The sequence below is a fragment of the Phascolarctos cinereus genome, unplaced genomic scaffold (genome assembly GCF_003287225.1).
Source record: "Phascolarctos cinereus isolate Bilbo 61053 unplaced genomic scaffold, phaCin_HiC Scaffold_5;HRSCAF=322, whole genome shotgun sequence".
NCBI lineage: Eukaryota > Metazoa > Chordata > Mammalia > Diprotodontia > Phascolarctidae > Phascolarctos > Phascolarctos cinereus.
In genome coordinates, this window is record NW_027555958.1 from 323,665,429 (window position 1) to 324,810,612 (window position 1,145,184).

The 1,145,184-nt window shown below is 42.0% G+C and overlaps 29 protein-coding genes, 7 long non-coding RNA genes, 1 other non-coding gene and 1 pseudogene across 87 annotated transcripts; 20 read left to right on the forward strand and 18 right to left on the reverse strand.

Annotated features, from left to right (window-relative positions):
• Positions 1-206: 206 nt before the first annotated feature.
• Positions 207-237,373, reverse strand: ASH1L (ASH1 like histone lysine methyltransferase). Of its 2 annotated transcripts, none has more exons than XM_020991583.2 (28): positions 237,320-237,373; positions 183,044-183,558; positions 130,989-135,567; positions 116,564-116,665; positions 109,895-110,636; positions 105,976-106,155; positions 85,178-85,272; positions 60,820-60,893; positions 58,892-58,937; positions 58,600-58,708; positions 53,934-54,140; positions 53,682-53,828; positions 29,863-29,971; positions 29,262-29,423; positions 28,999-29,093; positions 17,894-18,051; positions 16,618-16,770; positions 13,909-13,963; positions 13,689-13,821; positions 12,267-12,515; positions 11,094-11,180; positions 9,728-9,818; positions 7,146-7,284; positions 6,838-7,010; positions 5,956-6,122; positions 4,770-4,810; positions 3,354-3,655; positions 207-2,668 (listed from the first exon to the last, which is right to left on the reverse strand). In XM_020991583.2, the coding sequence occupies exons 2-28, from the start codon at positions 183,461-183,463 to the stop codon at positions 2,577-2,579; spliced, it is 8,907 nt and encodes a 2,968-aa protein (XP_020847242.1). In that variant the 5' UTR covers positions 183,464-183,558; positions 237,320-237,373; the 3' UTR covers positions 207-2,576. The 2 variants fall into 2 exon arrangements, with proteins under 2 accessions (XP_020847242.1, XP_020847241.1); XM_020991582.2 differs by lacking the exon at positions 237,320-237,373 and adding an exon at positions 236,703-236,793.
• LOC110211947 (dynein light chain 1, cytoplasmic pseudogene) lies at positions 36,034-40,580 on the reverse strand (annotated as a pseudogene).
• On the forward strand, positions 236,753-286,284 carry DAP3 (death associated protein 3). Of its 4 annotated transcripts, none has more exons than XM_020991587.2 (13): positions 236,753-236,835; positions 255,154-255,200; positions 271,259-271,381; positions 272,637-272,738; positions 275,024-275,132; positions 275,245-275,337; positions 276,306-276,436; positions 276,773-276,853; positions 276,942-277,100; positions 278,089-278,148; positions 278,778-278,867; positions 279,147-279,264; positions 283,854-286,284. In XM_020991587.2, exons 2-13 carry the CDS (start codon positions 255,156-255,158, stop codon positions 283,937-283,939), a joined length of 1,197 nt encoding a protein of 398 aa, XP_020847246.1. In that variant the 5' UTR covers positions 236,753-236,835; positions 255,154-255,155; the 3' UTR covers positions 283,940-286,284. The 4 variants fall into 4 exon arrangements, with proteins under 4 accessions (XP_020847246.1, XP_020847245.1, XP_020847244.1 ...); XM_020991586.2 differs by lacking the exon at positions 236,753-236,835 and adding an exon at positions 237,494-237,833; XM_020991585.2 differs by lacking the exon at positions 236,753-236,835 and adding an exon at positions 238,018-238,404.
• A 10,061-nt stretch (positions 286,285-296,345) lies between these two features.
• LOC110211942 (GON-4-like protein) lies at positions 296,346-318,587 on the reverse strand. 3 transcript variants are annotated; one of them, XM_078156161.1, is made up of 11 exons: positions 318,477-318,584; positions 307,552-307,765; positions 307,016-307,102; positions 305,638-305,836; positions 302,840-302,984; positions 302,380-302,530; positions 301,688-301,804; positions 299,643-300,981; positions 299,341-299,468; positions 298,235-298,476; positions 296,346-297,190 (listed from the first exon to the last, which is right to left on the reverse strand). In XM_078156161.1, exons 2-10 carry the CDS (start codon positions 307,636-307,638, stop codon positions 298,276-298,278), a joined length of 2,454 nt encoding a protein of 817 aa, XP_078012287.1. In that variant the 5' UTR covers positions 307,639-307,765; positions 318,477-318,584; the 3' UTR covers positions 296,346-297,190; positions 298,235-298,275. The 3 variants fall into 3 exon arrangements, with proteins under 3 accessions (XP_078012287.1, XP_078012286.1, XP_078012288.1); XM_078156160.1 differs by having other exon boundaries at positions 299,341-300,981; positions 318,477-318,587; XM_078156162.1 differs by lacking the exons at positions 296,346-297,190; positions 298,235-298,476 and having other exon boundaries at positions 299,381-299,468; positions 299,698-300,981; positions 318,477-318,587.
• A 2,450-nt stretch (positions 318,588-321,037) lies between these two features.
• On the forward strand, positions 321,038-322,507 carry LOC110211944 (large ribosomal subunit protein eL39). Its single transcript, XM_020991581.2, has 2 exons — positions 321,038-321,209; positions 322,197-322,507. The coding sequence occupies exon 2, from the start codon at positions 322,234-322,236 to the stop codon at positions 322,387-322,389; it is 156 nt and encodes a 51-aa protein (XP_020847240.1). The 5' UTR covers positions 321,038-321,209; positions 322,197-322,233; the 3' UTR covers positions 322,390-322,507.
• Positions 322,508-351,844: 29,337 nt separating this feature from the next.
• MSTO1 (misato mitochondrial distribution and morphology regulator 1) lies at positions 351,845-360,495 on the forward strand. Of its 2 annotated transcripts, XM_020991575.2 has the most exons (14): positions 351,846-351,981; positions 352,119-352,254; positions 356,964-357,033; positions 357,133-357,208; positions 357,586-357,640; positions 357,732-357,876; positions 357,970-358,087; positions 358,165-358,299; positions 358,410-358,562; positions 358,794-358,925; positions 359,013-359,197; positions 359,372-359,476; positions 359,792-359,904; positions 360,219-360,495. In XM_020991575.2, exons 1-14 carry the CDS (start codon positions 351,898-351,900, stop codon positions 360,431-360,433), a joined length of 1,722 nt encoding a protein of 573 aa, XP_020847234.1. In that variant the 5' UTR covers positions 351,846-351,897; the 3' UTR covers positions 360,434-360,495. The 2 variants fall into 2 exon arrangements, with proteins under 2 accessions (XP_020847236.1, XP_020847234.1); XM_020991577.2 differs by lacking the exon at positions 360,219-360,495 and having other exon boundaries at positions 351,845-351,981; positions 359,705-359,792.
• On the forward strand, positions 352,513-355,742 carry LOC144457772 (uncharacterized). The gene is made up of 2 exons (XR_013487259.1): positions 352,513-354,590; positions 354,811-355,742. It is a non-coding gene; the product is annotated as an uncharacterized LOC144457772 (long non-coding RNA).
• A 16-nt stretch (positions 360,496-360,511) lies between the features above and the next one.
• Positions 360,512-448,074, reverse strand: GON4L (gon-4 like). Of its 8 annotated transcripts, XM_078156165.1 has the most exons (32): positions 447,471-447,787; positions 445,295-445,825; positions 418,781-418,972; positions 409,819-410,012; positions 407,731-407,805; positions 404,844-404,894; positions 403,986-404,036; positions 403,608-403,703; positions 403,185-403,304; positions 402,151-402,321; positions 396,320-396,512; positions 390,946-391,047; positions 387,671-387,711; positions 386,724-386,827; positions 382,592-382,790; positions 381,754-381,840; positions 380,438-380,609; positions 379,284-379,428; positions 378,816-378,966; positions 378,199-378,315; positions 375,794-377,518; positions 374,399-374,657; positions 372,448-372,629; positions 371,452-371,649; positions 370,761-370,904; positions 370,093-370,236; positions 369,864-369,986; positions 369,006-369,119; positions 362,965-363,157; positions 361,932-362,535; positions 361,753-361,855; positions 360,512-361,043 (listed from the first exon to the last, which is right to left on the reverse strand). In XM_078156165.1, the coding sequence occupies exons 2-32, from the start codon at positions 445,788-445,790 to the stop codon at positions 360,894-360,896; spliced, it is 6,696 nt and encodes a 2,231-aa protein (XP_078012291.1). In that variant the 5' UTR covers positions 445,791-445,825; positions 447,471-447,787; the 3' UTR covers positions 360,512-360,893. The 8 variants fall into 8 exon arrangements, with proteins under 8 accessions (XP_078012291.1, XP_020847232.2, XP_020847227.2 ...); XM_020991573.2 differs by lacking the exons at positions 360,512-361,043; positions 361,753-361,855; positions 361,932-362,535; ... (1 more) ...; positions 369,006-369,119; positions 447,471-447,787 and adding exons at positions 383,711-383,755; positions 447,992-448,074 and having other exon boundaries at positions 369,795-369,986; positions 375,794-376,320; positions 376,420-377,518; XM_020991568.2 differs by lacking the exons at positions 360,512-361,043; positions 361,753-361,855; positions 361,932-362,535; ... (1 more) ...; positions 369,006-369,119; positions 447,471-447,787 and adding exons at positions 383,711-383,755; positions 447,992-448,074 and having other exon boundaries at positions 369,795-369,986.
• Positions 448,075-449,029: 955 nt separating this feature from the next.
• SYT11 (synaptotagmin 11) lies at positions 449,030-481,963 on the forward strand. Its single transcript, XM_020991954.2, has 4 exons — positions 449,030-449,505; positions 462,516-463,339; positions 477,256-477,379; positions 478,189-481,963. Exons 1-4 carry the CDS (start codon positions 449,472-449,474, stop codon positions 478,497-478,499), a joined length of 1,293 nt encoding a protein of 430 aa, XP_020847613.1. The 5' UTR covers positions 449,030-449,471; the 3' UTR covers positions 478,500-481,963.
• A 9,309-nt stretch (positions 481,964-491,272) lies between these two features.
• Positions 491,273-500,179, reverse strand: RIT1 (Ras like without CAAX 1). Its single transcript, XM_020991566.2, has 5 exons — positions 499,670-500,179; positions 499,377-499,433; positions 495,507-495,580; positions 495,091-495,282; positions 491,273-494,031 (listed from the first exon to the last, which is right to left on the reverse strand). The coding sequence occupies exons 1-5, from the start codon at positions 499,800-499,802 to the stop codon at positions 493,801-493,803; spliced, it is 687 nt and encodes a 228-aa protein (XP_020847225.1). The 5' UTR covers positions 499,803-500,179; the 3' UTR covers positions 491,273-493,800.
• Positions 500,180-501,826: 1,647 nt separating this feature from the next.
• On the reverse strand, positions 501,827-520,994 carry KHDC4 (KH domain containing 4, pre-mRNA splicing factor). Of its 2 annotated transcripts, XM_020991563.2 has the most exons (14): positions 520,796-520,994; positions 519,202-519,418; positions 516,340-516,468; positions 515,711-515,790; positions 513,677-513,729; positions 513,246-513,409; positions 511,385-511,596; positions 510,274-510,334; positions 508,794-508,851; positions 508,300-508,553; positions 505,844-506,005; positions 504,843-504,955; positions 504,005-504,096; positions 501,827-503,179 (listed from the first exon to the last, which is right to left on the reverse strand). In XM_020991563.2, the coding sequence occupies exons 1-14, from the start codon at positions 520,831-520,833 to the stop codon at positions 502,980-502,982; spliced, it is 1,833 nt and encodes a 610-aa protein (XP_020847222.1). In that variant the 5' UTR covers positions 520,834-520,994; the 3' UTR covers positions 501,827-502,979. The 2 variants fall into 2 exon arrangements, with proteins under 2 accessions (XP_020847222.1, XP_020847223.1); XM_020991564.2 differs by lacking the exon at positions 501,827-503,179 and having other exon boundaries at positions 504,003-504,096; positions 504,843-504,927.
• Positions 512,003-512,131, reverse strand: LOC144458106 (small Cajal body-specific RNA 4). Its single transcript, XR_013487658.1, has one exon.
• Positions 520,915-548,167, forward strand: RXFP4 (relaxin family peptide/INSL5 receptor 4). Its single transcript, XM_078156167.1, is given in 2 exon segments — positions 520,915-520,997; positions 537,718-548,167. A coding segment is annotated over 1 exon segment (1,140 nt). The 5' UTR covers positions 520,915-520,997; positions 537,718-544,195; the 3' UTR covers positions 545,336-548,167.
• On the forward strand, positions 520,951-548,441 carry LOC110211939 (uncharacterized). Its single transcript, XR_013487260.1, has 2 exons — positions 520,951-521,041; positions 548,181-548,441. It is a non-coding gene; the product is annotated as an uncharacterized LOC110211939 (long non-coding RNA).
• Positions 548,442-590,995, reverse strand: ARHGEF2 (Rho/Rac guanine nucleotide exchange factor 2). Of its 5 annotated transcripts, XM_020991556.2 has the most exons (27): positions 590,681-590,995; positions 584,387-584,667; positions 582,302-582,416; positions 580,266-580,377; positions 579,571-579,610; positions 578,137-578,248; positions 561,662-561,806; positions 559,441-559,508; positions 559,054-559,117; positions 558,556-558,685; positions 558,218-558,327; positions 557,936-558,082; positions 556,961-557,211; positions 556,639-556,764; positions 556,278-556,395; positions 555,857-556,105; positions 554,296-554,372; positions 553,894-554,063; positions 553,473-553,540; positions 552,727-552,927; positions 552,338-552,457; positions 551,879-551,946; positions 551,685-551,720; positions 551,427-551,477; positions 550,714-551,166; positions 550,154-550,352; positions 548,442-549,628 (listed from the first exon to the last, which is right to left on the reverse strand). In XM_020991556.2, exons 2-27 carry the CDS (start codon positions 584,644-584,646, stop codon positions 549,555-549,557), a joined length of 3,564 nt encoding a protein of 1,187 aa, XP_020847215.1. In that variant the 5' UTR covers positions 584,647-584,667; positions 590,681-590,995; the 3' UTR covers positions 548,442-549,554. The 5 variants fall into 5 exon arrangements, with proteins under 5 accessions (XP_020847215.1, XP_020847219.1, XP_020847220.1 ...); XM_020991560.2 differs by lacking the exons at positions 580,266-580,377; positions 582,302-582,416; positions 584,387-584,667; positions 590,681-590,995 and having other exon boundaries at positions 579,534-579,682; XM_020991561.2 differs by lacking the exons at positions 579,571-579,610; positions 580,266-580,377; positions 582,302-582,416; positions 584,387-584,667; positions 590,681-590,995 and adding an exon at positions 578,467-578,684.
• Positions 590,996-593,924: 2,929 nt separating this feature from the next.
• On the reverse strand, positions 593,925-602,022 carry SSR2 (signal sequence receptor subunit 2). Of its 2 annotated transcripts, none has more exons than XM_020991554.2 (6): positions 601,917-602,022; positions 600,392-600,546; positions 598,565-598,663; positions 597,727-597,835; positions 595,673-595,750; positions 593,925-594,470 (listed from the first exon to the last, which is right to left on the reverse strand). In XM_020991554.2, the coding sequence occupies exons 2-6, from the start codon at positions 600,544-600,546 to the stop codon at positions 594,360-594,362; spliced, it is 552 nt and encodes a 183-aa protein (XP_020847213.1). In that variant the 5' UTR covers positions 601,917-602,022; the 3' UTR covers positions 593,925-594,359. The 2 variants fall into 2 exon arrangements, with proteins under 2 accessions (XP_020847213.1, XP_020847214.1); XM_020991555.2 differs by lacking the exon at positions 601,917-602,022 and adding an exon at positions 601,724-601,829.
• Positions 602,023-610,121: 8,099 nt separating this feature from the next.
• UBQLN4 (ubiquilin 4) lies at positions 610,122-623,050 on the reverse strand. Its single transcript, XM_020991423.2, has 11 exons — positions 622,854-623,050; positions 621,727-621,878; positions 618,067-618,317; positions 617,078-617,340; positions 615,908-616,066; positions 615,157-615,382; positions 614,130-614,269; positions 613,875-613,958; positions 613,275-613,390; positions 612,459-612,642; positions 610,122-612,033 (listed from the first exon to the last, which is right to left on the reverse strand). Exons 1-11 carry the CDS (start codon positions 623,007-623,009, stop codon positions 611,881-611,883), a joined length of 1,884 nt encoding a protein of 627 aa, XP_020847082.1. The 5' UTR covers positions 623,010-623,050; the 3' UTR covers positions 610,122-611,880.
• LOC144457773 (uncharacterized) lies at positions 612,642-613,613 on the forward strand. Its single transcript, XR_013487261.1, has 2 exons — positions 612,642-612,880; positions 613,097-613,613. It is a non-coding gene; the product is annotated as an uncharacterized LOC144457773 (long non-coding RNA).
• Positions 623,051-624,566: 1,516 nt separating the features above from the next.
• On the forward strand, positions 624,567-627,047 carry LAMTOR2 (late endosomal/lysosomal adaptor, MAPK and MTOR activator 2). The gene is made up of 4 exons (XM_020991553.2): positions 624,567-624,758; positions 625,268-625,430; positions 626,441-626,530; positions 626,874-627,047. The coding sequence occupies exons 1-4, from the start codon at positions 624,691-624,693 to the stop codon at positions 626,928-626,930; spliced, it is 378 nt and encodes a 125-aa protein (XP_020847212.1). The 5' UTR covers positions 624,567-624,690; the 3' UTR covers positions 626,931-627,047.
• A 1,809-nt stretch (positions 627,048-628,856) lies between these two features.
• RAB25 (RAB25, member RAS oncogene family) lies at positions 628,857-643,853 on the forward strand. The gene is made up of 5 exons (XM_020991551.2): positions 628,857-629,183; positions 632,923-633,118; positions 640,072-640,265; positions 642,682-642,762; positions 643,262-643,853. The coding sequence occupies exons 1-5, from the start codon at positions 629,141-629,143 to the stop codon at positions 643,387-643,389; spliced, it is 642 nt and encodes a 213-aa protein (XP_020847210.1). The 5' UTR covers positions 628,857-629,140; the 3' UTR covers positions 643,390-643,853.
• Positions 643,854-646,361: 2,508 nt separating this feature from the next.
• MEX3A (mex-3 RNA binding family member A) lies at positions 646,362-656,436 on the reverse strand. Its single transcript, XM_020991550.2, has 2 exons — positions 655,459-656,436; positions 646,362-650,916 (listed from the first exon to the last, which is right to left on the reverse strand). The coding sequence occupies exons 1-2, from the start codon at positions 655,910-655,912 to the stop codon at positions 649,787-649,789; spliced, it is 1,584 nt and encodes a 527-aa protein (XP_020847209.1). The 5' UTR covers positions 655,913-656,436; the 3' UTR covers positions 646,362-649,786.
• A 258-nt stretch (positions 656,437-656,694) lies between these two features.
• On the forward strand, positions 656,695-684,206 carry LOC110211883 (uncharacterized). The gene is made up of 3 exons (XR_013487550.1): positions 656,695-656,802; positions 657,073-657,306; positions 684,053-684,206. It is a non-coding gene; the product is annotated as an uncharacterized LOC110211883 (long non-coding RNA).
• Positions 684,207-688,392: 4,186 nt separating this feature from the next.
• On the forward strand, positions 688,393-714,060 carry LMNA (lamin A/C). Its single transcript, XM_020991549.2, has 12 exons — positions 688,393-688,996; positions 705,256-705,412; positions 707,244-707,369; positions 707,661-707,831; positions 708,031-708,156; positions 708,912-709,132; positions 709,304-709,526; positions 709,883-709,990; positions 710,111-710,230; positions 711,647-711,736; positions 712,428-712,694; positions 712,955-714,060. Exons 1-12 carry the CDS (start codon positions 688,641-688,643, stop codon positions 712,979-712,981), a joined length of 1,992 nt encoding a protein of 663 aa, XP_020847208.1. The 5' UTR covers positions 688,393-688,640; the 3' UTR covers positions 712,982-714,060.
• Positions 714,061-716,318: 2,258 nt separating this feature from the next.
• On the reverse strand, positions 716,319-729,000 carry LOC110211930 (uncharacterized). 3 transcript variants are annotated; one of them, XR_002325533.2, is made up of 3 exons: positions 728,906-729,000; positions 719,874-719,939; positions 716,319-718,283 (listed from the first exon to the last, which is right to left on the reverse strand). It is a non-coding gene; the product is annotated as an uncharacterized LOC110211930 (long non-coding RNA). The 3 variants fall into 3 exon arrangements; XR_013487263.1 differs by having other exon boundaries at positions 719,874-722,628; XR_013487262.1 differs by lacking the exon at positions 728,906-729,000 and having other exon boundaries at positions 719,874-726,264.
• SEMA4A (semaphorin 4A) lies at positions 719,080-748,575 on the forward strand. Of its 4 annotated transcripts, none has more exons than XM_078156169.1 (15): positions 719,080-719,103; positions 729,472-729,625; positions 737,682-737,842; positions 738,571-738,633; positions 739,843-739,941; positions 740,350-740,455; positions 741,622-741,738; positions 741,959-742,083; positions 742,214-742,386; positions 743,007-743,157; positions 743,923-744,103; positions 745,021-745,139; positions 745,823-745,986; positions 746,446-746,549; positions 747,115-748,575. In XM_078156169.1, the coding sequence occupies exons 2-15, from the start codon at positions 729,499-729,501 to the stop codon at positions 747,705-747,707; spliced, it is 2,283 nt and encodes a 760-aa protein (XP_078012295.1). In that variant the 5' UTR covers positions 719,080-719,103; positions 729,472-729,498; the 3' UTR covers positions 747,708-748,575. The 4 variants fall into 4 exon arrangements, with proteins under 4 accessions (XP_078012295.1, XP_020847204.1, XP_020847205.1 ...); XM_020991545.2 differs by lacking the exon at positions 719,080-719,103 and adding an exon at positions 719,654-719,755; XM_020991546.2 differs by lacking the exon at positions 719,080-719,103 and adding an exon at positions 728,038-728,339.
• Positions 748,576-764,173: 15,598 nt separating this feature from the next.
• Positions 764,174-777,931, forward strand: SLC25A44 (solute carrier family 25 member 44). 3 transcript variants are annotated; one of them, XM_078156170.1, is made up of 6 exons: positions 764,174-764,355; positions 765,841-765,898; positions 769,326-769,963; positions 773,057-773,184; positions 774,554-774,606; positions 775,292-775,382. In XM_078156170.1, the coding sequence occupies exons 1-5, from the start codon at positions 764,187-764,189 to the stop codon at positions 774,578-774,580; spliced, it is 1,020 nt and encodes a 339-aa protein (XP_078012296.1). In that variant the 5' UTR covers positions 764,174-764,186; the 3' UTR covers positions 774,581-774,606; positions 775,292-775,382. The 3 variants fall into 3 exon arrangements, with proteins under 3 accessions (XP_078012296.1, XP_020847192.1, XP_020847195.1); XM_020991533.2 differs by lacking the exon at positions 774,554-774,606 and having other exon boundaries at positions 764,179-764,355; positions 775,292-777,931; XM_020991536.2 differs by lacking the exons at positions 765,841-765,898; positions 774,554-774,606 and having other exon boundaries at positions 764,266-764,355; positions 775,292-777,931.
• An 87-nt stretch (positions 777,932-778,018) lies between these two features.
• On the forward strand, positions 778,019-804,872 carry PMF1 (polyamine modulated factor 1). Of its 3 annotated transcripts, XM_020991542.2 has the most exons (6): positions 778,019-778,361; positions 784,139-784,249; positions 787,389-787,494; positions 789,900-790,000; positions 791,632-791,827; positions 803,876-804,872. In XM_020991542.2, the coding sequence occupies exons 1-6, from the start codon at positions 778,198-778,200 to the stop codon at positions 803,927-803,929; spliced, it is 732 nt and encodes a 243-aa protein (XP_020847201.1). In that variant the 5' UTR covers positions 778,019-778,197; the 3' UTR covers positions 803,930-804,872. The 3 variants fall into 3 exon arrangements, with proteins under 3 accessions (XP_020847201.1, XP_078012299.1, XP_078012298.1); XM_078156173.1 differs by lacking the exon at positions 791,632-791,827; XM_078156172.1 differs by lacking the exon at positions 784,139-784,249.
• A 94-nt stretch (positions 804,873-804,966) lies between these two features.
• Positions 804,967-808,829, forward strand: BGLAP (bone gamma-carboxyglutamate protein). Of its 3 annotated transcripts, none has more exons than XM_078156174.1 (5): positions 804,967-806,096; positions 807,119-807,188; positions 807,690-807,728; positions 808,075-808,144; positions 808,486-808,829. In XM_078156174.1, exons 1-5 carry the CDS (start codon positions 805,983-805,985, stop codon positions 808,613-808,615), a joined length of 423 nt encoding a protein of 140 aa, XP_078012300.1. In that variant the 5' UTR covers positions 804,967-805,982; the 3' UTR covers positions 808,616-808,829. The 3 variants fall into 3 exon arrangements, with proteins under 3 accessions (XP_078012300.1, XP_078012301.1, XP_078012302.1); XM_078156175.1 differs by having other exon boundaries at positions 804,967-805,325; positions 806,021-807,188; XM_078156176.1 differs by having other exon boundaries at positions 806,014-806,096; positions 806,738-807,188.
• Positions 808,830-809,231: 402 nt separating this feature from the next.
• On the reverse strand, positions 809,232-820,710 carry PAQR6 (progestin and adipoQ receptor family member 6). 2 transcript variants are annotated; one of them, XM_020991540.2, is made up of 8 exons: positions 820,562-820,710; positions 817,909-818,041; positions 816,599-816,726; positions 815,251-815,456; positions 814,859-814,985; positions 814,611-814,707; positions 814,110-814,260; positions 809,232-810,543 (listed from the first exon to the last, which is right to left on the reverse strand). In XM_020991540.2, the coding sequence occupies exons 2-8, from the start codon at positions 817,957-817,959 to the stop codon at positions 810,269-810,271; spliced, it is 1,035 nt and encodes a 344-aa protein (XP_020847199.1). In that variant the 5' UTR covers positions 817,960-818,041; positions 820,562-820,710; the 3' UTR covers positions 809,232-810,268. The 2 variants fall into 2 exon arrangements, with proteins under 2 accessions (XP_020847199.1, XP_078012297.1); XM_078156171.1 differs by lacking the exon at positions 820,562-820,710 and adding an exon at positions 819,336-819,443.
• A 2,354-nt stretch (positions 820,711-823,064) lies between these two features.
• SMG5 (SMG5 nonsense mediated mRNA decay factor) lies at positions 823,065-855,279 on the reverse strand. 5 transcript variants are annotated; one of them, XR_013487264.1, is made up of 23 exons: positions 855,093-855,279; positions 851,517-851,615; positions 850,825-850,948; positions 850,268-850,424; positions 848,479-848,568; positions 847,322-847,411; positions 846,437-846,515; positions 845,585-845,710; positions 845,423-845,491; positions 844,983-845,191; positions 844,174-844,314; positions 843,272-843,871; positions 842,329-842,504; positions 836,248-836,323; positions 835,397-835,572; positions 833,210-833,368; positions 831,499-831,558; positions 831,024-831,183; positions 827,353-827,443; positions 826,242-826,316; positions 825,578-825,716; positions 824,294-824,956; positions 823,065-823,635 (listed from the first exon to the last, which is right to left on the reverse strand). XR_013487264.1 is itself a non-coding variant. In XM_020991529.2 (22 exons), the coding sequence occupies exons 1-22, from the start codon at positions 855,164-855,166 to the stop codon at positions 824,873-824,875; spliced, it is 3,054 nt and encodes a 1,017-aa protein (XP_020847188.1). In that variant the 5' UTR covers positions 855,167-855,279; the 3' UTR covers positions 823,065-824,872. The 5 variants fall into 5 exon arrangements, 4 of the variants coding, with proteins under 4 accessions (XP_020847188.1, XP_020847189.1, XP_020847190.1 ...); XM_020991529.2 differs by having other exon boundaries at positions 823,065-824,956; XM_020991530.2 differs by lacking the exons at positions 851,517-851,615; positions 855,093-855,279 and having other exon boundaries at positions 823,065-824,956; positions 850,268-850,386; positions 850,825-850,908.
• Positions 855,280-855,315: 36 nt separating this feature from the next.
• On the forward strand, positions 855,316-861,925 carry TMEM79 (transmembrane protein 79). 3 transcript variants are annotated; one of them, XM_020991538.2, is made up of 5 exons: positions 855,316-855,534; positions 856,268-856,389; positions 857,422-858,198; positions 858,736-858,949; positions 861,284-861,925. In XM_020991538.2, exons 3-5 carry the CDS (start codon positions 857,484-857,486, stop codon positions 861,492-861,494), a joined length of 1,140 nt encoding a protein of 379 aa, XP_020847197.1. In that variant the 5' UTR covers positions 855,316-855,534; positions 856,268-856,389; positions 857,422-857,483; the 3' UTR covers positions 861,495-861,925. The 3 variants fall into 3 exon arrangements, with proteins under 3 accessions (XP_020847197.1, XP_020847196.1, XP_020847198.1); XM_020991537.2 differs by lacking the exon at positions 855,316-855,534 and having other exon boundaries at positions 855,545-856,389; XM_020991539.2 differs by lacking the exon at positions 855,316-855,534 and having other exon boundaries at positions 855,545-856,385.
• Positions 861,926-863,372: 1,447 nt separating this feature from the next.
• On the reverse strand, positions 863,373-867,358 carry GLMP (glycosylated lysosomal membrane protein). 2 transcript variants are annotated; one of them, XM_020991975.2, is made up of 7 exons: positions 867,173-867,358; positions 866,372-866,629; positions 865,744-865,944; positions 865,332-865,550; positions 864,122-864,378; positions 863,796-863,982; positions 863,373-863,631 (listed from the first exon to the last, which is right to left on the reverse strand). In XM_020991975.2, exons 1-6 carry the CDS (start codon positions 867,290-867,292, stop codon positions 863,814-863,816), a joined length of 1,224 nt encoding a protein of 407 aa, XP_020847634.1. In that variant the 5' UTR covers positions 867,293-867,358; the 3' UTR covers positions 863,373-863,631; positions 863,796-863,813. The 2 variants fall into 2 exon arrangements, with proteins under 2 accessions (XP_020847634.1, XP_020847633.1); XM_020991974.2 differs by having other exon boundaries at positions 863,373-863,982.
• Positions 867,359-872,460: 5,102 nt separating this feature from the next.
• On the reverse strand, positions 872,461-889,196 carry CCT3 (chaperonin containing TCP1 subunit 3). The gene is made up of 14 exons (XM_020991521.2): positions 889,049-889,196; positions 887,705-887,766; positions 887,053-887,103; positions 886,871-886,933; positions 886,440-886,536; positions 885,048-885,165; positions 879,250-879,436; positions 877,271-877,420; positions 876,457-876,589; positions 876,214-876,295; positions 875,020-875,200; positions 873,645-873,890; positions 873,195-873,326; positions 872,461-872,805 (listed from the first exon to the last, which is right to left on the reverse strand). Exons 1-14 carry the CDS (start codon positions 889,077-889,079, stop codon positions 872,701-872,703), a joined length of 1,638 nt encoding a protein of 545 aa, XP_020847180.1. The 5' UTR covers positions 889,080-889,196; the 3' UTR covers positions 872,461-872,700.
• Positions 889,197-889,592: 396 nt separating this feature from the next.
• On the forward strand, positions 889,593-945,115 carry RHBG (Rh family B glycoprotein). Of its 2 annotated transcripts, XM_078156177.1 has the most exons (12): positions 889,593-889,621; positions 892,968-893,026; positions 927,545-927,770; positions 935,851-936,037; positions 936,845-936,995; positions 937,269-937,416; positions 940,522-940,688; positions 941,146-941,283; positions 942,006-942,139; positions 942,378-942,499; positions 943,899-943,972; positions 944,501-945,115. In XM_078156177.1, the coding sequence occupies exons 3-12, from the start codon at positions 927,584-927,586 to the stop codon at positions 944,567-944,569; spliced, it is 1,377 nt and encodes a 458-aa protein (XP_078012303.1). In that variant the 5' UTR covers positions 889,593-889,621; positions 892,968-893,026; positions 927,545-927,583; the 3' UTR covers positions 944,570-945,115. The 2 variants fall into 2 exon arrangements, with proteins under 2 accessions (XP_078012303.1, XP_020847181.1); XM_020991522.2 differs by lacking the exons at positions 889,593-889,621; positions 892,968-893,026 and adding an exon at positions 927,140-927,274.
• On the forward strand, positions 892,971-907,285 carry TSACC (TSSK6 activating cochaperone). Its single transcript, XM_020991524.2, has 3 exons — positions 892,971-893,026; positions 905,625-905,744; positions 907,052-907,285. Exons 1-3 carry the CDS (start codon positions 892,990-892,992, stop codon positions 907,270-907,272), a joined length of 378 nt encoding a protein of 125 aa, XP_020847183.1. The 5' UTR covers positions 892,971-892,989; the 3' UTR covers positions 907,273-907,285.
• Positions 945,116-980,475: 35,360 nt separating the features above from the next.
• Positions 980,476-1,013,317, reverse strand: LOC144457774 (uncharacterized). 3 transcript variants are annotated; one of them, XR_013487266.1, is made up of 4 exons: positions 1,013,139-1,013,317; positions 1,010,419-1,010,486; positions 994,698-994,795; positions 980,476-980,835 (listed from the first exon to the last, which is right to left on the reverse strand). It is a non-coding gene; the product is annotated as an uncharacterized LOC144457774 (long non-coding RNA). The 3 variants fall into 3 exon arrangements; XR_013487267.1 differs by lacking the exon at positions 1,010,419-1,010,486 and having other exon boundaries at positions 1,013,139-1,013,303; XR_013487265.1 differs by lacking the exons at positions 1,010,419-1,010,486; positions 1,013,139-1,013,317 and adding an exon at positions 1,002,352-1,002,576.
• Positions 1,013,318-1,042,725: 29,408 nt separating this feature from the next.
• LOC110211916 (uncharacterized) lies at positions 1,042,726-1,052,707 on the forward strand. Of its 3 annotated transcripts, none has more exons than XR_013487270.1 (4): positions 1,042,726-1,042,891; positions 1,043,907-1,043,983; positions 1,044,089-1,044,213; positions 1,052,223-1,052,707. It is a non-coding gene; the product is annotated as an uncharacterized LOC110211916 (long non-coding RNA). The 3 variants fall into 3 exon arrangements; XR_013487269.1 differs by lacking the exon at positions 1,042,726-1,042,891 and adding an exon at positions 1,043,071-1,043,412; XR_013487268.1 differs by lacking the exon at positions 1,042,726-1,042,891 and adding an exon at positions 1,043,073-1,043,382.
• On the reverse strand, positions 1,052,102-1,099,995 carry MEF2D (myocyte enhancer factor 2D). 7 transcript variants are annotated; one of them, XM_020991515.2, is made up of 12 exons: positions 1,099,975-1,099,995; positions 1,075,941-1,076,154; positions 1,072,926-1,073,129; positions 1,072,012-1,072,149; positions 1,069,792-1,070,002; positions 1,068,967-1,069,023; positions 1,065,981-1,066,171; positions 1,065,387-1,065,407; positions 1,063,488-1,063,617; positions 1,057,766-1,058,009; positions 1,057,184-1,057,493; positions 1,052,102-1,056,746 (listed from the first exon to the last, which is right to left on the reverse strand). In XM_020991515.2, exons 2-12 carry the CDS (start codon positions 1,075,992-1,075,994, stop codon positions 1,056,735-1,056,737), a joined length of 1,572 nt encoding a protein of 523 aa, XP_020847174.1. In that variant the 5' UTR covers positions 1,075,995-1,076,154; positions 1,099,975-1,099,995; the 3' UTR covers positions 1,052,102-1,056,734. The 7 variants fall into 7 exon arrangements, with proteins under 7 accessions (XP_020847174.1, XP_020847176.1, XP_020847172.1 ...); XM_020991517.2 differs by lacking the exons at positions 1,072,012-1,072,149; positions 1,099,975-1,099,995 and adding exons at positions 1,071,278-1,071,412; positions 1,098,923-1,099,302; XM_020991513.2 differs by lacking the exon at positions 1,099,975-1,099,995 and adding an exon at positions 1,098,923-1,099,301.
• Between the last annotated feature and the right edge of the window lie 45,189 nt (positions 1,099,996-1,145,184).

Genomic DNA, 1,145,184 nt, shown 5'->3' on the forward strand with positions numbered 1-1,145,184 from the left:
AGCAGAGGTAGAAGTGGGAGTGATCCAGAGGATAAGACTTTTCATACCTCTCGTCCTTTACTTTGACAGAAGTTTCCCCCCAAAAGGGGGGGGGGCGGATAAGAGGCTCTGAGCCTGGTTAGAAATCCCTTCCCACCTTCTTTGGCGTCAGATGGAAGGGAAAAGAGAGAAAAGTGGAAAAAAATGGAAAGCTCACCACTCCACAGTTAGGAAAAGTTTTTCCATTTAATACTAGACTTTCAAGGATTGAGATGCAAGCTTTTTATGCAATTACATCCAATGTTAAAATTGGTAATACATAATTTACAAAGATTAACATCAAAACAATCATCTATTTAGATATGCTTTTGTAAAAAGGAAATATATTAGCAGCATTTATATTTTCAGCAATCACACAGCCTACAAACATGCAGACTAAATCCGTATCTATTTGCAGTAATGTAGTGCTTCGCCCCGTGTTTCAAACACCAAAACCCACCCAACAGTTGGGGGTTCTTTTTATTTCCGTTATTATAAAATAACCGAAAAATAAAAAAAGGCATTAATTTCTACACCAGTAAGAAAAAACAAGTTTTTGCACTTACCTAACATTTGATTGTCTAAAAAACGTTTCAGTTTTTAGTCTTTCAACAAAAGAAAGATAAAATGACAGAGCGTAGTGTCTTTTGCTTCTGTTTTGCATTTTACAAAGTTTTTTTCTTTTGTGTTTTTTTAAGTGTTTAACACCATTAAAGGAGACAATGAATTTTATCTTCTCTTTCTTGTCACTTTCCTGCTTTTGACTAAAAGGAGACCACCCCCCCAATTCCCCTACCATCCCTCCCCAACCCCCCCTCCCCCAACAACGAAAACCAAAAGAAACCACCCAAATGGGCTTGGACATGCGATTTTTCCAACTCCACACGTGAGTATTTTATACCCAGGTCTCTTAGTAATGTACAGTGCTTCTCTACAGTAAGAAAATACTCCAAACTATTTTCTTATTTCTCTCTTATTTTTTTTAATAAAATATTTATTCTGCTTTTTCTCTGCTTGAGGGGGATTTTTGTATCCCCTGTATCTTTTGTTTTATTTTTTTTTCTTCAAGATTGACACGGAAAGGAGAAAAAAGGAAAAAAAAAGATTCAATGGAATAGGGGAGGAGAGGAAAGTCAATGTTCTACCTAAAGGAATCAGAGAGAGAGAGAGAGAGTCGTCATTATTAGGGGAAATGTACAATTAGGACTGCATTGGTCCAATATTTAAAAAAAGGAATAGGGACAAGTTAACTATTGTATTGCTTACCAATCACGCAGCAGATATATATATATATATATATGTATATATATATACAACTTGGCACATTTAAAAACGGTCTTTTTTTCTTATAAGAACATCTAAAATGTATATGCATATGTACGTCTGAGAGGACAACAAAGCAAAGCTTAAAAAAATTTTTTTTTAAAGAGACAGTGTATTCTAGTAACCCCTGACCAGAAGGAAAATGGGAAGAGAGAGAGGTGCTTGGGTAGGGGAACCCCTAAACCAACTTCATCTTAGACATTCACGATGGTAAAGGGAAGTAGAGATGTAACTGAGAGCAGAGAAATACACACTGTCTCTTTAAGAGATGGATAATTTGACTGTACAGTTAAGAACACAAGAGTAGTGTTTTCAGTTGATAATCTACAGCTCACAACAAATACTCTGGTAGTTGAATACTGCTTGACATTTCATGTAGTGACATGGGGGTTGGATTAGAGTTTTTTCATTTGTGTTTTTTTAAAGGTTTGTTTTTTTTTTTTTAAACGGATATCCATTCGCACAGCACAGCAGACACACAAGAACCACAGCTCATCAAAAACAAATAATATGTGTGCTGGCGGAGCCTGGCCTTCCCTTTAGGAAAAAAAAAATCTGGTCTGTAGGGAACTATGATTACACTTGATGTGCCCACCTCCTCCTTGATGCCCTGGGGGCTCTCCTTATGCCAAGACCCCATGGTTGGGGGGTGGAGGCGGGGGAGACAAGTCAAAGTAAGGGGGAGGGAAGTGGGTGGTAGTTACAAGTGCTTTAGACTGTCAACTTATATTTTACTTTGAACTAGCTGGGTTAAGGAGGGGAGAAAAACTTTATTTTTTGTAGCTGGGAGGAAACGCTGGCCGCTATGTCTTTTCTGGGTCCCTGTGGGAGCTCTGGGAGCAATAAGGACGGCTGGGGTGGGACAATGGACTTTGAGTCAGGGATGCCTTCTGGCAGTGCCCATAAGGTTGGAGAAGGGTGCGAGAAAACCCAGGACTAAGGAAAGAGGGTGCAAAAGTGCCAATAGGCTCGAATGTGCAACCCTTTCCCTGTTCTAACCCTCTATTAGTTTTCCTCTGGCTGGGATGTGGAGAGGAAAATAAAGCCAGACTGTCTTAGACAGCTCTCCCTTTCATCTTCTCCATTCAGTACCTAATGTCAGCTTCATGGTCCTAATCCCCTGCCTGGACGGTCCTCTTCTTATCCCTGTTGACACTCAAGTGGAAGCTGGGTCAGGAGGTTGGGTTGACTGGCCCTCAATGGGTCCCAGCAGCTTGAGGTCTGGCCCCTGATGGTCACTTTCGGAAGCTGCTTTCTGGGATAAGCAGAGTACGTCTCCGAAGCTTTCTTCCTGATCCTTCCTCCAGCAAGTATGTCACATCGATGGCTAAAAAGAGAGCCATGGAAGTCAGTCAGGTGATGACACCACCAAAGAGCCTCCTTCAAACTTCTCAGCTTTTTTCACCCCCCTCTATGTACCAGTGAAATGGCCCACTTCTCTAGGCCCAGATGGATTGGCCTTTCTCTTATCAGAAGGTCTTGAAGGATGTAAAAATGACCTTACCTTCAAATATAACCAGAAGATGGCAGCTAGTTTTTACAAAGGGTCATATAGGAAACTTGAGACTACAGTTATCATTCCATGAGAGAAGAATGAAGTAGAGATGGTATGGTATACATGCTGTTTTCCATACTTCCTGATTTGTAGGAAAAGACAGTTCCCTTAATTTATCACCTTCTTCTCCCAAATACCTTTTATTCCTAAAGGACTGGTTCTTTCCTATGAGCAAAAAGTCTTTACTATGTCACTCTTTATTTCACTGTATCATTTTGCTGGTGGTCTTATCTCTGTGTGTGTGTGTGTGTGTGTGTGTGTCTGTGTGTGTGTGTATACACACATACACACTTTCTCTGAGCGACCATTCCATACTAGCCATCTTTAAACACTCTTTTTTTTTTCTGGAAGAAACAATCCTGATTCCCTTAATTAACTATTCTGCTCTTTTATGGCCCCTTTCTAATATTTTACATGTCTACTTTAAGCTACAGAGGTTAATTCTCATCATTCTTACCATTTTTCCCAGGGATCTTCTCAAGAAGGTTGAGCAGAATCTGGTTGAGTCGTTCCCGTTGGCTGTGTCGCTTCTCTTCAGGTGTGCAGGACCTCTGAGGCTCCTGTCTACCTTCATCTGCTTTCTTTTCACCTTCTGTTGTTTCACCAGATGCTACCTCCCGATCAGGTTCCTCCAGGGTGGGCATCTCATTAGCTGCTTGCTCTTGATTGGCCAGTACTTCTTCAATGAGTGGTAGGGCATCATCCTCTTGGCCTAAGTCCTTGATGGGTGCCTTTGAACGTTCTGTCTTCCAGGATGACCTGCAACAAGGATCCACAAGATCAGGTTAAACTTAGCAATATAATGGAAAAGCATGAAGAGGGAATAAAGAAACAAACCTGGAGCAGAAGCCTGGGCTTCTCAGATTCCACTGGATTTGGGGACAGGATACCTGATTCTCTCCTCCCTACCTCAGCTGATCCTAGTTTTGTTCCTGACTTGATGTGATATGTTGAGCAATTTACTAACATTTTCTGGACCTTGGTTTCCTATTTATAATATTGGAAGAATTTATCCCTAGAAGGCACAGGGAGATTAGAGACACTAAAGAATATAACAAAAAACCAGAATAGTGGTGGGGCAGTTTATTTCACTATCCTGAGTCAATTAAACACAATTTTACCCTATCAACACCCTAACAATAAAGACAATTTGTAATGTGCTTTTGATTTTTCCAAAGCATTTTAATCCTGATCAACCCTGTAAGGTAGGTAAATAGATATTACTATACACATTTGACATTAAGAAAAAACTAAGACACAGAAAGATTAGAAAGCTTGCCTAACAATGGGTTGCTTAACTTCCAGTCCCATCCCCTTCCCTCTGGACAATTCACGAAAAAGCAAATAATAAATACATACATGCAAAGTACTCTAGTAGGCACTACGGTTATATGTAAGGGTGAAATACGACACAGTTCTTGTTCTTAGTGTGGAACCTAATACAGGGGATGAGGTATGTACAGAAACAATAAAGAATAAGGAAGTACAAAGGAGGAAGTACAAGAGATTGTGGTATTTTCAACATGATGTGGGCAAAAAAATCTATCCCTGCCTACCTAAAAGTCCTGTCCTTCAGGGCCCTACTTTTTCCTGATACGAGAGGCATCCACATTGGTACACTAAGGGCAGTGGAGAAGGTTTATGGGCATAAATGGAAACTATTCTAAGTTTGTTTGGATTCCTAACCCAGTCTCTTCTTTCATCTCCAAAAGTTCTTGACTATGACACCTCCTTTGTTTTAAATCTCCTCTTTGATAGCATTGCCTGGGCTACCTTCACAAAGAATCCCAATCCCTCATGAGGTAGTCCTAATATTCCACTTTTAAGTTCTCAGTTCATCTCCTTGGATCCTTTCCTTCTCTGGGAGACTCACCTTCCTCCATTCCTCTTGTAGTTGTCTGGGACATAATGAGGCTGTAGCAAAAAGAAGAAAGAGGTGAGAAGCATGTAGAAACTGGTAAACTGACTGAGAAGACCTGGTCCCAATTCAAGTTGAGGGGAGAAAGGAATGTAGGGAGGAGAGAAAGAGAATGAGATAAGAGGCCTGGCTCTCTTCATTTTCTTATGGGTTAATGTTTTTCTGAAAGGCGGAATGGTCTAGTGCAGAGGCTGGCAAACTATTGTCTGGCTCTCTGCAGCCTACTTTTGTACTATCCATAAACTAAGAACAGTTTTTATGCTACAAAAACATGCAGCAGTAGTTCGCTGGCCTCTGGTCTAGTAGATAGAGACTTGGCCTTGAAGCCAGAAAGAGCCACCTGGAATCTGGTCCTACCTCTAATGCCTACTGGCTCTGTTACTCTGGTCCAAGTCACAACCTCTCAGTGCCCTAGGCAGCTCTCTAAGACTCAGGTTGCAGAGAAGAGGCCAACCTGCATTGGAAGAGGGAGTTTTCTTATCTAGGAGTTGCCTGTATCAATGCAATCACAGGCCCAGTCCTTATCCCTGGATCTCCTATGTCAATTACCCTTAAGAGGTAAGAGGGAGTCAGTGTGCTCCAAGGCACTGAACATAAGATTGGAAACCAGGAACTTTTGGGAACAGCTTTCAGTCTTTTCTACTGATGGGCCTCAGTATCCTCCTGAAACTGGGGACATTTATTCTCTATCCCACTTACATCTTCTGGTTGTTAGGTTGTCTCTTTTCCTCCCAAACCCCAATTAGTCCTGGGTGAAGGAATAAGATTATTTTCTCTCCTGTTCTCTCACTGATGATGTGGATTCTCAGGCAATGCAAAAGGACAGGTAGAGCAAGAATTCAGAAATAATGACAACTGAATTTTATCATAATCTAAGAATAGACTATATTTCTCATATAGGCATATACGAAGTAAATATAATTATAGTTATCCTCTTTAATATATATGGATGAGGTTTTTGGGAAAACCTTGTTGGAAACTAATTTTGTAGCATGTCCTTTGTCTGAGATAATTTAAGTATAGTCCTGGTCTAAAATCAGGAGATAAATGAGATGCCTGTTCAAAGATTGCCATATCTGTAATTCCATGTGGAAACTACTATGGCCTAACACTCAGTGGAATGGGAAGGAGGTAGGCTTACTGAGAAATCTCTCTTGGGAGTGAGCTTCTTGGGGAAGTGATCGAAGGCATAGGGTTTGGTGCAGACAGGGTAGCGGTTCCGGTGAATCTTGTAGAACAGGTGTGCTGATTTATCAAGTCGGTAGTCACAGATGTATACGTCCTGTTCCTTCACTCCTTTGGGCCTCCCTGAAATCCCAGACACTGTCAGAGATCCAATCTGCATCACCCTCCCTTATTCCATACTGCTCAGAAATCCCAAACACCACCTGGATGACACCTAGCATAGTCAGTCCCTTAAGTAGGTAGCCATTACTGTTCAATAGTTCCCAGGGTCAGATGACACAATAGGAACTAGGGGGAAAAAAGATACCAGAATATACAAAAAGTAAATGAGGGATAAGGGGTTAAGAATATTTTGGGTAGGAAAGGAACCAGGAATAATGACTGTTTAGGGGAAAGGGCAGGAGGGAACCACTATGAAGAAAAAGGTTACAAGACAAGAATTATAGACATAAAATAGGGCAAAATCTAGGAAGTGGTTTTAGTTTTCATAAAATGAGTAACAGAGATGTCAGTGCCTCAGAGCTCTATGGAGTTGTATGAGTTGGCCTATATTCTCTGCCTCTTGGGATGTCCTTGTTCTCTGTCCCCTTGTCTTTGCCTTTAGAATATTTTAAGTTAACAGACAAGAAGAACAGGCTTCTTTAGTAGTTCTCTTCGGTGGTAATATGCTTAAGAAGCAGTACTAGGTAAGGTGGAAGAGAAAGTAGCAGAGAGCTCATTTGAACTTTCCAGATGTCTTTGGAGAATTCTTAATAGAGGATGCACAGAAAACATTTAATGGGGTAGACTGGAGAGAATCTGAAGCCTGGATGTTCTTAGCCTAATCTCAAGTACTTACCTTTACAGTATGTGTACAGGTCCAGTACACAACAGGTTCCCACCACAGCCTCCAAAGGAATGATTTCATACAGTGGCACTCGAAACAGCTCATTGTGATAAAATCGACGTGATGGGGAGTGGTGGGTTTCATGGGGACGAAAATAATGATGACCAAAGGCAAACCGCTCCTCTCTGGGGTATAGAGTGATGTGGAGGAAAGAGAAAGAAAAGTCTGGTTGATGGCTTGAAGCAAAAGCCTAGCAAAAATTCAGCTTTGTGCCTTGTTATTATGCAGAAATGGTTCATGAATGGGACCTATGAACATACTTTTCATTTTTCCAAAGCTTCTCAATGCGGAAGATGTCAAGTTTTTCTCTGTTGATGTGAGATAATAATCGATAAGACTGACGGACTGGGTGGCCATCAGGGGTTCGCCGACTGTCTCGCATCAGGTACACACAGTCACCTGAGAAGTAAAAGAAGAAGAATAGGGGTAGCTAGGTGGCGCAGTGGATAGAGCACCGGCCATGAAGTCAGGAGGATCTGAGTTCAAATCTGACCTCAGACCAAACACTTGACATGTACTAGCTGTGTGACCTTGGGCAAGTCACTTAACCCCGATTGCCTCACTAAACCCCCCCCCAAAAAAAGAAGTAAAAGAAGAACACATACAACTTCAGATGATATGAAAAAAACTTCATCAGACTCTCCCATGCTACTGTCCTATCTCTCTCCTCCTATATTTCTCAAACTCCTTGAAAAAACTGTCTACCTTCACTGCCTCCATTTCTTCTCTCACACTCTCTGCATATGTCTTGTAACGTGTTTGACCATTCCTTCTCAGTCTCCTTTGCTGGCTCATAATTCACATCATGTGAATTGTCTAACTGTAGGTTCTGGACTAGGCATGCTTTTCTTCTCCATCTCTATATTTTTTCTTTGTAACTTCAACAGATCCCAAAGGTTTAGCTATCACCTCTACGCAGTTGACTCCCAGATCTACATGTCTAGCCCCAGTCTCTCCTTTGAGCTTCAGAACTGTGTCACCAATTGCCTATTGGCTATTTCAAACTAGATGCCCAGAGACATCTTAAACTCAGCATGTCTAAAACTGAACTCATTATCTTTTCCCCTAAACCCTCTCCTCTTCCAAACTGACTTACTTATGGGTAAAGATATCATTATCCCTCCAGAGTCTCAGGTTTGCAATCTCAGCATTATCCTTGATTTCACACTCCCCTTCATTTACAAAAGTTGTCAAATCTCTAACTTAACATCTTTTACATATGACTCTTTCTCTTCATTCACACAGCTACCTTTTTAAAAAAAAATATAAAAGCTTTAGTCAATAATCAATATCTTCTTTACACTAATCATCTCTTACTGACAAGATTTCTGATATTCCTGCCAAATCCTACTCAACTCAAATAAGTCATTGTTAGGCACAAATATTTCAGATTTCACTTAATGTCAATTTTTACAAAACTGAATTTACTGCTATAAGCAGTTACTGTAACTAAGAGATCTATGAAATAGTTTTCACCTATTAATTAGTACAAGTTATCTTTTACTTAAATAAAAGGTTAGAAATATTTTTGGTTTTAATATAAATTTCCATCTGAGAATAAATGGCCAGGCACTGTACATGTTTAACTAATATCACTGAAAGTACATTGGCACAATTATTGCCACAGCTACCATTTTAATTCAGGGCTTTATCACCTCTCTCCTAGATTATTATAACAGCCTCTTAGTCTCACTGTCTCAAATCTCTTATCACTACAGTCCATTTAACACATTCTTGCCAAAGTAATTTTGATTAAGCACAGACAACGCTTACGAACAATAACACACATACACTAATACTCTTTATATTTATATTGTGTTTATTTTTATATGTATGTACTTTCTCCCCATTAGAGTATAAGCTCATTGTAAGGATAATAGCTAGCTAGTACTTATATAGTGCTTTAAAGTATGCAAAGTATTTTACAAATATTACCTCATTTTAATCTCAGAAGAAACCCAGAGAAGAAAGTGCTATTATTATCATCCCTATTTTGCAGGAAACTGAGGCAGATGGAAGTTCAGTGACTTTCCTAGGTCATGCAGCTATTAAATGTCTGAGGCCACATTTGAACTCAAGTCTTCCTGATTCCAGGTCTAGCTCTCTATCCATTGTGCCACCCAGCTGCCAAAATTTTACCTATCTATCTCATTTGAATCTCACAACAGCTCTGTGAGATAGGTGCTATTATTATCTTTGTTTTACAAATAAGGAAACAGCCTGAGAGAGGCTGAATGACTTGTTCATGGTCACAGAATTACTAAGTATCTGAGGCAGAAATCAAACTTAGGTCTTCCTGACTCTAAGTCAGGAGCCATCTAGCTGTCCCAAATTAATTCTAGTATCACCACTGCCAAGCACAGTATCTGGACATAGTGCGTGCTTAATAAATATTTGTTGGTTGACTTGTTTTCACTGGCATTTGTTAAGCATCCATGTTAAATGGCATGATCCCAGTGTCCTACATGAGCTTATACTCAGACACTATAACATAGATGAAATCTAAACTGGGGGGTAAAGTCCTAGAAATTGTTCTGAGAATGCTAGAGCTCAGAACTGTAGTGTCTAAATATATTTTTGTAGTGGTGAATATCAATTGCATGTCATGGGAATGGAGTAAATTATATCTATTTCCTGGACTCATTTTTCTTTGCCTCTCAGATTTAAGGTCTTTTTTCGTTTTAAAATGGAGACAGATTGTTTTTTTCTCTTGTTAAGAGTGAACTGAAACATGTGAATTGAATGAAGAAAGTTATAAACACTATAATGAAAGCTCAGATGAACAGACAACTCCACAAATATTAGAAGCTTCTCAGGATACGGTCAGGTCCCACAGATGTACCTTGACGTAGTAGCAGGTCATCCCGGAGCAGACAGATGAAGTAGACACAGCCAGGCTGGGCATAGTGGGGCCGAGGTATCATGGGCACCTCCTGGGGAGAGGAGAAAGCCAAAGTGTGAAGGCTGGGATTCTGATCTACCTACCTACTAAGTTCCACTAAAGAGAGGTAAGAAACTAAGCTTTGTACTCCCTGCCTACCAAACCTTTAAGCTCAGTTATATTAATCCATCAGGGGTTGACTAAGAGAATTTTCAAACTCACTTTTGAAAAGTGAACTTCTGAGGAAAGATTAAAGCGTGGATTTAGCCTGGAAGAAAGGCTGAAGATAGATCTAATAAAGTCTATGTCTCAAAGGGACATATTAAGGAAGTGGTAGCCACTTGTTCTCTCTTTGTTGAAACAGAAAACAAGAAGAAATGAGATAGGTATAAGAGGTATTGAGACTATAAATGAGCTTTTTCTACTGTCAGGTATGGAATTATATGAAGGAAAGGGTAGCATCTCTTTTCTTGGAGGTATTTTAGAATAGGAAATTCTCTAATATATATGGATTGTAGAAAAGCTGTTTGAAAGCAGAAGATGACTTAAACATTAAATTCCTGCTACGAAAATCCCAGAAGCCTTAGGCATTCAGTTTTTATCCAAGGAAATAGAATCTTTTTACAGGGACCAATAGAAATGAAAAGGATCCTGTTTTGGCAGAATGTGGTTAGAGACTGAACGAATGAACGCTGAAAAATATGAGCAGCCCTCATGCCATCTCCAGGTGTAACCCTGAAACTCGAAGTTTTAAAACTTCTAAGTATTGTTGTTCCCTAAGAAATTTCACTACAGAATAGGCAATGGTAACTGAGTGTTAAAATTCAGACTATCAGCTGTAAACGAAGCTGTGCTCTGTGGTTGGTTACATGACAACACAGTATCATCAATATCAAACTTCAAGATTAACTGTGGTACATCAAAAGCAAATTATCCCTGTTATCCAGTACACTTACAAAGCACTATTCTTATTTGAGGGAATGCAAGATTATTTTAACAAGTCTAAGCAAAACATAATAGCAAAGGTAAATTTGCTGGAAAAATCATTAAATATAATTAAAATATGGATGATTTTAGATTATTTACTGCTTTAGGTTACTCAAGGTATTGCTCTCCCCTTTCTTCATACAGATAGTTATTTGTAACTATCACCTTTCTTCCAAAGACCCAAGTATTTTTTCTCTCTGAATACATTTCTAAGCAATGGAGAAGTACGCAAATGAGGCCCAGGAATTTGAAAGCATAGCAGGGGTGAAGATGAGATAAGGTGATAAATGTCACATCCCTCGCCTTCTAGGTCACAGAATACTGAAATAAGGTTGCTTACCCTGTCCACAGGCCTTGGATCACACTGTTCACACAGGTAGTGCTCCACATCGGAGTTCACTCCCATGCAATCACAGTGCTGCCACACCTGCAGAGAAATGCTGAAATTAGTCAGGAAGGGTCTCAGATTTGTTGAGGAAAGCCCTGGGAATTGAGCCAACCAGGCCTAGCCTAGGATCCTTTCCTCCTGTTTGGTAGTAGCAAGAACATTCATTAAGATGGTCAAAGAAAACGTACCCAGGAGCTAAGGGAATGAGCTGAAGAGATAGAAGCAGAGTGACACACACTGAAAGAATGAAAGTATGAAAATATTTAATAAAAAGGAAAAACAATTGGTATAAATGCATAAGAACAAGACAGATTTCTAGAGTACTTTAAAGTTTACAAAAGGCTTTCCTTACTCATAACAATCCTGCAAGGTATCTGGTGCAAATATTACTATTCTCATTTTTTTCAGAAGAGGAAACTGAAGCCAAAAGAGGGAGAGTGACTTGTCTAACATCACACAGCCAGTAAGTACTGGAGCTAGGATTTGAATTCAGGGCTCTCCTGATTCCAGTTCTAACCATTTCCCTACCATATCATGCTACCATTGACAAGAGCCTGGTAAGATAAAAATCTGCGCAAATAAAATGAAGGAAATAAAGAATGGAGACAAATGACTATTGTCCTAAACTACTACTATTTTGGAGAGTGGTGTTTACCACTATAATTTTCCTAAGGATATGAAATAGGTAGCCATAATATTATTTATACATTTGCATACTATCTATATATGTCTCACATGTCTACACAAGTTGTTACTTGCTCTTACATATTTTTCAGGTTGAAATGTTACTACTATTCCTCATATTTACTGATTATTCTTCCAACTTCCCTTTTAACACAAACTCACTAATCTAGCTTCCCTTCACAAATGAGTGCAGAAAGTGAGGGATATAGAGGCATGTGTAGAAGTGCCTTGCATATAGAAGGCCTTTAGTGAATGTTTGCTGAATTGAATGGAAAAGGAGGATGAATAGTGACGGATGTTGGAAAACTATACAGCCATAATACACACGGAGACAATAGACTCATTTGTAATGTATCTAAGTCAAATAAAGAGGCAGGGTTTTGTTGCTTGAAAACACAACACCTTACAGATCAGAAATTTTTCTGTCCTGAATCTGCTTACCATGCACTTGTCACACTGGATCATAAGGCCTTCATCCTTGTAGAGGCCGCAGATACAGCGGATAACATCATCATCCTTCTCGTGCCCATTTTCCTTCTCACAGACTGAAGTTTCGCTGCTGTCTGCCTCACTTGCTGTTTCCCCCACAATCTCATCAATTTGAGCTGATGCCTCATGCCGTGCATTGTAGTATGCTTTGCGTAGTCGACATACATCTCTCCCAATTGGGGACTTGCGCCCATAGTACTTCTAAGAGAGAGAAGAGAGAAACCAAGCTCAGTCTCCTTAAGTTTTGGTTTCCAGGTATGCCTGAAGTGGGAGGACAAGTTGCCCTGTCCTCCCATTTTGGTCAGGACGTCTTTGGAAAAGTGCTTAGCACACTAGTAGGCACTTTGTAACTATTCACCTAAGTTGAACAGAAATTAATTGAAATGCAGCTGTAATCTTCAAAGCCATTTAGTGTACCCATTTTGATTACCACGTAAATCTTACTATTCTTTGTCAGTGGTCCTAATGCTTAGTTGATTAAAAAAAAAAGATACATTTCAGATTGTTGACATTAAGGGACAAGATTACAACTGCTTTATGAAGCTTTTAATACAAGTAATGCTAATGTAAGATTTGATTCATAATAGACCCAAATTCATAAAATAATGAACTATGTAATAATGGGATTCTACTCTACGAAATTTTCATTAATCTTGTTTCCATTACTCCTCTTTGGCCTTCGAATTTTTGTCTAATGCATAGAATGATGTTCCACATACGCAGAAAAATCTCTCTTCTATATGGTTTGCCACATGATAACAATTCTGTGACCCCTTTAGATCACAGCTCTAGGCCACTTCTGCCTTCTCCAAAAGTCCGACCAATACTACCACCTAGGAGCACAATCGTTAACATTTTTTTTTTTGCTTCAAGGCACTTCCCTAATTATTTTATTATTACAGATTTCCACACATTTCCCTTGTTTCAGTCATTATCCCTACAACATACTGTACAGGGACTATATATCTAAGCTTTTAATACATGTCTAAGTATTCTGGAATTCCTTTATAGTGTTGGTATCAGCGTATAAGACTAAATATGATATACCAGGCTTTTTATCATATCAGTGATATTTCTTTTGGGGGTATGACATAACTTGTGATTCACACAGAACTGGGTAATAATGAGTTGTATTGAGACAGGTTTTTATTGGGCTTATAAAACAATTTCCTCACAATTACTATGCTCTATACAGATGCTCAACAAATGCTGCTGAGCTACAGCATCCATACTTCCGGGTCTGCCCTACTAATCAGCAGGGAAAGCTGAAGGGAGAAGGGGCCAGTGTTTTTGGCTTATAATAGTTACTTTCACTACAAATTCCTTTTCCATGAGCTCAAATTTAGAGATCTCAGGGACTGTACCCAGCCTCACCTCAGCATTCCGGAAGACCTTGAGCATGTCAGCATCAAACGCCTCCACTGTCTTGTAATAACCTGTCAGGATCTGCTTCTCAATGGTGATGAGATCTAAGGGGTCAGATATCTTCTCATAATAATCAGCATTCCTGGAACACAAAACCAGGGCTGTCAGTTTGGGACACCTATCTGTCCCCACATACCCTGGTTAACCCCCAGGAGAAGTGTGAACATACTTTTTCTTTGGGGGTAGGTTCAACAGTGGAGCTGCCAATGCCTGTCGGGAGGAATCTGCAAAGGAAGGCAATGTTTATTAGAAGGACTTTATGGAAACAGTACAATTTCCTTTTGAATAAGGGGAAGACCCAGAAACTAAAGGGCAGGGAAGATTCAAATTCCTTTTGGGTTCTAGACACATAAAAAATTCCAGAGAGTTTTCAATAACGTGAATTGTTGAGGCCAAAGGTCAGAAGGCATCTGCAAGTCCATTCAGGAGTAAGAATAAATATTGCAGACGTGGAGTTATGCTGATGCTGTCTGTTTGTGTAAAAACTAAGAAAGAGGGGGCAGCTAGGTGGTGCAGTGGATAGAGTGCTGGTCCTGGAGTCCAGAGCACTCGAGTTCAAAATCTGACCTCAGACACATAACACTTACTAGCTGTGTGACACTGGGCAAATCACTTAACCCTAATTGCCTTGCCAAAAAGAAAGAAAGAAAGAAAGAAAACAAGTTTTAATTGCAGCATGTGGAATTTTACTTTGACAGTGGGAAAAACTTCCTATTAAACACTGAGAGGCATTTTATAAAGGAAGACTCTGGAGTTCCTTTCATAAGATTTCTGGAGCATGGTGAGGACACTTTCTGAAATGGACTAGTTATATATTGGTCAAATCCCTCAAGAAGTACTGTTATAATGAAATGTAACTTATAACAAAGACTATTTCCAAGTTCTGATCAGGGGGCCTGTAGTTAACAGTACTTGGTTGATATAAGAAAATCAAGTCCTTCATAACGAAAAATCTAGGACAGCGAATATTTTTTGAACTGTGTTTCCATGTAACAAATAATAACCGTGTAGAAAAATACAGATATACTTATGTTATAATCTGAATTTATTTGTTAATTCATTCAATTTCTAGAAATTCCTCCACAGATAAAGAAAACCCACTGTTCTATCTCCAGATACAGCTTATGTCCTCAGCCACCTTCTTTCTAACCACTCTCCCAGTCTCAGATGAAGGGAGCTGATGCTAAGATGGTGATATTTGTTAGGAATGTGAAAAGAGCAAAGGTGGATGCTATGTAACTTTGTACCTTAAGGCAGGCTGGCCCCTTTTCCTTTCTATTCTTTTGCTTCTCTTTTACTCCAGTGACAGTTGGGTTATAAAAGTTGCAAAAAGGAAGGACACACAGGGAAAAGAAAATAGAAGACCTAAGTTCTTCCCAGGTTCTTTGTTCTATGTGGGAGGAGAGGTAAGAAGAAAGAGAAAGGCCACTCATGAACTGCAAGAAGCAGCAATTACCCTTCAATTTCTTTTTTCCACCTCAAAACAATCATCATCCTTGCCACAAAAACTCAACCTAAGCTCATAAAACATCCATCAAAATAACACATAAGGCTTCCCACTCCTTAAAGATCCTGAAATCTGAAAGAAGATCATAGAGATGAAGACGTGTGTATGAAACCTTGAAAGCAAAATGGCAATTTGCATTGGGGCTTTCTTTTACTGTGTTTACAGCCTATCTTTTCATTTGTTGATTTGCTGCCTCATTCTGTGAAACTATAGAAAACAAAGTAGATGAGGCCCCTATCAACTTGTGCTAGGCCCACAGTCTAAGAATGTAATTTCTAGCAACAGATTACCTATCATAATGAAATTCTTTTGGAGGTGGGAAGTGAATATAGATACATATAGATATAGTGAATCTTTGCTCAAAGCCCTTGCCAGTCCAATCCTTCTAGATTCTGATAAGCAAGAATTTTAATGAACCCAAAGTTCATATTCTTACAATGTAAAAAAGAGGAAAAAGCAATGGACCTTGAGTCAGAAGATTCAGGTTCAAGTTCTAGCTTTGCCATTTACTACCTGTGTGACAATGAGTAAGCCATTGAACCTCTTTGAGCCTCAAATGCCTCACCTATAAAATGAGGACCCCAACACTATCGCTGACATTAACTATATCCATTGAGAAAAGATATTCTGCCTGCCAATTGGTTAGAGTGGGCAAAGTTGAAAAATATCAAATAGTTTGTCAGCATTTGGCTCAGAAAGGCTGCAGAAGGGATAGTTATATTCTACCAGGCTGGGATACAGATACTGATGCAGGACTGTCTAAACTGAAAATTAGATCTAATGGTTAGATCTGAAAATCAGATCAAATAAGAAAACTGATGGTCTGGGACTCTACTAGGTAGAACAGAGACATATATAGCCAACATATCATTGGTGCAAGAGAGTATACAGAATTTAGAAAAGAATATTTCCTTTTATCCTAGCAGGGCAGAAAATGATCTTGTTATGATTTAAATAGAAAAATGATGGCAATTTTTACTCTATAGAAAATGATACTACAAAATATATTTTATTTTTTAAAAAGTTATTATTTATATGCATACATATATATGTATTTTAAGTCTATGTTAACATATTTTATTGCTGTCAGGTAATTATATATTAGAAAATTCCAAATCATTATACAACAATAATATGTCTAAGTGTGTACACTTTAAATATTATTTGAATACAAGTGAAAGATCTGTTTTATAAAACCTCAAAGGACTATTGTGAAGATGAAATGATATGTGTGGGAAAGCACTTTGTAAACTTTATTGTGCAACAGAAATGCAAGGCATTATGGCAACTTTGGTTTTGAGGCAGATGAGGTGAAAAAGGGAACATAATGTAAAGATAAGAGAGAAAGAAACTTCTTGGGGATCTGGTCACCTTTGTAAGAGATGATGCTGTCACATATCTCTTTGAATATCTGGGCCAGGCGTGCTGCCCGGGCCACTTCGATGTTCTCCTCTGCAGCTGCCAACCTCCTTGTCCTCACTGAGCGGGCTGTCTGCAAGGCGGAGAACTGGGTCATGAAGACATCTGGAAAGGCAAAAAAGAGACAAATTTCATTCAGTGTTGAGCCCAAATTCATTCCACTTATTCCATATTTCTCTTGGTTTGCTTCAGAAGATTCAGTAGCTTCAGGAAGCTCCTTTCTTTCTTTCTGTCCAGAATGCAAGATATACTGGAGTTTCTTGGATAGGCAAATCATAGGAGTTAACATGGATTTTAGCCACTAGGCTGACATGAAACTTGTTAAAAGTAGAAAAACAGACTACCTTGAGGTTCTGGGCAAAGTTTTGAATATATTTAGGGCTTGCTCAGTATATTCTCTTACACACCCCCATTTAATGAAAATCCACCTTCTTTCCCTTCTAATCCCCCCCCACAAACAAAACAACAAAACAAAACACTGGAAAAGAAAGACAAACAAAAAACCCTTTCTAACAAATACCTATAGGCAAGCTCTTTTCTCAGTTTTCTGGGAATATTGCAGAATAGCTAACTGAAAAAAAGTGATGTTCCCAATGAATGCTAAGTATGTTGATTAGTAATTTAAAACTGACACTAGCACTCTTAGGAAACCCAAGAAGGAACAGAAGAGAGTGGCAACCCTGAACATTTTTACTCTAGTTTAAATGGGTTATTTGGACATGCCAGTTATTCTTTCAGTCTATCTAAAGAACAATTCTGAACTTAGCTATGTCTGCCACATCAGCTACATCTGCCACTCAAGAATGACAAGATGACTATCTTCTATGTGAAAAGAAAGAAAAAGTAACTTAAAAGTTGTATACTGATTTGAATGAGAAAAACAGCCTATCAACTGCTACACAAGGGCCCTTCCTCCTACCCCCTCATTATATCTAGTTATAACTCACAGTCTCTCCTATTTCAGGCAAATATTGTAGGCTGTAGAGTGGTAGTGGGGAGACTGACATGAAGGGGTCTGATCCTACTCATTAAAGCACAGGCAGGTATGCTATAGGATTGTGACAGAACATTATTCACTCATGCTAATCAATGGACCTTGGTACCAACTTTTCTATCCACTTTCTAGAATCTGGTACTGACTACTCCCTTGAAGAAGTAAGCTTTATTTGAAGAAACTATGTTTTGGTCAGCCCTCTGGGATATAAATGGGTCCCCACCCATGTCTCACCAGATTTGATGTTTCCATCATCTCGGCAGATACCATTCCAGCGGGTGTACAAGGAAGCCGAATGGATATTGTCACTGGTGTGTTTTACCTCCTCTTGCTTCTGTCTGATTTTCTCCCAGTTCCGTACCAGGAATACATGATGTTTTAACACAAAGTTCCTTTGGGGAGGGAGAGGTGGCAGTTATCAGTGCACTGTGAATCTGTTATAAAGAGGTCTGGATGTAAACAAGTTTATATTTTTAAATTGTGGGGAATTTTCCAAAGTGTGATTGGTGAATACTATATAGAATACACGCACATTATGCTTCCTTTCCTCTTGATACTTCCATTTAAAATCAGGAATCAATTAAATATTATTCACGAAATGTCCTCATTTAGGATACTGTTTAGGAGGATATCACTAGGAGAGATATACTATATGCCTCCCTGAAGGGGCTTTTCAAATGAGAGAGAATAAACATGTAAGAAATACATGAAAACATAAAGAAACATATGAAAAAGTGCTAAACCAATATAAAACTATGAGTAATGACATGATCAAAGATGGTTGGGGTTGATCAGGGCAGACAACACATATGGACAATAATCATGGAGATATATATGAACTATATAGTGACACTGACAAAATATACAGAAGAATCCAATTTGCTTGCAAATTTCCTAAAGAAATTTTCTGAGATTCTATTCAGTTCTGTCACTTGTTAAAAGACTGTTTAAACACTTCTACTCATACCTACCTGTCTCTTCTCTTGTCATGCCTAACTGCACAGTGCCATCTATAGAAAGTATTCCTTGAAGTTGTTTTCATGCTGAGCTTTGTACAATCCAAGGATCATAGGGACCTAGGAAATTATTTATTCACAGGAAGACCCCAGACACTACCTAGTCCAACCAGTACTTGAAAAAAAATTTTCACCTTAATAAAAGGCTAAATAACTACTTGACAAGAAATCATTTAGTCTTTGCCTGAGACTCTCCAATAAGGGGGAACCTCCTATTTCCTGAAGGAGCATATTCCACCTCTGGATAGATCTAATTGTTACCTCAAGAGTTAATATGCCTCTTTGTACTTTCTACCCATTGTTCTAGTTTTGCTCTAGGGAGAAGGATGCCTCTTCCACATGACAACCCTTTAAATACCTGAATATAGCTATCATGCCCCTCCTAAGTTTTCTCTTCTTTGGACTAAATATTACCAGTTTCTTTAACTGGTACTGCTACGGTATTATCTCCAGGTCCTTCACTAGCTTGTTGCTTTTCTCTTGATATTCTCCAGGGAATCGATGCCTTTTTTAAAGCATGAGCTCTAGAATTGAATACAATATTCCATATATAGTCTAACACGGATATTATACATGCAGACCACAAATATAACAGTTTTTTGGGCTGGCACATTGCTGAATCATACTGAGCTTGCATTCCACTAAAATCACCAGATCTTTTTAAGAGAAACTCTAATCTTTCTTGTACATGACTAAAAAACCCAGGTGTAAGACATTTATTACTACTAATTTTCAACTTATTAGATTTGGCCAAATGTTCTATTTCACAAGATCTTTTTGGATCCAATGTGTTAGTTATCCCTCCCAGGTTTGTGTCATATCTAAATTTGGTAAGCATGTCATCTATGCCTTCTTCCAAGCCAACAATAAAAATGGTGAACAGCACAGGTCTAAGATCAGCACCTCAAAGCACATCACTGGACACTTCCTCCCAAGCTGATTACAAATGATTACGATTTGGATCTAGTCATTCAATCAGTGCTGAATTCATTTTATATTATCACCTAACTCATATCTCTCCAAAACATAGCAAGGGAGATTGCGTCAAATGTCAAATCTAAGAAAACTATCTACAAGATGGTCCTGATTTAGCAGTCTAGGAATCCTGTCAATAAAGGAAATGAGGTTATTCTGCTATGACTGGTTCTATTTTTGAAGGATTTTATTTTATTTTTATAACACTACTTCTCTTGGTTTGATCCTTGGGTTTCATTCAATCCAAACTATTTTTTCATTGTGTTTGGTGTTTTCTTCTGTTTCTTCATACCTCTAGCCTCAGTTTATAGACTGGAGGCTTGTGCTTGGATCATACTGTGTGCATATACTTCTAAAGGGTATGGGGGAGGCCCTACTAGGTTCCAAGTATGAAGGCTAAGATTAGGATCTACCTTCTATATTGCTTGACCTTGTTTCCTACTACAGTTCAGGACTGTGCTACCTGGATGCAGGGCTGGGCCTTGTTTCTTGTGTTGCCCTGCACTGGGTGCTGCTCTGCCCTTGTTTTTAGTTGTGGCATTACCTATGATATTCAAAGGTCTGTAAAAGGGGCTTAGCAATAATAAAGCACTTCGCAAACAAGTGCTGACATAAGTGCTAGTTATTACTATTGTCTTGTATATCACTTCTATATTAGTCATTTTTGTTCTACCCCTTTCAGTACAAAGACTATTCTCAGTAGAGTAATAAGAACCGAGCAGTATTGCTTTATCTTCAAAGTCCATTGGTTGTATCACTGCTTTGATGCTTTTTCTCAATCAAAGGATTGAGGATCCTTTGGATAAATAAAGGATAAATAGGATAAATAAAACTATTTTGTTTGTCCTTAATTTTCCTTGCCAGTCTCAACTCATTGAGAACTTTACCATTTTTGATACTTTTCTTTTTTAAAAAAATTGTTCTCAATACACTTTGTTGTGACATAACACCAACTTTTCAAGAAATAATGTTCCCCCCTTCCCCCAAATATTGTCCTTTAGAAAAAGTTAAGCCATCTTTCACAATGGCCATTGTCTTCAGACTAGATTTTATCATCTTTTAGTACTGTTTTCACCTATCATATGGTTAAGAATCAAGACATGATGGGCAGGCATGGATACGCTTCCAGCTATGTCAGTGCAGGGCGTATCCAAATCAGTCTGAGTTCTTGCGTATACTGTTCTTTTGGTTCTTCTTTCTTCACTCTGCATCAGTTCACACAAGTCTTCCCATGTTTCACTGTACTCATATTTTGTGGTACATTTCATTATTTATATACTATAATCTGTTCACATATTTCCCAATTTGTTTCTACATGTTTGCTACTGCAGAGTGCTGCTGTGAATGTTTGGTATACATATAGGACATCTCTGTGACTGACTTCCTGGGAGCATAAATTTGGTAGGACTGTTCCACCAACAGTGAATTATTATTAGTCTGTCTTTTGGAAAGTAGCCTCTCCCAACATAATTTCAACTTTTTATCATCTTGGTCAATTTGATGTGTTTGAGGTGATGCAATGTTGTTTTTACTTTGCACTGATTTTATTATAAGTGATACAGAAAACACTTCATATATTTGTTGATACTTTGCATTCCCTCTTCTGAAAACTGTTTATATCTTCTGACCATTAATATGCTGGGAAAATATTTGAGCTTATAAACTTATGTAAATTCCCTACAGAATTGGGATATCAGAATTTTATCAGGTATTTGATACAAAGATTCCCCCCCCCAATCCATAACTGTTCTTCTATATGCAAAGATTCTACACATGCAAAAAACTTCTAATAGTATATGGTCAAAAACATATTGATACTATTCTTCTATGACCACTTGAGCGGGTCAATAAACATTTATTAAGCATCTACTATGTGCCCAGCTCTGTGTTAAGCACTGGGGATACAAAAAGAAACAAAAGACAGTCCCTGCCCTTATGGAGCTCACAATCTAATGGAAGAGACAATAAGTAAACAAATATATAGAAACAAGCTAGATCTAAAAGTAGGTGGCAGGGAGTAAGATATAAGAAGACTGGGAGGGGAAGGGGGATGATAGGTTATGAAGGTCTTTAAATGCCAGATAGGTTTTTTTTTTTATCCTGGAGGTGACAGGGAGCTACTGGAGTTTGAGTAGAGGGCTGACACTGGACCTGTGCTTTAGGAAAATCTAATTAGTGGCTGAATGTGGGAGGGACTGGAGCAGGGAAAGACTTGAGGCAGACAAATCCAGCACACTATTGCAATAATACAGGCATGAGGTGATAAGGGCCTATACTAGAGTGGTGGCAGTGTCAGAAGAGAGAAGGAGTATAGAGATAGCACAGAATGAGATGGAAGTTCTGTTCCCCACTATCTTTCCTCTTCTACATGAATGTAATGGAATACTATTGTGATATAAGAAATGATGAGCAGGTAGACTTCAAAAAAACCTGGAAAGACTTATATAAACTGATGCTGAGTGAAATGAGCAGAACCAGGAGAATGTCATACACGTTAACAGCCACACTGTGCAATGACCAACTTTGTTAGACTTAGCTCTTCTTAGCAATGCAATGATCTAAGACAATTCCAAAAGACTCATGATGGAAAATGTTATCCACATCCAGAGAAAGAATTATGGAGTCTGAATGCAGATTGAAGCATACCATTTTCTCTTTTTTGTTGTTTTTTGTTCTTTCTTAAATCTCATGATTTCCCCCTTTTGTTCTGATTATCCTTTCACAACATCACTAATGTGGAAATAAGCTTAATATGACTGTACATGTATAAGCTACATCAGATTGCATGCCATCTTGGAGAGGGGGGAAAATTTACAACTCAAAATCTCATAAAAGTGAATGTTGAAAACAATAAAAAATTTCCAAAAATAAAAAAGATTTAAAAAGAAGTGGATGTTAAAAATTTTAAAAAGAAAAAAAAATCTTAGTGGGTTGATACAACACCTTTTTTCTCTTTATTAGAATTCTCTTCATATCTTAAGAAGTTAATTCTTGAAAGTTTCTTCTCCCTTTAGGAACAGCTTCTATTTGCAGAATTTTTGGGCCACAGGATTCTAATTATCTGTTCTCTGAAATCTGTCCTCCCCAAGTCAATTTCTTCTATTATAACTTTTAAGATAGAGAGGTCACTTTCCCCAAAGATGCTAATCATTTCCTCCCTAGTAGCCAGTCCTCCTTGTTGGTAAGAATTTGATCCAGATTAAAAATTCTCCTTGTTGGACACAGAATTACAACCAAGAATCACCTACCCAGCAAAACTGAGTATAATCCTTCAGGGGAAAAAATGGTCATTCAGTGAAACAGAGGACTTTCAAGCATTCTTGATGAAAAGACCAGAGCTGAATAGAAAATATGACTTTCAAATACAAGACTCAAGTGGAACATGAAGAGGTGAACAGGAAAGAGAAATCATAAGAGACTTATTAAGACTGAACGGTTTACATTCCTGCATGGAAAGATGATATTTATAACTCATAAGACCTTTGTCAGTATTAGGGTAGTAGGAGGGAAAAAATTATATGTATGTATAGATAGACAGATAGACAGAGGGCACAGGGTGAGTTGAAGATGAAGGGGTGATATCTGGAGAATAAAATTAAGGGGTGAGAGAGGATTATACTAGGAGAAGGAGAAAGGGAGAGGTAGAATGGGGTACATTATCTCGCACAAAACAGACAAGAAAAGGTTCTTACAGTGGAGGGGAAACAGGGGAAGGTGAGAGGAAATGAGGGAATATTATTCTCATAGGATTTGGCTTAAGAAGGGAATAACATACACACTCAATTGGGTATGGAAATATGTCTTACCCTACAGGAAAACAGGGGAGGAAGGGGACAAGAGAGCAGCGGGATGATAGACAGAAGGGCAGATTGGGAAAGGGGTAATCAGAAGGAAGTACTTCTGAGGAGGGACAGGGTGAAAAGAACAGAATAAATGGGGGGGCAGGATAGGATTAAGGGAAATAGAATTAGTTTTTCACAACATGTCTACTATGGAAGTGTTTTGCATAACTGCACATGCATGGCCTGTATTGACTTGCTTGCTTTTTCAATGAGGGTGGGTTGGGTGGGAGGAAGGGAGAAAATTTGGAACCCAAAGTTTTAAAAACACATGTTTAAAAAATGTTTCCACATGCAACTGGGAAATAAGAAATACAGGAAATGAGGTACAGAAATCTATCTTGCCCTATAGGAAAATAGAAGGGGAATGGGATAAGAGAAGGCGGGGAGAAATAGAAGGGAGGGCAGACTAGGGGAAGGGGTATTCAGAATGCATGCCATCTTGGGGTGGGGGAGGGGCAAGATGGGGTGAAAATTTGGAATTCAAAAGCTTGTGGAAGTAAATGTTGAAAACTAAAAATAAATTTATATTTAAAAAGAAAAAAGAAAAAAAAATTCTCCTTGTTGGTTCCTTCACTTTTTGAAGGATGAAATTATTATTAAGGCAGTCAATTATTTTTTAATGCTGCAGAGTTTCAGCAGAAGTAAAGATAAATGAAGTCCCGTGTCACTACTGTACGATACCTACATGTTAGGATCATAATTTATTTCTCAACCTCCTCGTCTCTTCATTTTTCAGATAAAGAAACTGAGGCCCAGAGAAGTTGTGACCTGGACAGATTGTAAGTAGCAGAGGAGAACTTCTGGCTACAAATCCAGTATTCTTTCCACTGTACCATGCATCAGTGACAATATCACATCTATTTCTGCTTTAGTTGATCTTTACTCAAGTGTTCTCCCACTATGCTTCCCAAGTTTCTTTACAAGTATACTTTCTTAATATACAAGGATACTCTACTCCTTTTGCTTGTTCTGTTCCTTTAGAATGAGATCTCTTTGACCTGGAAGCTCTCAATTTTGGCTAAAACAATTTAGGAGTTTTCATTTTGAGATTTCTTTCAGAAAATAATTGGTAGATTCCTTCTATTTTTACTTTGCTCTCTGGTTTTGAGAGATCCAGGGAATCTTTTATAATTTCCTGAAATATGGTATCTAGGCTTTTTTTGGGTCATGCCTTTCAAGTAGTCAAATGATTCTTAAATGACCTCTTCTCCAGATCAGTTGGTTTTTTCTTTTATTTTTTCAGTTTTTTTGACTTTGTTTTAACTATTATTTGTTGTCTTATGGAGTTATCAACCTCTCTTTGGTCAATACTAGTTTTCAGGGAGTTTTTTTCCCCCCTTAGATAAGGTTTTGTACCTTTTGCCCCATGCTGTTAATTCTCTTTCTCTTTTCAGCCTCCTCAGGTGAGAAGACTTCAGGCTGGGGGAAGGCTGCAAGAGGCCAAGAAGAGAGCCTTCCACCTAGCCCAAAGCAATGACTTCTACCTGTGCCAGCAAAGGCAACCTCCACCTCCTACTGCCAAGCCCAATCTCCCAACTGGGATGTGGAGAATGTCTGGTGCAAAGAGGAGCAACTGACTCTCTGCCTTCAGACCTTCCATCTCCTATTTTTTCTGTCTTTTGAGGGAACAGAAGGACGAAAGCTGGTGGGCAATGGGGCCTTTTTCTCCTATTGTGTAGGTTTCACTTCTATTTCAGAGGATCCACCAATCTCCAGCTTTTGGAGGGATGAGCATTTGTGAAGTGGGACCTCCTATCTCATATGGCACTTGCCTCCAGCCCGATTCTCCAACCTCATTGGGAATAAGAGTGATGCTTTCCACTCAGTGGTAAACACTATCACAGCTGGTCATATTCTTCACATGCCAGTGACTGAACTCCTGTAGATCATCCAAACTCCATTCCCCATCCCCCAACACCTGATTTCTCCTCCCCCTCCCCCTCAATCCTCACACCCCAATGTTAAAATCAAACACTAACCAGTCCTTTTGCTGTGCCCTTTCCATAGGCAACAAACTTCCCTTCATTTAACATCTTTTTCCTTCCCATTTCTTCCATCTACTAGCTCTTACCTGTTTCTCCCATTTGACAGAACCTTCCTTAGCCACTCTTTCCAGTGCTGGCTGCACCTTCACTCATTTTCCTCAGCTTACTAGCTGAGCCAGGGGAACTGGAATATTCCTGGCTCCCCACTGCCACTTCCTCATTTTTTCCCTACCTAATTACATTCAGTGACCCCTCTTCCTTTTAAGTACATGATATTCACATCCACCACATAATCAAAATCTTGGTAGTTATTGTCTACTCTTACTTCCTCAGTGAGTCTGATACCTGGCTTATAACTTTCCTTTCTTCCCTTAACTTTTGCCCTCATACTAATGAATTTCAACATACAACATGTATACTGACTCTCCCTCAAACACCCTCACCACTCAGTTTTTTGTTTTTGTTTTTTGTTTTAAATTTTAGGCAATTGGGGTTAAGTGACTTGCCCAGGGTCACACAGCTAGTACATGTCAAGTGTTTGGTCTGAGGCCGCATTTGAACTCAGGTCTTCCTGACTTCAGGGCTGGTGCTCTATTCTCTGCACCACCTAGCTGCCTACCACTCAGTTTCTAAACCATTCATTTATCACCCAAAATCAGTCACACACATAGATGGCCTTGCCATCATCTACAAATGTACTCCTCTATGTTTAAAAACTCTGAAACCCCCTTATCCAAATACAAACTATTGACTTTTCACCTTTCTCCCTGCCTTCTCTTGCCAAACTCTACTCTTCATCTCTAGTCCCTTGAATTCTTAATTATTTCCCAGGTCATGTCCCCCTGCAGTGGCCACTCTCTTTTTCTCATCTTGACTCCCCAGTGAATCAATTCAATTCTACACTGTTATCCTTTCTTGAATCCCTATCCCTCCTTATCATATCTGTGATTATGCCCAACCAAGCCTCAGCCTTGTATTATTCCTACCATTTGACACCTTCACTCTTTCACACCATGTGACACCTTCACACACAAGTGTTGCTCAACAAAGGTGGAGAAAATCATGGAATTGTTTTGACTGAGTCCACTACAAATTTATGCTACACAACCTCAGCTGGGCTCACTGTTCCTAGGCAATCCTAACTCCCTATCAACTCACTATCCCAACTCTCCACAGTGACTCTTCCCAACCTTTTAATCCTTTCTTAAACCTGTCATGGCTCTCCTTCCTCTCACACTCTCATCTGAGAACCCTGCCTCATATTTTGCAGAAAAAAATAAAGTCATTCACTGTGAGCTCCCTCTTCCTTATCTCTTATCACTCAGATGTCTTTGGCTACTATTTCCTCCTTCATCTGTCTCACATGATGAACAGGTCTTACTCCTTACCAAGGCTAACCCCTATCACTTGTTCAAGTCATCCTATTCTATCCCATCTCCTCCAAAAGACTGCTCCCTCTGTCATCTCTAGTTACTTTCAATTTCTCCCTGTCTGGGGCAGCTAAGGTGGCACAACAGATAGAGCTCCGGCCTTGGAGTCAGAAGGACCCGAGTTCATATCCTGTCTCAGACACTTGACATTTACTTGCTGTGTGACCCTGGGCAAGTCACTTAACCCCAACTGCCTCACCCCCACCCTCCCAAAAAAGCAATTTCTCCCTGTTTACTGGCTCAGTTCATCTGCTCCTGACTTAAAACTCCTTGAAGTCTGTCTACAATAGGTGCCTCCACTCTCTCCTCATGCACTTCTTAACTTCTTGCAATCTGGCTTCTAATTTCATCATTCCACTGAAACTGTTCTCTCCAAAGTTACCAATGATCTTTTAATTGCCCAATCCAGCGGCTTTTCTCAATTCTTATTCTCCCTGACACTCTGAAGCCTCTGACACTGTTAATCACATTATCCTTGATACTCTCTTCTCCAGGTTTTTAGAACTCTGCTCTATCCTGGTTCCTGTTCTACCTATCAGATCACTCTTTCTCAGTTTCCTTACTGGGTCCATATTCATTTCACACTTTCTAACCATTTATGTCCCTCAGGGTTCTGTCCTGGGCTCTCTTCTCTTTTCCCTCTATGCTACTTCACTTGGTGAACTCATTAGCTCCCATGGATTTGATTACCATCTCTCAGCTGATGATTCTCAAATCTCCCTATCCTACCCTAACCTCTCTGCTGACCTCCAATCTCACATTTCCTACTACCTTCCAGATATCTCAAACTGGATGTGCATTCAACATGCAGAAATTGAACTCATTATCTTTCCCCCTAAACCCTCCCTACCTCCTATTTTCCCTATTCTTGTAAATGGTAAATCTATCCACTCAGTCCCTTAGGCTCACAACCTAGGAGTTATGCTAGACTCTTCACTGTGTCTTATCCTCCATATCCAATCTGTTGCCAAGGCTTATTGATTTCACCTTTGCAACAGCTCTTGAATATGACCCACTCTCTCCTATGACATCACCACCACCCTAGAACACCCTTCATTACCTCATGCTTTACACTACTGCAATAGCCCACTACTGTGTCTGCCTGCCTCAAGTCTCTTCCCACTCCAGTTCACCCTCCACTCAGTTGCTACTGTTTCTTCTAAAGTTCAGGTCCAACCATGTCACCTCTTCCTATTCAATAAACTGCAGTGGCTCCCTGTTGCCTCCAGGATCAAATAAAAAATCTTCTTTTTGGATTCCAAAGTCCTTCATAACCTCTCATCCCACCTTCCACCACTGTTGGTCCAGTCTTCTTATATCTTACGCCCTGCCATCTACTCTTAGATCCAGCAACACTGGCCTCCTGGCTGTTCCTTGAACAAGGCACTCCAACTCTTGGCTCTGAGCAGAATTTTCTCTGGCTATCTTGCATTCCTGGAATGCTCTCCTCCTCATCTCAGCTTCTCTGGCTTCCTTCAAGTCCCAACTAAAATCTCACCTGCTATAGGAAGATTTTCCCAATAATTTACCAATTTCTTAATTCTAGTGCCTTCCCTCTATGAATTATTTCCTATTTATCCATTGTATAGCTTGTTTATACATATTTGTTTGCTTCTTGTCTCTCCCATTAGATTGTGAGCTTGAGGGCAGAGACTGACTTTTGCCTCTTTTTGTATTCCCAATGCTTAGCATAGTACTTGGCACATAGCAGGCACTTAATACATTTTTACTATTGAATTATAGGTGCCCAGAAATGGAACAGGTTGCCATAGGAGGGAGTTTCCTGTCACCGAGGGACCTTTAAGAGGATCCTAGATGTCCATTTTTTTAGGGATGTTGTGAAGGGAATTCATGTTTTGAATTGGAATTGGTATAGATGACCTCTGACATGCCTTCTAACCATGCAACTCTGGAGCTATCCAAATACTTCCAGATACTTGTTTTGTTGTTCTGATTCTATATCATTAGCAAAGGGAATAAAAGCACTTATTATAATGCTTATTAACAACATTAAATGATATATATGTAAACCACAGAAAATATAAACTCCTGATCATAAAGAACTTAAGCAAAAAAAATAGTGCTAGTTACCTTTCTCGGTTGGACATTGGCTTCATTTGCAGTTGGGGGGTCATTCTGGTTGGGGTGTTGACATTTTCATTAGGCTCCTCAGAAAGATGCCCTCTCTGGATAAAAAAATAATGATGAGTTAGACCTTGGGGAGAAAATACGAGAAACAGGAAAATATTCTCTAACAAAACAGAAACTTATTTCAAGCTGCTCTATTGGTGCCCCTGCCTCATTCCAACAGCTTTAGGCAGCTCTTTAGGGAAACGATTAGGATCAATATTCACCCTTTTCTTCAACTTGTGCTTGGATTTCCTCTTCTCTTTTGACCGTCCTGGACGTCTGTGTGTGGTCACAGGTTGGCTGCTTTTGCTGGTGAGTCCATTCACGCGTTGGCTCTTGCCCCCAATGATACCTCGGCATTTGTCAAAACCACACTTACAAAGTTGCTTTGAGGGAAAATCGAAGAATATTTAACTTGTATCTTAAGTCTTGCAAAGAAACCCATGGGGGATGGTCATCTCACAATTAATCCATGTTTACAAAGAATTTTAATATGAGAGAGAGTAATCATTTTCCTCCCTATCTCCACTGAGAGAAAAACAATATTAAGATTATAACAAAAATGAGAGAAAAACTTTTAGTAAAACTTCCTAACTGCCAACAAGATAAATGAACATTTAAAGCAGATTCAACAACATTTTTTCTTAGGGTTTTTTATGAAAAAGATAGATCCGACTGCTTTATTATGTCAGGTGATAGGTAAAGGGACAAGCAAATATTGTCCAAATACTTTAGAATTCTATGGCCAATGTTAGTTATACTTTATTGAGGATTCACTCACTGGACATCAAGACCAAAAGTAAGCCCTTGCTTTGGATCTATTACCTGTTTCTCAACATTAAAGGAATGAAAATTGTAGTCATAGGTGAGTTCAGTACCAGCTGGCATATCTTTCAGGGCATAGAGCCCAATCCGGTAGACTCCATTGACAGACCTAAGAATGTAGAAGAGAGCAAGAATTTAAGACAGTGCCTGGGAGCAATAAACTATGAAGTAATCTTTGACTTCTATTTCATATGCATAAAGTGCTTTAAAGCCTTAAAAATATACACATATCTATATATATATGTATCTATCTATATATCCATTTCTTAGATTTACTTCTTTACTTCTATTCCCACTGCTAACACCTTAGTCCCATTTCCTCAGTACCTCACACCTGAATTACAACAACCTCCTGATTGATTTCCCTGACTCTGGCCTTTCTCTTTAAAATATTCTGTATGTCACTGCTAAACTAATATTCATAAACACCATTATGTGTCATGCCATTCATCTGTTCCAGAGCTTATAATAGTTCTCTAATGTCAATGACATCAAGTCTGAACTCCATTAAGGATTCAAAGCCCTACCCTATGTCTACCCAACTGTATTTTTCACTATTCTCTGTTATGCTGGCATCTTTACAGCCCTCTCTACAATGCTCTATTTACTCCTGCTCCCATATTTTTGCCCATGCTATTTAAATATTCATTGAGAGCTTATTATGCTATGTGCAAAGCACTCTTATACAAACTATGTCTTTGAGAGAGAGAGGGAAAAAAAGATGTAGAAGGTTTCCTCAAGGAGACTACAATTTATTAGGAGGTAAGACATGTACATAAATAAGTACATATAAAGAAGTATGTTTTCAGTGTCACAAATTCATCTAAATAAAGTACTACAAGATATCAGAAGAAGATGCTGTTTATCTTGTGCCTGAAGTGCATTTTCTCCTTTCTTTCTATATCAATTCACCTGTCAACATTAGCCAGTCTGAATTTGGTTGAAGTCAACAGGTAAACAAACTGAAGCAATGTATTTATACATCTAGTTGGAATAGTTTGAGTGTGTAAAAGAGAATTAGAAAGAAAGGGAATGTAGAATGTAGAATGTTATAGGTAGGAAGAGCTAGATTCACACTTAGGCAAAAAAAAAATTTAAAAACTGGCTTATGAAGAAAGAAAAATGAGCCTGGAAAGCTGGCAGTTTCACCACTAACAAAAGAGTAGCAAATTTACATCATAAGTTTGAGAAACTTTATAGTGTACAAACCATGTGGAGCCAAAGAGGAAGCTGGTTCAATTTGGGCACTATGAAAAGACCACAATAAATGTAAGGCAGAAATGGAAAATATAAAAGCACAACTCATCACACAGTAGGCATTAACTGTTCCTTTTCATGAGTCTTATGCTGCACCACTGATAATTGCTTTGAAATGAGAGGAATATAGTATGTCACATGAATTAAAGGCAGACATAGAAGACAGAGAGTACAAAATAAGCTGGAAGCTTTTAGAAAGACTTTTTATGAATTCAATGAGTACAAAAGACGGCTATTTAAAAATAGTTGTCATATGCTATACCACAGTTGTAAAATAATACTAATACCTCCTAGAACTGACTTAAAAATTTTTTTAAGGGGCAGCTAGGTGGCGCAGTGGATAGAGCACTGTCCCTGGATTCAGGAGGACCTGAGTTCAAATGTGGCCTCAAACACTGAACTCTTACTAGCTGTGTGACCCTGGGCAAGTCACTTAAACGCACTGCCTAGCCAAAAAAACAAACAAAATTTTTTCTAAGTACTGATGTTATTTTAAAAATAACTATGCCCTATTTTAATTGGAAACAATGGAACTTACTGTGAGGCGGAATTCCTTCAGATCATGTTTGGCTTATTTATTCCCTATGATCTTACATTAATCCTAATAAAAGTTTTATGACAGAAACTTACAATCCACGGGGAGGGGGGGGAGAGAAGGGAAGGAAGGGAATACTAACTGCTGCCAATTAGGAGTGTTGAGTAACACATCCTAATTTTAAACCAGTCTCAGGTGGCTATAAATTATTTGGAAGGTGAGTGTGACAATCCTGCCAAGATAGTAATGGGATCTCTCTAAATATCCTCATTGGCTTACCCCCTTTACAAATGTGAGTTTTTAATCTTTTCCACTTATTCCCCTCCTACTCTTATTCTTGACTTTCTAGACTTCAAAATCATACCTTTACCACTGTCTTATCCTGAAACTTTCCTTGGTGCCCAGGCCCCTCTCAACCTGGAATAGTCTGCAACTCTTCTGGCCTGTTAACTATGGAATATCTCTGCAAGGCCTGCCTCTGTTCTCTCATTGTTGAGTTCCTTCTGAAGCCTCCATTTTATGAAGGCATCTTGGTCTCCCCTCCCAGCTCCATTCTAGACTTTTTGGACTTCAAAACCTGGTAACCATCCCATTCTTCCCCACAGTCATTTTTCAGCTGCTTTTAGTGTGTAGTCTTCCCCCATTAGAATGTAAACTCCTTGAGGGCAGGGGATGTCTTTATTTTTGTTAGTATTTGTACTCCTAGAACTGAGCACATTGGAACAAGAGTTAGTACATTATAAATGCTTAGTCCCTCCCTCCCTCCCTTCCTTCCCTCCATCTGTTTGACCACAGGCCTGGATCCCTAGAAAAATGCTAGGTTATGATGTATAAATTGGCTATTAAAACCAGAAGAAAACTCTGACCTTTAACAAGGATCAGAATACCTATGAAATGTCAGTCTTTGACTTTCAGTTCCAGACTTTACAGAACAGTTTAATGGTATTTAAAAAATGTCCCTCTTTGCCCTCATAGTCAATTCTTCTGACCATTCCAGGAGACATCCAAATACATTATGTTTCAATGTCATTCATTATGCATACCTGAATCCATAGTGATGGAGGTAGAATAGAAAAACTTTTGTAAGTATCAACCACTTCCTAATTATTGTACGTACTAAAGTTTAAATGATTCCCTAAACTCAAGGACAGTCATACAGGATATGGAGCCCATTAAAAGAAAATAGCAAGTGAAATTTGGTCTATGAAGTATCTCAAGCATTCCAAGGCTCATTTCACTACATTTTCCCCTTAGATTGTAGGTGTGGTCCTGTCTAACCTAACAGTAACTTGAATCATGATATAAATGCATCAATTAGGGTGTAGAAAGTAGTTATAAAGCCCATCCTAGGGATTCACTCTGCCTAGAGCAGGGGTGGGGAACCTTTGGCCCTGAGGCCACATATGGCCCCACAATGAAGTCCACTTCCTCTATACGGTGATTAAAAGGGCAATGGAAGGAAATACTGTGAGTATGAGTAAAGTGTTGAATATTACCAATACTGATCTAGATATAAGCAAAAAAAGATGTGTGCCAGTCAGGTAACAAGAAGGAACAGCAAGATGGTGAGCCTGAGTACTTCTTGAGAACCTATGCAATGTTTAAAAAAAAAAAAGACCTAAAAGGAAGGTATCTAATGAGCTGAAATCTTCTTTGGAGGACTTTTGAGAGGACATGGACAAGAGAACCACAGAGTAAGAAGGTATGTATGAATTCCAATCTGCACTGTTGGAGGAAAGATTGACATTAATGATATCTTGAAGTATCACAATTTTGAACTTAATTCTAAACTATCTTGTATTTTAATATTGGTTTCTTATAAACTTATTATCTCAACTAGATTCAAAGATTAAGATGACACAATCCACAAACACATTAAGTGTAAAACTGAACAGGGTGAATATGATAAACAAAAGAGAACATGGTAAAGCATTAGATACAAACAAAATGCTATCAGAACTACAAAGAAGGAAAAAGTATTTTTGACTATGGAATGACTGGAGCTTCACAAAAGATAAGGCTTTTAAACTGAATCACAAAGGATGAGTTGGATTTTAGATATCTGTAAAGCGGTAGGCACAGTGCCTGGCACATAGTAGGCACTATATATGTTAGCTACTACTACTACTACTACTATTATTATTATTATTATTATTATTATTGTTTCAAAAAGTGAAGCCAGGAGGTGAGGTCACAGCAGAGAGGCCATTCCAGGGCAAGGAGCAATTTGAAAAAAGGTAAGGAGTTACGAAAAACTGTAGTCGGAGTAAATGGCCCTATTAAATCTTGACATTTCTAACTTCACATTTTCCATACACATCCCTTTCTCTCTACTCACACAGCTACTGCACTAGTTTAGGTGCCCATCCTCTCTCAAGTGGACTACTGCAATAGCCTTTTAGTTGTGGTCTCCTGTCTCAACTCTCTCCTAACTCCAATCTATCCTTTACTCAACTACTAAAATGATTTTCCTAAAGTAGAACTCTGATCACATCACCTTTGTACTCAGTAAAATGCAGTGGTTTGCTATTACCTTCAGAGCCAATTATAAAGTACTCTGGCATTTAATGCTACTCAAAACCTGACTTCTTGCCTTTGTATCCTTATACTCTGCACTCCTTCACAGACTACAATCCAGTTACTTGCTGTTCCCTGCAAATGATACTCCACCTCCTATGTCCATGCCTTTGCATTGGCTGTACCCCACAGGTAGAATGCTCTCCCTTCTTACCTTTTTTAGGTTCCTTGGTTTCCTTCAAAATTCTGTTTATCCCCTACTTCTGCAAAAGGCCTTCCCCAGTATATACAGCTGCTAGTGCTTTCCCCTCAGAAACTACCTTCTATCTACCCTGCACATATGTTGTATGCACCTAGTCATTTACGTGTTGTCTTCCCCATTAGAATGGCAACTCCAGGATGGCAAGAACTGTTTTTGCTTTTCTTTGAGTCCCCAGGCCTTAGCACAGTGCTAGGCACATAACAAGCACTTAATAACTGTCTGTTAACTAGTAAGGACTTCAGGATTGAAAAGAAAGGGAAATCAGATTGTATCTCCAAAATGATCCTGCAAAATTGAGAATATTCTTGAATGAGAAAAAATTCTTTAATGAAATAAGAATATTTAATTTTTTCTTAGGAATACTGAACTAGGCAGGGCCTTCGATGTGCAAACTGGCCAAGCAACTGAAAATTAAATAACACTCTAAAATAAAATGTAAAAAGTAAGTAAAGTGTGACTCAGTAAGAAAACTATACTCAGTGACAAATCTGCTAAGTTTAAGTTGTATCTAGTATAAGGTAAACAAGCAAGCAAACAAAAAAAAGGCTACCTTGTCTGGTCCGGGGGCCCTCATCTTTCCCAGTCTGTGCTGCCAGGGCACCTGCATTTTGCTGAAATGCCAAGGTTTGAATAGTTCTTGTCATAGTACTGTTTTATTATTCACCTAGTTGCTGTGGCAGTGGATAGATTTTTTTTTTTTAAAAAGCAGTTCTTAGTTTTATTAGTTCAATGCAATTTTTTCCCTTTCAACTTGTGCACCTCTTCTTTATTTTCAGAATTTCTATTTTGATGTTTAATTGGGGTTTAAAAAATTATTTAATTCTCTCTCTCTCTTTTTAAACTCTACATTGAGAGCCTCATCAGTGATTGGTTAAGTCCCTGACTGGAATCATTATATCATGAGAAAGCCACAACAATGCTGCTCACTCTGAATTTCCAGCTCATTTTATTCTAGTCTGTCCTACCATCACATTGCTTTCTGCCTACCTCCACGATGTCTGCCTGTCTCCTTGGACATCCTCTTTCCTTCCTCACTGCTTGATTTCCAGCTCCCTTTTATGTTTTGTCTTTCCCTAGTGGGATCATCGTTTTCCCTCCTTGTTTCTATATCCCTAGTATTTAGCGCAACAATATCATAAAGTGTAATGACAAATGATAAGCGTTTAATAAATGTTCTACCTACCTAGTATGCCCAATTCACTGATTTGTTCTCTTTAAATTTTCCCCTAAAGATTACTTTGGATGAATCCTAAACACTTTGGTATGTTGTTATTTTATTTGACAAAAATTTATACTGTTTCTAGTATTTGTTTTTTGTCCTATTAGTTCTTTAGGATTGTTATTGAGTCATCAATTAATCTTTAATTCTTCCTTTTACTGTTCTTTAATATAATTTTTATTACATTGTAGTCAGTGAAGAATGTTTAATATTTTTTTCCTACATTTTATGGTAAGGCTTTTTTTTTGGGCGTCCTAACACATTGTCAATTTTTATAAATGTCTTATGCAAGGCTAAGAAATATATAATCTCATTTCTATTCTAATGAATAACCAAACATCTTTGATAGCTAACATTCCTAAAATTCTATTTGGTGCCTTAACTTATTTACTTTATTATGTTTTTCTAGGTCTGAAAGGGGTATGTTGAACTCCCCCAGTATTATAATTTTACTACCTATTTCTCTCTGTAACTAATTTAACTTTTCCTGTCAGTATTTAGATGCTATGCTATTTGGTGTATATATGTTTAATATTGATAGAAATTCCAGTGCTTATGATACCTTTAAGCATAAGCTTCCCAGCTTATCCTTTTGAAGAATGTAGTTTTACTGTAGCTGTCTGAGATGATTCATTCCTTGATTTTCTGAATTTAGCATTAGCAAAATAGTTTTTGATTCAGCCGCCTATTTTTAAACTTTACATAAATCTTTGTGTTTCAATGTGTTCTGCATAAACATATTGTTGGATTCGACTTTCTAATACATTCTGCAATGCCTCTTCCCTGGTAAAGCTGCATCCTCATTAGTATTTAGTTTAATTTTTTTTAGTCAACACAGTTTATTTTTATAAGAGGAGCTGGATTTTGTCAATCAAAAGGATGGAATATGGAATAGGAAATAAATGCAAACATAAGCTGTTTTGCAAACTATTTTATAAACATAACAAACTAATACATAGAATGCCCTGTAGAACAAAAGCATAATAAATGCTTAAAGATTAAGGTGTTCCCATGGTAAGGCTGAAGATTTTCAGTGTCTAGTACTTGGAATTTAGGTTACAGCTCTTGTGCTTGAATGGATCTTTAGGTAGGTAGAATAATCCATGTTCTAACCAGATTTGAATGGAAGAACAACAATTTGACTTAGGTAGAAATTGATGAAGTTCTTGGTTTCATGAATCAGATAGCTGCCAAAGTTCCTGCCCACAACACAGTGCCAGGTGGGGTTATTTGTACCTGCCAAATTTCCATTGATATAGGTATGTATATCTCTAAGTTATTATTTTTCCAAGGTCCAAGTAGCACACTCCTCAGAGTCCTGTTACATCTCCTCTGACATGACTGCATTTTTTATTATATCTTTCCAGTCACACACAGTCATTGCAGGTTGTGAGTATCGGCAGCTTTGGGAAGGTCCTGATAGGAGTGGGTAAAGGAGGCATAACTCAGGCACTCCAAAAATGGGCGGATGCTCTTGCTGCCAAAGGTACTGCATACTTCCACATTTATACAGTTATGATCATTAATTGTTTTATTTTGCTATAATCTTGTTTCTTGCACTTTTTCCTCTCTTTGCCTTTCACATCCCTTTTTACAAAAATGGATGGTGACAGTGTGAAATCTCTTGATGCAATCTACTTCAGCCTTCCTTTTTTATCTCCAGCATATAGCACAATGTTTGGCATATAGTAGGTGCTTAAAAAGGTTTATTATTTACCACCATTATTTAACACAGTAAGTTCCTTGACTCTTCCTAACCCTTTCATCCTTATTGCATTACTTGTACCTTCCCTTTCTTTTTTCCTTTTAAGATCATTCAAATAAAACAAAACTACTTCTAGGGACTGTCTTAAATATTTAATTCCCTGTACGATACCTGATGACATAAGGGTTCTGAGGTGACACTTTTCTCTTGTGCCTATCAGAACGTAAACACATTATCCTTGTATAATCCCTTCTAAATGCTCAAATGTATTTACATTTCTATATTTTTCTTGACTCTTGTGTTTGTATTTTAAGGTTTCTACTAAGCTCTGCTTTTTAAATAGGTAATACTTGGAAGTCTTGTATTTTGTTAAAGGCCCATTTTCCCCAGCTGTAGGATTATATTTAATTTTTAGAAGTTACTATTGGTTGTAATGTTATGTCTTTTGAAAAATCTCCTTCCAAGCTCTGTTTCTTTGATATGGTAATTGCCAAATCTTGTGTGACTCCTGACTGTGGTTCCTTGGTACTTGAACTTTTTTTTTTGTTTATGGTCAGTTGCTGTATTCTTTAATTTGACCTAGAAGCTCTGGATTTTTGCTCTGATGTTCCTGAGATTTTCATTTTGAGGTTTCTTTTCAGAGGTGACTGATGAATTTTTTCTAATTTCACTTTGTACTTTGGTTCTAGCAGGTCTAAGCAGTCTCTATTTGTAATTTCTTGAAATGATATATCGAGGCTTCTTTTGGTCATGATTTTTTAGTTAGTCTGATAATTCCTAGATTTTATTTCCCCTCCTTCAGCTGCTTTCCAAGTGGGTTGTTTTTGATAGAAGATACTTTACATTTTCTTCTTTTGGTTAAGTTTTTGTACCTGTTGCTCTAGGATGTTAATTCTGATCATTGCCCTCCTGGCATGAAATTTGCTGGATTCCAATCCTAGTTTTAGACTACGAAATACCACTGCAAGCTTGCTGGTTGGAGCTCCAGAGATAGTTTCTGGCCCCTGCCCATGTCATAGATGGAAGGGTCAACAAGTTCAGAGCAACAGACCTATAGGCTCAATGCTCATTGGCATTTCTTGCCCTGGATACTCATCTGCCAGTCCACATCATGTTCTGAAGTCAGAACAAAAGAGTTGTTCTTCCTTCCTTCACAGTCCACCTCTGATTACTCAGGTTCGGCTTCAAGCCCAAGTCTTCATGCAACAATGTTAATGTGACAGAATTGTAAACTGATTCCTGGTCTACAGTCCCTACTCTGACTACTCAGCCTCAGAACCCAGCCCAAGTTTATGGGCTGAATTCAAGATCCTGCTCTAGGGTCTGGATGACAGAGCTGTAGGTCCATGCCTAGTTTGAAGTTCTTGACCTGGTTACTAAGCAGTAGGTGGCAACCTCAGTTTGCACTTGATCTGTAGCCCTGTTTCAAGTTCAGAATGACACAACCATCATTTTTCCAGTTTCCTGTCCACACACATAGGTAGAATCCAGCCAAGTTTCCATGTTAGAAGCTCTGTGCAGTTTTACCAGTTTAGATTCCTTCTTCAGTATCTGCAGGCCTCTGGCTATGGCCTGTGCTGACTTGGGCTAGAAAAAAATATCCCATTATGGTTTCTCCTTGGATTTCCCAATCATCAGTTTAGTGTTCTTCCTAAATTTTTGCTGGAGTAATTCTGGGAGGGAGCTAGCTGTCCTGCTTCCCCATACTCTACAAATCTTTGCCAACCTCCTCCTTCCATTCCTCCCTTTTGTTTTCAGTGGGAGAGAGTGAATTGAAAAGGATGTGCAAATATGGATGAGTTGCATACAATATCAAAGAGTTCATTACACTATCTTTCTCTTCAAACATGCCCTGCCCCCCCCAACTTGTCTATTTCTGTCCATGGTTCTAATCACTCATGTTTGCAACCTTAGTGTCATCCTCAAATCCTAATTTCCCTCACCTCATATATCCAATTAGTTGCCAAATCTTGTTTCTATCTCCACAATATTTTCCATATTATCTCTTTATTTTATCTTGTTCAGAATCATAATACTATACTACTTTCTATACATTTCCAGGTCATGAAGCCTATACTCTGCCCTGCCTCATCCTACCAAAAGGATTCAGACTCCCATTACTTAGTCCCTGGGCTCTAACAAGTGAGTTTTATTTATCTTTTTTTTTTTTGGGAGGGAGTGCCCTAGGCAATGAGGTAGGTGACCTGCTCAGGGTCACACAGCTAGTAAGTGTCAAGTGTCTTGAGGCCGGATGTGAACTCAGGTCCTCCTGACTCCAGGGCTGGTGCTCTGTCCACTGCACCACCTAGCTGTCCCCTTCTTCACCTTATCTTGCCAGGAACCAAGCCACCATGCCAATTCTCAGGCATTTGTAAACCACAATATCACCTCCCCAACCTCCATTTCAACTCTTATAATCCTATATTAGAATGTAAAACTCCTTGAAGTGATTATGGGAAGACATTGTGAGACCCTAGACGAGCCCAGTTCACTCATAAATACCTGAATAATGTTTTGAAAATGAATTAGAATCAATAACAATAAAGGACTACAAAAAGAAAAAGTGATATATTTCACTCAGTCCAGGACTGTACAAAAAGACTATAAAAATCATGTAGAACTGCACAGGAGAGACAAGATGTGATAGATGAGAGATACAGTATAAAGTAACCTGGTAACACAGAAGGAGAATGAGGCAGACCAGCAACCTTTGTGGGCAACCTAGCACTCAATCCATATTAATGGCAAGAGATGGGGCTAGACCACCTTCCAGCATGTTAAGAGTGACTCAGGGGCCTCATCCACATATGGGTTAAGAGGTGGGTTCAGACTAGCTTCCAGGCTGTCTGTACTTTATGCAACAGTTCAATGTACAACTTGTACAACTTAACATTCAGATGCATGGGTCTGAGTCACATTTAGGAAGCAAGGCCAGACAATTCCTGAAGAAAGTGGTCAATGGCTTTAGCCACGGAGTTCAGGATCAAGAAGATGATCCAGGAAATCAGTAGTGGAGTTTGATGCAAGCATCAAACTCTCAATCCTGAAACTGAGGCAGGAAATATGAGTAAATAAAAGCAAAATGGTCAACACAATTAGTAAATAGCTTGGACCTAGAGAAGCCCAAGGATAAACTCAGAAAAAGAGTAAATTCACAACAAATCCAAGCAGAGCCTCAGAGAAAAGAATATCCTTGTCACAAGAACTAGAAGAGTACCTGAAAGAAATGAAACAAGAAATATAAAATGCAAAAGTTAAGGAGGAAGAAGATGGCAAAGAGAATGAATATCCTAAAAGAAACAGTGGTAAAACTTACTCAAGAATTGATCTCTCTAAAAATTAGAATAGGACAAAGAGAAAACCACAATTCCATGAGAAAAGAAATACTGAACAAAATAAAAAAGCAGAAGAAAATACAGTGTTAAAACAACTGACAAATGGGTGAAGGAGAGATAATATAAGAATAATTGGACTACCTAAAAATCAAGATGGGCAAAATTATATATATATATATACACACACACATATATATATATATATATATACACCCACACACACATACACACCCACCCACCATATTTCAAGAAATTATGAATGAAAACTGCTTAGATTTCTTAGAACTAGAGAGCTAAGTGAAAATAGAAAGAATCCAACAGTCACAAAAAGTCCCAGAAAATGTCATAACCAAAACTAAGAGCCTCTAGGTCAAAGAAAAAATATTACCAATAGCCAAAATGAAAGATTTCAAGTACCATGGAGCTGCAGTAAGGAAACATAAGATTTGGCATTTGTCAGCAGAGAGAGGAGAGCTTGGAATAGGATACTGCAAAAGACAAAAGATAAAGTTCATAACCAAAGAAGCTATTTAGAAAAATTGAGTATACTGCTATATGGGGGGGGGGGGGAAATAGAACTTTAATGAAAGAGGAATGCTAAGCATTCCTGATAAATTCCAGAAGTGAGCAGAAACTCTGAAATATAAATACAGGAATCAAGAGAAACATAGGAAGGTACACATACACACACATCTGATTAGTTGGAAAGGACTATGTGAAGATGAAATGTCTACATGCTAAGAGTGAGAGAAGTAACAAACACCTTCTGAGAACCCTAGTATCCTCAAGGATTACAGAGAACAATAACAACAGTAGCTAGCATTTATATAGCGCTTTAAGGTTTGTAAAATGCTTTAAGATATAATCTTATTTTATCCTTAAAACAACCCTAGAGGGGCAGCTAGGTGGCGCAGTGGATAGAGCTCCGGTCCTGAAGTCAGGAGGACCTGAGTTCAACTCTGGCCTCAGACCAAACACTGGACACTTACTAGCTGTGTGACCCTGGGCAAGTCACTTAACCCCAACTGCCTAAACAACAACAACAACAGAAACCCACAAAAAACAAACCCTAGGAGAAAGGTGCTATTATTACCATCCCAATTTTACAGATGAGGAAACTGTAGTAGGAAGAGGTTAAGTGCTAGCAAGTGTCTGAGGCAGGATTTAAATTCATATCTTCCTGACTCACATTTCACCAATGTCCTCTGCACCTCTGACTGGAAGTTTTGACTGCAGGGATGAGTCATGGGCTCCAGGGCCACTTTTTCAGAAAGCTCAGTTCAGTTTTTCTCCCCATTACCCAGAAACTGGGTTTAATAGCTTTTATACTTCTTCGGAACTCTCCATCACATCTTCCTTCCCTAGGAAAATAATCACTGGGAAATCTAATTATGTTGTAAGACTGCATCTAACTGGTACTTGCATCTCATTAGTACCCTCTGGCCTTCTGAATGAAACTTTAGGAAAGAGACCAGGGCCATGGACTCTAGGACCTCTATTTAAACACGGAGTTGAGTACAGTTTTCCTCATTTCCTACCAGCTACAATGCTTTTGGACTTCTTTCATCATCCCTATCCTCACCTTCCTTATGCTGAGTAGCTCCCTCCACTTTTTTGAGCTTCCTTTTGTGTGTTGTCTAACTCCATTAGATTGTAAGCTCCTTGAGGGCAGGGACTATCTTTGGTTTTTATTTTTATCCCCAGAATGTTAGGCACAGAGCCTGGAACATAGAAGGTACTTAAAACATTAAACTCAATAGGGAACTATGGGGAAAGGGAGAAAGGGGTTTAAAAGAAAGGATGGATGAAAGAGTATTCATAAGCAGGAGGAAGGGAAAGAGAAGAAGGAAAGTAAAGAAAGAAACAAAGTAAAAACCTGTAATTGGTGGCAAGGAAGGGGAAGAGAACAGGAGCAAGGAAGTGAAAACATGACATTATTTATAGAATAGAAGTATGAGGCAAACTTCCTCTCTTTTACAACCTTTATTATCTTTGTTGTAAATTGGAGGGTGGGGGCAAAGAGAAGAAAAAATATAAGAGGACAGGATATAAATATAAATTATACAATCATAACTGTGAACATGAATGAGCTAAACTTACCCAACAATATGTAGTTTACAAGAAATACGCTTGAAATGGGAAGATTCATATAGAGTTGAAATTAGAGGTTAGAGCAGAATCTATTATACATTAGCTAAAGTAAAAAAAAGCAAGAGTGGAAATCAGGATTTTAGACAAGCTTATAGTAAAAGTAGATATGGAAAAAAAGACAAGCTGGGAAACTACATTATCTTTAGAGGCACTTGAGATAAATACCCATACTTTAAATAAATAATAAAAACATTATATAATAATATACATAAATGTATGTGAATATATATATGTTTTTTTAAACAAAGAACACAGCATCTAAATATTTAAGGAAAAATTAATCAAATTTCAGAGAGAAAAATAAAATTACAATTGTGGGAGACTTCAATATACTGAGTTTAGATTTAAATAAATCTAACAAAGAGATAAACAGAAAAGAAATTAAGAACCTGAACTTCAAAAAAATTAGAACTTAGCACAAATCCTATGGAGAAGGGGGGTCAACCATTCTCATCTCCTGCAAACCAACTACTACCCACACAAGTCAGTCAGGCCAACCTAGCTGAAGCATTTGGGCAACCTGAAGGAGAGACAGAAGGCAGCATGTGCCAGGCAGGTTGAATCACTGATACCTCCATCTTGACAACCATCTCTCTGTGGACATTAATTTAAATAGAACAGAATTTCTTTAAACTCATCATTATGAAATCTTATCATCTTAGAAGATCCAATCAGCCTTAGAACTCATACCTCATCAGTATCTTCTGACCCCTGAAGGGTAGAGTTATGAATTCTTCAACCTCCACTTAAGGGAGGTGGGGAGGGCGAGGTGGGCAGGACACACATATCCCCAGACATCTCATTTCCTACCCAGCAATACTCATTGACTTCTCCACCATGCCACTGTTCTTCCATGCACTGGTACCCTTCCCCCCTCCAGATTTTCAACTTTTTTGTGTGTTGTTTTCCCCCTTTAAATTTTAAACTGAGGGCAGGATTTGTCTTTCTTTTTATTAATTGTATCCTCAGAGCTTAGCACAGTGCCTGGCACATGGTAAGTGCTTAATAAATGTTTATTGGATTATACTGAAGACTCAAAAGAGTTATTGTCCTCAAAGTTGATAGAGCTATCAAATGGTTTAGCATTAGAAACTGATATGATTTTATCAGTGGAAATGACATTAAAGAAGAGGCATTACCATCTATTTTGCCACTGCACCCTTAAGGACCATGGGAACTTTCTATCTGACTTGCAGCTGAAATCTTCTATATGCGTTGTATTATCCATTAGATTGTGAGCTCCTGGGGAAGAGGGACAATCTTACTTTTTGATCTGAATTTCTAGCACAAAGCTCAATGCTTTATACATAATAACAGCTCAATGCTCCATTTATTCATTCTCAGTGTTTGGCACAAAGATTTACTCAAGAAATGTTCCTTTCCTTTCTACCTTCCTTCCTCCTTCCCTACTTTTGTAATACATCCCTTTTTCTCTATTCACATGGCCATCATCCTTGTTCGGGTTCTCATCACATCTTGCTTAGACCATTGCAAGGTCTACAGAGCCATTATGTTGATCTCATCGCTGTATGCCTGTGAAACTTAACAACATACCAGCACCACGCTAGGAAACTAAATTGCTTCCACCTAAATTGTCTTAGGATGATTCTGAAGATCACCTGGCAAGATATGGTACTGGACAATGAAGCTGTTTCTTAAGCAGAACAGCTAAGCATTCAAACTCTACTGCAAAGAGTGTAACTCTGATGGGCTAGTCAATGCTGTTCAAATGCCAAACATACATTTGCCTAAAAGACTATTTAAGAGAGAACTCACACAAGGTAAGCGTTCACATGGAGGTCAAAAGAAGTGATACAAGGACGCTCTCAAGTCTCTCTGAAGAACTTTGGAATTGACTGTAAGACATGGAGAGACGTTGGCACAGGACCGTCCAGCATGGTGTGCCCTCATCAAAGAAAGCACTGTGCTCTATGAGCAAAGCCGAATTGCAGTAGCTCAAAAAAAAAAGTGAGATGCACAAATTTAGAGATATATCCACTCTATATGTTCATATGGACTATTTATGCCTGACCTGTGATGGAGCCTTCCAAGCTTGTACTGATCTGATCAGCCACCATCAGACACAATGTACCCTGACCCCAACAGAGTGATGTCATTTTGGTCCTCTCTGAACACAAAAGACAACAACCAACCAACGGCAATAGTATTCTATTTTGTCTCTCTGCTTCCAGGCTCACCTCGTGGCACCCATCCTCTGCACAACAGTTGAACTAATATTCCTAAAGTGCAGGTCTGACTATGTCACTTTTCTATTTCAAATCACTATTGACTCTAAGATCAAATGTCATTTCATCTTTTGCCTCACCGTTGTTTAATTCCTACAGTTTGTGTAAATTTTATATTGAACATAATTATTAGTACAGTACAGTGGTACACATATTTTATAATTCAAAGTACATACTATACACACACACACACACACACACACACACACACATATATATATATATTTATATTTACTAATATAGGTGATGAAAATAGTTGATCACCTTCCCCCTACTCTAACACATACTCTCAGTGTGGGTCCTGTGGTGGACGATCACCTCGGGTTCAAGGTACTCTGTAATCTATTCTAAAGGAATGAAGAAGGTAAGAAAGAGAAGAAAGGAAGAAGTAAAATAAGATGATTCCTAAACCACACTCTTATACAGGCTTTGTGGGGATGGTAAATGAAACATTAAAATAAGATTCTATCAATAAGAGGAGATGTAGGAGGATTAAGATTAGATTGTTACAAAAATAAGCTGTATTTGATATTTGTGTCTGGGTACATTTTAAAACACAAAATGAAGCAGGATCTTCAAGGAGAAAAGGGATAAGGATAGTTAATAGATCTTCAGCTGGTATAAATCATTTCTGCTACTTTACATGTGACCAGGGTTTTGAAGACAAGGTACAATGATTCCTTTCTGTTCTGGGGGCTAACTAGGCTCTTGTGATAAGGAAATATTTTTTCTAAGTATTCTCATAGTTATTTAAAGCTAAGAGAGATTCTTACATCAGGTGAGAGGCTGACCTAGAAAATGTAAAAAGTCCTTTTGACTCTGAGTACTTATGATTTTAGGATTCATCACTTAGGCAGCCATCCTACCTTCTCTCTGCTGATGCCTAAGGCCTGTTTTTCTTCAACTTACTGCTCTGTTTTACGACAGCAAATCTTGGAAGGAAAGAGTGACAAAGTGGCTTACATTATTACTTCAAGTGTCACTTTTGGGAGTTACTGGGGGGGAGATGTACACATATTCTGTATTTTTTTTTAACATATTCTCTATTTACTTATCTGAGAATATACTGTGTGGCACTTAACACTGGCAGTGGAGCAGGGTCTTAGTTCTATCTTCTAACCCAGTCTGACTTTCAGAGGAATAAACAGAGTAGGAAGCCCAGACCAAAGGGGAACCTACAGTTCTGTTACACTGAACCAGCAGTGATTTTCAGCTGGCTGACAGTGGATGAGTCTAGCAATAGTCTACTGGAACTCCAAAAGGAAAAAGTCCACAGGCATGATGCTCAGATCCAGGCCTAAGTCAGGAACTTACAAAGATCAGACCAGAAGGACATCTATCATATTTTGCCCTGGATCATAACCCTCTGGGAGCTCTGATACCTTTCAGGTCCCTAGTCTGACCTGTCCCTGAGATCCTGGAATAACACAACATTCAAAACTCCTAAGAAACCAGCAGGAGAACCAGCCTAGGAACTGTATCCATAAATGCATAAAGCCTGGTCCTCACATAAAGTCCAAAGTAAATCCAAGTCAGGAAGTAAGGTAGAAAAATGAGCAAACATATAAAGAGTATTATCATAAAAAGCTATTATAATATAAACCTATAATAATAGGATGCTGCAGACAGAAACCTAGGAGAAGACGAAAGACACCAAAAACAGAGTGGTCACATGTTCAATTAGAATTTCTAGAATGAGAGGGGTTTTTTTTGAAGCCTCAAAAGTGTTTTAATAAATGAGAGTGCTAGAGGAAAAAATTGGAAAAGAAATGAGAGCTATGGAAGAAAGGATTGTAAACTGAATCAACTTTGGCACAAGAGGTAAAAATTTTTGCTGAAGCAACAAACTCCCTGTAAATAAGAATGCCCCAAATAGAAGATAAGGACCCCCTCAGACAACTAGAAATATTGAAACAAAAAAAAAGGACTGATAAAAAAAATTGTAAGTTATCTCATAGCAAAAACAACTCACCTGGAAAACAGACTGAAAGGAGATAATCTGAGAGTCAATGGGCCACCTGAATGCCATGACCAAAAATAGGAGCCTAGACACCATATTTCAAGAAATCATTAAAAAAAAACACCACCAAAACAACAATAAAAAAACCTTGCAAGATTTCTTAGAACCAGAGGACAAAATGGAAATCAAAACCCCAGAATGAAAATTCCCAGAAATACTATAGCCAAAATCCAGAGTTTCCAGGCCAAAGAAAAAATAACACCAACAACCAGGAAGGAAGGATTCAAGTAATAAGGAGCCACAAACAGGATCCCACATAATTTAGCAGCCACCACTATAAAGGAGTGGAGAGTTTGGAATAAAATATTCCAAAAGACAAAAGGATTACAGTCAAGAATAACTGGCAAAAATAAGTATAGTCCCAGAGTGGGGAAAAATGGACCTTTAATGAAGTAGAGGACTTCCAAGCATTCCTGATGAAAAGAGCATATCTGCATGGAAACTCTGAAGTACAAATGTCAGAGAATAAGCAAAATATAAAAAGGTAAACATGAGCAAGGGGCAGCTAGGTGGCACAGAGAATAGAGCACCTGGCCTAAGGTCAGGAAGACTTATCTTCCTGAGTTCAAATCTGGCCTCAGATACTTACTAACTGTGTGACCCCGGGCAAGTCACTTAACTGTTTGCCTCAGTTTCCTCATCTATAAAAATGAGCTTGAGGGGCAGCTAGGTGGTGCAGTGGATAGAGCACCAGCCCTGGATTCAGGAGGACCTGAGTTCAAATTTGGCCTCAGACACATAATACTTACTAGCTGTGTGACCCTGGGCAGTCACTTAACCCCACTGCCTAGCCAAAACAAAAACAAAACAAAACAAAAAAATGAACTTGAGAAGAAATGGCAAACCACTCTAGAATCTTTGCCAAATAAAACCCCAAATGGAATCACAAAGAGCTAGACAGGACTGAAAAAAATGACTACACAACAATGAACATGAACAATCATAATGGATTAAAAAGAGGATAAAACTGTTTATGTTCTCATAGAGGGGGATATTCTTTCAGAACCTTATCATCATCAGAGAATCTAGATGGATGAAGTCTAATTAGACATAGTCCCGGGAGTAGTCTTGTTATGTCTTGATGACTTTAAAAGAATGGAAAGGGAGGGTAAAAGGCAGGTAGAAAGAAAGATGAGAAAGTAAGGATTGGGAAAATTATTTCACATAATCAGGGCAGAAGTCTATGCAAAGAGGAAGAGGTGAGGACAGTGGATGACATCTGAATCTCACTCTCATCTGAACTGGTTAAAAGAGGGAAAAATATACAAACACAAAGAGCTGAGTAGAGAAATATATTTTACTCAATAGGAGGGAAAGGGAAGACAGGAGAGTGGGAATAAGAACGAATGTAGAATAAAGGAGGGATTGGTCCTAATCAAAACAAACGCTAAGGATGTATAAAAATATTTATAGCAGCTCTTCTTGTGGTGGTAAAAAATTGAAAACAGAGGGGACGTCCACCATCTGAGAATGGCTGAATAAGGTATGGTATATAAATGTGCTGGAATACTACTGTGCTGCAAGAAATAAAGGGGGTGGTTTCAGAAAAACAAGTTCATACAGGAAGACTGGTAATGAACTGAGGTAGAATGAAGTGAGCAGTGACAACAACATCTTAAAGACAGTGTGGAAAGCCTTAGAAACTGAATGATGCAGTGACTAACCACAACTGCAGGGGATTCAAGAAGAAACATGTTACCCAATCTCCTGATAGAGGACAAAATAAAATAAAATAAAATAAAACAATCCAAGAAAAATAAGATTAGGAAAAGAAAGTCAACCAACTAGAAAAGATCTAGAATCTTAAGGAAGAAAACAACTCCTTGAAAATTAGAATTGGGCAAAGGAAAGCAAAGTTATAAAGGACCAAGAAATAATAAAACAAACTATAAAGAATGAAAAAAAAAATAGGTTCCACTTCTGGGAGCCAAAATGGTTTGAGTAAGAAGTAAGTCACTCTCACCCTCCCTTACTGACTTCTGAAAGCCCAGAAAATATCGACCCAAGAAAAATCCTGAGCCAGCAAAAAGACAGGGCACTGCAGTCTTGTAGCCCAGGAAGCTTGGGGGATTGATGGGAAAGGACCCTCTCCCTCTGGGGAAGGGGAAGCAGTACAGGATGGGAGGCATCCCAGCAAGCCAGTGGCAAGCCCTATCTCAGCATACCAGGGGAAGACCCAGGTTGGTAGAGCAGGCAAATGCTAACACCAGGACCTCCCGAGAGTCTCAATACAGGCAAGGGAACTAATAGACACCAGCTAGGAAAACCACCACAGGTGATGGTGTTCTCCAGCAGCCAGATCACCCAGTGTCTCAATGCAACTCTGGGAAGTACAATTCCAGGAGATAAAACTCCAGGCTGACAGACACCCACCAACATCGAAACATCCCCTGTGCAAGGCTCAGGTGAGTAGGAGCCAAACATTAAAGTGCAAGGCCTGGGTTAGCAGGAAAAGAAGCTTGGGTAAGTACCCCCTTCGCTCCAGCTCCCGGAGAGCTCAACTTTTTTTTTTTTTAAAGTCAGGAAACAGGCAAACACTATGCACAAAGAGCAGAAATGGACAATGACCACAGATTCTCATTATGGGGAAAGAGAAGATCAAGGCACAAATTCAGAAAAGAACAACATTATCAATATACCCACATCTGAAAACCTCAAAGGGGAATATGAACTGGTCTCAAGCCCAAAAAGCCTTCTTGGAAGAACTCAAGAAGGATTTTAAAAGTCAAATAAGAGAGGTAGAAGAAAAACTGGGAAAAGAAACGAGAGGTATGCAAGAGAGAGTCAATAGCTTGGAAAAGGAAGGACAAAAATTAACTGCAGAAAACAAGTTCTTAAAAAGTAGAATTGGCCAAATGGAAAAGGAGGCACAAAAACTCACTGAAGAGAACTCCTTAAAAAGTAAAATGGGACAAATAGAAAAGGAGGTACAAAATCTAATAGAAGAAAATAACTTATTAAAAATTAGAATGGGGCAAGTAGAAACTAATGACTCTATGAGAGAGCAAGAATCAAACAGAAACAAAAGAATGAAGAAAGAATGAAAAATAGAAGAGAGTGTGAAACATCTCATAAGAAAAACAAGTGATCTGGAGATCAGATTAAGAAGAGAAAACATAAGAATAATCAGATTACCTGAAAGCTATAATCAAAAAAAGAATCTTGATACAATAACATAACAAATAATTAAAGAAAACTGTCCTGAAGTATTAGAACAAGAGGTGAAAGTAGATATAGAAACAGTAAAAACCAATCACCCCCTAAAATAGAGCCTATTAGGAAAGCCTACGGGAATACCATAGTCAAATTCTGAAATTCCCAGCTCAAGGAGAAAATATTACAAGCAACTAGAAAAAAACAATTCAAATATGGCGGAGCCACACAAGACCTAGCAGTGGTGACATTAAAAGACTGCAGGTCTTAGAACACTATATATCAAAGAGCAAAAGAATTGGGGTTGCGGTGGAAAATATTCCCAGCAAAGTTAAGCATAATCCTATGTGGGAAAAAAAAACTGAAAGAACTGTCAGACTTTCAGGGTTTTGCTAAAAAACAAACAAACACCCTTAACTTAACAGATAATTTGACATACCAGATCCAAGAGAAATACAAAGTTAATACATTAATAACAAGGGACTCAATAAGGACAGACCATTTACATTTATATGAGGAAATGTAAAATGTATGTCTAAGACTGTTATTAGTAATTGGATAGCTCAAAAGAAAGAGTGGGATGGACCTGAGTATGATGTTTATTCTAAAAAGTAAAACTGTTGAGGAAAAGGTATAGAGTAGTTATACAAATGAGGTACAAGAGGAAGAACTGACATGAATTAGATGGGGGAGGAGGGCTGGTAGTTCTGGATGAGGGAACAATTCATATATGCTTAGAAGAGTATAAAAGTCATTTAAATTCAGAAAAAAAATAAAAGGCTAAGGGGGATAGGGAGGGGGGAAGAAGATAAGGGAGGGATTTTTAGAGGGAACCCTACTCACATTAGATCTGAGTTAAAGAGAGAACAACAAATACATTTAGAAGGGAATAAAAGTCTTCTAAGTTTATAAAGAAATAAGAGGGTGAGAGAATAGGATATGGAGAGGAGTACAGAAGGGTGTCTAGATAAATGGGAATGGGAAAAAGAGGGAATAACATATATATAATTGGAAGACTATAAAAGTCTTCTAAATTCAGACAGAAACAAGAGGGTAAGGGAAAAGGATTGGGGGAGAAAATAAGGGAGAGATCTCTGAAGGCGGAGTAGGTTAAGTAATTGGAGGGCAAGGTAGCAGGTAGTAAAGTAGGAATCAGGAGGGATAGGAAATAAAAGATACACACAAACATAAAATAAAGATCAGGAGTAGAATTAGAAAAAAAAAGCAGAGCTAGTAATCACGATGTCAGACAAAGTTAAAGTTAAAATAGATTTAATAAAAAGAGAAAAACAGGGAAACTACACTAGATGACAACCATATTAACCAATATTGTTTGAGACTATTTAAAATAACTAGATAGTATATATTATTGTGTATATATATATATATATATATATATGTATATAGTATATATTGTTGTGGTATAGGAAACGGTGAGTTGTTGGTGGACTTAGAAAAATATGGAAAGACTTGGACTTATGAAGGAAGATGTTATCCATCCTCAGAGAAACAGAGGACAAACAAGTATAGTATAGTCTTACACAGATGCATATGAAGGTATATATCTATATATGAGTATGATTATGGATATCCTGGTATATGTATGTAGGTATATACATGTATGTGTATATATGTATATACACATATATACATACATATACATACATCTACTTCTGTATTTAACTGTACCTTTCTTGGGGAAGGATGGGAAGGAAGGGAGGAACAAAGTAAAAAGTGTACAGCTGAGAATAAGAGAAAACAAGGAAGCAAAGAAAAGATGGATAGCTCTGAACACAATGTGTAGTATTTATTATATAGGCTTTTTTGAAATGGAAATTTATTGCTATATATTTCAAATCCTCTCGCTTTCTGCTGTGCACGTCAATGCTTTTTTTCCGTTTTCTTACTTTGTATTTCTGTTTTAGTATTTAAGTTTATGTTTCTTTTTCTCTTCTTAATAACTTAAAGGAGTAGGTGGAATGCTTATTGAATTTGCAGATGATACAAAACTAAGAGGGATAACTATCACATGAGATGAAACTTAGGGTTGAAAAAGATATGGACAGGCTAGATTATTGGCCCAAATCAAATAATGGGACATTTTATGGGGATGAAGTCACATTTTAATTTGGAAAAAAAAAATCAGTGTCAGAAGTAAAATGTAAGAGAAGTGGGACCATGAAAAAGATTTGGAGATTTTAGTGTCCTGCAAATCCAGCATCAAAAGGTTGATTAGGAAGTCAAAAACACTAATGTAATTTCATGCTGTATCAAAAAGGCAAAGTGATCAGGTTTAGGCATATGACAGATCTAGTTGCATTTATTCTGGTCACATCTGCAGTACTGTGTTCAGTTCTTGTCACCACCACATTTTAGTAAAGACATGAATAAGCTAAAGAGCATCCACAAAAGGATTACCATGATAGGGAAGGACCTTGGCCTGACAGATGTGTCTAGGTATTTGAAAAGTTGTCATGTAGGAGAGGAATAAGACTTACTCTGTTTGGCCCCACAGGATGGAACTAGGAGAAATGTATGAAAGTTGTCAAGAGTCAAATTTAGGCTTTACTAAGGAGAAATTTCATAACAATTAAAGCTACCTGAAGTGTTATGTCTTGCTTTGAAAGACTGTAAGTTCTCCCTCACTTATTTAGTAGTTTTTCAGTCATGTCCAACTCTTCATGACCTCATTAGGGGTCTTCTTGGCAAAGATATTGGAATGGTTTGCTATTTTATTCTCCAGTTCATTTTACAGATGAAGAAACTTAGACAAACAGGGTTCAGGGTCACATAGCTAGTAAGTGTCCAAAGCTGGATTTGAACTCAGGTATGCCTGACTTCAAGCCCAATGCTTTATCCACTGTGCCACTACCTTTCCCTCCTCCCTTACTGAAAGGTATTCAACGAAAGGCTAGACGACCACTGGTCAGGTTTGTTGTAGAAAGAATGACACTTATAGCTGTGAATTCTTATAAGTTATAAACTTTTGGGAGTGCAGGGAATGAGTTCCACATTTTTCTTAAATCCTTTTCAGTGCCAAACATAGAGTTGGCAAATAACATATACTTAATACTCGATAAATGAACTGATTAAATGCCAAACTGGTTCCTTACTCAAAGGTTCCTGAAGTTAACCATCAATTTTAAATGCTTTTCTTGGAATAGGTTATGGAAATGGAATATTTAACTAGTGAGATCAAGGGAATTCACTTAATTTGCCTTCTGAAGAGTTGTCCATACTCAATTTCTAAATCTAGAGGACTATAATTTATAGACAGGTTGCAGTCTGCATTGGTGATGGAGTTTCCACACTAGGGAAATCAAGAATCCCTGGAGTATTAATGATAACCAGAGTTTCCTGGCTGTGCAAGATACCACTTGATTCATCAGTCCTTTGGCTCTACCTTCCCTCTTCCTTACCATTTCTGCATTTCACAATTTGGGTTACAGCTGTGGTTGATGAACCGGGCCTCATTGCCCATGCGGTAGCTGTCAATCACCATTCCACTGTCCAGATTTAGGCAGTAGTGGTCACTGTGATTATGGTATTGTTCAATCATTCGGTTCCTGAAGAAAGGAAGAATGCACGAAGATTAAATTAGCTTAGAGTTTAAAGTAAAACCAAATGTTTTGTCTTAACATCTAACATTTTCCTGACTGGACTTACTGTACCTGAACTCCTGCTCACTGACAACTTCTCCCAAGTATTCGATGATGAACTGGCCAGCTTTCAAAGGTTCTTTGGTCCGGATCCCCCAGCCCTTCTCCTCAGCTCGGAACCGCTCAAGACACTGTACCCACTCATGCCTTTGTATCCTCTGATTACAGCACTGCTCCCCACAGGGGCAGGTATTGGGGGAGCACTCAGCAAAGATCATTCTGAGGAGAAAAAGAATCAGAGGTTAAATCCCAGCTTTCATAAGATCTACTGGGTGTCCAATAAGGACAAATGACTACAAAATGAGATAGACTGTTCATTTAGTGAGAATGAATGATAACACACAGAAAATCTGAATATTGACCAGTATCTGTGAAATGCTGGAAGGTCTCTAGTTCACTGGATTGATCTCTATGGAGGATTTATGGTAGGACAAGGATAAGAATCAAACAGGATGAAGTACAGCTGGGTTGTAGGTTGTGGTTATAGAAGGAATTTCTACACTGGGGAGATTCCACATCTGTTGAGGTATGGAAAGTATTGTAAGGCTTTTAGCCAAGATGACTATCTGGAGAGAGGCCAAGGGCATAAGCCTAAATCTAGCAAAAATCTAAAAATAGTACCATGTCAAAAATAATCAAGAAATACAATAAGTAACTTTATAAAGTGACTTTTTCTACCCCAGAACTGTACAAAAACATCAGCCAGAAGCCTACAAGTAGTAGGTGCTCTTGCTGATGCCAGAGCTCAGAGAAACAAGGTGGTGGTCTCCCAGTGTAGCAGAGACTGGCTAAAGACATATGTAACCTATAAGGCTCTATACTCCTAGGCAGGCTGCCCCCAAAAAGCTAGAAAGACTGAGTTTTGACAACCAATGTGCTGTGCCTGTAGTCAAACCAGCATTCAGATTGGGAAATTACACACCTATAGCCTCTGAGATTCCTAGCACTCAGTCCTGAGATGCCATACAGGGCTCTTAAGATGTAGAGCATGGAACCTTAAAGATTGAGGGGGTACTAATCATGATAAGTAGACATCAAGATAGAACCCAGGTGACCAAGGTTGAGATTAAGCAGAAACAACTACTTCAGCCACAAGGGCAAAAAGGAAGCAGAACCTGGCCCTAGCACAAAGCTCCAATTAAGGAACTAAAACTGGAAAGATGAATAAACAAAAGATATTGAATAGTAGGAGGAATCATGATAGATTTAAAGAAACCCAAAATTCCAACTAAACAGGGTAGAATAAACCCACAGCTATAGCAAGCAGGGACTAAAATGGATTTTCAACAAGAACTATGTAAATATCTATAAGAAATGAATAGATAAAAAAATGAAATAAAAGTTCTAGAGGAAAGAAGTGGAAGAATAAATAAACAGCTTAGAAAAAAAGGTAAACTTTTCCTGAGTTAAAGGACTTCCTGAAAATTAGTAAAGGCTAAACAGAAACCAATGACTCCAAGAGATAGCAACAAATATTAGGGGAAAAAAACTAAGATGCAAAAAAAGAGGATAAAATATAAGGTATCTGTTATCAAAAACAAATGTCCCAGAAAACAAGTCAAAAAGAGAAAATTAGGTATCACTGGACTTCTTGAAAAGTATGATTTTCTTTTAAGAAGAGGAAAAAAAAAGCCCGAGACACTATATTTCAAGAAATCATCGATGAAAATTGCTCAGACCCATTAAAATCGGAGGGCAAAGTGAAAATATATATATAAATCTACTGATCAAAAAAACCCTAAAAAGAAAAGTCCCAGGAAATGTCACAGGCAAAATCCAAAGCTTCCACATCAAAGAAAAAATACGGCAAGTAGCCAAAATCAAATAGTTAAAGTACCAAGCATCTACAGCCAGATACACAGAAGACCTGGCAGCTTCTCATATAAAGGAGAAGAGATTTTGAATTACACAAAATATTCAGAATTACATACAACCAAGACTAACATTCTAAAAAGCTAAGCATAATCCTATAGTGCAAAAAAACGTACTTTCAGTGGAATAGAGATCTTTTAAGAACTATTGATAAAAAGACCATAACTGAGCCAAAACTTTGAAGTATAAAGACAAGAGTCAAGGGAAACCTAGAAAGTTAAATCTGAACAAGTGGAAGGAGTTATAAGATGAACAACTGCTAATATCCTAATGGAGGAGAAGAAACAAGTGTCCGTTCAGAACAAAATGAGGAAGTTAAATAAGACAGAGGACCATAAGAAGATCTTAAGAAAGAAAAGGCAAAATAAAAGGAATATGCTAGCATGGATAGGAAGAAGAATTTACTATTTCTCATGGGCAGCTATGTGACATAGTAGATAGAGTTCTGGGCCTGGAGTTAGGAAGACCTGAATTCACATCTGGCCTCAGACATTTATTAGCTGTGTGATCTTGGGTAAGTCACTTAATCTCCACCTGCCTCAGTGTCCTCAACTCTAAAATGAAAACAATAATAACATCCAACTTCCAAGGTTGTGAGGATCAATTGATGTGATATTTGTAAAGTGCTTACTATAATGCCTGGCACACAGTATGTGCTTAATAAATTCTTGTTCCCTTTGCCTCCCCCCTACAGTAAGAACGAATGTTGGATTTAGAGTCCCAGCTCTGCCATTTACTACTTATCCTTGAACAAATCACTTCATTTCTCTGGGCCTTGGTTTCTTCACCTGTGTCTGATACTTAGTAAGTGCTTAATAAATGCTTTTTCCATTCATAACTGGAATGCATGAGAAGAGCAGCATACAAACATGGGGGAAGGGCTAGGAGGGATGGGTATCAGGTAAATCTGACTCGTAGCTGAATCAGACAAGAAAAAGTTTAACACACACACATGCACAGAGAAAGGTGTGAAAATATACCAACTCAGTATGGAAACAGATGGGATGGGGGTAAGGAGGAGAGAGGAGGTGAAATAATACCAAGGAAGAAACAGTTACAAGCAAAACAAACTCCCTGACCCTGAAGGGAGATTAAAAGGAAAAAAAAAAGGATCTGGAAATTTAAGTGGGTGACCATCAACTGAAGACTGGTTAAACAAACTGTGGTATATGAACGTAATGAAATATTACTGCACAGATAGATATAACAAAAAAGATTGTTTTAGAGAATTTTTGGAATTACAGACTGATAGAGCAAACTGAACAAAACCAGGAGACCAACTGATATGGGACAACATCACTGTAAAGAAAAGCAACCTTGAAAGACTTAAGAACTGAAATAAAAGCATTGCCCAAGCACTTCTTCAGAGCACCCACGATGACCCTCAGAGAAAGGTGACCAGAATGGTAAGAAGGGTTGGACTTTAAGATTGAGTTACATAAGAACTGCTAAAAGTTCTGGCAGGTTTAGCATGGAGAAAACTTGGGGGAGACTTGACAACTACCTTCAAGCACTTGAAGGAGAATTAAGACTTGTTTCTTTTTGGTCACAGAGAACAGAACTAGGGAAGCTGAAAAGAGGTAAATACATTTAGGCTTGGTGTAAAAAAAAAAACTTCCTAATAAATGGAGCCACCCCAAAATGGAATAGGCTACCTTAGGAGATGGTAAGTGTTCCTATCACTGGAGATTTCAAGGAAAGGCTGGATGACTCTTTGTTAAGTAGATTGAAAAGGGGAATCTTGTTTAGGCACAGGATGTACTAAATGGTTCCCATCTGACTGAGATTCTAGGGTGGTCAAGCTAGGGCCAAGATTATGAATGGAAGAAAATGAACCCAGAGCAAAGAGAACAGAGTGGGAGAACAGACAGAAAGGAAGATACTGGAGGTCAGAATACAATATTCTTTAGTAATTTCCCCACTGTTCTAGTTAGGTTGATCTACTAGTTAGGTACAGCTCATTGAATTGCCACAGACATTACATTTTTTCTCATTATATTCTCCTCGCCTGAAGTGTTGTTCTCATCCAAATCCTACCGATTTCTTTAAGGTCAACCTTTTCCACGAGACAACCTTTGACTACTCCATTTCTTTTTTTTTTTTAAATTCATTCAACAAACATTTATTAAAGAAAGTGAAAATACTAAGTATGTTTCAATCTGCACTCAGAGTTCATCAGTTCTCTCTTTGGAGGTGGAAAGCATTTTTCATCATAGGTCTTGATCAAAGTAGTTAAGTCTTTTACAATCACTGGAAGTGATTGTTGATAAATCAAAATAAATTGATAAAGTTAAAAAAATCAGATTACCTAAAAAAAAAATTTTTTTTCCAGCCTACTACCTCCAGGCAGGATTAAAGCATTTCAGACAGACGGTAATTAATATTGGTCAACAAGTGGTCAAGAAGAATTCTAAAATCTCTTTTTTCTAACCTAAAGTATTCATGCTATAACTTCTGTTGATATTTTGTATTCTATACTAGCTATATTCTAGGTAAGTTTGTAAGTTATTTGAAGCCAATTTGACTTATTTCATTTATCTAATGTTATGCATCTTATTTAATTTACATTTCAAAGAATTAGTCTCCTTTAGTTGTAGTAGTATGGCTAATCACAGATGCATAGTTTCAGGGTCAGAAGATCTGAGGCAAGTAATTTCACTTCTCTAAACTTGTTTTGGGGAATAATGATAACAATTACCTTTAGGGTTAATGTAAGGCTCAGATGAGATGATAATGTGTAAAAAGTACTTTTCAAATGTTCATGCACTATACAAATGCCAGTTATAACGATGATGATGAATATTACCTGTTGAGGCAGTCATCCATACAACCCTTCCTATTGCCATCATCTGGTTTTTTACAGTTGCAGGTGGTAGCCTCATAGCCAGAAAGAGGTTTGACATCAACGTAGACATCTTGAGGAGGGAGGAAAGAGAAGTATGTCAGTCAGTATAAAATATCATTTTTCAACAGTAAAGCTATGGAAAATTAGGAGGATGGGATGAGATGGAAGCAGAAAATAAAAGGGGATAGAAGTAGGTTAAGAACAAATGCAGACAAAAGTCATCAGAGTCCTTTGATAGTTACAAGTTACTCACTTGAACGGATTTTTTTGTATAGTGGGACATCTGGCTTTTTATATAGCTAGAAGAAGAAGAAAAGAAATGTCTTGATACAGCATTTAACTTCAAATGTCAGTCAGTAGCAACAAACACTACAAAGACAGGAAATTATCAGTAAACTCTGCTCACATGGAAATATTTTAAAAGAATTTCTGTGTAGAATATGCTTGAAGACAACTCTTGCTGAAGTTTTAACTTTGGATAGAGGGAACCTTCACTAGAAGATGGGGACAAAGAATTGAAATCACTAGGAGAAGCCAGAATTATGTAAAGAACTGAGTGGCATTTTGTCTGATAGCCTTAACCAGAACCTCAAGAATAAAGAGATATCAATATTCTCTTAGCCATCAGGGTGTGGGGAGGGGTGGGGTGAGGGAAGAGGCATGCAGAAGACTTTCTACTGGATTAGTTGGGTGGTCTAGGTGCATAGGATTGTAGTAGATGACTGTAGGTATTCAGACTCAGAATTGGGAGAAAGGTAATGTTCCCTTTCTAGTTAAATTAATGAATTAGTGAATGAAAGTCCTGAGAAGGGAGCTCTCACATTTAAATATTTATAAATGCAACCAAGAACGTACTAGAGGTCAGGCAGTCTGGTAACATTATGCTGTAGAACAGAGGGGTCAAACTTATATAGAAACAGATCTCTGTGGGCATAAAACTGACTTAGAAAAACCACAAATGAACACCATCTATGCTGTATTTTTATTTATTTTGTTAAACATTTCCCAATTATATTTTAATCTGGTTCAAGCACACTCAGGAGTTTGGCTGCCAACACCTCTGCTGAGAGGATAACATAAAACAGCTTCTTAGCTCAAGCGGGAAAGGATCAGGTTCTAGAACTGTGATTTCAATTGCACAGGGAACTTCCAGAAAGTTATAGTCTTAAGATAACTGTGTAGAGCACTGAGAAGTTAACTGCTCTGTCCAGTATCATACAGCTAATATGTGTGAGAGGCAGAATCTGAACCCTGGTCTTCCTGACTTTGAGGCAGCTCTCTATCCACTATAACATGCCAACTCTCAAGTTAGAAAGGAATATTTATTAATTTGCTTAGAACTAAGCCCACTATAATTTCTCAGTGCATGTATTAAAATACTGATTTTCCTTCAGTATTAGATGGTCTTCCAGTTGATTATAATCTAACATAATGATCCTCTCAGAATCAAAAAGGGAAGTTGCTAAATAGCACAGAAAGGGAAAAGTCAACAGCTTCTGTCCTTTTAAGATTAAACTTTGATGGCATTTTGGTACAGGCTGGGAGTATATCCAGCTCATTTGCATAGTTAGTCCTGTTTTCCCATAGTTATTTCTTGCTGTAAGGCCTGGGTCCAGGGCAGAAGCCTAATGAGAAAATTAGTGGTGAAAACTTTTTAATTAGAAAAGGAAGAACAAAAAAGATCTTCCTATTTTTAGTTTCTCATGTATTTAAAGTGTCCCCCCCTCCCCAATTTAAGTGTTAAATATTTTCTTTGTTTTCTTTAGTAGAATAATCTTAGTTTGCAAGTGAATAATAAATTCCACACTACTGGGGAAAAGCCAACAAAAATAAGGCCTAAAATTTCTTCATCCTGTTGGCAGTACATCTGAATTCTCCAGAGACTTGCCTCACAGAGGATCTTTGCAGAACAGTCTTGCTACCAAAATAAAAGTCTATAGTTGTACTAGAGAAGGGTCCATTTGGAAATCTAGGACCTACCATCATTTCTCAGCACAGGTCAAAGGCAAATAAGCCAAGTTAAAAAGTAAGTGCAAATTAATTTTTCTCAGTCTCTAACCTTCACAGGGACTTTTCTTAATACTTGTTAAAATGACAACACAACAAGTAGGTAAGGGACAAAGGCTTTAATTTTTCTCTTTCGACATTAGAATAAAATGCAAAGAATCATGTTCTTTATACCTGATTGTGTTTCCATTGCCAGAGGATATCATAGGGAAGCTGAAAGTCAATTCTCTTTTGTCTCAGATACTTTCCTGAAACATAAGCATCATGAAATTTAACATTTAGGTAACAGTCATACAACAACCATAATGTGTCCAATCTAGAATGAATGAAGGAGAAAATTCTTAATTATATGTATACATATTACCAGCGCGTAACCCATTTGTAATCTAAACTACTTTATTCTTGAGCAAATGAGGTATGATAAACGAATTCACATTGATTTTTCTATCACCTTACATAAAATAATTAGGCAAACCTGTAGCAAAATAAAAATAATACAATGTACTCCACAGGGTAGGGACTGGACCTGTGACTTCACTGATAGAAGGAAGCTAAAGGTTAGAAAAGTTCAACCAAATAAGGATGGCATCTTCTCTGCAATTTAATAGTCTTATAGCATTGTTTAGGGCACTGAAAAGTTAAGTGACTTGCCCAGAGTCACATACCTGATAAACATTAGAGGTCATTCTAACTTTAAAGTCAGCTCTCTATCTATTATGCAACACCGCCTCTCTAACGTACCCAAAGTCAAATAAAAAGAATTTTTAGATTATCAACCATTCTGGATCATGTAAACTACTTTTCTTAATTATTCTGTATAATAACTGACAAGTGGCTATATAAGAAGGATTCTGAAGAACTTTCTATATTTGAAACTCCAAAATTCAGGTTAGTTGTGCATCCTCCCAAAAGAACTAGTTGTTTGAGGGTGATATTTCAATAGCACAAGCAGCTAAGAAAAATCAGTGAGAGGGTGACTATAAGATGGCAGAGGGATGGAATTCATCCTTCAGGAACCAAAGTTGAACTTAGCTATTTTAAAACTAAATCTGAAATTAACATATAAACTTCTGTCCACTCTGGTTAGATTCCAGAGTTATTTTCCCCAACAAACATAAGAGATAAGCCTTTGGATTTTCTAAAGTAATACTATTTTTCTGGGAAAATATTGATACCTAGTTCAACACTAGCCTATTATTCCTAGTTCCCATCTGACATCCTGAATTTTATTAAAAGGGAAAGTACAACAAGCTACCATAGTTGTACTTGCAGGTTAATGAATTTCCTACTGTCTTTTGCATTCCTCTTCCACATGTTAGAAGGATGGTAATGGGTTCATCTTTACTCTCCTCTCTTAGGTTTTGAAAATGGTGCTGGTTGATTTGTTTACAAAAGGTAGGATGCATCTTGGATGTGCTACTTGATCAAATTCAGCTGGAAAGTTATCCTGGTACAGTGATATAATGAATATAGTGCTGGACCCAGAGTCAGGAAGACCTTAGTTAAAATTTAGCCTCAGACACTTAATGGCTGTGTAACCCTAGGCAAGTCACTTCACCTCTGTCTGCTTCAGTTTCTTCAAATGTAAAATGAGAATAATAATAGCAACTACCTCCCAGGGTTGTTATGAGGATTAAACAAGATAATCTTTGTAAAGTGGCTTAGCAAAGTGCCTGGCACACAGTAGGCACTAAATAAATGTCTGTTCCCTTCCCATTCCTCCTACAGTAGGAAGAATGTTGGATTAGAGTCCCAGGTCTGCCACTTACTACCCTCGTATCCTTGAGCAAATCACTATATCTTTCTGGGCATTGGTTTCTCCATCTGTAAAACAAGGGTGTTGCAATAGATGGCTTCTATAGTCCCATCCAGGTGTTGTTTTAAGATTCTATGACAGTTCAGGAGAACTACTCTTATTTATAACAGCTCTTGTTTAAGGGGAAAAAAAAGGTTTGCCTTCAGTCCCAGAATTGGAAATGAAAAATTACAGATAATTTTTCTTTATATATATTTTTAGGGGAACTAGGAATATATTTTGCGATATGAAATGTACCAAGGTGGTTACTTAGCAAAGAGTAGGGGACTCCACTTTTTGCTCCCCCCCAACCTGAAACTGTAAGATAAACTACCTAATAAAGGGGAATGTAGGTAATCTTAGTCTGTGTGCAGGTTGGAATCCTGCACACAGACTTTGTTGGTGACAGTCATTTCAAGCTGGAACTATTTTTTTTTCCTCTGCAGAAGTACAGGGAATCTCTTATAAGAGAGCTTTTACTTTTTGTGGAAAGGGAGAGAGAGCTGTAAGGAGAGAGTGAGCACTGATGATGATGCCAAAAGGGAAGAAAAGAGCACCAATGAAAAATCATTTTAAAAATATAAAGGAGAGAACAGAAGGGAAGTTCACAAGGGCACAGTGACAAGCAAGGCAGTGTTGGTATTATCATGTTATATTTAATAAATGCTTTAAAAAACTCTTAGCCGTATGTAATAAGAGATTCACAATTTTGTATACGATTCTCTTTTTCATTTCTTTGTATTAGGAAATGTTCATGTTTTTAAAGTTAATAATTTAAAAAAGAGAATTAATAAAAAGAAGTACAGAGAACTTTTATTACTTTATGCAACTCTGAAGGGAAATGAAATGACCAACTGAGCTGGGAAGGAAAAAAATCAGGGAAATCTCTACATAAGATCTTTGCTATTAATCAGGTACTAAAGAAGGAAACAAAAAAAGGAGATGAAGAATGGAAATAGACAGAAAGAGAGCTCAGGGAGAAACATTATGTACCATAACGTGAGATAAAGCTTAGATTTGGTTTATTACCTTTTTCAGAGAATTCCTGGACGCTGATGACATTAATTTAAGCCTTAATGAGGAAAATGGTGAATGGTTTTTTACAATTATCTCTATTGGATCAAGTCAGCTCTAACAGATGCTCAACTATATTATCACTTTAAGACAGGAAATAATGGTAGAGTGGAATAGAGGGCCTGCCTTGGAGTCAAGAAATCTGGGTTCAGTCCTGCCTCTCATCACACTATAGTGAATGTGACCATAAGCAAGTCATTTAACCTCTCTGGGCTCCAAGCCAACTTCCTAAAACAAAAAACCACTTCATCAATGGAGAGGAGTTTTCATGACGGCAATTTTATACAGTGATAAAATTATAAGCCTAGACCAAAAAAATCATTATGGTTAATATTGTTTTTATATAGTTATAGTTATATAGCTAAATAAAGCTATTTTGGTTTTTTGTCCCTCCTTTAAATTATAATCTTCTTATGCAAAAACACACTGCCTTCTTTGTGTTCTGACGCACCTAGACAGTAATAACACTTAGTAGTGTCTTACATGCAGCAGATACTTAATAACTATTTGCTAATGACAATGATAACCCCAAAATCTAGGTTTTCTTATGTATTGCATTTAGATTACTATTACATTTCTCATTTGTACCACTTATTTTGCACTTACTATATTACTTTGTATTGTGAATGAACTGTTCAAGTGTGTATGCCTCACTTCCCTAACTAACCCATAGACTTTGTAAAGGTATCAATTTTTATACTGCTTTGGATTCCCCATAAGGTCTAACAGTATTCTGCACACAGTAATAGCTCACATTTATATAACACTTTACGGTGTCACATATATTATCTCACTTGATCCTCAGAACTCTGTGAGGTAGGTACTATTATCATTTCCATTTTACAGATGAGGAAAGTAAGACTTAGATAGGTTAAGTAACTTGCCTAGGGTCTTACAAGTTAGTAATCCTAATTGATTTGCTCTCTTACTCTCCAAAGTAGTTGTCTAATTTCCTCTATCAGGCCAGCAAACTCTCAGCTGATGACATCACTTCATACTTCACTGAAAAAATTAAAAGCATTCATTGAGAGCTCCCCCCTTCACCTTCCTCATCATTTACACATCTTCCATTATTGCCTCCTTCACTTCAATATCAGATGAAGATGTGACCTTTCTCATTTCAAAAGCCAAGCCTGAGAGATAATCTTAATTCCATCTCCTTTCAACTTCTCTACCAAACTGCATCCCCTATACTAGCTACTCCCTAATTTTTAATCTCTTCCTATCTACTGGATCATTTCCTACTGCCCACAAACAAGCCCATCTCCTCCATTCTTAAAGAACCCCACATGGTCCTGCCATCCCTGCTGGTCATCTTTCTGTTATTTTTCCTCCTCTTCATAGCTGAAGTCCTTGAGAAAGCCATCTATACTCAGTGGCTCTACTTCTCCTCTCACTTCCTTTCATACCCTGGCTTCTGACCTCATTATTGAACTGAAACTTCCCTCTCCAAGGTTATCAATGATCTCCTAATTGCCAAGTCTAAATGGCCTTTTCTCAATCTTCATTCTTCTTCATTTTCTACAGCAATCAACCTCCAGATTCTCCTTTCTAAATTTTTGTAACATTTTCTCTCCAACATTTAGCACAGCTCCTGGCACATAGTCGGCTCTTAATGTTTACCGACTGGCTGACTGATCTTTGACTGCTCCATCTCAGTCTTCATTGCTGGCTGGTATTCCATATCAAGCCCACTTAATGTGGTTGTTCCAAGGCTCTTTCCTCTTTTCATTTATACTATCTTACTGAATCTTATTAGCTCCCATGGGTTCAGTGATTATCTCTATATCTCTATATAGGTGATCCTTAGATCTTTATATCTAGCCCTAGCCCTGAGCTACAAGTCATATATTACCAATTCACTTTTTGGTAACTCAAGCTCAACATATCTAAAACAGAACTTAAAAAAAAAATCTTCCCCACCCCTTACCACCACTTTTTACTTTTCTAAACTTCCCTATTAGTGTCAAGGCACCATCATCCTCCCCTTTCAGATTTGTAACCTGGTATAATTCTTGACCCATTATCCTACATATCCAATTTGTTGCCAAACCCCATTTCTACCATTACAACATCTCTCCCATATACCCCCTTCTGTCTACTCATATAAATAAAACTCAAGTTCAGGCTCTCTTCAACTAACCCAGATTATTACAATTACCTTGTAAACAGTGTATCCCTGCACCAAGTCTCTCTCTTCCCATTCCAATCATTCCTCCACTCAGATTTTCCTAAAATGTAGGTCAGATCATATCACCTCCCTACAGGGGGGTCCCTATCATCTCCACGATCAAATATAATCTTCTCTGTTTGGCATTTAATGCTCTTTAAAACTCGGTCCTTTCCTATCTTGTAAATCTTGTTATGCATCATTCCCCTCCATGCACTCTGATCCGCTACACTGGTCTGGTCTACTTGTAGTTCTTCTAATTATAATATTACAATTTCTATTTTTGCCTGTCCTTTTTTGCATACCCAATACCCAATTACATGCTTGGCATATAATAAGGACTTAATAAATGCTTGTTGAGTGACTAGTGTCTGAAGCAGGATCTGAACTCAGATCTTTATGATTCCCCTAAGTACAGACCTCTGTCTACTATACCAAGCTCACAGCAAAAATATTTGCTGATTGAATAGTTAATGCATGGTAGCTATGGGGATAAAAAGGGTATACTGGAAGAGTTTAGAAACAGGGTCAGAATGCTACCCTTTAACACTGAAGCTAACATAAAATATGTATCATATGGAAATTTCTGAGGAAATTACTAAGCCTCAGATAATGTATAAATATGGCTGATGAAATTAAAGTATTATTCATACCTGTTTAGTGGCTAGCATGGTGAGTATGTTATGTTTGTTAAACTGAAATGAATATGATTAATTGTAACATGTCCAACATCAACTAATTTCATGACAAAAGCACTTGATAATTAACAAGGAATATTGAAAAAAAAATAGAGATGGATAGTAAAGAATCTGTCAATGTTTATTCATTCAGCAAATGAGCATTTATTATGTACTTATCTGTCAGGCACTGTACTAAATGCTGAAGATAAACAGAGAGGCAAACACTAAATCCATGCTATTAATGAGATCACAATCTAATGAGGAGGCACAAGATATAAATATCTAGGTACATATAAGATACATTCAAGGTAGATGGAAGGTAATCTCAGAGGTAGAAATATTATCAACTTTAGGGAATGAGAAAGGCATTTTGTAAAAGGCTGGACTTGAGCTGAGTTCTGAAGGAAGCTAGGGAAACTCAGAGGCAAAAGTGAAGAGGGAGAACATTCTAGTTATGGCAGGACATCCAGTACAAAGATTGGAGATGTGTTTGAGGACCTGCAAAGCGGCTGGTGTAGCTTTCTTTTTTTTTTTTTTTTTTGGCTAGGCAATGGGGTTAAGTGACTTGCCTAGGGTCACACAGCTAGTAAGTGTTATGTGTCTGAGGCCAGATTTGAACTCAGGTCCTCCTGATTCCAAGGCTGGAGCTCTATCCACTGCGCCACCTAGCTGCCCCTGGTGTAGCTTTCTAGTGTCTAAATATTTGTATTTCATGTTGGGGCAGTGATAATATCCCAAAGTCTACCACTACTTGGATATGAGATTCTCTGACTTCCTATGCTTATCCCATGAGATTACTGACTTCCTAATCTCTGATGCCATGGTCACTAAGCAGCCTCTTTGAAACTGATTTAGTTTTCTGGGTACACTGATGCTGGAAAAAGGGGTGCTTTAGATAGCTGACAGAAGTATTATAGTTGGTATAAAGGTACATTCTCTGTTGTATATTAATAGAGTGATATTATGGCTTCTAAATCATGTTATTATTTTCATAAACATGACTGCCTTCCTGAGAGGCTAGTTACTCTTGGGTAAACTAATAAAAGTGAGCTTCTCAAATTCTAAAGCTTAGGGATCAGACACTAGATCTGCCAAAGTAGAAGATACATTCTAGAAGTCCTTGCTTGAAAATCTTATTAACTACAAAAGACTGATTTAAATTCAACAAACGTTTAAGTGCCTACTACCCCCAACACACTGTGCTAAGTGGATTCAGAGGCAAAAATGAAGTAGTTTTGTCCTTAAGGAGCTTACATTTTACAAAAGACAAGTCACTGAACCCTCAGAAAAGGCTTGTTCCCTAACAGTATTCCCTGAACTTAAGACAAGTATGATAGAAAGGAGAAGAAAATAAAAACAATAACAACAAACGTGTCTGCCCATATCTTCCTATGAGTTAATTAGTTCATTAGTTTAAAGTATTCTTGATGAGACCCAAGGTTTCTGTAAGGCAAGGATCCTTATTCTGGGTATCTTACCCACTGTTCAGGTTAGAGATGCTGCCCTATTCCTAAACCTTTTGGATTTAAATAAGTACCTTCAAGTTCCTTTTGAATAGTCAGGGGCTTTATTCTAAGACTTAGCCTAGCCAATCTCCCATATCTTAGAACAAACTGGTAATAACTAAAATGGTCATGTTTTCCTTTAGAGCTGGTCTCTTAAAGTAGGACTTATTTCCAAAGCTTTATTTATCCTTAGTAGTAAGTTCCAGGAAATAGCTAAATCTTCTGGGACTCAGCTTTCACTTCTATGACCTCACTAGCTTAAAACAAAAGGCTCTTTCAGAAGAACTTTGGCATTAAGCCTAGATATTATGGGAACTCTCTTATCCTTATTAAGTAGGCACTAGTAAAGTTTTCTAGCAGAGAATATGTAATCCTTTTCTGTAGTTAAACTACTCTCTAGGTACCTAACACAGAACAATCAAAAAAGCCTAATCTTTATTGCAGGACTTGTTTATGTCTGATGTTCCAAAGAAGCTGCTGGTGTGGCATTCCCAGAAGACTGAAAGGGGATAGAATAACTGAAATGCACTTAAAATAAAAGCCCTCCAGTCAGGTGAGAATTAGGAGTTCTAGGGACTTTATAAAGCAAAGGGCCAGCTCATGCTATGTAAGGAAGGTCCTTCCTACTTATAAACCAGGCCATTACAGAAAACATATACAGTGAAAAATCATAAAATCATTTAAATTTTACTTGGCCTACAAAATTAATATTTATCTTGGCCATATTAATTATTGCCAAATCACTCCTTCATATCAATAGTAGATATCTCTATCTTCCTCAACTGGTTCCTTTCTTCCTAGCAAAGGAAAGAGAACTGGCTCTGGAGTCAGACGACACAGGGTTCAAATACTATGTGAGACTCTGGGCAAGTCACTTAATTGCTAAGCCTCAGTTTCCTCATCTACAAAATGAGAGGGCTGGCCTGTGAGGTCCCTTATAGTTCTATATTTATGAACCTATTAAATATATTTAAATAACTGCCTTCTAGAAGGAACCTCATGAAAATGAACATTGTGTGTGTGTGTGTGTGTGTGTGTGTGTGTGTGAGAGAGAGAGAGTGAGAGAGAGTGAGAGAGAGAGAGAGAGAAGAGGTTTTTTTTTTTAAGGCCTATTACTTAGTTTTGAGTATACCTTCTTTGATTTCTTTAATTAGGGCATTAGCCCAAGGCTTATTACCAAAGGGTATGAGGCTATTTCCAGTTGTCCTGATTTATATCTTGCCACTGGACCCAGATGACCCATGAGGAGAAAGTGAGGCTGGTGACTTTGCACAGCCCTCCCTCACTTAAATCCAATTCACTTGCAAGTTGTAGCATCACCTTCCTGATGCCATGGTACCCTTTGTGAAGAAGGACAAACAATAACAATTACCAAAGGGTATATAAACCCAATGGGTAAAGAGAAACCCTGTGGGAAAAGCCAATGCTTGGCAGGGAGCTTCCCAATAATGGGTCTTTTTTCTTTTGTTCCATAGCTACTGCTATGGGGACAGGTGCTAGGGCAGTGAATTTTCTCCCAAACCTTCTGGGTCCTCTTTCACATTGTCTCAACCCTTGAGGAAACAAAATGTCAAGTTAATAGTTTTATATTCTACATGAGACTGCAATGTGCCAGCTACTAAATTTCTGGGGATGTTTCAGAGTCTCCTAGTGGTAAATTTACTTTATATTCACATCTCATTAATTCCTCTTATATACATACATATACATATATATGTATATACACATGTATATATACACATGCATGCACACATACATATACATACATACATATATCTATATCTATATATATCTCCTTCATACTGCTGTCTAGTTAATCTTCATTATGCAAAAATCTGATCTGGTCACTTCTCTGTTTCAAAATCTTCAGTGGCTTTCAACTGCCTACCAAAAAAAGTTCAAACTCCTCCACCTGGTATTTAAGGTCCACCATGGCCTAAACTTTTCCTTAGTGCAATCCCTGTTCCTATTCCCAAGCCCCTCTATCTCCCAGGTTCAAAATCTCAGCACTATCTTGGACTCTTTAGTCTCCCTCATACCACACACCCAACCAAGTTGCCAAAATATTGCCCTTTCTATAGACTTCTGCAACATCTCTAGCATCCAGCCTACCCCTTTCTCTCCATTCACACAGATACTATCTTACTTCAGGTCTTTATCACCTCTCACCTATATCGCTGCAATGATCTCCTAATTGGCCTCCTGGTCTCATCTCTTGCTACTGCAGTCCATCCTATACATATACAGGTGCCAAAGTAATTTTTCTTAAATGCAGATTTAACCTTGTGACCCTCCTACTCAATTAACTCCAGTGGCTCCCTAATGCCTCCAAAGTAAAATATAAATTTCTGTTCAGCTTTTAAAGCTTGTTATAGCCTGACCCCAATCTACCTTTCCAGTCTTACTGGAAACTCTCCTTCCACACTCTGAGACAGAGCACCAAACCATCCTTTTCTGCTCCTCATTTGTCACACCCCATCTCCTGTCTCTGTGCCTTTACACTAGCTGTTCCACATGCCTGTCTGCCTCTTTCTTTTCCTCCACCTCATACAGCCTCTCTCTTCCTTTAAGACACTGCTCAAGCACCATCTTCTATATGATGCTTTTCTGGATTCCCCCTAAACTACCTTATGTTTAACCATTTTGTGTATATTTGTATTTATTTACTTTAAATATTGCACATATCTCTAAGTACTTGTTTTCTCTTCTGATAGAATGTAAATTCCTTACAAGTAGGGACTGTTTCATTCCTTGTCCTCGCACCTCCAATGTTTGGAACTGTACTGGGCACATAATAGGTGCTTAATAAGTTCTTGCTGACTGCTTTAACGACATAACTTGGCTGTTTGGGCAAGTTATTTAACCTCTCCATCCTCCAGGTAGCTAACATTTTAAATTACAAGGAAGGTGCTAATCTGCATTGGTACAGAAGTTTTCTTACCTAGTTCTCTATACTAATGACATTACAGGTCTAGTTCCCATCCCCATCTTTGTTGTTGTTGTTGTTTTTGTTTTTTTAGGCAGTTGGGGTTAAGCGACTTGCCCAGGGTCACGCAGCTAGTAAGCGTCAAGTCTTTGGTCTGAGGTCGGGTTTGAACTCAGGTCCTCCTGACTTCAGGGCTGGTGCTCCATCCACTGCACCACCTAGCTGCCCCTCCCATCCCCATCTTTAACATACGTCAAATTATTTACAATTTGTTAAAAGTAGCCATATCAACTTTAACTAAATACCAAAAAAAAATGTTAGATTTCGTATCTCCTAATCAGAGAAAAATCCTGTATATTTTGGAGGGAATGGGGTAGGGTCGGGGAGGATTTTGATGCTGTTTTTTTTTACATAAGGGTCAATATGTATATAGTTCTAATTTCCTTTCTAGCCTTAGAAAGCCTGATCTGCAAGAATGTTTTTTATAGATACAAGTATAACATCTGAGCTATTCAGCTGTTATCTGTCTTGCAACATTACTGGTCAATCTCATTTTATGCTCTAATTGATCCTTAACAATGTCTTCCCTATAACTATGTGTGCATAAGTCAACATTGGTAATATGCCACCGCTTTCTTATACTCACTGCAGACTTGATCTGGTTCTTCTGAGATTATGGAATTCTATGACTGAGAGAGAGAATACTGGGGTTGAAATGATGGGCTTTTCTATCAGGGAGCACTTGTGATTACTGAACATGCTGCACAATTTTTCACACAATTAGCAACATAATCAGCAATCCTCTAATAGGAAGACATATAGAATTTAGCCATTTGTAGGGAATCCCTCTTTCATTTATAGAAGGATGCCGGCTGAGATTGTCTTAAATTCAGGAGACAAAATCCAAGAAAGGACTCAATAGCAAAACCAACAGCCTCAAATATCTACAAATAAATGCCCAATATTTAGGCAATAAGCAAGAGTAACTAAAGGTCTTAATGCAAGGAGGCAAATTTAACTTCCAAGGTATCATTTGGATGAAAACCTTGTCTACAATATGACTCTGAATGTGTATCTTTTACAAAAGAAACAGAACTAGTAAAAAGCATGGGTTGGGGAAACATAGTACATTAAGAAAGAACATTCATATGAGAAAATCCAGGAACCAGGGAGGGAAATTTGATGGAAATTATGTTGATCTTTAGATCAACTAATAGAGAAACAAAAGAGGCTTTCCTCGGTATTTATCATAGATCACCTATACAAAAAGAGGAAACAGACAAAAGAATTAGGAAACATATCATGAGCCTCACACAGAGGTATGCTATGATGATAAGGGACTTCAATTACCGAGCTTTTCTTGGGATGGAAGTAATGGAAGCCTTGGAAGAAGTGAATAATCCCTCTTAGAGTCTGTGATAAAGGACATGAAATCTAGGCATGTGTCTGACACATTTTGGGAAGTCACACTTCAATGGACTCAAAGGAAATATAGGTAGGGTTCAAGGAACTAAAGTTCTAAAAGGTAAGTCAACTGAGGAAGGATTTAAAATCCTTAAGAATGAAGTTCTGAAAAAAGTAAATAATTCCAATGAGGAGAAAAAATGGTAGTTGGATGAAGAATCTGATGTGAATGCACAGAAAACTCACCAATACAGATCTGGACATTTAAGTCTCTTTACAACTTGACCCCTCTCTACATTTCCATTATTTTACATTTTCCCACCCTCCTCACACTTTGTGATCTAGTTATATTGGCCTACTCCCTATTCCCCACCACGGGATATTTCATCTGATGTTTACAAGCTTTCCCCATGCACTTCCTCCCTTACCTCTTGGTTTTCTTCAAGACTGAGCTCAAGAATCATCTTTCACATGACACTTTTCTTGGCTCTTGTGGCTGCTTGTGCAACCCTTCCACAAACTACCTTTCATTCATTTTGTAAATATTCTGTCCTCTACTCCTCTTTTACATTTGAATAAATGCTTATTGAGTAGGAACTGTTTTACTTTGATCTCTTTATCCTCAGAACTTGGCCTGGTGGTTAGTACAGGGTAAGCTCTCAACAAATTCACATCAACTGATGTTAACCTGGAGTTTCAAGGGGACGTGATTGCTGTGCTTAAATAGGTGAATGGCTGTCATGTGGAAGAGAGGTTAGATTTGTTCTGTCTAGTCTCAAAAGATAGAAATGGAGGCAGAAGGAAGTTATGAAGAAGCAAATTTGGGTTCATAACAGGAATAACTTCCCAACAATCTGAGCTACCCAAAAGTGGAATGGACTGCTTTGAGAGGTGATGGGTTCTCCCTTATTGAAGTTTTTTTCTTTTCTTTAATTTTCCTTATCGAAGTTTTTCAAGCAAGGGGTAGGTGCCCAGCACAGTTAGGTTCTGATTAGTGCAAATCATTATCATTAATCCTGTGAAGTGGCTACATCATTCACATTTGCACTATTTCAGGGTAAAATTATATGTAAAATACAATAACCGGTTTGATCCCAGTGAAAATAATGAGAATTTTCAAAAATAAGCTTAATGTTTTAATCAGTTAATTTTTAATCTGTTAATATTATAACAACGGATAAGAAAAATGTCTTTCTTACCCAAATTTATTACAAAGTAAAAAGTTATACAAAGCAAAATTTTAAAAATTAAAAAATTCCTGAAAATCATACCTAAAGATAAGCCTATACTTGAGATGATGAAAATGTTGTTACTGTGTTAAAATGTTTTTAGCAACATCAACTGAATTGTCTTCTCTTTCTTTAAATCTTCATATATTCATTGGGTGCAGAGTTTTATCCATATCTTGGTGAATCTGCATGCTTTGATCAATGTAGGTATCCCTAATTTTTTGCTTCATTATTTTTATTGCCTGAAAGGTAACCATAAATTCTTTGAGAGTGAACTTCATTTACACTTTACCTGTTTCTCTAAACACCTGCTGTTGATCTAAATAAATACAGTCAATTCTTCAGAGTATGTACTGAGCATCATTTTCTAGTTCATCAAAACCAAGTTTTCTCCTAATAATTGTTGTTATAGCTGTCACTGCCTGCTTCTTAGGGGAAAAGCCTCCCAAATCACTGTCTGCCCATAGGGGCACCTCTACATTATACACATATCACTTGCTGTTATTTAGTGCTAAACATGACAAATATTTTTGATAGCATCTTTGATGTTACAATTTTTACAGGAGTCAGGTAAGGAAATTACAGCATCTCCTGTAATTTTAGCAAATACTCATTCAAAAGATTTTTTTAAAAAGTAGTATGTCTTAAATATTACAAGGGTTTATTGGTCTAGGGGAAAGATTTTGTGTTTGGAGGCAAAAATAAATGATTTTTACATTCTCACATAATGAACCAAATGTAGTTGGATTATATGCAGCATTATTTAAAATCAGTAATGCTTTAAATGTAATTTTATTGTCCTTGCAATATCTTTCAACAACTGTGCTAAAATAACTTGAAAACCTGTCTTCAAAAACAGGTTTAGTCATCCATGCTTTTTTATGCCACCACTAAAGAACTTGAAATTATTGTTATAATCTCTCAGAGCACGAGTATTTTAAGACTGCTTATTAAAAAAAACCCAACAACACTGGTTTTAATTTAAAATTCCTTTCTAGGTTACTTTTAAAAAAATGTCAATTAATCCCTAGACACTTTAAATCCACGATGAGTTTTTTCTTTCTTAGAAATATAAGTTCTGGAAGATAATTTTTTTTCTCTCCAGAATAAGCCTGTTTTACCTACATTAAAAATTTGCTTATCAGTGTATCCACCTCCTTTGACTATGTTCTTCAGAGCATCAGGGTATTTAGCTGCTGCATCCTCATCTGCACTGGCTACCTTTCTAGTAATTTTAATATTATGCAACTGATTTTTAAAGTAACAATCAAACCAACAAAAGTTTGCACTAAGTTTCTTTCTTCACTATTCATTTCATTTGCATTATTGTTCATTTTCTTAAACTTAAAAGCTTTTGTCTGAATGGCAGCCTAAGAGGAATGTGTTTTGACTACAATCTTCAACCCATACAATTAAAATGTGCTCCATTTATATAACTCTATAACACTCCTATTTCCTTATAGTTGTTGGATATGTGCATGGCTTTCTGTTTTAAGCCTTATTACTCAATAATCAGAGAATCATTAGATAAGTCTATCTTGTAACTTGGTAATCAAGTAATCTTTTATAATCTCAACTTATATAGAAGAGATATCTTGTTGGACAGTCTTTCAGATTCAATTTTCATTCCCTTCCCAGTACTGCTTCTGACTTTCTGGACTTTGCCAGCATGCTTGAATAACTAGTCTCCTCACCTGGGAACATGCATCAGTCTGTGACCTTCTTATCACGGAACAGCCTTCCATCATGCTGACCCCTTCTCCCACTTTTTTTCCCTCCCATTTCTTCTTTACAGAAAAAAAAAGTCCAGGGTAAATCACTTTACAGCTATTAAGTGTATGAGATGTGGTTTGAACCCATATTTTCCTGATTCCACAACCAGTGTCCTATTTATAGATGATAACTGTTGTTCAGTCATTTCAGTTGTATCTGATTCTTCACAAACCCATTTGGGGTTTTCTTGGCAAAGATACTGGAGTGGTTTATCATTTCCTTCTGCACCTCATTTTACAGATGAGTAAACTGAGGCAAACAGGGTTAAGGGGCTTGCCCAGGGTCACACAGCTAGTAAGTGTCTGAAGCCAGATTTAAACTCAGAAAGATGAGTCTTCCCGATTCCAAGCTCAGTACTCTATCCACTGTGCCACCTAGCTTCCCTTTTCTCTGTGTGTGAATTTTTTGTTTGTTTGTTTTTGTGAGTCCCTTCCGGCTTTGCTTCCAACTTTCCTGACTTTGGCACCATGGACCTACATGGGTTCATTCTCCCTGCATGCCCCTTTCCCCTTCTCTTTTGTGTGTTATCTTTCTCCATTAGGATGTATAGGCCCTTTGATGGCAGAGATTGGTTCTTTTGTTTTGTTTTGGTTTTTTGCTTGTATTTGTATCCCCAGCACTTAGAACAAACTCCTGGCACACAAGTGCTTAATAAATGGCATGCCATGTCTTTTATTCAATCAAATCTTTTTTTTTTTAAGTAACACATATGAAGTCAGATCTTGTATTTATTACACTTTTCCTACCTGTTTGTGAACATTTAGTTGCTGCAGAACAACATCTGCAAAATCCTGTCTACTTTGACTTAATTTTTATCAAGGATATCCTCAACATAGGGATAATAAGGTCAGCCACAATTTATTTTTAAATAGTAGCCTTTAAAACATTTGAATATAGCTATTATGGCCCTCCTTAACTCCTCTTTCAGGGGGACAAAAATATACCTACTTTCTTTAAACATCCATCTTCTGACAAGGCTTCTATTTTACCATCCCATTTTGCCTTCTTTAGGATATGGCTCAATATATCAATGTCTACCTTAAAATGTGACATCTGGAACCTAACACAACACTTTAGAGGTGGTTTGAACGTACTGAGAATAACAGGATAATAATTCCTATAATCTAGAGATTTACTTAAAAGGATCAATGATTTCATCAATGTGGGCAATCTTTCCAGAAGTAAACCTATTATGTGTTGGAACACTTGACTATGGTTATTTTTTTTTTAATTTATTAATTTATTTTGATTTATCAGCAATCACTTCAATAAGCTTTTGAGTTTTAAATTTTTCTCCCCTTCCTTCCCAAGATGGCTCGCAATCCAATATAGGTTATATACATACATTCCTATTAAACATATTTTCACATAAGTCATGTTGTAAGGAAGAATTAGAACCAACAGAAGGAACCACAAGAAAGAGAGGAAACAAAACAAAATAGAAGGAGAATAAAAGAGCAAATACTATGCTTTGGTATGCGTTCAAACTCCATAGTTCCTTCTTTGTATGTGGATAGCATTTTCCATCATGAGATTTTTGGATAGGTCTTAGATCTCTGCATGGCTGAGAAGGGCTAAGTCTATCAAAGTTTTGACTGTTCTTCTATAAATCCTACACAGTGCGCCGAATGGGATGGGGGTGGGGGAGGGCTTCCTTTAGATTTCTTCACATTGTGTGTATCAAAATGTAGCTGGGGTATGTGGGGGAGTGGGGAGAGCAAGGGGCACATGCTATCATTTATCCCTTGCTCTAGCTACATAATCAGTTGGCCTTTTCTGCTGGTTTTATGTATATGTATGTGTATACATGTATATGTGTGTGATGATATCTTCACGTTGCTTCTCATATATAATTCTTTCTTAGCAATAGCCTACAGCCTACTTGTTAACCAGGAGCCTCTCTGTGGCTCTTTGGGTGATAAGTAACATTAATTCTCCAGAAACTTTAACAGTCTATGACCTGCAATCATACAGCTTAGTTGGAACATCAATGTTAAAACAGAAAATCTTCATTTAGGGAAGAAGCTTGGAATTACTAAAAGCACTGTGCACTTTCTTTTTTTAAATTTAATTTCATTCTTTTTCAATGAGCATTTATTTTCTGTCCTTTTCAATTCCCTCATATGAAAAAGATAAAGAAAACAAAACAAAACAAAAAAACAAAAAATCCTTAACATTTCATTTTGCATCCTGGCTATCATCTCTTTGTCAAGAGGTAGCTAGCATATTTCATCACTATTCAATCACTGATCAGAGTTTTAAAGTCTGTCACAGTATTTGCCTTTATGTCACTGACACTGTATAAATTGTTTTTATTCTGCTTACTTCACACTAAATCAGTTCATGCAATTATTCTTCCCAGATCTGTCTGAAACTATCCCTTTCATCATTTCTTAGAGTGCAATAATATTGTTATATTCATATATTATATTTTGGTCAGCCATTCTCTAATTGATGGGTACCCCCTTAGTTTTCAGTTCTTTGCCACTATGAAAAAATAAAAATGGTATTTTTTTTACAAATGGTTTATTTTTTCCTATAATGATCTTTTTTGGTTACCTTTGGGATTGTAGGAACAATATCTTAATCCCTTCCCCCATGCATTTTAAGATATTTTTCCCTTAAAGGATAGTGAAATACTACTTAAAGACTTGGGATGCTCAGGGGACTAAGAGCTCAGAATGTTGATGTCACTTCCTCATCACTTAAGTACTGAAGAAATTGAGAGACGTGAGTGAACCACACTGATTCCATCTTGTGACTCAATTCTGGAGCTAGCTTAGTTCCCCTTCTATTCAATTATGGGTTTAGTCCAATTTCCTCTCCAATTTCCTTCTGTGCAAAAACTTAATTCAATTGAGAATTGGGAGAAAACTTTGTTATGTCATTTGAACCTAGCCCTGCATAGGTGGGAAACTAAATCATTTCTACCTGCTGTTTAGAGACCCTTAACTAAGGAACTAGTTTATGCTCACCAGAAACTGAGTCAGATCCAAAGAGAGTTTTCTCACAACTGTACATTTTAAGCAACCCATATGTCTTATCTGAAAACTGGCCCCATACTGATTAATCGGTTATTGTTTCCACATTCCCTTGATTATTTACAGGCACTCTGGGGAATGAGACACATCCTTTTCTGAATCCAGGGAATTACACCTGTTTGCTCTCTCCTTCCCAACTTGGAAAGGCCCTAATCTCTCATCTAATTAGAAATCAGATTACCTAATATTGTACTGTTTCCTTTTGGTTAATTGTCTTATTTAATTCTTTTTTTTGACTTTTTTTTGGGGGGAGGGGTTTTTTCGGGGGGGGGAGTTGGGGGGGCAATCAGAGTTAAGTGACTTGCCCAGGGTCACACAGCTCGTAAGTGTCAAGTATCTGAGGTCGTATTTGAGCTCAGGTCCTCCTGACTCCAAGGCCAGAGCTCTATCCACTGCACTACCTAGCTACTCCTTGATTGTCTCAATGTATAAAAGCTTGTCTCCTCCTGGATTTGGAGTCCAGGCCTAGGCTGAGGAGGTCTGGTCCTGGTTTGTTAGGAAATTGGCATGCATTGCTTAATAAATTGATATGCTTGGAAGACTGAACCTTTTGTTTCCTCAGGCATTTCATCTTTCACCCACCAGAGTTTAAAGCAGCCACCCACAGGAAGCTAGAGGGGCTCTCAGAAGTTCAGTTGGTGGACTGAGAAGGGAGCTTTGCTCAGCTGAATCACTCAACAGGTTTGTAATAACTAGGGTTGTTGAATATCCTTTTCTACGATAGATAAATAAATCTCCTTTTGTTAACTGCTGAATGACTGTTGAATAAATAGTTGGGCACAGTAAACTGATTTTGGGGTCAGAGTTCCAAATTGCTTTCCAGAATGGCTAGACCAATTCAAAGCTCTACCAGCATTGAAATAACGTGCCTGTTTTCACACAGTCTCTCCAACACTGGCCATTTTCCTTTCTTGTCATCTTTGACAATTTGATAGGTAGAAGGTAGAAACAGAGAAGCTTTAATTTCCATTTCTCTATTAGTGATCTGGGGCATTTTTTCATGACTGTTGAAAACTTGGATTCGTTGAAAATTGACTATTCTTATATTTCGCATTTATATACTTGAGTATTTATCTACTGAAAAATGGCTCTTGTTCATATGAATTGGAATCATTTTTTATGTATCTAGAAAATGAGACCTTCACCAGAGAAACTTTTTGCAAAGATTTTTCCTCCCAGTTAACTCTTCCCCTTCTGATTTTGGCTGTGTTAGTTGTGTGTGCGTGTGCACGTGCATGCATGCATGCGTGTGTGCACATGTAAAACTTTTAAACTTTTATGCAATCAAAATTATTCATTTTATCTTCTGTGGTCCTTTCTATCCCATGTTTGGTCAGGAACTCTTCTCCTATCCAGATATCCAAAATGAAATTTCTTCCTTATCTCTAATTTTTTTTTTTACATTCTAGTTGTTTATATCTAATTCAAGTACCTATTTGATGGTAATCACATATGGTGTGAGGTGTGAAGTGTGGTCTTTGGGGTTACTGAACACTAGGGCTACTAGCTTTGTTTTCTTCTGTACATTATATTCATGATTCTTTCCATTTATTGACCTCTTTTTATTTTTTAACTAGTACCAAACTGTTTTGATGATTACTGCTTTGTACTACACTTTAACATCTAGTATTGCTAGTTAGTTCCTCTTGCTTCCCACTATTTTTCATCATTTCTTGACCTTTTGTTCCCCAAGATGAATCTCATTTTTTTCCTAACTCTGTGACAGAACCAGCATTTATTTCCCTGATATAACTTCTTTCACCCCACCTACAACACAGGGAAGCTTTATCTGAACTAAAACATAGATGTTCCTGGGATTTGATTGGCCTCAACTTTCCTGATGCAGCTTCCTAGCTATCTAGGGGCATAACAAGTCTCAGCCATATGGAGTCTGGTTCTCAGAGTTGGTGGGCATGTAAAGCCACAGAGTCACGATTCCCAGATGACCTAATGACCAGCCACACTTCAGATGGAGAAAGGAGTGGGGGGAGAAGCCCACATCTAGAGAAGCTAAATGCCATTATATCCTTTGTTATAAAAATTTATTGTGTTTGGGTAAAGGAAATCACTTTTTGCAAATGTTCATGATTTCAAGTACCTAATTTTGTTCCAAAATTCAATCTCAACTGAGAGGATGCTAGTGTTAGAATCTTATTGCCAACAAGCTCCATAAAGTTACCCTTTGATAGATTTTATAGGTATTATGATGAATCAGTAAATTAATTTAGGCAGTATTGTCATTTTTATTATACTGGTTTGTCCTCATAGACAATTACGATTTTTGCAACTATTTAGGCCTGTCTTTATATTATGTAAAGTGTTTTAGAATTATACTAACATAGTACGACTGTGTGTATTTTATATATTTTATAGTTATTTTAACTGACTTTATCTTTTCTTGCTGGTTTGGTTGATAATAAACAAAAATGTTGTATTTATTTTATATACTGCAAATTTGCTGAAGTTATTGTTTCAATTAACTTTTTAGGTGACTCTCTAGGATTTTCTAAGTAAACCATCATATCACCTGCAAAAAGCACTTAGTATCTTTTAATTTCTTTTTGCCATATTGCTATAGGTTCTAGCATGATATCAAATAATAGTGGTGATACTATTAAGATATCTTTGCTTTATCTTTGATCTTACTGAAAATGCCTCTATTTTATCCTATTACATATAATGTTGGCTCTTGGTTTTAGACAGATACAATCTACCATATCAAGGAAAGATACCATTGTACAGTTTCAAAAAAATGCAATGAAATCCACTGTTTTCTTCCTATTCAATTCTGGCCCCAGCTCACTATACTGTCATACTGTTTATCCAACACATATGTACTAAGGAATCATATCACAGTCTGCACCACAGGCAATCTTTATCTACTTGGCTTTTCCCCTGTGGTTAGGTTGATCTTGAGTGATTATGGATCTCTTTTAGAAGAATTTGCAATACTGTGGTTTTTAATATAATCAGTGCCTTGTCATACACAAAAAAGTACATTGAAAGAACCTTACCGTCTTTAGGGAATCCCTCTTTTATTTGGATTACCTTGGACTTTCTCCATGAAGAAAAGTCATCTTTGTTGTTAAAGCTTTCAAAGACTCTTGTATGATTTTTAATACATGTATTGTGGGAAGAAAGTCTTTCAGGTAGCACAGTATCAGATCTCTAGAGTTAGAAGTCAGTCTTAGAGGCCATCAAATCAGAACTCTCATTTTTGGGAAAGAAAACATGAGACTCAGAGAAGAGAGGTTAAGTGATATGCTCAAAGTCACACAGAGAATAAGCAGCAGTCACATTTCAAAGTCAGGTCCTCTAACCCTGAATCAAGCAGCATGCCATAATACCATGCTCTCTCAAGTTTTGCTCTACCAAATCAACTGCTTTATTATGGTCAATAAACACAGTCAGATCTATATTATCTGTGCCATTCAGTTAACTGTAACTGTAAATGTATGGTCTGGTATTTATTATTATTTGTGAAAGTGTGTCTTTTTTCTGACTTTCATCAAGAGGCCCTCAGAACAAGTATTATTTTCATATAGAGGGTAGGTATATTGGTCAGGAGTTGCCAGAATTTTCTCAAACTCCCCCCTTTCAGTAATAATAAAGTTGGTGACTTTTTCTCAGCATTTAGTATTCTCATATCCTTAAGATATCTTGTGAATTGATCCTTCCAGATATAATTCTATTAATAAAGCCTGATATCGTATTACTTTTTTTGGTCAGCCACAGTTAGCACATGAGTTCTGACTCAACAAAACCCCCCAAAATCAACTACTATTAGTATTTTACATTCTCTGCATGTGTAGTTGATTTTTAAAATTTAAATGTATGACTTTTATCAATCACAACTCTTCAATCCAGTAACCTCCAATCAATTTCAATTCCAACCTTCTTTGAACTATCTTATAAAGATGGAGAATAAACCTAGAGGGGAAAAACCTTTCTCTAATATTTCACACAGGTAGAAATCAGAATGCTTCAGAAATTCTTGAGACATTGGAGGCATTTAAGGAATAATATTTGTTTAGAAGTATACAAAGCTTTGGTGCTGAAAAACAAGGTAGCAACTGCTTAAAAAATCTTAGAAGCAGGATGAATTTCAATCGGACCTAGGCTAAATCTTTTCCACTCAAAATTAGAACTTCAGTTTCTACAGGTTAAAAGCACATAAATAAGTTATGGGTTTTAAAGAAAGGACAGGTAAGGTGGATTAGTTACACTTGAGTTTGGTACTTAACCAACATACATGTATACTCTCTTAGATAAATATTTTTACTACCACTCCATTCTTATGTCCTTTGATATCTGTGATTCTCATATACAAAATATTTCAAGTGTTTTCTGAACCTTTTTTTCTTTTCTTTTTCCTGAAGACTTTAGACAGGCACCATTTCAGGAAAGATCATGGGAATTTCTGGGTGAAGATTCAATTTGGCTTAATGGTTCAGGATTTAAATGTACCAGTACCATAATCAATAAATTCTTAAGTTGACATTTATACAGAGTTTTAAAAATAACTTAGCTCATACCAGCCTTGTAAAGTAGGTAGTATAAGTATTTTCACTCTTCGTTATAGAGATGAAGAAATTGAGGCTCAGAGAAGTTAAGTGACTTGGCCAAGATCACTTAGTGTCATGCCTGTGACTGGAATCTGCGCCTTCTGATTCCTAGTGAAACACTTTTTCCATTAAACTAGACACTAAGTTCACTTACCTGATCCACCAATTAGTCAGGTCCCCACAAGTACCAAGCTAAAAAATTGCATTCTGTCCTAGAGACAACAGAGAACTAGTGAGCATTCCTAAGTAGGGATATGGTCAGACCTTGCTTTAATCTTATTTTGGGTAATCACGTAGAGGTATGGTGAGGAGGAAACTTAACAGAGAGAAGGAAGTTTGGAAGATAAGAAAGTTAAGTGGCAAAGAAAATCAGCTTTGTCTTAGCTATGATGAGTTTGAGTTATCACTGAGGCATCCAGCAAGGACTGGAATTGAGAGATTAGAGCTGGATATATAGATTTGGAAGTCATCAGAGTAAAGGTGACAACTGAAATAATAGAAAATAAGAAAGGAAAATGTGTAGAAGAGAGAGGAGGGTCCAGTGGAAGAGGCTGAGGAGGGAAAGACAGTCTGGCAAAGGAGACTGAAAAGAATGGTTAAACACATAGGAAGATGACAACAGAGAGTAGTGTAACAGAAATCAAGGGAGAAGACAGGAGGAAGAGGGTGGTCAATGGCATTAAAAGTTGGAGAGAGGTCAAGGAGGAGGAAGACAAGAAAAAAAACACATAACAGATTTCATAGTTAATACATCATTAGTAACCTTGAAAAGCAGTTCAGTGTCAGAAGCCACATTGCTAAGGCTTAAGAAACAGCTAGTGATGAGGTGAGGCAGTTCCTTCTTCAAGTTTACTACTAAACAGACAGAGGATGATATCTTGAAAGGATTAGAAGGCTGAATTAAGGTTTTTCAAGATAGGGAGAACTGACTACATAAAAAGGGAAAATGATAAATATTGGAGGTGATGTGGGAAAACTGAGACACTAAGGTACTCTTGGTGGAGTGGTGGCTAAGAATTGGAAATTGAAGGGATGCTCATACATTGGGGAATGGCTAAACAAGCTATAGTATATGATTGTGATGGAATATTATCGGGCTATAAAAAATTACAAGCAGAATGATTTCATAAAAATTTGGAAAGACTTACATGAACTGATGCAAAGTGAAGTGAGCAGAACATGGCACAGGGTCAGAAAGGTAAAGTGACTTAACCAGGATCACACAGCTACTAAGGATGTGAAATGGGAATTGTCTGCAAGTACAGGACTCTAGCCATTACTTAATGCTGTATCATGGAAGGAATCAATTGGTAGGGAGAGAATGAAAGTGAGAGAGTGACTAATGAGGCAACCTTGCGGAAGAGATGGGAAATGGAAAGTGATGGGATCAAGGGCACAAGATGGCTCTGACGAGAAGGGACATCTTTTCTTCCAAGTAGTATAAAGAACCCAAAAGCATTTTGGAGCGTATCTGTTTCTCTCTTTCAAGTACTCTGTATTTCACTCGAATCTAACTCATTATATTATCCCCTTCTCATCTTGCCTTCTCTCATCTTCCCACCTTTGCACACAACATCCATCTGCTTGGAATGGCTTATTTTCCCAACATTTCAGTCTGTTAAAGTATCAGTCTCAACTTGGGTGCTATGTCTCCCATGAAATCTTCCCTGATTTCCTAAACTGAATGTGATTTTTTTCCCTTCTTTTTGAGTTCCCCATAACATTTATCTTTCTATCTCCTTAGAACTTTCCGTAATTAGCCTTGTATTTGTGCATGTATTCTGTTCCATGGGGGCAAGGACTATGTCTGATTTCATCTTTCTAACTTCACCTGACTTGGGAAAATTGTAATATGAGAAGTGGGTCCTTGATAATTTAACAAGTATAAATTAGTTATAAATGAAAATGAAGCATATCTACCTCATCCCTATGAAATACTGGAAGAAACATTTGCTTGATCTAATTTATGTGACTACTTCTGAATTGGGAAAATTTTAAAATAAAATTTCTAAATAGATGTGTCTGAGTTTTCTAAGATGACAAAACTGGTGATTTAATAGCTAGGGGACCTTTCTAAGGGACTGGAATTTTTACCTGCTTATGGTACCTAACACCTCAAACTGTTCAAGAGCACCAAACTGACACCACTATGTTAGGGTCAAGGTAGTGTGTCCCACTGTGGCTGATCAGACCAATACTAGCTCTGAAGGCTCTACCAGGGCATATTTGGGAGTAAATGTTATCTATCAGGAGAGAAAGAGCTTGACCCTATATAAAGAATAATAAGAGGAACACAAAAACAAGAAGTTTCATTTAAATTTGAGAAATACCACTTATGCTTCAGCAAAAACATGCATATCAAGTACTCACCAACATGAATAGGGGCTGGGAATAATCCATACTCATGCTCTCCAGGAGTGTACTCCAGTTTTTCTTTCTTCAATTGTATCAGCCGGCTCTTTGGGCTAAGGAGGAAAGAAAAGAGGCAATCAGAGAGACAGTTTCCTCTTGAGTTAACAGTATCTTTTTAGCTAATCAGGGTAAGAATATAAATCAATATCTGAGAGTATAGCTGTAATTACTTCCTCCAAACTAGTTAGGAGGTTCTGCTCCTTAACTAGAAAAACAATAACTTTAATCAATCGTCTTAGAAATTGAAATTCTTAGAACAATATTTTGCAAAGTGTTCCTAGGAGGTGTTTGTTTTATTTAGTATTCTCTCATATTTGCCTAAGCGCTTAGAACACTCCTAAGTTCAGGTCTATACTAGTCTCTCATTTCCTAATGTTGGATAAGGGCTAGGCTCTAGCAATTGTTGCTCCTTTTAGCTCTATAAAAGATTGCAGGATCACCTAATCCAAAGTCCTCTTTTTATAGATAAGGAAATTAAGACCCACAGAGAAGAGAACTAGCAATTTGCAAAAGTTCATATATGTGGAAAGTAAACACTTCTGAAATTCTAACACATCCTCTGACTACAAATCCATTACTCTTTCCATCATATTATGAAAAGGAATAAGGAAGATAAGGACTCAATTAGGATTCATTGTGAGTTCATTCTAATTTCACTTTAGCCTAGAAACGACCTAAAGGCAACTCAATAATTAGGTCTAATCACATGCTTCTTGCTGCTTAACTTTCTAACTCAAAATGTCTCCTTTAATTAACATATCAAAATAATAAACCTTATTTGAGACAAACTTATATCTTATTTCCCATTTACAGATAGGAAATTAAGGCTCAGAGAAATTAAGTGATTTGCTCAAAGATGCACAGAGATAGAAGTAACCAGAGTTCTTTGCACTAAGCCATAGAAATCATGGAACCTCAGAGCAGGAAAATTCCTTAGAGGTTACTGAGTTTAAGTTTTTTATTCTGCAGACCAATAGACTGAGGCCCAGTGAGGACATGCCTCATTTTCTACCCAGCTACTTTCCTGGACTTCACTCTGTAAGATGAAATTAACCTTGAAACTCATACCTCCTGAGTACTCCGTTTTTGAGGACCCATCTTCCCTCCCTCTGAGAGGAGCAGAAATTGAAAAGCTCCTCCCAGATTATCCACCATTAAAGAAGGACATCCAGAGAATTCACCTCATCATTTCCTACCCAGTTACTTTCCTGAATTCAACATTCTGCAAAACGAAATTGACTCTGAAACTCTCTGCTTCTTATCATTTACCACTTTGGCTTCAGGACTTCATCATGACCCCAGCTAAGTAACTTCCCTTCCTCTCTCTTTCCTCCCCATCTCCACAGCTTTTCAGCTGCTTTTTATGTGAGATCCTTAAAGGCAGGGATTATTGTGTCTTTCTTTGTATCTCTAGCGCTTAGAACAGTGCCTGGCACATAGAAAGCACTTAGTAAATGTTTACTGACTTTGACTCCAGCCTGGATGCCATTGTGCAACAATCATACAATGAGTTACTAGCAACACTAGTATTAGAATCAGGTCTTCTGAGTCCTAGGTGAATGCTTTCCCCACACCAACATGTTGCCTCATCTTACTATTGCAATTTTGTATACTTTCAAAAAAATTATTTTATGTTGACATGAATTAACACAGCAGTGACCATTTATAAAAAGTAAACATTCTCAGGAAGCGTTTTAAATGCAAAAAATAAATGTCAGTGTATAAACAGATTTTAATTCTTCAGCTAAAGATAAAGAAAAGGAAAGAAAATCAGATTTATATCATTTTACTATGCATTTCCAAAGCCTGTATTTATCATTTTACACTACTTACCTAAAATAATCCATTCAGAACAATATAACCTGAAATAGGGAATGAATCATTTATGCAAATTTTAAAAACACTACATACTTGCTGGCTATTTTTATTATCTTCTGCATTTTGGCAGTTCATTCTATTCAGATTTATCATCCAATGCCAGATCCAGGTGACAGTTCTCTACTGGCCCCAAGGTCATTCTTTCTTTCTCAAGGAATCTAGCACCTGGCTTACAATATTTTCCACTACAGCTGCTGTCTCTATACTAGAGGATTTGATGTTATTAATTGCCCTCAATGAATTTAAGTCACATGGTTCAAATAAACCATATCCTCAGGCCCTTGGTTCCTAAAAGAATGCGCAAATGTGACTGGTGAGACACCATCAGTGATATTTGAAAGCTCAATGAAAATAGGAGACATAGGAGAAAAGTATGTATTGTTCCACTGATAAGAATATGTAAATGAATGGTTAGTGACCTTTTGACTTCAACTCCTGGCAAAATTCTAGAATGGATCATTAAAGAGATGGGTTGGGGATAACAACAATAATAAAAATAGCTAGCATTTATATAGTGCTTTAATGTTGGCAAAGTGCTGTATGTATATTAACTCATTTAATTCCTCATAAAAACCCTGAGATAAGTATTATTATTATCTCCATTTAAAGGTAAGGAAACTCAGGCAAATTACTTGCTCAGGATCAGAGGTGATTAAAGAGTCAGCATGGCTTCATAAAGAACAGGTCATGGAAGACTAATTTTATTTCCTCTTCTGACATGGTTAGTAAAATGATAGACAAAAGAATGTTGTAGATATAATTTATCTAGATTTTATGAAAGCTTTTGATAAAATTAAGTATATTATATTTTGGGGGGGTAGAAGAGAGAAAGATTTAGACTAGATGTTAATAAAATTAGACGAACTCAAAACTGGCTAAAGGACCAGACACAAAAGATAGTTGTTAATATTTGAATGTCAACATTAATAGGTTTCCAATGGAAACAACAGATACCTGGAGATATGTGATGGGCCCTTGCTGCTGAACATTTTTATCAATGACTTGGACAAAGGTATAGCTAGTATGTACATCAAATTTGCAGATATCATTAACTGGGAAGGCAATACCTAACACACTGGCTGAATGTGTCAGACTCATGTAATTTGAGATTTAGAAAGGATCTAACTGGCCACCTAATCCAATCCATAAACAAAAGGAATCCCTGCTATATAACATACTCAACAAGTGGCCCTCTGCTTGTATCTCCAATGAGGAAAACTACAAATTCTAAAGGCAGGCCTTTCCACTTTCAGAGAGCAATATTTGCTAGAAAATTTTTCCTGACATGAAGCCTAAATTTGCTTCTACCATTGCTCTACCCCATTGCTCCTTGTTCTGCCCTCAGAGGCCAAATATATTAAGTCTAATCCGTCTTTGCTAAGAAAGCCCTTCAAATAATTGAAAATGGCAATCCTATGGCTCTAGCATTTTGGAGAACACTTTGGAACTATGCCCAAAGGGATATAAAACTGTGCATACCCTATGACCCAACAATACCGCGCTACTAGGTCTTTATTCCAAAGAGATCAAAGAAAAAGGGAAAGTACTTATATGCACAAAATTATCTAAAGCAGCTCTTTTTTGGTGGCAAAGATCTGGATATCCATCAGCTGGGGAATGGTTGAATTAAACTGCAGTACAATGTGATGAAATACTATTGTGCTATAAGAAATGAATGACAAGTAGGATGGGTCCAGAAAAACCTGGGAAGACATATGTGAACTGATACAAAGTGAAGTGATCAGAACCAGGAGAATACTGTATACATTAACAGCAATATTGTAACAATGAACAAGTGTGAAAGACTTAGTTACAATGATTCATAACAATTCCAAAGGACTCATGATGAAAAATGCTATCTACCTCCAGAGAGAAATGAACTTTGAGTGTAAACTGAAGCATATATTTTTTCACTTCATTTTTCTTGCCTCTGCGTGTGTGTGTGTGCGCGCATGCACTCACGCACAACATGGCTAATATGGGAATATGCTTCACATGTATAATGGATATCATACTGCTTGCCTTCTCATTAGGTGGTAGAAGGGCTACTGGGAGGGAGAGAATTTGGAATTGAAAATTTAACAATGAAGTCTAAAAAAAAGGAATGTAATTGGGAAATATCCAACAAAACAAATAAAAATACAACAAAATATTAAAAAAAAAAAAAGGAAAAAATCTTGCTATCATGACCCTTTTTGAGTCTTCTCTAGGCTAAATATCCCCAGTTCTTTCAAATGATCCTTAGATGACATGGACTAATTTTAGATCCTTCACCATCCTGGCTAGGCTATTCTGGTCATTTTCCAGCTCATCACTGTCATTAAAAAAAATCTAATTTTTTTTTTTCAATCTACAACAATTTACCTTCTCCCTCTCTCTCCCATCTCCTTATTCTTCATTACTGAGACAGGAAAATAAAACTCCTGTTACAAACATATATGGTCAAGGAAAATCACCAAATAGGCCATGTCTAAAAATTTTGTTTCATTCTTAACACTAGAGTCTGTTACCTACCTATAACGAGGCAGAGTAGCATAATTCTTCATGAATCCTCTATAACTGTGGCTGATCACTGTACTGATCAGTTTTTAATGCTTTCTAAATTGTCTTTATTGTTGTCACTGCGCACTTCACTCTACATCAATTCATACAAGTCTTGTATGAACTTGTTTCTCTGAAACCATCCACTTCGTTATTTCTTTTTCTTTTTTTTTAAATCTTAATTACATTTCCACAAGTTTTTGAGTTCCAAATTTCTCACCCATCCCCCCACCCCAAGATGGCATGCATTCTGAATACCCCTTCCCCTGGTCTGCCTTCTCTTCTATCTCTCCCCCCTCCCTTCTCTTATCCCCTTCCCCTTCTATTTTCCTGTAAAGCAGGATAGACTTCTGTACCCCATTTCCTGTATTTCTTATTTCCCAGTTGCATGTGAAAACATTTTTTTGAAATCTGTCTTACCCTACAGGAAAATAGGGGGAGAAGGGGACAAGAGAGCAGGGGGGTGATAGAGAGGAGGGCAGATTGGGAAAGAGGGTAATCAGAAGCAAATACTTCTGACGAGGGACAGGGTCAAAAGAAAGAATAGACTAAATGGGAGGGCAGGATAAGATTAAGGGAAATAGAGTTAGTTTTTCACAACAGTTCATTATTTCTTACTGCACAACAGTGTTCCAGCACACTTATATACCACAACTTGTTCAGCCATTCCCCAAATGGTGGGTACTCCCTTAGTTTCCAATTCTTTACCACTGTAAGAAGAGCTTCTATAAATATTTTTTGTACATCTTTAGAGTTTGTTTTGCTTAGAACTAATCCCTCCCATCACTTCCTGGATCACTGCCTTGTTGTGGCAGAGAGGTTTGTTTAGCTCAATAAAATTGTGAGCTATGTATGCTCTTAAGGGTTGCCCAAGACAGACAGGTCATAGTGAAGAGTTCTGACAAAAGGTGATCCACTAGAGAAGGAAATGGCAAACCACTCCAGTATCTTTGCCAAGAAAACCCCATGGACAGTATTAAAGGGTCGGTGTGCTATGGTCCATGGGGTCATGAAGAGTCAGACATGACTGAAAGACTGAACAACAAATCTCTCCCCCTCTACATTCCTTCTTATTCTCCGCTCCCCCCACCCCCCGCCGTCTTCTGTCTTTTCTGTTGAGTGAATTTTATTTCTGTACCCTACTCAGTATGTTTGCATATTATTCCCTCCTTTAACCAATTCAGATGAGAGTGAGGTTAATGTCACCCACTACCCTACCCCTTCCTCTCTGATTGTACAGACCTCTACTCTAATTATGAGATAATTTTTTCCATCCTTCTTGTCACTACCCCTTCCATTTATTTGTAAAAACACACTGCAGACCTTAAAAAGAAACATAAATAGTACCATCATCATCATCTTGTACTTCTAAACTTAATTTTTTTAACCCAAGTATAAGACTATACATGTAACCCTACTAAAATTCTAAAGACTCTATTTGTTTCATCCTTCCCATCCTCCTGAATTTTAATTTCCCCCAAATTTTGAAAATAATAAAAAAAACCCCACCACTATCCCTCATCAATACATCAGGATGTAAAAATACTTTTTCACCATGGCTTCAATATCTAGTAAACTTTATATATCTATTCGGATGTGTGTGCTTTTGCTCATGTTGCCTCTTCCTCTAGTAATACTATCTTCTTGATCTCTACTAATCTAAATCTAAATGTTACATTCCCTGATTACTGTATCCAACAAGGAATTTTTCTTTGTCTAAATTCTTGCAGGACAGTTTGAACCATATAATCTAAAGGTTCATTTTATACAATGACATAAGTATGCTTCTACTTTCTAGCACTCTTTAAACAACTAATAAACACATTTTGAAGCTGCTTCTTAAGGTCTATGAAGCAAAGCCTCACTTCTTGGAAGAGACAGAGTTGACAAAACATTATTTGATTTTCTCTCCTTGCTGTCCTATAACAGATTATGTCTTTCCAGGTGAATCACTTTATTTTTCCACTGAAGAGTTCAGGATTAGTTAGCCCATGTATATAAGTGCAAAGACTTATGTCAAACTTAAAGCCGAACTTGGGTGCAAAGCAATTCTGAAAAGGCCTTCAGCAATTTCCTTTCCTTCTAGGCCTTGCTCTTAAGAGTAGGCTTCTGTGCTAATACACGGAGCTTGGTCTGAATCAGCTTAAGAGCCCAGCCTCTGAGTCAGATGAAGAGAGCATGACCTTTGGGAAGCAAAAGGAAAAATCACAACTTTGTTATGGCAGGAGATATTGCCAGGGGAGTGGTTCTATCACATTAAACTAAAGATGACAAAATATTTCACAAGATGGCTAATTTTTTTTGCTGTTTTTAAATTTCAACACCAATTCAAAACTCCCAGATATTATCCCCCACTCCCTCTTCCTTTCACACAGTCTTTAATAATGATGTGGTCCTTCTAAATTGTCCAGGGGACTCCTTCTATATATGCCCTTAATGTTCTTTCCCACCTTCTCCAGTACACTGCACTTTCAACTGTCCCCTTTCTCTCTTTAAATCTTCCTTATCTACTGGTTCTTTCTTGACTGGTTTCAAATGTGTCCAAGTCTACCCTATTCCTAAAAGTCCTGTACTAGACTCTACCCCCCACACACTATGATTTTGTATCTCCCCTTCCATTTCTAAGCCAAACTCCTACAAAAAGTTATCTACATCCATTGCCTATATCATGTCATCTCTTACTCCTCAAACTTCTGCAATCTGGATTCAGACCACCACTTACCTCAAACTGCTCTCTCCAAAGCTATCAAAGATCTTTTAATTGCCAAACCTAAAAGTCTTTTCTGAAACTTGACACTTCTTTTAAGGTATTATTTTTTTCAGTGAGCTTTTGTACCTCCTTTTCCATTTGGCCAATTCTACTTTTTAAGGAGTTCTTTTTGTTAGTGAATTTTTGTGCCTCTTTTTCCATCTGGCCAATTCTGCTTTTCAAGGCATTCTTTTCCTCACTGGATTTTTGTACCACTTTTACCATTCGGCCTATTCTATTTTTAAGGTGTTATTTTCTTCAGTATTCTTTTTGCGTGCCTTCTTTACATCATCTGTTGACTCTTTTTTCATTATTTTCTTCCATCACCCTCATTTCAATTCCCAATTTTTCCTCTACCCTTGATTTTTAGAATCCTTTTTGAGCTCTTTCATGGCCTGAGACCAATTCATATTTTCCTTTGAGGCTTTGGATATAGGAGTTTTGACTTTGTCATCTTCTGAGTGTGTGTTTGGCTCTTCCTTGTAACCATATTAACTTTCTACAGTTAGAGATTTTTTTCTGTTGTTTGCTCATTTTTCCCAGCCTATTTCTTGACTTTTAACTCTTTGCTAAAGTGGAGTTCTGCTTCTGGGAAGGAGGGTGCATTCAAGCTTCAGGGGTTTTATGCAGCTGTCTTTAGAAATACTTCTAGGAACCAGTTCTTCCAAAGTAGTATGATCTAAGGACAGATGTGTTTGCTACTCTCTTAGACTGTGTTATGGTCTGTGAGTATCCCAAGCACTCTTTCTGCCCTGGAACTGTGAAGATGGTCCCTGTGCCCCTGTGGCTGCAAGCTCTGGTGTGCTAGTGTTCCACCTCCCCCTGGGATTGAGATACAGGACTGTCACCTGAATCCAAGTACGTAGAAAGCAACAGAGTCCTGCCCCTAATGCCAACAAAGAGACCCCCTGTCATCTCTGACTACTTGTTCAACCCTCTTACTACCTCTGGACTGAGAGCTCTGGAAGCAGCTGCTGCCAATTTAGTTATTCCCAAGACCTGCTTCTGGTTTGCTGGGGTCTGGTCTGTAGTACATTGCCTGCAGTATACTGTGCTCCACTCTCACTCACAGTGCCACAAACCTTCTAAGTTGTTTTTGGCTGGAAAACTGTTTCACTCTGTCCTTTTGTGGATTTTGCTGCTCCAGAATTTGTTTGGGGGCATTATTTGAAGTTGTTTGGAGTTTTGGGGAGAGCTCAGGCGAGTCCCTGCCTTTCTCCACCATCTTAGCTCTGCCTGAAAACTTCACACAATTTCTCCTCCATAATATTCTTTCTTCTTCGGATTTTTGTCAATTACTCCTTCCTGGGTCTTCTACCTTTGCTTAGTCTTCTTTGCCAATTTTCATCCATGGCATACCCACTAACTGTGGCTGTATTTCAACTCCATTTCCAGGACCTCTCTTCTCTCTATATTCTCTGCCTTGGTGACTTTATTAGCTCTCATGGATTCAATTATCATCTAGATGCAGATGACTCTCTGATATATAGATATATATATATATATATATATATATATATATATATATATATATATATATATATATGAGTATACACACACACACACACACACACACACACACACCCCAAGGCCCTATTCTCTCTCTTAAGCTATGATCTTGTATCACCAACTTCCCCTTGTACATTTCAAACTGAATGTTACTTAAATGTCCAACATGTCCAACACAGTAATCATAGCCCCCATCCACTCCCTTTTCTCAATCTCTTAGAATTACAGCCCTGGCATTTATCCTTGATTTCTCATTTTTTCTTATCTCACATATCCAATCAGTTGTCAAAGTCTTCTACTTTCTTCCTCTACAACATATCTCGCATTTGACCTTTACTTACACAGTCACCACTTCAGTTCAGGCTCTCATTATCTCTCACCAAATAGTTGCAATACTACTGCAATAGCTAAATAGTTGGCCTCCTATCTTCAAGTCCCCTTTCCCCCTACTTCAATTCATCTTTCAACAACTGCCAAAGTAATTTTCCTTAAGCAAAAATTTGATGTCATTCCCATGCTCAATGAACTCCAGTAGCTCCTTGTTGCCTCTAGAATATAAATCCCTCTATATAGCTTTTTTTTTTTGGTGAGGCAATTGGGGTTCAGTGACTTGCCCAGAGTCACACAGCTAGTGAGTGTTATGTGTCTAAGGCTGGATTTGAACTCAGGTCCTCATAACTCCAAGGCCAGAGCCCTATTCACTGCGCCACCTAGCTGTACCTCTGTGTAGCTTTTTAAGCTAAACTTGACAACCTAGCCCTAATATGTACTTTCAGTCTCATTACACAATACTCCTCTTCCTACACGTTAGTCTAGCCAAACTCATCTATCTATTCTTCAAACACAACACTCCATTTTTCATCTCTGGGCCTTTCTACCAGTTGTCTCCTATGCCTGGAATACATTCCCTCTTCACTTCTACCTCAAAAAAATCCTTCTCCTCCTTTAAGATGCAACTCAAGTACCACTTCTTCTAAATGATCTTTCTTGATTATTCCAACTAATAATGCCTTCCCACCAATAATGTTGTATTTATTCTCTTCATATTTAGTTGACAGATAAAGACAGATGCACTAAGTATCTCCTGATAAAATATAAGTTCTTTAAGAGTAGGGATCATTTCATTCTTTGTATTTGTACCCCAGGACTTAGCAAAGTGCTAGGATAAGTAACCTGGCATAAGCAGGCTCTTAATAAGTGCTTGCTGATTCACAACTAATTTAGACTTGAGATATACAATAAATAACAGAGAGAAGTTATAAGTTGGAATTACGACTTATCATGAGGCTGGAGAAAGAATCTTCTAAATCAAATGTTGCTATCTATGACACTCATTAAAAGGAAAAGAAAATAGGCCATCAGTTCCGTATTAATGAATACTTGGGAAACAGAAACAGTGGCTCCTAGGAGCGACTCAACTCTTCCGTCACTAGAGGGGGCTATAGCAACATAGCTCATCTTAGTCCCTCACCAGCCACTGACATTTTTCTTAGCCATAAAAAATGGACATAGCTAAGCTTATATAAAAAACAAAAAGAATCCAAAAGGAAAAATGAGCTCCACCCAACCCCTTCCCTATGTCTATGAGGCCTCCTAGGTTTTTATGAACCACCACTCACAATTGCTGGAAAGATACACAATGACAATGCTTTATGCTACTTCATGCTAGGAGTAGAATCAAATGGGGAAGATTCCCTTAATTGGTTTTCACTCATTTGCTCTTCTTCACAAAAAACAAGGAAGTCCTAGATATGGCTCCTAACAATAAGTGCCATTTACTGCTAAACACACAAAACCCTCTGTTTTCAAGGGGAATTGGGGTGAGGTGAAGGGAGAGAAGGAGGGGGCCCATGGGGAAAAGAAAAGGAGCAGGACCTTTCAGTGCAGAAACAATAGATGGATAAGAAAAAGAAGAAACACTATTAGCTAAAGGAGGAAGGGCTCTAGGGCATAAGAGAAAGGTATGATGACTATTCCAAAATCTATCAAAACTATGAGTTATTTTGTGAGACGGTGACCTGCTCTGGCTGAATCTTACACAGGCTCCACTATCACTCATCTCATCATATTTATTTTCATCAATAAGGACAGGGACCGAAACTATGATTTTACTGGTACTGGTACAGGTACAGGTACAGGTACAGGTACAGGTAAATCCTAGTTGAGGAAACATCCTCTACTAATGCAGCACATTTTATGCTGCTTATAATCTTTGAGAGTTACCTGGGCAACTGAGAGATTAGGTAACTTTAGCAAGGTCATACAGCTAGTACACGTTAGAAATGGGACCTAAACCCAAGTTTTCTTGGATTCTAGATTGGCCCTTGGCTCACCATGCCACAGAGAACAAAAAGAACTTAACATCTATATAATATTTCAGGTTTGCAAAGTGTTTTTGCATACTTTATTTCAATTGATACTCAAAAGTACTCTTCTGTAAGGAAGACAGACTACACAGCCAATCAAAAATGTCTATAAAACCAAACAAAGAACAGTTCCTGCTCTTTAAGAGCTTATATTCTACTGCTGGAAATAACAGGTACATGTATAAGAAAATAAAAAATAGAACAGAACCTCATTCCTATAGTAACAAGACTGCACTTTGTTTTGGTCCATACCTCTGATTAAATTGTGTGAGATGTCTCAATAAGGAAATTCCCTCTATCAGTACAGATCAATAATTGGTCTGTTCAGCAACTTATAATCTCACATAGTTGCCTGGGGCACTGAGAATCTGTCACATGTTTGGCAGTTTATGGCACTCCCAACAGTTATATCTGGAACTCCTTGTGTTTGTGAAAAGAAGAAAAGTGAAAAAATGATTAAGGGACTCTCTCTCCATTTGGTTGTACTCACATGCTACTATGTGATAGAGGCAGCACTTGAAGCTCAGCTGTTCTGACTGCTCTCTATTCACTGAGCCATACCTGCCTGTGAGATTGCATAAGAAAGCAAAAGTCAACATAATACAACATTAATCATAAAGTGGCCATTTATGAAATCAGGTGTCCATCAAACACCCTTGCCCTCTTAAACTTTCAACCATCCCAAATCATCTCATCAATATCAATGTCTTTAAGAAGGACTTCAAGTGAATGACCTGAATAACATTTGATACTCTCTTCTCTCTAAATTTTCAGGACACTGCTGTCTCCTGGTTTTCCTCCTTTCTGTCTGACCACTCCTTCTTTGTCTCCTTTACTAGATCTTCATCCAGGTCACCTCTGCTAACCAATGAGTATCCCCAAATGTCCTCTTCTTCTTCTATACTATTTTGCTTAGTAACTTCATCAGCTCCCTTCATTTCAATTATAATCTCTTTGCAGACTGATTCTCAGATCACTTGTTCAGCCTAAACCTCTATGCAAACCTCGAATCTTGCATCTCCAACTGCCTGTTAGATATCTCAAAGTGGATGCCCCATAAACTCACCATGTCCAAAACTGAATTCATTGCTTGAATTACTGCAACAGCCTCCTCGTTAGTTTCCTTGCCTGAAGTCTCTGTATACTCTCTAACCCATCTTCTACTTATCCATCAAATTCATCTTCCTAAAATGCAATGCTGACCCTACTCCCCTGTTCAATAATCTCTAGTGGCTCCCTAGTGCTTCCAAAATAAAATATAAAATCTTGTTTGGCTATGAAAGTACTCATAACCTGGCCCCTTCCTACCTTCTCCATCTTCTTACACCTTACTACCCTCCACATACTCTTCTGATCCTGTGATGTTAGCCTCCTTGCTATTCCTCCTATGTGACATTCCGTCTCCTGAATCCGAGATTTTTTTCACTGGCTATCCCCTTCTTATGTTCCCCTGATTAGAACACTCTCCCTTTTTAAATTTTTTTATTTTTATTATTATTTTTAAAAATTTTATTAATTTATTTTGATTTATCAACAATCACTTCCATATACTTTTGAGTTGAACATTTTTCTCCCCCTTTCTCCCCCCGCCCCAAGACGGCACACAATCTGATATAGGCTTTACATTTACATACCCATGAAACATATTTTCACATTAGTGAAGTTGTAAGTAAAAATTAAAACCAACAGGAGGAACCATCAGAAAGATGAAACAAAACTCAATAAAAGGTAAAAATAAGTGATAGCGATTCGACTTCCATAGTTCTTTCTTTGGATGTGGACAGCATTTTCCATCCCGAGGCCTCTGGAGATGTCTTAGATCCTTGTAATGCTGAAAACGGTTCAGTTTAACAATATTAGTCATTGCATAACGTGGCTGTTATTGTGTACAAAGTCTCTTGGTTCTGCTCACTTCACTCAGCATCAGACCATAAAGTCTTTCCAGGTTTTTCTGAAGTCAGCCTGTTCATCATTTCTTATAGCACAATAGTATTCCATTACATTCATATACCACAACTTGCTCAGCCATTCCCCAATTGATGGGCATCCTCTCAATTTCCAATTCTTTGCCACCACAAAAAGAGCTGCTATGAATATTTTTGTACATGTGGGTCCTTTTCCCATTTGTTTGATCTCTTTGGGATATAGCCCTAGAAGTGCTATTGCTGGATCAAAGGGTATGCACATTTTTGTAGCCCTTTGGGCATAGTTCCAAATTGTTCTCCAAAATGGTTGGATCATTTCACAACTCCACCAACAATGTATTAGTGTTCCAATTTTCCCACATCTTCTCCAACATTTATCATTTTCCTGTTTTGTCATGTTGGCCAATCTGATAGGTGTGATGTGGTACCTCAGAGTTGTTTTGATTTGCATTTCTCTAATCAATAATGATTTAGAGCATTTTTTCATATGACTATAGATGGCTTTAATTTCTTCATCTGAGAACTGTCTGTTCATATCCTTTGACCATTTATCAATTGGGGAATGGCTTGTGTTCTTATAAATTTGTCTTAATTCTCTATATATTTTAGAAATGAGGCCTTTATCAGAGAGACTGGTTGTAAAAATTCTTTCCCAATTTTCTACCTTCCTTCTAATCTTAGTTGCATTGGCTTTGTTTGTGCAAAAACTTTTCAATTTAATGTAATCAAAATTATCCATTTTGCTTTTCATAATGTTCTCTATCTCCTGTTTGGTCATGAATTCTTCTGTTCTCCATAGATCTGATAGGTAAACTATTCCTTGTTCTCCCAGTTTACTTATGGTATCAGCCTTTATATCTAAGTCATGAACCCATTTTGACTTTATTTTGGTATATGGTGTGAGATTTGGGTCTATGCCTAGTTTCTGCCATACTCTTTTCCAGTTTTCCCAGCAGTTTTTTTCAAAGAGTGGGTTCTTATCCCAGAAGCTGGGGTCTTTGGGTTTATCAAATAATAGATTACTATAGTCATTGACTACTGTGTCTTGCATATTTAACCTATTCCACTGATCCACCTCCCTATTTCTTAGCCAGTACCAAGCAGTTTTGATGATTGCTGCTTTATAATACAATTTAAGATCTGGAATTGCTAGGCCACCTTCCCCTGCATTTCTTTTCATTAGTTCCTTTGATATTCTGGACCTTTTGTTTTCCAAATGAATCTTGTTATTATTTTTTCTAACTCTATAAAATAATTTTTGGTAGTTTGATTGGTATGGCACTGAATAAGTAAATTAGCTTAGGTAGGATTGTCATTTTTATTATATTAGCTCGGCCTACCCATGAGCAACTGATGTTTTTCCAATTATTTAGATCTGATTTTATTTGTGTGAAAAGTGTTTTGTAATTGTGTTCATAGAGTTCCTGGGTTTGTTTCGGAGGTAGACTCCTAAATATTTTATAATGTCTACAGTAAGTTTAAATGGGATTTCTCTTTCTATCTCTTGCTGTTGGGCTTTGTTGGTAATATATAGAAATGCTGATGATTTATGTGGGTTTATTTTATAGCCTGCAACTTTGCTAAAGTTGTTTATTATTTCAAGTAGTTTTTTACTTGATTCTCTAGGATTCTCTAAGTATATCATCATGTCATCTGCAAAGAGTGATAGCTTTGTTTCTTCTTTGCCTATTCTAATGCCTTCAATTTCTTTTTCTTCTCTTATTGCTAAAGCTAAGTTTCCAGTACAATATTGAATAACAGTGGTGATAATGGACATCCTTGTTTCACCCCCATCTTATTGGAAATGCTTCTAGCCTGTCCCCATTACATATAATGCTTGCTGAAGGTTTTAGATATATGCTATTTATTATTTTAAGGAAGACTCCATTTATACCTATGCTTTCTAGTGTTTTTAATAGGAATGGGTGTTGTATTTTATCAAAAGCTTTTTCTGCATCTATTGAGATGATCATGTGGTTTCTGTTGGTTTTGTTTTGATATGCTCAATTGCTGATAGTTTTCCTAATATTGAACCAACCCTGCATTCCTGGTATAAATCCTACCTGGTCATAGTGTATTATTCTTGTGATAAGTTGCTGCAATCTATTGCTAGTATTTTGTTTAAAATTTTTGCATCTATATTCATTAGAGAAATTGGTCTATAATTTTCTTTCTCTATTTTGACTCTTCCTGGTTTAGGTATCAACACCATATTTGTATCATAAAAAGAATTTGGTAAGACTCCTTCTTCACCTATTTTCCCAAATAGTCTATATAGTATTGGAATTAATTGTTCTTTAAATGTTTGATAGAATTCGCATGTAAATCCATCTGGCCCTGGAGATTTTTTCCTAGGGAGTTCATCAATGGCTTGTTCAATTTCTTTTTCTGAGATGGGGTTATTTAAGTATTTTACTTCCTCTTCGGTTAATCTGGGCAATTTATATTTTAGAAAATATGTATCCATTTCACTAAGATTGTCAAATTTGCTGGCATATAGTTGGGCAAAATAATTCCTAATTATTGTTTTAATTTCCTCTTCCTTGGTGGTAGCTTCACCCTTTTCATTCTTGATACTAGTAATTTGGTTTTCTTCTTTCTTTTTTTTAATTAAATTAACCAAAGGTTTATCTATTTTATTGGTTTTTTCATAAAACCAGCTCTTAGTTTTTTTTTATTAGTTCAATAGTTTTCTTAATTTCAATTTTATTAATTTTTCCTTTGGTTTTCAATATTTCTAATTTGGTGTTTAGTTGAGGATTTTTAAGTTGTTCTTTTTCTAGTTTTTTTAGTTGTATACCCAATTCATTAATCTCCTCTTTTTCAACACTCTCCCTTTTCAACTCTGCCTCCTAGTTTTCTTTCAAAGTTCCTCCTGAATTCCTTCAAGGCTCAGGTAAAGTTCTACCTTCTGCAAGAAACTATTCCCAGTCCTCTTTAATCTTAGTGCCTTCTTTCCAAGTCTAATTTCACTTTTTACTGTCTACATCTCGTCTGTCCGTAGCTGTTTGTGTGTTCTCTCCCTAATCACACTGTGAGTCCCTTGAGAGCAAGAACTGTTTTTGCCCTTTTTTTGGATCCCTACTGCTCAGCACTGTGCCTGGAGCTAAAGAAATGCTATTTGACTATCGAAAGTCACAGAGAGGTTCTTGGACAAACTGATAAAGTCCTCTTGTGTTTTGGTAAAAAGACCTTCTTTATGACCATGATGATACGAAAGTCAAAGTGAGAGTTAACATATTGTGCTATCACTGAATTTTTTCATAAAAAAAGACCAAAAAACCCAATGCATACAATAATTCCATTCTCTGATCTAAGAATATACACAGCTGCAATTGTAAAGTAAAATTTGTTAAAGAAAAAATAAAGTTATTTTCATAATTTTTAGTTTCATTTTCAAGATAAAGTCATAATCAAGCCTTTTAACATTATTTACTGCGAAATGCTGGTCACTCTTTTAAGTAGGTATCATCCTCAGCTCCTTACTATCTCTCAACTCTCCCATATCCACTCTGTTGCAAGGCCTATTGATTTTACCTTTATAATATCTCTCAAATTAAGCTCCTTTTCTTCTCTGACACTGTTACTACCCTACTGTAGAGCCTCATCTCTTTACACCTGGCCTAAGGCAACAGCCTGCTGGTTGGTATGCCTGACTCAAGTCTCTCCCCACTTCAATCCATTCTCCAATCAGTTGCCAAAGTAATTTTCCTAATGTGCAGGTCAGCCAATGTCACCATCACACTCAACTATTCAATAAACTGCACTGGCTCCCTATTACTTCCAAGATTAAATACAAAATCCTATTTGGTGTTCAAAGCCCTTCATAGCCAAGCTTTCCCCCTCTCTATCTTCTTACAGAGAAGAAGAGGAAAGAGGGGAGGAAGAAGAGAGAGAGGAAACAAAAGGGAGAGGGGAAAGAGAAGGGAGAGAGAGAAGAGAGGGAAAAGAGAGAAAAAGACAGAACCTCTTTATAAGTCTGCCTTTAGAACAAAGGTGTATTTGTTTCCTTAACTCAACATCTGTAGTAATGCAAGGCCTAACTAAAAGACTTTTAGCAAGAAGCTCTGAAAAGAAACAAAATAATCAGGGGCAGCTAGGTGGCTCAGTGGATAGAGCACCGGCCCTGAAGTCAGGAGGACCTGAGTTCAAATCCAGCCTCAGACCAAACATTTGACACTTGCTAGCTGTTTGACTCTGGGAAAGTCACTTAACCCCCATTGCCTAAAAAAGAAAGAAAGAAAAAAACCATCCCCTTACCCTCCAAAAAACCTGGTTTAAAGATATGAGAAACTACCACTAAATATATTGTAAGGGTCATGCTAAAAAATGCCTGCAATAATATTCTTCTGGAAAACAAGTCAAAGACTAGCATCAGGATTGTGTTATTCTATTCTTATCGACAGTACTGCCCAAAATATATTCAGGTGTCTTGAACATTTTTATAAGTCACTTGTGAGTCAGATCCAAGAAAGAATGTGTAGTTTGTGGGCTTTCCTTTAACACATTTTAACTCAATAATAAGAAAAAAGGGCAGGGGCAGCTAAGTGGCACAGTAGATACAGCTCCAGCCTTGGAGTCAGGAGGACCTGAGTTCAAATACGACCTCAGCTTGACCCTTGATGCTGTGTGACCCTGGGAAAGTCACTTTAACCCGACTGCCTCACGAAAGAAAGAAAGAAAGAAAGAAAGAAAGAAAGAAAGAAAGAAAGAAAGAAAGAAAGAAAGAAAGAAAGAAAGATGCATAATTTTTCTCTCATTTATATAGCACTGTATATGATCCAAATATTATCTAGTCCAGTCAGACTAGATTATTAAAGAACAGACTTAAAGCCAGAAGGGACCTTAGAAGCCCAGAGAAGTATAATAACTTGCTCAAAGTCATGACCCAGATAGTAATTATTAGAGCCAAGAATTGAACCCAAGTTCTCTCACTGCAAATCCTATGCTCTTTCCACTCTACCATGCTACCTCTCCTTTCATGCAATAACACATGCTTTACTACCGTCTTCGCTCATACTGTTCCCTATTCTTGGAATATTCTTGGCTTTCAAAGCCTACTTCAAATGCCAGCTTCTCCATTAAACTTTTTTGGATGTTACTCAAATGATTTCTCTTCTATTGCTTCTACTGTACTCTGTAATGTACTTATTATATTCTATTATGTATTATACTTATACACAAGTCTTGATTTCACCTCCTAGATAGTAAGCTTCTTTAGGGCAGAGAGAGCATCATTTATGTCTCCCTCTAGCACTTAGTATGATGTCTTTTTAGTGCCAAGTACTTAATAAATATTTATTGAATAAGTGAATATCTACATCAACTAACTCAATCATTTAATCAACAAGGAATTATTAGGTACCTACTAGGTGCAAGGCACAAAAATGAAAAGGTCCCTGCCCTAAAGGAGCTAATAGGCTATTTTTTTTTTATTTTTATAATTTTGTTTTTGTTTTCAACATTCACTTTTACAAGATTTTGAGTTCCAAATTTTTTTTCTCCCTCCCTCCTCCCCAAGACAGAAAGCAATCTGATATAGGCTATACATGTTCAATCATATTAAACATATTTCCACATTAGTCATATTGCGAAAGAAGAATCAGAACAAAAAGGGAAACCCACAAGAAAGAAAAAAAACAAAAAAAGGGAAAATAGTATGTTTCGATCTGCATTCAGACTCCATAGTTCTTTCTCTGAATGTGGATAGCATTTTCCATTATTAGTCATTTGGAACTGGCTGACACTCTACTGAAGGAGATAACATGTACATGTATGTATTTACAAATATACAAGGCAATTTTGGGGGAGAAAGCAGCTGGGTTAGGAAAGTACTCACGCAGAAGGTGGTCATTCTGAAGGAAACTAGGGATTCTAAGAGCAGAGATGAGAAGAAAGTGCATTTAAGACACGAACAGGAATAGCCTGCACAAAGGCAAGGAAATGGGAGATGAAGTATGTTGTGTGAAGAATTAACAAGAAGGACCACAGAATTCACGGAAAGGGTGGCTGAAGCTAGTTTGTGAAGGGCTTTAAATGCCAAAGAGGAGTTTGTATTTGATCTCAGAGGTAATAAGTAGCCACTTATTAAGTGGGGGAGTAATCTGATCATACCTGTGCTTTGGGAAAATCATTTTAGCACCTGTGTGGAAAACATATGGATAGGAACTAAAGAATTCTGGCCTGAAATCCTCTTTGGTGTTTCACCCTCCCTGTATTATCAGCTTAACCAGAGGTGTTAAAACATATGGAGTGCAGGCAGAGAATGTGGCTCAAACAAGATTAAAACGTAACTGGGAACTATTTAACAAAATAAATAATAACACAATTAAAGATGCTAATAAGTGATTTTCTAAGTCAATATGTGCCCAAAGGGATCTTTATGTATAGCTTAGTGGGTCCTGTTTCTGTTTCAGTTTGACACTACTGAGCTCAACTATGAGGAAGAGCTTCCAAGGCACTTCTTCTGCAACTTCTGAGAAGCAGGATGGTCTAGAGTAACAAACCCCAGTAGATCATGCAGATACTCATTATCAATGCCAAACTTTTGATAAGGGATAAAGAGAACAAGTAAGGTAGTTTCTTCCTGTTAGTGCCTCTCTATTTTTCACATGGAGAAGTAGTATCTGCAAAAGAATCTACATTAACTGTCAACATTAAAGAGATTTTCCTTCCTACACATCCATATTTTCTCTAAATAGAGAACTTCAGGGGTTATTACCTAATTTATTTGTACCTGAAAATGGTCCTAATTACTTTGCAGAATCTTCTGGTGAAGACTCTCACAAAAATAACCACATTTTATTCAGTTATAAAAGCTGATTTTCAGAAAGCTTATAAAACCTCTTCTTTCTCTAAATGTGAGTGTTTTGGCTCTATGGGAATAATCAAATCAACTGGATCAGACTTTACAACTTTAACATAGAAACCATCTGAAAATAATTTCAGAAAACAAAACCAAAAAATCCCCAGAAACTCAGTCCACAAAAGGGTTGTACTAGTTTGTGAGCCCTCAAGCATGTACACAGACACTAAAATAATGATATAAGCATTCTTTACTAAAAACCTGAAAGTTCTTGCTCCTCCTGTTGTGTGGAAAATTAAATTAGTAAAATTAAATTTTAACAGTTTCAGAGTCAAGGAAGTTGCTTTCTGATTGCAGTACATCTTTAAAACTATGGCTTGAATAAAGATTACAGAGAATTCTGATCCCAGTTAGAGGTTTTATTTTATCAATATTCTACTCTACACGACTAAGTAGGTAAATTCCAAAAGTTAAGATAACCTAAAGAATAAATGCCCCCAAAGAATCCCCTTTCCTCCCTCCCCCTGTCAAAGAAAATAACTTGGTAAATTCCCATTTTCTATGCTTAGCAGAACCAAACCAAACCAACTCTTTCTGACTCAAAGAAGATGAGGTCATAAATTAATTAAAAATTTTGATATTACATAGTGTGGAAAAGAGTAACGGTTAAATATTTCTCCTTTTATTTCACATTCTAAACAGCAATTAACAATAGCATCATTTTTGATATGGAAGGAACTGCCCTACCACATAAATGTTATCAGACTGTAATCTAAGAATTTGGGAAAGGAAATATGTTTAAAGCTCTATACAGTGTCATAGAAGTATAATGGACATTTAATACCTACCTATGAAAGGATAGCAGCTCAATGTGGACAGAAGTAATCAATCACAAGGATTTAAGATATTACCATGTGTCAGGCAATAAGATTTCATAAGGAAATTAGGCAGTGAGTAGCATATTGATAAGTGTTATTACTTACTCTGTAGTTTTGTATACATCCGAATAGAGCCCTGCTTTCTGATATTTCTTCTTTGGGGGGCGAGGAGCCTTCTTTTCCCGTGGAATAAGAGAAGGCAGAGGCTGCAGGGTATTCTCAGGTTCAGGTGGCTTTGGTGGGGCTTCTGGAGGACTAGGAGATTCAACTGTTGTCTCCGGAAAGCTGGGAATAAAAGTTTAAACATAATCTGATAGTGAGAAATGATTCCCTATCAAAGTTTTACAGATATATATTATATATATATATATATAAATAAATTATATCCATTTGCATTTAAATTCAACTGTTATATTTTTTCCTGTAGTTACAGTTTGGGTCAAAGAGTTCATTTCATTGATATGGAACTCCAACTCCAAGCCTTTTGGTATATCTAATCTTGTAGCAAAAGTCTTATCTGTCTTTCCATCCAAGACCATCTTAAATCTAAAAAAATTTTTTTTCTGGAAAGACTTCCTTAACTAACAAGAAACAAGATATGAGAAAGAGAATTATCTTTTTTTTTTTTTTTTACAACCCTTTAAACCTCACATCTTTGGGGGCAGAGTCTTTTATTCGGTGAGCTCCATATAGTTTAGTTTAGTATGACTAATGCAACTTTCATGGATCATAAATATTAATTAGTTTGAGGGGGGAAAAGGTGATATCCTTCCTTGGTTACAAACAGATTTCTAAGAACACTGAATTACTACACATCATTCCTAGTCAACATTTCTTGGGCTACACTTTTTTGTTATCTTGAAATTTCTGCTAGTTTTGTTTTTTTTTTACAGAATTTTCTAGATATGGACTATTATGGAATGCAAATGGGCATTTTTTGAACGGCCTGTGAGGTAACCTGCACATGTGGAAGAGGGGGTATGGGTGAGGGAAGAAAGGAAAAGTAGTGGTATTACAATTGTTATTAAAGCAATTTATCCAACCTGTTTTATGGATGAAATGCCACCCGGCCTTGCTATTCTTAAATAACCAATAGTATGCTAATAACAATTTATCAGGTAGCAAAGAGCAGTAGTTATCAATAACACAAATGTTACACAGGGTTATTTTTTGGTGGATTGAGTCACTGCCTGCTGAAACCTAAGTTCCAACGAGGTATAGCTCTACTAATCTTCATTACAGGTTTAAACACTGGAGGAATTATTCATTTCTCTTGCCTTGGTTCCTAGTTTATAAAAGAATGTTAAACATAAACTTAGCACTCAGGGCCTTTGTGAATAATAATCAATAAATGAAAATAAATCAGTTTGCCATTACATTAAGGTAGGAACTGCTGCCAAAAGGATAGCTATAGAAGAAATATATTTTTGTATAAAAGTCACCTTTCTAACCCCAGGGTTCGCTTATGCTCTATGAAAAGGGACTAACAAATGAATGATTCATGAAACAGCCAGATGTTATTTTAGGGCAGGTGAGGTTAAATCTTTGAAGTTGATAAATGGTGTTTTGGGGAGTACCTCTGACATTTTCCTAATGATAGTATGAAGAAAACAAAGGATAGAAGTGAAAAGATAGCTAAGTATTAAAACCAAATTCAGTGACATCTTGGAAGATGACCCAAAAGTGCATCTAAGTAGTAATTCAGCGTGATGTGGAAAATCAGTCCATGACTGCAGAAATAGAAAGGTTTTCTGAAAATTGGGAAAGAAAATGGGCACTTAACACTAGAGGAGAGTGGCAAGACTGATAGCAACATGTAAAAGGAAAACTGTATTTAATGCCTTACTTAAGGCAATCTCTGCTGAAAACTAACCACCAGTGGCTTTCAGACCTGTTTTGATCTGTTCTTCTGTTTCAAACTAAACATATTAAACACAGAAATAATCCTATTTCCTCCAAAACTGCACCTCATCTCTTAACTTCCTTATTTCCATTAATGATATTTAACTAGCTACCCTAATTGCAAACTTTCTATTCTCCAAAAGACCTCATTTTCCATATTATCTCCAACAAGAAACCTACTTATATGATCTTGAGCAAATCACACAAATTCTTTGAGCCTTGGTTTCTTTACTTGTAAAGTGAAGGGGATGAACCAGACAGGCTCTGAGGCGTCCTCCAGCTACTTGCTCCTGCTACCCTCCTCAGTATTAGATTTTGTGTTGGTACACAACAAATGTAATGGTAGCTCTGTGACTTTACTCTTAATGTTCTTTCTTGCAGGGAATACTTTAATAAAATCTAGGGGTTAGAAGGGACTTTAGAAACCATTTAGACCACCTACAACTGAAAAAGAATTTCCTCTACAAAACCTGAAAACCTCTGACAAGAGGGAACTCACTAACTAATGAGGCAGCTAATTCTATTTTTGGCATAGTGCTTATTTTAAGTTTTATCTTAAATGAAGATGAAATCTAGCACACTGAAATGTCCATACACTGCTTCAAGTTTTGTCCTTCGGGTACAAGCAAAACAAGCAGAACAAGATCAATCCATCATCCATATGAAAGCCTTTCAAATATCTGAAAGTGGTTATCATGATATTACTACTGTCTTCGCATTGGGTTGAGTACACCAAGTCCCTTCAATCAAGTCACTACTTATCTGTTTCTCAAACTCAGTGTGTCCAAAAGGGACCTCATCTTCTCTCCACAAAACTCTTTCTCTCCCAAATTTGCTTACTTTTGTTGTAGGCATTAATATCTTCGTAATTATCTAGGTTCAAACTTCACAAAATTATACTTTACTCTTACTTCTCCCTCACCTTCCACATCAAGTCAATTGCTAAATATTGTCAATTTCCCCTCCACATCTCTTATATACATTCCCCATCTATTCATTCACATCATCACCATTTTAGTTCAGTCCCTCTTCATATCTTGCCTCAATAATCATCTTTCAATAATCACCATAGTCATCTTTCTAGCTCCAAACTCTGGAGAAGGGAGAGATTTGCAGTCAGCAAAAGAATAGCCAACAGAAAGACCTCTTATTTTCTTCTATGACCTTCAGCAAAATATCCTTTCTCTCAATGTATACCCTCCTAATGATGTACTAGCTGGTATATTTGAAAAACAGTTTGGACAAACCTTTTTATTCATTTTTGGTGGAAATCTATAACCAACTAGAAAATATAAAATTGTAGAGTCTGTGGCACACTTAGAATACACAAACCTGAGATTCAATCTAGACATACTCACTTTTGGACAGCAAAAACATCTAGAAGTCTCTAAAGGAGGGCAGAGCTTAATCCTAGTGGTAGAAATTAAATGAATTTGTTCATTTTTCCCCAGACTTCCTTTTTCTACTCTCCTTTAAGCAGTGCCAATCAAGGTTCACCTCCCAAAGGGTGTACCTGTCTAAACAATATATTATATTTTTATTTTGGAGAGTGAGAGGTGGGGGCAGAGGGGAGAAGGAAAAAGGGGATGAGTGCATTTTATGGCATTAGTGACTATATAGTTCACAGATCCTGAGACCAAGATTATGGCAAGGGGCATTAAATTAACCTAGTAAGTATATAAATACATCACATAGGGTTTTTTAAAGCCAAACAGCAATACAATTTTACTTAAAAAAGTTAGAAGCACAGTGAGGGGAAAAAAAGCATTGTGGTATAGTGGAAAGAGTACTGGAGAAGGAGTCAGAAGACATAGATTCTAGTCCCAAATCTACTACTAACTAGCTACATGATTTCAAATACATCATTTCCTTTCTTTGGTCTTCAGTGGCCTAATCCATAAAGGGTTACTTGGACCAAATGTTCTTTAAAGTCTCTTTAGCCTTAAAATTTTATGATTCTATAAAAAGCTAACATAGAGAAATATCAATAATGAAATATACAATATAGAAGAATAACTTACATAGTTCAAAATAAAGCTGAGGGTCAAGAAATTATCTGGATAATTGCACTGTGCAGATAAAGTAAAATAGAGGTTTATCCTCTTCAAAACAAAAAGGTTACCTTTTATTATTCTCCTGTTCTTCCTCTGGAAGTATCTTCTGTCTTTTCCTTGCCTCTTCTTCCAGAAGCCAACTTTTCCTTTTCCATCCTTTCCTAAGTTCTGGGTTCAGGTTCACACTCTGAACAACAGCTTCGATGACATCTGTAACTGTATCAGGACCAAGATGCAGTGCTCCACCTTCCTCCCCTTCATCTAATTCTGGGCTGGCAAACTGGGCAGCTTGGAATGCCTGCATTGACACTACAGCCTGGAGGGGATATTTCCGAGGTCGGCCTGGTCTGCGCTTCACAAAATTATTACCTGTCCTTGCCTGTCTTTGAAGCTTTTTGGCTTTTAAGATTTTATTGACATGGTCCAGGTTTTTCTTGGTGGCCAAGATTTTGTCATAATTGCACATTTTCCGGGCTTGGCGTTGCATGGCTTCTACCACACTCCTCTTGAGGTGATGGGGAGAACAGGTGCTTGGCAACCTCTCAGAGAGGAGTGAGATGGTGGTGTTGCTGCAGGAGTCACTAGGTGCTGTGGGTACTAGCAGGCTATCTGATTTCCCCAGACCTCGTTCCCTATTGTGAGTATGGCCTGGGCTTGAGGAAGGTGGGATGGAGACTGTGGCAATGACAGCATCAATATTTTTCTCTAAGGTCCCTTGGCTTTCATGCTGTGCCATTCGCTGTAGCAGACTATCCACAGAGTCATCCACAGATGTTCCTAATCTTGTACCTCTGGTAGGGATTCCAATCACTGAAAGAAATAAGGGATCACACACAGGCAAAAACAAAACTCAGCCAATTATTTTTAAATGGTATGGTGTGAAAAAGAGGTAGTGCAATTATTTTATTCCTTAATAATGAAGTTAAATAAATTAATCTCATTTATTTGGCTATCACAAACCGTCAACTTTCCCTGAATCAGAAAAATGTTTAGGGGTAACAATATAAACAAAATTACTACTTTGAATTTCTCTAGTACTGATGCCTGAGAAGACCACAGTGATGTGTGAATTGTGGGGAAAAAAGTCCAATTCTTATTCAGTACAGTAAGAAAGAAGCAGATTTTCCAGTTTACTGATCCAGTTACTGATCAGGTGCAGAGGCTAAATGAATCTACCATTACCACACATGAAATAAAAGGCAGAAAATGAATTAGAACTCAAGACTCTTAAATGACAACCCCAAGTTCTACCAGAATTTGTCAGATGTAAAATAAAATTAGGAATGAAGAAAGGATAACTGGAGGACACAAGAAATTATGAAATTTCTTTTCCTGGATAATTAAGATTAGGATAAATAACCATCTTTCTAGTTTCATTTAGATGTAGTACATATTTGAATAAGGAAGAAAACCTCAGTGACCTCTGGAAGGCCCGGTCAATTCAATGACTAAATTATCTAATGATCTTTCCTTTTCAGGGATCATTCAACTATTCTTCAAACTAATTATTTCAGGTCTGACCCTACTCTGTGTACAACCACTATGCCAAAGCTCTTGTAAAAGATGTTTAAAATAGGTTTTTCCCAAGATGCCCAGCTGGATGATGGGGACCAAATTTCCCCCTCCCCCCTTTTTTTTAAGGTAATTGGGGTTAAGTGACTTGCCCAGGGTCACACAGCTAGTAGATGTCAAGTGTTGGGTCTGAGGCTGAATTTGAACTCAGGTCCTCCTGACATCAGGGCTGGTGCTCTATCCCTGTGCCACCTACTGCCCCTAAACTCATTCCCTTTTGAGTTAAACAGTCACTGCTGGACCTTTCTGATCAAATCAGTATAGATATTCCCACTTTAACTCTCTGTGATCTGGCTTCAATCCTAAACATCACTCTATTTACATTACTCCCTCCTTTCACCAATCGCTTCACTAAATTCCAGAATCCCTTTTAAGTTTTCATATTTTTTAAATTCTCAAGTGTATGGGATACCAAGGATTACCCTCCTCTTTCCCTGGTTTCTGAGATGATGTACTCCCATTATTCATCTACCTTTTCAACTATTCGGCTATTCTTTCACTGATTGTTAACATTCTCCATTCTCCAGAGACACAATGAAATTTATTTCTTTCTCTATTTCTTGCTTTCCCTGAGAAAATTAAGAGAATAAGTAAAAACATATAAACTGGTATTTCCCAAATCTTCATGTCTAGCACAGAGCTCTTCTTTCTTTTAAAGATCTGTAACACCATGGTGAAAAGGAATATAATTCTCCCCAGTTCTTTTCCTAATGTTATTATCCCTTTCTACCACTCTGTATGTCTGCACCATTTTTTTTCCTACTCCTCTAGAACTGCATATAACCTTGGAGTTATTTTTAACTCCCTCTTCCATTGCCCTCCACATGCAATCAGGTACTAGATCCTGTTGATTCTTCCTCTGTAACCTCTCATGCATTAGCCCTTCTCCATGTCCATGCTTACCAACCCTAATCCAGGCTTTGATAATTTCTCATCTATATTAATAATCTCTTAGCTAGTCTCCACACCTTTAGTTTCTTCCTACTCAAGTCAAATCCCATGCAAACTTGCCAGAACAAACTTCCTCAAATAATATTTTTTTTTAAAAAAAAATTACACCATCCTCTGCTCAAGACATAGCAGTGGTCTCAACAACTCTAGCACATAGAGGTTAAAATCTGTTTGAGGCCCTCCATCAAGTATTCCCAAAACCTCTCCAAACTAATCTAATAAAAAAATTTTTTAAAGCTAGCATTTATATGGTACTACTTTGAGGTTTGCACAGGGCTTTACAATTTATCTCATTTGATCAAACCCTGTGAGGCAGGTACAATTATAATCCCCATTTTACAGATGAGGAAACTGAGGCTGAGAGAGGTTAAGCGACTGGTCTAATGTCACATAGTCAGTAGGTATGTGGGAACATTTAAACTCAGGTCTTTCTGACTCCAAGTCCAACAGCTATCCATCTAGCTGCCCAATTATCTAATTGTACTCCATTTACTACTACCTTCACTTAGGATGCCCACCATTTCTTTCAAAACTCAATTTCAAAGTTCATATACTTTGGGAAACAGTTTCTGATAAATTATTCGTTTACCTCATATTCTATTTAGTATTTAAGTATTCAATTTGTATTATGCTATTTTGTATCAAGTGACATTTTTATCCATTGAAAACTGTATTAACATCATTTCAACTAAATTGCAATTTCTTCAGTGATACAGACTGCGAATTCTACTTGCAATCTGTTATCCTAAGGCCTAGGGTTAGGTGCTCCAGAGCCCAGTAGGTACTTAGTCATTGCTTTTTAATTAGCTAACATGAGGACCTTATTCTAAATTGGAGTAATTACATTTGCCAACTACATGAGCAGAGATTCCATGAAAGCCCACTGTGGAGATGCAGAGTTCTGGCAATCACAAGGTGACATGAATTTGGGCACCAACTTTAGATTCTCTTGGGTCAAATTAAATCTTTCAGACATAAAAAATGAGCATACACTAAGAAATATTCCTAAAACCTACAAATGCAAGCAGCAAGAGACTTCTGACACAGTAATCAACTTTAATGAAGAGTTAAGAATTTCTATTTCTTCTCTCATCCTATTACCAAACAAATCCTAAAGACTTGACAATAACCTAAATGCCTTTGAAAAGTAATATCTTAACAAATAAGTGGCATCTTGTTTGACTTGTTAGACTCATTTACTCTTTTAACGATAGGAAAATTAGCAGGACCTTTTTTGATGTTCAATGTAATTTGAAGGACAAATAATTGATCATGAACTGTATCCCAGTCCTTAAGGTATAGTCAAAGGAAATGGAACATCTTTGGGATTTGCCATCTGTTTAGTAAACTCAGATATGTAAACAGCTGTACTACCCCACAGTAATTTAGCTCTTTAACACTTTTTTTTGGACAAGATGTCTGATAGACTGCCCTTGAACTTGTGTCCTAGCTTTGAAACAGATCCAAAAAGGATAATATACTAATAAAGTATACAATTGCACTGACAGCTGCAGTCATCGTCTTGCATACCAAGAGCCTGTGGTAACAGAGCTGTTTTTTATGACAGAGTATTCTGATAACATAGACCATCCACAAAGGCAACAGTGGACAAACTGCTAAGTGCTCCCCACCCTGGTATTTATAGATCTGAGTTGTTTTCCCAAATTCATTTTGTTGTTTCTGTAAGATTTCCAGGCTCCCTAGTAACGGATAATCAAAAAATTATTTCCTCTAGATCTTTAAATGAACACGAGAATGTTATAAGAAAGCAGTGTAACTTGTTGAAGAGAGGTCTTGACTAGCAATGAAAAGAATGGGTTTTCAATGAACTATATTCATCGCAACCCATTTCCTTGATGTCTCACTTTCTTATCTATAAAATGGGAATTATGATCCTTGCTATCTACCACAAAGGAAAGTTCTGAGAATAAATGAGATGAGATATATTAAAGTATTTTAATAATGAGCTCCTTCAAGGAAGGGCTTTCTTGAAAGACATGGCATGATAATAATAGTTAATATTTACATAGCGATATTAAGTGGTTTGCAAAGCTTTAAGTATATTCTCATTTAATCCTTCCAACAACCCTGTGAAGTAGGTGCTGCTATTACTTCCATTTTTATAAATGAGGAAACTGAGGTAGACACAGGGTAAGTGATTTGCCCAGGGTCACAAAATTAAGTTTCTGAGAGATGATTTTAACTCATGTCTTCCTCGCTCCAAGTCCAGCACTTTATCCACTACACTATTTAGATTCTTGCAATAATCAATGTGAAGTTACATTATCTAGCTGCCAGTAATAATCAAGGTGGAAAGAGAATGTCTATGCAAGGATGAGAATTATGTTCTTTTCCCTTCCAGTAATCAATAGGTAGTCTTACTCAGTACAGCACCTCTGCTTAGACTAGAAATGGGAATATTTAGTATACCATATTGGCTGAGATTAGAGACTGAGGTATAGGCAGACACAAATCTGGAGAGCACTGAGCAAAAAGCAGATAAACCAATGATTCAATTCCATTCTGACAAACAGTTTTGCTGCTCACTCCCATGATGATAATACCATGTCACCAATTCAAGCAGTTTACTACCTTTCTACGTACTGAACAACATGAAGTTTTATCATTAAGCCAACACTTCCTGCAGATTACCATCAAACTGCAACCAAAATACATCAATACCCAGAATCAGACAGATGAAAATAAGAATGTTCAACCAGGATTTCAAAAGTTTTAAAAACATAAATAGAGGATGAGACAACTGAAACATGAAATTTCGGCCAATTTTACCTCCAGTAAATGTCTTGTGATAAAGAGCTTTGCGGATTTTTATTTTTTTGATGCCCTGCAGTGACAGATGCTTTATCCTAATGGATCTCTCTCTTAACAACACCTCATTTGCCTTGTGGAATGCCTTGAAGAATAACCCTTCCAGGTATCCACCAAAGGATTCATTTACTTTTGCTGGGGATAAAAGACATCCCAAAGTACTGCAAAAGCAAAGTGCTATGGGACACATAAGACTGTCACAGCAGCCTCTTGCATGTTGTACTGATGAAGTTTAAGATGTAATAAGAATATAAATTGATGACCTGATGCACATATAAGATATTATTTACCAAAGGCAAATAGCACAAATGCACAAGTTAGGTAACTGGACTACAAAGAGAGAGGGATAAATGGGAATAAGGAGAGCAGATATGCATGAACCCAAACGGGACTGAAAGAGGAACAAATTGTGAAAGACAGAAAAGAAGAAACAAAAAAAAAATTCAGATCAAGAGAGCCAAGTCTACAACTGTAACAAGCTCTAAGAGAAACATAACCAGAAATAAAAAAGGGAAACAGACATACTGTAGCAAAGTGCCTGAATGGACTTGCCATCAAGATAGGAAGTGGCTACATAATTACACTATCCAAATAATATTGTTATACTTTATACAATATAAAACACTCCTTTTCAAGGGCTGTAGGTGTTCACAAACTCTTGATGATTTTTATGAATGCCCATGCCTTTGCATTTGCATAACTCCTTTGTACTTCTATCTATTTAAGAGATCACAGTAGTTTTAGGTGATGAAATCACAATTAACATAAAAAAAGAAACATCACTTCTTGTCAGTAACATGTTAAACCAAAAAAAATCCTAATTTTTAGTAACAATCTGAGTTCTTCATAGAACTCTCACTTTTTGCAGTAGCTTTATATGCTGCTTAATAATCTGTAGTATTGAGCTCTTCTTTCATCTAAATTTCTCTTGCTGCCATTTAAAACTAATTTTCCTCTTTCCCCAGTAGAAGAAGCAAATTGTGGTATACCTGCTTTACTGAAAAACTGCATTATGCTTAAAAGTAAATATTAAGCCTCTCTGCAGATGACTCCTTTTCCCTTTCGATCACAGGCTACATTTTTTAAACCTCCATTTTTGCTGCTTGTCTACTTTCCACCTATTTCTTTTGGATGCTTTTATCTGGACTCAATCCAAATCTCCATACCCTTTTAAAGTCACAGTATTCCCAATTATACTCAATCTAGGATGAAAGGAAAGGATTACTCTCTGGTTTCTACATATATTTCCATATTCCTGCATTAAGCTTATCTTTTCATCACAGATTACATCTGTTATTCACTCAAGTTAGGCAGAAATGAATAAATGATGTTAATACCACTGAAATAAGCCACCACAGAAGTCTGAGAAAATAAGTATTACTTGCCTGTTGAAGAAGTGCTCTCTGACGAAGACCTCTTTCGAGTAGGGCTGCAGTTTGTGCTCTCTGATGGCCTTTGGGAGGGCTTGTCTAGGGCTGGCTGGGAGCCTAGAGAACAGAAGAGAAAGATAACAAGAGAGCTTATATTTACTTAAATATAAAAGACAATGGCAATACAACATCTTACATAAGAACGATTTGGAATGGTTAACACTCTTTAGTTGTTGCTATTTCCCTCCATTTTAAAAGCACTACTTACTTGTAAACAGTCACAAACATAGCAGGTAGAGAAGAATAATAGCAATGGATTTTACTAGAAGAATATCACAGTTACTGTGAGTAGCAATCTTTATGGGCAACTGCCTTAAGTCAACAGAGGGAAAAATTTTCAGTGAAACACAATGTATAGAACTATGGATGATTTAGCTTCTTAGAATCACTATTCTAAAATGGATAAACAAATGAAATAGCTTAATTTATAAGATGACCAGTGATAACCTCAAAGATGTTAGCTCCTCCAATGGTTCATGTTAACCCTATGAAGATAAAATTTAAAATTAAAATAGATATGGAATGATGTGATGTGGGAGAAGTAGATTCAAATTTAATATACTTCACTGAAATTCTATACTAGGAATTATCAAATTCTTACCTCATCCAATGGGATCCTGTACCTATGAACATTTTCACCTTCTGCATTTTTTCAGCCTGGAAGCAATTTGCAATTAACTTACCATAAATTACCTAGAACTTATGATTTTCATCAACATAGTCTCTAGCAGATAAATCCTAGGGATTTAGCTGCCTGAGGCACACAGAGATTAAGTGACTTGTCCAGGGTTGAATAGTCAGTAAGTATCAGAGAGGAATTTATACACAGGTCTTTCTGCCTTATAGACCACTGCTCTCAACACTATGCCATGTTGCCTCTACATCATGCCAACAGTGTTTAAATAAATCTCTCTTTAAAAAGTATACTCAGAGATTGCTAGTCATAGGTTCAAATACAGAAAAGATTCAGAAGGCAAAGATTCCCTCAAACAAAAGGGATCTGAGCACTGTTAAGCTCCAATCACAGTAGTGATCTAATCTAACCCAAATCAAAAAAGCTCTACTAGAACATACCCAGCAAATGGTTGGTTGGTCCCTTCCTGAAGAACTCTAATGTGGGGAAACTCATGATCTGCTGATGCAGCTCACCCCATTTTTGAACAATTCTAATTGTTATCTGTCTGCTCTTCTACCTAAATGCTCCATAACATGTAATCTGTCTCTTATTTAAGAGAAAAACGTTTTTCAGGAACGTTCATTTTCCTGAAAAAAAAAATTTGCTTTTCTGTAATCTAAAAAAAAAATCAGCTGGGAAATCAAGATGAATACATCTTAAATCATCATATACTTTATTACGTCTACTTAATACTAACTAAACTAGCAGCACTCTGAAAAATTTCACTGGTTTAATTTAATAAACAGAATAAAACACTATACCTCCTGTAACATAGCCCACCCTAAACTCAAAAAACAACAAAACAACAAACCATTACCAAGGAAAACAAACTGCAAGACACTGGAACTGTCAGGTATAACCTCTTAACCGTAGCTACTGCCTCAAGAATTCCTTAGACAACTTGGGGAGAAAGAAGTAAACACATAAAAAACAATTATGTTTCTAGTGTTTTCCTTTGAGAAATTAGTAGATCATAAACTTTGATTTAATTCAAACCAGAGGGTGTACTCTTAGTAAGCTAAGGGGGGCATTATTTAGGTAGGACAGGAGGCTGAATGTTTCCTTCAATTAAGAGTACCTGAGAGGAATTTTTTTTTGAGGGGGAAATAAAAGGGGATAGGAGAGAATGCATTTATTATGCACCTATTATGTACCTGGAATGGCACTACACACTTTACAAATATTAACTCATTTGATACTCACAACAACTCTTTGAGGTAGGTACTATTATTCCCATTTTAAAGTTGAAGAAAATGAGGTAGACAGGGGTTAAGTGACTTACAGAGACTCCCAGAGCTAGTAAATGTCTGAGACTGGATTTAAACTCAGGCCTTCCAGACTCCCCAAGTCCAGCATTCTGTGCATTGCACCACCTATCTGCCTCAGATTTGGGAAAACTGATGTTACTTCTTACAAAAACACAGTAACACTAGCAGATCAATACAATAACCAAAACTGCCTTCTGTTCAGTCCTATATATACTACTATAATACAAAGGGGACATTTTAAAAAGCTGAAATAAATATAACTAGAATGTTTTTATTATCAGATAAGTTTTTTTGTTTTGTATTTTATTTTTCCCCCGATTACATGTAAAAACAATTTTTAACATTTGTTTTTGAAACTTTTGAGTTCCAAATTCTCTCCCTTCCTCCTTCCCACACCCCTCAATGAGAAGGCAAGCAATTCGATATAGGTTATACATGCGCAGTCACGCAAAACGTATTTCCCATATTAATAATGTTGTGAAAGAAAACAGACAAAAAAAAACCTCAAGGAAAATAAAGTAAAAAAGGATGCCTCAAACTGTATTCAGACACCACCAGTCCTTTCTCTGAGGATGGACAGCATTTTTTATCAGATAAGATTTTTGCTGAAGAACTAAATACCACAATGCAAAACGGACAACTACCTGAGATTAGAGGTATTCTCAACTTAACCATCACAGCTAAGAAATTAAAACCTAAAAGTTAATGAAACCAGAATTCTATATGTTTACCAAAAAAAATATTTATGGGAGAGATACATATATGCAAGGTCAGTTCAGACACATAAACAAAATAGCAAATAACAATCAAAAATCTTGAGGTAACCTCTTGGTTCATGCCCTCATAATTAGTGATGTATAGGTAATTCCAAAAGACAGAAACAAATGACCTAGGGAAGATCAGCTTAAAGAAAATTTATTCAAGACTTTCCTGACAACCAGTCAGTCAACCAACAAAGATTTATCCAATACCTATTATTTGCCCAGTACTGTGCTGGTTTAAAACATTGTCCTTGACCTCAAGAAACTTCCTTAGGTCTTGTGGCTACTACATTTCAGGTGGCATTAGTGCCACTCATTCTTGAGCTTCATCATCAGTTCCTAGACTACCTGGTAACCATTTCCCAAATTCCTACAAATACTTTATAGGCATCTTAGAGATAGGGTCAATGAAGGCTTCAACTGTATCTCTGATCATCAGGATATCCTTAAAAATCATCCTACCTCACTCACCTAAGGGTAAGAAGATAATAGTACAGGGATGAGGAACCTGCAGTCTCAAAGTCACATGTGGCCTTCAAGGTCCTCAAGGGTGGTCCATTTGACCGAGTCCAAGTTTTATGGAACAAATCCTTTTATGAAGAGGATTTGTTCTGTGTGAAGTTTGGAGTCAGTCAAAGGGCCACACTTGAGGACCTAGAGGGCCACATGTGGCCTCGAGACTGTAGGTGCCCTGGTATAGTCTCTTTCTTCAAAGTTCCTTTTGGGGTGGTATCTGGAGCTTCTGAATCAGCAGTGGGAATTAGAATAGGGGAGAGGAGAGGGAAGACGGAAAATACAGATTCTTGGAGAACTGTTATTGGCTGCATTAATATAGCACTTCCCAAAAATCTGAAACAAATGAGAAAGACATGACTTAGCTCACTTCATTTCTGAACCATTTGTCATTTCCTAAAAGCAATAGAAGCCAGTAGCCTATTCTTGGTGCTTAATAAGTGACTGGGGGAAAATTTTTTTTTATTTGGAAAGGGTGTCTTTTTCTTCTTTTAAAAGGTCTGTTCTAATCCTCACAAATCTGGACACTGATGAACAATACTTACAACACTCTGTATTTAATGAAAATAAAGCTGTGCCTCTTAGTCAACGATCTCTGGGGCTTGACAAACACCAATTCTGAGCTCCTACTACAGCTTTAAGAAGATAAGGGTGCTTCATAAATATTATTTGATGATGAAAACCAAACAAAGAGATACTTCTCTAAGCTTAAAACCAGCAAGTGAATCTACGATTAATGTACAACTGGAAACACAATGAGCACGCTCTTCAAGAAAAAAGTAATGTATTTTTACCCTAGTTGGCAAATGCTGAAAAATAATGAAATCTGGGAGACCAGACAAGTTTGATCAAATCTGCAAACCTAATTCTCTTAACACTGCCAAAAGCATAGTAACTGTTTTTCAAGTTTCATCATGGAAGTAGGTGACCAAAGATAGGTAGATGTGTGAGCTATTTCTGGACAGAACAAGGTTTGTCCATTACAATATTGGTCAAAATCAAATTATATGTTTGTACTTCAGAAGCAAACATAGGATGTACTATAGAAACTGAATATTCAATTTATATTGAATATATATTTGGTTGGGAATATTATGATTAATGTCAAGTTTAGACCTTTTTGGACTGCATTGGAACATAGCAAGGCTGGCTTTACCTATTCACTACTAAGTTTAATTCCTGGGGAAAAATAAATAATTGCTTATCATATCACCAACTTACATTAATTAGTGTCAGTGAGATAAAGTTTAAGGTAGGGTAGGGACCCACTGACAAAACAAACCAGGCAACTTGTCTTTAAGGATTGAGATGCCAACTAGAAAAGTCAGCTCATTTGTCCCCTCATCAATATCAACTTCAGTTCCTAAATGCGAAAATAAATAAAATGAAAAGAATACAAAGTATTACAAGGTAGGTACCTGCAGTGTTAGGCTCTTCCTCATCACCTGAAAGGCCAGGAAGTTCTCATTGGGAATCTTCCAACGCTGCATCTTTGCCACAGGTTCTCCATAATGAGGGTTATATCCTGAGTTAGAGCAATAAGGTCAGATATGCCCAGGAGCTGGGAAGCCAGGAAAACGTTTGGCCTTCTTTCTGTTCCGCTCCTTAGCAAAGAGTCATGTAGATTTCTACGTCAAAAGATAAAGCTGTTCTCTTTGACAGGCTCTTCTGGTGTCCTGTTTCCTCAAGAAAGTAGGTACTTTGCTGCTTGCTATCTTGATCTCTAATAAGGGGACGTGCTAATGAGTGTTGATCCATATCTGCCTGGATAGATGTATAAGCTGGAGATTCTGCTGTTCTGAGTAAACACTGTCCACTGCTCAAAAGGCAAGGAAAAGTGTATCTCCCAGTCCAAAAAAAGTACAGTTGGAAAATCCAAACATCCCCTCCAAAAATATTCACAGGGCATATGTACAATTCAAAATCACAGAGCGGTCCTTGATTACCTACTTATTTTAATGTGAATAGGACTATGGCCTGTCCTCAGATATAAATGTAGGATATAGGTGGGGATTCTCCAATTAATAGTAATGTAAACATACCAGGAACAGACTCATTCTGGGTTCCTGAGACAAACTGAATTCTACTCAATAAAGGAAGCACAAAAGGTAAACTGCAATAGAGAAAATACCCAAGTAAAATGGAGTTTTGTCAAAAAGTGGAAGGATTAGTATTTTACTCAGATAATACAGCCAAAAATGAAAGGTCATCAGTAAAAGGAAAGTCAACAGCCACCGAGGAGAAAAGATGACAATAGATAAGAAGATAGCTGTCAATAAGTAATGAGGGATTCTACAAATAACTGAAACACTGGGGGAGAGAGTAAAGGAACCTGGGTAGATCTAATTCAAGTTAGACAAAGAAGGTGGGCCCTTTTTATTAAAACCATAAGCTTGAAATATGCATAAAAGAAATGCAGATGAAATGAAACAAGCTAAAACAGGGGGAAATTGTTGGAAATATTTATCTTAAGTAGAGGTAGAAACAAAAAAATAAGCCCTGAAGATGATTTGGCACAAGAAATCCTTACTGACATCTTTATAGTAGGAACCTGAAACACAGCATCTGTGTCCCAGATAATATAACCGAAAAAACAGTATTATATATTATTAGCAGAAATGAAGAAAATTCCCTACTGATAACTGTTCAACATTATAATAGAGGGCATCACAAAGAAAAAATTATGAATAAAAACCCAATCTCATCACACTATCCTGAGGAATCTGGGGGAAAATGATTTACTTTTCCTAGGGCCAAATACTCAAGACAGAAAACTGCTGGATGGATAAAAAGTCTTTTAAAATATGTCTTTAACATGATTTTCCCCATACTTTTATAACTTTAGTAATATGGTTCAGTTAAAATGTATTAAGAATTTAGCACTAAAGAGAGAATGGTTTAACTATATAATCTTCTATTTATAATACTGCAAATATTCTTTAGGGAAGTGTGGAAAAGAAGGTCCATGTGGTTCATTAGGAAGACTACCACAAGGTGAAATATATACAGAATATTTAAACATATTCTTTCAAAACAAAGTTAAAAGCAAGCCCTCTGAAAGAAAAATCTGGTTTCTTCTTTCAATGGACCCATAGTTTCAACTGGTTCATATTATTAAAATGTATAAAACTTATCTTAAGAAAGTAATACTAAGCCTTCAGCTAGTTTCTATATTTTTCCATGCATATAAATTTAAAAGATATCTTGGAATGCTATACAAAGAATGAATTTGTCTTGATATTTTGAAGTTCGCGGGGACTAGTTACAGACCTGTGATTGCACTGCTATAGAAAATTCTCAGTAAGAAAACTCCTTCTACACCAGGGCAGATCAGTACCTATTCTGCAACTTACAGTCTTGGAGAAGAACTGCCTTGGGCACTAAGAAGTTAAGCTATTTGCCCTGGGTCACAAAGCAAGAATATTTTAAGTCCTGTGAGGCAGAACTTGAACCTATATCTTCCTGACTGTGAATCCTGCTCTTCATCTACCATGGCATGATGCCTTACAACATAATTATGATGGTTAAAAAAAAAGAACAAGAACAAATGTAAAATGCCACTCTCTTTAGAAACCTCTAATCTGGAATTGTAAATTGGTTCAACTCTGTAAAATAATTTAAAATTATATGAAAAAAATAGAATTTATATAGCACTTTAAGGTTTGCAAAGGGCTTTACATACACTACATCATTTTAACTTCACAACAACCATGGGAAGCAGGTGCTCTTATTTACCTCCATTTTACAGATGAGGAAATGAAGCAGAGGTTAAGTGACTTGCTGTGGGTCACACAGTTAGTGTCCAAGGCAAGATTCAATGCCACATCCTTTGACCCAGAGATTCTACTCCTTGACATACACTACAATGATAGAAAGAAAGGTCCCATATATAACAAAATATTCAAAGCAGAAGTATTTGTGGAGGTGAACAGCTGAAAACAAAGTATGTGTCCATCAATTAAGGGAGCAGCTAAACAACTTGTGGCATAAGAATGAAATGTAATAATACTGTACCATAAGAAACGACAATTACAAGGAATTTAAAGAAACATTAGAAGACTTAAATGAAAATGATGGAATGAAGTAAGCAGAACCAAGAGAGCAGTATGACTACAATGTAGTCTACAACGACGACAATGTAAAAGGAAAAAAAAACCATGAAAACTCAACACTAGGTAATTATAATGATAAAGCTTGGCTCCAGAGAAGAAATTAAAAAACGTACTCTTTCCTTTCACTGCAAGAGGTAGGGGACCATAAGCACAGAATGTTGTATTGCTGAACTGATTTCTGGGTTTGAGGTTTGGGGGTTTATTTTATTTTATTTTTTTTTGGTACAAGAGAAGTCATAAGGAAAGGGGAAGCTTTAGAAATGAACATGATGTAAAAACAAAAGATACCAATAAAATGTTTTGCTTGTTTTAAAGAAAGCTCTTACCACACTTTTTGTTTCAAGGTTTTAGTTTTGGAACCCTTGCTAAGTTCACGCTGGTATGTGAACCTGGAAGCTTCTTGTGAATGAGTTTGATGCTGGTATAAAAGCAAGCACCATAATAAAAACAGCTGTTTCCAATTGTAGGAAAGATATTTACTGAAAGCGATATATTTCATCTGACTTACCAATTAAACGCACTACAAGAGAGAATGATTCAGAGCCTATGGCTGGTGGTTTTTATGCTGTCTTTGCTCTTCCTCTAATTAGGCTCTTTCTCATAAAGCCCAAGTAGGATCATTCACTAGAATGGAATTCCTTTGGAAATTCCCAGAACTGCACTCACCACCACAATCAATTTTCTACTACTCTTCTAGGTACATATGCACTTAACCCATTTATGACTACAAGTTTTTGCACGTCTTGTGTAGTCCTAGAAGATAAGATATTCTAAATCAGTTCAGATTGTTCAATTATTTTCCTGTGGCATAAAAAAAGAGGAAAGGAAAACACTTTTCTTCAGTAATACCACTATGCTTTTCCAATAAACATACTTTCTTCAAATAAAAGATGAAAATTCAATCCTAATTTCATTCCTGACAAAAAATTACGTTCAGCACTAAACGCACAAAACAATATTTACAAAAGAAACTAGCTGCAGTAATTACCCATTCTTTGCTTATTCTAGTATTTGTAGAAATGGGTGATGGGCAATGTTCTTATTTCAACAGATTATTTAAAAACCTGGTTTGCATGGCTTTTATTTGCTACCAGAAGTTGATACTATTGTAAAGAAGAGATGAACATCTTACATTGTTGTTCAGAAACTCATTCCCACTGTATCTGATGTGTGGTAATAATAATAACAATGGCAATAATAATAGCTAGGATTTATATGGCACCTTAAGGTTTGCAAAATGCTTTAATGGAAGTTTATTTTTATTATTTTTTTTTTTAGTGAGGCAATTAGGGTTAAGTGACTTGCCCAGAGTCACACAGCTAGTGAGTTTTTATGTGTCTGAGGCCGCATTTGAACTCAGGTCCTCCTGACTCCACAGCCAGTGCTCCATCCACTGCGCCACCTAGCTGCCCCATTTAATGTAAGCTTAGGAAACACAAATGACTTAAATAACCACCCAAGTTACTCATTAGGCTTAGATAAAATTAGGCAATTTTATATGACTTTTGTGTTATGATTTTATTTGGATAACTTGGTTTTATGTTGTTGGCAGGACATTTTAAAAAACACCACCACTCCCTATAATATTGACACTGAAGTGACTTCACCCTTCACTTAAAAGTGATCACTTAAATCATTTAAAGTGATTCTGGCAGAGGTTCCCGAAGTGGGTGATATCACCCCCTGGGAGGCACTGGAATGATCTAGGGGGCAGCAGTAGCCTCAAAGTGCAATTGGGGGGCACTGAATTAAAACAAGGGCGTGGTGGAAGTATAAGGGAAGAAGAGAAGATAAAAAAATTTTGAAAAACCATTCATACATGCTTCATCTGTTGTGTAACAGAGTTAAAGTTGTAGTGATTACATAATTTTCCAAATAAACACACAAAATGCAAGTTATAACTGATGAGTGGTCAAGTCTGCCAACAGGTCTTAACAAGCAAGTGTTGGCAGGTGAGTGTGTCACACATTGTTGAGAAGTCCAGCATGCATCAGCAGGAATATGTGCATGCAATGACTTGTTTATAATATGATACTATATGGTTATATGACATAATACCATGTCATCAAAATTTCAATGCAGGGAAAAAACCCACAAATTTATAATAAATTACTACATTTAAGGTACGTCATTTTTAAAAAAATATATTTTTTAAATGACGTAAATTTTTTTAATAACCGCTAATGGGTTAAAGAAAATACATTTCTAGGGGAGTGCTGAGTAATTTTTTCTTAAAAAGGGGGCAGTAAGCCAAATAAGTTTGGTTGGCTTCCTTTGGACATCATACAGTTTATCAATACCCCTTATTAAATCACAGTGTTCAGAACAGAACAAAATTCTCCAGATGAGGTCTGACAAAAGCAAAGTACAGACTGTCACTCCCCTGGTCCTGAAAGCTATACCCCTTTTAATGCAGCTCATGATTGCATTAGCTTTTTCGACTGCTATATCACACTACTGACATATTTAGCTTGCAGTTATCTAAAACACTCATATCTTCAAAAGTACTGTCTAATCATGGCCTTCTCCATCTTATACTTTTGAACTTTTATTTGTATCCAACCACAATATTTTACATTTTATTCCTCTGGATTTCATCTTATTAGATTCATCCCAATGTTCTAGCTTGTCAAGATCTTTTTGGATTGGCTTTGTCAGACACTGTTAGGTACTTCTCCCAACTTTGTGTCATGTGCAAATTTGGTGACTATATCTGTATCTTTATCCAAGACGCTGATAAAAAGTGTTCAAGCAAATAAGGCCTGGCAAAAATTCCCAGCGTACTTCAATGTAGACCTCTTGCCATGCTGACACTAACCCATTAACAACTATTCTTTGAATCCAATTTACCTATGTTCTCCACAAGGATAGTATAAGATGCTTTATCAAGAGCTTTACTAAATATGGGTAAACGATATCCACAGCATTATAGTAATCTAAAAGCCTAGTAATTTTGTCAAAATAGGAAATGAGATTAGTCTAGAATGACCTGTTCTTGATGAAGCCATACTGAATTTCCCTATCTAGATGTTTTACCAGCCAGGTCTTTAATTATCTATTCTAGAATTTCCCCAGGAATTTAAGTCAAGTGGAGCATACCATACTTTGAAGTCTGTTCTCTTATCTTTTTTGAAACTGGAATAACATTTGCCCTTTCCCTTGTATCACCTCTCCTGTTTTCCATATCTTTCAACTATCAGTAGTTCACAAAATGGAAAGCACATCTGCCAGTTCTTTCAGGGACAAGAATATGGATCATCTGGGCCAGATGATTTTAATTCATAAAAAAACAGCTACGTGGTCTCTTAATATCTTTCTACTTATCTTAGGCATCAGCCCCTACTTCATGTATTCAATCAGTTGCAAAAGCCCTTCGTTTCCATCTCCACATCTCTTGCATTAATACCCTGTTCACAACTTACATAACCACCACCTTAGTTCAGGTGCCTTCATTACCTCTCACCTGGACTCCTATCTCCCTGCATTACCTCTGTTTCCACCCAGGTACCAAAATGATTTTCCTAAAATTCAGCTCTGACCATGTACCTGCTGTACTAAAGAAACCTTAGTGTCTCCCTATTGCCTCCTTTGTTTGGTGTTTCTATCCACTGATGACTTGATGCCAATTTATCTTTCCAGCCTTATTTTATCTATCTATCTATCTATCTATCTCCCCATCTTGCACCCTATGGCCCAACCAAACTGCCTTTCTTGCTGTTTCTTACATGACACACATAATTCCTAGCACCTGGAATATGATCCTTCCCCTCTAATTTGCAGAACCTCTTACCTCCTCTGATATTTAGCTCAAGTTCCACCTTTTTCAGCAAGGGCTCTTAACCTTGGGTCTGTAAACTTAGTCTTTAAAATTTTTTTGATCATTATTTTAGTATAATTGGTTTCCTATTATAATCCTATATGTTGTACTTCATGGATTTAAAAATAATATTCTGAGAAGAGGCCCAAAAGCTTCACCAGACTGCCAAAGGGGCCCACATTACAAAACAGGGTAAGAAACCTGTTCTACAGCAAACCTTGACCTCCTCCTCAATATGCCCCTCCACTGTTAGCTGCTAGTACTTCTCATCTCAACACCATGACACATTTATTTTTCATATACTTGTATATGTATAAATATGAGCTCTTCTAATAGAAAGTAAGCTCCTTGAGAGAAGAGACTGTTTCATTTTCATCTCTGTATCTCCACTGCCTAGCACAATGCCTGGCATATGCTGGATATATAGGTTGGGGGGTCATCTGTAGAGTGATGACTAATAAGATGAAATCTTTTTAGTATGTGGCATATTCTGGCATCTCAAGACTATTTTTGAATCCTGATTCTGATTATCCAGTATATTAGATATTCTTCCAACTTTGTGTCACCTGCAAGTTTGGTAAGTGTGACATTTATGCCTTTATTCATTCAAGTCACACATAAAAAGTTAGATAGTAATATTGTAAAATATCTGCCAGTTCATTTGATATTTAAACTAAAGACAAAAGATTGTCTTTTCCTGCCCCCAAGAAGCTTACATTCTAATAGAGAGAAAACACATTCATTGGAGGGGGAGCTATAGGATAAATGAATTATGTATTCTTTGCAAAATCCAGGGCAATATTTACTTGATCATAGTTCTCTAAGCAAGAGGTGAAAAAGCAGGGGAAGGAAAGGAGCACATATTTGTGCTGCACAGAAGAAAGAGGGACTGGATGTGTTAAATCAGCTAAATGTAATGAGCTCTCACCAAACAACATGGCCCAAGAATACTACTACTAATAATTATAATAATGGGTCCTGACATTGATAAGGAAAGATAATTTTATATATGTAAGAATGTGGTTTTTCTTTTCATTACATTATTTCCCAAATATAATACAAGATTATTTTTTCTTTTCCACTAGAATAGCTCTTATTTTCCAAGTATGTAAAAAAATATGAAAATCAGAAATATCAATATGATATTCACTCATTTGTTTCTTGGCTCTGAGGAGCATATTCTAGAGCTTCTACTTGTTCTGGCAATGTTTTCTTCCTCTTTTACTCCAAATAATTATTTCTGCCCATTTCCTTGAAGAAATTTCCCAACCATTACAAATATATTCTTCAAAAATATTTATGCTTCAGTTTTATGAAGATTGAAACGTTTTACAGTTAAGCAAATTTCTGGAGTCTTTCAAAGTGAAGGAATGCTCACCCTCAAAAACAAAGAGAACAGTAATAACAGAAGCTCATTGTAAGTGTTTAAAAGCTATAGATATATTTAACTCAGAGCTCTACTCAAATCATCAGATTTCTGAATTACCACAATTTGGTTCTGGAGAACCTCTCAATAAAGAGTTAAGGACAATAGAATGGAACACTGAATATGCTGTCAGACTAGGTCTTATTTAGCTTTTTATGTTGTTGTTTAAAGGCAAGAGTCAAGGGGAGGGACAAAGAGATTTATTAGCAAGTGACTGGTATAAAAAAAAAACCCAAAAGAAATCAGTAACTTGTTAAAAACTAGATTACTGGTATAAAAGTTAAAATACAGTGATTGATAAAAAAAACTTCTATACGTATAATCAACCCATAGATGGCTGTATCTAAAGAGAATAAAGAAAACTTCTTTGAAAAAGTTATCAAGTTATTTCTTCATTTAATAAACCTAAATGGCTCTTTACTGTCCACAAGACAAAATACAAAACCCTTCTACCCTTGTTCCTTCCTGTATTTCCAGTCTTCCTATATCTTATGATCCAGTGACACTGGCTTCCATGATGTCCCTCGAATCAGACACTTCATCTCCAGACTGTACATTTTCACTGGCTGTTCTCTATAATAGACTGCTCTTTCTCTTTGTCTCTGCCTCTTGGCTACCTTCACGTCTAAGCTAAAATACCACCTTCTTTAAGTCTTTCCTGATCCTTCTTTATCTTAGTACCTTTCTTCTGAGACTACCCTCAATTTATCCTATATATGTCTTATTTGCTTAGTTGTTTGTTATGTTGTTTCCCTCCATTAGACCCTGAGTTCCTTGAGGGCAGGAGCTGTTTTTGCCTATCTCTGTATCTTCAGTGCTTAGCATACTGTCTGGCACACAATAGGCATTTAATAAATGCTTGCTGACTTAACTAAAACCAAAACAACATGTCAACAATTCTATAACTACACGGATTAAATCCCATAAATAACTTGTTTTTTGAGGAAACAGTATCTTCCTTTTTTGTCTTCTTTTTATCATGTGAACATATGAGTGTTACAAACTGCTTTTCAGAAACTGTCCAATAGTCTTTTCTATAATTATAATTTATGAAAATTAATGTTTATGAAATTTAATGTTTTGATTTACGGATAAATTTTTCATTGTTTATATTTTTACAACAGGATATGAAATGCGAACAACGAATTTTTCTCATAGGACACAACACATGCTAGCATTTCAACAATTCTGATTTTGTTAGTAAAGTACTCCCCTTCCTGATACAAACAGCTCAAGCTATGGCTTCTTTAAAAAGAGTTGCTGAAGCTGAAAAAATTCACTGCCTAGGGGCCAGCCACATAATGAAACTCTCTGGGTTTAGCTGAGCTGGTTCTCAGACAACAGACATAAGATCCATCATTGGGCCTGCATTCCAACATTTTGACAGGATTTACAACCAGTCCTTATATTTATCTGGCATAACCTTTGAGAATTGAGGGTTAGCCCCACACCACAATAAGAACTTGAGTGGAGGGCTGAAATCTACAAATTTTAGATGAATATTTATTAAGAATCTTGCATAGTTCGTAACAAAAAAAGTATCATGTGGTATTATACAAAGAGGAAGAATCACTTTCCCTTTCTTTTGTGGTTTTAATTTCATCTGGTTACCACCTTTCCTCAAAACACAAAAAATATTATAGTGTGACCATGTAGATTCACGTTCTTATTTCAAGTATGAATACAGTATTAAAAATAAGATCCAAAAACACAAAGAATAACTTTAAGCAATTATCTGAACATTATTAACACCCAATGGCAATGAACTTTTTCTGAAATGTAGCACACAGGAAAAGAACCCTCTTACCTGTCAATGTTTGCAGTGCCCTTTCATTGGAAGGCAAAGTTTCCTTTCTGAGAGGCCGATTTAGTGAAGTGTCCTGTGCAGTAAAGAGTCCTGGGCTGTCAGTCAATTTCTTCCGGCCACTCGTGTTAGTAGAGTTTGATACTCTGCAGCTGCCTATTGCACTTGTGAAAAGGTTTGTGTGTTCATCACTGCTGGCTGGCTCAGAGCTGGGTGTGAAACCTCCAAGGGACAACCCTGGAGATGTTTCTGAACAGTCAATCTGTAAAGGTGTCTGCAACCCCAATGCCAATGAACTGGATTCTGAAGGCTCTCGGTGGACCCACTGCTCCTCTCGGCTTAATAAGCTTTTTGATGGGGACAGGTGAGGACAGGACATGTGACAACGATGCTTCTCTTTGTGTTTATATCTTTCCCCAACAGCATCTTTGCCAAACCGGTAGCGCTTCAAGGATTCCAGGACAGTTCTGGAAGAGCTATTGGTAGCTAAAGTGTCCATGGAAACCTGGGGTTGCTCAGAAGAACGGTGTTCTCTATGTTTGTGCCGGTGTCGGTGTTTGTGCTCCACCATCCAACCATAAGCCATCTCAGGAGGAACGCTGGGGTAGGTGCTCATGGAGAGAAGGGGTGTCCTGCTTGTTGTAAGAAAGGCCTCCTGACGAAGTAGCTTATGTTTCTTCTTATGGTATTTGGCAGGATTGAGAAGCAAATGACCAGCATGCATGTAAGAAGGAGGTGGCAAAGGAGTGGTGAAAGAAGGAGAGGGAGGTGGTGGATAAAGAGTTGGAGGGTACCTTCCATAGTAACCTAATCCTATGGGAGCAGCTGCTATTGGAGAGGGAGAATAAGGCATGCCATAAGAGGGGTAAAACCCAGTACTAGAGAGAGGGAAACTAAGGCTATGCATAAAAGGCATTTCAGCCATTGCTTCCCTCATCTTGGGGGGCCTCCCTCTTTTTTTCTTTAAATCAGGCTTTCTAATGTAGTGCAAAGGGTCTAAGGGAAAAGTGGGGTGCGTATAGAAACTGTTAAAGTTAATTCGAAAAATAGTGGGTAGAAGATCACGGGGGATAAAATGATGACTTCGATGAGTGATCCGAATTTCACTTAAACGACTTATTAGTTCCTCCAGCTCAGCAAGGAAGTCTGGATCCTGTCTGTTTCGTAGCTGGGGATACTTCTTTTTCCGTTTTCTCTTCTGTCTTTTCATTTTGTCATAACTGAGGTAATCATGACTCCTGCGTTTACACTTGTGTTTATGCTTCTCTTTGAGACTACTTAGGACTGTAGAGGTTTCAGGGGGGATGAGAGAAACATGTTCAAAAGAATGTCTTCTCTTTTTCTGCCCACAAAACTTTTCCGCCCTGTCTGATGTGCTATTATTATCTGTTCCAATCCCACTATCACTAGGAATGGTCTCATCACTATGAGATTCACTAATTGGAGAAGGAGTAGCCTCCTTCAAAGAAGTGAGCTCACTCAAGTGAGAAGGAGAATTTGGCAACAAAGTAGGAGGAGATAATCGCCTCCTTCCCTTTGAAGCCTTCTTCATAGCAAGTGTCTGAATCATACTGCCCTGTCTGGAGTGTATATGTAAATATGGCACTGAACTGGGCTCAACAAATCCTGCATCACTGCTGACAGGACTCTGGCCCCCACTGGTCCCAGAAGACTGAGAACAGATGGGGGATGGAAGAACCTCAGAACTACTTGCTGCTGAAGGCAAAAGAGGGGGGAGAATTTGTCCTAATGCTGACCCAGCTGCCTGATGAGCTGTTTTCTCTAGGACAGCCAGACCAGTTGGGCTACTAGTTAAGATGCCATTCAGCACAGCTTTTGGTTTCCGGCCTCGCCTCTTTCCTATATAAATGGTTCCTTTCTTGCTGACATTTATTTGTTGGCCCAGTTTGGAGCCAAATGTGGCAGCAAGTGTTGACACTGTATTGTGGAGTTTGGATTGCACTTTCCCTTTGTTACTTGACTCTACAGAACTTGAGAGAATCTGATTCAGGAGTTTCTTTCTCTTCAAAGTCTTCATCTTATTTATTTTTCGGATAATCGTTTTCATTAATTGGCCATTGTTTCTCTTGCTAATTTTTTTATCAGGTTCCATCTCAAGGTCACTCACACCACAGACACTTGGTTTATGACTCTCATCTGGACCCTGAAGTTGATCTTTTCTTTCAAAGAAGTCACTACTACTTCTATGCTTGTCACTCTCAGATTCTAGTTTGCTTGGACTTTCAGTGGCCACAAAGGGTGCCACTGATAGCACAGGTGGTTTCATCTTGACTGGTGACCTGATTTGTCTTTTTGGCCTTCCCCTCTTTTTGGGGAAAGGCGATACTGACAGACTTTGCTTGAAGGAAGGAATTTCAATTTCTGGCTGCAAAATAGGGGGCTCTTGCTCTTCTTTTGACTGTAATGAAAAGACTTTAGAGGCTGGGATTTTTAGGGTCCTTTTGGGGGGACCTTCTAGTTGGGGCATCTCCTTAGTTTTAGGTCTTCCTCTTTTAGGTTTATAAATGTCAGTTAAAAGGTCACCAGACATGCATATACTGGAGGAAAGTTTGTGGGTGGCAAAGGACTTATGAGACTGCTTGTCAGTTTCAGTTAACAGGGAAAGAGATGAAGCTGTGCTAGATTTACTCAGCTTTGGCAATCGGCATTTAAGAAAGTCATGCTCCACAAATGAAGATGGCCCAATATTTTTCATAAACTTGACTGGCTCGGAGTTGCTATTTGACAAAGAGCTACATGAAACATTTTTAAAAAGCTCCGATCTTTCTAATTCTAGCCCTTTCGGAGGCCGGCATGTATTTCTTGCTACCACTTTAGTCCATCGTGGTTTCCTTCCTTTTCTTTTTTTTAATGGTTTGGACTGCAAACTAGTGCTCAGGCTTTCAGCAACTTGGCAGTGTTTCTCTGATGCAGTTACTGCACCAATCTTCAGAAAGGGTTTACTGCTAAATAAACTAGTGAAACTAACAACTGAGGGGGTAATTGTAGCATGAATACTGGATTCTGAAGCCAGACTTGGCTTTTTTCCTATGGAAGAGCTCATTCTTGGGTTATCTGTGTGAGTAGCTTTTGAATCATTTAACTCTTTATCACTCCCTTTGCAATCAGTGTTCATGCTATGAACCAGAGACCTGTGACCAAGGTTCATATGGGAATTTTCAGAACTGAATTGGGTTTTTCCAATGGATTCAGCAATTCCTTCCATGAGTTCTGTGGAAGGACCTAAATGTAATGGATTAGTAGCCAACTGAGAGGAAGTTCCAGGGGGACTTCTGTTTAAAGGCGTAACAGACATGGCTGGTGAAGGGGAAGGGAGATTACTCTCCCCTATTGCACTAAAGGGAGATTTAGCTGTAGACGCATCAGAAGTACCTCCCATTTGAAAGTCTGGTGAAGTGCAATATACTGGAGGCTGCTTCTCATGCTTTGTAGTTTCAACATAGGTCCCCCTTTCACTGGATAAGAAATTGTCTTGCTGGATGCAAGTTCCTTCATTAAAAATGTCTTTGTCCAAAGTAATGATTTCTTTTCGAATTGAAAACTTTTCTAATATGCTATCTTTATTCTGCCGTATAATAGTCTTCTCAAAAGCTTTGCTGGTAGCACTATCTTTCAGGGATTCAGAAAGCTCCTGACTTTCATGATTACTAGTATTTGTATTGCAAGAAACCTTAAGTGGTTCCTGAGCAGGAAGCAAGGCTTCAGCTTTTAAATTCACAATATCTTTGTTGACCAATCCTGCCACAGGGCAAGCCACCAATTTTTTTGCAGGGTCCTTATTAACCAGTCCAACTGCTGAATTTGTTATTGTCTTCTTCCCACAGTCCTTTGCAACCAGTCCAATGGCAGGGCCCAACTTCTTTACAGAATCTTTATTAACAAGTCCAACTACAGTACCAAGTCCCAACTTCTTTCCTGATTCCTTATTCACCAAACCTGGGACTATACCAATTCCCAATTTCTTCCCTGAATCTCTGCTCACCAGTCCTACTGTAGTGATAGTCCCTGCTTTCTTTCCTAAGTCCTTATTTATGAATACTGTTGTAGTACTAGTGCCCAGTTTTTTCCCAGAGTCTTTACTGACCAATCCTACTGCAGCACTAAATATTGGCTTTTTCCCGGGGTCTTTAGTCATCAACCCAACTGCTGTGCTAATTGTTGGTTTCTTCACCAAGTCTTTGTGAATAATTCCTGCCATAGGACCAATACCTGGCTTCCTAATCAAGTCTTTGCTAACCAATCCTGCTGTAATACCAGCCCCTAGCTTTTTCGGCTTTATCTTGGAAGACTTGGAAGGTGGACAAGTAGCAATGAGCTGCGCCAATTTTTCTGTTACACTTGTTGCTCCATTAAGTAGTGCTCTGTCCTTTGAGTCAGGGTCACGGTTACCAACAAGAGTAGATGGTGCTGATTTAACATAATCTGTCATTTCAGAGTGTAGTGGAGAAAGCTTCTTTGACACAGGATTATTTTCTCCCTGTGAATGAAGGTGGATGCCTTCTTCAGACCGGCATTCAACAACTGTAACATCACTTGCTTTCTTGTAGAGTTTTGAAGGGTCCTAAAAGATGAAAAGAGAAAGGTTTCAGAGAAAGAATGAAGACACGAAAATACTTTAAAAGACTATAGTAAGTGGTACATCATGTGCTGCCAGTACATTTTAGTGAACTTTTACCTATATAAACTTGTATGAAAAAAATACAACTGCTACTATGATCTTTCTTTTTCTCAATTAATAATTAACAGTTGTTCTCTTCACTGAATTTATAACACACACATACACAAATATATATGGGCAAACATGTTAAAAACTTTAAAAAATGATCTAAGGGTAGTCAGGTGCCTCCTGTCTCCCCATACCATATCGTTTTTCATTAAAGTAAAACGTAATGCTCATGTTTTTGGGAAAGATTTCTCCAACTGACTTCAGTTATTCTAAATCACCAGCATAATACTTGACTCACCCAGATCCTCAACTGCTAAACTTGTTCCAACTAACTGTTGGCATGAATACAGAATCCAGTAATTGCAGGGGATGAAAAGAGGAGAAAGAAAGAGGAACACTGACAATCCAAAATCACTCACATTTGGCTTTGAAATTTGTTTTTACACATTTGATTATAAATAAGTTTTACTATTTTATTTCAATATGCTTGTGCTTGAAATTCATAACATTTCCCCCAAAAAGTAATAAACATAAAGGCCTGCTCAACATGAACTAAAACTACCCAACTCTACTACTCTAACAGCTCCTGTGTGACTGCTGCTCAGTACACATTAGAGACAGGCAATACCACCTCTTAGATTGATTCAAAGTTTATATCTAAGAAAGTACATGTTCTCATAACTATTATTTAATTTCTCTCCATTTAGGTTTTATAAATGGCTTTCCTGACTGAGCTCAAAATAAGACTCACATCTTTAAAAAGCAGAGGTGGTCTTTTACAATGTTGTTTTGCCGTACCTCCAATGGATACCTCATTATCCACTTTGGGATAATAAATTAGCTTAATAACCATGAACTTCAGTTTCAAAGGCCTTCTTTCTTATCGCTCCTGCTTTTAATTGAATAAACAGATATTTACTTCTGCAGAGAATTTAATCAAATGTTATAAGTGACCATTTAAATAAGAGACTGAAATTAAAGTACGAAGGTTACTCTTTTAAAAGAAAAGCTTGTCTTTTTTAAAAATTAAAAAAATGGTTATCTTTTATTTTTACATAACCTTTATTTTCAAATAGCTCCCTCTTGCCTCCCCAAGTGAGACAGTCATCTCTTGAAACAAAGAATTTTAAAGAAAAAAAAACAAGGCAAAAAGAAGCAGTTTAACAAAATCAATCAACATATCAACTGGTTCTAACAATATAAGCAATATTTCACACCAACAGTCCCCTACCACATGCAGGTTTATCTTGACACTGTCTGAATATTACTCCTTGACAGGGAACTCCATAACACAAGGACAGAATCTATTCTTTAATACAGAGCCTATTACTGTGATGGTTTTTTTTTTTAAAGTCTGGGGGGGGGGAGAGAGAGAGATCTTTTTTCTATTTTGTGTATTTCCAATGTATTGCTCTCATTCCTGTCCAAGAAAACCACCTCTTACAAAAAAAAAAATTAAGGGGAGGGGGGAAATCTGGCAAAACTAACCAAAACTTTGCCAAAGTCTGATATTTGCAGTATTCCATACCCATAATTCTTCCCTTTCTACAGTGCTGTACTGCATAGCTACTCAAATATTTAGTTAGTCAATAAGCAGCTGTTAAGGCCCTTCTTATGTGCTAGGCACTGTTCTAAGTGGTAGGGGTACAAAAAGAGGTAAAAGACAGTCCTTGACCTACAGGAGCTCCTTGTCAAAGAGTTTGGCCACAAAGAGCAGAAGAGATATAGAATGATAGTTACTGGGAAAGGAAGGACCAAGTGAGAGCTTTTTGTGGATAAGGGAGATGGGTATATTTGTAGGTAGCAGGGAAGGAGCCATTAGAAAGGAAGAGAATAAAGATGAGTGAAAGAGTAGGGATGACAGAGGAGGCAATCTGTTGGTAGAGACAGTATGGAATGGAATCATTAATTCAGGGAAAAGGGTTTTTTACTTTGGCAAGGAGAAGGGTCACCTCAGTATGAGAGAAAGGGTGAAAGAAGAGATATGGGCAGAAGTCCTCTGAATGATACGAAATGAGGATGAAGAAAGAATAGAGAGCTCATAATGGATGCTTTCAATTCTTTTTGCCTGTTAAATATGAGGCAAGGTTTGCAGCTGAAAGAGTAGGCCATGGGAATTTTGAGGAGGGATGAAAAGATTTAGAAGAGTTGTTGTGGGAAATGGGACAGTAAGTTGATAAGGGAGGTACAGAAGGATTGTATCCTGGTAGCAGAGCCCAGTTGAGGTTTAATGAGATTATATTTACTGATATAAGAAGTGAGTCTGTTGAGTAAAACTGAATCACCCACTGACCACCTTTAAAAATTAACTTCCTTTTCACCCTACTATTCCCTATTACAGACAAATATTGCTTTAAAAATTTATAAAACCAATAAATTATGAGAGTAATTCTTAATTTTATAAAATCTACTACAGGGTTCCCTTAAATGGAAGTATCCGATTCTGTCAGTTTACAACTCACAAATTATTTGATACATCCTGTAGACTCTTCAACCTAAAGTTTGTTGTCAATATAATCTAAAGGCTGTCAATGTAAGAATGAATAGGAATAGAGCATAATTTCAAATGTAAAACAAAAGGGAAAATATATGGTTTACAAGAATTATATGTATTGCTTTTCAGGAAGTCATACTGTCCAAACTAAGGTAGTCAAATTTTACTCCAATAACCACATAAATATACGTGGTAATTATAACCTAGAAAAGTAGTCGATCCACTACTACTTAACCAGCCATTTAATTAGCTATTCAATTAGCCATTCTTATGGGAACATTTCAAAACCATCATTTTGTTCTATGGTTTTAAATTTTTCTGACTAGCTTTTAACAGAAATATTCCACCCTAAATAAGTGTGATATAGGAGAAAGGGCCATATATTTGTAGCTAGAGTACCTGAGTTTAAATCCTCACAACTCACATAATAACATTGGTTCAACTTTTCTGGCACTCAAGTTTCCTCATCTAGGAAACAAGGAGATTGGGATCAACCATCTTTAATGTCTCTCTCAGTTCTAAATCTATGATCCTCACAAAGAGAACAAAGAAAAAGAAAAAGATCTCATATGAACAAATACATTTATAGCAGCTCTTTTTGTGGTGGCAAAGAACTGGAAACTGAGGAGATGTTCATCAACTGAGAAATAGTTGAACAAAATATGGTATATGAATATGACAGAATACTACTCTACCATAAGAAATGATGAGGGGAATGGTTTCATAAAAGCCTAAGAAGACACACTAAGAACTGATGCAAAGTAAAGTGAACAGAACCAGAAGAACAATTTACACAGTATCAGAAATTGTGTAAAGAAAATCAACTATGAAAGATTTAGTAACTCTGATCAACACAATGACCACCCACAATTTCAAAAGACTCAAAACAAAAAATGCTATCCATCTATACAGAAAACTGATGGCCTTAGAGTGCAGATTGAAGCATATTTTTTTCTTCTTTCTTTCTTTCCCCATTTTTTCCTGCCCCCCTCTCAACATGGCTAATGAGGAAATTTGTTTTGCATGACTTCATATTTATAATGGGTTTTCTATTTCTTACCTTCTCAATGGATGGGGGAGAAGGAAGGGAAAGGAGAGAATCTAGAACTGAAAAAAAATAAAATTAAATAAAAAACAAAACAAAAAATCTATAATTTTATGAAACAGAAGAATGTACACCATGGCTCAATTAAATCTTACCAAATGCAATACTTTATTGCAAATGAAGTACTGTTTCTACTCCAAGATTAAAAAAAGCAAAATGGGAATATGTATATCTGTTTATACCTTCAGAGTGTCAAGCCTTCATTTGTTAAGCCAAATGCTAAGAGTTAAGTAAAGTCTGATTTGATGAAGATTTTGGACCAATTTTATTTAGTGCACTGGGTATAGTATAATACCAAACATATTCAACCTACAAGGAATATCTGCATAGCCAGAACATTTTGCCTGCCATCAAGAAACTTTTATAGAAAATTTATAAACTTTTCTTGAAAACATGACTTGCAAAGGTATTGTAAGAAAATACAAATTATGGTACCCAAGAGAACTGTATTCTCTCAAGCATATTTAGCAACTGAAAGAAAAAAGAAAATAAATTATTAGTCTATATACTGATGTCAATCAACAAACATTTAATAAATGACTAATATGTGACAGGTGCTAGAGACATACAAAAAAAGAAAAGAAGAAACATTCTCTTCCTCAGGGAACTTCTAATTCTAAAGGAATTATGCAAACAAAGGCAGAGATCTATAAAAGGAAGAAGTGTTCAAAAATTTTGTTTTCCATTCTTTAAACTTTGAAAAATAAATACCAAATCAAAATATGTTTTAATGTTACAGAAGTGATTGGTTTTATTTGTTTTTAAAGATGATGAAATAACATCCAATTCTAGGCAACTATAACAGAAACAGAAGGAAAATGAAAAATGAATGGTAATACTGTAATTGAGTTTAGGAAGACAGTTACTACTTGTAAGTCTCCTGAGACTGTTTTTTCACCACTTGCTGCTAAAGTCAGTACTTCAGAATTCAGATAAGATAGCTTTATTCTTCTGCTAGAATTTCTAAATGACCTTAATGACTTTCATAAAGACTCAGAATACTTAAATGAATCTTTAATCTCCGTGATTTGGGTAACTCTTCAGAAATGTATATAAAGACATTCAACTAGACTAAAAAACAACCAAGAAAAGGGAAGCTGTTTCATACTCCTCTTTTTATCACCTACCCTGACCTTACCCATAATAGATACAGGAAATAATGATTTGCTCTTGCCTGATAAAACATTCTACAGATCATGTAAAGAAACAGGAGAAAAACAGATCACGGGTTTTTGTGTCATGTATGCTTTGGAAGTCTAGTGAAGCCTATTAAACTACTTTTCAAAATATTTTTAAATGAATAAAATAAAATGCATAGGACTACAAAGGAAACCAATTATACTGAAGTACAATTAATTACCAAACTACTAGTTCACTGTCCCTAGGCTTACAAAATCTACACTTGGTTATCATATCACATAAGGTTGAATCAACAAATTATTATTCATTTCTTTAATTTTATGGCTCAAAGTAAATCTATTGTAATCGTTAGGAATATAATAACAGCTTCTTTAATCATTCCTGATGCTACAAAAGATTTTCAATCTTTACTTCATGGTTGAGTATTTTCAACTTCCCAGAGTGAACATTTGTCTTCAGCTATACCATGACCTCCACTTTCTCAAACCCTCAATTATCTTCAGGCCATCACTCCTGAAGTAGCCACTTTCTCCTCCTATACCTATCTTGGCCCAATGGTTAACCAGCTGGACTCTGCATTGTTCCCTTGAATCTCTTGAATCTCTGGACCACATATTCTATCACCAATTGTGCTCTGTCAAGCCTCAGCCTTGAATCACTCCCACTATTTGCCTCCTTTGCTCCTAGATATGATGCTAAACTCAGGTGGAGAAAATCACACAATCATTCTGACTGAGTCCACTCCTACAAATTTAAGTTACACAACTTCAATAGGGTCCCGACTGCTGTTAGGCAATCCTCTTACACCTCTCCCTTATCAATTCACTATCCCATTCTCCACAGTAGCTGCTCCGAACTTTTTCATCCCTTCTTAAATCTCCCATGGCTCCCCTTCTCTGCAGCTTCTATTTTACTGGGGGGAAAAAAATTGAGGTCATTTGCCAAGAGCTCTCTTCTCCCGTCATCCTCATCTCATATAATTCAGATGCCTTTTGCCACTATCTCTTCCTTCAGACCATCTCATATAATTGAGGTGGCTCTTTTCTTTGTAAAGGTAAATCACTCTAGCTGAACAAGTGATTACATTCCATACCATCTTCACCAAGAGACTGTCCCCTCTATCATCACTTATTTTCAATCACTCCCTGTCTATGAAGTGCTTCCTTATAGTCTACAAACTCAGAGTATTACAGAGTATTGACCTCAAATAGAAACAGAGGTTACTCAACTTTATTTTTTTTTAAGGCAATTGGGGCTAAGTGACTTGCCCAGGGTCACACAGCTAGTAAGTGTCAAGTGTTTGGTCTGAGGCCGCATTTGAACTCAGGTCCTCCTGATGTCAGGGCCGATGCTCTATCCACTTCACCACCTAGCTGCCCCACAGTTACTCAACTTTAAATAAACATCACTATGTACCATACATGGACTCAGAAAAACAAATATTAACATTTTCTGTGTTCTACTGTATTTTATTTATTTTGTTAAATATTTCCCAATTACATTTTAATCAGGTTCAGGCCACATTCACACATGGCTTTGTGTTAGACACCTCTGCTCTAAATAATAATGATAACTACAGTAAACAACTAACATTTGTATGTGCCAGGCACTGTGCCAAGTGCTTTACAATTAGCATCTCATTTGATCTTTACAACCCAGTGAGGTAGGTGGTACTATTATTATCCCCTTTTTACAGATAAGGAGTTTCTCACTATTATACATCTCAAGCAACCCATATGTCTTATCTGAAAACCAGCCTCAAATTGGTCAATCAGTTGTTGTTTCCATGTTCTTTTGACTGAATACTGACAAAAGAGGAGTAGGACACCTCTTTTTCTCATTTCTGGGATTTACATGTTTGCTCTCCCCCTCTCACCTTAGAAAGTCCTTAATCTATCCTCCAATTAGAAATCAGATTATCTAATTTTGTATCCTGATTGTTTTGTTTTAATTAAATTGGTCTTACTTGATTAATTGTTCTTAACATCTGAAAATCTGTCTCACTCTGTATTTGGGGTCTTTGGACTGACTGGGGAGTCTACTGACCACTTATACCTGTTTTGCTAATAAATCATATAGCCTGGATTCTTTCTTCAGTTATTATCCACCACAATATCTCTATAGCATTTGTCATATATGGTATTTTTTTATTTTTATTTTTTTAGGCAGTTGGGGTTAAGTGACTTGCCCAGGGTCACATAGCTAGAGAGTGTTATGTGTCTGAGGTCGAATTTGAACTCAGGTCCTCCTGACATTAGGGCCAGTGCTCTATCCACTGTACCACCTAGCTACCCTGATACATGGTATTTTTCTCTGAAGTAAAACAGTTACTGCTTTAGTTCAGGTCCTATTCTACTTTCAACTGGACTATTCCAAAAACTTCATAATTGGTCTCAAAGCCTCAAGTCTTTCTCCACAACACTACATCCTTCATAGAACTGTCAAAGTGATCTTCCTAAAGGTCATATTTAACTTGGTACCCTCCTCCCTAAGGAATCCCTTTTACTTCTGAAATCAAATTTAAATGCTGGGCAGGTATTTAAAGCTTTGTACAACTGGGTCCCTTCCCACGGTAATGAACTTCTTATACATTACTATCTTCCATACACTTTATGGCCTGGCTATACTGCCCTACTTTCTGTTCTTCACACATAATGCTCCATGTCCCAGCTCTGTGACATCATAATGGCTATAAGGAGTTTCGGGAAATCTGGCCTCACACCAAACACTTGACACTTACTAGCTGTGTGACCCTGGGCAAGTCACTTAACCCCAACTGCCTAAAAAAAAGAAAAAAGAAAAAAAGTAGTTGTGGGAATATGGTAGTATATTAGGATCAAGGGGAGCTCAAATCTCCCAAAAATATGCCAGTAAAACTCTAAAAATGAATCAGAACTGTGAAAGAAGATGCTGTTTGAATCCAGAAAGGAATATTGCTATAGTGTAGGAAATGATGAGCTGGCTGATTTAGAAAAACATGGAAAGACTTGGATTTACGAAAGAAGATGCTATCCACCTTCAGAGAAACAGATGATAGGAAGAAATAAGCATAGTATGGTGGGGTGTGTGTGTGTGTGTGTGTGTGTGCGTGCGCGTGTGCACACGCGCGCACACGCCCACACTTAATTATAGCCTTCTTTGGTGGGGGGAGGGAAAAAGGGGGAGGTAATAAAGTAAAAGGAGGCAAAGAAAAGCTGGGCAGCTTCGAAAACAACGTATAGCATATATTATATATGTTTTCTTGAAACAGAAATTTATTGTTTTATATTGAATCCTCTTATGGTCTGCTGTGTACATGGCAATGTTTTTTTTCTTTTCTCATTTTGTATTTAAGTGTAAAATTTTTTAAAATTACCAAAAAAAAGTATTTTAAAGGAATGAATCAGTAGGAATAATGATTAAAAAGAGGAAGGCAGGAAGGAAGGAAAGAAATGAATGAATAAATAAATTACCTATAAACTCCTCCATTTGGTCCAAGATGTAAAAAAAGACTGCCAGCATCCTGCTATTTCATGTAGTGGTCACAAGCCAGGGTAGATGGAAGGCAAAGTATAAAATAGCCTAATTGAAGGGTAGGAGGCAAGACCAAAGCACTGCCCAGAGTCGTGAACATAAAGACAAAGGACAGAGTCAGAACATCGGCAAGAAAAGGTAACATGGAGGACTCATTACCAGCAGGAGACCAATTTAGGGCAGCACTCAAAAGTGGGACAACCTAGGGTTTTAATTAGAAGAAGAGACAGGACTAGACCAGCATGGGAGCTCATACCTCACCCATCCAATATGCTGACAACTGGACATGAACCTTACAAGGAAATAAGTCTAGACAATTCCCAGAGAATGTAGGGTCTAACCTCAGCTACCTAAAGATCAAGCAGGTCCTACCCATACCATCCAGTAGTATACAAATGGAGCTTGAAGGAAGCAAAAGCCCTCAATTCAGAAATGGAGGCAGGGCATATAAGTAAACAGAAGAAAACAGAACACAATGAAGAAATGCCTTAGCCTAAGAGAAGTCCAAGGGGTAAATCCAAAATAAGAAAGTAAATCCACATAGTCAAGTAGAGGCTCAAGGGAAAGCATGTATTGGTCACAAGGTCCACCAGAGTACCTAAAATAAGATAAACAAAAACGGAATTTTACAGGAAAAACAAAATCTAAGTAAAAAAGAATGACAAGAATTAATATCTTAGATCAGTGGTAAACCTTACCCAAGAAGTGAATTCTCCAAAAATCAGACAAAAATAAGCCAAAATAAATGAAAACATGAGACAACAAGAATATTGGAACAAAATTAAAAGATTAAAAAAAGAAAATTTAAGATATATAGTATCCCCAAAAAATGACCTGCAAAAAAGATGGTGAGATAATCTAAGAATAATTAGACAGTCTGGAATTTGTAACCAAAAAAATCCTTGTATACTACACAAAGATCACATCATAAAATATATTAAATTCAACAGTAATATAGTAGGGAACAAAAAGGATGGGGGAGCTGAAAGAGAAATCATAATTAAAACAAATTCCAACATTAGGAGGGAATTAAAAGGACGAAACTAAAGAATAATGCTCAGGAATCAAGGAAAAGATAAGGGCAAGCAAAGACGAACAGCATAGGAAAATGCTGGCAAACTTTTACCATCTTCTTTATAAAGAAGGGGGCAGAAGTAAAGAAAAGAAAGAATGAAATACACAAACAAAAGGAGGGTAGAGAATGGATAATGGAAAGATCTTCTCAGATCCTCCACGACCTAAGAATGGCATGCAGAGAATTCTCATTTCCCACCTGGTGACTTTCTTAGATGTCATCATCTCAAGAAACTCATCATTCTGCAATAAGAAATCGACTCAGAAACTCATACCTCCTCAGTTCATTTCCTACCCTAGCTGCACAACATCATCATGAGTCTGCTAATAACTTTCTGCCACCACAAAGATCTGATTTTCAAAAAAATTTTTTTACATATTGTCTCCCTCATTAGATTGTGAACTCCTCAAGGGCAGGGACTTTCTTATGCTTTTCTTGGTATCGCCAGCACTGAGTAAAGAGCCAGGCACACAGCAGACACTTACTAGATATTTGTTGACTCCGACACAAATAAAGAATAATTATGAATGTGAGAAAATTATATCCAATAAAGGGCCTTTGGAGAAAAAAATTTTTAAATAATAAACTTAATCCTAAAGAATCAATAAGTCAGAACTATGGAAGTTGAATTGCTATCACTTATTTTTACCTTCTGTTGAGTTTTGTTTCATCTTTCTGATGGTTCCTCCTATTGGTTTTAATTTTTACTTACAACTTCACTAATGTGAAAATATGCTTAATGGGCATGTAAATGTAAAGCCTATATCAGATTGTGCACCGTTTTGGGGAGGGTGGGGGGGGAGGAAAAGGGAGAAAAAATTTTCAACTCAAAAGCATATGGGAAAAAAAAATTAAAAAATTATTTAAAAAAAAAAGAATCAATAAGTCAAAGAACAAAGCATAGAAACCAAAGAAAATTTCAGGAAAGAAATTTACAAGATAACATATCAAAACCAAAGGAATGTAGCTAAAGAAGTCATTACCAGAAAATATATATCACTAAATGCTACCCTTGCCCCTTCCTCTGAAAAAAGGAAAGAGAAGATCAACGAATTAGGATAAAAGTGAAATAACCAGAAAAGTAACAAATTAAAAACCTGCAAGCAAACACAAAAGTAAAAATTCAAAAATCAAAGAAGAAATTAACAAAATTGAAAAAATAATTAATAAAATCAGGAGCTTTTTTATTAAAATAGTAATTTTAAAAATAGAAAAGAGTTGCCTACTTGAATTTTAAAAAGGAGAGATAAAAACTGAAGTGTTCATATCAAAAATGAAAAAGGAGCATTCATAACAATGTACAAAAAAATAAAGGAAACTGTCAAAATTTTTTGCTCAATTATATGCCAAAAAAACTCACAGCCTAGATTAAACAGATGAATTATTACAGAACTATAAAACAGTCAGCTAAAATACAAAATATTTATTTAAATAATCCTACGCCAAAAAAAAACTGAACAAGCCGTAAATGAACTATCAAGAATTTTTAAAATGCCATAGATTTACAACTGAATTCTAGAAAACATAAAAAGAATAGTTTAGCAAATATACAACATATTTAACATATCCTATAGCATAAAAAAGTTGGATTTATACCACAAATACAAGATTGACCCTATATAAGAAAAAACTATAAACATATCAATAACAAAAATGACAAAACCCAAATGATTATATCAATAGATACTGAAAAGACATGACAAAATCTAAAACCCATTTCTATTAAAAACAAGAACAAAAACTAGAAATCAAAGTAATTAAAGTATTTTCACCTAATATCCCAAGCATAATCTATCTAAAATCAAAGACAAACATTCTATGTAGAGAAGAAATAAGAGTGTGCCTAACATTTGCCTACACTTTTCCTCTACTCTTTCGGAAGAGTTCCAAGGGGCAAAGCAAGAATGTTTGTTATCACTACTATTTAATTTGGTGCTAGAAAGTCTGGCTATCATAATAAGACAAGAAAAGGAAATGAACACAGGCAAAGAGTACTTAGCATCGGGATGTTCCATGTTCCATGTGTCTGGAATGGTCAATTCCCTCACTACACTTCTTGAAATTCATGGTTTCCTTCAAGACTCAACTCAAATGCCTCCACACCCACACATACCCAGGCACACCATTTTCTCTATTTACTCTAAGTTCCTCGAGGTCAACAACCATTTTGCTTTCCTTTTTGTACCCACAGACAGCTGAGAGGGGTTGAGTCCATCAGCAGTCTATTCTTGCTCACACCTAAATCCAGGTCAGGAACTTTCAGGGTTCAGACCAGCACAATAACTAGACTTTGTCCTACATCACACCACTTTGGGGACACTGAAAGGTGGTAGGTCCCTAGTCTGATAGGTCTCTGAGATGCTGAAAATACAACACTCAATATCTCAAGAAATCTACAGCAGAACACAAGATGACAAAAGCTCAGTTCAGACATTCCCCCAAAGAAGTATACAGATCAGTCTAAAGTCAGAAAGCAGGCATGAAAGAAGAGCAAACAAAAAGAATCCTACAAAATAAAAAGCTATTGTTGAGACAGGAGTGCTTAAGACACAAACCCAGAAAAAGAAAACGATTCCAAAATATCTACAAGCAAAGGCTTTCCTAAAGTGTTTTTTTTAAATAAATAAATGAAATGAGAGCCCTAGAGGGGGGAAAAAATGAAAAAGAAATGAGAGTTGTGAAAGAAAGTACTAGAAAGGAAATAATAGCATCCAACTTCCTAAAATTAAAATGGTCCAAATAAAAGTCAAGGATCCTATGCTGCATACTGAGCAAATACAAAAGGAAACAACAGCTGTGTGGTTGTGACCCTAGCAAGAGGATTGGGGTCTCAGATTCAGCCCCTAGACTTTGGTAAGCATAAAGAAGTGCTTATACTTTACTTTTGGGGGAGGTATGAAAGAGTTTCTAAATCACCTGATGAAATTATGGGGCAGTAGCCATTGGCTGAAGGATCAGATATATTCCCAGGGGACATTAAAAATCAAAAGTAAGCTCTGAGCAGTTAAGTTATTACTGGCACTACAGAACCAGCTCTTGAGAGCAAACAGCTTCTTTGCCCTGTGCATCTCTGGAGGAGATGGATTTCTTTCTCCTCCCTTCCCATAACTGGCTATACAAGCTTGCAGTTTAGCAACCTGTCTAGTGAAAAATACTATGACAGGTAGAGAGCAAGTCCCAGATCTAGCTGCAAAGCTGGAGTGAGATACAGAAAGGAGGTAAGCCTACGGAGCCCAGCAAAAGTAAAGAAAAGATTGAGCTCAGATAAGACATTATACTTGCAGGGAACAGTGAGGATGAGTAAAGACATCAGGTACCTGCAGTCCCACAGGTACTAGTTATCCTGGCCAAATACACCCCCTAGGTATGTGCCTCTTTATTCATGTGCTCTGTGTGTGTGTGTGTGTGTGTGTGTGTGTGTGTGTGTGTGTGTGTGTGTGTGTGTGTGTGTGTGTGTGTGTCTGTCCCTTCTTCCTACCAATATTATGCATATCTATGGGAAAATATGCTCTAGATTTAGAAGAATCTTTTGTTAATACTATCAAGCCGTGTCGTTTCCACAAATACCTCTGCTTTAAACTAAGTGTTTTACTCAGCATATTATTAAAGGTGAATGCAGGACTTTGGGCTCATGAGCTATAGACTCACAGAACACTTTAAATGTGGGAAGTCATTCAATAGGAGACCCACCCTCTGAATATAAGTGGGTAAGTGGAGCCCATAGAGAACACTATATGCATCGTAACTTCAACAACAGTAAATGAAAAGATCATCAAAAGGAAACTGAACTTTTGAATAAAGGAAAAAACAAAGAAGGTCCTGGAAGAGATAAGGAAACTAGCCCTCCTCCCTTACAACAGAGATGTGCAATAACTCCCAGGACAAATTACAGTACTTATTGTAAGACAAAAGCACACACAGATCTAAGACTAAGCATTCCCACTGGCCTTCCAATTCTCCTAAAGGACAGAGCTCTTGAACATAAACAATGTCAGACAAGGTTTCTGCACTGGATGTTTTTGCCTGTTTTTCTTTTGTCAGAGAAGTTTCAATCCGGGGGCTGGGTGGGAAATAACTGTGATGTAACCACAAAAAGAATCAATGAAACTTTAAAAAAATCATACAAATTATACTGACCAAGCTTGTTCCCTCCTCAAATGAGATGAGAAAATGCACCTCCCTTCCTTCTTTGCAGTGACGGAGAACTGATTATATAGGAATGTAACACCACATACATTGTCAGCTGTGGGAGAGGGGTTAATTTGCTTTACTAGGTTTTTTTCCTCCTATTTCTTATCTATTCTTTGTTAAAAGGAGATGTTTGGGTAGGGAAAGGGAGAGGTATATATTGAGAAATGAATTTTAATAAATAAAGAAAAAAGATATAGGTATAAATAAAAGATATAAATAAAAATTAAAGCTACATAAAAAGAAAATCAAAGAAGGAAAAAAAGAGAGTCCAAGATGATTCTAAAAAAATCAGAACAATTAAAATGGTGTAGGGCAAGGGAATAGTCTCTGAGGAAAATTCAGATTTTTGGTGGGGAGGCCTAAATGATAAGCTTTTTAAATATAATGCATCTGAGATAATCGTGCCATACTCTAGTATTCTAATACATCTTATTGAAATGAATATGCTGTTCGGCTATACAAATTGCAGCTCACCTGGTGCAATGTCAATCCATATCCTCCCACAAATCTTTGCCTTAATGTCCACTGAGTATCTTGGAGACCACTCTCTCATTATATTGACATTACAGTATACCAAGTGCATATGTAGATTGTTCACTGGTTTGCTCTTGTTCTCACTATGTGATAACCACTTATTTTTCCTGATCATACAATTCTATGAAGAAATCTTTTACTCTGCTTATTCAGCTTAATTCCTCATTTATAATGCGTTGTAGCTGATTCATACCCACAATGGACATTTTCTCTACTGACATTTAGATGATACTTAACTTCAATTCTTAGAAGACCAGAGTATTCCCTGATTTGAAGCTATACAACTGCACCAGAAGACTAATAATATTAAGAAGATGATTTTTTTTTGTTTCAGGGAGAAACTTTAGGTCTGAAAGATTGCCTCTGAGAAATCATGTACACTTCAGCTAACTTTCCTACTTTCCTCCATCTATTCAATTGTAGTTCCATTCAGGTCATCATCCACTTTTAGTATCTATCATAGATAGATGATATAAATGTAGATATATAAATATACAGAGATATATGTAAACATATATACACATGTAGATATGTATGTACATATATATAAACATACATATACTGATAAAAATGCTTTATGAGTTTAGCCAACTGCATTATCAAACTATGAACAATAGACATTGTTGAGCTTCTTGGCATTTCCTAGTTTGAATGTTAAACCTGAAGGATTGTGGATTTCATTTGGTAGATTCTTCAATATTCTAAGGATTTATGAAACAGCACAACATGATTTGCAAACAGGACTGACATGAAGATAATGACATATAAAGATTCTCTCTTTGCCATATATTCTATCTTGCATCCCCTCCATAACAGTGACAAATATCTTCAGAGAACACAAATATTTGTTTAATGCCTCCCTTGCTGTTAACAATCAGAAGTTTGATGAACAAAGTTACCTCAGTTGTTAGCAACTGTAGAGAAATCTTATATGATTTTAGCAGAAGCACGGAAGACACCTTTCTGGAAATGTACCTTTTAGGGCAACATTTTGCTCCATCAAATACTTCTTTATAGGCAACAAAAAATAAGCATGGTGAAGCCTTATGGTTTCTATACCTTTCAGGCAACTATATAACTAAAGATATGATCCAATACAGAATGACATTTGCTCTGAAGGATGTCTTCATCCTCGGGGCAGTCAGGTGGCACAGTGAATAAAAAAGCACTGGGCCTGGAATCAGGAAGATCTGAGTTCAAATCCAACCTCACTTACCAGCTCTGCAACCCTGGACAAGTCAGTTAACCTCAGTTTCCTCAACTGTAAAAATAAAATAATAATAGCACCTACCGCACAGGGTTGTTGTGAAGATGAAGTGAGATACTTGTAAAGCACTTTGCACAGTACCTAGTACATAGTAGGTACTATATAGATGCTTACTGCCTTCCCCCTTCATCTGTACCCCCAAAAAAGTTTATGTAATTGAGAATGAATTAAAAAAGAAAAAGAAAAAAATGAAGGAAAAAATTTATGAAAAGCTTACTACGCACAAAATACTGTGACAAGAAGTATCTCCAACACAGGAACTCTATGAACACAATTACAAAACACTTTTCACACAAATAAAGAAGATCTAAATAACTGGAAAAACATCAGCTGCTCATGGGTAGGCCGAGCTAATATAATAAAAATGAAAATTCTACCTAAGCTAATTTACTTATTCAGTGTTGTACCAATCAAACTACCAAAAAATTATTTTACAGAGTTAGAAAAAATAATAACAAGATTCATTTGGAAAAACAAAAGTCCAGAACATCAAAGGAACTAATAAAAAGAAATGCAGGGGAAGGTGGCCTAGCCATTCCAGATCTTAAATTGTATTATAAAGCAGCAATCATCAAAACTGCTTGGTACTGGCTAATAAATAAAGTGGTGGATCAGTGGAATATGTTAAGTATGCAAGACACAGTAGTCAATGATTATAGTAATCTATTATTTGGTAAACCCAAATACCCCAGGTTCTACCGCTGGGAAAACTGGAACAGAGTATGGCAGAAACTAGGCACAGATCAAAATCTCATACCATATACCAAAATAAAGTCAATATGGGTTCATGATTTAGATATAAAGGCTGATACTGTAAGCAAACTGGGAGAGCAAGGAATAGTTTACCTATGAGATTTATGGAGAAGAGAATTCATGACCAAACAGGAGACAGAGAACATTACGAAATGGATAACTTTGATTACATTAAATTGAAAAAATTTTGCACAAAGCCAATGCAACCAAGTATAGAAGGAAAGTAGAAAACTGGGAAAGAATTTTTAAAACCAGTCTCTCTGATAAGGGCCTCATTTCTAAAATACATAGAGAATTAAGTCAAATTTATAAGAATACAAGTCATTCCCCAATTGATAAATGGTCAAAGGATATAAACAGGCAGTTCTCAGATGAAGAAATTAAAGCCCATCTATAGTCATATGAAAAAAAATGCTCAAAATCACTACTGATTAGAGAAATGCAAAAAAAACCCCCCAAAAAACCAACAACAACTCTGAGGTACCACATCACACCTATCAGATTGACCAACATAACAAAACAGAAAAATGATAAATGTTGAAGAAGATGTGGGAAAATTGGAACACTAATGCATTGTTGGTGGAGTTGTGAAATGATCCAACCATTCTGGAGAGCAATTTGGAACTATGTCCAAAGGGCTATAAAAATGTGCATACCCTTTGACCCAGCAATAGCACTTCTAGGGCTGTATCCTAAAGAGATCACATAAATGGGAAAAGGACCCACATGTACAAAAATATTTACAGCAGCTCTTTTTGTGGTGGCAAAGAATAGGAAATTGAGAGGATGTGTCCATCAATTGGGGAATGGCTGAACAGGTTGTGGTATATGAATGTAATGGAATACTATTGTGCTATAAGAAATGATGAACAGGCTGACTTCAGAAAAACCAATCATGACTTTCTAGAACCTGACCGTGGCTTAGTCCTACCCATCCACTGCCTTCCTCCCATTAATGTCCTGCTAAATGAAAATGGAGAAAAATCTCAAAACTGAGCTTACTGGGTTCACTACAGATATGTTACATAATTGTTACATAATCTCAACTGGGTCATCATAGTAAGAAAATCCTTTTTAATCTCCCTTAATGATGTGCCATTTCATTCATCATAATGGCTATTCCAAATTTTGCATTCCTTCTTAAGCCTCCCATAGTATCCCTTTCTACCCTTACTTGACTCAGGATTAGGACCTCACCTCCTACTTCACTGAAAAAGAATCGAGGCCATTCCCCACAACTTCTTTCTGTCCTACTGCACATCACTCAGTTATCTCTCAGATCAAATAAAAGTCTCATTTGGTGTTTAAAGTCCTTCACAACCCAGATATTTCTACCTTTTAAAATCTTTTTATATATTACTCCTCCCTCCATTAATCGTGCAATTCAAATATACTGGCCTTTCTTACACCCAAATAATCCCAAATTCTAATTCTATGCCTTTTCAATGACTGTCTCCCATTCCTAGAATATTCCCTCTCCTCATTTCCACCTTCTTTCTTCCTTTGAGACTCAACTCAAATTGCCATCTTCTTGCTGGTCCTCCTACTACTAGTGCCTTCCTTCTAGGATTTCCATTCATTTATGCTATATATATCTCCTATGTACAATTTTTTTTTTGCATACTGTCTTCTGCATTTGAACGTGAGTTCTATGAGAGCAGAAGATTGTGTTTTTTCCCTTCTTTGTATCTCCAGAGCTTAGCAGAATGCCTGGCACAAAGTAGGTATGCTTGTCAACTGACTTTTAAAACTATATTGCCCCCAGAATGAAATTCAACTGTATACACTTGGTCTAATCCAGCTATTTTCCCATTTTTGTTTCCTTTGGTGCCGTTTACATTCTTGCATAAGAGAGATCTAAATGTAGTGGCTCCATTGTTACTGATGATGAAAAGGGATTTTATTACGAAAAACATTTATATTCTAAAATTTTTATTTGTTATTTTTCTAGGTTCCTTTTAAAGTGCACTTAGTTGGTTGTTTCATCAGTTTTCCTCTCCATTGTTTCTCATTGTACCATAAGGTGATATTGCTCAATTTTCTACTACCCAATTGTCCATAAAAGTTTACAGTTTGTGTTCTGTACTGGTAACTGCCCTTGGTTATTTATAATTCTACACTTGCAAGAGATCAAATATTCGCCTGTTGAACAGTTCTAGACTCTTTTGGTCTTCTTGTAATATCAAATGATTAATACTGGTTATCTTCTGTGATGATGCCTATTTCTCCATTCATCTTTTTTTTCCCATTTGGCATCAACAGTTTCTTTAAATATGTCAGTATGGAGTTGTTTTAACTGCAACACTTTATCCTCTTTTGCAATTTTATTTTCTTTTAGATTCAACCAAACAAGCACTTATGAACTATCTACTATGTGCCAGGTAGTATATTTTTCTACATGAAGTTTTTGCTATTATGAATGGTGTAGAGTATAAAGGCTATAAAAATGTGCATACCCTTTGACCCAGCAATAGCACTTCTAGGGCTATATCCCAAGGAGATTATACAAATGGGAAAAGGACTCACATGTACAAAAATATTTATAGCAGCTTTTTTTGTGGTGGCAAAGAATTGGAAATTGAGAGGATGCCCATCAGTTGGGGAGTGGCTGAACAAGTTGTGGTATATGAATGTAATGGAACACTATTGCGCTATAAGAAATGATGAACAGACTGACCTGAGAAAAACCTGTAAAGACTTGTATGGTCTGATGCTGAGTGAAGTGAGCAGAACCAAGAGAACATTGTACATAGTAACAGCCACGTTGTGCGATGACTAATATTGATAAACTTAACCCTTCCCAGCAATACAAGGATCTAAGACATCTCCAAAGGCCTCCTGATGGAAAACGCTGTCCACATCCAAAGAAAGAACTATGGAATTTGAGTGCAGATCAAAGCATACTATTTGCTATTTTTTTTCTTCTGTTTTGTTTTGTTTCCTCTTTCTGGCAGTTCCTCCTACTGATTCTAATTCTTACTTACAACATCACCAATGTGAAAATATGTTTAATAGGAATGTATATGTATAGCCTATATCAGATTGCGCACCATCTTGGGGAGGGTGGTGGGGAGGAAGAGGAGAAAAATTTTAAACTCAAAAGCATATGGAATTGATGGTTGATAAATCAAAATAAATTAAATTTAATAAAAAAAAGAAGTCTTTAGCTCTAAACAGACGAAGCAGAATAAAATAAAGCTCGAAAGTTTGAATTTTATTTGGGAAGCACCAGGGAACCATTAAAACTTTAAGCAGAGAAGGACAGGAATAAGGATACATGCACAAGGCTGACTAGTTTGGCAACACACAGACAGACTGGTGGCAAAAGAGAATGATGGTTGAGAATCTGTTACATAGTTAAAACCAAAACAAAAGTCCAGGAAGGTAGTAATTAATAGTGGCCTAGGGAAGTAGCAGTGAAAATAGAGGATTTTAAAGGGGACAGACTCATTTTGAAGCAAAATTGAGGGCAACTGGTGATAGTCTAGCCATAAGAGGTAAGCAAAAGAGAAAATCAAAGATCAATCAATGAAGTGTTTATTAAGTGCTTACTATGAGTTAGGAACTGTGCTAAATGCTGGGGGTATAAAGATCTAAATAAAACAGACCTTATCTTTAAGGAGTTTACGTTCTAGAGGAAAAGGCAATACTACACGTGTAAATATACACAACACAAATACAAAGTGGCAAGCAGGGGGAAGGAGGCAATCAGCAGCTGTGTGGGAAACCAGGAAAAGATTCATATAAAGGATGGAGATTTAAAAGAAACTAGAAATTCTAATAAGCAGAGGTGTGAAGAGAGGGCATTCTAAGGATGCATATGAACAATCCATTCAAAGTCACACAGGTGGGAGATGGGATATCTTAAGTGAGGATAGTTTGGCTAGACTGTAGAGCAAAATAAGATTATGGCCAGGCTATGAAAGTCTTTAAATGACAAAACAGGAGTTTGCATTTTATTCTAGATGTAATAGGGAGCTACTACAGTTTACTGAATAGGAGAGTGATACAGTATGCTCTCCTTCCTCACCTTCACTTTTTATCTACAATGACATCCTTCTTGACTCAAATGCTTCATTCTTTAGGAGTCTTCACCCAGTCTCCCCCTTTCCCTCTAGGATCATTTTTTTATCTTTTCTGTTTGGATCTTGCATCACCTTTTTTATTTACATTATGTCTCTCCTATTAGAATGTAAGTTCCTTGATGTCAGGGTCCATTTTTTACTTTCTTCATAGTCCAAGTGCTTACCAGTGTCTGGAACATAGTAAGCACTTAATATATGTTGGCTGAAAAGTCGGACTTAAGCTTTAATGATATTTTGGAAGCTGTGTGGAGGACAGACTGGGGACAGAAAAGATCAAGGGCAGGGAGACCAATTAGTCCAAACAAGAGGTGATGACAGCCTAAACAAGTGTGGTGACTGTGTAAATAGAGAGAAGAGGACAAATGAGAGAGATGTTGTTGAGGTAGAATCAAGAAGATTCAGCAATTGATTGGATATGGTGAGGGGTTGTGGAGAGCAAAGAGCTGAGGATAATAACTCCAAGGCTGCAAATGTGGGTGACTACCACAACAATAGTAGAGTCAATTGAAATGGGATATTTGGGGAAAGGCTAGAATTGGGGTGAAAAAATAATGTTTCGTTTTGGACATTCTGAGTTTACATGCTTACAGGATATTCCATTCAAAATGTCAAAAAGAAGCTCAAGAGAAATACAAGGGCTAGATAAATAAATTTGCAAGTTGTATGCCCCAAAATGATAACTGAACTTAGGAAAGTTGATGATGACCAAGACAGAATGCAGAAAGTAGAAAGCTTAGGACAAAGCCCTGGAGGCAGCCAGATAGGAGGTAGGATATGGCTAATGATCTAGCAAAGGAGACTGAGGAGAAGCAATCACGTAGGAGAACTAGGAGAGAACAGTGTCACATAAACTCAGAGAGGAAAGAATAATCAAGAGAGACTGGTTAACTGTCAAAAGATAATAGCAAGATTTTGTTCATGAGAGGCTAGGTGACTGGTGGTGCTACTGATGGAAATAACCAAGTCATAAAAAGAAGCAAATTTATATGAAATAATAATCAAGTGGATTTTGGCCATATAGAGTTTAAGATGTTAGTAGGACATCTAGTGATGAGGATCCTGCAGATAGCCAAAGATGTAGTACAGATACTTTGGAGTCATTTGCAAAGAGGTAATAGTTGAAGCCATGGAGTAAGAACAACGCAAACAGCAGGGAGCTAAACACCATGTTTGTTGATTTAATGAGACTGTCAATGAAGAGAGTTGAACTGAAACAAAAAAGCAATTATTAAGCACATATTACATGCCAAACACTCTGATAAGAACTGGGGGATACAAATACAAATAAGCAAGACAGTCCTTGCTCTCAAAAACTTTGTATTCTAATAGGACAATATAGGGGAGTAAGGGTTGGAAGGGGTGGTAGAATGACTATGAAGAGAAGGTAGTGGTTTACAAATGGCTAGGAAGTGGCAAATTGGGCCCAAGACTAGACAAGATAACACCTTATCTTATCAATTCTGAGCCCCAAGTCCTACGTGCAAGAGTTTAAGTTTTGGTGAAAGAAGGCCAAGAAGGGGACAGGTGACATGGCTTGGAAATAACTGGAAAGAGAAGAAAAGGCCAAGGAAAGTCTGTTGGGAAATGCTCACCTTAAAGTGACAAGAGGATGAAGAACCATGAAATTAAACACAGAAGGAACATTACAGTGGTATGAAAAAAACTTGAAGTGTGGTGTTTTTAAAGCCTTCAGGGCAGCAGTCAAGAGTTTCAAATGATGCAGAGAGTTCAAGAAGGGCAAGGACTGACTGGAGAAAAAAAATATTGAATTTAGTTTTAAAGATTTTACTGATGATCCTTAAGGAAATACTTTCAATAGAGAGGTTGAAGGGGGCTAAGGAAAAAGTGACTGGTGAAGAAGTGAAAGTAGTAGATAAGGACAACTTTTGAAAAGAAGTCTGGGAATGAAGTGAAAAGATGGGATAGAAGGTTCAAGGAAAATATTTTTTACAATTAGGGAAAGCCGGCTATTTTTGGTATTGGTTGTGCTACCACTGGGACACAAGGTCACTTCTTAAGCATGTTAATGGGCAGATGGGAAAGATCCAGGGGAGACAGAAATATTACAGATACATGACAGAGGAGATAACTGCTGAAACCAAAGTCCTGACAGAAGCAGGAATTAATTAGATTATGGGTTCAGATAGTGGAATTATCATTAGTAGGGAAACATTTTCCTTTGTGACCAGAAGAGAAAAAGAGTAGGTAATAATACTGAGAAGTTTTGATCTGACTTGATTTGTTACATGAAGGAAGAGAGTTAAAGAGTGGTCCTTTCAGACATTCACACTCTAGTTCTAGAAGATGTCAAAAACAAAATGGTTAAGTCAAGGTCCTGGGTAGTGGAAACAGTGTGGCTTTAATAGCCTAAGGTGAAAGAATAGCAGTGTCAGAGGCAGCATAACAATGTATCTAGTAGTCAGAAGAAGTGAATTTGAATCCTAGTTCTACTGTAAGACTTTGGAAAGACTGCTTCTATGGGCCACAGCCTTCCTTCTCTGTAAAATGGGAAATTGGGCTAGATACTCTTTGGGGTCCCTTTCAATTATGAAATTCTGTTCCTTAAAAGAGAAAAAAAGGAATACATTTAATTCATCAAATATTTTTAAAACTTCTACTTTGTACAACATCTTTTAAAAAGATGCCTCTTCACTCTAAGATCCTATATTAGCCAACAACCCACACATGTCATTCAGAAAATATACTAAGCTCCAAAACTATGTGAAAACCAAACAAAGACAGTACAGATAAACAAAGAACTGGGTGCTGAGGAATATATTGCTTTGAATTTTCTTTGTTTAAAAAAATAATTAATTTACTTTTATTTTCAACATTCACTTCATTAAGATTTTGTTTTATTTTTTCTCTCCCTCCCTCTCTCCTCCTCTCCCCTACACAGGACGCAATCTAATATAGGCTCTACTTACACATTCATATTAAGCACATTTTGCCATCAGTCATGATGTAAAGAATAATTAGAACTGATGGGAGGAACCATGAGAATGAAGCAATAAAACAAAACAACAAAAGAAAAGGAAAGCAAATGGTATGCTTCCATATGCATTCAGCCTCCATAGTTCTTTCTTTGGATGTGGATGGCATTTTCCATCGTGAGTCTTTTGGAGTTGTCTAAGATACCTGTATTGCTGAAAGAGACAAGTCTATCAAAGTCAGTCATCACATAATGTGGCTGTTATTGGGTATAATGTGCTATAAATTTTCAAAGTGAAATCTCTTTTCATCATGCTATAAAGACCTCTACAAAGATGCTTTAGAGAAGGCTTTGGAAATTTGGCCTCAAATATCTACCTGGTTAGGAAAGACCTTTGTTATACCACATGGATTTCATCAATTAATGAAAACATGACTTAAGTTTTTGCTCTTATGGGTCAGTATTATTTCTGAGAAACAATTTAGCTGCCCTCTCTCCCTTTCATATAAATTCATTTTGATAATAAGCTAGTTCTCGTGATCTTTTGATAATTGCAGGAATGCAACAATCCCTGCAAATGTGAATCACAGGTTAGTTATTATGTAAGGCAATTCATTTCCTTCAGACTTAATTAACATCCTGCAGACTATTCATCTTCCCCCAAATTTTCTTCAATGTAGGTTCAAAACAGTTTTCTGGTCTTACTATTATTAAGAATATCAACCAAACAGTTCAGGATGGAGATTCATGGTTTCCACAGTCCTGGGCAAGTCACTTAACATCACTGTGTTTCCGTTCATCTTTAAAACAGAAAACCTAAGTTTGATGGCCACCAATGTTCCTTCCAGCTCTAAATCTATGATCTTCTATCATGAAAATTAATTTCAAAAACGCATGCCTTGTAAAAACCTTCAAAGATCAAAGTATATAAAATGATGAAGGGGTAGAAATAAAAAGATTACCACACAACTTTCTTTTAATAGATACTTTGAATTAAAGCTTCAAATGTGGACTTGGATTTTTGAAAAACAAATTATGGCTTGAACATGTCTTAATACACCAAAACAATTCCAATATGTATACATCTTTTTTATATGGTAAGGTAACAGTGGGAAAGGAAATTAGTGTGCAAGTAAAGAAGTCAGATGGAAAGGGGAAAAAGGGGATAGAGTTAAATTTGCAACAAAACTATTTCAAAGAATTTCAGTAAGAAAATTAATGAGGCATTTGCAAGTGGAAAAGAATTCTAAATCAACTAAAAAGTGAATGTCATAAAAATTAAAATTATAGGTAATTAAATCAAGAGTGCTTTGAGAATGTTACCAGAAGCAAGGTTGTACTTGTCATTTAGGGCTCTTTAAGAAAATAATATGAAGACCATGTAAGAATCCCCTAGGAAGACCACAGTGTGACAATGGAAATGGAAACTTTTATTATGATAATTTCAATCTTAATTCTGCACTCTAATCATCAAAGAATTACTTTGAATAACAAGGCTTGTTGAAGTTAAGGGTATAAATGAGTGATCAAATTTTAACACCTTCTATGATGGTGTCTCTAACTCCTACAGGAAAGGGAAGAAGATATCAATGATCAACTCAACCTTACACTCCTGTCATAGAAACCAAAGTTCTATTTATTCAATACTGCTTTTTTAAAAAGACTGGCTTTGAGAAACACCTGGTAAAACAACATGGAAAACAAATCTCTCTATACTTGGCTAAAGAAAAATGTTGTCCAAATGGCTAGAGATATTTATATACTGCTTTAAAATCTACAAGGAGCTTAAAGTCTACATTATTTCATTTTATCCTCAAAACAATGCTATAAAGTTAGCACAAAAGGTATCATTCATCATTTAACAGATGCAAAAACTGATGCAGAGGGAGGTAAAGTGACTTGCCCATGATTAGACAGTTATTAAGTGCCAGAATCAGGACCTGAACTCAGATCTCTCTTAATTCCAAGTATTGTGCTCATTTCATTACATTATGCTGCCTCTCTGAAACTGAACAGTACCTCTGAGAAAACATAAATTAAAAAAATGTTTCAAATATAAAATAAATAAGCTTCATTTTAGCCCAAATGTTTCTGAAGTATGCCAATGATATAAACAGATATAGATATAGATACATATGAGCTAATGATGTTAGAAAGCATATAAGGTTTAAGTTTAGAATAGGTATACCTATTAACATTTTATGAAAACATACTCACTGAACACTGCTGACTAATCATCTCTCTTTCTACACCTGGTACTACTCTACTCTACAGCTTCCGGAGAGTCCACAGGTCATCACCAAGCTGGGCATGTTGCCTTATCTAGGAACCTAGCCAGCCCATCTTAGGGAATAGACAGCAGGTTCATTAGATGAGAGATGAAGGTGATCATAGGTAAAAAAAGAAAACTTATGCACATGAGTGTTAGAGGAGAATGATGCATATCAATGCCTTTTGGGGCATATCATTACACAACTGGACACAATCCTCACAACCAAGAGCTTCAAGAGTTTTCCTTGATAAGATCTATTACGTTATGCCATTCTTCAGTACTCTACAACTGTCTGTCACTGAGTCTACAACAAAGAAACATGGTTTTAGAGGTGTAAAGGACGTTAGACATAATCTAACACAATATCCTCTATTTAAAGACAGGTACATTAAAGCCTAGAGAGTAAAGTGACTTGACCAAGACCTCAATGGCAATGCCAGGGCTAAAACCAAGTCACTTGATTTTTGGTCCAATATGATTTCTGGTCCAATATGATTTCCTCCATTCTAAATATGTTAAAAAAAAAATCAAAGTACAACAAAGAGTAGGATTCTGAAAATACAAATAGGATCAAAAATGTGAAAGCTATTACATGGTATAAGCCACCAATCAAAAACTCTTGATTATAAGTTTAGTTTATATGTAAAAATAATGCCAACTTGTCAACAGGAAGCTGAAGTCTTCTTACCTATCTTTTGTAGCTTTTTCTCCCACCCTCTATAGATGGTGCAACAACTATAATTTTTACCTTCGATTTTCTACCTAAATCCTTGTCTCTCTGGGTTGGGAAGGCAAGCATTTTAACACTTACACTTTCACAGCCAGTGTCTGTAACTAACCTAAAAGTGAGGTCAAGAAAGGAAAGCTTGTCTATTACTAATGAGATCTCAGTATCAGATAGCATTATCATGAAGTTTCTAGTGTCTTGCCACATTTCTGCTGTAGCTGATACATTCTCCAAATGTTTTCTATGCAGCTAATATCTCAGAATTAATTAGTAATGTGCACTTATTGAGCAATCTGTATGTGAACATTATAGAGCGATTTACAGTTGTTAAAATGAAATCAAAGATAAGAACATATGACCATAAAAAGAAGCATGTATATTATTAGTATGTCGAAGTAATGAGACATCAGGCTTAATTTTCCAGGACTTACACAGACTCTACCTCCTATCAGTTCCATTTAATGACAACCCTTTCTATCAGCTAGATCAACAGTGAGATGAGAAACATCCACTCTTCTCCAAACCTTATTATGTGCACCATTAAAAATAAACCACAATACAAACTCAAGCAGATTCCCTAACACTGTGCTGCAAAGAAAAAAGCGAACTATTCTATCAGCCAATCACAGATAGGATTGGAAAAGTGGAAACAAAATGAAAGCAAGAGCTGAAAATGAACCTGATAAAACAGACTACAGGAGTTTTGAACTGTCTGGTATATTTATACCATAGGCTGCATGGTGCAACAGACAGGATCCCTAGATCATCTTCCTCCCCCATTTAAGGGAGCATATGCTTCCACAAAAGAAGTTATTTTGGGAAGAGAGTGGCACCTTGTTTCGTCTCCAAGACTATAGGACAGATCATGGCTGCCCCCTCAGCTGTCTGCTTTGTGTATGCAAAGAAAGAAAAAAAAAAAGCTCCACTGAAATGTGAAGCTCTAGGAGAATTTGCATAATTTAGTGCTGCTGCCATGGAGAAGCTGGGCTCCCTGCCATCTGTTCTTTTATCCACTACTACAAAATACCTCCAGCTCATGCAGCTTCCAAAACAAACAACCAAGACAGACCTGGAGGTGTCAGAACTCCCCATCAGAGCAGGACCTGGAGGTGGCTATATAGCATCAGGTGTTCTTGCTCAAACAACTGTTTTCCACAAGGCCTCAATGCTACTGGAAGTGTAGTGGGGTGGAAAACTTGGGCTCATGCTCTGGACTTGTTCCTAGAGCTGATGAAGGAGAGGCTGGCAGAAGAAATGGCACATAGCCAATAGGGGACAGGCAGAAGGAAACAGTGCACCCAGCTTCTCTCATTTAGCAAGTTTCAAGTTCCCTGGCTGGAGCTAACCCACCAAATCCAAAACAGGATTAAAGAGGAGAAAAACCACAGGGATATACTTAACACCCAATAGCAGACACAACAGCTTCTTCTGGATTCACATAGTTACAGGTCCCTTGCAAAGGACAAATCACTAAAACAAATTAAATGGCATCAAAAAGGTGTTGGTCATTTTAAATGTTTCCTTAAAACTAAAAATAGCCTAGCTTTAATCTATTTTTACAAGGAGATACTACAGGCAGCTCAGTTTACCACATGTATAATCAGCTAAAATAGAAAGGGACAGGTTGGTTTGTTTTTAACCTTTACAAAGTAGAAAGAAAACTTGTTTTTGTAGGACAGGCACATCATGAGCAATTCTGTCAATCCTAGTAAGGGACAATTCTGTCATCCCTGGTAGGGGACAACTATGTTTCAGCTGAGTTTGGGAATGGAAAGGAGCTAGCATAAACCTTCAAAATTTGGAACAGGTCACTTTTCCCTGCACTGGAGTCTAAAAATTATTATTTCTTTTTCTACCCAAAAGAATGTAAGCCTTGCCTTGAGGGCAGGATTGTTGTTGATTAACTGATAATAAAAACAATTTTAAAGAAGCCAAATGCTAGGAATCTTCACTGAACGCTAAACACCATGGCATGCTAGCTTTTATACACTCTGACAACATCATAAAATTTTAGTGCTGGGAGGGACCTTAGAGATCAGATAGAGTTCAAACTCTTAAGATGAAGAGTCTAAAGTACAAAGGGACTTAAAGCTAAGTAAAAGCTCTGTAAAGGGCTCCTAACAAGTGATCTAGTGCTCTAACCATGCTCTCTCTAACATTTTTGGCGTAGATGAGAAAAAACAACATATATTTTATGAAGCCAAGTGCTCAGTAGAATGAAGTTCTGCTTTGTAAGAAGTTATTGCTGAATACATAGGTACTGTTACTGTTACCTTTCCATTTTCATATTCAAATTTTCAGACATAAATTCATTACAGCTCAAAGAAGAGAGCATGAGGAATTGGGGTAATTGTGCATAAAGAAAATTCCAACATAAAGATCCCTCCCAACTCTAAGATTCTATGATTCCATGATGCTAACTTCAAAGAATCTATTTTCATTAAGGCTTAACTGCAAAGGCCCTTTCCTATGCTTTACCTTGGCTAAAACTTGAGGGTTAACTGCTCAGTACTCAACTGGAGAATATCTATACAACACTGGGATAGTAGGCTGTGATATTCTTTGGAGAATTTGTCGTCAGTTACCCTTGGGCTTAGTAAAGGCTCACTAAAAGCACTAGTCTCAGGATAAAAATTTTTTAAAAAGGAATTTTAAAAATATATTTATATGTAGATAAATATGTGCTTGTCTCCCCCCCCTTTAGAATGTTTCTTCCAAGTAGAAATTGCTTCATTCTTTGTACTTCTATAATTAGCACCTAGTACAGTGCATAGAACACAATAAGTTTTTCATAACCAAGGATGACCTAGTATAAAGAGAAAATGCGTAAAATATTAGAGCAATTGGTGAGGCAGGGGGGAAGACTGCTCCTCTGCATGCAATGCATAAAAGTCATTAACAGTTATGTGCCTACTATGTGCACTGAACTATTTTACGTGATAGACAAAAAGGTCCTGCCCTCAAAGACACATGTGTACGTATAAAATTTAGTAGAAACAGTCCTGGCTCTTAGAGATCACTAAAACCAATTCCCCTTCACTGCACAGATGAGGACAATGAGGACTAAAGAAAGGAAATGACTCAAGATCACAAATCAGTCACTAGAAGAACTGAATCAGTCTCCTGACTCCAATTCTATACAATTCCCTTAGGGTAGTAAGCTAGAAAACATTTTAAATGATAATCAAAGTCTTTATTTTAACAGATGAAGATAATACAACAACACTAACAAGAACCTCCAACCTGGGTCAAAGAGAATTTGGTTTTCTCGAACAGTCCGTTATGTATTTTAGTTATCTTTTATGCTTTGTAAATCCTAAAGTGCTAAAGAAAGCAGACTTATTAATGCTGTTACCACCATCATCATTATTATTTTAATTTCCTCTCAGTCAACAATTCTTTGTATCTACACCACTTTTTCCTTCTCTGGTCCTTCCCCCCACCCCACCTTTGTTTTAGGAAAACACATTGATTTCTTGAATATTACTGAAACTCATGTTTCTCTACTTTGAGGAAGAAATGACAGTTAAGAAAAGGAAGAGAGTAAAGAGTCAATTTCTTCTTCTGTGACCAGAAGTAAAGATGAAAAATAACAGATGCACAGCAGGCGATACGCATTTACTTCAAAATTTTCAAAACGAGAAGAAATAATCTTGTACATATTTTTCTAAACTGTTGCTGGCAGCAAACACCTAAAATGAAAAGCTGTTGCCAAGCTACTACACCTTCTGATAGAAATTTTTGAGTATTGGCTGTGATTTCACCAGCAGTCTCCTGCAATCTTCCACCTGTGCAACCAAGAACAGTATAAGAAGCTACAAAATAACTACACTCAGCAATTTTGTACAGAAATGAAGAGGTGGAGTCCAGAGGCAGGTTCCATCTTGTTTCATTGTTTTAAATATGAACAGTACTGTTGAATACTTAAGACTGTTATCATCACCATTCTGCTTCCATACACTTTCAAACGTCAGTAATTCAATGTAGTTCAACTATAAATAGCTAGAATATTCCAGTGCATATATCTACCATCTGTGCTTTAATGACAAAATGCTTTAGTATTCCTCTTGTGTTTTAACTTCCTAAGAAAGTAACAGGAAATATTATATACTAGGCTTCAAGTTATTTTTTAAAAAAAGTATACATAGAAGATCTGAACAAATTTGCCACAGAAATAAAAAACAATATTAGTTAACATCCAGACTTCACACTTCAGCAATGTTGCTATTTCAGAACTTTTTCTAATTAATTTCCACAATTTTTAAAGACATTACCTTCTATCTAGTCATCTGTATTTTCTTATTTCAGATAATAAAATGCAGCAAAACTAGAGCTTTATTTAAGAGCATGACAAATGAAGCTGAAGGTAGATCCATATTTACACAAAAGGATTTGAAAACAACCAGAGTAACATCAAAATGCCACCCTACTCTCTAGATGTTTCTTATTGAACAACAGTATACTTCTCTTATCTATTGTCACCAGAAACTTCTTAGGGAAAAATGATATCATAATTTGTCAAGGAAAGGCAAAGCAAGTCCTTACTTGCCTAAACTCTCAAAATTATCCTACTTTTCAACATATATAGAAGCAAAACTAGCATTAATCATGAAAACTGTTGTTTTTCTCTACAACAAATCACATAGTTATGGCAGAACTTTTTCATCTGTCCCCTGAACTCAATAAATAACTACACTTCCCTCTTTACTAAATCCAATTAAAGAGCTATCACTGCACCATACCTTGAAACCTGCTCTATAATGCCACCTGCTGTTTCAGTGCTGTGTCCTCAAGAACCTCTGTCTACCTACTTCACTTGAAAAATGTATTTATAGGATTCTACAGTTGAAAGAGACCTTAAAAGCCATTTAGTCCAAACTTCTGCCAGAAAACCCCTATTTTATTCTTCTCTTGGACCAGAATACCTCACTCATTCTAACAGCTGGGGGGGGGAGAATCACAATTTAGTTATTTCTATCAACTAATAAGCATTTATTAAGAATAAGAAGTGCACCTGATATATTTCAGGCAAGAAGAGAGGAGGGGAAGAGAAGAGAAGAGAGAGGAGGTTCCATTTTATATTGTTCTGTATTAAAAGAAGCTAGGGATTTTTCAAAATGCCACATAAGTTCTATGTTCTGTTAAGTTCTACAAGGTAGAAAATTTTCTGTTTTTGCAAGTCTAATGCAAGTCAACCAGAAATTAATTTTAAATAGTCCTTCCTAATTTTAAAGTTCATACATTAATAGTGTTATAGGATAGAATTACAACACTACCCAGGAAACTTTCTCTTCTATATTGTATTCTCTACATCTTATTTTGTAACCCTACAATATGTGTAACAGCATTATGCCGTAAACCTGGTGCTCATTAATTATTTTGTTAAGATTCTAGTGATAACAAAACAATGGAGAAAATGCAACCAAATATTCGTGAATAAGAAAAAAAACTTAACCAGGTTCCATATAAGGTAGTTACTTTCAACTTTTGAGGGACTAAGAGTGACTCTTGGTCACTATTTAATTTAGCAACACACCATGACCAAAGGGCTATATTAAACTAAAGAATTTTAGAGCTAAACATTTTAGTGATAACAAAAGAGCAAAGGAAAAAATCCAACTATTCATGAATAAGAAAAAAGTTTAACTGGATTCTATATAAGGTAGTTACTTTCACCTTTTGTGAGATTATGAGTGAACCCTTGGTCACTATTAATTTGCGACACGCCTTGACCAAAAGACTATACTGAACTGAAGAAGTTTAAGGCTAGGATGAACAGAAAATGTTTTAGCCCATACTTGTGGTGTTACAATGACTCCAAATATTACATAGTTACTTAGTGGCTGATTCAGAACAGGACACATTTTTTATTAAATTCAAAATTCTACTTGAGATAATTGGAAATATCCCATTTAATAGTAAAATCTGGCTTGGGAGTCATTGTTCTACATAGTATTCCCAAGAGGCTGCCAGACATGATCCCTCTTTTCTCTTAATGAAAAACACAAGATTAAAACTTATCCCCTTGCCCTATAACCACAAAAGGGCAACGAGTTGAAATTTCTAAAACTTATAAGAAAAAAATGATATTCAAACTAGCATATAATTTGAAGCAGCTTCTATGTCCAACCAACTAGATGGTTCACTATTAACAAAAATGTGAAGAGAATCAAAACTATGAATTCAAAACAAATATTTCTGAGCTACTGCATTTTAAATTAATGGAGATTATGTGGGTTTCAAAACTGTCTAACCTACAATAAAAGAAACGGAGGCAGAGCTCTGAGCCAATGGCTCTTTATTAAAGGTACCATGGTCCCCTCTAATGAAGTGGACCACAGATTTTCCTCACAATCTGAGATATCCCCTCCTTCAGAGCCTTAGTTTTATAGTGCTTGATACCTGGACAATACAGATGAAACAAACTAAAAATAAAGAATCTCACTGGTTAACAGACCTTGCCTTCAACCATCCAAGAGAGTCTACACAAAATACAGAATCCCATTGGCTGACAAATGGGCTGATGAGCAAACCTATCTTGACCTTTCCGGAGGTCCTGAGGGGCACACCTATTGGCTGGCAGAAAGGCACAGGCTGACAACCAGGGCCACTTGTTGGTCAAGTGCTCATGGTCATCTTCCTATGTTGGACAATAGAGTGATGACAAGGGATGGAAGGACAACAAAAATAGCTGGAGGACTTTTCACATAATGTGTTGGGTTTGGTCACCATAACAAGGAAAAACAACGGTGGAGGTCCTCTAGTTAGCTTCCTATGATTAAGCACTTCTGCAGTTCACAGCTCTAGGGCCTAATGTACAGAACTTATAATCACTAGCCCTATGGAATCATATCAAATTGATTAATATTGATTGGAATAAAATAGGGGTCCAATAAAACAGGTGTCTATTTAATCATCTATCAGTTTAAATATTTGTTCATCATATTCAAGCAATAAAAACTATTTAATTTGTGTGCACTTTGAAAATAGCTAGTTTCTACATCTATGGACAAAGGTGAGACAGTATCACAAAATTTGACCTTTTTGTTGGGATCTGAAATACACTGGAAGGCATATTGTCCCCTTGATGCATTCAATCATAGAGATAATTTTGTTCATTTACTCTCCAATAAGCAATATTAAGCATTAACCTTTCCCACTAAATGCTCCCTGACACCTACCTTCCCTCTTACTATAGAGGGCAACATCAATCTCTCAGTTCTTCAGGCTCACAACACAGGAGTCATTGGATTCCTCATTATAGCTCACACCCCATATCCCATCTGTTGCCAAGGCCTGCTGACTTCACCTTTATATCTCTCACTGCCACCACTTTATTTAGTGCAGACCCTTCATCACTTTACACCTTGACTACTGCAACAGTCTGCTGGTGGGTCTGTCCACCTCAAGTACAGCCCCATGCTAATCCATCCTCCATTCTGCAACTAAAATGATTTTCCTGTGTGTAGGTCTGATCACGTTACCCCCTACTCTTAACTCCAATGGCTTCTTATTGCCCCTAGGATCAAATGCAGAATGCTCTGGCTGGTATTCAAAGCTCTTCATAATCTAGCGCCCTCCTACCTTTCCAGTCTTCTTACATCTTACTCTCCAATATGTACTCTTTGATCCAGTAACACTGGCCATTTAACGAATAAGACAGTCTTACCTTCTGGCTCTGGGCCTGCACACATGCACACACAAGCACGCACGCACGCGCGTGCACACACACACACACACACACACACACACACACACTGTATTTTGCATGTTTTTATTTTTATTATTGTATTATTTACATATTGTCTACCCCATTAGATTGTAAGCTCCCTTAGGGCAGGGACTGTCTTTTGCCTCTTTCTTTATGTATCCCTGGCGCTTAGCACAGTGGCTGGTACAAAACAGGCACTTGATAAATGTTCATTAGGGGCAGCTAGATGGTGCAGTGAATAGAGCTCTGGCCTTGGAGTCAGGAGGACCTGAATTCAAATACAGCCTCAGACACTTAACACTTACTAGCTGTGTGACCCTGGGAAAGTCACTTAACCCCACTGCCTCACTTAAAAAAAAAAGAAAGATAAATGTTCATTGATTAACTGATAAAAGTGACCTAGTTAGATGAAATCACAGAGATAATTTTGTTCAATGACTCTCTAATAAGCAATATTCAGTAAAACACAAAGGAGACATGATTGCCTAAAGGTTTTTACCACTGTCATGAGGGATGCCCTACTCAAAATATAAGCAGAAGTGTTCTTTATAGAGAGTTAGTTTTTCAGATGCTCTTATTTATAGGTAATTTCATGCTGACTACAGTGAAATTAAGAAAATCTACAGGTCCTCTAAATGGAGAAAAACCAAATGGATGAAGAATGTATCCTGCTCAAATTATGACATTCAGTTTGCTGGTCAAGCCATTGAATCAGTCCAAGAAATTTAGACTACAGACTAGACAATGAACTAGATTATGAGACTAGAACTGAAAAGAAGAATGAGCAGGCTGGAGTAAATGTGACAAACCATTCAGCACTTCAGCCAAATCCTAAATATTTTTCAATACCAAAACCCATTTAAAAAAAACAACACTGCTATTCAACAACACAATGGGGAGTCGGGGGGGGGTGCAGAATCACTTACAGAAATTGAGGGGGAACCCAAGAGCAATAGAAAGATGCATGGTATTCTACTGCATATTACCAATACTGATTAGCATGCAATATGCAATAAGTGATATAAAAGATATAGTCAAGAATGTGAATGACCAGAAAAAACACCACCAACTAGGTGGCACAGTGGAATGAATGCTAGACCTAGAGTGAGGAAAACCTAGTTCAAATCCATACTCAGACTCCTAGTTGTATATATGACCCTAGGCAAGTCACTTCACCTTTACTGGCCTTAGTTTCCCCATATGCAGAATGGGGAAAATAACAGCACCTACTTTCCAGGGTTCTTGGGAGATGAAATGAGACAAAGCCCCCTAAACCTCCCAGCTCTCCAATGTGTGTAGTTCTTAGTTTTTCCCCATTACAATGTAAATGCCTTAAAAGCAAGGATTATCTTTTCTTGCTTCAGTTTGTAACCACAGGGCTTAGCACAATTCCTAGCACTTAGTAAGTACTTAGGTCTTGCACTGGCATGCTTGAATAGTATTAAAAGTGTCAGGAGTTCTCTTTTTGAAGGAACATGTACAAGGATCACAGAGGTAAGAAAGTATATATAGCTTACCATCTGCATTGGTGGAGAAGGTAACTATACTGAAGAGTTGGTCAAGTGAAGTAAGTTTCAATATATTTTATTATGTAAGGAACACAAACAAATACATTGGCTAACATGCTCGGTATACCTCAAAGTAACAAGGTATACTGAGATCAAGTCTTAAACCTTGGTTCAAATGAGCTCCTCTAGCTCTTCAGAGTATCATTTCACTACAATTCAAATATATTTCTAATGAAGTGTATGTTAGATAATCTATTGTACACACTGGATTTTTTTATCTTAACAGAATCGTTTACTGACAGAGAAACTATAATTATGTCAATTTTCAAAACAATTCATTGTATTTATTAAATCCATTTAGACTAAGAGAAGTAAATTCACACGAGAAAATGTTGCTGAATATGACACCAATTGTCACTGCTGATATCATCGAAAAGAAATTGTACTAAAATTGCCTCTCTTGCTCGCCACTCTAGTGAGGTTCAGCTTTAAATCACTTGCTTGAAAAAAGAGATCACCTTTTATAATTTGTTACAAAGAACAAAAGAGCATTTTGGTAACAAAAGAACATTTTGATTGCTTAATAAATACAACTGAACTCATGCTCAAGTGCAAGTAGCTATTTCTTAATTTCAGGGTTAAAAAGAATGTTTCTTCTTTTTGCAGTTAGCATAAGATAACTGGAAGCTAATACTGTGCCCTGCCACCTTCATTTTTAAAAATACAACTGAATTTGTATCAATATTCCTGAAATTTTTTGAAAGAGTAATAGACATTGTACGTTATCAGAAACTGAACTCCCATTTCTACCTTGTTAAAAATTAATTCTCTACTAGTTATTGGAGAATACAGAAGGAAAAGAAAAATCACTAAAACTAACATGGATCTGGTATTCATTTGTAAACTTCTAGGTGTAGGTTAATGTTTTCCTGTCCTTTCTATCTCTCTGGGTAGGGGTATAAGTCTATAAATTTCTTCTGGAGTCAAAAGAATAACTACTAGATACTTTTAATTTGAAATACACTGTATCCTAAAACTAAGTGGCTTGCTCATTTCTCATTCTATGTCTATTCATCTGGATTTTTTATCTCTCTGAATCACAGAATATCAGAAATAGAAGAGACCTTCGTTCTTTAACCCTCTTATTTTACAGATGAGAAAAATGAGGCCCAGAGATACAGTAACTTGCCCAAACTTACACACCTAGAGTCTGGAATGAACACAGGTATTGTGAATCCAACTCCAGTTCTTTCCACTATACAAAGCTATTCTGCGCCTTATCTCTATCAACAAAATTTTGTAACTATCTACTAAGACAGTGTGCCAGGAGAACACAGGGCAGAAATGAAAAACAATCCCCACCCTCAAAAAGCTTACATTGTACTGGGAGATACAAACAAGTAAATACAAAATAATCTGAGGAGGAAAGATCACTAAGAACTAAGAGAATCAGTAAAAGCTTCTAATAATGGAAGATACCTGAGCACTTGGAGAAAGGAAAAGATTCTATGATGGTAAAGTGGGAAGGAAATTCATTTCAACTATGGTAAGATTAGCTATACCAAGATGCAGAGAGTAAGAAATACTGAATTTGGGAAAAACCAAGTAGAGCTGTTAGGCTAGACTAAAGTAGAATAACAAGAAATAAATCTGGAAACATGAGCTGGAGCCAGACTAAAAAGAGTTTTATGTTAAAAGCAATAGAAAACCACCGAAGATTCTTTTAAGTAATATGGTCATACTTGTGTGTTGGAAAGATTATTTTGGAAACAGTTATGTACCTTAAATTCAACATGTCCAAAACTGAACTCTTTCTTTTCTCCAAAACGCTCACCTCTTCCTAACTTTCCTGTTATTCTTGGGCAAATGACCATACCCACTATCATCCAAGCTCAGAACATAGGTCTCATCCTCAATTCTCTCATCTCCACCTCCACTCCATTCCCGGACCAATATCCAATCTGTTCCCAAGTCCTGTCAATTTTTACCTTCAGGACATCTCTTCTATACATTTCTCCTCTGATACTGTCACAGCTCTGGTACAAGATCTCGTCAACTCTTACATAGATTACTGCAACAGCTTTCTGACTGGTCTCTCTACCTCAAGTGTCTCCCTACTCCAGTTCATCTTCCACTCAAATATAAAAGTATTATCTTCCTAAAACGTGGGTCCCACCCCTAAATCAATAACCTACAGGACCAAACATAAAGTTCTTCACAATCTAGCCTCTTCCTTCATTTCCAGTCTTCTCAAAAATAAATCTCCCCTTCACTCTACGATAAGTGACACTGGCCTCCTAAGTAATTCCTTGAAAAAGACACCCCATCTCCTGACACTATGCATTTCATTGGCATGCTCCCCTTGCCTAGAATGGTCTCCCTTCTCAGATCTGCGTCTTAGTTTTCCTGGCTTCTTTCAAGTCTCAGCTAAAATCACACCTTCAGAAAGAAACCCTTCCTGACATATATTCTAAAGCAGAAGTTCTCACACTTTATGAATCCAGGATTCCTTTACCCTCTTAAAAATTACTGAGGATTGGATAAAGAACTTTTGTTTATGTGGATTATATCTATTTTGATACTCAGTTTATTAGAAATTTAAATGTCATATTATTATTCCAAAAATAGTTCTGACATCTCAAACCCCAAAAAGGGTCTCAGGGATCCCTAGGAAACTTAGAACCACACTTTTGAGAACCACTTCTCTAGAGCTTTACATTGAGATAAACTCCAATATATTCTGTTCATATATATTTTTGTACATAGTTGTTGCCATTGGAATGTGACCTCCTGGAGAGCAGGGACTATTTCTGCTTTTCTCTGTTTTGGGCTTGCTATACAGTAAGTACTTAATATGTAGGCTTAGTAGTAAGCTACCTAAGTAAGCTAAGTGGTGCAGTGGATACAGTGCTACACTTGGAAACTGAAGACCTGAGTTCAAATCCTGCCTCAGACACTTACTAGTTGTGTAACCCTGGGCAAGTCACTTCATTTGTCTGTCTCAATTCTGTCATCTATAAAATGGGGATACTAATAGCACCTACTTCCCAGAGTGGCAATGAGCACCAAGTGAGATAATTTAAATAAAGTATTTTGCAAATTTTAAAATGCTATATAAATGCTAACTACTAGTAATAAATGTTTATTGTTCACTTATAAGGAGGATGGATTAGAAAGAGGGAAAATTCCCTAATGGATATTGATGAAAAAATTTTAAATAAACTACAAGCAAGGAGACTACAGAGATAAATCACAAAGATCATAAACTATGATCACACTGGATTTATATCAGAAATGCAAGGCTAGTTCAATATAAGGAAAACTATACACATAATTGACCACATCAATAACAAACACAAAAATTAAAAAAAAAGAAAATGCTTTTGGCAAAATACAACACCTATTCTTACTAAAAACACTAGAAAGTATAGGAATAAATGAAGCTTTTCTCTAAAACCAAGAGCAGCATTATCTCTAATAGGGATAAACTAGAAGCTTTTCCAATAAGATCATGATTGATGGATAGATGTCCATAATCACCACTATTATTCAATATTATACTACAAATGCTAGCTATAGCAAAAAGACAAGAAAAAGAAATTGAAGGAATAAGAATAGGCAACAGGAAACAAAACTATCACACTTTTTTTTGCTGATATTATAGTATACTTAAGAGAACCCAAAAGAAACTAAAAAAACTAGCAGAAAGAATTAACAATTTTAGTAATTGCAGGACACAAAATAAACTTACATAAATCATCAGTATTTCCACATATATTACTGATAAAACTCAGCAGGAAGAGATAGAAAGTGAATTCTACCTAAAATAACTATAGACAATATAAAATACTTGGGAGTCTACCTGCTAAGACAAACTCAGGAATTATATGAAAACAATTACAAAACACATTTCACACAAATACAGATCTAAACAACTGGAGAAACATTGTCATGTGCAGGTAAAGCCAACAGAATAAAAATGACAGTATTATCTAAATTCATTTACTTATTCAGTGGCATACCAATCAAACTACCAAAGAATTATTTTACAGAACTAGAAAAAGAAAACAAAATTCATTTGGAGGAAAAAAAAGTTCAAAAATATCAAGGGAGTCAATGAAAAAATAAATAAATAAAGGAAGACAGCCGAGCAGTACTAGATCTCAAAGTACACTACAAAGTAGTAATCACCAACTACCAGGAACTAGATTAAGAAACAGTGGTTGATAAATGGAATAGATTAGGCATACGATACAGAAGTAAATGACCACATTAAGCTGGTATTGAATAAACCTAAAGATTCAAACTAAAATTTACCATGCAACAAAAACAGCTGTGAAAACCTGAAAGTAGTCTGGCAGAAACTAGGCAGAGACCAACAATACCTCACACCAAATACCAAAGATAAGGTCAAAATACATACACAGTTTAGACGGAAATAGCGATATCATAAACAAATTAGGGGAGCACAGGAAAAATTACCTGTCAGATCTATGGATAAGGGAAGAGTTTATGACCAAACAAGAGACAAAGAAGATCATGGAAGGTAAAATGTATAATTTTGATTACATGAAATTAAAAAGGTTTTGTACAAACAAAACCAACAGAGTCAAAATCAGAAGAAAAGCTGGGAAACTGGGGGGGAAATTCTACAGCAAGTTTTTCTGATAAAGGTCTCAGTTCTCAAATACACAGGAAATGGAGTCAAATTTCTAAAAATAAGAGACATTCATTCACCAATTGATAAACAGTCAAAGGATATGAACAGGCAGTTTTCAGATAAAGAAATCAAAGCTATCAATAGCCATGTAAAAAATGCTTTAAATAACTAATAATTAGAGAAATGTAAATTAAAACAACTCTGAGATATTACCTCATACCTATCAGATTAGGCAATATGACGAAAAAAGAAAATGATAAATGCTGGAAGTTATGTGGGAAAACTGGGACACTAACACATTGTTGGTAGAATTACAAACTGGTCCAATCAGTCTGGAGAACAATTTGGAACTATGCCCAAAAGGCTATAAAATTGTGCTTACCATCTCTACTAGGTCTCTAAGCTGAAGAGATCAAAGAAAAAGAGAAAGGACCTATGTGTACAAAAATATTAACAGCAGTTCTATTTGTGGTGTCAAAGAATTGGAAATCAGAATGGATGAACAAGTTGCAGTATATGATTGTGATGGAATATCATTATGCTATAAGAAATGATGAAGGGGACAGCTTCAAAAAAAACCTGGGAGGACTTAACATGAATTGATGCAAAGGGATGGGAGTAGAAACAGGAAAATACTGTGTACAGTAACAACAATATTATAATGATAATCAATTGTGAAAGACTGATCATTACAATGATCTACCACAATTTCAAAGGACCCACAATGAAAAATGCTATTCACCTCCAAAGAGAGAAAAAATGAACTCTGAAGCATGTTTTTCACTTTATTTTCACTTTCTTTTGAAGCATGGCTAATGTGAAAGTGTTTTGCATGATGACAACAGCACACACACACACACACACACACACACACACACACACACAAAATGGGTATTGTATTTCGTAACTTCTTAGTGGGTAAGGGAGAAGACTGAGGAAGGGAGATAATTTGTGACTCAAAAATAAAAAGTGGTGGAAAAAAAAGGATATGGTAAGTCCAAGAAGGAACAGGTCCAGGTGAGAGGTGATAAAGGTCTGAACTAGGGCCCTGAAGAATACAGATATATTTGATTTCAACAAAAATCCCTATGGATTATGTAGGTCCATAAGAGGGTTACTTGATTTTTTAGCAGTCCCTGCTAAATCACTTCAGGGAACGTTGGGGCACATTAGCCTTTATCCCCCATTTTGGGTATCTCTTTAAGGACCTAAGAAGATTCCACTGCCTATGAAGCAGATCACTCAGCTCAGCAAATACTTTACCTAGCGTGTGCTACCTGTCATCTTTGTCAAATAACTGCAAAACTGAACTGAGAGAATACAGAGGGTAACCTACAGCAGCTCCAACCTAATAAGGATAAAGGTGGGGGGCAGACGGATACTCCCTGCTTGCCAGTGTCACTTTCAGGCTATCCCTCTACCACCATCACACAGTAGAACATAGAATGTTTGACCTAAGAGCATTCTCCCCGTTTGGGATTATCCTGGACTCCTTACTCTGCATCAGTTCAAGCACCCAACCAGTTGTCAGATCTCACCATTTTTATCTCCACAACATTCCTTACATTTGACCTCTTCTCTTTACTCCCACAGTTACCACCTTAGTTCTGGTCTTTATCACCCTTCACCTGAACTAATGAAACAGCCTTCTAATTTGTCTTGTACTACTCCAGTACATTCAACACACTGATGCCAGTGATTTTCTTTAAACATAGATATGACCCTGTCACTCCTCTCCTCAGTCAACTCTACAATTCTAATGGCTCCCTACTGTCTCTACAATCAAATATAAATTCATTCATTCATTTTTTTTAAAGCCCATCACAACCTGGCTCCAACCTACTTTTAATGACTTATTGGACATTACTCCTCCTCTCACAATCTTCAATCCAACCAGACAGTACTTCTCTCTGATACTCATATCCAACAGTCCATCTCTGTCTCAGTGCTTTTTCCTGAGGCTGTCACTCAGACCTGGGATGCATTTCCTTCTCATTTATGCTTCAACGAATATCTCTCTTTAAGATATCATTCAAGTACCATTATATATACATATATCTTTCCTATATCTTTTACATTTGCTTGTCACGTTTTACAATATTGTCACTTGATCAATTTTTGTCCTGATTCTGCTCACTTTAATTCTCTATCAGTTCATATAAGTCTCACCAGTTTCTCCGAAAGCATCCCCTTTACCACTTTTTATAACACAATTATATGCCACTACATTAATATACCATAATTTGTCCAGCCATTCCCCAATTTATGGCCGTCTTCTTGATGTCAAGTTCTTTGTCACCACAAAAAGAGCTGCTATGAATATTTTGGTATCTATCAGTTCCTTTTCCTTTCTCTGGGGTACAGGCCTGCTAGTAGTTTTGCTGAGTCAAAGGGCATGCACAGGTTGACGCCTTAAATTCAACCAATCCAAGGTCTTCCTGATTTCACTATTTCTCTGTGAGTGGCATCATCATTCAACTAAGTCTTTCATTTTTTAAACCAGAGTGTTATCTTTGACCTTTCCTTTTACCTCTTGTCCTTCATATCCAATCAATTACTATGTCATGTCAATTATATTTCTACAATGTCTGACATTCAACTCTCTCTATTCCCACTGCCACTATCTAATACAAAGCACTTATTACCACACACCTGGACTAGTAAGGTAACCTCCTAATAAATTTTTTCAGCTTAATTCTCTAACCCCTCACATCTATCCTTTATTCTGATGCCAGATCAGTATTTTTATATATAAATCTAGTCACATCATGCCTCAATTCAAAAGTCTTCAATGTTACCTGCTACCTTCCCAAGTAAAATTCAAACCCTCTTCTTGATATTAACAGTCTCTACAATCTGACACTACACTATCTTCTCCTATATGTAGTCTATACTCCAGTCAAACTAAACTACACTCTGATTCTGCATTATAAATATCAACAATTCAAGTTATTAATTTTAATCCTATTCTAGTACCTAAATAATGTGAGTTTAGAAATGCTGGTATTTCAAACATTTACCAATCAAGATGGTGACAAAGGAAATTGCTTTCATTTAGAAGCTAAAGTATATTGACTAAAAATCTTTAACTCACATTAGATTTTGACGGTACCATAAATTCTGTTATCTGGCACATATTCAATAGAAAACTTTACTAACTTTCACACATGTATAATTCAACATCCATAAAGTTGATACTAAAAACTCTTACAAAGAGCCTGAAAAGCTTTCTAAATCAAACATAAAATTCTGTATAACTTTATTCTGTTCTGTATTAATTTTAATATTTTATAATACCATTATTCTCCAAAACTGGTAATCTACGTATGGTATTTTATGGCAACTCTCTTATTATAAACCAGAATATTCCGTTTCCTGACTGTGAGCTTTTTAACACAGTTTACTGTATTTTACAATCGCCTTTTCACAAAAAGCTCTATTTCTTCAGAGGATAAACAATACTACATTATGCATAAACTGCTTGCGATCAAAATCACTACAAACAGTGTTTCAGCAAAACTACTCTGAATTTGGTTTTCCATCTTTTTAAAATCCCAAAATTAAGAATCTGGCTGTACTAACATCTCCAACACATGAAAAGTTCTACTTCCTAAAACAATTGTTGTAGTCTCATATATTTACAATCTCTAGAAATTTACATTTTTCCATTTATTTATTGTCTTAATTATACCCAAATAGGGTCTTCAAACTAGGAACAGAACTATGAGAATCAGATTATTTTACTAATCTCATGCCTTCTGGACATTTGCCTAAGAGGGAAAACACTTCAATCATTTATCAAGGGCACCTCACCAGTTATTATCAACATGGGGAATTGATGACATAAGATGTTGGTTTTATTGACACTGAAAAAAACCTTACTGCATATGAATGTTTTCTATTAGGCTAAGTATCTATACGTAAAGGTAAGGGTACCTGGTTAAAAGCTACTTTTGAAAGAACTGGAACTCTTATAAACCAGTAAGGTGCTATTTAAGAAACTGCCATTGGAGGGTGCTATTATTCCAGTGTCCTGGTGCATGAATGTAGCCAGTGTATGGTTATCTGAAGCAGCTGAGAGTTCATTAATTAGCCTTTTATTTTTTTTCATTCTCTTTTCTTCTATACCCAAAATCTCCTGCTGAGAACATTACTTAAGCCCTCACTGAGGGCATCTGAGGATACAGAGTTGCTATCCCTTTGTTAGCATCTATTCAAAGACAATTATTCATGAAGCTTTACAATTTTGAAAAATACAGCAATTGGGCCAGCTAGGTGGCGCAGAGAATACAGCACCGGCCCTGAAGTCAGAAGTACCTGAGTTCAAATCCGACCTCAGACCAAACACTTACTAGCTGTGTGACCCTGGGCAAGTCACTTAACCCCAACTGCCCCCCAAAAAAAAATACAGCAATAAACATATATAATAAACATGTATGATAAAGTATGTTTCCTCATACTTTTTCTATTTCTTGTTTTTCAGTAGTTTATTTACTGAGAATTCAATATTACATCTAGTATGTGATTTTCCTCTTAAACAGAAGCATTTAAATAAAGCAAGAAATGACAGAGAAAAGAAAATGAAAAGAAAAATGTAAGAGTTCCATGCAGAAATCAAGAAAAATGACCCTGAGAGAGATAAATGAATAAAAGAAATCATAGTGTCAGGCTTTTCTTTTTTGCTTTTTGGTGAGGCAATCAGGGTTAAGTGACTTGCCCAGGGTCACACAGCTAGTAAGTGTCAAGTGCCTGAGGACAAAAAGTCTTCTAGGTAAATATTACTTCTCATCTCTACTCTTTCAGATATAGATGAAGGATAGGAGTGGTCAGTAGGGTCAAACAATTGTCAAATTAACTTTTTTAGAATTTCCTAACCCTTCCCTGGTTTAAATTCCACCAATCCAATTAAATATATGAATTTTTAAATCTTAAAAAGTCTTTCTTATTGTTAGAAAGACATATTATCTACTGTGTAATTTTATAATACCAAATGTGGCCCTGAAGAAGAGATGAGAAAATGCACCTCCTTTGCAAAGGTGGCATGCTGTCGACTCTAACAGGTAACACCAAGCTATAAGGAATGGATTTAGAAAGTACTCTAAGAATATCATACTACAAACAACTGTTATTTTCAAAATCAGAACATACCTACACAATAATCCATCACTTTGTTGTAGACATGAGTACCCTCCCATTGGAAAGAAGGCATCCTATAGATGCAAGCTGACATGTTGTTTGGGGTTGTTTGTTTTTGTTTTTGGATACACACTACTTGTACAGCAAGTAAAAAGTAAAAGAAATCCTGAAAGGGGAAAACTCTTGGTACAAAACCATATCCTCTGTGCTGTCTAAATTAAGGGGGTTAGGGGTAGCTAGGTGGCACAGTGGATAAAGCACCAGCCCTGGAGTCAAGAGGACCTGAGTTTAAATCCTGCCTCAGATACATAAGACTCACTTAGCTGTGTGACTCTGGGCAAGTCACTTAACCCCAATTGCCTCACCAAAAAATAAATAAATGAATGAATGAATACATAAATAAATAAATGAAGGGGGTTACAAAAGAGCAGAACAAGTTACCAAGAGAGACAGATGAATCTTCTTCCCTTAGGCTTTTTTTTGTTTGTTTGTTTTTGGTGAGGCAATTAGGGTTAAGTGACTTGCCCAAGGTCACACAGTTAGTGTCATGTGTCTGAGACTGAATTTGAACTCGGGTCCTCCTGACTCCAAGGCCGGAGCTTTATCCACTACGCCACCTAGCTGCCCCTTCCCTTAGGCTTTTTAACAGGATATTCATCTGGAAATAATCCTGGACGCAAAATGTCAAAGGAGACAAAAATCTAAGTATCACCCTCCTTTCATTCTAAAAGCTTTCAAGTTATCTTCAGTATATTTCAAATGACACAGGCTAAGACATATTATCCTCCCTTTACGAAAGAGGAAAATGAGTCAAAGAATAAATGATGAAGATGATGATGATAGCCAGAATTTTACAAAGAGCTTTAAAGTTTACAAAACACTTCACATGTTAGCCCATTTCATCCTCATAACAATCCTACAAGGTAAGTGCTTCCCCCCCCCCACTTCCCTTCCATTTTATAGATAAGAAAACTCAGGCTGAGAGGTTAAATGACTTGCCCAGGGTCACAAAGCTATTAAAGTGCTTTAGGCATTTTGAACTCAGTTCTTTCTGACTCCAAGACCAAGCAGGATACCATAATCTAGTTCTTCTAACTCCTATCCTGGTTCTCAATTCTACTGGCAACCTCAATAATAAATAAAAAATAAAAATAAATAAATGAATGAATAAAATAAAAAATAAGTCAAATATCTACTACATTTCTAACTTATGCAAGGCACTGTGCAAGATGAAACCATATCAGATCCTATATAGTCCTAATACCACAAAAAGTAAGATTAGGGAAGGTATGCTAGTTGACTGCCAAAGGAAAGAAAGCATGGTTATAAGCATCTATAAAACAATTATGAAAATAGGCCGCTACATCACTCAGATAGAGTGCTGGACCTAGAGAAAGGAAGACTTCAATTCAAATCCAACCTCAAACACTAGTTAGTTGTGTGATATGGGGCAAGTCAATTTATTTCTCTGTGCCTTAGTTCCTCCATCTGTAAAATGGGGGTAATAACATAGCTTCTATCTTCCAAGTTGTGAGGAAAAAACAATATTTTAAAGCACTTTGTAAAATTTAAAATGCTATATAAATGCTATTATTTTAAGACTAGATGTCCATTCCTACCCTCCACATAAAGGATATTTTACTATTCTCGTGTTACTAAATAACTATTGATAATACTAACAGTTTTTATTATACTAAGCATTCTGTATAAGTCTAAAATACTAGATAATATAAAAAAGAGCAGAATATATCAACCTTACTCTAAGAGTAAAATCTAGGCATGTCACAAAATCAGTCAGTAAGGTTAAGATTTCAGTTCAAATGTTAAAAATACTTTTTCCCCCTCTTCCAATGTGTAACATACATGTTGTTTTGCAATGTGGGGGTATATATATTTCCAATATGGTCTAAAACAGAAAACATGTGAAATGAAACATTATTTGATCCCATTCATAAGCACAGAAAAAGAATGGAAGGAACTCTGAGTACTTTGCCTAAATATCTGCCACAATCATATAGGATGTACACATTTATATATCTATATACAATACACCACACACATACATGCTAATTCCCAAATCTTTAATACTTTTCATAATGCCACGCTCTTCAACACACACTGCTTAATACTGCCTGAGAACTGTATAAAATTAATGGACTTCAGATGTTTTCCTTAACATACAGAATATGTGGTTTAATAGGAATCAATAGACAAATTCACAGATTAATACTGGAGACAAGAAATTCAAATCTGAAGAATCCTACTTACTCGTTTTGAAGGGCAAAGTTCATTTTTTTCATCTGTCATCTTCCCACTTTTCAGTGCTTTCCTTGGATGCTTAATGCTTGTTTTTATGGCAGGTCGACACACATAGTTCTCCAAGTTTTTAGGAGGCTTTTTAGTTCTCTTAGCCTGAAGGCCAATTTTCAACTTCAAGTTTCCCTCTGAAAAGTTTGTTTCTTTCACGGAAAACTGTTGCTGTGCATCAGTCAAACCATCATTTTTCCCTGTCTCAATATTTCTGTCCCGATTCCGCCTCCAAAGGTCCTCTTCCTCCTTAGTGCTATTCTCTAGTTCCACTTCTCTCTTACTAACCAGTGTTCCAGTGTTGACGGCAGAGGGACTCTTTCTTGAAAATCCTTCGGAGTCGGAACCTACTCCTAACATAGCAGTATTCCTATGGTCCATCACAAGTGCACGCTATTTCCAAGGAATCTTGTGGAAGATTTACAAAGCTGTATTAAACAGAAATGGCTGTTCTCCAAAACTTGCAACCAGCATCTCTGTAGGACAAACAGAACAAAAAAATTAGAGGAAAAAAAATTTTTTTTTCCCTTCAGAAAAGGCCATGAAACATTTTCCCCAAACAGACATCTATAAATACATTTGCCACAATTTTAGTTAATCAAGTTTTTTAAATACTGGTTTTTCAGTAGCCTAAATTGCAAAGGCTTAGGTCTTTAAAAATGAATATCAAAACTGCCAATGTTCTCCTAACTTTAAAGTTTAAACTCTCTAGTTAATGGCAAGTAGTTATTTCTGGATCTTAAAATCAGCTAGTAGGAATTCTAAAATGATCAGTCAGAAGCTTTGTGCAAATAATCATCAACGTTAAGATTCTTTTCTCATCAAAAGTATTTTTAAAACACAGGGGAAAAAATACACTTTTAAGGAGTCTTCTATTCCTAGATATGTCACTCAATAAACACATTAATAGCCACTTGCAGTTATCAGAGATCTGCCTACAACAGAACAAGTGGACATTTATGTAGATAGATATACAGAACTATTACAGACACATTACTATGACAGATACTGTACTCAAACAATTCTCAAACTATTTCATCGCAGGACCTCTTTATACTCTTAAAATTGAGGACTCTCCAAAGAGCTTTTTCTTATGTGGGTTATATTTATCAATATTTACCATGTTAGAAATTAAAACAAATTAGTATTATTATGAAAAGTTTTAACCTCAAGAACCCCTACAAAAGAGTAACAGGGACCCTGAAGGACCCCCGGACCACATTTTGAGGTGTGCTGATCTAGAGCCTTCTATCCATGATAAATTCCAATTTATCCAGTATAGATCTTATTTGTATATAATTTGTATTACGTTTTCAAGGCCATCACTCTATCCACTAACACAAACTACCTGGATTGTAACAAGTACACAAGAGACACAAAGTACTATGACAGTTAAGCAATCAGTCAACAAATCAACAGCTATTTACTAAGTACCTCCTATATGTCAGGCTCCATGCTGGGTACTGGATGTACAAATACAAAAGTAAAATAATCCCTGCCCTCTAGAAGCTTACATTCAAATGAAGAATTTTGTGTGTGTGTGTATGCATACGTATATATGTACAAAATAGATCATAAACAATACATGTTCATCAATATCATTAATCTCTTTTACCTCCAACCTATTTGCATACTAGTGGCAGAATAATCTTTCTTAAATATGACTTTCATCATCATATTATGTCACTCCTTTGACAAAGGGCCTACATGCTTCCTACAACAGGTATTAAACATAGGCCCAACAAAGGTAGCCCATACCAGATTAAAATGTAATTGGGAAAAAAAATTTACTAAATAAAAATGCAACAAAATGTAGTTAATGTTATATTTTTAAGCTAAGTCAATATGTTTCCCACACGGATCCTTATAGTTGGATAAGTGGCTCCTGTTTCCATTCAAACTTGACACCACTGTCCTAAAACATCAAATCTAAACTCAGATGTGGTCTTAAAACAGTCTAATAAGGGCTGGGGAACCCACAGCCTTGACGCCACATGTAGTCCCTCTAGGTTTTGAAGTGCTGCCCTCTGACTGAATCCAAACTTCACAAAACAAATCCCCTTAATAAAAGGATTTGTTCTGTAAAACTTGGGACTCAGTCAAAAGGCCACACCCAAGGACCTAGAAGGCCACATGTGGCCTCAAGGCAGCAGGTTCCCCACCCCTAGTCTAAGACCCATCCTAATTCAACTTCAGTTTACAGAAGCATAACACTAAAGCAGTAAGGGATCTCAAAGGTCACCTAGAATAACCCCCTCATTTTGTTAAGTGACTTGTACAAAGGTCACAGAGGAAAAAATGCCAGAGGTAGGATTTTATTCCCACTATAACCTGACATATACTTTAATATTTAGGCAGGCATAACAGTCCCCCATATATGCTATCTATATACATTACTGCTTTGGCTGAGGCTGGCTATCTCCTTCCCCTTCCATGTCCTCTAAATCCCAATTCTTTTGTAAAGTCTTCTTCAGCTATTATAGCCCATTCTGATTTCTCCCTTTTCTGAACTTATTTTTTGCCTTTATTGCCAGGATTTAACAAAATATTTTCTCTAATTGTTTCTTTATTGTCTCCCTAGTTACGTAATAGGTTTCTAGATGGTAGAGATCATTGCTCATATTCCTTTTGTATCTTCTATAAAGGTGTTTTTCCTAGTGCGACCTGAGGACCCTGGGGGTCCCTGAGACCCTTTCAAGAGGTCCTTGGGGCTAAAAATTGTTTTATAATAACAACACGTTTTCATTTCTAACATGGTAAATATCAATAGATATAACCAATACAAACAAAGGCTCTTTGGAGGGAACTCAATAATTTAAGATGTATAGGAGCTCAAAAAGGTTGAAAACTGCTCCTCTACAGTATCTAGTATCAGTAATGAGTATATATCAGTGCTGTATAAATATACAGACACATACAAATGTCCATGCAAGGTTGTTGACTGACTGCTTTACATCTCAAATTTCTCAAAAACTCAAATCTCATAGCTGGAAAAGACCCTTAAAAGCAATTTAGTCCAACCTTTATTACTCACTAAACTCATGAAGCAGTTCAGTCTATTTTCAGACAATTATGATTGTCAGATATCATCATCCCCATTTTCTCTTTATGAGAGCTAGAATTCCACATCAACTGTGTGCTGGACACTTTCACCATCATCTCAAACTCAACACATCCAAAACAGAACTAATTAGCTTTCCCCTCAAATCTCCCCTATCCCATTTTAAATTTTGTAGGTTTTCAACCTTAGGGTCATCCTCAGCTTCTCACTTTCTATATCAAATCAGTTTGCAAGCTTTACTGTTACCTCCATAACTCCTCTCAAAATCAGTCCCTTTCTCTCCATTCATCACCCAAGTTCAGGCTTTCATCACCTTTCACCTGAAAAACTTAAGTGATTTTCCTGCTTCTAGTCTCTCCTTACTCCAATCTCTAATTCCCCACAGAGCTGTCAAACTGATATTCCTAAAGTACAGACTATGTCATCCCACTCATTGATTTCTAATAGCTCATATTTGGCTCTAAGACAAGGGTTCTTACAGCTTTTTTTTTTCCATCATCCCCATGGGCAATGTTATGAAGCCAATGAACCCCTTATCAGAATATTTTTAAATGCATAAAATAAAATACATACTACTAAAAAGAGAACTAATTTTACTGAAATACAATTACCAAATACTAAAACAAACAAAAAGCTTGTGGACCCCAAGTCTGAACTACTACTCTAAGATAAAATATAAATATGCTGCCGCTGAGATTTTTAACTCTTTATAATCTAGTTCCAAATTATCATTATAGGTTGATATCAGATTATCATTCCTTATATGCGCTCTATTTCAAACAGGATGTTCCATCTACCAGCTCTATTAATCCACACAAGTCGTACCCCTTGGCTAGAATGCTATCCCTCTTGTACTCCTCTAATAATCCCTAGCTCCCCTTCAAGGCTGTCTTTTCTGACCTATTTCCATCCATCCCAGTTGTTAAAGCTCTCCACAGAAATTACTTGGATTTTACTTGATATATATAAAGAACCTATCAATAGCCACATATTAAAAATCTGTCAACAGTCATATCATATGTATCTATATCTATATAGTGTTTACTTAATCTGGGTAAATGCTATAACCCTACCCAACCATCCCCGAATAAAATATAAGTTCCTTGGCAGCTAAAACTGTTTTTACCTCTTAAAGCCTAGCACTTAGGTACAGTGTTCTGCAGATAACAAAAAATTAATGCTAATTTTCATTGAAAGTTCTTTGTGATGAACCAAGATCTGCCTCCTTGTAGTTCTCATCTATTGGGTCTTTGCTACAATGAATAAATTTAATACCTTTTTGACATGGTAGTTCTTCTAATACTTGAAGATGGCTTTCATGTTCAGCTGTTCCCTCTCCCCCAATTCAATCAAATAAGCCTTTAAAAGAGAGGGTAAAAAGGATACTACATATGTACGTACAATGATACACACGTAAATGTACACAAAGAGACAGTATGGGCTGAATCTCTGCTCTGCTATTTACTCTCCATGTGGTTGAAGGCAAGTCAAAAATCACTTTACCTTTCCAACATTTCAGGTCCTCATCTATAAAATGAGGAACTGAAGTAGCTGATCATCAATGTACCTTCTAATTCAACTTATGATACCAAATAATATCTACTATATGCAAGGCACTGTGCATGACGTATATGATATAAAACATTACTATCTCCCTTCAAGTTGGCTAGATCTTCATTTCAACATATTTTTAGACATTATGGATTAAAATTTTAGACTCTTAATGTATGTATACTATGTAATGTATACTTACTATTTTAGGCTAATCAACTACTTAAAAAGGCAATATTACATTGTATTTATTCTGACCATTTTTAATTCATCACTTTGACAGCATATAGGTTTCAATTAGCCTTGTATCCACTTTATCCATATCTTGTAAATATCCATATATGTTGTTTAGAACATAAACTCCTTGAGGGCAAAGACTAATTGATTTTTCTTTGAATCCTTAGTACAGCATTGGGCATATAGCAAGCACTTCATAAATGCTTAATGATTGACTGAGAAGATTTTGGGGGGAACGATAATGAGTTCTGAAAGGCAGTTAAGAGATATATGTTTGGAGGTCAGTAGAGAGGCCCTTTGGCAGGATAGGTAGATTTGGAAATCATCAGCATAGATATAATAACTAAATCTTTGGGAAATAATGAGATCACCAAATGAAGTAGTATTTAGATGGAGAAAAGAACAGAGCACTGAGGGACAATCATGATTTGTGAGCATGACGGAGATGAGGATACAGCAAAGGAGTCTCAGGAGAGGTCAGATAGGTAGGAGGAGAACGAGGAGAAAGTGGTGTCCTAAAAATCTAGAGAGAAAAGAGTATTAAGAAGAGAGTAATCAACAGTGTCAAAAGGAAGTTAAGACTGTCTAGTACAAAAAAATGCAAACTTCCCTTAGATTTCAGCCCCTCCTATCTCCACTGCACCTGTCAAGTTGCACCTGTCAAGTTGGAGCCAAGTTGGTAGAGTAAAAGCAGTGACTTGCTTAAGCCCTCTCCCAAACCCCTCCAAATACCTGTGAAAAATGGCTCAAACAAATTCTAGAGCATCAGAACCCACAAAAACACTGAGTGAAACAAATTTCCAGCCCAAGACAACCTAGATGGTTGACTGGAAAGGTCTACTGCACCAGGCTAGTAGAGGAGCGCAGTTCAATGTGGGCTGCACAAACCAAGACGGGGTCTCAGTGAACCTGGAGCAGACCTCAAGGGACTGAATCAAGGGGAACTGTCGGGTTTTCCAGACTTCTCAACCCACAAACACCAAAAACAACTTAGAAGTTGAGTAGGGAAGATCTGTGACCATGGTTAAGAGAGGAGCTTGGTCCAGCCCCAGTCCTGGTGCAGCCCTGGGGCTGCGGCTGCCTCCAGGGCTCTTGGCCCACAGACGGAGGGGGGTATCGAGTGGCTGATCAGAGGGGGACTGCAGGGATCTCTTTGCTGGCACTAAGGCAGGATTCTCTTGCTTTGTCCATGCTTGGATCTGGGTCGCATTTCTGGGTGGTGGTCCTAGGACAAGAAGGAGTGCTGGCATGGTAGAGCTTGTAGTGGCAGTGGAGAGAGAATCCTCCTCACAGTTACAAGGCAGAAAAGAGTGCTTATGATCACTCATAGGCTAAAGCACAGGCCAGGAAATGAGTAAACACCTCTCCTTTGATCATACCACCTTGGAAGAACAGAAAATTTATAAGTCCTTAGAAGTATCTCTGAAAACAGCTGCACAAAACCCCTGAAGCTTGGGACAGTACACCCTCCACACTGGAAGCAGAACCTTACCTTAACAGAATTTATAACTCAAGTAACTGGTTGGGAACATGAGCAAAAAGCAGAAAAAAAACTTACAATGCAGAACCTTACTTTGGTGACAAAGAAGATCAAAACATACAACCAGAAGAAGACAACAAAGTCAAAGCTCCTACATCCAAAGCCTCCAAGAAAAATATGAATTGGTTTCAGGCCATGGAAGAGCTCAAAAAGAATTCTGAAAAGCAAGTAAGAGAAGAAGAAAAATTGGGAAGAGAAATGAGAGGGATGCAAAAAAATCATGAAAAACAGGTCAACAGCTTGCTAAAGGAAACCCAAAAATATACTGAAGAAAATAACAGCTTAAAAAATAGACTAATCCAAATGGCAAAAGAGGTCCAAAAAGCCAATGAGGAGAATGCCTCAAAAAGCAGAACTGGTCAAATGGAAAATGGGATCCAAAAGCTCGCTGAAGAAAATAAGTCCTTAAAAATTAGAATGGAGGGGGCACCTGGGTGGTACAGTGGATAGAGCACAGGCCCTGGATTCAGGAGAACCTGAGTTCAAATCTGGCCTCAGACACCTAACACTTACTAGCTGTGTGACCCTGGGCCAGTCACTTAACTCCATTGCCTAGTTAAAAAAAAATTGGAATGGAGCAAATGTAGGCTAACAACTTTATGAGAAATCAAGAAATTATAAAACAAAACCAAAAGAATGAAAAAATAGAAGACAATGTGAAATATCTCACTGGAAAAACAATTGACCTAGAAAATAGATCCAGGAGAGATAATTTAAAAATTATTGGACTACCTGAAAGCCATGATCAAAAAAAGAGCCTAGACATCACATTTCAAGAAATTACCAAGGAAAATTTCCCTGATACTCTAGAACCAGAGTTCACTGGTAAAATAGAAATGGAAAGAATCCACCGATCACCTCATGAAAGAGATCCCCAAAGGAAAACCTTAGGAATATTGTAGCCAAATTCCAGAGTTGCCAGGTCAAGGAGAAAATATTGCAAGCAGCCAGAAAGAAACAACTCAAGTATTGTGGAAACAAAATCAGGATAACACAAGATTTAGCAGCTTCCACATTAAGGGACCTCGGAGGGCTTGGAATATGATATTCCAGAGGGCAAAGGAGATCACCTACGCAGCAAAACTGAGCATAATCCTTCAGGGGAAAAAATGGATATTCAGTAAAATAAAGGACTTTCAAGCATTCTTGATGAAAAAAACAGAACTTAATAGAAAATTTGACTTTCAAATACAAGACTCAAGAGAAGCATGAAAAGGTAAACAGGAAAGAGAAATCTTAACAGACTTATTAAGTTGAACTGTTTACATTCCTAGATGGAAAGATGGTATTTGTAATTCATGAGACCTTTGTCAGTATTAGAGTAGCTGGAGGGGAAAAAATATATGTATAGATAGACAGAGAGAAAGATAGACAGACAGAGAGAAAGATAGAAAGACAGAGGGCACAGGGCGAGTTGAAGATGAAAGGGTGTTATCTAAAAAATAAAACTGAGGGGTGAGAGAGGATTATAATGGGAGAAGGAGAAAGGGGAGAGGTAGAATGGGGTAAATTATTCCACATAAAACAGAGAGGAAAAAGCTTTTACAGTGGAGGGGAAGTGGGAGACAGTGAGAAGGAATGACTGAATCTTATTCTCATCGGATTTGGCTTAAGGAGGGAATAACATACACATTCAATTGGGTAAGGAAATGTATCTTACCCTACAGGTAGAGGGAAAGGGGATAAGGGAGCAGTGGGGATGATAGAGCGGAGGGCAGTTTGGAGGAGAGGGTAATCAGAAGCAAACATTTCTGAGGAGGGATAAGGTCAAAAGAGAGAACAGAATAAACAGGGAAGGGATAGGATGAAGGGAAATATAGTTAGTTTTTCACAACATGACTACTATGGAAGTGTTTTGCATGACTACATATGCCTGCATCAAGTTGCTTGCCATCTCAATGAGGGTGGGTGGGGAGGGAGGGAGGGAGAGAATTGGAACCCAAAGCTTTAAAAATAAATGTTAAAAATTGTTTTTACATGCAACTGGGAAATAAAACATACAGGCAATGGGGTAAAGAAATCTATCCTGCCCTACAGGAAAATAGAAGGGGAAGGTGATGGGGAGGGAATTAGGGGGAGGTGATAGAAGGAAAGTCAGATTAGGAGAAGGGGTATTCAGAATGCATGCCGTCTTGGGGGGGGAAGGGGAGAAAATGTAGAACTCAAAACTTTATGGAAATGAACATTGAAAACTAAAAATAAATCAATAAAAATTTTTTAAAAAGAGCATAGCATGAGACTTGGAGTCAGAAGACTTGAGCTTGCATTTTCATGTGCAACCATTGTTTTTATTGCACTGGATTATGGAAACGTGTGTTTTGTTCTGTGAGTTGAAAATAACATAATTTTAAAAAAAGAAGAGTGGCACCCTCCACCCATTCTCAGACCTAGAAATACCCTTCACATCCAAGTGACTAGCTTTTCACCTACTCTTCTACCTTCTCTTACCAAACCATATTCTTCATCTGCACAATGACCTCCAATTCCTCGACCTCTCAATTTTCTCCCAGGCTATCGCCCTTATACTAGCCACTCTCTCCTCTTTTCCCCATACTGACTCCCTGGGGAACCAATTCAACTCTACACTGTCCTTTTATTTTTAGTCCACTTATCACATCTATAATTACACCCAGCCAAGCCTCAGCCTTGGATCACTCCCACCATTTGTCGTCTATACAAGTGCAGCTGAAAAAAATCACACAACTGTTCTGACTGAATCCACTACAAATTTATGTTACATAATCTCAACTGAGCCATCACTGCTGCCAGTCAATCCTACAATACCTCCTTTATCAACTCATTATCCCCTTCTCCATAGTGGCTCTTTCAAACCTTTTTGTCCCTCTTCACACTTCCCAGGGCTCCTCCTCCCTCCATTCTCTCAGCTGAGAACCTTGCCTCATGTTTCACAGAAAAAACTGAGGATCTTATATTTCCTACAAAGGCTACCCTCTTTACTTCTTCAAGTGATCTCATTCCATCCTATCTCCTCCAACAGACTACCCACTCTATCATTCCCACTCTTTCACTTATTTTCAATCTCTCTTTTACTGGCTTATTTCCTATTGCCTACAAACATTCCCATGTCTCCCTATCCTAAAAAAAAATAGTTTCTTTTATCTCTGCTAAATATCATCTTACTGCTCCTCTGCCATTTATAGCTAAAATCCTTGAAAAATCCATCTACAATACGTTCTACATTTTCTCCTCTCAATCTCTTCTTAACCCCTTACAATTAGGGTTCCAACCTTATCATCCACTCTGCATTTGCTGCTCTACCTGGCTTCAACTTCCTGGAACAAGATGCCTCTCCCAGGGCAAGCTCATCACTTCTAATCTCACCACCTAGAGACTACCTCAAGCCTGAACTGAAACCATCTCCTTCAAACTCTTCCCCCTCAGATCAGAGGGCTAGAAGGTAGATTACCAAACTCCTCCCAATGTCTTTCTTTATAGAGAGCAGAGACTGAACTCTCAAATCACTCAACTCTGTATCTGCTGCTCTGTCTGGTTTCAACTTCACCAAACAAGATGCCCCCATGCTGGACACCTCCTAGTGTACCCTACCCTACCTTTCCTGCCTCTTTTTGTGTGTTGTCTCCCCTCCCATTAGAAAATAAACTCCATGAGGGCAGGAAATATCTTTCATCTTATTATTAATTATACCCCCAGTGCTTAGCACAGTTCCTGGCACATTGTAGGCACTTAATACATGTTTACTAGATTTAATAAGATTATCATTCAACTGAAACTTAGTTCCTAAATCCAATGGCCTTTTCTTAATCCTCAATCTCCTTAAACATCTTTCATACTCTCTTCTCTCTAGATTTTTGGGACACTACTATCTATTGGTTTTCCTCCTACCTATCTGACTGCTCCTTCTCTGTCTCCTTTGCTAGATTATCCAGATCACACCATCTAACTGTAGGTTTCCCTCAAGCTTCTGTCCTGGGCCCTCTTCTCTTCTCCCTCTATAATGCTTTCACTTGGTCATCTCATCAGCTTCTATGGATTAAACTGCCATCTCTATGCTGGTGACCCTGAAATCTACTTTTCCTGTCTCAATCTCTGCTGACCTCCAATGTTGCGTGTTCAACTGCCTTTCAGACATTTCAAACTAGATGTGCAGCAGACATCTTAAACTCAGTATGTATAAAACAAAACGTACTATTTTTTCTCCTAAGCACTCCCTCACACTTACCTTGACTAATACTGCAGATGACAATCTATACATCCTCTCTGATACTCCCACTACTCTAGAGTGGACCCTGATCACCTGACACTAATTACTGCAATAGCCTGCTGGTGGGTCTGCCTGCTTCATGTCTCACTCTACTTCTAATCCATTCTCCATTCAGCTACTAAAGTGATTATTGTCCTAAAGTGCAGGCCCATCCTCATCCAATAAACTCTAGTGGCTTCCTATTGCCTCCAGAAGTATATACAAAATGCTCTATTTGTCATTCAAAGCCATTCATAAATAGTCCATTCCTACCCTTTCGGTCTTCTTATACCTTAATCCTCAAAAGTCTTCAATCCAGTGACACTAGACTCTTCACTGTTCCACAAACAATAAACTCCATCTCTCACCTCTAGGCATTTTCTCTGGCTATCCCCCATGCCTGGAATGCTCCCCCTTCTCTTACTCCGACAACTTACCTTCCTGGCTTCTTTTAAGTCCCAACTAAAGTCCCAGCCACTACAGGAAAGCCTTTGCTAACCCTCTTAATTCCAGCACCTTCCCTCTATCAATTATTTCCTATTTATCCTGTATATAGCTTGCTTTGAATGTATGTTGGCATATTGTCCCCTCCATTAGATCATAAGCTTCTTGAGGGCAAGGACTGTTTTTTGCCTCTTTGTGCCACATAGTAGGGCAATTAATAAATGTTTATTGAATCTACTGTAGATGTACTTCTCAAATAATTTAGCTACAAAGAGCAGAAGAGATGGAAGGATCAAAGACAGGGGAAGCATGACTATGTTTACAGATGGTAGGGGAGGAGCTAGTGGACAGGGAGAGATACTGAAGATACGTTAAAGGGTAAAGATGACAGAGAAAGCAATCCATTGATGGAGACGGCATGGAATGGAATCACTTTGTAGATGGGGGGGAGGTCTGCCTCGTCCAGGAGTGGGACCACCTCATCACGTGAGACAGGGGTAAAGGAGAAGATAGTGGCAGAAGACATTTGAGTAGTAAGAAATGAAGAAGAGGGAGCTCATGGGAAATAGCCTCGAATTTTTCTGTAACATGTGAGGTAAGTTACTCAGCTGACAGGGTGTGGGGAAGGGGAAGCCATGAGAGTTTTGATGAGTCAATGTGGAGAGGAACTGCTTAACAGCAATGAGGGCCGAGCTGAAGTTGTGTTAACAAAACTTTTTTGCACAGTTTCCGGATGTATTAATTCATACACTCTAATTTTTCATTAAGGTTTTTTTTTAATAGGAAAAAAGGGGAAATGGTATTAAAAGAGAGGATAATTCTGAGGAAGGAATAATTAGAGAATCCTGGGGAGATGTGTATTAACTGATGCCTGGTGAAATTAACACAACCATGAGAATAATTTATACAATAACAGTAAAGAAAATCAATTTTGAAAGATATCTGAACTCTACTCCTCCGGAGGATACATGTTTCAATGGACTTTTTTTTTTGTCATCACTATTGCTACCCTTGCCTCCCCCTTTAATATCCTTGTAACAAGTAAGCAAATAGATGTCACCTGAGTGTCTCCCATTTAACAAAGCAATTTTTAAAATTTTCTCTTTTTCCTCATGCCTGCATAATACCTCTTTATGTAATCAATAAATAAATATTTATTAAGTGCCTACTATGTGCAAGGCACTGTTCTAAACACTAAGGATACAAAAAAAGACAGACCGTCTCAGCTGAGGACATGGCCTCATATAAAATCAAAGCCATTCACCATGAGCTTGTCCAACTGACATCATCCCTCATTTACTTCTTCTTTTACTCCAGCCTTTGATGAAGAGGTGGCTCTTCTAACCCTGTTCAAACCAACTATTCTATATGTGCCCTTGATCCCATCTCTACTTATCTTACCCAACAGACTGCCTGACTATAATCTCCTCCCCTTTTTTCTAATTTTCAATCTCTCCCTATCCAACGGCTCCTTCCCAACTACCTACATAACACCTCTCCTCCATTCTGAAAAAAACCCTTAGTAGATTTTATCATCTCCTCAAGATATCATCTTATGTCTCTTGTCCCATTCACAGCAAAATTCCTAGAAAAAGTCAAACTCCTAGAAAAAACTCTTTTTGCATCCATTTTCTTACCTTTCACTTCTCAGACCTCTGCAATGTGGCTTCTGATATCAGCACTCAAAACTATTCTCTCACTACGAATTATATTTACTTGCTAAATATAATGGCTTTTTCTCATTCCTCATCCTTCTTGCCCTCTGCACTTGACACTGCTTGCTGATCACTCTTTTCCTTGATACTCTCTTCTCTCTAGGTTCTTGGGACACCATTCTCTCTTAGTTCTTCTTTGCTGAATCTTCATGTATACTATTCCCACTATCACCCCAAATTTCTCATGGACCTTCTCTTTTCTCTATATATAGTTTTCATCTGGTGATCTCATAAACTCCCAAAGCTTCAATTATCATCTCTATACAGATGACTCCAAGAAGTATATACCCAGCCTTATTTCTTTCTCCACAGCTATAGTTCCATCCACATCACCACCTCTCTAATGGACATTTTAAATTGTATGTCCTATATCCCTCTCAAACTCAACACACCCAAAAGAGAATTTGTTATCTTTTCCCCAAAATCTACCCGTCAACCTTCCTCATTTCTGTTATAGGTACCACCATCCTTTCAGTCACCTAGGTACATAATCTTGATGCTAATCTTACCACCTCACTCTTACTCACCACAAATGTCCAATCAGTTGCCAAACCTTACCATCTCTATCTCCACAACACCTCTTGAAAACATCTTCTCTCCACTCACACAGCTAACCACCTTAGTTCAAGGCTTTAATAAACTATGGCCTTAGACTACTGCAACAGCTTTTTAACTTATCTCCTTACTTTAAGTCTCTCCCCACTCCAATTCAACCTCCTCATAAGTGTAAAGGTGATTTTCCTTAAGCACAACTCTTCACTGTTACAGCCCTTACTCCATCAGTTCTCAAATTTTTAGGTCTCAGGACCACCTTACACTCTAAAAATTATTGAAGACCAGGGGCAGCTAGATGGCACAGTGGATAGAGCTCTGGCCTGGAGTCAAGAGGACCTGAGTTCAAATTTGACCTCAGACACTTGACACTTACTAGCTATGTGACCCTGGGCAAGTCACTTAACCCTGACTGCCTCATCAAAAAGCAAAAAAAAAAATCATTGAAGACCCCAAAGAGTTTTTATGTTGGTTATATTTATTGATATTTACCATATTAAAAATGAAAACTAATTTTTTACTCATTTGTTTTAAAGTAATAATAAATTCATTTTATGTTAACAAAACTAACATTTTCATGAAAAATAATCTTCCGAAACAAAAAAAATTAGTGAGAAGTTTTACATATTTTTGCAAATGTCTTTGATGTTTCATTTAATAGAAGACAGTTGGATTTTTCTATCTGCCTCTGCATTCACTCTTTATGATAACTTGTTTTGGTTGAAGTATATGAAGAAAATCCAGTCTCATACAGATATATAATTAGAAAAGGGAAGACTATTTTAACAGTCAAATAATGTCTTAGTACTATTATTATGTAAATAGTTTCAACTTTGTGGACCCCAGGAAAAGATCTCAAGGACTGTTAGGGGTCCTCAGCCCACATTTTGAGAATCATTGCCCTATTTCAATAAGCTCCAGTGGCCCCCCATTACCTCTAGGACCAAACATAAAACTCTTCTGTCTGATATCTAAAGCTTTTCAAAACCTGGACCCTTCCCTACCTTTCTAGTCTTCTTACACATTATTATTACACAAGCTATTATCCAGCCTATTGGCTGTTTTTCATGCAGGATATTCTATCTCATCACTGTGCCTTGTCTCTCATATATGGAATGCATTCCTGCCTCTTCCTTCAAGACTTGGCTTAATTGTAGGAGGATTTTATTGATTTACTGTTCATGACTTATACTCTATCATAACCTATCTACTTTGTATCTACCCTTCATATACTTATATGTTTAGATTATCTCCCTATAAAAATATTACTTCCTTAAGAGAAGGGGCTGTTTTACTTTTCTCCTTCTATCCCTACTGCTTAGCCCGGCAGGTGCTTAATAACCACTTGCTGACTGACTGATTCCTGAACCACACATGCCACAGAGGAAACTCCCCCTCAAGTGGTAAATTCAATACTCAATACAAATGCAACTCTGATTAGGTACCAAGTAGTAAATTTTGTTCTGACATCACTTAGACCTATCCTAAGAAGATTCCTAGTCCAAATCTGCCAGAAGCAACTGGCATTACTATGTGAAATATGGACAATCTTCATTTAAATCATTGCAGCTGATGAATAAACATGTCATAAAATGACTAGTCATTAAAAGGTTTTGCAAATCATGTCAACCCCAAATATCATAGTCCTACTATACTTTAAAAGTTTTTAGTAATAAACAAAAAATGTGATACATGGAAAAAGAAGATCCAAATGTTTTACCACAACCCCTGGAATAGCAGCTCCAAAATCTTAATTTTTTTTCCCCATTCATTCTTTCCTTTCCAAAAAATAGAGCATGAGCAATTATGTTAATCTTATACTAAAGCTTTAAAAAAGACAACTCATTTGATTCTTTCCTTTCCAAAAAATAGAGCATGAGCAATTATGTTAATCTTATACTAAAGCTTTAAAAAAGACAACTCATTTGAAAAGAATTATATAATAACTCACTCTGAGATAAAGTACTCTGATTGATGAAACGAAGAAAGAAGACATCCCAATCAAATATCCCAGAGGAATAACTAGGTCCCATTTAAAAAGCAATTTATCTTGCTTTTAGGTCAAACCAACATACCCAATAGCTCTATATTTGCAGGCTGGTATGTGAACCATAACCTATATACTCTCTATCTAACCAGCAAAGAATCTATGATGCATGCTCAAAATCAATACTGACAAAAATACTGTTAAAATCTAGAGTAACCAAATGGTTCTGCTTTGCCATCATCTGTGTGGTATCATTAACTACACTCTTCATTACTAAAATGAAATAAGTTACCATCTAAAAGACTCCTCCTCATCTAATATCAAATGCAGCACAGAATATTAAAAAGACTTCCTAGAAATAACTTCTGGGAGCCAAGATGGTGGAGTAAGCAATAAATCACTGTAACTCTCCTATATTTACCTCAAAACAACCATAATATAGCACCCCAAAACAAATCCTGGAACACCAGAACCAGCAAAAAGACAGGACGAAACAATTTTTTAGCCCAAGAAACTTGGAAGATTAGCAAGAAAGGTCTGTCTCACTCAAGTAAAAGGGGAATGCAGACCAGGACAGGAAGCACCCCAGCAAGTAAGCAGCAAGCCCCACCTCAGCAAATCAGTGGGAGAACCTGAGCTCCAGCACAGTGGAGCAGACAAACTCCAACATCAGGACCCCACAAATACCTCAGCATAGCCAGGGGAATGGGCAGACTCCAGCTCTGAGAACTGCTATGTGCTTCAGCATAGCTCTGAGCAAACAAGCAGCTACCAGCAGCCAGACCACCAAGATATTCAACGTAGCCCCAGGGAAACACATAAACACCCAATAGGCCTCAGCACTAGACGCTAGCACTAGGACCCCAGCTCAGCACCAGCCTCAAGGCAACATCAGTGTAGAACTACAAGAAGTCTAAGACAGTGCCCCTTCCACTCCTGGAGCAGAGCTCAAATTCAAAAGAAAAGGAAAAGGTCAAAAAAGATGAGCAAAAATAACAACAAAAAAACCTGACCATAGAAAGTTATTACAGTAACAGGGAAGATCCAGATACAAACTCAGAAGAGGACAACAATGTCAAAACAGCTATGGGCAAAACCCCAAAGAAAAACAGGAAGTGGTCTCAAGCCCAGAAAGAACCTCAAAAAGGAGCTTAAAAATCATATAAGAGAGAGAGAAAAAAAATTGGGGAAAGTGAGAGTGATGCAAGAGAATTATAAAAAAGCTGACAGCTTGGAAAAAGAAAAAACTGCTTAAAAAGTAGAATTGGCCAAATGGAAATGGAAGTACAAAAACTAACTGAGGAAAGCAACTCCTTCAAAGTTAGAATTAGGTAAGCAGAAGCTAATGACTCTAAGAGACAAAGAAATTCAAAAGAATGAAAAAAAAAAAGTAGAAGAAAATGTAAAATACCTCATTGGAAAAAATGACCTGGAAAATAGATCCAGGAAAGACAATGTCAGAATCACTGGACTACCCTAAAGCTATAATCAAAAGGAGGCCCTGGACAGTATCTGTCAAGAAATTATGATGGAAAACTAACCTGATATCTTGGAACCAGAGGGCAAAAAAGGCACTGAAAGAATCCACCTATAGGGCAGACTGGGAAAGAGGGTAATCAGAAGCAAATACTTCTGAGGAGGGACAGGGTCAAAAGAAAGAACAGAATAAATGGGAGGGCAGGATAGGATCAAGGAAAATAGAGTTAGTTTTTCACAACATGTCTACTAAGGAAGTGTTTTGCGTAACTGCACATGTATTGAGTTGCTTGCCTTTTCAATGAGGGTGGGTGGGGAGGGAGGAAGGGAGAAAATTTGGAACTCAAAAAGTTTTAAAAACACATGTTTTAAAAAAAATGTTTTCACATGCAACTGGGAAGTAAGAAATACAGGAAATGGGGTACAGAAGACTATCCTGCTCTACAGGAAAATAGAAGGGGAAGGGGATAAGAGAAGGGAGGGGGGAAAGATAGAAGAGAAGGCAGACCAGGGGAAGAGGTATTCAGAATGCATGCCATCTTGGGGTGGAGAGAGGGGTGAGAAATTTGGATGTCAAAAACTAGTGGAAGTGAATATTGAAAACTAAAAATAAATGAATTTATATTTAAAAAAAAACACTAAAAAAAAAAAGAAAGAATCCACCTATCACCTCAGGAAAGAACATAAAATAAAAACTCCAAGGAACATTATAGCCAAATTAAAGAACTAGAAAGTCAATAAAAAAATACTGCAAGGGGATAGAAATAAACAATTCAAATACCAGGAAGCCACAATCAGGATTACACAGGACTTAGCAGCTGCAACATTAAAGGATCAGAGGTCATGGAACATGATATTCTTCCAGAAGGCAAAAGAGTTAGGACTACAACTAATAATAATCACCTACCTGGTGAAATTATACATAATACTTCAAGAAAAAAAAAAAGATCATTCAATGAAACAGAAGAATTTCAAGCTTTCATAAGGAGGAGACCAGAACTAAACAAAAAATCTGATCTCCAATATCAAGACCTAAGAGAAGCTAAAAAGGGAAAAAGAGAAAAGAAAATATAAAGGATTCAACAGAGCTGAACTGTTTACATCCCTACATGGGAAGACGATACTTGTAATTCTTAAGGAATCTGAGCATCTGTAAGCTATTGGCTAGACTGTAAAAATCTGAGCAGTGGCTAGATTATGAGCATCTTAACGGAAACAAGATGGACCTTATGTACAAAAAGACTAAGGGAGGGATCTAGGAGTGGCCAAGTAGTCTATGAGGTAACAGAACTCCAGGGGGTGACCAAGGAGAATGGAGCCTAGATAGGTTTAAGGGTGGGAAGTGGCCACACATAGGGAGGTCTAGGCTAGGTTAAGGGTAACAGAATTGGGAGATTGGGCGTAGCCACAATGAAAGGCCAGTTGATGGGATTATAGCCTCATAACATCCAAATTCTTAAAGAAGTTAAGTGAGTTCATGACCAAACAAGAGATAGAGATCACTATGAAATGTAAATTAGATAATTCTGATTATACTGAATTAAAAAGCTTTTATACAAACAAAATCAATGCAGCCAAGATTAGAAGGAAAGTGGAAAGCTGGGAAACAACCTTTACTGTAAGTGTCTCTGAAAAAGGCCTTATTTCTAAAATGTCAAATATATAAGAATACAAGCCATTCTCCAATTGATAAATGGTTAAAGGATATGAACTGGCAGTTTTCAGACGAAGAAATCAAAGCTATCTATAGTCATATGAAGAAGTACTCTAAATCACTTTTGATTAGAGAAATTCAAATTAAAACAACTCTGAGGTACCACTTTATGCCTATCAGATTGGCTAACAGGACAAAAAAGGAAAATGATAAATGTTAGAAAGGATGTGGGGAAATTGGAACACTAATGCACTGTTGGTGGAGCTGTGAACTGATCCAACCATTCTGGAGAGCAATTTGGAACTATACTCACAGGGCAACCAAAACCCTTTGATCCAGCAATATCTCTAGCAGGTCCGTATCGCAAAAAGATCATAAAAAATGGATAAGGACCTACATGTGCAAAAATATTTATAGCAGCTCTTTTCATGGTAGCAAAATATTAAAAATTGAGGGGCTGCCCATCAATTGGGGAATGGCTGAACAAGTTGTAGTATGATGAATGGCAGATTTCAGAAAAACCTGAAAAGATTTATACAAACTGATACAAGGTGAAATGAGCAGAATCAGGAATAAATTGTACACAGTATCAGCAACATTGTGAGATGATCAACTATGAATAACTCAATCATTTTCAGCAACACAATGATCCAAGACAAGTACAAAGGACTCATGAAGGAAAATGCTATCCATATCCTGACAAAGAACTGATGGACTCTGAACACAGATTAAAACACATTTTTTTCACTTTATTCTTTTTCATGTTTTTTTTTCCTTTTGACCTGTTTCTTCTTTCACAACTGTGACTAATATGGAAATATGTTTTACATGATAGCACATGTACAACCTATATCAAATTACCTACCATTTTAGGAAGAGAGAAAAATTTTGAACTCAAAATCTTGTAAAAATGAATGCTAAAAATTGTCTTGACATGTAATTAGGAAAAAAAAATACTATTAAAAAAAAAAGATTTCCCAACCAGGGGCGTATTCTTTCTGTCACATAAGCTGGCAAGTAACAATGAGTTTTCATTAAGAACTATTTGCAAGAAAAATAAATTCTGTGATAGTCTAACGTGTCACACCCACTGCTTGGAAAACCACCCTTAAGTGCTACCAGTCTCAGTTCTCTGAAGAAAGCACATAAATACTTTTAGTTCGTTATAGATATACTTACAAATGAAGTCTGCTGATTTCATTAATTTGTGAAAAGAATCAAATATTTTCAAGGTGACTGAAATCAAGCAACTATAATGCAGATTAAGCAGGACAAGAATCAATCTTCTTTAACTTCTCCCACCACACAACATGACATTTACAAGGCCTTCAAACAAACAAACAAAAAAGGCAAAGATTTGGAAGTAGAGGCCCAAATAATTATATTAACACCTCCTTGTAGAGGGAGGTTCATTATCAATTCTATTTTCCAAAGCAATCTCACAATACAAGAGCTCTGAAGAATTACCTTGATCTTGGTTGTTCAAGTCAAATTAGGTTTTATACCAGTCAGAACCAGAAAGTTTCTTGACAGGAACTGTCAAGCATCAAGTCCCTTGATCCTTCATCTAGTACTATAGCTACTCTGGGGCAATTCCATCTTCCCATCTTTAATCATCAACTGTCTCTTCCCTCCACATAAAAGGGGAGAGAGATTTTTTTTTTTATCAACTATTCACCAAGTATTCCAGCCTTATGTATCTTTCCCCACATCTGCCCCATCATCTTCTTTCTACCCATAAAATCTCTCTAGAACTTATTTTCCTCATCAGTAAAATAAAGGAATTGTTAGTACAACTACCTTAAAATTTCTTTATCCTTGTCTCTGTAGCACCTTAGCAAAGTGTTCTGTCCACTGCTTAAAGATAAATGTTTGAATTGGTTTCTACCCTCACTGTTATATTTGTCAATAGTCTTCTGATCAAAATTCTGATTTCATTCACACTCAACTCTCTTTGAAGCAATTCAACCTTTTCAACTATATTCTCCTGTTCTTCCATTATGACCATCACACCAAGAAGTTGAAAGGTTCTTTTCTTGGGAGCTCCAGCAGAAATACTATCAACTATAAATATAAACTAAGTTTCTCTGATGAATAGCAATACATATGACAAAGTTTAATATTAATTTGGAGGTATTTAAAAGCAATATGTAAGACTCTAAAATCAGCACCTGGAAGAAGCAAAGACTATCTCACTGAAAGATCAATCTCAGATTGCCAAAGATAATACAGGTAGCATAGATAAAGATATCCAAGAGACAAAACCTAATTTGCATTTTACATGGGGCTTTCTTTAAACAATACTGTAGGGATAGCTAGGTGGCACAGTGGATAGAGCACCGGCCCTGAAGTCAGGAGAACCTGAGTTCAAATCTGGCCTCAGACCAACACTTGACACTTACTAGCTGTGTGACCCTGGGCAAGTCACTTAACCCCAATTGCCTAAAAAAATAAATATTAAAATAAAAATAAACAATACTGTAAAGTAGGCAATGCAAGTATTATCCATATTTACATATAAGAAAACTAAGACTCATAAACGTTAAACAACTTGCCCTTAACGTCAGAAACAGAACCTGAACTGAGGTTTCCTAACCTAAAGTCAATAAGCATTTATTAAGCACTTACTCTGTACCAAGCACTATGCTAAGACCTAGAGATAGAGGGGGGAAAAAGGCAAAAAAACAGTCCCTACCCCCAAGGAGCTCACATTTTAAAGGGAGAAAGACAACATACAAACAATTATTTGCAAAAAAAGATACATACAAGTTAGAAGGAAAGTAATCCCAGAGGGAATTCATTAGCATTAAAGGAGTCCAGGAAAAAGCTTCTTGCTGAAAGTGAGATTTTCGCTGGAAGGTCAGGAGGCAGAAAAGAGAAGACAGAGAGCATTCCAGGCAGGGAGGACAGCTAGAGAAAGTATACAGTGTGGGGAGATGGAATTTCTTATGGGAAGAACATGTCACTGAATCAAAAATACAAGGAGGGGAATAAGGAGTAAAGAATAAGAACACTGGAAAGGTAGAAAAGGGCAGGTTATAAAAGGCTTTAAAAGCCAAAAAGAGAATTTCATATTTTGACCCTGGAAGTACTAAAGAGCCACTGCAGTTGAGAGGAAGGGAAAAGAGGATGGACATGGTCAGACCTTATACTAAGACAACAAATTAACAAAATATAGGAGATAATACTGTAAATAAATTAGAAGAACAAGGAAGCAATCACCTTTCAGATCTATGGACAGAACAAGACTGCATAACCATACAATACGAGGACCACAGAAGTTAAAATAGACAATTTTGATTACATAAAATTTTTAAATGTTTGCATAAACAATCCAATCCAGCTAAGATTAGAAGGGAATCAGTAAACTGAGAAAAAAATCTTTCCAGCAAGTTTCTCTGATTAAGGCCTCATTTTTAAAAATATGAAGGAACTGATTCCAATTTAAAAGAATAAAAGTCATTCCCCAATTAATAAATGGTAAAAAAGAAATGCATAAAAAGTTTTCAGAGGAAGAAATTCAAAATATTAACACACATAAAAACAATTAATCAATAATTAGAGACATGTAAATTAAGGCAACTTTCAAGTTTTACCTCACACCTATCTATAAGAGTGGTAAAGATGACAAACAAGAAAAATGGCAAATGTGGTAGGGGCTGTGGGAAAGAAAAACACACACACACACTCTGATGCACTGCTGATTGAACTGTGAATTAGTACAGACATTCTAGAAAGCAATTTAGAACTAAATACAAAAAGTTACTAAACTGTGGATGCTAGGTCCTACCACTACTATGCCTGTGCCCAAAAAAGATTTAGGAAAGAATAAATGGAATCCATGTGTACCAAAATATTTATAGCAGCTTGTTTTATGGTGGCAGAGAAGTAAAAATGAAGGGCATAAACATCAAGAGGAGAATGCTTAACAAATTATGGTCTATGAATGAAATAGAATGCAATAAATAGAGAGCGTTTCAGAGAAACCTGGAAAGACTTGGAAAAAAATGATGCAGAATGAAATGAGAAGAACCAGAAGATAAATTTATACTATAATATGAACAGTATCAAAACAAATAATTCTGAAAGAATTAATAACTTTGATCAATGTGATGACCAACCATGATACCACAGGACTGATGATAAAGACTACTACCCACCCCCTAACAAAGAAGATGATAGCCTAAGATGCAGAATGAAACACAAAATCTTGGACATGGGCAATATGGGAATTTTTTTTAACTTGACCAGGCTGATTTCTTTCAAAGGTTTTTTCTTTCCTTTCAGTGGGAGAGGGGAAGAGAAGAGGGAAAATATTCTGGAGGTGACAGGGAAAAAATGGTTGATAATTTTTTTAAAATAAAATTTAATTTAAAATTAAGCAGGAAAAAAATAACGTGCTGAATTTACCTTCAAGAAATTGCAAAGCTCCTTTAAATAATCCTAAATTCTCCCTGCATCAAAGGCCAACCTTTTTAATACTAACACTCTAATGGTTTTGTTTGAGATATGAAATACAACAATTTCTATGATTATCACAAAGAAAGCAATGAAAGGTACATGGTAGGTGTGAACAGGATGCAACATAAAATTAAAGAGAAGTCTAGAGATATCATCAGGGAAATGCTAAGGAACTAAGACAAGTGGTCATGAGGCAAGAGCAAGAGAGGACAGGTGGATAGCTCAAATGGGCCACTGGTATCTTCAAAATATCAGGAGAAAGGAAAGAAGGTCTCCAACACATTAGCTATACCTCTTGTGTTGATGTTATGAGAGGACTTCAACAAGAATCTCTGGCACTAATGGGTTACACACTATTGTTGGAAGGAATATACAAAGTAATGAGATCACAGACAGATATGAGTATTTAAGAAAGAGAGATACCTATCTACAAATATTTTAAGAATGAAGCCTAGAGGTTTATGTAAGGAGTATTACAAAAGTATATAAACAAGACTCACTTTATACAATTAATGGGTTTTTAAAAACCAGAATGTTTACTTACATACTCTTTGGATATAGACAAAAATACAATTCTGCCCCCAAAAAATTCATATTTGAAATAAGGTCTATTTATACTCAAAATCTAAGCTAAGAGGCAGCTAGATGGGGCACTGGATAAAGAACTGAATTTAGGAGTCAGGAAAATCTTAGTTCAAACCCAATCTCAGACATTCACTGGCATGACCCCAGACTAGTCATTTTCACCTCTGCCTGAAATAAAACCTACAATGTAAATAGAAAGAACAACAAGAATCAAAATTGAATGCTGTAAAATTATAATGATCAAGCTTGGCTGAAAAGACCAGACAAGAAAAGGTACTCTCCCCTTCTGTGTGAATGTGGGAGACTACAGGTTTGGAAGAAAATACAATTACAGTGGACTTTTTTTTTGATGTATTGGTAATTTTGCTGAACTGCTGGTATTTTCCTTGCGTTTTTTTGGTCTTTGTTGTATGAGACATCTCTTTGGGAGAGAGAAAAGATAGACTGGGACACAGAGTGACATACAAAATAAAATATATTACTAAGCGTTTATTTTTAAAAATAAAATGGGGGAAAACATTAAAATGAATACTAGCGAACAAAACTGAAATTAAGTGTTATAAAATTACCATACAATTTTCACAAAATAACTAAAAATGCAAAACAGGTAAAAATAGTACTTTTGTCAGAAAGAATTACATTTAAGCAAGAAAAGAAAGTTACACAATGAATTTCTTATATACCTACAAATAAATAGGAAGCTGTACATAATAGTGATTCAAAGTTTCATGTACAATCCTTTTCTGTTCTATACATAGAAATGCTCATTTTAGTTGATGTTAGTTAAGGTCAGAGAAAAATTGCTTAAAAATTGTTTTAAAGATTACTTTTGTTGCAAAGCAATACCTTACATGATGTACAGTACAGAGCACTTGTACAGTGTTTTACAATTTAAAAGGTATTTTCATTTCCTTATCTCATTTGACTTTAAAAAGAACCCTGTGAGGTAAGTAAGGCAAGTAATAGTTTAAAAATGAACAGACTCATAAGGATTTAGTAGCTTGACCAAGAACATACAGCAAGAAATGGGAAAGCCAAGATGGACACATAGACACACATCCACACCCACATACTGGCAGTCTTCTGATTCTCTGCCCAGGATATTTCTCACTCTACAACATACTACCTCTGAAATTTTTGAGGTTTTTATTTGCTGAAAACTACTGTAATCTTCTAAGGCTGAAAGTTCTATGGAAGGATTCTTTAGGGGAAAAAATTTCATGTGTTCAAGTACTAAGAAATAAAAATGGCAAGTAATGAGAGTCTAAAGCCTCGTGGCTCTGCGCTACTATTACTGACAGAAAAAAATTACTGGTTAGGTGTTAGTACAGTAACCTCCAACCCAGACTGCTCAACTGAATCATTGAAAATATACAAAAAATAATTTCAAAATGATGACAAAGAAGGCCATGATGATACTGCAACCAAAATATGAATTCCCTCTAACTTCTCTACATGTTATGAAGCCAGATGTAGTAAACTGGACTTCAATTCAATATGATGTAGACACTATAGCTAACCATTCCTAACATTTAAAATACCTATCTCCAACAAAGCCATGTTCATTTGCATTAAATTTAATTATTGCTCCAAAATATTTATCTTTAAATGTTAAGATAGTACAGTGAAAAAGCAGTTTTTTACAATATTTACAAAGTTATAAAATATGTATGTCTATAATGTATGTAAAATGTAACAGCTCTAAACATCAAACTCTTCTAATGAAGTTTATTACTTATTACTAACTTATTACTGCTGGTAAACCTATCAAACTTTTTAATAATACTATTTAACAACCGTATTTTGGGTACACTGACAGTATAGTACATATGTAAACAAAACTGAATAGATGAGAACCATAGCTCTATATCCAGTTAATGATGAAATGACAAAGGAAAGATTTAATTTGGACATTAAAAAGGCATTTCTGGTAGTGAAAGTTTTTAAATATTGGCACAAAATTTGGGTGTGTGAAATTTTTCGCTAAAAAGGTTTTTTTTTCTTGTTCTTTTTTTGTGTTTTTTTTAATTTTATTTTGATTTTGATTTATTAACAATCACTTCCATATGCTTTTGAGTTGAAAATTTTTCTCACCCTTCCTCCCCCCAACCCTCCCCAAGACAGCACACAATCTGATATAGGCTTTACATTTACATACCCATTAAACATATTTTCACATTAGTGAAGTTGTAAGTAAAAATTAAAACCAATAGACGGAACCATCAGAAAGATGAAACAAAACTCAACAGAAGGTAAAAATAAGTGATAACGATTCGATTTCCATAGTTCTTTCTTTGGATGTGGACAGCATTTTCCATCCCAAGGCCTCTGGAAGTGTCCTAGATCCTTGCAATGCTGAGAAGGATTCAGTTTAACTAAAAAGGTTTTAAAACACAATAAGCTTATATATGATTATTTGATATGGCTTCAGCTCAGACCCTGGACTAACTAGATAAAAGCCAAATAAATAACCTCAAGAGAAATAACAAAAGAAAATGGGAAGGAAAGAGGCTGAATTGTAACAAATCTCAAGCTATACTGCAACGCAATAATCATAAAAACAACCTAGGACTAGTTAAAAAAAAAACAGAAAGGTAGATCAGTGGAACACAATCTGACACTCTATCCACTGTACCACCTGGCTGCTCTACCGCTACTAAGTATATATACCCTAAAGAGATTAAGGTAAGTAGAAAAGGATGCATTTATACAAAAATAGTTATAGCAGCTTTTTTTGTAGTGGCAAAGAACTGGAAACTAGGGGAGTGCCCTTTTGTTGGGGAATGGCTAAACAAATAATGGTATATGAATATTACAGAACACTATTAAAACATAACATAAAAAATGACAAAAGGAACAATTTCAGAAAAAATTAGGAACACTTGTATGAACTGATGCAGAGAAAAATTGAGCAAGGACAGGGCTGCTAAAAAGAAAAAAGACAAGAGGGTCACTGAAGCATTTTTTTAAAAAGCAAAGTAAAGTATAAAAGGCCAGAAGTAATCACTGACAAGCAACTTTTAAAGTTACATATTGAATTTATGATACAACTTAAAAGAAAGGCAAGTTAAACATAAGAGCTTCAGCTTCACATATAATCTCCTGTTCTATATATATGGAAATGTATGTTTCATTTGGTGTTTTTAAAGTTTAGGGTTTTTCTTTTTATTTAAGAGAAGAAAATTAAATGACCTTTGAGGTCCCTTCCAGCTAAATTATTCAATAATTATGACTTCGTTACTTTACTAATACGCTCTGTTACGCACTAAACTGCATACTCTTTGTCCCAGAGATAGGCATTAAGAGGGACATTACCCTAAGGAGTTAAAAAAGAGACAAAAAGGATCCATACAAAAATATTTATAGCAACTCTTTTTGTAGTAGCAAAAAACTGGAAACTCAGAAAGCACTCACATATTTGGGGAATAACTAAGTAAATTATGTTATCTCAACTTCGCTGTCAAAAGTGATCTGAAAAAGTCCAAGCCTGGCAATGTCATTCCCCACTATTCAATAAACCCTACTGGTTTCCTATCACCTCCAGGATCAAATATATAACACTCTGTTTAGAGTTCAAAGCCCTTCATATTACATTACTACCAACTTTATATCAAGGTTAGTTCCATGCTTCTTGTTGTTGTTGTCCATCCTGTGTTTTCAAAGTATTCCACACTTAGGACCTGATCATTAAGAAAAGTGAAAGTTCTGTCAATCCACAGTATTTGAAAAGGATCAGATTTTGAGGCTGGGTAGCAAAATAAACAAAGAATAAAAAAGTTAAAACTTGTAGTCGCTAAATCAGTGAAGCTCTGACTAAAAATTAGATTCTGAATGCTCTAGTTTTGCCCAGCAATCTCTTGCTTTTCTTTGTCTTCTCAGCACTTAGCACACAGTGCCTGACACAGGGTAGGTGCTTAAAAAATGTTTGTTGACTGACTTTATGTACCTAAACCAAACCAAAACCAAGACTACATATTCTGCTAGAATACTTCACATGAGTTCTAAGTCATTTGCAAACTTCAAGAAGCACTACATGTGGTAGATTATATAAGGAGGCTATATACTTAGGAGTATAAATCCCAAGTCCTATTCAGCACTGTAGTTACCCTTTCAATTTTGCATTCAATTGATGGTTCTTACTTTGACTTGTAATAAAGGAATCTGAGACCTTTGACCTCCTGAAAAGCCCTTCTGTTCCTCTATAAAGTAGTAAAAAAAAAAAAAAAGTCAAATTTAAACACTGAGACAGTGTGCTAGATAGGGAATATTTCAACATAAGTTATCTGGAATTAATTTCTCCTGCAGGGCTGACAGTCCAAAACTGCTGGCCTCTTGGGCACAATGTTCAAAGTAATAGATGAGCTCTCTATTCTTCTGACGAAGGAGGATTATTAGGTGTAAGGTCATAAGGAAAGGCAAAAGAATATCTAATTTTAAAAAAAACTATAAACAATCTCAAGCTATAATTATCCTGTCATTTTATTTTTCACTTGAGTTCCTCTTTTCATTTCTTTAGGTGCTGATTATTCTTTTAAATCCACAATGCCAGGGTTTACAGTCTAGTCCATTACCAGAGGTAGTCTTAAGCAGCAGATCACCTGGTATGTGAAATTTAGATTAGGGATTAAATTTGGGAACATCAAGGATCCTTATATTTTTAAATGGTGATCTTCACATAATTAAATTTTTTTAAAAAAATGTTTTCTTGCCCTTTCCTGATCTGCAGATAGCTACCATTTCTAATAGTCCTCCTCAAAAAAGCTCTTCACTGTAACACAGAAGTATAGTTAGTTAAGCAAAATAAAGCAACACAATTATCAGGCCAAAGTATGCATTTATCACCACCCTTAGTCACCACCTCTCTACTGAGAGAAGAGTTATGTTTTACTATTATTCCTCTAAAGTCATAAAGCAGCACTGCATTTTTCAGTGTTCTGATGCCTCTCAGTGTTGTTTCTTCTACATTACTGTGGCAATTGTTTAACTTATACTATTGATTCTGCTTCCTCTGCTCTTCATCAGTTCTTTCATATACCTAATTGCAAGGCATTAGATGTGTCAACTCAATTAAGAATTTAAAGCTTAACTTCTAGGATTGTATCCCAAAGAGATCATAAAAATGGGAAAAGGACCCACATGTACAAAAATATTTATAGCAGGTCGTTCTGTGGTAGCAAAGAATTGGAAACTGAGGGGATTTCATCAATTGGGGAATGGCTGAACAAGTTGTGGTATGCGAATGTAATGGAATACTATTGTGCTATAAGAAATGATGAGCAGGTAGACTTCAGAAAAACCTGGAAAGACTTGTATGGACTGATGCTGAGTGAAGTGAACAGAACCAGGAGAACGTTGTACATGGTAACAATTGAGTTGTGTGATGAACAACTCTGACAGATTAGCTTTTCTCAGCAATGCAAGGATCTAAGACATCTCCAAAGGCCTAGTGATGGAAAATGCTATCCACATCCAGAGAAAGAACTATGGAGTTGTAAAGCAGATTGAAGCATACTATTTGCTCTTTTTTTCCTTCTGTTTTTTTTTGGGGGGGGTTGTTTTTTTTTTGGTCAGGCAATTGGGGTTAAGTAACTTGCCCAAGGTCAAATGTCTGGTCTGAGATGGGATTTGAACTCAGGTCCTCCTGACTCCAGGCCTGGTGCTCTATCCACTGAGTCATCTAGCTGCCCCTTTCTGTTTTGTTTGGTTTCTTCTTTCTTGTGGTTCTTTCTAATAGTTCTAATTCTTCTTTACAATGTGACTAATGTGAAAATATGTTTAATAGGAATATATATGTAGACCCTATACCAAATTGCACGCCATTTTGGGGAGGGAGGCAGGGATGGCATGGGAGAAAATTTAAAACTCAAAAGCTCATGGAAATGATTGTTGAAAACTAAAAACAAATGAATTTTTAAAAAAAGAAAGCTTAAATGGAAAGTAACAGGATGATAAAGTGTATTTTCAGACTGACAAAAATGGTTTATTAAGCAAAACTGTTTATGGCTGAATAAGAAACAATTGGCAGTTTAGCCTCACTCAAATGGAACTTTTTTGAACAAAAGGTGTCATCCAAGGTCATATGCCCATTGTTGCCCCACTGTTCATTAACATTATCATCATCATTATTTACTTTATCTTCTTTGGAACCTCAGGGCAGATATATTGAGGCCGTAATAATGAACCTTCTAGTCATCATTTCAAAATAATCAAGTGATAAGAATTACTTGCGCATCTGCATTTTCTAGGAAAAAGTTAAAAGGCTCTTTGGCAGACAAGAAATAACTGCTTATTGATGAATCACTCTTCTGACTCTAATTTGCTGAACAATTTGTACTTCATATTTCTGTTAAATTTAAGCCATGGCCTCCTTGTTATCCTTCTCCTTTTAGAAGAGATGAGAAAAGGGCAAAAGTGGCAGAAAATTACAGGATGTCCCAAAAGTCTTTAGAGCTTAAAACTAAACTAAGACTTTTTGGACAGCCTCTGTTTGATCTGGCTTAAGCTCAAAATGAACATGGAATTTTATTAACTAACCTGTTTACAGGTTCCTTTTACATTCTACCTCTTGGCCTCTAAGTTAGACCTAGGCTTTTCCTAGCAAGGTTATGCAAAGACACTTTCTTATAATTGATTTGATCTAAGAAAACTAAGAGTTTGCTTTGTTATTTAGTCATTTTCAGTCATGTCTGACTCTCTGTGACCCCATTTGGGGTTTTCCTGGCAAAGATTTTGGAGTGGTTTGGCGTTTCCTTAGCCAGCTCATTTTACAGACGAGGAATTGAGGCAAAAAGAGTAAAGTTAATTTGCCCAAAGTCATACAGCCAGTGTCTAAGGTCAGATTCGAACTCAGGAAGATAAGGCTTGGCACTCCATCCACTGCACCACCTTGACTCTGCTAGCATAAAAACAACCAAGGTTCCAGGAGATTTTATAAGGCACTGCCTAATCCACTTTGTGATATAGCTAAAGAAAAGAGCCAGCAACCTTAAACTGATGATACTCTTACAAAACCAGCAGTATAAAAGATATAACACTGCAAAAATATGAACAGGTGGAAAGTCCTATTGATGATCTCCTGGGATCTGAATACATGAATTTTCATACACTTTCTCAAATTAACAGGCAAGGTTCAGTCAGACAGGTGGGTTCACTGTAGGCAGAGCACTACACTATCTCTTGAAAATGTACTATTGATTATAAATAGCAAGACAAATATCAGATGAAAGAATATTTCATTCAAATTCACTCTTAAGTATTTTCTAGTTCATTCAAAGTTGCAAGATGACTCTCCAAGACTGTAAGTACTTGTAGTAAGGGCTCACTTTGTAAAAAAGTCTCTCATTTAGTGATAACTAAGTTTAAATGTAGGAAGATTAGAAAAGATGCAAATATGTGACAATGTATCATAAATGAAAAGAACATACTATCTTGAAACTTATAAACAAACAAAAAGATAAATGACTGTAGAGTAATGTTTCTATGTATCTTTTATTTTTCCCTCAACTGTAAAATAGGGCTAATAATGATAGTATGTACCTCACATAAAACATGAAAAACATTTTATAAGCCTTAAAGCTCCATATAAATGTCAGCTACTATTTTACATATCGTTATTCCTTTGGAAAGAACATATTCCTGAAATGCTTCACTTAAGGGGGTCTATCACTATATTTCAAAACAGATAATAAAATGGTAATAATCAAAACTATCTGATAACAGTTTTTAAAAACTAAAAAGATCAGAAAAAAAAATAGAAGTACCTATATGGGTGCCTATCATCCAATAATACCAAGAACACAGAACAGTGAGAGAAATATGAGAATTTTTCAAAAAGACCAGAAAGCAATGCAATAGAAAACAGGTTTGAAATTTCCTGCCAATATGACAGCTTGAAGAGGAAAAAGGCCTTCCTGTTCTCACATACCTACTCCAGCAAAAACTTCATGGTTCACACTAGCCTGAATAATGATCAAGAAATCCAATGAAAAAACAGCGTAAGTGATATCTTCCATTCCAAAATTGCATAAAGTGAGCAGGAACCCACAGGCAAAAAGGAAAGTAAAATAAAGATCAGCTCAACCAGACACTAGACACTAGTAATCTCCAAGAACCTGTTCAGAAACAAGAAGAATAGAAGATTCAGCTGAGAAAAGACCAAAGAAGATTAAAAAAAAAAAACTCAAGATGGGAACAATGGAAGCCCCCAGGACCAGGCACTAGCACTGTGCCACAAAAGGAACCCGAGAAGACCCTGAAGATTCAATATTCTCAAACTCAAAGATGGAGAAGAGTGGGAGGGGGGAGAAATTGGTAGTCGGCATAGAAACCCAGGTGACCCCCTTGGAAAGACCAAGCACACAGCCCACCACCAAACCAAAATGCATAGCAGAAAACAGAACCTGGCCACCCCCATAAAACCCCAATTCACGAACTAAAGCTTGAAAGATCAGTAAATCAAAGAAGATTACGACCAGCATTAAAAATTACTGGGGCGGGAGAACCAAAACATTGAGCTAAGATGGCAGAGAAAAGGCAAGGACTCCACTGAGCTCTCCCCCCAGACCCTTCCAAACAACTTTAAATGATGCCCCAAAACAAATTCTGGAGTTGCAGAACCCAAAAAAGGAGGGAGTGAAATAATTTTCCAGCCCAAGACAACTTAGAAGATCAACAAGAAAGAGCAGTTGCAATGGGGTGAGAATGACACGCAGTCCAGTGCAGGCCCTGCCCCAATAAGTCAGAATTCAGCCTTGAGGGCAACTGATGGGGGGGGGGGCAACTAATCAGCGACAACAATGGCAGTTTCTGATTTCTCAGCCCACAGACAGTAATGATATGGGACAGTTGGTCAGAAAGAGATTACAGGGTCCCTTTGCTGGCATTGGGGAGAGGACTTTATTGCACTGCCCATACTCGGATCTGGGTCACAGTCCTGGGTCTCAGTCTCAGGGTGAGGAGGAACACTAGCATGCCAGAGCTTGTGGCCACAGAGGAACAGTGACCCCAGTCACAGATCTAAGGTAAGAAAGAGAGCTTGTGGTCACTCACAGACCAGAGCACAGGTTAGAAGAGTAGTAAACACAGCTTCTCCCTAGATCATACCATCTTGGAAGAACTAAAAATTTACAGGTCCCCAGAATTATCTTTGACAATAGCTGCAAAAAAACCTTAAGCTTGGGACAGTGCCACCTCCACCCAGAAGCAGAACCCAATATTAGCATAGAATTAAAAGCCAAGAAATAAGGTGGAAAATGAACAAACAGCTGAAAAAGATCCTGACTATAGCAGAGCCAAGATGGAGAAGTGAAAGCAGTGACTTGCTTGCTCTGTCCCCCAAACCCCTCCAAATACCTATAAAAAATGGCTCTAAACAAATTCGAAAGCAGCAGAGCCCACAAAAAGACAGAGTGAAGCAAATTTCCAGCCCAAGACAAGCTAGATGATTGACCAGAAAGGTATATCACATTGGGCGGAGAGAGGAGCGCAGTGTGGCGTGGGCATGCAGGCCACAGTGAACCTGGTACAGGCCTCAGAGGACTGAATCTCAGGTAGCTGTGGTGGCTTCCAGACCTCTCAAACCACAAACACCAAAGACAACTTAGAAGGTCAGTGGGAAAAGTCTGTTTATGCGGTGAGAGAGGAGCTAGGTCAGAGCCAGCTCCAGAGCCCAGGGCATGGGTGCCAGGGCGGTGCCTGCGCCCTGAGCTTCGGGCCCACAGACAAAGGGGGAATCTAGTGGCTGATCACAGGGGGATTTCAGGGATCTATTTGCCAGAGCTAAGGCAGGAATCTCTTGCGTTGCCTGTGCTTGGATCTGGGTCACAGTTCTGGACGGCAGTCCTGGGGCGAGTAGTGCTGGCATGGTGGAGCTTGTAGTGGCAGTGCAGAGGAAACCTTCTTCACAGCTCCAGGACAGAAAGAAGTGCGTGTGGTCACTAATAGACCAGAGCACAGGCCAGGAAAGGAGTAAACACCTCACCCCTTATCATACCACCTTGCAAGAACTGAAAATTTACAGGTTCCTACAAGTATCTCTGAAAACAGCTGTATAAACCCCCGAAGCTTAGGACAGTACATTGTCCACAATCTTACCTTAACAAAGAGTTTAAAACTCGAGTAATTGGCTGGGATCGTGAGCAAGCAGCACAAAAAAGAGTCAGACTACATGATCTTACTTTGGTGACAAAGAAGATCAAAACATACAACCAGAAGAAGACAACAAAGTCAAAACTCCTACATTCAAAGCCTCCAAGAAAAAAATGAATCAGGGGCAGCTAGGTGGCGCAGTGGATAGAGCACGGGCCCTGAGTTCAAATCTGACCTCAGACCAAACACTTGACACTTACTGGCTGTGTGACCCTGGGCAAGTCACTTAACCCCAACTGCCTAAAAATTAAAAATTTAAAAATTTAAAAATATAAAAATATGAATCAGTCCCAGGCCTTGGAAGAGCTCAAAAGGGATGTTGAGAAGCAAGTAAGAGAAGTAGAGGAAAAACTGGGAAGAGAAATGAGAGTAATGCAAGAAAATCATGAAAAACAAGTCAACAGTCTGCTAAAGGAGACCCAAAAAAATACTGAAGAAAATAACACCTTAAAAAATAGCCTAACCCAAATGGCAAAAGAGGTCCAAAAAGTCAATAAGGAGAATGCCCTAAAAAGAAAAATTCGCCAAATGGAAAAGGAAGTCCAAAAGATTACTGAAGAAAACACTTCCTTAAAAATTAGAAGAGAGCAATTGGAAGCTCGTGACTTTATGAGAAATCAAGACATTGTAAAACAAATCCAAAAGAATGAAAATGTGAAATATCCCACTCGAAAAACTGACCTGGAAAACAGATCCAGGAAAGAGAATTTAAAAATTACTGGACTGCCTGAAAGCCATGATTAAAAAATGAGCCTAGACATCATCTTTTAAAAAAATTAGTAAGGAAAACTGCTCTGATATTCTAGAACCAGAGGGTAAAATAAAAATTGAAAGAAAGCACCAATCACCTGCTGGAAGAGATCTCAAATGAAAACTCCCAGGAATATTATAGCCAAATTCCAGAGCTCCCAGATCAGAAAAAAGATTGCAAGCAGCCAAAAAGAAACAATTCAAGTATTATGGAGCTATAGTCAGAACAACACAAGATTCAGCAGTTTCTATGTAAAAGGAATGAGTGGCTTAGAATATGATATTCAAGGGGACAACTAGGTGTTGCTCTGGCCTTAGAGTCAGGAGGACTGGAATTCAAATCCAGCCTCAGACACTTGACACTTACTAGCTGTGTGACCCTGGGCAAGTCACTTAACCCCAACTGACACAAAAATAAAAAAGAATATGATATTCAAGTGGGCAAAATAGCTAGGATTACAACCAAGAATCACCCACCCAGCAAAAATGAATATAAGCCTTCAGGGGAAAAAAATGGATATTTAATGAAATAGAAGACTATCAAGTATTCTTGATGAAAAGACCAGAGTTGAATAGAAATTCTGACTTTCAAATACAACACTCAAGAGAAGTATAAAAAGGTAAACAGGAAAGAGAAATCATAAGGGACTCAATAAGCTTAAACTGTTTATATTCCCACATGGGAAAATGATACTTACAACTCCTAAAAACTTTCACATTATTAGGGCACTTAGAAGGAGTATACATAAACAGAGGGTATGGATGTGAGTTGAATATAATGGGATGATTACCTAAAAAATAAAATTAAGAGCTGAGAAAGAAGAACACACTGAGGGAAAGGAAGAGGTACAACGGGATAGATCATTTGACATAAATGAGGTGCAAAAGAGCTTTTACAGTGGAGGGAAAGATGGGGGAAGAAAGGGGGGAGCACACGAGCCTTACTCTCCTCAGAAGTAGCTCAAAGAGGGAACCACATACACACTCAGTTGAGTACAGAAATCTATCTTACTCTACAGGAAAGTAGGAGGGGAAAAGGATAAGAGAAGGCGGGAAGGGAGCTGATAGAAGGGAGGGTAAACTGAGAGAGGAAAAACTCAGAAACAAAACACTTTTGAAAATGTACAGAGTGAAAGAAGAGAGTAGGATAAATGAGGTTGGAAACAGTTTGGAGGAAAATACACAGTAATCATAACTGTGGAAAAAAATCTGACAGCAAGTTTCTCTAATAAAGACCTCATTTCTCAAATATGTAGAGAAAGGAGTTAAGTTTATAGAAAGAAGGGCCATTCCTCAATTGATAAATGGTCAAATGACGTTAACAGGCAGTTTTCAGACAAAGTAATCAAAGCTATCTATATTACCCTAAATCACTACTGATCACAGAAAGGCAAATTAAATTATCTCTGAGCTACCACCCCACACCTATCAGATGGCAGAAAAGGAAAATGAGAAATGTTGGAGGTGATGTGGGAAAACTGCGACACTAATACACTCCTGGTCAAGTTGTATACTGATTCAACCATTCTGAAGAGCAACCTGGATCTCTGCCCAAAGGGCTATAAGACTATGCATATCCTCTGACCAAGCAATACCACTATCAGGTCTTTATCCCAAAGAGATAAAAAACAAAAGGCAAAGGACATAAGTACAAAATTATTGCTACCAATATTTGTACAAAAATACTGATAGCAGCTCTTGTCATGGTGGCAAAGAATCGGAAATTGAGGGGATATCCATAAATTGGCTAAACAAGTTGTGGTATATGATTGTGATAGAATACTATTGTGCTATAAGAAATGATGAGCAGGGAGACTTCAGAAAAACCTAGAAAGACTTGTTACGGACTGATGTTGAATGAAGTGAGCAGAACCAGGAGAACACAGCAAACAGTAACAGCAATACTGTATGGTGATGAACTATGAAAGACTTGGCTATCCTTAGCAATACAGTGATCCAACACAATTCTGAAGGACTATATGATGAGAAATGCTGTCCATCTCTAGAGAAAGAACTGATAGAGTCTAAGTACAGATTGAAGTATACCTTTTCTTTCTTTTTCAGGGTTTTTTTTTTGCTTTTTTGGAGAGGCAGTTAGGGTTAAGTGACTTGACCAGGGTCACACAGTTAATAAGTGTCAAGTGTCTGGGACCACATTTGAACTCAGGTCCTCCTGATTACAAGGCCAGAGCTCTATTCACTATGCCACCTCGCTGCCCCGCCTGTTTTCTTTCACAACATGACTAATATGGAAATACGTTTCACATGACTGCACATGTTTAACCTATATCAAACTGCTTTCCTGCTCAGTGAGAGCGGAGGGAAAGGACGAAGAAAATTTGGAACTAAAAAAAAATTTAATTGCTTTTCCATGCAATTGGGGGAAAAAAATTAAAATAAAAATTATTACCCATCTGACTCCCTAAGTATAAGATTCTCAAAGTGAAAAATGGATTTTCCACAAGGACTACATAAATATTTAGAAAAAAGGAAGTTAGAAAGAAAATGAGTAGCTTAGAAGAAAAAGTAGTAAATCAAGAGGCAGCTAGGTAGCATAGTAGATAGAGCACTGGCCCCAGAGTCAGAAGGATGTGAGTTCAAATCTGACCTCAGGCACATAATACTAGCTGTGCGACCCTAGGCAAGTCACTTAACCTCGACTGCCTCACCAAAAAAAAAAAGTAGTAAATCTTAGGCAAGAAAAAGACTCCCTGAAAACTAAAATAGATAAAATCAAAATCAATGACTACATGAACAAGAAAAAGTACTGAAACAAAGTCAGAAAACTGAAAAAAAAAAATAGAAGAAAATTTAAGTTATCTGATATCAAAAACAACTGACCTGGAAAACAGGTAGAAATATAATTTAAAAATAATCATATTTCTTGAAAACAGGAAAAGAAAAAAGCCTGGATGATACAGTCAAGATACAATAAATGAAAACTGCCTAAATCTACTACACCCAGAGGGCACAATAAAAGATAGAAAAAATGAACAAATCACCTAGTGAAAAGAACCCCCAAAAGTCCCAGGAATATCATAGCCAAAATCCAAAGCATATAGGTTAAATTCAGTCATCTAGAAAGAAATTCTAGTAGGTTTTAGAGGCACATGGGTGGTAAAATGGATAAAGTGGTAGGTCTAGAATCAGAAAGATTTGAGATGAAATTCAGCCTCAGACACTTACAGGTGTGACCCTGGGTGAGTAAATTAACCTCTGTCTGCCCCATCTGTAAAATGCGGGCAATTATGAGAATCAAATGGGATATTTGTGAAGTGTTCCACAAACCTCTAATCGCCTATACAAATGCAAACTATGATGTTGATGGTAATGTATAATAGGAATACTTTCACTATTCACACAAGACCTGGCAGCTCCTACTAAACACCAGATCTTGGAAACCAATACCCCCCCAAAAAATAATAAATAATAAACTTAAACCGAGACTAACTTAGCCTAGAAAAATCATTGGGGGGGTGGGGGAGACCTTTAATGGAGAGAATTTTCAAGTATTTCTGACAAAAAGACAAGCATTGAATAAGAATTCTGGAGGGGAGGGGAATTAGAGAACCTAAAAAGGTAAATTTATTTGAGCAACTGGAGGGAGTTGTATGATGATGTAGTGCTAACATTCTAACAGAGAGAAGAAATAAGAGTTTCCTTAAAACTTTAATATCTTCAAAAGGTACTGAGGAGTTAAAAAAGAAAAACAGAGGTCCTAACAGTGAGATAGTTCTGGTCTGAGAATTTTAAGAGGAAGAGGAGGGAGAATAAAAAGAAGGCTATAAGAGTTACAAAAAGAAGAAGAAGGGAGTGGAATTTGTTACTTATAACTTTTGCATGACAAAAACATACAAAGAGGAAGGGCTTGGGAGAATGGGCAACAAATAAATCTCACTCTTACATGAAATGGACAAAAGCAGGGAAACAAAAGGAGATGAAGGAAAGGATGGAGTATTAAAAGAGGAAGAAATTACCAAGAAGGGAAGAGTCACAAGCAAAACAAATATCCTGATCCTAAAAGTATCAAAAGAGGAAAGAAAAAAAAGAACCTGAATCTAAAGGTATACCCTAGAATTGCTTCTTAGACAACCGGGAAACAGCTGAACAAATTATGGTGTGTGAATGTAATGAAACATTGTTGGAACATAAGCAATGATTTAAGAGATGAGTTTAAAGAATCTTAGATAGTATGAATTGACAAAGTAAAGTGAACAGAACCAGAATAATTTATACAAGGCCAGTAACATTTTAAAGAAAGGCAATTTTTAAAGACTTAAGATCAATGCAATGACCAATCATGTCTACAAGGGACCTATAATGAAACATGTTCCCCATCTCCTGATAGAGAGGTGATGAATACAAGACGGAAGGACATTTTAGACTTTGATACTTCATGGATTTGTTTTCTTTAGCTATATTTACCTGTTATAAAGGTAGCTGTTGTTTTTTTCTTTCTCTCTCTGGGGGATGGAATAGTGTGACAAAAGAGGGGTTAGCAACTATGACAAAGAAAGCTACTGTAATATTTTAAATGCATAGAAGAAAACAGAAGGAAGTTCAGAAGACAGCACAAACAAGGACAGTTTTGCAAGTAAGGTATAGAATTTTATTTCACACATACATACGTTTTTAAAGACAAACACTATAAGATGGAAATGCATGATGTTATATAAAATCCACTCTTTGAGTATTGCTGTATGTATGGAAATGCTCTCTATTTTGAAAGTTTAAGTTTGGAATTTTAAAAAAATATATCAAAAAAGGTTTGGAGCAGTATCATGTATCAAATGTACCACAATCACTTCCAAAAGGATAATGTGAATGAAGAAGATCATAAAAAATTAGAAGGAAAATGAAAGATCCTATCTTGCAACTGTGCTTCAAGGGAAAAAATTTATAATCAACCAGTCAACAAGCATTTAAGACAAATGACACAGATTATAAAATAGAAAATTTCAAAGGATCAGTCAACAAACATTAAGTACCTGCTATGTATTAGGTATTATGGTAATTGCTGGCAATACAAAGAAAGGGACAAGAGAGTCACTATTTTTAAGGAGTTTACAAGTCTAATGGGGGAGACAAGAAAACAACTAAGTCCAAACTACCTACATACAAGATAAACTAGAATTGGTCAACATTGGGAAGGCACTAGAATTACGGGGGGAAAAGAAAAGTTTCCTGTAGAAGGTGAAATTTTAGCTGAGACTAAAAGGAAGACAGGGAAGTCAGGAGGTAGAGATGAGAACACTGGGGTGGGAGGTAGGGGGCTGATAGGTGTAAAAAGACTAGAAAGGTAGGAAAGGACCAGGTTGTAAAGGGCATTGAACAACAAACAGAGGATTTTATATTAAATCCTAGAAACGATAGGAAGTCATTAGAGTTTACTGAATATATGGAATAACCTGGTCAGACCTTCACTTTAGAAAGATAACTTTGACAGATGAGTGGAGGATGGACTGGAGTAGGGAAAGACTTATGGTAAGCAGACCAAGCAGCAGACTACTAGCAATAATCCAAATGTGAGGTGATGAGGGTACTATAGACAATGAAATAATAACGATATTAAACATATATGCACCAAATGATATAGCATTCAAATTCTTAGAGAAGTTGTGAGTTACAAGAAGAAATAGCAAAACTATACTTGGGATAGAAAGCAGGACTTCAACTTCCCCTTCTCAGAACTAGATAAATCTAACCACAAATAACCAAGAAAGAAGTTAAAGAGGTGAATAGAATTTTAGAAAAGTTAAATATAATAGACCTCTGGAGAAAACTGAATAGGGAAAGAAAGGAATACACCTTTTTCTCAGCAGTACATGGCACCTACACAAAAACTGACCATATATTAGGGCATAAAAACTTCGTGTTTAAGTGTAGGATCGCAGAAACATTAAATGCATCCTTTTCAGAAAATAATGCAATAAAAATTACATTAATAAAAAGCCACAGATTAAAAATTCACTGAAAAACAAATTACGGAATCCTAAAAAATGAGTGGGTCAAACAACAAGTCAGAGAAAGAATCAATAATTTCATGCAAGAGAATGATAATGAGAAAACATACCAAAATATATGGGACACAGCCAAAGCAGTTCTTGGGGAAAATTTTATAACTCTAAATGCTTTTATGAATAAAATAGAGAAAAAGCAGATCAATAAATTGGGCATACAACTGAAAAAGCTAGAAAAAAAAAATTAATCCCCAATTAAACACCAAATTAGAAATTCTGAAAATCAAAAGAGACTTGTACAAACTGATGGAAAGTGAAATGAGTAGAACCAGGAAAACAGTGTACATGTTAACAGCAACACTGTGCAATTGTCAATTATGACAGACTTAGTTCTTCTAGGCAATACAATGATCTAAGACAATTCCAAAAGACTCATGATATAAAATGCTATCTACATCCAGTGAAAGAACTATGAAGTCTGAATGCAGTTCAAAACCTACTACTTTTACTTATTTTTGCTTTTTCATGGCTTTTCCCTTTTGTTCTATTTCTTCTTTCAAAACATGACTAATATGAAAATATGTTTACATGATTGCACATGTATAACCTATATCAGACTGCTCACTGTCTTGGAGAGGGAGGAGGGAGAAAAAATTTGGAAATCAAAATTTTTACAAGAAATGAATGCTGAAAACTATCTTTATATACAATTTAAAAAATAAAATACTATTAAAAAAGAAAAACAAAGGAAAAAAATAGATTGAATGCTGACACCACAAAGTTGAGAATCACTGGGATGGAGAGCATGACCAACGGAGTTTAAATTTAGAGCTGGAAAGGACCATCTAGTTACAATTTTATCAATAAGAAAAGTTAGGGAAAGGTTAAATGATTTGCCCAAGGTCATCTGAGTAGTAAAGGGCAGAAAGAAGATTTAAATTCCAGTTCCCTGACACCAAATCTAGCATCAGTTTTCATTCTACCATGTTGTTTCTTATTTTAATTATACAAATAAAAAATATTTGGTACAAACAAAATCAAAGAATGAAGAAGAAAAGACATGGATTAAGGAAAAATATCTTTACATCAACCATCTCTGATTAAAACCTAAAATCCATAGTCTATAGGAAACTTAAAACACATTTACATGACTGTCAAAAGATATTAATAGCTTCTATTTCTTTAAAACCCTAACCTATAAGAAAAAGTAATCAAAAAATCACAAATAATACATGAAATACTCAAACTGAAAACAATGACACTGACAGAAACATGATGGAGACAACCACCCGTCCATATCCTCATCAAATATTACCTGGACACGTGATTGCCTCAAATGTCTCCCCACAGGGTACAATCACTATACCACAGACACTAAAGTAGTCTGACCACTTATGTCAGCCACCTACTCAATAAACTCCAGTTGCTCATAATTACTTATAAGATCAAATATATAATTATTTGTTTGGAATTTGAAGTTCTTTACAAGGCAGTCCCATCCTACCTTTACAAATAATTCCTACCAAAGTCTTTCTATAATACAAACATGGTTCTCATACACACACCAAGGAGAGTCAAAATAAAGAAATCTATGGATCAGTATCTCAAATGCGCTCAAATAAAAAACTTTCAAATAAAATATTAGCAGACCACAGCAACATATCGCAAAGATTATACACTAGGATCAGGATGGATTTATTCCAAGAATGCAGAGTTGGTTCAATATTAAGAAAATTATCAACACAACAGACTATATTAATAACAAAAACATCAAAAATGATATAATCAACAGATGCAAAAAAAGAAGCTTTTGAAAAGATAAAACGTCCATTCCTGTTAAAAAAAAAAACCTCTAGAAAATATTGGGGCGAAAAAGATCTTTCCTTAGTACAAGTTGCATTTATCTAAAACCAAATGCCAGCATTAATTATATGTAATGGGGATTAAGTTAGAGGACTTTCCAGCAGTATCAGCGATAAAGTTAGTAAGTCAACAAACATTCATTAAATGTCTATGATGTGTCAGACACTGTGCTAAGTGCTAGGGATACAAAGAAAAGACAAAAGATAGCCCCTTCGCTCAAGGAGCTCACAGTCCATAGGATGCAGCCAAAGCACTTCTTGGGGAAAATTTTATATTTCTAAATGCTTGCATGAATAAAATAAACAACATGCAAATAGCTATGTCCAAACAGATACAGACAGGTTCAACTGAAGATAATCAACAAAGGGAAAGTACTAGCATTTAGGGGGTTCAGGAAAGGTTTGTTGTAGAACGTGGGATTTTAGGTGGGTCTTCAAGAAAGCCAAGAAAGTCATAATTATACATATTTGTTACAAAGATTTTGATGTGGTGGGTTATTTTTTTAGGTAGGATATGCAGAAGGAAAATTATGTTGATTGTCGGTCATGGAAAAAAAATTTTTGAACAAAAACTTTACACACACACACACACACACACACACACACACACACACAGAGTCTAGCATTGTGTATAGTTATCCTTGGAGTCAAGGACAGCAGGGTTCAAGACTGGCCTCTGATACAAGCAAGTAGCACAAAAGCAGAAAAGTCTCTTAATGTCTCAGTGCCCCAAACATCTCCCTAAAATTTTAAATTGTAAAGATGCTCACAAGCATTGCTGTACGGAGCTTTCATACCAAGCCATTTCCTATACCAATAAAATTACAGGTTGAGACCAAAAGAAAATTTGAAATCATTGGAGATTTCTACTTACCAACAAAAATGCAAACATAACCTAACAGGAGGTCATCGCAAGCAACAAAATTTGAATTTCTTTAAATACATTTCTTTAAACAAAAAATAAAACAAATGAAAAAAAACAACTTTCCTCTACAAGCTCTATGGTCCAGCAGAATTGATCATCTTCTTCTTTTCTCAGTACTAGGTACCCACCAATTGTAGAAGGCATTCCCTTCTCTTCACCTCTCAGAATTCCTGCTGGTTTCTTTCAAGACTCAGCTCAAGCACCACATTTTGCAGGAGGGTTTTCCTGATTGTCTCCCACTATTATTATGCCATTCCCTTGCCTTCCCATCAGGTTATCTTGTAGACTTATAGTATATTCCTATATGTATACATACGTATATTATATATATGCATTTATACACACACACACACACTTTAGACTGTAAGTTTCTTGAGAATAGAAAATGTTTTCCTTTAGTCTTTGAAGCCCCAACACCTAGTAGAGTACTGGGCACATAGCAGACACCTAACAGATGCTTGTTGATTGAGACTCTCATCCACGACCTCCATAAGTTTACTATAGAGGTTCCCATTCAATATAAGGTTTCCTTTGACATCATGAGGATACTGAATGGAGCACATCAGTTATTTCTCATTCTCACCACATTACCAGCCCATTTATTTTCTCATACATTTCTTTGATGATGTTCTTTACAAAGCTTCTCCTGAATAATTCCCTCTTTCTAATATGTTGCAGTCTGTTCATATTCACCAAGCACCTCTTCATTGCTCTCTGAGTGATAAACATTTTAATTCTTCAGTGACTGTAGAATTCCATTTCTACAAGAAATGAATCAATACTGGACAAATACTGATATTAGAAAGATGGGTATATGTTTCAAAGAGAAGCCTGAGGTCATTTTATAGGAACTCTGCAATTTCCCAAAGACAATTTAAAGCATACTCTCTTGCTTTTCAATTCACTACTCACTTGCTGGGTCTGTTGTTGACTTTTTTCACCATCAACTGTTAGCATCTTTGTTGACCTGGAAATGAGTAAAATTTTGCATTTCTTGAAGATAAATTAAGAGTCTAAGGTTATCACCTCAGGTTCAGACTAAGAAAAGACAGGAAAAGATGGAAAAAGGCAATGTTGGAAGGCATAAGGAAAGACAAATATAGCCTTTTTCCCTTTTTTTTTTCTTTTTAGGCAACTGGGATTAAGTGACTTGCCCAGGGGCACACAGCTAGTAAATGTCAAGTGTCTGAGGCTGGATTTGAACTTAGATTCTCCTGACTCCAAGGCCAGAGCTCTATCCACTGAACCACCTAGCCGCCCCCAAATATACCAATCTAATGCTGATGAAGCTATTAATTGGTTCAACCTTCTGGAAAAACAATTTATAATTATCTAAGAAAAACGTATTAAAAGATTGATACCTTTTTATGTAGCAATCACACTACTGGTTTACATCCAAAGTTGACCTACAAAAGAAAAGTTCCATACACGCGAAAACATTCTTCAGAATATGTTTTCAAACTAATACTCCACCAACAGTATGAGGAACCACTTGAACAAATTGTGTCATATGAATATAATTAAATGTTATTTTGCCAAAAGGAATGATGAATGTTAGTGCAGTTTTGTTCTGAGGAAAACATGCTAGATTTGGATTTAGAGTTAGTTCAAATTCTGAGGAATTCACTTAACCTCTCCAAGCCACAGTTTCCTCAAATGTGAAATGAAGGAGGCTGGATTAGAAGACTCTGAAGATTTCTTTCGCCTCTAAATCTATGAATTCAGGAAAGCATAGGCAGAGTGAAGAAAATACAACAGAACATACACCAAAACAACATAAATGAAAACATCATTTAAAAAGAACAAAAAACATGGACAATGTTGGCTCCAAATTATTTGACTCAAATCACTACAAAATTTGAACATATACTAGTAGTTATAATCAAATAGGTCCATTATAAATATGTATTAGGCAGTTGTGCTGAAGTATTTTTATGGGAAGGCACCATAGGGGAGATGGTAGGAAAAATTACTATTAAAATTCTAGTTAAAGACGGCAGCATGAAAAGTTCTAGAAGATCCTAGCTCTCCAGAATGTACTCAGCAAAGATCTAAGAATAGCACTATACTAAATAATTATCAAGAAATTCACTGAGAAACTACAATAAATGTCTTCTTCTAATATCAGATTGCACAAAAAGAGCCAAAAGCCTACTGAACACCTCTACCACAGAATACAATGCAAGTACAGGTTAAAAAAATAAACTGCCAAATGCTCATATAAGCGATGTTCCAAGATACATAATGTTAGTACTTCTCCGGACTGAACAGGCATAGGAGCAGGGGAAAGAAGGAAGATGCATAGCACTGTGACCTGAGAGGCTCCACAGAGTCCTTAAGACCACAGCCTCAGACAATCAAAGGAAATATAAAACCTCTCAGCACTATAAGGATATCTGAGGAAGTGGAAGACAGTGGCAGAACCCCAAGTAGCCAAGATCAAGCCCAAACAGAACTTTTAACATTCCATCACTAAGCGCAGAAGGCAAATTGTTAATTAACCAAACTTCTCTCTTCACCACTTCCTTTTGAATAAAGGGAGATTTGTGTGGGGAAGAGAGAGAGAGAAATGGAAGAAAAAGTACAAGAGAACAAGATGTACAGAACTACAGAATTAATCAACCATGAGCCTCAGGGGGATGAATTCACCCATAAAATGGAAAAGGATAACAGAATGGATTACAAAGCAGAATCTAACACTATGATGTTCACAAGAAAAATATTTGAGACATCAAGATTCCCAAAGAGTTAAAAAGGCAGGACTAGCACAAAATCTACTATGCTTTAAGTAAACTAAAAAAGGCAGGGGTACCAAAGATTTCAGACAAAGCTACAGTTTAAACAAACATGACAGAAAGGGATGAGTAGGGAAATTATGCAATGCTTAAACACACCACATATGATAAATCCAATATTAATATTTAACATACATGAACCTAATGGCATAACATCTAAACACTTAAAGGAAAAGTTCATGAAACCGCAGGAGAAAATGGACAATAAAACTAATGGAGATAGCGGTATACTCCTCTCAGACTTATAGACAAATCTAACATGAAGAAAAACAATAAGCTAAATGGGAACAGAAGGAATTTTACATATTTTTCAGCCCAGCATGGCACCTTTTTAAAACAAAAAACAACTCATCATGCTTTTTGGCATAAATCCTAATAAACACATGCAGAAAAAACAGAAACCCTAAAATTCTTTACTGACCAAAATGAAACTAAAATTATAAATTTTTTAAAAACCTTGATATCAGTAAAAATGCATTTTTAAAAATAAGATGTGGTCTAAGTATCTTAATCCTAAAGAACTGGCAAGTTAGAGAAACCACAGAAAACTTCCCAAGAAAATTATAATAATGAGACAATAGACAAGAGAGACAACAGGGAGACAATAAAATGTATAGAAGTCTGGACAAATGCTTACTTGTCCTATTTAATTTCTTTATTTTTGGGGGGGGGTGAGGCAATTGGGGTTGTGACTTGCTCAGGGTCACACAGCTAGTGAGTGTTATGTGTCTTAGTGCTCTATCCACTGCACCACCTAGCTGCCCTCCCCCATTTAATTTCTTGACTAAACCTACTTCATATGATGATGTTTCTTAAAACTTGATTTTCTCTTCAAAATGAAGCAAAGGGTTTCATTGAGGTTTTATTGTATATTAATTAATAACTGTTAATTCTTACTTGATCTCTCTAAGCAGATCATACATTTTAGATCTAGGAATGGAAGGGAACTTAAGAGATCATTCATACCAACTCCTTAATTTTACAGATGAGGTAAATGAGTCCAGAGAGGTTAACTAATTTGCCCCAGATCTGACACAGTAAGGAAGACAGCCAGGGTTCAAACTCAGGTTCTGCTCTTCTAAATTTAGCATTTATTCTAGACCTATTATCCAAATAAACCACAGTTCTTAACCTGGGATCCCTGGACTTTTTTGAATTTTTGATAACTTTTTTTCAATAGAGTAAGTTTCCTCTGCAATCCTATGTATTCTATCTATCTATTTAAGTATTTAAAAACACTGTTCTGAGGCGGCCATGGCCCTCAACAAGGTCCATCACACAAAAAAGGCTAAGAACTCATGCCCTAAACTCTACCTTTACTACTAATATTGATTAGGCAAGCTATATTCTTCACATTTATTATACAAAATCTATATTCACCCTCAGTTTTCCTATTATCACACTTTTCCTATAACTTATAGTTTTTGGTCAGTAAATCATGATTGAGCCATTTATTTACAAATAGATAATTACCAATATCATTTCAATCATTTCAACTCATTTCATTCAGAACTGTTCAGTTTCTCAATCAATAAACATTTAAGCTTTCATACCTCACACCTTTTTTAAATAAAATTTTATTGCTATCTTTTGTTTTCATATCATCTACATTCCCCACTGTATCTATTCCCTCCTCTCCTGAACACAGAAAGCTATACCCTACAACAAAGAATATAGAAGGGAAAAAAAGTTATCTAACACATCAAAAAAGTCCGACACTGTATGCAGTGCTCTACACTCACAGTCCCAAATGTCAGCAAAAAGCAGGCAAATGTGCCCTCCTGTATCTCTTTTCTTTGGGACAAAGCTTAGTCAATATCATTTCACAGCATTCAGTTTCAAACATTTTGGGTTTTTTCATATTTATACTGTTCCAATAATTTTGTATATTGTTTTCCCGGTTCTACTTACTTCACTTTCCATCACTTATGCCTTATAATGCTTCTCCATATTTATCATATTCACTGTACCTTAAGGACAACACTATTCTATTATACTCACGTACTACAATTTGTTTAGCATTCCACCAGATGATTGGCATCTTTGTTTCAAGTTCTTTGCTACTACAAAAAGCACTACTATAAATATTTTGGTGTATATGAGGCCTTTCTTTTTAACAGTGACTTCCTCAGGGTATGTGCCTACCAGTGGAATTAATCCCTAGGTCAAAAGGTAATGATATTCTATTCATTTTCTTAGCATAGTCCCAAATTGCTTTCCAGTATAGTTGGACCAAAGCAACATTCCATCAATAGTACATCTTTCAATTATCATCAACATAGACTTCATATATTCCCCTGTTCAACTGTTACCTCATGGTAACATATCCCACTTCTTTGTCTCTCTTGAGAACTAATTGTTATCATAACAAAAGAAACATACAATGCAAATAACACTGGTCCACAATCCTTAGATACTAAAACTAATATTCCAATCTGAATCTCTTCTTTAAGTTGAAGAAAAGTTCACAGGACCATAGAATTAAAGCAAGAAGAAACCTCAAGTCATTTAGTCCAGACCTACCCTATGAAACTGAAGTCCAAGTCTTTGATTATGCTAAAACAATAAGAGCGCTAATAAGAGTAGTTAACTATCATGGAAAACAAAATGTACTTAAAAACTAGAATGGTAGCACAAGGAATAACAAAGGTTCAAGTCTTACTAACTGTAGAAATGAAACATAAAATGAATGAGTTTAATAAATTTTGATCAATGAACTACACAGCACAACTGAAGGGCCTCATGCTAGTCCTAGTTCTAATACACTTCCTTTGCTTTTTGTGGGAGAAAAATACATACTCTACATTCCACACAATTAGCATCCACTTAAAACCACTAAAACTCATTCACTCTCTTTATAAAGAGATGGCAATATTTACTTTCCTTTCTATAAAGTCTCTACTCATGATAAAGTCACATTATGAAGCACTGTGGCTCATTTACGTATGTTGCTCCTTAAGTAATATTATAGATTCTCAAATGTCCACAAAGAAGTTACAATTCAGCAACTATTAAAGCTCAAAACAATGTGCATTTCTTCCTCTTAAAAGGCAGGCTGACTTGAGACAAATGTCTGCTCTTGTTCAACATTACCAATACCATCTGATTTCTTTGGTGGTGGCTGGCTCCGTTTAGAAAATCAAGTGGAACTAAAAACTAGAAAATGTTTTAGCATCTTGTCACTACAACTAAAAAAATACACTATAATAAGAGACACTTTATTTCTCACTTGTGCATTTGAGAAAAGCTGATAAGCTTTTTTGGCAAACATAGGAACTAACTGTTCTCATTTTTCAATGCAAACATCTAAAAGCACTGATCTTGATTTCTACTCACCTCATCTCTTTTAGTTTGCAAAAGGAATCCCATTAAACGGAAGTGAAGCTGTAATGATTTTTAGTATCAGCCAAATAGTTCAGCATATTAAGAAGCCTCTGATATAAACAGTTTACCACTGGTTAGCAATACACTAATTAAAAGTTCTTAAAATTGACACTGAAGAAATAAGCCTAATTTATGCTTTTATGAGGGGAAAGAATGTAAATATTACTAGGATAATTCAACTATATTCACATGAAAGTAACTAGCTAATAACCAGGAAAAGGAAATAAGTATACTACAAAGATTACTTCAGAGATACTTCAAAGTACTCTCAACTTTCTAATTCAGTAAATTATTAAATAAATAAAATTTAAAATATTGAGAGATGGATATCAAAACTTAAACAGGAGTAAGGTCATCAGTTAAATTCCTTTTAAAATTTGAATTCACAACTGATGCATTCATTAATCTGGGTCAGTACCAGACAATGAACAGTCAAATTCTGAGACAGTCAAAAAGAATGCCATTTCCAAAATGTTCATTATAAAATAAAAAAATGATCTTTATAGAGAAACTGACAAATCTAAACAAAGTAGTAAAATCTGGCTTTTCACTAGTGACTAAACACAAAGAATGAACAAGAACTATCAGTAAATTTTAGAGAAATATTCGTAAGACAATTTTGGCAGTACTTCTTAAGCTGTTCTTTGTTTCTTATGCTTTCCTCTCTTGTGGCAGCCAGATGTTAAAGACTAAATTTTAAGAAATCTCAAGCTTCCAGGAAGACTGGCAAAAAGAAGACCACATAACACACACTGCCAAGTTGAAGATTCCACCATATGAGTGTCTTAAAAGAATCAGAACAGTACACGTGACTCAAGAAAGCAATGTGACATTCTCTAGTAACTAGAACCTTAGTCCTTTAAAAAGCATATAAGCAAATCACTTTGGGCTACACACTAAACAAAAACATTACTGATCACTTTTTGAGTAGCAATAAATCAAGGAACTCAGAGAAATGTTAAAGATGGTAGTAATAAAATTAGTAATGAAACAGTGCCCTCAGAAGTTACCTGGGAAGTAGTGTCTTGTACATTATATCACAATGCAAAGGTGAGGACACTAATCACCCTAAAATCAATCTTGATCCTTAAGAATTCCAGAGTATTTTTCACAAAAATGTTTCACTGTCCTCCCCAAACCTGTCATTTGTGTTATTACAATATCTTCCTGAATTTATCATCCTAAATAAGAAATGGTTTTTTTAACACTTCCTGTCCCAAATTAATGGATATTCACACTACAGCTGTCAAACAGCTGCTACATTTCACCCCAGAGATACATGAAGGGTTTTCTACAGGCATATAAATCCAAAAGGACATTAAGACCTATAACATAAACTGCCCTAGAGAAAAAGGGCTTAGCATGACAATCAAAAATTTTAAAGGACTAAAAAGCACTCCCTTACCAATGTTTACACCAGTTTTAAAACAGATTGTGCATTTAACCAAAAACATCAGATGTTACCAAAACACATTTTTGGCTACAAAGTTGCTTATACAATCTAAAAACTTTATAGACAAAAAGGAAAGGCAACTGATAATACTATGAATATACAACTTTCAGGATTATGGTTTCACTTCCAGCCCCTTCTACTACCTTAAAAGATTCAAACAATCATTTACAATTCCTGGTCTCAAATCCTGGCATTATCCACATAGTAAGACTCAAAAGAAAGGAAAATACTCATTTTCACCTGAAGAGATAGGATAGAGAGATAGGAAGGAGGGGTCACTGAAAATTAAAAGGAACTAGGTAAGAACAAGGCAGGACACAGGTAAGCAATTACTGTATCACTTGTTTCCAAGGTTACATAATAGGAGACCATAAGTTTATAAAGCACGGTTCAAAAAGTACTAACTAGTCCTATCAAAACCCCCTAATACTGTCACAGAATCTTCTAGCCTTTTTAAAAACATCATATCACCATCGTTTCTCACCTCATCCTCTAATTCATCCTCAATATAAGCACAGCCCTCTGGAAAACACTTCAGCATACAAATCAAACCCTACAATAATTAAGTAACAAGGATTTGAGATTGGGAGGAGGAAGAGTTCAATTTTGACACAAATATTCTCCAGTGTGTATAGGCTGCCTTTTAATATTTCAATATCATTTGTGTTATACAGAAGCTTTAGTGGCATTTGCATTTGTTAGTGTAGATTTCATATGTGTGTGTGTGTATGTGTGAACTGAATTCTATATACCCAAGTCAGCACACAACTTACCATTTTCCCAAATATATTCACATTTATATATAAAAATGTGTATATGTGAGATATAAGCCAGAGTCAAACCAATCAAGAAACCACCCATCTTCCTACTGTTACATCAGCTCAGGAAATCTCCTTTATACTTAATTATAGGAGGGCTTTGCATTGTACACACTCACCTGTCAGAAAATATAGAGTACCAGCTCCCAGGAGTATTAAAAAATGGTAATGCCCATCTTCTAAACACAGTTTAAACAGTGGCTCCTAAACCCAATACATATGGACCATACAAGTATTCTATATCACATACTCAACCCACTCTGCTAGATAAATTCTCCTAGATCCTCACTATGCCATCTTGCCTTAAAGATATTAATCTCCTTCAGGCACATCGAACAAATTTTGAAGGAAAAAGTTTCTTAGCCACAATTCTGCACAGGCTATTTTGTGTGGTGGATGAACTTCCTCCCCTCAAGGCAATTATGAAGTATGCATACAACCTATTCTATCAGGTTTACCCAATCATACTTCCCATAATCATAGGCCAATTAACAATGATACCTCTTCCCACCAACACAAAGCACTGTCTGGGCCAGTCCACAGTACAGTACACAGGCCAAAATGGAAAGGATTTCCCTCACTCATATACATACAAACCACCTGGGCAAAAATGCCACCTCCTCCATAAACACAAAGTAATTTGGTAAACACTATCTAGTTGTTCTGAATACTTATGGATGGATCAGTCTTACAATTCCTTTAACATTCATATAATGTCAAGGATATTTCTGAACCTTCTTAGATACAAGCTAAGTAAATATAACTTTTTTCCTACGTAAAATCAAATCATGCTGATAAGGGCCCCCTTCCCCATTTACAAGAGCAAGAGAACAGAAATCATGAAACTTGGGCTGTTTGAGAAGCAAGAACTAACTTGCTGAGCGGCCAGCAAGGCATTTAAACCCTTTTTAGTCCTCAATATATTTATTTGTAAAATAAGAGCAGACCCTACCTACTTTACCAGATTGTTTCCAAGAAAAAGAAAGTTAGACATAAAATATGCATAAATATCATTCAAACTTAAAGTATTTCAACTGAATTGAATTCTATATTCCCAAGTCAGCGCACAAGTTACCATTTTCCTTTATGCACCATAAGCTATTCCATCCAAAATATTCATCACATTTGTCCATGATGTAGGACACATATTAGTCCTGAAAGGAAAATGCATCACCCCAAGAACCTCCTCCATAAACAAAAACTAATCAGATATTTTCATTCCTTCATGAACTATAACCAACTGGTTGGTAAGTAGGAAATAGCCTTCATCCCTCCATACCAGCCTGTCAGAGAAATCCCAACAGCTATTAAATACATAAACCAATCCATTTTGGGGAGTCTATCACCCCTAATACAAACATGATTCTGGAACTCCCATTCCTGATTAAACACATGTTGTCCCATGAAGTGGTTTCCCCTTCCGATGGTATACCTGCATCACTTACATAATACGTCCTATTATAAAATAAATATCACCTGTCCATACCCCCAAAAGAGTCTCCTAAGTCATCCCTAACATCTCCAAACGCGGAGACCAGCCAGTCATTTGGTCTATAAACCTAATATTGTGTACGTAGGCCAGCCCATCGTAGACATCCCATCTTTATCACTCACATGGGGACCACTGAACACCCTCTGTCAATAATACCACGGGCCCCCACCCCACTCCCATCATCCTCACCAATCTCGTCCAGGATACTCTATTCCCTAAACGGACACAGGCCAGTCTGTGTCAGGGATCCCCCCAATCATGCCAATGCACGGAGACCAACCTGTCAGGGACATCCGCCCGACTCCGCCTCCATTCCCTCCCTTCCTTCTCCTCTCCCCCCCCCCCAGGAACCGGCCTGTCAGGAACACCCCTTGACCCCCTCCCGGCGGGACTTCCCGGTCGGCCTAGGATCCCCTCCCCTCCCCCATCCCTGCCAACCCTCTCCCAGAGGTCCAGGACCAGGGATGACGGTGGCTCCCAGGAGGCCGAGGCCTGGCCGCTGGGGAGTAGCCTACAGGCTCGGAGGCCTCCCAGGCTGGCTTCCACTCACCGTGTCAGAGGCCGCGGACTAAGGAGATGAGGAGAGGGCAAGGAGTTGGGGAGGGTAGGCGGCCGCCTCGGGGCTCCTCCGCTTCCCTGGGTCCGCGGCGGGTCCCTCCCGCTTGTCAGGCGGCGGCAGGCGGGTGAGCAGACTGGCGGGAAGGAAAAGGGGGAGAGGGGAACGGACTGGGGCAGGGGGGGAAGGCTGAGGGGAGGCGGGGCCCGCAACCGAGAAGGGGGATCGTCTCCCCCTCCGCAAAAACGAACCCAAAATGGCGGCGGGAGCGGCGGCGGCGGCAGAGAGGCAGCGGCGGCAGCTCCTCGGGAGGGAGGGATGGAGGGAGGGAGCGAAGGGCGCCTCGCGCCCCCCCACCTCCCACTCCTCCCTCCTCGCGCTCTCCCCCCACGTCCTTCCCCGCTCCTCCCCCCGCCCAACTCCGGCCGACGGGCGAGCGCGCGCGCGCGCCCGCGGCTCAGCCTAGCTCACTAGCTCCCCACCAACCACTATCTTCCTTTGCCCCGCGCTCCTGCCGATACGCGCTTCGCTTGCTCAGGGACTTCTTGTGTGTCCCCCCTCTCCTCGTTTTCCCCTGTCAAGCCGGCTCTGGCGCGGACCCACACGCTTACCTCAGGCGGTGCTAGCTGTAGCCGCCGCCTCCGCCTCTTCTTCAGTCCTACCCCCCGCCCCCACCACCACCAACCGCCGCGGCCGCCGCCTCCACCTCCTCCACCTCCTCCTCCTCCTCCTCCTCCTCCTCCCTCTCCCCCCAGCGCGTGCGCCTCCCACAATCCCCGCCTCCCACAATCCCCCCTGCGGGACTATTCCATTCCCGTCGGCTGCAGGGGCGTAGGTGAAGGGGGCTGGGGAGAGCAGGCGGAATTTGTCCTCTGCTCAGTTCTACGTGATTTGGGAGGCGCGATGGAACACGTACCTACGTCCTCAACCCGGAAGAAGGGAGAGAAAGTTTAACCCCGTCGCGCCATCGGTAGCCACCCTGATCATACACCCTTCTGGGCCCGGGTGAGCCGGCCAGGGACGTCTTCGCGCCCCCTTAGCCTGCGGGCGTTGGAGGCAGCGGCGGCTGCGCGCTGAGCAGCTTCCTGCAGTAGGGCTCGAGCCTGGCTGCCGCTTGCACCGCGGGTGAGTGACTAGGGCTGGGGCCAGGAGCTGAGGCCGAGGAGGCCGGCCAGGGCCGGGCTTAGGGCTTGGGTGCGCGTTGAAACGGAAGCCGACTCCGACGTGCGCGCGGCGCGACGAAGGACACTGCGCCACAAGGGGAGGCGGGTGGGGGAAGGCGTCTGGTCCAGTGGCCGCGGCGGGTTAGATCCGCGCGTGGGAGCTGGGGGCCGGCCCCGAAACTTTTGGCGGGGAAGTCGGAATATAAGGAGGAGCTCAGGGTGCTGGCTGTGTCTGCCGCCCCTGCGCACCCCCCCACTCGTGATTTCGGAGGACGGAGCGCGGGGAGGGGACGCTGCCTGCGGAGGCCCCGGAAAAGCCGCCCCGAGGCAGAGGAGCTGGGGCAGGAGACGGCCGCGGTTCGGGCTGGACTCCGGGGGGCGATTCCTGAGTGACCTGCTAGTTCTATTTGTACCTCCGTAGGGCAAAAGTGGGCGGAAAAACTGCCTCAGATCTGCCTTCTGGGGGTGACGTGCGGCACTCGGGTTGTTAAACTCGCAGGAGAACATGTGCTGTAATGGAAAGGTTCCTAAAGGTAGAATCTATCTCTCACTTAATAAGTATATGACCTTGGGCAGGTTACTTCCCCTGTCTGTGCCTCGGTTTCCTCGTCTGTAAAATAAGTAAATTAAATGAGCTGAACTTCCTACCCTCTTCTATCTATGATCATACTGACTTTTCATAGGCTTTAAGTAAGCATTATATGGTTGTTTATATGTTGCCTATGTTAACATCATTTGTGGGTGTAATCAGTTGTCTTCGTGCTTCTCTTTGGTTCAGCAATCACTTTAATAAAGTGCTAGCTCAGATCCTCTGAGCTTCGAATATAAAGATAATAAATGCTGATGATTATATTGCCCTTTGATATTTACAAAGTGCTTTACTTACATCACTTTATTTGAGAAAATTGGTGCTATTGGTATTCCCATTATACCGTTGAATTGGAGTCAAAGACCTACGATGACTTTCTCATTGTCACACAGCTTAAATGTAGGAGGCAGAATTTTAGTAACCAGATCTTTTCTTATTGATTCAAAATCCAGCTTTTGCTCTGCAACACACCACCTCTAAAATAAAAAAAACCAAGTCTGTTCTCCAAAAACTTAGAAAATTTACTCAACTTTGTTATAAACCATCTAATTCTATAAGATGAGAGTTATAATCCTAAACAATTTCCATTCATGTCCTTTTCCCAATTTAAAGTCATTTGCACTTTGGTTTTGCCCTATAGATTTTAGTATGGCTGTGTCTGGACTGAGAATAAAATAATAAAGACCGTAGACATCTGACTTAAAGGAAATATGTGACCAACTGGTATTCCTTTGACATTACAGAGAGGTAGAATAATTTGACAAAGTGGTTGCCTTGAACCTGAGAAACTTGGTAGATTGGGCCTATTCTGGAGAAATGTCTCCCAAACTCCCTTTTCTTTTTAAAAAAAAAAGTGTTGACTCTGGAAGGGAAAAAGAAATTTGAGGAGTTATCACTTTCAGAGGAAGGGAGGGAGGGAGGTGGGGTAGGAGGTGTCACTTAGGCCTTAAGGGAAAAGAGTGATTTCACACCTGGAGAAAAATGAGGCAGTAGACCTTGAACTTGGAACATTGTCTTCATGAATGCAGTTAGAGATGGGAGAGGAGGGGAACGTGGCAGAATTCACAAGACACTTTTCTTCCCTTTAAATGTAATCTCCATGTGAGCAAAACCTTTCCTTTTCTCTGTGTCTTTGTTTAGTCCCTCGAATGGTGCCTTGCACAAAAATAATTGCTTATAAATATCTGGTGAATTAGAATCGAGTTGCTGTTACGTAGGAAGTTCTTGACCTTTATGTCATGGAGACAAGCAGCTAGTTGTCATAGGGAAAAGAACACTTAGCTGTGTGATTCTGGGCAAGTCGCTTAACCTTTCAGAATCTAAGTTTCCCCAACTGAAAAATGGGAATAATAACAGTAATTACCTCATCACAGGGTTTTTGTGAGGATCAAAAGAGATAGTATTTGTGAAGTGCTTAGCACTTAGCACAGTGCCTGGCACATAGTAGGTGCCTATATACATGTTCATTCTCTTCCCCTTCAGATGCCCTTTTGCCACTCTCCTTAAGCCTCTTATTAGAATACGGTTTTTAAATGCGTAAAATAAGATACAAGGGATTACACGGGGAATCAATTATATTGAAATACAGTTATCAAAATATTGAAAAAACAAATTCACAGATCTGAAGTTATCAAAATATTGAAAAAACAAATTCACAGATCTGAAGTTAAGATTACCTGGTCAACCTTGATCTCATGGGTCTTTCAGCTCTTTTCTAAGATCTCATTTACAGCAGCAGACATTTATTGTCTCTTGTGCTAGCTGAACCAGCTCCCTTTAAGTAGTCAAGATTGATTTTTCTCTGGTCAAGTGAAGTTTGAATATTGAAATGTAGGTAATATAGAAACTTTGAGCCAATAATTTCTTCCTTGCTGAATCTTTTAGCTAGGAAAAATTATCACTTCTTTAAATTTTCACTTCTTATTGCCCTTATTCTAATGATCACACACACTCATACCTCAAAAATCCCAGGGAAACAGTTGAAAATGGCCTAAGGTTCTGAATCTACAAACTACATAATTGACCCATGAAAACCAGATGGTGAGGAGATCCACCTAAAAGTCAGTGTCCAGAGACTGGTGAGTGTCCTAAGTTTTATTGATGCCCTTTGTTTTTTATGGCACAGTCATTACTTTTAAATATAGATTAATTTTTTGTAAGGAAAAAAGTGAGTCAACCTTAATGCCTTTCTCCTTACTCTCCCTATTCAAATCCCTTCACATTTTGTCCCTTTCATGAAACCTAATGACCCACGTTTATCTTTTTTTCCCTGATTTCCTATAGCACCTATTGTTTCTGTCTCTCATTTTGTCATTTATTTAAGTCTTTGATATAGTATATTTGTGGTTTTCTACTAAATTATAATCTCTTTGAGTATAGAGATTCCATCAAATACTACTTGGAATCCCTCCTGTAGTGCTTACTCATGCTTTTCATAAACTGAGTTTAATTGACCGTCAGCTATTATAGTAGAATTCCTCAACATCAGCATTTATAAAATGCCTAATTCAGCATGGTACTGTACTAGATAGGCTACACAGACCTTTTATATACAGATGGACCCCTGATGTTACGTAGCCTATGCCACCTGATAGCACAGATTCAGACAATCATATAGGATATAGAAACAGTATAAAAAATATTAGAGTCTTGTCATTCTTTAAGGAATTGCAAACTTGGAGACTATAGGGGCAAATCTGGCAATACACAGTAAAGTGTATTTTACAAATACAAAACTGACCATAAAAACTGACAGTATATAGTTGGGAATATATCCTGAGAGTGATTTAAAGCAACAGCAAAAAAAAGAGCCCCTTCAAAGACTTGTTTTAAAATTATTTGCAATCGCAAAACAAAAAACTAGAAGCAAGTAAATGTCCAACAAATAGGAGAATGTTTGAATCTAGTACCTAAAACTAGTAGAATCCAGTTAAGACCAACACTGAAGAAAACAGATGTCAGAACAGACTTCTATGAAATACAAAGCAAAATTTTAAAAAGCAGACCGGGAAGATCAGGATACATAATAACAAGGAACACAGAAGAAAAAAATGAACTACAATTAAGAGACAAAGGATCCTGACCGGATCTAAGAGAGTGTGAATGAAAATAATGTTACAGTTAATATGCTGAAATTAGTTTATTTGAATGTGAATAGTTACTTGCCAAGCTAAATGGGCTGTGCTGAGCTTCAGTATTACCTTTTTAATAAAACACATATTTTTTGAAAAGTGCAGTGTTCACAGATGTGCAGTTAACCTTTTATTATCTATTCTTGATTATTTGTACTAATGGAGGGAATCAGATACAGGAATAGCCCCAAAATCATTTGCACCTTGGTTTTGCCCCATAGTATAGCTGTGTCTGGACTGAGAATAAAATAATAAAGACTGTAGACATCTGACTTAAAGGAAAGCTTGAAAAGTTGTTGTGTTTCTTCAGTTGCACTTGTTCAACTCCCAGTATTCTACTTGCCATGAAGAGGAAGACAAAGTTTTCTTAGAGCTGTCCATAAAGTACCCTGAATGAAGGGAAGTGGTTGAGAATTTAGTTGTTTGTTTTAAATTTCAAAGGATTTTCTTCTTATCATTTGAAATAATTATCAGAGTCACTGCTCTTAAAAGTTTTAAACTCAGATCTTATTGGATGAAATCAAGTATAATCAAATTGCAGTTTATTTCAAAGATTTAAGTATCTGCTGTGTTCAGTGCTCCCAAAGATAATAATGACAAAATGAAAGAAAAAAAAAGCTGTACTCTGAAGGTATTTTGCCTAAACATGAAAGGCCCAGGAAACTCTATACGTTAACAAAAAGAAAATCTTTTTGAAATTTTTGCTAGGGACAGAGATTTCCTATTTTATTTGCTATTTTTTGCTTTTTATAGTAGAGAAACAAAGATAGGGAAATTTTAAAAGCTTTCAGTATTGTTTTTTAGCTTTATCTCACAATACATTGAGTTTCCAAAAGTTCATACTACTGACCAGCTCACTATTATCTTTGTGTGACTTGTTTGAAGTATATATGTAGGAAAACTGGAAAACTTGCACTTCTGAAAAGGAGCTAAAATGCTTTGTAGACTTCTAGAGATGTTTTTAGATACTTTGTAAAATACAAAAATTAAACCCATCATATTTTAATGGATAATAATTTTGTGAGCTTAAAGTCTTAAGAAAAAAACAATCAGGGGCAGCTAGGTGGTGAAGTGGGTAGAGCACCAGCCCTGGAGTCAGGAGGACCCGAGTTCAAATCCAGCCTCAGACACATAACACTCACTAGCTGTGTGACTTTGGGCAAGTCACAACCCCAGTTGCCTCACCCAAAAAAAAAAAGAAAGAAAAAAACAGTTAACATTTCTTGCATTAGGATCTGTTTGTGGTCCTTTTTCAAAGAATGAGCACGTTAGCTTCATGTTACAGTAGGATCTTATAGGTTTGATTGGCCCCAGTATCTGAAAGTGTTGCTATAAAAAATGAAAAGTGTGAGATTCCGACGTGCATATGTAATTCATTCACACATTCCCTTTTAATCATAGGCATTAGAGATCTTAGTGAGAACAGAGTATTTTATTTTTAAGGCAATTGGGTCACAGAGCTAGTCTGAGGTCGGATTTGAACTTAGGTCCTACTGACTTCAGGGCCAGTGCTCTATCCACTGCGCCACCTAGCTGCCCCAGAGTATCTTATTTTAAATAAAAGATTGGTCAATGAGAACAGAAATACAAACAGAAACCGAATTTTAATTATTTTATTGTCTTTACCTGTTTCTTTTTAGACATTATGGTTACTTTTATGACATTCTTTCCTTTTTGAAAATTATCCTGCCAATGATGATTATTTTATTTGAATGTAGAGGTGTAGCTGGAAATACCAGTAAAAGTACAGCTTATACTACATCTCTTTTGGACTTTGTAGAGTTAACACTGTATATGCTTATAGCATAAGTTATTTCCATTCATTTCTGCTATGGTTCTCTTCTCCAAGATCCCAGGCTTTGTCCCTGCATTATTAACTAATTATTGAAGACAGCTTCTTCAGTTCTTTGAGAAATCTCTTTATAGCCTGGCACCAGAATCCCTTTCTCAGCCTTGCTTCTTAACCACCTCATTTGGAAGGCGTAATATGTATTCAATCTTTCCTATCCCTGGAACCATAGGTGAGTACTAATATTTCCCATTTCTGACAGGCCAGAGGTTTTAGGAGCAATCTGTCTGAGGCTTTATCTAACTAAAGTATTTCATAACTGTTTTTACTTCTGTGTCCTTGAACCTTACTCCAGGGAAGCCAAGTGAATGGATCCAAGGATGGATGGATGGATGAAAAGTATTAAGTGCTTAACTCTGTTGCTGAGAACTGTGAATACAAATAGGAAAAGAAGATAGTTCCCTATCTCTAAGAGCTTATACTCCTATTTGGAGAAGGGAAGGGAAGAAAATAAGCCACAGTGTGGCCTCGAGGCCTAGGGTTCATCTCCCCTAGAATAAGCATTTATGTGGTGCCTAGTATCAGGCAGTGTGCTAAGCACTTTACAAATATAAGCAACACCTGTGGGAGACCGTCAGGGCAGCAGATGATGGCAAGGCTCAAGAATCTTTAGGATGCACTGAGGTGTCTGCCCCCATTGGAGGGCAATTGGTGGCACAATGGATGGAGTGCCGACCCTGGAGTCAAAGAGACTCCTCTTCTTGAGTTCAAATTTGACCTCAGACGTTTACCAGCTATGTGACCCTCAGCAAGTTACTTGCTGTTTATAGCAAGTTACTGAGCAAGTTTGCCTCAGTTTCCTGTTCTGTCAGATGATCTAGAGGAGATGTCTAACCACTCCGGTATCTTTGCCAAGAAAATTCCAAATGGAGTCATGAAGAGTCAGACACAACTAAACAGCAATGCAAAATGCCCCCATAGGAGTAGCCCACCAACTCTTGGGACAGAGAGAGTAGGTGTATTTGTCTGAGTTAAGAGGGGATTCTAGGTTCCCTCTAGCAGGGGTAGAAATGGAGTTTCAGTGCCAGACTAGGATGGAAAAGGGGGAAAGGACATCAGCAAGAAGGTGGGGGGGGGTTGCTTCAAGTGCCCCCATGGGTCAGCCATACTTCCTACTATATGCCTGACTCTGTCCTAGGTGTAAGATACACAACACCTCTCATCCTTAAGCAGCTTACAGTCATTCAGAGGAAACAACATGTACATACATATGTCTATACTAAATACACATAAAACTTTGACCAGACCTGTATTTTCACTCCAAGCTGGGCAGGGCAGGTGTTCTTAAGCTTTTTTAGCTTGTGCATGAGGAAGTGGAGCACACTTTGGAAGACTCAGCAGGGGTTGCAAGTGTAGATTCTGTTCATTTGGGAGGATCTCATGCTTGCCATTGCAAATGCAACTTCTATACCCTTCATTGTGGAGGCACACCCTTGAGTGGTGGGTGAGGAGGAACTTGTTCCACCAGTGCAAATCAGCACTATTTTGCATGTCTTGATGGTTGCTTGCCGGCCCCCCACCCCCACCCCGCAGTTTAAGTGACTTGAGGCTAAACCTGAACCCAAACCCAGGTTTTCCTGATTTCAAAGCCAGTTCTCTTCTGTTCACTATTCTGCAGCCTCTTACAGAAAATAATACAAAATAAATAACCATGCGAAAAGGACTGCAAAATGTATCCCTTAACATGTGTACTTTGCAGAGCCAGAATAAGTTGCTGTGAGCTTTTTTAAAAATTGCGTTTTACTGATGCCTTTTGTTACCTGTGGTCGTGGCCTATTATGTACCACCATGCTCCCCCTCTTCCCATTGATGACAGAATATGCAACATTCTGTACCCAGTGCTGGGCCTCTCCAGAAAGTAGTGGTATTTGTTTCATTCTTTTTTCAGGGACCAAGATACTTCATTGCATTTTGAGTTCGGCAGCCTTTTGCTGTTATTTTAATCATTCTATGTATCGTTCTCTTAGTTCTCCCTTAGTTCATACATCTCTTCCCACTTCTCTGAACTCCTCATTCAATGTTTCTTATGGTCAGTAATCCATTGGATTTATGTGCCACAGTTTAACTATCCCTCAGTCAATGAATATCTACTTTGTTTCCGGTTTTGTTTTGTTTTTACTAATTCAGAGTGCTGCTATTAATATTTTGGTGTATTTGGACTTTTCTGCCCTGAACTCTTAAAGAGAAACAAAATGAAAATGTGGCTTTTTTTCCCCTCTGTATGGTTTAGGGTTTAGAAAAGAAAGCTTTGATCACTAGAACTCAGCTTCAGGTCACTAAGAACACATTCTAAGTTGACCTCGTATGCTTTTCAATAAGGTTATTAAACTTGTGAATCATGAAAATGTTTCAGAAATGACTTGGATCCAGTGTTTCATCAGTGTGGCTTCTCCCCAATACACTTTGTTACTGCAGTTCTTGTGCTGGTCTTAAAGTAATCTTCCATAGAGGATCTACTAGTTTACTGGAGGCTTTTCCAGGGTTCTTTTTTCCAAGCACTACAAATGGGCCTTTTGGGCCATCTTCTCCAGCATTGTCGATGGTTCCCAGATGTGACTGGCCCACCTTTTATTCCCAGTGAAATGTCTTTAGTAACTTGCCCCTCTTCTGAACCTCAACTCTGCAGTTAACCAGTTTCAGCATTACACTGTTGTCTTCTTTCAGATTTCTTTACCCTTTTTGTCCACATTCATTCCTTACCAAATCCCAGTGCTACATCAGTCATACTCCAGGAGGTCACAAAACTTATGACTGGATCCACTGTTCAACTAGGTCCTTAATGTGGCTAGTTAGTTCTTTTACTCTTCCCTAATTAATATGTAGCAAGGCAATTCCTTTAATCTTCCCTAATTGATTGTCTAACACACTCCATAGCACCCATTACAAACTTTTCTCTTTAGTACACCCTCTTATTGGGGGCAGGGAACCTCTACTCATACTCTACTGTGGGGGAAAAAAAAAGAGGCTATTTGCCTTAGGTTCCCTCTTCTCCTGTTACATCTCAAAAGCCCTTGATGACCCCATTTTCTCATCCTTTTATTCCAGTCTACAAAGAAGTAGCCCTCAGCATAGCCAAGTTAAGTCCCTCTAATGTATTCTTGGTCTGTTTCTGCCAGCAAATTTCTCCAACAATCACCACCTCTTTCTACAGTCTTTCTTTTATACTGATACCTTCTGCTTACAAGCATGCCTAGGTCTCCCTCATCCTTAAAAGCCCTCAGTTGACCCTGTCATCCCTTCAAGCTGTCTTCCTAGATCTCTTCTCCCTTTTGCAGACAAATTCTGCAACAACAACAACAATCAAAAAAATTGATTGTTACAGAAATCTTGGCCTCACAGTTTCATCCTTAAATGCTCTAAGGAGCATCTGGTTAATTGGGCTTTTTAACATGCTTCCTATAAAGTTTTTTCTCCATTATTCTCACCATTTTATGAGGTGATATTGCCCATAATAATTATCCTCCATTCTAATCTGTACGATTTTAGAAACATATTTATATTATAAACTGATGTTACCTTTGCTGCCATTTTCCCACCTTTGGTGAGATCAAGTACTTGCTGGCTGAAATGGTTCCTGGATTTTCCTTGTTTGGGGGATTGATTTATATTGTTTAAACTTTATGAGAGCATGGATACAGAACTAGATAGACTCTTACAGTCCATCCTATACAACCTCTTTATTTTGTAGATAAGGAAATTGAGGCCTAGAAGAACTAAGAAACTTGCCCAAGGTCCCACAGCTAGTAAGTTACAGAGCCAAGATTTGAACCCAGAAGTTTTAGAGTCATTACTTGTGCCTCTGAATCCAGCAGTCTTTCTCCGCTTGAGAAAATGGTAAAAATCTATGTTCGTGTTTTTGTCTTTTTAACCATTTCCCAGATTTTACGATTTAGTATCTTTAAATAGGTTGGAACTCTTATATGCTATAGTTTCTCATTTTCACTGTTTTTTGGTTTTGATTTTATTTGTTCTAAGAAGTCTTTGGTCTGCTTGTAAATAGACAAGTGATTTAGAAAAGAATTGGTCATTGGAGACCAGTCATTTCTTGTCTGTTAGAAAATAGTTTCGTTTTTGTGTTGTTTTTCAGTGCTCACTGTGTCCAGTACCTATGTAGAAAGTGTTTTCATACAGCTAGATATATGTAAAGTTTCTTTGTAATTTGAAGGCTCTGGTTTCTTCTCAACCATGTTTTCCAATGTCAGTCAATAAACATACATTAAGTGCTTTAATAGAGCCAAGTACTGTGCTGATTGCTGTTTCCCTGTGGTTACCTTTGCATTGACGTCACCCAAGAATCAGAGTATTTATTGTTTTAATTTGGAGGGTCTTAGTAGTGATCTAGTAGAATTCTTTACCTCTTCATTTTCTGTAATAATTGTTAACATAGGCTACATTTATCTTCCTGGTGATCTTTTGCAAATATTTCTTATTAACATTGCATTATGAGGGGACAAAGCATCCTATGAACTATTTCTTGTTGCTTTTAAATATGATAAAACCTACTCTACCAATTCCTTTATTTGCCTCAAGAATGAATCTGTGCATTTAGCTACAATTTGTTGTCTGGTTTCATTTATGGCAAGAATGTCAAGACTGATTCATTTCCTATGAGGTGGCATGGTTAGAGTGCTGGACTTGTAGATAGGGAGACCTGAGGTCTAATCTAGCTTCAGACACTTGCTAGCATTATGACCTTGGGCAAGTCACTTCTTTTACCATCAGTTTACTTATGTATAAAATGAAGATAGTAATAGTACCTATTTCACAGGATTATTGTGAGGATAAAATGAGATTATATATGTAAAACACTTTGAAAACTGTAAAGCAATATATAAATGTTAACTATTATATCCACTCAGTCAGTGGACAGATATCTCACATTACATTTAGAGTTCCAATGGTTAAGTTAGTTAGCTTATATGAAGTTATGTAAGTTAGTTGGATTATGACTCCTGGTAGTTGCTGCGCCCTTTTTTGCCATTCTTCCACTGTTGGTGTGGAAAAGGGATGGGGATTATTCAGGACTGAAGGACATTTTGTGTTTTACTTTGTGTCAGGGGTTGACACATATTCATATTCAGCCAACATATTCATCACCAAGGGACTGAGCCTACTAGTGATGAGGCTCTCTTTATTTAACTAGCAAAAAGCAGTCAGAAATCTGTTACTAGGAGCATACACAAAGCCTGCCAGAGTTTATTCCTTAGCCTTTGAGAAACTAGGGTTACACCCACACCCAAATAAGGAATTGGACTAGGGCTTTGCCACACAAACAAAACGAGGGTATGCTCTCACCCACAGTTGCCCTTGAGTTGACCGAAGTGACTTCTGAGCTCTTCTTACCTCTTCATCGTGGAATATTTTTTGAATCAGTCTAGTTTCTTTAAGCAAAATCAGTGGCCCATTTTTCATAATCAGCAAATTGTCAGGTTTTCTTCATTGATTATGCTTTCCCTCCCAGACTACCTTGTATTTAACTACTTTTGTATTTGTTCTTCATTAAAAATTAGAACTCTATCCTTGAAAGTAAGGATTGTTCTATTCTTTGTATACATATTGAGCACTTTTAAATGCTTATAGATTGAGTGTTTAAAGAGGTTAGGTTGTAGTTGTTCTAATTACATTCACTGTGTTCTTCTCATCTTTATCCTTGCCTTTTGATTTGGTATTTACTTTGACCTTTTGCTGTTACCAGTAAGTAATCTGACTTTGGCACACGGCTGACTCAGAAATCACTGCTCTGTCTATAACCATTCATTTCCTTTCTTTTAAGTCATAGTCAGATTTCTTTCTTTATGCTGTTCTGTTCTGTTCTACAGTATTTCCAACTCTCTTAAAGGAAATATTCATGACATACAAGCATCAGACTTCTGAAAAGCCTGCTAGACTTTGGCCTTTTGCATTTCCTGACCCAGAGTCACACCACAGGGAACTTTTGTGAATAATGTAGCTATATTTTTTCATTTCAGAAAGGCATTCAGCACAATATCTCATAGTATTCTTGCAGAGAAAATGGTAAATGGTAGATTGAATGGTAATAGCTCTGGATTTGGAGTCAACTGAGATGTAGGTTTGAATCCCTCCCCTGAACCTTGCTAGTATGGCCACATGGTAGTTAACTGACCTCCCTAAGCTGGAGTCGTCATCTGTGAAATCTGGATGATAATACCTGAGACACCAACCTCACAGAGTTGTTGATAGAATTGGGTAAAGTAAACACACCAGCTATTAGTATTTGGTGGGTTGGTAGACATTTAAACAATTGTGCCTAAAGACAGTGGAATGTAAGCTCCCTTTAGGGGAGGAACTGTTTCATTTTTGTCTGTGACAGATGACAGTTTGGCTTTCTCCCTTTCTCACCTTCCCTCCTTCTTTCTCTGTACTCTTCCACTTAGTGACCTTATCAACTCTGATGAATTTATTTATCATCTCTATGCTGAAGATTCCAGGATCTGTAAGTCCAACCCTGGGGTCTCTCTGCTGAACTCCGTTTGTGCGTACATCTCAGTTCTACATGTTCTACACAATTCATTATCATTCCTAAAAGAGCCCCACCCATATTCCAGATTTTGTTGTTTCATTCCAGGGGCCTCTATCCTTCCAGTCACATGGAATAACAATGTAAGTGTCATACTTGACTCCTTGCTCTTAGTCACTCCTTCAATTCAATCAAACAACAGTTTACTAATTATTTAGTAGGGGGAGAGGGGACATAAGGATTTCTCTAATACTGTGTTCCAGGCACTGTGCTAAGTGCTTTCCAAATATTATCTCATTTGATCTTCACAACAACCCTGTGAAGAAAGTGCTGTCATTTATCTCCATTTTACAGTTGAGTAGACTGAGGCTCTGAGAAGTTAAGTGACTTGCCCAGGGTCACACAGCCAATAAATATCCAAGGCTATATTTGAACTCAGTATCTTCCTGACTCCAGGCCTGCTGTACCACCTATATGTCTTAGTATGTACCAAACACTATGCTGAGTCCTTAGGAATATAAATAAAACCAAAACCTTGCTGCCCTCAAAGAGATTTTAGTTTAATTCTGGAGACAACATATATAAATCAGAACCTGCAAGATAAATACAGAGTATTGTAGATAGAGGGTAACTTTAGAGGGTATAGCCCTAGGAGCTGGAGGGAGGCATGGGACAGGCGGCCTCCTTGGAGGAACGAACGCAGGGATTCTGAGAGCAGGAGGTTAATGAAGAAAGCACATTCCAGACATAGAGAATAGCCCATGTGAAGGCAGAGGAGCTAGGAGCAGCTAGTAGACCAATATTGCTGAATTGTAAAGAGTGTGGAGGGGAGTAGAATGGAAGAAGATTGGAAAGGTAGGAATGGGCTGGGTCATGAAGACCTTTACATGCCAGATGGTTCCATTTGATCCTGGAGTTAATAGGGAGCCCTCTTGTGCTGATCAAGGAGGGAAGTGATGCTGTCACACCTGGGCTTTAGGAAAATCACTCTGGCATCTGAAAAAGATGAGGGATTAGAGTAGGGAGAGACTAAAGGCAGAGAGATCAATTAGAAGGCCCTCATCACCTCTCACCTGGACCATTGCAATAGCCTCCTAATTGGTCTCTCTGCCTCCAACTCCTTCTACTTAAATCCAACCTCCACATAGCTGCCAAAATTATTTTCCTAAAGCCCAGGCCTGACCACATCACACTCCCCTACTCAATGAATTAAAGTGGCTTACGATTTCCTGTAGGATTAAATATAAACTGCTGGCATTTAAAACCCTTCACAAATTGTTCCTATCCTTTTTTCCCAGCCTTACCATGCTTTATTCCCCTTCGTGCACTCTACAGTTTAGCAAAACTGGCCACCTTGCTGTTCCTCACATGGCACTCCATCTCTAGGCCTAGGATGTCCACCACTTTCATACCTACCTCTTAGAATTCCTGATTCCCTTCAAGGCACTACCATAATTTCACTCCCTACCCTTCCCTTCCTTTCCTCCCCCCAGCCAACTGCTAGCTCCTCTCACAAAAAAAAAGTCATCTCACATGTATTTTATACAAGTTGTCTTCCCTCGCTAGGTTATAAATTCACTGAAGGCAGGCAGTGCCACTTTTTTCTTTGTTATTCCTAGTGCTTAGCACATAGTAGATGTTTAATAAAAGTTTAGTTGAGTGATGAAGAGTGAGCAGGATGAAAGTTTTTATGATGAGTTAAAAGGAAATAGATATGTTTTGCCTAGAAAAGAGAAGACTTGTGAGGATAGAGGACTTAATGGATATTTTCAAATATGTCAGAGGCTGTCATGTGAAAAAGGCATTATTCTGTATTGCTTAAAACAATTGAATTAGGACCAATTGATAGTAGTTACAGAAAGTCTGTTTTCAGCTCAATCTACGCAAGAATTTTCTAGACTTTTACCAAAATAGAAGATTAGCTTTCTTATGAAGTAGTGAGAACTCACTCATTGAAAGTATTCCCTTGGGCACTGGTTGACCATCTACCTGTTGGGGATGTCATTGAAGGGATTTTTGTATTATGTGGGAAGTTGGACCAAATTACAAGTTATCTTCCTACTCTGAGATTCTGTGATTTAACTTAGTATGTTTATATACATATATATATATATATATATATATATATATATATATATATATATATATTTCTGAGCATAGCATAAGCTATTCCTTGCTTTGTTCACTCAGTATACCTATCGCTGATCTCATTGGGTTTGTAGCAGTAGGATCTAGCTTTAGCTGGAGAAAGGTTTATTAGAATATTTTCTGAATTTTCAGTAGTGCAATAAATAAATGTTAAGGATACACATTGGGCTAAATCACCACTGAGGTTCCCTTAAACTCTGAAATTCTGGAATTCTTCTCAAGTATTTCCTTAAAAAGCACAAATTCTGAAATGGTTCAGTGAAAGAAGAAATTAGCCTCTGGGATTAATTTATTTTATCCCTACTTTTTAAGATAGATTCTAAAAATTATTAGATTGGGAAGTAGAAAGAAATGTTCTTTCTTAGAGAAGTAAAGATAGTGGAGAGTCCCAAGGGCGAAAAATTGAGCAATCATAGAGAAATGTTTTAATGTCTTTATTTGGGTACCTTTTTATTTCCTTCCTTTTGTTAACCAGAGACTCTCTGATAAATTCTCATTAGTCCTTAATTTCTACCATTAATGTCTTAACAGGAAACCCTCACGCATTGCACATCTGTCCCAAAACAAGCAGAATGTGATATTGAATACTAAAATACTATAATAAATGTTATTTTTGAGTATGTCATCACATAAGGCTAAAAACTCACAAAGAAAAGCTGTACCTCATCATTAATTACATTGTCTATGGACCTTTTTCAGTGTCCTTATTTGTGCTTATTCTAGAGACTGAAGTAAGTAGACATTTTTATGCTTTGAGTTAAGTTCATTTGGAGTGCCACTGGGATTGTTCTCACTTGCTGTTACATAAAAATGTATAGGTGTTGTATTTTGTGAAAAGCACCTATTGAATGATATGGGTTTGGTTTTGGTTGTTTATGTTGTTAGTCAGTTATGTTTGTAAGTTTCCTAATACTGAACCAGCATGACATTCCTGGTATAAGTCCAGTTTAGTCATTATGTATGATCTTTATGATATATTGCTGTAATCTCCTTACTAATATTTAAATTTTTTACATCACTATTCATTAGGGAAATTGGCCTATAGTTTTCCTTCTGTTTTGACTGCTGGTTTAAGGTATCAAGACCATATTTGTGTCATAGAAGAAGTTTAGTAGTACTCCTTTACCTATTTTTTCAAAGAGTATATTACTGTAGAACTAATTGTTCTTTAAATGTTTGGTAGATTTCTCTTGTAAAATCATCTGGTCCTGGGTTTTTGTTTCTTTGGGAATTCATTTGTGGCTTGTTCAGTTTCTTTTCAATGGTAGGGTTATTTAAGTATTCCATTTCTGGGTTTATTACTCTAGGCAATTTACATTTTTGTAAATATTAATCCCTTTCATTTAGATTGTTAGTTTTTTTTCTTGTAGTTGAGTGAAATAGCTCCTCATTTTCTTCATTAATTGTGGATTTACCTTTTTATTTTTGATGCTGGTAATTGGTAGTGTTAGTGTTTTACATCAAATTAGCTAATAGCTGATCCATTTCATTGGGAGTTCCTCGCTCTGAAAAAAATAGCTCTTTGTTTTATTTATTAATTCAGTGGGTTTTTTAACTTTTTAATCTCTCCTTTGACTTCAGGATTTCTATCATGGTGTTTATTTATTTTTTAGATTTTGTTGATTTTCTAGTTTTTTTAATTGCCTGCCCAATTTATTGATCTGTTCTTTGTCTCTTTTGTTGATGAAAGCATTTAGAGATACAAATTTCCCCCTAAGTACTGCTTCAGCTGAATCCCACAAATTTTGGTGTTGTCTTATTGTTATCATTATCTTTAATGAAATTGTTGTTTCTATAATTTGTTCTTTGACCCACCCATTCTTTAAATTGAAGTCATTTGATTTCCAGTTAATTTTTCAGAAGTTCATCTCAGACTTGACTAGTACCCAAGTCTGAGGAATCTAGCATTCTTTCCACTATAGCATAGTATCCTTTACCTTTGGAACCTTGGGGTTTGTTTTTTTGTTTGTTTTGAGATATGTTTATTAAACCTTTTTTTTTAAGGATTGTTACTTCCATACTTCATATTTCAAAAGTGATTCACAAATGTGGTTAGTGGTTACTCATTTCTCAGATACAGATCATAACCTTTCCATGCCTTTTTATGGTTTCATAAATTGCTATGGCCAAAGAAATAATCACTTCATGGTTATGCCTCTCTTAATGTAAACTAGTCCAACAATTCACTCCCACAAACATAGTACCGACTACATGCAAGACACTCTGGTGGGCACTAGAGAAATAGGCAAAACAAAAAAAATGTCCTCCAGAAATTTACATTCTACAGGTTTTCTGACATAGTCTTCAAATCTCAGGGTCACCTCCATGACATAATTAGATATCATGTGAGAACTTTGGTTATGGTACATTACTAGCATATCAATTTAATGATAGAAATCCATGTCCTGGGGGCAGCTAGGTGGTGTACTGGATAAGACACAGGGCCTGAGTTCAAATCCAGCCTCAGATGCATAACACTCACAAGAAAGAAAGAAAGGAAGAAAGAAAGACAGAAAGATGCTTCATATAATGAAGGAGGGGGGATGGGATTACTACTTTAATGAACACATTTGAACTGTCTGGCCAGTATGAACAGAAGCAGAAACTCATATATTCTAAAGTTCCTTCAGTTCATTCAGATTGAAAATTCAGTGGCATCTTATGAAGAATAAATTATCAAATGAGGCTTTCTTTTCCAGGGGCACCTCAATTTGTTCTCTATAAGATCTAGAGGACTTGGGCTAGTAAATAACAGTAACAGGGGGGCAGATTTCGGAATTAGAATGGCCTGCTTTGTAAGTAATAAATTCTCCATTGCTCGTAGATGTTTAAAAGGTTTCTACAACTTTAGGCTAGATGACTTCGTCCAGCTCAAGGAGTTTAAGAATATCCAACTCTAAACTACAGAGAAATTAGTTTTCATCTTAAATTGAATGACGGCTGATGTCACCATCTACTTATTCATATGGACTTACCAAGATCATGGGGCCAGTCTTCCAGCCTAAAACCAAGAAAAATTCCACTTATTGTACAGGAAAATGACAGTCAATTGGCTCCAGTGAAATTTCACCTTTTTTTTTCTTATAGGAATGATGCTGAGAAAGGTGATACGGTTGATCTCCAAGAGTCATAAGGTGAGTCTTCAACAGATTTATGATTCTTTTGCCAAGTTTCTATTTCAGTGCAATTTTTATCCAACATCCAAAATAATGAGTTTTTGTTTAAATAAAATGATCAGGGAAACTAATTAGTAGCTTCAGTAAAGTAGCTAGATAGGAAAATAAATCCACAGAAATCATCATTTCCATACAACAATAACAAAGCCCAGGAGGAAATAAAAGAAAAGTTAATTTTATTCACAGTAACTATTAAATGCAGAAAACATCTAGGAGTCAATCTACCAAGACTTTAAAGACTTAAAAGACTTAATATAAATGCAATTACAAAATACTCTTTAAATAAATAAAGAATAACTAAAATAATTTTATATTCATTGCTCATGGTTGGGCTGAGCCAATATAAAAATAACAACAAACTACCATGGGGTGCTTTATAAAGCTAGACAAAATAATATTCATTTTCAGAAACAAAAAGGTCTCAAATCTCAAAGTAAATAACAGCAAACAGGAATGAAGAAGTAATGCACTTTAGACCCCATATTATACTACAAAACAGTAACCATCAAAACTATTTGGTGCTAGTTAAAAATTAGAAAAGGAGATCAGTGAAACAGGCCAAATGAACAAAAACCAGAAACAACTGAAAGCAATAACCCAGTGTTGGATAAACCTACAAATGCAAACTACTTGGGAAAGACCTCCTTATTTAACAAGAATTGCTGAGGAAAAGGAAAAGCAGTTTGCCCAAAATTGGATTGAGATCAACCCCTGATGTCATATACCATAATAAGCTTAAAATGATTACACAACTTGAGTACAGAAGATCACATCTGTAAAAATTAAAAGGAAATCATAGCAAGTACCTTTCACAAGAATGGCCAGAGAGTACATTCTTTTTTTTTTTAACCTCTATTTCTATTGTATCTCCTCTTCTTCCTTTATAACAAAGGATGAAAAAAAAAAGATAAGAAAAATAGTTCAGTAAGACTAGCTAATACATTCACAAAATCTGACATTATAGTTGGGCTCCTTGCCTTTAGTGTCTCCTGCGTCTGCAAAGAAGGTAAGGAAGACACCTTGTATCTCTTTTTTGAGGCTAGGCTTGATCATTATAGTTTCATAGCATTCAGTTTTGCTTTTTTTTTTTTTTTTTATATATATATATACATTGTTGAAGTCATTGTGTATGTTGCTTTCCTGGTTCTACTTCAGGTTGCATCAATTTATATGTCTTCCCATTCTTCTGCATTCATCATTTACTTCCTTTCTTGTAGCACAATGATTTTCCATTACACTCGTGTACAACAACTTATTTAGCAAGTTCCCCTGTTGATGGGTATAATTTTGTTTCTAATTCTCAGCTTCTATTTAAAAGTTCTGCTATAAATATTTTGGCGTATGTGGGGACCTTTCTTTTTATTGTTGACCACCTTGGGATATATGCCTAGCAGTGGCATCTCTACCAAAAAGGGTATAGACATTTTAGTCACTTTTGGAGGGGAGATGTAATTCTAATTGCTTTAAAGATTCGTGGAATGAATTCATAGCTTGACCAACCTGTGTTAGTGTGCCCATCTTTCTTCATCCCAGAGGGAGAATTCTCAGCCAACAAGAATAAAGGCAATCACAAAATGAATTGATTGTAGGATTTCTGTTGCATCAAATTGAAATGCTTTTGTATGAATAAAATAGGGCAGCTATCATAAGAGAAATTATTGATGGGGGAAAAAATCTTTGCCCCCAATCATTCAGCTTAAGGATCTGACCTCCAAAATATTTATGAGGAATTAAGACAAATGTATAAGACCAAGAGCCATTTGGAAACAAGTGGTTCTCAAAAGAAAAATTACAACCTTTTAACTATATGGAAGATTACTACTTATCACTAATAGCAAGAAATTGAAAACCAAAACAATCCTGAAGCTTCACCTCAAACCCAGCAAATTGGAAAAGATGACAAGAGATAAAAATCGTTAATATTGCCGGGGCTATAGGAAAGCAAGTATAACAATTTGAAATTCTGACTTATTTTTTTTTAAGTGCCTATAATGTGCATACCCAATGACACAAGAGATTCCACTATTAGGCATTTATCCCAAGAATGTCAGACATAGGAAAAAAGATTCCATATACCGCAGTATTCATAGTAGCACTTTTAGATGCCCATGAGTTGAGAAGGAAGCCTAGAAAAATGTGATACTTCAATGTTATAGAGTGTTGCTACACTATAAGAAACAATGAATTTGAAGAATACATAGAAAGTGGGAAGGCTTGAATGAAGCAAGCAGTATCATGAAAGCAATATACGCAGTGACTACAACAAAATAAATGAAAGAACAATAAAATGAAACTCAGTGCTGTGTAATTATAATGACCAACCTTGGCCTCAGAGAAGATTTGATAAAATGAACCTCCCTCTCATCGTTGCAAAAGTAAAGGCCTATGAGCTTGGCATGATCCACATATTGTTGAACATAGTTTATGAGTTGGTTGGTTTTACTAAAAAACATTTCTCCTTGTTTCTTATTCTTTGTTAAAAGAGTTGTCTCCCCAATTGGGGGAGAGGGAGGGAGGGAGGGAGAACAGTAAGTTGCCTGGTGCTTTCTGTGGTAAATTTATACTCAAAAAGGAATCTGAATTCTATTTCTGTCGATTTCAACCTATAGGGACTTCAAGCCATTTGAGTAGAGTGGTGGTGCTTGAGAAAAAACAGGTTCTGAACTTAACAATGTAGCACTGTCCCATGGACAAGATTCACTCCAGCCATCTTTATAATTGTCTTCCCTTTCCCCAATGGAATTTATCAATCATCTCCTTCTGAACTCCCAGTGCCTGTCAGAAAATATTGCATGTATTCAAGTCCCTCTTGAATACTACTGGATGAGTAGGAATAAAGCCACATGGAAAGAGGAAACAAGGTATTGAGCTGTGGTTTGTCTAGTCTCTTGTTAAGCACATTATTGAGATTTTCAAAAGAGGAGTCTTTACTCTGTGCCACTTATTTTAATGCAAAAAAAATCCTGTTTAGCCCTACAAAATTAAAGCAAGAAGTATTTGTGGTTTGTATTAAAATCCTGGGTTCTGAGAGGCTCCTGGCCATGACATGTCAATGAAAGGATGTTGGGTTTTGTTACTTAGTTCAGGGTGACCTCTGCTTAATTGACTCACGAAGAATGCTACTCAACATCTGCGTTCTGGAAGTGCAAAGGCAGGGGTGCAGCTGGTTGTTTCCCTTGGAAATAGACAACCAACTGAGTAATGCCATATTTCACACATAAACGTGTGAGAAGTAAAAAAAAAAACCCACCTATTTCTTAGCCCTTGGTTTGCTGAAGAAGGGCATGACTTATAGTCATGGATTACTGTAGAAATAGCACCACCCTGTGGCCCTTCAAACTCTGGTTTTTCAAGTGCTAGTATTGCCATTTAAAGAAGCTTAAGTTCATGTGTTTTTCTATCCTATGTTCCCTTTTCCCTATATTAATAAGTATTTCTACCACAGTTAGGCCTATTTATGCCAAATTTGAGTAATAATGTCATCGCTTCAATAACCAGTGAAGTAAAGTAAATATAGCTGTAAATATATTTTTTGTCAGCTAGTTATATTATTTGAGCATCCATTGTATGCATAGCACCCACTGCAAGATACTGTTTGTAGCTAAGAAGAAATGAACTTCAGCAAACTTAGAATCTTAAGAGATATCTGCTGGTGGTTTTCAGAGAATAGATATCAGTTTAAAATATAAGTAAGCTATTTCCCAAAATTACTAAATCTGGGATTTTAACAATTGTAATACTTTCATAAGCATACATTAATATTACTTCTAATTTTTATTTTTTCATTCTTCTAAAAATTTAAGTATCTGTTGCTGTCATACGCATATGCTTTGGGGACATACAAAAAAAGATGACCTGTCCCCTTGAATCTTATAATCAGATGTGTAGTGGTGATAGTGCAATACAGTATAAGCAGTCTGCAGCTTACAGAACAGGTTATGTTACTAAGGTTTGGTTATTTGAAACTTGGAATAGTTTGTAATAGTATTTTATATATAGCAGCTCACAAAATCTTATTTAATCCACAAGGTAGCTAAACTATATTACTGATCAGATTGGCCTGAGCTGTGGATTCATGGAGTAGGAGGCTGTGGCATGTAGACTGTTCTCCCAGACAAAATTTTGAGATAGGAATAGTTAATCTCAATATGCATGCAACCCCAGCTACTCCCAGGCATTTTGTGTCTTCTGTGTACCTTTCTCCACATCATTGATTAAAATGTTAAATAGCACAAAGCTATTCAGAAATTCCTGAAGCAAGACACTAGAAACTAACATCTAATCACTCATGACTGACTGTATGACTCCAGCTGTTCCACCGTTTCCCAGTCAGCCTGGATGTTGTCATGTTGGGGGAATTTGGTGGTGTAGTAGATAGAGGACAGCCTGGAGTTGGGAAGATCTGAATTCAAATTCGACCTCAAACAGTAATCTCTATTTGTTTCAGTTTCCTCATCTGTAAATTGAGGAGAATAATAGTACCTATTTCTCAGGGTTGTTGTGAGGATCAAATGAGATAATAATTATAAAGTGCTTAGCACTGTGACTGGCACATAGCAGGCACTACATAAATGTTAGCATTCATTATTGTTATTATTAACTACACCACACTATATTTTTTCCACGAGAATATTATGAGTGTCTTTGTGAGCTGTTTTCCTAATATCTAGGCAAATTATATCTATAACCATCCCACATCTCTGAATCTTGTTAAAGAAAATTAAATTAACATGTCAGGACTTTTTTTTTTTTTGGCAAGGCACTGGGGTGAAGTGACTTGGCCAGGGTAATACAGTTAGTAAGTCTCAATTGGCTGAGGCCAGATCTGAACTCAGGTCTTCCTGAATCCAGGGCCAGCGTTCTATCCACTGCTCCATCTAGCTGCTCCGTCAGGACCTATTCTTGATAAAACAATGCAGGCTTTTTCTGGTCACTAGTCCCTTTCTTAGTTGTTCACTAACTATCCCTCTTATACATTACAGAAAAGTAGTAGTAGTGTTGGTACATTATAGAATTTTGCTAGATATTGAAATCAAGCCCACTTGCCTGTGATTTGTGAGCTTTAATAACTAAGAATTCAATATCTTTTTAGTGATCTTTTCACATGAATTGTTTTGGTTTTTGTATCTTCTTTTGGTTCTGTTTAGTTCACTCTGCATCAGTTTGTATAGGATTCAGGGCTTCTTAAACTTTTTCCATTTGTGACCCCTTCAGCACTACCCATATGGGGTCTCAACTCATAGTTTAAGAAGCACTGGATAGATCATCCTCAGTTTCTTTGAATTCTTCGTTCAAAATTTCTCCCTGCACCTTAGTATTACCTTGTATTCGTATAATAGTTTATTCCTGCCATTATCCAGCTGATGTGCACATACTTTGTTTCCAATCCTTTGCTACCACAAAATGCTATTAGGAATATTTTGGTTTATATTCTTGTTAGTCATTTTTTTGTTCTCTCCCTTTCTAGTCTAAAAACCATGCTCCTTGTCAGAAAAACCTGGAGTAAAGCATATTGAGCAGCACCACCTTATCTCTTTAATCTTCTTATCTGCATCAGTCTCTTTACACAACATCCTCCATTCATTCTCCTTTCCTCTTCTTTGGAATTGCTCTCCTTTTCATCGTTAGAATTTCATTCCTGAAAACTGTCCATTTCTTCTGAATTGGATTTCCCTGTAGAATTATAGACCAAGGGATCCTACTTGTCCTTTCTCTGAAACCTTTGAAATCTGCTTTGCCAAAACATAGAGGACATGTTAGACTCCATTTCACTGCTCTCTTTCTCATATCTTAAGATGCAATCAAGCAAATAATTATTCTTTTGATTGAGAATCAGATCCAGACTAGAAATTTCCCTCATTGGTTTCCCCACCTTTTGAGTGATATTTTCATTAAAGCAAGTTGGAAATGTTTAGATGTTCTGCTTTTGTCAGAGAGCTCTATTAAATGTCCCCCTAGTACTTTTACATTATGCATACATGCTAGTCTTATAATCATTTTCCTGAACCCTTCATCTGTTACTTCTCTCTTTCTCCTGTGTCAGGAGAAAAGAAAGCAAAGGATAAATGCTTATAGGTGTAGGTAAGTCTCTAATAGAAATAGGAGAACAAATGCACCTATTTATATATTCCTTTGTGTGATAAAGGATAAATAATACTAGAGTATAAAGGGCAAAGGTAGGGAAAGAGTCATTAGGATAGGACGGTTAAATGGGTAAGATTTTTGTAATTGAACTACCACTGGGCATGGATTCGGGAAAAAAACTATGAAAATGGAGAAGAGACATCCAAGCTTGATGAACAACATGAACAAAGATACTGAGATATGAATACTTAAGCTACATATGACAAATATGGTAAGGTCTAGCATGAATGGAATGGAAGAAGTGTATTAAAGAGAAGTAGAATACCAGTTGATATGACAGAAATCAAGGAGCAACTATAGCCTCTGGATAGTCAACAGACCAGGAACATTTATGTGGGAAGCACTGTGCTTAGTGCTGGGAATACAGATACAAAAAAGATAGATGATCTCTGCCCTCAGGTAGCTTACATATGAATGGAGACTATACACCAAAAAAAGCTGAAAAGCTGTGGGAGAGGTGTGGAGAAAGAAGTCCAAAATGAATGAGACCAGTGGGAAATAAGGAGATGTCTGAGGAGGAATTGTCACAAAGAGCATGTGACACATGAAAATAATATTTTAAAGAAAATTATTCTGGCAGCTTGTGTGAAGGGAGGATGGAGTAGAAGAGAGCTGGGTACAAGTTAGGGAAACCTGCTACAAGGCTAATTTTTAAAATACTCCAGGCTAAAATGACCACGGTGATTATGGATGGGTGAAAATACAGAGAAGGGGAGTGGAGCCAAGATGGAGGAGTGAAAGGTGTGACTTGCTTGAGCTGTCCTCCAAACCCCTTCAAATACTCATAAAAAATGGCTCTAAACAAATTCTGAAGCAGCAGAACCCACAAAAAGACAGTGAAACAAATTTCCAGCCCAAGACAACCTGGATGATTGATCAGAAAAGTGTATCACGCCTGGCTGGGAGCGCAGCATGGCGTAAGCACGCAGGCCACAGCAAACCTGGAGCAGGCCTCAGAGGACTAAATCTCAGGCAGCTGTGGAGGTTTCCAGACTCCTCAATCCACCAATGCCAAAGACAACTTAAAAGGTCAGTGGGAAAAGTCTGTTTCTGTCTGTGCTGAGACAGGAAGGTGGGGTTTCAGCTCCTTTCCCCAGGAGCGTGGCCGGGGGGGGGGCAGCTGCTTCCCGAGCTTCCGGCCCACAGACTGAGGGGGAATCCAGTGGCTGAGCAGAGAGGGACTGCAGGGATCTCTTTGCCAGTGCTGAGGCAGGAATCTCTTGCTTTGCCCCTGTTTGGATCTGGGTCACAGTTTTGGGCAACAGTGCTGGGGTGAGGAGGAACGCTGGTGTGGTAGAGCTTGGAGTGGCTGTGGAGAGGATCCCTTCCTGACAGTTACAGGACAGAAAGGAATACTTCTGGTCACAGGCCAGGAAAGAAATAAACACCTCGCCCCTTATCATACCACCTTGGAAGAACTGAAAATTTACAGGTCCCTACAAGTGTCTCTGAAAACAGCTATACAAACCCCTGTGAAGCTTGGGACAATACATTCTCCACATTGGAAGCAGACTCTTACCTTAACAAAGAGTTTAAAACTCAAGTAATTGGCTGAGATCATGAGCAAGCAGCACAAAAGGAGTCAGACCATAGAATCTTATTTTGCTGAAAAAGAAGATCAAAATATACAACCAGAAGAAGACAACAAAGTCAAAGCTCCTACACCCAAAGCCTCCAAGAAAAATATAAATCAGTCCCAGGCCTTGGAAGAGCTCAAAAGAGATTTTGAGAAGCAAGTAAGGGCAGTAGAGGAAAAACTGAGAGTGATGCAAGAAAATCACGAAAAACAAGTCAACAGCCGGCTAAAGGAGACCCAAAAAAATACTGAAGAAAATAACACCTTAAAAAATAGCCTAACCCAAATGGCAAAAGAGGTCCAAAAAGCCAATGAGGAGAAGAATGCCCTAAAAAACAAAATTGGCCAAATGGAAAAGGAAGTCCAAAAGCTTACTGAAGAAAATACCTCCTTAAAAATTAGAATAGAGCAATTGGAAGATAGTGACTTTATGAGAAATCACGACACAGTAGAACAAATCCAAAAGAATGAAAAATTAGAAAACAATGTGAAATATCTCATTGGAAAAACAACTGACCTGGAAAATAGATCCAGGAGAGAGAATTTAAAAATTATTGGACTATCTGAAAGCCATGATCAAAAAAAGAGCCTAGACATCATCTTTCAAGAAATTATCGGGGCAGCTAGGTGGTGCTGTGGATAGAGCACTGGCCCTGAAGTCAGGAGGACCTGAGTTCAAATCCAGCCTCAGACCAAACACTTGACATTTACTAGCTGTGTGACCCTGGGCAAGTCACTTAACCCCAATTGCCTAAAAGCAAAAAAAAAAAAAGGAAATTATCAAGGAAAACTGCCCTGATATATTAGAACCAGAGGGCAAAATAGAAATTGAAAGAATCCACAGATCTCCTCCTGAAAGAGATCCCCAAAGGAAAACTCCTAGGAATATTGTAGCCAAATTCCAGAGTTCTCAGGTCAAGGAGAAAATATTACAAGCTGCCAGAAGGAAACAGTTCAAGTACTGTGGAAACACAATCAGGATAACACAAGATTTAGCGGCTTCTACATGGCATGGAATATAATATTCTGGAGGGCAAAGGAGATAGGATTACAATCAAAAATCACCTACCCAGCAAAACTGAGTATAATCCTTCAGGGGAAAAAATGGTCATTCAGTGAAATAGAGAACTTTCAAGCATTCTTGATGAAAAGGCCAGAGCTGAATAGAAAATTTGACTTTCAAATACAGGACTCAAGTGGAACATGAAGAGGTAAACAGGAAAGAGAAATCATAAGAGACTTATTAAGATTGAACTGTTTACATTCCTGCATGGAAAGATGATATTTATAACTCATGAGACCTTTGTCAGTATTAGGATAGTTGGAGGAAAAAAATTACATGTATGTATATGTAGATAGATAGATAGAAGGCACAGGGTGAGTTGAAGATTAAGGGGTCATATCTGGAGAATAAAATTAAGGGATGAGAGAGGATTATACTCAGAGAAGAAGAAAGGGAGAGGTAGAATGGGGTAAACTATCTCACAAAAAAAAAGAAAAAGAAGAGTCTCTTACAGTGGAGGGGAAATGGTGAAAGGTGAGAGACAAGGAGTGAATCTTATTCTCATAGGATTTGGCTTAAGGAGGGAGTAAAACACATTCAGTTGGGTATGGAAATCTGTCTTACCCTACAGGAAAATAGGGAGAGAAGGGGACAAGAGAGGAGGGCAGATTGGGAAAGGGAGTAATCAGAAATAAATACATCTGAGGAAGGACAGGGTCAAAAGAAAGAATAGAATAAATGGGAGGCCAGGATAGGATTAAGGGAAATAGAGTTAGTTTTTCACAATATGTCTACTATGGACGTGTTTTGCATAAGTGCACATGTACAACCTATATTGAGTTGCTTACCTTTTCAATGAGGGTGGGTGGGGAGGGAGGAAGAGAGAAAATTTGAAACCTAAAGTTTTAAAAACATATGTTTAAAAAAAATGTTTTCACATGCTACTGGGAAATAAGAAATATAGGAAATGGGGTACAGAAGTCTATCCTGCCCTACAGAAAAATAGAAGGGGAAGGGGATAAGAGAAGGGGAAAGAGATAGAAGAGAGGACAGACTAGAGGAAGGGATATTCAGAATGCATGCCATCTTGGGGTGGGAGGAGGGGGGGAGATGGGGTATAAATTTAGAGTTCAAAAACCTGTGGGAGTGAATGTTGAAAGCTAAAAATAAATTTATATTTAAAAAATTTTTAAAAATACAGAGAAGGGAGCAAATTTACAAAACATTACAGCAAAATTGGTAGAATGGTATGACAGATTAGATAGGTGGAATGAAAAAGATAAGCAAATACAAAGTAATTGTAGGGTTGTAAGCCATGAAACTAGAAGGGTACCATTATCTAGTATGGTATAAGAGAGCACTGGATTTGGAGACAACGGGCCTGGTTTCCGCCACTTATTATCTGTATTACTTTGAACAAGTATCTTTACCTCTTCCTCCTCAACTATAGAATGAGAGGGTTGGATTAAACAATCTCTACAGTCCCTTTCAACTCTCAGTCTGTGGTCCTGTGATCCATGTTGAAGTTCATAATCATCTTTTATAGCTCCCCACCACACTTAGTATAGCTCTTTCTATGTGATAAATATGCAGATTCTTACAAGACAAGGCAAAAGACTTTTTATCTCATTTGTCTTCAAAATGTCTTGTTCATTTAGGTGATAACAATGGTGATAAAAGACTTACTGTGCTCAGTACCATTGGGGAACTCAGACACACTAAGAAAAAGGTTGATAAAAGTGTGATTACAAATGAGAGGCAGCATGGAATAGAGAATAAACAGCTTGCCTTAGAATAGTAACAACTAAATTCAAGGTCTACCTCCGACCCATACTATGTGATCCTGGACAAATTATCCTTCTTCAGGGTGCACTAGGCAAATTTCTAGACTATAGGTTGCAGAAAGTGCTGATCTGCATTGATATAGCAGTTTATATACTGCATTTAGCTGTTTACACACACACACACACACACACACACACACACACGAAATCACAAGTCCAGAATCCAAAAAATTTATAGTATCTTAACTTTCTTCCTCCCTAAAGTGTAAATTAATTGCCCAAGGCTGTACTAAAACTAAGCTTGAATTTGCATTCTGTCCCCAAACCAACTTAGTGATATTGTCTTTTTTTTCTAAAATTTGTAAAAATTAAGATAAAAACTAGAATATTCCACTGCATTTTAGTCTCATTGCTTTTCAGCTGCAGGTGTCAGTACCACTTGGGTAAATAAAGTCACATAACCTGGTGTAAGACAGATGACCTTTGTTTCATTTGTTAAGGGTACAGATGGATTAAAGAGATAGATAACAAAGCATTAGAGAAGGTTAGCCTTTGATTTGTGGGCATCAGCTATTGTGTCATCTTTGATTTTTTAAAATAATATCTTATTCTTTTTCCCAATAACATATAAAGACAATTTTTAACATTCTTTTTTTTTTTAATTTTAAGTTCCAAATTCTTTTCCTTCCTCCCTTTCCTACGCCTCCTTAAGAAGGTAAGCAATCTGATACAGATTATACATGTGCAATCAGGTAAAATATGTCTATATTAGTCATTTTGTGAAAGAAAACTCTAACCAAAAAAGAAAGAAAGTGAAAAAAGTATGCTTCAATATGCATTCAGACTCCCATCAGTTCTTTCTTTGGAGGCAGATAGCATTCTTCATCATGAGTTCTTAGGAATTTTCTTGGATCACTGTATTGCTAAGAATAGCTAAGTCATTCATGCTTGTTCATCTTACAATATTGCTGTTACTGTGTACAGTGTTCTCCTGGTTCTGCTCAGTTCATTCCATATTGGTTCATGTAAATCTTTCTAGGTTTTTCTGAAATCATCCTGCTCGTCATTTCTTATACGACAACAGTATTCCATTCCATTCAAATCACATACCACCATTCCCCAATTGATGAGCATCTCCTCAATGTCCAATTCTTTGCCACCACAAAAAGAGCTCCTATAAATACCCTTGTACAAATAGATCCTTTTTCCTTTCTTTTGATCTCTTTTGGATACAGACCCAGTGTTGCTCGATTAAAGGGTATGCACAGTTTGATAGCTATTTGGGCACAGTTTGATAGCTATTTGGACATAGTTCCAAGTTGTTCTCCAGAACGGTCTGGTCTAGAGAGCAATTTGGAACTGTGCCCAAAGGGCTATCAAACTGTGCATACCTTTTGATCCAGCAGTACCTCTACTAGGTCTGTATCCCAAAGAGATCATAAAAGCAGGAAAAAGACCCACATGTACAAAAATATTTATAGCAGCCCTTTTTGTGGTGGCAAAGAATTAATTGGACATTGAGGGGATGCCCATCAATTGGGGAATGGCTGAACAAGTTGTTGTATATGAATGTAATGGAATACTACTGTTCCATAAGAAATGGTGAGCAGGCAGATTTCAGAAAAACCTGAAAAGACTTGCATGAATTCATGCTGAATGAAGTGAGTAGAACCCAGGAGAACATTGTGCATCATAACAGCAACACTGTGCGATGACTGATTTTGTTAGACTTAGCTCTTCTGAGCAATGCAGTGATCTAAGAGAATTCCAAAAGACTCATGATGGAAAATGCTATCCACATCCAGAGAAACAACTACGGAGTCTGAATGCAGATCGAAGCATACTATTTTCTCTTTTTTGTTGTTGTTTTTTCTTTTCGTGGTTTTCCCCTTTTCTTCTGATTCTTCTTTCACAATATGACTAATGTGGAAATATTTTTAATATGGGTGTATATGTATAGCCTATATCAGATTGCATACCATCTTGGGAAGGGGAGGAAATTTAGAACTCAAAATCTCATAAAAGTGAATGTTGAATAGTAATAAATAAATAAATGGGGAAAAAAGAGTGGTTGGATCAGTTCAACAGTACATCAGTGTTCCAGTTTTCCTATGTCCCCTCCAACATTTATTATTTTCCCTTTCTGTCATATTAGCCAACCTGGTAGGTGTGAGGTGGTACTTGAGAGTTGTTTTAATTTGCATTTCTCTAGTCTAATCATTAATGATTTAGAGCATTTTTTATATGACTATAGATAGCTTTGATTATTTTTGTCTGAAAACTGCCTGTTCACATCTTTGACCATTTATCATTTGGAGAATGACCTGTCTTCTTAAAAATTTGACTCAGTTCTCTATATATTTGAGAAATGAGGCCTTTATCAGAGATACTTGCTGTAAAAAAAATTTTCGGTTTTTTTGCTTCCTTCTAATCTTGGTTGCATTGATTTTGTTTGTGCAAAAACTTTTTCATTTAATATTCAAAATTACCCATTTTACTTTTTGTAATTCTCTCTCTTGTTTCATCCGAAATTTGTCCCTTATCCATAAATCAGACAAATAAACTATTCTGTGTTTCCCTAATATGTTTATGGTATCGCACTGTATGTCTAAATCGTGTGCCCATTTTGACCTTATTTTAGTATACAGTGTGAGGTGTTGGTTTATACCTAGTTTCTGCCATACTGTTTTCCAGTTTTCTGGCAGTTTTTGTCAAATGGTGATTTCTTGTCCCAAAAGCTTGCATCTTTGGGTTTAACAAACACTAAATTACTATGGTCATTTACTACTAGGTATTGTATACCTAGTCTATTCCACTGATCAGCCACTCTGTTTCTTAGCCAGTATCAAGTTGTTTTAATGATTGCCACTTTATTACACTTTGAGATCTGGTATATCTAGGCTACCTTCAGTTTTTTAAAATTTAATTCCCTTGATATTTCTTGACTTTTTATTCTTCCAGATGAATTTTGATTTTGTTTTTTGTTTTTTTCTAGCTCTATAAAACAGTTTTTTGGTAGTTTGATTGGTATGGCACTGGATAAGTAGATTAATTTAGGTAGAATTTTTTTTTTTAATATTGGCTCAGCCTAGCTATGAACAGTTGATATTTCTCCAGTTGTTTAGGTCTGACTTTATTTGTGTAAAAAGTGTTTTGTAATTGTGTTTATATAGTTCCTGGGGGTTTTCTTAGCAGGTAGACTGCCAGGTTTTTTTTATTGTCTCTAGTTATTTTAAATGGAATTTTTCTATCTCTTGCTGCTGGACTTTGTTGGTAATATGTAGAAATGGTGATGATTTATGTGGGCTTATTTTATGTCCTGCAATTTTGCTAAAGTTAATTATTTCAAGTACTTTTTTAGTTGATTTTCTAGGATTCTGTAAGTAAAGCATCATATCATCTGCAGAGAGTAATAGTTTTTCCTTATTGCCTGTTCTAATTCCTTCAATTTCTTTTTCTTTTACTGCTGTAGCTAGCATTTCTAGTACAGTATTGAATAATAATTGTGATATTGGGCATCTTTGCTTCACCCCTGATCTTATTGTGAAGGATTGTAGCTTATCCCCATTACAGGTAATGCTTGCTGATGGTTTTAGATAACTACTTATTTTAAGGAAAGCTCCATTTATTCCTTTGCTCTCTAATGTATTTAATAGGAATGGGTGTTATATTTTGTCAAAGGCTTTTTCTGCATCTCTTGAAACATGATCATATAAATCGTATGATTTCTATTAGTTTTATAATTGATAAGGTCAGTTATGCTGATAGTTTTCCTAATATTGAACCAGTCCTGCCTTCCTGGTATAAATCCCACCGGGACATAGTGTATTATCCTTGTGATATATTGCTGTAATCTCTCTGCTAATATTTTATTTTAAATTTTTGCACTGATACTCATTAGGGAAGTTGGTCTATAATTTTCTTCCTCTGTTTTGGCTCTTCCTGATTTAGGTATCAGCACCATATTTGTATCATAAAAGGAATTTGGTAGAATTCCTTTGCCTATTTTTCCACATAGTTTATATAGTATTGGTTATTAACTGTTCTTTAAATGTTTGGTAGAATTAACTTGTGAATTCATCTGGCCCTGGGGATTTTTTCTTAGGGAGTTCATTGATGTTCACTTTCTTTTTCTAAGATGGGATTATTTAAATATTCTGTTTCCACTTTTATTAATCTGGGCAATTTATATTTTTGGAAATATCCAGTTCACTTAGATTGTCAGATATATTGCCATATAATAGGGTAAAATAACTCTTAATAATTACTTTAATTTACTCTTCATTGATGGTGAATTCACACCTTTCGTTTTTTGATACTGGTAATTTGGTTTTCTTCTTTCCCCTTTTTTTTTAATCAAATTAGCCAATGGTTTGTCTATTTTATTGGGTTGGGAGGGGTATTTTTTGTTCCCCATAAAACCAATTCTAGCTCTATTTATTAGTTCATTGTGTTGATTTCAATTTTATCCACTGCTCCTTTGATTTTTCAGGATTTCCAATTTGGTGTTTAATTGGAGATTTTTAATTTGTTCTTTTTTATTTTTTTTAATTGCCTGCCCAATTCATTTATCTGCTCTTTCTTTATTTTATTCATTAATGTAAATGTTTAGAGATATGGAATTTCTCCTAACTACTTCTTTGGAAGCATCCCATAAATTTTGGTGTGTTGTCTCATTGTTATCATTCTCTTTAATGAAATTATTGGTCATTTCTGTGATTTGTTCTTTGACCCACTTATTCTTTAGGATTAGAGTATCTTAGATTTTTTTTTTTAGTTTTTGTCAGCTTCCTTCCACTGTCACTTCTGAACAGTGTTTTGCTTGAATATAACTGTTATCTTCAAGTTCAAGTAAAAGGTTCTCCTTTTGACATTTTCCTTGAAATTTGCTGCCTGAAATTTTCTCACCTCTGCCTCTTCCAGTAAGATGTTCAGCATGTTCTAGAGTGAATTTCCTGCAGAGTAGTTTGTATTCACTTAGCTGGGTGCTTCAGATATTCCTTTATTGAATGGTTTTAATGGAAGATTCTTTATGCTAGGGCACAGCTAGCAAGAAAATCAGTGCAGGGAGTGCAATTATAAATATCAAATAGTGGGGAACATTCCACTAATCCCCTGATAATTGAGGTGATTATGGATTACTAGACAGCTCCAAATTGCATAGTTGTAGCCGCCATTCATCACTGTAGGTAGGAGCATTATGAGACATTCCCAGAAATGAGGCATTAATGGCTATACTGCGCTCCCTAAGTTATTTCTTAATGGGATCACTTATTTAGGTACAAGACTCAAACCTGAAATGGCAGCACATGGATTGGAATGAATCAAAGGAACTGAGAGTAATTCAGGGAAGCTTACAGAAAAAAATACAAATAAGAGTGGAGCCTTTTCTCAATCACTTCAAACATAATGTGGTGACATTTTGCCAGCACAGCAACCTGACCTCATTGGCAGGCATAAAATGCCCAGTGGTGACCAGATTGTCACAACCAGTTCATTTCCTTTACAGTTGGACCCAGGACACTTTCAGCATTTGGGCACCAGGGCATCACAAAGCACTGCTGTTAGTCTGGATGCCCAGGTTCCAGGTGAGAAATCCAGAGCCATTTCTCGAACTCAGGAGAGTGACCCGGTAAGTTGCCTCTGTTTCTTATGTAGTCTCAATGTGTAGAATGTCATGTTTAGAAGAATAATAGCTTAATTATCGAGCCCAACTGCTTCATTTTATAGGTGAAGAAATTGAGACTTAGTGAGTCAAAGCCACATGTCCAAAATCATACAGGTAATGAGTTGCAGAAGTAAAATTTTAACTCATATCCTTTGGTGCCAGACCCAAGTCTCTGTAATGGAATGCAATAATTTCTTGTTGACTTCAATTCCACTGAAGGATGGGATTATTCTTATTGTGCAGAGGTGAAAACTCAAGCCCAGGGAAGTTAAATGCCCTGTCTGGGGTCACATGGATAAAAAAAAAAATCTAGGTTTCCTTATCCTCCTACCAGTGTCTTTTTCCTCTCTTCTATAATGCTACCAGGACAGAGCTCTTTGGAGAGAGAATCAGCTTGAATCAACATAAGACCCAAAACCGTTCAGGGAAGTTTGACAAAGCTTTAGCTGTGGCAGTCTTGTGTGATGCATTTCTGGTTCAAGTCCCTTTAGAATAAGTATTGATCTCTTTCTTCCTCACCTTGTATTGTTGCTCATAAATAAAATGAGCTGTGTGGTCTCTGCTTAAATGTAAAAACTTGGCATTCAATAGCATTTCTTCTTCTCTTCCCCATTTCAACCAAAATGTTTTTTCAATTAAGTTAATAAGGAATATGAGGAAGAAAAAAAAAAAAAAATATATATATATATATATCTCCCCCAAATATGACCTTTATAGAATCCATGCTTTTCATGCTTTCACTCCTCACCTTTCTCACAAATACAAAATGAAGTAAAATGAACAGAGTCTTTAAAGGTGCCTTTCAGCTTCCTCAGTAATTGGAGTCCCTTTCTCTGCTGATTCCTCTGGGGTTTCTATGGAAACAGCAGCATGCAGATGATCTTGTCACATGACTAGAGCATATCTGTACTCAGCACAGAAGAATCCAGATGGCAAGAATTGTCTCTCGTACCCCATGTGTAGGGTTAGTGTTGCTGGGCAACTAGCTTCATCGTTCAGACTACCACTGGCTAATACACTTTGTGTTTGGCTGCAAGAGCCAGCATTTTATAATATCTTTAGTCATGCAGCCCAAAATGCCTTCTCTAACTCTTAAGAAATTTCCCACCTTGGTACAACAGACCTTCCCCACTTCTCCAGGGGACTTGTCTGTTGATTAAACATACCCAGTTTTTTCCATCCATCCTTGATCCTGAATGTTCACGTTTTGCCTCCCCAGGCCAAACATGGAGAGCAGCACCTTTGTCAGCACTACAGCATTCCCCTGGAGGAACTGAAGACTATTTTCCCACATGGACTGCCCCCTCATTTTGAAATGCAGGTGCTTGAGGCACAGGATTGGGATGGGAGGAAATGGAATGGAATTGGGGGAACCAAAGGAATAGCAAGGGACCAAAAAAAGTGAAAGTGAACCTGGGGAAAAGAGATTATAATAATTCATTGATAGTGCACTAGAAGGTTGACAAATTCATTGTTCACAAATCTATAAGGTAAAATAATGGCAGTATCATTATACAGGTGAGGAAACTAATACACAGTCAAGTAACTATCTTTTCTCACATTCCATAATTACGAAGTATTAGACCTGGGACCTGAACCTAGATCTTACCTCCAGATCTGGTGGTAATCCCATTACAGCATGATAGTAACTTTATATGTTAGCCATTTTGTGTATTATCTGAAACAGGTATTTAATTGTGGGCTAGCCATTCCCCTTATCCAACAGGTATCTAGACCTCCTACCTTGTGTGTTCTGTGGGAATACAAAGGGATGCTGGGAAAAGAAATAACACACATCCCAGAGCCAAATAGAAATAACTTTCAAATTAGCTACATTGTTTTTTCCTATCCATTCTTATGGTTTATTATAAGTTGATTTTTTTGAGAGGCAGTGTGTTGTAGTGGAAAGAGTGATGGACTTGGAGTCAAGGTGACCTGTGATCAAATCCAGCCTCAGGCCACAATTCTCTGAACCTATTTCCCTGTCTATAAAATGGGCACAGTAAAATGGCTTACAGGGTTGTTTTAAGGACCAAATGTGGTAACATATATAATGCCCTTTACAAAGCTTAAAGTGTTATAAAAATGTTTGTTGCTGTTGTTTTATTTGGGTTTATACCTCATCCAAGAGAGAATTAATCTTAGATCCCTACATAGTGTCTTGACTAATTTGTCAATATTTTTATTGTCAGTATGCACTGGTTCCTGGTGAAGTGTGCAAGAACTCATACTCTGATTTATTAATGAAATGCCAAACAAGTGTTAGAAGCTAGAATTTGGTACTTCTACATCATGTGTCATTCTAAAAATCAGAAAAATATCATGAAAGAACTAATTCTAGGCCATGGACGTACTTGTCATTCAAAAATGCTGTTGACAAGAATGCAGCTGCTCAATACACCAAACCCGAGTGATCATGACAGCTCTACAGCACAGCAGAATGTCCTAAGACATTCATGGCCAGATGTTACACAAGGGCATAAGGCCCTCTGCCTTTAACCTTTTGATGTTTCTTCATGATATGCTTGGGCACAGGAATTCTCCTTCCTTTGCTTAAATATGACTCTTATTTTTAAGTTATATATTGGATATTATTTAGAGAATTATTTTTAGTCAAAGTTACCCCCAGCAGTCATTTTCTTCTCTAAAACCAATTTCATCAGGGTTCATTATCAGAAAATCACTCTCAATGTAGAAATGCCTTGGTTTATTTGCCAATTATGTGAATTTAGATTACTTAATTTTATTATGACCTAAATTATAATAAAAACCAATTCAAATAGTCTTACATGAGTAAATTGCTATTTTTCCTTCTTAAAAGCATAAGTATATAACTTTGAACTATTTATCTGTTCTTTTCTAGCTATATGGGGAAATTTATGTTTTAAATACATTTAGAGGAATAAAATGAAGATCAACTTCAGAGACTGATTCTTTTCAGTGTGGCAATTATCTGCCCTCCTTGTTCTCATTTTTCTTATGCCACTCATTTTCATTTGTTTTCTGGCTTCTCTACTAGAATTTTTACAACTCAGCCCATTATTTCTATTTTGATTAGAAGAGTATCAGTGAAGTTAGCAGCACAAATCCAGTCTTTGAATGGACCACTTGGCTTTGCAGGCAAAATTTTGTTGGCCACAAACATTGCCCTCCCTCAGGTGCATGCCAGTGGTCACAGAGATGGCCTGTAGGCCATCAGTTGCTTACATCAGTAATTCAGTTGCTTACTTCTACTTCTGAGAGACCCTAAGGTTAGTTTTGGACAGAGGGGTGATAAATGCTGATCAAAATAATGCATCTGGATTGTTTATAGATTTCAGTTGTCAATACAATCTCTGTGCTGTCCCTGTCTCCCTTTTTTTCCACCCACCCCCCAATAAAATTAATCAAAGACTATATTTCATTATTTTGTTACTCACTGTGACATGTTTTGCTCTTCAGCCCATTCTTCTCTTATGTTTTGAATTAATTTTAAAATATAATACAGACTTTTCTTGGACTATACTTATAAAATTGTAGCCCCAAGTTTTAGTCCCTTACGTTACCTTAATAGGTAAATTGTGTCTGCGGACAGCAAGTGAGAAATTCGATTTCTTCCTTCTTTAGGTGAAGACCTTCAATGAAGCTTGCTTAATGGTACGAGAGCCAGCTGTAGAGCTCCTGCACTACTTGAAAAAGACAAATTTTGCCAACCCTGCTATCCGATATGTCCTCTGTATCCTTCTGACTGCTTTCCCTGAGGTAAAGGACAAGGAAAATAGGAGATTGCTTTTGTGAGCTGGAATGAGTCTTGAGTCTAGTGTTTTCTTTAACAGAGGGTTCTTCAGATGGAGAAAAGGGCACAGGAAAAACTCTTACTCTTTGCCATGCAGTTCATTTCTGTGCAAAACAGGACTGGCTGATAATGCATATTCCAGATGGTAAGTGCTTCCAGTCTTTTTGGTCTTGCTCTCAGTTCTTCTGTCACCCTGTGGTTTTAATGTGCTGCCAGGGCACTAGGAAGAAAGGGTTCCTCTTCAGGGAGTAAGCAGAGGAGTCTGAACTCTATCATCATGATTTCTCCATGATTAGAATTACAAACAGGCTGCAAAGTAAAGAAAATGTGATGATAAATACTTCCTGGACTCCTTCAACATCACAAATTTGTCTTGATGTGGCATTCTGTCTTCTGGTACTTATTAATACCTGGGAGCATGAATCCCAGCCTGTTCAGCTGCCTCTAGTTTTGTTCCCATGACATGTCTTTTTTTTGAGTATCTTTTGAGCACCTCCCATGGTGGTGAGTAAGAGGCATGTTTCTGCTGAGGTAAACAACATGACTCAGTCACTCCCTCACCAAATGCACACCACCCTTTAGACTTATTGGACCTACATTTGGATCATAGAACATAGAGCCAGAAGGGATCCTAGCTATTATCTAGTACAGTCCTCTCATTTTACAGATGAGAAAGCTGAGAGTTTGAGTGACTTGTCCAATGCCATGATACAGTAGGGAGCTTTGACCTCAGGTCCTCTTATGTAGAGTCCAGGGTTCTTTGATTTCTACAATGTTCCCTTTATCTACATTTACTTCAAGTCCTCATTCGATGCTGTGTCACACATAATCTGGCTTAGACAGTAATCTCCAAAAAAAAACCAGAGATCATTTTATCTCTTAAGTGGTTTGGTGTTAGCAAATGCTCAGTCTCTTTGTAAAGATGATTTTGAAGATACTGTTGCCTTCTGAGAGGAACCAAAGAAGTAAAGTCCTAATGGAAGATTTGCCAGTATAGATAAATCAGATACTATAGTGGTTTCCCAAAAATGAAAGCAGCAGTCTGATTCTTTGCAATGGGTCAGTAGCTCATTTTGGTCAGATTTTTACTTACTTACTTGTGACTTCTTGTAGCTCACTGTTGGGTGAAAAATTGTCGGGATCTTCTGAAGTCTACCTACAACAAAGAACGTTATGATCAACCTCTGAAAGCCTCAACCTGGCTAAAGAATTTCAAAACTTCAAATGAGCAGTTCCTGAACCAGGTCACTAAGACTCCCTAGAAATTTAGTTTAGGGGAATATTTAAAAACTGTTTTTTGCCCTGTGGAGCCTTGATGTATAAACTTCCTATGGATCCCTATGATCTCAGAAGGGGATCTACAAAGATAATAATGCCACAATTTAAGTTCCTTTTGGGTAAACTATTACAAAAGTATCACAACTATTATTTATGCCTACATCGTAGACAAGAAGTTGTGTCTAGAGTTGGCTAAGTAAATTTTTTTAGACAGTGACAAGAAAAGCCAAAGACTAAGATGTAGCCCACACTGTACTGCACTCAAATTCATTCTTAGTCTGAAGAACTTTTTTCTGTTTCAGATCAAAATCCAACAGAAGTACATCTGGAGCAAGCGGGAAAGCATAGAGGAGGGCAGACCCCTTGGAGAAGTAGTTGAACAGGTGAACAGAGGGCATTCAATTTCATTCTTGCCCATTCTGACGACCAAAAAAAACTTTGACTATGATTCCGACTCTGTGTCTCTGACAGGGCCTAAATAGAGTGAAAAATGCCACTGATGCTGTCGGGATTGTGATGAAAGAACTGAAAAGGCAAAGTTCTTCGGGTTCCTTCCGCCTTCTGGTGGCAGTGGATGCTGTCAATGCTCTCTGGGGGAGGACCACACTGAAAAAAGAAGACAAAAGCCTGGTACAGAAATGTTGTTTCTCAGTTCTTTCATTCCACAGTTCTAACACCCTCTTAATCCCAGTGCCAGGATGAAGTCGTAATGATCTTTTGATGTACCTTCCTGCCTGAGTAATCTGTGAATGATTGTTCAGTGCAAAGAATGAAGTTTGAAGACCCTATACCTCTGGAAATGGCAAGCCCCTGGTCACTACAAGGAGTAGACTAGTCAAAGAAAGGAGAGGTAAAGGGCATCAGCCATGAAAAGTGAAACCAAGAAAAATGTTTTAGAGACGGAACAAAGCCAAAGACTGTATTTTATAACTTGATAAAAAGAATCACCAAAGCTAGGAGGTGGTTTTAATTTAATTCATTTAAGCATTTATTATATCCCTGTGAGCATCTATTACAGCCAGGTACTGTGCTTGGTAAGTAGGTATAGAGGGGAATTCTGTCCCTTATAAACAGATATCTACCGGAAGTATTAGAAGAGGCATGGCAGTTTTAAGTAGTCTAAAACAGGGCTTCTTAACCATTTTTGTGTCATGAACTCCTTTGGGCAGTCCGAAACCTCAATAAGCTCCTTCTTAGAACCATATAAATGGACAGGATTACAAAGGAAACCAATTAGATTAAAATAAGATTGAAATTTTCCCATCCAAATTCATGGACCCCAGACTAAGAACTCCTTGTCTAGAGAATGTGCAAAGAAAAGGTCTATGCCATATCTGATGGTTGGCTTCATTGGGCAAGTCCTGTTCCTGCCTTTCCCTTGGTCTTCTCCCCAACCCATAGTCCCCTCTAAAAGTCTAGCGGAGCCCAGAAGTGCCCTGAGATTTGTTTTGAAGTCCAGCATAGGCACTATAAGCTAGCCTTCTTAGAAAAATTTGTTGGTGGGTCTTTTGGGGGGGGTGCTGGGAGGGGTGTATCTTCTTTGTTTTATCAATTGAATTATTCTAAATCATATCCATAACAAGTAAAAGGTGGTCTGCCTTTGTTGCCTCATCTGCAGGTTGCCCCAGAGGAGCTGACACTCGTTCATAATGTGAAGAAAATGGTGACCAATGATTGGGTGAGTACAGGGGGGTAGGAGAATGGTAACTAATCCATCCCAGGCAGCTCACTTACCACCCTTGTTTAAAAAAAAAAAACAGTTTCAGATAACCCATAGCCCCAATTAATAATATTAGTCTAATTCTACTATTATGGTCAGGAAGATCTTCTTATAATAGAGGCATGTAGATAACTTGTTGTAGACAGTTCAAATCCTGCCTCAGACTCCTCTTGGCTCTGTGACCCTGGGCACCTCACTGAGCCTCTCTTAGCCTTCCTTTTCTCATCAATAAAATGAAAGGGTTAGACTTGATGGTCAATGGCTAGCATCCTGTACTATCAGACCTAAGCCTATTCAGACTCTAGAATCCAAGTCTTTGGACTCCTTTTTTTCTGTTCTGTTAAACTGGAGTGAGTGACTTGGCTGTTGGGCTGATGTTGCTAAAATAGCTTTCTTGGCTCTCACTTGTTGCCCTACTGTCCCTGCAGAGGACTCCAACTAGCACCTGGAACTTGATGCCCATACCAGGGATATTTCCAGATATGTCACTACAAGGCAATACATGGAGGTGTGGGCATCATCTGGTGATTAAGATGTATTTTCTCCTTGGAGCAAAAGCAGATCATCTCTTTCCTTCTTTGTTTCAGCATGGAGGGGCTATCGTGGTGAGTCTGAGCCAAACTGGCTCTCTCTTTAAACCCAGAGCTGCCTATCTTCCCCAGGACTTGCTAGGAAAGGTAAATAAAAGCTACTTCTTCATTGTGGATAAAAGGCTTCATTTGTCATAAAAGTGATATACAAAGTTCCCTTCTTATGCTAAAGCCTGTGATGCTTTACTCTAGCTGAGTTGCCTCTTAGTCATTCCGTCTCAAACCCTAGCTCCCCTTTATTAAATTGTTGTTACCTGTCAGTAGAAGTTAGCCCCATGAAGGAATAAATTTCCATTTTCTCCTTGTTGTACATCATATAATTAATATTGTGTTTTCTTGTGTTGTTTTTGTTGTTTTTACCTCCAGGAAGGTTTTGACAACCTAGACCCCTTTGTTCCCATCCAAGTTTACAATTATACCCCAAAAGAGTTTGAAAGTTGTGTTCAGTATTATTTGGAAAACAGGTGGCTTCAGCACAAGAAAGGTAAGCTGAATAGTCTGCTTTCCAGGGCTGTGGCCTACAAAATTAACATATGGAGTCAGGCCAGTGTTGCCCCCTGCATTGTCATTGTTTATCCTCCCATCTCCGTCTCCCCTAGTCCCTCATATTCTTACTCTTAGCTGACTGGGTGATGGGGGAAAAAAAAGAGCCAGAGAAAAGAAACTAGACAGCAAGCAGCCTGGCCATTAGGCAGTGTTTCTAGGGTGCTCAGACCACTGCTGCTCTTTCGAGACCTGAGAGTATGGGGTGGCTGTGTGAAAAATAGATTGGGTGAGGGAGGCAAGAACACCAATTTAGGAGGCTTTATAATAATCTAGGTTACTAGTGATAAGAGGCTGAACTTATGTATTGGTTGTATTTGTAGCAATAAGGGGTGGAATGTGAAAGATATGGGGGTAGAAATGGCAGGATTTGACAAATGATTTCATATAGGGAATGAGAAGAACACTGAGATTATGGACCTGGCAAAATGGGAAAAGAGTGAGATTTAGGGGGAGGTTAAGTGTTGAGTTCTATTTTGAATATGTTAAGTTTGAGATATCTCTACATCATCCAGTTTGAAATGAACAAGAGGCAATTGGTGATGCAGAACAGCTCAGGAGAGACTGGAGCTGGATATATAGGTCTGTGTATCATCTGCATCAAGAAGCTAATTAAACCCATGGGAGTAGATTAGGTGATCTACAGAATTAAAAAAGGAGCAGTCAGAGAGGTAGACAGTGTCAAAACCCAAGGAGGAGAACAGTGGGGATCCCAGCAGTAGAAAATGCATCAGAGAAGTTAAGAAGGATAAGAATGGAGGAAAAGATTATCAGATTTGGTCATTAGGGACATGACCGATAACTATAGAGAGAGTACTCGTTCAATAGTAAGGTCAGAAGCCAGATTTCAAAGGATTGAGGAGTGAGTAATAGGTGAGGAAGTACAGGAGTGAGGGTAGACAACTTTTTTAAAAGTTTGGTTGAGAAAGGGAAGAGAAATTTAGGGCAATAGCTTGATTGGATGGTAAGATCCAGTAAAGATTTTTAAAGTTAGGAGTGACTTGGGAATATTAGAAGTAGTAGAGGAATCAGTAGAGAGGGAAAGGCGAAACATTGAAGAGAGGATGCTTGATGGGATCAGCCGCCAAAAGAGAAAGGAAGAAACAGGACCAAGGTCATGTGTAGAGAAGGTGACCTTAGCCAGGAAAAGGTCCAGCCATCTCATTATTAGAGAAGGGTGAGGGAAAGACATTAAAGAATAGAGTCCATAGTGAATGGCCTCAGATTTCTTCATAAAGTAAGAAGCAAGGTCTGTAGCTGAAAGATTGTGGGGCTAGAGGGCTTGAGAAGAAAAGATTTGGAATAACTTCTATGGGGAGTAAAACGAGAATCAGTTAAAGAGGAATAAAATGATTGCTTTGCTGCAATAGACGGTCCCAGTGTAATCAGAAAGTAGTGTACCTAGTCAGCAGTTGTGCAACTTCCTGCAGCATCTCAGGCGGAGGGGACTGGTAATCATCCAAAGACGGAGGTCAGCAAGGGATGCCCAACAATAGGACAAGGAGGCAATGACAGTGTGGAGATGTGATCATAAAATTGAAGTTGGGGAAGAGAGGAAAATACAGAGCCGGGGTAATGGCCTAAGGACGTACTGAAGGGTAGAGAGATTGGAGGTCACAGTAAGGACAGAGAATAAGTTTAGAGGGTAGCAAGGCATAAGGGAAGAAGGAATGATAGATTGGAGGCTGATGTCAGACTAAGGAAAGTCATGAATTTTTTTAATGAAAGAAGTAGTAATGATGAGAGCCGGGATGCAGCCATGGTCCTTTATTTGGCTGAAGTAGAATGAAGGAAGAGTTGATGGGCTTTAAAGAAAATGAGGATTTGCCGAGAAGATGACAATGAGTCAGGTGCTGAATTCCATGAGAAAAGAGAGTGAATGACCTGGAGGCCTGTATACAATAACCACCTTATAATTTGAGTAAGGTAGAAAATTCTGATTTAGTAGATAGCAAAGAAGAGTTTGAGCAGCAGCCCTCTGCTTGTCAAGGCAAACTTTGGTACCTGCACACTTGCTCGTCTCTACAAATGACCCCAACTATCATCTTGACTGTCTTTCTGATGTTCAGCATTTATCTTTGGGCTCCTTCCTTGCTGCCTACAAACACACTGTCTTCCAGCCAATTTAACTTCACACCTTCCTACTCCCTAGCCCTCTTAGCATATTGCCAATTATGCCCAGCCAGGCCTCAGCTTTGGATCACTCCCACCATTCGTTCACCCCTTTTTCACCCACACAAGTGCTTCTGAATGAAAGTAGAGAAAATCACACAACCATTCTGATTGCTTCCATTACAAATTTATGTTGCATAACCTCCACTGGGCCCTCACCCCTGCTGGGCAGTCCTTATCAGCTCCCCATTCCACTCTCCATAGTAGTTCTTCCCCACCTTTTCATTCCTCCTCAAACCTTCCATGGCTCCTCTTCCTCCCACTCTCTCAGCTAAGAACCCTGCCTCATTTACTGTGTGCTCCCTCTTTTTCCCCTCTTCCTTGTCTCCTATCACTTAGGTTCTCCTCCACTACTGCCTCACATGATGAAGGGGCCTTACTCCTTACCAAGGCTAAAACTTCTGCTTGTTCAAGCAGTCCCATTCCATCCCCTCCCCTCCAATAGACTGTCCTCTCTGTCATCCCCACTCTTTCACTTATTTTCAATCTTTTCCTGTCTACTGGTGCATTTCCTACACTGCCTACACACATGCCCATGTCTCCCTTATCCTGAAAAAATCCTCACTTGATTTGCCCTCCCTGCTAACTGCTGTTTTTTATCTCTTCTGCCTTCTGTAGCTAAAGTCCTCAAAAAGGCCATCTACAATACGTGCCTCCACTTTCTCTCCTCTTAGGCCCTTAAAGTCTGGTTTCTGAACTTATCATTCCACTAAAACTACCCTCTCCAGAGTTACTAATGATCTCTTAATTGCCAAATCCCATGGCCTTTTCTCAGTCTTCATTCTCCTTGACCTCTCTTCAGCCTCTGACACTGTTGATCACTCTCTCCTCCTTGATGTTGGGACACCACTCTCTCCTGGTCCTCCTCCTACCTACCTGACCATTCCTTCTCTGTCTCCTTTGCTAGATCCTCCTACAGAGCACACCCTCTAATGAGAGGTGTCCCTCAGGGTTCTGTCCTGGGCCCTCTTCTCTTCTCCCTCTACACTACTTCACTGGGTCATCTCATCAGCTCCCCCAAGGACTTAATTACCATCTCTATGATGAGGATTCTCAAATCTGCCTATCCTGCCTCAATCTCTCTACTGACCTTGCATCTGCAACTGCCTTTCAGACAAGAGACATCATAAACTCAATAGGTCCAAAATAGAACTTATCTTTCCCTCTAAACCTTCCCTTCCTCCTATCTTCCCTATTACCATGGAGGGCAACACTATCCTCCCAGTCTCTCAGGCTCACAACCTAGGGGTCATCCTGGATTCATCACTATCTGTCAACCCCCATATTCAATCTGTTGCCAAGGCCTGCTGATTTCACCTTTCAACATCTCTGGTATATGCCCCCTTTTCTCCTCTGACACTGCCACCAGTCTAGTGCACGCTCTCATCTCCTCATACCTGGATTATTACAGTAACCTCCTGGAGGGTCTGCCTGCCTCACATCTCTCCCCACTCCAATCCATCCTCCACTCAGCCACTAAAGTGATTTTCCTAAAGTGCAGGTCCTGATTATATCACCCCACCCCCCTCAATAAACTCTAGTGGCTCCCTGTTGCCTCCAGGAGCAAATAGAAAATGCCCTATTGACATTCAAAGCCCTAAATAACCTAGCACCCTCCTACCTTTCCAGTCTTCTTACACCTTATTCCCCAATATGTACTTTTAAAATCCAGTGACACATGGAACACTTTCCCTCCTTCAGTCTAACCACTGACCTCACTGGCTTCTTTTAGGTCCCAACCAAAATCCCACCTCCTAGAAGATGCTTTTCCCAAACGCTCTTAATTCCAGTGCCTTCCCTTTGTTAATTATTTCCTGTTTTTCCTGTTTATAGCTTGCTTTGTATATATTTGTTTGAATGTTGTCTTCCTCGTTCAATTGTAAGCTCCTTGAGGGCAAGTATTGTCTTTTACAAAACTTTTTGTAAGACCAGCGCTTGGCACAGTGCCTGACACAGTCAGTGGTTAATAAAAGCTTGACTGACCTACTAGAAATGGCAGTGGAGAGAAATTAGTATTTCAGCTTCCCCTCTCTGTGTCAGGGTATAAGTAAAGGGATGCAGTGTCACCTGGAGAAATTAAATTTCATTGAGTGTGAGTCAGTGGGATGAGTATGAGAAAGAGGTCCAGAACATAGGAAGCTTGTTCACTATGGAATAGGAATTCTAGAGACCATAGTGGAAAGGGGGTGGCCAGAGTCAGAGAATGGGTGGAGTCTGGGAGAATAGATAGGTTTATGCGAAAATTTGTTCTTAGGTGGCTGGTGATTAAGTAATACAGGAAATAGTGGGTGGCTCGTGGTCTTATACCTACAAAGGGCAGATTACATTTCATTTACCTTATGCCTGTCTTCTTTTTAGCTCACACAGAAGAAGGAAAGAAGGAACTGTTTTTCCTTAGTAACTCAAATCCCTGGCAGCTAGAACGTCTCTGTGCTTATCTCTAAGTCATGCCCATCTCTATGAGTCCTAGTGCATGGTTCATGTTGGCCTGAACTAGAAAGGAGTCTTCCTCCAGAGGCAGCCAGAATCCTCTGTCTGGACAGATCCCAGGACTTGTAGTCCACAGCAGGCCTCTAGAGCTCCTGGAAGAGTCTTCCCAAGGGTGGCCAGACTTCCTATCAAAGTGACGACAGCAGCTGGAGACTCCATCCTTGGTCTTGTCACTTGTGTCAGGATGTGAACATTGGACATTGTTCTCAGAAGCAGAAGTCTATGATCCTTCCCTCTGTATAAAAAAAAAAAAGATGCTTTTCTTAAAAGAAGAATGTCATTGAGTTTATAATATGATAAGCACTGGCTAAGCCTTAGTATTCATGGTGAGTCTGTATTGGTATCTGTAGGTCTTCCCTCATTTAAAGAGAATTCCTAGATCATTGTGTTTTCTGTTTACAGTTAAGTTCAGGAGGTCGAGATGACATCCACTCCCTTTCAGCCTGCCCCTCACATAAACTCAGCCATTCTCTTGTTTACCTTCTGCTTTTATTTTCTCCGACTAGGATTATATGACTTAAATTTTTATATCTGATTTGAATGGTTACTACATAGAGGGAAAAAATGTAAAAAGGCAGTAAGCAGCTCTTCTTCCTCTTGATCATAACCAAAGATTTAGACTTCAGTGATTTAATACTGGAGTAGGGAAGGGTTGAGGGTTCAAGGGTTCACACCTCATCCATAACCCTCTTGACTATGGTTGTAGGCTCTGTGCTGAGTAATGAATCAAAGGTGCAGGGTTCAAACCCCACCGTCCTGCCTCTGTAATCTTAAGCAGGTCACTTAAATTTGATGGGCCTCAGTCTCCTTATTTGTAAAATGAAGGGGTCAGGCCAGATGATTGGTAAGATAAAGTATGAAGAGTGTCTAAAAAACATTCTATGTGCCATGGGCTCATTCCCCCATAAATACAGTGTCCATGAAAGAATGGACACAAATTTAGAGTACAGTGGTAATGAGGCACACATATATAGGGAACATATGGTCAAATTGGTTCTGCTGGTCCTTGTTATCTTTTGTCCCCTTGTCAAATCCTCATGCTGTTCACCCTCACTCTCTCTGTGATCTTCAACATCTATCTATTGGCTCCTTCCCTACTGCCTACTGATACACTCATGTCTTCCAACCAATTCAACCCTACACCATCCTGCTCTATTGAATCCCTGGCCCTCTTAACATACTGCCAGTTTTGTCCAGCCAAGCCTCAGCCTTGGATCGCTCCCACTATTCACCCCTTTGTCTCCCACACAAGTGCTTCTGAATGAAGATAGAGATCATGCCACCATTCTGGCTGCTTCTACTACAAATTTATATTATATAACCTCAACTGGGTCCTTACATCTGCGAGGCAGTTCCTGCTACATCCTACATCCTCCTCAAGAGACTGGGGAAGACTAAAATCTATGGGAGTACCTGAGATTGTTTCTTTGATGCTCAGGGAATGGCTTGAACAAATTGTGGTATGTGAATGTAATGAAATATTATTGTACCAAAAGAAATTACAAAAGATAATTTCAGAGAATCTTGGGGAATATGAACTGACAGTGAAGTAGACAGAAGCAGAATAGTTTATAAAAAGACAACAATATTGTAAAGAAAAGCAACTTTGAAAGACTTAAGAAATCTTATCAGTGCAATGACCATGTCTCCAAAGGAACTATGATAAAGCATGTTACTCGCCTCCTGACAAATAACAGACACGTAGTACAAAGACTTATTTTGGGACATAGCCACCTTGTGGAATCATTTTTGCTTGATTATGTTTATTTGTTACAGAGTTTTGTTTTGTTTTTTCCTTTCTTGGTTAATGAGAGGGGTTAGCAATAGAGATGCCAAAAGAAAGAGGGCCATGTAATATTTTTTTTAACACACAGAAGGGAGTTCAGAAGGAAGCCCAGGTAAACAGGACAGTTTTTTGTTTGGGGGGGGTTTAGGCAATTGGGGTTAAGTGACTTGCCCAAGGTCACACAGCTAGTAAGTGTCAAGTGTTTGGTCTGAGGCCGGATTTGAACTCAGGTCCTCCTGACCTCACTAAACAGGACAGTTTTAAAGGGATATGTATGTATTGCATATATTTTTTAAAGCAAGTAGTGTAAAAGAGATTCAGGGTTTCATATGGAATCTTTTTTGTTCTAAAATAAAATCAAATCAACTAGGTCCTCAAAAAATATGTACATATGTATTTATATGTGTAAAAATACAGTAAGCTACTTGTAGGCAGATATTGTCTTGCTTTTTGTATTTGTATCACCAGCACTTAGCACCATACCTAGCAAATATTAAATGCTGAATTTTTGGATTTTTTTTCCATTCATCCATTATACCTTCTACATGAGATTTTCATTTTTCATCAGACATCATATGCTGACATCAAGTATGGTGTAGGCATGAGCAAAAATTTCAGAATTGGGAGCAGGGAATGTCAGGCAATTTTGCTTCCATCTTTCCCTGGGACTGGGAAGCATATATATACATATATACATATACTGTGCCCTGCCATGATCACTTCTCTCAGGTGTGATTTGCCTAAGAGAAAGAAGTGCACTGTCTGAATCTGGCAAGAGAACCCATGAATTGTTCCCCTTTGGGTGTTGCCTTCTGACTTTAAACCTGCCTAATGAAGATGGATAAGATAGGTCATTTCAGAGGCAGAAATACAGGACTCTGCAATTAATGATGTGAGAGGACAGGAATGGGAAAAGATATTTCTGAGTTTACAACTGTGTGACATGAACAGAAAAAAATATATTGAGAAAGCAGGTTTTGACATGTTCATTTTTAGAATGTCAGAATACCCAGGTATCTAACAAGCACTGGGAAGTATTGTACTGAATCTAGATAGACATTTGGGAGTCATTTGCATACAGGTAATAAGTAATTGGATGAAGCAGTTCTAATTATGGATGTCCCTTAAAGTCCTGTCCAAGGTCTGCTTAGTCTATGATGTCTTTTAGTGATCTCATTAACCTCAATTGTTTCGTTATCTCCATGCAGCTGACTGGAGTTGGATTACCAGTAAGCACCTCAAACTCAACAGCACAACTTCTCTCTCAACCCCCTGCTCTGAACTTAATTTTTATTGAGGGCATCACCATCATTCCAGCCACTGGTTTACAATCTAAGTCATCCTGAACTCTTCTCTCACTCTCTAGATCCAATCAGCTTCAACAATTCTGCCTTCACACCATATCTTCTCCACTCACAGCCATCACCCTAGTTCAAGTCCCCATTACAGCTTTTCCAGACCATCGCTGATGCCTTGTGATAATTCTTGCGGTTTCCCATCTCTTCCCCTACCCGATCTATCTCCCATACAGCTGCCAAGGTAATCTTCCTACTGTTTCTGCCCTGCTCGAGAACTTCCAAGGTCTTAATCACTTCTACTATACAATACGAACTCCATAGTTGAGAATTTAAAGCTTTTTACAGTCTACCTCCAGCGTCCATTTCCAACTTATTTCACATTATTCCCTTTTACTAGCAAGTTGGGTACTTGCTGTCTGTCAAACTCTACATTCTGTCTCCTCTTTGGCTTTTTGCAAGTCTCTGAAATACATGCCCCTTGAACTTTTAGAATCCCTAGCTTCATTTTAAGGCTTATTTCAGCCATTACCTTCTCCAGGAAAGAAGTTTTTTCTCAATTTTTCCAATCCTCCCCCCACCAACTGTTAGGGCAGCTTGGTGGTGAAGTGGATAGAGCACCAGGCCTGAAGTCAGCAGGACCTGAATTCAAATGCAGCTTCAGACACTAGCTGTGTGACCCTGGGCAAATCACTTGACCCTGACTGCCTCAGTTTCTCATCTGTTGTGTGGGACAGTGACTCTAAATCAATTAAACTCAGAGACTTCACAAGGTAGAAGCAAAAGTTACTTTTTTTTACAATCTCTCGAGAAGGGGCGTCTGCTCCCCCACCACACACACACTTCCAGGGAGAGGCAAAGCACAGAAAGCGAAATGAGATTATATACCCTGAGGCAAACAAACTTCCACCCACCACTATCCCTTATTCCCATTGGCTGAGGAGGTGGGCTTACATTCTTAGGCAGAAAATTCAAAGACAAAGAACAAGGAAACAGGGTATAGCCAATCCAAACATACATGTCCTTATTTAGTAAACCTAATGCTGACTTAGCAGTGGTGTGGTGATCAGGAGGGGGTTTAGGACCAAATTCCCATGAGTTAGGTAATTCCTAGGAAAACGAAATTTACTGCAATTTCCCCTCCCTAACCTCCTTCCCCCTTATCCTAGAGACAAGAAAAGGCGGGAAGCTTTTCAAAGGGCAAGCAGTTCGGGCTGGGGGCAGGGCTGTTTTTTCTGTTAAGCATTTAAAAAAAAAACAGGGTCTAAGCGGGGGAGGGTTTTGAAAGCAACAATCAAGAAATATTAACAAGAACTACTGATCCCCTGAGGAGGCTTCACTTCTGACAGATCATCTCTCGTATCTGTCAAATGAGCTGGAGAAGGAAATGGCAAACCACTCCAGTATCTTTGCCAAGAAAATCCCAAATGGGGTCATGAAGAGTCGGACACGACTGAACAAAGTTGTTAGTGTTCTTGCCTGTGGCAAATTGTCAGGTATATACTATTGTATTCCTCTCCACCATCCACTGCCAGGAAAATACAAGCATTTGGAAAGTAAACAGGGGCAGCTAGGTGGCCCAGTGGATAGAGCACCGGCCCTGAAGTCAGGAGGACCTGAGTTCAAATTTGGCCTCAGATCAAACACTTGACACTTATTAGCTGACCCTGGGCAAGTCACTTAACCCCAATTGCCTAAAAAGCAAAAAAAAAAAAGTGTAGACAGTGAGTTGTTTTTTTTAATACCTAGCAGTGTGTGAAACAACAAGCATTCAATAAATATTTTGTTGAATACAAAATTGGATTCGTAGTTCAGCAACTTTCCTCACATAATGAGGTAGAAACCACCCTATCCCGTTTCTTATGGATACCTTACCTAGGTGGGAATGTATTTCAATCAATCAGCAATAATCTAAAAGGCTTTCAGTGCTGCACAAAAAATTCAAAAAGACAAAGGAATTTGACCACACCCAAGGGGTCATAAATCAAGAGTTAAATTCCAGAAATTGGAGTAGGAAGTTGTTCTGAACTCTCTTGAGAAGGGGGAATAAAGGCTGTGTGGGCCTTTGGCCTCAGCCAGTTCTCAGCCCTCCCTCCCTCTCCCTTTTGACTGGAAGAAGACTTTCCACCTTTGAAAGGTTTGGAGGATGGGAGACTTTTAGTTTTTGCAGGTGTCTTAGCCATTGTACTCCTTGGGACAGCGGCAGTTTCCCATTTTCCCAGTGGATTCTCCAGATTGGCTGGCAGTAGGACCTGGCCCAAGACAGGTTATGAAGATTCACTGTGCTTAAGCACTTTATGAGTGAGAAAAAGGGACTTAGAGAAACCAGGCACTATGAATTACATCTTTGCCACATGTGCTCTCTAAGCTTGACCCTACTTTCTCTTATATTCCATATGCAATTGAGAGAGCATGTCACAGATAGGGGGTTTGGGGAGGTGGTGTGTTTGTACCAGCTGAGCTTACTATACCACCCTAGTAAATATCCTAACAAAACTACTTTCGGCTGGCTGACAGTGATTCTCCACTGACAATCTTGGGGGAATGCAGACCAACTGAGGATCAATCAGTGGCACTACAGAAAGCTACCCCATCATCGCTGAAGAGATCCCCTCAGAATTCAAGGGAGATCTGTAGCCAGTCCAGCTCTGGGAACCCACTGTCTGTGATAATGGGAATTAGGATAACCCAGAACTTCCAGTGGCCATACCCATAACCACACTGTGAGAAAGAAGTATTTTCCTCACTTTACAGATGGATTGAGACATACAGCTTTTTGAGTCCAGCATTGATTGTCATTAATCATAACACCTCACACCACTGTAGCATTTTTTTAAGGATTGCAAAGTGCTTTCTTCACAACTCTGAAACAGATATTGCAGATGTTACCATCAACTTTTTATGAATGAAATGGGCTAAGAGAAGTGATGTCCAAAGCCACATGGCTGAGAACTCCCAGTAAAGGCTACTATTTGAACCTAGGTTGCCTTTTCAGTTTGCTTAATCACAGCTAGCAAAAGTGAGCAGTGGAAATACTCTTGGGAAATGACAACACTTAGGGGGTCAGCAAAGGATTTGAAACCCGGAGAATCAAGAGAAGGCAATGTCATATAGAGTTTAAGGACGGCATTTGAAGAGTGTCATTTAGATGTGGACATAAGCCAGGCTTCGATGGGGCTAAATAGGATGCTTGTCAAAGAAGTGGAGACAGAATTTAGACTGCATTTACTCAACAATTTAACAAGGGAAGGAAGACCTGATTTCGAATAATGCCTTTGATACTTAATAGTTTCGACATCACCAGCTATGGAATTCAGTTACCTCAATCCATAGAACTGGGATAATAGCAATAGTACCTGCCTTACAGGTTAACAAATTTGACGATATTATGGTAGCCTAAGGTGGTAGGTCAGGGAAGAGGGAGTTGGGGGAGGCGGGGCTAGGAGACACCTGTTTCTAGGCAGAAGGGAAGGAACCCATCAGCAAAGGAGAGATTGAAGATTAAAACAGTATTGGTAGGATCAGAGTCCTCTAGCCTGTAGGAAGACCACTTCATCTCAGATTGCAGGCAGAGAGAAAGAGGGGAAACATCTCAAGCACTGGGGAAGTGAAGTAGGAAAGTAAGACAATCTGCTGGTAACTGGAGGCTTGGATCCTCCAGCTTGAGAAATGTATACAATTACACGACAGGGAAGCATTCCAGGCGAGGTGAGAGCGCACAGCTCCAGTTTCAGGACTAGCTCCAGCCTCCCTGGGCTCCCCTCCTGCCGGTGACGGTCACGACGGTGAAAGGTTGCACGGTGAGGTGGTAGCCAGGTGAGGGCTTCCTGGGTGAAGGATAGTACTCTCGGTCAGGAGACAGGCTCACGACCAGCCTCATGGCTGGATTCGGTGCTGCACCGTTTCTTCTCCTGGGCTCAGAAGGGGAGAATCCCACCTAGTCTTCGGGAAGCAGACTGACTCACGCTGGAAAAGTGGGCAATCTATAGCGGGTAGAGAGCTTGGGCCACTTGGGGTGTGGCGAGCTCGGCCCCAGCTCTGCGGATTGGTCTACAAGCCAATCATCCTGCCTCTATTTATACCTTCTGGGACCCCCAAACTCCGATTTCCAGCACCAGACTAGAACCGCCAGACCCTGTGCCCCCACCGGCTCTGCATCAGTGCCCCCAATCCCGCAGGACGGCATTTTGGGCTCTCTGTCCAGAGCCCAGGAGAGCTGTGCCCCGAGGTCCAGCGGTGGGCAGGGCGGACCCTGCACAGCCAGGAGACCTACGCACCCCTGGAGGGTGAGCCCTGCCCCTTCATACTGCAAGTGGGAATAGATGACCAAGGGCAGCCCGCCGAATGTTTTTGTTGCCCCCATGGTGCCTTGTAGGGACCCAGGCTCCTTGAGCCGCCAGCTTCTCACCTGAGAACAGACGGGTGGCCCATCAGGCCTCCTCCAGCCCACACAGTCTCTGAAGTGACCACCGGAAGGTCCATACCATTGCTTCCAGTCATCTGAACAGTTAGTTGGGGGTCCTTCCTGTGCAATGCCTACCATCTCACCTCCACCCGCGTCCAAGTTCCCAGGAGCCAAGGACAGAAGGAAAGCTTGGGACCATAATGAGGGTTAAGAGAAAGAAGAAACGAGAGGTGAGGGGTGAGGGTGAGTGGCTTGTTATGGGGATTACAGGTGATGGAGAGAAGGGAAAAGAGAGAACGAGTATAACCTTGTTTTTTCTCTGCTCTGGGGAATGACCTCTGAACTAGAACAAAACGAAGGAACAGGAAGGTGATACTCAGTTTAAGGAAGAGGAGAGTTAAAAGAACCTAACCGCTCTAAGCTGAGTCTAAGTCACCTGTTGTTGTCATTCAGGTTGTTTCAGTGACGTCCAACTCTTGGTGACCCCATTTGGAGTTGTTGTTGTTGTTTTGGCAAAGATGCTGGAGTGGTCTGCCATCTCCTTCTCCAGCTCATTTGACAGATGACAAACTAAGAGAAACAGGGTTAAGTGACTTGCCCAGGGTCACACAGCTAGGAAGTATCTGAGGCTAGATTTGAAGGGTGGGAGATGAGTCTTCCCGACTCCAGGCCCGGCACTCTATCCACAGCACCCACCTAGCTGTCCCTAAACTCTTCGTGATCCCACTTGGAGTTTTCTTGGCAAAGATACTGGGGTTGTTTGCCATGTCCTTCTCCAACTCGTCTGACACATGAGGAACCAAGTCAACCTGACTCAAACTTAAATGAATTAAACCTCACAGTACTAAACTGAGAGATGAGAATGTTAGCAATCTCTGAGAAACTTGGAGAATGGAAGAAGTACCACAGAATTAGAAATGGGAAAGCAATTTTTTTTATTAAGAGGGGATTAGGGGAGAGAGAAGAGGATGGAGCCTGTCTATAAACCAGTGAGTTTAACTTAGGTTCTTGGCAAAATTTCCACAAATTTATTATTAAAGCAAGGGCCAGTTAATATCTAGAAACCCTTATGACAATAGAGCCAATCAAGAATAATACCTCCAAAAGAGAATATGTGCTGAAGTACTGTAGAAATGTAATGGAAAAGATCACCAAAAGGAAGCCAAATTCTTTTCAGAATAATTCAAAGTTGATGGTGTTAGGCAACAGGTAATGAAATATATCTCTTTTAACAGCAGAGATAAGACTACTGATCAGAATGTTGTATATGTTACCGGAAGTGGTCACTCTATCTGGTGGGGTTGCTTAATTTTTTCACTTTAAAAAAATCCAGTGCGGGGAGGGTAAGTCCAGAAATTGAATCAATAAAACATTTTTCTTTCAGTATGTTATACCACTAGCCTGTTTTTGGTCAAAGTTAGACTAGTTGATCCAGAAAATGCTATATAATTTGCCAAGATTTTAGCAAAGTGTTTCACTGAGTCCAGTTCTTCCATGCTTTTATTCTGGAAAACATAGAGATAAGGAGAAAACTACAGTAGAGTGTGGTGGATTCACAAGTGGTTCAAGAAAGAGTAGTCACCAAACCATAGAACTGGGGAGCCGAAGGGAGTATAGTCCAAAACAATCCATACGCGAAAGGAATCCCAACTATAACATAATGGGGAAATAGTCATCGAACCCTCTGCTTGAAGACTCCAAGGACGTGGAACCTACCACCTCTAAGGCAGCCCATTCCACTTGTGGACTGTTCTAACTCTTGGAAAGTTTTCCATGGCACTGAGCCTAAATTTGTCTCTGCACCTTCTACTCATTGTTCCCGTATTAGTTCTAAGGAGCCAAACAAAACATGTCTAATCCCTTTTTCATATGACAGCCTTTCAGATGCCTGAAAACTGTTATGTTCTGCCACGTTAAATAGCCCCAGCTCCTCCAAATCATCCCCATATAACGTGGACTCAAGTTCCTTTACGATCCTGGTTGACTTTCTCTGGACATTCTCCATCTTAACCTTTATCCTTTTTAAACTATGGCACTCAGAACTGAATACAATATTTTACATGGTCTGATGAGCAAAGCATGGTCAGAGTTTCACCTCCTTATTCCTACGATGCTTCTCTTAATGAAGTCCAAGATCTTATTCATTTTGAGAGGGCTGCCACATCATACTGCTGATTAATATTAAACTTGGAGTCACCACATTCCTTTTTTTTTCAAACTGTTAATGGTAACTCCCCTCTATAAATAATTTATTGTTCAGCCCTAGTGTGTCAAGTTGTTTTGTGTTTCTGTCACCCAGCTCCCTATCTCCCTCCCCACTTCAGCTTGTTTCATCTTAAATTTAAGTAACATGCTATCTATGCCTTTATCCAAGTCATTAATAACACTGTTAAACAGCACAGGGCAAAGCACAAACAGGGGAATCCACTAGCGACCTCCTGCCACTTGGTATTGAGCCCTAAACTAGGCTTTTCAATCCAACCATCTCATCAGTGGACACCTCTCTCTCTCCACAAGAACAGTGTGAGATTATCGTATCAAAAGCTTTGCTAAAATATCTCCAGCATTACTCTCCTATCAGTTTAGTAATAACCCTGTCAAAGGAAATAAGGTTATTCTGGCACCACCTGTCTGGAAGCCATGCTGGCTCTTTTATGGTCACTGCTCCCCTTCCTACATGTTCACTAACCATCTTTTCCATGATCTTTATAGAATTTTCCCAGGAATTGAAATCACACGCATTGTCCAGTAGTTTTAAGACATTCTCCAACACTGACCCTTTTTTTTAAAATAGGGAAATGTGCACTTCTCTAGTCTTATCATCCAAGGACATAGTTAAACAAGGGCAATTAGGTGCTATTTTCTTACTTTTCTAGGACATCACCCTGCTATTAAGCCATTTTTGTTGCTATTTGCAGTGCAGAAGTCATTCTGCCTAGCGGGGGGGAGGGGGAGGGGGGGCGGGAACAGAGGCAAAATTAAGATGGGAGTAGCTTTGCCTTCTCTGTGGTCAAAGATCATCATCCCATTCACCCCCAAGAAACGGTCATCTTATCTCCTTTTTTCCCAATACTGCTTTAAAAAAAAAAACTTCTTGTCCATAACTGCCCTCACCAACTTTAGCGCATTTAAGCTTGCCATTCCTAACCCTCTTATGAAGCCATTCTCAGTTACTTAACCTAGCTCCCATTTTCTGTACTTAAAAAAAAAAAATCTTAAGTTGGTTCATGTTGGTTCCTTGTTGATGCATCCCCATCATCTTCAGACATGTTCTGGTTTTCTTCCTCATTAAAACTGTTTCCCTTTGTCTTCAGAATTTTATGGACTGACTTTCCCTTTAGAGAATTTTAATCCCCGAGATCCCACCCATCTTTCCACTGAACTTTTGAAACCCGCTTTCTCAAAATCTAGAGTACATGAATGTCAGAATACACCTGGATATCCTCTCCCCTTTTACACATACTCAAAGAAAACAGTCACTTCCCTCTATTAATTCTGCCCCAGTAATCAGTTCCTCACTGTCAATGAGAATCGTATACAGAAAAGAAGTTCCCCTTGTTGGTTCCGTAGTCTCTTAAAGGATGAAATTATTATGTGTGTGTGTGTATGTGCGCCAGTACGTACGTAAGGCAATTGGGATTAAGTGACTTGCCCAGAGTCACACAGTTAGTGAGTGTTATGTGTCTGAGGTCATATTTGAACTCAGGTCAAATGACTCCTGTTTCCAGGGCTGGTGCTCTATCCATTTTGCCACCTAGCTGCCCCAGGATGAAATTATTTCTAAGGCCAGTGAAGAACTTAAGCTATTTTTTTTTCCGGAAATGTCCTCCCACAGATGTCTGTATAATTGAGATTCTCTCACCAATGTACTATATTGTAGTTCCATGTCAGGCTTGCGATTTGTTTCCCAAATTCCTTATCCAGTTCCTCTTTCTGTCCAGTTGGTATTTAATATATTCCAGTAGAAAAAAAAAATCACTTCTCAAAATCACTTGGTCCTTAATGATTCAAAATCAATTGAGCAGGAATATAATTTAGTCCATTTCTTAACCAAACTTACAAAACTGCCTCCGTTCATTGCTCCAATGTTTCCTCTCATTTCTCAACCCTACAGTCTTGCTTCCAACCTCATAACGTACCTGAATATGCCCTCTCCAGTCAGTAATCATCTCAACTGCCAATCCAATGGCCTTTTCTTAATCTTCATCTTTATTTCTCTTTATTTCCTGTAGTTATTTGTGTCTTTATGACATTATTCACCACCTGCTTCTACTGGATATTCTCCTCTCTGGGCTTTGACATTGCCCTTTTTTTGGTTCTTCTCCAACTTGCTCCTTCTCAGTCTTCTTTACTGCATCACCATCCATATGGCACCCACCAAGTCCAAGGCTCTTTTCCTAGGCTTTCTTTCTCAATACTCTCATCTGATGACCATGTCAGCTCCCAAAGGTTCACTTATCATCTCTGAATGTGATATTCAGCCTCCTTCTCTCTCCTGATCTCTAGTCCCATGTCACCAACTGCCTACTGAATATTTCAAAATGGATGTCCTGGAAAAAGAAAAAAATCTCAAAATCAACACCAATTTTATGTGTCTTTTATCTGTGTCTAAAGCAGCATCATGTTGAATCCCTAATTAGATTGAAAGATCTCTCAATACCATGATTACTTCTTCCTCTGGATCTCCTCCCAGCAGCTGAAGCAGGATTCCATAAGTAAGAAGAAACTCAGGGCCTAGATTTGATGGGCCAAGAGCACCAGGTGAGTGTTTTTGATGCTGTAAGCCTGGGCAAATTCTAGGTGTGCAAATCTGTGACAATATAGTGTTCTAATTCTAGTATGAGACAAGTAAAAAAACCACACTCACTACCAAGTTGATAAAGGGAATTTATTGACAAGGATATTTAAGAGGAAACGCGTGCATTTGAAACCCAGAGTCACTCCTGACCTCAAGAACCCCATAACACTGGTAGGCTATTATAAACCACCTGCTTTGGAAGAATGCTCGGTCAAGGAATGGCAGATGTAACAATGACAGCTATGGGAGTGTTGCCCCTTTCAGTTTAGGATTCCCAGCATTGGGAATTCTCCTCTGGCCTCAATACAGTTTAAAAAGCACACAATGAGGTGTCTGCTAGTGCAGACTTTTATAAAACTTCCAGCAGCTTGAGTCAACAAAAGTCACTAGGTTGAACCAGTCAATTTATAACATTACAGAGTGTTTCAACTGCATCTTTCAAATAAGGGCATGCCCTTGCAGTTATATGCAAACAAACAAATTAAAGCAAAAGTTTAACAACCAACGACAAAGTGATAAGCTAACCAGGTTATATAAAGTTTAGCCAATCACACATGGTGGGGTAAGCACCATTTGTGGACTACCTGGATCAGCTGCGAGATGTACACACAGAAAAAAATATGGGAATACAAGGTGAGATCAAGGCACAAGAACAAATCTGAGAACTGGCTGGGTGAGCGCCCATCTGAATAGAGGTAGGTCAATTCAGGAAACAGAGACAGTCTGTCCAAAGCAAGTCCCATAGGCATCTGTGGTCTTTTGCTAGCTAGGTCCACTGGAACAACACACCACGTACTTTTCCCTCGGGGAGTTCCATTCTAGGATGCACTCACTGTACCGGAAGGGCAGCTTTACGGTGTTCTTTATGGCCCCTACAGGGTTTCACTAGTTCTGGATGTCCAACAGCTTTGGTGCTTTCCCCTAAAAGCACAGTTGAAAGTTTTGGCTTTATTTGATGACAGAAAAAAAAAACTAGATTTAAGAAAAATTGCTAGGTGGGAAAGTTGGCCTCAGATTCAGGAAGCTCTGGATTCAAGTCACACCTCTTACACATACAGACTCTATACTGCTAAGACTAATTTGTAGGACAGATGTTGACCTCTACTAGAAGAAGCAATTAACTCATTAGGAGTTCCTTACATTAATGAAAGCACAGGTTTGGACAAAAAAAAAATCCCTGTGATAATAATACACACCCCCCTCCAAGGGGGTTGAACTTTAGCATAATCAACAGATGGCAGTCAGTGAAAGCTAAGAAAAGAGAGAGACCTACAAAACTGCCCTGTTGGCCAATATATTCATGGGACATAGCTTGAGCATATTGCCAACTGGCAAGAACATATATTCCCTCAAAGATCTGGGCAGCAGGGGCAGCTAGGTGGCATAGTGAATAGAGCACCAGTCCTGGAGTCAGGAGTCAAATTCGGCCTCAGACATATAACACTTCCTAGCTGTGTGACTCTGGGCAAATCACTTAACCCCAATAGCCTCACTTAAAAAAAAAAAATCTGGGCAGCAGGTTTCAAACAAATTGAATCAACTCCAATTTCTTCTTTGTGTTCAGGCCTCATGGATCTCTTTCTGTGTTTTGGTGGAAAGAGGACTTTATAGTAACAGGTGGATACTTCTGAGCTTCATCTTTAAGAAGATGGTAAGGGACTGGCATAAAGAAGCTGAGTAGGGGAAATGCAAAACTGGCATTTGATGAGGTTCAACCAATAAATATTTGTTGAGAATCACCTATTGTGTTCTCAGTTCTGTTCTAGGCCCTCTAATGAATAGAAGAAATGTGTAAGACATGGTCCTTGCCCTCAAAGAAGTTACATTCTTTACTTCTAGTGGTATTTCAATGGAAATTATGCAAGCAAGTTTGGAACTGAGCTCTCTCTCCAGTGCTTGGTGGGGGCTGATGAAGAGCAGTGAATCTTTCTGGACAGCTCCTCAAGGTGAACCTAACAAACTCACCTGGGTTGGGAGTCCTTTCAGTCTCCACTTCTGGGACCACCTTAAGTGAAGCGAAGGTGGAAGGATGGATCTCTATCCGCTTCATCCATCACCTCATCATTTTTCTGCGGGCTTTCCATTTTCTCCGCTTTCACCACAACCTCAGCACCAGAATTCTCTTTCCGAGGTTTCTCTTCCTCAGAATCACTCTCTTGGCCCACGTACCTCCCAGACACCAGATATGTCGGCTTCTCCACGGTCTCCTACAAAACCCCTTTTATCATTGCTTATATCTCCATCCATTGAGGATCCAAATTTACAAATACAACAGAAAATGATGTTAAGCAGTAGGGAAAAAACCTCCACTATCTGGCTGTGAATCATGATTCATAATTTAGGTCGTAGGAGGATGATTAAAAGATGGGTGGGGCAGCTGCCAGCCTGCTTAAAGGTAACAGGAGAGACAAGATGAACACTCAATGGTTTTTCTTTCCTAGAGATTTTTAGCATTATCTGCTCCAGGAAACAGAAAGGCAGTACCCTAGTTTTGGAGTCAGTACCTGAGTCTGACTCCCAGCTCTACTACTATTACCTATATTACCTAATTACCTACATTACTTTACTACTACCTGTGTAACCTTCAGCAAGTCTCTTGACCTCAGTTCTATCATCCATAAAAACTGAAGGGTTCAGGCCTGATGATCTCTTGGATCCTGCCATCCTGAACTATTACTGTCCCTTCTCACTTGTCCAGCTCTCCTGACAATGCACACTCACCCCCCCCCCGTAACTATATCCACAGGAAACTCAATTATCTCTATGTAGACCACTTCTGTAGTAGCTGATCCCTAGAAAATATGTAAGCCCAGTTCCCTTCCACTAAGTCATTTAGTAATTTTTAACATTCTCAGTATACTATAAAGGGGGAGGGGGAAGGGGACAACAACCACACAATATGTTCCAGAGCCAAATAAAGTTATTTTCAGGTTATCTGAGCTATTATTCTCCATCCATCCATCCGTCCACCCCTCCCATCCCCACACCCATGCCAAGATAATCAAGAGATAATTATACATTAAACATACATTTAAGCCTCCATTTATACTGTTTATACCCCAAACTCCCACCTGAAGTTCTGGGACAAAGGGCACAGCTTCTTCAGAGACTGATGCCATTTCTTCATCGTGGTCACGATTCTCCTCCTCTTCTGGCCTAGCCTTCTTACCCCCCGTTTCTGGACCAGCTTGGGTTCTCACTGTCAAGCCAACAACATTGGATGAGTCTTTAGGCTTACGCAGGGGACTACTAAGTACAGTATCAGGACTAGTGGAAGAGGAAGTATTCTTGGGAGACCCTTTGCTCATCTTTCCTCCTGGGTTCCCTTCACTTTGAATCCCCTGGGGGGATGAGAATGTCATTGCTGTCTCACCTTCCTCCTCCTTTGGTAAATCTGCCTCTTTCTTCACTTCTTGAGCACTACTTGCCTCCTCATATGGGGGTCCCACATCCAGCTCCATGAAGACCTCCTTTTTTATTTCATCACAAATGTCTGGCTCAGGGAACCTGTTCCAATTCAAGTTGGCTTCCTCCTCGGGGTCCTCAGGCTCTACTTTAACAATGTTCAGTAAATTCTCTGGCAGAAAGTCGATGGCTTTCTGAGAGGTACGAGACAGTGGCTCCAGGACTTGCCTCCCATCCTGTGTCTTCACAACAGTCCAGCTATGAGCATTCCCCTCAAACGAGTCTACCTGACTACCTGGTGTGGGAGGCCCTGGGCTGTGTTCTTCTTTAGGGTATGGACTTGGACAATGAGGAGATGATTCTCGGGGTTCCAGTTTGGGTTCTATGACTGGAAAGGCACTTTCCCCTTCAGCCTGAGGACAAGGAATATTTTGTTTCACCTGTGTATTTTCCTCAGGGGTAGGTGGCACAGGGAGATTCACAGGGTTACCAGAAATAATTAAAGGTGGAACAGAAGAGGCTATAAGGGGCTGGCTTAATGGACAGATGAAGGATGTGGGGCTGACCAAGAGGGTAGTTATGGGGATGGTCTGAGGGCTCTGAGCTACAGGTCTAAGAGGCTGAATCACATTAAAACTGCTGTTCAGACTCACAACTTCCACAGTGGTGGCAGGAACAGTGAGGATTACCCGGGGAGGGGGAAGGACCGGGGCAGGTTTCAAGGGACGGGAGCCCTTGGCCCACTTTTTCTTTGGGGGCTTCACCACTGGCTCACATCGCGCAACAAATGATGGCAACAAGACCCTGGGCCTGAAGACTGCTGAAGAAAGGAAGGTCTGGGACCTCGCCGTATTCTTGGGAGCTACCGCTGGCAATGTCAAAGGAATCTCTGGGCCGCTCCTCCCAGCGCCACCCGAAGGCGAAGCCTCTGGCCCTGTCTGTGAGGCAGTGGCTGGCTGGCTCAGCGGGGAGTCTGGGAGCTCCACTTTCCTTGGAGGTGCTTCTGACTGGGCTAATCTGACTTGAGCGTTATCATTGGAGCAAGGTTGGAGAGAAGGAGCAGGGCGGATGAGGAGGGGTTTCAGGACTGACGACCTCTGCCTCCAAATCCTCCTAGATGAAAACCGTTTGGCAAGTGGTTTCAATGTCAGCACCACGCTCTTGGGCAACAGCAGGGGGTATCGGCTATCATTCCCTGACTCCAGACCTGGGTCAGAACTCGTCTCAGCTGATCCAGACACATTTCCTGATTCTCCACCATCATTAGCTAGGTGCTGTATTTCCTCCTGGATAGCTGGCAAACTGGCCTGTGGGGCAGTCAAGCACTCTGGTTATTTATTAGGGTTGAGGAGAAATAAGGAGGCTCTCAGGAATCTGATACTCCTTGTGAAACTTTAAGGCCTCTCTCTAAAATAAAAAGACATTTCTTCCTCCTCCACTGACAAATTTCTACTGAGTGTACTCCCTAAATAAAGATTCTAACTGTATTCTAGACACTTTTTCCTTCCCCAAGTCCTGAAAACCTTCCCACAGAAAACTAGAATTTTACTGTATCAAAATCAGGAAAATAAGTTCTGAAGGGACCAGGAAAGCTAAAAAGAAATGTGTTATCTTATGGTTTAAACAATATTCATATTTAACAAACCATAAATAATGGAGTTTACTGTTTCACATGTGATCATTTTTATTCTTGTTTGACTATTTGAAGGTGTTTTTATTCATGGTTACTAAGCTTAGAAAGAATTTCTTTCTTGAAACACCCAGTTTTATATCCAGTTATGCTAGAAGCAAAATGAAATCGTGTCATCTCTGTAAGGCACTTCCAACATAAAAGAGATTTTCACTTAGTTAGAAGTTCAGGGTAGATCAGAATATTTCTTAAGCTTTCTTGCAGCCCAATTCTATGACTGCTGCCTTGCAGAGTTGAACTAGACCCTCTAAGTCTCTTGCAGTGAGTTTTCCGTGATATCTCTGGTTTTCTGTAGGTCTTTCTAGGAACAATAAGGACTGTACCTTTAACCAGAATGGAAGATGTCGCTCTTCCCTCTCCACAGGTGGCTTCCACTGATCAGGCTGAAGCTCCTCACAGCACTTAAACAATATTGGCAGCTGCTTCGTCTTCTTATAATACTGAGAACAAAGAACAAACATGAGTAATAATCCTCATGTTATAAGCCAGGTTGGAGTTGGGAGGGGGAAAAGGGAAGGTAGTAACACATGGGAAATTAAGGTCATTTCCTTTTCCTATGGATGCAAGCAAACATAGGATTCACACACATGTCAAGTTGGGGATTTCTGCATTCAGGCAGAGTTAATGCTTCAATTAGCACGATCCCACCCTTGTTCCAACGTCCCCTAGACTCAGCTGGGGAGAGGAGAGGGAAGGGGAAGTAATAGAGGAAATGAAGATGAAGCCGTTACACTGCTCAAGTCCTGCTCAATTCCCCATGGGAAAGTGCAGTAACAAGGCAAACATTCAAGAGAAGGGCACCCCACTGCCCCTCACCCTGGGCACACCCTGTACACATGGGAGGGAGAAAGGGAGGTACATAATGGCAAAGTTTAACACAATGCTTCAAAACAAGGGAATTCAACTTAAAACTTAGGGTCCTCAATTCTACATTCTATCAAGCAAAACTATCCTTTCCCACAAAAGGCAGAGAGGTTGGGATAGAGGTGAAAAGGATAAAGAAGGGATGGCTCACTTTAATGATATTGTCAGGAGCCCGGCTAATGTTGAGATTCTTGATTCTCACTGTCAGCTGGTGAGCAGACTTGGCAGTCAGGAGGTATTTACTGATTAGAGGCTTTGGAAACTCAGTCCCTTCAAAATGTTTCAGTCCCAAAGCTAATAAACTGAAAAAGATGCACAGATTCAAAAACTGGCCTTGCCCCTCCTTCCAAATACTTCTCCCAACTTCCCAGACTCATTTCCATCCCTCCCCCCAACCCAGTTCTATGATACCCTCTCTGTCCCCAGCCACCAACGACTGATGGCTAAAGCTCTGTCCAACCAGTTTTTCTGCACTTAATTCTCTGTTACTGGTGGTCTGCCATATTGTTTATGTCCCATCTGCCCCATTAAATTGGCTGTTCCCCAAGGGAAGAGCCTGTGACTCCTTCCTGTTTTCTGATTTTTCCTTCTTCCTAACATTGAATACCTACTTGTCTTCTGCTTTGGTGAAGAATATCTTATCCCTGGGATGCTTCACCTTTAGGGAACGTATTGGTAGCAGCTCTGGATACATGAAGACCTTGCTTGTGGCCATAATCCAGGCCACTTGCTTAGGCAGACAAGGAAATTCGCTGGCTGTAAGAAAAATCTATGGTTCACAGAACGCTGGAACTATAAGGGCTCAGGGATCACTAGTACATCTCTTTGCATTCTTCAGCCCAAGTTGTCTTTAAATCATATACAATATTCTTTAGAATAAGCAATCACAGAAGACTGTGGAATCAATCAACAAGCATTTTTTATTAAGTGTCTACTATATGCCAAGCATTATGCTAGGCACTGGAGATACTGATGGGTTTTTTTTTAAGTCTTAAGGAGCTTATATTTCCCTTAAGAGAAACAACAGGTACATTTATTAAGTATGTACAGAACAAATACGTTGAGATTTAAAGAATAAAATTTTAATAAGTTAAATGCAAAGTTGTTATGGAAGAAATTAGTGTTGCCTGGGGGAAAGAAGAGGGGTAGGATCAGGAAAGGCTTCATGTAGAAAGACAGGAATTCTGTGAAGTGGGGGTGATAAGACAATATATTCCAAGTATGGGAGATAGCCAGGGCAAAGACACAGATCCAGAAGATGGAGTTGATGTGTGTGAAACAAATACTTCCCTTTGACCAGAACCAGAGAGTGCAGGAAGGGCAGTAATGTCTATTTACAAGGGTTTTAGCCTTTTTGTGTCATAGGCCCATTTGGCAGTTTGATGAATAACATTTTTAAAATACAGGGGATTACAAAGGAAATCAATTAATACCGAATTACAGTTATCAAAATATTTTAAAAACAAGTTCATAGACCACAAGTTAAGAATCCCTGATCTAACATTAATATAGCTAGAAAGACAGGATCGGATTGGTTTTTGAAAAACTTTAAATACCAAACAGAGGAGTTTATATTTTATTCTAGCGGCAACCAGAAGCCACTGGAATTTACTGGGTAAGGGAGTGACATGGTCAAAGCTACTCTTAAGGAAAATTTCGGCCCCTCTGTGGAGGCTGGACTGGAGTGAGGAGACTTGAGACAGAGAGACTAAATAGGAGGCAAAAAACGATGAGGGGCTAACTAAGAGTGATGGCTACGTGAGAAAAGGGCTTACATGCGAAAGATGTTAAGGAGGCAGAAAACAGCAAGATCTGGAAACTTACTGGATCCTTCAGATCCTTCCTCCAGCCCTAGACATCAACTCAAGTCTCCTCATTTCCTCTGAAGTGAAAATCAATTGGCCCGATTTTCCAAATAATTGCTCATCACATCTTTGAAGGACAAGTTACACACCTGCCCCCCCATCTCTCATATATAAATGTACTCTACTTCGCTCCACTTCCCTAGAGCCTTCTCCAAAATAAAAGGTCTCCATTTTTTAAACCTTTCTTTTTCATAGTTCCTATATTCCATTGCTCTCTGTTTGACTGTCATACCAAGCTGTGTCCCTTATAAGCTGTAACTACAAAATCCTGAGAGGACCCAAAACAACTGAAGTCCCTCAAATGCCTGTTCACTTCTAAATGTCACTGTTATTCTGGACAGATCTGCTGAATTTATTTCTTCTTCTATAAAATGCTTCAAAGTCTCCAGAAGAAAAATTATTTTGGCTCTAGAAATAATGCAGGATACCACCTTTGAATGGGCATCAGTGAACTCTCAATGAAGGACTTCTGAAACAGAATATCTTGATGAGTGTATGCCCTTCACGCACTTTATTTTAATGAAAAGAATCAAGGGCTTTGACTCAGACCAAACTATAAACAAAGGTACGGACCAAATCATATTGATCCTGGTCCAAATTTAATGTACATGTTTATTTTTAGCAAACAGTAAGCCAAATCAAAGCTCTATTCCCCAACCCCACCCAAAAAAGTAACTAGTAAACCAATGCAAACCAGAACTAAACCTGTTACTTTATGTTTTATACAACTTGTGATGAGTGGCAGGGTTCAGAGAGCCAGATGATCTGGTAGGTCCAAAGACCTGACTCTCACTGAGTGAGAAGCCAGAGGCAAGTTACTTAACGCTCTTTAAGAATATAGATAGGCTGTAATCTTCACAGGTGAAAAAAGGGCCTACACCCAGTGGAATCACAGGTCCTTGATGTAATAACACAGCACTATGAAAACAGTCACATGAGAACTAAATCTGACCTGAATTCACATTTCATTTCATCTAAGTTACTGGAAAGAACCCTGTACCAGGATTCGGGGAACTTGGGCTCTAGCCCTAGTTCCATCAGTACTAACTACACAGACCAAACAAAATTACTTAGTCCCTATGTCCCAGTTTATCTATTTGCAAAATGGACATCCACTTGCCTTGCAAAGATGTGTGAAAAAGATGGGTGCTTTGAAATATAAATTCATTATATAAATTAAGATTCTTATTAGACACGCATTCAGATGAACTCAATGTAGATTATACATTATAGAGACCTGAAAAATTCCCAGATTCACATACACTCACTTATTGGACATATATTCTCGTTGCCCCAACTCTTATACTTAATCTTATTCCCGTCTCTATCTCCACTTTGGAAACTAATTTCTTTTCCCCCATATACATCCTCCATTGTCACCTACCCATGTTCTCTTCCTGGCTTAAACCATCCAAACTATATAAAAGATGTGGAAGAATCCCAAAGGAGAAAGACAAAAGAGGACAGAACGTAAAGCACCAGCCCTGGTCACATCTGACAAGTTCCCCAAACAGACCAGCATCACCACACACTCAGAACCGTACTTGGATATTCAGGGCTTAGTCCTTCACCACTCTTCTGGACATTTTTTCGAGGGCTCAAGTCAATGTTGACATGTGAGTGAAAGTCTTCAATGAGCTGTATAGCACCCTTCAGGTTACAAGGCTGGAATGTGGTCTGAAACTTGGGATTGAATTGCTGGTGAAGGGCAACAGAGCTTTGAGCAAAGGTCCCCAGTTCCTTCTGGGAAAACATTGAACACAACAGTTAAGCTATGTCACAGAAATACATAAGGAATACCATGCAACCCATATACCTGGTCAAGAAACTCTTCCTACTTACAGGGAAGGGTTATAAGGTAGAGAAAAATAGTATTTCAGTGGCAAAACAAATTCTATTTAGAGCCTCTTTAAGAAAGTATTTCCTAATAAGTCTCAATCCATTCTAATTCCTCCTTTAGTCAAAATGCTAGAAGTACATACGCTTCCTGTTCATACTATATTCACTTATTTTCATTTGTACATATGTTATACTGAAAATGTATGTCTTTTTTTTTACGTGTGTTCTCTTCCAAATTAGACCATAAGTTATTTGAGAAGTAGGACTACAAGATGTAATACTGGTTAGAACACTGAAATTGGATTTAGGAAGACCTAGGTTCAAATCCTACCTCAGACATTTACAAGCACTATGATTGTAGAAAAGGCACTTTACCTAAGCCTCAGTTTCTTCATCTGCAAAATAAGGAAAATAATACCACCTACCTTTTTAAGGCTGTTGTGAGGCTCAAATGAGAGTGTGTGTAAAGCACTTTGAAAACAGGCACTCAAATATTGCCATGGATACAATTAAAGGGCTAGCACCAACTTTATCATTCAAATGCCTATATCTACAAAATAGTTCACCAAACCCCTGTTACCAACCTCAAGGACAATTTTATAATGGAAGAAAGTTCAGGATTTAAAGTTCTACCTCTTCCTTTAATTCACTCCCTTCATCATGCTATTTTTTACATTGTGCAAAATAAGATTGGTATATAAATCACTAATGGTAAATGTTGCTTTGAAAAGACTGTGCATGCTAAGATATGAAAAAAACAAACAAACAAACCAGCATACCTACACAAAATTAAGCAGAACTAATGGACATCAATGAGGTGGTGGAAACAATATATTCTGTCCTTTCATAGGAACCTGATGTCATGGGAGGAAAAAGGCAGTAAGCAAATGCCTATGAACTCTTAGCCAATATGGGAAGAAATAGGAAGAAAAGGTAAAAACAGCTAAAATGAAGATCAAGAAGAACTGGTTAATGTAAATGAAGGGTTCGATGTAAATCATGTAGGATGAGAGATTTGGAAAACTATTTGCCAAGCTGATTTCGCACTTTCACTTTCAGACTCATGTATAAACAGGGCCTTACAAGAAACATCTTGGTGGTACTGGCCTCCGAACTGAGGCTGGGGTTGGTGCTGGCCAGAAGGTGAATCTGAGTCAGGAGCTGAACATGCTGGGGAGGGAGAAAAAAAAAGACAAAATACATCAGAGACATGGAAGGTGTTACTGTTTCAGGAACCTAGGTAGATTTTACCTAGGTGTTTGCAACTTTAATCCAAACACCGTGTTTCCTTTGGAGGATACTGATCAGTTTTAACACACTTCCTTAACTTGAACTTATCAGATATAAGAGCAGAAGAAACGAGCATGAGGAATTTAGATTGTATCTAACGAAAAACTCCCCCTGCTCTGTGAGGGCTGTTAGGTCCTACGGCGTGTTATAGACGGATGTCTTGTTACCCTGTACTGAAGACTATAAGTATATTTGGCATATCATCCATCACGATCTTTGGAGATCCCTTCCCAAAGAAGCTATGACTTAGTTTTTATTGATACGAAGAAGTCTCTTTCTGGCCTCAGGCTCCATGGGGACCAAATATCCCCCTGTAAGAGGAATCTCACCTGCTGCATCTGTTGCTGAAGTCTATTCCTTTGAGCTGCATCCAGAACCATTGTGGGCATGGCGTTATCACCCTGGGGCTTGGACATTTCTGGTTTGGCCTTCTGGGCTTCCTGCTTCTGCTTAGGTAAAGACTTCTTGATCACTAAGTGTGCCACCAACTCATTTATGACATGATTTTGCTTATTAGGCAAGTTTGTGAGTAGTTCTTCAAACCTGTCCCCAATAGAAAGTGAATTATTTTAGACATTTTCCTCGCTCCATAACAATTTATTCTCTGAAAAGTCACCTTTTTCAGGGGGCAGCTAGGTAGCACAGTGGATAGCGCACTGGCCCTGAAGTCAGGAGGACCTGAGTTCAAATCCAGCCTCAGACCAAACACTAGACACTTACTAGCTGTGTGACCCTGGGCAAGTCACTTAACCCTAACTGCCTAAAAAGAAAAAAAAGTCACCTTTTTCTCTTGCTTCCCTTCCCTCTTTTCTCCCCACTGAGAAAGCAAGAAAAATAAAATTCCTGTTATAAACATATATAATCAAGCAAAACAAATTCCTATACTGGCTACACTAAAAAAAAAATAAAAATAAATAATTAGATGTGTGTGTGTCTCACAGGTTTTACCTCACATCCTGCAAATTGGTAAAAATGACCACAAAAGTAGCAATAGTCAATGCTGGAGAGGTTGTGGAATAATGAGCACTAATATATTGATGGAGCTGTGAAACAGTACAACCATTTTGGAAAACAATTTGAAATTACGCAAATAAAGTAATTAAAATATCCATACCCTTTGAACCAGAGACTCCATTACTAAGTTTACACCCCATCAACAGGAAGAAAGTCCTCACATGCAAAATATTTATAGCATGACTTTTTTTTGTGATAGCTAAACACTGGAAACAAAGCAGATGCCCATCAACTAGAGGAATGACTAAACGAACTGTGGTACATGAACATAATGGAATACGACTGGGCCGTAAGAAATGATGTGTGTGATGAAGACAGAGAAACATGGAAAGATATATATGAACTGATGCAGAGCAAAGGAAGCAGAAGCAAGAAAATCATATACACAGTAATGAGAACGATGTAAATGGAAAGAACTCCACACCAAAAATCAAAAATAAATATAACAAAATTACAAGGATCAAACATGACTCAAATTAAGAGATATGAGGAGAAAGCCCCAACCTACCTCCTTCATGGAGATGGGAGGTTCACAGGTGCTATATTTTCAGACTTTTTCAATGTACTGATCAGTTACGTTAAGTTTTTTTTCCTCCCTCTAAAAAAACCTTATTTGTTATATGGAATGGCTCTCTGGGAGGGGAAGGGATACAGGGGGTAAAAAACAGAAAAGACCAAAAAAACTTACTTTGGCATTCTTAGTCCATCACCTACCTCTCTATCAGGAGGAAAGCAGCATGCTTCATCATAAGTCCTCTGGACTAATGGCTGAATTATCATAACAACCCATTTTCCATTACAGACCAGATGAGAGAAGATTAGGAGAGCCTGAATTTAAGTTACTCTCTAGCCCCCCATCATCATCAACTACCACAAACAGCTAGGCAAGCCAAACTAACTGAAAGAACAGTTCAACCTGAGGGATACAGGAGACATTATATCTCCTGTCCAACCTATTATCACCTCAGCCATCACCTCCCCTAACACTCCGGTGAAGGTAAGGCAGATTCTACACCCAAGATCCCTGAGATTAACCAAGATGTTGCCTTGAACCCAGGGCCTCAGCCTTCTTTAGCCTCTTTCTCCCCCAGCCAATAACATCCAGGGGAACAACTTCTATGGAGATAAGCAGTCTTCCCACCAACATTAACCACCTACTCATCCCTGCTATCCCCCTCATTCCTATTATCCTCCTCTCCTCCTACCTACTCCTTGAACAATCCCATCATGACAGCAATTGTGGAAATCAAGGCATAATCCATAAAAGAGGGAAAGGATGACCACAGGAATTCTGTTCACTTAAATCAGCAATCGTCAAACTTTTGATCTCAGGAACCTTTACACTTAAAAATCATTGAGGTACCCCCAGAAAACTTTTATATTGGTTATATCTATCCAGGTTGCTCAGCAATAAACTTAAAACCAGACCTTCCAAAAACTATATTGTTCTCATATTTTAGTGAAAGCAAAAAGATTTTTTGTACCATTGATAAGTAAAATTTAAAAAATTTAAATATGGTTTATCTCATTTTTTCTTATCCTTTTGTAATTTCTATATTTGTATGACATACACAAGTACATTAGTATATATGTATAATTTATAAATGAATATACAGGTATTAGAGGTACATGTACAAACACTTACAGTGATGGGGTATGTGATCAAAAAAATTTGGGACCCAGGAACCCAGATAATGTACACATGAGCAAACGATTAGCCAAAAAGCAAAGAACGGGTATTTACATAACACTACAACTTGGCTCCTGAGTTACTGACAGCTGACATTCCTGGAATACGCTGACGTCTCACCTCAAACATTTCCTTCTAACAGGGATTTATAATTTTTTAGGGAAAAAACAAAAACAACCTACTTCCTTGCTCCCAAACTTATCTGTGCCCCCTTGGCACCTAGGGCTTGTTTTCTCTTCCCCCTCACCCCTTCCTTCTTTCTTAGTCTTTAACTCTCTTTTTTCAAAAAGTCAAAAGTCCCACTAGCACAAAGCAGGGGTATCGTGTCCCACTGTCTCTGTTGGGAGAACCCTGGAGGGGGAGATGGATCCCACCTAGCCCCCATAAAACTTTCTCCTCTTAGTGCAGTAATAGCTTTCCCCATAAGCCTCCATTCCTCTGCATATCCCACACTTCATTCCCATATCCTAGATGATGTTGCTTTCCTGGCTGAACCAAGAAATGAAAAACCTTCAATGCTTTCCCTTGAAATGGGGGCAGAGCAACAAGACAATTACCTGGTAGCAACATGTTGATACACCCAGGGACAGGGATGAGGCCCTGACTGAGTTGCTATTTATAGCTATTAATTTAGTGAGTTTCCGGTACTCCTGTTGTGGCAAAAGATGTTAATTTCTTTACTGAAAGTCTCTGGGGTCAAAATATTTTTCCTTTCTGAGGGAATGTTTATTCTATTTGATGATATAAGATAGAGAAACTCGACAAAGAAGTCATATCAAAATCATCTTCAAATAGATCTATACTCGCGGTAGTGGGGTTAATAAAAGGGAAATGTGTGTCAAATGAGGCAGAATTGTATATACGCAAAAAATGATATTTGGATTTGGAGAGCAGTATACTTAGGTAAGTTACTTAAAATTTGTTATATTTATTTTTGGCATGTAGTTGTTCCTTCCGTTACCCTCACAGCTCATTTATGCCAATATTTGAGAATTTCTAGCTAACCCCAAGGGAAACCAAGAAGATAAAACGAAGCAAATTTGGGATTAAAAATTTGCTAGAGATAATCCACAAATTATGTAATTCACGAACAATTTAGAGTTGACTAATATGCACACCTGTCAGATCCCATTTCAACAAAATCCAAGGAACGATCCCAATTCTTCTCCTGTACTAGAATTTTTTTCTATCAGATATTATTTGAACTAAATGTGTGCTGGGGCTTAGGAGTCTTTTCAGTTGAGTTTTTTGGTTGTTGTTAGGTTGATATGTGTAATGGAATTTGGCCTCTGTTTTTTTTATTACACTCTGCTTTATATGATCCAATCTATTAGACAATAAACTGTATAACGGCAGGTGCAAAACTGGCAAGCTCAGCTGGTTGGAGCACTGAACTAAAGTAGTGGGTTCCATCTGCATTTGGGCCAGTTTGTCCTGGATGCCCTAACTCAAACCACATATCCTGCAAACATATGTTCACAATGGGACTAGATGAACGAGCACAGCTGAAATAAATGAAAACATGTCTTCACTCCTGAAAAAAACTGACTACTAGTATCATCTTTATATGCAAAACCAAGCACCAATTAAATCTTAGGGCACAGATGCATATTCTATGGAATATGATAGGTACTTGTTAAGTGACTCACAATCTCTAACCACTGACCCAGATGTACATGGGAAAAGAGGGAAGGAGAAGCACAGAAATTTGGGCTGAGCACACAGTCCAACATAACTCTTCGCTCCTCCTCATGAAGGAAGTCTATTACAAACGTCAACAGGCTTCTGTCTGAACATATAAAAATATCATGAAGGAGCTTTCAAAACCCAACAGAAATATCAACACACTTTGAAAGAATTCTCTTTAGGATGCTTGGGACTTCTGGAAGCCAAGATGACGAAGTAAGCAGGAAATTGCTGTTGCTCTCCCATATTCACCCTGGAAAAACCATAAAATAGCAACCCACAACAAATCCTGGAACAGAAAGATTGATCTCACTCAGGTAAAAGGAGAGCGCATTCCAAGACAAGAAGTGTCCCAGCAAGCCAGCACCAAGTCCCACCTCAACAAACAAACAGGAGATCCCGAGCCCCAGGGTGGTGGAGCAGGCAAATGCCAACCCCAGGACTCCCCCATGTGCCTTCACATAGCCAGGAGAACCTAATGAATATTGATGCAAAATTTAAATAAAATATTAGCGAAGAGATTACAGCAACTTATCATAAGGATAATACAATATGGCCACGTTGGATTTATATCAGGAATGCAGGGCTAGTTCAGTATTAGAAAAGCTATCAGCATAACTGACCACATCAATAACAAAATTAACAGAAATCATATGATCATCTCAATAGATGTAGAAAAAGCTTTTGACCAAATACAGCACCCTTTCCTATTAAAAACATAAGAGAGCATAGGAATAAATGGAGTTTTCCTTAAAATGATTAGTAGTGGCTATGGAAAACCATCAGCAAGCATTATATGTAATGGGAATAAGCTAGAAGCATTCCCAATAAAATCAGGGGTGAAATAAGGACCTCCATTATCACCACTATTATTCAATGTTGTACTAGAAATGTTAGCTTTAGCAATAAGAGAAGAAAAAGACATTAAAGGAATTAAAATAATCAATCAAGAAATGAAGCTATCACTCTGCAGATGATATGATAGTATACTTAGAGAATCCTAGAGAATCAATTAAAAACCTACTTGAAACAATTAACTTCAGCAAAGTTGCAGGATATAAAATAAACCCACATAAATCATTGGCATTTCTATATATTACTAACAAAGGCCAGCAACAAGAGATAGAAAGAAAAAGTCCATTTAAAATAACGGGGGGGGGGGGGGGGGAAGGCAGCTAGGTGGCACAGTGGATAGAGCACCGGCCCTGGATTCAGGAGAACCTGAGTTCAAATCCAGCCTCAGACACATAACACTTACTAGCCGTGTGACCCTGGGCAAGTCACTTAACCCCACTGCCTAACCAAAAAAAAAAAATTTAAAATAACTGTAAACAATATAAAATAGTTGGTGGTCTACCTGCTAAGACAAACCCAAAGACTACATGGACACAATCACAAAATACTTTTCACATAAATAAAGTCAGATCTAAATAATGGGGAAAATATCAGTTCCTCATGTATAGGCCAAGTTAATATAATAAAAATGACAATTCTACCTAAATTAATTTACCTATTTGGTGCCATACCAACCAAACTACCAAAACTTATTTTATAGAGCTAGAAAAAATAACAACAAAATTCATCTGGAAGAAGAATAGGTCAAGAACATCAGGGAATTAATGAAAAGAAATGCAAGGGAAGGTGGCTTTGCCATACCATATTTAAAACTGTATTATAAAGCAGCAATCTTCAAAACTATCTGGTACTAAGAAATAGAGTGGTGGATTAGTGGAATAGGTTAGGTACACAAGACAGTAGTCAAGGACTATAGTAATCTACTGTTTGATAAACCCAAAGACTCTAGCTTCTGAGATAAGAACTCACTATTTGACAAAAAACTGCTGGGAAAACTGGAAAATAGTATGGCAGAAACTAGGCATAAACCAACTAAGATGATCTTACACTGTATACCAAGATAAATGGTTACATGATTTAGACATAAAGGGCAATACCATAAGCAAATTAGGAAAGCAAAGAATTGTTTACCTGTCAAATCTATGGAGAAGGGAAGAATTTATGACCAAACAAGATAGCAAACATTATGAAATGAAAAATGGATAATTCTGATTACATTAAATTAAAAAGGTTTCACACAAAGTCAATGCAACCAAGATTAGAAGGAAAGAAGAAAACTGGGAAATACTTTTTACAGCTAGTGTCTCTGATAAAGGCCTCATTTCTAAAATATATAGAGGAGTCAAATTTATAAGAATACAAGTCATTCCCCAATTGATAAATAATCAAAGGATATGAACAGGCAGTTTTCAGATGAAGAAATTAAAGCTATCTATAGTCACATGAAAAATGTTCTAAGTCACTACTGACTAGAGAAATGCAAATTAAAACAACTCCGAGGTATCACCTCACACCTATGAGACTAGCTAATATGACAAAAAAGGAAAATGATAAATGCTGGAGAAGATATGGGAAAACTGGAGCACTAATGCACTGTTGGTGGAGTTGTGAACTGATCTAAGCATTCCGGAGAGCAATTTGGAACTATGCCCAAAGGTCTATAAAACTGCGGATAGCCTTTAATCCAACAATACCACTACTATGTCTGTATCCCAAAGATATCATAAAAGAGGGAAAAGCACCCACATGTACAAAAATATTTATAGCAGCCCTTTTTGTGGTGGCAAAGAACTGGAAATTGAGAAGATGCCCATCAATTGTGGAATGGCTGAACAAGTTGTGGTATATAAATGTAATGGAATACTACTGTGCTATAAGAAATGATAAGGAGCGGACTGCAGATAAACCTGGAAAGCCTTGCATGGTCTGATGCTAAGTGAAGTGAGCAGAACCAGGAGAACATTGTACACATTAACAGCCATGTTGTACGATAACTAACATTGATAGACTTAACCCTTCTCAGCAATGCAAGGATCTAAGACATCTCCAAAGGTCTCATGATAGAAAATGCTATACACATCCAAAGAAAGAACTATGGAGTTTGAATGCAAATCAGAGCATACTATTGGCTATTTTTTTTCTTCTGTTGTATTTTGTTTCCTCTTTCTGGTGGTTCCTCTTATTGGTTCTAATTCTTACTTACAACATCACTAATGTGAATCTATGTTTAATAGGAATGTACATGTATAGCCTATATCAGATTGCGTGCCCATCTTGGGGAGGGTGATGGGGAGAGAGGGGGAGAAAAATTTAAAACTCAAAAGCCTATGGAAGTGATTGTTAATAAATCAAAATAAATTAATAAAGTTTAAAAAAAGAAAAAAAGATTTTGCTACAACAAATAATGCTTCAATAAATAGTCCATCACATAAGGTATAAATATATATATATGTGATAATTGCATTGGTTTTAATGCAAATTCATGTATAAACAGTACAAGTCACAACCAAATTATCAACACCATGTTCTCAAAAGCACTCTCTTATCAACTCAGGACAACTCCTTTATGGTCACATAAGGGCTATTCACTACAATACACTAACCTGTCACAAAACATACTGAGTACCAACTCCCAGAAGAATGAAAACAAGCCACTTCTAGCTCCTGAACACAGAGTCGCTTATAATTACTGGAAACCTGATGGTTTTCTTAGGCTTATATTACATATTTTACTTTTTTTTTGGTGAGTCAATCCGGGTTAAGTGACTTGCCCAGGGTCACACAGCTAAGTGTCAAGTGTCTAAGACCGCATTTGAATTCAGGTCCTCCTGACTCAAAGGCCGAAGCTCTATCCACTGCACTACCTAGCTGCCCCTTCATGTTATAAGCATCCAACTTCCAGGAATATCACTCACATGATAGAGCCTGCAATTTCCTGAATACCAAGTTTCCTCTACAAAGTCCTCTTCTAATGCCTGACCCTGGCATCCCTGGATTCTCTAAGAATTCTCTTTGCAGGCCAGCAAAGCTTAAGACTCTTGCCATGCTGGAAAGGCTTCCACTATAACAACACTTCCGTCAGTGTTGTTATATAGCTATGATACACACAGAACACAACAGTTTGCAAAGAATTCCAAATCATTACTACAGAGATGGAGAGAGATGTATTGTGGATGTGAGCAGCCAGAAATATCTACCAGATGAGATATTCTGAAGAACAGCATAAGTAAAGAATGTCTTAAGAGAAATTTATGACATGAAAATATGGACTAATCACCCATTCAGGACAAGAAAAGGCTGTTAGAGACAGAATACTCCACTGGTTTCAAGAGAAATCAAGTTAAGTCTTCCAGATGTTGGATGGACCCACTGTGGTAAAGTTATAAGAGGACACAGTTAAGTGTCACAAAGGACAGGCAGGCCCAGATGGGTTGCAATGTTCAGCCTCAGAAGGAACATCTGAATTGAAGACATAAAAGATCCATCTGAATAAACACAAAGTTTAGGAAGTGGCTCCTAAAAATCAACACAAATGGCCAATACAAGTCTCTGTACCATACATAGATAAATGACTACTCTATTGGGTAAATTCTCCCAGACCTTTCTCCATATCAACCTATCTAGAAGACCTGAACCACATATAGCATTTGGGGGGAGGGAGGGGCTAGGCAATGGGGTTAAGTGACTTGCCCAGGGTCACACAACTAGTGAGTGTCAAGTGTCTCAGGCCGGATTTAAACTCATGTCCTCCTGACTCCAGGGCCGGTGCTCTATCCACTGCACCACCTAGCTGCCACCACATATAGCATTTTTGAAGAAAAAAGTTTCCCAGACTCAATTTCACACAAACCTGCTGGTCTAACAGATGAACTCCCTCCAATTTAGCCAATCCCCCCATATGCATCCAGCCTATTCCGTAAGGTTAACCATCGATTCAACAAATATTAAGTGCTTGCTTATGTGCCAGACTTTGTGCTAAAGACAGGAAGGGGCTCATATGGGAGGAGACTAAGGCCTGAAGGGAGTAGGGGGTCCAAGAGGTGGAAGTGAGGACGACACTCTAGGCACTGGAAAGAGCACAGGTGTGCAGAAAGTGAGATGGAGAGAAGGGAGATTGGTAGCAGGGAAAACAATCAAGAGGCAATTGAAATAGACTGGGTGAGAGGTGATGAGGGCTTGACCTAGGCTGGTGGTTATTTAAGTTAAAAAGAAAAAAAAGGAGACACAGTTAAGTGGCACAGTAGATAGAGTTCAAATCTGGTCACAGACACTTGAAATTTACTAGCTGTGTGACCCTGGGCAAGTCGCTTAATCCCAATTGCCTAAAGAAAAAGAAAAAAGGAACAGATATTAGAAATGACATGCAGGGAGAGTTAACAAAAAATCAGCAATTGAATAAATATGGGCCATGCCTGTAAAGTGCCAAAAAGGATTCTAAGGTGGTAGACCTAGAAAACTAGAAGGGTGATGGTACCCTTGGTAAAAAAAAATTTTTTAAATAGGAAAGGGGGGAGGTTTAGAGGAAATGAGTTCTATTTTGAGTTTGAGAGGACTATGGAACATCTAGTTGGAGATATCAATCAGGTACTGCCAATCAACAAGAAGTTGTCAAGCATTTACTATGCAAAGAGTCAGATATGCCTGAAATACTGAAAAACAAACAATATTTCCTAATGTGTCCTTTCCCCTAGCCCCTCCCAGAAAGGCAGGACTGGATTACTTTATAATACTACAGGCTGGATGATTTAGGACTGTGACTTTTGATAAAATGCAACCATAGAAATGAAGAAAAACCTACATATTCAGTCCCCTCTTTGAATCACCTTGCCTTTGTCCATAGATCCCAATGTAGATGAAGGCCAGAGGAAATTTCAGGACAACAAGAGACTTCTGACTGAGCTCTAGCTACCCTAAGAGCTAAAAATCTGTCTTGGCCAATTGTTCCTCCACTTTCTGGAAGACTGAAACATTCTTTCTTTCTTTTTCTTTTTTTCAGGTGAGGCAATTGGGGTTAAGTGACTTGCCCAGGGTCACACAGCTAGTGAGTGTCAAATGTCTGAGGCCAAATTTGAATTCAGGTCCTCTTGACTCCAAGGCCAGAGCTCTAACCACTGAGCCACATAGCTGCCCCAAAACATACTTTGTAAAGCAGTCACAGCGTCAAGATGAAGCCCAAAATTCAGTAATTCTAAGGGACAAAGGGAACTACAGGTTAAAATACACATATTTCTCTTCATTATCCTTGCTATTGAATAGCCTTGACCAACTGAGAAGTGAATGTAGATTCCTTCTTTGCATCACAGGTCAGCAAAGAGACAAACGAAAAAGTACATTGAAAACATATAAAAGTACCATCCAACTTTATTGTAGTTTTATAAAACTACAAAAACACAAAATAAGTTATCCTTTTTCTTATACACTATTGACTTTCCTGTCAAGAATGTTTTAGTCCAAAATGTCCATATCCTTTGACCCAGAAATTCCATTGTTAGGTATAGAGGTCAACGACAAAAAGAAAGCTGCCACACACACCAAAATATTTATAGTGGCATTTTTTATAATAGCTAAGAATTAAAACAAAGTAAATGTTCATCAGTTGAGGAAAGGCTAAAACAGCTGTGGTTCATGAATGTAATGGCACATTAAGATTGTTTTTTGTTTTGGCAATAGGGTTAAGTGATTTGCCCAGGGTCTCACAGCTAGTAAGTGTCAAGTGCCTGAGGCCACATTTGAACTCAGGTCCTCCTGACTCCAGAGCTGGTGTTCCATCCCCTGTAACACCTTAGCTGCCCCAAGCTAGTTTTTTTTTTTAAAGAGACTATGATGAATACAGAGAAGGAAGACATAGATGAATTAATGTGAAGTGAAACAAGTAGAACCAGGAAAATAATATACACTATGACTACAGCAACATAAATAGAAAGAATGACAGTAACACAAGTGAAACTTAATGCTTCAAAGTTATGACCAAACTTGGTGCCAAAGAAGAAATATGAAAAAGTATCTCACCCTCTTCATTGCAACAGTAGGGTGACTACCAGTGTGGAATACTTCCTATATTGTCATACTAGTCCAATATGTTGGTTAACTTTTCCTGAATCATTTATTTTCTCTTTTTCATTCTTTGTTAAAGGACTGATCTATGGGAAGGAGATAGGGAAATAAAACACTGGAAATAGTGGATAATATAAAAAACAAAATATATCAATAAAATTTTATTAAAGAAAAAAAAAGATTTTCTAGTCCCTCACATTGACCCAATGCATTTGGTTAGGTACAAACTAATACTAAACCAAAAACAGATCATACAAAAGCATGCACACCCACACCCACTCCCTACGTATCAATTATTTGGAACACTTCTATTCTTCCTAACTCTGAAAAAACAGCTTATTTATACACATAAGCCAACATGTCAGGGAAACCAGAAAGCCCATAAATGCATAGGCCCACTCATAAAAGACATTCCACCAGCTTTAACACAAACAGGTCATTCTGGTACTTCCATTCCTATACAAACACATACAATCCCATGAAACAGGCTCCCCTTATAATAATAGCTAATACATACAGCACTTCCTATGTCCCAGGCATTGTACTACGCATATTTGATCCTCACAACAGCCCTAGAGGTAGGTGCTATTATAACCCCCATTTTACAGATGAGTTAACTGAAGCAGAATTAAGTGACTTGCCCAGGGTCACACAGCTATTTGACTGTCAAGATGCTGAACTGAAACTCAAGTCTTCCTGATTCCAGGCCCTGCATGCCCAGAGCTCCATCCACTGCATCACCAAGATGCCCCAACGCCAATGGTTTCCCCATCATTCCCATATAGTCCCTATTAGAGAGTATATTACATGCACCCTTCCTGTCTAGGCTATACACACCTACCCCCATACGCATAAATTAGTGGGAGCACTTCCATTCTTCCCAACTCTAAAAACCAGCTTGTTCACACACACACACACACACACACACACACCCTCCATACATACAAAATGGCCACTCTGGAATCCATATACTGGTCGGCCATCATCCTTCCACACAGAGGTTAATAGCCACTGATCACACTAGAAGACTAGTCTGTCAAGACTGAACCCTTCCCCCTCCAACCACTACCTAACATTTATTCTAAGTTACTCTTAGGACCCACAGGGTCCAGCCTGCTAGGGATGCCCCCATCACACCATGCACAAAAATGCTCTGGCCCCCCTCACTTGGGCTTCCTCTGTCCCGGTGGGTGTCAGCAGTGGCTTTCCTTGGGACTGCCTCCCATCTGTATGCGTTCCCTAGTTAACTGCACTGTGTCTCCACAGTTAGACTATCAGTTCCCTGAGAGCACAGGCAGCGGTTTTGCCTTTGTATCCAATTCTTAGATCCGTGTCTGGCACCTTCATAAGCGATTAATAAATGCTTGTTGACTCACTGGTCCAGCACCGCCTCTATTTGCTCTTTCCTCTTCTGGGCGCCCCCCCCAATTCCTGGACTATTCCCCGGGAGGAGGGGGTGCAAGGTCGCTCTCAGGAGGCCGTGATAGAGCAAAGCCAGGCCGGTGACAGGTAAGACTGCAGGTCCTGCCCCCCCACCCCAGACAATTCTATCCATCTTCCCATCTGAAAAACCAGCGGAGGCAGGGGGGCTGGGGGCGCTTCGGCTGCAAGGACTCTCAACAGGAGGGAGAAAAGGTACACGTACACACACACACACACACACACACACACACACACACACGTTCAGGCACGCCCCGCCCCTCTCCCCTCGCTAGGCACTCGCATCCCTCCCCACAACTCCGCGGTGGTGCCTCTCCCAGGGCTCACCCGCTTTGCACCCACCACGCCGGCACCCCCTTGTCAGGGGCCGCTTGCAGGTTGCTCTTCTCCACCTCTCCCTCGGACACACCTGCCCAGCCTGGGGCCGGGTCAGCCCGAGGAACCACTACCTCCCCGACTCCAGCTTCCACTTCAAGTGTCCCCAACCAGCTTCCTAAATCTCCACTGCCTCCTCCTACCTCCAGCCCCAGCCTCCCCGTTGCGCGTGCGTCACCCCCTGCACACTCAGCCCCATCTCCGACCTCCCGCCCTGTGGGACTATTCCATCCCCGCCTCCACAGGGGGAAACGCTGGTCTTTAACTATTCTGTTCCCGCCCGCCGCAGGTGTGTGGGTAAGAGAGATTTGTCCTCAGCACCGGGCCATTCCATTCCCTCCCGGTGGAGGGGTGTGAGCAAAAGAGATTTATCCACAGCAACGGACTGTTCCATTCGCGCCAACTAGAGGGGTGTAAAAAAAAGACTGGTCCTTGGCATAGGACTATTCCATTCTCCACTGGACTATTCCATTCCCGCAAGCTGGAGGGGTGTGAGGAAAAAAAGACTTGTCCTTGGAGCACGAGACTATTCCATTCCTGCCGGCTGCAGAGGTTTGGGGAAAAGGGATTTGCCCTCAGCTCCGGACAATACCATGCCTGCCAACCGCAAGGGTGTACAGTAGACCAAATCGGACCTCACCACGAGACTCCACGAAATGGGAGGCACAATGTAGCAGGAACTACGTCCTTGACCCGGAAGTAGAGAGAAACAACTAACCCTGCCGCCTGAGCGGAAGTCTTCTACTCCACAGCTAGCTTTCGGTCGGTTGTCAGTGCCTTACTGTCTTTCCTTACTGGCTTGCGAGCGGTTGTGGGGGACGCTGAGCAGCTACCTGCCGTAAGACTTGGCCCTTGCTGCCGCAGGAACCTCGGGTGAGTGAGCCCTGGGGGGGCCGGGCAGGACCAGGCTCAGAGCTTGGGCGTGCGTTTAAACGGAAGCCGACCTTGCAGTGCGCGGGAAAGTGCCGGGTGCCCCGGCCGAGGCGGGCCCGTCCTGCGCGTGGGAGCGAGGAGCCGGCTCCGGAACTTTTCTCTGGGCGCTGGGAGCGTGGTTCCCGGGGACAGCGTGCGGACAGGGGGCGCTGCATGTGGAGGCTCTGGGCCGGCCGTGAGCGGGGGCCACTCCTGGGGAGGAAATCAGGGTTAAATGGCTTTTAAAACACTGGAAGACCGTGAGGGGTAATGGAAATGGCGCTGGATCCCATAGAACAGGGATTTTAGAGCTGGAAAGGACTATGGAGGCCAAATCCCTCGCTTTACAATTGAGGAAACTGAGGCACGGAGAGGTTAAGTGATTTGCCCAGCTAGTAAATATTTGAGTTGAGATTTTAACTTAGCTGTAAATCGACACACAACTTTCAGGTGACTCATTAATTATAAATTATATATTTAATTATGATATATTTATCTGTATTTATAACTAGTAAGTATATAAGTTATAAATTATTGGAGTGTATATAACCGACATTAAAAGTAAATAGTAAAAAATAAATATGAAATAAATGTGAAATACAATACAAAATAAAACAAAAATACCGTATATATTAAAAAACATTACCTATGATGTATAATATGTAAAATACACTTAAGAATAAATATATAGTACTAAACGTAGTGCTTATATATGTGTACAAAGGAGTATTGGCCCTAAATAAGCCTTGGGTAAGTGCAATATGGCCCGTGTTAGTATGTTTGTTTGCAGCTTCTTCCAGATAATGGATAAAGCTGAGGGCAAAGCCAGATCTAACAGTTTCCTATGCTTGGTTTAACAAATGTTTATGCAAGGTCTGGTATGTGGCAGGCCCTGTGCTGGGAACTCTTAGGGTCACTGATACTAATACTATGATATTCTCTCACTAGTTGTACTATTCTCTGGCTGCCCTGCTGAGAACTGACCATGGCTTCCCACAAGACTTTCAGAATCAAGAGGTTCCTTGCAAAGAAGCAGAAGCAAAATCGTCCTATTCCTCAGTGGATTAGAATGAAAACTGGCAATAAGATCAGGTACAACTCTAAGAGGAGACACTGGAGAAGAACCAAGCTGGGCTTATAAAGAACTGCTACCGTGGTGGCTTAGATTATTCTTTCCTAGTCCAAAACGCCTTGCCATGCCACCACCCTGATTTTGGAAATTCCAAAGGTTGCAGACATAAAGAAACTTCTTATTCAGAGATTGCCATTTTGTTTATTTATTTCTTTATTGATTCAGTGATTAAATATGCTATTGATAATAACTGCTATTTATATAAGCTTTAAACGTTATAAAGTGCTTTGTCGGGAACTAATCCAGTTGTGAGAAAGGTCCAGAGACTTAAAGGTGAGGAGAGGTGCTCATTGGCATAGAAGGCAGAAACACATTATCAGTCCAGAACTGCACAAGAGAAGCCATGAAAGGGTGTCCTGGAAAATAAAGTAGTCAGTGGTACAAGTGAAGAAACATTCATGCGCCGCTGGGGCGCTCCATTGCTATTCATCTCATGCCGTAGAAACGAGGCCCGTAGCTCGTTGGCAGGAATTACTGGGACAGTAGTCATATGTGATAGGCTTGGATGGAGCAGCAGTCTGCATCTTCAGAGTATCCAGTTATCTCATTTGATCTTTACATTGAACTTGTGAGCTAAGTGCTACAAGGATTGTTCCAGTTTTACAGTTGAAAAAACTGAGGCTTGTAGATGTTAAATGATTTTGACCATACTTCTGCAGCTAGTAAATGTAGAAGATCCCAGGTCTTTCCTGACTCTACATTGAATACTCTTTCTACTATATGATGTTGCCTTTGAATGGGAGAACAAGCAATCCTTACACCTCAGAAATTTACAACCTAATGGAGGAATATGACACACTTAGGCACCATAGTAAAGTGTAAAGAGTGCTCACATTAGATTACTGGATGTGATTTATTATACCTTAGTTCAAATTTTGGCTTTGCCACATACAAGTATTAAGTGCCTGCTATATGCAGGGTACTCTGTTAGGTGTAGGGAATACAAATACAATGAATATGGTGGGGAAGCTAGGTGGGACATTTGGATAAAGTGCTGGGCCTGGAGTCAAGAAGACCTGAGTTCAAATCCAGCTCCATAAGCTTCCTAGCTGTGTGACCCTGGGCAAGTCCCGTAACCACTATTTGCCTTAATCCACTGAAGGAAATGGCAAACCACTGCAGTATCTTTAACAAGAAAACCCCAAATAGGGTCACAAAGAGTTGGAGATGACTGAACAACATTTCGATGTAGTTGCTTTCCTTTAAAATCATATTTTATGCACTTAGAAAGTGTCCATATGGACCATTTAGTAGGTTTCACCAGACCGCCAGAGAGGTCCATGACAGGAAGTTAAGAACCTCTACTCTGAACCCCTCTGATGAAAAGAAACTACTGAAATATTAATTTTAAACATGGATGTATTTTTTTTTGTAAGGAAAAAGGTAAATCCTTAATTCCTTCCTCTCTGTACTGCCTTTCAATTCAATAAACACTTATTAAGCATTTACTGAATCTGCCCCAGGCACTGGAGAATGCAAATTGGGAAAAGAAAGTTCCTGCCTTGGAGGAGTACCATCTGTTGGATGAAGACTACACACAAAAAGGGTATTGGGGGTGGGGGAGATTTTCTGCAAAACCCAGATCCCAGCTCCTGTTCAGAAGGATAGGCAGTGTTCTACCCTTTAGTCCTTCAGCTGAAATGGAGAGGAAGCTTAGGGAGTTGAGGTGTTAAGTATCTAAAACTGAATCAGTCCATCTTTCTCAAGTCTCATGGCATTTACTCTCCATAACCACTTGTTTGGTCACTTAGTTAAGTGCCATTTTGCATTACTGTTACCTTTTTCATGTATATTTGTTTTGTTTCTAAGTAGTAAGCTACTTGAGTGTTAGGCACTCAAATAGTAAATTGATAGTCCATAAAATATAAATTGGGGGAGGGGGCAGGTAGGTGGTGAAGTGGATAGAGCACAGGCCTTGGAGTCAGGAGGACCTGAGTTCAAATCCAGCCTCAGACCAAACACTTGACACTAGCTGTGTGACCCTGGGCAAGTCATTTAACCCCAATTGTCTTTAAAAAAAAAACCCATAAATTCACCTTGTTTGAAGTGCTACTTAGGGATGGGAAAAGCAAATTGTTGTGGTCTGAGAGGTTGAGAGGTTGTGACTCCTCAAAGACTGAATTACAGGATGGGTCGTCTGGAATGAATTCACTGACTCAAGCATTCTTTAAATCAGGGTGGCAAAGTTTATTGTTACACTTTTCAGCAGGCAAGGATTCTTAAAGGATCCTACAACCTTAGAGAGATAACAGTTAAAGTTTATATAGGATAAAATACAATAAAACATGTGCCAAATATGCTAACTAGGGGATTCAGGGTGGGATTAGGGAGTGGTCAGTCCTTAAAGGAACATGCACTTGTACTTACTGAGCAGGCATTTTACCCAGAGTTCATCAGAAAAAGCCCACAAGGGGGTGCTACGTGGAGGTGTGGTTTTAGGCCTGCTACAGTCACTAAGTCAACTAGAGTTCAGGGTAACTGAGAGTTATCCAATGTGCCACTGATCAATGTCTTGTTTGACAAGATAGTTATAGGGAGTATACATATGTCTTAAGTCTAGAACACAGTTAATAAGGAACCCAGGATGTAGATAATGTGGTAGGGCGGTACTATAGATAGTCCAGTGGGGATGAATGTCTTTATGACCCAGTGCAAAGCCAGTTTAAACTAATAATTCCTTCTGGTGCTGTTTGGAACTGCACCAGGGAGAGAGATAAGGGTCTTGCTGGGGCCCAGTCATATGTAATTGCTAAGCACAGAGTCCTTGGGCTGGGGAGAAACTGTCAGAGACAGTGTTTCTGAGGCTAGAGAGAAATTGGGGTCCAAATACAAGCACCCTGTCACAAATATTGAAGGTAGATGGACATGATATTTACTTTTTATTTTTATTTTTATTTTTTTTTAAGGATAGGCAATGGGGTTAAGTGACTTGCCCAGGGTCACACAGCTAGTAAGTGTTATGTGTCTGAGACTGGATTTGAACTCAGGTCCTCCTGAATCCAAGTCCAGTGCTCTATCCACTGCACCACCTAGCTGCCCCCTTTTTTTATTTTTATTTTGGACATGATATTTACCCCCAAAACTAAATCATCCACAAATTTCACCAAAAGTGAGGCACTGCATTTTAATGAACAAAAAACTGAAAACAAAAAGAAACATTTAAGGATGAAAAAAACAGGAGGAGGTCTAGCAATCTAGAAAGAAAAAGAATAGGTTTCTTTTGGGTAGTGAGGGTAAAAATGTTCCCCCACCTTCTCAGCCTAAGAGTGAGGATCTGGGATCAATCCAAGATGCGTAATCTTGTATGTCATGATCTAGCAATTTCTCAGCATATATAACCAAAAGTCAAAAACATCCGAATACACCAAAAATATTCAGAAGAGTACTTTCTGTGTTAACAAGGAACTAGAAACAAAGGAGCCAACAGTTGGAGAATGACTGAAGAAAGTGACATATATGAATGTAATGGAAATATCAAGTCAGAAATGACAAGTAGGAGAATTCAGAGAAATGAGCAAGGATGAACTGATGCATAATTAGATAAGCATAACTAGAACAATATGCATAATGAATACAATCAAGTAAATTAAAAACTCTAAAAATAAGCCATTAGTTGTGATAGCCAATCATAGTCTCAGAGAAAAGAAAATTTACCTAGAAGAATGGGCATAATTTGGCATGCCTTCTCAGAAACAATCACTGTAGCTTGTTTATTTTTTAACAATAAAGTCTAGTAAATTAATGAAAATTGAATATGAATCCCTATAATAGAATTCATCACCATGGCATTATTATAAAATGCCTACGGTTAGACATGGGGCTAATGCTATACTATACAGACAGTTAGCAATATATGGTACCCTGCCTCGTACTGTACCATAAGATCTTACAGATTCAGATGAATATCCAAGACAAAAACAATAAATGTGTTAAATCCACCAATTAACAGTAAAGCTTTTACCATTGGCTCTGTTATTTGCACCAGTAGAAGGAACTGAGTGTGGATAATCCCTAAATCATTTGTATTTACCCTTAAATACTGCTTATGCACTTTGTTTTAATTTGGCTGTATCCCAACCAGGAATTCACTTCAAACATAATAATGAGAACTCTGCAGCAGCCTGACATAAAGGAATGTGGAAATGCTATCCAATTTTCCCATTTTGTCTCCATTTCATCTTGCATTCTGCATCCTACTATGAGGAGAAAATATGGGTGCTTAGATTAATGGAAAGCCACAGACTTAATAATTACCCTCAAGCTTTCCCTGAAGAATTGGAAGTGGTTAAGGTTTTTATGGGTTTTTTTTTCTTATTTCAAAGGACTTCCTAACCAAAACATACCTCAGATTCAAAGTAATTAGTCATAATTGATGCAGTTAAAATTTTGAAATCAGGTTCATTGGATGGTTCTATTCAGTTCAGTAATCACTTATTAAGGGCCTACTGTGTGCTAGGCATGGAAGATACTAAAACAAAAATCCCCTCAAGGACTTTATAGTCTACTGAGAGGAAACAACATACACCAAGAACAAAAAAAAAATTAGGGGAGGGTGTTAGAATTAACAATGGAATGAGAATCAATAAAGGCCTTTTGAAGGAGGTGGCACTCAAGCTGAGCACTGGAGGGAGCTAGTGCTTCCAAGATGTAGAGGGTAAAAGGATAGACATTCCAGGGATAATGAATAGCCCTTAACAAGGTACAGAGATAGAGATGGAAATATGTATGGGGAACATCCACTAGGCCAGGTTGATTGGAATGTAGAGGTAGCAATGTAAAATCCTGGAAAGTTAGATTGGAGCCAGATTCTGAAAGACTAAATGTCAAACAGAGAGGTTTATATTTTATCCTAGAAATAATAGGGTATGTTATTGTTGCTTCTTAAAAAGAGCAATAAAATGATTGGACCTGTGTTTTAGGAATATCAATTTGGCGGTTCTAGGGATTTCTGATTTTATATAGGGAGTTATAGAGAGTAAACAATAGAGGACTGAAGAAGAAATGAAATTATCAGAAACTTGCCCAATTGTATGCCAACAAAATAGAGAGGAAATAAATGAAAATTTACAAAAATATGAAATAGATTAAAAATAAAAGAGGAATAGGCTAAATAACCCAATATCAGAAAAAGACGTTAAGGAAACCAAAAATAAACTTCCAAAGTAAAAAAATTCTAGAAACAGGTAGATTGAGAAGTGATAGATCAAATATTCAAAGAACAATTCTAATACTACACAAACTGTTTGCAATAAGAAAGGAGGGTACCCTTTAAATCTCAATGCAAATATGATTTTGATACCTAAAATAAGGGTGTGACAAAGCAGAGAAAGAAAACTGCAGACCATTATCCCTAATGATCCATTGATAAAAAAAAAATTGGGGGGGGCGTGAGGCAATTGGGGTTAGTGACTTGTCCAGAGTCACACAGCTAGTGAGTGTTACGTGTCTGAGGCCAGATTTGAACTCAGGTCCTTCTGACTCCAGGGCCAGTGCTCTATGTACTGCACCACCTAGCTGCCCCCCAAAAATTTTTTAAGTAAAATATTAGCAAGCAGGCTAAACTAATATATTAGAAAAGTTATATACTATGACTGGTTTAGATTTATATTAGTAATATAGGGTAGGTTCAACATAAGGAAGCTTATAAATATAATAAACCATGTCAATATAAATAATAAAATCCACATGATCATATCAATAGTTGCTGAAAAGGCCTTTGACAAAATTCAATACTATTAAAAACATTAGAAATCATAGAAATAAATAGACCTTTCCTTAATATAGTTTAAAAAAAGTTTTCTAAATCCATGAGAAAACTCACACATACATATAAAAAGTTAGAAGTCTTTCTATTAAGCTCAGTAGTAAATCAAGGGTACCCATTGCCACCAGTATTATTTAACATAATGCTAAAAATGCTAGCTCTAGCTATATGAAGAAGAAATTGATGGAATAAGAATAAGCAAAGGGAAAATTAAATTCTCTCTTTGCAGATAATATGACAGCATAACTAGAGAACTAAGAAATTAATTGAAATAATTTAAGCAAAGTTTCAAGATATAAATCCACAAAAAAAAAAGAAAAAATTAGCATACCTGCATATCTCCAAGAGAACCTAACAGAAAGAACTAGAAAGAGAAATTCCTTTAAAAATAACTACAGCAGTGACCCTGGGCAAGTCACTTAACCCCATTGCCTAGCCCAAAAGAAAACAAATAACTACAGCAGCTATAAAATATTTGGGAGAGTATCTTCCAAGATTTAGCCAAGGACTATGTGAATCTAACTTCACAACACTCTGCAGAAATCAAGACAGAACTAAATAATTGGAGAAGTATTAATTGCTCAAGGTTGGTCAAGTATAGAACAAAAATAACAGTATTATCTAAATTAATGTACTTATTCAGGGCTATATCCATCAAAACAAATTTTATAGAGTTAGGAAAATAAAATTTACACAAAGGAAGAAAAGGTCAAGAATATAAAGGTTAATGATGAAAAAAAGTGGAAAGAAAGTGGAGGGTGGGGGATGGTATGTTAATACTAGATCTCAAGTTGTGCAAAGCAATAATCATTAAAACAATTTGGTACTGGTGAAAAAAGTTCTATCATTAAAACAAATTAGAAACAAAGTAGCACAGTGTTTGATAAATCCAAGGACCATAGTTGTTGAGGGAAGGACTCACTATTTAACAAACATTGCTGGAAAAACTTGGGAGCAGCCTGGCAGAAATTAGGTTTACACCAACACCACATACTATACACCAAGATAAGCTCCACATTAATGCATACCCTCGATGTTAAAGGTTATATAAATTAGAGGCTCAAGGAGGGAATTACTTTCAGACTTATGAATAAGGGAGAAGTTCAAATTCATGGCTAAAAAGTGGTAGAGATCACATAAAATAAAATGGACAATTTTGCTTATATAAGATTTAGAAGGTTTTGCATAAACAGATCTAATGTAAAAATTACAAGAAAAAGAGGTAACTGGGGGAAAAATCTTTGCAGCAGATTTCTTTGATAAAAGTCTCATATTCAAGATACATAATGAACTGATTCAAATTTATAAGACTAAAAACTATTGTCCAATAGATAGAGGGTCAAAAGATAAAAACAGGTAGCTTTCAAAGGAAGAAATCCAAGCTATCAACAATATATAAAAGAGATCTAAATCACTAATAATTAGATAAATGTACATTAAAACAACTCTGAAGTTCTACCTCACACCTATCAATTGGTGGTAAAGAGAACAAGCCAGGAAAAAAAAATGTTGGAAAAGCTATGGAAAAACAAGTACAGAGGTGCACCACTGTTGGGGGAGCTGTGAATTGATCCAGCTGTTAAACAATTTGGAACTATCCCTAGAAAATTACTAAACTGTGTATAACCTCGACCCAGCTGCATCACTACTAGGCTTATACCCCCCAATTTTTTTTTTCAAGAAGAAAAGGTTCCATACAGGCAAAAATAATATAGTTTACAAAAATGGGATTTAATGGATTTAAATGGGAAAAGATTTCAAGAAAATGTGTATTTCAATTCTGCATTTTAATTAAATCTTGTATGATTACCTTTAATCATAGAATGTCAATCCATAAAATATTGGATATATATTCTGTTAGGCAATTTTTTTTCAGTATGCATTCAAGATTATATTGTGAAGAAGATAATTCAAGCCCTTATATAAGAGTTAATTTTAGCACACTAAATACTTCCACCAGATTCTGAAATCTTTCCTCTTTTTTTTCCTTACTACTTGAAAATCAAGAAATATAATGAAGACCAAGTACTGTTAGTGTAATTTAAGTACGGTTGTTTAAGAGTGATTTTAGAAGAGTATGGGGGAAATATTTGGTTTTCCAAGAAAGTTATCTTTCCTCCTAAACATATGGCAAATCCCATATGTAAATCCTGGATTGGATATGAAAACCAGCCTTGCCTAGATCCAAAGTGGATCAGCATGTGGGCAGTGATTGGATGCTCTGCTGTGAATGAGAGGCAATGTGCCTTCGGGCCTTACCAGTGACCCTCCCTAACTCCCTTTCCTCATCCCCCTACCGCCCGGAGGCTGAGCTTAGTGTAAGCATATACGAGGGGCCACAAAGATTTTGAAGAATAGGAGTCATAAACGTGTTTTCATTTTTTCTCAGAATACCAAAGGCAATTAAACTCAATTACAAAGTGAAAAAAAAAAGGTTCCATACAGACAAAAATGATGTAGTTTACAAAAATTGTAAACTAATGGGCTGCCTAACTATTATATAACTAAACAATCTGTGGTATATGAATGTGTTGGAATATTCTTATTCTATAATAAAAATGGACAATTTCAGGGGAAATTGGTAAGAACTCTATGTACTGATGTAGAGCTAATTTGTATTTGTACAGTAAAGGTTAGAGTCGGAGGTTTAGGGTCAGGGTTAGTGAGAACAACATTACAGAGAAAAACAACTTGAAAAGACTTCAGAATTCTGATCAGTGCAATGTGAAACTGTGAGTCCAAAGAAATGAAGATGAAACACAGCACTTACCTCCTGACAGAGATGCTGAAATTCATGTTCAGAAAGTTATATTTTTGAGCATTTCAACATTAAATGCCCAATGTAGGAATTTTTTTTCTGGGTTATATAGACATGTAATGAGGGGTTTTGAATATGTTTCCCCAATAGAGAGAGGAAGGCAGTAGTAGAGACAGATTAATTTTTTTTAATTATTATTTTAAAAATAATGCACATCACTTGCTTATCTGTGTACATCATAAATAGGTCATCAGCTGATATGGACCCTCCCCACTGTGTTTGAATCACTGAGACCTTGGACCTCAGACCCTGGGATCCCTCTGAAGCTACTGGGAACCAAGGCCACCTGGCTAAAACTAACAAACAAGCTGCTTCCCAGGAGCATCTCCTAGCCCCTTCCATTCTCTGATAGGGATCCTAACACCCCTCCTTTCCAGCTTGGAGCCTGTCTAAAATTGCTAATAGTGACCCCAAGATGTCATCATAGCAGATCACAGACTGGTCCTATCCTTCCTCTATGCCCACAAGATAAACGAACTCCAGGATCCCCTGCCAAGTCTTCAGATGCTTGGAGCCCCACCCACACCACTGAGCTACACAGCCAGGGCTCCAATGAAGTCATGCAACCACATAGAGCACCCAATCACTGAAGCAGACCCCTGGCACTGTGCCTGAATCCTTGGGAACCCCTTCCTGCTCTACCTAAATGGATTGCAGGACCCCCGGTCTGCCATGTTAATGAGAGGTCCTTTGCTTTTTAGTGTTTTTAACAGAAATGTGTGTTGCATATTATCAAAGGTTTTTTCATCTACTGATATAATCATGTGATTTTTATTGTTATGGATAAATGTTTAACAATTGTCTACTAAAAATTCAGGACACACTTTTAAGTTTAATCTTCACTATTAAAATTTTCTCCATCACTTGAAGTCTAGACAATCAAAACAATATATTAAGTGCTGATTTGTAACATTTGCCGATTTCCAAGGTATAAATATGCACACTGACAATTTAATAAGCAGCTCTTCCAAGCTGATATGAGCTGGCACACTTCTGCCTATATCACAATGAGCTCAAAGAAATGAGTAAAACCACAAGATGTATAAAAACATTTATAGCAGCTAGTTAGTTTTAGTAAAGAAATGGAGGTATCTATCAAATAGAGAATGTCTAAACTAATTATGGTATACAAATGTAATGGAATGTTATTGAACCATAAAAATATGTAAGGGACAGTTTCAGAGAAACTTGGGAAGACTTGCAGAAACTGATGCAAAGTGAAATTAGAACTAGGAGCACAATTTATACAATAGCAACAATGTAAAAAAAATCTTTGGAAGACTTGAGAAATTTGAATAATGAAATGACCCACGTTGACTCACTCCAAAGGACCAGTGATGAAGCATGCTACTCTCCTCTGGTGATGGACTCAGGATACAGAATGAGATATACATCTTCAGACATGAGCCAAATGTTGGACTTATTATGCTTGCATATGCGCATTTGTTACAAAGTTTTTGTTTTTCTCTTTTTTTTCTTTTACAATTTTGAAGGGAATTTAGGAGAGAATGGGCTAGCAATAATATTGAAAAAGAAGAAAAGAGCTTTTTTTATTGCACTATAGCAAACAGAAGGAAATTGTCTAGGAAACACAGATGAGCAGGACTGCTTTGATAGTTATACTGAATTTAATCTATACTTAAAAGGAAAAGCAAGCTGTATGTAATAGATATTCATGATTTCAGATATAATCCTCATTATCTGCTCACTTTGTATATGGAAATGTTCATTTTATTTGGTGATTGCTATGTTTAAATTTTTTAAAATCCTAAAATATGAGATGATGGTTGAAAATGCAGAGGAAGAGATGAACCCCAGAGACTTTGCTGAGGGAAAATTGGCAAGGCTTGAGGTTGGAGAAGGAAACAAAGTTTAGGAATGAAAGATAACCCTAAAATTGCAAACCTTAAAGATTTTATTTATTTTTTAAAATTTTATTAATTTATCTTGATTTATCAACAATCACTTCCATATGCTTTTGAGTTTAAAATTTTTCTCCCCCTTCCTCCCCACCACCCTCCCCAAGATGGCACACAATCTCATATAGGCTATACATTTGCATTCCTATTAAACATATTTTCACATTAGTGAAGTTGTAAGTAAAAATTAAAACCAATAGGAGGAACCATCAGAAAGAGGAACAACACTCAACAGAAGAGAAAAAAAAATGATAGCGATTCAACTTCCATGGTTCTTTCTTTGGATGTGGATAGCATCTTCCATCACAAGGCCTCTGGAGATGTCTTAGATCCTTGTATTGTTGGGAAGGGTTAAGTTTATGAATATTAGTCATCACATAACGTGGCTGTTATTGTGTACAAAGTTCTCTTGGTTCTGCTCACTTCACTAAACCTTAAAGATTTTTAAAAAGGAAGGGGTGATCAGATTAAATGCTGTCTGGGGCAGGGGGAGAGGAGGGAGAGGGAAAAACTTAGAACTCAAAATCTTATAAAAGTGAATGTTGAAAACTAAAAATTAATTAATTAACAAAAATCTTTAAAGGGAGGGAGTGGGGAAGGTCAACAGTAATTCTCTAATACCATAAGCTCTAATACCATCCTGGTATTATCAGTCAAGAATCATTTAGTCAGCTAGCTTTAAAGAACTTTTAGAAAGAGGTATTATTTAAGTAGTACTACTTTAATAATCGTAAGAATCGTTGGTATCTCACACACACACACACACACACACACACACACACACACACAAGTCCAGGGGAAAGTGGGCTCCAGCTAAGACTGCACATGTGGCAACATGTGAGTTAACACAGTTCTTAGTTGCTGGAAATCCTTTTCTCTCATTCATTAGATGTTCAAGAAATTCTACTAAAGCATGGTGAATCTTACCACTCCATCAGCTCATTTGGGGATATGGTTAAGACATTCATGGTAAGATAAGAAGTACAGAATCTTCCAAACCCTTTGAAATTCATGAGGCCTTCTCCTGCCACAGTGTAATGGAGGGAGAAAGGAGACCTGGTCAAGGCTGAAGCTAAAATCTCAACCCCACCCCTTAACACCCAATTGGTTTCTCTTCATGCTTGTGCTGGGAGATACATGCTCCAATTTCTGGAAGAAATCCTTTCTCAATTCTTTTTGTAATTGATAGACAATCCCAAGGTTATAACTTAGTTTCCTCAGTCTATCTAAAATGCTTCTTGTGCAATAATTCCAATTCTAAGGTCTTTTCCCACTTGATCTGAGCCCTAGAATTGATTGGGCATCTCACTGATTTGAAATAAAGTGAGGTTGAGCTCATAAATCACCCCACCCCTACTATTCTTTTATATCCTTCAGTTTTCAAAGAGGACCAGTGACATGATGGGGTGATGTCTTGACTTTCGAGTGAATTGGATTTAAGGGAGGCAGAGTTTCACAAAGTCGTCAGCCTTACTCTCTCTTCCAGAGTCATTGAAGTAAGATAGTGATATCCTGGGTGATAGCCCAGGATGCAGTGGATGACCTTGTTGTCTTCAATGTCTGACCAAGCTATAAGAGCTCCACAGATTGTACTCATCTGCCCCTTAGTCTTCACATGCTTGGGGTAGACATGCCCCTATCTCACCAACAGGTTTGAAGCCTGTCAGTTACCCTCAACCTGGTTAAGCCCTTCTGTCAAGATGGTTTTACCAAGGTGTGGCCAGTGCACATGCTACAGCTTCTTGGAGCCAAAGGTGAGAGTTGGGTGACAGGTGGATGAGCAGCCCTGAAAAGGGCTCAGCAAGCCCTCACATCAGAGGTGCTAGTGCTCCCTGGACACCCCAAACACCCCAATTGGTAGGATTTACAGTGGGAAGGTCCCTTAAAGGTCATCTAGTTCACCCTCCTCATTTCTTATAGAGATGAGGCCCAGAAGTTTTAAATGACTTGCCCAAGGCCATACAAGGAGTAGGTAATTAGTTCAGCATGGATTTTAGCCTCCCCTCCACTACCCTAGGTTCAAAAATTATGCTTTTATCTTTCACCAAATCAAGCCAGTAATCATGTAGTCACAGAGATAATCACTGTTTTCTAGAATTTGTAAAAATGTCAATAAAAGTTAGAATATCCTACTGATTTTTAGTCTCAGTGCCTTTCAGCTCACAATGAGCTGCCAGTACCAATCAAATAATGTCACATAACCTAGTGTGGCAGATGACACAAAGCTGTGTCACAAATGGAACATAAAGAGGAAAAGCAGCCATGAGCTGGGTCTTTGGCTCATGCTCATCAGCTGTCCTTTGCTGTGTCACTGTGTCTCATAAGGACTTTTGCTAGCCTCCATCAACCATGGCTTCCCAGCACACTTCACCTGAACATTCATTCATTCCTTCAATAAACATTTATTAAATTCCTGCTATGGGCCAGGCACTGTGCTAAGCACTTTACAAATATTATTATCTTATTTGATCCTCATAATAACCCCTCAAGTTAGGTGCTGTTATTACCCCCATTTTATAGTTGAAGAAACTGGCAATTTTAAGTGACTTGTCCAGGGTCACCTAGCTAATAAGGTTAGATTTGAACTCAGGTCTTCCTGACTCCAGGGCCAGTGCTACGTGCTCCATCTTCCATACTACCCAGCTATGAGATCCTCCTCCTTACTGCATGGTCTTTCACCAAATGTTGGGGGAGTGGAACACAAGCATTTATTTTTTAGGTACTTTTTTTATACATGTATAATCATATTAAGCATATTTCTACATTAGTCATGTTGTGAAAGAAGGAAGGAATCAGAAAAAAAACTACAAGAAAGAAAATGCAAAAAGAAAAAAAAGAGAAAATAGTATGTTTTGATCTTCGTTCAGAATCCATAGTTCTTTCTCTGGATGTGGATAGCATTTTCCATCATGAGTCTTTTGGAGACGTCTTAGATCCTCACATTGTTCAGGAGATCTGAGTCTATAAAAGTTGGTCATTCCACAATGTTGCTGTTACCGTATACAATGCTCACTTCGCTCAGCATCAGTTCATGTAAGTCCTTCCAGGTTTTTCTGAAATCCACCTGTTCATCATTTCTTATAGCACAATACTATTTCATTACATTCATATACCACAACTTGTTCAGCCATTCCCCAACTGATGGGCATCCTCTCAATTTCCAATTCTTTGCCACCACAAAAAGAGCTGCTATAAATAGTTTAGTACATGTGGGTCCTTTTCCCTTTTTTTATGACCTCTTTGGGATACAGACCTAGTAGTGGTATTACTGGATCAAAGGGTATATACAGTTTTGTAGCCCTTTGGATGTAGTTCCAAATTGCTCTCCAGAACAGTTAGATCAGTTCACAACTCCACCAAAAATGCATTAGTGTTCCAATTTTCCACATTTCCACATTCCAATAATTACCATTTTCCTTTTCTGTCATATTAGCCAATTGGATAGGTGTGAGGTGGTACCTCAGAGTTGTTTTAATTTGCATTTCTCCAATCAATAGTGATTTAGAGCATTTTTTTTATATGACTATAGATAGTGGTAATTTATTCATCTGTAAGCTGCCTATTCATATCCTTTGACCATTTATCAACTGGGGAAAACACAAGCATTTATTAAGCACTTACTATGTACCAGGAACTGTGCTAAATGCTTTACAAATATTATCTCATTTGATGTTGTAAAAGAAAGGGTCATCAAGCTTCCCTTACGCTCAAATACAGCAAAGAAGTAGCCAAAGCCAAACTCAGGCCTTTTTGAAGAAGCCAACAATTCTGGCTTCACAGCCAATCAAAAAAAGACTCTTCTAAGCACATGTCTAACCAGCCAGAAACTGTTACAGAATGTCCCTACAATGCTCTACAATCCCTGCAAAGGGCTTCCCTTATGTATCATCATTACTCTCCTAAAAGCAAACTTCCCTAAGGTCTCCATGTGGGGCAGTTATATCAGCTGAGCTAACTGATGGGGTAGATGTACATGCTCCAGACCCCCATTATATAAAGATGAGGAATCTTAGGGCTAGAGAAGAGACTTGCCCAAGATCACATAAGCAGTAAATGTCAGAACTGGAATTCAAACCCAAGACCTCTGAATCCAAATTCAGTGTTCGTCATGTTTCCACTCTTAGCTTAGCTCGGTGCTTCAGCTTCATTGCTGCCGTTTTGATAAAAGATCATTTATACTGGAACACAGCTAGCAGGAAAATCAATGCAGGGAGTATAATTATAAATAGCAAATGGCCAGAAACATTCTACTAATCCCATGATAATTGAGGTGATTATGGATTCCCATACAACTCTAAATAGCATAGTTGTGGTCATTGTTCATAACTGCAGACAGGAGCATTATGGGTTATTCCTAGCAATGAGGCTTTAATGGCTACACTGTGCTCCGAAGTAATTCTTAATGGGATCATTTATTTAGGTATAGGACTCAAACCTGAAATGGTGGCACATGGATTGGAATGAATCAAAGGAGGTAAGAGTAATTCAGGGAAACTAACAGAAGACTTACAAATAAGAGGGAAACTTTCTCCCCAGTCATTCAACCATAAATTCTTACGATGGTGATACTTTGCCATCTTGCAGGCTCAGCACGTCACATTATAACCAGGGTAAAAGGCCTGATGGTGGCCAAATTGTCACAACTGGTTAATTTCCTTTACATCTTAGCCAAGATGTTTTCTGCATATGGGAATCAGGGTGTCGTGAAACACTGCTCTCAGTGTGGATACCCACGTTCTAGGGAAGAAATCCAGAGCCATTTCTTGCACCAGTGAGATTGACATAATGAGTTCCCTCTGTTTCTGATTTACTTTCAGTGCGTAGACTGACATTTAGGAGAATAATGACTTAACTTCTTTTGAGATAGCAATGTCTAGAGTTTATATTAGGCCTATTTTCTATAACCCTTTCAGCTCTAGAGCTATTGACTTGGAGTCCTTGCAGTAATAATAATAAAGCTATCATTTATACAGTACTTAAGATATGTTATCTCGTTTGATCCCTATAACAACGCTGTGAGGTAGGTGCTATTATTACCCCCATTTACAGATAAGGAACTAAGGCTGAAAAGTTATGACACTTGCCTACTACATAATGTCCAGTACATGCACAAAACCAAGTTACTGTTTGCATGCTTATTAGGGCTGACAGTACACTAATAAGACTTATATTCATTGATGGATGCAATCAATCTTTATTGACTATTCACCAATACAAACATCAAGCCCTCTAGGAGTAAACATCAACCTGATCCCAAAAGGTACCAACAAGACTGTCTCGTATCAGTGCTCATAGCTAGGCTCCATTCTGCTCTGGGGGAGGCCGTGTGTTTCCCTTTGAGTTGACATTCCGGCTATCGTGCAGTGATTGCAGGATGCTCAAATTTCCAAGCAAGGGGAACACGGCTGTCTTTTCTCATCACAACCCAGAAGCAGATTGATGGATAGGGTCTCTTTGATAGTTTTGGCTAAGGGCATTTACAAGTTATGTGTAAGTTATGACTGATGATCAATTACTTATGGCTAAAGCAAACTACCAATCAAAGCTTTAGTTTCCTAACATCATTTGAAAGTATTTATCAATTGCTAACATGTAATCGAGGGCAGCGAGGTGGTGAAGTGAATAAAAGTGCTGGGCCTGGAGTCAGAAAGACCCAAGTTCAGATCCAGCCTCAGACGTATCCTAAATGTGTGACCCCGAGCAAGTCACTTAGCCTTGTTTGCCTCAGTTCCTCATCTGTAAAATGAGCTAGAGAGGGAAATGGCAAACCACTCCAGTGTATCTGCCAAAAAAAAAAAAAATCTCGAAAGGGGTCACGAGGAGTTGGAAATGATTGAAATGAATAAACAACCAAAACAACACATACTATTACCAAACTATACAAAGGCTTATCTCGTTACAGAAAAAGAGCTTACATAGCGAAGATTTAGTCATAAAATGGAGGTTTAAAACAAAATGGAGTTCCTCATCTTAAATTAACATACTTATTCCCACTATATGCCACACTCTGGCTGCTGACTACTGTCGTATCCATGAAGAGAAGAGGGAATGGAATAAGTATTTAAATGACACCTGCTATGTGCCAAGAACTGTGCTAAGCACTTTTTACAAACATTATCTTATTTGATCCTCACAACAACCCTGAGAGGTAGGTTCTATTATTTTCTTCATTTTACAGTTGAGGAAACTGAAGCAAACAGTGGTTAAATGCCTTGCCCAGGATCTCACAGTTAGGGATCTTCTTAGCTTTTAAAATTTGTATCACAAGCATTTAGCAGAGTGTAGTTAGCACTTAAATGCTTTTTCACTGATGTACCCATATCCTGACTGCATGCTTCCACGGTAGGGAAGAACAGTTATTTTATGACTAGGAGAAACAAGTCCAAAGAATTGGACCCATTTAATTCAATAGATCCATTTAAAGTCATACAATGAGTTGGTGCTTAGAAGATCTTTCTAATTCCTGCCTTGTGCTGTACCACTCATCCCTTCCCTGGGATAGGTAATATTGTAAATTTCTTCTGTAACATCCAAGACATCTACCACGATGAAGAACATACCATTAAAAAAATCAGTAAATTCTTGTTGTCTTCATTTGTATAGATGGAAGATACCAGGTAAGACTGTCCCCATTGTACAGGGGTGAAAACTGAAGGTCAGGGAAGTTAAATGCCCTGCCTAGGATCACACTGCCAACAAGAGACAAAACCCAGGGCCCCTTCATCCTTAGGCCGGTGCCTTTTCTATACTCTGTCCTGCTGCCCGGACAGAAGCCCTTTGGAGAGGGAATTAGCTTGAATCAGTGTGAGCCTCCAAACTATTCAGGGTAAAGTCTGACAGAAAGTTATAGCTGTGGGAGTCTCCACTGATGCATTTCTGGTTCTCTTCTTTCTTCTTTCCCTTGCATTGTTGCTCATAAATGAAATAAGCCCGCGTGGTCCCTGATTAAATGGCAAAAACTTGGCATCCAAAAATATTTCTTCCTTCCTTCTTCCTCCCTCAAATGTCTTTTCACCTAAATTAATAAAGAGCATGAAGGGGTGGGGAAAATGTACCTCCTGCCCCGCCCCACTCCCCTTTGCAGAGTCCATGCTTTTCACTCTTTCAGTCCTCACCTTTCTCACAAATATAAAATGAAGGGGAATGAATGAAGTCTTTTAAGGTGCCTTTCAGCTTCCTCATTAATTGGAGTCCCTTTGCTGATTGCTCTGGGGTTTCTATGGAAACAGCAGCATGTAGACGATCTTGTCACATGACTAGAGCATCTCTGTACTCAGCACAGAAGAATCCAGATGGTAAGAATTGTCCCTGGTATCTCCACATGTGGGGTTCACATTTCTGGGCAACTAGCTTCATCCCTTAGACCATCCGTGGCTATAATTGTTACTGGCGAGTCATTTCAGTCATGTCCACTCTGTGACCCTGTTTGGGGTTTTCTTGGCAAAGTCACTGGACTGATTTGCCATTTCCTTCTCCAGCACATTTTACAGGTGAGGAAAATGAGGCAAACAGGGTTAAGTGAATTGTTCAGGGTCACACAGCTAGTAAATTATGAGGTCACATTTGAACTCGGGTCTTGAGTCCCAGCACTCTGTGTACTATGGCGCCACCTAGTGGCGATGCCAGCAATCATAATATCAGCCAAAACATTGGTGACAATTCTCAAAACGATTTTCTCACTCTGGAACAACAGGTCCTTTGTCTTCTCTACTTCTCTAAAATACCTATACGTTGATTAAACACACACCATTTTCCCATTGGCCCTCTATTACGCATCTTCACATTTTGTCTCCACATGCTAAGCATGGTTAGGCTCTTTTCAGCATCTCCCTTAAAGTTAGTAGACTGAATTCCCATAATATTCTACCTTCACTCCTTCTACAGATTGGTGAGTGGAGGTGGTCAAGGCAGTGGATAAAATTAGATGGGATAAGATCAGGGAAACCCAAGCTCACCTGAAAAACCAAAGGGATTATCAGGGTAGGTTAAGTGAACAAGAGCTTCAGAAGATGAGAATTTAAGAAATAGGTGTAATAATGATAATAATAATAATATCAAAATAGACACAGCTTAGCCTTTGTTCTGGCCAACAGTTTTTATAATAGGCAAATTAAATCTAAATTGAAAGCAACAAATAAAGAACAAAGAATCTTCTGTCCCCAACTACCCAGAAAAGGGAGGTAGAAGAGGACACCTTATTAGTGTCATTGTTGGCCTGACTCTCACCACTCCCCCCACCCTGGAGCAGTATATGCCTGGTGCTAACCCTTTCACTACTCTTTCATGGTGGCACAGGATCTGTGCAGATCCTCCGATGGGCTTTCATGAATGTTGTCCTGGTGGCTGCCTTGACTCTCATGGCCCTTTCCTTCTTGGGCTGCTTTTGCAGCTCTGTCTTCTGTCTTCCCAAAAGCAAGGCTAATGTCGAATTGATGATCAATTCATGAGAAAGATAGAAAAGGAGGTGAGATCACTGCAGATGTGGTGGGGCAAATGTCTAGGCCCTGACATGTTCTGGCAGTCAAGACCAGAGGCCTGTGGACTCCTGGACCAGGCCGACTGTCTATGGGCAAAGCATGCTTGTTTCAGGTATTTACTGCAATGATGAATAAATTATCTCCCCAATGGGAGGGAGACTTAGTAATATGACGTTTCAAAATATTCTAAGACATTCACAGGAGATGTCTCACTCAGGGCACAGGTCCTCAGTCATTACTTTTTCCTCATATGCTTGATCATGACAACTTTCTTTAGGGGAATTGTTATTACAGTTCTGAATATCTGTGAACAAACTTGCCCTCATCATTGTGTATTGCCAGGTACTGTCATCTTTCTGAATATGACACTTAACTTTTAAGTCATATATATCATGTATTCTTAGGAGTATGTAGGCAAAGCTATGCTCAACAATCATTTCCTCTTTTTTTTTTTTTTGGAGGCAATCAGGGTCAAGTTACTTGCCCAGGGTCCCATAGCTAGTAAGTGTCTGAGGCTGGATTTGAACTCAGGTCCTCCTGATTCTAGGGCCAGTGCTCTATCCACTGAAACTCCTAGCTGCCTGAATTATTATTATTATTATTTTACTTCTTTTTTTTTTTAATTTTTAGGCAATTGGGGTTAAGTTACTTGCCCAGGGTCACACAGCTAGTGAGTGTCAAGTGTTTGGTCTGAGTCTGAGCCGGATTTGAACTCAGGTCCAGTGCTCTATCCACTGCACCACCTAGCTACCCCTATTATTATTATTATTATTATTAAAGACTTTCAATGAAGCTTGTCTGATATTGCTGAAATCAACCTTAGAGTTCTTACATTCCTTGAAAAGTATAAACTTTGACCATGCTGCTATCAGCTTTGTCTCCTGCATCCTTTCTGACCATTTCCAAGCTGCTCCCTATCTCCTGCTTACCCCGTATATATGTTGTTGGTTCATAGTTATTCTCATGGGATTTCCTTGAGGCCAGGAACTGTTTTTGCCTTTGTCCTAACATTCTAACAATTGTCCTAACATCCTAACAATGCTTCGGACTCTGCCTGGCACATAGTAAGCATTTAATAAATGCTCCTGGACTTGGTTGAAAGGAATAAATAGGTTAATTCAATAATAAGTTAATTAATTAAATAATAATAAATAGGTTATTCAAAGGAATAAAAAGGAATAAAAGGTTGTTTCTGTGAGCTCCAGTGAGTCCTTCAGAGGGTGAGAAGGGCACAAGAAAAACTCTTACTCTTTGCCATGTGGATCATTTCAGGAAAAAACAGGACTGGCTGATAATACATGTTCCAGATGGTAAGTGCTTCAGATCTTCTTGGTCTTGATCTCAGTTCTTCTGTCAACTTGTGATTTTAATTTGTTGCCAGGGCACTGAAGGGCACTAGGAAAAGGCTTTCTCTTTAAGTAGTAGGCAGAGAAGTCTGAGCTCTTTCATCATTTCTCCATGGTTAGAGACACAAACAGGCTGCAAGGTGAAGGAAATGTGATGATAAATACTCCCTGGAGTCCTTCCACATCATGAATTTGTCTCCACACAGCATTCCCTCTCTGGGTACTTAGTGCCTAGGAGGAAGAATCTTAGCCTGTTCAGCTGCCTCTAGCCTTATTCCTGGGGTAGGTAGGTGAAGAAGTGGAAAGACTGTCAAGCCTGCAGTCAGGAAGACTCATTTTTACAAGTTTAAATCTGGCCTCAGACACTTATTAGCTGTATGACCCTAGACTAATCACTTAACCCTGTTTGCCCCAGTATTTTTGCCAAGAAAATCCCGCACAGAGTTATGCAGAGTCAAATAAAATTGTACAAAAATCTGATTTTGTGCTAAATCCACTCTACCCTGCTGCTGTCTTTCCCTCTACTTTATTACTTCATTTATGGTTTGGTCAAATTTTGTTTTGTGTTTTCCTGAGATCAGATTTAAATATTCTATTTCTTATTGTTTTAATCTAGGGATTTTTTTGGGTAATAATTCATCCATTTATATTTATTATAAAATCTGTTGTTGTTATTGTTGTTGAACATACTCCTCTGGCTTTCAAATCTTTTTCCTCCCTTCTCCTCCCCACCCTCAACCCTTCTCCTTCTTCCTTCGTCTTTCCCCTCCTCTCCCTACCCTCCTTTCCTTTCCCTTCCCTGACTACCTCCTACCTTTCCAACCTTCTTATACTCCTCTACAGGTACTCTGCCAACCAGTGACACTGACACATTTGCTATCCCTTGTACAAGATACCTTCAACTCAGAGGGTTCTCATTGGCTATCCTCCATGCTCCAGCTGGGCTGTCTCCAGTCTTCCTGATCTGTATCTGGCCACTGGACTCAAATGGCTCCAGAGGAGAAAGTGAGGCTGGTGACTTTGCACAGCCCTCCCTCACTTAAATCCAATTCACTTGCCAGTCATGGCATCATTCTTCTTGATGTCATGGTCCTCTTTGAGAAAGAAGGACAAACCATAACCTGTGAGTAGTTCAAGTGTTGAGGTTTGAGATGCTGGGACCCCAAAATCACGACACGTGGGTCTTGGCCAGATGAATTCGACCCAAACCCTCTTTGAGCCAAAGACAAAGTTTATTAAAGATCCACCATATTGGCCAGACTCTTAAGGAATTTGAACATTTGTGAGCTATTGGCTAGATTATAAGAATCTGAGCCCTTGGCTAGGTTCTTAAGGAATCTGAGCACTCTAATGGAGACAAGATGGACCTTATATACAGAAAGACTGTAAGCTGGGGTGACTGGAGGAGGGGTCTAAGAAGGATATTAATGGGAGGGACTGGGAGGTAGAATGGGGTCTAGATAGGATCAAAAGTGGGAAGTGGTCATTGGGAGGTAATAGACAATGGAGGGCTGGGCTAGGTTAAGGGTAACCTAGAATTGGGAGATTGGGCATATGAGATAGTGAAAGGCCAGTTGATAGGATTATAGCCACAGGCCAAACATTAGAGACTTCCTTGATGAAGGAGAGTTCAAGGAGAGTCCCATAGACAAATGAGACCCAAATTCTTTTTGGGGTGAGGGGCAAAGGTCTCATCTTGGACCCATACCCCATCACAAGCCAAAAGCTGGGGACCCAACTGGCCATTTCCAGTTGGGCAACTCAGCTCCTCCTCTCTCCTCACCTCCTTTTCCCCCTCCCCTTCCCACATGTGTTCTGCCCAAAGGAAGATAATTTTTTTTTTTTGGCAAGGCAATTGGGGTTAAGTGACTTGCCCAGAGTCACACAGCTAGTAAGTGTTATATGTCTGAGACCAGATTTGAACTCAAGTGCTCCTGACTCCAGGGCCAGTGCTATCTACTGTGCCACCTAGCTGCATCCTAGGAAGGTAAATTTTGAAGGCTAAAACCTATCTAGATATCTTGGGGTTTGATGGGGTAATGGAACCTGGACCCCTAAAAGGGAAAGACCATGTCTTTGAAAGCAACCCTGTCCCTGAATTTTCCCATACATTTCAGCAGCCCAGATCACTGGTGCCTCTGCCCAAGGCAACTGGCCCACCCTAGCCCACCTAGATCACCTAATGAGCTTACTTAACATCCTTTCACTGTGTTCTTGGCCCATCCCAAAGTACTTGCATATATTTGCATATACCACTCCCTAATCCCATCTAGATTCTTTTCACTATCCTTTTTGTATATTAACACCAATCTCACCCTCATTAAATTTCTGGTTCACTAGGAACCTTGCCCACTCCTATTGGCTTTACAATAAACCTTGTCACTTGACTGGAAGATGGTTTGAGTGCATGAATTCATTCCAGGCAGAAGCTGCCCTATGCCCTGATATTTTGGAGTTCCCAGCAACCCCAAACCACATCTGGTTTACTGGCTAGATTTCCTTTCCTAGCCCGGGCCGCTAGGTGGTGCAGTGGATAGAGCACCAGCCCTGGAGTCAAGATGACCTAAGTTCAAATCGGGCCTCAGATACGTAACACGTACTGGCTGTGTGACTCTGGGCAAGTCACTTAACCCCAATTAACTCACCAAACAAAAACAACACCATGTCTTAAACCCAAACTACTCTGGCTCGACTTGGTTGGCCAACAATGGGTCCTTACCCCAGTACCACTTAATGGTTATTGTTTGAGCCCCCTGTGGCTTGGGGTGAATGTAAATAGTAATTGTATCTCTTTTGGGCAGAAACTCTGAGGGTCTGCCCCTCCCAGTTTGATTTTTCTTTTTAATTATTATTAAAGGGGCCATCCCTTGGCTCATTTCTTAAACAGCACTAATCACTGGGTGGGCTTTGCCTCAGTCAAAGTGAGAACTTGGAAAGACTTTAGTTTAAAAAGGCCAAGGTCTCCCACTGCATCCTGGGCCATCTTCAGTTGTCCTGATCTATATCTGGCCACTGGACCCAGATGGCTTCAGAGGAGAAGATGAGGCTGTTGACTTTATACAGCCCTCCCTTACTCAAAACCAATTCACTTGCAAATCATGGTATCATCTTCCTGATGTCACGGTCCTCTTCCAGAATGAAGGACAAACCTGATGAGGATGGGATCTAGACCCCAAAAAGTAAAAACCCTGGACTTTCCCCACATGGCCAAATCTCTGGTATTCTCCTGAGGCTATAATTCTATACCTCCCTATGGCCCCAGGCCACTTCCCACCTTTAATCCTATTTAGGCTCCATTCTCTCTTGGTCACCCCTGGAGTTCTATTACCTCATAAGGCTACTTGGCCATTCCTAGATCCCTCCCATATTCTTTCTGTATATGAGGTCCATCTTGTCCCCATTAAGATGCTCAGATTCGGGCAGAGTGAAAAGGTAGTCACTCTCACCCTCCCCTATCAACCTCTGAAAACCCAGAAAATATCACCCTAGGAAAAAAAACAAAACAAAACCCTGGAACAGCTGAACTGGAAGAAAGATGGGTAACAGCAGTGCAGCAATCCAGCAAATCTGTCTCCCAGTGCCTCAGCAAAAATAAGGGAAGCAGCACTACAAAGGGCCCCAGGCAGATAAGCACCCTGCAGAATTCATCTGAAAGGAGCTGAAGAAAACATCCTAGAGTCTTCCTAAAGTCCTAGCCTTGCTGATTCCAACCCAACACCTCCAACTGTCAACCAGGAGGAGATCCTGAAGCCCAGGCGGTAGAGCAGGCAAACACCCAACACCTGGACCTCCGAGTGCCTCAGTGAGGGTGGGGGAACCGGTGGAATCCAGCTCAGAAAAACACCAAGACCCACGTATCGTGATCTTGGGATTTCAGGACCCCTAACCTCTAGACCTCATCATACCCACAAATTTTTGGAGCATGCTCCAAATTCTCTCTCTCCTCATTTCCCCATCCTGGAGTTTCTGACTTCCTTCTAGCCCTCCAGTGATCTACAGCCCTGAGCTTTCCATCTTCTGCTGGGTGCAGCATGTCTACTAAGGAAAGGCCACTAGGGATTAGGCCAGGCTTCTCCCATCTGCCTCAAAACAACCACTTCCAGCTGTACCAGTACAAGGCATCTTCTACCTCCTGCTGCCAGCCCTATATTCCAACTGTGATGTGAAGACTCTCCAGTGCAAAGAAGAACAACCTTCCTTCCTTTCAACTTCTGGCCTCCCACCTTCTGCTGCTCCAGTTCTTTGAAAATACAGGGGTGACACCCTCCACTCAATGAAAAACATTCTTACACGTGCCGTGGTCTGATGCCTACTGAGTGTGACGAGAGAAAGAATCGTGTGGGCCAGGTGGGAGATGTGAAGAACAAGCTCCGTTTATTAATCTGAGGGTAAGGGTTAATATATCTTTAACTAAAGCAACAATGTAATCTCAAAGGGCAACAACAAGCATATTTCTCATGGGACCATTAACTAGGACGTCACCTTGACCATTTCCTTAGCTCCTTGCAATCTCCAAGGGCATCCTGTTCTCAAGAGACAGAATAGAGAAGTGGTGAGGCAACATCCTGAGTTTTCACAGCCATCAGATAGAGGACAAGCTTCAGGGAAAACCTGGGCTGGCCTGAATCCTCTGACTCCTCAGAGCTGGCTCTCAACATATACCTACTCATACCCTTCACATCCCAGTGACTCTGGACTCTGATAGGTCATCATCCAAACGCTGTTCCGTACCCCAACCACTCAGCTTCTCATTCCAATCCCCCTCAATCTTGCCATGCCAAAGTATCATTCTAACTTCCCCCAGCCCTTCCACTGTGCCCTCTGGAATACCTGTTCCATAGGCAACAAACTTCACTTCATCTTAAATCGATCCCTCTCCCACTCCTTCCATGTGCTACCTCTTACTGAAACTTGGCTTCCCACAGCTTGCCTGGCCACCCTTCCCAGTACTGGGCGTACCTTCACTTATTCTCCTAGGCTCATTGGTCGAGGCAGGGAATTTGGAATACTCTTGGCTCTCCATTGCCACTTCCAGGTGCTCTTTTGGTATGTCTTTTGTCTTCCTCCCTCACTCAGTAGCTCCTCTTCCTTAGAGGTTGATGCTATTCATACCATCCAGTCAAAAGCTGGTAACAGTTGTCTACAGGTCCCAAGGTCACTTTCATTTCTTCTTCTATGAATTTCATACCTGGCTTATAATTTTCCCTCCTCACTTAACTCCTGCCCTTACAGTAGGGAACTTCAACATACATACTGATTCTTTCTCAAATACCCTAACTACTTAGTTCTTCAACCTACTCACCTCCCAAGAGCTACTCCTCCACTCCACCTCAATCACATACAAAGTTGGTCACACCCTTGATCTTGCTAGCATCCACAAATACACCACATCCATGTTCAAGAATTCTGAAATCTCCTTATCTGACCATAATCTATTGGCTTTTCACCTCTCTCTCTGCCTTCATTTACATAACTCCACTCTTCACCCCCATGACCTCCAATCACTTGACCCCTCAATTCTCTCCCAGGTCATCTCCCTTACAAAAGCCACCACTCTCTTTTCTTCTTTGCATATTGACTCCTTGGCCAACCAATTCAACTCTACACCTTCCCACTCTCTTGAATCCCTAGCCCTCTTAGCATATTGCCAATTATGCCCAGCCAAGCCTCAGCCTTGGATAACTCCCACCATTCATGCACCCTTTTCTCACCCACACAAGTGCTTCTGAATGAAGGTAGAGAAAATCACACAACCATTCTGACTGCTTCCATTACAAATTTATGTTGCATAACCTCCACTGAGCCCTCACCCCTGCTGGGCAGTCCTTATCAGCTCCCCATTCCACTCTCCATAGTAGTTCTTCCCCACCTTTTCATTCCTCCTCAAACCTTCCATGGCTCCTCTTCCTCCCACTCTCTCAGCTAAGAACCCTGCCTCATTTACTGTGTGCTCCCTTTTTCCCCTCTTCCTTGTCTCCTATCACTTAGGTTCTCCTCCACTACTGCCTCACATGATGAAGGGGCCTTACTCCTTACCAAGGCTAAAACTTCTGCTTGTTCGAGCAGTCCCATTCCATCCCCTCCCCTCCAATAGACTGTCCTCTCTGTCAACCCCACTCTTTCACTTATTTTCAATCTTTTCCTGTCTACTGGTGCATTTCCTACACTGCCTACACACATGCCCATGTCTCCCCTATCCTGAAAAAATCCTCACTTGATTTGCCCTCCCTGCTAACGCTGTTTTTATCTCTTCTGCCTTCTGTAGCTAAAGTCCTCAAAAAGGCCATCTACAATACGTGCCTCCACTTTCTCTCCTCTTAGGCCCTTAAAGTCTGGTTTCTGAACTTATCATTCCACCAAAACTACCCTCTCCAGAGTTACTAATGATCTCTTAGTTGCCAAATCCCCTTTTCTCAATCCTCATTCTCCTTGACCTCTCTTCAGCCTCTGACACTGTTGATCACTCTCTCCTCCTTGATGTTGGGACACCATTCTCTCCTGGTCCTCCTCCTACCTACCTGACCATTCCTTCTCTGTCTCCTTTGCTAGATCCTCCTACAGAGCACACCCTCTAACGAGAGGTGTCCCTCAGGGTTCTGTCCTGGGCCCTCTTCTCTTCTCCCTCTACACTACTTCATTGGGTCATCTCATCAGCTCCCAAGGACTTAATTACCATCTCTATGATGAGGATTCTCAAATCTACCTATCCTGCCCAAGTCTCTCTACTGACCTTGCATCTGCAACTGCCTTTCAGACAGGAGACATCATAAACTCAATAGGTCCAAAATAGAACTTATCTTTCCCTCTAAACCTTCCCTTCCTCCTATCTTCCCTATTACCATTACACTATCCTCCCAGTCTCTCAGGCTCACAACCTAGGGGTCATCCTGGATTCCTCACTATCTCTCACCCCCCATATCCAATATGTTGCCAAGGCCTGCTGATTTTACCTTTCAACATCTCTGGTATATGCCCCCTTTTCTCCTCTGACACTGCCACCACTCTAGTGCAGGCTCTTATCTCCTCATACCTGGATTATTACAGTAACCTCTTGGAGGGTCTGCCTGCCTCACATCTCTCCCCACTCCAATCCATCCTCCACTCAGCCACTAAAGTGATTTTCCTAAAGTGCAGGTCCTGATTATATCACCCCACCCCCCTCAATAAACTCTAGTGGCTCCCTGTTGCCTCCAGGAGCAAATAGGAAATGCCCTGTTGACATTCAAAGTCCTAAATAACCTAGTCCCCTCCTGCCTTTCTAGTCTTCTTATACCTTCTTCCCCAACATATACTTTTTAATCTAATGACACTGGTCTCTTGGCTGTTCCAAAAACAAGACACTCCATCTCTCAGCTGTGGGCATTTTCTCTGGCTGTCCTCCATGCCTGAAATGTTTCCTTGCTCTGATCTAACTACTGACCTCCCTTACTTTTAAGTCCCAAATAAAATCTTGCCTTCCACAGAAAGCCTTTCACAACTCCTCTTAATTCTAGTGCCTTCTCTCTTTTAATTATTTCCTCTTTATGGCTTGCCTTGTATATATTTGTTTGTATGTTGTCTCATGCTCTTTGAGGGCAGGGACTGTCTTTTGCCTCTTTTTGTATGTCCAGCATTTAGCCCATAGTAGGCAATTATTAATACATATTGATGATTGATTGAAGACCCAGCTAAAATTCTACCTTCTGCAAGAAGCAATTCCAGATTCCCCTTAATGTTAGTGCCTTCCCTATCTTTATTATTATTCAGTTTATCTTGTTTATATTTTGTTTGTACATAGTTATTTGCCTGATATCTCTTGCATCCTGGTGGACTCCTTAGAGTAGGCACTGGGTGTTTTTGTTCTTTCCCTTTCTTCAGGGAAGACATTTTAAAACTACTTTTTAAAGTACTAAGTATCCTTAGTACTTAACTGTGGTTGGCACATATAATAGTTGAACACTGATCATTTTCTGACTTTTTGCTTGCTCTGCTTGGCTCCAGAAGCTATAACTGGGAAAAAACCAAGTGGGTGAATGTCAAAAGAAGAAAGTTTAGTCTCCATGTTGGGCTAACATCATATCCTAACACTTCATATCCTAACTATTCAAAAGCAGATTGAACCTCATTGAGAAGCAGTGGATTCTGCCAAAAACTGTATGACCATTTGTCCATCGAGTCATAATGCAGATTTTTGGGGGATGGGGGGATGGGCTGGACTAGATAGCCCCTGAACAGCTTTTTATTTGTGGGATTTTATGATTTTCCCGGATCAAGGTCCTGTAGGGAGAGAATGGAATAAAGGCAGTATTACCTTTAACGAGAAGGAAGATCACTGTATCCTCTAAGACTGGAGAGGAGAATCGATGGGAGGACATAACTGAAAAATTAAGGAGATCTCCATCATCTCAGTAGAGCTGGAAGTATGTGCAACAGGAAGGACCCAGGGCTGAGCCTACTACGTGCCAGGCACTGCGCTATGTGCTAGAGACACAAGGGGCTCATCCTCCAACATGCAAACAACGATGCACAAGCAAACAGAAAACTGAAGATAATCTCAGAAGAAGGCATTAAGATTAAGGAGGGCTTGCAGAAGGTGAGATTTTAGCTGGGACTTGAAGGATGCCAGGAGGCAGAGATGAGGCTGGAGCGCAGGGCTTCCACTCGCTTCAGTCGCCCTGGGTTCCCCGAAAGACAAAGACGAGAAGGGTGTGTTGGGGCGGGGTGTCAGTCAGGTGAGGGCTTCCCTGGTGGAGGACATCCTAAAGGTCAGTAGAGACTGAAGGACAGATTGGAGCCTTCGGGCAGGAAACACCTTCAGGACCAGCCGCTAAGCAGAGGAGGTGGCGGGGTGTTTCTGCCTACTGGGGTCGCACGGAGGTGCCAGGTAAGAGCTTCGAGGCAGGAGCTGCGCCTGCGCCGTGCGCCTCTTCTCCGGGGCTCAGACCCGGGGAGTTCCGCCTCACGCCTGACTAATAGGCTCCAGGGGAAGCCGGATTGAACCACGCGCAGAAAAGGGGCGGGACCGACCCACAGTGAGGCAGGTCGGGGGCGGGCAGTTCACGAGCGCAACGAATCGTTGCTTGAAGGGGGAGGGATAAGGGTGTGGGCCAATAGGGCGAGGCGGGACCAGCACCACCTCCGGAAACAGCAGGCCAATCGGCGCGGAGAGGCGGGTGGGCCGAAGAGGCTGCTGGGGAGGAGTCGGTGGAGCGGGATGGCAGGCGCGGCCCGGGAAGTGCTCACTTTGCAGCTCGGACACTTCGCTGGCTTCGTAGGGGCACACTGGTGGAACCAGCAGGTGAGCCCCTACCCACCCTGACCCATACCCCTGTGCCGGTAACGGGATCCCCAAACTCCAATCTCCGCGGCCCCGCTGCCCCAGCCGGCTGAGGGCCTGTGACTGTACCGGACCCAGCAACCCCCGTCCCTCCACAGGATGCTGCGTTGGGCCGCTTGGCCGGAGCCAAGGAGCTGCCCGAAGAGCTGTGCCCCGATGTTTTGTACCGGGCGGGCCAGACCTTGCATGGCCAGGAGACCTACACGCCCCGCCTCATCCTCATGGACCTGAAGGGTGAGCTGTGCCTCCCAGAACGGGGGTGGGAATAAGGGACCTGCGCCTCAAGATACCTTCGAGCCTTTTCTTTCTGTGGGCCCCTTGAACGCTTCTTTGTAGACCCCCCAGCACTCTGTGGGAAGCCAGATTCCCAGCAGGCCATGGAGCTCCAGCCCTTCCACGAACTAGCTGTGGGACCTGGAAAAGTTGCTTTCCTTCTATTGGGCCTTAGTTTCTTCGGCTGCAGAATGAAGGCACGGACTAGATAAGGTGATCCATCAGGTCTCTTCCAAATCTTATGTTCTGATTGAGTGTCAAACTGGTTCCAGTTTTCTACCAATTAAGCTTTTCCCATAGTCACAAACAAGTTTTTCTGTGCAGACCCCACCCTCCCTCCTTCCAGGTACCTTGTTCTTCAGACCTCCTTAGATGACACAAACATCTTTTACCTGTAAGTATTTGATATTTACAGATCAGGGAGAATTTTTCAGTGATCTAAGTAGAGTGAACCTTATTTGAGTTTCTGTTGAAGCTCACAGTGCTGGCCTACCTCCTAAAAGAGAAGGTAAGAGAGCTTAAGGAATTACTCTTTTATTTTGTGGATTGCCAGGGAGAATGAAGTATTCATTTAAAATTAAAAAAAAAATCAAGGGGTGAGTTAAATATTAAAACAAAGAAAGAAAAGGCTCTGGAGAGGAATTCTGACCTGTATCAAGAAACTGAAGGGTGAAAGAATGTGAGGAAGGAAAGAGGAAAAAAACTTCCTACAAGCTTGGAGGTGACAGATGGGAAATTCTTCCTGAAGAGAGAACTGGACCATCCAAAGAGGAAGATGCTTCTCATCCTCCAAGGAATTGAAGATTAAAAAAAACCACAGCTGCTGATAGATGAGATGATCCTGTAAGAGTTAGAGAAAGTTGACAGGAGTAAGTAGTACTTATATCCGGTCTGAGGAATTTACAGATAGCTACTTAGTGATCCAACAATAGAAAAAGTTCCCTAGTATTCCTTGGGTATTTAGAATGTGGCAGAGAATGTCTTAAGACTTATCAGAGCATGTGAATTATTACCCACCATTCATGATTCACACAGGCTGATGTGATATTGCCAAGTGGAACTTAGAAATCCGTGCTAAAGATTATACACAAAAGGAAACAAAAGACCTAGGAGCACACACAGAGGTTTTTTGTTCGTTTGTTCTCAACCATGGCTACCAATCAAAGGCAAGGTCTTCCAAAGAGAGAGATTTGGGATGTGAACAAAATGGTGTCTGAGAACAGGCATATAAAATAAATATAGACATCTAAAATATAGAAATGATGGATCCTTGACCAGGGATGAAATGTATCCAATGGGAGCTTGTAAAAAGGTATTTGTTTAGAGTCTCCCCAATTTAATCAAAGGCTTTTAATTAAAAAGGAGGAAAAAACTTCTTGGATATATACAGTATAGGAAGATGGCAGATACATATACATGAATTCATGGAAGATAACATCTAAGAAAGGAACTAGCAATAAAACCCAAGGCTTGTGATGTCAATATGCAGATATACCAAGTATGGGTAAAGGGCAAGGGGTGGCTGGATGGTACAGTGAATAGAGTGCCAGGCCTGGAGCAGGAAAATTTATCTTCCTGAGTTCCAATCAGGACTCATATATTAGCTGTATGACCCTGGGCAAGTCACTTAACCCTGCTTACCTCAGTTTCCTCATCTGTAAATTGAGCTGGAAAAGGAAATAGCCAACCATTTCGGTACCTCTGCCAAGAGAACCCCCAAATCAGTTGGATGTGACTGAAAAACTGAACTAAGTAAAAGGCAAGGTGAACTAGAGATCCTCATGCAACGGAGCTATTTTGATATAGGTATTATTTAAAGTTGGTGGGATAAGTAAAAATACTCATCTTTCCATGCTTCTCTGAATTCTCCATATTTGTTTCTTATGCAGCAGTAATCATTACATTAATGAAATATAATTTGTTAAGCTGTTCCTCCCAAAAGCCCCTTTGTCTCCTGTTCTTTGATGCCACAAAACGTTCTGTTACTGTTTCAGCATGGATGGGATTGTTCTTTGTCCTCTTTGGTCATATACCTAGCCATAGCATCTCTGAGTCAAAGGATATGGACATTTTGGTCACTTTATAATCACAATTCTAAACTGATTTCCAGAATGACTGTGCTAATTTACACCTTCAATAGCATGTGATTATGCCTGTCTTTCCATAGCTCCTCCATTGTTGATTATTTCTATCTCTAGTCACTGCCAGTTTGCTGGATGTAAGGTGAAACTCCCATTGTTTTGATGTGTACTTCTGGTCTTAAGTGATTTGGATCAATTTTTCATATGGCAGTGAAAGTAAGTAGCAGAGAAGTGTTTTTTTTTTAAAGCATGAAATTCCCTGTAAGAATAGTGTTAAATAGTGTTATTGCTAAAGCAATACTGGGGAAAAGAGAAAGATTAAAGGAGGAATAGGACTACTGCTTTTTGGGATGGGACTGTGCTTATGGAAAACAAAGAGAAGGTAGTGTTGCTCAACTATGATTTTGCTTTTTTTTTTTCTTTTTTTCTCTGCCAGAAAGAAACTACCTGTAAAGGGTCCTTCTAGTTCCAGGTCTGGTAATGATAGACCAACAAGGGATTCAAGGGGGCTGATAAGTTAGGGAAGAAAATAAGAGCATCTAGTTGCCTTTGATTTGTCATCAAGCCCAAAAACTACATCAAAAGGAAATAAAAAATTGGCAGACAAAATTGCTAAGACATCGTTGGTGACCTCTGAAAGACTGTGGGGATCACAGGGATCCTGCAGAACTGGAGAAGGGCAACAACAGTTGTCCTGATTTTCAGAAAAAGGAGAATGGAGCCTGTATATGACAGATCAGTGAGCTTGATCTTAATTCCTGGACAGATTTAAGAATGTATTATTAATGACTGAAAAAAAAAAAGATGCAGGTAATGCTAGACAAATTTCATGAGGATGTTGTAGATATAGTTTGTCTAGACTTTAGCAAAGCATCTAACAAAGATTCTCATGCCTTCAGGTATTTGATAAATATCTGTAGAATTAATAATGAAATTCTTGTTGAAATTCTTATGAAAAGGAGGGAGAAATGTGAGCTAAATGATAGTGCATGTAGGTGGATATGAAACTGGTTGGGCAGAAGCCAAGTGTAGTCATTAATGATTCATTGTCATCTTGGGAAGTGGATAGCTGCAGGGATTTCTACTTGACCTTGTTATACTTAAAATATTGTTTTTGATGATGGGGATCAAGGCACAGATAGTAGGTATACTTTACAAATATGTGAATTTGCACAAAGCTGAGAGGGATGGCTAACACATTAGATGATATATTCAAGATCCCAAAAGGTCAATCTGACACACTATTAGATATTTTTTTTCTTCTCTAGGGGGGATATCCTTTGTAGATGGGGATTTCTATGTTTGTTGAAAACTTGTATCAAAATCAAATATATCAACACTAATTAAAATTTTTTTGACAGTCTGGAATGAGTTGAATCTAAAGTGTAAAAGTTCTTAAGTTTAAAACATCTTCACAAGTAAAAGATAAAGTTTCACCAAAGAGCGATTTGTCAGTTAAAAATTTAGGGGTTTTGATGGATTGTAGGTTCAGTATTGAGCCAACAGTGATGTCACTCCGAAAAGATAACTGACTTGAAGCTGAATTGAGAGGTATTGGGTCCAGCAGGAAGAAGGTGATAGTGCTAATGTACTCTAACCTAATAGAGTGTTCGGAAAATAGCAACCAGGATGGGGAAGTCTCAAGATCATGCTATAGAAGAATCAGATGAAGGTACTGGGAATTATTTAGCCTAAGGAAGACCAGACTTAGAGGTGATATGATAGACATATTCAAGCATCTGAAGGCTGTTACATGGGAGAAGGATCATATTTGTTCTACTTGGCCCCACAACGCAAATACAGGAGTAGTGGTGGAAACTGTAAAGAGATCATTTTTGTTCAGGTCCCTTAACAGTCTTAGGATTTAAAAAAAAATGTCCTCCCTATTGTCTGCAGATGACCTACAAGTATTCTGCATACCATTCATGTTCAGTCCAGGGCAGTGACTCACCAGGTAATATTAACTGTGCAGTATTAAGGAGTTTCAGTATGGTCATAGGATTTAGAGGCAGGAAGTATAGAGATCCCGCTGCTTCTTTTTGTGAACTGAAATGCAGAGGAAGTGACTTGCCCAGTATCATGGAGTATTGTGGGTAGTCCTCCAACTCTGGATCTTGAGTGCTTTCCACCACCCTATGCTACCACTACAAAAATGGTGCTGATACATTTATATAGTGCTTTAAGTATTTTTAAATTCATAATAAAGCAGCACCTCCCCCTCCCAAAAAATCCCTCTGACACTGTAAAACACCCCGTCTGTAGATGAAGAGAATGAGGTGTATAGAAGTTCAGTGACTTCTCTAAGGTATGTACAGAGTTGCTTCTGAGCTGTAGTTCCAGCTGCCACTGGTTTAGCTCATTGGCTACTCACAAGAGACCCAACATAGGTCACTTCTTATAGCTATACAGCTAACAAATGGCAAGTTTGGAGCTCTTCCTACTGAAGTGTTCGTTCCACTAGACCACCTATCTGAGAAAGATTCCTCAAGCAGTTTAATATAGAAAAGAGATGTGGAGCAAAGCTCATGTAGGAAAAGGCACCTGGGCTACCCTTAGCATCTGTGTACCTCTGCCCTTCTCTCCCCATAGGCAGCCTGAGCTCCCTGAAACAAGAAGGTGGACTATACCAAGACAAACACCTGGATGCTGCTATTGCTTGGTGAGGGATGAGAAAAGGGGGGTGGGCAGGTTAGGGGACTGCAGCCTTAAAAAAGAGGAGTCTCAGGACCATTGGCCCTGGGGCCAATCTTTATTTCAGGCAAGGTAAACTCACAACCCACAAAGAGGAACTACAAGCCAAGAACCCCTTTCTACAAAACCTTCTGAGTGCAGAGGTGAGAGGTCCAAAGCCCAGAAATAGGTTGCTTCCCATTTTAAGAACAGTGTCTACATTATAGTAGCGAATCTTTGACTTCTTGTTTGTACCACTTCAACAACCAATACGGCATGACTTGACCCATTAGAAGCAAAGGAAGCATCCTCAGTTACCCCAAAGTGACGTAGTTTATTTTACCTTACCGTCCACGCTTTTGTTTGTATCCAACAAAATTTGAGAAAGCAGTTTACATTAATGGGTGATTTTTTTTCTTTGGTTATAAATTAACTCCTTTCAATAATTTTAGATGGCAAGGCACACTAAGGCTTGCACTGGTAATGCCAACTCTTCCCTAGGATGAATGGGGTTAAGTGTGGATTTTGTTACTTCTCTTAGGGAGTGATGAGTAGTGATGGTGTCTGGAGAGTCCAAGCATTTCCCAGTGGTAAAGGTGAGATCTTTAGCAGAGGGAGAGGAAGTAAACTGGGCAACCAGACCCCAAAGCCTGTTACAAAAGCCTTTCTTCCCCACTTCTTCCCCAGATATTCCATCACTTACCAGAGCCTTTCCCTCCAACCCTAAATCACTAATCCCTCCTGAGGGCAGCATCAAGGTCTGGTCTGACTTCCTTCATGTGCAGCTACACCCCAAAAGTATCTGTATTATCCAGAAGTACAACCATGATGGGTATGAGGGCCCTGGGAACTGGTGGAAGTTTGCCTAGATCCCCATCTATGGCTGGAATAGCTCTTGCTGAGTCATGGGGTTTGTGTTTGGTAGGGAGGCAGGCCGTCTAGAGGGCTTTGGCCAAGGTGAAAGCCTCTTACAGGAGCCTACCTACTTGGAAGAGCTTGAAGACAGACTACACTTCTATGTGGAAGAGTGTGACTACTTGCAGGTATCTGAGGGGCTAAGTGGGCACAAGGGAGGGTCTATGTCTTCCCCATCAGTCAATAATCTTTCTTCCCTGTCAAGGGTTTCCAAGTCCTGTGTGACCTCCATGATGGCTTCTCTGGCCTAGGAGCTAAAGCAACAGAATTGCTTCAGGATGAGTATGCTGGACGGGGAATCTTGACTTGGGGGCTACTCCCTGGACCCTATACTCTAGGGGTAAGTGATACAGAGAAAAAAGTAGCCCTACTATTTTGCCCCCTGAAGGGTCTGTATTGAGAGAGGTGAGAAAGGTGCCATTAGCACCATCCTTTCCTTTCTTCCACTAGGAGCCCCAGAAAAACTTCTATCGTCTCTTTAACACAGCCCTAGGCCTGGTGAACATCGCTGCTCACAGCTCACTTGTCTGTCCACTGTCCCTTGGGGGCAGCCTTGGGCTTCGGCCTGAGCCCCCAGTCACCTTTCCACATTTACGATATGATGTAAGTCTCTCATCTCTATGTTCGGGGATCCAGTTTGTTCTTTACTGGGAAAGAGAGGAATTCTAGGCCACAGGCTGAAAATAGAGCATACTAGATCCTATTCATCATACTTATCTCTGCCTAGCTAGTTTCCCTACCCCTACCACCACTACACTGGATACTTGACATTTGCCTTTATCGGACTCCAGTAGCCAGGTAGTCCTCTCTAATTATTCCTTTTCCTTTCTTCAGGTCACACTGCCCTACCACAGCAGTGCTCTCCTGGCTACAGCTCTAGACACGATCACCGTCCCCTACCGACTGTGTTCCTCCTCAATTTCCATGGTGCATCTGGCTGACATGCTGAGTTTTTCTGGGAGAAAGGTGTGGAAACCCAACGGGGAAATCTAGAAGTGATTAGCAAATAAAAAATCAAGGGACCCATAACCTGATTTTCTTCTCCACTTTCAGGTGGTCACAGCTGGAGCCTCCATCCCTTTCCCAGCGGCTCCTGGCCATTCCCTTCCAGATACCTTGGCCCAATTTGGAGGGACCATACCCTGTACTCCACTTTCTGCATGTGGGGAGCCAAGTGGCACCCGCTCCTTTGCACAATCTGTGGTCCTTCGGGGTGTGGACAAAACGCGACAGACCAGGTAAAGAATAGGAGGCATTTCCTCCCATCATTTATGCACAGCAGTTTGCGGTGGAATAGCATAATCTTTCTTCAACCATCCTCAGGGCTTTCAAAGTCAAGTTAGATTGGTGGCCCCCTTTTCCTTATTTAACTCTTTCTGGATAACAGTAGTTTCTGTTGTTTCATTGGGCAGTCAGATCTCCCCAGGTACATCACCAAGTTCTCCACTCCATGCTTGCACCAGCGGAGAGGAGGTGCTGGCCCAGTATTTACAGCAGTTGCAACCTGGGGTCCTGAGGTATGTAAAATTTACATGCTTTCCTTCCCCCAATAATTTCTTGGCTTTAACCTGCTTCTTCACTTCTCCCCTTGCCAGTGTCATCCCAAGTCACTCCATTCTCTGGGCCTTAGATTCTGCATGTGCATAACAAGTTGGCTGTGATGTTCAAAGATCCTGTAAACTAGGTTTCTTAACTCTGTGCCCCATCATCTGTTTGCCTGACACATATTTTATTATACCCCACAGTCCTACCTAAGCAAGTCGATAGAGAAACGCTGAGTCATAAGCTTGGGTGAAAAGACTTTTTGCACAGAGAAAAAAATTTCTCCCCAGCTCCTCCCAGTTGCTGCTGAGTCCATGCAGGGTAGTACCTCCATACCCACGATTCTTCTCCTCACGACTCAACCAGCAGGGTTTGATTCTAGATGGCACCCACAATGGGACAGGTAAGAAATGGGACAGAGATAAAGACCTGACCCCAAAGGACACCAGCCCCTCCCCAATTCAATGGTATCTCCAACACCACCACAACATAGGTTCTTTAACTTAAGACTCTGTCCTATTAGAATGAATTCTGTCATCCATGGGTAATGAGGAGGATGGTAGCCATCAACTAGGAAAAGGGCACAGAAAAAGACAATTCTCACTCTGCATTTTGTCTGGGGCTGGCCCATCCATTCTAGGAAATCAGATCTCTTCCTCTTAGAGACAGGGTACAGCTTGGGTTCTCTTACTTCTGACTCCACTGTCCCTCCTACAGCAGTGGAGACTATCCCTGTGCTCACTACACTGTGTTCCTCCTCGCTGCTACATCGGGCCTTGGGCCGCCTGGCTGGGGAACTGGCCAACCTTGACCTGAGACGCTGGGCCAGTTTTCTGGCAGCAGGTGTGGAACAAGATGACATGGAAGAAACCATACAGGAGCTGCACAACCTGGCCCAGTGTTACAAAGACGGAGATAGCCTCATAAACTGAGCCCCTTTCATGAACTGTGCAGCCCAGAGACGGAAAAATAAAATAGTTTTCAATAAACATGACTGCTGGGTATAGCAGTTTCTGTCTTGAGCCTGGCCAGCTACACCAAGTGGCTTGTTTATTATGCATTAGAAAGATGGTGACTGGATCACAAAACAATAAATATGTAACATGGAAAGTAGAGGGGAGAAAGGCTCAACCCTCAGGTACAGTATTTACAAATCAGGTCAGTGCAGCCTTCATAGCAGGCCTTCCTTTCAAATACTAAGAAGGCTGAGCCCCAAGGCCCTTCCCCTTTTCCTTGGACTACCTGTTTCCTCCAGCCTTGTAAAATAAGCCCAAAGTGACCATAATGGTGAGCTAGGAAGGGAGTGTCTTCCTAAGGCAACCCTATCTCTCCTGGTAAGGTGCCACGATGGGTTTGGTTCTTTACAAACACCACCTGTGTCTCTCCAGAATTTCACTCATCTGGCTCCTCTTCAGACAGGAGGTCCCCCCGGTCAGAGAGTTGGTCTGTGTTGCTAGTGCTGGTAGCATCATCCTCATCCTCAGAGCTGGCCTCACAGGCTGTGTGGAAGAGCTGCATCAGTTCCCTGAACCGGTGTGAGACCTAGGGGAGAAGAAAGGAAGTGGCTATATACTGATTCTGACTTTATGGCTATGCTTTGTGACTAAAATCCCCACTCCTGACAAAAGCAGCTCATATTACAGTTCATAAAGCACTTTTTCACAACCTCTGGGAAGCAGGTAGTAATAGTATTATCCTTAATTTACAGTTAAGGGAACTGAAGACTGGCATATATGCCTAGTAAGGATCAGAGCTGGGCCTTGAATCCTTGGATTCTGCCTCACTACTGTCTAATCTCTAGTCCTCCATTGTCTTCTCAACTATCACTTCCCTTTTCTATTTTGTCTTGTTCTCTCTTCATCCTGTCTCCTGCTGTAGAGATGGAACTCAGTTTCCTTTTCTACCAAGATTGGCCTTTCAAGAGAAGTAGAACCTGGAACTGTCACACTTCCCAGCTTCCTGTGGGTCTGAGTTTATCCTTTTTATTCTGTCCTACTGTCTTGGGAACCCAAAGCCCACTGATAGTGTGAAGTGGTAGGTTTGTATCACTTCCTCTTCTTTGCCTTTAATCATGGCTCCACCCCCCCCACCCCCATATATGATAAGACCTTCTGAATGCCCACACTCCTCATAAAATTATATACATGCTTTACTTCAGGAAAACCACAAAGAAAAAATCTGGGAAGCCAGAGTTTCCTTAAAACCGTTGTGAGCTTTTTCTTGTCAGTGTTCATCTCAAAACCCTCCTTACCTCTCCAGGAGTCTTATTGCCCAATTGCTGTGAGATGGTGTTGAAAGTCTGAGGCTGTGCCCCTCGCTCCTGGCACGTGGTCAGTATTACTCTGTCAGCCTCCCTATAATACAGAGAAGCACAATGGCCATAGGGATCCTTACTTAACTCCCCACTCCCCAAGGTTTTACCATGCCTACCTTGTCCATAGGACAACCTTTTCCCCAGTGGAGCTGACCTTGCTGTTGTTGGCACATACTGTAGCTTCTGAAGCCTTTAGCTGTTGCTCTCCATCAGGCCCCCTGACATGCAGGCCACTATCCTCTTTGGATGAACCTCCAACAGGGACTCTGTGAACAGCCCCTGAAGTGGTAGTTATTGGTGGGGGGGATTCAAGAATGGTGGGAATCTTGCTTGCTGTCTTAATGTCAAATTTCCTGCCAGGGTGCAGCCAGCTATCTGGAATGTCTGGTTTCCCTTGCCCACAGGCCCGTCCTTTCCCCACATCTGTGGTGTTAGAGGGCACAGGGCTCAGAGTGGAGGCAGGGCACCCAGCAGCAGCAAATGCTTTCCCAGAACCTGACATAGCTCCTGCCTGTTGAGCTTCACTCAAGGTTTGCAGTTTGGGAGATGGGGTACGGACTCCTTCACCTCCAGCTTGGCTTCTGATTGAGTTGGGCACAAGTCCAGCTTTAAGGGAATGTTGAGGGCTCTCTGGTGAACAAGGTGCTGGGATGTCCAAGGGGGCTTTTTCTGTGGGATTTCCTTCTCCAGGGGACAACAATGTTCCTCTCATTTCCAGTCCTGCTCAGAAACAGAGGGCAGGTATAAGAAAATAACAGAGATTAAAGAGGACCTCATAAGCTGAGAAAGTCAGCTGGCAGGGATGGGGGGGTGTGGGAGGCAGGCAGCATTATGGATCTTTAAATGCCATAGTGTGTTCCTCTTAGATTATTTGAAGACCATGAAATTCCTACAAATAAAGCTGGACAGATCTTTGTCCCTAGGTTTGCATAAAAAGACAAGGGGATAGGCAAGAGAGCCTGGAGGACTGGGTTAGGTCAGAGCTTCAAATCACTCTACAAGACATCTGAACCGACAAGAAAAACAAACCTAAGAGTGTATTTTTGTGAGAGTAGTAGCTTGAAGCATTAAACTATTTTGCAGTATGAGGACTTGAGGCAATTCGGGAAAGTGAGTGGGATAAAATGATATAAATGCTTATGTTTTTACCTGGAACAGGCATCTCTCCTTTTCTGGCTGCTGTAGGAGCTCTGCTACTTTGCTCATCCAGGGCCTCTTCCTCCCCTGTCTCCCTGCCTCGTCCGGCTTCTTTAGCATCAAGGGTAGGGCTGGCCTCGGGAGGAGGGCTTGCACCCAGCAGCTCATGGGGCTCTTTGTTTTTGCAGGTCTTGCTTTCACACACCTGTAGGAATGGCGCCGAGTCATGAATCCCTTTAGGACTCAATGAGGGAAGAAGGCCCAAGGCCTGAAAAATTAATCCCCCTGCTTTGGAGCATCTCCTCAAAATAAGCGGGCAATTAGAGAAAAGATATGATCCTATAACCCAAATGTTCACATTCTGTTGCAACAATTCTACCAGATTCTTCCATTAATCCATCCCCCCATCCATTATACACTCTCCTGACAAATATGTACCTAATGAATCTTTGCTTCACTTTAAGAAAACCATACAATCAAAGAAATTATTAGGAGTTATTTTGCCCAATTATATTAACAGAAAATAGAATATCTAAATATACCTATTTTAGAAAAAAAAACTGAACAGGCCATAAATTGGCTTCCTAAGAAAAAAGCATCAGGACCAGCTGGATTTATAAGTGAATTCTACTGAACATTAAAAGATCAACCAATTCCAATAAATAAATTATATGGAATAACAGGCAAAGAAGGAGTCCTACCAAACTCCTTTTATGAACCAAACATGGTCCTGATACCTAAACCAGGAAGAGCAAAAGCAAAGAAAGAAAATTATAGACCAATTTCACTAATTAATATAGATACAAAAATCCTAAATGAAATACTAACTAGGAGACTACAACAATATATCATAAAGATTATACATTGTGACCAAGTGAGATTTATACCAGGAATGCAAAGATGGTTTAACATAAGGAAAATTATTAATATAATTGATTATATCATTAACAAAAGTAACAAAAATCATGATTATGTCAGCAGACGCAGAAAAAGCTGCTGATAAAATACAAGACTCATTCTTATTAAAAAGACTTGAAAGCACAGGCATAGGGGCAGCTAAGTAGTACAGTGGATGGAGCACCAGTCTCAGAATCAGGAGGACCTGAGTTCAAATCTGGCCTTAGACATCAGCTGTATGGCCCTGGCCAAGTCACTTTGTTTTCTGCCTCAAAAGACAAACAAAAAGAAAGCATAGGCAAAAATGGATTTTTCCTTAAAATGATAAGCATCTACCTAAAACCATAAGCAAGCATTATTTGTAACAGGAATAAGCTAGAAGCCTTCCCAGAAAGATCAGAAGTTAAACAAGGATGCCCATTATTACCAAATATTATTAGAAATGCCAGCAATAGCAATATGAAAAGAAAAAGTAATTGGGAATAAGAATGGAATGGTCAATGAGGTAATAAAACTATCTCTTTTTGCAGATGATATGATGATATACTTGGAAAATTCTACAGATTCAAAATAAAAAGCTAGTGGAAACAATAATTTTATCAAAGTAGCAGGATGTAAAATGAACTTACAAACAAATCATCAGCATTTTTATATTCACAACAAAACTTTGCAATAAGAGATAGTAAGAGATATCCATTTAAAATAACCATAGATGGCAGAAAATACCCGGAAACATACCTGCGAAGACAAACAGGAACTACACAAACATAATTTTTTTATACAAATAAGATTTAAATAAATGTAGAAATACTAATTGTTCATAGGTGGGCATAACTGTCATAATAAAAATGACAATTTTATTTAAACTAATCTACTTATTCAATGCCATTCCAATTAAATTACTAAAAAAATTTTACTGAGCTAGAAAAAATAATAAAATTCTGAAGAAAAGAAGTTTAAGAAATCAAAGAAATTAATGAAAACAAATATAAAAAAGGAGGTTTAACAGTACTAGATCTTAAAGTATATTATAAGTCTGTAATTATCAAAATTATCTGGCATTGGCTAAGAAATAGAAAGGTGGATTAGTGGAACAGAGCTGAAATACAATACACAGTAGTTAATGATTATAGTAATTTTGTGTTGGATAAATGTAAAGATTTAAGCTTTGGGTATAAGAATTCACTATTTCACAAAAATTGTTGGGAAAACTGGAAAGCAGTCTGGCAGAAATTGGATATATCTTACACCATTACCAAGATAAGGTCAAAATAGATACTTGACCTAGATATAAAGGGAGATATCATAAGCAAATTACAAGAACATGGAACATATTACCTATCAGACTTATAGACAGAACAAGAATATATGAATAAACAGGAGATAGAAAACACTATGAGACATAAACCAGAAAATTTGGTTACACTAAATTTAAAAGTTTTTGTATAGTAAAACCAATGTATCCAAGATTAGAAGGAAAGCAGAAAATTGGGAAGAAAATTTTATACTTTCTCAGATATAGGTCTCATATCTCAAGCATATATGTGGTGTGTATATGTGTGAATGTATATATGTATGTGCGTATATACATATATGTATGTGCGTATATACACACACACATATAAACTTTGTCAAATTTATTAAGAATATAACTCACTCTTCAAGTGAAAAATGGTCAGAGGATATGAACAGTTTTTCGATGAAGAAATCAAAGCTATCTATAATCACATGAAAAAATGCTTTAAACCACTACTGATTAGAGAAATGCAAATTAAAACAACTCTGAGGTACCGTATCACACTTATCAGATGGACTAAAATGATAGAAGGGGAAAATAACAAAGGTTGGAGGGAATGTGGAAAAACTGGGACACTGATACACTGTCAGTGGAACTGTGAAATAATCTAACAATTTTGGAAAGCAATCTGGAATTATATCCAAAGAGTTATAAATCTGTGTATATCCTCTGACTCAACAATATCACTATTAGGTCTGTTTCCCAAGGTGATCAGGGAAAAAGGAAAAGAACCTTTATGTTCTAAAATATTTATAGCAGCTCTCTTTATAGTGGCAAAGAACTAGAAACTGAGGGGATGTCCATCAATTGGGAAATGGCTAAATAAGTTGTGGTACATGACTGTGATAGAATACTACTGTGCTGTAAGAAATGATGAACAGGTTGATTTTAGAGAAACATGGAAAAACTTGCATGATATAATGGAGTGAAATGGGCAGATCAAAGAGAATGTTGTATACAGTAACAGCTTTTTGTTCAAAGATTAACTGTGAACCACTAAGTTATTCTGAGTATTATAAATACTCAACTCCAAAGAACATATGAAGGAGGATGCTGTCTACCTCTAGAGAAAGAACTGATAAATAGAAAGTATGTATTGTATGGTTTTTACATATATACAGTTCAGAACTTAAAATGTAACAAAAAATTTAAAGAAAAAATTAAAGAAAAAAAACATACAGAAAAAATCTGATTATAAGACCCAAGCTTGACTCAAAACAAGAAAGATAAGAAAGCACTGGCCACCCATCCCACCTGTCTCTGCCTCCCTTCTTTGTAGAGGTACAAGATAAGAGGAGTTGAAAGTTTAGGCTTTTTTGATATGTTAGTTTTGCTGAACTTTAAAAATTTTGTTATAAGGGATGGCTCTCAGAGAGGGGCAAGGATGGTTACCTTAAGTGATGTTAAAAAATTAATATTTCTTAAACATATATGAATGCATAAAGTTTAAATAGGGGTTGCAGGATTCCCTTTAAAAAACTTTGTGTTCAGGGGCAGCTAGGTGGCGCAGTGGATAGAGCACCAGCCCTGAAGTCAGGAGGACCTGAGTTCAAATGTGACCTCAGACCAAACACTTGACACTTACTAGCTGTGTGACCCTGGGCAAGTCACTTAACCCCAACTGCCTAAAAAAAAAAAAAAGCTTTGTGTTCCCTAAACCTTTTACTATTCAGCCTCCATTCTTTGCCCCTTTGCTCCAGTCCCCGAAAAGGTATCTCTTCTTACAGGACAATATATCTGCCTGTGTCCTTTATCTCATTCCATATTTCTGGCATCTTGTCCCCAAAATCATCTTGTCTAATTTGCAATTTTCCCTATCTACTGCCTCCTTTCCTGCTGCTTACAAATATGTCTTCTCAATTCTTTAAAAAACTACTTGAACTTAACATAACTCTTTTCCCTTTTATAGCCAAACTAAAAAAAAAAGCTGTTTTGGGTGGTAGGAGACAGAAAAAAAGAAATGCTTGTTAATTAAAAAAAAAGTCCAACTATACTTGTTGAATCCACATCTCATTCATTTCTCAAACCCTTGCAATCTGGCATCAATCAACTGAAAGAGTTCTAAGGCTTCCAAAACTCTAATACCATACCTTATGGTCTCTACTAAATCTACTAAATTCTCCTTCTTCTTAACCTCACTGCAGTATCTGACAGCTTTCATTTAATGTTCTCCCCAGGTTCTTCTCTTGTGTGGCCCCTCCTTTTAGGTCTCCTACCCCGTAGAGGTATGCTCCAAACTGTTCTAGGGTGTCTTCCCTTTTTTCTCTCCTCTAAAGAATGACCTCAGTAGCTCCCAACTACCACTGCTATGCAAATAACTCCCACCCAACTCTATGTAGCCTTCACTTTTCTCCAGAGCACCATTTCTATCTACATCACTGTCTGCTGGATATTTTGAACTCATTGTCCCCATAGGTACCTCAACTTAGCACATCCAAAACACAACTCACTAAATTCATCACTAAATCCTTCCTTCTTCCTAACCTGTACATTTATGTTGAGGACACCACCACCCTTTCTTCCATTTATCCAGGTGCATGAATTCAAAGTCATCCTTAACTCTTTCTACTCTCAGCTCATATCCACTTAGCTGCCATGTCTTGCCATTTCTACTTCTAGAAGATCTCTCAAAATTGTCCCCTTCTTTCCATTCACATTGATTCAGGCCCTTATTTCACCTGGACTGTTACAGAGGCCTCCTAATTGTTCTCCATGCATCTAGCTTCTACCTTCTACATTCCATGTTCCACTCACCCGTCAAATCAATATTCCTAAAGCACAGTTTGAGTATGTTGCTCCCCTTCTCAAGAAGCTACAGTGGTTCCCCCTCTTTCCTTTATGAAAACAGGCAAATTCTTTTTGGCATCTAAAGCACTTCACAACCTGACTCATTACACATTACCTTCATTCACATACCCTAATGCCTGTACATTCCACATCTTCTCCCAAGCTTTCCCTCACGTCTGAAACATTCTCTTTTCACTTCCAACTTTTGGAATCCCTAGCTTCCTTCAAGGTTTAGTTCAAGTACTACCTTTTACATGAGGACTCCCCCAAGCTACCTAGGTACTTAATAAATGCTTGGTGAATAAATTTAAACTAAGATTCTATTATAAAGTTTGACTTATAACCTTTTTTTTTTTGGTTAGGCAACTCTTTCCACGTTTTTCTAAGATGATTGAGCTCATCGTTTCCTTTTTTCCTTTTTTGTGAGGCAATCAGAGTTAAGAGACTTGCCCAGGGTCACACAGCTAGTACATGTCAAGTGTCTGAGTCGAGATTTCAACTCGGGTCCTCCTGACTCCAAGGTCGGAGCTCTATCCACTGCCACCTAGCTGCCTCTAGCCTTTTGATGAATTAAGCTACTGCATAAATGAATCAATGAAAAAGAATTTATTAAGCATTGACTATGTGCAAAGCACTGTGCTAAGTGATGGAGATACAAAGAGGAAAGCAAGATAGTCCCTACTCTTGAAGAAGCTCACAGTCTAATAGAGAGAAAACACCTACAGCAGGTTTTAGCTGAAAGTCAGATAGAAGGGCACCAAGATTCTAAAGCAAATGAGATTTGTACAAGTAACTAATCAGTTCCAAAAACGGAGTAGTTTAAACAGGGTAAGAAGTCAGGAATTTATTTCAGATATCCTAAGCCCATAGACAATGCATATTAGTTTTGGAAGGGACAGTGAAGGCCATCTAGTCCAACCTCATTTTAGAAATGAGGAGACAATCTGAAAGGTCCAGGCTGAGGGAAGGAAGATGGGCTTCAGTCAGGCCTGAGCTCAGATGCACCTATGACCAACCCCACTCCTCCATGCCCATGCACACCCCCGTTTGCTTCCTTTCTCACCCAGCTTACCTTGCTGCTGCAATGGCTGCAACCTCTCCTTCTGTTCTTCTTTAGCTTGGGGTCAGGATTGCCCTCATGGCAGGAACAGACACAATCCTTGGGGCCATCTGGCCATTCTGTTTCCTAGAAGACACATAGGCTCAGTTGGCAGCCTAGGCACCAAGGTGATCTGGGCAGACAGGTCCAGGCTCTGGGGAGCACCCCATAATTCAAGTCCCATTCTAATCACATTGCTCTAAGCACTCAGTACTCAGCTTCACATCAGAGCAAAAACCATTACGAATGAAATCTCTATGAGAAAAAAAAAAGCATGACCATATTCCCTATTTATTTCAGGGATCTATTAGTTGAATATAAGTATTCAACTAACTTTAATTAACACCCCAAAAATGGCCATTCCCTAGGTTCACTGAAAGGCTATGTGACCTGTCCATTCATTTGCAATTGTGTCTGTTAATATGCTCAATCAGCTGACTGACAGATTCCCTTTGGCATCACTCAACCAACCAGATTTCTCTCCATGAAGCAGTAAAGGTTTTTGGGGCTAAAGGCAATTACTGGCTATTTCTTAGTTCCTCATTTCTACTAGTAGAAGCTAGAACACAAGGAAAAGGGTGAATGGTGGTGTCTTGGATACACTGTTCCACAAATTTGGAGCTAGAATGGACCCTGGAACTCATCCAATCCAACCCCTCTCATGCCCTATGCAGATCTTCTGTACTATCCCCACCCCAACCTATGCCATCTGTATCTCTTCTAAAGTACCATAAGTCTCCTCAGCAATTAATCTGAAAGGTGGTAACACAGAACCACCTAATACTGGACAAAAGGGGGGGTGTGTGTGGAGAAGAAACCATTAGCTATGACAAACCTTGTCAGGTTCTGGCCCCCAATATCTTTTCTCCTCTTGTGTTTTGAGGCTGTAGACAGCTTGGGATGTTCCTCTTCCTCTTCCACATCTGGTAGAGCCACTTCTTCAAAGCCATCAAACTAAAGAAGAGACAGTGTCAACTCAGTCAGACTCTGCTGCTCCCATGGATTCTCTGCTACTGCTCACCCTCATCCCTAAATCCCTCAGAAGTCTCAGGATCTGCACCTCATACTCTTTCTCCTCGGTCCAATTGATCTCCTCGAAGTCACCCAGTCGACTAGCCACTGGTCGAAGATGATCAAAGAAGACAGAAAATTCATCCTGAAGATGGTCATGGCCCTTAAGTAGCTGCCACATCTGAGTCTTAAGCTGGAAAAGTTAGAGAGAAGGCTAAGAGTTCTCAAAAGCATAGCTTGCCACCTCTTCCAAACCAACCCTGCTGGCCTTAAAATCTCAGAATCTTAAGAATTGAATAGAACCTTAGAGGTCATATAATCCAACCTTCTATTCCGTGGCAATCCTCTCTATACATCCCTGAGAAGTGGTCATTCAACTGCAATATGACCACTGCTTTTGTTGCTGGAAATTTCTAATTTTCTATTGCTTCTTCTCTTTGCTCTTAAGAAACAGAAGGAAGATTCAAGATTATTCCCACTCTGTTCCTCCCAAACATCAGAAAGAAAACTGCTAGCCAAGGATACTTCTCCAAGTAGACAAAAATCAGTCCTTTCTGGACCTGGGAAGGCTGAGGGTTAAGGCTTCTGGTCTGACCATAGATTCTTGCCCTCTCCATCTTTCAGGTTTCCCCAGAAACATAAAAAGCTCTAAGCTCCTTTTTCTCCTTCAGAAAGGCCATGGTGGAGATGGGAAGATGTAGACCTGGGATGCATTACCTCACTGATCTCCTGCGGCAGACAGTCTGCACAGCCCTGCAGGACCTTGATGATCTTCTGATGGTGGGAAGGATTTTCTGCAAAGCAAATCTCCAGTTGCCGAAGGAATTTTCTGCTCTTCTCAAAGGCCTGCTGCTCTTCAAACTGCCAGGAAAGAGAACCAGGAAAGGGTCACTCCGAGGGCTCCTGATAATTTCCACCCTGCCCTTTAAGATCTGGAAATAAAAACCCCTGAGCTGGGGAAGCTGGTGAAAAACCTCCAAATGCAGTTGTAAAAATTTATGCAAATCATGCTATAAGCTTTGGTACTGACCTCTCTCCCCTGGAAACTGACCATCATAGTTATTCCATTCTGGATAACTGAGGTAAGGATGATGGACTCATGGAAATGGAATGGGAACCAACTATTTTCTATCCCAGTTGAAGAACAGAACAAAAAAAAGAGGCTGAAAGTAGAAGGCTATCTATAAGCACTTAATAAATGCTTACTAATCAATTGTTGGAACTTATGTTTATGTTCCTCTTTGGCAGGGAGGAAGCATAGCACATGAGATACCCTCTAACTTTTCAATCTCCAATACTGAGGACCAACTCTTCTCATTTCAAACCCCTTCCCCCCCCCCACCCCCAGACTCCACGCTCATCATACCAGAAGAGATAGGAGGCCACTCTATTCTCTCTATCCACTTACTAGCCCACAGGCCAAGGCCTGCTCTGGCAACAGGAATGCAGCAAAATCTTTCAGGAGCTGAGGCCAGTCATGGAGTAGGGTCTGCAGACTGTTGTACAAATCCACAGCTGTCCGTCTCTGTGTGCTTGACTCAAATTCATAAATGACACGCAGGAAGTCCTCATACTTGCCAGGGACATGGCGAAGGGCCTCACGGACCTGAGAATGAGGATTCAATTATCAGAACCTCCAACAATTGGAAGAGACCAGAGAATAACTACTGGGAGAGATCTGGAGGGGAACCCAGGGAGATATTACATGTATGGAACCTAATGATATCAGGGGCTACTCTAGTTGCATTTCTGGAAACTGAAGGAAGGAAAGTTAAAACCCATAAAGGACTTTAAAACTGTCAATAATGAAATACAGGAGTATAATGAGGAAAACATTTCTTTTCCTTAACAAAGAAAATACTTTGTACTAAATATGGGGCTAAGCTGCTTCATAAAAGGAATATAAACAAAAATATCACTCAGACTTTCATTTTAATGTTGTTGTTGTTTGTCCTTCATTCTCAAAGAGGACCATGACATCAGGGAGGTGATACCATGACTTGTAAGTGAATTGGATTTATGTAAAGGAGGGCAATACAAAAAGTCACCAGCCTCACTTTCTCCTCCGGAGCCATCTGAGTCCATAGATCAGGACAAATGGAGATGGCCCAGGATGCAATTCTCAGGAGTCTAATTTTAATAATCTAACCTCAAACAAGGCAAATTCTGTGGCCTGGGAATTTGACATCAAGTGTGCCACTCCTGACTCTACTATGAACACTACTGTAAATATGCCTATAGTCTTAAGGGGGCATATCATAATTCCATTAGACTGCACATCTTAAAGGCAGGGAACCATGACTCCTTCCTCTAGCTCTCTCCTTATTATCTAGACACAGGACTTTGCATACAGGGAAGAAGTGGTATTGACTGGCTGACAGAGAATGAGTTGGCCTTTTCTCACTCTGGTCAGGTAGGCCTGGGCAAATGCCAGATCCTTTTGTTCCCTCAGGGGGTCTCGTTCCAGGATGTCTTCATCATAGAGCAAGAGTAGCTTGGAGGTATCCTTGCTGGCCCTGGTCCGGCCCCTTTTGCTCCGAGTACGGTGACTGCTCCGGGCTTTTCCAACAGCTTTGGTGCTTTCACCTAAAATAATAGATCAAAATTTTTTTTTCCTCTGGTGATCCACACAATCCCAACTACCATTCCAAAGTTAGATTAATCCACAAGAGATGACAATTTCGTTGTTCAGTGGTGTCTGACTCATTGTGACTCCATTTGAGGTTTTCGTGGTAAACATATTGAAGTGGTTTGCCATTTCCTTCTCCAGCTTCTTTCACAGATGAGGAAACTGTGGCAAACAGGATTAAATGACTTAAATGACTTACTTAGGGTCACACAACTAGTAAGTGTCTCAGGCCAGATTTAAACTCAGGAAAATGAGTCTTCCTGAATCCAGGCGTAGCCTCTATCTACTGCCCCACCTAACTATTAGGAGTAATATACAACAGAAGACAATGATGACCAGTTAAATAAAGGTTATGAGGAAAAGTGATAAACCTTAAAACCTCCTTTGTCTAGACAAGCCAACTGTGAGAGGAAGGGAGAGTAAAATATCTGCATCACTATATATGCAGTGGTACCTACTGGCAAGGGCCTACCACCGAAAAAATTTCAGAGAAACTGAATAAGGTTCAATTTCTCCTTTGTTGAGGGACCTCAGGGGTGTCTCTTTATTTTGGAAGGGTCAGTCAATGCAGTTAATAAACATTAAGTATGTACTTAAACAGACATTATGCTAAGTGAAGGGACTGTAAAGGCAAAAAAAATTCCCTATTCTCAAGAATTCAGTTGATCCTGGGGGAAAAAAAACGCAAAAAATTATGTATAAACAGGTTATATACAGCTATCCCTTCCACATTGTGACTCTCCCCATCTCGGTTTCAATATATTGTGGGTCAGGAGAAGAATTTAAATTTGGAATATTTCGGGAGTTTTGTGGAAACCAAAGAACACGTGAAGGCCTCCAGAAGATATGGAAAAAGTTTAGAAACTCAGAAATGCTTAAAATACATGTATAGTACTGTATAATATCAACATATTTTATCTTTTAATACCATAAATATATACAATTTCTTCTTCTCCGGTACAAAGGGAGGGTTAAAAAATTTTACACAAGGGCACTGAACCCCTAACCCATGAGATGTGGAAGGGATAACTTTATACGTTAAACTGGAAACAATCAACAGAAGGAAGGCTCTAGTGTTAAGGGGGATTGGGAAAACCTTTCTATAGAAGGTAGGATTTTAGCTGGTACTTGAAGGAAAGTTAAGATTAGAAGATATAGAATTCTAATAATGGATGACAGCCAAAGAAAATGCCTTAAGTCTTGAGATGAAGTGTCTTGTTTGAGGAACACATTAAGTAGACCAGGGTCACTGGATCAGGGTATGTAAGTAGGGGAGGGTAGGTTATGAAAGGCTTTAAACACCAAACAAAGGATTTTAAATTTGATCCTGGAGGTGACAGGGAATCACTGGTGTTTACTGTGTAGGAGGAATGACACAGTGAGCTTTAGGAAGATCATTTCTATTGCAGGTATACATATCTCAGCTTCACATCTTAAAAAAAAAATGGGGAGGGACTGGTATTTTAAAAAACAAAAAAATTGTTGGCAAAGCCAAAGTAAATATGATAATTGATAAGATTTTGAACCAATAAATATTTGTTGAATACATACTGTGTACTAAATTCTATGTCATGTATTCTGGGGAACATAAAAGAGAGCTAAAAATTTTAAATATTAGTAGTAGTATTTCTCTGGAAATCCTGCAAGCCCATTTGAAATTTAGCTCTGACCCAGGATTTCTCCATTTCTTGTCCTATCATTGCCAAAGAGCAGCAAATGGTCTCACCTGAGGGAATCCTGCTGGTCTCTACTTCTGGGGTTACTTTAGGTGAAACAAATGTGGAAGGAGGCTTCTCAACAGGACCTCCAGTTGCTTCATCCATCATTTCATCTTCCTTCTGCAGGTTCTCCATTCCCTCTGAAACCTCCTCTTCCTCTTCTTCTTCAGGCTCTGAGTTCTCTTCCTGGGAGTTCTCTTCCTCAGAATCCCCCTCTTGGCTCATGCGTCTCTCGGAAGCCAGCCAAGTTAACTTCTCCATGGTTTCCTACAAAACCATTCAGATAAACGTAGACACTTGGAAGTCAATTATACCAACTTTAACAGTTTGCATTAAGAAGGGATGAAGTCATTCTCCCTACAACTGGAGGTTATGAAAACAATTATATGAAAAGATTTAAAGTAAAACCTAGTAACAGCCAAATACTGGAAACAAACTGGGCCCAAATGGCTGAACTGTGGTATATGGATACAATGAACCATCATGTATGATATAGAATGAAAAGTGAAAATTCAAATAAACCCGGAAAGAACTGTTTGAAATGATCCAGTGAACAAAGCAAAACAAAAAAAATATATACACAAAACTGTTGCAATCACGTACACGAAGACAACTTTGATTTACTAAAAATACTAACTTACAAAGCATATATCTTCTCTTAAAAAAATATTAAAACCTACCGAAGAATAAGAGTATTGCCTGTGAGTCACAATTACTCTTTTATGTTCTTCTACTAATCTCTTTTAAGGAATTGTATATTGTGGGACTTTCAATTGTGTATACACTAGCTTATATGATGTGATGAAACAAGATTGTTTAAAAAAATTTTTTTAAAGGAATGATATGAAGGAAAACATCTCAAATATCAGGAAATGATTCCCTATCTGAGTTAAGAAATGAAGAATAAGAGATAGGTAAGGTTACTGCCAACTTTCCTGAACAACAGAGAAGAGGGATGCTAACCTTTGAAAGGTTCCTCTATGCTGATATGTTTAAACTACTTAGAACATCTCCTTCATGAAGCTTTTTAGGTCGATCCATAACCGTCCCTCCTTTTTCCATCACTAAATCAATCACACTCCTTCATTCAATTGTACACATAATTAATTCCCAATTTTCTGAATGTGGATCATCCACAGAAAACGTAAAATCCTTTTGCCAGTTCCTCTAGGAATCATTCAATATGTGCACAGGGAATGCCCACTCATTTTAATATTATTCTAAGTGAAACGAAAGTAGAAAGGTAAATTTGCTAAAAAACAAACACACTACATTCCAAAGCTCAATACCAATGACTTTAAGATTATCTGTATTATTGTTCTTAAACATTCCTACCAGTCCTCACACACTATAGCACAGAGAACTGAAATATGACTACCCATTAAACACATCTATACACCTACCTGAAGCTCAGGAACTGAGAGCACAGATTCTTCAGAAGCTGATGACATCTCCTCATCTTCCTCATCTTGTGTGAAATCATCAAAATCTTCTTCCTCTTCCTCTTCTGGCCCATCCTTCTCACCCCCTGTTTCTGGGCCAGCTGGGGTTCCCACTGACTGGCCATCAAAACTGGATGAATCTTCAGGCTTCCCTAGGGGACTACTAAGGGCAGCAGGGTTAGTAGGAGATGAAATATTCTTGGGAGACCCTTTGCTCACCTCTCCTCTTGTGCTCCCTTCCCCCTGAGCCTCATGGGGAACTGAAGATATCTCTGCCGTCTCACCTCTCTCCTCCTCCTGTAAAACAGCCTCTTTCTTTACCTCGTGGGTAGTATTTGCCCCCTCACCTGCAGGACCTGTATCCAGCTCCACAGAAACCTCTTCTTTGATTTCACCACAGATATTCTGCTCAGGGGACTTGTTCCGGGGCAGTTTGACTTCTTCCCCAGGGTCTTCTGGCTCTACTTTAACAATTTCCACCAAATCCCCTGGGAGAAAAGTTAGAGTTTCCCAGGAGGTCTGAGGCAGTGGTTCTAGGACTTCCCTCCCTTCCATTGTCTTTACAACAGTCCAGCTATGGGCATTACCCTCAAATGGGTCTTCCTGGCTGGTGGCTTTGCCTGGCGTGGGAGGTACGGGGCTGTGTTCCTCTTTGGGTGAGAGAGTTGAGCAGAGAGCAGATAATTCCTGTGGTTCCAATTTGGGCTCCGTGGCTGGAAAGGTACTTTTTCCTTCCACTGGAGGACAAGGATTGTCTGATTTCACCTGTGTATTATCCTCTGAGGTGGGTGGCACAGGGAGACTCACAGGGTTACCAGAGACAATTAAAGGTGGTATGGAAGAAGCTACAAGCGGCTGGTTCAGTGGGCAGGGAAAGGAGGTGGGGCTAACTAAGAGAGTCGTTATGGGGATCGTCTGAGGGCTCTGAGCTACAGCTGCACCAAGAGGCTGGATCATATTACAGCCATTACTAAGGCTTACAACCTTTACAGTGGTAGCAGGGACAGTGAGGATGACTGGTGCAGGGCGAAGGATGGGAGCAGCTTTTAAGAGTGGGGAGGCCTTGGTCCTCTCTCTCTTCTGGGGTCCCCGCTTTGTCCCTGTCTTACGTGGCTTGGAGGTGACAAGTGCTGGCAGCATGACCTTAGGTTGGAAGGCTGCTGGGGCAGGGGAGAGCAAGGTTTGGGACACAGTTTGGGGAAGGCAAGTCCCATTCTCAGGGGCCACAGATGGCAAAGCCATGGGAAGCTCAAAGCCATCAGCCCCAGTGACACCAAGAGGTGGAGCTCCAGGCACTGACTGTAAGACAGTGGCTGGCTGGATCAGTCGGGGAATCCGGACCACCACTTTGCTTGGAGGAGCTTCTGACTGGGTTAATCTAGTTGGAGTTCTCCCAGTACTGGAGCCAGGTTGGAGAGAAGGGCCGGAATGGATAAGGAGGGGCTTCGGGACTGATGACCTCCTCTGGCGCCGAGCCCTCCTAGAAAACCGTTTAGCAAGTGGTTTTAGTGTTAATACCACACCCTTGGGCAGCAGTAGGGGATATTGATTCTCATTCCTTAACTCCAAGCTGCCTTTGTCAAGTCCTGGTTCAGAACTGGGCTCAGCTACTTCAGATAAATTTCCTGGTTCTCCAGGATCATTAGCTAAGTGCTGTAGTTCCTCCTGGATGGATGGTAAGCTGGCCTACAGGGAAGATAAGCACTATGGTTATTTTTCCACCTGGGTCGAAGAGAAAGAAGAATGTCATTTGATAGTTCTTTCTGTGGGACTTCTAAGCCTCTCTTTTTCTTTTGATTTTATATCATCTAGATTTCCTCTTGTGTCCCTTCCCCTCATCATTTTCAAAGAGCCATCTTTTATAGCAAAGAATTTTTTTAAAAAGATGAAGAGAAAAAAAATTAAACTAATCAACACATAGAAAAAAATCTAATGTTACATGCAATATTTCATACCTTTGGAACCTGATCTCTTCCAACACAAAAGAGATTCTCACCTAGTTAGAAGTTCAGGGTAGATGAGGATATTTCTTAAGCTTTCTTAACAGCCCAATCCTATGACTGCTGCCTTGCTGGGTTAAACTAAACCACATGTGGGCAACCTGTGGCCTCGAGACCACATAGAGCCCTCTAGGTCTCAAGTGCCACTCTCTGACTAAATTTCAAATTTCACAGAATAAATCTCCTTAACAAAAGGATTTATTCTGCAAAACTTGGATTCAATCAAAAGGCCACACTTGAGGACCTAGAGGGCCACATATGGCCTTCAAGGCTACAGGTTCCTCACCCCTCTAAGTCTCTTGCAGTGAGTTTTCCATGATATCTCTGGTTTTCTGTAGGTCTTTCTAGGAACAATAAGGACTGTACCTTTAACCAGAATGGAAGATGTCGCTCTTCCCTCTCCACAGGTGGCTTCCACTGATCAGGCTGAAGCTCCTCACAGCACTTAAACAATATTGGCAGCTGCTTCGTCTTCTTATAATACTGAGAACAAAGAACAAACATGAGTAATAATCCTCATGTTATAAGCCAGGTTGGAGTTGGGAGGGGGAAAAGGGAAGGTAGTAACACATGGGAAATTAAGGTCATTTCCTTTTCCTATGGATGCAAGCAAACATAGGATTCACACACATGTCAAGTTGGGGATTTCTGCATTCAGGCAGAGTTAATGCTTCAATTAGCACGATCCCACCCTTGTTCCAATGTCCCCTAGACTCAGCTGGGGAGAGGAGAGGGAAGGGGAAGTAATAGAGGAAATGAAGATGAAGCCGTTACACTGCTCAAGTCCTGCTCAATTCTCCATGGGAAAGTGCAGTAACAAGGCAAACAGTCAAGAGAAGGACACTTTACCTTGGGCATACGGAAGCTTCTTTTTCAGTATGTGAAGGGTATGTGTGTATAGAGGGATAAAGGGAGGTATATGATGGCAAAGTTTAACACAATGCTTCAAAACAAGGGCATCTGAATTAGAAGGGGCAGCTCACTTTAACGATATTGTCAGGAGCCCTGTTGATGTTGAGGTTCTTGATTCTCACTGTCAGCTGGTGAGCAGACTTGGCAGTCAGGAGGTATTTACTGATCAGAGGCTTTGGAAACTCAGTCCCTTCAAAATGTTTCAACCCCAAAGCTAATAAACTGAAAAAGATGCACAGATTCAAAAACAGGTTTTGTATCTTTTCCCTCCAAATACTTCTCCAAATTCCCCAGACTCATCCCCTGCCCCGCTCTAATTCTAAGATCTCCTTTCTCTCTATCCCCAGCCATTAATGGCCAATGGCGACAACTCTGTCCAACCAGGTCTTCTGTACTAATTTCTCTCTTTTTGATGTCTACCTTATTGTTTCTACTCTATCTGCTACATTACATTAAAATGGCAGCCCCTAAAGAGTTGGGACTATAACTCCTCCTCATTCAGTTTTTATTTTTCTTCTTTCCTGACACTGAATACATACTTGTCCTCTGCTTTTGTGAAGAATATCTTGTCCCGGGGATTCTTGGCCTTCAAGGAACATATTGGTAGCAGCTCTGGATACATGAAGACCTTGCTTGTAGCCAGAATCCAGGCCACTTGCTTAGGCAGACAAGGAAATTCACTGGCTATAAGAAAAATCTATGGTTCAGAGAAACTGGAACTATATGGCGTAGGTCGTATAGTACAGCTCATTGCATTTAAACAAAGCTGCCATTAAATCTTTGTAATATTCTTTGAACTTTTCCATTGTTTTCACTCTGGCAACTCAAGTCCCATAACCCTACAGCATATTTTTTTTCATATAGCTACCTGAACCAAATCAGATGTAAATTTTTTTTTTAGTGAACAGCAAACCAAATCAAGTTCCCCACTCACCTAAATAAAATCTACCAAATCCATATGAACTAGAAGCAAAATTGTATTTCTATTTTCCAGAACTACTGAATCAGAATAAAAATTACCAAATTCTAGAGCTGATCTTGCCCCAAAATGAAATTCACTTGATCTGAGTCCTTCCAAAGAGTTAGTACCAGGAGTTATGAGTTCTGGTCTCTAGTCCTGGTTCCACCACTACCAGTTCTGTGACCCAAAGGAAATTATTTGGCTTCCATGCATCAGTTTATCTATGTGTAAAATGGAAATTCCATATACTCTACTTACCCCACAGGAATTCTGTGAGAATGAATTGGCTGCTTTAACAATTTAAATACTATAAAAATTCTGTAGAAATTCAAGAGGTCCTTATCAAACATGGGTTCAGATAAACTGAATGGATTGTAGAAAATATGAGAATTTAAAAGATTTTTCACAAATTCACGTTACCTATCTACTATAGCTACATTTTGCTCTGAGTCAGTTCTCATGTCTCATCTCACTCTTGTCCACACATAGTTCCACTCCTGGTGCTGACATTTCTCCCTACGTACTGCCTCCCATTTTGTCTACCACCCATACTTTCTTCCTGGACTAAAACATCATGTATAGTTCTAGAAAAAGGAAAAGCAGGAGAAATGGACAAAGTTTATCCTGCTCTCTTCCCCACTCTAGTCACATGTATTACTTTCCTTAGAGAACCAAGACTATCGTGCACTGAGAACCACTGCTGGATATTAATTTAAGCACTCTGTTCCTCACCACTCTTCTTGACATTTTTTCGAGGGCTCCAGTCAATGTGGATGTGTGAGTGAAAGTCTTCAATAAGCTGCATAGCGCCCTTCAGGTTACACGGCTGGAACATGGTCTGAAACTTGGGGTTGAATTGATGGTGAAGGACAACGGAACTTTGAGCAAAGGTCCCCAGCTCCCTCTGGGAAAAAAATGGATATGGAAATGATCTATGTCCCAGACATACAGATTAGACCCTGGTCAAAAAACTCTTTCAACAAGGAAAGACTATGAGGTGGAGACAGATACACATTTCAATGGCATTTAAAAAATAAATTCTGTATATAGTCTCTTTCAGAACGACTTCCTTAATTAACCTTACTTTGTGCTTTTTTCACTTTTAATTAGAGGACTAAAAATACTTACATGTACAATTTGTACTATATTTATTTTTATTTACATGTTCCATAAAAATGTTTGTCTTCAAAAGTATCCCCTTTCCTGCTCTGCACAGTGGGGGACTATGGATGTTGAACACTGAATATAATGTAAGATGTGGTTGGTGTGTTGGTTATTTTTGCTGAACTTTTTCTCCCCCCTTTTTAATTCTTCATTATAAGGGGGAAGGGGAAGAAAGAGGTACACATTTGGAAATAAAGATGATATAAAAACAAATGCAGCACCACAACTTTTTTTTAAATTTCTTCTTCCCGAGTGTGTGTTCCTTCTTCCTAAATAGACCATAGGTATTTGCTAGCAGAGATCATCTCTTCTATTGCATAGGTCCTCAATAAATGTTAATGAATAAGGAAGAGACTGGGCTAGCCAATTCTGTCACACAAGATGCCTATATCTAAAAATATAGCACGCATCATCAATCCTCTGCCACTAACCTCAGGGACAATTTTCCTAGTGACAAATTACAGGATTTAATGCTCTGCTCCTTTCTCCAACTTAACTATCCACATCACGTCATTTTTTACTTTGCACAAAATGAGGATAGTACACCACATAAATCTCTGGTGATATGCTTAACAAATGACAAATTAACTCTATAGGTATGAAAATATGGCATATAGTGAAAACAGAAAAAAAAATTAGAGTGGACCTACATGAAACTAAACAGAGGAACAAGTGAATATGAGGTAGTAGGCCTAAAGGAAACTGACTACATATATTATCTATACTTTCATAAAGAAAATAGCTAAGATAAAAATCAAGGAGGATTGGTCAATGTGTGTGAAAGAATCGATATAAATCATGAGGGATGAATAATTTTGGAAATTTTATTTGCCAAGCTGATTTCACACCCTAGCTTTCAGACCCCAGGGGTAGAAAAGCCTTACAAGAAACATCTTGGTAGTATTGGCCTCCGAACTGAGGCTGGGGTTGGCGCTGGACAAGAGATGAATCTGAGTCAGGAGCTGAACGTGCTAGAAGGGAGAAAAAAAGAAATATAAACATTATGTAGGGTGCTGCCATTCTGGAAACCTAGGAAGACTTTACTCCAGTGTATTTGTAACTTTAATTCAAATGCCTTTCTTCCTAAGGGCCTATGAGAACAGTGACCAGCCTTAATATTCTGTCTTGACTTAGATCTACCAGAAAAGCACCCCTTAATCAGAATGGACCAGAAGTAATGAACATCAGCTATAACCCAGTCATTTAGATAAGCCATAAGGAAGAACTACACTTGTCTAGTGTGAGTTGTTAGACTCTGGAATGCATTACAAAAGGATATTTGGAATCTTGTACCCATGAAGGTGGGCAGCTAGGTAGTACAGTGGATAGAGCTCCTGGCCTGGAATCAAGAAGACTCATCTTCCTGAGTCCAAATCTGGACTCAGACATTTACTAGCTGTGTGAGCCTGGATAAGTCACTTAACCCTGATTGCCTCATCTGTAAAATGAGCTGGAGAAGGAAATGGGAAACCATTCCAGGACCTTTGCCAAGAAAACCCTAAATGGAGTCACAAAGAGTTGGACACGACTGAACAACAAAAATCCTTGAAGACTATCATGCATGGCAAGAGAATGGCTATTTCAAAATCTCTTTCAGTCTCATAATCAAATGGTATAGTTTCTACTGATATGAAGAGGCCTATTTCAGGGCTTTCAATCAGCTATAAGCTTCAATCTCTGATTACATCAGGTTAAGTATCAGCATAATAAGTGGAATCTCACTTGCTGCATCTGTTGTTGGAGTCTTTTCCTCTGAGCTGCATCCAAAATGAGAGTCTGCTGGGCCTTATCACTCTGGGGCTTGGGCCTCTCTGCCTCTGGTTGTTGCTTAGTTGAAGACTTCTTTATCCTTAGCTGCTCCAGTAGCTCCTTCACTGTACGATGCTGCTCATTGAGCAAGTTTGCTAGGGGTTCTTCAAACCTGTCTCCAAAAGGAAGATTTTTAATTTGGAATTTCCCATTCTTCATTATAAAGAGGATGAAAGGGTACCAGGAGAATCCAAATAATTAAAATTTACAGATAGTCCTTCTAACACCTAATTTTCACTTCAGTCTAAGGTTTTACTCTTATTCTTGTTCAATTTCTCAAAAGGCAACAATGGCCCGAATAGGATGAGTTTTCTCCCCCTCTCTTTCCTTTGATCATCCACTGGGTGACATGCAAATGAACAAGGAAATGGTCAAACAGCAGGAAGCAGGAAAAGGGCACCAGTATAATACACTAAGCATAGGGGCAGGTAGGTGGTACAGTGGATAGAGCACCAGCCATGAATCCAAGAACCTGAATTCAAATCTGGCCTCAGACACTTACTGTGTAACCCTGGGTAAGTCACTTAACCTTGACTGCCTCAAAACAAAATAAAAACAAAATACACTAAGTGGCCCCCGAGTAACTGATGGCTGATACTCTTGTACTACCTGGATATGTCACAGTAAATATTCCTTCTAAGAGTAACAGACTTTTTTGGAAAAAGACAAACAAAATCTACTAGGTCTCAAACTTATATGTGATCCCTGTACTTCAGATGTGGCCTCTACACCCCTATCTCTGCCCCTTTCTCTAATAGGTTTTACTGTCCTTTTTCCTGAAAAGTCAAAGTCCTAGAAGTATAATGCCGGGAAACATGTGCAGAGATGAAATGGGAGGTGGCCTGTGGGACACACACTAATTCTGAAGAACAGAAATCAGTAAGGAGGCTGGTCTAATATTAACATTTCTCCTCTCAGCACTATCTAAGTATCTTTTCCCACAAACCACTAGTTCCCCCTGACCTACCTTACAATACAATCTATTAAATACTAATGTGTTCCCCTGAACAAACTAAGAAATTAAATACCTACAATGCTGTCTCTTGGAATAAGGTCAGTGGTAGCTCCATGCTGACACTACAAGAAAAAGGGACAAGACCTTGCCTGAGTTGTTATAATGACAAGTTTGCATGTTTTATCACCTGTCTTGTGTTGCATCAACAACCAAATGATGGTAATTTCTTTAATGAACTCCCGTAGGGTCAAAATTGTTTTTTCCTTCTGCTGGGTTTATTTTATTTTCAATAGCCAGACAACAGGTTAAGGAAACCTGAGGACCTGGCAAGTAACATCAGGCCTTCTACATGATACTTCAGCAAAGGCAGTGAACTAGTAATTACTTACACCAATGCAAGGACATAGGGAAACAGAAAAGTCAAAACTGTGGCTAATAAAAAATGACCTGCACTCAGTTTCAGAAATTATACATTATTTGAGGAACTGCAGCTTTTCTTTCATTACATCTTATTTAGGCTAGTGCTAAAATGAACATTACCAACTGAAAGTAGAAAAGGAAGTCTACCTGCATTACAAACATCCTACAGATAATCCACAAAACTGACAAACTACACTAACTTTTTTCTAGCCAACATTATTTGAAATAAGCAGCGACCACATGAAACATTTATCTTTTCAGTTATAGTGAAATTTTTTAAATTGTGATATACTTGATCAATGTTTATATTTATTACACAATGGTTCCTCTCATTGATCCTATTAGATTATAAGCTCTTAGAAGGCAAGTAATATGAAAGCTGTGTTAGTATCTCAAGCTTCACAGCTGGAGATCTCAGTAAATGAGAAGACTGGGCCAATAAGGGCAAACAGTAGGTTCTAACCCTATGCAGCACAAACCAGACACTAACAATAGGCAGCTAACTTGTTCACAAGAGGATCAGATGAAAGAGTATGGTTGGATCAATGTAAACGCATCCTTAATAAAAAAAAAAATTCAATGTATATGCCCTACAAATTCAATTCAAGACTAAGCTGAAATGTCATTTTCTACATTATTAGCACTCTTGTCCCCATCCTTCAGGGAAAATACACTCTATTTACTTTGTATCCACTAATCTGTTACGTAAAATGTAAGTTCTTTGTGGTCAGAGATTATTTTGTTTTTGTCTCTGCATTCCCAACAACTAGCACAGGGCCTAGTACATAGTGGCACTTAATAAAAGCTTACCAAATTCAACTCATACACAAATACAAGCACATCTATCCCATCCTCCTGAAACACTACTGAGCATCCCATGGATATGCAGTCAGTACTTAAGAGCTTACATCACGGACTCAAATGGATATGGGTAAAGAGGGAAAGAGAAGCAAAGTACAAGTAGGGTTGGATGAAAATAGTAGGCATCATAGTTTGAAAAATAATCTGTAGCTGGTCACATAATTCAACACCTCTCAAGTACAACTCATCCAGAGAAGCTTCTAGAGATGCCAGCTGTTGCTTTTGCTCCCTTCCCAAACAGATACAGCTTGGCCTAGAGCTGCACTGCCCCATAAAAAGGAGACCTGTTTACCTGACATTCAGTTCTCAACTAGACTCAACATTCTTGCAAAGAACCAATGTTCACAAAAATTTAGGGTTTTTTCTTCCCCACAAGCTGAAAGGAAAAAGATCAATAATCAACGTGTTGAGTGCTTTGCTGTGTTGCCTTGCCAATCTTTTATCAACTATAATCATAAGGATAAGAAATAACTGTGATTTATAGTTAAGAACATAGTCCCAGGTGAAAAAACCTGTGTGTAACCAAACTATAATGTAGTCCCAGAGAAATTCCTGTGTTAGTTAACCTTAGAAGTATAAATAAATCGCTATAAAGTGTGCATTATAAGCATATGATCATAATAATCATGCCTATATAGTAATATTTATATTAAAATGATAAAGTAAGAAAATTCCATAAAAGGCTAATTGAGACATCATGGAAAGAACAAAGTTAAGACATAATGACCTGAAAAATGCAATCTTACATGAATTAAGACTCTAGAGGACTTTGCTGCACCATACAAGAATCAAGAGACCTATAAATATGAATTTTGTATCTCAGGGTCTGGGTGGACTGTAGACCCCACCTTTGTTTCTCTTAATAAAGGCTGGTTTCTTTTTTACAAAGTGTATATAAGGAAAGAGGTTGTCTTTTGTGAACTTTGAGGGTGGTCTATGAGTAAAGATGAATGATTCTGATTTGTTTTTTAGAAGAATGATAACACTGTACCATTTGGAATTCCTTATTTTTCCTCAATTGGGAGAAGGGAAATAGATACAAACGTTTATGTGATTTTAAAGGCACATAAGTGGTACATCAAAAATTTACTATGAAAGTTAAGTATATTCCTAGCTAGCTGCAGAACCCTTCTAGTTTGTGAAATTTGTCCATCGCATCTGGGCGTACCAGATCAAACTCATTCATCCATTCTACTATCCTTGGCTCATTCTCAGCATTCTCCTCAGGAGACACAATGAGAAGGATGACCAGATCAGAACAGCTTCACAGTGGGCCAATATAAAACCACATAACTACAGCAGATCGAAGAGCTCAAAAAGAGTGTTATCAACTATGGGACCAAACAGCTTTTGTGTGAATTATTTTAATATGTGCACTTCTAATTATTTTATTCTGATAGAATTTTTCTAAATCTGTATATTCTTTTTTCCTGTGCAAACAGAAATCTATTCTTATAGTTTAGAGTGTACAATGGTAAGGAGTAGAAAAGAAAGAAGATGCAGAAGCCAGACAGGCAATAAAGAACTAGTTACAACAGATCCCTGTAGCCACAGAGCCAAGCAGGCTTAGGGACCAGAGAGTTCCAAGAGGCTTAGTACCTTAGGTTAGGGTCAGAGAACAGTGAAATAGTTTTGAAAATAATAAAAAGCACAAGCTCTAAGGACAAAGGCAAAGTCCCCTAGACTTATAACATAAGGTACCCTTGAGAAGATGTATAAGGCACAGGCCTAGATCCTTCATAGTACATTTCCCTCTAGGATAAAATACAAATTCCTTTACTTGTCATTCAGGATTTCTGTCAATCCTACCGTAAGGCTTGGGGAGTATTGAAGTTGGGTCGGGATTCAGTCACATTGTCTTCTTCCTCTGGACCTTCATCTTCCATGTTGGAGAATCCCATTTCATCTTGGAACTAGGTAAAAGAGTAAAGGATTAATATCCTGGACTTCAGTCCTTAAGAAACTCATTCCAGTGGTAAGAAAAAAATGGATACAGGCTCTTATCCATCTAAGCATTCAAAATGAGTCAATGTAGAGGCCATCACTATTATTTTGACGTTTTCATAATTCTCAAACTTAAGTCTCATATAGTTGTGTACGTGTGGTAAACCTAGCTCACAAAGCCAACTGTCAGTTAGCTACACCAATGGGATATATGACTGTGGATGATCCAATATTGTTAACATTTTATTTGGTAATGCATTATAGGATTTTGAAGCAGTATATTAGTGTTCCTAATTATATCTGCTCAAGCCTAGCAAAAAAAAGAAAGAAAAAAACAAAAAAAAAGTCATAATGGGAAACCACTGGATTAACTGAGCAGGGGAATGACAAGGTCAGACATGGCTTTAAGGAAAATTATACTGACAGATCCATCCTGCCAATAGTATGAAGTACAAATTCCTCAGTCTGGTATATAATTCTGTCAGAATCTGGCTCAAGCAATCCCTGAGTCCACACCAAATGACAGTGAGGGAGATCATGCAATAGTTGGCTACGTGGCAGACAAAATTTGAGAGACTAAAATTTTCCTGAGAATAATTATTTGAGGATAATGGAGAGCTCACAGTAATCAAAAATAATCTCCTGAGACTATGTTACTTCCTGAATTTTGGAAACAGATTTGCCCTTTCAGACTATCCTAGTTTTCTGGAGAAAAGAACTCAAATATGGGAATGGGGGTAGGGGGTAGGTGTCACAGTTCACTGGTCATCCAATTTTACTGTTAAAGGTCCCACTTAAAGTTTGCTACTTACAGTTTCAAACAATTCTTCCATCAGCTCATTCACTTCCTTTTCTACAACAAAACCAAGCAGACTATTAGTGGATCCAGTAGGTTTCCTTTTCTGATAGGATTATGATAATGGCAGATCAAGGGAATGTGCTAGGAATGATGTGCCTTAATTTAAATCAGACATCTGATAAAGCTTTATCTACTAGTTCAGAAAGTAGTAGAGTTAGGAGGACTCATGGCTTAATAACCTTCCCCAAGAGTGCTGAGTATACTGGTTAGGAAAAGGTCAAGCATAGAACCCTGTGGCATATTGCTAGAGACCTTCTGGCTGCAATGTCCTTACCTATTTCCAAGGATTCAAGCATAATCTCTATGTAGATGAGTCTCAAATCTGTATGTATGCCCCAATCTTTCTCCTAAACTCCAATCCTATACTATCAACTGCTTGCTGGACATCTCTATCCATATATACTATTGGTTTCTAAAACTAAACATATGTAAATGGAATTCCTATCTTTCCTTTGAACATAGCCCTCCTCCAAAATTCCCTATTTCTGCTGAGGACAGCAACACATTCTCTGTCACTCAGGTTAAAATCAGAGTAAATCCTGACTTCTCCCTAGCTTACCCCTCACATCCAATCAACTGTCAAGTCTCATGGCCTTGTCATTTCTGCCTCCACAATCTCTCAAATCTGTTCTCTTTTCTCCATTCACAAAGTAAAAATACTGGTCCAACCCCTCATCGCTACTGGTCTGGGTGCCTAATAACCAACCTTCTTACTTCCAATGTCTTCTTTCTCCACATAGCTGTCAAACTTCAGAAGGCACAAGTGTGATCATCTTACTCTCTACTCACAAACCAAACAATACGCATTTACTAAATCCCTAATATGTGCCAGGAATTTACAAAGACAAAAGTGGAACAGTGTCTCCCCTCAACAAGCTTACATTCTAACAGGGGAGACAACATCTATATATAAGTATGTACAGAATATATATATGTATATTACACACACACACACACACACACACACACACACACACAGTGAATATGAGGTAGTTTGGGAAGGGAAAGCACTAGCAGCTGGGTGGATCAGGAAAGACTTCTTGTAGAAGGTAACACTTGAACTGAGTTTTAAAGAAACTCAAAGGAAGTGCATTCTAGGAATGAGAGATAGCCTTTACAAAGACACAAACATGAAAGGTCATGTGTGAAGAACCACAAGTAAGTCAGAGTATATACAGGGGAGTAATGTGTAAGAATTCTGGAAAGACAAAAGAGGGGCTTGGTTGTGATGAAATTTAAATATTTATATTTTAAATTGTTTATATTGTTCCTGGAAGTAATGGGAAATGGGAGGAGGGGGGGCGGGCAGCTAGGTGGTGCAGTGGATAGAGCTCTAGCCTTGGAGTCAGGAGGACCTGAGTTCAAATCTGGCCCCAGATACTTGACACTTACTAGCTGTGTGACTGTGGGCAAGTCACTTGATCCCCCACTGCCTAGCAAAAAAAAGAAAAAAAAAGTAACGGGAAACCACTGGATTTACTGAGCAGGGGAATGACAGGGTCAGACATGGCTTTAAAGAAAATTATACTGACAGATCCATCCTGCCAATAGTATGAAGTACAAATTCCTCAGTCTGGTATATAATTCTGTCAGAATCTGGCTCCCACTTGCCTTCCCAGCCATATTTCATACTACTCTCATTCGTGAACTTTCCATTTCAATAAGGTTGGAATATAAGTTGTTTCTCAAACTCCATCTTCCATATCTAGGAAGTTGCACAAGTGGGATTCCTCATGCTTGTAATGCATTATTACCTCAAAGAATTTCTGTCAGTCCAGGTATTCTGTGAAGTCTCTCCTGGTCTCCCTCACCAATGCTCCAGAACCATCAGTGTTCTTTCCTGCCTGCTTTCAGAAAAACCTGGGAAGACTTACATGAACTGATGCAGAGTGAGGTAAGCAGAACCAGGAGAGCACTGTAACAGTAATAACACTAACAGTTGTGACAGTAACAGCAATATTCTAAGATGATCAGTTGTAAATGACTTGGCTATTCTCAGCAACACAAAGATCCAAGAAGCTTATAGTGAAAAATCCCATCCACCTCCAAAGAAAGAAATGATAAGAGTCTGAATGAAGACCAAAGCATATTATTTTTTACTTTATTTTTTTCATGGGTTTGTGTATGTGTGTCTATGTGTGTGTGTGTTTTCTTTTATAACCTAGGAACCACAGTCAGCACTTTATAATTAATCAGTCACCAAATCTGATAAATACTAACTTATAAATTCTAATATTTCTTACATCTATCCACTTCCCTCTGCTCACACCACAACCACCTAGCTCTCACCTAGACAACTGCAATAATTTTCTCACTGGTTTCCCTGCAGTGTATCCTCTACAAAACTACCAAACTGATCTTCCAAATGCATAGATCTAACTGTATGTCACCCCTCTGCTCGAGAAATGCCAATTGCAACCTCTAGGATAAAATACAAATTCCTTTACTTGGCCATTAAAGTCCTTCACAATCTGATTCCTGCCTACCTTTCCAGACATCCCATCTTTCATCTCCAAGCCTCTGCATAGGCTATCTCCCCCATGCCTGGACTATTCCCCTCCTAAAATCCCTAACTCAAGATATCTTGGCTCAAGTTTGACCTTCTTTAAATGGCCTTTCTCATTTCCCCAGATGTTAATGGCCCTTCTACTCAAGAAATCATCAAATTATAGAGGTAGGTCCTTAAAGGTCATCTAGTCCAAACTCCTCATTTTAGAAATGAGGAAGATGATGCCCCAAAAGGTAAAATAACATTCCGATGGTCAAAGGAGTAAATAACAGAGATAAATTTTGAACCCAGATCCTCTTTGTATATCCTTTATTTACTAATCTGTGGACATGTTATATCCCCTCAACAGACTGTAAACTCCTTGAGAGCAAGGACTCTCTTACTTTTGTACTTGTATATCCTAGGACTTAGTATAGTGTATGTGTGTGTGTGTGTGTGGGGGTGTATAGATATACAGACATAGATATAAGCACATGGTAGGTCCTTAATAAATGTTTGTTGATAAACTCCAAGTCTAGCTTGGCACCACATTGATTGAACTGTTAGGCTCAACTCTGGAGTAGCTAAAGTTATAAAGCTTCAAAATCTCATCTCATAGAAATCTGAACACCCCAACTAAGATAAACTGTAAATTCCATCCCCCAAATTTTATAATAAAAGATATCAGAAGGGAAGTAGAGAAGAGCTGAGGACTGGACACACACTCAATTAAGACTCACTGGTAATTCTCACTGCTCGGTCATTGCGGAAATCCTCTGTATCAGGTTCATCAAGATCTTCTAGGAAGTTATATTCCGGATCATCATCATCATCTGCTTCATCTAAAGAGAAAAGAAGAAAATTATTTTTAGACACTTTCTAATCTCTGATCTTGATGCTAAAAGCTCAATGCTCAGGAATCTCTGTACCCGGGGCAGGGCTCTCCTCTAGCCAAATACATCAGCTGTGCTCCATCCAGGACCAGAAAACAACTTGTTCATTTCTGCACTAATGCTTTTGCAAAGGCACCTAATAAGGTCAAAACCAAACAAGTTGAAATCCATCTGGGGTATATATAAACTTAAGTCCTGAATTTACGTTAAAAAAAATTAAACAATTGTATTAAATAACTGCACAAGATGATGTCCTCCCATTTTTCTCCACCAAGACATATGCCTGCCATCCTTGAAAACATTCAACAATTGCTACCTTATTTGGGAAACCCACTCTAACCTCCACTCAATTCTAGTCACTCCTTTTCAAAGTATTTATGTACTCAGAGTTCATAATAATTTAATTTGCATGATGATTTATGTTGTCTTTTTGTGTATATGCACACTACAACAAAATTACAAGTCTTTTGAAAGTGTTTTTGTCTTTTATTTCTTTGGTAGATCTCTAAGGAACTTAGCAGTTAGATCTCTACACAATGGATTCTCTAAAAAAACCCAACAACAACAAAGAAACAAACAAAAAAACCCCAACTGATAAATGACTAGTGGAGGTTTGGGGGAATGTCCAGTAGCATAAGGGAACTATGTATAGGTTTATAAACCTCCTTAATCTACAGACAGCTCCTACCCAAACGCAGCAAAGATGGGGCAGGTCAACAGACCCCCAGAACACCAGTCTCTATAGTGGTTTGGAAGGCATGTTGAAAAAGGCTTTAGGAAGGGTACCTGTCAATTTTTAGTAGATTAGTTATGTATTCTGCCCTCTGGACATAATTATTAAACTGTAATTAACAAAATCCACCCAAATTATTCTAGTCTAGTGTGCTCCTCCAAAGCTACTTAATTACTTTTTGCAAATATATTTCAATAATATGCAAATCATTACCACAAGGCAAATGTAAAAAACAGTTTAGCCATGAGCCACTACACAAACAGCCAGCATATGCTTAAAGCTGGGTGCTGGTTATCTATGTCCAGTCCTGTCTCTCATCTCTGTTCAACTCTTAGCAAACTCAGCTAGCAGTCAGTAACAAGAAGATGACCACACACATTTTGAGTCACCAACTCTAAGTTCCCACTCTTTAATTCTTCCTAATAGACAAAGAAAATAAACACTTTAAAAAAAAGGATATACCTCCTATCAACCACTACCTCCTACCCCTAGACCCTCAAAACCCTGAAAGTCAGTTTTCTCTGGCCTTTCTGCTCTAACAGCTATAACTAAGATAATAAAAAGATAATTAAATAATAAAAACAAGATATCAAAGCTGAAGCCACAGACAAAATTATGAGATCAACAAAAGCACCTCACCTACTTTCTATAAATGCCCTTTGGCTTATGCCTCAAAGAACAAAGCAGAGTTCACTAGTCCTAGTTTTGTCACAGATTTACTGTGTAACTGAGCATATCAATGGATTTCTTTGGGTCTGTTTCATCATCTGCAAAATAATGAAGAATCATCCCTGTTCATTCTTCTCTCCCTTGTTAGTGCCAATACTCCTAACTATTCAGGAACTCATCACTTTACTTCTCTGGGCCCCGGTTTCACAATTTGTGAAAAGGAACTGGGAAGCAGTTTGACTGGGTGATCTGCAATGTCCATTCTTAATTCCTATAATCTTAATCCCCTTATTTGTGCATTATTCAAATTTTGAGCCTTATCTTTTTCTTATTTTAGTTCTTAAGGACTTTTTGCTGCTTAGAGGAAGAAAGAAAAGATGAAACTTAAGTCAGTCTAGCTTGTTACTTGTTAACAATTCCTTTCAAATGTTTGGTGGAAAAGAGGACTGGAAATAAGGATAAAAATCAGGTATCTGGATAAGGGATTTCAATTATCGTGGTTCCCACATAACTATGAATAACTGAGAGTTACCAGTAAATGTAAAAGCTACTGGAAGAATGTATCCTACAGATCTTGCCTTGATATTCTCACTTTTCTTCTTCTGTTTATATCTTTCCCTGAAATGCCCTCCCACCCCAAACTCTGCCTACTGAAATCGTAATCATCCTTCAAAAATCATGCTCAAATGCCATCTCCTTCATTCAATCTTCTCTAATCACACCAGCTAAAAGTTATGTTTCTTCTGAAATTTTATGACATTTCATCTGTATCACTTTTCCCATTCTTACACTAGGTACTTACTATGTTAACACTGCCTTATACTGTGGATTACTTATTCATTCAAATATCTGAGCTCCTATATGCAAAACGTTATTGTCTATGTCTCATCTCTCTTACTAGGTAACAGTAAGCTCCCTATCCCCCCATAGCACCTATATTACCTTACACACACAGTAAGTCTTCAATACATATTTGTTGATGTACAATTTTACAAGTATCCCATGTTAGCTGAAATTATCACTCTTACCCCACCATTTACACATACTCTCCAACAAGTTTCTCATTCATCTATTCACCCTTTCTTCTTCTGAGTATAAATGTATAAGAAATATGGGAATGGAGGTATGCATGCTCTATGGCAGTGGCTTGTGATTAAAGTTTGAAGAGAAAAGAAGCAGAATTAGAGTTCGGGGAATGGTGGGTACAAATCACTATACATAAATAGTAGATGAATGTCAGCTCCATGATCCAGTTATATACACACAATTAAACAGAATTTCTTTAGAAAACTCCACTTCGGAGATATAGAGTCAAACTACCACCCCTACCCCCACAAAAAAAAAAACACCAAACCTCATATCAAGGAAGTTATCTGAGGACCAACTTTGCTAAATAGACTTAGAAAAGGAAATACTCAACCAAACTCTTGAAGACCATCTACCAAGTCATAAAGAGTTGCTACTGACATCAGCAGAAGGAATATCCACATGAACAAAATCAAAGTATTAAAATATACATATTAGAAATTCTGTTTTTTAAATAGTACTTTATTTTTCCAGTTACATATAAAGACAATTTTTGACACTCATTTTTTACAAAGTTTTGAATTCCAAATTTTTTTCCCTCCCCTCACCCCTCCCTAAGATGGTAAACAATTTAATATAGGTTATATATGTGCAATCATGTAAAACACATTAAGGATTCTGTTTTAACATTCTAGGACGCATATCAGAATTAAGAGATTTAAACCAATCTCCTAGTGACTCAATAGACACTTAGTTCCATATCATACAGGCAGACAGTCTTCAGGTGGAAGCTGAGCATGTTCTATACTATACAAAATATTGATGATTTAGGCTGTCCTAGATGAAACTCTGAGGTTCCTTCTAATTCTAGAATTTTATGGATCCCTATACTGTTTTCACTTTTTTCTTACTGATCAATGAACACTGGTATTCAGAATGAGAACAATGAAGCAGTACAAAAAATTGCAGTCATCAAAGAGGCTGATTCTTGATTCTCCCAGTGGTTTGGGACCCAACCCCTTTGACTTTGTGTTTATTTTGTAATTTCTTATCCAGGGGCAGCTAGGTGGCACAGCGAACAGAGCTCTGGCCTTGGAGTCAGAAGGACGTGAGTTCAAATTTGACCTGAGACACTTGATGCTTACCAGCTGTGTGACCCTGGGCAAGTCACTTAATCCAGAATGCCTTACCAAAAAGCAAAAAAACAAAACAAACAACAACAAAAAAACCCTGTAATTTCTTATCCATGTGTATAGCGTATCCACAAAGTAGAACATAAACTCCTATCTTTCTACCTAGGGGTCTAGGCACAATGCCAGACATACAGCAAGCTCTTAATAAATACTTGTTGAATAGAACTGAAAAATATAATTATGTTTATTGTATCACGCTAAGGAGAAAAGGCACCCTAACAGACTCTAGAAAAATTTAACATTAAAGGTTCAAACAAAAGAGGGTTTCATGTTAATTCTAAGTAAAACAGGACTTTAGAAATCAAGGTACCCTTTGACCCAGCAACAGCACTTTCAGGGCTGTATCCCAAAGAGATCATAAAAATGGGAAAAGGACTGACATGTACAAAAACATTTACAGCAGCTCTTTCTGTGGTGGCCAAGAATTGGAAATTGAGAGGATGCCCATCATTTGGGGAATGGCTGAACAAGTTGTGGTATATGAATGTAATGGAATACTATTGTGCTATAAGAAATGATGAGCGGGCAGACTTTAGAAAAACCTGAAAAGACCTGTATAGACTGATGCTGAGTGAAGTGAGCAGAACCAGTGGAACGTTGTATACAGTAACAGCCATGTTGTACAATGACTAACTTTGACAGACTTAGCTCTTCTCAGCAATGCAAGGATCTCAGACATCTCCAAAAGTCTCATGATGGAAAATGCTATCTACATCCACAGAAAGAACTATGGAGTTTGAATGCAGATCAAAGCATACTACTTGCTCTTTTTTTCCTTCTGTTTTGTTTCTTCTTTCTTGTGGTTCCTCCTATTAGTTCTAATTCTTATTTACAACATGATTAATGTGAAAATATGTTTAATAGGAATGTATATGTATAGCCTATATCAGACTGTGTACCATCTTGGGAAGGGACGTGAGGAGGGAGGGAAGAAAATTTAAAACTCAAAAGCTTATGGGGGAGCAGCTAGGTGGCGCAGTAGATAGAGCACTGGCCCTGGAGTCAAGAGGATCTGTGTTCAAATCTAGCCTCAGACACTTGACACTTAACTAGCTGTGTGACCCTGGGCAAGTCACTTAACCCCATTGCCTAGACAAAAGAAAGAAAGAGAGAGAGAGAGAGAGAGAGAGAGAGAGAGAGAGAGAGAGAGAAAGGAAGGAGGGAGGGAGGGAGGGAAGGAAGGAAGGAAGGAAGGAAGGAAGGAAGGAAGGAAGGAAGGAAGGAAGGAAGGAAGGAAGGAAGGAAGGAAGGAAGAAATCAAGGTTACCTTATTTAACCTCTCACCTCATGCAAGAATCTCCTTTCTTTAAGAATCCGAACAAGTGGATCATCCTTATGCTCTCCCCTTAATCAAACTGACTTGTCTAACAGTATGCATACTATATTTCCCCATAGAATGTAAGCTCCATGAGAAGTGGGACCAAATTAGTTTATGTTTTTTGTATCCCAAGGGCACACAGTAAACACTTAATTAATGTTTGATAAACTGAATTGTTTGAATTTAACTAATCAAATATCCCATTCATTAAGTTTTCAGTTAAACAAAAATTTCAAGAGATTAGGAAAGAAATACAAAGTGATGCCAATGAAGACCACTTACCCTCATTTTCCACATCGTCATTCATGAGTCCCCCAAGCCACATTTTCCAGTCTTCATCATCTGCTGTATTGGGGTCATACATGTCTGGTGTGATGTCTGGAGCCCGGAGCTCAGCCTCCAGCTGTCCTAAGGGAACATCTTTTAGGGGCATTTTAGAGCGTGTGCGGAAGGCAATGAGACTGTCATCCAATGGCTGATCAATGACAAAAGGATGAAACAGAATATCAATTAATGTCTTATTTTGTCAGAATCCAGTCCACATTCTCAAACTCTAATCTTTCCTCGGTATATTATGCTCCTAGAATTTGCTTAGACCCTTTTGTTCTCTTGTAAGGATCTAGGGTCCAACTGAATTCCTAGTTTATATGGTTAAGTGCTCATTTCTTTTTTTTCCCCTTTTAAAAACATTTTTTTAAATGTTCTTTTATTAAAAAAAACCTGAGTTCCCAATTCTCTTCCTCCCTTCATCTCCTCCCCCACCCACTGAGAAGATAAGCAATATATCAATTATATATGTGAAATAATTCAAAACAGTTTCATATTCGCCATGACTCCAAAAATAAATAAAGTGAGAAAACTGTACTTTGATTTGCACCCAGAGTTCATCAATTCTTTCTCCAGAGGTAGATAGCATTTTTCACCGAAAGTCCTTCATAACTGTCTTTGATCACTGTACTGATCAGAGTAGCTAAGGCTTTCATAGTTGATCATCACTACAATATTGCTGTTACTGTGTACAATGATCTCTTGATTCAGATCTTTTCCTTTTTTCTCTGATCTCTTTGGAATATAGACCCAATAGTGGTATTGCTGGTCAAAGGGTATGCATAGCTCTACAGCCCTCTGGGCATAGTTCCCAATTGTTGTCCAGAATGGTTGGACCAGTTCACAACTCCACCAACACGTTCATTAGTGTACCTATTTTCCCACACCCCTCTCCTTCAGTATCTCATTTCTGACAGGTGTAAGGTGGTATCTCAGAGTTGTTTTAATTTGCATTTCTCTAATCTATAGTGATTTAGAGTATCTTTCATATAACTATAGATAGTTTTGATTTCTTCTTCTGAAAGCTGCCCGTTCATAACCTTTCACCATTTATCAACTGAGGATAAGTGTTCATTTCTTAACAACTTACCATGAAATACTCAGGTCACAGAAGAGATGTTCTGTAAGGTTGAAATGGACTTTAAATCCCAAACTTCTAGAACTGACACCCTTCCTGAGTGATGAACTTACAAAAAAATGGCTATTTTCTTCACGCTTTATGATTCTAAGAGTTTTCATCTCTCCCCATTAATCCTTTCATTTAGAAAGACAATACCACATAGAAAACATTAAAATAATGCATGATAACAAATGGATTTGTGTTAGCTGTAAGACATTAAGGATACATGACTATGGGAGATCATGGAGGCTCTATCTCAGAAATGGATAACCACAGCCATAATTTTTAAAATTTAATTTTTTTTCATAAAACAACAATCTATTTTCTCTCCTTCCATGTCCCTGCCCACCCCATTGGAAATGAAATGAAACAAAACAAAACACCCTTGTAACAAACATGTATAGTGAAGCAAAATAAATTCCCACACTGTTCAAAAGTGTATCTCATTCAGTCATATTTAACATTTTATGTCAATCTTCAAGCAAACATGAAGGAGAAATATTTGTCATATTCAATTGTGCTGACGTCATGAATAAAGGCATCAGCACGGTGTCATAGAAAGGTCAAAAGACATGATTCAAATATCAACTCTGTCACCTCCTACCTAAGAAGGCTCCCTGTATTTCCCTGAGTCTCAGTTTCCTCATCTGTCAAATGTGGATAATGATACTCGTGCTTTTAATATAGTTCACACTACATCTTGTATCTTCCTCGTGAAATATAAGCTCAGGGCTAGTTTTGAAACCAGAGCACTTCATAGAGTATCTTGCAAATAGGAAATGCTAAATTGTTTGTTGAACTGAAGGGAATTATTGTGCGCAAAAAGAAGCCAAATCATCAAGTATTTTTTAAGTGCCTACTATGTTCCAAAAGCAAAATCTGGCTTTCAAGGAATTCACAGTCTACTAGGGAGACTACAATATAAATAACTATGTACAAGCAAGATATATAAAGGATAAATTTTAGGCAAACAAGATAAGGAAAGCATTCTGAAGGGGATCAGGAAAGGCTTCTTTCAGAAGGCAAGAATTTAGCTGGGATATGAAGGAAGTCAAGGAAGACAAAAGACAGAGATGAATAGGGAGAGAATTCAAGCCACGGGAGATAGCCACTGAAAATGCACTAAGTCAAGAGATGGCATGTCTTTGGAGAGAAGCAGAAAGGGGGGCAATGCCACAGGATTGCAAAAATGAAGGGAGCAAGGTGTAAGGATACTCAAAAAGTAGGAAGGGGCTAAGTTATGAAGGGCCAGAGAGAGGATTTTATATTTGATTCTAGAGGCAATAAGGAAGCTATTCAGTTGGGGGAGGAGGGATATGCATGTGTGTGTGTGAGAGAGAGAGAGAAACACACACACACACACACACACACACACACACACACACACACACACACACGCGCGCGCGCGCGCCTAGACTTTAGGAAGATCATTTTGATAGTCAAGAGCAGAATGGACTGCAGTGGGGAGAAACTTGATAAAGGGAGACCAACCAGCAGATGATTGCAAGAGTCCAGATGTGAAGTGATAAATGTTTACATAAAGATGGTTGCACTCAAAGGAAATAAAGTGGCACATGTGAGAGATGTTATGAAGGCAAAACTGATAGCACTTGGTAGCAGACTGCATATGGTGGGGGGCAGTGAGAGAGAGTGAAGAGTCCAGGGTAACACCTACGTTGTGAGCATGAGGGCCTGGGATGATGGTGATACCTACAGCACCAACAATAGGGAAGTTAAGGAGAGAGAAAGGCTTGGGGAGAAACATAATTAGTTCAGTTTCGGACATACTGAGTTTAAGATGTCTGTAGGACATCCAGCTTGAGATGTCTAAAAGGCAGTTGGAGATTTGAGAATGGAGGTCAGAATAGAGATTAAAGCTGTATAAACGAATCTGAGAAGCATGAGCCCAGAAATGATAACTGAATCCATGTGAGCTAAGAAGATTACCAAGCGAAATATTATAGCGGGAGAAAAGAAGAAGACCCAGAACAGAGGTTTGGGGGACATCCTCTGTTAGTGACTGTGAACTGTATGAAAATCCAGAAAAGAAAACTGAGAAGGAACAATAAGACAAGTAGGAGAACCAGATCAGAACAGCACCACAAAAACCTAGAGAGAAGGGGGTAATCAAGAGGCTTAAAAAGCTGCACAGAAGTGGCCATTACATGTGGCAATTAAGATTGAGTGATGAGGTAAGAAGCCAGACTGTAGAGAATTATGGAGAGAAGCAGAGGAAAGGAAATGGAGGCACCAATTAATTACAGACAGTCTTTTCAAGGAGGGGAGAGATATGGACAGATAAAGTGAGAGTTTTTTGAGGATGATAGAGAAAGGGTAGTATTTATAGGCATCAGGAAATCAGACAGCAGTCAGAGAGTGATAATTATTGAGAAAGTGGAGATGATGGAAGGTGCTGGAGAAGATGAGAATAAATGGGATCACACACATATAAAAGAGTTTGCCTTGGCAAGGAAAAGGGCTACCTCTTCATGTGAGAGAGGAGTAAAGAAGAAGATAGCGGGAGAAGGCATGTAAATGAGGTGAGATAAGGGAGAAGAGGAAGTTCTTGGCAAATAGCCTCAATTTTTTTTTAAAGGCAATTGGGGTTAAGTGACTTGCCCAGGGTCACACAGCTAGGACATGTCAAGTGTTTGGTCTGAGGCCAGATTTGAACTCAGGTCCTTCTGACTTCAGGGCCAGTGTCCTATCCACTGCACCACCTAGCTGCTCCAAATAGACTCAATTTTTTCAGTGCCTTATTTGGTAAGATTCTCAGTTGAGATGTCTTAGGAACTCTGATCAGCGTAACAACCAACCACAATTCCAGAGAACTAATGATGAAAGATGCTACCCACCACCTGATTGATAAAGAGATACACTCAGGTGTGCAGAACGGCCATTTCCAAAAGAAAAAAAATGCCACGTCCAATGAGGAACTTTTTTTGCTTGACTATGTATACATGCAATAGAGTTTCCGTTTTTCTTTTGTTCTCAACAGAAAGAGGAGATATGGCAGATTTTAGATGATTGAAAAAATATATACACATATACATAAATTTTTTTTACAAAGGTTTTACAGAGATGCCTAGAACAATGAGAGGACAAGTGTAGGAGAAGACTGCTAGAGAATTCTGATTCTTTTCCTTGGTTAGGTTATCCAACCTTGTGATAATTTCACAGGTATTTATAATTAGGAAGGATAATCATTGTCTTAAAGGTCAAAGTTTAAGTCTTAGCCTTAAGATTATTCTCCCTGTTCTGCTCACCTCAATCTGCATCAGTTCATATAAGTCTTCTGGTATGAATCTGTTTCTTTGAAACAATCTCTGTCGTCATTTCTTATGACACAGTGATGTTCCATCACATTGATCAGAGAACTTGTTCAGCCATTCCCCAGCTGATGAGCACTCCCTCAGATTCATATTTTTTGCTACTTCAAAAAAATTTTAAACATTTTTATACATCTTTACTAAGAATTTCTTTTGCAATCCTTCCCTTAGAAGCAGGAGAGTAAGGAGCAGCTGGGTGGCGCAGTGGATAGAGCACTGGCCCTGAAGTCAGGAGGACCTCAGTTCAAATCTGGCCTCAGACCAAACACTTGACACTTACTAGCTGTATGACCTCAGGCAAGTCACTTAACCCCAATTGCCTTAAAAAAAAAAGCAGGAGAGTAAAAAAAAACCTTTCAAAGACTCTTCCTCTAGAAGATTTTGCTCTCTAATACTGGGCACCTTACTTCACTGATGTAGAAGATTGGTGGGCAGAAATGACGCATTAAAAGAATGGGCTACCCACATGTACAACCATATTTATAGCAGCTCTTTTTGTAGTGACAAAGAATTGGAAATTGAGGGGATGCCTATCAATTGGGGAATGGCTAAAGAACTGTAGTAAACGAAATGTAATAGAATACTATTGTTCCATAAGAAATGGTGGGCAGGCAGACTTCAGCAAAACCTGGAAAGACTTGAATGAACTAATGCTAAGTGAAGTGAGCAGAACCAGGAGAAAACTGTACACAGTAACAGCAACATTGTGTGATGATTAATTTTCATAGACTTGGCTCTTCTAAGTAACTCAAGGATCTAAAACAACTCCAAAAGACTCATGATGGAAAATGCTATCCACATCCAGAGAAAGAACTATGGAGTCTGAATGCAGACTGAAACATACTATTTGCTCTTTTTTTTGTTGTTGTTTTGTTTCTACTTTCTCCTCCCCATCAGTTCTAATTCTTCTTTACAACATTAATGTGAAAATGTTTAATATGAATGTATATGTAGAGCCTATATCAGATTGCATGCTGTCCTGGGGGAGGGGGGAGGGGAGAGAGGGGGAGAAAATTTAAAACTCAAAAGCTTATTAAAGTGAATATTGAAAACGAAAAATAAATAATTAAAATTTTAAAAGAATAGTGGACTGTGTTTCTGTATTCTATAATGATATTACTTCCTGCCTACACTATACACCCCATTACTTTGTTACCAGATTTGACATTTATTGACAATGAAAAAGCACAAATTGAGTAGAATTTACTAGGCTATGCCTTCATGGTATCTTCCTTTTTTACTGGAATTCAAAGGGAAAATCTCTTCCCTCTGAACCCCAAACCTGACCAAATTACTCCACTTGATATCCTAAGTTACCTGGAGTCCCATGTGTTTACCTGGAATGAATCCATGCAGACTGGACTGCAAGCCAGCTCTTCATCTACTGCATGCAGCTTTTCCATAAAAGTACTATCCTTGTTCTGTTTAGGCTTAGGAGGAGGAGGAGGCCCCATGGGTACAACCTCAGCACTGATGTGCCTGATGGGAGGGGTGGTGACTTTCTCAGCCTGATTAAGAAAGGTAATTATATTAAACAAAGACCGTATAAGTATAAAGGACCCACCTCTCTCTACCCAGACAGGGACTGATTCTATTTCATTCTGTTTTCTACCACACAGTGGTCTTATTGCAGCCTTCTAATGAGACCAAATGGGATGCTACTAAGGTCGCCATAAGATGAGAAAATTATTAGGCCTTAAACTTGATTGGTTTTTTTAGAGCACAAATGAAAAACACAAGGTACCAGACAAAGGAAGGCTGAGTGAAATATAGGGTCTCTTGCCCTTTCCCCCTCTCTATTGAAGAACTAAGAAAAGCAAACTCTTCCCTCACTGGTAAGTTTCAATGAAGACTTAGCTACTCATTCCAAAGCATCTAATGACAACTTCTGAACTCCATGAAACTATGTAGTGGCTTAACATTTTGCCAAATTCAGGGGTCACATAAGTCAATAAGTTAATCCTGGATATATATGCAAAACAATGATACAAAATCCAGGGCTTTGACTACAGGTTGGATTTATGGGCAACTCTTAATTATTTATATAATGGAGCCATGCAGAGCACATAACATATGAAGCAATACTAAATGATAGAAAAAAATTGGCTCTAGAACACATTAGATACATGTAGTCAGTGACACACTGTCAGTCACACAAATGCACTTGCTCACAAACAGACATTGTTTTCTCTCTCTCTCTTTCTCATTTGCTCACACTTACTCTCCTACCTCTCTCAATATATAATTCTTTTTCTAGAGGACTAAGTATTGGGCTGGAGAAGTCTCATGTTTAGAATAGATAATTCTCAAAAGAGTAATTCAAATTCATTCACATACAAATAACTGAAAGTCAACTACATTTCTTATTTACCTCTGAGAGAATTCCACTCTCCTCATCTGTCTCAGTCATCTCTGACGATTGTCTCATTCTGGACCTCTTTGACCCCCGTGGAGAAGAAGCAGTGCTTTCCACATCACTTTCCAATAAACTCTACATAAGGAAGTCAGTAATCCAAGTTAATAATCTTTGCAACAGCCCTTAACTGATTTTGGGCTCACTTGCTTTAATTATATTTGCCAAACAACTCTATAAAAATGTTAAGATGATATGAATAATAAGCAAACACAATCTCTGGATCTACACTGCAAGGAAATGAGCTGACAAAAGTACTGTGCCTCCATCTCTTCTATAGGATAGGTAATCTTATAAACTCAAGAAAGCAAAGTAAACCTAGACTTGTAGAGACAAACTTCTGACATGTAATCAATAGAGCCACGGAAGCTATCTGCTCACCTCTTCAGCTGTTTCATCTTCATCCTCATCTTCTGGCTGATATTCTTCATCTGAAGAATCATCCTCTTCAAGGGGAATATCCACAAACTGAGGAGGCTGCAATAATTCAACCATAAAACGACAGAATGGAAGAACATACAAGACACATGAACTTGAAGAAGGAGAAAGCAAAAGGGAACCCTCGTGGCAGACTACACTCATACCTAAATGCAGTCAGATAAAAAGGACATGGTTAAAGAGATCACTAGATTATTGAAGAGACAAAAGTACAGAGAGCAGAGAATGGTAAAAACACAAATAAGATGAGCCACAGAGAAGTAAACAAGGAGGTTTTTAGAACTGACCACTGGATTCAAGAGTCTTATTGGCAAAGCTTACCTTGATTTCATTGGCCTTCTTAATTGGAGAAATGTTCCATGTTGGAATTACCTACCAAAAAAACTAAGAAAAGTAAGTTCCCTTATACATAAACACACATTACTTTATGAGTCTACCTTCCTTTCCTCCTTTACTATCACAATGGGCTACAGACTAGATGGGGGGAGGAGGGGAATGGGACTGATGATAGTGTCTGAGAATGCTTTTTGTCTGTGCACCAAAAAAGAAAGACTAAGAAGTTCAGAATCTATTGATGCTATTATTACAGCTGCTCTCAGAATTCACCTTGTGTGAGGAAACTCCAAGTTATTAGCATCTAAAGCACCGAGGACCTAAAGAAGGGTTGCACCTGCTCCTGAGGTTCCACTAGAAACAGAGATGATCTCCACAGACACAGGTGATTGTAACAAAAAGATAAACTACCTGGAAGCAGTCTTGTGAGCCAGTGCATGGATTCCTGAATATGATTTCTATATCTCTAAATACTTCCATTGTTTTAAGGTTACAGGATCATTAGGCAGCCCAGTAACACAGAAGGTACAGTTCTAAGTTCTAGACTTGGAGACAAGAAGACCCCAGTTTAAAGCCTGCTCCAGACACTATTTATAAGCCATGTGATCTTTTGCAAGCCACCTAACTTTTCTCAGATTCAGTTTCCTCCCCTGTACAATTACACAGCATCATTTCATATGGTTGTTGTGAGGATCAAATGAGATAATATATGTAGAAAGTGCTTAGCACATAGTCGGTGCTATATAATGCTTATCCTCCAACTCTTCCTTCCTATTTCTTTCTAGTAAGTACCAAATCCGACTTGAGGTATCAGACATCCAAAAGAAAGGTTAAAAAGTTACTCACCACTCCTTTCTCCACAACTTCCTTCAATTTTGATCGTGTCATTTTAGGCTCCTGAGATAAGAGAAAAAAAGGAAAAGAAATTGAAAATGAAAATCAGGTTAGGTTTTCTAGGAAAATCACACAGTTCCCAAATAGATATTTCTTTCCTTTATATTAATGTTTACTTCTTTAATTTATTTCTCTTATCTTCTTCTACAGTTAACATTTAAAGCACCATGCTAAATGACAGTGGCAAAATCTTGGTCCCTAGGAGGATAGGGAGACATACCTCTATCTTTGCAGTGGAAAGATGAGGGACTATATGTGAAGAATAATGTGACATACACTGTCAGACACTTTGATTTGTCAGTTGGCTTTGTTTAACTGTTTTGCTTTGTTTAACTGTTTTTCTTTGTTAGAAAAGGTTTGATCTTACACTGGACACCAAAATAAAGTCAAAATGGGTATATGATTTAGATATAAAGGCTGATACCATAAGTAAACTTGGAGAGCAAGGAACAGTTTACCTGTCAGATTTATGGAGAACAGAAGAATTTATGATCAAACAAAAAATAGAGAACATTATGAAATGCAAAATGGATAATTTTGATTACATTAAACTGAAAAGTTTTTGCACAAATAAAGTCAATGCAACCAATTTGGAGGGAAGCAGAAAAATAGGAAAGAATTTTTACAACCAGTGTCTCTGATAAAGGCCTCATTTCTAAAACATATAGAGAACTGAGTCAAATTTATAAGAACACAAGTCATTCCCCAACTGATAAATAGTCAAAAGATATGAACAGGCAGTTTTCAGAGGAAGAATCTAAAGCTACCTATAGTCATATGAAAAAAATGCTCTAAATCACTACTGATTAGAGAAATGCAAATCAAAACAACTCTGAGGTACTACATCACACCTATTAGATTGGCCAACACGACAAAACAGGAAAATGATAAATGCTGGAGAAGATATGGGAAAATTGGAAAATTAACGCATTGTTGGTGGAACTGTGAATTAATCCAACCACTCTGGAGAACAATTTGGAACTATGCCCAAAGGGCTATAAAAATGTACATACCCCTTTGACCCAGCAACAGCACTTCTAGGGCTATATCTCAAAGATAGCATACAAATGGGAAAAGGACCCATATGCACAAAAATATTTATAGCAGCTCTTTTTGTGGTGGCAAAGAATTGGAAATTGAGAGGATGCTCATCAGTTGGGGAATGGATGAACAAGTGGTATATGAATGTAATGCAATATCATTGTGCTATAAGAAATCATGAGCAGGCAGACTTCAGAAAAACCTGGAAAGACTTGCATGAACTAATGCTGAGTGAGGTGAGCAGAACCAGGAGAATACTGTACACAGTAACAGCAACATTGTGTGATGATTAACTTTCATAGACTTATCTCTAAGACAACTCCAAAAGACTCATGATGAAAAATTATTTGCTCCCTTTTTTTTTTCTTTTTCCTCATGATTTCTCCCAATGGTTCTAATTCTTCTTTCTAACATGACTAATGTGAAAATAGGTTTAATATGAAGTATATTTTGAGCCTTTATCAATTTACATGCCATCCTGGGGTGGGTGGAAGGGAGAGTTAGGGAGAAAATCTGGAACTCAAAATCTTATGGAAGAGAATGTTGAAAACGAAAAATTAGTAAAATAAATTTATTTAAAAACAAAAGAAAAAAATAATAGATCCACAGAAGTAGACAAGAACTCATGCCATTAATATCTAAAGTTATATGTTAAATTTGACAACCTCTGACATTTAAAATATTATTAGCTTTCTCAAATGAGAATATTTGATTTTCTCATTGCTATGTCATTCTTGACACACACGTATCTATTTATGCATACACATATATAATAATTGATTCAAATATAAAAGGTTAAAAGCTGTATCTCTAAAGAATATGAATTTGGGGTCAAAGAATATGAACAGATAGTTTGTATTCTGAAAACTATTATCAATAACCACTTGAAATATCTTCAAATCGTTACTAACCAAAGAAATTAATATTAAAACAACTCTGAAATATCGATGATTTACACCTATCAGATTAGCAAAGATGGAGAAATTCAATGTTGGCAGAACTGTGGGAAAAAAATAGGTACACTAGTTCACCACTAGTAGAGCTACAATTTCTTATGACTATTTTAGAAAGCAAAATGGAATTATTTAATAAAATGCAAGTTATAAAATTGTTCATATTCTTTGACCCCCAATGCCCTGCTACTAGGTTTATAGTAACACTCTCCCCTCAAGGAATTTAAAAATAGGGGAAAAAGACATATCCAAACAAAAATATTCCATCTTTAAATAAAATTCTATTTGTAATAGAAAAAAAATTAAAACAAATCATGCGCCCAAGACTAAGGAATAGCTGAATAAATATGAATGCAAGGGAATATTATTACTCTGTAAGGAACAATGATTACGAATAATTCAAAGAAATGTGGGAAGACTTGTATGAATTAATGCAGAGTGAAGCAAACAGACTGAAAAGAATATACACTGATTACAATGATGGATAAGAAGATAACATGGCAAAAAAAACCTAAATTAAATTCAATGTAAGAACTACTTTATATAAAAAAAGCTACTTTATTACAGTTAAAAAACAGACTTCTCTTTTAAAACAGTAAATTACAAAAGGGTAAGACTGCACATATTCTCAATTATAAATACTCTTTGGTATTGTTTTACTTAATAAGTTTATCAGCTATTAAAACAAAATTATCAAGTAAAAAAACAGAAAGCAACATTGGAGTTCGAGAGTTTGATGTCAATTCTACTGCTAATACTGGTAAATCTATTTTTAAGTCCCTTCTCAAGCCCCACCAATTTTCTGGTTAAATCAATCCCATCACATTAAAGAGTTAATAACTCACAAACACGGGCAAGTCGTCCGTTTCACTGATGGCTGCCTTCATCATTGCTACAACATGTTCATTTGTGATCACCTCCTGGAGAAAAGGATATTTTTGCTTTAAGCAACAAAGGTTTGTTCATTTGATTTACAGTTCTATAGTAGAATCAAAGACACAGAGAACTGGAAGGGAACCTTGTGGCCTAATCTATATAGGATGGTATAGTAGTCTAATCTGTATAGGAAAAGAAATCCCCACTACAACCTACCTGACAAATGGTTATCCACTCTCTTCTGGAAGACCTTCAAAAATGGGGACCCTTTAGACAGTACATTCCACTTCAAGACAGCTCTAATTCATAGAAGTTTCCTCCTAATATCAAGCCTAAAACTGACTAAATCTTTGTAACCTTCCCCATATGCTCTTGATTTATTCTCTAGGGTCAAACAGAACAAGTCTACTCCATATGACAGTCCTTCTTGAACCTAACAGAGTTTTCATGTCACTCCTAAGACTTCTCCAGGATAAACATGCCTAGTTCCTCTCACCGAGTTCCTCTCAATAACTCAGAACCATCCAGACCATCCTGGCTGTCCTCTTCAGGATAATCTCTAGCTTATTAATGCTCTTCTATAGTACTTAGAATTGAACACAATACTCCAAGTGAAGTCTGACAATGGCACATTACAGTGGGATTATCACCTTCCAATTCCTGGAAGCTATTAGTCTCTTAATACAACGTCAAGATTTAATTAGCATTTTTGGCTGCCCCATCACACTGCTGACTCATATTTGAGCTTGTAGTCCACTAAAACCCCCAGATCTTTTTCAGAACACCTACTGTCTAATCACACTTCCCTTATCTTCTATTTGTGATTTTCTTTTTGTATCCAAGTGCAAAATTTTACATTTGTCCCTAGTGAACTACATAACGTTAGACTGGACCCAATGTTCTAGCCTTTCAAGATGCTTTTGGATACTTTTTGGATACTGATTCTGCTGTCCAATGTACCAGCTATTTCTTCTTTTGTGTCATCTGAAAATTTGATGCACATACCATCTATGTCTTTATTAGTAAAAATGTTTTTTATCCTACCACAAATCCTTTGGGCTAGACATAGGCCACAAGTGAAAAATAAGACACCCAAATAACTTCTGTGTAGAGAATGAAAGTGAGGAGGCCTATGAGGAAATCACTCTCTTCTCCCTGAGTTTGTTTTTTTTTTTTTGGACACTATTTCGTTTCTCCTCTTCCTTGTCTGACTGCTCCTTCTCAGCCTACTCTTCTGGATTTTCATCCAATTAACACTCACTATCAAAGGATGTCCCCCAAACTTCTGTTTTGGGCCTTCCACTTTTCACCTCTTATGTGAATTGTTGCAATAGCCTCTGAATTGGTATTCCTGCATCCAATTTCTCCCCTCTCCAACATAACCTTCCTCAAGCACCACCCTGAAAACATCCTTGTTTCACTGGCTATCTACTGCCTGCTAAGAAAATACTTAGTTGGCATTCAAGGTCTTCTGACTCCAGTCTACCTTTCTAGCTATGTCTCAAGATGATTTTCTTAATGCACTGTTCCTTTCAGTTAAACTGGTCTGCTCATGGCCCCCGGTTCTTGTCCTGCTCTCTTCCACCTCTAAGCCTTTGCTTACACTCTTCCTCATGTTTTAATGGGGACTTTTTCCTCCTCCATTTCTATTTGCTGAAATGCTTCCTTTCCTTTAAAGCCCAATTCAGGTGCCAACACTTCCATGAAGCCTTCACTGACCTCCTAGGTAACAGTGATTTATGTCTTTTCAAATCTCCCTTTGTAATAGATCTGAATCTTTCCTTTATATTTATTATATTCTAATGTGTAGTAAGTTATTTTCATGCTGATTCTATTGGCAGCAAATCTCAACAGCAAGGACTGTGTTTTATTTCATCTTTGAATACATGGGACATGGAACAATACTCTACAGATAGCAAGTGCTTAATGTTTGTTAAGTTGAATTGAATATGATTTGATTTACATAATAAATTTCTGTCTCTGTGTCCTCCTCCTCAACCTAGCCACATATCTCCTGCTGGCCCTTCTGCTCCCAAACCCACCTCAGCCTTACTTACATGAAGGATGTTTCTCACATTGACAACTGTTAGGTTATGCTGTTTGGCACCATCTTCTAAGGTACGGTCAAGCATGTCATCCAGTTTCAGGTCATAAGCCAATGTCCCTTCCTCCTGACTTCTTCCATCTCGTTTCCTCTTGGTGGCTTTTTTCTTTCTTCGTCTTTTCTCACCCTCTTCACTATCTTGTTCTTCTGTTAACAAATAAGGAAAACCATTAATGAAATACAATGAAATCAACTGTGGTGTAAATAATAAGCGGCAATAAAACTTTTAAAAAATCTTTAGGCTTAAAAGCAAAATGAGAAAAATGCTTCTTCATTGTTACTTATTAACAATGTCATCAATACAATAATTTATTTTTCAATGCATTTACAGACAATATACATTCTTTTCTAAACCAGATAAAATTATTGCTTCATAAACTTAAAAAAAATTCTAAAATCTCTTTTAAGACCTCTCAGAAGCCAGGAGGCAAAAAATACTATTGAAGATTAGTTATATGCTGTTTAGAATTACAGACAATGAAACTGTTCAGCCTGTAGCTCCAAATCATAGAAGGAATGCTATACAGAAGGGAGCCTTTGTTCTTTGGAATGGAAAGAAAAGAACAAAAAGACATAACAGGAAGTACAAACCCAAGATAAGCAGGAAGAGAATGAGAAAGAACCCAGCTGCCCTTGCTGAATTCAGGTTATCAGATCAAGACAAAATGTATTCCAAGGTACTGAAAGAAGTGTCAAATATGATAGTCAAACCCTGCCAGGAACATCTAAAACATTATGAAGAACAGGAGAGGTGCTACAGAACTAGAGAATAGCACATATCCCAATTTTCAAAAAAGGAAGGAGAATAAGAGTCTGCAAACTACAGGCCAAGCCAATGAATATGACTTTGATCTCTGGCAAAATTCTAGAGTGTACCACCCAAAGGAATGTTCGCAGGGACTGTTTTATTTTTGTCTTTGTATACAGAGTGCCAAGCACTGTGCTTGGCACCTAATTGGTGCTTAATTAGAGCTTTGATTGACTTAGTGGACACCTAAAAAATGGAGTGGTCATCAGAAAGAGCCAAGGCTTCATCAAGATCAAGTTCTTTTTTTTTTTTTTTGGAATTTTTTTAAATTTTATTAATTTATTTTGATTCATCAACAATCACTTCCATATGCTTTTGAGTTTAAAATTTTTCTCTCCCTTCCTCCCCACCACCTTCCCCAAGATGGCATACAATCTGATATATGCTATACATTTACATTCCTATTAAACATATTTTCACATTAGTGAAGTTGTAAGTACAAATTCTTACTAGTGTTTTTGCTTTTGACCACTGCCTCCCTCAGTCCCTCCCTCCTTTTCCCTTTTCTTCCCCTTTAGCCTTACTGCTTCTTCCCTCCCTTTTATTCCCCCCTCCCTTTTCTTTCCCCTTTTCCCTCCTACTGCCCATAGGGCAAGCTAGATTTCTATACCTAACTGATCTTAAGCCAAATCTGATGAGAGTGAGGTTCAAACAATGCTCACCCCCCTCCTTTTTCCCTCTGCTGTAGTAGGATTTTCTGTCTTTTCCTGTACTGTAATTTACCCTTGTCTGCCTCCTCCTTTCTCAATACATTTTCTAAGATCAGACTAATCCACTTACTTGGATCCATTTAACCCACTTGATTAGATTTTTTTTTATCATTACATCAAAGTCAACTAATATCCACCCCCTTTATGTATACTCCTTTAACATGGTGTAATAACAATACAGTTCTCAAGAGATGCAAGTGTCATCTTCCCTTGTAGGGATGTAAACAGTCCCCTTATTAACAACAATTTTGTATCTTTCTGTCCCATTTACCTTTTCATGTCTTTCTTGAATCTTGTACTTGAAGATCAAATTTTTTGTTGAGCTCTGGTCTTTTTATCAGGAAGGTTTGGAAGTCCCCTATTTCACTGAATATCCATCTCCTCCCTTGAAAAATCATGCTCATTTTTGCAGGGTAGTTGATCCTTGGCTGCAATCCAAGCTCCTTTGCCTTAGGAATATCATGTTCCATGCCCTGGGTCTTTTAATGTAGAAGCTGCAAGGTCCTGTGTAATCCTGACTGTGTTCCATGATATTTAAATTGTTTCTTTCTGGCTGCTTGCAGCACCTTCTCTTTCATCTGGTAATTTTGGAATTTTGCTATATATTCCTTGGTTGTCAATTTGGGATCTCTTTCAGGTAGTGAGCAGTGTATTCTTTCTACGGTTATTTTACCTTCTGGTTCTAGGACCTCTGGGTAGTTTTCCTTTATGATTTCCTGAAAGATACTGTCCAGGCTCTTTTTTTCATCATGATTTTCAGGTAGTCCAATATTTTTAAATTGTCTTCCTGATCATTTTCCAGGTCAGTTGTTTTACCGATGAGGTATTTTATGTTTCCATCTATTTTTTCAATTTTTTTTGTTTCTGTTTGACTGATTCTTGCTCTCTTATAGAGTCATTAGTTTCCATTTGTCCAATTCTAGTTTTTAACAATTGTTTTTTTCTGTTAGTTTTTGTACTTCCTTCTCCAATTGGCCAATTGTATTGTTAAAGGATTTGTTTTCTTCAGTGTACTTTTTTTCCAGTTTGCCAATTGTGCTTTTTAGGGACTTGTTTTCTTCAGTGTACTTTTTTTCCAATTGGCCAATTGTATTTTTTAAGGACTCTTCTACCTCTCTCATTAGACTTTTAAAATCCTTTTTGAGCTCTTCTAAGAAGGCTTTTTGGGCTTCAGATCAGTTCATATTTCCTTTTGATGTTGCAGATGTGGGTTTGTTGACAATATTGTCCTCTTCAGAATTTGTCTTGATCTTCACTCTTCTCATAATATGAATCTATGGTATGTTTCTTTTTACTCATGGTGTTTCTTTATTCCCTGGCCTTTAAAGAGACTGAGCTCTCCTGCTGGGGAACAGAGGGCACTGACCCAAGCTTCCTGTGTTGGGAGCCTAAGTCTTGGTCACTGGCTTTGTGTGCTGGGGCCTCTTATGTTGGCAATTGGAGGCTGTAGAGTTCTGGCAGCTTACCTCATGTTGGGCTGGAATCAGCAAGGCTGGAACTTTCAGGCAATTCTAGGTTGCCTGCTTTTCCTTTCCTTTAGCTTTCTTCAGCTCCTTTTAGATGGGTGCTACAGGGTGTTTATCTGCCTGGGGCCCCTTGCAGTGCTGTCTCCCTTGTTTCTGCTAATGCACTGGGAGATTCATTTGCAGTAGAGTACCGAGGCACTGACAGCTTACCTGGTGTTGGGCTGGAATCAGCAAGGCTCAGACTTTAGGAAGACTCTAGGTTGCTTTCTTCAGCTCCTTTCAGATGAATGCTGCAGGGTGCTTATCCATCTGGGGCCCTTTGTAGTGCTGTTTAGCTTATTTTTGCTGAGGCACTAGGCTGCTGCACTGCTGTTCCCCATCTTTCTTCTAGTTCAGCTGTTCCAGGGTTTTTTTTTTCCTGGGGTGATATTTTCTGGGTTTTCAAAGGTTGATAGGGGAGGGTGAGAGTGACTACCTTTTTACTCCGCCATCTTGGCTCTCAGGAAAGATCAAGTTCTGACACATAAACATTATTTACTTTTCTGAAAGTGTTACAGATGCCTCTGTTTGGCATTTATATCCCTTTTAAATCTAGCTCCAGCCTACCTTTCCAAGACATGATACTGTACCTTATTCTCCTCCACATACCTTTTGTTCTAGCCAAACAGACTTACTTGCTGCTTCCAGTACATGAAATTCCATCTCTTGCCCCCTTATCTTTACACAGGCTGTCCCACAGGACTGAAATGCACTCTCTCCTCATGCAGGATTTAGTTTTCCAATCTAATCTTCTATATGAAGTCTTTCCTAATACCTCCAGTTATTAATCCCCCTCCCCAAATCACTTTACATTTGATTTGCATGTTTAATTCACTTGTATGTATATGTTGTTTTCTCCAGTATTGTCGAGCTCCTTGAGGCAGGGAATTTTTGTTTTTTCTTTTACATCCCAAACCACTAGCCCAGTGTCTGGTGGAAAGCAGGTGTTTAATAAATGCTTGCTGATTTGATGACTAATCAAGAACAGGTCATGATGGTGAACAGTGAGTTACTGTAAAAACTAATTCTTGCCCCGGAGAAGAAATGAGATAGTGCATCCCTTCCTCAGGTAGAGTGCATGATAATGCATTCTAGTCAGGTTGAGTCTCAGCTGACTTTGCATAACTTTTTCTTTCTTTCTTTCTTTTTTTTTGCTTTTTGGTAAGGGAATAGGGGTCAAGTGACTTGCCCAGAGTCACACAGCTAGTAAGTGTCAAGTGTCTGAGGCCAGATTTGAACTCAAGTCCTCCTGACTCCAAGGCTGGAGCTCTATCCACTGCACCACCTACCTACCTGAATAACTTTTTATTACAAGAGAGAGCTCACTGGGGTGGGAGGATGTTTATCTGTGAATGACATGGAACATAAAAATAAAAGGCATCACTAAAACATTTTTCTTTAATCAAAAGAACAGTTAATGACAGATTAATCTCATTTTCTTTTTTTTAACATGGCTAGTAGACTGGTAGACCAGGTATGTTATAAATACAGTTTACTTGAAGTTTATTAAAGTACATAACAAAGTCACTTATACTACTCCTTCAGAAAAGATGGAGAGAGGTGGGCAAACCAGAAATACATTTCTATGAATTTGGAATTGTTTGAATAGCTGGAACCAAAGAATAATCACTAATGATTCAATTTCAACTAAATAAAGTCTCTGTAGAATGCCCAGGGATCTATGCTTGGTTCTCTGCTAACACTTTTGAATATCATTTTGATAAAAGAATAGATACCGTGCTTAACACATATGTAGATGGCACAAAACTGGGAAGGATATAACATGTGTAAAGACAGAGTCAAGCTCTAAAAGATTTCAAATGAGCTAGAACTTTAGGCCAAATTTAATAAGTTGAAATTTTTTAGAGATAAATGTCAACTATTATACTTAACTTTAAAGAAAATCAACTTCACAAGTACAAGACTGAGCTAAACTATCCAAAAAATATATGGGGTTTTTCATGAACTGCAAGCTCAGTATGACTCAAAGGTGTGACACAGTACCAAATTAACATCAAGCTACATTAAAAAAGGGAGTGTCCAGGACAATGGAAGTGATAGTCATGCTAAATTCTGTCCCAGTTCAACCACATCTGACATACTGTACTCAGTTCTGGAGGCCACAATGATAGGCTGGAAACTTTCCAAACAACGGCAACCAGGATGATGAGAGGTCTAGGATATGAGGGTAAAACGAAAGAATGACAGATATTTAGCCTGGAGAAGATAATATTTAAAGGAATATGCTCACTCTCTTCAAATATTTGAAGGATCATCCTGTGGGAAAAGATGGAGTTCAATCAAACAATCAACAAGCATTTATTAAACACCTATCATGTGTGAGGCATTGTGATAGGTATTAGCACATTCTCTGTACTAGTATAAAAGTATTTTGTATTAGTACTAGGATTCTTTGTATAAGTACAAAGAATAAAACAATCCTACTCTCCAAAGAATGAAACAATCTCTACTCTGGAAGAGTTTACATTCTAATGGGGGAGACAATATGTACATATATATGCAAATAAAGAATAAAAAGAGAATAAATACAAAGTGGTTTAGAAAGGAATGTACTAATAGTAGGTGGTACTTAAGTTGCTTTTTGAAGGGAAAAAAAAGGATTCTGTGAAGCAGAGGGAAGGAGAGAGTGCATTCCAGGCATCAGGAATGACCATTGTAACAGCAATGAGATAGGAGATGTAGTGTCCAGTATGAGGAACAGAGAAAGACAAAGCCAGTATAACTGAAATGTGGAGTGCTGCAGGGGGTGTAATGATCTAATGATCAGTGAGGCTAGAAAGAAGATAGGTTGGGGTCAGATTGTATATGGCTTTAAAAGCAAAATCAAGGAGTTAATATTTGATCCTCGAAACAACAGGGAGCTACTGGAGTTTGCCAAGTGAGGGAGTGACAGGGTCAGACTTGTGTTTAAGGCAAATCACTTTGGCAGCAAAGATAGAAGGAGACCAATTAGAAAGCCTCTGTAATAATCTAGTTGAAAGGTGGTAACTGAATGAGTAGAAACAAAGGGTGAGATGTGAGAGATGTCATAAAGTAAAAATGGTGTTTGGCTGCTAGCTATGTGGGATAAGGAAGGAGCCAAGGATAATGTTGTTTGTTAGTGTTGTTTCACATGATAATATTTGATAATGTCGTAATGTTAATAATGTAACAATCCTCCTAGGGTTGTTAATCTGGGAAACAGAAAGGTTGGTGGCATCTTCAAAAAGGAAAAGGAAAGTCTGGAAAAGGGGAGCGTTTGGTGGGAAGGATAATGAGTATGGTTTTAGACATGCTGAATTTCAGATGTCACTCTGACACAGTTTAAAATATCCAATAGGTAACTGGTAATGTGGGATTGAAACTTAGGGGAGAGACTTTGGATATACAGATTGGATACGTGCATACATGTGCGTGGGGGGGGTTATGTGATCAGTAGCTAGCCGGCACAGTGGACAGAGCTCCTGACCTGGAGTCAGGAAGACTCATCTTCCTGAGTTCAAATCTGGACTCAGACATTTACTAGTTGTTTGTCTTTGGACAAGTTATTTAATCATGTGTGCCTCAGTTTCCTCATCTGTAAAATAAGCTAGAGAAGGAAATGGCAAACCACTCCAGCATCTTTACCAAGAAAACCCCAAATGGGGTCACGAAGAGTTTGACACAACAATTAAACACGTATGTATGTATGTGATATATAGATCTGTCAGTCATCTGCACGGAGATGATAATTAAATCCATGGGAACTAAAGAGGTTACCAAGAACATAGAATGTAGATAGAGAAGAGAAAGGGTCTGGAACAGTAGCTTGGGAAACACCCACAGTTAAAGGTCTTAATGTAGATAATGAGCCAACAAAGGAAACTGAGGAGTAGTCAGACAGGTAAGAGGAGAACCAAAAGACAGATATACCATGAAAACTCAGATTGGAGAAAGTTTCCAGATGGAGAGAGTGGTCAGCAATGTCTAATGCAATAAACAGGTCAAGAAGGATAAGGACTGAGAAAAGTAGGTTGGATCTGGCAATTAAGAATTCACTGGTAAATTTAGAAAGAGCATTTTCATTTGAGTGACAATGTTAGAAGCCAAAATGCAAAGGATTAATAACTAAGTGAGAAGAGAGTAGAGCCACTGAGCAGAAATAACATTTTCAAGCAGTTTGGCTAAGAAAGAGAAGAAAGATACAGCATGATAATTTATCTAATGACAATTTTTTAAGGATGGGAAAGACTTGTATGTGTTTCAAGGCAGCAGAGAAGGAACCAGTAAATAAGATGAGGCTGAGCAATAGAGAGAAGGGGTGACTGAAATTGTAATATGCTAGAGAAGGTGGGAAGGGACTGGATCAAGTACACATGTAGAATAGTTGGTCTTGGCAAAGGGAAAGACCACCTCACTGACAGAAACTGGCAAGGAGGAAAGAATGAAGGATGATACCAAAGAGTTTTGAGATGAAGAGAACTGAAGAGGGAGCTCATATCCATTGGTCTCAATTTTCTCAGAAATAATAGGCAAGTCAAAGTCCTCAGCTGACAGAGAGGGAGAAGAGGTAGGCTTGAGAAGAGAAGAGGGTTTGGAATAGCTTTTGTGGGAGGTGATATAGAGAGCTAATAAAGGAGGAATAAAAGTACTGCTTTATTACAGTAAAGGCCCAGTTAATGTTGGAAAACCTGGATTTATAATGTATCCAGTCAGCAGAATCCTGTGACGTTCTCCAGCTCCATTCAGCAGCCTTTGAGTAGGACAAAGGGGACAGATGATTAAAGTAACCTGAGGCTGACAACTGATAAGATATATGAGCAACAACAGGACAAGGGGACAAGAGATGTGAGAGCACAGGCCAATGTAGAGTTCATATGGTTATCTATTGGGTTGAAACTGAAAAGGGAAGAATGTGAAGTCAGACCAGAACTAACTGCCCAAGAAAAGTACTGAGGGAAGGAAAGAATGGAGTTCTCAATAGATGAAGAATAAATTTAGGGGTGTTAAGGACAGGGAGAGATAGAATGAAATGAGGTCATGGTCAGATAGAGGAACATTAGTTTCAAATTAATGAAGTAAAACACTTCTGGGTAATGATGAGATATGATATGTGCCCATCTGTGTAGCTGAGGTAGAGTCATGGTCACAGGAGGCTAAGGAATTGGGAAGTTTGGGAGTTAAAACACTCCTGTATCCTCTTCATTGATTAAGGTACAAGGCATGCCTTTTCCAAAAAAGGAAAGAAATGAGAAATAAACCAAGAAAAAGTAAGCTCCTCAGCACAAAATCAATTCTCCCTTGAGGTGGCTTTTCTCAGATCTGAAGTGCAAATCCCTTAACAACATCATGACTGGGCTTAGGGACTAAATGAAATCAAATCTCTTACTCTTTTGATTCTGATGATGAGTTTGTTAAGGAACATGAGCCTGTGTAAGAAATTCCTGCATAGATATATCTCAATTATCCAGACAAACAAAAGGAAGCTGTTACAGAGATAATCTAAAGAATTGATAATCTTCAAATTGTTTTATCTTGCTTTGAAATGCATTTGTGTTCCTTAATTTCAACAAAGATTTCAAAATATTCTGGGATTTCCCAACATCTCATATAAAACAGAGAAGCTATGTTTATGAAAACCAAGTCCCGAGATGACCAAAACAGCTATATAGTTTCTTGATCTTCAAGAGAAGGTATTGAGCAAGCAGACTGATAATATTATGGAGCAGCTAATAATACACTATTCCCTGCTAAATAGAGACTGATATCAATAAGAAGCTTAATGAAAAATTCACTGTGTTAAAGTATGAACAAGGACAGTGAAAATTTGGGTTTGTTCACTTGATTCCCTGAATCGATCTGTAGGTCTTTTTGAACATATGACCATGTTAATCAAATCTTCTGGATACCTACCAAGTGGAATAAACAGTCCAATATCTTCCATCTCTTCTTCATTCTGATGAGCAGGAGTCCTAGTTGACTTTTCTTGAGGAGAAGTAAACCCTCCTGGCTGGGAGGACTTCTTTGGCTGAATTCCAAGCCTTGCAGAGTGGCTGCCTGCCTGTTGTAAAGGCCCCTCCTCTTCAGACTGCATTTGAGGTTTTCCTGTAGAAAGGTCACAAGTATAATGCCATGTGGTCAGTATTCACACTCTTTTTTCCTATAAAAAGCTTTCCAGTTAGTCAATCAACACCATGGTATCAGTGTACACCTACAAATTAGTACCCAAGTATTACTACTTATGTGGATGGAAAGCCCTTAAACTTCAATCAGTCCTGGAAAAGTTGCCACAAGTCAAAATTATACAAGCAAAATCTGTTTTTACTACAGAAACAACGTGTGTGATAGACTATGTTCCTGATCCAGGCATAAAAACAACCACAAACACCACATTAAATGTACCACAAGTTATATAGGAGCAGGAGATGATTTTCATGAGCTGCTGTAACAGAAAAAGTTAAGTCCCTGTAGCCAACCCTGTGGTCAAAAGCATGTCCAAACTAAGTTCTGTCCTGTACTGGCTGTCAAGACAGTCTGCTTGAGACAGTCAACCCCAACTCTCATGGATTCAACCTGGTTAATGCCTCTAAATCTATATATCAAGCTCCCACTTTCTTTCCTCAACCCAGGGCCCATTTCTCCAACTGCCACCTAGATATTTTCCCCCTGACTGTCCCATAGGCATCTTAAATTTAACATGTCCAAAACAGAACTCACTATCTTTTCCTTAAAACCACACCTCCTCCTAACATCTCAATTTGTTAAGGACACCACCCAGGTTTACAACCTAGGAGCTATCCTTCATTTTTCAGACTCTCCTCCCATATCTAATCATACACCAAAACCACCCTAGTTCAAGCCCACATCAGCTCTCACCTAGACTACCGCAGTAGCTTCCTAATAGGTCTCCCAGCTTTGAATCTCTCTCTCTTCTCCAATCTTTCCTCTACACATCTGCCAAACTAGTATTCCTAAAGCACAGGTTGGATCATGTTACTCCTTTGATTAGGAGGCTTTAGTGGTTCTCCATTGCCTCTAGGATAAAACACAAACTCCTGTTTGGTGTTTAAAGCCTTTCACAATCTGACTCCAGCCTACCTTACAGAATCTATACTTGAATCACACTAACCTGACATTCTGTCTTCTCTATACCGCGCCTTTACAAACAAGCCTGGAATGCTTTCCCCTCTCTCCCTTCAAAGCTCACTCAGGTCAAGTGCTTATTGTTGTTCTTCCTTCATTCTCTAAGAAGACCAATGACATCATGAAGGTGATGTCTTGACTTGTTCATAAATTGGATTTAAGTAAGGCAGAGAAATCATACGTCCTTCAGAAGGTCCTTACTGATTTCTAGTTGATGGTGGTGCCCTTGTCCCAAATCCCTGCACATTTATTTTGCAGTATTTTGTAGTCTTTTATGGACATTATATTTGCTGGAAAGGGCAGAAATGAGACATGTTGTGTGAAACCAAGAGAAAAGCAGATTGACAAGAAACACAAAAAACAGCTGCTTTTTAAAAAAATTCAAATTTATTCCTTTTTGGCATGCTTTTTTTTTTAATTGAGTTTTGACTTCTCTCTCTCCCCCCACCACCAGTCTCCCCCCACTCACTGTGAAGGCAAGAAATGTGATATCAATTATATATGTAAAATCATGCAAAATATACTTCCATATTAGCTACGCTGCCAAAAAAAAAGCCAAAAACCCCCCCCCCAAATCCCAGAGAAATTAAATAATTATGTTCTGATCTACATTCAGACTCCATCAGTTCTTCTTCTAGAGGTGGAAAGCATTTTTCATAAGTCCTTTGCAATTGTCTTAGATCACTGTATTGATCAGAACAGTTAAGTCATTTACAATTGATGATTATATGATACTGCTGTTACTATGCACAATGTTCTCTTGGTTCTACTCAGTTCATTTTGCATCAGTTCATATACGTCTTCCCAGGTTTTTCTGAAACCATCCTGCTCATTATGCCTTATAGCACAATATTATTTCATTGTTCATCCATTCCCCAACTGATGGGCATCCATCTCCTCAATTTCCAATTCTCTACCACCAACATTTTTGTACTTATATGTCCTTTTCCTTTCCCTTTCATCTCTTTGGGATACAGACCTAGTAATGGTATTGCTGGGTCAAATTTTATAGCCCTTTGGGTATTATTGCAAATTGCTCTCCAGAATGGCTGGAATTCACAAATCCATCAACAGAGCACCAGTGTCTCAGTTTTTCAACATCTCCTCCAACATTTGTCATTTTCTTTTTCTATCATATTAGCCAATCTAATAGGTGTAAGAAACATAAACAGTTTTAAGAATACCTGAGAATAAAGGAGCCCCTCAGATGAAAGTACCTGAAGAAAAACACAAACTTCTGAGAAGACTGGAGAAAGCATGTTCTTCAAAGGCAAAAATACTGGTTGATTTTAAAGACAGCTGCAGTTTCCCAGAGGCTAATTTACATATGACTTTTTTAAAACTCTGAATCAAAGAACTTTTCTGGGATTATCAGTGTCTTATCTAATAAAAATGTGGATTTGGGGTTTCTTTCAATCTAAGATGGAGACTGGGCACTACACCTTAGGATGCCCTGATTCTGAAACATCAGAAGCCAAAGTAGAAGCCAAGAAAGCACGGAAACCAGCATAAAGGAAACAAAAAGAAGGCAAAAGAAACCAGAGCAGCTGAGCCTCACTGACATCAGCTGACTGGGGACAGGAGACTCTGGAGTGGATTCTGGGACCTAGTAAGATGGAAGGAAAGCTTTCATACTGAAAATTTATTGGAGAAAGCAATATCCTATCTTGTACTAAGAGGATTGAACGCTACGCCCACACCACTGATATAGGCAGTAGAGTGGTGTGCTGATTACTTGGGATGAGCAAAAACTGGGATATGGTCACATCATATGACAGCACTAGTAAGGTACATCTTATATTTCTGACTCAGCATATCTAATCTTGGCCAGATAAAACCAGACTGAGCTGGTTTCCCCAACTTTAGTCAGTTTTTTCAGCTGAGTACTAGAAACACACATGAATTTCATAGCTCTCTTTAGCTGTGCTTTTTAATTAAGACTGGGTGTCACTCCAAGGAAGCATGCAATAGGTAACCTATATATTGCAATGGCTGTTGTTGTGGGGAAGTCAAGTGTTTCAAGAATTATTCAAGCACACAATAAAACAGAGTCAGATGAAAGAATAAGCAAAGAAAACTAGCTTTAAAAAACTGAGCACCACTACCCCAAACCTGCCAATTATTGCTGTGAAATAGCATAATTAATCCTTAGAAAACAAGTAAAGACTTTCAGAAGACCCTAGCAGCTCAAGGGGTTGTTACTACTTTCTCTATATAACATGGATTCTTAACCTGGGGTCCACACATAGAATTCAAGGGGTCTGCAAACTTGGATGGGAAAAAAATTACATCCTTATTTTCATGAACTTCTGAAATTTAGCATTTCCTTCAATTAGGATTTTTTTTCAAAGAAATTATTTTGAGAAGGGATCTTCAGAGTTCAACAAAGAGTGCCATTACACAAAAAAGGTTAAGAACTCCTGTTCTACTATGAAGCTAGAAGAACACTAGTAAAAAATCAGTTGTTAATCATTTCTATGAAGAAAAAATATTCCTCACAGGCAAGAACATAAAAAGCCTAGACTACTGAAGATTAGAAAAAGGCAATTTTTACTAATGAACCTAATTCTTTCATTCAAGGTTATACCAAAAATCATTGTCAGAATAAATGCAGGTAAGCTGTAAGATCTAGGCATCTTTATCAGATTGTAAAACATTCCCTTACCAAAAAGATATTTTAAGGATTATTTTTTAACTTCCAGAGATCCTATGTCTTGTTCCCATGTTAAAGAATCATGAACTCTGATAAATGTATCGGCATAGTGAGAAGCAGAATGGTTCCGGAGTTCCCAACCTCTTCCCATGCCATATACCACAAAAAGTTAAGAAATTTATCAAAGAGATGATAATAAACATGCTTCAATGACCAGGGAACTCATCCAATTTAAAACAACATTGAAAGCAGACAAGCTATAAAATTAAGGCTAAACTATTTGACAAAGATAAGCTTAATATACAATGATGAAGAATGAAATGTGTCAAAATCTTGTGAGCTCAATGCAAAATCATAAAACAGGAGACTGCAACAAAAGGACATATTTCATATTAAGTTTTTTAAAGATGTAAGAAGTTGAAAAGTTTTAAAAGACAATAAATTTATTTTACTTTGTCTCAAGTAATTAGCATATCACTGTATTTATCTGAGAACACGTTGTATCCTCCCTCCCTCCCATCCCCTTTCCTCCTCACCCACCCCTCACCCCCAATCTTCATGAAAAAACAATTTCACTTTTATATTTTATTTCCAACATACCTAGCACAGTGCTTGGAAACTAGAAGATACTTAACACTAATACAAATACTTAGTAAGTACTTCATTCAAGCTCGCTGACTGATTTCTATTGCCACAAATCAAAAGATGAAGGAATACATTTGTCAGTGATGAAATTAAGGGTTTCACTGGGAAGGGATTTTGAAGACATGGCTTTTTTTAAACTTGCTGGTACCACACCTGGCACATGGTAGCACTTAATAAATGGCTGTTGATTGATTTAGGGATACCTATTTTGTTGTTGTCTTCTTCTCACTGCACATTTTCCTTTAGCAAGTACTATAATAATAGCCAGAAAGACTGGAGTTTAAACTCTGCTTCAGATACATACTAGCTGTGTAACCCTGAACAAGTCTCTTAACCTGTCTGCCTCAGTTTCTTCATCTGTAAAAGGAGGATAAGAATAGCACCTATGTCCCAGTAGTAATTGTAAAGTGTTTTGCAAACCATAAAGCTCTACATAAAATTCTAGCTGTCATATAGCACTTTATGTTTGCAAAGCTTGACAGATAGACAGGTAAATAGAAAGACAAGATAGATAGACAGATATAGTCTTACTGATCCTCCTAACAACCTAGTGGGGTAGGTACAAATTATTGAGATGTTAAGTGATTGGCCCAAGGTCACACAGCTAGTATCTGAGATAGGATTCACACTCAAGTCTTCCTGATTCTGAGTCCCAGCCCTCTACACTATCCAGCTGCCATAGATTACTCAGCTGCCCTTAAAACAGAAAGGCTTTCTGCCTTGAGATATCATTTCCATCAATACTAGGTAGCTTTATTTTGCAACTTGCACAAGGCGTAAATGCCTTTAAAGTATGAGAAGCACGGCACAGTAGGCAAAGTTATGAAGGCTAGGGTTCAAATTGGGCCTCCAACACATACTGACTAAGATTCTGAGTAAATCATTTGACCCTTTATGCCCCAAGCAACTCTAAGACCATAAGCTGCAAAGTAGGTGACCCTCTGCACTGGTACAGAACTTTCTATACCAGTAAAATCACAGATCCAGTAAAAAAAAAATGTGAGCGATAAACCTTGTTTACATTCAGTTGTTCATGCCTTGATCCTTCACCATGTTGTTTCACAATGTTAAAAAGATAAATAGCTTTGGTTTGAATGTTGGTCAAATTCAAATGTATAGGGTCCTCAGTTTTGGGGATAAAGTCTCTCACTCTCAATAGGCTGTATACTTTGTCTTATTATGGAAGATTATGATCATCATTAAAGCACGGTTTCTTTCTTTTACAAGCTACTTTTAAGGAGTGACATGTGACTGTAGAATAATGAAACTTTGGAGAAGGGAGGAGAATTAAACATATGATAACATACTTTAAAGTAAATTTTGTTCTTTAAACTAGTACTCTTGGGGAGTTATGCGCTTGTTCAACTAACACCACCATTGTCCATAACATTTTTGGAGTTCTTCCTTTGGATTATTAAAAGATGTCCATTTATTTTGGCCTTAAAGAGATTTTTCTGACTAGACTGCTAATGAAAACAGTCTACTTTGTTGCTTAAGGAGAAAAAAAAGTCAAGGAATATTTAACAATTGGGAAAAATCAGCTTTAAGAACTGAGCAAAAAGCTCTCGTTAGTAGTCACATGAGGACTTTCTTACTACCTTACATGCCACCACTCTCCTCAATCTACACCTTTATAGATCCTTTATGATACTCCCTAGTACTTGCTTTAAGCTTAGCTCTACTACCTCTCTTTCCCTCCCTTCTCAGCAGTTTCCAAAATTCAAAGAATTTTAGAACTAAAACAGACCTTAAAGATCATCTAGCCCAACCCTCACTTTATATATAAGCAAAGTTATAGAAAGTGAAAATTTTTAAAGTACTGGATATCTTACTTAAAGTTAAGCCTATATCGACAATATGATGAAAATGTTGTTACTGTTGTTTAAAATATTTTCACATCATAGACTAAACATACATATGCCAGTAGGCGCTGAGAACTTTATCCAGATCTCCAAGAATTTACATGTTCACATTCTCACACAATGTACCAAGTTAGCTAGACGACCTGAAACATTACCTAAAATCAGTAATGCTTTAAATGTGACATTGTTGTCCTTGTAATACTTCTCAACAGGTGGGTTAAAATAACTTGAAATCCATTCTTCAAAAATAACTCTATTCACTTATTTCAAGCCCAATTATATAAATGCTGCTTTAAATTTAAAATCCCCTTCTGCATTACCTCCCAAAATTAGTACTGTGTGATCCTTACACACTTTTAACTGAAAACCATTCTTCAAAAACAGCTTTACTTGCCCATTTTGAGACCAATAAACACTGGTTTTAATTTAAAATCTTCCACATTATCTCCTAAAGTAAACATTATGTGATCTTAGACACTTCAAATTCAGGTTGAATTTTTTCCTTCTTAGAAAAGTAAATTCTGATGGGTGGAGACAACACCTGGCCTGGAGTCAGGTGGACCTGAGATCAAATTTGGCCTCAGACCAAACACTTGACACTTACTAGCTATGTGACCCTGGGCAAGTCAATAAACTCCAACGAAAGAAAGACAGGAAGGCAGGAAGGCAGGAAAGCATGAAGGAAGGAAGGAAGGAAGGAAGGAAGGAAGGAAGGAAGGAAGGAAGGAAGGAAGGAAGGAAGGAAGGAAGGAAGGAAGGAAGGAAGGAAGGAAAAGAAAGTAGGGAGGGAGGGAGGGAGGAAGGAAAATTCTGGAAGGCATCCCTTTCCAGAATACGCTTGTTTCATCTACACTTAAAAATGTGTTGATCAGTGTATCCACCACTTCTTAAATTATTTTCTTTAAAAAATCAAGATGTTTAGCTCTCATCTGCACTGGCCACCTCTTTGGTAATTGTAACATTAGGCAACTTTTAAAGCAATTGAACCAACCAACACCAACACTTGGCAGGAAATGTTTCTTCACTAGCCACTTCATTTCCATTTTCTTTCACTTCTTTAAATAAATGTGAGGCTTTTATCTGTTTGTACAGCTAAGAGGAATGCATGTTTGATTCAATCTTCAATCCACACAACTAAAAGCTGCTCTATTTCTAGTATTAACACTTCTATTCCTTGTTTGTGAACCACCAAAAAAAAAACTGCTGCAATTTTGCCCTTTTCCTTTATTGTGCCTGCATGTTTTCCATATCATGAATTCTATATTCCAATATTTCATATGAGTTCAGACATTCCAACAACTTCCTATCTTAGAGTTACTATGGTCACATTTATACCATCAAATTTTTGTTCTGATGTAGTAGCAAGCCTCTTCTTTCTTGTGCTGGCAATGTTTTCAACTCAAGTATTCTTCCTCTTGTCCATTTTGTTAAGAGTTCTTTCAAAAAAAAAATCAACACAACTATCAGTTAACTATGATACACAGCAGCACATCATATCCACCTTCAATGACAGGTAAGTACAGGATGACAGGGTAGGGGTGTGTCAAAATCCTCAACGAGGTTACACATGTCACATTAACTGAATTTTGGCTCACGTTAAATGGGACCTGGTATCATATTATAATTCAGACCCAATCAAATTTCACACTATTCAAACTCGTTTTAATCATGCATGACCTATGTATACATGAATGAAATGAAATATTACTGAGCCATAAGAAATGAACACCAAGAATTCAGAAAAACATGAAAAGTTATGTTACGATGTTATATTAAAATACGAACACAGTGAATCAAGTAGTATCAAGAGAATAATAAATACAATGACAATAATGAAACAAACAAAAAAATTAAAATGAAGCCAGAGGCTAAGGCCCATACTGACCAATACTGGCCCCAGAAAAGAGATAAGCAAAGTGTCCCTCAACTTTTAGTAGAGAAGTCAGGAACTATGGGTGAAGAATTTTGCATATACTGCTGGGCTTATAATCGCTGGGTCAGTTTGTATTGATTAACTGGCTTTTCTTTCCTACAACAGGAGGATTCATTTGACAAAAGGAATTAAGGTATATCCAGAAATAACCGTGATGTAAAAACAAAACATACCAGCAAGGTAGAATGGAAAAAGAACTGACTGTGGAGTCAGTCAAATCCTGCTTATGACATTTAATATTAATGTCATTTTGAGCAAATCCTCAGGCCACAGTTTCCCAAATTATAAAAGAAGTGGGTTCAACTAGATGACTTCATCAATCCCTTCCAGTCACAAAGCTATGATTCTACGATCATTACATCAAAATAACGTAGCTATCCTTTGGACACTCAGGAGACTTCCAATCAGGAGATGAACCACAGCACCAATTCTTTTGTCTATTTATAAACAATCTCTACCCAGTAAATAATTTTGTACCACAAATACATTCTCTAGTCCACGCCCATGTAACAGTTTATCTAACATGCAAACTGCAGCTCTGAAGCTATGTGCAATTCTTCATTTTGCATTCTACAACTCTCTCCATAAAACCCCTAATTTCTGGATTAGAATATGACCCTGAGAGCAGAAAGAAGTCTCACATTCAAACCCCTAGCCCAGTCTGAAACATGCAGTAGAATAACCAGGACAGGAAGCTCAATCCAAAAGGGAGCCTTTAGTTCTGTAACTCTGAACCTACAAAACCTTCCAAATAGCTGACAGGGTTTGAATTCAGCAGTAGTCAACTGGAACAGGAACAAGTTCACAGGTGTACTGCTCAGATCCAAACCCAGATGAGAAACTTGCAAAGCTCAGAACAGTTAAGCAGCCCTGGACCACACTGCTTTGTACATAGTATTAAGTCCCTAGCTTGAGCTGATCCTGATATCTTTGAAGAACACCAAGCACGGCCCATATGTTCCCTCTGGAACTCTATAGAGCCTGGCCCTAACTCAAGTAACAAGAACAAGAACAATGTTAACAGCATTTATATAGTGCCTCCATTATCTCATTTTATCTTCACAACACCCCTGTAAGGTATGTCTATTTATATCTCCATTTTAAGGATGAAGAAACTAAGACAAAGATTAAGTGACTTGCCCAGGATTACACAGCTAGTGTCAGCTAGCAAGATTTTAATTGGTCTTGCTGATTACATGCCTAGCAGTCTGTCCACTGAACCTTCTCTAGTCCATAGCTGTGAAGTAAGGCTGGAAGAATGAACAAATGAAAAAAGAAACTTAACATAAATAGCTATTATGATGACAGGGATATCCAAGACACAAACTCAGTAGATAAATGACAAACAAAACCTCAAAGAAAAACCACATCTTAGGCACAAATTTACCTAAAATTCCTGGAATATATGAAACAAGTTGTTTTTTTCAAGCTAAAAATTAATTTATAAGTATGTGGGACAAGTGAAAGTTTCTCATGTGAAATGGAAGCTATACTCCAAAATTTAAAGGCTTTAGCATTGGCTGGGCCTAAGTTTCATTTTCCTGTAAATCATGTGATCGGATCATACATCTGTTGCCCACCCCCTCCCTTGTTTTGTAACCACCACCCCAGCCTTATCTTTGCCAAATAAGGCAATTTTCTGGCTTCCAAGCTTGTTTTGGGTAAAAATGTATCTCTTAGTTTCTGGGTAGAATGTAAGGTCTCTTACCTCAACCAATGAGGATAAAGAGATTCAGGAGGGTGGGGTTTTTCTTAGAGTTGTTTGTCTAAGGGTATATAACTGCTTGCTTGCTGCTTGCACCCTGCCTCCCTACTCCAGTCCGCCCTGGGTAGGCGATGCCCAATTCTGGAGCAAGACTTGCTGGAATAAAACTTCTGTTTCTACCAAGAGAAACCTCTGAATTTTATTTTGGGTAGTTGGTCTCAATCCCACTCATAAGTGAGAGCACTAAAGAACTGTAAAAGAAATGAGTTATAGAAGAAAGTGTTAGGAAGAGAATTAACAGCTTGGCACAAGAGGTACAAAACCTTACCAAGCAACAGACCCCTCAAAAATTAGAATGGACTGGGGCAGCTAAGTGATACAATGGATATAACACTGGCTCGGAGTCAGGAAGACTGGAGTTAAAATTCAGCCTTTGAACTGCCTCAAAAAAAAAAAAAAAGAGAGAATGGACCAAAGAGAAGTTAATGACACTTTCAGATAAAAAATATTTTAAAGCAAAGTCAAAACACTGAAAAAGTGGAAGAAAATCTAAGGTATCTCATACCAAAGAAAACTGACCTGGAAAACAGATCAAGCAGATATAATTTAAGAATCTCTAGACTTCCTGAAAGCCACAATCAAAATAAGAGCCTAGACATCATATTTCAAGGGATCATAAAAGAAAACAACCTGGATCTCCTAGAACCAGAGGGCAAAGTGAAAATAAACATTCCTAAAACTTCAAAATGAAAATTCCTTGGAATGTTAAAGTCAATATCTAGACTTCTGAGGTAAAAGAAAAACTACTGCTAGCAGCCAGAAATAAAGAATTCAAATATCAAGGAGCCAGAGTCAGGATCACACAAGATTTAGCAGCAACCACCATAAAAAAAGTAGAGAGCTTGGAATATGATATTCCAAAAAGCAAAAGATAAAGGCTTAAAAGAAAAAGAAAAAATTTACCCAGCAAAACTGAGTATATTCCTAAAGAGGGAAAAAAGTGGACATTTAATGAAAAACAAAGGCCTTCCAAGTATAGAGATTGTGAAGTTCAAATTTAAGAGTCAAGAAAAAACATAAAAAAGTAAATATAAGTTGACCAATCATAAAAGACTAAACAAGGATGAAGTATTTCCATTCTAATATCATCAGGGGTCATAGAGGAAGTCAAATAAGATTGCCTAGGAGTGGTTTTGTTGTGTTTTGATAATCTCAAAAGAAGAAACTAAATGGTGAGGAAAAAGGGGGGGAGAGAAAAGAAAAAGGAAAGGTGGGGGAAATTATTTCACATAATCAAGTACTTTCTTAAGTAAAGATCTATAGGGGCAGCTAGGTGGCGCAGTGGATAGAGCACCAGCCCTGGATTCAGGAGGACCTGAGTTCAAATCCGGCCTCAGACACATAACACTATCTGTGTGACCCTGGGCAAGTCACTTAACCCCACTGCCTAACCCCCCCCCAAAAAAAGTAAAGATCTATACAAACATGAAGTAAAAGAGGGTAACAACTGACACTGGAACCTCACTTTCATCTGAAATGTCAAAGTAGAGAAGACTATACGCACCCAACTGGGTGCAGAAATAACATTTCATGCAAATCAAAACAACTCTGAGGTACCACATCACACCTATCAGATTGGCCAACATGACAAAACAGGAAAATAATAAATGTTGGAGAAGATGTGAGAAAATTGGAACACTAATGCATCGTTGGTGGAGTTGTGAAATCATCCGACCATTTTGGAGAACAATTTGGAACTATGCCCAAAAGGCTATAAAAATGTGCATACTCTTTGGCCCAGCAATAGCACTTCTAGGGCTATATCCCAAAGAGATCAAACAAATGGGAAAAGGACCCATATGTACAAAGAACTGAAAACTGAGAGGATGCCCATCAATTGGGGAATGGCTGAGCAAGTTGTGGTATATGAATGTAATGGAATACTATTGTGCTATAAGAAATGATGAACAGGCTGACTTCAGAAAAACCTGGAAAGACTTGTATGGTCTGATGCTGAGTGAAGTGCGCAGAACCAGGAGAATGTTGTACACATTAACAGCCACACTGTGCGATGACTAATATTGACAGACTTAGCCCTTCTCAGCAATGCAAGGATCTAAGACATCTCCAAAGGCCTCTTGATTGAAAATGCTATTCACATCCAGAGAAAGAACTATGGAGTTTGACTGCAGATCAAAGCATACTATTTGCTATTTTTTTTCTTCTGTTGTGTTTTGTTTCCTCTTTCTGGTAGTTCCTCCTATTGGTTCTAATTCTTACTTACAACCTCACTAATGTGAAAATATATTTAATAGGAATGTATATGTATAGCCTTTATCAGATTATGTGCCCTCTTGGGGAGAGAGGGGGAGAAAAATTTAAAACTCAAAAGCTTATGGAAGTGATTGCTGATAAATCAAAATAAACTAATAAAAAATTTTTTTTAAAAGAAATAACATTTCACTCAACAGAGTGAAAGTGGAGAAGGAATAGGGGGAATAATAGAGAAAATAGTATCAGTGAGGAATTAATCACATGCAAAAAATCTCTAACCTGGAGAGTGGACCATGAAAAGGAGTTTAAAAAGAAAGAAGGGATGAGGATCTATGATTGGGCTCTAGGTAAGGAAAAGATTAAAGGGACAGGAGAGCAGAAGCAAATCTAGAGCGCTGGTTCTGAACACAGTATCATTTACCATTCTCTTCTTTATTGGGGGGGGACGCACTGCCAAGAAAAAAAAAAGAAAAAAGCATAAGAGAATAGGTGGAAGAGAAATTCATAATTATCTATTATAACTATCAATGTGAATGATATAAATTTACCCATAAAATGAAAGACAACAGAATAGACTAGAGATCAAAATCCAAAAATACGTTGTTTAAAAGAAACACAACTGAAACTTCAGAGTTAAAATACGGGGCTAGAGCAAAATCTATTATGCTTTAGTTGAAGTAAAAAAAAACAGAGGTCGCAATCATGATCCAAATAAGGCAACAGCAAAAATATACAATTAAAAAAGATAAACAAGGAAACTACATTATGCTGAAAGGTACCATAGAAAATTAATTCAGGTCAGGTGGTGCAGGGTATAGAGCATGGCCCCTGGAGTCAGGAGGATCTGAGTTCAAATCCAACTCCAGACACATGATACTTGCTAGCTATGTTGACCTTGAGCAAGTCACTTAACCCAGACTGCCTCGCAAAAAAAAAAAATGGAAAGACTTGCATGAAATAACAAAGAGCAAAATGAGCCAAACCAAGAGAACGCTGTATATACAGTAAGTAATTTTGACTATTATAGACACCCAAATTAACAATAAAGGACATATGCAGAAAGATACTATCTGCATCCAGAGAAAGAACTGATAAATAGAAGTATACATAGAATAATTTCACACATACATATACTTATTTGTGTCTAATGATAGCCATCTCTAGGGTGGGGACAAAGGAGAAAGGGGAAAAAATTTAATTCATATCAACAGTAAACACATATGTACCAAAAAACATAGCATCTAAATACTTAAAGGAAAAATTAAATGAGTTGTAGGGAGAAATCGATGGTAAAACTATAATAGTGAGGGACATCAATGTACCCCTTTCACAAAAGACAAATCTATCCAAAAAATAAACAGGAAAGAAGTTAAGGACCTGAAGAAAATTTTAGAAAAGTTAGATATCATAGACATATGGTAATTACTGAATGGGAATAGAAAGGGCTATACACATTTCTCAGTTGTGCCTGGTATCTTCACAAAAAAGATCATAAATCATATTATGGCATACAAACTTTCCCAATAAATGCAGAAAAGGAGAAATACCAAATACATCTTTTACATACCACAATGAAAGAAAGAAATCATATTCAATAAATAACCACTTACAAAATAATTACAGACTAAATAACTTAAAGAATGGGTTGGTCAAAAAAAAGCATAAAAGCAATAGATAATTTAACTAAATGCAAAGACAGCAATAAAGTAACATAAAAAGTTTAGAGATACAGTCAACGCAGTCCTTAGAGGGAAATTTTTATCTCTTAACACTTTCATCAACAAAAGAACAGATCAACAAGTTGAACATGCAACTAAAAAAAATTTTAAAAGCCAAATTATACCTCAAATGGAAATCCTGAAAAATCAATGGGATTAATGAAACTGAAAGAAAAAAATCTGAATTAATAAATAAAATTAGGATGTTTTAAAAATAAAATAGACAAACCGTTAGCTAATTAGATGTGAATCAAATTATTGGTATCAAAAATGAAAAAGGTGAACTGATAGCAAATGAGTAAAAGAAACTGTTAGAAACTCCTTTGTCTAATTATAATTAAAATGCAATGGATGAATATTTACAAAAGTACAAGATTCCGAATCTCAGAAAAAGAAACTGAAGAAGTCAAAAATGAAATCTTGAAGAAAAAAAATCACAGGACCAGATGGATTTATAAGTGAATTCTATCAAACACTTAAAGAACAATTAATCCAACATTATAGAAGCTGATTGAAAAAATAGGAAAGAGGGGCAGCTAGATGGTGCAGTGGATAGAACTCTGACCTTAGAGTCAGGAGGACCTGAATTCAAATCCACCCTCTGACACTTGACATTTACTAGCTGTGTGACCCTGGGCATGTCACTTAACCCATGACTGTCTCACCAAAAAGAAAAAAACAAAAACAAAAAACAACCCCAAACCCCCCCCAAAAGGAAAGAGTAGTACCAAACTCCTTCTATGACATAAATATGGCCTTAATACTAACATAAGAAAGAATAAAAACAGAGAAAAGAAACTACAGACCAACATCCCTAATGAATATTGATATAAAAATGTTAAAATATTAGGAAGGAATTTATAGAAACACACCACAAAGATTATACATTATGAACATGTTGGAGTTATACCAGGAATGCAAGATTGGTTCAGTAATAGGAAAACTGTCACCATAAAAGGCCATTTTAATAACAAGAACAAAAATCATATTATTATTCCACATGGTAGAAAAACCTTTTAACAAAATACAATATCCATTCTTGTTAAAAAAAACAGGAATAAATGGATCTTTCCTTAATAAGATAAGTATTATCTAGCTAAAATAAAAACCTAGCATTATAATGTAATAGGGAAAAGTAGAAGCCCTTCTATTAAAATCAAAGGTAAATCAAAGCAGTTCATTATCATCATTACTATTTTATATAGTGTTAGAAATGCTAGCTAAAACAATAACATAAGAAAAAGAAATTGAGAGAATAAGTATTGACAAAGAGGCAAAAAGTAATCATTTTGTTTCAAATGATATATGATGGTATCCTCAAAAAACCTTAGAGAATCAAATAAAAAATTAATTCAAACTATTAATAATTTCAGCAAAGTTACAGGATATAAAATAAGCCCAATGAAATCATAAGCATTTCTTCATATCACCAACAAATCCCAGCATGGAAATATAAAAAGAAAGACTACATTTGAAATAACTACAGAATGAATTTAATACATGGGAGTATACCTGCCAAGATATACATAGGAGGTATATGAATACAAAAACCTAAAATCCTATGAAAACAAGAACCTCATTAAATGTAAAAATTATATTTGCTCATGGGTAAGACAAGCCAATATAATAAAAATGACAATACTACAGAAATTAATTTGTTGATTCAGCACCACATCAATCAAGCTACCAAAGGATTACTTAACAGAGCAAGAATAATAACAAAATTCATCTCAAGAAACAAAAAGATTGAGAATTTTCAATAATAATAGTAATAATAATAATAATAATAATAATGATGAAAAAAGCATGAAGGATCAAAGCCTAGAAAGACCAGATTTCAAACTATATTACACAGTATTAATCATCAAAGCAATCTGTTACCGGCTAAGGAATAGTAAGGTCAATTATTGGAAAACATTAGATACACAACACACAGAAGCAAATGAGCACAGTAAGCTAGCGTTTAATAAACGCAAAGATCCCAGCTTTGGGGTAAAGAACTCACTATTTGACAAAAACCACTGGGAAAACTATAAAGAAACATGACAAAAATTAGGCATACACCAACATCTAAAATACTATATACCAAGATAAACTTCAAATGGGTACACAACACAAGGAGCAATGTCATAAACAAATGAGAGTAGAAAAGAAGAAAATACCTTTCAGAACTATGGATAAGAGAAGAATCCGTAACCAAACAAAAGATGAAGAGAATCACAGAAGATAAAATGGACAATTTTGGTTATATACAATTTAGAAGTTTTTGCACAAAACAAGCACATCTAAAATTAGAAGGAAAGCAGGTAATTGGGGGGGAAAAGTCTTTGCAGCAAGTTTATCTGAAAACGGTCTTATTTATAATATATATGGAACTGATTCAAATTTTTAACAATAAGAGCCTTCCTCAATTAAGAAATAAAGGACATGAAGAGACAATTTTCAGAGGAAAAAATCCAAACCATCTATAGCCATTAAAAAAATATTTCAAATCATTATTAATTAGTGATATCTATACCTATCAGATTGGCAAAGATGATCAAAAAAGGAAAATGACAAACACTGGTGGGACTATGGGGAAGTGCGCATCTTAATGAACTGTTCTATCTGTTCTAGAAGACATTTTGAAACCATATGCCAAAATTTACTAAACTATGCATATCATACCCTTTGATCCAGTGACATCACTAGAAATATTTTTTTTTAATGGAGAAAGTCCCATATATACAAAAATATTTACATCTAGGTTTTAATTAGTGCAAATAAAGAATCCTTTGAATTAGTCACATGCATTTGAATTCAATAATCATGTAAAATATAGTAACTGGTTCCAGCCCAATGAAAATATGCAGTGTGAATTAGAATAATGTGACCCCTTGTGGAGGGGGGGGTTCTTTATTCACACTAATCAGGACCTACCTGTCCAGCAGTTCTTTTTACGATGGCAAAGAACTGAAAACTAATGGGGTGCCCATCACTGGGTAATGGCTAAAGAAATTAGGCTATATTAATTTAATGGAATAGTGCTACAGGAGATGGTTTCAAAGAAACCGGAGGAAGACCTGTATGAAATGAAGCAGAGGGATGAGCAGAACCAGAACAACAATTTAGACGACACCAACAACAATGCAAAGACAAACAACTCTGAAAGACTGCCCACCTCCTGACAGAGAGCCAATGCATCCATAATGCAGAATGAGACATAGTTTTCAGACACAGCCAATGTGAGACTTTGGTTTTGCCCAACTATGCATATTTGTGATTTTCTTTCCTTTTCAATATGGGAGGGAGGTATAAGAGAAAATAAATTTTTATTTAAAAACAAACAAAAAACACCCTTCTCCTGCCTTGGCTTTTGCAAAACAACTCTATCCTGGTTTTCCTTCTACTTCTGCAATGATTCCTTTGATATTTTTTTCTTCCTCCAAAGGTCCACTCCTCAGCTTCTCTCCTTTCAGGAATGAGTGCCAATTCCCTCAATTTAAATAATCATCTTTATGCTGATGATTCCCAAAGCCACAATTCCAAGCCTACCTTGTTACCCAGATTCCCACCTTGTATTTTCAACAGAATACTATAAATGTTTTCTCTCAGCCTTCCTTAAATGCAACAAATCCAAAACTGAATCCATCTGCTCTCTCAAAAGCATCTCCCCCTCTCCATCACCCTATGTCATTTAAAGGCATCACCATTCTTCCAAGCACCCCGGACCTTAAAATCCCCTAATTTTCCTCTTCTTCCCCAATATCAATCACCATATCCTATTAATTCTTTCCTAATGCATCAATCATATTGAACCCCCTTCCCTCTCATTTCCACTGCCATTATTCTTTGCCAAAGGCCTCATCAATATATGCTTGGAAGCACAGTTATAACACTGAGAAATATAGGGATCTAAGAAATCATCTAATCCTCTTATTTTGCAATTAAGGAAAACGTAGCCATAAGTTAGGCAACTTGTCAAGGTCACATAGCTAGCCAGGACCTTAAGAGAACCAGGACCCCACTCTTTCCATAAGTGGTCCCACTGGACCAATGCAATCTTATCTCCCATTAAAGGTATACCTTGTTTAACTGTGCTTCCCAGATATGGTGCTTTTTACAAACTGAAGGTTTGTGACAACTCTGCATCGAGCAAGTCTATCAGCAAGTCCAACAGAATGTGCTCACATCATGTCTCTGTGTCATATTTTGGTAATTCTCACACTTCAAACCTGTTCATTATTATTATATCTGTTATGGTGATTTGTGATCAGTGATTTTTGATGTTACTATTGCAATTGTTTTGGGGCACCACAAATTGTGCCCACATAAGACAGTGAACTTAATCTGCATTCTGAACATTAATTTGCATTCTGACTGCTCTACCAACCAGACATTCTCTGTCTCTAACACTCCCCTTGAGCCAAACTATTCCCAGAGACCAAATGATATTGAAATTAGGCCAATTAATAGCCTCTATAAGTGTTCAAATAATAGGAAGTTAATCCATGTGGCAAACTTCACTGTTGCCTTATTTTAATAAATTGCTACAGCCACTCCAACTTTCAGCAACTACCCTGATCAGTCAGTAACCATCAACACTGAGGCAAGACTCTCTACCAGCAAAAAGATTATGACTCACTGAAGGCTCAGATGATAGCTAGCATTCTTAGCAATAAAGCATTTTTTAATTAAGGTGTATACATTTTTGAGACATAATACTATTGCACACTTCGTAGACTACAGTATAGTATAAACACAACTTTTATATGCACTGGGAAACAAACAAAAAATTCGTGTGACTCACTTTATTGCAGTGTTCTGGAATCAAACCTATAACATATCTGAGGTATGTCCACATTCTTCTAATGGAAAAGCTCCACTTCAATGAAACTATTCTCCTTATTCACAGACTATGTCATACTCTCCCTGAACCTCTCTACACATTCAAATTCCACCTATATTTCATGTCTCTATCCAAATCATATTTCTTCCAAAAAATTTTACCTAACTACTCTCTCCCTACTCTCACATCAAAACAATAGCACAATGAAGTTTTTTACTCCTAGATCTAACGTGCTATTTGACCTTGAACACGTCATCTTGTACTTCTTTGAACCACAGTTCTCTCATCTGTATATGATAGGGTTGGACTAAAATAATCTCTAAAGTTCCTTCCAATTCTGAAATACTATAATTCTTAAAGTATCTTTATTGTCCTTATCATCCTTTTTGGCAAAGAATCATTATGTTGCTTTATATAGTTTTTTTGCTTTACATAGTTTTCTTGTTGCTTCACATTTGTTCACTGTCTCTGAATGAGAATGTGAGCTTTGTCATAGGCCTACTGATACTAGAAAAATAAAAAGTACTCAATAAATACTACAGAATCATAGAAGTTAAATTTGGAAGGGATTTTAGTGTTCTTATATACTAATCTATGTAAAAGAGGAAGCTCTTCTACAACATCCTTTACAGATGGTTGGCTATCAATACTGCCACAAGGGACTCACTATCTATTAATTCAGCCTACTCCATTTTTTTTATCAGCTCAAACTATTAAAATGTTCTTCCATTCGTCAAGCTGAAATCTGCCTCCAATTTCTAGCTATTGCTCCTACTTCTATCCTATGAAGTAAGACAAATTTAACTTCTATATGATAGCCCTCCAAAAATTTAATGACATCTTTTTCCTCTCTCTCAAAATTAATACCCAATATTCATTAAATGATTCCTCATAATACATTCTCTAATTTTTCAATGTCCCTTTTGAAATGTGGCACCCAGAACAGAACATAATAATCCAAATGTGACACGGTTAATATAGAAAAAACAAGGATTTATATTTCTCTTGTCTTAGGACATTATTTTTCTATTAATCCAGCCTAAGATTACATCAGGATTTTTTGGAAGCTATATTAATAAGGTTCACCTTAACAGGATTCAGTCCTTCATTATATTGTTGAGATTTTCCTGAATCTTGATTCTACTATCAAGTCTTCTTGAATCATCCTCTGAACTCCTAAAAATCTGTTTCTCTCTTATAAAGTTATACTTACTGTATTCTATTTTGTAATAGTTTTTGTGTGTGTGCACATCCTTTCCTCCCTACTCTTAAGTTACTTGAGGGAAGAAATTATATCTTATTTGATTTTGTGGCACCTTCAAGATAAGTAAATACAAAATACTTACAAACATATTCCCAGGCAAAAGTAACAGCCTGTACAAAAGTCCAGAGGTAAAGAGATAGAACACTATGCATGGGAAACAGCAAGTTAAGACAGTATGACTGAAACACAGAGAGTGAGAAGGGAAGTAATATGCAATCAGCCTGGCTGGAATCAGACTGTAAAAGGTTTTAAATGTCAAAAGCAGCAGTTTATCCTAATAGCAAAAGGGAGCCAGCAGAGCTTCTTGAGCAGAGGAGTGATGTGGTTAGATCTATATTGGTGGATACTGAATTGGCATTACTCTAAGTAAGAGGTGATGAAATGCCTGACCTAGAAGTGGTAGCTATGTGAGTAGAGAGAGAGAGACATATGAAAGATGTAACAGTAAAATCAATAAGACTCGGCAAATTACAGATTATGGGGATAAGGGAAAGTGAAAAGTTGAGCATGACTGCTGAGTTACCAACTAGAAGAATGGTGAAGTCCTCAAAAGAATGAGAGAAGTTAAGAAGGGGAGTTTGTTGGACATACAGGGGGGCAAAAGAAGGGGAAGAAAGAATTCTGTTTTGGACATGTTGAGTTTGAGATGCCTATGGGACATCCAGTTGGAAATGTCCAGTAGGCAACTGGTGATGTGGTACTGGAGCTCATGCACAGACAGATCTGGTAGTCTTCTGATCAGAAATGATCATGGTAACCATGACAGCTAATGAGATCACCAAGCTAAAGAATACAGAAAGAGAAAAAAGGACCCAAGGGAGAGCCTTGAGGGATACCCAGCATAAAAAGACAAAATAGTGATAAAGATCCAATAAAAGAAACTGTAAAGAAGTGGTCGATTGGGTAGGAAGAGAACCAAAAAAGCAGTGTCACAAAAACCCAGGACAGAGAGAGTATTCAAGACAGCAACGGTCAAAGGAGGCAAATGGTGCAAAGAGGTCAAGAAAGATGAGGACTGAAAAAAGACCACTGGATTTGGCAATTAAGAAATAACTATTGACCTTGGGGAGAAGAATTTCAGCTAAGCGACAAATCCAAAAGCCAGACTGAAAGGGAATTACAAGTGAGAAGAAAGGAAGTGGTTGCCATTAGAGAAGACAACTTTTTCTAGGTGTTTGACTGTGTAAAGGATTAGAGCTATATAGGCCGCTGGTATGAGGGGATATCAAGGTCAAGAGCCAAAAAAAAGTCATCAGCTTTTTTTTTTATCCCCTGAAAATATGACACAAGGTTTACAGAGTCCTCTCCACTGCCTTAACCTTTCAACTACAAAGACTTGTAGTGTCTCAGGTGAAGAGAACATGTCTACTGTCTCTCTGAAATCCAAAAGGGAGAGTTCCTCTCAAAACTGGAATTCTGACAATTTAAAATGGATCACTGGAGAAGGAGAAAGGAGTTGACTCTCTGTGCCTACTCTTGACTTTTTAATCTGCCTTTCCCTTTCCTTTCTCACCCTAGAAATCTGAGTTCCCCAAAACTCTATTTTTGGCATTCTTCTTGTCTATATTCTTTCCCCTGGTGAATTAACCTACTTTTACAGCTTCAAATGTATTTATGTAAATGTCTCCAAAATCTATAGCCTCAGGATTACCTCTTTATCTAGTTCCATACTCTCATTTCCAATTGTTAACCAGGTTGTCTCAACAGTACCTCATTCAATATGTTCAAAACTGAACTCACTATATCTCCTCAAAAACTTACTCTTCCTCTTGTCTTCCTTATCTTTCTTAATAGCACTACCCTTCTCAGTCACTCATACTTAAAATTTTGGAGGTATTTAACACACTATCATCACTGTCTATTAGATATCTATTATATCTCCTGTATCTGTCCCCACCTTTCTAATGTCACTGACACCGTGCTACTTCAGACCTCTAACCTTTGCCTAAACTATTATAATACCATTTAACTCCCTACCTCTAGTTTCTTAATACTCTAATCCAAGGGTTTTAAACCTGGATCCATAAACACTTTTAATATTTTATAGCTGTATACAAAACATAATTTATTTCCCTTATAATGCTATTAATTTTATTTTATTAAAAACATTATTCTGAGGAATCCAGAACCTTCACCAAACTGCCAAAGGGGTTTCTGACATTAAAAAAAGTTGAGCCTCTGCTCTACTGCATTCTGCATGCTACCGGATGAAAGAATCATAAGATACTGAACTGGAAGGGACCTTAGAAAATCATCTAGCCCTCATTTTAAAGATGAAAAAAACTAAGGCCCAAGAAGACAAAGAGAATAACCCAAGGTCAAAAAGAGAGTAAACAGAAGAGCCAGGATTTGAACCCAAGTCGTATCTCTCCAAACCCAATGATTTTTCCACTGTACTATGAAGCTTCTATTGATACTCTCAATAGCTGAATTCTAAATCCAAGTTACTAGGGCAAATATAATTTACAAATGTAAATAGGCAACAAACTGGAATGAATGTTATTTATGTATTTCAGACTGTGGTAATTAAATTAATGTGCCTTGCTAACCCACCAGTACATAACCTTCCATCTTCCTGCTTCCAAATGTAATCAAGGCACTTTCTGATTGACTGAGTGACTGACCTTGCAGCTCAAAAACTCCCACGCTAACTACTAAAAAAAGTTGAAAATTCATTCAAGGATCTTCACAATCTGGTTTAAATGAATCTTTCCAGTCTTATCTCACTTCTACCACCCTTCAGGTGAACTACACTCCTAACAAACTGGACAATTTTCCTCTCCCCAAACATCCAGGGCTTTATAATCTCCACGCCTTTACTCACATCATTCCCCATGCTTGGAATGCCCTTCCTTCCTGACCCCAAATTTCCCCCTACTGAAACCCTACCCATTCTTCAAATACCCACTCTTCTGTGAAATCTACCTGGCATATATTAAGTGCTCAATAAATGTTTAGTGATTAACTCCTCCTCCCGAAACTATTTGTTCCTTCCTTTGAACTCTCACAGAATTTTGTTTTTGCCTTTCATGTATTTATCACACATTATTTTGCATTACATTTTGATATACTTATATTTTCTTTCGCCTAACAGACTTTAAACTCCTTCAGATCCCTATGTAATTTTCATCTTTGTATTTCCCACTCAGTATCTAGCATAATAGCTAGCAGATAGTGAAAACTCAACAAACATTTATTTAATTAATTTTCATCAAGCTTCTGAGCTACTGTCAGTAATTTTTGAAGATAGTGGAGAATACGAAAGATGTGGAAGAATGAGATGTAAAATATCTTCCCAATTTCAAAAACGGAGAAAAGGATATTTCTACAAATTATAGCCCAGTAAGATTAACCTGATTTCCAGTAAAATTCTAGAAAGATTATTTTTCTTTTTTTGGCTTTTTTTTTTTTTAGGCATTTGGGGTTAAGTGACTTGTCCAAGGTCACACGGCCTAGTGCGTGTCAAGTGTTGGGTCTGAGGCTGGATTTGAACTCAGGTCCTCCTGACTTCAGGGCCGGTGCTCTATCCACTGCACTACCTAGCTGCCCCTTAGAAAGACTATTTAGATGGATAATGTGTGAGCATTTAGACAGAGATTATAGGAGGGGCAGCTAGGTGGTGCAGTGGATAGAGCACTGGCCCTGGATTCAAGAGGACCTGAGTTCAAATCCAGCCTCAGACATATAACACTTTCTAGCTGTGTGATCCTGGGCAAGTCACTTAACCCCATTGCCTAGCCAAAAAAAAAAAGACAGAGATCACAGGATAGATTTAGAGCTGAAAGGGACCTTAAGAGGCCATTTACTACAACTTCTTCATTTTACAGATGAAGTAGCTGAGGCCCAGAGAAGTGAAGTGACTTGTCTGAGATCAGACAGGTACTAACAGAGGTGAGATGTAGACCCTGGTCCTTTTCTTCACAAATCCACCCCCCTTTCCACTGCACCATGCTGTTTCCCAGGCACACTAAGTACAGCAACATCAGGTCACTTTCTCATTTCCATTTTTAACATTATTACTAGATGAAGACTAAAACAAATAAACACCTACTATGTGCCAGGCACTGTGCCAAGCACTTTACAAATATTATTTCATTTGATCTTCACAACAACCCTGGGAAGTAGGAGCTATTATCCCCATTTTACAGTTGAGGAAGCTGAGGCAGTCAAAGGTTAAGTGACTTGCCAAGGGTCACACAACTAGTAAGTATCTGATACAGGACTCCAGTCCCAATGTTTTATAAACTGTGCCACCTAAGCTGCAGCAGATATAGTTTATAGTCATTTCAACAAGCTATTTGACAAAGCTGTTAGTGATAAACTTATAAATAACAGGAATGAATGCAAGCCAGATCATAACAGAGTTAAGGAGATTTGAAGGAACTTAAAAAACTGCATCCAAAGCGTATGATGAATAATGGATCAATGTCAACCCTGAAGAAAGTCTATAGTGGCAAACCATAAGATCCTGTCCTCAACCCATCAATAAATTAGATGAAGATGAAAATGGCATGCTTATATCAAATCCAAAAATATTTCAAGCTAAAATAACAGATAAAATATAACATGCTGAATTTAATCAGGATAAATGTGAAGTTCTGCACGAGTTCAAAAACTCAAATACAAAATGGAAATTTGTTTACTGGTAGTTCATATAAAAAAGATAGAGATTTTTTTTAGTTAATTACAAGCTCAAAAGAATTAACAGTGATGTGATGCCAAAAAAAGCTAGTGTAATCTTAGGCTACATTACAGAAATCCGGCATAAGGTATAAAACAAGAGAAATACCAGTCCCCTGCATTCTATACTGACTAGACCACAACTAGAATACTGTTTTCAGTTTTGAGCAGCATATTTTAAGAGGAACATTGACGAAATAAAGTGGATCCATTCAAAGGTTGATCAGAATGGCGATGAGCATGAAATAATGTCACAAGGGAAGCAGATAAAATAACAAGAATAACAGTGAACATGTATATTGCATTTTAAAATTTGCAAAGCACTTTACAAATATTATCTCATTTTATCCTCACAATAACCCTACGAGGGTAGGTGCTATTATTGACACCATTTTACAGTAAGGAAACTGAGACAAACAGAGGTTAAAGTGGCTTGCCCAAGTTCAAACAGCTAATAAATGTCTGAAGCCACATTTGATTTCAGGTATTCCTGACTCTCAAATCCAGCCCTCTACCCACTGCACCACCCAGATGCCCCCAAAAATGTGATGTTTATAGCCTGAAGAAGACTTAGAGGACTGAACAAGGCTCGAATATTTGAAGGGTTATCATGCGAAAAAGGAATTAGATTTATTCTGTTTAGTTCCAGAAAACAGAACTGGAACCAATGGATAGAATACTGATAGGTAAATATCAGTTCAACATAAAAAAGAGCCAGATAACAATTTAAACTAACAATAAAGTGGGATGTCTAATGACTAATGAGTTTCCCATCATTGGACATGTTCAACTAGAGGATAAATGATCACTTGTTAGAGATGTTGTAGAAGGGATTCTTGGACCTAGAATGAGGCTGGACTAGATGACCTCTAAGACAGCTTTCAACTCTTAATATTCTTTGATTCTATTATTTTTTCAAAGTGGAACAAAGAAATTGTCCCAATAAATGGAACACAAATACCAAAATAAGAATTTTTAAGACTAAGAAATAATTGAGTGCCTACTATATGCAGGGAGCTGTACTTTATTTAAATACTTTATGATAAAAAAAATACAAGTATATAATTCATAATGACTAGAAAACTAGCATGAAGCCAAGGAAATTTAATTTGTGTTCTAAAACCGTTGGTCACAATCTAATCACTGATTGCAACTTTTTCACTCTACCAAAAAAACTCTCTGGAAATAGAAATATACCAGTTGAAGGTACATTATGGTCAATCACCAGAACTACAGCACTCAATTGAACATGTGATAAGTTTCCTCATCTGTAAAATAACAATTTGACAAAATGAGCTAAAATCCTTTCTAATTCTGAAATTTTAATTGCAATTCTGACTAACTTTGGAGGTGATGGAACACAAATTCCACAGAGCCAACATACTAATTCAAATAACCCAACAAAGCAACAAATGAATTTCTTCCTGTAAAAGAGATTCTATCCCTGTCACCATGCTTCATAAATTCAGGGTATACCTCCTTAGTTAGGTACTAGGATTGTAGACCACCTAAAGAAAACTGCGGCAGTGCAGTAGCGAAAATTTTGGTAACTACAGAGCAAAGAAACTTACTGAGTACCTGTAAGCTAACTCCTCTGAAGACAGAACAAGAGACAGTGGCTTAAACTGCAGCAGTTAGGTTTCAGGTCAGACATAAGAAAAATTTTTCTGACAGTGTTAAAAAATGGAAACCTAGTGACTATACTCAGGATTCATATCTTACCACTTTCACTGTTAATCTTCTCACACGCCTCTGCAGAGGATGAAGTTTCCTTCAAGTATGGATGATCGTCCCGAGGAGCTGGCCCTGGCCTGAGTGCAATTCTCTTCCCTCTCCTCATGCAAGTTCCCTGGATTTTTCCTTTAGCAATAGGGATATTACAAGGCTGAGAGGACTCCAGGGAAGAAAGGTTGATTTCCTGAGTGTTGGGAACATCAATAGCTTCTAGGATTGCTACATCTGTGTCCTGAACAAGCAACCTGGAGGCAGATGGATCCTCCTTACAAGTATGGTCACCAGCATCCTGCATAGGTTGCACATCCAAGCCTGGTGTTCTGACATGGCTCAGCCCCCAGGGTAAGGACACTGTGCCCAAGTCTGTAATTTGGTCAGGTTCTGGGGCAGTAGCTGATTCTAGGTCTAAATGGATCTCCTCCTGGCTGTCTTTATGATGAGGGGATGATATCAAAGTAGTTCTTCTCTTCTTACAAGGAAGCATTTTAAAGGTAAGCAGAATCCCAGTTCTGCTCCATCCTGAAAAGACAACAACAAGTACTCAACATTCCCATGCTAATTAGTGATAATCATAACACCTCAAAGAAATACAGTGCTATTATATTCCTGATACACGTGCATCCCCATTAAATGAACTAATTCCCTTGAACAAAAGCACCTGTCAGTGTTCTCTTCCCCTCAACTACAAGCAGAACCCACCTACTCAATTAATCCCAGCACTATATATGTACTGATATGCACACAGTTCTGCACCATATTAATTTGCTTTCACGTAATGTTTTTAAAGCATTTTTGTGTCTAGATTAACAAATCTAGAGGCCTTTAAAGATGGAAGAAGCATTTTTCAGATGTAGATTTCTTCCATAACGACAGGAAAAAATATAAAGTCCTGAACTTTACATGTATGCTAAAAAAACTACTACATAAATTTTAAAATGGGAAAAAATATGATTTAGAAGTTCATATGAAAAAGACCTAGGGATTCAGATGAATGCAAACTCAAGATGCCCTTCAACAAATTGGCTATTTTAAAAGCTAACACAAACTTAGGCTGCATTAAGAAAAGTATAGAGTATAAGACAAGGTAGAGTAGCAGTCCCGCCACACTACACTGGTCAGACAGGGGAATTAACAAGTTGGAAAATGATCAGAAGAGAGCAACCATGATGCTGAAGCAAAGTATGTTATAAGGACTGGTTAAGAGAATATACACTATTTAGCCTAGGAAAAGGACTGAAGGGGAACAGAACAGCTGTCTTCAAGTAATGGCTATTATGAGAAAGATTAATTATACTTTATGTATACTCAAAGGCCAGAACTAGGACCAAATGAGGGAAGTTACAGGAAAGAAACCAGTTCAATATAAGAACTTTATAACAATTAAAGCTTTTTAAAAATGTAATGAGCTGCCTTGTGAGACACTGAGCTCACTCTGCTGCATAGTGATCAAGCAGAATCTTAAATGACCATCTGGTCAGGTATTTGTAAGACTCCTACACACAGGGATGGTTTGACAAGATAATAACCTCACAAGTCCTGTCTGCTAGCTCTTAGATTCTAAATTGTAATGTCATATGAGAAACAGAACAGCACAAATAATGAAGAGGGGAAAGAGAACTATTCTCTATGTCAGGAAGCCCTAGATTCAAGTTTGACATATACTGGATGTGTTACCTTGGCAAGTCAGTTAACCTTTCAATGCCCCCCCGAAAATTTTCCAGACTGTAAGTTCCAGAACAGTTTTCAGTCTGCACAGGTAGAAAGTTTCCTCAGAGGGAGTTTGCTGAACTGACGAAATCATGGGTCAGGACTCCTCCTCCTCCTCCTCCACCCACCTCCACCCACCCACCCACACCCTTACACATCACACACGATTATTCCCCCCAACACCTTTTTACAGATGAGGACACTGAGCCCTAAAGAGATTGAGTGACTAGTCCGAAGTTACACAGTTAAATGACTTGCCCAAAGCATCAGTACTGGGATCCAAACCTGGGTTCCCCCTACTCTAATCTAGTTATCTTTCTATTGCACCAAGTAGGTAACATCTCACGGACTCCATAAACACTTACACTTTCAGCAATATGATGGTGGAAATTGGGATGAAAATATCCTAGTCTAGTATTTTACAGCACCACAAAAGCAACGTAACGTAGTTACTTGCCCAAAGTTAGTCTGTCGAAGGAACTTGGACTGGGACCCAGGTGCCAAGCTCCCAGCACCTCAATAGCACACACGGGGAGTCGACTCCCAAAGAAGTCACCTGGTCCCTCGGGTACTGTGGCCTCACAAAAGCAAACAGAGGGAGCGACTGCACTGCCCGCTGGAGCAAGGCCTTAGGGTCCCTGTTCCTGGAAAGTGGCTTCAGGCTGGCTTTCGCCCTTCAGCACCTTCCCAGGTAAGGAAGCCTCCTCACGCCTCCGGGCCTCAGCTTCTCACAAGCTCCCTCAGGCGAAGGCTGACCCCCAAAGTCCACCAGGTGACCCCTGACCCCGAACTCCCGCCTCCCACCGTCCCCCACACCGTCCCCCACACATCCTCCTATCTGGTGCGTCTGTTCTTAGCTCCTTCACTCCGTCTCTCTTTCTGTGATCTATATTCCCTGACTTCCACCCCCGGAAGTCCCTTTCCCTCGCTCCCGCCTGACTCTTTCCCGCCCGGACCGCGCGACCCAGGCACCCTCACCGGCCGGCCTGAGCCCGCGGAAACTCAGCTCAGGCCACCACCGGAAATCACTCGGCGTCAGGGACGGACGGGCGCGTCCCCGAACCGCGTGCCAGGAGGCTGGAGTGAAACTGAGCATGCGCCCGTGTCGGCCGACATCTTGAGTCAGGGCAAAATGAAGCCAGAGATGACAAGTTTGTCATTGACGAAAAAGTTAAAGGGACCATCCCTCGGAGCCTCAGTTCTTCCCTATCTCCCACCTTCAACTGAGAGCAAGTATTTTGAGGGGCACGAGGAGGGCCGTTTGCTCACTATGAAGCATATGGCATGCAGGATTTGGGATCTGGAGAACTGAGAAGTAAAGTGTTAACTTAAATGGTTTCCAAATACAGTCAGTACCTTTCCTGAAGCAAAGTCAGTGGGACCTTGGAAAAAGATTTAGGGACTGTATTAAATCAAAAATACATCAAATATTGATGTATTTATGCATTATGAGCTCCTAGAAGGACCTAGCTCCATACTGAGTCCCACATGTATATGAAGAAATTATAATACACCGTCCAAATATCTTATACTACCATTTACTTAAAATCTTGGTAAATTTCATATAGTTTTTAAAGCAGGATCTTAAAGGCCAAATTTCCGTAGCTAAAGTGATGCTGAGTTGGTGTAAAGAATTATTTTCGAGGGAGGTGGTTCTGTTTGGGAGTGGTTTTTGTTTTTATTTTGTAAACCTATATAATAATGTGATCCCTAGAAGGATAATTGGAGAGAGGATATTCTAAATCATAAGGACGTGATTTTTTTAATGCGCAGCTTTGGTGGTTTGGTCCTTTAATCACTAACATCTACAGTTTAGGAAGGGTTCCATAATAACACTCTGTGGTCACACAGAAATGCACCGTAACAGCAATGATCTAATCAATAATGGAATTCAAACAGTCTGAATTTGTTTTTCCACTTCTCTGTGTTCCTTGTCACCCAGAACATTCTGCTACTATTTTAAGACCTCGTCATCCGAGCAATAGGATTTCCTATGATAATCAAGGAAAGAAAGATTTAAATTGCCAGTCTCCTCCTTCTGGCCTCCAGATTTTTGCACTTTTCCCAGAATACTCGTAAAAAGGCGGGGCCTTTAACCCAGGAGCTTCGAAACTAGGCGTGGTCTCTTCTTCGGTATGTTTCGGAAAGTAGAGGGACCTCTGGTCTGAGACTGTTCGGGAGGGAGGGCGGAGCCTTCTGCCTGGGACTGTTCGGAAAAGGGCGGAGCTTACCTCGCATCAGGACCAGTCTGGCTGCACCTGCATCTTTAGCTCAGAGCATCCCTAGAGCATCTTAGGTGGACCCGCAGCTGGCACAGTGAGGCCAAGCCATCGCAGGAGAAGTCCTTCCCTGTTGCCCATATCGGCATCTTGCAGCTGCGGCCTTGGCACTAACAGAGGGGTGCAGGAGTTCTCAGGAAGCTGGGAACCCATTTACAGCAAGTGCTGCTGATTACGCCATGGCCGAGATCACCAATATTCGACCCAGCTTTGGTGAGTGGGATTCAGGTTTGGGGAAATGAAGCAGGGGGTGGTTGGAACCGTAGCAGAGATACTAGATCCTAACTGCAGAGAAATGAGTTTGACCAAGAGCAGGGCCCTGGCAGTGTCCGACCCAGAAAAACCTAGGCCAGGAATGCTGGGCAGCCAGCAATGGACAGAACCTGGACCTTGGAGATGTGGACCTCAGGAGTGGGCAAGGCCAGGACTGGCACCAGACCAGAGCTAAGTAGTGGGGGTGGGGTGGGAGAAAGGTTTGAAAACCTTTCCTGGGTCACTGTCAGCACTGAGAGAGGTGAGAAGGAAGAGGTGCACAGCGTAATTGAACCCCTCCTTTTGGGGTGCAGGTATGGGGAAGCCAAACCCTCCTCCTTAAGGCACGAAGGGCGGTGTCCCTTCCCTTCCCTACATCATAAGGCTGCAGGGGAGGGAGGTGGCACTGGGGATGGGGTATTAAGATGGCAGCTTGGGGATTGTGGGCTGAGTGGCTGGCAGCCAGGGGAGGCGGCCTCCCGGGAGTGAGGTTGGGGGAGGGGGTGCAGGAGAGGAGAAGCTCCGGGCGGCTGTGCTGGACCTCTTGGACTAAGGGGCTGGGCTGCTTTCCCAGCGGCTTCATTCTGCATAGTAATGGTGGGGTCTGTCCAAAGCTACCTAATGGCGTTTGGCAATGCCGGGCTGCGAGAATGACGTGATGTCTATTTCTGGGCCTCCTAGCTGCGCCTCGACTCTACTTCCCCGGGTCTTTGTTCCCTGGGTCTCCCAGGCTGGCTCTTGGAGAGCGGCGGGAGGGGGATTCGAACCAGCGCCAGCGGGGCCAGAGCCGAAGCTGGAGGAGGAGGGGCGGGAGAGGCCAGAGCCCGAGGGAGGCCGCTTTGTGTACCAGAGAAAGCATTACGTCATCTCGGAGCGGCCCGTCCCGGCCCAGCCCCACTTGGCCCCTGCTGGATAAGCTACGGCCCTGGGGGAGGGGAGAAGAGATGAGAAGAGGGATGAGGTTGGGAAGGGAGGAAGCAGCCTTTTTCCTGTGTGGGAGAGTCCCACTGTCTGCTAGTGGACAAACCTTTAAGCCCCCAACTTCCTCAGTCTCCACTGCCCTGAAGAAGAAATGCCCCAATGTTCCTGTTAGTTTACCCTATTGATGGGATGGTAATCAGGAGTGGTGAACAAGGGAGCTTGTCTTTCCTCACATGAGAGTCCCTTCTGTCTGTTCCCAATCTGTCCAGGAAGCTTGGTCATCAAGCCTCGAATGACCAGAGTGAGGATAACTGAACGTCTTGCTTGGATTTGGTGGCTTTTCCCACTCCCAAGTTTGAGGCCTTTGAAAGTGGGTCTAGGCTCAAAGGGCACAAGAAGGAAGGTATACAGTTTTAAAAATAATAATAAAAACCTATCTTGTAAACTTGCTTCACTTGGACCACTTCATCCCCAGAGAAATCTCCAAAAATCTCCAACTCCAAATCATTAACTTTATTTCCTTCTCCCACATCGCCTGCATCTCCAGCCTCCTTTCCCTATTTGGAGGCATGTATTTCACCTTGGGGATATCAATGATCTTCTTCTCACTCTGTTATTTCTTCTTGTGACTCTGACTTCTTCCCTCTACTAATTCACTTCCTCTAGATCAGTAATAGGTTGTTTAATTTTTGTGCCAGATGCCTAGTAGAAATGATCAGTGTGGAAAAAAATTCAGAAAGACTATCTTTCCTGAAACATTGCAAGAATGAGAATTGTCTTGGACAAGGAAATGGAAAGAAGTCTTTTTTGGAATCTAGGCAAGCTGGGAAGAACCCTAATAAGATGTTGGTTTCTTCACAAGTACAATGAGGGAGTTGGACTTGTGGCCTCTTCCAGCTCCAGATCTGAAATCCTATCATGCTATGACATTTCCAAGGCTGTTTCCCTGTATGTAAAATGGGGGTGCCCTCAATACTACCTACTTCATTGGGTGGCTATGAAATAAAGCACAATGTAAAGTGCTTTAAATATTTTAAATCATTATAAAATCCATTACAATTATCCCCATTTTGAAGATGAGAAAACAACCTCAGAGAGGCTGAGTAACTTACCTAGGGTCACATAGAACCATTAGATTCTAAGTTCCTTGAGGGCAGGGACTGTCTTTTGCGCTTTTTGTATCATCAGCCCTTAGCACTGTGCCTAGCACATAGTAGACACTCTGATTGTTTATTGTTTGAACTATCCCTCAAACCCAGGTCTTTTGACTTGAATACCATATGTTGTTTGTTTTTCCAAAAGGACAGAGCTCACTGTAAAACACAACCACCCTAAAATTCTTTTTAACCACTATTTTCAGTTGCCTCCCACATCAAATCTTCGACTAGAATGAATTTCAAAGATGATGTAGTTTTGCTTTTTAATTCAGGAGTGCATTTAACTAAATAACCTCTGATGTCCCTTCTTGTCTGGTGATTTCCTCCTGCCTTGTCTCTTGATATGGAGTAGGATGCTATAATGATCAGGAACATATATTGAAAAGTGGGAAATAGCGAGAAGTGGTTTCTATTAGTGGTGTCAAACACAAATAGAAATGGGGGCTACTAAATCATACATAAGGATCTCTGCACAGGCTGAGTATTTGCTTACTTTTAAAATATGATATTATGTATGGTTTATCATACTTTTATTTATTTTGTTAAATATCTGCCAATTATATTTTAATCTGCTTTGGGCTGCACTCAGATGCATCTGCCCTGTGAATTTGACACTTCTGATTCACAGACTGGCAAATCAGTATCTTTTTCATCCTCAGCTCTTCTAGGAGGTGGAAATTTCACAAACTATGATAACTAGAAGGAAAGTGCTATAATAGCAAAGTAAATCACCACATAGCTGAGTATAGGACCTGAATTTTATAGGTATGCTGTCATCTAGTGTTCCATTTCTTAGATGTCAATTTCAAATAATTCTCAGAAAACACCTTCTGGGTCTCATTTCCCTTCTCTGCTAAATGTGGAGAATGAACTAATATCACTAGCATTCCATGGTTCTATAGTTCTACCTTCTCCTAGTCTAACCCAGTTTTTCTCTCCTAGAGTCCTTCAACATCCATATTCGACAATCAGGAACAAATAATTTTCATGAAAACACTATTTTGGTGAATGAAAGCTACAGAAAGCATGTCCTTCTGATTGATTCCTTGTTTGAAGCTTGCCCCGTCCTCCCTTCATTCTTGATCAAGCTTCTATGTTTCTGTAGCTATATACATTGATTCAACAAGTATTTGTAAAAATACATATTATGGACAAGACATGTTAGGCACCATTTGGGTAGACTGCTACAAAGGTTTAATAAGGCTTGATTTCTCTACCCCTTCTGGGAGCTTATCCTATACATTACTACCATGATAGAATGTGGCTCCCTTCCCCTTTTATAGTCTAAATATTATACATTAATCTGGGTGCCTTTGATATATCTTGTTTATATTGTTTGTACCTTAGTATTATGTTTTTTAGCTGGGTATTGTAGTGCATGCCTGTAATCTCAGACACCAAGAAGGTTGAGGCTGATGGATCTCTTGAATTTTGGAGTTTTGAATGGCAGTGGGCTAAACTGATTAGGTATCCATCCTAAGTTCAACATCAATATGGGTGAGCTGCCAGGACTGAGGAGGCCACAGGTTGCCTAAGGAGGGGCAAACAGGCCCAGGCTGCAAATAGAGGAGGTCAAAGTTCCCTTGCCAATCAATAAGTAATGGGATTGGGCCCCTGAATAGCACCTGAACTTCCAGCCTGGGTAAAATAGAGAGACTCAGTCACACAAAAATTTTCTTTAAAAATTATCTCTTAAATTTTATTACCTTTTCCTTCTTGGATTATATCGGTGTTCATATATTTCTAGAGCTGGATATGAGCTAGAGATCATTTAGTTTAACCTGCCGCCCCCATGTGAGAATTCCCTCCTCAGCATCACTTACAGGTAGACATCCAGTTTCTGCTTAAACAGCTGAAGCGACAGCGAGCTCACTGCTTCACAAGACAGTCAGTTCCATTGTTGTACAGCTTTAATTGTTAGAAAAACCTTCTTTATACTGAGTTAAATTTACTTCTTTATAACTTCATTCATTCAGCATTTCTTTAATTTAAATTTTTATGGATAGCTTTTATGTTTACATCAGTTTCATTTTCCAGATGTATCCTCTATTTTTTCCTACCCCATGAATCATTACTTGTAACTGAGACTTTAAAAGGAAAAAGGGGAGGGGGGGGAAGCAGTTAATTAAAACTAATCAGCACATCATCTGAGTATGACAACACATGCAGTGTTCCATGCCTAAAAGCCCCCTACCTTTGCAAAGGGGAGCAGGAGTTGTATTTCCTCATCTCTGCTTCAGGACCAAGCTTGGTAATTATAATTATACAGTATTCACTTGAAAGTTTTTTGTTGTTGTTTTTGTTGTTGTGTTTCCATATATATTGGTATAGTAATTATGTATATTGTCATATGCATATAATTATAGTAATTATGCATATTGTCATATGCATATAATTATTATGCATACGACAGCATATGCATACTACCAACTAGAACTTTATTAAGTACCTGCTGTGTATGTGTCAAGCACAGTGCTAGATGCTGGGAATAAAAAAAAACAAAACCTAGTCCCTGCCCTCAAGGAGCTTACATTCTTGTGAAATGGGTTGATGTAGGAATTAAGACATTATGAACACAAATTAGCTAACAATCTATCAATTGTTTTGGTCTTTTAAAAAATATTTTATTACTTTGACTGTTTTATTGTTAATTCTATTTTTTCACCTTTAATCTTACTAATTTCCTCTTTCATGCAGCTTGGTGTTTGTTGATTTGTTGATTCCCTAGTTTTTAACCACATATTCAGCTGATTAATTCTTTCTTTTGTCAATATAAGCATTTAGGGACATAAATTTGATTCTGGGGATTGGTTTACCTATATTCCATGTATTTCTATATTTTATATTACTATTGTCATTTATTTATTTATTTGCTTGTTTATTTATTTTACTGTTATCATTTTTTTAAAATAGCCATTTTTTTTGTAATTTGGCCTTTGACCCACACATTATTTAGCAGGTCATTGTTTAGCCTCCATTTAGGGCTATATCTTTTGGCCAAATATAGGCAATTGATTATAATTTTATAGTGTTATAGTCTATTAAAAGAATACCTAAGATTTCTGTCTTTCTGTATTTATTCATAAGTTCTTTATGCGCTAGATTATATTCAACTTTTGTAAAACTACAATGCAATTTTTAAAAAGAAATATATTCTTTACCAAATTCACCATATGTCCATCAAATAGGTTTTTTTTCAATACTCTGTTTAAGTCTGTCACTTCTGTCTTATTTTTTATTTTTCATATCCCATTAGTGGAGTATTGAAGTTTCCTACTTTTATTACCTTATTATTTTGCTATATGCATTTTGATCCTCTTCCTTTAAGGATTTGGTAGCTTTGATGTTTGGTACATGTGTATTTAACAGTGATGGTGTTTGATTGTCTATGGAACCTTTAGGCATCATATTTCTGCTTGTCAGTCAATAAAGATTTAAGTGCCTAATATGTGCCAGGCACTGAGCAAAGCGCTGGGGATACAAAGAAAGGCAAAAGACAGTCTCTGACACAGTCTAGTGGGGGAGACATGTAGACAACTATGTACAAATAAGCCATATACAGGATCAATGGAAAACAATAAACAGAAGGAAGGCAATAGAATTAAGAGGGATTTGGACAGGCTTCCTGAAGAAGGTGGGATTTTATCTGGGACTTGAAGGAGGTTAAGAAAGCTGGGAGGTACAGTTGAGGAAAGGAGAGCATTCCAAGCATGGGAGACAGCCAAGGGAAATGTCCAGAATTGGAAGGAATTCCTTGCTGGAGGACCAAACAGCATAGAGGTCAGTGTCACTGGATCACAGAATATTTGCAGGTGGGGGGTGTAGGATGTAAGAAGACTAGAAAGGTAGGGGGGACCAAGTTATGAACAGATGAAGGGCTTTGAATGCTCTTCATTTGTTGCAAAGTTCTCTTTTCCTTGAGCCAGTGCTGAACCTAACAAGTTCCTCCGGCTATGAGTGATATTTTATTGTTTGTGTTTTTCACTGCCTTCTGGAAAAAGTGATAAGAGAACTGACCAAATATATCAATGCTAATAATCTTACATGGGAACCACTCCATTAGTATCAAGTACAACAGTTAATGGCAATAAATTAAATTCCACCCAACTGGTAGAAGGAGGTTTAATTGTTTAACCATTTCTTGCCTATTTTTTTTTTTGTTTGCTTGTATTATATTCTGGAGGCAGTTAGGAGCTACCAGAGCTTATTGAGTAGGAGGCTGACATGGTCAGATGTATACTTTAGGAAATTCACTTAGATAGATGAAGATGGATTGGAGTGGGGAAAGACTTATGGCTTGCAGACCCAGCAGCAGGCTATTGCAATAGTCTAGAGGTGAGGTGAGGAGGGCCTGTGTGATGGCTGTGTTAGAGGAGAGAAAGGGCGTGTATGAGAGATGTTATAAAGGTAAAATCCACAGTTTTTGGCAACAGATTTAATATAGGGGGTAAGAGAGAATAAGGAGTTGAGGATGACAGATTGAAAGTCTGGGCGACTAGAAGGATAGTGGTATAGTCAATAATAATAATGTTTGGAAAGGAAAGGGATATTGGGGGGGAGACAGATAATGAGATCAGTTTTGGACTGATGTTTAAGATGTCTACAGGACATCCATTATAGGATATCTAATGGGTGGCTGGAGATTTGAGCCTGGAGGTCAGAAGAGAGATTAGGGCTGGATAAGTAGACTTAAGAATCATTGCTTAAAGATGACAATTGAATGTATGGAAGGAGATGAGATCACCAAGTAAAATAGTATAGAGGAAGAATAGAAGGCCCAGGACAAAGCCCTGGAGGCACACCCAAGCACTGGAGATGGCCTAGGTGAAGATTCTAGCAAAGACTGAGGAATAGCCATTTAGGTAGCAGGAGAACCTAGAGAGAGTGGTGTCATGAAAATCTAGAGAGAGAGAAGAGAATGTTAAGGAAGAGAGAGTGATCCACTGCGTCAAAGGCTGCAGAGGACCAGGAAGATGTGAACTGAGAAAAGACCACTAGATTTGGCAATTAAGAAATCATTTGTGTCTCCTGATGCTTTCTACTTTGAATTCAACACTTTCTCAGAGGCAGCACAAGATTTGAAGTCAAAGGACTTAATTTCTAATCCTATTTCTGCTACTTCTTGTATGACTTTAACTTCAGGCAAATCTTCTCTCAATTGTCTCAATGGTAACATGAGTGGACTGGACAATAACGTCCCTTCTAGGTCTTAATTTTGTCATACATGAAGTAAAAGCAAATATGGACTAAGTAAATACAAAGTAATTTCTGGCCGAATAGCACTAGCCAGTATAGGCACCCTTGTAGGATGTGGCACTTGAATTAAGTGAAGGAAGGTAGGAAGTCTTAAGTGAAGTTCAGGACGCAGTGCATTTCAGGCATGGTGGATGGCCTGTGCAAAAGCAGGAAGTCAGGAGATCATGGAATCATTGATGTAGAAGAGGTCTCAGAGGCCAGGTAGTCCAGCCGTGGTAGAATGTGGTACAGGGAAAGGCAATTAAGCCATTGAAGATTAGTAATGTGCAATATGCCTGGAAAGATAGGCTGGAGCCAGATTATGAAGGGCTTTACACACCAAACAGAGAAGTTTGAATTTTTATCCTAAAGGCGTTTGGAAGCCATCAAAGCTTATTGAGCAAAAAGTAACATTGTCAGACCTACTGTTTAGAAATAGCAATTTTAGGAGCAGCTAGGTGGCACAGTGGATAGAGCACCAGCCCTGGAGTCAAGAGGATCTGAGTTCAAATGCAGCCTCAGACACTTACTAGTCGTGTGACCCTGGGCAAGTCACTTAACTCTGATTGCCCCCCAAAAAAGAAATATCAGCTGTGTAGATTGGGGGAGGGCAGATGAAGGGGCAAGCAGAAATACTAGATGCAGGGAAACCAATTAAGAGATTGTTACAATAATGATGAGGGCCTGAGCCAGGGTGGTAGCCATGAAGGGGATAGATGTAAGAAGTATTGTGGAGATAGAATCAACAAGACTTAGCCACTGATTGGATAGCAGTGTGTGTGAAGAGTCAGGGATGACTCCAGGGTTGAAAATCTGGGTGACTAGAAGGATCATGCAATTGTGGTATGGTGTAGACAAAATGAGAAAACTGAGGAAAAGAAGGTTTGGTGGAGGGAGATAATGAGTCTTATTTTGGACATGTTGAATTTAAGAGATCCAAAGGATATCCAGTTGAAAACATCCTATAGGAAGTTAGTGATACAGAATGGAAACTCAGGTGAGACAATTCTCTGTCCTTGTCTTGCCCTCGGAAGCTGCACAGAGAAGTCTTCTCAGCCTTCCACATGACAATGCTCCAGAACGTTAGAGACAGCTAGCATGTCTTCACCAACTTCAGCATCCCCAGTTCCCTCAATTATTTCTCACATCATATTGTTTCCAGATCCTTCACCATCCTGGTTTCCTTCTCTGGATGAGCTCTAGTTTGTCACCTTTTCTCTTTAAGATATACCCAGGGCTAAAAACAGTACACCCGATATGATCTGAGAAGCTCAAGGTGGTGGTTTGACTCTTTTATCAGTACAGCCTGAGCTTTTTTTTCTCCTTTTATTTACTTATTTTTAGCCTTAGCTTTTTTTGTCAGTCACTTCACTCATTGACTCATATCAAGTTTGTCCTTTTCTGAAACCAGACTCTGTATCTTCGTATGAATTGCCATCAAGCATTTTCTATGACCCTTCTTTAATATTTTACCATCTATAATCTTTTTTGACCTGAATGAAGGACTATATATTTGTCTTTGTTAAAATTCTTTTCGTTGGTTCCAGCTCAGCCCTGCGATCTGTCAAGATCTTTTTGACTTCCGATTCTGTTGAGCCCATGCATGAGTCCATTTGCATTGCTATGACAGCCCCCAAAAAGCTAGTGCCATTGCCATCTTGGGCTACTCTAAGAGAGGTGCGGATTCCAGGAATAAGAAAGAGATAACCCTACTATAGTGTGAACTGATCAGACCACATTTGGAATATTATGTTCAGTCCTGAGTGCTGCAGTTTAGGAGGAAAATTGATAAGCTGCAGATCATTGAGAGGAGGGCACCTAGAGTCTTGAGTTCATGTTATAGGAGGATTAGTTGAAAGAACTGGGGTGCTTAGCCTCGAGAAAAAAATACTCAGGGGGTATCAAATAGCTGTCTTCAAGTATTTGAAGGGCTAGCATGTGAAAGAAGAATTAAGCTTATTTATTTGTTTGTTTGTTTGTTTGTTTTTTGGGCCCAGGAAGGCAGAAGGAAGAGCAATGTGTAAAAGTTGCAAAGAAGCAAATTTAGTCTTGAAGTCAATCAAGTCAACAAGCATTTATTAAGCTCCTACTATGTGCCAGGCACAATGCTAATGCATTTAGGGTTGTTACAGGAAGAACTTCCTAACAATCAGAGCTATCCAAAAGTAGACTGTGCTGCTTTGTGGGAGAGGGGGTAGTATCTCCCCTTCATTAGAAGTTTTAGATCAAGTCAAGTCAACAAGCATTTATTAATGCTGTGTGCTGTGTGCCAAGGAATGTACTAACACCAGGCATACAAAGAAAAGCAAACACAAAACAAAACAAAAAACAGCCCCAGCTTTCAAGGAGCTCACAGTCTAATGGGAGAGACAACATTATACAAACAAGATACGTACAGGATAAATTGGAGACAACATCAGAGGGAAGGAAGGCACTGAGATTAAAGAAGCCTGCCGAGGAAAGGTTTCCTGTAGAAGGTGGGTCTTCCACTGAGACCTGAAGGAAGCCAGGGAAGCCAGAAGGCAGAGATGAGGAGGGAGAGCGAGCATTCCAGGCAGGAGGGATAGCCATAGAAAAGGCCCAAAGCCAAATCTTACTTGAGGAGAAGGAAGGGGACCAGTGACCCTGAATCACAAAGTGTGAGGATGAGAGTAAGGTGTAGGAAAATAAGAGACTAGTTGTTGAGTATTTTGTTGAGTGTATTGTAGTGAAGATTGTGAAGAATTCTGTTTTAGGTATGAGCTGTCACTAGACAGCTACTGAGGTCCCTTCCAACTCCAAAATTCTGTGATTTTTAATTTTCTTTCCCCACTCTACCCCACCCCCATTCAGGTTTTTACTTCTTCAGATCATTAGGGTCTCTGGCTCTAGCTACCTAGGAAATTCATGTAAAATCTGGAATTACCCAGTTGGGTACATCTGCTGTGCTAGAGAAAACATGACCAGGGAAAGAGAGGTAGAAAAAGTCTGGTCCCAGCCCTCTATATCAGTGTAGTTAGTCCCTTGACCTTATTTTTATTCCTAATATGCCCCCATTTAAATAATTGAATCAGTCTAAAGGCATGTTTGGCGTCTAGTTCTAATCTATTCCCTCTTTAGCTGTATGACCTAGGGCAAATCACTTACACCTCATCTGTAAAGTGGCTAATTGATCTCTAAATTCCCTTCCAACTTTGATATTCTAGAATTCTCTGATATAAAATTACTCTGGTCTTCATTTCTCTTTTTCTTTCTTCCTATCTCCCCTGTTATCCCCTAAACCTCAGCCCCCCTAAGGCCATTTGCTTGTGTCTGTGGCCACACCATTTACATCTTCAGCATGGCTGAAATTGACCCACCCTGAGCACTTAGATGGCAGAAGATTCACCCATCATAGAATCATAGCATGTCAGAGCTTGAAAGGAGTTTGGAGACCATCTAATCTTACCTCCTTGTTTTACAGATGAGGGCACTGAGACCTAGATGGTAAAGTGGCTGACTTATTATCAAATGAGATAATTTTTGTAAAGTGCTTAGCACAGTAGTGCTTGGCATGTGGTAGGCCCTATATAAATGCTTCTTTTTTCCTACCTTCCTTTCTTCTTTCATTTCTTCCTTTATCCCTCCTTTCCTCTTTCCTTCCTTCCTTTCCCAAACCCACAGTGAGTTTCAAAGCCAGGACTAAAACCAAAGTTTTTTGTTGGATAGCGTCTAGCACGTAGTATGTGCTTAGTAAATGTTAGTTGACTTGATTTGTCTAAGTCCTGTGCTTTCTCAAACCTGGCACAACGCAACTTTTCCAGGTTTGTAATTAGAGTGATGTTACCTACAACCTCCTAGTTATACATACATCATTGAGTGCACTTTGTATGGAGAAACTTGCACTGAGAGCTCTGGGAATATCATAAAAAATCACAGAACATCAGAGCTGGAGGAGTCCTCAGAGGTCAGTTAATCCAACCTGTCCCCGGGGAAGGCATCCCTCTTTACCACATCCCTCAAAGACACTGGCTCACCCTACTGAAAGTCTAAAGAAGAAGAACAGGTCACACCCACAGAGAAGCGAGCACATTTACAAAACAAAACAGCATGGCATCAGTGTCCCTGCCTTCTCCCTTCTCTCCTCTCTCCATTCTATTTTTCACTGAACTGACAAAGTGATTTTCCCAAAGCACGGATATGCTCATGTTACCCCCCCTTCTCAAGGTCTTCCAGTAGCACACTGTGAAGGCCAACCAAACTGACCTTCTTGCTCTTCTTCACACATGAAACTTCAAATCCCATCTGGGTACCTGTGGTCTCATGGAATGTTGTCCCTCCTCAACTCTGCCTCTTAGAATCCCTAGTGTGCTCCAAAGCTCAGTTCAAAAGCCATCCACACAAGGATTTTCCTAATCCTCCCAGTTACTGGTGTCTTTTACCCCAAAATTTCCTTCACTTTATTTTATACATATGTATAAATCCACGTACATATTTTGTGCATAGGTATATATTTATATACATACATATATATTTATATGTACACATATGTGTATATGTTGTCTTCCCAATAGAATGTAAGCTCCTTGAAGGCAGGGCCAGTTTCGTTTTTGTCTTTGTCTTATCTGGGGGCAGATCCAGACCAGTTTTGATAAGTGGAATGACTGGAATGGAGATAGCTAGATGGCTCAGTGCCATCTAATGCTGGGATATAGTGCTGGGAAAGACCCAAGTTCAAATCCAGTCTCAGATACACTCAAGCTGTATGTCACTTAACCAGGTTTACCTCAATTTCTTCAAGTATAAAATGGGGGTGATGATAGCAACTACCTCAGAGAGTTGTTATAAGGGTCTAATGAAATAATTGTAAAGTGCGTGGCATAGTGCTCGGGACATAGGCACTACATAAATGTTAACTATAATAATAACAATTATCATTATCACCTCCCTGGCAAGATTGTTGCGAAGATCAAATACAATAAACTCTTTGCTCAGTACCTGGCACTTAGTAACGTAGTAAATGCTATATAACTATTAGCTAGTAGTAGTTACAATAGTAGTGGTAGTACTAGTAGTAGTTCCAGTGCCTAGCACAGGTTCTGGCATATAGTAACATAGTAAGTTCTCTATGAATGCTAGTTATTATTATTATTATTATTATTATTATTATTATTATTATTATTATTGTTATTTGTAGCCCCAGTGCCTAGCACAGGATCTGACACATAGCAGGTACTTGTTGAATGATTGCCAAAGGTCGTTTCAGTAGGAAGTAACAATGTTGGAATTCAAACCCAAGCCTTCTGTTCCCAGATCTAGTCATTTTTTCCAATATCAGGTCTACTTAACCCCAGAGGGCAGAAATAGGAACAAAGGGAGAGTCAGAAGAGAGGGGAAGTCCCAGAGGGAGAAGTTTTGACTCAAAGGAAGGAAAATTTCCTCATGGTTAGAACTGTTCAAAATGGAAAGGGCTGCTTTAACAGATAGTGAAGTCCTTATACTTGGAAGTTCTACTAGAGATGTTTTGGGATGAGTCAGTGGGGAGGACCCTGTTTAATTATGGGTTAGTTTAGATGGCCACTGAGTTCCTTTCCAGCCCCAAGATTCTGTAATTCTGAATGACTGAATGTTAAGTGACATGGGGCAGGGGAGACGAGAAAGGTGGTCCTCCAGCCTTGACTGTGCTCTCTTCTCCCTCAGATGTATCCCCAGTGGTGTTGGGGCTCATCGGGGCCACCGTGCTGGTGGTGTCTGTATCCGTGACAGTCTTTGTCTGGACCTGCTGCCACCAACAGGCTGAGAAGAAGCACAAGACGCCTCCTTACAAGTTTATCCACATGCTCAAGGGCATCAGCATCTACCCGGAGACACTCAGCAATAAGAAGAAAATCATCCGTGTGAGGAGAGACAAAGGTGGTCCAGGGCAAGAAGGTGGAAGAGGGAATCTATTGGTGGATGCAGCTGAATCAGGTCTCCTAAGCCGAGAGAAGAGTCCTGGGGTACTGAGCACTAGCCCGTGTATAGACCAGCTCCCCATCAAGGTGGACTATGGGGATGAACTGAGCCCAGTTCAGAGCCTGACCCCTGGGGGAAGCAAAACAGCTTCCCCATCTTCCCCAGAAGAAGATGTCATGCTGGGGTCCCTTACTTTCTCAGTGGACTATAATTTCCCTAAAAAAGCCCTGGTAGTGACAATCCAAGAGGCACACGGGCTGCCAGTGATGGATGACCAGACCCAGGGTTCCGATCCCTACATCAAAATGACCATCCTCCCAGACAAACGGCACCGTGTGAAGACAAGAGTGCTACGCAAAACACTGGACCCTGTGTTCGATGAGACCTTTACTTTCTATGGCATCCCCTACAGCCAGCTGCAGGATCTTGTGCTGCACTTTCTGGTCCTCAGTTTCGACCGATTCTCCCGGGATGATGTCATTGGTGAGGTCATGGTGCCACTGGCTGGGGTGGATCCCAGCACTGGCAAGGTTCAGCTGACCCGGGACATCATCAAGAGAAATATCCAGGTGACATGGGCAGCACTGGGCAGGGAAAAGGGCGATGCCCCTGGGTGGGAGTGAGGAAGGGGTAAAGCTGCTGAAGAATGATAATGCTAATTCACATTTATGTGATGCCTTAAGGTCTATGAAAGTTTCCTCTCCTGTAAAGTAGAAGTAGGTGCCATAAGATTTATTATAGCTATTTTACAGATGACAAAACCAAGTTAGACCAGTTAAAGGACTGGACCAAAGGCACACCGCTAATACGGATCAGGAGGGGAGCTTAAATCCAGGTTCTCTCATTCCACACATGTAGTGCTCATTGTCCTTCCAGTGTCATTGGGAGGAGGGGAAGAATGGGGAGGGGGATAAGCATTTATTTATTTGTTTGTTTGTTTTTAGGCATTTGGGGTTAAGTGACTTGCCCAGAGTCACCCAGCTAGTAAGTGTCAAGTGTTTGGTCTGAGGCCGCATTTGAACTCAAGTCCTCCTGACTACAGGGTCAGTGCTTTATCCACTGCACCAACTACCTGCCCCCAGAATAAGCATTTATTAAGCACCTACTCTGTCTGTGCTAATAAATATGATCTCAGTTCATCCTTATGACAACCTGAGAGGTTGAGGAAAGACAAAGGTAGTAGTAGTGCTGTATAAGACATCCCTAGTGGTTGAGTGGACATTTGCTTAGAGCCTCTGAGATAACCTGGGACAGAGCAGTTATGATAATAAGCCGAGCTCCTGAAATTCTGCTCATTTGTACCATGCTGAGAGTATGCTGCTGTGTAGTAGAGAGAGCATTGAATTTGAAGTCAGAATACGTGGATCTGGGGACTGGGTTCACCACCTACTAGTTCTGTGACCTTGGGCAACCTCAGTTTCCCCATCTGTAAAATGGAGAGACTACTTACATTATCTACCTCATCAAGTTGTTATGAGGCTCAAATAAAGTAATGAATGCAGTCATTCTGTCAGTCAGCATTTAATGAGTGTCTGCTTTGTGCCAGGCACCATACTAAGTGCTGGGGATACAAAGAAAGGTAAAAATCCCTACCCTCAAGGAGCTCACAGTCTATGGGGGAGATAACATGCAAACAACTTTGTACAAACAAGATGCATACAGGGTAAATTGGAGATAATCAACAGAGGGAAGGCACTAACATGAAGAGGAATCAGGAAGGGCTTCCTCTAAGAGGTGGGATTTTAGCTGGTACTTGAAGAAAGTCAGGAAGGCAGGAGACAGAGCTAAGGAGGGAGAGAATTCCAGGTACTTTAACTATAAATCAATACATAAATGAGTTACTAATATTATTAATCAATATTTCCCAAGATCAATGTCTTCCTCTATCAACGCAGACAGAAACCCCTCCTTGGTAGTCTTATGAAACAATTTCTGTGTGCCTATGGCCAAAAATTAATTCATCCCCTAGTGACTGAGCCTCACAGAAATTGGCTGGGTTGGTCCTTGGACAACAGATCGAGATTTTGTTGCTTGGCTAGTATTCACAAAACATTTCCAGCTTAGGAGGACCTGCCAGAGCTTCTGCCCTGTTAGAACAGCTGTCAAGAGCCCAGGATCTCACCCTCACCATGATGAAGCATTATAAGACTTGAACAGAGGTTAGTAGTAGAAGTAGTAATGACATAATAATGACATCGTAATAATGGCATAATTATTGTAGTGTCTTCTTCTTCTTCTACAGAACATGTTCAGGCTGCCCAGCAGAGAGTGTCCCGGGATCCTTTCTGAGTGGTTGACTCTGTAGCTTAACCACTGACTCCCATTCAGGAAATGGCAGGGCCAGGGAGGCTAATTTCCTACCTGGAGTGAAGTGTGGTCTCTCCAGTGAATTATTTCCCACAGCCCAGAAACCATGACAACCTCTTAATATATTCCTTTTCCAGCCTCAACCCAGCCCTGTAACTAATCTATTTCCTATCCAGGGCTTGAAAAGTAAAGATACATCACTGGTTCACCTTACATATGCTTCTGTTTCCCCTTCCTACTCTTCTTCCCTTATATATATTTGAAATGGAAGGCTCCCATTTCCAAACCCACAGTTGAATATCCATAAGCAGGGCCAGTTTTAAGGATAAAGGAGTAAATGACCATATTGTGGATACCCCTGTTCCTTAATTCAGTTAAATTCAATTCCATAAGCACATATTTAATAAGAATTTTCTGTGCCAAAAATGAATTTGTCTGACAAATTCGTATGACAAAAATGAAACAGCCCCTGGAAGCTCCTTAAGGGCAGGTAAAGAGGGAGTAGACAAAATATATAGATAAGTAAATACAAAATCATATATAGATATAGATACATATATGTATTGTGTATATGTATATGTTGTAATATATACATATATATATAACTTTGTTACTGTTGAGTCATTTCAGTCACGTCCAACTCTCCATGACCCCATTTGGGATTTTCTTGGCAAAGATACTGGAGTGGTTTGCCATTTCCTTCTCCAGCTCATTTTTACAGATGAGAAAACTGAGGCAAACAGGGTTAAATGACTTGTCCAGAATCACACAGCTAGCAAGTGTCTGAGGCTGGATTTGAACTCAGGTCTTCCTGACTTCAGGCCCAGTGCTCCATCCACTGTGCCACCTTGCTGTCCATTATGTGTATGTATATGTGTGTGTGTGTTTATATATGTATCTATAATATTATCATATTATAGATACATATATAAACATATACATATATATACACATACATACGTGTGTGTGTGTGTATGTGTGTGTGTGTGTGTGTGTGTGTGTGTGTGTGTGTGTATAAAATACAGTCATATCAGGGATGAGGAAGGACTAAAAACTTGGGAAATTAGGAAATAGTTTTTCTACTATCCATCCCCCAACTCTACCCTGAAATCCCCTCTATTTTTCCATAGAACATCATAGCTGGAAGAGACCTTAAAATTACCCAGTGCCTTATTTTACTTATGAGGACAATGATATCCAGAAAAATAAAGTGACTTTGCTCAAGGGCATCCAGTGTTCAGGAAGTTATACATATCTCTCCAGCCTCTCAATTCCAGCCTTAGAGTTTCATTCCTTTAACCTAACAGGGAGTGGTGAGTGCCCCCATCACTAGAAGATTTCAAGCAGAGGATGTTATCGGTGCTTTTGCAGATTAGATTCATCCAGTGGGTTAAGGTTAGACTAGATAACCCCTGAGGTCCCTTCCAGCTGTAGTTCTGGGATTAAGGCTTTGATTCCTGCTGCCCTGTCCTCCCAGGAGAGGAAATCCTCTGGTCTGTTCTTAGACATGCCTACTTTTGTATGTGTTAAGCCTTTCTTGAAAATGTGTCTTTTATTAGAGGGGGTCTGGTGAGGGTGTTTGTTGCTCAGTTGTTTCAGTCGTGTTCAATTCTCCGTGACCCCATCTGGGGTTTTCTTGGCAAAGATACTGGAGTGGTTTGCCATTTCCTTCTCCAGCTCATTTTACAGATGAAGAAACAGAGGTAAACAGGGTTAAGTGACTTGCCCAGGATCATACAGCTAGTAAGTATCTGAGACTGGATTTGAACTCAGGTCTTCCTGCTTCCAGATCCAACACCCTAAACACTTGACCACCTAACTTGTTAATAAACATTTATTAAGCACTTACTGTGTATAGAAAGCTCTGTGCCAGAAGCCTAGGGAAATTGAAAAGTTTCTGTGAAACATGGCCCTGAGGGGCAGCTGGGTGGTGCAGTGGAGAGAGTGCTAGGCTTGGAATCAGGAGGACTCATCTTCATGAGTTCAAATCTGGCCTCAGACATGTACTAGCTGTGTGACCATGGGCAAGTCACTTAACCCCAATTGCCTTTAAAAAAAAATGAAAAAAGAAAAGAAAACATGGTCCTGGCCTTACTGGAACTCAGTCTGGCAGGGGGCTAAAACACCATCCCAGATTGCTGTAATCCGCAACATCCCACAAGAATGGCCTTTGAGAGCTACAAAACAAAATGCTGTGTGAGGTCTGAGTGGGTGACAGTGGTTGGTAGTGTTGGAGGATCAAGGAAGACATCCTAGAGGAAGTGGCATTTGATTGGGCCTTGAAGAATACTTGTTCAATTGAACAGGTAAAAAGAGGTCATTCCAGGCTTAGGAAGCAGTGTAAATATAGGCGTAGAGAATATGGATGGAGTTGTGGGGAAAGAGATTATTCAGTCTCCTTTCCACCCCACCCCGACTGCACCCCCAAGCATTGATCTTCTCCCCACAGAGCCTCCCTCTGCCCTGGTGGCTGCTGCCCTTCCACTTTGCCTCCAAGTCTGGCCAGGCTCCTGCCCTTCCCCGAGCCCTTGACTGGCCATGTTCCCTTTCCTCCACATTAGTCAGTCCTTCTTCCCCTATCCTTTCCCAAAACATCCGTAGACCTTGGTGGTCAGCCAGATTCCTGCTGACTACAGCCAGGGCATGACCAGCCTTTCGAACCCCTCTTATGGTGGTGGTGGTGGTGGTGGAGGGAGAAGTAAGATGGACCCTTCCACACAAAAGCTACAGCTGAACAACAGGCTGGGCCTGGCCTCTGTGGAGAGGAGGGGGGAGATGGGGGATAGATTTGGTCTGGGAACCTAGCAGCCCCAAATCCAGGGCACTAGGCAGGGAACTCAGTCAATGACATTTGCTAAATAGCCAGGGGCTCTTGGCATGAGCTGTGTTTCTTTCCACTTTATTAATTCCCTTCAGAAGGAATAAGCCGGGACTGGGAGACAGAGCCGCCCTTCCCCCCAACCTCCTCCAGAAGGCCCCAGAGCAAGACGATACAAGAGTTTGTACAAAGAAATCCCAGACTGCCAGGGCTACAGAGGAGTCATCTAATCCAAATCCCTCCTTCCATGAGGCAGCCAGCCATTAATTCAGCAAACATTTATTAAGTACCCACTAGGCTTCCGATGGGAAGGGAGAAGGGGATGTGCTCCCTGCGCTCCTGGAGCTTACAGACCAATGAGAATGGGGACATAAGACACAAAAACATAACTACAGTACAATATTATTACCCAACAAGAACTTTAGAGAAGCACAGTGTTGGGTGAGGTCTGAAGGAGAGGAGTATTACCTGTAGGGGAAATCAGGGAAGGCTCTCTAGAGAAGGCAGTATAAAGGAAAGATAGGAAGATACAGAGGTAAGATATTGCAGATCATGTTTAGGGATCACCTTAGACATCATAAAGTTCACCCCACTGTTGTCACACTACCACTTGTATGCCCTTAGTTTCTGCTCATCTAAGAACTAGCTAATCTAATGTCATTGATAAAGGGATTAAGGCCTGAAGAAATGAATTTAGGGAGATAGAGGCAGAGGGATAGAAGAGTGCAGTTTGGCTAGAAGATATCATATACATTGGAGAGGAATACAAGATAAGGCTAGAGAAATCTGAAGAAGCCAGACTGTTTCTAGAGGAGGCAATGTAATGTGGTAGCTCAGTGGATAGAACTGGAGTCAGGAAGACCTGCATTCAAATTTGACCTCAGACACTTACTAGTTGTGTGACCTTGGGTAAATCACTTAACCCTGTATGCCTCAGTTTCCTCATCTGTAAACTGAGCTGGAGAAAGAAATGGCAAACCACTTTAGTATCTTTGCCAAGAAAAACCCAAAGGAGGTCATGAAGAGTGGAACACGACTGAAAAACGACTGAACTGATGACGCCAGACTGATTCTAAGAGAAACAATGTAATGAAAGAGCATGAGATTTGGAGTCAGTGTTCCAGCTTGCCTGCTGTGCAATCTGGGTAGATCACTTATCCTCTCTGAGCCTTTTTCCTTATCTATACAAGTCTGGGATTCTTAATCTTTTTCGTGTAATGGCCCCCACCTTCGTAGTCTGATGAATAGGACCATAGATCCCTTCCCAGAATGTTTTTAAATGCACAAAACAAAATACGTAACAATACAAAGGAAACTACACAGTTATTAAAATATTTTTTTAAAACAAGTCCACAGACCCCAGGTTAAGAACTCCTTGGTAGATGATCTCTCTAAGGGCCCTACTCCTTTCACCATCCCCTAGTTCACCCAATGTGGTATCTCTCTGAGAGTTCATATATTATTTTTCTAAAAGTCTAATCTAATCCCATATGCTGTAGCTAAAAAAACAGCCCTGCTGAATCTCCCTTCTCAAGACAAAATCCCTGAAGGGCTCTCTCCTATTCGGTTCTATTACATGCTTATTCCTTGTTTTAGTTCCTCCAGTGGTCCTTAGCAAGATCTTTGTGCATGCTCCTTATATCCAACTGGATCCTCAAGCCTTTCCCCACTGAACAGGGAAACTGCACCCTTCCTTTCCCCTGGCTGGGCTGCAGGGTGGCCCTAGTGGAAAGAGCTTGGCAAGGTGTGTTTGGTTTTGGCTTTGGTTCCATTCCACTGTGTGACCTTAAGCAAATTATTTCTCCCTTTGGATCTCAGGCTCTTTAGGAAGGCTGCCTTATACATAGTAGGTGCTTAATCAATACTTGAATTAACCCTGCTAAGAAGGTAAATTAGAGTACAAATGGAATTAGCCACTGGGCAGAGGTTAGGCCATCAAATTCAATTCAAGCATTGATTAAGCACCTACTATGTATAAGACCCAATCCCTAAAGGCTGTGGATTTAAAAAAAAAAAAAAGGAAAATAGTCCCTGACTTTAAGGATTTTACATTCTACTAGAAAATTTACACCATTTGCAGAAATAAATATAATCTGAGGAGAGACAAACTAGAGGCATCAGAAAAAGCCTCATTAGGAAGGTGTACCTGAGATGACCCTTAAAAGGAAGTAAGGATTCTGAGAGGCAGAGGTGAGGAAGGCATGCTTTCCAAGCAGGGGGAACAGCCTTGCAAAGGCAGGAAGGCAGAAATGGAATGCTGGGTTTAGAAGCAGCAAGTATCACAGTTTGGCTGCATTACCGAGTGTGTGAAAAATTGAGGGTCATCCTTATTACACACACCCTTGATTGCCTTCGCTAGTGGGTGGGGAGAAGCCAAGGGAATATTGGAGGAATTAAGAATTTGCTGTGGATGATTCACGGTGGGAATCAGCCAAATGAGGGTAATCAAAGAGTAGTCTGGAAGATTATTACTGTTGCTGTTATTATCCTACAAATCCTTCTCTTCTTGAGGTCAGTGTATTCTCAGCTGTCACCTATGGGAAAATATAGTCCTAGTGGCAATTAACACCTTTCAGATGCTCTCTCTTTTGACCACATAGTCCATCCTGACAGAGATTGACCATCAGCATCTACCTCCCTCATTTTAGAGATGAGGAAACTAAGTCCAAGATCCAGGCAGTGATTTATTCGAGGTCACAAAGATAAAGGGACATGGAAACATGTCTCTTGACCACTGGTTCAGGGTTCTTTCCATTCTGCCTCCAGGACTGGAGAAATGATTGTGGGAGGGAGGGGTGGGGAGGGATAGGAAAAAGAAAAAAGCAAGAAATGCCAGCCTTCTGGGGAACAATAATGAAATTTTAACTAGAAAATTGCTATAAAAGAAGGATGTGAATTGCCTGCTAATTATACGCATAGATGGACATGGCTCTCTGAAGCATTTCTTGCTGCTGTGTTTGTCCCTTGGGACCACTGTTCCTAATTCTCTCTAGTCTTGAAGAGGGGAGGAGAGTTGGAGAAGAGAGGAGGCTGGGATCTCAGCCCTCTTCTAAAAATATCTCACAACCTTACTAGAGCAGGGACAAAACCTTCTCCCCCTTTTTCCTCCACTTGAATGTCTCCCAGGGTCTTTGCTTTAATAGGCTGAAGGGCTGAGAAAAGCAGCTCTCTCCCAGCCCTGCTGAATAGCTCTTTCTTCTGAAAGGCTCCATTCATTGATGCTGCTATTTGGCATGGGAATCAGGGGAAGGGGAGAAGGGTGTGAGAAGGGGGATGGAGGATCAGAGAATAGCTTTGGGTCTGGGGCCTTCAATGCAGAATCCAATGGCATTCAGGTGGTAGCATGGCAACAGATTTGGACATCCAGATGGGAAGGCTGTGAGGTGGGGCCTTGTGCCAATGCAGAGACCAAAACAAACATGAAAGGAGTTGGGGCATTCAGCTTAAAGAAAGGATGTTTGATGAGCAGCGATGTAGAAGATGAAGGGGGAAGGTGTAGGGAGTGGGGAAGTAATGTGAGGGCTGCAAAGTACAGAGGAAAAGAAGTTTGAAACCTCGCTCTGTCCTTTCCTGCCGAAGCAGTGTGACCTTGGGCAAATCAGTTCAACTCAGGTTTCTCATCTGTAAAATGGAGGGATTACACTAAATGATCCTGGGGGCTTCTTCCAGTTCTCTGTGATATGATGACCCCGTGAATACCATCACAAAAGAATATCCGATTCAGATGGATATAGGAGAGCCTCTGGATTTCATGTCCGAACATGAAAAAAGGAAACAGGCTTAAGTGGTAAGTGGGGGGACCTTCAGTGAGGCATCAAGAGCCACTCCCTGATTGGTCACAAGACACTGCAGAAAGTGACCAAGAGGAACTAAAGAGGTCTTCAGCTATAGGAGACACTCCGGGATGTCTGAAATGATTTAGGTTCATCTCTCTGTAATAGCAGGGGGAGAAACCAGATGAACTCTGAGGTCTCTATTAGCTTTTGGTATTGTAATAGGTTGTTTGTTTGCTTAAAGTGAATGGAACCATGAAATACAGTGAATTGTATCATGAAGGATACAGGGTGTCCCAAAAATCTTAGGCACATGAAAGCTGTCAAAGCTTAAGATGGCACTAAGACTTTTGATACACCTTATATAGGATCAAATATTTAATGTAACTAGTTATTTTGTTTTCCAAAAAGTTAGGTTCAGATACTGGGTTTTAACACAGACTAGCGATCAACCTATTTCATAGCATCCTAGAATTTAGAGCTGCAAAGAAACTTGTTCACTAGTTCAATTTCCTACACAGTATAGAAGTATCTGTAGCAAATGGTTCTTAACTTGGGATCCATGGCTAGATTTCAGGGAGTCCGTGAATGTAGATGGGAAAAATGACAGAATCGCCTCATTTGTGGTCCAATGTGTAATATTATTCTGAGAATCTGTCCATAGGCTTTGCCAGTTTCTGCCAAAGTAATGCTTAACATTAAAAAAAAAAGGTTTATGAACCCCTGACTTGTAGCCTTATATTGTATCACTCCCATAGAATGTCAGCTTCTTGTGACCTGGGACTATTTTCCCCTTTGCCTGCATGCCCAGCACCTATCTTAGTGCCTTGAACTCATTAGATATTTATTAAATGTTTGTTGAATGAATGAGTAACTTCTCTGGCCTTCCACCTTCCTTGGAGAGACTCCTTAAGGTAAAGTCCAAACTCCTTAGCCTGACACCCAATAATAATAGCTTGTATATAATACACATATGTGCACACTTGTGTGTATATACCTGCATATATGTTCCTATACACATGTACAAGTAGGTATATGTATAGTATATGTATGATGGTGATATATGTGTGTGCATTATATATACCTACTTATATGTAGATACACATACATACCCACTTGTGTTCACACAGATTATTTGTGCTGGACCTGTGGTAGAGCATTCCAAGCCCGTATTGGTCTGATTAGCCACAGCTGGACACACTAAAACTTGACTCTAGACTAGTGATGTCATTTTGGTCCTCTTTTATACAGAGTCCAAAAAAAAAAAGATGACCCACTTGTACATATGTATACATGCATATATGCACATACATGTCTGCATATGTATGTATGTGCATAAGTATATACATATACCCACTTATGTGTATGCCTGCATATACATACCCACCTGTGTGTCTGTATATATTTATATATGTACATAAATGCCCACTTATGTATATATACTTGCATCTATACCTAATTGTATGTATATATACATATATGTGTATATACCCACTCTTATTTATGCATGTATGTATTTATATATATGTATGTATGCATGTATTTACGTACATAAATTTATGCATGTATATATGCATATATACTCACTTAAGGCTTACAAAGTATTTTCCTCACAATAACCCTACAAGGTAAGTAGTTCACATAGTAGTTTTAGCCCTATTTTACGGAAGAAGAAACTGAGACTCCATGTGACTTGGCCAAGGCAATACAGCTTATCATTGTCCAAGTCAGGCCTTGAATCCAATTCTCCGGGATCCAAGTCTTTTTACACTATACCATGTTGCCTCTCTAGAAACTGGAGAACCAGTTTATGGTTGTAAGCTCTGCTAGATGCCAACTCTTCCCATGCCAACAATTAAGAGTTGATACGAATGTTTTTACAGAGATCTAGAACGTAGGCATTAGTGGACATGGGGAAGAGCAATTAAGAAATTCACAATTCTCGGATCAGCTAGTTGGCACAGTGGATAGAGCTCTGGCCTTGGAGTCAGGAGGACCTGAGTTCAAACCTAGCCTCGGGCCAGACACTTGACACTTACTAGCAGTGTGACCCTGGGTGAGTCACTTAACCCCAACTGCAAAAAAAAGAAAAAGAAAAATAGTCCCTGCCCTCAAGAAGCTCACAGTCTAGTGGGAGGAGACAACGTGCTAACAGCTATATATACAAACAAGAGATAGATAGATAGATAGATAGATAGATAGATAGATAGATAGATAGATAGATAGACATATATACATACATATATACATATATATATAAACACACACACATACGCATATATGCAGGACAAGTTGGAAACCTTCAACAGAGAAGGCACTAGAATGAAGAGGGATTTAACAGGCTCCCTCTAGAAGGTGGGGTTTTAGCTGGAACTTGAAGGAAGTGAGAGAGGGCAGGAGATACTGGAATGGTTTGCCATTTCCTTCTCTAGCTCATTTTACAGATGAAGAGACTGAGGCAAACAGGGTTAAGTGGCTTGTCCAGGGTCATACAGCTAGTAAGTGACTGAGGCCTGATTGGAACTCAAGAAGATGAGTCTTCCTGACTCCAGGCCTGACACTCTACCCACTTTGCCACCTAGCTGTGTTACTTATATATGTAAATGTTGAGTAAAAGCTATTTTTTGTTCCAGAAAGATTCCCTGTTGAAAAAAATAAAAAGGAAAAAATTTATCAGTGGGAAAGATGAATCTATTGTGGCCATAAATCAGCATCACATCATTTAAGAACAGATAGGAATCAGATTGCTTGCTGTCTTGGGGAGGGGGGAGGGAAGGGTGGGAGGGAGAAAAATTTTAAACTCAAAATCTTACAAAAATGAATGCTGAAAACTGTCTTTACATGTGACGGGGGGGGGGATACTATTAAGTACAAAAACAAAAACAAAACCAGATAGGGACCTTAGAAATCATTTAGTCTAAAACATCCCCCCTCCCCCCTGCCTTTTTTTTTCTTTTAACACATAAGAAAACTGAGATTCAGAGTATCTTCTTCAAGGTCACATAATGAATTATTGGAATAACTGGCATTAGAACTCAGATGACCTCACTCCTGGTCTCGGTACCTAGCACTTAATAAGTGCTTGATAAGTATTTGTTGAATTAAATTTCTACTATACTATGCTGTCTGGACTAGAATTATTTTTAAGGCCATTGGGATTAAGTGACTTGCCCAGGGTCACATAACTAGTAAGTGTCTGAGGACAAATTTGAACTCAGGTCCTCCTGACTCCTGGGCCTGTGCTCTATTCACTTTGCCATCTAGATGCCCTGTACCAAGAGGCAGCTAGGTGGTGCAGTGGATAGAGCTCTGGCCCTGAAGTCAGGAGGACCTAAGTTCAAATGAGACCTCAGACTAAACACTTGACACTTACCAGCTGTGTGACCCTCAGCAAGTCACTTAACCCTAATTGCCTTAAAAATAAATAAATAAATAGATGCCCTGTACTAGAATTTAAAGATGGGAAAAGATGCTGATTAGGCCCGGAGAGAAAATATCCTAGTAGAAATGGCTCCCTATAGATATATAGTACTTTCTAATGTAGAGAGAGCTTCACATCTGTTATCTCATTGGATGCTTCCAATTGCCTTGAGAAACAGGCAGGGCAAGTATTAGCTCCATTTTGTAGATTAGGAAATTGAGGTTCAGAGAGGTCAAATTACTTGTCCAAGGTCACACAGCTTGTTAAGTGGTAATGCTGAGTTTGAACTCTGGCCTCATGGCTCTAAGCCAAGTGCCTGCCCCATTATATACCATGCTGCCTTCAGAGTCATTGTAGGTTTTACCACAATTCCTCATGAAGATATTATAATGACAAAATGAGAGAGTATATGTGAAAGCAAAATGCCCTGGATTGATAGAGCTGGAAAGGACCTTAGGGAGCATCCAGTCTAATGAGTCTATAGCTTCAGTTGCACTGTGATAAAAGCATTTTTTAAAGGGCCTACTGCATGCCAGGCACTGTGCTAAGCCCTGCCCCCAAGGAGGAACAAGATGGTCCAGGAGCTTGCCAGGTGTAACTATTTGTTCCATCTGAGTTTCTTCAACCAGGGGCAAAGCACCAACAGCCCTGCCCTCGTTGCAGCTCTGACCCTAGGTTTCCAAAGGCTCACATTTCTATAGTACTTTCCTTCCTTCACATAGTCCTGTGAGGTATCTAGGGCAAGTATTATTCTCCCTATTTTACAGGGGAGGCTCAAAAAGTGACCTGCCCAAAATCACATAGCTAGTGAGCAGCACAGCCTGGACTCAGACTCAGGTTTTCTGAGTCCAGTGTTCTTTTAACTACACCATGCTGACAGGGCACAAATTCTAGCATGCCCTACCCAACTGGAAAGGTGTCAAGTTTGTTCTGGCAACAGATGGTGAATCTATTGTTTGAGGACTAGCCTAGATACAGAAAGGATCATCTCATCACCAGAGGTCTGGCTACTGGATGATGACACTTCTGGACCTTAGCAACTCACAAAGCAGTCTACTAGAGTGTGCAGGAGGGGTTGTGATCTACAACCTCCACGGATCAAGTAAGGAATTCTCAAACTCACACGATCCTGTTGTCTTTCCCTTTCCATCTCAGTTCTGCTGTTCCTTTCCTTTTCTCATACTTTTTGCCTTTTTCCTGAGCCTCTCCCTTTATATTTCATTAATAATTTGGGGAAAACATTTCCATCATTTTCCCAACAATGTCTCACTCAACATAAAACTGTCCCTTGTTACATAGAAGTGTAATTAAGGAAAGCAAACTGATCCACTAACCATGTATAACAAGTACCTTATTCTGCACCTGGAGTCTACTATTTCCTTACTGAGAGAAGGGAGGTATCATTATCAGTCCTCTGGAGTCAGCTGGTCATTGCAGTAGTCTGATTTGGGGTTTTGATATTTTCAGTATTGTTTTGTCTTATGTGGTCATTGTGTATATCATCTTATGGGTTCTGTTTGTTTTGCTTTATGTCAGTTCGTAAGAATCTTCCTAAGTTGCTCTAGATACTTCATACCTATAGTTTCTTATACAATAATTATATGCTACTAAATATTATTATTTAAATATAATTGTTTAATTATTAATTAAATTTATTACTTTAATTATATATAATAAAATTAATTAAATATTACTGTATTAAATTGTATTTCATATACCCAGCAGTGTGCTGATAAATGTTCAATCAGCTCTTGGGGGAAAGGAGGAAGGAAATGTATACACAACACACTTTTAAGTTTAATTGGAGAAAACTAACATTTCTGTCATCACTTTCTTAAGTCTAGACAGTTAACAAAACAAGCCCTAATTAGCAGCATTTGCCAGAGGTATAAATGCTCACACTGAAAACTTAACAGTCAGCTCTCCAGAGCCAGTAGCACCTTGGTTCAGTACACCCCTGCATATACCACAATTTGTTTTGTTATTCTCCTGTTTATAGGCACAAGCTTTGTTTTCAGTTCTTGGTTACCACACATATGAATATTTGATATATGTGGGAACTTTCTTTCCTTCTCTATAGACTCTTTTCCAAGTCCTCTGCACCCCTCCTATTCTTTCCCCCATACTCCCTGCCAGATCTCCTTACATTTGGTCTCCTCCTTACAGAAGTGTATCAGCAGAGGGGAGCTGCAAGTATCCCTGTCCTACCAGCCGGTGGCACAGAGAATGACAGTGGTGGTCCTTAAAGCAAGACACTTGCCAAAGATGGATATCACCGGTCTCTCAGGTAGCAGCTATTTACTCCAATCAGCCAGTGGGTTTCTAAGTTCTCCTCTACCCCTTCTCTAACTTTTACCCTTAGCTTATAGACATCTCCCATGTTTCTGAGAGGGAGAAAACATGAAGTATTCTCCCTGGAGTTGGCATGAATGGGCAGATGGCCAAGTCATTCAGTGATATGCCTGCTGAGTGTTGTGGCTCTCACCCAGAGGGTAACTAGCTATTTACTTAGAGGCCTGTGTCCTTAAAAATGCTGCTTTCTATGAGGGAGATTTCTTTAGCATGCTGTGGCGAAGTTGTCCAATTCCCTTAGGCCCTCACCCTACTTATGGTTCTGACCCTAGATTTTCAGTCCATTATTCACCCATTTGGCCAATACCCATTTAGCGAATATACCCTGTCCATTTTCTTCAAAATGCATGTGTCAATAGAGACCTAAAATCTTTTTTTCTTATTCTTAAACATTTTTATTGCTATATTTTGCTTTTATATTACCTTTGGTCCCAAATATATCCACCAACACCTCCAACTACCCATAAAGCCATCACTTCTAACAAAGAAGCTAATCCACACATCAGCTGAATCGGATTGTCAATGTAGTTTATCCTTAGAATTTTAAGTTTGGATAGCATCTTAGGGGTCATCTAGTCCAATTCCTTGCTTCAAGCATGAGTGCCCTCCACCGTATCCCTGACAAGTCAGACTCTGGGGTTGGGCACCATAGCTATAATCCCTGCCTTGGTGGCAAATAAGGGAGAACTTTGTCATAGGTCTGTCTCTCCCTTTTTTCTCTCTCCCTGCACTGCCCTGGGCACCCAGATCCCTACGTCAAGATGAACCTCTATTACGGCAGGAAGCGCATTGCCAAGAAGAAGACCCACGTGAAGAAGTGCACTTTGAATCCTGTCTTCAATGAGTCCTTCATCTACGATATCCCCACTGACCTGCTGCCTGATATCAGTATCGAGTTCCTCGTTATCGACTTCGAGCGCACCACCAAGAACGAGGTGGTGGGGAGGCTGATCTTGGGGGCCCACAGTGTCACGGCTGCCGGTGCGGAACACTGGCGAGAGGTCTGTGAGAGCCCACGCAAGCCAGTAGCCAAGTGGCACAGTCTGAGCGAGTACTAATCCTGACTCCCTCCCCCCAAAACCTGGGGGGGGGAGGTGGGATGGCCAGAGGATTGGCGGGAGGGGAGATGATGGAGAGAGGCGGACTCAAAACCTCATTTTAGTCATAGAAGAAACTTTCATACAAAACACAACCCACAAAGGACACCTCATACAACCCCAGCAACAGATTGGTTCCTTGGTTCCTAGCAATGAGGATTTTTTTTTCCTTTTACAAGGCACTAGAAATTTAAAAAAAAAAAAAGGAAAAAGGAAAAAAAATGAGGAAAAAAGAGTGAAAGACCCCATACAAGCCTATATATATAACAATGTAACCACATAATTGCATGTCTAATACAAACTGAATCAATTAGTGTAACTTCCAATATGGAGTTATCGATTTTAATCCATGAAAAAGTGTTCTGTGCTGAATTGTTTGCTGAGGTTCACCTGAAACTAGCCTCTGTTTTACCAGGCTTTTCTGGAGGGTGTTGTGATTTGTTTGTTTGGTTTTTTTAACTCCAAATTTTGCCGTTGAACACCTCATCTCCTCATCCACCATCTTGGTCTCGGCCTCCTTTCTGGCCTCTTCCCAGGGAGTGGGAGAGATCCTTGGCCTAACCAAGGAATGAGCCAAAAGCTAAAAAAAATCTGCCCTCAGCCAAGAAACAAACATGGTGCTGGGCAGTAGAAAGGATTATATTTTGTTTTGTTTTGTTTTGTTTACCGATAGAAAGAAAAATCTAGCTAAATGAGCTGTGGGAATGGCTGACAGATAACTGTCCCTTGATTGCATATAGGTAGCAAAACACTAGGGCTTGACCTGATGAAACTTGGGTTTGTGACACAGCCAGACTTTCCCCATAAGGACCATGAAATCATCAATTCAGAGGATTTCTTATGGCAAAAGGGGGAGGGGGAGGGAAGGGAAATCTAAAGGGCCAGGACCCAAAGAGAATGCCATTGTCTTGCTATTTGTGTAATGGTCCCTAAATACCATATTCATCCTCTTTCTAAATGAGAAGGATCAGGGAAGGGAGGAGAGGAAGACTCCGGCCTGCCCATTTTGCTGCTATATACAGAAGTCATCCGTTGGTGGCTGGACTAAAATCTGACAGTGGTTTAAAGGGTTAGATGGGTCTTTGGTTTTTCTAAATATTGTCCAAGGAATTTCTCTGGAATTGGCCTAGAGCCTTATTTGGGGGTTTAACTTTTGTTCTCCAAAGGCAAATATTCTCAGAAATGACTCTTTCTTGAAGTTTCAATGATGGCCCTTAGGGAAAAAAAATAATGGTGATACTCACTTTCCTATAGCGCTTTTCAAGTCAAAAAGTGCCACCCTCATCAAAAAGGGTGTCGCCACCACCCTTGGATTTCTATAGCACCTTTTCCACCCTCTCCCAGTCCCCAAAAGTACAAAGTTCATGTATAACCTTACTGGGTTTCAAAACATCCCTGGGAATTGGGAGTGGGGATAGTTTAGGGATTTTAATCAGTTTTTTATACATGGTGAAACAGGGCCTCTTGAGAATTCAGCCATTTGTCCAGAATCTCAAGGTAAGTCAGTGGTTAAACTGGGAAGAGAATTCAGGTCTCCTATCTCCCAGCCCAATGATCTTTCCCTTAGTTTTGAGATGGTTTAAAGACTCAGCTCCCCCTGGGGATAGCCTGAATTATGTGGAACACATAATGCCACATAGGGTATCCCTCAGCTTACAAAAGGAATCAGCCAAGTTAGAGACTGAGCCAGGCTCCTGATGATCATCCATCTGCATACCAATGAAGTATCACTACACTTAAAAAGTTCTCCCCAGTTTGCTTCCAAGGAGGGCTACAGAAAAGTCAGATAGCTTATCAAAGGATGTACATCTTGCCTTGAGCCTTCCAGGTAGCTCTGCAGACATTAAAAAAAATAAAAAATAAAAAGCCACAAAAATCCTTCCAGCTCACTCCTCCCAAAAGAACAACAAAAAAAAATCATCCTCTTCTTTTTTTTTTTCATCACTATCTCTTGAAAACAAGAAGATTTAAGTAGGTAGAAAGATAACAAGAGTGTCCCTCCCTATCCCAGTTCTTTCCCTTCCTCCTCCAGCATTCCAGCTCAAATTTCCTCCCACCTTTAAGTTGTGTTCTGAAAACTAGTCTCTGTCCTGTGCCTGGAGGATTGTAAATACTGTATCATACGTAGAAGAAAATAATTTTTTTTTTGGTTTTTTAAAAGCTCACTTTGAGATAGTTTAATGTAAATCCAGTCGGCGCATTTTGAAGCCCGCTTAGGAAGAAATGGAAATGGTTCCTCTTCATCGCCTTAATGCCTAAAGATCAGAAATCCCTGAGCATCCCCACTTCTGTTTCCTTCCCAGAAACAATGCAAAGCAACTGGTAGAGATAGCTGGGCCTTGGCCCAGCTGTGTGTGTGCCTCTATAGCTCCTCCAGACATAAGTTTGGGAAAACTGCCTCTCCCCTTCCTCTCCCACCGCCCCCCCCCTCCACTCTCCCACCTTCCCTGGTAGCTTTATTCTTCCCATCTTTTGGATCTCCTGAGTAGTGAGTGGGTGGGGAAGGGATAGGGGAACAGTCAATAGAAACTGGGGTGGGGGGAGGGGGCTGACTGCCATGACTGTCTTTCTCAAAGAAAGACAATGTTGGGGACAGGGGTGGCTGTACCAGGTTCTCCCCACCTACCTCAGGCCTGATCTATTGGTGACCTTGACTTTGCTGACCCAAAGTTTCATAGCTGGCTGTGGTCTTCTGGCCTGTTCCTTCCAAGGCTCACTGTCAGGGCAGAGCCAGAGGACTGTCTCCTCCTAGGATTCATTTGGTAGGCAAGAGAGTCACAGCCTCACTTTTTTTTTCTTTTCGTGTTTTTTTTTTGCACAAGACTCTCTCTAGGAGTCAGGAATAGGTTTGGGAAATTGTCATTTGTCTTTGGAAGGTTGCCTGGCCTCTGGGCATCTCCCTTCTAGGAAGAATAGAGCTTTTATCAGCATCAAAAGCCCCCTTCTAGAGTGGTTCCTTTTTTCTAGCTCTTTCTGGAGAGGAAACACCAAGAGAAATCCCCTGTTGAATTGGAATAGAGCTTGCTCCCAATCCAGAAGCCAGACATAATTGGTTTTCTGGACAGAGACAGCTTGTTCAGGGGAGGGACTGAGGAGGGCAGGCCGCATGTCCGGGAAGGCTCTCACCATCACCAAGGTGAGGACACTGCCCTCACCACAATCCCTCTCCGACGTGGTCTTTCTTTACCTTGTGTCTTCTCTTGTAAAAATGAAACTCAGAAATGTCTAAAACAGTTAAATAAAACAGTGTGTCAAAAATTTTAAAAAGAAAAAACAACAAAAAAAACCCCAGAAAAAACATCTAACATGAACTGTGTGACATTGCATAACGCTGTGATGCTAACCTTACACTATGTAACGCTATCTTGTATGTTGGATTTGTTAATGCACAGTACGAGTGCAGAATAAAGACTGATTCACATTCAGTATGGCTTGTCTCTCTGAAACTGGGGAAATGAAACCAAGTCAACCTTTATAGGTTCTACCTCACTGCACTATGAGGTTTCCATGCTACAGGAGGTCAGGTAAGATCAGGAGGTAGGCTACAGAGACCCCTCCAGACACCCTGAGATTTCTAGGCTGCTAAAGAAGAAGGAAATCACCCAAAGACAGTGCTGCTGGCACCCTCTAAATTTCCAACCCCATGGCAAAACCCTCATGGCTTAATCCAAGTGATGCCTCTGCTCTGGTCTGTCAATTCTAACCTTGGACTGTCATTTTGAGGAATGTGACCAACAGGGCAGCTAGGTGGTGCAGTAGATAGAGCATCAGGCCTGAGTCAGGAAGACATTTCCCAAACTTCAAATCTGGCCTCAGAAACTTCCTCTCTGTGTGACCCTGGGCAAGTCACTTAACCCTGTTTGCTTCAGTTTCCTCAACTGTAAAATAAGCTGGAGAAGGAAATGGCAAACCACTCCAGTCTTTGCCGAGAAAACCCCAAAATGGGGTCACAAAAGTTGAAAACGACCAAATAAGTCACCAAGGGTAGAAAGAGAACTAGACAGTGCTGGAAGCCTTGAGTTCAAATCCTAGCTCTCCTATTTACCACCTACTAGGGAATACAATATGTAAGCAAATGAACAAATACAAAATTATTTGAAGAGGGAGAGAACATTAAGAACTAGAAGAATCCAGAAACGCTTCTTGTAGAGGTGAGCTTCAAAGGAAGCCCGGGGATTCTAAGAAGCCAAGAAGAGAAGGGAGCTGTGCTTAGCTCTTCTGTGCCTCTCCAGACCCAGGGATAAGTATACCCAGCCCCAGATAATCTATCAGGGTGGAGGATGAATTTGAGAGATTGGAGGCAAGAGATTGGTTAGAAGGTTATTGAAAATGGTCCAGGCAAAGAGATGTTGAGGGTGTAGACTAGGAAGAGGGGAATGGAGAGGAAAGAAGGAGGTGAATTTGAGAGATATTGCAGTGCTATCATCAATCAACTAGTGTTCTGACTTTTCATGACCCTGTTTGGGGTTTTCTTGGCAAAGATACTAGAGTAGTTTGCCATTTCCTTCTCCAGATCATTCTACAGAAGAGGAAACTGAGGCAAAGTGGGTTAAGTGACTTGCCTAGGGTCATATAGCTAGTAAGTATCTGAGGTTGGATTTGAACTCAGGCTTTCCTAACACCAGGCCTGCTAATCTATCTACTTCACCACCTACCTTCTGTTCAATTGGTGGCATTTGAATGAATTGGGTGTGGGGTTGGAGAGGGAGTTATATATGTACTTCTTGCTCTTTAAAGAATTTTAAAAGCAGTAAGAATTCCTTGCAGGATCCAGTCAACTATTGACATTTTTAAAAAATATTTTATTTATTTTTAATTTTCAACATTTGCTTTTATAAGATTTTGAATTTAAAATTTTTCCCCTCCCCCCACTTCCCCCTCTGCAAATGGCCTGCAATCTGATATAGGCTATACATGTATGGTCATATTAAACATATTTCCACATTGGTCGTGTTGTGCAAGAAGAATCAGAACAAAAGGGAAAAACTACAAGAAAGACAAAACAAAAAAAGGGAAAATAGTATGCTTTGATCTGCATTCAGACTTTACAGTTCTTTCTCTGGATGTGGATAGCATTTTCCATCATGAGGCTTTTGGAATTGTCTTAAATCATTGCATTGCTCCAGAGAGCTAAGTCTAACGAAGTCGGTCATTGCACAGTGCGGCTGTTACTGAGTACGATGTTCTCCTGGTTCTGCTCACTTCTCTCAGCATCAGTTCGTACAAGTCTTTCCAGGTTTTTCTGCTCACCATTTCTTATGGAACAAGCTACTGACATTCTGAGAGAAATAACTGTCTTTCAGTTCTGTATACGCTCCTGATGCCTGTTGTTATATAGAGTCAAATGCCATTGTTCATGCAACACCCAAACCCCTCCAAACTTGGCCTGGTCTCCTGAGGATTTCAGAGACCATGACAGGTACAGAAGTGGGTGCGCTGCAAATGAGAAACCTGAATTAATTTAGCTATAACTAGCCCTTTTTTAAGGGCTTGGGAACTGGTACCTAATTTACTTTAAATGACCTGCTCACCTCTATCTTAATTACTGTGATAGATCCTAATTAATCTCCCTGCTTCTAGTCTTCTCCTCCAGTTCATCTTCTATGCAAGTACAAAACTGATATTTCTAAAACACAGATCTATGTCACTGTCCTACTTAAAAACCTTCAGTAGCTCCCTATTACCATCAAGATAAAACTTCAAAAATCCTTAGCCTGGAATTTAAAACCTGTCACAATTGAGCTCCTTATCTATGTTTCTAATCTGAACTGGCCTGCTAACTGTCCCCAGTACGTGACACTCATTTCCTGCTTCTGTCTTTACACAGGCAGTTACCCTTCTCTGGAATGCAGCCCCTCCTCACATCCTCCTTCTAGAATCTCTAGCTTCCTTTCAAAGCAGAGGTCAGCTGCCCCTGCTACTCATGGCCTAACCCGATTCCCCTTAATTGTGAATCCTCTGACCCTCTTGAAATTACTCTCCTTTTTTTTTACTTATCTGAATATAAATTGTGCCTTCCTACCCACAGGATATAAGCTACTTTAAGGGCACATCATTTTTTTCTGTGCCTAGCATAGTGCCTTGCACATAGTACATGCTTAATAAAGGTTTGTTGAATTGAATGTTCATAGGAAATCATTCCATCAAATAACGGTAATGGACATTTATGTGTCCTAATAGTTGGCACTTCTTTTTGGAATCTTACAGCTGCCCTGGGAGATAGGTGTTATCCTGGTATTATTATCCCTGCTTTGCTGATGAAGAAAGTGGGAGTAGGGGTAGGCGTGAGGTTGCTTGACTTGTCAAAGGTTATACTGGGAGTAAAGGCTGAGGCAAATATTTGACTTTGCTCCTCTGACACCAAAGCTGGTGTTCTTTCCCCTACCTTGGATTGCCTAGGTTAAATTTTCCTAAGGGCCACCTACAGGTGTGTGGAACAGGGAATTTACCTGTGCTTTGCATACACCAACACATACCAGCTGTTTCTCCTCAGACATTTATTTTCAAGTACAAATGAAATTACTGCTGCCCTAGGGACAGTCATCTGTTAATCTTCTCTCCTCTATTCCCCCTTACTCATCTGCTGCTACCGACCCAGATCACCTCCAGCAGACAGGGAGTCAACACCTATCAGAAAGATGAGCGACCCTAGACTATCAGGGCCCCAAGAGCCAACCCCTAAGGGAAATGGGCAACAGTCCAACTCTATCTAATTCAATTTAACAAAACATTTCACTGAGTGCAAGGCACTGTCTTGGGCTCAGAGCCATGTCCAGGCTGGATGACCAGTGAATGGGACCAATGTGTGAAGCTCTAGATGGAACAAAAGGGAGGCTTTTGTCAGCCTGGGCTTGATTTCAACACAAATGTGGGGCTCCCCTGCATATGTGCACCCAGGACCCTTGAGGCCACCCTTCTCCCCTCAAAACCAAAACAAAACACATTCCCAAAGGTTCTTGTGTGGGGAGGATATTACAAGGGTGATTCTGGAGCTTGGATGATTCTCTGCTTTGGCTCAAGGCTTACTGGAAACAGCAGCAGTGACCAGCTCTGGGGAAGGGCAGGAAGTAAGCTTGGTCCCCACCCCTTAGCTTTTGTTCAGAAAGCTGGGTGACTTAATGGCGAAGCCACATGTGCTGCTGAGGAAAGAAGAAATTACACCCAACTCCATCATCTGAGATCACCAAATAAAGCCACAGATTTGTGCCAGCCAGAGCTCAGCCACTCTGAGGATTAGGTCTGAAGGTCAACGCAAATCTAACTTTTGATGGGAAGTTTCTGAATCCTACATAGTAATAATGGTGACAATAATCATCACCAATGTGTGTGTGTGTGTGTGTATACTTTTTTTTGAGGCAACTGGGGTTAAGTGACTTGCCCAGGGTCATATAGCCAGTAAGAGTTTGAGGCTGGATTTGAACTCAGGTTGATTCATCTTCCTGATTCCATGCCTAGCATTCTATCCACTGCACTACCTAGCTGCCCCAACCCAGTAACTACTTTAGGATTAATACTCCTAAGTCACAGGTTTGATAATGTCACTCCATTACTCCAAGCCCTTGCATGCTTCCCCATCACTACCATTTTTATATATACATATATACTTATACATATGTAAAGATGGATATAAATAGATTTGCAGTACTAACATATATACATATGTATTTGTACATGTGCATATGTATGCATATATTTATTTGTTTATGAGGCAGCTAGGTGGCTCAGTGGATAGAGTGCTGGGTCTGGAGTCAGGAAGACCTGAGTTCAAATCTGGCCTCTGACACTCACTAGCTGTGACCTTGGGCAAGTCACTTAACCTCTGTTTACCTTAATCTACTGGAGAAGAAAATGACAGTCCACTCTAGCATCTTTGCCAAGAAAACCCCACAGGCAGCATTGGTGTCCATGGGGCCACAAAGAGTTGGACACAACTGAACAAGAAATAGATGTATTTATCCATATAAATATATAGGTATGTATATTTAAATACAACTATACAACTATATGTGTGTATACACATACACATAAATGTATTTCGGACTGAACCTGTGTTTTCACTGATACAGTAAATGTCCAATGAGGATAATTCCTTAGACCAATGTTAATGGATATCTGTTCTACACTTACAGTCTTGGAGCACTGAGTCTTATCGTCTGAGGCACTGAGAAGCTAAATAAATTACTTGACCAGAATCATACAGTTAGCTGGTGTCTAAGAGGAGAACTGAACCCAGGTTCAATGAATCTGAGTTCAGCATTCTATCCACTGAATCATTCTGAGGAAAGGAGACTGAGGGGGAAGGGTTATGTAAACCATTATTAACATTCACATAAGTCTCCACTAGGTGAATAAATAAGCAGCTTTCTCTAATTATTAACATACCTGGCTGGGCTCCAGATTTTCTATTAGGTCTAACCTCAGGGAGCTATGAGAGATACAAGTCTTAAAGCTTATGTAGAGAAACAGGGACTCACATTGTCTGGGCATACTTTCCTAAAAAACGAAAATCTATCTTATCTCTGGGACAGCTACATGGAGCAGTTGACAGAGTGCCAGGCCTGGAGTCAGGAAGACTCCTCTTCATGAGTTCAAATCCAGTTTCAGATGCTACTAGCTGTGTGACCCTGGGCAAGTCACTTAACCCTATTTGCCTCAGTTTCCTCATCTGTAAAATGAGCTGGAGAAGGAAATGACAAACCACTCCAGTATCCCTGCCAAGAAAATACCAAATGGGGTCATGAAAGGTCTGACACAACTGAAATGACTCAACACAACAATCGTGATCCTAGGCCCCTCCAACACAGCCTCAAAAAGGCAGCAAAGGTGAGTTCAGCACCAGCTTTGGCAATCTGAAATGGAGGAATGTCTTCCCTTCCCTCAGATGAGAGCTAAAAGTAGCTACAGAGCTTCCTTCTTGGAAGTGAAATGCAAACAGGCTTAGCAGGTAGAACAAGGGAGCAAAGAAATGCAACACCCAGCCAAGGGGGATTAGTGACTGAGACACCCATCTTTGTTTTTCAGACCAAATGATGAAAACTGTGTAATCTAAGTGTGGTAACTACTTTCTCAGATGATCTCCTAATGCTACTGCCTGAGAAACAGAATGCCTAGTTCCTCAGGGATTTTCCTCTGGGAGTGTCATGTCATGGGGGAGGATGGGAAGAGGGGAAGAGGCGAAGAACTTGTTCCATGGAAGCTCTTACTCGACTCATCCCAGGGGACAGGGAAGCCATCTCTAGTAAGAGAATTACAATTTCCTAGTTCAGTTTGTGAATTTTTTCTCTGTTAAGTTTTCTAGTACCAAAGTTCAAGGGCTAGCCACTCAGCAGGTGAAATATTGGAAGAGCTGACCAGAAGAGATAGTAAGATAGGCAAATCTAGGATTATCTTGCAAAGATGAGAGATATTTTCTCACTATTGAGTTGAAGCCCATCTTAATGACAAACTGCTCTTTGGAATTTCACACCCTTTACGCTCACAAGGACTTCTAGAAGTTTCCCAGTCCCCTCATTTTGCTTCCCCCTTAAGACTGACGGTCCCGTGAGTTGGTAAGCATAGCATAATAATCTGGTTTTTAAAAACAACAACAAACCTGCAATTTATAAAAAAAATTGAAACAAGCTGAAAATGGCTATAGATGGTTGAAACTGTCAATCATCTAAATTTCTCTTAAACTTTTTACTGTTTCTAATTTTTAAAGTAAAGTAAAATCCCTTCATAGTCAAAAAACTGACTTGAAGTGAAAATCCACTGGAGAGGCTAAAATTAGTACAGAGACAATAAAGTAGAAGTACATGAATACAAATTAAAAAGCCCAAATTCACAAATCCAATTCATTATAATATCATTGGGATTCACAAGAATTATTATTGATGGAGAGGAAAGACTGCTAGTTTGCTCTGCATAAAATATATATATATATATTTCAGTTGCATGAAACCTAATAAATTAAAACATTTTGAAATTTCCATGCAAAATATATTGGCAAAGAACATTTTTCCAGGGGAAATTAGGTGCTTTAGAGCAAAAACAAATTTTCAAAAACAGTGACATCAGAAAGATTCCATAGTATCCTATTAGGTTATCAGCCAAATTACCAGGTTTAAAAAGCCTAATTTAGCGGGAGAAACATTGGTGCTACCTGCATCTGTTGAAATGGTTGAAACAATACTTGGTGAATCAAATGCAAAGCAGTTTTGAATAGTTCCAAATGCAAATAATACAGTGAGAAAATTGCCTATTTGTCCAAAAACCTTTTTGATCAAATTAAAACTAACATATTCCAATTTTTACATTGCAAGTGGGTGAAGCAACAGATACACTTAAATATGCTCATTTGATGATATATGTTTGTGTGTATGTTGTTACTTTATAAACTTGTTGATGGCAATGCCAAGATTAAAAATAAATTTTCAATTTTCAAGATGAATTTTCAATTGATGGATTTTTAAAAATGAAAATCAAGTTGTGGGAGAACTGCATGGTACTTTGCACCAACAAAACACAATTAACATTACAACCAAATGGAGGCCAACAAGTACTAGTTTACAATGTAGTAATCCCTTGTGGAATTTGGATACCTTGTCTGAATTACAGATAATCCCTTAGACTGAGAAATGGGTGAGGAGGTACAAATTTTTTCAAATTACTGCAACAGCAATCAACTTTACAAAAAACAAGTCCATGAAAAGGAAGGCTCCTTGTACAACTGGGTGACAATATGGTGGCAACGGATCAGAGCACTTCTCTATTGTTACAAATTATGCGTTTCTTGTGCCACCATCCTTCAAAGTGTATTTGAGCCAAAAATAAATGCCATTTTCCTTGTTGTTTGTCCTTTGTTCTTAAAGAGGACCAATAACATCACAAAGAGTGATTTCTTGACTTTCGAATGAATTGGATTTAAGTGAGGCAGAGCTGTGCAAAGTAGTCAGCCTTGAAAGTCACTGAAGTCCAGTGGCAAGACAAAGGTCGAGATGATCCAAGATGCCACCATTTTTCTTAGCAAAAACAATACAAAATAAAATTATTTTTATAAATATTTCCTCCTGAAGTTTGTGTACTTGCTGGATGCTTTTTAAAAAACTGAGTACTCTAAATAAGTCAATACAAGGGCCTCAGATTCATGCTCTGACACAGACTGACAAAATGACCACAATGATTAAAGTTAGAGGCAAAAATTGTTGCCCAATTTAAAAAATACCTTGCATAAAATGAAATAAAATAATCGCTTATTAATCACTTGACAAATCTATAAAAGAAATCCTCATTTTATCTTAAAGGCCTACATATTCCTAAATAAAAATGGATAAGAAACCTATTATGCCTTGGTCACATATGAGACATTTGTTATAATTCATCTGAACAAGAGTGATAATACAAGCAAGCATATGAACCCGAAAATTCTATGTTTCTTCCACTGATAAAGAGTTCTTCGTATGTATCACATATACATAAAGTACATACAAAGCAATACACATTTTACTACCATTCACATCTTATTTGTGTGAAATAGAAATTTTCCACTATGGCTGTTACAAAGAAAAAATATCTTAGAAAGTAGTTGAGTAAGAACTATAAGTAGCAGTATCACTGACATCACATCAAGAAACTTTTCATGAAAAAAGTTTGCACATAGTAAGTGCTTAATATTTTTTTCTTAATAAAAAAAATTTTTTAAAAGCCTGAACATTAAAGTCATTTGTTACTTGTTATAAACATTTTTTGAAAAGTACAAATTATTTACCAGTGTTGTTTTTAATGCTTGGGTTTAGGACATGCTCTTACAAAATTAAAACATTCGCATAGGAGCTGAGAAAATTTTCTTTTATGAAGTATATAGGAGGTACTAAACAGTATGAAAAAAGTGAAGAAACACTTATGTTTGTAAAACACTGACTTAGCGGCTAACCTAAACCTTGTGTTTACATTTATACTCATAACTCTTCTAAAATCTAATCTCTGTCTCACACACAACACATACACATTTTGGTCTGGGCATGTGATTTTCTGAGTAAGGGGAACTCCGTGTGTGGAAAACTCCCTCCAGAGATGCACATTAATAACTTATCTGCACTTTATAATCTGAAGAGTTGCCTGGCTCACTGGGCTGTTGATAAGCAAGTTATCCTCAGTTCCAATGCTAGTTTGTGTCAGAGGCAGGAGTCCAAGACTGATCCTCTAACCACCACATCCCACTGTCTTTTATCCTATTAAGTTCACACTCTAAAAGGTTTCAAACGTTCTTTTTTCACATATCTGTCTGATGTATCCATAGAGGGCACAGGCTCCTTGAAGACAGAAACCACCTCTTCTATTTCTCTGGCAACCCCTTGAAACACAACGCAGTAGAGAGCAAAGAGAGGGTATATGACCAAATGAAGGTGTGTCTGTGTGTATTTGTATAAAAAAGTCATAAAATCATGTAACATAGAAGAGTTGGAAGGCACCTCACAGGCCACCTACTAGGTCCAAATCCTCGAAGAACAGGAATCCCGTTCTTATAGATACATGGTGCCGTAACCTCTGTCTGACAACCTGTGATGATGTCCTGAGACTGTCCATTACATATTCTAATTTTTGGCAAATTTTCCCTGTATCATGCCAAAATCTGTCTTCCTATAACATATTGGTTTAAATTCTTTTAAAATACAAAGGTACTTCTTTTGTCATGCTATAGTGTGGTTCCGAGCCCTTTCACTTACAAGCAGACCAAAAAAAGCAAACACTAAGGCTGTTTTTTTAAAAAGTTCTGTATTTTGTCAAGTACATTTAATATCTTCATATACGTGAATAAGTGAAAAGCACATCTTTCTTTTCCTGATTATCACAGACAAGGACTTGCCATTGACTTAACTAGTCATTTCAAAAATCAAACATGCCCCCTTTCCCATTTCCTGAAAGCAAATCCTACTAGATGCAGCAATTTAATGATTTGGCCTGGTTGTACTGCCTTTCAGCTTCCAAAAGTAATAGGCTAAAAAGGCCTGAAAGTTAAAGATAAAGAAAGGATTAGTTAACCTGGCTAATTCGTGGATTGTAAGTTTAAACACTTGACAGTAATCTTTTGGAGGAAAGGTGGGACTGTGCCTTATTTGGCTTTGTAGCCCTCACAGCACCTGGCACAGTGCCTTGCACATAGTAGGAGCTTAAAAAACATGTGCCAATTGACCACAGAAATTGAAAAAAAAAATAGAAGTGATAATCTTAAAAACAAAAGCCAGCTATTTCCTTTTCCTATTACACGGCACAGAATTCCCCTTTGCCTTACAGATCTTTTGGGGGGGAGGGTTGAAGGGGATGAACATGGAACAACATTTTTCACTATTGTAGTTATTAGTTTCTGGGATGACATAAATGACTTCATAATTAATATAATGCTTCATGTCTTTCACAAAATTTGTGTCTTAAGACATTTGAAATAAGGTGCAATGCAGCTTTATTGTACTCTTTTATCTACACTCTGACCCCAAAACCATAAAGGACCCTGAAAGTCATTTCTCTTTGAATGTTAATTTTGGGTCATGCTTTCTTACTTGTCTTGAATATTGCAGCACATAGTTTACCTAGTAGCAAAATCCAGATAAAACAAGCACTTTTCTTCAAACCCATAAGGGGAAAACAAACTTGCCCACCCTATCCTCTCTCTTGTATCTGAGGAAGGGTAGAACAGGGAATTTTATTTCTTTTTAAGGTGCTATATAAATATAAGGTCATCTTCTTAAAAGGTCAAAGCAGAGAAAGGTGGTTTTATCCTGCAAATACAAATTACTTCGAGCACTTTTTGTTTTGCTTTTATTTGTTTTTAGGCAATTGGGGTTAAGTGACTTGCCCAGAGTCACACAGCTAGTGAGTGTCAAGTTTTTAGTCTGATAGCAGATTTGAACTCAGGTCCTCCTGATTTCAAGGCCAGTGCTCTATCCACTGAGCCACCTAGCTGCCCCACTTTGAGCACTTCTGAATCCCATCTCTATACATTCTAAGCTCTCTTGTCAAAATAATACTGACAAGACAGAGAACGACATCACTGATGGCATTTCAACACAGGCAAGGCAGTTCTCATGAGGAAATTCAAGGATAAACTGAACTCAAAACTTTAAAGATACAGCCCCTTTAATGCCAGCTGCAACTGGGTAAAATCCAAATGTTAGTTGTTGTTTTTTTTAAGCACCGAGTCTAGTGACTCTGGATATCCAGAAGGCACACATACAACTTCACCTGATCTCAACAGTGTGAAGAGGAGCCTAAAAGATCATGTCTTTAGGTTTTGCTCCTCCCCATGGCAGTGCACTACTGTCTTTTTAGAGAGCAATGAAGGATTAAAAAAATAATTACAAGCAAGGCAGATATATGTACTGGTCCATATGCCTCTTGAACATTTTTTCTAACCAAGATGATGGTAAGCGGGATTAGGATTTATATAATGAGGTTTGGCAATCCTCTGATGGTTTCTATAGTATTAACCTCAGTGAGGCTAAAGAAATGCAAAACTGTGTAAGCCAAGCAAATCAGAACTACAGGAGAAACCCCACTGTGTTTGTTTTGTTTGTATTCACCTATCCCAGTAGACATGGCAATTTGGGCACGTATTAGGAAAACGAGGCCTGTATTAGTATGCTATGAGGATCTCGGGGTTAGCTCACGTATCTATTCTAGCCAAGCCCCTGCACACACACTTAATGTCCTCACCACCTTCAGTCTTTCAACTCACACATGGCAACATGAGTCAGCTCACCAGCTATCTGATGATCTTTAGCACTGACTTGAATAGGTTTCCTGGCTGGGCTGACTTTCTGCTCTGCTTTTAGAAAGCAGAGTATGAAAAGGAAAGACAAAGGTCCCTCCTTTGGGGCAACCCCAGGAAACTGAAAGTTGAAAGACAATACAGATTGCACAGCAGAAAAATTATTCTCTTGGGAGCTTTGTGCAGCTCCCATGAGGGATACACCCCACCCTGGGTATAGACATTTTGTGCTAACATATTAACACCAACAACTGAGTTCAGAGTACTTATGGATTAAACTCAAAAGTGACAATTTAAAACAAAAATGGAAGCACTGTCCCACTGGGTTCATAAGCCTGAAAACTAGGAGACATTACTCCAAATACCACCTCATTGGAAAACCCCAGTAGGTATGTCCCTTCATCTCTGCCTTATCTAAAAATACAATGGTCCAAACGAGGAAGAGCAAGCTCTGCAGGTCACTGGACTGCTCTGGTTATGTGCTGCAGTTCACAGGCACAAAGATTTTAATTTGTCCCTTCAAGTTACTGAATCTTTTTTCTTTCGGAAAGGTGACTTCAGTCTTTTCCACACACTGCTTTTGGGTTTAGATTTCTTCTCCATGGCCAGCACTGCCTCCTTTTCCTTCCTACGGATCTCCCTCACGAGGGCATGAAACACATCATCGATGTAGTACCGATATGCAGCTGAAGTTTCAAAAAAGGGGCAACTGAATTCACGGGCCAAAGCTATGCCTTCTTCTTTGGTGACCTTGGAGAAAGAACACAACAGAAAGTTCCTTGTAAAAAAAAAATTGTTCCCTGCCAATGGTATAAGCTGCTGTCTTGTGTGGTAATAAGCTCCTCATTATTAAATATATCCAGGCAGAGAGAAGAAAAGCATTGATCAAGGAGGCAATAAAGACTTCTGAAATATGCAGGAGATGGTACCCGTGACTTCTACGTTTCCTTCCAATTCTAAAATCCACGAGGTCATGAAATAAAATAAGCACTAGTTCATGCTAAAACCAACTGATCTGAGTCTAACTTTTTGAAAAACTAAACAACTGTATGCATCAAATTCTATAATCTTGATGATATACTTCAGGCAGATAAAGTGATTAAACCAAGAGACCCACCCTACACTAAGTCTAAAAGCTAACAGGGATCTCAGCATTCTTGTTTCTCTTCCTGCTCTTAGGGAAGCTGTTTTAAACAGTCATGAGTGTCTCCTCTACCTAAAGTCTTCCATCGTTTCTCTTAAGTCATCTTCGACAGTGTTATCAGGAAGTGAAACCTTTGAACTAAGCTCCTCTTGTTGCAGCTCACCTGTTTTAGAGGATGACCTCCAGGGTCCTGCTCCTGCTTATTTAAGGTGGTCTCCATAAGTCATCTGAGCCTCTTTTACAACAGAGAATCAAAACATCATAGATTTAAAGCTGGAAGGGACCTCAGGGTGATCTAGTCCTATTCCCTTCATTTCAGAGATGAGAAAACTCAAGTGTAGAATGGTTGGAAGACTTCCCCAAGATCATACAGGTAGTAAAGTGGCAGAAGTGGGATGCAAACCCAGCTCTTCTGTGCCCTTTCCACTATCCATGCGGTCTGCCTAATGTCGTAACCTAAGATTTGTTTCTTTCACAAAAAAAGTTCCCCATAATAGTTTGCATTCAACACGTTTTCATGTAATTTTGGTAGCAGGGAGGTTTTCAGGAGTCCCCCACTGAGAGGACAAAGTACTAACATTTCAATTCAAAGTAAAAGTAGATAAAGGGACATGAGGAGAGAAGGCGTCAGACAGCCCCGACAGAGGCTTCCTCTTGATTCTTACTTGGCGCAGCTGTCTCAGATCAGACTTGTTTCCCACCAGCACCACGGGTGTATCATCTGTCCGTCGAACTCGATAGATCAGCTGCTTAAATTCCCGAACTTCATGGAAACTTCGACGGTCCGTAATGGAGTAGCAAATGATAAATCCTTCACCTGCCCTCATGTATTGGTCCCTCATGGCCGTGAACTCTGCCTACAAAAGAAATATGGAACATTCTGGTTGGTCAGAACTAGAGGCAGATACAGTAACTAGTTGCTCCAGAAAAAGGAAGAAGTGTATTGATTACCTGCTATCCTGAGTCAGAGTGCATGAAAACAAAAAGATCGAATTGGGGTAGTGATCTCATCTATGTAAACTTTTCCCATCCCTTTAAAAAGCCTTCTCTCATGGCAATAAGGGTTTTAGAAACCACGCACCTGTCCAGCTGTATCCAATATATCCAGATTAGCAGGTTCATCATCAATACGAATTCGGATTTTATATGCATCTTCTACAAAAGGGAAGACATGCAGAAATTTAGCTATTATTGTATACCATTATAAAAACTAAGAAAGGACAGGACTGAGTAAAATTGACACATGAGATCTTATTTTAACCATTATGTCCTTTTCTAGCAGACCTAGGTACAGGCTGAGTTCCCTAAGGACCTACATTTTCTTAGGGAAATGTTTTAAATCCACTGCCCTCAAACGAGATTTGCCTCATTTAAGTACACTACATTACAATTAAAAAAAATTGTAAGTCTTTATTGATGTCTTTTGTTCACAAATATTTTAAAATCCAGTCTAAGAAAATTTTCATTCTTCTACCTATTATTGATATTTTATATAATATCAAAATAATGGCAATATAATCTCTTTTAAAGACATCTAGTAAAAAGAAATGTTGCAGGGGAGGGAGGGGGAGAAAAATTTAAAACTCAAAAGCTTATGGAAGTGATTGTTGAAAACTAAAGACAAATTTAAAACTCTTTTTAAATGTTGCAATGTTTCGTTTTGCTGGAGCAATCCTTACTATTAAAACTGAAAGATCCACTTGGACCTTGCAAGCATCCTTTTTCTTTGGCTGGTACTGACCAAGTAACTGACATTCAGGAACAAACATTCACTGACTACAGATATGTGTCTTTGTAACATGAAAAATCCCTCCCTGCCCTCAAGTCCTTCTAGGCTATAACTCTGTCTAAAAAAGGAAACAAGGAAAATAACCCAGGAATATGGCTTCCTTTTTTTTTTTTTGTTTTTGTGAGGCAATCGGAGTTAAGTGACTTGCCCAGGGTCACACAGCTAACGTCAAGTGTCTGAGGCCAAACTTAAACTCAGGTTCTCCTGACTCCAGGGCCAGTGCTCTATCCACTGTGCCACCTAACTGCCCTGGAATATGGCTTCCTCATAAGGCGTTAACATACAGAATTATCATTTTTTTCAAATGTTTCTGGAATACTCATCAATCCAGTTATAGTGGGTAACTTGATATAATGGCAAGAGTACCAAACAGACCTGAAGTCAGAAATCCTAGATTCAAATCCTGGTTCTGGCAGTTGTGTGACTATGGGCAAATCACTTCACTCTCTATGCCTCAGTTTCTTCTGTAAAATGAAGGAGCTGGATGAGATGATAGCCAAGTTCCATTCTAGCTATAAATCTGATGAGCCTATGACTTAACAATCAAAACCAAATGTATTTCTAAAATGCCCAGAACAGCTCCATAGTAAATGTTAGCAGTTGGGTGATACAGCATGTAAAAAACATGCCCTCTACTTCTCTAGATCCAGCCCATTAGAAAGACCATGTACAAGGTTGGTCCATTTTATGGCATGCCAATGGGCTCAGACTAAACTAGCAATCTTTTGTATTTACAGAGAAAATGGGGTAAGGAGCCCCAGAGGCCTGCCCCTACAGAAATTCTTCCAGATGGGTCATCCGGAGTTCAGGATGTCTGCCTGACCTACTTCATGCAGGCCATCCCCAGGGCATAACTGCAGCTAAAGTGGTCCCTGAAAGTTTTTCTTAATATCATTAGGTAAGCCTTCTAAATCAACCCTAATTCTTTGGAACTTGGGGGTAATAGTCACATTATCTTGTGCCCTGATCAATCAACAAGGTTTTAAATGCCAGACACTGGGCTAAGTCCAAAAAATGAATAAAATTCTCAAGGAGTTTACAATCTACTTGATGATAATGAGTCATTGACATTTTTATAGGGCTCTAACTTTTACAAAGAACTTTCATCAGAAGAACCCAGTAAGGCAGGTATAGATATTCCTAAAACACATCTGATAATGTCACTTTCCTGCTTTAAAAGTTCCAGAGACTCCCTACTGCTTCTAGTATAAAACACACTGCTGGGTTTAGCATTTAGAGCCCTTCACAATTTGGCTCCAACCTACTTTTTCAGGTTTGTTGTACATTATTCCCATTCATATATTCTACATTCCAGGCAAACTGATTTAACTGCTGCATTTTCCAGGGTGCAGACTGGCCCCTACGCTAGCCTGTATTGTCTCACTTCTGCCTCTCAGTATCCCTAGGTTCCTTCATGGCCCAGGGCAGGTACCACCTCTTAAAAGAGGCTCTTAGAAGCTGCCTCTTTTTACCCCAATGCACAAGCTTTGCACAGATTTTATATTTACTTAACTGTGGACCTGCTGTTGTGACCCCAACAGAAAGTAAGCTCTTCTGAGGGTAGGTTCTGTTTCATTTTGTGTCTCTGTATCCTGAGCCTAGCACACTGTAAGCACTTGATAATGAATGAATGAATTCAAGTACAATTATCTGACTTTTACATAGGATGATAATGAATTTAAAAAGGTTAAATTAGGGGCAGCTAGGTGTCGCAGTGGATAGAGCACTGGCCCTGGATTCAGGAAGACCTGAGTTCAAATCCAACGTCAGACACATAGCACTTACTAGCTGTGTGATCCTGGGCAAGTCACTTAACCCCACTGCCTAGTCAAAAAAAAAAAAGGTTAAATTACCCAATCAATCAACAATCTTTTTTGTTTGCTTGTTTTTTGGTGAGGCAACCGGGATTAAGTAATTTGTCCAGGGTCACACAGCTAATAAGTGTCAAGTGTCTGAGGCCGGATTTGAACGAAGGTCCTACTGACTCCAAGGCCACAGCTCTATCCACTGTACCACCTAGCTGCCTCCAACAATCATTTATTAAGCAATTACTATGTTTCAGGTGGTAGTAGAGGTACAAATTCAAAAGGTAAACAGATAACTAGTTGCAGAGCTGGGACTGAAGCCCAGGTTCTCAGATTCCAAATCCAGTGCTTTCCATTAAATCACAAAGTCACCTTTCAGAGGGATGACAATTTTTTCTTAAAGCCCAAGCAAAGCAAACAGTAAATCTCCTCCTCTCCCAAGTCTCTTGCTATCAGTAGAGTCAAAACTACAGAAAGGCACTGGATAAGTCCGTGCCAAATTTATCAATTCCAGGTAACAAGAAGCAAAGGAAGGGGATGATGGGGAGAAGTCCAGGCTATGTCTGGGGTAGCGAGAGTTCAGTGGGTGGGCTCTACTTGCTTTTCTGCTTCCCTTTGTGGAAATTTGAACAGGCTGACTCATAGTTACATAGCACCTCTCCAATCAGGCCTTCAGAGAAGTGACAAACCAGAAAGGGCTCCAGGCAAGTGGCATTTCAGCTCTTTTTTTCCCCTCCCCCTTTCAATTTAATATATCATCCAGCCATAAAAGCTGAAGGTGAAAAGTGGTGCCACTGATGCTCAACATAGGATGGCTTATAGACACTGAGATGTGAGCAAGGACTGAAGAATTACACAGGTGGTTCTGCTCCACGGTTTGTTACTTTAAAAATATCTACTCTCTAAAGAGATTCATAAAGTCCCTATCTAGAGGAGCTTCTTTTGGAACCTGGTGCATCCTTCATCAGTGGCCCGCAAAGGATATAGCATGGGCTCTGATGCTGCACACAACCTCAGGACTTAGATATGGAATCAGCTAAGGAAGAAACTTCGGGCCAAAGGGGTGAAATAATTAGCTCCAGGTTACACAGGGAAGCAAGGAGCAATGGCCTAATCTGACACCTGGTCCTTGGATTCCAAGTTGAGTACTGTTTCTAATATGTGGGTCTTCAGAAGAGGTTGGTACGAGGCTGAAGCAATGAAAGGGGATCTGGGAAGGGCTGAAAGAAGTCCTGGTCAAGCAGACTCGGGGACACGGGGAAGCTCCGGGGGGGGGTAAAGAGGATATGCTGCCGGTTGGTGTGTGAATCTCCACCCCCCCCGTCTCTATAGGGGGTGGGGGGTTAGCCCGACTCACCGATGGTGGGATCGTGGTCCTCGGGGAATCGATGGCTGATGAACTGCATGGTCATGGCTACGAAAGAGGAAGCGAGAGTTCATGAGAAGACGGGGCTCGGAGTCAGGGGCACCCTGGAAAAGCCCAAGTAGGCAAGTCGCCACCGCCACCCTCACCCCCATTTTCACGCGTAAGGAAACTGAGGCGGGCTGGCCCCGGCTTGGGGGATCGGGAATGCAACCGGCCGGTGGCGGGGCCAAGCGCGCTCCCCGAACTTAGCTCGCCCGGCCTGACGGGCGCGAGGAGTTACCTACCGCTCTTGCCCACGCCCCCGGCGCCCAGCATCACCAGCTTATATTCCCGGGACTGCGCCGCTGCTGCCGCCGTCGCCGCCGCCGAGCCTCCGGAGGAGCCGCCGCCGCCGCCCGCGCGCGCGCCCGCGTCCATGCTGCCCCAGGCACGCGCCTGGCCCCCGCGGGGGCGCAGCGGAGGGGACACGGTCCTGCGCCGCGGACGGTCCCCTTCCCCCGGCGTGCACGCCCCCACTGCGGCGTTGGGTCGGGGCCGGGCGGGGGGCAACGCTGGGACGGAGACCCCGGGCTATCAGACAGAAGGGCCTGGGGCCCCGTGGCCGCCGCTCAGCCTGTTCCCCCGCGGTCCTCTCGGCCTTCCCGGCCCGCGTACCTCCAGACTGGAGACCTCGGCCCGACCCCGCCCGGCGGTCCGGGAACCCTGACTTGTAACCCCTCCCTCGGCTAGTAGAAAGATGGCAATGGCGCCTGGAGCCGCCACCGTCCGGACGGGAGGGGGATGGGCCCGCTGCCCCGTGACGCTTCGGCACCGAGGCCCCGCCCCCTCCCTCCTTCCTTCTCCACCCCCCCCCAGCCCCTTCCCTGTCCCCGGGCCGCGCCTCAGCTGTGCGGCTAGAGCCAGTGCACCCACCCCAGAGGCCCAGGTTGCTGCTCCTCTCTCATAAGCAACGCAGCGTCCAGTTTCAATATCAAAGCTGAAATTGGAAAAACATCTCAGCTCGGGCTATTTGCCGGAGTTTATGGAAGAACCCCGTCTCAGATTGGTGCCACTCCCACAGCAAAAGTGGAATGAAGCAAGGGGGGCCATGCATAACGCCTCAATCCAAACCGGCCTCAAATGCAAGGGACGGGCAGAGGCGTTAGCATTTAAAAACCCGATGGAATCCTCCCCCAGAACAGCTGCAGAGGGTTTGAATCCTAGATCCCCGGAATGGGCTGCGGGGGGATAGGTGGGTGGGTAGGCATCTACCAGACCTTTGTGAGAACGGGGCAGTGCTTTCCAAACAGCAGCTGTTGTTTTGAAAACGTGTTTTTTGTGGAGATGAGGCGACCTTCCCATAAAAAGGGAAAGCAAACTCGTATTTCACTTCCCAAAATTTACGTGAATAGAATTAACTGGCTAAAGCTTGGTTGCAGCTGTCCTAAGCTTATTACCTCACCCCTCCACTTCCCCTCTGTTTTCTGCCTTCGAGATCTCCAAGAGCTAGGAAGATGAAAGTCTACGGATCGCCACGGAGCAGTGTGGAGTAGCAGTGGATTAAAGAGCTGACCTTAGAGTCAAGACCAAGGCCTAGGTCAGGCCTTTGTCACATAGAGGCTGTGACCTTGAAAAAGTGAATTAACATCTCCCTGTGCAGGCAATTCTGTGAGCCAGTTTGCTGAGTAGATGCAGAGAAGTTCCCTTACATTGACGAAATCACCAGTTTGTACATCAAAACTACGTGTAGTTGCTCCATCTGGCACAAACAGCAATCTGGTACCACATGGCCTGGGAAGTCTTTAACCCATCTCCACAAGGAAGTTAGCACCCAGAGTAAGGACGATACAGGGCATTTAAAGTAGCTACTTTTTTTTACCTTCTATTAACAGGGCTCCAACTCGTGGTGTCTTTCGAGTTGGAGCTTAGCATTCCCTAACAACCCCTTTCTGGATCTGTGCTTCAAAAGCAAGCAGCATTAGTAACCTTGTCATACATTCATCTTCCAAATCAGTTTTACTCTGTTTAGTCAGGCCAGCAGCAATTTGACAAGTTTTAGCAGAATCTTATGTAGCCATTTCACATGTGGGAAAACATCTTCCTTCTTCCCCTTTTACTTAGTCCCTAACCTTACCCAAATGGTTATTTTTCTTTAAACCTGATCCATAACCTGGTTAATTAACTGCATGCATATGTATAAATATAAACAATATTAGCATAACCTGTGTAACATTGTCTCACTCAGCCTCAGTTTGCAATGTCAGTCACTAATTTTCTACCATAAACTGGTGGTTAAGGTTATTACACTTACACAATTACCTCCTGTAACTGCTTTGCTTGTTTTTGTGAAACCACAAAAATGTTTGCCAGCACTTAACACCCAGACTAATGATCCACTAGCATATGACAAGTTTTCTGTACTAGAAAATGTAAAATACAATACCAAGGAAAGAGAAGCAAAATGCAGAATATTTATATTTATTTATAATGAAATTATGGTTCTAAATATTTACAACATATAGGAAACCAGAGAAATTTATACAAAGCCAGCCTGCAAAGTGTTCAAGTGTGCAAAAACGACAGTCCCAGTATCTCAAACACTAACTCCTGCTCTGCAGGCCAGCACTGACGTTCTCAGTGGATTCACATATCAATATTCTCAATACAAAAAAAAGTTCTTTTGGCAGGACCTTTGTAATGCCAAGAAAAAAGTAACTAGTTGCATTTTCAGTCACTCTAAATGATTCACCAGCCTAGTCAGAGCAGTCAAGTCTCTCTACTACAGCTGCAACCAGTTCTGTGGAGACATATAATTTCCATGATGATGAGCTATGCAGTTGGGAAAAGAACCTGGTAGACTGGGAGTAGTAAGAGAACAACTTCAGATGCTCTGACCTGCTCATAGTCAGGGAGTTTCATCTGGACCAGCTGAAGAGAGGGAAAGTTTAGAGGGATGAAATAAAGTTGTAATGACTGTCTCAAGACATAAATATGCTGAAAGTGCTGGGTATGTAGATAATCCCAATAAAGATGAGGAAATAACTTCAACTTTCCACCCAGGAACTGGTTAGATCCAAGATTCTCAAATGAGAAAACAGCATTTTTCAAAACAAAAGTAATCCAACAACGGAATATGGAAAAGGGTCTCTTAGAAGAATTAAATATTAAAAGATACAATGCAAGTTCTCAAAATCATGTCCCCATTAATGCTAAGATTTTGGCTGCCACTGCTTTTAATCATCCATGAACTGCTGGGAAATACAAATAGTATTTGTATCATGTCAGAGCTGGGGTCTTACATTTGTAAATAACATGGGAGCCAGACCACAAGCAACACTTTGCTCCTTTTATCAAGCAAGCACATTTCATCTTCTCTCAAGACATCCTCTCTCCCCTGAAATAAGCCTGTGATTCTAAACATCTTTTAACGAATGGTATGCTGTTGCAGAAATAACATTTTTAAAAGAATGGAACTCCTCTGAAAGGGGCCACAGCACCTCTAACTTCTGGAAATGTTAAAGATGGCTTCCCCCAGCTCCACAGTCTGTTATGTGATACACATGCATTATTGCTAGAGAAGAGTCACTGATGATCAAAGATCTGCTCTGTTGTCTTCTATGGGGCCATCCAGAAAGGCATTTGTTGTTTAGCTCGATGCTGTGATGAAGGGTACTGATATCCCAAACTCCAGCCCTGTGGGAAAGTACTTGCATTTTTATGGCCTCCATGCTCCTCCTCTTCATCAGATGAATCCCCAGCATAAGCTACCAGCCCAAATCCCTTTTCCGTGGTTTTCATCTTCTTAGCTGGATAATCTAGAATAGAGAAAGGCAACCCCAACCCCCATCCCCACCAAGAAAAAAGATAATACCATAAAATTGTTAATAAAAAAAGATGTTAATTGTAAGTGGTTAGTTGGACACCATTTTGAGGTCACAGGGTCAATGGTCACCCAAAACCGTTGAAGATCACACGAAAACAGCACCAGCATCAGCAAATGTGAATCCACCAGAACCATGTAAGAAAAGAGAAAGAAAAAGAAACACAAAAAAGAAAAAAAAAGGGAAAGTTAGCAAGTGAGTTTGTAAGGACTGACATTTCACCTTTTAAAGAGTTAAAAGAAAGAAGTTAAGTATAAAAGAAATGTATTTGCCTCTGTTTATTTTTAATAAGGCCACAGTATGAAAAGGTACCACATCCTATGGACCTTCTAAAGTCCAGAGCAACTGTTCTGGGATGAGAGGCAAGATTCTCAGATTGAGCAATGGCTCAATGTTAGATCTATAAGGAGCTAGCATTATCTTCACTAGTTCTGAGAAAGTTAACTCTTGGTGTCTAAACAGCATGCAATGCTACTTTTGAATTTTGAAATTTGCTACTTAATTTAAAAATTCAATTAGTAGCCTTTTTGGTGAGTTTTAAATATGGAAGCTGATACTATGTGCCATGTAAACTGACAATATTCACTAGAATCTTCCTTGACATACTAGTTAAAAGATAAAAGGTTAGGTTTCTACAGGCTATGTGTTTGAACATAAAGAAAAGCAGTTTATTATTCAGGATCACCCAAGTGAACAACAGATAAGAAAGCTAAAAGCTATAGCCCAGACTAAAGAGGCTCCCACCTACACCATACTCACCATGGCTGCCTGATAAGGCCCCAGACCCATTTCTCTCATCAGATTCAGTTTTTATTCCAGTCACTGGGAAAGCTGGTGGAGGCATCAACTGCCTGTTAAAAGACAAGAGATTTAGAACCAGCATGGCTAAGGGCAACAATCGTTCACTTAGGGCTTCATTCTAAAGCAAGTCCAATCAATCCTTGAGTATTCAGGAGGCAAGTAAAGAGAAGAAAATAAAAAGTCTACAAATAGTCCCTTAAACTCACTCTGACCATTAGTTTCAAGCTCCTATCCAAAAATCTTTTAAAAAGAAAAAAAAAATCAAAAAACTCCAAAGCTATTAACAAGTAACAAATTTGGCTTAATTTCTCCTCACTCAACTCTTATCCATTCTCAGTACACTGGCCAAAATTCAGGCAACAAGAAGTAAAAGGAGACCTATGTAACTTGGCAGTAGGTAGGGACCAAAATTAAAATAGGCTAAACTTCTTCGGCCACAGATAGGTTAGACTAGAGACAGACTGAAGATGGTTGGTTACCGAGAGTCATGTCACAACCAAACAGTACAATGCACAGCTGCAACCCTATATTTTTCATAAGTTATGTTGTATATGCCTGAGTAAAAGGAAGAGGCTTGGATAACCATGCCCTCAAAAAGTTATAGTTGATTGCACCTCCTTCTTTATATGGGCTCTAGAGAAGAAAATGTTTTCCATTTATTGCATCCATTATAACAGATAGAAGCTTGTTTGACTCATATTCATTTCAATCTCATAACACTGGTATCTGTAGCAATTACTCCAACATTATCTCTTAGGTCATGTTAACCACCCACTGGACAATTCATCCAACTTACCTGTCCCTCTCTCTCTCCTTGCCTGAGGAACTTGCCGGCTTCGATCCTGCACTCTCGATCTCACTCTGACTGGAGAAGCCTGTACCTAAATTAGTCATATGAATGGGTCCATGCTATGAGCAGAAAAATACAGCGGCATTAGCAAATCTACAACTGCTGTATTAGTTTAGCTCCTTAATGTAACTGTCACGTGCCCCATCTTTCAGGTAAACTGTAACTAGTCTGAACTACACAGGTTCCTTGAGATTTGACCAACTATTAACTACCCTCAATATAGGAATTTCAACTTCTTTTCCTTAAACATAGGATGTTTTCCCTTACTAAGGGATTCAAATGATGTGACTTGCTCTTTCCAAGACTGGCCACAACTTAACTGAACAGCACAAGTACAGTCATATGATATGAAAAGTTACTAATTTTTGCATAATACATTAATGTGGGCCAAACTCAAACATGATTCTTGTCTTGGAAGTGATCAAGACCCTTTTATTGGATGGGGGAAAGGCTACCCCATATTCCATGCTAACATTTCTGGCAGCTTTCCTATTTGACATCTGGGGCAAAATCTTGAACTGCAAGCCAAGCTCCAACAACAAAAAACCCTAAACAAATGTGTAGACTACTAGATCTTGGTGGTGCCTCTAGTGGGATGAGAACCATCATGAAACTTCTATAACAACAGAACCTTATGTACCTAGATAGAAAATACAGCCTTCTACTGAATTCCTTCCAGATTCTAGTTAAAGGGGTCTTGTGCTTTAGTGGGATACCTGGTAAATATATCACTGCACCCTTTTTTGACTTAAAAAACAAAGTGCAGCCCTGGGGTTGCACATTAACTCCCCAAGAATAAAATCACAAATGGCTCAACTAAATTACAGGTGCATCAAATATCATCAAGAAGACTGATGATGTAGATTTGGATTTGTGTCTCTTTAGAGGGAGAGTAAGGTTAAGAAGGTAAGTTGCCGAGAAAAGTAAGACTGGATATTTTATTTGACCTGGTATCCCAGAAGTCCAGATTCTCGTTCATCTGGTAGCTCCTCTGTGAACCGCCTCTTCTGCCCCTGAGGCTGGGCTGGGAGTGGGGGCTGAGGCTGGGGACTAGTAGGCAAGGCAGTTTTGACAGGGGCAGCAGGAAGAAAAGGACCACTCATCGGACTCTGGGGGCCAGAACAAACCAAAAGGGGAAAATGAGAGAAAATGAGAATACAAAACTTGTGAAAAGGTAAACAGTGAGAATAATATACTTTTATGAGATACTCTGATTACAAACTTTCATCTTCTCCTAGATATCAGTAAAATTACTGTAGTATTAACAAAATATAGTAATATTATCTACCTCCCTTCTTCCTAGGGCTTTTGAAGATAATCTAAATATAGACTTTGAACTTCTGGGAAGAAAGACCTGTTACAAATTCAATGTGTCATTACTGCTCTTATTAAAAGGCAAACATACTCATTAAAATCATACCCATCCTTTATAAACAAAAACAGTCCAGAGGGATTCAAACAATATTTTCATTTAAAGACACTTATCAAGCATGATAGCTCTTTCAGTCAACAACCACCAGCAATGTATGCTGCACAAAGAAAATTACATTTCCTATTTCCAGTCACTAAAAAATAGTTCTTCTGACACTGTTTTTCTTCTATTATTTTAAGACGCCATTATGGGTACAAAAAATTCTGGATCAAAGTTGGGAAATAGTTGTCCTTACATAAAAAGTAGAATTTAAAACCTGCATTGGGAAATAAATACACACAATGAAATTTTATGGAATCCTAAAAATTAAGGATGGTACCTAATTCACTGCAGAAACATGACCATCTATTCTTTACTTTTAAGTCTAGGGAAGTTTCTTTAACATTTGGTTATACATTTCAGTAACAGAAGCAAGGCATTTCGTAAGTCTCTTAAGCCATTCTTGTGGAAAAGATGGAGACACAGGCGCTAGCTGATAATATAATTTGGCAGATTCAAAACTGACTAAATGATTGGACTCAAAGAGCAATCACTAATGCTCAATGTCAACTTAGAAGGTGGTAGTTCTCCAATGGAGTCAGCCACAGATCTGTTTTGCCAAGTGCTGCTGAATATTTTTTGTTGATGACTTGGATAAAGTTGTAGACAGCATGCTTATCAATCTCCAGATAACACAAAGCTGGAAGGGATAGATAATGCATTGAACGATTCAGGTACCAGCTAAAAATTTGATGTTCAAGAAACTTTTCCTGATCCCCCTTAATCTCAGTGTCTTCTCTTTAAAATACCTCTAATTTATCCTATCTCCATCTTGTTTGTATATTATCTCCCCCATTAGACTGTAAGCTCCTTGAGAGTAAGGACCATTGTTCTTATTTTTTGGATTTGCCTTTTTTTATATCTCTAGGGCTTAGCACAGTGCCTGGAACACAGTAGGAGCTTAAAAAATGTTTGCTGACTTGACTTTCATCCAAAAATGAAAGTTAGAATTCAGAAATATCTAAACAGGTTAAAATATCTGGCCTAATAAAATAAGATGGCATGCAATAGGGATGTGTCAAGTCTTACACTTGGGTTCAAAGAATAAACTTCACAAGTACAAGATGGAGGAGGTATGGCTAGATAGCAGTTCGTCAGAAATAGATCAGAGGGGGAGCTAAAGGGACTGCAAACTCAATGAGTCAACAGTCTGATTATAGCAGGCAAGAAAGCTAATGCATCTTAGGCTGCATTCAGAGAGGTGGCATTTTCAGAAAGAAAGTGGTGTTCATCCCATCTACTCTGTTCTGGTCAGATCACATCTGCAGTATTATGTTCAGTTACAGGCATTAGAATTTAGGAAGAACATCGTTAGCTGGAAAACATCCAGAGGAAGCCAACCAGAATGGTGGAGAGCCTGAGTCCAAACTAGATGAGAATTAGTTGGAGAAATTAGGAACATTTAATATGTATCACAGAAGATTTGTGGGGGACATGAGAGCTATCTTCAGCTACCCAAAGGGCTGTTAGATGGGACAAGAGACTTACTCTGCCTGGCCACACAGACAAAAACTGAGATAGAGGTTGCCAGGGCAAATTCAGGCCTTTCCAACTAAAGCTGTGGCTAAGATCTCTTTTTCTGAACTTTGTAAATCTGCACATATGAAAACCTGAATCTGGCATGGTTGGGGGAGTTAAGAAAATGGACGGTCCAGAGGGAAAAAAAAAAAGCTTTTCATGGTAGGAGTGGGATGAGATGAGCTGGCCCTTTTCACCACAGAGAAGATCTCTTGAGGAGTGGGGATTTGTTTGTTTTTTTGCTTTTTAGAATGACAAAGTGATTCAGTGGCAGAGGGAGCAGGATGAAGATATCTGATGTCTTTATATTACAGGTTTTCTTTTTCAATGAGTAAAATAAATTTTTCTTTCCTTAACCTTTATGTTCCCTCCCCTCCAAAATCATACCATCTCATATACGCTTTAGCATCCTACCTGTCCAGTGCTAGCTGGAGGCTGCACTTGTGAAATCGGGTATTGTGTTGGCACAGGTGGGACTCCAGTAGGTAACGTTGGCAAGACTCCAGGTGCCAATGAAACAGCTGGTGGCACTATGCCTGGTACTCCATAGGGAGGCTGAACTGGCTGCTGAGGAGGGGGAACAACAGGGTAACCAGACTGATAGCCATTGGATGGATAATATGGTGGTTGAGGAGGGACACTATTTATAGCAGAGGGTTGTGTATAGCCTGAGGGGGAAGAAAAAAAGTGTTTATTATCAGCTGCAGCAGAAGGAGACAATCAAGTTGAGTTACACTTTTTACCTAACAGGAAAGGAAAAAAAATGAAGCAAAATCTTTTTCCAAATTACAAATAAGTGTGAGGTAATGTTACTTGGGTGTTTAGGGCACTCTACACCTAGCCTTGGTTCCTATGACCTATATATAAGCATTGCTTACAATAAAGAGATTCATAATCCCAGAACATACCTGGTAAAGGTACGGCAGTGTTAATCTGATTCACAAATCTAGAGTATTCTGCATGAACCTGAAAAAGGAAAAAGAACAAATTAGCAAGTGAATATGCTTGGATTCAAAAACCTAGCTGAAATTTTCGGTAGGTCTGATGAAGACATTTCTTTCAGGCCAATGCCTGTTTAAGCAATTCTAGAACTTCTAATTCTCAAAGAGAACTTGGAGATTTTGGAGCTCCTGTGAGAATTAAATTTCGAATGACACAATAAACTAAACTTAATAACTAAATTTAACATTTTTACATGGGGGTCTAATCTCAATTTTGACAAGATGAATGAAAAGGCATTTGATGAATATTTACCATGTGCCAAAAACTGAGCTATGCACTTGGGATACAAACAGAAAAACCAAGAACTAACACTCTAAATGGGAGATAAAACATATAAGGAGAGCTCAGCTATCTCGAAGGCCAGTGCCTACAGGCCTAAAAGATAGAAAAGAAGCCTATAAATCATAAGATCAGCTCTATGAAGCAATAGACTTCTTCTTCTTGGCCTAAAACACCAATCTACACAGCTACCTAACATACACTCCACCAGACAGCAATCAGGCAATTTCAAAGTTGTTAATTCTAACACAATAATCAACATTTCTTGATATTTTCATCATAAATATCACCATTTTCTTCTTGTCCCCATTCATCCCTTAGCTCACATACACACACCTGCAAATGTCCAGGACAATAACAAGAAACCAGGAGAGTCTAGAATAAAGACTAGAAAACTATCAGGCACGAGGGCCATCCACAAACCCCAACACTGGGGCTCAATTTAGCATCTCAGCCTTTTAGGTTCTCAAGAAATAGCTATATAATTAACTTTGATCACCCACACTGCCTGCCTGATTGAACACATCAACAGGATGGCTTGTCCAAACAGCAACTAGCTCCACAGTCACTCATTTTATTTAAAATGTACTCTAAGATCTACCTAGTTTAGCACTGGCAAATATTCACATGTTTGCACCCCTGAACTCCCACACCTTCTAGGCAGTAAGAGAGCATAGGCTCTCTAGGGTTAAAAAACCTAAGGTTAAAAACAGGCAACCTGGGGCAGCTAGGTGGCACAATGGGTAAAGCTCCAGTCTTGGAGTCAAGAGGACCGAGTTTAAATGTGGCCTCAGACACTTGACACTTACTAGCCGTGTGACCCTAAGCACGCCACTTAACCCCGACTGCCTCACCAAAAAGCAAAACAAAACAACCAGACAACCAAAATGTCTCACAAAATGAACAAAAAATGATGAAACTAATGCAGTGGTGACTTTCAAATTACAAAATGAAATGGGAGGTCAGATATATAAACTGCAATCCAGAACTTGGTGATTCTGGCCTCCCCAACATCCAAGTGGCAGGGTGAAAAACGCATCCAAATCAGGCCTCGAAAGCAGCAAAAATTGCTTTTGCAAAAGTGATAAATGAGACAACACAACTCACTGTTTGTAGGAGATTCTCACAGAGCTTCTTGGCAGCAGCAAGGCCTTCTGGTTTGGGATGACTACAGAGAAACAAGGGCAAGGAATTCAGTGGGGGAGAAAAATAATCTAGCACACTGCTTTGATTTCCAGTCAGTCTACTTTCCACAATCTAATCCAAATTCTCATGGTAGCTCAAACTCTAGGCCTGAAAATAATCTAACATAGAAACATATATTTGGAGTACATTCAGTACTGAGGCCATAAACATTTTTTACTAGTTTTCCTGACATAGATGCCCCCTCCCATAGATCTCACACAGCCAAACTAAGGGGAAAAAATACATGCCAGGCTCATCCAATTTTCCAAAAAAAAAAAAAAAAATAATAATTAAAAACAATCACAGGTTCAAGAACTTGTTATAATTATGTGTAACATCTCGTTTCTTTTACAGCAGGTGTTCTTAACCTTTTTTTGAGTCATGGATTCCTTTGGCAATTTGATGAAGCCTATAGATCCCTTCTCATATACTTTTAAATGCATACTGAAACAGTTATGAAAATATTTTTTAAAAGTTCACAGATACCAGATTAAGAAAACTTTCTTTTAGAATTACAAACTGCAAAACTGACCATTGGAATTGGAAAGGATATTACACCCCGCTTAAAAAATAGCTTACATTTCTATGAAGTTCAACAGTTTACAAAGCACTTTTCTTACCATCTTATTAAGGTTTACAAGTTTTAATCATTATTATTATTCTAATTTTACAAATGAGGTTTCATGAGGCACAGATAGGTTAAGAGACTAGAACTCAGATCAACTGATATTAAAAATAACATTTTTCCAAAACAAATCTCTCCTCCTCCTAAAAGCAGAATCGCACTAAAACTAACTCAGAAAAAGCAGGATATCCCTTGGCCTTAAAGGCTTCCAGAGAAAATTCTAAAACTTCCTCTAATCATATTTAAAACGTTATGTTTAACAGATTATTTTTAGTGTTTTAGCTAAATACTGCATAATTTAGGCCTATTTTCTTTTGCTCAGTCTGCATCACTCCCTAAATGCTTTGAATAATAGCTAAGGATCTATCCCCTACCCCCCTCACCCTCCCTAACCCTATCCAACCATACCTAATGTAAATATACATTGGTTCAAAAGCTTCTCGACCTGAAGCTGGCTCTATGCAGCCTGAGCCTTTGCCCCGTAGGAAGACTTTGGCGCCAGTTTCAATTTGAATGTGTTGCAAGTACGAGCAGCTGGGGCCTTCCACCTTCTCCTTGACATTAAACGTGGGTACAGCATGTTCCAGACCCACAAATAATTTATCTTGAACATAATGCAGCTGTAGACAGAACAGAATCACATCTCAGCTCAAAATGAACACACAGGTAAATCTTACTCCTTAAGAAAACATGTATGAAAGATACACTTAATTCTCTCAATAATAAACACTATATATAACAGCAGGACACTCAAAACCCCCAGGTCCTCGCCCACAATACAAATACTTTACAAAGTTCCTGATTTACATCAAAACCCCACCATATTACTCACCATTGCCTACTAAGTACTTTATACTCAATACCAAGGAATCTAGTAAATAGGATGCTTGCTGAAGTGAGACAGACTTAAAAGGCCAGGAGGGAGCACTGCTCAGAGGGATGGCTTCCTTCATCCTTTCATAATAATAAATATGTTGTATATATGAAATTATTATAGAGAAGCCCTTCCTATGAAGAGATGGAATATAATGTTGGGTAGTACAGTCAGCCCTCTACTATTCTCGAAGTGGGACTGCTCTCTCCAACCCTTTTTTGTAGGAGGATTGTATCAGCGGAGTCTAGCTTCATCAGACTCAGCCTTCTTAGTCCTCCAGTGGAAACCAAGTTCAGAAGTAATCCAAATCATCGAGTCATGCATGTTAATAATGATTTTTTAACCTCATTTTTTTTAAACCTTCAGGTGAAGGCATAAAGTACCATTAAAAAATATACTGATGACTAGTATAAAAACAAAATCATTTCCCCTAAAATCCACCCCCCTTTAGATCACCTCCTATAACACGAAAAACATTTAAGCAAAAACAACAGACATAAGCAACAGACAGTCTATATGACGTTCTAAAGCTACAGTCCCTCACATCTCTAATGTATGCTTCATAATCAGTTTTCTGAGATCAGTCATTAGAATTAGCCAGAATTCAACTGTTTTAGTGTTTTCATTCATACTATTGTGGTCTTTTTCTATCAGGTCATACAAATTTTCCCATGTTTCTCTGAATTCCTCATACTCAGTATTTTTTTTTTTTTGGCTAGGCAATGGGGTTAAGTGACTTGCCCAGGGTCACACAGCTAGTAAGTGTTATGTGTCTGAGTCCGGATCTGAACTCAGGTCCTCCTGAATCCAGGGCCGGTGCTCTATCCACTAGACCACCTAGCTGCCCCTCTCAGTATTTCTTATAAAGCGATAGTACGTCAAAATTTGCTGATCCATTTCCCAACTGATGGGCACCTATTTTTGTTTCTGTTATCTGGTTTCTTTGAGGTATAACTAACCAGTAGTGGAATTCCTGGGTTAAGGGTTATTAGTAGTTTAGTAACTTCCCAAAATTCCAAATTACTTTGTAGAACAGTTGTACCAGTTCAAAATTCCATTAACATTATATTTTTATATCTGTCTTCCCACAGACTGGTCCTACATTGAGTACTTTGGTCTTCTGACACCTTTGCTAATTTGCTGTAAGGTGAAACCTTAGAATTGTTTCAATGTGCATTTCTCTTATTTGTTTGGAACAAATTTCCATATAGTTGTTTGAATTTCTTTTGAAAACAGTTTTTCATCTGCCCCTACTCCATCTCCCAATCCACTTAGATCTTGAGGATCTCAACTCTTAAACAAAAATACCTTGAAATTAAACTCAAATATTTGTGTACCTGCAATGTTCAAGGCACTATGTTGCTGGCCAAAAGATGGTCAAGGTACATTACATACCCCTGACTGGAAGGGAGGCTTCTGACCAATAGCTGGTGACAGTTGGGCAACAGGAGCAGGCTGGTGATAGACAGTGACTGTTGCTCCATTGAAAGTTGGACTGGTCCCCGTGGCAGCCTTCACAACTCCATTAGTGATGATTTCTTTGATTCGATTCACAGCTCCTAAAAGGGGCATAGAAAGTAAATCTCCTAACAAGAGATCTCCCAAAATACATTAAGTCCAACTCTCAACAACCCAAGGACAGATAATGCATTTTATGCATTGTCCAAATCTGTGGCTTTCTCCAAGCATTTATGTATTTGGAAGGTGACTGAATGAAATTAGTCAATTTATCTCCTTGTTACACAGCCCCAAAAAGTCAACTTGTGCTTCAAACACAGTACAAGAAGTATCTGCCATTTTGAATGTAAAGCAAAACCATCACTTACTGTCCACTAACTCCCGAGTCTGGCCCTGAACATGAAGATATAATGGACGGTCTCTGGAAAAGTGAACATAAAGCATATCTTTCAAACTAAAGGGAACATATGTCAATGTTCTAATTTTAAATGTGTTTAAAATTTTGAATGGAAAATTAAACACAAACGGAGGTGTCAAAGCTAGGCAATTTACTTCTACTTCTGATGCAAAAGGATACTCAAATTAAGAAAGAACATTCTTAAGGATCTAAGTTTACATTTTGAGTATTAATTTTCAAAAACAAACTTAAGTTTAGTCCCTCTCCTCTGTATTAGTCCCTGATGGAAAGAGTTCAAGACTTACACCACATATTTCACAAATGGTGACTACAACGGTATTTGCAGGACAGTTTTTAAGGATAGTGCACTAAAATACCAGACAAGTACTAATCTGAACCATCTAGTCAAAGACTTGTTGGTTTTCATTTTTTTTTTAAGGCAATAGGGGTTAAATGACTTGCCCAGCTAGTAAGTGTCTGATTCTGGATTTGAACTCAGGTCCTTCTGACTCTAGGGCTGGTGCTCTATCCACAGCACTACCCAGCTGCCTCTAATTTTCATTCATTCATTTTTTGGGGGAGGGGAGTAGGGCTGGGTGGGCTAGGCAATGGGGTTAAGTGACTTGCCCAGGGTCACACAGCTAGTAAAAGTCAAATGTCCGAGGTCAGATTTGAACTCAGGTCCTCCTGACTCCAGTGCCGGTGTCCTATCCACTTTGCCACCTAGCTGCCCCAATTTTCATTCATTTTTGAAAGTTTCTCTTTAACTTAAAAAAAAAACACTTCAATTTTGCTTTGTTTCTGGTTCACATATAGAAGGTAAACAAAAGTTGATTAAAAAAAAGTCAAGAGTTTGACAATTTCAACAAGTGACAACAGTAAGAGAAACTTATTTTGGTACTTATTTTTAGGAGAGCTAGGCAAAGCATTGATTAGATGCTTCCTTGAAATGCTATTTTGGTACATTAGAACCCCTCTCCTCAATAGGGACATAAAAGACAGGAGAAGAATCACAGCATTATACACTAAGAGAACATAATCACAGAAATGTGATTTATTAACCATCACTACCAAAATCAACAGTACAATGCATGTTTCTACAAATGGTCCAACCAATAAAGGTTTCCAGTAACCTAGCCAATCTCTAAAATCCTTAAGAAAAGTGACTGAAGGGAAAAAAAAAGCTGTACAAAGCCCTATTATGAAGCTGTAATAGTCCTGACTTAATAAGGCATATGAGTTGTTCTTCCAGGAATGGTTATACTTTTCCTACATCCATCCACATTTCATCTGGAATTTGCTGCTAATCAACCATGATTTCACTAGGTCTACTTGGCAATAAGGGTGCACCGTAGCTGTGACTTCATTAGTACTATGTGCTAACCAAGATATGTAAGAATAGATTGTGTGGCAAACACATGTTAAGTGTAAGTCAAATAGGATTTGGGTCTCAAAACTATAATTAACTTTAGTTTAACCATGATAAAAGTTGGCAGTGATCTGGCTAATTAATAATAAAATAAACCCCATATTAGCAGGTAGTCCAAAAACCATCTCTATTTGTAAGAGATTTTTGTTTTTATTTCAATTTTCATCTCCTAATTATGTTTTGTCCAGGCCAATATTTTTAAATGTTTGCAATCCCCAAGGAAAAATCAACTGACAGCTGGAAGAGGAAGGTCAAATGTGATTAAGTAGCAGGTAGAAGACACTGTGGGATTAAAATTTTACTACAAATTCTCCACAATCCATATCTGACATGTAGACAGTCAATAACCAACTATATTGCATAAATCCTACCTGAGATACTCAGGACACAAATGTTACACAACACCTTGGAATACGCAAATGGGCTTTTAAAGCAGTCATTATAACAAGCTCCTAAGTAAGAAATGAGAGCATCTTTAAAGCATCCCAATAAAACGGACCAGCAGACCCAAAGAACAGTCAGTTAAAGACTCCCACTCTAACACCCTGAACCAAGGAAGAAAATATTAATCTGTACCCAGGTCCCACTTTGGCTTTCTCCTCGGCTGTCATGAACCTCCCTCGAGTGGAGACTGCAGCCCCACTCAGTCGGCTGATCTAAAAAGAACAAAGAAGCACAATGAACAAAATGACATGTTCATTAATAACAGAGGCTGCAAATTGCACGTGATTTTCCCTCCAAGAGCCAGGAAACCAAGACAAAGTTGACAGTTATGAATGAGTAAACTATCACTTCATGTTTCAATTCTGCAAAATTGACATTTAACTGTGTCTCCATTATCTAGATGCTTCACCTGTATGTGGATCACAAATCAGGAGCCAAAGAGCCCATAATTATTGCCTTAAAGCTCCACCCCGGTAAAATGTCAATTATCTCAAGTGCAAATAGGGTCTCTCCCCTGATTTAAGAAGTTCCATTTCCCTGACTTCATTACCTTTTGCATTCTCACAATGCTGCTGAGTTCTAAACTTCAAATGTATACTTTTCTTAACATACACTGAGTCTTGACTTTGGAGACCAGAATAATAATCCCTTAGCTAGACAGCAAATGTCTAGATCTTTTCATGTGTTTTAAAAAGTCTTTTCTTTTCTAAAATGCCTCTATGTACTACCATTCCAAAAGCAGAGATCAATTCCATACACACCTCATCCTGAGTCTGTCCTCGTGTCAATAAGTTCCTGCATGTAAGGGGGACATCATTGATTTCCACTTCAGCTACCACCAAGTCATCTTTGCTTTTACTGCTAACCAGGCCTTTGCCTGGGACCTGAAGCTACAAACAGAGAAAGAAATCAGAACAAAAGCAGACAGAATAATAAAATCATAATTCATTGGCCTCTCCTTGTTCCCCAAACCTTTTTCCTATTCCTCCATCTCTAAGTCACCTCATTCAATTAAAATGACCAAATATTTATTAAGTACCTACTATGTCTAAGGCAGTGGGGACACAAAGTAAAAAAAAAAACCCACTGCCACCCTCAAAGAATTTGTCCATACACGTGAGTTTTCCTTGAACAAAGTAGAAAAATGGATTACTGGAGATAAAAGAGATCTTGGATATCATCTAGCCTAACCCCTTCATTTTACAGATAGGGAAACACAGTAATGTGAAGTAATTTGCTCAAGGTAAAATGGTTAACGAAATATAGTGTAAAAAGTTCTGGAACTAGATACAGCACTCTGCCTCTAATGTAGCTACGTAACCATGGGCATGTCACTTAGCCTCTTTAGGCCACAGTTTTCTTATCTGTTATAAAAAAAACACATACAGTTGTTATATCTACTACCTTAAAATGGTGCTGTGAGGATATGAGGTATGTAAAATGATTTATTTACCTTAATTAAAATGTCAGTTATTATTTGTGGCAAAGCAGTGACTACATCTTTGATCTCTTGACATGGTTTTTATATTACACATGCTTCCCACAGAAAACCAAAGGAGGGCAAGACATCATTTTGAGGTCTCTGCCAAACTGCTTTTAATCTTAGCATGTGTGTACGGATTTGTCACTACAACAGTGCTATTAATTATTCCCACCAAAGAATGTGAGAGGAATGAATTATGATGGTTTGCAGCCTAATTCATTCAAGTAAGCATGTAGTAAAACATATGGGAGAATCCACTACATGATACTCCTCAGATCAGATCTTTATCCCAAATCTCACAGCCACAGAACCTCAAATCTGCCTAGCTTTATTTTATCAATACCTCAAAAGGTTGCTTTCAGCAACCTTAATGAAGCACACAATGTGCAGCAAAAATTACACAAAGTAAAAAACCCTAGTTCATTTTTCTTAAAACTGAAAGTACTAAGGGGCAAGTAGGTGGCGCAGTAGATAGAACACTGGCCCTGGAGTCTGGAGGACCTGAGTTCAAATCCAGCCTCAGACACTTACTAGCTAGCTGTGTGACCCTGGGTGAGTCACTTAACCCCCACTGCCTCCAAAATTTTAAAAACAAAAAAACCCCCCAAACCTGAAAGTACTATCAGTTTCTAATTACATGTCATGATTTTTAAAAAAATGTATTTTTTCCAAGTACACGTAAAAACAATTTTTAACATTCTTTTTAAAAAATTTCGAGCTCCAAATTCTCTCCCCCCTATCCCTCCCCTCCATGGCAAACAATTTGATATAGGCTATACATGTTTGCCGTGACTTTTTAATCCTGGAGTACCTCTATCACACTTCTGGATGCCTCTCACCAATGTCCAGTAGGTTTGTGGTTCAGGGAAAATAAAATCTGACATTATTTTGTACAATGGGTAGAGTCTACAAAATTTCTGTGTAAAGCAAAAACGTGGATACAGTACCATATAGTCATATTTTCTAAATGAGTTCCATTATAATTTCAGAAATATATGTCCATGGAAAAATGTGGGGCCCAAGAAGCCAACATTTACTTCCAGGATTATTCTGCATCAGTATGCACTTAGTTCTTTGCCCCTACCACTACCACAAGAAACGGACAATTGTTTATAATACACGTGCTGAAATACTGAGGGAAAAAATTATTTACTTCTACTTTACTGGGAATTCCCATTAACTTCACAGAAACTGAATGTTCAAGCAGTCATTCTGATTCTAATAATCTGAAACTTCTAACTTTCTAGACTTCGCTATCGTGATTCAACTACCTTCTCACTCTAGAACATTCCCCTGGTCCCCCTTCTCCCACTGATGAGTTCCTCCAGGGACCAGGCCAGCCATCCTCCATTCCTTTCCTGGCTCTGCTTTTGACTCTCTGGACTTCACCACCATTAGGGAAACTTGCTTCCCTAATCCTTTTCAACTCCCTTTTGTGTGTGATCTTCCCTCAATTAGAAGGTGGGCTCCTTTAGGGCAAGTATTCTTTTCTTTTTGCTTGGGGCTCAGCAGTGTCTGGCACATAGTAAACACTTAATAAATTAATGCTTGTAGAGCTACTTGGAGATACTTTTTCCAAACACTTGTTCCTTACTATTATAACACAGGAGAAATTACTAGGAGAAAGATTTCATTTTAACATATGAAAAAGCTTACAAACAATTAGAGGGCCACCTCAGGCAGTATTAAGTTGCATCACTGAAGGTACTCAAGCATAGGCTGGAGGGGTGTTAAAGATGCTACAGAAAATTAGAGACTGCTTCAAAGTGTGGAAAGTTGAACTAAATTATCTTTGACATCTCTTTTGAAGATTCTACAATTCCACATAATTTTCAGCAAAAAACCTAGAGTATCCAACATATCACTCTCAAACACACACACACACACTAGAGATTCTTCAATTTTCATTAAATTTTAAGGTAAATTAAGTAAATTAGTCGATTAAACTTTTAGGCTTATGCAACACTAAGAAATGTACTTTTATTCAGAAACTGGCTAAACATATCAATCTTAAAACATATTATTTTAAAATGAACTATTTAACCTCTAATTTAGTGTTAGAGAAATGCTTCAATAAATAATCTCCTATCATATCCCTCTAAAAAGAAAATATCAAAAGGTGAGCCTACTCCTGAAATACCTTCTCAACAGCATTTTGGGTTGGTTTGAGTTTTCCTTTAGCCATCAGCATAGCGTTGATTTTTGCTGCCACAGCAGCTGCTGCATCTAAGGCTCCTGAGGGAGCAGCTGCTGATCCCCCAGGACTCCCCCCACTGTTGGGAATCTCTCCACCAGGGGCAGCAGGTGGGAGGAAGAGAAGTGGGGCTGGTGCTGGCTGGTCCCATTTACTTCGGCGCCTTAAGGAATGAGATAAAAACGTCAACTCTCTGAAAGCCCTAGCTGCCCTTCCTTTACCTCTACAATTTCAACTCCCTATTCCTCCTTTACCAGCTCCAGATAACTTGCCCTACTTTAATACTTCAAACCTTACCTGGAATAATACACCCACTCTCTTTCTACGTATGTGTGCATGCGCGTGCATGTGTATGTGTGTGTGTGTGTGTGTATGTGTGTATATATATATATATATATATATATATATATATATATATATATATATATATATATATATATATATATGTTTATTTTGTTTGAGACTGGGTCTCCTCTCACCTTGTGTGGAAGTACAGCAGCTATTCACTGGATGATCCCAATATTGATCTACATGTCAGCTTTAAGCTATACTCCCATTTTTTCCCCACTTCTACCAGTTAGGCCCTCCCTACACTTTGTGGGGCTCATTATATTAATGCCTGACTTAGCTCAGACATCCATTTGATTTCAGTCCTACTCCTGCTAAAAACTCCAGTTATCCACCAGCCTCAGCGTCCTAAGCTACAGGTGTGTGCCACCCCATGCTGTTTGTAGTTGTACAACCTGCTTTGCACTTTCCTCAAACTAAGTAAGAATTGCATGTTATTATTCACGTCTGTCACGTGAAAGTAAAGCTCAAGGAATCACATAGCATTGTGTCCCACTAAGCTGTCAAACAAACTCCCACCCTCAGTGAGGTAGCAGGACGTAGCAATCGATTTGTAGTCATCAAGACATATGTTAAAATCGGATTTTGCTACTGATTAGACCTATGACCTTCAGAAATCATTTCTCTGCTCATCTCTAAGATAATATAACGGACAGAAAGAGATGATTCATAAGCTCTCTACCAGCTCTAAATGCTCTAATTTTCAAGTCTGCTATTCTTCCTGTTCTAACACCTTACCTACTGTTATTCCCCAAATTTCAAGGACAATTTCGACAAACTTATTTAGCTCTTATCCATGTGCAACTCTATTCCCTCTCACTCTCAGATCTGGGCCCCTTTAATTGCCCCCGCCCCAGAAGCCCTGTCACCTTCCCCATCGGTCAGCCCCGCCTCTTTCCCCTATTGGTCGTCCGGCCTCCCTCTCCTCGGGCTCCCCAACCCCCAGCGACCTCCCTAAAGCTCCTCCTCCCCGCTTTGTCCCTGTCCTACTCGCCTCAGCCTCCCCTCCGCCCCTTCTCAGTGACCCCCCCCCAACTCTCCTCCCCTCACGCCCCCTCCTCATGTTCCCTTCCACCTCCGCTGCCCTGGCCAAGCCTCACTTCATCTCCTCCCTCTGCTACCCCGGCCCCTCGACTCTCTCCTCATTCCTTCCCATTCCCGCCCACCACCTCCTTCACCCTGCAGGCCTCACCCGCCACCCCCGGGATGCGCCGCACTCCCCGCGGACATGGCGACAGGATCAGCTCAACCACCCGCCAACTACCACCCCACACCACTAACACCCCTCCTCGTCACTTCCGCCCCCAACGCCTTCGCGCACAGTCCTTTCCGGTCGCGAGGCGGGGCGGTTCCGGTGTCAGGGATTCCAAGGATTGGACGTGGAGCGGAAAAAGGTGCGCGGATGGCGGGAGCATGGGAGTCTCTTGAGGCATGCGCAGTATGTTTTTCCGGTTTCTTCCCCCCTTCCCCTGCCCCCGCAGGCTGCCCTGGAGAGGAGGATTGATGCGGAATTGCTTTTCACAGGTGGGCGTGGCCTCTGTGACCGCCTGTGCTGTGGGCACGTGAGCAGGCTAGGTGGTGACCAGGGATTAGATACGCATGCGTCAGAGGTAGAGTTGGGCCATCTGTCTCAAGAGTTTTGTGTACTGAATCCTGATTAAGTGCTACGCTTAGGTGGCAGTGAGGAAGGGGGACCCATAAACTTCAACTTTTCCTTCAATTCAGCAAACTTTTAACAATGCTTTAATGTTTTCTTTTAAATTATTTTGTTGTTTTTCAGTCCCGTCTGACTCTTTGTGACCCATGCGGTCCACGGTGTTTTCTTGGCAAAGACACTTTAATGGGTTACCTTCTCCTTCTGCAGTGGATTAAGGCAAACAGAGCTTAAATGACTTGCCCATTTATTTTAACTATTCTGTATTTTGTACTTGTATTCAAATATGAAAACAAGAGCACAAGAAAATAAGGAAAACAAGAGAGAGGATTCTATTCTTGTCTGTCAATTCCTCCTATTAACCCATTTCAACGTTTACTAAGAGCCTACTGTGTTTAAAAAAAAAACAAACCCACTGTGCTTCTGTCTGGGAGAGAGAGAAATTATAAACAGTACAATGTTTCTGTCCTCATAACACTTACATTCCACTGAAGCACAGTTAGGGATGCTCTTCCCCCAATTTCCTTCTTTCTTCCTGGGCTATGACTGCACCCATGATGGCAGATCAGGGTTGTTTCCCCAAAGGGCGGCTATGCTGCTACAACTTGGTCCTCAGGGTCCTAGAGGAAATCCTGCTGGGGAAGGGGTGATAGGGTAAGATATACTTCTACTCACTAGTATCCCTCCTGAGCCCCCACTGGTTTACTTCCTATTTAAACAAATCAAGATGACACTGTTAACTCTTAATCATGAAACATTTACTAAGCAAGGCAAAGCAATAATGTTAATACCATAATTGCTCACAAATGTGTCATACTTTCCTGCAATGGATAGAGTCCATGGAGGAAAGTAGGCATAAAATTACAGAAACCTAGCAGTGAAGGAGGTAACGGAAATAAATCTTTGTGCCTAGAGCAACTCATAATTCTAGCCTGTAGGTCTTAAGATCCTTACTCCCTTTATGATCCTGTCTTGTCTGAGCCTCTCCACTCCCCTAATAGACAAAGCTGCTTCCTTGCTACTCTCTTTTTAGCCTTAAGCCTGGAATCTGAAAAGCTTTTCATTTCTGCTCCCTTGGCTGAATGCTAAGGCAGCATTACAGACTTTCAGTGAAAAGCAGTTCCTGTAAGCCTAGTATCTATAAAACTATTTAAGTCTGTTCTTTGGTTTTGAGTAGTTTGTCCTTCTTTAGCCATTGAAGAGCAATAAAGAGCAAAGTAGCCAAACCTCAAAAGAGTTTCCCCACTTTCCAGGTATAGATGGTACTAAAGACCAAGAGAGCCTTTCTCCAGTTATCTTCCAGGATCAGTTGGAGCTCCCTCATCAGTTCAACAGCCAATATCAGCAGCAGCAGAGTCTGTGCCTCATTAGTCATCTGGAATCAACTGGGCTATTATGTGTTGACTTCTGTATTCTTCTTCTAGCTTGCAATGTCTCAACTTCTGTAAACAGTTCATCTCATTGGCTTCTACCTTCTAATTCCCCAGGTTCATGTGGCTTCTCAGTCAGCTTTCCTGCCACAAATTAGGGACCCCTCCTAGATATTTATCCACCCCTGTATTAGGTTGAGAAACACCAAGTCCACATTTGTCAGATGTGACATAAATAGTCAATGTTCAATTTTCCCATAGTTATCAAAGAGTTCTCTGACTCATTTCCACAGAAGGGAAGTTCCATATCTTAAAGCAGTCATATGTAAATTAGATTCTGGGAAACAATGCACTGCAACCATTAGTCAGTACTTTTGCCAACAAAAGGGGCTATTTTCACTCTAGTCCTCTGAAAGCAATGTATCTCTCTTCAGGCTGCTTTTCTATTTCTTACTCAAATGTACTTTTTATTCCTTCTTCAATAAGTTAAATGCCCATATTAAAAAGGGGGGGGAGTACTTACATATATGCAATGCGTAATTATAATAATACATTTGTATAGCACTTTTTGGTTTGCAAAATGCTTCATAAAGATTATCTCACTTCATCAGCCTAACAGCCTTGGCTGGCAAGTAGTACGGTTATTATACCCATTTTACAGATAAGAAACCTGAGGTTGAAGGAAGTTAAGTGACTTGTGTAAGGTCACACAAACAGATCCAGCACCTAACACCCTGCTTATATTGCTTATCGTGTTAAGCATGCTCATGATTAGAGCACCAGAAAGTGCAAACAAAGTTCTATGTGAAGTTTGAACAAGAAGGGTGTTTATGGAGCTGGAATGAGGGAAAGCTTCAAATACCAAAGGTGGTATTTGAGTTGAACTTCAAAGAGCAATGGGACTTCAACAAACTTCTCTGATTTGGTCCAACATACCAACGTGTTTCTATACGTACCCAAGCATAACCTTGGAGTCATCCTCAGTTTTTTCTTCTCACTGCAGGGCAGGGGTAGAAGGTGATAGCCTTAGTTAGACAGTTGCAAAGTCTTCCACATAATTTCTTTGGTCAATCAGTTCCCATCTCTCCATTCATATAGTCACCGCTCTAGTTCAGGATCCCATCTCTGAAATATTGTAATAGCCTCTAAAGTGGTGTACCTACTTCAAGTCGCTTCCCTCTCCAATCCATTCTCCACACAAATGCCAAAATAATCTTGGGCCTGGTCTGTTTAAAACCTTTTAGTGCTCTCTGTTCCCTCTATGGTAAAATAAAAATTCCACAGGCTGGAATATAAGACACTCCAAAATCTGACGCCAACATCATGTAATAGGATTGGTTGATCAGGAAGTCTTTGATCAATTTAATGAGTTCCAATCAATTTGAAGAGATCACAGGATATTGACTTTGCTGCATCTCACATCACTCAGCTTTCCCCACTATCTCCTTCTTTTATCTCTTTCTCATAAGAAGAAATGGCCCTTCTCCTTGCCAAGACAAACCTCTCAATATGCACACAATAACCTATTCCTTCCTGTCTTCTCCAACAGATTCCCCCTCTATCATTCCCACTCTAATCTTTAATCTCTCATTCTCAACTGACTTTTTACCTGCTGCTATATTTCCCCCATCCTCAAAAAACCCTTACTTGATCCAACATTCCCATTAGCAATTGTTACTGTTAAATTGCTTGAGAAAGCTGTTTTTACTAAATGCTTCCATATCCTCTCCTCTCACATTTAAATCCTTGGCAATTTAGCTTCTGACCTCATCACTGAAACTGCTTTCTCTTTAATTATGTGTTCTCTTAATTGCCAAATATAATAGTCTTTTCTTAATCTTTATCCTTTTTGACCTCTCTGCAACTTTCGACACTATCAGTCACCTTCTCCTGGATACTCTCTCCTTTCTAAGTTTTAGTGACATTGCCCTTTCCAGGTTTTTTTCCAATATGTCTAACCATTCACTCCTCAATCTCTTTTGCTCAATCTTCATCCAGGCCACACCCACTAAATTTGGGGGTCCTCCAAGGCTCTTCTCCCTTTAGGGGACCTCATCAGTTCCCATGGGATCAATCATTTCTCCACAGATGATTCCCAGATATAATTTCCTGCTCTAATCCCTCTCTTGAGCTGTAGTCTCTGATGAATAGTCAGTAAACATTTATTACGTGCTTACTGTGTGCCAAGTTCTGTGCTAAGTGCTAGGGTTACAAATACTAAAAAAAGAAAGATAGTCCCTGGGGCAGGTAGGTGGTGCAGTGGATAGAGCACAGGCCCTGGAATCATAAGGAGCTGAGTTCAAATACTCACACACATAACACTCACTAGCTGTGTGACTCTGGGCAAGTCACTTAACCCCAATTGCCTCAGCAAAAACAAACAAACAAAAAAACTAAACAAAACAGAAAGTCAGTCCCTGCCCTCAAGGATATATAACAGGGGAAGACAATGCACAAAAGAGAGCTGAAAAGTGGGGGGTGGAGGTTCCCAGCATGGGGGCATAGTGAAGAACCTAAAGAAATTCAAAATGAATGTTGCTGATCAAAGAAGTCCGAAAAGTCCAAAATTAGTTCAGATAGATTATAAATGAAGAGATATCTGAGATGTCTATCCTGTCCCCTCCTTCAATGGAGGAGCTTATGGCTCCTCTCTTCAATCAGAGGAGGTGCAGGGTGCTGATCAGTCAAGCAATCAATAGACATTTATTTAACACCTACTCTTCAGTAAACGTTTATTTAGCACCTACTCTGCTTCAGGCACTGTGCTAAACTCTGGGGATACAAAAGGAGGAAGACAGTCCATGCCCTCAAAGAGCTTACAATCTACCATACAAATATATACAAAGCAAGTTACATGCAAGATAAATAGGAAATCATTCATAGAGAGAAGGCACTAAAATTAAGAGGGGTTGGGAAAGCCCTCTTTTAAAAGGTGGAATTTTAGTTGGAACTTTAAAAAGGCCAGAGAAGTCAATAGACAGAGTTGAGGAGGGAAAGCATTCTAGGCATGGGGGACAGTCCAGAGAAAATGCCTGGCGCCAAAGAGATGTGAGTGTCTTGCTCACAGAACAGCAAGGAGGCCAGTGTAGCTGGATCAGAGTAAGGGACTAAGATGTAAAAAGACTGGAAAGGTTAAGAGGGGGCTAGGTGATGAAGATCTTTGAATGCCATCAGCATTTTGTATTTCATTCTAGAGGCCATAGGAAGCTACTACACTGAGGAGTAACATACTCAGACCTGTGCTGTATGAAAATCACTTTGGTGGCTGAATAGAGGATGAGTTGGGATGGGGAAACACCTGAGGCAGGTAGACCCACCAACTGGTTATTGCAGTGGTCCAGGCCTGAGGTGATGAGGGCCTTCACTAGAGTGGTGGCAGTGTCAGAGGAGAGAAGGGGGGTGTGTGGAATAGATATTACAAAGGCTTCCTAATACCTTCAGGATCAAATATAAAATCCTGTTTAACACATAAAGTCCTTTACAATATGTCCCCTTCCTACTCTGCCAGCCTTCATTATGATGTACTTTATGATCTAGCTACGCTGGCTTGCTTTGCTGTTCTTCAAACACCAAACTCCATCTCCAGACTCCAAACCTTTTCACTGGCTGTTCCCCCATGCCTGGAATGCTCTCTATCCTCACCTTTGCTGCCTGGCTTCCCTGGCTTTCTTCAAGACAGCTTATATCCCACCCTTTACAACGCACCTTTCCCAATCATTCCCTTTTCCCCTTACCCAATGCCTTTCCTCGAGATGACTTTCCATTTACACTGTATATATCTTGAATGTGCAATTTTTCGCATGTTTTCTTCTCCATTAGAATATGAACTCCTTGGGGATGAGGATCTATTTTTGCCCTCATTAGTATTGACACAAATTAACAGTGCTTGGCACATAACAAGCACTTAATAAATGCTTATTGTCTGACTGAAGAGCACATCACTTGGAATTCAAACTCTGACACACCCTACTCATTTGGCTTCAGCAATCGTGTCTTCCTCCAGATGATTGGTTTACTGAGAGTCAAGAGGATGGACTCTGGTCAGGGAAGTCACAGTTTTATGATCTATAAGAATGTGCTATGAAACGTCTCATCCCTTTTTTTTTTAATGAATTTTTACTGGTATTTTGTTTTTTTGTATTACCTTCATTTCTGAATATTTTCTACTCCTTTTCAAAAAGCTGTAATAAAGGTTTGGAAGGACAGGAAAAAAAAATCAGTTCAGCCAAACCAATCAAAACATCAACCTCGTCCAACAGTATTTCAAATATTACACACCCATAATCCCCCAACTCTACAAAGAGATAATAAAGGTACATTTTTCTCAACTCTTCTCCAAGGCCAATGTGGGATATTATAATTCCATGAGCTGCAGTTTTACCTTTTTGTTCTATTTACATTGTTGCAATCATTGTAATATTGATTTTCTGATTCTGCCTACTTCACTAGTAATGAATTTATATAAATCTTCCCATGCTTCTCTACATTCTACATACTCATTGTCCCTTATAGCACTGTAACATTCCATTAACCACACTTTGTTTTGCCATTCTCCAATTGATGTACATCTATTTTACTTCCAGCTCTTTGCTACCACAAAAAAAAGTGCTGTTTCAAATTATTTCTTTATGTTTTTGACCACACTGAGGAAGATGCCTAGCAATTGGACCTCTGAGTCAAAAATTGTGGTGTTTTAGTGACTTTTTTTAAAAAGCATAATTCCAATTGCTTTCCAGAATGGTTAGACCAATTCATAACTCTACTTACATTATGTTAGTGTGCTTATCTTTCCATAGTTCTTTCAGCATTGACTATTTACATCTTTTGTCATATTTGCCAATTTGTTAAGTGTGAGATGAAACCTTAGTACTGTTTCCCTATTCTCTTTCTGCATTTTTCTCTCCCTTGGATTTCCAGAGTAGAATACAGGAAGGAGGATGCTTGCTGAGGCAAACCTTTGAGAAGCAAGTTTCTGGATTCTTAGTTCTCATATACTTTTTGACTTTCTGATTCCTTTTTTAGACCAGAGCCTAGTGATCTTGAGAATGGAACACTTCTAGGCTTGGAGTTTATCTTGTGAGTAATCCAGAGTTTTCAGATTGTTAACTTGTATAGTTCCCAAGAGATCCAGTCTGAGTTTGAGAGTTGGGCGCTAGCCATCCAAATGGAAATTTCTTCAATAATGTGCAATCTGGGAAAGGAAAAGGGAGAGGCTGCATACCAAGGCAAGAGGAGGACTCAGCCCCATAATGGGGCTCCCACAGACCCACACAGGGGTACTTCAATGGGGACAAGTACCAAGTAGGAGCTTTGTCTTGGGTCACAAATACAGGGCAAAGTGAGGAGACCTTCAAAGTGTCGAAGCCATTTCTCAGTAATGGGAGGTGGAGAAAGGAGGAAGTTCAGAAGCCAGCAGCAGCAGTAGCAGTAGCAGAACCAGAACAATGAAGGCATTACTCCCAGACCAGTTCTGTCACTCTGAAGTAGCAGAGCTCTTCATTTGGCTAACTGGGTTCAGTCTACTCTTGCTTGACCCAAATCTAGGTCAGGAACTTGCAGAGCTCAGACCAGGGGGGTAGACATCAGACTTTGCCCTAGAGCACTGAAAGCTTGAAGGTCTCCAGCCTGTCCCTGAGAACCTAGAATAATACAGTACTCAGTAAAGCAGCAACAGGACCCATCCAGACCTTCCCTCCAGAAGTGCACATAGCTCAGCCCTAATATTAAGTCCCTGGAAGAATGGGCAAAAAAAGGAAAAGAAAGAAAAGAAAAGAAAAAAAAAAAGAACCCCACTGTAATGAGCAATTATGGTGGCAGGGACACAAAACACAAACAAAGAAGAGAATTACTCTAAAACTTCTATAAGCATTATCCCAGAGAAAAACACAGCTTGGAGACAAACTCAACTAGAGTTTTTGGAAGAGATGAAGTAAGAGTTAAAAATTGTTTTTATAAATGGAATGAGAGTATTTGAGGAAAAATTTGAAAAAGAAATGAGAGCTATGACAGAAAGAATTGAAAAGGGAAGTAATTCCCTTGTGTCTGCACAAGAGGTATACAACTTTGCTCAAGCAAAAAACTTCCTGAAAACTAGAATGGATAAAATAGAAACCAAAAACTCCATGAGACAACAAGAAATATTAAAACAAAGTCAAAAGGCTGAAAAAAATTTAAAGAAAATATAAAGTATCTCATAGCACAAACAACTGACCTAGATAACAGAGCAAGGAGAAAAAAAAATTTTTCTAATTATTTATTTATTTTTTGTTTTCAACATTCACTTCTATAAGATTTTGAGTTTCAAATTTTCTTACCATCTCTTTCTCCTCCCCCCACCCCAAGATGGCATGTAATTTGATATAGGCTCTACATATACATTCATATTAAACCTATTTTCACATTAGTCATGTTGTAAAGAAGAATCAGAACCAATGGGAGAAACCATGAGAAAGAAAAAAGAGAGAGAGAGAGAGAGAGAGAACAAATAATATACTTCGATCTGCACTCAGACTCCATAGTTCTTTTTTCTAGTTGTGGACAGCATTTTCCATCATGAATCTTTTTGGAGTTGTCTTAGATCCTTTCATTGCCAAAAAGAGATAAGTCTATCAAAGTTAGTCATCACACAGTGTGGCTGTTACTGTATAGAATGTTCTCCTGGTTCTGCTCACTCAGCACCAGTTCATAGAAGTCTTTCCAGGTTTTTCTGAAGTCCACCTGCTCATCATTTCTTATAGCATGATAGTATTCCATTACATTCATATACCACAACTTGTTCAGCCATTCCCCAACTGATGGATATCCCCTCAATTTCTAATTCTTTGCCACCACAAAAAGAGCTGCTATAAATATTTTTGTACATATGGGTCCTTTTCCCGTTTTTATGATCTCTTTGGGATACAGACCTAGAAGTGGTATTGCTGGGTCAAAGGGTATGCACATTTTTATAGCCCTTTGGGCATAGTTCCAAATGGCTAAGGAGAAAAAATTTAAGAATCATTGAACTATCTAAAAATGTCACGACCAAAATAAGATCCTAGACATCATGTTTCAAGTAATTTTAAAAGGAAACTGTCCATATCTCTTAAAGCTAGAGAGCAAAATAGAAATAGAAAGAATCTACTGGTTACTTCCTGAAAGAAACCCCCAAATGAAAACTCCCAAGAAAGTGAGAGCCAAAATGCAGAACTTCCAGGTCAAAGAAAAAATATTGCAAGAATCCAGAAGCAAAGAATTTGGTAACCAAGGAGCTATAGTCAAGATTACATACTATTTAGCAGCCTACCACTATAAAGGATCAGAGAACATGGAATATGATATTCCAGAAAGCAAAGGGTATGCACTTAGAGCCAAGAATAGCTTACCCAGAAAAATTAAGTATAATCCTACAGGGAGATCCTATGGGATCTTTAATGATTCATTCCTAATAAACACAGGAGTTAAGAGAAATATGAAAATATAAACACAAACGAACAATGATAAGGGACTAAAACATTTAAACTGTTTAAATATGAGGAGAGGTTGCATGTGTCCCCTCTAAACCCTATCATCATCAAGGTTCATAGAGGAAGCCTAATTAGATAAGGCCTGAGAGTGGATCCATAATCTTTTGATGATCCTAAGAATGGAAAGAGAGGGGAAAAGGAATATACTGGGGGTTGGGGGACGGGAAGTGAAAGGAAGGTTAGAGAAAATAATCTCATGTAATCAGAGCGTACAAACAGATATCTACGCAAACAAGGAAGAGGAGATGGAGGAAGTGGCTGACACTTGAATTTCACTCTGAACTTGTCAAATGAGGAGAAAACGTACATATATACACAGAGCTGGGTACTGAAATACATTTCACTCAACAAGGAGATAGAGGAAGAGGAGAAGGGAGAATTAGAAGGAAGGTAAATTATGGAAGGTTTAATTATAAAGAAAACAAACTAATGATGTACAAAAATTTTATATCTCTTTTTGAGATGGTAAAGAATGGGAATCTGAGGCAGGGGCTCATCCTTTGGGTAATGGGTGAACAAGTTATGATATATAAATGTGATGGAATACTGTAAGAAATGATAAAGGAAATTATTTCAGAGAAACCTGGGAAGACTTGTATGAACTGATGTAGAGTGAAGCAAGCAGAACCAGGAGAACAATTTATAGAATGACAAGAATATTGTAAAGATAAACAACTTTGAAAGAATTAGAAACTCTGATCAGCATAATGGATAATTCCAGAGGACTAATGATAAACATACTATCCACCTCATAACAGAGGTGAAGAACTCACTCAGAGTGTAGAATAAAACCTTTTCTTTTTAATATGGCAAGTGAAAAACTTTGTTTTGTTTAATTATATATGTTAATAACAATGGATTTGTTTTTCTTTTGTTCCCATTTGGGGGGAAGGATAAATTAGGATGAGAGGGAGAAAAGGTGGATTTTTGCTGACTGAAAAAAGTAAAGTATAATTTAAAAAAGAACTTTAAGAAAGAAAATGAACAAATATCAGTATTAAATATATGTTTACCAAATGGCAAAGCATCTAAATTCATAAAGGAAAAATTAACTGACTTGCAAAAGACTGAGATAACAAAATAACAGCAGCTCTTACTAGTCCTCTTTTAGAGACTGACAAATGTAACAGAATGATAAAAAGGAAAACATAGAACTGAATAAACTATTGGAGAAATTAGAGTCAAAACACTAAATAGTAGCACCAAAGCATATACATATTTTTCAGTACTACTTTTTAGACAGTAGAACATGTATTAGGACACAGATAACTTCCAGATATATGTAAGAAAGCAGAAATACTAAATGTATCCTTTACAGATCACCATACAATAAAAATACAAATAACAAAAGCAAAAGACAGATCTAAATGGAACTTTAATGATGAAATCCTCAACAATGAGTGGGGCAAAGAATAAATCACAAAAAAAATTAACAACTCTATGAAAGACAATGATAACTTACAAAAATATCTCAAATGCATCTGAGGAAAAATTATGTCCCTAAAAATATACATTGACAGAATAGAAAAGGAGCATTAATTAACTGAACATGCAATTAGAATTTAGAAAGCAAACAAACAAACCCAAAATATGCACAAAAGAAATCTTGAAAATTAAAGGAGGAATAAATAAATTAGAAACAAACAAAAAAAACCCTAAAGCAGTGATAAAACCAAAAGCTGATTCTTTGAAAGGACTAGCAAAGTTGACAAACCTTTTGTCAAATTGATTAAGAAGAAAAGGAGGGGGACAGCTAGGTGGCAGCTAGGTGGCGCAGTGGATAGAGCACCGGCCCTGAAGTTAGGAGGACCTGACTTCAAATCCAGCCTCAGACCAAACACTTGACTCTTACTAGCTGTGTGACCCTGGGCAAATCACTTAACCCCAATTGCCTAAATAATAATAATAATAATAATAATAATAATAATAGTAATATTAGAAAATGAAGAAAATAAAATTTTAAAAGATGATCAAGGTGAAATGACAACAAAACTTGTTGAAATAAAAAATTATCAGAATACACTATACATAGTTATGGGCCAAGAAAACCGAGAACTCAAGAGAGGATTAGCTAACGAGATTGAGAGAGAGAGAGAGAGAGAGAGGATTAGTTACCAAAATATACAGTATCTAAATTAATAGAACACCAAACTAGGTTCTTAGATTATCCAGTCTTAGGAAAAAAAAAATTTTTTTGATTCAGATGTAAAAGAACTACTAAAGGAGGTGGGGATTTCTAGGAGAATTCTGTTAAAATTTTAAAGGACAATTAATACCTGTGCTACACAAACTATTCCCAAAAATTGTTAAAGAAAGCACTCCGCTAAATTCCTTTTAAGAGACAAATATATCACTGATACCTAACTTAAGGATGGACAAAGCAGAGAAGGAAAAGTATAGATCAATAATATTGTTGTTGTTTTGTTGTTCAGTCGTGTCCAACTCTATGTGACCCCATTTGAGGTTTTCTTAGCAAAGATACTGGAGTGGTTTGCTATTTCTTTCTCTGGCTCATTTTACAAATGAAGAAATTGAGGCAAACAGGGTTAACTGACTTGCCCAGGGTCACACAGCTAGTAAGTGTCTGAGGCCAGATTTTAATTCACCAAGATGAGTCTTCCTGACTTCAGGCCTGGTGCTCTATCCACTGTGCAGCTTAGCTGCCCTTAATAATATTAGGGCATAGAACATAAATTAAAAGGCTTTAAATAGACTACAGCAATTCATCCCAAAAAATCACTGGATTCATAGAAGGGATGCAAGGATGGTTCAACATTAGGAAAACAATGAACATAATTAATCATATTAAAAAGAAAAAAATCCCCCAAACCACATGATTATATTAATAGATGCAGAAAAAGCTTATAACAAAGTACAACATTCATTTATGCTAAAAAACAACAACAACAACAAAACTAGCCCTATGAAGCATAGGCATAAGAAGGATTTTTTTTTAATATGATAAATTGTCTATCTAAAACTAAAAGACAGCATAATGCAGCCCCTCCTACAAGCTTCTGTGCACCAATGAGACAGCACCCTGGGAAAGAGAACTGTCTGTTGGAACTATACCGGATTGGTGGAGAGGGGATGAGATCTTGCTTTCCCATGAACTCTGGTGCTCCAAGAAGAGCTTAGCTAGGAACTACTTAGCCAAAGGAACTGCTTTAGCAAGGCCTGCTGCAACTGTGGAAATAGGGAAACAAAACAAAGACTATCAAGAGTAGAGAACAACCCAGATTACACTGGTAGGCCTGTACCTTGAGGAGTCATTGGCAAAAAGAAAGACTTTACATACACTAAAATATAGCACCTCTTTTTGTGGTTGCAAAGAACCGGAAACAAAGTAGATGCTCATCAATTGGGGAATGAATAAACAAATTGTGTTATATGAATGTAATAGAATGTTAGTGTGCTATAAGAAACAAAATGAATACAGAGAACGAAAAAACATACAAACTGATGCAAAGTAAAGTAGTTATTCGAGTTAGGAAATCGATATACAAGACTACAACAATGTGTATGAAAAACAAAAACAAAATGATTGAAACTAAATGTTTCAACTTAATAAAGATCAAGCTTGGATCCAAAGGAGATATTTGCTCCTTTGCAGAGGTGAGGATCTGTGAGTGTGGCATGTTGAATATAACATCAGAGTTTTTTGATGTCTTCATTAGTTTTGCTAACCACAGGTGTTGACAAGGAATAAAACTAGTTCTGTAAAATCAAGTTTATAACAAGGTGATGGAACATGCTTAGAAATGGGTACCAGTCATACCCAGCTAAAGAGCTGAAAAACAGAAGTATTTTACTTTGTGATCAGCCATCACAGATCTATATCTCTTTGACAACCTCTTTCCCCTTTTGTCTAGTCTTACTTTCCCTGTATCCCTGGGGGTGTAAGATGGGCTCTGGAAATCTGTATCTCTTGGCTGTTTTTCACACTGCCATATCAGCTCCCACTCTATGTAGGCCAGAGGTGTCAAACACACAGCCAGTAACACTTCCCAAGTATGGCACTCATCAGATTAAAATGCAATTGGGAAATATTAAACAAAATAAATAAAAACACAGTTTTGTTGTTTAGTTGTTTTTCTGTCATGTCCAACTTTTTTTTCTTTTTTTTTTCTTTTTCTAGGCAATGAGGCTAAATGACTTGCCCAGGGTCACATAGCTAGTATGCGTCAAGTATGTGAGGCCAGATTGGAATTCAGGTCCTCCTGACTCCAGGGCTGATGCTCTATCCACTGTGCCACCTAGCTGCCCCATGTCTAATTCTTCACTGACCCCCTTTGGGGTTTTCATGACAAAGATACTGGAGTGGTTTACCATTTCCTTCTCCAGCTCATTTTACCGATGAAGAAACTGAGGCAAACAGGGTTAAGTAACTTGCCCAGGGCCACACAGCTAGTGTCTGAGGCCAGATTTGAACTCAGTTCTTCCTGACTCCAGGCCCTGTGCTCTATCCACTTGCCATCTAGCTGCCCCCAGAACACAACAGAACATAGATAATGTTATTATGTGGTTTTCTAAGTCAATATATGGTTGCACAGTTTAGTGGCCCCTCGCCCCACTCTACATTCTCTATGGATTCTACAGCTCCATAGGCCCTAGGATGCTGGGTGCTAATATTGTATCTACGCTTTCTCTGCTAGATGTGTTTTCTTCTCTTTTTTATAATAGGCTCTTTAAAGGGCAGCTAGGTGGCGCAGTAGATAGAGCACCAGCCCTAAAGTCAGGAAGACCTGAGTTCAAATTTGGCCTCAGACCAAACACTTGACACTTACTAGCTGTGTGACCCTGGGCAAGTCACTTAACCCTGATTGCCTAATAAAATAAAATAAAATAGGCTCTTTAGTCCAAGTCCAGTTCCAAACCATGCAATATTTCCTTACCTTAGGAGATGAGGAGAAAAACTCCAAATCCCAGAAGTTTATGCAGATTCAGCCTATTCTTCAAAAAAAACTAATGAATAAATTCCTTTACAAAGTATGTTCTCCGCCCCCCACAAACCCCAAAGATTATTAATTGTTAAGAGTAAGTATAAATGTATCCCTTAACTTAGGTAATACAGTATTGAAACTGAGCGATCTCTGAGATATGCAGGAACAGTGCTTGAGGGGCACTGAACTGGAAGAGATAACTTGGAGTACAGTTATCTCTACAAGATATCAAGTTGTGATCCAAGCTCTAGCTTCTCTAGTTCATTTCCACTTCAACAGATGAGCAGCTTCTAGGGTCCAGTCTTGGGTGTCTCAGAGACATCTCAAACTCAACATGTCCAAAAATAGAGCTTATTATCTTTCCCCCTAAACCCAGCCCTCTACCAAATTTCCCTCTTTCTCTTGAGGGCACCACCATTCTTCTATTTTCCTAGGTTTTTAACTGTAACATTATTCTTCACTCTCCCTCACCTCACACATCCATCAGTTGCCAAATATTGCCATTTCTTACTCCACATCTCTCAAACCCATTCCCTTTACTCTATTCACACAGCTACCACCTTAGTTCAGGAGCCAATCACTCTTGCTGAGGCTATTCCACTGTCTTCCTAATGAGTTGCTTTTTCTCCAGTCTCTCCCCACTCCACTCTTTCTTCCACACAGCTGCCAAAGTGATCTTCTTAAGTGCAGATCGATGTCACTCTCTACTCAATAAACTCTAGTGGTGCCCTGTTATCTCCATGATAGAATATAAAGTATTTTAACATTTAGAACCCTTCACATGTACTCCAGAGAGACCAAATAGACAGAAAAGACCCATATGTACAAAAAATATTTATGGCAGCACTTTTTATGTAGCAAAGAACTGGAAATAAAGTAGGTACCTATCAGGTAGGGAATAGCTGAACAAATTAATATAGTGAAATACTATTGTGCTGTAAGAAGTGATGAAAGGAATGGTTTCACAGAAACTTGGGAAGACTTTTATGAACTGATGTAGAATAAAGTGAACAGAACTATGAGAACAATTTCCACAATAACAACATTGTAAACTTTGAAAGATTTAAGAAATCTAAATGACCATTTGTAGTTCCAGAGGACTAATGATGAAGCATGCTACCCACCCTCTGACAGAATGGTGATGGATTAAAGGCGCAGAATGAGACTTTTTTTGGACATCACCAATGAGGAAATTTATTTCTCAACTATGCATATTTGTTATGAGAATTTTGCTTTTCTTATATTTTTCTAATGGGAAGGGGTGGTGGTGGGAGAAAGAAAAATATTGTTATTAATTGAAGAAGTAAGTAAAAAAATGTAAAAACCCATATATAGCTCCAAAGAGGCCAAAGAAAGCACCCATACATACACAAATATTTATAACAGTGTTTTTTGTTGTAGTAAAGAACTAAAAATAAAGTATGTGCCCATCAATTGGGAAAAGTTAGAACAAGTATTTATTAAGCACCAACCATGTGCTAGGCACTGTTAAGTGCCATGCCATTATATGAACATAACAGAATATTATTAATATGATGGAATATTACATTATTCCATTATGTTCATATAATCATATTCATTATATCATTATTCTATCATTGTCTATATGAACACATTAGAATATTATTGTGCTATCCGTAGAAAAGGGATGAATTCTGAGAAATCTGGGAAGACTTAGATGAATTGATACAGAATGAAGTGAACAAAAGCAAAACAATTGTGAGTAGAACCAGGAGCACAATGACTACAAATTACAAAGAAAAACACATTTGAAAGAATTAATGCAGTGAGCAACCACACTCCTAAAGAACTAATGAAGCATGTTACATATCTCCTGACAGAGAGATGATGTATTTAAGGGGAAGATTGAGACATACATTTTGGGGCATGGCCAATGTGTGAATTTATTTTCCTTGACCTGGTTTGTTAAAAGGATTGTTTAAAAAATTATTATATAGAATATATCTCAGTAATACAATATTCTAAAAATATAAATGGTGTCTACTCCAATTCCTGTGCACTTAACAGATCTCTAGCTGCCTGTCAGACATCTTCAACTCAATACATCCAAAAGAGAACTTATCTTTCCTCCAAATTATCTCTTCTTCCTAACTTTCCTATTACCATTAAGGACACCACCATCTTCCTAATCGCCCAGTTATGACTTTAAGAAATTGCTATTACATGGGGCAGCTAGGTGGCACAGTGGATGGAGCACCAGCCCTGGAGTCAAGAGGACCTGAGTTCAAATTTGGCTTCAGGCACTTGACACAAGCTGTGTGACCCTTGGCAAGTCACTTAACACCACTGCCTAGCCCCCCCCCAAAAAAAAGAAAAGAAAGAAAGAAATTACTATTACATTAAATATCCTAGGTCATTCACTACTTCCAACTTTTCTCTGATTCCTAGACATATAAGGAAAATGCAGAGTAAAAAGACACTTGGCCAAATGGAAGATTACTAATGTAGCCAAAATCTATTTGTATGGGATGACTGCCTCAGTGGAGATCAATGCCTCCCACCTATTCAAGGGGTGGGGAGGAGTATGGGAGAGCAGGCGAAAAGAGAGGTCCACTCTCCTTAAGATCAGGAATCTCTCAAGTTGCTTTAAGTGAGTTTAGATTTCTTTATTGTTCTTCAAGTTGCTTCAGGTGTTTCTGGCTTCCACCTTTGAGAGAGAAGATTGAAGATGCTAACCCCACATCAGGTTGATGAAGGAAAAGATTCTGGAGAAAATCCTACATGAAAGGAGCTGGCAATCTCCATCATGTCCCTATCCCCACTTGCTACACTAAAGCCTTAGGGAAGTTTGCCCTTGGTGAGATCTGAGATTCTCCTGGTTATTGAGTTACTTCGCTCCCAATGGGAGAACACCTTCACTTTGTACTGTCTGGTACATATTCTCCTATGTATACTTTCTCTGACTTCTATTTTGCTACTCATTTGGATAAAAGGGTTTCTTCTCTAGTTGTTATGTATGTTCATTGTAGAACTAATATTCAGTGGGATGAGAGTCAAGCCTTGGATATAAAGCTTGGGGTCTTGCTTCCCTTATTAATGAAACAGCAATCAGAAGTTAGCTTGAACTAAAAAATTACATCCCTTAGACTATCAATTTAGGGGAGCAGAGTGATATTATTTTAGCTCAATAGCCATTCTCTCTGAGGACAGCAGAGAAGCCTCCAGACCCAACCTCCTTCCTTCCCCTTCTGGTGGGAATTAAAGTCTCCCTTGGAGAAGGATAGGGGAAGAAGAGGCTAGAAATGTCAATTCTGCGTCCCTTCAAGCCACACAATGAGATACACATACTATACATAGGGGATAGCCCTGGCCACATAAACATTGACCATTCTATTTGACTAGTTATGTTGCCTCTGCATGCTTACCATAGTCATCTGCTGGCTGTTTTCTCATTCTTCTTCACTTCAAACACATTTTTAAATGTTTCTTTGGACTTTTAAGGTTATTTTAAAGTTCATTTGCCCCTATATTCATGTGCCAAATGTGATGGTTTCACCATATTTTTAATTGTAAAAAGAATTTGTTATAAACATCTTTGCAGATCTTTTCCATCTTTTGTCTGTTATTCTCCTTCCAGTCTCACCCTTAGATTCTTTCAGGATGAAGATATTTAGTCTATCCATAATCACAATGAAAGGGAGCTTGGCATAGTAAATAGAGAACCAATCTAAGAATCAAGAAGACCTGAGTTCAAGTCCTGGCTGTGTGACCCTAGGTGTGTGACTTCTAGGCAATGCTCTAGGCAACTCTCAAAGACTATATATTGCAGAGAAGTTGCCAGGGTACATTGACAGAGGGAGTTTCCCCATCTGAGATTTCTCTATAGCAATAAAATTCCAAGTCCTATTCTTCTCTCTATAATTACTCAAAAAAAATTTGGCCTATTTTTCCCTATAGGGAAAAGCCAAGTGGATATATGTAGAAATACCTGTCCCTAACACAGGCATAGAAGGAAGGACAGGTATGAAGGTATTAATGCCCAGAAGCCCTTTTGAATCCCCATCTTGTAATGTTCTGGACTAGGTTCCTCCCAGTGCTTCAAATGTCAATCCAGTGTTTAAAATGTAAACTCTTTCACATGCAATATTTCATAAATTTGTCATAAATTGACTCATTTGCCTCCACCCAGAGTTTAAACTCTGGGAAAATGCTGGATATATGCTTCATTTCCCCTCTAGATTTTTATCTCCCTTCACATGACCCAAAAGGAAAACACTCTTGTTAAAAATTAGCATAAATTTACTGCATGAAATCAGAATTAAACGATACAGCATTAGACTTCTAAGCAACTGGGCCGCACCCACCCTGGCGGGTGAAAGGCCTATAATCTCTACCCAATCTCTCATCTAGGTATTCCCAACCCCCTCAAGTGATATGTAAGTCATAATTTATAGTCATGTCAAGACATGACATACAAGATAGATACAGAATGAAATGGAGGCAATCTCAGAGGGAAGACATTAGCTTTGGGGAATGAGTAGGGTGGGAAAAATCTCTCAGAAGGTAGTCCTTGAACTTAGGTCTTGAGGGAAGTCAGGAGGCAGAGGTGAAGAGGGAGAATGTTACAAGTCTGAAGGACAGCTCATGAAAAGGTATGAGAATGGTACTGGGAAATGGAAGTTGTGTGCCAAGAATATGCAGAAAGCTGACGTTGCTAGATCATAGAGTACAAAGAAGAGAGTAAAGGGCAAGAAGACTTTAGAGTAGGAAGGGCCAGGTTGTGAAGAGCTTTAGATGTCAAATAGGATTTTATGTTTGGTCTTCAAGGTATTAGGGAACCACAGAGTTTTTGGAGTGGGGGAGTTGCATGTTCAGACCTATGCTTTAGGAAGCTGTCTTTGGGCAGCTGAGTAAAGGATGGATTGGAGTGGAGAGATTCTCAAGGTAGGGAGAACAGTTAGGAGGCTATTGCAATAGTATAGGCATGAGATGATAAAGACCTGTGCCACGGTGACAGCTGTGTCAGAGGTGAGAAGGGGACATAGAGGAAAGAAGGGGGCATATAGGAAAGGTGTAGCAAAGGTAGAAACATAGAAAGGTTGACCACTCTGCAGCCTTTGACTCTGTCTAGCACCCTGTTCCCCTTGTTGCCTCTCTAGGTTTCCATGACAGTGTTCTGTCTTGGTTCTCCTCTTATCTCTCTTGACTCCTTCTCAGTCTCCTTTGATTTTTCATCCAGGTCCCCCCCACTAACGATGGGTTTTATACCCAAGGAGCTGGTGAAACAGACAAGGAAAACAGATATCATATGATGCTCATAAAGTCGAAGGCGAATGATCAACAGTGTTAAATGCTGTAGAGAGGTCAGGAAAATGAGGACTGAGGGAAGACAGCAGATTGAGAAATAACAGCAGATTGAGAAATAAAGAGGTCATTGGTGATCTCTCAGAGAGCAATTTCAGTGAAGAGTCAGGGGAGGAAGCCAAATTGCAAAGAGTTAATGTGAGAGTGGGTGGTGAGGAAGGGCTTTGTTTTTCTTCCTCAGAACAGCTTCTCCCAGAGCCCAGAAATATGTCTCAACTTCTTCAAAATCTTGAGAGAAAAAATATATTCCTACCTCAATTCTTGTGTCACCCAGACCCTTTGGGAAGTCCTTTCTGTTGTCTATCCTTTTCCCTTCTGTTGTCCAGCCTTTTCTTCTTCTTTCTGCCCTCCATAGAGAGGACAGCCAGTGTAACACCTCTCCTTTCAGAAACCTACATTCCAGAAATTTATGTGTAGGGCCAACAATAGGGGACTGGAGGGAAGTGTGGGTATGTTGAAGAAAGGATGGATCGAATGCTAGGCAGTTTTCACTCAGTGTGATTCACTCAGTAAGCTAATTCACTAAGAGATGATGTGAAATAAAGAGGTCCTGGGCTGAGACTTGGGAATCCTGGATTCTTCTAGACTCTTTCACTAACTTGATATATGACCTTAAGCATGTCAATTCCCTTCTCTGGGCTTTAGTTTCCATATTTGTAAAATGAGAGGAATGCGACTTTTAGTCATTTTCAGTCATGTGTGACTCTTCGTGATCCCATTTTGGGTTTTCTTGGCAGAGCTACTAGAGTGGTTTGCCATTTCCTTCTCCAGCTCAATTTACAGATGAGGAAACTGAGGCAAACAGGATTAAGTGACTCGCCCAGGGTCACCCAGCTAGTGAGTGTCTGAGGCCAGATTTGAATTTAGGAAGATGAGTCTTTCTGACTCCAGGCCCAGTGCTTTGTGCACTATGGTGCCACCTAGCGCCCGCTCTGAATACTAGGGATAGCTCTTCCCTGGGAGCAGGTGTGATATACTCTTCCCTGTCACTGATTGCTGACATTCCAAGCACTGGAGAGAAGGGAAGATTCTTGGGAGGAGGGAAAAGAAGGGTGTTGTATTGTAATGGAAGGCATTCTGAATTGGGAAACAGGAGTCATGGGGTTCTACTCTTAGCTCTGCCATTTAACTAGTTGTACAATCTTGACCAAGCTATTCCCCTTCTCAGTGTCTCAGTTTTCTTATCTCTAAAATGAGCTTGTTGGACCAGGAGGCCTCTTAAGGCCCCTTCCAGCACTAAAAGAGGCTGCATGGTGGAGTGGGTAGGGAGCTGATTTTGGAGTGCACAAGACCTAGAAAGTCCTGTCTCTGACATATGTTGCCTGTTTGATTTCTCAGAGGTCTAGGCAATTTCTCTAAGACTGGAAGATGAAAAGTTGATGCCTCTCTGTATTGGTACAGGGGATTTTCACATTAATCTTTCCCTATGCCAGTGAAGAGAGCAGCTAGGTAGTGCCATAGTGCACAGAGCACTGGGCCTGGAGTCAAGAAGACTCATCTTCCCACGTTCAAGTCCAGACACTTATTAGCTGTGTCACCCTGGGCAAGTCACTTGACCCTGTTTGTCTCAGTTTCCTCATCTGTAAAGTGAGTTGGAGAAGGAAATGGCAAACCATTCTAGTATCTTTGCCAAGAAAACCCCAAATGGCATCATGAAGAGTCTGACCCGACTGAAAAATGACTGAACATGCCAGTGAAATCACAGATCTGGTCACAATAAAAGTCTGTGATTCCAAATGAGGGAAAGACTGTGTCTTATTCATTTTTGTTCCCCTACAGTATGGAGCACGACACCTCCCACATAGTAGGTGCTTACTATTTTAGAAAGTTAAGACATTTTATTTCTGATCTGGTATGCAGTTTGTAAATCTAGCCAGTGGGTGGCAGTGCCTCTCAAAAAACAAAAACAAAAACAAACAAAAAACTCCAAAAAAACCTGAGCACAAGAAATTTAAATTTTAGATGAAAATGGGCATTTGAAAATGACATGAGGGAACAGTCCTTTGGAAGAGAGGGCAGAAGGGAACCCTAGCCCCTAGCAAACCAATTTGACATGTACTTTCACTACTAGACCAAAGTACATGGTTCATGTGTAATTGGGGCCTGTGAATTGCCTCCCTGATTATTTGAATTATTATTTTTTTCTTTGTTTTTCTTTTTTTTTTGCGAGGCAATTGAGGTTAAATGACTTGCCCAGGGTCACAGGGCAAGTGAACTCAGGTCCTCCTGACTCTAAGGCCGGTACTCTATCCACTGCGCCACCTGGCTGCCCCTGAATTATTATTTTCTTATGAATCCACAAGGTAGAAAGAATGAGTGGTGGGTGACTCGGGTGCTGCGGATCACCTCTTCTCTTTCTTCCATGGTTGGAGGCGACAAGGAAGGGGGAAATCCACATAGCCCGTAAGGCCAAGTAACTGGCACAAAGAAATTTCCATGGATAAATCTCAGAGCCTTCTTATAAGACAGTGGAGAGAGTTCCTAAAATCTGGGCATGAAAACAGCAGCTCCACCACCTCTCATCCCACCCCATCCCTTCCTCTCCCTGAGCTAAGAAACTCGGGTGTTTTGGTGCCCAGTCCAGGTCTGACCAGGAGCTCAGGCTCTGTTCTTTAATGGCTCACTGAGCAGCCCATCCCAGATTTATTATCCTGAACCTTTCCTCCCCAGCTGTCAGAGATCTAATCATCAAATTTTATCTTAATATCTATGTTGGGGGTGATAGGAGAGGAGGCAAGGAAGGGGAGCTAGAAAGGTGTAGATGAAAGTCTATGAGAACAAATTGACCTCACCCTCTCCCCTGGAACCTCAGCTCCTTATCTCCCCATTCTAACAGTGGCTTTCCCTCCCTGGTACTTTTCCCTTCTCTTTTTCAGGGTAGGGGTGGAGGGAAAGAAGCTTGGTGTTCCAATTGGTAGGTTCTGAAAAGAGCATTTTCACCAGGGTGGTCTGTATGTGTTGGACTGGGTACTCGTGGGCTCTGTCTCCACAGACACAGACCTAGAAGAGGGGGAGTCTGCAGTAAAGGGGGATACCTGGAGACTGAGGCAGTAACGAGAACACAGTGGGTCGGCAAGGGAGCCTTGAGTCTTCCTCTTCCTTCCTTGTTCCCCTTAAGCACTAATTCCTCAGCCTAACACTAGGCAGTGTCTGAGAGGACACTGCTCCTTGGACATTGGGAAAATTGCTAGATGACCCTTAAAACACCCCCACTTCCCCAATCCAATTCCCCTCTCGATCAGTCATTCAATAACCTTCAGGCAAAGGTAGAGGGAAGACACTAGGCACCACATTAGAGTTAGATGGAGTCCAATTATCTATGGACCATCATCATGTCCCTAGGAAAGAGGCCCGGTAGTATTGTTCTTAACCCAGAAGTAAAATCTGCAATCAGAACTTTCCTCTCCTCCACCTTCTCTGTTTTCCTTTTCCTCTGGAACGCCTTCTCCCTGCCCTGTCCCTATCCAGTTATTTTCCCAGCTCCTCCCTCCACCAAGAGGACAGAAATTCTAGTGTGTTCCCTTGGAGTAGTAGGGGGAGGCCATCTACTTTGTCCTGCCCCACCTATCACCAACCTTGACCAACAGGGAAGGGGTGGTGTCCCATTACCACTTCACCCCTAAAGATGTGGGTGTGGCTTGGGGCTGCTGGCAGATAGATAGATGCAGTAAAGACAACATAAATTCAGAGCTGCCTGCCTCAAGAGACAGTCCCACCTCTTTCCAGCTTCCATACCTGGCAGTCATCTATCCTGGCACTGCTGCTCAGGCCCAACAGATAGGTGATATCCTCAAGATGTCCACACCCAATGTTTCCACCCTACTGCCTTTGTTCTTCTGGGCCAATACCTGTAATGGTGAAGTGCTAAGCATGGATGATGCTGCAGTAACAACTGACTACCTGGCACTTAGAGTCATAGTTGCCCTGGCCTATGGACTGGTGGGAGTGATAGGCCTCCTGGGCAACCTGGCTGTGCTATGGGTGTTAGGTGGGTGTAATCAACAAACCTCACATCCAACAAGCGACACCTTCATCTTCAGCTTGGCATTGGCTGACCTGGGGTTGGCACTCACCTTTCCCTTTTGGGCAGCTGAGTATGCTTTGGATTTCCACTGGCCTTTTGGAGGCATTCTCTGCAAAGTGGTTCTGACAGGCACTGTCCTCAGCGTTTATGCTAGCGTCTTCCTCATCACTACTCTCAGCATTGTTCGATACTGGATGGTGGCCGTGGCTGCTGGACCAGGAACTTGCCTGTCATCCTCACAAGCCTTTGGGACCAGCCTGGTAGCATGGGTGGCTGCAGCTGCAGCAGCAGTCCCCACAGCAATCTTTGGGGTTGAAGGTGAGGTGGGAGGAGTTCAACTGTGCCTGCTTCGCTTCCCTAGTATTTGATGGTTGGGCGCTTACCACTTACAGAAGGTCATGCTGGCCTTTGTGGTACCTCTGAGTGTCATAGCAATGAGCTATCTGATGCTGCTGGCATTCTTTCGGCGACAGCAGCTGAGGCAGAGGGACAGAGTGGTGTCCCACTCTATCCGGATTATCATTGTGTCCTTTTTCCTCTGCTGGTTCCCTAACCACGTTGTCATATTTTGGGGAGTCCTAGTGAAGTTCGACATCGTGCCTTGGGACAGCACCTACTATGCCCTTCACACCTATGTCTCCCCTTTCACTGTCTGCCTGGCACGAAGTAACAGCTGCCTCAATCCTGTTATCTACTGCTTCTTGTGCCAGGAGTCCCAGCAGGCACTGGGCAAGGCCCTGAGGCAGCTGTGGGCACAGTTGCCTGGTGGGAGACGAGCCCAGCCAGAGCAAGTAGCCCTTCAAAAGAGGAGACAACAGGAGGTGGTGGACACCCATAAGGGTGGGCTTTCCACCACTCTCACTAACATGGATTGGGGGGGTACAGAAACAAGAAGATCTTCCCCCATATAAATTATATTTCCCTCCCTTCCTAGCATCTACAGGACACCAGACCCTGGCACCCAAGCCTGGGAAGGAGTTGTCCCAAACTCTGCCAGGCCATGACACCTTGGGATTTGATCTTTGATCCTTAACTTCTGTCTGGGGTAGAGTACATGAGTTCAAAGCCCAAGGCAGGGTTGGGTGCCAAGAAAACCTAGGTCCCCATTTGTTGTTGGGGTGGGGGTGGAGGGAAGAAGGGGAAGAAATGTGAATAAACTTTTTTGTTTTCTACTATCTCTGTGTCTCCATGTCACCCACTGGCACCACTGCTCTGTCTGGAGAGGTATTCTTGACTAGTTGGCCCTTCCTGACTTCTCCCTACAGTGGTACTCTTTTTCCCACCATGAAGCAACCCTCAGTAGTTCCAGCTCACAAGGGCGAGGTCTATGATCAGCTTCAGCTGATGACTCTGGCTCCCTACTAGCATCACTCCCCTTTCAACTTGGACTCTTTTCAGCAGTTACAGCTAAAATCCAACCCCAAACTAGAGTGTTCCCTTCGTCCTTGAACATTAGCCATGACTGGACAATGCCAGGGTCATAGATTTACAGCTATTAGGCTGTAGAGGTTTGTCCAATCCCCTCATTTTATAGATAAGCAAATGGAAACCTAGATAGATGAAGTTGACTTGCCCACATCATTTAAATCCTAACTTAGGGAAACCGGATCTTCCCTAAACTTCGTGCTCATTTGGTTCCACCATACTGTCTATGGGTAAAACAACCTGCAGGCTTAGGTTATCCCCATCTCTGGGGATTACTGGGGTTACTACAGGAAACCTGTTGCCAGTAGGAATGCCCAAGCATGAAATCCTTCAGGAATATTAAGGGGGATAGGGGGAACTGAATCCTTAGCTATCTAACAGCAATCTCCTTAAGTGCCAGCTGGAGCAGGATGGGTTTAGGGGGTGGGGATGGAAACAAGGGGTAGGAGAGCAGCAAATAGCTTCCAGGGAATAGTTTTCCCCTCCATTCTCTCCTCACTTCCCTTGTATACCCCAAAGAGAAGAAAGGTAGGAAGGAGGGTAAAAGGAACTTTGAGATGCTATTTTATTCCCTGAAGACCCTCAGTAAAGGAATGCCCACCTCCTAAAACACGTGGTGAATTCTTGCGGGGAGGGAGGAGAGTGAGAACCTGCCATTGAAGCTGGGAGAACAGAAGTCAGGAAGATATGAATTATCTACTGGATCACAACATGGGAGGTTGGAACCACGGAGGCCTTTAAGTGGCAAGGGTCCTGGAACAGGAAGATGGCAGTATCTAAGGAGATATGAGAAGGAAAAGGACACCCCTTTGTTTTCTGTAGGTATGTGACAGAGGTCCTTACTGAATACCACTGAATGGCAAAGCTCCAGAGTAAAGCAGATGACCTCCAGGCAGTCCCAACAGACTTCATCTCTATCTAGTTCTTGGCAAAAAGTGCATTAAACAGTAACCTGATTTGCAGCTTGTTAATCAGTACTATTAATGATGTATAACTGGTGTTTCTCTTCTTGGTGGTTCATTTCCTCTTTTCTGTGTTGAAGCCCAGCTCCAAAATTCTTATGTTCATTCTTAGTCAATTCAAAACAGAAAATTCTCCCCTGGCCCCTTAGGTACAGCTCTTTTTCTCTCCCAGCAGCTCTTCTGAGGGCTATCCCTAAACACCAAGTACCAACTAGATACTGGCTCCTCTGGGGGCATCTCCACTTTATGGTCAATATTGATAGATGAAAACAAGGAACAAGCCATGTGGGTGTGATCTGGAGCTGGAAGGAGCTTGTGTATATTTGGTGGGAACAAGGGGAGGGAGGAATGCAGAGGACTAGTAGCCCTAGACTGGGGCCTCTATAAGTGGGGCTCCTGGTTCCCCAAAAGGCAGAATAAGAGGTGGTGGAGTGATTCTACAATGGGCAGGATCAGAACAAAGGAGGCTTTCTAAAATGTTGTAAGGAAGAGGTGGAGATGGGGAAGAGGTAACTGCCCTGATTGGGAGTGAAAACACCCTCCCAATGTAACCTAGGGCGAGCCATTGACATTCTCTTGGCCTATTTCCTTATCTGTAAAATGAAGGGCTAAAAGTGTTGAAGGTCCCTTCTAGCTCTCTAATCAATCTAGGACAGAATGGCAGGGAGGGGCCTCTCTAGAGAGGTTGGGGCAAATGTTATTGAAAAGATTTCTGGGATTATGCTTAAAATAAAGAAATAAAGCAGGATCCTAGTTCCTAGGCTTTCCATGGTATGTTTTTTTTCCATATGCTTCTTTTAGGGCTTTTTCCAGTCCACACCTCTCCCTATATCAGGGTGTACCCCATTTGTTCTGCACCTGTTTCTGTACCTCTGCCTTCCAGTGCACCAATCCAGGATGTCATCAACTCATGCTCTGCACAGACTACTTCTTCCTAATTTCCTGCTTCTCTTTCCATTTAAATTGTATTAACCTTAACTTAAGCCTCACTAAATTTCAGCCTCAGATTTTGGGTCCTTAAAAGGCACAGGGACTATTGGGAGGTGAAGGTGGAGAAGTAGCAGGGGAGGGACCCACCTCTCAGGGCCTTCTCTCATCACTCCTAACCTAGAATATGAAACTGACCAGAAACAGGAAGGAAAAAGGACCAAAAACTAAGAAGTGAAAAGAATCCGCTCCTTAGTGGAGCAAAGAGCAAACAAAGCACGCTGCTTGTGGTGGGGAGCCATCTTAGTGAGGTCACCTCAAGGCTTGTGGTAGGAAGGATAGCGTGTCAGAGAACCAGGCTGGAATAGCACATCGATTTTGTACCACCTCATCCACTGTCTCCCCAAATGGAATGTCAGATTGTTTCCTTTTGTATCCCCAGTTCATGGCACACAGAAGAGTTAAAGAAATGCTTGCTGATGGATCATTAAACTGAACTCTATGTGAGAAGAGATGGACTGACTACGGATGAGCCCCCTAAAGATGGTCTACAATTCAGCAGCTCAAACCTGGCTAAATTCTCTCACTGGGAACTCCAACTGCCCATAAGAGAAAACTTGCCTCCAATTCCTGCCTGGAATTATTTTCCAGCCCAAAACTCTCTTTAATTTTCATTTTCCTACATACAACAAAATCAAGTCCATGGGGTTCCATGTCTTTAATTCTCTGTGCTTGGTCTTTTTACAATCAAATCATCAGAAAAGTGCTGGGGCCCAGAGGGGAGGGTATTTGACACTTGCTAATAATATCCCCCCCAAACCAAAATTCAAGATTGGTTTTCAAACCAGACCACAAGGCCCCCAGATATTTCCTATACCTCCTTGATGCATTCCCAACTGGTTGAGTGGAGATAGGCTAGTGAGAGGAGCCAGGAAAGGTCCTCCACCAGGGCAGATTATGGTGAGCCAGTATTGTTGCCCAACCTCACCCCTAAGTTTCTTCTGAGACTTGGGGTAGTTAGAATTAGCATTTCTAATTGCCTACGATCTTCTCTTAAAAATATAAAACACGTGCAGTCAGCTTTGGTACAAAAAACAAAATAAAAAAACAAACACCAAAACACTGTGGTCCCAAAGGCTCTCCGACCATTACCACTGGTCCCACCCCAATCTCCAGTCCAGACCACTCTGGGTTCCTAGACACCTGGACCCCCCAGGAGCTACAATGGAGGTTGGAATGAGCAGCATTAGGAGGTCTGTAGTGGGAGGGACACTTGCCCTATCCATATCCCTTTTTAAAGGGCAGAAGGGTTCGGGTAATTTTGGCCCCCACTTAAATATGAGGATGAAGGGTGCCGGGTTGCAGTCCAGTAACTGAAGGGTTAACCCCTGGTTGGTCTTCCCTCCCCCCCTCCCCCAGTAGTGTTAAAGGGCCAGGTTTTCTGACCCTTTATGGCTTGGTTCCCTTATCCCTGGTCCTTTAAGTCCCTCCCTCCCACCCACCTAATAAACAATAAATAAATAAATCTTTCCAGATTGGGGGGGTGAGGGTGGGGTCTGAAAAATTGGCATCTGTGGTGCTGCTTGTGGATGCCACTGGAGGGCATATCCCACAGCTTTCTGACCCCCTCAAGCAACCCCACTCTCCCTGAGGTGGGAGGTTCTGGGGTGAGGGGTGGGGGACACACAACAGTCAGCAGTTCTATTAGGTGTCCCCTCCACCTATGTAATATGGACATCCAAAGGCTACTCCCCCAACTCTTCTTCCTCCAGTAATAGCCCTGGAGGGAATCAGGAAGGGAGTGAAAAGAGCCCCTTTAACTTTCTGAGGCAATAGGTTCTCCATCTCGACTCTCGCTCTCCTCTGGGATGTCCTGCATTCGGGGGAAATCTGCAAAGAGAGAGGGTGACCAATGAGCAGTGGCCCAGAAAGGAAATACCCACCACCTCCAACTTTCCTGCCTCTTGGGAGGCCCTGTGGTCAACCAATCACAGATAAAACAGGAAACCTGCCTCCCAGAGGACCTCTATCCAATAAGCACTTGACAAAACAGGAAGACCAGCCTGCCCCTACCCCCAGGGATCGTGTGCCTTCAGAAGAATTATCCTAAGCACTGCCATTCTAGGGGCTATGAGTGAGCCGAGGCAGTCAGAGAACCTGTGATGAATCAAAGTCAGAAATGAAGGGAGTTGGGGGGCAGCTAGGTGGCACAGTGGACAGAGCACTGGCCCTGAAGTCAGGAGGACCTGAGTTCAAATCTGGCCTCAGACCAAACACTTGCTAGCTGTGTGACCCTGGGCAAGTCACTTTAACCCCAACTGCCTTAAAAAAAAAAAAGAAATGAAGGGAGTTCCCCACTGTCCCCTACTATCTTCAGGTCTCTACTACCTGTACTGTGACCTTTCAGAGACTTACCTCGGGGGCTATGTGGTGGGGTCAGGCGACTACAACAGCTCTCCTCCTCACTGCCGGTATCAGGATCGCTGCTGTCTTGTAGCCGCTCCTCAGGACTGCCTAGCTCAGGCCCCTCTCGGTCCTCAAAGGTACGATGAATAGAGCGGGTAGACAAGGGCAGATCTAGGCGGTCGTGGCCTCGGCATATCTGGGGCACAGCCTGGTAGGTGGGGGAAGAAGGCAAGCAAGTGATACCTAACCCCACACAGGTGGGTTCAGGCGATAGACTGGGAAGAAGCCCCAAACCTTATTCTGTGCTCTCCCCCTCTCTTCTACTTGCCCTTGGCTCATTTACTCCAAAAACTAAACATCTTTTCAGGGAATACCTTAGGATTTCTTTCAGGCCTATCACTCAATTTCTTGTCAGTCTGCTGCGATGGAAGGGATGTCCAGTCCAGCCCATAACTAAGTAAGCATCCCCTCAATGATAATAAGCCCCAGACAACCCACTCATTTTAAGTTTTCCAATGTCTGTGTATCAGTAGCTTCTCACTAAAGCACAAGGGAGGGGCTCTGCTCACCTGGGAAGGGGGGGTGAAGCTCAAGTAGAGGGCATCCCCTGCAGGGAGGCTTCGACGCCGGGGGTCCAGAGGCCGGCGGGCCCAGGGAGCCTCAGCTGGGAGAGGCTCAGTCTGGCCCAGGGCAGCCAGTTGCCTTCTCGCTTCTTCTGCCTCACGCTCCAGTCGGGCGCGGGCTTGCTCGCTCTCCCGAAGACGAGCCTCTAACCCTCCTGCCTCGGCTGCCCGCTCCTCCCCCTGACGCCGGCATCGACGGAGCTCCTCTTGGAGCAGGGCGTGTTGTCGCTGCAGCAGGGCCAGCTCTGTGGCCTGCTTCTCTGGGGCCACAGGGGCACCCCCAGCCCTGCCTGCCTCCCCATCTCGAGAGTTGGCTCGGGATAACACTAGCTTCTCCCGTCGCTCGGGGCCCTCAGATAACCTCGCTTCCATCAAGGTGTCTTGCTGAGCCACCGCTGCCTGGGGTGGAGTGAGTAATAAGGGTGTATGGGTCACAATTATCCTTCCCTGACCACCCCACCAAGGACCCAGTATAGTCAATCCTTCCTGGGATACCCAGGCTATGAGTACTTGGAAATATTCTTGAGGACAGTAGGTCTCCCCATCCCCCACCTCTATGAATTATGGCTTTCCATTCTGATTTTGCTTGCCCCCTGGAGTCAGATTCCTTTCTACCACAATAGACCTTGTCCCCTATGCTCCAATCAGCCCTCACTCACCTGAAGGCCATGGAGAAGTCCATACAGGTTGACTAGTCGCTGCAGGGCCTCCTGAGGACAGAAGAGTGGGTGGGAACAAGACACATACATTCAGATTCAGAGCTAAATGAGGGGTGGAGGGGAACATGTCAGTTGATCCCAGATAGGTAATCTCTCTTGCCATCACCCTAAATTAGGCTCTAATTGCTTTTCTGGTCAGGGGCCTCCATTCCCCCAGTCTTTCATCATCAACCTTATTACCTTGTTCTCCCATCTTACCTCCTGGGGAGATCTCAACTGGTTCCCATTTCGATCCTGCAGTGAAGGGAAAGATGGGGAGTTGAGAGACTATTCAGGTCTCAGCTCCTTAGCCCTCCAGGGTATTATCCTTTGGCCCCCAGAGACTCTAGATGAAGAGGCCAGTCATCTAGTCCCCATCCTAGCCAAATCTGAGAGCCCCACCGAGGACTCACCCTCTGACTTGCATCTGAGTCAGCTCTGCAGAGCTCAATGGAACCATTGAAAGTCCTTGTTTCACCATCTATCGGGGGACAAGAGAAAGAGATGAGCCTAAATTCCTGGTCTAGTGGAGAGGGTGCTGGATTTGGGAGTCTGGAAGACCTAAGTTTAAAGCCCGCACCTGACATACGCTAGCTGGGTGATCAGAGAAGAGTTACCTCTCAGACCTATAATGTCTACCTCACAGACTTCCTGAGAAGCTCCAATGAGGTGAAATAGGCAGAGTGCTTGGCACACTTCAAACTGCTGCATAAAGACTTGTTACTAATAATTTCTCTCAATCCACCCCTCCTTCTCCCCTTGGTCTCTTCCCATTTTTTCCCTTTATCTCCTCCCATTTTGGTCACCACCTTCTCCTGCTCCTGCCTACTTCCCCTCTGAGTCCTGCAGTCCCCTCTGCCCCAGGCACTCACTGGTAGTGACCCCAGGGCTGGTGTTGCCACTGCTGTCAGGCTCCAAGGACAAGGCCGATTCCCGTGCAGGCAGGGGCAGATCTAGCCCAGGTCCAACTAGCAGGTCCTTCAGGTTCTCCACTGTGGGAAGGAAAGAAAAAAGAAGGTTAAGGAGAAACAGAGCTGGGTACTTGAATAAAAAGGGAACTAACCCTAATGGCTAAGTGTTGAAGATCAAGGGGAATAAGAGACACATCCATGTGAGGTAGGGATGAGGGAAGGGGAGATAATGGCCACCCAGGCACATCGAGATAAGGTTAAGTACAGTGTATTCATGCCTATCTGTGTGTGCACATCTGAATTCTGGATGAAGTGTGTCTCAGTGGATCTATCTCTGAGGGCTCTCTTACCCTCACGGATAGCATCCTGTAGCAGTCTCTCCCCACGAGGGGATTCCAGAGATTCAGAGCGGAAGAGGCCACGGGGCAAGGTGGGCAGTGGCCCTCCACCCCCTCCATCTTCTTCTGCCTGGAACTGCGTCATCTCAGCAAAGAGTCCCACCTTCTCCTGCAGCAGCTCCACCAGTGCCCTGTCCTTCTGCTGCAGCTCCGCTGAAGATACAGGGCAAGCAGGGAGGGAGAGACAAAGGGCAAAGAGGGTGAGAGGAACCAAGCCAGAAGGCTCCAGGATGAGCAGGAGTCAGGGACAGAGTGGGGGCATAGGAAAAGAAGCTAGAGAAACAAAGTGAGTATCCATCAGTTGGGAAATGAGTGAACAAATTATGGTATCTGAACATAATGGAATATGACAGCACCATAAAAAAAAGATGATGGATTCAGAGAAACCTAGGAAGATTTGGATAAACTGATAGAGAATGAAATCAGCAGAACCAGAGTGCTGATCAGTGCAATGACCATGATTAATGAAACATGCTTCCCACCTCTTGGCTGAGAGCTAATGGGTTAGAGATGCTGAGAAGATGGCCAATGTCTGGATTTATTTTGGCTTTGCTAAACTTGTTACAAGGGAGGACTGCTATTTGTGGGAGAGGGCTTCAAGTGGGGGCATTTGGTGGGTAGTGATTGTGATGGGAAAAAAAAAGGAAGAAAAATGCTAGAGTGGGAAGAGCATGGAGTAAGAAGGGTATGATGCTTACTTTTGATCCGTCGAAGATAGGCCTCGTCTTCTGTTTCAATCAAGGGGAAGTCTTCTCTGGATGGACACCTATGATGGACAGATGGGGCAAATCAGAGCTGAAGGTGGGAAAGGACTTAGAGGCCAAAGGTTAAGATACCCCTATGACCTTTCATGCCTGCTGTTTCCTCTACCCAGGACACTACCCACTTTTACCATGCTCAACTTTGGTTCCACATTTCCCTCTTCTAGGAAGTCTTTCCAGGCTGACCACCTCCCTTGCCCTGGCTGTGTTCACTTAGCCAATCTTTACTTTACAAAAAAAAGCAATAGATCTGCTCTGGGTTCTACAGAACCCCCTCAATCCATAACATCTAACACAATAAATACTGCTGACTGACACACGTGGAGAGGCAGACATGGGCCTTCCCTAGAATACTCACACACGCACACTCTGCTGGATGACACGGATCCAAGTGTTTCGGTCCTCTCTGGAGGCTGTGTGGACCTCATACATTTCAGGGGGAGCAGCGCTGATCAAAAACATCCCCTTTTCTTGGTTAGCAATGTCCCGAACAATCAGGTTCTGCAGTGAGATTACTGCTGGCTTGTCCTGACAGAGAAGGAAGAGAGAAAGAGGAGTATGAGGAGTCCGAACATCTCAGACTTCTTAGGAAATTTGTCCCTTCAAAGTGTTTAGAGATCTGTTGGAGCTACGGGGTGGGTGTGGGGGACTGGCATCCCGCCAATTCAAAGGAAAAAATGGACTCTGGAGACTCTAGAATTCTTTAGGGTTGGGGGTGCCTAGCTGACTGAGAGGTAGGAGAGGAGAGGAATGGTCTTACCAAAGCAGGAAAGATGTATTTCTGGTCCTTCTCCTGAAGGAACACTAGCACATCTGTCATCAGCAGCATCAGCACATCTGGCAGGAGGGGTGACAGGTCAGCACTGGATGAACTAGAAACTTGATTTTCCTTTTCTCTCACCTCAGACCAGTCTTGCCTCACTAGATGATAGCTCCTAACTCCTCTCCTTCCCCCGATCTTTGCTTTTCCTCTCAAATTCCTCAAATATCCCTCCTTCCTATATTTCAGAAATGGGGATAAGGGGCAGGGAGGAGGTGACTTGTGGAATTCCAGGTTCACCTTGGGCTGGAAAGGGACTTGAAGGATTATTCAATTTATTCCATGCCTCTGGACAGGATGACTGATGCCCCATCTAGTCCCATGTGAATATCTCCTATAGCCAAAGTCTCCATTCCTTTTTAGACTGCAGTTCCCATACTTTCCAACTGACTCAAGTCCTTTTTGATACCTAACCTAAATCCCTCCTACTGCAGCATATGCCCACACCCTCTCATTTTATAGTCAGTGTTGGAGAACAGCAGGTCCCTCTCTGCTGCAGAATTAACCTTCACAGACTCTAGGATCCTTACCAAATCTTACTGCCACCACCCCCAATCTCAGATTGATCTTCAGGTTAAACAATTTCATCTTTCTTCAGCCCTTCACTTCCCTTTCAGTCTTTCCAGCTCCCTCCCCTGACCTTTTCCTCCCATCCCTCTGACTCTGTGGGACTCCTGAGCAGAAGACAAAGGTCAACCCTATAAAATGAGGAAGTCAGCTCTGGAGAGAGATATCTTCTTCCCCCTTGCCCTTAGGGACCTTACAATCCTTTGGGCATGGCAGGGAGAAGAGGAGGTGTTTTGTCAAATATTTCAGAAAATAAAGTTCTCCAGCCTTGCTATTTTTAACCTCTATGGTTTATATTCTTAGCTGCTGCGTGGGAGGGATGGGAGAGAGGGGAGTGGAAGGAAGGAGGAGGATGGTGAAGACTGACAAGATGCAAGCAGAAGCTTGGAAGTTTTATAAAGGGAGGACAAAGGTCCAGTTTAGCTCTGGTGAAGCCGACTTGAACCAAAGAGAATCTGTTCCCACTGCAAACCAATTCTGAGAAGAAGGGGAGTGGGAAAACCTGCCCTCATTTTTCCACTGTAGCCACTCTGCTCTTTGTCCATTGCTGTCTTTCCTCTGCCCTCCTCCAGAAGCCTTCCTGCAGGAGATCAACTCCCAACAGTCCTCTTAGCATTGGGATTTTAAGACAGACTTTTTTTTTGTTCTATCCATCTGTGCCCTAGGAGAACTGTCTCTCACTCTCTGAAAATGGGAGTTCCCCAAGGCTTCAGTATTGCCTTGGAAGCACATGTATTACAGTGGGGTCTACAGAAGATGATGATGCCCTCAAAGGGAAGTTTATCTTTCAGTTAACAATGGGAACAAGGGCCATAAACTTATTTAACTGAAGAAGATATCTCTCTTCCTCTAAGGTTATCTTCTGGGTCGGATATGAACTGTCTTTTCCTCTGTCTGTGTAAAATCACAGGCCACAGGGTCAGGAAGAACTGACCTTTGAAACGCCCTGTGGCTGTCTTCCACAGCAAGCAACCATCATGTATTAGCTTTCGACGCAAAAGCTCTTCTCGGCCAAAGGGACCCTTGCTAGGCACCGGGGCCTGGGCACGGGGGTCTGTACGTCCATAGATTTCCTGCAGGCGAGCTCCCTTCTCTAGCTCGTGCACCTCCTGGTCTACTGCTGATAACAGCTCCTTCACCAGCCCCAAGGCTGTTGTCAGGTCCCTGTGTTCCTCTTCACTGCCTGAGGAACAGCAAGGGGAGTCAGGAATAACGAGGTTTCCCTCCTACCCACCCTAACTCTATCTATCTGGCCCCTCTCCCAAAGGCTGTCTCTAGTCCTGTCAGCTTCCTGGGCCTCCAGGTCTACCTCCATAGGCTGGCTCTGCCCCATCCACAGGCTCAACCCTCCTCACCACGGGAATGCAGCAGGATCCGATCGATGAGTACAGGGTACTTGGTGATACGCTGTGTCACCAGCAAGATGCACTCCTGCACCCCATGCCGCCGAAGCACTGTGGAACGGGTCACCTTCTGCAGAATCAGGATTAGACCAGAAGAAACAAGGTCAGATGGGGTGGTTATTTCTGGGGTGGGGTTTGATGGGGCAGAACAGAAAGGGCAGGGTGACAGAGGCAGGTCCAAGACCATCAGTGGAGCTTCCAATCCCAAAGACTTTAGTTCCCTACCCAATACATAAGCTAGATATAAAGAAGGTCCTTAGAGTTAAGGACCAAATGGAGTTCTAAGTAGAGGTCATAGTAAAGTCTTACTCACTCTGATGAACTGTTGGAAGCGTTTATCTCGAGCATATAGTTCCTTGTAGAGTTTTAGTGCCTTGGTGTGACGACTACAGAACTCAGAATAGGCCTTACGCATTTGCTCTGCACTGGAGCCTGAGAACTAGAAGCAGAGAGAGTTAACATAGCCGAGGCCCAGACTATGTGGGACCTTCTACTTCAAAGGGAAGTCTTTGCTTTCTCTAACTCCCCTTGTCTCCTGCAATCCTTGAGGTTGCAGAAAAAATTCTCACTTTCTCCACAGCCTGTCCTATTCCCACTACCTACACCCTCCAGCAGGCTGGCTCTCCTCTCCTCACCTGGCTAATGAGCAGGTCCCCTAGTCGGTGGATGACAAAGTTGCGGGTGCTGCCTGGGCAAAGGGCCTGGCGCCGGCGCTCTAATAGCTGGCTGAGGAAGCGGGTGTGGATATCGCTGAGCTCATCCACGCAAGGAAAAAGGCCCTGCACCAGGGCTGGCTCCAGCTGTAGCTCCTCCAACAGCCCTGTTCGGAACAGCCGGGTCATGATCTTCAGTGTCCTCACATGGTGTAGCTCTGTCTGGATCAGCTCTGGGTGAGGCAGGCCAAAGTGTCAGTCAAGGAGCAAGGGGGCAGGCCGACTGACCATTTACTATTTCCTGTCAGTATCTAATTCTTTCGGGCCGTGACAATAATAGTAATATTTACAAAATGCTTTTAGGTTTGCAAAGTGCTTTATATCCATTTCTCATATGATTCTCACAATGGCCCCTTAAAGTAAGAGGTACTGTTATTTCCATTTTACAGAGGAGGAAACAGACTTAGATTAAGGAACTTACCCAGAGTCACACAACTAATAAGTATCTAAGACAGGATTTCAACCTAAGTCTTCCTGACTCGCAGCTCAGTTCTCTATCCACCATGTCAGGATGCTTTTAGCTAGTTGGATTATAGATCTTGAGGCAGAAGAGACCTTGACCTCCTTCTTTTATAGATAAAGAAACTGAGGCCCACAGAGTGGGCCTTGCCCAAAGTCACATAGATAGCTCATCTCCCTATATCATAAAGTCCTTCAGGGAAGATCTGAATCCTTCACAGTACTAAACACAGTCCTAGGCCCCATAGCAGGGTTCCATGAAGAGTTGGTGATTGCCCAAGTTGAATTAAAAGGACAGACAGAGGCTAATAGGGCTTTAAGGAGTGAGTCAGAGAGTCCAAGATAGGGCCCTACTCAGAAACCAATTGGGGAAGCACTGGGGAAGTAACTCAGCACAAGGGGCCTTAGGTTCCACTGAGCCCTGGGGCCCTCGCTTACCATAGATGACATCCTGACGCTTCATCACCTCTTTTTTGTGCTGCTGTAGGAAGCTACTGTCTACTGCCAGACTCCAGGAATCTGCTGCAAAGTCCTTCTCATCTGTCTCAAAGTCACTCATCAGCTCATTGTAAATCACCTCTGCACCTGGGGGAAAGGTGTGATGGAGCCTCAGAGTAGTGTTTTCTCCCCCTGAAGCCCAGATTCCAGTCTCATGAGGCCCCAAGGCCTCCCAGGCAGAACCTCCTCTCGCACGGCTTTTCACCTGTTTTGATTCCTTACCCTCATCTATGAGAGACTCCACAGACAGCGTTCGGTTTCGCATGTTGAGGGAGTCTGTAGACTGAGAAAGGATCCTTCGAAGACCCAAAGGGGACTCATCATTGAAGTGCCTAAGTGGAAAGGGTATACGTGTTTCAACTAAAGGGAACGGAGGCTGAAATACCTGGAAACCCTTACTCTATGCTTATCTCTAATTTCCAAGTCAGGGACAGACAAGATACCCATCATGCCTCTCATCTTTCTAACTAAACAAGAAGCCAGGAATGCTTCTGGCATCAGCCTTCCCACTTGTCTAGACAAATACTCCTTTTCCCCACCAAAAAACTCCAATAGCTCACCCAGCAATGTTGGTAGTGGAGACGCTCTTAGACAAGGAAAGGGAGGACCGGCCTCGTCGAGAGCCAAGTAGGGACTGGCGAAAGCTGTCAGAGGGGTAGATAGCAGAGCTAGGGCGCTCCCGGATGGTGGCTGTGGGAATAAGGAAGTGGGGAAAACCCAGCCCGGGTAGTGAGGAAGGTAGGGGAGACCCATGGGTCTCTTCTTTGCCTGAGGCAAAGCTCCTTCTCTATCCTTATTCAGAATTAGATATCCCTACCCCATCACACACATCCAAAACAAGGTAGGGAAACCCTCTCCAAGCCTCTTTCTTAATACTTATTTGGACCCTAGTATCCTAGCCCTCAACCCTACCCAGAAGGAATCAAAGGAATCTAAGAAAATCTAAGAATACCCCTCTAGTTCTGCCACTGTGAAGGAGGAAGGGAGTGGCCTGAAGGTGGCAGCAGAGACCAATATCTAGACTGCCATATGGGAAGTGGGATGTGGGTTGTACTTACTCTTGCTCCTAAGGGAGACGGACTGCAAAGCTGTGCTGTTCTTGAGCAGGGCAGCCTTCTGTTGCTTTAGGGCAGCAGGGCAAACAGAGAATATCCATTACCCAACAGGCACAAAACTAGTTAACTGGCTCCTAGGCTGATGCTCAAGTGAAGGGCCCACCTCCCTTGGGTAAGCCTGGGATGGGAGAGCACTGCCCAGAGAAGTAGCTAAGTTCCTAGCAGGTAGAGAGGAACACTGAGGATTTAGAGGGTAGCCATTCAACACCCTGTCTGGACTGCCCCAGGGAGAGTGGAGGAGTTTAGAGACTTCACCAACTCAGCTCAATACCCATAGGGGCATGGCCTTCTTATTCTCTAGAACTCTGTGCTTGCTCCCTGCCTTCTCACCTTCTGCTTGACCTTGGTGCAGTTGGCAAGAGCGTCTTTACAGCGGTTATGGATGGTCACGTTGCAAGCTGGGAAGATAGGATAGTAAGAGTCAAAGGAGGGGACAGACACATGCACAGTATATACATCCCCACCCACAGAAGGACAATCCCACCATTGTCCCTCACCCCTAGTTCTTCATCTACTTCCCCTCTTCAGGGTCTCAGCCTCCTGTTCGTCACTTCATGAAGTAAAGGATAAGGAATGCCCTCACCTGCCCTGATGCCCTACTTGGCTCCTTCTAGTCAACAGGAAATAAAAGGAGAAGGGAACAAGTTCTGGGGGCTTAGTTCAAAGATGCCTGGGGAGATAAAGGAAGGGGGTGGCCTACTGCTGGGCACCAGAGTTAGCACAGGGTTGGGTACAGAGCACAAAGCCAGCTGGAAGAGAGAGAACTCAGAGAAGTGGCTGCTGCAAAGGCAGCAAACTGGCACCAACATGGGAATGGGGGTAAGAACATGACCACAGATGCTTTCTTTAGGCCTAAGCAGCTCAGAGTTAGGCTGGGGAAGAATATGGACCTCAAAGACCTCTAGGGTAGGCCAAGGCCCCAAATTTGGTCTAGTTTCACCTTCAGCCTGTTTCTCTTTCCTTCCACCATTTGGCTCCTACCTCTAAGAACTCAGCAGTACCTGCCCTTCCAGGACTCAGGCACTGAGAGTCCAACCTTTTGAATGGTGCACACCAACCACATCTGCCCTACATCTGCCTCTCACTCACCAGGAGCTTTCTGAGGCCAGGAAGCCCCAGGTGAACAGCAGGCAGGTAGGAGGGCAATAACACTGAAGCAGGGCTGGTCAAAAAGCCAAACCTAAGAATGAGACTGACCAGCCCTCTCCTTCTCCATCATACACTCCGCCTCCTCCAGCTTCCCCTTCCCCACCCCAACCCACTGCATCAACACCGGAAACTCTGCTAACTCCTTCAGACAATACCCAGAACCCTGTTTACTTCCACAAATACATGTCAAACAGGGTGGGGCCAGGGGGGCAGGGGAAAATAGGTGTTAGGAGAGTTTCATCCTCTCCAGAGAGCCTTCTTCCAACCCCCACCTCTTGGTGTCTCTGGATTGAACCTCCGCATTCCACCTGCTCCCAAAATAGCGCCACCCGCCTCCCTCTGTTCCCGTGGTAACAGGCTTCCGGATTGGGAATTTTCTCAGGATCTCTGGAGGGATCTAGATTGGGGATCCCTCCTCACCTCCACATCCCTCCGCCACCTCCCAACCTGAACTAGGGAAGAGGTTTCATAAGTTCTACTTACAGTGTCCCTTCCCCAAACTCCATGGGCATTTGAGAATTAGGGATGAAGGCCCCCCTTATTGCCATATTAAAAACCCTTTTTCAGTGCATTCCCAATCAAAACCATTCCTTTGGCTCCTTTTTTTTTTTTTGGAGGGAAGGGAAACCTGGGAAGCAAGGTTAAGTAGTCCTCCTTTAAGATCTTTCTAGAGGTCTCAGGGAGAGAGGGAACCCTCTTGATCTCATTCCAGCCTACTAGATTTGGATCTACTTTAAGATTTAGGAGGAGGCCAGAAGCACTCACTTCATAAACCTGATATGCCCTCCCTCTATCACAATGGAGCTGGACTAGAAATTGGGGAATATCAGAACCTATAATTCCATTCTTTCTTTTTTTTTAATCCCATTCTTTTCTCTAGACAGAGATCTCAAGCCTTGTTCCCAGCTTAAATGAATAGGAAGGAAGGGGCAAATGGATCCTGGAGTCCTGACTCCTAGTCCTCTCCAAGGAGATTGACAGGGCCAGCTGCAAAGTTGGCAGTTTTCTAGTTCCACCCACTACTGCCCCACATTCCTTATCTTCCTTCATCCTATTACCCTCAGCCTTCCAGTTGTTCCTGGGACAGATGTTACAGAATTGAGAACCCGAGGAGGAGGAAAAGTCACTGGGGGGATGCCAGAAGAACAGCTGCAGGGGAGATGCCCCACCACATGTTTCCTTTCCCCCTCTCCCTCTGACATCCTCTTCTAACATATTCCCACGGCCACCCACTCCTCAGAATAAGAGAGGGAAGCACAAGATATAAGCTATCTGACCCTAATAGTTAAAGAGTTTATAGAAGCAGGGAATCTTTAAGGCTCAAAGAAGGAAAGCAGGTACAAAGACATAAGGGCCAGATAAGGGCAAACTGGTAGCAAACCTCAGGGTCCTGGTCACTTACTTGGGCAGATAAGGGCTTCCTTAGCCGTGATGCTTTTGTTACAAGCATAGCACATCGTCATGCCTGATACAGAGATGGTGGTGAAAAGGTGCCCATTGGTATAGCGGGCATCCTTGGCTTCTTTCATCTTCTCTTTTTCCCGGTTCTGTAAGGAAGATGAAAAGATGGAATCAAGCTAGAGAAGACCTGGGGCAGAATACCAGAGGGTCTAGAGAGATAGTTAGATAAATAGATCACAATTATTAGTGATCAGCAGATCCTGCCTGGGGACTGCCAGAAAGACAGTAATCTGGGGCAGTGATTCCTACCCAGTGATGCTAAGGAAATAGCCAGCTGCCCAAGAGGGCCCTCCATTTATCTTCCAACCATCCATCGGTGACTGGATCCCAGAGGAGTCACCTAGGTCCCCCTACCCACCTGGCCCCGACGGCTTGGCTGCCTCCGATTGCCACTCATCTTTCCTGCTTTGGTCTTCAGAATCCTCACCCACAGCCCACCCTCACCCCCAAGGCCTGGGCTCTCCTCGTCCCCTTGAGCTTCTGTGTTCCCTCTGCCGGGAGAAGATGCGCAGAGAGGAGGGTAGTGCAGGAAAGGCAGAGGATGCCAGCTCACCAACTCTGGGAGTTAGCTCCTCTTATAACCATGACAACCAGTGTCAGAGCCACCGTCACTGTGGCAGCCACAGCAGGGGGAGCAAGGAGATTCCCCTGCTCAGACTGGGTGGGGGTAGGAGTCCCACCCCCAAGACCAAAAGTCAGAATCTCCAAGCTTTGACCCCACCCCATTAGAGCTAGACTTTCCCTTTCACCTCATCCTAAATAGACAGGGATTTTTCCTGGGAGATGGGGGTGGGGTCATTATGTCTATCCCCCTGTCTCTAGGCAAGATGAACCTTTTTTCAGACTGAACCAATTTGGGGCACTCTTTTTCTTTTAGATCTAGATCTAGGAAAGGAAATTCTAAAGTCTCCCTTGCTGCTGTCATAAAGTCTGTCCTGGAGTCTAACTTTGATGCCTTTTACCAAATTAACCCCTTACCTTTCACTTTACCCTTTTCAGAGAGAGGAACTTCTTTCTTCATTTTTCTTAAGTTTTTTAAGCCCAGAAATGCCTTTCTACTGTCTGACCTAAATCCCTTCTCCATGACAGCATTAGTTCTAACTTCATGGATATGGAAGAAAATGCAGTTTTCCCCTATATACATACCAATCTGAGAAATACATCAAGTCTCAGAGGCTAGATACTGTCAACCTTCCTTTTAGCCTTATTTCTTACATTTCTAAAGAGATTAAAAGTTTACAAAGCAATTTCATCACTTGAACCTTATAAGATAGGTTCACAGGTATTATATCCATTTTTAAAGATAAAGGTCACAAAGCTGATGGAGTTCAACTGTGAACTCAAATCTCTCCTGACTCCAGAAGTGCTGTTCCACTGTGGCATCCTGCCTCATCCATTTTCCAAACCCCTAATTCAGACAATTTCCTAGCTCTGAGGCACTCTCCTCTGAATTCTCGTGTACCTTTCTCCAGCACCCTAAGCCTCCCAAACAGCCAGTGAAGATGAAGAGATGACAGCACCACCATCTCTATGTATCCATATACTCTAGGACCCTCCTAAGTGGCTTCCTGAAGCTGATCCTTAAAGGAAAAGGGCAAAAGAGAACAGAAAATGCCAGTCCCTTGACAGACATCATGACATAGAAAAAGAAAAAAAACAAACCACTGCTGGACTTGAGGGCAGGAAAAACCTGGACTCAACCTTCACCTCTGACATTTACTAGCTATGTGACTACTGGCCACGTGATTTAACAACATGAAGTCTATTTGCTTATCTGTAAAATGGGCATGGTAATATTTATACACCATACAGTTTTTGTGATGCTTAAACCCTGAAGTATTATATAAATGTTAGCTATTCTCCCCCTTCAACCTCGAAAACAGAAACTGGAGATACAGTCCTGAGTTTTCCTGAGACACAGATATGGCCACAATGCCCCTCTGCTCAAAGATCTTCAGTGGCTCCCTACCTACCCAGGCAAGTTCAAATGCCTTTGTCTGGCCTTTAAGGTCCTCTGCTCTATCTTCCCAGCCCTCACTACTATAGAAAGCCCTCCAGAGATGTTATTTCCTTTATTCCTCACAACTATCTGGAAATAGGTTCTAGGTATTCCCCTTCTTATTCTGATTTTTTTTTAAAGACAATTGGGGTTAAGTGACTTGCCTAGGGTCATACAGCTAGTAAGTGTCTGAGGACACATTTGAACTCAGGTCCTCCTGATTCCAGGGCTGGTGTTCTATCCACTGTGTCACATCGATGCCCCTCATTCTGATTTTTCAGATGAGGAAATGGACACTCCCAGAGTTAAGTCACTCCCCTATTGCCCCAGAGCAAGTAACAGCTGGAGGCAAAAATCAAACACAGACCCCACCAATTCTAAGTCCACCAGGCCACTAAGCCAAGGTCCCGCTTCAGCACTCTATATTCTGACCAAACAAAATGAGTTTCTCTCCTAAACCTCAACTTTCCTTAACCCCTGTACTTCTGCCCAAATTATTTCCCATGCTTAAAATGCTCTCCCTGCCTCCTTCATCCAGTGAATTCCTAACTATCCTTAAAAGCTTAACTCAAATGCTCCCTCCTCCCCACTAAGCCTTCCCTAAAATCCCTTGTTAAAGGTAACTCTTCCATGAGATTTTGACCTTGGTCCTAGTCCAATCCTTTTGTTTTTTTTTCTTTTGGCTAGGCAATGGGGTTCAGTGACTTGCCCAGGGTCACACAGCTAGTATGTGTTATATGTCTGAGGCTGGATTTGAACTCAGGTCCTCCTGAATCCAGGGTCGGTGCTCTATCCACTGAGCCATCTAGCTGCCCCCCAATCCTTTCATTTTACAGAGGAGGAAACTGAGGCCCTGAAAGGTTAAGTTACTTATTCAAGGTTATATATAGGAGGTAGTACATGCAAAGCTGGGATTCAAATCCAGGTTTTCTGACTCCAAATTCAGCACGCCTTTTTCCTCAGACCTCCCATGACTTTTGTTTTCCTAACGTACTTCATATGCATATTGTAGATAACAGTAATCATACTATCTTATCCTCTTGCTAAACTGTAAGCTCCATGAAGGCAGGGCTACATCTTATACTAAATGTAGTCCCTCTTATGTCACTAAAATACCCAAAATAGTGTGTGTACACACACACACACACACACACAAGGAAAAAAAAACCCTTTAATATTCCATGTTGGAAAGGCTTGGGGAAGAGGTACTTTATTATATTGCTGGTAGGACTGTACGAACTTTTTGGACAGCAATATGGTCATATAATGAGTCACAAAACTGATCATACATACTCTTTGACAGTTAAGACTTTATCCTAAAAATACCATATAAAGAAAAAAAATCTGTCTTGATCAACTTTTTATCTTTCTTAGCACCTAGCATACAGCTCTATGCCCAATAGCTCTGCAAACCCTAGATGAATGCCAGGTATAATTAATGACTAGGAATTCTAGAGGACTCAAACCAGGTTCTGGGAAACTCATTTAGAGGGATTATATAGTCCTGGTTCCCAGTCTGAATCACCCTAGCACAGAGAGGGTTAAGCCTGGGGTCAAAAAAGAGGAAGTAATGGAAGGTTGAGTCAGAAGAAGGGGCTATATAAGGGCACAAGACCTGGATTGGGGGGGGTCCACTAAGCATTCTTAGGGCACCGCAGAACCCTATCTTCCCCTTTGAAGGGTCTCCCACATTTGGCTAGAAATAAGCAAAGTCACTGGTCCCTGATACCCTCCCACTTCTTGTCTCTTTTCCAAACCTGTCTCTTCCTGCTCCATTTTTTTCATCCCCTTCTACCCCTCCTATCTCTCTCTTTTTCTCTATTCCTTTCCTCTCCCTCCTCCTCACTTCCCATCTACCTTTTTATTTTTTTACTCTACCCACCTCTCCAGTCCTCCCCAACTACAACTTTATCTATGGTATCCCTTCCTTTCCCTCCATGCAGATTAATTTCTATCTACTACTACTTTCATGACAACTGTAAATCCACCTTCCACTCCCCCAATTCTGAGACCTCCCTCCCCACCTGAAAATCCTTTCTCAGTAGTTTGATCTAACAGCCTCTCCTCCAGTATTACAGGTTCCCCCCAATAACCTTTTATGCCCTTAAGGATCCCTCCCCCAATCCATCTTTACCTTTCCTTCACCTTCCTATACCTGGATCAGGGTTGGCTATATAGCTCTGCCATCCTAATAGCATAGTGCTCCAGATTGGCCCTACACCCTGGCACTTCTTTTTTTATACTCCTGCCTCAAATCACAACTCTATCTTCAGATCTCCAATAATTTCCTTTGCCCAGATAGCTCTTGTTGTCTTCTACATTCCAAATTTTGGAGGCAAAGAATCCATGGAATTGGGGTTAGGATATGGACAAAACCAAGGAAGCAAGAAGCTTAGGGGCAGCCCTAGAAAAGGGGAATATGGGATAGATCCCTTCCTTCCTCAGGTATCTATGCCTTTGAGTCCACTAGAAGCCTTGAGTGGCTAAGGCCACTGGCACACTGGTGCTTGAAACCCTGCCTAATTCAAGCTCCTAGGAACTTACCCTCTCCTGAAGTGATCCCTTTTCTGGCCCGGTAAACAGTGGGCAGCAGCAACAGCACATAGCGGCTTGGGTGCTGCCAAGAAGGGAGCTGGCCCCTGGCACTGCCTAGTGCTATTGTAGGAGGTAGTTTGTGCCCGCCCTAGCATTCTGGGTTGGAGGAGATGAACCAGACTGCCAGAGGAGCAACTCTAGGGTGAGCTGGATAGTTTATTATTTTTTTACGAAGCCCCTTTGCTATTATCACTCCCTCAACAAGATGGGACTTCCTCCTAACCCACTTCCCTCTCCTCAAAGACCTCCAGGGAAGGGAATGCTATTCTTTAATCCAGGGTGTCCCAGCTTCAATCATCAGAAAACCTTTTATGCTAATTTCCATCTTTCTTAATACAACTTTCAGTCCTTTCTGACTAGTTTGTTTCCTATGGAGTTAAAAATACATCAAGGTCTCTCCCCCTCATTTCTGGTTTCACTCACCAAGGTACCCTCCTTGTTGCTTTAATTTCTGTTGCTGTAATAACAGCCTCTTCCAGACCATAGGATCATAAATTTAAAGCTGAAAGAGATTTATAAGGCATCTAGGTCCCAATCTTTCATTGTATTTTTTATTTTTTCCTTGCACAGGGCAGCCTTTATCTCACCCCACAGAAAATGCATTAAACATGATACAAAGGACTTACAGTAATCCACAGAGTAATACAATTCTTCTCTCTAGTGAGGTCCACCTTTCAAACTGTACAGTTCCCCCCAGATGCCTATCAATGCCTTGTGCACCAGGACTCCCTTGAAAGGAAACCAGTTTGGGTTTGCTAGGAAGGAAAGCTCCCAACATTCTAGTGAGTCCCACTTACCACCCAAGACCATAACTTCCCCCTGAAATGGAACTGCACTTGATGTTGCTGGAGTCAAACTCCCTTTCAGCTGGACCTGATAGCCAATTAGCAACGGGCAAATCCCAGGCCTTTTGCTGCACCATGTTATCCCTTAAACTTCACGGCTGTTCTTCCAGTTTCAAACACTGTGCTCTCTATCCTCTCCTCTCTTTAATAGGCCGATGCTAACCAAGAACTCACCTTTCTTTTGAAGATTAGATTCCAGAACTCTTGAACTTGGAGTGTATAGAGAGGCAACCACAAGACTGAGGCTAGAATTCAGGAACTTCTCCCATTTGGCCATCTGGTTCCCCCTTCTCTCAAGGTTGCTATTTATTAGACTGAGAACTTGGACTCCAGGACCTCTAGCCACACTTTTATTTTACAAATTCATAAACTGACAGCTGGAGAGGTGGATCGACTAGTCTTAAGTGGAAGGGCTGGGGTTTGAGCCTCTGATGGACCAGAATAGACCCCTTGCTCTAGGGCAGGGGTCCCTTAACCTTTTTTGTGTCATGGACTCCCCCTCTGGCAGACTGGTGAAGCCTATGGACCCAATCTCAGAATAATGTTTATAAATTCACAAATTAAAATATATGAGTTACAAAATAAACCAACTGTATTGAAATAGTTACTTCCCCTTCCAGGTTAAGAACCCCAGATATAAAGAATCTTCCTTCAGGGTCTTAGAGCTCAAGATAATATTCCCCCTTTGCCTCCCTTCCCTGGGCTTTATCTGACACTCACAGGTCATTTTGTCCTTCCTTGCTCCTAGCTCTTTCCTGTTCTCCCATCCAAAGCCTTGTTCTAGAGGTCTTCACCTCGGGGAAGGGTGAATGAAAGGGAGAGGGAATTGTGGGTGATGGCCCAGATGATTTCTCCTATCTCCTGCCATTCTCCCTTCAAGTTGTCTCTTAAAAGGGGAGAAGAGGAAAAGGATGACCCACAGGAAAAACAAAGCAATCCGAAGCTTAGACCCTGGATTCCTGCTCTCTACCAGCAAGCAGCTGGGGACCTGAGGACCCTCGCTTGGGATGTTTGGAGATGAGAGATAGTAAAGGCCCTAGTCCCCAGCCTCTCATTCTTCCAAAGGGGTACACCTCCCACCCCAACCATTAGGAGATTTACCAGGAGGTCTAATGTCCCTCTCTCTTGCTGCCCCTCACTTCAGACAATTGGACTCAGTGTTTTCAGGAGAGATCCTGGTTTGTAAGAAAGGACTCAGGCATCCTGGCTTCTGCTGGGTGGACTCTACTAGGATCTGGGATTACCTGTGGCTCCACCTATGACTATAGGACTGGGGTCATCCACTGTGAAGGCAAAGGATTTCTGAGAGGATTTTGAGGGAAGGCATAAGATGGTCCCAGCAAAGCCTTACTCTCATAACATTCTAGAAATCTGATCTCCTCACTACAGGAGATCATTTGGAGGGGGGAAGAAAAGCAGAACTAAGGCATTCATTTCAGAGTAACAGAAAAATCCCAGAGAAAATGCTGGGCTCAAAACAAGCATTTCATAAATGTTTAGTGGATAAATGAAGTAAAGGTCACTGGAGCAGAGAGACAAAAAGGGAGAGGGGACTTTGAAGCACAGGGGCAAAGTGAGGTAGAAGAGGATGGGGAACAGGGGTTCTAAAGAGAATGGATACGTAACACTGAGATAGAGACAGGTAGAAGAGTCATGGAAACTCTGCCTTGACACACAGACATTCTGGCCCCTAGTCATTCCTCAACCCAGCTGCACCTGTCAGGCCAGGAGAGAAGTCTGAGCAGGCGGGTGAAGGGGGAGCAAAGCAAACAGACAGGCATTTGTGAAGATGAACAATGGCTGTGCCAGTGCTCCCTGCCTTCCTGGCACAGGGCAGGCCCGCTGGGGGAGGGGGGCTGCTGCTGTCTGCAGCCTATGCTCTTGTCCCCCTATTCTCTTTCAACAAACCCAGCAGGGCCTAAACACCCAAAAGTCAGCTCACCCAAACTAATAGAAGAAATGGACTACCTCTCTCCATAAATCCTATGACCTTGTCCCTGCAGAATCCAAAAAATTTCATTTATTTTACACTAACCTATGGGAAATACTGTGGTCTAAGGACTGAAATTGAGGCTGTGTGTATTCACAAACTATCTTCCATACTTAAGACTCCAGAGTTTCTATCTTTACCTCCTCCTGTACAGAAAGCCTTCAATCTGGTTGCTTCCTCCCCACACAATGAAACCACAGAATCAAAAGATACCACACACACACACAATATGCTTAGAGACTCTAGCCAGATCCCTCTCTCCTTTTCCTTAACATTAATCCTAGCCATGTTTCTTAAAAAGCCATGGAAGCTGGGCTCTGAGCCTCTCATTTTAAATTCCCTCAACCAATAAAGATTCCTCCCTAACACACCTTAATTCCTCTTTCCGCAGTTGATTCTCTGGTCTGTTTTCCTTCCTTTCCCCTTGTTCCATAACTCCCTAGATTGTCTAATGTTTTCCTAGCTCCCACAGTGTCAGCCTTCCCTAGGGAACCCCAATTTCCTCAGCCTTCCCTCTAGGACTTCCGGCCTCTTAGTCCCCTCCCCAGCTTTCCCAGCCCTCCCCCTAGCTGCGCTCAAGTCCCTATACACAAAGCCAGCCACCTCTCTCCACCACTCAGAACAAAGAAACCTTCTCTCTCCTCTTTCCTCACACCCTCAGTTCAGCCTCACACCCAGATGCCTGGGTCCTAGAAATCCTAAGAAGATTCCCAACTCCCCAGTGCCATCCTTTGCATCCTGTCTCCTGGCCCCTGACCTTTCCTAGTCAGTAAAGGGGCCTTTGTTCTGGAAGAAATTAGGCTGAGGTGGGGGTAGGGTGGGAAGAGAAAGAGACTTGTGGCAATTGCGGAGATTTGTGGAACAGGGGGATGTTGGGGGCAAAAAAGTTGGTGATGCTCTGAAAGAAGAGAAATGAGGAGTTAAAGTACTATGAGTGTTACAGAAAAACGACAGTTGAAGAGCCTGAGGAGAGTAGCAGAAGAAGAAGATAAAACCAGAGTCCTCCCCTCATGGGTGACTATAAAAGATGGGTAATAAAGACCTAGATGAAACTAAAAACCAAAGTCCAAAGCACCATTCGCCCCAAACTAGGGATTAGGGAGATTCACCTTTCCATCTCACCCCACTCACTGTCATGTATAAAATGAAAGAGAAGGCAGTTAGATTGGAAGGAGAGAGGGAGGGAGACTTAAAGTATGTTGGCCAAAGGCAACCCCTTTCTGTAACCAGTTCTCTGGAGGTGGCCCTCCCCTTCCAACAATCCCAAGCCCACAACATTTTCTAAAGGCTCCCCTTTTTTTCTGGCCCTAGTGGGTTTTAGTCTCCAGGTCTTCGTCTTCAGTGGTGAGGAGGAGACTTGTGAATCTAGTCTCCTGGTTTTCTTCCTGAAATAGGGGCCGAGGAAGGGTTGTAAAAGTCAGTATAAACATATAGACAACCTAGGTGACTGGCCTCTTAGACTCCAAATATCATCTACGTAAAGATACTCAGGCATCTGACCTCCAAGTTCCCAAATCTCACACCCTCTCTCCTCCTAACCCCAGACAGAAGACCAAGGAATTCTGCCTACTCAGAACCCCTTCAGCTTGCCTAAGCCCTTTCCTCTCACCCTCTGGTCTTCCCAACCCCCCCTTTCCTTTTTAGGGTGGAACCCAATTTCCGTGGTTTCAAAAAAACCTCTCCGCCCCCCTTGGCCTCACTCCAGGGTCTCAATTCTAACGGCCAAAAAATAAACACACTTTTGGAGCATAAGCCTGGCCAGAGTGATGGTGGAGAGGATCAGGAAAAGCCTGCTGCTCCCTCCTCTCCCTATGCTAGCTTTTCCCCCAGGTTGTCCCAACCTAGTCCTCTATTGATCAGGGCTCTAACTGAAACCTCAAGTTCTTTTCATGATACCAGATGCTCAGCTCAAGCCCTAGGGGTCAGGCTCTCCCCTCACCCCAACAAAATACAAATCACATCAAATTTGGCCTTTAGACTTGGAAGCACAGGAGAGCCCAGGTGTCCGACTGTCTAGGGGCCGGAAAGGAAATATACAGGGAGGGTTTTCCACCATCATTGGGGGTTCCCAGGGGGCAGAGCATCCAGGCTTCTGAGTGATCTTGCTAAGCATCTGGGCCCAGCAGGGCAGCAGGGTGTGGGAGCGGATTATAAATCAGGGATTAAACCAACTCTGAAATTTTAGTCTTGGCCCAGATCACAATAAGGCCAATGTGAGTGAGGAATGGTATCTGTCTAGAGGGAAGTGGGAGGATTGTCTAGTCTAGGCATAGGTCTTCCACAAGCCCTCTTCCAGGATCCCACTTACTCACGGTAGAGTCAGCCCCATCATTTCCTAGAGACTAAGGAATGGAGGGATCATTGCTCTTGGGTACTGGGTCTAAGGTCCCACAAGTGGGAATTAAATTTACAGCTATAAAAGGGTATTCTCGGGGAGACAGGTGCGTGGGTTGGGGGAAAAAGCATAAGAGGCTAGAGATGGGGGGCATGAGTCTGGGACCTTGAGCAGTGGGGGGGGGCTGAGGTCCCGGAAGAGGGAGAGTTGGGAAGTAGGGTACAGCTCCCCGGAGTGTTCACAGCTGGCTGAGTAGAGGGAAGAATACCCACACAAAAGACATTAACTCCCTTCCTCAGCCACGTTGGGGGTGGGGAATAATGGAAAGGAGACGAAGCCTCGTCCTCCCTCACCCCGGCCCAGACTGAGTGTGAGCGAGCGTGTGTGTCTGGGGGGGGGGGAGGTGAGAGAGGGTGAATCACAGCTGGAAAGTCCATTTGTGGCCGTGCCGGGTGCAGTTCGGTCCGGGGGAGAGCGCGCAGGGGAAAGCCCCCTCCGCCGGCGGCGGGGACAAAGGTGGGAGCGCGGAGGCGGCGCCGGCCGGCCTGCGGGGGCAGGGGGGCTAACGGCGCAGGGGTGGGACGGGGAAGGCGCTGCGAAGAGACCCCCCCCCGGCGCTTTACCCCCGGCCCGGCGCGCTACCGCCCGGTCCCTGCCCTGCTCAACTTTCCCGGCGCCCCGCGTCCCGGCTCTCGTCCACACCTCCCGGCCCCCCTTCCCGTCCCGGGGCCGCCGTTAACCGCTCCACCCAAGTTCAGCGCCCCAAACCCGGAGGGGAGGGGGCGCCGCGGGCCAGCCCACCTTGATCGCCTGCTCCCGGCTCCGGTCGATCCGCGCCCGTGTGAGGGATTCGATCCGAGACATAATCCGGGGGGAGGGGACCGGCGCGGGCGGGGGCCGCCCAGGGGGAGCCGGGACGCGGCCGCGGACCCAGGCGTCCAGCTATTGTCCGCGGGTCAGGATGGGGGGGGCAGGGGGAGGGGTCCGCCCAGCAAGCGTCTGTCTCGGGGACAGGAAGTCTGACTCCCCTAGCTCAGCACCCAGCATCAGTTCCTCAAACCTAGTCTCCACCCCCGCCTGAGCCCGGGAGGGAGGAGGGAGGGGGGAGGAGCGGAGGGGGGGGAGGCGGGCGAGGGGAGGGGGCAGCCGCGCGCCCGGCGGGGGGGGGCGCCCCTCGGCCGGACTCTCCCCCTCCCACCCTCGGAGCCCGGAGCGTTCTCCTCCACTCCTCCTCCAGCCTCCCCCAAAGCCCTCTGATGCCCCCCGGACGCTTCTCCCTAGCCCCCTTCCCTCCAACTTCAGCCGCTCAGAACTAGGGGGTGAGGTGGCCCGGGCCCATCCCTCCCCCAAGGCCCTCAGGTAAAGCTGGGCTTTGGGAGACCAGGGTGGGGGAAGGGATCCAAAGAGCTCAATATTCATTGTTTAAGGCGTGCAGCCAAAGGGTCAAGTGTGAAGCGCCCGGCAAACGGGGGTCCCATGTTTTTATAGGCTGGAAGAGAATCCCCCGCCCATCACCGGGGGAAGGCATGGCCCCGACAGCTCCGTGGCCCCCGGACTTCTCTTCCCCCGTCCCAGAAGGGGAGGCTCTGGCAGAGAAGAGTCCCTGACCTCTTCTGAAGGTTAACATCCGTTCTGCTAAGGAAGTCTGCCTTTCAATTTAAGTCCCACCGCTCCTGCTGTAGTTTAATTAAGTCTTGTGTTTAAAACTATGAGCAAAGACTGCTCTCTTCCCGTCACTTTTCCCTTCCCGGGCAGGCCCAGGAATGGGAGGGTGTTTTTTGTTCTTCTTTGTATCCTCAGCATTTAGCACAGTACCTGGTCCATAGTAAACACTTAAATTTGTTCTTTGTGGCTAAACACTCCTCACCTTTGAGAGATTCTTCCTGAGGAATTCTTTTGCTTTTAGGAAAAATACTCTTTGAATCTAAGCTCAATCCCTCACCTTGCAGCCTGTGACTGCTGCTCAGCAGGTCCCACTCTTCTGGAGAAGCCAAGAAAAGGCAATTGTATACCATCTGTGCTGGGGATTGGCCTGGTTCTGGTCCATGAGGGTGTGGCATGTGTTAAAGGGGGGACAACCTGGCCCAACAGCTAGCTGCTCTCTTTTCCCGCCTCCCCCATCCAACTCAGCATTCTTCTAGGTGCCCAGTTTTAGCTCCTGCCACTATTTTGGGAACCTTCATCTTTTCATTGGCTGGGTTTGGCTTGGCCTCCCCCCACACCATCAGTGTGTTTTCTCCTCTCTAGCAACCACTTTCCCAGGGTCACTGATTATCTCTATTTCCAAATCCAAGGGCCTTTTCTCAGTCTTTATCCTTCTTGACCTCCACCAAGCCTTTGACACTACTGCCCACTCCCTCCTCCAAGGTTTTTGCTCTTTCCTGGTTCCACTTCTCTCTGTGATGTTTTTTTCTAAGCACCTTAGCAGGATCATCTATCCCAGTCCCACCCACTACGTTTGGTTTCAGTGCTCTTATAGATTCAGTTATTATGCAGATGACACTCAGACCCACATATCCATCCCTTATCTCTCCCCTGAACTCTAGTACCACACCACTGGTAGGGCCTGTAGATATTGAGAACTCAACCTGGCCAAAATTGAAATCGCCTTATTCCCACCCCTAAATCAACCCCTGACCTCCCTATTTCTGTCAAGGGTACAACAATTCTTAACTCTTTGCCCTCTCAACTCCTGACATCTAGTCACAGTTGTCAAGACTTGCTGATTCTGCCTCAGTAGCCTCCCTCACACCTGTCTCCTCCTCTCTGTTCACACAGCTACCATTTATTCAGGCCCTCCCCACCTCCACAGTGGACCTGGGCAATAGCTCTGATTGCCATCCACTCTGTTCTGTCTCTGGGCCTTCCCCCTCAAGTGCTTCTCTGCAGCCTGTCATGCCCTCTTCGCATCCTCCACACAGCTGCCCAGGGATCCTTCCAAGGCATCAGTCTCATCCACATGTCAATTCCCTGCTCCAGATGTTTCAGTGACTCCTACCTATCTTGCCTCTAGGATAAAATACAGACTGCTCTGGTTGGTATTTAAAACCCTTCACACATCCAGTTTTGGAGTTCCAGTCAAGGCTCAGCTCAAGTGTCTCCTCCTACCAAAGGCCTTTCCTGACTTCCCCTAAGTGTTATTGAGGGGAGATAAGCATTTCTATAGGGCCTGCTATGTGCCAGGCATTGTGCTAAATGCTTTCCAGATATCATCTTGGGGTAGCTGAGTGGCGCAATGGATAGAGCACCGGCCCTGGAGTCAGGAGGACCTGAGTTCAAATCCAGTCTCACACCAGACACTTGAGTGTCCATACTTACTAGCGGTGTATGACCCTGGGCAAGTCACTTAACCCCAATTGCCTCGTTTCCCCCAAAACAAAAACAAACCCAAATATCATCTCATTTGATCCTCAAATATTATTATCCCCATTTTACAGGTGAAGAAACTGAGACAAACAGGGATTAAGTGACTTGCTCAGGGTCACACAGCTAATAAGGCTCCCACCACCAGGCATTTTCACTGGCCATCTTCCATGCCTGGAACTCTCTTCTTCCTCATCTCTGATATCTGGCTTCCTTCAAGTCCCAGCTAAAACCCCACTCTCCTCAAGAAGCCTCCCCTTAATGCTGGTGCCATCCCTCTGTTGTATCTCCATGGTATCTTGCATCTAGCTTTGTACATAGTTGTGTGCGTGTTGCCTCCCCCATTAGACTGTGAGCTTCTTGAGAGCAGGGACTGTCTTTACCTTTCTTTATTTCCCGAGCATGTAGCAGTGCCTGATATATAGTAGATGCTTAATAAATGCTTGTTTTTTTTCCCCTTTCCTGGCCTGAACCTAGAGGAAGGACCAGCAAAAATGGGACAATAACCCCTTCTATCACCTCGACCCAGGCGCCCGGACTCCATCCCCCCCCAAAAGGCAGCCAAGCCTGACGAATGAGCTAAATTTAAAAACAGCTTGCAAGAGGCCAGAGTCAACCAGCTCCTCTTTCCCCTCCCTTGCTCCGCCCTCTGAGGGGCCCAGAGGAGGGGACAGGTTATGGCTCTGAGTCTCCTCCACAGAATTGGGCAGGCTCTGAGGCTGCCAACCTATAACTGAAGAACAGATTTACACAGACTTTCCCAAATGTACCTGAACAGAAATCTGAACCCTAATCCTAAATAAGCCCTAGAAATTAGTAAGCCCCTTCTCACCCTTGGCCTCTAAACTCAGAGCAGACATGGGGAAAATGAAGGTCCCACTCATTTCTGTCTCCCACCCTGAAACTCCATCCCACACAGGGCAGTGTCCGTCCATGATCTCTCGTGGAGACAGAGGAAGGGAAGGTGAGGCAATCTACATGAAATCCAAAGGACTCAGCCTTATTAAAAACCTGTACTGTGGCCACAAAGGTGAGCCATGGATATGGTTTCGTCCCTGCTCTTTCTCCCTCACTGCCTCCCAGCCCATGCTTATCACCTAGACACTGGGAAATCAATCCCACCACTCCCAGCCTAGCCAGTGACCCATCTCAGATGAAATGATATTGTTCAAATGCCACAGCTCCCCGTACAGTAGGAAGAAGGTGCTGGAGTCAGAGGACCTTGGGTCATGTCCTGCCTCTAACATTTACTACTTGTGTGACTTGGCCAGCTCCAGTTTCCTTATCTATAAAATAAGGAGCTTTAGATCTGTTGTCCTACCAGACCCAAAATAGTCACTACTTTCTTTATCCCATCCAACATGAGAAACATTCTTTTTCTTCTTGGAGAATAGGGAAAAGAGGATCTGAATACTTGGCGACACCTGGTCCTAAGCCATGTGAGCAGTTGGGCAGTGTGGATGGTTGGCTCTGCCCCTTTTACATTGACCCTTGCTAAGGGATAGGGGAAAGGAGCTAAGGCATGGGTTAAGCAGAGAACATATGGTATAAATGAGACCCAGGGGAAAGTAGACAACAGTGCTTCAGATTTCTTCAGTGGAGAAGCTTACTAGGTGATTGGAGATCCTTGGGAGAAGAAAAGCTGACAGAAGAGGCAACAAAAGGAATAGAGAGACTTCTAACGCTCTCCTTTCTGACCCAGCATTGAAACAGGGAGTGATGTGGGTCTTACACCACATGACATCTCAGGAGGTGAATCTCACAAGGTTCAGCAACAAGATGAGAGATCTGGGGGGCAGGCTAGGGCTGAAAAGAGGGACATCAAAGGCTCCCTCACCTCCTTGGCTTTGTCCTAGCCCTCGAATATTTAAGGAGGAGGAAAGTATAATTACTGCTACCAATGCAATTCTGAAACATTCCCTTGTGAAAGGCACATCTTTCTCTTTATGCTTCGTAGGACTTCATCTCCTGGAGGACATAGAAGGTTCTTTCCCTGCCCTATGATCTCCTCCACTGAACCAGGACAGGAAGGGAGAAAAGCAGAGATAAGGTGTGAAAGGGAGGCAAAGTAGATACAGACAAAAGATATATGCAATGAAAAAGAGACAGAGGAAGAGACAGAGCTTAGACAGGAAAAAGATAAAGAGTCATAAGGAGTAAGCCAGAAAAAGAGTCCAGAGGGCTACTGAGAGCTAGAAACAGTGAGTATGGGGGAGGAGACACTGGGTGGCAAAAATTCCCCACACTTAACTCTAAAAGCTTTTCTATTCCCACCTGAACACCAGGGGCCCTAAACAACCTCTGCTTTATCAGGACTAGCCTTTTCAGATCCAAGGCTGGGTAGGGCCAGTTTCCTTGGCCAAACCCCATCTTGTAGGAAGAGAGGAATTCCATTGTCTAGAACTTATCTGCCTGTCTCTGAGCCCCCCAGGAAGAGGAGACAGGGACCTTAGGATCTTGGGATTCTTGTTTTCATTCTCCAGAGGTTTGCATTTCCTAAGAGGGGAGAGAAGACCTCTTCTCTTAAAGGTTTTCATATTCCCTGATTGTTTCTCTTCCTCTGTCCTTGTGTTTTCTTCCCTCTTTCAGCCTTAACCTACCCACAGCCCTCAGGTGAGAAGATGCTAACACAATCATTTTCTCATCTTTACTTTCCCTCCCAACTAGTCCAGGAACAAGGGGGTGCCCTGGCTAAAAGAGCTACAGAGAAGGTTCTCCTATGGCAGATGTGGTTGGAAGGCATCTAGAGATGAACAAATGGCAACAGTCGGGCTTCTTCCCCTTCCATTTAGAACCATACCACCCTCAACTCTCTGCAATACATACAACTGGAAAGTATGCATCTGAATCTAAATCAACGTGGGATGTGGGATTGCAAAGAGCCACAAGTATATGTACACATGCATACAAGAAGTTCTGTTCAGGGTCTAGCACCACCTCACTTCTTCCACTTGTGGTATCTGCCCAAGCAGGGCTTAAGACTTTTCCTGCCCATCCTCAGCTATATGGGGAAAAGGGGAAGGGAGAAGAGCCATATCAATTTTAAGCTTGTGGAGCTTTGCCTTTCCCTGAATCCAGCTGCCCACAGCTGGCAGCTGAGGGGGAGGAACAGCTGGGGGATAGTAGACTGGGTGGGAACAGAAGAGAAATGAGTTGTTGGGAAAGGGAGCTTCTCTGGCTCCTTCTTCAAGACTGAGCCAGATCCAAAGTCTCTGTTTACAGGGATAGGAATTGAAGGGAGAGGGGAAGAAAAACAAAGGTGAAGACCTGGGTCCCCACTGGCTCCTACCTTGGCCTTGCCCGTCATGCCCCAAAGGAGGCTGAGGGTCCGTTGAAGGGAGTGGCCCGCCCGTTTTCCTGAGAGCTGTACGTCCAGTTGGCTGCAGCTGCCTCCCCAGAGACTGAAGAAATAAAGAGACAGAATTGGAGACAGAGACAGGATGGAAGGAACAAAGCCACCCCAAGAAAGCTAACAGAGAGAGAGACTAGAGACATCATGTTGGAGAGAGAGACAGAGACAGAGAGAGATACAAGAGATGAAGACACCCAGAGAGTGGGTTAGAAACAGTGAGAAAGAGAGAAGAGTCAGAGAAAAAACCTCAGAGAAACAGATACCAACCTCTTCCCTCCCCTTCCAGTTGTCTGGACCTCCCAGCTCTGGTTTATTTTATCCCTCTATTCCAGAGGGTGGCTCCAAGCTCCTCCCAGTTAACCAGAGACTCCCCCCATCCTCCGGAGAGGTTAAGGATCAGGGCTTGGCTTCTCTTGACCCCATGCAGACCCCAAATGGAAGCAGTATGGAATTTGGGCACCTCAGGGGCCATGTTTTTCCTGTTGCCAACCTCAGTGGTTAGGGAACACTGGGTGACCTATACCTGCCCCCCCCCTTCTCTGTTTGAGAATGGTCCCTGGGCTCACTGCCAGTCAGAGCTGAGTTTCCTGGGATTTCATCAGCCCTATCCCATGAGCTAATTCCAAAGCTCGAAGCCAGGAGGGGGCTGTGTCAGCTGAGGACTTAAGGGACCCAAAAGCAGAACTTAGCGTTTTAAAGGGCCCCTTTACAATGCTGTCCTACTAAACAGGCCACAGCTGTGGGATTCAAACAGGTGCTGATTTGCATGCTCATTTACATGATACTTATTGAAATCTTCCAGCACAAGGTTTTCTCACCCTGTGTGGCCTCTAGCCCCCTCCCTTCTCCTCTACTATTCCCTCAGCCCCAACCTAGTCCTGTTCCTTTCCTGTATCCACTGCCTTCCCAACTCTTGCCCCATCTCATTTGCCAATTATCTGAGTCCCTTAATGTCTGACCGGTGCTCCAAGGTCACTGGCTCTGCCTGCTCTCCCTCCCTAAAAGCTAGCTTTCCCAGCCATTTTCCATCCCCTAGCCTTTTGTTGCTGGCCTTCCCACCTCGAACCTTATCCCTGTATCCTGGACACTCCCTTCCTAATTTCTCCTCCATGCAGTAGTGACACTGGGAATCACCTAAGCCTCCTGTCTTCATCTCCCAGGGAAGAATGAGTCAAATTCCAAACCTTCCAAAGAGAAAGGAGTTTCTAGGGTGCTTGGAGAATTACAAGCATTAGAAGTGGAAGGAGTGTTGGCTGGGGAACAGTGTTTCCGAAAACAAAGTGACCCCTGAAGGTCACAAAGCCCACCACCCCTAACCCCTTTGGTTGACGCACCTTCAGATTTGAGGGTTTTGTTGAGCTCTACACTCACCCGTTGCTGAAGTCAGGATCAGGAGATCGGGGTAAATTCTCTGCCAACACAAAAGGAGACAAGATATGTCTGGCTAAAGCCAGACAAAGGCACCTACAGCTACTCCCTTCCCCCTCTCTACACCTTGGATCAGGTTCCCAGGGCTACAGGTGCCTATGACTCCATCCCCAGGGCGGGCACTGGGGACTTCCTGGAGGGAGGGTGAGGGTGGAGTCTGAGCAAAATAAAAAAAAAAAATAGGCCTGAGACCTAAATTAGAACACCTAGGAAAACTAAAAGGACGCTGGGGACCCAATATCTAGGTTCTTGACTTTGTTTCTGGTAAATGGGGAGTGAATGGATGCTGAGGATCTAATTCCCCATCTTGGATAGAAGGGGAATTGAGGATTGTCTTCTACCTATAGGGAAGATATAGGCTGGAGCTCCAGATGCTTGTGTCCTGAATCCCTGGTTTTTGATGAAAGAAAAAGCCAGGAAGATGGACATGTTCACCCTCATTTTGAATAGGAATTTGGGGGGGGTCTCCAAAAGGAATGTGGTTAGGCATAGACCAAGTTGTAATGAAAAGCCAGCATACCTTCCTAGTCCCACCTAGAGTCCCTGACTCAATAAAACAGTTCAATCTGGTCCCAATACTTCCGGGAAGAAGGGGATACATCCATTGTTCTCTGTCTACCCCCTTACCCCTTACTCACCATCACCATCTAGATCCAAGTAGCCATCAATACCGCTCATGGATACAGATTTGGAGAGGATGCCACAGGCAGCATTCAAGGGACCAGAGGATGGATGGTGGGAACTCTGAACCTATAATCAGCCCAACATCCCCACCACCCCCAAGAGGTTATTGAGTTCACTTTCTACCAAACTCTCCCCACTTTACATCATTTGATTCCTTTCTAAATGTGGGCCTCCCAAATAGATGCTACCCTTTCCTTGCCTACCCACTTAGGATCTTTCACTTTAGATGGTTGGAAAATTATTATTGCATCCCATCCTGTTCCCTTCCAGATGCAATGCCTTCAAGCATTCTTAACATAGGAGATCTTTAAGAAGAAAACATACTATTCTGAATGGCCTAGTCTTGTATTTCTCAATCTGATCTGGTGTATAGACAGCTCTGGTAAAGTGAATAATCTTATGAATCACTCAATCTGACTGGATTACCTAGTCTGATTTGGGGTAGAAGGAGGGAACCTTATTAGAATCAATGAGACAAATGGCACTAATTTAATTAGGTAGAAAACAGGGGAGAAAATGCAGAAAAGAGGAGATGAGACAGAATGCTTGGAAAGGTAGGATATGGGGAAGAGGATCCTATAGAAAGAAAATGAGGAAAAGTGGAGGACAGCTTTTAAAAAAAGGAATGAAGAAAGAGAAATGGGAAGAAGAGAGAAAGATGGTAAGGAGAACAAAGGAGAAAAAGGAGAGGGAAGAAGGAAGGAAAGGGAGTAAAAAGGATGAGAGATGAAAATAAGGAATATGTACTCAAACACTGGTGGAGGCAAGTAGGTCTACCCTCCTTAGCCATGGCTTCCTTTTACAAATGAAAGCAAGGCTAGATTACCCTTTGGCTGTTTGGGAGATAAACTATAACAAGGCTTTGGAAAAGACCTAGGTATCCCCAGGCCTGGATTGGGGAGGAGGGGCAGAAAAGTTACGAGGATGGGGCACTTGGACCCCAGACTGGATGAGGTACCAATGGTTGCAGCAACCAAAGATTCTGATGTAGAAAATGCAACCAGGTTTTCCTGGAGCTGGTTACCCTCCCCCCTCTTCCCTGATTTAGGTTTCCAACAAATTAAGCATATTGTCTTGATGAGGAGACCCTCAGTGAGCTAGACTATTTCTCTAATTCCCAAACACTGGGTTACTGAAGAGCTGAGGTGGGGGAGGACAGGACAGGAAAGATTCTAGGTACACTGGCCAAACAGAGGTGGCAGAAATGATAGGGACTCCCTACCTAGTGGACCACTACTATTTTAACTACTATTGTTTATCAGAGTCCCAGATACCTAGGCTTACCTACATACTTATAAAGTGAACTCATACTTAAGAAGGAAGGAGTTTGCTTCAAAACCAATGAGGGGACTTGGGGGTCCACAGTTCAAAGGGCCAAAAAAAGGGGGGGCCTATTTCATACCTCTGGGAATAAAACACATCTATCTATTTTGGAGAAGTTCCTCACCCTTCAAATTGTGGGTAACTTAGGAAGCAAAAGATTAGAGCAATCAGTAGATGAAATCAGACAATGATAGAGAGACTCATACACAGACAGGAAGCATAGAGGCCCAGAAAGACACAGAAAATAGACAGGACAGAGAAGGATACAGAAAATGGCTGGGATGGGGGTGGGGGTGGAAGTGTAATGGAATGGAAAGAGCACTGGATTTGGAGTTAGTTCTGACATGGGTAAGAATCCCAGACCTGCTACTTATTAGATGTGACCTTGGGCAGGTGACTTAACCTTTCAGGGACTCACTTACTCTATCTATAAAATGAGGGGCTAGACTCAAAAACCTCTAAACTACTATCTAGCCTTAAATACTCAATCCCTATTAGATAAAGAGATGTAGAAACAAGGTAGAGGGAGACAAATGGGCACAACAAAAGCCCAGAAAGGTATAAGATAAACAATGTGTTTGGAGAAGTGGAGTGGGGAACAGTGAGACTGTGCAGTAGTTTGGGGGGTAAGTGCCCAGTGCCCATGGGGAAAGGAGTCTATGCATACCAGGTATTGGGGTTGGGCACTCTGGTCCTGCAGCCTCAGAAGTGTCTCCAGCTCCTCCTGACTTTGCAGTAAGGGAATTCTCCGGGGGTCCCTGGGCCCCAGTTTTTGCAGGTTCCTGCTGAAACACACATTCACTTCACTAACAATGTCCCTTAGCACCGTGCACACACAGCACTTGGAGAGATATCGACAAGCACCAGATCAATAAACAAGCATTTATTACGGTCTTATTATGTGCTAAGCACTAGGAATACGAAAGAAAAAGCAAAAAACTGCCCTCAAGGAGCTTACATTCTAGTGGAGGAGACAAGAAACTATTTAGTATATAAAAGATGGTTACAGAGAAGATGGAGAAGGGGATAGCCCAGAAAAGGCCGACTGTAGAAGGTGGAGCTTGAACTGAGTTTTGAAGGAAGCCAGGGATTCCAAGAGGGAAAAGTGAGGAGAGAGGGAACATTCTAGACCCAAGGAAGGGGTGGAGGCAGGAACTACAAGAGCTTACATACAGTAAAGCAACCATCTTGTGTAAGTAGCATCAAGGAGGCCAGGAATACAGGGGAGGGAGTAATGTGTAAGCGGACGGAAAAAAAGGCAAGGGACTAGACCAGGACCAGCACCGCCCCAGTTAATCCCTGGCTAGACTCTTCTGTCTCATATCCGTGGCAGGGAACACAGGCCGGCCTAGGCAGGCCTCTCCATTTGGTGCCTTCTCCCAAGCAAATAGCAGATAAGGGCGGCCCCTGCTGGCCAAGACTGAGCTCTGTCCCAGAAGAAAGAGAGGGCGAGGAAGCGAGGGAGGGAGGATGGTGCTGGTAACTGGGTCTCCCTACTTCATGCCACCTCCAGTTTTTTCTCTAGGCTATTACCTCCAAACCTGCCTCCCTGATTGCCTTACACTCTGCCCTATGTAGAGAAGTAACTTTGGATGAGGCACGATGATGACTGTAGAGCAATGAAGGGGAATATCACATCAGCTGGGGAGGTACTATGCTTTCTCAGTTCCTAGATGCTGGAGATATGCTTGGTTCCCCTCACCCTCCTCTCCCACTCAGCTTAGCACAGTGACACAAGTTAGGTATCTCTCTCTCCAAACTCAGTCTAATCTAGCAGCAGGAGATAGGTATACTTAACCAAAGCCAAGAGATCAGGGCCAGAGGAAATATGCCTATTCTTGAATGGCAGGTCCCTACATTCACCACTTACTCTGTTTCAATCTGACCCTGGATCTTTACTCCTGACTTCTTCTGTCTTTGGAGAAATGGTTGGAGATTTTCCAGGGGAGATGCCTCCATCTGTCTACCTGTGCCCAGCTCTGGGGGTATGTAGACTGTTCCCTTTACCCATATAACTCCTTAGAATACCCAAAAAGCTGAGAATTTATTCAATCAAAATGCAAGTTTATTCCACTAGATTTAAAGTTATTGAGAAGTTACTTTTGTGCTAGCCTCAGAGTGAAATCAGTGGGCTGGCATATTCCTGAATGTGGGATAGGAGGTACTATGCTCAACTCTCTCTAGAAAGCTCCCAAACAATTTAACCTCTCTCTTCCCCTGTTTTTTCATCTGAAAAATTAAAGGAGTTAGACCAGATAAACTATAAAGTTTCTCCTGGCATTGTCCATGATTCTGTGAAATTCAAGATTAAAGATGTATGTCAGGCTTAGGAAGTGAGGGAAATAACAGCAGCTGAAGAGAGGGATGGAACCCAACACTGACAGAGAATAGCTAAGAAAGGGAATCCTGTTCTCTTCTCCTTCGGTTTTCCTCCAAAAAGCAAGAAGAAAGGATTATTGGAGGAAGTTAGGGCTACTAAGAGAGATCTATCTCTAAGACCATAGACAGGAACTCCCAGAGTCCAAAAGAGGTTCTGAATTAGATACCTGAGTTTTGTCCATCTAAGTCCCTTAGACTAGAGGTCTCAGACTCCCCCATCCTTACTGATCTCCCAAATCTGAGGGCATCTGTATGCAGGTGATTAAAGTGCCAAGGCAACTTAGTTCTTCTCACTATTCTATCTTCTTCTAAGTCTAGGGATTCTGAAAAGATAGGTGGGGAAACAGAGTACTTGGGTCCCTTGGGGGCTTACCCTCCCAGTGGATCACTGGCAGCATCCTGAAATACACTACCAGGCTCCCAACTGTGACGTCTGAGAGGGTCACAAATATAGTTTCGGGCACGATAGGCTTTTGGTCTTCGGAGGGGCACTGGCTGGAAGCCATTTTCCTCTTCCTCCTCTTCTTCCCGAAACTGCCTGCTGGGTTCCCCAGCTGACAGGCATCTCCGAGTTCTTCTTTGGGGTGCTGGGTCTCCTCCTGCCTGCAAGGCCTCTGGGATTTCCTCATTCATGGAAGTGTCAGATAGGCTGGCCTAGGCAGAAGACAAGGAGAAGCTGGGGGGAGGCAGACTTGGGTCCTCTACTTTAAGGGCATCCTGCACTGGGGATAAGGAGGAGCAACTCTCATCCTTCCAGGCTAGCTTCCTAAATATCTTTCATATTTGCTTTTTTTTTTTTAAGGCAGCGTTTCCAGTTATACCAACCACCTTTGGTTTCTCCTCCCTTGAGACAAAGACTTCTCTCACCTTATCAACTACACCCTCTCTCAAACAAAGGAATGAAAAAGCATTAATGGCTTACTATGTATCAGACATTACATATAAATACAGACAAGTAGGTCAATACCTGTCCTCAAGGAGTTTACACTCTAACAGAGGGAAGATATTACATATAGGGGAATGGTAGCCAGAAAAGCATATTTTAGAAATAAGAGGGAAGGATGATCGAAGCCACAGGGCAAATGATTGACATGTCCTTTCCAGGAAAGGTAGTATTGATATGAATACTGTTTCCAGAGCTATTGTGCAAAAGGGATGGAATATAATCCAGGTGATGTGGCATAGAGATGGGTGGCAAAGTGGCAAATGGGCCCACATCACCTTCTTGGAGGCAGGCACTTCAGCACCAGTGCTCATGCTGGAGTATATCAAAGATCCACGAACTCTCCAAGGACTCTTCACATTGAGGGTGATAAAGTCCCAATCCATGAAGCGATGCCAGCCAATCCACCAGACCAATTTGAGGGTGATAAAGTCCCAATCCATGAAGCGATGCCAGCCAATCCACCAGACCAATGCCATATACCTAGTCCACAGTTTGAGCATTGTGATGGAGATACAGGCATCTGAGCTTCCAGGGACCACTTCTCTAAGGATTACACCTCATTACCCCGTGAGATTTTAGGAGTAGCCATGAGGAGCTGAAAGGCAGGATGTCTGGGTCATTCCCTCTGCCAGGTTCACCAAGGGCAGGGGTATGAAGGTGGGGCATAAGCTTCTCCCAAGCCCATCAGTTACCCCAGGGATCTCCCGAACGTTAAAAAATTCTTCCTGTCATCTATTTTCCCTCCCTCCCAACCCAAATCTGCCCACTATCCTTGGCCACATGCAGAAGCTAACAGAAAAGAAGATTCTTGGCCAGTCACCAACCTTATGACCCTTTACCACCTAAGGCAGACAGGGAATCAGGCCCTTAGACTTCTGCAGCTGATAAGTCTTAGTTCCTGACCTGTGGTGCCCAGGGATGGAAAAAGAAACTGGGTGCAGCCACTGTGCCCATCCATGCCCTTTTCATGCCAAGTAGGAGGCTAATGTGCAGCCAGCCACCAAAAGGGCCTTTCTTCCTTCTCTACACCTGGGCCTGATGCCATCTGTACAAGCTGGCACCCGATCATGTTGGCAGCCAGGAGAGCTATGTCGGAAGGGAGTGGGAAAGATGGTGAATAGCTCTGGGGTCAGGGCAAGATTCTCTGCCAACTAGGCACTTTCCAGGAAAAGGTAGATACAAAACTGTGTGAAACTACGGATGAGGGAAAAGGGACAGGAACTAGAGAGGGACTGGAGAGGAAGAGGCAAATGAGGAGAGAACAGGAGCTTTGTTATCTCTAGATGACCATCCAAATGAGTATCTCTAGGCAGCTAGGTGGTGAAATAAATAAAGTGCTAGGCCAGGAGTTAGGAAGACTGCAGTTCAAATCTGGCCTCAGACACTTACTATGTAACCTTGGGCAAGTCACTTAACCCTGTTTGCCTCAGTTTCCTCATCTGTAAAATGAGCTGGAGAAGAAAATTGCAAACCACTCCAGTATCTCTGCCAAGAAAACCCCAAAAGGGTCATGAAGAACTGGAAATAACTGAACAACCACCAGCCCTGTCTCTCGCATCTGCTTTTCCTCCCCTCCACCCCACAGGTCTTCATCTAGAATTAAAATAGGAAGGCGCATGGCAAGCAGAAGGAAATGAACTAAAGTCTTTTCCTGTTTTCTCTCCCTTCCTGGAGACAAACCACCTGGTCTCCTCACCCTCCAGCCACAGTCCCTGATCCTGATATCATGGAGTTCCCATCTCTCTTCCTCCCAAAGCCGCCACTTCCCTGGTGTCAGTACCATGTAGGTCTATCCAGTGGAAGGCCTTCCAGTTCCCCCTCCCTCTGCTCTCATTCTAGCCTCTATGAAGATGGAATCCCCAAAAGTTCCTCCTCCCTCATGACACAGAGACACAGGATTTAGAGCTGGAATGAATTTTAGAGATCATATTGACCAATAGTATCATTTTGCAGAGGAAGAAACTGAAGCCCAGTTAGGCATTTCTCAAGAACCTGTGATGTGAAAGCCTCTTCATTCCACTCCCAGAAAATCCTTTCTTTTGTCCCAGTGCTGTAACTTAGGTGCCTCACTCTGCTCTTCAAGGGACTGGGGTCTGGCTGCCTCCCCCACAATACCAGCTCTTGGTTAATTCCTCCTTGGTGTTCTCTTCCCCAAACCCTGGCCTCCCGGCTGTATTTCCTTTTCTGTTTCTTGATCTTCCTTCCTTCCAAAGACTCTCCCTCAACCCCTCCTGAGCTTAGGAAATGGAACAAGGGAGTAATAGCCAGGGCTGGGTCTCACACAATGGCTTTATTTAGCTTCAGAATGAGATCATATCATGTCACATTGCTGTTTCCGCTGAGCATAGATAGGAGGCTCTGAAATAGATCTGGGTTGTCAAACACTTTTGGGGGTGGGGTGGGGAAGAACATCAGGAAGAGAGTAGGTCATTTCATTCACCCCTCTCAGAGAAGGATAGTTCTCTAGCCCTGGTGTCAACATGTATCTTCGTTTTCAAGCACCCTTTCAGTGTTATCCTCACCATTTCTAACTTCAAGGAAGTCTTTTGGGTGTCTAACTTGCATCCCCTCTGCTGCAGTTAACAATGGAACCAGGCACTCGGTCGACATTGTTTGAGCAATGAATAAAGTACTTGAAGCTGGGTGATGTAACAGTTAAAAAGAAAAGAATGCAGAGTGGAAAGACATTCACTGAAATGAATCCAGGTTGAGAGGAGGTGGAACCTTATCTCTAAATTGACCGTGGTACTCAAAGAAGTCACTACCTGAGATACAAGCTTTTTTGGGAGTTGGGGAGCAGTGGAGAAGCAGGGAGAAAGTGTCACTCCATGTTGCAACTGGAGAAAGTGGAACCCCCAGGGGTCTGGCAGAGGCAGAAAGAACCGGGAATGGGGGTCTAAGCATCTTCAGCTGTTACCTGAATTACATGATAGTGAACCACACTCTCCATCTTCATGGAGGAAAGAACAGAAGACAAACAGCCTGTAATTAATGCAAGGCAGGTGGGATGGCTATCCAGCAGAAGGAACTTTCTGACTGACTACAGCAGAAGAGATCCAGACCGTGAAAGGAACAAGAAAATAATAGATTACATTTATGACTCTTTCCTAGGGTTTTACATATATTATCTCTATGAGGTAGGTGTTATTATTCTCATCCCCATTTTAGAGATGAGGCAAGCAAGACTCAGAGAAATGACTTAATTAGGGTTACATAGCTGGTAAGGGCCTGAGGCTGGATTTGGACCCAGGACTTCCTGATAGCACTTCCTGTCCAGCACTCTAACCACCACACTAGCCTGTCCTGGGTACCCTGAACAGAAGACACAATACCTACCCACAAGAACACACCATCAGTCTGTCAGTCTGGCTCAAAGAAGGTGTCACAGGGTCCAGAGGCAGACACTCCACTGGCCTAGTGTATAGGGAGAGACTTGGGCAGTTGAGGGGGTGATGAACCTAAGGGAGAATGTGTAGGACCAAAGCATGACCAACTTCCAACCCCCAGTTATACAGCTGGAATGAGGAACCATCTCATAACAAACTAGGAGACAAGCCCCTAAAGAAATCAGGTAGAGACAGCCCCTCCCCACCCCCGAAATTGTAATTTTTTTTTTTGCTCATTCCATCGGTTTCCCTGAAAGGCTGGGTGGAGGAATGAGTGGGAGAGCTGTGTTCCAGAAGTGTTTGCTTCCAGCAAATGCTGGGCTGTGTTTGTTTCTGTCTCTGTGTTTGTGTGTGAGATTTGGGGGTACAGGGAAGGGTGGGAAAGGAGAGAGGGAAACACAGGAGAGTGGGAAGATGATTGTGTCAAACTAATAACCAAGCATTATCCAACTGGAGGCAACTTTGATCTTTTCCCAGGCCTAGGCAGCTCCTAGGGGCTGAGTTTTAGGTTCTTAAATCTCTTCAAAGGAACTTAAAAAAAAAAGACACTTCCCTCCTCTCCCCCTCCCACACCTTTTCCCTTTCCAGAAGGAGGGGCTAGATGCTATGGTTTAGTGGCTTCTCTGCAGGCCTTATAGCACTGGGGAGCCAGGGCCACAGAGAATTCTTTGATGGTTCAAAATTTAACTACTCCTCCTCCTCTTTTTGGGTAAACCATTAATCCAAGTCCTAGTGTGAGGGCTAAAACATCCATGCTTAGACTCTCTCCTAAGACACTTAGTGAGAAAGGTCCCAGTAGATCCTGTATTTCTACAGCACCGGGTTACTCTCTTAGCCTAGGGCTGATCCCAGAAATCCAGGGCTCCAGTATTTCCTCATCACTCTGGCAGTTTTGCATCCTGTGATTATTAGAATGCTGGGCTTTGTGCATTCAGGTCACAGCTCTGAGGACCTAAGAAGAATTTCTGACAAATCTTAGCTCTCCACCCTGGGTACCCTGGCACCTAATTAAACACTCAGACCCAACCTCTTACTCAAATAAACACTGACAACAAATGCAGACCCAATTCTGGGATAGGAGGAAGAGGGAAACAGAAGTGACTAGGATCCCTAAATCCAGAACCCCAGCCACCTCCTGACCCACAAAGCCAATGAGATGGGACACAGGCACTATCCCTGGAAGGCAGTAAGACTGGGGATGTAGCAAGTACCCCTGCCATCCACCCATACCAGTTTCCAGGCTTGCTTTTTTGCTAGCCACCCACTCATACACTCTAAGGTCAGACTGAAGAGTCAGTCACCAGCTCTCCAGCAGTGATCCCCAGAATCTCAGTTCTATTAGGAAGGTACCACAGTATCCCTAGCCTCCTAAGACCAGACACAACATTCTCTTGCTATAACAGATCAGAAGCCAAGGCATCTCAGCTTCTTCCCCTCCACCATAAGCAGCAGTTTGGCAGGGTAAAAAGAACGCTGGGCTTAGGATCAGGAAAACCTGCTGTGTTCAAATCCCATCTCTGAAAACTGCTAGCTGAGTGACCAGGCATAAATCACTTAATCCAAGCCTGTTTCCTCATATACAAAATGAGGAAAAGTAATTATATTACCTACCTCACCAGGATGTTGTGAGGTCCAAATGAGATAATGTAAACTATAAAGTACTGTGGGTATCAGTTTCCTTATGATCATTAACCATCTCTGTTCCCACCACTCCATAGCTACCTTTCCCTTGAGAGAGCAATTCCCCTACAAGGAGCTAAGAGACAGGCATGGAAGTATTCACAGAAGAGCATATTAAGTTGAGGGGAAGAGAGGAAAAGGCCTAGTCCTCGTTCATCTAAGGCTGGTTTCCTGGCATTGATTCTAAGTACAGTGGTAAATGGGTAGGGCAGCCTGAGGTTCAGTAGGACACACACACAGGAGGAAGAGACTTTGGTCAGGGAATGGCTACCCGAGAATGGAATTTCCACTACCCCCTCCAAAAAATTTCTGGAGAACAGCTAGAAGCAGGGCTGGGGTCCCCAAGTCATAGGGGCACAATAACATGGGAGCTGGAAGACCAGGGTCTCTGTTGCCTTCCCCAGGGAGGAGAGACAATATTTGCTTGGGGGGAGGGGCAAATGGCTTGATGGCTGATAGAGGAGCTCTGAGCAAGAAAGCGTATATCACAAACATACCCCCACAAGCATGACCGGACATTAGAGACAGGTGAAAGCCAATGAGGAGACAAAAGGTTGTGATTTATCAGGGTGCTTCCTAAAGGCTGCCACTTTTCTAGTTACCCCTGTTTTTGGACCAGGAACCTGGGTTGGAGGAAAGGGAGGAACAAACTCACCGTTGTCGGGGAACCTACTCCAGCCCCCTGCTGATGAGCTCCTTCAGGAGGGAATTCTCTCTTCAGGTGGCCTAACCAGGTTTCTGTCCAATTCAGCACCTCAACTGGGGATCTTTCTCTTGGGCATAGTAAGAGGGTCTCTCATGGTCCAAAGAATTGCCCAGAACAAGGGCAGAGAGGTGGGAAGACTTGCTTGAGTCCAAACTAAGTGCCCACTTAACTCCTCCTGCCCTTACTATCTGTACTTTTACAAACACCAAACAGTACTGGGCCTGACTCCTTTAACCCCTTGGATTCCACCACTACACTGAGAACTCCCGAGTCCACTGTCCTGGGCACTCCCTGGGCAAAGGGCAGCCCAAGAAGCCTGCCTGAGGCAGACCATACATAAAGCCAAGAAACGTTTACCTGGGGCGGTGAGTGGATTGGAGATTGCTCACGGAACTCACTCTAGTGAGGGAAGAGGTGGAGCTTGTAAAGGGGAGGCTAAAGAGGGGTGGGATTAGAAATGGTGACCTCAGGAAAGGGAGCCACATCTATATCTCACTGCTCCACCACAAGCAAGACTACAATATGGTAGAGATGCATGTCTCTGGCCTTACCTCACTTGGTTTATAAGCCCTGTCCCTTTAAGAGAAAGATTATGGTTGGAGAGGAAAGATAGTGTTTTCATTATTTAAAAAAAAAATACAGGGAGGAGCAATAGCTGGGGCTGCTGCATCTGGGCAGGGCCTAGTTCCAGCCAGCAGGAATTAGGATTGACCTAGTGCATGGTCACATAGCTTGTTGTGGATACCGTAGGGAGGATGTTTGACTAGCTCCCCTCCCTGATAACCACTCCAAGGGGCTGACTCACTCCCCCATCCCCACCCCTGGCACATTTTGGACAAGTTCTGGGGGAAGGGAACAGCCTGACCAGGAGTCAGTCCTCTTGCTTCTCCCCCGGGGCCACAAGTGAGGTCTGGGGTTGGGGGGTTGGCAGTAGTGGCTGATTCCCAGGCTACAGGCACACACAAAGGAAAGCTACTGCCTCATCTTACTGACCTAGACCTACGAGAGGGAGGTGGACAGAATTGCAGTGTTCAGGGTGGAGACCTTAAATGCCATCTAGTCCAAGTTTCTCATTTGATAAGAAACTCTGGCACAGAGAAGCTAAATGCATTGTCTAAGATCATACAGTTAGAACTAAACTCCAATCTCCCAGGTCGGGTATTTTTTATACCCTATTAGTTGGTGTCCATCACTACTTGAAGATCACCTACCCAGCACTTCCAGCTCCTTGTAAAGTTTTGTCCATATTTCCCTTTTACCCCCAATTAGGCACAGCTCCAAAGCCCAGTAAACAGAGGGTGGAGGTCCTTGGACCTCTTTCCTCCTGATACCAGAGTTGGCTTGTGGGTGAGGATGGATGATGTAGTAGTGAGGATGGGGTACAGGAATAAAAGGGGTCCAGAAGTGCTAGAGATGGGCTGCTAGCTGCATTGCCTTTTACAGAGGAGCCCTTCTACGAAGGATAGGTACTTGTATTAACCTTCCCTTCTCCCCAAGCTCCCAGCTCTCAAGAAATCAGAATTCAAATACCACCAGGATCACTCTGGGTGTGAATAAAAGTTGCTTCCTGCCTCCCTCCACCTCATTCAAACAATCTCAAGTAGTTTTGAAAGCTCAGACCAAAAGCCAAGAATTCTAGCTAAGTTGTTCTGTCTATAGATTTTAGAGACTCTTAGGTGCTCCATCTCACCACTCAAGGGAGTTTTAAATTCCACTCTGGCTCTGAGGAAGACTTTTCCAAGAGATGAAGTCTCACTATGACACTGAATGCTGACTTCCCTCCCCTGCCTGCCACCCTGGGTCACATGTCTTCAATTCCCTTTTGATCATCTTTTTTCTGTCCATGAAGAGTTAAGTTACAAAGTACTTTGAGCTCTTCAAGGAAAGGTACTTATGAAAGCCTCCCTTGGTTTTTAAGCAATAAAGTACATCTAGTTCAGACTGATTCAACATTAGAAATGTTTCCCTGCACCAGGAAACCTATTCTAATGTCTAACCAGAATTCTTCCTTCTGTAAGGATGTCTCTCCTTATGCCCTCTGTGAAGATGGGAAACAGCAGATTATTCCCTCCTCTTTCAGACCTAGAGACCATGATAATTCTTCCCTCAGCCCCTACTGAGACCCCAAACCTGCTCTTCTTCTCTCCCTTTCCATTGGACTAACCTTACTTCTTGTCGTTCTCCTCTAACCATGTCCCTATCTTCTGGGAAGCCCAAGCAGCATTTGATGTCCTCTTTTGCCGGTTAATTGAAGAACCAAGATTACAACTGCCAAAACCAAACCCGTGCTTCATACCCCTCTGACCTGGCCATTCCTACGGTGTCCAAGCTGCAACTCCTGGAAAAGGGAGGTGAGCTGGTGGAGAGCTATTCCATTCCTGGCCTCCCGTTGCCTCCATGTCCTTTTCATCCTGCCTGGGTTTCAGAGTGAGAGACTCTCTGGTTGCTGGGTGAGTGAAAGGTTAAACCGGTTGGGCAGAGGACAGGGAGAGCAGAATCTAAACTGGGAAACTCCGTGGCGGGAACAATGCGGGTTTTTGTTGGGTTTCCCTCCCGCCTGGGAGGTTGTTCTCTGACCACGGCATTCTTGGGTTGGACAGAATCAAGCTGGGGTAGCTTCTCCCCACTTTGCTGCTACAGCAAAAACCAGCTTCTCTGTCACTCTTTTACCCTAGGCTGAAAATTACAGCATGCTAACCCAGGGGGCTTCAGCACTTTTCACTGGGCCCTGGCTCAGAGCAATGAGGCATTACAAATGAATCACAACTCAGGAAGATCAAGCCTTGGACAAGGGGATCTAGAAAAGTAGAGGAAACGAGGAAAGAAGCTACCATTCTTTTAACTTTTCACTAAGCAGGCAACCAGTTAAAATTAAATCCCATCTAAGAGAACAAAGCTCAGCATCTGGGGTAATGAGGCCAGCTGATATTTGGACCATCACAGCACTTACTCACTTCTCTGGCTAAGAAGGGGGGGGGCTAATGATAAAGAAGGAAAAACAGGAACAAGTGATATGAGAAAACAACATGGAAAAAAGTAAAGCCTGAGGGAGGGTTCTGGGGAGGAGAAATCTCTCTGGGATGAGGATCCACAGCTCCAGGAGCTGAGCAACACAGCTTGGCCAGCAGCATGATTTTCAGGGCCTGGGGCTGGTAGCTGAGGTGACCAAGCTGGGTGGAGGGAAGACACACAATTGAGGTGGAGTTTGTTTTTATTAGAAAACCCATTTCAGTAAACGCTTCCCTGCCCCCAGACCAGGAGGCCTCCAAGAGACTTGTGGTTCTGATTTCCTCTTTCCAGAGGTGGTCAGGCAGCCTCTGAAGTTCCCCCTTCTGAACCCCTGAGAAAGTTCTCAATGCCAGCTTTGCACCGAGCAGCCCCAAAGTGAGGAGGCAGCCACTTGGGCTCAAGGTCAATGCTGGGGTATTTCTGTTTATATAAAAACCAATGGATGGCTTCAAAACTGCACCAAAGAGGCTCTCTTGGGCCCCTAGGCCTGTTCCTTTGCTCTGTGTGAGAGCATGGCCATGGAGAAAGGTGGTGAAGGACTAAGGGAAGAGATTGCATTTTGAGACATCCTTCGGAGTCTGGAAAGCACCTGGATTTCTTAGGAGGGGAGGGTACACATTCAGTTCTTCTTGGTCTTGGGAGTATCATATTTTCTCTTGCTTGAGTACCACAGGAGAAGGGGAATACCAATGGAAGGAAGGGTCATCACACCGAATGCTGCCCAGTCCAGCTGTAGAAGAAAACAGAAATCTTAGAGCCTGAATAAAGAGAAGATGTATCTAACAGGAATAGAGTAGACTAATCCAACCATCAAACCAGTCTTGAGCAGAAAGCTGCTCAGGCTATTTCAGCTGGGGCCTTGGGTTGGTCCTCTCTGGAGGACATCTTGTCCTTTGTATCTGTTAGACTGCATCTAATACAACCTCAGTTAGTGGAGAAATCATGGCTCTTCCCAAAGACCTCTGAAGAAGTGATGCTGCCACTACCTCCTGACTCCTTAGGTCCAGTGTGACAGCTCTAACAGGAGATTTCCTGATTTTCAACTTCCTCCTCTCAATAAAAACCTTTCCCATAGTTAGTCAACCATCAAGCACGTATTAAATGCCTACTAGGCCATACACTACAGATACAAAGAAATGCAAAAAACAGTCTTGCCATCAAGGAGCTTGCATGAAATCCTCCTAGCCCATCCCTCTCTGGTCTCCATCACATCAACTTTCTTCCTTCTAGAGCTTTTGAACACAGCTACCACTCTCCGTAAATTTTTTAATCTTTCTGCCTCAATGCTTCTAGAATCTATGATTTTCCAAGTGTGGGTACAAAAAATGTAGGCTGAAAACCCTGCACACATTAATAAATATTCCACCCGTGTTTTTATGGCCAAAAATATATCACCCTCTGGCCAGCGTTCTAGTAACAAAGCCTTCTTGGATAGACTGGTCCTCAGACAACAGACCCTGTCCAGTTATGCCTCACTGCAATTTACTAGCCTGCTGAAAATTGCTAGGAACTCTGATACACTGGCATAGCTTGGAGAACTCAGAGTCACTTCCACACTACAATGAGGCCTTGAAGAACTCTAGGGAAGGAAATATAAACTCCACACTCTCCATAAAGTACTGAATCTTATATGGGATCCAGGATTCTAAAACCACAGACTGTCCAATGATGAGGAATAAAAGGGCAATTCTCTGTTCTTGGGGTTAAATTCCTATTTTTGAAATTTCCAAGCACAATAAAGTCTATGATAGTCTTGTTGGTTATATCACATCACGACCAATCAATGAGTAGATACAGCAAGAATCAATCCAAGAGAGGAATTCTGATAAGCAGTCTTGGTAACTACCGTATGGGGGGCCCCACAGCCGAGGCTGGATGTCTTCTCATGCCAGGGCAAGGACAGAATACGTAAAGAGTCATTGTAAAACTTACGAAATGGGGAGAAAATCTCCTATCAAATTCTCGCTGTGCCAAGATTCCTCCTTGTCCAGGGGCACTGGTGAAGCCAACCTGAAAACGTGAAGAGAGAAGACATCACAGCACACCTCAGAACTTGCCTTTTCTAAAAAGGACATTCTCTAGCCAACCTAATTTTCTGGCACTGGGTACCATCTCCCACAGGTACTGACTATATCAAAAGGATGTTACTGGCAGGGGACTAGGGCCAGAGATCTGGGATAGAAACATATGGTGAAGAACATGAGGTAGACCTGGAAAAGGGCTGGATTACTTCTCCTGGGAGGAAAAATGATAATGAACTGGAAGCCAGTTCTAGGGTTCCCATTTCAGCTCTGCTGCTGCCCTTTAAACTCTGCATCTAAAAATACTGCCTTTAAAGGAAAACACTGTCAAAAAAAAAAAAAAGGGCTGGGCCAACCTTATTAGGGCCATATCAATCTACTTTGAGATTGTGAAAAGGATTAAAACAAACTTTATTAAAACAAAGCTGTGTGACTTTAAGCAAATCATTTAATCTCTGTGGGCCTCAGTTTCCTCATCTGACAAATGGTGATAATGACCCCCATACTACTTGCCCCTGTCTCACAGGACTTTTAAATGGTTCAAATGAGAAAATAAATGTGAACTCACTACGAAAACATAAGCCAATATACAAATATAAGCTGTTAAAGAAAGGGCAAGGCCTAATTCACATTCCATTCTTCTGGAGAAAAGGCAAAGTTTGGAGCACACTGCAAACAACTTTGCTAAAGGGGCAGCACTTGAGACTTTATTTTGGCTCTGAAGACAAGTGTTAAGAGTCTAGTCAATTAACTCACTATCTGGAAGAACTGAAATATAAAACAAATTTGGAGACTGTACCAGAAACAGTATTCCTGGGTTCTTTCTAATTTTCTGGATGGCTCCAGGCAAATCCTTGCCCCACTCTGCACTCAGCAAGTCAGTTGAGATTCCACTTTTCAATTACATCACCTTACTTTGAACATCAATCAGTTATTAAGCATGTACTACATGCCCTTTAATGTGAGACAGAGGGGCAGCTAGGTGGCACAGTGGATAGAGCACCAGCCCTGTAGTCAGGAGGACCTGAGTTCAAATCCAGTCTCAGACCAGCCACTTGGCACTTACTAGCTGTGTGACCCTGGGCAAGTCACTTAACCCCAATTGCCTCACAAAAACAAAAAACAAAAACCCAAACCCAGAAGAGAAATACAGAAAATGTACACTTTCTGCCCTCAAAGGAATTTGTGAAGAAATAGGATATATGGCTGGAGAGCTAAGGTCACAGTTGGATTATGAAGGCCTTTGAATGCTAGGCAAATTTTAATTTGATGTTAATAGGCAACAGGGAGTCACTGTACATTCTTAAATTTTTTTCTTTTCTTTTCTTTTTTTTTTAAGGTAGTTGGGGTTAAGTGATTCGCCCAGGGTCACACAGCTAGTAAGTGTCAAGTGTTTGGTGTGAGGCCGGATTTGAGCTCAGGTCCTCCTCACTCCAGGACTGGTGCTTTATCCACTGTGCCACCTAGCTGCCCATCATGGTACGTTCTTAAGCAGGGAATTATCAGGATAAAATTGAGTGTTAGGCCAATTTATCAGCGAAGGGGAATAACTGGAAGGGAAGAGCAAACTAAAAAACTAAAGACTAAGATGCTATTGCACTGATCCAGGTACCAGGCAATTAGGGTCTGAACTAAGGGGGTAGCAGTAGGAATCAAGAAGAACAACAGAGTTAGAAATGCTGGTATACCCTCCTTCTATGACTTTAGAATGGCCTCTTCTGAGCCTTCAGAATCTAAAACGTTCTTTAAATTAAGGCTTCCAAATCCCTTTCACATCACATCACTTCTACTTTCCCTTAAAATTTATACATTCTCAGCAATATGAAGCAGAATAAAAACGTTTTAATGGACAGCTTACTAAAATGGGGCTGGGCCAAGGAAATTTTGGAGATCAGAGCCACATCTGCTCATCTTATTATGCATTCCCTAACCTCCCACTCCCCGAAAAAAGTTGAAACAACTTACCACCACTGGCCCTTCTTCCTGAGCAAGATATGTGATGGTTGCAGAGGTAAAGTTAAAATAGCCAGCCTTAAGGGGACGCAGGACCACAGTATGGGAAACATTGCTGGCACTGGCACAAAAGTCAAGGAGACACACAGAATGGATTCTATAGCCCAGACTACAACAACTCTCCAGCTCATCCTCCTGCCTATTCATTGCTTATCACAAAGTGTACCTGTAAGACTTCACACCTCTAACAATTAATGAATGAAAAAACAAGTACTGTTCATTGTTCACTGGAGACGTCTTGTTCTCACAATCAAATCCTAAAGGGTTCATGTATGTCCAACATAAGTTTGGAAGTAAACTTATAGAAAAGGAACTATTTTAGGGTTGATATGCTATAAGGGAGGGGTATTCATTTATAATGTTATGATTTCAGAGAGGAGAGATCCAAGTCAGATCCAAAATAATGAAGCATCAATCAGATTAACAGACCTCAAGGGATAACTGCCTTTCCCCACTCATTTTTAAGAGGATGGTATCTAAAACAATCCCAAACATCCCTATTCTAGTCATAAAACCATTACAAGAGTTTGTATGTAATTTGTATTGAGATCTTACATCTCAGACAACACAGCATTCTTCCTAATGTCTAATCTAAACTATCCTCACAGCAATTTCAATTCATCCCTTATCTAGTCCTATCCTTACTTAGAAAGGCTAGCTGTTAACTACTATAAAATGATGTAAGGTTGTGTTACTCCCATTATTGCCATCTTTCTCCTTTCCCCTACATTGCCTGAACCAGCATTTACTTGAGTAAAATAAAATAAAATAAAAAAAGCCAGCAGGATACGGAGCAATTCGGTCCCATTTGACATTAAGCATTCCTGAAACAATACCAAAGTCTTCGGGAGGAAAAGAATCATCAGATAATTCCACATCTAGGGCTGCACTAAAAAAGAGAAGAAAGGATTAGGGAACAACAAAATTAAGACAACTGAAAAAACTTCAAAGCTGCCCCCCTTGATTTCAAAATCTTCTGTAGGGCAGACAAGATAATTTGGCTCAGGGACCAACACCATGCTAAAAACTCCTAGAACAAAAATTCTTAAGTGTGTGTGTGTGTGTGTGTGTGTGTGTGTGTGTGTGTGTGTGTGCGCATGCGATGGACCCCTTCTCAGAATCATGTTTTTAAATTCAAGAAATAAAATACACAGGAATGTATAAAGGAAACCAATTACATGTATTGAAAATTACCAAAATATTTTTTAAAATAAAGTCAAAGACCCCAGGTTAAGAAACTCCTATTCTAGAAGAAAGAGGGCCTGGATTTCTTCTGATTTCCATTTTTTCCTCTACAAAGAATGTGTATGTGAAAGAGAAATATGACATATAAATAATACAAGAGATTCTACACAACTCCAGCAAGTAAGATGTGGCACCTCATCCTTAAAAGTGCATAAAGGGGAATGACCCTTAGAAGTCATTTGTTTGATTCAAACCTCTCATTTAACAAATGAGGGAAGAGATACAGGTGTAATCGTCCAAGGTCACACTGCTAGTTAACAACAGCAAGAACCAGAGCCTAAGTATTCTAATCTAAAAGCATATAATTTCTTACACATGACAGGAATTGTTCTAAGCACCGGGGGGATGAGGGGTGGTGGGAAGGAGATGATACAAAGAGAGGTGAAAACAGGCCCAGTTCTCAATAGGGGAAACAATATATAAGTAACAACAACAACTATGTACAAAAAGATATATACAGAATACTTGAGAGGAAAGGCACCCAACAGAAAGTAGGATTTGAAGTAAATGAGATTTGAAGGAAGCCAGAGAAACTAAGAGGTAGATGTGAGGAGGAAGAGTCTTCCAGACATAGGAGGCAGATAGTAAGGCTGGATGATAAGGAAAGGAAAGTATTAAGAAGACTAGAAAGGTACAAAGAAGCCAGGTTATGAAGAACTTTAGATGCCAAATAGGCAATGGGGAGCAAATGGGGGGGTGGGGTGTATGTGTGTGTTGGGAGGTGGGGAGATTAATACTGTCAGATTGTATTAAAATCTGTAAGGAAAATCACTTCGGTAGCTAAGCGGAAGACAGATTAGAGGGGAGAGACACCTGAATTGGGGAGACCAATTAGATAATGCAACAGTCCAGGTACAAGATGATAAGGGCTTGAACCTGGGTGGTGGCTGTATGAACGCAGGAAAGGTGTTGTAAAGGCAGCAATGACAGGACTTAGAAATGAACTGAATGTGTGGGGAGAGTAAGCAGTTGAGAAATACACTGAGGTTGCAAGACTAGATGAATAATTATACCATGCTTCCTCATCCTCTCCTTTTAGAATTCTTAAAAATTGGAGATGGCTCTTAGGTTACTTTCTTCTAGCAGAGCAGGAACTAGTTTTCACTTTGTATCACTAGGGGCTAATACAATAACTTGCAGATAGCATATGTTTAATAAATGTTCATTAATCTGAACTGAATTCTACCCCCTGGAATAAGATTCTCCTCAACTCCAACCTGGGGGAGTTGAAATGCGTTCTCTCATATACCTACTGTTAGACTCCTATACCACACCTTTAAGATATCATTTCTCTCCATCTTCTCTGAATGTCTACTGTAACCAACTAGAGATGTGAAGATCCAGAAAGCTCTTCTGGGATCCAGTTTATTACCTTGAGCCGACATTGTAGATGTTGTATTGCAAGGTCAGGTCCTTTCCTTCCACAGCATATCTATTCAGCAGTGACTTAGAAGCCAGAAGCCTGGCCCCTTCTTCACTTTGCGCAGCAGAGAACAGACACAACACCGCAAACACCAACAGCCTCATCTTTGGAGTGAGACAGGACCATTAGCTACTTAGACTGAATTTAGGGATCAAGATCCAATCACCAGACCTCTGGAGCCAGAGTCACCCTCCTCAGCCTGTCTCCTAAAAACACTTTACAGCCATATCTCTTTGCACGCACCAAAGCACTGTGGTATAGTGGAAAGAGAACTGACTCCAGAGCCAGAGGATGCATTCATGTTTTATCTCTGATGTTTACTACCTGTGTGATCTTGGGCAAATTCTTAACCTCCCTGGGACACAGACTGCTCATCTGTAAATGGAAGGAGTTAGCCTAGATGGGCTCTGAGGTTTCTTCCATCTCTACATTTCTGATCCTAAGCCCCAGCATCTTCTACAGTAGGATTTCTAATGTACCACATCTGAGATACCTAGGGGATTACTTTATCAACTACACTTGATGATAATGAAAGTCAAGATTTCCCCCCAACCAACCATCGCTTTCCTAAATTTCTGAAATAGAATACAGACTGGAACAAACTTTGTTCAACTGACCTTTTGACTGAGGGACGGATGAAGGGGAGACAGCCTGCAAGTGGCCAGAATGGAGGGCTCTCTGAGGTAGGTGAACGCATTACAATCCAGTTTCTAGGGTATCTGACTTTAAGACTCTCAGAGTATCTGGGGTGAGTCCCTGTTCTGGCATCTCCTACATCCTCATCTCACTAACTCAAGGGGCCGTTAGAAAGAACGCAAACGTCAAACCACTATGTAAATATTAGTTACTACTCTACGTCAGGAGAGAAGCCTCAGCACCTTGATGCCTGTAGCAAATGAAAGTATGGGAGGCCAAGGATAAGAATGCCACAGGATGGGTAGTTAAGGACGAGCTGCTCTCTACACTTTTTAGGGGAGTTGGGAGAGGAGGATAGCTTTGGGATATATTCAGGATGTCTGAGAATTGCTGTTCCCATGAAAGATTATTAAGGTTCTCATCACAAAGTACATCCCTAGGGATTAAGCCTCCCTGCTTCCATCTCTACAGCTGAGACCGCTCCCCGCCGCCCCCTCCCTGCCCTCCTTCGACCACTCCTCATATTCACGCAACTTTTTCCCCCTCGACCCTCCTTGTGCCACCTTCACCTCCCAGGCCACCTCCCTCCCGACGCCCAGAGCTCGTCCCGGCCGCCGACCCCTCGCAGTCCTCCCACCCTCTCACCGTGGCTCCACTGCCTTCGTGGCTCCCGGGGCCGTCAGGTCGACGTGTCTCCTCCCCCTCCCCCAGCCCCCCGCGGGCCGCAGCAGCTGAGCCGGACCGAGCAAGGAGAAAGACGAGGAGACGCCCGCCCACCCCCACGCTTATCCCTACCCTACTCTATCCCTCTCGTCCCCTCCCGAGGGCCGGGTCTCACCGCGTATAAACTAGACGCACTTCAGCGCCACCAGAACCGGAAGACAGAGTCAGCGCCGGGAAGACCGACAAAACCAACTTCCACCGGAAGCCGTTGGGTGGAAGGAAGTCCTCTTACGCGACGTTTTGTGGGGATTGTAGTTCTACTGCCGGCCCCATCTTAGCCGAGGGCTACCCTCACCTTACAGGAAAAAATCGGGTGTGTCCGCCTCTGGACATATTCGTCCTCGACACCCTCTGCCGTCGTTCTTGCAGTTTGTTGTGGGTCACCAGCCTTGGAATCTGGAGAAATCTTCCCTTCTCTACCAATCAAAATACTTCTTGTCATGGTACAATGGAAAGAGCACTGACTTCAGAGTCAGAAGACTTGGGTTCAAATTAAGTCACACAAGTCACTTCCTGGGCTTCCGTTTCATTTCCCCCAAAACAAAACTAAGATATATGCACTGATTTCTCATCCTTGAAAACAAATAAAAACCGCATCTTCTTTTGCTTCCTTTTCAGAGCCGCCTTAACATATGCAAGGCGCTCAAAAAACACTTATCTTGATTGGAGCCATGGTGTCGGGCGTGTGGACTTCCTCTATTAATGAACCATAGAACTGCAGAACTGGAAGGACCTCCACAGCATACATATGTACGTATATACATACATACAAACATACATATTTGAGAAAGAATCCTTACCACAAGTGGTTATCCAGCCTTTGCTTGAAGATTTCTAAGGAGGGAGAGATCATTCTGATTTTTGTATAGCTATGTTAAATTTGTCCCGATACCAGATGTAATCCTATATTTGCCTCTGCTTTCTATCAGTTGCTCCACTTCTGCCCTCTAGAGCCATCGGGGAAAAAATCAAATTTCTTTTATGTGACAGTGCTTCAGATACTTGAAGATATCTATCCTGATGTCTATCCTGATTCCTCTCTTTTTCAGCCTACACATTCCTATTTCCTTTAACATCCTAACAAAGCACAGACTTAAAGCCTTCAGCTGTCATTTTGGTGAAGACCCGCCAGCTGGTGGGGTCTGGCTGCCTGAAGTCTCTTTCCTCATTCCAATCCAACCTAAATTTAGCTAGGAAAATCGTTTCACCTCCTCACCCCACTACTCAGTGAAGTCCAGTGGCTCCCACTTTCTTCCAAGATAAAACACAAAACCGTTTCAAAGCCCTTCATAAACTAGCATCCCAACACTATTCCAGTCTTCTTACACCTTACTCCATCCTACATATACTCTTGGATACAGTATCTGATGTCAAGGACCTTAGCTAGTAGGGGATAGAAGATAATATATAACTATATATAACAATTATAACATGTTATATATAACTATACTATTATTACATATAATAATAATTGTTCACATTGTATTACAAGTATTTTAAGGTTCACCAAACCAGTGGTGTGCTGGTAAATTTTAAAAACCAGCTCTCTGAGAACACAATATCCATTTTTAAGTTTAACATGTATTATTAACATTTTCTTCATCATTTTCTTAAGTCTAGTCAATCAACAAAATAATAAACCAAGTCCTGATTTGTACCATTTATCTATTTCCAAGGTGTAAATGAAAATTTAACAATCAGAGGGTATGAGCTGGCTTCCATACACTCCTGCCAACCACTTTTCTAACAGTGACCTTGTGAGCTTTGGCAATGAAACTATTATTTATCCCATTTTATGGATGAAGAAAACTGAAGCTCTGACAAATTAAATGACTTGTCCAGGGTAACCAAGCTAGTTTCAGAGATCAAATGCAAATCCTGGTTTCTTATAGCTTTTCCCAATACAGTGTTATAAATGGCACGAGAGGTACAAAGTACCATGGGATCCAGAGTAAAAATGGGTTCATATCTCTTCGGAGAAATCAGAATATTTCATGGAGGTTAACAGTCTTGGATTTTGATAAGCAGAGATGGGAGTGCAGGATAAAGGCAGGCAGAATTATAGGATTTTTGAGTTGGGAGGGGGGCCTTTTAGAGGTCATCTTATAGTATCTTAGATCTGCCACTGGAAAGGTCTTCAGAGGCCATCTTGTCCAGTCCAATCATTTGGGGAACAAGGAATCTGAAGCCAGGAAGGTTAAGTGATTTGTCTAAGGTGATACATATAGTAAATACAATTAGTCTACTACTCTTACCTGAAACATTCCAAATTGAGAGAACACCTTGAAAAGGGAAAGGTGTATGGAAGAGTTTTGGGAAGAGTGAGTAGTTCATCTTGGCTGGTTTGTTTAAGGCAACAGCAGGAGATTATGAGGGCATAGAGTTAGAGGTGAGTTGAGACAAAGTTTCATGTAGGGCTTTGTATGACAGACTTAGGAACATGGGCACTATTTGGTAGGCAGTGAAGAGAAAGATTTTTCACAGGAGAGTGATGGTATCAGAGCCCACTTTAGAAATAGTTATCTAGCAGACTGGGGTGTGGGATGGATTAAATGGAGATTGGAGGCAGGGAGGCCTGTCAGGAGGCTGTTGCAGTCTTTGAGAAAAGAAGAAATGAGATGGGGCAGGTAGGTGGTACAGTGGATAGAGCACTAGCCCTGAAGTCAGGAGGACCTGAGTTCAAATCCAGCCTCAGACCAAATGCTTGACACTTACTAGCTGTGTGACCCTGGGCAAGTCACTTAACCCCAACTGCCTAAAAAAATTTTTTTTAATTTAAAATTAAAAAAAAAAAAGAAAAGAAGAAATGAGGATGTGAACCAGGATGCCAGCCATGGAAACTGAAAGGAGATAGCTGGGAAACATTGGAAAGGAGAACTGAGAGAGGGCCAGCATGGTACAACAGAAAAGGCAGTATCTCTGATTCAGATCTTGCCTCTACTATTTGAGTCACCTGTGGGCAAGTCTGCTTGACCTTCAGGTTCCTCATGTGTTAAATGAGAAGAACTGTAGTTCTAATTCTAGGACTACAGGTAGCCAGCTGGCTAGGAGGTGGAAAAAGGAAGTTAAAGAGGATTAAAATTTTAAGGTTTAGGCAACAGCACCCTGATCAGAAAGAGGAGGAGCAGCTCTGTTTGGTGAGGGGAGATAAGCTCAGTTTTGGACATGTTAAGTTTGAGGCTCTGGTGGGACATCCAAATGGTCCCTTAAGCAGATGGTGGACATTCAGGACTTAGCGTCTAGAAGGTAGCGAATGGACAGCAAAATAAATTTGAGGCATCTGTACCTCTACATTTATACCTACCAGGTTAGAGCAGGGGGAGGGGAGATGATGTAGGAAGACAAAAGGACCTAGCATACACATTTAGTGAAAAACACAGCCAGAAATCAAATTTTAGCAGCAGACCAAGTCAGGGATACTTTCCAAATCATTGTAATGCTTGAGACCCTAAAAAGAAGGATCCTCCTAGATCCCTTTTTAGATCTACTACCCAAATCTTTGGGATCTACTGCCTGCTTAGCTTCTTTCAAAGGACTGTCCTGAGGAAATCGCTTTGAAAACCACAATGAGCCACATAAATCTGAGTTCTCATAATTATCATCATTTTGGGCAATCTTGACATGAGCTATTTCAGCAGTCTATGCCTTCTGTAGCTGAATGTCCCTTTGGGTTATGGACCACCTCCTTCTGATTTTCCCATGCCTGTCTCATCTTCCAGGAAGTTTGCCTGGCCAGGAGAGAAAAGGGAGAGGGTGAAAGCCCCAAGGAATAGGGCTCAGCAAGCTTCAGAATCTGCCCCCTCTTCAGAGAAGAGTCCTTGAGCTCCATGGGACTGGAGACCCCATTCTCATTGCCATGACAACTGCTTCTGTGAGGCCAGGGAAGACTGAAGAACTTCAAATGTGTGTGTGAGTAGGGGGGACAGTAATAGGGAAAGGAGAGGTACCACATCTGGGCTTCATTGTTTCCAATAATTTTTTTTAGGCAGTTGGGGTTAAGTGACTTGCCCAGGGTCACACAGCTAGTAAGTGTCAAGTGTTTGGTCTGAGGCTGGATTTGAACTCAGGTCCTTCTGAATTCAGGGCCGGTGCTCTATCCACTGCACCACCTAGCTGCCCCTCCAATAATTATTGATCTTGACACTTGAATGAAGAAGACAGTTTGATCTTTCTGTCAAAGCAACCTAAAGTGAGATCGAGATTTGGGAATGGGACAGTGATTGGTGACATGGGCAAGGGGCTTAGAAGCCAGGCCTCTGGAGTTCCTGGTTGAACTGAGAAGGCTCTCCTCCTAACCATTCTTCCCCATCCTTTCCCTTAAGAGCCCAAGGAGGCATAGAGCGATCTAGACATAAAAATTGTATCTTTTAGACAACTTTGCTACATCATGGACTTCCATCTACAACTTTGGCAAAGATTCAGGCTACTCTGGCAGTCAAGATGAGACCACTGTAAGAATTTTTTCCACTCTCCCCATTCCCAGTGCCTATCTGTTCCTTCCCCCTTCAAGAACCAACGTCAGTGACCATTACTCATAACCTCCCTTTTGAGCTTCTCTACCCAGCTTTCAAAGCCCCTCGGCCAGCCACCCTCATTTCATTTTCTATGAGATTAATTTGCTGACCAACTCCCCTCTAACCTCCCCCTCCTCCATCCTGGTGGCCAATAACCAATTCTGAACTTCTCCACAAGCCACGCCCCTGCCTCAGATGCCCTTCACTCCATATCCTTAGCTCTCCTTGAAAGCCTGGTTCAAAATGTTCTTTCTCCAGGAAGTTTGGCTTCACTTGGCTCTGATGACACTTTTATAATATGTCCCAGCACTAAATTCGTATCACAGTTATGTCTCACTCTTTAAGCAAACAGTAAATGAACCCATATTTAGAAAACTCATCAACAAGGGGTGACTATTTTACAAAAAGGGAATCAGTTTTGGTCCTGATTGTGCTACTGTATACTTGTATGACCTTCAGCAATGACTGAATAAGCATTTATTAAGCACCTACTATATGACAGGTACTGGGGATATACAAAGACAATAAATGCCTCAATCTCTACTCACATTCTACTGAGACCAAATCACTTCCTTTTTCTGAGTCTTACTTTATATGTTTGTAAACAGGCTGAATAAGAAGATTCTGCCCAGTTTGAACATCCTGTGCTTCTAGAAGTTTTTGCTTAACAAAAGGATTCACCATGGGATCCATCTAAACAGTGAATTCCTTTAGTCACTAGAGTCTAGTGCATTTATTCATTTTCCCATTTTTCTTTCTCTTTTTTTCCCGGTGAGGCAATCAGGGTTACGTGGCTTGCCCAGGGTCATACAGCTAGTAAGTGTCAAGTGTCTGAGGCTAGATTTGAACTCAGGTCCTCCTGACTCCAAGGCCAGAGCTTTATCCACTGTGCCATCTAGCTGCCCCCATTTTCCATTTTTTCAAAAACCTATCTATTGAATGAAGGAAATTACTCCTGTATGTTCATCTAAGTTGTCTTTAAGATTCTTCAGCCATTACATGTAGCTGTATTGTTCCCCTAAATAAATGGTAAGCACCATAAGGGGCAACCATTCTTTTTTTCGTGGCCCTTTCATGTATCCTTTGCATAGTACCTATATGCAGGAAGGTAGTGTAACCTGAAGTCTCCAGTGATCTCAGTCTTCTTCTAATGCTACTCAGTCCTTCTCATATTTAGGATAATAGATGATGTAGACCTGGAAGAGACTTCAGAGGACATTTGGCCCAATTCCCTAATTTTGCAGATGAGGAAGCAACTTTAAAGATGGGAAATGACTTGTCCAAGGTCATCTATATATGAAATAGCAGAGCTGAGATTTGAAGCCAGGTTACCCTGACTTCCAGTTTACTAAATCCTGATCCACCCCCCCAGTCTGGGTCTCTTCCCATTGCACTATGCCACCCTAATTTAAAGAAGGTATATTCAAGTATGGTGGCTGGATAGGGTGAGGCCTCATCCCTCACTCTTAGATTACCCCCAGGAAGATTTCATCTCACCCATTTCTCCTGTGCAATGGAGGCGAAAGAGGAACAAGATTGCCAAGACTCACGTGTCAAGGACCAATGATGATAATAATTCTAAATGCCAAATGAACTTCCAGTCCTTCAGGCCACATAGGCCATCCATGGCTCCAAGATCATATCCAACCCAGCAGAAGAATTCTATGTTCTTTTGGGGTAAGAGAATGAATATAAGTGGATAGCACTCTGGCCTTGGAGTCAGGAGGACCTGTGTTCAAAATCTGGCCTCAGACACTTGACATTTACTTAGCTGTGTGACCCTGGGCAAATCACTTAACCCTGACTGCCTCACCAAAAAGATTAAAACAATAACAAAAAAAGAATAAATATATGGGCTCATAAGGAGCAAAGCCATCCTGGCAGGTCATCCCAATACCTCTGGAGAATGACTTCATTTTCGAGATACATATGCAGATGTGGCTATACTAGTCAGAATCCAAAGGGAAAAAAAAAAGCATTCAAGGGCAAGAATTTTCAAGCTAGGGTGCATTACCACAAGACTTGGCTGAGAGCCAGAATAGGAGCCAAAGCTGATGATGCCTTAAGGCCAGCTGGGGCTGCCTAAGAACTCCCAGGGAAGAGATGTTTGGAGATTGGATATGACACTTTGGGTTGGAAATAAAAGCAAATTTTACTTTTGCCATTGGTCCTTCTTTGGGTCCTACTAATTCTTTTTTTTCCTCCCCATATTTGCTCTTTCTTCTTGCTTCCTTTTCTCTTATCTCCATCTTACCTGTTGTCATTTCTTTACCTTTCTTGTGTCTCTGTACCTCTTTTTTGCATTTCTTTCTGTTTCTACCTTACTTTTTGAGAAAGAAGAGCTTTCAAGGCCTTTTCCTAAAACTTAGAGTTGGGGGGCAGGGGGGAAGGGGAAGAAAGACATTCAACTTTTACAAGTGAGGAGTCGAAAACCCAGGAAGCTATTTTCATTCCCTTCTCCCCAACTCCTTTGTCACCCATGGGGAAGTAGAAGGATCCCTAATACTACCCTCACATCCCTCAGGGTGAAGAAAGATGCTCAAGGGAAGTTGGCAAAGGATCAGAGCTGAACCTTTTCCCAGTAGTTACTCACGGATTCATAGAACGTTAGAGCTAGCTGGAAGGGAGAAACCATCTAGTCTAACCCCTTTCTTTTGCAGAGCAGGAAAATGAAGACCCTCTTGTCCAAGGTCCTGGAATCTCAGAATTTCAGAGGTGGAAGGCAGATAAAATATTGTCTAGTTCTACTTGTATTTGAGCAGGACTGCCTTAATCCTCAACCCCAAGTGGTCATCCAGCCTGTTCTTGAACACCCTTGGAGAGGGGAAGCCCTCAAGGCAGCTCATTTCACTTCTGCATAGCTTTAAGTATCAGAAAGTTTTCCTCCAACATTAGACCTAAATCTAAATGTGTTTCTGAATCTTCAGGTCATTGCTTCTATTTTTTGCTCTTTGGGACCAAATAGAATTAGTCTAATCCTTCTTCCACATAAACCTTTTTCATATACTTGATGACAGCTATTATGTCTACTCTGGGTCTTCATTTTTCCAGGTTAAGATCTCTGCAGTACCTTCAATCAATCTTTGTATAACACAATGTCCAGACTGTACTCTGTCCTCAGAGGTGGGGAAACTGTGGCCTCCAGGCCACATATGGCCTTCTAGGTCCTCAGGTGTGTGGCACTTTGAATCCAAACCTCACAGAACATACCACCTTAATAAAAGAATTTGTTCTGTAAAACTTGGACTCAGTCAAAAGGCCACACCTAAGGACCTAGAAAGCCATATGGCATCGAGGCTGCAGGTTCTCCACCCTGTTCTGTTCTCATTCCTGTCTGTCAAGGTCCCCCGCTAAGATGCGGAGCCCAGAACTGGACCCAACATAACGCTGGTCCAAAGAGCTGTCATTAGAATCCAGATCTGGCCAATCACTGCATTAGGCCGCTGCTGGCTGTGATGTGCACAAGCAGACTTCCTGGCTGAGGCAAGAAAAGGGTAAGGGAATGGATACAATGACCTTGTTGTTTCTCCCAGGCTCCCCTTCATCTTGCTCCTTACCCTGGCCAGAACTATAAGGAAAAGTACTTCTGCAAGGATGACATCTCAATTTCAAACTTCTCCTAAGACATGGTGACAATTAGAGAGTGCTTACTGTTGTCTAACATTCACTTATGGTATTACTGCAACATAAGCCTCTTCTTGAAGGGACAAAACCCAACCTTCCTGCCATAGAATCCCTTCAGGGCCTCAAACCAAGGCTGGCTTCTGCCAGCTTTCTCTTTCCCAGAAAACAACACCAATACACCCTCACGACAAAGATCACGCCATTTATTTACATGGGATTGGGATTGGGGTAGGGATGAGGCGCCTGTTCTCTACTATCTTGGTCTCCAACCCCAGCTCAAAAAAATGACTTGTCACCACTTCCTCCTTCAAACAGGGTTTTCTGGCATAAAGGACAAATGGAAGAACTTGGGCGGAATGAACACAGAGGTAAGAAAGGCATAGGCTCAGGATGCAGAGGCTGAGAGCCCCCATCCCTCTTCTACCCTATGATCTCAAAGCACTTACCAATATTCAGAAGTTGGGGTGACTATGTACATGTGTGTGTATATGTGTGAGTGTGGAGGGGGAGGGTATGGTTGGGTGATATCCCTGCCCCTTTTCAAAGAGGCATGCTCATCCTTATTCGGCATCAAGACTTCTGCATACCAGCTATTCCCATCCCACCCCCAGACTGGCAAACCCCTATATCTCTTTGGGGGAGATGGTTCTGAAATTAGAACATAGGACCCTCCTTCCTGCAACATCCTTGAAGGGCAGGGAAAAAAATCCCAGCCCCTTCTGGGACAAACCCTAATTCCCAGGGGACGGCCAAAGGCACTGGTCACTTCAGACCTGGACAAGCCCCTGGTGGTCTTGAGCACATGGAGAATGTCTTTGTGTCTGTGGGTGGGTAGGGGGAAGGTGAAAGGGAACGGTATCAACATTCTGTGCTTGGGGGTTATGTAGTCAACAAGGACCATTGTGGGTATTGAGAAATATCCTGTCTCCCTTCTAATTCCAATCCCTAATTAGGATTTATAAGTCATTTCTCCTAGATTCACTCTCCACCTCAGTCTAGCAAACCACAATTTGTCCCTAGGGCCGCTGGCTTTTTCTAGCTGACTCTTTACCCATTTTGACCTGCTCCTAGAACTGGGACATCCACTCTCTCCTCCAAGAAGCTTCTTTGTGCCTCACTCCATATCTGCAGCACTGATGTCAAGATCCCTCTCTGGCAGGATCATCCCATTTTGTTTCTGTATCCTGAAAGAGTATCCATCTCCCTCCCCAACAGGACAACAATTTCTCCTTTCCTCTCTCACAGAAAAGGCCCCAAAAGGACTGTGCACATAAACGGTGTTCAGAATAGGAGTATATACTGGGGGAACGAAAAGGGGAGTGTCTTATACAGACTGCCTGCTCCACCTGCACCCAGGAGACCATTTGGAAGCATCAAAACTCAAAACCCTTCATTAGGGATGTGGGGTAAGGTTGGAGATGGAGCTGGTGCGGAGTGTTATGGGAGGGCTCTGATAAGAAAGCTGGGGTATGGCCAGAATTAGACACAAAAAGATCCCATAATCAACTAGGAGGGGCAGATCAATATCCCCTGAAAAATTAAGCCGATCATCCCATGACTCAGTTCCATTAAAGATAAGTTATGGAAAATATGGGAGGTAGTCAGGGATGGAGTTGTGAAACCCCCCTAAAAAGTCAAAATTGCTTAAATATCTCTTGCCAAAGGTCAGGCGGGGGCAGAATGGAGGAGAGATGCACAATTAGAACCAAGAGACTCAAGACAGAGCTATGAGGTTAGGTTGCCATGCCCCAAATGCCTCTCCCCTTACTGTCTGAAGAGGCTTGAAGACCAGAGAGACAGGGGGTGAAGAGTCATAGGAGATGAGGGTATGGATTTGGAGAGGTTCGGGGACTGTCAAAGGAACCAAACGATGTAGGGGAGGTCAGTGTTTAGGTGTGCATATGTGGATGGGGGGTGGGGTGGAGGGGATGGACTCAGGGATTAGGAGGGCTGAGAGCCCAGCAGTCTCTCAATGGCTGCATTAATATCCCCACCCGTAGCAATTAGGGCCTGCAGGTTAGCCTCTCGATTGATGAAGCCCATGGCGTTGAGCTGCTCCAGCTGTTGCTGAAATCGAATCTCTGGTGTCTGCACCTGGAGGGAAGATACCCTGATGGTAGGATTCATCCTGCAGGTATATGTTCTTGGGGACTGCTGGCCAAAAAAATAGCTAGATGGGACTCCACTCCTCTTAAAAGGAAGACAGTTTGCCCAACAACTCAGAATAATGCTCTCCCAATCTTGCCTTAGTTTTCTGAATCTGGTGGGTGCAAAAATTAAATGGAGCCTCTGTTGGGATCTCAAAGAACTGTCTGGATTCATGGATTCAGTGTGGGGAAGGACCTCAGAGAATGAACACCCAGTCCAACCTTGGCCTCACAAAGCCCTCCTTTCTGAGACAGGGAGATGTGAAGCCTACAGCTCCATAGCCAACATCCCATGACTCCCATTACACTCTTCCCCTGATACACACATACTGGCACACAGTATTACTGAAACCCAGACCAGCAAATACACACCTGGGAATTTCCTCCTCCAGCCAAAAGCTGAATCATTTGTTGCATCAGCTGCTGTTGAGGGCTGGCGGTGCCCCCTCCTGGAGAGGCACTAGATGGTGTGGATGGGGAAGTGATGGGGGGTTCTGGGCCGCTGCTACCTCCTGCAGGGGGAGGTGGGATCCGGGGTGCCCCAAAGTTGCCAAGGCTGTGGGCAGGAAGAGATGGGAATCAGTCAATGGAAAGCTGAGAGATGGAGAGACACCAACGACACATGGATGGAGCCAGAAAGAAAGGACAGAGAAATGGAAAAAAGACACAAAGAAGCAGCAAGAGTTCAATGGAGACAGACACACAGAGGCCAAGTGAATGGAACAGAGTGTAAAATTTGGAGCCAGGAAGACATGGGTTCAAGTATTGCTGCAGAACTGACTATGGGACCTCAGGTGAGTCTCTTAATATCTCTGAACCTGTTTTCTGATCTGCAAAATGGGGATAATAATAGTACCTATCTTACCTGGTTGTTGTGAGGCTCAAAATGAGATGAAATACATTAAGTGCTTTGTAAACTTTGAAGTGCTACATAACTAACAGTCATTATGGCACGATAGAGTGGAAAGAGCCCTGGACTGATAATCTCAAAACCTGGATTCTACTTCTAGATCTATTATTAATCTGCTAAGTGAATTTGGGCAAGTTACTCTGATCCTCAGTTTCGTCATCTGCAAAAGGGAGTTCATGAGGCAGGAGGGGGGAGCAGATGGCCTCTAAGTCTTCATCTCCCAGCTCTAACATGTGACGGTGAGGAGAGGGGCTCTCATGGCTGCACAGTTGCCTCACCTGGGCACCAGCCCTGGGGCCTCCGTCTGCAGCGTCTGCAGCCCCTGTTGAATCTGTAGTAGGGCCTGCATGGCCCGGGGGTTGGTGAGAATGGACAGCGAGTCTGGGTTCTGCATCTGGTGATGGGAAAAAAGAAAAGAGCTTGGGCAACTCCCCCTCCCCCCAAGAGAGAAAGAGGTAGGGAGGGAGAGAGGAAGGAGGACTCAGAGCAGTCCGAAGTTTTACATCTTAGGGCAGGTGTCAAATTCCTTGCCTAAAAATTCCCCAGGAGTTTAATTACATTAAAATGTAATTGGACAATGTTTAACAAAAAAAATAAAAATACATCACAACAGATAACATTAATTTGTGGTTCCCTAAGTCAATATGCTGTCCCAGGGATCCCCTTCTATTTGAATTGGACAACACTGTCCTAGGAGACCACCCCACCCCCCACCCCCCACCATGCCACAAGGTGCCTCCTCCCCCACATACACACATCTATATACATACTTCTTCTACGTCCTCTGCCCATATAACTGGAACTCCTCCCCCCAGTAATGTAAGGCTTTCCCCTTAGGGATTCAAACACCATCCCTTCCTTAGACTGTTAGATCTTACCTGCTGCAGAAAGACAGGGAGCTGGAGCCTCAGCTGCTCCTGCAGCTGGGGGTTTCCCGAAAACAATGGGACATTCACCATCATCTACAGAGACAAGGAACCTATTAATTGGGAGCCCAGACACTTGGGACCTACACAAGCACCAAGGAGGGAACTGGGAACCAAGGCCTTGGAGCAAGCTTGGATGATCAGTCCTTTTCAGCTCAGGCATCAGTTCTTCCCCCAACAAAGCTCCCTCCCCGCCCAGTTCAGTACCTGAGCAGCAAAGTCGGGGTTCTGGGCAAGTGTCTGCATCATACTTCGCATATATGGGGCAGAGATCATGTTTTGCATTAGCTGGGGATTCTCTGAAATTTGCTGGAGAAGACCTTGCATCTCAGGGCTATTAAACATCCCTAGAATGGGGAGAAATCACAGGAGAAGGAATTCAGACAGGAATCAGAAGTTGTATTTTATTCATTTCTCATCACATCTCTATGTGCACAGCTCAGAAAGACCAATAAGATAACACTCTCTTGGAGGGTTTTCCTTTCTCCCTATCCCTGTTCAGAGCTAGAACATTTCCCTGTTATTTTGCTAAGGAAAGATCAGTATTCCCAAGAGCCCTGAGTCTGGTCCCTGATCCCCTGGAGCCCAGGGGCTCCACTCCCCGGAGCAGAGAAGAAGAAGGAAAGTCAAATGTAAACGGAACACATCTTCCTGCCCAGATGCAGATGGTTGTGGTTACTGATCGAACATAAGCTCCTTGAGGGCAGGGCCAGAGTGGCCAGCATTTTGGTGTTTAGCATGGTACGGGGTATATGATGACACTTAATAAATGCTACTTAGTGAACGACTGATCTGGGAGAGGACGGGTCATGTCAGGTGTTCAGTACTTTCCTTCACTTGGAATGATTCCAGGAGATTTCCAACCCTTTTTAAATAGCCAAGGGAAGCAAACCCACTGGATTAGATTTCCCCCCAGTAGAATGTAAGATCCTTGAAGGCAGGGATAGTTTTCCATTTTGGTTTCCCCAGGGTCTCTCACTGTTTCTTGCATACATTAGGTGCTAAATACTTGCTGGATTGAATTGTTGGATTAGACAGAGAGAAACCAGGATGGAATGGCAATGAACTGCTTTCTAACTCCTGTCTACACCCCCCCTTGCAGGGACTTCATGTCACAAGGCTGATAATCCAACCTCAGATGTGAATATCCTTCGAAGGGGTGACCAAATTCTGTTCCTGGGCAGGGGGATGCTGTGTTGACCCCTCTACACTCCCCCCACCCCCCACAACATACCTGACCCCAGGCTAGCTGCATTGATCCCAAAGGGGTTGGAGACTGTTGGGTGCACCTGGCTGGTCCCTGAGCCTCCGGTGCCCTCCCCAGTGGGCCCTGGGGCCTGGGAGGTGGGGGCTGAAGGGCTCCAGGGGTTAGGGAGGGGCTCCCGGTTCTCAGTCCGGAGAGGTTGGGAGGAGGAGCTGTCAGAATTCCCCGCCAATGAGGAGAAGGGATTGTTGCCGAACTGGGAGGAGGGAAAAGTTTCATATTAAGGAGTGAAAACAAACCTCTCCCTAAAGCTTCCCCCTCCCCGTGGAGAAAGGAGCAAGATGGAAATCTATTGAGTTAATTGTACAGACAAGCTAATAAGGGCCTACAGATAATCCAGAATCATCTGTTTCTAGCACTGGTATCAACATTTCTGCTCTTCTTATTTCTCCTGCTAAGCCACAATCACTGGGTCTGAATCCACTGCCTCTAGATTCTGCCTCTAGCACTTGGCGTAGTACCTCATCCACAAGGGCCACTCAGGACATGGGATGCTAACACATTTTCTCATCGACTGTGTAACTTTCAGCCTGGTACATACCATACCCGCACTGGGACCATCTCCTGCCTGATGGAGTTTTGGGGGATGAGGGATGAAAAGAGACAATGACCTTGATCATCTCAGCTTTGTGTATGAGAGCTCTCTGATCTTTAACCAGCCCCTCCCTCTGAGACACCGAGGTCATGGAGGCCCTCAGCCCCACTGCTCGCTGGCTCTCACCTGTTCCCGAGCAGCACTGAACATGGGCTCTTGGATGTCTGTGTACATGCGGCGCAAGGCATTGTATCCCCCAGGGATGCTCTCTAGGTTGCTCAAGGCCCGGTCCTGGTTGCGCATCATCTCTTGCATCATGGCAGGGTTTCGAGCCAGTTCCATGGTCTGGCAGAAGGAAGAAAGACAGCTGGGACCAGAGTGTGCTGACAATGGGGCAAATCTACTTTAAACCCAGCTCCCCATCCTATCCTGCCTTTCGGACAGGAAAGTAAGGGGAGCAGATACCCTCCTTCAGAGGTGGCTATGTCAACAATATTATTTAGGGGAGACAAGACATGATGGGACTGAGCAGAAAAGAGCTAGGGTTTTGAAAGCAGCCTGGCCTGAGGCCAAAATGAACTGCTAAGAAAATCCAAGTAAGAAAAGTTAAGCTGGTTCTATGTGCCCCCTTTCTTTCACCTGTGGCTAGGAGGATCAGGGATAGGTGCTCTTTTGGAGCCAGATGGCTCCCCCCTCCACGTAGCCTTCCCAAACTGACCTCAAATTTATCCCACCAACTCCTTCCCATACTCCCAGCATATATGGCCAGGGACCATGTATCTTCCACCTTCTGGATCTCTACTCCCACCAAAACCAAGCATCTCAGCATTAACCAGGGAAAGAGGTATTAAACCATCTGCACAGTCTGAATAGACATTCTCTACCTCACCACATCCAGCCTCCACCCCTCTTGTGCTCCATATTCCCTCTTCTGAGTAACATACCCCCTTCTGCTTCCACCCTCGTAGAATTTAACTTCCTTGAAAGCAAAAACTGCTTTTCATCTCATTCCATATTTCCAGTGCTTTACACATAGTAAGCACTTAATAAGTGCTTGTTGGGTTGGACTGAATTGGATTAGAAGTCTTCCTGGACTTCCGCACCATGATAATATCTAAGTCTTGTCAGCTGGAATGGAAATTTCTGTCTCTGTGTTGGTGACTGTGTGTCCTGGGGATGTATATTTTCCCTATTTCCCTGAAGCTCTCTTGGGGCAGAAATCATCTCTCTTTTTGTTCCCATTGAGGTTCCAGCATTGAGAGGGAAATAATCTGTCAAGGAAGGGATAGTGACAGGAAGATTAAGGATAAAGGGGTTGGACGGCTTCCCGCCTGCTTCCTGAAAACACATACACACCTGCCTCATTAACTCTGGGTTATTGAGCATATGGCTGATCTCTGGATTCCTCTCCATGAGCTGCTGCATCTGTGGATTGGCCATGATCATGTGGCGCATCAGGTCAGGGTTGGACATCATGTCTTGGACAAGGGGATTCTCCATGATCTGGGACAGCATCTCAGGGTTGGACATCAGCTGCCTCTGCATCTGCTGTTGTAGCTCCATGAAATTAGCTGAGCCGAGGCCTAGGCTGCCCAGTCCTAGGATGCCCCCAAAGCCAGCTGCAGGAAGGGTAACTGAGTCATGAACACAGCATAGACATGCTGCCATGTTTCCCACCTCCCTGTTCCTACTGTGACAACATTAATTCCTTCTAGGTTTGGTTATGGCTGTTCGCTCAGAATTGCTCCTTCCCATTCCTTTTAACAAGGCCCCATCCCTGCATTCATGGAGGGCTTCATCACACTGCTCCTTAGCTTATCCCTGAATTACTTTCCTTAAGGGCTGTTCTACTTCCTTATGCTGCTCCTTTTCCAAATCACAAGTGCTTCCTTCTTGCCAATATTCAAACCTAGGTCAGCAGCCAAGGCCCCCAGGACTGTCTCTCTCTTGATCCTGATTCTATCTCAGGTTCCTTCTTGAGGGCAGAGACTGTTTTTGCCTTTCTTTGTAGCCCCAGTGTTAAACACAGCGCCTAACAGATAGACAGCATTTAAGAAATGCTCACAAACTGATCTCTTAGGAATGCTCAGCCTGGTTCCATCTGGGGCACCTGAATTTCACTCCCCCTCTTCCTTGCCACCCAACCCTCCCAGCATTCATAACCATGATAGAACTTCTGCCCCCAACTAAGGGCATACCATATTCTCCTCATTACACAACTACACCAGGAGTTCTTTAAGAGCAGGGGACACATTTCTTCCCCTGGATTTCTACCCCCACTAAACCCAAAGCGGAACACAAGCATCTGAGCACTTCCTCCCCAAGTTCCTCCTCAAGTGGCTTACAGAGTATGGATGCAGGCCCACTAGAAGGCCCATCCCCAGCTCCTGGGGTTGGACCACCTCCACTGTTCCTCTGGTTTCCACTAGCAGCATCAGGGACAGTGCTGCTTGAGGTGGATGGCTGAGCAGGGGCAGCAGGTGAAGCTGTCGTGGGGGCTGGAGCAGAAGCAGCATCTGGGACAGAGGAAGCAGCAGTAGCAGCGGTGGCAGCAGCAGCAGTGGTAGCAGTGGTGGCAGCAGCAGGATCTTGAGCCCTGAGGACAGAGGAGGGAAAATCCTAAACCAGGAACCCAGGAATCAAAGAATTGCAGAAGCATAGAATGTTAGAGCTAGAAGAAATCATGTGGATCACAACTCCACACCCCTCTCCCACCCCTAATTTACAAGGAGCCTCAGATGGGAAAGCAGTGCTGACTTAGGAGGACCAGCCTGGCATTCAGGAGATGTGGGCACCAGAACTGGCCCCACTACCAACCTGCTACATGACCACTGGCAAATCACTCAGTTACTTTGAGCCCCAGGGGGAGAAGGAGAGAGAAAAGGATGAAGAGGAAAAGGCATTCCATCCCCATTAGAAATGATTCTTGCCCAAGGTCACATAGCCCCTAGAGGGCAGAGACTGTCTGTCTTGCTTTTGTGTGTCTCTCTCTAGCGCTTTAGCACAAAGTAGGGCTAGGGAAAAGCACTAAAGCTGTGATTTCATTGGTACTCTCTAGGTGAAGAAACTCCCTCTACCAAGTTAGAAAGCAATTATTTATTAAGCACCTACTATGCACAGTGCTTATGCTAAGTGCTTTACAAATATCACATCACTTGATCCTCACAATAACCCGGAAGTGACAGGTGCTCTTACTGTCCCATTTTACCAATGAGGGAAGTAAAGGCAGACAGAGAGATTAAGTGACTTCTCCAAGGTCACACAGCCAGCAAGTGTCCACTGCCCCATCTAGCCAATTTAAGTTAACAACTTCTTTCTAACTTAAGAGTCTTAGAGAACTGGCTACAGCAGTAAGAGGAGACTTGTCCAGGGGCACACAGCCAATATATATCGAAGTAAGACTTGAGCCCAGGTCTTCCTGTCCTTCAGGCCAGCTTTCCATCCACTACACCACATAATAAGCGCTCATTCCTCCCTCACAACTTCCTGATGGAAGGCGTACGTACAGCATTCCCATTTTACAGATGAGAAAACTGAGGTTCAAAGAGGTCAATGATGTCGTTGCTCACAGCTACACAGTTAGTAAACAGGAGTTCCAACACTGGAACTCAGAGCTTTCAGCACAAAGTTCACCGCTCTTTGCCCACTTAATCAGCATCCCTAGATTGCCACAGAAGACAACTGCTCTCCTTCCCAACAACCTGTTGTTCTCCGTCACTCTCTGGAAGTCCTTTCCTTCATAATCTAACCTCCAACATCTGTGCTGGAATTTAGCTAAAAAAAAGTTCTTTTTCACACCCTACTGATTCCTATCAACTCTCAGAGTTCCAGAAAAGAGCCAAAAAAGGGCCACAAGGGACAACAGAACTAGAAAAGAGCCTCCAAGATTCAGAAGGAATTCATACATATAGAGAGCTAGGTGGAAGATAAAGAGTCCTCGACTTGGAACCAAGAAGACCTGGGTTCAAAACCTGCCTCAGACTTTTACTAGCTGTGGGACCTCTCTCAATCTGAGTTTCTTCATCTGTAATATGGGGATAATAACAGCTCTGACCACCCAAGGTATGTAGGTATGTCTACTTATATACTTAAATAATATATATATGTATGTTATAGGAATATGTGTGTGTGTGTGTGTGTGTGTGTGTGTGTGTATACACACACACACATATTTATAAAGACATAGAGAAACTTCTCAATATATAAAATGGTTAAAAGCCATGGGCAGGAAGTTTTCAAATGAAAACTGCAAACTATTGACAACCACATGAAAGAATGCTCCAAATCACTAATAAGAGAAATGCAAATGAAAAGAACTCTGAGGTTTTATCCTATACCCAGCACATAGGTAAAGATGGCTACCTTGTAAATAGTAAATGTTAGAAGATACGAGGGAACATAGGCACATTCATGCACTATTGGTAGAGCTGTGAACTGGCCCAACTCTTCCAGAAAACAATTTGTAACTAGGCTAGAAAAAGTCACTCACCTACATACACATACCTTCCCCCCAACCCCCACCCCAGTAAAATCAATTGGGCCTCCTCATATCTCACCTTGCTGCACTGCTCTGGGACATCGGGGACTTCTCTACCAGGCCCCAAGAACCTTATTATTGGGAAAAATCTCATCATCCTGAAAGAGACTTCACTTCTTTACTACCCTCTGCCCTTCTGACTGAAAGGTGGTGCCATGAACTTTCAAATCTCATTTCTCATCTGGCTTCACTCCTCCAGAACTTTTCTGACTTCTCCACCAAGCTCCCGAATCAGGTACCTACCCTGCCTCCTTCACCTTCCTTTTGTATAGCAGATTGTAAGCTCCTTGAGGGCAGGGACTGTCTTTTCTTTTTAGCACAGTGCCTGGCTTATAGTAGGTGCTCAATAAATGTTTATTGACTTAGTGACTGATTTACTGACATATCCTAAAGAGGTCAAGGACAAAGGGAAAGGGCCCACATACACAAAAATATTTATAACAATACTTTCTGAGGTAGCAAGAAACTGGAAAGAGAGAGGGTACCCATCAATTAGAGCACAGGATCATAACTTTAGAGCTGGGAGTCCATTTTTCATTTTACAGACAAGGAAACTAAGGTCTGGTGAGGTTAAGTGTCAGGTGGGGTTTGAACTGTTCTGACTCTAAAATCCAATGCTCTTCTCAATGGTACCATGAATATAATGGAATATTATTATGCCATAGGAAATGACAAATAAGAAGAGTTCAGGGAAACTTTGGAAGACTTGAATTAACTGATACAGAGCAAAATGAGCAGAACCAAAAGTTTATTATGATTATTTACTCAATTACCATACTAATGTAAAGGAAAACAATGAAAGCCATCAGAACATCAGGCAGCTAGGTGGTACAGTGGGCAAGAGCACTCCCAGTGTTGAAGATCAAATGAGGTAAAATGGCTTGTAAAACTTAAAGTGCTGTATAAATGCTAGCTATCATTACCTTATCCAGGCAGTGACCAGCATCAACTACAGAGGACTGAAAATGTCCCAAAACACATTCCTCTCCTTGAGAGAAAAGTGAAGGACTATAAATGCAGAACAAGGTTATGTGGATGAAACATAACTAATATGATGGGTTTTTTTTTTTCTCCCAAGGAAGAATACTATTTTGTAGGAGAATAGAGGAGGACAGAATTACTGGAAAGATGAACTGAAAAGTCATCAATAAATTTTTTTTCAAAATAATTTTTTAAAAAGAAAACGGAAAGCTAATAAGGGACTGAGCTTCTCAGCAAGGATTTTAAAAGGAAGGGTAAGACACTAGCCTCCATTTTCCCAGGGAACTAACGCTATACTAGGAGGATATTAAGTTAAGTTTTAAGCACTTAAAAACCCCCAAATGGCAATTAAGACTATAGCATCTCCTTCTCTGACCTTTAAATGAGTCCTACTGGGTTAGGATTAGTAAAAAAGCACGGACATTGACCCCAGTAGCCTCTCAAGGACCATTCAATGGACAACCCCTATTGGTTATCCCAAACTTACTTCTGTGGGGTCTTGATCACCAAATGGACAGTGAGCCCATCTTTGATCCCATGCTGATTTAACGTGTCTCCATCTTTGAGAATCTTGCCAGCGAAGATCAGGACAAGCTGGTCTTGCTGGGCCTTAAACCTCCGGGAGATCTCCTCTTTAAACTGTGACATCAGGTCAAAAGTCCTTGGTCAGTGTGGCCTGCCCCACAGCAAGACTGTCCAACAGCTCAGATTCTTCTTTAGAATCCCTTCTCTCCCTTGCTCCAGTTTCCAGTCATCAGAAATCTAGCATTTCTATGTCTTGCCGTATACTCTCTTTGCTGAGATGAAGTCCTCCCTTGATCACAGGATTTGGAGCTGGAAGGGACCTTACAGATCACTCAGTCCAGCCCCAAAAGATGAGTTAACTGAGGGGGTGAAAGGGCTTGTCCAAGGTAAGCAGAGGAGCTTAAATTCAAACCCAGTTTCTCTGACTCTGAGTCTTTTGTCCCTAACACAGCACCTCACAGGCTCCCCCCCCCAAAAATAAGTCCTCGCTACTATCTTCCCTCACTTGGATCCAAAGCCCATGTCCCCGCTTCAGTTTTCTCTTACTCTCCACCTTTAAATATTGGGGAGGGGGGGCATTATCTTTAAACTCATTCTAGGATGGAGGCAATGAAGGAGGGGACAAGGGCCAAGCCAGCCTACAATCAACACCCTGTGGGGCCAAGCGAGGCCTTAAAGGGAAACGTCTGAATGGGGGATCTGGTGCAAGGGGACATCCTCCCCTCATCCCTTAGGGCCAGCTTCTGGCCTTCCTAACCCCACCACCCCTCAGAGCTCCAGGACTGGTCCTGGGACCACGCCGCCCCCTCACTTTCTCCCCTGCCCGGACCCTCGTGGGTCAGAGTGCTCCCCAACCTCACTTCTACAAGCCTCTCCTCGCCCCACCCCGCCCCCGTCTGTTTCCAGGGATGTAAGAGCCTCCCCCAGCCCTCCCCACCCCACCATGTGCCAGAGGCCCCCTCTCTCCCCTCCCCCAGCCTTCCCTCCCCGCCCCCTCCGTCCCTCCCCGCGCGCCCGTGCCCGGCCCGGCCCCCAGCGAGCCGCTCCTCCCGCCTCCGCGGCCCGCGGAACGGACAGCGGCGCCCGTACCTCCTTCACCGAGGCGCGATCGCAGATCACGATCTCCTCCTTGTCCTTGGGGGTCTTGACGGTGACCCGGATCGGGGGCCCTGGCCCCGGCTCGGCCCCGGTTCCGGCCCCAGTCCCGGCCCCGGCTCCGGCTCCGGCCCCGCTCGGCTCCGCCATGCCGCTGCCGCCGCCGCTGCCCGCTCGCCCGCCAGCCCGGCCCCGGCTCCTCCTCCCCGCCCGGCCCGGCCCGGCCACGGCGTCCCCAGCCCTCCCCCCACCCCAGCCTCCTGCCCGCCCTCCGTCCCTCCTCCCCCCCGCCTTCTCTGCCGCCCGCCCCGCCCCGCGGGTCTCCGCTTCCCCTCCTTCTCAGGCCCTCAGCGGCTACAGCGCCCCCAGCGGACCGGGGGCGCCATGGCAACGCGGAGACTCGGCTGTGCGGGGAGGGAGGACGCTCACTAGACTGGACAGACAGTGACTTTAAAGGGTCCTGAGGGTCACTGGATGGAAAGGTCGCTTACCTCACTGGATGACGAGCTCACTGGACAAAGAAGGTCAAGAAGACCTGGGTTCAAATACAGCCTCAGATGTTTGCTGTGTGGATGAATGGATGGATGAAAAAAATTACTAAGCATTTACTCTGTGCAAAGCCGCTGCTGAATGTTTATTTACTGATTTACTATTATGCCCTGGAGAAAAGGAAAAATAAGACAGTCCCAGATCTCAAGAAGTTCAGGTTCTGATGGAGGAGACAACCCACAAGAAAGGTTTCAGCCCAGAGAAATAAGAAAGTGGTCAGCGCCGCAGCAACTCCCCATCCTGGGAAAGACCAGACCCAGAGCAATGGTTTTTCTGTCTCTTCTTCAGATAATATTATTTATCATTCCTCTGAGGGTCATTCCTCTTCCCCTAGGTTAGGGGTCTTGCTTCCCCTTCAGAATCAAATAGCCTCAAGTCACCCCATCGTTTTGGAATGCTGTGTATAGTGTCTCCCAGTCATCCAGATTTTAGGCATCTAGGTTCTAGCCTAGGTCTTGCACTTAATAGGAATAAGGATGGGTCCCTGTGATTTCTTTAGTACAGGGAACTCCTGAGTGAGAACATTCCTTTTACCAATGCAGACCAGCATCTTCTCTACAGAGAGGTTAAGTGACTTGCTCAGATTTACCCAGTCAATGTATGGCAGGGGCAGGACTTGAACCTGCTTGTTGATTGATTGGAATCTAACACCTGATGCCTTATGCTAAATTCCCTCTCCTTCTAACCCCTTTCCCTTAAGTAAACAAAAGCAGTATGCTGTAGTGAAAAGAGCACTAGACAGGGAAACAGTAGCTCAACCAGGAGCTAGCTGTGTGGCAAGTCACACCTTTTCATTCTCATCTATATATAATAGAGATTAATAATGTTTGTCCTTTCTACCCCACAGAGTTGTTATGGGCAACTTGGGTTTAGCACAGTACCTGGCACATAACAAATGCTTAATAAATGCTTGCTGAGTTATATGAAAGTGCTTTGCAAAGTGCAAAGATTTGCGCACACACAAAAATTAAATGAATGACTTATTACAGGCGAACCAGACTACTCCACTTTCCCAGAACGGGTTAAATGTCCTCAGGATTTTTTACTCTTCCCAGGTTTAACTACAGCCCCCAAGATGCCTCGCGGGTTGAGGAAGAACTACAATTTCCAGGTTGCTCTACAGCGGGGGCCTGCAAGGATCGTTCCTCTTGGAGACTACAACTCCCAGTGTGCCTCAGGGGAAGCGGCCAGAGCTACAGTAAGCGTCAGACAGAGCCGGAGCCGGGGGAAGACCCTAAGGATCCGGAGAGGGACCGGGTTACGGGGATTTGGAGCCGTCGTCATGCTTCGCCCCAAGGCCCTGACCCAGGTGCTAAGTCAAGCCAACACCGGAGGCGTCCAGAGCACACTGTAAGTGTTGGGATGAGAGTGGGGAGGGGACATCCCCTGGAGAGAAGGGGGCAATATGTAGTGCATTCTAGCTGAAATTGGGACAGCCCTTTAGTCGGGCCTGGGAGTGGGGAGTGGGAGCTCCGCGTACCCCAGGCAGGGGTTCAATCAACCAGCATTTATTAAGGCATCCCTACTAGGTGCCAGACACTGTGCAGGGGTCTGGGGGGTTCAAAGACAAAAATGAAACAAACTTTGCCTTCCTAGAGTTTGAATTAATTGGGAAATGAAGCCTAGATGAGGAGTGGGTTGGTGGAGGGAGGGAGGGAGGAAGAGTTTTGGGTTGGGGGGAGGGAAGAAAGCAGTGGTTTTCAGCCCAGGGCTGCAAAGTGTAGTGGGGGAGGTTTTTAGCTTGGGGCCCCACCCTGCTGGGGACAAGCGGAATCTCACGAAGGAGCTCAGGCTTCTCACTCCTGGCACATTCATAGGACTCTCTTGTCGGTCATCTTAACCATTTTCCCTCCCACCAGGTTGCTGAATAATGAGGGCTCCCTGCTGGCCTACTCTGGTTATGGGGACACCGATGCTAGGGTCACTGCTGCTATCGCTAGTAACATCTGGGCTGCCTACGACCGGAATGGGAACCAAGCCTTTAACGAAGACAATCTCAAATTCATCCTAATGGACTGCATGGTATGAAGGAAGAGAGTGGAGCTCCTGGAGGGGAGGGATTTAGACTAGATTCCCCTAGTGGGTGGATTCTTAGGGTTACTGATTTAGGGCTGGAGAGATCCTCTAATCCATCCCCCTTGTGTTTTATGGATGAAAAAACTGAGAGCTAAATGATGTGCCCAAGTCACAAACACAGCAAAAGTCCAGATTAGACTATGTTAATAATGGAACGAGTGCTGAATTTAGATTTAGAGAGCCTGGGTTCGAATATTGGCTATATTACTTAAATGTCTGGTATTCTCAGGCAGGTCCCTTAGCCTCTCAGAGTCTGTTTCCTAATCTTGAAATGGAAAGTTTGGACTCATTGACCTTCAAGACTGCTTGCACCTTGAAATTTAATTCTGTTTGACAATCATTAAGCATCAGACGTGTGCTAAGAACTGGGGCAGGGCTACAAAGACAAAACATAAAACAATCCCTACTGTCTGTGAGCTTCCATTCTTCTGAATCTTTGGTCCTCGGAGTTCAAATTCACTGTACTCTGATTACCCTTAACTCAATAGATAAACCTAGAGTAGATCCTGGATGGTTGGAGGGAGGAGGAGACAGAAGCTCCCAAGTGCATCATGGGGGTGGGGTCCCAACCGCATTGTTAGGGCAGAATCTCAAGTAGACCCCAGAAAGTAAGGAGCTGAGCCTGGTACTTTAATTTTCTACCTCATCCAAAGAGACCATTTTATGTGCCTAGGTTCCTGTCCTGACAGGTTACAGTTTTGTTGAGAATTAAATACATCAAATTGAAAACAATACAGGAGAGTATATAGCAATATATGATCCTAGAAAAGATCGTAGAACCCCAGATTTAGAGCTGGAAGAAATCTCAGAAGTTGTCTATTCCAACTTCTAAAGGAAATTGGGGCCCAGGGAGTTTATCTAAAATCACACAAGTATTACATTATTCCAAAAAACCATGATGGTGGGGACAACTGGGACCAATAAGTTGTCATATATCACATTTCCCACCCCTGCAGGAGGGCCGGGTGGCGATCACTCGGGTGGCAAACCTGTTGCTGTGTATGTACGCCAAAGAGACTGTGGGCTTTGGAATGCTGAAGGCCAAGGTGATCCCTTATCCCATCTCTCTCTTTTTTTCTTTTTTTTTTTGTTAATCTCTCCTGTTCTTGCCATGCCTTAGGGTTACCTTTCCTCCTGTATACCCCCACCCCATCATTCCCTCATCTTGGTAATTCTGAGCTCTCTTCCCTATTCCCAACCCTTCTCTACAGTGGGTAGAAATGAGGAGCTCAGAAATCTCAGTCCTGTTCCCTGGGAAAAAGAGTGTATGGGGCTTAAAAGCTTAAGATGATGGGGAGGGAGGGAGTGGAACTGGGAGTCTGGATGTTCCAGTTCCTGACTCCATTAGGTGGTGGTTTTTGTGGCTAAATCGACCTAACCCTCTTACAGGCCCAGGCCCTGGTCCAGTACCTGGAAGATCCCCTCACCCAAGTGGCAGCGTCATAGCAGTCTGGGGATAATGGGCTTGAGAGAGGGGATGAGGGTGGAGGGCTAACCCTTTGCTGGGGGCAGGGCCCCCAGGAAACCTTTCCAATCTCGTTGAATAAACTATTTAATACTTGTCTTATGTCTTAGATTCTTTCTTGACGGGCATGTTTAGTGAGGGAGATATGGAGGAAGGATTAGATTTGTTCTATTTGGCCCCATTGGGAAGTGAATGAAACTTTCAGAGAGGCATATTTAGGCTCCCACAGGTCAGGAAAAACAATTAGAGCTGTCCTAAAGTAGAATGGGCTGCTTTGAGAGGGGGTGGGCTCCCCATCCTTAGCGGTCTTAAAGCAAAGAAAAGATGACCACTTGTGGGGTATGTTAATGGTGAAGATTTCTTTCCTGTGTGTATGGATTGGACTGGAGAGCTGCTGAAGGCCCTTCTGACTGTCAGATTTTGAGATGGATAAAGGGTCACTCCTAGGGTGCATTTTTTTTGTTTGTTTTTTGTGAGGGCAATTGGGGTTAAGTGACTTGCCCAGGGTCACACAGCTAGTGAGTGTTATGTGTCTGAGGCTGGATTTGAACACAGGTCCTCCTGACTTCAGGGCTCTATCCACTTCGCCACCTATCTGCCCCCCTAGGGTGCATTTTTAATAGATTCTTTCCCCTCTCATTGGGAGCCAAATAGTTTTTGGCTGTGGTTTCCCATCTATCATCCATAATCTGCAGTAAGCTTGGATAGATGCCTGAGTTTAGGGAGGAGGGACATAGTGAGGGTCACATTTTATACATGGGGAGCCCAGTGCCTCAACTCCTATTCCGGGGGGTCACGTGACCATTTTATTTCCTCCAACCCCCATCTTCAGGTATACCCATTTTGAATCTGTTTCTTAGTTTTGAAGATGAGTAGGAGCTATCAAGAACTTTTGGCTTCCTTCAAGGGTCTAAATGCCTTTTAATCTCCAGCACACACAAAGATGTACACAGTCTTAACTTGGAATCTGCAAACTCTTTTCAGATGTGCTATCAAGAGTATGGGGCTGGGAAGGAAGCCCCAGGCCAGAGAATGGGTAGCCCTGGAGTCCAGGCAACCTAACTTCCAGGCCAAAGGTTGATCAGAGACCTCAGGCTGTCTTGCCTCAGCTCCAAATCCTCCCCTAACTCACATGTGTACCCATTTTTATCCACACCTCACAGGACCTGTTTCTTTTCTAGCTGCCTTAGTCTGTCTCTTTCTCTACTTTGCTCTTCCCATTTCCCAATGGTCCTTGTTTCTTGCTCTTTAACTCAGAGCTCTCAATTGGCCTTCCAGAGACCCCCCCCCCCCCCCCCCCCCCCCGCAAACCATCTAGCCCCCATGCCACCAATCCTGCTGTAAATTACTCAGTTTCCCAAAGTAGGCAGAGTCCTAAATTCCAGCCTCATTTCCTGGAGGGAAAAAAATAAAGAAAAAAACCCTCCCCCCACCCCCCAAAAAAGGCTGTGCAGCCTACTGCCCTGGACTCCCTGGGAGGGGTTGTTACCACAGCAACTGTACCTGGCTAACTTGCTGCTTCTCCCACTGCCACAGCAGCAAGTGTTACTAGATTGTAAGCTTCCAGCCCACACTGACGGCCCTTCCTCATTGGGAGTGTTCTCAAAGCCCCCTTAGCTTGCCTGCTCTGACTACTTATGCACTGTGGGAGCTGAGGACAGGATTCTTTCTGTTTTCCCCACATGGTTGTTAGTAGACCTAAGATCAGAGGCTAACTAGTTCTACCAAAGACCAGGAAAGCCTAGTGATGCTAACTTAGTTGGCCCTGCTCTGTTCAGCTCCTGGGTCATGTTTTCCTCCCCCAATCTGTCCTAAGAAATCTGTCCTGCTCCTCACCTAGGGCCAGGGCCTGAGAGACACCCAACCTGTCCAACCTGTCGTGACGTCATCACTCTCTCCACCCACCTGGGCCCCAGGTCTCCAGCCGCCTGGCTCTTCCTGTTCTCGGCTGCTTCCGTCCTCTCCTTGTGACCCATCCCCTTTCTAATTAGCTGAGACTCCCCAGCCCACCAGGAGTGACGGAGTCTGCCCTTGTACCTCCCCGACTGTCCCCTATGAGAAGAGAGTCAGGTCAAGGCCTCCAGAGAACAGAGGGTTGAGGGGCACAGAGCCAACGCCCTAAACACATTTTCCACCCATCCCTCTCCAACTGCACATATTTATACACACACACACTCGATGCGGGACCAAGATGGGAAACGGAGCAGAAGAGGATTATAACTTTGTCTTCAAGGGTGAGTTGGGGTCTTATGGGGGAAACTGAGACTTAGACACTAGAAAGAGTACAATGAGAGGCCCCCACTCTCTGCTTCTGTTTTCTACTAGAGCCCCTCCATAGCCAATCATTCCACCAGATGACAAAGGTCTCTACAGTGACAAGAGGCAGAGAGGGTTCCTGAGTCTGTTTGTATCGGTAATAATGAGAATAGTTTCTTAATGGTGGGGTCATTTATAATCAGGAAAAAAAAGATCTCCTAGCCGCACACCTCTGCTCCAGAGTTTGTAGTTAAGTAATGGAGGTTAGACTTTAGGAAGAACCCCTCTGCTCACTGAGGTCCCCCTTCCTTCCCCTAAAGAAAGAAAGGAACCGGGACTTAGAGGACCTGAAAGGAAGAAAGGAATAGAAGAGGGTGGGTCTCCTTATTTTGTGTAGAAACAGAAACTGGGAGGGGTTATATGCCCTGGAGGATGGTCAAATTTCTTTGTTAAGGAAGGGGCTTTTTGGAAGGTGATGTAGTGTAGGGGGGCCAGGAGTCAGGAAGGCCTGAGTTCAGATTTGGCCTTAGACACTTCCTAGCTGTGCGACCCCAGAAAAGTCACTTAACCCTGTTTGCCTCAGTTTTCTCATCTGTAAAATGAGCTGGAAAAGGAAATGGCAAACTACTTCAGTGTCTTTGCCAAGGAAACCCCTAAATGGGGTCTTGAAGAGTCAGACACAACTAAAAATTACTGAACAACAACAGTGGTGTAATGGAAAGAACACTGGGGTTTAGAGGTGTAGGACTAGGGTTTTGCTACTTATCACTCTTGTGGCCTTTGTTAAATCACTTAGCTTTTCTGGGTCTCAGTTTCCTCACATGTCAAATGAAGGAATTAGGCTAGTTGGTCTCTAAAGTACCATCAAGCTTTAAGTATATGATCTTCTGAGTTGAAAAGTGAGCTTTCCCCTAATCAGTTAATCAAGAACCATTTATTAAGCATCTACTTTGTATCAGTCTCTGTGCTAGGTGCTGAGGATATAAAGTCTCACCCTCAGGGAACAAGAGCATCTAGGTTCTGGGCCCCCACTTCCCTTCCCTGTCTCTTATTCCTCTTGGAGGTCTCCCTTAGAACGACAGCTGCAGACTCTGTCCCCTTTCTGTATTTGCACGTGTGGTCATCTCTATTGGTGGCCTTCTCTTACTCCCTACTCTCCCTTTAGGGCAGGGTGTACAATGTAAGACTCAGCTTCCCCAGTCCACCCCACCTACCAAGCCTCTCCCAGACCCAGCCCTTACTCAGGCTCTAACTCTCTAGAGGGCAATGGGGCATTTACTCTGGAGCTGGGGGAAGCTGCACCCCTTCTGTCCTGAGAAAGGTGGGGGTGGAAAAGAACAGGGTAAGGAACAGCCGTGCTCTGGTGCCCAGGAGGATAGAAAAGCCCATCTTCTTAGGAGGGATAAATTAGCTTATAGGGCTTTGGGTGAGGGCCAGAGAGAGAGAGACAGACAGACAGACAGACACGCGCGCGCGCGCGCACACACACACACACACACACACACACAGAGAAGAAACAGAAGGACCTAGATACACATGTGTACATGAATATTCTTACGTGTAAACTTGCCTACAAACACACATACCTATCTACCTACATTAGACATGCATGAATATGCTCACAGACATGCAAATATATGCAAGCCTGGTAACCTCACATACACATACAGGGCGCATAATACATAAAAGTAAGAGGCAGTAAGGTGGCACAGGGGATAGAGTCCTGGACCTGGAGTCAGGAAGACCTGAGTTCAAATCCATTCTCAGATTTGTACTAGTTGTATTACTGTGAGCAAGTCACTTAATATCTGTATGACTTAATTTCCTTATCTATAAAATGGGGATAATAATAGCATCTACCTCCCAGGGTTCTAAGGATAAAATGAGATAATATTTGCAAAGTGCTTTGCAAACCTTAAGGTACTATTTAAATACTAACTCTTAAGTATATTTGTATCCAGACCAACAGTGGCAGTTTGGTGTACTAGAAAGAACATTGGATTTATAGGATCCTGGCTTTAGCCTGGAAAAAGACCAATTAGTCCAAACCCCTCATTTTACAGATGAGGGAACCAAGGCCCAGGTAAATTAACCCTAATTCCAAGGTGACACAGGCAGTGATTAAAAGAATTTTGATTAGATTCCCAGTCCTGCACCCTTTTTTACTTTACAGAGTCAAAGAATCTAGTGTCAATTCCTGATCTTACCACTAATTTGCTGTGTCATTGGATAAATCACTTAAATCTCCCTGCCTCTTAGAGATGTCTATATCTTTAAAATGAACCAGAAGATCTTTGACCCCCTTTCAGTTCAAATTCTGTGAATAATGAGTGGCACTTAATAAATGTTGGTTGGTTAAATTCTAGGACCTGATCAGTATGTGTATACACATATGTATATACATATATAAAAGAGCACATGGTACTCCTCCCTTTCTACATATACACACAAGTGCAAACAGGCATAAATATCTACATCTAGACATTGCTAATAATTGTAAAAAACAGGTGCAATGGATAGAGTACTATCCCTGGAGTCAGGAGGACCTGAGTTCAAATCCAGCCTTAGACATTTGCACTTTGCAAATATTATCTCATTTTATCCTTAGAACCCTGGGAGGTAGATGCTATTATTATCCCCATTTTATAGATAAGGAAATTAAGTCATACAGATATTAAGTGACTGTGGGCATGTCACTTAATCCCAATTGCCTCAAAAAAAAAAGAGAAAAAGAAACAGACATTCACAGGCCCAAATATACTATTCTTTCTTTTGAAAAATTAGACGTTTTAGGGGCAGCGAGGTGGCGCAGAAGATAGAGCACCAGCCCTGAATTCAGGAGGACCTGAGTTCAAATGCGGCCTCAGACACATAACACAACTAGCTGTGTGACCCTGGGCAAGTCACTTAACCCCTTGCCTAGCCAAAAGAAAAAAAAATCAGGAAAAATTAGACATTTTAGCTCTTAAGGACACTTCCATTCTCCCCTATGGTTTTCTATAATGTAATCAGAGGTGTTAGAAGATAGAAACCTAGCCCCCTAGCATACACTAGGAAACTCTTCTGCCCTGCTCTCAGCAATCCCTTCTCTCCAGTCCAAACTTTTTGTCCCTAGGCTTTCTCCTTCCCCCTCTGCCTCTTCTGGTCCCCTCTTTGACCTCTTTAGCCCATAGAAGAGAGAGCCCTCACTCGACAATCATTCTGACATTTTGGGTCCCTCTTTGCCATGGATAAGACTATAGTATCCCCTAGAACTTAAGTGCTGACTCAGCCTCCCTGTAAAGGGCTTAGGGCTTTGTCCTGTCACAGGGATAGGGACAAAGAGGAGATACATAGACAGTCAGGCTTTGGGTAGGACTCATTTGTAATACAGACAGAAAAAGAGTTATGGGGTGCTCAGAAATACCAGAAATTGAGACAACTTGTACTTCGGCCAGACCATTCCCAAATACCCCAGGACAGTGATGACCCCTTGGAGACAGAGAGAACAAGAGAAGAAACGTAGAAATAGAGAATACTAGAAACAGATACAAAGAAGATCGAAGGCAGAGAGAGACACTAATTGAAATGCTCAGGAAGAGACCAAGAAAAGGCAGAGATGCAGAGAGAAAATGGAGGATTATCGAGTTCGTTACACCTAGCAGGTGGTTAGTTAGCACTCATCACTGGAGTCACTATCATCCTTTAACATTTCTCTTCTTCAATATCTCTTCCCAGTGGTGCTGATAGGGGAATCTGGAGTGGGGAAGACCAACCTGTTGTCAAGATTCACACGAAATGAGTTCAACCATGACAGTCGGACAACCATTGGGGTGGAATTCTCTACTCGAACTGTGTTGCTAGGGACAGCGGCTGTCAAAGCCCAAATCTGGGACACAGCTGGGCTGGAAAGATACCGTGCCATCACTTCAGCGTGAGTCTGGGGGCTTTGAGGGATGGGAGCAAGGGAGAAACACATAGGAAGACTGTGTTTAAGAACAGGGAAGTGAGACAAAATGAACTATGACAATAGCTTCTATCCATACAGGTTTTTTTCTTGCCAACACCCCTGTTTATATGTAGCAGTAGTAGGAAAGTATAGTGAGCAGAGTTGCTCAATTGTTTCTATTTGCCCCCGCCCCCATACACACCCTGCTACAGATTATTGCTTAGATGGGTTTCCTGATATGTTCCTTCTCTGCTCTAGGAAGTTGTATAAAAGAATCTGTAATTTTTCTCTTGAGATATATATGTATATATATTTAGCTTTGAGCCCCAACCAGAGATAGCTCTTTAGCAGAAAACTTCAGTGTCTGACTCTCTTTTCTGGGGGTGCTCCACTTTCTTTTTTTTTCTTTTTTTTTTTTTTTAGGCAGTTGGGGTTAAGTGACTTGCCCGGGGTCACACAGCTAGTAAGTTTCAAGTGTTTGGTCTGAGGGCAGATTTGAACTCAGGTCCTCCTGACTTCAGGGCTGGTGCTCTCTCCACTACACCATCTAGCTGCCCCCATGCTCCACTTTCAGTTGCATCCTCCGGACTTCATTTCCAATAAGTAAATCTAGACTAGAAAAGACCTGTGGTTAATTCTGTTTATAAAGACAAAGTAAATCTTTGAAACAAAGAAGGTAAATAGACTTTCCCCATGCCTGGAAAGGTTTCAGGTTTCAACAAGGAAGCCTAGCTAGAGAAAGGAGATAAGAATTACTGAACTGGGGTCTTTAGATTAGGGATGGTTTCAGCATGAGACTCTACATGACTAATTAACCCAAACAGCCTCTCTCCCTTCCAGAGTCTTTGCCCCCATCCTTTTGGCAATTGCCTCTGCTCAAAAGTCCACTCTCTCAGCTCCATATAGCTTTTCATGGACTTCCCTTACCTCAATCCATGCATCTTTTACATGTCTCATCTGGAGCTAGGTTCCTTTTTGGCTTCCACCTGGATTGACTTTTGAAAGTTACCCTGGGGTGTGGCATATTATTCACTCAAGGAACACCTCAGACCGAGATCACCTGGCATAGCTGCATTTTTTAGTTAGTTTAACAACTTGTTATCAGCCTCTTTTCAGTAATTAGGTCCTGGGCTTTTAAGAACCATTTCCCTTACATTCTCCTAGTTAAACATTTACTGTCCCTAGCAAATCAACTGGAGTACATTTGGGCATATTTGTTCATAGTTCCAAACTCTAGATAGAACTTTAGTAACTACAGGTTTAAATTATATGCCAGATATCTTATATGCACATGTAACAATAGTGCATGCATGTATATCCCTTTAAGTAAATAGACATAATCAGCAAAATATAGCAATGCAGTAATAACACAAGAACAGAACATGCCTAAATAGCAACATACCTACAAATAGACAAGTCAAGTCAAGGAGCATTTATTAAGCACCTACTCTGTGCCAGGCAGTTGTCCTAAGCAATGGGGACAAAGAAAGTCAAAAGACCGTGTTTGCTCTCAAGGAGGTCAGGGTTTAAGGGGGAGATAACATGAAAACAACTACCTACAAACAAGATAAATACAGGGTAAATTGATGATATAATGGTAAGGAAGATTGGGAAAGTCTTTCGGAAGGTGACCTTTTAGCTGGGACTTGAAGAAAGCCAGAGGCAGAGGTGAGAGATGGAGAGCAAATGTCTGGAGTTGAGAGATGGAGTATTTTGTTTAAGAAATAGCAAGGAGGTCAGTGTCACTGGATCTCAGAGTATGTGGGGGGTGAGTAAGGAATAAGAAGACTTGTGGGGGGCAACTTGGTGGAAAAGTGGATAGAACACAAGAAGAAGAAGAAGACTGGAAAGATAGTAAGGAGTCAGGCTATGAAGGGATGTAAATATCAACAAGATTTTACATTTGATCCTGGAGCGATAAAGGGCCTTGAAGTTATGACGTGGTCAGAAGATTAATTAGGAAGGTTAATTTGACATCAGAGTAGAGGATGGACTGAAGTGGGGAGAGACTTAAAGCTGGGAGACCAACTAGCAGGTTAATGCAGTAGTCTTGTTGTGAGGTGATGAGACACCATGTCAGGGTGGTAGCAAAGTCGGGAATGTATAGGAGAGCTGTTAAGGTAAAATTGACAAGACTTGGTAACAGATTGGATATGGGTGGTGACAAAGAGTGGAGAGTAAAGGCTGACACCTAGGTTGTGAACCTGTGTGACCAAGAGAATAGTGGTTCCTTTGAAGTAATAGGGAAGTTCAGGAGGGGGTAAGGGCTCAGGAGCAAAGATAATGAGTTTGGTTTTGGTTGTGTGAGTTTAAGATGTCTACTGGACCTCCAGTTTTAGATATCCAGCTGAAAATGTGAGTCTGGAACATAGAATAGAGGTTAAGGCTAGGTAAATAGATTTGAAAATCATCAGCATAGAGATGATCATTGAATCCAAGGAAGTCGATGAGATCAGTAAGTAAAATGGTACAGGGAGAAATCAAAAGAGTTCAAGAAAGAATCCTAAGGGACAGAACCCATAGCCAGCAGGGTAGAAACAAGCAAACTTATGCTAACATGTGCGGTACATAAATGTGACCTTATACACCACCAAGGAACATAAGCAATTACATGCAAGACACAACTTAGGTTAGTATTGTCATCTCATTAGAAATATAACTACTTCTCTAGTTTTCCCTGAAACCTCATGGGTCAATCTGGGCAAAGGTCAAACAGAACTAAGTAATCTCTAATCTGCAGATCTTTCTGCCCCTGGACCTGAACTGTCAATGTTATGGGCCGATCTATAGAACAGTTATCCCTTCTACATTGTGACTTTCCCCATTGCAATTTCAATCCATTGTGGGTTGGCATAAGAAATTAAATCGGAATTTGGGGGAGTTTTGTGAAAGCCACAGGCGATGTTCAAAGGCCAGCAGATGACACTGAGCCTATGACCAAATATTCAACCCCAATAAAGTACAGTAAGCACCCCATAAAAGAAAAAGAAAAAAATCAGACTTCTTTGGTATGAAGGGAAAGCCAAAAAGTTTTATCTGGATTTTCCAGATCATGGGGGTGCTATGCCCCTAACCCCTGTGATATGGAAGGGATAACTATACTACATCCCTAAAACTGAACTCATAGACTGCACAGACTGGCTAGCAGTATTAGATAAATATAAGATATGGATATGATACATATATCTTCTCTCTCTCTCTTTCCCTACCTACTACCTATGATATGTCTATATCTTAGGAGTCTTTACAGCTAAAGATCTAAGCAGGAAAGGTGGTCAGTCCTCTCCCCTATTTGGACTGGTTGCTGAGTTACAATATACTGAGCCTTCACTTGAAATATCTGTTTCTGAGCTATTGTTTGGTTCAGCTAGTCTTTGAAAAACCGATAGGTGGTCTCTTTTGCTTAGAATCCACTGAGGTAAGTGGCCGTCAATTTCTCCCTGCCCATCAGGGAGTCCAACTAACTGTCTTATAGACAAAAATGGTTGTCCCACCAGTTTCTGGAGCTATTCTATAAAATGGGAGAGTTACCCAATCTCTCCACAACTAACTATGAAAAAGCAAGATTGCTTAACGAAACCATCTTCTTGTCCGAGGTCTTGACAACATATTCGAGCATTGTGTCATTGTTTCTGACAGTGCTCTTCTAAGTTGGAGTTGTAGCTAGGGGGTAACCTTTTTCCAGCATCTCTCTTAGCCAAGAGGGGTCCTGGTTGTTAGCATCTACAGTCTCTTTATCTCAGAAATTCTAAAACACAAATTAATAGGTCTATGGGATTCTTGTCTTAATGACATTAAAAACCTTCAAAGTCTCTCCATTGCATTTGGAATAAAATATAAACTCTTCAGCTGGGCATGTAAGGCCCTTCTCAGTGTGACTGAAGCCTACCTTTCCAGCCTTATTTCATATTGCTCCCTCTTACAAACTCCATAATCTAACCATGTGGGATTACTTACTAGCTGCTGACTAAACTCTATGCTCTAGCTTTCATTCATGACCATAGCTTTTCCCCTTGCTTGAAATTCACTTACTCTTCTTTATTTTTTTAAATTTTTATTCTTTGGAGGCAATTGGGGTTAAGTGACTTGCTCAGGGCCCCCCAGCTAGTAAGTGTCTGAGGCTGGACTTGAACTCAGATCCTTCTGACTCTAGGGCCTATACTATGCCATTATGCCACCTAGCTACCCCCCCCCCCAATTCACTCACTCTTAATCTCTGTCTCTCAGACTACTTGTCTTCTTTCAAGGCCCAGCTCAGATAATCACTGCCTCCAGCAGGTAGTCAATAAGCATTTATTAAGCGCCTACTATGTGCCAGGCACGGTGCTAAGTGCTGAAGATACAAAGAAAGGCAAAGGATGGTCCCTACCCTCAAGGAGCTCCCAGTCTAATGGGGAGACATCATGAAAACATCTATGTTCAAACAATATATACACAAGATAAATTGGAGCTAATCAATGGAGGGAAGAAACTAGCATTAAGAAGCATCAGAAAAGGCTTCTAGTCGAAGGTGGGATTTTAGCTGGTACTAGAAGGAAGGTAGGAGGCAGAGGTGAGGAGGGAGAGTATTCCAGCATGGAGGACAGCCAGGAGAAATTCTTAAAGTTGGGAGATACACCAGTGTCACTGGATGACAGGGTATATGGGAGGAGTAAGGTTGTAGGAGAGAGTAAGGTTGTAAAGGGCAGTGAACAGCAGACAAAGGATTTTATGTTTGATCTTGGAGGTGATAGGGAGCCACTGAGGTTCATTGACTAGGGGTGACATAGTCAGAATATTAATTTGACAGCTAAGGGAAGGACAGACTGGAGTGAGGAAAGATATGAAGCAGAGGAACCAATCAGCAGGTTATTGTATTAGTCCAGGAATGAGGTGATGTGGGCCTGCTCCAAGGTGGTGGCAGCATCAGAAGAGGGGAGGGGGCATATTTGAGAATTGTTGTGAAGGCAGAATTGACAACCCCTGGTAACAGTTTGGACATGGGGGAATGAGAGAGAATGAGGAATTGAGGATGACACCTAGGGCTGCAAACCTGGGTGATTGGAAGGATGGTGGTACCTTCTATTCCTAGTAACTGGAAGTTAGGAAGAGGGGAGGGTTTAAGGAGGAAAAATAATGAGTTTAGTTTTGGACATGTTGAGTTCAAGATGTCTACAGGATATTCAGTTTGAGATCTTAGAAAGACAGTTGGGAATGTGAGTCTAGATGTTATGAAAGAGGTTAGGACTGGACAAGCAGATTGGGAATCATTTGCATAGTGATGATAATTGAATCCATGAGAGTAGATGAGATCACTAAGTGAAACAGTATAAAGGGAGAAGAGAAGAGGAACCAGGACAGAGTCCTGAGGAGCTCCTTCCTTTAGTGGGAGCGACCTGGATGAAAATCCAGCAAAGAAGGAGTGGTCAGACAGTAGAAGGAGAACCAGGAGAGTGTAACGTCATAGAAACCTGGAGAGAAGAGAAGATCGAGGAGAGAAGGGTGATCAGCAGGATCAGTGGCTGCAGAGGGGTCAAGAAGGTTGAGAATTGAAGAAAAGGCCATTAGATTTTTCAATTAATAGATAAGTGAGGGGCAGCTGGGTGTCGCAGTGGACAGAGCACCTGACATTCCAGCCTCAGACACTTGATTCTAGCTGTGTGATCCCGGTAAGTCACTGATCCCCCCAAATAAATAAATTTTTTTAAAAAGAGAAATCACTGGTAATTTTGAGGAGGGCAGTTTCAGTTGAATGAAGTTAGAAGCCAAATGGGAAAGTTAAAAAGAAAGAGAGAATCAAGGAGGCAGAAGCATCTTTTCTGGACAGTCTTCTCAAGGAGTTTAATCACCAAATGGAAGAGAGAGATGGGGTAATAGCTAGTGGGGATGGGAGGATCAAGCGAAAGTTTTTTTTGGCAATGGGGAAGAGATGGGCATGTTCATAGGTAGCTGGGAAGCACCCAGTGGACAGGGAGAGATTGAAGACAAGAGAGAGAGCAAGGAAGATAGTGAAGCCTTTCCTGATCTTCTCCCCCACCTTCACCCTTCCAGTTGTTAGTATTCTCTCAGGCCTCAAATTACCTTGTATTTTGGTATCTATGTACATATTGTACCCATACCCCAAAAGGAATGCAAGCTACTTGAGGGCAGGGATTTTTTTTCTTTTTTTGGTCTTTGTATTCCCATTACTTAATGAAGTGTCTTGAAAGTATACTGACTCTGAGAGGCTAGAGCACCAGCCCTGAAGTCAGGAAGACCTGAGTTCAAATCCAGTCTCAGACACTTACTAGCTGTGTGGCCATGGGCAAGTCACTTAATCTTGATTGTCTCAAAAAAAAATAGATTGACTGCATTTAATATATACTTGTTGAATTTGCAAGGTGGATACATTCTTACATTCTTACATTCCTGAACTTAAAATGGTAACAGTTGATATTTATTTGAAGCTAGCATGGTATGCCAGATAGAGAGCCAACCCAGGAGTTAGTAAGACCTAAATTCAAATCTTGCCTCTGGCACAGTGTCCTAAGTAACTAAAATGACAAATTATAGAGCAGCTGCCTAGCTGCATTGTTATGTTAGAGGGAGTTTCCTCATCTGGTAGTTCCCTATACTAATAAAATCACAGGTCTGGTAAAAAAAATTGTTAACATCATGTTGTGTTTTAAGGTTTATGAAACACTTTTAGATTATTATCTCATTTAATCTCATAAAACCCTGTGACGTAGATGTTGTTATTATCCCCATCTTCCCGATGTACAAACTGAGGCTGAGAGTAGTTAAGTCGCTTGCTCAGGGTCAGACAGCCAATAAGTGTCCAGGACAGAATTTGAACTCAGGTCCTCCGGAATCTAAGTCCAACTCTTTTGGCCCAACACCAAACAACATCACACCACCATGCCTCTCTGTGTGTCTGGGGTTAGCCTAACTATAGGTCCCTCTCCCCCTTTTCCTCCTAGGTATTACAGAGGGGCAGTTGGAGCCCTGCTGGTATTTGACCTAACCAAACACCAGACTTACACCGTGGTGGAACGCTGGCTGAAGGAGCTGTATGACCATGCAGAGGCCACTATTGTCGTCATGCTGGTGGGCAATAAGAGTGACCTGAACCATGCAAGAGAGGTGCCCACCGATGAAGCTCGAATGTTTGCTGGTGAGGGCCGGGGCTGAGTTTCTGTGGCTCATATGGACTTTGTTTGCAAGTTTATTTCTAGGCACATGGCACTGATTCCCCAGGCCAACCTCCTTCCCAAGTTCTAAAAGAGTTACTTTAACCCTCAGGGATCTGTGACTTCCTCAATGTGTGCGCCTTCCCTGATGCACATTGCAGCCCTTCCATGTCTTAGTCAATGCTCTTCATGAGTCACTGTGGTAAAAAAAAATTCATCACTCTCTGGTGATGGGCCTTCCAAACTTAGTGAGGGGGTCAGAGGGTAGTATGAGCTTTTAGACCCTTCTTGTTTGGGTTCTGCTGAAGTTTATGCTCTACTGGCCTAGCCCTGAAGAGTGAAATAATCAACAACATACACACACACATATATGCATTTTTGTAGGGTACATATACAAAATAAACACCAGGTAGTTTGGGGAGAGGGACACTAGTTCAGGGATTCTTAACCTGGGGCCTGTGAACTTGTTTTTTAAAATATTTTGATAACTGTATTTCAATTTAATTGGTTTCCTTTAAAATCCTACATATTTTTATTTTGTGCATTTAAAAATGCTATTCTGAGAAGGGGTCCATCCACAGGCTTCACCAGCCTGCCAAAAATGGTTAAGAATCCGCCAACCAGTGTTTCAGAGGATCAGAAAGGTGCCTACAAAAGAGTGATTGAGCTGAGTCACTAAAGAGACAAGAGAATGGAAGGAGTGCACTCTAGCCATGGGAGGACAGCTAGAGCAAAGGAGTGTAGTGTGAGAAATACTAAGAAGGACAGTTTGGTTGGGTCATAGAGTGCAGGAGTAATATATAATGAGTCTGGAGAGGTAGGTTGAATGAATGAATGAATGAAACATTTATTAAACACTTACTACATGAGAAGGGACAGCTAGTGGTGCCATAGTACACAAAGTGCGAGATCTGGAGTCTTCCTGAGTTCATATCTGGCCTCAGATGCTTACTAGCTGTGTGACCCTGAGCAGGTCACTTAACCATGTTTGCCTCAGTTTCTTCACCTGTAAAATGAGCTAGAGAAGGAAATGGCAAACCGCTCCAGTATCTTTGCCAAGAAAACCCCAAATGGGGTCATGAAGAGTTGGATACAACTGAACAAAGCAACAACAGCATGAGAAGCATTGTGCTGAGTGCCAGGGATTTGGAACCAGATTGTGAGGGGCTTTAAAAACCAAATGAAGTGGTTTGTGTTTAATAGTAGAGATAATTGAGAGCCACTAGAGTGTGTTGAGTAGGGGAGTGACATGTTCAATCAATCAACTAGTATTTATTAAACATTTCCTGTTCCAGACACTGTTCTAAGTGTTGGGGATACAAGTACAAAAAATGAAATCATCCCTAATTGTAATGAGCTTATATTCTAATGGAAGAGACCACGAGTACATGTAAAATATATATTCAGCATAAATATAAAGTTTTATGTTGCTGTTGAGTCATTTTTTAGTCAGGTCCAACTCTTTATGACCCCATTTGGGGTTTTCTTGGCAGAGATACTGGAGTGGTTTGCCATTTCCATCTTCAGCTCCTTTTGCTTTTTTTTTTAGTAAGGCAGTCAGGGTTAAGAGACTTGCCCAGGGTCGCACAGCTAGCAAGTGTCTGAGGCCAGATTTGAACTCCAGTCTTCCTGACTCCTGACCCAGCACTCTATTCACTGCACCACCTAGCTGCTCAGTGTAAAGTTAGGAAATACATGTATGTACACACACACACACACACACACAGGGAGTACATAAATACAAGGTACCCTGGGAGGGGAGAGAATTAAAATTTGTGAGGGTGAGAAGAGAATCAGTAAAAGCTTCATGCAGAAGATAACTTTCTGAGGTGCATCTTAAAGAAAAAGGGAAGCTCTAGGGGGCATTAGTAAGAAGGAAGCACATTCCACGAATGGGAGACAGCTAATACAAAGATATGGAGCTAGGACATGGAGTGTCGTGAGTGAGGAATGGAGAGAAAGTTGGTCTGGCCGGACTGAAGAATACTAGAGGGAAAGTACTATCCAACGAGGCTGGAAAGTGGCCAGATCTGTGCTTAAGGAAAGTCTCTTTGGGAGAGTTCACTTTATGATCCCGTGAACAGGTGTCAGAGGAAAACGTTGTATGACGCTGTTGTTGTTAACAAAGGCACTAATTTTGTTTATCATCGTTGTTTAGTGATACATTAACATGTGAGTAGACTCACAGAATAACCTATGGGAATTTAGGAGTTCATTTAAGATTAAAATGATCATTTTTATCATGCCTACTCCACTTGATGGTAAGTTTATTATCAGTGTACGCGCTGTCCTGATAGCTTAATTTCAGTGGGCATGACCAAGGTTGTCGTTAGGAGTATCCAAGGCTTTCCTCTAATTATAAAATTAATGACAATTACTGATTTTCTTTTTTTGTGTCAGAAAATAATGGACTCCTGTTTATTGAAACCTCAGCTCTTGACTCCACTAATGTAGAGCTGGCCTTCGAAACTGTCCTCAAAGGTTTGTATGATTCTCTGTATGTCTGTGCAGGCCACTATCCCTTCTCATTGCTCATTCTCAGGATTCTTCTTGATGTGATGCTCTCTTAGGCCTCAGCTAGAAATTCAAATAACTGAATTCCCCCTGCATCTCACCAAGATCTCAGCCCAATCCCCTGCTACACCCAGCTTCTAGGGCTCCTAACCTCTCTGTCTCTCTTCCTGTGCCTGTCTGTCTGTCCGTCAGTCTGTCTGTCTCTCTCTCTTCATATATGTATCCCTTACCTTACCCCTTAGGAAGCTTCCTCTGACCTGTTCTTCTCAAAACTTGCCTATTAGTTGGGGGAAAGAACTCAGCAGTCCCGGTCACTGTAGATCCCAGAGATGTAACCCAGCTACCCAAAGTCTCCTGTTCCTTTAACGAACTTCCTTTGAAGTCATGGTGCTCCCAGTGATCAAGAAAGGAAATTAGACCGTGGTGAACTGACCTGACCTTTGACCTCCATCCTTTGCCCTCCCAGAGATTTTCACCAAGGTGTCCAAGCAGCGTCAGAACAACACCCGTGCCAATGCAGTCACTCTGGGCAGTGCCCAACCTGGGCAAGAGCAGGGCTCTGAGGAGAAGAAGGCTTGCTGTATCAGCCTCTGAAGCCAGCTGGTGACCTGAGTATCTTGGCCTGAAGCCTCTCACGTTTGACCTGAATTTCCTATCATTCTCTCCCCATGAGTCTCAGCCCTAAAAGATGACCCCTTCAGCTGCACCCTCCACTAAGCAGAGGGAGAGAGAGGGACCCCAATTTCTAGAAAGCCATTCCTGGTTGGCTTTGGGGATCTGTGACTGATCACTTTCTTAGAGTGTTAGGGGAGTTTCTATAGCCTGCTTCCACACCCCTTCCGCATTACTCCTGTATGTCCGTTCTCCTCTACACAAGATTAATTAGCTTCTGGGATATTTCTGTGCCCTTTGAGAAGGTCACCTGGCCCTAAGCACCTGGATCTCACTTATCCAGGAATCCAGGACTCCATTGCCTGCTTTTTTTGCTGCGTTCCCCTGAGCCCCTCCAGCAATGCCCCCCTCCCGATCCCACCAATAAAAACTGTTTTGTAACAAGGGCCACCTGTTGCTGTTCCCTTGCATTCATCCCTTCCCCCTCTCTCCCCACCCACCCATGGGCCCTCAGCATCCTTCCTTCTCTCTCTATTTCAGGGCCCCTCCCTAAAATCTCTTCTTTGAAGCCCCCAAGCCTCTGTCATCCTCCCCATGAGCCTGCTGCCCCCCGTGCCAGCTGTCTCTGGAGTCCTATGGTCTGGGGGTGGTGCCAAGGAGGCAGGGAGGTGCCCACCCTCCCCTCTGCCAATCCTCGGGGCAGGTGGGAGGGAGGGGGGGAAGGGGACCTAGAAGGCAAGACAAAGGAAACAGCGTTGGCAGGAACCATCTGGTGCCCTGGGCATTGGTGCCAAGAGCTGAGGTCACCTATACAGCAGTGGGAGGAGTAGGGAAGAGGGTTCTGGGGGGCCAGGCACCTTAAACCCCAGCTGTATATGGGCAGGAGGGCAAAGGAGGCAGGGGGTATCTAGGTCCTTATCTTTCAGGGTAGTGGGTAATGAAGTTCAGGAGACAGGACACCTAAGCTCTCTTTCCTCAACAACTAAAGAGGAAAGCTGATATGTTTGGTGCATGTGGGGATAATTATTGTGTCCCATCTCTGCCTTCTTTCCTCCATAATCCTCTGTCCTCCTGAATATAGTCTGGAAGAAGCTAGACTGGGCTTCTGGAAGACAAGGCTCACTTCCAAATGTCTTTTGGTGCACAAAAGTCCTCTCCAAGGTTGGGGGAAGGAAGGAAGCAGGTTAGGGTGATTAAGTACTTGGAAATCCAAAGGAGAGGCAGAGTCATGAAGACAGGGCAAGGGCCAAGAGAGAGACACACACAGAGACAGAGACAGACAGAGAAACAGAGACCAAACTCCCACTGGTATGCAAGGAGTCCCCAAACTAAAATGTACCCAGAACCCACTCCTCAAATCGTTCTCCCTGCCCTTCCCACTAAAACACACACACACACCTGCTGGAGCAGAAAAGAGGCAGGGTCTTTAAGTAATAATAATTTTAATAAAATTAAGTTCTTAATAGCACATTTAACACACTAACTCCCCACCCCCTTTCTTGGTTTCTCTGCATTTTGTGCAACATCGTCCTGACTCCATTATTCATAGGCTGGTTTTTTGCCCCTATTTAGTTTCCTTCTTCCTTCGCAAATTCGAATTCGTCTTGTCTTCCCTAGATGCCTCAAATTAAGTCTGACCACAATCCTACTTCTACATTCTACAGTGGGAAGACACCCCCTCCCCCTGTCCTGGGAGTAAAAACCCTACCATCCCATACTGTTGGGGGTTCCCAGGACAAACAGCAGAGTGGATGGGAAATCTGTTCCTGGTGGAAAAGATGGACTAAATGGGAAGGTGGGGATGGGGATGTGTGAATCTGGGCAGTGAGGAGCAACCCAGCATCTCTCCCTTCCCTCTCAGGGCACAAGGAGGGAGAGGGCTACTCCTTCACCTAACCCCATCCAGAGAAGAATTCCCCCTGTGGTGGAGGAGGAAGGGAGGGAAGGGGCCTGATTTGATTAGGGGTTGAAGGGAGGCAAGTACTAAAGGAATCAGTTTCCTCCTTGATGCAAGCCTCAAGGGGTTAAATGAACCAGGGCCCCTGTTTTGGAAGGTGGGGTGAGAAGGTACTTTAGAGATTAAGGAAGCAAGATTTGCTTTCCCCAGCTGGCTCATTCCTCTGACACCCCAACCTAAAGTTCATGGATATAGCTGAACCAGAGGAGGGTGGCAGAGGCCTTCTGGAGGTATTATTGTCCTTCACTTGCTTCTGGACCACTTGGCTTTAGTTCAGCCCATTTAGGGTGTCGTCAGGGATGGAAAGACCTTAATCCTAATACCCAACCGGAAGTCCTTCCTAAAAATTTAACATCCATTCCTCTTATTGCAGTATTGGTTTATTTTAAAGGGTGTGGGTAGGGAGAGATCTGAGGGGGAAGGGCATTCCAGACCCAATGGAACTTTGCAGTTCCTTGAATCTCACAAGAAGATGAAGGTGGGGTTGGAGATGACCTACCAGGCCCTGAAGTGGAACCTTTGGGACTGTGATGGACAGATAGGTGTGGGAGGGCAGGGGGAGATGGTGAGATACTGAGGAAAGGGTCTAAACTTAAAGCAAGTGGGATGGAGGTCAAACTTTCAAAAGGACTTCTCACATTAGAAGTTGAGAGATGCCAGCACTAAATGGATTTGGGCAGCATTTTCTCTTCTTCCAAGATCAAGGAAAAGAGAGATCCCTTTGGAATGGGCTAATGTAATGGCCTGCCAGATGTGGGAACAGAGAGCAGGACCCAATGGTCCCTACATAGTTTGGGGGGGGGGGACTAAAAGAGTGAAGGAAAAACTAAAGAATTGCCTCCCCTGTGCTCCTCATCCAGTTCCAAGATCAGTTTCTATCCTTCCAAGGAGCCTCCAAAACCTCCTTAACCCCCAAACCCCAATTTACCCTGCAAATGGAAAACAGGAATTTTCAGAATTAACTCCCTCCCTTCCCCTCCCCCTTCCCCCCCCAAAGTCCTAAGTCTAGCCAGGAAACTGCCCTCACTGGGTATCTGAAGATGGGAGGGACTCAGGGTAGACGTGGCCACCTCTCCCTCCTTCTCTATTTTCCTTTTCTTTACGTCTTTTATACATTCTACTGGACCCAGAGGTCCTCAATGCTACTAAACTTTAAGCTATCTGTATATCATCTACTCAGTAACTAGTAATTCTCTCTCTCTCTCTTTTCTCTAGGATTATATGAAATAAATTTGAATTATTAATAATTATTATTATTTTGTAGTAATTCTTTCTTTTAAACCCCTCAGCTTCTCTTTCTTCTCTCATTTTTTTTTGGTTAAAAAAAAAGTCTATTTCTCTTGAATCTTCTCACCCTTCTCCCTCACTCAGGGTTCCCCCCCCTCAGCTGGGATCCCCTCCTTTCCTGCATTGTTCCCATAACCCCCTGGTCAGAGTGTGGGGGTACACTGAAGAGTTCCCCATCCTCTCATTCTCTATTTCTTGTTCATCCCCTACTTCGTCTGGCTCAGCCTGGCTAGCCCCAATAAGGGGGTTGGGGGAGGTATGGGGCTGGGAGAGCCCACTGAATGAAACTGAATCACCTGCACCAATGGGTGACTCTCCCAGAAGAATGGTCAAGGAGACAGGATTAATTCCTCAACCTAACTTTCTCCCCTGCCTCCTCTCTCCCACATTCTGGGAGGGGTCAGGCCTGCTTTAAACACCTCTAAAACACTCTCTGGAAAACCAAATGACATACCCCACCCCCTGAAAAAAATGGGGAAAAGAAAAAGGAACATAAACCCAAACATATATTAAAAACACTTTTTAAGCTTTAACTCTGAATACAAATGTATTATTTTTTTTCTTCTCTCCCTACATATATTCTAAACCTTCTAAAGTTTTTTTATTTTTTTAAGGATCACTTTATCATAAAATAAAATATCCTTCTCATATAATAAATTACCTAATAAAAAGTCTTTTTTTCCATATTAGCCCAGGTTCTCTGCTACATTTATATGGTAATAAACGCCTTTATTAAAATAGAATATTAAATTATAAAGAACTGCTTTTCTTTTTTTTGCTATTTTTGTTTTCTCCTCTGTATTGGACACCTCTCTCACTTGCTCTCCCGCCTCTACTGTTTTGTCTCGCTCTCTGTTTAAGTTTGTTTCTAGGGTTTAGCTCGAGAAGTAGGGGGGCTGGATTGGGTTTTTCTGAGCTCTGTAGATTAACAGTCTTCTGCCTTTATGGGATAAGGAATGGAAGGGAGCAAGGGGTGGAGACAGACAGCCCTTCTTCCCACCCCACCCTCCCAAACCCCACCCCCCGACAACGGAGGGTCCCAATTTGGTTTTGGTTGCTATTGTACAGACGCATCTTGGGATGGCTCATGACAATGAGAAGGATGGAAGTTATCACAGTATGGATTTTTTTTTTATATATCATATTCCTTTCCCTTCCCTGACTTGAGGAAGGAAAGGGGAAAGGAGGAAGAAGATTAGTTCATTCATGACAGGGGGAAGGGGAGAAAGGAGTTTCTCCCTGCCTCCCTATCTCTCCACCTCCTTACAAAGCAGGAAGAATGGGATTCACATTCTCTCTAAGTGCTTAGAGATTACTCAATAGTCCCACCCCATTATATACAAGGGTCCCTAGGTTAACCTAGGACTCTCACCCTCCTGCCCCTTCCCCAGCCTGGCCAGCAGAACCAGGGGAGTGTCAAGAGGTCAACAGCAGCCCTGATGTGGGCAATGAGGGAGGGGAAAAGGTGATGTATCAAATCCTCTCTCCCAATCAGATAATCCTCAGAACAGCTCCCAGTGGGAGGTTCCCTCCCCAACATCCTACATGGCTCCCTCTTCAAGTCACCTTCCCACACTCAAACTGTTGGACGGACGACTTTGAGCTCAGCACAGTGAATGAAGATAGAAAAATGTCAGGAGCATTTATCCCCACAACTGGGTAGGGTTCTCACTGTGTCTCCTTCCATACAGTTTCCTGCCCCTGCCAGGTCACAGAACAATTAGGATCCCCAGCTATGGGGGCATCAGCTTTCATTCCTTCCTCCATCTAGGCCACTGCCAACCAATCATTCCCTTCAGATGAACATCTCCCCATCACAACAGATACACAAATTTAATGCCAACAGATGGTCAAGGAGTGGAGGTGCCTCCCCCTAATGTCCCTCAGATGCCTGGTGATGCCGAAGAGAGAAGGGTTAGTTTCTCTTGGGCATTCAGAGAGTTTCCTTTGTAGGAGTGGAGGGAGGTGGAGGCTCTGAGTAGTGGCAGGGGTGGGGGTGGGAATGGAAAGCAGTTGTTGAGATCTAGTGAATGTGAAAGGGTCATTGAGGTGCACCCCCTCCCCCCACCCCAACTCCCTCCAGAGGAACATGGCTTCCCAAAAGCTGCGCTTAACTAGAGGAAAGGAAAGGGGAGGGGAGGAGAGAGATGATAGGAGACAGAAGAAAAGGAGATGAAAGAGACAGGAGAGAAAGAGTGAGACAGAGAGGAGAGAGTGACAAGGGTAGATGGAAGCATACAGAAGAAGAGCAGAAATGAAGAGTGGCAGGAGAAACAGTGGAGGTATAGAGGCTAGAGAGAAAAAGACAAATATATGAAAAGTAAGAGTGAGGAGAGACAGAGAACATCCCCCCTTGTTCCTCTAACTCAGTGCTTATTGTAGGGGATACTTTAATTCCCAAACCCTAGCCCCTCATTATTCTTCTCTCCGCAACAATCTTCTAAAACTACTGTAGTGGAGAGAAGAGGAGGGGAGAGATGGAACTCCCCATGACAAGTTTCCCCTTTTGCCCTCCCCCAAAACAAAGTTCATCCAAAGTAGGATAGTAGGGAAAGCCCAGGAGATTCCCTAAACATATGTGTGTCTTTTGGGAGCTTGGGGTGGGAAAAGGTGACAAGGGTTAGGGTAGATTAAGAGGTCAGAGGCTGGAGGTCAGGAATTATGGGTTAGGGGAATTAAAGCATTCTGGGCTGTAGGTGTTTAGTAGCCCTTCCAGATGGTGTCTTTACTTCTCATTCCCTGTCTTCCCAACAATCACTGAGGAAAGGGAAAGGGTGGCTTAGTGAAGAGAGGGGTTGGGGTGATGAGATGGGGCGAAAACTCTTGCCCCCTTGCAAAATATAAAAGGTTCTCTTAGCTGCTTCCAGATTTGAGGGTCTATTGAGGTATCAGAGTTGTAACTCTCAAAGGGAATGTCATTCATTCCCAGTCTGCCCCTCCCTCATCTCCCCAACATGAGACCATTGGGAGGGCATAAAGACCCACATCCTACCCTGCTCTGTAGGACTTCCTTCTCCCAAATCCCAAAGCAGGGATCTTTAAACACCCTGCCCCCCACAAGATTGCCAATTTCTAAAGGACCCTGGTGAAAAACAGTCCAAAGCAGGGAGGGAAGCCAAAACCGGGGAGGAGTATTTAGGAGAATATTCGGATGGCTTGTGTGGCTGTGATGTGACAAACAGGACACTCAGGATCGGTTCTCTCGCAGATTCGTACAGCACACTCCATGCAGAAGAGGTTGTGTCCACAGGGGACCAGGGCTGCTGTGACCTCACTCTCGAAGCACACCATACAATCCCGCCCACCCCCTGCTCCAGCTGGGCTCCTCAGTCCACCACCCCCAAGTTTGGAGAAGCCCTGGAGGGGTTCCCCAGGTGGTCGCCTTGGAAGCCCAGCCAGCTCGGGGACGGCTGACGATGCTGATGCTGGGGCTGGTGAACGGTGTGACCCTGGGGGACCAGCCCGGGCCTTGGCTGAAGAAGATGAAGATGAGGAGGCAGAGGAAAAAAGGACGGAGGTGGGGGTGGCATTCTCCTGGCCAGCCCAGAGTGGAGGACTAGTCTCAGCCACACTATAGTACACATCTTGCTTGCCAACTCCATAGCCAGGGAAGAGGTAGCCACCATAGCTAAAGTCACCTCCTTGTTCCCCAAGCCGTGGCGCCTCGAATCCTGACTCAACACCACATTCTCCAATACAACCAAGGCTGTTCTGTCGGAAGGCAGAGAGAGGTTTGCACCCTGGTGGATGCACTCTCCAGGCCTCGGAATAGCGGCTCTCCAGAGCAGGGTCAGGGCTACCTGACAGAAAGTCATTCTCATTGTTGTACTCAAGAATCTTGCCAGTGCGGACGGCAATATGGGTCTCAATCTCCTCTCGTGCCCGTTCCACATTGCCTGGTGCACCGGTGATTTCAAAGACGGGGTCTCGGTCCCGGCTGGGTGTGATGATGTAGGTGTTAGTCTGCTGCTGGATCCGCTTGATGGTGGCCCCCTTGGGCCCTACCACTAACCCCACCACACGATACGGTACTCGAACCCGAATAGTGACCTGGCCAGGGAGAGCTGGTGCTACTCCAAAGGCAGCGCCTGACTTATTCCGAGAGGCCCGGATCATGGAGAAGTGCTCAGCTGCTGAAATGATCTCCCGACGGGCAGTGGCCACGTCCTCCCGGCGTCCTGTCACCATAAATACTGGCTCTTCACCTCGAACAGGTGTTTTGATGTAGGTGTTGGTCTTTGCTCGTAGGGCCTTGATCTTGCAGCCTAAGGGAAAAGGAAAAAGAGAGTAGAAAAGAAATATAGGGGACGTCATTAAGACAGAAAGTTAGGATTAATCTGGGCCAAGAATAGACCACTCAGTGAGTAGTGACGCCTTGATAGTTTCATTTGTCCCCAATACATCCATAGTCTCTCATAATCCATTAAATGACCCCCAATCTATTTACTCTTTCCCAAATCCAACAATTGACCCTAAATCCATTGATCTTCCCAATCCAGTAATTAACCTTCACCTAACCAACGACCCCCTAAGTTCATTCAATGACCTTTCTAAACCACCCACTGACCCCTTATTTTCCTAATAACTTTCCTAATATATTCACTGTCTTCTCAAATTACTCACAGGCCCACTGGACCTAAAATTTCCACACTGACCTCTCTCATAATCCATCCACTAATCCACCCAAGCCTACTCGTTGAGCCTTGGTGAGTACTCACTGATCCTTCAATTTGCACAATGGATCCCCAATCTACCTATTGAACCGCAGTCTATTTGATGATTCCCCCCAAATACTCACTGATTTCAAATCTACTCAAACCACAAATCTCATTACATATCTGCTTCCAATCTATTCATTAACCCCTAAAATACTCATGACTTCCCAATCAGTTCACCTACTGGCACCCAATCTACCCAGTACCCCTCCAGACCACTCACTGAGCCTCTAATCTACCTAATTTTCCCATCTACTTACTACCTACTGACCCCCAGTCTACTTGCTGATCTTCCAATCCACCTGATATCTTCCCAAACCTGTTCAATGAGCCTTTAAAAACCTATTAACCTCCTATATCTACTCACTGATGCCCCAATCTATTCACTGATTTCTAATCCAATGAAAGACCCTCTTGCAATCCACTCAGATTCCCCCAATGTACTCACTATCTCCCCCCACTGATCTTTGTCTACTCTTCACTCCAGTCACTTACGTTCCAATTTAGCCTTGCCCCCTGCATATTCCCAAATCCATACGGAGTTTGCAGAAATAAACAGACCCAGGAAAAATAAAGACAGGGGTAGGGAACCTGTGGCTTCAAGGCCACAAGTGGCCCTTTAGGTCCTTATGTGTAGCCCTTCTAGTTACAGAAGAGCGGGAGAAGTGATAAAAGATGTTATCTTGGGCCTACAATTTCGGTCCACTATCCCCCTCCCCCATGAAGAAAGATGAGGGGAGAGCAGGGGCCAAGATATGTGTATATGTGGTAGGGGTAAAGCAAGATGGATGAGTCCTCCCTACAACTCTTCACCAGCTTTGGGGTTGGGGGTTAGATGAGAAGTGTATAGCTGGGAAGTTGGGTGCAAAACACAGAGAACAAGAGAAAGAAGGAGATAAAGACACAAAGAGCGAGATGGAAAGGAAGTGTGTGTGTGTGTGTGTGTGTGTGTGTGTGTGTGTGTGTGTGTGTAGGGGTAGGCACCTAAATTGAAGACCCACCCCTGACCCCCACTGGAGGATTAGAGAATCTCTTATCTCCTCTTTTCTCCATGTGAATCACCTCCTCCTAAGGAGGAGATATGGACACACAGTGAACAAACAGGACACTTGATATGAACATCTCAGAAAGGGATGTTTTGTAGTCCCCTACACAAATCACATACAGTTCACTACCATTGGCAAGCTACACACACACACTATACACTGACACATACACAAACATATATGTATACAGACACAAAATTCACACTCTGATCCCCCCCGGACACATATACATACAAAATACATATGTTTAAACAACCCACAGTAATCAACTATGTGTCTAAGATAAAGCCAAAAGACACTGTCATAGACACTCCTGTCACACACAACATCCACACTTTAGACACATTCACATTCTCCCCCATCCCAATGCAAACACATCACATTTCAAAACACATACAAAATTTCCCCCACATCAGTGCACCCTATCTTCTGTACTTCAGGAAGCACAAATAGACCCTATGAATCCTTTCTCTACTACCTTGACTTTCCCTGACTTTTCACTGGCTAGTTCCCATTTTCACTGGCTGTCCCCCATGCTTTCAATTGTCTCCCTCCTAATCTCTACCTCCTACCTTCCCTAGCTTCCTTCAGGTCCCAGCTAAACTCTCATCTCCTGCCAGAAGACTTTCCAAATTCTCCTTAATACTAGGCCCTCCCCTCTGAGATTACTACAATCTACCCTTGTCTATAGTTTGTTTGGACATGGTTGTTTACATCTTGTCTCCCCCATTAATCTGGGAGCTCCTTGAGAGTAGAGACTATCTTTTACCTTTCTTTGTATTCCCCAGAGCTTAGCACAGTACCTGGCACATAGAAGCCATTTAATAAATACTTCTTGACTTGACTTTCTTCAACTAATACTTCCAGATCAAGGTCATTGATTACCTCCCAATTTACTGGTTCTCCCACGGCCCTAATTCACAGTTCTTCTGTTTCCCAGTGTCCTACTCCAGAAAGCCTCCTCCCACAAGGTAGTTTAACTAAAAAGACTAGGAAATAGTCTTCTTTATCCTCTCTACCTACTAGCTACTGAGCTTCTCATCCCTTCTACTTTAATATCTGTAGTTATTTAATCTGCATGCAGGAAGACTTGGGGAATGGTGAGGGGTTTCCTTCCTCAGCACCTCTGCTCAGATGGCTGCAATGATCTCTGAAGGAACACCTGTATACAAGTTTGGGACATAGAACTTAAGTGTGATTGGATACCTTACAAAGGGGCATAGGGGGAAAAGGAGAAGCAAGGATCTAGGAACAAGAGGTAGAGATCCTGAGGTTAGGAAGCTGTCGAAGGTGGGTGGGGGTGGAGTGAAGGGAGGAGCTAAAAAGAGAAGATGAAAGGAGACATCACATGAAGAAGATTCTTTGGATATGAAGGCTCACTTTGGCTTCAAGACAGACAGGAAGGGATTGTGCTACAGCAGGAGGGAGGAAGGTTAGACTGACGGGAAGACTTTCTGACTGCCAGGGAGCTGAGTGAATCCCCTATGCTTTCAGAACTGGGGACTTTTTCCTAGTCCAACTTGAGGATTGGTTCATATGATACAGAAGCAGAGGCAGAGAAAAAAAAAATCTCAGGGGGATCCAGCCAGACTGGGGAGCTTCTCAAAATTCCCCCTCTCTGAGAAAATGTGTCAGCCTCTCAATTCTACAGTCCCACTTCTCAGGATTTCTCTGTTGTGAACACAACAGAAAATTCAACTTTCTAAACCAGCATTCTCAAAGAGATAGCACCTGATCTGGGAAGGGTGGGAAGAAAAGAGACTTCAGACTTCCACTTAGTTCTCCATCACAAATTTCTCCCTTAAGCCTTCATGCTCCAAGGGTGGAGTTTTGAAAATAAGGACTAACCAGGACTCCAGTGCTTTTGCCACCCCCCACCCAGCTCCCAGTCAGAATCTTACCCCTCTATTGTTTCCAAGACTTGGGATAGCCCCACCTCCTCTCCTTCCCCCTCTCCCACCCAAGTCCCTTTGCAATTTCCAGATCCACCCCCTCCCTCCCAGAGGAAAACCTGCAGAAGGAAGGATCCCCCAAGACCCCTGTTTGCTCATTCTGGGACTCTTCCTACCTCCCGACTCTCAGCTTAGGGATGCTAGAGAGGAGGGTGTGGTAGACACACAACACTAGGCTGATTCTGCAAATCGACCCCCCAGCTCAGGTTCAACTCCTCCCCCGAGCCCAATCTCTCCAGACATCGGTCTCTAGCTCCCGCTTCCCAGAACCCCCATTTTCTCACTCCACCCGCGGCAAACCCACTCCTCAGGCTCCTCCTGTCACCCCTGGGCTTGCCAACCCAGAACAAAAGCTAGAGCAAGAGAAGGAGAGGGAGGAGGGGTGGGGGGACAGGACCAGGATCCAAGGCCCAGGACCTCCTTAGGGGGAGCCCCCACCCCATGCCACCCCCAGCCCAGCCTCCGAACTTTGGTGGAGAGGTGATCTGAAGCCCCCACCTCCTATAGTCTATGCACCCCCACACACCCTTCTACTGCCCCTCCCCCAGGTTCCAGCCCTTCCCCCCCAGCCACACCCCCTTCCATTCCAACACTCAGTCCAACAAAGAGACACCCAGTCCCAGCTTCCCAGGCTCTATCTCCCCCAAAAGTATGTAACTCAGGGGGCCAGAGCGATTGCAGGGCACCCCTCCTCTAATCCCCGCCCACTTGCCAAGGGGGAGTAGGTGCAAAGGAGTGCCTATCCCCACATTCCTCTAGCTTTTGCAGCTCAGAAGGGACACCCCCTCTGAGAATCTAGTCTGGGTTGCAAGACCACTAAACCCCACTCCCTCGCTGTTAGTATTTCTTTGTCTTAGGGGAGAATCTAGGGGGTGCCCCGGAACGATCCCAGTGGGGATCAGAAGGGAACTTTATGTCACTTAGAAATTGGGGGCGGAGGCGGGTCCCCCTTTGTGGTGAAGGCATGGAGCTAGGGACTGGTGAGGGGGGAATGAACTTTTCCTGGCCCGGGAGAAGGAGGATGCTGGAATGGGCGGGAGGGGAGCAGGCGGGGATGCCAGGGTCCCGGTGCCTCCCCCCTTTCCCCCACTTACCTTGTCTGCCCACGATCTCCGCCACGTGTTCCGATGTGGGCACGGGGACACACTCCGTGGTGTTGCTGCTACTCTTGAGCCGCAGCTCGGCCTCTTTGTACAGGGCGCAGAGCTTGGCATCGCCTGCCCCTTTAGGGGCCGTCGGTGGCTGCGGCGGCTGGGCCGGGGGGGCCGCCGGCGGGGCTGCCGGGGGCGCCGGAGGTGGTGGCGGCGGGGCAGGCTGAGGGGGGGCAGTTGGCGGGGCGGGGGCGTTGCCCCCCCCACCTCCCCCGTCCTCACCCGCCGTGGGGGCGGGGGGCTCCCCCAAACCAAGGAGGCAGAGTTGATCCAGGGCGAGCTGGAGGGCCCGCTCGTCTTCCAGGAGACCTCGGTCCTTCGCGCTCCCTCCGAAACATCCCAGTTCCCCAAATCCCCCATTTCTTTCCATTATTCCAGATACCACTAGACTAGGCATGGCGAAACAAAAGCTGAGAGAGAGGGAGAGAGGGAGAGAGAGGGGGAGAAAGGGGGGGGAAGAGAGAGAGAGAGGGAGAGGGAGAGGGAGAGAGGGAGAGAGGGAGAGAGGGAGAGAGGGAGAGAGGAGAGAGAGAGAGAGAGAGAGAGAGAGAGAGAGAGAGAGAGAGAGAGAGAGAGAGAGAGAGAGAGAGGGAGAGAGGGAGAGATGGAAGGGGAGGGGAAGGGAGAGGAGGGGGTGTGTGGTGTGGGGAGGGGGAACAAAGAACTGGGGAGGGGGTGAAGAAAGCAAGATAGAAAGATAGACCCTCCCCCTGCGCCCCCCTCCCCAAAAACCCTGTAATCCGATTCCCCTCTCCCCCAGCCCCCTGGGGGGTTGGGGGGAGTTGTAGCAAATTCAAGAGAACAGCTTTCTTCCCCTCTCTGGGGGTGAAGGTGGAGGTAGCGGGGGGGCGGAGGGGTTGCGGGATCTCTGCCCCCACCCCACCCGCTTCGGATCCAGAGTCTCTAGACACTCACAGTCCAGACGCCCCCCCCCGTCTAGGTTCCCAGCACCAAGCCCCCCAGCGGCTCTCCGTCGCCCCCAATAGAGCCCAGCCCCTTCCAGCTCTCAAACTCTTTTGTTTTAAATGAACTGGATAGAGCAGCATGGGACTGACTGGGGGAGGGGGAGGGAGCGGAGGCCCCGAGGGATGCTGGGAATTGTAGTTTTTCTAATCCAGCTCAGCGCGGGGTGGGCGGGGGAGGGACTGGGGGAACACATTTCTTGACTCAAGCCAAAGAAAGATGCGCCCCGCAGCCGCATCGCAGAAGCTGAAGAAAGGAAGCATCTTTGGCGGGGTGGGGTGGCCCAAAGAGGACCAAAGATGGTGCTGTGATTTTGCTAAGAGGGTGTGTGAACAAACAGCTCATTTTTGCAAAAGGCAAACGTTCTCCCCCTCCTTTCTTCCCAACACCCCCTCCCCATCCTCCTCCACCCCAGCCCCAGGTCCATCTTTCTTATGGAAATGAGGGAAGGCAGGAGGCAGGCCTGGAAGGAGGGAGGGGGGAACTGGGAGCAGGGAGCGGTCCGGCTCCGTCACTGCGGCTTTCTCTCTCTCTCCCCTCTCCCTTTCTTCCTCTCTGTCTCTTTCTTTCTCTCTCCCGCGCTCTCACTCACAGAACTAGATCCTGGATCCTGGCCTCAGTTCCATGTTCCCTGCAGAGACAAAGCTGAGATATGGGGAGAGGCGGGCTCCGTGGACTGTGGATTTTGGGGGGGGGGATTTAGAGTGGGCCGGGCTGGCGGGAGTGGGGGACCACAGACCAAGGACGGGAGTCCCCGTAGTCTCCAGACTGTCAGCTCACATCTTCCCAAGTTGGGGGACTCAAGAGATGTCATCTACAAGCAGAAAGGTGAGTTGATCAGTTTCCTTGGGGCACCTGACTGTGGTTTAAATCTGTGGGGTTCTCTTTGGAGAGCCAGTAACAAACTGAAAAGAAATTGGGGGGAGTTAAAGGGGAACTGGATGAGGGGAGATGGAGAGAAAGAGAGGGAGTGGAGGATAGAGAGAAGCAAAAGGTGTGGTAGCTTGGAACCCAGGTTTTCAGACCTTGGTCGTGAATACAACTGAAAAGTAGAGAGAGATCTGCACTTTCTTCCCGGCCATTGAATCCTTAGAACTGAACTTTTCCTCCTCCTTCACTGGACCTTGAGTCCTAGGTCAAGCCTTTGAGTCTTGCACTCTGTGGGGATTTGACAGAATTAGGTCGGGAGGGGAGGTTGGTGGGGGGGAGGTATGGGATCACTTGCCTTCAGCATTCCCCTATTTTTCTTTCTGAAAGAAAGAACTGCCAACTCCCCTAAAAAAAAGTGGGGGGGAATGTTGTAATTACAGAATGAAGGATCAAGGTCAGATAGACCTGAAAAGAACTTCCGAACTGAGTAACTTAGAACTGGATCAGGAGAGATGTTTCTTCTGGGAGGTTTTAAAAATAAGGGTCTTCTCAGGTGATTGGTGAGGAATAAGGTAACTACATTAATTCAACAACAGATATTTATTAAATGCACTGTATCCAATTGTGGCAGAGATTCAAAGTTTAGATAAGACACAGTCCTTGGGGGGACCCATGGAGTTTATAATCCAGAAGAGGAATAATAGCTAACATGTATGTAGCACTTCAGAATTTACAAAGCACTTTGCACATCTCAGGGGTGGGGAACCTTCGGCTTTGAGACCACATGTGGCCCTCTAGGTTCTTTAGTGCAGCCTTTTGACTGAATCTAAACTTCGAAAAACAAATCCTTTTAGGGGATTACTCTTTTTTTAGGGGATCCTTTTAGGGGATTTGTACTGTAAAGTTTGGATTCAATCAAAAGGCTGAACTTGAGGGCCTACATGGCCACATGTGGCCTCGAGGCCTAGGGTTCCCGTATCTTATTTAATCCCCTTGTAAGCCCTGTGAAGTAGGTGCTGTTAAGATGAGGAAACTGAGGCTGGGACAGGTTAAAGTAATTTGCCTAGAGTCACACAAGCAGGTAAGTGTTAGAGGTGGTATTCAAATTCTGGTCTTTCTGATGATGCTAAGTCCAACATTCTATCCACCATGCCAAGCTGCCTCTCCAGAAGACTCAAATACAGATACATGAAATATGCATTACATGATAAGTACATTAGAGTGTTGCAAAACAAAGTGTTACCTGAAGTGTGAGAGAGAAGGTTTCTCTAGTGTTGTGTTTTGGGGGTGGGGAGTGAGGCAGGAGGGGGCAGTGAGGAGATTAGTGAAGTCTTAGACTCTGAGTTGAAAAAGATTCCCCAGAGGAAATCTAGTTATTCAGACTCCATTTTGAAGACCAAGAAGCAGTTCATTCCACTTTTACACAGTATTCATTGTTGGTAAACTTTTGGCATACATTGAACTGAAATTGTCTCTCTGCAATTTCCACTCATTGCTCCTATTTCAACCGTCCAAGGCTAAACAGCACAAGTCTCATCTCTCTTTCACACAACAGCCTTTCAAATACTTGAAGAGAGCTATCAAGTCCCCACTTACGTCTTGGCTTCTCTTGCCAAAATATCACTAGTTCTTTTATCTGTTCCGCAAATGGTATAGTCTCCAGTCCCCTCACCATCCATTCTTGTTGCCCATATTTGAACAGGCTCCAGTTTGTCAATGTCCTTTCTGTAAAGAGTTATTATCCATAGGAAGGGTAGGGGCTTTGTGGAGAAAGTAGCATTTGAATTGGGCTTTAAGAGATGAGTAAGAATTAAGTGGTCAAAGAGGTGGAGAGAGGGCATTCCAGGCATGGAGGACAGTAAGAACAAAGGCACAGAGGTAGTTAAGTGCAGTGCATTTTCCAGGGGGAGTAGGGCTGGTTTGGTTTGGTTAGAACATAGCATGCATGAAAAGGAATTTAAGACTGAAAAGAAAGAGTGGCACCACTTTGTGGAGGGCCTTGAATGCCAGGAAAAGGAATTTAAACTTTACTAAGTAGATAATAGGGAATTATTGATTTTTTTAAACAGAAGAGTGAAATGATCAATGAAATCTAGGTGTTCCTCTTTTGGTCCTTCCTTGGACCTGAAATGGGATTGGGCCAGTTAGGAGTTTAGCAGCCTGATGTCTGGATCTCTTTTGGATCTTTTCCCAGGATGAAGAGGGTCAGGACAGTATTCTGCCTTTATAGAGACAAACTCCAAGAATAGATTGTTTGTACCAATTGCTTTAAAAGAGAATAAAAATGAGCACCTGTGGAACCCAGGAGTGAAAGGAGAGATGAGGTTGGGAGACAGGGGGAAGGACATTAGCAGCTGAGGCTAAAGGTGCTTGAAGATCTTGGTCTGATGATCTCTGGCTCGCTCTTGACTCAGAACAAGTTGGGAACAGTTCACATTGGAGGAAAGACTAAGGATATGGAGAGGAAGTGGGGCTGGGAGAGAGTGAATGTGATAATAGAAAGAATCAAGGGAAGAATGATGGGAATAGGACAGGTAATAGGGATTTGGCATACCCAGAAAGCAACAGCAGAGGGATCAGGCTAGCATCACTTTAGAATTGCCAGGGATGCGTTAGGAGCCAGCACCAAATTACAGGAAGTTTCTATATGTGTACACATAATTTTTTTTTTGTTATAGAGCCGTCTACAGAAACTCTCAAAGCTTGTTCTGGTCTCATGGAGCAAGAGTGGGAAAGGGTGAAGTCCTCTACAGTTAGTGGGGCCCACCCTTGGGTGGATGGAACTAATTGAAATTGTCCAGTTGTCAGATCTGACCCTGCCTCCCACCCCACTTTTGGTCCCTTGTGTTTTCTCCAGATTCTTGCTCTGGCGTCTCAACTGCTCTCAATTTTCCACCTCCCAAGCCAATTAAAGTCTGCAGATTAATGACAACCAAGACTATGACTAGGGGACTTGACAAGAGAGGCAAACAAAGTGGGGAGGGGTGGGAAAAAGAGTCTACTTCCTCCCAAGGAGAAGAACTGTGAAAGCCAGGGGGTCTCTGGAGATGTGCAAGGACAGGGTCCTTCCTAGCAGGCAGTTCCACTTTGTTTTTTAAAAATATTCTTTTTTTTTTTTTTTGCTTTTTTGGTGAGGCAATCAGGGTTAAGTGACTTGCCCAGAGTCACACAGCTACCTGATGAGTGTCTGAGGTCACATTTGAACTCAGATCCTCCTGACTCCAAGGCTGGAGCTCTATCCACTGCGCCACCTAGCTGTCCCCAGGCAGTTCCACTTTAATAATAACAGGGGACTCTCCCCTAGAGGTAGACCAGGGCACTTTATTGGTGTCTGGAAAGTCCCTGTACACTTTGAATGCTGGATCAATGAAGGTATTCCTATTAAAAAGACCAGTGGGAGAGGTGTAGGAATTCAGTGCCTTGTTTGTGCACATGAAAGCACATGCATATAAGGTGTGCGTACATGTAGATGTGCATGCATGTGCTCATGCTTTGCATTCACATACACATTAGGGGTGTGTGTACATGTAAGTATATCTTACATGTATGTGCATAGGCACATGTCTTTGTGGGCACGTGCAAACATGCATGATTTTGTGCTGCATATATGTACATGTGTAAGTGTGTATAATAATAACTCATATTTAAGCACTTTAAGTTTTGTGAAGTGTTTTCCTCACAGACATAGGAGGCAGATAGTCTAAAGTCTTTCTCTATCCCCCACTTCCTTCTCAAAGGGTCTTGTGTCTATGCACGTACTATATTCCCCTAGTAGAGCATAAGCATGTTGAGGACATAGGGGATATAGGACAAGGGAATAAGCATTTATATAATATCTACTGTGTGCCAGGGACTTTATCAATAAATATTTGATCCTCATGACAACCCTGAGAAGTAAGTGCTGCTATTAACCCCATTTTACAGTTGATGAAAAGGGCAAACAAACATTCAGTGATTTGCCCAGCATCACGCATTGAATAAGGAAGTGTCTGAGATCAGATTTGAACTCGGGTCTTCCTGATACCAAGCCCAACACTCTATCTGCTATGCCACCAGCTGCCTGACAGGAACTGCTAGCAGTCTTTTGTTTCTTGCATTTACAATTGGTCTGTAGAGGCTCCATACTTTTCGTCGAATTGAAGTACCAGGTGTAATATTCCCATTTTGCAGATAAGGAAACTGAGATTAAGGGGTGGGAATTGATTTGCTGAAGATAATACAATTAGGAAGTGTCAAAGCTAGAAATAGAATCCACGTGGCTCCTAACTTCAAATCCAGGGGACTTTTATTGGAAAGAGAATTTTTCCTCTTCTATCACATTCCCAGATATCTCATGCATTCGTATGCGTAGGCACACATGTATGTACACATATATAAGCTCATTCAGTATGTGCACATGTATTGCAGGCATGTTGAGGCATATAGGTCATGTGCTTGTGTGTGTTTGTGTGCGTGCGCTGGTGTGTGCGTGTTATATACGTGTGCAAAGGAGTGCAAATGATCTATTGATCCATAAAGCACTTTGCAAACTTTAGCATGCTATGTAAATATCAGCTGTTGTTGTTAGATGATGATGATGATGAAGCTCAAGGTATCCCAAAGTCTTAGTGCATTTTCAAGTTATTAAAACTTAAAACTGCGTTAACACTTATGGGACACCGTATTCTAGGCCAGCACTACCAGGTATATAGTTGGGGAATGGTCTGTGGTGAATCCCAGCCAAATTCTGTTACAGCGTCATTGTTAATAGGAAATAGGATTCAAAACTGGCAAGACACCCCTGCCCCCAGATCATCTAGTCCAGGGGTTCTTAACCTTTTTTGTGTGTGTCCTAGACCCTTTTAGCAGTCTGGGGAAGCCTATGGACCCCTTCTCATAATGATGTTCTTAAATGCATACAATAAAATACATAAAATAACAAAGGAAACCAATTATAATGAAACAATTATTAAAAAAAATTTAAATTCACACAATCTAGATTAATAACCCCTAATGTAATCTATCCCCCTCATTTAAAGGTGAGGAAACTGAGGCCCAGAGAGAGAACTGATTTGCAAGAGATCACAGAGCTAGTAAGCATCTGAGCAACCATTGGGAACAGAAGCACTCTTTTGAGAGATGGCTCCCCAGCACTCTGCTAGGAGTCTAGGATGGGCTGAAGGAAAGCTAGTATCAGAGCTTGTCTCCTAGCAAAGTGAAATGACCCAAAACATTGGTTCTGAGCCCTACAAACCAAGCTGACTTTGGGGGAGTATGTATAGGTACACACACACACACACACACACACACACACACACACACACATTCTTTTTAGAGTTCTGATGCAAGCAGAGGTCCTTATACAAGGTGTCCCAAAAGTCTCTGTGCAGTTTTAAGTGATCAAATAAAAGTAAAAGCTACTAAAACTAAATAATTATTAAATAAAATGAAAAGCTATTCAATATTAAAACTGCACTAAGACTTTTGGGGCAGTGCTTAAGCAAACAACTAGCCCTGGGAATAGAAGGTTAAACAGAAACCCTATACTTGCCTTTCCTAGCTGTTCTCCTCTCCCTGCAGACATTAGCCAGTTAATAGAAAGTATAGAAGATACCAAATACGAGGGGCATCTAGCTGGTGCAGTGGATAGAGCTCCGGCCTTGGAGTCAGGAGGACCTGAGTTCAGATGTGGCCTCAGACACTTGACACTTACTAGCTGTGTGACCCTGGGCAAGTCACTTAAACCCGATTGCTCATCAAAAAAGGCAACAAAACAAACCCCCAAACTGGAAAATAGTAACTAAAAGATAATCCCCAAATTGCTTATATTTAGCTTTGAAACACAATCATAATCACAATACATGTATATATATAAACATAAAGGGGAAACTTGGGTATGAAGTAGTAAGAGAAATTCTGGAGCCCTAATTTTATAGACCAGAAAAATTCTATTGAGTGCGTGTATAGGTGTTAATTTAAAGGGAAGGAAAGAAACAAGCATTTATTAAGTGCCTACTATGTACCAGGTGCTTTGTGAATATTAACTCCATCTTTACAATAATCTTGAGAATTAGGTGCTACTATGAATCCCATTTTACTGATAGAGAACTGGGGCAAACTGAGGTTAAGTGGGTCACATAGCTATTAAGGAAGTATATGAGTCAGGATTTGAACTCAGGTCTTCCTGACTTGAGGCATCATCTAGGTGACTAAAGGAGCAGTAGGTAGAGGGTAGATGGTGTGGTTCTGGTTGTGGGTGTGTTATATCCTTTCCTTCACCTGTCACCTGTAATTAATGTCTAGACACCAAAGTACCTAAGGGAGTGGAAGAATCCCCCTTCTCCCATCTGGAGACATCATGCTCAGAGCCTCTTGAGAGGAGAAAGGCAGAAGCATTAACAACTCACAACACAAGCCCTACCTAGAAAACTGTCCCTTTAAAAGGTCATTGCATCTATCCTCTTGCCTCCCTTGATCTTAGCCAGAAGAGGCTTCCTTCTCTGTTTTTCTTTTTTTGTTTTTTTGGTTTTTTTGGCTCGGCAATGGGGTTAAGTGACTTGCCCAGAGTCACGCAGCTAGTAAGTGTTACGTGTCTGAGGCCGGATTTGAACTCAGGTCTTCCTTAATCCAGAGCTGGTGCTCTATCCATTGCACCACTTAGCTGCCCCCTCCTTCTCTGTTTAAAGAATTTTCTGACACTCTATCTACTTGTCCAACTTCTACCTTTTCTTGAGGTTTCCTCTTCAACTTACAGTGGAGATAGAATATAGGGGCAGCTAGGTGGTACAGTGGATAGAGCACTGGCCCTGGAGTCAGGAAGATCTGAGTTCAAATGTGACTTCAGACACTTACACTTACTAGCTGTGTGACCCCGGGCAAGTCACTTAACCCTGACTGCAAAAAACCCCACAAAAAACCAAACTCCAAAAAGGCAGAATATGCACCATTAATGAAGTTCTAGGGATATCATAGGATCATAGATTTAGAGCTGATAGGGGCCTTAGAGATCATACAATCTAACCCTATCCTTTTATAGAGGAAGAAAATAAAGCCCATAAAGGAAATTACTTGCCCAAGGTCACACTGCCAGTAGGTAACTGAGTCATGAATCATACCTTATTTGCCATCTATGTGTGGAAAAGAATCCCAGCAACAATATTCTGTCTTTTGGTTTGTGTGAAGGACTCCAACGGGGGAGTCTACTGCCTCCCAAGAAAGCCCATTCTACTTTGAGATGGCTGTAATTACTACAAAGTTTTTCTTTACATCAGTTATGAATTTGCAACATCTACCTATTGCTCTTAGATCTATTCTCATGATAGCCCTTCAAATAATAATAATAATAATAGCTAGCATTTATATAATGGATTTTTACCCAAACCTGGGAGTTAAGTACTATCATTATCTCCATTTTACAGATGAAGAAATCAAGGCAAACAGAGATTAAGTGACTTTCCTAGGGTCACACAGCTAGTAAGTATCTGAGGCTGGATTTGAACTCAGGTCTTCCTGACTCCAGGTCCAGCACTCCACTCATTATGCCACCTAGCCGCCTCTGAAACATTCATTAATCTTCTACTATATACAAGATACTGGGATTATAAGGACAAAGCAGAGAACAGTTGCCGCCTTCTATTGGAAGTGATAGGACACTTAAAGAGATAAGTAAATGTGAGATACACTAAGGAAGGAGAGAGAACAGTAACATCTTACCTTTTGTGTATTATAGACTTCTTTGGAAGTCTGATGAAGCCTACAGACACTCTCCAAGAATAATGTTTTTAATTTCTAAAATTAATTAATTAATTAATTTTTCGTTTTCAACACTCACTTTCATAAGCTTTTGATTTTTCAATTTTCTCCACCTCCCTCTCCTCCCCACTCCCCAAGACGGCATGCAGTCTGATATAGGATCTACATATACATATTAAACATATTTTCACATTAGTCATGTTGAGAGAAGAATTAGAACCAATGGGAGAAACCACGAGAAAGAAGAAACAAAAAGAGAGCAATTTTTGATCTGCCTTCAGACTCTATAGTTCTTTTTCTGGGTGTGTATAGCATTTTCCACCATGAGTCTTAAGAATAATGTTTTTAAATGCATAAAATAAAACACACAGTATTATGAAGGACAGTAATTTGATTGAAATAGTTATCAGAATATGTAAAAAAAATTCATCGATCCCAAGTTACAAACCACTGATTGAGGGACTAGGAAGAGCTTACATTTGGGTGTGACACTCAATTTAGCCTCAAAGAAAGTTAGGAATTCTAAGCTAGTGTGGATGCAAAAGAAGGGCTAGTTAAGCTGGGGTGTCATTAGTAATCATGTGGATAAAAAGTTGAGAATGAGTATTAATTCAATAATGATAATTATTATAGCTGTACAAAGCACTATGTGCCAAGCTAACCTTAATATTATCTTATTTCATCCTCATAATAACCCTGGAGGTAGGTGCTAATGTGATCCCAATTTTACAGATGAGGAAACTGAGGCAAACAGAGGTTTAAGTGACTTGACAGGTAGTATATGGCTGAGGTCAGATATGAACTCAGGTCTTCCTGACTCCAGTCCTGGTATGCTATTTACTGCAGCACCTAGCTGCCCCAAATTCAAATCATAATAGTGTGATAGAAGCAAACAATATAAGTGGGATTCATGCACACAAAACAGAGCTATAAAAAGCAGTCTTGGACCAAGCAGGAAAATGAATAGGTCAGTTCACACAGACTTGGGGGGAATAGGGAGAGGGAAGGAAGAGAGGGAGTGTCCATGTCCAAAGTTGTTAGAGAAGGCTTAGGAGCATGATAAGTAGATGAATTAAAACAAATTTATTAAGTACTTATTATGTGTCAAGCACTAGGCTAAATGCTGGGGATGAGAATAGATAAATAAAATGGTAGTTGCTCTCAAGAAACTCACATTCTAATGGGGGAAGATGATAGATTTTAGCTGTAGTCCCGATGGCAAGGATCCTAACACTGAGAACTGATAGGGACCTTAGAGGTCATACAGTCAGTTCAACAATCTCATTTTACATGTAAGGAAACTGAGGACTAGAAAGAGGAAGTGATGCAGCCAAAGTTACATGGATGGTGGATCTTCTTGGAGGATGGGTTCTACACAGGAAGAATGGTATGAACAAAGAAGTGGCAATAGTGGGCTGGAGATGAGCCTGGGAGGTTAGGTTGGGACCAGATTGTGAAGGGCTTTGAATGCCAGGATAGAGAGTTTGGGCTTAAATCATTAGACATATATACTCATTCTCTCCTTGTACCCCTCTGATGGGGTGCTTCCATTGTGTAACATCTCCCCTGCACCCCCAGTTTCCCAGAGGAGTACAGCTCAGAGAAATGCCAGGGGCAGGATGGCCAGATCCCCTCAAGGACAGCTGGTTAGCGAGACCCCCTGGTGGGAGAGGAGGCCAGACCAGGGTGTCTCAGCAGCAGTAGACACTGGAGCTGTGACAGTTGGTTCCTGGATTCCTCACCCAGTGGCGCCAGCTCTGGTTTCGGCCTGGGGGGGAGGGAAAAGGGCAGGGATCTAGACACCTGGATACCTGGTGCCAGCTGGGGGTGGGGACTGTCCCTGGGGGAGGGCTGACAGGGCTGGAATTAGAACCTCTGAGCTAAGAGTCAATAAGTTAGTCAGCAAGTGATGTAAGCTCATTGGTGAATAGGGATTGTTTCATTCTTTAATGAATGAAACTAACTCTAGCACCTAACTCAGTGTCTGGCATGGTACTTAATAAATGGTTGATTGATTGAACATGTATTATTGAGCACCTACTCTGGACCCAGGACTATACTAGGCACCATGGGGAGCTATCAAGAGGTATAAAATATGATTCCCACCCTTTATTTTATTTGGGGAGACAAGACACAGATGGACAGATAATACACAACATGGAATGTGATAAGGACCAAATAAATGCCTTTAAAGAGAGCAGAGAGGGGGCAGCTAGATGGCACAGTAGATAGAGCACTGGCCCTGAAGTCAAGAGGATGTGAGTTCAAATCTGACCTCAGACCAAACACTTGACACTTACTAGCTGGGTGACCCTGGGCAAGTCACTTAACCCCAATTGCCTTTTCAAAAAAGAGAGAGAGAGAGAGAGAGAGAGAGCGCGCAGAGAGGCATGGGCTGGAAGCATCCAAAAAGGCTTCTTAGAAAAAGTGAGACTTTAGCAGGTCTTTGAATCACAAAAATCAGATAAAGACAATTGGAAGGCTAGGGCATCCACTTAATACTTATTAAGACCTGCTATGGGCCAGGCACTGTTCTCAGCACAAAGAAAGGAAGACAGTGCCTGACCATGAGGAGCTCACAATCTAATGACGGAAGGTACTAGAAGTAAGAATAATATGGATGGGCTGTCTGTAGAATGTAGGATTTTAGACTAGAATGAGAGAAATGGAGGGAAGACCTCAGGAACCAAGGTGTCTGAAATAGATATACATGAGGGAATGAACTCAGGGAGTTGGCAGGCTGGCTCAAACTCGGGTAGTGGAGGAAAAGGAAGGTGGGCAGGAGCGCGTGCTCTGAGTTTGCCCACCAGGTGGCACTGTAGGCCAGGAGGTGGGACTACTGAGGGCCAGAGACGTTGATTTCATGCCTCACTTGGGTTGTAATGTGTGTATGTTGACTTCTTCCTCCAGCATCTCATGTTATTCCTTTTGAGGATATCTCGTCACTATCCCAAGTCAGTCCCTCGTCTTTGGTGGTCCCCATTGTCTGGGTGTTGTAGACTCATGGAACTCATGGAAGTGATGGAACGGACCCTAAATGACACCTATTCCAAACCTCCCCTCATTCTATAGGTAAGGAAAGTGGGGCCAAGAAGAGGTGATGTGACTTTTGGATGGCTTGGAATGAGGGGAAGAACAAAGATCCTTTTTTTTTTTTTGTGAGGCAGTCAGTTAAGTGACTTGCCCAGGGTCACACAGCTAGTGAGTATCATATGTCTGAGGCCAGATTTGAACTCAGGTCCTCCTGACTCCAGGTCTGGTACTATATCCACTGCACCACCTAGCTAGCTGTTCCCAAAGATCATGTTTTACAGATCCTAGAAGAGAGATAGAATTAAGGCATATGAAGATTAAGGAAAAATCTACAGGATCTCAGCTCTGCACATGGCTCTTACATATGTTCTCTCCCCTTTTCAATCATCTAATTATGTGTCTCCACTTCTATTCCTCCTCTACTCCTGTCCCCCATACAAGTCACAGTCCTCTATTCATTCTACCTGACCAAAGTTGTTATTGAGAATATGGTCTCTTGATTCTAACTCATTCCTCCCCCAGGAGACCAGGACAAAGGACAACACACCAGTGCTCAGCACATCAACAGTACAGTGCCTAGCACATAGTAGGTGTTTAATAAATACTTTTTGACTCGATTTGACAAGACCAAGGACTCCTATGCCCCATACCCACACATTAGCATTTAGGAAAAACACATTCCTTGCCTTCATTGAACTCCAATAGATTTTTCAAGTGTACCCTCTCCTTATCCTTCCATTTGCCTCTCTTCCCCTCCAGCCCAGGCTTTCAGTTCCAGGCAGATAAATCTGTTCAGTTCACACAATTCACTACCTATAATGCAGGAAGAATAAGAATTATTCACATTTCTAGTGTTTTAAAAAATAATTTTATTGATCTTTTGTTTTTATATCATCTAAATTTCCCTTACTCCTGTCTCTCCCTCTTCCCAGCTAGCCATCTCTTGTGCTATAATAGGTTTTAGGGTTTTTTAAACCTTTTTTCTTTTTTTTTTTGGTGAGGCAATTGGGGTTAAGTGACTTGCCCAAGGTCACACAGTTATAAGTGTCATATGTCTGAGGTCAGATTTGAACTCAGGTCCTCCTGACTCCAAGGCTGGAGCTCTATCCACTGTGCCACCTAGCTGCCCCTTTTTAAACCTTTTTAACATCATAGGTCCCTTTGGCAGTCTGAAGAAGTGTATGATCCTTTTCTCAGAGTAATGTTCTTAAATGCATATGATAAAATACATTTCATTACAAAGAAAACCAATTACATTGAAAGTTATCAAAATATTTTAGCAATAATAATAGCATTTATGTAGTGCTTTGAGGTTTTCAAAGTGCTTTACAGGGGCAGCTAGGTAGCGCAGTGGATAGAGCACCGGCCCTGGAGTCAGGAGGACCTGAGTTCAAATCTGGCCTCAGACCAAACACTTGACACTTACTAGCTGTGTGACCCTGGGCAAGTCACTTAACCCCAATTGCCTAAAAAAAAAAAGACAAAGTGCTTTACAAATATTATTTCAGTTTATCCTCACAATGACCCTGGAATGTAGGTGATATTATTGTCTCCATTTCACAGAGAAGGAAACTGAGGTTGATGGGGATTAAGTGACTCGCCTATAGTCACACAGCTAGTAAATATCTGAGGCTGAATTTGAACTTAAGTCATCGTGACTTTAAGTCTAGCACTCTATCCACTATGCTAATGTGCTTTGTTAAAAAAGAAAAAAGTTCACTGATTCCCTGTTCTATGTTTTAAAGTTTGCAGAATACTTTACTTACAATAGCCCTGTGAGGTGGGTAGTATAGGTATCAAATCCATTTTGTTTATTTTTTTTGAGATTTTTAAAAAAAATTTTATTTAAATTATTTATTTTTAAGGCAGTTGGGGTTAAGTGACTTGCCCAGGGTCACACAGCTAGTGAGTGTCAAGTGTTTGGTCTGGGGCCAGATTTGAACTCAGGTCCTCCTGACTTCAGGACCGGTGCTCTATCCACTGCACCACCTAGCTGCCCCTATCAAATCCATTTTACAGAGGGGAAATTAGAGTAGGAGAGGTTAAGTAACTTGCTAGTTATTCAGCTAGTCCTCCTGACTCCAAATCCAGTGCTCTATCACCATGGTATGCCTTTCTCCATTCTTTCAATTTTCCATTACCTAGCACAGTGCTGTGCTCAATAAGTAGGTGCTTAATAAATGTTCATTGAATTTCCACTGGCCATTCTCCTGCCTTTCCTCAACCGCAGGAGCCTATCCTATCCTCTACCCCAGCACCATTCCATCCACCTTCTCAACTTTATATTACTGTCCTCCAGGGAGCCTTCCTCCCACATTATATCTAACACCTATCCCACTCTGCTATCCCAAACTCCTTTCTCTTTCCCCAAGTAAGATACATAAAGCTACATCTGAAACTGTCTTTGTTTCTATTTTAGTGTTCTGTCTTTTTTATCAGATTATAGGCTCCCTAAAGACAGTGATTGGGGCTCTCCCTATTAGACTGGTAACTCCCCAAGAGCAGGTATTTTTTCCTCAGACTATGAGTGTGATCCCTTAGAGCAAGGGCTGTATCTCTCCCATCACACTAGGGGCTTCTTGAAATCAGATATTGTGTTTTCTTCCTCTGAATATCTCCACCCCCAACCCCCCACCCCATCCAGCACATAACTTATCCACAGCGGGCTGAGGATTGAGAAGAGCAGACAGGTGGTTTCACTTTGTGTGCTGGATGGGTGTGTGGGGGTGGAGCCAGCCTAGGGAGAGTCTGAGCCACTAGGTGGCATATCCAATCTGGCTGCTGGCCAAGGTGCTGCCTCTTGACTGAAGGGAATTGAGTTGGGGTGTTTAGACATGAAAAAGAAATCCGGTCCTGAGTACTAAGATGAATGACACAGAGTGCCATAAGCAAGACAGTACAACTGGGGCTTCCAGGACAAGTTTTCCCGCTTTATGTGTCTTATGGATCTGAAAAAGTCTCAGAATAGAAGAGAGGAGCCGAAGGGAAAGTAGGAGAGAGGGACAGTGGCTTAGTGGGCAGAGGGAGTCTGGGAGATACTAGGAAAAAGGGAAGAGAGCTTGGGTGATTTTTAAGGAACTCAAAAGGACTGTGCATATGATATTCAAATAAGATTCCCAATGAGTCAAAGGCTAAGGCCAAACAAAACTCGTTACCAAAAAAAATTTTTTTTAAAAAGCTAGGAACCCAGACCACTCTCTGGGGAAATGGCGTTGGTGGTAAAACTCAGTCACAGAGAGGGAAGGAAAGAGGCCCTGTTGCTATGGAAATGGTGGTATTTGTGGAGAGGAGGGGACTCCTGGGTCCCTTGGGCTGTGGAGCTGTGATTCATTGCAGGAAAGGAAGGGTTGCCAGGGGCAGCAGGGTGTTTGGGGGAACCCAATGCTTTTCTGGCTCCTTCTTCATCCTCCACATTCTCCATTCCTCTGCCTCAGGATCCTGGGGAAGGGGAGGAAGAATCAAGTTTGCACACAGCCCCCTTATTTTACAGAGTATGAAACTGAGGCCCAAAGAGATTAAATGATTTATCCAATTTCATACCAGCAGAACACACAGCCAGGATTCATACTAAGGTACCTTGAAATCTAAGGCCCTTTCCACGTTAATATATCTTTGCTTCAATATGGAGGACATCCCTTCCTTAGGTACTCCCACAGCATTCCTTACCTGTCTTAGTTTGCCCAGTAGAGTACAGTATAGAGGAGTTCAAATTACTAGAGACAAAGCAAAAATAATTAAATTTGTTGAAGTGAACAATTAATCCTACAACTTTTTACATCTTTAAAAAACTTTAATATCTAATGTGTCCTCCCTTTGCTGCAACCATTTGCTTTACATAATTTGGCATTGAGTTCACAAGATTTTGACATGTATGCTTAAGTCCTTCACCATGAAATGGAATAGTAAGGGTACCTTTGGGAAGCAGTCTAACCTTGTTTATATAAAACCCATAGGTTTTCAATGAGATTTAAATCATGCCAGTTCCCAGGCCGTACAAGTATATTTATCTCCATCTCTTGGATACACCTCTTAACTTTTGTGATGTGTGGCATGGTGTAAAATCGTGTTATAGCATTCCACTTTAATTTTGGAAATGTCTGTAATTCTGAAACAATTCTGATTCATATTATTGAAATGCTTGATAAATATTCTAATAAAAAATATATATATTTATCAGAGTTTATAATTACCTCAGTGGAGACAAATTTTCTAGGCCCACTAGAAATTTTTTAAAAGTTCTCCAGACTTTTTTTGTAATGGATGTTTTATAGTCTGGGGAAATGCTCAGTTTTTAAACATTCACCTGGAATTTTTCTGACAACAGCTTTGATATAGCCTTGAATGAAGAAGTGAGTCTCATCACTAAAAATTACCTTTCCCTCAATCTTTAGTACACCAGCTTTGGTATTATCTTTCTCTTGACAGGTATGTTTTCTTCATAGCAATGGTTAACAGCAGTTGGTTTTTTTTTTCTAAGCTGGTCTTCTTGCTGTTCTTTCAGCTTGAAAAAGCCTATGCCACACTAAAGGAATCAATAATACCAACTCATTAAGTTGCCAGGTTCCTTTGAAAATCTTTTCTTGTTTTCTGAGAATGAATTAGATTGTTTTACAGCAATAGTTAAGTTCTTTATTTTAAACCATACTTGAGTGTGAGTGTTTCATTCTGTTGTGGGCTTGAATGATCCTTGAAATGCTTTTCTGTCCCACACCAATAGGCACTGCAATATCTCTAACAGTCATTGAAGTGTACTCTGTAAAAGCAACTACTTTTGTACCTTTCCTTGGAGGAATATCCATTCTTACAATCCACAGAATTAAAACAAAAGGGAAGAATGAAACATGTGAATGGGATTAAATCTAGCACTTAGAGAACTAGCTAAATGTAGGGAAACCAGCTCAATCTGGTATCACTTGGTCAAGGTCTTACATTGTGTCATAGCACACAGGAATGATCATTGCTATCTCAGAATGAAGGAGATAGGGACTGGACCTGTAATTTCATTCATAAAGGGAACTTCCAAATGAGTAAACTCCTTCTACTAATGTAGGTTAGTGCTTTTCCTGAAACATATAGTTTTAGAGAGTTGTCTAGAGTACTGAGAGATTTAAGTGATTTGCCCAGAATCACAGAGCCAGTATGTGATATAGGCAGGACTTGAACCCTCTAGCTACTACACCATAGTGCTTCTCTATACAAAATGAAACTATATCAAAAGTACTGCTTGTCCCAATTAATTTGACATTCCACCATAGATCTTTTGTAGAGAGGAGTTAAAAGAAAAAAATGGTGCTCTCTTGTCTGATGCCCACAGGGCCAACTGTTGAAAACCATGTTTATCTAACATTGTGGTGAAATTCAGTGGGCTACATCTCAGCAACATTGCCTCCACACACATCCCCTTCCCTTTTTCCTTGGGCAGGGGTATGAAAGTGGGGGGTGGCAAAGTAAGGGGAGAGTTGTCTCTGCCTTCCTAAAAGTTTTGGAGTCTCCACATGACCCTATCATGCTACCACCATCTTCAAAAAGATTAGTTTCATTCTTCCTCATCCACTGGGCTTCCATCTACCCCCAGTTTCAAGAGGAAATGGGGATCCCCCTCCTCCAGGCCCTTGGTGGCAGGTGCCATGAAAGAGGAAAGTCCCTACCCCACCCAAGACTTAGAGAAATATCTTCAGGCTGAAACAGAAAGATTGGCATTAATAAGCTCTTTGTAAAGCACTTTAAGCAAAAATACATTATTCCATTTGATTCTCACAACAATTTTCTGAGATGAGTAGGACAGGTATTATTATTCCTACTCTACTGATGAAGATATTGATGGTGAAAAAGGGATGAATGACTTGCCCAGGTCTCACAACTAATCAATGGTGAAGCCAAGACTACAATCCCGGTCTTTTGACCCTCAATCCATTTCTCTTTCTACTATCCCACAGGACTTTTAAATTATAGAAATCACAGTATGTTAGAGTTAGAAAGATTTTTAACAATAGTAATAATCACTAGCATTTATAGAACATTTTAAGGTTTGCAAAAACACTTTTCAAATATGTCCTTTTATCCTCACAACAACCATGGGAGGTAGGTACTATTATTATCTTCCATTTTATAGATGAGGAAACTGAGGCTGAAGGAGGTTAAGTGACTTGCCCAGAGTCACACAGCTAGTATGTTGCCTGAGGTCAAATTTGAAATTGGGTCTTCTTGACTCCAGGTCTGGAGCTCTGGCTCTTGTGCCACTTAGATCATCTATTCCAACCTCCTCTTTTCTTAGCTAAGGAATTGAGGTCTCGAGAGGGGCAGTGACTTGCCTAAGGTCACACAGTGAATTAATAGAAGAGCTAGAACTGAAATTCAGATCACCTGCCTCCCAGGTGGTGTCTGTGACAGCAGAGGTAGAGAAGGAAGAGGCTAGCTTAGACAAATGAAAGAAGATGACTTCCTAGCAGGCCTGGTAGCAGTTAGATCATAGGATGGTATCTAAGAATGATTAGGGGTGTGGTGCAGATACCACTGTGCGATCTTTGATGGGACATCCTCTTTTCTGAAAAAACAATTATCTTCCTGTTAGGTGAGACTGGGAGATCGGAGGTCTAAGTTGTGCACCAATTTGCAAAGCACATCTAGAAGGGTTATTTTTGCCATGGATGATGATGGTGGCAACTCCTTTCCCTGGGGGTAGGAGGGACTTGTGAGATGGCTGGCTTATTTCTCTAGACCTCAGAGGGGTGAGGGGTGCCCAGAGACTGCTGGAGGCACGAGTACTAATTAGCTCAAGCTCCATAATGGGGCATAATTGCCTCCCTGTGATAGGCAATTAAAGGAATCTATCAATTAGCACTGTAAGGGAGACTTGATTCTGGTCCCAGGTTCAAGGACTAAGAGAGACTTAGGAAGAGCTGGACTGGTGGGCAGCAACTTCCCTCTCTCTCTCTCTCTCAAACTTCCTGTAACATTTCCCCTTTTCTATGAAAGACTACATGCAGGTGTGAGTATCTTTAGTTGCATGGGGTAGTGGAAAGAAGTTTGAAAGGGGTATCAGAAGGCCTAGATTGTATCCTGAGTAGCTCCCTTTGCCCTGTCTGGGTCTCAGTTTCCTTAGCTATAAAACTGGGATAATAACAACTGTCCTGTCTCCTTCATAGGGTTATTGTGCAGATTAAATGAGATAATGGATGTAACCATGTTTTAAAAAAAACTATGAAGTGCCATATGAAAATGATCATGAGTTTTGCTAAAAGATTGCTGTCTTTTATTGTTACATCACCTTCATTTGTGAATATGCCCCTCCCTTAGCTAGCAAGTCGCTCCTGGTAACAAAGAATAAAAAAATAGAGAATAAAAGCAGCTAAGCAAAAATAACACACCGACCTGACAGAATGTGATGTCTTGAACCAGAATTATATGTATATCCACCGCACAAAAAAGGAAATGTAAAGAAATCAATAAACGCTGCTGTTTCCTCACCTGTAAAACGACAAGATCAATTCAGTTTAACCAGTGTGTATTGAGTACCTACTATCTGCGAGGTGCTGCAGTGGATGGAGAGCTAGGCTTGTAGTAAAGAAGGCTTGAGTTAAAACCCTGTCTAGGCATTTACTAGCTGTATGACCCTGGACAAGTCATTGATCTTCTGTTTGCTTCAGTTTCCTCATCTGTGAAACCACCGGGGTTGTTGTGAGGACCAAATAAAATAATATTTGTAAAGTGCTTTGCAAACCCCAAGGTGCTATATACATATTTTTATTATGTGCTGGGGATACAAAGATGGATAGAACACACTCTTTAGGACCTTAAGATCCAACAGAAGAGGAGACCTAAGATATGTACACGATTAACTATCATACAAGAGTGAAGAGGGCAAGTGTAAAGTTGATGTTCAGGCCAGGTGCTATGACAACTCTGAGGAGAGAACGATCACCTTCAGATGAATATGTGTAGGCTTCATAGAAACTCATCTGTAAAATGAGGCAATTCCTTCCCTCTCCTGATGCCTTATGAATTGGGGTGAGAATTCCTGAGCCTATTAGAGAGCTTCATAGACATTGTGGTTAGGGAAACTTTTTTTTTTTTTGCTTTTGGAGGTGATCAGAATTAAATGACTTGCCCAGGGTCACACAACTAGTATATGAAGTTGGATTTGAACTCAGGTCCTCCTATCTCCAGGGCCAGTGCTCTATCCACTGTGCCACCTTGCCAACCCAGGGGAACTTATTAGGGCACTTAACCAGAAGACAAAAGGGAGAGATTTTTGTGAAAAGAGGGGATGGAAACAACCACAGAGAGGCCAGGTGAAGGTCCCACCCTTAGGAGTGGCCTGTGCCCTGTGTCAGAACCAGACCAAAGAAGACTGAGAGGGGCTGATATCTTGGGTCTAGCCCTGAAAGAGTAAGAGGAGATAGGTTGGCTTAGTTTAAAAAAAAAAAGTCATTGAAAATGATGCATGGTGCTGGATGCCTCTAATACTGAGGAGGCTGAGCCTAGTGAGTTGAAGCAGGCCAAGCCAATCAGGCATCCCCACTAAGTCCAGAAGTAATAGGGTGAGCCCCCAGGGCCATTAGGCTCTGTAAGTTGAGGGGGAACTACTGGGGCCATTGCGGGGGGGGGGGGCATAGTGCAGCAAAACAGAAAAATGGAGCAGGTCAAAGCTCTTGGGCTGACCAATTGTGGAATCTTGCCCATGAGTGGCACCCAGGATGGGTTTGATAAAGAGAACTAGTGTTGGGTTTTGGGGGGTTTTTTTATGATTCTAAGTTAGAAAACCTGGCTTCATGTCCCAGCTTGTCAGTCACTTACTACCTGTGTGACCCTGAGACAAATCAGACATCTCTGGGTCTCCATTTCTTCATCCATAAAATGAAAGGGATTGGCCTAAGTAATCTCTAAGGTTCTTTCTAAGCTTCAAACACTCTGATCCTCTTCTCCTTTGAAAGAAGCTTAAGAAGTGAAGCCATAAGCCCCTCAAGATCACCCCCCTTCCGAGATCCTTCATGGTTCAGGGCTCAGGTAAGTCTTCCCAATGGTCTAACTTTACTCCTGCTTATGGAGTGATAACCCCCTCCACTTCTTCAGTCTCAACCCGGGTTCCTCCTGGTTCCTTTGGAGTCTCTCAGCCGCCTTTTCCACACCCCCTTTTCATTAAACATCTTGTTTTAGTCTTTTTGAGAATGTGATTTGAATTAACTCTTGGGAGAAAATCGCAGAGCCTAGGGAAGAGGGGAGGGAAGTGTGGAGGGGGGAGTGAGTCACGTTTTCATTTGTGTGTGTTTTTTTCAAACTTTCCGTTGGAAGTTTGGAAAATAACATCCTTGGAGTTGCCAGCCTGGGGCTCCATTGGTTCTTCTATCCATCTGGTTTCTTCTTGTCTCTGGGTGTGGCTTTTCTGTAGGTTCTGCATTAATAGTTGTTCCAAGTCAAGTCAACAAGTATTTATTTAGTGCCTACTATGTGCTAGGCACTGTGCTAAACTAAGGATACAAAGAAAGGCAAAAGATAATCCCTGATATTAAGGAGCTCACAGTCTAATGGAGGAGATAACACTGAAACAATTATGTAAAAATAAGATACATATATATACACATGTAACTGGAGACAATATCAGAGGGAAGGCACCAGCATTAAGGCAGAATCAGAAAAGGCTTCTTGGGGTAGAATTTTAGCTGAGATTTGAAGGAATCCAGGGAAGCAGGAGACAGATGAGAAGAGAGAATTCCAGGGCGTGGGAGACAGCCAATGAAATGTATTGAAGGGAGTTGGGAGATGAAGTGTCTTGTTCAGGGACCAGTATCACTAGGTGGTAGAATCCTTGAAGGGGAGATATTGAAAGCTTTCCTTGAGTGTATGTGAGAGCAGGGAGTAATCATCCTGATTCTGACCACTTCCAACCACCTATCACTCAAAGAACCGTAGAATCAACAAATCTTAGAGATGCTAAAACCCTGTAGAAATAATCCAGTCCAAGTCCCCTAAATCTCAAAGCTTTACTGGATTTGGAGTCAGAAAATATGACAGCAGCTTACTGTTTGCATAAAGGTCTACTGCCCCCACCCCTTTGAATCTCAGTTTCCTCATCTGTAGAATATAAGCTCTCTGTTCATGCTTCTAGAACCTAGCTGAATGCCTGGCATAGTATAGGGTCTTAATAAATATTTACTGAATTGAACTGGATCTATTAAATTAATAATAATAACAAGCCTTTATATAATGCTTTAAGGTCTGCAAAGTATTTTACAAATCCTATCTCATTTGATCTTCACAATATCCCTGGGAGCTAAGTACTGTCATTATCCCCATTTTCTAAATGAGGAAACTGAGGCAAACAGAGGTTAAGTGACTTGCCTAGAGTCACAAAGCTAGTAAGTACCTCGGGCTAGATTTGAATTCAAGATTTTCTTTATTCCAAGCCCAACCTCTAATCACTGTGCCATCTAGCTTGCTATTAGTGGGGAGGTCACCTGGATGATCTCCGAGCTTCCTTATGACTCTAAAATCCTATGATCCATCTCCTTTGTTAGGTTGTTAGTCTCTGTACATTCTGTATTTAGGATTTAGAGCTAAAGGAGAACTCAGAGTTCATCTAGTCTCATTTACAGATGAGGAGACTGAGTCATAGAGAGGTAAAGTGACTTGCCGAAGGTAGTAAACAGCTAAGCCAGGATTAGAACCCAACTCTTCTGATGCCAGAGCCTATACCCTTTCCACTACTGCCATTTATATAATTTTTTTAAACATTTATAGTGTCTTATATAACCTCCTTTGATCCTTACAAACAGCCTAGTCCGAATTATAGGCTTTAACTCTTGGGGCTTAAAAAAAATTTAAGGACATGTCCATGGTGACACATTGAATAAATGGTGGGATTTGAACCCAGGCCTTTCTTACTCCAGGCCCAATATTCCTTCTCCTATATCCCCCCCACTAGATCAGTAGTTCTCAAAGTTTTTCAAAATAGTAGAACCCTTCAGTTTTAACAAAACTTTGGCAGAACCCCTGTAGCAAAAGCCTCTAAAATTATTATTTTTGATGTCTATTGCCAAACAAGATAAAGTTAATTTAAAAACCAACTTGGGGTATTACAGGGTTTCAGCACAGTTTGAGAAACACTGTGTTAAAGAAAGAGGTTCACTTTGTGATATAATCTTCCTCTTACCTCTGGCAGCTGCAGGGTCCATCTGTCTCTCCTTAAAGAGATGGAGCCCTCTCCACTCACCCAGGCCCTTTCTCCATCTTGGTAGTTATCCTGCCAAGGGTATCACTCCTGTAGCCTAATACCTAACACCAGTTGCCTCCACCCTATCCTTTGAGATACCACCTTTTGAATCTTAGCTCCCAGGCTGATTATTGTCCCCAAAGAAACTTTCCTGTTCTGGATCCTGTTATTGGCCCCTCCCTTCCTTTTATCCCATAAAGTCTCCCCAACCTTCTCTAGTATTACCTTCACTCTAACATAAATTGATAAAAGAACAAGGACCTGAGCCTTCCAGATTTGAAATGAAAAAACACATTTTGCTTTACGAATTGCATAGCAAACTTTGACTCTTCAGTAGAGGGGGTTCCCAGGACTCTACCAGTTCTTATCCCAAATCACTGAGAGTGTGCAGGGACCCTCTCCCATGTCAGATTGATATTGGGTTTATCCCCATCAAGCTGAGATATAAAGATCCTATGTAAAAGAAGACTCACAGAATTCCTTAAAAGGTTGAGAACTCCACATAAGAACAGCTATCTATGGGGAAAAGAGCTTCCATATGTGCGGAAGAAACCCAAAAGGAGGAACAAGGTAGTCTACTTGCATGAACCACTGCCTGTTGCCACAGACCATTGCCACCTCAGTTGCCCACAGGATCATCCCCCCCCAACCATCTTAGGCTTCCTCCATATCCCCTCCAACTTCTAACTTCCTTTGATGGAGAACTAGCCCTCCCCATCCTGGTGTTCACTTCACCCCCCTACCCCCTTTCCTTTATCCTTCCCCTTGCAGGCTGACTAATCTTTCCCAGTGGCTGGGCTGCCGTGCCAGCAGCAGTGAGAGCACACAACCACACGCACCACATCTGGCTTCAGTTGAGCATCCTTTCCTTCCCCCCCCTCCCCCTAGGCACCCAGCCCCACCCAACTCTAATTCGCAGCCCTGCTCTTTCCAGGCATTGAAGATTGCCCCCCTCCCTTCTTCACCGAGGTGCCCGATGGCCTAAAGTTGCAAGGGCCTTTCTATTTGTCCCCAAAATCTCCCCCTCCACCTCACTATCCCTTTTCTCCAGCCTCTCCTTCATAATTCCCTTCTCAGTCTTCCTTTAATCCTCCCTCCCTAGGCCTCCCCTATTTCCTTGTCATCTTCTTACTGAGATCATGCTAATCTTTATATTATTCAAAATTTAGTCTATATGCTGCCAAAGAAATACCCTTATTTTCTGTCTTCCCACCTAATCTCCTGTTTTCTCTTCTTCATTCCCCCCCACATTTATCAATGGGTATTTGGGGGAGTCTATACTTGGTGCCCTCAGGGAGGCAGTCCAAGCCTCCAGGTTGTCCTTGCAACCTAGGGTTAAGCCAATCCCCTCCATCTCTCTAGACTGTCCTCCTCAGCCCCCAGACCTCTGCACACAGGAAGCCTTACATGCAGGTCTATTTGGAGGTACCAGGAACCAGATTTCATGACATAGAGGGAAATGGGGTGACAGCTCTAGTGGGGGTGTGCAGAGAAGTCACAATAGTGGCCCCTGAGAGGGTGTGGGGGAGTACAGCCAGTTTCCCCAGAATCTGTGAGCCAGAGGGAAAGGGGGAGGAGCCTTACAGCCCTTCCAGCTATTGCTTTTTCTTCCTCCTTAGCAACGGGTAAATATTTGCCCCACCAGGATCTGGGGCTAAAGCTTCTGTGTTGGCCCAGCCTGTTGGGGCATTCTGGCCTTTTGTCTTTCATCTCCCCAGTTCCACCCCTCTGGCTCCCCCCAATTCTCTCACTGATCCTGGGTTCCAAATCCCTCTGAAATCTTTGGTGGGGAATGAGGGATGGGACTGGGCTTGTTCATCTCCACTCATTTTACCCTTATTCTTTCTTTACCTTTCTTCCATCCTCAATTTTTCTATGTCCTCTTTCACTTAACCTCTTCCCACAATCCCTCTTTCCCTCCTCTCCTCCTTCTGTGCTCCTGCCTCTTCTCTCTCCCTCACTTCTTCCTCTATTCTCCTTCCTCCTGTCATTCCTTTCTTCCTTTCCCTCTTTCTTCTACTATTGTCCTTCTTCTTTCCCACCTTCCTACACATCTCCCTAAATCTCCACCTGTAGTTCCATTCTCTATTCCTGAAACTGCCCAGTAGCATTTACTATTCTCCCTCTGCCCCTGGATACAGTAGCTCCCCAAAGAGATGTTCCTCTTCCCCAGAAGAGGAACTCAAAGATGCCTGGTAAGTCACTGGGGAAATTCTTCTCTAAGAATGTGCAGACTCCCCACCCACCTAGCACACCTCCCATAGGAAGCCAGCTCCACCCATCCCCAGGACAAAACTGAATCTCCTAGGTCCCAGCTTCATGGGTGTCAAGCAGAGCTCTGATGTTTTTGCTGGATGAAGCTCTCACCCCATCCTCTTGTCCCAAGGAAATCCAAGCCAGGAAATCCAGAGCCATTCTAACCTCCTTTGGAGGGAGCCTAAGCCAAAAGGAAACAGATGCCCCCTGAGCCCAACCCTGGGGCAGTGGAGGGAAGGCAAGGGAGGAATCTTGAGGAAGCCTCTAATTATCCTCAGGTGGGGCCTCTCCCCTTCCTCCCAGCTTGGAAACCTCTCCCTCTACCTAGCTTTCCATTGCTGTGGCTACTGTTTAGGACAGTCCTGCTGGATGAAGAGAGAAAGTCTGCAAGACAAGTACAGGTAGATGGGATCTGGAATCCCAGCAAAGAATAAGAAAAAAAAATGGGGGGAATGTGGATTGGTGTGAAATAGGGCTTGCACTTACACTGAGTCCTGCTCTCTGGGAAGTGAGCAGAGAGGCCCTGGATCATCCTGTCTGTCTCCCTGCCATCCATCATGTGGCACAGCGGCATTTTCACAGCCCAAACCAATGAGAAGGGTAGCTTTTCTTTTGAGAATCCAGAGAGAGTTAGTTCACACTCTTACTTTGTTTCACTCTATCCTCAGCCTGTTAAGGGGTCTTTCCTGGGACCTTATTCCCCCATCCCTTTTGCTATATACAGTCCCAGTTGTTGCAGTGGAGAGAAACTGGAAGGATGGAACAGTTGAGAAATGAAAGGGAGGGAAACAACCCATGGAATTTGATAGGAAAAGTCCTTCTTCCTCCACTTTTTTGCTTTAGAAAGGTTTTCTAGAGGAGGTGGGCTAGAGAGAAGAGAGATGGAGATAGAGCAGGGAAACTTCCTTCCAAGGACGGGGAGCAGAAGGCGTCCCCCATATCCTTCTCTTTTCACTTATTCTCCACTCTGGCCAGAGTTGTAATGTTTCTGTTTGTTTCCTTGGCAACAAGGAGAGGAAACCCCCATTCAGGAGGCCGGGGAGGCCCCAGGCAACGACAGACACACACGTACATATACACACACACAGCCTCTTACTCCTGCCTGCGTCAGAGCTCAGCTCCTTTTCCATTCTCTCTGCCTGCCCTTCCCCCTCAGGGGCCAGAGGGACTCGGGGTGCAATTTGCCCAACTTTCAGTCATTCTTAGACTCCCTTATATCCCTGAAGATGTTGGCAGTTTAGTCCCAAACCACCGCTGGCCTCATTTACATGTCTCCATTCAGAAGCCTGTTTTCATGACCATTACAAGACAGGTTCTGGTGAGGAGCATATGATGGAGACTTTAGGCTGAGGAAGAAGAGGAAAAAAGAAGGAAAAAGTCAAGAACTATACAGAAAATTTTTTTTGGGGGGGGGTGAGGCAATTGGGGACAGTGACTTGCCCAGTGTCACACAGTTAGTGTCAAGTGTCTGGTCTGAGGCCAGATTTGAGTCCTCCTGACTCCAGGCCCAGTGTTATATCCACTGCACCACCTAGCTACCCTTATACAGAAACTTTTTACCAAGGACCCCAGAAGTTGTCACAAAGTACATAAAAATACAGAAGCACAGCCCAGATTAGAGTAGTTTAATTGGTTATTATAGCATTGATAACAGACCTGTTGCTGATAATTTAGCCGCCCCAGTGCCAAGAGACGAGGAATGTCTAGAGAGGTACCATCTAATCCTTTTTCCTTGCTCCTCCACCAATTTTACACAAGAAGAGAGTCTCAGGTAGCAGTCTAGGGAAGCAAAGTTACTGACAATGGAAGTAACTGGATTGGGATGGGAAGAGAGCCCTAGACTTTCAGCTGAGTCTTTGTCATCCCCGAATGTGGCAGTACTTCGGGGTAGTTACATCTCTGAGGAAATGCCATTTCTTTTCAGCCAGATTTCTGTTCTGTCCTTTCCCTGACATTCATTCAACTCACAATCTGGTATCTAGTCTGGCTGTTACCTGGTATTGTTGATTGGAAATGTTGGGTTTCAGGGTCATTTGAGGAGCTCAGAATTTGGATTCAAGGTTTTTGTGGCTTTAGGAGAAAGAGTCTCCTTTAGGACATGGGATCAGAGTCTGGCATTAGACTCTCTTTGGAATCTGGATAGAGGATGTAGGGGGGAACTTGTCCAGGTTTACCAGTCCCTTGTCAACTTTCCCTGGCACAGAGATGAGGCTCAGAACCATCAGCCCTTCTCTGTGGGACCCTATAAAAGTAATGGCAATATCCTGGATTGGGCTGCCTGGTGAAATACGCAGCTTTTCCCTGTTATTGGAGGTCTCCAAGCAAAGGCTGGGTGACCATTTGTAAGGCTTATGGCAGAGAAATTCTTGTTCACATAACTAGGTAGATTGAATAGTCTCTGTATAGTCTTTTCCAACTTTGAGATTCTGATTCAGTCAGACAACAAATATTTATTATACTCTTACTATGTTTCAGGCACTGTGCTAAGCTCTGAGGATACAAAGGAAGGCCGAAGATAGTCCCTGCCCTCAAGGAGCCCATAATCTAATGGAAGGAGTTGTTTAGTCATTTTTCAGTCATGTCTGACTCTTCATGACATTGGACCCTTTTGGGGTTTTCTTGGCAAAGATACTGGAGTGGTTTGTCATTTCCTTCTCCAGCTCATTTGATAGATGAGGAAACTGAAGCAAACTGGGAGAAGACAGGCAAATAATTATGGGCAAACAAGCTATATACAGGATAAATTGGAAGTAATCAACAGAAGGTAGGCACTAGAATTAAGAGGGAGTGAAAAAGGCTGCCTGTAAAAGGTGAGATTTTAGTTGGGGAAGCCAAGAGGTGGAGATGATTGCAGCTGTTAGCTCTCTCTCTTTTTTTTTTTTTTGCTTGTTTCCAAATGCTTCCTTTCTGCCTTTGTTGCTATATCCCCACAGAATTACCCTTTGGGGTAGGGAGGGGAGGGCTGGCTCTCAAAGCCTGGGCCTTGGCATTGTGATCTTTTCCTTCCCTTTCCCTCCCTCAAGGAGCTTGTCCCCCCCTTATAGCTATCACCTGACTGTGGCTGACTTCCCCATCTTAGACTCACATCTCTCTCCAGTTGGTCCTCTTCAAAACCCAGCATACAAAACTGGACCTCATTATCTACACTTTCCCTAAAGTGGGCATCTATTTATTCCCTCTCTCCCCCAGTGGCACAGTCTGTCCCTCCCTCATTCTCCTAGTTTCTGAAGCTTGAAGGTATGAGGTTGTTCCTGACTCCTTTCTCTTCACCCCTTAACGTTTAGTCAGTCATCAAAGTCAGCTCTTCTTCCTGCTGAAGGTTAGCTCTTCCTTCATAATTTTCTCATGGATTCCACCCTCCTCATTTTTTCAGCCAAAAGCCCTATCTAGGCTCTTATCACCCCACACCTAGGTTACTGCAATTGACTCCCAATTGGCTTTCTCATCTCCATTCAACATCCTCCCCCACCTAAGTAGCTACAGTAACCTTCCACTCAACCTGTTTTCATTTCATTCCACCCTCGCTCAGGAATCTACAGTGGTTCCCTATAGCCATTCCAAACCCCTCAGCTCAGCCTTCAAGGCCATTGTTCCAATTAGCTCCCCATTCCTCCCCTCTCCAGTTTTACCTTACTCCCCAAGAGTCCCTTCACTTCAACCAGGCCAGGCTTCTGACTGGTCCCAGCACAACAAATGAGCTCTTATTCTACTTTTTTGAGCCTTTGCACAAACCATTCCCTTCTTTCCCCTCCCACCTCCACCAATCCACTGCCAGAGTCTCTTTTTCATTTAACCAATTGTTACTGAGCACCTCCTTCAAGCTTGGGCTCTGAGCCCACCTCCACCAAGAAGCCTGCCTAGACTAACCCCACCCCATCCTAACCACTCCATTCTTCCTGCTCTGTTTTGGGTTTGTAAGTTGCTCAGTAACTTGTTCCATGTGTGTATAGCCTAGCAGCCTGAGAATGGGCAGAGATTTCTGCTTTCTTGGCTCTGGACACAGTAAATAGGCAATGAATACTTGTTGAGTTCAGTAATCTCCCCATGTGACAAGAAAATTGAGGTTCCAGAAAGCTTAGTGACTAGTACAGGGTCATGAAGAAAGAGGCAGAGAAGGGGCCGGAACACCAATTTTCTTGAGTTGGGCTTAGCTCAAAGCACTCTCCAGCCCCCAAATTCTCCAACGTGGCAGCCTTGTCACTATCTGTTCATTCCATGGCACCTTTTTTGGTGCCTCCAGCACTTCTTTCCATAAGAATCATAAGATTTTATAGTTCATTTTATATGTAGGGAAACTGAGGCTCAGAATGATGAAGTCACTTGCCCAAGGCAAGCTAGAACTGGAACACAGGTCTCTTGACTCTCAGTACAGTACTTTTTCCCGTTATATCAAGCCAAATTTCCCTTCCCACCACAAATCCATTATTCTACTTTTTGGTCTGTTTTTGGCTATGTACTAACTTCTGAATCCATTCACTACACTGATTTCCAAGGACCCAATCTGTGGCACCATCCTCAGGACTATTTGGTCCTGGGGAGGGGTAGAAAGAGAAATAGGAAATGAGATCCTCTGGTCCCTGTAAAAGTTTTTGAGTTTGGGACTTCAGATCCAGTATCTAGAATAAGGCTTTGAAGTTGAGATTTAGAAGGTTTATAGGATCAGGGGGTTCATCCCTTGGAAATAGGGGGGTCAAAAACTCTACCCTGGGCCCAGAGAAAGACTTGGGGTGCTAAATTCTTTCCATTGCTGCCTTCTGCCCCTTTCTTCCTACAGAGGGGGAGACTCCAGGTTGAGAAGGGTTAAATGTGGTTTTTCTTCCCCAGCTCAGAAGGGAAGCCAGGCTGGCTGGGTGGGGGGGCAAGATGCCAAAGGGGAGGGGGGCTGAGGCAGACAGGAACAGCATAAGCCCCGTCCCTCACGTTTCTCTGGCTCTCTCCCTCCCCTTTTACACCCCCGATTCCGGTTTGGGGGACAGAAGAGGGAGAACAGAGCTTTTGTTTTGTCGGGGAAGCTGATGTTGGTGGTAGTAAAGTGCCACACCCTAGGAGGGGAGAGAACTGCTAGGGTGGGGAGCCAGGCTTATGGGTCCTTTAGTCTTAAGGATAGGGACAGCCATATGCCTCCCAGTCAGGCAACCACCCTATCCACTCTGCTCTGTCTCACTAGTGATGGGACCCCAGTGTCCCAAGCCCCAGTCTCTTCCCATTCTTCTTGATGTCAACTTGGACAGCCCAAAGTCCTATTTGTTCCTTAGCCCTCCTCCTTCTCTTTGGCCACCCTTGATACCTGGGTCCAGAACTCAGACATGAGAACTCGGGCATCTTCTTTTGACTATTAGAGACTGTGGAACTGAAAAAGAACAATGTAATTCAATTTCCGTGGCTCTTCATTTAGATAATTAACTGGAGGAAGGGGGATTGGGAGAGGACATTAGAATAGGTATACAGCCTGGGTCTTGATATCTGGCCCTGGAGGCTGTGGAGGATAAAGGTGGATAAAGTTAGGGACACTACTTGGGGTATATGGGTAATGGAGTGGTACTAGATACCTGGATTTAGAGTAAGAGCAGAACTCTTCCATAGCTGAGCTGGACAAGATTAGGAACTTCCAAGCCTAGGCTTTGTGAGAGCCCTACAGAGTTCACCAGTCTGCTCCAGAGCCAGCTACAAGTCAGAACTGATCGAGTGGAGAAACCTGGACCTCACTTTTGGTTTCTGGAAAATCAGGGTCAGGGCCAGGGATTCAACAGTCCAGGCTTCCATTCCTTCTGCATCCCCCAGCTCCAACCCACTGCCCCCTTTCTGATGAGAATGGGCATAGGGATTCAGGCATCTGGCCTCTTAGGCCCATGCCTGACTCCCCTCCTCCTGGCCCCTCCAAGAACCACAGGAATCTGGGACCCTAGTGTCCTGGCAACGTGACGCGCGGCTCTGGGCGTCTGTTTTGAATTACTAGTTAAAAATAAGTCTTACAGTTAAAGAAAGGAGAGGGCCTGAAGAGGGGGGAAGGGACCTAGGTATGTTCTTCCTCCCTTCTTCTGGTCCCAACATCTGGCAATCTTAGTTCTAGTTTATGAACCTTGGGGATTTAGTCAGGATGGGATGCAGGTCCCTTGGATCTTGTTTTCCAATCTGGGTTTGGGTTGGAGTGGGATGGGATGGGAGGGAGGGAGGGATAAAGGGCAGAAAAATTCAGAACCTTAAGGTGGGTAGGTGATTTAGATGTCTCAGGTATCCAGAGCTTCCCGAGCCCCTCAACTGAATGCAGGCATCCCTTCCCCCACACCTGGCTTGCTCAAATCTTAGTTGCTGAATGGGCTGCCCAGATGTGGGCAGGAGGGGGAAAGGGGAGGGTGACTCATTGGTTACTATGGTAGGGAAAGGAAAGGGAACCCAGGGGGAGAAGTGGAGTGAGTCACTTCTTGGGTACCAGCCTAGCCCCCACCTGCCTGGGACCCTTTAACTATGCCTTCCCCCAGCTCTACTATTTGGCCCCTATTCCCCCTTCCAGATACTCCTGATCCACCCTTTGCCCATTCCCCCAATCTCGTTTTCACTATTCTGTTCTTAGCCTCTTGAAAGATGGGAAAGCCTTTAAGCCCTGGAAAGACAGATAAGACTCAGACAACAGGGACATCAATCAAAGTTAGAATGTACACAGGGTCTCATGGGGGAGGATGTCGTGAAGGGCCTGGACACCCCCACTCAATTTCATCCTAAGGCCCTACTGCCCACTCTAAGAATTCAGTGGGCATGCTGCTGTCCCTTTAAGAATGTGGCCCCTCCCCTCTTCCCAGGCTTATTTGAGCCTTAGCTCCACAGCCCGGTGACTCAGACTCAGACTGTCCAAGAGCGCCGCGTCTACACTGGGCGGCCTACTTACCCAAGAAGGGTTAAGATCAGAACTCCGGGGAGATCGCACATCCGAGCTCAGAACCCTACCGGGCACCTGTCTCCGAGAGGAGACTCAGCTGCCCGGCTTCTGCAAACCTTCCCTTCCCCGTCTTCAGGTCCTTAATCTTCAGGGACCCCCTGCCCACAGGGCGCTGCCACCCTGCCTGCCATGGATACCCCGTCGCAGCGGCGTGCCACCCGGAGCGGGGCACCGGCGGGCTCCACCCCGCTGTCCCCGACTCGGATCACGCGGCTTCAGGAGAAGGAGGACTTGCAGGAGCTGAACGACCGTCTGGCTGTCTACATCGATCGGGTCCGTTCGCTGGAGACGGAGAACGCGGGCCTGCGCCTCCGGATCACCGAGTCTGAGGAGGTGGTGAGCCGGGAGGTGTCCGGCATCAAGGCCGCCTACGAGGCCGAGCTCGGGGACGCCCGCAAGACCCTGGACTCGGTAGCCAAGGAGCGCGCCCGCCTGCAGCTGGAGCTGAGCAAAGTGCGGGAGGAGTTTAAGGAGCTCAAAGCCCGGTGAGTGGGCCCCAGTTGCGAGAACCTCCATACGGCCCAGGGAAGGGGTATGAGTTGGGAGGGTGGGGTGGCAGTGGTGGTGTCTGTAGCTCCCGAGAGCAAGAAAGCGGCAGGTGGCATAACCTGGGCCAGAGAGAGAGAAAGCATCCGGTCCCCCTTCTGGGAGATCTTCTCAGATAGGAGGATACCATAGGAAGGAACAATTTTTCCTGTTCCAGAGCCCCTAACTCCCTAGATGGTTAGGCTGTCAAATGGCAATTACATGTCAGGTCAGAAGAGCCTCCAAGTAGGGGAATCAGGGGAATGGGTTCATTTGGAGGTGGTGTGGGAAGCAAGTTGGAGAATGCTACCAATAGACTCATATGTCAGGGTGCCTGGGTTCCTGCCTGAAGAATACTGGCTGAGTCCAGATGGGACTTTGCCAGGCTTCTGAAGCCCCAAGGAGAAGATTGGGCAATGACCAACTGGAGCTGGCATTGGCCAGTCAGGAAGTCCTAGAGGTGTTGGGGTGGTTGAAAGGGTCCTGTCAAGTATTACCCTTGCATGAATTGGCACCACGCCTACCTTGCCCAGACTGTCTCCCTGCACGTGGTATACCAGTCAAACCTGGGCTTCCAACCTGGCACAATACCTAGCAGTGCTTTTGTGGGGTGGAGGGGAGGTTTAGAAGACTGCTGATTGCCCCTTTCCCCCCTACCTGGGGGCATGGAAACTTCCTCTTTCAGCCGATGGTGAGCACTAGCACTCTTGCCCTTCTTGGAAGGACTCTGCAAGCCTCCCTTTTTGTAATTTTTGTCCTCTTCCCTACACCCCAAACCCCCAATTGCCTGGGTCCTTTCCTGATTTTTTTTTTTACAGTGGCTAAGCAACAAAAAAAGTTTTTGCCGCCAGAGTTCCCACAGTCCTTGGGCATATGAATAAAAAGAAAGAGGGGAATGGCTAGAGATTCCAGTCTGGACTATGCTGCTCCTGTGTCCTACCCCAGAGGAAAATTGGGGAGGTTATTTACCCTCCGAGCCTAGCACCCTCTGATCTCAGTGAAAGTTCAGTTCTGAGTTGGTGAGAGTCTGTCTTTGTTGCTTGCCTACTGACCCCAAACATTCTTTCTGCCTGGGCTGGTCACTCTCATTTTCTGTGGTCAGGTTTGTGCAACTGTGTCATCTGGTTCATCCCTTTCCTCTCTGACCTTTTCTCTTTGCCTTATTAAAATGCTTGGAGATTATGATTTTTTTGAAAATCAGCCGTTGTAAATTTGCAGCCTCTCCCATGGCCCCTCCTACTCTCCTCCACCCCACCCCACTTAAAAAAATGGCTTTGGGGAGGATTGGTCTTTGTACCACAAGTCCTAAGGCATTTCTTTCTCTAATGCTTGTATTTGAATTCTCCTTAGTGAGACCAGTAAATGTGTTTAGAGGTTCCTCAGTGAATCTGGATTTGGGATCCTGCCCTTCCTCATACTTTCCTTAGTCATTTTCTCTAAAGTCATTTTTTTTCATCTATTCCTCTCTAAAGAATTCCCAGAATATTTCTTGTGCCTTGCCACCTCTCCCCCCACCCCCACCCCCAACCTCTCGCTTTCTGTTAGATTTCATCCTATCCTTTCCCCTCCTTCAATCTTATTCCATACTGGCCCAGGAAAAATCCAAGTTAGTTAAGTGTGAAAAACAACTAATTCTCCTCATGGCCTTGCTTAAATAATTTAGCCCATATTTTTCCCCTATGTGATCTGATTAGTTAGGGAGTGGGAAGGAGGGTGACTAATTAGGACGGGAAGGAGACAGTTGGAGTATCTCATTCATTTTCTGAGTATGATCAAGGTGGAGTCGAGAAGAAATACGTAAGAACTAGTTAATAGTCTTAAATTAGTCCTGCTTTTAGTTCCTTCTGGAAGGAAAGATTTTGGCTGCTATTTTCTTCGGGAAGAACAGTGGGGTTAATAGATCCGTCTCTGAGTTGGTCATTCTTTTCTTGATTTTGAAACTGTTGCCTAACTCTCCTGCCTATTTTGCAGCTGTCCCGTCCTGAGTTCTGGGATGGCAGTGAGTGTGGGGAGGTGGGAGGTGGGGGGAGAGACAGGGGTGTATGCTATGTATGTGTTATATTTAGCCAGCTGCCTCTATTCTCCCCCACAGATCCTGGCTTGGGGTGGGGCTGGGCTTCCGGAGAAGGCTGGGTGCCCTGGGGGCTGTGGGGCTGAGGGTAAATTTCAAAGGGAAGTTGAAGGCTCTGGGTTGGGGTGCCTGGAATAAAGGGGGCTTTCAGATCTTTTTTGTCTCTTTCCACCCCAGGGTGGTAGAGGACTGGGGACAATACTCTTCTCATCCTCCCTGTTTGTACATATAGATGTCTGAGTGCAGGGCAGATGTTTGGACTAAAAGGAAGCATTTGGCTCAGAGCAAAGAGCAGTAACAAGAGGTAGGGAGCTGAGGCTTCTTCTGTAGGTACATACACACACACACACACACAAGCAAGTGTTGATTTAATGTTTAAAAAGAGTTCAGGGCCAGGCGTGGAGATAATCATAGAAGGAGCCAATCCTTCTCAGTCCTTGCCCTCAACAATACCTTCCCTTTACTAAATTCTGGACCCCAAAATTCATTTTGTTAAGTGTGCAAAGCCAAGGCCCCCACCTTGTGGGGTATCTGTGACCCTCATCTTCCTTTTTTCTACTGAGTCAAATAGAATTCACTCTCTGAATCTATGGAAAGTAGAGTCAAAGTTAGGGGAGACCAGGGTCTCGGACAGTCAGGATCAGTAGCTTAGGAAAATATTAGGGGGGAGGCAAGGGGAATAGTGGACAGCTGTATTGGTGATTCACAGTTGCTGCCTTATGATATCCCCACCCTTCGGTGGCAGTGGTGGAGAGGGTGGCTAACAGAAACCTCAAAGAAAGGAAACTGGTACAGACTGATGGATTGTTGGAATGGTGTCTGGGGACTAATAACCAAGAGCCCCGGGTTTCCCCCTCTTTGGCAAGAGTGCTCCCTTTAACCATTGCTTATATTCCTAAGCACTCTGAGATTTACAACATGCTTTCCTGATAATGCTACAAGATAGGAAGTACAGGTAGTGTTAATCCCATCTAACAGACAGGGAATCTAAGGCTCAAAATGGTTCTATTTAATTAAGCTCCTACTATGTGCCAGGTACCATGACAGGTGATGAGGATAAAGAGACAAAAATGAAACAGTCCTTGCTTTCAAGCAGTTTACATCCTCAATACAGAGATAAGTCAATAAAAAAATCTATATATATAATAAATACAAAGTAATTTCAGAGTACAGAGAGCATACTAATAATTGGGGGGGGGGGACCAGGAAAAGTCTGTTGTAGGAAGTAGTACTTGAGCTGAGCCATGAGTGAGCTGAGGACTCCAAGAAGAAAAGGATAAGGAGAGACAACATTACAGGAATGGAGGACAGACTGTGCAAAGGCTGGGCAAAATGATAGAGGAGAAGGGGGCAGCTAGGTGGCGCAGTGGATAAAGCACAGCACCAAAGTCAGGAGGACCTGAGTTCAAATCTGGCATCAGATCAAACACTTGACACTAGCTGTGTGACCCTGGGCAAGTCACTTAACCCCAATTGCCTTAAAAAACAAAAGCATAGAGGAGAGAGGTGAAATTTTATGTAGAAGAACAGCAAGAGGGTTGATTTGACCTGAACATAGAGGGCTCAAGGAGGATAATGTAACAGCAGTTCAGGAAGATGGGTTGGAACGAGATTATGATGGGCTTCAAATAACAAGTGAAAGAGTTTGTATTTTGTCCCTAGAGGCAACTGGGAAAGCCATTGAAGTTTCTTGAGCAGGTGAGTGACATAGCCAGACCTATACTTGCCCAAGTTTTTAGCTTTTTTTTTCATAAAATTTTTGAAAATAATTAATTTATTTCAAATTATCAACAATCACTTCCATAAGCTTCTGAGTTTCAAATTTTTTTCCCTCTCACTCCCCACCTCCCTCCCCAAGATGGTTCGCAATCTGATCTAGGCTATACATATACATTCCTATCGGAGTTTGTAGATTTCATGTCTGAGACCAAACTCAAACACTGTTCTTGTGAGTTGTGTCCTGTGTTCTTTCCACTATGCCACGAAGCTTTTCCATTGGAGAAATCACCTTGTTTGGAACCTCCCTCTTCCCCTAGCCCTTATTTTGAGAGAAAAGGATAAGAAGTAGAGGGGACTGCCTCTCTCCCTTGTTGTTCCTCTTGGAGGGATTCCAGAATCCAGAGTTCTAGGTAGGGAAATGGTTCTGAAGCGCTCTTGTCAAAGTCAAGCTGGAGAGGACTTACAAAGTTATGAGTTGATGAGATGGGAGAGGGACAGAGCTCAAATCCAGACAACTTTGATGCAGTAAATCAGCCCCTTCACCCCTTTCCCCATTAGGGTCCCTGGGGGAGAGGAAGTCTGAATCAGCAGGGGGAGACCCCGGGCTTCTAAAAGCGGAACAGTCTCTTCCCTCTAGACATAGCCCTCATGCTTGATGATTTCCTGGATTGCTCGACCCTCTCAGCTTCTATGCAGACTAGGAGGCTGAGGCTCTGGCATTAAGAAGATTCTAACATTCTGTGATTATAAAAGCTGGAAAGTGCCTTAGAAAGCATGGAGTCCAACCCTCTAATCTGACATGTGAGGAGACTGAGGTCCAGAGTTGATTTTTCAGAATCACAGAATTTTAGAGTTGGAAGGGACCTCAAAAACCACCTAGTCCAACCCATACCCCAAAAGGAATCCCCACTACAACACACCCTACAAGGGGTCATCTGGCCTCCATTTAAAAACCACTAATGAAGGAGATCCTCCAACCTCCCAAGTCATCCCCTTCCAATTATGCAAAGCTCTAATTGTTAAGTTTTTCCTTACATCGATTTTTTTTACAACCATCTGTAAAATGGTGATAATAATAACATCCACCTCACAAGGTTGTGATGAAAATCAAATGGGATAACATATGTAAAGCACTCTGAAAACCTTTAAAAAAAATTAAAAAAACATAAAGAATTATGTAAAAGCTGGTTCTCATCATCATTTGCCTCTTTGCAATTTCTGCCCTATAGAAGGAAGCTAAGTAAGTTTAATCTTTGTTCCAAATGGCACAATTGATGACAGCTATTATTTCTACTCCTGAGTTTTCTCTTCTCCAGACTAAATGTCCCTAATTCCTTCAACTGATACTCTTCTGGCAAACACTTAAAGCCCTTCAGCATCCTCAATGCCCTCCTATGACTCACATGACCACAGAATTTTGAGTTGAGAGAGACCCTGTTAGCCATATAATTCAATCTATACCATGATAGGGATCTCTACCATACTACAACTGACTCTCTCCAGGTTTTTGATGTCCTTCCTAAACTATGGCTCGTGGAACAGAGCATGATACTCCAAAATGTAGTATGATCAAGAGACAGTACAGTGGGAGTCATCTCCATTTTCCTAGAAGTTATGCCTCTCTTGTGGCAGTCTAAGATCTCAAGGGACTTGTCCAATGTCACATAGCCAATGTAGCGTCAACCAAAAATAGAGCCCAGGTCTCCCAACTTTTTTATATGCTTTTTTATACCACACCGTGCCACCTTTGTCTTGGGTATCTAGTTATAAGAAAGCTTTAGGTTCAGGGGCTAGAAGTCTTATGAACTGGAACTATGCTATGGGTCAGAATTTTTCCTTTTGACCCAGATAGACTTTTTTCTATCTCTGTGGTCCTACTTCTGCCCTATTAACTCCAGAAGTGGTACAACCCATACCCTTGCCCCCTGCTCATAATAATTCATACTCATAGCACTTTGAGCTTTACAAAGTTCTTTTATCAAAATGGCCTTGTAAGGCAGGTAGTATATATGTGTCATATATACGTATATGTATTTATAGAGAAAGGATGGGAGAGTCAGACTGGTTATGTATCAACTCAAGTTGTGGATGCTTCCTCCACCAATGTAGATGGTCCAGTGATCTATAACTTGTAGTGTTAGAGCCCTTTGAAGTTAAGTGACTTGGCCATACAGAACTAGTATGTGTCAGGGGTATGAGTTAAACCTACGTCTTCCTGACTCCCCAAACTGGCCCTTCATTTACTACAAAATTCTCTCAATATAAGTAGGGTCCTCATTTTACAGATGAGAAAATTGAGGCTTAGGCAAGTGAAGTGACTTGCTTGGAATCATCACATTAAAAAGGGTTAGAGATGTTTGAATTTGGGTCTCTTGTTCTCTAAGTCCAGAATTCATTCTTGCTACTATACTTCTCATTGCTTCTCAGCATGATGAACAAGATTTGTGCTAAGCTACATGGTAGGAGTTGGTGAAGGCACAGGGTTCATTTGGTTGGCTGGGGGTATGTGCATACATGGCAGAAGTATAGACAGATTCTCTGTATCCAGTTTTGCCTTTAGCCAGAAACCAGTTCTGAATCTTGACTTGGAAGTGATGTTTCTCTGCCTCTCTGTCTCTGGCTCCATCTTTCTCCCTCTGTCTGTCTTTGGAGGAGGCAATGCGCTTTGACAGAAACAAAAGCTGATTATATTTCCCCTTCAAACTGTGGGGGTGAGCGAGCCCTTTAGGGTTCCTTGATCCCTACTCCTGATGTAAGAATTAGAGAAGTGGAGAGGGAGTGGATTGGTCAAGACATATCCTTGGGTACTGGCCTCCCTATCCAGTGCCTCAGCCTAGAGCCTGCAAAGGATTTAAATTTCAAGAGAATCACAAGAAAACTTTTTTTTCCATTTCTCTTGCTCAAATTTCTTCTAATCAGTTAGAATATTCCTCCCCCTAGCCCTAGTAAGGTAAGGATCCTGACCTCAATATGCAATGTATCTGAGCATTCCTAAATCCCACCCTTACCCTCAATTCAATAAACCTCAGTGTTGGAGTCAAAGCTAGGCACAGCTGTCTGGGACAACTGGAGAGAGAAGCTGGCTTCTGGTTCTGATGCACCCGTCTCACAGCAGCCCTTGTGCTCTGCTAGAAAGTTAGAGCTGGAAGCGACCTTCGAGATCGTCTAACCATCTCATTTTACAGATGAGGAAACTGAGCCCTAAAGAGGGAAAATGTTTTGCCCAAGGTCACACAGTTTGTCAGGTCTACTGACTCCCAAGTCTAGTGTTCTTTCTACCCAACCACAACTCCTTCTTTTACTCTTCCTTACTCCTCCCCAGAGGAAAGGAAGACAGTCTGTTTTCTTCCTTTTGTTCTATAGAGTACAGAAAGTTACTGATATTTTTACTAAGTGGTTAAACACTGAATCTCTCCCTCAAATGCTTTGTGGAGATCTCAAATCACTTTAGACTTTAGGCCCTAGTCCACAGTCCATAAAAGCACTACTATTAACTGATCCTAAAATAGAGATATAACCCTATTAAACAACAAATTATATTAAATAATATTAATTAACATGATATATAATTAATATATCATATACTATTATGTAATATACTATAATAATATATAGCATAATATTACATTATATTATATATGAAAATATTTACATTAAATATGAATATAATAACCAAGGACATTTACTAAGGATTTCTTAGGGACACTTTTTTTATACAATGTGTTGTTAAAGCATTAACAATATCATTGTTTTTGAAAGAACACCGATTAGAACTGACTAATTACCTCTTCAGTAATTTCACACCATTGGCTCATGTGGTATTTAATTACTAATAAGAAAGAGCAGTTGGTCTTTTAAAAATTAAATATTTTATTGATACTACTGGTGCTTTTAAAAAACACCTGTCTCTTCTCTGTAGCTCCTCATATCCCCTCAGGACTCTGGCAAGAAAGAAATATAGTACAGTAAAACAAACCAACCCATTTTCCATATTTGACAAGGAACACCCTCATCCACAACTATAGTCCATCACTTATCTGCTGAGAGGAGGGAAGTATGCTTGCTGCCAGTGCTCTGAAGTTTCAGAGTTACTGCATCGATTGGAATTTTGATGTCTTCCTTCATCCTTTCTCCACTTAGGAAAAGAAAAAAGAAATGTTAGTATAGTAGATGCAAGATTGTATAGGGTAGACAACAGGAAGGACTTTCCAGTATCCATACATCAGGGTTGGAGTCACCCTGCAGAGAGATGGGGGTAACATTTTCAATGGCCAGCACTCCTTCCTTCCTTCCTTCTGTCCTGTTTGGTGGCTTCTGGCTTCTTTTTCCTCAGGCTAGGGGATGAGGTAGTTTGGGGACTTTATTATTCCCTTGGGGAGGAGGGAATATAAAGGGAGTGGGGGTGCCTCCCTCTCTCTGACTGGGAGAGGAAGCTAGAATCTCTTCTCTTGGAGCCAGGCATAATTCTGGCTGGCATCCCAGGGGTGGGAGTGCTGAGTCATGGTGGGAGCTAGGAAAGAGAGAGAGAAGTCAAGATCATGGGATTATAAAGTTTGGGGAAGAGAAGGCTGAAGAAATGAGTACTTTTTTAAAAGATAAATTCCAGCTTTCCTGTGAGGGTTGGAGGTTAGTTTCCTGAGTTTTTTGGCAATGAAATATCAAGACTTGTTCATTTTGGTGGGGTGAGGAAGAGTTATGTCGAAACTCAGGAAAACAGCCACGTGAGGTGGCACTTGGAGAATGAGAAGAATTGGCAGGATGGACATAATGGTCTCTGGGGAATCCTTTGGCCTCGTGTTTCTACGAAACAGTCATACAGGAAAAAAGAGAGAGAGAGAATTGAGGCAAGGAACAACTGTTTCTCCTCACACTCATGTCTTATAGTGGGGGGGAGGATAGGGTACCTGGTTCTCTTCTAGACTAGCTAAGGGGATTGGAAGAAAAATATGGTTTAGAAGTCCAGTATTCTGGAGTCCTCAGCTCCCGGGCTGTGGGGATACCCTGCCCCCTCCACGCTTCTTAGATTGGGAGGGAACACTGTGTTTACCCAGGCCAGAGGCTAGAATGCAGTGGGACTAGAATGCTCAGATTTTCCCCTTCCTTCATTTCATGACTTTGGGGTGGGGTTCCTATACTCTTACTGGTTAACAGGGTTATTAGCCATGAGCCAGAAGACTGAGGGTTAATAATAGTTGAAGAGGGGATGCTGAGGTTGAAGTTTGGGGGGAGGGGATTCCCCTCAGTCTCAACACCTTGGACAGCTGCCTTCTTTATCCTATCACTGCCCTTTTTTACCTTCTCAGTCATTTCTCCTCCCACCATACTATTAGTTCTTTCTCTAGCCCCTACTTCCTTTTGCCTAAGTAGACAGAAGTGACTTTAGGCTGAGGTAGAGAGGAGTATAAAAGGACTGAGATAAGGAAGAAAAGGAAGTAAGGAATGAAGAGAAGAAACTCCCTGGAGATTGAGTTAGGAGAGCTGGGGTTCATAGAAGCCCCTGCCATTTGCTTCCTAATGAAGGGCCTTGGCATTTTGGCCCATAGCCTCTGTACAATGCCACGTTGATACACCCAGCAGCTGTGACTCAGCCCCATGGCCCCCTGCCAATCTCCAGCTCTTCTGTTCTCCAGTTGTGTCTGAACATGTAAATAGTCGTCTTTGTCCCCTCCCCCAACATACAAAACCCATCTTCCCCCCCCCCCCAGCATCTAGTCCTGGCTAGCTTAAGGGAGGGGGGCAGTAGGAGAACAGCTGGGAGCCTGGTGGCTCTGGATGGAGATCTGAGGGGCCTCATGCCTTGGGCGTGTTGGCAAGTGTCATACTGAGTGAGATGTGTAGATGGATTGCCACACCTAGTGCATGCTTGTGGAAGTCTCTTGGGGGTGCCTCGGGTGTGTTCTGTACCTATGTTCCATATATTTAGAATTAGGAGGGGGCATAGGCAGTGTTTTGTGTATGGTGTGGAACACTGTGCATATGGGGGAGCAGTGAAAGGGGGGAGCCCTTTATGACTTTGCACCATGGGTACTTCCTCTTGCTAGGGGAAAGGTGAAGATGGTATAGAATCACAGAACTATGGAATGTCAGATCTAGAAGGGACTTGAAGGGTCATCTACTGGAACCCCCGAATTTGATGATGAAACTAAGTCCCAGAGAGGGTGAAATGATTTGTCTACCATCTCATAAGTGGTGACTGGCCAAACAGGGACACACATTTCCATCTGTTGACAAGTCCTGTCCACTTTCCACTATGGCATGTTGCCTCTGGGACCCTGGAACCTCTATTACTGCCTACCTTCCTACCTCCCCCTTTTCCAGAGGCTTTTTCTCCACTCAGGGAAGGGTCCTGGATATCTAGAGTGAGGGCATGCATGGGGAAGGTGACAGATGAGGAGAGCACAGGACCCAGGTGTCCCTGGATTCCACATCCTGCCCACCCGAAAGTGGTTTCAGAGCCACAGACCACTCAGGAAACCAGGTGGTGGTTTGTTTTGGGGAGGAGAGAATCCATAAACCCTGAAACTTACTTTTTGTTTCCTATAGTGCATGGGGAGGGAGGTTTTCTATATATGTGTGTGTGTGTGTGTGTGTGTGTGTGTGTGTGTGCATCACTTAGTCTCTCTGTGTTTCTCTAATGCGTGTGGTTCTGTTGCTCTCTTCTCCTCTCTCACTGTCTCCCCCTGTGTTTGTCTCCCACTGTTGTCTTTCTATGTGACACTTGTCTCTCCCCATGAGTCTCTTGCTATTTCTGTCTACTTCTCTCACCCATGGAGTGTGTGTGTGTGTGTGTGTGTGTGTGTGTGTGTGTGTGTTAATCAAGTATTTGGCAAGGTTAACCTCTCTTCACCTCAGTTTCCCCTTGTATAAAAATGAGGTGGTTCCATAGGTGGAGCATTAAGTTCTTTTCCAGGTATGATATTCTGTGACCCTTTTATGTGTAATGTTGGGAGGGGTGTGTGTGTGTGTGTGTGTGTGTGTGTGTGTGAGAAGGGGGGAGCAAGGCTAATATATAATATTGTCTTTGTTCTGAATTATTTTTACCATCTAGTTTGGGCAAGGGGGACCAAACAACTAGCAGGGATGAAACACCAGGGATGAAAAGAATAATTAAGTGCTAAATAACAAACAGTTATGACAAAGAAGATATGATGCCATGTTACTACAGTACTTCAGGTTTACAGAACAATTTCCTAACAGCAGCCTTGTGAAGTAAGTGTTGCAAGTCTCATTATGTGATTTTACAGGTGAGGAAACAGGCCCACAGAGGGAAGAGGACTTGGCAGGAGTCATAGACCTACTAAGTGTCAGAGCTGGAATTCAAAGCCAGGTCTCCTGACCTCCAGTCACGGTCTCTTTTGAGGGGAAAAATCAGGGAGGCCTGTGATTGAGGCACTTTGTGTAACTTAAAGTAATCAATCAATAAACATTTATTAAGTGCCTACTGAGTGCCAGCTACTTCACTGGGGGGGGGGGAATATAAAAAGAGAGAAAAAAATTCCTCAAGGAATTTGCCATCTAATAAATGTGATTCCTGATGGTTGTTATTAGTCTGAGGGAGGAAGGCCATATGTACTAGGTATAGAAGGAACAGCCAGAAGAAGGATGGAAGGCACGTACTCCAAGAAGAAGGAACAGCACGGGCAAAAGTTCTGAAGGGAGAATTAGGCCCCACAGCGTGCCTGTGGGGGGGGGGGCGGGAAAGCTGTCCCCACCCTGTCTTCAGAAATCTCATGCTGTCTAGTTTGGGAACGTGTGTGTGTGTGTGTGTATGTGTGTGTGTGTGTGTCTCCCCTGCATAGTTGGTGTATTGCTCATCGACAGCCCTTTCTGTAGCTCCTCCCTCCCTCCCTCCCTCCCTCTGTCTGTCTGTCCCTGCCTCTCCCTCTTTGTTAGCCCCAGCCCAGTGAGCCTTACTCTTCCTCACCTCCCTCCTCCCTTCCCGGCCCCACCCCAACCTAGTAGAGGAAATGGGGCCTCTCCCTCCCCAGCCCAGGCCCCACCACAGACTCCCAGCCAGCCAGGCTTCAATCGTTCCCTCCCCCACCCAGCCGTGGCCCTTGTTTCCATATGTGGCTGTAGGAGCCAAGCTGGGTCTGGGTGACTCAGCGGGCGGGTCAGAGGCTGGCCCTGGGCCTGGCCCGGCCCCTCAGCCTTGCCTGGCTGCAGTCTCTCCTCTCAGCGTAGCTGCAGCCCCCGCATCTCCTCCTTTTCCCTGGCTGGCAGCCCTGTGCTAGGCCTCAGGCCTCAATGCCCAGGATTCTCTCCTCACTCAGACTCTACATCCAGCCCTCCCTTTTATTCAATTCCTTCGCCTGAAGTGGGCTTCTTTCTACCCCTTACTCAAAAATCTCTGGGTCACCCAGTTTCTTACCCCTTACCCACCCATGCACTTTCAGCTTATGGGGTTTCTGCTAAGTCCTGCCTTTTCTTCTTGACCACCCCCCCCCCCTTCCCTTGGAAATGGATTTGTCAAGATTTAGCAAGGGATGCCCCTAGCTCTGAGATCTTGACTGATAGGACAAAGGGGAGCTAGGTAGAGGTCCTTTCTCTGAGGTAGGGATGTGGGGGTCTGGGACAGGACATGGGCAGAGCCATGGGTCTCCCCTGTGGGCACTAGAGGATTTCCCTTGCCCGGGTATTGTCTGAATGAGGATGAGTCACCTGAGAAACCCCTGGTTCCCACCCTTTCCAGCCCTCTTGCCCAGGCATAAATAAAAGAAGTGGATATGTGCCCACCAAACCCCTGTTGGCTGTCCCTGCTGGACTCTTGCCCACATCCTGACATCCAAATAGCCATCTTGAGCATAAGCACAAGCATTGGATAATATGATTTAGAACTAGAACAGATCACTATGCTAATTCCCTCATTTTACAGATGAGGAAACTGAGGCACAGTGATCTCAAACCTGTTTCCTTGCCCAGCAGTTTGGGTTTCTCCCAATCCCCACAGGCCTTCAGTTACAAGCTATCTTTGAAGGCCCCCTCCCCTGTAAACTCTTTCACAAGGAAAGGACAAAAAGAATTCCCTTTGGTTTCCTAAGGTGTAACCTCTAGTGAGATGGATTAAGTTTAGAGATCTGGTTCTGGATCCTGGAACAAAGAGGAAACTTGGGGAAATGAGGTTCTCTTGAGATGGTGAGATCAGGGCAGTGGGCTGATGGGACTGAAGGGAGGGGAGGTCCACGCTGCTCAGATGCCATCTTGTGGTTACTGGCTGAGGGTTCCCCTGGCTCTGATGGCCATGGGAGGTAGGGTGGCTTTCTCCCAAGGGATGGGAACCCCCCTAGCCTGGCTGAGGAAACCACAGAAGCCTCAGCTTCTCTTCCTCTGCTAGTGGCTTCCCTAGTCTGAGGGGTGTGACTTAGTGAGTCTTCTGATCTGTCTGGCTTCCTTACCATCCCCTAGTCTCTTTCTCTCTTAAATTATAACTAAGGCCTCCCCCAACCAAAAGGAAAGGGAAACATCTCATTCATTTTTCTCAGGAGTATCGCGATTTAGGAGCAACAGTGAAAGAGATTATAATTGGGCTTAAGACTTCCCACTTAGCCTGTCAGTGAGAATTCTCCACCCTAGCCTTCTTTTAGTGTTAAGAACTTGTCTGTTCTGAAAGTTATGGCAGAGGTAGAGGAGAAATGAACTGGACAAATTACCTCTCTGAGTCTCAGTTTCCTCATCTGTCAAATGATGATAAGGATCACTAGGTGATCTCTAGCTCTAAAATTCCATAAGTCTAGGATCCCAAACCCTTTTAGGATGAGACTGACTTACCAGGAACCTGAGGGAGCCCAGCCCACTGAGATCATCCTGTTTCTGCCCAGGGTGGTAGAGCTTTCTCAGCTCACCCTCACCTGTGTAGGAGGAGGGATGGCTCCCTCCCTCCCTGTCTCCCATGCTTTTACTGAGTCCTGCCTCAGGAAGGCCTTCCTGCTGGTTAACCTTAAATTCAACCTACTAGATCTGGGGCATTTCATTTATTGTGTGCTTCTGGGCCTGAGGGCCCAAGGAAAAGCTGAGTTCCTGTAGCTTTGGAGTCAGACAAGGATTCTCTGCTCTATCACTTTACTAGCCATAGCTAGTTTTCCCCTTTTCTTTTCCTCCTCCTTCTCTACTGCAGCTGCTTCAACTTCGGAAAAGTTCTGAAGTCATGGAAAGTTGGAGCTGTACTCCCAGCCAGGGGCTGGACGGGATGGTGGCCAAAACCAGAGCTGGATTTTTATTTTATTTTTAGCTTTTCTGGCTGAGATGAGGAAGGGAGAAATCAGTTCTTTCTGTAGATGGGATGAGTGCTGTATGAAATACTTTGTCCTAGGTTGGGAGGTGCATACAGCAGTGCTAGGGAGAAGAAACTCAGACAGAGAAAACTCAAAAGTGACAACCCCCTCCTTGCCAGGGTCATCATGTCCCTCTCCCTGGGCCAGTCAGATCTAGTTAGGGTAGGGTGACTTCTTATCTTCATAACTCTTAGGGTGGTGAGAGAAGAAATATGCCTGTTCCAATCTCATGCCCTGCCCTAAAGTCTGTCCTGCTATGGTGTGAATTTAAGTGATTCTTAGGGCTTTCATACTAAAAGCAAAAATGAAAGTGTGACTTTTCCCTCTTTTGGGGGGTGAAGAGTATGTGGGGTTTTTTCCCCCCCAGTATCCACTGCTGTGGTCTTATGCTTAAGAGTTGCAGATAACACTGGGAGAAGGGAGTGGTGGAGGATTCCTTTTTTATTAACCCTTTCCCATTACATCCTAAAGGTGCCCTAAAAGTCCAGGGAGGTCTCCTTTTCCTTTTCCAAGGTCACATAGGTCCTAAGTAGAGCCATGATTCAAATGTGATATAAGTGAATAGGGCACTGGATTTAGAGTCAGCAAGATGTGAGATCAAATCCCACCTTGGACTTAAGCTGACAACTCATTTAGTTCTTCTCAGGGCCTCAGTTTACTCATCTGAAAAATGAAAGGGTTGTACTGCATGGTCTCTAAAGTCCTATCCAGCTGGAATTCTAGAATTCTATGACTTCAAACCTACTATACACTTACAGAGTTTCGGCACAACAGTAAGGCCTCTTTCTCCCCTCTTCTCACTTCCTCTGGGCTCCACTGGATTTCAGAGTCTGGATTCCAAAAGATTGTTTTCTTTTTAAATAAAAAAAAAGAGCCCTTCTACCCACTTCTCCATCTATCTGAAATAGCCAATGTCCCCAAAGTAGGGTAGCTGAAGCGTTATTCCCACTATCCCTAGATTTGCTTTAGGTTGGGTTTTAAAAAGTTTCAAGGTAAACTGAGGGCCGGCACCCACATGTACCCAGTTGCCTCAAAGCCAACATCTGGAGCCAGATACTGAGGTTCCTCATTTGCAAGAAGGGTGGGTAGAGTTGTCCCAGGGATCTGATGGAACCTCCCCCCCAAGAAATCGGGTTGACTGGGAAGAAGGAAGGGTAGAGAGAATCTAGCCATCTTTCACTGCCTAGAGCAAAGGAAGGGAGAACCCTCTGGCTTTGTTTTCCGAGGTCTCACTGGGGTATTTGTTCCAATGAGATTTCCCTTTCCTAAAAGCGCTAGGAGAGGCAAACTCTCCTTTTAGTTCTTTCCACTCTGCATTGAGGAGAAGGGGGCAGGGGAGGAGGGAATCCCAGACTTGATGGCTGTGGCAGCCACCTAAAAGCCTCTTGGAAACAGACATGGAAATAACTTGAGAGCCATAGTGGCTGGTTTCCGATGTGGGTGGTTGAGTTGAGGGAGGGAGGCAGGGAGGGAGGAAGGCTGGTTTGAAAGGAGGTGGGTTGGGCCTAAGGAAGAGAAAGTTAAGGCCCTGTGTGGGAGGGTGGGGAACAAAGGTACCCCTGTTTCTTAGAGGAAGAATGGAAGAAGGGGGGGAATCGGTTCAAATCATGGGACCCAGGCTCTCCCTACAACCCCCAGGCACGTTCCTGGCCTCTGAGTCATGGGAGAGGTGGAATGTTTCATGGGACCTGGGTGATCTTGGCTGCACCCTGGAGTTTGAGGTGGAGGGGTGGGAGGGGAGGGACCCTGGCAGTATCCTAAGTCTTTGTTATAGGTAGGAACCAATCAATGGTGCAGTCAATGCCACCCTCTGCTGGTGTCAAGTGGAAAGGCAAGAGGCAGCTGTTTGTCTAGTGCTGACTTAAATATTCTATGATACCATAGAATATTATTGATAGAACTGAAAGGGACCTTTGAGGGCATCTACTCTAATACTTCATTCTACAAAATGAGGAACTTGATGGTCAGAGAGGTTAGCTGAAGTGTCCACCACCAACACAGCTAATATATAAATGGCCAAACTGAGATGTTTCAAAGCACCATTTTCCCCCACTTTATTAAGATGTGGGCCTGAGTAAGATCCAGCCATCTTTGCTGATCCTAGTTTCCTTGGTCTGTCCAGTGCCTTCCTTTACCTTCTCTCCTCTTTTCTATTCAGCAATGCCAAGAAGGAGGGGGATCTGCTGGCAGCTCAGGCCCGGCTCAAGGACCTGGAAGCACTGCTGAACTCCAAGGAGGCAGCTCTGAGCACAGCCTTGAGTGAGAAGCGTACTCTGGATGGTGAGGTGCATGAGCTCCGGGGCCAGGTAGCCAAGGTAAGACCATCTCCATATATAGGCTCCATGTAGTGGCCACAACACACACACTTCCTCCTCCTTCAATGTACTGTGCATTCTTCTCCCCCCACCCCCTCCATTCTTCTTCCTTTCTCCAACTCAGGAAAGCTTACTTTATACCTAATGCCTTCAGGAGGTTCCCAATCTGAGATACACACTCAAGAATAATTACTCTCAGTCATGTCATGAAGGGGAAGAAGAGGTGTGAATGTTTCCAAATGTATCTTGTCTCAACCAGATTCTAAAGTTCTTTGAGGCCAGGGAATAATGTCTTCCAATAATACACTTCCTGGGACACATCAGGCTCTCATTAATTACTTGAGTAGAGTTGAAGCAAAAATCTGTTAATTCATTTCAGTTTACCTATGGAAGGGACATATTCTGCCAGTGTCTGACCCTAAGCTCCTCTCTCTTTGACTGCCGTGTTTCCACTGTATAGGAATTATTACTAAGGAGCACACAAAAGCCATAATTGGGAGTTGAATATTTATTTAATATTAATTATACCGTGTGCAGGCGACACACAGAGTAATTGTCCTAATAACACCTTGCATTTATATAATGTGCTTTACTTTCCAAAGCACTTTCCTATCTATTATCTCCTCTTATCCTCATGTTACAAGGTAGGGAAACTGGCCCAGAAGAGTTCGGCAAGCAACCCAAGCTCATCTTAGCTAGTTAATGGCAGAGCTGAGGCGCTGCCTTCTGACTCAGCATTTTCTTGCCCTTGTGACACACGGTTCCTTTCTGAGGCAAAGACTTGACTGACAGCAGATTATTATCCCAATGTAACCCAAAGTAGTGTCAGATGCATTTCCAGCTCTTACTAAATGCTAGAATAAGAATCACCTCCGCTGAGGTTAGGAGGAATGTGTGTTTAAAGGAAGACATCTCCTGACAGAGAGGTGATAGACTCAAGGTGCAGAGGGAGACATTTTTTTTTTAATATGGCCAGTTTGGGAATTTGTTTTGCTTGACTATTCATGTTTGTTACATTTTTTTTCTTTTCCTCTAATGGGAAGGGGAAGGGGGAAAAAATGGAATATTATTAATTGAAAAAAATTGTTTTAAAATTTTTCTTAAACAAAAATTAAAGGAAGGAGGTAGGAGAGTCTAAAGTCTGAAAAGAAGTTCTCTCATTTCTTTCTGCCTTCTACTCCTCGCCCTGCCAGTTAGGTGACCTTGGACAGACATGTAGTTATGTCCTATTTTTCAGAAGAAAGAGATAGACAGGTCATGTGGTACAGTGGAAAACATACTAGGAAAAAAAAAAGAAAAGAAAACATACTAGACTGGGAATATGGGAGACCAGGCTTTTGGCCCTGGCTCTGTTAACTGGCCTTCTCTCAGCCTCATTTTCCTTACCTTTAACTCTGTTTTTCCCCTAAATGCTGGGGGCCCTTCCCCAATTTGACTATTTTGTCTATATTTGTATTTTTACTTATTTGTCCACCCCAATACACTGTAAGTTCCTTTTGAGTAGGGATTTTCATTCTTTATGCTTATATCCCAGCATTTAAAACATAATAGATGCTTACTTGTTTTATTAATTGATTGATTTTAGATTAGGAGTTCTTAAATTTTTTTTAAAGTTTTGATAATTATGTCAAAATAATTAGTTTCTTTTGAATCCTCTCTATTTTATTTTATGTGTCTAAAAATATTATCCTGAGAAGGGACCTCTAGGCTTCATTAGACTGCTGAAGAGGTCCAGGACAAAAGAGCATAAGAACCTCTGTTGTAGTGATCTCTAAAATCCCTTCTAAGGATTTATGAGCTTCCCTCTCTTCTGTTCTCCCTCTCCCCACAGCTGGAGGCAGCTCTGAGCGAGGCCAAGAAGCAACTTCAGGATGAGATGCTGAGGAGGGTGGATGCTGAGAACAGGCTGCAGACCCTGAAGGAGGAGCTGGACTTCCAGAAGAACATCTATAGCGAGGTGGGGGGCCCAGATCAACAGGGATGCAGGGGAGCAAGCGTTGTGCGGCTCATGGGGACTCCCAATTAGCTAAGCCTAGGGGGCATTGAAGAGGCACAGACTGAGAACCTGACAGCTTGGGTCGCCAGGAAAACTTGCTTGCTGGCAGGGCTTGAGGGCAGGGAGGTGGAACACCTGGAGTGGGGCCACTGCCGAGGTGTGAGAAGGGTGCCTGCAACCTGGGCTCCTGTGCTTGTGTGCCTGGCTGGCACTGACTCTGATCCTGCCCCCTGGCTCCCCTCCACTCCCTAGGAGCTTCGTGAAACCAAACGTCGCCATGAGACTCGTTTGGTGGAGATTGACAGTGGCAAGCAGCGGGAGTTTGAGAATAAGCTAGCTGATGCCCTGCAGGACCTGCGGGCTCAGCATGAGGAACAAGTGGAGCAGTATAAGAAGGAGCTGGAGAAGACCTACTCTGCCAAGGTGCCCCAATCTCCCCCTTCCCTTGGGCTCTTGTGGGCTTCCTGCTCTGGATAGCCTCTTCTCCTGTCCTCCAAGCACAAGAAGGGAGAGCTGTCTATATCTGCCCTGACTACAGCCTTCTCGCCCCTTCATCCCACCATGCCTCGGTAGCACTGACTGACCTGCTTTCCTTGCCTTCTCTCCACCCCTCTTCCACCAGCTGGACAACGCTAGGCAGTCTGCCGAGAGGAACAGCAACATGGTGGGGGCTGCCCACGAGGAGCTGCAGCAGTCACGCATCCGCATCGATAGCCTTTCTGCCCAGCTCAGCCAGCTCCAAAAGCAGGTATTACGCTGCCCTCTCCCCATGGCACGAATGGCCATTGAGGGACTGGAGGTGATGGAGGCACCAAGGGCTGGGAGGGAAGATTGCCCCCTGGAGCTGTCAGGGTAAAACAGTGAGAAAGGGGAGGAAGGAGAGAAATTCTTTGGGAGCCTCCAAGCAGATGGAGACAGGATACAGTTAGACAAGGGTAGCCCCTGTAGGGGAACAGGACTCTAAATGCCAGTTCTGGGAGTGCACCTGGGGCTTCTGAATGGAGACTGTGGATTTTTTAGCTGCAGATGAGCAGGTTTTTGTTTGTTTGTTTGTTTTGCTAGGCAATGGGGTTAAGGGACTTGCCCAGGGTCACACAGCTACTAAGTGTAAAGTGTCTGAAGCCAGATTTGAACTGAGGTCCTCCTCACTCCAGGGCCACTATCCACCACTCCACCTAGCTGCCCTTATGAGCAGGTTTTTTTTGAGAGTAGCAGGGATTAGTTCATTTTCCATCTGAATTATTTAGTTCCTTAAAGGTTTATGAAATGTAACCGTAATTGAAATGGTTACATCTTGTCAAATATTTCCGGGCATTTTGGGAAGCAGTATTGAAATCAGTCGGCCTATTGGGATTAGCTGGAATTCCTGGAGATCCTAAAGACCAACCCCTTACCACAAAGGGGAATATAATGGATCCCTGGTATCTATGGATTTCATCACTGGGATCTCAGATCCCTTCTGACAGCTCATTAGATCCTCAAAGATCTCTCTTCCTCAAATAGCTATCGGCCAAGGAGGCAAAGCTGCGGGATCTGGAGGATGCTTTGGCCCGGGAGCGGGATACGAGCCGGCGGCTGCTGGCTGAGAAGGAGCGGGAGATGGCAGAGATGCGGGCAAGGATGCAGCAACAGCTGGACGAATACCAGGAGCTGCTGGATATCAAACTGGCCCTGGACATGGAAATCCATGCCTACCGCAAACTCCTGGAAGGAGAGGAGGAGAGGTGAGGCTAGGAAGGGGAAAGCTGGGGCCAGGAGGCTGGGGAAGACAGAGAGGTGAGGGGGAGGATGGGCTGGAGGCTGGGCACAGGGCCAAGATTCCCAGCCTGAGCCCTGGGCCTTACGTACCCATTTTCCTCTCTCCCTCTTTCCTCGTCTGCCTCCCCCTATGCCAGGCTGAGGCTGTCCCCCAGCCCCACGTCTCAGCGAAGCAGGGGCCGGACCTCGTCACATTCATCCCACACCCAGAGCGGGGGCAGCGCCACCAAGAAGCGAAAGCTGGAGACCGGCGAGAGCCGAAGTAGCTTCTCGCAGCACGCTCGCACCAGCGGTCGAGTGGCTGTGGAGGAGGTGGACGAGGAGGGCAAGTTCGTGCGGCTGCGCAACAAGTCCAATGAGGTCCGTGGGGAAGAGAGCAAAAGGCTGGGGTGGGGGGAGCCTGGATGCTTTGTGAGCTTCTGCAGGCAACCACGCAATCCGTGGAGCCTAGCTCCCAACCTCCTATAGCTCAGGAGCCTGGAGAGAGGGTGCTGCTATGTACAAACAATGGCATAGACTTCAAAGGGCTGATGAAGATTTGGGGAGGAATTTAAGGTCAGACTTCAGAGTCAAGGCTAGGCACAAAGGAAGAAAGAAAGTGGGGAATCAGTAAATGGGGCTGGCTTCCTTTCTTCCTTCTCCTCTGGTTTACTCTGCCTTCTTCCTCCTCCTCTGAATTTTTCCTCTCCCCACCCCCACCTCTTCCTTTCTTCCAGGACCAATCCATGGGTAACTGGCAGATCAAACGGCAGAATGGAGATGAGCCCCTGCTGAGTTATCGCTTTCCCCCTAAATTCACTCTCAAGGCTGGGCAGGTGGTGACGGTGAGTGTCGTGCCCTACATTCTTGGATGTCTTTCTTTTGGAAATCCTGGAGAGAGATTGGGGGACCGGGGCGTTATATGGGAGACTCAGTTGTGAACTTTATCCTCTTTAATTTTTCAGATCTGGGCCTCAGGAGCAGGAGCTACCCATAGCCCTCCCACTGACATGGTGTGGAAGGCTCAGAGTTCTTGGGGTTGTGGAAACAGCCTCCGGACAGCACTCATCAGTGCCACTGGAGAGGTGAGATCTACACACACACACACACACACACACACACACACACACACACACACACACACACACTCACTCACACTCACACACATACACATACACTCTCTCACACACACATTCCACCCCCACTTCTCTCTCTCTCTCTCTCTCTCTCTCTCTCTCTCTCTCTCTCTCTCTCTCTCTCTCTCTCTCTCTCTCTCTCTCTCTCTCTCTCTCTCTCCTTTTGTTGTACAAGATCGCCCTCTGGTGGCCAATTTTTCTCTACGGCATTGTTTGTGTTCCTTCTCCCTTCTCCACCCCTATCTTTTTTCTATTGTGTTTTCATTTAGAGGATTACCTTTCAGAGGGTCGGTAACTCAGTAATTGCATATTTATTAGGTGCCTACTATGTGCCAGGCACTGTACTAAGTGCTGGAGATCCAAAGCAAAACAAAAGATAAGTACCTGCCCTTGAACCTAAAAGTTCACAATGTAATGGGGGAAATGACCAGCAGATAACTAGGTACAAAGGAGATCTGGACAGGATCAACAGGAAACAATCAATAAAGGGAAAACACTAGAATTATGAGGCATTGGGAGGTGGAATCTCACTGCTGTAGGAGGGGTGGAAGTCAGACTGCAGAAAGAATTAGGCAGGGGCAGTAGAATTCACCCAATCTTGGATAAGAGGTCAGAGAGAAGTCTGTGATCTCCTATCTGAGTTGTAATGGAGCACTTTATCTAGATTCTCCCTTTGCCCCAGTACAGTCTACCTTCTAGTGTACTTATATACATTTTGTATGGACCTCCTTGCTCCTTGAGAGAGCAGGGGCATATACAATTTTTCATCCTTGTAGTATTTTGTTGTTGTTATTCAGTTGCTTTAGTCGTGTCCGACTCTTTGTGACCCCATTTGAGGTTTTCTTGGAAGAGATACTGGAGTGGTTTGCCATATTCTTCTCCAGCTCATTTTATAAATGAGGAAACTAAGGCAATCAGAGTTAAGTGACTCACCCAGGGTCACACAGCTAGGAAGTATTTGAGGCCAGATTTGAACCCAGGAAGATGAGTCTTCTTGACTGCAGGCCTGGCACTCTATCTACTTCACCACCTAGCTGCCCCATTAGTTATATGTAGTACGTGTGTGTGTGTGTGTGTGTGTGTGTGTGTGTGTGTGTGTGTACACAGAGTGTGTTACTGATATACGGTAGGTGATTAATAAATGTGTATTGCATGAAACTTAGAGAGGATGAGAGCAGAAGGAGGGGAAGTGGGAAAGGGTAATTGAGGCACCTAAGGGTAGAGATGGTATTCCAAACTCTGAACAGAAGGAAGGAGTCTCTGGAGGGCAAAGAGTAGAGCAAAGTGAGCCTGATGCTTAATCACATAGGATGGGATATCCGTCCCTTTCCTTGACCTCATCTCCATTCTGTCTCCCTTTACCAGGAGGTGGCCATGCGTAAGCTGGTACGCACGGTGACTGTCAATGATGATGATGAGGACGAGGATGGAGAAGTCCTGCTCCATCACCACCACGTGAGTGGCAGCCGCCGCTGAGCCAAGTGGACAGGTGGCCCTCAGCCTAGGCACCCTGTCCAACCCACAGGGGTGCTCTTACTCCCTGCCAACCCTTTCTTTGGGCCTTTCCATGCCAAGTACATTCTCATTAAAGAGTTTTTTTTATAACCTCACACAGCTGCCCTGGCCTTTCTTCTCCTCCTCCCTTATGCCTCAAACCTGGGACTCAAGTGTCTGAGTGTCCTAGAGAGGGAGGGAGGGGAGGACATCCTGGTGTCATGTAGTGTTCCCAGAGGAGGGGAGGCAAGGCAGTGAGATCTGGACTTTCCTCAGGTAGGACTACAAGGAAAAGCAGACAAGAGCAGTAGGAAGCTTCTGACTCCGTCCTTCTGTGTACATACACCTCTGTCTTCTACTTCATCCCTTGTTTCTCATCCCTTTAGCAATGTAGAATAGCTAAGGCAAAGCCAGACTCTCATCCTCTGGTTCCTCCCTAATCTGAGGCCTCCTTACCTTCTGAAGGTAGTCCCCCCGCCCACCTGCTTTGCCTTACCTTCTTATGCTCTGCCACTGTTGGCCTCTCTGGTCGTTTAGGGAGCGGAGATCCTTACATTTTTTAGCCTCATGGCCGGAAGCCTAGAATCTTTGGGCCTGTTGCTGTCCATCCCAGACTCGCCCCATCCCGCCTGAGTCTTGTCTCCCTCCCCAGGGTGCCCACTGCAGCGGCTCGGGGGACCCGGCCGAGTACAACCTTCGTTCTCGCACCGTGTTGTGTGGGACCTGTGGGCAGCCAGCTGACAAGTCCGGGAGCGGTGCCGGGCCCGGGGCTGGTGGCTCTGTCTCCTCTGCCTCCTCAGCCTCCAGTGTCACTGTTACTCGAAGCTACCGAAGTGTTGGGGGTACTGGGGGCAGTGGCTTTGGGGACAGCCTGGTTACCCGATCCTACCTCCTAGGGAACTCACGCCCTAGAACCCAGGTGAGTCAGCTCCTTCGCCTCTTCTTCCCTCCCTCTCCCACCCCTCATACTCCTGGTTATCTGGGGGAGAGGCCTTATGGAAGCTTTTATGTAGTTTGGGGTCATAGAGAGTTTCCACCCCCAAGGGGTAAGGAAGGACTCTGTCCCTCCCCCAGAGAGGAGGTGAGTGGGTTAGAGTTAACCTGTTCTAATTTGGGAGGGTAGGGAGAGAAGGTGCCTAGGAGTCTATTCACCCCTCCTCTTCCTCTTTTCTCTCCTAGACTCCCCAGAACTGCAGCATCATGTAACCTGGAACCTGGTGTGGGGAGAACCCAGCAGCCCTGTCTGCTCCCCCTTCCCACTTCATGCCAATTTTCTCCCCCCTCCTCCTTTCCTGGAGGGAGAGTCTGAAGCCAAAAAACCCCAAAACAAAACAAAAAACAAAACCCCTAACCCTGCTATGGTTTTTGTTTTCCTCTCTGCTCCCTTTTCCTGTGTTTTGTGTTTTTTTTCTAAAAGAACTTATTTTCTACAGTGGTTTTATACTGAAAGAAAAACACAAGCGCAAAAAAAAAAAGAAAAAAAGAAAAAAAAGGGAAAAAATAGTCCCCTCTTTCCAGATAGTGGTCTGTCCCCCTTTTCTCTTTCCCCTTCCTCTAAACCCCAAACCCTGTATTTTAAGCCAAAGAGGGTTTCCTGTGGGGGCCAAGGGGGGAGAGGTGTTTTTAGGGATTCTAGTTTTTGCTTTCTGATGCTGCCTGCTTCTGTTTCCATTATCCTCCTCCCCTCATATAACCAGGAACCCTCTTGAATGGTGCCTGAGCTGCAGGTGGAAGAAGTCACCTGCCCAGCCGCTTTCCTTCCTATGAGGAATAAGGGTCTTTTCCTTGCTCTCCCGGGGGTGGGGGGCCAGCATGTTGGGAGAAAGGGCACTTGGGCCATTCCCCTTGCTGAGGCTTCTCTGTTCCCTCAGGGGCCACTTCTGCTCCTGCCTTCCGCTTAGCCCCCAGCTACAGTGCCTTTACCCACATTTTATTTAGACAAGGGATGGGAATGAGGGGAAAGGGGAATGGAGGGGAGGTGCTGAATTGAGTCTCTGCTCTCCACCTGCTTTTAGAACTGGTGGCCTCCATTATGTCACTGAAGGTTGATGAAGGGAAAGAAAGAGAGTGGGAGCAGAGCTGGGAAGATAACCTACCTGGATCCTAGCCCCCAAAGAGAAAAGGGAGGGTGTAGGGTGGGGTGGGGTGGAGGAGTAGATTTTTCAGGTGGTTTTTGGCTAACACTAAGGAGCCCCTTGCCCCCAACCCCCCAACCCATCTGCTTTCTCCCACCCTATGTTTCCTCCCCCCAACCCCAACAAATCAATACACTAGACTTTTCTGTCCCTATGTGTGTGGTGTCCTTTGTTGGGATGGGGTATCAAGAGGCAGGTTCACATCCTGGAAATAACTTGTTAGAGAGAACCCCCTATGTTGCCATCGGTGCTTATGTCCTTTATCACGTGTGCCTGTCCACATGCCCTAGATGCCACATCATTGTGCCCACTTCAATATCCCCCTCCTTCTTCTGGTCACACAGTGCACTCACAACCAGCACACTTTAATTGCACTTATGCCTCAACTTGTCTCTTCAACACAGAAGGTGTAGCCGGGGGAAGAAGAGTTGAAGACTCTGACCTACAGACCCAGCAGTCACCTACAAGGTCAGCCCTTGACCTTGAATACTCCAACGTAGATCCTGGTACTAAAGGCTAAAGTCAGAGTCAAAAAGCTAACAACCCTGGGACTGAGGAATGTAAAGGAAAGGATTAGTGGGTTACTTCCCAAGCACGCCAAGCCCATTTAGGTAGGCCCACAATTACTAAATCAGATGTTCTTAACCTTCTTTGTATCATAGACCTGAATGGCAACCTGGTGAAGCCTCTTGGACCCCTTATCAGAATAAGGTTTTTAAATGCATAAGACAAAATAAAGAGTATTACAAAGGAAATCAGTTATATTAAAATAATTATATATGTCTGTCTATCTATCTATCTATCTATTCACAGATGCCAGGGTAAGAACTCCTGCTTAATATCCAAATACCTTTAGTTCCCTACCCAAGTTAGAAGCAGAGTGACTTTGAGGTTTCTCCTTTCTCCTTCCTTCCCCTCCCCAGACTCAGACTTAGGTCCTTAGAAGTCATCTCATCCACTCCCTCCCTTTTACTGGTGAGGAGACTGAGGCTCAGGTGAATTGATATGTCCAAGGTCACAGAACTAATAAGTTGCAGAACTCCAATCTAGCCTGCTCTCTATTCCGCCACACTGTCTTTATATCCAGTTTCTTCATCCAATGAGATAATATACATAAATTAATTCAAAAATCTTAAAAGTGTCCATTTTTGTCATTTGGTCTAGGCAAGGCAGAGTAACATAGTGGTTATAGAACTGACCTCAAAGTCAAGAGACTTTGGGTTCCAGGTCTAGCCCTGACACGTGCTAGCTAGACAATCTTGGGAGAAGTTAATTTCATTAATTTTTCAGTGCTCTGGGCAATTTTTTAAGACCAGAAAAAGTGCCAGCCTGCATGGATGGAGGAAATTTCCTCATATAGGAGTTCCCTATGCTAATGAAATGACAGGTCCTGTTTGGTCCAGATATGTGATGTTTATCCCTATAGGGAACTTCCAGCAAGCAAACCTCCTCTATCGGTGCCAATGGTAAACTGTTCTGCTATTTAATGTCTTTGAGGATTGTCTGGGGCTCCTGAGAAGTTAAATGACTTGTCCAGCATCCTACAGCCAGCACATGTCAGAGGCAGGACTTGAACCAAATCTCTGACTCCAGGGCTGGCCTCTCTGTCTGTCTGTCTCTCCACGCCACCCCTCTTCTCTTTCCACATGCCTCTCTCTGTCTCTCTTTTCTCCTCCCTCTCTCCCTTTTTCTTTCTGTCTCTGTCTCTCCTCCCTGTGTCTCTGTGTGTGTCTCTGTGTATGTCTCTCCCTCCCTCCCCCACACCATCTCTCTCCCTCCTTTTCTGTGTGTATCTCTCTGTTTCTCCCTCCCCCTTTCTCTGCCCTTCTGTCTTCTCTCTGTCTCTGTCTGTCTGTTCCCCTCCCCCCAACTCTGCCTTTCCCCAACTATTATTCTCTATACAATGAGGACTAATGCTGCTTAAACCACTTATCTCCTGGGGTGCTGTGAAGAAAGTTCTTTGTGAGTCCCAAAGAGCTATAGAAATGTGAGTTATTAATAACAATAATTAGAATCATTATAAAGGAGGTTGATAAGAACGGTTGAGATTCTTTGGAAACACAAGTAAGAGCACCTGCAAACCCCCATGCTGAGTGGGCAACACCAGAAGGGAGGCTAAAAGGAGGCCTTCCTGTGACTGGGAAAAGGAAGCCTCTGCTCCCCTATCCCCCACTTCCCATCCCCTCTCCCCCTCTCTGGCCTTCGGGAGGATTCCCCAAGCCCCAGAGGCAAAGGCTATTTAATGGTTAATTAGTACAAGTGCACATCACCAGTGTGACAGGAGCAGGCAGGCCTGCTGGATCTGAAGTGTATTCAAATCCTGCCCCTTACTCTTCAAATCAAGAAACATTTTTCAAGCTCTCATAGGAAAGCACCATGCTAGACACCTGAGGATAAGGAGACACTAATCCAGGCCTTCAAGAAACTTATATTCCATAAGAGGGATACAATACAAGAGAAATATATACAAAGTAACACAGTAATTTCAAGAGCAAGAAAATGCTATTAACTGAGGTGTTCAGGAAAGGATACAGAGAGGTATGTATTATACTTGTGTTTGTGTATATAACATGCATGTGAGCATACAACGTACTTGCATATATACTATCTTGTTCATGTGTATTCACTATACATGAATACATGTGTGCATTATATGTGTATGTACACATGCATATACATAAGTACATTACACACTCATATATGCAACATGTACACATAATGTAACATATACATGCAGATATGTATATAGACTATATGTATACATATGCACATAGAAACAACCTACATGCAAATACACACATGTACTATATGTGTATGCATGACTAGAAGCACATATATGTGTACACATGCATACATATGCATAATCTGCACCGTGTATATACAATATCTATATACATATATACATAAACATATGCGTAGTATGTGTGTGTGTGTGTGTGTGTGTGTGCACCTGAGCTATCTATATCTTGAAGGAAAGTAGGGATTCTTTGAGGTGGTGGTGAAAGGGGAAGTGATCCCCAAGCATGGGGGGACCACTTGTACAGTGGCCCAGATTTGGAGATGAAATGCCAGGTTGACTGAAACCACAAGCACTTGAAGGAGAATAATAAGAAACAAGACCAGAAAGTTAGATAGGGGCAAGATTGTAGAAGGCTTTGAATGCCAAACTGCATTATGTCCTCAAGGTAATCAGGAGCTAGTGAAAATTTTTGAGCAGGAGGTGACATGGAGGACTTCGGAAAAAAGTGTGGCAGCATGAAAAGAGCTCTGGATTTGGGGTCAAATCCCAGCTCTTCTATTTACAACTTGTGTGACCTTGGCCAAATTGTCTAACCTCTCTGGGCCTCAGTTTCCTCATTTATAATCTAATAGGTTTGGGCTTGATGATCTCTAATGTTCCTTCCAGCTATAAATCTAAGATCCTAGAGTCAGGTCTGTATTTTAGGAATATCAGTTTGGTCCAGAACTATGATGTTTGTCCCTTTAGGGAACTTCCAAACAAGAAAAGCTCTTCTATCCATGCCTATTGGAAACTGTTTTGCATCTTAAAGTCTTTGAGAGTTGTCCAGGGCTCCTGTATCACTCTGGTCAAGTAAATGTATGGCCAAATAACCATGACTCTGGGGAAGTTATTTCCCCCCAAAGCCTCATCTTCCTCTTTTGTGAAATGAAGATAACTACCTCACTAGGCTGTTATGATGAGTAAATGAGATTGTGTTTGTAAAGTGTTTTTGAAAACCTGAAATTGGACTATCATTATTACCCCTGACTTATAGATGAGGAAATGGAGTCTCAAAGAGGTGGAAATGACTGGTCCAAAGTCACACACAGAGATTTGGACATAGGTCTCTCGTGATTCCAAATCTTTTTTTTTTTTTGCTTTTTGGTGAGGCAATTGGGGTTAAGTGACTTGCCCAGGGTCACACAGCTAGTAAGTGTCAAGTGTGTGAGGTCTGGTTTGAACTCAGGTCCTTCTGACTCCAGGGCTGGTGCTCTATCCACTGCACAACCTAGCTGCCCCTAAATCTGCTCTTTCCATGGTGGCTGACATCTTGACCTTATTGTCCAGAAGCTCAGCATGTATGTATGCCTCCTGCCTGCCTGTACTTCTTGTCCTTGTCATCTGAGGTGCCATCCACCCATCCCCTTGGCACAGGGAGTCACCCCCGTGCTGTCTCAGCTTCTCTCTCGGTCACTTTCTCTTTGACTCTCCAGCTTCACAAAGAACGACAGAACCTCAGAGCTGGAAATGACCTCAGAAATCATTAGCCTAATCTAAGAGAGGCAATGGTGGTGTCATTAAAGCTCAGCTGAGCTGGGAGTCAGCAGTGATCTCAGTCATGAGCAACCTCTCCGAACTTCAGCTTCTTCACCTGTAAAATCAGAATAAATAAATATTTGCCAGACCTACCTTTCAGGACTATGGCTAGCAAATCACTTTGTAAAGCTTAAGGTACCAGACAAATGCGAGCTATGGCTTTTATAAAGTGCTATATAAATTGTACTAGGCAGCATGTTAGAGTGGATAGAGTTTGCCTCAGAGACAGACATTGATTCAAGTTGGCCGCTGGCATATGCTGGCTGGAACCCTAGATGAGGCCCTTAACCTCTCTGTGCCCCAGGAACTCTTGAAGATTGTCTGTGTTGGAGAGAAAATACTGATATCTGATATGTATTGGTAGAGGGAGTTTGCTCACAAGGAGTTCCCTTAAATCATAGGTCTGGATATATATGTGTGTGTGTGTATGTGTGTGTGTAATACATACATGAACACACATACACATATACACATATATACACACAGAGACATTAGGTATACAAATATACATATTATATTATTTTATAGACAAGGAAATTGAGTCCTAGTGAGGTCAGAGCCAGTTAACAACAAGGCCTGGGCTAAAACCTAGGTCTACAATTCTTCCCTCCATGCTCTTCCACTTAATTGCTCACATCCTCCTCCCCTCCCCATATCCCATCCCTACACAGACAAAGAACTAAGTCAAAGGGTTTGTTTTCCCTTTTTCTATCAAAGACTAGAGCCCCAGGAAGGGGAGGGTGATCAGGCTGTCATTTACAGGCTGTCCCTGTCATTTACCTTGGAGCCCCAATTTTCCATAATTACTCCACAGACAGAAACAAGAGAGGCTTAAGGAAGCAAATAAGAAGGGGACAAGAGAATCTCTGCCACAGGTAACTAGGTGCCCAGCTTCCTTCTCTCCCCAGCTCCCTAAATGTGTCAAGTCTGTCCTATAGAATCTGAGGATCTGGCTCCCTTCCCCCTCCCTCCCTCCCTTTATGCTCCCTGGGCCCTGTCTCAGGGGCTGGGTGCCCATGCTCTGTGCCAGGCAGTGCCAGCTGGCAATCCCAGTCAGGAAATGAGGTGGCACTAATGCTGGGGGGGAGGGGAGCTGGGTGCGTGGACCCCTGTGGGGAGTGGTAGCTTGGGATCAAAGGAAACTGGGAGGTTTGGACACTAGAATCCCTCAGGAGAGTACAGGCTCAGAAAGAATTGAAACCAATTGTCTGGGAAGATAGGATGCCCGGGTTTTCCATGACCCAGAAGTGACTGAACAGTGTTGATCTGGGGCACTCAAGGGAGTGGAGTGGATCTAAGGCCCTAGCAGCCCCACCATTCACTCTTCCACACATACCAACTCCCTTAAGCTGCCCCCAGCTAATCCAGTCTGGCTCCTTTAAGAGCTGCCTGGGAACTGGGGCACCAGAGGGGACTGACACCAGAGGACCTCCCCCTACCATGCCCTCCCTGCCCCGCCCCCTGCCTGATACAGACACTTCTGGGAGCCTGGACGCCTGGGTTGGGGTCTCCACTGCTGGGCCAGGGGTAAGGTCTGGGGTTAGGGGAAAGGGACCCTGAGTCTCCGGAGATGGGGGGCTGGGACATGTGGATGCCTGGATTTCTTCTTCTCTAACTCTAATTCAAGTTCTTAGAGGGCCCCTACCTAGGTTCCCAGAGTTTCTGGATTCTTCAGAGAGTACAGCTCCAGGAGTGGGAAGTTTTCTGACACCTAGGTACAAGATGGATAACTCACTCAGTCCTGAGAGATAGACATAGGGAGGTTGGATGCTTGGATCCCCATCTTTGCTGCTTTTCTCCAGTCTTCAGTTTACTAGCTCCCACACAGGTCTCTATTTCCTGGGTTCCCTCAAGTCTCAGCTCTAATCCCCAGCCATACTAGCTTCTCCAAGGTGAGGAAACTAAGGCTGGGAGAGAAAAGCAAACTAACATTGATGAAATTGGTATATCAGAAGAGATGGAGTTTAGACCAAAGGAAGGGCTTCTCTCCCATCAGCCCAAGAAGGAAGGACCCACGTGTCTAGCTCACCCCAACAAACTCCTCCCTTGCTTCTGTGCCCAAGGTCAAAGTCCTCCCTTCTTTATCGTGGCAACTTAGCTTTTTTCTTGAATAGCAGGGACTTGGTCACAAGAAATCTACCAGGTTAACTAGGATCAATCAATCAATTAACAAGAATTCATTAAGTATTTGCTATTGCCAAGCACTGTACTGGAGATACAAATACAGAGAATGAAACAATCGCTACTAGCAAGTAACATAAAAGTCTATTAAGGGAGACAAGAAATATAAAAATAGATAAAGCTCAATCCAAATCCATAAAATAATTAAATATAAGGTGGTTTGGGAGGGAGGGGACTTGATCTTGGGAAGATCAGAAAAGACTTCATGTGGGAGATGGTGCCTGAGCTTCATCCTAAAGGGACTCTGAAGCTGGTCAGGAGGGAGTACACAGCAGGCAAAAGGAACAGCAAAGGTAAAGGCACACAGATGGGAACTGGAGTGGCTGATTGAGGAACAGAGAGAAGGCCAGTTTGGGTGAATCTCAGGCTATAGGAAAGGAAGTCATGTTCAATGAGGCTGGAAAGAGAGGATCATAGATGGAGAGCTAGAGGGGGGAGCTAAGACCCATTGAGCTCAATCCCCTCATTTTACAGTTGAGGAAATGGAGTCAGTTCATCACTGTCAGGTGGAGGCAGAATTTCTCATCTGTCCCGAAGTTTAACCGCCTTCCTTCTAAATCCATTCCCTGTTTCCTCCAGTTACTGTCACCATCCCCTAAGCCCTGGAAAGAGGGCAGAACTGGAAGCATCTTTAGGCCCTCACCCAAACAGGGGCCCCCTAGAACGCTCAATGGGGCAGGCTGGATCAGATTGACAGGAAGTGGTAGAGAAGGGATGTGGGTCCAGCTGATCTTCTGCTTTCTACCTTGCTCAGCAGGAAATTACTCATCCCCTAACTCTACCCCAGACTGATTGCCACTCTAAAGGGGAACTGGGCATATTTCATGTAACCTTTGAAATGCCCTCCAAATCTGATTACGCACACACACACACACACACACACACACACACACACACACACGCTTCACCCTTATTCTTTTATTTCTTCCTGGAAATTAAGATGATTCTGGGGAAAAGCCCCAGCTCCTCAAAGCCTCAAGTACTTTGAACTCAACCTTTTCCTACGAGGCTTTTTTTCCCCCACCCCGGAGGCAACTGAAGTTAAGTGACTCACCCAGGGTCATACACTAATTGTCTGAGGCCAAATTTGAACTCAGGTCCTCCTGACTCCAGGGCCAGTGCTCTATCCATTGTACCATCTAGCAGCCCCTCTACAATGCTTTGTAGTATTTTACAAAGCATTTTCATCATATTAATTCTTGAGGCAAGTAGAACAGCTTTATTATCCCCATTCTATGGGTAAGGAAACAGCCTCAAAAAGGTTAAGTGTGATAGTGGAAAGAACATGGGCTCAGGAATCTGAGGAGCTGGATTCAAATCCTGCCTCTGATGCTTAAAACCTTCCTGACCTTAACCAAGTCACTCCTCATCTGTAAAAATGAAATGGGTGGACCTTGTGCCCAACCTCCAAGGTCCCCTCCAGTTCTAGTTTTAGGATGTTATGATTTGTTCCTGGTCACACAGCTAAGAAGTATCAGAGCTGGGATTCAAACCTAGGTCTCCTGAGTATAAGATGAGTGAGGTTTTAGATTAGCTTTAAGATTAGGAATTTTACCGAGCTCCAGCCTGATGGTTCCTAAAAAAAAAAAAAGGAAACACCTGGGAAATTGGGTTGGGGTTGGGGAGTCACAAGATAAAATAAGCCCAAACCCCTAGGTCTTCTTGATACTGGCAATGCAGGGAAGCCACCCTTTGCCTCTTAACCCACTGGCCCCTCCTCTTTCTTACCTGGCTAGATTGAGTTCTTTAGAGAAGAGAGTCCAATCAAAAAACACTGAGGATTGCTTTCTGATATCTACTTTCTCACTCATTCCCTTCTTATTTGGGTGTCATTAGTGGGTAATCCAAAGAGAGTTGCCTGGAGGAGGTCAGGAGGGGAGACTTCCTGGGTAGCCAAGTAGGAGAACTGGGACTTGATATCCTGGGGTTCCCTTTCCCATCAAAAAGAGGTAAAAGAAAAAAAAGCTTCTTTGGGTTTTGGACTAGAATACTATTGTACACCACCTCATTTGCCCACTGATAGATACATGTATTTGCATAGGCTATTACCATCCTTATTTGCCTAGGGCCAGGCTGGAACCCAGGTGTCCCATCTCTCAAACATTCCCTTGGGTATGGTGGGTGTCTAGGAGCTGGAGTGATGAAGGAAAGGTCTCAACAAGAAGTATTGGCCATAGTTAGATTTGCTTGCCACATCTGGAGCACATCTGCATCTTGAGCTGCGGAGAGGTGGGGGGTAGTGGCGGGGGATTAGATGGCAGGGGATTGCCCATATATCTTTCCCCCACATCTGGTTTCCTGCTGCAGAAGGTGGAGAGGGTAGGAGGAGAGAGATGGGGGAGATTATGGCCCCACCCCCCCAAAGGAGATGCGGTTGCCATGGTGACATGAGGACCAGAGGGGCGGAGATGAGGATACTGTGAGGGGCGGGGGTGTGGCAGGAGCTGAGACAGAGGGAGATGGGAACATCCTGATTGCAAGGGGGAGGGAGACTCGGAATTCCCAAGCTCCAGGTGAGTGTCGTGGGGGGAGAGAGTAAGGAGACAGCTGGTATACTGAGGTGGGGGCCACGTTATTGTCTGGCACTGTTTCCTGTTTGAGTAAGAGATAGACTAAGGGGCGGGGGCAGGCTATTGTGTGGAGACCCCAGCTCTCTCAGTGTCATTGGATTGGAAAGGATTGGGGGCTGGAGAAGAAGGGATAACGTTGGAAAGATCATTAGGAAGAGAGGGTAGGGCTTAGGGCATACTGGAAAGGAGGGAAAGAAGATGAGAGACACTATGGAAAAACAGAGAGGCTGAGACTGTTAGGAGAGAGGACAGGGGCTGGGGGACATCCAAAGAGGAGGGTGAGGGGCTATGAGGACATGGAGGAATGAGGAGGGAGTGTGAGCTTATTTAAACCACATAGAAAATCAAAGCTGGGAAAAAGAGATGCATCCAGCAGAAAAGAGATCCTTTGGGGCTTCCTGGATTCCCCTAGAGTGGAAGGTACCCCCTTCCCAGGTCAGATGGAAAGGGAACTACGGGGTGGACGAGTGGAAAAAGAACCAGCATGGATTTTTCCATTTTCCCCATGAGCAGACTAGCTCATTCACTGCTTTTTTCCCTTTGGAAGAGAATATTTCCCACCTGGCTTGCAGTAGAGTTCAGGAAGTTATCCATACCAAGATTTAGGTTTCAGAGGGAGCATGTAGGTGGTGGTGATTAACACAGGGAAGCCAGTGATACCTGAGTCTTCACTCCCATCTTGGTCTCCATTCGAAGGCCATAAAGCGCAGACAGGAAGGGGTTAATGTTTGATGTGGTCTGGGAGGTAAGGGGGAGGAGCCCTGAATGGAGAACCCAAGCTGATCTAAGGCTTTCCATTCTAGAGTTTCCCAGGGCTTTTTTGGAGGTCATTGTTGTCAGTCCCCTGCTTCTGGGTTGCACTGTCCCCTTAATGTTATTCTGAAGCCTCGATCTCTGATTTCTAAGTGAGGAGGAACTCCAAATCAGCTCTCTTCTTTTCCATTCATATTGTGGAAGGTAGACTTTGGGAGGGACTAGATTGTGAGGGATAGGTACAGAGGAGGGAGAAAGGTGCTTTCCATCTGTGGGGCTGAGTTTAGGGAGAAAGCAGCTCACTGTGAAGGCTCTGGGAGGGCAATGATAATGGCCTTTCTCTTCTGAGGTTTCTGTTCCCCCTACAGCAAGAGAGAGGGAAGGGAAACGAGTGTCCAGCTTCAGAAGGGATAGGAATTTCCCCCACCACACCCTTCTCCTCACTTACCCAAGGGTGAACCTCCAACACAAGTTGCATGGAAGATACACATATCTGCGTATGTGGGAGCTGGAAAGGGGGGAGGGACCTATTGCCTGAGTCCTGGGGGTAGTGGAGATTAAGATACCTGAGGTGAGAGAAACTAGAAGCTAGAATGCCTTCCCAGCTTTTATGCTCCACAATAGTTCTTCCTTCCCTCCTTCTTCCACAGGACTGGGCCAGAGGACCCCAAATGACAGAATTGTATAGTTGAAAGGGACCTCAAAGGTCCTCTATTGCAACCTAAAGAGGAATCCCACAGACAGACAGACACACACTATTCCTCTTAAATGTTAATCCATCTTTGCTTGAAGACCTCTGGGGGGTAGAGGTTGGGGGGGGATGTCTCAGGAACCTGCAACCTTTGGGATGGCTTTAATTGTGGGAGAATTTTTCCTTATATCAGCCCTAAATCTCCCTTTCTCCAATTCCTGCCTATTGTTTCTAGTCCTGCCCTCTGAAGCCAAACAGACCAAGTTCAATCTCTCTTCCACCAGCTAGCCTTCCAATATTTGAGGACAACTATCATATTCCTTCCAGTTAAACATCTGTAGTTCATTCTACCAATCCTCATATGTCATTGTCTCTAGGTCCCTTACCATTCTAAGTCCTGAGGAACCCATCTCAAGGGACCTGGGTTCTGCTGAGGGTGGAGTGGAACTCCAACTCCACCTGTCCTCTCCCTTTCTTATCAGAACTCCTCCCAACTGACCCAGATACAGGAGTATCTTTTCAGACTGGATTAGGGGGAAAGGGCTGGCACTTACATCAGAAGTGGGATGGGTTGGAGGCTGGGATGGGCTGGATATTGGAAGTTACCCAGTTTCCTTCAATCCCCTGGATACAAGGGGATAAAGAGAGCCACCACATCTGGGAGCAGGGGAGATGGGATGCCTTGCTGAAAACTATAACCTCCAATGAGATAGCATATATATAGTGCTTTGCAAACCTTAAAGTACTCTATAAATGCTAAGTATTATCATTATTACTACTCTAGGCAATAACTGCTGGGAAGTGGGCCCTGCCACAGTTCCTCAGATGTACAGGAGGATACAGAACAGGGTTTAGATTTCGAAACTCCAAGAATAAGAGAGGGAAAAGAAATAGGCTTTGGATGCAGTTCTTTCATGAGCTGGGATGGACTGATTTTATCTGATCTATGGAGGGCGCAGAACAAGAGGGGATGATGCTACAGAAAAAAAGAAAAAAGCAAGCAAATAAACAAACAATAATACAGGAAAAATGGAGGTCATGGAGATGTGTTTCCCCTTAAGGATGATTCTCCTGTTGGGAGGAAGATTTAGCTAACCCCTGCTAAGAGGTTCTTAAGGCACCAACTCACTTGTTTTAAAGATAAGACTGAGGTCTAGACAGGGGAAGTGACTAATTTTCTCAAGATCCCCCAACTAGTAGTAACAAAACTGAGACTAGAATTGGTCTGTCTCCCTTAAATCTCTTCCCACTTGAATACACTCTCCACACAGCTTCCAAAGGAACTTTCCTTAAGTGTAGATATTAGTCTAATAAATAAACATTCATTAAGCACCTACTGTTTGCTAGGCACTGTGCTAAGCTCTGTGGAGAAAAAGGAAAGAAAATGACAATCCCTGCCCTGGAGGAGCTCATAATCTAATGGGGGAGACAGCATGAAAACAACCATGTACCAACCAGTTATACACAAGATAAATTAAAAGTAGTGGGAAGGCACTAAAATGAAGAGGCATTGGGAAAGGTTTCCTGTGGTGGGTGGGATTTTAGCTAGGACTTGAAGGAAACCAGGGGAGCCAGGAGTTCAAAGGTAAGGAGGGAGAGAGCATTCCAACTCCAGGGAAAAGCCTGTGAAAATGCCTAGAGTGGGCAGATGAAATGATTTGCTCCAGGAATGTGACCAGGTATGACACTCCAATGAACACCAGTGGCTTCCTATAGCTTCTAGGATAAAGTATGATAAACTTCTCTGATTGACTTTTAAAGCCAAATTGAGATCAATATTATCAAAGGAGAAAACATTTTTGAAGCACTTAGCACAAGTACCTGGCAGTAGTAGGCACTTAACAAATAGTGTTACTTTCCTCCCTCCTTCCTCTTCACACCCCAGCCCAGGGGTGGGGAACCTTTGGCCTCAAGGCCACAGTGGCCCTCTAGGTCCTCAAGTGTGGCCTTTTGACTGAATCCAAATTTCACAGAACAAAGGTTCCCCGCCCCCTGGCCTAGCCCTAACCTATCTTTCTAACCTCTTTCTCTCTTTCCACATATATATATATATATATATATATATATATATATATATATATGTAACATATGTGTACATCACATGCAAATACCCATATATATCTATAACCCACACATTCTATGCAACCACTCCTACAATACATATATGCATGTGTATACCCACATGTATGTATGTATGCATGAATGTATGTGTGTGTGTGTGTATAAAATCTCCCATTCCTGAATTCTGCAGTCCAGTCACACTGGCCTTCTCACTGTACCTCCCACATAGCACTTTATCTCCTATCTCCACTTTGTGCTAGCTATCCCCTAAGCCTGGAATTCCTTATTTCCTTCAAGCCTCAGCTCAAGTATCCTATCTTTCCTGATCCCCCAACTGTTAGTGTTTCCCCTCTCAAACTACCTTGTATTGATTTCATATTTATGCTATACACGTTTCTTTTGCATATTGTCTTCTCTAATAGAATAAGCTCTTTGAGATCAAGGACCATTTTTCTGTCTTTGTATTGCTAGTGTCTAGCATAGTACTTGGCACATAACAGGTACCTAATAAATGCCTTTTGATTGATTGATAGGTTGATTGATGGAATACAAATCTTCTGACTCCCCCTCCAGGGCTCCTTCTACTAGAGTACCATGGCTTATGGGGCACAGAGGCAGGAGGATGGGTATAATAAGCCCTGACCCTCATGCCTCCCATTCCTAGGAGGCTGCAACCAGGACCCAGGAATCTTGTCCCTTAGCACCCAGAATGAGGTGGGTCATAGGATCTCTAAGCACCCTTAACTGGCAATCCTGGCATCACCTCTTCCCCTGGGAGTGGTGGAGGCTGGAGCTGACCTAGTCTAGGTGAACAGGAAGCTCGATTTATGGGCTGCTGGGCCCCTGATGGAGGGATGCCTTGTTAACTTGGCTTTTATGAGTTTTTCCTTGGAACCAGGAGTGAGAAGAGGGAAAAGGATCCAGGGAACTGGAGCCCAAAGAAAAATTGGCTGAGGAGGGTGGGTGGGACAGTCTCTTGTCACAGACTTCAAGTTCATGGAAGAGGGAATGAGGAGGAGACATCTCTATTGGCTGGGGGAGAGTAGGGGGGCAAATGAGAGGGGCTGATGATGCAGCATGACAGAATGAGGTTAGATATCAGGAGGGAACCACTGAGTAGGGCCCTAAACATGATCCTCTGTACTTATATTATTCATTATTTTACTTCTTAAGGTCAGGGTTGGGACTATATGCAAGAGGGATGAAAATCAGACCTCAGGAGGGACTTCCTGGAGTGGGGGATGGGGGTAAGACCCCAGGCTGTGGTTAGATGAATTTGAAAAAATCAGAGGGTATATTGTTTTTCCTTCCTGGGAGATCTTGGGTAAGAAAGATCTAGGGAGGCAGGGAAGGAGAGTAACTGCATGGTATAAAAGCAGGGGTATGGCTGATATGATCCTAGATGGTGGGCTTTGTTTTTTTGTTTTTTTGTTTTTCCTTCTGGTGTTTGACTTTGGTTTTCTGGCTGGCTCTGTAATAGAGAAGAAGGGGCGGGTCCCTTGGGGAGAAGGGGGGGGGTTTACCCCTTTCTCCTCCCAATCCCCCAACTTCCGGGTACAGATTGAGATCTGTAGCAACTTGAGAGGCGGAAATTCTGGTTTGTTTGACTCACCCGCCCCAGGACTCCCTGCTTTGAAATTGGCATTTTCCTGGGCACCATGGGCACCTGGATTGCTGCCCTCTTGACTCGGCCAGATTAAGCCTTTCCCCCCACTGCCCCACTGGGGCATTGACACCCCCTCCCCAACCCTCCCCTTTTCCTTCCTGACTGCACCTGTTCTTGGATAATCTTCCCAGCTGGGAGCCAGGACATCTGGGTTCTTGTTGGGGGGCAGCTCAGCACTGCATCTCAAGGGTATGTGAAAGTGGGAAGTGCTGGGGGGGGAGTGGGGGGGAAGGATTTAGGTAGGGAAGGGAAGAAGGGAGAAGTTAGTAGGGTGAAGGATAGTATGAAGACAGGGAAATATAGGGAATCATAGAAACATCAAGACACAGAGAGACGTGGAGAAAGGAGATATTGAAAAATGGGGTGACCTGAAGAAGGAAATAAAGACTAGAGAGAAAGAGCAGACCAAAGAGAGGCATAGAGAATCAGCAGGTCCCTCCCTGGTGCTCATAGCCCCTAATTCAGTTACATGGACTAACCACACATCCTGTTCCCTCATGTCTGAGTAGGGGAGAGATACAAAAAGGACTTACTGACTTGCACTTAGCTTGTAGTTAGTGTCAGAGAACTGTCTAAGCTCCATCAGGTAGGGCAATTCAATTCAATTTTGGTGGGGAAAGAGGGAGGGAGGAATTGAGGAGGTTAGCAAGGCTCATGTTGGGGGGGAAGGCTAATGAAGAAACAGTGTTGTGGAAAGATGATTAGAAAGAGGGAGGTGGGAAGGAGGGAGAAGGAAAACCTGACCCATCTATTACCTGAACGGATGTGTGCCTTCTCACTGGCTCACTGACAGTGTCTGGCTCTAGAAGTCCTGAAAAAAAAAAAAAGAAGATGAAGAGGGAAGATGTCTCAGTCCCTGAGATTCGGAAGAAGGATCTTGGGGAGATAGGGCACTATTAGTCCAGTCCTCTACGGAGAGGGGAATGAGAAGGGACGGCCCTTCAGCAGGAGGGAGGGTCAGACTTTTGCAGACACAAGTCTTGAATGTGGAAGTGGAGAGGCATCAAGGGTGGTGGCGGAGGGGACCCAGAGGAGATGAGAGCAAGGGCTCTTCTACTTCATTTGCCACAAAGGACAGAGTTGGGGACCCACCCAAATTTTAGTGAAGGATAGAAATTTCCTCTGCCCCAAATCTTTCCATACTATTCCCTTTCCATATCGGTCCATCCCCAACTTGCCATTCACCCACTTCTTCCTCCCTGGGCTGTGCTTCTTTGAGTTGGGGGAAGGAAGATGAGGGGTGGAGTGAAAGGGGTGGGGAAGATGGGATGTGGGGAGGATTACTCAGCTAGAATATGTGTCTTCCTCTGTCTTTCTACAGAACCTCCAAGTGACACTGAGAGCCACCATGGTGCACTCAGCCCGCTGCTTGAACTCCAGGATCCCCTTTCTTCTTCTGTTCCCCCCCACGCTACTGCTGCTCTTCCCTGGAGGTCTGGGGCAGGGTCCAGTGCCCAGGATCAAATATGCTGCAGGTGAGAAGGTCTTTAAGGGCTGGGCAGGGGGAGACACAGAGGCAGAGGAAGGGAGCGGATGGAGAGAGGGAAAAAGGAAGACTGAGTTAAAGGAAGAAATGGGAGAGAGAAGGGCAAAGGAGTAGGCAGATGAAGGGAAGAAGATACAAGAAGATGAAAATGGGCAGGGACAGAGAAATGGGACAGCAACTGAGAAAAGGACAGAGAGGGAGAGGGAGGTGAAAAGAGTCTCAAAGGAGAGGAAGGAGGGAGGGGGGACAGAGATGGGAAGGAGAGAAATGGGAAAGCAGTAGGAGGGAGCTAGAGAGACATGGGAGAAAGACAAAGAGATGGAAGGGACAGGGAAATGGGGGAGAAACAGAGACATAAGGGTGTCAACCAGACTGAACCAGCCTCTAACTTGTGGATGGTGGGAGCCAAACAGAGCAGGCTAGAGACGGGAGAGTTAGGAAACAAACAGAAGTTTAATTTCAAAGTGAGGGAAATGGCTTGCAAGCAAGGACACATGTGCTGGGGCCCCACCTCTAGTGGGGGCAGTGTGAGGCAGTGTGAGGAGATCTCAGTCCTCATACCAATAGCTACATAGTGAGCTGTAGCCCTAACAACGAGGGGTAACAGCAGCAATGTGACAAGTTTGATCCATAGCAGTGCTTCATGAATGGAACATGGCTACTTATCCATTTGTCCAGTGGTTGTCCAAGTCAGACACCACCTGTTGTTGGTCAAAGCAATACAATAATTATGTGATTTTGCTGGAGGTTGAGATCATCCAGAGGGTGAGTGCAAAGGATTGTTGTTATGCCAAGCTCAGGGCACAGCCTGCTTGCTGGGCCTTAGCTCTAGAAAACAGGGTATCTGCTAATATCTTGACAAGGGTGACAGAGAGACAGAAAGAACTGGGGGAGAAGGAGATGGAAGGAAGATAAAGAAAGACAGAGAGACACAGGAAAGTTACAGAGGGGTCAGAGACAGAGAGACAGGAGACAGAAAGGGAGATGGGGGAGAGAATAGGATGAGAGAAAAGAAGTAGCAAAGATCTATCAACAAGCAATATTAAATGTGTCAGGCAATAGGCTAGGTACCAGAGATACCAAGATAAAAGTAAAATAATCCCTGTTCTCAAGGAACTTACAACCCAGACAGACATGTATGTACATAAACACTTATACATGTACATATATACATATATTGCATATACATATACACACTGAACTACCAGTGCTCACAGAAGGGGAGGACTGTATAATGAGACTGGAAAGGTAGGTTAGGTCCAGGTCATATAGAGCCTTAAGTGCCAAACAGAGGTATTTGGACTTCATTCTAGAGGTTATAAGAAGCTATTGGAGTTTATTGAATAGGGGAGTGATATGGTCAAATCTGCACTTTAGGAAAATCACTTTGACAGTTACAAGGAGGATATGCTAGAATATGGAAAGACCGGCGGCAAGGAGGCCAAGTAGGAGGCTCTTGCAATAGTCCAGGCAAGAGGTGATGAGGGCCTGAACTAGGGTGGGGGCTTTGGGGTAAAGAGAACAGATGTGTAAAATGTCAAGAAGATAGAAGCAAGATTTGGTTACTGTAGGGTGACAGAGACAGAAGTGAAACGGTTAAGAGAAAAACAGTAGAGGAAGAGAAAAAAAATGGGTGAGAGATCAGAGTGATAAACATTATAAGTGATTGTGATAAAGAGGATAGAAAAAAGATGGAGAGATGGGAGAGGTACAAAGAGAGGAAAGAGATAAGAGAGAGGAAAGGCAGGAGATATGTATACAGAGTTATATCAAAAAGGGGAAGAAATATGTCTATAGAGACTGAGACCGAGTACCATTGTGGGAAATGGTCAGAGAATAAAGACCCACTGGAGCAGGAGGGGAGAGACATGGACAGTGAAAGTTGTTTGGGAGAGGACTGAGTCGGTCAGGGAAGGAGGGGTGAGCCGAGTATAAGAAAAGGAGATGGCTTGTGCCCCTATCTCAGTTCCCCAGGGTCACAGGTTTCCCTTCACTGCTTACCCCAAAGGTATACCAAAAAAATCCTTGGAAATCTGTTGGTACAGAACAAGAAACATTTTTTAAGCATCTACTATGTGTCACGCATTCTGCTAAGTGCTAGCAATGCAAAAAGAAGTAAAAGATAGTCCCTGCCCTCAAGGAGTTTACAATCGAATGGGGAAGACCACAAGCAAAAAAATGTATAAAAACAAGCTATACACATATATAAATGGGAAATAATCAGCAAAGGGAAGGCATTAGAATTAAGAAGGCTGGGGAAAGGCTCCTTATAAAAGATGAGATTCTGGTTGGGATTTAAAGGAAGCCAATAGGCCAAGATAAGGAGAGAGCATTCCAGGAAAGGGGGATAGGTAGTGAAAATGCCCTGACTTGGGAGATGGAATGTCTTGCTCAAGGAACAGCCAGGTGGCCAGTATCACTGGATTCAAGAACATGTAATAGGGAGTAAGGTTTAAGAAGAATGGAAAGGTGGGAGGTAGCCAGATTATGAAGGGCTTGAGTCACTGGATTTTGTTGAGTAGGGGAATAAATCGGTTGGACCTTCACTTTAGGAAGATTAAATTGACAGCTGTGCAGAAAATGGACTGGACTGAGGAGAGCCTCCTGGCAGAGAGACCAATCAGTTGGCTATTTCCATGGTCCAGGGCGGAGGTGATGAGCGTCTGCACCAGGATGATGGCAGGGACAGAGGAGAGAAGGGGGCATATTTGAGAAATGTTACAAAGTTAAAATTGACAGACTTTGGCAACAGATTGGATGTGGCAGGTGAGAGATAATGAGGAGTTGAAGGTGACACCTAGGTTGTAAATCTGAGGGACTGGGAGGATGGTGTTGCCCTAGATAGTAAGAGGGAAAGTGGGAGATGGGGAGGGTTTGTTGTTGTTTCAGTCATGTCTGACCCTTCGTGGCCCCATTTGGGGTTTTCTTGACAGATACTGGAGTGGTTGCCATTTCCTTCTCCAGATCATTTTACAGATGAGGAAATTGAAGCAAACAGGGTTAAGTGACTTGCCCAGGGCCACACAGTAAGTGTCCGAGGCCAGATATGAACTCAGGAAGATGAGTCTTCCTGCCTTCAGGCCCAGCACTTTATCCACTTCGCCACTTGGCTATCACCTGAAAGGGAGAATTTAGGGGGGAAGATAATGAGTTCAATTTTGGACATGTTGAGTGTAAGATGTCTACTAGAGGGCAACTGGAGATTTGAGATTGGAGGTTGGGAGAGAGGTTAGGGCAGGATAGGCAGATATGAGAATAGTCAGAATGGAGACTATAATTAAATTCACGAGAGCTGAGGAGATCACCAAGTGAAGTAATACAGAGGAAAAACAAAAAAGGACCCAGGACAGAAGCCTGAGGGACATCTACAGTTAGAGGTCATGACTGGGAGGAGGATCCAATAAGAACCAAGAGAGTGGTTAGATGGATAGGAGGACAATCAGGAGAGGATGATCCCTCAAACCTAGAGACAATCAAGGAGGAGGGAGTGATTAACAGTATCAAAGGCTGCAAAGACACTGAGGAGAAAAGGTCTCTGGATCTGAAAATCAAGAGATCGTTAGTGGATAAACCAACAGTAGATCCTACCTATCCCATGGCACATATTCATATTTAAGGCTATGAAGCAGCATAATACATTGGAAAGAGTGCTAGATTTGTAGTCAAAAGAGTTGAGTGAAAAGTCTACCTGTCAATTACTACACATATGAGCTAGGCAAGTCACTTAACCTGTGTTGGCCTTTGTTTCCAAGTGGGTCGGACTAGTTGACCTTCAAGGTCCTTCCAACTCTAGATGTATAATCCTACGATTACACCAGGGGATGGAAAACACAGCACATCTGGCACATCTGGCACAACGGTCACAACTACACAGCCAAGCCACAGGGCAGGATTCTGGCCACCCTGCCCAATGCCTAGAGGCCCATGGCTGCTGCCTAGGCTCTTATCTGTAACTCAGGAGGGATATATTTCCTGCTGTCAATGAAAAGATGGGCTAGGATTTCTCCCCAGGGCATCTGGAACTGCTCATCTTTCTCCTTTGGGGTCAAAGTTAGGGCCTGGGCTGAGCCTGAGCCTGAAGAGGCAAAGGGAACACAAGAATTGGGGCTGCTTCAGCTACTGCATCAAGACCGAAGGCAGCAGTTGGCAGGGTATAGCAGGAGGGCAGAGATGATTCTACATAGGCCTCTCACTCTGTGGTTTTGTGCATTCTTGTCATTTCAGTCCGTATGGTTTATGAAGGTTGGAATGATTTGAAAGCAGAATATATCTCCCACAGCCCCTAACCCAGAGCCTTGTATACAATGTTTGTCAATTGAGTGGATCTGCCTAAATCTTTGTCTGCCTGGGTGAGGGTCAATGTCTCCGTGTATCTAAGCAACTGTGTTTCTGCCTGGCTCACACAATCTCAGATTGATCCACCAATCTAGACTAACCTATTCCTGAACAAGATTCCTTCTGTAACCTACCTTATAAGTGTTCATCCACATGTTCAGTATTTGTCTATATGTCATTTCCCCTATAAACCCCTTAAAGTAAAGGATCCTGTCTTCTTTAAACTATTTTCCTTTGTGCCTAATAGTGTTCATACACCGTAGGTGCTTAATAAAGTCAATTCACTTCAATCCAGCAAACATTTGTTGAGCACCTACTAAATGCAAGGCATTATGCTAGGCTCTGGATTATGCAGACAAAAAAAAATTAGTTCCTCCACTCAAAAATTGCTATTCTAAATAACTCCATACACAGATAAACAAATAGAAACTGTATACACAGTTACTTAGCATGCATAAAGGCCTATTGTAGGAGGTGACATCTGAGCTAAATCTTGGAGGGATACAGTGTTTACTGAATTTGAACGATGAATTTAAGATAACATTATTTCCTTTTCTTTTTTTTTTTTTTTGGTGAGGCAATTGGGGTTAAGTGACTTGCCCAGAGTCACACAGCTAGTAAGTGTTACGTGTCTGAGGCTAGATTTGAACTCAGGTACTCCTGACTCCAAGGCCAATGCTCTATCCATTGCACCACCTAGCTGCCCCCTCATTATTTCCTTTTCAATTAGGTATCCCCACTTTCTACTTCTTGGGAGAATGTGGTTTATTTATATATTTTCAAAAACTAAATTTAAATTCTTACCAAACCAGTCTGTTTTTAAGTTATTTGTTAACAAGAAATAGGAAACAGAAATGAAAGTGATTGGCACATTATCTTTGTTGCATTTGAATGAATGTTTCACATTGATTACTACTTATTAATAAAGGATTTAGAAACTTCCCCCCAAAAAAGGCTCATTTAGCCTTTAAAGACCCTCAGGGAAGGGAAACTTATTCCCTCCTGAGGGAGCCCATTCCACTTTGAGAACTCTAAATGTTGGCAAGATTTTCCTTACATCAGGTATAAATCTGCAGCTTCCACTGCATTTCTCCCATTTCTGCCCTGTGGGGCCAAGCAGCAGAAAGAGTCTGATCTCTCTTCTATTGGACAGCCCCTCAGAGGCCGTGAGATTACATTCTTCCCCTACCCTGCCCCCGCAAGACTTTTCTTCTTTAGACTGTCTCTGTCAGTGTTTTTCTCTGGGTCTGTATCTCTATGAGTCTGTAAATATGTGAATCTATGCATTTCTATCTGTCCTAATACCAGCCCCAGGCCAAGTTCTGGAGTGTGTCAAAGCTGTCTTCATCTTCCTTGCCGCTATTGCTCTACTTCTCTGCTTTGGGGGATCTCCTTGGGAACCTTTTTGTGCCCCCCCCCCCAATATGTCCTTCATGCCCTAGGCTATCCCAGACCACCAGAACATACAGCCTTCATGCTGCCCCCACAATGCCTATAACTTCCTGCTGAAATTTTCTTGTTGATATATGTTGTCTTAATGCACCATAAACATTCCCAAAGTCATGTTTGCTTTGTTTCTTCAGAACTTAGCACAGTATTTAGCATGTAATAAATGCTATCCATGCATCTATGTATCTATCTGTCTATCTCTACCATCTGTCTCTGCCATGGAATTCCCCACCCTATACAACCCCCTGAAAACAGTTAAATACAGTACCACAGATGAAGGACTGTGACTGATAGTACTTAAAATCTTATCTTCAGCAGTTTTCTGTTTGTGAACAGAAAGAATAGATGGGTGTTTTATAAGATACTACCAAAGATGCCCAATGTTTTTGACACTGGACATTGTTTGAGGCAAGATTTGAACAAAGGTCTTTCTGGCTCCAAGTTGCAAGCTCTACCCCACTACTCCACTTTGCTACCTCAGAATCTTATTAGCCTTATTACCCTGGGCATGTCACTTAACCTCCTCCAGCTTCAGTTTCCTCATCTGCAAAATGGGAGTAATAATAGCATCTACCTCATGGAATTGTTCTGAAGACCAAATGAGATACTATATATAAAGCACTTTGCAAAACTTAAATGTTAACCATGTGAGTATTAGTTATTCTTGCTTATCTGAGTTTTACCGCCATTTAAAGCTATTTCCTTTTCTAACAGTGGCAATAGTATAGTGTTCTCTTGGTTTTGCTTTGTCCACTCGCCAGCATTTCATCTGGAGCTTATTCTTTCACACTCTCAGGATTACTCATTTGCACCAATAAGAGAGTGTTGGAGGAAGCCCTCCTATCCCTTCCATGCAGACACACACACACACACACACACACACTTCCTACCCTCCTTTCTCAACGAAGAGAGGCATTTTTACACAGGTGATAATACTTCTGTTTTGGTTGTCTAACAGAGGCTATGGAATGGTGGGGAGCTTGAGCCAGGTAGGAGGGGAGGGAAGCTCCTGGCAGGCTAACATGTGGGGGGAGATGTCCTTGGGAGGGGAAGCTCCATGATGCTGCTCAAATATCACACCGTGTAGGCAGCCACCTACGGGTGTTTCTGTTCTCATCTGTGTGTCTGCTTATTTATTATCCTGTCTGGGGCTATTTCTGTATTTGTTGGTCTGTCGATGCTGATCCTATAGTTGTCTGTTTGTCTTCATATCTATCTGTAAGACCATCTCTTTTTCTTTTAACATATTAATGTATTATTTATTTATTTTTAACATTCTTTTCTTTTAAATTTTGAGTTCCAAATTCTCTCCCTGCACCTACGCCACCCACTGAGAAAGCAAGCAATATGATATCAATTATACATGTGAAATCATGCAAAACATATTTCCATAACAGCCATATTTTTTAAAAGCAAGTGAGCAATTATAGTTCAATCTGCGCTCAGAGTTCATCAGTTCTCTCTTTGAAGGCAGATAGCATTTTTTTATCCTGAGTCCTTTAGAGTTGTATTGGATCCTGGGATTGATCAGAGTAGCCAAGTCTTGCACAGTTCATCATCACTGCAACATTGCAACACTGCACAATGATGTGAAAACATCTCTTGACACCACTTCCTTCCTCCCAGCTTCCCCTTTGGTTTGGGACATTGGTGTACCCATCTTCAACCCTCACCACCCTGATACGCACCTTATACCTGGTCTCTTTGTTGCTATCTTTTTTTTATATGCCAGATGTGCAATGGAACGAACCCTAGTATGGGAGCTGGTAGATCTGGGTTCTCGTCCAGGCTCTGCAACTAATTACCTGCATGACCTTGGGCAAGTCCCTTCCTTTCTCTGAACCCCATTTCCCTTATTTATAAAATGAGGGCATCAGCTTTGATGAATTTAATCAGTAAAGTCCTTTCTCCTGCTAACATTCTATGTTTCTCCTTTTGTCTTTTTCTTCTCCTGTCCCCCTCCTTAAAGCTCTGTACTCTCCAGCCCCAGGGCTGTCATTACTCTGTCTTCTGGATGCCCAGCACTCTGACACAGCTGGTTTTTCACACAAAGAAGGCATGGCTGCCAGCAGAATGGGGCAGGAGGAGGGGGATATTGCTGCCAGAGCCTGGGTGGTGAAGGCATACACTGCCAATCCTCTCCCTGTTCCCCATTCTCCTACTCCTCCACTGCTTCCTAGCTGGGTCCTCCCCTTGCCCGGCTTTCCAACCCCACCCCAAAAGCTCTGACCTCTCCTCTCTTCACCCTCACCCTCTTTTAGGTGATAGACATCGTTCTGTGAGCCTCTTTAGCAAGGAGGGTCTTCAGGATTTTGATGAATTGCTTCTAAGTGAAGATGGGGCCACTCTGTATGTGGGTTCCCGGGACTCCATCCTCGCCTTTAACATTGGCAAACCAGGCATCCCAGGCCTTCACAGTATGGTGAGTGCCAGGCTGAGGTGCAGGGGGACCGATGGAAGGGGGCACAGGCTGACAGCCTCTGGGTGAGCTGTGTGGGGTGTTCATTCATAACTAATTATGCAATGTTAATGCATAATGTAACTAATTAATGAAATAATTAGAATAAGCATGTAATCACCTAGGATAATGAATGTTAGAATAATTATTATTATGTTAAAATTTTGGTAAAAAAAGAACATCAGTTTTACCTATTGATATACTAGTTATAACCACTATATTCAGGAGCACCATGGCCTGGTAGAAAGCACAGTAGATATAGAGTTAGACCATGTGGGTCTGAAGCCCAGTTTTTCTACTTTGCTACTTTGTGTAACCTGGGAGCAACTCTATTCCTCTTTCTGAAAAATGGGGAAATCAGACTACAAAAGTCCCTTTTAACTCTAAATCTCGTAAACAGTCATAATCACTTGTGACAACACTTACAGCAGAAATATTTGGAGAAAAAAAGTGTTTGGAGAACTATTATAACTATTAATATTAAGAAAGTCAATAATCTACATTAATGTTGCCAATAGGCATGCTAATTAAAATTGTAACAGCAGTTTTCACTGATGCACATTCTTTACAAATTACTTTCAGCTGATGTGCAGAACTTATGAGGGGAAGATGGTAGTGGGGGCAGTAAAGTTAGGGTCCAGTGATCTAATAAACCTGTGTTTGGACTCCCCTTCTTTCTTCTGTCTCTCCAGATTCCCTGGGAAGCCAGTCCCAAGAAGAAAGGAGATTGTGTCTTTAAGAAAAAGAGCAATGAGGTAAGAGGAAGTGAGGTCATAGAGGTCTGGGAGGTGAAATCTGGAACCTCTGGGCCCGAGACATCTTTAATAAATGTTGAGTTGCCTTGGTCTCTGGCTATCCCCAGGCTGGGACATCAATGGATGGGTACCTCTTTGCACGCCAGTTTGGATCTTACGGTAGTGTAAAGATGCCCATTGATAGTCCCCAATCCAATCCAATTCAGCAAAGATGTTTATGCGTGGCACCATGCTAGGAGTTGTGGATACCAAAATTTAAAAAAAAAACTACCTGTCTTCAAGGAGCTTACATTCCATGGGGGCATACGACATGTACACAGACAAGAAAGCTGCTTAGAGGAGAGAGAGCAAGAGAACACCCTAACAATGAGAAAGATGAGAAAAGGCTTCATGTAGAGGGTGACCCCTGAACAGAGCCTAGAAGAAGGCCAGGGTTTGGAGGTGAGGAGAGAGTGCATTCCAGCAATGGAATTTTTGCTGTGCCAAGACGCAAAGAGTTGGAGGAGGAATGCTGAGTTCAGAGAACTACAACTACGCCAGCTTGGCAAATAGAGCATTTGTGAAAGGAAAGTAATATGAAATGACTCTTAAAAGGTAAAATAGGAGCCATACTGTGGAAAGACGGTTGGAAAATCAGGAGAAAACAGTGTCAGGGAAGCCAAGGGAGGAGAAAGGACCCAATGAGGGAGGGGGAAGGGGGACGATGGACAATCAACACTGTCAAAATGTGGAGAGGTAACAAGTCAGATGAGGGTTGCCTCCTCCCCATCCTCTTTGTGTCTCCCCATCTTTTATCCCTCCCCACAATTGTTCCTCTATCTTTCTCAGTGTCTTCTCCAGTCCCTACTGGTCTCCCCTGTGTCTCCTCAGTCTTCTCCTTTCTCTCCTGCTCTCCTAGCTCTTGCCTTTCTTCCTCAGTTTCCTTTTTTTTTTGAGACAATTGGGGTTAAATAACTTGCCTAAGGTCACATAGCTAGTAAGTGTCTGAGGACAGATTTGAACTCAGGTCCTCCAGACTCCAGGGCTGGTTCACTCTGCCACCTAGCTGCCCTTCTTCCTCAGTTTCTAACCCTGTCCTCCAGTGGCCCCAAGACCCTGCCTCTCTCCTCCCAGTGTTCCACACTGGGTCAACCTTGGGCCCTGTTCTTGGAGAGACGCAGGGATCCAGGCAGATAACATCTGGAAAATATTGCCTCCCGTTGTCTTCAGACTGAATGTTTCAACTTCATCAGAGTCCTAGTGGCTGTCAATGCCTCTCAGCTCTACGCCTGTGGAACCTATGCCTTCAGCCCAGCCTGTACCTACATAGTGAGTCCTCTGGCCTCCTGGCTTTCCCTTCTTGTCCAGCCACAACCCCTTTTCCATCTGTTGAGAAATATTCCCTCCCAGACATGGGACTTTGGCATCCTCAACCCTCAGAGGGCTGTTATGGGGTGAATGGCCTAGCATCCAGGCTTACCCCTCTCCTCCCACAAAAAAAAAAAAATAAACACCCAATCAAAAACCTTTCCTCACCCTCTGGATAATTACTTGCCCAAACATGGAACCTGGCATACTAGACTTTGAAATCTGGACCCTGAGGCCCTAAGATTTAGCCACCCATTCTCCCTCCTCTCCCATGCAACTTGTTTCCCAGACTTGAGACTCCACCATCCTGGTCTCCAGACTCTGTTTTCCACTCTCACCCGCCCCCACCCCCCCACCTCTCCAACCCAGGAGCTGAAGGACTTTTCCCTGGTCCCTATCCCAGAAGAGAGGACCTTGGATGGCAAAGGACAGAGCCCTTTTGACCCTGCCCACAAGCACACAGCAGTTTTGGTGGGTAAGTGTCGAGTTCCCCTCTTCCATACCTAGTTTCTTTCCTAGGATCTTCATCCTCAGGGGTGTCCAGTTTGCAGGTTTGGAAGGACAGCCACAAAAAGAAGAGAAGCCAGAAGTCCTGTCCTATATGTCCCCATATCTCAGCCTCTGACTTTCAGAAAGGAGGAGGCAAGAGAAGATCGAATAGGGAATTTGGAGAAAATTTGGGTGGGAGGAGGGTAAAAGGAGAGATGGTAAGAAACCAATGAGACAAAAGAAGGAGAAACACAAAGCCATGTTTCAGGGAAGGAAAGTCAAACAGAATAGGGTGGTTGGAAATAAGGCTGGAAAGGTATGATTGGTCTACATCATATCCAGTCTCAGTTGTCAGTGACTGAAAAACCACGGAAGGCTTTTGAGCAGTAGAGTGACATAATAAGAAAAACAATTTTAAGTTGCTCTGGCTTCTGTAAGTGGTCAGGTTGGATTGGAGGAGAATCATAGGCTCACAGGAAGCAACAGTGTAGTTTAATGGATAGAACTGGAGCTAGTAAAGCCTGAGCTCGAATCCTTCCTCCAATTCTTTTTTTTTTTTGGCGGGGGGTGGGGGGGAGGCAATCAAGGTTAAGTGACTTGCCCAGGGTCATACAGGTAGTAAGTGTCTGAGGCTGGATTTGAGCTCTTGTCCTCCTGACTCCAGGGCCAGTGTTCTATCTACTGCCCCCCCCCAATTCTTAATAAGCTATGTGACCACGGGCAAGGAGATTAACCTTGAGTTTCCACATCCATAAAATGGGGATAACAATACCTGCAGCATGTGTTTCATAGGGTTGTTGTGAAGATTAAACTAGATAGTATTATGTAAAGTTCTTTATAAAACTATATTAATGTCAGATGTATTATTAGGCTTTTAGAGCTGATAGAAATCTTAGAGATCATCTAGTTCAAACTCTTCATTTTACAGAAAAGGAAAATGAGGTCAGAAAAACAAAATGACTTGCCCAAAGCCCCAGTGTGAACCCAAGTCTTCTACTCTCAATCCAGTGGAATAGAGGGGAGGAAGGAAGGGAAGAAAGGAGGTAGCAGAGGAATGTTCAAGGGAACCGAAGGAAGACAAAAGGCTGGTTCCCAGGCTAGAGGAACCTTGCTAAAGTTCCATCACTCTGTTTCTTCCTACCATCACCTCAGATGGGATGCTCTACACTGGCACCATGAACAACTTCTTGGGCAATGAGCCCATCCTGATGCGAACCCTGGGAACCCAGCCTGTCCTCAAGACTGATGCTTTCCTCCGATGGCTCCAGTGTAAGGACCCCTGAGTCATGTGGCCCCTGGTGGCCTCAAACCTCAGCACAGATCCCAGAACTTTGTCTGGGATGTAACCACAGTATCCTAGGATCTAGATTAGGCAAGGGAACCAGATATTCAGGCAACTTAGCTTTTGGGGACCTTAGTTTCTCTGTGGGGAGGGACCTAGGTCTCTGGGCTCCCAGACCCTAACCCCATCTCCTCTTCCCCCCTGAAGCGGATGCCTCCTTTGTGGCCTCCATCCCCTCTACCCAGGTCGTTTACTTCTTCTTTGGGGAAACAGCCAAAGAGTTTGACTTCTTCGAGAAACTCACCATCTCCCGAGTAGCACGAGTCTGTAAGGTTAGAGGGGACCTTTGGGATAGGATGGAGGAGCTGGAAATGGAGGGGCCAATGGATCAAACTGACAGGAGGGAGTGGATTCTAATGCATGAGAAATAAAGGGGTCCTAATGCCTGGCTCTGCTCCCCAGAATGATGTGGGTGGGGAGAAGCTACTGCAGAAGAAGTGGACAACATTCCTAAAAGCTCAGCTGCTTTGTGCCCAGCCTGGCCAGCTGCCTTTCAACGTGATCCGCCATGCAGTCCTGATGCCTGCTGACCCCCCTGCCTCTTCCAGGGTCTATGCAGTCTTCACATCCCAGTGGTGAGTACCAGGCTTAGGAGCTCAAGGGGGAAGGGGGGGAAGTCTGGTAACTGAGAATTCTCAGATGTCTAAATAGATCTGGTGTCTGGGAGATCTGGTAATTGAGGGGGTCGGGCACTCAGATTATCTGAGTTTTTAAAAATATTTAATTTTAAAGAGAGAGCTCCTTGGTGTTCCAACAGTCCTATATGGAGAGCATCTAGAAATCTGGTTAACTGTAAGATCTGGCTTGAGAAAAATCTGTGCTCTGGTTCAAAGGGACAGAGAAATCTATTTGCTGCTCCTTTCTGCTCCTGAGACTTTTCTAAGACCTGGGTTCTGTGACTGCCAATTTCACTACTCCTCCCATTCAGCAGCTCAGTCCTGGGCAGAGCAAGCAAGAAGAGCAGGTGTGAGAAACACCTCCACCCATCTGTGCCCGCCACCTGCCCCTGGGCTTGAGCCCCAATTAATCCTCATTAAGGATAATGACACTTCAGATTTCATGCTGGGCAAAGATCCTGCCTCAGGCTGGGTGGCCAGTATCACTGAGGGGATCTCTAAGTGCTGAGCACCACCCTTCCTGCAGAAGGAAAGGCAGCCAGCTAGAGGTCCATTCCAGCCCTCCTGTGTGTCTTCAGGCAGGTTGGAGAGACCAGAAGCTCAGCCGTTTGTGAGTTCTCTCTATCAGACATTGAGAAGGTCTTCGAAGGGAAATACAAGGAGATGAACAAAGAAAGCTCCCGATGGAATACATACAGCGGCCCCGTGAGCAACCCCCGGCCTGGCAGTGTGAGTAGCACCTTTGAACACTACACACCTGCCAAGCTCCACCTTCCGGGCGTGATAAGTATGTCTCTCTGTGCACACCCAGAACTTGGCCTGCCAACCCTTACTGTGTGTCGGCAGCTCCAAAGGGAGGAAGGGAGAGAAAGCAAGGATGAGGAGGAAGACCTGAGCCAGGAACCTGGATGAGGGGAGAAAGGTCCTGCCTTGGAAAGGACTCCCAAATGAGTCAGTCTGGGTTGGTCTCCAGGACACCAATGTCTCAGGGCCTAGCCCCACAATGAGGAGTTCCAACCAGCTGATATCTACAGCGCTTTAAAATAAAAGCAACAACAATAATAAATGACTAGCATTTATATAACACTTTACGGTTTGTAGAATGCTTTACAAATATTATTTCATTTCATCCTCACAACAACCCTGGGAGGTAGGTGCTATTACTATCCTCATTTTGTAGATGAGGAAACAGGTAGATTTGCCCAGGGTCACACAGTCAGTAAATATCTGAGCAGGATTTGAACTCATGCACTCCTGACTCTAAGTTAAACACTCTCATCCCCTGTCCTACCTAAGCTGCTGAGATTCACAAGGCACCTTATATACACTTATTATTATCACTTATATCACTTATTATTATCAGAAGTTATCTTCTTCCATCTGGGGCTGAAGGCAACATGGAAAGAGGAACTCAAAGAAGAACAGTGAGGAGTGGGGGATATTAAGTGGTAGATTTGAACGGGTATCCTTGACCTTCCCTCTGTTTGGCTGCAGTGCTCTGTGGGTCCCTCCTCTGACAAAGCCTTGACCTTCGTGAAAGAACATTTCCTGATGGATGAGAAGGTTGTGGGGAAGCCCCTGTTGGTGAAACTGGATGTGGAGTACACCAAGCTGGCTGTGGAGATGGCCAGGGACGTCAGGGGAAAAGGCTACTTGGTCATGTACTTGGGCACCAGTAAGTGCTTAGAGATCCCCCTCAGAGAGACTTGAATAAGGATGCCTATTGCTAGACAAAAGAGAGATTTGATGGGGAAAGCCATAGATGTCTTCTGGAGATCCATTTTTATAGCATCTTGAGGTTTATTAAGTGTTTTCCTTACAACAATCCAACAAGATAAGCAGCATAAATATTATTATCTGTATTTTACAGATGAAGAAACTGAGGCTTAGAAAGGGAAAGTGACTTGCCCAAAGTCACAGCTAAGTGGTACAGTGGATAAAGGACTGGGCTTTGAATCAGAATCTCCTTGAGTTCAAATTCTGCCTCAGATACTTACTAGCTCTGTGACCTTGGGCAAGTCACTTAACCCTGTTTGCCTCAGTTTCCTCATCTGTAAAATGAGCTGGAGAAAGAAATGGTAAGTTACTCCAGTATCTTTGCCAAGAAAACCCCAAAATGGGGTCACGAATAGCCCAATGCAATTAAAAATGACTTAACAACAACAAAAGAGTTGGAAAATGTTAGAGGTCAAATTCAAACTCAGGTCTCTGGACAGGGCTCCTTCCACTTTGCCATGATGCCTTTCAGATCTGGGGGAGGTGGAAACCAAGAAGGAAGGGATGGACAACTAAGGCCCAGAGAAGAGAAGGGAAGGCAGGGTTGGGGTGGGGATTCTTAACGAGGATCCTCTGAAATACATCTTGTAGAATCTTAGAGTTAACAAGAAATCTTAGAGATGACCTAGTAGAAGCATGCAAGTTAGACTTCAGAAAGAGGAAAACCACCAACTTTCTTGATAACTGGAAGGAGGAAGCCAAGGAAAGGAGAAGGGGTTATCTTAGATGAAAAGAAAGCAGAGAATGAAGGAGAGGGAAACAGAAAAGCCAAAATCCCTTCTCCAAGTGTCTCAGTCTTTCTATGTCTCTTACCAGGCACAGGCTCTCTCCACAAGGCTGTTGTAGTTAAGGACAATGATACACATCTGGTGGAAGAGATCCAGCTATTCCAGGAACCTGAGCCCATCCGAAACCTACTATTGGCATCTACCCAGGTAGGAAAGGATCCAAGCCCTGCCTTAACTTTGCTGGCCATTGAGGGGATTGCCTGTCATAGGGTGGTGTCGTTGAGGTTTAGGGGTTTAGGGGTGTTGGGATCCCAAAATCACAACACACAGGTCCTGCCCAAAAGAATTTGACCCAAGCTTGCTTTCAGCCAAAGACAAGGTTTATTAGAACATCCGTCATATTGGGCAGACTCTTAAGGAATCTGAATGTTAGTGAGCTATTGGCTAGATTTTAAGAATCTATGCACCTTAAGGGAGACAAGATGGACCTTATATACAGAAAAGCTATGGGAGGGATCTAGGAGTGGCCAAATAGTGTGAGGGAACAGTGAGGTAATACAATGCCAGGGACCAGGACCACATGGCCAAGGGAGAATTGAGCCTAGCTAGGATTAAGGGTGGAAAATGGCCAGGGGCCATAAGGAGGTAAGACAATGGAGGGCCAGGCTAGGTTAAGGGTAACAGAGGTTGGGCAGAGCCACAATGAAAGGCTAATTGACTCAGGGGAATGTCAGAGATTTGGCCACAAGGGAAAGTCCAGGGTTTTTCCTTTTTGGGGTCCAGATCCCAAACCCATCATTGTGGGTCTCTCCTGGGGAAAGGGATACTTGGGCTGGTCTTGGGATTTTTGTGCTCAGGGTGATGTGTTTTTCTATCCATCCCTCACCCAGGGAGCACTATTTGTGGGCTACTCTGGGGGGCTTCTGAGGGTTCCCCGAGCCAACTGCAGTGTCTACGGGAGCTGTATAGAATGTGCCCTTGCCAGGGACCCCCACTGTGCCTGGGACCCTGTTGAAAGAGCCTGCCGTATCTTTTTCAACACCTCCACAGACTTGTAAGTGTTGTTGCCGGGAGCTCCCCTCTTGTTCTAGGGATGGTAGAATGGAAACGATGTTTTCCTGTGCCTCTCTGCTCTGGTTTTCTTGCATTGTGCTCTCAAATGGTTGTTTCGAGAGGATCTCTCATTTGAAGCTTACCCTAATTGCAATATATAGATTCAAATTCTGGCTTGTCTCCCAATGGCTTAAATACCCTTCCCTCTTTCTTTCCTCTCATAGTTGTTTTAAGGCACCCCATCTTCAATATGTTTCTACTCTAGTGAGGGGCTCCTCTCTCCCAGCCATCTGGCTCCATTGTCCAAGGCAGTTTTAAGATCTTTGACTCACCCTACTCCTCCCTGACAAGATGCTTTCTAGAGCCCCATCTGCTCCTTTAGTAGTTTCTGGCCTCCACCCTTCCCTCTCCCCGTCCTAATCTCTAACAATTTATTATCCCTGCCTTCTTATCTCTCCAGAACTTTCTGGAAACAGGACATAGATCTAGGGAATCCAGCATGGGCATGTGCCAATGGGCCCATGGGCAGAAGCCATCACCGACCCCAGAGCCCACCTCAGCTCAGTGAGTATGGAATGGGACCAGGAGGAAAGAAAGAGGGTGCGGTGTTGGGTTGGCGGTATAGAGGTTGAGGGATAATCTATCCTTTCCCCTGCCAGGAATTTTGTTCACTAAAACTCTACCTGTCCAATTTTACTTGTTTATTTCGGGAACTCAGGCATCTGGAGGTGGGATTTGAACAGGCTGGTAGGAAATAGAAGCAGGATACTGTAGAAGGAGAGAGTAAAGATATTTGGCCCATGACTAAAATTGGGGGTCAGGATTGGGTGATGGGGAAGGTTATGGATCAGGGCGGAGGTTGAGGCCAAAGTTGAATTTGGAGTTGGGGTAGGGAACTGTCTAAAACCCTGTTCCTCCCTGTTTGATAATTTCAAGTACTCTCCCTCTATTTGTCCATCCTGTTCTGCTTTCCCATTGCCCCAGGAATTTATGTAAGAAAGAAAAAAATAAAATAAGAGAACCCAGGGTGATCTCTGTCCCAAATGTCAGAGGGTGATATGGGTTAAAGTCCTCCTTTCCACCTCCTTACTTTCCCTACCTTCATCTTTCGCCTTCTCTCTCCACACAGTTAAAGAAGTCCTGGCTCCCCTTCACTCCATCTTGGAACTCCCCTGTCCCCAAACCTCCACCCTAGCTACCTACCACTGGACTCACAGAGCAACCCCCATTCAGACTTCTTCCTCAGCAGTCTACAATGGTTCCCTCATACTCCTACTTCGGGAGGAAGTCAGAGGCCTCTACCAGTGCTGGGCAACTGAAAATGGCTTCACCCATCCTGTTGTCTCCTATTGGATACAAAGCCAGGAGGACCCCTTGCCCCTGGATCCGGAATTGGCAGGGATTCCCAGAGAACAGGTGAAAACCCCTTTGACTGTTGGGGGACCCGCCCCCTTGACCACTCCTAGGTCATATTGGTCTCACTTCCTCATTGTGACTGTCCTCTTGGCTGTGGTGCTCTCAGGGGCCCTAATTGGCCTCGCCTCTTCTCCGTTGCGGGCCCTCCAAGCACAGAGGAGAGTCCAGGGCTGTGGTACCCTGCCTCCGGGGGAAAAGGCCCCATTGAGTGGAGAGCCCCCTCTCCAGCCTCCCAAGACCACTAGGACCCTGAACGGAGGGGGCGTGGATGCTGACAACAACCAGCTGGGGACCGAAGTGGCGTAGACCCTACAACAGCACTCATGAGATGCTGAAAGACTGTAATGGATACTATGGTGTGGTGAAGACTTATCCTTGGTAAAGACCACAGGAAATTGTTGGGGTGACCCTACAGTAACAAATGGGAAGGAATGGCCAGAGAAAGCCACCTGCCTCCCCCCAAGAGGAGCCTGTCCTCCATCTGCTGCTCTGAGCCACACTACGGAAATGAGGAGTACGCCCAGCAGCTCAAAACCACCCCTGGGACACGACCCATCTTGCAAGGGCACGCCGGCCCTAGGGACCTTCCCCTGACCAAGAGCGCTAGGGTGGAACTTCTCTTGTCAGGAGACTGCCCTAAGCGCTGAACCAGTTTGGCAGTCACAAACCATTCCAAGAGACCCTCCAGAAACAGATGATGCTAGGAAATCCTCTTGTGATAATATTCCCAAGCAACACAGTCATTGGCCCCGGCTGGAAATCCAGTCATAACTTGTGCTGGGACTGAAACTATTATGTCCACTGGCACTCTTGTTCCCCTTTGGTCTGAGGAGGATCTTCAAGAAGCCATGTCCCTCCTCATTCCAGTGTTCTTACCATGAATGACCACTGGGTGTTCTCTCCCAAGGTTTTGCCTCTCCTGATGCGACGGGGAACAGTTTCCAATTCCCCTCCCCACCTTCTGTAGAATTACGGGGAGTGGGGTAATCTGAGCCTTGCACATGACTGAGGCCAACTGTGGCCTCTTCCAGCTTTGCCTCTGCCCTTCTCCACCTTACCGGTCTCCATACAGATGCACCATCCCTCCTCTATTCTTCCCCTTCGTTTTTGTCTTTGGACAAGTGTATGTCTTGCCACAAACAGTTTATTTTTTATTAAAAAGACAAAATTTAAAGGTGGCTTCTTTCTTCTTGAAGGCACAGTGGGGAAGTTGGGACTGAGAATCTAGGTAGTGCGTCTGAGCTGAGAAGTTCTATAGTATTCTGGTTCTCATTTTGAACCCCGTGGTTGGCCATTTCAATGTGCCTTTTCTAGTCCTGTCAACTGCCTCAGTCTCTTGACTTTTTCCTTTGCCAATCCTCAACCTAAAGTTACTGCCACCATCTGCTTTCTAGGCCAGAGAAGTGGTGAACTCGTTTGTTATACATTCATGCCACCCATTTTCAACGGCTTGGCATTCCTTTTATTCATCCCTTTTTCACTCCTTAGCAAGTCCCCTGTGGTGGTCTGCTTTAACTCATTTCTACATTCTCTCCCCTCTCAGAAGGTTACTTGACTCATGGAAAAGATTGAAATCATGAGTTATTGATGTCTTTGAGTCAACAAGCACTTATTAAAACTATACCTACGTGCCAGGCACTGTGCTAAACACTGGGGATACAAAGATTAGCAAACAACATTCCTTGCTGTGCAGGAGCTCACATTCTAATGGAGGAAGACAACACACAAACAACTATATACAAACAAGATATAAAGGGGAAACTGGAAATAATCTCAAGGTCACAGCATTGGTATTACGGGGGATTGGGAAGGGCTTCTTGCGAAGGTGGGATTTTAGTTAAGTCTTGAAGAAAGCCACAGAAGGCTGAGATGCCAAGGAAGAGAATTCCAGGAATGGGGGACAGTCAGTAAAAATGCACAAAATTGAGGAAAAGAGTGGCATGTAGCAGGAACAGTAAAGAGGCCCAGTGTCACTAGATCATACAGTATATGGAGAAAGGAAGAAAGACTGGAAAGGCAGGAGGGAGGCAAGTTAGAGCTTTAAAAGACAAACAGTATTTTCTATTTGATCCTGGAGGTAATAGGGAGCCGTTGGAGTGGCTACTCAATGAAGGGCGTGGGTGAGTGACGTGGTCAAACCTGAAGTACAGAAATATCACTTTATGGGTGATTGGAAGATGGACTCAAATGGGGAGAGAACCTGAGACAGGGAGACCAACCAGACAGAAAGCTATTTCAGTATTCAGGTGTAAGATGATAAGGCCCTACACCAGGGTGGTGGAAGTGTCAGAGATAAGGGAGGATATCGTGAGAGATGTTGTGGAGGTCGAAATCACAGGACTTGCTAACAGATTGGCTCTGGAGAGGTAAGAGTGAGCAGTTGATTATGACACTCAGGTTGCAAACCTGGGTGACGGAAGATGTCCTTGACAAGAAGAGGGAATTTTGGAAGAGGGGAGGGTTTTAGGGGGAAGGATGATGAGTTCAGTATTGCACATATTGAGTTTAAGGGGCATTTAATTTGAGACCTCTAATAGGTACCTGGAGATGCAAGACTAGAGATCAAGAGACGAGTCAGGACTAGATAATTAAATCTGATAATAATCTATAGAGATGATAATTGAATAAATGGGAGTTAATGATATCACTAAGTAAAACAGTTTAGAGGGAGAAGAAAAGAGGGCCCAAGAGAACCTTGGGAGACAACCAAGGTTAGTGTACATAACTTGGATGAAGATCCAGTAAAGGAGACTGAGGAGAGGTCAGACAAGCAGAAGGAGACCCAAGACGGAGCAGCATTACCCACCATCCTCAAAATTTCTATCCTTTTAGCCATCTTATTCTCTTCTGTCTCAGAGGAATAGTTCTTCCTGTGGCTAACCCTTCCACTCATATTCTTGTTCTCATATGATTCAACTCACTCCAGAACTTTTCTCTACCAGTTTTCTTCTATTTCCCCAGAGTCTTCAACATCATCCTCTCTAATGGCTCCTCTTCTTATACCTCCAGACCCATTAAGGTCATGTAAGGTTTCAAACAAGACGGTATAGATATGGAGACCAATTCACAACATTCCTCTGAATTTATTTAATACAGTTGAACTGCACATACACACATATACACATACTCAATCACACAGTTAGTTACTTGAATGGATAGGCTGAGGATACCTATTTTTCAATAATTAATAATAATAATAATAGCCAGCATTTATATGATGATTTAAGATTTGCAAACTGCTATACATATCTCATTGGATCCTCATAAATATCCTGTGGGGTCAGTGCTATTATTATTCCTATTTTACAGATGAGGAAACTGAAGCTGAGGTAAAGCAGGATCATGAAGCTAGTAAGTAGGTATTCAGTAAAGCAGAAGGTCCAGCTTTAGCCCAATGGGGAGGCTTCATCCAATTCATCTTATTATCTGTTCTTTTTCTTTTTTCCAATAAGCTTTTTTTAAAAAAATAATTAATTAATTTTTAGTTTTCAACACTCACTTCCATAAGATTTTGAGTTTAAAATTTTCTCCTCCTCCCTGTCCTCCCTACTCCCCAAGACAGTATGCAATCTGATAGAGGCTCTACTTATACATTCATATTAAGCATATTTTCACATTGGTCATAATGTCAAGAAGAATTAGAACTAATGGGAGGAATCATGAGAAAGAAGAAACAAAACAAAAGAAAAAAGAGACCAAATAGTATGCTTCCATCTGCACTCAAGCCCCTGGGTATGGATAGCATTTTCCATCACGAGTCTTTTGGAGTTGTCTTAGATCCTCGCGTTGCTGAAAAGAGCTAAGTCTATCAAAGTCAGTCATCACACAGTGTGGCTGTTACTGGGTACAATGTTCTCCTGGTTCTGTTCATTTCACTCAGCATCAGACCATACAAGTCTTTCCAGGTTTTTCTGAAGTCTGCCTGTTCATCATTTCTTATAGCACAATAGTATTCCATTATACTCATATACCACAACTTGTTCAGCCATTCCCCAATTGATGGGCATCTCCTCAATTTCCAATTCTTTGCCACCACAAAAAGAGCTGCTATGTATATTTTTGTACATGTGGGTCCTTTTCCTGTTTTTATGATCTTCTTGGGATATAGACCTAGAAGTGGTATTGCTGGGTCAAAGGGCATACACAATTTTATAGCCCTTTGAGCACAGTTCCAAATTGTTCTCCAGAATGGTTGGATAAGCTCACAACTCCACCAACAATGCATTAATGTTCCAATTTTCCCACATCTTCTCCAACATTTATCATTTTCCTGTTTTGTCATGTTGGCCAATCTGGTTGGTGTGATATGGTATCTCAGAGTCATTTTGGTTTGTATTTCTCTAATCAATAGTGATTTAGAGAATTTTTTCATGTGATTTTAGATAGCTTTAATTTCTTCTTCTGAAAACTGCCTGTTCATATCCTTTAACCATTCATCAATTGGGGAATGACTCATATTCTCATAAATTCGACTCAGTTCTCTATAAATTTTAGAAATGAGGCCTTTATCAGAGTCACTTACTGTAAAAATTGTTTCCCAGCTTTCTGTTCCCATTCTAATCTTGGTTGCACTGGCTTTGTGCAAAAACCTTTCAATTTAATGTAATCAGAATCATCCATTTTACATTTCATAATGTTCTCTATCTCTTGTTGGGTCATAAATTCTTCCTCTCCCCATGGATCTTCCAGGTAAGTTTTATCAATCAGGAAAAAAACAGTATAAAGCAAAATCAAAGGACATAGCAATTGCATCCAATAGCATATGCGACATTCTGCACCCGCAGTACCCCACCTCTCTCCTAAGAGGAGGGAGCCACAAGATTAGTCATTATGATCCCTCAGAGTTTGGTCTTGTTTTAGTGTTCTCTTCACTTCTATTAGTGTAGTCATTATTTATATGATTCTCCTGATTGTGCTTACTTCACTCTGTATCAACTCATACAAAACTTCTCATGTCTCTCTGAATTCTTTATATTCCTTGTTTTGCTTTTAGGTCCAGAGCTGTGATTTCATTGGCATAGGGGCCTTTTTGATGAGGATCCTCTACTTAAATGAATGGGCAATGCATCTGAAATGCATAATATTTGAGAGTTGCCTGGGGTATAGAGAATGACACAATTATAATAATAATAGCTAACATTTTATGTAGCACTTACAACAATGTGTCAGGTAATGTGCTAAGTACTTTATAAACACCAACTCATTTGATCTTCAAAAAACCTTAGGGGTGGGTGCTACTATTATCCCTATCTTACAGATGAGGAAACTGAAATAGAAGTTAAGTGATTTGCCCAGGGTCACCCAGCTATAAATTGTCTGAGGCTGGATTTGAACCCAGATCTTCCTGACTCCAGAAAGACTAGGAGCACTCTATCCACTGTGCCACCTAGCTGTCTATCATGTTCAGATTACCACAATTTGTTCAGCTAGTCCCCAGTTAAAAGGTATCCTCTGCCTTTCTTCCTCTCTCTTTTTCTTTCTTTCTTCCTTCCTTCCTTCCTTCCTTTCTTTCTTTCTTTCTTTCTTTCTTTCTTTCTTTCTTTCTTTCTTTCTTTCTTTCTTTCTTTCTTTCTTTCTTTTTTTCTTTCTTTCTTTCTTTCTTTCTTTCTTTCTTTCTTTCTTTCTTCCTTCCTTCCTTCCTTCCTCCCTTCCATAAAAGGTGCTGTTATGCATATTTTGGTTTATACACTATCTTTCTTTCTTTGACCTCCTTGGGGTATATGTACATGAGTTCTGCTGATTGTCCTCTTTTCTATCATCTCCTCTAGTACTTATTCCTGCAGGATGCAAGTTATTTCCCATTGATTTGGATTTCTAGGTTTCATTAAAGCCTAAACACTCTTGGTTTTGTTGTTGTTTTTTTTTTAAATGGATCTCCCTCCTGTTCTCATGCTGAGGGAGAGGGAGAGAAAGGAGGGGGGAGAGGAGAGAGAGAGAAAGAAACAGAGAGAGAGAGAGAGAGAGAGAGAGAGAGAGAGAGAGAGAGAGAGAGAGAGAGAGAGAGAGAGAGAGAGAGAACTATGTGACATAGGTTCTGGAGAGAGGAAGAAGGTAATAAAAACAAAAGTTGTTCCTCTCTTGAAATTCCACCCTTATGCAGGGGTGTACCGGTAAATGTTTAACGTTGGCTCTTGGTAGGGAAACTGTTTGCAGGACACACTTTTAAGTTTAATCTGAATTACTAACAGTTCCTCCATCACTTTCTTAAGTCTAAACAGTCAGCTAAACAATAAGTCAATTTCTGAATTGCGGTGTGTTGCCAATGGTGTAAATGCTCACACTGAAAATTTAATAATCGGCCCTTTTAAGCTGGTTTGAGCTGGATCCAGCACACCCTGCTTCAGTGGCCAATCCTCTTTGATACAGGCATCTTTCTGCTGTCATAGGGACCAAGAGACTAAGAAGAGGACTACCTTGTCATGCCAAAGCACAAGTCCTTTAGTAAGACAGAGCCACAGGCACCATCAGAAGTGGCCAAGAGGGGCAGCTAGGTGGAGCAGTGGGCAGAGCACGAGCCCTGGAGTCAGGAGGACCTGAGTTCAAATCCTGCCTCAGACACTTGACACTTACTAGCTGTGTAACCTTGGGCAAGTCACTTAACCCCACTGCCTAGCCGGAAAAAAAAAGAAGTGGCCAGGAGACCCCATCTCTACTCCAAGTACCATCCAAAGGGCTGTGCTCTAGCTGGAGCAGATAATAAGGCCAAAGCACTTATCTGTGACCACTTTTTGTACTTCTGCTTTTATCAGAACCATAATCACTTTCTAATTTAAGTTGCTGAGTTTTATAATGGAAAGAAACTTTAGAAAGTTTCCCATCAGGAGCACAGAATTCCTTTAAGGCATCTGATAAGATAACCTTCAAATAGTCTCCTCTGTTTGAAGACCTCCAGTCTTGTGGAACTCACTACCTTTCATCTTTGGATGGCTTTGGTTGTTAAGAAATTCTTTCTTATGTTGAACAAATACACTTTTCTCTAACTTCCACCCATGAATGCTAGTTCTGCTGTCTGGAGCCAAGCTGAATAAATACAACCATCTTCCACATAACTTTCTAAACATTCAAAATAATAATACTCTCCCATTTATATATAAAATACTTTACAATGTACAAAGCACTAACCTCTGAAGAACCCTGTGGGGGTAGGTAGTGCAAAAATCTCCATTTTACAGATAAAGAAACTGAGGCTTGGAGATTTTCCCATAGACAAAAAGCTAGTAAGTATCATGGAGGCCTTATAAATCCAAATTCAGTGCTATGAGAGTTACCTGGAGACAATCATCACATGCCCCCTAAATCTCCAGAGAAAAAATCCTAGTTCCTTCAGCTATCCTTATATGACATCATACTGAGGTCTAATATACGCTTCAGGTGACCTCCTCTAGCTTGGTAACCACTTTTATGAAAGGTGCCCTGAACTGAACAAATGTGGGACCATTACCTCTCTGGTAGCACTACTGCTAATGTGTCCTAAGACCAAACTAAAATTTTGGCTGCCATATCACATTCTTTCTCAGTGATCTCATAGACTCTCCACAGTTCAATTTTAAACTTTTTGCAGTTGACTTCCAAATCGATATTTGCAGAACGGATGTCTCCCCTGTGTTTCAACCCTGAAATTTCTACTACCCGTAGATCCCGAACTTTCTCACCATCCTAAAATAGAACAATTCTAAAACACAACTTATCCTGGTGAATATGGGTTTTTCTACCCCCACCTCAATTAAGGTAATCACAAAAGCCAGCCAGTTTTATCTAATCGGTTGATCAATTAAGCACTTAGACTAAAAGGGTTTCATAATTTTGGGAGGAGTAAACTGTTTTGATCTTTGGATGAAGACAGATGACTTGCACAGTAAATGTCTTGTAACCAACCATGGTTGCAAGAATCAGACACACACTAAGCCCTATCTATAATAAACACAGCAGGCTAGTTCTGAATTATGCATTCTAGCTTCTGTGAGTTGAGTGGTGGTTAAATCAAATGGTGAAGACCTCCTGAGAGGGAATCCTCTCCTCCCCACCCCTATTTACCATCTGACAACCTTGTGAACTTGAAAGCTGGGGAAGATCTGGAATTCTCGCAAGGGGTTGTTAAGAGTGTCCCCCAGGTAATGACCTTATGAACTTGAAAGATGGGAAGATGTGGAATTCCCATAGGTGTTGTCAGGAGTGTCCCCCAGAGCAGCAGCTTTGGGAGCTGAGAGACACACCAAGATCAGACCATACACAAGGAAGCTTTAGGACTAGAGAAAGGGCACTGACCCTCAGAGGCCAAAAGAGAGCTACACTAAAAGGTGCTTACTGAGCCCTTGGAAAAGGCCTTCCAGTACACAGCAACTGGGAATTTACTCTTTGACCACATGTGCTCTCTATATTGGAGCACTTTCTCTTCCCAGGGACTTCATATGTGTAGGGGCAGAGTGTCTCTAGACACTCAAGAGGAGTGCAGCTAGTTGTGGGGAGAGGAGGTGTTTTTGTAACAAATGCCCATGTACACTTGCTTAAATTAGATCTGACTGATAATCAGTGGAGTATACCTGTGAGGGCTCATGAGCTACAGTTCAAGAATAACCCCAGATCTTCAGGGTTACCCCCAAACTCTAGAGAATGAAGTAGCAGTAAGGCACCCTTTGGGCATTTGGCCTGCCAATGTGAATGGGTATTGGTGATACTCTCCTGGAGGGGCTACTATATCATCTTCCCCTGCCCAACCTGTGACTGGAAGTTACTTCTCCACACTTAGCTATTTTTGTCAGCGTCACCAACACTGCCTGGTCATTTGTGTTTAAAACCTGGGAGTTCAGTTAGAAACCATTTTTTATCCGTTACCTCTTGTAGCACCTATTAAATCTGCCTCTTCCTTTCCTTTTCTTGGAATCAGGAAGACTTGACTAACATTTACCAGCTTTGTGAATTTGGGAAAGTCCTTTGACCTCCCTGGGAGGTGCTTCTTCTTTTGTAAAATGGTGATTAATATCTGTGGTACCTACCTGATAGGGTTGTCTGGAGGCTCTAATAAGAAAATATGTATCTGAAGTGCTTTGGAAACCTTAAATTACCTTTAAAATGTCAGTTCTTATTATTTCCCAAGGCCACCACCTAGTCCAGGTTTTTTGTCCTTACAGCTAGGCTACTGTCTCCTAACTGGTCCCGTCCTGTTTCTGTTCTCATTTCTTGGTCCCCTCCCCCCACCATAACCCATCTTATACTCAACTATCTAAATAATTTTCCAAAGAGACTGATACCTCTTTGAATAGTGGCGCCATAATTATTATTAGTCCCATTTTAAAGACAAGAGAACTAAGACTCGGAGAGGCTACCCAACTTGTCACACAGGTGGAAAGCAACAGGGCCAGCATTCTAACCAAGACCTTCTGACTGTCTACTACATGAAGTTGCCACCCTTCTTTCAAAGCACATCTAAGGGTCCTACCCTGAGCACTCCCACCCCCACCACGAAGCATTTCCTGACCAATGTTGCCCTGAGTGGTCACTTCTTCCCCTGAATTCCTATATTGTATCTCATCATAAATGACACATCAGGTACTTCTATAAGTTACCTTGTTTTTCTATATCTCCTCCTTTGTGCATTTTATCTTGCAAATTAGATTGTGAACATCTAAGGGTAAGGACTGGTTCTCATACAACTTCAAAGTCTTCAGTTTCTAACCTTGACTGAGATCTATGGTGGTAACTTCCTGTCCTCCAAACAAACCAGGCAGGGATTTCCTGTTGATTTCCTCCTCCTTTCTTTGGCTCCCATATTTCCTTTCCTTTCAGTCTTTCCTACTGCCTAACCTCCACCCCTCCTCCTCATTAGCTTCTATGAAACTGAGCAAAATATCCTCTTAAAAGCTGGCCCCCAGGCTTTTTCTTCTCCAAAAACTATTCAATGATAATCCAACAAATATGTACCGATCATGAGCCATTCACTGCTTGGGACTTTTCATACAAAGATGAAAAAAAAATGACAGTCTCTCCCCTCAAGGAGCTTCCAGTCTAATGGGGAAGGATGCAAAATGTACGTGGATAAGTATGACACAAAGCAGAATGTGATGAGGTCAGGGAAAGATCCAAACAGTTTAAGAAGACATTTGAAGAGGGAAGGATCACAAAAAGCTTCCTGGGGAAGAAGGCACTTGAACGGAGCCTTTAAGAAAGTGAAGGATTTCAACAGGTGGATGAGGATGAATTTGTTCCAGGCATAGGGGATGTAAAGAAGAAGAATTAGGACAGGGTATAGCCAAGCAGCTGGGATTTGGAGGTTGTGGAGGAGAGGAATGTTTAAAAAGGCTGGAGAGGTAGAGTTAGCTTTCTAGTTCTTCTCTTTGCCTTTTTTCTTTAATTTAATTTTTCTTTTGTTTTCTCAATTACATGTAAACAAACATTTGTAACATTCTTTTTAAAAATTTTGAGTTCCAAATTCTCTCCCTCCCTCTCCTCCTTGCCCCCCCATCTTAAGAAGGCAAGCAATTTGACATAGGTTATACATGTGTAGTCATGCAAAATATTTCCATATTAGCCACATTGTAAAAGAAAATGTAGACCCCCAAATCCCCAAGAATAACAAAGTAAAAAAAAATATGCTTCAATCTTCATTCAAATTTCATCAATTCTTTCTCTGGAGTCCTTTGGAATTGTCTTGGATCATTGTATTGCTGAGAATAGCTGAGTCATTCACAGTTGATCATTTACAATATTGGTGTCACTGTGTACAATGTTCTTCTGGTTCTGCTTTCTTTACTTTGAATCAGTTCATGTAAGTCTTCTCAGCTTTTTCTGAAAGTATCCTGCTTGTCATTTCTTTTTTTTTTTCTGGTTAGGCAATGGGGTTAAGTGACTTGCCCAGGGTCACACAGCTAGTAAGTGTTATGCATCTGAGGCCAAATTTGAACTCAGGTCCTCCTGAATTCAGGGCCAGTGCTCTATCCACTGCGCCACCTAGCTGCCCCTGCTTGTCATTTCTTACAGCACAATAATATTCCATGACAATCATATACCACAATTTGTTCAGCCATTTCCCATGTCTTTTTTTCTTTTTTGCTATGTATCCCTCCCTGAGGAGGTTTCACAGAACATCAGAACTTAGAAGCTCAGTCCTCTCACTTTTCAAGTCAGGAAAAGACTTCTTGTAAAAGGTTTTAGCTGAGACTTGAAGGAAATCAGGAAGGCCAAGATAAAGAGATGAGAATGGAATGGACAGAGTAGTGTCTTGTGGGAAGAACAATAAGGAGGTCAATACCACTGGATCGTAAAGTATGTGGAGGAAGAAAGGAAGACTGAAAAGGTGGGGACTGGGGGAGCAGGTTAAGAAGGGCTTTAAAAGTGAAACAGGATTTTCTATTTGATGTTGGAGGTAATAGGCAGCCAATGAAGTAGCTACTGAATGGGGAGTGGTAGTGGTGGGGAGGATGACTTGGTCAAACCTGTACTTCAGAAGTATCTCTCTGACAACTGTGCAGAGGATGAACTGGGGTGAAGAAAGACTTAAGGCAGGGAGACCAACCAGAAGTAATGCAGCTGCAATAGTTCAGGTGTGAAGAAATGAGGGCCTACATCAGGGTGGAATCAGTGTCAGAGAAGAGAAAGAAAGAAATCTCTATTTATTGAAGTCTATAAATATATATCTATAGAACTATCTACATCTAGATAGATATACCTATATATATAATCCATAGATCTATAGCTATTGATATCTCTATTAGTCTATAGATATCTTTATAGATATAGATAGTGAGAGAGATCTCTACAGATATATAGACATAGATATAGATACATAAGAGATGTGAAGGTATAACTGACAGGATTTGCCAAAAGATTAGATATGAGGGGCAAGAGAGTAAAGAATCTAGGATGATACCTATGTTGTGAGCCTGGAGGATTGGGAGGATGGTGATGTCTTCAACAGTAACAGGGAAGTAAGGAAGAGGAAAGGGTTTGGGGAGATAAATAATAAGTTCGGTATCAAATGTTGAGTTTAAGATGTTTGAGGGACATCTAATTTGAGATGTCTAACAGGTAATGGGGATGTGAGACTGGCAGTCAGGAAAGAGGTTAGGGCTGTATAAGCAGATCTGAGAATGATCAGCACAGAGATTATAGTTGAATCCTTTGGATCTGATTAGATAACCAAATGAAATAGTGTAGAGGGAGAAGAGAAGAGGGCCCAGGACAGAGGTTTGGGGGACACCCAAGATTAGTGAGCAAGACCTGGATGAAGATGCAGCAAAGGAGGAATTCTGACAGAAGGAAAATTAGGAGACAGCAGTGTCTCTAAAACCTAGAGAAAAGGAAACATGAAGGAGAAGGTGACCAACAGTGTCAAAGACCGCAAAGAGGTAAAAAAAGGATGAGGACTGAAAAAAAGCCATTAGATTTGGCAATGAAGAGATCATTGGTTTCTTTGGAAAGAGGAGTTTCAGTTGAATGGTGAGGTTGGAAGCCAGAGTACAGAGAGGTAAGAAAATAAAAAAAGGAAGTGGAGGCACTGATTGTAGATGGCCTTTTCAAGTTTAACCAGGAAAGGAAGGAGAGATAGAGGACAGTAGTTAGCAGGGATGCTAGCATCAAGAGAGGGTTGGAAACATGGGTGTGTTTGTAGGCATCAGGGAAGTAGTCAATAGGGAGAGATTGAGAAAGTGGATATGACAGAGGAGGCAATTTGCCGGAGAAGATTGGATGGAATGGGATCCCTTGTTTGCCTTAGCAAAGAGAAGGCTTTTTATGAGACTGGGTAAAGGCAGAAATAGGGGAAGATGTCTGAGTGACATGAGATGTGGATGAGGAGAAAACAAGGAGTTTTTTAAAAATGGCCTCAATTTTATCAGTGACATATAAAGCAAAGTTCTCAGCTGAAAGGGTGTGAGGAGGGGGAGCAGTGGGAGGTTTGAGGAGGGATGAAATAGTAAATTGATTAGGAAGGTATAAGAGGATTGCTTTGCTACAATGAAGGTCCAGGTGAGATTATATAACAGAAATCTGTAATGAACAAATTAAGTAAGATTCTGTGATTTTCTCCAGTCTCATTAAGCAGCTCCAGTATTAGAAATGGTGGCCAGGTATGCAATGTCATCAGGAGGGAGTTAGGACTCAGTCAGTGTCAGAAGATGGACGGAGTGGGGAAAAAAAAGATTTACATTTACAAAGAAAGCAAGTTAAATAATTATGGAGCAGGTATCCCAGAGAGAAGAGAAGAAGACAGAATTGCTAGAGTGGGACATGTTGGGGGTAGGGTTAAGGGGGATAGGAGTGAGGGAAGAGGCAGTTAGGGATAGAGAATGGGGTTTGTACTTCAGTAGTTGGGGTGGGGGGTCAGAATTACTAGGAGGAGGAGAATATCAGGGGGTGGTAGTATGTCAACCATTGACAAATGAGTCTAGAGTAGTAGATGCTGGAGTGAGGGATGGTGAGGGAGGCAGATGATCATGCTGTTCAAGACCCTTCCTCATGGCAAGTGGTGACATTGGGTTCTGCAGGGCCTTGGGAGTCTGGTCTCACAGCAGTCATACAAAGGTAAGTCTGGTATAGTCTAGGAGAGTCCGGTCAGGAAGCAAGAGGTGGCAGTGGAAGGAGGGAACCTGGAACACAGATGCTAAAGGCCAGTGGCCTGGGGCTGACAAAAGGCCCTCTGAGAAACTCCAAGAAAAAGCCCCTGGAGGTGGGCAGCCTGGATGTTGGACTGACATAGGATCCTCTGAGTTGGCACTGTTGACCATCCTCTCCTCCTAAATGCTCTTTCCTCTATGGATTATTATTATTATTATTATTATTATTATTATTATTGGTCTTTTTTGCTAGGCAATAGGGTTAGGTAACTTGCCCGGGGTCACACAGCTAGTGAGTGTTTTGTGTATGAGGCCAGATTTGAGCTGAGGTCCTCCTGAGTCCAGAGCTGGTGCTCTATCCACTGTGCCACCTAGCTGCCCCCTCTGTGGATTTTTATGACACTACTTACCCCTGGCTCTCTTCCTACCTGTCTTCAATCTTCTTTGTTGCCCCTTAAACTGTGGGTGTTCCCTAAGTCCCTAAAGCTTTCTTGTCTTCAACTTCTATACTTTCTCTTTAGTAACCTCATCAATCACGAGTTTAACTGTCAACTCCCCATAGATGGTAACGTATATACACATAGACACATACAGACATACATACACATGCATATATATGTATGGTTGGTTATTGTCCTTCATTCTCCAAGAGGCCCAAAATGACATTACTATGTTGGAGTCAAGTTACAGTGTGTCCGACTGGGGCTGATCAGACCAATACAAGCTCAGAGTGCTCTACCACAGGTCAGGCACAAATAGTCCACGTGAACATTTGGAGAGGAGATGTCTCTAAATTTGTGTATCTCACACTTCTTTTGAGTTACTGTAATCCTGCTTTGTTCACAGAGCACAGCACTTTTATGCTAGGCAGTCCTGTGCTGGTGTCTCCCATGTCTCACAAATGATTTCAAAAGTTCTTCAGAGAGAATACACACCACACAGAGAAAACCCCTGTATCTCCCCTGGGCTTCAGTCCTACATCACTACTGTCTATTGGCAATGTAGAGTGGACGTCCTGGAGATAGCTCAAATTCAACATGTTCATAACTGAACTCACTACCTTCCTTCAAACCTTTTTCTGAACCTCCCGCCTTCTGTTAAAAGCATCATCATCCTTCAAGTCTCCCTGGTTCAAATTGTTTTCATCCTCCTCACTCTCTATCACCCCACATATCCATCCTTTCAGTTGCCAAATCTTCTTGTTTCTGCCTCTGAAACATAGCTTGTATCTGTACCCTTCTCTCTACTCACACAACTTCCACCTTAGTTCAGGCCTGTTCCACCTCTCACCTAGATGACTTCTATAGCATCCTAAGAGGACTCCCTGCCTCCAGTCTCTCACCACTCCAGTCTACCTTAGCCCTGCTGCCAATATAATTTTCTTCAAGCTGTAGACCTGACCATGTGACTTTTCTTCTCAATCAACTCCAGTGGCTCCCTGTGGCCTCTAGGATAAAACATAAACATTTCCATTCAGTTGTGAAGCCCTTCACAGCCTGATCTCAATCTATCTTCCTAGCCTCATTGGACAATACTGACCTTTCTGTCTTCTCTCCAGCCAAACTAGTCTTCTTTGTTTCTCTCTCTTCTCTCTCTCTCTCTCTTCTCTCTCTCACTCTCTCTCTCTCTCACACACACACACACACATACACCACGAAGCACTCTTATCTTCTGACTTTGCACCATCTGTTCCTCATAACTGGAACGTACTTCCTTCTCACCTCCTCTTCATAGAGTCTTTCTCTTCCTTTAAGGTACAGATCAAATAGCAACTTCTGCATGAAGCTTTTTCCTGATCCTCTCCAACTGTTGGGTCCTGTCTCCCAAACTACCTCATATGTTACTACTTAGTCTTAGCACAGTTTTAAGCTTTGATAGCTTCCATCTTTAGCTATTACAGTTTAAAACTGTGCTAGATTTTTGTTGTTGTTGTTTATTTTAGGCAATTGGGGTTAAGTGACTTGCCCAGGGTCATACAGCTAGTAAGTGTCAAGCGTCTGGTCTGAGGCCATATTTGAACTCAGGTCCTCCTGACTTCAGGGCCAGTGCTCTATCTACTGTGCCACCTAGCTGCCCCCTGTGCTAGACTTTTGAAACACCCTGTATTTGTACTTACTCACTTTGTATTTATAAATCCTGTATATTTACAAATGTATTTGTTGTCTCCCCATTTAGAGTGTAAGGTCTTTGTTTCATCCTTTGTACTTGTGTCTCCAGCTGTGCACAGTGCCTGGCACATAGTAGGTACTTAATAAATACTTGTTGATTGATTTGAGCCAGTCAGTAACCAGACCAAAGACTGAGGATTTGCCATTTCACAGAGCAGCACTAAGAATCTTCCTGTTGAATTGAGATTGAGAAGTAGTATGACACAAAGGATAGATGAATACAGGACTTGGAGTCAGGAAAAATAACAGCTGAACCTTATATAAAAGTCTCATCTGAGTCTCAAAGCAACCTTGTGAAGTAGGAACTACAAGCATTATACCTATTTTGCAGATGAGGAAACTAAGGTTCAGATAGTCTGAATGACTTGCCTATGGCCACACACTGATACTAAAGGTCAGAGTCAGCTCTTTCTAACTTTATATCCAGCAATCTGGTCACTACACCACTGAGGTTCTCCAAGAAAACCTGGCTTCAAATCCCACCTTTAACCCTTACTATCTCTGTGACCACTTCACTTATGCATGCCTCCGTTTCCTCATCTGTAAAATGGGTACCTGTAATACCTGCCTTTCCCTTCCTTGTTGTGAGGACCTCATTATCTCTTCTGCTACCTGCCCTTTGCTTTCTGTGACTACTGAGCAGAGAGCAGGAATCAACTGTCAACTTGCATTTAAGTGTCAATAATTATTATTTTAAATTAATTGGCAAAAACCCCGCCAAAACAACTTTAGGGAAGTAGGATTCGAACCTGCAATTGTTCTCCAGGCACAAGGTGACCCACGAGCAAGTCGCTTTTTAAGAAGCATCTCGTGAGTTGACTTCCATGAATTGGAAACGAGCAAAGCGAAACAACAAAGAAGCGGGTTAGAGCTCGCTGAAGCGGAAGGGGGCGTGGCACATGCCCTTTCCTAAGATGGCCTCCGAATCTGTCCATCATCACCGCTCTTGGACCCGCCCCCGAACTCACCTCTTCTATCGTGATTAGGGGCTCCAGCGCACCATTGGTCAAGCCACCTGTCGCTCAGCCCCACCTCCTTTCAAGCTGGGACGGTGGGAGGGGGGGAGGTCAATGACAGCTTCACTTCCGGCTCCGGCGGTGTGGGGAGCCGGGCCGATATGGAGGAAGATGCTGCTGGGTTCCGCTCGCCGAGCGCTGAAGCTAGGGCAGGAGCAACACCCTAGGAGTCCCGGCCCGCAGAGCGCCGGTACTATCGACAGGGCCATCCGGGGCTCAGGAGGTAGGAAGCGGTGGGTGTACACGAGCCGGGGCTGCCGGTGAGAGAACTGGGGGGGGAAGGGCGGGCTGTCCCTGGGGGCGGGGCAAGTGGCAGGGGCGGGGCCTATGGGTTCGTGGGGGTTGCCTTTGGGGCGCTCGGGGGTAGTGGGGCAGAGGAGGTTTGAGTCTGGAGTCTCAGGACGGGGAATCGATCTTTTCAGGGCGGTTTGGGCAGGGGGTCAGCTTTCGGGTCAGTATGAGGTCGGAGTTGGAGGAGTCACTTGGTGTTTGTTTTGGGAAGCGGGGTCGGGGTGGGCATCTAAGAGCTGCATGGGTGGCTTAGATGTAAGTAACTTCCGAAGGGGGAGTCTGCACGTTTGGTTTATCACAGACGGGCTTATATAAGGTGGTTATATAAGGTCTAACAAAGACCCAGGAGACAACTTGTAAGGGTAAATAAAATCATCATAGAATCAGTCAACCCCTTGTGTGCCCAAGTTTTCGTTGTTGGTCTAGTAGAATTGGGTGGGAGGGATTCGAATTCCCCCAACCCACCCCCAGTTTCAAGTCTCTAGGGGAGACTAGCGCAGAGAAATTGCGACTTGGGGTGAGGCGGTCTGAGGACTCGGCCTGGGAGACAGTGATATGAAAAGGACTGAAGTTGTAGACCTGGGCAAAGGTGGTCTCCCCTAGGTCCAGTCCTAATGAAATCAGGATGGAGTCAGGCAGATCCTTTTAGTAGACTTTGGTGGAGCTTAGGAAACAGCATATACTCTTTGTGGACCTCGATCTCTGTCAACCTATTTATTGCTCACCCAGTTCTGCCTAGTGTGAGGAATAGAACTGGTGTTTCGACCAAATAGTCTGGTGGTTTGACTTTGCCACTGGCCTAGAGTACACTTCCGGGCCAGAACCTTACTTTTGGATACCTACCTTTGTGTTTCTCCACAATGCGAAGAATTAGAAGGTATGAAGCAGTGCACACAATTAAAGGACTGGGGAAGAAACAAGATAATTGGGCTGGTTGAATTTGGAAGATAAGTTTGAAGGAGAATGGCTCTCTGATGGGAGTTTTCATAGAGGAAAAATAATGGGGGCAGCGTTATAGTACGAAATATGGGGAATAGACTGCCGAAAGAGAGATTTCAGATACATGTAATTAGAAGCAATGGCTTCCTGAAGGAACTGAGGGGACTCTGTGTGTTCTTGCTTCTCTTCTTAGCCTTCCTTCCAAAGTATTGAATCACTTCTGAGGAACAATCCTCTATCTGTCTGTCCTATTAGAAATGATGTAAATCAACAGCCTCAGGGCTCCCTTCTCTTTCAGAGAATTTGAAGTAGACAAGTACAGGTGAGAGCTAAAGAGGAAAAAAGTGGGACAGCAGGACCAGGAAGCATAGGAACATTGAGAAGGGCTAATGAATGAAGACAGCTTAGTGACCTGTGATTTGTTATGAAGAGTTTCTTTCCTTCTAGAATTAAACTCTCGAACTGATCTCACCCTCAGCCAGAGTCTCCTTATCTTCTTTAACTCCATGTTCCTGCCCTGCCCAGTACATCATCAGGTTTGTATGAGTAAATCAGGAAGCCTGTCTTCCAAAAACCGTGTTGTATTTGTCCTAGGAAAACAGCACATTCAGCTACTCAGAAAACAGGTTGGAAAGGCAAAGAAAGAGACTGATTTTTCCAGGGCAAACTGAAGCAGTGCCTGGGCATCTAGCTAGTCATCAGGTTCACTCAAACCTGGAGGACTGAATGAAGGCCACATTTCCACAGCTGTGCCTCCCGTTCTTGGGAAGGAAATGACTCAGCATTGAGAGAACTATTCTGGAAATCTCCACTCCCCAGAGCAAAAATCCTAACTCCCAAGATTGGAAATGTATCTGATACATTTCTGTGCCCAGAAACATGTCCCCCTTCTCTTCACTCTCAGAATGAGACACTTATGCTAAGATGGGTGAATATCCTTTGCGGAAGTAGGGAAAGACAGAAGTGCCCTTCACCCTTCCCAATCCCTGTCTCAGTATTGCTGTCTCAATATTAGCATTTTCAAGTAGTTATACTCTTTGATCCCAAAGTCTTCTCTGTCTCACCAAACTCATTTCTTGTGATTTGTCATTCTAGCCAAGCCAGTTTATTTTCTGTCTTTTCATACTCTTCTACTGTCAAACTTTTGTTTAGGTTGTTCTCCACTTAGAAAGGAATGGAAAGGGTATTTTTCTCAATTCATGCTCCTCTCCTGCTTTCAAACTGTCTTATATCCCCTTCCTCCAAGGAAGCCTTCTCTAGGGTAACCTTGAATAACCCTGACTATTCATTTCCTTTAAATTATTGACTAAACTTTCAACCCTTATGTACTCAGTTTGCTCTACAAGTATCTTTTGCTTTATAAAAGATGTGTTTCAGAAAAATTGGTTAGGAAGCTAAAGAAGCCAGGAGGTAAAGATGAGATGGGAGAGAATTCTAGGCATAGAGGATAGTCAGAGAAAATGCCCAGAGGCAAGAGATGGAATATCTTGTTCAAGGAACAATTAGGAGGCCATTGTAGTTGGATTGAAGAGTATATGGGAAGCATGTAAGATGTTAGAAGACTGGAAAGTTGAGGAGGGGGCAGTGGAGTTGGTTCTGAAGGGCTTTGAATGCCAAATAGAATTTTATATTTGATCCTAGAAGTGATGGGGAGCTGCTAGAATTTATTGAATAGCTGGGTGACGTGATTAGACTGGTGCTTTAGGAAAACCATGTTAGCTGCTAAATGGAGGGCAGATTAGAAAGGAGAAATGTTTGTGGCAGGCAGACCCATCAGCAGGCTGTTGCAGTGGTCCAGGTACGAGGAGATAAGGGTCTGTACCAGGATGGTGGCAGTGTCGGAAGAGAGAAGGAGGCACATTTGAGAGATGTTACAAAGGTGAAATTGGTAAGCCTTGATAACAGAGTTGATATAGGGGGTGAGAGATAGTGAAGAGTCAAGGATGATACTTAGGTTGTGAGCTTGGGAGACTGTTAGGATTCAGGTGCCCTCAACAATAATAGGGAAATTTGAAAGGAAGGGGAGAGTTTTCCAGGAAAGATAACGAGTTCAATTTTGGGCATGTTGAGTTTAAAATATCTATAGGACAGCTAGTTCTGAGATGTCTGATAAGCAATTGGAGATGCTCAACTGAAGGTCAGAAGAGAAGGTCAGGTCCAAATAAGTAGATTTGAGAATCATCTGCATAGAATATGCTAATTGAATTCATTGGCGCTGATGAGATTAAGTGAAATAATATATAGAGTGAGAAGAGAAAAGGGTCCAGGACAGAGTCTTTTGGTATCACCACATTTAGACCTGCATGAAGCTCCAGCAAAGGAAGCTAAGAAGATTCAGTCTGATTGGTCAGAAGGGAACCAGGAGAGAATAGGGTTGAGAAAACCTAGAGGGAAGAGAATATCTAAGAGAATAAGGTGATCAACAGTCAGGGGCCACAGAGAGAGGTCAGGAAGGATGAGGACTGAAAAAAATGGTCATTGGATTTGGCAATTAAGAGAGCATTGGTAACTTTGTAGAGAGCAGTTTTATTTGAATGATGAAGTTTGAAGCAATAGTGTAGAGTTAAGAAGAGAATGAGAGGTGAGGAAGTGTAGGCTTCCTCTTCAAAACTTTAGGTTTTATAAAATGAATTAGGGGTGTACTTGATAATTTCTTTGTTTGAAATTACAAAAGGTGAATTTACTTTAACTTTGGGGTGGGAGGGCAGTACATAAATATTAATTTGCATTGTTCTCTACTTTGTGTCTTATATTTGTGTCCTAGAGTTATATCTTATTTACCTCATCCAACTGAGAGCTCTCTATTCTGAAAAGACCTTATCTTCTCTTCCAGATTTTCCTCCAAGTACCTAGGACAGGGATCAGCACATAGTTGGTTTTCAGGATTGGGGACTTAAGGGCAAGAGTCTGACTGACAAAGCTAAGGAAACCTAGCTAGCCTTCCCAAATAGTTGCTTTTTTCTTCCTTTCCTTAGAATGTTTTCTAATAATTAAAGGAACAATGAACCCTTTGGCCTAACTTTGTCAAGAAAGAGAGAGAGAGAGGAGATTCCAAACCTTACTACCATGATTCTCCATCCCCAGCTTTCTCTTTAGCAGGAAGAAATTTATAGAACCAGTGAGTAGCAGGGTGGATCAAAAGAAGGAAGAGGAGGAAAAGAGGATATAAGGATCAGAAAGACTAGCATAGGACTGGAAGTAGAGAGGTTTAAATTACCAAAGAGGAAGGACTGAGTAGCAGTGGGCTGCTTGAATGGTGACAACAGATACTCCACACATGAGGAAAAAGAGACTAAGAGAAAGAGAGCATTATGCCAGGTGTACTATTTAGCTATTGGAAGATGACCACAATGGGAGGAACAATGGCTTTAGGTCTCTGTATTTCCCCGTCTTGCTCAGGTACTTTCCAATGGATGTCTTTAGGGATGTCAGTCCCTAGAAACCTCACTCACTGGCAGGTGGCCAGTCTGCTTCATTTTGGACTCTATTGGGAAGACTAAGAAGAAAGTGATACAGTCCCTGACCAGGGATATACTACCAGAATCCAGGCAGAAACAGGGCAGATTACCCATCCATGTAGAGCTTTAGATCTAGCAGCTGGTGGGCAGACTTAGAAGTGAAGCCTGGTAAAACAATTTGAGAATTTAAATTATTTGGGAGGGGCAGGGCTGGGCAAACATGAGAGTATTAGGCATCTTGGTGGTGGGAGATACAGCCTTTGTGAAAGCTCAGAGGGTGGAAATGGCCAGGGGTGAACCTAGGACAGGGAGGAGCCTGTCGGGCTGAAGTGATGTTTGACTGGGGTTCCTAGAAGATGAAGCATTAGCTAGGATGCCTGGGGTTACAACTTCAGAACTCAAATTGCAGAGACATTGGGCAGAGGAGTCCTGACCTCGTCCCTTCCTACTATTTCTCTTCCTCTTTTTCTTCATCTCTTTCCATCCCACTCCCTGCACTGCCCAGGCATTCAGGCACAATGGAGGATAAACGCAACATCCCAATCATTGAGTGGGAACATCTGGACAAGAAGAAGTTCTATGTCTTTGGTTTGGCAATGACAATGATGATCCGAATCAGTGTCTACCCCTTCGCCCTCATCCGCACACGGCTCCAGATACAGAAGGGCAAGAGCCTCTATCAAGGAACCTTTGATGCCTTTGTCAAGATTCTGCGGACAGATGGGGTGTTAGGCCTCTATCGGGGTTTCTTGGTCAACACACTCACCCTGGTCTCTGGCCAGTGCTATGTTACCACCTATGAGCTCACCCGAAGGTTTGTGTCGAAGTACAGCCAGAGCAACACTGTGAAGTCCCTAGTGGCTGGTAGCTCAGCCTCACTGGTGGCCCAGAGCATAACAGTGCCCATTGATGTGGTCTCCCAGCACCTGATGATGCAGCGCAAGGGCGAGACCATGGGCCGATTCCAGGTGTTTCGGGGTACAGAGGGCCGGGGCGTAGTGGCTTTTGGCCAAACCAAGTATATCATTCAGCAGATCCTTCAAGCTGATGGAATACGGGGCTTCTACCGAGGTTATGTGGCTTCTCTACTCACCTACATACCCAACAGTGCTTTATGGTGGCCCTTCTACCACTTTTATGCAGGTAGGCAAGGGTGTAGTGGGTAGTCAATGAAGAGTATAAATACTGAATAATGGTTGTAGTTGCCAATGGCTTTCTGTAACAGAATCAGGATTAGCTAATGGAATGGGACATTGGAATGGGAAAGACACATGAACTGACTATGGAAAGAATACTGGGGGGTGATAATAAACCCCACTTTTTTTTTTTACAGAGAAAGAAACAGAAAGCCTAGAGAGGTTTTATCTTGCCCATTTCACACAAGTAATAAGTGGCAGAGCCTGAGTTTGAACTCAAGTTCTTTGATTCCAAGTCCAGGACTCTTTATCATACTATGATGCCTTCTTAGGGTGGGTATTTTTCTTTAGCATTGCTCTTGTTATTAGATTTGAGGTAGGATGTAACCTTTGTTCCTCCCTAACTCACACCCTCGCGATTTCTGTGCTTATCTCTTTCAGGGGCACAAAATGTACCTTTCCAGCCTATAACCCTTTATTTTGCCCTCTTATCTAATTCATCTTCTGTTATCTTGCTCTATCAATTATGTTTGTCTCATATCTTCAGATACTTCCTTCAAATTAAGCTTCTGCTCCCCGTGCTCTACTGAAACTCTCAGAAGTCACCAGTGACATTGTAATCATTAGGTTCAGTTACCTTTTCTCCGTTTTCCTCTTTGACCTTTCCGTTGCATTTGACATTGATCCACCCATTCCTTCTAAAAAAAATTTCAGTACTGCTACTGTCTTGAATTATCATTCTTTCTCTTTCCTTCTTTTGTTTATTTTCACTACCAAATTTCTCATAATAGTAAGGGACAGTGTACAAGGGATTCCTACATTACTTAGGAAGTTAGAAAAGATGATCTTTAATTTTCCTGCAAACTCTTTAAATTCTAAGAGTGGTCTGTATTCATTGTCTTACCTTCTTAAAATTATTTTTCCCTTGGCTTTCATAATCATGCACTGTTCTGGTTTTTCCTCCCAATTTTCCTTTTGTTGACTTCTTCCCACCCTCCATTTTTGAATGCTCCTCAGAATTCTGTCCTTGTCCCTTTTCTGTTTATATTGTTCTACTCCTTGGTGATTTCATTTAATCTTTCAGGATATTAGGAGACATCCTGTTTTCCAGAGCTAAGGCCCAGCAAGCAAGCTGTACCTTGAGCTTGGCATAACAACAATCCTTTGCGCTCACCCTCTAGATGATCTCAGCTCCTACAAAATCCCAGAATTGTTTCATATAATTAGTTCCGTCTGGTTGACAAATCTCACATATCAGATGACCTTCAAATCTTCAGTCTGAACCTCTCTTATCTGCATGCCCTTCCAACTTTTAAACTGAACAGGTCCAAAACTGAAGTAATCAACCAATCTGTTTCTATGTAGGGGACCACCATTCCTCTAACATCCAGGCTTAAATTCTCAGAGACATCTTTGGCTCCTTCCTTTCCCTCCTTCACCTCCAATTGTCAAGACCTATCAGTACCTCTGCAGTGTTTCAGACACTTGTCCCGACCATCCTATTTCCAGGGTCATCAGAACCTTATTATCTTTCCCTAGACTCTCCTAACTCATCTCCCAACCTCCCTTAAATCCAACTTGCACACTACTTCAACTTCAGGTGCACTTTATTATTTAGCAAATAAAAGCCACTCCCTTCACATAAGCCCACAGTCTAGCCAAACTAGACTATTTTCTGTGCTTTCCCACCTCAGAGCATTTGTTTGTGCAGTACCCTCTACTTAAGTAAATTCCCTTCCTCATTTCTGTTTGTCAAAATCTTACTTCAAGGCCCATTTCAAATGTTGCCTTCTCAATGAAGTCTTTCTTGATTCCTCTCTCCCCAACTAGAAATTATTTCTCTATATTCTTAATAGCACTTTATTCATGCCTCTCTCATAGCAAGTATCATTTTGGTATGATTACTTCATTTTAAGGAGTATTGTATGCTCCTTCAACACAAGTACTCTCTTATTTTTGTATCCTCCTCAATGCCTGGTACATAGCAAGCAGTACTTAACAAACATCTTATTGAATGAGTGAAAGGGGATGGTAGCTGGAATCTTTGCCACCTTCTACTACTTTCTTTCCATTGTTTTCTCTTTCCTTTCTCTACTCTCTACCAAAGTGAGAAACTGGACCTGGTTCATGCTGTGGCTTGCAGGTTCAGAGGCCAGTCCAGGCAAGCCCATTTGGCTTGATATTCTTTGCCAGTTGCATAATCTCTGTCCTCTGCCTTTTTGAGAGAAATAGGACATTCAGACAGAAGATAGTGTTGCCAATCCAGTTTGCTCTTGCTGACCTACCGTCAGCCAGAGTTTTGGTTCGTGTACTATGCTTTTGGGAGAAAAGGAACTAGAAACTGGAGAATTAAATTGTAGGAATTTTGCCCTATCAGTTGTGATTCATTTACAACTCTCATTCTCAAGTAGTATGAGAACAAACCACCAAAACTGGAAGAGGGAGATGAGAGGTAGCAGAAGGTATCTTCTCTAGAAATAATAGGAATTATGGTAACTCAGTCTAAAGAAGAGAACACTGAAGGGAATCCTAACTCCATGTAGGTGGGTGAGCCCTTAATTTTTAACTCCATGGAGTATGTGCTAAAAGGAGGTAGTTGCTATTACAGTGGGAGTATGTGGGGAGATTGAGGCTGGACTGGAAGGCTTTCCTAATGATCTGGGAATATGTGTACTGAAAAAGTGGCACCATCTCCTTTCCTAATACTTTTGAAGAGTAAACTTCCACTGGCCTGGACTTTGAGGAGGTTCACTAGTTTTTCAGAGCAATGATTTTGCTGTTTAATTTGGAAATGGGAGGTATCCCAATAAGAAGCATAGGAGTGATCTATCAGGAAGAACTCTCCATCTATCATGAGAATAGGTAAGCAAAGTTACAGAATCTGTTTCCCCAGAGGGGACCTGATCTCTTCTATTCAAATTAGGTGGTGTGATTGAAATGACATTTGAAAAGGGTGGGATGGAAGAAGACAAGAAGGTGGGGGTGGTGGGGTAAAAGATGGCTAACTGTAGAAGATAGTCATCTTTAGACAAGTAGAAGCAAGGAGCAAAGGGGAGTCACTTGCAGGTCTTATATGTATTTGCTTTTTTCCCCACTTCAGAGCAGCTCTCCCACATCTGTCCTAAGGACTGCCCCCACATAATCTTCCAAGCCATTTCTGGGCCCCTGGCTGCAGCCACTGCTTCTGTCATCACCAACCCGATGGACATTGTCCGAGCCAGGGTACAGGTAAGAGGTCTCTTTATCATTTGTTGAACCCTGTCTTGAGCATGACCTCCCAGGCCACACATCTCTAAGTCCCATCTTCAATATCTGCTTTCATGTCTCTATTCTGGCCCATCTCCCTATACCTATTTCATCCTGATCCCTCCATTCTAGCCAAATCCCTTCTTGTGGTACTTCACATTCACAGCCCATTCTACATTAGGATAGTTCTAATTATTAATAAGTTTTTCTTAGGTAAAGCTTAAATCTGTTTTACAGTTTTGACGTTTCTAGTTTTGTCCTGTGGGGCCAGTCAGAAGTATAATCTCTGTTTGACATGATAGCTTTTCAAATACCACGAAAACCCTCTTGACCATCCTAAATCTTTTCTTCAGGCTAAACATTTCTGCTTCTTCATTTCTTCACTTGGTCTAATCTCAAGACCCTTTGTTATCTTCATTTCCCTCCTAAGGTTGCTCTCTAGCTGATTGATGTCCTCTCTAAAATGCGGTGTTTAGAATTGAACACAATAATACTGATATGGCTTGAGTATGGTAAATGACAGAAGGACTATTATATCCTAAAAAGCGACCAGGGAGTCTTTTAATGCAAACTAAGGTCACAGTAGTTTTTCTGAATGCTGTCTTATGCTACAGGTTCTCGAACCTTTATTCCAATGAAATCCCCAGATCTTTGGCAAATAAACTGCTCTCTGAGCTATATTTCCTCAATCTACTTATACAGTTAATTTTTCAAACTCAAGTATAAGACTTTACATTGATCCCTATTAAACTTCATCTTATTACATTCAGCTATCATTCTAGTTTGTCAAGGCTTTTTAAAATCCTGATTCTGTCATCTAACATGTTAGCTATCCCTCCTAGCTTTGTGTCAACTGCAAATTTGAGGAGCACACCATGCCTGTATCCAAGTCATTGATAAAAATGTTACCTAGTACAAAGTGAAATGCAGATCCTTGGGGTGCTCCACTAGGGATATCCCGAAGGGCTGACATTCAACCTTTAATCACACCTGTTTTGGTCCAGTCAGTCTGCCCCACAGTCCACCTGAGCTCCCCTTGGGGATGTGGGTCTTGCCCCAGATGCTTGAGAGTTGGTCTAGGGATTAGAGGCTTCTGCCTTTAAGGAGTCCACAGTTTGATGGGAGAAATAAGTCAGATATGAAAACTTGGCAGATGATTGAGCTGAAAGATCTTTGGGAAAAGCTGAAGGAAGCAGAATCAGAGCAAGTTAGAGAAAAGGCTTCTCTGAAGAGGGAAGTGTGGAATAGGGTTAATATTGGCTCATTTACATAGCACTTTAAGGTTTGCAAAGCATTTTCCACACTGAAATCTTAGTGAGGTATGAAGTGAAGTATTATCTCCATTTTTCAGATGAGGCAACTGAAAAGGAATGGTTAAGTGACTAGTCCAAGGTCCCATAGCCAGTAAGTATCAGAAGTGAGACTTGACTAAGTATCTGCTGACTCTTTTCCAGTATGCCACGGGTTAAAGTTAGGGATAGGGTTGGGTAGAGAGGAGTTGGAATGTCCTAGTCTTGGGCTAAGGAGAAATCTTCTGTGAAGACTCACGAGAGAATGAAGTCTGGAGAAGGAAGGGGTTAGTCTTCCTATAGGTCACCCTAAGCCATACATAGAGTCTCCTGAAGACAGAGGTGCTTCTGAGGAGCTATCCAGAGAAAGAATAAAAGAGAAGAGGTTCCTTGTCTTCTAGAGTCCTTAGTGGGGAGTAGAACATACCTTTCCCCCTTTTCAGGACAGAAGTAAAAAAGAGGATCCAGCCAGCCAGAACGAGTCCTGGGTTATGGGGGTAGGGGAGTCATTAAAATTAAATAAACAGTATAGTTTCACTGATATGGCAGAGTGGATAGAATTTGAGGCTTGGAGTCAAAAGACATGGGTTTATATCTGGCCTCTGACACTTATTGGCTCTGTTCTGAGCCTCAGTTTCTTCATCTGTAATACAGGGATAATAATACCTGCTCTATGTATTATACAAGGCTGTTGTGAGAATCAAATGAGATAATTTTTATAAAGCCCTCTGCATATTTAAAGAGCTATATATATATTTTATTATTCATATACTGCTTCTTCCCCATGTTGTTTTTTATAGGTGGAGGGCAAGAACTCAATCATCTTGACCTTCAAGCAGCTGTTGGCAGAGGAGGGCCCCTGGGGCTTCATGAAGGGTCTCTCTGCCAGAATCATTGCAGCCACACCCTCCACCATGGTCATAGTGATAGGCTATGAGAGTCTCAAGAAGATCAGCCTTCGGCCAGAATTAGTGGACTCCAGACACTGGTAATGGGTAGTAGGGAGAGGAGCCTGCCATGCCTTGAAGAGAGGGACAGAGAGAAAGGGGACAGCACCCTCCCTTGGCCGTGCACACAGTCCTAAGCTGTGCTGGCTGCCTGGAAAGGGGACACCAAACTGCTCTGATTGAATAGGCTTTGAGCTTGGATCTCCAGCTCACCCTGTTTTCAGTTCTCTGGCCAAACTGAGCCCCCTTATCCAGGCTTTCTTTTCAAACCTTAGCCAATCCTTTTTTTAAAAGGGAATAGTTAAGGAACCTTCCTCAGCTTCCCTCCATCGCCATCCTTAGGCTGTACATAGGTTGCTTTTCACTCTTCTTTCCCCTTTGACTGCTTTTCCAGCCTTCAAGGGACCATGGTCACCTCTTGCCCTGGCCCCCTTTCTTAAGCCAGCTGATTCTTAATTCTTTTAGGATGGAGCTGCCAAGAAAACTAATATCTTTTCCCCCACCATTGGGGGAGTGCCCATCTCACCAAGGAGGGAGCAGCAGAGAACCTCTAGTTGTCTGGAAAATTCTTCCCTCCATCTCTGGGGAAGTTGATAGTTTGGGGTAAGGGAACGGGAAGAAATTCTCTGTGGATTAATGGAGTTTTTTTGTTAAAAATTTGTGAACCAGACTGTTGTCTTAAGCCCTGCTAGAACACCATTCCTGCAGTTAGAACCCATGTCTGCCATAGCAGTTGGAATATGTAGCTTTTACCTCACCACTGGTTCCTTATCCTCTTCATCTTCCTTAGTCCAGTTCCCAGTAGGTCTTTGGCAGCACCTTTGACTACTGGTTCCCCATCCCAGCCTCCCAAACATTTTCTGTAGTAGGCATGATGCCTGCATAACTGATGCTGACAGGGAAGAGCAGGCCTAAAGTAGCACCCTGAAAAGTTAGATTGATCATGTAGAGGGTTTGCAAACAGAGAAGAAGAAGCTTGCTGAGACAAAGGAGGAGAAAGCATGTCATCACAGGTCATTTTAAGCTCTGGACATCTCCAGCCATGGATACATTTCTTCCATCAGTGACAGCAGATGCTGTCTATCTCCCATGGAGCTCCTCAGCTGAAGGATAAGAATCTTTATAAGGTATTGAGCTGATAATCTTCTCTCACTCTGTGATACTAGAAGTTAGCACAGGCATATCCCTAGAAGTATGGTGATGGTGGGGGGAACCCAGCTTCCCAGGAAGGGGTTCTCAAAATGGGGAAGGATGCATCTTTCCTCTGTCTCCATTCACAGCCATCACCATGTTACCAGCATGATACTGCCAAAATTTCCTGTTGAAGCCCTTCAGAAACCTAGGAAATTGAACGACTTCATCTCCCATTGCAACTCACACAGAATGAATTACAGTTAGATTCAACCTTGCTGATTTTCCAGTGGGGCTACAGAGTTGGTTCCTGGAATAGGTGCCTTGTATAGGACCTCTTGCTTCTCCCCATCCAGGAAAGGTTAGGGTGCCTTTCCATTGAGAGGTGCTAGCTTTACAACAAACTTGGTATTTCTTGTCCTCTACACCCCACCCACCACCCACCCAGGTACCCTAGAAACAGCATCTATTTATATTGAACTTAATCCTCCACGTCACTTCTGGTTTCCATATCCATATTTGTGTCTTTAATATCTGTCTTATGTCAGTCTCTCATCTACCCCTCTTCTTCTCTGCTTTGCTGAGGGGTTTCTTCTCATGTCCTTTTTGCCACCTCTGAAGGAACCACCTGTTCTGAAACATACAATTCTTAGGCTTGGAATGACCCACATAATGGAAATAGAATTGCTTCGTTCTCTTTACCATCACTGTAAAACCCTGGTTTCTCTTGGTTCCAGGCCTCTGTCCTGCAAGACTTTGATTTCAGGCACCCTCCTCTATCTGGGCTGAGTAGAAGTGCTGTGGGAATGTAGAGATGATTGCACCCCCCACCCCTTTGAATTCTGCACCGCCCTCACACACCTCTCCTCTGCTTCTCTGTAACCCCTTTGTGTCTTGCTATTTTCTTGGACCCTTAACCTCACCTTGCCCAACACTGCTGTTCCTAACATTTAAGGGATTAGGTAATGTGTTAAAGGGACTGAGACCCTCACAAATGTTTGTTTGTAGCGTAGGGATTGGGTATTTACCCAGACCCTGAGTCTAACAGTGGTAGGGGTAAGAGAGAGGACTATTGGCTTGTTCTCTCCAGGGTAGGAACGTTAAGTCCAAGAGGAAAAAAAAAACACAACTGGGGAGGACTGTGTTGAATTGATCTGTTACAGCTGAAGCTCTCGTGGGAGGGAAGCGGGGAACCGTGTGGCCCTGATGCGAGGGGCTCTGTAAAGAAGATGCAGAAACGCTCAGACTGCTCTTTGACCATTTAATACTGAGTGACACAATGTAATGTGACTATTCAAACAGGTTTCACTGTTGCACTGTAAGAAGTCTTTGTCGAATGATTAAAAATTTTTATTGTTTGAACCCCTGGGTCTTGGTATGCGCCAGTTTTCCAGGGCCGTGGCAGGAGCAACCGAGACGGAATTAAAAGTTTGCAGGCTCTTTCCGCCCCCGCGGCTCGCGCCACAAGCTTTCCTGCAGCTGCGCACTGATCGCTTCGGATCTCACGGTGCCGCTGATGGGCATTCCATCGCCTCCAATCGTGGGGAGGAGGTGATGGGATCAACCAATTGGATTTCTTGGTGGGCGGGACAGGTGGTGCCGTTGTATTTTGGCGGTTCGACTTTAACATGGCGAACGCTAGCGGGAGTAACGTCGGCAGCAGCAGTGCCGAGGTGGTGGGAGGCGAGGAGTCATCCCTGGCGGAGGGGTCGTCAACCGCTCACATCCCGAAAGTGAAGCTTCTGGACACCGTGGTGGACACTTTCCTTCAGAAGCTAGTGTCTGCCGGGAGGTAAGAAGGGGGTGCGCCCCGAAGTCTCGTGAGTGTTCTGGCTCGCGGGAGGAGGTAAAATGCAAATCTCGCGAGATCTTAGCCGGCGCGGGGGGGGGGGGCTCCCCCCTCTCCTGTGGTTGCCTCGTGGCGGGGCTCAAGTCTTCGTTACCTGTAGGGGGGCAGTGGGTTCAAATTGTATAAGATTCGTTCAATCGCAGACACCCTCAGACGTTACAAGGGTGTAACCGCGCTAGGGGAACCTGTTATGGAATGGGGGCCGAACCCCACACCAACTGGTTAAGTACCCGCCCCTTGCGGCAGAGGGCGCGTCTGCTCCTGGCTCAGAAGTTCCGGGTTAACCTGGGACTCGGTACCTGCGGTGCGACACCCCCGCCCTAGATGACGAAAGGCCGAGGGCTTAACGGTGAGCTTTGGGTAGTTTTTGCACTCAGAGCTTTCCACACTCAGAGTCACAGGGTCAGACCCCAAAATCGTGCAAGGCAGCGGGTATACAAAGATGATTCTGAGCCTTCAACAGTCTAATTTACCCTGAATCAGTTCAATTCAGCATACATCGAGTGCCTGCTGTGTGCAGAATATTGTTAAGTGCTGGGGATACAGAGGCGAAAATGAAGCAGCAGCCCTGTCCATTACGAAGTTTGCAGTCTCCTTGGGCTTTTTATCCCATTTTCTTCTTTTCTCTGGCAGCATACCTGCTCTTATTATTCACTTTCTTTTGCTCATCACTCAAGCGTTTATTAAATGACTCTCTGCTGGGCACTGTGCTAAGACCTAAGGATGCAAAGAAAAGGAAAAATTAGGTCCTACCCTTAAGGAGATTGAGATAACACACATGTAGGCAATGCAATATTTTTGTTGTTCAGTAGTTTCCGACTCATGGTGACCCCATTTGGGGTTTTCTTGGCAGAGTTATTGGAGTGGTTTGACATTCCTTCTCCATCTCATTTTACAGATGAGGAAACCGAGGCAAACAGGGTTAAGGGACTCCCCCAGGGTCATAGCTCTAAGGCAAACTTAGCGGGAAAGGCCTCTTCTACAGAAGGCAGCATTTGAGCTAAATCTTGAAGGAAAATAGATCCTGAGAGGCAGAGGTGGGGAGAGAGCATTCCAGGCATTGTAGATGGCCATTTCGAAGGCATAGTGTTGAGTGGGGAAAGTGAGGAAAAGCAAGTAGGTCAGTATGACTGGACCATGGATAGCATGGAAGAGAGTAATGCCTAGTAAGACAGGGAAGTTAAGTTGGAGATGAGAGTATGAAGAGCTTTAAATGCCAGAGGCATCTGTTTGACTTTAGTTAATAGGAAGTCTCAGAAGTGGGTTGAGGAGGGGTGATATAAAGAGAGCTATGCTTTAGGAGAATCACTTTGGTAGCTGTGTGAAAGATAGATTGGAGAGGCCTGGAGACCAATTAGGAGAGAAAACGCCCAGGAGAGAGGCCTTGAAGGCCTGAACTAGAGTGGCTGACATAAGTAGAGAGGAGGAGAAGGATGCAAAATATGTTGTGAAGGTAGTAACAACAAGCTTTGGCAACTGAAAGGATATGTGGGGTAAGGACTTAAGGATGTCATTGGGGTCTTGATGGTTATGTGACAGCTTAGGTCAGGGGTGGAGATAAGGAGTTTAGTTCGAACAGTTTGCTGAGCAATTCATGATGCAAGACTCTGGACAGAAATGAAAGTTGTATATATAGATATGGGAGTCATTTATATAGAGATATTTGAAGCCATGGATCTGATGAAGTCACCAGGTAAGAAAGTATAAAGGAAAAACTTTCCTTATCTTCTCACACTTCTGCCACCCAAAAACATCCCCACATCTAAAAGTCTTTAAAAAAAAAACCCAACCCCAAACCCCTCCATTTCACTCTTTCATCCCCTCAAGCTATCATTCTGATTCTCTTAACAGCCAGACTCCTAGAAGGGATTGTCGATGCTCATTGTGGCCATTTTCTCACTCTTCAGCATAGAATCGTAGACTCTTAAAAGGGACCTCTTAAAAGGGAGGCATCTATTCTAACCCATACCTGAACAAGAATCTTTCCTACAACATCTCTTGACATGACCATTCAGCCTTGAAAGATTCCAGTGAGACAGAACTGACTTCCTCAAAGCTGAGGCAACCCCCTTCACTTATGGATAGCTCTGTTAGGAAATATTTCCTTTCACCAAGGTTAGATTTGTCTCTTTGTAACATCCTTGTCTTGTTTCTAGTTCCTCCCCTCGGGGTCAAACAGAAAACAAATCTAATCCCCTCCATTTGACAAGAGACTCTTCTTTAGACTAAACATCTCCAGTGATTTAATCAAACCTTTTGGCATGAATTTGAGGTCTTTCACCTTCCTGGTTGCTCTTCTTTGGACATTATCTAGCATATCTTTGTCCTTCCTAAAATGTAGAACTGAATGTACTCCACGTGTGTTTTCTAACTGGGGCAGAGAATGGTGATACTATCTCCTAACCAGTTCTAGACACTAACCCTTCCTGCTTTCTGGCTTCTAACTGCAGCTGGAAAATAAAACTACTTTTTTCAAACTGAGACTACTGAGATTGCCTTTTTCAGTGATATAAAAGATATGGAAAGTGCTAAATCCAGTCATCTTTTCTGAATGCTCATTCTTTTCTACATCTCTTTAGTTTTCAGCATTGTCAACCTGGATATTCTTCCCTCCCTTGGCTTTTTGTGACACTATCTTCATTTCCTTCTGATCTGACTGACTACTCTTTCTTCATCTCCTTTGCTGGGTCATCATCCATGCCTGTTAAGCATGGGTATCCCCTAAGGCTTTGTCCTGGGTCCTCTTACACTCTGACCTCATTAGCCCCCATAGATTTGACTATCGTCTCTATGCAAGTAAGTCTCAAATTTACATATCCAGCCTTCATCTCTCCCCAGCTGGATACTTCCATTAGAAGATCACATAAGTATCTCAAACTCAACATTTCCAAAAAGCACTCGTTATATATTTTCTCCAAAACCAATCTTTTCTCCTAATCTCTTCCCTGTTTCTGTTGAAATCACCCTAAGCTGAACCAACCTACTGGCCAGTCGCCTTTGCCAACTCAGTCATCCTTAACACTGACTCTCCTTCACGCCCCAGGTTCAGTTAGTTCCTAAGTCCCGTTGTTCTTCCATCTGTCCCCTTCTCTCTTCTCACACTGACCTTACCTTAGTTCTGTCTCTCACAATCCCTTGCTAACACTATTGTAATATTCTTCTAATTGATTGCCTTTTTCCATTGTCTCCCCCTCCAGTCCATCCTCCAGAGAGCCACTAGATTAGCTTTCCTTAAAAATAGGTCTCATCATTGAATACCCTTACTCAGAGGCTTCCTGTCACCTCTATAATGAAATCAGACTTCTCAGCATGTCACTTAAAGCCCTCTACAACTCACTTATTCTTTCACATAATTTCCCCTTCATCAAGTCTTTGTTCTAGCCAAACTGGCCTACTCTCTATTACTTACACATAATATTTCATCTCCCACCTCGGGCTTTATTTTGGGCCTCCCTGTGGCCTCAGACCCTTCCATCTTTTAGAATACCTTGTTTCCTTCAGGGCTTAGCTCGGGTACCATCTCCTATTCAAAGCCTTCCTCGATTTTTCTAGTTGTCTGTGACCTCTCGTTCCTGAAATCACCTTATATTATAGTTAGTTATGTGCACATTGTACCCCCTCTTTAGAATGTCACTTCCTCGAGGACAGGGACTATTTGATTTTTGTTTTTGTATCCTTAGTGCTTTGCACAGAATTCAATAACTATTTAAATACCTGTCATGTGACAATCATACCTAACATAATTTACTTATTCAGTGCCATAGCAATCAAACTACCAAAAAATTATTTCCTAGAGTTAGAAAAAATAATAACAAGGTTCATTTGGAAGAACAAAAAGTCCAGAATATCAAAGGAACTAGTGAAAAGAAATGCAAGGGAAGGTGGCCTAGCAATTCCAGATCTTAAATTGTATTATAAAGCAGCAATCATCAAAACTGCTTGGTACAGGCTAAGAAATAGAGCAGTGGATCAGTGGAATAGGTTAAATATGCAAGACACAGTAGTCAATGACTATAGAACCCACTCTTTGAAAAAAAACTGCTGGGAAAACTGGAGAAGAGTATGGCAGAAACTAGGCATAGACCCAAATCTCACACTATATACCAAAATAAAGTCAAAGTGGGTTCATGACTTAGATATAAAGGCTGATACTCTAAGTAAACTGGGAGAACAAGGAATAGTTTACCTGTCAGATCTATGGAGAACAGAAGAATTCATGACCAAACAGGAGATAGAGAACATTATGAAAAGCAAAATGGATAATTTTGATAACATTAAATTGAAAAGTTTTTGCACAAACAAAGCCAGTGCAACTAAGATTAGAAGGAAGGTAGAAAATTGGGAAAGAATTTTTACAGTCTCCCTCATAAGGGCCTCATTTCTAAAATATATAGAGAATTAAGACGTTTATAAGAATACAAGCCATTCCCCAATTGATAAATGGTCAAAGGATATGAACAGATGAAATTAAAATCATCTATAGTCATATGAAAAAATGCTCTGAATCATTATTGATTAGAGAAATGCAAATCAAAACAACTCTGAGGTACCACATCACACCTATCAGATTGGCCAACAAGACAAAACATGAAAATGATAAATATTGGAGAGGATGTGGGAAAATTAGAACGCTAATGCATTGTTGGTGGAGTTGTGAAATGATCCAATCATTTTGGAGAACAATTTGGAACTGTGCCCAAAGGGCTATAAAAATGTGCATACCCTTTGATCCAGCAATAGCACTTCTAGGGCTATATCCCAAAGAGATCATAAAAATGGGAAAAGGACCCACATGTACAAAAATATTCATAGCAGTTCTTTTGTGGTGGCAAAGAATTGGAAACTGAGAGGATGCCCATCAATTGGGGAATGGCTGAGCAAGTTGTGGTATATGAATGTAATGGAATACTATTGTGTTGTAAGAAATGATGAACAGGCTGACTTCAGAAAAACCTGGAAAGACTTGTATGGTCTGATGCTGAGTGAAGTGAGCAGAAGCAAGAGAACGTTGTACACCATAACAGCCATGTTGTGCGATGACTAATATTGATAAACTTAACCCTTCTCAGCATTACGAGGATCTGAGACATCTCCAGAAGCCTCGTGATGGAAAATGCTATCCACATCCAAAGAAAGAACTATGGAAGTTGAATCGCTATCGTTTTTTTTTTCTATTCTGTTGAGTTTTGTTTCCTCTTTCTGATGGTTACTCCTGTTGGTTTTAATTTTTACTTACAACTTCACTAATGTGAAAATATGTTTAATAGGAATGTGCACCGTGTTGGGGACGGTGGTGGGGAGGAAGGGGGAGAAAAATTTTAAACTCAAAAGCATATGGAAGTGTTTAATTAATTAATTAATCAGTAAATTAATTTAATTAATCCAACTCAAAATAAATAAATAAATGAAAGCCTGTCATGTGAAAGAGAAATTAGGCTTATTCTGTTTGACCCTAGAGGGTACAACCAGAAGTGGGTTAAGTGAAATAATAATACTTATAGTCAACAATTATATAGCATTTACAAAGCATGTTGCATATATTATCTCTTTGATAGAACAACCCCGTGAAGTAGGTGCTGTCAGAGAGACAAACTGAGGATTGATCTAGGGGAAGACCTCCTGGTTAATGGGAGCTATCAAAAAGCAGAATGGCACAGCCAAGGGGGTAGTATATTTCCTCTCACTAGAAGTCTTCTAGCAAAGGTTGATCACTTTTCCAGGTGTGTTGGAGGTAGCCAGGTGTTACAGTGGACAGAGCTTTGGACCTGGAGTCAGGAAGACCCAAGTTCAACAAATCCTGCCTCAAATACTTCCTGGCTGTGTGACACTAGGCAAGTCATTGAACCTTTGTCTCAGTTCCCTCATCTGTAAAATGGGGCTAAAAATAACAGCTACTTCCCAGGGCTGTTGATCAAATGAGATAATATTTGTAACGTGGCACACAGTGGACACTTGATAATTGCTCATTCCCTTTTTATTCTCTCTAGTGGGGCATCTTATTTAGATCCAGTTGAGATTGGAATGCTGCAGTGACTTAATTTGCCCACAGTCACACAGATAGGTATTTACAGAGCCAGCACTGCAGCCTGACTCTCCCGACCCCCAAATGAAATGCTCTTTCACCCTTTTTCTGTAGCCTTTTTTTACCAGAGCTGTTCATGAGGAGCAAAATGGATTCAAGTTTCACTTTTCTCTCAGCCCCTCGCTGCCCCCTGCTGGGCTTGCTTGGTAGAAAAGGAAAACAGGAGGGAGAAGCCAAGTTCCTTGGTGTTAGCACCACCTGGCAAACTGAATACTTTAGCCCCTATATCATCAGCACATTTATGGAAATACATGTATTTAGATCAAAACCAGTCTGTCTGCATATTGGCACATAAGGACTGCTGAAGTACAAAGAAAAGCTTAAGTAATGGGCCTAAAATAACTGACATTGATTTTAAAAACAAAACATTTTGAGTTTCTTAAGGCTTCTAAAAAAACCCCTTAGTTTAATAGTGAATTAGATGCATTAAATTAAAAAAAAACCTTTAGCTTAAAAGTTGTTTTTTTGCCTTAGTTGCTTAAACTCAATAAATGTGGTTTAAAAAAGCAACTTTTTTTTTAAGGCCTAGGTCAAGCTTTTCTTTGTGCTGTTAGGTTTACAGAGTGCTTAGTCTGGTTTATTCCTATCACTGAATCAGTAAGATTCCAGGCTCCCTGTAGAGGTAGGGAACGGGAGGCAGAGCCTAGGCCATGCTGTGTGGCAGAGATGCACTTGGGTTCACCATTAGGGAAAGCCTAAAGCCTCACCTTTAGGCTTCTAGCACTTGAGGTACCTGGTGTCCTCCTGATGCAAAGGGATGACTGGGCAGAAGAGTGACAGAGTGAACTCTTCCCATCATTTAATCACAAGCCTCTTTTCACAGCCCTGAGGCTGTGGCCATTCAGATTCATTTAGTAACTCACCTTTGACCCTTATGTCAATCATGGGCCCCCCTGCAATCTATTTACATGCCTAGTGCTGTGCTAGACACTGGATATAACAGAGCGGTTTAAGACATAGTTCTTACAGTAAGGAATTTACACTCCACTAGATAGAATATTCTTGAGGGAAAGAAGGAGCCTCAGGAAATTTCCCAAAATGTATTATTTCCCTCTCCCTGCCTGTTCAAAGAATCCAAAATGGAACTTCAAATTTTTTCCCGTTCAAGGAACTGCTTGCTCTTCAATTCACACTTGTTTTCCAAATTTGTGTGCCTCCCTGATTGAAGTTCATTCCTCCCCAGCAGTACAGATAGTCTTAACCCTGAGGGCTGGTAGGAAGAGTGTTTATACTGTTTGCCATTCTCTGGTCACATTTTCTATACATGCATGTGTGTGTGCTCATCCATACATGTATGTATACACATATTATAGATACACGTCTGTTTACAAATACACATTTATATCACACATACATATACACACACACTCCTCTCCTTCAGCAACCTGAGAAGAAAACACAATTTGAATCTCAAGCTCTCTGCTTGCTAGTCCTGAGAAGGGACTAGGAGGAACAGAAATTGACCCATTTCCAAAAGCTAAACCAGACTTCAGCCCACAATTAGCCAGGATGAGGTATCCTCATTTTCTCCTTTCCAGTCCTCTGCCGCCACAGACCTCATTTCTAGTGGAACCAGATGCACACAGCAATTTGGTTGTATTGGTTGTTTGGGCCTTCGGTTGGGTCAATAGGATACTACTTCTCCAGCCAGAAAGTGGGAGTTTTGTGACCGTATCCTGTATATTGTTCTTTTTTTAGTTTAAGCCATGAGCAAGCCCCTCAGGGGAAGCAGTATAAATCTAATCTTAGATAATTCTTAGATAGAATCTTAGAGATCATCTTGTCCCGACAGTGACTTGCTCAAGATCACACAGCAAGGTAGTAGGAGTGTCAGGACTTAAAGTAGGTGTTATAATTCCTACTTATAACACACTCATTCCAGTGGATTTCGAGGAGAAATGATCTTGTTATTCTCACTTCTTAAATCTCCCTGTGGATTTGAGATAGGGGATTAGAGATCATTTGAAACAGTAGAGAGGGAACAGAGTGAGAAATACATAGCAGTGTTGTCCCCCCAGTGTTGTGCTATTATGCCTTTTATCTAGATTGGACCCACGCACCCTGTCTCAAACATCCCATTATAGAGTAGGGAATGTTTTGGCTTTTGGTGAATCTCGTAAACATTGGTTTGTTTATGAGGAGTTTGACATTCAGACACTTATTAGAAGAGGGTTATAGTACAAAGGGTTGCCCCTGTTCCCTCTGGCAGCATGGGCTCTTTTGGGGGCAGTACTGTGTGCCACTTGTGTTCCAGAGTTGCATGTGGGCCCCTTGCCCCACTCCCAGCCCCAAGGTGCTTTTCCCGACTAAATTTTAATGCTCCTTGGAGTCATCGAAGTGGGTGGTATGAAAATGTACTATCTTGTAGTAGTCAGTGGAATAGGAAAAGAGAACACAAAGTGGGAGAGAAAGCAGCAAAGATAGCTGATTTAATTTAATTAACTCCTTGTGTCTGAGGGAAAAGAGAGCTAGAAATATACTTCATTTTGGGGAGTGATAAGAAAGCCACAGATACTTACTAGCTGTGTGACCCTGGGCAAGTCACTTAACCCCATTGCCTAAAATTACAACAACAAAAAAAAAAGAAAGAAAGCCACAGATAATTGAAATGTACAGAGAAATAATTTCCTTCGACCTCAGTCCCCATGCTAGCATTTGCCCAGAGCTGCAGCATGGCTAGCTTTAAACTTTGCTGTCTTTCCCAGCAAAGTAAGCATAAAGCAGGGAGCAGGAAAAGTGAGATCCTGAATCATCTGCCCAGAATCCTCAGCCTGGAGATGACTCATGGTGGAGAGCTGTTCATCTTTGCCGGGGAGGTAGTCAAAGCAGCAGTTGAGCAAGTGCCTTGTAATGGTGATTTAACTCTATTTTCTCATCCCTTTGTCCAGTTATGAGCGATTTGCCAAGTGTTACAAGCGCTTCTACAAACTTCAGCCTGAAATGACACGACTAATTTATGACCAGTTTATAACTCAGTTGCAGACATCCATCCGGGTAAGTAGATAAGAAACACAGCTAATTCCCTTGGTTTTCTGATTTTGCCACTAAATTTTAAGTCCCTTGAGGTTAGGAACTGTATCTTATTGGTCACTAGGCCTAGTGCTTTGCATATAGTAGATAACTATGTATGTTAGTTGGATGAGGAAGTTAGGTACATCTGAGTCCGTGTGGTGTAGGAGAAAGGACACTGAGTCACATTAACCTCTGTGACTTTGGGAAAGTCCTTTTACCTCTTTGAGCTTTAACCTACTCATCCGTAAAATGAGACACTTAGACTGGATGACCTTCAATGGCTCTTCCAGCTCTAAGTCTTACTATCTTACGAACAGTTCCTCTGTAGCTATTGCCAGTCACCTTCTCAGCTGGTGAGATGATACCATTGGTAACTGAATGACTGTGGTATACCTAGCCCTTCCTTGCTTCTGGTGGTTGGTACAGTGGACAGGTACAGAAGAAATGAAAGATGGTGGTCTCTGTCTTCAGGAGATGGTGAACTGGAGGGATCACAAATGTGCCAGAACATAACTCTCCTGTCTGTGGGTATGGAAAAAACTCCAAACATCTAATTGCTAGGAGCTTGGAAGCATTAATACCTTATGACATTTTAATTCAGTTGAATGGGTATTTATGGAGCCCTTACTATGTTTCCAGCCCTGGATTAACTGTTAAGTATTATGGGGAGTACAAAAGCAAATAACATGATATATTTTCTAAAGTATCTTATGCTTCAATTAAATAGAGAATAATTAAGACAGGAAAAAATGTTTAAATAACGAAATGTGTGGTGTGGACTATATTTAAAAATCTTAGACAAAATCCACATAAACTAGAGTCAGTGAAAGCTTTGTGTTGGAATTTTAAAGAGTAGGATAGAGTTGGGGCAGCTAGGTGGCACAGTGGATAGAGCGCCAGATCTGGAGTCAGAAGGACCTGAATTCAGATGCAGCCTCAGACACTTACTAGCTGTGTGACCCTGGGCAAGTCACTTAACCCTGTTTGCCTCAGTTTCCTCATCTGTAATGGTCTTTACCAAGAAAACTGTACTCCAGTTTCTTTACCAAGAAAACCCCAAATGGGGTCACAAATAGTCGGACATGACTGAAATAACTGAACAACAACAAAAAGGATTTGAATAGATAGAGAGGGAAAAGGAGGGCATGTTAAATGGAGGACGAATTGCAAGGTCCCTTAAAGGTCATCCAGTCCAACTTGTACTTCAATAGCAGTCACCTTCGGGCATCCCCAAGAGCTCTTCATTCAGCCTCTGCACAAAGACTTCTAATAAGAGTGGAAAGCTTACTACCTCCAGGGACAGCTTGTCTGCCTTTGAGTTCTACTTCTTTTTTTTTTTTTATTAATTTGTTTATTTTTAGTTTTCAACAATCACTTCCATAGGCTTTTGAGTTTTAAATTTTCTCCTACTTCCCTCCCCAAGATGGTGTGCAGTCTGATATAGGTTCTACATATACATTCCTATTAAACATATTTTCACATGAGTCATGTTATAAAGAAGAATTAGAAACAATAGGTGGAACCACAAGAAAGAGGAAACAAAACAAAACAGAGAAAAAAGAGCAAATAGTATGCTTCAATCTGCATTCAGACTCCATAGTTCTTTCTCTGGATGTGGATAGCATTTTCCATCATGAGACCTTTGGACATGGCTTAGATCCTTGCATTGCTGAGAAGGGCTAAATCTATCAAAGTCAGTCATCACACAATGTTGCTGTTTCTGTGTACAATGAATGTTCCGGTTCTGCTCACTTCATTCAGCATCAGTTCATACAAGTCTTTCCAGCTTTTTCTGAAGTCCATTTGCTCATCATTTCTTATAGCACAATACTATTCCATTACATTCATATACCACAACTTGTTCAGCCATTCCTCATCTGATGGGCAGACAGTTCCACTTCTTACTGTGGTTTTTCCATGCTGTCTGTTTTTCTGTATTTTCTACCTGTTGTTCCTAGTCCTGCCTTTTGGGAACAAGCAAAACAGTATCATCTTTCTTCTACATCAGAGACCTTCTATTCTTGAAGACAGCTGTCTTGTCCACACTAAGTCTTCTCTTCTCCAAGCTAGTTCCTAGTTCTTTCAAATGATCCTCGTGTGGTGTGATCTGTTGTCCTTTTAACATCATGATCACTCTCTTCTGGAGGTGCTGAAATTTATCAGTGTCCTTCCTAGAATGTTGGAAAAAGCTATCCTGGCAATAGTGAAGAGAATGTGTTGCTAAATAAGAGGTGATAAGATTAGTCAGATAGAGGTCCTTAAAGGCCAGTAATTTGTAGACTTGGTCTGACAGGCAGTATGGCGCCAGTGGAGATTTCTGTCTGTTTCTTCCATACTGTTCTGCCCCTTTTCTATATGGTTTTGCCTCTTTTCTCCTTTACTCTCAGGAAGAAGTTTCCACAATTAAGGAAGAAGGAAACCTAGAAGCTGTTTTGAATTCCCTTGATAAGATTGTGGAGGAGGCTGAGGACCGAAAGGAGCCAGCATGGTAAGAATTGATTATGGGGCAGCTAGATGGCACGGTGGATAGAGCACTGGCCCTGAAGTCAGGAGGACGCGTCTCAGACACATGATGCTCACTAGCTGTGTGACCCTGGGCAAGTCACTTAACCCTGAGTGCCTCACCAAAAAAAAAGAAAAAAATTGATGGCATGGAAGAGGAAGGGAACTGAAGACCCCCTTGTGTGTTCATTTTTAGGAAATGTTTGGATTCTCTTCCAAATAGCTGCAACTCAAAGGAAAGGGCGATAAAGTGGACTTAACCATCATTATAATTAATAATCATTATAAAGCTTTTATATGGGTGCTTGACAGATAGTTATGCTGCCATGGTCCCTGCTCTGTGAGAAACCTACTGACGTAGAAAGAGCAGAGACCAAAGAATAAGAGTAGTGAAGTAATAGTTAATTTAACATTTAGGTATTTTCGTCATTTAGGGTATATCCCCAAAGTCTTAATGAAGTTTTAAACTTTATTAACTTCAGAAGTATAAAAGCTATAAACTTACAAAAAAATCTCTTGGAAGCTTGTTTAAATTTCTTTTACGTTGACTTAGTTTTGTGAATATTGTTTAATAAGTTTTTTTTATTTTAATTCAGTTTCCTGGATGACACATTTCAGACCAGCCACTGCATTCACCTGATCTATTTTGTGTTTGTTTGTTTGTTTTGTTTTGGGGTTGTTTTTTTTTTGATTGAGCAGTGGGAGTTAAGTGACTTGCCCAGGGTCACACAGCTAGTGTTATGTGTCTGAGGCCGGATTTGAACTCAGGTCCTCTTGAATCTAGGCCAGTGCTCTATCCACTGTGCCGCCTAGCTGCACCCCTCCCATTCACCTTATCTATCTCCATTAGACTTCTGGGGTCACATCAGAACTGCTGTATATACATCAAAACCTTGCTTTTCAGATGATCTTACGGCTAGGATTACAAATATAATCACTGAACAGCAGCTAATGAAAGTTTTTACAAAATTCAAAAATAGACTGAAATAGAGACTTGGAAAATGTTTGGCAAAATAAAAAACAATAAAACATAGATAGTGTTAATATATGGTTTTCTAGGTCAATATTCAGGCCACAGGGGAGATCTAGAAGGAAGAGGAAACATGTAGCTCTCAGAAGCTCCAAGTTTGATGAGAGAGACGGGATATGCCTCAGGACTGATAGACAAGGGTATATGATACAGCTAGCCACAGCTCCAAATACCAATGGGGGGGAGCAGAGGGAACATGGGTAGGAAGGGGGCAGTGTGGTGAAGTTTGGAGAGGAAGAATGGAAAAATCACATCAGTCGTAAATAAGAGGAGGGACATTAGAGTTGGGAAGAACATGATGGCAGGCTTAATAGAGGCGGCAGAAAGAATTCCTGGTTAGAATGGTTCAAGCTAGGGGCCACTAGGCAGGTCTACCCAGGTAGAGTAGTCTTTTGGGGTGTTATTGAAAATGACAGATGGTAGAAGGCAATAGAAGAAACCTCAAAACCCTAGTTAAGTTTGGCTTGAGCACAGGAAGCAATTAGTCCTTAGGAAAAGGCGGTACCTTCCCCTCTCTCCACCTCCTTTCCACTCCAGATCTCTTTACCCCCTTTGTTTATGTTGCCATGTCTGAACTTCCTGACTAGGCGCCCCAGTGGGATTCCTGAAGATGATGTGCGCAGTACGCTGATACCCTACTTCTTACAGCAGCAATCGTCCCTGAAGCGACTGGTCCAGGAGCAGGAGAGGGAGAATGTCAAACTGGCTGAAATGGTCCTGGAAGGGCGGAAACAGGTGCTAGAGCTACAGCAGCAGATCCAGGCCCGGAAGCAAGCTTGGCAGGCAGGTGTCCTCCTTCCTCCTCCATTCTGCTGGTAGTGGCCAGAGGAGTTTCCAAATTGATGACATTCTGAGGCTGATGGTGATAGTAACAACTCTTACTGATACAGTGCTTTACATATGTTATCTCATCTGATCCTCAAAATAACCATATAATGTAGGTGTTGTTATTATCTCCATTTTACAGTTGAGGAAACTGAGGCTGAGAGAGTTAAATGATTTGCCTAGGGTCTCACAGCTAGTAAGTATCTGAGGCCAAATTTTAAACTCAGGTTTTCCAGCACTATTTATCTACTTCGCCACCAAAGCAGAAATTTCATTATAGGAAACAAGGAGAGCAATTGTATTATGGCTAATTATATTTGGCAAGAATGCCAGCATAGGACTCACAACTAATGCCTCTCTCTTCCCTTTCCCCATTAGTCATTTGGCATTTTGATGAAGCTTATCAGAATTTCAAGAACATTGACATAGGAGGCATCATGAGAGTTAAAAACCAGCACATAGTGCAGGTGTGCATCCCTAGCCCCAGAAAAAAAGAATGAGGGGCTTCTGTAGTAGGGATGGGGTCTGCTGCCTATTTCTGAGGTGGGAGAAGAAATAAAAGAATATCATCCACCCCAACACAGATAAGATTCAGGGCTGGAGACCCTTCATGGAGAGGAGTGAAGGAGAGATATTTAAAAAAACCAACTCCACAAATACAAGGGTGAACAGCAAGTTGTCTGAAAACAGTCTGGGAAAATAAATGGACTTCGGGTTGGACATGAGTCTAGAGTGTGATGTGTCAGCCCAGAAAGCTGCCTTGGGAGGCAGACACGGTCTCAGTGTTGTGTGTGTGGGTCAGGTCACATTTGCAGCCTTGTATCAGGCTCCAGACCCTGCCTTTCAGGAAGAACCTTGACAAACTAGAGAGCATTCAGGGAAGGGCAGCCAGAATGACGAAGGATCATGCCATGTCAATCAGTCAGTAAGCCTTTATCAAATACATGAGGTGTGCCGGGCACTGTTTTAGACCCTGGGGACACAAGGACAAAAATGAAATGATCCCTGTCCTCAGGGAGCTTCCATTCTGTTGCTTCAGGGGTGGAGGAAGAGGAGAGGGGGACTATATGTACATCTATAAGTATATACAGAATATAGCCAAGGTAACTGAGAAGGAGACCTCTGCAGCTGGGGATGGGCTCAGGAAAGCCTTCCTAGAGAAAGTGGTCCTTGAGCTGAGCTTTGAAGGAAACCAGGGATTCTCAGTGGCAGAGTTAAGAAGGGAGTGTATTCCAAGCATGGGAGATAGCCTGGGCAGAGGCTGGGAAATAAGAGATGGATTGGTTATACGTGAGGAACAGCAGAAATCTAGTTTGCCCCATAGAGTATTGGAAGTGGAGTAGTGAGTAATGAGGCTAGAAAGGCAGGATGGAGGCAGATCGCAAAGGACTTCACATACAAAACAGGAATTTGTCTTTGGTGCTAAAGGCAGTAAAGAGCCACTAGAGTTTACTGGGCAAGAGAATTACATGGTTAGATTTGTGCTTCAGAAAAATCACTTTGGCAGTAATGTAGAGAGTGGATTGAAGAGGGGAAGTGGGAGAGATGAAAGAAACCAAGTGGAGACTGTTAGAATAGTCCGGGTGAGAGGTAGTGAAGACCTGAACTATGATGATGACTTTGTGGGTAGAGAGAAGGGAATGGATGCAGAAGTAGAAACAAGAATGAGGAAATGATAGGATCTGTGGAGTGAAGGAGAATGACTGAGGTTTTGAGCTTAAGTGACCAGAAGGATAGTGCTTCATTCAACAGAAACATGGAATTTTGGTAGAGGGGTGGGCTTGCAGAAAAGGATAATGAATTGTTTTGGACATGTTGAATTTGAGCTACCTATTAGACATTTAGGTCAGGATGTCATAGGCAGTTGGTGATACTTGGAGTAGAGCTTAGAAGAGAGACGAGAGCTAGATATATATAGAGAGAGAGAGATTTGGGAGTCATCTACAAGAGATGATAGTCAAACCAATGGGAATTGATTAGTTCACCAAAAAAGGGAAAATGGAGAAGAAAAGACAGCCCAGGACAGAACCTTGGGGTACATCCACATTTAGAGAGTAGGATATGAATGATGCTCCAACAAAGGAGACTGAGGGACTGCAGTTGGATGGAAGAGAAGAGTCAAAAGAGAATTGTGTCATGGAGACTCAAAGAAGAGAGAAAGTGCGGAGGATAAGGTGGAATCATGATTGGTCATTACACTGGTCAGAATTCTTAAGTCTTTGATTAGTAACTTTGGAGACAGCAATTTCTGTTGAGTGAGCTTAGAAGCTGTATGGCAGAGAGTTGAAAAATAAGTGAGAGAAGAGGAAGGGCAGCAAGAAACACAGGCAACTTTTTTAGGAGTTTGGCTATGAATATGAGGAGAGATATAGGATAATAACTCAAAGGGATGGTAAGGTCAAGTGAAGGTTTTTTATGTTAGGGAAAAACCTAGACACATTCATAGGCAGTAGGGAAGAATGTCCAGGCAAGAGGGAGAGAGTGAAGATTAGAGAGGGAGAGGGGAATGATTTAGGGTGAAATATATAAAAAGAAATGGGAGGGAATGGGATCATAGGTACATGTAATGGGAGTAATCTTGGCAAGGAGAAGGAACACCTCTTCATCAGACACTAGAGTAAAGGAAAAAAGAATGGAGAATGTGAAGGGATTTTGAGATGTGGAGAAGGTGGCACCTAGGTTTGTATCATCATTAGAAGCAAAGCAATCCTGATGGTCACGTAAAGCAGCCCATGCCCACTGTTGGAGGTGTTTGGGTGTCACTTCCAGTAACACCTCCTGTAGGAGTGCTGCATACTCCAGAGAAGTGACCCTTACCGTCCTGGTCTCCCAAAATTAGATCCATACTTCTTTGGGAAGTCAAGTCGTCCATTCATGAGAACTGTGATGGAATTCCCAGAATGCTTAGGAAATTCCCAGGTTGCTTATGGCACCTATGCCTGAGGAAGTGGCGTGTCTGTAAGCCCAGTAAAACCAGTCGTGTACTTTCTCTACAATAACAACCTCCATGCTTCTGATGTAAGCTCTGCTCTGAGGCCATTTCCTCCTTCTTTTTCCCACCTTTGATTAATCTGTTTGATTAGGAAGACTGCTTAAGTTTAGAAGAAGTTCTGATGTATATTTGTTTTTTTAAAGTAGGAAAATAAAAGCAAAAAAAAAAACAAATGAAGGCAAGAACCCACACTTTTTAAACTATTTGTCACCTTTGTGCTTTCTAGCAGTCTCAGTAACTTTGTTTACTTTGTATTAAACAGAAATGAATAAATTTTGAGCAGCCTTTTTTTTTTTAAAGGAAATCAATTAGGTAGGAGTAAAAGGCTTGCCTTGCTGCGATGTGATTGGATAACATAAATTGTAGTGGGCCCAGCCTGCATGGCTGTGTGACTTTCTCTAGTTCGTTTAACCATATGTGAGTGTGCATGGATGAGGCAGATGAGAATAATCTAGGGTGGGGATTTGTAAGGTGACAGGAGCAATAGGATAAGGGAACAAGGGATTCAGGAATAGAAGGTAGTGTAATGTAGTGTACTGGTTAAATAAAGATTATGAAAGGAAAAAAAGGAAGCTGAAACAGGAGTGATGGCCTGGGAGGACCCTCAGAGATGGAGCAGCTGGAGGTCATAGTTAAGATCAAGGATGGTGCTAACAGGACTGAAGCATATGGAGAAACAGAATGCTGTAATGGTATCATTGCATAAGGGAATTTTAGAATTCTTGGTCATGGAAATGGAATAATCATTTGTGGGTGAAAGTAAGATTAAAGGTATGGCTATCCCTGTATGTGATAAATGTAGAATGGAAGAGTAGATCATGGGACAGTGAGAAAGTAAGAGGCTAAGTAGTTTGAAGTAACACCAACATGTATATTGAAAACTCTAAATATAAGAACAGGAGTTGAGTAGAGGGAAAGACTGGGCGCTATGTAATAAACTTCATGAGAAAGTAGGGAAAATGGCCTAGGGACCAGGAAATGACTACCTCCAGGATCTGGATAGAGTGAACCTCGAAGGAGGAGAAGCTGCTGAGTTATGGTGGCGGAGGGAGAGTCTGGAAGTGACAGTAGAGAGCAAGAAATAGTCCAGTCCTTTGAGAACCAGTATGTTGGGGGCAGGGTATGAGAGAGGATGCAACTCATACCAGAGTATCCTAGATTGCAGTATTATGTGGTATGAGACTGGGCTTTGTGAGTTCTAGAAGATAGGAACACAAGAGGAAGAGGTGTAAAATGAAAGGAGGTTTGTTAATGATGTCCAATTCCAAATGGTGCAGTGGAAGGGGAGAGCACACCTGGACTGGGACCTGGGAAGGGTGGGGTTGACATGGATAGGTTTGAGTGAACATGAAGTAGGGAAGTGGGGATCAAATCTTGGGCAGGCAGGAATTCAGCTGAAATCAGGAGAGATGGTAGGAGCTTGTCGGCCACTGGGGATAAGACCAGGCAGTAGTGCCCAGCAACTCCATTGATGGCAGTAGCTGATTGGAAGCTCATGGTAACTGTTGTGTCTGGGCTGTCTCTAGTGCTCACTGGATGAGGATTAGTTGAAGGAATTGGGTATGAGAAGGGAATGGGGCTGGAGAAGAGAAGATTTGAGGGCACAGGGAAATATGGTAGTTTTCTTCAAGGATCTGAAGGTTTGTCATCTGAAAGAGAGACTGCACTTGTTTTGCCAGCTCTAGAGGACAGAACCAGGAATAAAGAGTGCATTTATGCTTGAGGTTAAAAAGAACTCCCTGACACCTAAAAGTGTCCCAGAGTGGGGTGGGCTGGAGTGCTCAATACATAGGGAGCTCCCAGGTCAGGTATGTTGTAGAAGGATTCTTTTTCAGGAATGGTTTGGACTCGGGGCCACTGAGGTCTCTTCCAATTTTAAGATGGTAAGATTCTGCAAGGAACAATTTTGAATATCACTTTGGTAGAGCCTTGAGATAAGTGAAAAGATTAGATCAAAGAAGGTGATGAATAGCCCTCATCTTTTAAAGACCCTTTTAAAAGTGTTAACAACATCCCCTTGGCATTTAGTCTGAGAGATCTGGAGTTAAAAGGTTGTTACCTGAAGCAGCAGAGAGAAGCAGCACAGGGGTGATTATCCAGATGGGAGAAAGAAAGCCTTTGATTGGCAATTGAAGATAAAGGAGGAGGTGGAGCTGGTAGTGCTTGACAGTGACAGCTGAAGAGACAAGCAGCTGCTCACAGTGCTATACCAGCAGCAACTTAAGTCATTCTTCTTTCTAATCCCTTGGGAGACAGAGGTCAGGAGACTTGTAGCAGCCAGTAAGACTATTTTAGCGGCTTTCCCTCTTGTGTCTTCGGAGCATAAATTACACTTCCCACCCACCCGCCTACCCCCTCCCTTAGGGGGATGGGCAGAGATTTACTTCTTCATTTTCCTCACCCTTCTGTTGAGGGGAATTGTTTTCCATTGGTTTATAAGGTGTTAAGAATGATCTTATTGGGGGCAGCTGGGTGGTGCAGTGGATAGAGCACTGGCCCTGGATTCAGGAGGACGTGAATCCTGCCTCAAATCCTGCCTCAGACACATTAACACTTGCTAGCTGTGTGACCCTGGGCAATGGGCAAGTTACATAACTCCCTTGCCTAGCCAAAAAAAAGAATGATCTTATTGAAAATAGGAGCCAAGAGAGCAGAGAAGCAGGAAGACGTACCACAAGCACCCCACCCTCCAAAAAAACCCCAACAAACTTAAAACCCTTACAAACAGATCTAGAAAGTCTACCAGATTGACTTGTGATCAGGAAATCCATGAAAAAATCACAGAAAGTCACTTTTCCAGACCAGGTCAGCATAAAGAGACGGAGAGGTCTGTGGACGTTGGGGATGGGGTCTGGCTAGGAGCACACTGGGTAGAGCACACTAGCACAGGGAGCGGCTGTGCAGGAGGGAAAGAGCAGGTTGCAGATCCAGCACAGAGAGGCTTAAAGTTGTGCATGGTGCAAGAAAGAACTGGTGCTGTTGGGCAGTTCTGTCACTACCCTGTCCAAGTCACAGATTTAGGGTGGGTTGAGGAGGGGACCTGCACCTAGAGGTGACATTATAGGGTAAGAAGCAGTTGTGAGCCCCAGGATGTGTTCCAAGAGAGGAGTGTGATCAGAAGCCAGCAGCTACTGTGTGTCTCTGACCCCAGGAACAGAGCAGGGTCTCACTTCTAGCCTTCTTCCAGTCTGAGGCCTGCAGCAGAGTAATCAGGGCAGGAATCCCAGACCAAAGTGGGTCTGCAGTTTAGTCACTCTGAACCAGCAGTTTTCCAACTGGTTCATAGTGGCTGAGTCCAGCAGAAGTCTACTGAAACTCCATACAGGGTGAGCCCACAGTCCCAAACCCTAGGTAAGAAACTTGCAGAGTGCAAATCAGGGAGGCAGTGATCAGATGTTGCTCTCATTTAGACCACTTTGGAAGCCCTGAAAGCTCACCAGTCCATAGCCAAAGCTGTCCTTGAGATCCTGAAATCACACAACACTTGGTATTCCTAGAAAGCAACAGTAGAAGCAGCCCAGACATTCTCTTCAGAAGTACAGAACCTGGACCTAACATAAAGTCTTAAGTAAGGAAGTAGCTGGAAAAATGAGGAAACAAAAACAAATCCCATCATGAAAAGCTGTTTTGGTGATGGCATACATAAGACACAAACCCAGAATTAAAGAATGACTCTAAAACATCTATAGTCAAAGCCTCAAAGAAAAACAAACCTTGGGCATAAATTCAGCTAGAAATCTTGGGAGAAATGAAAAAAGTTTTTTGGGTTTTTTTTTAAGAGTTAAAATATTTTTTCTTTTTTTAAAAAAATTTGTTTATTTTTAATTTTTAACATTCACTTCCATAAGCTTTTAAATTTTAAATTTTCTCCCCCTCCCTAAGATGGCATGTGATCTGATATAGGCTCTACATATACATTCGTATTAAACATATTTTTACATTAGTCATTTTGTAAAGAAGAATTAGAACCAATGGGAGGAACCATGAGAAAGAAGAAACAAAACAACAACAAAGAAAAAAGAGAGCAAATAGTCTGTTTCAGTCTGCATTCAGACTCCATGATTCTTTCTCTGGATGTGGATAGCATTTTCCATCATGAGTCTTTTGGAGTTGTCTTAGATCCTTGTGTTGCTAACAAGAGATAAGTCTATCAAAGTTAGTCGTTGCACAATGTGGCTGTTACTGTGTATAATGATCTCTTGGTTCTGCCCACTTCACTCAGCATCAATTCGTATAAGTCTTTCCAGGTTTTTTTAAAGTCCGACTGCTCATCATTTCTTTTTTCTTTTTTTTCTTTCCTTTTTTTTTTGGCAGTTGAGGTTAAGTAACTTGCCCAAGGTCACACACTAGTAAGTGTCAAGTGTTTGGTCTGAGGCCAGATTTGAACTCAGGTCCTCCTGACTTTAGGGCTGGTGCTGTATCCAATGCGCCACCTAGCTGCCCCCTCATCGTTTCTTATAGCACAATAGTATTCCATTGCATTCATATACCATAATTTGTTCTAAACTATTTTCGTATATGAAATGAGAACACTAAAGGAAAAATTGGAAAAGAAATGAGAGCTATGGAAGAAAGAATTAGAAAAGGAATTAACAGCTTGGCACAAAAGTTATAAAACCTTCCCCAAACAACTAACTCCTGAAAAATTAGAATGGACTAAAGAGAAGCTAATGACTCCATGAGACATCAAATATTAAAACAGAGTCAAGAGACTGAAAAAATAGAAAAAAATATAAAGTGTCTTTTAGCAAAAACAACTGATCCTAAAAACAGATTGAGAAGGAAAAAAAAAATTAAGAATAGTAATAAAATACTCTGCCCTACACACACCGAAACACAGACATTTCTGGAAACCACCATAGAGTAGAGTGTTGACAGGTGGGTCACATTTCCTCACATTTTGCTTATACGTTGTATAAGGAAAGTTTTTCTTTAACTTTTTCAATTAACAAACATTTTTTCCCTCCCATTGAAAAGAGGAAAAAGAAAATAAAAATTCCTTGTAATAAATGCATTTTCAAGCAAAACAGATTCCTTCGTTGACCACATCTAAAAATCTGTGTTTTATCACCTCCCTGTCAGGGTGGTCAGCATGCTTCATCAGTCCTCTGGAGTCATGGCTGTCTTCTGGTTGGTTATGGCACTGATCAGGGTTCTTAAGTCTTAGGCATCATATTTCAAGAGATCTGAAAGGAAAACTGCCCAGGTACCTTAGAACAAAGGACAAAATGGAAATTCAAGAATCCACTGGTCACCTCCTGAAAGAAACCCAGATCAAAGAAAAAGTACTGCTAGCAGTCCAAAAGAAAGAATTCAGATACCAAGAAGCCACAGTCAGGGTCACACAAGATTAAGAAGTTACAACCCTAAAGAAGCAAAGAACTCAGAATATGATATTCCAGAAGGGAAAGGATTTAAGCTTACAACCAAGAATAACATACCCAACAAAACTAAGAATAATGCTACAGGGTGGGAGATGTTTTGTTTTTCTTGCTTTTTCAGTGGGGAGGGGTTTGAGAGGGAAAAAAGGCAGGTTTTTGCTAATTGAAAAAAATTAATTTAGAATTGACCCCCTAGCAGCTAGGTGGTGCAGTAGATAGAGCACCGGTCCTGAAGTCAGGAGGACCTGAGTTCAAATCTGGCCTCAGACCAAACATTTGACACTTCCTAGCTGTGTTACCCTGGGCAAGTCACTTAACCCCAATTGCCTTAAAAAAAATTGACTCCCAAAAAGAATATGATTTTAATGTATGTTTTCCTATTTTCTTAGTGTGGCAAAATTAAATGGTTTTTAAAAAGTTTTGGCGATTTGCTTAGACTGTGGGTAGAATCTGTTCTGGTTGGGGGCACACTGAACCCAAGAATAGAGTCTCTATTGCCCATTAAAAAAAACCAGCAGTACTTCTGCAATTATTAAGAATCATGTTGGGAAGCAGCTGGGGGGGGCAGTGGATAGAGCTGTGACCTTGGAGTCAGGAGGACCTGAGTTCAAATGCGGCCTCAAACACTTGACACTTACTAGCTGTGTGACCCTGAGCAAGTCACTTAACCCCCGAGTGCCTCACAAAAAAGAAAAAAAAAAGAATCATAGTGTCTTAGACTAGAAAGGTGAGAGTCCCACTATAATCTAACACTGTATTGTGTTCATGGACATCACATTCTGGGAAGCATTGGCAAAATGCAGTGTCCAGGGGAAGGCAGCCAGACTTATGTCATATGAAGATTAGCTGAAGAAAGTAGGAATATTTAGCCTAGAGACTTAATAGTTGTCTTCAAGTATCGGAAGGGCCGTCATCTGCCAGAGGGATTCTGTGGATTTATTCTGCTTGATCCAAGAGGACAGAATGAGGAGCAGTGGGTAGAAGTTGCAAAGAGGCAGATCCAAGCTTGATGTAAGAAAATACGTCCTATCAGATAGAGCTGTCCAAAAGTGGAATGAGCTGCCTTTGGAGGTGAGGGGGTCCCATTCACTGGAGGTCTTCAAGCAAAGGCTGGATAGGTGATAGAAGGGATTCTTTCTCAGATCTGGTTTGGACTAAATAGCCTCTGAGGGCCCTTCTGACTCTGAACAGTTCTGTGACTCTATGAAATCATTTTTATTTTTGTTTTTGCATCACATTAATTTCGAAATGTATCCCCCCCAACTCCCACCTTGAGTCACAAAGTAAAAAAAGAAAAAGAAAACAGTTCCTTTTTTATTTATATGCAGTATTGCATTTTTAAAAACTCTTCTCTGGGGCCAGGCTCTTTCATTTTAATTACAGAGTTCAGTTTCGTGTTGTTCATCTGAATGGTCTTAGTCATGGTGTGTATTGTTTTCCTGGTTTTCCTTTCTTCATTTTGCATATGTTCATATAGGCCTTCCCATTCTTTTTTCTAAATTTTTTGGATTCATAATTTTTTACAGCTCAGAAAAATTCCATTACATTCACGTGCTTCTCTATATTGTAGATTAATATCCTACAGTAGTATTTTAAAAAAAAAACAGCTGCCCAAGTTGAGGATGAAGAGGTGACTAGGAAAAAGATCATATGAGAAGACATGGGGATTTTGTGCACTGTGAGTTCAGGAATGAGTTAGTGTTGGGATATGGCAGCCAAAATGTTTACCAAAGTCCAAGATGGGGTAGGAGGGTGAGAGTCCTTCTAAACACCATCCTGCTCAGACATCACTTTGTCTTCTTCCTCTGTTGTTTCCCTCTCTGGGCCCCTCCCCCTCCCCCATAATTGCGTTGTCCTAGTGGAGGGGCTTGCATAGCTCAATGAAACTATGAGCTATGCCATGCAGGGTTACAAAGGTACATAAACAGTACGAAAATGATGAAAGAGATGACATTAGAAAATGAGCCCCTCAGGTTGGAAGGTGTCCGATACACTACTGGGGAAGAGCAGAGCAATTAGAGGCTGAATCACCAACATTTTCTGGATTATGGAGAAAGCAAGGGAGCTCCAGAAAAACCTGTGCTTCTACTTCATTGATTACACTAAAGTGTGGATCACAACAAAACGTGGCAAGTCTTCAAAGAGATGAGAGTACCAGATCATCTTACTTGTCTCCTGAGGAACCTGTATACAGGTCAAAAAGAAATAGTTAGAACCCAGACATGTAACAATTGATTTAAGATTGGAAAAGGAGTATAACAAGGCTGTATATTATCACCTTATTTATTTACCTTATATGCAGAGTACATCATGCAAAATGCCAGGCTAGATGAACCAAAAGCTGGAATTAAGGTTGTTGGGAGAAATAGCAACAATCTCAGATATGCAGATGATACCACTCTGATAGCAGAAAGTGAAGAAGAATTAGCCTCTTGAAAGAGGAGAGTGTAAAAGCTGGCTTGAAAAAACTAGGATCTTGGCAACTGGTACCATCACTTCCTGGCAAATAGAGAAAGAGGAAATGGAAGCAGTGTCAGATTTTATATTTTTGGGCTCAAGATCACTGCAGATTGAGACTGTGGTCATGAAATTAAAAGATGCTTGCTCCTTAGAAGGAAAACTGGCAAATCTGGGCAGTATACTAAAAATCAGAGCCATCACCTTGCCAGCAAAGCTGGCTTATAGTCAAAGCTGTGCTTTTTCCAGTAAAGAATAGTGTCTTAGGCTAGAAAGGTTGTGAGAGTTGGGCTATAAGGAAAGCTGAGTGCTGCAGAATCAGCGCTTTTGAATTGTGCTGGAGAAGACTTTTGAGAGTCAGCTTTTGAGACAGCAAGGAGGTCAAATCAGTCAATATTTAAAGAAATTAATTCACACTATTCAGTGGAAGGTCAAATACTGAAGCTGAAGCTTAAATACTTTGGCCACATAATGAGAAGACAGGAATGATTGGAAAAGGTCCAGATGTTGGGAAAGATTGAAGGCAGAAGAAAAAGGGGACAGCAGATGATGACATGGTTGGATAATATCAGAGACAATGAACATGAACTTGGACAGACTTGGAGAGATAGTGGAGGATAGAAGGGCCTCGTGTGCTATGGTCCATGGGGTCACAAAGAGTCAGACACGACTGCACAACAACAAAGCCATATGTCTTGAGAAAGGGGACCAAGATGCGGTGATCACACCAGGTCTCCAGAATGTCACTGAAAGGAATCAGGGATTCTTAGAGAAGAGAAGACTTAGTGGGGACATGATCCTTGTTTTAAAATATTTAAAAGGCTGTCCTGTGGAAGAGGCTTGTTCATGCTAGGGCAGAAAGAGAATCAATATGGAGAAGTTACAGGGTAACATGTCTAAGGAAAAACTTCCTAAGTACTAACACTGTCCAAAAGGGGAATAGGCTGCTTCAGAAATGCTGTAGAAGGGATTTGTGATTTAAGTGTGGTTTACAATAAGTGGTCATAGACATCTACCATGATTTTTTTTTCCTATTGGGCCTTCAGTGAAGATGAAGCAGAAGATCCTACCTTTGCTGTCTAGTATAAATCCAAGTCCAGAGTAGAGGCCCATGGAGGGAAAAGATTTTATTTTTTCCATCACTCTTGTCTTGTTTTTTTCTTTCTCCATACCCAGGCTCTTAGCAAAAAACAGAGAGAGCTGGCAACAGTGTTGGAAGACCCAGAGTGAGGAGGCCAGTCAGCTGGGCCCCACCCTTCTAATACTCTCAAGACTTCTTGTCTCTGGCTTTGGAGAGATCCACATCATCTGAACAAATTAAATTTCGTGAGGAACCGTGGAGGTAGAATCTACAGGGGTTGAAACTCTGAGCTACTTTTAGAGGGGAAGCCAGCTAAAAAGAGGGCTATAAAATGCCCACTGATCCAAGAGCTGTAAAGGGATCAGCCAGAAACCAAGGATGCAGGTTAAGGCCTCTTCTTCGTGTGTTTTGGCCTTCTCTGGTGGCATTCATCCTGCTCCCCAACTCCACTTGTGATTTCCTTCTGTTTCCTACTACTTTGGAGTAAGATGGGCCATAGGTTTTCGCTCATCTTGGGCTGGATTTTAGTATCTCTTTCTCTACTGAGCTCAGCACAGTTTCTCCCCCTCCTCACATCCCTCTCAGTCCAGACTGCTCCAGCCACAGAGTTCTTGAATCCTCTAATCATGGAATCTGTTTCCAGTCTCCACTGATTGCTGCCTTGCTGGCCAAGCTGATGCCCTGTCATGTTCTCCCCACATCTGTAAATAAACTTCCTACACTACACTGTCATCTCTCCACTCCCAAGATGTTTGTCCCTGTTGGCCTCAGCTGTCCCCAATTTGCTGTCCTTATGCTGGTCCCCAGGCTAACATGGAGCATTTGGATCCAGGACCTTGAGTTCCTTTTGCAAGTAGGACAGTCTGGCTCCAATCAGTTTTCCCGGTTTATAGAATCTAGAGCCTCTATGTCTGGGAGATAAGATGGAGCTTAACTCTAGCCCTGATGGGAGAACATCTGGGATTTCCTCAACCCCCAGCTCTATCTCAATGACTATAGGCAAATAATTTTGTCATTTTGTCTAACCTTAACCCTCACACTACCTTTCTTGTTTTATGTCTGGGCTGATTGAGAATACATCTATATAACTTACATATCTTGTTGTAGTCTTCCTTGTGCATGCAGATAAAAATAAGTTGATACTCTCTAAAAGGTGTCTCCCTCCCTTATTTTAATTCCTACTCACTGTCACTTCCCAGAGTAAGAATCAATAGGGACAGCAAGGTGGCAGGAGAATAGATTAATTTACATGTTTATTAAATGTACCCTACACACAAAAAACAAGACAGTCCCTCTAAGTAGCTTACAGTTTAGTAGGGAATGAGACAGGTATAGAAAGAATGCTAAGTTAGAGAGAAGGCTTAGATTACAGGAAGGACTTCACAGAATAAGCCACATAATGATGATTTTATTTCTCATAGTTACTAGGAAAATTAGGATTGGATTGGAGTTAAACTCCATCAACGGCCAGCTTCTTACCTACTCCTTTGATCCCAGTCCCCTACAGTCCAGGCTGCCCAAGGAGAAAATGTGTTTGTTTACTTGGTAAGTCAGCCAGACTGTCTGTCCCACCTCCCTCTAGGGTTGATTAGTTCACAGTCCAGACAGAGGGGACCCATGTGGCCTCTCTCTTTCTGCCTTTCAGACTAGGCCTATGTCAGGAGGGAAAAGAAGGCATTTTGGGACAGAACGTTTTTGAGGATCCATCTTCATGAAACTTAAGGGGAAGACATTTTGTATATCCAGGATAGTTCTAGGTACCACATTTCAGGAAGAATATTAATAAAGTGGAGATCATGCCACAGGAGAAGTTGTCGAAGGAAGTGGGGGTGTCTCATCTTGAGAAAACTCATGTAGAAGGATTAGGTTTGTTTCATTTGACTCCGGAAGTCAGAAACCAGAACCAGGAGTGATGGGTAGAAGTTTTAGAGAGGCATATTTAGGTGAAATGTAGAGGAAAACTTCCTAACCATTCAAGCTATCTTAAAATGGCATGGACTGCTTCAGGAGGTAGTGGTTTCGCCCGCACCAGAGGTCTTTGAGCAAACGCTGGAAGACCGCTTGGCAGATATGTCCCAGAGGGGATTGATTCTTGTTTGGGCATTGGTGATCTCTTCCAACTCTGGGATTCTGTGAGTACGTAGATCCCGATGTAGTAAAGAGCAGGATTGGAATCAGAGCTTCCCAGCAGCACCTGAGATTATGCATCCTCCTGCCTTCTCCACTTCCATCCCACACAGACAGGTCTCCAAGGAAAGAGATTCCAACACCAGGAAGTCCTTCTTGATATCCACCTTCCACTCTTCTTGTGACAACGTAAGTGCCCTCCAATGCTGCCGTCTATGGAGGTGGTACTCAGCAGTCCCATTTTTAGAGTCCTTTTCAAGACTCTCGGAACCTAACATACTGTGTCCCACCCTCTGTCCTCATTTGAACCTTAACATTCTTTTCTCCCATTATTCTCCCCAAGCCCTTCATCCAACTCTTCGTCTCCTAAGCCCCGGGGAGTCCAGCTCAAGCCTCCACTCAGAGTCTCAGTCAGACTCTTATTTGCTCATAAATCATACCCTGACTTTTGGCAAACAAAGGGGTCACAGAACCCGGGTAATCAGGGGCATTGCCTGGTGTTCTTTCTCTGGGGTTTGGCATCTTCTCATAGGGCCTGAGCCACTAGGATCAGATTCGTGGAAATCATAGGCTAGGAGAGGAAACCGAGCTGAACTCTGCTCATTGACCTACTTAAAACCCATCATCCTGAATTCCCTTCTTCCTCCCTGGCTTCCCATTATGCCTATTTAAGCTTCCACTACACTTAGGGACAGGGAGGAGGACTTAAGGGAGAAGGGGAACATGGTGGAGAGAATATAGCCAAGTGGGGACACTGGAGAAGAGAGGGAATGGCTGGGGGCTTGGTTGCATGGTTGCTTAGCTCCTTCCTCATCCTAACTCTGTTTCAGCACTAGTCTGTGTGTAAAACTACTGGGCTTCAGCATGGACAGCTCAGATTGGGCATGGTAGGAAAAAGGGGCCCCTGTGGCCGAGAGCACAGCTGTACCCATTGAAGTCTCCAGGTCCTCATCCTCCCATCCCTTGAACACTTGTTGATGTCTCCCAAACCACAACATCCTTTGAGGTTTAGGCCTGTCAATCCCAAGCCGGATAGCTTTCAAATAGAGCTGGCAAGGTTTACCTCAGGCCCACCCATCTGTGGTCAGCCAGGGGTATGCCCCTCCCCTCAGGGGCCAGGAAGCTCAGAGGGTATAAATGATGCCCTGGAAAAGGGTGTAAAGAGACAGGACCAGTGTGGACTGAACTGAACTTGACCTTCTGCTGGACAGAGCTGCATCATGAAGATAGTCCTACTTCTCTCCTTGCTGACCCTGGCCACCCTCTGCCTCTGCAAGCAAGGTGAGTGTGGGTCCAAGGCAGGAAATGGTCCTTTGTGGAAGGAGCAGGGGTCCTCAGCTCCAGCACCTGTGCCTCACCCTCAGTCCAGTCTTCAGTTCTTCCCAGTGCTTCAACCTATCTTGGATACTTTCTTTTTCCACCAGCATCGCCTTCTAGGGATTGGAGGATAGGGTGAGAACATTGGTGAGTTGAGATAGTCCCTTGGGTCACCTTCCTGTCCCTTCCCTTGCCTCTAGGCTGGTCAACCACTCACCAATATGGACTGGTGTCCATACCTTTTTCCTCAAGATTTCCAAGGAGAGAAAAAACATTAAAAAAAAATTTTAAATTAAAAAATATATTTCCAAGGAGAAAATGCTTATTCCATTTTTTAGCTCACCTCATGCCTCCTAATGCAGTCCCAGTTTTCTCTCTGTTCTGTGTAGAAAAAGGAACAACCAAAGTGAAAGAATGAAAGGGGTCATACAAGAAAAATGCTTAGGATGATTCCTTATTTTTTAGATGCTCACGCAGGTCCCCAAGACTCTGGCAAAAGAACAGGTAAGTACTGGGGACTTCGGAAAGGGGGCTGATTTTCATAATGTGTTGTTTCATTTGCACACTCATTTTGTGATGAAATGTTAAGGTTCCTGAGCACCTCTGTCTCTCTCCCATGTGCCCCTTACGTCTGCCTCCCTCAAGGCCCCCCAACTCCTGCTGCTGTCCCGCCTCCTGTCCTCCTGTCCCACCTTTAGGCAGACTGCTCTGAGGCTCAGCTGGGAGCCTCCATTCTCAGCCTTCTACTTGACTGGGTTGAGGAGAGGGAGTCTGCTGCAGACATTGGTTCCCTTCCTCTGGGCTGGTGTGGTAGAGATGGCCAGCCACTGACCTCTCTCCTGCTCCCCAGCCTTTGCCTCCAAGCGTGAGAGCAGTGAGCTGGTGAGGAGACCCAAACGCTACCTGTACCACTGGCAAGGGTGAGTGTTTGACAAGCCGGGGAAGAGGGGCTGCTTCGCTCAGCCTTCTAGGGACTAGGCAAGATGAGGGGAGACCTTGTAGAGCCTGTGAGGTTATCGAGTCAGTTCATTCTCTCTGGCTTTGTGTTGGGCAACCTGTTTGCCATGACGTGCCCAAAGCAATGAGAGAGACCCTAGAGAAAGGCCCTTCCCCATTCCATTTGCCCATCTTTGGACTCTTTGAGCAAGCCCTCAAGTGGAAGGGATGGAGGTCAGACCTTCATAAAACTCTCAAGGCTGGGGAAGGCTTGCTCTGTTAGAGGGCAGGGGGAAGACTAGACTAATGTAGGCCTCTCCCCTAGGTTTCCTGCTCCCTACCTTGACCCCTTGGAGCAGAAACGGGAGGTGTGTGAGCTTAACCCTGACTGTGATGAGCTAGCTGACCACATTGGCTTCAGCGAGGCATATCGACGATTCTACGGGACAGCCTAGAGCCCAGGACACCTACTCCCTCCCTCAGATGTGCTCCCCGTGCCGCCTGGACGTCCTGGCTCCACCCTTCATTCTGAAACACCCGGCCCACTTCTTTGGCCTCAAGTTACCCAGCTGTTCCCTGGAGCTCCCCCCATTAGCACACCCAGTACATGGCCCACCCCAAAGTTCCTACCTTCTGGCTTTTTCAGAAATAAACACGAGGGGAAGAGGAGTCAGCTGGTCTAGCATTCTGTCTCCGTTCTGTGTGTGTGTCTGTCTTTGGGTTGGGGAAAATGCAGAACTTTCTGAGCTATGCCTCTGACTCTGGGCGAACCTGGACTTGCCCCATCCTCTACCCCCAAGAGAGGAAGGAGCCTTCCTGCCCAGTCCAAGTCTCTCACACCCTCCCTCCAAGAAAAGGATTCCTAAGGTCTGACTCCAGTCTGCCCCTTTGAGCTTGGTCCCTTTTTGTGTGTGTGGTCCTTTGTTCCACACCGCCTCCCTCCTCCGGATGCTTCCCATAGCTGAGCAGACCACACATCTCTGGTCATATACTCAGACTTGGAAAGGTGTGCCCTGTCCATAGGGCTATGAAAGGGGCTTCTCAGCTCCACAGACCACCACAGGCTGCATCTGAGGGAGAGAAAATCTTTTATTGGCAAGTAGGTGCTAGTAAAGCAGATACCCACACCAAGAGGGCTATAACTGTTTCAATCCAGTTTCTCCCAGGAATCAATCAGTTCCTTTATCCCTTTCACCTCTCTTCTTGGCTTGGAGATGACGACATTCTGGTCATTTTGGCATGCCAGAGCGCCAGGTGAGGCAGGTGTTTTGTGTCCTCCCCTCTTGAGTTTGGTCCCAAAAGTCGGGGTTAAAGCATGGCCCCTTTGGTGAAGTCTAAATTAATGGCATTAGTTTCCTCAGGCAGAGGAGATCATTGAGCACTGCACTCCAAAGGTCCCTAAAGAGAGTTATTTCCCCAAAGACTGATCCAGATTCTCTGCATGACCCTGAATAGGGATCCCAGTAAGGCACCTTAATATGTGACACCTAATATTGCTCTGTTGTGTCTGTAACACTTTCCCTATATTGTTCTAACCTAGGCCCAGATAATAACCTAATAGATGTAGCCCCTATTAGAACTTCTAATATCCCTAACAGCTTACTCTGGCCCAATCTGTGGTCCTGAGACCCCGGCAACTACTCTCTTCAGCTCACAACCAAATTCAGTTTGAACCCTTCAAGGATCCTTCCCATCCCCCTGAGCCTGGACACACTCTGGGGACCTGAGAGATCCCCAGGCCTTCCTCCACTAGCTGTCCCATCTCTCACCCTTAGCACCTACCTCCACCCAAAACAACAGTCTCCTACTCCCTCTCCTCCCCTGCCCTTTCATCCCAGTCACTCTGCCCTCTCCCAATCCCCATTTCCTCTTCTACCTTTCCTCTCCTCTCCTTGCCTCTCTTTCTTACAGGCTCAGGACTTTCTGCCCTCAGCCTCCCAGGGCTGAGCCAGGGCCTGGGGATCTGGATACCTAGGTCCCTGATCTATTTCTCTCCTAGAGATGAAAACACTATAGGAGAGAAGGGTGGTAGCAGATTGAGCCAGAATGTGGGGAGTTAGATGGTGTGGTCTCTGGGGAGAAGTAGCCTTCTGGGGCTCCTCCTCTTCTTATTCCCCCTTGGCCCTGCCTACTGACTCAGGCTGGGTCTCTTGCAGTAGGAGGCAGGCTTGGGGGGCACGAAGCAGGGTTGCTGTGAAGATGGCAATAATGAGCAGGTTCCCAGTCACAGCAAGGCCCATGGTGGCCACTGTGGCTGCCAGGGATGAGGGAGGGCTATGGGCTGCCAGCCAGTCCCGCCGTGCCCCCATATCAGCTAGCACTGCCTCCAATTGGAAATGAGTGCCAAGCACTGCACAGATGTGGAACAGCTGGTGACTGTGGCCTGTGGGAGAAGAGAAGAGCATTAGGGGTCCATGCGTACCTCTGGTCCTTTCCCTTCTCCCAATTTTCTTAAAATTCCTTTCCCCTGTGGGTATCCATGATTAGTCTCTCTGCGCCTCAATTTTCCTTGTACAAAATGAGGGTTCAGGCTAGATGAACATCTAACATAAACATCTTTTTTTCTGGTGAGGCAAATGGGGTTAAGTGACTTGCCCAGGGTCACACAGCTAGTACGTGTCAAGTGTCTGGTCTGAGACTGGATTTGAACTCAGGTCCTTCTGACTCTAGGGCCGGTGCTCTATCCACTGCGCCACCTCACTGCCCCTAACATAAACGTCTACATCTTTAATCTCAACTTTCAGCAATGGCACTTTATGAACATATAGGCAGTCTCCAACCTATAAACAAACACGACTCACACATGCATCTGCTTAGCCTCTGGCTGCTTCTACAGTGGGAGAGCTTGTTGGGGGGGAATTTTTTAAAAAATAAAACAAACTCCTAGCTTTTAGAGAACTGTGGGTTCCTGCTTGCTGGGAAAAGCAGGAACAGCTTCAGGGTGCTGACCCCAAGGGCAGACCCCTGGCCTGGACAGTCTTGCCAGGGTGCTGGTGCTCTGACACCCAAATACCTTTCCCCTAGTGGTTTATATCTTAATTACACTTTGTGACCCCACCTAGCATTAACTAATTTCAGGCTTGTCAGGATTAACAAACCTCCTCTCTGGGTATGTGAAGGGGATACCACTTAATCCTGGGTGGTAGGGAAAATGCTTTAAAGGGCCATGGGAGTTACTGCTATTACTGGGATACTAAGGAAATGTAGCTTTAATTAGGTGAAAGAGGTAATCTTGGAGGGTCATAATATCTTCATTATCAAGGATATGTACAGTGGATGAAGATGTGGGCTGGTCAGGTAGTGATAGCAAGAGATAACAGATGGACAGTTCATGTGTCCACTGATATCCACAGAATTTTTAAAGATTTCGAGGGAGCCCTCTAAATGGTTGAGTGGACCCTCTCACTCGCTTCTGAGCCCCCCAACAGACTGGCTTCAATCAAAACTGCCCTCTCCAAAGTTACCAATGATCTTTTAATTGCCAAATGCTATGGCCTTTTCTCAATCCTTGTCTTTCTTTCTTTTTCTTTTTTTTTGGCTAGGCAACGGGGTTAAGTGACTTGCCCAGGGTCACACAGCTAGCAAGGGTTATGTGTCTGAGACCAGATCTGAGCTCAGGTCCTACTGAATCCAGGGCCAGTGCTCTATCCACCGCACCACCTAGCTGCCCCAATCCTTATCTTTCTTGACCTCTCTGCAACCTCTTCTCTCTAGGTTTTCAGGACTCTGCCTTCTCCTGATTCTTCTCTTACCTATCTGACCACTTCTTAGTCTCCATAGCTGGATCTTCATCCATGTCATGAACACTAATGGGGCATCCCACAGGGCTCTGTCCTGGGCTGCCTTTTCCTGTATAATTTCATTTAGTGATCTCATCAGCTCTCACAAATTCAATTATCATCTTTATGTTAAAATCTACTTAATCATCCTTAACCTCTTGGCTAACTTCCAGTCTTGCATCTCCAGCCACCTACTCCAACTGGATCTTTCATAGACATCTTAAACTCAACATTTCCAAAACTGAATTCATTATCTTTCCTTCCATACCTTCCTGCCTTCCAAACTTCCTTATTAGTCTGGGTGCACCAGCATCCTGCCAGTCCCCCAGGCCCAAAACCTTGGGATTTCTTATCCTCTCTCACCTCTTCCCCACCCTATATCCAATCTATTGCCACAGCCTATTGATTTCACTTGTGCAACATCTCTCATACTGGCCCCTTCTCTCCTCTGGTACTACTCTCATCACCTCACACCTGGATTACTGCAATGGTGGCTCCGCCTACCCCAAGTCTCTCCCCACTCCAATCCATCCTCCATTAGGTCTGACCACGTTCCCTCCCCTACCCAATAAACCCCAGTGGCTCCCTATCGGCTATAAATACACACACACACACACACACACACACACACACACACATATATAAAGTCCTTTACATATATATATAATATATGTATACATATATATATATACATATACATATATATATAATATATGTATACATATATATATATACATATATAAAGGACTTTTACATATATACATATATAAAAATATAAAATATTGTTTGGTGGTGAAAGCTCTTCCTAATCTGTCCCCTTCACCTTTGCAGTCTTCACCTTCTATCCCGTTCTCACCATCTGCCATGCCCCACCTCCTCTTGGATCTAGTGACACTGGCCTCCTGGCTGTTCTTTGAACAAGATGCCCCCCTCTCCCAACTCAGGGCATCACTGCCTGTCCTCCATGTCTGGAATACTCCCTCCCTCTTCTTCTCTACCTTCTGTCTTCCTTCAAGTCCCAACTAAAATCCAGCGAAGCAGGGAAGCAGTTCCTAATCCCTTTTGATTCTAATGCCTTTCCTCTGTTGAGTATTTTTTTTTATTCTGTCTACACATTGTCTGTACATACTGGTTTGCATATTGGCCCTCCTATTAGATATGAGCTCCTGGAGGGAAGGTGGTGCCCTTCCTCGTATCGCCAGTATTTTGCACAGTGCCTGGCACGTAGTAGGCACTTAATACATGTTCATTTGACTGACCCACCTCCTCTGAGGGACAAGGACAAGAACTGCAAATGATGAGAAAGCATGGAGGGGTTGCAATCTGCACAAGTGGAGGGAATGCCTGGATCACTAAGATCATGGACCCATTAGAGGCTTGAAGTATAGTAACTCATATTTCTATGACACTGCAAGGTTCACAAAGAAAGCACTGTCTTACCAGCCATCATATGATGGTGACACTGGGAAGCATTTTGGGGGTGAGCTGGCCAAATGAGGGGCTTAATAGATGGAGTTGCTGGAAAGAGGGACACAGAAACGGAGATGGAAGGCTATCAGACTTTCTATCTGGAGATGAAATAGGGAAGAAACATTCTTCCTTCTCCTCCTCCCTAGGAGGGGTAGACAGGGCATAGTGTCCAGTGTCCTGGCCCCAAACTCAGATCCTTACAAATGGAGGTATCACAGTGTGTGCGGGGGAAGTACTGGGGGAAGGAAAGGAAAGAAAGGAAGAAAGGAGAAAGAAAGGAGGGAGGGAAGAAAAAAGAACGGAAGAAAGAAAAAGGAAAGAAGAGTACTGAGTCTGTAGTAAGATGAGCTGGGTTTGACTTCTTACTGACAGCTGTGTGACCTTGAGCAAGTCATTCCTCTGAGCCTCAGTTTCCTTAGGAATGTTGTCAGGAAGCTGTTTTGTAAAGGACTTTATAAACATAAGCACTTGTTATCTAATTATCTACATTATTGGCTTTGGTGTTTATAACATTGTTTTTAGCAGAAAAAGTGTTTTCCAACCAGCCAAATTATAAACAAACCTTCAGACCATAGCCTACATTGGGAGGTTCCTCCTGCTGTATTCTTTATCTCTCCTAGACCACATTTCCTCCTGTTTTGCCTTTTAAGAAACCCAGGAGTTGTCTCCCCCATACTCCCAGGATAGGCCTCGCCCTCACCAATATAGTCGAAGCGGCCAGGTGCCAGACGTTCAGGGAGGTGGGAGGCAAAGAGGAAACCAGTGAGCAGGGCACAGAGCAGGTGGTAGCTGTGGTTGGCACTCAGAGCTTCCTGCCCACAGCTGAAGCCCCCACTGGAACACAGCAGGAGCTGGGGAGATGTGGGAGGGGGCAGAAAGGAAAGGACACACTGGGTGAGAGTGTCTAGGACTTGGGCTCATGACTTCACACTTGGACCTCTGGGTACTGGGCCTGGGGGACTGAGATACATGGATCCCCTGGACATGGGATGCCTGGGTCCTAGGTCTAGAGCTGGGGGTTCTAGGTCAAGGCTGGGACTGGGAATTAGGAGTCTGGGTCACAGGGAGGAAGTTAAGGTGCCTCAGTTTCTCAGGATTGGGCCCAGGGTGAATGGAGGGAAGGAAAGGATTCTGGACCACTGGGTGAGGAGCTGAGGCTGTGATACCAGGGGTTGGGTTTGGGGCTATCCCTGACCTTTACCCGATAAAAAAGTGGGAGGTTGTCAAAGAAGAACGGGTAGGCAAAGGCAACCGTGCGTAAGACTTTACTGAGCCGTGAGTTCTCCAGTTCTAGAAACCTGAAAGGGGGAAGGTCAGAGAGTCATCCTCCAAGTCCCACACAAAGGGGAGTCTGAACCCTTGTTCTCTGTGCTGAGTAGATGGACATGGGGCATGATGGGATAGGAAGGAGGCTTCAGTGAGTGCAGCCGCATCTGAGGCGGCAGGTACCTCGAATAACAGGAAAGGCAGGTGCAGAGGAGAGAGTTGACTGCGGCTGTGGGCACGAATAGCTGGTGCAGGGGGCTGTTGAGCCAGGAGGAAGGCATGGCATAAGCTCCATAGGTGAGTGCACAGCCTGGGGGAACATAGGGGTGGCCTGTAATTCTTGTTCCTGGTGTTCCCTGGGGCTCCCAGTGGGGATGCCAGGGCCCCTGGGCATTGGCTTGGGTTAAAAGCTAGTAGAAGAAAGCCTGGGTTCTTGGTTTAAAAAAAAAAGAGTGGGTATAGAGAGCTGGCCCCTGAAATTCTAGGGAGCCAGGACAGGGGCAAGGAAGGGAGGCCTCATGCCAGAGTCCCACAGAGAAAAGCTCAATGTCAGGACGGAAGGTCCCTGGGCTCACCGAGGCTATAGAGGCTGAGGGCACCATAGTCCAGGAAGTAACAGATGTGGCGGGCTCGGGGTGACATGGAACTGAAGGTGTGGGCACAGCAGGATGTGAACGGATACAGGCAGATGAGCAGCAGATACACTAGCAACGGCCAGTGGTACGGCTCTGACCAGAAGCCAGGACCCTCCGCCAGGGCCAGGAGCCGCCACAGGAAATACCTAGAACCAGGGAATACGGAGGGCAGAGCCAGATGCAACCTCAAGATATCTTTCCTCCCCAGTTTTAGAGGTTATAGTATCCTAGCCTTTAAGAGCTGGAGGGAACCTTAGAGTGGTGAGTATATTTTAGTTTTATAACTCAGAAAACTGAGGTCCAAAAACTTGTTCAAGACAGAGCCAGGATGAGAATCCAAGTTTCTTGGCTCTCAAACCAGGCCTCCTATCACTGCACCACACTCAAGGCGGCAGCCCACCCTGAGAAGATGCGCCTAGCTGCTGACCCAGGGACACTGCATCTCCTCAAGGGGAGTCAAGTCCTTAGAGAGAGATAGCATGGGAGGGAGGTGTCATAGTACAGGGGACACTGGATTAATAATCAGAGAACCTGGCTTCAAGCCCCAAGCCAATTGCTTATTCTCTGTGTCACTCTCTGGGCCTCAGTTTCCTTATCTAGATGGCCTCCGAGGTCTCCTTCAGCTCCAAATCTATAATCACATGACCCTAAGGATGCCCCAGACCCCAGTGTCACAATGTTCCACAGACATGAGCCTTTCACCCCTAAACTCAAAGTTCTATTACATCTGTGAATCCTGTGATTGGGTTTGGGGGCCATGGCCCTTGCTACCAAATAGTGCTGGGTAAGACCACTAGATTTTAAGAGTTAGTTGTCCTAGGTTCAAATGCAGCGGCTTCCTATCTGTGTTAATGGGCAAATTATTGAACTTCTCTTGGTTTTCCATTTCCTCAACTGTAGAAGGAGAGAGAGGGTTCTATGGTCCCAGTTCAACATCCTAAGACCTTGTATATCACTTAACCTCTCTGAGGCTCAATTTCCCCATCTATTAAAGGGAGATCATGATATCTAGATTGCTGGTCGGCCTCCCACAAATGCGATGAGGAAAGTGCTTTGAAATATGATTGTTAGATATACCGGCCTTGGTCTCTGGTCGGTCTTTGCCTTCCGAGGGAAGGTAGATCTAGACCACACACCCACTGACCCTTTAAATCCCACCCAGGGACCTGCCTTCCATATCCCTGTTGCCCACCTCTCTTCACTCTTCCTCCTTTTCCTCTTCCTTCCCCACCTCTCCTTTCTCCTCTCCTCCTGCTATCCCCTCCACCCCATGACCCCTCCATGTCACCAGGTAGGCAGGAAGTGGGTCCATATGTTGACAGTCTCATTTGTCATCTGGAAGGAGCTGAGCACACAGTCCAGGGCAGAGCTGGTGGGGTGGCGATAACCTGAGATGATTCCATCTTCCCAGAAGACCTAGGGAAGAAGTCAAGAGCCCAGACTCTGGAGTATGGTGCTCTTCAAATGAGACAGGGATAGAGACCTGACTTGGCATTTCATTAGTATAAAGCAAGTCAAGGTGAGAAATTCCCTCTATTAATACAGGTCTGCACCTTCTCTATAATCTAGAATCACTTCGTTTTGGAAAGTTGCCTGGTGCCCCCTGTACTTGGGAAATATTTAACAAAATGAAAATACAATAAAACATAGATAACGTTGATGTGTGGTTTTCTAAGTCAATGTGTGACTTGCAGGAATCCTTGTTGTTCAGTTGCTCCCACCTGTTTCTATTAGCATTTGACCCCATTGGCCTAGAACACGGAGAACTTAGGTACCTTGCCACACCGTCAGTATTTGGCAGTGGGAGCACTAGAACCCAGGTCTTCCTAGTTTTGTTACCATCCCAAGCTGCCTCTCATGTCCAAATGAAATATTGTTACTATGTTAAATGACAGCTATTACTGTTATTACTAAGACTGATACAGTGGTCAAAACAAGAAGACCCAACTCTGATACCGGCCCCCCTGAGGGGAATGCTCTGCCCTCTTGCCTTTTGTGGCTTCCTTCTAGTCCCAGCTAAAATCCCACCTTTGGAGGAAGCCCACCTGGATCCCTCTTCATTCCAGTGCCTTCCCTCCATAGCCTGTCCCCTTTATCTCTCTGTCATGTGCCCCATTAGACTGTGAGCAGGTCTTGGGCAGGGGCTGTCCTTACCCTTTCTTCAGGTCAACAGTGCCTCTCCCACAGTAGGCACTTCATAAATGCCGAACGTCCTCTAAGTCAGACAAATCACTTAAAGTTTCTGAGCTTTGGTTTCTTCACAGATAAAATGGGGCTACACTATATATTTTACAGGGCTGGGAGGAAAGTACTTTTTCTACTTTACATGGCCATATAAATATAAACCCATAAAACTGTCATTGTCACTTCTTCAAGGATGACATCAGGAAGGGCTGACACCATGACAGGATGATGGAGGGATGGGCTGCCTGAGGGACTTCCCAAGGCTCAGGAAGAGGAAGATGAAAGAATGGAGAAGTAAAATTCTCTCTGGAAAGAGACAATTCTCACCCTAGTTTAGCTTGAGAGGACAGGGTAGAGGAGAGAGGCAGGTTGTGAAAGTGGCGGGGGATGGACTGGAGGGGACCCCTCTCTTACCCGAGGGACCTGATGAACCCGGAGCAGCTGTGGTAACTTGATGCTCAGCATGGTGAATTAGTCGGGGGGGTGCCCCCAGCAGAGGGGCTGCCCCCCCTCCCTGCCTCAGCCACAGTCAATGGACCCTGGAGTCCTAGAGACATGGAAAAAGGAAAACAAAAGCAAAAAAACATCCTCACCCATAACAGCCAGCCTGGCCCCAAGTCCCACCAACCCACTGCCGTTATCCAGGCCCTGAGCTGTGGTCAGGTGGGTACTAGGCACCCAGACTGCCAAATGGGCTTCTCCCTCCCCTGGGAGTCTTCTGAGACAGGCTGTGGAGACACTTTGCCTGGAACAGGGATTTTATGGTTGTGTGTATTCAGGCAGAGGTGTGCTGAGGGGAGTCAGGGGCCCCTTTCCTGCCCTGGTTTCCTGTAGGGCTGTGGGAAGCCAGGCTTAACTTCCTTTCAATTTGGGAAGAAGCGCAACCTACCCCCCACCTAACAATTGTCTAACATAACACGGTGTCTTCCTTCCCCCTCCCCAGCTTCTATCGCCTACCCTAAATATAACCTCTTTGCCCAGGATTGTAGCTCCCAAACCCCTTCATCCCTTTCACAGAGAGGGCTCAAACGTCTAGACCCCTGACCCCTCCCCACTCCTTTCCTTTTCCAGAGAAACTTTCTGATTTCTTTTCCCGCAGCCAGAGGGACCCTAGGCTCCCAGACCTCTGCAATCCCCCTTTCCTAGAGAAGACCCAGAAGTTTGGTTCTTTGACCCCAATCACCTCCCCTATGTGCCTGGTGTCAGGATAGGGTGACTATCTCGTCTACTTGGCCCTGGGCAGTGCTCATTCCACTGTGACCACTTACTTCATTCAATCCTCCTTTGTCTATTATGGACCAAGTACCCCATTGAGAGGGACTGGGCAGCCACAGGGGACTGGTTGCCTGGTTGTCTCCCCTCTCCCCACCAAGTCTGTTTCAGGCACCAGAGCCAGGTGTTCAGGCCTCATCTGGCCCTACCTTATGCTGCCCCACCCAGAGAAGACATTCAACAGGCAGTATGCCCAAGCCCAGGCTGAACCCAGAAAACATCTCACAGGGGAAAAGAGGAACCTAGGAGTCAGAAAGTAGGCCTGGAGCTGGGAACCCAGGGGCAGAACACTTGGGTCCTCTCTGGAATGGGGAGGAGTCTTGGAAGAAAGAACAATTAAGTCCAGTCTGGGATGGGAAATGGGTTAGGACCCAGATACCTGGATGAGAGAAGGCCTGGGGAGGAGGGGGGTGCAGAATGTTTAGGTCCCCTCCAGGATGGGGAGGACCCTAGGATGCTAGATGTCTGGGTCTCCTTTGGGAAGAGGAGGGGCCTGGGGGAGTTCCATACTGGGTCCCAATCTCTTCTGGATCTTTTGTCCTCCCCTTTCCCTCTAGGCTCCCCCAGACCTGTGAAGCTGTCTCTCCAGGCTCCGTGGCCCCCGTCTGGGCCCAGCTCTGTCCCAGGCTCCCCCACCCGCTGCTCTAGCCTCCTTTCTCAGGCACATTCCTTGGCACAAGTGGAGGGGCAGGGCCAGGCTGGGCAGGAACCGCCCCCAAGGGAGGAGAGATGTCACTCCCCCCAGTCCAAGTGTAGCCCAGCCCCGTCCAACCCAGCCCAACCCAGCCCTAGCCCAGCCCCAGCACATAAAACTTCCCAGTTCTATTCCTTGTTTGCCAACCCCCCTTCAATTTACTGGCCTGGGGGTTCGATCCTCCCTGTCTGTCTCCGTTGGTATGTCTGTCACCCTTTTAACTCCTTGCTTCCCTTCCCTGTATGACAGTGTTTGCCTCTCTTGGTCTTTCTGCCTTCTCCATGGTCTCCCACTGCCCATCCTCACTCTCCTCTCCCTCATTGCTAATGTTCTCCCCACTCAGTGCTTCTCATCTCCTCCAGGAAAATCCCAGGGGAGTCAGACACCCAATCCCCTTATACCTCTCTCCACTCCTCTCAGCCTAATGGACCTCTAAGGCTCCTTTAGGACTGCATCATGTGGTGCATCACTGAGATGCCCAAAGGGCACAGAGAGAAGATGGGGATAGGACCTAGGGGTCTGTCCACCCAGCCAAGCTATGGAATATAATGGAGAGTGTGAGTAGGTAGGGGAAGGGTTAGAACTGGGGAGCCAGGCACAGTTCTTTCCTCAGGGAAGAACTTGGGTGCAAATGATGAGTGAAAGGTACAGAATGCCTAGGTCTTAATTCTCTCCCTCCACACCCCCAAATCGTACAGGCAGAGAGTTCTTAATCCTATAATCATTCTGTCCCATAAGTGGAAGTTACTAGTAGTGCTTAGAGATCTTAGCAGATTGGGGTGGGTGTAGGAGGAGACAAAGTCACCATGGAGATGACAGCTGGGGGGGGACTTATATACTATCTCCAGGGATATGACTAAGTCCTGGGAGGACTGGGGTGCGGTATGGGTGTGTTGGGGGTGGGTATGAGCTGGGGAAGGAGGCTTAGAGTCAGAGGGGCATGACCAGAGTCAGCGGACACCTGGAACTCTGAGCTTCATTATCCCCAGAAAGGGGAAGGAGGAGTAAGAGGTACCCTGGAGGTGGGGGGGATAGCTGATTAGATCACATCAGAGCCCAGGACAAAGTCCCTATCTCATGAAAATATAAGCCTTTTCTTACCCAGAAGATGGTATATCTGATGTAAAGGGCCTGATCTGGGAGGTCTCTGAGGTTGATGTCCTGTTCCACCAGGATGATAGGATCCCCACTGAGGCTGTGGTCAGGGAAACCTCAATCCATGGCTTGCCTTCCTTTTCTTAGGCCCTAGAGGCTGGGCAAGGCTGGCAAATCTCCCTACTGGTACCAGAGGTCTGGGCTAGGAGGCAGGATCTTGGGGGTGGGGGTGGGGGGTAGAATGGGAAGAGAGACAAAGGAGGAACAATTCCTGCCTTGTGCTGCCTTGGTGGGACATGGTGTTATGGGACTAGGAGTTGAGGGAGGCAGAAAGGAGATGGTAATACAGCCAATTGGAAGGCTCAGTCAGTGGGGGACCGCAGTTCCCCAGGGCTGTCAATCTGTACATCCCCATTAGCAGGCAGATCACTGCTGCCTGGCTCTACACATAGCCTGGGCCCTATGCCCACAGGCAACATAGCCAGCCCTTCCTCCCTCTCCATTCTGCCAAGGGTGCGCTCGCGTGTGCGTGCATGTGCATATGTGCCTAGGACAGAAGCAGAGGGGAGCACCTGACTAAATCTGGGCCCTTCCTAACAGGAGAGACCTTCTGGACTAGTTTCATCCCCAAAAGGAGTCAGGGAAATAGACTGATTTAGTGATGTCTCATGATGGTTTAAAATCTTTCCCCTCTTGGGTCCATCTCCAAATCTACCTAGGCTTCAGTAAAGGAATGCACAATAGGGTTTTTCCTACAAACCTGCTGCTAAAGTAGGACTTGAGGTTGGACTACAGGAATCACTTCCCAACCATTCTTGTACTTCACAGCACCCAGCACAGAACTATTTAAACATCACTCAAGACTATTTTTATCACTTAATCAAGAATGAGATTCCAGCTTGTGTGTGGGAGAGATGACTGAAGGAACAAGGACATGATCTCTGATTAGGAAGGGCCCTCTGAGGCCTGGCTGGGCATGAGAACCTGTTCTATGACATACCCAAAGTCACTCAGCCTTTGCTTGAAGAGCACCAGTATGAGGGAGGAATCCTCCTACCTACCTGACAGTACTTATTGTCAATTTATAATTCTGAATACCCTGCCTCCACTAGCTCCTTTCAACACATTATCACCCACATCTCTATGAACCTCTGCTACCCACATTATCTCTTGACCACCAGCTTCCTGAGGGGGCCCCGGCCACAGGCATCTGATTTCCTAACCAGCCCAGCTCTCCTCATTTCTCTATTCTTCCTCTGGCCACTCTCCTTGGCTCTTGACAAACCCTTGATCTTCTCAGCCCCCATGGTTCCCCTATACGACTCTGGACTTTCCATAGCCCTAACTATTCCACTCCTGGAGAGGACTGAAAACCAGTCTGAGAACTCCCTAATGGAAGTGAGAGAACCTAGGTTCAGATTCTGGCACTGCCATTTGCTGTGACCTTGCACACAAAGCTGCCTGATGTCTGTTTCCTCAGCTGTAAAAGGAGACTGGACTAGACGATCTTTAATGTTCCTCTATCTCTTAAATATTAAAATTAGGTATCAGCTTCTCCCATCCAGGACAGGATCTCAGATACACCCTGACCCCATCTGGTTGAGCTGGAGATTGAGAGGACTCTAGCCTTTCTGGGCCTCATTCCTCATCTGCACAATAAGGGTCTAGATGGTCTCTAAGGGCCCCTCCAGCTTTAATCCCATGATACTATGCAGAGATAGAGGAATGTTACAAGGTAATGACCCTTAGGCAAATTACAGTATTTCCCTACCTTATCTTGCCTAGCATTCCATTAAATTTGCTAACCCCAGAGAGGGAGGCAGGAGGCTCCCCAGGCTAGAAAGAGAAGTGAGGGTTTCTGACTTGCATAAACATGGTGTAACACTTATTTACTTTTACCTTCCAACCATTTTCACCTTTCAGGGCCTAGCCACCTCCCCTTATGACACTTCCTATTTTGATCCTCTCTGTCCCCAACTCCAAGCTGCTATCACCCTTCAGCGTGCTGCTAAATTTTAGTCCAACACCTTGCCCCCACCACCCTGCTTTCACACCTCTCACTTCAGCTATTCACAGCCTGCTGACCTTCCCAACTAGCCTTTTCTCTTTAGACTGCCTGCTTTCCTCCTTGCCTCACAAGAGATAAGGGATTCCCAGAAGGCAGGACCCATGTCTTCTGGATCCCTCCTGCCCAGCCTTCCCCTTAGAAAGGGGCCTGTGCCACTGAAGATGCTCAGGACAAGGTGCTGGTGAAAATATCTTTTCAAACCTTTCTGCCCTCACAAGGTACAGTAGACATGAGATGAGCACTTTAGCTTTTCTTACTGCAGGGTGATACTGGACTCCAGTGTTACTCATTGGAGATGACACAGTACCAATCACTTCTCTGGATTCACCCTCCAGAAAGTGGGGGGAAGGACAACTATGGAGAAGAACAGAACTTCCACCCCATTTAATTTTCCTTTCCTCTAGGAACTCCATGTGGAAAGGAATTTCCAAAAGGCAGGGACTGGGTTAGGAGGACTTTATTGAATGATGTTTCAGTCTTACAGTCTGCTGTGGGGTTAGAGAACACCCCACTCCTGCCCCCATTCTCCCAGATTTGGCTTCTCGGAGGTGCTGGGCAGGTGTGCCTCTCCTCTGAGAACCCTGTCAGGGAAGTTGGTATTGGGATCTGTTGGGGGCAGGAGGAGCAGCGAATTCTTCCTCTCTCTTCAGTCATCCAACTTGACTTTTCTGTTTTCAGCCCTTCCTATTCTGGGTGCCCACCTGACCCTCCCCAGGCTCCCAAGAAGACTGAGTTGGGGGAGAGGGAGTGAGAAGGAAGGGGCACTGCCATGTGTCAAAGGGTCCCGAGGAAAATGGAGGAAGGTATACTTGGGCAACATGTCCCAGGGTGCTCTTGTTGCCGTGATCTGCCCTCAATGCCCTGAGCGTTTACCATGATCTTTGCTCCTACCACCCCAATCTTCATCTCAGCACCCCCAAAACTACCCTGCTGGGAGACGAGTCACTCATGCTCAGTGAAGAAACCAGAAATCCTGACTTCCTTCCCCAGCAAGTCCCATGTTGGTCAGGGCCTGAAGACACAATGGGAAGGAGGAGGGCAGGGATAGCTGGGGAGCCACTCTGGGCTTTCTTCATCCCCAACCAACCAGCCTCTAGAGACTGGGCATTTCTGGGTCCCTCCTTCCCCTAATTTTGCCACATGTGCAGGTAACCTCCCCTGCAGTCCTCAGCTGGGGAAGCCTGCCCCTTCCCAAACTCTGGTGTCAGGGGAGCCACTCCTCTCCCCCTCCCCCCCAGGCTCCCAGCTGTCACAACACAGCAGCCAGAAGGTTACAGCAAGATGGCTGAGGCTGGAACAGGAAACCCTGCTCAGGCTGAGGGGCAGACAGAGTAGCCCATGGCTCCTGGAGATGCCTCCAGTTTCCTGCCCCAGCAGCTATGGGGAGAGCCAAAAAGCAGAAGTGGGGGCCCAGGCTCTGATGGAACACAAAGCAGGCAGGAGTGGAATAAGAGCAGTAATACTGGAACGGAGGCCAAAGTCTTGCAGATTCTGCCTGAAGGAGCAGGGCTCTATTTCTGCCTTCTCTGCAGGCTTCTTTTTTGCTCCTGAGCTGTTCTGTTCACCCACTCCGACTCGGGGTAATGGAGGGTAGGGGGAATAGGTACTAGAAGGGGGGCAGGGGTCTGAGGACAACCCCCCCCCCAGACACCCACCTCAAACCAACTCACCACCTCTGGGGGTTTGGGGGTGGGGGCTGAGTCATCTTCTCCTCCCCCCACTGCCCTGGATCTTGGGTAAGGAAGGAGAGGGGCTCTCTGACGTCCCCTCCTTGCAAAAGGTCCAGGAAATGCTCCTCAAACGGCTCCTGCTTTTGAATCAAATGAAATACAATCCCCTTTGCCTGTAGCTTCCCCCATGAGGGTGACAATGGGGGCTGGGGGTAGGTGAGGGTGCCAAGACCTTCCCGATTGGAGCAAAATAAAACGGGAAGGATTAAAGGAACCGGAGGCACTCTCCTGCTCCAAGGCTTCTTTCCCTTCTTTTCGGACACAGGTTAGGCTGGGGAAGGGGACCCCATCCTCCTAGCCCCCTCCTTTGCCCTCCCTGCTGCCTCTCTGCATGACCGGGGTAGGGACCGTGCGTGTGCGTGTATGTATGTGTGTGTGCACACATGCGTGTACACACGTGTTTGTGTGTATGTGTGTTTGTCTGTGTATACTGAGGGAATGGTTGCTGTTGGTGGCCCCGGCTGCAGGGGAAGGGAGGAGAGATTGGAGTCAACCCCAGTGTGGGGCATGGGGGAAGTCTCAGCCAATCTCCTTCCACTGCTTGTAGAAGTCCAGCACATTCTTGATCTCAACACTGGCATGGGTGGCTGCCTGTATCGCTGCCTGCAAGAGAAGAGGAGAGGTGGGGGGGACAGGTGTCACGGGCAAGAAGCTGTGCAGCTTTCTTTTGCGTGTTCGTGCAGCACAGGGGGCCAGTGACAGATGGATGAGCCAGAGGATAAAGGTGAAAAGGGAAATGAGGTAACAGATCACTCAGAAACTATGTAGATAATTCCAGACCTTTGTGGTGTAGCTGAAATAACAACAGCTGGCATTTACAAAGTGCTTTAAGGTTTACAAAGCACTTTACAAATATGATCTCATTAGAACCTCACAACCCTGCCAGCTCTGAGCAATTAACATTCCTATTCTACAGGCCACAGAGGGGAAGGGACAGAGTAACAGGGGCAGGAAGTGCCTTGGCAGGACACACTCCACCAGCAGGTTACAGAAATCCTGACTCTGCCTCCTGTTGACTGTGGGCTGGTCACTCGCCTCTCTAGGACTTTTCTTTTTTAGCTCTAGATTTTATTTCTCTTTATTCTGTCACTGTCATTATCTACTAAAAGATTTGACTTGGAATGGAGAAGTCATCCTCCTAGGAGGGGAAGGGGAACCTGAACTTGAGGATCTCTTGCTGAACAGGGCAGGGTGTCCAGCCTCAAGCTCTGTCAACTTGCTTACCTGCATGGAGCTGGAGAAAGTACTGGGATCATCCATCTGAAGACCAGTGACAATGGTCACCATGCCACTGGGGTCATCCTCTCCAATTCCCTGGGCCAGAGTCAGTTGTTTGCAACTGTCCAAGATCTTATAGAGGGTCCTGGGATGGACAGACAACCTATCAGCCCATGAGCTGGGGCTTCTCTCTAGAAACCAATGTAACTTAGAGTGGGAGGAGAAATGGGTATGAGGGGAGACTGGAGGAGACAGTCTATGATGGCATCTTGAGAGCTGTATCCCAAAGAGACATTTCAGGGGGAGAAAAGAAGACAACACCAAGTATCTCTGAGCAGCAGAGCCACAACGCTGACAACTCAAAGAAGAGCTGGAGGTCATATGGAAGAACTTACTTTTCAACTATTAGAGGTACAAAATCTGGAATAGGGGGTCTGAGGGAAGCTATGGTGACATTTTAAAAAGTGGGAGGCATCTTTAGGACCTCGATTGGGAGCCATTCTCCAGAGGCAGAGGGAGGGATGAATTGTTTTCACTCCTGGCTGACACCTCAAAGAATTATTTCCTAGCTCTCGATGCTCTATGCTATCCCCAGGAAGGATGCGTAGGTGGTACCTCTGAGAACATCCTCCCATTCCAGGGCCCGGGGATGTCAAGTCTATAACTTTACCAGGCATCTATGTCCTGCCTCTTCAGTTTATGGCGCTCAAAACTCTTCCCCAACTCTTTCTGGCAACGAATGTACCTGTCAAGGAGAGACAGGGGAAGAACGTTTGGGTCTAGACACTGGGTGTGTGTCGGGGGAGGATGTAACAGGACAAAGGGGGTCATTATGAAGCGGGGGTGGGGGGGTGTTGAGAATCAGTTTTCGGTAGGGGAGGAGGAAGGAGCTCTGTGCTCAAATCATTGCGTCTGTAAGGGCCACCTGAGGCTGCTTGCCTGCTGAGCTGAGCCCAGCTCACTTTTCCTCTTGATAACATCGCCGCTTTGGTTCCTCCCTAGGGAGGCGCTAAGGACGCCCAGAGCCAGGAGGAGAAAAGCAATAACTGCTTTTGAAGTCAAGGCTTCTGAAGACAAGGCCTAAACAAGCCAGCTTTGTGCTGTTTCCTGACAGGGTGGGGTGGGGCAGAGAGGAGAGAGCCAGCTCAGCTGGCTGTTTCTTGAGCAAGAGGGAGGACGGGGGGAATTCTTTTTCTTTCCTCTGTGCCAGCCCAAGCCCTTCCAGACAGAGAACAGCCACACAGTCGTGGTCTGTTGGGGGCAGTGCTCCTTATGGGGTGCACGCTCTACAAAGTATTGACAGAGACAAAGGCCTTGAGAGACTTGACTATTCAACTCACGGGCACCTATGATGCCAGACTGCAACATACCACTTCTCTGGGGAGGAATGAGAAGGGGAGATGTTAAATCACCTCCTAGACTACAATATGAATGACAGGCAGCTCTGTGGGAAGGCTCACCCCCTAGCTTCCATATTCTATTCCTCCCTCCCCCACCCCTGCCAGGCAACCTGATAGAATTAGTGACCGTCTACCTAGCCCTCTCCTGGTTTAAAGCTGCTTCTCCTTCTGATTAACTATCTGAGGTGCATAAATATCTGTGGGTCAGACCCACAGTTTAAGAAGTGCTAATTTAGTCCAACCTATACCTAAACAGACCAAAAGAGTGAAGCATAGATGACGAGAGGGAGAAGGGGTGAACAGAATGGACAACTGGGCTGCTCCTTCAATTCTTTGCCTTGCCCCCATCAAAGCCCTGCCCACACCTGCACCAGCTCTCACCTGTTTCCTTTTTTAAACTCTGCTTCCAGGTATCGGATCCCATCCCGAGCTCCTAGATGTTCCTTCTTCAGCAAGTCTAATCCATCAATTACTAATTCCCCAAAGGTGAGAAAAACAATAGCTATCATTTATACAGTATCTTAAGGTTTGTAAAGTGCTTTAGAAATATCTTATCTTATCCTTACAACAACCTTAGTTATTTGGAATTATTATTTTATATTATTGTTATTTCACAAATGAGGAAACTGAGTGAATTTGCCTAGCACAACATTTAAAATATTGTAGGAACTCAATAAAAATCCAATTGAGTGTCCCCTGCAGACTTACTGGTAAATGGCAGAGATTTCAAACCTGCCCTTCTCTGAAGCTGACTTAAAGATAAGGTTGTGAGGGAGGGTCATTTTTGAGTCTACAAAAGAAAGTGCCAAGTGGCTGCATAAATGGCTAGACAAGTGAAAGGCTTTCTCAGTCACTAAAGCTAATGGAGACCAGTACCAACTTTTTTGTTTTGTTTTGGCTAGGCAATGGGGTTAAAGTTACTTGCCCAGGGTCACCCAGCCAGTAAATGTCAAGTATCTGATGCCAGATTTGAACTCAGGTCCTCCTGATTCTAGGGCTGGTGCTCTATGCACTGCACCACCTAGCTGCCTCCAGTAGTTACATTTTGAGAAGACAGGAATTGTGTAACAGTTTTCTTCTGGGTCTTCAATTGGAGAAGGAGGCAACTGAAGCCTCAAATTCTGATCTCCCATGATCCAAGGATGAAAACTGTGGGAGAAGGGGGTAGGAAATATTGAAAGGATATAATTACATCTGCTAAGGGGATAGAGGATGAGCAGGCAGAAATTTAAGGGCTTCATAAATCCATGGACAGAGGGGCCATAATGGGTGATTAAGGGCATTTGGAATGTTTTGGTGATAGGCCCCTAACCAGTGAGTATGACATCAGGAAAGGTCAGCTATCTGAATCCACAAATATTTATGAAGTGCCTGTTACAAAGCATGGTGCTAGGGGTTGGGAACATGAAGACAAAATCACAACTGTCCCCTTCCTTCTCTGAGCTGACACTCTGAATACAGAATGTGGACCGAGTAATTTCAGGAGGATCAGAAAAGGCAGGACCTGGACAGGTCTTTGAAGGAAGTTAAGAACTGGCTGAGGTGCCTTCCAGTCCCAGACCCTGTGTTCTTCATCCACATTGTGACCTCCAACCCTCACCTGCTTAGTTCCCTCTTAGGCTACCTTCCCCTGCCCCTCCACCCCCCCAATGAGCTATACTCTTTTCCTCATCTGATCCCTTAGCGAATCAGTTCAAGTCTACACTGTCCTTTTCTCTTTTGTCCCTGGCCCTCTTACTATGTCACTGGTTGCACCCTGTCAAGCCTCAGCCTTGGATCACTCCCATCAGCCACTGCCTTCCCATCTACAAATGTACTGTTGAATGAAGTTGGAAAAAATCATGCAACCCTTCTGACTGGGGCCACATTTACACAATTTATACAACTTATACAACAATTCATACAATTTATACAACTTCAACTGGGCCCTGACTGTGATTAGGCAATTATTCTCCACTTCCCAAACTGTCACTAACCCATTCAACACAGTGATTCTTCCAAAACTCTTCATCCTTCCTCCAACCTCCCATGAAACTCCCTCCCTCCCCCTCCCCTTTCAGATGAGAACCTTGACTCATATTTTACTGAAGTTCCCCTTCTCCCATTCTCATCTCATGTCACTCAGATGCCTTCTGCCACTAGCTCTCATCCCTATCTTGAATGAAGAGGTGACCCTTGCCTTGCCAAGGCCAACACTTTCACATGCTAAAGCCATCCCATCTACCCAGTTTCCTCCAACAGATAATTTATCAATGATCTCTTAGTTAACCGCCTAATCCAGTGGTCTTTTCTTGATCATCATTCCCAACCACTCTGCAGCCTCTGACATTGTCGATCACCTTCTACTCATTGATACTCTCTTTTCTAGGTCTTCAGGCCACCACTTTCTCCTAGTTCTCCTCCTGCCTATCAGACTACTCCTTCTCTGTCTTCTTTTCTGGAGCCTCCTCCAGATCATACCTTCCAACCGTAGGTGTTCCTCAAGCTTCTGTCCTGGGCCCTCTCTTCTCCCTCTCTATACTACTTTACTTGGTGATCTCATCTGCTCCCAGGAATTTAACTACCATCTCTATATTCATGATTCTCAAATCTACCCTCCCATCTTCCAAAATTCCCTATTACTTGTGAGGACACCAGCTGTCTACCAGTCCCCCCAAGTTCGAAAACTAGTTGTCATTCGTGACTCCTCACTGACATTTCTTCCCATAGCTAATCTGCTGCCAAAGCCTATTGATTTTAGATTGCTAACATCTCTCTAACATGCCCACTCTCTCCTCTGACACTGCCATCACTCACTCTAGTGCTGGCCCTCATCACCTCACACCGAGACTGTCACAACAGCCTGCTGGTGGGTCTGCCTGCCTCAGGTCTCTCCCCACTCCAACTCATCCTCCTCCACTCCGTTGTCAAAGAGATCTCTCTAAAGCACAGCTATGACCATGCCTCCTGCCTACTCCAACAGTAGCTCCCTATCAACCCCAGAATCAAATATAAAACCCTGTCTGGTATTCAGAGCTCTAGGTAACTGATCCTCCAAACTTTCTAGTCTTCTTTTACACTCTCCCCACCCCCAGGTATTCTTTGATCCAGTGACAATGGCCTTCTTACTGTTCCTTGACAAAACACTCCCTATCCCACTTGGGGCATTTTTGCTACCCTCACTGCATGCACGGAATGCTCTTCCTCACGTCTGCCTCCTGGCTTCCCTGGCCTCCTCCAAGCTCTAGCTAAAATCCCACTTTCTTCTGTACGAAGCCTTTTCTAAACCCTTTAGTCCAATTTATGCCACAGATAGCTTGTTTGTACGTAGTTGATTACATGTCGCATCCTCTATTAGAGTGTAAGCACCTGGAGAGCAGGGACTGCCTTTGCCATTCTTTGCATTCCCGGAGTTTAGCAGAGAATGGCACACAGTAGCCACCTAATATAAGTTTACTGGAAGGATTGATTTGATCCCAGAGACAGAAGACCATTTGTGCAGGCACAGCAGCTGGAGATGGAATGTCATTTTATGGGGACTAGAGAAGAGTAGTAACATGAAATAATTCTGGAAAGAAAGTGGGCTCCGATACCCTAGAGCAGGGGAATGATCAGATTTGTATTTTAAGAATGTTAATTTGGGGGCAGCTAAGTGGCACAGTGGATAGAGTACAAGCCCTGGAGTCAGGAGGACCTGAGTTCAAATCTGGCCTCAGACACTTGACACTAGCTGTGTGACCCTGGGCAAGTCATTCGACCCCGACTGCCTCGCCAAAAACAAAACAAAACAAAAAACAAAACAAACAAACCCCAAACAAACACAAACCCAAAACCAAAAATCAAGAATGTTAATTTGGTGGCTGCTGGAGGATAGATAGGAAAGGGAGAGACTGAGGTATGGGGGACTGGTTAGGAGGCCTAGTGAGCTAAGATGTATGAAGTCCCAAAACACATCCCTTTGAGCCCCTGTTACAGATAGAACCCTGGATTGACTGGACAACAGAGTTGGTCCAGGATGGCACTGTTCATATTATTATGACATAGTCCTGTCCTTCCAATTCCCAAATCCTTACCTGTCCTAGGGATGATGACAATGAACCTGCCACTGCTGGCCAGCTGTCGGATGATGGGGAGGTGCTGGCAGAGAGCCTGAGTGTCGGGGACGAGGTATGGGGACATCGCTGACTGAGCCTTGGGCTGCTGCAAACTGCCTTCCAGTTGAGACACCTCAAGCTGGTGAGAGAAGGGCAAAAGGCAGTGAGTTGGGTGCCCTCCTACCCCTCCTCAGGGACAAACACTTCAGTAGGAAAGGGAGAAGCTGACTATTAGAATGTTCCTCAGGCTGTTTAAGGTTGCCATGGTTTTGAGGAAGAGGAGAGAGGTAAGAAAAAAGAAAGGAAAAAGCAGAACAAGAAGTAGGAAGGTGAGGACAAAGTAGAGAAACTCAGTGAAAGAACGAAATGGAAGTTAAGATGGCAGGGGGTCTTCTGTATGGGAACTACCCTAATGAGAGAAATGAGGAGAAGGATGGGATTCCTATTTTCCCACCTGCAGCCGAAGTTGAGCCATGTCTCTCATCAGCCGATTCCGACGAGCCTCTTCCTGGGCCTGTTTATGGAAGAAAAAGAGAGACTAGCTAGATATAAGTAAGGATTAGGTTAGGATTAGATTCTCCTTCCTTAGGAAACAAAATGAGGAGAAATCCCTGGGATCTGAGGCAAGCATGAACTTTGCAATCAAATACCTTTTAATTGTCCCTGTTGGGAAAGCGAAGTACAAGAAAGTCCATTTCTAGAATCTAAACCACAGTATCAGTCAACTAACAATTACTGATCACCTACTATACAAGATACAAAAACTAGGTCTCTGCCCTCAAAAAACTTACAATCTAGTTAGGAAGAGAAGGTGTATACATATAAAAATGTAACTAATTAAACAAGGCAACATTTGGTAAGGACTATATGGGGTAGCACAGGCATTAAGATAAAGAAGGAAGGCATTACAGTAGATTGAAGTGTTGAGAGAAGGCTTCAAGGAGTGAGACTTAGAAAATTTTATCAACTCAGCTGAATAGGGCAAAAGACTAGGGCAAGGAATACATAAAGTGTATTAAAAGAAATCAAGTGGCCTATTCTGGCGGCTCTCAAGAGCAGCACAATGGGACCTATGGCTGGCAAAGCAACTAAGGGCCAAAGAGTGACCCTGAATACCAGGCAAGAGTAGACTGGATACTGTGAGGAATGGAGAGCCATGGAAGTTTCTGAGCAGGAGACAAGCATGATCAAAGTAACGTTTGAAGAGTAATCTAGCAATGTTTGATCAGGGCAGACTGCAACAACAGAAAGTTGGGGGGGGAGGGAGGGGAAATGACTTGAATAGTCCAGAAGATATTATCTATCCATATTATATGGATAAAAGGTTGCTTTTCAGGAAACTTTAGTTTGGGGTTAATGATTTTGTGAAAGTGACTAAAAGCAGCTACTTAAAGTTTTTTGTTTGTTTTGATGATTAAGTTAATAATAAACAATTTTTAAGAAATATTCTAGAAAAGAGGTGATAAGGGCCCAAACTAAGATGGTTGCAGTGAGAATGGAAGGAAAAATGCTGGATGCTAGAAACACACAGGAGAAACAGGTTAGACTGTATGACAACATCCCATCAACACATACACAAACACCCTCCTCTGAAGTAAAGGTTCTTCTTCCTGTTAGGGTGAGGAAGAGAAGAAGATGCCAGGTCATGACACAGACATATTAAAGGGAACACAGAATCCTGGCTGTAGTAATTGATTCGGGGACCACAGGAAAGAACTGTATACAAAGGGAGTGGTGGAGAGTGGTGACAGAAGCTGGTTTCTTACTTCCCTGTACCCTTAGAGGCAAGCACAGGCGAGGAGCTGCTGTGGATGGGATGACAGGTCCATGGGTTGTCTGTCTACAATACCTGCTAATCTTTGCCCTCCAATGCCTCCCGGCTAATGGAGTACTTCTTCTTCTTCTTCCTGCCAGACCATGCCCAGAATCCCTTCTCTAGGAAGCCTTCCTAAAACTGTTCCCCATCCCCATATCCACTGCCCTCAAATGACCATGCCATGTACCTTTCCCACCTTGCTCTGATACTTCCCATTTCTCCCTCTATACTGATAGCTATTCCTTTACCAGCTAGACAGTGTTCTCTTGCATATAAACCTAAGTGAAAGAGCCGAGAAGGACTTCAGGATCCTTAAGGGTGGTGGTTAGGGAAAAGGATCAACACTTACCATCCTGAACTGGGCCTGGGCCTGCTGCAACAGATTCTCTTGCTCAGTCTGAGCAATGCTGATAAAGATGCCAACCTCAGAGTTAAACTGCAGGATGCTGCCTTGCAGATGGGTAATGAAATGACCAAAGCTACGGATGCAGCAGATTCTCACGACAGACTGCATGGATATTGGGAAGAGGAGAGACAGAAGAGACATTACACGAAGGATATAGGGGATGGGGGGGAGAGAAGGGGGAACAGAGAGGCAGACTCAGTCGAATCTCCTTTCTCCATCTCAGCAAACTCTGCCCACTTTCATCTCTTTCAGAGAATTTTTCTCTTCTACCTTTCTACTCCCAGGTGTGTACATGTAGGAACCTCAGAGATTCTGAGGAAAGACTAATATGGAAGAATATTAAAAACTTTCTTTATAATTCCAATGAAAATATTAAGGAACAAATTTTTCTCCAGTCTAAAGTTCTTTCCAGACCTACCTGAAGAAACTATCTTAAACTTCTCAAGAAACAATGTCTTCCACTAAAATTCTTTCTCTCAGGCCTAACTTCTTTTAGGCAAATGTTTAAAAATTGAAAAATGAAAGCTAAAGTCCTAGAAAATGGATTAAAGGCGGTAACCAAATTTAGAATAAAAAACATCTTGGGTTTAGTTAAGGTCACTGCCTTTCCGATTCTCCAAAGGGATTAGTTATAGTCTACTTAAGGACAGCCTCCATCCCTACCTCTACCCCATTTTACATTTCTAGAAGAGCTCCTAATCTCTGGATTATTATTGATCAGAGGGAAGAGGCCCTCTAGATTACTTCACTAGAGATTAGCTGAGGAAAAGACCCCTTAAGGGAGGGATCAATGACAGATGAGTGGTTTTTCTCTAACCTGGAACAGAATGTTAACTCAATTTGCATTTTATCAGTTACATTTTCCTTGTTTAAGATTCCTATGTCTTAGGGCTTGCCTTCTCAATGGGTGGGGGAGAGGCAGAAGGGAGGGAGATAATTTGGAACTCAAATTTTTTTTTAAAAAAGTAACCTTAAAAAAAAAAGATGCCTATGTAACTTCAAAATATTTCGTGTTAGAGAATTATCCCAGGAGATGAAAAAACCGTCAATTAAAGCTCACTTGGATTTAGAATGTTAAATTACTACAAATTATTTCTGGCAGATTTGTACCTAAAATGTAGAGTACAAATATCGATATTTTTTCAATAAGAGGATAACAAAAGTAGCCCAAGAGAGGATTTAATGAAAGTAGAGAAAAGGAAGTACCAGTAGAGCTCTGATGGTTGAACCCAAGGCTCCATACTCTTCTTTTCACTATAACATGCTCACCTATCTGTACGAAGCCTTTCCTAAATCCTTTTAGTAAAATTTATGCCACAGATAGCTTGTTTGTACATAGTTGATTACATGTCACATCCTCTATTAGAGTGTAAGCACCTGGAGAGCAGGGACTGCCTTTGCCATTCTTTGCATTCCCGGAGTTTAGCAGAGAATGGCACACAGTAGCCACCTAATATAAGTTTACTGGAAGGACTGATTGATCCCAGAGACAGAAGACCATTTGTGCAGGCACAGCGGCTGGAGATGGAATGTCATTTTATGGGGAATAGAGTAGTAACATGAAATAATTTTGGAAAGAAAGTGGGCTCCAATACCCTAGAGCAGGGGAATGATCAGATTTGTATTTTAAGAATGTTAATTTGGGGGCAGCTAAGTGGCACAGTGGATAGAGTACAAGCCCTGGAGTCAGGAGGACCTGAGTTCAAATCTGGCCTCAGACACTTGACACTAGCTGTGTGACCCTGGGCAAGTCATTCGACCCCGATTGCCTCGCCAAAAAACAAAACACAAAACAAAACAAACAAACCCCAAACAAACAAACCCAAACCTGAAACCAAAAATCAAGAATGTTAATTTGGTGGCTGCTGGAGGATAGACAGGAAAGGGAGAGACTGAGGTATGGGGGATTGGTTAGGAGGCCTAGTGAGCTAAGATGTATGAAGTCCCAAAACACATCCCTTTGAGTCCCTGTTACAGATAGAATCCTGGGTTGACTGGACAACAGAGCCTGCTCTGCCTAGGACAGAGTGGTAGGAAGCAAGGAGATTGGCAAAAGAAGTTCCCAAACCTTCAAGGCCCTGTGATTGGAGGTGTATGTGACACACAAATGGGAACCAGGGATACCCTCACCTCCTCCAGGGGACTGAGCAACGGTCGATCTAGTTCAAAGCTGAAGCGTTTATGGGCAGCTCGGAGTGGGGGGAGGTTTCGGAGAGCTGTGTCTTCTGGGAGCAGCAGGGAAGTGGGAAGGTCAGGTCGTTCACAGCCCAGAAGGAGATCCTGTACTTCAGGACACAAGACCAGGCCTGGGGAAAAAGAAATATATTAGTGCACCCGCCTTTGGAAGGCAGGGGAAGACCTAGAGAGTGAATCGCTGCTCTCAGGAACTTCCAATCTAAAAAGAGACTATCAACTCCTACTCTCCCAACCCAAGGACGGATGTGAAGGAACTACAGAAGTAAAGTATGTGAAGTATGGGTGAAAAAATCATTCTGGGAAGGTTCCTTGGAAGAGGGGATTATGAAGTAGAGATGGGAAGAGAAAAGAGAATAAGATAGGTGGGGTGGATGGTTATAGGAGAGAGGGTAAAACAACGAAAAGAGACAAGTTTTCTTGGACTAGGGGGTCAACCCAGACAGCTCCTTTCCAGGTACCAGAGACAACTGCCTCCCAGTCACCACAGCACCAGTCAGTTGCTCTCTCTAGCCCCCGGCTGTTTCTTTTCTTCTCCCCCATGGGAGCTCCAAACTGGATCAGGTTAGCTATCCTGTCCCTACACAGGAGGCAGTGTTTAGGGATGGGAAACCAGAGAGGCTGGGACCACAAATCTTCTGTTGTATACTGTAAAGGGTGGAAAGCTGAATCTCATTAACCTCCTTACTTTGGGGATTAGTTTAAAGTGTAGCTGAAGAACGACCACGGAACAGGAAGGAGAACAAATGGGCTAAAATTTGGTATGGAGGGAAACGGGGCTGACTTACCAGGCTCCTGGAGTTCTCCAGCAGCTGGCAGAAGATTCAGTAATACAGAGAGGCGATTCCATAGGCTTTGGGAGCTCTGCAGGGACAGGAGCAATGAAAGAGGCTTAGCAGGAATGAGAAGAAAAACTAATGTACGGGAGATTTCTATCACCATGGAGAGCAGAATGCATCCACAGAAGAGATGGAAATGAGGCCACAATTTCCAAATGTGGGATGATCCAGAATGAAGGAATGAAAGAATAGGTGGTCTTTCTATTCCAAAAAAAAAGTTTTGAGCCCCAGGGGCAGTTTGGAGGTACAGTGGTTAGAGCGTTGGGCCTGGAGTCGGGAAGACTCCTTTTCCTGAGTTCAAATCTGGCCTCAGACACCAGCTGTGTGACTCTGGTCAAGTCACTCAACCTTGTTTGCCTCAGTTTCCTCATTTGTAAAACATGAGATGGAGAAGAAATGGCAAACCACTCCAGTATCTTTGCCAAGAAAACCCCAAATGGAGTCACAAAGAGTCGGACACAATTGAAGAACTCAACAACAAAAACCCAGATCCCCATTGTCCTGGAGACAGCTAAATGGTGTAGTAGATCTAGAGTTGGGGTTAAAAAAGCTGAGTTCAAATCCAGCCTCAGACACTTACTCGTTGTGTGATCCTGTCACTTAGCCTCTGCCTGCCTCAGTTTCTTTAACCATAAAATGGGGTTAATAATAGCACCTACTTTCTAGAGTTGTTTGAGGATCAAATGAGATATCTGTAAAGCACTTAGCAATGTCTGGCCCACAGGAGGCATTTAATAAATGTACTTTGTCTACTCCACACCTGGTCTAAAGAAAACAGCAGGTTCTCTCGGAGATATCCCATTCTTTCCCATTCTCCCAATAACCTCAGCGCTTCAAACTTCAGCAGTGTTGGTGACAAGCTTATTAGATGGTATGACATTTGAGAAAACAGGAAGAGAGAATCTCTTACATGGGCAAAGAAGTATTCTATTATAAAGGATGGTATGCATGGGAATGATAAGAGGTACAAAATTATAGTACAATCCTCATAATTACCATATAATCACAAAATTCTACAGTTAGAAGGGATCTCAGTAGCTATCTGCCTCCATTTGAAGCAGAAGCCTTCCACTTTTGGATAGCTGACATGAGGCCTAATTTGGTTCTTTAGAGCTTCCATCCACTGCTTTTGGTTCTGCCTCCTCGGACCAAAACAAGTATGCTTCCTCTTACATAGAACAGGCCTTCAAATACTTGAAGACAGCCATGTGTCCTGATCCATCTCTTCTCCAGGCTAAGAGTACCTGTTCCTTCAATCGGTCCTCATACAGTATGACTCAAGACTTTTTATCATCCTAGATATCCTCAAGTTTGTAAAAATAATCATAGCTAGCGTCTACCACTTCAAGGTTTCCTATCTCATTTGCACCTCCCAACCACCCAGGGAAGATGCTATTATTATCACCCCCATTTTACAAATGAGGAAACTGAGGCAGAGCTATTAATCCCCTTTTTAACCTGTGCTTCCTAGAAGTGAACACAAATCCAGATGTGTTCTGACCTGCACAGAGTAAGCAGGACTATCACCTCCTTATTCCTTGAAGTTTTCCTCTCAATGCAGCCCAAGATCAAATTAGCAAATAGCTAATACATCATACTGCTGACTCATACTGAGCTGGCACACATGAAAACCATCAGCATTGTTTCAGACAAAATGCTGAATAATCATACCTCTTCACTCCTTAATTAGGGTGGTTTTATTGGAACCTAAGCATAAGATTTTGCAGTTATGTCTACTGAATATAATCTAACAAGATTTAATATTCTGTTCTAGCCTGGCAAGGTAATTTGGGATCATCTCTCATCTACTGTGTTAGCTCTCTTCTCCCAACTTTGTGTCATTTGCAAATCTGCTAAGCATGCCATCTATGCCTTTATCCAAGTTACTGACAAAAACGTGAAACAGTACATGGTCAAGCACAGACCTCAAGGGCACTCCACTGCAGACCTTTTCTGGCAAACCATAAATGACTACTCTTTGAGCACAGCCATTCAAAAGGTTCCAAATCCCTCTAAATAGACCACATCTAGTCATCTTTTTCCAAGAATATACAATATTTTATCAAATGCCTCTGACATACTAATTTAGTAATCCAGTCAAAAAAGAAAGTTAGGTTAGTTATATGCATGACTTCTTCTTGATGAAGCCATATAGGCTCCTTGGAATCACTGCTTCCTTTTCTAGATGTTCACTAACCATCTCTTGAATAATCCATTTCAGAATTTCCCCAGGAAACTAAGGTAATCAAAGAATAAGAACAGGCAGTTAGTTTTTTGATGAGAAAATCAAAACTATATATAGTCATATGAAAAAATGTTCTAAACCGTTATCGATTAGAGAAAAGCAATTTAAAACAACTTTGAGATATATTGGCAAAAATTATAGACGCCCTTCAACTGGAGAATGGCTAAACAAGCTGTGGTATATGACTGTGAAGGAACAGCACTGTGCTATAAGAAATGATGAGTTGGTTGATTTTAGAAAAACAAGGAAAGACTTGGACCTATGAAAAGATGCTATCCACCCCCAGAGAAAGAATTGACAAATAAAAATATGTATAGTCTGGTCTTACATATATATGTATGTGTATGTACATGTATGTATGTATATAGGCTCCTTGTTTAATTATAGCCTTCTCCAGAGTGGGGTGGGGAGGGAAGAAAAAATAGGACACAGCAAAGAACAAAAGAAAACCTAGAAGGAAGCACAGAAAAGCTGGGTAGCACTGAAAACAGTATGTAGTACTTATTACATAGTTGTTTTTTTTAAAATAAACAGTCTGAAATGGAAATTTATGGTTTTATATTGAATCTACTCTTCATGTTCGGCTGTATACATGGAAATGTTCTTTTTTTCTCATTTTGTATTTAAGTTTAAAATGAATAAAAAAATTTTAAAAAAGAAAAAAAGAAACTAAGGTAAGCTCTCAGGCTTATAGGTTGTAGATGCTATTCCTTCTTAAAACTGTTTTAGAACAAACAAACCAGGACAACATATACCCTTCTCCAGTCCACGAGGCTCTTTTCCCGTTTTCTACAGTCTTTTGTATTACACTGATGGTGGCTCAGCAACCACATCCCTCATGTAATTCATCTGAGCCAGGCATAATTTCCTTTTTTTTTTTTCTGGTTAGGCAATGGGGTTAAGTGACTTGCGCAGGGTCACACAGTAATGTTATGTGTCTGAGGCCACATTTGAACTCAGGTCCTCCTGAATCCAGGGCCAGTGGTCTATCCACTGTGCCACCTAGCTGCCCCTATAATTTCCTTATTTATCTTGGTATTAACTTCCCATTAGGCAGTTCTGTTCTGCCATTCCCAAGAGCAGAGGAAAAATTAAGCAAAATGAGAATGAATAAGCTCTATCTTTTCTCTGCGGTCAGTGACCATCATTCCACCTGCCCAAACTGAGCTCCTAACCCTGCTTCAATCCCCCCCACCCCAAGCAAAATATCCCCTCTAACAGTTGCCCTTAGCTTTGCTAGCCAGGCTCAACACACCTAGTGCTTTGGCATTTCTGACACTAGTTTCACAGTATTGTGCCAATCTCTTGTACTCATCATTTTTCCCCTCCTTCACTTCCACTTTCTGTACATACTTTCTAAAAGGTGAGATGGTTGGAGAGTTCTCTAGTGCAGCCATATCAGTCTCCTCTGATAACTTCTCTTCATTGGAATTGTTTCCCTTTTTATCTTTAAAATTTAATTCTTGAGTTTCCATCATTGCTGGGTTGGCTTCTACTAAATGTTAGTAGTCCATGAAATCCTACTGAACTTTCCTCTGAAACTGCTGAAAATAGCTCCTGTCATGTTAAGTCCATATTAGATTCTGTTCAGGTTTTCTTCCTTCTAATACAAACTCTGGGAGGCAGTAGTCCTTGCTCACTATCTCCTTCAAGATTCTCATAATTTCCACCTGGAAAGTAAGCAAACAGTCTTCCCTATAAAAATCGGATCCAAGGAAGAACTTCCCTTTATGGGCTCCTCCATTTTAAGGATGAAAGTATCATAAAGGCTTGTGGAAAAGCAACTGGACTTATAACAGAGAGAGCTTCATCCATCAGGTGCGTGGACGATGCAAATCTCCCATGATTTCTACACTGTGTCCCTCTTGCCAGCTTTATGATGTCCCCAATTCATCTATTTCCTCTTTCTGTTCAGGTGGTCTAGGGCAGGGCTTCTCAAACTTTTTTCACTCTCGACCTATAGTTGTTTTTTTGTTTTTTTACGAGGCAACTGGGTTTAAGTGACTTGCCCAGGGACACTCAACTACTAAATGTCTGGTTTGAGACTGGATTTGAACTCAAGTCCTCCTGACTCCAGGGCCGGTGCTCTATCTACTACGCCACCTAGCTGCCCCCAAGGTAAGATTTGATAAGAGCTATGGTGCCTCTTGCTTTTTGCCTAAATTTCAGCCATTTGAAACCACAGAGTTTATTTATTATTGGTTCTTTTCTTGGATTGTGTTAACTTCTAAGTGTTTCAACTGCTTTTCTTCTTTCATTGCAGCCTCTCTCTATGGTATTTAGATCGGTGGATCTAAGTAAACAGCTTTCTTTTTCCAGCCTTTTTAGTTTAGAGCTTTTCTGAACTTTTGATTTCTAAGACACCCAGCAAATATATTCTTACAGGTCTGTTAGGTGCATTGAATCCTTCAGGAGGAGTCTGTCATTCCTTTATTTTAAAGCTGTGGTCCAGCAATCCCAATCTCATTCTCATACACCACCTTTTGGCCAGGTGTCCACATCCTAAATGGATTTATCTCTTTTGTATTCCTTGCCTTCAATAAGCAGCTATGAAAACATTCTAACTCCGCCCCTATATAGGATCTCCAGTTCCTTGCCCATAACTTCACAATGGGAGATTATCAATAGGTTCAATATGTACCTCAGATCTATTTACTGTTGTTACCAGGTCCCTAAAGAGCTGTGTTGTCACCCCTTGAGCAGGGAATTATCAATTACCATTCCTCTGCTTCTTCCTTTGACTCACACTTTGTGGGGTTCTACTATCCTGAAAAGACAAATACCTGCTTTCTCCTCAGAACATCCAATTCCCTTCTTGTCTCTAAGAGTCTCAGATTTGTTTTCTAGCTCCAAACTTTGCATTTCCTTTTCTTTCTTCCTTTGTGACACTGCTCCACTCTCCAACTTCCTGACATACTGACATACTCTACCCACATTTTTTCACCTATTCAATATGGTATAATGGAAAGAATACTTGTCTTGGAATTAGGATACTTGGGTTCAAGCCCCAGCTTTGATCCTAAATGTCTGACGTGGGGCAAATCACTTCACCTCCCTAAGTCTTAGTGATCTTATTTGTTAAACAGAAATAATAAATACTCTTCTCCTTTCACTGATCTTTGCCCAAATGTACTACATTGCGCTTCACAAGGACATTGTGAAGACTAATAATGACATGTTATTTCATCTGACCCATACCACAGCCCTTTAGTATATGATGGTGTTATATACATTTTATTGATAAGGACCCTGGGCAGAGAGAAGGTAAGTAACTTGCCCAGGGACAACAAAGTTAGAAGATGTCTTTGAATTTAGAAGAAGTGTTTGAATTTCGATCTTCTTGACTCCATTCTCTTTATGCAGGAGGCCCCCAGCTCCTGCCTACAATTCTAGTTCTTAGTAGCAGGAAGAAGACTGGAATTGAAATTGGCTATAAGAAATGGGCAAAACTTGTAGCAGGACAAATTTAAGTCATATCTTAGGAAAAACCTTCTGACAGTTGAGGTGGGTAGGACTAGAAGCTGGTCTTTGAGCAAGCTGTGGGACTGTCTTCTCTAAGGATTTTTTTAAACTCCTATGATGACAGGAATAAAGGAAACGGGGCATATGTGAGATAACCTCTCAGGGCCTTCCATCATAGATCATCCCTCAATTAATTTGTAGACACATCAAAGGAAAGTTCCCAAGTACTGTGTCCTATCCCCAAGAAGAGGCTGTGAAGCTAACAGGCAGGTAATTTCTTTTTTTTTGGGGGGGGGTGAAGGAGAGGGAGAAGTGAGGCAGACCTGTGCACACATAATGATGAGGTCAGTGTTGGTCCGAAGCCAATCCAAGAAGACTTTCACAGCAGGAAGAAGTCCCTCTGCCATCAAGATGCGAAGTTTCTCCTGAATGCTCCTTTCATTGTGACAGGAGCGCCCACTGGACACACTCTCCTCTGACTCAGATCCATCATCAGATGCTACAGTGGAGGAGGAGGGAGGATAAAGAGCCGAGATGAAAGACTTGATGTCTGGTATCTCAAGCCTGCCATCTAGTTTCTTTTAGGTTCAGGCTAATGTGCATGGCTGGCTATTCAGGGTTCCCTCAGGCATTATGGTGAGGTGGAAAAAACTCTGCATTTGGAGTCAGATGACCTGGGTTTGAACCTTGGTCTTGACGTTTACTGTTTGTGTGACCTTGGTTAAAGTCACTTAGCCTCAGTTTCCTCATCAACAAAATGAAGGGGTTAGATCAAAGGACCTCTAAGTTTCTTTCTGGCTCTAAATCCATGATTCTATAATCTCTGAGCTAGAAGGAAGGGCAAGCAGGACCCAATTTTCTTTCAACAACGCTGACATTCAAGTAAGTTTCAATGTGTCCCACTATGTGTCAGTTTTTCTGGTCCCACACCTGCCATATGTAAGATATGTAAGCTCAGGGATAGGAGTGATGGAAGAGCAAGAGGAAGAAAATATTTGGGAGCTGGGAGTTGAAAGTATAAAACTAAGGAGAAGTAAAGACCAAGGAAGTAGTATTTCAGATCTCTAGTGGGTAGAATGACTGACTATGCTGTCACTACAGGAGAAAAGAAATCCAGATTGCACTAAGAACTCCCTGAGAGACAGAGTGGGGAACATTAAAGGCTAGGGCAACCTCCCAGAAGAGGACAGAACCTCCCGCCAGAATAAGTCCCATTTGATACAGACATAGGAACCAGGGCTAGATAATCCCAAGAGGCTGAAATACCTGGTTCAGGTTTGTCCAGGTCCCCATTGATGCAGGCTCTGTTACCAGCATTGGTCTGAGTTTCATTAGAAGGCTGTAGAAGGATGTTACTGAAGGTGGGGGCCAATCGGAAGCAGCGTTTGGTTTGGAACATCTGAGTAGACATGGCTTGCAGGTTACTGGCAATACTGGCCTCATTTGGACCCAATGGGCCATTGGAGGGATCAGAAGCTTCTGGCCTGGACCGAGGGGGGTCTGGGGCCATAGGCCGTGCTCCCTCCTCATCTTCCATATCCTCCAGGTCTGAGCGTGACTCCTGGCTGTTCATCTCTGAGTCTGTCTCCGCATCAAAAGCTGTACCCCCACCCTCATCACTCTTATCTGAGCCACTGTCTGAACCTTCACTGGCCCGCGCTGAGTCATGGCTTGAATCTGAGTCAAAGCCTTCACTCAGGTCACTGTCATCACCAGCTTTGGGTGGGTGGTGGCGTCTCCGACGAAGGCAAGAGAGGCGGGAGAACTTACGACTCTTCTTGGCCTCATTCACTCTTGGTGCTGGGGGAGGAGGCTCTGGTTCTGGCTCCACCTCCTTCTCCAGTGGTTCTTTGGACTCAGGCTCATCTGTGGGAAGAAGTGATGTGACTGAAAGTGTGGGGGAGAGCTCAGTTACAGGATAAAGCTTGGGGTCTTTTCCCTCTATCCAACAGCACCTTTTGCTCAGTTCTCCATCCCTGACTACTCAGAGAATGAGAGAATCTCCGTTAGGAGGAATGCTGGAGGCCATCTAGTCCAACCCATACTTGATTTTCATGTACAGATATATAGATAGATAGCTGTAATTATCTATATCTTCTCCCCCTAACCCTTTACATAATATCCCTTCCCCTGATGACTCTCCTCAGTCCCTCTCACTATTCCCATACCTGTTGTCCCATCACTCTGGAATGCTGGCACAGGGTTCTCTCCCTCTTCCAGCTCTCCCTGTAACCGGATATTGACATGGTTGATAAGATGGGAGAAGAAAGCCAGGGTGAAGGCAATGGCAGCACTGTATTGCTTTGATCCTAAAATTAGAGAGAGAGAAGGGCTTTAAGGGTTGTAGTGTAGAATTATCCTTTGGAAGACAAGGGTCTTATCTTTCCTATTTCCATACATGTAGCAGCTCAAAGGAAGTCTCATCCAATCCTCCCAAGTTCCTACCCTATTTTACCAGCTCTGTATGCTGAGGTCCCCTCCACCCTGCGACCCCAAAACAACCTTATACTTTTTGCTCTAAACCTTTTGTGGCCACTGAAATACTCTCCTGCTCTAAGCCTTCACATAGGTTATTTCTAGCAACCAAGGTCTCTTCACCTTGTCACTCTACTCAGTCCTGTCTCATTTCCCAAACCCTGCCCAATATTACAAGAAAGACTTATTAGCCTGATTATGCCCCATTCCTTCTGTGGGGAGGGAGAGAATTCTGGTTGGCTGGAACCTAAGTCCTTGTTTTTGGGTCTGGGGGCATACTGTCTCCTACCGGTATCTAACAGCAAGATTTTTTCCTCCTCCCTCAGCTTCCACCACAAAGCTCCATACAGGACAGTGTGAATAGGGCTGCAGAAGGGTTGCAAGCATGGGACGTACTGGCTACATATCTAGGTAAGAACAAGTTGCTGCAAAGAGGGATTCTATGGAGCCTGGAACCCAACTAGAGGCTTAAAGTGGTAAGAAAGTCTGACAAGATGGTTACCTGCTCTCTTCAAGCTATGAACACTCATGAGGCAAATGATGACCATACGGAAGATGAGAAGGTCAGGGAGAAAAGAATAACCATTCTCATACTCCTCCTCATCCTCACTAGCCAAACTGAGGTTGGGTGAAGACGGCAGGTAGAAGAGACAAAGGTTGAAGTCCTCCAGGACTGATTGGCAGAGTGATGTCAACTCCGAGTCCAGGGTGCTAGATAGATGCCAGGGAACACAGAGGTGAAAGGTCAATGGTGACAAAGAAAGAGGGAAAAAAGAAGGCCGTGAGGTGATGGCACCCTACACTCTAAAGGACTGTATGAGACCAGGCCATGTTTCATGCCTCCATCCAGGAAGATTCTCTGACTGGATTGAGGAGAGCTGGCTGAGAAGGGGAAATGCAGCTTCTTGCCCAATTTCAGAGCTTACAGACTCTTGCACATACCTGCTCTTGGGTTGCAGAAGACTCTGCAGGTACATGAAGCTCACTAGCAGCCTTTTGATGTCCTTACACCTGAATTGAGAAGGAACAAATAGCTGTTGCAGAGGGCTCTGGAGTGGTGTCTACAGTCTCACCTCCACAGAATCCCTCCTTCATCTCACTCACCGCTTCTTGCTGGGAGACAGTTTCCTAGTCTCACATTTCTTCAGCTGGTGGTACATTTTGGCTGCCTTGTCATACAGCCGTTTGAGGTTCCCATAGGCCCCCTCAAAGGACACTTCTGACTGGATGCTGAGGGAGAGGCAGAAAGGCATTGTGGCTATAACTTGACTAAGCCAGAGGAGGAAACGAAGTAAAGGACACTTGCTCAAGATTTTGGGAAAAGATACTATTATCATATGGGGGAAGGATCACCAATAACTACAAATTGCACTTATCCTGACCTTCCATGTCTAGCCAACTCTAGATCTGGAGACAAGTGCCATGAGGAAAAAGACAATGCCAAGCCAAAAAATCCACCTCCTTCAAAATATCTTCTGAGATAAATCTGACAAGAGTAGATCCCTTACCTTCCTCTTACCTCCCCTGCCTGAAAATAGTAAGACCAAAGCTATTCTCCTCCATCTATGAGTTTACTCATTCCTATTCCTAAAACACATTAGCTTTGAACCTGTATGCTACTTAAGTTTAGTATATTTTTCATATCTTGGTTTAATGCTGTCATTTTTATTTGGCTCTGTTCATCTTATGGGTCAGTTCGTGAATCTTAGGAAGTAAGCTTCCAGAAGACAGAAACTCCATTTAGGTACAGTTCAGATCATGTACTGTCATATGGCAACGTAATAAATGCAATTTTAATCCTGTGAACTAATTTGATTTATGTTGCCTTGACTCAATTTACAGAATTCTAAGGCTCCTAATGAAGGGATGTGTGTGTGTACATGTACGCACGCGCACGCGTGCGCACACACACACACACACACACACACACCTCTGCATGAGGAGAAGGGTACTTACCACCTCAGGTAGCAATACATGGCTTCTACATTGTAATACTTGCTGCCTGCCAGAGTACCCAGCTGATTGAAGGGCATACCTGGTAAGGAAGAAATCAAGATAGGCTAAAGCCACAATGCCTTGACCAAGAAATGTGAGACCCAACCAAGCAATTGCTGACAACAGAAGATGAGGTGAGAGAAAGACAACCAAATGCTAAGAGGGAAATCTCTTTTTGGTAATTAGAAGTTAAGTCTTGTTTTCTCATCTCTCCTTTCATTCCTGTTCAACTTCAATTTCCCTGCTCCTGGTGACACCTATTGGCAGTCCCTCACTTTCTACACTGTGCTCTAAGGCATTCCATTCTGCTTCCCATCTTTCCCTGCTACACCAAGAATAAGCAGGCCGCCTTCCTCCAAAGGAGGTACAGCTCCACAAAGCCATCTTTTATTATTTCTTTTACCACCCCAGCCTACTTTTTCTTGTCTGGGCCATCTCTCCTGTTAATTTCCATTCCTTCCATTAGAAGGTTTTCGTCCCTTCTCATTCAATGGCAACAAGCCAAGTCTATGTCTTTTTCCAGAAAACCTTCCTTCAAAGAGTCACAATCATGGATGCTCTGGCTCTTCCTACCGTTCTCTCGAATTCCCTTTCACATAAGGAAGAGTGAGAGAGAGACACAAACTCAAGCAAGGCAGAGTAAATATCAAGAGGAAAACTTTGTCAACAGAAGGTAAAAGTTATAGAGACCAAGGGTGAGAAGGGGAAAAAGAAAGTTGAAACAGCTTCTGGATCTATTTTCAATCTCTTCCTTCATGGAACTCAATTTGCAAAGTGTTTATGGTTAGAAATTTTCTCACAAGCAAGGTGACATTGGATCAGGAGAACTAATGGAATGACACTTACCTATCTGGGGAGCCACTGACAAGGCTTGGTAATAGAATCTCTCAGCCAGATATTCTGTGTCCACACCAGCTAATTCGTTCTGATATCGGGCTAGGGGAAAATAGTGAAAAAGCTGAAAGTTAGCATTAGCTTCTCACTTTCAAAGGAAACTTACCCTCATCTTAGAACCCATTCAGGGGAGGTGCAGCAAGAGATAAAGAAACCTGAGCTGAAATGCATCCCAATACATTGTGACTATTGATTAAGTTGCTCAATACCTTCCCCCACCTTTAGGATATTAAAAAAGTATGTGTGTGTGTGTGGTGTGAGAGAGAGAGAGAGAGAGAGAGAGAGAGAGAGAGAGAGCGCGAGCGAGCGCGCTGATTATTTATACCAATTTGGGAGTAGGAGGTGGTGAGAACTGCAGGAAGGATAATCTAAGCCAATGGATAATCCCCAAAATTTCTACTTGATTTTGGAATATCTGGATGGGAGTAAGGGGGGTAGGTGAGGAGGATAGGAGAGAAAGGCAGTATATTTAATCTTCCTAAATACGCTTTGCTTAGGCTCATATTACATAGTTTATATTCCCTAAGTATATACAACACTTGGGTGGGGAGGAAGCGAGCCAAGGATTACACATTTGCAGCAGATAATCCGTAAAATAGAAAACAGTCTTGGCTACCTAATAAAATATCGTCTGGCCTAGAGACAGCAGACAGGGAAGTGGACCCTCTTGAGAGTAAGGAAGTTCTTACTGAAATCTGCTATTTCTTCTCTGATATAGAGCTAGTATATCTGAGGTTCCATGAAGGAAGAGAGTGGGGTACCTTCTTCCCACATAATAACTCACAGGGACAAGAAATATCAGCAATAATGTGATAGATATAAAATTAAACTTTCTCTAACCCATCATGGAAAAACTCTAACATCCTGAGAGTTCGAATCTACTTTCTTTTCTTCCTCATCATTCACTGACCTTCTCTGCATTATTGAAAGGTAGTGGGAAAATGGAGTTAGCACACAGCGGGAAGAAGCAGAATCAGAGGTTAAACTCCCACATCACATAGTACACCAGGCATAGAGGCAAAAACTTAAGCAGCTTAGTGCTTAACCCAGGACCTGACTGTTCCCTATATCCAAAAAAGACGTAAGGAAAAAAAGATGCAGATTCTTACACAGATCTCCCAGATACACCAGACATCGGTGGCAAGCCATCTGAGCCCAGTCCATCTCTTTCCCTGAGGCAGATACTGGCTTCTTACAACCTGAGGGAGAAAAGCCTTTAAGTCTATTCTCTGACATCGACTCATGTCTTCACCATGCCCTGTAAGTAAGAGCCCTTTCCTAGGCACTGGGGGGTGGGGGAAAAAACAGGAGTAGAAGGAAAAGATCTAGAAGAGGGAGGCAGTACTTGTCATTGGGAACTCTCCTAGTTAATGCATAGGAAGGGACATACCCTTAGGACAGTGACAGAGAGACAAGCATAGAAAATCCTGCCAGTGCTTTGGACATTAGTATTAAGAGACTAAGATAGAACTAGGCATTCTGAGGAAGTTTCTTGGAAGAGAAAAGGTTGAAATATGGTGGGATGGATAGAGTAAGAAGATGGGGGCAAGGACCAACTTATGTGAAGGTTTAGAACTGGGAGGGGGAAAATGTGGAACAGGTTTGCCTAGCTGAACCAGAAATTCTAAAAATGAGTTAACATTTATTTGAAAAGTGGGAGGAAAAGAGGACCTAAGGATGAGAAAGAAGGAACCCTAATGGAAGAAGGCCTAGGAATCTAAACTAAGGACTTAACATTGGAGGCAAGATACAAATACAAACACTGCAGGTTTTGAAGCCAGACAAAACAAATACCTCATGCTAGAAGAAAATGACCTTGGCTAATGGATAACAGATGAATGTGGTCAGGGAGGAGACCACTGACAGGTCCCAGTGACCAGGGGATGATGGTAGCATAGTCAAAAAATATTCCTTGGGTTACAAGATTTCTCAAATTCTTCCCTTTTATCTTGAGTTGCCTTCATCCTCAATTCAAAGAACTACTGATTCTGGGGAAGGAGCAATCCTTTCCTCCCTCCACCTCCCTTCCCTTGTTCGTGTGCCTTCCTGTTTTAGGGAGCCAGACATCCTAGGCTGGGAGGCTAGAGAAAGAGGACAGGGGAAAAAACTTTAATGGAAGGGAACTGAGCTGAACAAATCAATATCAGAAAATTAATTTTTTGAAGATTAAGTTGGAGAATTAGCTTTTTTTTAAAAAAATCTGTTTACAGAATTCTTGCTGAATGGGAAAGAAGGTGTACAATCAGAAATGAATGTCGTACAAAAGCAGAAGGTATCAATAAGTCTTCTCGGTGTCTTCTACCCCAGAGAATTAGTCTATTAAATGTTCACAAGCCGAAAAACTAGCTATCTGGATTGTCAATCTTTTCTTACTGGGGAAGGTGAGGTGAGCAGGGAAAAGGCCTAGTTCTTTGGAGAACAAACAGCCAACCTAGGAAGGGGTGAGGGTTATAGTTGCCAGCATACTTGCTGGCAGAGTAGAAATTTGTGGGCACTTTGCAAAATGTTTATTAGTAATTTCCGAAGGTTTTCTTAAATGAAACACTGGAAGATAATTCCCAAAGCCAAAAGGAAAAAAAAAAGGCTCTGGCCAAAAAAGGGATTAATATACTTTGTTAAACCCAGAGCTACCCAAAGTCATCCTTTCCTTCCCCCCTTTTCTAAGTCAGGCTGCCATCATCCACCGCAAACTACAGAGGAATACCTTCCATTCCTTAAGATTTTTACATCTAACACTGTGTTTTTGTTTTGTTTGATACCTCAGAATCTTGTTATTTTTAAAAGCCAGCAGAACTTCATCCTCAAGAATTGATACAATTTCTGTAGAGGGAGTGTGACATGCTCTCCTAGCCCACATTCCACCTCCCACTAAAAGAGAAGTCCTTGAGACTCACTGACCTATTAGAGGGTCGGTGACATGAGTCCAGTCAATGCAGCATTGCAGTTCAAGCTGGTAGTGGGACTGGATGTAGAGGAGGAGATGCTGGTAGAAGCCAATACCAGCAACCAGGTGTGTCCTGTAGGCACATTCCAAGGTGCTCCGGCTGTGGATGTGCTGGGGGGCAGGTGGATCAGGGAAGGGGAGGGGCCGGCTAAGCAAAGGGCTCAGGGCACTGCCCCCCCACCACCCTGGCCTCTTACATAAGGGGAATATGCCTACAGTTTTAAAGCCCAGGATGAAGTTTACCCTCACCAAAACCAGAACATCTTCCTACCCCCTCCATCTCAGTTCTGTTCTCTAGCACTGGTTACCTTCCTCCCCTAACTCTCTAAATCCAGAATGATACTACTTCCTCTTGACCCCCAACTATGTTTACCACAGGCTCCTTCCCTACCCTCTGGACACTCTTTTCCACTTCCTCTGTCCCACCCTCTTTGGCTCTCAACTGGCTCTCCCTCTCCCTAGACGCTGCTCCTCACTGTCTTTCCTCCCCCTGCTCTACCTCTCCTCTTACCTTTTTGTTGGTCTTGATAAGCTGGATAACCTCATAGTACACCTTCCTCCACAGTAGTTCCTCTGCTTTCCTCCCATAATCCACTGGATGCAGGAACATAAGCTTAACACAGAGTTCACGAAGCCTAGGAAAAGGCAGGGGTTGGGGAAAGAAAGCTTTCTGAGGTTATCTGATGAGATGAACTAGCTACAAGGGAGACATTTGATAACATACCTACCACACAGATAACTTTGCTCTCACTTAAGAGACAAAGTCTAAAATGATACTGAATATCACCATTCCAAAAAAACAAAACAGAAGTCCCAAAAGACATGTAAAAATTTCAATAAACTATACCTCTCTTCCCTAACATCTTGTTCTTTTTTCCTGAATTTTTTCTTTTTCTCTCTTTCCCTCCAGGGTAAAATACAGACAATTCTTCCTCATGATTCAAATGTGGCTCCTATCTGCAATCTACGGGGTATGGACTGAAGATGAAGCAAGAAAGGAAGACAAATGCTGGGAGCTGTTTCCTCTTTCCTCCCTTCAGAAAAACTAAAAATCTTGGGCAACAAGATGACAGTCATTCTTATTAGGCTATCAGAACACCTCTGAATTTGACATGGCTTACTAAGGATAAGAACAGGATAAATGAAGAGGGATGGAAGGGAAGGAGAACTGGGAACTGTTGTTTGGAGGCTGCCCCAGCTTACTTGTTCCTTAGGCTAATGTTCTCTGGTTTGAACACTTCTTGGTAAGCAGTTTTGTTGCAAAGGATGAGGTCAAGTCGATGCACAGCCTCCACCACTGCCCTGCAAAAAAATACAAGACAGACAAACTCAGAGCCATGAGTATGGGGTGGCATAGGTAAAAGAATTGGGATTAGGAAAAAGAGAAAGGGTTAAGGGAGGCACCATTCAAACTGAAGAATCCTTGGAACCTATCCTTTGAAAACTTACCATCTCTTAGCCACAAAGAAATGCCATTCTTAGTGTCTTGCTTTGCATTAGAGTAGCAACTCTAGGATTGGTGAGGAGAGAGGACCCAGAAGTGACATTATACTAACAAGCAGAGCAGCTCTCACCTCAACTGCTTTGTCTTTGGGTTGCGCAGGGGCCATAGTCATAGTCTTTACTGTTCCCCTATGTCCTTTGTAGGGCAAAGACCAACCCTGCCAAGACTCCTAAGCAGACCAAGTTCTACTCCCCTGCTTGGGGTGGGGGCAGGCACGTCTGCCTCACTGTCAGTGGCGTGGCACCTAGATAGCTATTCTGGTGCCCGCAGGGTAGCTGCCAGCACCTGGCTAAATGGTTATCAAGACCTTTTTAACAGGCAATCCAAGAGGAACCCAATATCGAGGAAAGGGACAGGCAGACTTCTGGCAGCAGGATCAGACACCTCATCCTGTATCAGTAATTGTTTCCAGAGGGTGCCAACTACTAAACTCTTTAGTCAGGATATGTTTTATTCTTACATGCTATGTCCTCTCTGGGTTTTCGTGACATGCTCTTATTTGGCTTTCCTAGCTATATGACCACTTCCCCTCTGCAGGATTTTCATCCACATTACAACTAACACCCACCCACTCACTGACTGTATCCTAGGGCACTTTCCTGGGCCCTTTTCTCTTTCTCTCCATACTCTCTCACCTGATGATCTCATCAACTCCACGAAGGCTCAATTACCATTTCTATGCAGATGACTCTCAGATGTATATATCCAGTCCCAGTCTCTCTCTCCTGCATCACCAATGGGCCCTTTTGTGACCCACTTCAACGGAATCTCAAACTCAGTATGTTCAAAACCGAACCCATTGTTGTTGCTCCCAAAGGCACTGCTCTTCCAAACTTCCTTGTTATCGTTGTGGTCGCCACCATCCCACCAGGCACCCACATTTGCAAGGCTGGTGTCATCCTCGATTCCTCATATTCTACATATAATCCATTAGTTGCCAAATCTTGTCATTTCTCTTGCCACAACAGGTATTGGATATGTCCTCCTCACTACACAGTCACTACTCAAATTTAGGTCCTCAAAAACTCTTGCCTGGATTATTGCAATGACCCCCTAAATAGTTTCTCTCCCTCCAGTCTCCCTTTAGTCTGATCCATTTTCCATATAGCTGCCAAAGTGATTTTTCTAAGGTGACAATCTGACCAAATCACCCCACTATTCAATAACCTTCAGCAACCCCTCATTGCCTCTAGGATAAAATATGAAATCCTTTTAGGCAATTAAAACGCTCTGCCCCCTTTCCATCTTTTCAGTCTTTTTACACATTACTTTCTTCACAGATTCTAAGGTCTAGGCGGACTGGCCTGTTCCTGTTCCTGACACATGCTACATCTCCACCTCTGTGACTTTGCACTGGCTGTTCCCCAGGTCTAGAATGCTTTCCTTTCTCACTTCTACCTCTCAGAATCTCAGGCTTCTGTCAAAACTCAGCTCAAATCTTTTGAAGCAAGCCTTTCCTGGTTCCCCCCAGCAGCTGGTATGTTCCTCTTTAAGGTTACCTATCTCTCTTTTGCATGCATGCTATCTTCTACATATCTATTTATGTTGTTCCCACATTAGAATCTAAGACTCCTGAAAGCAGTTTGTTTTTTCTTCGCATCCTCAGGGCACAGCACATTGCCAGGCACAAAGTAAGCACTTTAAAAATGCTTGTTGATTAACAGCTGGTATGTGTGTGTGTGTGTGTGTGAGAAAAGAATCCTTTAGTGTGGTACCCCTATGACTTCCAATATCCCTTTCTCTGCTTATTCATTCACTTACAGAGAGGTTGGGGTAGCTCCTTACCTTACCTCCAAAGAAATTAAGGGTCAGAGATATAGGTCCTACACTTATACATAGAATCTTTCTCTACATACAGAATTCAAAAACACCTTACCCTCAGTTCTCTTCTGTCAAACGCCTTTGGTACATATAAATAACAATGACAGGTGACTGGATGCCTCAAATCTCATGCCTGAAGGCATGCACAGGGATAGAATTCCAACATCTGCACATGCATGTGCCAACACACCAGTTTAAGCATTTCAAAGTGGTGATTTTTAGAAGGGACTAGATTCTGAGATGATTCAGAAGAGGGTCAGAACAACTACCAGGTGCAGGAGATTAGAGAGAAATCTCGCCCAGTGCCTGCCCACGCTTTGTGTGACAAGCAGCACTGACACTCGGCAGCAGAGAAGAGATACACGTGCCACCTCCAGCCTGCTCTTCATGCACCCTGGGACGGCTGAGGGGCAGCTCAAGGTGGGAGCCTTCGGGCTGCTGGATTTGATCACTGGACTATTTTTGGAGCAGCTTGTATCTCCCCATGCCCTCTGGCTGGCACAGCTGAAACAGGCACAATGCCCACTTGCTGAAGAAGACACAATAAGCCTTGACTCTTTCCCTGCTGGGATGTAGCTTGAGGAGATGAGGAGTTGCTTTCCCCTGTCCTGAGTGTCCAAGCCAGAGCTAAATATCAAGAGCAACCCTAGTTCAGGATTGGAAAGCTTAAATGCAGCATATGCCATGATCCCAGAGGGGACCCACTTATGGGATGAAAGGTCCAGCCAACCTCCCCCTTCCATCTCCCCAGTACCACTGAGTGGGGAGGCCATCCTGCTCCCAGCAAAGGACTAAAGTCATGACCCACGAGGTGTGGCACTTCATAAATCAGAGACGAGCATAAAGTATGTGGAATCAGCCACAAGGCTGAGAGAAAAAGAACCCAGAAGTCTCCAGGACCTATCAATCACTTCTTATACCTCCCTAAAGCCCATGTTCAATATAGGACAGCCTTTCAGTTCCCAGACCCACCCTGTGCGTCCTACTTCCACAATCCCTCCCCACTGAGTCCCCTCAGCTCACCCTTCCCTTTTCCTGAGTTTTCTCTTGCAGGTTGAAGGCCGCCCTCCCCACCCCCGCCCCTTCCTTCCCACCAAAGGATCTCACTGGCACCAGCACTCAAGCCCTATTTTTATCTTTTAACTTCAACTCCTCCATGGGACTCAGTCCCAAACCCGAGGCCACCCCAGATTTCCTCCACGTGTCCAACCCACTACCCACCCCAACTCCAACTCTTAGACCCTAACCCAGAGCTCGAAAGTCCCGCCCCTCCCAGCTCCCTCCAAAATTCTACCCTCTTTGCCACTTCTCCATTTGTACCCTTGATGATCCCGCCCCTTCAACATGGCCCCGCCCCCGCCTGCCTTTAACCCCCCTCCCCCTCACCACCTTGTTCTCCCCCCCTTCCTCCCCCCCCCGCCAAGCGGGTCCTCTCCCGCCCCAGACCCTCTCACCGGTAAAGCCGCTTAGTATGCAGGACCTTGGCCTCGGGCTCACTGCTCTCCACTGCGGGTGGGCCCTGGCTCATGGTGCCCGGGGCCCGGGGGCGGCTCCCGGTTACAAGCCCCCGCCACCCGCCGCCGCCGCCGCCGTCTCCGGCCGTAGCCGCCTCCGCCACCGTCGCCGGCCCTGCTCGGCCGCCATCACTGTGAGGCGGCTGCCCGCGACGGCTCCTCCTCCAGCCACCAAGTCTCGCGAGAACATCTCCACCACGCCAGCAATTTCAGTGTCGCCAGATCTCGCGAGATCCTGTCTCTTCCGGTGGGCAGGGAATTGCCAATACTAACTCTGGGCAACATGGCCGCTTTTTTAGCTTCTCACGCTTTGCGAAAAACTTTATTGACAAAGCCGATTGAAAGGACCAAAGACAATGCAGAGGGCGGAAGCTGAGAAAGGGTAGGGCTGGTCGGGTCTCATGCAGGAGGGCTGCCTGTGATCTTATTCTCCTGTGGTCACATAGTCCATTCTGCTTTTATGATCTGGTTCAAATAGATGAAGATTCTCCTCTTCTAAAGATTTAATTCCATTGATTTTCCCCTCCCTGCCTCCTGCTTCACGACCTCCAGCCTGAGGTTATTTTATGAGTAATTCCCGATTCCGCGCTGCTCAGACCAGCCCAGACCAGCCCAGTTAAGCTTCGCCCAACTCAGCCCAGCCCAACAGTACTCTCTCCAATTCTTTTAAGGACTTTTGGGAAAGGGCAGAAATCCTTTATTCCACTTTCTCATTTCTGTGTCTCCTGCAAGACCTCCATGAGAAGTCTTGGTTGCTGTCCAAACTTCAGCCTTCCTGGAGATTTATCCCAGTCCCTAGGCTGGAAAGCATTGCAATGGGAACAAGTTTTTCCATGTAATAGGCAGGACCCGCAAATTCCACATTAATATCAGCCAGTCCAAACTAATTTGGACACAGACAAAAACTCATGATCCTCAGGCCCTTTCCTAGCCAGTCTCTACCAGAGAAGACCCACAAGTACAGACCACTCCTTAAGGCGCCTAATGTGGCCACACCTATACCTTAGGGACTGTGACCCTTTCTTTCTTTTTTTTTTTTCTGTCGGAGGATATTCTGAAGGGTGAGGGTGGGGCCTTCTCTTTTAATCCCAGCCCCACCTGCTCTGGTCAGACAGGTTTGGAGCTGCAGGTAAAGGGAGGGAGACACGAAGAAATACCTGCAGAGCCAGTGGGGAGCTGGAGCAGCTCTTTTCCCGGATGGGCCCTGGGATCTCCCTTCTATCTCTCTAGATGGCAAGTAAGGGACTCTATGGGTCCGGGGTGTAAGGGGGAGGTTGACTTGGAGAACTTGAGGGAAATTAGCCCAGTCAGTGGTGAGGAGTTGGAAGAAAAGGGAGGAGAGGAGAGGAGGAGGGAAAATAGGAAAAGGGAGGTAAGAAATGTCCAGTGATTGGAAATAGATTTCCCAGGTAGACAACGATTAGACCCTTAAACTTTACAAATGAGATAGGAAGTTGGCCAAGTGACAGAATGGGCTGTTTGCAATGGCAGCTGAATTTCTGCCTACCCCCTAAACCCTAACCATGGGCATTTTTCTGTGGGTACTGTTCACTTCTTAGGTGTCCATCTTAATCCCATGGAATTGGGGGGGGGCTTGTGGGGAGGAGATTGGGAGGTTGGGAGCCTCTAGTTTTCAATGGGAAAAGAGAGGTTATGACTATCTGAATCTCCAGAAAGATACTTAGCAGGAGCAGAGACAAAAGATTGATGCTGGGGGAGGGGGGTGTTCTGGCCCTTGGGTGGTAGGCAGAAGGAGGGGCTGAAGATGCTATATCCTCCATTCATTCTTAGATGTGGATGGCCATGTGTTGTGAACTGAAGGAAGGAGGGAAGAGGCCTGGATTAGCAGGGATGCCTGGGTTCTGTCTCCCTAATTCACCCTTTCCTGCTAATGTCAAAATGTGACTCCATTTCAGTTTCCCCTTCCTAGGGGAATTTTTACACTTTATTTCCAACCCACAACACTTCCTAAAATCTAGGGGAGAAGGGGATTAGAATCATAGATAAATAAAATTATGAAGCTAGGAAGAATCTGAGTTAAATTTCCAGGGAAGCAGAGATATCTCTTACAGACTATCTCCCTCTGGTGCTCTCCTTAATGACATGGGCAATATCTGTTAGAGTGTTAGAGAGAGTATGGGGGCCTCTGCCCACCAGGAGAGCAATGACTTAATTCTCTCTAGCTCTTTCCCCTTAGTATCGGTCCTAAAGCTCTCTCTCCCTATAGATGAAGAAGATTCTTAACAAATTCTCGCTGTGCTTCTCCTAGGGTGACGGCAGTCCAGTATTATACCCCAGAATCCAGGCATTTAGGCCCATCCTTGCCCCAGCATGACAGAACCTGAGACACTGGCTCTGCTGGAGGTAAAGAGGCAAGATGTCCTTGAGAAGAATTTGCCCCAGCCCCTCATCCCTAATGGACTCAGACCAGAGGGGGAAGATGGGGAAGAGCTTGCCCCTTGTGAGAATGAGATGGGGAAGGTTGGCAGTGAAGCTACTACTTTGCCCTGGGTGAGGACATCGTTAGATACTAGCCCCCAGCCCAGCGCCCCTTTCCCAGACTCCCCTGGTTGGCAGGGATGTGATAAAGAACCCATTCTGGCTGAGCTGCCCCTAAAATCCGAGGAGCCGGTTGAGGAAGACATTAACCTGATGCCTGAGCAGGCAGCCCGAGCATTTGTGCCAATTGACCCTCAATGCATTGAGAGGAGACCCCAAGAAGAGCTCATTGTCCACTGTGACACAAAGGTTGAGGGGGAATGCCAGGCCTTTCTGTTGCCTCGGGCTGTCCGATCGGACCACCCCGAACAGAAGTGGGCAGAGGCAGCAGTCATGCCACCTGCCCGCTGTGGGAGTTGTGGAGGCTGTGGCCGTGAGGGGTTGAGGGCCGTGGCCTCTTTTGGGGCTGCTCTTATCATCTTCCCCTGCCTGTTATACGGAGCTTATGCCTTCCTGCCTTTTGATGCCCCCCGGCTGCCCACCATGAGTTCCCGACTTGTCTACACGCTCCGCTGTGGGGTCTTTGCTACCTTTCCCATAATTCTAGGTAAGTATTTATGGGAAGGGAATAGGCATCCCAGGGGGGCACTGGTAGCTCTCCAAGGAGGGTGAACAAGCTTGACCTGATACAGAGAAGGTAACAGTGTATATGTTGGGGTGGAGTGGGGTGGGTGGTGATGGCAATGTCTAGACATTGGAACTGGGCTCATCAAAATTCTTAAAGGGCCACAGAGATTTTGACTATTCCAACTTTCCCTTCCCCATGCATATCAGGCCTATCCCTCTTCCCATCCTAAATCCCCCTTTTCCTTATTCTATACCCTCTGACTACTCCATTTAACACTTTCTCACCTCCTATTTCCATGTTAAAGTGCCCACTTCACCCCAGCTTCCTGTGCATTTGCTCTTCCCAAGTGCCTGATCCAGTTGTGCCTGAGTGTTCTTGTTACCTCATTCCTCCAGCAGCCCTAGTCTTTCTTCCTCCTGCTTCTCTTTGATCCTTTCCCCTTACTTTTCCCAGTCTCTCTCCTAATCTGTTTTCCCCATCCCCTTCCTATCATGACCCCATTGTCTCTTAACCCAGGACTTCTGGTATATGGTCTCTCCCTGCTGTGCTTCTCTGCACTCCATCCCTTTGGGGAACAACAGAGAGAAGTAGAAATTCACAGGCGATATGTGGCTCAGTCTGTCCAGCTCTTCATCCTCTATTTCTTCAACCTGGCTGTACTTGCCACCTACCTGCCCCAGGATACCCTCAAGCTGCTACCCTTGCTTACTGGCCTCTTCGCCATCTCCCGGTGAGTTTGGGGTGAACTGGATATTTGTACAATCTATAGAAAGGTTAGCAAAGGGGAGGGGAAGACCTAGATGGTTCTAATTAGAAAGTTCTTCCTTGTAGCAATCTCTGGAGTGATTGCAAACACATTTATTGCCTCTCACATGCCAGCTCTAGAGGCATGAAAACATAGAATAGAACTATCATGTCTTTCATAAGTATTCTTCTTTCTGGGAGAAACATCCCCTTGGAACAATTCAACTGATGACTATGTGCAGTGATTTGTAGACCTCATACCATCCTGGTCATCCTTCTTTTGGCACATCCTAGTTTCTTAGTATCCCCCATTTAAAAAAAATGTCTGGAACTGAATACATCGAGTGTGGTAGAACTCTCCCTTTTCCAGAACCCCATAATCTGTTAACACAGCCTTAAACCACACTAGCTTTTCTGGCTGCCTGTCCTTCTGGTGACTCACATTGAGCGCACAGTCATGTAAAAGTCCCAGATATTCTTCACATGAAGTGGTGTTAAGCCAAGTTTCCTCTAATCCCCATCTTCTACTTGTATAGATTTTTTTTAAAACCCAAATGTAGAACTTTACATTTGTCCTCGTTGAATCTTAAGTTCCAGCCTTTTAAGCTCTTTTTGAACCTCCACTGAACTAGCCAATGTATTAACTGTCTTCCTGTTGTTCAGTCGCGTCTGGCTCTTTGTGACCCTGTGGATCATACTGTCCATAAAGTACTCTGTACTTTCTCGGCAAAGATACTGGAGTGGTTTGCCATTTCCTTCTCCACTGGATTAAGGCAAACAGTAACTTGGCCAGAGTCACTAGGTAATAAGTGTATGAGATCACATTTGAACTCAAGTCTTTCTGACTCCAGGCCCAGTGCTCTATCCACTGGGCCACCTAGCTGCCTCCTAACCTTTTTCTTAGATCCCTTCAATACTACTTAATTCATATTATCCAGGGTGTCCCAGAAGTCTTAGTGCAGCTTTTTTAAAATTCAAAACTACACTAAGACTTCTGGGACACCCTGGATAACTTATGCAGTGCTCTGATATTGGCCAATTCCACTTCATTATGTGTTAATTTGACATACGGGTTGTCTTTGCTTTCAGTCCCCTGTCAGCAATAATGTAGCATGCCATCTTTCATGCTTGAAGATGTTTGTATAGCTATAGCAGTAGGATCTATCTTTTGAGTTTTTCTAGGAATTGGGAAGAACTTATAGATCCCTCCTTTCACTTACCCAATCTTCCTTGTGAGTTAATGTCAATGTACTTACCCTCCATTATGGGGTTGGTCTCAAATATATCACCTCTGCTCCTACTCCTTAAAATTTTTATACATTAACCCTAACTTCTTACCACATTTACTTTATGGAGAATGGGAGTGGGATTGATTCTCACCCTGAAACCTTGATCTCTTCCCTGACCCTATCTCTCTAGTGGAGTGCCCTTGTAATGTACCCTTGGCCCTCCTGAAAATGTGGAACAAGAGTCAATAACTTGGCTAAAGACATAAATACTTAAATCCAAGGATGAGCTAAACCTCCCAGGTTTTTTTCAGCTAAAACTGGGAGATCCCGTTAACATGTTGGCTAAAAGATCTTGAGGAGCTCCAAATGTTATAACAAGGTAAAATTTAATAAGAGATAAAATAATCCTACACTTGAATTATTAAAAAAAAAATCAACTGTGCAAATACAGGATAGGGTGGCTAGGCAACAGTTCACACAGAAAAGATCTGGGACTTTTAGTAGACTGTGAGCTCCACATTAGCTGCCAAAAGATAATGTGTTCTTGGGCTGCATCAATAAAAAACTTCGTGCCCAGAATGAGCAATGTGATCCCTCCGCTGTACTCTGCCCTGCTTAGGTGGCACATGCAGTATTATGTTCAGTTTTGGATGCCACATCTTAGCAAGGATAATGTCAAGCTGAACTGAGTCTAGAGCAGGATGATTGAGAATGGTGAGAGAACTGAAAACCAGGCCATTTAAGGGACTGGGGATGCTTAACCTGGATAAGAGGAGATAAAGGAGACATGATAGCTGTCTGCAAATATTTGAAGGGCCATCCTGTGGAAGAAAGTGTAGGCTTGTTTTATTCTTAAGGCTCTAATGAGAACTAGACAGAGAGGCAGATTTAGGCTTTATCCAGGGTGTCCCAAAAAGTCTTAGTGCAGTTTTAAGTCAGTAGCTTAATCGTTTTGAGATATCCTGTATAATGAAAAAACTTCCAAAAGTTAAACAGGTTGTTTCACAAGTTAGTGGATTCTTTCTCACTGAAGGTCTTCAAGCAGAGTTGAGTGCCTTCCAATGCTGACATTTTCTGGTTTCCTCTCCTAGGCTGGTGTACTGGTTGACTTTTGCAGTGGGCCGGTCCTTCCGAGGCTTTGGCTATGGACTGACGTTCCTGCCGCTGCTCTCGATGCTGGTGTGGAATCTTTACTACATGTTCCTGGTGGAGCCGGAGCGCATGTTCACTGCCACAGACAGCCGACTTGACTATCCAGACCACGCACGAGCTGCCGACTACAAGCCACGCCTCTGGGGGTGACACCTGCTTCTGCCTGTTGCTGATGTTCTCCCATTTCCCCCCAAACCCCAGGGAACTGAGATGATCCAGAACTCTTTACTGAATGGACTTTGGATATACCATCTCTGCCCTTCTGACTTCCCAGATTGTGACCCTTGCACTAGTTGCTTTTGAACCTCACCAATCCTTGACTCTGATGTTGGGGTGGGTGATGGGAGGAGAGGGCAGGGAACATACGTAGCAGAGGTTTTACACTGCCTTAGGCAACTTCATCCTAAAGCCTCTTGAGGCCTATTACTGCCTTGATTCTTCTGTAGCACTACTGGGAGGAATTCTTGCCTCCTAGAGAGGAGAGAATAGAATTAGGGGAAAGCAAGATCCCTGTCTTTATTAGGTCTTAATTGACTTAAAAGAAAACCTGTGGAATAACTTAATAAATCATTTTGAAACAAGAGGTTGTCATTGAGTCGTTTCAGTTGTGTCCAACTCTTCATGACGCCTTTTTGGGGGATTTTCTTGGCAGAGATACTGGAGTGGTTTGTTATTTCTTTCCCCAGCTCATTTTACAGCTGAGAAGCTGAGGCAAAGAGGCTTAAGTGACCTGCCCAGGATCACACAGCTAGTAACTGTGAGGCCAGATTTGAAGTCATGAAGTGGAGTCTTCCTGACTTATATGGTCTGATGCTGAGTGAACAGAACCAAGAGGACTTTGAACACAATAACAGCCGTGTTATGCGATGACTAATATTGTTAAACTGAACCCTTCTCAGCATTACAAGGATCTAAGACATCTCCAGAGGCCTCGGGATGGAAAATGCTGTCCACATCCAAAGAAAGAACTATGGAAGTTGAATCGCTATCACTTATTTTTACCTTCTGTTGACTTTTGTTTCATCTTTCTGATGGGTCCTCCTATGGGTTTTAATTTTTACTTACAACTTCACTAATGTGAAAATATGTTTAATAGGAATGTAAATGTAGAGCCTATATCATACTGTGCACTGTCTTGGGGAGGGTGGGGGGGAGGAAGGGGGAGAAAAACCTTCAACTCAAGCATATGGAAGTGATTGTTGATAAATCAAAATAAATTAATAAAATTAAAAAACAAACAAACAAAAAAGATGAGTCTTCCTGATTCCATGCCCAGCTGTTCTATCCACTGGGCCCACCTAGCTGTCCAAAACAAACAAGGAGGAGGGGCTCTCAAAGCTGGTAGAAGTTTATTCATCAGGACCTGAGAAGTGCAAGTCTTAACTTTGGGCTTCCCTTAAATATCCCTTTAGTGACCTTTATATCTTAGCTGGAAGAAACATGTCATAACCTTAGTCTCATTTTCCTCACTTGTAAGATGAGAGCCTTAGATTCCATGACCTCCAAGGGCCGTTCCAGCCCTAAACCTATGATCCTAAATGAAGCCCAAATGGTTCTGATTTCACTGCTTTGGCTGGGTTGCCATCCTCCCCCTCCTAACTTGGGCTGCCATAGTGACCCACTTATCTATCTATGTGTGGTAAAGGTAGCCTTGTCCCCAAAGTGAGATGTGGCAATGTAAGGCTGAGGTACTGATTTGTGTATGTGTGGGGAGGAGAAGGGGACAGGGAGGGTTAGGTGTTTTAAGATTCTGGTCCCTTTGTAAAAAATGACGTTGGAAAGAGGGAATTGGGATGGTGTAGATCACCATATTATTTCTCTGTTGCTTCCTTTTTAAAGAAATCTACTTGCTCAGTTCAATTTATCAGAAAACTGATGCATGGCACGTCTGTGTGTTTGAGGCATGGAACCTCCAACGGTAACGGGGAGAATTAATGTCTTCTGGGAATGTTCATCCACGAGAGGCTTTTTCCCTTACCCACCTCTATCCCTTCCCCTCAACATACACCAAGAAACTCTACAACATGATGAAAAAATAAGTATATATTTCATCTTCACCCTTCTAGAAACCCAAAGACCAGGGGTTAGGCTTCTCAATGTTTTGATCCTGGTATAATCTCACACTCCCAACACAAATACTAGAAAAGAATGGGGTGGGGGGAGAAAAGTGATTCAAGAAGGCCAATATTAGGCTAGAAGTTAGATGCCCCATCCCCTTCATCATTAACTGGTTCTCCTGCTGTCCCCTTGCCCAGGGGAGACCTGAAGAAACTGAGGTTTGAAGGTTCTGTTAAAAAAAAAAAAGGAAAGGAGTCAAGGATATTGGCATTACAATGAACATCAGGGCCAGAAACAGAGGAAGAGGAGGCATGAGGTCCTCTCTTCCTTATTCCAAGGTGTATCCTTGTTTTCACCCTAGTGTGGTATTGGCAGGAGGATCTGGAAAGGCACCTGGGGGAGGTCAGGACCTCAGCTGATTGGTTCATACTCTGAGTAGCGCCTATGTCGTAGTATCAGAAGGCTCAGGCCACCTCCTACCAGCAGAAGTGCAGGGGCTCCTAGAACCGCTACCATGATTCCTAGGACCAGAGGTGAGAAGGAATCCACTGGGGGGATTCCTATGCCCAAGAGAGCCGACCTAGGAGATGGGGAAGAAGGAAGAGAGAAAGAAAGTTTTGGGTTTATCCCTTGTTCCTACATCAACCCCATACCCTCCCTTCACTACCCACCTGCCCAACTGAGAATTCCCTTTCCCTCCCCTAGGTTCCACCTCTCACCAACTGAGGTAGCGCTGGTCCTCATAGGCAGGACCAGTAGAGTCTCCAAATGTCAGGTTGAAGGTGCAGAAGTTAACGGAGGAGCCAAAGAAAGCTATCACAATACGTGACTGGGGAAGTAGGGTAGCCAAGGTGGGACCAGGACGGGATACTTGGCAGGGTACGGCTGTTTTCCAATCTGGTTGCTTCTGTGAGAAGGCTACTGGCCGCCACTGTAAGAAGCCTTCTGGTGAGGAATGCCACAGTAGTTGAGCCAGCTGAAGGGAAAGAGTACAGATCTCAAAAGGGCCTCCTGATATTTACCCCTCTAAAATCTCCCCACTCCATACCTCTATGCAGCCCCTTTGAACTACTCTCCCCTAAGTACTTATCAGTAGGGCAAAGGGTAGGGAATTAATATGTGACATTTATAGAGCATTTTAAGGTTTTGAAAAATGCTTTACATACTCTATCTCGTTTGATAGAAAAAGATGTCTCTGCAATGTTTAAAAACTGTTGATTCAATGATGCATTGCTGGTGGAGTTATCAAGTGATCCAACCATTTTAGAGAGCAGTTTGGAACTGTGCCCAAAGGGCTATGAAAATGTGCATGCCCTTTGACCCAGCGATAGCACTTCTAGGGCTGTGTCCCAAAGAGATCATACAAATGGGAAAGGGACCCACATGTACAAAAACATTTATAGCAGCTCTTTTTGTGGTGGCAAAGAATTGGAAATTGAGAGGATGCTCATCAGTTGGGGAATGGCTGAACAAGTTGTGGTATATGACTACTCTCTCCTCCCTGGATTTTCACGACTATGCTATGAGCTGTGTGATTTGAAGCACGTCATTTAAATCTCTCTAAGGTGAGGTTTCCTTATTGGTTTATTAAATGAAGATAACACTCTGCCTAACCTCACAGTGCTTCTGTGAGGTCTGTGTGAAAGTGCTTTGTAAACTGGAAAGGGCTAGACAAGTTATATAATTTATGATTCTATCATTCTAAAGTCTTGCCTTTGCTTTTTTTTTTTTGATAAGGCAATTGGGGTTAAATGACTTGCCCAGAGTCACACAGCTAGTGAGTGTTATCTCTCTAAGGCTGGGTTTGAACTCTGGTCTTCCTGACTCCAAGGCTGGTACTCTATCCCCTGCACCACCTAGCTGCCTCTTCATCTTTGGCAACCATCCCCAGTAGGCTCCCATGTCTCCATCCCCTCAACGAAGCCTCACCTGGAAGACTGAAGGGCAATATTCATCATCGATGGAGTCCTGCTCCTTCAGCTGGGGACACTCAGAATCCAAAACTGGAATTGCCACCTCCAGCCCGAAAAGGGAGTGGTTGCCTTGTGGGACAGCTCCAGACAGAACCATTTCTAGCTGGGAGGTATCTGCTGTATGCAAGAGTCGAGGGAGATGGGCTGCACGACCAGAACCAGAGAAAGCATGAACCTGGGATTGGGGAGGTCATAGGGGGAGGGAAGGAGATTCAGTGAAAAAGAAGCTGAAAGGATGGGGTAAGGACAGAGACAAAGCACAAAGATCCCCTTCCTCCCTGATCCCCCATCTCTAACCATATAGTGCTTCTGTCCATCCTCCCACCTGGGTAGACTCAATTTTTAGTTCCTTGGCCCTTATTTCTCACCTTGAAAGCCAGGCTGCCATTGCTGAAGGCCCCCAAGGGATCCTTTGAAGGACGACCTTGGAATGTGGCACTCAGCATAGTGGGGTCTAGTGTGCTATTGACATCATCCCAGGAGAAGTTGGCCAGCAGGTAGGGTGGGTATGGCTTTCCTGGGGACCCGTCCTTTACTTCTGAACTGTTGGTACTGTCAAACTCAAACAGCTGATAGAGAGGGAAAGGAACGGGAGGCTAAGTTTTCATGCCTGGGTATTGTTCACTCCTAAATGACTACTGTCAGCCCTCCTAGCAATCACCCTCTTACCCTTCATTGGGCATGCAACTAAAAAACTAGAAAAAGAACAAATTAAAGATCCCCAATTAAATACTAAAATAGAAATACTGAAAATTAAAGGAGAGATTAGCAAAATTAAGAGTAAAATAAAGCAACAATGATAAAACCAGGAGCTGATTTTATTGGGGGAGGGGGTGAAAACAATAAACTAAATAAACCATTGGCTAATTCGAATACTAAAAGAAATAAGAAAACCAAATAATCTCTGATTCCAGATCTCCACCCTGATCCCTGAGCCATCCCACCAATTTTTGGTTTATTCCCTCAAGCTGGAAGCTTTTCCCTCCATCTCCTCACCCTGGGGAATATGAGGGCTGAGGAAAATCGAACACTCTTAGCAGGAAGCACAGCCAGGCTCCCTTCAGGTTCTGGAGACAGCAGGCTGCTCCAGTTGATACTCAGAACACTGTGAGGGGTGTCTGTGGCCACAAAGAGCACGGCTGGGGGTCCCAGACTGCTCCAGATGTAGTGAATTGTAGAGTTGACTCCCACGGCCCGGATGTGCAACAGGTTTTGTGAGGGGTCCTTGGGTTCTGGGATAACCTCCAAGGACACCTAGACAAAGGGGTCGGAGGTCAAGACAGCATTTAACTTATCTGATTTTGTGGTCAGCGCCACAGGAGGGAAGGGGGATTGGGAAGAGGTAAGGATACTAAGGACTTATTGAAGCAATGGTTGGGAAAGACACTGGGGGAAGGAGCTAGGGGTTACTGGGAACAGTGGGGGAGAGGGGCAGGGAGGACACCTGGAGAGGGGGCAGAACGAGGCTTTTTTGGAGGGGAGAAGTAAGGAAGCCTCTAAGGGACAGGGGCTGAGGCTATGGAGGGGTGGGGGATGGGAGCAAGAGGAAAGCTGCTAGGTCTAAACCCACTCCACCCCCGCAGAACCGAGACCAGGAGGGGTGCGCTGGCCGGCCCCTGACACTGGGCACCTGCCCTTACTGGCGGAGGTGAGTCACGGCCCCGGGGCAGGCTGCGGAAGGAAGTCCTCGAGCTGCCCCGGCTAGGAGCCCTTTCTTCCCCAAGCCCTCGCCAGCCCCTTCCCCCTTGTATCGAGTCGTTCCCCCCGCTCCCGGGCGCCCCCCGAATCTCCGCTCACCCGGCGGGTCTGGTCCCCGAGCAAGCCGGCGGGGGCTCGGAGCAGCAGCAGGCACTGGAGGAGGAGCAGACAGTGGCAGCGGGCAGGGACCCCCCGGGCCCGGGGGCGCTCCCCGAGCATGCCGCCGCAGCCCCGCAGCCCCTGCCGCGACTCGGGGCTCGGCCGAAGTTCGGGTCATGTGACCGCCGCCGGGCCGCCTCTGAGCCCTTTAAAGGGCGGAAGCCTCGGCTGCCTCTTAAAGGGGCCGCCTGTCTCCGCTCGCGTAGTCCGCCGCAGAGGGACGGGAAAGTTTGGGGTTGGGTTGAAGCCTGCACCTCCTGCCTATAGTATTAGAACCCCAGAATGGTTAGAGAAACAGATCCCCGCCCCAAATTTGATGCCTTGGAACTGAAGCTGGAAGGAATGAGCTTGGGCAAAGGCAGTTGCTGTTCAGTCGTTTTCCGTTCATTCCTACTCTTCGTGACCCTGTTTGGGGTTTTCTTGGCAAAGATAATGGTTTTTACCATTTCCTTCTTCAGCTCATTTGACAGATGAGGAAACTGAAGCCAACAGGGTTAAGTGACTTGCCTAAGGTCACACAGTTAGCACGTGTCAGAGGCAGCATTTGAACTGAGGTCTTCCTGACTCCAGGCCAGAGTAGAGGATGGGCAAAAATCAGGGAAGAAATGGGTGCCTTGAGGGGACTCGATGGCCATGCTATAAATGATGTTTTATGGAACAGTGAGTATTAGGCTTCTGTTGTGGGCAAGAGCACGGAATTCCTCATCTTTCCCTCCAAACCCACCCCCTCGCTTTCTCACTTCCCCAGTTCTTTGGAGGGCATCACTCCCAACCTCCGAATCAGTCAGTGAGCATTTACTAAGCACCTGTATGTTCCAGGCCCTGTGCTGAGCAATGGGGGTGGGAGTGGGAGCTCACAATCTGATGGGGGAGACAATAAGCAAATGACTACGTGCAAACAAGCTATAAACCAGATAAATAGGAAATAATTAGCAGAGGGAAGGTACTAGAATTTAAGAGGGATTGAGGAAGGTTTCCTGTAGAAGGTGGGATTTCACTTGGGGCTTGAAGGAAGACAGGAGGGAGACGTGGAGGGAGAGGGTTCCAGGCAGAGAAAATGCCTGGAGCCGGGCGGAGTGCCGAGTTCTTGGGTCACCTGATCAGTATTTGGCAAAAACTAAGGTGTAGATAGACTGGAAAAATAGGGTCGGGCTAGGTTATGAAGGGCTTTTTGAAAGCAATGCTAAGGATTTTATATTTGACTTTGGAGGTGATAGGGAGCCACAGGAGTTATTGAGCAGGGGAACAATACGGTCCAAAATGCTTTAGGAAAATCACTTTGGTGGCAGAATGGAGGATGGATTGGGGTCGGGAGACATGTGAGGCAGACAGACCTACCAGCAGGCTACTGCAATAGTCCAGGTGTGGGGTGATGAGTGAGGGTCTGCACCAGGTAGTGGCAGTGTCAGAGGAGAGAAGGGAGTGTATTTAGAAGATTTAGCCACAAAGAGATTTAGAATGATAGTTAGGAGGGATGGAAGGTTAAAGGGAAGGTTTTTTAAGGGTGGGAGGGACATAGACATATTTGTAAGCAGTAGGAAAGGAGCCAGTAGACAGGAAGGGATTAAAGTTAAGTGAGAATGGGGAATGCTAAAAGGGGGCAATCTGTCGGTGGAAATGGGATGGAATGGGGTCACTTTAGCATGCAAAGGGGTTAGCTTTGGCAAGGGGTAGGGCCACATTTTTATGTGAGACAGGAATGGAGGAGGAGATAGTAGTAGAAGGCAACTGAGTGATACGAAGAAGTGGGGAAAAGAGAGAACCTTTGGGGAATTTTTTTTCTGTAAATTATGAAGCAAGATTCTCAGCTGAGAGGGTGGAGGGAGGAGAAGCCCTGGGAGGTGTGAAGAGGGAAGAAAAACTTTGGAAGAGAGTGGAATAGGGCATTATCTGACCATATATATTGGCTTTCCACCTTTCCTCTGCTTTCTCTTACCAAACCCCACTCTTTTCCCACACTGACTTCCAGTCCCTGAACCCTTAATTCTCTCCCAGGCCATCATCCATGCACTAGCCACTCTCTCCTCTTCTCCCCATCTTGACTCTGGTGAATCAGTTCAACTTTATACTGCCCTCTTATAAAGTCCCTGGCTCCCTTATCATACCCCGGATTGCACCTAAGCCAAAAATGACCTAGTGTGATTCTTCTTTCACATATGATATGTTAGATGGCCATTGAAGTCCCTTCCAACTTCTGAATTCTATGATGCTAATCTGTGATTTCCTTGGTAAAGAATTCCGAAGCAGGTTGGCTTCTTCTCTGCAACTTAAGAGTTGCTAGGAGCACACAGAGGTTAAATGACCTGCCCAAGGTCACACAGCCCATATATGTCAGACACAAAACTTTCTGATCCCCATTCTGCTTGGTTGTAAGGCTGACTGACTATCCACTATGGCATACTGCCTGTGTATAGGTTTATATTTATATATTTGGCATATTTACTTATCAAAGAAAATATGTTGGAATCTCCCAGTAGAATCTCAGTTCCCTGAGAGAAGAGACTGTTCTTTATTCCTAGGGCCAGAGCAATACCTGGCACACAGTGGGCACTTTTAACAAATGCTTGTTGGTTGATTATTATTAAGTCATAGGGAAGGGATACAAAGACTGGGAATCTGCACTGAAGGCAAGTAACTTGGTGTAGTGGCGAGAACACTGGTCTGAATCTAGATTGGAGTCTTTGCTCTGGTCTGGTGACCCAGGGCAATATGACCTCTCCATGTCCCATCTCCTGTAAAATGAAGGTAATAATTCTTGCATTACCTGCATTATGAGGAAAGTGCCTTGTGTGATTTATTATTAGGCCCTTGTGTGTCTATTTCCCCAAATATGAGTTATTAGTCCTTGAGGGATAATATAAGGCAAGTCAAAAATCTTGTTGAAACTTTTTCTTCCTGTGTAAAATGAACTAGATAAATTCTTAGGCTTCCTTCCAGCTCTACGTAGATCTCTACATAACTCTGACCAAATGTGCTATAAGAGAGGAATATCATTTTTGGCTAGGAGTTTTGATGTGGGGAATGGGAGAATGGATTTCAAAGGACAGCAGGTTCAGAGATGGGAAAACCAAGATATTTTGAGGGAGGCCAATTTTAAGATGTAGTACGTATATGCACCTAGAGGGTCTTAAGGTTGGAAAGCTAGGTTGGAACCTGATCTTAATGCGGGAGAGGTCTTGAATGCCAGGTTGGCTTTATGTTTCATTTCATAGATTAGGGGGAAGCAGGAGGGTGAAGCCAAATTAAGATTAATCTGATGTTCATATGCAGAATGGTTTGGAAGAGGGTGTAACTGAAAGCAGGAAAGCCTGTTAGGCTTGTATAGTAGTCCCTGAGTACAGGAATAAGGACAATAAGAATGGTAAGGACAAAAGAGGTAGAATACAGAGATCTGAAGGAACCTACCCAGCTCCTCCTGTTTCCTTGGGGCCTCATGTAGACTTTTAACATGTAGCCACAATGTTAGGTCTTAAGTGAAGGGGTAGAAAGGGAAATTTACTTTTCTAAAGTTTGGGTCCCTTTTCAAAAACACTGAAGATACTGTTTTGAGAAATAATCCTCTTCTTTTCATGTAAGGCCTTAAGTCCTGGGTAAATTTTTAACGACCCAAGAAAATAAATGTTTTTAGCAAAAGATAAAGTCTTATTTAGGGGTCCCTAGAAGAGGAAGGGTAGAAAAAGCTGTTAGGAGTTGAGAGACGCCAGGAGAGGATGGGTGGGAGATAGGAGGTAGGGTCTCCACTTTTTACATTTCACCTCTTTCCCCAAAGTTTTGCCTCAACCTCCCCTTCTCCCCAACCTCTACTTAGTAACCTCTTAACTTTTCACGAACAAAGAAGTCTTACAGCTAGGGAGGAAGGACTAGGTTGACTGGATTTATGAATCATAGAGGCAAAAGGGAAACTAGAAGGCGCAGCAGCCGAAAGGAAGCAACACAGGAAAAGAAAAATCAAGGCTGAGGACCATTAATTAGTTTCCCTTACTACCCTACTTGGTCACAGAGATTTTTAATCAGTTAAAAATATAAACGATCATAATAAGATTTCAAATCGAGGAGGGGTAATAACTGCAGAAGGGAAAAAAATTATTCAGCCTGAGGACTTAGACAATATGGGGTCTAGAATAAGAATCAGGAGGCCTGGGTCATAGCACTGCCTTCCTAACCTTGTAACCTTGGATAAAGCCACTGGAAACCCTAATCCCCTAATCTATGAAGTGGGAAGAGGATGCACTAGAATCAGAAGTTCCCAAACTTATTTGGCCTATTGCCCCATTTAAAAAAAATATTACTCAGCGATCCCTGGCAACCTACTTTCTTTAACCCTTTAACAGTTTTTTTTTTGGAAATTCTAGTCATTTCAAACTACTACTGCCCCCTTGGGATTGTTTCAGCACTCCCTAGGGGCTGTATTGCCCACTTTGTGAACCCATGCACTAGATGAACCTCACAAGTTCCTGAGATAGCTAAGAATTCTTTTGTATCAGGAAATCAGTTTCCTCAGACTATCTTCATTTTCTTTGTTTCATAGCCAGACATTAAGTGCCCTTTCTAGTCACTGTCCTATAGGAATGAATAAAAAAGGCTAAAAGCAAGACAGAAGAATGTGACTGATTAAAAAGGTCTGGGTTAGAAGACGCAGAGTGTAATGATGATTAAGGAGGTTCAGGTTGACTTCCTCTTAATCACAGAAAATTTCCTGGTGAAGGTTCTAAAGGCAGCTATGAAGCACAAAGTGGTGGGGAAAGACATGTGCTGAGCCGAAAACGTTAAGTAGACATTTTAATTAGCTAAGACTCCTAAGTACTCGACTTTCATCCAAAGAAAGGTAAAGAATAGGTCTTCTTGTATCTTTTGCCAAATCTGCAGCACCCACCTCACTGAATTGCATTAAATGACAGAATGTATATCAATTTCTTGCAAACATTAGTCATATAAATGTGAGTAGTTATATCCAGCGATGAATCTCAGCCAAGGAACACCCATGTTTTGGTCAAAGTCCTTTAGTTCTGACTTGAGGTACTGAATCCAAGCAGTGGTTCCTAATTTTTACGACACCAGCAATTTAATTGTTCCTAGATGAGCCTGGTGGGGAAACACTGGTGATACCAGATTATAGTCTTCTAGGAAAATAAGAACACATTCTCCTCTTGCCTTATGTTTCCCAGCACCCCCCTACCCTAGAGGCAGTACTATTACCTTAGGCTAAAAAGAACACAGAACAACTGGAGTCTCAAATGACTGAGATTTTAATCATCGGAAGCAAACTTAAATGGAAAGCTTACAATAGGAGTTACATGTCAGTGCCTTTTGCAAACTGAACTGGGGCAGAAAGAGGCTGAGAGAGGCCTCTCAACCTAATCTCCACCGGGGACATCCATGTTTGCCCTGGCAGCCTGGCTCGGGAAAAGGATGGAGAAAACCTGCTGGTCCTGTGGGCTGTCACCTCAGCTGATGCTTGTGTTGCCAGCTCACTCCTGCCCAGCATCAGGGTTACCCCCAGACTGATTCTGATCATCACCCTTCTTTTTGTGGCCTGAGACAATGTCATCAATCCGAAGTAGGAGGACAGCCGTCTGGGGAACAGAACCAAGACACAAGAGAGCTCAGTGGTGGGAAAGGAGGTGCCTTGCTTTCTGTGCACAACACCGGATCTCTTCCCCTCTCCCAGCACCACCCCACCATCTGAAATAAGACTCCTCTTGGATGCTATAAACTATGCCCAAGGGACCTCTAGGGGAGGTATAGGCCCCCTGTGCTCTGTTCTCCTGGGCTTTTTTTTTTTAAACTAGATTTTGAGGCTGACATCTAACTAGTTTCTGTGAGCAATTTTCCTTTGGTTACCCCATCCTCCAAATCTGGACTATTTTTCTTATTTCCTGCTATGGCTAAGAAAGAGCTGGAGAAAGTCCTCTTGAGCCCTGCCTGCCCCAAGGCAGCTTTGCATTGATTCTGGGGCTCTCACCTCTACTGCAGTTTTGTAGATCTGCAGCTTCACAGTAAGTGGTTCCCAGATGCCCAGCTCCTTCATGTCCACCAAGGCGCCTGTCTCACCATCCACACCCCAGGTCTCACAGTTCTCTTGGGTGTGCTTGGCCTGTATGGTTATCAAGGAAGAGATTCTCAGGGGGAAACTCTTGGGTCAGGACAGGAAGATGGGAAATGGAAAGGGGCATTTTTAAGACTTTAAAGAAAAGAACTGGGCAGAAGAACTTGATTAGAAGTTAACAGGGATTTAAGAGGAAATGGGAAGAAGAAAGATTTAGACAAAATGAGAGTAGGCTGAAGGGAGAAGGAATTTATGGGAGCAGGATGTGGGGTAGAGACAACTACTACCTGGGCCCCAAGGGCATAGGAGATATGGAAACAGGCTGAGGTAACTCTCTTCCACTGGGTGAAAGGCATAGGGACTTACCCGAAGAGAAGTGAGTAGACGTATGGTACTGGCCCCACAGTTCTGGATAAGAGTACGAGGGATGACCTCTAGTGCCTGGGCCACAGCCCGGTATGGCCACTGCTCAATGCCAGTCATTGCCTTGGATTTTTCTGTCAGGGCATGAGCCAGGGCCATCTCAGAGGCCCCACCCCCTGGTACCAGCAGAGGTTCGAGAAAAATGTTCCGGCAGACCTGCATGGCATCCTGGAGGTTTCGTTCTACCTCCTGATGGAAGAAATGAAAAATGGTGAAAGATGCCCACTGACCTAGTACATGTCCACACAACTCTGATCTCTTGGATTATACGCTCTCTTTTTTCTAGCCTAGCACAATTACCAGATAGACTGAAGTCAAATACACAGAATTTGCTGTCGAGGTTAGTAAAAACCAAAAAGTATGACTAAGAGTAGAATTGGGACAGCAACTGGTCTAGATATGACTATCCTTCCTGATGGCCATGTGATTAAAACTTATGATAGCCTTCCTAGCCTCCATTCTGTTGTTCCCCCTTCCCAAACATCCTGAGAACTAAATCTGCCAGGCATTACTCAGGACAAACATTTTTCTAATCTTTGGGGAGCTAATACATACCCAACTTAGGGAGAGCCCAAAGCAGATTTTTGTTGAAAGAGAAGATTAGACCAATAAATCCCCCACTACAGAAGTCATTTAGAAACAAATTTAGCTTTTTTCCCCCTCAAGGCTAAACAATCCTAACTCCTTTACTTCATGGTTCAAGTTCCCCAGGTTTCTCCTCATTCTGAGGATTTTTTCCCCTTTATATATATATTTTATCTTCTTTGAATCCAATATTCTTCCCACTGGGGTCCAACCCAGGCTGAATATAAAATTCACAAGAGGGATATTTCATTTCATTCAACTCTTCACCAATATCTGAAGTTAGGAGAAAAAAATAGAAAGGTTTCTAGAGGATGCAGTTAGGCAGCATGGTAAACAGTCATGCTAGAGTTGGGAGTCAAGAAGACCTGAGTTCAAATCCTGTCTCAGAGGCTTATCAGCTATATGACTAGGAAAATCACTTAATCTCCCTCAAGCCTTAGTTTCCCAGATTATTAAATGAGTATTGTGAGAAACAAAAGAGATAACATTTCTAAGTGCTTTGCAAACTGGGCTACGCACTACGTAAATGTTAAAGCAGTATGTAAATGTTAACCATTACTACATCACTTGAGCTGGAAAAATAAAAGGCATGGGCAGAAAATTGAAGTCCATCATAAAGAGGAGTAAGGCACTTAAGGTGAAGGTATTTACCACTTTTTTCCTGTTCCCCTGAGGTGGGACACTTGGTTTTATAACACACAAGAAAGGACAGAGGGAAAGGGCGATGGCTCACCGACAAAATCTCCTTGCTGGCCCCCCGGAGGAGAATGGTGCAGGCCTTGGGATCTTTGCATTCTGTGATGAATGTGAAGTATTCATCTCCAATCTTCTTAATTTCAAATAAACCAGCACCAGTCCCAATGTCATCTTCCCTCAGTTCTTCTGGTCGGCTGGCAATCCGAGCCCCACATGCCCTGTACAGGAACCCAATGTTTCAGAAATGCTTCCCCCATCTCACCCTCTGGATTTTCAAACTCTGGGAATGTAGTAGAATGGAACAGCTGTGAAGCTGCTTCTGCAGCAGGAAGACCCCCAACCACCCAAGAATGAGCATTTCATTCCCATTTATCTCTTTGCAAAAGACAAATGGACAAACTAGTATAAGGTCTGAACAGATAAATCTTATTCTCAGAAAACCTGCTGTATTCAAAATATAAAACTGAGGCAAAACAGTGATTATTCTTTATAGTAATTAGATGCTAAGATATGGTGAATTCAAAGTTTATTTTTTTGTTGAGGATAAAAGTGAAACAATAAAACAACTGCAACTTTTCCAAAGAGTTTATACCCATTACATCCTAATGGGGTTTAATATGCACTTGACATATACACCTGTATATACATGTAATTATCTATGCTCTCCTCAATCTGTCCATTTTAGATTCCAGAGCCAGCAACAGAGATGTGAGAGGGAAGGAGCCTGTGATTAGAGCTAGGAATTGGGGGAAGGGATGAATGACAGAAGTAACATACTGTGTCTGACTGCTTTACAAAATCAAATTAAAACCATTCTAGGTTTTTTTTTTAAATGTAACCGAGCCCTCTCCTCTTACTCATAAACAAGATTATCAAGAGTCAAGTATGTATTTAAGCATCTGTATACAGACAATTCCTTAATTAGACATACTAATAGGAGAAAGCAGTGGCATAGAGAACCAAAACCTCTGAACATTTCAATTTAGCTTTGTGATGTGTGACTTGATAATTCTGGCAGATTTATTCTGTGCTTTACTTAAGCTAGCATTAAGACAGGTGTTGTCTTGAAGTGCATAGCTGCTGGGCAAAAATAGCCCAGGTATGTACAGGTGACTGATTCTACCTAACTTCTCTTCAGGTAACTGGTGTTTGCTGCTATATCAGAGAGACTATTAGAACCACGATCACAGTAAGAAGGCAGAGAAGATGACGTTGCTGGCACTCAACTCACCTGGCAATTCGGTTGTTGTCTGTCTTCCGAACTCTTCGGATAGCTGTGATATTGGCCCGCATGAGGTAGTGCTGAGCTAAATCTACAAAACAAAATTGCAGACTCATCAAGTCGGAGTCAGTGTTCCTGGGCTCAAATCCTGGCTTCTCTCCTAACAAGACCATTTTAATGTTCTCTCTCAGTAAGAAGAGACACCCCTCCTTTTACTAGAAATACTCTGAAAGTAAGTTAAGACCAGCTCACCTGAAATGCCCTTTTCTGTGATGACCACATCAGGTTTGAGGTGAATAATATCCTCACAAAGCTGCTGAATATATTCTTCTTCCATCTGCAGGATCCGGGTGAAATCTTCCTCTCGAGTTATCTCAATGTCTGTCTGTAAGATGGGGAATGGAGGCAGACATCTGTTTAACCACTTAGACTCTCTAGGAGCACAACATTCTCTCCTACCTCTTCTCATCCAGACAACTCCGTATGGCTTTGTTCCAGATTAACATCAAGCAGTTGAATGGGCTTGTAGGCCTTCACATCTGGAGCTTTATTTATCATTTTCCTAACTCCAATAATCTCAAGGTACCAACATCGTCCCCCCCACCCCCAAGCCAATAAACTCTTCCACCTAGTCCTTTCTAGAGTCAGAAATATCTTTTGATGTTTACCACCATTCAATTTCTTTGCTTCAGCTGCTGGTGGGCATTAAGTTATCAGCTAAGGGGTTGACACCTGATTTGTAAAAGGGGAAAGTTGAAAACCAACACAGGTTTGGGAAGGGATAGGGAATGTGGGAGTCCTAGGCTGAAATGGGTGAAGGGGTGGGTGTGGTTATGCTCTAGACAAGCCTCACAACTGGCTCTTAAGAGTGGTAGCAGGATGGGTCTCCCATCTTCCCACTCTGCTTGATGACACAAGCCCCCCTCCTTAGAGATCAATGTACTAAACCAATGGAAAACTCTTCCTTAGAGGATCACCCTCCAAAGTCCAGGATGATTCCTGTTTCCTCATCTTCTTGCCCTTGATATATTCCCCTTCTCCCATTAGCTTTAACCATAGCCCTCACCTGGCTTTCTCCTTTCTTGTATTCCAAGGAGGAATCCAGCAACACAATTCGTGGATTCTTAATGAAGCGCCGCATTCGTGGATGGGTCACATCCTTGTTGATCATAACTCCACGTAAGACACAGGAGTCCTCAATGATGCCCCCAGGAATCTGTGCAGAACAAAAACAGCTTCGATCTATATCACCAAGGTAGGAAACAGAATGCTTCCAACTGGTCCCAAAAATTTTTCATTCTTCTAAAATACCATATCACCACCACAAGGTGCATGGTTTCTACTAAGCCTTTATTTGAAAAAATAACAGAACACTCACCTATCTAAGTGTCCTTAGGAGAAGGGTGCCGGGGTGGGGGGGGAAGGTGTGCAGGCAGGGGAGAAGAGAGATATGTGGGTATCATTGGTCATGACCTACAGTGTCAAAAGTGGCACTGAGGTCAAGAGATTTTCAGTTATTTGTCCCAGAATGTTATATAATGGTAATTTTTTTTTCTTAAGGTAGTACTGGGAATGTTCCCCCTGGATTCCTGAAATCCTACTACTTTGCTCTCTGAATGGAATAAAGGGGAAAGAGACCAAGAAGAGATGCTCTTACAAGTCTTCCAGACCTTGTAGTTCCAGAGTGTGGCTCATTTTCTCTTCAGTCCCTGCCATCTGGTGTGTGCATATATTAGCTGGGAACAGGGGCTCTGAGTAGCAGGCAGCTCTAGTTTTTAGGAGCAATAGAGTCTGGGCATCCCCTGATTCCCCTTTTCTATAGGACAGATAGAGTTCCACTCTCCTACTGTAGCTAAATTTGTTCTGATTTCACTGAAATCTCCTCAGACATTCCAGGCTCTCCTGAAACCACATTTGTCCAAAGATGAGCAACTGGGTCCACAAAGTCATGGGGAACCCAGTAAGCCGGGAGTCAAAAAAAGTGGGACGAGGTGCTTTTCTTCTCTACACCATAGTTTCCCCATTTATGAAATGAAAGGATTAGACGATGCCTTCTCTGAGGTCCAGCTCTGGTATTCTGTTTATCTGATGCTACTTTAAGTCCCTATGTCTCCTGCAAAGCCTGCCACCCAGGGGCTCCATATCAGTGGTACAGTGGAAGTGCTACAGTGTACTTGGGAATGCATACATAATTCAATCTGGCCAATTATTAGGGCCACTACCCCAGGCCAGTGATTTCACCTTCTTTGGCTTCAACTTCCTCATTTATAAATTAAGGGGTCTGAACTAGATTAGCAGCTCTCAAAGTGTGGTCTTTGAGATACTTTCAGGGGGTCTGTGAGGTCAAAACTATTTTCATAGTAATACTAAGGCATTTTCATTTCTAATATGATAAACACTAATAAATATAAACGTACAAATAAAAAGTGGTTGTGGGGAGGCAGGGGGAGAAGCCTCAATTATCTTTAAGAATGTACGGGGTCAGAGACCCAACAGTTTGAGAACTGCTGAAATAGAGATCCCAGTAAATAAGGCTGCAAGGGCTCTGGGCTCCCCCTGCTAGCCATAAGGCACTACATCAACTCTGAAACTGTATGAAAACAAGATTGGTATCTAGAATAAGCTTAGGATTTCTGGAGCTTAAATTATAAGGACAAGGTGTTAACATTGTTAATCTGCAGTTAACACTGCAAGGCTGATAATTTTACCTTTTAAAAATCTTTACTCTGAGCCCAACTTTGTGATTTTCCAAATAAAAGTACAATAGAAACCAAGGGCCCTATGGTATATATGGTAGTTGAGTTATATGCATGTAAGGATGCCAAAAGTTCTGAGTTCCAATTCTGGCTTCCCTTTACTCACGGACAACTAGTTTATCTACCAACAAATCTGTGACCTTCTGCTAAGAATTGTGCTGAGTATAACTCCAAGTACAGAAACTACTCCTTGTCAGGCCCATAATCCACATAAGGGACAATCTAAATTGCTATCTGCTCTGGATATGCTTCCTAAGGAGGATGGCTAAAAGTGCACTGAGGACATTACCTTTTCCACCTTAGCATACTTCTTAATGTCAATCTCTTTTCGGCCATTTTCCTCAAATTGTACCATCTTCACAGCATCGAGGGCTATGGTGCAAGCCAGAGAGGACCAGCGGCTGATCACCTTAGTGCGAATGGCACTGTCAATGATATTCATCATTGTATCACGGTTGTTGATATCGACAGGGATACTGGGGAAGAGGAGGAAAGAAAACACACGTTCAGGTGGCAGTTTGGAGGACATTTATAGGAAAAGTTATTACTTGTCTGCAGTACAGGTGTCAAGTGACTAAAATAACGAGCTAAGAGAAGGATTCTATTTCCCTAGAACTAAGTGACTGAAAGAGCTTCTAGAAGTGAACTTGTTCATTTTTCTATACTCTTGTCTACAACTCTACCTTTCCCTCATCAACTCCCTTGGGCTTATCTCTATGCAGATGACATATATACACATCTATCACATATCCAGTCTTAGCTTCTCCTCTGATTTTCAGTCCTGAAGTACCAATTGCCTATTGGACGTTTCAAACTGGATATCCTCTAAGACTCTCAAACTCAATATGTACCAAACAGACCAAATCTTCCCTTCTTCCAAACTTCCCTATTCCTGATGAAGCAAACAACCCTTCTTCTAGTCTCTCAGGTTCATAGTGGCAGTGCTATCTTCTTCACTGTCTCACCCTACCCATCTATAATCAGTTGTCAAAATCTGTGATTTCTATTATTGCATCACCTCCTGCATCCCACCCCTTCTCTCCACTCACATGGAAACCACTTGAGTTCAAGCCCTCATCAGCTCTTGCCCACCTTATTGCAATGGCTTCCAGATAAGCTTCAAGCCTCCCTCCTCTCTAATGCATCTCACACAGTTGCCAGAATGATTTTCCCTTAAGTGATGAACTGACTATTCCACTCCCATTCTCACCCTAGTGCCTGTAGGATAAAATATCAACTTCTCTGTTTGTTTTTAAGGCCATTCACAACCTGGCCTACCAACCTATCTTTTCAACCTCATTATCATTCCTCTACCTGGCACTCTGTAATCCAGCCACACTGGTCTCCAACTCTATTCCTGGCCTCTCCCCTCCCCTAGTCAGAAATGCACTCCTTGCTCACCTTTACATCAAAAAATCTCCATCTTTCTTCAAGATCCAGCTCAAGCATCACCTTCTACATGAAGCCTCCCCTGATCTCTCATCCCCTAAACCTGGCTTTCTTCCAAATTATCTTGTATTCAACTACTTTGTGTTTATTTTTGCATAAACCTAGAGACAGCATAATGATAGCTAGCATTTATATACTGCTTTAAGTTTTGCAAAGTGTTTACAAATATTATTTTATTTCATCTTCAGAGTATCTTTGGGAGGTAGGAAGGAAACAAGCATTTATTAAGCAACTAGTACATGCCACGCACTAGGCTAAACATTTTTTACCTATAATCTCATTAAGTCTCACAATTCTGGGAAGCAGGTACTCATTAATCTCATTTTACAGATGAGGAAACTAAGGAAGAAAGAGGCTAAATTCTTAACCCAGGGTCATAGAGTATCTGAGGCAAGGTTTGAACTCAAGTCCTCCTAATGCCAGGTCGTGATCCATTTCTGGCCTTCATTGGTGGAGGAGTTTCTTTAACTAGGATTTTCCTATATCAAGGAAATTGCAGAATATACATATCATGCCTGCCCACTCTAAATGGTTTTAACATATAATTTGTATTATATTTACTCCCCTTATGCTTCAAATAACTACATTTTATTCATCCTTCCAGGCTAATTTCAAGCCCTACACTACACAGAGTCTTCACATCTCTGGAGCCAACTTTCAATGCTGTTTTTTCAATCAATTACAAGAGTTTATTAAGAGCTTATGCTATGTGCCAGGCATTGTGCTAGGTGATGGAGATTATAAAGATACAAATGAAACAGAACCTGTCATTAAGGAACTCACATTTTACAGAAGGTAACAAGCACATCTTAATTAAGGCTATACAAAATGAAGGCAAAGTACAAGCAGCTGCAGGCCAGTACGTGGTAGGAAGATCAGGAAAGGCCTCATGGAGGGCACTAGGGATCCAGATGAAACAGCAAGAAGGCTAGTTTGCTGAACTGAAGAGAGCGAACAAAAGTGAAACATATAAGCCTGGAAGTGAGGGGAGGGGGAGAGGAGAAGAGGGAGGGAGAGAGGGAGACACAGAGAGAAAGAGGGAGAGGAAGAGGAAGAGAGGTAGAGAGGGAGGGGGGAAAAGGGAGAGGGGGGGAGGGAGAGGGAGGGAGGGAGGGGGGAGAGAGAGAGAGAGAGAGAGAGAGAGAGAGAGAGAGAGAGAGAGAGAGAGAGAGAGAGAGAGAGAGAGAGAGAGAGAGAGAGAGAGAGAGTGTGTTTGTGTGAACTTAGGAGCTGCTTGATTTTTCCTGGGCCTCATTTTACTCATCTATAAAATGAGAGTTGGAAGAAATTCTCTATTACATTTCTATAAGCTCTAAAACCTGTGATTTCTGGGGGCCTCAAGTTTATCCATCTTTACAATGAGGAAAGTTGGTCTAGATCAGGGGTGGGGAACCTGAAGCCTCAAGGGCACACAGGGCCCTCTATGTCCTCAAGTGCAGCCCTCTGACCAAATCTAAACTTCACAGAACAAATCCCCTTAATACAATAATGTGTTCTGTAAAACTTGGACTCAAGTCAAAAGGCTGCACCCAAGGACCTCAAAGGTCTCATGTGGCCTAGAGGCTACAGGCTCCCCACTCTTGGTCTAGATAATCTCTAAGATCCCTTAACAGTTCTAAACCTATAGCTGTGTGGGGATATCATCATCTACATCACAAAACTTGCTACAAGCAAACCATAAGCCTTAAATGCTGTATAAAAGTGAATAACATTTTGACAAAGTATCTCATGAAATTATTTCTGTTGTGTTTGTATGACGAAACCAACTCCTTTGCTTGCTTCTGAGAGCCACCCTTCCATTTAGCTATTTTTAAATGAACAAAAGACCTCCTCTCTCTTATTAAAAACAATACAAAAACCTTATAACAAATATGCAGTCAAGCAAAACAAACTTTTGCAGTATAACCTACAACTTAATTCATCCACGTTTTATTTATAGCAAAAAAAGTCAACATAGCTATAACTTCCTCCAGGAACCATCCACTCCGGTCATTAGACAAAGATTATATAGGCTGAGTGCCAACATAATGAATGTTTGTAGCTGGTGTAAAAAGTGGATTATTAATATCCTCCATCCCACTTTTAAGTTTTCTGCCACGGTCATTAGTGACTAGAAGAAACAGATTATATGCTATGAAACACAGATCACATACTGCTTCCTTCCTGCCTCCCATCCCCCACCAGCCAGCAGTTGGTCTTCTAGTGAGGAACCTATTTCACCCATGGCAAGGCTGACCTGAGAGCAGAGGCCATAGGACCTGGCAGAACTTCCATTCTGCAGGCATGGCCTTTGAGTCTCTAGGTCTTCTCCCCATGAGGATAAGGCAACGGGACAGGATTTTCGTTGAGGCACTGTGTTCAATGATTACAAAAAAGCATTTGACACACTCAAAACTAAACCTTAAAGGTTCTCCTCAAACATACCTCCAATGCATGTTAAGATCATACAAAATTCCATGAAAGAGGCCACATCAGAGACAGATGTCACCTTGAAGTTGAAGGACTCACAATAAACAGAAACTATTACAGTTTATGCAACAGTATCTTTTGTAGAGGATGAACAGAAATTCCATGAAGAACAAACCAATATATGGTTCAAGAATCTATAATTTTGTCAGCCTAGATGCTTCCTACACTGTTACAGATCAGATGTATGAGCTCCAATGTAAGAGCTGCCCTGGCAGAAAAATCTATCACCCTGCACCTAAGTTGATTAGTTTCTCTGAAGATAGGTAGGTTACTCTCTGAACAGATATACAGTCAATGGGAGCCATATAATCAGCAAAGACATTTGTCATTGTCATGGAAGACATCCCTCTCAAAGTTAAAAAAGTAGAGGAATTTCCTATGGACAGAATGAGTCTACAGATGGTCCCATTTGTAGATTACATTGAGCCCAGGAACACTACAGGGTCTTCTCAATGAGATTCATGATCACTCAGAAGTTACTGGCTTAGTCAACAGAAAAAAACTACATAAACATTTATATATTGCCTACAATTCAGCACTTCTTGAACTGTGGGTTGTGACCCCATATGGGGTCGCAACCCAGTTTAAGAAGCACTGACTAAGGGCAGCTAGGTGACTCAGTGGATAGAGCACTGGCCCTGGAGTCAGGAAGAGCTGAGTTCAAATCTGGTCTCAGACTCATTTACTAGCACTTACTAGCTGTGTGACCCTGGGCAAGTCACTTATCCCCACTGAGTAGCAAAAAACAAACAAACAAACAAACAAAATGACTGAGTTGCAAGTGGAAAAAGTTTAAGAAGCCCTGATCTACATTATAGCATATAGATTGATGGGCAGCCTGCTTTAGGCCATAAGCACACATATTCAGAAAGGCACTGAACACATAAGCTAGGCCCAGAACCGATTTAGAAGGAGTATTTTCAATAACACTAAGTTGTTCCTTGTCACAAAAGCATAACTTTTCAATATGAATTTTTTTTGTTAATGCTATATGGTTGAAAATCATGGAACTCTGTAATTTCAGGAGGACCAAAATTGCAGCAGATTCAAAGGGCCGTGGAAAAAAAACGACACAACCTAGGTAAATATCAGGAGGCTACAACATGTTACTAATGACTTGCATGTGAAAACGAGCTTAGGGGCAGCTGGATGGTGCAGTGGATAGAGCTCTGACCTTGGAGTCAAGAGCACCTGAGTTCAAATCTGGCCTCAGACACTTGACACTTACTAGCTGTGTCACCCTGGGCAAGTCACTTAACTCACCAAAACAAAACAAAGCAAAACGAAACAACAAAAATATCAATGAGATCATGGATCCATTGAAGTATCTATTTTGCATTAGTTTTCTTTTGCAAACTCAGTGAGGGCAGATGCCATCTAGAATTATACAATAAAGGGAGTGAAGAGTCCTTGGACCTTTCTTTAGATCAATTCCCCACCTAACATAAAGATTCCCTTCCAATACCCCTGACACACTCACCCAGGCTCTACTTAAATGTTTACATGGGATTTACTGTCCCACAAAAGAGTCATTCCTTATCCTAAGTATAAATTTGTCTCCTTTAAAGTTCTATTCATTAGTCAAGTTTTGTGCATTAGAGCAATATAGAATAAATCTAATCCTTCCTGCTTAAAATATCCAAAGATACTTATACTCCTCCCATTTTCTGTTTCCCAGGCTTTAATATCCCATGTTTTTTAAACTACTCTTCATATCACACGGTCCCCAAATTTGTCATCATCCTGATAGTCCAGATGTAGTCTGACCAGTACAGAGGACAGAAGATGTACCACCATCCTTAATCAGGTGGCTAAAATGTCCGCTGCCCAGGCAGCCTGTATACATGAAATCAGTTAAGTTCTTTCTTATGGGTAATTTAGTTGCTACATGCTCTCACCTTACATCCAAAAGAAAATAGCTAATCGCTATTCTGTTGGAACAGGTTTTTCAGAATTCTGAATGATCTCACTCCCTGTTCAGACTATATATCACTTAATTTCTAAACTTTTTTTTTTCCTTCCTATAATCCCTCTCCATAACTGAAGAGACAGGAAAAAGAGCAAATGAGCATGTAATACTTTTCTCCCTACCAATTTTTATGGTCTCATCACATGATGGGTTCAGTTTAACTTTTCTCATTCATCATAGTATGCCCCTTTCCCAAATACCTGATTTTCTTAAGCGTGCTGATCATATCATCCAATGCCTTTCGGTAGGCACTAATCACTACTGTTGGGTGCATCTGTTGCTCTAGGAAATGCTCAGCCACTGACAGCATCTCTCCAGCTAAAGGAAAGAAGAGACATATACACTAGAGCCAATTCAATACAGTAGTCATCAACAGGTCATCAAGACAAAAAAGAATTGGATTTATCTTGTCAAAGATGAGATTGCTTTTGAGACCACCATGAGGTCACCAGAATCAAAACCACCTGCTATGAGTCTACATTTTTCTCAGAATCTCCAGGTGAGCTATATCCTAGGTTTATCTGACAATGATAGAAATTTCTGTTTGACCTCTGAGATCAGCTTTCCCTGATTTTCAGCCATTTCTTCATATTCTGAATTACTTTTGATAAACACTCATAAAATCCAGCCCCTACCTTCCCTTTTACAGAATTAACGGCTCACTCAAGTTTTCCTTAAAGCTCAGAACTGGTCTTGATAAATGTAAAAATCCTGAACAGAGTAAGGGTAAAAATGCAAATTCCCATCCAATTGAACAGTCATAGACTACAGTCAACCATCATAACCATTAATCATCATTACACATGATATAGTAACTCAGGTAGGAATACACTTTTTGGGACAAGCTTGACAATACTGTAAAGTAAATCAACTTTTAACGTTATGACTCCATGTATTCATAATGAAGACACATAACTCCTACATGAAGTATGCTATTTTTGACCACATTGTTCTTTTAATAGGTTTTCAATTAACAAGCCTTAATGTTCTCTGTCCAACTTGCTACTCTCCAATGAAAAAAATAAAAACCAAAACCCTTATAACAGTCATGCAAAACAAATTCCCATATTGTCCTTGTCTAAAAATGATTCATTTGTTAAACCAAAAAAAAAATTTTCTTGCTAGAACTCTGCAACCAAGTAGAAATGTATATAGAGAATGGTATCAACATGTAGCAGAGTGATGCACAAGGCTTCAGGAAGGTAAGGAGAATACCACAGATACTATGTGAAGTGGACAACAAGTAACGCAAATTAAGACAATGGCTTCACCCTAGGTGGAATACATAAAGCCTCCTCCTCTTACAGATAAGAAAACTGAAGTCACCAGATGTTAAATGACTTGCAAAGTTATCATTTAGAATATGAAGTCAGGTCCTCTGACTACAAATATATAGTGCTTTTCCCACCATGCCATATGGCCTACATGTCACAACTAGGATTGAAAAGTTCACCTTACGTGTTTGAATCTATTATCTTTTAGATTATGTAGGAAAGTAGCAAAAAATTATTTAATAATATTACTACCATACATTTGTACAGCATTTTACTCGTTACATTCTGTTTTCCTTCAGTAACTTCCCTATATCTTACCAAGAATAATCACCGATGTAGTCCCATCCCCAACTTCTTCATCCTGGGTCCGACTGATTTCAATCATTGATTTGGCTGCTGGATGCTGGACTTGAATCTGAAGAGGATAAAGATAATTCCCACCATCTCTTTTTTTCTGTCTATCCTGCTTGTCCCTAACTCAGCTCCCTACCCTAGAGCTACCTACTTCTGTGTTTTTTTCATTCTGCTTCTAAAGAGATCACAAATAAAATTGACCCTATCTAGTAAAAGCTGCAGAATTCAACCTTTATCATCTATGTAAACCACTCATTCAATTCGCTTTCTGGAAAATACATGCATCATGATGCCCTTATCACCTACTGAATCTTTTTAGAAAAAGCATGCTACATCTTTCATTTCTGATACTGGATCGCCTATAAAACTACAAGAATGCAAAAATAAAATCAAACCTCTCGGAGAATGGCGTTGCCATCATTGGTCATCACAATGCCACCCATTGGGTCCAAAAGCATCTAAGACAAAATTAGAGGACACTGGTTGATGTATGCTCACTTAGCTGAATGTACCAGGGGTGGGGAAATTGAGACAATATTTTTTATAGTTTGGGTGTCACTAAAAGAACTAAACTTACCTTCATCATGGACTTAGGTCCCAGACATGTTCGGATGACATCAGCAATAGTCTGATGAGAAAAACAATATATAGATAAGCAAACTCCAATGTGCCTTTTAAAAAATGTATATTTGAGTTTAATAAAAATGACAGATAAAGAAGTTGTATAACAGTTCCTTATTTGTACTGGTGAGTTTCCTTAACTGGAGCTTCACATACCAAAGAAATCATGAATGTTAGGAGTAAGAGAGGAAGGGAAGAGGAGAAATGACAAAGTGTTATGGCTGATCCCCAGAGTCAGCAATCTTTCAGGTAATATGTCAAACTGTTGTGAGGGAGAAGGGGCTATAGCTGCTTTTGTCAATGTGGGAGGACACTCAACAAGCCCAGTTAAGTCCTTAGGAAATGTTTTCCCTGAGCTTCACTTTCCCAATTGTCAGACACTAAAGGGACTGCATCCGTTCCCTTTACAATCCGCCATGCACATACACTTGTTTTCTAAAACACCAGCTTTCATTCACTTCACATACTCCCTTTTGCTTTGCTGACTTTAGATGTAAAGTTTGGATAAGAAAAGATTCAAATACATCACTGACGGGCTGTTTTGATATTAAGAAAAAAGGGAATCAAGTCAAATTGTAAAACAATCCAGGGGGCCTCAAGAAAGGTACCTTGGCAGCATTGATGTTCCCTGATTGTACTTTCCTTCCAGATTCCCGTTTTGTACTCTGACCTGAAATGCATAAAAAATAAACAGTTGAATAATGTCTCATGACTGTCTTTGCTTTTTTCACACTTGTGACGAATGAAAAGTATTTATCAAGTGATTACAATAAACTTTGTGCTAAGAGACAGGGCTACAAACACAAAACTGAGACGGTATACCCTCAAAGAGTATACCTTCTAATCCTGGAGACAAGGCGTAAGATATGAGGGAGTGGTAGCCAGGAAAGAGGTGTTTTTCCAACACTACTGAGAAAAAAAATCCACTGTCTTATAGTGACTTAGAGAACCCCTCATTTTCTTGGTGTTATTTTTTTACTAGACCAAATTCCAATGACATTACAGGGAAATGAGAAAAAATAGTTTTTAATGGACGTCTCATTCATCAAAACTAACCACACACTACACAGTGCAAGAGTGTGTGTAAAAGTAGCTAGGGCAGTAGTTGAGGATGCTATATGTACAGATGACTTCCAAGGTTCCTTCCAAGCTCTAGATCCACAATCATATGATTCCACCTCTTCAGGTTTAATGAATTCAACTCTTTCAACATAAGACAACCAAGGTCAAGAAATAAGTAGGCCGCAATTCCTGACAATACAATGTAACTTCTAATGTGTTCTGTGCCCATCTCAGAGCCCCATGAACAATGTCTGAGGACAGGACTGTGTCTGTAACTCAAAAGAACAAAACTCGACATACGCTGGGAAACAACTACGGGAGTTGATGGAGGAAGGAGAAAGAACCACTTATAGTGAGAGGATAATGGCTCGTAGAGCACTCTAAGCCTTACAAACCACTTTCCTCACGAAGACCCTGTGGGGAGAATAGTGCAGATAGTTGTTTCCATTCTACCGATGAAGAAACTGCGGCTCTGAGAAGCGAAGGGCCTCTCCTCTAGGAGAACCTCAGCGTCTCTGCTCCAAGGGCCAGAGCCCAGGCTACCTCTCGGGTCAAGGATGTGTGTGTGTGGGGGGGAGGTTTGCGGCAGATGGGGGGGAAATCACGTGGGGAGGGGCATTAATGAATCAAGGCGGCCGGAAGGGAGGCCTATAAAGGGTTCCTTCCCTCTGTGGGAGAGAAGTTCTGGGGGGAGGTAAGGCAGAGGAGGGGTGAACCGCAGGGCCAGGGATCCCGCACCCGCGGGAGATCCGGGCGTTACTACGGGCAGATGAAGCGGCGCGCCGAGAGATCAATTGCGGGGGGTTTCTGAGGATCAAGGGCCTTCTGAGAAGGGTGTAGGGACGCCTGGCACGGACAGTCGGGTCGGCCTCCAGTCCCCCACGACTTACTGAGCACGAGCACGGGGCGATGGCCCATCATGGCGGCGCGGAGCCGGGAACCGGGAGGTAGGCGAACCGGCAGAACCTTCTGGAGATGGAGCCAGAATGCGGTGCCCAAGCAGCGCTGCCACTACAGCGCCTACAGCTAAGCGTGCTGTCCTTTGTGCTGCCGCCAATCCCCTCACACGTCTCGTTGACAGGCACCAATATAAGCCAATCGATACCTATAGTCCCGCCTCTCTGGCCCGAACGGCTATGCAAGCTAGGTAGAGAGGACGCCGAACGGAGGGGAGGGGCAGCCCAAGCGCAGGCGCAATTGGATGACCGCTCCCGGCCGGGCCGCGTGCAGAATCTTGCACGCCGGTGTCTTCCACGCAGGCGCCGTAGTACAGGCGGTTGATTGGTTGGTGTGTAAGCGCAAGCGCAACAGCTCCTGGGTGGGGCTCTGGAAGCGGGGAGGGTTTATGCTTTTGTTTTACATAGCAGGTGAGTTAACTGAACCATCTCCTCCGGCTCTACCAGGTCTCTGAAGAACTAGGAAGACATAACAGCCTTCAATCAGTCAGTTCGAACCCAGCAAAGGTGAGGGAATGGGGTGTGGGAGAGACGTCAACCGGCGTTAGAGACAGATACGTGACGTTTTGCCGCAGGGTGATATGGGAATTGTAGTTTTCAGGACTGGATAACGGTACATTCCCTGTACATGCTGGGATTTGTAGTTGGTTGCCCAGTTAGCTTTGTGACCGAATCTTTGCCTTCTTAAGGGTATTGCTGTTCACGCGATAACCAGTAATAATAACTCACAATTATATACCACTTACATATTTACAGTGCACTTTTCTTACAAAAAGCCTTGGGAAACGTGTAATTGGAGCAGCCTCATTTCACAGATAGTCAATCAACAAGTATTTTATTAAGCACCTAGTGCTGGCCTCTGTGCTAAGAGCTGGGGATACAAAGAAAGGCAAAAACACAGTCCCTTCCCTGTAGGAGCTCACCTTCGAATGTGAAAGACAACATGCAAACAACTGTGTACATACAGATTTATCTGGGAGGAGGGAGGAAAAAGGCAGAAGGTGGTATTTGAGCTGTCTTGAAGGAAGCTAGGAGGTGAGGGAGAACAAATCAATCAATAAGCATTAAGTGCCCACTGTGTGCTGAGTGTCCTGGTAAGCAATGGGCATGTAAAAAGAGGTAAAAGATAGTTCCTGTGCTCAAGAAGTTTACAATCTAACAGGGGAAACAACATATAAACAAATCAAGCTATATACAGAATAAATAGGAAAACATTAATAGAGGGAAGGGGTTGGGTAGGGCTTCCTGTAGAAGATGGGATTTTAGTTGGGACTTAAAGGAAGCCAGGGGAGTCATTAGGGAAAATTGAGAAGAAATAGTCTTCCAGTCATGGGGGAAACCAAAGAAAATGCCCTAATTTGGGAGATGGGAGTGTCTTGTTCAAGGAACAGTCAGAAGTCCAGTGTCACTGGATTGAAGAGTACCGGCAGGGAATAAGATGTAAGAAGACTGCAAAGGTAGGAGAGGGCTAGGTTATGCGGGGCTTTGAATGACAAACAAAGCATTTTAATTTATTAAGTAGAGGAGTAACATGGTCAGCCGTGTGATTTAGGAGGATCACTTTGGTGGCTAAATGGAGGATGGCTTGTAGCAGAGAGAAACGTAATTCAAGAAGACCCGTCCATAGCCTATTTCAGTAATAGAGAAGGTAGGAGAGGAGAGGGGGATGGTTTGGGGGGAAGATAATGAATTTTGTTTTGGACATGTTTAGTTTAAGATGTCTATTGGAGATCCATTTTGAGCTGAAAGGCAGTTGGAGATGTGAGATTAGAGATCAGCAGAGAGTGTGGGGCAAGATAGGTAGATTTGAGAATCGTTAGGGTAGAGATGATAATTAAATTCTTGAAAGCTAATGAGATCCCCAAGTGAAGTGGTATTGAGGGAGAACAGAAGAGGGTCAAAGAAAGAACTCTGAGGCATACCTACCTTTACTGGGAGTGACCTGGATGAAGATCCAGTAAAGGAGACATAGAAGTCAGACAAGTAAGTGGAGAATCAGGAAAGAGTGGTGTCCCAAAAACATGGAGAGAAGAGGGTACCAAGGAGGAGAGAATGATCAACAGTGTCAAAGGCTACTGAGAGGTCAAGGAGGATGAGGTTTGAGAAAAGGCTGTCATTGGATTTGGCAACAAATTAGTAACTTTGGAGAGGGCAGTTTTCAATGGAATGAGGTGGGAAGCCAAATTGTAAGGGGTGAAGAACAAAGTGAGAGGAGATAAAGTGGAGGCACCTATTGTAAAAAGTCTTTTTGAGGCTTTTAGCCACAAAGGGCAGAAGAGATATAGGACTAGAGTTAGTGGAGATGGAAGGATTAAGTGGATGTTTTTTGAAGATGAGGGAAGACATGTGCATGCTTGTAGGCAGTAAGGAATGGGCCCAGAGTTTAAAAATAAGTGTTAAGAGTAGGGAATAACAGAGCGGCAGTCTGTTGGAGGAGATGAGATGGAATGGGATTGCTTAAACAGGTAGAGGGTTAATGTTGTTAAACCTAAGTCCATTTCATCATGTGAAACAGGGATGAAGAGGAAGTAATGGCAAAAGGCATCTGAGTGATAAGAGAGCAGGAAATAATAGGAGATGAGGAAGAGGTGGGAAGAGGGAGCTCTTGGCAAATAGCCTCAATTTTTTCCTGTAAAATAGAACGTAAGCATCTTAGCTGAGAGAGTGGTTGAAGGGGAACCGTGAGAGGTCTGAAGAGAGGTGAAAAGGTTTGCAAAAGCCACTGTGGAGAGCTGGGCAGTGAATGGGTGAGGGAGGCCTAGTAGGATTGCCTAGCAACATGAAAAGGACATTCTAGGATTGGAGAACAGCCAGTGAAAATGTATGGAGTGTGGAAGTGGAGTTACTGTTCCATGAATGCTACAAGATAGTAGGATTGTAGAGTAGTACATGAAGAAGAAAAAAGTATAAGAAGATTGGAAAGATTGAAAGGGGCCAGGCCGAAAAGGGCCTTCCAAGACAAACAGAATAGTTTCTATTTGATCCTGGAGGGAATAGGGAGCACCTGAGAGGCAGCCTGCCAAGGTGAGTAGAGAGCTCTCTGGAAGTGAGGAAGACCTGGATTCATCTCTGATACATCCTGGCTGTGTGGCCTGAAGCAAAGCAGTTAACTTCTCAGTGTTTTAGTCAGTTCTCTAAGATTATAAAATGCAATTAAGGTGTTGACCTGCAGAAGCCAGGTAGTTTCCTCACCTGGGAGTTCTCACACCAATAAAAATCACAAGTCCAGTCCCTGTTCTCAGTTTAAGTCTCCCAGATCATCTTCTTTTTTTGTTGCCATGTACTGAACTATTGGTCCTGTGGAAAGGCTGTGTAGGGATGGTTGGGAAGGTTGTGGGGATCATGGCAGCACTGTTTTTTGTTTCCTCATGGGATAGAAAAGGAAGGAAGGGTTGACATTGCCTAAGTTAGCTAGCCTAGAGTTCTTAGCTACAATGGAACACACTGAGAGCTGTGTGGGTAGGGTGTGATTTACAGAAATTTTCTTTTCAAGAGTCTTACAAATCTGGGTTGGGATAAGTACACATGCCCAGAAGCAGGAAGGTAGTACTAGCAGTCACCTCTGGATTATTTTGTGTTAGTAGAGTGAAGGTGAGGCAATGATACTCCCCAAGTAGTAGATGATACAAAAATTGTTTATATTTGACTTTGTAATGTAGTCACAGGTGTGGAAATACACAGTATCCTCGATGTGGTGGCTCCCCTCCTAGGGGGAATGGCTTAAGATCTATCAGTGTTATGGAGAGGGGGGTTCATAATTGACTCAGAGTTCTATGTAGTTGTGATAAGACTGCTTGAAATAGTACAGAAATGATATGTTATCCAGCCCAGTGATATGGCTGTTTTCTCTCAGGAACCAGAACTTTGCTAATCAGATGGAGAAGCTAAAAAGTAACTCTGCTAAAAGAAAAGGTAAGTGGCCTGGAAGGGGTCCCCTCTTCTCCTCCTTTGAGTCCAAGGCCCTCCTCATTATACCATAATGGTATCTAATCTGCAGTTGGCTGGGTGGATGTACATTTTTTTCTGCCATGTTTATTTGCACATTTTCACTTTTGCCCTTGTCTTCTCCATTAAATAGTCATACCCCGAAGGATACTGTTAGTTCTTTTGTACCGGTGCTCAGTGTACCTACTAGGAGGCTTTTTTTTTTTTTGCTTTTTTTTGGTGAGGCAATCAGGGTTAAGTGACTTGCCCAGTGTCACACAGCTAATTAAGTGTCAAGTGTCTGAGGCCAGATTTGAACTCAGCTCCTCCTGACTCCAGGGCTGGTGCTCTATCTACTGCACCACCTAGCTGCCTGGCTAGGAGGCTTTCTTAGCAATGACCAGACGCATGCTAGTAACTCAGGCCATCAGATGTTAGAGTATGGGTAGGCTGGTCCAAGTTAGTAATGACCTGGAATGACCTCTGGATAGGCATTGTGTGAAAGTCTGAGACAAAAACTGCCCCAGATTTCCAAGAACATGGCTGTATGCAGGCCAGGAGTGAAACCTTGTTCTGTGATTTGCCATGTCTAGGCTAAAGTCACACATGTAGGTAACGAATACATGATTTGTATGATATGAGGTGCTTCACAAAGCTATTTGCTCATTTCAGTTTATCCATAGCTTGGATTCCCTCATTTGTCTCTGGTACCTTAGCTGAGTCTTCCTCTAGCTCAGTAGGCTTGAGGCCACTTTGAAAAGGGGAATGTGTCAAGCTAGAGGCCTGGTCTAAAATCAAACCAGTGCCCCTTCCCTGCCATCTCAACTTTTGGGGTTCAATCTAGAATTAAAAACTGAAAGAACTGGACTTTTCCCTTCTATTTTTAGGTAACACCTTCCCCCTCCCTCTCAACCCTGTTCCACTCTATAGCCTACATTGGTAGTTGAAAAATATGACCATTTTATGTAAATGACTCCTCAAACTATTCATCACAGCAGGAAAGGCACTCTTAGTAATAGCTGACATTTATATTGCACTTTAAAGTTGGCACACTGCTTGATGTACTAAGTTGCCAGCTGCTTGATATACTCGTGTGATCTCACAACAGCCCTGTGAGGTAGGTGCTATAGGTAATGTTACCCCTATTTTACAGATGAGAAAACTGAGGTTCAGAGAAGTGAAGTAAGTGATTTGCCCATGGTTGTACAATTAACGAATATCAGAGGCAAATTCAAACCCAGTTCTCACTTGACTCTTTGTTCTTTGAGTCTAGTGTTCTGCTACATCATGCTATCTCTCAAAGTGAAGGCTTATGGGTAAAGTGATTTAAATTGTTCAGAGAAATATTAGAGTTACATTTCAGAGTGATGATAAGAGATTCAGAATCTGAACAAAAATTAATCTAAATTTCATCTCTTCTGTCTCCTGCCCACCATCTAGTAAATAGTCAAATGGCCAAAGATAGCCCAATCTGGAGGAAGAAGAGGCCTAGAGAATTCACAGACTAGGTGGTCACTTCTCTGAGTGATTTAGGAGTTAACTATATAAGCTTTAATAGCTTGACATTGAAGTAAGACTTTGGGGATGCTCTGTATAGAAAAGTTTTGTGAGGTCCCCTCCAGATATGGGGCACACCAAGTCAGGTACCCATTTATGTGTCACCCTATCTCCTATTTCCTTTCTCTGCCTCCTAAGAGTAGAGAAGAGTATAACTGCAGCCAACAATCAGAATGCTGTCTTGACACAAAGTGCCATGAAAAATAAACATGGAGGAGGATAGAAAAAGAGAGTGTATCGATTTTACCAGGTTCTTCTACACTTGGGTTAAAAGAATCAACTGCACAAGTATAGGACAGGAGAGACATAGCCAGAAAACTCTTCCTATGAAGAACAGTAAACGAGCTGATGGTGTCAGTGGACTCTAATCACGATAATAATATAATAATAGTACTCTTTGGTGTAACAGCCAAATTAATATAAAGATAGGGCCCCTTCTTAGGAGCGGTGTGCATAACTGTTAGAGAACTGGCCCTGGAACTAGGAAGACCAGAGTTCACATCATACTTCTTAAATACACTGGCTGTGTGTGACCCTAGGCAAGTCACTTAACCTCAGTCTGCCTCAATTTCCTCATCTGTAAAATGGGTATAATAATAGCACCAACTTCCCCCAAGTAGTCATAAAGACTAAATGAGATAATATCTGTAAAGTGCCTATCACATAGTAGGCTTTATTGCTTTTTTTTTTTCTAAGGGAGAATCCATTTCCTCCTCAGCCAATCTATTCTACTGTTGATCAGCTCTAATTGTTAGGAAGTTTTCCTCTACATTGAGCCTAAAACCTAAATCTGTCTCTCTACAATTTGCTTAATTCTGTCCTCTGGAGTCAAGCAGAAGAATGCTAATCCCTCTTCCAAATGATAGCCCTTTCATACTTGGAGACTGTTATGTCCCCACCCTTTTCCCCTTACTTACTTTTTTTCTGGCTAGTTCCTTCAACAAATTCTCCCATGGCATATCCTTTAGTCCTGTGACCCTGATGCTTGCTCTTCTCTGGATTTGTTCTAATTTTTCTCTGCCTTTCCTAAGAAGTGCTTCAGATATGATCTGAATGAAGGCAAAGGAGAACATTACCTCTTGTCCTGTCCAGAGGCCTCTCTTAATGCTGCCTAGAACACTATTTTTTTTTTGTTATGTCATATCACTAAAAGACATCCAAACTGTGATTAATTGGAATTAATAAGCTCTGTCCTTGTGGTGTCCAGCTGTCTGGAATAATCTGCCCACCTGGTGATGAAATTCATCTCATTCTTCTCAGCAGAGATGTGAGGGACTACAGCTGTGGACTGTCAGACATGGTTTCTATTTTGCTTAAATATTTTTTTGTTGTAAAGAGTTTTTCAGTAGTAGGATTGGGGATGTATATGGCAAGGGGAGATAATAATAGCTAGCTTGTGTGAAAATAAAAAACATTAATGACATTACTTCATCAAAATCATTGAAAAAATGTGACACAGTATGGAGTCCAGGACAGGTGCCTGGGCTTTCCACTAGAGACTACCCTACAAAATGACACTGACTCATTTGATTCTTTGGGTTCAGTTATTCAGCTAGTTCCAAATCCACTTAATTGCATTGTTTTTATTTTTATTAATTTATTTTGATTTATTAACCCCTTCCATAAGCTTTTGAATTTAATTTTTCTCCCCCTCCCTCCCCTCTCCCCAAGACAGCCCACAATCTGATATAGGCTTTAATTGTATTGTTTAACCCATTGGTTCTCAAAAAGTGGTCTGAGGACCCATGATAATCCTTAAGACCTTTTCAGGGAGTCCATGAGGTCAAAATTATTTTTGTAATAATACAAGTATATTTTAATTTCAAATATGGTAAACTTCAATAGGTATAACCCACATAAGCAAAAACTCTTTGGGGTCTTCAATAATTTGTAAGAGGGTAAAAGGGTCCTGAGACCAAAAAATTTGAAAACTGCTGATCTAGCCTGTAGCTCACCATTTTGTACACAAAGGATAGCATGACAGACTTACATATTTTGGTGAAATCTAAGTTTACTGTGTCTCCAGCAGTTCCCTGACCTACCATTCTTGTTTTACTGTTGAGGAAGGAAATTAATCAGGCTTAACCTCTTCTTGATTAAGCCAAGGTATCTTATTTCTCATTGCTTCCCTTTCTAAATGCTCACAAACCCATTCCTTTAATAATATGTTCTAGAATCTTACCAGGAATTAGAAATCAAGTTCATTGGCTTATAGTTTGCAGATTTCATTTTGTCTCTCTTTTGGTAGTAGGAAAATATCTGCTTCTCTTTAGGTTTGTGGTACATCTCTTATTACATAGCTTGTATAAAATGTCAGTGACAGTGGCTTAGGTAGGGCACCAAGGGACTCTCTGGCTATTTCTTGACTTATCTTGGGTACTAGCTCATTATTAGCCATTTTTAGTCTGTCCTTTTTCATCTCAAAATAATTGTTCTTTTTTATTATTATTATTAGTTGATTAATTTATTTTTAGTTTTCAACATTCACTTCCACAAGGTTTTGAGTTCCAAATTTTCTCCCCATCTCTCCCCTCCCCCACCAAGATGGCATGCATTCTGAATACCCCTTTTCCCAATCTGCCTTTCCTTCTATCACACCTCCTCCCTTCTCTTATCCCCTTCCTCTTCTATTTTCATGTAGGGCAGGATATATTTCTATATTCCTTTGCCCGTATATCTTATTTCCTAGTTGCATGTGAAAACAATTTTTGACATTCATTTTTAAAACTTTGAATTCAAAATTCTCTCCCTTCCTCCTTCCCCACCCATCCTCACTGAGAAGGCAAGCAATTCGATATAGGTTATACATATGTAGTCATGCAAAACACTTCTGTAATAGTCATGTTGTGACACTATATTTCCCTCCATCCTATCCTGCCCTCCATTTTTTCTGTTCTTTCCATTGACCCTGTCCCTCCTCAAAAGTATTTGCTTCTGATTACCCCCTCCCTCAATCTGCCCTCCCTTCTATCATCTCTCCCCTTCTCTTATCCATTTCCCCCTATTTTCCTGTAGGGTAAGATAGATTTCCATACTCAAATGAGTGTGTGTATGTTATTCCCTCCTTAAGCCAAATCCAGTGAGAGTAAGATTCACTTATTCCCTCTCATCTCCCCCCTCTTCCCCTCCATTGTAAAAGCTTTTTCTTGCCTCTTTTATGTGAGATAATTTACCCCATTCTACCTCTCCCCTTCTCTGTCTCCCAGTACAATCCTCTTTCATTCCTTAATTTTGTTTTTTAGATATCATCCCTTCATATTCAACTCACCTTGTGCCCTCTGTCTATATACATATACATATATATATATATATAATAATATATATATATATATATATATATATATATATATATATATATATCCCTCCAACTACCCTAATACTGAGAAAGGTCTCATGAGTTACAAATATCATCTTTCCATGTAGGAATGTAAACAGTTCAACTTTAATAAGTCCCTTATGATTTCTCTTTCCTGTTTACCTTTTCATGCTTCTCTTGAGTCTTGTATTTGAAAGTCAGTTTTTCTATTCAGCTCTGGTCTTTTCATCAAGAATGCTTGAAAGTCCTCTATTTCATTGAATGTCTATTTTTTCCTCTCATAGATTATACTCAGTTTTACTGGGTAGGTGATTCTTGGTTTTAATCCTAGCTCCTTTGGCCTCCAGAATATCATATTCCAAGCCCTCTGATCACTTAATATAGAAGCTGCTAAATCTCGTGTTATCCTGACTATGACCCACCATACTTGAATTGTTTCTTTCTGGCTCTTTGAAATATTTTTCTCCTTGACCTGGGAACTCTAGAATTTGGCTAGAATATTCCTAGGAGTTTTCCTTTTGGGATCTCTTTCAGGAGGTGATTGGTTGAGTCTTTCAATTTCTATTTTTACCCTTTGGTTCTAGAATATCAGGACAGTTTTCCATGATAATTTCTTAACAGATGATGTCTAGGCCCCTTTTTTTGATCATAGCTTTCAGATAGTCCAATAATTTAAAAATTATCTCTCCTGGATCTGTTTTCCAGGTCAATTATTTTTCCACTGAGATATTTCACATTGTCTTCTATTTTTTTCATTCTTTTGATTTTGTTTTATAATTTCTTGATTTCTCATAGAGTCATTAGCTTCCATTTGCTCAATTCTAATTTTTAAGGAATTATTTTCTTCAGTGAACTTTTGGACCTCCTTTTCCATTTGGCCAATTCTGCTTTTTAAGGTATTCTTCTCCTCATTGGCTTTTTAGACCTCTTTTGCCGTTTGGGTTAGTCTATTTTTTAAGGCGTTATTTTCTTTAGGATTTTTTTGGATCTTCTTTAGCAAGCCGTTGACTTGTTTTTCATGATTTTCTTGTATCATTCTTATTTTCCTAATTATTTTCATCATCATCATCATCATCATCATCATCATCTAGGCAGTGGGGTTAAGTGACTGGCCCAGGTTCACACAGCTAGTAAGTGTCAAGTGTCTGAGGCTGGATTTGAACTCAGGTCCTCCTGACTCCAAGGCTGGAGCTCTATCCACTGTGCCACCTAGCTGCCCCTGGTTGTATGTTTTGATCTTCTTTGTCACCAAAGTAAGATTCTATAGTCTGAGTTTTTTCTGCTGTTTGCTCATGTTCCCTGCCAATTACTTGACTTTTTAACTCTTTGTTAGGGTAGGGCTCTGCTTTCAGTGCGGAGGGTGTACTGTCCCAAGCTTTAGGGCTTTTGTGCAGCTGTTTTCAGAGATACTTTTAGGGATCTGTAAATTTTCTGTTATTCTAAGATTGTATGATTAAAGGAGAGGTGTTTACTCCTTTCCTGGCCTGTGCTCTGTTCTGTGAGTGACCACAAGCACTCTTTTCTGCCTTGGAACTGTGAGAAAGGATTCCTTCTTCACCGCTGCCACAAGCTCTGCCACGCCAGTGCTCCTCCTCGCCCCAAGACTGCCATCCAGGACTGCAACCCAGATGTGAGCATGAGCAAAGCAAGAGAATCCTGCCTCAGCACCAGCAAAGCGATCTCTGTAGTCCCCCTCTGATCAGCTGCTTGATCCCCCCACTGTCTGTGGGCTGAGAGCTCCAGAAGCAACCGCTGCCACTGTGACCGCCTCCCTGGAGCTGCACTAGGTCCAGGGCTGGACCACTCACCTCTCTCACCCAGGTCCAACAGATGTTTCCCACTGACCTTCTAAGTTGTCTTTGACGTTTGTGGGTTGAGAAGTCTGGAAACCATCACAGCTGCCCATGATTCAGTCTCCTGAGGCTTGTTCCAGGTTTGCTAGGGCCCTGTCTTTGCCTGCAAGGCCCACGCTGAACTGCATTCCTCTCCCAGCCTGGCACAATAGACTTTTCCTATTAACCATCCCAGTTGTCTTGGGCTGGAAATTTGTTTCACTCTTTTTGTGGATTCTGCTGCCCTAGAATTTATTTAGAGCCATTTTTTACAGGTATTTGGAGGGGTTTGGGAGAGAGCTCAAGCAAGTCACTGGTTTTACTTTGCCATCTTGGCTCCCCCCCCATCAAAATCATTGTTCTTGATAGAGAAAATAGGCAAAATAAAAATTGATCAATTATCAAACCTTCTACTCTCAGCAGTGATGCCCTCCTTCTTTTGATATTCTTCCCTTCCCCTATATAGCTAAAAGACTCTATTGTATTATGCTGAGCTGTAGTGTTTTTGACACTGCTTTTAGAGTACTGGGCTACTCTTTTGTATTTATCCTCAGTTGTTTGCCCTTATTTCCATCTTCTAGACATGTCTCCTTAAAATCCAAGTTGGTCGGTTTGTTTCCCGTGCCGCCTCCTCATTGGAGGCCTTCAGGCAGAGGCTGGATGACCAGTTGGTGGTTATGTTACAATAGGAAATTTCTTCACAGTATGGGTTGAACTAGAAGGCTACTGAGGTGCTTTCCACGTCTAAAAGTATGTGATTCTGTGTAAGCATCAGTCTTTTTAGATAGTTCCCCTTGTATTTCCTCAGAATAATTTCTGCTTGTGCCTTTAGGATTTCTTTCTTGAGAGCTCTCCATCCTTCTTGAGTCTACTTCCTCTGCCAAATATGGGGATCCCTTATATAAGAGATCATCAGATCACTTCTTTTTCTAAGCTTTATGAAATTTGTTCCTCCCTAAATTTAGGGGTTATGTCAGAGTATAGCCAGGTTTTCTTTCCTTTCCTATAATTAATTCTATGATGGAGTGATCACTGCCCTCTAGACTCCCATTGTTTTTGCTTCTGCAACCGTGCCCTCTTACTGATCAGATTAGCAGTTCCCCCTTGGCCCTGTCTCTCCTTTTTCGGAGGATGAAATTGTCATTACTTGGTGAAATCACTTGTATTTTGTTCACATTTATATACCACATTTTAACAAGAACAGTGATAAATTAGTACTAGGATGGTGAGGAGATTGGAAACTCTGGCATAGGAGGCTCATATGAAGTAGAAGATGTTTAATTTAATTGGGGAAGGTTAAGACTTGGATGAGGGGAAATTGTGACAGATAACTTCAGATATCTGAAGAACTAAACTAAGATGGTAGTTGTCTGAGTGGAGATGAGTGGTGGAATACAAGAGATATTGTGGAGATAGAAATAGCAAGATATGGCAATTGATTGGGAACGTGAGGTAAGGGGGGACTGAGAGGTTGAGATAATACCAAGTTTATGAACCTGGAAGAATGGTGTTGCCTTTGACAGAAATAGGCACGTTTGAAAGAGGGGAGGGTTTTTGAGGGGAAAGATAACGAGTTCAATTTTGGACAATATTGAGTTTGAGATGTCTAGCTAGATAGTACAATCCATGAGTGCTGAAGAGGTTACTGAGAGAGAGTATAGAGGAAGAAGAGAAGAGAGCCTAAGACAGATGGGCTCCCTATCACTGGAAGTATTCAAGTGAAGACTGGATGATTGCTTGTTAGGGATGTTGTAGGAGGGATTCCTGTTCACATATGGGATAGGCTTTGAAGTTCCTACCAATAGATTCCATGACCCTAGTATTTTCCCTTTAACAATAATCCTATTTTGGCCATTTCTTTCTCTACCAAATTTATTGAACAAGTGGTCTATACCCAGCAGGTAGTAGGTAGAGGTCTGGCCTTGAAGTCAGGAAGAGCTGAATTCAAGCCCTGCTTTTGGATATAAACCAGCTTTATGACCATAGACAAGTTCCTTTACTCTTTAGTATCCCAGGAAACTCCCTAAGACTCTAAGTTTCCAGTAATAGTTGGGAGTTTCCACATTGGGAGTTCTGCATGCTGATGAAATCACAGGTCTATAAAAAATTCATTCATAAAAATTATTATAATACCATTAAGTTATTACCTTTGCTTAAATTCTCCAAACTCCTACAGTCTGGCTTTCATCTCCACCACTTTACTTGAACCTGTGTTCTTGAAGGTTATAGAATGTTTCAATAATTTTTTTGTTAAATTTTTAAAGTTGTTGTTTAGTTATTTTTAGTTGTTTCTGATTCTTTTGTATCCCCATTTGGCAAAGATACTAGAGTGGTTTGCTATTTCCTTCTCCAGCTCATTTTACAGATGAGGAAACTGAGGTCAACAGAGTTGTTAAATTTAGTGACTTTTAAAATTCCCCTTCTTGACTTCTCTGTGACATGATCTTGTTGATTACCTTCTCCTCTATGTTTTTCCTCTCATGTGTTTATGCTAGTTTGGTTCTCTTTCCTCTTCTAGCACTTCTTTGTCACCTTTGATGGCTCTTCCTCCTCTTCCTGCCTTCTAACTATGGACATTTTAAAAATCTTTTTGGGATACAGATTTAGTAGTGGGACTGCTAGGTCAAAGGTATGCACAGTTTTATAGTTTTTTTGTTTAAAAATTTTCATTGTCTCTGCTGCTTTAGGATACAAGTCTATATTTAGAACAAGTATCATAGTTTAGTGGGAAAAAACCCCCCACTGCCATTTAATAACTGTGACCTTGGTCAGTTAATTGACTTATACTTGCTGGACTTTAGTTTCTTCATCTGTAAAATGAAGGGATTAGACTAAATTAAATTGAAGGCACCTTACAGTCTAGATCCTATTATCCCTTGAGCTTATTTTATACTAGATTTCAAGGCTGGCTGGACTCTGACTTCTAATCTTATCTATCAATCTCCTCCCTACTTCATCTAAGGTCTCTTTTCTTGCTATTTCTTTAATGCCCTAAGAACAGTTCTGTTCCTATGCCTTTGCTTGTACCACTTCTCCCAACCAGGAATGTAGGCCTGATTCTTGTCTTGTTCATTCTTCAAGGGCCAGTCCACCTCTAACCTCTTCCATGGAGCCATTCATGACTGCTGCAGAGGAAAGCGTGATCATTGAAGGCTTAATTCCTATAATACTTATTATCTGAAATGCTCATGTTTGCACTTTATGAATCAAATAATGATTCTTTCTCCATTAGCTACATAAGATGGTCTCAGTCCTTTAGAGCAGTGGTATCAAACTCAGACAGAAATAGGGACCACTAAACCTCCCTAGAGCTCACGTATTGATTTAGAAAACCATACATTAATGTTGTCTATGTTATGTTATATTTTTATTTGTTTTGTTAGATATTTCCTAATTAATTTTAATCTGGTTCCTATGGGGCAGCATCTGTTGCCTGTTTGACATCTCTCTGATTTTAGAATCATAACATGTAGAATCTTGCCTACATATATTTCATATGTGAATATCTTCTCTTCTCCACTAGTTTGTAGGCTTCTTGGGGGCCAGTACTGCATTTTGTGTCCTTTATGGTGCCAAGAACAGTACTGCTTCATCACAACAGTGATTTCTGAATTTATATAGCACTTTAAGGAAGGCCCAGTGCTTTCTGACAATGTCTTATTGAATCTTCATGGCAAACCTCCCTTTGAAGTAGGTCCTAAGATATTATTTTTGCCATTATACAGATGAGGAAACAGGCTTAGAGAAGTTAAATAATTTACTCTGAGTTCAAATGCGGTTACCTAGAGAAGCATGTATATATCAGAGGCAGGATTAGAACCTAGGAATTTCTGACTCACGACCAGAATTCTCAATACATTATACTGCCTCATTTGGTTCAGATGAGGTATTTGACATTTTTGGACATGGCCAAAGTGGGAATTTGTTTTGCTTGACTATGCATATTTGTTACAAAGGCTTCTTAAAGGAGAAGAAAAAAATGCTTGTCAGTTGGGAAAATAATGAAAAAACAAAAACAAAACAAATTAGGTGTTTGATAAATTCCTGTTAAGATGGTGTCCAGGCCAGCCATCTCTTTATTTCCCTCCTTTGGACTTTCCCATCATCCCCCAGGAACATCATCATTTGACAAGATCCTTCAGCCTTGGTACTCACACCTTATAAGTACCTCGGTCCCTCTGATTAGAGGGCAGAGTGAAGAGCTTCTCCCCAAATCTCCATTTCAGGAGGTACCCTGGCCAGCCATCTCTTCATTTCCCACCCAGGTGCACTCATTTAAACTTCTCCTTCATGCCCCACACCAGACATTTTCCCCCTCCTTTTAGTTTTCTTTTGTGTATCTTCTCCCCTTGGATTGTAAGCTCCTTGAAGGCAGGGATGACCTTTTTCTTATTTGTATATCTACCACTTAGCATAGTGCCTAGCAAATAGTAGCACTTAATAAATGTTTGTTGGCTGACTAAATAAAATTTTAGGTCTGATTTCCATTTCGCCAACTCTGATTTTTTTTGTTTCTGCTTATTGTAATGACTCTTGAGGGAGGGTGTTTGAGGCCAAGGGTTGGTGCTTTCTTTAAGATACCATCACACAGTCTTTAAAAAAAAATTGGTATCTTTTGCTTTTATGTCACCTTCATTTCCATAAATATCTCCTCTCGATTTCTTCTGAAGAGAGCCATTCTGTTTACCAAAGAATAAGGGGAGGAGGGCATTTTGGTAAAACTAACCAACATATCATCTTAATCTGATGGTATTTTTGGCGTTCTGCTCCTTGAGTCCCCTACCTTTGCAGAGAAGGGAGGAAAATACATTTTCTCATCACTTCTGTTTCAGACTTAGTATTGCTAATTATATAGGATTTGGTTTTGTTAGTTTTTTCTGTTGATTCCATTTACATTGTTGATGTCACTGTGTATATTGCCTTCCTGATTCTGCTTATTTCATTTGCATTAGTTCATCTAAATCTTCCCATGCTTCTCTATATTCCTCATATTCATCATTTCTTATGGTACAATAATATTCTATTCCATGTATGTACCACCATTTCTTAGCCTTTTCCCAGTTAATGGGTATCTAGTTTATTTCCAGTTTTTTACTTTTATAAAAAGTGCTACCATAAATATTTTGGTATCTATGGGACCTTTCTTTCAGCTCTTTGGAATATTTTTCTAGAAATAGAATTTCTGAGTTAAAGGTTAAACACTTTCTTAGCATAATTCCACATTATTGTCCAGAACACTAGTATCAATCACTTCATAGCTCCACCAACCATTAATGAATCAGTGTGCCTGTCTTTCTATGAACACTCCAACATTGGCTATTCATACCATCTTGTCCTCAGTAACCTCATCATCCTGCAAGATCATATCCACCCTGGAACTCCCACCTCCTCAGTATCCTGTGCTCCTGGGATTCCTCCCTCCCTCTGGTTAGAGAGCAGAGAAGATGGAGACTGGAACATTCTTCCTAGATCTTCCATTTAAGGAGGATGCCCAGACCAGGCATTTCTTCATGGCTCACTCAACAGCACTCTTCTGGACTTCATCATTTGCCCATGCTGGTTGCTCTTCCCCCTGCTTTTCAGTTTTTTACTTTTTCTTTCTTTCAGCCTCTTGTCCCATTAGACTTCAAACTCTCTGAGTGCAGGGACTTTCTTTTGCTTAGTATAGGGTGTGGCACATAATTAGGCGATTAATAAATGTTTGTTGACTGCCGATTTTGCCATGTTTGCCAAATTGCTGTGTGTGAGGTGGAACTTCAGGATTGTTTATTTTTGTTATTATTAGTGGTTTGGAGCAATCTTTCACTGCCACACAGTCTTAATTATAATGCTCAGTTTTTATTGGAAGACACTGATTTAGTTGTCTCTAATTTTATTCCAGTTGAAGAGGAATACAAACTTTTGCCTCTTTGTCGTGCTAAGCCCTCCCCAAGTTTCATTCATCTTCCAGCAACCAACCCAGCCACTTGTCAAAACAATCAGTCAGCAAAGCTACAAACAGGTAACCTATAGAGAGAATTTTCCAAATAGAACAGACTTGGGGATCAAGGCTTCCTGTTGACATTTTTTCTTTTGAAAATGTTTATTTAAAAATTACATTCAATTTTATTTTATTTTCAGTTCCCTATTCTCTCCCTCCTCTCCCTCACCATTGAGAAGACAAGAAATACAATAACCATTACACATTTGGAATCTTTCAAAACATATTTCCACATTAGCCATGTTCAAAAAGATAAAGAGAAAAAAACATGCTTCAATCTGTACTCTGAGTCTATCAGTTCTCTGTCTGGAGGCGGATGGCATTTTTCATCATGAGTCTTCCTCCTGTTGACTTGGCTGCCAATCCTGGGTCTGTTCAAGTCTCAGTTTTTAATGGACAGCTTGTGGCTTATCCAGTGCTATTGCTTCTTCTTGTCTTTACTCTTCTTTTCCTTCCTTCCCCCTCCCTACCACTTCCCCAGGTTGGGTAATTTCCCTAATTGTTAGGACCTCTCTAGGGGTAGAAGAAGAGTTGAAATTTAAATCTTTCTAGATATAAGTGGAATTAATTCTAAAAAAAAAGAAGATAATAACAACTTACATTTCTATAGTACTTTATAATCTTTAAAGTAATTTCCTTTCAATAACTCTGTCAGATAGGTAGTGCAGGTATTATCCCTATTTTATAGGTGAGGAAACTGAGGCCCTGAGATATGAAGTGACTTGCCTGTCGTCACAGAGCTGGAATCCAAAACCAGGTTTTCTGACTCCAAGTCCATTGTTCTTTCCAGTACGAGAGAATGTCAGATGTCCTAGGAATTCACAACCCTTCACATCAATAGGGGAGGTTGAGACTGCTCATTAAAGTAAGGTTGTTCTGGATTTAGATTAAACATATTCTCCTAATCAGGTTACAAAGTATTCTCTGGGTCCAAGTACTCAGAGCAGACTTGATATCCCTGCTCTTGAGGAACTCGTGATATAAATACCTCAACAAGAAAAAGTAGATATGATTACCAAGGGTAATGAAGACCTGGCCATGCCTCGGGTTGTTGGAAGTACTGAAGTTAGACAACAGGAAAGTTGTCAGTGCTAATGGTCAGTACTTATGAGGCACTGGAGCAGGTGAGGTGCCCCTCTGGTGGAGTTCTTGAAGCGCACGAGAAGCCCCGTCTTCTCTCCCCATCGTTCTGAGACACTGTGAATGTAGGGGAGTTCAAAGTGCTCATCCACAGAGTCCCGTTCACCACAGGATGATCATTTGTGGGGCAGTCAAAAATTTCTCTCTCTCCCCTTTTGTCCCTCTTCCCCATCCCACTCTTCCTTCAGGAGTCGACATTAAAAAGCCCCAGGATTGCTTAGGTCTGCTTCAGTGTATGCACGCCAATCTCCAACTTCAGACCAAACTTGCCCAACAACAGATGGCCATCCTAGAAGATCTACAGTCCTCCATGACTCTGCTGATTCCTGGGGGGGAGGGGAAGGACTCTATGCTGCCAGCTATACGTCCAAATTTGCTGTTGACTTGCCAACCTCAAATCAGTAAATGAACTTTGGGACCTAGTCACTGTGTATGCTTTTTTCCCTTCTCCCTCTCTAAGCCCACAGTGTAGGCTCTGAGGATTTTCTCTAGGAGATTTAGTGATCCTTAAGTATATTATTGAATGCCCATAGGGTACGTACATATCATCGTACAAGACATTTGGGGTATATATTTCAGAACAGACACAGTTTTGGGAGATCACCATTTGATATGAAAGTAAACAAGGTACTATGTAAGTGTTAATTTTATTATTAATAGGGGATAAATGACAGAGAATTTTCCATGTGATCAAAGAGGGGGTGTGTTAGGGAAGAGGAGTGAACATCTTCCAGATAGGCTGGACTTGAACAGATTCTCAAAAACATAAGAAGTGGGAGGTCATGAGAAGATTGGATTCATGTGGATTGTAGGGAATGAGCCAGAGAACAGCAAGAGATGAAAGTAGAAAAGTGTAGGGCATCCCAGATGAGCAGGATGGATCACCCTAGCATAGGTCTTTGAAGGCAGCAGTCAACCAACCAGCAAGCATTAAGTACCTACTATGTGCCAGGCACAGTCAGAAGTATGTTTTTTTTAATCTAGAAGGAAGTTCTGCAAGTAACTTAAGCAAGGGAAATTTTGAACAAGAGAGCAAAATATTTTGGAATGGAGAGTCAGAAATTGGAAGGCTAGCATAAAGGAGGTTACAGCTGTCCAGTGTGCAATTACTATAGCCCAGACAAGGAGACAAGAAGAATGGGTGATTTTAGCTACTCAGCAGAGAAATAAATGTCTGCTCTTGGAGGCATGAAATGCTGAGGAGCATCTAAAATTAACAGAAATTCCCAGTTTGGGAGAGGTTTGGCTTTAAACAAGCATTCAGTTCCAACAGTTTTCCATATTTGTGAAGTCAAGAGGATTGAGGCTGGGTCAGCAGTCTGAGCCTCATTAAGTCATCATCTTCCTGATTTTATGGAAGAGTGAGTATTCCATTGGTTAGGTATTCTTCCCAGAGATCAGGCTGGGGCTCTGTATTTCAGGGCATAGAGAGAAGTTGGAAAGAAGAGTTAGATAAGAATGTAGGAGTAAAGAGAGAATGGAAAAAAGATTGAGGTAATGAGGTTAAATGAAGCATCACCATGGTCTTTAAGCTTCTGAGCCCAGTACACTAGACAGACAACCAGCTCTGGAGTCAGAGGTGGTTCAAGTCCTATCTCTGATGCTTCTGCCCTGAGTGATCTTGGGCAAGTTGCTCAACCTCCCTGGGCTTATTTTCTCATTTGTAAAATGAGGGGGTGGGGTAGATGGCCTCTGAGGTCCTATGAAAGGGTATTCAAAAAGGACCCATTATTTCCCATCTCCTAAAAGGACACAGCAAAAGTTGGTTCTTCTTAGCAGTGACTCTGGAGGAACTAAGGGCTAGATGTCAGGGAGAACTTCTTGACTGGGCCATTGCACTTGAATAAGGAAGAGGGATCTATCTAGACTCATTTGAAGAGAGACACCTATCTAGATTGGGATTAGGCTTGGAGGTGAAAGAAAAAATGATCTTTGTAGGCCCCTTTCAACTCTTTTATTCTTTTCATTATTATGTTAAGTCTGGTACTGTCATTTTTCCTTTGGGCAATTATTTCCTCTCCATAGTGGCAAAGGGCAAAAGAGAATTTTAAAATAATTCTGGTATATGTATCAGGAAAAGATTTAATACTAAGATATGGCACTGATATTTCCATATGATTTAAATCATGCTAAATATAACATTCTAAATATAGTAGCATTAATCATCCCGCACTGGACAGGCCATATTGGTGGATTTTGAAAACATATTTGACTGCAAAATAATGAAATTGTTCCTTCTTTTTAAGAAGATAAATGTCACCTTAATTTTTTCCATATTAAGTTTTTCTCCTTTGGGCACACATGGACACACTTATCTGGTGTGTTGGAAGTTAGCATTATGATATTACAGGTGAAATAAGATGTATGGACAGAGGGGTATTCCCTTCTGGTCGTCCTCTTGTCTCAAATTTTCTTCTTCCTGAGTTCCCCTCCCCACCCCTTTCCCCAGTGAGGAGTAGGGACTGGATCCTTTATAGCCTTAGAGAACTACCACCCTAAAGCCTTGAGAGTTTAAGTGATTTTCCCAGGATGACATAGCTAGTAAATATAAGAGATGGATCTTAAAACTCAGGTTTTGAGGCCAGCTCTCTATAAACTATGACTCTGACTTTATACACATTGCCTCTATTTTTTTTTTGGAGGCAATTGGGGTTAAGTGACTTGCCCAGGGTCACACAGCTACTAAGTGTCAAGTATCTGGTCTGAAACCGTATTTGGACTCGGGTCCTCCTGACTTCAGGGTCGGTGCTCTATCCACTGCACCACCTTGCTGCCCCTTTGACTAATTTTTTAAGAAATTATATCAGTTCTTCCCCCACATCCTCTTCCTTGATAGGACATCTTAAAGATGCCTTGCTCCCTCTTTTCTAGCCCCCAATTTGACACCACTTTTTGGAACATGATCTTAACCCTCTGCTGAGCACCAAAAAACAAAAAACATGGAGAGGTGCTTCTGGAAGATGTTTTCCTAACTCACCTTCACTTTTCCTGGGTGATGGATAGAATTCAAGTGTACTTATTTTCATGCTGGCATGGCAAGGAAAAGAAGGGGATAGATTGGGGATGAAACTGTGATCAGGGCTTCACAAATGCTCAATTTTGGCAGTCTACACAGCTTTAGTGGTGTTTTGAGTGGGATTTACCCTGACTATCCTAGAGGAATAGAGAAATGTCTCCAGGGCTTAAGTTTTTACTCGTGGTGGTGGTGGTGGTGGTGGTGGTGGTGGTGGTGGTGGTGGTGGTGGCGGCGGCGGCGGCTGGGTAGATGAGGTGAAACAATTTCCCTAGAGCCATTCAGTTCAGCTGGAAACTCCAAGACAGTATTCCAAATTCCATTTGGCTCCCTTACTGGGGTTCATCTGAAATGAGCACCTGGTTTTCCTAGCTCTTCATTGTTTATTGCAAATGAATAGTCCAGTGCCTAGAATGTTGCACCTTTCAGCATCTTGCAGATGCTTAGGAAGGGAAGGGAAGGGAAGAAGAGCCGCAACAATGGCAGTGGAGGGTAGAATCTCACCCGCCTACTCAGTTTGGGAAGGCTCTCCTCCGCGGAGCTTCTTAACCCACTTTTATATGTCAGGTTATTACTTCATTTTCACGCAACAGGGTAAGTAGGGTTGAACCAGGTCACTTCACTTGCCCTGGTCGGCACCCGGACTCACCATCCTGAAGCCAGGAGAGGTGATGCGTCCTAAAGGAAAAGTGGCAGAAGTTGTTTTGCCTGGGGAGACCCAGGAAGACCTGATTCCTCAGGCCACCACTAATGTGAGGAGGGCTGTAGCCAATTCTGCCCCTGGGGGAAAAGTTTTTACTTAGAATCTCGGAAACCATAATAAAAAAGTAAAACCTGAGCTCATGGAACACTTTTTTCATCATGTTCTAGTTGTGTGACATTTTCTTCGAACTGGATAGGGGATAGGGCAGTTGGGAAGGGTCTTTCTGGGGATCTTTGGAGCTTGATGAATTTGGAAGACGGGGATGTCCCCAGACCCCGGCCCCACACAGCTTTCCTCTCCCTCTCGTAATCCCAGGCTTCCAGCCCGCCTCCCTTAGCTGTCTTTTCCAGTCTGCCATTTGGGGAACTTAGAGTTTGGGAAATGAGGGGCTGGGAGGCCCCGCAGGCCAGGCCGACTTGGAGAACAGAACCCCCAAACGAGGATCCTGAGAACTGGACGGGGGACGCCTCGGGACCCTCCCTCCAAGCAGCCCCGCGGCGCACCCTTCCACCACCTCGGGGCCGCGCTGGCTGATGGGAAGTGTTCCGGACTTGGACACTAAATTCGGCCCTTCGTGTCTTCCGTCCCCGCTCGCGGTTCTCGGCGCCGCGGCCTTGGTACTTCCCGCCCTAGTCGGCCTTCAGCTACTCTGCGGCTTTAGCGGAGGAGAGAGCGACCGGGTAACCAGGATGGAGAAAGGCGCTTCCAGCAGTCTCGGGGTGGACATCCCAGGGCTGCACCAGGATCGTCCGCAACGACGGGGAAGCCGAAAATGGAACCAGCCTAGAAACTACAATTCCCATAATGCACGGAGGTTCATGGGTGGCGGGAAGCGGTCCGTCTGCGGGAGGGATGTGGACGCGCGTGTGAGCATGCGTGTAGGAGGGATGACGGTCGGGCGCTTTGTTTTCGCTCCACCGCCAGGCGGCGTGCGCCGCCATGCAAGATCTGGAAAGGCGCGCGCCCGCCGTCTGGCTCAGCACGGAGTAGCGCCGCCATCCGGCGTGGAGAGGAATGCAGCTTCGAGAATAGAAAAGGCCAGACCCGAGAGTACTGTGTGGCATGGCGGCAACGGCGGCAGCGGCGGCGCTTCTCTCAGCTCCCTCTTCCGCTTGTGGGGAAGGGCATCCCATCATCCTTTGCTCAAAGAGGGTTGAAGCTGTTGGGGTGGGGGTGGAGTACCAAGAAGCAGACTGGGGATGAGGGATCCGGTTGTAGGCTGCTCCATTACCTCCTTGGCTCTTCCCTCTAGAGCGGAAGAGATGTGACCTTGGGGGTGGGGAGGGAAAGATTGGACTTTCGCTCCCCAGGGCATCACCGGTCTTGTTGCCTTCTCCCAGGACCTTCCCCTTTCTTGAGGGCAATGACTGAAGGGGAATTCTCCCCGCTCCTTGATTGCCATTGGACTAGAATTCTTCAGCCCCTGCCACTGGGGGGAAACTCAGGCTGGTGGATTGCTGCTGAAACTGATGTCTGCTGGGGGCGGGGGGGGGGCGTGAGTGGTGGGTCAGGCCACAGCTTCCATGCTGTTTAGCACAGGGATCTGGCTCCTGAGAAGGTATTTCCAGCCCTGGCAAGATAGGAAGACCCAGTCATAGACTTGGGGGGGGTGCTGTTAGGCAGTGGGGTTAGGTGACTTGCCCAGGGTCACACAGCTAGTAAGTGTCAAGTGTCTGAGGCCGGATTTGAACTCAGGGCCTCCTGACTCGAGGGCCAGTGCTCTATCCACCGTGCCACATAACTGCCCCGATATCTCTATTTACTATGGTATTACACTTCTAAAAATGCCAACCTTTTCCTTAAGCATAGGGCGTTCCATACCAGCAACAATCTATTTCTAGATGGAGATATCCATCCATCCATCATCCATCTATCTATCTATCCATCTATCTATGCATGTATGTATGTATGTATGTATGTATGTATGTATGTATCTATCTATCTATCTATCTATCCATCTATCTGTAAATACCTCCAGCCCAAGCTTCTTTATTCTAGAACCTCCAGGAGTTGGTTTGGCTGTTTCAACAGGTTGTCTCTGGCTGATTTCTTAACCTTCCTCTGTTTCTTTTCTTTTTTCCTATGCTACCCTGGATATTGATGTATCTATAAAGATTTTCTTCTCCCCTGAAGAAATTAAATGTCTCCTTTGAAATGTTTAGTGTGAAGTGAAACAATGTTATCCCATATCCCTTCTCTCCCATCTTGCTTCAGAGATCAAGAAGTATTTTCTGGATATGTTGAATTTAAATGATGATGCAACTTGAACAGTCGTCTAGGATTTGGATTTCTCTTGAGGAGGTTGAAATCGTTGGTATTTTAGTCCTAGGTTAACTATTAGGTTTAAAGATTTAAAATCTGTCTTAGGCACTCATATACATATACATGTATGTGTGTGTCATATATACACATGCATACACATATATGTATACTTTATTGTTAAGTTCTGTAAATTCAGGTCTACATTCACATTATCCATGAATTTCACACCATCTAAATTTTCTTTCAGCACTTACTACCCATAAGTCCTTTAAATTAGTCTGGCAGATAGATACATGAAAAATGTTTTTTCATGAACCTCCAAATTTTCTCAATGTGGGAAATGTTTCCTAGTCATTCCCAAGTGATGACATCAGTAGCCTAAACAAGTAAAGAGCTAACATTGGGTTTTCTGTTTTAATTTTTTGTTTATTTGCAGTCTGATTTCCCCCTAGGAGTGGCTTCATTTCTTTTAGGCCCTGGGTTTGTGGATTTGGGCTAACATTCATGATTGCATAAAAACGTTAGCGATAACATATCCCAGACACCCACTGTTTTTTTTTAATGTAGCATGATGTTGTAGTATGAAATGATGGTATGTTAGCCATCTTGTTATCAGAACTTAAAAAAAATTCATTAAATGAGCTTTGGAGATGATTATCGTATTTATTACACTTCTCTTGGCTTCAAATGCCAACCTTTTACCTAACTACAGTCTGTTCCATATCAGCAAGTTCTGCCCACCAGGTCCCTGTACTTACAGGTACAGAAGCCGACACGTCTTCAACCTGATCTTGGCTCCTACATCATTGCTGGCATTAAAGAAAGGGTAGATGAGTGATTTTTTTCTCAGTCCTAGACTAGAGCAGCAGGCAGCCTCAGGTCCAGATCTTTCAAATTTCACTGACACCGTTTTGTCTGAACAAACCTTTCCCGGGAGGTATAATTTTCATTCTCTTGATGGCCTTCCAATGTGGAGAGTTATTAGCATAAAATAGATTTCTACCAAATTACTAATCTTTTCTCCAAAACTTTCCTCCTTTTAACATTTTTATTCTGTTAATAATGTTGGCATCCATCCAGTTACTGAAATTGGAAAGCATAAAGTCATTTTTGACTCTTCCTTTTTCTCTGTGTCTAATCAGTTTCCACATTCTATTTACTGCTACAACCTCATTTATATCAATCTCTTCCTTTTGTCTCCTCTAATTCAGGACCATGTCACCCCCTTCTTGAACTATTATAATAATAAATTTTTTTTGCCTTTTTGGTGAGGCAATTGGGGTTAAGTGACTTGCCCAGGGTCTCACAGCTAGTAAGTGTCAAGTGTCTGAGGCCAGATTTGAACTCAGGTCCTCCTGACTCCAAGGTTGCAGCTCTATCCACTGTGCCACCTAGCTGCCCCTATTGTAATAATAATTGATCTCTCCAATTGTAGACTCTCTATGTTCTACCCAGCCTTCACATCTTGAGGCCCAAGTAATTAATTAGCCTAATGTCACTTACCTACTTAAAAAACTTCATTGCTCCTCATTGCTTAGAGAATAAAGTACAAACTCCTTAGTCTGTCATTTTAAGGCCCCCTACAGTTGGACTCCAATGTGACTTTCCAACTTCGTTTCACACTACTTCACACACTTTACATTTCAGCTAAACTGGACTACTTACCTACTGTACCCCATTTTAGTCCTGCCCTCTCCCAATGCCTTTGCTCACACCATCCACCTGGCCTGGAAAGAAATGGCATCTCCCTCTCCTCCCTCCTCCCTCCCATTCACCACCACAAATCTCTGCCAGATGACATCCTTTCCCCCCCTTTCAAGGCCCAACTTGGATCTTGCCTCCTCCATGAAGCTTCTTAATATGTCCATCTAGAGGGCAACTAGGTGGCAGCTAAGTGGCATAGTGGATAGAGCACCAGCCCAGGAGTCAGGAGGACCTGAGTTCAAATCTGGCCTTAGACACTTGACAATTACTAGCTGTGTGACCCTGGGCAAGTCACTTAACCCCATTGCCTAGTGCCCCTCCCCCCCAAAAAAGTCCATCTAGAAGTGTTTTTTCCCTCTCTCAGATTTCTTATAGTACTTTACTATGCATTAAAATGATTTGAATTTTTGTTTTTACTCCCCTACTCCTTGAAAGTTGGGTCTGGTTTCATCTTTGTTTCTCCAGCACCTAGGATGGCATTTTGCTTATAAAGCAATTAATAAATATTTGCTGAATGATGTATGAATATTTGGAGATGGCTGAAGAACAGAATTGTTGTAGAAGAAGAAGAATCCCTTGGGAGAACAGTTTATAGGGTAAAGTTATATAGAATCAGTTAATTTATCTAACTAGTCAAAAGAAGAGTTCAGCTTTGGTCCATTTAATAGCTATATAGGACATAATTGCCCAGAATTATTCAGGCAAAAATAGAGCCCCAAAGTCACAGGAGACATTCAGTTGAATCTTTCAGATTGCCTCTTTTTTTTTTTTTGAGGCAATTGGGGTTAAGTGACTTACTTGCCCAGGGCCGCACAGCTAGTGAATAATCATGTGTCTGAGGCCTGATTTGAATTCAGGTCCTCCTGAATCCAGGGCCAGTGCTCTATCCACTGTGCCACCTAGCTGTCCCATGATCACCTCATTTTTAAATGTCAACAATAATAACATGGATAGAGCATCAGTCCTGGACTCGGGAGGACCTGAGTTCAAATGTGGCCTCAGACATTTACTAGCTGTGTGACCCTGGGCGAGTCATTTAATCCCAGTTGCCTTAAAAAAAAAGGCAACTCCCCTCCCCCAATAATTAAAAATGATTATCATAATAATAGCTTGTGTGTATATTGAGTGCTTAGGTAAATCTGTGCTTTATGACCTCACCTGTTTTCTTTGGCTCTCTTTCTCTAAGAGAATCACTGAAAAGGTGATCTGTGTTTATTGGCAAATCTCAATAGAAACACAGCCCTGCTGATACTGCCTTAGCTTCAGGTTAGGAATGTTATATAGCAAATGTTAATTTTTTCAAGGAGCCTTCTAAGTAGACTCTTTTCTCTGGATTACATTCATGGTATGCTGCTTCCTTATAATCCACAATGAAGGTAGTGTCTCCAGTTTTCTGTCCTAATCCCTTCCAGTCTAAATCTGACTTAAGTTATGGTCTCTTAGTAGTTGTTCAAAGAGAGACACTAATTGGTGGTGTAGAAGAGATTTATTCATTAGAAGAGTTCAGATTTCTCATCATTACTAGATCATAGCATAGCAACCCCTCTGAGCCGCTTCCTTCAGGGAGTGCTGATTACTATTCTTACAATTCTAGGGGTAACCCTGAGGGGCTGTATTTCTAGAATTTTGCTCAGGAGTCCCCACAAATGTACTTTCCATTAACAACATGCCAGCCTTATTTAGCTTTTTAGCAAAGGACATGTGCTAAGGTGGTATAGCAAGAAAACAAGTTATAAAACATTCCCCCCCAAACCTTCTTCTTTCTTCTGAATCAGTCAATGAACATTTATTAAGCACGTATTTTGTGCTAACCACTGTGCAAAGTGATGAACATAAAGTCCCTGAGAAGAGTGGTCTCACACTTAAAATATAACAATAGCAAGGTATTGGTCTTGAGAACACACGTGGCCAAAGGGTGAAATCACAGCTCCTGGTTACTGGAAGCCCATTCTTGAGTTTGTAGAAGTCTTTCCTTGAAGTTGCTTCCTCCCTCATGTGGCTGTCTTTCTGTATCTGTCTGTGTCTGTCTCTGATACAGTGTGTCCCTGATGTCTTAAGTGTCTTACAAGGGAGATGGGGAGTGTAACATTTCTCTCTGAGCTTCCATCCCCATCCTGCCTAGCCCCCAACTTTTTTTCTATCGGGTACAAGCACCCCAAGGTACTCTCAAGCTGAGTCCTCTACTGCTCTTCATTGTACGAAATTCATTGCTGAAATTCCTCCCTGTTTAAATCTTTCAGCATTATAGTTAGTTTGTTTGGTTACCCAATCATGCTGTTCCTTTCTTGACTCAGTTAAAGAGAAATTCATACTCCAAAGGCATCACAGGACAGAAACCATTTTTCCCCCCATTTAAAACTTCATCATTGTAACCACCTCTTTCCACTTAACATTTTGTAATTATATTATTTGAGATGGATGGTGGCCCCCCACCTATATAATAATTTGAAGCTGAAAGTAACTCTAAAGGCTTTCAAATCCAATCCTGTCATTTTACAAACAAGAAAACTGAGGTTTACAGAGATTAAATAACTTAACCAGAGTCATAGTAAGTATCAGAATTAAGTCATTAAGTATCTGAAGCAGGATTTGGACCCCAAGTATTCCTGACTTCAAATCTATTGCCCTGTCTACTAGGCCATACTGCCTTCAAGATTCTTTCCAATTTAAGTTTACTCAAATGGACTTGTGATCTCATCAGTGTGGAAGTTCCCTTCAGTGATGCAGATTTCACTGTCCCAGCGCCTGCCTGTTCTGTGTGACTCTTGTCCATATCCTTCTGTAAAGTTGCTATAGGCAGTCCCCCTAAGTATGCCAGGGTCTTCTTCACTTTCTCCTGACGTTTCAAGGATACTGATGGAGCACATGAGCTGTGCTACAGTTCCCTGTTATCCTTGGGCTTGATCAGTCTATCTTTTTCAGTCACATCTTTTATTCCATAGTTCTTTATTATGTGGGGAGATCTAATCAAAGTTGAAGAAAAATTCTGTATGGCTAGTACCTTACTATATCTCCATAGTTCTTTCTCTGGATGTGGACAGCATTTTCCAGCATAAGACTTTTGGAGATGTCTTAGATCCTTGCATTACTGAGAAGAGCTGAGTCTATCAAAGTTAGTCGTTGCACAACATGGCTGTTATTGTGTATAACATTCTCCTGATTCTGCTCACTTCACTCAGCATCAGTCCATACAAGTCTTTCCAGGTTTTTCTGAATTCCACCTGCTCATCATTTTTTATAGCACAATAATATTCCATTATATTCATATACTACAACTTGTTCAGCCATTCCCCAATTGATGGAATCCCCTCAATTTCCAATTCTTTGCCACCACAAAAAGAGCTGCTATAAATATTTTTGTACATATGGGTCCTTTTCCCATTTTTATGATCTCTTTGGGATGCAGCCCTAGAAGTGGTATTGCTGGGTCAAAGGGTATGCACATTTTTATAGCCCTTTGGGCATAGTTCCAAACTGCTCTCCAGAATGGTTGGACCATTTCACAACTCCACCAGCAATGCATTAGTGTTCTAATTTTCCCACATCTTCTCCAACATTTATCATTTTCCTGTTTTGTCATGTCAGCCAGTCTGATAAGTATGATGTGGTACCTCAGATTTGTTTTGATTTGCGTTTTTCTAATCAATAACGATTTAGAGCATTTTTTCATATGACTATAGATAGGTTAAATTTCTTCATCTGAAAACTGCCTATTCATATCCTTAGACCATTTATCAATTGGGGAATAACTTGTATTCTTATAATTTTAACTTAGTTCTCTATATATTTTAGAAATGAGGCCCTTATCAGAGGTAAAAATTCTATCCCAGTTTTCTGTTAATCTTGGTTGCATTGGCTTTGTGCAAAAACTTTTCAATTTAATGTAATCAAAATTATCCATTTTACATTTCATAATGTTCTCTATCTCTTGTTTGGTCACAGAAGGTGGGATTTTAGCTAGGACTTCTGGGAAGCCAGGAGGTAGAGATGAGGAGGGAGAACATTCTAGGCATGGAGCACAGCCAGAGAAAGTGCCCTGAGTCAGGAGAGGGGAGTCTTGGGAGAGGAAAAGCAATGAGACCATTGTCATTGGATTGTAGAGAATTTCTTATGGAGTGGCAGGAGGTAGAAAAACACTGAGAAGGTGTGGGGAGTGTCAGGTTAGGAGGAACTTTGAATGTCATTCAGAGGATTTTATATTTGATTCTGGAGGTAATAGGGAGCCACTGGAGTTTGTTGAGTTGAGGGGAGATATGACATGGTTATTGTTCAGTTTTTCAGTTGTGTCTAACTTTTCATGACCTCATTTGTAGTTTTCCTGGCAGAGATACTGGAGTGGTTTGCCATTTCCTTCTCCAGCTCATTTTATAGATGAGGCAACTGAGGCAAACAGGGTTAAGTGACTTGTCCAGGGTCACACAGCTAGTAAGTGTCTGAGACCAGATTTGAACTCAGGAAGATAAGTCTTCCTGATTCTAGGCCTGGCTCTCTATCCACTGAATGGAGGGTGGATTGGGGTTGGGAGAGACTTGTGGCAGGTTGACCATGCAGATAAGCTATTGCACAACAGTCCAAGTGTGAGGTGATGAAGAACTTCACCAGAGTGATAGCAGTGTCAGCGGAAAGAAGGTATGGTAGTCCAAAGGTATGAATGTAATGACAGTAATAGAAAATAAGAAAGAGAAACAAACCAGGCCTTTCTCTTTAAATTTTTGGCATTCAGAACCTGCCACAGTTCTACTTGGTTCCTCATGTCATTTAAGCACTTTCCTTACCCCCATTTCCATCTTACCTTGGTACCTAATGGAAAATGAAGTAAGGAAACATGAGGCACTTACTGCTTGGGAAGGACTGTTTGCTACCAGGAGTTACATTCTTAACAACCTTTTTCCCTCCCTAGTCTCTCTCTTTGCTTCTACAACCTTGAAAAAAGACTATATCATCATCGCATCAATGGAAGAAGAAGCTAGAGCAGTTTCTAGTTTCCATAGAGACTGGGCAAATAGCCTTTCTTCCACAGCTTGTCAATGACAGTCAAGGCCCATTTAATGCACTTGTATGGTCTGGGGTTTTCAAAGTTCCTGTTGTCTGTCCCAAAGTCAGGGGTATAACTAGAGAGAATTAGGATAGAATGTTGCCTGGAATATCTCCAAAGTGGAGAAGCTAAAAACTGAAGTGTGATAATGCTTCTGTTAGTATATGTTAATAGCATTTCTTTCTTGCCTACAAGCTCCTTCTGACCCTATCTGCTCATCCACCCAACCTGGATCTGATGGGAAGGGTGGATGGGAAGTAAGTGCTTGGGAAGGGAGTGTCAATGAAACCACAAGGTTCTAAATTGATTTCCCTATAACCCATAAAAAGATGTCTATTTTTTGTTGTATTTGGGTTTATTCATAATCTTTGAAAATTTTGGGGAAAAGCTTCAGGGTCCAATTTAGTTTCACGGAGTCAGCAATTTATCCTAAGGCCTGAGAAACAAGGGAAAGAGAGTGATTAAGATGGGTCTGGGGGGAGGAGTGATGAGATCATTTTTGAATTTTGAGTCAGAACAAGAAAATCGAAAAAGTGCTAAGAAAGGACTTCTTCCTCACACTGCTGAGCCATAGTATGTCCTCATCCCCTGATATTTTTGGTGCTGTGTTTTTTGGGTTTTTTAAAATTTGTTTTTAAACAGTAGGGGTGGCTCAGTGGAAACAGTAGGAGTTAAGCAACAGAATGAAGTATTTGTGCATGGGCAGGGGTATATAGGAACATAGAGGAAATGAACCCAGAAGGGAACCAGGACACAGTGCAGCCCCAAGTTATTCAATAACCTTATTAACATCCTACATCCCAATATATATCTGGATAGGACAGCCAAAGGCCTGTTCCCCTCGGCTAACTCAGAGGAGTTGGTTACTGGTTGCAGCTGGGAATCTACAAGTTGAAGGTCAAAAAAAACATCTTGATTAGATAAGAACTGGGGTGGGGAGGAGAGTGGAGGAAAGCTAAGCAAGAGGTGAATGGATGAGACCACTTCCAACCCACTCTTGCTCTATTCAAGAACCTTCTCAAGTCCCATCTCACCTAAGATGAGGGAGGTGAGAAAAAGACCCTTATCTCATAGATCTCCTGGATGCCCCATAGACTTAACAAACTTAATATGCTGGAAATATAACTCATTATTTCCACTCCTGGACATTCCCCACCCTCCACTCCTGCCTCTCTTCCACGGCCCCTTAAACATTCCTATTTCTGTTGATGGTACCACTACCCTCATGACCTTAGAATTGTTCTTGACTCTTTTGCTCATACTTCTATGTCTAATTAGTTGACAAGTCTCATCAATTCTACATCATTTCTCTCTTCCCATCTCTCCTCTCATGGAGCCACCATCTGAGTTTAGGCCCTGATAACTTCTTCCCTGGGTTACTGTAATAGCACCTTAATTTTTCCTCTTGCCTCTGGTCTTTCCGCTTTCCAATCCAGCTTCTGTGTAGCTGCCAAAATAATCTTTCTAAGGCACAGGTCTAACCATGCCCTCCAAATCTTAATTCAAATATCACCTCCCACATGAAACCTTTCCTCATCTGCCCAGCTGCTAGTGTCTCTGCCCCCCCATTTTTTTAATTAAAAAAAATTCTTTTGCTCCTATTAAGCAAATATAGTCCTGTATTAGGTTTCAAGGAAACCTAAAAAATAGGTTTCAGTTCATGTATGATCCCCACTCCCCCCCCCCCAATTTAAAAGGAAAATGCAATTACAACAGATCCACAGTTCCAACATCAACAGAAGGGAGAAGAAAAAATTAATATTAAGTCTTGTTAGCATCCCAAGATGAAAGAGTTGTGACAAGGCTAGTGAACATGAGGCTTGAAAACATCATAGACATATAATTGGAAATGACCTTAAAAGCCATCTAATCCAATACCTTCAAGCGCCTTACCCTAAGATTCCACAGATACTAAATGGAAGATCTGAGATTAGAACCCACATCCTCTCACTCCAATTCTACTTGTAATAATGTAGCCGATAGAGTCTAAGACTTGGAATCAGGAAGACACAGGTTCTAACCCTCTCTCTGACGATGGTGTGAACCTGAACTAGTCATTTAACCTCTCGGGCCACAGTTTCCTCATCTGTAAAATGAAGTGGGGCTAGAATCAATGACCTAAAGGCCAGCTTGAAATCTTTGATCCTAGGTGCAGTTACCATTTGGTCCCAATGCTCCCAAGGAGAGGGAAAAACCTGGAGACCTTGAGCTGGACTCCCCCAAACATTGGTGCAAGCACGGGCACCATGAAGCAACTTCTGCACTTAAGTTCCCAGGGAAAGTAGTCCCTTGTATTTATTTTGTACGTCCTTCTGTATGTACATATCTCTGATGATGTGGTCTAAACTTCTTGAGATCAGGGACTATTGAATTTTTTGTTTTTTTATCCCCAGGGCCTAGACCATAATAGGTGCTTAATAAATACTTATTGATCGATTATTTAATAGGCCAGAGGACAAAATACAAGCTCTTTGGCCTGCTCACAACTTGGCTCCCTCCTACCTTGCCAAGTCTTTTTACACCTTACACCATCACTCACACTCTGTGATACCTGTCTCTTTTGCTCTTGCTTGCATGAAACATTCCATCTCCATATGCCAGTCGTTTCCACTGACTGTCCTCCATGGCTGGAATGTTTTCCCTTCTGGCTTCCCTGGCTTCCTTCAAGTCCCAGCTAAAATTGCATCTTTTCTAAGAAGCCTTTTCTGATTCCCTTTAATGCTAGTTCTTTCCCTCTGAGGCTACCCCCAATTTATCTGTCTGTATCATGATTGAACATAGTTATTATCTTCCCCTCAGACTGTGAGCTCCATGAGAGCTGTTGTTCAGTCATTTCAGCCGTGTCCCCATTTGGGTTTTTTTTTTTGGCAAAGATACTGGAGTGGTTTGCCATTTCCTTCTCCAGCTCATTTTGCAGATCAAGAAACTGAGGCAAATGAGGTAAAATGACTTGCCCAGGGTCACACAGGTAGTAGGTGTCAAGTGTCTGAGACTGCATTTGAACTCAGATCTTCCTGTCTTTAGGGCCGGTGCTTAACCCACTGTGCCACCTAGCTGCCTTTTCTTGAGAGCAGGGGCTGTCTTTTGCCTTTCTTTATATCCCTGGCACTTAGCACAGTACCTGGCACTTAATAAATAAATGCTTTTTGACTGCCTGCCTGTCTTTGGATTCTTTTTTCATACTTCCCTTCACAGATATTTTAGCCATTGCCCTCAATGGCCTTTCCCTAAACTTGATACTCCATCTCTCGCCTCGATGCTCCCACTCCTTCTTATCCACCTTTTTGAGTGCTCACCTTGAAGTCCAACTCAGGTTTTGACTTCTCTCTGAAGTCTTTCCCATCCCCTTCAGTTTTTGGAGCTCTGTTCCCTCACTGTCTTAGTGTTATACTTATTTGTGTACGTATACTCCCAGTAGAGTAGAAGCTGCTTTAGGACATAAAGAAATACAAACACAATGTACTGTTTCTGACTTTGTATCTTAGTGCAGTACCTTGCACACAGATTCAATTCACTGGGTAGTCATTAAGTGACTGCTACGTCACTGTCTTTACTCGGGGAAAATGACATGTGCATATTAATATGTAATTTATAGGAGTAAGGCCTGTGCCAGTAATATCACTGATCTAGGGAACTTCCAGATGATGAAATTATTTCTACTAATGAAGGTGGGCACCTTCTCTGCAACTTACAGAGAGAGGTGTCCTCTCTGGGGCACAGATTAGTTAAGTGACTTGCCCAGGGTCACATAGCCAGGATATGGCAAAAGCAGGCCTTGAACCCAGGTCTTCCTGGCTCTTAAATCAACTCTGTATCTACTATGCCATACTGCCTCTCAGAAATACACACATGCACACACATGTACACACACATATATATACATACTTATATACGTGTATGTATGTGTATATATACATACTTATATACATGTATGTATGTGTGTGTGTGTGTATATATATATATATATATATATATATATATATATATATATATATATGTGTATATAAACTAGAGGATCAGGAAGGCCTTGAGGCATAAGGCTTAAGCAGAACCTTAAAGGGAGCTAGAAATTCTCAGAGGCAGAAGTGAAGATGGAAAACAATCCAGGCATGGGGGGCCGAGGCAGTAGGGGAGGGCCAGCCTGTGCAGAGGCATGGTGGTGGAAGATGGAATATCTAGTATGGGAAACAGGAAGTAGGCCAAGTTGGGTGGAACATGGATTACTTCATATGAGAGTAGATTCTGTGATATTAGTCTAGAATAGGAATCCTTAACTTGGGGTCTATGACCTTGACTTTTAAAATATTTTGATTGCTATATTTCATTATAATTGATTTCCTTTGCAATCCTATGTATTTCCTTTTCTTTTCTAAAAACAACATTCTGAGAAAGGGTCCATAGGCTTTGCCAGATTGCTAAAGGGGTGTATGGCACATACACAAAAACGCTCATCCTGAGTAGGTTGGAACCAGATTGTGAAAGGCCTTAAAGGCCAAACAAAGGCATTTGTATTTTATCCTAGAGGCAAGAGAACCATTCTTCTCGAATAGGGGAGTAACATGGTGAGATCTAGGATGATCAGTTTAACAGCATTATGGAGGATAGATTGGAGAGAAAAGAGGTTGGATACCAATTAGGAGGCCTTGGACGGTCCAGGTGAGAGGTGATGAGAGAAGTCTGAATGAAGGAGGTGGCCATGAATGGGGAGGAGGGGACAAATGAAAGAGGTGCCATAGTGGTAGAAATGGTAATACCTGGCAACTTGGATTTGGATAAAGGAAGGGAGAGGCAGCTAAAGATTATTCTGTGACTGGGGTAATGGTTGTGCTCTGGACAGAGATGAGGAAGTTAAGAGGATGGCGAGGGGGAGAGATCATGAGTTCTGTTGTTGACACATGGAGTTGGGGATAGCAGGTGGATATGTCCAGTAGGCAGCTAGTGATGTGGGACTGGAGCTCAGGAGAAAGAGGAAGGCTGAATATGTAGATGTGGAAGCCATCTACAGAGAGATGACAATTTAACCCATGGAAGGAAACTGAGAGACTCAGGCTAGTGACTTGCCCAGGGTCACATAGCTATTAAATATCTGATTAGGTTTTGAACCCAAGTCCAGCACTCTTAAGCTGTTAAAGGAGAGGGACTGTTAGATTAAGTAACACCACAATGAGAGTTTATTTTAGGGAGAGATTGAGAGGTTAATCAGAAAGACATTGAAAAAGTGATTTTTCTAACAATTTTCTTTGCAGAATGTCAGTAGATAAGGAGCTTTAATGAATCTTGTTTTAGTTGATACTTTTTTGTTCGTTTTTTTGGAAAATTATCTGACTTTTTTTTTGCTGAGACAGTCAGGGTTAAGTGACTTGCCCAGGGTCACACAGCTAGTAGGTGTCAAGTGTCTGAGACTGCATTTGAACTCAGGTCCTCCTGACTCCAAGGCCAGAGCTCTATCCACCACATCATCTAGCTGCCCCTAGTTTGATATCTTTTACCTTCCACTTCCCTAGGCCGACTTAGCATCTTTACCTGATAACAAACTCTAGATTATAATACTATTATTATTATTATCATATTATTAATCCTGATATTCCTAAGTAAAACTTTAAAGAAATCATTTCTTTCTCCAGCTCATTTTACAGATGAGGAAACTGAGGCAAACAGGGTTTGGTGACTTGCTCAAGGTCACACAGGTAGTATCTGAGGCTGGATTTGAACTCAGTTCTTTCTGACTCCAGGCCCAGCACTCTATCCACTGTAGCTGCCCCAACAACACCAATAAAATTATTCCTAAGCAAGACTTAAAGAAAAAGATCTGTTTCTCTAAATAAGTTTCTCTAAATCACAAGAAACTGGACTGGAAGAGATTGGGGACCAAGTGGGAGGTGGTAACCATTAGCTCACCATTAAAGAATGATTATCCAGGTGATGGTGACCTGCTCTCTGAACAGAATGAGAAGTAGTGGAGGTCAAGCTTCTTGATGACTAAGCATGATTAGGCATAAACACAGGTTACCAAATGGAGACTGTGAGGAGGGAAGATCACAGCACCCTTCCTGAAATGAGTTTTGCCTAGAGGTGAGATAGAAGGTTCTTTTCAGCAGAGGGGGATATGGACTGATTTCCTCCCCTCCCAAGTTGTAGTTAGAAAACTGTGACAGTAGAGGAAACACAGAATACAGATTTATTCCAAGAGTAGGAAGGAAAGGTGAGAAGAGGAAGAAGGAAAAGGGGAAAAGGAAGAGGAAAGAGTAAGGAAAGAAAGAAGAAAGGGAGACATGAGAAAAGGTGAAATTGTCCTAGGGTAAAACAAATTCCCTGAAATACATCAGCAAATTCCAGTTATCTGGAGCATTGATCCTGTGCATCTTCCTCTTTTTTCCACTCATGAAAAAAAAAAAGAAAGTTACACTGTAAGCCACAGAATAAATACTACACATTCTACAGGGAATCTGGTCTGCACTCAGGGGAATTTCTAGATTGGTTTGAAGACCTGAGCCTTTTTGTGAACCCCCTTAGGATTTTGCTTTTAGGACCTTATCCTGAATGCCCTTCAAGAGCAGGTATCTCTTTCCTTCCTTATTGTTCCAGCAGCAAAAGAAGGTAATGGTGCAGAAAGGTCAAGTTTACCCTGATCCCAGTAATCCTGGTGATTCAAATTTGCCTGTTGCTTTTCTTCTTTTTGAAGTACCATAAGGGTTGTGGGGGTGGTCATGGGATTATGAGTCTGAACTGTCAGAAATGAAAGATTTTTATTAATGAAAGGGGGAATAGCTCAGGTTACTGGAATCATAAAGAACCTGCCCCTTTCCTAGGCATTGGGCGCCATTCTTGCACCCTCTTTAGAATACTCAGACTGTCAGGTAGAATCTGAATTCAGTATTCTTACCATCCTTAATATGATGTCAGCTACCTCTTCTCACTCTGGAGTAAATCAGAAATTACAGGAAGAAAACCATGAATGTCCCCCTCCTCCTTTCCAGGCTTACATTGCTTCCAAGACAGCCAGTTTCTTTGTTTTGGCACCTTCCATCCTGTGCTTTTTGGGAAGATCTGTCTAAGGAACCCATCTCCCTCTCAATATAGGGGAAGTTCTTTAATTTAATTTAATTTTAAAAAGCCTTTAATTTCTTGACAGGCCAATTTGGGTCAGACCCTAACCCAGCTAGTATAGCAAAGCTTCATGACTAACTACGTGGGGGAAGTTGGAAGGTAGGAGAAAAATTGAGATAAAAGGGGAGAGGAAGGGAGCTGGGATCTAAGTGGTGTGACCAAGAATGCTGTACTGAGCCAGTTAATCATTAATGCTGGGAGATTCCCATCTGTTTATCTCTCTTCATCTCTTTATTTTTTTAAGCAATCAAAATATTGAGTAATTCCCCCAATTCCCTCTTACTTTAACCCTAGAGATGACAGTGCCATATGCCTCTGACAGGTGGCCTTTTTTTGAGGGAAATGCCTATGAGTTTGTGGGTCTCCATTGTTCTCTTTGATTAGAGCTTTGAAGATGGAGCGGGATATGGGACCTAAGCAGCTAGATTTCTCTGCTTGTCTTTTATTTAAATTTTTTTCCTAGGAGGCTGATGCAAAGAGCCAGGTTTCCCAAATGTTATCTGTCTCTTGATTAGTATCTTCTCTGTTTTGGCCATAGACACTTCTTATGACTTTGTTACAGGGACTCTAGTCTTTGTACCCATAAGGTAAGTGCCTGGACTTCTGGATTGCCCTTTTTCTTCTTCAGAAGGTTCCAGAGCCTTTGATGGATGAAGTTACTGTACATACTTCGGAGTTCCATTTCCTTTGTCTTCAAAGGGATGGGGAATCCAGTTGGGCATGTCTAGACTCTGGGAGCATGGGTGTGTTTGTGTGTGTGTATATCTTTCCTTCCAGAGTGGGAGTGGCCTCTAGCTCCCAAATGAAGCCATCCCACACTCTTGCCTCAGCTGAGTTTGTTCTGGATTGTATTTCAGTCCCAGGCTCTCTTCAAAGCCGGCAGCTCCTTCTCTCCCATGGCCAGGAACTCCAGCCACGCTACAGGCCTGAGGGTGCAGTTGCCCCTACTCTGCTTCGTCTTTCAAGCAGCCATCGTTATCCTCTTTTCATTTTTTGTCCGGTACAACCATGAGACAGACTCCTCCCTCTGGCACCAAAGCAACCACAGCGATATGGAAAATGACTTTTATTTTCGCTACCCAAGTGAGTTTGGGGATTCCCAGAGATTGAGGAAGGGAGGGGGTCTATCCTCTGGGTGAAGGGAATTTGTTGGTATCTCCCACTCCTGTGTGGGATATCTGTAGCTATTTCTTCCTAGGAATGGAAATTCATGTGCCTGGGACCTGTCACTGTATAAACACTGTATATAATTAATTACCTATACTAATGAAGGAGATGTGGTGGCATGGGCAAATCAAAGGCCACTTTTTGACTTTGGGTTGAATTCTGTAATGCTTTGGGGGAACAGATTTATCTTCCCAATTATGTTTTGTTTGGCTGATATTAAAATGAGTGTGCATTCCTGTGTATTGCCCGATGGTAGGGGCAATTGGAAAGTAGCTGGGGGAGACCAGCATGTGGTGAATGTTTGGCATAAATAATCCACAAATTGGATAGCTCATATGTAAATGATCAAGTGTTTACTGTATCGTGAGCCACATGTTGAGAATCTTGGCATCTAATGTTCTCAGACCTCCGCCTGCAAAACCTCCCCCAAAACCTTTATAATTTCAGAGTGCAATAGAAAATCATCCATAGGATTTTTTTCTCCCAACACTTAGGTCTCATCTCCTCTCAGTGCCCGCTACACTGATTCCTGTCCATTTTAAATGCCTTTCCCATGGAGAGATAAATTCAAAAAATACTTTGAGGTCCTCAGGGGTAAAAGGAAACAAAAGACTATATTCTCAATTGCCCATCCTAAGGACTAAAGCTTTAGCCTCTGGACAGAAGCTTGGCCTGGGAGTAAAGCTACTGGACTTCTGACGCTGAACTTGTTTTGTTGTTGTTGAGGTGTTTTTTTTAAGACCTGTTCTCCCTATCTCACCTAGGCTATAAATGTATTGGCCTCTCACGGGCCAATCCCACAACTCATCCACGTGGAAGCCGTGGCCTGTTCCTTTCCTGACCTAGCCTCTCCTTAGACAGCATGGTGGGCACTGTTCCCAGGAGTTCACCACATTGGTACCCAACTTAGTGCAGACACTTGATCAGCTTTAGCTTTACTGAAGCTCAGAACTCCTGAGCTCAAGCAATCCACTGGCTTTAGCCTCCTCCATAGCAGAAACTACAGGGGTGTGCCCCTACCCCTGGCCCAATCCTGTGGCCATACAATACTGCATAGGTGACTTCACCACTAGACCTTATATTTTCCCCACCTGAAAAATTAGGAAAAGCCTACCTCACTCCTTTCCTGGCCTGTGAGAATTTAAGGGGTGTGAGGATATAATGTATAACATTCTAAGGTATTATCATAATTTCTCTCACCAGAATTATCAGAACACTGATCCCCTGGGGATAAATGAAATACAAAAGGATGGGAAAGTGGAAGGAGCAAGAATTTGCCTTAGGCATGGAAGGCTAGACCCTAAGCAATGCCTGGCAAATAATGGACGTGATAGTAAAATGATAACTCCCTTTTCTATGAAAAGGTTGGTTTAAACCTCCCTTTTCTATCCCTATGTTCTATGAACATAATTTTTATATTAATATAATATAAGTTATATTACTACATCCCCTGACCTTCTGGCTTTGGAGACTCAACTCCTCTCCTATGCCAGAGTAACCCACCCCTACATTTTGGGAAATTATTATTATTATTATTTTGGCCAGGCAATGTGGTTAAGTGACTTGCCCTGGGTCACACAGCTAGTAAGTGTTAATGTGTCCCAGGCTGGATTTGAACTCAGGTCCTTCTGAATCCAGGGCCAGTGCTCTATCCACTGTGCCACCTAGCTGTCCCCATTTTGGGAAATTATTGACAAAGCCTAACGTCTATCCCTCTTATTAGACCTACATTGATAGTAGTGGGTTCTCCCTCAAACACAACATGCGTTTATGTGAATTACAATAGAAAGGATGGCAGTGAAATTCCTAAGCCACCACCACCACCACCACTACCACCCTACCCTCTTTGTCCTGGACTTTCCAACTATGTGGACTTAGGACCTTGAGGGGTGGATTTCTTTTGAGAGAAGCTGAGAGTCCAGGGCTTTGATAGTTGCCATCCTGTACCTATGCCCATGATGTGGGGATGGACAGATGTATCCTTCGGACTCTTTCATTTGGAAGATTAAAGGGAGTTACTGTGGCTGTTGACTTATCTTCAGATTGGCCAATCCCATGTCATTACATCTGACTGAAGGTCTGCCACCTTCACTTAGTCTGTGGTCTTAAAATCATAGGACGGTTATAAGGGACAGAATCCAACCCTCCCAATATACGGATGAGGAAACCAAGGCCCCAGAGAGGTTAAGTTTAATGTAATAAACACGTATTAAATGCCTAAGAATTGTGCTAGTTCTTGGGAGAGATAGCAAAGATTAAACCAACCTTTACCTTATAACTTCATAGGAAATGATCAAAAGTACTATAACTTATAACTTTAGATTACTGTAACCATAGTTATGGTAATGACTATAGTACAAATTAGGAGTGATGTGTGATAAGTACATAAGAGATTTAGTTACAAAGTATTGTTCAAATTCTAAGGAAAGAAAGATCATATCTAACCAGACAGCTAGTTAGGGGTGGAGATAAAACCTCCCTCTGGAAGACATCCTCCAGAGGCTTGGATTACAGGAAATGGTGTGGCCCTGAAATGAGAGAAATTTAGGTTAAATGTAAGAAAAACCTTGACGGTGGCAGTCCCCGGAACCTGAAATCAGTTGTGGGGGGTGGTCGGGGATGAGGAGGCTATGGAATCTTCTCTGAGTTGAGGAAAGGTCATCGATCTCACATGGCTTAAATGTAGCTCAGGAAAAAACAGAGTGAGTAAGGGGATTTTTCCAATTTTCCAAGCCCTAACCTCCTTGCCTCTTCAGGCCTCTGTTATCTCATTTCAAAGACCAGGCTATGGAGCAGAGAGGAGTGCAGCACCAGGTTGTTCAGCTGTCTCAGTCGTGTCCGACTCTTCGTGACCCCATTAGGGGTTTTCTTGGCAAGGATGCTGGAGTGGTTTGCCATTTCCTTCTCCAACTCATTTTACAGATGAGGAAACTGAGGCAAACTGGGTTAAGTGACTTACCCAGGCTCACACAGCTAGAAAATATCTGAGGTCAGATTTTAACTCAGGCCTTCCTGACGCCAGACTCTGTAGCTACTACCCCTACCTCAATGCTTTCTTGTCATAGAAGCTCTTTGAGGGCAAAGACTATTTCTTCTTTGTCTTTGTGTTTTGAGAGGCTAGCACAGTGGCCTGCACATAGTAGGTACTTAATGACTGTTTGTTGAGGTGAGAGTGTGGATTTGGAGTTGTCTTCTGAGAGCTGTTGTGCTGACTCTGATAAATGGAATGGGTACTTAGGTGTGGAGGGCCACGAGTTACTCCCCAGAGATGCTAAGCCTGGTAGGGATTTTGAGAGGTTATCTTGACCATCTGCTAGCCTCCACACAAGAAGGCCTGATGAATCACGTAACCAGAGGAAAATTTCACGGGAGGAAAGGATGGTCCTCAGTCACCCTGTTCCAATGTATGGGTTGTAGTTGAAAGAGCTTTGGGGACTGAGTTTTGATTCCAAACAAACCAAGTGGTGGTGTAAATATTACCACCATTTTAAAGAAATGACAGTACTTATTAGTCAAGCAGGAAATAGTGGCATGAACCCAGAGAGCTCAGCCCAATTATCTGAGATCCTGGCCTCAGTGGAAAGGAGAATGAAGAATGAGTCTCCTTCACTATCTGTATATTTAGAACCATTCAGATGAACACATTCTCAAGAATAAAAAGGAATCATGGCGTGGGCCTAAAAGAAATTGTTCTTATTGACTCCTAATGTCGTTTCCCACGGCAACTGTTCCAACTTTTCCACTTTGCTTCCACTCAGACCCCAACTCCCACTTTTGAAGCAGATGACATAGGCTCCTCTTAACTGAGAACTCAAACTGAGGTCATCCAATGTGAGCCCTCTCAGGCTTCCCTTCTCCATTTCCAAAAATTTCCCAGTATCACCATCTACTCTATCCTCCTTCTGTCCAATCATAGAACTCATAAGGAGGTTTCTAGTGGAGAGGCCTGGGGAATCCATGCTTTGCATTCGACATTATTATGATTTTGATAAAGGCGTGCTTATCAAATTCTGCATAGGCTATAGCTAAGAAGTATGACTAACCCACTAGATGACAGAATCAGTATCCAAAAATATCTCTGCAGGTTAGAAAACTGGGCTCAATCTAATAAGATGATATTTAATAGGGATAAGCATAAAGCTTTATACTTAGGTTCAAGAAGTTGAATCTACAAGTACAAGATGGAAGAAACACAGCAGTTTGTCTAAAAAAGATTTTAGTGGATTACAAGATCAGAATTTAGTCAACAATATTTTGTGGTAGTTGCACCCAGAGAAGGGCAACCAGATTGTTGAAGAGCCTCAAAATAATGCCATAGAAGGATCTATTGAAAGAACTGGGAATCTTTAGTCTGGCTCGTGTGGGACATGATGACTGTCTTCATGTACTTAAAAGAGAGTCTTGAGGAAGAGAGATTTGTTCCCTAGAGTAAGAGGGATTTGGCTTCAAAGGCAGAATTAGGAGAAATGGGGAGAAGTTGCAACCAGGTAAATTAGAATTACTGTAGAGAAAAAACCTTAACAATTAGAGGTGTTAAAAAAGGCTGCTTTGGTAGGCAATGGGTTCTCCTTCATTGGAGGTTTTGTAATCAATATTGAATGAATGTTTGCTGGATTGTCTTTTTTAGGTGAGAATTGGGCCAGATGGTTTCTGACGTCCCTTTCAATTCTGAAAAAAAAATTCTGATTTTACAAAGCTATGTCTATTCCTCACTGAGGTTCATCCTTTTACCTGCACCCTTGATCCTATTCCCTCCAGAACCCTTGCTCCAGCAAAGTCCAGTATCCTCTCTCTCATTCATCTTCAATCTTTTCTTGTTTGTCTATAAACATGATCAGATATCCCCAGTCAGAAACGATTCTTCTCCTGACCTTCCCTACCACCATCCAGCTACCAGATTCCTTCTTTCTGTTTTTTTGAGTGGTGGTGGTGAGGCGATTGGAGTTAAGTGACTTGCCCAGGTCATGCAGCTAGTAGGTGTCAAGTGTCTGAGGCTAGATTTGAACTCAGGTCCTCCTGACTTCAGGGCCAGTGCTCTATCCGCTTTGACACCCGGCTGCCTTTACCGTACTATTTCTTTCCTTCTCTTCACTGTTCAGTCATTTCAGTTGTGTCCAACTCTTCCTGTCCCCATTTGGGGTTTTCTTGGCAAAGATACTAAGGTGGTTTGCCATTTCCTTTTACAGCTCATTTTACCAATGAGAAAACTGAGGCAAACAGGCTTAAGTGCCTTGCCCAGGGTCATACAGCTAATGAATGTTTGAGGCTGGATTTGAACTCATAAAGATGAGTCTTCCTGATTCTAAGCCCAGTGCTCTATCCACTGGGCCATGTAGTACCTTACCCCCACCATTCTGCTGAAACTACTTTCCAAAGTCACTGGGGCAGCTAGGTGGCACTGTGGATAGAGCATCAGTCCTAGAGTCAGGAGGACCTGAGTTCAAATCTGGCCTCAGACACTTGTGAGCTCTGTGACCCTGGGCAAATCACTTTACCCCAATTGCTTATCCAAAAAGAAAAAAAATGAAGTCACCAATGACTTTTGAATCATCAAATCCTTATTTTTAAGTCTTCACCCTTCTTGATCTCTACCTAGATACTTTCTCCTCTCCTGGCTTCAGAGAGAATATATTTCTTTACTTGCTTAGTCACTCCTCTGTCTCTGTTTCCTATGACTTCTCACTCTTCCCAACCCTTTAAGGCAGATGGTTCATAAGGTACTGTCTTATGTTCTCTCTCTTTCCTCTCTCTATTCTCTTCCTTACATTTCATTCCCTCTCACAGCTTCAGCTCTTACTTCAGCATGGTTAACTCTCAAATCTATATCTCTACCACTGGCTTCTCTTCTGCATCCAGATCCTCATCTCCAAGGACCTTCAGAACATCTCTGCCTGGAGGTCCCACAAGCACTTCAAATTCATCATTTCTGAAGCTGCTTTTCCCTTGAGCCTGTTCTTCCTTTTGCTTTATCTCGTGTTTTTGTCAGTGGCAGCACCATACTCATTCTTCTCTGTTTGTAACCTTGGGGTTATCTTCGACTCTTTCTACCACCTCATCTCTCATATTCAATCAATTACAAGGTCTGTCAATACTACCTTTGGAACATCTCTTGCATCTCTCCCCTCCTTTCTATTTCCACCCTGTCCCTCCTCCTCACCACCCACCTGCACTGTTGCAGTAGTCTTGTAATTACAACCATGTCACTCCCTACTCAGTAACCTCTGGTGACTCCCTGTCAGATCCAGGATAAAACACAAAATCATCTGTTTGGTGTCCAAAGCCATTCTCCTACCTCACTCCCCTCCACAGACTCTTCAATCCAGTGACACTGGCTTCTATTTTTTTGGCTAGGCAATGGGGTTAAGTGACTTGCATAGGGTCACACAGCTAGTGAGTGTTTTGTGTCTGAGGCCGGATTTGAACTCAGGTCCTTCTGAATCCAGGGCCAGTTGACACTGGCCTCTTTGCTGTTCCAGGAACAAGACACTCCATCTCTCAGCTCCGGGAATTTTCTCCGGTTGTCTGCTATGCCTGGAATGATCTTTCTTCTCATCTTCATCTGTTGGCTTCCCCAGCTCTAAATCCCCTCTTCTAGAGGAAGACTTTCCCAACCCCTCTTAATTCTAGTGCCTTCCCTCTTTTAATTATTTCCTATTTATCTTATATATAGCTTGTTTGTACATATTTCTTTGCTTGTGATCTCCCTAAATAGACTGTGAGCTCCCTATGTGTAGGGGCTGTCTTTTACCTTTTTTTTTTTTATCCCTAGTGCTTAGCACAGTGCCAGGCACATTTTTGTTGTTGTTCAGTTGTTTTCAGTTGTGTCCAACTCTTTGTGACCCTATTTGGGGTTTTCTTGGCAGAGATACTGCAGTGGTTTTCCATTTCCTTCTCAATCTTGTTTTATGTTTGAGGAAATGAAGACAAACAGGGTTAAGTGACTTGCCCAAGTTCATGCAGTTGGTAAGTGTCTGAGGCTGGATATGAAATCAGAAAGATGAATCTTCCTGACTTCAGGCCCAGTATTCAGTACCCAGTGCCACCTAGCTTAGCTGCATGGTGCCTGGTACATAGTAGATGCTTAATAAATACTTATTGGGTTTTTTTTTGTGGGGGGGGACAATTGGGGTTAAGTGACTTGCCCAGGGTCACGCAGCTAGTAAGTGTCAAGTGTCTGGTCTGAGACCGAATTTGAAGGACTTCCCATAAGATAGGCATGCTTGAGTGGAAGAGTGGGGGAAGGGAGGAAGGAGGGAACCTCACTAGGCTCAGTCTCCACAGTGAGAATGAAAATGTTGGTACTGGATCAAGGCAGATGAAGGTTGAGCAGCTGGGAATGTGAGAGAGGTAGGGACAGGGCAGGTGTGGTAGGGAATATTCCCAAAAGAATAGTTCAGATTTTTTTGCCCTTCAAAGTGGGATGGAAACCCAATCTTCTCCTGGCTATTAACTCCTAAAGGGTCTGTGGATAGATTTCAGGGGGGGGGGGAATCTGTGAACTTGGGAAAAGTTGCATTTTTCTTTCAATATTTCAATATAATCTTATGTTTGTTGTGTGCTTGACAGTATTATTCTGAGGAGTTCTGTAGGCTTTTCTAGATGGCCAAAGAGGTCAGTGGCACAAAAAGGACTAATAACCCTTCCTTTAGGGGGACCCAGGACTCATCTGAGTCATACTGGCTTAAGCTGCTCTGGGAAGTACAGTCAAAGGACAAGGTGAAATGGTTCATTCCCACACCCCCAGCCACACTTGGGGAGTTTTATAGGTTCACCGTCCAGCTCTGAGGCAGTTCAGGCCAGTCTGAAGAGGACAAAGCAGAATGGGAAAGAGGGGCAGGAGTTGGAGGGCCCTTCAGAGAGCATTGGAGGGAAGAGGGGCAGAGTAAGCACCTTCCTTTGATTTCAGTGGGAATCTGTCTAACAAGGCCCAGGCTGCCTCTAATGGTGTTTTTTCCAGATCCAGGTGTCTGATCTCAGACTCTCCCTTCCCCCTCAGGTTTCCAAGATGTCCATACCATGATCTTCATTGGTTTTGGTTTTCTAATGACCTTCCTACAACGCTATGGGTTCAGCAGCATTGGCTTCAACTTTCTCCTGTCAGCCTTTTCTTTGCAGTGGTCCACTTTGGTCCAGGGTTTCTTCCACTCCTTTCATGGAGGCAAGATCTACATTGGTGTGGAAAGGTGAGGGGTTGGTAATAAAAGACGGGACAGTGCTCTCCTCCGTTCTCTTTTCCTTTAGGGCCACATTGAGGAGTCCAGATGGTAACTTGTAGGCACAGGTATGACATTTGATTAGAAACCCCCTAACACCTACTCCTCTAGAAAGCTTTCCTGAATCACCCATCTCTAGCCCCAAAGATGTGTTATGCAAAGAAGGGACAGAGATTAATAAATTTTTTGTTTTTAGTTTGTTGCCTAATTCCTATTTAGGTCCACTGTCTTATCTATTATCCCAGCTTGATTTCTTTAATCTCAGTTTCTTTTAGTTCCATCATTAGTTTTCTTTTCTATTTTGTTTGATACCCACTTTATTTTTCCTCTGCTTCCCTCCCTACCCCATCCCCCACCCCTCAGTTTCTTTGAGCTCTTCCTAGACTCTGATTTTTTTTTTTAAGTTCCAGTACTAGAACTAGGGTCAGGAGTTCAAGTCTAGCCTCTGCCTCTTGGTAGCTAATATGACCCTGAGCTGCTCACTTCATTTCTCTCAGCCTCAGTTTTCTCTCTGTCAGATGGTGATGACCTGGTAATACCTATTTCACAGCATGTAGTTAAGCTCAAATGAGAAGGGTTTTTAGACTATTTGGTAACTGAAAAGAACCATATAAATCTGAGGCATTATTTCCTTCTAGCCCTGGGCAGGGATTAATTTTTCTGCCTTAATTCTCTCTGACCTTTATTCTTTCCTTCAGTGTGTGAATGACTGTCTCCTATTCCTACTCTCCAAAACTCTCCTCCTTATCCTGCCTCCCAACTTCCCATTCTTCCCAGCATGATCAACGCTGATTTCTGCACTGGAGCTGTTCTGATTTCATTTGGGGCAGTGTTGGGCAAGACAAGCCCTGTACAGCTGCTGCTCATGTCTCTACTAGAGGTGACACTATTTGGGGTCAATGAGTTCATCCTCCTCAGTCTTCTTGGGGTGAGAACCTATAATTATTTCTTCTCCCCACTTCCCTCGAATGTGATTGTAGTGACAGTAATGAGGGCAATATGTTAGATCTGAGAAGTTTTCTGGAAAAGAGAGTGTGGATATGGTTGGTTTTTCTGCAAGGGGAGGTGGGGTGGGCGCTTGGTGCAGGGGACCAATCTTAGTGAAAATTTCAGAGCGGGAAAAAGTGAAAATAGAGGATGGGGAAGGAGGAAGAAGCAGGTGGAACATTGGCCCTTCCCTCAGCAGTCTCTTCCCTACCAGGTGAAAGATGCTGGCGGCTCCATGACCATCCACACCTTTGGTGCCTACTTTGGGCTTGTTCTCTCCAGAGTTCTTTACCGATCTCATCTGGACAAGAGCAAACACCGGGAAGGCTCTGTCTACCACTCGGACCTCTTTGCCATGATCGGTAAGGCACCAGGGCAGGGTGGAGGGCAGAGGGAGGCTCAGTGTAGTCTGCCTGGCCTCATGGGGACCAAGCCCTGACAAATACTGCTAGTGTCAAGGCTCCATTCAGACCACATCCTTTAATATCGACTGAAAGCATTCTTGTCAGAGAGTAAAAATAAGCCTCTTCGTGTTTGGAGGAGTACCTGGGGAAGAAATAGGTAAAGTATGCCATTTAAAAAAAAGTTTTTCAAAAGTACAGTGTTTATTACTATACCTCTTTTAAGGCTCAACTTTTGTATAAGTGCACAAAATATTTTAATTTTATGTAAGGAGAGACTTCATGCTGTCCAAAAGTGAGATGGGCTACCTTTGGAAGTGGTGATTTCTCCATAACTGAAAAATTCCAAGCAGAGGCTGGAAAAGGGTCAGGAATATTGGAGAAAGTATTTCTGATCATGTAGAAGTTGAAATACATAACCTCTAAGGATCCTTCTATGGGCAAAATCCAGATTCTCAATATAATAGTCTTTTTAAAAAATAAGTTTTTATTAATATCTTTTTTTTACATCATCAGAGTTTTCTGCCCCATGCCCTTCCCTTTCTCCTTCCCAAAGAGCCATCCCATATAACAAATAGTAATTTTTTAAAGACAAAAGGAAACAGAAGAACAAATCAGGCACAGCTAATCAACACATTGAAAAAGCCTGAAAACATACAATATATTCGACACCTGTCTGCACAATAGTCTTGAATATTTTGATCATTAAATGCCTTCATTTTCATTCAGTGGGTTTTCTCTTCTGATATTCATTCATTAGATCTTTTCAGATTCTGTTGTAAGATCTTTTGGATCTTTGTTTTATTGATTTCTAGGATCTCAATGGCACTCCCTTAAGCCTCCTTAGACTTCATAGGTGTGACCTCTTCTATTACTATATAGGTTTGAATGCACCATCTACTAGTCAAACATTTTGCCAATGGGTGGTGGTGTTTTCTTTTTTTTTTTTTTAAGATAATTGGGGTTAAGTGACTTGCCCAGGGTCACATAGCTAGTAAGTGTCTGAGGTCAGATTTGAACTCAGGTCTTCCTGACTCCAGGGCTGGTACTCTATCCACTGCACCATCTAGCTACCCTAGTGTTTTCTTTTTGGTAGTATAAACCTTACACACATGACAAAAATTATCAGAGGCTATAGAGGAAATAGTAGAAATGATTGGGAGTCCAGAGATCCTGAGTACAGTCCTGACTGTCACTAACCTTATTTGACCTTGAGCAAGTCACTTTACTGCTCTTGGATTCATTTTTCTCATCTGTAAAATGAAGAGGTTGAACTGGATGATCTTGAAGATGCCAGTTTTATTGTTCTTTGAGTCTGTGGCACTGCTATGAAAACAAAGCAGAAACAGAAAACAATAATGGATGTACTTTTCATGTGCTATTTCCTAAACACACTTCCTCCAAATTGCTCTTATTTTTAATTAAGTGCCAGTGTCAACCTAGCCTATCCTTACAGCTCAGTTAGGAGTTGCGCTGCAGTTTGCAGCTCTGGGGTCTCAGCAAGATCCCAGGCTTGTCACAGCCTTTGCCTCAGTGCTGGAAGTTTCTGGGTTGAAGCTCAATGTGAACTTGACCAGGTTAATTATTGTAGCCGTCCCTCTCTGCAGTAAAAGTATTTAGGGACTTACTCTCCAGTTGTGGTTAGTCAAGCCACCAGAGTAGCCACAAAAGCCTCTTTTGTTTTCTTTGCTCCATATATTCTACTCAAAATGAAACTCCAAAAACAGAATATGACAATTACCCAGATTCTTCCAGTTTCCATGAATTACCTTCTTCTCCCACAGGGGATAATGTGACATGAGACAGGGCTACACAGTATGACATGGTAGAAAGAGCACTGGGTCTGAGTTCTGAACTTATATTTTACTAGTTGTGTGACCTTGGGCATGTCCTATAACCTCTCTGAGCTCAGTTTCCTCATGTGTTAAATGGGAATACTAATGTTTGTACTATCCACCTCACAGGGATGTTGTAAGGATTGTATATATATAATTTTAAGTCCCCTGTAACATTCATCTGTACCATAAATGTCTTATTGTTGTTAATAATAGTTTTGTTTTACCATTCAAGAGGAATTATTTACTAATTCCTTCAGTTCGTCTCTTAGACCTGTTTCTTTTAAGCATGTATTAAAACATACAGAATACCTCAGTTTATTTCTGTTTTTCTTTCTTTCTCCCTTAACAGAACATAATACAGACTTGAAGTGTATCTTTTAATACCATTTACATTCATCGAATATTGATTTATGTTTCCTATTCTTAATTCTAAAAGAGGATCATAGGATGTTCTATATTCAGATCACTATATATTTACAGTGCTTTGCAAATGTGAAGACTCTATTGCTTGTTAGTTATTATTATTTGATTCATATGCACTTGTGTTTCATGATTGGTACAACAAGGAAGGCAGTGCAGGTGACCTGTGAGGGCAAGAAAAGGGCTGTACCACTTCTCTCGACCATATTGGTGGTGGCCTACATCCAGCCTACAAAGGCAACATCTTCAGTGCTGGGGTTTGAAGGCTGGTCCTCATCACACTGCTTGTTCAGGATGTGATAGTACTTGGACTAGGGACAGAGCAGGAAACAGGTAGGTTCTTGTCACAGTGAAGTAGCACAGCTGTTGGGTTGTCTCTGTATACCTTTACCTTTGAGTCTGTGGGTGCATTTCCCAGTGTAGAGAAGAGGTGAGGAGGAGCCATGTTACTGAGCTGCCCAAGATCTGGGACAAAGAGAATAGCAAAAGAACCGAGCTGTGACAGATCTGTGTCATAAAGTCATCAGAAGCTGCATCTTTTACAGCATTTTCTAAACCATTCTTTTTCCCATGGGGCATGTCTAATTTAAGGACTCTGGCAAACAAACACACACATACATGCACACACATACACACACACACACACACACACACACACACACATATATCTTACATTTCTTCCCTCCAAAAAACATTCTAAATTTTTTTATTTGTGTCTTCAGTTAATTGTATGTCTGTGTTGTATGTCTTGTGTGTGTATGTGTGTACTCCTTGAGAGAAAAAAAAGTTCCCTTCTCATGCTTTATAGGAACCATCTTTCTGTGGATCTTTTGGCCAAGCTTCAACTCAGCCCCCACAAATACTGGGGATGGTCAGCACCGAACAGCCCTCAACACATACTACTCCCTGGGGGCCAGCACCTTGAGCACCTTTGCCTTATCAGCACTCCTAAGCAGAGAGGGGAAGCTGGACATGGTAAGACCATCCAGCAGGACCAGGCTTCCTAACTCTATGAGTTAGGATGCTATAACTGCTTCTCTTCCTCAGCCCATGCCATTAAAGTAACAGAGGACAACCATGGGAAGAAGGGAAGTGCTAGAATGCAAAGGGGAGGGGAGCTTTTGGCTGACTGAAAGGGAGATTCTCCAGGAAGAGAAATTTGAATGGGATATACTGGGCTCCATCTACACAGATGGCAATGGAAAGGGATAGCAGGAGGTATGGGGTCAGGCTGTAAGAGGGATGTTTAGGAGCGGGAAGTCTCATAGCAGGAGAGTCCTTGGGGTAGGGTGGGGTAGACAGAAGTGTGATGGGGCTGAGGGGGAACTCTTGATTACTGAGACAGGGGATGGATATGATGACCTTAGAAAGGCTTTTCCACTGACAGCTGTCATTTTAACTCTCATTCCCCTTCTCCCCCATATACTCTCAGGTCCACATCCAGAATGCAGCACTGGCAGGTGGGGTAGTTGTGGGGACTTCTGGGGAAATGATGATTACACCTTTTGGGGCTCTGATGGCTGGATTCCTGGCTGGGACCATCTCTACCCTGGGATACAAGTTCCTCACGGTATAGTTATTTTTCTTCATTCTGGGAAAACCAAGAAGTTGAAAGAGAGTCACTTAAGGCTAGGAACTGAATGTCCTGCCCCAAGCCTGTAAACTTAGTGATTAACAAATTACCTTGAGCCTCTGGTCTTCTTATGGTGGGGAAGGAGGAAGTATGACATAGTAGAAAGAGCATTGTATTTGAGTCAGAAAAACTGGGTTTATGTCCTGTCTGCCATCTAACTATGTGTGTGACCTTGGACAAGTCAACTGAACTCTCTCTGGCCCCAAGTTTTCTTATCTGTAAAATCATAGTATTTGACTGGCCCAAATCAGTATGACATAGTAGAAAGAGCATTGTATTTGAGTCAGAAAAACTGGGTTTATGTCCTGTCTGCCATCTAACTATGTGTGTGACCTTGGACAAGTCAACTGAACTCTCTCTGGCCCCAAGTTTTCTTATCTGTAAAATCATAGTATTTGACTGGCCCGAATCAGTATGACATAGTAGAAAGAGCATTGTATTTGAGTCAGAAAAACTGGGTTTATGTCCTGTCTGCCATCTAACTATGTGTGTGACCTTGGACAAGTCAACTGAACTCTCTCTGGCCCCAAGTTTTCTTATCTGTAAAATCATAGTATTTGACTGGCCCTAACACTGATTCGGTGAATGGAGAGATTGGGGGGAGCATGCTCTAATAACACTCCTTTGTTTATATAATGTCTCTCCCTGGTGTTTCTCAGCCCATTCTTGAATCAAAGTTCAAAGTCCAAGACACATGTGGAGTCCATAACCTCCATGGGATGCCAGGGGTCCTGGGAGCCCTCCTTGGTGCTCTTGTGGCTGGGCTAGCCACCCATCAAACCTATGGAGATGGGTGAGTTGGTCCACATCAAGGAAGAGGGTACTTTTACCAGTGGTCACTTGGGGTAATGTCTCCTTTGCTACCTTCCAGGCACAGATATTGATGGGTATCCTTTGAACATCTCTTTTTGGTATACATCAGAATACACTAAACTGTTCCAGGGACCCACTCTTAACTTCTTTTAGTCATCATTAGTCATGTACCTCTCTTTCTGGAATTTCTTAGCCCCAATCCCAAGTTTTTCTTCCAGATTGAAAAGTGTATTTCCCCTGATTGCTGAAGGCCATCGAAGTGCAACATCTCAGGCTGTATATCAACTTTTTGGGCTCTTTGTCACCCTGGTGTTGGCTTCACTGGGTGGAGGAATTGGAGGTGAGTGAGGAGCCCTCATCCTGGCTACCTACTATCCTTGACTTTGTGATCCTGAGAGGAAAGAAGGAAGGGATGGATACCAGGATGAGTATAGGAGATGAGAGGATTGATTCAAGGGATAAAGAAGAAAAAGGTCATCACGCTTGGATCCGATACTCTCCATTGGGATTCTCTAGAGAGAGAAGCTATGAGGTTTCATATTTATAGGATTTAGTGTGAAAGGAGCAAGAGTGATGCAGGTTAGATAGCATTGAGGGAATGGTGGCAGGATGGGGTGATAGAATGACTATCCCCATATACCTTGGAGAAGAGAAAAGACTCTTTTTGACCCAGCACATATACAAAGAAGGGATAAAATGATATGCAGAGCCAGGGGAATATGATTGATGTCCAAAGGTGAGGATCATAGCTTTCTATGTAACCCAAACCTGCCAAGCTTTGCCCTCTGTCTCCACCAGAGGGCAGCTCAACCTCAGGCAACAGGGCTAGAGGCTAGAGGTAGAGAGTGAATGGGGAGGGGGAGAAGAGGTAGAACCAAAATGTCAAAAAGCTAGAAGTGAACTAAGAGATCAATAAATCTAATACCATCATTTTAATTATTTTTTTGAAACTGAGTCTCCCTGTGTTGCCCAGCGGCCACTCACAGTGCTGATCCCCATTGTTGATTGGCATGGGAATTTTGACTGACTCCGTTTCCAGCCTGACCAGTCCACCAATCCTTAGGCATCCTGGTGGCCTCACTCACTAGTGCTCACCATATTGGTGTTGTCCTTGGTGCGGACACCTGAACGGCTCTAGCTCTACTGATGTTTAGAACTCCCTCATTCAAGTGATCCACCAGCTTTGGCCACCCCAGTAGAAGGAAATACAGAGGTGTGGGCTACCACACCTGGCCCCATCGTTTTTAAAGATGAGGAAACTGAGGCCCAGAGGGACTTGACTGGGGCCAACATAATGAATTAGTGGAAGAGCTAGATCTTGAGCCCAGGAATTCTGGCTTCTAGTCCAATGTTATGCTACTTTACACTGCTTTCCAAGAGATCAGAGCTGCCATGCAAAGATCATTGTGTCCACCTCCCCTTCCTCATGAAATCAATAAAGATTTCTTTCTTGTTTGAAAGCCTCTTAGAGAAATAGACTTCAGGCAGACCTTTCTTTAGTCTGAGCTCTTCTCTTGGGCTTGACAGAAGAATCAGATCTGTGATTTCATTTCCCTCTGGTCTTCTCAAGTCCAGGATACACAATTCCAGTTCTTTTTACTTTGCAGCTCATTTTCCTTGTCATTTCCTCATCTTCTTCCTCTCCAAGTCTTTGTTGTTGTGATAACTTCCCTACCCTCCCTTCCTCCCTACATGGTGCCTGTATGAGGAACTTCATACCCTCCCCCTTCTCTTCTCAGGCCTTCTGCTGAGGCTCCCCTGCCTGAGTTCCCCTCCTGATTCCCAGTGTTATGAGGACCAGATCTATTGGGAGGTATAATACATTTGATATTCTGGAGATATGCCCCACGGGGCTCTTCTTTCACCAGCACCCTGTTCTGTTCTCACTGTCTATCCTTCTCTTTCTCATTCCCACTTTCTTTTTGTGGCCTAACATCCTTCCTTTCTCAAATAAATTCTTTGCATTCTGCTGTTGTCCTGCTCCCTCAGCTCTCACTCGTCTTATTTTTAATAGCATTTTATTGTTTCCAATTATATGTAAAGCCAATTTTTAACATTCATTTTCCACAAAATTTTGAGTTCCAAATCTTTCTCCCTTCCTCTCTTCCCTCCCCTCATCCTAAAATAGTAAGCAATTTGATATAGGTTATATATGTTCAATCCTGTAAAACATATTTCCATATTAGTCATGTTCTCACTCATCTTAAATGTGGAAAGGGTACTACAGAGATCGTGGAAAGATCATTTCCCACTCCCAAAGCCCCATATCTTGTACCACATCCAAGACCCTTTCCTCCTGACCCTTGTCTCTATCATCAACTGCCTTTCTTCTACATTCTAGGTCCCTCTTGAGCATGAAGATGAAGTCCAGGGACATTTGAGGTCTGAGGACACAGAGACCCAGGCCTAAATTTCGACCCTTTGCAAGAATTATCATTCTTGTTTGGGGGAAGGGGAGTTCTCTGGGCCTTCTCTAAGGGATGATGAGGGTAGATTATGACCAATGAATATGGGAGAGGCTCTTCCTCACCCCTTTTGTTGGGAAGTTTTTTGATGTCTCTTGCTGCAAACAGAGAAATATTCACCAATTAAGAGCAATCCTTGTTTTGGAAAGATTGCAGGGGCTGGGCCAGGAGACCTGCAATGGTAGGGGCACAGGCAGGGATAAGACAACGGGCAGGGAGAATGGGTGGGAAAAGAGCAGGTAGGAGAGAAAGCACTGTGAAGGATGGTTATATCATTGGAGTGGATGGAGTACTCATCATAGGGCAGGTGTGAGTTGAGGGGGATGACAGTTGACCAGGTGATAAATAACCCACCCCCACCCGTACTTCATCTGTCTGTCTCAGACCTGAGAAGTTGATTTATTTGTCCCATCACAGAACCAAGTTAAATGTTTAATCTGAAGTATTGAAGACCTAGACTATGAAAGTGATTAAATACTGCATCATTTGTACATATCTGTCACCTCTCTTTATTCAACTGAATCTTGGAAGGCCTTCCCATGACCTAACCTCCTTCCACTCTGCTGAAATGCCATATTCTTTCACCTTTTCTAATGTGACAACAAAGTCCACTTGGTATGAAATGAGTGATGAAGAAAATGGAGCCCCAGGGGATGCCAGACTGGATTCATGGACCCAATTGCTTGACTGAGCTGGCCCCTAAACTGATTGAAGTCTCTTTCCCTGGGTGGGAAGAATGAACAGGGTATTATGAAGAGATTGGAAAGGCAGAGATACCCCAGGAGTAGAGGGAAAAAGAAGGAGGGGGAAAAAGGCCTGGAGGCCTTAGAGGCCTCTCTTGTGATCCCTGGATTCCTTCTCAGAAACCTCTCCTACATCGCTGACCGATGGTGGCCACTAGAGGGAGCCCTAAGGCAGGCAGAAGGAGATATCAAACTTCTGTCTAGGCCCACTTCCCTCTCCCAAAGACATTCCAGGCTTCCTCTGCCTCTACAAAGAAGGGTACATTAAAATTCCAGCCCAGATGGATAAGGACATGGGAGCCTGCTCTTCCCTTCACTCCCATGTTTCACTGTGTCTCCGTTTGGAAAATGTGTCCTACCACTCAACTCCATCCTGTCTTTTCAATTCAATTTAATAAACAATTATTAGGCACCCACTGGCAACTAGATGTCTCAGCAGATAAGGGTGCTGGGTCAAAAGTCAGGAAGACCTGAGTTCAAATATGACCTGAGACACTTACTAGACCCTAAGCAAGTCATTAACCTCTGTCTGTCCCAATTTCCTCAACTGCAAAATGGGGATCATAACAGCAGCTACCTCCCAGGCTTGTGAGAATCAAATGAGATAATATTTGTAAAGCTTATAGCACAGTGCCTGCTGCATAACAGGGGCTATATAAATCCTTAGGGAAGCTAGGTGGCTTAGTGGATAGAGTGCTGAGACTGCCTGAAATCAGTCAGACTCATCTTCCTAAGTTCAAATCTGGCCTCAGACACTTCTCAGCTGAGCAAGTCACTTAACTCTGTTTGCTTTAGTTTCCCCACCTGTGAAATGAGCTGGAGAAAGAAATGGCAAGCCACGTCAGTATTTCTGCCAAGAAAACCCCAAATGGGGTCACGAGGAATCAGACACGAGTGAACAACAGCAAATGTAAATCCTTATTCTCTTGGGTGGGATCAAGGGACAGCTTCACAGAGGAGATGGTACTTAGAGGAAAAGAAATATTTTAACACATGGAAAGGAAGCAGTCATGAGAGGATGGCCTGGAGAAAATGAGATCCAGGACCAGCTATCAGTCTAGTTTGGCTGGAACATAGGAGTATGTGAAAAGGAAAAGGCTGAAGTGAGGCTGGGTTGTGATGGACTATAAATGCCAGATTCATAATATGTGACCTGGAAAGAACCTTCATTTAATCCCTTCATTTTACAAATGGGGAAACTGAGGCCTAGAGGGGGCAGTGACTTGCCTAGGGATATACAATGGCAGGTCATAAGGTGGCAGAACCTAGACTAGAACCCACGTCTTCTGGCTTGGAAGTCCTGGGCTTTTTCTATGGAAGGAACCTCTAATATAACACTAGAAAGCAAGGAGTATTTTTTTTTAAGCTCTCTTTGCCAAGTATTGTCTTACTCACTGAAGATTCAAGGGTGAATAACAGTCCTAGCTGTCAAGGAACTGACCTTCTACTGGGGGGTACACACATAAATGGATAAGTGAATGCAAGATAATTTGAGGAAGGAGAACACTCTTCCTCCAAGTACCCCTGGCAGTGTCCAGGAGTGACACAAGCAAGTTCCCTGGCTTATTAGGTCTCACCATCACCATGAGGAAGACAAACTATTATTGGCCAACACAGAGGACATACAGCAGAGAGACCACAAATAGTATGCCAGTGATTATAGAGCACAATGTAATATACTCCACCAAAGTGTATGTGTTTGTGGGATAAATATTTGTTGGAATGGAGGGCAAGAGAATATAAGGGGAGGGGAGGCAAAAGAAGAATTTGGAGGAGCCCTGTCCCAGGATGAGGCTAAGGAAAGCTATTGCCTCTCCCTGGGTCAATCCAAGGCTGCCTGGAAGAGGTGGAGGAGGTGGGGGTGGGTGGGAAAGAATTCAGGAACTGTTGAATGTTTTGGAAATAGGAGGACGTATGTGTTACAAATTCAGATAGCTTAATGGGATATAGAAAGAGGCTAGGAAGAGGTAATGGGGGACGCAAAAGGAAAGCGAGGCATGACCTCTAGGATGAACCCTGATAGCCTCGTATCCAACTTTTACAATGAAAGAAGTCTGGGTGGAGGAGAAGGAGGGAAAGCGTACATCTCCGCATCACAGTAGGAATTTTCTGAGGTCAGGGACCTTGGAGGATTTAGAACTATAAGGTACCTTAGAAATCATTTCATCCAGCATCATTTTACAGATCATCTGAAGCTGAGAAGCACAACCTAGTAATTAGCAGAGCTGAGACTGAACCAGTGTCCTCTGCCTGACTCCAAATCCAGAGCTCCTTCCCCTACATTGTACTGTACGTAATGTGTCTCCTTAAGTGGAAAGCATCAGGCCTTATCTCCTCTTCCCTCTGGTTCTGCCCCCAGTGCCCAGGACAGTGTTCTCCCTCCCACTTCAAACCCACATGTTAGTCTGCCTTCTCTTTTAGCCACACCATTTTCTCTCCATACTGGCCTTTCCATTCAGGCTGGGTCAGTGGGTGACAATGAACAGGTCAACGAGCTGAACGGGAGCAGGGGGTTGAGGGGTGTTTCTTCTTCACCTCTCTAGGACAATTAGGCAGGCCGTCCCTTAAGATGTCCTGTCTGATTACAGGCATTATTCCCAACAATAAAGGACAATTGGACACTCACCCTGCCCTTGAACTCACTCTCATTCCATCAGTACAGAGCCGGCTCCTCCAGGCCTAGGCTTTGGGGGTTGCAGGGAGGATGAAGAGGTGGATAATGAGGGAGGAGGAGACAGTCTCTGCCCATGGGGAGTCTAAAGTTAGATAGGAGAGAAGGGACCCATGCCTAGAACACTGATAGGAAAACACAGGGATAATAAAAGAGGCTCTGGACACCAATGGGTGTAGTAGGTGGAAAGAGGTTGAGGGAAAAGAGAGCCAGAGTCAGAGAGAGTGTTGGAGACATCCTGGAAAGGGGTATGATGATTCAGGATTACTAAGGAAGGGAGGAATCAGGTTGAGAGAGAAAACTATCCAGAAAACAATTTAGGTCAAGGCTCAGAGGTGGGTGAAGGTAAGATGTGATAGATGGGCAAGTTTTCCTGGATGGGGTAGAGAGTTTGAATTGAAGACCCTGAGACTCAAATTTAGAGGAGATGCTAAAAGTATACTGAAGATGACTTAAGTTCTTAGGAGTGGGAGTGCCAGGAACATAGAAAGAAGGGTGGGGAAGGGACCTCTTTTATGTAAGATTTGACAAGAGAGAGAAAAGGCCCAGAAGCAGAGAGCTGGAGAATTTGACCTCTTAGGGAATTGACTTTCTAGATTCCATTCCAACAGCCTGGGAAAGGACTTTAAAGTCCAGTCTATTGGAATTCACATCACACAAACCAACCAGTGTCCCAGATAGAGAAGCATTAGACACGGCATGGGTGTCCAAAGTGAGGACGATGGATGGAGGGAGAAAGAGGAGGGAAAGAAAGACAAACTTGGCTGGGCTTGAGACCTCTGTGTGGTATCCCTCATACTGCCCCCCTCCCACTGTCTGGCTCACCCCAAATCTCACGGATTCAGTCTTCCTGCTCTCCCTCCCCCTTCTCTCTTCAATTCTCTCCTCCTTTCTCCTCTTTCTCTGGCCTTCTGTGTTTGTCTGTCTCTCTGTCTGTCTTTGTCTCTGCCTCTCCCTCATCTTGTCTGTCTCCCCAGCTCCCTCCTCTCCCCATCCTCTCACTCCTCCAGACCTATCTCCCCCCTTCTTCTGCTCCCCCATCCCCCATTCCCTGTAGGCCCGATAAACAATGCCATCCAATGTCTGCTGGAGACAAGTTGGGCTATGCAAATGGACCAACGGCCTGTGAAAATCTCTCCCCCTCCCTGGTTTCCATGGCCTGAATGGGGAAGGGTGGGGGTGGGGGAAGGCAGTCATTCTGCATACGGATGAGCTGCTGCCCCAAAAGCACTCAGGACAGACCGCCATTGTCTGAGGCGTCTGATCGGGAGTCTAATCAACCAGCCTCTGAGAAGAAAGAGTGAGGAACAGTCTATCCCTACCCAGCCCATCTTCAGCCCTCAGCGCCTGGGCCCTGCATTCCAGAACTATGCTCCCCCCACTCCCAGCCTCCCTCCTAAAAAACCAAACAAACCACCCTTCCCTCCAACCTCACTGCTCCATGTCTCTGTCTGTGGGCATCTTGTGTCCTCTGTACCGATGGACCTCCTTCCTAAGATCTAAGGATTTTTACCTCGGTAATGTTCAGAGGGAAAGGGAGGCAGTGGAGTAAAATGGAAGAGGATTGGAGTAGGAGCCATTCTGAGGTCAGGCCTTGTGGGGCTGAGATGGGACAGAAGGTGATTTCAGACACTGTCCCTCACTGTACAAAATGAAGAGGTTGGAAGAACTAAAAAGGGGTTGGCCCTACTAGATGATTTCCAAGGTTCCTTCCAGCTTCAAATAGAGCCATCCTGGGTGTGCCCAGCTCTCCTTTCCCAGGCATCCAGGCTGTATTTAACACATGCATTCACACCTCCCTTCTCTAGCTCCAGTGGCCAGCCCTGCTCCCAGATGTGGGGTCTATAGAAGATTCTCTCAAGCCCAGATCTGTGGGGCTTTCGGTGTTTCCTCTCCTACGGAAAAATACCAGAGACCCTTCACCCTGTTTCCTTGTGTTGTATTCCCAAGCTTTCAACCCCAGGATCCTTTCTCTGCTTGACTTCCTATTCCCCTGTTGTCTGGGATATTACTGAGGAATAACTAGAAACCAGCTTGGGAAAGAAATTAAGACTTTTTTTCTGGGAGGAAAGCCGTGAACTCTGTAGCTGGGGCTGGAACTGTCTTTCTTAACAAACTTGGTTGGGGGGGGGGAAGTATTGAAGAAATAAGGCCTGATGCTTTCGACTCAAAATCTCCTAAAAGAGATGGGAAGCTGCCTTCCCTCAATCCCTCCCTTACCCCACCCCCTGAATCTGAATTCACACTAGGACTCAACACTATGTGTGCTCCCTTAGAGAAAAGCATCATGGGGAATATGAATCTTTCAATATTTTTCTGCTGTAGGAACATTCAATTATGGATTTGTCTGTTGGCTAATTTCTTCGTTGTTCTCTTCCTTGATCTTTCTTCCTTCTTCTCTTCTTCCCCTGCCTCTTCCTTTTGCTTTTCCAAAAAAAAAAAATCTGTGACTCCATCAGTTGTTGGCATTCTCTCTGCCCATGAAGGTCAGAGCCCCCTCCATCCCATATTTGGCTATTTCAGGAATCACCACAGTCCCAAATTTTTATCCCTTAGTGGCCAATCCTCACAAATCCTGAGCCTCTTAATATTTAGTTGGTCTCAAAGAGCATGGTAGAAAATGCTTATAACCTTTGCTGTTGGGAAGGCTGGAGATGGTAGATGTCTTGAGCTCCAGAGTTCTAGGCTGCAGTGAGCTAAGACAATTAAGTATCTGAATTAAGTCCAGCACACATCCAGCCCTCCAGGAGGCTACCAGGTAACCTAAGAAGGCAAAAACTGGCTAGAAACAGCTGGTGGTGTAGTAGATAAGAGTGGTGGGCCTGGAGGCAGTAAGACAAGTTCAAATACAACCTCAGACAGCTTACTAATTGTGTGATCCTGGGTGTCACTTAATCTCTCTCTGCCTCAGTTCCTACAACTAGGAGGTACCTCCTAGGTTTTTGTGAGGATCAAATGAGAAAATATCTGTGAAACACCTAACATCTATTAAGCACATAGTAGGTGCTTAATAAATGCTTGTTTTCTTCTACTTGATCTAAACTCCACTTTTTTTTTAAGTCACTGGTCAATTCTTTCTATTGTTAGAAAAATCTAATTATTGGAAACTCCTTCCTCGCATCAAACCAAAACCTGCCTCCCTATATCCATATCTACCTATCTATCTATCTATCTATCTGTCTACCTATCTAGCTCCTTTTGTATATCTAGCTTCTGTCCATTGGTTCTAGTTCTGCTGTCTGCTGCCAAGCAGAAGAGTAAACTTCCATGTGATGACTCTTTTTTTTTAAATAAATAGTGTTTTATTTTTTTCAATGACATGTAAAGACAATTTTTAACATTCATTTAAAAAAATGTTGAGTTCCAAATTTTCTCCCTCCCCTTCCCCCTCTCTGAGACAGTAAGCAATTTGATATAGCTTATATATGTGCAATCATGCAAAACATATTTCCATATTAGTCATGTTGTGAGAGAAGAAACAGACTGAAAGGAAAAAAAAAACCTGTGTGATGACTCTTTAAAAATCTGAAAAGAGCACCCAGAGTAAGGGCTGGAAAGAAACTTAGAACATAAGAGTGTTAGAACATAAAGCATAGAATGTTAGAACTACTTTCAAGACAGCTCAAGCACCACCGTTTTATATTTTTTAAATTTAATTTTTTTTTGATGAACAAAAATCTATTTTCTCTCCCTTACTCTCACCTGCCCCTCTTATGGGAGTTGGGGCGGGGGTAAGAGGGGAAGAAAATCAAAGCCCTGGTAACAAATATGCATAAAGCCAAAGAAATTCTCAAATTGGGCTGGTCCAAAAGAGATATGTCTCATTCTGTACTCTGATTCCGTCATCTCTCAGTTAGGAGGTGGGTAGCATTCTTCATCAGTCCTCTTGGAATCAGAGTTGGTGATAGCATCGATCAGAGTTCCTAAGTATTTCAAAGTTGTTTGTCTTTATTATTCTCCTGGTTTTGCTTTCTTTACTGCATTAACTTCCCAAGTTTCTCTGAAACTATCCCTTTCATAATTTCTTATGGCACACCAATTTGCAGTAAATCCACATATAATTTGCACAGCCATTCCCCAGTACATATCTCCCTCACCTCTTGTCTTAGTTTCCAATTCTTAGCCACTACAAAAAGAGCCTCTATAAATATTTTTGTACCTATGAGTCTTTGCCCTCTTTCTTTGATCTCTTTGGGAAATAGGCCTAGTATCCCTAGGTCAAAGGTCATATACAGTTTAGTAACTTTGGGGGGAGAGTTCTAAACTACTTTCCCGAGTGGCCAGACCAATTCATACCTCTATTAACAACACATTAATATGTCTTTTCCCAAAGCCCCTCCAGTACTTGTCATTTCTCTTTTTTGTCAACTTTGCCAACAGACACTACCTTCTACACAAAGCTTTTCCTGATCCCCATCCAACTACTAGGGCCCTCTCTCTCTAAGCTACCTTGGTTCATTTTTCACATTCATTCTGTTGATACTGTATATGTATAGCCTGTATCTTCCAATAGAATGGAATCTTCTTGAGAGCAGGGACTGTTTAATTTTTGTCTTCTTATTCTCAGTGCCCGGCATAGTACACCTGGCATACTGTCAGCTGCTAATAAATGATTATTGATTTATTGACCTAATAATAGTGATTAAGCCTACCCCTCTCATTTTACAGTATAGTAATAGGACATTTCTCTAGAACATTAAGGTTTGTGGTTGTTGTTGAGTCATGGCTGACTCTGTGACCCCGGGGACCACAGCATGCATGAGATGTCTGTGGCATTTCCTTGGCAAAGATATCAGAGTGGCTTGCCATTTCCTTCTCCAGTGGATTAAGGCAAACAGAGGTTAAGTGACTTCCCCAGGGGTCACACAGCTACTAAGTATGGGAGGTCAGATTTGAACTCAGGTCTTCCTGACTCTAGGCCTAGTGCTCTACCTACCGAACCACCTGGCTGCCTGTTTTAAGGTTTACAAAGTCCTTTTCCTATAACATCTCTGAAAGTAGGCAATACAAGTATTATTAGTCCCATTTTACAGATGAGGAAATTGAGAGAGAGAGAGAAGAGGAGAGGAGAGGAGGGGGGAAAGAGAGAGAGAGAGAGAGAGAGAGAGAGAGAGAGAGAGAGAGAGAGAGAGAGAGAGAGAGAGAGATAATGAGACTTGGTCCCATCTTTGGACTTTAAATCCAGTTGTCTGCTGAGTTTCCACCCCATCCCCATAGAGTTTGCTCTTTGTAAAACCCCAACAACTCTTGCCTCCTCCCTGGTGATGATGTTCCCAAATATGGCTTGTTCTCCTGCACCCCCTCTGCCTGCCAGATTTTTGGTCCATCCCTCCCATACCCCCATGCCTCCCACACTGGTGTCTCTCACTGACTGCAAGCTACTGTCTACCCAACCCCCACCCTCCTAGTTTCTGGGTATTCTTCAGAGAAGTAGAACAGGCTCTGGATGGAATGTCATTTTGGTCATTCGAGGGCAGGGCAGAGCCCACTCTGGCCATAGTGTCTCAGAGAGAAACCAATGTCTGTCAAACCTGGGAAATGCCCCGATTCAAAGATAATCATCATAATCTCCACCTCTTTTCAACCTAGTTTTTTTTTTCCTATTGCAGTGGCTTTCAGTTGTCCCTTCATGGTTTTTTAGCTGGAGTCCACCCCTTTTCATTTCTCCTAGGATGAGAGTTTGATTCTGCGCCCTCCACCCTCCCCTTCTAGCTCAGCACCATCCATCTCCATCTTTTCCGCGTGGAGGAGTGTGGATGTCTGGACACTGGCCCACTTGTTTCCAATCCCTTTCTAATTCATTTCGCTTTGAGATTTCTCCCCCGCCCCAGACACTCGTCTCATGAGTTGCTGTCTGGGGCTCCAGTTCTGAGGGGACAGACTGAGTTATCCTCCTCCTCCTCCCCCTCCTCTTCACCCCAATTTCTCACGCTTCATTTTGTCCCAACACCATTCCAAGGAATAGCAGCATTGGAGAGAAGGAGAGATGATTTGGGAAGGAGGGCATTACTGGACTGGGAGACAAATGATCTAGGTTCTAATTTTGGCTTTGATCCCACATTGTTTTGAGACCTGGGTTGGGGTGTGGAGGGGGAATCATCATTATAACTCTTATTAGACTAATTCATACATCTGTGGTGCTTTAAAATTAACAGTGCATTTTCCTCATTACTCCTCACTGAAGTAGGTAATATAATCACCATTATCCTGATTTTTCAGATGAGAAAGCTAAGACCCACAATGGTTAGGTAATTTGCCTAAGGTCACACAGCTGGTAATGTACTTTCTTCTGACTCTAATTCCAGTGTTCTTTCTGCCACACCATGAAAGTCACATTCCCTTCCCTGTGCCTCTGTTTCCTTATTTATAAAATACAGGGTTTGGACTAGATAATCCCTTAGGTCCCTTCTAGTCCTGAAATTCTATGATTCTGTATTCTCTGGCTTTGGAATTGTCTCTTCTATTATTAACCACGATCCAAGTTACCTATTGCCTCTGTGTCCCACATCATTACTAGTATTGGCTAGCATGGTGCAAACTATTGTCAGTTACTCATTGAACCCTTTAATGAACCTCATTGATAATGCCCATTCTGGAGGTATTGCTTACTGTTGGGCTCCTGGAGTATATCGCCCTCACTTCAATTTGAAGGAGGCCGTTCTTGTCTTTTTGGGGCTGCCCGTCAGATCTTGCTGACTGGGGTAGCTCTTTCAGTCCCTTCCTTGGGTCTTAGAAAGATGGAACCCTCAGAGAAAGAAGAATGGACTTAGGAGGGGGAAAGAAACTGAGCCGGGCAGCAACATCTGCTCTAACAGACCCCTCCCCAAATGGCTTGACTTTAAAGAATTTGGGGAACTAAAAGGAGAAGGAGGAAGAGGAAGAGGAGGAGGAGGAGGGAAAGAGAGAGAGAGAGAGAGAGAGAGAGAGAGAGAGAGAGAGAGAGAGAGAGAGAGAGAGAGAGAGATTTAAACATTCAGGACCATCTCACTTTTGATACTCTCCTGGCATCTTATTTCTCATCCTCATTCTTCCTTAATATTATTCATGGTGGTGGTTGGCCAGGGCCTCTTTTTCAACTTGATGACCCTCTCCCTTCCAACACCATCTTTATTTGGAGATGGGGTAGGTCAAGCAAAAGAAAACCCTTCCTAGGCAGAGTTCAGCATTAAAGGGAATTGGGTTATTGTTAAGTCATGTCCAACTCTCCATGACCTCACATTTGGGCTTTTCTTGGCAAAGATACTGATGTGGTTTGTCATTTCCTTTTCAAATTCATTTTACACATGAGGACACTAAGGAAAGCAGTGTTAAGTGTCTTGCCCAGGGTCACTCAGCTAGGAAGTGTCTGAGTCTGGATTTGAACTCAGGTCTTTCTGACTCCAGGCCAAGTACTCTCCACAACACAATCTAGCTGCTCAGACTGAGGAGAAGAGTGAGTTGTAGCTCAAGGTCCCTCTCCTCTATAGAGACCTTATGAACTACTTTGACTCTTACTAATCTCTTCTTTCCCTGGACTCTATGGTATCTTCTATCTGAACCCCTCAGTCAGCCCCTGAGCTATGCCAGGGGTCTGTGAAGGTCTGTGAAGGCAGAAACCATGTCTTATCTAAAGCATGCAGTATCTTTCCAGGACCTAGCATAGTTCTCTGTATGCAGTAGGAATTTCATGAGTATTTGTTAAATAGAATTAAATTGAATTCTACATGCATAGCCATCTTGACCCACCAGCAGAGAAATGGCTGCTTACAGACACCAGGCAGATCTTGCCCTTAGGTCTCAAAATAACTCCCCTACTGACTTTAATATTGTGATGGATCTGTGAGCTTATTGATGTGAATTCTCCCTCAAATAGTGCAGATCACGATGTACTCATGTCCTCTCATCCTATGCTATTCTTGTCCATGGCCTTCCTTAAGTTCTCCCCAGGGAGCTCAGCCATCATATTGAGGATGTTTCTCTAGCTCTTGACATTGGGTGGGCACCAAAGGAGCATGCTGGTTGTTTATTGGTTATCCTTGTTTACTTTCTACTTTTCCAGTCCTACATCTCCTTGATAACATGCTTATTTTATCCAGTTCTTTTTTTTTTTTTGGCTTTTTGGTGAGGCTGTCAGGGTTAATGACTTGCCCAGGGTCACACAGCTAGTAAGTGTCAAGTGTCTGAAGCTGAATTTGAACTCAGGTCCTCCTGACTCCAAGGCCAGAGCTCTATCTACTGCACCACCTAGCTGCCCCTTATCCAGTTCTTTACTGATAATGTAGCCTATTCTTGCCCACAATGCACTGCTCCATTGCCCTTTTGAGGACCCTGAATTTTAATCTTTTTGAGAATGGAGTTATTCTATGACTCAAATCCATGCAATATCACTGGAAGAATATTGGTGTTAAAAATTCGGGCCCTTGTTTCAAGAAGAACCTTGGGAGGGGGTCATTAAAAGCTTCGGGCATTTTCTCAAGGCAATCAGGACCACTGTTCAATTCTGGGCCTACCTTATTGTCCATTTGAGGTTAGTGTCGAAAATATGTGGTTCTGACTGACCAGCTCTATAAGCTGTCCATCCAACTGAATATTACAGTCTGAAGACTTCCCCCAGTGGAATGGGCAGATGAGAACAATTTGTTCCAATAGCCATGAAGGTGGCTGAAGCTGGCACTGCAGAGTGCTTAGAGCTTGGCCAGACATTGAAGACGCCAAGGTCATCTGCTGCATCTTGGGCCATTACCAATCATCCTGACTTTTGTCCTGCCGATGGACTTCAGTGACTCTGGAAAAGAGAGTGAGGCTGACTGTGCAACTCTGCCTCACTTAAATCCCATTCACAGGCAAGTCAAGATGTCATCCATTACATCATGATGTCATTGGTCCTCTTGGAAAAGGAAGGACAAATCACACAGTCTAAATGATAGGCATTCTTCATCCACTCGTTTTTTCCTATATGATTAGTTAGGCCAAATGCTTTTGAGTGCTTATGAATTTTACTTAGGAATGTTCCATACATGGGGAAGCTAGGTGGTACAGTGGATAGAACTCCAGCCTTGGAGACAGGAGGACCTGAGTTCAAATCTGACCTCAGACACTTGACACTTAGTAACTTTGGGCAGCAAGTCACTTAACCCCAATTGCCTCACTAAAAAAAAAAAATGTTCCATATAAATGTTCCAGGGTTTGAGACAATCACCATAGTATTACCTCCAAACAGGCACATCTGGAGGATTTCAGCATCTGTACAGAACTTCTCTTCCATTTCGATCCTATCCTGGACATTCTTCATTAATGCTGGCAAACATCTGTGGTGAGCGTTTTTTCTCTCTGTTTTATATCTTGCCTGATGCTAATAATAAGAAGGTGATTGGACACAATTATCACTGGGTTCCGTCGTTGCATATTTCAAGGAATCTTGTTTGATTTGGACATATACATGGGAGATACCTTGTTGGAGAAGAGCCTTTTAAGCAACATCTTGCTCTACCAAATCCAGAGCTTTTTTTGGTAGTAGGCAAATAACAAACGTAGTGGGATCTTGTACTCTTCATACCTTTCGGTCAATGGTGTGGCTGTAAATATTATTTATGGTCTGCTATGGAATATAATTTATAAAAGGCTGCCTGTTTCTTTCTTATACCTTAATCAAGTATGCCCTCAATGTATGCATATTCTCATAAAAGTATGTAGATATGGGAAAGTTAGGTATAAAGAGTCAGTGGTTATTTATATTCTCTCAGCCACTTTTTTTTGGGGAGCAATAAGGTCCAAAATTCCTTCCACACCTTTAGTACTACTCCCCCATCCCCATTAAATTCTTTTGAGAATTGATCCCTCAATGTCCTTAAAATTAGGTCACCTCCAGCATGTATCTTTTCTGTATGTGTAGTTGGCCTAGTCTACTTTCTCTTCCCATCATTGTTTTCTTCAGTGCCATTTTTATTTCACCATGCAGCTCATCAGAGACTGTGACATTAGAGGACAAATATTGTGGCTCTACTGTCATTGATGGGGAGAGAAGTATTTTAGAAATCTTCATAAGTTTTCTCCCATTTTTTCACTTCTTTATTGTCTTTCCAGTTTTATACTTAAAAGACTTTGGGATTATTTTGCTTTGTTGGTCTTCTCTCAGAGATTTCTGTAATTTTCCCCCCTCTACTGCTTCTGCTTTACTTCTGCTAATCTCCCACCCTCATCCTTTTACAAATGAGTTTATATTCCAAATCAGTGTTGCCTTTGGCTGCCTATCTCTCCACTTGGCAAATAGCTCACATGTTTGCTGACTGAGGCAGTTTCCTGACTTTTTTGGTATCCTCATTGTGGTGATTGGTTTATGTTAGTCAAACTTCCTTAGGAAATGGTAGTAGTCTGTGTCAATGTCTATTATTCTACCTCTTTAGCCTCAACGGGTTGTTTAAATAGGTAAAGTTTGAGGTCTCTCAATTGTATGACATGTCTTCTCTTATTTATTCTTTCTTTTTCTTTGAAATTGATTTTGATCTTTGTCCCAATGAGGTGGTTGTCTGACTGTGTACATGGGCAAATGATTTAAAAATGACTCATACATCAGTAATAAATAATTTTCTTTCTGTTAATATATAATCAATTTCATTTACAAATATTATTTAGTGCTCACCATGTCCAGGGACTCTCTCCTCAGTTTTATTTTATTCTTTAAAATGTAATATTAAATTTAAATTTAATATTTCAAAATACTTTGCTCCAATTAATGTAAAAATAATTTTTAACATTTGTTTTAAAATTCTTTTTGAGTTCCAAATTCTCTCCCTCCCCTTCCCCCTAATTGAGAAGGCAAACAATTTGATATAGATTATCCATGCACAGTCATGCAAAACATATTCCATGTTGGGTCTTTCTTCTCAGAAAGAAGATCCATGGCAAATAGGTATGAAGCTTCTGTGTAGTCCCCATGCCTTTGATCTCTCTGGTTTCTTACTTGCTTCTGAACATTTTCCTACCTCTTTTGCACCATTTCCCTATACCTACTTTTGCGATAAAGTCACTAAGTATTAGAATTTATGCTGATTTAATTTGGTTGTCATTAGGTTCTTCCTAGAATTTTTCTACCTCTTCATCCTCTGCAACAGATGGTGCATAAGCAGCAATTATCTTCATGATTATCTTTTTTGGAAATGTTTATCATAGCGGTGAATACAGGACCAAACATCCCATGAAATGATGTTTGTAGTTGTCCTTGGAAATACCGTATACACAATGCTACTAATTCCCGCATTTGCTTCCATAAAGAGAACCCAAGAGTCAGCCTTCCATTTACCTGTACCTTCTTTTGGTCTTCTGATTTGATTGATAGCAAGTATATCAAAATTGGTATGGTTCACTTTCAGTGGAAATGAATCCTCTCATTGGCCACTGGACAAGGATTTGAGATCAATAGTACCAACAGCTAAGCTAACGTAAATAGTTGAAAAACTCTGACTTATCACTCTCTGCCCCGTTCTCTACCATTTTGCTATTAGTTGCTTGGTCAGGAAGATCCGAGTTCAAATCTAGGCTCAGATATTTACTAGCTGTGTGACCCTGGGCAAGTCACTTAACCTCTGCCTCAGTTTCCTCAACTGTAAAATAGGGATAATAATAGAACCTAAATGAGATAATGTTTTTAAAGCACTTAGCATGGTGCCTGACACATAGTAATTTGATAAGCTCTTGTTTCCTCCGATTCCTATTGCACTGAAGAAGTGGAAGAGGTACCTACAGGACTGGGGGCCATCTTTTCTTTGTTATTTGCTTCATGAGTTGCCAAAGCCATAGAATTAGCCACAAAGCAGCCAGCTTATTGGTGACAAACCACTTCTCCAGATTTAGCCAGGTTGCTACTTCATGTGAAGATGTAGGCTGCTCCCAGGATAGTCTATGAATCTTCTCCAATATGAGGCAGCCAGTGGCTCAGTGGACAGAGCACTGAGCTTGGAGTTAGAAAGACCTGAGTTCAAATCCAGCCTCAGACACTTCCTAGGTGTGTGACCCTGGACAAGTCACTTGATCTTCTGGTTGCCTAACAAAATGGATCCGTCGGAGAAGGAAATAGCAAACCACAGCATTATCTTTGCCAAGAAAACCCCAAATGGAGTCACAAAGAGTTGGACACAACTGAATAACAACAATTAAAAAATCTACCAGATATTGTATTTCATTTACATAGGCTTCAAGAAACCCACAGTCATCTCTCGATGTCACGATGAGTCGCTGGAGTAGGACATTGTGGAGGAGTACATCTTTGTGGGTTGTCTGTGATGGTACCTAAAATTCTACCTTTAAAAATGAACTCTTTTGGGCACTGAATGTTTTTCCCCCAAGAGGCCTATGCTGACATGTGTGTTTCCATCTCTCCTATTAGGCTGAGGATCGCACCTTATACTTCTCTGGCATCTTCCTTTCTGTCTCCTACCTCCAATTCACCCCTTCATACCCACACCATACCAGCACTTACCACAGGAGCGAACCCATAACAGGGGCTTCTGACTGACACACCGAGGATAGGATGTTCCAGCTGGAAGGGAGTTCCCTAATTGTTTTATCTAGCACCCTCATTCTACAAACCCAAGCAACAGACTGACCTTACGGAGAATGAACCTGATGCTGGTTCTCACAAAGCTCCTATGTTTCTTTGTATGTGAATGGGTCATGTTTTCTCCCCTGATAGCTAATGTTTTTGCTGAGGAACACATCCTCAGCCCTCCTCCCTGTCCAGCTATCAGCAGACAAGTTTTAACAGAGTCCAGCAGTCTCTGCTGTCCATATTCACATTAAAGTTAAGAGATAAAAAGAGAAGAGGGGAGCCAGGAGAGGGACAGTTATAAATAAGCTGGACAGGGAGAAAGAATAAGGGAAGGAAAGACAAAAAAAAAAAAGAAGAGATGGCTAGAGACAGAAATAGAAAGATCCCTGAAGAAGCATTGACAGGAAGAGAAAGTGGAACCTTGGAGACCATCTTTCTTGTTCGATCTTCTCAAGAAGGGGCTTATCCAAGAGTTACAGCTGACTTCAAGCCCAGGGCTCTTTCTTTTTTAAATAAGTAATTTATTGTACAACTAACTTTAAACAATAGCAGAACTGATTAAACATATTTACAATTCAAATATTTTCAGATTTTGAATTTTGAGATCTTTTGATTTTTCTATCACTTCCTTCCCCTTGTGGAGTCCTCTTTCTTTCTGGGCAGCTGGTTTAGGTTAATCTGATAACTATGGTCTGTGGTGTCCCCCTCTGGTTATTCCTTCTCTAACTAACTGGGTCACTGTGGCTAAGATGGTCTCTGATGGGATGGGGGTTGGAGAGAAGGAAAGGATTTCCTTCTAAATTTCTGTTTTCATTACATGAATCGGGGACAGGTTGGCAGTGGTGAGCCATGCCCCCTAATCCATGACAGGCACAGACAGGGGCTTCAAGGCCATTCTTGATGGGCCTGTTGGATTGGTGCTGGGGGAGATGAGGCATAGTTGAAAGAACAAGAACCAAATTTGGAGTGAAAAGACCTCAGTTCAAAATCTGGCTCTGTCACTTATCCTTAAGTGATTTGGGGCAGGTCAGACCTTACTTTTTTCATCAGCAAAATAAGGGAGTTGGATGTGAACTTGTTTTATTCTTAGTATTTTGATAATTGTTCTTCCATATAATGGGTTTCCTTGATAATCCTATGTATTTTATTTTAGGCATTTGAGAACCTGACTCCTGAGAAGGGGTCCTTTGGTTTCACCAAACAGCCAAAGGGGCCCACAAACAAAAAGTACTAGACTTCTCTAACATTCTTTCCACCTCTAAAGCCTAGGATTCTATGAACTAATTCCTCTCTTTCTATCACCATCCATACCAATCTTCCTGTGACCTAAGGCATATGGAAGGATGGGGGCTAGGTTTTCCCCCCAACGTGAAAAAAAATTTGAGGAAAACAAACAATCTCCCCCACCCCCAATAACCTTAAAGTGGAGAAGCCTGGTGGGGAAGGCATCTAATCCCTTAATCCCTCTCAGATGGGCCTTGAGACGCTAATGATTTTCTTAATTATTCCCTTCTATTTTCCCATCATTCTGTAAGGACTTTCGAGAGGGGAGAAATTCCAGGCGGGGTAGTAGAATGAATGGTGGGGAGAGGGGCCCTCCTCACCCTGATTTCAGATTGGAATATTGGCCTGGAGGGGGATGGGAACTGGGGTGGGTTGCTCTGGGGGAGCAGAGCTCTCTTATCAGTCAAAGGGCAAGTGTTTATCATAACTGGCTCTGTACAAAGAGACAGATTTAGCTTGGGAGCTCGGGGCTGAGAGCACCAGGTGTGGAGGAGAATTGGCAGGGGAGGGGCTCCTCTCCTTAAATATCATTCAGTGTGAATAGCCCATTATCCAATGTCAAGTACTGGCAATGGAGGGTTTCTTTGTGTCCCCCTCGAAAGGCCCTTTTAGGTGATAATCACTATGGAAGTTGGATGGTATATTTTGTTATTATTGGGGGAGGGGGTGTGGGTTTGGAGGGAGGTTGTTATTTTTATGATGGGGACCAGGCACTGATCAGAGAACAGTCAGCCATTCACACTCTAGCCCTTGGCCTGACACCCTTAGGGGGTTCCCAGCCTCCACAGGACCATTCACATACTATCTATCACTGGACCTTCTCACACTTTGCTTGATACCCTCACAGGGAACCCAACCTCTCCTGGGCCATTTAAGGGATCAGGACCTGGTGATCCACAGTGGCTTCCTGTGGTCTCAGTTTCTATACTTGGGCCAGGTCCAAGGTTTTAGCCTTGGCCCCAGGGCTTCCCCCTATTCCTTTTAAAAAATTAATTTCTAAACTTTTCATTGATCCCTGAAATAAGAGGCAGCATAATACAGTCAATCAGTCAATAAACATGTATTATGTGCCCTTTTGTGCTGGACACTGTGCTAATACTGGATGCAGTAGGTTTGCATTTAGGAGGCCTAACTCTGAACTCTGTGTAGTGGCCTTGTATAAGTCAGCTATTCTCTCTGGGCCTCATTTTACTTCTCTATAAAATAACACAGTTGGACCAGTTGACCTCTGAGGTACCTTCTAGTTTTAAATCTGTGATCTTGTGAACCCTAACCAGAGACACTCTCAACTCCCTAGATCTTCCTCCATCCCTGAGAGCTTGATTCTCTGAGTTCAGAAATTGTCTGCAATGGGCCTTAAATAACGTTACCATTTTTCCTGTTGTTAGATCATAACTGAACACCTGCTTCTGGCCTCTACTCCCTTTTTCCTTTTACCCCCTCATCCCACAACAAAGACAACATTAACAACAACAACATCTGTAAATATCCTCAGCTTGTGGGGCTCTCAGTGTAAGTACTCCACCAAAGCAGATCTTAACCCATCTATTAAAGCCTAGAGAGTTGCCTGGGGCAAGACAGATGTTAAATGACTTATTCAAGGTTATTCAGCTGAAGTCTTCATGGCAGGATTTGAACTCATCTTCCTGATTCCAAGCTCAGTACTCTTTACTATTCCACAGCCACTAATGCCTACAGTGATAACAGCTGGCATTTATACAATATGTCCCAAAATATTGGGACAATATTTTGTCCACCCCCCCCCAAAATAGTGCCCAAACAAAAATAAATAGTGCCATTTAAAGCTTCCAAGGGCACCAAGACTTTTGGGATACCTCGTATACAGCTTTAAGGTTTGCAAAGTGCTTTACATATACAGGTTCATTTGATCATCACCATAGCTATGTAAAGTAGGTGTCATTATTACTCCCAAGGAGCACATTAGTCACCCTGGTAAAACTGTCTCTGCAGATAGACTAAACCAGGTTGAGTATCACTGACAGGCCTCAAACCCATCCATGAGTTAAGGGTATGTCTACCCCAAGTATGTGAAGACTTCCTCCAGTGGCATGGGTAGATGAAAACAATTTGTCCCAATGGCCATGAAGGTGGACAAAGCAGGTACTGTGGCACTATTAGAGGCTGGTCAGACATCAAAGACACCAAGGTCATCCATTGTGTCCTGGGCCATCACTTGTCTTGACTTTGTTTTGTTACTAGACTTAGATGTCTCTGGAAAAGAGAGTGAGGCTGACAGCTTTGTACAACTCTGCCTCACTGAAATCCAATTCATTACAAGTTAAGACATCACCTGTGATGTTATTGACTTTCTTCAAAAACAAAGGATGAGCAACAGTACTATGGGCCAAGCACTGTGCTAAATGCTGGTGATACAAAGAAAAGCAGATTCTTTTTCCACTTTTTCCACTTCCCTCATCTATAAAGTGAGGGATCGGACTAGACGATCTCTAAAATTCTTCCCAGCTAAAAACTGACTTCATTCCCCTTTTGGCAATGCTCCTGAGTACAGTGACTTTGCTACCATGACTCTTACTGTGGAACAGCTCCTAGGGCCTTCTCTCTCTGCCATATCCTACCATCATGCTGCTCTCCTTTTCCCATTAGTGCGCTCTTTGAGGCTTCCATTTTGGGGAGGATAACCAAGCTTTATTCCTCTCTAGACTGTGCTTCTAACGAAGGACTTTTTTCACTATGCCTAGCCCTGCCTCCCATTTTCTAACTGCTTTTTAAGTATCATTTCCCCCATTAGAAAATAAGTTCCTTGAGGGCAAGGACTATCTTTTTCCTTCTATTTTTCCTTCTATTTTAAGCAATGCTTATCACAATGGGTAGTTTAGGTGGTCCAGTAATAGCTAGGTGGTACAGTGGCTAGAGCTCTGGGCCTGGAGTCAGGAAGACCTGAGTTCAAATCCGACCTCAGGTACTTCCCAGCTGTGTGACCCCTGGGAAGTCACTAAACTTTGCTTGCCTCAGTTTCCTTATCTGTAAAATGAGCTAGAGAGAGAAATGGCAAACTACTCCAGTGTCTTTGCCAAGAAAACCCCAAGTGGGGTCATGAAGAGTTGGAACATAACTGAATAGCAACTAGCACAAAATGCCTGGCACATAGGAAGTATGTAATTAATGCTTACTACTTAACTACCTACTATGATCAGATATAGAAAAGTTTCCATCTTACTTCAGCTGGACACAAAGTTTACCCCTAAAAGTTTACAAAAGATGCCCAGTTCTGGCAGGTTATTTATACACTAGAGTCTTTAATGGAGAGTCAAGAGTGGAACAGCTAGAACTTAGCTCCCCAAGCTGAATTTAAGGGTGCTGATAGCACTTGCAGGCCTTCAGCAGCATGGAAGCCACAGAGCTTAGAACCTTCCTACATAACAAGACTTTAAAAGGGCTTTCTGGGATGGTATGCTCCTCCTCATCCCCACCTTGCATCCTCCCTCCCTATCACAGTAGGCTAAGTGGCCTCCCCAGCAATGCCCTCATATTGGTGTTCCGGAATCTTTGGGTCCCATCCCCTCCTCCCCATCCTAAGGGTGTGTCTTGTCCCACTTGCCTAGGGCATGGTTTGTGGTACTTTCCCTGGGTGCTGAGGATCCTAGTTACAGCTCTGTTCCAGCCAGTCTGGGACTCCTGAGGTTTGGGGAATGGGTGGCCAGGGATGAATGGTGCTGCCACTACTTTGGACAGGAGAGGAAAATAGTTCCTCCAAACATCAATGGGTATGAGAGATAGTCTCCAAACTCAGGGAAAATCCTCGTGCTTGGCTTGTACTAGCTTCGCTGCCCGGGCTGCTCCCCACCCCCTTCTTTGCTCTGCCCAGCCAAAACCTTCAAGGCCCAGCTCAAGTGTGATGAAAAATAGCTTTGGATTTGGAGTCAAAGGACTCTGGATTCAAATTCTTGTTCTGATACTTCCTCTCTTTGTAAGCCTGGATAATTCAACCCAAGAAACATTGAGTAAGTGCCTTCTATATGTTATAAAGATGAGTCCAGACTCAGTTCCAAAAACTAGTGTCTCAAAGACTTTTTATTAAAGAGGTTGAAGTGAATCCTTTCAAGAGAAGTGGGCGCATCTCCTTGGAAGGGGAGAATTGCCCACATAAAAGAAACCAGAGCAAACTTTATAGTTAGTAATTGCCTAACACCTCCTTTCTGGATCAGGATTGGTCCTAATCTTTCTGGATTACACTTCTTCCTTATATGCCCTACCCCTAACATACATTATGTGCCTAGAATTGTGTTATCAATTTCCCCCCCACCCCCCTACAGAGAAATTAGCCTGTCTACTTATGTGAAAACTTAACTCTTTCATTTCTCACATATATACCAAGCATAGTGCCAGGCACTGGGTATCCCCAAAGACAAAACAAAATAGTCCCTGTCCTTTAACACAATCTATTTGGGGCAGGGAGATACATCATGAAAATAGATAAGTAAAAACAAGGTAATTTGAGGAAGGCAAAGAGTGCCAACAAGTGGGTCCAAAGCAGGAATCCTGGAAGACCTCCTGGAAGAGGTGGCATGAGGGTTGAGTCTACTAGAATGTAAACTCCTTGAGGGATATTAGGATTATTTCTTTTAGCACAGTGCATGGCATAGAGTAGGGGTGGGGAACCTTTGGCCTCCAGGCCACATGTTGCCTTCTAGGTCCTTGGGTGCAGCCTTTTGACTGAGTCCAAGTTTTATAGAACAAATCCTTTTATTAAGGGCATTTGTTCTGTGAGGTTTGGATTCAGTCAAAGGGCTGTACTTGAGGACCTCGAGGGCCACGTGTGGCATTGAGGTCACAGGTTCCCCACCCCTGGCATAGAGTCACTTTATGAATTCTGGTTGAATTAAACAGAAGGAAGATAATGATTCTGAGAAGGAGCAGCCCCTTCTAGTTTCAAGTCTAGCTCAGAAGCCCTTGCTGGTCATGTGGTGTTAGGCAAGTCACAACCTCTGTGAGCCAGTTTCCATATCTATAAAATGGAAAAGGGGAGGGACAGCTAAGTGGCACAGTCGATAGAGCACTGGCCCTGGAGTCAGGAGGACCTGAGTTCAAATCCCACCTCAGGCATATAGCACTTACTAGCTGTGTGACCCTGGGAAAGTCACTTAACCTCATTGTCTAGCCCCCCCAAAAAATGGAAAAGGGGGAAAAACCCATGTATTGGGGGAACGAAGAGAAAAGACTTTTTGGTTGGTGTTTACTAGGGGCCCACCTCCTTATTTGAAATATCCTGTCTCTATACCTCTTTACAGACTACAAGACTGTTTTTAAGGGTTTATATACACAGGGAAAAAATACAAATTCAGAAAAGATACAGCAGGATAGGTTAAGTAGGAGTTCCTCTATAAGAAAATGACACAGTCCTAGACTCAGTTAAACTGGTCTATCTGGTTAGAGCTACCTAGACCTAGCTTGGCCCAGAAGTCCTATACCACTCCCTGTGTACTCCAGAAGTGAAAGGTCTTTTTCTCTCAGCTCTGATCAGTCTGGGAATAGCTCTCCTAAAAGCTTTAGACTGATTCATTCTCCAGTCCCAGGCACCTTCTCAGCCAATTAGGAAGGCTCCTAAATGCGTGGAAGACTTGTGAATGAATACTCTATTCACATTCTGACCCAATTACTATCCAACTTCCCTTTTTCATCTCTTCTCACCAACAAGAGAAAAATGAGAATATGCAAGACAGAAAGGCAAAATTCCCTTTACCTCTAAGATAAAATATAATTTCCCTCAAAGCACACAGAGACAAGTCCCTTGGCCCTTCTCAGGGTAACTTTCTGTGAATACTACTACCCAGAGGAAAAATTGAATGTAAGCTTGAGGGCTTGGAGGATTTAGTTTTTGTCTTTGTACCCCTAGTGCCTAGTACAATGTCTTACACATAGTAGGCGCTCTCTCTCTCTCTCTCTCTCTCTCTCTCTCTCGTATTATATCATATACCTACAGGCCCCAACAAGTGAGGCATTGGAATAGTACTTAAGGTATTTCTATGATATGATTTTTATACATATATATATATGTGCTACTACTGTTATTATTATATTATAGATTGGAAAGAAAGTTGGGATTAGAGTCACAAATTCTTGGTTATAATTCTGGTTCTGTCACCTGCTCATGGTGTGATCTTGGATGAGTCTTAACAGCATACTATTATACCATAAGAAATAACCAATCTGAGGAATTCAGAAAAAACATGGGAAGACTTGTATGAACTGATACGGAGCCAAGGACAATCTTTTTTTTTTTAATGATGGAATAAATAGCCTATATGGAAGTGATTGTTGATAAATCAAAATAAATTAATAAACAAAAAAAAAGTAGCCTAAGAAAATTACACTTGTAGTGTATAGTAAAAGACAAAGGAAGGAAAGGCCCAGGACACCAGGTTAGGATATGAATAGGCACTTTGGGAGACCCAAGACAAAAGCTATAGCATGGGTAGAATGCTACGCCTTTGTCAGGTTCTCATTTGCACGTAGCCAGAGATTGGTCATTTTAATTGAGAATATAGCAGTGGAACAGACTAAATAAGCTAAATAAGCAATGAAACAAAAGGTCCCAGCATTCAATAAAGCCAGAACACAAACTACCTGGCAAAGGACTCCCTACTCAATAAAACATACTGAGAAAATGGAAAAGTAGTTTTTCAGAAAATAGGTATAGTTGGGTGTGGTGCCTAGTAACAGTAGTCCCTGATGCTGGGGAGGTGAGGATGGTGGGATTGCTTGAGTTCAAAAATCCTGAGTTATAAGGCTAAAGCCAGTTTAGCGTGTCTTCATTAAGTCTGGCACCAATATGGTGAACCCTTAGGAGTGGGGGCTACCAGGTTGCTTGAGGAGGGATGAACTGGTCCAGGTTGGAAATAGAGCAGGTCAAAGTTTCTATTCCAAACAGCAATGGAGTCAGCTCATGAGTAGCCCTTGTCCTTCCACTCTGGGTGAGATAGGAAGATAAAACTTCAAAAACAAACAAATAAATACATAAAAAAGAAGATAGGTTAGATTAACATCTTATACCATTTATCATAATAAGCTCCAAATGGATAATTGACCTAAATATAAAAGATCATATAAAATAGAACAGAAGACTTTTAGATCTTTAGGAAGAATTCCTAACCAACTAAGTAATGGAGGAGATCAAAAAAATAAAAATAGACAATTTCAATTAAACAAAATTTAAAAGCGTTTGTAAAACAAAAATCAGCACAGGTAGAATAAGAGAAGCTGTTGAGGGGGAAATCTGCATCTAGTATTTCTGATAAAAGTCTGATTATGTATACACATATGGAATAAGACCAAAAGTCATTTCTCAGTAGATAAGTGGTCAAAAGTTATGAACAGTTTTAAAAAGAAGAAATGCAAACTGGTAGACCATAGCTAAAGGATTCAAATCTTGTAGCTGTCTGTTTTTTTGTATAGCCTGTGAGCTAAGAATGATTTTTATATTTTAAAATAAAATATTATTGTATTTTAAAATGTAAAAGCCATTCTTAGAGTTTGGGCTGAACAAACAGGGGGGAGGGAGTATGGATTTCATTCTCAGGCTGTAGATTGCTGACCTCTGCTCTGAATCACTAATAATGAAAAAAATACAAATGAAAATAGCTTTGAAGTCTTACTTCACACTCATCAAAAAGATGATAAAAGAAGGATATGCACAAACATAAAAACAAAGATCAGAAATGGTCAAAGAATATGAATAGGCAATTTTCAGATGAAGAAATTAAAGCTATCTATAGTCATGTGAAAAAATGCTCTAAATCACTATTGATTAGAGAAATGCAAATCAAAACAACTCTGAGGTACCATATCACACCTATCAGATCGGCTAACATGACAAAACAGGAAAATGATCAATGTTGGAGAAGATGTGGGAAAATTGGAACGCTAATGCATTGTTGGTGGAGTTGTGAAATGATACAACCATTCTGGAGAACAATTTGGAACTATGCCCAAAGGGCTATAAAAATGTGCATACCCTTTAACCCAGCAATACCACTTCTAGGTTTGTATCAAAGAGATCATACAAATGGGAAAAGGACCCACATGTACAAAAATATTTATAACAGCTCTTTCTATGGTAGCAAAGTATTGGAAGTTGAGGGGATGTCCATCAATTGGGGAATGGCTGAACAGGTTGTGGTATATGAATGTAACGGAATACTATTGTGCTATAAGAAATGATGGGCAGGGGACAGCTAGGTGGCACAGTGGGTAGAGCTCCAGCCTTGGAGTTAGGAGAACCTGAGTTCAATTCCAGCCTCAGACACTTGACGCTTACTAATTGTGTGACCCTGGGCAAGTCACTTAACCCGGATTGCCTCACCAAAAAAAAAAAAAGAAAGAAAGAAATGACAAGCAGGCATACTTCAGAAAAACCTGGAAAGACTTATATGAACTGATGCCGACTGAAGTGAGTAGAATCAGGAGAACATCTTATGCAGTAATAGTCACATTGTATGATGACTAATTTTGATAGACTTATCTCTTCTTAGCAATGCAAGGATCTAAGACAGCTCCAAAATACTCGTGATGGAAAATGCTGTCCATAGAACTATGTATGTCCAAAAGAACTGTGGAGTTTGCATGCAGATCTAAGCACATTATTTACTCTCTCTTTTTTTTGTTTATTATTTCTTGTGGTTTCTCCCATTGATTCTAATTCTTCTTTACAACATGACTAATGTGAAAATCGGTTTAATATGAATATATATGTTGATCCTATATCAATTTTCATGCTGTCTTGGGGTGGGAGGAAGGGAGAGATGAGGAGAAAATTTGGAACTCAAAATCTTATGGTAGTGAATGTTGAAAACTAAAAATAAATAAATAGATTTATTATTAAAAAAAACAAAGATCAGGAGTAGAATTTGTTAGGGAAAGTATATGTCTATATATGTATGTATGTATGTATATACATATATATGTATATGTATGTATGTATCTATATCTACATACAAATATATCCACATTTAATTGTAGCCTTTTTGGGGGGGGAGGGAAGAGGGGAAAAAAGAACAAAGTAAAAAGTGCGCAGCAGAGAACAAAAGAAAACTTAAAAAGAACCAAAGAAAAGATGGACACAATATGTAATATTTATCATATAGGCTTTCTTGAAGTGAAAATTTATTGCTATATATTTTGAATCCTCTCTTATGTTCTACTGTGCACATGATACTTTTTTTTCTTACTTAGTATTTAAATTTCAATATTTAAGTTTATGATATGTTTCTTTTTCTTATCTCTATTCTGTATTTGAGTTCTGGTGTTTGAGTATAAAATTTAAAAAAAATTTCAAATTGCTTAAAAAAAACAAGTAAAATACAGCAGAGAAGAAAAGAAAACCTACAAGGAAGCAAAGAAAAGATGGACAGCTTTCAATATAACACACAGTATTTAACATATAGTCTTTCTTGAAATGGAAGGTTATTGCTATATATTCTAAATCCTCTCCTGTGTTCTGCTGTGCACATTACATGTTTTTTTCCTTTTCTTATTTTATATTTAATTTTATAATGTGTCTTTTTCTGTTCTTATTATGTATTTAAGTTTTAGTATGTGTCTAAAATTTAAAAAGATAAAAAGAAAAGAGGAAATTGTCCAAAGTTAGAATGTCTGTGTATAGACAAACACTCTGACACATTGTTGGTAGTGTTGTAAATTAGCCCAACCATTCTGGAATTCTGTGATAGGAATACCCTTTAACCCAACCATCTTAGTACTGGATTTATGTCCCAAAGAAGTCAAAGTTAAAAAAAAAAAGAGTCGCACATACACCAAAATATTTATAGCAGCAGTTTTTGGGATAGGTAGAAAAAATAATAATGGGCACAAAATGGGTATATGGATGTAATGGAATACATAAGTCATACATACATACGTACATACATAGTCATAAGCATTGATTGACGTGAGGAATTTATTTTTTAATTTTTTTTGACATGAGGAATTTAGAGAAACATGAAAAGATCTTACCGAAATGGTACAAAATAAAGACAAACAGCAGAACAACATTCACAATAACAATAGCAATGGGAATGAAATTACCACTAAAAAGCAGTTACATTTATTGGCTTTCCTTGGCTAAGAGGTGAGAAATGTTACAGTAGGTGGTCTCTCAGACTTATTTTTGCCCAGTGGTTTTATGTGACTGTTTTCTTTGTGACAAGGGATACGGAGGTATTTTGTGAGGGAAGAGGGGATATGAAGAAATTCCTGTAGTGTAAAAAATGAAAGTAATAAATAAAACCTTAAATAAATAAATCCAAAATATGGCAGGTCTTAGTTTTCTCATCTGTAAAATGAGGACATTACCCTAGATTATTTTTTAAAGGTCCTTTTTAGCTCCAAGTCTTACAGTCCTACATCCTGACCCTATGACTCAGCAGGAATTAATCCAAGAGTCTAACCTAATTCCTTCCTGCTGTAACAAAAGCTGTCATCTTCTGGTGGGGGGAAGGGGTTAGGAAGGGGAGGGGCTGATGGGGGAGGACTCCCAGTCAGAGGCAGAACAGTTCAAAGTGAAGAAGGATGATTCCTTTCCCCCAGCTCTCAAAGCCCCTCCTCCTGAAAGACTCCCCCAACCCCCAAGAAATATCCCCTACTCATTATCCAGAACAGCAGCCCTATCCTTGGCTGAAGGCAGCAATTAGATCATTAACGCCAACTCCAACCCACCTGCTCAGAGGCCCGGGTTCCTCCAAAGTGTTTTAATTATAATCCCTTAATCTTTCTCAGATGGCTGGTCTGGCTCCAGGGCTTCATTCTCCTCCCAACCTTCCCCCTTCAGCTCCTCCCCCAATTAAGAATCTGTTCCTCTTCATGCTGGGATCCCCATTTCTCATCTAAAGGCCCCTTAGGCTAGGGACCAAGTCATTTGGTCCAGTCCTCTGCCTCTTTGAGGGATGGTCTCTAGCTAGGTGTTGGGAGCCCTCTTGATATAGACGTTATCTGTTCTACACGACTACCTGAAATCACTTTTGCTGCGTCCCATCTGGAATGGGACTGTGGTTCCGATACTCAAAGATTGTTCTGTGCTCTTATAGGATAATAGGGTTTTGAAATGGAAAGGATTTGAGGTGATCTCTTTCAACTCTGGGTTAATTTACCCCATGTCCAAATTTCTTTGTGATGCTCTCTCCATGGTGGACCGGCTTCTGGAACCCCAGAATCTCAGAGTTAGACAAGTGATCTAATCTAGTCAGAAGATTGGCCTGCCGTACAATAGGCAGGATTTAGGGAAGCCTTTAAAGCAGAATTTCCCAGCTGGAGCACATGTGTGAGGGACAGAGTTTGATGGATTTGAGCTATACTTTCCTTCTCTCTTCAGTTAGATTTCCCCCACCTCTGGCCAGCACAGTAGTCATTGAATAAATCCCCAAGTGATAACTGGGAGGGAAGTGGGGAGCCCCATGTCCATCCCTGTAGTGCTTAGATAAGTGAGGTTAACCACAGGCACTTGGCTGGTGGTGGGCAGGTAGGTGGGCCACATGATATAGTAGAAAGGGCCCTGGTTGTGTAATTAGAAAACCTGGGTTCAAATTGTGCTCCTGAGGCTTACTGCATGACCTTGAGCCAATCACTTAGAATCCCAATGTCTGTAAAATGAGCGTGTTAGAGTAGATGGCTTCCAGGGTCCCTTCTAGTTTTAGATCTGTGAAAGCTTCTAGGGTAAAAGCAGGGGTAGGGACCTAGTGATCTTCAAAAACCCTCCGTTGTCTGAGAAGGAAACCCCAGTGTGTTGATCCCCAACACAAAAAATAAGAAGCGTCAATTTCTAATTGACTTGCAAATGATCCATTTGTCTGGGAGATTCATAACTAGTGCTAAGAATTTCTCTTACCCAACCCTAGAGTGAAGTGGGTTTTTTTGGGGGGGAGGATGAGGGATTTGGTAGAGGGTTGTGGGAGGTTCCATTGGTTTCTGGGTTATCCTGTTCCTCCTCCTTCCCTGCTGGGGTCGGCAAGCTGGCCATGGTGGGGGGGTAGGCAGAGCTGGGCACTGATGCCCAGCTGGCGACACAGGTTCCCACGGCTCCAGGGCCAACAGTGTGAAAGGCAAGGGGCCCGGGTGGGGGTGGGGTTGGGGGTCCCTTCACTCCTCAGACCTTCCCCACACAAGCAGCCTTGGTCCCTTCTCACAGGCCACAGCCAAGGAGACACCAGGAAACGGCAGGGAACTGGGGAGACGGGGGGGGGGGCGGGGGGGGCGCACTGCCATCAGCTCAGGAAGGAGGGCTGGGGGGTGAGCTGGCAACACAAGAGACACTGGGCATTATGAATGGAGAGCCTCACTCCCCCCTACCCCCACCTCCAAGTCTCTAACAAGAAGGTCTCTCTTTGCCTACAATCCCTTCGGCACAAAGGCACCGGGGCTGATCGGATGTGGGGGGTGGAGGCACCGGAGAGGCCTTGAAAGCCATGTGTCTATGTCTCCACCCCCCCACCCCATCCTGGGGACAGTGATGATGCCAGCCTGAAGATGGCTCAGTCATCATGCTTTGCTCTTGGGGAGAGAGGTTCTGAAGGCTGGAAGAAATGTATTTCTCAGCTTCTTTATTCTCTAGGCTGACAATACTGACCCCTTCCCTTGTCCTTTCTAATCTCAGACTTGCCCACAAGAGGCAGTAGAGGGTAAAGGCGAGTCTTGACAATCAGGAGACCTGGGTTTTGAGGATTTAAAGACTGACAGAGCAGACTATAGAGGTCAAATAGTTCAGGTATTTTTAACCTTTCACATATCCCATTGGCAACTGGGTGAAACCTATGGACTCATTCTCAGAGTAATGTTTTTAAATGAATAAAATAAAATACATAGCCAAAGCTTAGTGAAAATAAAGATATATTTTTTTTCCCCCAGCCAAGTTCAGGATCCCCTCAAAACTATCCTTAGACCTCCAAGGGGCCTATGGAACCCTGATTAAGAAACCCTGATCTAGTCCGTTAATCCAACTTTATTTATTTATTTATTCTGAGGCAACGGGGTGAAGTGACTTGCCCAGAGTCAACACAGCTAGTAAACGTCAAGTGTCTGAGGTCACATTTGAACTCAGGTCTTCCTGAGTCCAGGGCTGGTGCTCTATCCATTGTGCCATCTAACATGACCTGTGGGCTCTAGAACTAGGATCCCTTTATTTTTAAAATGAGGAAGCTCAAGCTTAGGATGACTTGTCCAAAGACAAAGGCTAGTAAGGGGCAGAGATGGGACTCCAGTCCAGGCCTCCTGATTCTCAGTCTTTTGCTCTGCATTACACCATGGTAATTTCCCTAATCTGGGTTTTCCTCCTTGCTTTCTGGATGACCTTGGGCTAATCACTTCTCTTGCCTCTGAGGCAGTCATGACTAGGAATTCTTGTTCCTGGGACAGATTCAATTGTGGGGGAGGCAGCTTGTGATCCAGTCCTCCATCTACCCCAGCACACAGAGCTATGCTTTGCTTCCCCTCTCTCCAGACTGTCTGAACATGGTGCAGAAAAACGCATCCCTTGGCCTGAAACATCCCTGTACCCCAGATGATCTGTGATCTCCCTCTGCCCAGGGTTATTCCTGGTCTAGACAAAGAACATGTTTCCATCAGCCCCATCCCTGCCTGCTCCTTAGTCTGGGGGCTGATCTGTCCGGGACCTGGAAACTGCCTTCTTCCCTTTCCCCTAAGCAGAGAGGAAGTATGCCCTCTCCTCCTGCCCCCCAAAACGTAATGTCAGTGCTCCCATTTGCCCCTGCACTAGGTCAGGCTGCTTCCAGCGAAGCCTATGATTCTGGGCAAGTTCAGCACTGTCCCTTGCCTCCTTCCCAATCCTCTTGTCCCACACTGCCCAAAGGAGGAGTGATTCCCAGTCAGACTGCTCGTTCAAATCCTGCTCATTCACATCTCTCTACATTTTAAGCACTGGTGGCCAAAGCCTTCGCTGAATAGTTCAGTTGCCTTGTCTCTGCCCCTGTGATTATTCCCTGCTTCTTGGAAGGTGAAGAGCCAGTCACCTTTCTCTATCTCCCCCAGAACTGAAGAATCTGTGAATCTCAAAGCTAGAAGGGACCAGGGGAACCATCTTGTTCAATCTCCTCATGTTACAGATGAAGAAAAAGTCCCACAGAGAACTGATTGGGCCAAGTCACACGTCTAGCAAGTGACAGATGGAGGACTCCAACAAGCTTGCTGCCTCCAACCCCAGGGGTGGTAGTATCTACCCTCCTTCCAGTCAATGTAGTGCTCTAACACTGCAGTTATTGAATAAATCCCCAAGTGATAGGAGTGGGGAACCCTGTGTGTATCCCGGCAGCGCTTAGATAAGTGAGGTCAACTACAGTCATTTGGTTGATGACGGACAGGCTGGGCCACGTGGTATAGTAGAAAGTGTAATCAGAAGACCTGGGTTCAAATTGTGCTCCTGAGGCTTACTGTATGACCTTGAGCCAGTCACTTTTCAATCCCAACAGGCACCCTCAGGGCAGCACAGAAACTCAGGGAGAAAAGCTTGTATCTAGCCCCCTTTTCCATTCTCCAGCCCCCCACCACAACCTCTAAACAGCAAGGGCAGATTATGTCTCTTTTCTAGCTTGAGAAGTTCTGGTTTGGGGCACAGCATAAAGAACAGTGGATCTGGAGTCAGGAGACTTAAGTAAGTTCTTGGATCTGCTATGTATTCACTGTATCGCTTTGGGCAAGTCAACACCCAGCCAGAGAAAGTGCCCATTTGTGAGTAGGAGAACTTGAGTTCGAATCTTGACTCTGACACTTTCTCCCTTAAGCCACTGTGACCTTGAGCCAAGTCATTTTATTGAGTTTCCTTATCTATAAAATGAGGGGGATGGACCCCATGACCTCTGGGCTCTAGAACTAGGATCCCGAGCCTTTATGATCTCCAAGATCCTTTCCAAACCCAGATCCTATGATATGCTAACCTCCTCTCTTGGCATCTCTCCCCCATCCCCAACCCCATACACTTCGGGCTTTCCAGTTCAGTTCGGTTGCACCCTGACACCTATCACTGAGAAGCCTTTGCTGTTGTCTACCCCTCTTAACTCCAGCTTCCAGCAGCTCTCACCCTTCCCCTCCTTTTCCTATCTCCCTCATTCCCCTAGGGCCGGTATATCAACTTGTGATGTCCTTCCTACAATCTAACTCTCATCTTCCTGCTATAGAGCCTGTGGCCCTCACTCTGCCCTTTTTGGAAGGGGAATCCCTTCAGAACTCTCTCCCCTCCCTGCCTGGCTCTGGGGCCCTCCAAAGAATGGGGTGGGGGTGGGGGCAAAGGAGGGGTCCTAGATCGGTGAGCTCTATGGTAACCCTGAGAAGGGAATGCCCCTTGGTCTCATTTGCATACAGACAGGTCTAATTTGCATACAGACAGGCCTCATTTGCATACACATGGTGGGAATCTGGGATCTGCATTCCAACATGTCCCAGACTTCTCCCCCTGTCCCTTCTGGAATTGAAGTTCAATGAGAGGGGGTGGGGCAAGGCCCCATTGACCCTTGTAAGTTCTCGTAATGACACCTAAAGACCCAGTACTTTAGTCATCAGAATTAAAGTTAGTACCAGAGATTGGGGGGAGGGGTGGTAGAGGAGGAAGGAATGCAGGCAGCCACCCAAGACCCAGGTTTCTAACACAATTCATTTTTATAATTTTTAGGCCCAACTTTCTCCTCCTCAGAGTTGTCATCCAGATTCCTGTTTGTGGGGTTTCTGTCCTTTTACTCTCCTCAGGGGTCCCTAAATTTTGGGAGGCAGGGAGGTTGTAATGAAAAGGGCCCTCAGATGGGCATCATAGACTCGCTTTGGGAGTTTTGAGGATTTAGACCAGATAAGGTGATTAAGATCTCCCCTGGCCTCTTGATTGAACTGCACAGCAGAGCAAGGTTCTCAGTGGGGGGACTAGTCCTTCACAAAGCTTCCCAAAGACCTCCTGGAGAGAAAATGAGATGAAGTTGAAGGTGGGGTCCTGGGGGTAGGAAAGTGGGCTCCTGTTGGGTCTGGGATGGGGAAAGTAATTGGTCCTCACCACCTCTAAGAATAGGAACCCCTCCCCCCCTTTGTGACAGCTGCTGCATCCTGAGTATTCTGGATCTAGGACTGGAATGAAACCTCAAGAAATTAGATGATTTATCCAGGGTCATACAAGACAGTTGGGATTTGGACCTAGATTTTTTTTTTTGACACCAAATGGAGCACTCACCCTATTCCACTGCTCTTGTCAGAAGACCTGGGTTCCAATCACACAGGCTTTGTTCTGTGACTTTAGACAAGTCAGTTAGCCTGTTTCCTCCACTGTAAAAGATGAGAGGTTGGATTAGACGGTGTCTAAGTTCCCTTCCCAATATTTAGAGCTCCTTCTATCTGATAGACCCCTACCATACCACACACACTGGCTGAAGATTGATGCTCGGCTGAACAAAGGGGTTGTGTTGCCGATGACAGACGGTCAGGCCAGCCTGCAGCGTTAGGATTCCGGCACATTTACACTCTGGCCAGACACTGCCCAGCCTGCCCGCCCTCTCTCCTTAATTAGCACCCCCCTGGCCCTGCCTGACTCTCCGAAATCAAAACTCCTTGGCTTCCTGGGGCTTTGTGCCTGTTGCTTCCACCCCCCCCCCCCCACATCCCAACCACAAATCTGGAGTTGTAGAGTTGGGAATTAGGTCCTGGCTAGGAGAGCTTGGATTGTGTTGTAAATTCAGTCTCCAAACTCACCCCAAAAAGAGTGGGGGAGGGAAGGGGACAGCTGAGGATTCCCCCTCTCAGGTAGAACTTGGTGATCTGGTGCACCTCCATAGCCATCCCCCCCACCTCTTTATGATTAGCTAGGAAGAAGGACTTCTTATTTTTTTTTTTAATTTTTATTTTTTAAATTTTTTTTCCATATGCTTTTGAGTTGAAAATTTTTCTCCCTTTTTCTCCCCCCCACCCTCCCCAAGATGGCGCACAATCTGACATAGGCTTTACATTTACATACCCATTAAACATATTTTCACATTAGTGAAGTTGTAAGTAAAAATTAAAACCAATAGGAGGAATCATCAGAAAGATGAAACAAAACTCAACAGAAGGTAAAAATAAGTGAGAGCGATTCGACTTCCGTAGTTCTTTCTTTGGATGTGGACAGCATTTTCCATCCCGAGGCCTCTGGAGATGTCTTAGATCCTCGTAATGCTGAGAAGGGTTCAGTTTAACATTCTTAGTCATTGCATAACGTGGCTGCTATTTTGTACAAAGTCCTCTTGGTTCTGCTCACTTCACTCAGCATCAGACCATATAAGTCTTCCCAGGTTTAAGAAGGACTTCTTAAAGGGTAAACAGAAGTGCCTAGGAAATACAGGCAGTTTAAGATCATTATAATCTTTATTATTATTATTATTATCATAGGATCTCCGAGCACCTTTTCCTTGGCATGGGAGGATTTCTTAGCCTTTTTCTGGAAGGAGCTGGGAAAGTAACTGTAATATGTGGTAGGTATTGTTATGAGGTAGTTAATGAAAGTATTGTCCTCATTTTAAGGAAATTCTCCCTCAGAGGGGTTAAGTAGTAGCTAACATTTACATAGCTCTTTAAGGTTTGCAAGACCCTTTACATATAGTATCTCTTTTGATTCTCACCACAGCCTTGTGAAGTAGATGCTATTATTATCCCCATTTTACAGAGGAGGAAACAGAATGAAGGAGGTGAAATGCTTCTTTAGGGTGAGAGAGGCAGGTCTTCTGGTAGCCAAACCAGTTTTCTTTGAACTCCACCAGTATATATATACAGTTTCAGAAGCCCTTCTCTCGCCGCCATGCCTCTCTGTTACCTCTTCTTCTTTTTCATGCCAGTCCTCCCTCTCTTTCAAAGCATCCAGGTGAGATTTCTCTCATTTTCCTATTGCCGGGAAGTCAGACCTGCAACCTAATCCCCATCCCTTTTGCTGAAGAGTCAGACAACACCCTCTCTGACTTCATGGAGGTAAGAAGAGAGAGAGGGAAACATGTTGATACTTCAGTGGGAGAGATGTAGCTGAAATTGCAGGGAAGATTTCCTGGTCATGAGGGATGAGATGACTTAGTTTGTATAGGATTCTCCTGTCTCTATAGAATCTTTCACCCCAGGAAAGTTTTTCCTATGTGGATTAGATAAGAGGTATTTCCACAGGGAGGCAAAGGGCTGGTGTCGATAATCTTCAAAACAGGTGGCCTGTATTCATGCCTCCTTTCCCATCCTTTTGCTTCCTAGGAATGGTGTCTAATGCATTATGGATTCTCAAGGCAAGGCTTGGATTCTTCTGGAAAAGGAGAAGGAATTTTCTTGGCAACCTTGATATGTGGGAGTCAAAGAGGGAGGAGGATGATGTGAATTCTTCTACCATCCAGTGCTGTTATGAGTAAGTCCCTCTAATGTCTAATATCAATGCCTCCTACAATAGGTTCAGTTCCTTCCACTGGCACCTTCATAGAAAAGTAACTCAACATGCACCCCTTGCACCTTCCTCCTTAGAACCAAGGATGTTCCTCATTTGACCAAGACTTTTTTTTTTCCAGGCCCCTCCTTCCTTTTTCCTCACCCCCAGCTGAGTCTCTGGCCTATAAAGCCTTATTACCCAAGGACTCTTTACCCCAACCCTGATCCCAATATAAACTTCATCAGTCATCAGGATCTAAGAGCTTTTATTCATCACAGACTCAGTTCCTGCCCCCATGGGGCTCCCAGGCTAGTAAAAACACACAGAGATGGGCAATATATAAAGTTCAAGTACTTTAATCTCAGACAGAAATCGGGCAATTCAAGAGCTGGTGTTCTAGGAATCCTGAAGATCTTCCTGGAGGAGGGCAGATGTCAGCTGATAGGATGACGGGAAGATCTCTTCTCTTTCTCTGGGGTAGAGTGGCTTCTGTTACCTGTCCTTCAGTCAACCATGGAAGGCTGCTTAAGGGATGTGGAGGCCAGTTGTGTTAAGGCTTCTCCCCATGTATGCCACCGGTTCCTTGCTCCTCAAGTCCTCTTTTTGGTCTGAAAGGGAGAAAAGGAACAGTTGAGAAAAGCACCACTTGCAAAGACAGAATTCAGCAAGGGAGATGGAGGGCAGAAAACAGGAAAAACTTCCTGGTAATTTGAGAGGGACCTAGCTTCCATGCCGGAGGCCTCCTGCACACTTTCTCATTGCCCATAAATTAGTTGATCAGTAAACATTTATTAAGCACCAGCTATGTGAGAGGCACTGTGCAAAGCGCTGGGGACACAAAAAGAGGCAAAAGATTAATGACATATGATCATAGAATCATTGAGCTTCAACAAAGGGAGAGATTTTAGAGAGATAGTGTGGTGGGGAACAATGTCCACGGTCTCCCCCCACCCCAGTGATTGGGCGGATTGGATGGGAGCCCCTCCTGTGCAGAAGGAGCCTCCCAGGTTATGAAGAATGCCTTGGGAATGGCGACCTTCGCTCTCAAGCATATGAGGGGATTAGATCTAAGGAAACAACTCTAATGAGGTGGCAGAAGCTTAATTCCCTTCTTTTACAGCTCCCCTAACAAGGCTGGCTTAAACATGGAGCAGGAAGAGCCAGTAACTGGATGGGATTTTAGGGAATTTAAGCAGCTCCAACTGCTGCCCTTTGCCCCACTTTCTGTCCTAGAGCTGCCCCGGGACTTTGACAATTTGCCAAGCATTCCCACCAGGAACACAGTGATAAAAGTATGTATATAGCCCTTTAAGGCTTTCTTTCTTCACCACAACCCAATGAGGTAGGCAGCATAAGTAGTATATGTATTAGTATACCTGTTTTGTGGAGGAGGAAAATGAGGCAATAAGATTTTAAGTGATTTGCCCAAGGTCACACAGCTAGGAAGTTTCCAGGGTCCCAGAATCAGATCCAGGGCTCTCTATGCTACATTATTGCCTCCTTAAAGGGTGTACCTTCCTCATCTCGACTATGGATCCAAAGGGTTCCCTTGATGGTACTTTAGCCTTCCTGTTGTCTAACCTTAGTCTTTCTTGACAAAGTCAGAAATCTTTGTTTCATGAGAACTGTAGCATTTAACAGCTAGAACCACGCTGCCTCTTAGACTTCTTCTTAGACTCTTCTTCCTTCAAGACTCAGTTCAAATGATACCTCCTACATAAAGCCTTTCTTGATGTGCGTAGATGTTAGTGCCTATCCCTAAATTAATGCTGTAGATATTTACATATACACACATACATACATGCTTGTTATATGCCTGTCCTCCCTCAGTAAAATATAAGTTTCTTGAGGACAGGGACTGCTTCATTTTTGAGGCCACTGGGGGTACAGTATACAGAAAGCTAGGCCTGGAGTCAGGAAGACCTGAGTTCAGATCCAGCTTCAGACACTTATTTGCTATGTGTCCTTGGGCAAGTAACTTAACCTTTGTTTGCCTCAGCTTCCTCAATAGTAAAATGGGGATAATAATAGTACCTACTTCCCAGGACTGTTGTGATGATCAGCTGAGATAATATTTGTAAAAAGTACTTAGCATAGTGTCTGTCACATAAGAAGTTCTATATAAATGTTATTTATCATTATTATTATTATCCTGTAGTCTTTGTATCTCCATTGCCTAGAACAGTCACTGGCATACTTGTTACTGGACTGATTAATTTATCGATTCTTTATGACTTAAATTGCTATAGAAATGTGAACTTTACATTTGGGGAAACTAGCACCTGGAATTGTTAGGTGATTTGCTCAAGATCACTCAGGTGGCCAGTTTCCTCATCTGCAAAGTGAGGGGGTTTGTAAGATCCTTCAAATTGTAGATCCTAAATGGCTCAGTCTGTATTCAAAGCCATGCCTTTGGACTTTAAATCACACATTCTTTCCTCCCCATTCACAGCATCCATTCTGTGTTCCCGTCCCATCCTTCCCTGCTCCCGATTGGTCTCTCCTTCTGTAATAGGTCAGTAGAGTAAGGAGAGGTGAAGGCAAAGGTGGTGGTGATGGTGATGGAGGGGAGGGGGGGAATTTCTGCCTTAGTTCGACCAGAAACCTCCAACATGAACCCAAACCAAATAGCAGGACTGCAGAGAAATCAGGCATCAGAGAAGCCCTCTATTAAAAAATTACAGACCTCAACACTAAGGTTCCCCAATTTCCACTTCTCCAAGCACAGGAAGTAAATTGGGGAGTTTTGACATTTGCATAAACCCTATATGTCCTTAAATCCCTCCCTTGGCCTTTCTCTGTCCCTAGTGGGAACACATCTGAATGAGTTTAGAGGTGGAGGCCCCTCTCCTATCCCCTCTCCCATGGCTGGGGTGGAGTGAGGAGAGACAAGTCCAGATGGACTTGTTTCTGCCTGTTACCACTCCCTCCCTCCCCCCCACCCCAGCCATACATAGTGAGGATCTCCTAGCAACCATACAGTAGCAGGGGGCTGGGAAGGGGAAAGGGAGTCAGGAATATGGGGAAAGAGGAACAATGATATCATAAATTATCTCCCTGTCCTTGGGCAGCCGGGGAGGGCTGAGGAGCAGGTTTCTTTCTCTCTTCCCTCCTCCCTCCCAGCTTTCATTCTGTCCAAGTTCCGAGAGGGCTTAGGGAAAATTACTCTTCCCACTACCCGGCTTGTGAGAGCCTGCTGGGGGTCATTGTGGTCCTCACTTAGCTTACCTGACAGACTAGAGTAAGGTGCCCTCACTATATCCTAGAAATGTAGAGCAGAAAGAGATTTGAATCCCAATTCTGCTGCTTTCTAGCTGTGTGATCTTGGGCAAATCCCTTTCTTTCCCTAAGCCTCCAATTCTTAATCTGTAAATTGAGGGGAAATTCAAATTACAGATGAGATCATCTCAAAGGCATCTTTCAACCTCAAAATACTATGATCTGATGACGTTTCATAAGGATTTTCTGTGGGAAATGGAGAAATCCTTGGTGACATCTGCCCTTCATTTATTAAGATGGAAAGTGGTGATCTACTTCCTCAGGACTGCTTCCTTTCCCAGACAAAGTCATTGGATGGTCCCATTCTCTGACTAGAGTCTACTTGAGAGAATTTTAAATGGTGCCTTCTCCTCCCAACAGCTCCTGAGGAGAACTTGAGGCAGAGAGAAGTGGACGACGCTACCTGTGTGCCCTAAAGCCCAGACTCCAGACTTCCACAACAGAGCGGAGGAAGCCTGTTCAAGGATGGAGCTGGATTGATGGGGTATGGGATACATTCTGCTTCTTTCTCTTGCTTGGTAAAACCAAGATTCAAAAAAACTCAGTGCAATAGAAGGGTTTGGGGCTATATTCTTATTGTGGCATTGAGTAATGTCATGAAATCACCTGGCTCATGGAAGGCAAATTCTGCAGGGATGCAGGCAGGGGCACAGAATGTTTCCTCAAGTTTCTGAAGCAAAATGGTTGATCCTGAGTTCATTAGAACTGAATATACATATAAATGCGTGTATATTTAAAAGTAATATGTTTAGTGATTACTAAACAGTACAATAAGTAGCAATGGTGACAGCTGTTAAATATTTATACTATATAAATGTTACATATACACACACACACGTATATATATATATATAAATGTTGTATAATATTGATATTATTGATGTTTCACAAGAATGGCACAGAGGGTGAATTCCCAGGTGTCTTGTCTCCTAGCCTACAGGAACCCCATGGGAAGGTCCAGGCAAAGACAGAGCCAAGTACAAGATGGCGGCCAGTCACCAAAGCAACAGTACAAGAAGGGGACTGGTTGGTTAAAGAGAGTGGGGGGCGGCACAGAGGAGCCAGCTGGTCCCAGATGGACAAAGCCAAGCAGATGGCAGCCCCGCCTGGGTGAATCCCATGCCCCCTGTGCCCACATCTCTCCTTCCATATGCCAGTCCTAGCCTAGCCCTCCCCCACTAGGCTCAGATGCCCCATTGCTATCTATATGGTATGATGCCAAACCCTTCCCCCCTCCCAATTCTGGCTCTTGAAACCACATGACATGGGGTTCCTGTTTAGAGACAAAAGACCATCCGTATCCAACTCCCTTGGCCCAGGGTGCAGAAGGGATATGAATAGATTTGAATTCAGTTCAAATCCTAAATGAGGCACACACTCAACTCCTCCAAGTCACAAAACGGCCTCCTGGGCCTACAAGACATGATTCTGAGGTGCCATCTTGGATCTCTTCAAGATGGAGGTTTAATCGGTTTCCTTTCTCCTATTGCTTCCCCTCCCCTTGCCCTCTCCGCACCCCAACAGGCTTTAGATTCCTCTGAGAGTGCTGAGATGAAGGACTTGCAGGAAAGGAGAAAATCTGCCCAGATGGGACCGGGGTAGGAAAAAAGGCAGGAGAGAAATATCCCACCGCTGTATTCTAATATTGCTGGCCAACTTCCCAACTACCACCACCACCACTACTAATCATTATCCCTCTTAATATAAGAGAAGAGGAAAAGAATTGGAATAATGAACTCTGGGAAAAGATTGGGAGTGGGGCAGGGAAAGGAGGAAGGAGAATAAGGAAGAGCTGGTGAATAACTTCTTCATTTCCTTTGCATGAACAACTGAAATCCTATCTCTTCCATGGTCTTCATTCAGCTCCATCCTGTCTCTTTCCCTCTAGCTGCTAGAAGCGAGTCTCTCACATGCCATTTTTGTCCTTCTGTTAGCTACTCAACAACCCCCCAAATGGCTGTAGCCAACCCATCTACCACCCTGTCCTTCCCCCAGCCTAGAAGCTACCTGAGAGTGGCAATTGAATCTCAATCATCTGACCAGGGATTCCCAGAGAGTAGGGATCCCATCTTTTCCTTCCAGAGTCCCATCTCTTTCCATCACACAGGATAGGATCCTGTCCACAGAAGTTACTTAGAACAAGTAGCAGACCAATGGACTAACTCTCCCTTCACAGATACCTTGGCTTAGTCAAGACCTCCAGCTCCCTGGTCTGCATGCTCACTGTACTTTTGTCCACTCATGATCCTTTATACACACTCCTCCCACCTGGGTCCTCCTCTCTTCTCTTCTCCACCAAATCATGGCCCTCATGTGGTCTTGCTCCTTGTGGCCCTTCTATAAGAAAGATGATATCTCGTTGAAATTTGGCTTCTGTGAATCTGTGTCACCCACCAGTACAAGTCACAGTGCCTTGTACAGGGCACTAGATACAAAGGGAGAAAAAGAAACCTACTCCCAGGAGAACACAGACACAAAGACTGGGAGAAGAGGGTGACTCGGCAGACTTCACCAAATCACTAGCCTTTTTCTTTCTGAGCCTTGTTTCCCTCACTTGTAGATGAGATTAGAAGGGAATAAGCATTTATAGAGCACCTACTAGGTGCTAGACAGTATGCTAAGTGCTTTACAATTATTATCTCATTTGCTCCTCACTATAACTCTGCAAGGTAGATGCTGTGATGATCCACATTTTATAATTGAGGAAACTGAGGCAGACAGAGTTAAGTGACTTGCCCAGGGTCACATAGTTAATAAATATCTGAGGCTGGATTTGAACTCGGGACTTCCAGACTCCAGGCCATCACTCTATTCACAGAGCCACAAGCTGCCTCTATATCCAGAAGATCTCTAAGATTCCTGGAAGCTCTGACATTCCTATTCTGTGGCAGAATTCTAGGGCAAGGAAGGCACAAAGCTCCCTAATGGTTAAAGTCAGGGGGTCACAAAGGAAGAAACTGGAAGGCAGCAAGAGTTGGCACCAGGACCCTCTATCAGCTGGGACCAGATAAATCACAGGATGACAGTCTTTAGAGCTGGAAGAGATCTTAGGAGATCACAAGATCATAGATCTGGAAGAGACCTCTCAGAGACCATCAGACCCAATACTCTCATTTTACTGGTGAGGAAACTGAAGCCAAATTATTTGCCCAAAGGCACACAGCTGGAAATTGTTGTTGTTGAGTTATTTTTCAGTGGTGTCCGACTCTTCATGACCCTATTTGGGGTTTTCTTGGCAGAGATATCGGAGTGGTTTTCCATTTCCTTCTTCAGCTCATTTTACAGTTGAGGAAACTGAGGCAAATAGGGTTAAGTGACCTGCCCAGGGTCACATGGCTAGTAAGTGCTTGAGGCTAGATTTGAAGTCAGGTCTTCCTGACTCCAGGCCCCGTGCTCTATCTACTGAGCCACCCAGCTACCCATAGCTAGGAATTAATTAGTGGTCAGGATTTGAACTCAGGTCCTCTGACTCCAAATCCAGGGCTCCTTCCACTCCGCCATGCTTTATCAGAGCAGACATTTCTTTCATCTTTCTTAACAGTTTCTGCCAAAACTTTCATCTAACAGAGTTAAGAGAGTAGCTCACACAGACAGGACAGAAGCAGAGAACAAGGAGGGAGGACTACGGAAGAATGGGGATGGGAACCATTATTTTAAAAATTCTGGGGCAGCTAGGTGTACAATAGATAGAGCTCTGGCCTTGGAGCCAGGAAGACCTGAATTCAAATCTGGCCTCAGACACTTAATACTTAGTAGCTGTGTGACACTGGGCAAGTCACTTAACCCCAATTTCCTCACCAAAAAGCAAAAAAAAAATTCCTCTGAGATTTCAATTTTTGGATTGTTAGGGATTTGTGAGGGTCCTGTGCCCATAGGTCGAAGACTCTCTCCTCTCCCCCTTTCTCTGCTCTTCCCCCAGGACTGCCCATTCAAATGGTCCCACCAATCAGAGAACTGGCCCTTGGACACATTTTCTCTCTTAGGGTCACTATACAGGCTGTTCCCTGGACAATCTTCCTCCCCTTCTTCCTAACCCTGTGCCATACTCTAGGAAGCCTGAAGCCTTCCCTGACTCTCATTATTCCTTTATTCTCTGTTGCTTTTGCACTCACATATTACATTTGCACTATATTTATAGAACTACACAGAATTTTCTTTTAGAAATGAAAGGCACCTGATTATTTAGTTCAATTTTCTTATTTTTCAGATGAAGAAAATGATACTCAGGCAACCTGTTCAAAGTCACACAGAAAGTTAGCAGCTAGAACTCAAGCCCCTTGAATGTTCTGTCCACTGTACTATATATAGCTTCCTTTATCCTTTTAGGCAGGCTGATATGTATTTGTGAACTTTCTCCGCACAAAATCTGATTCTCAGAGGCCCTGGGTTCAAGTCTCTACTTATTGCTACTTATTACTTGTATGACCCCAAATCGGTTAACCTCTCTGGTGCTCAGTTTCTGTAGATATAAAAGAGAGGAATTGGGTTAAATGATCTCTAAGGTCCCTTCCATCTCTAATTTGTTGTTGTTGTTTAACTCTTTGTGACCCCATTTGGGGTTTTCTTGGCAAAGATACTAAGGTGGTTTGTCCTCATTTTACAGATGAGGAAACTGAGGCAAAAGAGTTAAATGACTTGCCCAGGGTCACACAGATAGTAAGTTTCTGAGGCTGGATTTGAAATCAGTTCTTGACTGCAGGCCCAGTGAGCTACCCAGTTGCCTCCCATCTCTAATTATTCGCCTATTATTTAACTATTCCTATTAACTATTAACTATTCCTAACTATTTCTATTCCATGCATACCTTCTGTCTACCTGAAGAAAAGGGAGACTCAGCTGGAGTCAGAAACTGATTCCTGTTCTTAGCCCAGAGTGGCCTTAATCTCTTGTGGATAAGTCAGCTTTCATGAGGAACCCAAATGTAAGAGACAAAGGGGTTGAGAGGGATGTGTGTGTGTGTGTGTGTGTGTAGGGAGAACCTATCAGTTCCTTTCTTCCCTCCTTCTTCCTTCTTCCTTCCTTCCTCTATGCATTCAATGAAAAAACTAAGCACAGTGCTAAGCACTGTGAAGAAATGTGGGTTCCCCTCTTAGTGAGGCTAAACACGTTTTATTGAACATACCTTGTGTTTTCCAGACTTTGAAATTTTGTCCAGCCATAATCTGTCTGGAAAGTCCTCTACCCATATCTCTGCCTGGTGAAATCCTAGCCATCCTTCAAGGCTCAGCTCCCATGTCACCCTCTCCAGAAAGCCTTCCCTGATGCACTCAACCTGAAATGCTTTTTCCTTCCTCTAAACTCTGCTAGCATTACGTTTCTACTTCCATTGTAGTCCTTGTTGCAACCTGTCACATATGATAGTTATTTGTTCACCTTTTGTCTTCCCTACTGGACTATAAAGTCCTTGAGAATCAAGGCTGTCTTATTGATCTTTGTATCAGTGCCAATCATAGGACCTTGAATAAATAGCTCATGTTTATAATGGACACTTAATAAGTGTATGTGTTTTTTGAATGAATCATAGAATCTTAAAGTTGCATGTGACCTTTAGAGACCCAGCCCTTACAGGTGATTGATTAGTTGGGGTGACAAAACTAGATGTGTGCCAAAAGTTCAATAATAATAAAAGACAGCATCAGCGTGAATTTCAAATGAACAGAAAAAATGCTCTAAGCTCAGAGGACGTTCTCTACCTGGAAGAACCAGGGGAGGCTTCATGAAGCAATAGAACCATAAGAGACCTGAGAGATCCTCTAGTCATAGAATCATAGCTTGAGATTGATGAGGGATGTCAGAAGTCATTCAATCCTGTCCCCTCATTATATATGTAAGGCTCAGATAAAATGATTTGAACAAGGTCACATAATGAATAAGTAGCAGAGCCAGAATTTGAACCCAGGTCTCCTGACTTTCAGGTCTGTTTCTCAAGGTGGAGCTTGAGCTCAGATCTGAAGGAAGGGTAGGACTCAGCTAGGTAAGTGGGATGAGCCTTCCCATTTCTATTTTAGGTAGGGAGCACTGCGTAAACAAACACCTGGATGTGGAAAAGGGGTAGGACTTTTTGGGTGAGTTAAGCAGGAAGTTGGGATGATCCCCACAGTAGTTAGTATTCTCCCTCTGATCTTATATTTCTCTATCTACTTATTTGTGAATGTATTATATTTCCCCAGTAGAATGTAAGTTCTTTGAGGCCAGGTACTTGCACTCAGTAAGTACTTAATAAATGCTGGTTGAACTGAATTGGACTGGGTAGACTCTGGAATATAGGCTTCATAAGAAAGAAAATTGGAAATAAAGATTGGGAACAGACTATGGAGGACTTAGAATGCCACACTAAGGAATCTGAACTTAAATCTGTGATCCCTGATTGGGAAAATGACCTGATGAAGGCGACACTTATGGAAAATAACTCTGATAGCCTCTATAAAATGAATGGTAGGGGAGAAGACTAGAGGCAAGGAGGCAAGTAGAGAAGTCATTAAAATTGTTGAAGGGAGAAGTGACGAGGAAGATTAGCATGATGAAAGTGACAGTAGAAAAAAAGGGATGGACACCAAGATATTTATGACAATACTTTTTGAGGTAGCAAAGAGCTAGAAACAAAGTAGATGCTCATCTGTTGTAGCATAGCCAAACAAATTGTGGTTCCATGAGTATAATAGAGCATCACTTCTCCATAAAATGGCTATTAAGAGCTCAGAGAAGCATGGGAAGACATAAATTGAGGCAGCTTTTAGTCAGCAGAACCAGGAAAACAATATACGAGTGACCTTAATAAATGTAAATGGAATAGACAAAAGAAAAGCAAAATGGAATGTTCTGTAGTTATAGTGATGAAGGTTGGCCCCAGAGAAGGGTTGAGAAAATGTACCTGCTCCTTTTTTTTTTCAGACGTAGAGGACTATGGGTGTGGAATATTGCATGTAAGATGAGAGCTGATATGAAGCTGATGTGATGGCTTTTGCTTAATTGCTTTTTTCTTCCTCTTCTTTTTAAAATCTTTGTTACAGGGGTGGTTCTCTGGGTGGGAGAGGGAAAGGGGATATATTTGGAATTAAACATAATATAAAGACAAAATGCGTCAATAATTGTTTTAAAACAAAAGAGGAAATGGGATGCAAAAGCAGTTCATGGGGCTTGGTAGCTGCTTAAAGTCCAAGGAAGAGAGAGGAAGTCAAGTCCATTGAGGTTTCAAGTCTGGATAACACATCAAATGGTTGTGGTATTGATAGGGTAGGAGAAGTCAGGAAGGAAATCTGATTTGAAAGAAAGGCTAAAATACTATGTTGTGAACATATTGAACTGGAAGTTCTAAATTAACATCTCTGTGGAGATAGCAGGTGGAGATTCGGGTCTGGTACTCAGGAGAGGTCAGACCTAGAGAAGTCATTAACGTCGTGGTGGTTGTTAAAACCATAGAGGTTATTAAGGTTGCCAAAGGAGAGTATACTGAGACAAAAGAAGAGTATGGAGGGCAGAGAGGCTTCAAGGGATAGAGATACTTAAAGGATGGCAGGGGAGAAGTACCACAAAGGAGCCAGAGGATCAATCAGAGAGGTAGGAGAAATCTCATGATAGTACAACGTCACTGAAAGCTTTCAGAAAAGAGAGAGTGGTGAATAGTATTAAAGGTTGAAAATTGAGGATGAAGACTAGGAAAGGAACCTACGTTTGGCAATTAGGAGGTTAGCAGTGACTTTAGAATGAGTAGGATCAGCACAGTGGTAGGAGATTTCAGAGGGGTCCAAAAGTTGTGAGGAGATGGAAGCAGTGATGAGTAGACTGACTACTCATCGAAGAATTTTGGCAGTCACCCCACCTCGAGACTTCAGTCACCTCTGTCCTCACGTCTGCTTATCCCATACCCCTCACTATCCTTTCTAGACCATCCTCAGTTCACAACATGGGTATCCAATACCAGCTTCTCTCCTGTTGGGCAAATTCAATTCAATTCAATTCCACATTTGTTAAGCTCTTACCTACAAGACACAAGATCACCCTTGCCCACACCACACTTCTACCATTCCTGTGTCCCAGCTTCACATGGTCTGGATCACCATCTTCCTTCTTTCTCACTTGTCTTCCCCAGCTTCATCTCTCCCTATCCTTCCAAAGATACTCTTCTCTTCCAGGAAGTCTTTTCTTGGGTCTATTCTTCCAAGTCCCTTCTCAATCATCCCACACCTGCAACACTGATGTATAGAGCTCTGGCTGGCCAGATGGAATGCCCTAGCCTTTGTGTCTTTCTTACTGTGTTCTGGAATTGGGGAAAATGGAAAAAGGTATTCTGATTTCCCTATCAGATTGGAAACTCCCCTTGGTCCTCTTCAGCAGTTCTCTCCCCAGTATAAGATACTAGATCCTGACTACATTCTACAATCAAACCACCAGCCCCTAGGATATCCGAGGTTCTTTAGCCATGAAGTAATGGTATTAAATGACCCAAATGTCTCATTAACTCTTCTAAGAGTGGACATTCAATGGGCTTGGCAGCCAAATACAGTGTGAAGCAGTAGGTTTGTCTATCCCTTGCTTCATCCAGATGGAGAATACCCTCAGTCTCTCTTCGCTAAGTCCTAGCTTCCTAGCCCTTCTCCTACCCCCTCCCCTTGCTCCTGGAGCCTTTCTCCTTTTTCTCCCCATTTTCTTTTTATAATTCTTCAGCCAGAAGGATTGTCAAAAACTCCCTCACCTCAGGGATTTCCAGAAAGTCCTTCTCATTGTCCTACCTGTATCCACTAGGTTGAAAACCAGAGCCTCCTTAGAGACCCACACCCACTCACAGCCGGCCATTTTACAGGCACCAGCTGTCTAAGATGGTGGCCTTCTGCCTATATCTTCTCTCCTATCTCCTTTCCTTCCCAAAAGACCTCTAGCCTACTATTCCTGCCCATTTCTTCCCCAGCTCTGCACCCATCAGGGTGGGAGGGTGGCAGTGAAGCCAGGGCTGCAGAGGGGAAAACAAAAAGGGAGGACAAAATCAGTCCTTTGGCATCTCTATTTGGTGTTTGTGTCCATCAGAGGGAGGGAGGGAGGGAAGAAAGACAGTAGTGTGAGTTGTTCTCCCTGCCTGCTCCCCCCTCAGCTTTTATAAAACAAAATCTCTCCCCTTTTTTCTCTTCGATACAACCCCCCCCCTTCTGGCTCTCACTATGAGCCTCCTGGAATGCAAATGAGGTTCATTATGCAAATACATGCAAATCAGGCTTAACGAGCGGAAGGAGGGGGCAGAATGCCTAATGAGTGATGGCGGTGGGTGCAGATGGAGGGCGGAGAAATGGCCTCTTCTTCTCCTTTCCCACAGCCCCCCCCCCCCTTTTTAAAATAAGGTATCCACCGTGTCTGGGGAATATGAAGTTTAGGCCTCAGCACCTCAGTGGAGAAGGCCCCATGGGTCTGTACTTGGGACTAAATGCTGAGGATGGGGAGCCGTTCACACAGACAAGGGGTTTGGAATGGCGTAAGTCCTTTCCTCTAAGGTTAAGCATCTGTGTGAATAGGGGACTGAATAGGGGAACGTGGTCAGGAAGGCATCCAACCTCTTGATTTTATTGGAGAGTGCAGTTTATGTATGATCATATCTTATATATCAGGAAATATGGTAGCTAGAAGCTCTTGATTTCCATTGGAGGATTCTAGTCAGGCCCAATTCTCCCATGGGATGGGATGGTGTATGAGGGGGGTGGGAGTTTTCTCTCTTTGTGTATGGGAAGGCTGCCATGGCAACAGGGCATGGAATGCCCAGCTCCTTATTCCCCCAGAGGACATGGGCATGGAGTTCCGGGGGAGGAGGGAATGCCACCCCACCACCTGGCACTGCCAGCCGGAGACGGCTGCGTCAAATCCTGGAGAGAATGGTCCTTTGTTTCTTGGCTTGAGGTAGAAGGGGGAGGGAGGTCAGGCAGGCCCAGGCACACACAGAGGCCTCCCCTCGGCTCCATTCCAGACTGGGTGACCCCCTCCACCCCCACCCTGGCATCCTTTGCTCATCAGAAAATCCATTGGAACCTCCCTGGCAGTCCCCCTGCCTCCAAGTTCTACCATGTCACAATATTATTCTCCTTGGGAAGAGGAAACTCTTAGAAACTCCATGGGAAAAAGATTCTGCAGTTCCCCTGCCCTGTTCTCCACTCTTAGAAAGTTTCACTTCCATCTTTCCCATTGTAATGGTCATCAAACTCTGATTTTTTACTTCTCTCATGGAAAAAAATAGTTCTAGATATTGAGATTGTAAGCTTTGTGGGAGCAGGGTCTGTGTCATATCCATCTTTGCATACCTTGCTTTACTCCTTGACTAGCTACACCTAATACATATTTGTGAATTGAATTAAAATATTTTCTCTCTCTTTCTTTCACTCTCTCTCTCTCAAAAGCACACACACACACACACACACACACACACACACACACAGAGTCCCCTTTGAAAAGGTGTGTGTGTGGGCCCTTTGAAAGGTCTTCTTGTCTGGGGCAAGACTGCCTTCCCACATCCCAATGCCAGAGGGAACTACTGAATTGATTGGTTCCCAAGAAAGGAGATCACCCCAAAGGCATCTACAGTGTAGAGCAGAGGAAAATCTCTGTACTATGTTAGGAGTCCTGGGTTCTAGTAATGGCTATAATGCTAATCTACTGTGTGGCCTTTGGCAAATCAGGTCCATTCTCTAAGCATTGGTTATTTCACCTCTAGAATGAAGGAGAGGACTGAATGATATCTAAAGTCATTTATGGCCCTAAAAATCTATGATTCCAGGGTCTCACACTCCTAGAAAAAAAAAGCTTCTCCAATATAACCCCATTAACTCTTTTTTTTCCCATTCTAAGTCCCACTTGGTACACTTCCCTTACATGGGACCTGGTTCTCTAGAACCAAGAATGACAACACCCCCTAAACCTTATTATAGAGTCACAAAATCTCAAAGTTGACATTATTTGAGAGACCAAGTTGAATACCTAAGTACTTGAACAAGAATCTTCTCTTAACCTGGAAGGGGAGATAGGACACCCTATTTGTAGTCTCAAGGATTTAGATCTTTAAAATCCCTTCTAAGGCTAAAATGTCCAAGGGAAATCAGCATTGGCTACAAAATGCTTTTCTCACATCCAGAAATTTAAGCTTTTGGCCTTTGATTAAATAGAGACATTATCCTCCCACCCTTGCTCTCCCCATCAACTCTACAATCCATGTACTCACCAGCCCAGTGCTGTCCAAAGTGCTGAATCCTGATCCAGAGATTGTGCTGCAGAATGAAGAGAAGGAAGAGGAATTCCAAGGCCAAATCAAGTAGGAAGCTAGAGTGAGGGAAAAAAACAAAGGTATTTGTAACAGGCAAGGGCTGAGGGAAGGATACAAGTAATTCTCCATGTTTTATCTCTAACATTGACCTAGTTAATAGGGAGACAGGACCACAAGCTTCCCCTCCCGATATAAATAATCACCATTCCAATTTGCCCACAGGTTCCTGTTCACTCCCTTTTGGTAGTTTTATTCTTGGCTCTATTTTTAGATGAGGAGGGAAGAGAATCTCCTTGATTGATCAGGAAGACAGCTTCTTCCTTCGGGAAGCTCCAAGTTTAATGAGGAAAACACAGTATTTGCCCTCTCCAGTCTGCTGAGGGAAACAGGACATACAACCACTACCACTACTTCCAAAAAACAGATCTCTAAGGCCCTTTCTAGTTCTAAATTTTATGGCTATAAACAAAATTGAATAATGGACATGAGATAGAGGCAGATAGACAAACACAGAGAAAGGGAAAAAAGAATGGAGAAAATTCACTGTAATGGAACTAGAGCCATAAAGTACTAGGGTAACTGGGGCTATGAATCCTTACTGAAGGAACTGGGGGATTTTATGGACCAGATTTTGGAAGGGAGGATAGATATTTAAGAGGGTCTCAAACAAAGTAATTTTCCTGGATGAAGATTTGAAGCTAAGAAAATATGAGAGTGGACAGAGGATAACTACAAGTGTGTCATCCTATAGCAGAGTCTAAGGAGGGGGTGCATAAAATGAAATCATATCATGAGGAAGTAAAAAAAAAAACTGAGGCACTCAAACTCTGTCTCTCCCTCACTTTTAAACTTCTCCCTAAACAGGATCTGTTCAGATAGCCTGATCCAGATCAGTGGATCATCCAAGGTGGAAGACTGTGTTCTCTATGGGTCATAACCAGTAGGTTGTGAGCACTTTCTCCACCAGCAGCAATAAAGTTGGGCCATCTTCCCATGTAGGTCCCTAGCAGGAAGGCAAGGGAATGGGTGCAATGACCCTGCTGGGGCTCAGCAACAGCCTTCACCCCTAGAGGTTCCCAAAGGAAGGTAAATACAGTAGTGACAATGATCCCTTTCAGAGTGTCCAGACTGGAGTCCTTCAGCCCAATTAGCAAACACAGCAAACACGTCGATTCAGCTGCCTTCAGCTGCTGTCATAACAAACCCAAAGCCGCCTTAATAGTGGGGATTAGGACTGGGGGAGGAGAGGAGGGGGACATTCTGAGACCTAGGAGAGAGAGTGGAGTGGGAGCCCCCTCTCTTCCTTCATACCCTCTTCTTACATAGCTTGCCCTTGTTCCATTAATCTCAAAGCACTAAGAATGATAATTTTTAAAGGATTATCTCCCTTCAGCCAACAATCTCAAAGCACTCATCCAACTTGAATTCATTCATCCCTTGGGGTGGTTAGCTTTGGCAGGAAGTAGACTTGTCAAAAGTCAGAGTGTCATAAAACATTAGGTAAGAAAAGGAGCCTTGCAGGATCATCTAATCCAATTCTTTCATTTTACAGATAGATGAGAATGAATTTGAGAGGGGAAGTGACTTACCTAAGGTCATACAGCTGGTTAGCTATTCTATCCATTCCCCTGCCTCTAGGTATAAATCTTTTGAATCAGCAAGTATTGGAATGAAGCAAATGGTAAAGAAGAACAATTTATCCCCATGGTAATGGGGATGGAGATGAAAACATGAATACCTAGAGTTCCAGTACTCAGAGCCTAGTAACAAGGTGAAGTAAAATGGAAGGGATCCAAGACAGACTTCAGGAAGGATGCTTTGACAGAGAGGGGTGCAGACAGAGTTTCAACACCAAGAATCTAGACTTAGAATCAAAAGAGGAGGGTTCGAGTCTGAGCTCTGACACTTACTAGCAGTGTGACTTATTTTGTCTTTGACTTATTTATTTGCTTAGAGCAAATTAACTTTCTGGACCCCAGTTTTTTCTTTTGTAAAATGACCAAGATGCACTAGATACTCTTCAAGATCACCCTTTTAGCTCTGTCACTCAGATTCTATGAGTCTCACCCCTGGGTGGGAAGAAATGGTTAGGCAGGAGTAGAGCTAAGATAACTTCTCAAGGAATTTAGCCATGGACAACAGTCCAATTGCTTATAGTTAGGTCCTTAATTGTTTCTTTTGTTAAATCCACCATAAAATTGGTTCTCCCACACAAAGAACCATATTTCTAAAAAATGCAATGACTTAAAAGCAAAAATCTGGGACTTTCATTCACATACATTATATTTCAAAGAATTTCAGAGTTGTAAGTAATCTTAAAGGTTATCCAGTCTTAACCCTACCTGACTAGGGATATTCCCTACTACCCACAACTGCTGATAATACTTACTGTCTCTGCTGGAAGGTCTCCAGTGCTGGGGATCTGACTCTCCTCAGCTAGTTCATTTGATTTTTAGACAGGGCTGATTGTTAGGAAGCTTTTCCTCACATGTAGCCTAAATCTGCCTGAGATTTATCCACTCAATCCACTCATTACTTATCTCTTCCCTAATTTACATGCTGCATTTTTCTATACACAAAATGAAGCTTTACGCAAATGGGGAGAGTGTCTGTTAATAACAGAAAGTAATGATAAATACCAAGTCCCCCCAATTCCTCTCTCCTAGCTAAAAGACATTCTTTTCTCCAGTTTCTTTCCTCCTCCCCATGGACTAATCCCTTTCAGCTGAGGATGCTAGTCTTCTCTATCCTCTGCTGTTCCATTCTTGTGTTCTAAAGAACACTCCACTGAACTCTCAGGGCTAGTAAGGAACAATGGAGCATGTTTATGCTACTGTGTGCTTTGAGATCTTTAGACTGGCACCAGGGAGGTAATGTGATTTTTCCAAGACAAAGGGATTAATATCTGGCATTTTGTGTCCACTCATACACATTCTGCCATCTTCTATACTCAAAATGCATTCTCTTTCATTTTCTCCAGCCAAAGCAAAGTCTCCTCCTCTCTATATGTCTATCTCCCTCTCTGTGTTGGTTTTAAAATCCTTTCCTGGTGTATAAGTCTGAGTGTGGGGAGGACACATAAAATTTTTTCCTCCCAGCCCCCAATTATCCATGGTGGACTCAGCCATTAAAGGTGGTGATTTTAGATAAGAAATTCAGGTAGTTGATGAAGAGAAAACTTTTCAAAGAAGATAAAGTAGAAATGTTATGGGTAATGCGAAATTGTGTTTAATGCCATTAACAAATCTTAGAGGCTCAATTTTTTTGCCCTCAAGGAGAACATGCCACCCCCTGAATTTTTGAATGCTTATTTTACCTGACACCCAGGAATATAGTTCAATAGCAAATAATATAAGACCTTTCTTTTAAAGAAAAACATACCTGCCTATACTTGTTTGAGGCTGCCTGGCAAGTGTATTTTAAGTAAAAGATATGGTCTTCAGGATCTATGAGCATCCTACCATGGGGGCCTAGAATTGGTCAGAATTTGCTAAGAGATTGAAATGAGAAAATGAAGGTGTTAACCTAGGGCTAGTATTTGGTGGTAGATGGGATAACTACTAGGTAGTCATTGTTGAGATCGAAGGACAGAATAGGAGAGAAGAAAGTGTAGTATGAGTAATTGAGATTCATCTGTATGAAGAACTTTCTGATTTGAAAGGGTGTGAAGCCAGCAGTGGTAACTAGAAGAGAAGAACCCTTTCCATGGTGCTTCTGTCTCCTTTACCCATCAGGCTGGGCTGAGGGAGGAGGTGTCTGAGGGATACCTGGCTCTACACACTGCTTTGATCCTTGATCCCATGGAAAGTTTCCCGTAAGAGCCTCTGGCTCCAACTCAACTGGTTTAGTATAATCTGAACTTGAAGGGAAACAGCAAATTCCTGGGAGGGATGGAGTCACACACACAGAGTATAATAATAACTCACATTTCTAACATGATTTAAATAACCCTATAAGGTAAGTAGTATTGGTATTATTATAAACCCCATTTTATGGATAAAGAAACCAAGACTCAATGATTTCCCATGGTCACACAGCTAGTGTCAAAGACAGGATTTCTTCCCCAGGTACAGTATTCCTTCCATTATATCATGATGCCCCTTGATGATAGCACACCATAAAATAGTCACATAGTTACACACTATACAGTCACAGAAATAATATCATTATACACAGTCCCAAATTGAGATGGAAAGATCATTGAATGTGATGTCAGAAGAATCCAGTTAAACTGGGCAATTTACTTTGTTTGACTATGCGTATTTGTTACAAGGGTTTTGTTTTTCTTTTTCAATGGGTGGGGGGTATGAGAGGTGGATTTTTGTTCATTGAAAAAAATAATTAAAAAAAATAGTGGCCCAAAACTTTACTTTAACATTTACTAGTTGTATGATTTTGGGAAAGGGTCTTCATCTCTTGATCTCTCTGTATTTCAGTTCTAGCATTTGTAAATTTGGGATAATAGGACTCACAGTGTCGTGAGAAGAATGCTTTGTAAACCTCAAAGTGCTATATAGAAGTGAGCTATTATAATTATTTCCCATAACATACAGCCCACAATCACTCTCATCCTACCTCATACCACATAGTACATCTCACACACAGTTTCCTACCAAAATCACACTCACACAGTCAATATGCAATAACAGTCATCCGGACCCTGATATTCAGGGTCATATCCACCCCCTTCCCCACAGATAGACACATACAAGAGAGAGACAAACATATACTCTATTCCCTCAGTTCTTCTATTCTGCCTTTCTAAGGTGATTCTCAATACGTGTTTGAGGCTGGGGTGAATTCCCAGATTCCGTACTACAGGGGTGGGGAACCTGCAGACTCGAGGCCATATATGGCCTTCTAGGTCCTCAAGGGCAGTCCTTTGACTGAATCCAAACTTCACAGAACAAATCCCCTTAATGAAAGAATTTGTTCTCTAAAACTTAGACTCAGTCGAAAAGGCCACACCGGGACTTAGAAGGCTGCATGTGGCCTCGAGGCCACAGGTTCCCCACCCCTGCCCTATTCCTTTTCCCAGTGCCTCAGTGCCTTCACAGTCCCAGACTTTTGTTGTCTTCCTGAGAATAGGGCCTGCCCAGGGATAATGAGAGAATATATAACCTAACGAGGGAAGGAAGGATTCACAGCAATAATCTAGGTCCTATAAACTTCATTACTTAAGTATCTGTGATTTCATCCATGAAGAAATGATTCTTTATCAACTCAGGGTTGTCCTTTCTAAACCTTAGTAGATGGTGAGTCACTTTACTTATCTGCACCTCAGTTTCCTCATCTGTAAAATGAGAGGTTGATATAGATGGCCTCTGAGATCTCTTCTGAGCTCTAAAATCTTACAGTCTTTGAGAATTTCTGTGACTGAAAAAATGCTTCACTCCATGGCCAACCTTGTGATGAACCTCTCAGAACTTAGCAGGCTGGTCCTTGAGAAAATAGACATCTCTATTTATCTATCTCCCAGCTTTAGAGCCATCATCCTATGATGCTATCTATCATAGCAATAAAAATTTACCAGTGCTGAGCTGAGTCTGAGCAGATTCCAAAGATACGTTTATAACCAGACACGTAACGAGGTCAAAAGATCTCAAATAAAAAAATAACCCTTCTTTCTTTGTGCCCCTTTGTCAAATGCCTTCAATTCACCATCTCTGGCATCCTTTAATGTCCTAATGTCCAAACTTGCAATTGCTCTAGTCACCTCTCTTTTACTCCTGCTTCTCTCATCTGTAACCCTAGTTTCCATTTTTTGCCAATGACCTCCCCTCACCTTATCTTCAGTCTGGTAACTTTCTCTGACCTCTCACATTTTCTCTTGCTTTAGTGCTTCCCTCCTTCTAAACCCTGTTATATGCTCGCCTCCTTCAAGAAACCTGACTTGGCTTCAGCAGGGTGAAGGTTAGATAGCATTAAAGACTTCCCAAAAAAGGAGGCCCTAGAGCACAGGAGTAAATGATGAGAGATAAATGGGCCCTGCTGAACTCCATCTAGATGGAAAAAGAAAGGACTGGGTTGCAGGTGGCAGAAGGGAAATTAGATGTCAGGAAGGACTTCCCAGATGAACAGAAAAGTGCAGAATATCAGAAAGCCAAGAGACCTTTTGTGATTTAATGATTCACATTTCCTGGGGCCCCCACTACCAAATTTATTACTGGCACTTCTCGATATAATAGAAAATCAGTTGGTTATAAAATAAATCTGTGCCCTATGGTTCCAAGTGAGCCACAGAATCAACTGGGAACCTGGTTAATTCCTCTAAAGTCTTCAGTTTCCTTGGCAAGTATAGCTACCACTTGGATTAATTAATTCATATTTATCTTTAAGCCTTTCTTCTCCCCCTGTATCCATTTGATTTTATCTGGACGTGACTTCAAAGAAGGAATGGGAGGGTGGATTTTAGGTCAGTCAGTTCGGTCCACAAACTCTTGGTGTTTTGATAGCAGATTTCAGGCCACAGTTCAGACAGTGTTTTTGAGATATTGACTTGAGAAAAGGCTGGGGACCTGAGATGGAGAAGGAGCACAGTTCCCATTCTCCCATAGACCTGCCTCCAGGAGATACCACAAAACAAAAGGAAATGTGATGTAATGGAAAGAACACTGAACTTGAAATCAGAAGTCTTGGATTTGACCTAGCCCTGCCACTAACTAGCTTTGTGATCCTGACCTCTCTCTAGATCTCTCTAGACCTCAGTTTCCTTATTTGTAAAATGAGAAGGTTGGATGAGATGGTTTCTAAGATTCCTTCCAGCCCCTACAAGCCTATAAATCTTCTTTGACCCTTCACCCACCTTGCTGGAAGACTGAAGGGGAAAAAAAAACAACTTCAGATATTCAATGACCCTCCCTCAATTAACCATCTACCAATCATTCTCCCTTTTTGCATCCTCTCTGCAAAAGAGTGGATGCTGTCTACCTAGCTAGGGAACAAAGCAAAGACTGTTTTCCCTCCCAACCCTCTTGAAGTCCATCCTGACCTCACTGGTCCCCATTTCTATCTTTTCAGGAGCCTGAGTTGTTTGGAAATTGGGGGACATTATTTGGAGCCCCAGTTCTGGGAAGCCTGCCACTTTGGGGACAACAGCTGGAGCTAGGAAATAGCAGCCTGGAGGCAGAAAAGGGCTGACCTCAAAAACTGCTTCTGAATAAAGTAAAGCCTTACTGGGATCTCCTTGGGATTTTAAGAATGGAGATTTAGACTGCCAGAGATGGAAATACCTTAGAATAAATGCCTTCAGAATGCTATAACAGGAAGTGAAACAGAATCTCTATTCTAATGCTCTCATTTTACAGATGGGGACATTGAGGTCCAGGGTGGGGAAATAATTTGCCTGAGCCCACACAGCTATCTGTAGAGCCAGAGCTGAAAACCTTGACTCCTGACTCCCAGGCCAGGGCTCTTTTCAATACATCAATGAAGATATTTTCTCATCATCTCAGTGTGAAAAGAGCTTGCTGCAGTAGCAGCAGGGTCGAATGGGACAAACTAAAGGAAGAAGGGAGGTCGACCAGAATGGCTCTTCCACAAGATGCAGAGACAGCCAAAATTCTGGAGGATTGTAGAGACAAGAGTGACAAGGGGAGAGGATGACTCCTACCTTGGAGATGGGGAGGGGGGGGACTGGGTGGCTGCCATCTCGGAAGTCCCACTAGAAGCAAGACGTCTTTTCCTCATCTTCTTTTCCTTCTGATTTTCCTTTTTCGTCTCTTGGCTCTTCCTTCGGCTTCCCTCCCCTCCATCCCCTCCCTCCCCCCAGCATCAGCCCGGGGGCTCCTAGCTCCGGCCCGCCTTCCCTCAGGCTCGTGCTCCGCAGTGTATGGGGTTATTTTTACTTTCGGTTATCTAGCTTTATGAAGACTCGACACCACTCATACAGCTAGATAACCAAAGATAACAACCAACCCCGCCTCCCGGCTGCAGCCGCTGTCAACGCCACCGCCACCGCCACCGCCACCGCCTCCAAGCAGACCCCTGGGCTCCACCGCCACCACTACTTCCGGGCATTCTCCCGGTTCTGATGGTTCCCGGCCCTGGGTGGGTAGGTGGGGAGGGGGGGGGAAATAGGAAGAGAGGGAGAAAAAAGATAGGGGAACAAGACACATGACAAGGCCCTACTCAGCTCTGGTCCATCTCGCAGCCCTCCGTCCACTCTCTCATCCCCAATCCCTGTTCCTCTTCTGTAAAAATAATGGTTTGAACTAGAGGATCTCAAAGGGCTCTTTCAGCTCCTGAACCTATGTTTCGATCTCAATTCCGAACCAGGAATGAACCTGGCGTGAAGAAGCGGAGAGCTCACGAGTGCTGGCTTGGAATTTCGATTTATCAGGCAGGCTGAATGAAGAAGGACTCACGACGGAGAGGTCCCCACTGTCTCGGCTCCTTCCTCGCCTTCTCCCCTGAAAAAAAGGGGTGGCCCTGGAAACCTGCACCTTTGCCTCGGTCAGAAGCGGAGACCAAGATCTCATACCGAGTGAGGACCCAGTGTTGTATCATTGGCCCAATGAGGCGGGAATTCCGATTCTGAGTTGAGCCCTAAAGCCGAGGAGCAGCGAAGCCTGGCCTGGGGGAGAGAATAAAACACCAGGGATTGCTTACACCCGCTCCTCACACATGCAGAAGAATGAGAGGGAGATTGTGAATCCCAGCGAGGCAGAGGCAGGCACGAGAGGTCAAAGAGTCGGGAATGTAAACGGGTATGGATGATGATGACTGAGATGGTGGGGACAGGGCCGAAACTGGAGATCCTGGGGTTAGGCATGATAGGTGTGGAGACAGGAATAAGGGTAGTGGGGACGAGGATGAGGATGTTATCTGCAGTAAGTCTTGCATGTAGTAAGTCTATAATAAATATTTGTTTGTTTGAATGGCGAGAGCAGGAATAACGGTACGGTGCGGAAGAAGGAGTAGACGGGAAATGGAGATGAAGGCAGGGAAATAGTAACTATCGGAACCGGGATGACTGGGATGATGGAGATGGAGATGAAGTCGGGGAAGATAGGAATGGGCGGAAGGCCGAGGAGATCCGGCACTAAACTAAGAGGTGAGAGGCAGCTGCAGAAATCGTGGGGAATGAGGACCTCGCCTCCAGGGGAGCAAGAGAATCGGAAAGACGGAGGGTTTCATCTTTATAACTGCAATCCCTCACTAAAGCCACGTGCGGACTGTTGCGGGACACAAGGACCTAAATAAAGAGGAGTTGGACGGGACTGATAGTCTCCTGGATCAGAGGGCCACCGGGGCCAGACAGGTTTCCCACCTCTGGCCTCCCTCCCCAGCTCTGTCCCCTGAGTCCACCCTGCGCCCGGAAAGGCCACTTACTCTGTGCTCCCTCTCCTGTTGATGGCTTCTCTTCTGCAGCGTCCGGTTCTGCAACCCTCCTTCTCTATGCCCCACCCCCAACACCGCGCACGTAATTCGGGGGCTCGGGGGTCGCAGAGGGTGTCCGAAGCCTAGGAGAGGTGTATTAGACTCAGGAAGGGGAGCGTTGGTTCCCAACCCCCTGCAGTCCCCCAATCCCCTTGCCTCGCCTCTCTGCTTGCAGCTTCTGTGCCCGGCGCGCTCTGGGCTCGCGACTTTTCATTCATCCTTTCACACTCCCTCCCGAGGTTGGCCTCGGATTGGCTTCATTCAGCCTGACGTCACCACTCCCTCTTTTCCCTTCTCCGCCCCTCTCCCCTGCAGCGTTCTGGACCAAGGAGTGCAGAATTGAGTTGAGGGGTGGGAACTGGGCTTTACAGAGCGGTTGGAGGAGATGAAGATTCGGCCTCTCATTACCTTCTTCCACTCCCAAGAAAACCCATTCCTCACCTCCAAATCAAAACCGTTGATTGCACAATGGATCTCCAACCCTCCCTGTATTTTTGTAAGTCCTACAATTTACATTTGGATTCACGGTATTTGATGTAAGATCTTGACAGGACTGGATAAAAAGAGGGAAATAGGAAAAGATGAATTTTTATTCAGATAGCCTTTTCTCCACTATCACAGCTTCCCCCCCATTTCCTACCAACAGAACCAAACGCCTGTTGACTCTGCCAAACACCACTCCACCCCCATTCCCGCAACACACACCCCAATCTAAGGAAATCAGGATCTGAAGGTTTAGGGAGCACCCAGACACTAATGAAAAGCACTGCCAGCCCCACCCCCCATCCTTTGGTCCCTGACTGAGCTTCTAACATCTGTTTTTAATGACAAGCACTGGAGAAAGAGGGACAGGAGGAATTTGGATTTAATAAAGAATGGGGAGAGACCTAGTTGGGAAATCTTGGCGGGGGGGGGGAAGTTCTCTGGAGCTAAAGTGGTCGATGGCTAGCAGGCTAGGAAGCCGGGCCTCCGACTTTGGAATGGGTACTGGCTCCTGTCCTCTTCTCTGTGAGTTCTAAATGTAATCCCCAACTCTAAGGCCCAGCTCTATTGTGTTTCTCTCCCCCTTTTCTTAGGATTCCCAAGTTAAAATCTAAGGCAAGCCTATGGGGAGGGTAGTGAAGAGAAGCTATAATCCACTTTCTGGAACACAGAAGCCAAGACTTCAGACGCCACCTCGGCCCCAGCCCGAGTCTGTTTTCCCGTCACCTCCAAATGTTAAAGCTACTGATAATATGCCTAAACGTTGGTGCCCAAGCCAGGGCCTGCCTGGGCTTCTCCAGGCAGAAATAGGACGCAAGGATGGACGGTTGACCCCATCTCCAGAAGAACTGGCTCATTTCACACACTCCCCTATGGCTCCTGGGCCCTCTGCACCACACCAAGGGTCAGTAAGGGCACAGGGCCACTCCCCCTCCCCTTCGGCCTAGTCCTTCCCGCCCTTCGGATAATCCACCGCTCTAAACTCAAGCACACAAAGGTGGGGGGTGGGGGTGGGAGCTCAGCATCTCTTTAACATCATCCCCGTCTTGTCCGCTGCATAACAGAGTCCATGTCTCGGAGACTGGCCAAAGTGAAGGAAGGGGGAGTCGAAATCCCTTGTTAGACTTCCTTAGGGATGAAGAATGGGGGGGGTGTCTTGCCCTACTCTCCGCTCCTTTTCCTCCCACTATTCATTCCCGCTATTCATTTTCTGTGTCATAATGCGCCTCGTCCACACCCGCGCGCCTCAATCTTAGCCCCAGAGAAAGACATTACTGGGGACCGTGGTTCTAAAATCGAAGCCCTTGGCTCAAACCCCCTTCTTAACCCCTTCTTCCAGGACCAGGGTTCCCGTGGACTCTTCCTATTTTTTCCGGAGGCAGAGAACGTCGGCCAGAATCATTGAAGCGTTGGCCCTGACATTTGGGGTTGAGGAATTGTGAATCCTTCTCCCATTCCCAGCCCCATAGACGGCGGGTTTTATGTTAAAAATTGTCGCCAGGTTCGGCGGATTCTGCTTCCTACTCTGAGGGCCCTGCATTACCCAGCTTTCCACTAGAACGAGCTTGGGCAAGAAAACGATTGCTTGGATCAGTGTAGATGTCCAATTCATTTTATGTTCATGCGCACACCCCACCCGACACCCCGCGAAGGTTTTGGAAGATGTAAATGATGAGGTCCTAGCTGAGCCGCAGGCAGCGAGCGGCGCGGCTAGGTCCTGTAGGTCTCCCTACCATTGAAAAAACAAAAACCAAAAAACTAACCCTCGGCTTGTCACGAGCATCTGAGGCCCAGTGCCTTTTTCCAACCCCCGGCTCAGGCTAGGAGGAGTGGAGCTGTCCCTCCGGCCCGTCGCGTGTCCTAGGTATCTTTGTTCCCTCCACGAGATTCAGTCCTTTGGCAGCTTCCCTTTGGGAAGGGCCAGCCTGCATCTCACTCATTTTTAGCTCTTGCCGAGCTCCCATCGTGGAGGTAGAAGAAAATAAAGGGGAGGGGGACAAAAATTAAAACGTGAGGGGAACTGAGGTGAGAGTGAAGAAAAATAGAGGAACCTGTGAGACTACCTAAGGGCTTCATTCGTTTACCCTTTACAATCGCTCTCCATTTGTCCTCTCTCACCCAGATCTTAGTCTTCTCTTTCCTCCTACGCTTGGATTTCCTCCACTGACTCCCTGAAACCTACAACTCAAGCCTGGAACTGGGGGGTCCGTAGCCTGCTGTCCCATTCTCTCCCTTAGTGCTTGTCGTAGGGGCCTATTGGTTAAGTCCCGAACTTTGCGCTGTCCTCGGTAGCAAAGGCCTCCTATCCTTTGCAAGGAACCTTAGCTACTATGCCCAAATGCTTCCGTAAATACCCTCTATTACTGCCTTTGAATGCTTCTAAAATACTCTTCCCCTCCCCCCAGAGGCCAGAAACATCCTACCCACAACACACATACATGTGTACATACATTTACATAGACATATCCATTTATGTAGTATGTAATATCTCCTTTTACACACCCCAACACCACCTTTAATAGCCAGAGATGCCCCTCCAAAAAAATCTGTTAATGCTCTGAACACCTGCATACTCCAAAATATGCTCTCTATATTACTTAAACACCCTCATAGGCAACTACTCCCTTCATTTCCTCCCAGAAACACCCCACCCAAATTTGGCAATATTTCCTTAGATACTCCTTCATTCCACCCTTCCTCTCTCCCATTCTTGGAGAGCCATTCTTGGAGGCTGGAAGAGGAGTTCACTAATAAACTATCCTTTACCATCCTGGGGAGTGTATATGTATTGCTCACCATCCTTAGAGGGAGAATGGGCAGAGGGAGCTTTCCACTGCTGCATGTCCACTGACAAAGAATCCTCCTATCAATCCCTCCACATCCTAAGGCAGTGTCTATGAGGGCAAGAGGAGAGTTAAGCTGTGATTGGCCTGAATTTAGCTACTTTAGTTATTTTTCTGTTGCCTCATCCTTTCACCACCTTTGCTGCTGGTGGTGTTGGTGTTGGGACAATGGGGTAGAAGGTTCAGATAGGGATTATTTCAACTTCCAGTTGCCTCTGTTCAGACATAAGCAAACCTGAGTGAGGTCCAATCTCTGCAATTTTTAAATGGGCATATTTTGCCTGCAATCTGGATTTTTCTAAATACCTCGATTTCCTCCAAATAATCCAGCTGACATTTTTGAAGTCTTTTTAGTAGATACCTGCTTTACAATGGCTTCAGAATCAAGGGTAATTCAGACTAGAATGGGTGGAAACTTTTGGCAGAAAGATTCACAGAATCTGGGCTTCCCTTTTGGATCTCTTAGTGGAGAAAGTCTATTTCACCTGGGGTACATTTTTTGAGGGCTGCCTCAAAAAAAAAAAAAGGAACACAAAAATTGGCATATTATACTGACTCCACGCCCCTATCATACTCTCCATTCCTGAATAAGTAAACTTGCCACTTGGCCTTGTGTGGACAGATGGTACTCACTGTCTCAAGGATGAAGGAGACAGAAATGTGCTTTCATTTTAGAAAAAAGACTAGTGGCTACTGAGTCACAGGTCATGCCTACATAGCCTTAATAACGGGAAGATCTGCCAACCAAATGATCATTTGCTATTGTTATCAGGTTAAAATTCCATTATTTGTGTGTAAAAAAATAACCAAATAAAAATCACCTTGAGTCCTAAAATATCAAGTATATGTGTGTTTTTGTGCATCTGTAATGTGACATTGTGAATCCATATTTTTGTATTGTGTTTCTGAATTGTGTACATTGTGTGTGCTTCTGTGTATATGTCATAGAGGTTTGTATTTTATGTTGTATAGGAGAGAGGAGGGATGGTACTTGAATCAAATTTTCCAGTACCTTGTTCTATCTCCTCTTTACTTTGTGTGGTGTAAATACTATTTGTGTAGTGTAGATACAATTTTTGTGTGTCTAGGCTGCTGTGTTGCTGAATAAATACATTATCTAGGAATTTGCATGGATTTCGGGTTGGGGTGGTGTCTGAGCTCTCTCCTTCTCCACAGATCTCCTCATCTAATGAAACAATATTTGACATATTGGCACTTAAGATCATGAACCTTTAAACCCCACACTACCAAACTATATTTCCAAAAAATGGTCTTTGGATTAGATTGTTGGATAGGTCATTCAAGTGGGACATTATAGATCAGGGCAGACAATTAATGCTGGTTCCTAGTCTCAATCCTTGGGCCTCCCCAACAATGAACACTCTTTTTGACATGCCCTCTTTTCACCTCTATTCCTGATGTCCACCCATTGTCTGTGTTCCTGAAGAATAACATTGCTGTCTGGGTGCAGCTTTCATCCAGGTCTATAAACATAAGTCATTGAGGTAGATTGGATACTACTCCCCTCCACAAAAAACACACATATATACACACATACACACTTTCGTTTCAAGCCACTGTCTCTTGAAATGTTAGGGTACTTGAAACAAAGATGTATTTTTTTGCCTCAATTAACTAGGTTGATTTGAGCATATGTAGTTGTATTTAGAAGAAAATTGTCACCAGAGAGAGATTTGTGTTTATCTGTGTTATACATAAACCATTATCACATATATTAATATGTGCTATGCTAAGAGGTAGTACATAGAATATCTATGGGATATTATTAACTATCTAGGATTGCTGTTAGCTGCAAAAATCTAGAGTGAAGGCTTTTTGAGACTGTCTACATAGGCAGAGTGGAACAGAGAACTGAGACATAATATGGGTAACTTGACTCCTATAAATGCTGACCTTTCTTCCCCCAGGGACATTTTTACTCAGCTGCAGAATTTTGGAATCTGACTTATCCTGAGAATCCCCTCTGCTTGTATAGACCCTTTCTCATGCATTTAGGTCTCCAGCCTTTTGGACTGAGTATTCTCATCCTCCCTTCCTTCTCCCAATTCCATATTGCAACAATCACCCAAATCTAAAGCATAAAAAGGTGTAAGCAAAAGGCAAAGGACAATGTGTGTGGCTATAGGGTGATCTGAGGACCTCCCTCACTCTTTATAATTGCATCCCCCTTCAGCCTCTCCCATCCAGACCTTCATCTCCTTGCCTTAGGGATGGCTGGTTTGGGTATCAGTCCCTCTATACTCTCAGCAATCAGTGAAACCATCCCCTTGAGGGGTGCATATACTCAGAACCTCACACACAGCCACATACATACCCCACTCATGTAGACAGGAGCACACTCACATAGATAGACACAGAGAAAAAAGGCACACATGCTTAGACACATAAAAACATACCCTTATAGGTACATGCAATATACAAAGACAGACAAATGCAGTTATCCACACAGAGCAATAAAGTAACATACAGACAACCATACATTTAACCAATAACAATCCACCCCAGATATACACATTTCCTCACAAACACACTCACTCAGGTATGGAAGCCTCTCCGCATTTCCAGATTCCTGTTCACACCACCCGGCCCTTCTTTTTCTCTCTCAGTTTCTCTCTCTATTCTTAAGGATATCCCTTCAGGAGGGGAGGTGGACTGGGAGAAATCTAAGGACTTTATTCACCACAGCAATCTTTCTTCTCTTTCCTAGAAAGCTAGGCTTCATTTGCCAACTGCCCTTTACTTCTGCACCCCATATATTTACTGTATAGGTCCTACTGAAAATTGAATTAGCAAAGGAACAGAGGCCAGAAGATGGAAAAGACAAGGGTTGGGGTGAAAGTGGGGTTGGAGAGTGTGAAAGGCAGAAAAAAATAGGAAATGTTGAATCAGTCATCCTCCCCTCACTTCCTCCATTCCCCCACTCTAAAACCCCACAACAAGACAATAAATACCCCAGCTGGAGAGCCGCCTACAATGGTACCAGAAACAAATGTGGTTGCTTCATCTGGGTGTTGGTCCCCTGTCAAGGAGGAGAATACAAAGGTTAATCAGGCTCTCTGGAGAGGCTCTCACTCTCATGGCCCTTCTGGCTCCCTACTTCTCTAGCCACTCCCTTTCTCCCCACTCTGATGTCCCACAGTCACCCCACCCCCATCTTTTTACTAATCTCAGCTCTCTTTCTCAGATTCCATGCTTAGAGAACACCAAAGAGGGCCTCCTGATAGAAAAAACCCTATGGAGACCAATAAGCCAACCCAACCCAGTCAAAACCATGATCCCAAGCCCCTTATCATAGTTTATTTTCACATCCTTCCCAACATTCCCTATACAGAACCATCAGGAACTTCCTTGGACCTATTATTTTGGCCCCATAGCATTGATTCTAGGTCTACAAGACTCTGCTTCTCCATCAGAGAAAGGCAGTCATTGACCCCCAGCACACCTAGACTAGAGATTCCAAAAAGGGTAGGATGGTAAGTCTGGGATTAAGGTTGCATGCCTGTCCATCTCCCTTCTCCCTTTTCCTATCTATATACCTAATCTATCTTTTATCTATGTCTTTCTTTATAAACATATATAGCCCATAAAAATAGAGCTATATCTATTGATGCATATTTTTCTTTCACATACACATACCCCAGGTATAACTATAAAGTAAGAAGACTGATTTCTATATGTAGTTGATAGAGAACCAGTCTCATTACTTTATAGACATGCTGCCTACATTGCCATCTCCAGGGCAGAGCTGGTTTAGGATTAGGACATGGATTCCAAAGACAACTCAGCCTCCAGAAAGAAAAAAAAAAGAATAGAAAACAAGGGAGAATAGGACTAGATTAATATTTTTGTTCTTTCTGTCACCCCAATCTCAATCCCATATCTGGGATTTTTCAAATGAGAGACCATTTTATTGAAGGTGGGGGGAAAGATTGGAGCCAGGAGGTGGAGGGCAAGCAAAAGGATATAGCAAGGGGATGAAGACATTCCTAGCCCTACATGAGCACTTGAAAGGAATGAAAGGGCACTGGGAACTTATACTCAAATAAACATCAAGCCTGCTTCTTCTTTGGACCTTTGGCCAGGGATGTGGGGTAGGTGGGTAGGGGTGCCCTAAACTCCCACTCCCCAGAATTATCCAGCACCTTATCTCTCATTTTTGCTGATCTATTCATTTTACAAAGGTATTTCTCAGTCTGAAATTGAGGTTTTTCCCCCTAAAGGAAGTAAGGGGAACACCCCCCATCCCCATCTGCTGACATATTGGAAAATAGGAACAGGGAGAGCTGGAGAGACAGTCACCTCTCTTCCTCCACCCCAATGCAGTGTCTAAAGCAGATTCCATCAACTCCACCTCCTGCCCTGACTCTTCCCCAAAACAAAATGATTTTTTAATTTTAAAACACCAAATATGGGATTAAGATTGGGGCAACAGAGAGAGGGTGAGGGAAGGGCAAGGAGATCAGGTTTGCCTTAGCTCCCATTTTTTTAGGTCCTGGGATGAGAGGGTGCATCTCTATTGTCATCAGTTTCTCACACATGCACAGGCACCCCCAATACACCCTGGGTAGCCTGCTACTGAGAAACATGGGGGAGCCATGTAGCATACATAGACGTATATGATATCTGGCACCCAGTGCCTCTCTCTTATCCACCCCATTCTATGAGGTACCAGCAGAATCCTATTAAGCTCCTTATTCCCCCACCCCACAAAGGCTTGATTCTCTGCTCCCAGCTGGGGGGAGGTCATGTCTCTTGACCAGATCCCCTACCCCTAAGAAAAGACTATTGGACGGGCCTTGAAGAAGCCCTATCAGCCTCTATTTCTTTACAATTCTCAGCCTTAGCTCCTCACCCCCACCCTCTCTGCCGCTGAGCTTCTCTCAGCTCTGGGTAAGGGGGGTGGAAACAGGATAAACCCAATACTATAGGATTCTTCCCTAATGCTTGGTTCTACCTTTCTTGTAAAACCCCACCTCCCCATTCCATCGGAGGAGCCTGAAATACAAGACGTCTCACATCCCCTATGGTGGGGGTACACGGAGGGAGGGAGGAGAGAGAGAGAGAGAGAGAGAGAGAGAGAGAGAGAGAGAGAGAGAGAGAGAGAGAGAGAGAGAGAGAGAGGATTGAAGACAAGAGCCCAAATTCGGACTCTGTTCTTCCTCCTAGCTCCTTGACAATCTCCCCTCTTTGCCTCCTCCAGTGGGAACATTAAGATGTTCACTGTCTGTCTCGGGTGGGGGGTGGAGGGAGAGAGAAGGAGGGGCAGATTAATAGGATCAGTAGCACCGTGACCCTAAAGCCCCCCTGAATCCGGTTGACAAACTTAGTAAGCTGTCGGCCCACTGTTGGGGGTTGGAGGGGAGGGCTGGGTTACAGAGGCTTTCTGAGTCGGGTGGGGAGGGTGGTTGTCTCTAGCCCAGTGCTGGGAAACAGGAACCAGGCGACAAAATTTTATAGGTTCATCGGCTGCCCATCTCACCTAATTCTTTTGGGTTCCCCCCTCAGATTATGGACCAGCCTTTCCTGTCTGACACCCCAGCCCCCATCAACCTCTGGGAAAAGTGGGGAGGGGTGGAGTGGGAGCTGATTAATTTCAGAGGATTTCCCCTTCCTCTACCAGTCCCAATTCCTGAGAGAGATGGATTTTTCCAGTATGGCAAGGGTCACTTACCCAGTTCCTGTGAAGAGGAGGTGTCTCTCTCTCAGGCCCCCACGACTGGTCTGCTTCTCTCCCCCCCAGCTCCTAGCCTCTTGTGGAGTAGAGGCTGCAGCCCTGATGACGTAGCATCTGTCTATCCATTCAGGAATTTCGCTCCCCTCTCTTTCTTTCTCTTGCAGCTCTCCTTGGCAGACAGCAAAAAAGGGGGTGCTGCCCCTGCCTGAAGACCTCCCCCCTTAAAAATAAAAGCCCATACCACTCTGCCTTATTGAAACCCCTTTCTCCTCCCTTCCGATGCATGGGTGAGGAGATCAGTGTCACCTCCACCCTGCTCCCCCTTGCCACCACCCCACCCCAACACAGCCCTTTTCAATCTGAAGCAGGAGGATGGGGGGAGCAGCACAAGAACACAGCTATTGTTTTCCCCAACACCTCCCTGCAAATGTAAAAGTGGTCAGATAAGGGGTACCCACTCTGCTTCTACCTCCCACCCCCAGAGTCTTCTTCAATTTTTTTTTAATCCACAACAGACTTAAGAGATGAAAATATGGTGGTGTTTTTGAGGGGCCATGAGGACAGAGGTGCTTTTGAGATTTGGGGGATTCCCTGTGGTATTCAGGACTTGACTGTGAAGGGGAGGGCAGGGAATAAGAGATAAGTAAACTGAGTAGGGAGAAAATAAATTTTCATCCAAATCCTCTCTGGGTTGTGTGTGTGTATCTGTGTGTGTGTTGGGGGAAATGCAGTGTGCACAGACTAGAAGAAAAAAGTCTAGACAAGAAGTGGGGCCACAAATTCAAAGTGGAAGATAAATTATCTTGCTCTTGTGGGAGGGAGGGAGCTTTGGGGGTTGGTTTCCAGGGCTGGGGTCCCAGTGCTTGGTGGAAGCTGGGGACCAGAATGGTACAATGGGCTGGTCTTTTTTCTCTCTTTCTCCCCTACCTCCTCAGCCCCTCCCCTTTTCTCCCTCCCTCCCTCCTTCCTTGGCCTGCATGGGAACTCGGCCGGGGCTCAACTTGACAGACAGCAGGCCTGCATGCTAATGAAGTCTGTCTCAAGTTCATTGTCAACCCCCCCAATCTCCCCCTGATGCCCCCTCCTTGTGGCCCTCTCCTCTCCTCTCCCACACACAAATCTCCCTCCAACTTTTGTCCCACAGACCCAGAGGCCACTTGAGCCTCTGCCTGCTCCCCTCTCCCACCCTCCCCCACGACCCTCAGCTCCAGACTCCCCCCCACCCCAGGGGCTCTCTCCACTCTCCACCTCAGTCGCCTTTACATCACCCTCACCAATACCAGGTTAAATTGAGTTATTCTGAAGGAAATCATACAGAATAAGGCCTGAGTCTATAAATCTAATCCCCCCCCCACTCTCCTCCCTACCACAAAATGAAGAGTCTGGGAAGATGGGGGGTAAGGAGAGAGAGAGGAGGTCAGACTCTTACCACCCCAAGTACTTTGCCCCCCAATTTTCTGTCCTATCCTGTCTCCTGCATTAGCCTTCCCCCCAGTTTCTTTCCATTATGATTATTTTTTTTTGCTCTCCCCTTGATTACATCTGCTTCACTAGCTCAGAAATAAAGATCCTTTGAGACTAATTTCCCCCCCCAGTTCCCCACCCCTTCCCCCCCCTTCCCTCAGACTAGGGCTCCTATTTGCTCCTTTCTCACCGACTGGAAGACATTGAGTTCCTTGTCTAGGGAGCTGGGGGGCTGGTGTGTGGAGGGGGGTGTCAGTGAGATGAAGGGGGGGGTCTCTCCAGCTCTGGGACGTGTCCAGCAATCCAAACCTGTCCCTCTTTTGTTCCTGCAAATCTCTTCACACTGTCACCTCCCTTTGGAGTCTGCCTTTCTCCCAGCAACCATGGAATGGGAGGGGGGAGAGAAAGGGGAGGAGGACCCTGTGCTCACCCCCATTCCACCCCCAATTCCAGGGGAAGGGGGAGGGGGAGAAAAGAAAAAATTTTAAATCCCCCCTCATTAGCAGAAAGGAAGCGAAAAGGGGATAATTATAATTAAAAGCAGACAGCTGTAGATTGCATCTTTTATGTTCTTCATAGCTCCTCCCCACCCCCCCAACACCCCCCCAACACCCTGCAGATCTTCCACTATGAAAAATGGGATGGGTGGAAGTATTGGGTGCTTAGGGTGCTGGAGGGGATGGCTGAAAATACTGTGCAAGAGAAGAGGGCCCTGGCTGCAGGAAGGGCCTCCATTACTTCTCCCCATTGGGATGCATGGTCTTAACCATTCCAGTAAGCTCTTGGAGTTCTGCCTTCTGTTCTTATCCCTCCCACCTGTACCCCAAAGTGGGGGCTGCAGCTGGGCCAGGGAAGTGATAAGAGCCAATTATCAAGCTCTTGGGCATCTCTGATTTTCCTAATAGCATTAGTAGGTTATTAATAATCATTTTAATACTGTGAATTAATTATAGCATCATACATACATCCTCATACCCATCCATTCACTCATCACTTTCCTTAGAAGTTTCATCAAAACACAGGAGTGAATGTCAGGAAGCTCAGAATCTAGGTTTTAGAAAAAATTTGGGGATGAGAGATGGTGTAAATAAAAGGGCAGTTTGGATAGAGGTAAGAGGTAGACATAGCAGCCAGAACTGAAAGCTTAATCTACAAACTATTAGAGCTGGATGGAACCGTAGAATTATCAAACATAATAGCCAGTAAGCATAGAATGGAAGATCACAGGATATCAGGACTTAGAAATCATAGACCAATCTCCTCACTTTGAAGATATCTATATGTGCACATATATAGAGCAGGTGTAGTTTGGGGGTGGGGAGGATATGGGGTGTGTTGTTAGGCCCAGATATCTTGCCCCTATATATTTATAGAACTTGATAGTAGGCCAGAGCAGCAGGGTAATTATGGACTAATTAGCATATATGCAAATGAAGTAACCTATATACACTGAGTGGAGGCAGATTATTATTTATTTCTTTTTTTCCCTCTCCCTCTCTTCCTTCCCGGGCAACAGCTCCTGCTCCTCTGAGCTCATACCAGCAATTATCTGACATTATAAGAGGGGCTGGAATAGGGGAGGAGGGAGTAGGGACAGAAAAAAAACCCAACACTCGATTTATCTCGTTTTACTTTATGTCATTCTCAGAAGGGTGGGCAGAGACTTAGAAGCCTCTGAATTAACAAAAGGGGAGCAAGGTCAGGGGGCTTGGGGGTGAGGTGGGAATCAGAGAGATAGAATCTAAGATGGAGATGGACAGGGAGATAGAGACCGAAAAACCCAGAGACACGAACAGATAGGGGAGACAGAGAGATAGAAGATCTAGAGAGACATGGAAATGCACAGTCTGTAGATTTGGAGATCACCTTTCCAGATTAAACTCAGGCTGAAAGCAGAAGAGTATGAGGGATTGTCACCCATTCTATACTTCCTCTCCAGGCTTGGGCTCCTATCTTTCCCTACCTAGTCCCCACCTTTTTATCTCTACGCACAATACTCCCATCTATAAAATGACCATGGGATCAACAAAGCACTGGGATGAAAGTGGGCTTTTTTTCTCTCCCTTAGGACAGAGCTGGGGAGCTTAGATTCACCGCTTAGTAGCCTCATTTCCTTCCCTCACCCCCGCCAAGTCCCCTCTTTACAGAAAGACCAGCTTCAAGGCTATGTCTTTCTCTGTTCGTCTTCGTCTCTGAGCCTCTCAATGTTTTCCGGCCTCTAGATTGTCTTTTCATATATCTCTGTCCACCTCTCAGAAAAATGTTTGGGGCACGGAATCTTTAAACTGTCAGCTACTCTTCCCACCATCGTTCAATTTAAATAGCAAGAAAAAAGACTCGCTCCTCAGTCTCGTGCCTACAGATCCCGCCGCCCCTTGGCTTCAACCCCTGGGCCCTGGTCAGCTCCCTTGGCCGAGGTTCTGAAACTAGTGACTGGTATTCTGAAGGGTAGCCTCTGCTTCTTTCTCAGTCCTCTGCCTCCTACGAAGCTCCCCAGAGATCTTTTCCTTGTGGGGTCTCTTTGGGGGAGGTAGTGAGATAGTAGGAGGAAATGATCTCCATCATCCCCAACCGCCCCCGGCACACATATTTCCTCCCTCTCTAGTTGACATCTTCCCCTCTTCTGTCGTTTCGAACCCGTTGGGTCTGTGTGTACGTAATTTCAGAGAGAACCCCCCCCAAAAAACAATCCACCCTCTCCCACCCAAACTCCTGAGAGGTGAAGGGATAGTTCGGGAGGGGGTGGAGGGCATTGTGGCAGCAATTTCGCTCCAGTCCCGGTCAGAAAGACCACATTAAATAGTAAACTTAGAGAGGAGGATTCCTAGTACAGCTCCCGAGATACTGAAAGGAGACAACGACCCGGTCCGGACCCGGATAAACCGAAACAGCTGCTGAGTCTTCTTGGAGTCAAAGTACCTCGGCAAAAAGAACAGCTTTAGATGGGAGGGAACTGATAGCGTTATTCTTCAGTATTTTGATGTTTGACTCCGCCGAGCGGGCTAGGGCTAGACTGTTTAGACCCGAATCAATGCAGATGAATTTAACACTCTGGGCACCTATATTTGTTTATGAGTGCCGGGTACTCCTGAACCCTTTCGAGAGTTAAAATTCTCCTTGGGTGTCTACCTGCCACTTCAGAGATCTGGATGAAACTTGGGTTTGTCTCTTTGCTCCGGACTCGCATTTCTGCACAGTTATAAGTGGAGCATATTGGCCACTCTGGATTTATGGGTCACTGCTCCTAATGATGTAGACACCTGAATCTCTTCGTACAAAAGATCTGTATTCTGCCCATTAAAATATTTTTTATTCTCTCTCTCTCTCTCTCTCTCTCTCTCTCTCTCTCTCTCTCTCTCTCTCTTTCCTTCCAAACATACACACACACACACACACACACACACATACATACATCTAGCAGGACATCGAGAAAGGTACACATAGACGGAAATAGAGTAAGACAGATGAGTAAATAAATAAAATGATAGAGAAATGATAGAGATATGTGATACAGTATTCTAACTCTTCCCACCACCACCCCCAACACACACAACACTCTTGTCTCCATACGGGTAAACTGTCTGTGTTTGTACATATATCCCATTTCCCGCAGTAGAGATTCGCTTGGGTTTCTATCTATATTCATATCTAGAGATATTTTCTGTATTTCCTCCCCTCCCCACTCCCAACCAAACTGCTCCACAGAAGTACATCTCTGAATAGATGCGACTGGGTGGTTATTTAGAGAACCACCTTCCATCTTCTAGATAAGGAATGGTTTGAATTTATATAAATAGATCTATTTCTGCTAATGTCTTTTCTAGATAAACACATCTGCATAGAACCAAAGCTAGGCGTTGGTAACTAAAGATTTCATTACTTCATTATGTGTAATTATCAGGACTTTATCTGTACATGCTGTGTACGTGGAGCATATATATGTTTGCATTCCCCACCCTTGAATCGCCTGCAGATGAACGGCAGTGTAACGGGTGCAGTGGGGAGCTATCGCCTTAGCCATGTGGCAGACTAAAACGCTTTTTTCTCGGTGTGCGTTTCTGGGGAGGCCGGCTCGGTCTTTTGAGGGAGCTAGACGCATACCTTCTCCTCCTCCCCCACCCTCGTGTGTCTTAGGACAAGGCAATGATATCTGTGAATTCTATGTATACGTGTATATATGGAGGAAAGAGGTGAAGTCTTCATGTAAATCGACCGTTCCTCTTCTTCTATAACCAGGGAAACTGAGCTATCCCCTGCCCTGTGCCCCTCCCTCGAATCCGACTGGCATCTAGACTTTGTCACGTCTGAACCGAATGATATGTGGCATACATGTCCTGCTTACACCCCCATTTCCAGAGAAATGTCCACGAGCTAAATAAATCCACATATATCACAATCTGTTTATCGCATATGATCTAAAATATAACATACAATTGTATACTATATGAAATAATATGTGAAAATATACACTTATTTCTCCAACTCCTTAAATCTGCTTTTATCTTTATAACCCCACTTACTCTCCCGATTGTTTCTCACAAACACAATTGTCTCTCTCTAGCTATATCTGGTGAGACGTTTGTGTGTCTTCTATACACAGTATGATGTGGTAGCACACTTAAATATGATATAATTATGTAATGATTATATAATTTCCTCAATGTAGCTCCAATGCATGCTTATATTTATATGAGTCCCACAGTTTCACATAATTGTCTTTAGATATAAATCTGGACATAGTTATATATGCCTCTCTTCTTTCCCAATGACACATTCTCCCCTTAATGCAGAGATGACTTTCAGAGACGGACTCATCTGACTACAGCCATCAATCTATTGCTTTCCTGGGTACAGACACCTGTATGCGATCTCTGGTATTCAAACACAAAGATAAACTATAGATAGATATCTTGGGTATTCCCAGCTCAGAGCAACTGCTATCGCCGATCCACATTATATTCTCTTCTCTCTTCTCTCTCTCTCTGGTCAAATACATCTATATAAGCGTATGTGTAGATGTATATATTTATATGTTGATATACATATATGCCCGCAGTGCAGATTTACTTGACGGGCTCTCGTCCAATTTGGGCATCCTGAGAATATCACTGATCTACTACATGCTTTTAAGAACGTGTCTGTATACTCATATATGCATACATATGACTATGTGTGTGTGCTCTTCTAAAGCGATGTATGGGATTAGGTTTGTGTGGATGTGTGTGTGTTGTGTGTGTGTGATTATGCTTGTGTAAATGTGTGGCTAGGATTGGGTATGTGTCCCTGTACCTAAGTATATATAATATGCATATACACACATACATATATATTATATGTGTTGTAGTACACAGTGGGGGGAGGGAGAAGATGAATGTGTACCTGCGGTACTTAATGTGCCTATAGGTGGATGCGTATGCCCTCTCGGTGCCCAAACACTTTCTGGTCTCCAATTCTTGCAATGACCCGTGGGCTACGTCCTGGCAATAAGTTTGCTCTCCTTGTCTCAGCTTCTGTCTACTCCCCCCAGCTTCCTTTATCCTCTGAACTCTCGGTTTCTTTCTCCTGTTCTCTCTCCCTGTCCCTGTCCCTGCTTATAAGAGTGCCAGGGAAGAGAGTCACGCCACGGCTGCGGACTACCCGCGTCGGACAAAGTGAGAGCGATTCGCTCCTTCTGGGGTTTGGTTAGAGTTGCTGGGCCAGGGGAGAAAGTGGGGGCAGGGAGCGCGGACGCTTTGGGGGCGTCATAAAGGAGGGAGAGCAAGTCAATGGAGTCCTGCAGGGATCAGAGTAGGGAAAAAAACCCTAGAAATAAGACAGGAGGAAAAGGAATAAAACTCGATGAATCTCTTAAAAGCAAAACCAACCCCCCAAACTGGAATGAGACAAGCATGCAGAGAAAATAGTAAAACGAAATTCAGATGAAACGAGATTAAAAACCAACGAAAGAGTCGCCTGATAGACCTGAAGAGAGAGCTAAGAGCTGGAGAGCTAACTGGGATGGCTATGGGAAGGCAAGAGGCAAACACGCCGGGGTTGGAGACTCCAATATGAAGGAGGCAAAATTTAGTCAGAAATCCCTCGGGTCGGGAAACCGAGGGAGTTAGGGTAGAGCTGAGGGACTACCCAAACCCGAGCCCAAGGCAACCAGCCTGCCGGCAGCTTCCAGTAGATCGTTTTGTAGAGGGGGCGTCGGGCTTGGAAGGGAGAACTCCCTGAGAGCCCCAGTGTCTTAGAGTGCTAGGATCTAGCAGTGGTCATGATACTGGATTTCCTCCACGCTGTCACCCTTAAGTCTGGCCACTTTTAGCTTTGTTCTGCCCCTCTCTCCACCCCCGCTCCTGCGAAAAAGTATGGTTAGTGAACATTTTTTGAGGATTTATGTGAGATGAGGCCGCATTTACAAAAACACCCAGCAGAGAGATTGGAATGAATTGCTGTGGCTGTGGCAGACTACTTGTGTCTTCCGCATCCTGACACTCACCTCCGCCCTCCTAAACCCTAACTCTTGCAGGCCTTAATTTTCCCCGAGGGCTTATCTAGGTCTATTGGTAAGTGTAGGCATCTCCTCGAGGCTGTGAGATTACAGCCCGAGCCTAGTAAAAACTAAACTGGGTCTGGCCTAAAAGACTCAGGTTTGGTACAACCTCACCAGCAGGTGAACTTTCAGCTAGCCCCAGAAAGAAAGGCAGAGGTTGTAGGGGAGAAGGTGGTTCCGTAATCTCGGAGCCTGCCTCGCCCCTTCTAACAAATCCTGTTCCCCCTTCCCCACCTGGACAGCAAAGGTGGGATGCAACTTCTGACGATCTTGGTGAGAGGAATTGTGCAGAACTGTTAATAATGAGTTATGCCGGGGACCCTGGGGGTGGGGGATGGGGAGAGAAACAGAGAGAAAAAGAAGAGAAGAGGGAGAAAGAGGAGAAAGGGAAGGGGGGGTCAAGTAAGGAGAAATGACAAAAGGTGACGAGAGAGAGGTAGAGGGAAAAAAGATAGGAAAGAGACATAGAAAGCTAAAGAGAGGGAAGAGTGACACAGAGAGAAGAAAGACCAAATATAGTCTGTGTGTGATTAGTAGATAAGGATACTACTAGGCTTGGAATCAGGAAAATTGGGTTCAAATCCTGCCTCAGAGGCTTACTAATTGGGTGATTTTAGTCAAGTCACTCAGCCCCTATGCACCTCAGTTTCCTCATCTGTAAAATGAAGGAGTTGGAGTTGATGGCCTCTAAGATCCTTTCCAGCTCTGATTCTCCCTAGAAGAAAGACAGGGAAGAAGAAAGACATGGTAGAGAGACAGAGATATGGGAGGGTGTAACAAAAAGATAGGAATCTGAAGCAAAAGGAAAAGATAAAAAGAAAGACATACACTGAAATGGTGGGGGGGAGAGAATCTTGGCAAGGAGTGGAGAGAAATTGGAAAGGAAAAGAGGAGAGAGAAATCAGAGGATATTGTGTTGAGTGCCCCCCAGCTGATTTCAGATGTACTGTAAAAACCCTAATTGCAGGAGGATTCAAGACCCAAATGCAGAGGAAACCCCAAAGCACGAAAATTCAGAAACAGTTACAACCTGATGAGCCAGCTGGCATCATTTCCCTATGAGGCTATTTCCTCTTTTCACTCCATGGCAGGGCACCTGCCCCACCATCAGGAAGGATGGATCCTGAGAATCTAGAATGAGGAGGATATGGGTAATCTCTGATGGGAAGAGATAAACTTAGACTGAGACAGGGCAACAAACAGACTGAGAGACCCAGAGCCACCAGAAGAGAGGAGAAAAGGGGGAGGGCTATACTTAGGAATAAGTACAGGGTGGGGGAAATGTGGGGGGAATGGCTGTCTGGAGTACATTAGTCTTCAAAGGGTGATGCTTTAAGGCCATTGCTACTATTGGGAAAGGCAACAAGCATTTCTCTTTTAAAGGTGTTTTCCACCTTTCCAAATGTACTCCCCCACCCTCTTTTCTTTTCCTGAGATGCATGCCTTGGTCCTGGGGGTGGTGATAGCAGATCTGTACTTGGGGAAGAGGTAGGATGAGAAATTGTTGCCAAGGGAGGAGAAAGGGATGAAGGAGGAAGTAAAGAAGAGGACAGTACAGGGGGACAATATGTCCCTGACTCATTTTAACTCATGCTGAACTGAGGGCCAGAGTATTATTAATTTAAAATACTTTTTATTATATTAATAATTTGAAATATATTTTAAGCAAAATCCTATCAAACAGACAACAGTGACTTGTCCAAGAAATCATTCTTTATGATCAAGTGGAATTTATACCAAGGACACAAGGGTGGTTAAACATTATTAATCATATTAAAAACCAAAACACCCCAAACCATATGATCATCTCAATATATGCAGAAAAAGCCTTTGACAAAATACAACACTCTTTTATGCTAAAAACCCTACAAAGTATAGGTATAGAGGAACCTTTTAAAAACACAATAAAAAGCATTTATCTAAAATTTAAAGCAAGCATCATATGCAATGGGGATACACTAGAATCTTTTTCAATAAATATGGAAGTAAATCAAGGATGCCCACTCTCCCCACTATTATTTGATACAGTCCTGGAAATGCCGGCAACAGCAATAAGACATGAGAAAGAAGTTAAAGGAATAAAGATAGTAAAGAAGAGATAAAGCTGTCCCAGTTTGCTGATGATATAATGGTTTACTTGAAAAATCCTAATGAATTAATAAAGATATTAAGACAATAGTTTAAGTGAAGTTGCAAGCTACAAAATAAATCCTCAAAAATCAACAGCATTTCTATATGATAACAAAACACAAGATGCAATAATAAAAAGGGAAAACCCACTCCAAATAACTAAAGAATGCATAAAATATCTGGAGATCAACTTATCAAAACATAAAAAAGACTTATATAGATTGAATTACAAAGTTCTCTTTAGAGAAATAAAGAACAACTTAAATAGCTAGAAAAAAACATTCAGTGATCATGGTTAGGCTGTGCCAATATAATTAAAATGACAATACTACCAAAATTAATTTGCACATTTAATTACATTCCAATCAAATTAACAAGGGAATATATACAGAAGTTGATAAAATAATAACAAAATTCATTTGAAAAAAACAAAAGATCTAGAATATCAAGGGAAATCATGAAAAGAAGGATGAAGGGAGAATAGTACTTTCAGACCTCAAACTATATCATAAAGCAATAATCATCAAAACCATCTGATATTGGTTAAAGAATAGAGAAATAGATCAATGGAACAGAATAGACTAGAGACTATCAGAAATAATAGAACTCATTAACCCAATGTTTTATAAAGTGGAAAATATAAACCACATAGGAAAAAACTCCTTAAATGATAAAAACGCTGGGAACACTGGAGAGCAGTCTTGAAAAAATTAGGTTTAGACTAATACCTATACTACCTTCCACATTACATCCTAAATGGATATGTGACCTTAACATTAAAAATCATACCATTAAGGAAAATTAGAAAAGAAACGATCATATACCTCTCATAGCAATGGGCAGGAGACATATTCTTAACTAAACAAGAAATTGAGGCAATTACAAAAGATAAAATATATTACTTTGATTACTTAAAACTGAAAAGCTTCTGCAGAAACAAAATCCATGCAATTAGGATAATAATAAAATTCAAATTTTAAAAAACTGTATCAAATTTCTCTGATAAGGGTTTGGTATCTAAGTTATATAAAAACATATATGTATAGCATATTATACATAAGACTAATATCCAGTCATAAATGGTCAAAGGATATTAACAAATAGTTCTCAAAAGAATTGTGAAATATTCACAACAACATGAAAGACTGCTCCAAATCATTCATAATATGAGAAATGCAAATCAAAATAACACTGAGATTTTGCCTTATACCTTGAAAATTGAGAAAAAAAATTTTAAATTACAATAATCAATGTTGGAGGGGTTGTGAAAGGACAGGTACACTAATACATTGTTGGTGGGGCTGTGAAAGGGCACAACCATTTTTGAAAAGCAGTTTGGAATTATGCAAATAAAATTACTAAAATGTCCATATCCTTTGAACCAGAGACTCCATTACTGGGATTACTGGGATCCATTACTAGGATGCTATCAATAAGAAGGGAAATTGTCTGTTCATATCCTTTGACCCATTGTCAGTTGGGGAATGGCTCTTATTTTTCTAAATTTGGCTGAGTTCCCTATGTATTTGAGAAATGAGACCTTTATCAGAGAAGCTTGTTATAAATCCTCCTCACCCCACTGTTTCCCAATTTCCTTCTTTTTTGGGCTGCATTGGTTTTGTTTGTGCAAAACCACTGAAATTTCATGGAATCAGAATTATCCATTTTACTCCCAGGATCTACTCTATCTTTTGTTTGATCGTAAATTTTTCCTTTATCCATACTGACAGGTAATTTTTTCCATACTCCCCTAATTTGTTTATATCACCCTTTATATCTAAATTATGCACCCATTTTGATCTTATCTTGGTGTATGGTATAAGATGTTGGTCTATGCCTAGTTTCTACCAGACTGCTTTCCAGTTTTTCTATCAGTTTTTGTAGAATAGTTAGTTCTTGCCCCCAAAGCTTGGATCTTTGGGTTTATCGAACACTAGATTACTGTGGTCATTTATTTCTGTATGTTGTGTATCTAATCTATTCCACCAAGCTATCAATCTTTTTCTTAGCTAATGCCAGATTACTTAGATGATTACTGCTTTAAAATATAGTTTGAGGGCAGCTAGGTGGCACAGTGGCACATTTTGGCACTGACCCAGGAGTCAGGAGGACCTGAGTTCAAATCTGGCCTCAGACACTTGACACTAGCTGTGTGATCTTGGGTAAGTCACTTAACCCTGATTACCTTGAAAAAACAAAATAAAGCAAAAAAACAAATAAAACATAGTTTGAGTTCTGGTACCGCTAGGCCACTTTCCTTGACTTTTTTTCTCACTGATTCCCTTGATATTCTTGACCTTTTATTCTTTTTTTTTTTTTTTTAGGCAATTGGGGTTAAGTGAATTGCCCAGGGTCATACAGCTAGTGTCAAGTTTTGGTCTGAGGCTCGATTTGAACTCAGGTCCTCCTGACTTCAGGGCCAGTGCTCTATCCACTGCGCCACCTAGCTGCCCCTTGACCTTTTATTCTTCCAGGTGAATTTTGTTATTATTTTTTCTAGCTCTATAAAATAATTCTTTAATAGTTTCATTGGTATGGCACTGAATAAGTAAATTGGTTTCAGTAGAATTGTCAGTTTTACTATATTGGCTCAGCCTATCCATGAACAATTACTATTTCTCCAGTTGTGTAGATCTGTCTTTGTGCAAAGTGTTTTGTAATTGTGTTCACAGAGTTCCTAGATGTATCTTGGCAAGTATTCTATACTGCCTGTAGCTATTTTAAACAGAATTTATCTTTTTATCTCTTCTTGTTGTTAATATATAGACATGCTGATGATTTATATGGGTTTTTTTATATCCTGCAACTTTGCTAAAGTTGTTAATTGTTTCAACTTTTTTTTTTGTTGATTCTCTAGAGTTCCCTAAATATATACCACCATTTGATGGTTTTCTTTCCTCATTCCTCCTTATTCTTATTCCTTCAATTTCTTTTTCTTTTCTTTTCTTATCACTATAGCTAGCAAAATTTGAATAGTAATGGTGATAATGGATATCCTTACTTCACCCCTGCTCTTATTGAGAAGGCTTCTACTTTATCTTCATTGAGGGCCACAGGAGTTATACATTGCACATATTTTCAGATTTTTTTCAATGTGTTGATTAGTTGTGCCAATTTTTTTACCTTTCTAAAAATACTATTTGTCATATGAGATGACTCTCTTAGGGAGGTGCAGAGTAGGGAGAATTAGGACAACTATGATGATATAAGCAACAGTAACTATTAATTAAAACTTATTTTAAAATAAAATACTTTTTACAGTGCTTCATAAATGGTAACATGCTTCCCTCATAACAACCCTGTGAAGCAGCTATAATAAGGGGATTAATATTCCCATTTTACAGATGCAGAAATTGAAGTTTAAGTAAAGAAAGTGACCTACTCATATTTTCTTAACTGACCTAGGTTCTCTGACTGGAAGTTCAAAGTTTTCCATAGTTCCAAGATGTACTGGCCTCTAGTTCTGAAATGATCCGGCGGCAGGAACAAAGGACACCATCTATCAGGCTCTCTCTGTCTACTTTCTTTACTGCCGCTTCCCTCAGTACCAACCCCACAGTGTGTACAGTGATAGACTGGTGTGATAGAAGGAGGCCTGGGCTGGGATTTAAGAGACTGGGGTTTAGTCCTGGTTCATATACTTAGGAGCTGTATGAATTTTAGCAATTCAATTTGATATTCTTTAAAAGTCTACTGTGTACAAGGAACTGTGCTGGGAACTAGCAATACAAACACGAAAAATAGTAAGTTTTGGCATTATTAGGGGAAGGAGGTCACAATATCGACATGTAACATACGTGCATCTAAGCCATGTAATTCTGAAATAACTTCAAGTGCAATAACAGTAAAAGAAAGCTATAGATAATATACTCTTAGAAAATTTGAGGATGGAAAGGTTATTTTTAGCTGTGGGGATCAGTGAAGGCTTCATGAAGGAGATGGCACCTGATATTGAAAGAAAATAACTTCATGTTGTAGGTGTGGAAGGAGAAGAAAGGAGGGCCAATCTAAGCTGCAGACTCCCTGTGACCCTGTAAGTACTAGAAAACAGTTATCATCTATATTCATAGGTTTTCTCTTATCCAAGATAAACACTCATTTAGTACTCACATAGTACCATCTAGAAGTCTTTCAGTATCCTGGATACCCTTCTTTGAACATTTTCTTAGCTTATCAATATTCTTCCTAAAATATGACAACCCGAAATAAATTCATATTTCAGATATGTTCTGACAAAGGCAAAATACAGCAGGAGATAATAACCTCCCTGGCCTGGGCACAATGTCTCTTATAATTCAACCTAAGAAAACACATACCACACTTTCGACTCATTGAGCTTGCAGGTCCCTAAGACTTCCAGATCTTCTTCAAGTTGGTAAGTCACATGCTGCCCCCCACCCACCCAGTCTTGTAGTTGTGAAGTTATTTTTCTTACGACTTTACATTTATCTCTATTGAGTTTCATCCTATTCGATTTAACCCAATGTTCTAGTTTGTAAAAATATTTTTGGATCCTGGTCCTGTCATCCAGTGTGTTAGCTATTCTTAGCTTTCTGTTATCTTCCAATTTAACAAGTATGCCATCTTCACCATTATCCAAATCACTGATAAAAGTCAAAAATGGAGGATCTGATAGGGAAGAGAGCTAAGATAGTGTCACAAAAAAACCAGAAGAATAAATAAGCTTCATTGAAGGACCTTAAAATTCAGAGAAGAAAAGAGAAGGACATTCAAAAGGAAACAGACAAGCAGGACAACTTTGAAAATAAACTGAATTTATTATCCTTTTTTTCTTTTAACAGACTCGGAAGCTGAGGTAAAGAGAGTGGAAGTGATTTGACCATAGTGACATGGCTGCCAAACGGCAGTACTAAAAGCCCCAAACTTCTGACTCTCAGGCCAGTGATACTTCCCCTACACCAGGATACTTTTATTTGCTACACCATACCCTTCCTTGGGATAGGTCATATTATTGGGAAAGGGTTGCCATGATTCTAAAGTCTTGATTTTCCAGTTGGAGCACCTCTGAGGCATTAGAAAGGGGGGCATCCCAGTCTTGGGAAACTACGATCTGGAATGTTCACTGACCACCTTTGGAGTCTCTGTCTCTCTTTTTCTTCCTGCCTCCACGTATACACTGTACCCCTACCTACCTCTTTAATTAGCCTCCCTTTCCCATCTGGACTTCAAATTTCTTGAGAGTTCCTTTCCTCTGGGATAGGCCCTCTTGGGCTCTATCTCCACAGAATGAGGTGGGAAAAGGACTGAAATGGCCTCAGGAGAAATGAGGCTTAAACTCCAAGAACTTTTTTAGGGGGGGTAGAAAAGAGAGAGATGGGATTGAAAAGATGTCCCAGCCCCAGGGGAATGAAGGCATCAGGAACAGCTGTCTTCCTTTTTACAGGAGGAAAGGGAATAGGACAGGTGGAAAGGGATAGTCCCTGTGCAGAGGCAGAGGGATGGCTTTGATGATATACACATAGCAGGGTGTTAGTGAGAATATGAGGGAAGGGGGGTTGGGGGGTGCAGGGAAGAGCATTTTTACTTCTTCATTCTCTCATGGGGAGAGGGGCCAGCTTCACTCAGCTAACGAACCTCCTCCCAAATTCTCCAAGTTGGATTTGGTCTGTCCCAGAGGGGGGTCTTTTATAACAAGGGGCCCCCCCTCCAGCCCTGTCCCTCCTTCCTCTGGAGCTGAAGCGTCCAAAGGTTCCTGGAATATAATGGATCATTTTCAATTTACCAGAGTCTTAGAGATTACGCCGCTAATCCCATCAAAGACCATCTGCTTACATTGTCCCTCCCGAGCCAAAATAAATAGATCCTTTACTCCCTCCACTTCAGCTCCTCTGGGGTATTGTCAGGGAGAAAGTTCGACAAGGCCCTACCCATTTCCCCCTCCCTCCTGCTGGGGGCTGGACAGAAAGGGAGAAAACACACTTAGCTAGTTGGAGGTGTGAAAGGTCACTTATGCCCCTGACCCACATTCTTCTCCAGAGCAGAGATGATGGGAATGGGGAAAGGGGCAGACCAAAGGGCTTTGGGGGTCTCTAGGGCCCAGTCCCCTGCTGAGGCAAAGGACAGGCCTGTTTATGGGATGAGGCACGGTTCTGCCATTCCCCTGCCTCTGCTCTGGGGCTCCCTTTCCCCCAACTCTCTCCTGGGTCCTCTCTGCCTTGCTCCCAAAACTTTCCCAGCATTTCCCAGCTCTAAATGTGGGGAATTTCTTTCTGAAGTCTAACCTCCATTTCTCCATTAGGAGAAATGAATGGAGTATGAATGGAGTGTGGTACGGGATTTACAAGGAAAGCAAGATGAATATACACAGATACCAGGATCATAGTATTTAAAGCTGGAACAGGCCTAGAGATCATCTAACCCTCCATTTTAGAAAAGAAGCTAAGGCTCAGAGAGGTTAAACTACTTTCCAGGTCACACCAGGCTGTAGGTGGCAGAGCTGGGATTCAAATCTAGGTCCCTGGGCTCCAAATCTATGACCATACTTGATACATATGATTTTGATTCCAGTTTGAGGTCATTTGGTCTATGGGTTCACAGGTTCTACAGGACTGTGGATAGAAGGTAAATGTTGGAGTCAGGAAAATCCGGGTTCAAGTCCTGCTTCTGATGTGGCTATGAGACCACGAATAAATCATTTAACCTCTTAGTGCTTTAACAGATGGAGTTTACACACTGATAAAGTCCATGGGTCTGGACATTAATGTCCTATAAAAAAAAACACAAGATGATATTGCATAAACCCACAGAATATATCTGGAAAAGACCCTAAAGATTTCTTCAGTTCCTTTATTTTGCAGTTGAGAAAACTGAGGCCCACCACAGTGACACAGTGAGTTTCAGAACTGGACCAATATCTAAATCTCCTATCTCATTCTATGAAGGAATGGCATTGAAAAATAGCTAATGTTAGTTTCTTTCCCTGGATTCTAAATGAGAAGATGAAATCTAATAGTAATAAATGCAAAAGCCTAAAATTTAGGCTTCCCCAAAGTGAACTGCATAAGAAAGAATGGGGGAGGTCCAACTCAACAACAATGCACTTAAAAAAGGATCTGGGAATTTGAGCTGACCTCAGATTTAGTGTGAAACATCATTTTGATGAAGCTGCTAAAAATATTTTTCAGTCTCAAACTGCATGTAGTAAAACAATGGTGTCCAGGTCAGGAGAGGTGACACTCCTATAGTTTCTGCCTGCTCGGGCCACATCTGCAGTATTATGTTCAGCTTTTGACATTTTCCTTTAAGATCTAATGAGATAATATGTGTAAAGCACTTAGTACAGAGCCTGGCACATCTTGTGGTTCAGTCATTTTCAGTCGTGTCCAACTCTTCCTGACCCACTTTGGGTTTGTTTGTTTGTTTGTTTTTTAGGAAAGATACTGGAGTGGCTTGCCATTTCCTTCCCCAGTTCATATTACAGTTGGGAAAACTGAGGCAAACAGGGTTAAGTGACTTGCCCAAGGTCACACAGCTATTAAGTGTCTGAAGCCAGATTTGAACTCAGGAAGATGAGTCTTCCTGTCTCCAAGCCTGGAGCTCTATGCACTATGTCATCACCTAGCTACTCAAGTGCCCTAGCTGCCACATATTAGGCACTTAACAAGTGTTCCCTTTCCCTTCCCTGAAGAAGAAAACTGACAAACACAAAAGCTTGGAGAGGAAGGAAGCAATCAACATGGTGAGAGGATATCTCAACCTTTATCACACAAGGATTAGCTGGAGAAGTTAGGGATGTTTTTAGCCTAAAGCAGAGGTTCCCAAACTTATCTGGCCTACCACCCCCTTCTCAAAAATTAAATTTACTCAGTGTCCCCCTGGAAATCTACTTTCTTTAACCTTGTAACATTTTTTAAAAAATTTGCATCATCAAAAAATATAAATTTTTTAAAATGACATCTTACATTTTTTTTTTTTTGGCTAGGCAATGGGTTTAAGTGACTTGCCCAGGGTCACACAGCTAGTAAGTGTTTTGTGTCTGAGGCCAGATTTGAACTTAGGTCTTCCTAAATCCAGGGCCGGTGCTCTATCCACTGTGCCACCTAGCTGCCCCTATGACATCTTAAATTTAATAATTTATTGAAAATTTGTGGGCTTTTTCTCCTGCATTGAAATTGTGATGACACAATATTGTATCATGTAACTGAATCATATTGTAAACAAGTCATTACATGCACATATTCCTGCCGATGCATACTGGACTTCCCAACAATGCAAAACATGCTCACCTGCCAACACTTGCCTGTTAAGACCTGTTGGCAGACTTGTCCACTCATCACTTATAACTTGCATTTTGTGTGTTTATTTGGAAAATAATGTAATTACCATGGCTTTAACTGTTACACAACAGATGAAGCATGTACGAACGGTTTTTCAAAATTTTCTTCACTTCTTTCTTTATGCTTCCACCACCCCCTTATTTTTATTCAATCCCCCCAATTGTACCAAGGCTACTATCACCGCCCCTGGATTGTTCCAGCACCCCCCAGGGGGTGGTATTGCCCACTTTGGGAATCTATGAGGCCACAGAGTAGTTGCCTTGGAGTTTATGAAGTATTATAAAAGAAAAGAAGGGTTCAATTCATTCTGTACTGTTCTGGAAGGCAGAACTAGGACCTGCCTCTAATGTAGCTATGTGATAAAAGTGGAAGTCATAGAGAAGGAAGGCAGTCTCAATATAAAGAACTTGCTCCCTGTAAGACCTTGAAAAAGTCACTTCCCTTCTGTGGGCCTCAGTACACCCATAGGAAATGAGGGTGTTGGGTTGGCTTATCTCAAAGATAACTTTCACTTCTAATTTCCATGAGCTAGAGCTATCTGACACTGTACTGGGATATCCTGACCCTGAGGAAATGAGCTCCTCCAACACTGTAGGTATCCATGCAGATGCCACATTCTTACACCAGATGAGAGGTTGGATTAGGTGACTTCAAAGATTTCCTCTAGTTCTAAAATTCTATGTTTGTAATAGAAGCCTACAAACATGATATGGACCAGATTCAACAAATGTTTATTCAGTATTTGCCATTTGTAAGACACTATATTAAGCAATAGGCACAAAGAGCCTTAGGAGGTTGGTACAAGAAGAAGTCGTTTTTAAAAGCTGGCTGTCTTCTCCATCATGGGATTCACATCCATTTCTTCTTCCTGTAACACCTGGCCAATCCCCCGGACCTCAAGCTGTCTTCCCTGATTAACCCTACCCAAATCTTGACTGACAGCTCCCTGAGCACATGAGCCCTGAGTTTGTCCTTTATTCTTTTGAACTTTTGGGAAGTTATTTTCCAAGAAGCAGCATGCTTTAGTGGAAAGAGCACTGGATTTGTAGGATGATGCCTCCTAGTAGGAAAAGGAGTAGAACTCTGGGACAAGTGAAGTAGAAACTTGGTAGATTCTTCAGGAAAGTACAAGACCTGGGTTTGAGTCCAAACTCTTCTGTTTACTACATGGATAACCTTGGGCAAGTTTTTTAAACTTTCTGGGTCTCAGTTTTCTCATCTATAAAATGAGAAGGTTGGATTAAATGATTTCAAAGTGGAAACAAAATAGATACTCATGAATTGGGGAAAGACTAAATAAACTGTGTTACATGAATGTAATGGAGTACTACTGTGTTGTAAGAAATGAGGAAAGTAACGAATACAGAGAAGCATGGGAAGATTTACATGAATTGATGCAAAGTGAAGAAAGCAGAAGTAAGAAAACAATATACACAATGTGTATAACAATGTAAATGGAAAGAACAAAAAACCAAAAGTGAATGATGCAAAATTAACAAAGAACAAGAATGGTACAAAAGAAAAGCTATGCAAAGACACTCCTTACCACCCACTTGCAGAGGTGGGAGGCTCAAAAGTGTGGCACATTGAAGATATTTAAGACTTTTTTGATGTATTGATCAACTATGCTGATTTTTTTTCTTTAAAAATATCACTTGTTATATGGAATGGCTTTTTGGGAGGGAAAAGGGATGTCAGGGGAAATTATGGTGTTATAAAAACAGATATTAATTTAAAAGTATTTTAACAATTTATTAAAAAGACTCATAAAATGACCTCAAAAGTCTCTTCCAACTCTAAAATCCCATGATCCTATTAACGTGTATCTCACCCTTAGACTCAATGCTCAGGATGGGTTTCCCAACTCGCCCAAAGAAAACTTTCCTTTCAAGTCTAGATTCTTTAAGTGGAACAATTTTTATTATTATTATTAATTATATTAGTATCATAAGGCCTTACTTGGAGCCATATGGTATAACAAGGGAAAAGAGACATCCTTCTACTCCCACTCCCCTCTTCATTCAAAGCCCAAGTGTTTCCTCATTGGTAGGGAGGAAATCAGGGTTTTGGAAAGGTTTCCCTCTCTATCAGCATGAAGCTAACAGATATTGGGGAGGAGATGAACTGATTACCATTAACCCAACTATCTGGTTTGTTTTTTTCACTCAATGCATTCTTTCCTGAGGAGAGAAGATATGAGAGGTTGCAAGCTATGTTGAGAGAGACAGGAAAAATTCAGCCTTGAGAGAGAAGAGAGATGAGCATTCCTTCCATCTCTACAGTTTTCACCCAAATTCTTGAGGTCTAGTTAAAGTGGATTTAGCCTAGCTTTTTTGAAACTCTAATTTCTATCCTGCCTGCTATAAGAAAGTTACAAAAAAGTAGATTTTTGCTAAATGTAAATAAAATACTTCCTAACAACCAGAGCTGCTTCTAAAATGGAAGAGACTGTCTCGTAAGGTAGCGAGTTCCACATTACTGGCGGTGATTGAGGTTTGGAGGAAGATGGTCTTTTATCGGTAGCTGAGAATGATTGCTTGTTGTAATGTCACAGAGAGGATTCCTTTCTAGGTATGGGTTGATCTAGAAGGGCTCTGAGGTCCCTTCCAACTCTGAGATTTCACTATTTTTTATCTTCCCCTCTGGCAATATTCTCATCTGTCTGGAATGGATTACTATCAGTCTGGGAGTTCTTTCCCAAAGACAAGGAGATGGATGGATGAAGGCTCTATTCTTCAGGGAGCCAGCTCCTTATGCCTTGTAATTTGTAGCTCTGGACTGCCCCCTAGTGTCCCAAGACTAGTGTTGACCTGTCCTACAGAGAACGGCTATTTGCATCCCAGAATCCTCAAGGCCTACGGAAAGCCTGTATGCTTTCTTCTCACAAAATCACAGAATCACAGAATTTGAGAGCTGGAAGAGGCCTCAATACATAACCTTTACACAATAGAAATCCCTCACTCTAACATAACATACCTGATAAGTGGTTATCCAGCCTTTGCTTGAAGAACTCCAAGGATGGAAACCCACTACCTCTCAGGGCAGCCATTCCACTTTCGGACATCTGTAATTGTCAGGGGAAAAAAAAAAGTCTTCTAGGGATTAAGCTTGAATTCGCCTCTTTGCAACCTCTACCTACTGTTCCTGATTTTGCCTTCTGGGATTAAATAGAACAAATCAGATCCCTCTCCTACACAATACCCTTCAAATACTTGACAGCAGCCAAAATGTGCCCCTTGAATCTTCAATCAATCAATAAACATTTATTAAGCACCTTAGAGAGGTGAGGGACTATGGGTGAGGAAAGTTGCACCCTCCACCAGATACCATATTGGAGTACCTCTTCCATTTTCCAAGACCTTCTAAATATCCCTGACTCAGCAGGCTCAGTAAGCCCATCTTGCCCATTTCAGGACCCAAGGAATGAGTTCATCTGGTCCAGGCGACTTGACTTCCTCAAGGGCTGCTAGGTGCTCTCTTACTATATCCTTGCTTATTTTGGGTATCAGCTCCCCTGATGGTTATTCTCAGGACAAAGGTCTCTTTTGTAGAGAAAATCAAAAATCAAAACAAAAAGAGGATTAGAAAAGCTCTATTTTCTCTCTGAGGTTAGTTACCATCATCCAAGCAAAATTCCCATGTCTTCTTTGATTCCTCCTTTTCTCCTAACATAGCTTTAAACCCCCCAAACTCTTCTTGTTGTCCTTAGCTTCCCTCACCAACCCTGCCTCTTTCTAAGCATTAGCATTCCTGACACCATTTTTACAGGACTGTGCCAGTCTCTTACGTTTGTTCTCTGTTACTTGGCCCTGCTTCCACCTTCTTTGGGTTTCTTTCTGAAATCTTAGTTGGTTAGTGAGCTCCCTGTTACATCCACATAGGTTTCTTCAGACAAATCTCAAGGCCCTTTGCTTTAGGCACTAATATCCTCAAGCTGTATATGTTCTCTTTTTCTTCTTACCCTGGGCCTTCTCTCCCTCTCCTCTCCTTCCAGAACTCCAGGTCAGTCTAATTCTAATTCTAATTCTAATTCTAATTCTAATTCTAATTCTAATTCTAATTCTAATTCTAATTCTAATTCTAATTCTAATTCTAATTCATCTGACTTCATTTGAAAGTCATTCCTTCTTGAAAGTTGAGTCAAAGACTAATTGTTGTATGGTCCCTTCTCAAACAGGTTTCAGGGTCTCTCCCTGAGGTATGGGTTTCCAAAAGGGGGAAGAGGGAAAATGGATTTTCAGTCTTCAAATCACTGTAGAGTGATCACACAAAGGCAAATAACTTCATCTCCACTGCAAAAAAGAACAAGATAAAGAAAAAATTGACACAGCAGAAAGGAAGACTGGAGTTAGACACTTCTAGTGACAACAGCAACTCATACTTTGATAGTTCTTTACCATTTACAAAGGGCTTTCTTCACAACAGCCTAGCGAGATAGTATAGAACCAGAATCATTTAGGAATGTGTTGGTAGATGTTTCACAACTGGTTCCCCAGGGGGCAAATGTACATAGGAGAGACTTTTAAATTTGATCTCATTATTAACTTTTCTACATCTTTTTAAGTCTAGACAATCAACAAAACAACAAATCAAGCCCTGATTTGTAACATTTGACAATTTCTAAGGTATAAGTGCACATACTGAAATTTTAACAATCATCTTTGAGCTAGTTCAAGCTCATTTCAGCACATCCCGCAGATTAGCCCCATATTAAAAATAAACAAGTCATAGGTGAAATGTTTTGCTCAGATAGTGTTAGAGTCAGGATTTGAACCTAAATAATTTTCCTTCAAGCTCAATGCCCCTTTTATCATGCCACCTAACTCCCAATAAGAAGTTTAAAACCCTAGAAAAGTTAAAAAGTGGTGGAATCTATTATGATGTGTTTTTTTGGTTTTAATTTTTAGGCAATTGGGGTTAAGTGACCTACTCAGGGTCACACAGCTAGTGTGTCAAGTGCAAGTGTTTGGTCTGAGGCCACATTTGAACTCAGGTCCTCCTGACTTCAGGGCCAGTGCTCTATTCACTGCGCCACCTAGCTGCCCCTAGAATCTATTATTATGAACATAATAACAAAAAGCACAGATTTAAAGTATGTCAGCTAGTCGAGGAATCAAATTCTAACAGAGGTAATGACAAGGGCTACATTGTCTTCCATAATGGCACCTTATAAAGGTTTGGGACATACCCCTAAAGTCGTAATTTCCCTTAGTGTGGTTCTGTTATTAATGTATTTACTTTAATCACTAAAAGACCTGGACCCCACCCTTTCCTTTCCTTAGGGAAGTGAGGTACTATGGGTATGGAATATTGCATACACTACCAGACACTAGCACTATGTCACTGGTTTTGCTTAACTTTTTTCTGTTACAGAGGAATACTCACTGGGTGAGAAGATATAACAGTGATGTAAAAAAAAAGAGGCATTAATAAAACTTTAAAAATAAAACATTCATAATTATAAAGGACCTGGGTTCTAGTTCCAATTATAACACTTATTGGTTATGTGACCTTAGGCAAGTCAATAGACCTCCATAAAGGGAGAATAATATTTGTTCTACCCACCTGAAATGGGTTATTGTGAGGATCAAATAAGATGGCATGTGTAAAGTGCTCTGAAAATGGTATTAAGCCTATATAAATGCCAGCTTATTCACTTCTCTGGGACTCAATTTCCTCATCTATAAAATAAAGGTTGGAACACATGATCTGTAAGGTCTCTTGTAGATTACACTTTATGATTCTATTAAGTAATTCCTATACTTTCAGATTGTATTAAATTAGAAGGTATTCTGCATGGAAGCAGGGGTACAGAAGAGAAGACCCTTATCCTGAAGCATCTGTGACTCTAAGGTTTGCACATCAAGTCTAAGGAACTGAGACTAGGTATGTGACCTCTGACAAATTACCTCTCTGGGTCTCAGTTCCCTCTTCAGTAAAATAAGTTGATCAGACTAGATGTTTTTTTTTTTTTCCTGGATGGTCCTTTTCACAGTCCTATGAACCCAACCATCAAATGCTATCTTCTGTGGCAACAATGCTCCCTCTTGTGGCCACAGGATGCCATGGCAGCATGTCAATTTTTTTTTGTTTCTTTTATCTTTCTTTTCTTCCTTTTAAAAAGATCAAGTGGCAATGTGGGGCAATGGAAAGAGTGTTGAACCAGGAGTCAGAAGATACAGATTATTTTTTCTCAGCTCAATCACTCAGTTGCTGTACGGTTTTTTGGGTTTGTTTTTATTTTTTAATTTGTTTTCAGCAGGAGGAAGAGAGAACAAGAGGGTATGGAGCCCAGGGAGGGAAACAACTGGTGGAGGCTACTGAAGGGAAAAGAAAGGCTTTGAAGGGCCTTTTCTAGGAGTGGAGAGCCCAGAGCTGTCTATTTCTGAAAAGAGCAGAGTGTGGGGAAATAAATTGATATAGCATAAAAAATATGGAGGTTAGCAAGCAAAAAAACCTTCCCAAATGATAAAAGGGGTTAATTGGTGTGATGTGGTATGAATTCCTAGAAGGTATGCAGAGATAAGCAACCATGTTAAATATGTACATCTTGAGGACTTCAACATTTAATACATATATTGACGTCTCCTCGGACACACAGTGTCATGGGGGTCAACAGGTGAGGCCTCCTGGGAAGTACTAGCCCAAGGTCTAGTACAGTAAGGAGAAGAGGCCACCTGTTTGCCCCTATTACACAGGCTTCCTAGTTAACCTCTTTAATTCTCATGGCCCATGCCTTCATTCAACTCAGTTACATACAGGGATGGCCATAGCCTTGATCATAAACACAAGCATTCCATTGTGAATTCTGAAATCCCTCTTTTTAACTGTAATCTCCTATCCATTTCATCTCTCACTCTGCCTCATCTCTTGTAAACTTATTTTCTCTCTTTCTCAGCAACCTCTCTGAAAAACGATTCCAGTTTTCCCAGTCAATCTTGCTCTAATCTTACTTTCTCTTTTAAATGTGGACCCTACATGGAACAGTTCAATTTCAGCCTATTTTCTATCCTTGGATCTCTTTCTAAGTCTAAACTTTGGATTAATCTCATTATCCACCTTCTCAGATCCTAGTCACAGGTCACTAAAGTATTGGAGGAAATGACACTACTGCTGACTGGACCTACTATAAATTTATGTAAATCTCAACTTGTCCCTCACTGCTGCTCCAGAATCCTTTTACTCTTCCCTGCTGGACTTGCTATCTTATTCCTCACACAATCTGCTCCAAACCCTCCATGTTCTCCTTAAGCCATTAAGGAGAACCTCCCTCTGCCTGCCTCCTTCCCTCCCTCTCAGAAGAGGACTTTTATATTTTATTTTACAAATTGAGACCATCCATGAAGACTCTCTTTGCCCCAAATCTACACCTCAAAGCCATTCACCATCACCCCCATTCTCTTCTTTGCTCCATCTTCAGGGAAGAGATGGTCCTTCTCCCCAAGTCAACCCATCTACCTGTGCCCTTGACCCCATTTCCTTCTGTCTCCTCAGAAGCTTAGCTCTTCTTCAATCACCTCTCTCTCTTCACCAACCAGCTGCCTCCTCATCGCCTAAACACATGCCTATCTCTTCCCTACCTTCCTAACCTCATAACCTTCCTACCTCTTCCCCACTCTTTATTGAAGCCCTTCCCTTTTTCTCACTTATGTTTCCTTTTTTTGTTTGTTTGTTTTTAGACAACTGGGGTTAAGTGACTTGCCCAGGGTCACACAGCTAGTAAGTGTCAGGTCTGAGGCCACATTTGAACTCAGGTCCTCCTCACTTCAGGGCCGGTGCTGTATCCACTGTGCCACCTAGCTGCCCCATCACGTATGTTTCTTTGTCTTAATTCCACCACTACTCTTCTTCCTTCTCCTCTTCTTCTAGGGCCAATTTCCTCAATTAATCTCTAGGAAAAGATCCAAAACTTAGTTTAACCATTCTGGAAAGCAATTAGGAATTATAATCCTCCAAACCACTAAACTGTATATACCCTTTGACCCAGCAATACCATTAGTAGGTCTTACATACCTTAAGGAAATTAAAGACAGAGGAAAAACACTCATATGTACAAAAATTTATAGTAGCATATTTTATTGTATCAAAGAACTAAAAACAAAACAGGTTCTCTTCAGTTTGGTAATGGAAGAACAAATTGTGGTAAATGCTTTTGCTTCTTTTGTGACAGATTTTCCTTCATATCAGTATTTTTAGTTCCAAATGTTATCTCTTTTACTTCCACCATAGATTCAACTTTTTCCCTGAATTTCCTAATTGAGCTTTTCAGTTTTGGTTTTGAAGCTCTAAATTCTGGCTTAAATTTATTCCTAATTTCTTCTTTTATGGATTTCATTTCCCTTTTACACCATTCTGGAGTTCCACATTGTTCTATGCCCTCTTGGGAGTGCATGGATGACTGTATTTTACCAAGAATTGATTCATTTACTTTTGTAATATTTTCTGAGAACACTGTAATTTTTTTTTGAGGATTTAGTATTCATCCTTCCTTCCAGTTTTTGGGATCCTCTTTATTGATCTACTTGTGCTCTAAGTTTTTTATAGAGGATTGTTTGTCCTTTGAAGTCTTTAATGTTAATTTTTTTAAAAGTACATTTACATCATTCACTTTCTAACTCATCTCCTTTTCTTGGTGGGTATATCCTTTAGGCTAAGCAGACATAGAATTCACTAACATGGGTTCCTGCCATGAGTACCCTCTGAGAGGACAAGTCTAGCACCAGCTATGTTTTAGTCCCCTTTCCTTCAGGTTGAGTCAGGTCCCTGACAACTCAGTTAATCCCTTGGCTCTCCACTTTTTCCTTCTTGTGGCTAGAATGAATACTATAGTATATGCTCACCCTGGCCCCCAAAAGAGAGGGAGGGTGGGGAAGAGGTTTCTAGCAGAGTGTCTGCAACCTTGAGTGTCCCTTCTCTAGGTCATGGTCCCAGTCAGAAGATAGCAAAACCCAGCCCAGCTGTGGCTAGGCAGAATCAGTGTCTACCACTTGTTCAGGGTGGTGGGGAGGCTGGACATGTAATACTTGAGTCTCTGCAGCATGAAGATGTCACATGATAAGCCCCAGAAACAAACCTTTGAGTCAGCTGATATCACTAACCCAGTAGTGTGGAGACTGTGGGAAAAGGGTGCTGAGTACTTTTAAGGATTAGAATTCAATGTTAATTCATAAGGATTTTATTATGTTGATATTCACACATCTCTACCCTGAAACTGCCCTGGGTTCTAACAGGGAGCTCCCGCCATGTCTTGCCCAGAATCAAGTGCCCATCAAACTTCCTGGACACTAGTTCTACCCCTGTGTACCGTACTTCCTGCTCTCCAGCTTCCATTTGTGTTTTCTTCCCCCACTGGAACACAAGCTTACTGGAGGGCCAGGACTGTCTGTCTTGCTTCTATTGTATCCTCAGCCCTTATCACAGTGGCTGGCACATATTAAGAACTTAATAAGTGACATCTATTTTTGTCCAGTGGATTCAGCTGTAATTGCACCTAAATCTAGCACATAAATTCCCCCACCCCTTTTTTTTTGGCAGGTTAAGCAATAAAAGAATCTGGAGAAGGCTTCTAATCTGCCTTCTTATTAGTTATGTTACTCAGAAGGCCTCAAATTATGGTATGTAAATGTAATGGAATATGATTGTGCTGATAAATATGATGGACTCAAACTTCAGAAGACTTGTGAACTGATACAGAAAAGACCAGAACCAGGAAAACAATTAAGAACAATTTATACAATATTTCAAAAGATAACAAGTTTGAAAGACTTCAGAACTTTAATCAAAAAAGTAACCAACAGTGATTTTAAAAGACTATTAGTGAAGCACACATCTTACCTCTTACATAGAGATCACAGACTAGAAATATTTGAAACATACTTTCAGATGTAGCCAAGATGTTACTTTGTTTTGCTTAATTATATGTGTTATAATGGAGGGCTTTTATTTGAGGAGCATGAGTTAATGGGTACTGACAGGAAAAAAGCATCAATAAAATATTCAAAGTATACAGAAGAAAACAGAAAAATTGATAAGGGCATAAGGGCAATGTTGTTACTTTTTTAAGTTTAATATACATATAACATATTCGTTAAATTAATATACACGTTAAAAACAAATTATGCATCCAGTCCCAAATTTAATATACTAAACCTCATTTTTGTTCTTTATATATTGAAATGTTTGTTGATAATTAAGTTCACAATAAAAAAAAAAAGGAAAGATCTGAGAACTTCTTTCCCGGGGCTATTTTATGGAGAGGATTCTTATTTAGGTTTGGGTTGGGCTAGATGTCCTTTGTGGTTCCTTCCAACTCTGGGGTTCTGTGATTCTGTGAGTTTTTTGATCCAGTCATCCTCCATTTTCAAATGAGGCGAGATAAATAGGATGCAGTCACCAAATTTTGAGTATAACATTCTCCGTAAATATTTTCTAAATTATGTCCCTAATCAATCAATAGACATTTATTAAACCCTAGTATCTGCCAGATGAAAGACAAAAATTAAACAGCTCCTGCCTTCAAGGAGCTTACGTTCCACCTGAACACACAACATGGACATATATGTGTGTACACGATACATATATGCGTATGTACATATGATATTTTATATTTTGCATCTATAACCACACACACCAAATGTAAAGTAGGGGAGGGCACTAGGAATAGGGAAAAGTTTCATGTAGAAGGTCACTAGAGCAAAATTTTGAAGGAAACAAGGAATTCTAAGAGGTGGAGGTGAGGCAGGGTTGTATACCTGGGACGGCTATGGGCACAGCCTGCACAAAAGTGCAGGGAAAGAAGGCTCATTTCAGTCTTCCGTCACCTCTCCGACGCGCACGCCACCACATCACTCCTCCGCTATCAGCAGCTGTGCGAACTGGGGCAAATCACTTTACCTCTCTGGGCCTTCGCTCACTCACCTCTAAAAATGAGATAACATAACACTATCGACCACAAACGGCTGGGTGAGGTGGGGAACGAGCTTTGACAACCTTAAAACGCTTTGGAAAAGGTCGTCATAATGCTTACCAGCGAGGACTTGTGAGTACGCATGCGCCTTGCCTCGGCTTGGGTTGGCAGGTGAACCCCGCCCCTTACCGAAGAAGCCAATGGAGTGAGGTGAACGTGCTCTGCGTCCGCGTGCTCGCTCGGAAACGCGTGCCTGAGGCGGTTGGTGAGGCTTCCTGGGTGCTGTGCTGCGCCCTGACGGAATCCTGGCTCCACTTAGGGAAGCGTGTAGCCACGGCCCGCCAGAAAAACGATTTGCTAATGGGAAAACGAGGCATTTTCCCTGGAGGCCACTCACTCCGCCTCCTCACTGCTTACGGTGATAGCTTTTAAAAAAGAAATCTCCCTATCGGCCTACTTTTTTCCTCTCCCTCAGACCTACGTCATTTCCGTCCTCGGTCCCAGCGAAGAGGGCGGGGCGCAGCACGCGCTAAATATCCCCTCCTAGGCCTTGGGGCTGGGGTGGGGTACGGTAGCCGAGCTCCTCGGCCGAGCCTCCAGCTGGGCGCGGCCTCAAGTGAGGAAAATTACCCTCGAGCCCGCCGGGCCACAGCCCCCGCCCTCCCGGTCCTCTGGCGGGCGTTGCCTGCTCACGTGGCCTCGGGGCGGGCCTGCCTGGAGCACGTGCCTAGCGCGTCAGCACCAAGGCGCCTGCGAGGCGAGGGCGGCCCGGCCTAGGGGAAAAACGTTGAGTCCGGCCGCGGCGTCCGCCGCCCCATATTTAGAGAGCATGTGTCGTCCGTGACACTCTCAACCGCCGCGACCGTGGGAGGTTACGCGGCCGAGGTGGAGACGTGCAAAAGACACAAAGTAAACAGTCAGAGCAGCCCTAATCGAGTGGTAAACAAGCGTGGCTAACTACGAAGAAAGCAAACATCCAAGCCGGTGCCAACCAGTCCGGGGGCACGCAGAGGCTTTGGGTGGGGGCGGGGGGCAAGATTCGGAGCTCTTCCCGAACGCAGCCTGGGGGCTGCGAGGGCGGGAGAGGAACAGACTGGGGCAAAGGAGACCTCTTGGGTGCGCTGGAAAAAACCTGGGTCCAGGCTCTAAGCACTAGACACTTAGTTAACAGCTGTGTGACTAGGAAAATTACCAAACTTATGGCCTCAATTTGATCATCTGTAAAGTGGACATGATGATACTTGCACTGCCTGCCCTCGATATCAGGAGAAATATGCTCTTAAACGAGAGGCCCAGAGGGTTCCTTATTAGCAGTATTGCTTACTGTATCCCTTCCCACACAACTGTGGCAGGCAGTTACCTAGGGTGTCATATGGGAGTGTGAAAGGGATAACTGTTCACGTTTTTACAAAGCATATTTTTTTTAATTCCAGAAACCCTCATCCCCTTGGCTCTTAGTATTTATTTTCTGATTGGTCACGTGTATCACAGTGAAGGCTCAAAGCCTCAGGTGGGTGATTGAGGGAGAGAACAATTTTCAAAACGCGGGAGGGACAATTTATCCTGGCAGTGTTTATACACATACTGTATCTGAACTGAGATTTTATAATTGCAGATGCTGGAAAAATTGTTGGGCCATTGGGGACCCTGGACTTCAGTGTGTTCTTCCTCCAACCAGACAGCCCCAGACAAAACCTGAAGAGAAATATTCATATCTGCTCAGGTCACCATGTAGGTAAGGTAAGCTCTAACTGGAGAATACCATGTCTCTCATACCCTTACAGCCTCCAGGGGACGCCCACTAGCACCCGACCTTGAAGATGGAGTCTCAGAAAAAGGTATAGCAAAGAAAACAGTATATGCAATCATTACAACAATGTATAAATAGAACCACCATAAAACAAGTGAAATTATAAATAATATACTTGGTCCCAAAGAAAATAGGAGACATCTCCCCTCCTCTCCTTTGCACAGGTAGGGTTCTACTGGTGTGCAGCATTAGCATTGCATTAAGTGCCTGATTTTTTCCATATATTGGTTTTACTGAATTTTTTTTCTTTAAAAAAAATTGTTTTAAGGGATAGCTTTTTGGGGAGAATTCTAGGAAATGTAAAAACATCAATAAGAATCTGTTTTTAAAAATAATATATAAGGGAGTAATTAACCACAAAGAAATTTTAAATGGGGTTTGGGTGGGAGTAAAGAGGGTTCAAATTTTTGGAGGGCTGTGAGGTAAAAGCTGAGGGCTGGGGTATACAGGGTTGCTGCTAACCCTAAGGTTGAGTATACCAGGCTGTATATGGGGCAAGTAGTGCAAGATGAAGTAAGATGATTTGCTGTCTCAGCACTTCCTGGTCAGAGACTGAATCAGTCACTGGATCCCTTGGCAGAAGAGTCCCAACTCACTAAATTTCTCTGCTTATGGTGGTGAACAGAGGGTTAGGAATGTCTGTGGCTCAGATTAGTCTGCATGTTGGAAGTGTATGGCAATTCTTAGCTGGACTGGGTCTGCAGAAGACTGGAGGAGTAAAGGAAGTACAGAGGGATTGGTAGGCAGATGTCAGACTTAATTGTTTTTTCTTTTAAAATGTTTCATTAATACTTTCCACCCCTTTTTTATATCACTGTCACTTCCCAATGACTCCCTCCTCTGCCATCACTAAATAGAAGTACTCCTTTAAAGAAAGTACAGTCAAGAAAAACAAACTAACATATTGGCCATATTTGAAACTGTATTCCTCATTTCACATCTATAGTCTACCACCTCTTAGCCAAGAGGCAAGGAGTCATGTTTCACTCAGTCCTCTGAAGTCACCACTGATCATTGCATTAAGCAGTAAGGAACCCTAAGGAGGAAATGGTAGGCAGCATATATCAAGCAACTGAAATTACCATCACCACTTTGACCACGATCTCCCCTCAGACTCTGATAGAGACGGCCTAGAGCCCTCAACCCAAGAGCCTTAGGAATAGCACTGCCCCACAAACCACAAGAGCCATCACTGAAGAGAGTAATCATTGTGGAGAGTGGGCTCACTTTCTTCATCACCACCAGCAACAGTTGCTAACCAACTGCCACCAGTAGTTACGCACAGGAGCCTTGGAGTCAGTAGTACTCTCCAGATCACCAGTTCTGCTTCCAGTCTAGCACTTAACAGCCATCATCCAAGGAAACAACTCCGGTGGGCAAGGGACCAGCCATTCCCACCAACTGCTAACAGGGCTGGCTAGCTAGCCCACCTGAAGCAGCAGTATACCCTGAGGGAGACAGGAGGCAGCCTGTGTGTGGCAAGCGAAACGACCATCATCTCTCCTTAGTCCCTAATGGAAACAGGCCAAGACCCTGAACCCAAGAGCCCTGGGAATAGCAAACCAATGTCCACAGCCACTGGACATTGCTGGGAAGCAACTCTTATGTAGAGGGGCAGCCTGGCAACTGCTCCTGTAGGTGCTTCAGCCACAGCTACTCAAGACCCAGAAAGGAACATTCTTGCCACCAAAGTCCTTGGTACTGTCAAGTGGTCAAACATCAGAAACTATGATTTTATGAAAATATTTTATCAACAGAAATGACAAAAGCAGCATTGGTGTCAGCTTTGTCACTGTATTCTAAGGACCATAAGATTTTTCCATTTAATTTGCAACTCAAATTCTGCATATGTATTGTCCCCCCACCCCATTAGAACATGAGCTTCTTAAGAGGAACTAGTCTTGTTTTTCTGTTTTGTATCCCCAATGTTTAGCACATAGTAAGCATTTAATATGTGCTTCATTCATTCATCCACTTATTCTTTCATATGTCTTCTGATGTCTTTTAATGGTCAAACCTCATTTTAAGGCTCTAGGAACTCTGTTGAGATTTGTGGCTAATAAGAAGGCATACTCCATTTGAGTCTACACAACCAGGAAGGATTCTAACAGTTTATGATTTAAGAACTGCAACTAAGGAAGAAGTGTTCCAGCTAGGGAAGCTCCATCCCTAACCCTTGGATACTCTGTAGCCTCTAGGTCAACAATGGGAGATGGAAAGGCCCTATCACTGGCTATGTTCCTTTTATGAAATCTTTTCTTCCCACTGCTATGGAATATTCAGTCTAGCCTTGGTGGGTGAATGAAAGATAAATATTTATGTGAGGTTTCAATAAGTTTAGTAAGGGAAGGGAAAGTATAGAGAAACAGGGACACAAGAAGGGAAATACCACAGGCCTAAAGGGCTATGGAAACTAAAGAATGTATATGTCATGAACATCTCTGTTCCTCCCATGTTTCCTCCCAGTTTGCAAATAAGCAGTATATTAGAGATGAAAAGGGAAAGAGGACAGAAAGTACATGAGACATCTGAAGAGCAGTGGAGAGCCCAGTAATTCAAGGAAATAATATCTAAAAGGAGGTAATGGTAACAATACTCATGGCTTCAGCTGTCTATACACAAATGTTCAGATAATAGGTAATAAAGTGATCTAGAGGTCAACTCAAGGTAAAATTCTATTACTGAGGGTTGTGATGTCACTCATGAGTGGAAAATAGATGGCAAGAGAAGCATAGCTCTTATTCAAAAATGACAGTGCAGAAGTGTTGTATCAAAATAAACTCTGGTGAGATTAGTGAATTTGGGGGAAAGGGATGAAGCAGGGTTGAGGGCATCTAGGTGAGGGTCAGGAGCAGGAGTGCACATGCCAGTCACACACAAGAAAGGAATGGGTGATGAGTTCCAGAAGCAGCTTATAAAGCTGGCAATGAAGGAGTGGTATGAGGGGGGGGGGCTTCACCTATCCATGCATCTGCTGGGGCTCCTTCTAAAGTCTGAGGAATTCTACACTTGTCTTGATAATTAAATTAATCAAAAGGTGGAAGAAGTGATAAAAGGAAATCATTCTGACCAAGTACTAAAGAAGTAATGGGAACCAGAGAAGGAAAATATCTTAAGAGGCCATCATAGATAGGGAAGGAAAAGCCAAACCTAGTCTGATGAACCCCCTAGATTTTAGAAGAGTTGATTTTAAAGAATCCAAAGCAGGCCACAGGTTCCCCACCCCTCATCCAGAGAAAGGACAGATAGGATCCCTATGGCCCCAGATTCCACAGAGGAAGTGAGCTTCACAGGGATGAAGATATTCTTCTTCCTCTTTTTTTTTTTTTTTGCTTTTTGATGACACAATCGGGGTTAAGTAACTTCCCCAGGGTCACACAGCTAGTAAGTATCAAATGTCTGAGGCTGGATTTGAACTCAGGTCCTCCTGGAGCTCTACCCACTGTGCCGCCTAGCTGCCCCAGATGGAAGATATTCTTAAGAACAAACTAATGAAACAAAAATAAATTTGATGAGAAAGAAAAAGAGACTAGTGTATATGATTGGTAAATCACTGACAAACAAAATTTTAAAAGATGTACTCAGAAAATGGAAAAAAAAGGCAGGTAACTGAGGATAAAGACAAATGACTGACACAATTTTATAAGAATAATACCACTAACTTGTAAAGCCCAGAAAAGAGCCGAACCTTGTAATGAATGCTGATGAGAACACAAAAGGGCTTTTAAAGATGTGTTAGGGACAAAAAGAAGATTAAGAAAAGATAAAACTACTACTTGGGGTAGATGAGATTATAATGGATGACAGAAAGAAAGCAGAACTCTACTCCATTTTTACTTTGGTTTTGCTTTCTTTGCCAAGAGTAGGAAGTACAGAACAAAAATGTTTAGCAGGGAATTAAAACACCAAGCAGATGAGAAGAATAATGCCTAGCTAACTTCAACAAATACAAGTCACCATGCCAAAAGGAGCTACAGCTTAGGGTGCTGAAAATAATTTCAGATGTGATTGTTAAGCTACTGTCATCGATCATTGAAAAATCAAGGTGCCACAGGACTGGAGTTGGGTAAACGTTGACCCAATTTTCAAAGTGGCAGAAAGGTGGATTTATTTTAAAACTGAGCTGTTGAGCTTGACTAATTCTTGACTTATTAAAAAGAGGGTTTGTGAACATTTAGAAAATAATGACAGAAGGCTGCACTGGCTCATCAAGAGCAGGTCATGCCCATACTAACTTCATTTCTTCTTTTTTTTTGTTTTGTTCTGTTTTGTTTTGGGGTAGGCAGTGGGGTTAAGTGACTTGCCCAGGGTCACACAGCTAGTAAGTGTTATGTGTCTGAGGCCAGATTTGAACTCAGGTCCTCCTGAATCCAGGGCCGGTGCTCTATCCACTGTGCCACCTAGTTGCCCCCCCATTTCTTTTTTTTTTTTTTGATGGAATTTCTAGCCTGATTGATAACAGAGGAATGTTGTAGACACAGTATACCTGCATTTCAGTATACTTTAGAGAGGCAGCATGAATAGAGTATTGTATTGGGCCTGGAGTCAGAATGATCTGGGTTTCAATTCTTTTTCAGATACTTACTAGCTGTGTGACTATGGGCAAGTCACTTAGCTCAACAGCTGTTTCCTCATCTGTAAAATGGAATAACTGCACCTATTTCAAAGGGTTACTGTAATGATCAAATGAGATAATATATGGAAAATACTTTGCAAATCTCAAAATGCAATATCAACTTCAGTTATGATTATTATTAATTGCTACTACTATATTTTAGCATACTGTGGCAGGCAGGAAAATGTTCAAGTCCTGCCTGTGATACATAATGCCTGTGTGACTGGACAAGCTGCTGAACCACTCAGTGCTCTAGGCTATTTTCTAAGACTGTAAGTTTCTGAGAAGGTATCAACTTGAATTAATTAGTAAAGGACTTGCTTACTCAGGAGTTCCCCATACCAATGAAATCACAGGTCCTATTCCTATCCCATATCTCACCAAAGCATTTGAGAGTCTTTCATAATATCCTGTGAGGGGGCAGCTAGGTGGCGCAGTGGATAGAGCACTGGCCCTGGAGTCAGGAGGACCTGAGTTCAAATCTGGTCTCAGACCAGACACTTGACACTTACTAGCTGTGTGACCCTGGGCCAAGTCACTTAACCCCCACTGCCTTGGAAAAAAAAAAGTGAGGAATGTAGATCGCTTTCTGGATCCATAGGCCACTTAAAGAAAGCTACAAAATCATAATATCTTGTGAGCAATATAGAAAGATATGATCGAATGATAGTCTTCAAATATTTGAAGTTGGGTGGATTAAAAAAAGCTATTAGTTGATTGTTGTCAAACTTGAAGAAGTCTCTACTAGCTTGTCAAAGGGCTTTAACCCTTGGCTGTCCTTTTGAATGTATATCTCACATGCTTCTCAGTTTTCAGATGATATGGCACTAGTAAGGATAGCTAAGGATAGCTGGATGGCAGAACTATGATCCACAAAGACCATGACAAACTAAAATGATAAGCCACACTGAATAAGATGACAATTAGTAGGGAAAACTGTCCAGTCCACCAATGTGTACAGATCCAGGAAGGGGGTGATTAAAAATTCATGTTTAAAAAAAAGAAAAGCCTGCAAGCTCAGCATGAGTCCAAATTGTGGCATGGCACCCTCCAAAAAAGCTCATGTGGCTTTCGACTGCCTTAACAGGAACACAGTGAATTGCACCAGATGCTAAGGCATGGATGGGTTGAGATCTGCAAGTGACAGTCCCATTGTGCCCTACCAAACTCTGACTAAATTTGGAGTACTGTATTCACTTCTGGGTATCTCTTATTAGGCAGGACACTGACAAACTGTACTACGTCTGCAAGAGGGTGACCACTATAGTGAGAGGACTTAAAACCACTTGATCATTTGAAAAAACCGGGAGATGTTTGGCTTGGAGAAGAGAAGTCTAGAGGGGAATATGTTAGCTGTCTAGGTTTTTGAAGGGCTGCCATGGAGAAGAATTAAACTTGTTTTTCCTTGGATCCTGAGAGCTGACCAATGGATGAATGGTAGTAAGACAGAAATTTTGCTTCAGTATAAGGAAACATTTCTTCACAGATTTGTCCAAAAAACTAGAACTGACTGTCTTGTATGTCTAGTGATGGGTTTCTAATTACAGCAAAGACTAGGTGACCAAATGCCAGAGATGTGGTAGAGGAGACTCCTGGTCAGGCTGGATGTATGTGAATAAGCAGTTTTCAAAAGAAATCCAAGCTATCAATAGCCATATGAAAAATATTTTAAATCACCAATGATTAGAGAAATGCAAATTAAAACCACTCTAAGGTTCCACTTCCCACCCATCAGATTGGCATATATGACAGAAAGGGAGAATAACAAATGTTGGAAAAACAAGTACATTAATACACTGTCAAACTGTGAATTGGTCAGGCCACTCTGGAAAGTAATTGGGAACTATGCCCCCCAAATTACTAAACTGTATCCTTTGAGCCACTGATATTACTACTAATCTTATTCCTCAAAGAGATAAAAGAGAGAGGAAAAAGACTCATATGTATAAGTTAGACTGGATCCTGTCTCAGGTCCTAGATGTCAAATCCTATGATTCCATGACCTCTGAACTCCTCACTTTTTAATAGCCTTTTTCTCACCTTTCCTCATCTTTTGGAGGCCCCTCCATCAGCACATAACAAAACAGATACCAACTCCCTGCCAGAGACTGACTAGGTCACTTTGCTAGACTCCTTAGAACACAAGGAATGAATTTGGGAGGGCCACCAGAGCGGGTTCTGACAGAATATACAGAGCAATCCTCAGTCCCCATGGAAAAGAAGGTGCCCATTTTGTTAGATGTTTCCTCTCACCATAGGGCTGTGTCTGTCCTAACACCACCAGGTCTCACTACAGGGGGTTACCTATCCTCCCTATCTTCCTGGATAGCCTTATCCTTTCCTTCTGATTCCTTTTTACTAGTGTTTCCAGTTGCCCTTTTTGTGCAATTTCACAAACTCCCTGGTCTCCTTAAATGTCCCTTCTTAAGACTCTGCTCCAGCCAGGTGCTACTGCCACATGTCCCCATCTCCTTTTTATTCCTATAAAAAGTATCCCACAGCTCTACCCACCACACATGAGAGCTGACAAGTAGCTGGGTAAGGATATGGAACATTCTATTAAGAGGACACCAGGCACTGGCCCTGGAGTCAGGAGGACCTGAGTTCAAATCCGGCCTTAGACACTTGACACTTACTAGCTGTGTGACCTGGGCAAGTCCCTTAACCCCAATGCCTACCCAAAAAAAACAAACAAAGAGGATACCAGGATGCATCAGATAGCTGAAGGACCTACTATGATTTCCCAAATTAGAAGTAAAATCCTGAGCTGGCCTCTGATCCAAGGAAGTATTTCTTAAATTCCTTTGTGATCCAGTTCCTCTTCTAGCTGCTGGAAAAGCCCAAAATGTTAGAGATAGAAAGAAGAGATCTCAAAGTTCAACCATCCCTTCCCCTCTTCTGCCATTTACAGATGAAATAATTGAAATGCCAAGAGAAAAAATGACTTACCCTAGGTCACTCAGTCACAGCAGCAGAATTTGAACCCAGGTCTTCTGGTCCAGGGGCTCCAATTTTGGACAACCTGAATATTCTCTTGCCATCTAACTTCCACCTTTCCTGCTGCAATTGCACCAGTCTCCCTCGTGGGGTGAAGGCCAGAGGGCTTGGGCTCTCCAGTCTAACAGGCCAGAAGGGGCCACCCTCTGCAGCTTTAGATGGGAAGACCAGCATCCGACCGAACCAAATAAGTCAATGAACCAAAGTTATCAGAAACGTGTATTTTTTCTTTTAATAGTAAACCTCTTTACAACAAATATAGTGAAAGAGTTTTCAAACAAAACTCATAAGAACTTGAGGACTTTTTTGTCTTTTCTTATTGTGTAGAATACCAAGAAAGCATCACCATACAGCACGGAAAGAAATATTGAAAACAAATCAACAGCCACACACTTTCGACTCCCCTCGCCCCCAGGACCCAGTCAGAGCCATAGGGGAGTGGGTGATTGTCAGGTTTGGGAGTGGGGGGTAGGGTTGGGGAGAGGATGGAATACCTCCTTGAGTTTTCCACTCCCCTTCCTCAGACCTGGGCTGGGGAGGGACACAAGAGAATCCAGATTCTCCATCAAAAATAATCCAGCCCCACCCAATCCCATCCCTCCTATCAATGTTTCAAGGGAGGGGGGCAGAAGGGAAAGCTAGGAGTTTCCGGATTCTGCTCCCCACTTATGGAACCCTAAACTCACCCCCTACCCCCCTCAAGGGATCCTGAAGAGTCAGTTAAAAATATATAGTGATATAGATATTTCTAGATACACTTTTACATCATCTCTGTCTTTCCAAACAAATAAATAAACAGTAAGAGAAGTGCATTGCTTCCTTTCTGTCCAAGGTGGGGAGGATTAGGACTGGGGATCAGTCTCGCTGCTGTATTTAGTGCACTGTTGTAAGGGGTGGTGGTGTTTTGCTTGGGGCGGGGATTCCTCTCACCCATCATCCCTGATAGCTGTCGAAAAATTGGAGGGTGGAGGTGAGGGGTGTTGGCTGTCTCCAGTGGTTGCTTTGGCAAATGCCCAGTTCTAGAGGGAGGGGCTAGGAGGAGGTGTGAGTTTGGCTAGTGAATAGGAAGGGGAGTCACCAAGTCACCAAGAAGGGCCAGGCTCCAAGAGGGATTGCTTATCTAATTGGAAAGCCCGTGACAAACCTTGGGATACTGAACTGCAGAAATGTAACAGACACACACTCATATAGCATTCTGCTCCCCCCTTAAAAAAAAAATCTCCAAACACACATTGACTGACTTACACACATACACACACGCCTAGATAATGCACTGAGGCATGTGAGTGCACTCATGCACATATCCAGAGTTATCCAACATCAGAAATGCCACTGTAGGACAGAAGGCAAACCTGATGAATAGTATACATGCTCAGGGGCACACATACATAAAAATGAAGGGGAGGGGAAGGGAAGAATTCCCCCGGGGTATTTAGTGGTGGGGTGGCTCAGCCGAGGAAAGCTGGATAGAGCCAGGTAGGAGGTAATCTGGCCAAAAAAGGGGAGAATTAGTCACCTGCAAGTGTTTATTGACCACCTACTACTGTGTGCCAGGTACTGTGCTATGAGTGGGACGGGGCACTGGGGGACAGGGTTGGACTTAAAGATGAGTAAGATACAGTCCCTGCCCTTAACTGGGAAGATGGGCATGCTGGAGGGCCAATAATGCTCTAGGCCAGCAGTTCTCCAAGTGTGGTCTGGAGACCACATGAGAGATCATGAGGTCAAAACAATTTTTATAATTATACTAAGATGTTTTAATTTCTAATATGGTAAATATGGATAGACATAAACCACATAAACAAAAGCTCTTTGGAGTCCCCAATAATTTTAAAGAGTCCTGAGACCAGAAAGTTTGAGAACCACTGCTCTAGAGGAATAAATAAGGAACGCACACTGAGACGTGGGACTTATTCAAGGAGGTAGGACTGCATGTATCTGGGCTTTGGAGGAAAGGCAGGATTTAGGGAAGGACAGCACATTCCAGGGATGAACACAGGTAGAGAGGTAGGAAAGTCCAAGGCATGCTGGGAGATAGGAAAGAACCCAGTCTAGCTGGAGCAAGACAATTCCTTTAGGGGGCAAGGTTGGAAAGACAGGACCAAATGGGAGAGCCAGGCGGGACCAGCCGCAAAATCCCCCTTAAAAATGGACATATAAAAATAATCAGCGTTTTAATTTAGCAAGTAAAGATGACTCTCTGAGTAGAGAGAATGTGAGGTCCATAAAGACAGGGATCTTGCCTTATCTAAACTTTGTATCTCTCCCAGCATCTGGCATACTATAAGTGCTTAATAAATGCTTATTGAAATTAATAAATGAAGGGGTGAACAAAGAAGGGAGCTGGACACAGCAACAGAAAATGTCCATGAAAGACTTTTGGGAGAAAAAGAGTTGGGAAGATCAGGAAGCTGAAATGCTGGACAGCTGGTCACTTTATAAACACACAAAGACAGATGCACATACAAGCATGCACATGCACACAAGTATGTGTGCACGTGTGTATACACACACACACACACACACACACACACACACACACACACCCCCTCTGCTTCAGGTTCCTCCCCCATGATTAAGTTTCAGAATACTGCAAATGGCTAGGTCTCTGAGGTGGGTAAATACAGTCACTTACAGAACTAGGCCTCTGCTACCTCTATGTTTCAACTGTGATGAGAGACCTAAGACAAAGCCCCTAGCCCTAGGGCACTGGAGGCACAAGCCAAGCATCAATGTCTGAAAGGATAGGGGAAGACAACCCAGCTCTCCCCACTGCCCCCACCTCACCTCTGTGAGTAAGTATGGAAGTGGGGGATGCTAGGGGACTCCTCCCAGGTCCCTAATGATGTTAGATAACAGCCAAAGATCTGAGGGCCTCAGGCTTTGGCTCCCTCTCTGCCCCCTCCCCCCCCAGCTGCACACATCTGGTGAGGAAATGAAAGGGCAAAAGTGGGGCAAGGGGAGGGCAAGAACAACAGTAGAAGAAGAACAATCTCATCTGTACACTACGGGCCATTTCAGAGTCATTATTATTACAATATACTTTGACAAAAATAGAATTTCATTTCATATCAATACAACAAAAAAACAGTTTCTTGGACTGTTACATAGCCAACATTTCCAAAGTTGCTATTTACAATTACAGTAGCCGAGGGAAAGATGGGGTGTGGTGGTGAGGGGTTGGGGGAAGAGGAGGTGGTGATGGTGGTGGGTGGGGAGCAGGAGGTAGCAAGCTGGTGGGGATGAGGAGGACCAAGAGAAGGGGAGGTGGGGCTAGGGAGAGAAGAATGGGCTGGGGCAGAGCAAAGCTAAAAAAGTGGGCCACCCTAGGACACAACTAGCACTGGACATGAGGCTTGGCAGCTTCCCTCCATCCTACCCCTTACCCTGGCTCTGGGAAACTGTAGGCTCCTCCGGGCCCAGGCCTCTGGTGTATAATCACATGTGAGCAGGGGAGTGGGCATATGCCCCTCCCCTTTCCATGACCTCTATGATAAAAGGATATTCTGACCCTCCCTGACCTGAATGGACCCCGCTCTGTTTGCAATGGTGCCCAGGTCCTCCCAAAAAGCCTAGTGCAGTCTTTTGTTAAGCCAGTCCAGGCCTGCTAGGGTTAGGATCCAGGTGGAGAAGGAGGAGGTGTAGCAGGTGCTCACCATCCTCAGTTTCCTTCCCAGGTTCTGCCAGCATAATTAAGACTGGCTCTGCCCCACCCCCTCCAGGTTGAGGCTTCATTTTGAAAGGCTGGCACCAAGGGCAGAAAGATGGGGTTGGGAATTAGGGAGCTAGAGTGAAAGGGGTGGGTGAGGGAAAGGATGCTATTGCACTGTATATTTTAGAAGAAAACCCCAGAGGAGGGAAAAGGAGGACCTCCTCTCTCTTTACCCCCAGGATTCCCCCTAATGCCTAAGCAGGGGGTACCCCACATCTCTACCCCACACACACTGTGCTGTGAGGTGACCCCCTATTCCATCCCCACCCTCTTCCACTTGGAGAGAGGGAGAGACTCCAAAGTTGCTCCAGGTCCTGGGGGAAGGGGTGACTCTCTCCACCCCATTTGACACTAGACTTCTCAGTATGTGAGGACGTATCTTCTCCTGGATGCCAAGGCCTGCTGTCCTCACACTACAATTGCAACTCTACTCCCTGCCCCTTAGTTTTGGAGAATGCAGCTTACACATGAATCAATGAAGGATGGGGATTATTTTGGAGTTCCAGGCCTGAGCACTCACCCCATACCTAAGCAAGTCTAGGTACATATGAATAGCACTGGAGAGGCAGAGACCCATGGGGATTTTAACCCCAACTCCAGACAGCCCTCCTGAGGCCCTGCAGCACAAGCAGAACAGTGTTGACCCAGGCATCCAGCCCACATTCCCCAGGTCCAAACTAGGTTCTGGGGTTTCAAAGTCCATTTTATGGGGTTTTTTTGGTTACTTCCTCTCTCTTGGGGATGGGGGTGAAGGGAGGTTTCCACATGCAGGGCTCGGCTTCTGCCCCATCCCAAAGTCTTTTTGGGGTCCCCCCTCCCCCCCCTGCAGCATATGTGTACAACGTGCAAATTGTCCCCCCCAAAAAAGAGTGTCCCCCCCATGAAAACGGAGGGGAGAAGAAAGAGAAGGGGATGCTTCCCCCTCCCAGAAGCGAGAGTTCAAATTAAAAAAATAATAATAATAATATAATAATAATAATAATAATTATACACAAATGTAACCGTCAACAGGACACGGAGCACAAGAAAGGGATAAGGGGGTCGAGCGGGGAGGAGCCCGGGACTGGGAGGGGCGGTGAGATTGTCAACTCTTCAAGAGGGAGGTTGATAGAGGAGGGGGAGGCTCATCACTTTAATGTCTGTAGAGAGAGGAGATGTAGAAGGAAGGTATGAGGGAGTGCTGGGTCTGGGAGTGCCCCTTCCCCGAGTCCCCACCCTTACTCCTAGATGTGACCATGCCTCTTATGGAGAGGTCAGCTCTGAAAGGATGGAGATTAAACAAGAGCTTTCTGGGGGAGGAGGGGAAGGAGATGAATTTAACACACGTAAGGGGTGGGCGGGGCAAGTAAGATGATTGGGAAGGAGCTAATGTTTCAGTGAGAGGAACAGATGGAAGCTAGATTTCAAGAAGAACTTTCAAAGGGAGATAAGACAGGGAAAAAGAAACAAAACTGATGAGGTCCCTGATGTGACAGGAGGGAATGGGCTAACACTGCAATGGGGGGGGGGCGGGGAGAAGAAAGGAGGTTAGAATGTTGGGAGGACTGCCCAGATGAAAGGGAAGAGGTCACGTTACCCAGGTGTCCAGCCGCATCCGCTTCACTGCCGAGCTTTCAGTGTCGGGCTCTGGGGCTGGACGGAGCAGCCCCAAGGTAGGCCCGAAGTCACCCCTCCCGTCATCCCGCTCCCCAGCTTCATAGGATGCACTGGCAGGGCTGCTGAGGCCATCCCCAGGCTCAGGCCGAGCAGGGGCTGGGAAGGGGGCAGGGGCTGGTGGTGCAGGGCTGCGCTCTCTGCTTGGGGACACCGGCTCTGACTTGATGCTGATGTGGGGGTGGGTGGTGACGGTGAGGGCTGCAGCAACGTGAGGCAAGGGACTGCCCGGGCTGAGGGCCGGGGTAGGGGGAGGGAAGGGAGAGACACAAAGGGATGAAGAGGTTGAGGGAATAGAGTTAGGAAAGAATGAGACAAGAGGAGGACCGGACACAGAAGGAAGGGGAGGGAGAGTCAGAGTTGGGAGCAGGGTCAGGTAGGGAGAAAAAGTAAACAAAGATTAGTTTTCTTTCCGGTCAGGTCTGGGAAGTCTGCCTGTGAGGACAGGCATGGGCCCTCTGGGCTGTCCCCTCCCCTACCAAGAAACACAAAGACTGATACTCACATGAGGTTGCTGAGAGACACGGGGACCAGGTGGGATTGTTGCTGCTGCGGCGGCGGTGGCTGGGGCTGCTGCTGTTGGGGCTGTGGCTGTGGTTGTGGTGGTGGCTGTTGTGGTGGCTGGGGCTGCTGCTGGGGTGGCTGTGGCTGTTGTTGCTGTTGCCAGGCAGTGACGTTGCCTAGCGACAGTCCCCCAGTTGAGCTGAAAGCTGGGAGGGAAGAGAGCTCTGCGCTGGTCAACTGATAATCTGCAAAGGAGAAAAGAGCAGTGAGAGCTGAGCCTGGTGGCCAAGGGGAAGAGGCAAGCAGGGAGCCTGGCAGGGCTGTCGGCCAGAGAAGAGAAGGGAAGGGGGACGAAGGGCTAGCTGAGGAACCCACAGGAAGTATGTGGATGGGTCACGCCTGTGTAACAGTGCTATCTGAAGACAAGTCAGTGAGTCCACAAAAAGCTCCACTTTGGGTCTAGTATCGCTGTAGCTACCTCATCTCCAAGGAGCTTTGGAGGAGACAGAAGGGACCCGTGATAAAAGCTACAGGTAGCTAAGTCAGCACTTCATGTACCTTCTTCCTTAGCCCACCACCTTTCCCGCTGCAACGTCCCTACGTCTCCTAAAAGTTGCCAACGTAGCAAAGAAGTAGGAAACCATGTGTATGAAAGCATGGCACCTCTCCCCTTCCCCAACCTGCCCTTGCAAACACCCAACTTCAGAAAGGGATGGGATCTCAATAGCAGTAGTAGCTGTACTAGCAGCAACTTATACTTCTAATGCACTCAAAATGGAGCTAATAAGTCATTACTGATTGATAGTTTCCTTCCTAAAAACCCTGAAAGGTAGGCAGTGCAAATATCATTATCTCCATATTACAGCTGCAGAAACTGAGATTCAGAGAGGTTGCCATTGTCACACAGCTGGCTAAGTACAATAGAGAAGATTTCATTTCTATCCACGGCACAGGACTGTTATAAGGAAGGTTGTTTATAACTATTAAAACACTATGGAAATACAAGTTACTATCTTCAACATCATCATCATCATCATCATCTGGGGCCTAGCCCCTCACCTTCAGGCAGCTAGGGTAGAGATAGCTCCATTTTACAGATGAACAGACTATATGACCTCCGTGAAGGTGAGGGAGGTTCACTGTCACCAAGCACACTATTTTTGCCCACTAGGTACTTAGGAAACACTGGTTGAGTTGAATTGAATTGAATAAGGTAATGAAGGCCTGTCCGAGCTAAAGATATCGTCCAAGGCTGGAGAGCCAGCAAATGTATGTGCCCTCTCAGGGGTAAGGAAGGGCCAACCAAAGTCTAGATTCCCAAGCACAGCACCCTGAACACCAGGGGTTTTCAAAATTTGTTCCCACATAAACAAAAGCCCTTTGATGAGAGAGGTGAGGGTGGAGATCCTTAATATTTAAGAATGTAAAGAGATCTTGAGACCACAAAGTTTGAGAAACACTGCTTCACTCTATACTACACAGATGATCAATGTCCACAATCTGGCTTACGTTAACATCAGCCAGACAATCTTGATATTAGCCAGAAGGTCTGTGCATTGTTCGTTCTTACAAACAACAAAAGATAGAGTAATTAGTAAGATGTGTATCTTCATCAGGATGTCCTTTAGACATATCAAACAACATGCTGGAAACAGAACCCACTATCTCTCCCCCTAAACTCATCCCTCATCTAATCTTCCCTGTTTCTACTGAGGGTATCATCATCCTCCCAGTCACCCAGATTCACCATCTTGGAGTCATCCTTGACTCTTTCTTCTTCCCCAACCTCGTGTTACCCAGCCAGCTGCCACGTCCTCACTCTTCTACCTCCACAATACCTCCTATATCAGCCCCCTTCTCTCCAATAACACTACAATCCCCCTCAGCTGAACAACCGCCAAAGCCTCCTACCTTCCTCACCTTGGCCTTTTGGAATCCTTCAACGCTCAGCTTCCTCATTACTGCCTCTTGATTGTTTGTGCTCATGTACAGACTGACCAGTTTTGGTTCAGGATCACTGTCCTCTGTGCTGCCAACCCCCACTCCCCATGCCCCCAGCCCCATGTAAGATCCCAGAGGGCATGGGCACTTTTCACTTTGCCTTTGTATCCCCAGCACCTAGCACTCTGCCTGGTATACAGAAGGCTCTTAATAAATGTCTGTTAAATGAATGGCAGCCACACAGTTCTAGGCTTCAAAGGGTCAGCCACATGGTTTGTTTCATAGGCTAATAAAAAGAACTGGGAGCAACACGCCCCCTTTTGGAGAGGCCCCAAAAGCAAAGCGCTCTAGTTAGTTTTGGTCTGTCCTTCCCAGAAGGTCTATTTGTCTAATGATGAATTCTGTTGGCTAATGTGGATATTAACCAGAATTTAGGCAATACCTGAGGCTCGAACTTGAATGTGGGCCAATGTCTATAAGCAGGGAACAACTATTAGCAAATTCAGTGGAGTCTTGTTTACACTTCTGCTGCTGATTAGTTATATCTGTTGTTTAACTGGAGTCCTCTTCAGTATATCACAATCACTTACTTTCCTATGTACAAACGGGTGAAATTTTTCATCTCCTAGCAGGGAAAAAGCCTGGGTTCTTATTACTTATGTCTACACATTATTCTTCTTCCCAGCAGAATGAGAGACGAGGGTTGAATGAATTTGCTAAAAGCCTTTCCTGTTTGTTGATACTAGTTAATATTTAGCCCCATCTTACATGGAGGAAAATAGAATATTAAGAAAAACAGAGGCTTTATGTCTCAGGTCTAGATATAAGCCTAGCATCTCAGTGGAGAAAGCCAGGAAGACCTAGGCTCAACTACAAAGCAAACTAGCTTTGTGACCCTGGGCAAGTCACAGAACTGATCTGTGCTAGTCTAGGCAAGTATCTAAGACTGTAAGTTACAGAGAAGGAGCTGATCTGCATTAGTGGAGGGAGTTTCTTCCTCAAGGAGTTTCTGCATCGATGAAATCAGGTCCAGCCTCTAACCCCATCCCTTACTCTGAAGTAAACTCCTATATTTGAAAATCCAGAAGGGCAGGATAAATAAGTTAGGGGGCCAATCATCAGTGTTCCCAAGCCTGCTAGAATAGGGAAAAGTTCTAGACTAGGCCGAGGAAGATGGGGGCTCCAACACCAGCTCTCACATTCACCAGCTAGTATGAATCACAGAACATGGACACTGCAACAGTCCTTAAAGAACAGCTAACCCAGTCCCCTCATCTGCCAAAGGAGGAAACTTGGGCCCAGAGAGGTGGTGGTGCACAGGCAAGTTGGCAGCGGGGCCAAGACCAGAAAGTCAGGCCTGTTAGGCCCGGGCTCAGACTGACTGCTACACCACACTGTGCTGTCACTTTACTTCTCTGCCTCAGTGTCTTCAACTGCAAAATGAGGGACCCTCCCAGCTCCAGCATTCTGTGTCCCCCTCAGTCCTTTCATACCACCCAATCCTTTGGCCCCTTTAAGATTTTGGCAATACGCCCCCTGAAGAGCAAAGGGCCATCTTCACTTCATGAGGAGGGTTTTCAAGTGCAAGCAGGAAAAGCTGGGCAAGCACAGAACAGCACCAAGGTGCTGCTGCACATTTTAGGAAGGGCACCAATGAGCTAGAGAGGATCTGGGGGTAAGCCACATGCCCATGCACGCATGCATGTGCACACAATTTACAGACACCCACAAGAAGAGGATTTGGTCTCTGACTCTCATTCAGATCTCTGCCTCTGGGCTCTCAGCCTTCCCATGGGCTTCAGTCTGACTCTGGACATGGGGCCAGACTGGCTTACATGAAGGAGCCTTACAGTGGGTGTCTGCACTGTTATTTAATGCTTTCTGGGATTTTATCATTATAATGAAGTACATTTTTTTCTTTTACCGCACAGGGTACCCAGTGTTTGTTGGGATCCTGACAGGCTAGAGCTGGGGTCGGCAAAGTGGCCCTCAGGCTAAATTTGGCCTGCCAAATTTTTTTGTTTACATCATTAAAAAAAACCCACCACATTTAAAACTGTAAAAACCAGTCTAAGGACCCCATAAAAATAGGCAGTGGGCTGGGCTGGTGTGGATCGATCCCCACCCCCCACCTCACCTCCCACCCTTGCCTCTGGACTTGAGCACTGGGCTGAATCTCATAAAATAACAGGGCTAGATGTAAAGACTAATATTGGATTCAAAAAAATCAACTCTGGAAGTACAAGAGGAGAAAAGTATGAGTAGACAACAGTTATGGCACAGGCAAGCAAGCTAATATAATCTTAGGCTTGATTATAAGAGGGATCATTTCAGCCTGAGAGAAGCAATGGTCCCATTTTACTCTAATTGGGTCAGACCACTTCTGCAATACTGTGTTCAGTTCTGGGCATGACATTTCAGGAAAGGGGAGGAGTTATATCATGCCTACTATGTGCCAGGCACTTGACAAATACTATCTCATTTGATCCTCACAACAACCCTATGAGGTAAGGGCTATTATTATCCCCATTTTACAATTGAGGAAACTGTGACAAACAGGTGAAGTGACTTGCCCAGGGTCACACAGTCTGTAAGTGTCTGGGCCAGCACTCTATCTCCTTCATCACCTCAATGTCTCACTAACACTGATAAAGTGAAGTGTTTGGAGGAGGACAACCCATATAGCAAAGAAGCTTGAGATCCTGCCAAACGAAGCTCCCTTGACATTTCAGCCCCTACTGGGGCTGTTTAGCCTTGAGATGAAGACTTAGAAGGGCCATGGTGACTGTCTTCCAGTGTCTGAAGGCTCTGGAGTAAGGGAGGGCTTAGCTTTATTCTGTTTGATGCCAGAGGGCAGGGCAATGGGTCAAAGTGGCAGAAAAGCCCAACCCTTCTTGCCAGGGCTGCCTCCGAAGGGAGCGGGTCCCTCTCAGTCCTTCTGCAGAGACTGAACAGCCCCTTGTGGGTTGTGTCATGGAGGGGATTAGTAAACTCAGGAGGAGAGGCTTACAGGCCATCTGGTTCAGCGCTCCATCTCAAGCAGAGCCTGGACAGCCCTATGTGGGTATAAGAGCAGTGGTGGAGAGGGCCTCTTTTTATTTCCCCAGGTTTCCTAACTACCTTCAGTCTACTGGGATCAAATCTAGACCCCTTCCTTACCAGGAAGCCTCACTTACTCATGCAGTAGAAGGAAAAACAACAACAAACCCTCTGTGAGAAGACGGTAAATGGATTTCACAATCTATTCTCCAATGTGGGCACTGGAACAGCTGGGACCAGCATAGTCCTGGGGGCAGGGTGTATCTGCCTATTCCTAATTCCACCCAGAGGCCTCTACCAGCATCCTTGAGGCCTCCAGGCCTTCAGTCATCCCTCCCTTCCAATCTCTCTCTCATCATCTTCCCTGACCCCCTGGCCCGCACTTCCCAAGGAAACCGGATAAACCTGCCCCCAGCCCTGCCCTATCACTCACTCCAGCCCTTCTCTACACTCTTCAAGGAGGCTCCTTCGGTCTGCCTTCTTCCTCCACTCACTCAATGCCCTCTGTAACTTCTCAGCCTTGACAGCAAGAGCTCTGTTCACCTGGATCATCTGTTTTTGTTTGTGGCTCATTTTCCCCATCAGGCCAAAAACTCTCTGAGGACAGGGACTACAGTCCTTTTTCCCTCTCTTTCTCCAAGGTTTTCAGCACTCAGCTCTGCCCCCATCTCCTGGAAGGATGCCCTAGGCCCCACTGGATGAGAAGATACCTGTGCTGGGCCAGGACTTAGATATACACTCACCTGTGTTGTAGGCTGTGGGCATGGAGGAAAAGGGAAGCCCTTGGCTGAGTAAACTGGGTGTTGCCACAGAGACCACAGGAGTGGTGAGTGAGTGGGTGGACTGAGAGACCCCAAGACGCTGGGCATTGTTCTGTAGAAAGAAGAGGACCGTAAGAAGGAAGGCAGGATGATGGGAGCTGGTCTTCTACCCAACCCCATCCCCACCCCCAGTCATAAAGTCAGCACCAGGCCATGTGTGGGGACCAGGGTCTCTATTACAAGATTTAGTGATGAAACCCTAGAAATCATCTAGTCCTACCCCTCTTTCCCCTCTCTTTTACAGAGGAAGAAAACTGAGGTCCTGATCCCAGGGGGGGTTGTGTCAAAATCACAGGGATTCTGACTCCAAATCTTGGGTTCTTTCCATTGCTCCATCCTGTCTTGCCCCATCCCCTACTCCCCCAATTTAGGTCCTCGTGGGTAGAGCCACCCCCAGGGTGGCGGGTCATCAGTCAGTGTAAAGGGGGGGCCATACATAGCACGTCTCAGACACAGAAACAGAGACACATCCACATTCAGAGACACAGACTCAAAGTTACAACGTGGGCCTCCTGGCCAGAGGACCACTAGTCTGCCACTATCCATCTCCTCAGCCCCCCAGAAAGGGAAAAGATAAATGAGATATGAGGAGCATCTTGTTCCCTTGGTCTTGTCCAGTCCTCCTCAAATCCACCCGTAATCCTTCACACTGCAACTCACACCTTGACAGAACGATGCTAGAGTTTTGTGAGGGAAGAGGGTGTGGAACAATGCTGATGGGGTGTGTGTGATTATGTGTGCATACTTGAGTGTGTGTGTGTGTGTGTGTGTGTGTGTGTGTGTGTGTGTCCCCGAGTATGGGGCTGTCAGCTCCATCTGCCGCTGAGTCACTTGTTTATTCCGACTCCACGCTGAGGCCGAAACTGCCGCCGTGTCGCCGCCAAAGCCTGCCTGCCTTTTCCAGCCTCCTTTGGCCCCGAGTCAGGAGCTAGGGAGGGAGGGAGGGAAGGAGGGAGGGAGGAAGGAAGGAAGGAGGAAGGAAAGGAGGGAGGCGTCAGCAGCCCCTGCCCTACTCCTGGCTGTGACAGAATCTGTCTGTGTGTCTGTGGACACGTATGTAACTGCTTGTGTGTATACACATACACATGTGTGTTTGCCAATACTGGGGATGAGGGGTTAGGTGGCTGTACTCCCCTAGGAAGAGGAGAATCTGCCTCTGGCTTTGCTCCCCATTTCCCCTGCTCCCTCCCCCTGCTGTCCCCATAGGAGGACATGATTTTGTTGGAGATGGGTCAAAGGTGAGTGGGGCACAGAGTCTATCCACTTTAATGGTCTACTCCAGGTGCTCCAGGACACAACCTCAGGGATGCCTGAGGCTGCTCAGTAGCAGGGTTTCCACAGGCACCCCACAGGGAAATCCACGGAGACAGACACATTTTCTAACAGTAGAGAACCATTTGCACAAAAGCAAATACATATAGACAAATATAGCCCACCCTTCCATATACATGTGTACACACACATATATATACACACACATGCACACAGATACATGCATGCCTGACCCTCACAATTAGATTACAGTGCTCCCAAAGGGCATGGACTATATCTTCAATATCTCTGTTTTGTGCACCAAGTTACACACTGAGTGGGCACTTACAATCAATGTCTGTCAAATGAAGGAATGTCCATATACATGCATAGCACACACGCACACACACACACACGCACACACACAGAGATACACATTCACATGAGCCCCAGGGTGCACATGCACAAACACACTCCATGCTTGAGATTCAAGTGTCAGTATGCACCACGTCAGAATGGTAGTCTAAAGTCATAGGCACCATCCAGGGCCCACACATAGCCAGTACTTACCAGATCTAAATGGTCCTCAGTCTGGGAGCAGAAATAAAACCAACAGGGCTAGTTCAGTCTCTGATCACTGCCCCTCTCCGCCCCTCTCTTCCTAAGGTCATATTTGTCCTCCAGACTCAGGGCAGAGCATCCTCTTCTCCTCCTTCTCCCCCTCCCCTCCCCATCTCCTAGACAGAGATCTCTACTTTTGTTAACTGCTGTCATCTCCTCCATTACACCTTATTCTACCCGGGCCTGTCAGGAAGTCCATCTGAGCCTAGGCTCTGCCCCTCCACCTGTAACATCTATCTCTTCATATCCATATCCATATCCATACACAGCACATCCATCTCATCTCTCCACTGACATCATCCTTGTTGGTTGTATCAGTCTCTAGGGCAGGGCAGGTCCTCTTTTCTGGTGAGAAAGAGTCCTGGCCTCCACCTTGACTTGGGTGGGAGGCAGAGAGAGGAAGGCCTGATTTCCCTAACTTGTCCCTCAAAAATCTTTGCTCCCGTCTGACCTTCGTCCCTCCTGCTGAAGTGTGACGCTTTCTTCTGTACCTCCCCTCTCGTCCCCTTGTCATCCCCAACAACTCTCCAAGGGCCAACTCACCAAGTGATGCATTAACCCCTTCCCGCCCTGGGACGTGATGACTCGAAGGTCCGGCTTTCTGCTGGGGGCCCCAAGCTGGGCACTGTGGGTGGGTGGGGGTGGAGACTTGGCGGGGATGACTTTGCTCAGGCTGTTGCCATTGGCGACAGGGAGGAGGCCAGGGGAGGCCCGGGCACTGACATAGCCATTCCCTGGAGGAGAGGATTCAAAGGATGAGAGAAACATGGATGCCTCCCTCTGCCACAGGCCCCGCAACATCCCTTACGTCCACATACTGCCCCCCACTTAGTGCCAGCTCATCTGGGTTCAGGAAAGGGCATCCATCTGGTCCCTTTCCTGGAGCTTTCTTAGCCTTGGGAAGAAAGGCAGAGGGAAGAGAGGAAGAACAATCACATCTCCATCTCTGTAACGCTGCCTCCTATGAGACAGATTTGTGAAGGGGTACAAAGAATGCTAGGAGAGGCAGCTAGGGGGCGCAGTGAATACAGCTCTGGCCTTGGAGTCAGGAGGACCTGAGTTCAAATCCAGCCTCAGACACTTAACACTTACTAGCTGTGTGACCCTGGGCAAGTCACGTAACCCAATCGCCTAAGTAAAAAAAAAAAAAAGCCCAGAAGACCTGGGTTCAAATCTCCTGGTTCTGCTACTCACTAAGGTGTATGACCTTGGGTAAGTAACTTAACCTCACTGGAACTCAGTGTTTTCTTCTGTAGAATGGGGATAATAAAACACACCTAATAAATATATTATGAGGATCAAAAGCGTTAATGTACGTAAAGGGCTTTGTAAACTGTTTTTAAAAGCTATATGAACATCAGCTATTATCATTATATTATTCATGCCCTTGCCACAAGGGGTGGGGAAGAATGAAATCTGCTGGGGTAAGGCAGGGAGGAGGGGAAGAGGTCACTGCTTCTTTCCTGCTACCATTCTCACCCCTAGGGCCACCCCTGGTGCCCACACAGAACAATACTAGTCAAGGAGGCCTTTGGTGCTCCTAACCTCCATTCCCTTCCCTGCTGCACCATCAGGCTCTTTCTTCTCCTGCAGCTGGGCCTCAAGGCAAATAGAGTCCAGAGCCCAGCCCCACTTCCTTCTGCCAATGGCCTCATGACATCCCCTATGTCCTCCACACTAGTGTCACCATCCATGTTGGGTATGACAGTTGTGGAAGGAGAACAGGCCTGGGGTAGGGGTGGGCAGTGGACACAACCCAGAGGATGGTTACTAGGCAGGGCTAGGGCTGAGTGTTACCTGGTGTCACTGAGGATCACAGAATGTCATTACTTGAAGGGACCTTAGTGGAGAAACTGAGGCCCAGAGAAGGGAAATTACTTGGTCAGGGGGTCAGATAACGTAAACGATTACGCTTTGGACACCGAGGGGTCATTTTTGGTCATTCCTGATAATCACCAACTAGCACTGGCCCTTCCTTCTTCTAGAAGCAGAGAAAACTAGTCATCCATGTCCTCAGGGATATGGACCATGTATCAGTGCAGCCGCAGGTTTTTGTGGAGCTGAGGATCACCGCCACCAACATATGGGGGACAGACACTGTTCTGAGCCTCCCTTAGCATGGCCGCTGTGCGCTCAGGGCTGGAAGCCAAACAGTCCCTATCGGCCTGAGTATTCTTATCTTCAGCCCCCAGGTGCTGCAGGGCATCCCAGGTGAGGCCTGGGTGGTGGAGTCTCAGGGCTAACTAAGGGATTTTGGGATAACAGCAGAGGCAGTGATCAGTCCTGCCCTGGGGAACACTACCTCCCTGCAGAGGCCTGGGTCTCTCCAGCTGCCTCTAGCCCAATTTTCAGGGAGGCTCTGGGAATGACAGGAATGTGGAGGTGACGTCAATGGTGACATTCGTAGCCACAGTTACACAGCCAGCCGAGGGGATGGCTCCAGCCAGGGCTGACAGCTGATGGAGACAGGGCGGGGGAGGGTAAGACCTTTTTCTATGTCTTCCAAACATGTAGCCTTATGTTCAGCAGAGCTGATCACTGGAATACATGGGTGAAGTATGGCTGGGACACCCTGGGTATGTGAGAAGGTCCGTGTGTCTGTATGGGACAGGGTGTGTGCATCCTTCCATCTCTTTCTTTCTGTGAGTTTGTGTGTCAGTAGGCACCTGCTTGCCTGTGTCTGTCAGTGTGACCTGTCTGTATATTTGTGTGTCTGTGTGAGAAAGAGAGAAAACAAGAGAGAGTTTGCTTATGCATATCTATCCCCTGCCCTTCCAATCCTTTTTCAGTGAACCCCTCCTGATCTCTAACCTCATGCTTTCCCCAGGCCTCACAATTTTTCCCTCTGAAACAGAGCTTCTGGGTAGAGGAGAGAAGTAGGAAAAGAGAGTGGGTCATTGTGGAGGTGAGGGGGGTGTGTGTGTGGGGAGGGTATGTGTGACGATACTATCTTCTTTACCCCTTTTCCTACCTATTTCCCCCGAATTCCCTGAACACAGATTATACCATTTTAAAGTTGGAAGGGACCTCAGGCATCATCTAATTCATTAATAAAAATAATGACTTTTAAATTATTATTATAGCTGACATTTACGTAGTACTGTCGGGCTGCAAAGCCCTTTTGCTGACATTAGCTCCTTTGTCTTCTGTAATAACTCCAAGAGGTACCATTGGTATTATTATCATCCCCATTTTACAGAAGTTAGGTGACTTGCTCGGGTCATACAACATTAAGTGAAACCAAGTATCTCCTGACTCTAGGAAATGAGAAGGCTGACCAGAACTAGAAGATGCCTAGCGGCCATGACAGACAGAGGTTCTAAGGATGCTCCCCCATGTCCCCACAGGCCTCCCCCACCTTAAGCTCCTCAGACCCCCAGGATCCCAGTTGTCCAGTTCAGCTCTTAGCTCCCTCTCTCATCTCAAAGCCTTTCTCTCTGTAGGTACTTGTCCCTCCCCTCCAGTTCTACTCTTTTCCAAAAGAGCTTTCCTGAACCCCACAGACCTAATTCTGGACAGAGAGACTCACCAACAGGACTGGGACAGGCTCCATTAGCACTATTAAGGTCTCCTCCCAGCATGGCCCCTAGGGAAGGAATAGAAATATAAGAGAACTGGAAAGTCTCAGGCCTTGGGGTAAAAAGCATGTGTGCTTGTTTGATGGGGGAGGGATCCAGAGACAGGAGGAGACAGGACAGACTCTCAGGAATGTTCAACTCCACCCCATCTAATGGGACTTCTCCCACTCCCCTACCCCCAACCCCAGACAGTAGACAAAAAGACAGGAAAAACAGCAACAGAGAAGCTAAGGCTGATTATCCAGCTGGTCAGAACTCTGAACAGAGGGCAGCTAGGTGGTGCAGTGGATAGAGTACCAGCCTTGGACTCAGGAGGACCTGAGTTCAAATCCAGCCTCAGACACATAACACTTACTAGCTGTGTGACCCTGGGCAAGTCACTTAACCCCACTGCCTACCCAAAACCAAAAAAACCCCCAAACAAACAAAACTCTGAACAGCAATTCTGGGAGGACGAGAAGGGGTTGGAAGGAAGAACCCCTAGAAGGGGTGGGGGCTGGGGGCTTAGAAGAGGTATCACACTTGGGAAGTTTCTCTAGACTACACAAATACAAAATGAGCCTGAGGAAGTGACAGCATGCATCTATGGATGCAAAGAGGCATAAGGGGGTGATGAAGCCATGCTTATCCAGCTCCAGCACTGAGTCTGAGCTGGGAAGGGGTCATAGGAGATGATGAAAGGGAAGAAAGGGGAGGCTCTGTGTCTGAAGGAAGACTCAGGCTGCAGAAAAACCAATCCCAAAGCATTCTGAACTATCCCCTCCTCCTATACTCACCAGCACTGGCTGGCCGCTGGGGCAGCCCTGGTGACACGCTGTTCCTCTGTAGGGCCGGCTGCTGGGGGGACAGGAGCCTCGGGTCTGTGAGGGACGATGTAACCAGTGACGGGGTCACCAGGGAACCCCCAGGGTTGCTGAACTGAAGTGAGTTCTGATTGGACACAGGCACCGTGACCGGCATGGCGAAATTCGGGGCTGGGACTGCAGACTGGATAGAGAAAGGGAGGGGAGATAGGTGTTAGAAAGATTGTCCCTTCTCATAGCCCATCTCCCCAGAGTGCCCCCCAAGGACAGTGATGCTGGTGAAGGTACTCCTAGCTAAATCCAACAGAGCAAGAATGACACTAGATAGCAGGGTGATAGGTAATAATTCCTGGATCTGAGCCCTAGGGCCTTGCCAGGGAAAAGACCTTCCAACAGGAGACAGGAAACAGTCCCTCAGTCTTCTCCTCTCTGAGCTCAGGGCCCAGGAGCTGAGGTGGGTTAGGTCCCCAGCCAGGCAGGACACACAGGAAGCTGGTTAGGAATCCCAGGTTGAGATCCAAATTCACACACGCGGAGCTGTTACTGACTGGGGCTGGGTGGTGGAAGGGGAAGTGTTTCTCCCAGCCTCACTTGCATCCTGGCTGCTGCACAATCAGTTCATCTCCAGTCTTACCTCCATCCTTCTGGTTCTCACTCTAGATCCCCACAGACACTGAGCTTATAGCTGTGGGAAAAGTCTCTGTATCAGAGGACATCCCATAGGAAGATTCCAGGATTTCCCTGTCCAGGGAGCTGGGGACAAAGAGTTCTCTCTCCTCAGGGTCTGATTTCCATCCTTCATGCCATAAGACCAAATCTCTCCCACCCAAATTCTGCCTAAGATGGGTGTCTTGGTATCAATTATGGCTAGTAATGACTAGCCATCATTCAGGAGCAGAGAACACAGCTTCTAACAAAGGCCCTTCTCATGGAATAGCTTCCATAGGTATTCCAGGGTCAGAAGTTAAAGGGAAAGATGGTAACTTGGGTTATCATCTTGGCTCTGCTACTAATTCCCTGTGTGACCCTGGCCAAGCTATATGACCACTCTGGGTTTCAATTTTGTAGAATCACAGAACTTGTGAGCTGGAGAGAGAGGCCTTCGAGGGGTATCCAGTCCAATCTCTTCATTGTGGAGAAGAGGAAACTGAGACTCCCAGGGAGCAAGTGACTTGCCCAAGGTCACCCTGTGAATTATAGAGTTCAGAGCCAGAATCAAGGTTTCCTGCTGCCCAGTCCAGTCCAGGCCTCTTTCTACCACAGGCCAGGCTTCCTTATCTGTAAAATGAGGGGTATGGAAGACAGGATTCTCTAAGGCCCCTTCCAGCTCCAAAATTCAATGATGCTAAGAACTGGGGTGACTGTTCCTCATTTTTGTTGGGGGAAGGGGATTGGGGGCTGCGAAGCCACACCATGCATGGGGGGAAAGGCTCCCCCAGCTCTCCATGCGGCTACTCACGGCCAGTCTATAACTCTGCATCATTTTATCAAACTCCTCGTCTATCTTTTTATATTTCTCCTCCGTCTGGGGGGTCAGGGCAAACACCTCGTCCACCTCGGGGCTCTCACACTCCCTGTGCTTCTTGTGCAGCGCCTGGGGGCAGGGGGTGTAGGGAGGGAAAGGAGAGGAGGGGGGAAGGGGGAAAAGGAAAAGAGAGGAAAGGGAAAAGGTAAAGGAAGGAGGGCCCGGGTGGCAGAGGAGGCCAGGGAGGGATGAGAGGGTTGGAGAAGGAGAGAAAAGGAGCAAGGAAGAAGAGAGGGTTGGAGAGAGAGAGAGAGAGAAGGAGCAAGGAAGAAGACAGGGTTGGGGAGAAAGAAAGAGAGAGAAGAGAAGAAAGTGGAAGGTTGGAGAGGGAGAGAAAAGCCAAGAAAGACGGAAGACGGGAGAGAAGCAAGGATGGAGGGGGAGAGGGCAGAAGGAAGAGACGGGCCAGAGGAGGAGTTCATGAAGGGAGAGGGTTTGAAAGGAAGAGGGTTGAGGGGAAGGTGGGGAGCGGGGCAGGGGATGAAAAAGGGGAGGGGATGGGTTTGGAGATGAAGAATAGGAGAGGCCAGGAGGGAGAAGAGAGGAAAGTGAGAGGACAGAGAAGAGGACAGAGAGAGATGGAGGGGGCAAAGAGGAGGGTGAAGGAACAAGGAGGAGGGGAGAGGGTTGGGAGCAAACAGAGAGAGCAGTGAGTGGGCTGGGCTCACCCCGTAGCGCCGGAAGAGCCCGTCCAGCTCCTCGCTGGCCGGCCGGTACTTGTCCTCCAGCAGGGGGCTCTGCTCCAGGGAGTCCTCCCCATCGGGCTCGGGGCTGTCACAGCCATTGAAGCCTTTCTTCCTCAGGGTCTGCAACAGGCAGTGCTCAGGGAGGCCCAGGGCCCCCCAGACTATCCCCCCAGCACCCTTTTCCCTACCTCCCCGCAGGGGGCCCCATGTGTGACAAATCATCACTGGGTACCCAACCCAGCCATACCCACTCAGCCCACATAGTTCTGGGCTTCAGAGGCCACAAGGGAAGTGAGCATCCTGGGGGCCTGGGGACTCCCAGGCCCTAACGTCTGGGCCAGGCCCATCTCTTTTAGGGTCCAAAGAGGTTCAGATATCTCTGGGTGAGATTGGCTCATGTTCTTTATCTCAGCTTTGAGGCCCTACTCAGGGGCCCATGAGTCTCCCCCAAGTAATATGGGTCTGGGGACCACCCCAGTAAAGGGAGGGAAAATCTGGAGAGCCATACAGTGAGACAAAGACAAAAAGGGAGATGTGTACACTATGAGGTAGAGGGACGGAGACAGTCATAGAGAGGGAGGTGGCAGAAAGAGCTCTGTGGGAGGACAGGGGTGCTGAAAGACAGTGACAAAGAAAGGCAGAAGAGCCCCCTGGGATGGCTACATGGAGAGAGCAGAAGGGAAAAGACAGAGAGAAAGAGAAACGGTGACAGAGAGGGAGGAGACGAAGATGGAAGATGACTACACAGAGAGAAGGTGGCAAAGATAGCGATGGACATGAGAGAGGAAGTCACAGAGAGAGAGAGCTGCACTAGCAGAAGATCCAGAGAGGCCACCACATCGCATCTCCCCAGTCCTGGACCCCTCGACGCCGCTGCTGTGCAGTCATGGGCTCACCTCAATGATGTCTGCATTGGTGCGACTCTCATGGGGCTCATTGTATTCTGTATACTTGAGGAGGACTTTGTCCATGTCAGTGCTGGCATACTGGAACAGCTTGTTGGAGTGGTTGAAGATGATGAGGGCAATTTCACAGTCACACAACACACTCAGCTCATAGGCTTTCTTCATTAACCCAAACTTCCTTTTGGTGAATGTCACCTGCAGGAGAGAAGCAGCAGCAGACAGTCAGAGCCATTCAGCAGCTATCTGACCTTGGGGCAAGTCACAAACCTCTCTGGCCTTTGGTTCCTGCATCTATAAAATGGGGATATTAAGAACGTCCCTACTGACCTCATGGGGCTATAGGGAGGATCAAAGGAGGTGATGCATGGGACACTAAACGGAAGAGGAACTTTGAGTAAGTAAAAAAGCAATGAAGGTCCTGTAGAAGAGACAATGAAGCGTCCATCCTACAGCAGAAGTGAATTTTAGGAGTGGCCTGTGGTTTCTTTGATTTCTTTTGACTTTAAAGTAATGGGAGCACTGTCTGTACCATTTCTTGGTTTCCCTCTATAGGACAGCTCAGTCTAGCAATGCAATGCAGTCATGGCCATATTAGCATACAGGGAGAGAGGCAGTATGTTATAGTGGACAAAGGGCTAGCCCCGGATGCCAGAAAACCACGAAAGACCCAGTTGGAAACCTACCTCTCACATGACCAGGTCTCTCCTGACTCCAAATCCCATGCTCTTTCCACTGTACCACACTGCCCCAATTAGGAAAACGAGAGACCAAATCTAGATGGAGCCTCCAACTAAGGGGATGTGAGAGAATCACAGAAGCAGGGGAGGCTTATGTCTTTGCTAGGGTTCAAAGAGCCACGCAGGTTGAGAAAAGAATAAAGATGGAAGCTCTGGGGCCAAAGGCAAAGGTATGCTGGAATCCCCAGGAGGATGACAGAGGGGCAGCAAGGCTTGAGGCTCAAGGCTGAATGCTCTATGGGATCACAGAATAAAATGAGAGACTCTCAAAAGTGGAAGAGTCTTGAGAGGCAAGTTTGTTCAGCCTGAGCAGAAATTCCTTTGCAATGTCCCTGGTCAGCAGTCACCCAGTCTCCTCCTAAAAATCTGCAGGGAAGGGGAGCCCACCATCTCTTGAGACAGCCCATTCTACTTTGGAGTAGCCCTACAGCAAATTTCTCCTTACATTAAGCCTACACCTGCCTCTCTGAAACGTCCACCCGTTGCTCCTAATTTGACTGTCTTAGCCCAGAGAGAACTACTCCTAGAACTGTTTTCTGGAGCCCAGAGAGAACTACTCCTAGAACTGTTTTCTGGAGGACATAGTCAGAGAAATGAAAATAACAAGAAAATGTGGAAGGACAGAGTCACTAAGAAAAGGAGGTCTTCAAGAGAAGACTAAGGGGCAGCTAGGTGGCACTGTGGTGAGGGCTCTGGCCTTGGAGTCAGGAGGACCTGAGTGCAAATCCACGCTCAGAGACTTGACACTTAATAGCTGTGTGACCCTGGGCAAGTCACTTAACCCTGACTGCCTCCCCCCCCCAAAAAAAGTCATCTGGTCTTCTCTTATATTTATTGGGGTTTTTTTGGGGGGGTGAGGCAATTGGGGTTAAGTGACTTGCTCAGGGTCACACAGCTAGTACGTGTTAAATGTCTGAGGCAGGATTTTGAATGCAGGTCCTCCTGACTCCAAAGCCAAAGCTCTATCTACTGCACCCCCTAGCTGCCCTTCTAGATGACTTCTTATTGGGATGGTTGTAGAGGAAGTGATTTTTTCTTAAGTATTGGGTTGGACTTGACTCTTCAATCTTAACAATCCTCTAAATATTTGAAGACAACAGCATGTTTCCCCAGCTGCCCAAGTAAACCTGCTCTTCTCCAAGCTAAACTTTCCTGTTCCTTCGTCTATGTTCTTTCAAAACTGTGGCACCCAGAACTGGACACAGGAATCTGGATGTGCGCTCAACAGGGCAAAGTTCAACAGAAGCATCACTTGCCTGGTCTGGGACACCAGATTTCTCTCACTCTGGCTCAAGGAGGCACCATGGTACAATGGCTCATGAGCCAGAGGACCCAAGGTCAAAGCTCGTCTCTGACGCTTAAACTCCCTAGAGCTCAGTTTCCTCATCTGTACAATGAGATGGCCTCGGGGGTCCCTTCCGGCTCTAGCTCTATGACTCTATGATCCTAAGGTTGCACTGGTGATGTTGGCTACTGTGTCACACTATGGGCTCACAGGGAGCTCCAGTGCACTAAAACCCTCAGGGTTTTTTTGCTGTTGTAGTTGTTTTCCCCTAACAGGTAATCAGGCTGGGAAGGCTTCCTGAAGGAGAGAGTATGAGTCAGAGAGCTGGGGGCAACTCTCAGCCCTGCTGCTTACTTCCTGGGTGACCTTGGTCATTTAACCTTTGATGACCTCACCTTCTTCCTTGTAAAGTTGATGGTTATAACTTAGAAAATCCCTCCCCAGTGGAAATCCGATGGTTCCAATGACCATTGGTTCAGATGGAAAGGAAGGGAGGGACAGGACCTAAGTCATTAGCAAAGGGAAGGGCAGGTTTGTGTGCCTAAAACAGAACGAAAAGCTGGGGAGCACTGCAAACGATGTGTGGAGAATGTGGGGTGGGGGGAAAGAACCTAGCAACTGCCCCTTCTGTCCCTAGTCATTACAGCTCAACCTCACAACGATCTCTTCAGTAGCTTTCCTGCAATGACAAAGGGGGGAAGAGTGTGCCAACCTACACCCCACTCTCTCCCAAGCCAACCTTTTCCCACTGGCCACAATACTCTGGCTTACCCCTACATGAAAGCTTGGGGGTAGGAGTGGGGGAGAACCTGGGAACCCAGAGTATCACAGGATTTAGAATGAGAGGAAATGGTGACCATATGCACCTTCTCTAGATAAACTCCCCCAAATGAACCACACCCCCTTTCCACCACACCTTTCCCCACTGCTATCAATGGCTTGGTCTGAGCTTCCCCTTTCCCTCTACCCCACTCTGGCCCTTACCTGCCGGTTCCGCTCATCAGTGATCCGCTGAATCTGGATCTTTTTCCGCCCCATCTTCTCCAGAGATCCTCAACCCTGGGGAGAGGTGGGGAGGGGAAGGCCTTGCTGGGAGGTGGGTCCTCGACCGGCGGCAGTGTTAGAGTGTGCTCATGAAAAGGCTCGTCCCTACAGGAGACTAGTTCATGGTCCTCAAGGGCAGTTCCAGCACAGCCACCTGGGTAGGCAGAAGAACGGAAAACAGGAGAACAATGGGACCAGGGCTGGGAGCAAGCAACCAGCCTAGCTTGCAATTATGCAACAAAACTACTTCTTACATGCAGGAAATGTTCGATGTGAAAATAGGCTTAAATTCCTCTACTTCACTCAAAAATGTTGGTTCCTGGACCAACATTTCTCTGGACAGTTTTACTTAGACTCACAGAATCTGAGTTGGAAGAGGCCTTGGATGTTATCCACTGCAACAGCTACTTAAATAACAACGACAACAATAATAACTGCAGCAAACATTTACACAGCGAGTTAAATGTCAGACAGAAGTTAGATTCAAACCCAGGGCTCTTCTGATTCCATGGTCAGCACTCTTTCCAATACCCTGGATTGCTCTGTGAATCCTGCTCATGAAATTGATCTATAACATCACAGCACTGCCAGGCTTCTGTTCTTTCCCAGAACAATTGCTTAGAACCCTGAGCCCATACTACAGCAGCCCAGAATCTCATTGTCTGGGTCCTGAGTGTAAGCCTTGGGTACTGATGTGCTCTCAGTCACACAAAGGTATTGCTGAATGCATCCCGGATCTAGAACCAAAGCTTGGAATCTCAGACTCTTAGATCTCGAAGGAATATCAGGGGGTCAGGCCAAGCACCTAAGTGAAAAGAAATTGTCCCCAACGAGTAGTCACCCAGCTTCCACCTAAACACTTCTAGCGATGGGCAGCTCCCTACCTTACCCACTCAGCCCATTCCATTGGTGAACAGCTCTGTGAGAACCTTTTGGCAACAATCATACACTTGTGTTCCTGGTTCTCCCTGAGGCCAAGCCAAACAAAGCTAACAGCCCAACACACACACACACACACACACACACACACACACACACACACACACACGAACGACAAAAACCTCTGTCCCAACACCCAGAGTCATGGTTGAACACACTTGCCCATAACTGAGAGGAGGTAATAATCGCAGATGCACAGGCACTGATTGGCCATAAATACAGTAACCTCCCTCGCCTCCAGGCTTCAAACAGTTAATGTGTCTTTTTGCTCAGCATCTCACTCTACTTCTGACTCAGCTACCCCAGCCCTCAAACAGATGCAAACTAAGATCTGATTCCTGGCCACTAGGGGTAGAGAGAGATTAAATGGAGGGGGAGGCCATGGAGTGAGTCTGGCTAAGGTCAGTCTATCTATGCCTGCACCCCCCAAGCTATACCACCAGGGACTTCTCCTTGGGCAGCAGCATAGCCCCCCACTGGCTACCCTCAAAGTCCCTCCTGTGATCCAACTGCCATCCTTTCTGCTAGAATGTCAGCTCTTCTAGGGCCCCACCTCTACACACACCAAAGAATTTCAGCTCAGACAAGGGACGAGTCAACAAACTTTTATTAAGTCCCTACTATGTGCCAAGCACTGTGCTAAGCACAGGAGATACCAAGAAAGGCAAAAGACAGTCTCTGCTCTCAAGAAGCAGTGTGTCAAGGCTGAGTGAGTCAGGAGACGCTGGCTGGGGTGGCTGAGCTGTGGGGTGGTGGCTGGGGCTGTTACTAGGGCCAGTGTCTTGGCTCTCTGCTGCCAATACCGTCTCCTCCTCCACCCCACCCTCCGAGCTGAAATAACCAAGGTCCCTCCTCCCTCATTCCAGTGTTTCTGCTCCCAGGGAAACCACTCCTGCAGGCTGGGGGTCCTTCCAGTTCAGCCCAGGGAACTCCCTCCCTTGAGAATCCCTCCTCTGAAGCAGTAGCAGCACATTCCTTGTCAAGTCTACTTTTCTTTGAGTCTCAGCTTCCAGCCCCTCTGACTTCATTCTGATATAACCACAACAATGGCATCAGAGCAATCTCCCAGCCACACCTCAGCCACTACAACTGTTTATCCTCTTCTCCTACCCTCTCTTCCAGCACGATGGTGTAAAAGAGGGAAAAGGAGAAGAGTGCTGGAATCTGAGTCACACAACCTGTGTGAGAATCTCACATCTGTAACTTATTACCTGGGTGACCTTGGGCAAGTCATTTCCTCTCTTGGGACCTAAATTTTCTCATCCATAAAATCAAGTGGTTCATCTACACGATCTCCAAGGGCACTCCTGACTCTAAACTGTATGACCCCCCAAGATTATCCCTGATAGCATCTGTTCAAGTCAGAGCCCCCCAGGCTTTCGAATGGGTAGATGGGATCCATGCTTGAGACCTAACCATCTTAACTCAGTCCGAGCTGGTGGTGATTGCCTCTCCAGCCAGGCTGGCAACCATGCCATGAGGATTTGTTGCAGGAACTGGGAGTGTTTAGCCTAGAGAAGACAAGATTTAGGGGAATATGACAGCTGCCATCAAGCATCTGAAGGGTTGCCTTTTAAAAGAAGGATGAAATCTGTTCTACTTGGCCCCAAGAGGGGCAAGATTAAAAGAAATGGGTAAAAGTTCCTGGGAGGTGGATTTTAGTTCACTAGAAGGAAAAAATCTCCCAGCAAAGCTATTCAAAAATGGAGTGGACTGCCTCTACAAGCAGTGAGTTCCACATCACTGGTGGTGTCCAAGCAAAAACTAGATGAATATGTATTAAGCAGATGTCAAGGGGATTCCTGGAAGGGTATGTGTTGAACTCAAAGGCCTCTGAACTCCCTTCCAAATCTGTGTCTGTGAGTTAATTATGGGGCTGGACATTATGATACTGAGGATAATGATGATTATCATTATAAACAATTAACATCTATATAGCATTTTAAAATTGGCAAAGTGCTTTCCTCCCAGTAACACCAGAAGATGGCCAGTGCACGTCATGGGACCACAGATTTAGAACTGAAAGGGCCCCTTTTACAAATGAGGAAGCTGAGATTCTATGAGATGTAACTTGCCCAAGGTCTCACAGATAGCAAACGTAGGGGGGAGATTCAAATCCAGGTCTCTTGGCTCCACAGCCCAGTCAACTCCAAGGCCTCTAAGCCTACACTCAGGGTAGTAGAAATGCATATTTTTGAATGTAATAAACAATTTGGCATATAGAGCCTAGAGGGCTAGGAACTTGGTATGAAGGAATTCATCAGGTGAAGGAGGAGACAGATCCAAGAGTAACTGCTTTAAGTGAGACTCCCTCATTGAGGCACCCAGAACCATAAAACAAGATGAGTAAATGAAGTAATTATCATACACACACCAGCCCACTCTAGTGTTAATGACTTACATTTCTGAAGTGCTTTAAGGTTTACAAAAGCTTCTTCCCCACAATAACCCTTTAAGGTAGGCAGTACAAATACTACTGCTCTCATTTTGCATATGGGGAAACTGAGGCTTGGTGAAGTGAAGCAACTTACTCACAGATTCTAATCCAGGATTCAGAATCCAAAGTTGGTACCCTTTCTGCTATCCACTGTTTTCTTCCCACTATCATACTACCTTAGAAACTGTTCCCAGTAGTCTAACCTCCATCCACAATGCCCCCAATGGAGAGAGAGCCCAAGCCTCTTTCACCAATTCTCGTCTCAACCTTCTGTACTCCCTGAAGTGAGTCTCTCCTAAAGTCTAACCTTCATTCCTCCCACTGCAAAATGGGTGCACCCCCCCATTACCCTAGGGAATTTCCCTTTGGTGGGCCAGTGAATCCCCTCTCAGCCTTCTCTTCTCTGGCCCCAGGGCCCTGCTCTCCTCCCTGCTCCCAGAGTGGATAGGGATCTAAAGCCATCTAAGGAGCAGCCCCTGGCACATGGAGATAGAAAGGATGGGGTTGCCATGGTAACAGTTGCCTGGCAACCAGTTCCCTGGCTGGTCTCCTACAATACCACCCCCCCAACCCCCACCCCCGCCTCCTGTCAGGGGGAGCTGGGATGGGTGAAGGATCAGTATTACTAAAGGAAAAGGGGGTATGGGGGTGGTGTGGGGGCCAGATAGGGAAACAGAGACCTGAACCTAAAAATAAAGGGTTAAAGTGACTGGTTCCTACCCCCACCCCTTAGGTCTCAAAGTATTTTATAGACCCAGCTCTTCTTCCCTCAAAACCTCCAGCCTCTACATGCTGGGCAGTCCTTTCTGCTGTCTAGCCTCTCTGGCCTTCTTCCAGGGACTGTTCAAACTAGTGCATTCTTCTTTCAACCCTCCCCTCTACTCTGATCAGGCACCAGTTACACAGTTTCCTGCTCTCCTGCTAGGAAGTTCACCCTCAATCCCACTTGTTTCAGCATCTCCAACATCAGCCATGGGATCAGGATATTTTGTTGATGCCTGGAGAAGTTGGAGGGAGAGCTGACTGGACCTTGAAAATAGAGACAGGAAGGGTCTCAAATATAGATAGGCCTTCTGCAGTAAGGCCAGTCTTTCCAAAGTCCCCTCCCACCCAATCAGAGAGACTTTAGTGAACACCTGTGCTTGCTTAATTAGCCCTCTGTTTAATTACCTAATCAACTGCCAGAAGCCAGGGATGACACACATGAGCTCCAGATGTGAACCCCTCTCTCCTCTCTTCCCCGCCTTCCCATTCTCCTCCTCCAGGAAGCCTTCCCATCCAGACAGCACCCTCTTCCCACCTTCCATCTCTAGCCCAGGCTCTCTGCTCCCTGCCACATGGTATCTAGGGCTCTCCCTGACTGGGTCACCCACTTCTGGTTGGATGGAGGATCAGCCCCTGCATGGTGATGGAGGGACAGATTGGAGGACTGTGCCAAGTTTCACCTCCCCCTTCCTGCCAGGATCTGTCTTCCTTCCTCTCACCCTTCTCGGTTCTGTGACCCTGGTTCCTCAGCCACAGCTGTGACTCTCGATGCCACCTAAGAGTCACGGCTCAGAGTGAACTGCTGATTCATTCACTTCTGGGGAGGAAGGGCACCAGTGGGAGCTTTTTTGGGGGGGGGAGTGCCAAGAGAAAGCAGGCTTGGAAGAAGTTTTACATGGGACTGGGCAAAAGCACACAGCACAACCTGTTTATAGGGCAGAAAGGCTGATGTTAATTCGCAGCAGCAGGTCAGAGGGTAGATTACAAGACTGCCCTGGGACACTGGTCAACAGAGGAGTCATAAAGGGAAGAGGGGAAGCTTGGTATAATCCCCAGAGATGACCCTCAGAGCAAGGCCAGAGGGCCACCAGCAGCACGACGATCATATAGAAGCTGGGGGGGGAAGGAGTGAAGACACTCATACAATGAAATTCATAGAATATTAAAGCTGGAAGGGCTCTCAAAAGGTGAACCTGGGACAATGAACAGGAATGTCAGTGTGAAAAGGGACCTTAGAAATCATCTTGTCCAGTGGATAGAGCACCCTGGAGTCAGGAGGGTCTGAGTTCAAATCCGACCTCAGACACATAACATTTACTAGCTGTGTGACTCTGCCCCCACTGCCTAGCAAAAAAGAAAGAAAAAGAAATCATCATGTCAACCTCCCACCCCATTTTACAGCTAGGTAAAGTAAAGGCCAGAGAGGTAAGGTGACTTGCTCAAGATTACAGCCAGTCAGTCACTGAGCTAAGACTAAAATGTAGAAGACCCAGAGAGACACAGACACAGGTAAGAACCTGAGACAGTGAGAAGTAGGTAACCTTGGTTCTGCCTCAACTCAAGCACAACCAGTGTTGGGGCTTGGGTTGTTTTTTGTTTTTTGAGGGATGGGAAGATGTGCAAATTTTGTTCAAATGGTCTTGGAGGGAGGGGCTCCAGGCAGATGGTGTGATAGGGAGAAACAGCTCCCCCCATCTCCACACTCCAGTTTAACACCTCCTGGTACCTAAGCAACATTCAAACCTCCACTTTCAGAATGATCACTGATGATATCTTGGTTCCTGGGGGGAAGGGGGGAGGAGAAGACGGAGGCAGACAGAGACACAGCTCTGCTGGCCAAAGCTTCCCCATAATTGAATGAGCTCCTCAAGGCTGAGGCAGGAGAGTCAGACCACAGGCTGGATTTCTTCTCCCCCACCCCCCACCTCTCCAGAAAGATTAGGGAAACTAGGGAGTTCTTCCTCCTGGCTAACTACCATCTCTTCCTGCAATTGCAGATGGCAGAAATTAATTGGCTATCTCTGCACCCCAGTGTGTATCCACATCCCCTAACTTATGCATAGTAGGTGTTAATGAATGTTTGCTGAATTAAATGATGAGATCTCAAAGCACCTTGTGTTGTACAGAGAGGTGGCTTTTCTCCAAGCCTCAGGAGCTCCCAGGACCAAATGACAGCAAGCCATCCTGGGTTCAGAAGGGGAGGAGCATCCTCCCTCCCAACTCTAGGGCAGAAGGGAGGAGGAGGAGAAGTGGAATTGAGTCACAGGCTGAGTGACTCAAAGTCCCCCAGCAATGGGACTCAGACATAACCCTCTGGGATGAAGAGAAAGGGTGACTGCTCTCTTTCAGCCTGAGTTCCAACACAAGAGGAGGTAGAGTCTATTACCCCATCTCCTGCCTGCCTATTCCCCTTGGCTGAGCTGCAGGGCATGAAGTAAGGAGGGAGGGGAGAGAGATTCACAGTCAGATCCCCTGTCACCCCCACTGCCAGGCTGGGCCTGGTTAGCAGCTAACAAGGAAAAGGGGGGCATGGTTTCGGGGGAGCCCTCATTTTTAAAGGAGCTGAGAAATAGAGTGAGACATGGAGACAGAGAAAGAAGGCAAGATACAAGGACAGAAAGAAGCAAATACAGAGACACAGAGGGGGAAAGACAAAGACAGAGACCAACCCACATGCTTAGACAGACTGCCAAGATACAATTGGTATGGCAGCCGCAGTGGAAAGAGCCCTTGATTTGGAGTCAGAGGACCTGGGTTCAAATCTCAGTTTTCCAATTTACTATCTGTGTGACCTTGGGCAAGTCACCTAACTTCTTCTCAATGTCTTCATTTGTAAGATGGATGGGGTTGGGTTGGATCACCTTTAAGGCCCTTCCAGTTCCTAAATGTATGATCTTGTGCCAGCGTTCCCATCCCCTAACAACTTCTTCTAGAGAACACAATCCCATCTCCCCCTAACAGAGGAGGGTGTCACCCCAGCTTCTCTTCTGGGGCCCAAGAGCTCTCTCTTCCCAGCCCCATTCTCAGTCCTGAGTCCAGCAATTAAGTGGAGGACAGAAAAACTAAACGAGTCTGATGGGTCCAAACAGATGAACAGATATTTGTTGACTGACTAAAAGAAGTCTGGCATTGGGCAATGAGCATGTTAATTAGCTCTCGAACTCCCTTCTCTCAGTACACACCCAGCACTACAAGGTCCTGGCCATTCGGTTTCCCCAACTCCCATCCCTCCCCTCTAAACCTTATCTCTATCTCCTGGGACCCCAAAGGGGTTCTCCCTCTTCCAGCAGATACTTGGAAGGCACAAGGAATTCAATGACTCTGAGTCCAGCACCCCACACCTGTCACAACCACTACCGAGCCACGGAGGGAGAGAAGGAGAGCTACTCAGAGGGGGAGGGGCAACAGACTCTTCCCCCATAAGGGAACTGTTTCCCCAAGTCTTCCCCACCCCACCAAGGCCTTACCATGGTGGTGGGGAAGGGCAGAACAGACGTGAAGGCCAAGAGGAAAAATTCTAATCTAATACGAGTACCTCCCAACCTCCCAGAAATCATGCCTTGTGTCCTTGGGGGAAAAGAAGGGTAGGGAGTAGAAGTGTTGTAGACATTTGGGAAGTGATTCAGACCCAGACTAGTCTCTCAGCTAGAAGGTGAGGACAGTCATTGAACTTGCAGGCGGGCCAGGGGAGGAGGGGAGGGAAGAGGGGGGAGGAAAGAAGGGGAGCGATGCTTCTAGCTGGAAGCCTCCGGGTTAAACTTCTCACCCAGCCCTTCCAAGAGCAGGGGGCCAGGACATTATGACCCTCCCAGCCCCACTTTTCTCCTCAAGGACTCTTCTTATTAGTCAGGCCAGATTCTTCCACCCTAATTATCAGCCTCCCCCCCCCCACCTAAAATGGGGATTTAGGAAGGTACTGACCACTTTCCCACTAGCCTCCGAGGGCTCAAAGAGCTGGAGGTTCCCACCCCCACCCCCAACCAGGGCCCCCAGGCCTTCCTGGCCGCTCTCAGGCAGCCCAGGGCTATTTTTATGCCCCAGGCTAGGCTAATTTTAACTCACCAAGGAGGCCCCAGGAGGGAGGGCAGAGTGAGGGAAGCTAGCTCCAGGGGAGGCCTGGACTGGAGTCGAGGGTCCCAGACGTCAGAGGGACAAAGCCAGAGGGAGTACGGGGTTCTGGGGAGTCACCACTACTGTGGCTTAAGGGACAGAAGCAGATGTGAGAAGGATGGGGTAGGGAGCTGGGGGAGGGGATAGAGAGTAGTTGGACTGACAGACACTCATGGTGGCTTCCCACCCACATATCAGCTAGCCCCACCCCCTTTCCCACTTGGTCTGAAATTCGATTCCTGGGGAAGAGGGAGAGAAGGGTCATTGCAACCATCCCCCAGACTCTGAGCCCAAGAGTTCCTGGGTATTGTACCAAGTAGGAGTGGAACACACACACACACATACACTCTCTCTGTCTCTCTGTGTCTGTCTGTGTCTGTCTGTGTCTGTCTGTCTCTGTCTCTCTGTGTCTGTCTGTCTGTCTCTGTCTCTGTCTCTGTCTGTCTCTCTGTCTCTGTCTCTGTCTCTGTCTCTCTCTCTCTCTCTCTCTCTCTCTCTCTCTCTCTCTCTCTCTCTCTCTCGTCTGTCCTCCCTGCAACAACAGCCAGAACAGCTTCACTTCTGGAGCTGAACAGCTTCATCCTTCCTCTTCTCTAACCTCTACCCTCAGAGCCCAAGGGGACAAGTTGCTAGAATCTGAGGTCCCCCCCCCCCCCCCCCCCGCATTGGGAGACCACTAGTCCATCTGGTGGTTGAGAAAGACTCTACATGTTGCTTTATCTAGAAAATGAGTGGATTGGACTAGATGATCTCTAAAATCCTTTCTAGTTCAGATATTCTACAGTTCTGACTACCTTTCTGAGAAGGTGAAGGGAAGAAGGGAAAGATGAAGTCTCAGAGAAGAGAAATCTGATTGGGGATTTCCAGGCTCTGCAGCAGCTGGGGTGGGTTCAGGGAGCAGTTTCCATGAAGCTAAGACAGTTGGAGGATAAGGTGGGGCCAACATTGCAATGGGAAGGATGGTGATTAGATTGCAGAAGGAACTTCCTACGGGAGAGATGCAGGTCTCTCCTTACCAGGAGACCTGTATTATAAAGGGAAGAGATGTTTACTGTTGCAGGGCTTCTAGGGAAGAAAGTGGGCATGGTGAATTGCCAATAAAAAGGAGAACCATTCTGCCCCAGGGAAAAGGGGTGGAGGTGCCAGAAGAACCTCGTTAGGAGGGCACCAACAAACAACATAAAGGCAGAAGAATACAAAGGTGACCAAGGGCCTCTGGAGAGAGCCACAGGCTGGGAGCAGAATGTAGATCAGGGGATTATAGGATCAGAGATTTAGAGCTGGAAGAGACCTTGGAGGTCACATAGTCCAATCCTGTCATTTACAAATAAGGGAACTGAGGCCCAGAGATAAAGTGCAATTGGCACAGGGTCTCAGGTAAAAAAGCTGGGAGCCCTCTGAACCAAGGATTGCCAAATCTGCCCTCCTGCCCTTAACTCAGCTTCATATATGATCAAAACTGTAAGGGCCCTTGGGGGCAGCTAGGTGGCACAGTGGATAGAGCACCGGACCCTGAAGTCAGGAGAACATGAGTTCAAATCCGACCTCAGACCAAACACTTGACACTTACTAGCTGTGTGATGCCGGGCAAGTCACTTAACCCCAATTGCCTAAAAATAAAAAAATAAATGTAAAAAAAGAACTGGAAGGGCCCTTAGACAAGTCCAAACCCCTCATTTTATCCAGGAGGAAACTGGCCCTGCATGGTTCTGTGGCTTCCCCAAGTCAAACAAGCAAGCGAGTGGTAGGACTAGAAGCCAAATCTGTGGCCCCCTATATCATTTAGCTTAAAGGAAGCCCTGCTGATGACTCATCTACACTGTCCTTTCCATAGTCTTATTGGCTCCTGCCACACTAATCTGAGCCTCTGAGCCCCTGGTCTCTGGGGTCTCCCAGAGAAATGAATTTGGGTTCTCTCCCTTTGAATGTAATCTCATCTCCAATAACAGAAGCAACTCCATTCTATGACCTTGAGTAAATCACTTCCCCTCTCTTTGCCTCATTTTACTCCAATCTGAAATGAGGGAGCTGGACTAGATGAAATGGTCCCCATCAGATCTAATCAGACACCATATGGTTCAGGACTTGAAAAAAAGCCCTTAGAGATCACCTAACCCAGCAGTTCTCAAACTCTGGTCTCAGAATACCACTGTAGTCTTAAAAATTCTCAAGAAGCCCCCACAAGCTTTTGTTGATGTCAGCTATATCTATCAATATTTACTGTATTAGAAATTAAAACATGTTAGTGCTAGGTTGAAAGTACTTTGGCACCCCCGACTCAGACACCAAGACTACACTTTGGGTACCAAAACCCAGTCCCACCACCTCCTTTTACCAGTGCAGAAACTGATGCCCAGAGAGGCTCAATGACTTGTTCCCCCATCAAGAGATAGCAAGAAAAAGAGCTGGGATTCAAACCCAAGGCCTCTGAGTACAAATCCCATTTCTAGATGTAAGCTTCACTGGATTTTAAAAATCAGGTTTCAATTCTATCCCCACCATTCATCCTAAGGGCAAATCACTCTTCCCCTGCAGTCCTATTCCCTCCTCTCCACTTAAGCTGTAGTCAGGGCCTCAGCCCTCGAGAGACCAAGCTGGACCCTTTTCTCTCCTTCATTCTCAGTCCCAGTACCGGGGAAGTCCTTTCTTCCATCTCACTTCCATCCCTCCAACCGTAAAGCTAGCTTATTTCCTCTCATTCTGAGAAAAAAGGTGGGGGCCGTTGGGACAGTTGGCCTCATCACCCTCATCTCCCTGCTTGACTTCCCTCTAGGGTCCCAAGGCAGAAGTGAAAGTCCCAGCTGGGTCTGGAGGAGCCCAAGAGCCGTTGGTGTGGGAAGGGGTCAGGTTTGGCTCAGCCCAGCCCAGGAATAAAGGGAGGGGAAGGAGGGAAGGAGGGGAAGGTAGAGGACTCCCTTTCTTCATATATCTAATCAGTTGCCAAGTTCTGCCAATTCTACCTCCACAGTTTCAAACCCATTTCCTCCATTTCACGATTACCATCACCAGAATACAATACAGCTTCTCATCATCACTCGCCTGGACTATTATGATAACATCCTACCAGATTGCCCTACCTCTAGTTTCTCTCTTTGGTTCATCCTTCATTCAGCTCCAGAATAACCTTCCTAATGTACATGTCTGACCTTGTCACTCCCCTGCTCAAAAATATTCAGTGGCTCCCTATTTCCCCTCCCCCCCATAAACTGCATGGCTTGGTGATCACAGCTCCTACAACCCAGCCAACCTTATCTCATACTGCTTCTCATCAGTTATGCTACATCACAGCCAAATCGGACTATTCCAAATCTCCCCTCATCATTCTGTCCTCTTTCATCTCTGTGCTTTGGTTCAACCCTGCCCTCCCACTAGAAATGCACCTTCAACAACGCTGCCTCTTCTCCATTGCTTGAAATCTGTCCTTCCTCCCTTCAAGGCCCATGTCTACCAGGAAGTCTTCATGAGTGACAACAGTGGCCCCAACATCCCGTCTACCCCCAAGCAAAAGCGATTTCTCTCTCCTTGAATTTTCCATAGCATTTTGCCTGGTCCACTTAGTTTATGCCCCTCCCTCCTTTGTCTTACTAGTTATTTGTGTACATATCTTTCCCCCAACAATCATCCTGCAGACTGCTAGAAAGCAACAGTGGTGTCTCTCTTCTTTGTATCCCAAGCACCTAACGCAGTGCCTTGTACAGGGTAGGTGTTTAATAAATGTTTATTGAACTGAAGAGGAGGAGAGCACTAGCCCAGCAGTAGGAGAAGAAAGGGGAGGGATTGGGGGAGGGAAGAAGAAGGACGGACACAGAGAGAGGCAGGGGCTCAGACAAGGGGTGAGCATGACTCACAAGGTCAGGCCAAGGCAGAAAGTGATAATGGGGAGCTACAGGGCAGTGGCAGAAAGGACTGTGTAGTAGCTGGAGTATCTTCTCTCCTGGAAGATTCCTATGAGATCCCAGCCTGGGTGGGAACTAGGTGGCCTAGAAATAGAGGGCTGGCCACAATGACTGAATGATGAGGGCAAGGAAACAGTCTTGGAGACAGTACACTTTGTCTCCCCAGATAAAATGTAAACTCCTTGAGGGCAGGGGCTGTTTCTTTTATTTGTTTGTTTATTTATTATTTATTCATTCTTTTTTATTTTTAACCCCCAGCACCTAAAAGTGCATATCACCCAGCAGGCAATTAATAAATGATTGTTGGTTGAGAAATTGAATGGGTTTTTTTTTTGGTTGAGGAGTGGTGAGGGTTTAGAAAAAAGAGTATGGATTATATGCAGCAGGCTCTATACATGAAATTATGGTAAGGGCTCAAAGGAGGCCAATCCAATCAGGAAGAAGCAAATCCTCCCAGAGAAACAGGGTGACCTGGTGGGGAGTCAAGGAGGATTTAAAGGGCCAGTTGCTGGTCAAACCCAGTTCTTGTGCACTCAGCTCTCTGGGTCCAGTTCCACACACTAAGTCTGGCAGGGATCACAGATACAGCCAGCAGGACTTTGCCAGGGTCAGTTGAGAAGCCAGTTTGTATAGGATTAGCATGCTGCTTTGGGGGAAGCTGAGGGTGCCATGAGAAAGAAAAAAAGGAGGGAGGACTGGGAAGGGCAGGAAATGGGGAAGGTACAGCAGACAAATCTATTCCTCATTAACCCAGCCGGTTCTCTCGCACCCTTTCTTTGGGGGACACAGCACTGAGATGAGGAGGTCAGACCCTATGGTTCCCCCACCTATAGCCACCTCAACTAGTTGGCCATGCCTTCTCTAGTTCTTTCTGTCCCAGGGCCTCACTTCTTCCTGCTGTAGCTGCTCCTAGTACAAAATGCCCATCTCCCACTTTTGCAGAGCTTTTGCAGAGTTGGTCCCTCACATCTGGAATGTATCCTCTACCCCAGGCCTGTCCTGATTCTGCCAGTGCTTAACACTCCCTCTTTTTTGGAAATGATTTTTTAGTACTTTGTATTTTCTAATCTGGATCCAGGTTGTATCCCTCACCCAGTGAGCTCCTTGGAGACAGGGTCTGTCTGCTTTCTGTCTCTGGACCCTCAGCATCTAATAGTGTCTGACACACAGTTGGTACTCATTAAATGCTTGAATTGAATTGAATGTGGCCAAAGCACCATCCAAAGGATTTGGGGCAGGGGGTGGCTAGTTCTCTTCTCCCTCCTCCCCCTCCTCCTCTTCTCTACACTCTCCGAAGCTGACAGGTGGAGGAGACAAGAGTCACCAGCTGGGACAGAGACACCTGTCCTTTACTGGTCAGACCCACCCCCTCCCTCATCACAAAGGCAGCTGGAAGGCATATCATCTCTTTGTGGGCCCCTCCATCCCCCAAAGCATAAAGAACCTGGGGACCAAAAGAGAGGGAGGGAAAGAGCTCCTTGGAAAAGGGTGCCTGGAATGTATCCAACAGTATCTTTTTTAGTGGAGTGGGAAGAACCTTGAGGGAACTCACTGTCAAACTTGGGATCCAATCCCAGCTATGCCACTAACCACATGGCCTTGGGCAAGTCACTTGGTCTCTGCCTCGGTTTCCTCATCTATAAAACAAGGGGAATAGAATCAATGATTTCCAAGGCTTCTTACAACTCTGACATTCTATCATCTGAATCTATGATCTTGATTCTATGTCCCTTGCTTCCCTTTGTATACCATAGTTCCAAAGGGTTAGAGACTAACCCTGGAGCGATTTTTAAACTTTATGGTCTCAAAAAAAGTCTCCTTTACACTCTCAGAAATTATTGAGGACCTCCCAAAGAGCTTTCATGTGGATTATATATACTGATATTTAAAATATTAGAAATGAAAATGCCTTAGTAGTATTATAAAAATGATTTTGACCTCATGGACCCGCTGAAAGGGTCTCTAGCACCCCTAAAGGTCTCCTGGGAGGGGGATGGGGGTGTTGAGAACAGATGGGTTAGATCACTACATGCACTCCTAGGTATCCACATTTTTCTTTCCAGCCTAAGAGGTAATCAAGGAAGGGGGTGGATTTATCTTCCAGGATGGCCTTCCCGGAAGATAAATCCACCCCCTCCCTTGATTATCTCTCTAGCATGTCTCTTGACAACCTGGAGGTTGGAGAGTACATACTGCAATTACCCTAAATCCCTCCTGTTGCAGCTATGTTTTCTTTCTTCTTGATGAAATCCTTCCTGCCCTTCAAGGGCCAGCTTAGGTCCCACTGCCTCCACCATGATGCTGAGCTTATTTCCTCAATCTCTCTTCCCTCTCCTAAGTACTTATCTCATTTTCCATGGAATCAGAGTTATTTGTGTTCAGGTCTCAATCTCCCCACCTATAGATTGTAAGCTCATTGAGGGCAAGTATTGGGTTTTATTCATATCTATTCCCCAAGAACTTCACACAGTTCCTTCACATAGTAGATGCTTAATAAACTGAACTGAATTGGGTTTTTTGGTCCTTTATATGAAATGAAATCTAGGACTTTTTCATAGCTACAGACTGTAGAACTAGAAGAGACCCTAGAACACAGAATGTTAGAGCTGAAAGGGTCCTTAGAAATCATCTTGTTCAATCCCTTCACTTTAAAAGAGAGGAAAATGGGACTGAGAGAAGTTAAGCAGTGAACAGAAGAACTGAACAGAACCAGCCGGGAATCTGAAAAGGGGGAACTTTGGGGTCTGAAGGAGCCAAAGTCTAGAGACACAAAAAGCAGGTAGGCCAAATGTCTTGTCCTTTTCCAGTGTCTCAACTGAGGGCCCCCCCCCCCCCGCAACAGATACTTCCGCTCTACCTCAGCTTAGACTCGATCTCTCCCAGTGTACAACTAGGAATGTCTGGCAGTGACTTGTGTTTTCAACACTGACCAGTCCTCTTAATACCTAAGTGACTATGAGCAAGTGACTTCCATTTTCTGGGCCTCAGTTTCCTCAGCTGTAAAATGAGACTGGAATTAATGATCACTCTTTGCTTCTAGTTCCCAATGTTCTTGAAACCTGTCCCTTCCCATCCTTTGCTCAAGAGATGGAGAAGACAGCAGCTCTCCATAAGACTCAAATTCTAGCCAGCTGGTAATTCCTCAGATTCTCAGCTCAGAAAGGCCCAAATCTGCCATGCCTGTACTTTACCTTTCTAGCTGAAAAGAGGTCACTGTCCCCCATCTCAAAACTCTGTGGGGAAGTCCTTCCTTTAGTCTAGCTTCAGCCCTTATCACTGTAGCCTGTTCTCTTATTCAATTTAAAGAGTCCCACTCCTGACCTCATGGCAGAATAATGACCAGCAGCCCTTGAGAGGTCATTTGTGTCCTTCTCCTACCTGGACAACTAGACAGCCCATCCTTCCTATCTATCCCCTGGAATTCGAAGGCAGCCTCTTCTGGACTCCACAAAAAAAACCCTTCTTACTGCTGCCTAATCCCCACTGCTACAGTGTCAATCAAACGACCACTCCACAAACATTAAGTGCCTCCGAAGTGCCAGATACTAACTATGCAAGATGCTAGAGATACAAAAATGAGGCACACCTTGCCGACCTTCCTCCCAGGAGTGGTGGCACCACAAGCACAGGATAGGAACTGGACCTTTGACTTCATTAGTATAGGGAAACTTCAATGAAGTCAGCACTTTCTCTGTAATTTGCTATCTTTAAGTTACACAGAGCAGGGCTTCTCAAACTCTTTGGTCTCAGGACCCCTTTACATTCTTCAACATTATCGAAGACCCTGAAGAACTTTTGTTTATGTGAATTATATCTGTCAATATTTGCCATGTTAGAAATTAAAACTGATAAATTTCTAAAAATACCAATTTACAATAAACCCATTACATGTTCATACAAATAACATTTTAATGGAAAATAACGTCATTTTCCAAAACAAAAAAATTAGGAGTGGTACCATTTTACATAATTTTGCAAATCTCTTTAACGTCTGACTTAATAGAAGAAGCTGTATTCTCTTATCTGCTTCTATATTCAATCTGTTGTGATACGGCATTTTAAAGTATATGAAGAAAATCCGGTCTCACACAATTGTGCAGTTGGAAAAAGAAGGAGTATTTTAATAGGCAAATAACATCTTGGTATTACAGAAATAGTTTTAACTTTGAAGACTCCCCCCGCTAAGTAGGACTCTGGAATCCCCAGACTACACTTTGAGAACCACTGGTCTAGAGAACTGAGAGGTTAAGTGATTTGCCTAGGGTCACACAGCCATTATGCGTCAAAGGCAGAACTTGAACCCAGGACCTCCTGGCTTTGAAATCAGCTCTCTAGTCACTGTATCACATATAAAATATATACCAAGTAAATGCAAGGCAATTTCTGGGGGAAAGCAGGTGTAACTGGAGAGATTAAGAAGGGTTTCATAGATGGTGCTCGAGCTGTGCCTGGAAGGAAAACAGGCTTCTAAGATATGGAGGTAAAAAAGGAAGACATTCCAGGCATTGGGAAGGGGAGGGAAAGGGGGGGAGAGGCAGCCTGTGCAAAGACATGGACACAGAAGACGGAATGTCATGAGGAAAAGCAGCCAGAAGGCCAGTTGGGCTAGACCATGGAGTTCGTGAAGGGGAATAACATGTAATAAGCCTAGGAAAGTAGGTCAGAGCCAGAGCTTTAAATGCCCAACAGAGGAGCTTGTATTTCATCTCTACCTCCACCACCCCTTTCCCCTAGAGAGACCCAAATGGGGACCCCAAGAATCTCCTTTAGAGCACAACAAAAACACCACCACCATCATGCCCTCAGTTTTTTCTTCTATGGGCTAGTTTCTTCTCTGGAGCTCACCCCCTTCCCAATCTCCAAGGGCAAAGGGGAAACCATACATCTCCCACCCTACCCAGCTCAGCTCTGAATAGACAAAGGGTCATATTAGGACTCAGAAATCCTTAACACTTAGGAAATTCAAAAGCACATCTTTCTATCCACCTAGCTCTGTGGGATTCACAGAGAAAGAACAGAGGAAGACTTGGGTTTGAATCCTGACTTTGCTATTTAATATATAACCTTGGACAAGGGCCCTCTCCTCAAGCCTATTTACCAAACATATATTAATGTTCTACGTTCAAGACTACTACGTTCAAGATACTGTGCCAGGCAGACCAAGATACAAACACAAAAGCAAACCAGTACTTGCCTTCAGGGAGTTAACATTCTGCTAGTAGATAAACATTTATACAGAGAAGTAAATAGAAAATAACTTTACTAACAACCTGGTGTGTATGAGAGTGCAACAGGGCACAGAAGGGAAGACATCAAGATAGGCTTTACCAAGAAGGCAGAAGTACAGTCTTGAAGAAAGCCAGAGACAACAAGAAATGGAGGTGAGAGAGAAGACAGCCTGTGCTGGGGCCGGAGATGGCATTTCTTGTAGTAGCTAGTAGACCAGGTTAGCTGCAACACTTGAGTGCATGAAGGAGAATGATATAAACTAAGTCTGGAAAAGGTCTTCGGTCTCTTCAACTGTAAAACCTCAGATTTGGACTAAATGCCCTTTAAGGTCTCTTCTAGGACTGATGGCCAGTGATTCTCTGGGCCTTGGGCCAGCGTCCAGCCAGGCTTCAGGCCGAGCTGCATCACAGATACTCCCAGGTCTTGAGGGGGTTGGGGGTTGTAGAGACTATTGTTATCTTCTTCACTGGCATAACAGACGCTCCACAGTGCCAGTCTGGGGAGGAGGGGAAGCTCTCTGGCCAAGAATGGGCCCGAGGCCAACGATAGGATCTGGCGCCCAAGGTCCCCAGGAGGGCAACTCTAAACTGGTAAATATGGTCACTGCCTGGGTGTGCCCCAGGACAGGTGGAAGCTGGAGGGACAAAGCCCTTCCCAAGGTTCTGCAGGAAGGCCAACCTGTTACAGAACTACAGACTGCCATGATGGAAGGGACCTTTGAGATCACAGTCAAGTTCAACCCTTGAACTTTATACATGAAAATGGAAGAAACAGATTTGTCCAAAGACCGCGTAGCTGCTCAGCTAGTAGGGTGAAGAAAAGATCTTACACATACACTCATCCTAACAGAAGGACAAGGTCAATCCTATCTTGCTTCTGGGAATGAAAGGTCACTGCCCATCCCCTAGCAACTAGGAAGTCCCATCTATTGCCTAATTTCCATCATCCTGCAACAGTGGGAACCTACTGTCCTAGGGTGATTCTTTGTTGAAAGCTCAGTCTTCCCTGACCCCAGCCCTCCCCCATCACACCATCTCCAATCCTATAATCATCTTTATGGTTGTGCCCCGAAAAGAACCAGCTCCATCCCTGAGATGAGGTCAGCCACTATTCCTTTGTCTGCAAACTCCTGCTTGGATATGGCACATCCTTGTTCAGGAACCCAACTAAAAATAAGCAGGCCCATGCACGTACACATTTCTACCTGTTCTTGAACTTGGGGACAGTGGAATCCGTCAACCTACATGGGTGCATGTATTCCCCTCCCTCCCCCCACCCCCAATAAGTTCCCAGTAAGCTTTCAGCCCTCGACAGAGGTGGGGTGGGGTGATCAAAATAAATATATCAAGATTACAAGGGCAAAGGTCAAGGTCTTCCAAGGGACACTGCCTGTCCTTGTTCTCCCATTTCCCTTCCTTAGGAAAACTAGAAAAAAAAAGGGAGGACTTTGAAATCCTCTAGCCTGTCCTTCAATTCCTAACTCAAAGTTGTGCCCCATATCAATACCAGAAAAAAACAAGTAAAGCAAGTATTCTTGCAGTCTCACCTATATCTCTCCCGCTGCAGTTGTGATCCACAGACTCAACAAGAGCATCCGCCTCGACCTAGTCAGCTCTGGACTCCCAGGCCAGAGCTCTAGCCACTGGACTCTTCCCTTCCCCCCCAGACACTGGGGGCTCCCTGGACTGCCACAGGCCGGGCCTAGTGAGTAAGCCACTAAGCCCTAGGAGGACTGACTCTGGCCTTGAGCAAAGTGGGGGCTTGTAAAAGCTACGGGCGATTACAGTGACGCGGAGGCTCCACCACAGGCCCTGAGCAGCCAGCTCCCAAGCCCCACAGCCATCACCATCCCCTCCCTCCTTTCCCTATAAAAGGGGGATAATAACTCAGGGCACTTTGCCAAAGAGTGTTTTGCCATTCTCTAGTCATAAAGCGCTTCAAGATCTCTTGACAGTCAGGAAGTAGCGAGAGAGCCCTAGCCCCTGGAATAGAGATCATAGATCAGCGGATCTGGCACTAGAAGGGAACCTGAGAGATCACCTGGCCTAACCTTATTCTACACATGAGCAAACAGAGAACCTCCAAAAAGGGAAGTGACTTGTCCAAGGTCACATAGGGAGCAGGTAGCAGAACTAAAATTTGAATCCAGATTTTCTAACACCAAATCCAGTATTCTTTCCATGATATCATGGGACCTCTTAAAAATGTGCTTGGAGATCACTGACAAGTCAGGAAGCACTCAAAGACAGAAGAAATGAAGGTCCCTCCAGAAGCCTCATCATTCTGCCCCACACTCATATCCCCCTCTTCCACATTTCCTTCTAAATATGGTTAGCTATCTCCAAGACAAAGCAGCAGGGCATTTGAGATGAATTGAGGGGAGATGATATGGTCTCTCCTGGCTAGTTACCCAGTCCAGGAAGAGGGCCTAGGAGCTGATTGGCCCTTGGTCTAGGAAGGCCTGAACAAAGCAATTGGGAGGGTCCAATCAGGAGCTCCAGTTTTGAATGTGTAGGGGAAGAGAGAATCTGAAGGCTCTGAAAAGGGTGGGCTCAGGTCATATTCTAGACTCTGAAGAGGGTTTCTCTGGGGGCTCACTGAGGTGTTTCTCGTCAGAGGGTAGAGTGAACAGGACTGACACTGCAGCAGGAGGGAAGAAGGTTAGACTTAAAGCAGACTTCCCAGTGGGCAAGAATAGGAAGAAGGCGATGACACAGAGGGTACCCTTTCCCCAGCAATGTGGGCCAAGGAAGGGCTGCCCTTCAAGAAGTCAGGGGGAGGGAGGAATTGACACAATGGTCTTACCCCCAAGTCCCTACTACCTCAGGAGGTCCCATACCCTCTCTGGGCAGCTGATCTCAAATCCCCTGGGGCTTAGGGCTCCAGAGGCCAGTGTGTCCTTGTCCTGGTGTCTCAGTATTGGCCAACACACCTGGGGGCTCTTACTACCAATCCTGCTCCTATTCCTCCCCCCTCACACTCAGGCAAGGCTTCTGGTAGATAAAAAAAAAAACACCAACCAAAAAACCCTGCAGGAGAGATTATATAACAGCAGCTGGGGAGACTACCGTACCTCCCTGCCTATGAGCTGCAAGAGGGGCTGAGCAGGGGAGTCTGGCCCATCATCTGTCCAACCCCAACTCCGAAGACAGGGAAGAAAGGGTAGTGCTGATAGCGTCAGGTACAGACTAGATAATATCCCTCAGGAGGAAACTGCTATTCAAGGGCTGTGGACACAGCATAGCTAGAGGTGAATTAGCTGAGGTCCATTCCAACCCACCTTCAGCTCTGCTCCCCCCCCCCAGTCCTCCCCACAAAGTCCTGATTTCTGGAGTTCTGTTGCCTGGATTGTCTGCCTTTGTCTCTGTATTTATGCCTGGGGGAGAGTTCCTCTTTTCCTACCCCCATAAAGGCAGGGACCTCATTTCCACCCCCTTCTAGCTCCCCCAGCATCCTCAGACATGGCTCTGCTAGAAGGACCAGATGGATAACAGTTCTGCCTTAGATCTTCAGTGTGACTTTGGGTCAAACACTAAACTATTCTGTGCTCCCAGTAAAGTGAAGAGACCATTAATGGTCCCTCCCAAGATAAGTCAGAAATTGTTACTCCTGTCTTCTCCCCTATCCTTTTCGGGAGGACAAACACACATCGACTAAATGGGATCATGGGTGTTCAGAACACCCAGGCCCACATGATTCCTATCCACACAGAGCAGGTCTGAGAAGGCCCTCAGATAACAACACCCTGATCCCAAGCCACCTCTCCACTTCCTGCCCCCAAACAGTTTTTTTTTCCCCAGGCTTAGAAGGCAAACAGGAAGGAAGTTCATTCCCGATTGGAATCATTGGGGCCTAGAGCAGCCTGTCCCTAGGGGTGGAGGGGGTAGAGAAGAGAGGAAGGAGGGTGTGTGTGTGGGGGGGGGGTCATCACAACCTTGCTCCCCTACCCCAGCCTCACAGTCTGCCCATCAACCACCAAGTTAGAACCTGGCTCCCCTTAGCAACAAGACTCATGACACATGCATAATCTCTGTATACAGCAGCATGTGCACCACCCTACCCCCCCCCCCAAAAAAAAGAAGAAAAAGGAAAATCTCTGAACACAGCTGGGGTAGTACAGGGAAAGGAAGGAGTAGATGGTTTCCTGAACTTCCAATTTCATTCCTCTCCAGTCTACCTTCCCCATAGCCAGCCTCCAGAGGCCCAAGGTCACTGCCCCAGAAGGTGAACTTCCCATCACTGCTAAGTCCTACAAGGTTCCACCCCCTTCCCGAGGGATACCACCACCACCCCAGAGAAGTTCCATCTCCTGCCCTCAGCATAACCCCCCCCAACTCAATGCTTTAGCTAGAAAGATCCAGGTAAGCCTACTACGTGAATCGAAAGAACCTGCAGAGAACTTAGGCAATGGTCCAGGTACCTATGTGTTGTTCCCCCACTCGCTTCACTGACCTGAAAGACCCCAAAGGCACTGAGAAGGAAGTACCAGGATAGGAGGATCCCTCCTTTCTCTTTCCCCTGGAGTTCCTAAAACAAGAAGCCTAAGGGGCCCCAAGAAGACCTCTTTTTTTGGCCCCCCCCTATCCCAGCTCTAATCACTATGGATGAGAGACAGAAGAGGGGGGCAGAGAGCTCTCTCCTGTAATGCCCCCCACTCCCCAGATGTTGTACAGATGCAAACTCTGGCTAGGAGTTAGTTGTCCACCCAAAGGTGGGGCTGTGGACAACTGGGATGGGGGTCTCCAAACAGGCTTCAACTGGAAGCTGGCACTGGGGTCAAGTCCGGGTCTGGGGAAAGAAGCTCAGGGTGGGAGGTCAGGTCCTGAAAGACAGACTCTCCTCCCCTCAGCTTGTTTGTCATCTCCAGCTCTCAGCTGTCACACAAGCCAAACTGGGCCCCAACACACAGAGACAGAGCAACCCACCCACCCAGCCCGGGTGTCATCTGAACAACATTCCCCCCCCCTCCCCCTTTCCCTCCCAAACAGCTGCAGCTCCCCCACCCCACCCCCATCCTCCAATCACCCTCCCAGGCCCCCTTCTGCACCATTTTGGGCCAAGGAGGAGGGAACAGGCGGCAGGGAAGGGAGGGCCGGCTGTTAAAATGTCAGTCGCTCCAGGCTGTCACCCTGGTACCCCCCCACCCTCGGGGTGGGGGTTGCTCTCCCTCCAGGCCCACAGCCTCAGGCCCTCCGACCCTCTCCCAAGCCAAGGTGCCAGCACCCACTGCACTCCGCCGGGACACCCCCTCCCTCCAGGAGTGTATGCCCCTTGGCGTCCCTGTAGCCCCCCCCACACACACCTGGTCAGCCTTTAACCCTCACGGCCGCCCCGCTTCTGGCTTCCCTACTCCCTCCCCCCACCCCCCGCCTGCTCCGCCGGTCCCTCCGGGACGCAGCCGGCCAACCTCATCCCACACGACAGGGGAATGGCCTGGGCGCCCCCCCCCACCCAGGACACCCCAATCCTGGGTGGGGGGAGGAGAGGGAAGGGAGGGGGAGGCGGGTCTCTTAAAGTGATAGGCGCGTTATTTCTTTTCTACTCACCAACCCTAGTTGGGGGAGGGGGGTGTCGCGGTAAGGGGGTGGGAGGAAGAGTGGTAGTCCTCTCTCCTCTCGGATCTCCAAGCGCAGGAAGGTGTTGGGTTTTTTCTTTTTAGGGGGGAGGGGATGTCGAAAAATAACTAACGAGACAGGCGTCTGCCCGGGCCCTGGGTGGAGCCGGGAGGTCCCGGGCCCCTGTCCTGGGGCCGGGGTAGAGGGGAGGGAGGGTTCGGGGCTGGGGCTCCCGAGCCGCCGCTGTTGTTGATATATTTTCTTCCTTCCTCCTTTTGGGCTCCAAAGGTAACTCCTCCGGTCCCTGGGAGCCGAGGCCAACGTAGGCACAGCTCAGCCTAGCTTGGGGGGGGGAAGGAGAGGAGGTGGCGGGGTGACGGGCAGCCGGGGGGGCCAATGGGAAGGCCCCATGGGGGCCGTGGGGCGGGGCCAGGGGAGGGGTGGGCCCGGGAGCTGGGGCCCGCCCCCTCCCTCCTCCGCCTCCTCCACCCCCCTCTCCTGCCCAGCACGGTTTCCTCCCTTCCCCTCCCCTCCCCGCCTGCGCGCCTGCCGCCCTCCCAGCTCCCTCCTCCCCACCCCAAGCTAGGCTGCAGAGCAGGCAGGAGCCACGGATCCCTCCGCCGCCGCTGCCAGGGCGTCGAGAGGGAGGGACGTGGAGAGATGAAGCCGGGCGGAGGTGCTATTAAAGGGACAGTAACCCACCCACTCCAACACACACACACGCACACACTTCCCACCTCCCCGCGCCCCGTGGGGAACACGGCACGCGGAGTTGATTGTCCGCGCTGCTCCCAGGGGCTGGGGCACACTGCCTGGGGTGGGCTGGTTTTGGTGCCATCCCCTTCCCTCGGAGAGGAGAGTTAGAGAAACTTGGGGAGGGGGGTCTTGAGGGGGCGGTATTTAAAGTGCCAGGCGCCTCCTTCCTGGGGTGCATGGGGTCTCCCACCCAGCCCTAGCCTCGATAAGGCTTGGAGGAAGGCAGCCCGGCTTAAAGGGGCAGGCTTTCTGTAGGAGGAAGGGGGCTGAGCGGCACCCCAGGCTACCTGTGACAGGCGGTCCAGCGCCCTTCCCCCGCCCGGCTCCGTAGACGCCTAGCAATTTAAAGCTACAGGCTCATAGTTCTTGGGTGACCTCATCCCGGGAGCCTGCAGCCTACGGAGCGCCGCCAAGGGGGCAATTTAAAGGGGCGGGAACCCTAATTTCCCCCAGCACAGGAAACACCCTTGAAAACATCTTATTAAAGGAGGACTGGCCCCTTTTGTTTTGATTTGTTTTAAATCCGGCTTCCCCAGTCAAGTCTTCCAGGGCTACCGAAGCAGGCATCAGCGTCCCGAATCCCCCTAAACTAACGGGGCTCCTCAGCCTCTCGGATGCCGTCCATCAGATCTAACTTTAAGGGAACAGATACCAAAGCACCACCCTGTAGAAAAAGAGTAACTGATAGAGGTTTAGGTCTCTACTCCTGACAAAGCTCTTTCCCGGCCCCTCCTTAATGCCTTGCTTCTGTGGATTATCTCTGTTTTATCCCATCAATATCTTGTTAGTTGTTTGCTTGTCTTCTCCTCCATTAGATTAAGAGCTCCTAGAGAACAGGGACTTTTTTTTTTAATCTTTTGTTTGTATCCCCAACCCCTAGGACAGTGCCTTCGGGCATATAGTAGGTTCTTGATAGGGCACTGTAGTAAGCGCTTAATAGGGCTTAGGGCACATAATAGACATAATAAATGCTTGTTAACTTGCCTTTACACTCATTATCTCTTTTGATCTTCACTACAACCTGGTGAAATAAGTATTAGAGATATTATTATCCCCTTTTTACAGATGAGGAAACCGAGGCACAAAAAGCTTAAGTCACTTGTCCAGGGTCACACATCTGTAAGTGGCAGAACTGAAACTAAACAATGGGATCTTTCAGCCCTGGTTTCTTCTGATTGGGCCTAAAGATCATTTCTCCATTTCTTGGAGAAGAACTTGGACCAGATTGTGGAGTCTGGAGGCAGGAAAAGGAACTGATTAATCTCTCCAGGTCCTTCCCAGCCCAAACAGGAGACATCAGAAAAACTGCTTTGCAATTAGGTTGGTGGCTCATCTTGTAGTACTGTATATCAAATAATACAAAGCCAACAGGCTCTTATTTCCTTGGCCTCTTTCTCTAAACCCTCCCTCCTGGGCCCTCCTCTAGGAAACCCTCCAGGATTAAGCAATGTCCCTCATGGCTCCTTACATCTGGTCAGCTCCCCAACAGGTCTGGACTCTATACACCTAGCAGATTGTGAGTACACCCTGTGTAAGCCTTGAGGAATAGAAGCTAGACCACAAGAAAGACTTGCTGACAGGCAAGGATAGAAGTCTAAACTACATCTTCCCTGGGGATTCTCAGGGTTCACACAGCTTCTATTTGGCTATTAGAGAGGACTACCCTTTGTGGAGGTAGGAGGATGGATGAAATGATCTCCCCTCTCCCCCAATCCAGCAGTGGGAAACCTCCCCTCATTTGATGGGCTCTATTTTTAGGACTTCCTTAGGCTCTAGCTGGAGAAACCGTTTAGTCATCAGGGTGTTTATTTTCCGGCTGTTTCCGTCGGGAAAGCAGAATGTTGAGACTGGAGAGATCAGTGGATGCTGGAAAAGGCTTTACAGGAAGGGGCCTGGGAAAACTAACCTGGACAGGACATTGCAGCTGAAAATAAATAAGGAAAGGGTATAGGGAAGCCCAGCAGGGGACTGGAAGGATAGATGCCCTGCCTCTTGGTCCTTCTATCTATAATCTTACTTTGAAGCTCTTCAAACACTCCAGCCCTCCCTCATGCCCAGACTTAATCTGTTATTCTTCTTAAGCTATAGAAACAACCCACAAGGCCAATTCAGTGTTGAAAGCAAAAGACATAGGTATTTTCTCTTCCCTTCACTCCCCCTCCCCCCCTCCAACTTTGTACCAGCTCTTAGCCTCACCCTTTAAAAGACCTGCAGGGTGAGCATCCCGCTAACTAAAGATCTAACCAATCCTGAGCCAGGCTGGTACCCCTCCAAGGATGTTATTGGCTGCTGGGTCCTCCCCAGCTTGGAATGTGGGGCCCAGAACAAAGGAATGAGGAAGGAAGGTGAGTCACCTGGGCCGGCTATTAAAGGGCCAGGAGCCAGAGGATGACTGATGATGTCACAGGAGGGGAGGGATATAATCCCTGGGGGTCCAGAACTGAAGAAACAGCTAGGAAAAGCATTTGATCTTGGAAGATGAAGTTCTGAAGGGAGATATTCAGGACCTCACTGAGTTCCATGCAGGGCATATTGAGGAGGGGCAGACAGAACTGGAGCAGGAAGGGAGGTTATACAGCACTGCGACTTTATGGAAGGGAAGCAAGTAGTAGCTTATATTTTCTTCTGGACTTCATCTCCACAGACAAACAAACAAAAGAGTAGGGGGTGATATTATAATAGGAAGGATTCAGATTAGGCAGTAGGGAGGACGTCTTGGCGGGGCCCCCTCTAAACTCAAGATGCAAGACTGTACTTCCAACCATCAACCCCAAGGCCCACAACTGCCTCACCAAGTCCTCAGTTCAGAATATTCCTGGAAGCTCTGACACCAAGGTCTTGTTTCCTCCAGGGGATAAAGACTGTGATTTCAATAGTATAAGATTAGAATAAGGGAACTACCTCTACTAATGCAAGTCAGCATCTTCTTTGCAATTTATGGGTGTAGGGTCACATAGTACATTGAACCCATGTCTTCTAGGATCTGAAGCCTCTAACACTTCCTCTCACTTGTAGATCTTATAGGATCACAGGATTTAAAGCTAGAAGAGACTTTGAAGATCCAGCTCAACCCTTTTGCTTTTTCAGATGAAAAAACTGAGGCCCTGAGAGATAAAATTAATCTCTCCTAAATTTTAGAAAGTGTGGAGCTGAGATTTGAATCCAGGTTTTCTGATTCCAAATCCATTACTCTTTCCACTATATTAGAGTGCTTTTCTGGGCCTCCATTTTCTTATTTGTAAAATGAGGTTGGTCAAGATGATTTCAGGTCTTTTCCAGCTGAGGGGTGTGTGTGTGTGTGTGTGTGTGTGTGTGTGTGTGTTTGTGTGTGTGTGTGTGATTTAATTATCAAATTAGTGCTGACACCCTGGGAGACCTGGTACTCAGTTTCTCCTTCCATCCCTTTGAGAAAGAACACCCTAACCTCTCAAGAATATTTCCAAGGCCTCTGAGAGATTAAATCCTTCGAAATTTCTATTGTGGTTAACAAGGTGGTGGCTCCTTCCAAAAAAAATGCTGCCTAGCATACCTAGCCCATTAGAAAGAAATGCCCCAGTGCTAAGGCAAAGGCTTTGCCTCCCTCTACAATGGCCACAGACTAGGATCATAGGATCAGAGACAGAGAGCTAGAAGAAAACTTAGAGGCCCAACCCCTTTTACGGGTGAGGAAACCAAGCCCAGAGAGGTTATTACTTGCCCAAGGTCATATAGCTAGTAGGTGGTAGACCAGGGATTCATACCTAAGCCCTCTGACTTTATACATATCATTATTTCCATCAAAACATACTCCCTTTCAAAGGAGTCTGGGGGTGGGGGTGGCATGAGATCATTTTGCACAGCTCCTTGTCTCCATGCTCCGTGTAGATCTAATACATCTAAAATAATAATAGCCGATTTCACTGGCTAGATTAACATCCATATCAGTATAGCCCAGGAGAAGTTTACTTTCTCTTCCTTGGCGTCAAGCACATTGGAAAGCCCTTTCTTCTGCTATGGCAATGGCTCACACTTAGCCTTCTGCCTCCTACTCCCTCTTCACTGCCTTCTGGAGAATACTGTATATCCTTTTTCCTCTCTGGATCTAGCCTGACTGACATTCCCCAACTCTGCTGCCCTGCATATTGGAGACTCTTCTCTCTCACCCCCTCCACCATTGTCCTAGCTGAGGCCACCTTCAGCTCTCCAGTACCCCACCCCCATCCCATCTGTCTGCTTTGGATGAAGAGGTGTGTCGTGTTCCTGTGTGTCTGTCTGTGTGTATACATCTATGTGTATGCATGATTATACATCTTCATAGCTAGTATCCTTTTGAGGAGAGAATACTGGACCAAGAGTGAGAAGGCTTGGGTTGAAGTCCCAGCTCTGCCATTTACTGGATTTTGACCCTTCCCCTTTCTGGGCCTCAGTTTCCTGATCTGTAAGATGAGGATAATACTTAGATTACAAGGAACCACTTAGAGTACTAGGAGTGCAGTAACCATCTTTGTGCATGGCTCTCCTAGGCAGTCTTCTGAAGCCTATGGACCCCTTCTCAAAATATATTTATTTAAAAAACTCATAATGGAAGGAAATGCTAAATTTTAGAGATTAGTGAAAATAAAGATGCAATTTTTTTTCTTATCCAAGTTCCCAGACTTGGGGAGGGGGGTAGGGGAAGAGAATTGTCCATGGACACCACGGTTAAGAACCCCTGTGGGAGCAGCTACATTCCAGGCTTCTTGTGAGAGTCAAATGAAATAATACAGGTAAAGACATAGATTAAGCATTTATTGTGCCAGGCACTGGGCTAAGAACTTTGTAAACGCTGCTATGTAAATGTCAGCTGCTTATTACAAGTGTAACTACCCCGGGTAGATTTGCCTGTATGTATATGTACCCATATTCCGGCGTGCATATTGGTATATGCCCGCCAGTATAGCACAGTCTAGGCATGTCCGTTTCTCTCTTCTCCTGCCCTTTGCCTCAGGGGGAGGGGGTGAGAGAGGACTTGGAAGGGTGCTTTGGCCTGAGTGGCCAAGTTAGGCACTTTGATGTCCAAGACTGGGAGGGTAGAGCTCTGCTCAGTGCCCAGGCTGGTGCCAGAGGCCAGAGCACGGAGGCAAAGGGCAGGTACCACGCCCTGGACCAGAGGCTGGGGTGGGGGTGGGGTGGGGGGTGTGTATATGTGGTGGGGGCGAATCCTGGGTCCTCGGTCAGTGCATCCCCCCGAGCACACCCTGTCCCCCCTGCCTGGGCAGGATGTGGTGGCAGCTGCTCAGAGGGTGGGCAGGATGTGGGGGTGGGGGCAGCTGCAGCACAGCCTGCAAGAAGAGCGACTCCTCCCTCTTTCCTTCTCTCCGCTCTCTCCTCCTCCTCCTCCTCCTCCTAGTCACATGGTCCCAGCCCCAACTGCGAGGGACTATTTTCCCTTTCCCTCGGAAGGACACTACTCAGGCATTCCAACTTGTCCTGAGCTGTACTTAGACCTTTTCCAACTCCGCACAAGACTTTCTGCTTTCCACTGTCCTGGAAGAAAAGTCCAAAGCCCATTCCTTCCCTCCTAGCCTTCTTAACTCGAAGAAGGAACTACCCCTTTAAATGCAAATGAATTGCTTTCTTCCCCTCCCTCCCCCTTTCTCCCCCTCGTGCCCAGTCTCCGCCAGCTGCCATTGACGTCACGCGTGCGTCACCGTCGCCAGCCCAACCAGACAGCACGTGGGGGAAGAGGGTGGCCTTAAAGGGCCAGGCGCTGAAGGCCTTCAAGACAGCTGCTTCTGTCCCTGACCTAGGGAAGAGAGAGTGTGGGAGGGGAAAGGAGAAGAAAGACGAAGACGAAGAAGTGGGGCGTGGGTATGGGTATGGGTGTGGGATGAAAAAAAATGTCCTGTGGAAGCTCGAGCTCCAGCAATTAGTATTGAGGGTAGATCTGAAGTGGGAAGCACTAGGGGGGAGGTCCTATTCTCAGGACTGTAGACTTCCCAAAAGGAGAGATTGGGGAAGGGAGCCAGGATAAGTGGGGTGTGGTGGTGGGAGGGGTGAGGGGAATGGGAAGAGTGCCAATCAAAGCTCTCTACAGTTTGGTCCCTATTTATATTTCCTGCCTTATCTCCAACTACACCCCCTACCTACTCCAGCCAAATTAGGGCTCTGTACTTGGGGAGGGGGAGGGTAAGCAAATAAAACAAAAACAAAACTAGAAGCAAATTGCAGATCTAAGCTAATAGTAAGTCTTGAGTGGGCCAGACAGAGGCTAGGGTAGAATAAATAATAATAATGACAATCAGTCGATTTGGCCACTTTCCCTCTAATACGCTTTGTATTTAACCCACCATCGTTGCTTCTGCTGGTGAATTTTCTAGGAGGGAGGCTTTTGTTCAGTGGGAAAAGCACTGGATTTGAGGTCCACAGTGCTACCCTTCAAATAAAAGTTCTACTCCCTCTGCGTCCTTAGGCAAAGGTCTGGATCTCAGTTTCCTCATCTGTAAAATGAGGGGTGTAGACTATGGTCTTTTGAATTCCTGTATCAACCTAAAACCTACGCTCTCTTTCTGTCAAAATGAGAAGTGACTGTTCCCTCCTCTGAGCTCCTCCAGCATTTTGTCCGAACCACTCCGACCAATACTACATATTCCGGTCATAGTCTACACACTTAGGGTTCCCCCTCCCTATCAAGATAAATGGGGTGGGGGGGAGGGCGGCGCGGGAAACGATGACCGACGACCGGGGACGTGAATAGTAAAGATAGGATAACGCAGCAAAGAAGCTGAAAGTGAAGACTGCTGAAGTTGTGAACCAAAAGGGTGAGGGAGATGAAGAAAGACCTGAAAGTTAGAAGAGGAAAGAGCTGGGGCACCAGTTTCCTGGAGAACCCTTAGTAACTCACATTTCTATAGCTGTTTAGGATTTGCAAAGCACTTTGTTTCCTCACTACTCTTAGAAGTAGGGCATACAGGGATTGTACTCTTAGCCCTTGATCAGACATTCCCCAACTCCTTCCCCCCTCCAACCTCTCCCCTCTCCCACCTTTTCAGTCTCTCTCTCTGGTTCGGAAAGAGTGGCAGAAACAGAAAGGATTATTATGACTTCTTAGGGTCTCTTCCAGTTCCCCTAATCTGTGATTTTTAGTCGCTCAACAGGAAGGAGAGTGACCCAGATCACAGAATGAAAGGTGAGAAAGGAGAATCAGAACAGAGAAAAGAGAGGGAACATATTTAAATGGGGAGGAAACCCCCCCAAAAAACTTAAAGAGTCAAAAGACCTGGGAGTGAATCGTCAGCTCCGTTATTATCTACATAACCTTGGGCAAGTCAGTCTCAGGGACTCAGTTTCTCTTCTGAAATAGAAAGGGGGTGGACAGGATGGATGATCTCTAAGGTTTCTTTCCTAGTAGGTAGGGTTTGAGGGTGAGGGTCCACCTTCTCTGGCCTGATTGGTCAGTTTGCCCTTCTCCAGACCCATGAGACCAGAGAGCCACTCCAGACCTTGCCCACCCTTTGCTCTACAGCGTTGTTGATGTCATACTGCCTCTGGAGACAGAGGCTGAGAGTTTGCCAGGGGACGAAGGGATGTTGGGAAAAAAACCAGAAGACAGGGTGGAGTTGGTATCAGGAGGAACAACACCATTCAAGTCGTTCTTTCCTAAGCCTTTGCCTTCTGAGCATTTCAGCCCTAAATAACTTCTCCCCAATATTCACCAGACAGCATGATATAGTGCAAAGAGAGCCAGGACCCTGGGTTTCAGTTCTGGCTCTATCAAATCCTAGCTGTGTTACACTGGGCAAGTCATTTCACTCTGCTTTGCCTCAGTTTTCTCATCTGTGAAATGAGGTTAATAATACTTGTGCTACCACTTCATAGGACTGTTATGAGGAATGAGTTGTGTAATCGTAAAACTCTATAGAAAGTGAGCTATTATGAGCTCTCGATGAACTAGCACCCCATCTCCTTTTCCCTTCTCTCCCCACTTCCAGCTCTCCTCTTCCCACTGAACTCCTTATCAGCTCTTCAAGGATCACCCCACCCCCACCCCCGCCCAGGCATGTGAAGAAACTGGCTCATACCAACTTTCCAGCCGATTGTTAAATTTTCATTGTGAGCATTTATACCTCAGAAATTGGCAAATGTTACAATCAGGGCTTGGTTTAGTGTTTTGTTGATTATCTAGACTTAAGAAAGTGATGAAGAAAATGTTAATAATGCAGATGAAACTTAAAAGTGTGTCTTCCATACTTTTTTTTTTCTTCAGGGAGCCAATGTCACCAGCACCCCTTGCCTCTTCTACTTACTTAATGTATGGACTGTGAGCAAGTCATTTTCCCTCTCTAAGCCTTAATTTCCTTCTCTATGAGTGGGGCAGACTAGATTACAACCTAGGTCCTTACCTCTTCATGGGGGTGTATGGAGTGTTCAGGAGAACTAGCACAACTGTTGTGAGGGCTTGCTGAGCCCTTTTCAGGGCTGCTCATGCACCTTTGGTGGCACCCTGGCACCCTGGCACTCAACTCTCACCTGTGGCTCCAAGAAGCTGGTGCAGTGGCCACACTCTGGTAAACCATCTGGGTGGGTGAGCTAAACCAGTTTGAGGGTAACTAAGAGGCCTCAAACCTGTAAAGGCACTGGGGGAGGAGGGCTGGCCATGTGAAGATTTCCCCCAGTGGAACGGGCAGATGAGAACGATTTGTTCCAATGGCCACGAAAGAGGCTGAAGCAGGTGCTGTGGGGTGCTTAGAGTTTGGTCAGATATCAAAGATGCCAAGGTCATCCTCGGCATCATGGACCATCACCAGTCAGGCTGACTTTGTCCTGCCGATGGACTTCAATGACTCTGGAAGAAAGAGTGAGGCTAACAGCTTTGTGCAACCCTGCCTCCCTTAAATCCTATTCATGCATGAGGCAAGACATCATCCTGTGATGTCACTGGTCCTCTTCAAAAAATGAAGGACAAACAACCTCTTCATGGTTCCTATTTCTGCTTTTATGCCTCAAATCTTTTATTCTATTACTATTCTACCTCTCACCCCCTCCTTGCAGTAGAAGGGATCTAGGCTAGCCAGCAGGGCTCCTGTTAGAAAAGGGAGCAGGAAAAAACTACCTTCTCCTCCAGAGATCAGGAAGAGGGGCAGAGGTTCCTGTTGAGTTGTGTTAAAGGGGAATGGACAAAATGAGAACTCAAGAGTATCAAAGGATAATAGATTAGAACTAGAAGGCTGGGTGGTGCGGTGGATAGAGTGCTGAGACCTGAGATCAAATCCAACCTGAGACACTTACTGGCTATTTGACCCTGGGCAAATTACTTAATGTCTGTCTGCCTTTCTTACCTCAACTATAGAATGGGGATAATTATTTTACCTATTTTCTGGGTGTTTGTGAGGATCAAATGAGATGTTTGTTTAAAGTGCTTAGCATGATGCCAAATGTTTGCTCTCTTCCCCTGCAAGGCACCATAGAGGCCATTTAGTCTAACCCTCTCGTTTTACATATGAGGAAACTGAAATTCAGTCCAGAGAGGTCACACAAGTAGGAAATTAACAGAGGGAATATTTGAATCCAGGTCCTGTGACTCCAAAGCCAGTACTGTTTCCACTGTACCATCATGCCTCCGAGGGCTAGCAATGCAGTTGAATTTAGTCCATCAGTGCTTTGGGATCACCCAGTCCATATCCCATTTGACTGGCTGGGTTCCTGGACAATTGTACTAAGGGTTTTTGAAAGGAGAGGGTGAAGCTTCCCACCGTGGGAATCTCCTACCAACCCCAAAACTGGCTCTGCTCCCTCTAGGGGTGGGAGTAGGGTGACGTAAATGAGAACTCTGTGTTCCAGAAAACCCCAAAATAACCCACCCACTCCCGTCCAGCTGCTATTTCTGTCCTTCTCGTTTAATTATTCAAACCCCCTTTGGGGACTGAGCTATAAAAAGCTCTCTTACTTGGGGACCCAGGAGATCTGGTCAATTAGCCAGCCTGTTATATCAACACTCCAGGAGGTCTTCATGGAGTCATTTAATCCATCCACTTTCATAGACTACTCAGACAACTCCTCTCCCTTCTATTTGTCCTATTCCATTAGGAAGATCTGGAATCCTAGAATCCAGGGCTTCCCATCCCTAAAGGCCCTGACTACTGCCTCATTTCATCATCCTTTCTATCCCTGCCCAGCTTCCACCCTGGAAATCCTACCTGCCTGTAGCCCAACCTCTTTACAGGGGTGTGCTGGTAAATGTTTGACAACTGGCTCTCCTGTTGAAACTATCATTAACGTTTTCTCCATCACTTTCTTAAGCAATTAACAAAACAATAAATGGAGCCCTGATTTATAGCATTCACCAAATTTCTGAGGTGAGAATTTAACAACACTTTAAAACGAACAATTTAACAATTGCCTCTCAGGAGCCTGTATGAGCAGGCTCCCACACACCCCTGAATCTATCCTTCCTTGAAGTAATGCAGTGCCTACCCTCACCTCTGCCCTCCCAGATCCCTGTTTCCTATGTGACTTAATGGGGAAAAAATGCCAAATTTTAAGTCATTGGATGAGGGTTCAAATCCAGGTCCTTCTACTTACCCTGTATGGGACCTTGGGCGAATCACTAACAGAATCACAGGATTTTAGGAAGGGATCTAGTCTAACCTGTGCCCATATAGCAATCCTAGTGATCACACCAGATAAATGGTCATTCAATCTCTGCTCAAAGACCACTAATGAGGGAGGATCCATGACCTTCTAAGGCAGCCCACCACTGAAGGGCACTCCTTGTGGGTAAGCAAGCTTCCAAATTGACTTTTTTTGCAACTTCTATCCATTGCTTCTGGCTTGCCTTCTGGGACCAAATAGAAAAATCTAATTCCTCTCCAAGCCTCTCAAACATGTATTAGGAGATCATAGATAGAGACCTGGAAGGGATCTCGGAGACCATCAAATAAAAAATAAAAAAATGCCGAGACCTCCTTATTTTACAGATGAGGAAACTGAGGCTGAGAGAGGTTACATGACTTGGCCCAGATCAAACAGCTATCTACTGCACCATATACCTATCTTGAAGATCATCTACCATATTTCCACACACAACCTCTTCTCTCCTCTCCCCTCCCCTCTCCTCCCTCCTCTCCTCTAGTTACTTCTCTTTTTCCTTCTCTTCTCAAATCACCAGGGCCTACAACTAATCCTTTTATGATATGGCCTCAAGGTCTTTCAATATCCTGATTGGCAATCTGGCAGTCTCTGGGTGTTCTTAAGTTTATTGATGTCTTTCTTAAGTTATAGTACCCAAACTCCACAAAATGCTCCTTGAGATACCTTGAGAGAATGCTAGATTTGGAGTGAGGAAGATCTGAATTGGAATCCTACCACAGTTACTCATTAACTGTGTGACCCCTGAGCAAATCATTTCACCTCAACCTATTTCCTCATCTCTAAAATGGGGATAATAGCACTTATCTCACAGGGTTGCTATGAGAATCAAATAAAGTAGCTAACATGTGTAAAGTGCCTTACAGACCTTAATGTAATATATAAAAGCTGGCTAATATTATTATTGTGATGTTGATGATGATGATGTTTCTCCTCCTCTTCTTCCCCCCCACCCCTCCTGCTCCTGATGTCTGATCAGGGCAAAACACAGTGGAACTGTGTACTTCCTCCTAGAAGCTATGTCTCTTAATGCATTACAAGAGCAACTTACCTTTGTTTTCTGCCACTTCATACTTCTGACTCATATTGAGTTTGCAGACCTTTACCCCCCTAGATTTTTTTCAAACAAAACTGCTAGCTGACCGTGCCTCTCTATAAGCTTGTGTATGTGAGGCTTTTTGTTTTTGTTTTTGTTTCTGAACCTACTAATATGATTTTACATTTATCCTCATGCCATTTCATCTTATTAGATTCTATCCAGATCTCTAGCCTGTCAAGATCTTTTGAGATCCTGGTGGTCCATTCCAGCTTTGCATCATCTGCAAACTTAATGAGCATGCTGTCCATACTTTTATCTAAATTATTGAAAAAGAAATGTAAAAGAGCGTGAGGTCAATCACAGATCCCTGGGGCTCTCTGCTGGAGACCTTCTACCAAGTTAGCATTCAATTGACCTTCAACCTTTCAAATACACCTAATTTTATTTCATCTAGTCAATCAATCAATAAACATTTATGAGATGTTTACTATGTGTCAGACACTGAGCTAGGTGTTAGAAAAACAATGATAAAAATGAAACAATCCTTCCCTCAAGGAATTTTACATTCTCCTGGGGAAGGAAATAATAATATATACATCCATAAGTTGTTTTTTGTCCTTCATTTTTCGAAGAGGACCAATGACATGACAGGGTGATGTCTTGACTTATCCAAGAATGGGATTTAAATGAGGCACAGCTACACAAAGTTGTCAGCCTCATTCTCTCTTCCAGAGTCATCAAAGTCCAGTGGCAAGACAAGTCAGAATGACTAGTGATGGCCCAGGGTAGATGCGGTAGATGACCTTGGCATCTTTGATGTCTGACCAAGCTCTAAGCACTCCACAGTACCTACTTCAGCCTTTTTCATGGCCATTGGAACAAATCACTTTCATCTGCCCATTCCACTTGGGGAGGTCTTCATGTGCTTGGGGTAGACATCCCTGTAACTCACCTATGGGTTTGAGGCCTCTTGGTTAGCCTCAACCTGGCTTAGCCCACCTGCTCAGATGGTTTACTGGGATGTGGGTGCTACACATGCTACAGCTTCTTGGGACCACAGGTGAGAGTTGAATGCCAGGTGGACACCAAAGGTGAATGAGCAGCCCTGAAAAGGCTCAGCAAGCCCTTACACCAGAGATGCTAGGCCTCCCATATACGCCATACACAAAGCAAACACAAAGTCATTCCTATGGGGTTACACAAACAACAAAGGTGGTGCCATTTGAACTGAACTTTGAAGGAAAGTAGGGATTCTAAGAGGGAGGTAAGGAGGGATACCTTCTAGGCAGCAGGCTAGCCTATGCAGAAGAATGGGAGTAGGAAACTGAACTTGAGGAAGAAGTCTAGATTGATCAGACCTTAGCATTCATGAAGGGGAGTAAAAAGTAGGCAGGGGCAAAGTAATAGAAGGCTTTAAGTGCCCTCTACAAAGGGCATTTGTACTTTGTATTTTATCCTAGAAATAATAGTAAGTCACCAAAATTCATTTGAGCAGGAGAGTGACATGGTCAGTTCTGTTATTTAGGAATATCATTTTGCTAGTTATGTGACTCCAAGATTTTGAACTTGGCTATCTTGGCTATTTTGAACTGGCTATATGTTCACAGTGGTACCAAGAACAGAAATTAGGATGTTAGGAAGAAGATAGCTTTGGGTTTGTCCATATCTTTCCATCTTTTCCCTAAAAATAATATGAGATACTTTATCAAATGCTTCCTAAAAATCAAGACACACAATGTTCATAGTACTACCTTGTTCTACTAGTTAAGTCATCCTGTCAAAAAAGGAAATAATTTTAGTGTGGCATGATCTATTCCTTATGAAGCTCTGTGAGCTCTCTCACTAACCACAATCTCTTTTATGTCTTTTCTAACCTTTTCCCAAGAATCAAAATTAAGCTCCCTGGCCTATAATTTTCAGACTGTTTTCTGCCTTTTTTAAAAAATCAGAACATTTGTCCTTCTCATGATAACTCTTCTGTTTTCTAGATCTTTCAAAATTATTCAGAGTGGCTCAGCAATCACATCAGTCAGATCTGTGGAGACCTGAGGATGTAATTCATTTGGACTGGGTGACATGGATTTGTTCTAGGCATTTGGGTTCTCTCTTACTAGCTCCTTACTTACCTTGAGCATCAACACTGTTTTAGGAGTTTTTGTCCTGTTATTAACAGTAGGAAGGCCATCCTGCTTGGCTGAGAAAACAGGAGCGAGATAAGAATTAAACAGTTCTCCGCCCTTTCTGTTGCCAGTTATCATTGTCCCACCACTTCAATCATTAGTCCTATATCTTCTTTGATCCTCTTACTCCCTCTCCCTCAAGAGAGCTAAAATACCCCTTTTTGCAGTCCTTGGCCTTCCTGACTGCCCTCAACTGATCCTCACTTTTGCACTCCTGACACTTTTTTTTAACATGTCTGTTCCATGCTATTATATTTATTTTCTAGTTACTTGCCTTTTTTCCCCTTCATACATTTAAAAAATCTATATAGGTTGGTGAGTTCCCTGGGCAACCACATTGGTCTCTTCAGAAAAGTCCTGTTTTTCTTTCCTCAATGGAATTGTTTTCTTTTGTGTCTTCAGAATTTCATTCTTGAAAGCATCCTACCCTTCTTGGACTGACTTCCCCTATATAATTTTAATCTATAGATTCCTACCTGTTCTTCCTCTGAACTCTTCCAAAATCCAGAATACAAATCTCACTTTGCCCAGCTTTCCTCTCCTTACTCACAAGGAGGAGGAAGTGATCGCTTCCCCCAAGATTCCCCTCTTTTCTGGTCAGCAACCAGTTCCTCCCTGTTATTGAGAATCCAAGATAATATAGAATTTCCTCCTTTTGATCCTTCAAAAAGTTTCCGTATGAGAGTGTCAATAAAGCAAATCAAGAAGTTATCTGCTACTTTATTGTAGGCACTGTGCTAAATACTTTACAAATATTATCTCATTTAATCCTCACAATAACTTGTGACATATGAAAAGTTTGAAAGACATATTTTCTGGGTAATTAATCATTTTATTAATCATGTTAATTTTTTTAAAGGGTTAACTTAACAGGGATTTATTCACAGGAATACATGTAAGTAGAGAAAACAACAGAAAAGCTAAACAAATGAAATGAAGAGCATCCAACTCATCTTTGTGTCTAGGGCACAGAGGGCCACCAACATGGGCTATATAGTGCAGGGACCCTGCATTACATCCATAACTTAAACATCTCTTTAAGATCAAATTATGCTAATTAATAAAAGGAGTCAGCTCTTGAATGCCAAAGACCCCTCATGGAACCCACTCAGAGCTTATATGCCTTTGAAAGAGTGGGTGTTCCTGAGGGGGGTAATCAACTCTGATTAGTTAACAAGTAATGAAAGAATGAATATTATAATAAGAGATGGACCTATTCTAATGAGGGGCTGGGGGACCATGATTTTGATCGTGTCATTTACTCCCAAATCATCCCCAACCTTGGGCAATTTAATCAGAGAATTTATTCAAACCTCTGTAGAACACAATGAGCTTCCCCACTTGGTTAAGGTCTGAATAAGATTGAGGAGAAAGTTAACCCAATCTCATTATTGGCAATATGTTTCAGATGTTGGTTTGGCCTTGCAGAGAATAAGGTTTCAGAGAGAGATCAATCCTGTTTCTCCCCAATATTAACAATTAGTTATTTAATATTAATTTCTCTCAAACCTTAGGAGGTAGATGCTATTATTGCCCCCATTTTATAGCTAAAGAAACTAAGGCCAACCTGACTTTACCCAAGGTCACACAGCTAATAAGTGCCTGAGGCTGGATTTGAACTCAGGTCTTTTTGACTCTAGGCCCAGGGTTCAAGCACAGAGTGCACAATAGGAGCTATCTGGATAGTGGAAATCTCACCTCCCTGCTGTATGGTATCTCTGTGCCAAGCTTGTGATCTGCTTCCTAAACTCATCGTCTATTTCCTTTTTCTATGCAGGTAATCTGTAATGTACTCCTGTGACAAAATCTCTTCCTTTTTCCCTCCATTGATACTCACTCAGATGCTCTTCAACTCTATTGTTCCTGGATTTCCTCACCTGAGTATTCCTTCTCAATATACCATGCTACCCCACCTCCCTTTTTCCTATCCTGTTTCTTTTGAAGAAATTATTGCCATCCGAAGCTATATTCTAGTGAGTTTCATCCCACTAGGTCTCTGTGATACTTGTGAGACTGAATTTGCCTCCTTGCCTCACAAACCTCTCCTTTCTAAACTTTGGGTGTTTCTATGCAGACATTTAAGGGCAGGGATTTTACTTCTGTCTTCTTCCTTGGATTTTGACTCCTGTAAACTTCTGAGTGTCTCACTTGCTATATTTCTTTCTTCTTTGTAACTGCTCTCTATATAGTATCTAATTTGGTGAATGCACAAAGGTAGTTAAATTTAGCCTCTCAAGACCTATTTTCTTATCTGTAAATCAAGAAGTCTTATAGATGGCCTCTAAGGTCCACTCCAGCTCTACATCCATGATCCTATGACTCAGTTATCCAGTCCTGGCCTCAGAGAGGACAATTCCCAGACATAACCATTTGTTATCGTTGGTCAGTTGCTTTCAGTCATGCCCAAATCTTCATGACCCCATGCGGGGTTTTCTTGGCAAAGTTACCAGAGTGGTTTGCCATTTCCTTCTTCAACTCATTTTACAGATGAGGAAACTGAAGCAGAGAGGGTTAAGTGACTTGCTTAGGGTCACACAGCTAGTAAGTATTTGAGACCAGATTTGAACTCAGGAAGGTGAATGTTCCTGACTCTAGACCTGGCATTCTATCTGCCTTGTAAAGAGCCTTGGTCTTGGAGTCAGGTAACTTTTGTTTGAGTTCCATTTCTAATATTAACAAGTCATTTAGTCTCTCAGATTCAGTTTACCCACCTATAAAGTGGGTATAATAATATCTTGCTACTACCTATGACACGGGGTTGTTATGAGAGGCAGAAAATGAGATAACAAATATAAAGCATGTCTGAAACCCTCAAATGGTATATAATGCACTATTTTTATTATTATTTGAATGTAACAACAGAAAAGGTAAAGATTAGGCCACAGGAAGAGCTATCCAACTGATATAGCAGAATTAGAATTTCTTTAAAAGTTGGTGGACTGGATTTGAAAATTAATATCTTCTATGTGTTATCTCTGGGGACTTGGGCAAATCGCTTCCTCTCTGTAAAACTCCCTTTTCTCATCTGTAGAAGGAGGGAATATGAAATGATCTCTGAGGACTTTTCTAGATCATAGATCTATGATAATATAACCTAGGGTGTGTGTGTGTGTGTGTGTGAGAGAGAGAGAGATGTGAGATGCATGGTATGTGTGCGATGTGTGTGGTATGTATGTAATGTGTGTGATGTACATATGTGTACACACATGTGTATGTGTATTAGAGAAGAGAAGCAATAAAGACAAAGATTAGGATAAGAGGTTTCCCATAAAAGGGTTGGGAAGCATTAACAATCAGAGGGAGGAGGGAGACTGGAAGCAAAAAAGGTCAGCACTGACTTTTTAATAACATGGGCTCAGTTGTGGGTCTCTCATTCAACTTCAAACAAACATTTATTAAGCGCTGAGTGGGTGTAAGTCTGGAGGGTAGGGGCTGGAGGTACAAAACAAGAACAAAGCAATTCCTGTCCTTAAGGAGCTTTCAGTCTACTGGAAAGCTGCAACATACACATAGACAAGAAAATATAAAGAGTATACAAAGTAATTCAAAGTAATTTCAGGAGTTAAAGAGCAATAGCAACTGGATGAATTAGGAGAGGCATCCTATAAGGAGAAGGGAATAAGCATTTATACGGTGCCTCCTATGTGCCAAGAGCTTTTAACAATTTATTTTTTAAATAATATCTTATATTTCCCAATTAGATGTAAGGACAATTTTTAACACTCATTTAAAAAAAATTTTAAGTTCCAAATTTTCTCCCTTTCTTCCTCATCACCCCTCCCCCTTGAGACAATAAGCAATTTGGTATAAGTTACACATGTGCAATCATGCAAAACACATCTCCATATTAGTCATGAACAATTATTATCTCATTTGATCTTCACAGCAATGCTGCGAGGTAGGTGCTGTTATTATAACCATTTTACATTTGAGGAAATGGAGGCAGACAGAACTTAAGTGACTTGCCCAGGGTCACACAGCTGGTAAGTGTCTGAGGCCAGATTTCAACTCAGGTCTTCCTGGTTCTGGGTCTGGCCCTCTATCCACTGTGTTAACCCTTACCCCTTAGGGTCTTATAAGCACCTGAGCTGAGCTTTGAAAAAAATTAGAAATTCTGTGAGGGAGCTAGGTGGCTCAGTGGAAAGAGCACTGACTCTGGAGTCAGGAAGACCTGCATTCCAATCTGACCTCAGACACTTACTGGCTGTGTGACCCTAGACAAGTCTCTTAACCTCTGTTTGCCTTAATCCATTGGAGAAGGAAATGGCAAACCATTCCAGTATCTTTGCCAAGAAAACTCCATGGACAGTATGGTTCACAGGGTCACGAAGAGTCAGACACCACTGAACAACAACAAGACATTCTACAAGGCACAGGTAAGGAGGGATCTCAGTCCAGGTGTGGGAAATGGCCTGAGAAAAGGATTGAGTCAGGAGATCTAACGTTTTGCACAGGAAACAGCTAGCAAGCCAGTTTGAGTAGAACAGAAAGTATTTAATGGGAGTAATTAGTTTGAAATAAGACAGAAGAACTTGGGGAAAGCCAGACTGTGAAGGGCTTTCAATGCCAAGTTTAAGAATTTGTATTTTATACCAGAGGCAATAAAAAGCCACTGAAGATTTTTGCAATCACGTAGTTGGATATGTGTTTTCGGAACCTTATTTTGGCAGCTTTGTGGTTGATGGATTGGAGAAGGGAGATTCTGGAAGCAGGGAGAACAATTAGGCTATTTCAGTGATCCGAGCAAGAGGAGATGAGGGCCTGAAGTATTCGAGAGGTTATATGAGTGTAAAGAGGGGAGAGGTGTGAGATAAGATGCGGAGAGAGGTAGAATAGGTAAGACTTGGCAGGTAATTGGATATGGGGGGGGGAATGATGCTAAGATTGTGAATCTAGGTGATTGGGAGGAAGATGGTGGAGTCCTAAGCAAAAACAGTGCCATTTGGAGGAGGGGTGGGCTTGAAGGGGAAATAGGAATTCCATTTTGGACAAGTTGAGTTTGAAATGACTATGTGAAGATGTCCAGCAATGAGTCAGTAATATGGAAATGCAATTCAGGAAAAAAATTGGGGCTGGATATATAAATTTGAGAAACATCTGAGTAGAATTGGTAATTGAACCCGTGGGAGCTGATGAAATCACCAAGGGAGAGAACAGAGAGAGAGAAGAGAAAAGGGCCCAGGACAGAGCCTTGGGGGATGCCTACGCTTAGTGTGTGGCAGAAAGATAACGATCCAGCAAAAGACATTGAGAAAGAACAATCCATCAGGTGGGAGAAGAACCAAGAATGTCTCAGAAGCCAAGGGAGGAAAAAGTGTCCAGGAGGACAGAATAATGCCCAGTGCCACAAGCTATAGAAAGGTCAGGTAGAACAAGAACTATGAAAAAGACATTGGATTTAGCAGCTGGTAACCTCTGAAAGAGCCTGTTCAGTCAGTGGAGGGGTGTAATCCATCTTACAAAGGATTCCTGAGGACAGTGGAGGGAAGGTTCTAACCTGGGCTCTGAAAGGAAATTCTCTGGGGGATTATCTTCACTGTACCTGGAGGTTAGATAGCAGGAGGGACTTTTTTCTTTCTCTGTGCCTTAAGACACAAGTGTTAGCTTTATCTTGCCTACATGGCCCTGAAGTAGGCCAAGGAGGTGGGTGAAACAACTTGCTTCCTAGGCAGCCTCCTTACCAAGTTGTCATGGAGTCCTTGGTCAACCTTTTCCACCATTGGTACTCGGGTGAAGGCTCTACCAACCTCTGTAATGCAGGGAACAGAAGGTTATCATGGTTGCCACGGTGACACAGGGTTGGTATATGACTGAGGAAGCCTAGCTGTGAGGAATGTTTTATCCAACTCTGGGGGGAGACAGGTAACCTACCTAGGCCTGGGAGAAAGAGTCGGTCAATCAATAAGCATTGGTTAGGCACTTACTCTGTCTTAGGAAGAAGGAAAAGACCAAGAGGCCATAGCGACTCATGCAAACAATGAAATACTGACATGGAGATGAAGACCCAGATGTGTGGTCATGGAGGCAGAAACATGGAGAGGTAGAGAGATAGGGACCATGTGACATACATACAAAATCAGTAATTCTCGCTGATGATAATGATCGAAGAGGAAGTGTGGTGGAAAGAGCACGTTTCTGAATCTCAGTTTTCTCATCTATAAACTGGAGATGATAATATTTGTACTGCCTACCTCAGAAATATTGTGGGTAAAATGTTTTATGCCTTTCAAATGGCAGGCACTTAATAAAAGGTTTACTGAATTTAATTAAATCTTTCAATGATATAGAGATATATGATGTTGTTATAATTTATCATAATAATGACTCATGTTTACTTAGGGCTTTAAGCACACAGAGACAAGAATAGTCATACAGATCACAATAGAAAGTACTGGACCTGGAGTCAAAGGAAATGACTTACAATCCTGCTTTTGGCGCTCACTGACTGCATGACCTTGGAGAAGAAAATGGCAAACTACTTCAGTATCCTTACCAAGAAAACCCAAAATGGGGTCATGAAGAGTCAGAGGTAACTAGAAAATGACAGAACAACAACCTATATGACCTCAGACAAGTCATTTAACATCCTTGATCTTTAGTTTTATCACCTGTAAAATGATGGGGTTGGACCGGATGGCCTTTGAGGTCACTTCCAGCTAGGATCTAGGATCCAATATAGAGTAGACATGGAGTCATACATAGATTGGGAAAGCCTTAAGCTTCTGTAGAAAATGGTTTGGCCTAATACAGAAAGTGAGATCCAAAGCTGGAGGGTGGTTGGAAAGTGAGGATGGGCCTTGGAGGGGAAGGCTGGTCTGAGACCAGGCCAGGTCCCCTGCTGTTCTATTCTTTAGGAGACAGCATGGGGCCTGAGGGGTTAAAAAGTAGCTTTGGGTTTCACACTTAAGCCTATTTTAGGGGCTTGTTCCCACACATTCCTAGTTAGCGGCTGTGGCTCCTGTAATAGTTCTGGCCTCACTCTACTGCTGCTGCTACTGCTGCTGCTGCTAATGCTGCAGGGGGAAGATGTTTTGGGGTTGCTAGGCAACGACCAGCTTGAGTACCAGCAGGGAGAGGGGAAGAATCCTGAGTCTGGGCTAGAGGGACTAACTGAAGTAGTTAGTAGAGGAAGGGATAAGGTTTCAGGCCACTCTTTCTTACCTAATCCTTTAGGATCAGAGAGTGGTGGTAAAGGGAAATACAAGAGAACTACTCAGGTATGTTGCTAGGTATAACACTGTGTGATTATATGACGATACGTGTGATATTATATGTTGCAATATGGAATATCTCTGAGATTTGGCAGGAACCACTATTGAAACACATCAATAGTAGTATATACTTTGTTCAACAGAAACAAATTTGATAAAGAGGGGCAGGGGTGGTCGTGGAATAGTTCAGGATGTCTGAAGTGAAATTCATGAACCTGGGAAGACAGTGGCAACATATGATGAAAAATGTCTGAATAAGGAGAAACAAAAGTGATATTTTTGTGAGAGGCTACTACAGACCACCCAGGCAGACAGAGGATGAGGAAGCTACTATCCTAATTCAGATCATAAAATTGGCACTGAAGCAAAATAAAGAAGGAGGAAGAAAATTTCAACTAGGTATTTATCTGTTAGAAATCTCATTCAACTAAAAAGAGAGGATATGAATTTTTGCCTTACATTGTGTATATCACCTATGGCCTGGTGTGCCCAAGCTCTGAAGTTACATGGATCAAGCCTAATCTTGGAGGCAACATCTCAAATCACTAGTTCTTTGACTTGTTATGTCCCCCCCCCAGAGTTGACTCTGGTAAAATCTCTGAATATAGTTTGTGTTTAGATCTCCATAGCAGTGGGTAAAAGGATCCCCCCAAGATCTCATACAAAGTCTCCACAGATATAAACAAAGGGTCTCTCCAAGGTCCAGTACAACACCAGGAACAACTCGGAGTAACAATTAACTTATTAGGTATACAGGACAGCATATATTTTACCATACATAAATACTAAAAATACAAAGAACTCACAAGAGCCCAAATGCAGATGCAGAAAAAACACAAAGAACTCATAAACAATCAACACAATCCTCTTCTCTCTCTAGCAAATCTCACTTGCCAGAGTGTCCTAAAGTACTCAAGATGTATAATACCACACTGTACTTTGGACTGTCCTGGAAGGGAGGGAGGAAGGAAGGAAGGAAGGAAGGAAGGAAGGAAGCATTTATTATGTGACAAAGCACTCTAGGAGATGGGGATACAAATAGAAAAGTAAGACAACAGTAAAGGAGCTTCTCATTCTAAAAAGAGGAGACAGCTCCCATAGAAGGGTTCAGATGCAGGGCACATGGAATGGCCTGCTAGTCTGGAGGTTGCAAAAGCAAGTCTCATGGAAAGGCCCAGTTTAGGGCATGGTGACAGGGCAGATGAGAAGGGAAGAGGAGGGAATAAGTATCTATTAAGCACCCACTATGTGCTAAGTACTTTACAAATATTAGAAGTGAAAGCAAGGTGGTCCAGAAACCTTAGCAACCGAGGTGAGATGGGAAGGCTGCAAGTTCATCCCTTTGCCCATAAGGCAGTGTCTATTGCTCAATATATTATTATTGAAGAGGGTAGCAAAGTGTTCCTTCATGGTAAGCTTTGTCTCCTCACAATGTAGGACCAGCCCCCAGTGCAGCTGCTGCCCATTTTCCCCTCACTTTGTCCCCCAGGCCATACTGCCCCATAGCCCTAGGAAAGGATGGGGTCAAGGATATCCCATCTTCAGCTTCTCCCATGCCTCCTCCTGCTGGGGAGGAAGAAGAAGCATGATGGAAATTGACGTGGTAGTTGCCATATTTCCTGGAGCTGAGGCCACAGACCCCATGGATCAAATGTAACAGGCCTGGGCAGAGCCCACTGCTGTAAATTTTGCTGTAGTTATTCCTTACCCTACCTCCCACCCCAACAATGACAGACAGGCAATAATGCCCAGGTGATATCTATCTTTCTAGATGGAAGGGACAGGCACTTGGTACCTCTAGACAGACAACACTCAAAAGACAAGGAATCCTCACTCGGTGAGGACCTACATCATTTGAATATTTAACAGTAATAAGAGAGTACAAAGTCCAGGCCCCTTGTTGTCCCATATAGCGGTTTTAGTCCCTTGCTGATCCTCCTTCCAGCACCATGAACAACACAATCATCTTCTCACAACAAGAGCCATGCTATTCATGAAATTCCCCTTTTCCATAGAAGGCTAGATGTCTAAACTCTCTCTCTCTCTCTCTCTCTCTCTCTCTCTCTCTCTCTCTCTCTCTCTCTCTCTCTCTCTCTCTCTCTTTTGGCTAGGCGATGGGGTTAAGTGACTTGCTCTGGGTCACACAGCTATTAAGTGTTATGTGTCTGAGCCAGGATTTGAACTCAGATCCTCCTGAATCCAGGGCCAGCACTCTATCCCCTGCGCCACCTTACATGTCTAAACTCTCAAACTTAGGACCACCTGTGGGACAACCCCCAAGGCTAGTACTACCTTGTAAGTCTCACTTCTCTTACTAAAAGGTCAGATGCTAGAACTCAAATTCCGGGTCACTAAAGAGCCAGATTTCAGGAATTCTCACTTCTTGGCTATTTGTTTTCCGTCTTCATGGCTTTCATGTGGTTGAGAAGTTATGCTGCTAACTTTCCTAGATTGGGAGTTGACACTGTCAGGAAACTCCTCAGCCTGTATGAGCCACTACAAAGGCATCTCTGCTATGAGTCTATACTCCAAGACAGCCATTAATGTTTGTGAGGGAGAGAAATCTCCTAGGACCTGTGTTCTCAAGACCTCTTAAAAGAAAAAGTCAAAAGGTAAAGAGAGTCCAAAAGGATCTATAGACTCCTTTTTATAGATCTGCACAAAGGTGTGGGTACTCGCCAAACAATCTATCACTTAATTAGTGGGAGTCAACCAGTTTATCTTGGAAGCAGCCTTCATCAGTGATACCTTTTCCTGAGCAGTTGCAAAGGGCATGTTCATACTCTCCATAGGAAGATACACTGAAAGTTCTGTATAGGACCACCACCCTGTAAACTCATCAAACCGATCAGGAAACTCCCTTGATCAACCAAATTCTGACTCTTGAAATTGTCTGAGTCATATGATTGCCTAAAGAGGTAAATGCTAGGAAAAAAAGGGCCCATACACATCAAAATGTTCACAGCAGCACTTTGTGGTAGTAAAGAACTGGAAATAAGGTAGATGCCTATGGACTGAGGAGCAGTTATACAAATTATGACATGCGAATGTTATGGAATGTCAATTTACTGTAAGGAAAGGGAAATGAAGGATGAAAAAAGTGACATATGTCAATACATAAAAAAGAAAGAAATTGCTTGAGATAACAATTAAAAGAGCCACTTCATTGGCCTTAATTCTAGGCAAAGAAGAAGAATTAACTAGGGAGGTTGAAGTGACAGAAACCGTGAGAGAAAGTGACTATGTCATCTCCATAATTGTGAAAGGAAAGTACACTGGGCATAATCAGATGCACACTCTAGACCAGCGGTTTTCAAAATGGAGCCTGGGGCCCACTAACGAATCATTGCCTGACCTCAAAGGCTATGTGATCAGCCAATAGAAGGTGGGAAATGGGTCCCATCCCATCCTCCCCACAATAGCCAATCATGGGGCTTGTCTCCAACACAACTGTACCTACTATTAACTAGGCAGCTAGGTGGCACAGTAAATACAATGTTAGACCTAGAGTCAAGAAATCTGAGTTCAAATCTGGCTTCAGATATTTCCAACTGCATGACCTTGAGTAATTCATTTAACCTCTCTCTGCCTCAGTTTCCTCATCTTTAAAATGTAGATAATAATAGCACCTAACTCACAAGATTGTTGTGAGGATAAAATGAGAAAATATTTGTAAAGTATTTTGCAAACTTTAAAGCACAATATAAATGTTAACTATTATTATTATTATTCCCCAACACTCCCTAACTGTACCGCCTCCCTAAGCTTTGTAAATGTCTATTTTCTCTCTTTCTGAGTTGGGCTTTGGCCTCTTAAAACATTCATAATATACCCACTATTCAGGTACACACATCAGCAGCTGTACGGGTGCCACTGAAAAAATCCTTCCCCCCCCCAATATACCTACCCCCTTATCCCACAGATCACTGTTTGGCTATAGCAGGTACCCATAAGAATATGGGCTCTGTGCTCTGGATCAGTGAATAGTAAGTGACCTCTCTCATTTTCATTTTGAGCAGAACAGAATGAGTCTCACAGGCTGAATAAGCATGGATGGATTGTGATGTACATATCAGATCTCATTACGTTATCCCATCCCCCAAAATTTTATTCCTCAATTGAACATCCCAATTTCTGCTCAGGGCAGAAACTTACTGTACTAATAATTACTTTTATTTTTATTTATTTTTTTGTGAAGCAATTGGGGTTAAGTGACTTGCCCAGAGTCACACAGCTAGTGAGTTATGTGTCTGAGGCCAGACTTGAACTCAGGTACTCCTGACTCCAGGGCCGGTGCTCTATCCACTTTGTCACTTAGCTGCCCCAATTATTTTTATGATATATAATATTTTATTATAAATATAATATAATACATAATATAATATAACATAATATATAAAATAATTATTTCCTAAAAAATTATTTTTCTACAAGGCACCACCAACCTTCCAGTCACCTATGTTCACAACCTGAATATCATCCTTTTTTTTTTCCCCCTTTTTCGGTGAGGCAATCGAGGTTAAGTGACTTGCCCAGGGTTACACAGCTAGTAAGTGTCAAGTGTCTAAAGCTAGATTTTGCTTGTTTGTTTGTTTGTTTTTTGCAAGGCAGTCGGGGTTAAGTGGCTTGCCCAAAGTCATGCATCTGGTGAGTGTTATGTGTCTGAGGCTGGAGGTCCTCCTGACTCCAAGGCCAGAGCTCTCTCCACTGTGCCACCTTGCTGCCCCTCTGAATATCATGCTTAACTCCCCACTTTCACTCATTCCTCATGTCCAATATGTAACCGTATCTTTTTATTTCTCCTGCCATAACATCCCACAGCTGTCACCTTCTCTTCATTTATATAGCCACTATCCCAGTTCTGGCTCTCCTCACCTCTTGCCTGGACTATTTCAATAACCTCCCAGTGGTCTCCCTTCCTCATATTTCTGCCTTCTCTATCCATCTTCTATACAGCTGCCAAAGTGGTTTTCCTAAAGCACAGGCCTGACTACGGAACTCCCCTTCTCAACAAACTCCAGGGGCTGCTTATTGGTTCTAGGAGCAAATATTATTTTATCCTTATCTCATCTTTTTAAAAATGTCTATTTTGTGTAAGTTTTGTAATGTGAATAATTATTAGTATAGTAAGTTCCTAGATACAATTTATAAATAAGTAAATATATACATATTGGGGGGAGGAGGTGTTCAAAATGTTTTTTACTGAGATATGTTTGAAAAGGTTTGGAGATCACTGCCCTAGGCATCAGGAAAACAGATTTAAAAAAAAAAATCAAAGAACAGATAAACATTCCTGCATTATCAGAGACACTAAAAAGGAATTACTTCAAGAACAAAGAGAATCTTATGGTTGGGAAGGACCTCAGGGATTGGCTAGTCCAACTCATACCTGAAGAGGTATCTCCTCTAGAATCTTCCTTTTTTTTTTTTATTAAGGCAATCAGGGTTAAGTGACTTGCCCAGGGTCGCACAGCTAGTAAGTGTTTGAGGCAGGATTTGACCTTGGGTTCTCCTGCCACAAGAGCTAGTGTTCTATCCACTGTACCACCTAGCTGCCCCTTCTCCACATGTGGTCATTCTATCAAAGAGAAACTCACCCCTTCCTAAAGCAGCCCATTCTACACTAAAATGGTTCAAATGGTGAGGAAGATTTTGTTTACATCAAGTTGAAATTTGCCTCCATGTCATTTCTATCCATTGCTTCTAGTTATAACTGAGGGCCAAGCAAAATAAATTGAATCCCTCTTGCACACAGAAGCCTTCTAAATACTTGAAGAACATATCATTGTAAACACTCTTCTCCTAAGTAGACATCCCTGGGTCCTTCAGGCAATTTTATAAGACATCAAACTCCCCTGATATTTCTTGGATGAAGAGATGTCTTGCCATGTCTTGACCATCTTGTACCTGTATGCAGGGAGGTGGCTTAGTGGATAGAGTGCTGGGCCTGGAGTCAGGAAGCCCTGAAGTGAAATCTAGCCTCAGACTCTTCCTAGCTGTACAAATCACTTAATATCTCTCTGTCTTAGTTTCCTCAACTGTAAAATAGGAATAATGATAGCACCTACCTTGCATGGTTGTTTCAGAAATCAAATGAGTATGCCTGGGACATAGTAGGTATGGTATAAATGCTTATTCCATCCCCTCCCCACCCCAAAAGTTGATTTTTTGGAACCCAAGTATAAAACATTATATTTCTCTCTATTAAATTTCATCTTAATAGAATCAGCCTTATGTTTTAGATCTCTTGGGATCCCATCTTTGTCATGCAATGCTCTTCCCAGATTTTTGCTAACTGCAAATTTAACGAGCATGCCATATATACTTTTTTGGATAAAAACATTAAAATAATTTTTGATAAAATACTTTGATAATTTTGATAAAATAATTAATAAAAATATTAAATGATATGTGGTCAATCTCTGAACCTGAAAAATTCACTGCTTTCAAATTCTTTCAAGGTGAGCTGCTCTTCCTGGCTTAAGGTTTAATCCTCTTTGATCCAGCCCCTTCTCCCTGTTGCCCTCACAAGGGCTATGGTATTGTTAAGCAAACTAAAGTTCTTCAGCATTGATCAATGTGCTCAGAAATAGCCAGGGAAGCTCAGTTCATCGTACACACCATGGGATGTGTTCCAATCCAACTCACCTCCCAGTCCCCCATTACTTTGGAAAATTGATTTTTGTGAGGCTTTTTTCAGTTAACAGAAATTCATAAATATCTTCTGAGACATATCTGGTTATTTATTACCTGTACTGGTAGAAGGAGTACACGCATTAGTAAGGTTATGGATCATTGAAGTATTGCTATATACTCTACCTCTAGGTAAGTGGGGGCAGTGCTATAGTCATCATGTTTCTAGATGACAGTGATACATTTGACAGCATTTAATGACTGATTGGTTGTTGTCCTTTATCCTCACAGAGGACCATACCAAAATGACATCACTATGTTGGTGTCAAGGGACAGTGTGTCTGACTGTGGCTGATCAGACCAATACAAGCTCAGAAAGCTGTACCACAGGTCGGGCACAAATAGTTCACATTTGGAGTGGAGATGTCTCTACATTTATGCACATCATGTTTCTTTTGAGCTACTGCAATTCTGCTTTGCTCATAGAATACAGCATTTTCTTTAATGGGGGCACACCATGTGGGGCAGTTCTATGCCAGTGTCTCCCATGTCTCTCACAATAGATTCCAAAGTTCTGCAGAGAAACCTCGAAAGTGTTCTTGTATGGCCTCTTCTGATCTCCATGTGAGTGCTTGTCTTGTGTGAGTTCTCTGTAAAATAGTCTTTTAGGCAAATATACTTTTGGCATTCAAACCACATGGTCAGCCCATCGGAGTTGCACTCTCTGCAATAGAGTTTGAATACTTGGCAGTTCAGCTCGAGAAAAGACTCCAGTGTCTAATACCTGATCTTGCCAGATGATCTTCAGAATTTTCCTAAAACTTAATTCCTACAATTCAAATGGAAGTGATTCAGTTTCCTGGCATGGCACTGGTATATTGTCCAAGTTTCACAGGTATACGACAATGAAGTCAGCAAATGGCTCTGTAGACTTTCAGTCTGGTAGGCAGTCTAATACCTTTAGTCTCCCACACTTTCCTTTGGACTCTCCCAAACACTGAGCTAGCTCTGGCAGTGTGTGCATCAACCTCATCATCTATGAGGACATACCTGGAAAATATACTGCCAAGGTAAGTGAAATTTTCTACAGCATTCAAATTTAATGGTGCCCATGTGGACAAAGTAGAGATCTGGAGAATGAGAGATAGTGTAGTTCGATGAATTATTAGTTGGATGAACAACTCTAACCCAAAAGTAAGTGATGAATTCCCTGCTTCTCCTCTTACTTCTCATATTTCTATTTATGGTCTCACCATTCATTCTCTGAGTCATCCAAGCTGGAAACCTCAGTTATTTTCAACTCTTCCCTCTGCATCCACTGCAGCCAATCAGTTGTCCTATTGAATCTCCCTCACATGATAGCTCACAATTACCTCCTCCTTTCCGTGTTTACTGCCAACATCCTAGTTCAGGCCCATGTTATCTTTCATCTGGACAATTGTCATAGTCTCCCAATGGAATTTTCTATTCTCAGATTATCCTCTCTCTAATCTTACTTCTCCTTATTGCAAGAGTAATCTTCCTAATGCATCTTGGCCCTTACCCTGCTTAAAAAACCTTCCGAGGTAAACATGGGAACACAACACATTAAAAAAACAAAACAAAACAATATTTGTATGAACTGATGTAGACAGAAGCTAAGTAGAACCAGGAAAACAATATACATAATGACTACAACAATGTAAACAGAATGTTAAAACAAAAATGACTAAGCAAAAGTTGAGAAAATGCAACTCCCTACTTTCATTGCAGAGATTTAGCAGGTATTGGTAAGGACTATAGCATATACTGTCAAACTCAGTCAATAGTTGGTGGATTTGGCTGAACTGTCCTTTGCTCATTCTAAATATTTGTTATAACAAACTATTTTCATCATCAAGGACAATGGAGCCACCACATTTGGACTCTACATTACAATTTTAGATTTGCTTAAAGATGGTAGAAATGGAACCAAAGAGAAAAGAGATTGGAAAATAGCAGAATTAGACCTAGTGTACACAGAGGAGATCTTTGCTGGATGAAATACAATTGTGAGAGTGTTGAAGGACTTATTCCCAAGCTATCTAAGACACAGAAAAATACCATAGATATGGATAAAAAAAATATTGTATCTTATTTCTGGGAAATAAAAACCCAAGAAAATAACAATCACTGACCTGTAAACCATCAACATAAACTTTTTATGAGAATCAACTACACATTCATTTATGAGAGTATTAGTAGGGAATAGGCAGGTCTTTACAAGCAATATTCCATAATAGAACACATCTTTTCTACCACACAATTAGCAGAAAGATTTGGAAGTCATGAGATCTCATTCTGATTATTTTTTTAAATATAAAAAGCATTTGATTCCATAGAACAAATATACTACCTTAAAATTCTCTTCCAAAAAAGGTGTCTCCCATCTGTATATCAACATTATTGATTTGAAACATATGATGACTTTGTTTGACAACCATCCTTATTAGAAGAGGTATAAAACATGGAGGTGTATACTTGACAAACATGTTTAGCCTTGCAAAGGAGATGCAGTATTGAGTTCAAGTTGAAAAGTGATGCTTCTGTTTTCAGTCGATATTGTGCTGATTACATGAAACTCTGGAATGTTGCAGAGCCTCCTGGAGGAGATCCAGAACCTCTCAAAAGAGTGTGTCAGAGCCATCCACCTACAAAAAAATGGAATGAGAAATGGAAGGCCCGTATTATGATATAGAGTTAGGTGAACAGTGAATTGGGCCCAGCATTAAAAAGGAGGAGGAAAGTGAACTGAATCACCTTCAGGAAATGACAAGACCCCTTTAATAACTCCAAACTTCTTTCACAATAAAAGGCCTGTCTTTGAAATACTGATATTCTACCAGAGTTTTTATATGGCTACAAATAATGGACCACTGCAATCTCTGGGGAATTAAATGTAACTAGTGCCCAGAATGTAACTAGTGCTTATACATTGTCCTCTTTTCTTTTCATAGAGTGATATATTTTGTTCTTAATCACCTTTTGTTGTCGTTCAGTCATGACCCCATTTAGGGTTTTCTTTTCTTTTTTTTTTTGCTAGGCAGTGGGGTTAAGTGACTTGCCCAGGGTCACACAGCTAGTAAGTGTTATGTGTCTGAGGCCGGATTTGAACTCAGGTACTCCTGAATTCAGGGCCAGTGCTCTCTCCACTGCGCCACCTAACTGCCCACCCCATTTGGGGTTTTCTTGGTAAAGATGCTGGAGTGGTTTGCTATTTCCTTCTCCAGCTCATTTTATAGATGAGGAAACTGAGGCAAACAGGGTTAAGTGACTTGCCCAGGGTCACATAGCTAGTGTCTGAGGTCATTTTTGAACTCCAAGCCCAGTACTCTCATCCACTGTGTCACCTAGCTGCCCATTTTTACATCACCTAACTTACCTAATATATCCCTTCCCCTCAGCTTACCCCTCCCAGAGAGACATCCCTTATAACAAAAATAAAAAAAAATTTTAAAGGGGGGGAAAAAATGAAACAACATATTGAAAAATTCTGTTATATACAATGTTAATACCTATAGTCTCCCAACTTTTTAAAGATAGAAGAGGTGTCTTTTTAATATCTCCTTTGGAAAGAAGTAAGTCTGGGTAGTTAGGTGGCACAGTGGATAGAGCACTGGCCCTGAAGTCAGGAGGACCTAAGTTCAAATCTGGCCTCAGACCAAACACTTGACACTTACTAGCTGTGTGACCCTGGGCAAGTCACTTAACCCCAATTGCCTTAAAAAAAAAAGGAAGGAAGGAAGTCTATTCTATCTGTTGTCTTTCATTATTAGAATGTGAGTTCTTTGAGAGCTGGAGTTATCTTTACCTTTTCATTTGTAGCCTCATAACCTGGCATAATGCTTTGTACATAGAGAGTGCTTAATAAATTTTTCATTCATTCATCCATTTATTGGCAACAAGCTTAGTCATTTTAGATCTTGCAATATTCGGTTTTGAATGTTTTATAATTGTTGTTCTTTACATTTACATTGTAATAGTCATTGTGTTTACTGTTTTCCTGGTTCTGTTTCCCTCACTTTGCATCAGTTCATGTAAGTCTGCTGATATTTCTCTGTATCTCCACGTTCATAATTTTTCTTTACGGTAGAGTGATCTTCTATTATATTCACATATCACCCAAAATGATGGCATCTACTTTGTTTCTTTGCTACTACAGAAAGTACTACTACAAATATTTTTGGACATATGGGGCCTTTCTTTTAATCGTTACTTCCTTTGGATATGTGCTTAGGAAAGAACTTCCGGCATTGCCCTCTTTTCTATTTAAATTATAGTTACTGATACTAAAGATTCCCCTTTGCTCCCTCTCCAGGGAAATCCTGTCATTTTTGTATATTTGTTTGTTTGTTTCCCAGGAGTTGTGGGGGGACTCTGCACTCTCTCTGACCCAATCCAAGTATAAAGACTAAGGAGAGGCAGAGAGATTTAAGAGCTGACAGATAGGCTGGCTAAGAAGGCAGAGGCATAACAAAGCACATGGGCATACCAGAGAGAATGCTTACCCCTTCCTCCTGTTCGCCCTTGAGATTTGGACTGCATTTCCTTTCTCTTCATGCCAGGTCATCAGCATTCTTGGTTGCTGCCGGGCAATGGGCTTGCAGCAATTGACTTTGGGACTGAAGGACTGCAGCATGGTAGCTATAGCCTAAGAGAGTCTTCCTAGCCACCATTAAATCCCAGGGGCTGGGAAAGCTCTGGCAGTCATCCGGGAAAAGAGTCGATAGGCTGGGGAGATGGGGAGTGAGCAGTGTCAGGAGAGATGGGTCAGCCTAGAAGCCAGAGCAGCCCATCTGTAATGACCATCCGAGAGCTGAGTCCAGAATGTCCTGCGAGCCAGAGAAGCTTCTGAAAATCTCAGCAGTTCGGTGAGGTGGGAAAATATTTCATACCCCAAGCTTTCCTCCCCAGCTTCCCCTGCTTTCTAGTGTTAATAATCTCTACCCAAGAGGGACCCCAAATGTATAACTACTTCCTTCTTCCCTTTCTATGACTTAACGGGAGCAGGTGATTCAGGACTGTTCCCTATAGACCCCAAAGAGGTGGAAGGATAAGCAGGAAGAGGTTTGAAGAGGGTTGGGCAAAGATGTTGACAGTTTCTTTGCAGTTTTACCATACTGTATTCAATAAAACAAATGATCATTTTAAAAGGTCAATTTCCTATGTCACAGGAATATAGAGGGCCAAACTGAATGAGTGAATTTCTCAGATACTTTAGCATTTAGCAAATTACAAGTTTTCTGTAATTCTCCAACAATTCATAGGTATAGTCAATATTACCTCCTAGATCAGGGGGTTCTTAACCTGAGATCTGTGAACTTTTAAATATATAGCAACCAAATTGCATTAAAATGCAGTTATCTATCTATATTACACATGCATATAATATAGATAGATAACTGCATTTTAATACAATTTGGCTCCTTTGTAACATTGTATATTTTATTCATTTTTAATATTATTCTGTGAAGAGTTAAATTGATTTCACCAGTCTGCCAAAGGGGTCTATGACACAAATAGTTATTAACTAGATCAACACTGAACCCAGGTTAATGAAGGTTTCCTTCTGGCCCCAGCAGTATGGTTTGTCGGGGTAGGAAGTTGACACAGGTGTGCTAGAGAAGATTTTCTCAGAGGTCTATAAGGAGGGTCTTTTTCGTTGGTTAATCAATTAATAAAATGACCAACTGCTTTTCTGTAGGCTTAGGAGCTGGGTATGGGCTGCACTGATACTACCATATCTTACCTAATCTGCTCCAAGTTTGTCACAAAAATAAGAGTCCTAAATGGGGTTATTGCCCTCAGGAGTCATTTGGTGGGTGTGAGCAGGCTGCAATATACAATAGCAAAATAAGGAACTGTGAAAAAAGAGTCAGAGCAAAGAATGTCATTAAGGAAATAAAATTTCAAAAAAAGAAGATGGGCTGGATATGCAGTGAGAGCAGAGGATGACAGGTGGACCGTCCATGTGCTTCAATAGCGTTCCCTCCATTGCAGTAGGAAACAAGGCAGGGCCCCAACAGGCTGGTAGACCATTACTGGTGAATTGATAGGAGGACAAACTGATGTCCTCCTGTTGAGATTTAGAAGTGCTGGGACCCTGAAGTAGCGACATATGAGTCCTTCCTGAATGAATTCCGAATGAAGGCCCACGCCCTTCTTTCAGCTAAAGACAAGGTTTATTAGAACACTGATAGATGGTGGGCATGATTCTAACAATCCACCGTATTGGCCAGACTCTTAAGGAATCTAAGCATTGGCTAGACTCTTAAGGAATTTGAGCATCTTAATAGAGAAAGATCTTATATACAGAAAGACTGTGGGAAGGATCTAGGAGTGGCCAAGTAATCTGGGGTGACTGAGAGTTAGAATAAGGTCTAGATAGGATGAAGGGTGGAAGTAGACAGGGGAAATCAGGAGGTAACAGAAAATTGGGAGATTGGGTATAGCCCACAATGAAAGGGCAGTTGAGAGGATTATAGCCTCAGGAGAACACCAGAGACTTGACCACATGGGAAAGTCCAGGACTTTTCCTTTTTTGGGGTCCAGATCTCAAAGACATGGTCTTTTCCTTTTAGGGGTTCAGATCCCATCCCCATCACTCCCACCCTCCTCCAAGGAGGAGGAAGAGAGTCACACAGAATAGACAAACAGGCAGGATCAGCTCATCATCTGTATCACTGAAGGGAGCATACAGATAGATGAGATCACAGCCCCATTTGAGTCTTTTGAGAATCTTCAGAATTTCATTCTTGAGACTTTCCCATTTTTCCTCAGATGCCTTCCTTTGTATAATTTTAGTCTATGGGATTCTATCCATCTTTCCACTGAAGTCTTGGAAATCTATTCTCTGGAATTCTAGGGTACATGTCCTAGAGACTTTTGTGGATTTGCTAGGACCAGAAGACTATCATGATAGAAGCTCTCTGGTGTCATATCCCTTCTCTCATTCTTCCTATTCTAGATTTGGTGGGATCAGTCCAAACCACATTGTGGGGGGCTCACTGGGCTGCCCTGGCCTTCCCATGCTGTCTCTGGGCATCTCCAGTTAAGTTTTCTCTTTTGAGCCTTCCCTTTAAGCCTCTAAATAAAAGGGGCTCTTGTTTTTAGCACTGATTTGCTCTTCCAGTTCTGTGGTTCCCTGTTGTTCCTAGCATTGGACTCTGATAAGTACTGGTATTGACATTGTAATTGACCAGAGTCTTTTGTTGACAATCAACAACTGACCTCTGTTGCAGTCCTTATATATACATAAGGACATACACATATATATAATATATATGTATATGTGTGTGTGTGTGTGTATATAGTTCTCCCCAGTTTTGTTTTTCACAATGCACCTTTTCATTCATGTCTTGCCCATATTTCTCTGAACTTTTTTAGAGCTGATATTCTTCATGGTGCAGTGATATTCTATTACATTCATATGCCTTACTTTGTTGTCATCCTATAGTTGTTGAGTACATATTTTGTTTCTAGCTTTTTGTTGTTGTTATCACAAATGAGGCTGCTCTGAGTATTTCTGTACATGTGGGACTTTTACTTTTCTGGATATTAACAACTTCCTACTTATTAGTGAGATCTTTGGATCAAAGGGTATGAATAATGGCCATGGGGGAGTTTTAGCTCTAGAGAAGGATTTAAGAAGGTAAGTGCAACCCTGTCTGGGGCTGGGGAGGTTACTTTTTATATGCACTTCTAAATACCTTATCTTAATGAATCCTTTCTAAGTTTGTATATTCTCTTTTCTCTTGTCTACAAATCCTAGGAAACCTACTTTTTCTGTTCTGGAGCATATAGAGACAGAAGCTAGAAAGGAAAGAGAAGCAAAAGCAAGACTAGCTATGGGGGCAGCAGTAACATAAGTGAGAAAGGTCATTAAAAATAGAGTATGAGGGATCTGTGAAGCTAGAAACCAAAACCAGCTGGGGTATTTCAAAGGATGAACTATCTCTAGTTGGGACTCAGTGACTAAAGAAGTTTAGAAAGTAGTGAACAGTGGCCATGGGGCCAAAGGGAAAAGTCTCCTGAGCCCATTCCCAGGAAGCAGTAAAGCCTATGACCCAGGGCTGGTGGCTTCACACTCCTCAGTTAGAAGTGATTTTTTTTTTCTTCTCAAAATGATAGTGCCATTCTAGAAATGGAAAGTCATGTGAAAGGATAGAATTTGTGGAAGGGAGTAAGTGTAAGAAGACTTTAAGGGTTGTTAGGGACCAAGTTATGAAAAGCCTTAAATGAAAAAAAAAACCTTTATATTTGATCCTGGAGGAAATAGGCAGTGCGATATAATGAGCAGGGCAGTAGCATGGTCAGACCTATGCTCTAGGAAAATATATTTGGTAGCTTTGTGGAAGAAGGACAAGGCAGGCAGACCAACTAGAAGGCAATTATGATAGTCCATGTGAAAAGCTATGAGGGACCAATATAGGGTGTTGGTTGTGTAAGTGGAGAGAGGAGATACGTAAGAAAGATGTTTTGAAGGAAGAAACAACAAAATTTAGCAACTAATTAGATAGAGTGAGTAAGAGTGAAGAGTCAAGTAGGATGCCAGAGTTATGAACTTGAGAGACTGGGAGGATGGTGGTGACTTCAATAGTAATAGGAAAGTCTCCAAATAGGTACATGACTTAGCTATAAAGAATGACATCATAAACAAATTAGAAGGGCAAGGAAGACTAGGACATTGCTAGTGAAGCTGTGAATCAGTAAAACCATTTGGGAAAGCAATTTGGAATTATGTAAATAAACCAAAATGTCCATACCTTTGACCATGAGATTCTACTACTAGGCCCCACGAGGTCATTGATAAGAAGAAAATCTTCATATACACCAAAATATTTATGGCAGAATGTTTTGTGAGGGCCAAAAAATCAGAAACAAAGTAGATGCTGGAGTAATAGCCAAACAAATTGTGGCACGTGAATGTGATGGAATATTATTGTGCTCTAAGGGATGATGAAATCAGAGGAGCGTGGAAAGGTCTACATGAACTAATGCAAAGTAAAATAAGCAGAGCTAAGAAACAATATACACAATGACTTACAACAATACAAATGCAAAGAGCAATTACCAAAAAAAAAATCAAAAGTGGATATTATAAAATTACAAGGAATGAGCCTGGCTCAAAAAAAGAGATATGAGAACCCTCCCCCCCCCCGCCCCTTGCCACTGCTTGGCAAAGGTGGGAGGCTCATGAGTGTTGTATATTTCACATATTTCAAGCTTTTTCTATGTATCAGTTCTGCTTTTTTGTTTTTAAAAATATTATTTATAATATGGGATGGCACTCTGGCAGGGGAGGAGGGGAGATGCTAGGGGAAATTATGGTGATGTTAAAAAAAATGTCAATAAAAATGAAAGAAGAGCAAGGAAGAAATCACTTTTGGGATACAGGAACAGAGGAAGTGTTTGTGGCTAAATAAGCAATAGAGAGGATCACACAAGTTAAAATGGATAATTTTGATTATATAAATTATTATAATATGTTTTATGTAATATATTTAATATATTATATAATATATAAGATTAAAAAGCATTTAGACACACAAAATCAACACATCTAAAATTAGAAGGGAAGCAGGTAAGTTGGGGGGAAATCTTTGAAGCAAGTTTCTCTGATAAAGGTCTCATTTCCAAGATATGTAAAGAATTGGTTTAAATTTATAAGGATAAGAGCCACTTTTTAATTTATATAAATAATCAAAGGATATGAATAAGCAGCTTTCAGATGAAAAGAAGCCCATCTATCAAGAGCCATAAGGAAAAAATCTCAATTCACTAATAATTAAAGAAAATCAAATTAAAGCAACTCTGAGGTTCCACCTCATACCTCCTGTACTGGCAGAGTTGACAAAACAGGAAAATGACAAATGTTGGAGGGACTGTGGGCAAACAGATAAATTACTGCTCTATTGGTGGAGCTGTGAATTGGCCCAGCCAGTCTGGAAGCAATTTGAAACTATATCACCAAAGCTACTAAACTATGCATATTCTTTGACCCAGTGATACCACTACTATGTCTATACCCCAAAGAGAGAAAAGAAACAAGAAAAGGATCCATATGTACAAAAAGATATATAGGAGCTCCTTTTGTGGTTGGCAAAGAACTGGAAACTAAGGAGATGCCCATCAATTGAGAAATGGCTGAACATATTATGATATATGAATAAAATGGAATACTGTCATGCTTTAAGAAATTATGATAGTTTCAAAGAAACCTGGGAAGAGTTCTATGAACTTATGCAGAATGCAGTGAACAGGACCTGGAAAAAAATTTATAGACTAATACCAATACTGTAAAGACAAACAAATTTGAAAGACTTAAGAACTCTGATCAATAACCGTGATTCCAGAGTACTTAGAATGAAACATGCTGCCCACCACCTGACAGAGAGGTGATGGTATCATACTGCAGAAGGAGACATTTTTGGGGACATGACCAATGTGGGAATTTATTTTGTTTGATTATGCATATTTATTTAAATGCTTTTTTTTTCTTTTTTCTTTTTTTAGTTGGGGGTAGAGGTGAGAGAGAAAATAGATTTTTGTTAGTTGAAAAATAAAATAAAATTTTAATTAAAAAAATAGTAGCAGGGAAATTCAGAGGAGGGGAGATTGGGTAAGGGAAAAGATAATGAGTTGTTCTAGATATGTTGAGTTTGAGATGTCTTTGTGGCACCCAATGTGAAATATCTAATAGCTAGAAATGTGGAATTGGAGCTCAGAAGAGAGACTAAGGTTGGATATTTACATCTGGGAGTCATCTGCATAGATATGATAATTGAATTCATGGGAGCAGATGAAATCACCAAACTGAAGAGTATAGAGAGAAAATAGAAGAGGGCCCAGGACAGAACACTGAGGGACATCCTTGGGGAACATAACAAGAATGAAGGTGCAGCAAAGTAAACTAAGATGGAGAGGTCAGATCAGTAGGAAGAGAGCCAAAAGAAAGCAAAGCCAAGAAAACTCAGAGAGGAGAAAATTTACACTAGGAAAAGGTCATCAACAGTATCAAATGTTTCAGAGAAATCAAGAAGGACTAGGATTGAGAAAAGGACATTAGGTTTAGCAATTAAAGAAACATTGGTGACTTTGGAGAAAGCTGCTTGAGTTGAACCATGAGATCAGAAATCAGTGGGTTTACAAGAGAGTGAAAAGAGAGGAAGGGGAGGTACCAAGTATAGATAGATGACATTTTCAGGGAGTTTAGCAAAGAAAAGAAAGAGAGAGAATAATCACTAGAAGGAATGACAGAATCAAATGAGGGATTGGAGTAAATGGAAGAGACATGGGTATACTTGTAGCCAGCAGGGAAGGAGATAGGGAGAGATTGATGATTGGGAGGGGAAGGGAAAGGAGGGAGAGAGAGAGGGGGGGGGAGAGAGAGAGAGAGAGAGAGAGAGAGAGAGAGAGAGAGAGAGAGAGAGAGAGAGAGAGAGAGAGAGAGAGGGAGAAAGGAGAGAGAAGAGAGAGAGAGAAAGGAGAGAGGGAGAGAGAGAGAGAGAGAGAGAGAGAGAGAGAGAGAGAGAGAGAGAGAGAGAGAGAGAGAGTATGAGAAATAATAAGAATAATCAGCCGGAGGAGAAAGGGATAGGACTAAATGTATATAATCAAAGGTTCTAGGCTCATTTTCCCAACTCCCACTTTGTTAGGCTGGTTCTTCACATGGCAGCTACTACTTCTCTTCTTCAGGGTCTAGAGGTAACCCTAAAGGGTTTTGGTCTTTGATATTATCATCTCCACTATCTTTGACCAGTTAACATCTCTCCAATATCAATTAAACAATTAACAGAGGGATATGAGTTGAAAAAGGGAGAAAAGGGAGTCTTAGGTGAATGACTTCAATTTTTTCAATTGAGGCCCTCAACTGAGAGGGTGGGGAGGAGGATCAATGGTAGGCTTAAGGAGAAATGAGAGGGTTTAATAAATTAAAAAAAAATCAATCTAATCATAGACCCAGATGAAGATGCAGACATTCATGGCTCGCTTATTGAGTATGCAGATGATGCAGAGCTAGGAGGGATAGCAAACACACCAGATGAATGGAATCCAGATTCAAAAAAAGATCTTAACAGAGAACAATTAACTGGTTGAGCAAACATTTAATAGGGTTAAATTTAATAGGGTTAAATGTAAAGTCACACATATAAGTAAATCAGTGGCACAAGTACAGAATGAAGGACACCTAGCTTAATAGCAATTCATGTGAAAAAGGACTTTGGGGGGCAGCTAGGTGGTGCAGTGGATAGAGCACTGGCCCTGAAGTCAGGAGGACCTGAGTTCAAATTTGGCCTCAGACCCAACACTTAACACTTACTAGCTATGTGACCTTGGGCAAGTCACTTAACCCCAATTGCCTAAAAAAAGCCAAAAAAAAAAAGAAAAAGAAAAAGGACTTTGGTCTTTTTTTTTTTTTAACCTCACTTGCATATCCAGCACCACCCCAGGTTCTGGAATCAATCATACTCATAACTAAGGAAAATGCAAAACTCCATGTGTCTATAGATAGGATCAAGTCAACTCTGCTACTGGTCTATGCACTGACCTTGTACCCTGGTTCCATTTCCTAGAAAGGTACTATGTTGTAGTGGATAGAGCACTAGGTTCAAAGCTTGGCTCTGATAATTACTATTTATGTTAACATGGAAGGTTGCTTACATTTTTTGAGCCTTGGTTTCCCCATCTGTAAAATGTGGACAATAATACTTGTACTACCTATATCTTATATATCCTATATATATCCTATATACCTATATCCTATATATCTATACTTAGGCCTACTTATATTCACAGGAATGTTGTGGAGAAATTATTTCACAAACCTTATAACACTAAATAAATGTGAGTTGTTATTATCAACTATTATTATCCACTTTTTTGTTACCTATACATGAATTCCTATCTTGGCTTTTTCCCCAGTACCTTAACTCTAATTTGCTCCCCATCTAACCCATCCAATCCTCAATTCAATTCAATTCAACCAAGGTTTATTAAATGCCTACTATATTCAAGGCACTGTTTGTGGGGATTGGTATGCTGACAGTGAGTCAGTCCTCTTGAATGCTGGGTCCTTGAGTTTATCTCTGACTCTCCCTGATACTGCCTGCTTGGATCTCTGCCTACCCTCACTTGTCTCTTGAGATATCATCCTGTCATCTAGTGTCAGACCTTTCTTACACGAACTCCCCACCTGTCTCGGCTTCATGTCTTTGCCTGGCTGCTGGAACATTTCCTGATCTCCTAATCCACCTTGGGTCTGTTTGGTCTTCTGATGCCAGCCATCCCTGGGGTGAGCCGTCATGCTGCCAGCTAAACTCTGTTTCCAATAGAATAAGCCAACAGTGTGATGTGGCCACTGGGAGAAGAAAACAAACTGATGTCTCTTAGCCTGCATTTGCTGTTTTCTTCCCTGGCCAGACAATGTGTGACATACATGTCAGTTCTTGGTGCCACATTCAAGGAAAGGCTTTGATAATCTGGAGAACAAGATGGAGCCTTTGTCTAGGTGAGGAATGATTAAAGGAGCTAAAGGAGATTTGTCTTAAAGGGGAGATTTTTGAAGGGATGTGATCCCTGTCTTCAAGTGTATGAAGGGAAGAACAGGTCATTGAGGCATCATTTTTTTAATCCACAGAAGAGAGCAGAAGTCCAGAAAGAATCGTAGACAAGTAGACCACAATTGAGTTTATTATATATCTATCAAATAATAGATTTATATAATAATATAATAAATAAATTTATATGATAATAAATAATAGCTAGCATTTATATAATACTTTAAGTTTACAAAGTGCTTTACATGTGAATTTATTGATCCTTAAAACAACCCTGTGAAATAGATGCTATTATCATCCCCACATTGCAGCTAAGAAAACCGAGGCTGAGAGAGGTCAAGTGACTTGTCTAAGGTCACACAGCTAATGCAGGTCTGGGGCAAGATTAAAATGAGTATAAGTCCTGCACTACTTTTCCACTTAGCTGCCTCTTATTTAAAGGAAAGCACAAAGAAATGCCCATTTTATTTAGTATTTGCTAAGTTCAGATTTTAAAAGTTAAAAGAAAAAAAGGAATCACATATATAAAGTGTTCGAAGTGCTCTCAAGTGAGAGATTAAGTTTATATTCTGTAGCTCCAGAGGAATTAGAATGTATTCTCCTTGTGAGTAGGAAAAGGTTTCCCTTCATGTGTTTGTATCCACAGCACTTAGCATAGTGCCAGATGCATAGCAATACTTAATAAACATTTTTATTTATTCCTTCATTCATGTGAATGAAGTAGTGTTGGAGGAGCTATGGGAAGACATGCACACTAAAATATACTGCTAGCGGAGCTATGAATTGGACCAACCATTTTGCAAAACAATTAGGAATTGTGAGAGAAAAGTCACCAAACTATTTATACATAGACCTAGTGACCCTACTACCTGGCATTAACCCTCAAGAAAGAAAGATCCCTTATATACCAATGCAATGCTGGACAGGCTGTGGGTACACTTGTTGGTTTTCCAAGATGACCCTAGATGAGCTGCAGTAGTAATAGCAACTCACACTAGCTCATGTCCCGTCTTCCTTAAACTCACAGGAAGAATGAGTGTTACATTAAAATTAATAAGCCAGAAAGAGAGTATAAAACTTGCCCACAAGATGGTAGATAATTCATACGTGCCACCAGGGCAGTGGCCTCATCAAGGTCTCGCTGACACATTCATAGAAGGATCTAAGGGGGTGGGAGAGAATCTGGAACTAAAAATTTAAAAAGAATACAATGTTAAAAATAAATAATGAATATTAATTTAAAATATATTAAAAAGAGTTAATGGTACTATTTTGAGTGCTTTGTGTAAAGGAGAAACATATGTATGTGAGTAGTGGGAGTGTATCTTCCCCCACGCTCCCACATACACCACCGTTATCCCTGGATCCCTGAGAGTGAGTTGTAATTGATTGGATTCCACCCTCCCCTTCTTTCTCCCCTCCCCCTCCTCAGGGAAGTCTCTCCAGATCTTCTAATATGAATGCGAGTTAGGGTGAATGAGCCAACCCAGAGAAAGAAAAGTGGTCACAGTGGTCATATGGCATAAGGTTAGTGGGTCAGCACCATGTATAGGCCACATATAAAAAGGAAGAGGTGGCAGGGGCTGGCCCAACAGCATTGGTGGTGGTGGGGGGGGGTTTGTCAGAAAAGGGTCCTCATAGAAGGTGTTGCTTGAACTAAAAGGAAAGTAGGAGTTCTAGGATGCTGAAGTGAAGAGGAGGGACAGTCAGTGTAAAGGATCCCAGAAGAGAGATGGGTTATTATTATTTTTTTCTTTTTTGGTAAGGCAGTTGGGGTTGAGTGACTTGCCCAGGGTCACACAGCTAGTAAGTGTTAAGTGTCTGAGGCCAAATTTGAACTCAGGTCCTCCAGACTCCAGGGCTGGTGCTCTATCCACTGCGCCATCTACTTGCCCCTGGGATCTTGCAGATACAGTAAGAAGGCCGATTTGGCTGGACTATAGAATGCTTAAAATAAGGCTGGCAAGGTGAGTTGAGTCCACATTGTAAAGGGCTTTAAAAGCCAAACAGATTATATTTGATCCTAGAAGTAACAGAGATCACTGGAATTTATTGAGGAGGGGACCGACAAAATCAGATAGATAAAGCGTTCATTGTTTACTACTACTACTACTACTACTACTACTACTACTACTACTACTACTATTAAGCATTGGAAATGAAAATATAAGCAAAAAAAATAGTCCCTACCCTCAAAGAGGTTCCATTTTAAGTGGGGAGGGATGTTACCTGGTGGGGGCAAGGTGTAAAAATCAGGATCAGATCCAGGAGAGAACTGAGCATGGCTGGCCTGGGCATGACCTCAGATGGAGGTTCCAAAGCAGGAATCTACCAGTTAGAGGAAGGGGCCACAAGGCTGGAGGCATTTCCAGGGTGAGAAGGTAGCTAGAGATGGAAAAGTCCAGAAACCAGAGCCAGGAGACCTACCCTTGAAGAAATTCATTTTGGTTGCAGCATAAGATGAGTTATAATGGGGAGAGACTTGAGGTGGGGAGATCATTATAATAGTCAAGGTGATAAAGATGCTGAACTATAGAGGGGACCACGTGGGTGAAGAGAAAAGGACAGATGCAAAAGATGTTGTAGAGATAGAAATTAGACTTGAGAACTATCTTCAGTGCTGACATTTTTCCTGTGTGCTAGACTTGGACAGGGTGCAAATTTGGATATCTCAGTGGTATTTCAAATTCAACAAGTTCAAAACGGAGTTCATTATCTTTCCTTCTAAAATGGTTCCTCTTTGTGACTTCATTTTTGTTCAGTGGCACTGACATTTAACCACTCTTCCGTGTTCAAAACTTTGGTTATTTTTTACTTCTCCTCACTCCACTCCCCTGTCCCATCCACTCTTCAACTTGCTCTGTCACGTCTGACTCTTCATGACTCCTTTTGGGATTTTCTCGCCAGATACTGGAGCAGTTTGCCATTTTCTTCTCCAGCTCATTTTACAAATGAGGAAACTGAAGCAAACAGGGTTAAGTGACTTGTCCAGGGTCCCATAGCTAGTAAGTATCTGAAGACAGATTTGAACTCAGGAAGATGAGTCTTCCTGACTCCAGGGTCAGCACTCTATACCACCTAGCTACCCTGTCCACTCTACCTCTGCAATATTTCTCAAAGCTATTCTTTACTTTTCTACTCTCTCTACCAAAACCCTAGAACAAGGCCTTATACCCTTCCCACTTTCAAATGTTGCAATAGCCTTTTTTTTTTTTGGAGGCAGACTTAAATGACTTGCCCAGGGTCACACAGCTAGTAAGTGTCTGAGGTCACATTTGAACTCAGGTCCTTTTGACTCCAGAGCCCTATCTACTGCGCCACCTAGCTGCCCTTTCAATAGCATTCTAACTAGTCTTACCATCTCCATTTTCTCCTCCTTCCAATCCATCTACCATATGGCTACCAGATTAATAAAAATAATAGCTAACATTTATACAGTGTGCCAGGCACTATGTTAAGTAAGGGCTTTACATATTATCTCATTCGATCCTCACAATAACCCTGGGACGTAGGTGCTATTATTATCCCCATTTTACAGTTGAGGAAACTGAGGCAGAGGTTAAATGACTTGCCCAGGGTCAAACAGCTAGTGAGTGTCTTGAGCCTAGATTTGGACTCAGGTCTTCCTGACTCCAGGCCAGAATTTGTCTACTGCACTCCCTAGCTGCCTTAATAAACCTTATGTGTAGATCCAATTGTGTCCATAGCACACTGGGCCTGGAAGATGTCAATGGACTGCTCTACTCTTCCATTTGCTATCCTAGAGAAACACCCTTCCAGGTCCACCACTCCCTTTATTAGACCATAAGCTCTAGGAGGGCAGGGACCCAGTCCTAATCAATAAGTATTTCTTAGGCTATCACCACTATGTGTCAGACTCTGGGGATATACATATAGTACTGTGAAGTTTATATTCTTTTTTTTTTTTTTAAGGCAATTGGGTTTAAGTGACTTACCCAGGGTCACACGCTAGTAAGTGTCGTGTTTGGTCTGAGGCCGCATTTGAACTCATGTCCTCCTGACTTCAGGGTCTGTGCTCGCCACCTAGCTGCCCCTATATATTCTAACCAGAGAGACAAGGACTTATATAAATGCAGGTGGTGCAGTGGATAGAACTCCAGTCCTGGAGTCAGGAAGACCTGAGTTCAAATCCAGCCTCAGGCACTTTCTAGCTGTGTGACCCTGGGCAAGCCACTTAATTGTTTGCCTGTTTCCTCATCTATAAAATAGGGATAATAACAGCACCTAGGTC

Coding starts and splice junctions, on each gene's coding strand:
- ASH1L (XM_020991583.2), bottom strand. CDS start 183,463: ATGGACCATAGGAATACTGCTATGTTAGGAGTAGGTTCCGACTCCGAA. Junction 110,637..116,563: donor AGAGAGCACTTCTTCAACAG/GCAAGTAATACT, acceptor TATTTCTTTCAG/TGATTGGAATCCCTACCAGA. Junction 58,709..58,891: donor ATACAAAAAAATCCGTTCAA/GTGAGTAACTTG, acceptor TCCCTCCTCAAG/ATGTCTACGTTGATGTCAAA.
- DAP3 (XM_020991585.2), top strand. CDS start 238,377: ATGTGCTGTAATGGAAAGGTTCCTAAAG. Junction 276,437..276,772: donor ATGAGCAGTTCCTGAACCAG/GTCACTAAGACT, acceptor TTTCTGTTTCAG/ATCAAAATCCAACAGAAGTA. Junction 279,265..283,853: donor GTGGCTTCAGCACAAGAAAG/GTAAGCTGAATA, acceptor TCTTCTTTTTAG/CTCACACAGAAGAAGGAAAG.
- LOC110211942 (XM_078156160.1), bottom strand. CDS start 307,638: ATGTCCAAGCCCCAGGGTGATAACGCCATGCCCACAATGGTTCTGGAT. Junction 307,103..307,551: donor TTCAGCAACAGATGCAGCAG/GTGAGATTCCTC, acceptor CTCCCTCCCCAG/CATGTTCAGCTCCTGACTCA. Junction 302,985..305,637: donor ACTAAGCCCTGAATATCCAA/GTACGGTTCTGA, acceptor TTTTTCTTACAG/CCAGCGAATTTCCTTGTCTG.
- LOC110211944 (XM_020991581.2), top strand. CDS start 322,234: ATGGCTTCCCACAAGACTTTCAGAATCAAGAGGTTCCTTGCAAAGAAG.
- MSTO1 (XM_020991575.2), top strand. CDS start 351,898: ATGGCAGGCGCGGCCCGGGAAGTGCTCACTTTGCAGCTCGGACACTTC. Junction 357,877..357,969: donor CAGAAGTACAACCATGATGG/GTATGAGGGCCC, acceptor TGTGTTTGGTAG/GGAGGCAGGCCGTCTAGAGG. Junction 359,905..360,218: donor TGGCACCCACAATGGGACAG/GTAAGAAATGGG, acceptor TCCCTCCTACAG/CAGTGGAGACTATCCCTGTG.
- GON4L (XM_078156165.1), bottom strand. CDS start 445,790: ATGCTTCCTTGTAAGAAGAGAAGAACTACTTTGATATCATCCCCTCAT. Junction 371,650..372,447: donor CCCAGGCCTACCTGACCAGA/GTGAGAAAAGGC, acceptor CCTCATTCTCAG/GTCCGTGAGGCCCTTCGCCA. Junction 370,237..370,760: donor TGCCGCAGGAGATCAGTGAG/GTAATGCATCCC, acceptor TAACTTTTCCAG/CTTAAGACTCAGATGTGGCA.
- SYT11 (XM_020991954.2), top strand. CDS start 449,472: ATGGCCGAGATCACCAATATTCGACCCAGCTTTG. Junction 449,506..462,515: donor CAATATTCGACCCAGCTTTG/GTGAGTGGGATT, acceptor CTTCTCCCTCAG/ATGTATCCCCAGTGGTGTTG. Junction 477,380..478,188: donor TATCACCGGTCTCTCAGGTA/GCAGCTATTTAC, acceptor CTGGGCACCCAG/ATCCCTACGTCAAGATGAAC.
- RIT1 (XM_020991566.2), bottom strand. CDS start 499,802: ATGGACGCGGGCGCGCGCGCGGGCGGCGGCGGCGGCTCCTCCGGAGGC. Junction 499,434..499,669: donor CGGGGGCGTGGGCAAGAGCG/GTAGGTAACTCC, acceptor CCTCTTTCGTAG/CCATGACCATGCAGTTCATC. Junction 495,283..495,506: donor TATTGGATACAGCTGGACAG/GTGCGTGGTTTC, acceptor TTTCTTTTGTAG/GCAGAGTTCACGGCCATGAG.
- KHDC4 (XM_020991563.2), bottom strand. CDS start 520,833: ATGTCCGCGGGGAGTGCGGCGCATCCCGGGGGTGGCGG. Junction 519,419..520,795: donor GCGCATCCCGGGGGTGGCGG/GTGAGGCCTGCA, acceptor TCATTCCTTAAG/GCGCCGAAGTAAATGGGACC. Junction 508,554..508,793: donor CACTGCCGTACCTTTACCAG/GTATGTTCTGGG, acceptor CTTCCCCCTCAG/GCTATACACAACCCTCTGCT.
- ARHGEF2 (XM_020991556.2), bottom strand. CDS start 584,646: ATGAATGAGGAAATCCCAGAGGCCTTGCAGGCAGGAGGAGACCCAGCA. Junction 554,064..554,295: donor AATACATCTTTCCTGCTTTG/GTAAGACCATTC, acceptor CTTCTCTGTCAG/GACAAGCCAGCAGTAATCTC. Junction 552,458..552,726: donor ACAGGATGCTATCCGTGAGG/GTAAGAGAGCCC, acceptor TCCTTCCCACAG/TGGAGAACCTGAAGGACCTG.
- SSR2 (XM_020991554.2), bottom strand. CDS start 600,546: ATGAGGCTGTTGGTGTTTGCGGTGTTGTGTCTGTTCTCTGCTGCGCAA. Junction 597,836..598,564: donor AAATGGGACCGAATTGCTCC/GTATCCTGCTGG, acceptor CTTTTGTGCCAG/TGCCAGCAATGTTTCCCATA. Junction 595,751..597,726: donor AGGAAGAAGGGCCAGTGGTG/GTAAGTTGTTTC, acceptor TCACGTTTTCAG/GTTGGCTTCACCAGTGCCCC.
- UBQLN4 (XM_020991423.2), bottom strand. CDS start 623,009: ATGGCGGAGCCGAGCGGGGCCGGAGCCGGAGCCGGGGCCGGGACTGGG. Junction 614,270..615,156: donor TGCAGCTAGCCTGGGGTCAG/GTATGTTGTGGG, acceptor TCCCCATTCTAG/GGATGTTTAATAGCCCTGAG. Junction 613,959..614,129: donor ACCCCGACTTTGCTGCTCAG/GTACTGAACTGG, acceptor TTGTCTCTGTAG/ATGATGGTGAATGTCCCATT.
- LAMTOR2 (XM_020991553.2), top strand. CDS start 624,691: ATGCTTCGCCCCAAGGCCCTGACCCAGGTGCTAAGTCAAGCCAACACC. Junction 625,431..626,440: donor TCATCCTAATGGACTGCATG/GTATGAAGGAAG, acceptor CCACCCCTGCAG/GAGGGCCGGGTGGCGATCAC. Junction 626,531..626,873: donor TTGGAATGCTGAAGGCCAAG/GTGATCCCTTAT, acceptor ACCCTCTTACAG/GCCCAGGCCCTGGTCCAGTA.
- RAB25 (XM_020991551.2), top strand. CDS start 629,141: ATGGGAAACGGAGCAGAAGAGGATTATAACTTTGTCTTCAAGG. Junction 633,119..640,071: donor TACCGTGCCATCACTTCAGC/GTGAGTCTGGGG, acceptor TTTTCCTCCTAG/GTATTACAGAGGGGCAGTTG. Junction 642,763..643,261: donor CTTCGAAACTGTCCTCAAAG/GTTTGTATGATT, acceptor TTGCCCTCCCAG/AGATTTTCACCAAGGTGTCC.
- MEX3A (XM_020991550.2), bottom strand. CDS start 655,912: ATGCCTAGTCTAGTGGTATCTGGAATAATGGAAAGAAATGGGGGATTT. Junction 650,917..655,458: donor GGAGATCGTGGGCAGACAAG/GTAAGTGGGGGA, acceptor CTTTTCCCTTAG/GCTGCAAGATCAAGGCCCTA.
- LMNA (XM_020991549.2), top strand. CDS start 688,641: ATGGATACCCCGTCGCAGCGGCGTGCCACCCGGAGCGGGGCACCGGCG. Junction 707,832..708,030: donor AGAAGACCTACTCTGCCAAG/GTGCCCCAATCT, acceptor CTCTTCCACCAG/CTGGACAACGCTAGGCAGTC. Junction 709,527..709,882: donor TGCGCAACAAGTCCAATGAG/GTCCGTGGGGAA, acceptor CCTTTCTTCCAG/GACCAATCCATGGGTAACTG.
- SEMA4A (XM_020991545.2), top strand. CDS start 719,669: ATGCCCTCCCTGCCCCGCCCCCTGCCTGATACAGACACTTCTGGGAGC. Junction 743,158..743,922: donor GCAACCCCCGGCCTGGCAGT/GTGAGTAGCACC, acceptor GTTTGGCTGCAG/TGCTCTGTGGGTCCCTCCTC. Junction 746,550..747,114: donor CCAGAGCCCACCTCAGCTCA/GTGAGTATGGAA, acceptor CTCTCCACACAG/TTAAAGAAGTCCTGGCTCCC.
- SLC25A44 (XM_020991533.2), top strand. CDS start 764,187: ATGACAGCTTCACTTCCGGCTCCGGCGGTGTGGGGAGCCGGGCCGATA. Junction 765,899..769,325: donor CCTGCCCAGTACATCATCAG/GTTTGTATGAGT, acceptor TGCACTGCCCAG/GCATTCAGGCACAATGGAGG. Junction 773,185..775,291: donor TTGTCCGAGCCAGGGTACAG/GTAAGAGGTCTC, acceptor TGTTTTTTATAG/GTGGAGGGCAAGAACTCAAT.
- PMF1 (XM_020991542.2), top strand. CDS start 778,198: ATGGCGAACGCTAGCGGGAGTAACGTCGGCAGCAGCAGTGCCGAGGTG. Junction 787,495..789,899: donor AGTTGCAGACATCCATCCGG/GTAAGTAGATAA, acceptor CTTTACTCTCAG/GAAGAAGTTTCCACAATTAA. Junction 790,001..791,631: donor GACCGAAAGGAGCCAGCATG/GTAAGAATTGAT, acceptor CTTCCTGACTAG/GCGCCCCAGTGGGATTCCTG.
- BGLAP (XM_078156174.1), top strand. CDS start 805,983: ATGCATCCTCCTGCCTTCTCCACTTCCATCCCACACAGACAGGTCTCC. Junction 807,189..807,689: donor CCTCTGCCTCTGCAAGCAAG/GTGAGTGTGGGT, acceptor CTTATTTTTTAG/ATGCTCACGCAGGTCCCCAA. Junction 807,729..808,074: donor AGACTCTGGCAAAAGAACAG/GTAAGTACTGGG, acceptor CCTGCTCCCCAG/CCTTTGCCTCCAAGCGTGAG.
- PAQR6 (XM_020991540.2), bottom strand. CDS start 817,959: ATGCTGAGCATCAAGTTACCACAGCTGCTCCGGGTTCATCAGGTCCCT. Junction 814,261..814,610: donor ACCTCCCACTTTTTTATCGG/GTAAAGGTCAGG, acceptor ACATCTCCCCAG/CTCCTGCTGTGTTCCAGTGG. Junction 810,544..814,109: donor TGGCCGCTTCGACTATATTG/GTGAGGGCGAGG, acceptor CTTCTCCCACAG/GCCACAGTCACCAGCTGTTC.
- SMG5 (XM_020991529.2), bottom strand. CDS start 855,166: ATGAGCCAGGGCCCACCCGCAGTGGAGAGCAGTGAGCCCGAGGCCAAG. Junction 845,192..845,422: donor CTTCTGCAACCCAAGAGCAG/GTATGTGCAAGA, acceptor GCATCTATCTAG/CACCCTGGACTCGGAGTTGA. Junction 825,717..826,241: donor AGGCAGGACATAGATGCCTG/GTAAAGTTATAG, acceptor TGTCCATCCCAG/GACCCTCTATAAGATCTTGG.
- TMEM79 (XM_020991538.2), top strand. CDS start 857,484: ATGACAGAACCTGAGACACTGGCTCTGCTGGAGGTAAAGAGGCAAGAT. Junction 858,199..858,735: donor TACCTTTCCCATAATTCTAG/GTAAGTATTTAT, acceptor CTCTTAACCCAG/GACTTCTGGTATATGGTCTC. Junction 858,950..861,283: donor GGCCTCTTCGCCATCTCCCG/GTGAGTTTGGGG, acceptor TTCCTCTCCTAG/GCTGGTGTACTGGTTGACTT.
- GLMP (XM_020991975.2), bottom strand. CDS start 867,292: ATGCTCGGGGAGCGCCCCCGGGCCCGGGGGGTCCCTGCCCGCTGCCAC. Junction 865,551..865,743: donor ATGGCAGCCTGGCTTTCAAG/GTGAGAAATAAG, acceptor CCCCAATCCCAG/GTTCATGCTTTCTCTGGTTC. Junction 864,379..865,331: donor ATTGCCCTTCAGTCTTCCAG/GTGAGGCTTCGT, acceptor CTTTCCCTTCAG/CTGGCTCAACTACTGTGGCA.
- CCT3 (XM_020991521.2), bottom strand. CDS start 889,079: ATGATGGGCCATCGCCCCGTGCTCGTGCTCA. Junction 877,421..879,249: donor AGTATGCTAAGGTGGAAAAG/GTAATGTCCTCA, acceptor TGTTCTGCACAG/ATTCCTGGGGGCATCATTGA. Junction 876,590..877,270: donor ACAAGAAAGGAGAAAGCCAG/GTGAGGGCTATG, acceptor CCCATCTTACAG/ACAGACATTGAGATAACTCG.
- TSACC (XM_020991524.2), top strand. CDS start 892,990: ATGGAGAAGCTAAAAAGTAACTCTGCTAAAAGAAAAG. Junction 893,027..905,624: donor TAACTCTGCTAAAAGAAAAG/GTAAGTGGCCTG, acceptor ATTTTATTCCAG/TTGAAGAGGAATACAAACTT. Junction 905,745..907,051: donor GTCAGCAAAGCTACAAACAG/GTAACCTATAGA, acceptor CTCTTCCTTCAG/GAGTCGACATTAAAAAGCCC.
- RHBG (XM_078156177.1), top strand. CDS start 927,584: ATGGCCAGGAACTCCAGCCACGCTACAGGCCTGAGGGTGCAGTTGCCC. Junction 927,771..935,850: donor CTTTTATTTTCGCTACCCAA/GTGAGTTTGGGG, acceptor CTTCCCCCTCAG/GTTTCCAAGATGTCCATACC. Junction 936,038..936,844: donor ATCTACATTGGTGTGGAAAG/GTGAGGGGTTGG, acceptor CATTCTTCCCAG/CATGATCAACGCTGATTTCT.
- MEF2D (XM_020991515.2), bottom strand. CDS start 1,075,994: ATGGGGCGGAAAAAGATCCAGATTCAGCGGATCACTGATGAGCGGAAC. Junction 1,066,172..1,068,966: donor AGCCTGTCCCAGTCCTGTTG/GTGAGTCTCTCT, acceptor CCTCTCCTCCAG/GGAATGGCTATGTCAGTGCC. Junction 1,063,618..1,065,386: donor CTGAGGACCATTTAGATCTG/GTAAGTACTGGC, acceptor TTCTTTCTACAG/AACAATGCCCAGCGTCTTGG.